General features: G+C 38.0%; 22 protein-coding genes, 6 long non-coding RNA genes, 1 other non-coding gene and 2 pseudogenes across 53 annotated transcripts; 12 read left to right on the top strand and 19 right to left on the bottom strand.

The window, feature by feature from the left end:
• Positions 1–18,046: 18,046 nt before the first annotated feature.
• On the bottom strand, positions 18,047–72,204 carry LOC139982152 (uncharacterized; annotated as a pseudogene).
• On the top strand, positions 26,797–32,294 carry LOC139982174 (uncharacterized). The gene is made up of 2 exons (XR_011798022.1): positions 26,797–31,150; positions 31,182–32,294. It is a non-coding gene; the product is annotated as an uncharacterized lncRNA (long non-coding RNA).
• Positions 60,093–66,254, top strand: LOC139983045 (uncharacterized). Its single transcript, XR_011798486.1, has 2 exons — positions 60,093–64,139; positions 65,005–66,254. It is a non-coding gene; the product is annotated as an uncharacterized lncRNA (long non-coding RNA).
• Positions 72,205–78,105: 5,901 nt separating the features above from the next.
• Positions 78,106–166,706, top strand: LOC139982167 (uncharacterized). Of its 2 annotated transcripts, none has more exons than XR_011798013.1 (3): positions 78,106–79,268; positions 89,116–93,070; positions 156,411–166,706. It is a non-coding gene; the product is annotated as an uncharacterized lncRNA (long non-coding RNA). The 2 variants fall into 2 exon arrangements; XR_011798012.1 differs by having other exon boundaries at positions 89,116–93,128.
• LOC139983630 (uncharacterized) lies at positions 100,137–112,657 on the bottom strand. The gene is made up of 7 exons (XM_071997305.1): positions 109,759–112,657; positions 106,678–106,838; positions 106,061–106,352; positions 105,304–105,504; positions 104,991–105,193; positions 102,616–102,698; positions 100,137–101,425 (listed from the first exon to the last, which is right to left on the bottom strand). Exons 3-6 carry the CDS (start codon positions 106,141–106,143, stop codon positions 102,649–102,651), a joined length of 537 nt encoding a protein of 178 aa, XP_071853406.1. The 5' UTR covers positions 106,144–106,352; positions 106,678–106,838; positions 109,759–112,657; the 3' UTR covers positions 100,137–101,425; positions 102,616–102,648.
• A 38,554-nt stretch (positions 166,707–205,260) lies between the features above and the next one.
• LOC139982521 (uncharacterized) lies at positions 205,261–208,174 on the bottom strand. The gene is made up of 3 exons (XM_071995413.1): positions 207,611–208,174; positions 206,370–206,659; positions 205,261–205,373 (listed from the first exon to the last, which is right to left on the bottom strand). The coding sequence occupies exons 1-3, from the start codon at positions 208,172–208,174 to the stop codon at positions 205,289–205,291; spliced, it is 939 nt and encodes a 312-aa protein (XP_071851514.1). The 3' UTR covers positions 205,261–205,288.
• A 10,387-nt stretch (positions 208,175–218,561) lies between these two features.
• Positions 218,562–227,013, top strand: LOC139982520 (solute carrier family 45 member 3-like). The gene is made up of 5 exons (XM_071995412.1): positions 218,562–219,068; positions 222,236–223,753; positions 224,741–225,010; positions 225,538–225,602; positions 226,640–227,013. Exons 2-5 carry the CDS (start codon positions 222,598–222,600, stop codon positions 226,880–226,882), a joined length of 1,734 nt encoding a protein of 577 aa, XP_071851513.1. The 5' UTR covers positions 218,562–219,068; positions 222,236–222,597; the 3' UTR covers positions 226,883–227,013.
• Positions 227,014–243,170: 16,157 nt separating this feature from the next.
• LOC139982136 (uncharacterized) lies at positions 243,171–418,502 on the bottom strand. Its single transcript, XM_071994736.1, has 11 exons — positions 418,129–418,502; positions 414,893–414,961; positions 399,243–399,360; positions 397,518–399,019; positions 363,154–363,359; positions 336,012–336,088; positions 320,994–321,055; positions 253,879–253,914; positions 251,345–251,389; positions 247,657–247,708; positions 243,171–246,186 (listed from the first exon to the last, which is right to left on the bottom strand). Exons 3-10 carry the CDS (start codon positions 399,265–399,267, stop codon positions 247,658–247,660), a joined length of 2,004 nt encoding a protein of 667 aa, XP_071850837.1. The 5' UTR covers positions 399,268–399,360; positions 414,893–414,961; positions 418,129–418,502; the 3' UTR covers positions 243,171–246,186; position 247,657.
• On the top strand, positions 256,765–263,911 carry LOC139982146 (N-lysine methyltransferase KMT5A-B-like). Of its 2 annotated transcripts, XM_071994750.1 has the most exons (5): positions 256,765–258,146; positions 260,818–260,917; positions 261,565–261,724; positions 262,225–262,414; positions 263,501–263,902. In XM_071994750.1, exons 2-5 carry the CDS (start codon positions 260,818–260,820, stop codon positions 263,573–263,575), a joined length of 525 nt encoding a protein of 174 aa, XP_071850851.1. In that variant the 5' UTR covers positions 256,765–258,146; the 3' UTR covers positions 263,576–263,902. The 2 variants fall into 2 exon arrangements, 1 of the variants encoding a protein (XP_071850851.1); XR_011797995.1 differs by having other exon boundaries at positions 256,765–260,917; positions 261,569–261,724; positions 263,501–263,911.
• LOC139982133 (uncharacterized) lies at positions 267,926–270,758 on the bottom strand. The gene is made up of 2 exons (XM_071994732.1): positions 270,489–270,758; positions 267,926–270,016 (listed from the first exon to the last, which is right to left on the bottom strand). Exon 2 carries the CDS (start codon positions 270,014–270,016, stop codon positions 267,926–267,928), a length of 2,091 nt encoding a protein of 696 aa, XP_071850833.1. The 5' UTR covers positions 270,489–270,758.
• On the top strand, positions 277,265–498,751 carry LOC139982131 (uncharacterized). Of its 6 annotated transcripts, XM_071994722.1 has the most exons (16): positions 277,265–277,291; positions 278,168–278,218; positions 279,033–279,083; positions 279,966–280,016; positions 281,312–281,348; positions 281,473–281,532; positions 281,748–281,807; positions 282,023–282,048; positions 283,205–283,261; positions 283,716–283,766; positions 283,989–284,039; positions 290,509–290,559; positions 482,916–482,966; positions 483,189–483,239; positions 489,709–489,759; positions 492,031–498,751. In XM_071994722.1, exons 1-16 carry the CDS (start codon positions 277,280–277,282, stop codon positions 494,266–494,268), a joined length of 2,949 nt encoding a protein of 982 aa, XP_071850823.1. In that variant the 5' UTR covers positions 277,265–277,279; the 3' UTR covers positions 494,269–498,751. The 6 variants fall into 6 exon arrangements, with proteins under 6 accessions (XP_071850823.1, XP_071850827.1, XP_071850824.1 ...); XM_071994723.1 differs by lacking the exons at positions 277,265–277,291; positions 278,168–278,218; positions 279,033–279,083; ... (7 more) ...; positions 283,989–284,039; positions 290,509–290,559 and adding exons at positions 476,465–476,491; positions 477,368–477,418; positions 478,233–478,283; ... (4 more) ...; positions 481,223–481,248; positions 482,405–482,461; XM_071994726.1 differs by lacking the exons at positions 283,989–284,039; positions 482,916–482,966; positions 483,189–483,239; positions 489,709–489,759; positions 492,031–498,751 and adding an exon at positions 292,831–300,452.
• On the bottom strand, positions 309,464–320,579 carry LOC139983260 (uncharacterized). Its single transcript, XM_071996687.1, has 10 exons — positions 320,210–320,579; positions 317,885–317,996; positions 317,431–317,575; positions 316,614–316,803; positions 316,120–316,227; positions 315,055–315,162; positions 313,994–314,101; positions 312,934–313,041; positions 310,103–312,581; positions 309,464–309,762 (listed from the first exon to the last, which is right to left on the bottom strand). Exons 2-10 carry the CDS (start codon positions 317,994–317,996, stop codon positions 309,602–309,604), a joined length of 3,519 nt encoding a protein of 1,172 aa, XP_071852788.1. The 5' UTR covers positions 320,210–320,579; the 3' UTR covers positions 309,464–309,601.
• On the bottom strand, positions 343,475–358,868 carry LOC139983523 (uncharacterized). Of its 3 annotated transcripts, none has more exons than XM_071997135.1 (12): positions 358,289–358,868; positions 356,096–356,211; positions 354,615–354,678; positions 353,409–353,542; positions 352,613–352,687; positions 350,288–352,067; positions 349,861–349,917; positions 349,707–349,766; positions 349,217–349,270; positions 348,514–348,555; positions 348,106–348,201; positions 343,475–346,246 (listed from the first exon to the last, which is right to left on the bottom strand). In XM_071997135.1, the coding sequence occupies exons 2-12, from the start codon at positions 356,096–356,098 to the stop codon at positions 346,119–346,121; spliced, it is 2,493 nt and encodes an 830-aa protein (XP_071853236.1). In that variant the 5' UTR covers positions 356,099–356,211; positions 358,289–358,868; the 3' UTR covers positions 343,475–346,118. The 3 variants fall into 3 exon arrangements, with proteins under 3 accessions (XP_071853236.1, XP_071853237.1, XP_071853238.1); XM_071997136.1 differs by having other exon boundaries at positions 358,409–358,868; XM_071997137.1 differs by lacking the exon at positions 352,613–352,687.
• On the bottom strand, positions 384,816–538,187 carry LOC139982126 (uncharacterized). 5 transcript variants are annotated; one of them, XM_071994705.1, is made up of 19 exons: positions 537,979–538,187; positions 508,045–508,123; positions 507,552–507,875; positions 453,239–453,889; positions 451,359–451,706; positions 451,006–451,101; positions 450,391–450,437; positions 448,515–448,542; positions 446,384–447,867; positions 440,701–440,918; positions 440,041–440,117; positions 439,467–439,519; positions 436,871–436,990; positions 434,243–434,451; positions 433,679–433,755; positions 430,660–430,724; positions 429,688–429,735; positions 429,108–429,133; positions 425,163–428,325 (listed from the first exon to the last, which is right to left on the bottom strand). In XM_071994705.1, the coding sequence occupies exons 2-19, from the start codon at positions 508,097–508,099 to the stop codon at positions 428,235–428,237; spliced, it is 4,017 nt and encodes a 1,338-aa protein (XP_071850806.1). In that variant the 5' UTR covers positions 508,100–508,123; positions 537,979–538,187; the 3' UTR covers positions 425,163–428,234. The 5 variants fall into 5 exon arrangements, with proteins under 5 accessions (XP_071850809.1, XP_071850806.1, XP_071850807.1 ...); XM_071994706.1 differs by lacking the exon at positions 436,871–436,990 and having other exon boundaries at positions 537,979–538,186; XM_071994707.1 differs by lacking the exon at positions 507,552–507,875 and having other exon boundaries at positions 537,979–538,185.
• On the top strand, positions 440,927–713,597 carry LOC139982139 (uncharacterized). The gene is made up of 2 exons (XM_071994742.1): positions 440,927–442,048; positions 709,399–713,597. Exon 2 carries the CDS (start codon positions 710,531–710,533, stop codon positions 711,623–711,625), a length of 1,095 nt encoding a protein of 364 aa, XP_071850843.1. The 5' UTR covers positions 440,927–442,048; positions 709,399–710,530; the 3' UTR covers positions 711,626–713,597.
• LOC139982144 (N-lysine methyltransferase KMT5A-B-like) lies at positions 456,572–463,102 on the top strand. Its single transcript, XM_071994749.1, has 5 exons — positions 456,572–457,343; positions 460,018–460,117; positions 460,765–460,924; positions 461,425–461,614; positions 462,701–463,102. Exons 2-5 carry the CDS (start codon positions 460,018–460,020, stop codon positions 462,773–462,775), a joined length of 525 nt encoding a protein of 174 aa, XP_071850850.1. The 5' UTR covers positions 456,572–457,343; the 3' UTR covers positions 462,776–463,102.
• Positions 466,987–469,967, bottom strand: LOC139982134 (uncharacterized). Its single transcript, XM_071994733.1, has 2 exons — positions 469,689–469,967; positions 466,987–469,216 (listed from the first exon to the last, which is right to left on the bottom strand). The coding sequence occupies exon 2, from the start codon at positions 469,214–469,216 to the stop codon at positions 467,126–467,128; it is 2,091 nt and encodes a 696-aa protein (XP_071850834.1). The 5' UTR covers positions 469,689–469,967; the 3' UTR covers positions 466,987–467,125.
• On the bottom strand, positions 632,853–738,496 carry LOC139982518 (uncharacterized). Its single transcript, XM_071995411.1, has 32 exons — positions 738,339–738,496; positions 723,698–723,815; positions 721,974–723,472; positions 713,608–713,897; positions 694,029–694,099; positions 693,681–693,739; positions 690,944–691,063; positions 689,543–689,751; positions 688,883–688,956; positions 688,145–688,203; positions 687,274–687,393; positions 686,356–686,564; positions 685,687–685,760; positions 685,189–685,247; positions 684,256–684,375; positions 681,241–681,455; positions 680,660–680,736; positions 679,963–680,021; positions 677,833–677,952; positions 676,480–676,697; positions 675,823–675,899; positions 674,784–674,836; positions 671,293–671,412; positions 669,090–669,295; positions 660,526–660,602; positions 659,752–659,804; positions 657,461–657,577; positions 653,635–653,840; positions 650,434–650,510; positions 649,706–649,758; positions 649,243–649,359; positions 632,853–633,059 (listed from the first exon to the last, which is right to left on the bottom strand). Exons 2-32 carry the CDS (start codon positions 723,720–723,722, stop codon positions 632,853–632,855), a joined length of 5,040 nt encoding a protein of 1,679 aa, XP_071851512.1. The 5' UTR covers positions 723,723–723,815; positions 738,339–738,496.
• Positions 696,721–696,793, bottom strand: Trnak-cuu (transfer RNA lysine (anticodon CUU)). The gene has a single exon. It is a non-coding gene; the product is annotated as a tRNA-Lys (tRNA).
• Positions 738,497–742,856: 4,360 nt separating the features above from the next.
• On the bottom strand, positions 742,857–805,926 carry LOC139982123 (uncharacterized). Of its 7 annotated transcripts, none has more exons than XM_071994696.1 (19): positions 805,721–805,926; positions 772,473–772,551; positions 771,909–772,232; positions 770,870–771,520; positions 769,903–770,250; positions 769,080–769,178; positions 767,633–767,679; positions 756,683–756,710; positions 754,584–756,067; positions 753,694–753,911; positions 752,863–752,939; positions 752,286–752,338; positions 751,695–751,814; positions 749,310–749,518; positions 748,746–748,822; positions 747,041–747,105; positions 746,391–746,438; positions 745,816–745,841; positions 742,857–745,023 (listed from the first exon to the last, which is right to left on the bottom strand). In XM_071994696.1, the coding sequence occupies exons 2-19, from the start codon at positions 772,525–772,527 to the stop codon at positions 744,930–744,932; spliced, it is 4,023 nt and encodes a 1,340-aa protein (XP_071850797.1). In that variant the 5' UTR covers positions 772,528–772,551; positions 805,721–805,926; the 3' UTR covers positions 742,857–744,929. The 7 variants fall into 7 exon arrangements, with proteins under 7 accessions (XP_071850797.1, XP_071850795.1, XP_071850798.1 ...); XM_071994694.1 differs by lacking the exon at positions 805,721–805,926 and adding an exon at positions 801,100–801,123; XM_071994697.1 differs by lacking the exon at positions 805,721–805,926 and adding an exon at positions 786,187–786,336.
• On the top strand, positions 760,498–767,626 carry LOC139982158 (uncharacterized). Its single transcript, XR_011798003.1, has 3 exons — positions 760,498–763,813; positions 765,696–765,921; positions 766,264–767,626. It is a non-coding gene; the product is annotated as an uncharacterized lncRNA (long non-coding RNA).
• On the top strand, positions 777,152–796,111 carry LOC139982165 (uncharacterized). The gene is made up of 3 exons (XR_011798010.1): positions 777,152–778,945; positions 792,716–792,814; positions 793,264–796,111. It is a non-coding gene; the product is annotated as an uncharacterized lncRNA (long non-coding RNA).
• LOC139983769 (uncharacterized) lies at positions 786,602–790,281 on the bottom strand (annotated as a pseudogene).
• A 71,445-nt stretch (positions 805,927–877,371) lies between the features above and the next one.
• Positions 877,372–886,572, bottom strand: LOC139982175 (uncharacterized). The gene is made up of 3 exons (XR_011798023.1): positions 886,508–886,572; positions 880,558–880,583; positions 877,372–880,106 (listed from the first exon to the last, which is right to left on the bottom strand). It is a non-coding gene; the product is annotated as an uncharacterized lncRNA (long non-coding RNA).
• Positions 886,573–899,667: 13,095 nt separating this feature from the next.
• LOC139982138 (uncharacterized) lies at positions 899,668–945,869 on the bottom strand. 2 transcript variants are annotated; one of them, XM_071994740.1, is made up of 10 exons: positions 945,825–945,869; positions 938,282–938,487; positions 935,562–935,638; positions 934,794–934,846; positions 925,250–925,360; positions 913,396–913,601; positions 908,403–908,479; positions 905,560–905,612; positions 903,884–904,000; positions 899,668–899,981 (listed from the first exon to the last, which is right to left on the bottom strand). In XM_071994740.1, exons 1-10 carry the CDS (start codon positions 945,852–945,854, stop codon positions 899,769–899,771), a joined length of 1,143 nt encoding a protein of 380 aa, XP_071850841.1. In that variant the 5' UTR covers positions 945,855–945,869; the 3' UTR covers positions 899,668–899,768. The 2 variants fall into 2 exon arrangements, with proteins under 2 accessions (XP_071850841.1, XP_071850842.1); XM_071994741.1 differs by lacking the exon at positions 934,794–934,846 and adding an exon at positions 926,701–926,753.
• Positions 945,870–949,146: 3,277 nt separating this feature from the next.
• Positions 949,147–1,040,004, bottom strand: LOC139983751 (uncharacterized). Its single transcript, XM_071997498.1, has 9 exons — positions 1,039,901–1,040,004; positions 981,013–981,130; positions 975,729–977,224; positions 968,208–968,527; positions 967,831–967,907; positions 967,519–967,577; positions 952,186–952,302; positions 949,822–950,093; positions 949,147–949,255 (listed from the first exon to the last, which is right to left on the bottom strand). The coding sequence occupies exons 2-9, from the start codon at positions 981,035–981,037 to the stop codon at positions 949,147–949,149; spliced, it is 2,475 nt and encodes an 824-aa protein (XP_071853599.1). The 5' UTR covers positions 981,038–981,130; positions 1,039,901–1,040,004.
• On the top strand, positions 997,076–1,002,746 carry LOC139983010 (uncharacterized). 3 transcript variants are annotated; one of them, XM_071996327.1, is made up of 3 exons: positions 997,076–997,866; positions 999,511–1,000,561; positions 1,000,958–1,002,746. In XM_071996327.1, exons 2-3 carry the CDS (start codon positions 1,000,339–1,000,341, stop codon positions 1,001,377–1,001,379), a joined length of 645 nt encoding a protein of 214 aa, XP_071852428.1. In that variant the 5' UTR covers positions 997,076–997,866; positions 999,511–1,000,338; the 3' UTR covers positions 1,001,380–1,002,746. The 3 variants fall into 3 exon arrangements, with proteins under 3 accessions (XP_071852428.1, XP_071852427.1, XP_071852429.1); XM_071996326.1 differs by having other exon boundaries at positions 997,076–998,169; XM_071996328.1 differs by lacking the exon at positions 997,076–997,866 and adding an exon at positions 998,403–998,421.
• LOC139983009 (uncharacterized) lies at positions 1,013,500–1,017,065 on the bottom strand. The gene has a single exon (XM_071996325.1). The coding sequence runs from the start codon at positions 1,015,815–1,015,817 to the stop codon at positions 1,014,498–1,014,500; it is 1,320 nt and encodes a 439-aa protein (XP_071852426.1). The 5' UTR covers positions 1,015,818–1,017,065; the 3' UTR covers positions 1,013,500–1,014,497.
• Positions 1,040,005–1,044,136: 4,132 nt separating the features above from the next.
• LOC139982125 (uncharacterized) lies at positions 1,044,137–1,094,636 on the bottom strand. 2 transcript variants are annotated; one of them, XM_071994703.1, is made up of 20 exons: positions 1,094,458–1,094,636; positions 1,067,303–1,067,380; positions 1,065,454–1,065,534; positions 1,064,900–1,065,223; positions 1,062,764–1,063,411; positions 1,060,863–1,061,210; positions 1,060,053–1,060,151; positions 1,059,819–1,059,865; positions 1,058,597–1,058,630; positions 1,056,474–1,057,957; positions 1,055,516–1,055,733; positions 1,054,710–1,054,786; positions 1,053,783–1,053,835; positions 1,053,193–1,053,312; positions 1,050,535–1,050,743; positions 1,049,963–1,050,039; positions 1,048,563–1,048,627; positions 1,047,640–1,047,687; positions 1,046,758–1,046,783; positions 1,044,137–1,045,615 (listed from the first exon to the last, which is right to left on the bottom strand). In XM_071994703.1, exons 3-20 carry the CDS (start codon positions 1,065,506–1,065,508, stop codon positions 1,045,525–1,045,527), a joined length of 4,023 nt encoding a protein of 1,340 aa, XP_071850804.1. In that variant the 5' UTR covers positions 1,065,509–1,065,534; positions 1,067,303–1,067,380; positions 1,094,458–1,094,636; the 3' UTR covers positions 1,044,137–1,045,524. The 2 variants fall into 2 exon arrangements, with proteins under 2 accessions (XP_071850804.1, XP_071850805.1); XM_071994704.1 differs by lacking the exons at positions 1,067,303–1,067,380; positions 1,094,458–1,094,636 and adding an exon at positions 1,065,843–1,066,019.
• On the top strand, positions 1,067,508–1,072,543 carry LOC139983461 (uncharacterized). 2 transcript variants are annotated; one of them, XM_071997015.1, is made up of 3 exons: positions 1,067,508–1,068,079; positions 1,071,149–1,071,249; positions 1,072,114–1,072,543. In XM_071997015.1, the coding sequence occupies exons 1-3, from the start codon at positions 1,067,988–1,067,990 to the stop codon at positions 1,072,314–1,072,316; spliced, it is 396 nt and encodes a 131-aa protein (XP_071853116.1). In that variant the 5' UTR covers positions 1,067,508–1,067,987; the 3' UTR covers positions 1,072,317–1,072,543. The 2 variants fall into 2 exon arrangements, with proteins under 2 accessions (XP_071853116.1, XP_071853117.1); XM_071997016.1 differs by lacking the exon at positions 1,067,508–1,068,079 and adding an exon at positions 1,068,116–1,069,007.
• On the bottom strand, positions 1,088,932–1,091,521 carry LOC139983020 (uncharacterized). The gene is made up of 2 exons (XM_071996340.1): positions 1,091,267–1,091,521; positions 1,088,932–1,090,119 (listed from the first exon to the last, which is right to left on the bottom strand). The coding sequence occupies exon 2, from the start codon at positions 1,089,895–1,089,897 to the stop codon at positions 1,088,947–1,088,949; it is 951 nt and encodes a 316-aa protein (XP_071852441.1). The 5' UTR covers positions 1,089,898–1,090,119; positions 1,091,267–1,091,521; the 3' UTR covers positions 1,088,932–1,088,946.
• Positions 1,094,637–1,094,859: the final 223 nt, after the last annotated feature.

Genomic DNA, 1,094,859 nt, shown 5'->3' with positions numbered 1-1,094,859 from the left:
TTATTTTTCCGATCCACTTATGCATGTGAAGCCATTTATTCTTTTCCATTTCGCATTTCCGTCCACATTTCTTTTTCTTCTTATAAGTCCTTTTGTCAACTTTGTTGTCATATGAACTTTGTAAGCATAATTGTACTCAACATACCTCACACGAGTGAGGTGCACATAGACTGAATAAACTTGTAAACTTGTATAATGGTACGCCTATCACACCACAATTATACACTATACGTCCGCTAGAAAATTTAACCATAGTCAGAAGAAAAGAGCTACAATGATCTAAGGTAATGCTTGTTTTAGCACATTTTCACCTGTCATCATTGTTTTTGCTGCCTTTTAAGTTTATCATCAAAATTTCTGCGAGTACTCGCTTTCGGGAACAATACAAGAGAAACAATTTTTCTCTTGTCGCACTTTAGTGGATGTCAGTGTCAGTGGATGTCACCATCAGCCATTTCTCACCATCCTTTACAGAAATGAGTACTTTCTCTGGTCGGTGAGTTCTTTGATCAAAGTAAAATTATTACATCCTAATACTCAGTAAACCACCAAAGCAGGTGTCCATTAAGTTGCCAGTAGGTTTACATAATGTCCCTAGACCATCCAATTATAGGTGACATTATAACCTATTATCCATAAATCAATTTGACCTGTCACGGATTCTATGTTAAAAGTGCCCAGAATTGAAATATATCAGGACTTCTACTTTGCTCAGTCTAGAAAGCTGTTGTGTGTATTTTCTTACGTATTATTATAAAAAAAAAAATCCACAAAAACAAGTAATGGTTATAAGAAATGGTTATAAGAGTTTTGGATTCAGGACCGAATGATTATTATACACTGCCCAATTATTTCAGTAATTCGACCTCGTTGCTATACAGTAATCCATGATAATATAAATTTGGCTGGACCATTCTCGGAGAGGGGCATTCCAGGTTTCCTGAACGTTCCAGAATGGCTATGTGTTATTTTTTGACAGAGCACAGCCATGTAATTATAGGCCCGTTAGTCTCAATAGTGTTGTTTGTAAGGTCATGGAATCTATTGTTAAAAAAGTCTATGGTTAGTCACTTCAGCAGTCAGTCTTTGATCAGAGTCTCAACATGGTTTTTGTCAAAAAGGTCTTGTCTCACTAATATTCTTGAGTTTATGAAAGATGTGACAAGCTCACTAAATAGGCAGAAGTCTGTAGCTGTTGTGTTCCTGGATTTCCAGAAGGCCTTTGATAAAGTTCCCCATCAGCGTCTTTTCCTTAGGATGAAGAGTATGGGTGTCAATGGAAATTTATTTTCTTGGATCGAGAATTGGCTTGGTAATAGGAAACAGAGGGTGGTAATTAAAGGCTGTGCTTCTTATTGGCAGGACGTTACCAGTGGGGTTCCACAAGGGTCTGTGTTGGGTCCCTTGTTGTGTGTTGCCTATAAAAAATACATCGACGGAGATATTTTGTGTACAGCTAAGATCGTTTGCTGATGACACCAAATTGTATTCTGAGGTCTCTTCCAAAAGCGATTCTGAGAAGTTTCAAACGGATTTGGATAAGGTTTTTTGCCAGGCCTCAGGGGTGGCAAAGGCTTTTTATTATTGATAAATGCAAGTTAATGCACATTAGTAGAAGTAACCAAAAATTTGCATACAATCTTAATGGTGTGGAGATACATACAGGAGGTCTGTTGAAAGAGACCTTGGTATCTACATTGAATCATCTCTGCAACATTCTAAACATTGTCTTGAAGCTGCTAAAGAGGTAATAGGTTTTAGGTATGATCAAGAGGACCTTCAGTTTTCTGAACCCATATTTTGCTAAGGCATAAGGAAGTACTTGAAAAGGTCCAGAGGAGGGCTACTAGGACGATTAGTTTCTTCAAGAGTGTTTCTTATTATAGGCGGTTACAACTGTTGAATCTCACCACACTGGAGCTTAGGAGGTTACGTGGGGACTTGTTCCAGGTTTTCAAGATTGTGTATGGTTTTGACAATTTATCTTTTACCGACTGTTTCATGTTTGCTAATAGTAGTTGTACCAGAGGTCAATGTCTTGAAGGGTGTGAAGACTTGCGCAAAAAGAAGCATCTAATGCCGGTAATCTGACCTAGTTTCGAATGAGGTGTAACAGAAGTGTTAGACACCACCATCGATCCCAATAGTAGAAGTAGTAATAATAGTAGTAGTAGTAGTACGTAGTAGTTGTAGATTCAACTGTAGGGACATGTTGTTAATAGCATGGCTGGGAAGGTTAAAGTGTACTCCCAGTCTTCATGGTAATGAGTGTGGATCTGTGACCATAGAATCACTTCTTGAGGTTGGTTTTGGTTTCGCCAACATACTGGATGCCCCAAACTCTACAAGAGATCAAATAGATGATGATAGATGATAACATACATCCAAGCATATTATTTTTTATGCCTGGATGTTTACACTGAGGGTCTTAAAACCTGGAGGATTGAAGGTTTTAGAAAATCTTGAAGGACAAGAGGATTCCACAGCGACACCTGGCAGACGGGGAACACTATGATAAACTTTGAGCTCTTCTAGCTCAAAATCTAATCTGTCATGGTAGCAAAGGTTAATTTTTTTGTATGATAGCCCATTCCATTAACCATCATATGGTGGGTGAGACATGTCCTTTGGAAACTTTGATCTTTGATCTAGTGGCCTTGAAAAGTGACAAGTTCAGTCTGTAAGTCAAGTTTGTGAGCAATTAAATGTAGTGCAATACCTGTAACACTTCACTGTACGACTTGAAAGCAACACTGCTCTGAAATGACAAGGAGCGCAAAATGTGACAAAATATCAATTGAAGATACTGTAAGATTTTTAATGGATTTTAGTTTGAATGATATTGATAATCGCAAATGTGAGGCGTTATATTATGAATTTTTGCCGTCATCACCTCTAATATTCTGATGATTAAGTGAAATCGGCGATACATAAATGTAATGATGGCAATGAAATGATAACTTTGAAATAAAGTAATTCATTTTGATAAATAAAGGATGACAGATAAAGAAGTTAACAAAATGATTTTCTATTAGTAGTAGTTCGTGTGGCATTTTGCGATTCCTCAAAAGAAAACTTTTGGAATCTGACAAAATTCACATGCACCCATGCTAAAGGCCTTGCTTTGTGAGATTACGAGATGGTACTCCCGATAGCATGGAGTAGCGTGGGTATGCAGATAGGGAATTCTGATCTTCCATTGAGGTTTAGTAACGACTAGGCTAAGAAGCCTTCAAATCAGTTTCGATAACTCCAAGATATGATTAAAAAGATCAAGATGATTATCTTAGTTTATTTTCCCATAATCCGTGAATAAGTGATTTGAAAAACAAAATGAGTTCTCTCAGGTAGCTAACAATGTCGTCATGTAAAAAAAGATTGTTATGAAACATACTGGAAAACATCAGCACTTTAAAAATATTACTATTGCTGTAATTAATTAAATGCTTCAAAGAACCAATCACAAGTGAAGTCAAGATGTTTCCAGTAAGCTAGGTCTAAAGTACACACATGTTCCCTGACATTAAAAGCATTTGCCTAGAATATTATTGTTCTGAAAGACTTAAATGTAGATATTACAAAATACAAATTCTTAGCCTGTTCTTGTAAAAACTGGCGTTAATACGTTCCAAGGATGCAGCAAAGGAAGTTAGCTTTTAGGGACTTCAATGTATGGCACGCTACACTATGACATTCTCTTAAAAGGAATGTCAAAAGTGTTTATAACCATAGTAGATGCAAGAGATCTCATGAAGTGTTAATATACAATATATAACTACATTGGCAATTATAGTAAATTGCCTAAAATATCAACATATCAAAATTAATTACAAATAAAGACAAAATGAATGTAAACCAATGCAATTTTTCTAAAGGGTAGCGATTTGATATCAGAACCAGAAAGTCATTGTGAAACAAAATAATGACTCTTCACGGCACAATAAGTTGGCACAAAAGGCATGCCATAGTTCATAGAGAATATCTATCAGTTCATGAACCAAAAGAATATGCTAAATGCTGAAAAAGCTTCATATGGCCTACTAGTAACAAATACAAACATAATTGTAAACATGTTTACAAATTGATGCAACATTTTGTGTTTTGTGTGTGTGAGAGAGTGAGTGTTATTCCAGATGTAATATTGTAGTTCCTTGGGGGATTTTTTGAAATTCGACAATGCAAATATAAAGTGAGTTTGGTACATTTATGCTTAAACAGTATAACAATGTTCTACCTTCCAACTTTCATGAGATTTATAAGAATAATATTAGAAGTCGAATCGTATCAGTCATAAACGTGCTCGGCTGCTTCATTCTCTGCTTGATGAGACTTTTAAAATGTTATCTCTTTACCATTTCTAAGTAGTTGATAATGGATTCTTCTTTCCTTGATCATTTTCCCTATAATAAGACCTCAAATAAGCTATGTTGTTATCAAATCTCCACTACATCAATAAAGTCGTTGGTCATGACAAAATAGTGTAAAGTTACGTATGTGAAGAGTGTAAGTTACGTAAATAAAGAGTGGAACTCAACATTTCAATGTAATATCATTTCAGTGTATTGGTATATAATTTAAAACAAACTGTTGAACTGCAAACTTGTAAGCAATGGTTATATCGAATGAAAATGGGCGTGATTCCTGCATGGCCACACGATATGCAAGGTACCCATTTGCAAATGTGCCCTTTAATACGACTGCCATAACAGTTTACCTGCCTCGTGCATTTCAATATGCTCTCGCAGTAGATCACAGGAAATTTGAGCTGTGTAAAGTGACTTTTCCAAGCTTGTTTCCTTTGCTAGGCTTGGCGAATAAATTATGTAACACACAGGTTAACGTTCCAGACTAATAACTTGAAAGGTTAAGTAAGTGGGCAGTGGCGAAAAATGAACTGCAATTTTATTAAAGGGCGGTTTTTCAAATGCATTGCTTCTGACTAGCGACCCTAGAGGAAATCACAATTTAGAAATCATTAACAAATTAAGGCAGGGTACCTCTGTTTCTATATCGCAGGAGTTGTGATGCTGAAGTGACTGGTTCAAATTCGTTCCATAGAAATTGTTATTTGTTCTTTTCCATCAAAATGAGCATGTGTTATAGTTTCGCTACTTAATGTACTTAAACATAATACCTACTTAATCCAATCCAAGATGTTGCACTTATTTTGTCATTTACTTCAATCGTTCATTCAGTACCAATGTTATAACATCGTCGTTGATTCCTGTACTGATTTATACTGATGTGGCTGATTTATACTGATGTGTCAGTTACGTGGCGGATTTCTGCTGATGTGGCAGCTAGAAGTGGCGTCAGTGTATCATTATCTGGTACCTTCAGTTTCCTTTCCCTAGCCTTTTGACAGTCTGTACCCCTGCAGCAAAATAAATTGCAAAAGTTGCAAAGAAATGTGAACATAGATAGATCTACGTTACAACGAAAATAAAGTTTAACATTGTTTTACCTAATTCTTTTCAAGAAAATATAGTTTTTACTTTGCTGGTTTGAACCCATAAGTAGTATATATCATGCTACTTCAGGGGGTGGGGGAGGTGAAGTTGCATGATGTATACTACTCCCTTATTGGTCAAGCCTGTCTATAAAAAAAACAGTCCACTTCAAATTTACTCTAGCATTAATAATGTGTTACTTATTAGCATAAACTTCCCCAAATACTGCCATAAGCATTCATCCTTGAGCGCACTGGTCTATATTTAATTTACCAGTCACCTGTATGATTGTAAACACAAGTGCTCTCATGGCCAGTACTACTTTCCGGTGTGTGATGACAAGTTTGACTTGACCACTGAAATAATACACTGTGTGCTTAATCCTGAATTTGTGCAGAAGAGCGTTAACAACTCAGGTAGATATTCAATCTCCCCTGTTTTTGGTCATAAACAGGGGATTTGGGTGGCATTTGCTATAGGAAGGGATGATTGTAATGATGGGGGTTTGTGTATGTTAACTCAATAAATCACAAATCGTACTAAAAAATACACACAAATATTACTTACTGCCATACTTCCCGGAATTCGCTAACCTGTACAAAAGAAGTCAATCAAAAATGATAGCTGTAATTTTATTGTATGACAAAATAATTCAAATTTCAAATGTATGGCTGTTAGGGATTTGTGAAATCGCTTTGTCAATCAAATGAGATTAGAAAATATGGAGCAATCAACTTTATGTTACCCTTAATATAACTTTTTCATAGTAATAGGAGTTAATAAAGTAACATTAGAAGCTAATTGTTTGTTATGTCTTTGTATTTACTTATATTATATAACTCTAATGAATCCGTGAATCACTAATGTTTTCTAAGATCTAGTAGCAAGCATTATGTAACTTATATAAAGATAGCAAAACTCCAAATTTCCTATTTGCGATATGTAATCTATTCTTTTGTGTTCAAGGTTCACACGAGCAAGCATCATTTTTTAAATCGTCCCTTTCAAACATTATTATATATCTATACATGCCCAAAAAATTCAGATTATTTTGTAGGTTAAAGATCATTCTCCTCCATTACAATGTTCATCGAGATTAAACCAATGATTTTGTGTGTTGTAAGACATTATACTTCACTACCTACCTCCTTGCTGTAAACTGCATCTGTCACATCGAGCGTACGATCATCATACTATAAGTTAGATACAATAGGAAGGTTTATGAGCTTTAACAATATGACGTCACAAAATCACTCCAACAGTGATGAGGCAAATCAAGAATTAATTTCTTTTCAATTCAAACAAGGAAGGAAATATGCTACAAAGAAAATGTTACTTTGGGATGAATATCAGAGATGCTTGCGTCAAAGTAATATCAATAATATATGTCATGTAACACTCTGACGACGTTAATATTCCAACTGTAATAAGGAGCATGTATCTGGTAATTACAGGAACAAAGGTGACAAGAATGAATGATCTATCAACTGTTCTTTGTTGCCTCTTAATCTTTTTGATATTTATGTAACGGTATTGTAGACTGACGCTGATCAAAAGTTAATGCAAAGACTATACAGTATAATTAACTGGACACACACGCAGCAGCAGTTGCAACTGACATTGTGAAGCAATTGATTCTGGATTCGAAAACTCAACTATAATACAGCACATAATTGCACAAGGTTTTCATCTACTACTTTTAGGCAAGATGCACAACGAGGTACTGCAATCAATGTTAAATTCATGTACTGAAGTGACCAGCAAAGAAAACATGAAAACAAAACTGGTTAATCAATTTTTCATATAACTCCGAACTTTTAATTGAGATACAATCAATTGTATACGAACACTGGACAAAGTAAGGTTACACAGACATGATGTTATTCTGTTTAATTTTCTTTGTTACTTGATTCATTCATGTGAGTCCACCTCAACAATCTGACCAAACATATAGTGCATCTTACCTGTCGAATTGCTCCTTGCTTTAATCGTTTCATTTTGAAATTTAACAGTCCTGGGGGAGTTCTTTGGATATATTAACTCTTCTTTACAAATAAATATATAACCAGTTGTCAAGCAATAGGTTAGTGGAACATGTTTTAATAAGTAAGTAATACTCACCATCCATCGACCAGATTCAAGGTTGAGGTCATACGTTCTGCCAATATTGTATGGTAACCAAGTGACTAAAAATGAAAGAGGTAAGAATGCCATGATTAACAAAATCAAAAACAACATGAATATTTCACTCCCAGACACCCCAATGACCTAAACTACAGTCACATAAGCCTTGTTGTGAAGAGACTGAACAAGTCTGCCAAGCCCTATTTTACATAATTACATTAACATGTTGGATGCTGTAATATTAGTAATCAGTATCAGATCATAACGTTAATGTACAAACTGTTGATATTGATCAATCGACAGAGGTTAATCTGAGCATTGGCATACAGTACCTTTCACTTTCCTTGACTTCAATATTGAAGGAATAGACTCAACAGCAACAGACGGAGGTAACAGACAAGATAAGAACCTGTGAAATAAAGCAGAACCATGAGTCGGTCAATTGCATGAACACAATTCACAAAAAGTTATTGGATTTCAAATTGTGTTAATTTTCCAGATGATTCAATAGCTAATAATATCCAGCATCGATACTGTCAATTACCTGAACTAGTAACGCATTGACAATAACACAGACAATAAAACTAACCTGTATCTCATAAACAAAGAGTAAAATATATTGAATAGTAGGAAAATACTCGAAAAATATTTCATTTTCTGCCGAGTCCCTGAAATGACAAATCTTGTTTACTAATAATCTGAATGAAGCACCACTCCTCAAGATCCAAAACCACTTAGCTGTTTTCGGAATTAATGAACCAAGTACTTACCTGATATACATATACATTATCCTTTAATACTATGTTCATTGTCAAGTCTTTAAACAGGGAGTGTGGCTACCATCCATCCAGGCCCTGACTACCTCCTCTTTAGGACACACACTTGTTACATTCCTACTGTCAGTGAGAAGCTACTACGTGAACAAGGTGAGAGTACATAGAACCAAGGCACAAGTGAGAAGGACAGGAGACCTCAGTAATAATATACAATTAGTATTTAATATATTCATGGCTCACCATATTGAGTTTGAGAATCATCTGTCTGATTCAGTAGCTTCCTCTCCACACACACCTGTCTTGAGACTGGCACCAACATTAGTGACTAATGGCTACGTTAGTGTGCAGGTAAAGAGATAACTATGGCTTCTCACTTTCCGAAGAGATGTTCCAGAGTGGGGAAGGTGGGTGGGTGTATATGAGCTAAGTGCGTGGTTAACAAATTCCCAAAACAGGTAAGAGGTTTAGGGGAATTTATAACATGCACTTACTTCCCTCATATACATTCAGAGTAGCACTGTTGAGAAGGACTTGGGTTGGAATGTGATTACATGGAATGCTGATTACTGCTCTAGGAGAACTCTGCTGAAACTGTGTTTGTCAAGAACAGGAGACGAAGGTAGAGGGAAGTTTCCATGCCGCAGCCTTTATGATATCTTCCATTGGGACGTATCAGAGGCAAAGCCCTGCAGGGTGGCGTGGGCCCTTACCTGTATGTCATAACCTCTTATCTGTTCTTCGTCTGTCGAGTGGGGCTCGACCAGGTTGACAATCCACCTCGACAGAGTCTGTTTTGAGGATGAAAAGCCTTTCTAGATTGGTTAGCTTTAGGTAACACTTTAGTGCCCTGACTGGACACCAAAGCTTGTCTTCCATCATCGATGATCTAGAGGTTAGCGTCCGTAGGAAGATTTCTTTTGTGGTGAATGAGGGAGACTGTTTCTTCGCCAGGAAACTCTGGGACAGGTAGTAGGCATACTCCACCTGGTTCATACCTATTGACAGGAAATTCCCCACATGGATATTGACACAAATTTGCAGCCTTTTTGAGTCCACAAACCAGTGTCTCTGATTTCCTGCCTTATGCCCTATCTTCAAAGAAACGCCAGTATGCATCTGGTTCTTGGTGAAGACCCTTGGTGCCGTGGTGAGGCCAAATGGTAAGGCAACAAACTGGTAATCCACTCCCCTGTAGTGAAAGGCCAGAAACTTCTGGTCTTCTCACTTGATCGGGAGGTGCAAGTATGCATCTTTAGATCCAATGAGGTGGCCCACAATCCCTTTTCTAGGATCGATCTAATTGAAAGTGTGTCCATCCGGAATGACTTTGGTTTTACGAACTGTTTGTTCAAAGGCTTTTAGTTTAGTATGGGCCTCAAAAGGGCCTGTTCCTTTCTTCAGAGTCTTGTTGTAGCTCTGTCTACCTTCATAACTAGACCTTTGGACTCCTGATGCTTTCGGGAATCCACTGGATTTCTGGTGTCTCGTTGTTGTCAGCCTCTCTCAGAGACCGCATCTTTCAGCTTCTTGTTGGAGATGGGTATCGTATTGTCCACCAAAGAGAGCTTCCCCTAATAGTGGCAAGTTGTGGAAATGTTGCTTCACAACAGGTGTGGGCCAGGACAGTGAGTCTAGAACCAAGTTCCTCTGTTTAGTTGTCGCACGGACGGCGATCTTGGACAACTGGTCGATATCAACCTAGAGTCTGGACCGAGTAGTGTCACAATCGCCACTGTGCCTTTCTGGAGATATCCTCAGCTTGCTGAAAGGGGAGAGGACTTTGGCAAATAGTATCATAGCAGATGCTTATTTCAGGACAACTTTTCTGGCTCTGTCATCCTGTAACGCCTTGTTGGATCTGTATGAATTGATCCTTGGTATTGAAAACCCCAGCGGCTCTAAGCGTTTTCTCTGGCAGATTCCAAAACCAACTGAAAGCGTGGTGAGGAGTCCTCTGGAATCATTTTTGTTTTATGGTTTTTTCTTATATTATTATTATTATTATAAAGAATTATTATAAAAATGATATAATATCCTCACAAGGTCATACAAAACCATTAAACGTACAGGCAATCCAAGCCCATATAGAAGTATGGAGATAAAACATAAGGATACAAAATGAAGTAAACAACTTTTGCTAAAAAAATCGATCAAAAACAACGTCGAAGGATAGTAGCCACGTAGAAGATAAGACTGAATCCCCTGTGTCAAAAAGTAACACTATCGATACGATCAAACTTGGACCAATAGTCAAAAGAGGAAGGAGGAGTCAGGGCCTGGATGGATGGTAGCCACACACCAGTTTATAGAATTGACCAATTTGAGCTTAGTATTAGAGGATAATGCATATGCATATGAGAAAAATGCATGTATGTTATAAATTGAAGGGTTCTAACAGCAAGGTGAAGGTAAAAAAATGTGTCTGTAAATACTAAATGTAGAAGCAATTAAGTTCTTTCCTGTGAGAGTATCATTGCATTTGACATAGGGTGATAAAACTGTGTAGGCATTTATGCCTATTTAAAGTGTTGAAACGTTATCTAGGTACGCATAACTAAGATACTCATTGAAATACTCACATTAGCTCTTCCAATCGCTTTGACTGTTGTGCAAACATCAATATGCCAGCAACCTCTGTCTCTGTCAGTTCTCTTCCCTCATAATCTATCGATAGCTTCTTTAATGACACATGACAGGACAATTGTAGCCCTGAACAGAGGATGATGTTACCAGCATCAGCCTTGGAGAAGGATTGTAGAAGCTCCAGATGGAAGATGGGGATCTGGAAGAAGGTAACATACGATTCCATCAACATTGAAATGATTTAGAGCTATATCAATTATTTATAAGATTATAACTTACTGTGGCCAGTAACTTTCCTGAAGGTATCACTTATCCATCTTAATACTAGTTAGCATAAATCCACTCCTCGCATTATTACGATGCTCAAGTTTGTTTATTTAAATCTAAAATAAATATTGTGTAAAAGAGGGCCTGACGTTTCGATTCTAGCAGGATCTTCATCAAAGGCTGAATAGTGGTCCTCTGAAGAAGATCCTGCCAGATCGAAACGTCAGGCCCTCTTACTTTTACACATTCTCTGAAAGACTCTTTAGTGAATAAACAGTTTGTCAACAGTCTTGTTATATTTTAAAATAAATATTAAAATAAAATAAAGCTGTTAGCAAACTGCTTATCCACTAGAGAGCCTGTGTAATAGAATGTGTAAAAGTAAGTTTGCCTGACGTTTTGATCCTAGCAGGATCTTCTTCAAAGGATAAATGACAAGTACAGTAACAGAAGGGACAAAAACACGCACAGAAAACAGATAGGTTAATGAGCACGGTGAGCACAAAGAGATAGATGAAAGGGGATTAGTAGACAAGGGATGGTGAGAAGAAAGCAACAGGGAAAGAGGAGAGGTAGGATATAAACAGTGGAGGGACAAAGAGAGGATTAAAGGAACAGGGTAGGGAATAAACTGGAGAGGGACAAAGACAGAAAGGTGTGGAGAAAAAAGGAGAGGAAGAGAGCTGTGGGAGGATGAGTGAAAGGGGGGAGGGAACAAGGGGAGAAGAAGTGGGGGACAGAAGAAAAGTTAGTCATGTCCTTCTTGAATGTTCACCCCATGAGGTTGGATGGTGCGAAGGCGTTGCATCCAGAGCCTCTCGCTGCTGATTCGTACTAGGTCAGGGCGGCTACCTATGGATCCCACCCTGTAGGGACATGTCGTTAATGGTATGGTTGGGAAGGTTAAAATGTTCTCCAACTGGGGTCTCAGTCTTCATGGTGTTGACTGTGGATCTGTGACCATAGAATCGCTTCTTGAGGGTGGTTTTAATTTCGCCAACATACTGAATGCTGCAAACTCTACAAGAGATCAGATAGATGATATTGGTGGTAGTGCAAGTGATGTGACCCTTAGTCTTGTGTGTAAGTTGCATGCTGTGGCTGGTGTTGGAATTGGATTCAACAATGTGGTGGCTGCAGACGATGCATCTCGAAGTACGATCACATTTGAAAGTACCATGCTGAATGGGTGTAGGGTCAGAAGTTAGAGGTGGAACAGTAGCACGCACAAGGTCTTGTGGTCGTCTGTAGGCGATGATGGGTTTTTTCAGGGACGGCTCGTTGGAGTCTATCTGAAGTGAGGAGAATGTTGTGGTTGTTAGAGGGGATTTGCTGAAGAGGAGGAAGATTTGGGTGGAAAGTAACAACCAAGGGTAGCTTGTTGTCGCAATCTCGTCCCTTTTTGTCCTTCACTGCCAAAGTAGATGATCTGGAAAGGGAGCGGACTCTCTGAATGGCTCCACGCACCCTTCTGGCACTATGGCCCCTGGCAGTAAGGTGTTTTTCCAAAGCATCTGTATGGCGAATGAAAGAGGAATTGTTAGAGCAAATGCGACAAAGACGAAGTGCTTGACTGTAGGCAATTCCAGACTTGCAGTGACGGGGATGGCAGCTTGAGGAATGGAGATACTGGCGTGTGTCTGTGGGCTTGGTGTATAAGTCTGTGGAGAGAGAACCGTGAACATTCCTTGCGAACAGTCACATCGAGAAAGTTAACCTGTTGGTGAGAGTAATCAGAGATGAATTTGATGGTGCTGTGGAAAGAATTGATGTGATTGATGAAGGTGAGCAGGCTATCCTCATCACTGGTCCAAATGAAGATGTCATCAATGTAGTGCCACCTGATAAGGGGACGGCAGGGAGCTGTACTGAGCATGCGTTCTTCAAGGCTAGACATAAACAGGCATGCATAGGAAGGACCCATCCTGGTTCCCATGGCAGTCCCGTGTCTTTGATGGTAATGCTTGTCCATGAACGTGAAGTTGTTTTTGGTGAGAACCTGTTGCATGAGAGCTTTGATGTCAGAGATGGGTGGACAAGGGTGGACCTTCTTAGACAGGGCTGCACACGTGGCTGCGATACCTTCAGCATGAGGGATGTTAGTGTACAGAGAAGTGACGTCGAATGTACCGATGATGGCTGTGCTGGGGATTTGGTTCTTGATTTCAAGTTTCCTATGGAAATCTGGAGTGTCATGGATGTAAGAATTAATCTGAGGAAACAGAGGTTTGATGAAGTGGTCCACAAACAAGGATATCTTCTCGGTGGGGGACCCATTGCCTGAGATGATAGGCCTACCAGGGTTACCAGGCTTGTGAATTTTGGGCAGGAGATAAAACCTGGCTGCCTTACAGTCTGTGAGAGAAAGGAAAGAAACAGCCTTCTTAGAGATCTGGTCCGCTGGTACATATCAGTGATGGTCTGTTTTATCTGCTGGGAGAAAATAACTGTGGGATCAGAATCAAGAAGGCTCACCGTGCTCATTAACCTGTCTGTTTTCTGTGCGTGTTTTTGTCCCTTCTGTTACTGTACTTGTCATTTAGCCTTTGTCATTAAGCCTTTGAAGAAGATCCTGTTGGGATCGAAACGTCAGGCCAACTTACTTTTACACATAAAATAAATATTAACCGAAACAACATTTTTCTTAACCATTTTTATTATCGGTTTATTCAACTTCTTTAGCTAACATAATGAACAATGTATAAAAAAGACAGTAACACGAAAATGAATGAAGACATGAGATTTAAAATGGGCAAAATGACTGATATATAAATGATAACCAGGATGATATGGACTGTTAGACTAGGAATGTAGTAAGAAAATTTCTTGATAGCAATTAGTTATGTTTAACATCATATGTTATGGTGCCAGGCCACACGCCTAATGTTTTATAGAAATATAGTCACTACTGTGTGTTATGAAATCTTGAATTCATCTAGTGTTCTGTGTGCCACTATCTGGAGTACTCCTTGGAAAAATACTTCATTATGATACGATTATCTTATGTGTATATTTAACTTGAAAGTTAGTACACTGTGAAGACCAGTATAGAAGCTAGGATTTAAAGTTTAACAATGTTTGAGTCCGCTCAGAAAAAGTTGTGACCCTGTAGTCCTCAATGACAACATGCACTGTAAAATACCTCTACAGGAACACATAATTACTGAGCTATAATGACCCCTGAAAGCACATTGGCTTGTGCGCAACAGATGCCTATGGTGATAGGTCTATAATATGCATGAAAGAAAATCAAATAATGAAACTTGTAACTAATATAAAAGAACAAAATGACTGTCAAATTCGGAAGCACGAAATTTGTCATGGACTAGTTACAGCAGCGTATATGCTGTGACTTTGCTGTCCCCTAGAGACAGCACGCAATACATACTACTGTATAGTATACAACTCCCTTTCATAGCCTCTGTTAAAATTTTAGAGGCTATGAATACGCTGTGAATGTCGTAAAATTCATGTAAAGTAAAAGGAGTGCCTAGAGAGAACATGCAAGAATGACGTTGCACTTTTAACTGAATTTCTTGAGCCCCTTAAATTTGGTAGAAATATACATAAATTCCGACAACACAAGAACATCCCTAAAGGCCTAATTGGCCTACTTGCTAACAACTTTTATGGAGCCCTGTCGTAAGTTACCATTAACAGTTACCCAATGCAATTTAAAAAAACTTTGCAACAAAGAAATTACTGGGGTATGAATGTACATTTTACTTGAGCAACTCTCAATGGGGCGAATAAAAACGTACTGTGAGATGAAAATCCATTTCAGTATCAGAAATGTTAGCTTTCCAAAATTTCATACCTTGTCTCAACTCAACAATTTTGTGATCAAAACAATGATTCAAATATTACATGATATTGTTAGAAAAAATCAACCAAAACTTTGTATCATGACTCCTTTTTGTTGAAATGTGTCGTCAACAAGGCCTAATATTATGATATTTTGAGTGCACATATATGATAGCCTATAGCAAGAACCTTGTTATCTCTACTTGTGAAAGTATTGTTATATGTAATTGTTGTTATTTACATAATTTGTGTTCATTGAGCACTACAGACACAAGAATGTTTCCAGACAATGGGTAAGGAACTATTTGCCAATCAGATCATGGGAAGAACCATGCCTATTGTTTGCATGCAAATCTCTGCAATGGTTTTGGTTCTTCTGAGGTTTGGTTTTTTGGAAAATAATGTTCATTCCAAAGATGTTCATTCAAAAATGTGTTTTGTTATGTTTGTATATAGGCCATGTTATGAGTGTGTGTACTTAGGGTTTCCATCCACTGGACACAATTTGAAGCTTTAGCGTCCATCTCTGAAACTTTGTTCGTAACAATGTTGAAAGACAATGAATCAAGTTATCAAATAATTTGACTGTGAAATGCAAAATGATGCTATAGTATCTCCATAAAACACTTAATAATATAATGAGGATGACATATCTAGTAATTGGGATGATGTATTTTGATATATGTAGTCCATCATAGTGATTTGATATATCTAATATTTAACAGCCTACTGACTTACACCATTGTTAGATGCTTTCTTCAGTAGCTGCAAAGTACAATTCTGTTGTAATTGACTATCATCACTCCAAAACTGTAACCTCTCTGAACACAGTGACTCAATAATATTGATATTATCAACCTGAAAATAAACACAAAATGAAGCAGTGTAAACCTTCCTCTCTGTTTTAACGTTTTTACTATTCTAATTGTAGTATCATTGGTATTTCTATAGATTAAAGAAAATCCATTGTTATGAAAGTAAGTCCAAATACATACAGCAATACTTCCTTTTTATACTACCAGAGTTACCACAATGAACAGAAAAGTTAAAAATACTCTCAATAGAAAAGAAACGTCATACAGGGTTTCCTTGAGTATCTTCAGTTAATTAATTATCTGAATTAATTAGTAATCAAAACTTTCCAATGACCAACTCACATTTTAAATATTGTTTCCAAAACCTAGATCTACACAATATATTCCCTAAGCTATGTCACGATCTCTGTCCTTGTCAATTGGTTGTCGGCATTTACAATACTTCCAACTTGTTCTGCACTGACGGACACACACAATAAAAAAAAGCCATGGCAACAAGAAAAAAGAATCATACCTCCCAATCACCAGAATGGAGATTCAGTCTGTAACCGTAGTCTCGCCAGTATACTATGATGACAAGTATGTAAAAATATGTTAATTTTAAGACATCTTAGGATGTATGAAGGAGAAAAGTTAACTTTTTCACATAAATGAAATGGATACTGCTACACTAACAATGAAACACTTCCTAACTTTGAATTTGGTGCTTTTCATCCAATAAAATGACTTGACTTAAAACAACACAATTTTTCTGTGTTTGGATTTAAAGTAATGTTCTTAAACAGTTATCATAAGCAGTAAGTTAATAACATTGCCATTATAGTAGCTTGTACCAAAGGCGCATAGGACAAATCATGTAGGCGGTAAACATTTAGTACCCCTGAAATCCATGTAATCCTCATGACAAATCAATTTATTTTGTCACTTTTTCTACTTTGCATCATTCTTGCTTTTACCAAACTCTTACAATTTTTTTTTGCACTTCTTATGAAAATGTTACAATGTATTGTCTCTTATATCAACTCCCTGATGACTAGATTTAATCAAATAAGCAACCAATACTGACAGAATCGATAGTTACTTTTAAGTTTCCTAGATATCATCTCTGACTTGATAGACTCTTGAGAGGGCGAAAGAGGCAGCAGACATTCACTGAACCTTTGAAGTAGAAAGGAAGAAACAAACCAACATGAGAGAAAGATAGCAAAGCTGTCTTGCTATGAAGCAAATTCTATATAGGAAATGATTAGGAAGTGCTTAAAAATGATTGGAATTGAAACACCTTACTGTGGACATCATTTTGCTGTTTAATATGAGCAAATGAGCCCATAACTGCAGGTAGGTAATAGTGTAACGTATGTTTAGGCGCGTCCTTAGGTCGTGCTAGGAGTCCATGAAAGGAATTGGTGTGCAGACAATCTGATAGATTGTAAAATAGACTTGTTGGTCATACAATTCCAGGCACAGTATGTTGTCCTCCGTTTTTAAGAGTGGGGGATTATCTCATACTACCACATTGCTGAATAAAATTTTGGGGTTCAATTACACCTTTTCCTCTTTGATGATACTTATCATATCATGTAAGACATTTTCCCAATAATATATGAAAAATATTCTTACCTTCCAAATTCACAACTGTCATTGTTTGTTTTTGTTATAATTAACATACAGTAGTGATGGCTAGTCATATCAACATAAACAATTCATCATTTTCATGATCGTAACTCTAAAATTTTTGATTACAATGTATTTCTTGATGATACATCATTTCTGATACCAGTTTTGTCAGAGCTCTGTGTTATCTCTATTACTTTGGTAAATCAGTTATTTTAAGTGTAACATGAGGGAATACTTGTAGGAACATAGTATGATAACAAAAACATGAGATTCAACTTACGACAGCTCCTTAACAGACTGACAACGAAGCGCAAAACGGAATATGTTTGTTAACTGTATCTCTGATACTGTACGTGGTTCATTTCCCTCCTTCTCTGTCTCTATGTGTATCTTTTCTAATGTCAGTAAAGGACAGAGAGAGAGGCCAGATTGGAGTAAAATAGTGTATCCATCACACTCCTTGAAAGCCATGGTCAGGTGTAGGCAAGCTATGGTAATCTGTTAGAGAGAAATGAACAAGGTTAATGTATTGTATTTATCCTCTAGTTAAAGAATCATGGTACTGTACATTATGAAAGGATGGAGGAATTTATGTAATTGAGTTAGACCATACAATTACATTTTGAGGTCAAAATGACACTTCAACAGTAGCTTACCATGGCAATGAAACACTACTGCATAAACCATTTGACCTGTTACTTTTAGTTTTTATTGCAGTAAAGGTGACCTCACAACTAAACCTAAATTTATTCGAATATTTTCAAGGTTTGGATTGTCTATGTCATAGTGTGTTTATTTATTACTGTCAGTATGGCCACATGAAAGCAATAAATCAAGTCACACTATTGGTTAAGACAATGACAATAAGTGTTGTTAGCATTTGAAATTGTTTACGTTCGTAGGGTCATTGGGTCATTATTTTGGGATTCAACCTCTGAAGATATGTATACTGTTGGGAATCTGATCTCATGAATCGATTGCTATTATATAACTTTCAAGAAATGGAGCGCAAACTGGAAAAATCAAAACAGGACTTGGCAGAAAAATAAACCAAGCACTTAAATACATGAGAAGGCCCAGGTTCAAATCCATGTGGAGGCTGGAAGTTTTGCACTGTTTCTGTAGGTATAAGGACACACTGATTATAATTCTATTGCACAATATCAGTACAAGACTGTGACCACATGACCACAAACCTGAGGTAATATATCTTGTTTGCAGTGAAAGAAAATGACCTCACCTGGTTTGCACTCGCAAACTCCAAAACTTGTAAAGTTGATCTCTGAAGTAGTTGACTGTCATCACCATGTACGTGGACCACTTTAGAGGCCAACTTTGTGATTGTATCAACAATCTTCTCATTTTTGTAGTCTTGTTCCAGCATACACATCATAGCAAACTTTTCATGTTGAAGGTTGTTTTGCAGATAATTTACAATTTTACCTGAAGCAGTTTTATTAAGACCACAGGCAAATCTGTAAACATAGTGAAGTTCAAAGGGATCCAAACAATGGAGCAGTTCAGCTACACTCTGGCTCTCTGTTGTAGCAGAGGTTGAAGATTCTTGAGATAGATAATCAGCAATGTAGTGGGCAGCATACCACTCACAGAACAATTTGTGGTAGAATCTGACTTCCTTTGTATAGAGAAATTGATCACCAGTCAGAACATCTTCTTCAAAAAATATTCCAGTTTTAAGATACTGCTGATAAAAGTCATCCCCAAGTCGTTTTCTCAGGGAAGTACTATCCCACACAATCAGTTGGTTTCTACCGCTCAATGCCTCAAAAGCAACCTTGTTCAACTCATCATGTTTTGGGCCAAAAGTAACCTTTTCAATTGTTTTGTTCTTCAAATGACTATGGAAGCAAGCTATCACATTACGAAAGAAACTAGTAACGGATTTGAATGTCTTCAAATCTTTGTTCTCGTGGCTCATGTGAGCAAACAAAACAAACAACAAAGGAACTTGACACAAGTCACCGAGTAGAGGGTTTCGTTGGAGTTTAAGTATTATTTCCCTGGCGGCTTGTTCGTCACCCTGTACAACTGCTTTTCGAATATATTGATCTCGGATGTCCTCGTTGAAACCTGTTAAACGTATTCGATCAGTATGCGGTGAAAATTCTTTCGGCAAGTAGAAAGGCCTGGTAGTGAGAATGACGTCTATTTCCTGCAACATTTCTCTCCGAAGGATATGAGAAATATCAGTCTCTTGATTGTCTTTATCAGGGTATTCGTCAAATCCATCCAAAATAACCAATGCACCTGAACAATTCTTTATGATTGATTCCACAATATCCTCACTCAGATCTGAGTCTCTGGGTAATATAAAACGCCGTATTGCTTGGTATATTGACTTCACCCCTCTCAGTTGTCTTAGCCGCAGGTAAATAAGTATCGGTATATTACTCAAAGGGGATTTTGGAACTCTTTGGCACCAATCGTATGCAAGCTGTAGTGTCAGTGTTGATTTTCCGTATCCGGCCTCTCCCTCCATAATTTGCCTACCACAATTCTCAGGTTTCTTTAGTAGTTCATGATGTGACTCTAAAAGTTTCCAAATTTTGTGTCCATGTGCTTGTTCAACTAACCGTTCAATGCCGCTATCAACATATACATTATCAACACAATACATTCTGTCTCTAATGTAAGGCAATGGTTGTACGGAGTGATAAAGTATCTGATACTTTGCCTTTAATTCCTTGATGAATTGTTCCTCCTCTGTAGGAAACCAGAAAAGTGTGATTAGTAACAATCTTATTTTATATCAGGAACAAAGTCAATAATTTAAATGGTCAAAAGAAAGTTGTTTTTTTTTTAATTGGAATGTCATTATTGGTAGCTGCTCAACCAAATTTACTGTAGAGAACAATGTCTTGATATGTTAATTTAATTGCTTAACTTTAGATTCGTTCTCAAACTAAATGGCTATTTGAACAGCTGCGTTAATTGCAAAGAGACAATCGATTCAAACATTTGGCAAAGATGTGTAAAAAAAAATCTTGGCCCAGACCATTCGAGAGTCATCATTGTTATTTGAAGTTGGGTGCATTCTGATGTAATTTTCATAAACCATAAATGAAGAAATAGGAATGGACTTGTGAAATTATTGTGTCATAAATTAATCACCATTTGGTAAAGTTAACTGTAACATGAATTTGATATGACAGCAATAAAGTTACTGGAATCTGTTACAGTATTATAAATTATCATTTGTAGAGGATATGTATGTTGAAAATTATTTTAATCTATGTATGGTATTTAACAGTATCTTAAAGCGATTTTTTTTGAAACATTCACTGCACTCAGCTTGCAATAACGTGTACATCAGACTTACCAGGTGTCCGGTGAGTCATGGGCAACATCTAAACAAGAGAGAGGGAATGATACTTTCAAACATATTATCAATAAAACTATCAATTTGGAGTCACTATTTGAACATTTTGTAATTAACATTTTGTAGGTTACAAGTTAACATAATATGTTTGATGTAGCTAAGTAACCATATGTTGTACCTTATTCTTATATAAATGTACTCAGAGTCTACATGACAGTCAAGCCTGCCTATAGAACCAGAATGCAAATTTGCATTGTGGTTTCAATGATGTATCATGAGCAGTATTCTTCATGAATCTGACGCAATGTATAGTGAGGGTGTGCATATTTACAAGGGTATCACGATTTGCCCTGCGATGACGCCAAATGACCTTTGACCTCCACCAAAAACAATAAGCTTTTTAACACAATGTGGTTCTCCCACACACCAAATATGGGGTCTGCCCACAATTCCCTTCTGAGATATCTAGATAACTTGACTCCGGTGACCCCAGATGACCTTTGACCTCCACCAAAAATAATATACATTTTGTACTCAATGTGGTACTTCTACACACTAAATATGAAGTCTGCCTATGCTTCCCATCTTGAGATGTCATGTTTACAGGGTTCTCACAATTTGACTCCTGGTGATCCCAAATGACCTTCCACTTCGACCAAAAACAATAGGTTTCTGTAACACAATGTGATACTTCTACACACTAAATATGAGGTACTCCCAAGCTTCCCTTATTGAGATATCGTGTTTACAAGGTTTGCATAATTTGGCCCCTGGTGACCCCAAATGACCTTTGACCTCACCAAAACAATAGACTTCTTGTACTTATTGAAGTACTTCTACACACACTAAGTATGAAATTGGTCCGATCTTCCCTTCTTGAGATATCGTGTTTACAAGGTTTTCAAATTTGACCCCTGGTGACCACAATGACCTTTGACCTCCACCAAAAACGATAGGCTTCTTGTACTAAATGTGCTACTTCTACACGTAAATATGAAATTGGTCTGACATTCCCTTCTTGAGATATCGTGTTTACAAGCTGGGCGTCACAAACGCACCCACACGCACGCGATCATGAATGCAAAGATTACGATTATCATCGAAACCAAAAACCGTCCTTATCAAATTCAATCAATCATTAACAATTTGTTACTTGATGGCAAAAACTACCCCAAATATTGTCTTTAGGATTCATCCTTGAGTGTTCCTATTTAGTTGACCAGTCACCTGTATGATTATAAACACAAGTAAACACAATGACCAGCACTACTTTCCTGTGTGTGAAGACAAGTTTGGCTTGACCATTGAAACAATACACTGTGTGTTTAATCATGAATTTGTGCAGAGGATCGTTCAGTATGGCTAGCATTAACAACTCAGGTAGATTTTTAATCTTCCCCATTTTTGGTCAAAGAAAAGGGGACTGGGGTGGTATTTGCTTTAAGGCAGGGAAGATCGTAATGTACATGTATGCTTAATATTCTCAACATAAAACTGGTAGGGAAAGGATTTCATGACAATTGCGTGTATTGCTTAACCTACAGCATGTTTAATCTCTGAGTTTCCCACCTGTGTGGTGATCATCAGACAAGTGACACATTTGTAACCATTTTCTGTATGGTCTGTACCGTGGCTGATTATAGTAATAGATTACCAAATCTCAGGGTGTGTTTCTTTACTAGTTTATCTATGTGTTATATTCTTTGCAAGTAATAACAATTAAAAATAAAATAAAAATGTTTCCATGCCACCACCAGTCCTCAGTAGGTAATATTTAAGCGCCCCCGGAATATTAGACTGAATTAGCCTTACAGTATGTTTAACAGCTTTATATATTTTGTTTCCCTTGATTGTCTTTATAACTTCAGATATAATGGTCTTACCTCTTCGTCTTCCACAATTTTCCTCTGACTCCTTCGGTAGTTTAACACTGCAGGAATAATTTATGTAAGGTTAAATAACCAGAACGCAAAGATGCATTAATGTTTCGATGATCATGTAACATGAGCAATTTTTTTCATGAATCTGACGAAATGTATAGTGAGGGTGTTCAACATACTTGTTCTTAGTAATACAGTGAAAAGCAGTGTGATGTGAAAAAAAAAAAATTCACAATGACACAGGCTGTCCTTGAATGACCATTGACCTCAACAACAGGCATCTTGTTCTAAATGTGATAGAGGGGAGTGAAGTTAATGTTGGTGTTTGTTGACTTCATATGACCTTAGACCTCCACCAAAAAACATCCACACACCAAATATGAGATCTGTCCAAGGTTCCCTTCTTGCAAGATCATGTTTACAAAGCTTTCACGATTTGACCTGTTGTCCCAAGTGAACCTTGACCTCCACCAAAATCAATGGGCTTCTTTTACTCAATGTTATACACCTTCATACCAAGTATGAGATCTGCCCAAGCTTCTAATATTGAGATATCATGTTTACAAGGTTTTCATAATTTGACCTCTGATGACCCCAAATGACCTGCGACTTCCACCAAAAACAATGGGCTTCTTTTAATCAATGAAGTTCTTTTACAAATTAAATATTAGGTCTGTTCACGCTTGCCTTCTTGCGATATGGTGTTTACAAGGTTTTCACAATATAGCCCCTAGTGACCCCAAATGACCTTTGACCTCTGCCAAAAACAATAGGCTTCTTTGACTTAATGTGGTTCTTCTACACATGAAATATGAGGTCTGCCCATGCTTCTCATCTTGAAGAAATTGTGTTTACAAGGTTTTCACAATTTGATCCCTGGTGACCTCAAATGACCTCCACCAAAAACAATATGCTTCTTGTACTCAAAGTGATATGTCTTCACATTAAATATGAATTGGTCCGAACTACCCTTCTTGAGATATAAAGTTTACAAGCTGGGCATCACAAACGCGCACATAAACACATATGACATTATTACTATTATCATGAAAATAAAGAAAACAACAATTTAGTTAAACAAATAGTTACTATACTTTTCGGTTAGTCAATTAAGGATACTGTAGATGCAATAACAACAAATAGAATACAAGAAAATAGCTAACAAACTTTGCTATATTGCAATGGAATTCTTATATGCATCATGGTACCTACCTATCAGACAGATGAACAAAGGCACCAGAATTAGAAGTACTGCAATTATGGTTGCTACTACAGCAACTTTCGATGAACCGGAGATCCCCATGTTGCCATCTGTAAATAGGAACCAGAAAGCCAGTGGTCTTATTGTGATTTCTTGCCAATTGAGATTATAATCCCAAGCTTTCGTCATTGTTGATTAAATTGATCAGCAAGGTTCTTTCACTGACTGTGGACCTTCCTACTAAATATGTTAATGTATCATGGTTGCAAGCTGTTTTTGAAATATTGAAGCCCTGCCCCCTAATAAATGTGCAATATCAAATTGAACATACATTATCATGTACCCGCTATCTACCAACCCCTTCACACAAAGTATGATTCAATTTTGAAAAGTCAGATTTAGAAACCATAAGTCAGATCAAAGAAGAAGTTGTTCGAGATGCAAACTACAGTAGCCATTCATTTAGAAGCATAATTTCCATCAGACATCAAATTCACTGCTATAAGAAAAATACAAGCCACTGAACATATGGACTGTATTCTAACTATACTGCAAGCTGCTGGATCTCACAATTGCAAAATTGTTCACCTCTTAGAAATAGATAAAAGTGAATATTTAGAGTAATTCTGTTGTAATCTCAGGTCAATAAACCCTGGCTACTTGATCTCTCTGAATCTGAACATCCTTGTCGTCAAGTTCTATTTCATATCTCGAGAGATGGGTTTACCGTCTTCTGCTATGAAAAACAAGATTCCCTTTTTAAATATAAACATATCGCAAATAGTTTAGTCTTAATCCGAGAACAAAGCATGGATAGCAAAAAAAACACCTACCATATATCACTTTAAGGTCTATTCTTGCTGCTTTTATAGGGGGCTTGAACACATCTGAATTCTGTCCTACTATAAAACACTCTAATGTGATCCCTCTTTCAGTTGCGGATAAAATTTTGAAGTTTGTTGTAAGAGAAATGTCAAAGATTCCTCCCTTTTCTGTTGATGTCCTTTCCAGCTCTGTTAGAGATAGAGCAGGATAGTTTCCATAAGTTCTCCACTGGAGTTCGACTTCTGGTCGTATTCCACGAACTGAACATGTCACGTTTCCTTCTCTTGCGACGTCAAGTACACAATACTGTGTATGGTAACATCCTTCTACAATTATGTACGTCGGGCTTGGATAAGCTATTCAAGGAAAAAGGAGAAAATTGTGGGGTGCTTTTTGCAATGACTGGTAAATATCTTTGTAGATTAGTCAATACCAACTTAACATGTAAAGTAGTGTGTAAACTAAAGAAAACATATATTATACACAGTAATGTTACTAGAGAAAACAACAATTGCGTTTATTGTATGACATACTTTACTAGTGTACCTGTGATAGTATCACTGCCTATACTGTGTGAATGTCCTACACAGTATAAAGAGCCCTAGCTTCACTGTTTTACAGGGGCGGCACACCCTGCCCTGCCCCTCTTATTCGCCTGGCCCACCCCTCTTTTTGCCAACCCTGCCCTTTCAACAAATTTTCAATGCCTGTCAATAGGACCACGTAAAAGTTTCCAAGAAATGTTCTACTGCGGCGTGAATGCACATTTTACATTAGCAACTCTCAATACGGAGAGAACAAACATACTGTGAGATGGAAAATCCTTTTCAGTATCAGAGATGTTAGCTTCCCACAAAACTCATTGACTGTCTCAACTCACATTTTCTGATCAAACCATATAGGTGATAGTCTCAGAAACAATTCAAGCGCATTTCCGTAACAGGAGCGCACATATGATATCCTATACCACAAACTTAGCTATCTCTACAGAGGGGAAAGTAGCCTTACAAGTAGTTGCATAATTTTGTGTTCAGCACTACAGATACAAGAATGTGTACAGACAATGGGTAAGGGACTATTAGCCATCAGATCACTGGAAATTTGGACAAGCATCATGGACTATTTTTATCATGAAAATATTTACAATGAAATGTTGTTAACCCGGGTTGATTGTTGTGATTTAATTGTTTTCAAACAAATTCAATCATCAGTAGGATTGGAGGATATTTTGGTTCTTTTCAGAAGAACTTGTGGTTTTTTGAAAGGAGAAAGAAAGACGTTCATTCAAAAATGTACTTTTTTACGTTTTGCAGAGGCCTAGTTGTTAACTGCGTATACTTGGAGTTTTTTTCTGTAATGAAAAAAGTTTGCATCTGCCCTTTACGGAGTCAAGGGTATTAGATGAGGGTTTATAATAACATTTATGTATACATCAAAGTACTCACTGAAAATAACAACATCGATTGTTTGCATATGATCCTTATCATTATCGCTGGAGACACAAGTATAAATGCCCTGGTGATACAATTCAGTCTGTGGCAACATCAGTGACCCATCAGGTTTCAATCTGAAATCCTTGTTGTATGTTTCATTGAAATCCTCTTTCCAGGTTTGCACTCTAATTAGAATGACTTCTGGGGTTTCAGATCTATCAGTGGATCTCTTCCAAACTAGAATCCTTTCGTTAAAGTCATTACAGGGTAGAGTCATAGTAGTATGAAGCTGGACATAACGTTGTATAGGACTGTGTGATATGTCTACGCTTCCATTCTCTAAGATAACCAGCGTCTCATTCTCTTCCAAGATCCAAGTGTTCTCGTTTACGCTACATACCAATACTGACAATAATGGGGAGTCGTTATGTATTGTAACAGTCGAACGAGGAGTGAACGTTACTTCATTGTTTCTGATTATTGTCATATTCGACTCCAAAAGTTTATCACGCTGAGAGTTTCGCTGATTCCAAGTCAAAGAAATTCTAGGACGGACATTTTGGACAGAACAACTCAATTCCAGAGGGTTTTCGTATAACATGTAGCATATTTTACTCCTATCTTGACACTCTTCAATCACAGGATATTCAAGTTGCGGCTTCACTGTTGAATGTATGGAAATGAAAATGAGCATGTAGTGAGTAGTGAACTAATATGATTTTATACATCCATATGCATCCAACTAATCAACTTATGGTAAAGGCCGCTTAACATCAATACAGACAAATGGAAACTTATTTTTCTTAATTAAAAATAAGCTTTTTATAAGGGCAATTCTTAGTAATTGTACTGGCAAATCACTCCAGCCTCCTGACTAACATGTTTGTCTTAATATAAGTATATCGATGATGAATGTTCGATTCATCACATGTACATACCAGTAATGTTATTAGAGAAAACAATTTTGTGTCCCGTAAAAAAAGCTTGTGTCCCAATCGAAAACCAATTACGTTTATTGTATGACCTACTGTTACTAATACTAGTTTAGTATCACAGCCTATACTTTGTGCATGTTATACACAATATATAGAGCAGAAATGCTCAGTGCCTTAGCTTCACTGTTTTTCAGGGGGGTTTCAACCGTTTTTTTACGCCCAGTCCCCCCCCCCCCTCCTTCATCCGTCCTTCTACTTCCCTACTCGCCAACTCCATAGTAGATCCGTGTTTTGACCTTGCAGCGATTCCAACAAACAACTCTTCAAAAATCCCAGTACCTACAGTGTGCATATCTCTCGCTAAATTCCAGTTCACTGTATTACTGCATGTACAAGCCTGTTCGAGCTTCATTTTCAACTACACATGCGTAAATCCTTAAAAATCTGATCCAACATTTATCCTGGGCTCTTTGCAAGCAATCATCTATACGAAAATTACAGTACAGTACTGATTTCGCTTAACTCCCGTTAAAATTCGTTAAAAGGAAAATAACCGAATTTCCACGTTTTGTCATCGAAATTCCCCGATTTTTATCGAAATTCCCCGAATTTTAACGATTGGTTATTTCTGTCATTTCCTTCGTGGAATTTTCAACGATACGTTGAAATTCTTTTTTAAACGAAATAGAAGGTCAATGTGTGGTTACGCGAAACGTCGGAAAACGAGCAACTTCGTTTATTAGTATTGATTACTTTGGAACAGTCGTTTGAAGGCAGGATTTTTCTCAAGAGCATTCCTGTACTTGCATGAGTAGTGACACTCAGAGAAACATGTAGTGAAACTGACGGGGGACGTTTTCTAACTGTGAACCCCAAACACAGTGACATAAGTCTTAACTTCGCCAGGACGTAAGATAGAATGCAGTCAAAGCTATGTACCACGAGGCACCCTTCCAGATAAATTAGAGTGCTGTTTAACCATTTAAATAACAATGAATGGACATATAAACTTGGTTTACTTGCAGATTACGAAAAATAGTTATTTTTTAGAGAAGTAAATTTGGTTTTTTATTAGAGTTGGAGTATGAAACTTTGTTTCTGAGCGAAAACATGTAACTTGAAGCAAAATAAAGATGCCCCGCCCATTCTGCGAGGACGCTTCCATTTTTCAAAAAGGCGTTTTCTCTTTTAATTTTTTCTATTTTGTTTACTTTTAAACATGAAAATTATTTTAAAATATGTAAAGAACTTAGTAATGTACTGCAAACTATCTATAAAAACAGAAAAACGATGGTTTAGGCATGAATAATGTGTTTAATATAACTAAAGTAGTAGGCCAATAGTCATGATCTCATGATGATAGTGTCGTCAATTCGTTTTCTCAGTTTATATTTGCGACATATCACCCGTGTACATCGATCAATGGCATGGTGAAAACCCCGTGTGAAAATATGTTGACCCCAAAAGACGCAAATGGCCGTTCTAGAAAGTACCGTCATAACATTAACAACACAAGGCCAGTTTGCTCTCTCTGGTCCGCACGTGTACAGCCATTTTTTCACACATGATATTATGCTGTGCATGCATTGCGGGCGCGATTGCGGCAAATATAAAAGAAAATGAATGAAAATGAAAAACTTACGATATTTTTTCACAAATATTGATGCTTAGATAAGTGCTTCCTCACAATCAACGAGCCGCCCTAAAATTCGCTCCGCTTACGGAAAAACTTCTATATATATAACAAATGGAAAAACCCGAGTTTTTACACACATAATTCCCACTGACATTGGTCACAGAACATAAGTAGGTCATTGACATTCGAACTTGGCAACTTGCCCAAGTTCATCGCACCATGGGAACGACACAACACATTGAACATGATGTTATATTCTCCCACCATCTGGACGCCGAGTGTAATATGCAAATTATAAATGGTACTGCGCAGCATGGTTAAATCTTAACCTATTGCGACACAAATTTTGGGAAGTTGTTGTTTGAAGTAACTTTTGTATCAAATGTAAGGTACTGTATCATGTATGTGACACAAGAGAAAGAAAATGAAATCGGAGGCTGCTCGAACCAGTTTCAGCTTGATTTTTACAACCCATCGCACAACACGTGCGTGCGTAATTTGTTTTCTTAACATGACTTTTAATGAGCAAGTAGGAAAGGTGTTTAAGTTTGCTAATTTATGCGAGTTTTTGTTTAAAATCTTGTGATTGATAGACAAATATATTGTTTTTTTTTCTTCAAAAGTTACGACGTTGCCGAAGGCCGAGTTATATAAATTCAGTGATCTGAACTTCTGAAGACCACGTATACTGATCATGTGTGTTAGGCAATTATTATTACACGAAAGGTTCGCAATATTATTGGGCCTAATTAGTAATTAACATACATTGATCGTTGTCTTGCTGCCTGAATTGCTACCTGCTGGAAAGGAAAACCTTAATTATTGTACTCATAACGTCCTATTTTCATTAAAAGTCCAGTAACGGTGCGTCGAAAAAGCCGCGATCGGGAAACGGCGTTTAAACGTTCAACCGACCGGCAGGCGATACGGTGAAACGGTTAGCGAAATATCTGATAGGTCACACCCTTATTAAAAAAAACACAACAAAACGCCCTTATTCAATGAAAATATACTGAAAACCATATCGCAAAAACACAAAATCGCTTATAACTCGAAAACGGAAGGAGACATCGACTTTTGTCGGCTGTATAGGGATTTCCTAAACCGAATTTTGATGCGCTCTATCCACCTGTGTCATTTACGAGCTTCTCTGACGTAAGCTGCAGTACGTAATTTCTTTGTACCAGTTCCGCGAAATTTATTTACGCAGTAAACATCGTTCATTATGTTTTCTTTCACAACGAATATTCAAAGTTGTGCTCCACACGCTTCACAGATATTGTTTTATGTCGTTCATTTTCAATTCTACTTTAAAATTACATTTTCGAACGATGCATTGCATGCCTTATCAAGCATTCCTGATTAGTAAAACTAAGGAAGGATATTCAAATATATATTATTTTCATTTGACATGATTTTATGAGTTGTTCCACTTGAAAAACGATGATAAAACCGAAAAACAAAACATTTACTTCTCATGTGACGCATACCGGGAGACTCATAAAAACTTCCCCTACTCATTAAAATAAACTTATACATGCCGTCAGGCCAGTTGAAAGCCGTCAGGCCAGTTGAAAGCCCTCCCCAGTAATGTTTGATCAGCTCTTCCCAATATACAATACTCAAATAAGCAATGAAAATATATTCAGTTTCCACAGAAATCTACCCAACGTGGGCCCCAAGTCACTGCTTTATTTTCTTAGTAGTCATGGAAACAATTGTTTGCAACTCTCTTGCTGGCCAGGTGTTTTCAAGTTTTATTAATAGCACGACTTTTGATTGGTTCATTCAAGATAAACTTTCTATCCCTGCTGGATTGTTCTACTTATATATATATGAATGAATATTTGGTTTTCAATTAACTAAGTAACAGATAACATCCATTCCATTACGAACAGTAGGGGTAAAATAATGTTTGCTTCTAGCAGCCAGCCATGAAGGTTCTGCAGTGCTAAACCCCCCACGAAGACAAATACTATGCTAATTAACATAAGGTAGGCGTGAATTTGACAAAGCCAAGTTTATGATTGGACTAAGCCTTTCAAAAAAGTTTGGCGGTGGGGATATCCAGGGTAGGGAATGCACATGTAAGCAGCATACTACAGGTGGCCCAGACCCAGGCTGCGACCTTACCAGGGCAGTCCATCTGCTTTCGCGGGCAACTTACAGTAACGGGTTAGGGGGAAAATAACAGATTTTTTTTTTGTTTTTTTTTTTTGCGTGCATTGATGTCGGGGAGATTTTTTGGACGGAATGCGCTCTCAGAAAAGTTTGAAAGTGAGTGCGGTTCTGTAGTAAACGGTACTGTAGTACGTCAAGTAACAGGAATTTATTGGGAATAAAGATCTCTTTAATATCCAGCTACGACTGTTTCATTGTTGATATTTTTTTCTTGTTTTTTCTGACACTGCGTTCCTTGGTGAGTTAACTTAAACTTATCCTAGTTTAATACTAGCCTATAACTGTCATAGAATGTGTCATAGTGTGAGTCATAGAATGAGTCATAGAATGTGCTTGTTACGATCGACCAAGACTAGTTTTTATTATCCTAGCCAAATCATTTTTCAAACACCTAGTACAGAACTTACTCCGTCTTATATACAATCACACTTTTGCAACGTTTGTAATATTCCTCGGCAACTTCAGGTAGAGTCTGAAAACGGCTGTAGTTACACTAAGGATTCTACGCAAGTCTCAACCTTGATATGTCTAGAATTGCCTTTGCGGTTTTTGATCGCGATAACTTTCGTGGAAATTTCGTTGAAACTTCGTTGCCAACCGTGCCCGCAGTAGTCTAAATCTTGTCAACGAAATTAACCGATTTTCAACTTTTTTTATCGATTTTTAACTTTTGTTATCGATCGTTGATTTTTTTTCAACGGGAGTTAAGCGAAATCAGTACTGTAGGTCTATGTGAATACAGTAGCTTTTATCGCAATGTAGATTTTTAAAGAATCAGTTCAATGTCTTAAATACAATAGTTCACAGACGAATGTTGCGCCAAAATAACATTTACTGAAGCACATGGTTAATTGGACCGCAAACAACTTTTGCAACAAAAACTACTGATGATGAGAATGCGCATTTTACATTAGCAACTCTTAATGCAGAGAGAAGAAACATACTGTACTGTGAGCTGATATATCCTGTCAGGATCAGAGATTTTAGCTGCCCACAAAATTCATAGATTGTCTCCACTCATTTACATTTCCGGATCAAAACAATGATTCAAATATTACGTGTCTCAGAAACAATGCAAGTGCATCTTCATTGTCAAAAGGTATACGTATTGTATGTGGCAAACATTATGATATTGGAGTGCATACAGCACACACATGATAGCCTATACCGCAAAATTCACTATCTCTACACAGAGGAAAATTAGCGTTGCAAGTAATTGTTGTTAAACAACATACTCCGTGTTCATTGAGCACTACAGATGCAAGAATGTTCACAGACAATGGATGGGGACTATTAACCAATCAAATCACAGGAATTTGGGAAAAGCAACATTGTCTATATTTAGTATGAAAATTATAATTACAAAGCTACCATTTGTTAGAGCCTTTCCGACATAAATGAAGAATGATGAAAGTCTGAGGTTCTTACCAAACAATTGGACTTGAATATTATACTGCTTCACCTCTGCAGATTCCGAGGGTGCATGAGTGACAATGAATGCTCCCTCATGTTCTACTGTTACGTTTCTAACAAACAGCGATCCATTTAACCATACATCATAATCTCCAGATCTAAATCCAGGGCCATCTTTTACATCTCTTACATAGGTAATGATCTCAGAGGTGTCCTCTACTGTTGAATTGAACCACTGAACTCCAATAAAGCCCTCTTCGAACGAACACTGGATAATTCCTGGCTGATTTAGCTCGAGATACTGTCTGTTTTCACAAACTTCGCCGACAACAGATGAGGCTGGACAGAGAGTAAGCAAGCAAACCTGAATGTTTCATATATTCTCTGTATAATCAAGTAGTGATTGCTTCTTATAAGCTTTAGATATAGAAAACTGCCATGATACTGTAGTCATTTTCTTTCAGGTGCAATATGCACTGTTCACTAAAAAAGAGTTAAGCATGACTTACATTCAACATGTCCAGATGATAAACTTTCTAATTTCCGTTTAAGATGGACCATGGTTAACTACTTACCACAGACTACCTGGACCACTATGAAGAAGGTCAAATGTACGGTGAACTTTCCCATTGTGAAGAATCATGTGTTAATCAACTGCAGCAAAAGGAGAAACAATCGTTAGAAATAATATGAATGATCTTCGTTGCTGTATTAATGATCTTAGTTGCACATATTAATGATCTTAGTTGCTGTATTAACGTGAATGATCTTAGTTGCTTTATTAACATGAATGATCTTAGTTGCTGTATTCACATGAATGACCTTAGTTGCTGTATTTACATGAATGATCTTAGTTGCTGTATTAACATGAATGATCTTAGTTGCACATATTAACATGAATGATCTTAGTTGCTGTATTAACATGAATGATCTTAGTTGCTGTATTAACGTGAATGATCTTAGTTGCTGTATTAATGATCTTAGTTGCTGTATTAATGATCTTAGTTGCTGTATTAACGTGAATGATCTTAGTTGCTATATTAACATGAAATGTACGGTGAACTTTCCCATTGTGAAGAATCATGTGTTAATCAACTGCAGCAAAAGGAGAAACAATCGTTAGAAATAATATGAATGATCTTCGTTGCTGTATTAATGATCTTAGTTGCACATATTAATGATCTTAGTTGCTGTATTAACGTGAATGATCTTAGTTGCTTTATTAACATGAATGATCTTAGTTGCTGTATTAACATGAATGACCTTAGTTGCTGTATTTACATGAATGATCTTAGTTGCTGTATTAACATGAATGATCTTAGTTGCACATATTAACATGAATGATCTTAGTTGCTGTATTAACATGAATGATCTTAGTTGCTGTATTAACGTGAATGATCTTAGTTGCTGTATTAATGATCTTAGTTGCTGTATTAATGATCTTAGTTGCTGTATTAACGTGAATGATCTTAGTTGCTATATTAACATGACATGTCAAAAACTATTTTATTTACTTAACCATGGCTGCAACATGATGGGAGAATCTCTCCATAAATAGTTAAAATTGTCGTAGTAAATAAATATGTTAATGAAAGGCAAATGAAAGGAAATAACCGAATTGTCAAATGGCTAATGAGTAATGATACATGTATGTCAAATGATATGCGTCGTTATCAAAAGTAATAGCTCTGGGTGTGTTAGGGAGCAGTGCAGTACTCAATGACTACTGTAGTATCTACAGATACACAGTAAAGTAATACCTCTAGGTGTGTAAGGGAGCAGTGCAGTACTCAATGACTACTGTATTGTCTAGGGTCTACAGTTATACAGTAAAGTAATACCTCTAGGTGTGTAAGGGAGCAGTGCAATACTCTATGCCTACTGTAAGCTTGGACAATGACTTACTGTAGATCATTCACTTCAATACATACTATACAGCTCACATACCAGAACATTCCTCTCAATCTTAATTACAGTGATTCTAATCATTCTTTTATTCAATGACAATTTTCTGATTGTATTGACTCAACACAGTTTGTTCTCTTTTTAATAGATGTTTATACTGCACCAGAGCCATATAGGAAAAATGGATTGAGTAATTCCTGGTTAGCTGGAAGGATTGTTTATCATCTGATATAGTTTAGGACTTTAGTCTGTCATGTATTTTTCCTTGCATGCACATACAAACAGGATATATATTGGACAATCTTCCTTCCTATCTGTGGCTAATGTTAGTCTAGATTTAGCTTTGGACTTTGTTGTCACATCATGCCGTTCATGTTAATAGGTTTCGTACCATGTGTTTGCTCATGTACATAGTTTCCATTATTAATAGACATGTATGAATAGTGAGCTTGGTATGTATTGCGCGTATAGACATACATGCATAATAAGGTTTGTATGTATTGCACGTATAGACAGATATGAATAATAAGGTTTGTATGTATTGCAGGTATAGACAGATATGAATAATAAGGTTTGTATGTATTGCGCGTATAGACATACATGAATGAGGTTTGTATGTATTGCGCGTATAGACAGACATGAATAATACGGTTTTTATGTTTTGGGTCAATCCATGCCAAATCAACAGATTTTTGGGTCGATTCCACATCAACCCTTTCAGAATCGGCAGAAATTAAAATGGTGTCATGCCATATGTCTGAAAGGATGAAATTGGGCAAAAAAACTTTTGAAAACCTTTTCGTTGCTAGGATACGGCTCGCCTAGCAACCAAATCCAGATTGCATTTTAAGGGCCCTAAATTTGTGTCAAGTTTGGAGGCATCGTTTGCATATAAATGTAAAGTAATTTATGTCTGATATTGCAGATATTGTGGAAGACATGTGACCAGTCTTCAAATTAAGCTAATTTTGAGGAACATTTACAGTCTCAATTTTTCGTAGTAATTAAAATTGCAGAAAATGTGATAGGGGCCTTTTCTGGCCCTACTTTGAGTTTGTCCTATATTTACAAGCAAAGGCATTTTTGAGTTTTAATTTGCATAGGATCCTTGTCCAGTAGTAGTTGTATGGGGAAAGTGTAAAAGAAAAGTCAAGCGGGTCGTAAGTTCTACGAACAGCGCCCTCAAACTTAAGAAATCTCACTTCTGGTCCTAATTTGGGGTCCAATTTGGGCCTGTGGGTAAATTTGAATTTTTCTTTTAATACCATTTTTCAGGAGTGTATTGACTTTTGTTTTAAAAACTCAAGTCCAAAAGTTGTGTGTTTTGTGATATATGGGCAGGGTCAAGGGAAATGTAACAATTGGGTTGAAATTGGAAATGTACAGAACATGGTCAAATGTGGTATGGCTAGATAGGTAAAGAGTTATATTTTACCACTGTGCTTGCAGAACAAAAATATACTAATTTAATAAAAAGTTATAGGCATATATAACACATGCCAATTTAGTTTGTGTTACAGTATGCCAAAAATATTATAAAACTTACTGGTTTATATATTTACGAGTGACCCACTTACCTGTCTCCCCACAACCTATGCACCGCATTCTACCGTGTCAAGAATGCCCTGGTAATCTTTTAACACTGTACACCCTCACTGGCCCTAATGGCCTTCCTTCATTTTGAGACCACTTTCCTACAAAGTGGCCCCTGACGCGACCTCGGGGAGGGTGGCGGGTAAACCCTGCCACCCGCCGAGCTCGCCGAGAAGGAAAAATCTAACGCTAACAAAGACTGCTGACGCCTCCAGGCGGAGCCCACCCTGAACAGTCGGGGTGGGGGTCCGCCCTCCGTCACCCCGTAGGCGTGCCTCCCCCTACACTTACAGAGGCCTAATTGAACAAGGGGACGAGGCCCATACTACCTTAGATGGTAAAGAGTAACCTGGTAAACCAAACTAAGGAAACAACACCCACCGATAGACAAGTAGCCGCAGGCGACCCAGGGGGTGGCGATGTCTATCGACGAAACGCGAGGAGTCATGAGTCAGGTCGAACGACCGCTCCCCCGTCCGGCTGCGTCCCACCTCCCTCGGGGGAGGGTGGCGGGAAATGGAGACAGGTAAGTGGGTCACTCGTAAATATATAAACCAGTAAGTTTTATCATATTTACTTCGTTCCCCACTTACCTGTCTCCCCACAACCTATGCACCGAGTGGCACTGTCCGATGGTGGGAGGCCCGAGGGGTGGGACCCCCGGAGCTCGTATCATCGAGCGACCAAAGCCAAATCGGCCTGTGATATGTCCGATAAGTAGCAGGCGACGAAGCGATTGGAGTCTTCCACGCCGTCGTCTTGCAGATGTCCACTATTGGAAAACCTGCGAACAGGGCTGTAGAAGCAGTGAAACCCCTGCTGTTGTGAGCCATGGATCTGCCTGGACCTGTAGCCAGAGGGCGGATGGCTTCCACCAAACAGCGGGACAAGGTATCCTCCCAGGCTGCTGAGTGGGGCACTCGAAGGAGGAAGAACAGAGATGTCGAAGTACCCAAGAGATCTTGTGTTTTGTTGAGGTACCACTTCAGTGCCCTAATGGGAAACCATACTGTAGTCTGTCCTCGGGGATCAAAGAGAAGGTCTTGATCTCTGGGATGATGATGTCTCCCGGTAGGAGAGCCCAAACCTGGTTCTAGCGAAGAAGGAGGGGTCGAGAACTATCAGCACCCCACAAACCGTAGGACTGAAGGCACCTTAGTCAAGGCGAGCCGCTGCTGCCTGGCGTGGAGCCGTAGGGGAAGCCCCTGATGGAAGGCGGCAACAGCCGAACGAAAGTTTTTGATCGTCTACACCCTGCCTCCCTTCTTGGAACAGTGTGGGTAAGGAGTCAGCGATCAAGGTTAGAAAGGCCATGGTAGGCAGAGTCTGTCTCGTTCGGCATACTCCGAATCTCCGTAGGCAGAAAACGTAAGTACCAAGGTTGTTCTCACTCTGGCAGCCAAAGTCCTTTCTGTCTAAGGAAACACCAGACAATTTCCAGGCACCTAATTGTAGGCCCTTGCTGTCCGGGTGAGCCAGCGCCCCGTCTATGGGACAACCGACTGTGGTTTGTCCGGCAGGATCGCTGGCTCGTCCGCTAGGAGCTGGATAACTTTTGCCCGAACCGGGGTCAGCGGGGCCACTATGATGGCTGACCATGCCAAGAGGGGGAAGATGTAAGCTTCTGGTCCGTTTCGCGACAGGGACCTGGCGTTATGTGGAAGGCCTGCGGGTGGGCCGCCTGAACAAAGATGAGCAGCCCATTGTTGCCCTGTGTCGCAATCAGGTCTATCAGAGGTCTGCTGAACATGTGGAAAAACCTACTTCATGTTCGTTGCGAAAGGGTCCACTCGTCAGGGTGGAGCTGTCCCCTGGGCATAGCATCGGCCATCACATTCTCCTTTCTGGCTATCTGAGAGACTTGTAGGGCCATGCCAGATTCTGTAGCTGTGGTGAGGGTCTCCCTTGCCAGACGGCAATACAGTACTGATTTCGCTTAACTCCCGTTGAAAAAAAAATCAACGATCGATAACAAAAGTTGAAAATCGTTGAAAATCGATTAAAAACAAATAATTTCGTTGACAAGATTTAGACTACTGCGGGCACGGTTGTCAACAAAGTTTCAACGAAATTTCCACGAAAGTTATCGCGATCAAAAACCGCCAAGGCAATTCTAGACATATCAAGGTTGTGACTTGCGTTGAATCCTTAGTGTAACTACAGCCGTTTTCAGACTCTACCAGAAGTTGCCGAGGAATATTACAAACGTTGCAAAAGTTTGATTGTATATAAGACAGAGTTAGTTCTGTACTAGGTGTTTGAAAAAATGATTTGGCTAGGATAATAAAAACTAGTCTTGGTCGATCGTAACAAGCACATTCTACGACTGTTATAGGCTAGTATTTAACTAGAATAAGTTTAAGTTAACTCACCAAGGAACGCAGTGTCAGAAAAACAAGGAAAAAAATATCAACAATGAAACAGTACTTTCGTAGCTGGATATCAAAGAGATCTTTATTCCCAATAAATTCCTGTGTTACTTGACGTACTACAGTACCGTTTACTACAGAACCGCACTCTCAAACTTTTCTGCATTCCGACCAAAAAACCTCCCCCGGCTGCAATGCACGCAAAAAAAAACAAAAAAAAAATGTTATTTTCCCCCCAACCCGTTACTGTAAGTTGCCCGCGAATGCAGATGGACTGCCCTGGTAATTAAGGTCGCAGCCTGGGTCTGGGCCACCTATAGTATGCTGCTTACATGTGCATTCCCTACCCTGGATATCCCCACCACCAAACTTTCTTGAGAGGCTTAGTCCAATCATAAACCTGGCTTTGTCAAATTCACGCCTACCATATGTTAATTAGCATAGTATTTTATCTTCGTGGGGGTTTAGCACTGCAGAACCTTTGGCTGGCTGCCTCTAGAAGCAAACATTATTTTACCCCCCTACTGTTCGTAATGGAATGGATGTTACCTGTTACTAAGTTAATTGAAACCCAAATATTCATTCATATATATATAAGTAGAACAATCCAGCAGGGATAGAAAGTTTATCTTGAATGAACCAATCAGAAGTCGTGCTATTAATAAAACTTGAAAACACCTGGCCAGCAAGAGAGTTGCAAACAATTGTTTCCATGACTACTAAGAAAATAAAGCAGTGACTTGGGGCCCACGTTGGGTAGATTTCTGTGGAAAATGAATATATTTTCATTGCTTATTTGAGTATTGTATATTGAGAAGAGTTGATCAAACATTACTGGGGAGGGCTTTCAACTGGCCTGACGGCTTTCAACTGGCCTGACGGCATGTAAATTTAATTTAATGAGAAGGGGGAGTTTTTATGAGTCTCCCGGTATGCGTCACATGAGAAGTAAATGTTTTGTTTTTCGGTTTTATCATCGTTTTTCAAGTGGAACAACTCATAAAATCATATCAAATGAAAATAATATATATTTGAATATCCTTCTCTAGTTTTACTAATCAGGAATGTTTGATAAGGCATGCAATGCATCGTTCGAAAATGTAATTTTAAAGTAGAATTGAAAATGAACGACATAAAACAATATCTGTGAAGCGTGTGGAGCACAACTTTGAATATTCGTTGTGAAAGAAAACATAATGAACGATGTTTACTGCGTAAATAAATTTCGCGGAACTGGTACAGAGAAATTACGTACTGCAGCTTACGTCAGAGAAGCTCATAAATGACACAGGTGGATAGAGCGCATCAAAATTCGGTTTAGGAAATCCCTATACAGCCGACAAAAGTCGATGTCTCCTTCCGTTTTCGAGTTATAAGCGATTTTGTGTTTTTGCGATATTGCTTTCAGTATATTTTCATTGAATAAGGTCGTTTTTTTTGTGTGTGTTTAAATAAGGGTGTGACCTGACAGATATTTCGCTAACCGTTTCACCGTATCGCCTGCCGGTCGGTTAAACGTTTAAACGCCGTTTCCCGATCGCGGCTTTTTCGACTCGACTCGACCGTCACTCGACTTTTAATCAAAATAGGACGTTATGAGTACAATAATTAAGGTTTTCTTTTCCAGCAGGTAGCAATTCAGGCAGCAAGACAACGATCAGTGTATGTTAATTACTAATTAGGCCCAATAATATTGCGAACCTTTCGTGTAATAATGATTGTCTAACACACATGATCAGTATTCATGGTCTTCAGAAGTTCAGATCACTGAATTTATATAACTCCGCCCTCGGCAACATCGTAACTTTTGAAGAAAAAACAAAACAATATACTTGTCTATCACAAGATTTTAAGCAAAAACTCGCCTAAATTAGCAAACTTACCCACCTTTCCTACTTACTCATTAAAAGTCATGTTAAGAAAACAAATTACGCACGCACGTGTTCTGCGATGGGTTGTAAAAATCAAGTTCAAACTGGTTTTAGCAGCCTCTGATTTCATTTTCTTTCTCTTGTGTCACATACATGATACAGTACCTTACATTTGATATGAAAGTAACTTCAACAACAGCTTCCCAATATTTGTGTCGCAATATGTTAAGATTTAACCACGCTGCGCAGTACCATTCATAATTTGCCTATTACACTAAAATTTACACTCGGCGTCCAGATGGCGGGAGAATTTAACATCATGTTCAATGTGTTGTGTCGTTCCCATGGTGCGATGAACTTGGGCAAGTTGCCAAGTTCGAATGTCAATGACCTACTTATGTTCTGTGACCAATGTCAGTGGGAATTATGTGTGTAAAAACTCGGGTTTTTCAATGTGTTATATATATAGAAGTTTTAACGTAAGCGGAGCGAATTTTAGGGCGGCTCGTTGATTGTGAGGAAGCACTTATCTAAGCATCAATATTTGTGAAGAATATCGTAAGTTTTTCGTATTCATTCATTTCCATTTATGTTTGCCGCAATCCCGCCCGCAATGCATGCACAGCATAATACCATGTGTGAAAAAAATGGCTGTACACGTGCGGACCTGAGAGAGCAAACTGGCCATGTGTTGTTAATGTTATAACGGTACTTTCTGGAACGACCATTTGCATCTTTTGGGGTTAATATATTTTCACACGGGATTTCACCATGCCATTGATCGATGTACACGGGTGATATGTCGCAAATATAAACTGAGAAAACGAATTGACGACAGTCATGAGCTCATGACTATTGACCTACTACTTTAGTTATATTGAACACATTATTCATGCCTAAAACATCGTTTTTCTGTTTTTTATAGATAGTTTGCAGTACATTACTAAGTTCTTTACATATTTTTGAATAATTTTCATGTTTAAAAGTAAACAAAATAGAAAAAATAAAAGGAGAAAACGCCTTTTTGAAAAATGGAAGCGTCCTCGCAGAATGGGCGGGGCATCTTTATTTTGCTTCAAGTAACATGTTTTCGCTCGGAAACAAAGTTTCATACTTCAACTCTCATAAAAACCAAATTTACATCTCTTAAAAATAACTATTTTTAGTAATCTGCAAGTAAACCAAGTTTATATGTCCATTCATTGTTATTTAAATGGTTAAACAGAACTTCAACTTATCTGGAAGGGTGCCTCGTGGTACATAGCTTGTACTGCAGCCCTTTATTAGACCTGGCCAAGTTAAGACTTATGTCACTGTGTTTGGGGTTCACAGTAAGAAAACGTCCCCCGCCAGTTTAGCTACATGAATTTATGTGCATTACTACTCATACAAGCCTGAGAATTCTCTGGTAAATATTCCCTCTTTCAAACGACTGTACCAAAGTCTAATTGATACTGATAAACGAAGTTACGCGTTTTCCGACGATTCGCGTAACCACATATTGACCTTCTATTTCGTTTACAAAAGAATTTCAACGCATCGTTGAAAATTCCACGAAGGAAATGACTGAGATAACCAATCGTTAAAATTCGGGGAATTTCGATAAAAATCGGGGAATTTCGATTAAAAAAACGTAGAAATCCGATTATTTTTCTTTCAACGAATTTTAACGGGAGTTAAGCGAAATCAGTACTGTATCTCTCTGACCTGGTGCCACCATGTCTGTTGACGTAGCTACAGTATGTTACCACCGTCGTGTTGTCTGAGAGGATGGTAGTCAAAAGCCCCGTACCTGGGCGCCGGAGGGCTCCAGAGAGCCCAACCCTGTGTATCTGCTGCTAAAGATGTCAAGGACAGCGGCCTGCTTGGTGACCTTGTTAGCGCTTGCAGGACAGCCGCACTCGCAGTACTGATTCAGTACCACAGTACCGTTGATGACTCCTTCAGTTATCAACCCGTTGCAATCAGAAAACTCTGAAGAAAAGGAATGTCCTGATGATGCTAAGCTGTACCCTGTAGGGAGGTTTAATGAAGGTTCTTTCCATGCTAAAAAATATTAATCATAATATTGGGGAAAGAAAAGGCGTAGACCTATTGAAAGATAATGATGCCTGAGGCGCCTAACAATATTACCACGGTCAACGAAAACCTGTCAAGCATAGAGACAAGTATCTCCTGGATGGGAAGCTGCACTGACGAAAAAGTGCCTTGCCCAAGGAAACAACTGAATGATCCGGCTAGGACTCAAACCTGCAAGCCTTAGATCACCAGTCCACTGCCTTCACCACTTGACCACTGTACTCTCCAAAAATGAGTACTGAAGGTACGGAATCTCACTCTGCTGAGTGAGTACAGAATCTTAAACAATGCTACCCTGCTACAAAAAATGAGACTGAGTACTGAATGGATAGTTTGCTTCATCAGAATCTTAAACAAAGCTACAATGCTACTGTTTATGTGACTCCTACAATTAAATGTATGTATTTAAGAACGTATTTAGGATCATCCTGCAAGTAGGAACTTGAGAAGAAGCCTCACTGGCTTAACCAAGCTGCAAGCTGACTGAAGTCAGTCTCTTACATACAAATTTAACGTCCATGATTATGAAAAGTCAACAACTCTGTAGCTGGACAACATACATTACTCTTGGGGTGGCCTGAACCGGGGACCTTATGACTGAAAGGCTTTTACCCTGAGCTAACTGAGCTATAGACCTACTCATCAGAAACAAACTCCCAACAGGGGCTGTGAAGATGGTGAGAGGGTGGGTTTGTAGAAAATCCACCTCATAAATCCCTGGCTGCTTAACGGAGCCCGGGGAGTTACTCATCAAACACAAAAGCGTTACTAAGCATGTAGTGTTTTGTTATGGTAACGTTATTAGTGGTGTAAGAGGTATGTCACCGAAAACGTTTTCAGACTCATATTTCAAAACGATTTACGTTAAGACATTAATATAACATTAATATAACATTAATATCTCATAGAAACGTTATGTCGACGTTTTTACCACACCACATTTAACGTAATAAACACGTAATAAATGTTATAAATGATAACGTACCCGTTACTCCTCAAATCTCTCCATGTCGAGACGTGTCAATTTCTTAGTGTAGTACAGTAGAAGTATCCAATTTCCTATTGAAACCACCTAGCGCATAGCCACGACTAGGCTATCACAGTATCAGGTGCTACGAAATGCAACTGTGCTTAAAATGTCGGAACATCGAACATTATTCACGAAGCACATACTGTATGCTCGGAGCGCGTTAGCGCTTGTACCTTTGTTGGGGTTTTATCCTACCCCTTTTCCAACTTACTAACGCGTTTGTCTTGGAAATTCACCCAAAAAATAGAGAGGTTTATTCCATGGGATCGCTCACGTAGTCGACAGCTCGTTGCAGCAAACGTTGAGCTTACACGTGTCAATCCAGGTGACTGCTTGGCCCCCCTCCTCTCATAACAAATATACAGCGCGGGTATATTGTCTTGGCAGTTTGCCAAGACTCTTAGAAGGCTTGTTTTCCTGGCACTTTGCCAAGCTTCGAGAACGTTCTCTTCTTGGCAGGTTGCCAAGGTACTAAGTAACGAGACTGTACTAGAATCGCTTCAGTTTGCGCCTTTTAACATGCTCTGGAGGGGGTTCCACAAGCGTTTTAAACAACAAAACATATGCAAGGTTTCAAACCTAGACATATGGCGATGAATTATAACGAGAGAGAAAAATAATTAGCGAGGAGAATATGACCCATGAATGCCCAGGAAATCTATGTCATGTCCTGGTTTCTGCTGGTACTCATTAAACACACATTCGGGATGTGTAATGATAAATGGTGTAGCGATTGCAGTGTCTTTCCGCAATTGATTCGAACCTGTCGTCGCAGCTCAAGCTGCTAGTTCCGGGGGGCAACACTCCCCTGATGAAAGAGACTCTTCCCCCTCTTGGAGGCAGGATTAACTTTGAGGCTGGGGATAAGTATATCTCCGTTTGCCGTGGGAACCTTGCTCCAGCCGGCTTTCCTTTCGGATTGGGCGTTTGCCCTTACTACCCCGTTCTGGGGGCCCAGCAGTTGTTGATCTCATCGGTTCCCGGCTCCGGGACCGACTCCTGGGATCCGGAGTGGAACCTCGGTTCCGCACTCCCTGTGAGGTCTCACTGGACCCGTGGTCTCGTCGGACCCGGGCCCCCGGAGCCCATCTCTGTGTGCGTACCTAGCCGGGTACCACTCCTCTCGACCCGGACATTCTGTCCATTCCGGTCGGAATTTCAAATGGGCTATTTATTGGCCTTGAGCCTTGCCCTTGCCTTCCCCATTGGTCATAGAATCCGGACGGTGCCAGGACCTTGGGGGGCAATATCTCTTTCTCCTCTCTCTCTCTCTCTCCTCCGGCCTCTCTCGCCGGACTCGGGCTCCCAGAGCCTATCTCTGTGTGTGTACCACGCCGGGAACCACTCTCCTCGACCCGGACATTCTGTCCGTTCCGGTCGGAACTTCTAATGGGCTTTTTATTGGCCTTGAGCCTAGCCTTCCTTGGGTCGGAGGGGAACGTCTGTTCCGGGCTCCTTCTGAGGTCTCGCCGGACCCTGGCTCTCCGGAGCCCCTCTCTTTGCGCGCACCACAACGGGTGCCGCTCTCTGCGACCCGGACGGACTGTCCGCTCTGGCCGTCTTTGTCATGGGCTTTTGGTTGGCCTTGAGCCTTGCCCTTGCCCTAGCCCTTGGTTGTACATCCGGACAACGCCGGCACCTTGGGTGGCAAAATCTCCATCTCTCTCTCTCTCTCTCACATGGGCTTTTGGTTGGCCTTGAGCCTTGCCCTTGCCCTAGGCCTTGGTGGTACATCCGGACAACGCCGGCACCTTGGGTGGCAAAATCCCCATCTCTCTCTCTCTCTCTTCTCCGGCCCTCTCCTGGCCTCTCTCCATCTCAACTCCCACCAACTCTCTCACTTCCTCTTCATCTCCTGTCTCTCCTCCGATTCCTTCCAGGGGAACTGTGGGTTCGGTGATAGATCTAACCTGTCCCGGCCTGCTAGCCAGGTGTCGATGTGCTGCCACTGTCTGGTGTGAAAACAAAACAGACTAGACAGAGGTCTCGGAACAGTTCACACATTTAAGGTGGCTTCGAGACATGTCTGAGAAACCCACGTTAAGGAGAGACTAACGGCGAATAGTCTAACGTATCAAACGGAACGACTATAAGGAGGAAGTAGGGTGGGAGTATGCTAACAGAGAGTAAAGTTACTTGACAAAAAACAACGCGCCCCGCTAGAGGCTCGCGGCTTACAAGGTACGCTACAATAGTGAAAAACTTCCCACACTTAGAAGCGAACACGTAACTAGAATACATGAAGGAAAAGGACGAAGCATGTATACAAGGGAGAGAACCCCTCTATCCGCGTACAGAGCGGGAAGGGAGGAACAAGGCTACGAGATACGCCCCAAGTGAAACTCCCGACACTTAGGAGGCGCACGAGTAGCGAAACCCATGGAGAAACATGAAAATATGTACAAATATATGAAGGTTCAAACAAGAAACAACAACAACGTAATCGAACCGCCTAACCGCCTAGTATTGGATAGGAGTTCGCAGCTTACAAGATACGTTACAAGGAGAAACACTTCCGACATATGGAAGCAACGTAACTAAACATATATGCATCGAAAAACTTGTAAAAAGGACGAAACATGTATATAAGGGAGAGAACCCCCTAACCGCGAACCAGCGGAGGGGGGAACAAGGCTACGAGGTACACCCCAAGTCATGAGACTCAGGGAGCGCACGTATAGCAACAACTGGAGGAAACATGAAAATATACAACAATATATGAAATCAAGGATACTCCCGTCTTAACATGAAAAACAACGAAACGAGCCGACTATCTCGACTAGTTAGGAGATATCGGAACGTGGCTACAACTACGCTACAAAAGTGAAAACCCACACTGAAAGCGTAAAAATTAACGAAGTACATGAAAGCAAAACATCTTATGCCTAAGTAAGAAAAGCTGAAACACATATACGGAAAAACATGCCTATCCGCGTAAACAAGGCGGTATAGGCAACGCTACAAATTACGCTACAAAGGGGAAAACCCACACAAAAGCGTAAGAAGTAACGAAGGTACATGAAACAAGCAAAACATCTTATTTTTTGAAAGTAAGAAAAGCTGAAACATGTACATACGAAAATATATGCCTATCCGCGTAAACAAGGCGGTATAGGCAACGAACGAAGTAGTCTCGCAGAGCTACTACCTGTTACCCTAAAAACGTTACGTAAGAAAAAACGAACGCATGGGCGAGAGTGTTCACTAAAAACAGCCCCCAAAAACACCCTTCCCTACAAGAAAAGGATACTTATCAGGCTGGAAAAGATCCTTGGAAGTGCAGAAGTCCTGATAGGAAACTTCTAGAGTATAAATCCATGGTAATTGGGCGAATTTCGCGAAAATTTTTCTAACTCCGAAAAACACAGTGAGACACTTTGTGGGTAGAAAAATGAAGGAAGGAAGGGAGAACAACAGCTTGACTAACATTAATAAATTCCTCAGAATGTGAAGTCATGGAAGTCAAGAAAAGCTACATTTGAGTTAGAAAAAAACCACACAACAAACACTGGCTGGAAAGTACAGAATGGAAGTTTTCATTCATACACTGCTGATTGCCAACCAGTTCAAAACTGTGAGCAATATTTCAGCTGTGAGAATCAAGGACATTTTCTTCCATTTGCAAGAGCTTCCAAAGCCACTTTCCTTCAGCAAGAGCAAACTCAAAATTTGTTGATCAGGATTAAAAATAATAGAAAAGTTTGCAGACATGTTCAAAGCATAGTTGTGATTGGAATATTGTTTTTTTATTTTTATGATATTGTTGTTTTGTTTTGAGTTAATAAATAATCGCAGGAAGTTAATTCAACTATAGTTTCTAATCCACAAATATTACATTCAGGCATACTGAACCTTTCTGCAGTACAGTAGCTACTGTAACTGTATCATGTTATGTCTCAAAATGTTTTTGTATTATTATTGTTGTTAGTTGTTAAATTGTTATACTACCACTGCATTATTACAGTATGGTTTTATCATTAAAGTCAGAAGTTACCTCAGCATTTCACTTTTAAGCCCAGTATCAATTACTGCACCAAGTGGTATCTGCAAAGTACTAGTACTTGGAAGACAAAATGTGACTGTCATACTACTGTAATGAAATTTCCTTTCTGCACATGGTACAGTACAGTACCTGTGAACTGTCTACTGCAAATATGTGATTTACTGACTTGTTTTGAAGTGCACTAGCCACCAGCCCCCCCCCCCCAACAGTTGCTAATAATGCAGTTAGAGAGTGCTAAATGATGAAGAATGGTCTGTTTAAACTTGTTCTTTTAATCAATTTCTTACTATTTTTTCTTACATTTTTATTAACCACTATAATTGCTAATGTTTTGGTGAACATAGCTGTTGGTTTAATGTTCTTCCTTGTTTCCCTAAGTGATATAACTTTTAGTCCAACAACAATAAAAATATTGAATCTAAGCAGCAAAAACAGGCAAAAGGCTACACTAAACAACACTGAACATTTTGTATCCCTCTGTTACCATCGGAATTGTCGCTCCGTTACTGTACGAAATCAGCTGTAGATTTGACAATTGATGCCTGTTCATCTAATTTTTCCTTGGTGTATGTGAAGCAATGTACCAGCCCACACATGATATGAGTTACATGGTCAGTGCAACTTAAGAACAGTGGATTTGACATCTTTCAAAAAAAGTGTGAAAACAAGTGTTCATTTGGTGTCCCTCCGTACCGTGATGTTTATCATGCCATATTTTCCCTACAGTAACAGCCACAAGAATTGAGTTTATGGGTATGAAGCAAGTAACTACCTGTCCTGATAACCACAAAAGAAATTGCAACATACTCCCTCAAACTAATGCAAAGAGAGACAAAATGTGTAAGGAAAACAGTCAAATGTCCCTCCGTTACTGCTTGACCCTGCCCATATACTCAAATTGACGACTCGAAAATTTCGAAAATTACTTGGTTCATATGTAGGAAAATGCTTGCACAAGCCGATTTGAGTAATTCAAATGACAACATATCTCAACATTAGCTTACAGGTACTTAACAATTAAGAGGGTGGTCCACTTGCATTAGGACTACAAATAAACTGCATTTTCAGGGTCATATGCCCAACGATGCCTGTGAACAGCGCCCTCAAACATCACATTTTACCAATATTTTGGGTTATTTTGGGCATTTCAAGGTCAAATTTGGTCACAGTTAAAAGGGGTTTTTCTTGGTTTTCAATACAAAACTAGTAATATATGTATATTTATGATGCAAAGAATGAGCTAAAACATTTTTTGTCAGTTATTGATGCTCTGATGAGCAGCTTAAAGTGGCGTATATGAGAGTTACATCAGCTCTACAGAAACATGCTTGCTAGGGCAAGCAGTGGTAACATTGTATCTTTATTCAAGGAGACCATGTTAAACAACATTAGAAACTATTGAAATGTATTCAGTAAAAGTGTTCTATATAATACTCTTTGACTCCCTCACCCCCCCCCCCCCCGCATAGTTCTCGCACTACCTAGTATAGTACAGCTACAGTAACATGCTATCATGCTAAGATATCGGAGATACTGTGATGCCACTGCTAACATGTATTACAAACAGTACAGGTATCAAAGCACAATTCAGAAGTTAACCATTTCTGAAAATAGCAATAAAGTCACCTACCGTATTGATTGTATTGGCATTTTCTTAGTCATTATGATTCTTATTAATGCCTGGGTATTGATGAGGATGAAATAAACTATCTATGACATGTATACCTGGACTGTATCTTGGGTGAAACAAGAAGATTCCGCAGCGGCAGCTGGCAGATGGGTTGGGGAGCCCTTTGATACACTAGCTCTTCTAGGTCAAAATATAGGCATCAGCTATCAAATATTGTGGGGAGGCCATGTCAGATGAAAACTTCTATCTATACTCTAGTGGCCTTGGAAAGTGACAAGTTAAGTGTGTAAGTCCCAGTGAGCAATTGCTTGTGGTGCGACACCTTTCTAAGGCAATATTTTGTGTTTTGCAGTTTGGCTAAAAGACAGCATGTTAATGGCTGGAATGCTTAGCATAGTGTAGCAAAATAGTACTTCAGGAGAAACATTCCATGATTTCATGCTTCAGTGATTTCTGTGGTCAGATATGAATAATTAGGTCAAGATTTTGACTTTTAGGCCTGAGATTGCTCACAAGGTCATAAACAGTTATAGCAGTTAGGACTATAAGCTTGGCCCTTTGTAGATGTGTTGGGGTCCTATTGTCACAAAGTGAGCTATTTACTCAAAATAGTTAACTTATTTTTAATGTTTCTTAAAGATCGGGAGCTACCAGCAATTAGCAGTTAGGACTATAACTTGGACCTTTGTGGATGTGTTTGGGTCGTATTGTCACAAAGTGAGCTATTTACTCACACTAAAGTTACTTTGAATGTTTCTTAAGGCTCAGCAGCTACCGGCGATTAGCAGTTAGGACTATAAGCTTGGGCCTACATAGATGTGTTGGGGTCCTATTGTCACAAAGTGAGCTATTAACTGATACTAACATTATTTTGAATGTTTCTTAAGGCTCAGCAGCTACCAGCAATTACTGTAGCAGTTAGGACTATCAGCTTGGCCAAATGTAGATGTGTTGGGGTCCTTTTGTCACAAAGTGAGCTATTTACTCACACTAAAGTTATTTTGAATGTTTCTTAAGGCTCAGCACCTGCCAGCGATTAGCAGTTAGGACTATAAGCTTGGCCAAATGTAGATGTGTTGGGGTCCAATTGTCACAAAGTGAGCTATTTACTCATACTAAAGTTATTTTTAATGTTTCTTAAGGCTCAGCACCTACCAGCATAGCAGTTAGGACTATAAGCTTGGCCCTTTATAGATGTGTTGCGGTCCTATTGTCACAAAGTGAGCTATTTACTGACACTTAAGTTATTTTGAATGTTTCTTAAGGCTCAACAGCTACCAGTGATTAGCACTAAGGACTATAAGCTTGGCCCTTTATAGATGTGTTGGGGTCCTATTGTCACAAAGTGAGCTATTTACTCATACTAAAGTTATTTTTAATGTTTCTTAAGGCTCAGCAGCTACCAGCAATTACCAGTGAGGACTGTAAGCTTGGCCAAATGTAGATGTGTTGGGGTCCTAATGTCAGAAAGTGAGCTATTTACTCACACAAAAATTTTTAGTAATGTTTCTTAAGGATCAGGAGATCACTTAAGTAATTTTGATTGTTTCTTAAAAGCACACTCTCAGCTAGGAAATTTTTAGAGGGCGGGCCAATTTCATATGTTTCGATGGTTCACCGTTAATCACGTGACACGGTATTTACTGCCAGTGTACAGTGTACCCTGTATGTAAATATACGTAATATATAGCACAGTTTCATGCAGTGGTAGCATAACACACGTAACGTGTATATTGCGCCGCGTCGCCGCGCTGTTGAGGTGGAAGGCACAGGTTGTTTTATTGTGGGTCCCAATGCCAAAAGCAGTGAGCGACAAAACGGACATGAAATGAAAAGTGTACTTGAGCTGGTGCTACGTACGTGGACTGTGTCTCCAAAAACGATCTACTGGAACAGAGATCGGGGATCGACAAAATGACCAATGCTTCCTTCGCGGAGCATTTACTGGCATGGCAGATCATACGAGAAGGTACAGTACTGATTTCGCTTAACTCCCGTTAAAATTCGTTAAAAGGAAAATAACCGAATTTCCACGTTTTGTCATCGAAATTCCCCGATTTTTATCGAAATTCCCCGAATTTTAACGATTGGTTATTTCAGTCATTTCCTTCGTGGAATTTTCAACGATTCGTTGAAATTCTTTTTTAAACGAAATAGAAGGTCAATGTGTGGTTACGCGAAACGTCGGAAAACGAGCAACTTCGTTTATTAGTATTGATTAGACTTTGGAACAGTCGTTTGAAGGCAGGAATTTTCTCAAGAGCATTCCTGTACTTGCATGAGTAGTGACACTCAAAGAAACATGTAGTGAAACTGACGGGGGACGTTTTCAAACTGTGAACCCCAAACACAGTGACATAAGTCTTAACTTCGCCAGGACGTAAGAGAGAATGCAGTCAAAGCTATGTACCACGAGGCACCCTTCCAGATAAATTAGAGTGCTGTTTAACCATTTAAATAACAATGAATGGACATATAAACTTGGTTTACTTGCAGATTACGAAAAATAGTTATTTTTTAGAGATGTAAATTTGGTTTTTTATTAGAGTTGGAGTATGAAACTTTGTTTCTGAGCGAAAACATGTAACTTGAAGCAAAATAAAGATGCCCCGCCCATTCTGCGAGGACGCTTCCATTTTTCAAAAAGGCGTTTTCTCTTTTTATTTTTTCTATTTTGTTTACTTTTAAACATGAAAATTATTTTAAAATATGTAAAGAACTTAGTAATGTACTGCAAACTATCTATAAAAACAGAAAAACGATGTTTTAGGCATGAATAATGTGTTAAATATAACTAAAGTAGTAGGCCAATAGTCATGAGCTCATGATGATAGTGTCGTCAATTCGTTTTCTCAGTTTATATTTGCGACATATCACCCGTGTACATCGATCAATGGCATGGTGAAAACCCCGTGTGAAAATATGTTGACCCCAAAAGACGCAAATGGCCGTTCTAGAAAGTACCGTCATAACATTAACAACACAAGGCCAGTTTGCTCTCTCAGGTCCGCACGTGTACAGCCATTTTTTCACACATGATATTATGCTGTGCATGCATTGCGGGCGCGATTGCGGCAAACATAAAAGAAAATGAATGAAAATGAAAAACTTACGATATTTTTTCACAAATATTGATGCTTAGATAAGTGCTTCCTCACAATCAACGAGCCGCCCTAACATTTGCTCCGCTTACGGAAAAACTTCTATATATATAACAAATGGAAAAACCCGAGTTTTTACACACATAATTCCCACTGACATTGGTCACAGAACATAAGTAGGTCATTGACATTCGAACTTGGCAACTTGCCCAAGTTCATCGCACCATGGGAACGACACAACACATTGAACATGATGTTATATTCTCCCGCCATCTGGACGCCGAGTGTAATATGCAAATTATGAATGGTACTGCGCAGCGTGGTTAAATCTTAACCTATTGCGACACAAATTTTGGGAAGCTGTTGTTTGAAGTAACTTTTGTATCAAATTTAAGGTAGTGTATCATGTATGTGACACAAGAGAAAGAAAATGAAATCGGAGGCTGCTCGAACCAGTTTCAGCTTGATTTTTACAACCCATCGCACAACACGTGCGTGCGTAATTTGTTTTCTTAACATGACTTTTAATGAGTAAGTAGGAAAGGTGTTTAAGTTTGCTAATTTATGCGAGTTTTTGCTTAAAATCTTGTGATTGATAGACAAATATATTGTTTTTTTTCTTCAAAAGTTACGACGTTGCCGAAGGCCGAGTTATATAAATTCAGTGATCTGAACTTCTGAAGACCACGAATACTGATCATGTGTGTTAGGCAATTATTATTACACGAAAGGTTCGCAATATTATTGGGCCTAATTAGTAATTAACATACATTGATCGTTGTCTTGCTGCCTGAATTGCTACCTGCTGGAAAAGAAAACCTTAATTATTGTACTCATAACGTCCTATTTTCCAGTAACGGTGCGTCGAAAAAGCCGCGATCGGGAAACGGCGTTTAAACGTTTAACCGACAGGCAGGCGATACGGTGAAACGGTTAGCGAAATATCTGATAGGTCACACCCTTATTTAAACACACACAACAAAACGCCCTTATTCAATGAAAATATACTGAAAACCATATCGCAAAAACACAAAATCGCTTATAACTCGAAAACGGAAGGAAACATCGACTTTTGTCGGCTGTATAGGGATTTCCTAAACCGAATTTTGATGCGCTCTAGCCACCTGTGTCATTTACGAGCTTCTCTGACGTAAGCTGCAGTACGTAATTTCTCTGTACCAGTTCCGCGAAATTTATTTACGCAGTAAACATCGTTCATTATGTTTTCTTTCACAACGAATATTCAAAGTTGTGCTCCACACGCTTCACAGATATTGTTTTATGTCGTTCATTTTCAATTCTACTTTAAAATTACATTTTCGAACGATGCATTGCATGCCTTATCAAGCATTCCTGATTAGTAAAACTAAGGAAGGATATTCAAATATATATTATTTTCATTTGACATGATTTTATGAGTTGTTCCACTTGAAAAACGATGATAAAACCGAAAAACAAAACATTTACTTCTCATGTGACGCATACCGGGAGACTCATAAAAACTTCCCCTACTCATTAAAATAAACTTATACATGCCGTCAGGCCAGTTGAAAGCCATCAGGCCAGTTGAAAGCCCTCCCCAGTAATGTTTGATCAGCTCTTCCCAATATACAATACTCAAATAAGCAATGAAAATATATTCATTTTCCACAGAAATCTACCCAACGTGGGCCCCAAGTCACTGCTTTATTTCTTAGTAGTCATGGAAACAATTGTTTGCAACTCTCTTGCTGTCCAGGTGTTTTCAAGTTTTATTAATAGCACGACTTTTGATTGGTTCATTCAAGATAAACTTTCTATCCCTGCTGGATTGTTCTACTTATATATATATGAATGAATATTTGGTTTTCAATTAACTAAGTAACAGATAACATCCATTCCATTACGAACAGTAGGGGTAAAATAATGTTTGCTTCTAGAGGCAGCCAGCCATGAAGGTTCTGCAGTGCTAAACCCCCCACGAAGATAAATACTATGCTAATTAACATAAGGTAGGCGTGAATTTGACAAAGCCAAGTTTAAGATTGGACTAAACCTTTCAAAAAAGTTTGGCGGTGGGGATATCCAGGGTAGGGAATGCACATGTAAGCAGCATACTACAGGTGGCCCAGACCCAGGCTGCGACCTTACCAGGGCAGTCCATCTGCTTTCGCAGGCAACTTACAGTAACAGGTTAGGGGGAAAATAACAGTTTTTTTTTTTTTTTTTTTTTTTTTTTGCGTGCATTGATGTCGGGGAGATATTTTGGACGGAATGCGCTCTCAGAAAAGTTTGAAAGTAAGTGCGGTTCTGTAGTAAACGGTACTGTAGTACGTCAAGTAACAGGAATTTATTGGGAATAAAGATCTCTTTAATATCCAGCTACGACTGTTTCATTGTTGATATTTTTTTCTTGTTTTTTCTGACACTGCGTTCCTTGGTGAGTTAACTTAAACTTATCCTAGTTTAATACTAGCCTATAACTTAAGAGTCATAGAATGTGCTTGTTACGATCGACCAAGACTAGTTTTTATTATCCTAGCCAAATCATTTTTCAAACACCTAGTACAGAACTTACTCCGTCTTATATACAATCACACTTTTGCAACGTTTGTAATATTCCTCGGCAACTTCTGGTAGAGTCTGAAAACGGCTGTAGTTACACTAAGGATTCTACGCAAGTCACAACCTTGATATGTCTAGAATTGCCTTTGCGGTTTTTGATCGCGATAACTTTCGTGGAAATTTCGTTGAAACTTCGTTGACAACCGTGCCCGCAGTAGTCTAAATCTTGTCAACGAAATTAACCGATTTTCAACTTTTTTTATCGATTTTTAACTTTTGTTATCGATCGTTGATTTTTTTTCAACGGGAGTTAAGCGTAATCAGTACTGTAGGCAGCAAATTATGCTAACGACTAACGTTATATATTTACTATTTAGGCTACTGCATACTGTTTTCCGGCCGAAGTGTTTGGTCTGCCGTAGGCTTCATTGTTACAGTATATTGTTCAATAGATCATGCTAGCTAGGCCTACTACGAGTACTACAAAGTAAGGCAACTAATACACCGAGAGACATAGGCTAGTACAGTAGTAGTATAGTCAGTTTTGCGAAGTTTGGAACACTGCGAAGTTCGGACACCCCTAAGAAATACGCGATTTCACGATGAGACAACCTACAGCAAGAGCCAATTGCACGAAAAACTACGAAGCTACAGTTATTTTCTCTCCAAAATGACCCAACCATATCAAGTATAGTTTCAGGTGATTTATACCATGAGATATAGTTTTGGGGTGTTTTAAGGCTTAGGGTGTCCGAACTCCGCAGTGTCCATGCTACTGCAGTGCAGGCTGATGTACAAACTGTAGCCTAGCCTAGGCCGAACATTTCATGAAATGTTACAGACTAGTATTTATGCTTTTCTACTTATATTCGCCTACTAAGCATGATCAGTATGGCATCAGTGTGCGGTATCATGTGTTTGGTTTATGATTCGGTAGCTTTGCAAATATGAATAGGACTTAGCCTATACATTAGTGTAATATGGATTTGGTAGGGAGATCTCCCCACAAGAAAATTAAACTTGAATGAAATGCAACTTCTCATGAGCGGAGCAATAGCAAAAGTAGGACTACTGTAGCCTAGCTCCAGGCCCAGATTTATAAAATTATGCACCATGGAGGGCCTGCCTCAATTTGATGGTTATTCCTGTCAAGAGCATTTTTTATATGGGCATATTTATTTTGTAACTGTAAGTCTAGTATGCAATGAGATATGTGAGGGACGGGCCTCTACGCAATAGAGTAACTGTTTTCATTTCCTACTCTACTTTACCAGCACAATTATAGAGTTCCTAGCAACAAATAAATTAGTCTGACAACTTGAAAATTTACTGCATATTTGCATGCATGGTCATTCTCAGTTATAGACTACTAATTTGTGTAGCCATTTCAGTTTTGTCTTTTTTTTTGTCTGAGAATGGGTTATTAAGTGGTGAAATAACCTTGAATCTGCTGAGCAACTCCAAGATGAATTAAGTTACTAAGGCATTGGGTTCTTTTACTTTTTTAAGTCTAATATGCATAGGCTAGGATATTTACTTTGCTTCACTTGTTTGTCAATCCGCATAGCCATTTTAGCTGTGGATGATTCTCCACTTGCAAAGAAAAAATGTTCGCATTAATTTAAAGGCCGTGGCTATTCTTACGACTAGTTGTAACAATTATTTATAAACTATTCTTACGACATCGGCGAATTCATGCGCAGTAAAGTAAATAAAGCAACTGCGCATGTAGTAGGGGTAAACCTAACCCTAACCCCTAACCCTAACCCAACCCTTAACCGGAAAATATTGTTACTCCTAGTCGTAAAAAGAGTACTCCTAGTCGTAAAAATAGCCACGTTAAAGCAACTGTGCATGCGTAAAAGTGAATTATTGTTACAACTAGTCGTAAGAATAGCCACTTTGTAATTTAAACTCTTTCACCCAAATTAGAGTTTGCCTATAATACTCCCAACTTGGTATAGTAACTTAAAAAAAACGGTAGCGGCTTTTCCTGTAACTGTAGTGTAAAGTGATAACTGATATTACTAAGTTTTCCAAATTAATTCAAAACTCAAAAGCCTTCTCAGAAAGAAGCTGGGCAATTCCATGATGGAGGGGACATGGCCTAAAAATAAGAAGTGTCAGTTTTCAACCTGTTATCAGTCTAATGTTGTAGTATACATATCTAAGTTTGTGGAATAGGTAAGCAATTTTTCTCCAACACTCAAATTTTGAATACATGGCTCATATAATCAAGGAGGATGAGAGCTCAAAATAATCCTGAAAATTCATCATACATTCCATTCCATCCTATATGATACTCATCAGATAGTATTTAGTAGTTTTATTATGTGTTACTATAGATACTCCTGTTGACTGTGTTATGACAGAAAAACATTTCAAAATTTCTTCATGACAACTTCAGAACAGACATTTTTCAGGCTTCAATCACTGATGTAACGTGAGTAACCAAAAAAACAACTTTTTCTCTATGTGACATTTCTGTAACAAGTGGAAATCTGATAACCATAATTTCGTTAGTACTCATAGTCCCAAGTGTGTAAACAAGATCACTAATGAGGAGAGACCCATCATGTGTGAGTGATAGCTCACTGAAATCTGTAACGTGAGTAACCGTGTAACGTGAGTAACCAATGTGTAACGTGAGTAACCAAGCTAACACACTGAGACAATGCAGGAAATGCCTATTATTGTCTTGTAAATAATTGCTCAATAAGAGAGGGCAGTGGGGGTTAGGGCTAGGGTTAGTACAACACCTGGAGAGTACTCTCCCATCACCCATGAAGAAGATTCAGCAAGAAGCTCGGAGGGTGGCCACTAGATCACAAGTTGCCTCCTCCTGCATATTTCAACCTGGAGCGCAAAGGGCTGGATCCACTTCCTTCAATTCTACCAAGGCCCTGATCCAAATAGACTTCTCTGAGAACTACACATGTGTATGTCAAGATGAAATCCAGAGTGCCCACTGGAACCAAAGACAGGTGAGCCTGTTCACAGTAGCAGCGTGGCACTCCGGTTCCCTCCATTCCAGTGTTGTGGCATCAGACAGCCTGGTCCACTCCAAGGATATAGTTATGGCATATGTGGACAAAGTCCTTGATGGCCTACCCCAAGCTTTGAAGTCTGTATCTGTCTGGTCGGATGGTCCGGTTTCACAATTTAAGAACAGATTCCTCGCTGCTGCTATTATCCGCCTTCAAGAAAAGCACAATCTCAAGATTCTGTGGATGGGATTGGTGGAGCAGTGAAGCGTCGTGCATGAAGCTAAGTCAAATCTTGGAAGGCATTACCAATGCAAAAAAGCAACGTAGCAGCAACCACTGGGATGCCCAAGGTGGACGCCCATATTGATGCCACAAGCTGAAATTGAGGCGAGAAATAGCGAACTCGGTCTGAAATCTGTATTTGAGAATGCCAAGCAAATCGTTCGAATGGCCAGTAAACATCACTTGCAGGTACAGAACAAAAATGTCATCTCCTTCACCATTACAGATGATGGCAACAGCTCTGCTGAAAGGAATACCCCCCTCGGGAGATGGGGGAGGCCACAGAAAAATGCAACCTGCTCAGGGAGTGGCAATGCTGGTATAGAACTCGGTATATACTGGTATGCCGTTGAATACGAAGCGGTATTGTACCCCTGTGTAATAGAAGCAAAGGGGGACCAGAACGACGTACAAGTCACAGTGATGCAGCCAGCTGGGCCCAATTAAAAATGGCTAAACCCAAGGCACAAGATACAGTACCGCTCACGTATAACTCGCGTAGACGTATACTCTACGTTTATCTACGCGATTATACGCGATTACACGATGTTATACGTTTCTGTACGCGACTTTCTACGCGGTGTCTACGCGGCGTCTACGCCGTGTCTACGCGGCTTAGGGCTTCGCTTCAGTGCACCTGAATAGGGATTATACGCGCGTAAAGACGTACAATCTCGTATAATCTGTAAACGTAGGATATTCTCAGCCGCTTTATATAGCAGAGCTTCTATGGGTTAGAATAAACTGTGATGCAGAAAAGAGTCGGTAAACTCAACATCAAGTAATGTCTCCTAAGCCTTTCCAAAATATTCAACCACAGAGTAAGCATATACTTAAGCCGTTAAGAATAAGAGTAACAAAGAAAACAGCGCTACTAGAAGTACAAACGATCGATACAATCAGTGCAGGAAAACTTCAGCAAGGAAACTTTATCAATTACAATGTGCACCAGTCTGTTAATATTTATACGAGTTCCTAGGCATTAAATTGAATGTAGGTAACAATTAATGAGAACAAGGTAGGCCTTGGCCTATCCTACCTTTTAGCCTTCATCGAAAGTTCCGCCGTATATGCCTCGCAAGAAAACCACGATAACCGTTTAACGAAAAAAAAAAAACAATATTTGAACTTGAAGATCTGACTTCCCCCAAAAGCAATGACAAGGTTTTGGTTAGGCCTACTATGAAAAAATATTTTCAGAAGAAAACCCTTACGATTTTTTTCCACAAATATTGAGGCTTAGGTATTAGTGCTTCCTCACAATCAAGGAGCCTCCAAGAATTTCGCTCCGCTTACGTAAAACTTCTATATATATATATAACACGTGGAAAGACCCGATTTTTTACACACATAATTCCCATTGACATTTGTCACGGAACATAAATTGGTCATCGACATTCGAACTTGCCCAGGTTCACTTCACCATGGGAACGAAAGAAGTTTTATCAGTCGAAGTTTATGATTGGTTGCCTTTTTAATAAAATGTTATCGTTAACACAAACATAAGCGACTTTGGATACTTTTCCTACTGTATATGTAGCGTTTCTATTTTGCACTCCTGGCACGATGCCAAACAAAATATTTCGAAATGCAGTGTATTGCTCTATCCACAAGGGCCATTGCTGGTATGTTATATTGAAAGTACATAGGCCTGGCCATTCAGAAAGTGTTGAAAAATCGTGTAAGGTGAATTAATGATTTGAACAAAGTCAAAGGTGATACAACTTTGAACACAAAATTGCTGCGAAGAAATATATTGAAGTAACGTCATGTTTTGACAAAAGCATTCAATGTACAATAACTATTTACTAACCTTTTGAAACAAAAATTCAAGCAGAAGGAGTGGGGAGCAGTAACACGAAATAAGAGAAATATAGACATATTGATGATAATGGCCATCGGTATATCTTATCCTGGTTCTAAGTGGCTTCCGTTCAACAAAAATATCGTTTTACCTAGGCTCAAAACGTCGCACAAAATATTTTCAAAACAACGGTACACATGAAGTAATCCAATAAATCCCAGACTGAACAACGAATATAAATACACTACAGCATCGTTACTTTAATGTTTACCTCCTGCCGACACAACCGAAAATGTTTAATGTTTAATATGTAACACGGAGATACGTATTGAACTTTCTTTTTTTAAATAATTTCAACGTTTTAACATGTCACTCCCGTAGCTCCTTAAAAGTTGCTAAGCTTTTTACTGATAACGCCGAACGTACCGCCATTACCAGACACACAAGGCGCCACGAAATGTAACAGTTTAAAAAGTCGGAAACATCTGAAAGTACTAGTAATATGCAAATGTTACGAACGTTTTACACCTACGTTAAGTGTATTTTTTCTCACCGTTCAATCGTCCGGTTATTTTCCTTTTTTTTTATCTTCAATGGTTATCGAAGTTTGTTATTCGCAAAATTTGAACACATTGAGAAACAAATCCCAGGCGTAAAATCTCACGAACATAATTGTACTTCCAAGAATCCAGGGTAAAGCTCGTTGCTGCAAAGGTTGAGCTCACACGCGCTAAGCAAGGTACCTGGGAGACTGCTTGGGCCACCCCTCCTCTCTTACGAGACGGGTTAATATAGTGTCGCACGTTTTTGGCAGTTTGCCAGGGTTGTAACAACTCCTTGTTAGGTCAGAATGGAATGCAAATTAACAGGTGTCAGGCTTGTGAGCAGAAACCAGGACATGACCTAGATTTCCAGGGTAGTCAATATTCCACGCGCGCACCTGCAGTTGGGATATTTGGTGATCACGTTTTAGTACGCATGACATGGGAAAACGAAAACCTCAAATGAAACTTACTGTTGGAATACGTGGATTTTACTCTTCTGATGTTCGGTTACAACTGGTTCTTATAATGTCAAGTTGAATGGAGCTGGTAAGCATCTTAGCGCCATTTTAAGTTGTGCTCGAACACTTTTGTCATGGCCAATCAGTCTGTGGATCCTAAATGTTTTTTATTTGGCAAACGGACATTCAAGGGAAAAAGTCATGCAATTAGAAACTGTTTTCCTACATTCTAAGAAGTATAAGTTTTTTTACGTAACACCTCTTTTTTTGTTCAAAGTTTTGTTTTAGCATAGGCCTAGGCCTACTCAAATCAACTGAGGGAGAACAGGATGTTCAATGAAGGTTTACATATTTTCATATGAAAGGTCCGCCGTTTTGCGGCAACTTCTCTGCCTCTTTCAATACATATTTTCCAATAACACACTTCTTGCGACAAAGAATTACCATACGTTTGAGTTGTTCTTTTTTTTCAAATAAAATAATGTTTCTCGAAATCTGAAAAAAAACGGGCGGCCATTATTTTTTCTTTTCATTGCTTTAATACTAGTTCGGAATACGTGGCTTCCTTTACAAAATATTATTTAATGATAGTTTAGATTGCTTGTAATCCGAATAGACACCCGGGGATTCAGGAAAAAGGAGGCCCCTTGTGCGGGCGAAAAACATGTTTTGTTTTTAACCGGCCCTGCTTCAAAGTTGTTCGGTGGAATTTTTTCTTTTCATTCCAACGAACCAACGGTAAATTAAATAAAAATTGACAAAGAAACGCTTAGTAATACTTTATTATTTCTTCAAAATGTTGACAACTATTCAAAGTAAACTAATCCTCCGTGGAACAGAACCTCTACAACTGAAAAATAAAGTCGGGGAAAGAAACACTGAATAGAAACCCAATTAACAAAAAAAATTCTATGCCATCAAACACTTTACCTTCGTCCCCTTCGCTGCAAAGTGAATATCACCTCTTAAACTACGATGTAAGAAACGGCTGTTTTAAACATCTCACTAACTCTTTCGGCGACTTTAATCCCTATTCATTGAGCACAATAGCATTTCCTGCGTATAAACTCGTAGAGGGATTATACGCGGTGTCTACGCGGCCTCTACGCGGCAATTTCTTTGTCAACGAGTTTATACGCGAGTGTACGTGTTTATACGATTCTGTGCGCGTACACATGTCCAGTTATACGTGAGCGGTACTGTAGTCTATCTCAGGGAGAAACTCATCACCAAACTTGATGCACCAACCTTGGCCAATAACCGTGGGCACTTCAAATTTTCTGTCGCCTTTTGAAGACTGAATGAATCAGCTCTCTTCCAAAGCCGCTTCCAAACGTTACTCAATGTTCAGTTGATATGTTAACAATTTCCTATTGGTTCATGGTTTTTGTTCAGTTGGCCTGTTACTTCCCCAGAGAGATTTAGTTCCCTTAGTATTATATTCTGGGTAAATTCAAGTTTGACACACTGCTAGTCCTCAAATAAAACTTAGTTACAATGTTTAGAATTTGTTGCCGATTTGTGAAGATATGATTCATGCATTATCTCAAAAAGACATGGTGTATCTCATTTAGATTGTGATATTATTAAATTACACTGGAGAAGATGTTCAAAATGTCAATTCCACTGATATATGGGTGTTTCCTAGTCATTATCCAGCAGCAAGTTCCTCACAGACTCTGATTCCCTATGTATTGTATAGGTGGACAAACTGTAACGTGAGTAACCGTAACGTGAGTAACCGGTGAATGCCTCATTTTCACCAAGACAGGAAACCAGATGTGATTTTGATTGTGTTCAGTATTTTTATCATCACCTAAGGTCCAAAAAACATGTATCCATTTTCTTTAAATATATCCAGTATGAGGACACTTTTTGAGTGAAGTTAATTTTTGGCGTTGGGGTGATTTTCAAATGTAACGTGAGTAACCGACACTTTTATGTACCTATCTCCTACAAGAAACAAGATAATCAAATTGTGTTTTCGCCAATGTTGAGGTAAATTAGTTACCCTATCAATACATAGAGAGCAGTCATTCAAATTAATGATTGGTGGAGCTATCAAACCATTTGTGAGCGAAAGTCTTCAAAAATGTAACGTGAGTAACCGTGGAATTGCCCAGCTACACTAGCTCTACGGGCTCCTTTGTTGAATTAGTGAAGGATAGTAGATATTGTTCACATGTTTATGCATTCATAACATGATAGTTTGCTATCATCGTTGTTTAATCATAAAATCAAGGACAACATAAAGAAACCAATGTCACCAATAATTGTGAATGCCACCATTTTATGTTCGACAAAATTTATCACATTTAATTTAAAGGATACACCATGCATGGCACATTGACGGACACTGAAGCACATATTGTAGTTGTATTATAACGCACCAAATATGCGCTTCATCGGACATGACACACCATTCCGGGGGTCGTTGAGTCCGTCTTACAATAATTGATAATTTCATCATGATATAGAAATTAAAGACATTTGCCAAAATATAACAACATCATAGGCTTCATAGCTCTACACATAATCTGATCATGCAGTTCTAAATATTATACAAAATGAAAATGATACTACTGATTTGTGAGAGAACTAGAATGGTCACCCATCATGTTTCTATAGTATATATCTTTTAAACACTTCATTGTTTAGGGCACACCTGTAGAATATTCCGTAATTTTTAGTCTTGGAAATAAGCAAAGCCTAGCTATATTTTTGAAAGCAATTATGCATCCCTGAACATGATGAAATTTGGTGACATATGAGCAAGCCTACTGGGACATTGCCATTGTAACATCAAATGTTATGACATTTAGTGTATGTAAGGTATTAGTAGATGAGTTATAATACTGCAGGTGTATACTGCTAACATAGAAATAAGAAATATAATAGAAATTGTTGCACATCACTAGTTTAGGTTTGCACTATATTAGTAAATGGACCATTCTTGAATACTTGCAGAGTTGACACTATACATACTGTAAATCATAAAGCAGATCTATGTGTTGAATATATGCTGCCAATAGCAAAGTTCTGTATTAACTAGTAGTGTTATTACTGTTCTGTGTTTGCAAAATTGATTTGAATTTTTGACTATTTAGTGAAGGGCAAAATGTGGTATTCAGTAATTTATGTTGGAAGTTATATAATTCACTATGTCAGGGATTTGCTCACACTGGATGCCGCCCCGCACAAACAGTATTTAACCTTTTTCGCCCAACACTTTTTGATGATAATTTAATAAGTTTTACCATAACCAAAATCTGGGAGAATATATGGCACAGAATAGGAATATAGCACCACCTAAGCATACTTCATGTGCAAAATTTGTCCATTGGGGGGGGTACCCCACCCATGAAATCCCTCTCCCAGGGTGTGGATCACACTACCGCCCAATCTGCCTGGCACTCAAATATTCATGAGCACTTCCCTGCTATGCGTACAGTATGCATTCTGATATATTATTAACTTTGCACATCCCGGTATTATTTGTCTTTTTCAGTTGAAGGTGTGTGCCCAATTAAGAAACTCGAGAGGTTGGTATCCAAACTGATCAACCAGAAAAGATAACACCAGTTCCTCAATGAAAGGCCATGCCCAACAGAGGCTGATGCAGCAATGCACTCCAGCAGCTATACCCCAGTGGAGACTGGTAATTTGTTGATGTACATACTGTAACCATTCCATGTTGTAAATAAGTCTACATTTTAACTAGGTCTGCAGTCTACTACTGTAGGACTGTATATGACTAACCAGATTTAGGACATTGGACACATTTATTCATTTATTGTATTATGTTATATTAATGACATAGACATGTACTAGTGCTAAATATGGTGCTAATACAGCCACTGGAGGTCTGTAAATGTGAGGGACCCAAAAATGTTCAAACCCCACAAGTTAATGATAACAGTACCTGTAGTATTTTTCCTTATCTCTGAAAAATAAAGACATTTACCAATCTTGTAGAATGTGCTACCTACCTGTCTGAAGCAGTTTGTGTTCAAAAATTGCACATTTATTCTTTTCTCTTTATGTTTTCTTTTTATGTTTCATGATGATGTGGCATCATTTGTACATACAGTACAGTACTTGCACTGCTTAAAGATAGTTACTCTTAACTGCCTATACTGTAGTTGTCATCTGATCAGGTTGTCATGTGCATATAGTTTCATATCAGCAAAGACATTGACATTTTTGGCAAATTTTGAGTGTGCTATATTTCTAGTTTAACATGTTAGGGGCATCATTAAGGGGTCTACTTTCACCCAGATTTGAGCAATAATTTTTAGTTATTACAATGAGTGCAAGTTACAATCTCAGTGAATAAACAAACATAACATTTATGCTGGCTCCAACCCAGTTACCTTGGCTATGAGCCTGAATGTCTCTTTTGCAATTAAAATCAAATAAATCATATCTTGGAAAATCATTTGAACAGGTATATCTTTGTGACACTTCTGTCCTCACACAATACCATAAATATGTCTTTTTTCCATTTTCATTTCACATTACAGATGTACAGAACATCCTTTAGAGGAACAGTACAGCACAGCATAGCGTTATGGCATGATGGATGTTTTGCAAGCAGATATAAGGGTTGGAACTGGAAGTATTTGTGTTGGATTGTTTCATTAATTAATGTGTGCTTCTCTACTTTACGTAAGATGATTGTCATATTTCTTGTTCTCCAGTGAAAGCTATGGATTTGAATAGTGAACGTTGTTAACATGGATACGGACAATTTTGAAATAGCTGATGTCAAAGCAGTTTCTCAGCTTATTTAAATACCATACATCAAGGACACAAGAGTGGACAATGGGAGTAACAAGTATCCAGAATGTAGATATCACAAGGCTTCAAGACAATTGAATATACTGTACCATAACATACAACAACAAACATGGTGTCTCAGTAAAATGAAGTTACTAAGCTAGTGCAATGTATCATAAGAATTTATCTTCTCCATGGTGTCAAACATTGATTGTTGCATTCAGTGCGTTATGTATCCTTCTCCTTTCTGTAGTATTTAGCATTGATTTGCATGTTCATTCATAGTGTAAGTAAACTACATAATTGATGTCATCAAAGTTACAACTGTGTCATATTAAATAAGTAAATGATTGAAATATTGGTTTCACTACATACTTGATTGTACACTATTTGGCTTTCCATGATAGCAATATCTGATCTTTTTAATTACTGTAGCTTGTTCAGTCATACCAGTAGTTCTAATGTGACATTGATCTTGGGTTATTTATTGTTGGTACAGAATAACTTGTCTTTCTTTTGTATTGTGTGAGATCAGTTTAACATTTATAACATATTTTGTGATGTCATAGAGTGTTGAAGAGGTACTCTAACTTGCAGCTAGTAGTGATAAAACAGTTCATTCAGTGCTCTCATGATAACCCCAGTCGGGCCCAGTGGCAGATGGAGATAGTGGCAGATGGAGATGTTTGAAATGCAGGGGACATTATAGGGTCTTTTGAAGTTTTGGCAAAAGTTCTTTTGCATGTAAAGCTGCTATACTTACTGTATCATGGAGAAGTTCCACAATGGAGGCATGGCGTCTCCTAGCCTTATTTGGGTATATGTCCTTGCATTCCGTATTTGGAACACTGCCCTACTATTGTTTGTATTGCTTATTCTAAAGTTAGATAAGTCAGTATTGTAACATGTTTTTATTTTTAACACATTGATTGCATCTGTACAGTTCTTACATTGAGTTCAACTATATACAATAACCATGAGCAGGGAAAACTTACCACTATCTCACTTGCATTTCTTAATGTTCAAGTGACCATATTCATACTTAAACCAAAGCATTTCTTCCATATTAGATAGTGTTTATCCAGAGTAGGTTACAGGATATTTTCAAGGTGGGCTATGTAGTATTGTCCCCATGCTATAATTGCTAGAATATTTAATATGTTCCTAGAGGTATTTACTTTCCAAATTGTTCTAAGGCATTCTAATTGAAAGCATAAGATGCCTGAATGTCCCAGTGAGGTAAATTTCCTGGAAGGTGGTAATAAAACCAGTTTCAAAACTTTGACCAAAGGTAACCATATTTGAATATCTGGTTTATTTGGGGCCAATACAGCATACTCTGGTCGAGAGTTGGCGTGGAAGCCACCATATGTTTGTAGTAATGCAGTAAAATGTAGTAAAGGCAGCTGGAGGAGTCCAGTTTACCCCTGTGCCGAAGGTCATTCATCTTTTAGGTTTTTTTGGAGAACACTTCAACCTTCCCAACCACAGAGCTCCCAACTGACCCACAATTCGCGGGTTGGACCCGCATTCTAACACCCAAAGCCCCTGACCCGCTCAAGCATCTCAAAAACCTGCATTGTAATTGACAAGTATACATAAAAAAAATTGCATCAAATTTGGACTTAGCAACCATCATTTCTTTAGCATTTAGCATAATAGAGTATAAAACCTCCTTTACATCATCATTTGAACCTCAAATTAGGCTATTTCATTTCATTGGGGCGAGCAGCGAACATTTTCATGCCACAGGCAAGAATGAATTATCACCTACTACTCAATTTATTGATGTTACACACAAAAAAATGCATATTTCTCAGAAAATTGTGGGTGACAAAAGCCTTTCTAGGTGCCACCAGTTTACATGTAGGCATCACCAGGATTCAAAAAAAAAAAAAAAAAGGGGAGGGAGACACCCCCCCATATACCCCTCCCCCAGGACGGCAATTCGTGGCATGGACCAGCATTTGCCTTCTCAAGAGTTGGGAGCTATGCAACCATACCATTAAAGACATGTCTCTATAGGCCCAGGGGATTGAATCCTTAGGTAGCCGTCCTGAGCTAGTGCTAATCAGCAGAGAGAGGTTGTGGATGCTACGCCTTCGCACCATTCAACCTCGTGGGCTCAACATTCAGGAAGGACATGACTAACTTTTCTTCATTCCCCTCCTTCTCCCCTTGCCCCCCTCCCCCATTACTCCTCTTCTCATAGCTTTTTCCACCCCTTTTTTTCTCCACACTTTTCTGTCGTTGTCCTTCTCCAGTTTATTCCCTACCCCTTCCCTTAATCCTCTCTTTATCCCTCCACTGTTTATCTCCTACCTATCCTCTTCCCCTGTTGGTTTTTATCTTTCATTCTTCTCTCCATCCCTTGTCTACTAATCCCCTTACATCTATCTCTTTGTGTTCACCATGCTCATTAACCTGTCTGTATTATGTGCGTGTTTTTTCTACACAGGCTCTCTAGTGGATAAGCTGTTTGCTCACTGTTTTATTTTATTTTGAACTCAAGTATTGAAGAACGTTAGGCCAGAAGCAATTCGTTTCGTCAAATAACAGTACATAAGCAGCACACATTCAGTCACATGTTTATAGAGAATTACACGACGAAACTATTCGCATTTTATTTCTTCAGCAATTTCTCCAACAAAAATCGGCAGCGCGAGATCATACGGGCCCATATGACTTTCCATAACAACTACCTGCTGCTACGAGCTGGTATAGCATTTTCCCAGCAGTACAATATGCACTGTTCCATATAGCAAATCGAAAAATTGCGTAACTCGAATAGCACACACTACAATTACACAGTGTACCTATAGGTTACGCAACACTGAGAGGCAGATTAGAATCTCGGAAATCTGATACCTTCGCGGTAACGGTACCCATTTGCGTATGCTGTTTATAGCTAAGGATGAGAATGCCATATTAAAGAAATGAATATGTTGCCGCTGTGAGAAGAGGGCAGCATTGTTTTTATTTTTTAATCGGGGAATACGTTGAGACTAGATTTTTGATTTTAGCAATTTCCTAGCTGAGAGTGTGCCTTTAAGGATCAGCAGCTGCCAGCCATTAGCCGTGAGGACAAGGGCGGCGGAAGCACTTTTAATCTGGGGGGGGGGGGGGGGCACCAACGTCGAAGGGCACTTTGCAGAAATTCGATTGGACTGATGCAGCCTGATATTTAGTACCCTTTATAACTCTTATTCTTATTTGCGTATACACATCACTCCATCAACGCCACCCCCCACCCCCCCCCTCAAGTAAACAATGCATACTAGCACTGCAATATCTATTGTGCAAATTGGGAAATTGGAAAATCATTATAAAGTCCAAGTCCCTGCACACGCGATCGATACATGCATGAAAGCATATGAAATATGTCAAAATACTGAAAGAAAAATAATTTTCTATGTGTTTTTCAATGGTTAAACTGATATTATTATGATCATTATTATTGTAACGACTTTCCCAATAATTATAACCAATTTGGAAGGGTTATAACACGGCAAATGATTGTACGTTATTGGCATGCGATGTAATAACCAACGCATGCCTATATGATAGGCACATTAACATGTTGAACGCTCGCGTAGCGCGCGAAAAATTATGGTAATATTTTTCGGGCAAGTCGTTACACCCCCCCCCCCCTCCAAATCAAATTGGGCTCCTACGCCTGTGGTAGTAAACATTTAAAACTTCCCGAAATATTTCATTCGACGTGGGTTTCGCTTTGTAAACTCTTTATTTATTTAGAAATTTTTATGTAGAAAAAGGGCACATTTTTAACCTGAGGAAAAGTGGGGGGGGCACGTGCCCCCTGTGCCCCCCGGTTCCGCTACCTTAGCGTGAGGACTATAAGCTTGGCCCTGTGTAGATGTGTTGCGGTCATATTGTCACAAAGTGAGCTATTTACTCATACAAAAGTTATTTGCAATGTTTCTTAAGGCTCAGCAGCTACCAGTGATTAGCAGTTAGGACTATAAACTTGGCTCTACATACTGTAATGTAGATGTGTTGGGGTTGTATTGTCAAAAAGTGAGCTACAGTATTTACTCATGATACTAAAGTTATTTTGAATGTTTCTTAAGGCTCAGGAGCTACCAGCGATAACCAGTAAGGACTATAAGCTAGATGTAGATGTGTTGAGGTCCTATTATTACAAAGTGAGCTATTTAAGTAAGACGGGGTAAAAAAAAACCGTTTCCTTAAAGTTTAACATAAAACTCGTTAGGTAGATGCTTAGGTAGATATTTTAGCATTGTCAGTTGACAAGTGGGAATACCTTCCTAAATAGCCATAATAAAAATTTCAATCACAATGTGTAAAGGAGAAATTTCAGAAAAGGGGTGGTTTTTTTTTACCCCGGCTGTTAGTCATTTTTGGGGTAAAAAAAAACCCTGCTGGGGTAAAAAAAGTCCACACTGTTAAAACAACATACTACCAAAGAAAATGTGCAAAACCACCAGAAATATTTTCAGCACACTTTAGAAAAGCTTTATTCGGGCATTTTCAATCAAGTTCTGCATGAATTAACCTATTGCCAAACGATAAACTCCGGGAAACAAACCCCACCTTCCGAGACTAAGCAAGATTCTATCAAGACTGTTTAATACCCCTTAAAACACTATGGACCACGTTTTATGAGTTTTATGAGTTTTATTTTATATATTAGTATCACATTCAACTGTGGGGTTGGGACTTAGGGTAGAGAATAATTTAGGACTCTAAAAATAACAAGATAACCATATACAGCAAACATATATTGTGTTAGGCTATAACACTAGGCTAACATAGCAATAACTTAGGTTAAGAACAGGCAACAGTTAGTTATAAAAATGTAAATTATTATATTGGTAGATATTAGAGGAGCATAGATGTACTCCCTGTGTCAATCATATAGCAGTTCTAACATTCTGTGATAAGTATAAACCATTTTGGGAGGAAAATAGGACTGGTCTTTTTTTACCCCAAATGGACACTAAACCCTGGGGTAAAAAAAATCCACGTCATTCGAGAAAACTGGCAGATTGTGCGGGTAATTACATGACTGATTCATGTAGGTACACCTCTTGTTATCATAACCAAGAAACAAAAACCTCTATATCAGTTCTAATATTTTTGGCGGGATAAAGTTAAAGGACAGTGTTCAGAACCTAAATATTTGCTATTTTTAGAGTATGGGAAAAATCGGCGCTAAAAGTATGGGTACGCCGATGGAAAAGAATAGTAACAATCAATAAAGTATGTCAGAATTGACTTGGGCACCATGGTTTTCACATACACCATACAAAAATGTGTTTCAATTTCTCACGACTTGTAGTGGGGGTGGGTTTTTTTTTACCCCAACTACCCTGTGGTTTTTTTTTACCCCGATTTACTATACTCATACAAAAGTTATTTTTAATGTTTCTTAAGGGTCAGGAGCTACCAGCGATTAGCAGTTAGGACAATAAGCTTAGCCCTGTGTAGATGTGTTTGGGTCCTTTTGTCACAAAGTGAGCTATTTACTCACACTAAAGTTATTTTTAATGTTTCTTAAAGTAATTGTCTGGTGGAAGATTTTGATACATTGTCCTTGTAGCTAGTATTTTTCTCTTTCTAACCATGTAAAAATTGTCCTTATTCGACGTTTTCTTCTTGTAGAAATCTGGTTTTCAAATTCACCAGCTTCTCACCAAAAGTACTGTTTGTTCAAACGCATCAATATGGTGATTGACGTAGTGCTGGCAAATAGGCAAAACAGGTGACTTGAAGTTAGCAATCCCATTTTCGCACAGGTGATTGCCTATATAACGTACATAACGTGAACGTATATATCCTACTATACCATGCATAGTTGGAATACGTATAGCGTTTCACATAATATACTCTCACACTCAAACCACAGTTAATAAACTGTTCTTCGATATCGCTGAAATAAAATTCACGGATCAAATTTACAGTAAAAGGAAACTAGAACAGTATTCGGAACACCGAGAGATGAAACTTGGCAGTTTTATATTTACTATTTGTATATAATATGTTACTGAACTGAAGAATTTTCTGTCTTTGATTGAAGTCTCCGGTCTTCCCATGTTCCCTAACTTCTAAGAATATCCAGTATATTTAACATGTTGAACATTAGGTGTTCAGTCTGTGCTGTTTTGCTATAGGGTGGGAGAGGGGAGAGGGAAAGGCATGTATGCCTGTATTATCCAAGCGTGCCATACTTGGTAGCCTCTTCTATCCATTACAGCGCAGGTACACAGTACAGTAGCATATATATTAGGCGAAGAAAAAGTTGCAGTCTCCCTTCCCCTTCCCCACTAAACATAAGATCGAAACTCAGAGCAACGACAGACATATATAAAAGGGAAGGACATGTACATTCCTACCCTACCCTACAATGTTATGTGTAATGCATACAACTCTCATATATAGTGGTAAAGTGATACTGTAGGCATTATTAAACTGGTTTTGGCGGTTTATGTCTAGGCCTATGTTAATACATGTAGTGTACATAAATCTGGTACACAGTAACGGTTACTGTAGTTGAATTATTTCAATATGGTTGTTTAAAATATTAAAACGCAGTCATGATTTGTTGTAGGGCAACCTGTTAACACCGTTTTCAAGAATATGATTGACACACACACACACACCATGTTTGTTTAGTAACCTACTTACCTGTAGGCTGTAGAAGACATGATAGGCTAATCGTTAAATGTTCAAGACTAGAGATTCTTAAAAATGATAAGCACTTACCTGTATTCAACTGATACTAGGCCTAGTTTCCAACTCGGATTATCAACATGAACGTTACAGTGTTTCGAAGCATATAAGTAGAGAAACCGAACGTGGAATGGTCCTAGTGGTACCAGCGCGTAAAATAATGGCTGCACAACAAACCGTACAGTAGTTTGCAAGCACTAAGCACCTACATTGAACAAGTATACAGTTAATGTACATATGTGAGCGAACCGGAAGGTAAAGTTCATGTAAAAACATGGCCGCGTTAGGCGTTTCATGAATACAACGGCAAAGGTCAAGGTTAATCGTAATGCACGCCGTTTGTACCATTTATGTTTCAGAAACTTATGTTGCCGTGGCCGAAACTCAGGTTGACGCCGCGGTAACTTAGGTTGCATTCGAGGAAACTTCCGTTGTCCAATTTCATTCCGTTGTCCAATTTCATTCCGTTGTCCAATTTCATTCCGTTGTCCAATTTCATTCCGTTGTCCAATTTCATTCCGTTGTCCAATCTCATTCCGTTGTCCAATTTCATTCCGTTCTCCAAATTCAATTTGTCACGAGGTATTCCGTCGCGAGAAATCTCGTTGCATTATGCGAGAAGTTAACTGTCAAGGTGGGCCTTGTCCTACTTCGGCCAATCAATAAAGTTTATATCTGGCATGTAGAACGGCCTCATTGAAGGTAGCAGCCAACACTAACAGCAGCCAATAAGAGAAAAGCATGGGCGGAGAAACAATAAGAGAAAAGCATGGGCGGAGAAACAGGGTAGGGGGGGGGGGTTGCCAGTAATGTTCTGTTATAGCCTTTGTTATGTGCTCCAAATGGCATAATAAATCAAATTATTAAATTTGAAATTGTTAAAGTCATTTCAACCTTTTACCTGGTAGACTACATCAACAATTAACGACCGAAAACCGAGTTAGAATTGACCCACACATTATTTCTAGCCCCTTTCCCCCACCTTGCGCATTGGAACTTGTAGCTCATAGCGCTAACTTCACCCACAACAGACATACACAAAATAACGTTTTGTTGCTGTTGAATAGCTTTGGAACTGTATACACTTGCCAACTTCAACGAGGTGTTTCTAAGTACATGTACGTAGGTAATATGAGTGTCGAAATCTGTCGCTAGGCTAGCGCGCTTTGGCACTATCAATGCGAGGTCGATTTCGCCGCACGTGCCTTACGTCTTACATAGCACCGTTTGGTAAAAATGTACTCTTATTTTTTTTAGGCATGAATTGATAATTACATTGGTTGTGTTTTAGGGGACTACCTTAGGAGTTAGGACTATTTTTGCAAAGTTTGGAGTATGCGATGACTGTAGATTGTTTGGAAACTTCACTTGAATCATGTGAAAACTCACCTGAACTCAAATGTAAATTAGGTTTGAGACTTTGTTCCTGTGTGTATACCTGTGATATGGTTAGTGAAGAACTAGTATGCTGTAACTGACTGTGAGTATCAAGGACAGCTAATAAAACAACATACGGTACTCCAGAATATTTTGCACCCATGCGGGAAAACTGCATTGAAATGAATTTTACTGTATCCTATATGTTGCACTGGTAGAGCGCATGCAATTCAGAAAAAGTTGATTGGATACGGCCAATAGGCTATATAATCCATGGTGACCGTTTATTTACAAGTTGAGAATACAACATGAAAAAACGAAAAAATCTTGCTTTTCATTATAGTATCACATCAGTGACAGAACATGAGATTTCCATTTTCAAAATATAAAATGGTTAACAGGCGCGTATCCAGGGGGGGGGGGCGTTGGGGGCGCGTGCCCCCAGGGTAAGAAAAAGAGGAGAGAAAAAAATAGAGAAGGAAAAGGGGAAAAAGAGAGGAAAGAAGGGGAGGAAGGAAGGAAAAGAAAAAGAAGAGAGAGAGAAGAAGGAGAAAAGGATGGAGTAGAAAATACGGCAAGAAAACGGGAAGAGAAAGAGGAACAGTGACAAAATTATTCGAATTTGTAAAGCAAACAGCAGATATCATATCATATCAGTAAGCATGAAAATGACGTTCCACAATAAACAGCCTCCAAACCATGGGCGCATATCCTGGTGAGGACAGCGGGACGCGTCCCCACCAACTTTTTCAGTAGTGGGGACATGATATACCGTGTCCCCACCAATTTGTCTTGACCAATAGCTGCATTTCAAGTTCCCCTGTATTGAACTTTGGCGCAGTTTGATCCAGCATTGTGCAAATGACATGCAGCAGTTCTCATGTTATTGTATTTTATCCACAGTTGTTAAATATAGGACGGAAATCGCATCTGCGGCAGTCTATAATTGTTTTCTGGGAGAGGACCCCAGACCCATCGTATATACAAAAGTCTACTTGGATTATTTGTCCCCTGATTTTCTTTCTGCAGACGCCCATGAATTTCTCCAAACTAAATTTCTAAGCCATGAGATCTAAATCTTAAGGAGGTTTAGGAGCATCATTAGGTCTGGGAAGTGTTATTTCCGGCGATCTGGGAGATATATTTGCCAAAAAAAATCATACGCTACGCGCGAACCCATGGTCGCGCTCCGCTTAGATAGTGTCAGAGAACAGACACGCGTCCCCACCATTATCCAAGACTGATCTACGCCCATGCTCAAAACTGTCGATGTGTGTAGTGTTCGGTTTCGGAAATATCTGGTATATTTTTATTTCCTTCAACGAAATTTTTTAGTAGCCGTCTGAGTTTCGAAAATTCCCTGACCAACATTCTTCATCATACTTCATCATACTCGTGCAATTTTGACCCGTCTGTTAGGGTTTGAAGGAGGTTTTTCTATATCGGTTGTCCATAGATGATATTTTGTGCAACATTATGGATATGTTTTGAAGTGAATTTATTCACGAGAATTGTGAATTTTCAAATTCTGAACAGTGGGGCTAACGGGTATTGTGGGCCGCGATGAAGAATCACCTACAAAAGCAATGATCCACAGGATAAGTGATGAAGTCGAACATGATGTGTGACTGGTGACAATCTCCAAAAAGGTTATAGATGAGAAAAAAAGTATTTGGAAATACTTGGTTCTCAGGCAGAAGTGTACATATGGTTGGTCAGTTTCAAGCCCGAGAAGTGCCATTTCCGGTGATCTAGGGGGTACCAAAACCTGAAATTTGCTTGTACGCTTCGCGCCAACCAATGGTGGCGCCCCCCTCTTAGATAGTAATTCGCGCCCCCGGGTTAGAAAATCCTGCATACGCCCTGGTTAAATGCAGCTTTCAAGGCCTGGGCAGTGCCATTTACTGCAATCTGGGAGGCAATATTTGCCAAAAAAATTATTGTGCACTTCGCGCCAACTTATGGTGGCGCTCCACTTAGATAGTGAGCCAGCAGTTATGACTTTTTATTTCATCAATGACCTGCAACCCCCCCCCCCCCACACTTCTGACAAGAAGTCTCCGCCACTGGAGAAAAGGACAGTAAGACATGAAACAAGGTACTGCCACTGTGGTAGTGTGTGGGGGTGTTGTTGAAGGTTCCTTTTCACGTGATATATCTCTACTTTCGGTAATTCTTGACTAGAGTGGCCTTAAAGTTTTTGCCCCGATACTGACCTCTCTAAACGCGCGGTATATACGTAATGTGTTATTATAAAAAATAAATCTAATTTTCGTTTCTTCAAAATCGTTTAATTTGAGTTATAACACATTCAAGTTAGAGAAAGAGGAGGTCAGACTGAACTTGGCCGAAATTAAACAGAAATTTGAGACTTATTGTCAGCCACGGAAGTATGTCACTTATGAAAGACACATATTTTTTACTCGATCTCAACTGTCCGAGTGGCCCTAGAATAAAGCGCATGTCTTTGATCAGAGCAGCTGTAGGATTCAGAAATAAAAACAACAATTTAAAAACAGTTTATGATAGGAAAAACCAAACTTCTCCCTTAGCATACATAGGCAATGGCTACAATCAGAATGCATTAGCCTCCTTTATATATCTGTTTATTGACGCAAAAATAATTAATGCCAGGTCAAGTGAATATCCAGCAGTCTGGTAGGCATTTTCGACATATCATGTATTTAGTACACTATACTTTATGTACCAAAACACTGACACACATATGAATACATGCTACACCTACATGACTTCATGCTGGTTTCTACTGACACGAGTTGACTCTGACCGCGCAGATTGTTTTCACTTAATTTGACAATGTATCTGATTTGTTTTGACGTGGGAAAAACTTGTCCACTGCATGCTGATTGATTAGCTTTTTGACAAGTCGAAATTTGGCATGAAAATGAAAGAATCACAATTGTAATTAATTATTTAATTTTTCTTTGAATATAATGAAACCATGAGCAGGGAAAATCTTAACATGGCTGAAAGTGTGTATGCATAGTAAAAAACATGAAAAATGGCTGAAGTGTTAATAGGATGTACAGTTTTGAATTACAAATTTTTGCAACACATTCATTTTTCAGTCATACAAATTCACATAACCATCATTTTATCTTGTTTCATATGAATATAATTCACATGGGAGTGTTAGTATTAGTGTTAGGGAGTGTTATTGTTAGGAAGTGTTAGCTCAGTGGTTAACGCCGGTGCCTTTCAATCCGGGTCCCGAGTTCGAGTCACTCCAAGATTAATGTATGTCGTCCAGTAACAGAGTTGTTGACAATTGACAATTCATAATCATGGACGTTATATATGAATCTAACTTCTAATCTGACTTCGGTCAGCTTGCGGCCTTGATAAGCCAATGATGTCTTCTTCTCGAGTTCCTGCTTGTAGGAATATCTAAAGTACGTACATATGCAGGGAAACCATTACTTTGGAACACTGTAGTCCCGTAAAAGGTCTTTATCAAGATGAATGAACAGATTTAAAAGCGAACTCTTAACTGGTAGTGAGATGTTCCTGAATTATTTAAATCTGTACTCTGATTTCCTTATCTTCCTTTAATGACTATTTTCACAAGAACCACAGATCTTTGAAAGTTACAATAAACTGACATATTAACTCTGGGGATAGAGGCACATTTCTAAAGCAAAATTTTACTGCACATTAACGTATGAGTACTTCCTTCTTTCCACAATGCTTCTGCTGCACAAAAAAATGTTCATTGAGTTTGCATGCATCTGAAAATTCAGTTTTCTCTGTAACGATTTTACACAAATCCCAAATGACACAAATTGGTTATTTGTACTTGTATATCTGCAAAAGATACATGTTGGCCTTTTTTCGAATAGAGTTAACCTTTTAGACTTTAAATTCTTTAGATTCTTAAATGAATAAATCATTAACAGCACTTTAATAGTTTCATCCTCCCAAAGAAGCAAGTTCTTATGTGAAGTATATTTGTTCTACTTTCGCATTTAAATTGGAAAGGATGAGAGAAAAATATTGATCGTTGGCTTGATATCCCCTTAGTCCGTTAACTATGTTGCCATTGAGAACATTGTATTTATACAAAAACACTAGTGCTAGCCAAAGCAAGGAAAACTTATAGAATGCATTTGGGCAAGCCGTGGCCAGTATAGGTGTTTGCTGAATACATCTTATGAATTAAGGTAAACAGGGCATTTTCTGAACCAAATGCAGAGCAAGACATGATGACATGAATAAGACTGGGCATATTAAGGTAGGCCTAGTTCTGTGAAGGACACAACATTTTTATAGTCATATGTCTGCGAAGCATTGTTACCATCTCTGGTTACTGATGACACTAGAAGCTACATGTCCTTTATTCAAACAACAAAGTTATTGTGCAAATAAAGAGATAACTAGATGTACAAAAATAGTCAAACCAATGGAGTGCATTGAATGAATGGTTCCTAGCTGAAATTGATTTGCAGACTTGATGTTCTTTAAAACAAAATGTACACATAAACACATGCATGAAGTTTCTGAGGTTTGACCCCATCGCCTCATTAATATCTATAATATAATCACCAGAAACAATAGGTTTCTTCTAATCATTATAATGCATCTACACAGTGACTATATGAGGAGCATCTATATAGTATTCCTCTATCGAGTTATTGCACGCCTAAGCTAAATGATGCAAAATTATATGAACCCACACCCCCTCATCAATATGCAAATATGTCAAATTTATCATGATACAACAACACATACCTGTTATCACATAACAGCATCATACCAAGTTTCACTACAATAGGGCATGTGATAATATCAACTTTTAGTGTGGCCCGAAGAAGATTATGATATCGCAGGAGAAATTCCTTTTGTTAAGAGTAACAATGTCTGGTAAGGCTGAGTGAGTATTTTTCCTTATTGAACGCAGCGTACGCAGTTGCCACAAATTCACTTCTGCTTTGAAAAGACTCGCTCATCTGATTATGTCAAAGTGATTGATAGTGTGTTGTCTACTGATAAAGTATCATTCAACCGTTTCTGTCACACGAATAAACCAATTTTTCATACGGATAAGCATATAGTTTCATGGAAAACGGCTGAAGAGCAAGTTTGCCTGTAGTAGCTGGCTCGGAATAAAAGTGAGAATGTTAAATAAGCTCATTCTAATGAAGTTCCTAAATTTAAAACTTGTTTTACAACTTTCACTCTGTTATTCTCATTTCAATGGCATGAGACACTCCGTCTGTTCTCTTTCCTTCCTTAGAGCTGCATGGAACGTACGGACAGAACTTTCACAAATGTTGGTGACTGTGAAAAACAATTATAAAGCCTGATTGATACTCACTGTAGCCCATAATTGTATTTTCGTTTTTTTTTTCTTATTAAAATCACATATTGCCAATTTCAGTACTTACACAGAACTCATTTCATGAATTTTGTTCGATGGGGAAATGCCTTCTGTGGACATCCGTAGGAAACGAATCAACGAAAAGGATACGCCCTTGTAAAACGTCTATGTGTGTTGCTGCGCTTTGTCAACTAGCTGCTACGTGTCAGTGAATGTAAATTTACTCTGTAAATCGATAAGAAGACAATTCTATAATAATGTTCAAGTTTTCGATTGCGATTGTCATGTTATGTGGACTGGACATCGGTTTAGGTGAAGAATTTAAGCATACAGTTACCATATCAGATCAGGTATTATTAGACGGCTGTCAAAATAATGTCGGACTCCAAACCAATTGGCGATTTAATGGCAGTTTACTCTATTACAGAAATCACTTGGTCAAAGATCAGTATGCAAAAAGTATTTCGCTTGTCACAAACTACTCGCTTTTCATACAACCCGTATCTATTTTACACGAAGGTGTTTATGAATGCATTCGGAACGCATCTATAATATTCAGGCATCATTTGCATGTGCAAGGTTTGTATAACATTGTTCGTTTTATTGTGTATTGTTGAAATAGTAGATTATGTGCTTCCTATGGTCGTATAGACTGTATGTTGCTGTGTTGGTTTGTTAAGTTATGGGCAACGGACTGATTGGAGCAGATCTCATTAAATCGTCAACCACAAACGAAATTAAAAGATGAAAACATGCATTTAAAGAAAGTGTTTTTCAGTAGAAAGCATTTGCTAAACAAGTTCTCACTTAATCGTTAACATTGTTTAACCACAATCGAAAAGACATGAAAAGTAAACTGCAATGCCAAGGAAGTGTTTTTCAGCAGAAGCAGTTCTCTCGTAACCATTGTCAAACAAAACACGAATATATCATGAGAACAAATGCATTTTTTAGGAAGTGTCTGTCAGTTGAAAGCATTTTGCCAGCCTAGTTCCAGATCCAGCAATAGTCCTTTCATTGACAATATTAGATGCAAATTTGCTGTTATACTCTCATGGCGTGAGAAGACCTAAATATCCCCCCAAAAAACACCATAAATCTGCATTGATCTGACAGTGATATTGTACAACAAAACGCTTACATCTATCCCAAACATATATGTAATGAGTAATTTCATAAAGAAGATCGATTTATATCACAAAAAGAGCAAGGAATAAATGGGAAATCAATCCTTCTTCAAATTGACGTAGTTTTGTCAGGGATTAACGTTAAGAAAATCTCAACCATTTCATTTTCTTTAGAATATATCTCAATTCAGATAGTTTTCACTTGTAAGTCCTAAAATCCAACGCAGGATTGATATATTTATTGTTTGTTTGATCAGCCTCTTCGTTCTTCCAAACGTCCGTTTTCTTATGTTTAAAAAATAGCGTCCAATTGAACTGGTTAAAACTGTTAAGGGAAAAATGTTAAGGGAATTTTTAACTTTAACAAGTAAGAATGTGTTGTCGGTTGTTACGTCATTAACAATTTCGCACTGATTGAAGCTCATTGATCTCAGCAGATCTCATTAAATCGTCAACCACACAAGAAATTGACAGATGAAAAATAAAACGCAATGTCAAGAAAGAGAATTTTAGTAGAAGTAGTTTGATAGACTAGTTCTCAACAACTTGCAAACAAACATGAAAGAAATGCACTTTCAGAAAGTGTGTCATTTGAATCATTTTTCTGGACAATTTCCATATCCGACAATCCTTTCAGTTTTTTAGATGCAAACTTAAGTAATGCAGAAGGTGACTTTCTGTAGAAGCAGTTTAAAAGGCTAGTTCTCATGAAATCGTTTACATTGTCAACAACAAGCGAAATGTCAGATAGAAAACAAATGCATTTTCAAGAAAGTGTTTCATTAGAAAACATTTTGCTAGACTAGTTCTCAGTTAATCGTAAGCACTGTCAACCACAAACGAAAAGACATTAACAATAACACGAAATAACAAGAAAATGTCTTTCAGTAGAATCATTATTCTCAGTTTAGCGTAACCATTCTCAACTACACACGAAATTACATGAAATGCAAATGTATTCTAAAAAAAGTACGTTTTAGTAAGAAGCATTTTAATAAACTAATAATCGGTAAATCGTAATCATTGTCAACAACGAACGAAATTGCATGGAACACATACGTATTTTTATAAAGTGTGTGGCAGTTCAATTATTTTGCTAGGCTAATTCCAGATCCGACAATAATCCTTTCGGAGATTATTTTAAATGCAAAATTTGTTGTTAAACCCTCATTTAATGTATGCATGTATATTAACATCAATTTTGAACCATTACTTCCTGTGAAGAGACATAAACATCAGAAAACGTGATACAGAAACTTGTATATATTGGTCTGATGCACTGGTCTCACGCTGGTATTGATTTACAACAAAGCGGCTTCATTGAGCCCAAAAATGTATGTAGTAAGTAATACCATAAAGATGAGCGAGTTATGTCTTGGAAATAGCAAAGAATAAATGCCAGAAGAATCCGATAGTTTTTATTTGAAAATACTAAAATCCAAGGCAGAAGGGATACATTTATTTATTTAATCAGCCTCTTTATACTTCGAAAAGTCCGTTTTCTTACCCCAAAAAATCATTTAAAGCAGTATCCTGAAGCTATTATTACGCATATAAACCACACTTAGTTGGAACTATCTTCAAAACATGCCAATGATGTGTGTGAAAACTGGTAGTCAAACATGTAAAAGAAAATATTTGTTAACCTTAAGAAAAGTAGCAAATTCAAAGAAATAATCTGCGTTCGAAGTTTTCAAAGTAATTATAAGTTCCCAACTAACATGCAAGTTGAAATGGTGCTCTTGTTACATAAGTTTTTTTGTTTCAAAGTATATACTTCCTTTTAAATTGGACATATTCGACTGACGACTGTCTGTTCACAAACTGAATTAAATTTTGTGACGAAAATTGCTTGTTTTGTGAATTTCCCAGTTCACAGAAATACATATACTTCTAATCTGTATTTATTATATTTTAAACAGTAAGCTTAGATTGAAGTGTGACATATTTACATTTTCGTGGAATGAGTTATGGTAATAGGGTCTGTGTATAGGAGTTTCACTCTTGGAGTCGGTACAAAATTGAGGGTTAGGAATTTGTTGATTTTCTATTCGAAAAACAAATCCATTTGCATTTGGAAATGTCTAGCAAGCAGATTCATATCAAGTCAGGCCAATGCTTCTTAAATTAATCAGGGAAGAAATGTAGGCTCAAGACAACAATACAAAGTTAGTATTATCTTAGTTGGCCTGATATAGAGCTTCGAATATTAGTCTTGAACGTTAGTATGTATATTTTGAGGGTCTTAATGTAGCCATGTATTACAATTGGTTACGCTCAATTCTAAAATTCATCTTGTGTTAATACCTCAGTATTTCAGATCTTTAGTCGTTTCCCATCTTTTACAACTTTAAACTGCACATTGTGTGAAAGATGCTAAAGTCTGGTCATATAATAATTGATTTCAAAACACAGTATGTTAGTTCTTAGCCAACGGACACTGAGTAACAAATGAGGCATCAATTTGCAAAGGAGACACAAAATAGAAAATTGAACTTTTGAGATGCAACATATTCTGTACAGGCTTGGACGAGCAAAACCTAAAGCACTTACAGATCAAACTGATGTAAAGTAACACTGTGAACCTTAATGACTCACAACTGAAACAGGTTCGTGTTAATTTTTGCTATTCAAGAAAGACATGAACAGCTTTACCATAATTTCAATTGAAGAAGATGAACTAACCAACATCTTGATATTGTAACATTATGACAACATAAAAGTTGAAAAAAACAATGTTATAACAGCAACATCTACGATCAATCCGACGTATATCACTACCGGAGTTATTTTCCATTAATATCGCTCTAACTCTTATTTGAAGATTGAAAGTGATATTCGGATCATCAGTCCTGCATTAGTAAGAACATACGTGCTAAATTATGATGACTTCCATTTATCAATCTTGTTTTATCTATTCATGTTATCCATCTTTACATTGTGGTGAATAAATAGTATTTACCCTAAAGATTACTGGAGAATGTTGTGTTTTTATTCATTTTAATATACTAGTGTGTTATATCCTAGCAAAGGTAGGCGACTTGTTGCAGAAGTTGAACCACCCTTCTCTTGATCTAATGTATCTCGTGAATGCGATACCAGCACAGCAAAGCTCTTCAACTATGTGCTACAGTTACATATTTTAATTTATTTCGTATAACTCTTGTTAAAGCTGTTGATGGTCGCCCAGGCCCGTTCATGATTTATTAACGTTTTCATATTGTAGCTACAATTTAATCTTTCAGGACATGACGTAACATACATCATCTCTCCTAACATACAACCATTTCTCCTAAAATAATTATCTCAACATCTTTATGTCGTAGATTACAAATCTACACATAGCACGATTACAGTGGCGTCGCCAGGGGGGGCACGTGTCCCCCCCCCGGAGAACCTATGCCCCCCAGTGCCCCCCATCTGAGATTTGGGTTGGTAAAAAAATATATACATACTCTCAGGTATTACTCTTCCAAGTTCATTCTATTCCTTTTTTATTGCAGTTGACTCATTAATCAATTGTCATGCTGCTTGTGTGCATTTGTCATATGGGTGAGCGTGTTTGTCTGCTGTCTGTGTGTGTCTTTTACCTCTTGTGAATTGGATGCCTGCGAAATGCCGAAAATCCGGACCTGCTGTTTGAAGGGAGGGACTGCAGTATGTTGCCTTGGTTTGAGGTTGACAGGTTAGGAGCTGACGAAATGTGAGAATGTGAGGGTCGGCAGGCACCATACTTGCCTATATTTGTGGTTCCATATATTAACCCTGTTGTGTAGGGGGTGCAGAGGTCATTTGAGGTCAGATGCTTGTAGGAACAAATGGCGAATGTTCACACCTGCATACTGAGCCATACTCGATGTGTGATCAAACTTTGGATTGCATGGTGAGATCCCTGATAGGAGCCAATAACAATGCTCAGGGGCGAATTTAGGGGGAGGCCATTGGGCCATGCCCCCCCCCCCCCCTTCACGAATGTCGGAAAATTTTTAAGTTTCTGCCAATGCGAGGTCATTAACTGGCAACAGTCAGCTGGCCAAGGTGCAGCCCACAGGCTAGGCACAGACCCGTGCCATAGCCCGGCCCTGGACCAGCAGATTCGATACACTCATTCATTAGGCTACCACACAGATGCTAATATTAGACTTCGTAGGATACATTCATATCACTAACGCTACAGTAAAGACTAGACAGGCACAGCACCGCGCGGCTGAACTGACGGTTTTGCAACGGATGTCGCCCAGGTCTATTTATAGGCGAAAGTTGTTCACCCTTTCAAGTTTCGGTGGATTTGTGATGACTCATTCATAATCATAAGTCATTGCTGCGGTGGGGTGCTAACCGTGCGTGATATTTCTGTCTATATATCCAAACCCACACCATGGATTACTGGAGTGAATGTGTGCTCGAGCAAACAGTCGAATCGAATACGTTCTGACAGACTATTCGTAATTGCCAGCCCTGGCCGGTGTTACAATTGGCAACCCTCTTAGGTTGGAGAGTTGGCAGCCCTCGGGTTAGTGTCCTCGGGAAGGGATTAGCTGGACTTATCCCTTTCATGGTGGGATTAGCCTTGTTGCAATTTATAATTGTGGGTACCTGTGGAATAAATGATAAGAAATCGCCCCTGAAAACCCCCAAAACACATAATGATGATGATATTGACAGGGCTAACAAAGCCCTCGAAGTGTTATTTCCTGCCATCTGGGGACCTTGCAAACCCCAAATTTTCTTGTACGCTCCGCGCCAACCGATGGTGGCGCTCCGCGTAGATAGTCCTGTATATTGCCCCCCCCCCCATACACAAAATCCTGGCTACGCCACTGACAATGCTGGAACTTGTTACATCTTAATAGATAATGGGAGAAAACGAGAAGGACAAGAAAGGAGTCGGGGGACATGCACACATTAATTCAACAAATGTAGGTTCTATTGATAGGGTTAGGCATAATATCGACAGCATGTGGTTCATATCCTCTGCAAAATTCTGGGCGTTGTTACAATCATCCTCAAAAATAGCAATTTCTGGAGATATCTTCAGATCGAATTTAGCATCAAATGTGGCACCATTTTGCATCTAGCCCATCCTCCGTATGAGAACATTTTCCAAAGGAGAGGGGGCACCCCCTCCCCTTAGACCCCTCCCCCAGGACGGCGATCCGTATCCACCTTAGTGCCCCCCATCAAATGCTGGTGCCCCCCTGTGCCCCCCCCCCCCCGACTGAAAAGTCTGGTGACGCCACTGAGCGCGAAACGTGTTGCAGGGCATGGCCGACAGTTTTAAGATATTACTGATTATTATTGATGAGCAGAGAAAAAACATTTCATGTTGGTTGCTTGACCAACTTCATGCATTATTCATTAAAATTACCCGTAAAGCCTTACTACGGTGTTGCCACAGTTTTCTTGTAACTGCGTTAGAGCTTTTGTTCACTGCGCAAATAAATGTCGTCTCAGCAATTTACAACAAATAATTGTTTAACAGTTGTGGCTTGCAAATTGCTCTTGTTGTTCCAGCAACACGTTTAACTAATAGGGTATAGAAGTAATCAAGTTAGCTATGCTGCACAAATGTTACATACATGTTTTTTTTTTTCAATATTAAGGAGTTCGGAAATTTCTTAAACAATACTTCACTTTAACTTTTCTTCACATAGAGAAATTACCAAGTTCTCTCTCTAGAACATGGACGGTCACCTAATATGAAAGAGTCATGAAAATAGACGTGACGGTACAGGAACAAGCATTTGCAATCATTAAAGTAAAATGTTCTTCCTAGATCTTCCTAAAGGATACAGATGTCTGTTAGAAAGATGCCTAGTCCTCAACATTTAACACAGAAAGCATTGAATTTTAATTTTGATGAAATTTTTATATTCTAGTTGTAAAAGTTGGATCATGTAACATCCTTTATCACGTATTAGGGTACTCAATAATTAACATTATATTACCAATATGTTTTATTGTATGAGATAAGTCTCATTTTCTTCATGAGAATTAAGGTGGTGCGAAGATGTTACTCACTGTAATATTGTCATTACTTTCCTGCATTTAACAAGGCCACGCTACAACATTTCATTTTACTTTCACGATAAATGCTATTATAGTAGATTAAAATTGGTTTAGTAGACTAAGGTTTTCGTGACAGATCTCGTATTCAATTATCTGTGGTGAAGTTAAATGACAAACAGAATTTCCTTCGTGGCTTAACTTTCTGTTTCCCTTTACTTTAGCTTCAGTAAATATTGAAGTAATGATATATGTAATGGCATAATATTTATGAAAAGTGAAAGCTCCTCGGAACTACGTATAATGCATCACTAGGCTGATGGTACAAGGAAATAGATGTAAATTTGTAATTAAAACTTAACGACATGGTTTGAAGCATGTTGAAATAACATATGCTCAAGTAACGAAAACAGGAAGTAAAAGTGAAATTTGCTGACATGTGCTTATCTTGATCATTAGTAGATATATAGAAGTTTGTTTTAGTATTAGTACATCGGCACTTTCTTTTTGCTCAAGACAATTCTATCAAACGGCATAGAGGTTTTGTTTTTCGTATTTAATATGTCAATTTGAACAATAGTTTACATTTAGCATTGTCTTTTAGATGTCAGTAAAGAATGTTTCATGAAGATTTATATCACTGTAATAATAGCACTAAACACTTTTTATTGGTCAAGGAGTACTCGCAATGATCCTTGAGGCGTAATGTAATTAGTGACCACTTATGTTCTTGTTATCAAAGCATAGCTTCAACTGTTCTTAAACGCCGTAAAGAAATACACATTCAAATATACATACAAATATAGTTTTAAATTAAAATAATACCATTTTTAATTTCCGGGATGCGATTGAAAGTCACATAAACGACCAATCATGATGTAAAAGCTTAAGATGTTTAAATTTTCAAAGGTCAAATGTGTTGTTGACGGACTTTGTTATCTTGCCGAATATAACCCTTACCGAAATCCCAGATCTGGGCCAGATATAAAAATCCAGATCTGGCCCAGATCTGGAATTTCAATCTGGGCCAGATCTGCTCCAGATCTGGAATTTATATCTGGCCAGATAAAAAAATTGGGCAGATATAACTTGATATAAAATAAAGTTTCATATGGCCCATATAAAATTTGATCTGGTTATATTTTATTGCATCCATATCTGGGCCAGATAAATCTTTATCTGGTTGATATAAAGGAAATCCAGATCAACTTTTTTATGGCCCATATACAATTTTATCTGGTTAAATTTTATTGCATCCATATCTGGGCCAGATAAAACTTTATCTGGTTGATGTAAACAAAATCCAGTGAACTTTTATATGGCCCATATAAAATTTTATATGGTTGAAGTTTATGGCTTCCATATCTGGGCCAGATACAACTTTATCTGGTTGATAGAACGAAAATCCAGATAATCAAGTTATATCTGGCTCTATATGGCCAAATAAATCTTTATCTGCATATCTGGAATAACTGTATGTAAGCGGGTTTTGTCGATGAAATAGGAAATAAGTGGCCAAAACTGGACTAGCATTGAGAGTAACTTTCAAGCATGATCAGTTATCTCTGTTCTGGTACGGAGACCCATACAGAGAGCAAGACACACGCAAAATATAAACACAGAACTCAACTGGATTGGAATGTAGTAGAAATATGTAATGTGCATGCACATTGCACATTTTTACTTTACCTTACCAAAACATTTGCAAACTGATATTGAATACATGTACATTCAAATTTTGGGCCCAGGTAAATCATACTTACTTAAATAAACTGGCATCGCCCGGTACCACTAGTACACTTAAAAATAATACTTGAAGGTTGAGTTCTTTATTCTTCTGTGGTCCTGTAGATGTTGATACTCAATTTCGTTGTGCTATTCTTTTATTTAATATATTTGCTTTAATAAATAAGTTCCAGGAGGGCGATATATGTTCCATTCAGTATCGAAGTTCAGTCCCAAAATATGTTCCTTGTTTCCATCCGTTCCAAAAAATTCGTCCTTACTTCTGACTGTTCAGTTTACTATAGAATCCTTTGCCAATGTCTGTCCTGACATCACTAGGTTATTATTTACGAATCTCCATTACCTTTTCTAAATGTACCAATCCTTTGTATTAAACTTCCTTCTGCTCTCTACTCCTTAAGTACCATGTGTACACTCCCTTTCCTATCTCACTCCCAGAGTAACAATACATGTTTTGTGCACATATGTGCACATATGTCCTTTGTTCAAAAGCGGGCTTCACACTTAATAACCCTCTGAGTCATCCTGTTTCTAGCTAAGACCCTGTGGTTGCTATAGCAACCCAGATAGAGATAGTTATTCCCCCCCCCCCTTTGACTTAGTGTGCACTGTAAGAGATTTACCATTGAAATATATATGCATGTGCAATGTAGTGCAATGTTAATCTCTATGAAAATACACTATGTAAGAACATACAGTCTTACATGTTTATCCAGTTATACCTGGCTTTATATTGCTAGATAAAACTCTATCTGCATATCTGGATTTACTCTATATCAGTTATATCTGTCTTTATGACAAGATAAAACTTTATATGCGTATCTGGATTGACTCTACATCCAGTTATATCTGGCTTTATATGGCCAGATAAAACTTTATCTGCATATCTGGATTGACTCTGTATCCAGTTATATCTGGCTTTATATGGCCAGATAAAACTTGATCTGGCCAGATTAAACCAGATATAAAGCCAGATCTGGGATTTCGGTAAGGGAGCTCATTGCGGCCAAAGAAAAACGTTGTCTATTTCGTTTTCGAAAGATATTTGTAGTTTCCCTACGTGCAGTTCTATATTTTCCAGAACTTGTTTCTCTTGAAGAAAGGAGGAAAGCTGTCGTTTTCTTCAGAAAGTTCCTTTAGGACAGTTTGAGGAGATATAGAGGTACGTTAGTCTATTACGTAGACTCTGTGTATATAACATCCATTGTTCCGTTTTACCCCGCTTTTCCTCTCTAGTCATGTGAACATAACTGGTAATATGAATGTATTTTAGTTACAAAGGAACGCACCTAAGCTTACGTAAGGGATTGTTCATCCTCAAACACCATTTTTTATTGCAATAGTTGCTGGAGATTGTTATTGTGCACCAAACGTGTCAGCAGCGTTTTCATCGTATGGTGCACAGTTCTAGCAGTATTCCTTCGAAGGTTTTTAACTTTAGTTTCTTGAGAGCAAGATATCCATATCAAGTAATAATAATAAAACAATGTGGGACTGCCAAGCGCTGTGTTTGAATATTCCTAAATTTATTTTACTAAAATTTTCAGATGGCGTCTTGGGACACATCGTCGGTCCTCCGGTTTCTACAGACTGTGGGTCACCGATCAAACGTCCGTTGTTTCGCCAGCGGCTTATTGTTGGTCATTAGAATTCACTTGGGCTGGTGGTTCGACGATATGTCATCCAGTCGGCGTGTAATCAGCGGTCTTTCGCGGTTGACAGATGGATGAATGACGGCATACGTTGAAGGGTCACGAACGGATTATAACAGCAAAACAAAAAGCAAATGCTGCAGATATCATTTGAATACAATTAATATCATTTCCACTATTTCTTGACAAATTTGCACAAACGATGAGAAACATCAAATAGCATCCGTTAACCAAGCTCTCAACACAATTATCATAATTATACACCGGTGCTAATATAGCGCAAAATCCCAGAGTTCGATGAGCTTAACAAAACAAATACAAGACAAGAGCATCAATGACGCAGTATCTCAATACTGGAAGTTCTAATTTCGATTCCTAGTTTCTTATCTTTGCTCTGTCTCTACAATTATCAATATCAATATATATAATATTTTGGTCATATAGTTTGACGTCAATGACAACAGTCAAATAAGAAGAGGCGAACAACTCGACCATATTCTTGATGCCCGCCTTGAGAAAGCTAGGCCTATCGACCTACTGTAGGTTACTGTAGACTGTAGTGGTGACTACCATCAAAACTGTGTACACTTCCAATTATCAAAACAACCCACGTTTTTCCATCTCAATAATTTTGACATAAAGATTTCGTGGATTTATGACTTGGAAAAAATAATGTACATATGTAGAATATAAGTTTTAAATTGAAAGTGATGGGTGGCCTCCTCCTCCCCTAATAGCCACCCCAGTTCCTCTCCATTTTAGTATTTTCTTTTAATTCTTTGTATATTTGATGTCAAACATCACAGGTTCAAAAGAAAGCTAAACATACTTCTTATAACCTTATTATATCCTTATAAATAAGACATAACCTTATCCAATTTTTATAGTCTTATAAAAGTTGTAATGCTATGGCCGGCTCCTCTTTTATACATACTCCAGTGAAAATAAAATGTGATAGATTATAATTTTTGTTTTTAATTCTTTTTTTTGGGGGGGGGGGGTTAAAGAAATATACCAAACAAGCTGTTAATTCATAATGATGCTTCATTCTAGAAATGCACAATATACACTCTATTCCAAATGAATAGTTGTTGTATTATCCCATTAACATTATGTTAAATTTATGGAGTCACAGTTAATATATAAGTTGGAAACTTAACTTAAAAATTAAAACACACTGTAAGGCAATCAAACAAACTTACTATACCATGGCCCAAAACTGCCTGAACACCACCAGTACAATGCTAATGTGGCTATTACTAAATGAAGGCCTAATATAGAATGCATTAGGCCTAGCCTAAACTTGTAGCCTTCAGCAGCACAACAAAGTGTATACGTAATTATACAAAATACCTGATGGGCAATCAAACAAACTTATCATGACTCTTGCTCTGAAAAACTACCTGAACAAAAGAACAATCCTTAAATTGATATTACTAAAACCATGGAGCTATAAACAGACGAAGTCCTAATATAAATTAAATACACAACAATGTGTATATGGAATTAGTGTGCATTGGTCGTGAGGGTGACCATTTTCGTATATCTAACATGTAGCTGCCATGAGGCATAGCCAATCTGCTACAAACCAGACTTGGAGGCGGGGCTTGAGTCATAGCCAATCTGCTACACAAGACTTGGAGGCGGGGCTTAATCATCAAAAACAATGAAACAAACAAGTTTTGGAGCGTGTGCAAAAAGGCCTCATTTCAACTGTTTTTCAGAGGGATTTGGCCAAATTTGGACATAAATCGGTGAAAAAGTCATAGAATGAGATACAATTCTGGAATAAAAAATAGTAACTTTTGTTGGCCTATATGATATATGCTTGCTCTGGAAATTCCAGAGAAAAAGAACTTTGTATGAAGACGCTGAAAATTTTTTAAGAGAAGAGAGAGTCCCACTTACTGTTACAATATCTCTATACATGTAATGTATTGAGATAAAAAATGACAATTAAACAAATATAATCATGCCAGATTAATTGTTAGTCATACTATAAAGTTTTAGAGCGGACTGGATTATAAACATGTCATCATGTGGCGCCCCAAATATATAGGAAACAGATGAAGGTAGCGCAACCTTCATCCCGCAAAAAAATACCTGCAAGTAACGAAAATGATGAACAACAAAGTAATTGACAAGAATATACTTTAAGGTGTTGAGACCAACATATGAACTGGTGAGGAGTAAAAGTGCCCAAATCTTATGTATTCGAATGAGAAATATGATTTAATGCAGTGAAATTATCCGTAGACTTAGTTAATAACCATATTCACACCACCACCCACTTTCTCGTCAAACCAAGCAGATTTATAAATGCAACAGATGCATCGAATAAAAAAAAATGAAAAGGATAAAAAAGTGTTACCTTTATGAGTTAATATATCGCTTGACGGCAGCCATTTCTAAGAAATATATCGTAGCAATAACAAGTGTGTGATACAAAATGGGCACAACTCCCGAAATGAAATGCTGCGTCATAACAATAATTAACAAGATATCATAATGAATGCGTAGAATGTTCAACATTGAATTTGGCAAAAAGGACGATGGTTGATGGAGCTAACGAGTAAAACCCAATATGAACAAAAACTGCATTTGAGGGCAAATACGTAGTTTTGTAATGCGCGTGGGGTGCTTGCAGTATTGGGAAGAACTTTTCGGTTGTTCATGGTTTTATTTTTTGGGCGAACAACACACCAGGGAGTAAAGTCATATGCCTACAAATTGATGGCGCTTGTCTGTGACAGACTCAGGATAAGCTCGCTACGCAGCTAGCCTCTGACATTGCAAATGTACAGAGATTATATGAAACTTTGTTTCAACGTCCAGTCATGTAGGTATCGTTCACTTGGCAATACATGCCTATATTCTAGCGCGCACGCGCACTGCCGTAATAATCATCAGCATACATCACCACTGTTCACGTGACACGGTAGGTATTCAGTTCGTTTGAAATATGGTTATCAAACACTTGTGATCAAATACAGACAATTAAATAATACGTGTCAACCTTTGTTTTATTTATGTTTAAATATTTGTGTGTGTATGAATGACTGCCATTTCGTCATTTTTCCTTTGATGTGGCTGAAATTTCGTGAGATCGGATTTGTGCTAGTTTTCTTCTCATATATGCAATCATATGTTAGAACTATGAGGTCACCGGAGATCAATTTCGAAAAACGTAAAAAGCGTTATTTTCCTAGAGCTTTTGTACCCGTTGGCTAATATGTTGTGGATATAACGTTTCAGTGGTGGTGAAACAAAGTTGTCAGGGAACAAAAATTGTCTTACTGTGAGTGCCCAAAAGAGAGTCTTGTGTGTAAAGATTTCAGTTATGATGTACCATTGGACAGCTCATAAATTGAACGCCCTCGTGTCAAATTTAATGGAAAGAGCCCACAAAAGTTGAGCTGTACTTTTCCATACTTGAAAGTGTGAAGCATGATATGATTGGTTCACGGTTACACTTCGGCTATCACCATTAAACGATAAGGGTTGGTTGATGTAGTTTCTGAGTACTTTCCCCAATCCCGTGTGAAATTTATTGGACCGGTCCCACAAAAGTTGAATTGAAGTTATCCATACTTGAGAGTATCATGCATGTTGTCATTGTTCCATGATTACACTGCGGCCATCACAATGAAACAAATAAGAGTTGATTGATGTTTTTTCTACGTACTTTCTCCTTTCCCGTGTCAAATTTAGTGCGGAACTCTCCCACGCTAGTTGAACAGAACTTTGCCATCCCAAGTATCAAGAATGGTGTGATTGGTCCATGATTACACTTCGAGCATCACCATTTAACAATAAAGGTTGGATGATGTAGCTTCTACAGACTTTCCAAGTAAGCGATAAATAGCCCACTGGAGAGCTAGACTTAATACACAGTAATGAAAGAACAGGTTCGTACGGAAGCGTAGAAAGGGCATGTAACTTGACGTTTTGATGGGATGCATCAAACATGATATCCACAACATTTTTAGCAGATGTAGTTTCCGTTCCTCAAGAATGAAGACTACGAAGTGCAAACACTGTTGGTTCTTTGATTTTGAAATGAGGCATAGTTTATCCCTAGTTACACGTACAATGATCAATGAAATAAGTTCGTTACAGTACAGCTTCAATGACAATTCAAACCTTAGACTCGTGATAGCGTTGGCATATTTATGCAAGGCCGTATATATGCGGCTCTGTGCATATGTTTTGGTATATGTGTGTGCACTGCTTGCTTGTTACACCCATACCTCTGTGCGTGTATCCGATTGACAATCTTTATACTTGTATGTTGTAGACGCCATGACGGTGGAAAGATGATTCCAACAATAAAAGTAGGATCTGTCACATTTTATTCAGTTAAGGCAAGAGAGAGTAATGCAGTATGTGTAACATAGAAACGTGGTAACAGAGAACAGGGTGCACACAAATAAGTTTACATACATCAACATTGTAAGTTGGTTTGTGGGTTGCACATATGAGATTAGGACCTTATCGATTTTATTGGACGTCACGAGTAATCAGAAGTCAATGGGATAAAAAACAGTGAAACCCTTGTACCTACCTTATCTCAAGACGGAACATGTAGGTTACCCATTCTGAGTAGAAGAAATTTACCCATTGATATTAGTTCATTTGACATTTGACGTCAACTAGCTAAACTGTGCAAACGCTGTGACGACCATAGCACCATAGCTGAGAAAATGTAACATTAACAAGTCTCCTTCCATGAGAAGATACCATTTGATCATAAGTGTATTGATTTCTGTGAAGGTCGTATTTCATCAAAGGGTGAACAGTATCCGCAGAACTCATATAAACAAAACTTTTATCATGATATCTTACAAGGATAACATATTGGCTCAATCATACCCTGTTACGTCATCCATCAAACCTCAATACAGTTCAATTGTATCATGGTTTAAATACATTACAAACGCAGCTCTGCATTTCAAGTATTCAAGGACACAACTTGTGTTAGGGTTTGGGAACTACCTTTGTGTACAGTATCGGTAAGGTGGGTTGACGTAGTAAGAAAGCACCAAAGTAGTATGATGAATGAACTCCAAACAACTCATTGAAATTGAGACAGAAAAAGAGTTAAAGAACAAAAAAAATAAACAAAGAAATACATGTAAATAAAACTACTGTATAATATGAAGTTTCTTACATTGACACTAGTGTGTGGGTGTGACAGGGAATAGTGTCCGGGCGTCTCACGGACACTATTCCACGGGAATTGTGTCCGTAGGACAACTTTCTCGGGGGGAATTGTGTCCGGCGGACAGTATTATCTGTCCGGACGGACACTATTAACTAGGAAAAAACGTCCGTGCGTGGTGGTTTTCTGTCCGCGCGGACAGGATGAGAGAATAGCACGGACAAATGTGTCCTACAAGCTCTTCTGCATGGAAACGTAGTGCAAAAACATCAGGACAGCAAGGCTTCTTTGGAGTATGCCTTTTCATCTTAATTGCATTTCTTAATGGCAGGATTTATAGAGGAACTTTAGACCAATTTCACTACATGATGAACGGCTGAAATATATGGTCATTAATGATTTCTTGCATGATACTATTTGGACAGACACAAATGAATGGAAATATCAATTTAATTTAAAATTTATTGCAACTTTAATTCTCCTTCATGTTCTCTGCTGCATAAGATAAATACATTTCTATAAAATAACAAAAGTGCTGCAAGACTCGTGCAACATCCTACGTCTATTGTGACATAGAACAACTGTATCTGTTTCTTTATTTTTAGTACAAGCTGTTTCAAATACTTTGTTTTATAAAATCATCCAATTTCCCTTCTACTTTTAATACTTATGCTTGACAACCATTGACAATAACAGATAGCCTCACATCTAGTAACTTTTGAAATCTTGGGGATCTCAAGACAAAATGACATTCACATGGAAAAAAAGGTTACATAAATCAAAGTAAATCATGCTTTGGCGTCCACAGTTGTAGCCTAGCAGTATTTGATGGTCAGGCAATCAATTAAAGGTAGACTACTGTTAATCCAATTAGCGACAGGCTGTGAATGTGAACTATGGTGAAAATACCTGGGAATTCCTTTTCATGTGATATATTTTAAGATTAGGCAATGCCTAGCTGGTTGGAAATGGTACTTGGGAAGCAATATAAAATCATATGGTATAGGAGCAGAGGATTTGTGTAGGGTGTTTTCGTGTGTTCATGACATGTCAACGATCGAATCATGATATATTGCCTGCACAGTCAGGCAGTGCATTATTCATTAGAAGGTATTTCCAAACGAATATCTCACCATGCACAACTGGTATTGATAAACACCTGAAACGTTTGTTGCTACTATGTATTGTTAATGGGCATAAAGGCCTCTAAGCTATATCATTTATTTTCTACAAAAATCAGCTGAAAGTTATATTGCATTGGCTTCAAATATGCCAGATACTAAAATATGGTCACCTATGGTCAAAATTATTAAACTGTTTTTGTACCACCTGTAGGAAATTTACCTCACTGGGACATTCTGTCCTTTTGCATGTTCTTTTAAAATGTCTGAGAAAAATTTGGGTTTATAAAGACCTCAAGGAAAGTACTTCTTGATGTCACAATACAACTTTGTGGCCTATACAGACTACCTTCAAATGACATGCTGCTGGTCACACTAAGTATCAGGCTTAACATAAATACTGGGAAAGGAAGCTGTGTGAGAACCAGTTGTACTACACTCAGATTGTTTAGTGCATGTTAGTCAAAGTGTCTCAATGACTATTGTTCAAATGTTGGAAAGAAAAAAAAAATGAATTAGGGCTAATTGGGAAATGCAAGCTGAAGCCAGTGAAATCATATTTGTACACAATTCAGACAACTTGGTATCAGTTAACATTTCTCTTGCTTTTGTCTACATATTTGGCCCACATTTTCCTTTGACATTAGATAAATATTCTTTGCACTAAAAGTTTGGTCTTGACAGTCAACAGTAAAATCACCTGAATCCTTTACTGAGGAGCATCCAAGGCCAGTCAACACTGAAAATAAAAATACACATATTATACACATACATACATATACATATATACACACCCATACACACATACATATACATACTGTATATACATACTGTATATACATATATATATATATATATATATATATATATATATATATATATATATACAAGTGCAGCTGTCTACAATAAATTATCCAGATTACCATTTTGTAAATAAATAGCAGCACGATAAATAAAACTATTTCTATACACATTAATTCTAAATTTTGATGTTATTGCTTTGTTTCTCAGATTATACCTAGTAGTTTCTCGAAGTAGAGAGTTCAGTTCGGTATGCAAAGAATGTCTGTCATTTCTCTGTATGCAATTTACACTTCTAATGAACTCATTTTTAGCAGCATTGTTTACAGTACTCATAAGAAAGTTAAAATCTATATTAAAAATTCTAGACCAATACTTTAAAAAAAAAATTCTCTTATTATCTTTAATTAGTAAAAAGTGATACCAAGCAGAAACAGCATATATTAGGTGTGGTAAGATATTGGCAGTAAAAACTCTTTTCCTTACATCAACATGAAAATATGGAACTATATACGATAGAGTTGAGACTATGAAGTACACCTGTTTAAGTATTCTGCTTATATGACCAGTGAAACTTAGTTTGTCATCAATACAAACACCTAGATATACTGTATGATGTGTGCGTTTTACTTCTGCATCTTTAATTGGGATTTTAGTTAACTTACATGATACAAGACCTTTTCTACGAAAACGCTTATTCAGTTGCAACAACTACATAATGCATCACAGATAAAGAAACTATATCCCAGTTGTTACTTGCCTTGATATACTTGAATGGCATATGAGGACAGCTGTCGAGTAGCATGTATGCATAAACCAGACTGTGGTTTCTATGATCCAACATGAATATCATTTCATATGAATGGGACATACTGACACACTTGATCTTACTAATACAGCAAGAAGTGACAAGCAGTATATTCACAATGACAGATGCTGACACAAATGACCACTGATAGCCTGCTTGTACTCACTCAATGTGATACATACTACAGTAAATATGAGATTTCATCCAGCTTCCTCATCTTGAGATATCAAGTTTTAAAGGTTTACAAAATTTGACCACTGTTAATCTCCACAATAACAAAGGCCTCTTTTAGCCATGTGGTATACTTACAGACTAAATATGATATCTGTTCAGCTTCCTTTCTTGAACTTATATTTTTACAAGGTTTTCACAACTTGAACCATGTTTACCCTTTGACATCCACCCCAAAAATATAGGTTATAATCAATATGATTCACATACATACCAAATCTTACATTTTCCAAGCTTCCCTTCTTGAGATAGCGTGTTCGAAGCCAGGTGTCATACCACACACAAAAATTAACGCATCCCAGACGAATTTAAGGCAGGAAAACCCTGGAATTCCCTGGAATATAAGCCAGGAAAAGCCTGGATTTAACCCAGGGAAATCCAGGGAAATTCCTGGGTTTGAAAATGGTAATTCGGACAGGAAAAGCCCGGTAAAGCCTGGTTTATATAACTCATTTAGAGCCAGGTAAAGGCCGGACAAGCCTGGATGGTTAACCCAGGTTTACCCCGGAAAAGCCAGGTCTCTATTGTGTGAGTGAAGAGCCAGGTAAAGGCCGGACAAGCCTGGATGGTTAACCCAGGTTTACCCCGGAAAAGCCAGGTCTCTAGTGTGTGAGTGAAGAGCCAGGAAAAGCCTGGTATGCACACCCAGGATTACCCAGGAAAAGCCAGGTCCCTGTTTATATCAGTGAGGAGCCAGGAAAAGCCAGGTATACATACCCAGGATTACCCCGGAAAAGCCAGGTGTCCATGCTTACCCTATATAAATTATCTTGCTGGCTAGTTGGCAGTTACTTTTAGCTTATAGGAGGTTTAAGTGTGTTTGTGGTATAGGAAATTTTCATAACTTAAAATCATGAATTATATGTAAGGGTGTTAGCCACTGAAAATAAATGTTTGTTCTTGATCAGAGAACTCTGGGTTTGGTGTGATGACCAAACACAGAACAAGACACATAAAAATGGAACACTCAACTGGATTGGATCAAAATAAATTATAATTATGAATAACAAACAATATACAGCTGATCTGGGCCCAGTCAAAGAATTAAATCAAATGACTTAGAGTCGTGACGTGCACCCAAATGTTAAAGTAAATACACTTAATTTATAAATCTGTTCTGGTGAGTTGGCGTGCTGGTGACATCAGGTACAGATCTTCCACGACATCAGTATAGTTGAACAGATTAAATTGTATGATAAATTTCCGATCCCAACAAAATAGTATCCTTTAATTAATAAGCAATAGTGTCCCAGGGTATCCTTTCAGTAAAATACTGTCAGTTAAACAAATGGTGTCCTGGAATATCCTTTATGGTAAAATAATATCCTCTAAGTAAATAATATCCTTTATGGTAAATAATGTCCTTTATAGTAAAATGCATGCCAGACTGTCTGGTGAATATCACTCCTTCCATAAAATAATAAGGACTACATGTAACTTGATTTTGTAAATTAAGGTTTAAAACAAACTATCCAGCATTAAAACTATATTTCTCCTCTTTTGCAACTGTCTTGCTCCAATACTCATGGCCAACTGCCTAACTTCCTATACCCTCACAAAACTCCTTTGTTCCTATAATATATATGCACAGACCCCTTTTCCTGTGAGAGCTAATTTCCAGGAAGAACAACTTCCACGACATCAGTATAGTTGAACAGACTAAATTGTATGATAAATGTCCAACCCCAACAAAACAGTGTCCTTTAATTAATAAGCAATAGTGTCCCAGGGTATCCTTGCAGTAAAATAATGTCAGTTAAACAAATGGTGTCCCAGAATATCCTTTACGGTAAAATAATATCCTCTAAGTAAATAATATCCTTTAGAGTAAATAATGTCCTTTATAGTAAAATGCGTGCCAGACTGTCAGGTGAATATCACTCCTTCCAAAAAATAATAATGACTACAGTAACTTGATTTTGTAAATTAAGGTTTAAAACAAACTATCCAGCATTAAAACTATATTTCTCCTCTTTTGCAACTGTCTTGCTCCAATACTCATGGCCAACTGCCTAACTTCCTATACCCTCACAAAACTCTTTTGTCCCTATAATATATATACACAGACCCCTTTTCCTGTGAGAGCTAATTTCCAGGAAGAACAAAGATAGTTGCTTAGCAACCCAGAAGAGAGAAATCTTAATCCCCCCCGACCACAAAACAACTTACAAATATACTGTACAAATGTATAGCCCTCTGTACAGTGAGCACTGAACTAATAAACAAGTAAAACTATGGTACAAAAGAAAACTTTATGTAAGAGCTGACCATCTTACAACTAGCTAATACTGGGCAAAAGGCAAGCTTGGCTTTTCCTGCCTAGCCAGGACAGCATTCCACTCTCGTTTCCTGCCTATTGTGGACTTGTGAGGCTGGGTGAAGCCAGGAAAAAGGCTGGACTTTCAAAATCCTGGCTTTTCCTGCCTAGCCAGGACAGCATTGCCCTCGCTTTTCCTGCCTAGTGTGGACTTGTTAGGCTGGGTGAAGCCAGGAAAAGGCTGGACTTTCAAAGTCCTGGCTTTTCCTGCCTAGCCAGGACAGCATTGCCCTCGCTTTTCCTGCCTAGTGTGGACTTGTTAGGCTGGGTGAAGCCAGGAAAAGGCTGGACTTTCAAAGTCCTGGCTTTTCCTGGCTACCTGAGGCAGGAATAAAGCTTGGATATCCAGGGAAAACCGGGGTTTTCTTGACTCTTGCTTAAAAGCCAGGAATTATTTTCGTCTGGGATAGGTTTATTAAATCAGCACACAAATTAAGCATTGATATTGAGATTACGTAATATGACAAATCAATTTTTTCTAACCCATACTGTCACGACTCTATGTTTATGCTTAGAACTAACAATGAATGTATGCTATATCAAGTGAGCTGGCTTCCCTCATCTTGGAAAGATAATTGTTCTGCTTGTTTTAGCCAGTTTTCTGTTAATTAGTACCTACTCGTGTGACCAAAGCAAAGCATAGCAGAACAAAATTTAAAAAATTAGATGGTGAATGTAAAAATTCCATTTACCTGAAGAAAGACGAACTAACTGCCATTTACTGTCCTGGATGTGACACATGAGTTTATAGATTACAACTACCAATAGAACAACTTAATTTCTACGTGTGGTAAAATATATGCTTGTTATGTGAGACTTTTGTTAGAATTTTGTCACCTTAGAGTCCTTTGAACTTCACAATCAACAAAAACAATCCCAGGATTTACTTATACCATCATTCTGACTGGAGTTCTCTGGGAACATTGCTCTTGATTCAACCTAACAATGACATTACTTATGCATTATAAGATAATAGAAATACTAATTCTATTCAGTATACTAATTGTGTGCACATTTTCTTCTCCTTGCCAGGGGGAGCTAGAAAAACAGACCCTTTGATATATATGGAGGGGGAGGAAGTGTGTGTGTGAGAAGGGGGGGGGGGTTATGAATTGAATTGAAACCAATCTAGTGTGGTTTGAACAGAGGGAATGTGTGAATTAAATATTGCTTAATATAAGGACACTTATTGCCGGTTCCAAAAAGTGCTATCTGACGGCATTTTATGCTTTGCTTTTCTTGTTGCTTGCTATTTTTAATCTATCTTGCACATATAAACATACTTAAACTTTAAGCGGGATTTTTTTTTCTGGAATTGTCTATCAGTGGGGGTGGGGGAACAAACAATAACGATATGCATGAAAGACACCTTTTTATCATAAATTATCAAGTTCTTGTCTTAACCACTGGTTGTTATACTCAAACACCTGATCATCTCCAACCTCATCATATTCAGCTTGGATAGCCTCCCTTCATATCCTGGTGAAATGCTCTGACCCTTGGCACCAACCTATTCCTATACATAAAAGTTTAAAATTATTGACTGAATAGAGAAGTTAATAAGTAACCACATTCAAGCTAAAAAAATGCATGTTTACACCACATATCATATTGAAAAGATAATTGTGCATCAGGATCATTACTTTGGTAAGCTTTTGCCCAGTTGACTACAGGCTGCTTCAGCTTCTGTTTCGGTGCAACCTGTGACAAGGTGGTAGAGATGGTCCACAGCATGAGAGACAAGAACGTCATTGGGGTAATTCAGCCTGCAGAAAAGGACGCATGAATAGTAAGCATTACTTCAAAGTTACAGAAATTAAATAAAAAGTAAATATTACTGTGAAAACATGATTTCAGCAATCATTACGAATGGGTACTTCAAATTAATGTATGTTGCAGCATTCGGTAATAACAAGGTGAAGCATTCAGACTAGCAATATTGTTTATTGCCACAAATGCAGATCTGATCCTCCATGAGCATGCGAGCATTCAGACTGTAGCAAATTGATCCCCCAATTGTGGGTCTGATCTACCGTGAGCATGTATGGAGTATATTCAGACTATAGCATGTTGTTCGCCCTTGTGGGTCTGATCCTCCTTAACCATGCAATAATTTATACTATAGGACGTTGATCACCCAAATTGTAGGGTCTGATCATCCTTGAGCATGCGAGAATGCAAACTTTGGCAAGTTGATCGCCCTTGTAGATCTCGTCCTACTTGAGCATGTGAGATTCAGACTAGCAAGTTGATCACCTCATTTGTGGGGTCTGCTTGATCCTCCTTAAGCATGCGATTATTCAGAGTATAGCAACTTGAATCCCCAAGTATGGGATCTGATCCTCCTTGAGCATGCGAGTATTCAGATATACAGTATGGCAAGTTGATAGCCTATTGAAGTCTGTACGCATTCCTGTGTATTGTATCAAGGCCAAGCTTAGAGTGAGATCTGATCAAGTGTGACCTATGTGCAGCACTAAGGTCACGTCTCGACGTAAGTCAGTGTTAGATTCAAATATTCTGGCAGGACGGGCCAACAGTTCAAGCACTCAATTACAGAAAGTAAAATTCATGACAAGGCAAGGCTTAGGGCGATAAACTTACAAACAATGATATGACCAGAAGGACTGGATCCCATTTTTCAATAAAAAGTTCCATTAAATGCAGTGCTTAACCATTGAAAGTATACATATCATTACTATATAGCACAACAAAAGTTTGCAACAAGTAGCGAAACATCTAAAAGCGTTTGGCCGAGCGATGATGATAGGTAACAGGTAGAGCACCTTTATCATTAATATTAATCAATATTTGTTTCTGCTTGAATTTTTAGAGTTGCTTAAGCACTACAAAATTTTGCTTGTAACTGCCAATGTATACCACAGAGGTTGGTATCAGTAACTGCATGATTATGGAGTGCATATAATCGCACTTTAATGAAATATTTAACACTTACTGTACTTCAAACTTTTTGAGTTTCTTCAATTGGTCATACAACTGCTTCGTAGAACTTGAAGAAAAACTGTTGCACACAGATCTCTGTTGAATCAAAGCAAAGAACACAATAATAGCACACTGGAAACTTACTTAACCATGAATTGTAAAAATAGGCCTTACGATTTTTTTTTGAAAAACTCGCCACTTGGCCAGTGTAAGGGATTCCCTCTCTCCTTCAGCTATCATAGCACAGAAAATTCCTTGGGAATATTATTATAATATTACTAGCAATATTGTGAGCAATGCCATGTACTTCTTTCAAATAGCATTAATTCAATGATGTAACATGAGCAGTTTTTTTTTTCATGAATCTGACATAATTTATAGTTAGGGTGTACAACTTACTCGATCTTAGTAAAGCAGTGTGATGTGACAAACAATAAATTTGCAATATCACAGGCTATCCTGAAATGATGATGACCTCAACAACAGGTTTCATTTACTAAATGTGATACATCAACATACTAAATATGACATCTGTCCTTTTGAAATATTGTGTAAAACATGGTTTTCACAATTTGAACCCTCAAACGATCCATTGACCTCGGCCATAGGCGTACGAGGCGGGGCAGTCTTAAAAAACAAATTTCCAGAGGACAAGAAATTCGGGCAAAAGTCCTGAAAAATTCGGGCAGCCTCAGAGGAGAAACTATATATATATATATATATATATATATATATATATATATATATATATATATATATATATATATATATATATATATATATATATATATATATATATATATATCTTTTATATAAAATATAAATCTTTTTCAAATTTTTGCCCAACAATTCATTGATTTTCTTTATTTAGCATTATGATGCCCGAATATTTCCGTGTAACACCACCGTAAGCGCAGCTCACCTGGGCTACCACGCTTTTTGCACGATCAATTGTATTTCTAACTAGTCAACTGTATACCTGGACATCTCCGACATGAGTGTATATAAGAAACATTTGATGGAATGGAAGGTGGGGGGGGGGGAGTGCCTACAAGCCTAATAGTACAGGTTTATCATATTCTTTGTTACATTTTATACTGTTTTGTGAGACAAATTGCAGTCACACCCGACACGGCGACATTATCCCGCCTATGTGTCGTTGAACAATGTATGTTTTTCTGGAGGTAGCTGAGTACTGTGTTAAAATAATAAATACGGTAACTAAATATGAGCTTAAAAAATATCCTGTCCTATTTTTCCTCTTCAAAGTGATGTAACCATTTTTTCTTCTTCTAATTTGCCAAATTTTTGGGGAAGTGTCAATTTCTAAAATGTGAGATTGTAAAATAAAGAATGTTTATATGCAACTTGCAAGGCCTCAGATGTGCCGTTTCCGGCAATCTGAGAGGCTTTTTTTGCCAAAAATTTTCTTGTACGCTACGCGCCAACTGATGGTGGCGCTCCGCTTAGATAGTGTCACGCGAACTTTCGGGCACAAAACTTTCTGCCCCCCCAAACTAAAATGGTCCCGTACACCTATGACCTTGGCCCACAACATTAGGCTTCTGTACTCAATGTGGAACAATTACATATCATATATGCGATCGTTCCAAGCTTCTGAGATATTATGTTTAGGAAGGTGCGTTAGTGTAGGTACAGGTTAGAGGGGAGTGAGGTAACTGTTTGGCATTTTTTGACTTCAAATGACCTCCGACAAAATCAAACAGTTTCTTTTACTCAGTGCTATGCACTATCTTACCAAGTACGAGATCTGCCCAAGCTTCCAATATTGAGATACCATGTTTACAAGGTTTCACAATTTGACCAAAATGACCTTTGACCTCAAACAATACAATACGCTTCTTGTACTCAACAATGTACTCTTTTGCACAAACTATGGGATCAATCTAAGCTTCGATTCTTGAGATATCGTGTTAACAATGTGGGCGGTACAAAGACACGCACACACACGCCAGCATGAATGAATAGGTTACGATTATTATCAAAGCCAGGAAAGCTGCTCTTCAGAAGTTGAACATTAAATTGCAGAGTTTCAAACTGACATCATATAAAATATCTTCTCGAAAGTAAAACAAATGGAATTGAATTTCTGAAAACAATTGTCAGGAAACTGAAGTTTTCTTTTTATTAACTTATTCCTGTCTTTATTATTGTTGGCAACAATGGTTAATTTCTTAGGCCATTAAGTCGAAATTGATTTATTGTGTGAAGACAGCTACAGTCCTTTACCCTCACATAAGGCAGCAAATACTCAGAACTGATTAAGTTGCTGATTATTTTTAAGGAAATTCTGGAGGAATCATGCCAATCCTCCTCCTCCCCCACACCCCCACCCTCCAAAAAAAAAATACTGCAAAGAAATCTTACTTGTGCAAAATTCTTTTAGTAAATTTGAATTGAATTTCTTCTTCTGAGGAATGCCTGTGGTACTGTTAATAAGTGTGTACAGTCCTTTCTCATTCACAGCCTTCACTTCATACGGCCCAATTAGCCAAGAGTTTTCAAGCTTCCCTCCTATTCGGGCATCCTTTCTAGCATTCTGTACGAGAACATTGGAACCAACTTCGAAGCTGTGAATAAAATAAAATCCAGCAGATATACGTAAACATCATAATACAATGCATATGTTGCCATTCATTTAACTACAACTTCAATGTACAACATGGCATTATATAATTACCTTTGTTGGTGCCTATTATCCAAATTCTTTTTTTGCCGTTCTTGGGCTTTGCCAATATTTTCTTTCACAACACCTTTGATTATGTCCCGCGACTGTGACATGAGTTGAAAAACCCTCTCCCGCTGTGCATCGCTGCAGTCTGTAGTAGGAGCTTCTGGTTGGACAATGGAGTCTTCCATGTCGACTGGTCGCAATGGCTCTCTGGATATATGAAGATAAATTAACATTCAATTATTCACAACACTTTGTTGACTGAAGAATAAATAAATTTTTATATATTTTATTTTCACTATTAAGACCATTGAACCAGAAATTTGAGTCACATCACATACTCAAACCAGCACAAATATAAAACCCTTATATATTCTGTGCTGTTATAGGTCCAACTTAAATATATAGTATATGAAAATCAAAACCAATGTCAGTGGCATTAATTGCATGTATCTTTTAAATTAATGGGCATGCATTTACAGTTTAATGAATGTTCATACTTTGTACTTGCTGCAGAGTGTACCATATACAGGGTTAATATTTATTTGTTTAGATATTGTAACTTAAATTGGGTTATTGATGGTCCTCTATTTAGCGGTTTTTCCCAGGACCTGGGATGTGTCAAATTATTTTTATCGTACAGAGGACTGGTGTAGCTATGCAAGATTTGTCCAAACTCTCTTATCCCTGATTGCTTTTTCTCTGTATATGGCCTTAGCAAATGTAAATCTCTATTCAGCAATGGTAGGTTTAAATTATTACAAACCTTCCAAACATCACAGCAAAAGGTGAAAGACCTATTGAACCATGTTTGGCTGTATGGTACCCCATGAGAATTGAAGACAGCATTTCATCTCAGTCATGTTGGTTTTCATTGACAACCTTGATGAGTGACCTTTGCAGCTGTTTGGTTGAATCTTTCATCAAGCCCATTGGTCTGTGGGTGGTAGCTAGAGGATTCTCTGTGGTCTACCCCTATCATGTCAAACAGGGACTTGTTCAGAGCATTAACAAATTCTCCTCTCTGGTCCGAGATGACAATTTTCATGCACCCAAATCTGAATAAATGGAAACATTTAAATAACTATTGTTAAAGTATTGATTACGAGTAATGTAATGAACTACTGGCATCTGCAGAATGGCTGCATGGTTTAATCAGGAAATCATTTCAGCACTGATTTAAAAAAAAAAAGTTAGTTAAAAGCACTGACCATATCCCACTAACATTTTATTGACATTAACTTAACAATCAACTTCTATAAATTCCTGTAACCATTTGGCCGCTTTCTGGGTCACAGTTAAAACAGTGCAAATTGTAGGTCTACGTAACTAATTTCATATGTATGCTATGTAAAGTAGAAACAAAAGTAGATGGATATTTACCTGGCCATGGTTTCAAACAGAAAGTTTGCAACAGTTTTTGCTGTTTTGTTTCTTACAGCAACAGCCTCTGGCCATTTTGAAAAATAGTCACATAGGGTTTATATGATGTACTTATTTCCATTGATGGTCTCTGGAAGGGGTCCAATCATATCCACACCCATCTAGAAAAAGAAGTAAAATAGCATTCAGAACCATACACAATCTTATCATACGAACTGATGTTCAAGTGATTTTTATCTGAGTTTTGTAAAATGCTAAACATTCAATTGTTTTATTTTTTATTTTTTTATTGTAACTCACACTGGAAGACTCTGTTACCAAGTTTTTTCTTCATTACCAAACCTATTATATACTTACTGACTTGTCAAACCCAACTGTTATATATCCAATGGGAAATCTCTGAAGTGAGATGCAAGTCACATGCAGTGATCCATCTAGCTGACAATCTAGCTGGTAATTGTCACTAGGGACTATCATAGGCCTGGTAACCATTTTCATCACCTTTGAATGTGGGGTGGGGGGGGGGGGCAGATGTATAAGTAACTGGATGAGTGATTGATAGTTAGTCAGAAAATTGCCTTGGAATCTGTCAGTGAGATGACAGGGTTACACCTAACTGATGTAGGAAGCATACATTGGTACAACCTATACTTTGGTATCTATATATTGTAAGCATTTAGAAATGTTACAAATTAATCTTTGAAGGGAATTTGCAGAATTTTTTATATTAATGACAGAAATTCACACTGTAGAGTTACAGTATATGGAAGGAAAGACTTCTTGGTTATTAACCAAGTAGCAAATTTTAGTTTAACAGATGTTGAAATAAGCATATGGGTTCATTGGGGATGAATTTTGGACAAAAGGCTATGGCTCTGTTTGTACTTTAGTTATGAACTGCATATGAATGTACGTACCTAGGACATTTTCTCGGATACTTCTTTATGACAACAATTCACCTACTGAACTCTGTTATGTTCATGTGTCATTCTTGCTTCATATCACAATTCAGTTTTCTTTTCATTTTGAAATTCATATCAGATAATCCTATGTAAAGGTTTTCCTGTTGCTTTAATTATACGCAGCTAAAAAAAATACCAAAATGTGTTCTTAGCGGAATTTGTGTTTATGGCTGCAGTGCATGAAAATTCCTGACAGTACTGCGGGTCATTAAGTCTACTGAATGTACCACCATCATGATCATCTTTAATATATGCTTAGTAAATTATAACTTTGAGAACAAATGAATGAGCTAGATCTTTCATTGTCTGGGCAATCTCCACACATACTCCTTATACTATTGCACTGGCCAACAAAGGGATGCAAACTTTAAGCATCGGTTGATAACTTGATATGCATATGGTGAATGACTTTGCAGTTACAATCATGCAAACAAATATTGCTTTTAGATGACAAAAAACAAAGTGATTTAGTGATAACTGTGCTGCTTGTGAACAGTATTTTCGACCCAGGCCTAGCATTTATAAGCTGAACGCATAAGGTGGTCCATATGTATTCCATTAACATGTAAGGCCTATGAGCTAGGATCTAAAAAACATGTTACACAACTTCCATTGCAGATTCCATCAAAATCAGTGCCTCCTGCTGAAATGCCGATGAAAAAAATACTTAGGTGGTGAAATTGTCACCACTCGTGTCCTACAAGGACTCTTACAGAAATTGAAATGAACCTGATATTTCTATTGATTAAGCCACCTTCTCGGATCCCTTTCTTTCAAATTAGGGTCTTATACCAAAATACTCCTATCATTTGGTCAAATAAGTTCATGATAACATGTGGGATAAAACAAAAGCAAATTGTTGTGCATTTTTATTTGCTCTTTTTTCAATTGTTTCTCTCAACACCTGCAGCTATCCTCCTGAATAGAAATTTATTCACCCACCCTCAAATTTGTCAAAGAGATTACACTAGGCCTATATTAGTTTTTAGGTCCATTCTGGTCACCATTCTAGCAATACTACAGTATATCACCAAGCAGTGTCTACATGTGATAATACATTGCAAATTTAATATAAATGATATAAACTTGGTTTAACCATGGAGCTATAATCCCAGGTTTATAGCTCCATGGTTTAACCTGCACTAATTTAATTGCAACATTGTTTTGTGCATATATTAACAACCTTAATTACTGTGGAAGAACGTTTAATGAATATTCATACCATAACCATGTACATGTTTGCATAATTAAAATATCACCAGCAAAAAGGACCATTAAACCGTACATTATTAGCCAACACAGCTAACCTCCTGACAATGAAGTGATGGGCAGGTGGCCAATTAACTGATTACCTATAACATATATTCGACCTGCTGCAGTGTCTGTGCACATCCCGGCACCAATATATTAAAAAAATATGGGAAAACCTCTAAAAAGAAAGAGATAATAAAGTAACACTCATTAATTCAATTGATCCTCCAAAATGGACAAGACAGGGACCCCCCTCCACTCCCTTGCTACCTTGTGTTTTAACTAGTAAGGGGACTAATCCCAGGACATATCTTTCAGATAATCTGAAAAGTCCTATCCTGAAGATTTCTTTTTGTTTGTAACCTAGCAATTTCAAACACATAATCATTATTGAAATTAAAAGCTTGTATACTCATGGTAGCATGGGTACACACTACACAGCTGATATGTAACTGACAGCCGATCTGGAAGTTTGGCAGCTACCACAGTAACATAAACTATACCAAGTAGGCTTTATTTCAGAGATTGCCAATCGGAGTGGCTTAAATTTGAATAAAGCAAATTATTTGCAAAAAGGGTTAACTCTCGAAGTCCTACTCCTTGGCTACAGTAAGGCTAGCCTATAGTAGCCCAATACTATTCGTGTCTTGCCGACTAATTATGCATCACGATATTCTCTAACACTAATAAAGTTTAGACTTTTCAGTTCTACTCTTAGGTGATTACAAATAATAAAATATACCTATAATCTGCAAGGCCCAAATGGCCAATGCACTTAGTTCAAGTTATATGCATATCTATGGAATCATTTTCTTCAGTGGAAATAATTCCTAAAAGTTTTATACAAATAAACAAATAAAACACTTACCGCCAAACCCTTCTTGTAAGCTTTAATTTTGTGGGCTTTGGCCAAGGGCCTATCTTCGTTGCCATGTGGGCCGACGAAAACTAGATCGGAATCTCCCGTCAGTCTAAAACTCTTCGATCTTCCCCTTATCGATCTTTCTAGATTTAACGTAGACTTTTCAGGGTACACTCCTGACGAAAGATATTTTCCAATGATACTGTAGGCCTACTCGTCATCGGTATCCAGCTCAGGAGAAGTCATCTTGTAATATCAGATCGGGCTAAGTAAGTTAACGGTCTCAACTCTTAATGCAATTACTGTGCGTGCAAATATGCAACTACTAAGAAATTTTGGGCCTGCGATATGTAACGTAAACGACGTAGACGGCACATTCACAAATTTTACAGTAGAATGCAAATACGCATGCGTGAAATAAAGACTTTGTCACACCTAGAACGTAGAGCGGGAGATTTCCACATTTCCGCGTACTGAATAAATATATTGACTCTGACCAGGGAGTTTTTCCATAACAACTCCCTGCTCTGACCCCGGATTTGACCTCCATGCTCCGGATGGCGGGGAACTTTCTGCAGCCGCGTACCGGTTGAAGTACATTTACCTTCAACCTACATGGTTGATCTTTCTCCAACGTTTAGAAATTCCGACCTTCCAAACAACTACCCTAATGGTAGTAACGATTGATAAGCAGCAGAGTCAGACAGACATGACTAATTAGTTCAGAAGATAAATTTAACATTATGCAGCCTTATGACACTGACAGTCGACGATCGAAATATAGCGGACAGCGTCCCTTTGGAGTGTAGTCTCCATGATAATAATAACATTTTCTCGCCTCTTCCCACAACAGTCGACACTCGAAGTATTAGTTCTGCTTTAACCGAGTTTTGAGGGTGCATGCTGACCGATATATGACATTGTCATCCTGGTCTTCGCTAGTAAATTACCTCCTTTTAAGTAATAAGGGAACGTAGATAGGGCCAGAAATGTTTGTCACTCAACAGAACCACGTTAAAGCTCTTTAAAGAGAACACCGGACACTTTCCACGGTGGCGTAGAAAGCAAGGGAAAGTGTCCCTGAGACACTATTCACGCAAATGAGACACTATTTCCTAGTAATAAGTGTCCTACGGACGCCCGGACACTCATTACTGCCACATGGGCACCATTCTCGACTTAAAATTTGCACTTACCTGTAGTGTAGTGGTGCGGTCCAATGTCATTGCGAAAACGCAATAGCATCACGTCGTCCAATTCTACGGACGGCGAAAGTTGACGATTTTTACGGCAAAAACATATTTTTCCCGAAAAACATGTATGCACGATGGTTCCAATCAGTTTTAAACGTGTTTCCAGACACACTCTGATTACACCCATTGTATTTGATGGTATTTTAAACTTGTTGTTTTGAGATGTCGTGAAATGAACCTGTTGACGCTAAATAGTACGACCCCCTACGGACTAGTACGTAGCCTACTGTAGCTGGATAGGTATCGCACAGGAACAAGATAATTTGAACGGAAAGTGTTGGTTTCAAGTACCCCAGGACTCCAAATTTAAAATTATGAGTTCAAAAATTTTTGATGACCATTTGGGTTTATATTTTGGGGGTTCAAGTTTTGGAGGCAAATATATTTTTGAGCCAGTTGTTCAGGCCAAATAACTTTGGGACCATTTGGTGAAAATTGTTATCTTGCCCAATGTTTTAGGGAGGATCCAAAATTTTATAAAATTTGCAATAATTCCACAAGCTTAACTCGGATTGTATCCAAATTCGGAATACAGTTGTTGGGTAATATCTGGTACATGTGGGCCTAACCATGCATTCAATTTATCAATTATGGTGTTGAGTGATGACATACAATGCATTACTGTTCCACTGAGCAAGGAACCATATGTGCCCGTTGGGCTCTTGTTAAAATCCACCCCATGAATGCTATGCATATGCTGTGAGTCAGAAATCCACATGGAGAAAATTCAGTCTCTATTTAACAGAAAATGTTTAAATAGAAATGAGCTATAAATAAATTGTTATGTCATTTCAACTACTTGAACCATGTAGGATATATTTTGGTAACTTCACATGGTGGGGGGGGGCGACCAGTTAGCACATCAATTGTTCGAGATCAAACCTTTCCAAGCATTAAACCAAACTGTAAAGTTAGATCCCAGGGATTATTTATACACTATTGTGTAATTTCTTTGGCCAGACAAATTTCTGGATCATGTATAACCTAAGGGAATCCTAACATGAGTCATCAATGATATAGTTTGAGACACAGGATACTAGAGTATGTCTTCTGCCCAAAGGAATCATAACATATGAGTCACCAAGGATATAGTTTCAGAAAAAGGATTCTAGGGTAGTATGTTTAGCTTAAGGGAATCATAACACGAGTCACCAAGGATATAGTTTCAGAAACAGAATTCTAGAGTATGTCTACTGCCTAAAGCAGGGTGGACAACCTGTGGGCCACATGCGGCCCGTCAGTGATTTTTTTGCGGCCCGTGAGATGTTTCAAAAAAAAGAAAAAAATCAATCTATTTTACATTATCACAAAAAACGAGCTATCTGCTTAGAATTTAGACAGACATACTGTGTGCGTTTTAATACACGGTAAACTTCATCAAGTGCATACAGTATAATATATACAGGATCTTTAGACAGACATACTGTGTGCGTATCAATGCATGGTAAACTTCATCAAGTGCATACAGTATAATATGTATGTATTGTATGTATGTATTGTATGTATGTATTATGTGATCTTCCCGCAAGCAGGAACTCGCAAAAGAAGCCATGGAGGCTTATAGACTCGCAAGCTGACCGAAGCCAATCTATCGGCACACATCCATTTAACGTAATATATACAGGATATTTAGACAGACATACTGTGTGCGTATCAATGCATGGTAAACTTCATCAAGTGCATACAGTATAATATATACAGGATCTTCAGACAGACATACTGTGTGCATATCAATGCATGGTAAACTTCATCAAGTTCATACAGTATAATATATATAGGATCTTTAGACAGACATACTGTGTGCATATCAATGCATGGTAAACTTCATCAAGTGCATACAGTATAATTATATACAGGATCTTTAGACAGAAATACTGTGTGCATATCAATGCATGGTAAACTTCATCAAGTTCATACACTAAAATATATAGGATCTATAGACAGACATACTGTGTGCCTATCAATGCATGGTAAACTTCATCAAGTGCATACAGTATAATATATATAGGATCTTTAGACAGACATACTGTGTGCGTATCAAATTATCAATGCATGGTAAACTTCATCAAGTTCATACAGTATAATATAGGATCTTTAGACAGAAATACTGTGTGCGTATCAATGCATGGTAAACTTCATCAAGTGCATACAGTATAATATATACAGGATCTTTAGACAGACATACTGTGTGCGTATCAATGCATGGTAAACTTCATCAAGTGCATACACTATAATAAATATAGGATCTTTAGACAGACATACTGTGTGCGTATCAATGCATGGTAAACTTCATCAAGTTCATACACTATAATATATACAGGATCTTTAGACAGACATACTGTGTGCATATCAATGCATGGTAAACTACATCAAGTGCATACAGTATAATATATACAGGATCTTCAGACAGACATATACTGTGTGCATATCAATGCATGGTAAACTTCATCAAGTTCATACACTATAATATATATAGGATCTTTAGACAGACATACTGTGTGCATATCAATGCATGGTAAACTTCATCAAGTGCATACAGTATAATATATACAGGATCTATAGACAGACATACTGTGTGCATATCATGCATGGTAAACTTTATCAAGTTCATACACTATAATATATATAGGATCTTTAGACAGACATACTGTGTGCGTATCAATGCATGGTAAACTTCATCAAGTGCATACAGTATAATATATACAGGATCTTTAGACAGACATATACTGTGTGCATATCAATGCATGGTAAACTTCATCAAGTTCATACACTAAAATATATAGGATCTATAGACAGACATACTGTGTGCCTATCAATGCATGGTAAACTTCATCAAGTGCATACAGTATAATATATATAGGATCTTTAGACAGACATACTGTGTGCGTATTAATGCATGGTAAACTTCATCAAGTTCATACAGTATAATATATACAGGATCTTTAGACAGACATACTGTGTGCGTATCAATGCATAATAAACTTCATCAAGTTCATACACTATAATATATATAGGATCTTTAGACAGACATACTGTGTGCGTATCAATGCATGGTAAACTTCATCAAGTTCATACACTATAATATATATAGGATCTTTAGACAGACATACTGTGTGCATATCAATGCATGGTAAACTACATCAAGTGCATACAGTATAATATATACAGGATCTTCAGACAGACATATACTGTGTGCATATCAATGCATGGTAAACTTCATCAAGTGCATACAGTATAATATATATAGGATCTTTAGACAGACATACTGTGTGCATATCAATGCATGGTAAACTTCATCAAGTTCATACACTATAATATATACAGGATCTTTAGACAGACATACTGTGTGCATATCAATGCATGGTAAACTTCATCAAGTTCATACACTATCATATATATAGGATCTATAGACAGACATACTGTGTGCATATCAATGCATGGTAAACTTCATCAAGTGCATACACTATAATATATATAGGATCTTTAGACAGACATACTGTGTGCGTATCAATGCATGGTAAACTTCATCAAGTGCATACAGTATAATATATACAGGATCTTTAGACAGACATACTGTGTGCGTATCAATGCATGGTAAACTTCATCAAGTTCATACAGTATAATATATACAGGATCTTTAGACAGACATACTGTGTGCATATCAATGCATGGTAAACTTCATCAAGTTCATACAGTATAATATATACAGGATCTTTAGACAGACATACTGTGTGCATATCAATGCATGGTAAACTTCATCAAGTTCATACACTATAATATATATAGGATCTTTAGACAGACATACTGTGTGCTTATCAATGCATGGTAAACTTCATCAAGTGCATACACTATAATATATATAGGATCTTTAGACAGACATACTGTGTGCGTATCAATGCATGGTAAACTTCATCAAGTGCATACAGTATAATATATACAGGATCTTTAGACAGACATACTGTGTGCGTATCAATGCATGGTAAACTTCATCAAGTGCATACAGTATAATATATACAGGATCTTTAGACAGACATACTGTGCATATCAATGCATGGTAAACTTCATCAAGTTCATACACTATAATATATATAGGATCTTTAGACAGACATACTGTGTGCATATCAATGCACGGTAAACTTCATCAAGTGCATACAGTATAATACATACAGGATCTTTAGACAGACATATACTGTGTGCATATCAATGCATGGTAAACTTCATCAAGTTCATACACTATAATATATATAGGATCTATAGACAGACATACTGTGTGCATATCAATGCATGGTAAACTTCATCAAGTGCATACACTATAATATATATAGGATCTTTAGACAGACATACTGTGTGCATATTAATGCATGGTAAACTTCATCAAGTTCATACAGTATAATATATACAGGATCTTTAGACAGACATACTGTGTGCATATCAATGCATGGTAAACTTCATCAAGTTCATACACTATAATATATATAGGATCTTTAGACAGACATACTGTGTGCATATCAATGCATGGTAAACTTCATCAAGTGCATACAGTATAATATATATAGGATCTCTAGACAGACATACTGTGTGCATATCAATGCACGGTAAACTTCATCAAGTGCATACAGTATAATACATACAGGATCTTTAGACAGAAATACTGTGTGCATATCAATGCATGGTAAACTTCATCAAGTTCATACACTATAATGCAGGATCTTTAGACAGACATACTGTGTGCATATCAATGCATGGTAAACTTCATCAAGTTCATACACTATAATATATACAGGATCTTCAGACAGACATACTGTGTGCGTATCAATGCATGGTAAACTTCATCAAGTTCATGCATACACTATAATATATATAGGATCTTTAGACAGACATACTGTGTGCCTATCAATGCATGGTAAACTTCATCAAGTGCATACAGTATAATATATACAGGATCTTCAGACAGACATACTGTGTGCATATCAATGCATGGTAAACTTCATCAAGTTCATACACTATAATATATATAGGATCTTTAGACAGACATACTGTGTGCATGCATATCAATGCATGGTAAACTTCATCAAGTTCATACACTATAATATATATAGGATCTATACTATGAGACAGACATACTGTGTGCATATCAATGCATGGTTAACTTCAACAAGTGTATACAGTATAATATATAGATTTTCTGACAGAAACACAGTACATAAATTCATATGTCGCGTCCGTCCCAGTACGTTAAGGCAGATTTCGATGGTCGCATGGCAGGGACGACACGAATAACGTGAATAATCAGTCCAACAGAGAGATATAAGGATTCGTACTATTTATTTCGCCGGATTGATCAGATTAAATATGTTAACCTACAGTATATAATAAGTGTAATTTCTAGTATATATTAAGTGCCTTCACACACGGAGACCTTACACAGTAGAGGTATACAGTGAGACTGAATTGGCTTACAGAACTGTCATACACGAGGCAAAAGACAAGATACTTTCCTCCAATCATAAATTAACGTTTCTGTCACAAGACAGCAGCAGCCAATCACACTACATATATGTTGAATTCCTGGAAATCATTTAAGGGATAAGTTAACAGAGTATTTACATACATCTGCATATATGTTAAATATACATGAGGGTTCATGACACTATAAGTGTATGACATAACATCATACTATACTTAGCTCTGTAAATAGGCTACAGTAGTTGAGCATAAATGTTAAGTATGTACCACATCATATGTTAAAGTTACCAGGTAATTAAAACTGTTTAGATAGTTGAGGTATATTGTACACGTGCTATCGTTACTACATAACAGTACATACAGTTGAATCATACTATAGGCATGCTATGGTTACTATGTAGCTGTACATGGTTGAAACATACTATAGGCATGCTATGGTTACAAGGTAGCTGTACATGGTTAAAACATACTATAGGCATGTTTTGGTACTAGGTAGCTGTACATGGTTGAAACATACTTTAGGCATGCTATGGTTACTAGGTAGCTGTACAGTACATTGTTGAATCATACTATAGGCATGCTATGGTTACTATGTAGCTGTACAAGGTTGAAACATACTCTAGGCATGATATGGTTACTAGGAAGCTGTACATGGTTGAAACATACTTTAGGCATGCTATGGTTACTAGGTAGCTGTACATGGTTGAAACATACTATAGGCATGCTATGGTTACTAGATAGCTGAACATAGTTAAAACATACTATAGGCATGATATGGTTACTATGTAGCTGTACATGGTTGAAACATACTCTAGGCATGATATGGTTACTAGGAAGCTGTACATGGTTGAAACATACTTTAGGCATGCTATGGTTACTAGGTAGCTGTACATGGTTGAAACATACTATAGGCATGATATGGTTACTAGGTAGCTGTACGTGTTTGAAACGTACTATAGGCATGCTATGGTTACTATGTAGCTGTACATAGTTGAGACATACTATATGCTATGGTTACTATGTAGCTGTGGTTGGTTCGATCCCGTCATGACTGACAGCTTGTGACGTCAACAATGGCACGCCATTTCTGACGATCCTTGGCAAGAGAATAAAGATCTTGAAGAGAACTCGATCGGACCAAAGATTTTATTTGGTCAAACCATCTGGTCCTGGGTCTTCCAGGTTTTCTGCTCCCTTCAACTCGACCTTGCATGATGACTTTCTCAATACAGTCTCCTTCTCTTCTTGCAATGTGACCAAAGTAACTTAACATTTGGCTCTGGATGACGCACAAAAGAGGTTTTTTTGACTGGACCTCCTGCAGAACACTATCATTAGTTCTCTTCATTATCCAGGATATGCGGAGCATCCTACGCCAACACCACATTTCAAATGAATTGATTCTCCTTTGGTCAGATTTGGTTGGAGTCCAGGTTTCACATCCATAAATGGCTATTGGAAAGATAAGTGCTGAAACCAGGTGTGTTTTTGTTGCCTTTGTGATGCCTCTATCAGCCCATATCTTGTTCAGGCCAACCATAGCTGACCTGGCCATTGCTAAGCGTCTTCTGATCTCCACAGAACAGCCACCACTGCTGGTTATCAGAGACCCAAGAAAATTAAACTGGGTGACTTGCTCAACTTCAGTACCATCAACTAGGAAGTGCTCTACATTGCCGTCGCCACCAACTATCATGATCTTGGTCTTACTGACATTCAATCTCAGACCCAGGGCCTCACTTTCAGCTTTTACTTTGAGGAGAAGATCTTTCAAATCAGATGCATTGGTGGCCAGGAGAGTGGTGTCATCAGCATACCTCAAGTTGCTGATTCTGCGGCCGCTAATTGACAGACCTCTATCCCAGTCAGCAAGAGCGCGTCTCATGATGTATTCGGCATAAAGATTAAACAGAGTTGGAGATAATATGCAACCTTGTCTGACGCCCTGAGCTATGTTGAACAAGTCACTATCTCCCTTTTCAGTGCGCACACAAGCCTATTGACCATCGTATAGGTTTCTTATTAGCTTGATCAGATGATCTGGGACTCCCAATTCACACATATCCTTCCATATGTTGCTGTGCCTGACACAATCAAAGGCCTTGGCATAGTCTATGAAGCAGAGGTAGATCTTTCTGTTGAACTCTCAAGTTTTTTCCAGAATGTGGCGAACATTTTGGATCTGGTCTCTGGTGCCACGACCTCTGCGGAAACCGGCCTGCTCAACTGGAAGCTCACGATCAACAATTGGTCGCAGTCTCTCGCATTGTTGAATCATACTATAGGCATGCTATGGTTACTAGGTAGCTGTACATGGTTAAAACATACTATAGGCATGATATGGTTACTATGTAGCTGTACATGGTTGAAACATACTATAGGCATGATATGGTTACTAGGTAGCTGTACATAGTTGAAACATACTATAGGCATGCTATGGTTACTATGTACAGTAGCTGTACATTGTTGAATCATACTATAGGCATGCTATGGTTACTATGTAGCTGTACATGGTTGAAACATACTGTATACATGCTATGGTTACTATGTAGCTGTACATGGTTGAAACATACTATAGGCATGCTATGGTTAGGAGGTAGCTGTACATGGTTAAAACATACTATAGGCATGTTTTGGTTACTAGGTTGCTGTACATGGTTGAAACATACTTTGGGCACACTATGATTACTAGGTAGCTGTACATGTTTGAAACATACTGTATACATGCCATGGTTACTATGTAGCTGTACATGGTTAAAACATACTATAGGCATGTTTCGGTTACTAGGTTGCTGTACATGGTTGAAACATACTTTAGGCATGCTATGATTACTAGGTAGCTGTACATGTTTGAAACATACTGTATACATGCCATGGTTACTATGTAGCTGTACATGGTTGAAACATACTATAGGCATGCCATGGTTACAAGGTAGCTGTACATGGTTAAAACATACTATAGGCATGTTTTGGTAACTAGGTTGCTGTACATGGTTGAAACATACTATAGGCATGCTATGGTTACTAGGTAGCTGTACATGGTTAAAACATAGTATAGGCACGTTTTGGTTACTAGGTTGCTGTACAAGGTTGAAACATACTTTAGGCATGCTATGATTACTAGGTAGCTGTACATGTTTGAAACATACTGTATACATGCCATGGTTACTATGTAGCTGTACATGGTTGAAACATACTATAGGCATGCCATGGTTACAAGGTAGCTGTACATGGTTCAAACATACTATAGGCATGTTTTGGTAACTAGGTTGCTGTACATGGTTGAAACATACTATAGGCATGCTATGGTTACTAGGTAGCTGTACATGGTTAAAACATACTATAGCCATGTTTTGGTTACTAGGTTGCTGTACATGGTTGAAACATACTTTAGGCATGCTATGGTTACTAGGTTGCTGTACATGGTTGAAACATACTTTAGGCATGCTATGTGGTTACTAGGTAGCTGTACATAGTTGAGAAATACTATATGCTATGGTTACTAGATAGCTGAACTTAGTTGAAACATACTATTTGCATGCTATGGTAACTATGAAGCTGTACATGGTTGAAACATACTATAGGCATGCTATGGTTAGAAGGTAGCTGTACATGGTTAAAACATACTATACACATTTTTTGGTTACTAGGTAGCTGTACATTGTTGAAACATACTTTAGGCATGCTATGATTACTAGGTAGCTGTACATGTTTGAAACATAATGTATACATGCCATGGTTACTATGTAGCTGTACATGGTTGAAACATACTATAGGCATGCCATGGTTACAAGGTAGCTGTACATGGTTCAAACATACTATAGGCATGTTTTGGTAACTAGGTTGCTGTACATGGTTGAAACATACTATAGGCATGCTATGGTTACTAGGTAGCTGTACATGGTTAAAACATACTTTAGGCATGTTTTGGTTACTAGGTTGCTGTACAAGGTTGAAACATACTTTAGGCATGCTATGATTACTAGGTAGCTGTACATGGTTAAAACATACTATAGGCATGTTTTGATTACTAGGTTTCTGTACATGGTTGAAACATACTATAGGCATGCTATGGTTACTAGGTAGCTGTACATGGGTAAAACATACTATAGCCATGTTTTGGTTACTAGGTTGCTGTACATGGTTGAAACATACTTTAGGCATGCTATGGTTACTAGGTTGCTGTACATGGTTGAAACATACTTTAGGCATGCTATGTGGTTACTAGGTAGCTGTACATAGTTGAGAAATACTATATGCTATGGTTACTAGATAGCTGAACATAGTTGAAACATACTATTTGCATGCTATGGTAACTATGAAGCTGTACATGGTTGAAACATACTATAGGCATGCTATGGTTAGAAGGTAGCTGTACATGGTTAAAACATACTATACACATTTTTTGGTTACTAGGTAGCTGTACATTGTTGAAACATACTTTAGACATGCTATGATTACTAGGTAGCTGTACATGTTTGAAACATAATGTATACATGCCATGGTTACTATGTAGCTGTACATGGTTGAAACATACTATAGGCATGCCATGGTAACAAGGTAGCTGTACATGGTTAAAACATACTATAGGCATGTTTTGGTAACTAGGTAGCTGTACATGTTTAAAACATACTGTATACATGCCATGGTTACTATGTAGCTGTACATGGTTAAAACATACTATAGGCATGTTTCGGTTACTAGGTTGCTGTACATGGTTGAAACATACTTTAGGCATGCTATGATTACTAAGTAGCTGTACATGTTTGAAACATAATGTATACATGCCATGGTTACTATGTAGCTGTACATGGTTGAAACATACTATAGGCATGCCATGGTTACAAGGTAGCTGTACATGGTTAAAACATACTATAGGCATGTTTTGGTAACTAGGTAGCTGTACATGTTTGAAACATACTGTATACATGCCATGGTTACTATGTAGCTGTACATGGTTAAAACATACTATAGGCATGTTTCGGTTACTAGGTTGCTGTACATGGTTGAAACATACTTTAGGCATGCTATGATTACTAGGTAGCTGTACATGTTTGAAACATACTGTATACATGCCATGGTTACTATGTAGCTGTACATGGTTGAAACATACTATAGGCATGCCATGGTTACAAGGTAGCTGTACATGGTTAAAACATACTATAGGCATGTTTTGGTAACTAGGTTGCTGTACATGGTTGAAACATACTATAGGCATGCTATGGTTACTAGGTAGCTGTACATGGTTAAAACATAGTATAGGCACGTTTGGTTACTAGGTTGCTGTACAAGGTTGAAACATACTTTAGGCATGCTATGATTACTAGGTAGCTGTACATGTTTGAAACATACTGTATACATGCCATGGTTACTATGTAGCTTTACATGGTTGAAACATACTATAGGCATGCCATGGTTACAAGGTAGCTGTACATGGTTCAAACATACTATAGGCATGTTTTGGTAACTAGGTTGCTGTACATGGTTGAAACATACTATAGGCATGCTATGGTTACTAGGTAGCTGTACATGGTTAAAACATACTTTAGGCATGTTTTGGTTACTAGGTTGCTGTACAAGGTTGAAACATACTTTAGGCATGCTATGATTACTAGGTAGCTGTACATGGTTAAAACATACTATAGGCATGTTTTGATTACTAGGTTTCTGTACATGGTTGAAACATACTATAGGCATGCTATGGTTACTAGGTAGCTGTACATGGGTAAAACATACTATAGCCATGTTTTGGTTACTAGGTTGCTGTACATGGTTGAAACATATTTTAGGCATGCTATGGCTACTAGGTTGCTGTACATGGTTGAAACATACTTTAGGCATGCTATGTGGTTACTAGGTAGCTGTACATAGTTGAGAAATACTATATGCTATGGTTACTAGATAGCTGAACATAGTTGAAACATACTATTTGCATGCTATGGTAACTATGAAGCTGTACATGGTTGAAACATACTTTAGGCATGCTATGCTTACTAGGTAGCTCTACATGGTTAAAACATAGTATAGGCATGTTTTGGTTACTAGGTTGCTGTACAAGGTTGAAACATCATACTTTAGGCATGCTATGATTACTAGGTAGCTGTAGGTGTTTAAAACATACTGTATACATGCTATGGTAACTATGTAGCTGTACATGGTTGAAACATACTATAGGCATGCTAAGGTTACAAGGTAGCTGTACATGGTTGAAACATACTATAGGCATGTTTTGGTTACTAGGTTGCTGTACATGGTTGAAACATACTTTAGGCATGCTATGGTTACTATGTAGCTATACATGGTTAAAACATACTAAAGGCATGTTTTGGTTACTAGGTTACTGTACATGGTTGACACATACTATAGGCATGCTATGGTTACTAGGTAGCTGTACATGGTTAAAACATACTATAGGCATGTTTTGATTACTAGGTTGCTGTACATGGTTGAAACATACTTTAGGCATGCTATGATTACTAGGTAGCTGTACATGGTTGAAACATACTGTATACATGGTATGGTTACTATGTAGCTGTACATGGTTGAAACATACTTTAGGCATGCTATGGTTACAAGATAGCTGTACATGGGTAAAACATACTATAGGCATGTTTTGGTTACTAGGTTGCTGTACATGGTTAAAACATACTATAGGCATGTTTTGGTTACTAGGTTGCTGTACATGGTTGAAACATACTTTAGGCATGCTATGGTTACTAGGTAGCTTTACATGGTTAAAACATAGTATAGGCATGTTTTGGTTACTAGGTTGCTGTACAAGGTTGAAACATACTTTAGGCATGCTATGATTACTAGGTAGCTGTAAATTTTGAAACATACTGTATACATGCTATGGTTACTATGTAGCTGTACATGGTTGAAACATACTATAGGCATGCTATGGTTACAAAGTAGCTGTACATGGTTAAAATATACTATAGGCATGTTTGGTTACTAGGTTGCTGTACATGGTTCAAACATACTTTAGGCATGCTATAGTTACTAGGTAGCTGTACATGGTTAAAACATACTGTAGGCATGTTTTGATAACTATTTTTCTGTACATGGTTGAAACAAACTTTAGGGATGCTATGGTTACTAGGTAGCTGTACATGGTTAAAACATACTTTAGGCATGCTATGGTTACTATGTAGCTCTACATAGTTGAATCATATTATAGGCATGATATGGTTACTATAGGTTGCTGTACATGTTGGAAACATACTGTATACATGCTATGGTTACTATGTAGCTGCACATGGTTGAAACATACTATAGGCATGCTATGGTTACAAGGTAGCTGTATATGGTTAAAACATACTATAGGCATGTTTTGGTTACTAGGTTGCTGTACATGGTTGAAACATACTTTAGGCATGCTATGGTTACTAGGTAGCTGCACAGTACATTGTTGAATCATACTATAGGCATGCTATGGTTACTATGTAGCTGTACATGGTTGAAACATACTCTAGGCATGTTTTGGTTACTAGGTTGCTGTACATAGTTGAAACATACTTGAGGCATGCTATGGTTACTAGGTAGCTGTACATGGTTAAAACATAGTATAGGCATGTTCTGGTTACTAGGTTGCTGTACAAGGTTGAATCATACTTTAGGCATGCTATGATTACTAGGTAGCTGTACATGTTTGAAACATACTGTATACATGCTATGGTTACTAGGTAGTTGTAAATGGTTGAAACATACTATAGGCATGTTTTGGTTACTAGGTTGCTGTACATGGTTAAAACATACTATAGGCATGTTTTGATTACTAGGTTGCTGTACATGGTTGAAACATAATTTAGGCTTGCTATGATTACTAGGTAGCTGCACATGTTTGAAACATACTGTATACATGCTATGGTTACTATGTAGCTGTACATGGTTGAAACATACTTTAGGCATTCTATGGTTACTAGGTAGCTGTACATGGTTAAAACATACTTTAGGCATGTTTTGATTACTAGGTTGCTGTACATGGTTGAAACATACTTTAGGCATGCTATGGTTACTAGGTAGCTGTACATTTCTGAAACATACTGTATACATGCTATGGTTACTATGTAGCTGTACATGGTTGAAACATACTATAGGCATGCTATGGTTACTAGGTAGCTGTACATGGTTAAAACATACTAAAGGCATGTTTTGGTTACTAGGTTACTATACATGGTTGAAACATACTATAGGCATGCTATGGTTACTATGTAGCTGTACATGGTTAAAACATACTGTATACATGCTATGGTTACTATGTAGCTGTACATGGTTGAAACATACTATAGGCATGCTATGGTTACAAGGTAGCTGTACAGGGGTAAAACATACTATAGGCATGTTTTGGTTACTAGGTTGCTGTACATGGTTGAAACAAACTTTAGGCATGCTATGGTTACTAGGTTGCTGTACATGGTTGTAACACACTTTAGGCATGCTATGTGGTTACTAGGTAGCTGTACATAGTTGAGAAATACTATATGCTATAGTTACTAGATAGCTGAACATAGTTGAAACATACTATTTGCATGCTATGGTTACTATGTAGCTGTACATGGTTGAAACATACTATAGGCATGCTATGGTTACAAGGTAGCTGTACATGGGTAAAACATACTATAGGCATGTTTTGGTTACTAGGTAGCTATACATAGTTGAAACATACTGTATAAATGCTATGGTTACTAGGTAGCTGAACATAGTTGAAACATACTGTATACATGCTATGGTTACTATGTAGCTGTACATAGTTGAAACATACTGTATAGATGCTGTGATTACTAGGTAGCTGTACATAGTTCAGACATATTGACTACATGCTATGGTTACTATGTAGCTGTACATGGTTGAAACATACTATTAGCATGCTATGGTTACTAGGTAGCTGTACACGGTTGAAACATATTGTATACATGCTATGGTTACTAGGTAGCTGTACATAGTTGATACATACTATTTGCTATGGTTACAAGGTAGCTGTACATAGTTCAAACATACTATTTGCATGCTATGGTTACTATGTAGCTGTACATGGTTGAAACATACTATAGACATGCTATGGATACTAGGTAGCTGTACATAGTTGAAACATACAGTATAAATGCTATGGTTACTAGGTAGCTGAACATAGTTGAAACATACTGTATACATGCTATGGTTACTAGGTACCTGTACATAGTGGATACATACTATAAGCATGCTATGGTTACTAGGTTGCTGTACATAGTTAAAACATACTGTATACATGCCATGGTTATTATGTAGCTGTACATGGTTGAAACATACTATAGGCATGCTATGGTTACTAGGTTGCTGTACATAGTTGAAACATATTGTATACATGCTATGGTTACTATGTAGCTGTACATGGTTGAAACATATTGTATACATGCTATGGTTACTATGTAGCTGTACATGGTTGAAACATACTATAGGCATGCTATGGTTACTAGGTTGCTGTACATAGTTGAAACATATTGTATACATGCTATGGTTACTATGTAGCTGTACATGGTTGAAACATACTATAGGCATGCTATGGTTACTAGATAGCTGTACATTTCTGGAACATACTGTATACATGCTATGGTTACTACGTAGCTGTACATGGTTGAAACATACTTTAGGCATGCTATGGTTACTCGGTAGCTGTACATGGTTGAAACATACTATAGGCATGCTATGGTTACCAGGTAGCTGTACATGGTTAACACATACTATAGGCATGTTTAGGTTACTAGGTTGCTGTACATGGTTGAAACATACTTTAGGCATGCTATGGTTACTAGGTAGCTGTACATTTCTGAAACATACTGTATACATGCTATGGTTTCTGTGTAGCTGTACATGGTTGAAACATACTATAGGCATGCTATGGTTACAAGGTAGCTGTACATGGTTAAAACATACTAAAGGCATGTTTTGGTTACTAGGTTACTAAACATGGTTGAAACATACTATAGGCATGCTATGGTTACTATGTAGCTGTACATGGTTAAAACATACTATAGGCATGTTTTGATTACTAGGTTGCTGTACATAGTTGAAACATACTGTATACATGCTATGGTTACTAGGTAGCTGTACATAGTTGAAACATACTTTAGGCATGCTATGATTACTAGGTAGCTGAACATAGTTGAAACATACTGTATACATGCTATGGTTACTAGGTAGCTGTACATAGTTGAAACATACTGTATAGATGCTGTGGTTACTAGGTAGCTGTACATAGTTCAGACATATTGAATACATGCTATGGTTACCATGTAGCTGTACATGGTTGAAACATACTACAAGCATGCTATGGTTACTAGGTAGTTGTACATGGTTGACACATACTCTAGGCATGCTATGATTACTAGGTAGCTGAACATAGTTAAAACATACGGTATACATGCTATGGTAACTATGTAGCTGTACATGGTTGAAACATACTATAGGCATGCTATGGTTACAAGGTAGCTGTACAGGGGTAAAACATACTATAGGCATGTTTTGGTTACTAGGTTGCTGTACATGGTTGAAACAAACTTTAGGCATGCTATGCTTACTAGGTAGCTCTACATGGTTAAAACATAGTATAGGCATGTTTTGGTTACTAGGTTACTGTACAAGGTTGAAACATCATACTTTAGGCATGCTATGATTACTAGGTAGCTGTACGTGTTTGAAACATAATGTATACATGCTATGGTAACTATGTAGCTGTACATGGTTGAAACATACTATAGGCATGCTAAGGTTACAAGGTAGCTGTACATGGTTGAAACATACTATAGGCATGTTTTGGTTACTAGGTTACTGTACATGGTTGAAACATACTTTAGGCATGCTATGGTTACTATGTAGCTATACATGGTTAAAACATACTAAAGGCATGTTTTGGTTACTAGGTTACTGTACATGGTTGACACATACTATAGGCATGCTATGGTTACTAGGTAGCTGTACATGGTTAAAACATACTATAGGCATGTTTTGATTACTAGGTTGCTGTACATGGTTGAAACATACTTTAGGCATGCTATGATTACTAGGTAGCTGTACATGGTTGAAACATACTGTATACATGGTATGGTTACTATGTAGCTGTACATGGTTGAAACATACTTTAGGCATGCTATGGTTACAAGATAGCTGTACATGGGTAAAACATACTATAGGCATGTTTTGGTTACTAGGTTGCTGTACATGGTTCAAACATACTTTAGGCATGCTATGGTTACTAGGTAGCTGTACATTGTTGAATCATACTATTGGCATGCAATGGTTACTATGTAGCTGTACATGGTTAAAACATACTATAGGCATGTTTTGGTTACTAGGTTGCTGTACATGGTTGAAACATACTTTAGGCATGCTATGATTACTAGGTAGCTGTACATGTTTGAAACATACTGTATACATGCCATGGTTACAATGTAGCTGTACATGGTTGAAACATACTATAGGCATGCCATGGTTACAAGGTAGCTGTACATGGTTAAAACATACTATAGGCATGTTTTGGTAACTAGGTTGCTGTACATGGTTGAAACATACTATAGGCATGCTATGGTTACTAGGTAGCTTTACATGGTTAAAACATAGTATAGGCATGTTTTGGTTACTAGGTTGCTGTACAAGGTTGAAACATACTTTAGGCATGCTATGATTACTAGGTAGCTGTAAATTTTGAAACATACTGTATACATGCTATGGTTACTATGTAGCTGTACATGGTTGAAACATACTATAGGCATGCTATGGTTACAAAGTAGCTGTACATGGTTAAAATATACTATAGGCATGTTTGGTTACTAGGTTGCTGTACATGGTTCAAACATACTTTAGGCATGCTATAGTTACTAGGTAGCTGTACATGGTTAAAACATACTGTAGGCATGTTTTGATTACTAGGTTTCTGTACATGGTTGAAACAAACTTTAGGGATGCTATGGTTACTAGGTAGCTGTACATGGTTAAAACATACTTTAGGCATGCTATGGTTACTATGTAGCTCTACATAGTTGAATCATATTATAGGCATGATATGGTTACTATAGGTTGCTGTACATGTTGGAAACATACTGTATACATGCTATGGTTACTATGTAGCTGCACATGGTTGAAACATACTATAGGCATGCTATGGTTACAAGGTAGCTGTATATGGTTAAAACATACTATAGGCATGTTTTGGTTACTAGGTTGCTGTACATGGTTGAAACATACTTTAGGCATGCTATGGTTACTAGGTAGCTGCACAGTACATTGTTGAATCATACTATAGGCATGCTATGGTTACTATGTAGCTGTACATGGTTGAAACATACTCTAGGCATGCTATGATTACTAGGTAGCTGTACATGGTTAAAACATACTATAGGCATGTTTTGGTTACTAGGTTGCTGTACATAGTTGAAACATACTTGAGGCATGCTATGGTTACTAGGTAGCTGTACATGGTTAAAACATAGTATAGGCATGTTCTGGTTACTAGGTTGCTGTACAAGGTTGAAACATACTTTAGGCATGCTATGATTACTAGGTAGCTGTACATGTTTGAAACATACTGTATACATGCTATGGTTACTAGGTAGTTGTAAATGGTTGAAACATACTATAGGCATGTTTTGGTTACTAGGTTGCTGTACATGGTTAAAACATACTATAGGCATGTTTTGATTACTAGGTTGCTGTACATGGTTGAAACATAATTTAGGCTTGCTATGATTACTAGGTAGCTGCACATGTTTGAAACATACTGTATACATGCTATGGTTACTATGTAGCTGTACATGGTTGAAACATACTTTAGGCATTCTATGGTTACTAGGTAGCTGTACATGGTTAAAACATACTTTAGGCATGTTTTGATTACTAGGTTGCTGTACATGGTTGAAACATACTTTAGGCATGCTATGGTTACTAGGTAGCTGTACATTTCTGAAACATACTGTATACATGCTATGGTTACTATGTAGCTGTACATGGTTGAAACATACTATAGGCATGCTATGGTAACTATGTAGCTGTACATGGTTGAAACATACTATAGGCATGCTATGGTTACAAGGTAGCTGTACAGGGGTAAAACATACTATAGGCATGTTTTGGTTACTAGGTTGCTGTACATGGTTGAAACAAACTTTAGGCATGCTATGGTTACTAGGTTGCTGTACATGGTTGTAACACACTTTAGGCATGCTATGTGGTTACTAGGTAGCTGTACATAGTTGAGAAATACTATATGCTATAGTTACTAGATAGCTGAACATAGTTGAAACATACTATTTGCATGCTATGGTTACTATGTAGCTGTACATGGTTGAAACATACTATAGGCATGCTATGGTTACAAGGTAGCTGTACATGGGTAAAACATACTATAGGCATGTTTTGGTTACTAGGTAGCTATACATAGTTGAAACATACTGTATAAATGCTATGGTTACTAGGTAGCTGAACATAGTTGAAACATACTGTATACATGCTATGGTTACTATGTAGCTGTACATAGTTGAAACATACTGTATAGATGCTGTGATTACTAGGTAGCTGTACATAGTTCAGACATATTGACTACATGCTATGGTTACTATGTAGCTGTACATGGTTGAAACATACTATTAGCATGCTATGGTTACTAGGTAGCTGTACACGGTTGAAACATATTGTATACATGCTATGGTTACTAGGTAGCTGTACATAGTTGATACATACTATATGCTATGGTTACAAGGTAGCTGTACATAGTTCAAACATACTATTTGCATGCTATGGTTACTATGTAGCTGTACATGGTTGAAATATACTATAGACATGCTATGGATACTAGGTAGCTGTACATAGTTGAAACATACAGTATAAATGCTATGGTTACTAGGTAGCTGAACATAGTTGAAACATACTGTATACATGCTATGGTTACTAGGTACCTGTACATAGTGGAAACATACTATAAGCATGCTATGGTTACTAGGTTGCTGTACATAGTTAAAACATACTGTATACATGCCATGGTTATTATGTAGCTGTACATGGTTGAAACATACTATAGGCATGCTATGGTTACTAGGTTGCTGTACATAGTTGAAACATATTGTATACATGATATGGTTACTATGTAGCTGTTCATGGTTGAAACATATTGTATACATGCTATGGTTACTATGTAGCTGTACATGGTTGAAACATACTATAGGCATGCTATGGTTACTAGGTTGCTGTACATAGTTGAAACATATTGTATACATGCTATGGTTACTATGTAGCTGTACATGGTTGAAACATACTATAGGCATGCTATGGTTACTAGATAGCTGTACATTTCTGGAACATACTGTATACATGCTATGGTTACTACGTAGCTGTACATGGTTGAAACATACTTTAGGCATGCTATGGTTACTCGGTAGCTGTACATGGTTGAAACATACTATAGGCATGCTATGGTTACCAGGTAGCTGTACATGGTTAACACATACTATAGGCATGTTTAGGTTACTAGGTTACTGTACATGGTTGAAACATACTTTAGGCATGCTATGGTTACTAGGTAGCTGTACATTTCTGAAACATACTGTATACATGCTATGGTTTCTATGTAGCTGTACATGGTTGAAACATACTATAGGCATGCTATGGTTACAAGGTAGCTGTACATGGTTAAAACATACTAAAGGCATGTTTTGGTTACTAGGTTACTAAACATGGTTGAAACATACTATAGGCATGCTATGGTTACTATGTAGCTGTACATGGTTAAAACATACTATAGGCATGTTTTGATTACTAGGTTGCTGTACATAGTTGAAACATACTGTATACATGCTATGGTTACTAGGTAGCTGTACATAGTTGAAACATACTTTAGGCATGCTATGATTACTAGGTAGCTGAACATAGTTGAAACATACTGTATACATGCTATGGTTACTAGGTAGCTGTACATAGTTGAAACATACTGTATAGATGCTGTGGTTACTAGGTAGCTGTACATAGTTCAGACATATTGAATACATGCTATGGTTACCATGTAGCTGTACATGGTTGAAACATACTACAAGCATGCTATGGTTACTAGGTAGTTGTACATGGTTGAAACATACTCTAGGCATGCTATGATTACTAGGTAGCTGAACATAGTTAAAACATACGGTATACATGCTATGGTTACTGGGTAGCTGTAAATTTTTGAAACATACTGTATACATGCTATGGTTACTAGGTAGCTGTACATGGTTACAACATACTATAGGCATGCTATGGTTACTAGGTAGCTGTACATAGTTGAATTATACAATAGGCATGCTATGGTTACTAGGACTAGGTAGCTGTACATAGTTGAAACATACTGTATACATGCTTGGTTACTAGGTAGCTGTACATGGTTAAAACATATTGTATACATGCTATAGTTACTAGGTAGCTGTACATAGTTGAGACATACTGTATACATGCTATGGTTACTATGTAGCTGTACATGGTTGAAACATAATATTGGCACACTATGGTTACTAGGTAGCTGTACATGGTTGAAACATACTGTAGGCATGCTATGGTTACTAGGTAGCTGAACTTAGTTAAAACATACTGTATGCATGCTATGGTTACTAGGTAGCTGTACATAGTTGAAACATACAATAGGCATGCTATGGTTACTAGGTAGCTGAACATGGTTAAAACATACTATAGGCATGCTATGGTTACTAGGTAGTTGTACATGGTTGAAACATACTGTAGGCATGCTATGGTTACTATGTAGCTGAACATAATTAAAACATACTGTATATACATGCTATGGTTACTTGGTAGCTGTACATAGTTGAGACATTCTGTATACATGCTATGGTAACTAGGTCGCTGTACATAGTTAAAACATACTGTATACATGCTATGGTTACTAGGTAGCTGTACATAGTTGAGACATACTGTATACATGCTATGGTTACTAGGTATAGCTGTACATAGTTAAGACATATGGTATACATGCTATGGTTACTAGGTAGCTGTACATAGTTAATACATACTATAGGCATGCTATGGTTACAAGGTACCTGAACATGGTTAAAACATACAATAGTAATGCTATGGTTACTAGGTAGTTGTACATGGTTGAAACATACTGTAGGCATGCTATGGTTACTAGGTACCTGAACATGGTTAAAACATACATGCTATGGTTACTAGGTAGCTGTACATAGTTGAAACATACTATAGGCATGCTATGGTTACAAGGTAGCTGTACATAGTTGAAACATACTATAGACATGCTATGGTTACTAGGACTAGGTAGCTGTACATAGTTGAAACATACTGTATACATGCTATGGTAACTAGGTAGCTGTACATGGTTAAAACATACTATAGGCATGCTATGGTTACTAGGTTGCTGTACATAGTTAAAACATATTGAATACATGCCATGGTTATTATGTAGCTGTACATGGTTGAAACATACTATAGGCATGCTATGGTTACTAGGTAGCTGTACATTTCTTGAACATACTGTATACATGCTATGGTTACTACGTAGCTGTACATGGTTGAAACATACTTTAGGCATGCTATGGTTACTAGGTAGCTGTACATGGTTGAAACATACTATAGGCATGCTATGGTTACCAGGTAGCTGTACATGGTTAACACATACTATAGGCATGCTATGGTTACTAGGTAGCTGTACATGGTTAAAACATAGTATAGGCATGTTTTGGTAACTAGGTTGCTGTACAAGGTTGAAACATACTTTAGGCATGCTATGATTACTTGGTAGCTGTACATGTTTGAAACATACTGTATACATGCTATGGTTACTAGGTAGTTGTAAATGGTTGAAACATACTATAGGCATGTTTTGGTTACTAGGTTGCTGTACATGGTTGAAACATACTATAGGCATGCTATGGTTACTAGGTAGCTGTACATGGTTAAAACATACTATAGGCATGTTTTGATTACTAGGTTGCTGTACATGGTTGAAACATAATTTAGGCTTGCTATGATTACTAGGTAGCTGTACATGTTTGAAACATACTGTATACATGCTATGGTTACTATATAGCTGTACATGGTTAAAACATACTTTAGGCATGTTTTGATTACTAGGTTGCTGTACATAGTTGAAACATACTTTAGGCATGCTATGGTTACTAGGTAGCTGTACAGTACATTGTTGAATCATACTATAGGCATGCTATGGTTACTATGTAGCTGTACATGGTTGAAACATACTCTAGGCATGATATGGTTACTAGGAAGCTGTACATGGTTGAAACATACATTAGGCATGCTATGGTTACTAGGTAGCTGTACATGGTTGAAACATACTATAGGCATGCTATGGTTACTATGTAGCTGTACATGGTTGAAACATACTCTAGGCATGATATGGTTACTAGGAAGCTGTACATGGTTGAAACATACATTAGGCATGCTATGGTTACTAGGTAGCTGTACATGGTTGAAACATACTATAGGCATGCTATGGTTACAAGGTAGCTGTACATGGTTAAAACATACCAAAGGCATGTTTTGGTTACTAGGTTACTAAACATGGTTGAAACATACTATAGGCATGCTATGGTTACTATGTAGCTGTACATGGTTAAAACATACTATAGGCATGTTTTGATTACTAGGTTGCTGTACATGGTTGAAACATACTTTAGGCATGCTATGATTACTATGTAGCTGTACATGGTTAAAACATACTGTATACATGCTATGGTTACTATGTAGCTGTACATGGTTGAAACATACTATAGGCATGCTATGGTTACTAGGTTGCTGTACAAGGTTGAAACATACTTTAGGCATGCTATGATTACTAGGTAGCTGAACATAGTTGAAACATACTGTATACATGCTATGGTTACTAGGTAGCTGTACATAGTTGAAACATACTGTATAGATGCTGTGGTTACTAGGTAGCTGTACATAGTTCAGACATATTGAATACATGCCATGGTTACTATGTAGCTGTACATGGTTGAAACATACTATTAGCATGCTATGGTTACTAGGTAGTTGTACATGGTTGAAACATACTCTAGGCATGTTTTGGTTACTAGGTTGCTGTACATGGTTGAAACATACTATAGGCATGCTATGGTTACTAGGTAGCTGTACATGGTTAAAACATACTATAGGCATGTTTTGATTACTAGGTTGCTGTACATGGTTGAAACATAATTTAGGCTTGCTATGATTACTAGGTAGCTGTACATGTTTGAAACATACTGTATACATGCTATGGTTACTATATAGCTGTACATGGTTAAAACATACTTTAGGCATGTTTTGATTACTAGGTTGCTGTACATAGTTGAAACATACTTTAGGCATGCTATGGTTACTAGGTAGCTGTACAGTACATTGTTGAATCATACTATAGGCATGCTATGGTTACTATGTAGCTGTACATGGTTGAAACATACTCTAGGCATGATATGGTTACTAGGAAGCTGTACATGGTTGAAACATACATTAGGCATGCTATGGTTACTAGGTAGCTGTACATGGTTGAAACATACTATAGGCATGCTATGGTTACAAGGTAGCTGTACATGGTTAAAACATACCAAAGGCATGTTTTGGTTACTAGGTTACTAAACATGGTTGAAACATACTATAGGCATGCTATGGTTACTATGTAGCTGTACATGGTTAAAACATACTATAGGCATGTTTTGATTACTAGGTTGCTGTACATGGTTGAAACATACTTTAGGCATGCTATGATTACTATGTAGCTGTACATGGTTAAAACATACTGTATACATGCTATGGTTACTATGTAGCTGTACATGGTTGAAACATACTATAGGCATGCTATGGTTACTAGGTTGCTGTACAAGGTTGAAACATACTTTAGGCATGCTATGATTACTAGGTAGCTGAACATAGTTGAAACATACTGTATACATGCTATGGTTACTAGGTAGCTGTACATTTCTGAAACATACTGTATACATGCTATGGTTTCTATGTAGCTGTACATGGTTGAAACATACTATAGGCATGCTATGGTTACAAGGTAGCTGTACATGGTTAAAACATACTAAAGGCATGTTTTGGTTACTAGGTTACTAAACATGGTTGAAACATACTATAGGCATGCTATGGTTACTATGTAGCTGTACATGGTTAAAACATACTATAGGCATGTTTTGATTACTAGGTTGCTGTACATAGTTGAAACATACTGTATACATGCTATGGTTACTAGGTAGCTGTACATAGTTGAAACATACTTTAGGCATGCTATGATTACTAGGTAGCTGAACATAGTTGAAACATACTGTATACATGCTATGGTTACTAGGTAGCTGTACATAGTTGAAACATACTGTATAGATGCTGTGGTTACTAGGTAGCTGTACATAGTTCAGACATATTGAATACATGCTATGGTTACCATGTAGCTGTACATGGTTGAAACATACTACAAGCATGCTATGGTTACTAGGTAGTTGTACATGGTTGAAACATACTCTAGGCATGCTATGATTACTAGGTAGCTGAACATAGTTAAAACATACGGTATACATGCTATGGTTACTGGGTAGCTGTAAATTTTTGAAACATACTGTATACATGCTATGGTTACTAGGTAGCTGTACATCGTTACAACATACTATAGGCATGCTATGGTTACTAGGTAGCTGTACATAGTTGAATTATACAATAGGCATGCTATGGTTACTAGGACTAGGTAGCTGTACATAGTTGAAACATACTGTATACATGCTTGGTTACTAGGTAGCTGTACATGGTTAAAACATATTGTATACATGCTATAGTTACTAGGTAGCTGTACATAGTTGAGACATACTGTATACATGCTATGGTTACTATGTAGCTGTACATGGTTGAAACATAATATTGGCACACTATGGTTACTAGGTAGCTGTACATGGTTGAAACATACTGTAGGCATGCTATGGTTACTAGGTAGCTGAACTTAGTTAAAACATACTGTATACATGCTATTGTTACTAGGTAGCTGTACATAGTTGAAACATACAATAGGCATGCTATGGTTACTAGGTAGCTGAACATGGTTAAAACATACTATAGGCATGCTATGGTTACTAGGTAGTTGTACATGGTTGAAACATACTGTAGGCATGCTATGGTTACTATGTAGCTGAACATAATTAAAACATACTGTATATACATGCTATGGTTACTTGGTAGCTGTACATAGTTGAGACATTCTGTATACATGCTATGGTAACTAGGTCGCTGTACATAGTTAAAACATACTGTATACATGCTATGGTTACTAGGTAGCTGTACATAGTTGAGACATACTGTATACATGCTATGGTTACTAGGTATAGCTGTACATAGTTAAGACATATGGTATACATGCTATGGTTACTAGGTAGCTGTACATAGTTAATACATACTATAGGCATGCTATGGTTACAAGGTACCTGAACATGGTTAAAACATACAATAGTAATGCTATGGTTACTAGGTAGTTGTACATGGTTGAAACATACTGTAGGCATGCTATGGTTACTAGGTACCTGAACATGGTTAAAACATACATGCTATGGTTACTAGGTAGCTGTACATAGTTGAAACATACTATAGGCATGCTATGGTTACAAGGTAGCTGTACATAGTTGAAACATACTATAGACATGCTATGGTAACTAGGACTAGGTAGCTGTACATAGTTGAAACATACTGTATACATGCTATGGTAACTAGGTAGCTGTACATAGTTGAGATGAACTGTATACATGCTATGGTTACTGGGTAGCTGTACATGGTTAAAACATACTATAGGCATGCTATGGTTACTAGGTTGCTGTACATAGTTAAAACATATTGAATACATGCCATGGTTATTATGTAGCTGTACATGGTTGAAACATACTATAGGCATGCTATGGTTACTAGGTAGCTGTACATTTCTGGAACATACTGTATACATGCTATGGTTACTACGTAGCTGTACATGGTTGAAACATACTTTAGGCATGCTATGGTTACTAGGTAGCTGTACATGGTTGAAACATACTATAGGCATGCTATGGTTACCAGGTAGCTGTACATGGTTAACACATACTATAGGCATGTTTAGGTTACTAGGTTGCTGTACATGGTTGAAACATACTTTAGGAATGCTATGGTTACTAGGTAGCTGTACATGGTTAAAACATACTATAGGCATGTTTTGGTTACTAGGTTGCTGTACATAGTTGAAACATACTTGAGGCATGCTATGGTTACTAGGTAGCTGTACATGGTTAAAACATAGTATAGGCATGATTTGGTAACTAGGTTGCTGTACAAGGTTGAAACATACTATAGGCATGCTATGATTACTTGGTAGCTGTACATGTTTGAAACATACTGTATACATGCTATGGTTACTAGGTAGTTGTAAATGGTTGAAACATACTATAGGCATGTTTTGGTTACTAGGTTGCTGTACATGGTTGAAACATACTATAGGCATGCTATGGTTACTAGGTAGCTGTACATGGTTAAAACATACTATAGGCATGTTTTGATTACTAGGTTGCTGTACATAGTTGAAACATACTTTAGGCATGCTATGGTTACTAGGTAGCTGTACAGTACATTGTTGAATCATACTATAGGCATGCTATGGTTACTATGTAGCTGTACATGGTTGAAACATACTCTAGGCATGATATGGTTACTAGGAAGCTGTACATGGTTGAAACATACATTAGGCATGCTATGGTTACTAGGTAGCTGTACATGGTTGAAACATACTATAGGCATGCTATGGTTACAAGGTAGCTGTACATGGTTAAAACATACCAAAGGCATGTTTTGGTTACTAGGTTACTAAACATGGTTGAAACATGCTATAGGCATGCTATGGTTACTATGTTGCTGTACAAGGTTGAAACATACTCTAGGCATGATATGGTTACTAGGAAGCTGTACATGGTTAAAACATACTATAGGCATGTTTTGATTACTAGGTTGCTGTACATGGGTGAAACATACTTTAGGCATGCTATGATTACTATGTAGCTGTACATGGTTAAAACATACTGTATACATGCTATGGTTACTATGTAGCTGTACATGGTTGAAACATACTATAGGCATGCTATGGTTACTAGGTTGCTGTACAAGGTTGAAACATACTTTAGGCATGCTATGATTACTAGGTAGCTGAACATAGTTGAAACATACTGTATACATGCTATGGTTACTAGGTAGCTGTACATAGTTGAAACATACTGTATAGATGCTGTGGTTACTAGGTAGCTGTACATAGTTCAGACATATTGAATACATGCTATGGTTACTATGTAGCTGTACATGGTTGAAAAATACTATTAGCATGCTATGGTTACTAGGTAGTTGTACATGGTTGAAACATACTCTAGGCATGTTTTGGTTACTAGGTTGCTGTACATGGTTGAAACATACTATAGGCATGCTATGGTTACTAGGTAGCTGTACATGGTTAAAACATACTATAGGCATGTTTTGATTACTAGGTTGCTGTACATGGTTGAAACATAATTTAGGCTTGCTATGATTACTAGGTAGCTGTACATGTTTGAAACATACTGTATACATGCTATGGTTACTATATAGCTGTACATGGTTAAAACATACTTTAGGCATGTTTTGATTACTAGGTTGCTGTACATAGTTGAAACATACTTTAGGCATGCTATGGTTACTAGGTAGCTGTACAGTACATTGTTGAATCATACTATAGGCATGCTATGGTTACTATGTAGTTGTACATGGTTGAAACATACTCTAGGCATGATATGGTTACTAGGAAGCTGTACATGGTTGAAACATACATTAGGCATGCTATGGTTACTAGGTAGCTGTACATGGTTGAAACATACTATAGGCATGCTATGGTTACAAGGTAGCTGTACATGGTTAAAACATACCAAAGGCATGTTTTGGTTACTAGGTTACTAAACATGGTTGAAACATACTATAGGCATGCTATGGTTACTATGTAGCTGTACATGGTTAAAACATACTATAGGCATGTTTTGATTACTAGGTTGCTGTACATGGTTGAAACATACTTTAGGCATGCTATGATTACTATGTAGCTGTACATGGTTAAAACATACTGTATACATGCTATGGTTACTATGTAGCTGTACATGGTTGAAACATACTATAGGCATGCTATGGTTACTAGGTTGCTGTACATAGTTGAAACATACTTTAGGCATGCTATGATTACTAGGTAGCTGAACATAGTTGAAACATACTGTATACATGCTATGGTTACTAGGTAGCTGTACATAGTTGAAACATACTGTATAGATGCTGTGGTTACTAGGTAGCTGTACATAGTTCAGACATATTGAATACATGCTATGGTTACTATGTAGCTGTACATGGTTGAAACATACTATTAGCATGCTATGGTTACTAGGTAGTTGTACATGGTTGAAACATACTCTAGGCATGCTATGATTACTAGGTAGCTGAACATAGTTAAAACATATGGTATACATGCTATGGTTACTGGGTAGCTGTAAATTTTTGAAACATACTGTATACATGCTATGGTTACTAGGTAGCTGTACATGGTTACAACATACTATAGGCATGCTATGGTTACTAGGTAGCTGTACATAGTTGAATTATACAATAGGCATGCTATGGTTACTAGGACTAGGTAGCTGTACATAGTTGAAACATACTGTATACATGCTTGGTTACTAGGTAGCTGTACATGGTTAAAACATATTGTATACATGCTATGGTTACTAGGTAGCTGTACATAGTTGAGATATACTGTATACATGCTATGGTTACTATGTATCTGTACATGGTAGAAACATACTATTGGCATACTATGGTTACTAGGTAGCTGTACATGGTTGAAACATACTGTAGGCATGCTTTGGTTACTAGGTAGCTGAACATGGTTAAAACATACTGTATACATGCTATGGTTACTATGTAGCTGTACATAGTTGAAACATACAATAGGCATACTATGGTTACTAGGTAGCTGAACATGGTTAAAACATACTATAGGCATGCTATGGTTACTAGGTAGTTGTACATGGTTGAAATATACTGTAGGCATGCTATGGTTACTATGTAGCTGAACATAATTAAAACATACCGTATACATGCTATGGTTACTAGGTAGCTGTACATAGTTGAGACATTCTGTATACATGCTATGGTAACTAGGTAGCTGTACATAGTTAAAACATACTGTATACATGCTATGGTTACTAGGTAGCTGTACATAGTTGAGACATACTGTATACATGCTATGGTTACTAGGTATAGCTGTACATAGTTCAGACATATTGTATACATGCTATGGTTACTAGGTAGCTGTACATATTTAAAACATACTATATGCATGCTATGGTTACAAGGTACCTGAACATGGTTAAAACATACAATAGTAATGCTATGGTTACTAGGTAGTTGTACATGGTTGAAACATACTGTAGGCATGCTATGGTTACTAGGTACCTGAACATGGTTAAAACATACATGCTATGGTTACTAGGTAGCTGAACATAGTTGAAACATAATATTGGCATGCTATGGTTACTATGTAGCTGTACATAGTTGAAACATACTATAGGCATGCTATGGTTACAAGGTAGCTGTACATAGTTGAAACATACTATAGACATGCTATGGCTACTAGGACTAGGTAGCTGTACATAGTTGAAACATACTGTATACCTGCTATGGTTACTAGGTAGCTGTACATAGTTGAAACATACAATAGGCATGCTATGGTTACTAGGTAGCTGAACATGGTTAAAACATACTATAGGCATGCTATGGTTACTAGGTAGCTGTACATAGTTGAAACATACTGTATACATGCTATGGTTACTAGGTAGTTGTACATGGTTGAAACATACAATAGGCATGCTATGGTTACTAGGTAGCTGTACATAGTTAAAACATACTGTATACATGCTATGGTTACTAGGTAGTTGTACATGGTAGAAACATACTATTGGCATACTATGGTTACTAGGCAGCTGTACATAGTTGATACATGCTATATGCTATGGTTACAAGGTAGCTGTACATAGTTGAAACATACTATAGACATGCTATGGTTACTAGGTAGCTATACATAGTTGAAACATACAGTATAAATGCTATGGTTACTAGGTAGCTGAACATAGATGAAACATACTGTATACATGCTATGGTTACTAGGTACCTGTATATAGCTGAAACATACTATAAGTATGCTATGGTTACTAGGCAGCTGTACATAGTTGAAACATACTGTATACATGCCATGGTTACTAGGTAGCTGAACAAGGTTAAAACATACTATAGGCATGCTTTGATTACTAGGTAGCTGTACATAGTTGAAACATAATGTGCATGCTATGGATACTAGGTACCTGTACATAGTTGAAACATACTATAGGCATGCTATGGTTACTAGGTAGCTGAACATGGTTAAAACATACTATAGGCATGCTATGGTTACTAGGTAGCTCAACATGGTTAACAAATACAATAGGCATGCTATGGTTACTAGGTAGCTGAACATGGTTTAAACATACTATAGGCATGCTATGGTTACTAGGTAGTTGTACATGGTTGAAACATACTGTAGGCATGCTATGATTACTAGGTAGCTGAACATAGTTAAAACATACTGTATACATGCTATGGTTACTGGGTAGCTGTAAACTTTTGAAACATACTGTATACATGCTATGGTTACTAGGTAGCTGTACATGGTTACAACATACTATAGGCATGCTATGGTTACTAGGTAGCTGAACATAGTTGAATTATACGATAGGCATGCTATGGTTACTAGGGCTAGGTAGCTGTACATAGTTGAAACATACTGTATACATGCTTTGGTTACTAGGTAGCTGTACATAGTTGAAACATATTGTATACATGCTATATGGTTACTAGGTAGCTGAACATGGTTAAAACATACAATAGGCATGCTATGGTTACTAGGTAGCTCAACAAGGTTAAAAAATACTATAGGCATGCTATGGTTACTAGGTAGCTGTACATAGTTGAAACATACTATAGGCATGCTATGGTTACTAGGTAGCTGAACATGGTTTAAACATACTATAGGCATGCTATGGTTACTAGGTAGTTGTACATGGTTGAAAAATACTGTAGGCATGCTATGGTTACTATGTAACTGAACATAATTAAAACATACTGTATACATGCTATGGTTACTGGGTAGCTGTAAATTTTTGAAACATACTGTATACATGCTATGGTTACTAGGTAGCTGTACATGGTTACAACATACTATAGGCATGCTATGGTTACTAGGTAGCTGTACATAGTTGAATTATACGATAGGCATGCTATGGTTACTAGGGCTAGGTAGCTGTACATAGTTGAAACATACTGTATACATGCTTTGGTTACTAGGTAGCTGTACATAGTTGAAACATATTGTATACATGCTATATGGTTACTAGGTAGCTGAACATGGTTAAAACATACAATAGGCATGCTATGGTTACTAGGTAGCTCAACATGGTTAAAAAATACTATAGGCATGCTATGGTTACTAGGTAGCTGTACATAGTTGAAACATACTATAGGCATGCTATGGTTACTAGGTAGCTGAACATGGTTAAAACATACTATAGGCATGCTATGGTTACTAGGTAGTTGTACATGGTTGAAAAATACTGTAGGCATGCTATGGTTACTATGTAACTGAACATAATTAAAACATACTGTATACATGCTATGGTTACTATGTAACTGTACATGGTAGAAACATACTATTGGCATACTTTGGTTACTTAGAAGTAACCATAGCATGCCTACAGTATGTTTCAACCATGTACAGCTACCTAGTAACCAAAGCATGTATACAGTATGTTTCAACTATGTACAGCTACCTAGTAACCATAGTATGCCAATAGTATGTTTCTACCATGTACAACTACCTAGTAACCATAGCATGTATACAGTATGTTTCAACTATGTACAGCTACATAGTAACCATAGCATACCAATATTATGTTTCAACTATGTTCAGCTACCTAGTAACCATAGCATGTATGTTTTAACCATGTTCAGGTACCTAGTAACCATAGCATGCCTACAGTATGTTTCAACCATGTACAACTACCTAATAACCATTGCATTACTATTGTATGTTTTAACCATGTTCAGGTACCTTGTAACCATAGCATGCCTATAGTATGTTTTATCCATGTACAGCTACCTAGTAACCATAGCATGTATAGAGTATGTTTCAACCATGTACAGCTACCTAGTAACCATAGCATGTATACAGAAAGTCTCAACTATGTACAGCTACCTAGTAACCATAGCGTGTATACAGAATGTCTCAACTATGTACAGCTACCTAGCAGAGTTGGGGACTCGAGTCAGGGACTCGGACTCGAGTCCGACTCGAGTCGCAAATTTTAGGACTTGAGACTCGACTCTAGACTCGGCTGTCAGAGACTTGGGACTTGACTTGAGACTTGCCCAAAAAGTTAGCAAAGACTTGGGACTTGACTTGAGACTTGCCTTCAAAAGACTCTGTTTTTCTACTAGAGACTTGTTTGTATTTCACAATTTTCTAATCATTAAGTAACTTCATAAGTTGATATCGATAATAAATAATTATGGTTTCGTGTACGCAGGGCCGTCTTAAGTGATCACCGGGCCCTAGGCCCGGCAATGGAGCGGGGCCCATCAATCAAGTGAGTTCGAAAAAAGTTGCGTGAAAAATTGACATCCTTGACAATCGCTCAAGCATAGACATGCCTGCATTTACCACCCCTCCCTATGTCGCGCATAAAGCATAAAACTTTAGCTGAATAACATACGTGATATATCTAAACTAGAGCACCAATGGTGCAGAAGCTCTTACCTTTTCGAGCTTAAAAATGTAGGGCCCACAAAACTTTATGGCCCACCAAATTTCAGGCCATTTTTCAGATTCCACCAATTTTGGGCCCATGAGGGATAACCCCCCTCCCCCCCCCTCAGTTAGCAGAATCCTGGCCACACCACTGGCTATAATTCCTATTTTTCCCCTTTAAATCCTACTTTACCCACTCTCTCAAACAATACCACTGACCTACCCTACTAAACTTTCTCCCCTCTACCTGAGCAGACCTGAAGCACTCCTTGCCAAAATTTTGGCTGGCTGCCTACATACCTCAGGCTCGAAGACTTCTAAGAATCGGCAAGTGCTGATTGGCTATAGGGCTCTCATGCTTACAGTTCAACAGTTAATAACAACTCCCAGTCCTGCTTTAATTCCACTAACAGCCTCTGCAGAGCTTAACCACAAATGTAAACAAACACTGCAAAGACTGGGAGACAAATTAAAGGAGCTTTGGCAAAAGGTGAAGGCTCAGATTTTCTTAAACAATGGGGATTAATTGTAATTAATTAACTTTTGACCAAAAATTATTGACATCACCATATTCATACACAATCCAACAATCATCAGTTCAACTTTGAATATGATCCATCAAAATCTTGAGGAGATTGAGATATTTGAAAATATTACAAAGAATGACCCCCGATGACCCCCTAAATGACATTTGACCTCAATTTTCCGAACACCCCTCGTAACACTCATCCCGAGGAACGTTGTGACCAAGTTTCATTATAACTGGCCATACACTGTACGAACAGGAGCAATTTGAAAATATAGGGCCGCGGCCCGGGCCACAAAAGACCCCTAGTTGATCTTTGATCTCAAATTCATGAACACCCTGAAGGTAAAACTTCCATAGTACTATCATGACAAACCCTCAACATTGTACCATGGAATCTGTAGGAGAAGAAGCATTTTGCGTATTTCCACAAAATGGCCCATTATGGCCCACAGGTGAACCTTGACCCCAAATTTTGGACCATCTCTGATGGCCCTATACCCAATGGTCCTTGTGCCCAAGTTTTATGAAATTCCATCAAACACTGTGCGAGTGGGAGCGGTTTTACCAATTGTTGACGGATAGAGTGATAGAGTGATAGAATGATAGAGTGATAGACGCCGCACTGTAACAATAGCTCACACCAGCATGCTAGTATGAGCTAAAAATGAAATACATTATAGAAGAGAAATCTTCCAGTTGCCCTCCATCCCTTCCCTAGCAATACTGGACTTACCATTTGTAACACCCTTGTGTTGAGTCTTTCAACTGAGAGGGAGGTGTAGGCGGTTTACACTATCTAACGCAACGTAGTCGCCAAGAACATGAAGTATTTTTAAGGGAGGGCCCGAGGAACATGAACTTATAGCATGCTCCTCATGGTGAAACATAATTGCACCTATTAGGTGAATTGAGTGTACTGTTAATAGTAGGAGAGACTAGCGTAGGTTCTTATGACCAACTAGACCGGTTTCAGCTTTCAAACTTCATAGGAGGAGCTTCATCAGTAGTAGCCTTTGAATATTTTATATTCGGCCTGGGCGTCTCATTCTCAAAATGCATCTATTTTCTGTGCACAAGTTTTTATGGACTCATGGTGCAGCTATAAGAGCATCTAAAAGAGCTTCGTGTGAACCTTGAGAGTCAGCTGATTCTTCGTTAGTACGAAACCTTGAGTTAACAAGTAAATCTTTGAGATTTTGGGCCCTATTGTAGGCTAGAATCGGTTCTTTTGGAAACAGTTTGGATAATTGTTGCGTGTTGCGAGATTAAGTGCCAATGTTTCTAAAGTGTTTTTTTTCAAATGCGTGGTTTTGATATGGGGTGTAAAGGTGAGCTTGAACACAAGTGGTGGTTACTTTTGTTTAGGTTTGGTAGTGAGGTATTGCCCACGATTTTCAAATTTTATGCCTTTCGTGGCTGAGGCAATTTCCTCTTTCTTATAGTTACGGAGTAACAGTTTCTCTGTGTAAGCCTTCGGGGCATTGTATATTCCAGGGTTGCCAACTCAGATTTGAATATTTAATGTCAAACTCTCAAGTGTTTCACCAACTCTCGTCACAAGTTGTCAAGTATCGAATTCAATCAGGCATAATGGCCTATTCAATAAGTTTTCCTCCAAGATTAAGACACGGGGTTACTGTGATTGCGGGGCCCCTGAAATCGCGGGGCCCTGGGCCAGGGCCCAGTGGGCACATGCGTTAAGACGGCCCTGCGTGTACGCTCGAATTACGAGCGCCCAACGACGACTACAGGCGTTACCATAACTACCATTGGCTTGGTTGAATATTCCATCCAGGGCTGCTGTTTGGCTGAAAGTTGGCCTTTTTCAATAAAACAGTGGCTAGCAAATTTTGAGGTAATTTGTTCCGTGGCGTGTGCCCCGGTTTTGCTATTCGGCTGTTTAATTTATACCACATAATTCCTGGAACACTGTTACATTATTCGTAGCCTGCATCATTGTATTCAAACTTCAAAGACTTGAGACTTGACTTAGGACTTGCTCATAGGGACTTGAGACTTGACTCGAGACTGGACCTCCAAAGACTTGAGACTTGACTTGAGACTCGCTCGAAATTTTCAAGGTGACTTGAGACTTGACTTGAGACTTGCTGGTAAAGACTTGAGACTTGACTTGAGACTTGCAGCTAGGGACTTGTTGACAACTCTGCTACCTAGTAACCATAGCATGTATACAGTATGTTTTAATTATGTTCAGCTACATAGTAACCATAGCATGCCTACAGTATGTTTCAACCATGTACAACTACCTAGTAACCATAGCATGCCTATAGTATGTTTTAACCATGTTCAGCTACCTAGTAACCATAGCATGCCTATTGTATGTTTCAACCATGTACAGCTACCTAGTAACCATAGCATGTATACAGTATGTTTTAACTATGTTCAGCTACCTAGTAACCATAGCATGCCTACAGTATGTTTCAACCATGTACAGCTACCTAGTAACCATAGTATGCCAATAGTATGTTTCTACCATGTACAGCTACCTAGTAACCATATCATGTATACAGTATATCTCAACTATGTACAGCTACCTAGTAACCATAGCATGTATACAATATGTTTTAACCATGTACAGCTAAATAGTAACCAAAGCATGTATACAGTATGTTTCAACTATGTACAGCTACCTAGTCCTAGTTACCATAGCATGTCTATAGTATGTTTCAACTATGTACAGCTACCTAGTAACCATAGCATGCCTATAGTATGTTTCAACTATGTGCAGCTACATAGTAACCATAGCATGCCAATATTATGTTTCAACTATGTTCAGCTACCTAGTAACCATAGCATGTATGTTTTAACCATGTTCAGGTACCTAGTAACCATAGCATGCCTACACTATGTTTCAACCATGTACAACTACCTAGTAACCATAGCATTACTATTGTATGTTTGAACCATGTTCAGGTACCTTGTAACCATAGCATGCCTATAGCATATTTTAACTATGTACAGCTACCTAGTAACCATAGCATGTATACAGTATGTTTCAACCATGTACAGCTACCTAGTAACCATAGCATGTATACAGAATGTCTCAACTATGTACAGCTACCTAGAAACCATAACATGTATACAGTATGTTTTAATTATGTTCAGTTACATAGTAACCATAGCATGCCTACAGTATGTTTCAACCATGTACAACTACCTAGTAACCATAGCATGCCTATAGTATGTTTTAACCATGTTCAGCTACCTAGTAACCATAGCATGCCTATAGTATGTTTCAACTATGTACAGCTACCTAGTAACCATAGCATGCCTATAGTATTTTTTAACCATGTTGAGCTACCTAGTAACCATAGCATGCCTATTGTATGTTTTAACCATGTTCAGCTACCTAGTAACCATATAGCATGTATACAATATGTTTCAACTATGTACAGCTACCTAGTAACCAAAGCATGTATACAGTATGTTTCAACTATGTACAGCTACCTAGCCCTAGTAACCATAGCATGCCTATCGTATAATTCAACTATGTACAGCTACCTAGTAACCATAGCATGCCTATAGTATGTTGTAACCATGTACAGCTACCTAGTAACCATAGCATGTATACAGTATGTTTCAAAAATTTACAGCTACCCAGTAACCATAGCATGTATACAGTATGTTTTAACTATGTTCAGCTACCTAGTAATCATAGCATGCCTACAGTATGTTTCAACCATGTACAACTACCTAGTAACCATAGCATGCCTATAGTATGTTTAAACCATGTTCAGCTACCTAGTAACCATAGCATGCCTATTGTATTTGTTAACCATGTTGAGCTACCTAGTAACCATAGCATGCCTATAGTATGTTTTAACCATGTTCAGCTACCTAGTAACCATAGCATGCCTATAGTATTTTTCAACTATGTACAGGTACCTAATATCCATAGCATGCACATTATGTTTCAACTATGTACAGCTACCTAGTAATCAAAGCATGCCTATAGTATGTTTTAACCTTGTTCAGCTACCTAGTAACCATGGCATGTATACAGTATGTTTCAACTATGTACAGCTGCCTAGTAACCATAGCATACTTATAGTATGTTTCAGCTATGTACAGGTACCTAGTAACCATAGCATGTATACAGTATGTTTTAACTATGTTCAGCTACCTAGTAACCATAGCATTTATACTGTATGTTTCAACTATGTACAGCTACCTAGTTACCATAGCATGTATACAGAATGTCTCAACTATGTACAGCTACCTAGTAACCATAGCATGTCTATAGTATGTTTCAACTATGTACAGCTACCTTGTAACCATAGCATATAGCATGTATCAACTATGTACAGCTGCCTAGTAACCATAGTATGCCAATAGTATGTTTCTACCATGTACAACTACCTAGTAACCATAGCATGTATACAGTATGTTTTAACGATGTACAGCTACCTAGTAGCCATAGCATGCCTTTTGTATGTTTCAACCATGTACAACTACCTAGTAACCATAGCATGTATACAGTATGTTTCAACTATGTACAGCTACCTAGTAACCATAGCATGCCTATAGTATGTTTTAACCATGTTCAGCTACCTAGTAACCATAGCATGCCTATTGTATGTTTCAACTATGTACAGCTACCTAGTAACCATAGCATGTATACAGTATGTTTCAACTATGTACAGCTACCTAGTCCAAGTAGCCATAGCATGTCTATAGTATGTTTCAACTATGTACAGCTACCTTGTAACCATAGCATGCCTATAGTATGTTTCAACTATGTACAGCTACATAGTAACCATAGCATGCCAATATTATGTTTCAACTATGTTCAGCTACCTAGTAACCATAGCATGTATGTTTTAACCATGTTCAGGTACCTAGTAACCATAGCATGCCTACAGTATGTTTCAACCATATACAACTACCTAGTAACCATAGCATTACTATTGTATGTTTTAACCATGTTCAGGTACCTTGTAACCATAGCATGCATATAGTATGTTTTAAATATGTACAGCTACCTAGTAACCATAGCATGTATACCATATGTCTGAACTATGTACAGCTATACCTAGTAACCATAGCATGTATACAGTATGTCTCAACTATGTACAGCTACCTAGTAACCATAGCATGTATACAGTATGTTTTCACTATGTACAGCTACCTAGTTACCATAGCATGTATACAGAATGTCTCAACTATGTACAGCTACCTAGTAACCATAGCATGTATACAGTATGTTTTAATTATGTTCAGCTACATAGTAACCATAGCATGCCTACAGTATGTTTCAACCATGTACAACTACCTAGTAACCATAGCATGCCTATAGTATGTTTTAACCATGTTCAGCTACCTAGTAACCATAGCATGCCTATTGTATGTTTCAACTATGTACAGCTACATAGAACCATAGCATGTATACAGTATGTTTCAACCATGTACAGCTACCTTAGTTGTACATGGTTGAAACATACTGTAGGCATGCTATGGTTACTAGGTAGCTGAACATAGTTAAAACATACTGTATACATGCTATGGTTACTAGGTAGCTGTACATAGTTGAGACATTCTGTATACATGCTATGGTAACTAGGTAGCTGTACATAGTTAAAACATACTGTATACATGCTATGGTTACTAGGTAGCTGTACATAGTTGAGACATACTGCATACATGCTATGGTTACTAGGTAGCTGTACATAGTTGAGACATATGGTATACATGCTATGGTTACTAGGTAGCTGTACATGGATAAAACATACTATAGGCATGCTATGGTTACAAGGTACCTGAACATGGTTAAAACATACAATAGTAATGCTATGGTTATTAGGTAGTTGTACATGGTTGAAACATACTGTAGGCATGCTATGGTTACTAGGTACCTGAACATGGTTAAAACATACATGCTATGGTTACTAGGTAGCTGAACATAGTTGAAACATAATATTGGTATGCTATGGTTACTATGTAGCTGTTCATAGTTGAAACATACTGTATACATGCTATGGTTACTAGGTAGTTGTACATGGTAGAAACATACTATTGGCATACTATGGTTACTAGGTAGCTGTACATAGTTGAAACATACTGTATACATGCTTTGGTTACTAGGTAGCTGTACATAGTTGAGACATACTGCATACATGCTATGGTTACTAGGTAGCTGTACATAGTTGAGACATATGGTATACATGCTATGGTTACTAGGTAGCTGTACATAGTTAAAACATACTATAGGCATGCTATGGTTACAAGGTACCTGAACATGGTTAAAACATACTGTATACATGCTATGGTTACTAGGTAGCTGTACATAGTTGAGACTTTCTGTATACATGCTATGGTTACTAGGTAGCTGTACATGGTTGAAACATACTCTATACATGCTATGGTTACTAGGTAGCTGTACATGGATAAAACATACTATAGGCATGCTATGGTTACAAGGTACCTGAACATGGTTAAAACATACAATAGTAATGCTATGGTTATTAGGTAGTTGTACATGGTTGAAACATACTGTAGGCATGCTATGGTTACTAGGTACCTGAACATGGTTAAAACATACATGCTATGGTTACTAGGTAGCTGAACATAGTTGAAACATAATATTGGTATGCTATGGTTACTATGTAGCTGTTCATAGTTGAAACATACTGTATACATGCTATGGTTACTAGGTAGTTGTACATGGTAGAAACATACTATTGGCATACTATGGTTACTAGGTAGCTGTACATAGTTGAAACATACTGTATACATGCTTTGGTTACTAGGTAGCTGTACATGGTTGAAACATACTGTAGGCATGCTATGGTTACTAGGTAGCTGAACATAGTTAAAACATACTGTATACATGCTATGGTTACTATAGGTAGCTGTACATAGTTGAAACATACAATAGGCATGCCATGGTTACTAGGTAGCTGAACATGGTTAAAACATACTATAGGCATGCTATGGTTACTAGGTAGTTGTACATGGTTGAAACATACTGTAGGCATGCTATGGTTACTATGTAGCTGAACATAATCAAAACATACTGTATACATGCTATGGTTACTATGTAGCTGTACATAGTTGAGACATTCTGTATACATGCTATGGTAACTAGGTAGCTGTACATAGTTAAAACATACTGTATACATGCTATGGTTACTAGGTAGCTGTACATAGTTGAGACATACTGTATACATGCTATGGTTACTAGGTATAGCTGTACATAGTTGAGACATATGGTATACATGCTATGGTTACTAGGTAGCTGTACATAGTTGAAACATACTATAGGCATGCTATGGTTACAAGGTACCTGAACATGGTTAAAACTTACTGTATACATGCTATGGTTACTAGGTAGCTGTACATAGTTGAAACATACAATAGGCATGCTATGGTTACTAGGTAGCTGAACATGGTTAAAACATACTATAGGCATGCTGTGGTTACTAGGTAGTTGTACATGGTTGAAACATACTGTAGACATGCTATGGTTACTAGGACTAGGTAGCTGTACATAGTTGAAACATACTGTATACATGCTTTGGTTACTAGGTAACTGTACATGGTTAAAACATACTATAGGCATGATATGGTTACTAGGTAGTTGTACATGGTTGAAACATACTGTAGACATGCTATGGTTACTATAGGACTAGGTAGCTGTACATAATTGAAACATACTATATACATGCTATGGTTACTAGGTAGCTGTACATAGTTGAGATATACTGTATACATGCTATGGTTACTATGTAGCTGTACATGGTAGAAACATACTATTGGCATACTATGGTTACTAGGTAGCTGTACATGGTTGAAACATACTTTAGGCATGCTATGGTTACTAGGTAGCTGAACATAGTTAAAACATACTGTATACATGCTATGGTTATTAGGTAGCTGTACATAGTTGAAACATACAATAGGCATGCTATGGTTACTAGGTAGCTGAACATGGTTAAAACATACTATAGGCATGCTATGGTTACTAGGTAGTTGTACATGGTTGAAACATACTGTAGGCATGCTATGGTTACTAGGTAGCTGAACATAGTTAAAACATACTGTATACATGCTATGGTTACTAGGTAGCTGTACATAGTTGAGACATTCTGTATACATGCTATGGTAACTAGGTAGCTGTACATAGTTAAAACATACTGTATACATGCTATGGTTACTAGGTAGCTGTACATAGTTGAGACATACTGCATACATGCTTTGGTTACTAGGTAGCTGTACATAGTTGAGACATATGGTATACATGCTATGGTTACTAGGTAGCTGTACATAGTTAAAACATACTGTAGGCATGCTATGGTTACAAGGTACCTGAACATGGTTAAAACATACTGTATACATGCTATGGTTACTAGGTAGCTGTACATAGTTGAAACATACTATAGGCATGCTATGGTTACAAGGTAGCTGTACATAGTTGAAACATACTATAGACATGCTATGGTTACTAGGACTAGGTAGCTGTACATAGTTGAAACATACTGGGTTACTAGGTAGCTGTACATGGATAAAACATACTATAGGCATGCTATGGTTACAAGGTACCTGAACATGGTTAAAACATACAATAGTAATGCTATGGTTATTAGGTAGTTGTACATGGTTGAAACATACTTTAGGCATGCTACGGTTACTAGGTAGCTGTACATAGTTAAAACATACTGTATGCATGCTATGGTTACTAGGTAGTTGTACATGGTTGAAACATACTGTAGGCATGCTATGGTTACTAGGTAGCTGTACATAGTTAAAACATACTGTATAAATGCTATGGTTACTAGGTAGTTGTACATGGTTGAAACATACTGTAGGCATGCTATGGTTACTAGGTACCGTACATAGTTGAGACATACAATAGGCAATAGGTATTAAATATTGTGTACTTGAAATAAGTGACAAACAGTGTTTCCCACGAGTGTTGAAACACACCAAGCTACCCATGTAATCTGGTCATGTGATCTCATCCCATTGTAGATGTTTTCTGTCATGGTGGAAAGTGAACATGAAGTGTAGTCTTGGTACCCCGGGTCAATTAGTGGGCCTTCGTAATTATAAATGGGATCTGGGGAATCAGGGGAAGTCTATTCTTATCATTCATTAAGTACATGAAGATGAACAGTATGAAAAAGATGTTATTAAAATGATGCAATTGATTGTAACTAATTAATTTTGACTAGGGCCTAATATGGCTCTTCATATGCCTTTGGGTATGTCCTCCATTTTGATTTCTTGTCAGTGGCCGACCTACATAGGTAGATAATAGCCGACATAGTTAATATGTGACTGTTACCAGGTAATTGGACTGTAGTGGAGACACGCTATACACATGTCACATGCGTTGCCGCTCCACAAAGTTGTGACAGCGGTATGTGACCAAGAAATAAGGACACGAACAAAGTAGTTGAATTAAACGGTATATCAGATCTTCAACTGACTAGATATGTATTGAGTACAGTGAGTGTGTCAGGAGAAAGTAGGCTTGAGAAAACAGTGCTAAGCATGGCAATAAATAGGCTTCATTGCCATTTTGACAACTCGGAAGTTTATTTGGGTGTTGAAAGTATATGCGCTTCATCACAATCCCTGTGGTACCTTTGTTGTATTACTATTTCAGCCACTGTAAGTGTCCAATTGAGTCCATCAGGGGGGCATCCGCCCCCCCCCCCCCCGGCCCCCCCCCCCCCTTGACTGTATGGATGCTCGACCACTGCACACATCCTGCTGAAGGTTACTTAATTGGTAGAGAATTAATATTAGGTGCACAAACAGGTGTAGCGTTTCTGTTGTAGAAAGGTACACTGGAGGCCACAGTGTGTGTGATCTCCTGGAACTAATAAGTTGGAGGTTTCTGTGAGGTGTGATGTAAGAACTTCCTGTCTGTGCTACTAGCTAAGATATTGTAAATATGTTCCTAGGGTAATTAGGGGAAGGTGAGATAATGGTAAAATGCTCTCTGTTATACCATGGAGCTATGAACAGATTATAGCTCCATGGTTATACACACACTATCGTACATTGTTATTAGATAACTGTGCATGTACTGTATGTATAGTTTAGACACACTATGTTTACAATATCCTATATATTTTTAGACCACCAGGTATGGTTATACACACACTATCGTACATTGTTATTAGATAACTGTGCATGTACTGTATGTATAGTTTAGACTGACACATTATGTTTACAATATCCTATATATTTTTAGACCACCAGGTAATTGGACTGTCTGTAGTGGATAAACGCCATACACACACTATCCTACATGGTTATTAGGTATATACATATATGTATAGTTTAGGCACACTATATATATGTAGATATCCTATATATTGTAAGACTACCAGGTAACACAGTTGAGAAGTACTACATACACAGTGTGCTATAGTTGGTAGTGATAGTTTTACACATGTACCCTATACATTGTGCTGTAGTTATTAGACGTTAAAGAGTTATGTAAAGACTTATTTCTTTACTTGTTCTTTTGACTGCGCTTGACTGGTTTTGTTAACCGCATAGTGCAGCTACCTCTTTCTGACTTGGTGCTATGTAAATCCACTGTATAATTAATATTATTATTTTGCAATGTGCTGTATACTGTAAACAATGTGCTATAGTTTTTAAGTACTGTACATTAGGTACAGGGTAGCTACATACACAGTATGCTATAGTTAGTATGGAATAGTTTACACATATTGTATGTAATGTGCTATAGTTATTACTGTACAGTAGGTACCAGGTAACTACATACACAGTATGCTATGTAGTTAGTATGGAATAGTTAACACAAACTGTGTACAATGTGCTAAACTGTAGTTATTACTGTACAATACATATTAGGAAACTATGTACACACACAATATGCTATTTAGTTAGTATGGAATAGTTACCACAAACTGTGTACAATGTGCTATACGTATAAATGTACAGAACAGTTACGGGGTTACTACATACACAGTATATATGCTATATAGTTATAGTATGGGATAGTTTACACATACTCAGTGTATGAAATGTGCTATATATAACTGTACAGTAGGTACTGTACTGTACCCTATACATTGTGCTGTATTTATCATACATTGAAGAGTAATGTAAAGACTTATTTCTTTACTTGTTCTTTAATTTTTGACTGCACTTGGCTGGTTTTGTTAACCGCATAGTGCAGCTACCTCTTTCTGACTTGGCGCTATGTAAATCCACTGTATTATTAATATTATTATTGTGCAATGTGCTGTATACTGCATACTGTATACAATGTGCTATAGTTATTACTGTACAGTAGGTACCAGGTAACTACATACACAGTGTGCTATATAGTTAGTATGGGATAGTTTACACATACTGTATGCAATGTGCTATATAGCTATTACTGTACAGTGGGTATCAGGTAACTGCATACTGTACAGTAAATGGGAAACTGGAAAGACAGGATGGCTTGTCTTTTACATGTATTATAAGTAATATTTCTACTTGTAATATTTCCTGTGTAATTGCTATTCTTCATTCATTTTCCTATGTTTTGTTTATGCAGGATTACCATGGCCAGAAGCTAGCTGAACAAATATTCCAGGCAGTTATTGTGGTATTTGCAGTATCTCAGAGTCAATACTTGGTAAAAGCATTCCAGTACCTACAGTACAGTATACAGTGACTCAGATCAGGAGTCAGCCGACATTTGTCGTGGTAACTGTATTGTGTAGGATGTCTGCAGTTGTAGTGGAGTTCTTCTATATTATCTGTCCTTCACAAAGTGAAAGAAGCCCCTCCCTTACTGCCATATTCATTTCACTTTGTATATCTGTAGTAGTGAACAGACTTGTCTTCAAACACGAATCAAGCAACCTTATTGTGGTAATCATATGATGTCTGCAGTACTCACACTAGTAGTGTGCTGTTCATGCATTCGTCCCGAAAGTGTTGAAGTTAACTCCAGTTTTGGAGGGAAAAACCTCTTTAAAACCAGTTTATGTCTTCACGTTGTTGGATGTGATTCTAACTCTGCAGCTTAAATTTCCATTAATCTACATCAAATGATTGGTTAGTTGTACAACAGAAATCACCAGGGAATAGTTCATCCTATCTCGTTATGGTAAAACTGTCAATTTGCATGGCTTGACATAATTTTAAGAATAATTCGAGTCTTGAAATTACCACATCAGTACATATTTAGTACCCACATTAATATGGAGAATGGTAAGCCGAATCACTGGGATGTTAGGAGTCTGATGGGGGTCAAATTTTTTGCTTGCATATTTGCTGTATTAAAGTGTCATTTAAATATTTTGTGTCTGTTTCTTGTGACTCAAAAATAACTTGAAGCCAAGGGCAGAAGAAAGTCCCTGGTATACAAGACTGCTACTCGAGTACTGAATAGCTTGAAGAAGAGTATTCGACTAACATGATAATAGCTGTTCTTCTGTGATTTATATTCCTAACAACTGATACTATTCCTGAACTTAAAATTAATTTCATAAATTGTGAACATCAGAAGAAACTTACATATAACAGATACCCGCGTTCAACTTAACAAGAGTTGTATTTAACTGTGTGCATTACTTACAGACAATTGATAATAAGACTCACCTCTGGATATGTTGGGTAAAGCATATGTTCTTTGAAATAAGTCAGTACGTTGTATTAATGTTTAATTGTGTGTTATAAAACAGATTTTAAGTAACTCTCATCAAATCGTAGAAATTATTATGTCATGGTTGGAACTGTACGCACTGTACTCCTCAGAGAGTAGTTTTAATGATCTCTGCTCAACGGGTTACTTTGCCATCAAGGGGTTTATTAACTGTTAGCTGATGACACCATTTTGAAAACTTTAAAAATACAGAGCGTGGTAAAATGCAATAAGAGCTATCAGTAGATTATATTCACAATTTGAAACTGATTCCGATTGTAACAAGTAACGCAATGGTAATTATCTTATAGTAGAAGGGACACCATTTACAGAAATAGGTACATCATGCTAGATTAAAGAAGAGGACATGTTATCTATGGTGGTTGCTTAATACTCTGATATTTTGTTGTTTTGTTTAACAGTAAACGTTATCCCATTATGATAGAAGAAATGTTGGAATCATTTAGAAGTATGTGCATGGCACTTTTGAGGTTCATACATTCTATTAGTCTTAAACTCATCCGTCTAGCTATGTCGTAATTTGGTCACTTTGGGTAGCATTTGGCTGAAGCAATAACAGATCAGCTTTGCCCTGGTGGTCCTTGTCTTTACAATGAATACAACATTCATACTGATGTTGATAAAGACGGTATGAAAGCTGTGAGCACATCCTCAGACTGAACGTCCTACACAACACTTATACACATGATATCCTTCATGTGCAATACACTATGCAAATTATTATCCCATGACCTCCCTCATCCTCACTCCTCCTCCAACACACACACACCACTACTACCATCATTACTACCTACACTGCCTCCTTAATTCTGTCTGAGGTGGCATATGTATACGTTGCCGCTAATATACTCAAGCAGTGGCAACCAGGAATCAAACTACTGCCAAGGCTTTGGTCAAGGAATGGTGCACCAAGTTTGATGCCCCTCAGAGGATCCACTATGACCAGGTAGAAATTTTGAGTCCTCATCTTATTCGTTCCATATGTTCGGTGTACATTGTAACCAAAACCAGAAATACTCCATATCATCCAAATGGCAATGGTCAAGTTGAGAGATTCAATCGTACTCTGCACGATCTGTTGCAGTCTCTCCCTGTAAAGCACAAACGGAGATGATCAGAACATCTACCAGAAGCATTGTATGCATACAATGGTACAATGCCACTGATCACCCTTCCACAGGATTTTCACCATGCTATATAATGTTTGGAAGGGAACCAAGATTACCAGTATACTTTTTTTCTTAATATTGATTCTCGAAGTGATGACACGGATAACCAGGTAAGCATGCGTGATTAGCTTGCCACCCACACAGAGAATGTGAGGTTAGTGCACCAAAAAGCAGGGGAGCGTCTGTCCTGGGAAGCAGAAAAGCGGATGGTACGCTATGACCATGACGCTGAGTAAAAACTGTTGACTTTGGGTACCAGAGTTTATCTTCGGTCCCACCCACCTGGACGTCAGAATATTCAGGATCAGTGGAGTCCTAGTATCTACAAGATTGTCGCAGACCTTTGGGTAATACCAGTTACACGATACAACTAACTAACAGAAAGTTGAAGTGATAAGAGAACTGTCAATCGCAGAGAGTTGAAGCCATGCCCTATCCTCCAGCAGCAGTCAGGGGTCCCTCATAAAACAAATGATTGTTTTCACCAATTAGGCCTGTCACCTCCTCAGTGATACTAGTGACGATGAAGAATACGTTTAGCTCAGACAAAGTACAAGAGCAAGGAGGGGGATGCATAGGAACGCATATCATGAACCACACATGTGTGGTCTGCAGGTTCATTAGGGACAGAACGTTAAATCTAGCATTAAAAGAACAGTTGAAATTTATTCGTAATATCAAAAAAGGTTCTGGGAGCAATTTTTCTCCTCTTGAAAGAGTCTTATACTCTCTAACATGGATCAGCATCCTAAGTTCAATTTCCAAGTATTACAAGTTTCCGTCGATTGCATTGACTTTCATTTACCTCTCTGCAAATTTCCATAAATGCTCACCCTTCCAGTCTGCACTCAAGGTTGATGGAAAGTCTCAAATGACCATTTATGTTGTGTGGCTAACACATACCAAAATTTGGGACTTGCAGCATGGATAGCTATTTTGGGATGTGAACAAGTTGTTGGTGAGTGTGTAGTACTAGTTTCCCATAGCATTAACGACATGACTATTAACTACAGTAACGACATGACCATACCAATCTGTGACCACTGATATTAACATTGTGTTTAGTCTATTGTGTTAACTTAGTTTTAATTTACATTAAGTTATGTTTTTGATCTTTATTAATATTAGCTTTATGTTACTTTGTTCCCTTTCTTTCTCAGTAAGAATAACTGCATTGACAAGGTTTGCAAGTCTGGCAGGAATTGCAATGTCAGAAGATTAGTTTGAACCTTTCTCAAAATGCTACTTGTGTATGTAAAGGGCAACTGTTAGTAGAGGTTATTCCCTATATTTATCCAACTTCTAGTAATGTAGATATGTTGAATTTGTTCCGCGATAGTTTGAGGACTAACTTATATTTAGCAGGGGAGTGTGAAGGACCCTCAGCGTTCCATGCAGAGTGGAGCCTATGACTCATTTCCGCACTGCTCACACATAACAATGGGTCCATTTGTTCAGGGATAGCACAGACTGGTACAGTATACCACAGTCAATGTGCCACTCCGTATTTTCTAACATAGTAGCAAGCAGCACAAAATTGTCTAGATTTTTGTTGAACTTTGGTAATCTGAAGACCAGATGTTGTAAACGTCTTGAAGTACATGATATGAGGTATCTATCACTCCGTAACTTATGTTAAGTTTTCATGTTCTAAAGGTAACTCCGTAATTGCATAATGTTATGATGATTGCGGGCTGTTTCCAGGCCCGTGGGGTAAGGCCAGGTTCTACTATCTTACCATTCTTGGGTTGTGTGGGAGTTGCCATAGGCTAGCGTAACATACAGCACAAGTACTACTGGTTACAGTGCTCACATTTAACTTTATTTCATTGGTATTTAATCTTCATAGTAATTTACATGGTTTCCTTAGGTACAGATGAATACCATAACTTAAGGGGTATAATGGTTTTACAGATCATTTTGAAGGGTAGATTCACTGTGGAACGTGTATCCACATCAAGGAAATAACATTCTGGGAGACCGCCCTCTTATTTAGTTTAAAATGGCGGCTCCCTTGTAACGCTAGTGAGCTTCATTCCAGTGTATCTATTGAGGGATTCTATTAGTAGTAGACTGTGGGCTATTCGTATAATTGAAGTGTAGGCCTACTGTTGCTATACTTCACTGTGTTGCAGTCTCATGCAAGTCTACTTTGAATTAATATTCTCTTGCTTCTTAACAAGGGATGTATTTTATCAGCATTCTTGTTTCATATGCTGTTAATAGACACATGTTACCTTTATGATTGCTGATTTGGTCTTAAAGGGATAGTATGTTTATAGTTGAAAATATTAACATTCTCTTTGAACCAACTTCATTTATCTGCAGTAATTGCACCATGCATTTTATCAATCGTGTAGTACGCTTTTAGAGGTAACAATTTAAAGCAATATAGTACATCACATCTTTAAGCAGTATATGTTTGGTAGTTAAAGTAGTAGATAGTCAATATTATTTTGTTTAGGATTAAGCTGTTGTTATAGGTAGACGTGCTGATGACGTAACGGTCTCAACTTCTTATACTTTAAATATTCTGCATTGGATTATTATCACTGCTCATTGAATTATTATTACATAATGAAGTCCATTGCATGTTTTCTATGGAAATTAGTGTTAGGTGATGACAATATTGTTCCTAGGATTTGTAGATATTGTATAGTTACTTTAGTTTCTTATTATTGTTTATATACATTTCTTCACAGGCAGACATAAAGTCCAGTGACCATTCATAGCCAATGCCCTTTTGATGTTGTTTTTGGCTTGATCTCGATTTCCGTTTGTAGTTGCAAGTTTAAATACATGACGCCACCGAAAAGAATGTGGTAAAATATAACATATTGCTTCTTTGTCTTATTGTCCACGACATCCTTTCTGACAATTCTCTGGTATGTTAAAAACTATTCCTGATATCAAAAAAATGTAGCAAGCATCATACATGAAAGCGTAAGACAAAGGTACAACTTATGATGTCTCGACTGAAAATAATATTAACATGCACAATTCTATGGTTTAGATCAATGACGTTATACCACTGCAACAGAGGATGATATTTGGATTGGTATCGAGAAATATGAAAACATAAAGAACTTTACAGAGTTTCTCAACGACATGCTGCATATGGGATTAGTTTGGTGAACATGCAATTTGAGATGGCATGGTTTACAGTTTTCGAATTCATTTTGGTAATTTTTTATTATCTCGAATAACATTTTGCGTTCGATCCGTAAGCAGATACCTTGCTGTAACAAACATACTCGTCATACCCACTAACTCATAAAGCGCTTTCCAGTTGTTCTACCTGGGATTTGTTCTGCTGAGTACTTTATGTTGGACAGACAACGAATGCCTATTTTTCGTCAAGTCTGACTTCTGAATAATCGATAAATTATAAATATTAGCATTCAACATCTATAGCAACACGTTGATACTTTTGGATTGGTGGACGTGGGGCTACATCTCTCACAATTAAGAAACATTTAAAATCGAAACTTTAAATTAACACAGATAGGTAAAAAATCGTGTCTCTTTTATATCGATTAAAAGTAATTCGAAAAGGTGATTTCTTTTGAGTTAAAAGACTGAAAATTGTTAATAGATAACAGCAATGCCAAACAGTAAGAGTTAAACTTTTCAATACGGTTTATGGAACTTTGCATAAGTTAACTAATTTAAAAAAAAATCAAAATGCAAATGTTTCATCCCAATCTTCGTTAACAAAGAACTGTTCAGTCATTACAGAATAATAATATTAAATACACAATATCAGTAGCAATAGGCCTTTGAAAGCAATGCTACTGATATTCCTGATAGGGAAGCAAAATAAACAACTTTATTGCAAACACATACTGCGAGATGAGAGGCTTGCCATATCAATTTGCCATAATTATGTAAACATAAACTAGCTCGTTAACCCTCCTCGTTGCCCGCTGAATTGCTTCCAGTCTTCTGCCGCCAAACCGTATGTCGAATAGCTTGTTACACATCTGAACTTCTCTACAACTATCAAAACATACCTAAATTGAGCAAAGCTGGCATGCCAGACTATTCAGTCTATTGTGCTAAAATTATCGCAACCGCCATCGTTATCCAAGTGTATTGAAGCTTGTATGAGAAACAATAAGAACACAGTTCTTAATATGATCATTATGTCATTTTGTTAGAACATGAAGCACGTAGTTTGTATTCAAACCATTTGATTATATATGTCTGTATATTTCTCTCCTAATAACATTTTTACCCATTTCAAAAGCATTTGTTGTTTGTTTCATTTTGACAATACTTCTAATTCCATATCTTTAACCCTTTAGTTGTAACTATATATTTACCCCATATTATTGTAACCACGTCGTTTAACCAAGAAACAATGATATTGTGTAGAACAGCTGTGTATTTTAGGTGATACGCTGGATGTGAGCAACTAGCAGATCCTATGAACAACACACACAGCCGGTCGGCACAGAAGTAGAAAACACCTTACAATTACACTATTTATATATATAGTAATATAGTGTAGACTATTGATAACAAGAAAGCGAAAACTACAATAACGTGACGTTTTTTGGCTTGATTGGTAAACCATTTTGTTTATTTAGTATTACACCATGAAAGTATCTACAAGATTTGTTTCTTTTACCGCATATTTGAAGAGAATATGAATGATACTCCGAATATATTAAAAGAAATACATTATTTTATATCAATGATCAAGAAAACAATTTTCCTTCAATAATCGTAAGACTTTTTTACAATATTGAATGAATGCAGATACAATATTAAAGCAAAAGTTACAGTCCCAATTTTATTTTCAATATTAAATCAGAAACTACAACACACAAATAAAAGCATTTCACTCATTGGGTTCAGACTGTGTAAGAAATGTCCTGAAATATGGTTTAATCATGATGTATTTTGTTCAAACAATATTTTTATTAACTTTATTTCATCAATAAAACATACAGAGTTTATGCTTGTGAACAATAAAACTTCTTACAGGTTATGACGTCATATAATTCCAGCAAACATCAGCTGATATTTTATGACCATTAGATTCAGACCAATGGTTCATTTTTTGTTTCTCTTATGAAGGTTGTAGGTAATACGACATATCTATGTTATTTTAAATCTCCCTCTCAATGTATCGTTGCTAAATCTACATATGGGTTGCTTCAAAGCACATCATGTTCACCATAGTAAACCTTCCTCTCTCATTGAATTGAATGAAAATTTCTCCTTGATATTTTCATCGTGGCAGATGTTTCCTATCAGCTTTATTTCCTTATTGTATTACTTTTGTAGTTTTCTTACCTAAAAATATAATTTTACAATACAACATATATCATCATCCAATACATTGGGAAAGTTTGGATGATGACATCACTTCCGATGTTGGTGCTAGATTCTTTCACAACATTTACAACTAGAGCACCAATGGTGCAGAAGCTCATACCTTTTCGAGCTTAAAAATGTAGGGCCCACAAAACTTTATGGCCCACCAAATTTCAGGCCATTTTTCAGATTCCACCAATTTTGGGCCCATGAGGGATACCCCCCCTCCGTTAGCAGAATCCTGGCCACACCACTGGCTATAAATCCCATTTCCCCCCCCCCCCCCCCTTTAAATCCTATTTTACCCACTCTCTCAAACAATACCACTGACCTACCCTATTAAACTTTCTCCCCTCTACCTGAGCAGACCTGAAGCACTCCTTGCCAAAATTTTGGCTGACTGCCTACATACCTCAGGCTCAAAGACTACTAAGAATCGGCAAGTGCTGATAGGCTATAGGGCTTTCACGCTTACAGTTCAACAGTTAATAACAACTCCCAGTCCTGCTTTAATTCCACTAACAGCCTCTGCAGAGCTTAACCACAAATGTAAACAAACACTGCAGAGACTGGGAGACATATTAAAGGAGCTTTGGCAAAAGGTGAAGGCTCAGATTTTTTTTAAACAATGGGGATTAATTGTAATTAATTAACTTTTGACCAAAAATTATTAGGCATCACCTTATTCATACACAATCCAACAATCATCAGTTCAACTTTGAATATGATCCATCAAAATCTTGAGGAGATTGAGATATTTGAAAATATTACAAAGAATGACCCCCGATGACCCCCTAAATGACATTTGACCTCAATTTTCCAAACACCCCTCGTAACCCTCATCCCGGGGAACGTTGCGACCAAGTTTCATTATAACTGGCCATACACTGTACGAACAGGAGCAATTTGAAAATATAGGGCCGCGGCCCGGGCCACAAAAGACCCCTAGTTGATCTTTGATCTCAAATTCATGGTCACCCTGGAGGTAAAACTTCCATAGTACTATCGTGACAAACCCTCAACATTGTACCATGTAGGAGAAGAAGCATTTTGCGTATTTCCACAAAATGGCCCATTACGGCCCACAGGTGACCTTTGACCCCAAATTTCGGACCATCTCTGATGGCCCTATACCCAATGGTCCTTGTGTCCAAGTTTCATGAAATTCCATCAAACACTGTGCGAGTGGGAGCGGTTTTACCAATTGTTGACGGATAGAGTGATAGAGTGGTAGACGCTGCACTGTAACAATAGCTCACACCAGCATGCTGGTATGAGCTAAAAACTATCGCTCTGATAATATAAAGATGCGGTGATGAGCAAAATAAATATTGGACTGAATGATTTAAGTAAATAATGCAGCACTGCTTAAGAGATGACCGATCGGTAGAGGAGAATCGAGAATTTATGCACAGAGATCGTTCATTTGAAATTATGAAAGTAATTATTGAAAACTAATTATGTTGAAAATCCAAGGTATGTATCTACCTATCAAACTTTAAACTTGTCAATATTTAGTCACTGATTAGAATGGTACGGACAATATCGATATTATCATTAAGCAATACTGTAACATGTCTCACACGTATTCATCGCACACGATAAACAATTTACTATCAAAGGTAACGTTGATTAATTTAATTAAAGTACATCATACATAATTTTGTGATATTCATCAAAACGTAATGAAAATACATATGACAAACCATAATAGTACAAGTAGAAATACAATATTAACATGACATAGCATATCGATTGAGATCATACCTTGTATAATGGCATTTTGGTCAACTCACCTCAAAATCACTCCGCGGAATTATATACATGGTATCGATATCTATCTGCTAAGGTTATATATGTAATAATGACTTCAGTAAAGGCTCATGAAATGAAATGAAAAGATCGGCGTGAATAAAATGTATGATTTATCTTTCAAAAATAAAACATGAAAAGCAACAAGAAAGCAAAAATGAATAAATAGGCTGTTTAAAGGTCTACGGAAACCTAAGTACAACATTGTCCTAAACACTTCAAATGTGTATATCTTGGAAACAAAAAGAGCTTTACGAAAAATGTTAATATATTTTTATCGAGATTACCACACACGCAACACACATACTGTATATGGGAAACTTGTCTAGTTGTCCGTAGACTTTTAAAGTAGAATATACTATTTGATGATCATTAACTTATCAATTACACAGGATACATAGAAAATAAAAACCGCATTATCACTACAGGAAAATCGGTTATTCATGTTTTCACAATTGTCATGGGGCGGGGAAGTACGAGGAATGAAGCCCTAGAACTACGATAGTTGGTACATGTAATCTTCAGAAAGAATGTTCACCGTTAAGTAAAAATGTAAAAGCTCTTTCATAGCACATACAAATTATCAACCCAAGAATATTTACTTATCTTATCTGGATGTATCACACTATTTATGATATAATTTTGTAGTTTTAATCTTAAAGGCAAGATAATCATAAATGTTGTTGACTAAGCCCATCATATCTAAGTATTGTTTATACCGAGCGATAGTCTAATCATTTCATTTATTTCGTATACACATGCTTACAATAAAAATGTAGGATAGTATAAACAGGACACTAGACTAACAAAGGAAATATGATCGAGCTAGCGACCAAATGAAATATAACAAAAGTGAAAATAAAGTAGATAAAACATTTAAAAAAGAAAGAAAGAAGTGTACAGTCAGTGTAAACGAGTGAAACATTCTCTAGACCATGAACGTTTCAACATCTCTTGGGAAGAGTATCCGGACCCATTGCTGAGATGGTAGATGGGTCGTTTCTCGTACTACACTCACACATATAAAGTAGAATTGTACATGTTTTGACACAATCAATTTCCATGATCCTTATGTCAATCACTATTTCCTTTGTGATGTTGCAAAGCCATAATTCTGGTTTCATTGTTCCATCAACCATGTACCAAGTAGCAAGAGTTTTATGATAGAGTTTAACGATCGCTTCAGTGGCAATTTTGTAGACACTCTTGATAACATCGTCGGAGATAATTGGTACCCGGAAGTTTTACGAACGTAATAATGAGTTTGCTGTTTCATCTCACTTGGTCTTTTTACTTTCTTCAGAAACCAGTCTCGCCTTCTACCATTCTGTATGTCTGCAGAGAAATAACAATAATATCATTACAAACTGATGAAACATCTTTGACATAAAACAAGGTACATTTCAGTTAAGAAAAAAATATTATAAATCCCTTCAAAGAGAGACTTCATTGAAAACAAATTAATTGCACACTTATTTTTCCCCAATGTTTTGAAGTCAAATGTGATTTGCGCAAAATGTTTTTTTTTTGTGGTCACAGAATAAAGACAAAATGGATTAAAACACTCACATCCTTCTTGTCCTCGCCATTCTCCTCACCAGAAACAAATACACAACAAAAACAAATATTCGCAACAAATCCCACCAAAACACCAACAAACAAACATACGACAAATCTGTTTAATGATATCGAGCGAAACAATATACCACGGAATATTCTTATCATCACGCAGTGTAATTGATGGTTAATAATGGTGTCACAACAAATCTACAATAGTGTCATACAGTTTTTTATCCTCAACTTTGTAAGTCAATATATCCTCTATTGAGCCAGCGCTATTAATATTCAGGGATTGTTTATGTTATAATTCCAACCATAGAGCCACGTTTTTTTTTAAATATAACTTTATCGCATTTTAATTATTATAAACCACACATGATATCATCATGGGTATAAAAATGCACTTACCCCCAGCGTGTCCGAAAATCTCTCACCTGAATAAAAGATGCACATGACGCATATAATTACTGATCATTTTCATGTTAATTTCATTGTTATTTCGCTTTGTTTTTACATTATGTTAAGAACAGGATTACAAAAATTACGGGAATCGTATATTCGTTATATCAATAATAAACAATTTGTATCACTTTGTGTATTATTGCTTAAAGTTAGACAATTTTGGTGATAAATAGTCACATCCTTTCATTAATAAAGATAAAGTGTGCAGTCGCAAAAGTTGTACAACTTTTATATCTTAAATCATAATATGTGTATGCCCCCCCCCTGTCCTCCCCAGTGTCGATACTGCGAAAAACAATTACAATATTGAATTCAAATATAATGTTCAATTGAAACGATTACTTGGAATGTGTTTTGCAAACAAGAGCATCATGTGCCTTTGCTAACAGACTATTTCAGAATGATCTGTGTAGGGGTGCGTCTGTGTGTCTTAAGACATATCTGCATTCTTCGTCATTAGAATGATACTCACAATCGCAATCAAAATACAGACAACAGTAAGATGTATGTATAACTAGAACAGGACAAATTAATACAGAATCGACTTTATTGTGAATGATTGACGCTTCTGTGACCGCTGGTTGGAGTAAGGGATGGCTTTGGCTGGTTTTGAAGCTCTCTGTTACACCATGCAAGTAAGCTGCTTTTCTGTTGGTGTTTATCTATGTCGGGTGTGTTTTAAAATAGTAATCGTACACAAGCATCCATTATTTGAGTTAAGCAACTTTGGGCACAATCCTCTATTCATCTGTTGTAGCTCCATCTTCACAAGACTCGCACCATTTCTGTTTTCACATGAAGCTTTATGCGTTAATTTTGCGGCATATTATACTTGTATTAATATATAACCGTACCGTAAAACCGCTATTATTGTGATTATTCAATACGTCTGGTATAGTGCAATGTTTAACGGGCAGCATTTGTCGTAAAAAAAGGGAGAAAAACCATTGTTGCAAGTTTGTTTTTTTGACCGGTCCATTAAATCTGTGGCAGGTTTTTTACCAATGATATTTAATAATATTAATGGTGATGATGACGACTACGACGATGATAATGATACAGTTTTGTGTCTAATGTAGATTTTTGTAAGTTGATGACAAGCCCGACATCTTTAAAATGAAAGATTTCCCCGACAACTACCAGTGGTGCTGTCCCATCCCCATAGTGATGCTTCTGGAGATACAGTTAAAATAATACTCCAATATCAAGAGCAACAACAAAACTAACAAAAATCATTATAATTACATAAGTAATGATGTTATACTGATAAAGATTAATGAATGAAGAAAGGTGTCTAATTTCATGAGGCAAGAACGTTTTGTTACGTTCCAATACCTATCTTGTTTTAATATTTGAAATGTTCGGTGCTTTTTTTTTGTTGGAGGGCGTTGTGGTCAAGTGGTTAAGGCAATGGACTTGTGATCTAAGGATTACAGGTTCGAGCCCTGGCCAGATCATTGCGTTGTGTCCTTGGGCAAGGCGCTTTATCTCCATTGCCTCTCTTCACCCAGGTGTATAAATGGGGACCTGCGAGGTAACTTGTAAATATAGTTGCGTGCGCCGGTTTGTGGCTGCACCCTATGGGAAGTCCCCCGGGGGACACGTGGTTGTGGTGCACTGTGGTGCCCCAGGAGAGATTGATTGAATTGTGCACACTTTGGTGTGTGGGTGTGACAAGTTACCAATGACCAGGGGTTAAGTTGTAAAGTCGTGTGAGGAGGCATTAGCCTCATACAAGACTGTAAACCTTCAACTTTAACTGTAACTTTATGAAGACAATATTCACCGAAAAGGAAATCGTGTAAATGTGTTACAGAAGACCCTTTAATAATTGATGGTGACTATGAATTGTATTTAAAGCTTCAAGAAGCTTTAAAGGGATTAAAGACTCGTACACAAAGAAACGTCTGTATTCGTTTATCTGACCTATATCAAACGAAGTGTCGTCTGTGGCCGGTAATCTGACCTATATCGAGCGACGTGTAACAGCACTGTTAGATACCACCATCGATCCCCGTTAATACAACATTGTATACAACAGTACTATTTGCAGAACGCATAATATAACTAAAATACTGTATTGCAACTAGTAGACTACTGGGCGTGTTATATTGCAAATAAAAGTTTTATTGTTGAATCTTTTTACAATTGCATGTCAGATGATCTCTGCCGTACCTATCGTGACTTTCATACTTGGGAAGCACTGCAAGCTTACTGCGTAATTATACAGATAGCTCACTAGTTCGTAATTAGGCCCTAGTGTACAGTCAATACATACAGCTACAGTCAATTCACCAGACATAGTGTAAACATCATCGATGGAAGGCTCAGGTCCAGCTAAAAACAACAAAGTGTCACGTTTCATTACTGTCTGCATAATTGTGTAACGATAACAAAAATCTTCACTTGCAGGCAAAGAGAAGATTTCTTTTTTAAAGGGAGGTTTGGGCGAGTCTTCTTACCATTTAAATCTTATAAATGGATTGAATAATTTGATAACATCAACCGAAGGTTGTAAATGCTGTATGCTTTGAAATTAGGTAGGGCCTTAACCATGGTAACAGCGGCGAATAAACTATGGTACCGATTGAAAAGGGGGTGGGTGCTGCCATGGAATGAAGCAAATGCCTATGGCTTGTTGTCAGAAAACAAAAATTATATTTAGAAGTGAATGGTGCATCTAATGTATATTTATGCATTACGCTAGGTTAATATATAAGCATCCTAAAACACATGACAGTGTTTAAAGAAAATGATAAATCAAGCCGAAATTCCAAGTGATATAAATTGGAAATGAAACTTTATAGCAGAACCGGTGACGAATTATATATTTTGTTTTAAGAAGGAGCGACCGTTCAGGGGTAGACCTAATTGATACCGACTCTCATGTTGGGGCTTAAGACCCCTCCTCCGGAACATGTTAACACTACGTCGGGTGTTGCATTCTGAACCATAATTACACTGCAAGCTGTGTCTATATAAGTAGCTCTAAATTCAAGATTTTGACGTTATAAATTCAACTTTCTCGGACTGACTTAGGTAGCACCTGAATCTATTAGGGATACCCGGAGGAAAATGGAAGGGTTTCATAAAAGTAGGAGAGATGTCATGGGTTTATTAAAGCCGAGTTCCGTTTGGTGGGTCGTTTTCGAAATTAACAGTCAAATGGTGCATTCCGAGGCATAGTTGCACTATAAATATGGTAATAATTATAAGTAATTGCAGTAGCAATTTCAGTATAGTGCATTATAATAACACTTGGTATTTGACATCTCACAAAACACTTGCAATCTTCGCATATCATGAATATCGCGCTGAACAATCACAGCATCAGTTATATTCACGTCCCGTCCTCTGTTCCAAGTAAGAGCTTAAATCAACGTAGACCAACTTACACACACGGATAGGAGATCAGACAAACCGGATGTATTAATGTTTATTATATGTTATTGACCATCATGCAAAAGCGCCCTCTAAAATATGTGACAAACTAATAACACGAATAGCAAACGACGATCATTTTCAATATTATTGACGATATAATATTTTTAGTTCATCAACAACGTACATTCATACAGTGTGTCAATGTCAGTTGTCAATTGTGTAGTCATTTCATATATCTTCATGTTTTATTGATTAAAATTGTCAAGCCATCAATGTATCTACGAGACTAATAAACGAATATAGCTAGTTGTAAACCAGTTCCCATGAACATGTTTTGTCTTCCGGAAATGATTGAATGAATGATTTATTGTTTTTTGCAAAGTATAGTTGTCTGTTTGTATTTTCTAGAGTAGTTGTTTGTTCTTTATTTTCTGTTGTTAATTCCCACGTTCCTACTTTGATTAATAGACTATTTTCTATCACTTACTTTTATAGTTTCTCTGATGTTTATATCTGATATCTGCAGACTTTGACCAATTTATCACAGATTGCTACATAAAATGCAAGTACGATCGTCCGTGTTACGCATGCGTAGACTTAGAAAACCTTTCCTATCATGAAAGAAGTATATGAAACAAAGAAGCTTTAAAGTCGAACACCGTTGGGTTTCATACGCATCTTTTTATAGAAAATATACTGGTATCTCGTCCTAAATATTTTACATTATTTGCAATTCCCAGAATGATGATATAGAAGTCCCAACTACACTGATCCTTCTGATCATGTGACTGTACGCGCGCTGCAATAAATGTGTCCGTACTTTTTTAAAAATTTTTTATATATGATAGACATTTATGACAGCCATCTATTTACATCTGAGGTCCCAATGAAATCAAAACTCTGATTAAGTATACTACTGTACAATATCCATCAACCTACCATAGTGTTATACTCTGTATCTGTTATCTCCGGTTTAGTACCAAGACAGTGCTGTAGAGAAAAGTAAGAGAAACAATGATTATACCAATTAATATATGACGTCATAAACATCGAGACATTGATAAGTCGAATCAGGAAATATTTTGTTTCATTAAAAAAGAGTGAATACTCGACGCGGAAAAAACGTTAAAGAGGTAAACATTATTCGTTACACATTCATTTTATCTCTGTTATGAGGAGATCAGCAAGGAAAACATCTTTGATAAAAACAAACATTTTCTATAACGTTTTATTACCTAAGGAACCATAGCAGCTTTGAATCAATGGGTATCTGTGTCCATTTGCCTTATTCGTGTTGATTGTATCAAGAGAAAAGTATGTTCCTTTCCTTTGGTATCAAATCTTATTTGGTTTAAGTTCCGACAAGATGTAAAACGAGGATCCTGACCATATATTGAAATGTAATGACTCAAATGGTCACCGAAGAAACAATACAGAGATCATAGTCCAGGCGAATGTCATAGCACAATTTTACATTGCAGGTAAGTATTAAATACATTTCTGCGGTAAACGTAATACTCCGCAATGATATATATACATATATATATATATATTAATATAATATATTAATCAGTTGACATCGATAGTTCATTTAACTTTAATACTGCATCGATGAAAGAAGGAATAAACTATTTTGTACTCACCATCCATCGACCAGATTGAAGGTTGAGGTGATATCTGAGGCCCCATGAGACTAGAATTGAGATGAAATATGTACAAAATAACATTGAATCAAAACTCATTCATTCGAAAATGGAATGTCGAGTATAGTTCGCTATGTACTTAGTTTTTACATATAAATGTGGAATTTAGTGTATTAAAATATTATTTCAAAGATTCCAACATTCTACACAAGAATCAGTTTCCAATTAATTGCACAGTTTACATATCAGTTACCTTTATAAGTACTCAACTTATTGTTAATATTTTTATTGTAAATTAAACAGGGCCTTACTAAATACTCATAAACAAATTGTGTATAATATAGTCGGAATATGTCATATCTTACAGGATCAGTTATTGAATATTTAAAGGTCAGTTGAGTGACACATAGCAGATTTCCTTCAAACTTGCACATATTGGGAAGCTATATATCAAAACCCTATTCTCCAAATTTGGAGTTCCACGATTGTTTCTTTGCTATTTTAATTAACTTAATTACCAAGCTCATCCTGTAAGATAATGAATGACGTCACGAGTGGAACTGCCAATGTTGCCAAAACTTCATAGGCCTAATATGCTAACCGAGATCAAAGACGTAAACAATACGTCACGGACAGTAAACAAAATATCATATGAGAATGGGTGCACAACAGTACAATAAAGTTTTGTGTTCGTCAACCACTGGATACTGCAATAGCTTAGTACCAGTGCACTCAGCCAGCCTAGCTGCCTAAATAAAGATTGGCTTGGACCTTCGAGCGAATCTTATGTGTGCAGTGCACACTCCACTGGTTAAAGATCCTTCTCTATTTGGAGAAAGTATCTCCAAATCTCGAGGAGAGATAGAAACAAGTAGACCAGTAGTTGCGAAGCTGGATCGGAAAAGAGTAAATTTATTTTCTGGCCTAGGCATACTACAAGGACTAACTTTAATACTAACTTAGGCTAATTCTTATAACTTCGTTCAGTTAGTTAGGCCCTAAATTAGGTATGGCGACAATAAAGTTAGGCGTAGGCTAGGGCTAACTAAAGCATTTGATCAGTGGTACATCATGAAAAATCCAGAATAACAAGCATCCCATGTTTACATGTCATTTTGCCCAATAATGTGCTCCCACCTATCTTCATACTCAGAGTCATAGGTCATATGTTGCACAGTAAATGACATCCTTATTTTTTGCCATTTTTGGTGGTAGGGCTGCAATTTTTGTTACAAGAGAAAACACTTGTGACACATGCTTTCAAACAAATCAAAGTGACAGCTTTGCTTACAAAAGAGAATACATACAAAAAATTAACTTGAGTTTTCATTATTTATTACTGTTATGTACTTCCCAAACTTGAAGGGGTACTGAAGGCTTTTGAAAACTTCTGAACAGATATTGTATAATCATCTAGGTCATTCGAACAATGAAAACTTTCATCCAAGATTGTGGTTAATACCATGAACCAGAAAAATGTATGCTGAACGGGTCAATTTGGCTGATTTTTGGGGAGTTTATGTTGCTTGATAGGAAGAAAATGCAAGGAATTTTCGAGAAAAGAAGTCTTTAAATGTTTTGTTCGATGTCTTATGTATCAATTTGTGATTTTTCATCTAAATCCAAATCTTAACTTTCTTGTAGCAGACTGCTGAGAAAGGTAATATTTTCGAGACTTTTGAGATTTCTACATAGCCAATACACTGCGCAGAATATATACATGTTTGCACTCTTCTGCGCTTCCCCCCATGACTCACTGAATTGTAATAGTACTTTTTACCGATTTCTACCCCTTTGGAGACGGAAAATGATCGCGGTGTTGGGTTTTTTCTTAACATAATAATTGTTAAGTTTTACTTTATGTATAGTCAAGTCTACGTATCACTTAACCTTTAATATGGAGGCAATATCATGAGTGTTAACATCTGTCAACAATGCAAATCATTCTGTGGTTACTTTTGTACTGTTAGAATGCTAAAATATATCAGCAAGAAGCGTATAAGATATTCGATGAGATCATGTAAAAATGGAGTGATATTATAAAATAGAACATCATCATTGCATTTGAAGAAGCGAGGGTTGGAGTGCCCTCTTCTTACGTTCTTTATTGAACTCAATCTATGTATCTTATCTTTACTATCTTCGCTTGACTAACTTACGGAGGGCCGTTTGTTCCAAATTGATAGCGTTATGTTCAATGTGACATTGGCATGTCGTTAACAAAATCGACATGTTAAAAATCTAATTGACTATTTCCAAACTTTAATCATTGTACTGAATATTGTTTTTAATACATTTTTACCGCGATCTTATTTTTTGAAAATAATGATATTAATATTAATTTGGATAGCATAGTTTTAAAACACATTGCGCACCATACTGTTTTTTTTTTTATACAAAATGATACATCTCATGCTGTATAACAGTATTTTGGTTTACTTGTTAGTCTTTAGTTGTATAAGTGGGATTGGGTATGGGGTTAAGTAGGGACCGGCGGTTTCTTGGTGTGATCAGCTACGCATAAACCTACCGACGAATTACTACACAATAAACATGCATTACCAAGGAACCTGATCTTAGAAAAGAAACCAGACTTGAAGTTTCTTATGTCTATTTTTTGAATAGTTGTTACTTTGCATTCACTCATTTCTGTTATATCGATCATAACTGAACCCCTCATCCTCCCCCCCCCCCCTCTCTCTCTCTCTCTTCAAAAGTAGAAGACTTGGTATAATCCGGAAGGGAAATAAACAATGCATGTTTTGATTCCTGACACTTAAATACATGGTAACATTCCACATCAAAGAAAGGGGCAACGTGAGTGAGATGGTAAAAGGTCGAATCTGATGAGAAAGTTGAGGGATTGATATCGGGAATAAATAGTGTGAAATACGCTGCTAAACCCATGCACAATGACGTCAATACTATGTGGTGACGCCATGGCATGCGAAATATCTATAGGTTGTTCCATTACAATATCTGTATATATTTTGTTTCTTACAAAACCACGAAGCCTTTCTACGAGTAGTAAGTCAAACTCGCTTAAAAATACATCATTAACCAAAGTTGAGTTTTGGTTTAACATAGAATTAGAAGGTAATGAGGCAGCAATGAAGTACAATATGAATATTACCTGCGTGCTTCACCCTCCCCATCCCCTTCATATACCCTTCATATCAGACAAAGCATTTGCATTCGTCGTATAAAATGAAAACTATCGTTAACATTTCAGTATTCCTTATTGGCTAGAAGGCACTTTTCGACAATATTGGTCCTAACAATTTCAGTTTTCACCGAGTTTATTATGCATTCCTTAACAATTCAAGGAGTCAGAACAACGAAATGAAGTGATTTAGGTGTGCAAACAATAAATCGTTATAGTTGTATATTATGCCTTGGAACTTGGTTAAAATTGTATTGTGTTGTCTTATTAATATTTTTAGTCATCTCAATTTAAAATGCAATGAATCAGTCCCAGGTATGGTGGTTCGGACATGATTATTTGCTTTTATCGTAAACAATGTACATGCTGACAACATTCCAAATTCCAACTTCTCACCTGCACCAAAAACTTATTCCTAAGAAGTCTCTATTGATATATCTTTGCACATCCGACAATCTCCAACCACCCCCTCCACTGCTAACACCTCCAAATCGTTGAACTAAGTGCCAGTGGAACTTCGGGAAATACATTGTTTGTAATGCTTACATCCATAGCGCCCATTACTATATCATAATTCAGAATCGACTCCTCGCAAACCGATTTAAATGTGTCCATTTGAGTATACTATATTATTTCGGTGCCCTGCCCTCTTCTCGATCTCCGAGATAAATCATGAGAGTTCGACTATCGCATACTTTATGGACATATTTTCTACGCATTTAAGCAGTAAACAAAGACTATGTAATAAATCGCGAACTGCCAAAATAAAACATTATTTTATTTGGTAAACATTACTCATACAAAGAATTAAACAAAGAAAAACGTCCGTTTGACTCGATATCCGCAACTATTCCAGAAACCTTAATAAAGTTGCGGCTATTCGAAAATTCTAAACGGATTCTTGTTTAACCGTGGTACACGAAAATAGCTGTTAAACTCAAATGTTATTTGAGCTGGAGTTCGCACAATGTCGCTAACAAACCTTTCCAATGCTACAACGGTGGCTCATAAAGTAACAACATTGACAAGTACCTAAACGCACTGATAGGACACTCTAAGTATCACTTCGGGAGTTAACAAATGTGCAACAACATTGGGAACACTTAATCGAACTTACTTTACCTCTGTAATTAAAGCAACATATTTCGAGTATATTGTGGTCACTGCGCATGTCATGTTATTCTCTAAACAGCTTCGTGGAAGCCTTTATCGTGCATGGTGATAATACATGACTGTGTAATCCATGTCGGCTAAAGAGTATCTTCGGCTTCTCATTAGTATACAAGACCATTACATGAAATTGTTATGTTTAATATATTACTTTCATACTGCCCAGGGTACGGAAGGAGGGGGATAGGCTATGTCATCACAAGTTTTCGAGGTTAACAAAGCATTGTGGATTGGATCATGTAGTTCCTAAGAATAACACTCCCTACTGTTATATTACTTAACATTGCGTTCACTTGAAACTATGGTGGCCCAATACAAATTTTATCCAAACAGCCTGAAGTTTGGTGCTGATCTGTAAACGTGTAAGGTACGTTGCCATGTTCCTTGGTATTTTACTTTTGAATTAATCTAGTTATACAATTTATGTCAGATTTAGAAGAGATCTATTTGTATATCTGGGCTTAAGTTAAACTAGTTATTGATCAACCGGATCAAATTTCTAAATGGCAGTGTAATACTAGTCGAACCAGGGTATTTTAACCTTTACTGAGTCCAGGGTTCAACATGGACCTCCAAATTAACTGTTAGGTTAAATATACTAAGAATCAAATAGAACCAGGAACATACTTTTAATGTTCATTTAACATTTTAAAGAGTATGTGCGGCATGTGTTCTGTATTTGTATTGCTTGGAAAACGTTTTATTCGTTTGATCCGGGCCAGCTTCGGATAAATATTGATACTTTGTGTTTTCTCATTCATTATATACAGCATGGTGTTGCTTTGCCAATATTACTACGTATTACACTGTAATGAAGTGAGATACCTGTTGTAATGGAAACTTTTAGAACGAATGAATAGCGAAATACTTCTACATGGGCAAGTTCTGCTTTGACATGGGACTATTGTTGTCGGGGATTGAAAGTAAGGAACACAGAACAAACTGGTCAGTGAGTGGCATATTTGAGTTTCTTGGATTGTCTGTATGTTCAATGGTTGGGTGTCTTTTTTTCCCACTCATATCTCAGAATACCATCGACGGATTATTTCCAATTGATGAGCTTAATATTGTTTGTTGATGAAAACTTACAACATATTGATTTTTCCGTTAAAAGGAAAATGTTAACCTTTACATTAGTACAGTGATACCGTCAGGATGCGTGTAGTTGGAAAATTAGCACGCTACCGTGTACAAAATATGACTTTAATTTAATTTTCACTTTTCGTAAATATCTAACCCTATTAATACGATTGATTTATCTACCAATTTTAGGACGAGTAGTTTGTATTTGCTGCTTAAAGAAAATATGGGTAATGTCATATTTGTCACAATTTATTTATTGATTATTTTAGGACGAGCATAGATTTTAGTTACTGCTTATCAATATAAAATTGTCATATCATATTTGTGACATTTTTTTTATTTTCTGTTCGTCCTATTATTTAGTTATTGTATATAAAAAGAGAGATACAATCGGTTACTGGATAATATTCTTGTAAAAAATATACTAAACAAGACATCAGCATATAGGGATCGGAAGGAAAGGGTGTTTAGTGACCTGTAAGAAGTAGTAATACCATAGTCTTCTTCTGCGGGTAAATACGTTCATGTCTGTCATGTTTGTTTACTGGAGAACCATATTCATTACGTACTTGTATTCGATGATATTCCCTGTGTATAGAACAGCCAAAAGGAAAACAGGACCTTGGCGGCATGATTGGCTCCTAACAACTACCATTGATAATATTTGCTAACGATCATGGATATTTCGTAAGCCCCGAAATAAACTTCAGTTAATATATATATATATTAACAATACAGTATCACATCATGGATTTAATGTAAACACATGATAATACTGATCATCGATGTATTTTACCTGAACTTGTATAAACTTTACCTTTAAAATTCCTTGACTTTAATATTGACGGAATAGACTCAGCAGGGATAGACTGAGGTAACAGACACCACCAGAACCTACGAAATAAAGAAGAATATAATCCGGTGAATTATGTGATTATGAAATCAAATGAAATCATTTTCATCGGCTAGCTTCAACAAACTCTCAATTTTAATATAATTGTTTCCTATACATGGTCATGTGAGCGATTCACTCATTAGGTTAACTTCAGACTTTTTTATTCCGTTCTGGCCAGTCCTAACGCTATGAAAATATCTGCTCACTTCGATTTGCTAGTTGTTAACATACGTTTGCTGAAAACTAAGTTTAATGTCTATCCTCGTGTGGCTTCATGATATAGCTGATACGTTGCGTTAATCATGTTAAATAAATTTTGGAAAAGTCTGCGTACATATTTAGCTTTATCAGGTTAGATTGTATAGCATTAATTTATATTTTATATATACATATATATATATATATATATTTATATATATATAAATGAAAATCGTAATGAGTTGGAAAATCAAGAACAGTGAAAAAACTTCCAGCCTCCACCGGGATTCGAACCCGGGCCTTCCGCTCTGTACCCGGACACCCTAACCACTAGGCTATGGACGCTGATTGTATGTCCAGAGGTTCGAAACCAGTAAGGAAGGTCGTAATTCCACTGTAGACGTTTGTCACCTGTATCGAACAATCATAGTTCTGTTTTTGGTGACATATTTTGCTTTACTCTAGAGATCAAACATGATGCTAACCAACTCGAAATCATTTGTGATTCCTAAAGCCGGATCTCGAAAGAGATACTTTGAACAGACTTTATGTTAATGCAATGGAGGTAAACGACAAAGGCAAATGAATATATATAAATGAAAATTGTAATGAGTTGGAAAATCAAGAAGAGTGAAAAAACTTCCAGCCTCCACCGGGATTCGAACCCGGGCCTTCCGCTCTGTACCCGGACACCCTAACCACCAGGCTATGGAAGCTAATTGTATGTCCAGAGGTTCGAAACCGGTAAGGAAGGTCGTAATTCCACTGTAGGCGTTGGTCACCTTTATCGAACAATACTAGTTCTGTTTTTGGTGACATATTTTGCCTTACTCTAGAGATCAAACATGATGCTAACCAACTCGAAATCATTTGTGATTCCTAAAGCCGGATCTCGAAAGAGATACTTTGAACAGACTTTATGTTTATGCAATGGAGGTAAACGACATAGGCAAATGAATATATATAAATGAAAATCGTAATGAGTTGGAAAATCAAGAACAGTATATAACAGATATATATATATAGAATAGTCATAGTTTATTTGGTTTTAATTCCATCAATGCAACTTACACTTATCTAGCGTCATACTTTCATTGTGTTACATTTTGTACTTTTCATTCGACTGCCAAGCTGATGAAGGTTCCAGGGGGACCGAAAATTCCAATATATTTTCTAAACTTACTCCTTATTTGTCAATTATGAGTCATATCTTATTTCTCTGGTTTTCTCTAATATATATATATATATATATATATATATATATATATATATATATATATATATATATATATATATATATATACATATACATATACATATATATATATATATATATATATATATATATATATATATATATATATATATATATATATATATAAGTGATGATAGACAATTATCTTGTTTTAAATTGTGATTTGTGACTTCCGCCTGATATACTTGATACATTATTTGATGAATCAATTTTGTTTGGTCGGTTAAATGATCCATGCTTTGGATTAGATGTGAGTTAAATAGTATTCTATATGATGGGGAAAAAATAACGAAATCTACTAATATCAATGTGGTCCTTTATTGGTATAGTTCAGTTTTATTCAATATAACTGAAAAATGTTTTATTAGATCATTAATTAAATTAAGAAATGTATGATACAATCAGCAAAATAATTTTGTAACGATTTCTCAGAACTAACATTGGTTTTAGCAGGAAAAACGGTTCAACAAAAAGGACAGAAGAAAAACGCCACTTCACAGCGGAAATATCACGTCATTTTATTTGAACCACGTTTTTAAGAGTTGTATCTTTTCAAAGTGAATGATAACATGTGTTATAAATGTAATACAAACTATGATTGTTGTGCCAGATTGACACCATACTTTGATATCACCAAATTGCCAGTCCGAGAAACACCTCCATATATGTTGTATCCATTGTATACATGGTGTGACCCGGGCTTTTATTGGTGTGCGTATCTGACACGTGGATTACCATATAAAGACAGGGGTGTAAGAATCGTCTACATATGAATGCACATGATTGAATACACGGTAGATAAGCCATAGTAGATGTTTTCTTTAACTATTTGAGCAAAGAAACGTAATTCATTGCAAATTCACATTTTACAACTGAAATGTTTGATCTATTATTTGATTGGCGAATAGTATGCCCCAATCCTCTGCAAACAATTGTCAATGTTCGGTGAACACAATTTTTGATATCGAGAAGAAGGAAACCTCGATCCATTACAGAGATTCCATCATATGGCAATTATTTTACACATTCTGTGGACATTTGTTTTGCTTATCTTCTTTGTATTAAGTGGGGGAAATTATTTGGAGGTATAAGCTCTAGGTGTAGAATAAATCGGTGCTTCCTATGGCACTGAATTATATCGACGAAAGTTGCATTAATCTGGACGTCGTATAATACATTAAGAAACTGCGCCAACCACGGAGGATCATGTGAGGTGTTGCTCGGTACTATTATACATAGTGTATTTTAACACCTTTCATTCCATCGTGATTTAATGATGATTTATTAGGTTTGGATCATAATAATGTTTGGAATTTACATTTTAAGTGTCAGAAAAGGCTTTATCTGCATGGACACGATCACTATTAACACTACAGGTCATTATAGATTGAGTATCGAGTGTGCGACAAGGCTTCTTGTGTTTGTAAAGGAACAGCAGATCCTGTCGTCCGCTCTTGCCATATTTAATCGACCAATCCAAGATTGTATTGCCTTCGTAAAGTAAATGAATTTAATATTAATAGCCGCATACTTCACAAATATTTCATATTCATATGATATGCAGTGTGTAGTTGTATTGTGTTGTCTGGTGGGCGGGAATGCATGTAGTGAAAATTGTAAATGTATAAATTATACTACGTCATTACACAAACTAGTCGTGTTTTAGACGAGAATCAGCCGACGGTGGCCTCATACTATCAACATCTCCCGATTTTAAGCTTAATTATGTTCACAGCGAGAATACTCTCACCACATATATGGATCTGGAAATGGCAAGAATCCCTCGCAGTGGACTCTTAGTACTACTACATGCTGCTAAAAACCAACATAATCCTTCTTTCATACCGCAGTATATTGGAAATGTTCACAATTGTCTAGTTTCGTAAATGTTTGGTTTAATATGTATCTTAACTTTTTGTTGTTTTAGTTGTCATTTATATGTTTCATATTTGTAGGTATATTTCTTTTAATTTTTTCACGCACACTATTTCCATTTTGTTATTTAAGTGAGCATGGATTTACACTACTTAGGAATACAGTATAATGAAATCAAATTAGTTAAACGAATAGTGTACGGTCTGACTTACTGCTTTCGTTCTATTTTGGATCATTAATTATGGATCAAAGCTCCGTTCAAACCCTTACTTGGTATGTTATCAAAAAGGAGAAGAAAAGGAACCGCAGATTTACTATTTCGGTTAACCGTGCATCCGTATCCCTGGGGAGTAACTGATCGGTTTCGGCCCCCTTGTGTGTAAATAGAGCCATTATCAATATATAACACACCACGGGTAAACGAAACCAGTTAGAAACTGCTTAGGACCCAATTAATGTTGGAGTTAACAGTTACTGTACACCGACAGTAAATTTCCTTCTCATAATCACCCTAAAAAATAACAGGCACGACATTATAACCTTTGTATTGTAATATTTCGCTTTGTCAATATTAATACATTCTGTTACCCCCCTCTGTCTCTATTAAACGATTAATATGCCTAATTGGTTTGAGGTTGTCGTAGCCGTAGAAAGCAACGTAGTACATGTATATCGTTAATCACACTATATTTATTGTAATACAAGTATCCATTCATTATAAGTTATCTCAATGATTTACAAATATTTACATTGGTATAACACTGTCTATTCAAAACACTCTGTTCAAATACTATGAATAAACGTACCGGCTAGTCACCGGACGAAACGCCTGTCAAAAGACCATTTAACGTGTAGATAAATAATATTATCATTATCAATGTATTTGTCATGAAGTTATCTGTACGAATGGAAGCATCTATACTCTATATGGAAGGATACTATACTCTCTTTGAATGTGGTTTACAGATACGTATTGATACGGTACTCATTGTAATACTTACTCTAGCTTCTGCAACTTATGCGACTGTTGTACAAATATCAATATGTCAACAACCTCTGTCTTTGTCATTTCTCTTCCTGCCTCTGTATCTATTACTACCTTCTTTACAGATACAGGACATGACAGGTGTAGCCCTGAATGTAGGATGACGTCACCAGCATCAATCTTACTGAAGGACTGATACAGACACAGACGGGAGGTAGGAATCTGAAGGAAGGAAAGAAAATGAACAAAATTATTAAAGTAATGATTCCAGGATATTCGATTAAGTATTATATACTGTTTTAATTGAAACTGTTAGAAAAGAGGGGAACGTAATTTAACTAAAACAATTTTTAAATAAATTGTAATCGTTTAAACAACGCTCAGGAGTGACAAACTGAGTGAAAAAGTGTTGTATACGATTTACGATTATCCAGGTTTTCATACACTCGGTAATTTTAGTACTAGTAATTTTCATTTCTCAATATTTTAGACTGCTATTTTTCGTTTTCGAGTTCAACATTGGGTGATAACGTAATATCTAAATATATATTTATATATATCTTGGGTTAATTCAGCTTTTATTGAAACTAGTTTACTCAACATAAAGCTTGGACTATTATTGTTTGGAGTTCATCTGGAGGTGTTAGAATAGAAAGGATTTTAATTACAATGGCTTGTCAGGAACCTTCAGTTTTACTGAAATTAGTTTCCCGATATCATTTCAGCCTAAAGACTCTTTTATTATAATATTCTGAATATTAATAAGACACCTGCATTGTCTTTACGGAAATAATCGTTATAATTGTTGGGAGGGATAAAGAAGTTAATAGAATTGGATCCTGGAATAGTGGTTGTATAGTATTAATGATTCTCTCTCGGAATTTAATTTGTCTAAATGTCACTTAGGAGTACTAATCGTAGTTGAAGTCCCTACTGTTTGAGTGATTCACATTGTACATATTAACAAAGAAATCAAAGAGAGGAGGTGGATAGGTGAACAATAATGACGTCATTTCGTGGAAAGGAATTTTTGTTCAGCTCATTTTAACATCATAAACTGCTTCTTAACTATGACAGTCACACTGGTTTGATGTCTACTGATGTGTTGTCTTGGAACTGGTACTCATTTTAAGGACGGAATAGCGCCTGTTGGATCAATGAGGCAGTAAAAAAAAACACCCCAATCCACCCTGCCCCATCCTTCCCCAAAGATATACTCATTGTGAAGTAGACGATGAACAAAGAGATCTTTGTTCAGCCCATTTTAACATCATATTCTGCTGTTTAACTATTACGGTTACCCATTAGTTGTGTCGTATCGAGGTAATAAAATACCCTGTAAATGTACTGATGTATAAATACTTCTACGAAAACATAGTTGGTACGGTTTACATCTGTCTACCAGTCTGTGCCCTTTAATGACATTTGACCTCTTGGAGGCATTTCTCAAGTATGTCTTTGTAAAGAGTATGGACATCACAAAGCCCACAGCCAAAATCTCATTATTACTTATACATGCTCTTTTGTGGAACTATATTAAGTGTTATTCTGTGTAACCGTCATTTATGATCCTTTTGTTTATATTTAGAAAAAGATATTTCGTTATTCCAGATGGAATAAAATATCCGGATAGAGTGAACTTTCACTGAGGAGTACAGTACCTCATGTCATGTTCTCAGCAGCCGTAGGAAAAGCATTCTTCTTCTTGTACCTTAAGAAATTTACAAAACAGAGTTCTAAATGAACTGGCTGCAAAAATATCTGGGAGAAAAATTCAGGTCTGTTGGTCAGACATTCTCCTGCGTTCAACAAAGCTTTTTCCGCGAACAATCCATAGCAGCATACCCTCCCCTTGTCGCTTTCCAATGGTGAACAGAGTGCACACAGACACCATTCATCGCAGTGGCTCGTGGAACCGGTATTCGTATCAGCAAAGGAATTCGACCCAACATCACCAACAGTCGTGGACTATTAATTCTTTGCACAAACTCCCCCTCTCGTTGTCTCAGTTCTTCCTCTGAATATTCTGGTTCGAAAAGCTACGATTCCAATCCAAAGGTTTCCATTTTCTTTTTTGAAGATATTTGCTCGACAGTTAATTGGAGTGCAATGATGGAGGTAAGTAACGCTATCGCTAGGACTGAGTATGCGTGTTGAAAGCAATCTAATTTAAACACGTTAAAAATCAAATCCTTGAAAAGATCCCAAAATTTATATTTCTACTGATACTTGTTACAATAACAAATTTCACACACTTTTTAAGCATTTTTACAGATCAATAAAGACAAAAGATATTTTTTGATCGATAATTTATTCATTACTATTGTTGAAAGTACAATTCTAATTATTTTAGGGATTGGCAACTATTTTGTCTTGAAATACGCGAAGCGGCTCGCTTTCGTCACGGTACATCCGGGAACTGGCTCAATTCAAACAAAATGGCGCGACACATGAACTACATTCAAATCGTTTTTTCACCTCAAAGAAGGGATTTTTATGCTTTTCTTTTGCTTTTACTGGAAAGACCATCTGTCAAAACGTAAGAATGGATGCAAAAAAAAACTAGGGTTTATTTCTCCTTTAAGCCTATGTGTTCATCGTCAGTTCTTACGTGATATTGGTTAGATAACTACCTTGATCGTATAGTTAACGTGAAGGACCATTCTTCTAGTGGGGTTATTAGATTTCAACCACGTGTATTCTGATGTCTATCATACTCAGTCATAGTTATCATATATGCGCCATAACCGGCTTGTTAGCATGTCACTGTCCTGAGTATAACCTTTATCACATTTATTTCATTGATTACTTTCATAATGTTTTTTAGTATTGTTATGTATTATTTATCTTGTTTATAGTTTTACCACACAACTACAAGTAAGGAATAAATACAAGGTTAAAAAGGTTACGCCTGTCTTTGTCTCATTTATGGTTAGGTGGTTGTCTAGCGGCCGATATACGACGCACAGTGAGGGCAGCACAACAAATATTTGTTACAAACTTGTAATACTAGTTTTTACATATATTTCGTATCCTATGTTTCGCACAATTCGAATGCCTCTTTTCGCATTCCGTGCCGTTCTTTGAATTTCAATATCTTTTCTTTTCTTTCAAAATCCTCATGTTGTTTGCAAAATCTGCTTGCCGTTTTTTTTTATTTTTTATTTCGAATACCAACTTTGAATTCCGAATTCTTTACCGAATTCCGAATGTCTCTTTATTTAAATTTCGAATGCCGTTTTGTGAAATCCGACTGCCATACATCGAAATCATGATATCTCCACAAAATGCGTTTTTTTTGTCACGTTACCGACCTGTTGCACATATATTGCTGTGGCTACAGAAACGTAGAAGTTGACGTTTTGACAGGCCAGAGCAGAGGGGTGCCAGGTGGGTCAGTTGGCATGGACCAACGAATTTGAGGGGGCCTATTCCCACTGGTAGATGGAAAGGGGGTCCCTTTGCTAAAAAATATTGCTATTGTAATTACAGTCGAGTGTTCTAGCATAACTATTACTAGTCGTATTGTACAAGCTAGTCATTCCATGATTGCCAAGAAATAAAGACGGTGACCACAGTAATGGGTTACTAACTGATCAATATCAACTTAGTTACCATTGTAATGCATAATGCTAGTCTACACCAATGTTAATTATTCTTCTTAGAGCGTGACACTCAATAGGATGCCAAAAATTATTTCCGGGTGAAAGTGTTGTTCAACATAATTTAATTTGTCATCAATGGCCTTTCACGCAGGAACAGTCGTTGGCTTATACTCAGTTTCAGCGGGAGACATGTAACCATGGAGGGAGATACATGCCCCTCCCCCCTCCCCCCCAAGAAAAGAGGAAAATATACGTTTCGTTGAGATGCATCAACTTGTAAAAATGCACTTGTTGAGATTTCAAGTTATCTAAAGTCGGTAATTTGACAAAAATACATATTTTGTCGAGATGTCAAGTAAGCGTCAGTCGGCAACTCAACAAAACTCAAATTTTTTCATTGAGCTTTTGTAGGTCGGTAAAATATTACTTTTTTTTGGTCGAGATGCAAAGTTATTTTAACACTCTAACTCCACAATTTTGTTGTCGAAATGTCAAGTAATTGTAAGTTGGTAACTCAACAAAACTTGATTCTTAGTTGTCTTTTGGGGTTAACATCAGTCAGTAACTGAGTGTGTTATTGGCTCAGCTCAGCCCTCAAGTCCCCATCCCGCTGTTTTGTCCTATTGTCGAATAATTTTAGTCTGTTACTTGACAACTTTCATGTCCTCTTGTGACTTTCGTAGCATTCGGATTTCGTAAAAACTAAATCGAAGTTTTAACCAGAATGCGAAATGCATAGAGGTTTCTATTGTCGTATAGTGATGTCAAAACAATCATTGTCCAATCATATGCTTGTTTTACATGACGGGTTTCCGAGGGTGGAAAATTAGAGGAAGGAGAAGAAGAAGTGTGCTTCGAAGTTGTAAGAAAAGAAGAGAAAATAAATCAGTTATAACAATCAAGACTCTACTAAGTCTACTTTATTGGTTATTTCGTAAAGGACAGAAAAAAAACACCCCAAAACGATCAAACACAACATGGTGCAGGAGCTGAGCTTTTGGCACATCTTCGGAACATTATTCAAGCCATATCCTACCGTACAGTTCAACCAAACGTCTGACTAGCTTAGGTAGACGAACCTACGCTATAACGATTTAGCCTAGCTGAGACTACGTCTGTAACCATCAGGCCTAGCTGCGATTGATGTAGTGTCCGTCTTCAGGCATTTAAATAAGCCTAGAATCTTTGGGACTGAAACACACTTTCCATCATTTGTGAGTAGGACCATCAAAAGTTTAGGCTATCCCATGATCAACCACTGATATTCGATGAACTTAGCCTAGCCTACGCACATCCAAATTAGCCATCCAGTGACGAAGCCACCATCGCTCTCATTTTTTTGCTTAGAGTGTACAACGCAACTTAGGCTCGAGACTTTCCATATGCTTAACTACATCGTTAACGAATCCTATCATAGCCTATCGGTCGTAGGCCTACGTACATTGTGAGCCATAGCCAACCGTAAGTTCGTAACGTGACTGGCATCGGACTGAAATTGAAAAGACAAATTGTAGAACCTCATTGATGACGTAGATTGGATTTTTTTTTTTTTTCAATTTATCTTCACTGTGGAGCCGATGACCCTGTGGCCAACCAAAGCCTAGCTCTACACTAACCTTCAGCTTGAATTCACCATAGCCTAGCCTATGCTTTCAACACAGAGCCATGAAGCCTAGCCCTTACTGGAGCTTACAGCACGGTAACCTGGAATAGCATACTGCAGCCTACTACACTAATGCAGCCTGAAGCATTGAAAAAACCTAGCCAATGCAGTCGTACAAGGGAATTCAGCTCAACAATCTAGCCTGCCTGGACTAATCCTATTCGAAACAAAACAAAACACGTTCAAGACTTTAGCATCAGAAAGTCTCTGCAGCAATTTCTAACCGTTCCTGAACTTTGGTATTAGCCAACATCTACCAACAGTTTTCTACCGGTGGCCTACCATACCAGTACCTACTAGTCGAAAGCCTATGTGCAAGAAACTACAAACCAGTCTAACGTAAAAATTTATTTATATTATCGTCAGTCGAGTTGTAACCTTACATAGCCTACAACAGATATTTGATACACTGGTCAATCTTTTCATGTTACTTGGTGTTGCATGCACATTGATCAAGGCAAATATTGGTCTGCCATACTAAAGGGCCTAGCTCTAAATTGTGCAAATTTTCAGATTTGGCCAAGCTTTGTCTCACAATTCACTTTGAGCATTGTGGTATGTTTGATGTGAATTTATTTTGGGTATTAGTCGTTAGTGTTTCATCAGTTAACATGGCACAACCAGCGCAAAGGTTAAGAGTAACAGATTTTCTTCCTACAAGATTTTGTGGTGATAGAATCGACCGTGATTTGTGTAGAGCACATTTTTATACCTTTGTAGATTACTTAGAGGCTCATGACCTGCATGAACCTGCTGATCAGGCAGAACTTCACAATGTTGTACAACTTTTCAAACGTAGCCTCCAAGGTACTGCTAGATTATGGATTGAAGGAAAGGTATTTGAGACATTACAGGATTTACAAACTGTATTTGTCAATCGCCTCAGTCCATCACAGTCTCAATTTGCCCATGTCACCCAGTTTGAGAATATTACATATATTCCTGGGGAAAGTGCTGAGCAACACTTATCCAAAATAAGACAACTTGCTCAAATAATAGGGTATGGGGATGACCAAGTAAGAGATAAGTTCTTATCAACCCTGCCATCAAAATGTCGCACTGCTGTACTAATGTCAGCTCCTGACAACATTTTGGAGACCATAGTTACTCATACCCAGTGTTTTTTTTATCTCCAGGATGAAAAAGCTTCTAAGGAAGTATCATTCTCTGCTAGAGAAGTAGCCCCTGCCCCAAATTCTGCAATATATGATGAGATAGCACAGTTGAAAGATCAGTTGCAGACTTTAAATATGGCACAAGGAGAGTTCAGAGAACCACGCAAATTGCAGCGTGACAGTACTCCTGAACCGTAACTGATCAAATTCCCCATCAGTTAACAGAGGAGGTAAAAGCCTTAATAGGCGAACCTCAGGATTGCACAATAACTTAGGGAAGGATACTGGTAGATATTACAGACGCAAATTTTTTTGTGACTATTGCCTGTATCCCGGTCATACATGGCGGAACTGTAGAAAACGGCAAAGAGACCTTGAACAACGCCAAATCCAAAGAGGGGCAAGACCTACTTCTGAAAGGGATAATCCTCAGATTGGTGGTCAAGGCATGACTCAGGATTTTTAGAAGGGGAGAGTTCTCAGTGCGCTCCTGAACCCTCTCCCTACGTAAATTCTTTGAGGACACCAACTAAGCCTAATAAGAAACAAGGTGATAATAATCATCATAAGGCAGAATATCTGGACAAAGTTGAAGTTGAGATTCAGTTGAATTCCAACAATTATGCAAAAGGTTATTTACCTGACAAGAAGGGTGTTGTTGTACTATTTGATAGTGGGTCTACAAAATCTATCATTGCTCATTCATTTGTTAACTCTTCTAAGTATTTGTCACAACTGAAATGTTCTCATGTGAATCCAGTCACTTTTCGTTTAAGAAATGGATCATATTTGACCTCAGATACTATGATAGAGCTTGAAATAGCAATACAAAAGAGAAATTTCAGAATTTCAGCAATGGTTGTTGATAATCTGATTGGAGTTGACTTGATATTGGGATCAAAAACTTTGGCAGAATTAGATGGGACCTTGGAATTCAAAACTAACAGGTTCAGGATCTCAGCCAAACAGTTGCATCTCAGACCTTCTGCTTATGTTGCAATTAAACCTGGTCAAGAAAAATGCATCACTTTGAAAGGAAAAGTACCACCTTATTTAAGGAATGCAGAGGTAATCATTCAACCCAACAGGTATCTTTCCAAATGGTGTCCATCACAAATGTTGGTGAAATTTAGAAGAGGTCGAACAAGTATTCCAGTTAAGAATATTTCTCGTCAGACTATACATGTTGTGTCAGATAAGCCAGTTGCTACTCTACATTTCAGCCAGTTGATTGATGTTGTACAACCTTTGCCATCACAATATGTAACCCAAAAGTCAAGTAATGATTCATTACACAAAGTATCTGTGGAGTCTAGCACTATTGTTGAGGAACGTGTTAAGAAATATCCACATTTGGATCTAGATGATCCTAATTTGAAATTGTCTGAAGATGAGATTATCCATAAATATGTCAGTTTGTCTCAGAGTGTGTTAACACCTGATGAAAAAGAGGAAGTTTATGACTTGCTCTCACAAAATAGACCAGCATTTTCCTTATATGGAGAGTTGTCAAGCTGCCCAAACTTTGAAGCTGATATTGAGCTATCCAATGATGAACCATTTTATATCAGACCTTATTTTGCTTCCGATAGTGGTAAGCAAGCCATTGACAAAGAGTTAAACCATTTGGTTAAATTAGGTATTTTGTCCATTGGACATCAGTCTTACACATCTCCGGTGTTACTCATATCAAAGAAGGAATCAAGTGAAAAGAGGGTAGTTACAGATTTCAGAAACTTGAATTCTAGAATAAGGAAAATCAATCATCCTTTCCCATTGCTTTCTGAGACCCTAAAGACAATAGGGAATTCAGAAGCCAGAGTGTTGAGTGTAGTAGACATTAAGTCATCCTTTCATTGCCTTCCACTTCCTATAATGGAGGAAATCACTTTTACTATAAAAGATTGCCACAAGGTCTTAATATTTCTCCTGGTATATTTCAGGCGGAAATCAATGATATTCTTCAGGCTATACCTGGTTCTACAGAATTTTGTATTGCACATCACGACGACATTATCTTATTCAGTAAAGATAAGAGTGAACATAAGAAGCATTTAACATTGTTACTGAAATGTTTGGCAGATAATGGATTGAAAGTTTGTCCTAAGAAATGTAAATTGTTCAGAAGCAGTGTATTAAACATGGGTCATAAGATTTTTGTGAATGAAAGGGGTTGTCTGTGTATACAACCACTCGCAGACCGATGTGAAGCAAATAGGAAAATGAAACGTCCAAAAACTCCAAAAGAAACAAGGAGATTTGTTGGAGCAGTAAACTATATTTCAAATTTTTTCCCCAAAATCCAAAGTGTATTGAGATCAATTCATCACCTTGCAAGAAAGCATAAAAGATTTGTGTGGAGTGATGAACATGAGGCAGCATTTGAACAGATAAGATCAATGATGACTAATCCACCAATATTGCATTTGCCAAGAAGTATTGGTACATTCAATTTGTACAGTGACACTTCACGTACTGCTACTGGGTCTTACTTAACTCAAACTGTTGAAGACAAAGAATATATTCTTGGTTATTATTCTAAAGTCTTACCACCTGCCTGCCAAAACTATAGTGTTACAGAGTTAGAGATGTTTGGATTGTTGATAAACATCACAGCATTTAAGCATCTATTGAAGCCAAATGAATTCAATGCATTTGTTGATCATTCATCTATAGTTCAGATCTTACAATTTAAGGATGAACCTAGCACTTCTAGATTGCGAAAATTAATCCTGAAATTATCCGATTATTCATTCAAGATTGCTTACAAAAAGGGATCAGATTTGGTTCTAGCAGATTTTTTGTCAAGAAATCCGAATTATAGTTACTCCGAGATTGACGAAGTTGTTCCTATAGCATTCTCTCTGTTTACTTCAGAACTGTTGAATGATGAAGTTAGACAACCTGTATGTAACCCAATAGTTACAAGGTCATATGCAAGGACACATGGTATAGATATTCCAGATTTGTTCCCAAAGGGCTCAAAGACAAATCAAACTGTTGCAGAGCCAACACAATCGCATAGTGAAATCGCTCAAACTAATGGTCAGACGGCTAATCGATCTTCTGATAGTGGAAACTCCAGAAGACAGTTTCAATTGCATAGACCTGTTAATTTGCCAGAACATGATCACTTGCGAAATGGTGTTAGAGATCTCAGACCACATGTTAACACCAGACCACCACCATTGGTAGCCAATGAACCCAGACTGGTGGATAGGGAACCTGAAGAGTTGGTCAGAGATCCCCCTCCTGAATTGTATAGGGTACCCAAACCACTGATATCCAAAGTAGATGGTCTTGTAACACGTCATGTTCCAAAACAGGCCAAGTTAGATAAGATGATGGATATTATAAAGAGGAAAATTATTAGAGATTACAACTTACCAATTGATGTGCAGCAGTTAAAAATAGAACAGGAAACATCAATTTATTTTAAGCCAGTTTATGATTATCTAGCCTATGACATTTTGCCTAAGGACAGAAAAGCAGCAAAAGGTGTGCAAATGAAAGCAGAACAGTACATTTTATGCAATGGTGTCTTATTCAGATTATTCTTTCATGATAAAGATGATGATTTTACATTGCAACTAGCTGTTCCAGAGAGTCTATCAGAAACTATTATCTCTCGATATCATGACAGTTTATTATGCAATCATCAAGGAGTTGTTCGTACATATGTCACTATCAGACGTAATTTTTACATGCCTAATATGTTTGACACAATTAGCAAGTATGTCAAGTCTTGTCTAAGATGTCAGCAGTTTAGAAATAAGCCAGATTGTTTAAGACCTTATCATCCTAGAGTTCCTGACAATTACAGACCTTTTGATAGAATTAGTCTTGATTTCAAGTCAATGCCGACTTCACTTACAGGTTTCAAGCACCTTATGGTAGCCTGTTGTGAAATAACAAGATTTATTATTTGTGCACCACTGGAAAGTCTGGATGCCGAAACTATTTGTGAGGCACTTATTCAAAAGATCATTTGTATTTTTGGACCACCATTAAGTCTTATAACTGATTCAGGATCTTCTCTCACAGGCAAATAGGTTCAATTACTATGTAACACACTTCAAATTGACCAGAAGATAATAAGTGTTGAAAACCATGGTAGTTTGCAAGTCGAACGACACATCCAAACAGTTGCAAACTTTGTGAAGGTCAATTTAAACCAATTCGGAACAGATTGGGTGCGTTTTGTAGCGACTTCATGTTATGCCTATAATTCGTTCTCGTCGCCTTATCTGGGCAATTACAGTCCATATGAATTGGCATTTGGTAGAAAAGCGCCTGATTTGAGTAATTTGTCTTTCAACCCTATGTCGGATATGTCTCATACTTATCAAGATTATGTTGAACATTTGAAAAAGAAATTTCAAACTGTTTCAAAAACTATTCTTTCTCTTCAGAGAAAACATCAGGAAAAGCAAAATGTAGAAATAACACAGAAGTAAAGCAGAATGCCTGTGTATTCAATAGGACAACTAGTTTACCTATATAAACCATCTTCATCTTTAACAGCAAATTCAAGGCAAATTTGTGCTGAATGGTGTGGACCTTTCATAGTTCATCAAATTCTTGATAGAACACATTACATTCTTGCTACACTAAAAGAGGAGATATTACATGATGTTTTCAATTACAACAGACTTAATCCTGCATTTATCAGAGCTTCTAGTGAGAAGAAGAATATAACACATTTGCAAAAGCTAAAAGAAGCTTTGGGTAAAGCTACTGCAAATTCTACTGATCAAAATACATCACATTCCATTGAGTTTACAGATGAAAAGGGGAACTCATTACCTACTCTTACACGAGAACAATTTATGTGTGTAAGACAAATTGAATCAGTTGGATTAGAAGATTATATGAGTTGTCCGTTAGTTAACAATGGTTTAGCTGTACCGTATCCAATTAGTAGAGATCAGCTTGAGAAACAGCTCAAATTAATTGTTGAAGCGCCAACAGATAATGAAATGACTATCTGTAGAGCTAGATTTCAAGCAGGAAAATTGCAAGTTTTGTTGTCATTTGCAATGACTACTAATGATGGCGAAAATCACATTTGTTATTTTTGGTGGAATGTTGAAACATATCCAGAGTCAAAGGATATTGTTACAAGCATTTTAAGAGATCGTAGAATTCAGCTGAGTGGAAGTCCACAAAGGTTTTTCAGAAAGCTTCATGTGTAATTTAGTGGAGGTTTTCTAAAACTATAGTCCTGTGTTAATGTTACAGTATATGATATTGTCAATCTCTTCATTTAAATGCTTTTGAGGTTGGATCGCCAGTTATAGTATTATTGTGTATTTTGAAGTCCTCAGATTCACAATGTCAAGACAAAGTAGGATTGAATATGTTTATTATTCTCTATGATGCTATTATGTAATTGTCCAACAAGACAAAACTATTATTTGGTTGTCTTGAGCGCACCTTTTCAAAGTCATTTACTTATAAGTAACAGGACCTATGAACATCAATGTTAATACATGTTATTAACCTATTACAGGAAATGATATTCTACATCTTGAAACTAACCATTTGACATGTACAGTATATTAGAGTGTTTGAGAGTTATGTTTAGAATGAATCGGATGTAAATTGGTGATTTTATGTTTTTTCAAAAGGTTGTTTTCTTGATTTCAGAAATTTTCAAGTTTTTGTTGGTTGACAAAAGGAAACAAAAAGTTTTTGCATCATTTTCAGAGTTTTGGTGTAACAAGAGTTAAAAGAAAAAAAAGATTTGTGTATCAAACCTTCTTTTACTAAATTAGGGGGATGTCCGAAAGTGATGTCAAAACAATCATTGTCCAATCATATGCTTGTTTTACGTGACGGGTTTCCGAGGGTGGAAAATTAGAGGAAGGAGAAGAAGAAGTGTGCTTCGAAGTTGTAAGAAAAGAAGAGAAAATAAATCAGTTATAACAATCAAGACTCTACTAAGTCTACTTTATTGGTTATTTCGTAAAGGACAGAAAAAAAAACACCCCAAAACGATCAAACACAACACTATGGCTTCATTGCATTAGACTTCTGCTTGAAGTTAACCAGAAATAGCTGTTTTTGTTGATGTTCAATTACACTATGCATGGTAAACACAGGTCAGTCTACTGTACGTGGCAATACACATCTTAGATGTTTCTTTTTTTGCCTTTGTCTCATTCAATGTTGTTGTCTCCTTTGATGCTGTTGTTTCTTTTGCCGCTGTTGTCTCCTTCAACGTTTTTGTCTCATTTGATGTTGTCTCCTTTGAAACAGCGCCATTAGCGGAGACAACAATATCAAAGTAGACAACATCATCAAAGTAGACAACAACATTAAAGGAGACACCAACATTAAAGGAGACAACAACATTAAATGAGACAACATTAAAAGAGACAAAAACATGAAAACAAACCGCATAGAAGTAATCAACATGATACATTTCCCTCTTTGGCATTCCATACTTATAGGCAGACATATGGTGCTAAGTAAATGCACATTGCAAAATTATGTTTCTGTGCAATATGAAATTTAAACTTTTTTCCACCAAATGGAATTTATGAATAAAGTAAAACACGTCACAAAATCGTAAATAAGCAGCTAGGCCTACTGTAGTGTCTCAAACAAATAAAAAATAAAAACATCTGCTAAAATACCTACGAAGATAGCTTGGCTTCTATTACATTAGGGCTCCACTAGTAAACACTAGGCATATATACTATACAGTGCTATAGGTGTGCGCAAGTCCTAAGCTTATACAGTAGCTCATTGTTACTTTAAACTGCTACTCGACTAGCGCGATTCGTACGTTTTCCCAATTATTTCTTAGTCCTTAAGCTGCAGATTCGTGTGCGAAAAATATCACTTTTACTCCATTACACTGCCTAAATCAAAGTGATCTTTTGTGCAAGAAAACTTAAGGTTGAAAGAGCATCTATCTTCAATAAAATTCTAGCTGCAATCACACCTAACTTGTCTCAAAATTCCTGAAATTGTATATTTTGCGATTTATGGCTGATGGCATGTAGGAAAATGCCTGAAATCATTTCCTGAAATCTTCTGAAATTATAAAAATTACTTTCTTACGTTGTCCCACCTGCAGTGTCTAGGTAATCTGACTTGTATTCTTCACGTTATTGTGTTAACAAACCCAAGTTTACCCCAATGTTGCTGGCCTAGACTACATAAAATTTCCCATAAGCCTAGCCAGGTTTGTTCAAGTTGTCCCATAATCATAAATGTGAAGAAAGTCGAACGTAACTTTCAAGGGATATCTATGCACAAACTGGAAGAAGAGTCTTCACAACTTGAGATTAACAGCCCATCCAGACACAACTCATCAGCTCACTTCCAAACTAAGATCGTTTTACACGATTAATTCGCATTGAGATTGGTCATAGTCAAATATCTAACAAGGCGACAGTTAAGGTTCGTAAACGGCGCCCGATCATTTCCGCAACATAACTACATCCAAACTTTTTATTTTTATTTGGCAGTGAATTTCCACAATTGCGAAATACGACAGAACCATTCCAATATCACTGCTGTATGTCTTGAGTATGTCTGGATTCTACGGATGCCCATTAACTTATTTTCATTTGCCAACAGCCTCCTATTCTTATGATGTGTAATGCACATGTTATCTAATAGGCTGGAAGATTTGATAGATTCTAAACAAAGCTTTAACAATTTTGCCTCTGGTGACTCCAAATCTACTTTATTAAACTGCTTTTAATGCATTTGTTCTCTTTTGCATCCTAATTCCACAGTATACAATCAACTAAAAGAAGTGCATTAGCTGAAACAAAACAACGAAATACACTCTTACACATTAGCCAGTTTGCGCTGTACAGTTTAGTATAAAAGTTAACTATGTTTCCTCATGGAGACCATAATATATGATATACTTAAAATTAAAAAAATATGTCTATCCAATCCATTAATGTTTCAAAAAAGGAAATCAGTTATATTCACTGTTTGCTATACTGGTAAGGTTGAACTTCTTTTTCTTATCTGTAGCACTGATAAATACTTTAGTGGTCCTTTCAATTTTCCTCTATAGTTAGGTCAGATTGCACATATCTTGTATGGCTGAGATGTTTTATCAAAAGAAATCTGTACATTAGCTTTAAAGAAGAAATTTATAAAGAGAATCAAAGCAACAGTTACGATGAATTGTACTTACCTTATCTCGCAATGTACTTACATACTTTTATCCGTGATTTCCGAGGGAAAAGAAAGATCACAACAAAATACACACACTTTAAATATAATCGACTTACCTCATGATTGGATGCAATGTTAATGAAGATGATAGTAGACATCTGCTTAAATATGTCATCGATCGTGCATATATTGATGGTGTCTGAACACTGCTGACGTAGATTGTCGATGTTATCAACCTGAAACCATATAATTAATATTAGATTTGTGTGCATAGTGTTAAAGAGAGAATTCAGTGTTATCATTTTAGTTCAATCAACAATGCCCTAATATTTATCGACCGGGGATATGAAACTCATGCACCAAATGTAAGAACAACAAATACTTGAGGCAATTTTTTAATGGAAGTCATATGATTCACAGTTAATTCAAGAAAAGTTCATGTCAGTTCTTTTTAATTTGGTTTTAGTTTAACAAATGAGGGGGGGGGGGGTAGATCTGATATTGCAAGACAAGTGGTAAAAATATTGTTGCTTCTTTGGTGAAGAGAGAACACATTTATTAATTACTGTCCAATTATGTAAGGTGGCAGTATTTGACATGTTGATACTTCTGAAGAAGAACTATTTTATCATTGATGGGTTTTTTTACTAAGCACAATTTACACAGGAAAAAAAGGAAAAATATGTTATAGAATATTCCTTCTGCGATGACACATTCAATAAAGGATGAATTTGTCTATAACTGGATTAAACAAATAATATGTCTTAGTAGGTCGTTACTTAATGTAAGTAGCAATGTTGAAGGATGCTCTGCCCTGGTATCACACACTTCCTTACTTTTCTAAAAATACCATGAGTATACCAGTCATCACACACATATTGGCCCTGTACAGGTTGTAGTCGGGTTGTAATGTAAAAGGGAAACAGTCGTGCTAGTATGGGTAACTATCATTGATCACATGAAGTGTTGTCCTACCTGCACATATTCACCCAAAACAGGGATTTCCACGTAGAATAGCAGTGGATCCAATATGGGCAAACCAACGTGAGATAGTTATGGGTCCTAAATGGGTCCCACACAAACATTTAAAATGGGTTGATGTTTCTCTGTGGATCGTGCTAAGGATAGTGGTGGGTTCTCTGTGTGGCTCAAATAGGGCTAACATGGCAATCCACAATTGCAATATTATGTTTAGCCAACACAATTTGAAATTTTTATTTGGAATGTATAAAAAAAAATCAGCTGGATTCATATTGTTGACAATTAAGTTAATGTTTGTTGCAATGTAATAACCAACTTGATTTAGAGCCAACATTATCCATACAGCCTCTAGCAGGAGTGATAGCCATCGAACAATAGAAATTAACCAACTTAAAGACTTACAGTGTACACAGTACATCGATTATATCTAAAATGAAGCTCTTCAGTGTTAACAGAGGGCGCTGTCATAAAGGTCCTAACAGAGCCGGAGACTCGGTTCTGGGAGCTATTGTCCGAGATCTATACTGTTAACATATATATCCAAAGAATGTGTAAAGCATTGTAACATACCTATGGGCTAGGTGTGAAAAAATGTTTCAAATATTTATGAGAATAATTGCACGAGTAAGTCCATGATTCTCATTTCAGAGACATGAATACAGTCTTAATGACGCTCAAAGCTTAAACTCTTTTTAGCAGACATGATTAAGAAACCAGAATGAAAACATTTCATGGTGCCTTGCTGCTGTTCATTAGTTCCATTCATAGGGAAATTTCTAACAAAGCCCTAATACAACAACAGCAATTTATGCACACAAACTTTTGTTGCCAAAGTAATGCTAAGCCCTGATATCAATTGCAACACACATTAGTGTGTGAAGACTATCTACCATTATCATCATACCAAGTTTGACGAAATTCCGACTTAGTAGCCAAGTAATTGCAATTTGGAGTATTTCACGTTTGACCCCATGACCTCATTAATATTCATGATATGAGCACCAAAATCAAGAGGGTTCATCTACTCACTATGGGCCACCCACCCACCAAGTATGGTAATGATTGGTCATTCCCTTGTTGAGTTATCGTGCATACAAACTTTTCATAACAAAATATTGCTAAGCCCCCCCCCTCATAAATATGCATGATATCAATTGCAACACACATCAGTGTGTGAAGACTATCTACCAATATCATCATACCAAGTTTGACGAAATTCCAAGAAATAGTAGCCAAGTTATTGCAATTTGGAGTTTTTCATGTTTGACCCGTGACCTCATTCATATTTTTTAACTTTGACCTTGTATAACTTTGCACACCAAGGTCACATGGGGGTCAACCTATTGATATTTATGATCAGAAGGTACCTTTGACATCTGAAAATAGCATCGAATCTGTAAAAAATCCCAAAACACGAAAAGGTCACCACAGGTCAAACTGAGGTCAAGGGTCACCCAGATGCGGTTGGACAACTGGATTACATTGAAGCAACTCCCAACCTTAATGGACAGTTCGTTCTCAAGTTATCACAAAAATACTAGATTGTTATCATGAATTGACCTTTGGTGACCTCGGATCACATGACCGTTAAGTTTGAAAATATTCCCCTATACCATTTCCAACTTGTCCAAAAATATCAACCGTGTCACACCTTGGAACTGGGAGTGATTGCATTAAATGTCTGAAAATTAACTTTGACCTCGTATAACTCCGCACACGAAGGTCACACGGGGGGTCAACCTATTGACATTTATGATCAGATATCTGAAAATAGCATGAGAAACTGTAAAGATCCCCAAAACACGAAAAGGTCACCAGAGGTCAAATTGAGGTCAAGGGTCACCCAGATGCAAGTCGACAATTGGATTGCATTGAAGCAACTCCCAACCCTAACAGACAATTTGTTCTCAAGTTATCGCAAAAATACTAGTTTTTTATCATTAATTGACCTTTGGTGACCTCAGATGACATGACTGTTAAGGTTGAAAATAATCCCCTATACCATTTGCAACTTGTCCCAAAATATCAACCGTGTCGCACCTTGGCACTGAGAGTAATTGCACTAAAGTCTGAAGATTAATTTTGACCTCATATAACTTTAACACACAAAGGTCACCTTGGGTCAACTTATTGACATTTTTGATTGGTGAGACGTGATTATAGCATCAAACTATAAAAATTCAAACATTTTTTCTTTGCCCATTCTCTCCCCCCAAAATACTAGTTTTTTAACATTAAATTGACCTTTGATGACGTCGAATCACATGACCCTTAAGTTTGAAAATATTCCCCTATACCATTTCCAACTTGTCCAAAAATATCAACCGTGTCACACCTTGGAACTGGGAGTGATTGCATTAAATGTCTGAAAATTAACTTTGACCTCGTATTACTCCGCACACGAAGGTCACACGGGGGGTCAACCTATTGACATTTATGATCAGACATCTCAAAATAGCATGAGAAACTGTAAAAATCCCCAAAACACGAAAAGGTCACCAGAGGTCAAATTGAGATCAAGGGTCACCCAGATGCAAGTCGACAGTTGGATTACATTGAAGCAGCTCCCAACCATAACAGACAATTTGTTCTCAAGTAATCGCAAAAATACTAGTTTTTTATCATTAATTGACCTTTGGTGACCTCGGATGACATGACTGTTAAGGTTGAAAATAATCCCCTATACCATTTGCAACTTGTCCCAAAATATCAACCGTGTCGCACCTTGGCACTGAGAGTAATTGCACTAAAAGACTGAAGATTAACTTTGACCTCATATAACTTAACACACAAAGGTCACCTTGGGTCAACTCATTGAAATTTTTGATCGTTGAGACGTGAATATAGCATCAAACTATAAAAATTCAAACATTTTTTTCTTTGCCCATTTTCTCCCGCCAAAATACTAGTTTTTTAACATTAATTGACCTTTGTTGACCTCTGATCACATGACCGTTAAGTTTGAAAATATTCCCCTATACCATTTCCAACTTGTCCAAAAATATCAACCTTGGCACTGGGGGTTATTGCATTAAATGTCTGAAAATTAACTTTGACCTTGTATAACTTCACACACAAAGCTCACCCGGGTGTCAACCCATTGACCTTTTTTGATCGGAAGGTACCTTTGATATCCAAATCTAGCATCAAAACCAAACATTTTCTTTTTTGCCCATTTTCTCTTAATATAAGCATATTTTTTCTAATGTGACCTTTGACCTTTTGACCTTGGTTTCAGATGTAGTACGATCTCCTGATTCCAAAAAACAAAACAACAAGTCTGTACAGCCATCCTAACTCGGACCAAAAAACTCTGACCCCATATAACTTCGCACACAAAGGTCACACAGGGTCAACCTATTGACATTTATGATCGGAAGGTACCTTTTTCATCTGAAAATAGCATCAAAACTGTAAAAATCCCCAAAACACGTAAAGGTCACCAGAGGTCAAATTGAGGTCAAGGGTCACCCAGATGCGGGTCGGCAATTGGATTACAATGAAGCAACTCCCAACCCTAACGGACATTTTGTTTTCAAGTTATCACAAAAATAGTTGTTTTTTAACATTAATTGACCTTTGGTGACCTTAGATCACATGAATGTTAAGTTTCAAATGTTCCCCTAACCAGTTCACAACTTGTCCCAAAATATCAACCTTGTCCCACATTGGCACTGGGAGTTATTGCAGTTTTAATATTTTGGGTTTTTGGCCTCTAACTGACCTTTGGTGACCTTCACAGGCACTAAAAACAATAGGGCACACCTTCTCACTATGGCGGATCTATATACTAAGTTTTAGTTAAGTCCAACTTTCCCTTGTTGAGTAACAGTGTACCCAAGCAAGTGTCACAGATGCGCACACACATACACACGCACGCACGCACATGTTGGTTTTACATTCCAAACGAGGACCCCATTGTATTTTCCATTGTTCAAATCCACGTACCCTAACCTTAACAATACCCCATACAATAGAAATTCTTCCGAGGACGTGGTGATTCTTTAGAAATCACAACCGTGGACCTGGAATTCTTTTGTTCAAGTCCTCGGTCAGATAGAAAAACAAACACACACACACATGCACGCACACACACATAGGTTCCTTTTGCTAAAGCAAGGAACCAAAAACAGTCGGTGAGACCTTTCTATGTATCTTTATAGACTTATTTTAATGAAAGATACTGAAAGATTCACGAAGAAACACCGATTGTGCTGTTGCCGATAGATTTAAAATTACAAATCATATTTGTGTATATTCTGGATTGTCTTCGTCATATGAGCTGTCGGAGTGTTACACAGTAACAACACTTGATTTACCATAGTTCATTTTGTCACGTTTCCTTCCAAATGTGTTTATTTAGACCCATTGATAACAATGTCGACAATGTGGAGCATGGTAACAGCTGCTGACTTAACAGTCTCAATGTGTGTTTGCCAAATTCTAACTTAGACTATAAACAACAGGGACCATCTAATCACTAGGAGCTGCCAACTGCTAGGTTTGAAGTTCAATTCAGCTTTTACTTCTTGAGATATCCTGTTTACATGGTTTTCAGCTTTTGACCTCTGGTGACCTCAAATGACCGTTGACTCCCATGAAAAACCATAGCGATTACCTGCTCACCAAGGGATGTCAACACACTAAGTTAACGGTTCAAGCATCTTTTACTTCTTGAGATATCGTGTTTACAAGGTTTTTACCTTATGACCTCTGGTGACCCCAAATGACCTTTCACCTCAATGAAAAACAATAGGTATTACTTGCTCACCAAGGGCTATCTACACACTAAGCTTGAAGTTCATTAATCTTTTACTTCTTGAGATATCGTGTTTACATGGTTTTCAGCCTTTGACCTCTGGTGACCCTAAGTGACCTTTGACCTCCATGAAAAACAAAAGGGATCATCTGCTATCCTAGGTCAATCCGCAGTCCAAATTTGAAATTCTAGCATCTTGTACTTCTTGAGATACCATGTTTACAATGTTTTCTGCCTATGACCTATGGTGATCTAGCAAATGACCCTTGACCTCCATGAAAGAAGATAGAAACCATCTACTTACTAAGGGCTACCCACATACTCAGTTTGAAATCTAAAACATTTTTACTCCTTGAGATATTGTGCTTACAAGGTTTTCAGACTTTGACCTCTGTTGACCTCAAATGACATTTGAACTCCATGAAAAACAATAGGGATCATCTACTTACTAAGGGCTACCTACACACCAAGTTTGAAGTTCATACAACTTTAACTTCTTGAGATACCGTGTTTACAAGCCAAAGCCTCACATACACACACATACTGTACACACGCAAACACACCAACACGCCATCACCATCGCATAGATTCCTTCGGCTTTCGGCAAGGAATCAAAAATGACACCGTTCTATGCAATTTTCATATTAAAATTCATTTTTCTATTGATTAATCTGTCGTTAAACACTTTTGAGCTGACTAAAGTTGGCCAAATTTTTAACCAGTCCGTAGATTCTAAAAATTCAATCAAAATTTCCAAGCCACGCCCAACAGATCGTGTGCCAATCAAATCTCTCCGTTTTGTTTATACCGTTAGGTTGTTTTACTTTCACTTTCGTGGCTAGCCTGTGTTTGGTCTCTTGAATAGTTTCTTTCTTTCGGTCTTACAGATGTAGCTCTAGAAATGTTGTCATTTCATTCAATTGAAATAATTAAACAGGTGTTTTCAGACTTTTCCTCCGTCGAATTGGTTAAAAAATAGTGGACGATACAAGTATATATATATTAGTTACATTTGTGTCAGAAGCATGCTGATATGTGCGGTCGCAGTGTTTTACGGTGAGTCGTTCGCGCCATATGTATATATATATATATATATATATATATATATATATATATATATATATATATATATATATATATGTACTCAAAATATGAATCATTGGATATGGATATAAGATGACAAAACAACGCCCCTAAACTCTTACCTCCCAGTGACCACTCTGAAGATCCAAATGAAAGTCGATGTCAAACGGACGCCACTGAACTACATGAAAATATAAAGAGAATGAAATACACATATTTTGGTATCACAATAAATAGATAGCTAAATACATACCGCTGCTATATGCTGTTGAAAGTCATTTTGCTAACATCTGAATTTGTTTCATCCGGAATGTATCTTATATACTTCACTTTACATATGTCATACTTGATAGTTTTTCAGTTGGTAAACATTACTTAATGAGATGAACAAACAAAATTTAATCAGTTAATACTGTCCATTCCCTTTTATTTACCTTGAATATTCCGAGTCTTCATTATGTTTGTAAATGCCTCAGGTGAGACAGAAGTTGGCAGCTGAAGTTGATCAAACCTGAAAATGAGAACAAAATTGATTATGACTATTATGACTTCCAACGGAAAACTTAAAAACAGCCAGCCACTTGCGATATTTGTTATTGTGTGTAAATATGCACGTAATAGAACGTAGGCCAGAATATGAAGTATATGCTTACAAGTAATAATATTTAAGTGTTTAGTCTGTGTTGTTTTACTGTTATAATGTTAATATGGTGTGGTCGCATTAGCTATCCCGTGCTATCTGGCTGCAGTTAAGATCTGGCTTCAACGTCTCATTTATTTGATATTTGCGGAGCAAATTTTCTGTAACTAGAAAAGGTGTCTATCTATCAACACTATATACGTCAATTATTACTAAGTTTTTTTACTTGCCTGCAATATTATTTATATGAAGTTTACTCGTAATTGCACATAGGCTAGCATTGTAACGTAAAACCATACGTCTACATTGTGGAACGAATGATTTTTCAATATTATTAAACAGTACATTCAATCAGCAAACATATAAAGAATGTCCATGCAAGACACAGTGAGCACCCATAGTGAAGGTACCAATTCGGAAGACGATGTATTCCGCTCCGCATGATTCATATATCGTAGAAGTTCTTACGTTACCTAGCCTAACAGTAATACACAAAAGCTATAGACCACAAGTTGTTAGGCCTTGAAGTAATAGTAACGTAGTAGGTCAACTAGGAAGTTAAACATATTCGTGAGATTACACCTCCTTCAAATTAGTAGCTTGTTGTATATTATTAACTTAACAACGATATGAAACTATTAGAAATAGCCACGGATGCATGACTCAGTAAAGAACTTCATGTGATCAATATATATGTGCAATATACATAGGTCTGTAGAAACATGATCTGAACCATACTCCAAGAAATGAACGTCCTCATATGAATGAAGCAGTTGTATACCTAATGTACAATGTTTATGCGACAACCTTAAATGCAACTGCATTTACTCCATCCACATCCGTTAAGGTATACGTAATTCTACTTACATCAGCTCCTTTATACGTCGACATTTCATTCCATAGCGAAACAAATTCAAAGTATCCTTTTCTGTTAGTGTTTTGTGGTTGGCACTTTGTGCATCACCATGTCCTCGATATTGATTTCCATAGGATATTCCTGATAATGTCTTGGTGTTGTCATGCTGTGCATTACCTCCAGCTATGTGTATCTTTTCTACAGTTGGAAGTATTGGTAAAGATATCCCGCTGTGCAACATAATAGTGTCGCCTTCAAACTTGATGGAAGAGTACTCGAGGTGTAAACAAGATATTGGAATCTGTGACGGAGACAAGACAGGATGCTTCAAAAGTTAATATTTATGTACGAGATGACAGTCACATGACATTAAACATTTCATTATGTAGTTTTATGTTCACAGAAAACAACCTAATTACTGTTTTGACCATCCCATTGGAAATTATCGGTTGCCGATAATGCGTTGGTAATGATAACTGAGGTTACATACTGTTAAAGCAGTAACTTACCAATTAACCAATTTCATCTGACATAAACGGCTTGCTGTTCCAGGTTAATTTCAATCACTCAAAGCATTTAACTTTTATTAAAATCATTGGAGAACTTGGTATTTATTCTAAAAAGGTAAAATCCTTTTTAAAATCCAAATCATTAATACGTCATGTGTTTATGTTGAAGCATATGTTCAATTTTCTCAAAACATCATCAGTCTGATTTGGTGTCTAATAATGAATGTAAACTAGAGTTTTAGCGCAATTTGACACTTGCAGATATTTTTCTAATCCTGAAGTTTAAATATACTACAACCTTTGCAATTATCCTGGAAAAAGAACCGCTGTTTATTCATAAGCTAGGAAAACCATCATATTTCTTGAAATATATATTAATGATTTAAAGAGGATTAAATCATATACTTTTCTATGAAAAACAAACCATTTTAAAAATAGTAAACAGTTCTTAAATTAGGTGTATGAAAAAATAACCTAAACACTCATTGGCATATATTGCATGGCTTTCAATGATCAGACTGAGTATGACTATGACATGTGTTACATTGTTTCAGAACTATTGAATGTAAACTACACAGAATTTTCTTATTTATCAAAGTCAATTCACTGCGCTATCAATTACATCATTAGAAAGAAAAAGTTACAACACACTTGAAGCCTTTGATACAAGGTCTCTCCGTGTCCAGTATGAAATGCCCATTCTTCTTTAAATTATGAAAGACTGTTTTTATTAGTCAACTTACATCATTCTTAGATGCAATCTCCAGCAACTGTGTCGTCGATCTTTGTAGGAGAGCGCTGTCGCCTCTCTTTATCTTAACGTCACGCGAACAGAGATCTTTCACCAAATCCATAATGTCCTTGATATCACCAGTTTGTTCCAGGATACAGAGGATGGCAAAAGTATCACCGCCTGGTAATCTCTTCAAATGGTTGATGAGTTTCTTTCCAGCATTTGGATCCAGACCACAGGCAAATCGAAAGAGATACTGAAGATCAAATGGATCTAAGAAGTTGAGCGTTTCGTTGATATCGTATGCATTCTTTACAAGAGTGACAAGGGGGTGGGCTGCATACCATTCACAGAATAGTTTATGATAAAAACGGACCTCCGTTGTAAACAATACATTGCCTCCAGTAGAATCATCGCTCACTACATATTCTTCGACCAAAATGCCAATTAAAATATACTGGTCATATGATTCTGGCCTAACTCTTTGACGAAATCCAGTCTTAATCCATGACAATTGTTGGTTTCTTTTGTTTAATCCTTCGAAAGCTATTTTGTCTAGCTCATGATGTTCCATTGCATGAAGATAGATGTTACAGACATAACAGTCACCCACAATATACATCCTACCACAGAGGTAGCTATTAGCTTTAAAATGCACTGAAAGAAAAGTGGAAATAACTGTCAAACTCTGAGCTCAGAATTCAAGAAGAAATATTGCAATCAACAACAATCTAAGCAAATATACTTTACTCCTGAATGTTGAAATTTGGTGGACACCAGACCATTGAAACACTGGACCTAGTTCAAGGGAACCATGTGACTGTGCATTATATGTGTCTCATGTCACATGCATGGCCACCAGAAGATCCCTAGCAACACTGGACTAAGTTTAAGGGTATCATGTGATTATGTAATATGTCTCTCATGTCACATGACCACCAGAACATCCCTAGCAACACTGGACTAATTTGACAGGTATCATGTGACTGTGTGTAATATGTCTCTCATGTCACATGACCACCAGGACATCACTAGAAACACTGGACTAAGTTCAAGGGCACCATGTGACTTTGTGTAATATGTCTCTCATGTCACATTACCACCAGGACATCACTAGAAACACTGGACTAAGTTCAAGGGTATCATGGGACTGTGTAATATGTCTCACCTGTCACATTACCACCAGGACATCCCTTGAAACACTGTACTAAGTTTTCAGGGCACCATGTGACTGTGCATTATATGTGTCTCATGTCACATGACCACCAGAACATCCCTAGCATCACTGTACTAAGTTTACAGGTATCATGTGACTGTGCATTATATGCCTCTTATGTCACATGACCACCAGAACATCCCTAGCAACACTGTACTAAGTTTACAGGTATCATGTGACTGTGCATTATATGTGTCTCATGTCACATGACCACCAGAACATCCCTAGCAACACTGTACTAAGTTTACAGGTATCGTGTGACTGTGCATTATATGTGTCTCATGTCACATGACCACCAGAACATTCCTAGCAACACTGGACTAAGTTAAAGGGTATCATGTGATCTGACCTGCACCTGTGTTGTGGTAGAGTCACATAAATCTTAATAAGTGATTCTATGTATTAAACATAAGAGTATATAATATTTGGATAGTTTCATATATAATGCCAATACATGTTTGACATCAAGATTACTAATATCCTTATTATTTTTGTTTCATTACAGGTGGACCCTTTTGGACCCCCATCATTGGCCTTACCTGCTCCTCCTTAGGACTCACTTTTGACAAAGGATGCTTATAAATCTGTCAGTTACCTTCTTAGATTCCAGAGCCATCATAATTCCATTGTTTAGTTTGGTCTATCAAATTATCAGATTTGCCTGATTGTTCATTTTGGTATGCCAAATTTAAACTTTGTAGTTTTTAACAGAACCAATTTTTGTGAAAAACTAAATATGAACTGCAACAGAGAAAAGAAGATTTCCATTCTTGTTTTTTCTTGGATTACATTATTATTGTAACACTGATTGCATGGATTGATACTGTTTTCAAGTATTATGTTAATGTGGTGATACCAGCAGTGTTAATCCTAATATATTGTTAAGCACTGTGAGAGACATACAACCAGTGATTTGTATTGTTGGTACAATAAACTCAGTGGGATCTTATTGATATCAATCAAGATAGTATTAGAGGTATTTATATTATTGACAGTATTTATAACATTGATTCTGTTTGTATATACCATATTGTATATATATCATAGCCCACATATACATAGGATAAGTCAGCAGGCCTAGAATTTGAAAAGTTTAGCCTCAAAAATCTGCCAGTGCTTAAAAAATCTTCTGGCTAAAGTCAAGTCCTCACTGGCCTTTTCCTTGAACTACACACACAGGCTAATGATGGTTATTTGATTTAAGTATTAACATGTTTAAGTTCATGTTAACGTTTTCAAACATGTTTATATTTCATGTTTAAGTTCATGTTCATGTTAAGTTCATGTCATGTTTAAGTCATTAAACATGTTTATATTTCATGTTTAAGTTCATGTTCATGTTAAGTTCATGTCATGTTTAAGTGCTTTATGTCTACTGGCAGATAATTACCCATGTCTTTTTTTCTACTGGCAAATGTCAATTATCCACTGTCAGTTAGCTAGTAACATGAAGTTTGATGCATGGAGTCAGTAGGGATTGATAAACCAGCATGGAGAAGTACTTATACAACCACAGATTATAAGCACCTCTATGAGTAAGAAAGAAAATAAGAATAAAAAGGAATATTGTTGACTCTCAAATATTTTTGGTACATCGACCAGGGTTTCATTTTATGTTGTTTAATGCTCCGTTTAGGGGCTTAGTTTTCTTTCAACTAACACGTTAATAATAGTCTTTAAAACACTTTCATTACTAACAAAACAGATGTCTTGAAAATGTTGATAATGTGAAGACAAACAGGTCTTGTGCCATTTGTATATATACTTCTCTCAAATGAAGGAGTTTAAATGCTAATTTAGTGATATTCCCTTGAACTTGTGTATATTATATAGTTTTTAATTAAGAAAGATTTCTTACTTGTATGAATGAAAGGTGTTTTAATTGTTAAAAGATGTTCATTGATTGCAATCATGTAAAATAGTTTTGTAATTTGAATCATTTTCAGTAGCTTGACTGAATGATTGGTATTCTGCCTTTGAAGATAAAAAGACAATCATTCTCTTAGTTGAAATATTTTATCTGGACATTCCATAGTAGTTTAAGTGTTAACTTTATGAGATGGGAGATTTGGGAGGGGAGGGGGGGTTGGGAAGGAGGTGGAGTAGGAGAGGAGGGAATTTTAATCAGGTAAGATCCTCAACTTTATGAATACAAAAGGGTCATGGGGTGTAACACCTGGGTTAATGGGTAACCACCAAATAGGTTATGTTAGTCATTATAGAAAAGACTAACAGATCAATAGTTATACAGATAGAAATAATATCTGTTCATAGGTAATACTGTATTTGTTAACTCAACAATTCATGAACTTTATAGCCTTTTGAATCAAGGTCTATGTTCATTAAAACATTAAAGGTCTAATTACTGTGTATGTAATTACTGTATTGTTGACCATATGGTGCTGCATATGATGACATCACTTTGTTGATTGATCATTGGTTTACAAGATAATATTTTACAAGATTGAAAATGTCTTACTGAGGTCTTAATAATTCTTTACACAGTGTAATACAAGTAATTGTAGCATTGTTAGGTGTTACTTATTTGTGTAGGGTAGAGGCAGCTATAAAATAAAGTATTGAGGTACTGGCAAGATTTGATCAAATTCATTTCATTTGCAGTAAAATAATAAAAGAAAACATACTGAGAGGGTACGAACAAATTTGGAAAGAGGCAAAGAATCACAATTTTGGAAAGTTCATTCAAAGGTAAACCAAATTATTTTGCTTAACTGAAATTGCTTAATATTCATTGTTAGTGATGAGGCTTCTCTAATACATAAATATTTACTGTCATGTTCTTGAGTATCTGAATGAAATATATATTTTACAATGTGTTAGGGATGAAACGCCAGTCACTTCTTCAATAGTGGCATTGCTTTCAGTTTCTGGCACATTTCGTCACATGTGGTAAACCTGTTGTATAATCAGGCCATCTATGTGCTACTGCAGCAGCATAAAGTTTCATGCTTATTAATTACATTAAGACTGTTAAAGGATTTGTTCAGGTGTTTGACATGTCTATTTTGTATGAAAGAGCACAAAAAGACAAAAAGAACAGTGAAGAAACTACCATGATAGCATGCTCTGTTAAGGAGTTATGACACTTTGAAGATATCAAAATTTATTTGAAAACGACTGATGTAGATAGACTAACTGTGAGGGTGTGATGTCACATCCTCACTTCCTTAACATGTGTAAATATATTTCTTTAAAAATTATTTACAATTTTTAACACAATTGAAAATAATATAATCAAAAATTCTTCAGATGTTTAATCTCAAATACTTCCTTTGACAAATATGAGATCTCCTGACATATCTTTTGGTTGAAAGTCATGAAATCTCACAAAATATTTAGAGAAAAAAACAAAGACTTTTCAGGAATATGAGGATGTGACATCACAGCTAGTCAGATTTCAGCAGTTGCTACACAATCTGATAAAACTTTACACTTGAATATCTCTTTAACCGAAAAAGATATAAGAACATTGTTTTCACCATTGTGTTTCTTTTATTGTCCTCTTTCATATAACATATACATGTATGACAACTGAACCAATCCTTTAAGTTACCCAAGTAATTTCTTATTGGTGTTTAGGAAAGCTGATAATTCATGCAACCTACCCTCCGATCCACTTGACTACGAAAATAAACTTTGAGACACATTTTACATAGTAGACTTGACCAAGTCCAAATGACGTCCACTAGGTCTTTGAAGTTGAATGCTTCTTTATTCATCACTTGCTTTATTTTGATTGGTAGAAGTACTTTATGCAAATTTTGTTGACAATGTGTAAATATTCATATTATTACCTAACAGTAATATTCACTTCATTAACAGCATTATTTTCTTCCACCTTGAAAAATATGAACAGAAAGATAAGAATTCCAAATAGACATCTATCTGTTGTGGTAATGTAAAAACAATGATATCTAATCATGATCCATTCTTTGGACAGAATATTTTGTACAGGAATATCTTTGTCTAGCTAAACTCTTCTTGGAGATTCAGTAAGCTTCTTAAATTGTAAAGACAAATACCAAATAAACAGTCGTATTGTGATGAGAAAAGTATCGGAAGTAACAATATTAGCATGTCCTTATCGATTAAGTTTGAAAGTTTAAATAAATTTGCATTTATATTGTATAAATTTGACATTTTAACTAATATGTAAACTGTTCTGCCATCTAATCACTTATATTTAATTGGTTTTCTACATATTAGCTCATACCAACTTGAATGTTGCCTAGTCTTTAGTAAACCATTAGGCAGCCTCATGTTTAGTTAGTTGCTATGTCTTTGTTTACTATTGCCTCCATCTGTCAGTTCGTGTTGCTTAAATCCACTAGAAATGGTAGAAGTACTTGCATTAATGGATTGGTTTGACTGCAATCTGTGTGCAGGTGCAATTTCTCATATTTGTTCAGATTCAATTAACTGTTTTGTCATCAACCTGTTTTTGAACCTGTTAACAAATGAATATATGTAGGGGAAAATATTGATTCATAGCAACACACACTAAAACAATGCATTTATATCAACACACACTGAAACATTGCATTTAAACAGTTTAGCTGTTCCCAGAATAACAAATTTAGCATATTTGTCAAGGTAAATGACTTGACTATAAAGTCATTAATTTCTCTGTAGTACACATGACATCTGAGGTTACAATTAAGTCCATCATGAAACACTCACAGTTTCAACCCAATGTTCCATGTTAATTGTTACTTTCATATCTGAGTCTGTTCAAAATGTCATTTCTGGAGAAAGATATTTGCTACTGGCATGTGCCCCGTGTGAAGTATTCACAGTTACTGCACAGTTCTTGCAGGCATATGCATAGGGGGCGTGGGGAGCTGCAGCCCCCCCCCCCCCAACCACAATTTTTTGGTGAAAATTTGGGCAATATGGTGAGAATTTTTCGGGCACCTACTGAAAGAAAAATAATTTGCAATGTGTTTTTCAATTTTTGGGGGGAGAAAATTCGGGCAATATGCTGAGAATTTTTTGGGCACCTACTGAAAGAAGAATACTTTGCAATGTGTTTTTTAATGGTTAAACTGATATTATTATTACCATTAACATTGTAACAACTTCCCCAATAATTTAACCAATATGGAAGGGTAATAACATGGAAAATGATTGTATGATATTTGCATGTGATGTAATTACCGATGAATGCCTATATCCAATGTACATTAACACGTTGAATGCGCGCAGAGCGTGCGAACAATTTCAGTTATATTTTTCAAGCAAGTCGTTACAGCCCCCCCCCCCCCCCCAAATCAAATACTGTATTACTGTATTTACATCAGTAGATGTTGCTGTGTTCAATGTGAGGTCCGGGAACTCTATACTTACAGACACCATCTTGAGTGTGTATTTCACCTTAGAAAATTTGAAAGTTTTTTCACTTCTTTCTTTTTGTTTGTGTCCTCTGAAACGACTGGACATTTGCCTTCTGTTGATCTTACTTGTTTCATGATGGACTACAACCATTCCATTTTGGATTAGTTTGATGTTAATTTTTTATCATCCTTTGGAAATCCGCTATCGAAACATGTGAATACTTGATTATCAATGAGATGATCTACATGTGAAAATCTTAATGTATGGCTTGTGTAAAGGACTAGTTAATATGATGATGCTTTGGTCACAATAAACATAGTGGTTCACTCTATCAAAGTTTGTCTGTCATTGTTGCATGTCAACAGAACAAAGTGAGATTCTGACATGATTTATGAGAGTGTATCCTCCAGTAGGGTTCATCTCCAATTAAATGAGTCAATGGGAGCTGGATTGCTATAAATGTTCATGCAGTCAACATTTGATATTCTTGTCAGAATGAGCAGGTATTGAAAGTTGATGCTGCCAATGCATCTTGCCTTTTAACATCATCATCCTTAGTTAACTATATTCTTTAGCAAATTTTGCTGGGACACACATAGTGTAATAATCAGGGCCAGATTAGCTTGGTTAAATGTTATGGTTATCAATAAAAAAACAACACAAATAAGACATGTACTCGCAGCCATTGAATATTCATGAACATGATCACCACGCAATCACATATTAAGCTGAATTCTTGTGAACTTTGTAGCTAGCAGTGCCTATAAATGTATACAATATATCGTAATACCCATTTATATAAAATTGTTATTGTCACAGTATGTGGTCTAAATCCAGCCTAATTCCATCACTGTTAAATTCTGCCAAATCCAGCACTGTTAGTGCATTTAACACCAATGTCTCTAGAAGTATCTCAGATATCTGATAGATAAGGTAGACATTCTTATAAAAACTGTCTTGTGAGAATCTCACAAGATCTCGTAGGAATTATGCAAGATCTTGTGAGAACTTGTGAGAAGTGTATGGGACCTCGCAAGACTGGCCAAAGACCAATCATTGTAGCATTTAAACAGTGACAGAGAGCGGTTTTCATATCAACCGAAACAATTATCAGCTGAAATGTGAGCGATAGTTTTACAGCAGTAACTGTAGTCCTGACCATTGGTTTGTGTGGTCATGCTTTATCTAACTTACCCCAACATGAGGTAAATGGTCATGGTTTGAAAGTTGTAGGTGACATCTAGTTGGAAACAACTTTTACTGTTTTAACTAGGAAAAGTATCAGTCATTGATGTTTATAGATTGCTTTACTATTAAATGTTATATATTTTGGATGAAAATAATGTTGTGCTATCAAAGGTGTAATAAATGTGCTTCAAATGTTAAATCTCTTTGCACTGTCTCCTTTATTCTTTTACTGAAATTTAGTAGGTTTTTGTTATCTCAATACATTACATGTATAAAGATATTGTAACAGTAAGTGGGACTCTCTCTTCTCTTAAAAATTTTTCAGCGTCTTCATATAAAGTTCTTTTTCTCTGGAATTTTCAGAGCAAGCATATATCATATAGGCCAACAAAAGTTACAATTTTTTATTCGAGAATTTTATCTCATTCTATGACTTTTTCACCGATTTATGTCCAAATCGGGCCAATTTGGACCGAAATACAGTTTATACAACCCATTTTTGCACACGCTCCAAAACTTATGTTTTATGAAAGAGAATAGAATAGAATTGTCTGTCAACAGTGGTATCGTCTAAGATAGGGTCCTATGTATTATATATTTTATTAACATTTTAAACTTTCATTTGTTGTTTACAGGTAGGTATTAATAAGAATTTTACTAGCTGTATATGACATTTTATGGCTTTTATTTGCTTTATTTGATGTTTAAATGATTTTTCTTTCTTAAAACAATACTGAGCTGCCGCCCCTACTTTTAGTAAAAAGGTCCGTTTTTGATGATTAAGCCCCGCCCCCAAGTCTGTTTTGTAGCACATTGGCTATGACTCATGGCAGCTACATGTTAGATATACGAAAATGGCTACCCTCGCGACCAATTGTCTGTACTGTAGTTAGGTACGCCAGGTGTAGTGTATTGCATGCTATACAAATTCTGTACTGCTGAATTCTACGTAGTGCATTTAATTTATATAAGGCCTTCGTTTTTGTAACATCCATTTAAGGATAGTACTGGTGTTCAGGTAGCTTTTCAAAGCAAGGGCCATGATAAGTTTGTTTGATTGCCCTTCATGTATTTTGTATAATTACGTATACACATTCTTGTATTTCTGAAGGCTACTTACTGTAGGCCTAGTGCATTTAAAAAAATATATATATAGGCCTAGGCCTCCTAGCCTAGGCCTATTAGGCTTTCAGTGATAGCCACATTAGCATTGTACTGGTGTTCAGACAGCTTTTCCTAGGAAGGACCAGGGTAAGTTTGTTGATGGATACGTATAAAAGAGGAGCCGGCCATAGCATCACATCTTTTATAAGACTATAAAAATTGTATAAGGTTATGTTTTATTTATAAGGATATAAGATGTATAAGGTTATAAGAAGTATGTTTAGCTTTCTTTTGAACCTGTAATGTTTGACATCAAATGTACAAAGAATTAAAATAAAATAACAAAATGGAGAGGAACTGAGGTGGCTATTAGGGGAGGAGGAGGCCACCCATCACTTGCATATAAAAACTTGTAATCTACTTGTACATTATTTTTTCCAAGTCATAAATCCATGAAATCTTCATGTAAGAAAAATTGAGATGGAAAAACGTGGGTTGTTTTGATATCTAGAAGTGGACACAGTTTTGATGGTAGTCACCACTACAGTCTACAGTAACATACAGTAGGTCAATAGGCCTAGCTCTCAAGGCAGGCATCAAGAATATGGTCGAGTTGTTCGCCTCTTCTAATTTGGCCGTTGTCATTGACGTCAAACTATATGACCAAAAAGTCCAACAGAGACTGACCCAAGATGAAGGATACCACATAAAAAACAAGTTCTTAAATATTCTATGACATTACTAAACCTTGCAACGTCGTTCTTTCGACTAACAGGCAATGAGCGCTAAAGGCAAGACTAGCAGGATAAAGTGTAACCTGCAGAGACTATTCGTGGCAAAGTAGCAAAAATGCAAGTTATATATTTGTTGTACCATGATTGATATTGATAATTGTAGAGACAGAGCAAAGATTTGAAATTAGGAATCAAAATTAAAACTTCCAGCATTGAGATACTGCGTCATTGATGCTCTTGTTGTATTTTGCTTGGGTGGACTTTCATACTCCTTACAAGATTGTCAAAGTGTCAACAATTACAAAAACCTCTTCTGTGGAATACAGATGCTTTAAATCAAGAGGTGACATTTTCCAGAATATTAATTGGCAAAATAATCCTTCTTGTATTCTGAGTCCGGGACTTAATTTCAACTAGTTGTGTTAAATAAACGAGAGTTTTGTATCTGCATAACTAAGTCAAGAAAGTTTGAAGTAATTTCATAAGAATTAGTGTGGGGCATTACCCAAAGGTGGGTCACAATTCTTTTTGGTGGGTCGCCAGGTTTTCTGGATGGCAGAAAATTTATCCACACTTAAAGGCATTGAAGACTCACCCCAAATCGTGTGCGGCCATCTGAAAAAGTTAACTTTCTGTTGCTTGCAAGTGACGTTTTGTTTGTGTCGCTACAAAATGCAGACAGTAATGAATGGCCTGCTGGCGTCTTTATTTCTAGCTTGCTCTCATATCTTTCTCATTGATTTTGAGGGGTGAGGTCTGGTGGGTTGTGGCTTAGTCCTCATGGAAGTTCCTGGGCTTATACAAGTTTTCGGACCACTGGTTTAATATTAGACGACATATGAAACATTACAGTACGTTTGTATTTGTGTGTTTTTGTCTGTAGCCTTGAAAGGTTTTTTGAACTGATGAGGTCCTCTGACCTTTTTCTGAAATATTTTCCTCAAAGAAGCCGCGAAAGTTTCGTGTCTAAGAGACTGATATCGATACTAGCAAAACTGACAGCGGTCACTTACATGTCCATATTATTTCATTTATTTGTATTATCACAATTGGAAGAATTATATATTAATTACTATTTTTAATTAGTACCTGATGACGTACATTGCAAAATGAAGTGACCTACAAGCCTTTGAAGGCTTTCACACTCACACGTTTTTTTCCAGGTCATACTCGCATGTAACTACTTATTAAAGGGTTCGAAGACTCGCGCAAAAAGAAACGACTAATGCCGGTAATTTGACCTTGTTTCGAATGAGGTGTAACAGAAGTGTTAAACACTACCATCGATCCCAGAAAATACACACAAGGCTTGATACCGTCGGTAATTAGACACTAGTGTACAGTCAGTACATACAGCTACGGTCAATACCCACAGCACATTAAACAAACGACACCCCAGGTCCAGCCAAAGATGACAAAAGTTATCACGTTTCATTAATGTCTGCATTTTGTAGCGTCACGAACAAAACGTCACTTGCAAACAACAGAAAGTTAACTTTTTGACGCGTGTCTTCAATGCCTGTAAGTTAGGCTGTTCAGTTTGCCATGAAAATCTTTAATCGCTGTTAGCCGTGACTTTGAGTTTATACTAGTTTAGCCGAGGTCACATCACAGTGCAAACATCCTACTTTGTCAATAGTTTAGTCGTTCGTACTGTTCACGGTTGTCAAGCTAGTACAGCATACGTGTCTCCAGCGACTATAGTACAGGCAGCTGCGGGATGCATAACGTTGCACGGCAACTGTAAACATCGTTGAGCCTGCATAAAATCTAAACCCACCACAAAGATGTACCGGATTGTCGTACTGTGTATTCGAGCCAGCCCTTACCAAGAATAACTGGGTATCCTTCAACAGCGATTGGAAATTTCGGTATTTTTACATTGAATTTGAGAGGAATAAGGCTAGGTTATTGAAACGTTAGGCCTAACAACTTACAAGCGGAGCTAAGGTAAGGTAGCCTAAGTCAGGTCTAGGCCAGGCCTATAATAATTTACTGACATTATTCGATTCGTTTAGACCTAACCTTATTCTTATTAACTGACACTAGTCAAGCATAGTACCTAGCAAAGATTTTACATAGGCTAGCGGTGAAGCCGCTAGATTCATGACTTGTCTAGGCTAGGCAAAGGACAAAAGCGTGAAACTAGTCGGGCCTAAAGTAGTATAATGGGGGGGGGGGGGGGATTAATGGTGTAAGGGACAGTAACTTCATTTGTCCCCTAAATTCGTGTAGTCTACTGTGTTAGATATATGTAGCGACTGTACATTGATACATACTGCAGTTACCTAATTGAAAGTCAAATTGTAACAACTGCTCCAGTCCATGGATCTATTAGTGAGCTAATAGATCCATGTTCAGTCACAACCGTAAGCTACAAAGCCTTCACGAAAAAAAAAAAAAATTGCCCCGTGAAACTAAGAAACATCCTGAAGTTCTGTTCTTGGAGACACTCTCATGGATATTTTTTCCATTTAGCAGCATTATACTGTACCTTCACTTCATGCTCGATGTTGGGGAAATTTTCCATTGAATCGAGTAGTTTGATTTTGGACCTTTACTTTTATAATTCCTAAGAACTACTGTATGTCTGGCACAATTTGGTCAAACTATCGATGAAATCACAATGGCTGAAGTCCTGATGGAACTAAACAGCTATGCAAAATCAAGGAGATCATCATCACTGCTATCCTTTAAAAGAACATTAATGCCCTTACTGTTTCAAATTTACTGCATACCATCATACACACGCATAGATCTGCTCACTAACGTTTCTGATTGAAATTTCTTGAGAAATCAAATTTTGCCAGGAGTGCTTAAAGTCAGGTGAGCCTAAGATTGCTTTTGAAGCTGGGATACTCTTGGTAAAACAGGGAGAGTTGACAGGTCTGCACTATGAGTGCATCATGTAAGGAAAGTCTAACATTAGCAAATAACTTGGGCCTAAGAAAGGATGCTGTTCGTTTGTTATTGTTGAAGAGACAATCTTTCCAAAGCTTTGTCAAAGGTTGACTATTTGTAAGCATCTTCACTTGTTGCTTATCTGACCAACCTGAACAAGTGCATAGAACATTCATTCAATATCTCAGCATCTCCTAATCTATTTTTATTTAACTACTCATTAATGTCCATCTAAACTGATGCATTAATGTGATAGCTTCACAAAATCATGTTACTTTGATGAATGCTTGTGTGAAAATTGCTGCTGGGCCACATAAGTTACGTTTTCAACCCCACTATGACCTAGAAATCCTAATATACAGACCATTGTTTGTCTAAATGGACAGGTAGAAGCTCTAACCCTAGGATAAGGATCTAAGAATTCTAAGTTGAACTATACAGTATGTGTCCTGAATTAAAAAAGTTTTTTTGATTCCAACTACTGTAGGCAACTTGTAGTTGGTTATGGCTATTCTGCTCTTTGGGAACTTTTGAGTTATTTGTAAATTTGTAAATTTACCTTGTTATCTTCCTACATGTAATGTATAGGAAGATGAGATATATTGTACTTCATCCCACATCAGAAATGTGAGGAATTATGTGTGTTGGTGTGCGTGAGTGGGTCAAAACTTGTCACCAACTCTTCCTAGACCGTAAGTCAGATCAAGTTCATACTTGGTGGGTACTGTAGCTGCCTGACCATGCAAACTCTTGCCTAATGATCATCAATCGATTGATGATGTCAAAGCAAAAGGTCAAGAGGTGGAAGGTAAGAAACCTAAAAGTTGGTGTTAAGCATTGTCTGCCAGTCAACATGTAGGGAAAGGCATTAAACCACACAATACATAGAGAATGATGAGACAGATAAAGGTGTTTATGGCAGGAGGGGGGGGGGGGGGCTTGGGGGAGCCTAAAGGCCAATTGTGGTCAAAGGTAAAATTGACCTAAATTGTGAGAAAAAGTGTGTCACAAACTCAAACACTGCACGTCTGTTCAAGTTCAAACTAAATGTTGGAACAAATGATGTAGCAAAATGAGGATTCAGAGAGTAAAGTCATGAAAGAGATGCGATCTGTAATTCCATTGATTGCCCTCTAGATGTTATATGCAAGTAAGCAGCTGGCAATGTAGGATGAGTTTACAGAGGATCTCTTGATGATAAAATGATAAATGTTATGGTGAATGCAAAATGCTGTGTTGGTATACACGTTGCTTAAATGCTTTTTGTTAGTATAGGAAACCTTATCAGGCACTCAATTTTGGTTTCTTGAGATTTTTGGTTTGGTTGTGTGACGAGTCCAAGATGATCTTGCTTGGCAAGAACTTCCACTTCAGCAAACAACTGCAAAATTTTCTTTCGCAACTCTTTTTCCTTCAAGTTGAAACGTCAACGTTAAAAATTGGCAAAGTTAACTCTCTGATAGCAGTGTGCACAGCTGTGCAGTTGACGGATAGAAAGAAAAGTCTGCAAAGAGATTTCCTGTTTGATGTTTTGGTTTCAGTTTTAGAGTATCAGACTACTAGAGACTGCACAGCTGGTGTTCAATTGCAAGTGTGTGACGGCTCTTGTACAGAAGAACAGTTTAACAAGTTATTGTACCCAGATTTCAGGTGAAAGTTGAAGAGCTAATATGTTGTGCTAAGCTTTTAAATAGAGTGCTGTATCAATCCCTTTGGCTGTCGGGAATGTCTCTTTAAAGCTGAGTTTTGTGCGGATCTATTTATTACTGATTGAAAGAACAGTAACATGTCTACAAGTGTAAATAGTAAAAGACAGCTTACTGAAAACAGATAGTTATAACATACACACCAAGCATTTGATTAATGACTGGTTACTAAGACAGCCACTCAGAATGAAATAGATCTAAAGAGGGAAAAAAAGAAAAGAAAATAAAAGAAGTGGAATAACTGCAAGTTTGACTAGATAATTATGTATTGAAATAATTGCTTGCTGACTAGCAACATGTTTTTGAGCACCAAACAATATCATTCAGTACCCATAAAAATGTCCGTTGTTAAGTGGAATATAATATATATACAGTATATATGCTCATAGTGGGCAACGTCTTAATATGAATTTCTGTCCTTCTAACGATAGATTACTAAAGAAGACTGAACGACAGATTTTGGGACAAGAATCTCTGGAGAATGAAGGCATTCTAGAACCATCAAACCAAGCCATGGTCTGAGAATAGTAACATTCTTGGAAGAGAGAATGCAGCTGTCCTCTTTAGAGATTTGTTATAACTGCTGATCAGTTTATACTACGTACTCAAGCACTTGATGTTGTCACACACATGATGATCACGGTTCACGGTTAGGTGGTCAAAGTAAACAAAGATTGTTTTATCATAGATTAGTTACTGGACATTAATCAGTTTAGTATTTTATTATTTCTCTGAGGATTTCAGGCAATGGTGCTACCATGGCAACTGATTGAGTAGAAATATTGATTTTGTAATGGATGAACTGGAAGAACTGAACCGCCCTCCAGATAGTTACCTCTTCAGCTTACGATATTTGGTTTTAATTAACTTAATGACATGCGGAGTGGAACTATGCTCATCCGCTGCATTTGGATACCTGCCTCCCCTCCTCTTGGAGGCTGGAGTATCGGAAACCAGTATGAGTATGATTATCTCCATCGGACCCATGATAGCACTCTTTCTGCTCCCATTGATGGGTACCATGAGTGATAATTGTACCAGCCGTTATGGCAGGAGGAGACCATTCCTGTTTGGAATGGGAATTCTGTGCATTTTATCCATGATCTGTTTGGCCTTCCCCTTAAGCTCTGAATCAACTGTGGCTTACTTTGTGTCACCAGCTCGTGCCAACTTCATTATGTTGTCAGTGGCCATCATTACCTTTGACCTATCGACCCAGCTCAGCTTCACCCCTATGGAGTCGTTGCTATCAGATCCCTGCCGAAGTGATGAACACCATAACAAATCATTTGTTGTCTTCACCTTTCTTCTTAGTGTAGGTGCCTGTGTTGGATACTGGTTGCTTTCAATTGACTGGGATGAGACCGCACTCGCTTCTCTCCTAGGGGGCCAGAGACAATGTATTTTCGTCCTTTTGTGTATTATTTTTACCTTGTCCTCTGGAATCTCACTCAGTATTGCCTATGACCCCCAGCTCAGGAATTCTTCATCTACAAAAAGTGATGTTTTCAGGAATAAATCAAACTTTTTCACAAAATGGACTTCTAATCATAACACACCCTTACCTGTTCAAAATGGTGTCAGTCCAGCCAAATCTAGTGATACTTCTAGGATCTTTATTCCTCCTTCTTCCTCCGCCCATCCAACACCTATCTTGCCTCATGCCAACTTCTTTCATAGACTTATGTTACCATTCAGTATTTTCAAGTGCCTGTGTCCAAGACTGGTCAGATATTATTTCCGATGGATAGGTAAAACTACCTCTGATACTTTAGCTAGTTTAACAACAATGCCAAGAGCCCTGAGGAAGCTTTGGCTAGCTAACTTATTGTCTAATACGGCTGTCCTTGGCTTTAGACTTTACTTTACAGACTATGTCGGGGAGACACTCTATAAAGGAAACCCTGAAGCAGACGAAGGATCCATGGATAGGAACTTGTATGATTTAGGTGAGTACACTCTCAATGTTATATTAAAGCAGTGAATGTACTGTACATGCAAATGTACTTAGCGGGTAATCGGTGGTCACTTAATTACCTTCGTTAGAGTGCTACAGTAGTACCATGAGAGGGTCTGCAATAAAGTGAAACAATTCATGCAAGACCCAAGACACCCCTTGTTTGAGCACCACGTTTACAACTGCGATTATGCCCACCATGTACACTTAGGGCCCGCTACAGATACTCTTTTACGACCTGTGTAAGCCGATTTTCCGACTGGTCAATAAATTCAATTCAATTCAATACTGTTAAACAATCTTAAGAATTTACCAAATAATTGAAAATACACAGTGTAGTGTAGTAGACATGTATTAACCATTTATGTTTGATACAATTTACTAGTGCTGCATATGTCTTTACATTCTTGACTTTTGGTGTTAAATCATAAGTTCCATTTCGTATTTGTGTTTCTTGTTATTATAAATCATAGTACATCTTTCCTGTTGCTATCAGTTGCCTTTTCTTGCACATTTTAAAGTCTTTACCAGACAGGATCCAGGCAGTTTCTTTTTTAATTTTTGCCTGTGACCTCTTTGTCTAATTCTGATACAAATACATAGAAGTTTTGAAATATTTGGAAGTTAACTTTTGGTGAAAAACTCCAAGTGTGTTGTTATCTCAGAAGTGATAAAATATGAATTACATGCAAATGTTACCAGGATGCTTAGAATATGTTACTACTAAAGCTTAAGTGCACAATAAATGTTCACCTGAAGCTCCTGAATGAGTGAATCCACTACAAACCCCAAGTTTATGCATGCTTCTGTAAGAATTTGCTAAATCTTTGAAAAGTAAACACCCCTTCAGATTATTAGGAACATTGTAGAGTGTTTCATTACATGATGAAATGTCTAAAGGAATGAAATTTGTCTGTAAACAAAGAGTTTCTGTATACTACAAGCAACACCTAGGTAATGTCCATGTTTTCTTTTACAGGCATACGTATGGGTAGCTGGGGTCTATTTCTGCACAGTGTGGTGTCTGCAATCACCTCTCTGTTCTTGAAACAGTTAATGAGTGGCGTTGGAGAGCGATGGGTGTTTATGCTGGGAATGCTAGTATTCACTCTGCTGACAGGCATGATGCTGTTTGTCAGGAACATTTCATTCACAATCCTTCTAGCCGCAGGCACAGGTCTGGGAACTGCTATAACCTCCACTGTGCCTTATACTTTACTCAGCTGTTACCACGAAAACAGGGATTCTTGTAGTTTCATTTAATAAAATCCTAGCCTAATCATCTTTTTCTTTAATTTGATATGAGAAGTCCTTCAAGGTACCTGACAAACTACAAGAATCACACCCAGGGTATATTAACTGGATCTCTTCATTTTATCAAAACATATATTACTATTCACATTTTTGATATCCCCAGACACCAATTTGTTGTATCCACAGCAGTGTCTATACTGGATCCATTTTAGTGTACACCGGAGTTATTCCCGGATACCAACCTGTAGTATGTATAGTGCTCTAGAGTGTCTATACTGGATCCATTCTAGTGTACACCGGAATTATTCCCCGACACCAACCTGTAGTATCCATAGTGCTCTAGAGTGTCTATACTGGATCCATTCTAGTGTAAACCGGAATTATTCCCGGACACCAACCTATAGTATCCATAGCAGTGTCTATACTGGATCCATTCTAGTGTAAACCGGAGTTATTCCCCGACACCAACCTGTAGTATCCATAGTGCTCTAGAGCCTAGGTTCTCAACCTTTTTCTATCCAGGGACCCCTTCAGATAAACTGAAATGTTTGGAGGACCCCTGCACAGTGACCGATAGATTTCTAGAGGTATACATACTTCTCCCTTCGACTATATCTCTCATTCCATTTTTCACGAAACTCTTCGGCTTTCGCGGACCCTTATTTTTTTCACGGACCCTTATTTTTTCACGGACCCCCTGCGGACCCCTTTGCCCTCACGGAACCCGAAATAAATTTCACGGATCCCTAGGGGTCCGCGGACCACAGGATACCAACCTGTAGTATCCATAGTGCTCTAGAGTGTCTATACTGGATCCATTCTAGGGTAAACTGGAATTCTTTACGGACACCAACCTCTAGTACTGTATCCATAGTGCTCTAGTGCATCCATTCTAGTGTGAACTGGAGTTAGTCCCGGACACCAACCTGTAGTATCCATAGTGCTCTAGAGTGTCTATACTGGATCCATTCTAGTGTTCACCGGAATTATTCCCTGACACCAACCTGTAGTATCCATAGTGTTCTAGAGTGTCTATACTGGATCCCTTCTAGTGTAAACCGGAATTATTTACGGACACCAACCTGTAGTATCCATAGTGCTCTAGAGTGTCTATACTGGATCCCTTCTAGTGTAAACCGGAGTTATTCCCGGACACCAACCTGTAGTATCCATAGTGCTCTAGAGTGTCTATACTGGATCCATTCTAGCATAAACATTAATCAGCTGAATATGATTGCAATGTCTGCCTTCATCAAATTCACTGAACAGAAACTTCTTGTGTTGTTTGCCTTCATTTCAGAGCGGAGGTTAAATCTTTGAGAAAACCTTTATTTGAAATCTCAAGAAAGTTGGTTCATTTGAGAAAACCAAACATCCAGACACATAGAGTAGCTCTAGCCCACACACAGACTCCTAGAGTAGGTTGCCTTTACGGATGTCAGTTCAGTTATTATTACCAAAACTTGCAAACTGCACCCAATATCTGTCAATTCAAATAACATTTTTTGACCAAACAGCGGACCATTGTAAGTTTAAACTATAGTTTAATGTGATAAACGTCCAACTATCCTCAGGTTATCATCAAACGTTCAAATACTAAATTGTCTTTTATTCTCTTTTGCAGATATTTCTCTCTGACTTAAAACCGGAACATTCACATCTCCATGGCAAAGGCACAGATTTGTCTCTCCTAGACAGTGGTTTCATCCTCTCAGAGATACTTGCGTCAATATTCTTTGGTATTCTTGTGGAGCTGACATCCACAACAGTAACTTACATTGTCTGTGCTTTTCTGTTCAGTTGGTTAAGCTGTTTCGCTGTTTGGTTCATTGAGTATCCTTCCTCTGCAAGATCATTCGTCTCGTAGACGAACCATCTTTGTATCACACAGATAACTATAACAGACTTGGTGTTTGTAGTTTGGATAAATTTACTATTAACATGTACTACAGACAGTATAATTCCAATGGAAGACTGCATTTAGCATACATAGTGTATGAAACATTAAAAACTGCACTACAAGACTATATGTTTGATTTGTCCAAATCTTGCATTCTTGGTACGATTTCCTTGGTACTATTTTATTGATATATTTTTGATTAGATTTGGTGATTCTAAGCATACTGGATATAACACTGAATTTATGGTAAACGGTTTCTTTGAATACATACAGTACAGAAATGATCTATTTGGTTTAGTTTTAAATTAGTGGCTGATACTTCATGGCAGCAAAGAAATTAACACTGGATAGCTTACTTGATGGAACTTGTAATGTGCTGGCTTTAGCTCACTGGTTCGAGTTCTGTTTAATCATGATTTCAGTCATTAACTTGCAATAAAGTTAATGACTAATGGAACACTGACTGAAATGTCACAGTTACTAGTATTAGGCAAGCCTAATACTAGTACTAATACTAGTAATTAATGTTGCTCCTTCAAATCGTGTGTAGAGTTTCCATGTTAGCTTGCTTTGGTTCGGTAATTTGTGGTATCAGAAAATCTACATTTGATGTTTTCTCAGGATATATGAGCTTTCTCACTTTGCTGGTTGTTCAGTCCTATTCCAAGTGTTTGAATATTTCAAGTCTCAACACACGTCATACAATAATGTCTACTGTCCACATCTGAATACGAGAGTTATGTTGTAAATCTTGTTACATCTTGCTATCTTGTCACATTTGACATACTTTCTGCACATTCATGTACTGTACAGTATGTGAACACCTTATAGTTCAAGAGTGTAATTGTTACTTAGATTTCATTGGATTCCACTATTTCTAGACGTATCTTTTCCCTTTCCTGGCATTATTTACAGAATAAAGCTGTTCTTGGAATCCATGGAATTCATTGTAGTTTTAAATTTGATCAGGGTCCTTACATTCCTATATATTTTTATTTTTAGGTCATTGGAATGCTATGATTCGGCATTTTGTAGCCATGTATTAACATGCAAATTTTACTCACTTTCTACTCACAAGTATAACTTATTTACAAACTATATTGATACTTAATAATTTGAGTCTTATTTCATATTTTGGATGTTGTCATCCTTAAAAACAAACATCTCAATTTTTCGACTGTAAATTTTGTCCTTCTTGTAAGCCGTCAGGAGGAAGTAAATAATACCTATAAATATATATTTTTTTCTGTATTCTATGCATACACTAATGTGTATGTGATGATACCGTTGAAATATATCTCTACATATGTTCATTCTTTTTCACAAACTGTTCATAATTAGATTTATATTTTATAATTTTTTATTACAATCTGAGAACTTTAAATATATTTGTCCTACCTTTGACGTGAGTGTACTCTATAGAGTGTATTGGGTAACTGCAAGTTCATTCACAGGTTTACCTTTATACAAGAAGAGTTTGCAAACTCATACAGGTCAAGGTTTGCTCAAAACTGAAGCTAGTATTTATTATACCATGTTCGCTTTGATGAAGGTTATCTACATCCTGTAATTTAGTGATTGCATTGAATGTGTCTGTTGTGTGTTAAGTTACCAGTTGGTTGCATTTGAATGTTCCTGTTGTATGTTAAGTTACCAGTTGGCTGCATTGAATGTGTCTGTTGTGTGTTAAGTTTCCAGTTGGCTGCATTGAATGCGTCTGTTGTGTGTTAAGTTACCAGTTGGCTGCATCGAATGTGTCTGTTGTGTGTTAAGTTACCAGTTGGTTGCATTGAATGCGTCTGTTGTGTGTTAAGTTACCAGTTGGCTGCATTGAATGCGTCTGTTGTGTGTTAAGTTACCAGTTGGCTGCATTGAATGCGTCTGTTGTATGTTAAGTTACCAGTTGGCTGCATTGAATGCGTCTGTTGTATGTTAAGTTACCAGTTGGCTGCATTGAATGCGTCTGTTGTATGTTAAGTTACCAGTTGGCTGCATTGAATGTTCCTGTTGTATGTTAAGGTACCAGTTGGTTGCATTGAATGCGTCTGTTGTATGTAAAGTTACCAGTTGGCTGCATTGAATGTGCCTGTTGTATGTTAAGTTACCAGTTGACTGCATTTGAATGTTCCTGTTGTATGTTAAGGTACCAGTTGGCTGCATTGAATGTGCCTGTTGTATGTTAAGTTACCAGTTGACTGCATTGAATGTTCCTGTTGTATGTTAAGGTACCAGTTGGTTGCATTGAATGCGTCTGTTGTATGTAAAGTTACCAGTTGGCTGCATTGAATGTGCCTGTTGTATGTTAAGGTACCAGTTGACTGCATTGAATGTTCCTGTTGTATGTTAAGGTACCAGTTGACTGCATTGGATGTGCATGATGTATGTTAAGTTGGCTGAATTGATTGCGCCTACTGTATGTTAAGCGGCAGCATTTATAAAAAATCACAATTTTCAGTATAATAAGGTAGACATTAATCATACAGCACACCATTATTTCTATGAAGTATATTCTCATTTAATTAAAACAGATCAGATTATTTTCATATTTCTATGATATTGTTAATATAATCTATAAACAATAGTTAACTGTTAGCAGTTTATACATAATCATATATAGGTGTGTGATGTGTTATAAAGACAGAAGCAAGTATTCAGCAGCTAATATTATGATAATTAATGACCTTGTAAAGGGAGAGCCCCTCAGCGAGAGTAATTTGATTGCTTGTTTTATTGGAGATGAATGTAGTGCACAACTGCACTTGTTTACTTGTTTGTGTTTGCTTTGCAGATTACTGAAATTTGTATACCAGTATATTTTTAGGACTGTTGTCTTGTTTATAGCAATCCACATACCTTTAACACAGCAGTTTGCATGTTGATTGCCATGGATTTTGGTAATTATGCCAACCATTAAGTAGTATTTACTAAGAAATATATACTAGTAATAATTAATTAACTGATTTATCAATAACAACTAAATTATAATAATTAATTTATTGCTAATAACTAAGAAATCAGAATGTTAGCAATAAAGCTTATGGCACTCAGTTCCAAAAGTTTGTCTCCACACCCTTCATAAAGTTATTAAACCTAATAGGTAATTTTTTAAACATTTCAAATTTATCTTTATTATTTTAAGAGAACATTTGACCAGTGGAATTCTGGAAATGTCTTGTTACTGGAATTAAGTTTTTTCTGATATCAAAATTGTGTTGATGTTTGCTGCTTGAAATTTCACATTCTTTTCAAGGTGTTTAGTTTTATGTTGAAATTCTTTTTATATTTATGTCTTGCATAATTTGAGAAGAGTGAACCTAATTCTCTTTGATAATAACTCAAAGCATTTCATATTTTGCTTGTTCTCAAATGATATCACTTATTTGAACTATTCAGCTGTAAAACTGTACTTCAACATGCGACTTCAAAGTTGAATTTATTTAGGAATAACATCGACACTTTGTTCTTCGCAGGCATATTATTTACCTATTAGACTCCTGATGCTTTTAGTGCAATAACTAACTCACATTTAGTGTGTTTTTACTAAATTATAGTCTCTTGTACAGTACTGTACCATACCTGCTATAATCAGTGTAGGTACACTGCATTCATGTACAGGTTGTACATGATTGAAGTGGGCTATGTTGGGTGAGTGTGGGAGGGGAGGAAGGGGGGGGCTGGTAGAATGTTTTACAGGCCAAGTAATAGTTGGTATTGGGACTGTTAAGAGGCTAATCAACTATGATGGAGATAATTTCATGTGAGAAATTGAGTTAGGTTTGACTTTTAAACAGCTTCTGAAATATATGTGCCAAAATCTAGCTGTTATCTAGCTAAGCTAGCAAATCTAGCATCAATATTTAGCAAATCTGTTAAATCTAGCTGGCTTTGAGAAATTGAGTTTAGGTTTGACTATTAAACAGCTTCTGAAATATATGTGCCAAAATCTAGCTGTTATCTAGCTAAGCTAGCAAATCTAGCATCAATATTTAGCAAATCTGTTAAATCTAGCTGGCTTTGAGAAATTGAGTTTAGGTTTGACTTTTAAACAGCTTCTGAAATATATGGATGTACCAAAATCTAGTTACTCTCTAGCAAATCTAGCATCATTATCTAGCAAATCTACTAATCTAGCTGGCTTTGAGAAACTGAGTTTAGCTTTGACTTTTTAAACAGCTTTTGATATATATTGATCTAGTTGATATCTAGCAGATCTTGCATCTATATCTAGCAAATCTGTCAAATCTAGCTGACAAAGGCTCCCATCCTTGCATACAGGAGGTATTCTTAATCACTGACGTCATTGACCTAACAGAGGATTAAACTTCAGGAATTCTAGACCAGTTTAAAGTATTAACACTAAGTGTAGACCAACAATATTTCATCAAAGCAGAGATAAAGGATGCACCTGCTTTGGCATCTACTATTTTGGGCAGATATATTCAACATTAATGGTATTTATGTTAATTACAGTATGAATGTTAATTACCAGTTTATTGATTCATTCTTTACCTGAATACTTTGTGCCAACATTAAATAGTTAATTCATTGGGTATAACGGGAAGTGAATAATAAACAGCTAGACAAATGTAAATGCAATCAGCTACTGTAAAGCAAACAAGACTTTTATCTCTCATATAAACAGCTCTTTTATCTCATACAGTGATAATTTACATGATTTAATTTAACCAATGAGCATTTCTTCATCTTCCTTTGTGTTTTAAAGTGTGCTTTGACTTATTCTTTGTTTTGAATAACTGTATATTAAATCAACTTGTATTACATTACTGTCATAGAACTTAGCAATAATATTTATTGTACTTATCATTTAATCTCTATTTACTATTTCATTTTGTTCATCTCTATTCACATACCAAAGTATGATGGCCCATTAGACCCCTTGGCAGCATCGAAACACACAAAATTAGTATATTGGAGTTGCATGTATGAAACAGTCACCATAAATGTTTTATCACTTGAACAGGGAAGAGAGGGAAATAGCAGTTGGAGGAGAAAGTAGCAGGTCGAGGGGGAAGGAGCAGGTCGAGGGGGGAAGTAGCAGGTCGAGGGGGAAGTAGCAGGCTGTGGTGGAAGTAGCAGGTCGAGGGGGAAGTAGCAGGTCGAGGGGAAAGTAGCAGGTCGAGGAGGAAGCAGCAGGTCGGGGGGAAGTAGCAGGTCGATGGGGAATTAGCAGTTGGAGGGGGAAGCAGCAGGTCGAGGGGGAAGTAGCAGGTCGAGGGGAAAGTAGCAGGTCGAGGGGGAAGTAGCAGGTTGGAGGGGGGGAAGTAGCAGGTCGAAGGGGAAGTAGCAGGTGGAGGGGAAAGTAGCAGGTCGAAGGGGCAGCAGCAGGTCGAGTAGCAGGTCGAGGGGGAAGTAGCAGGTCGAGGGGGAAGCAGCAGGTCGGGGGGAAGTAGCAGGTCGATGGGGAATTAGCAGTTGGAGGGGGAAGCAGCAGGTCGAGGGGGAAGTAGCAGGTCGAGGGGAAAGTAGCAGGTCGAGGGGGAAGTAGCAGGTTGGAGGGGGGGAAGTAGCAGGTCGAAGGGGAAGTAGCAGGTGGAGGGGAAAGTAGCAGGTCGAAGGGGCAGCAGCAGGTCGAGTAGCAGGTCGAGGGGGAAGTAGCAGGTCGAGGGGGAAGTAGCAGGTCGAGGGGGAAGTAGCAGGCTGTGGTGGAAGTAGCAGGTCGAGGGGGAAGTAGCAGGTCGAGGGGAAAGTAGCAGGTCGAGGAGGAAGCAGCAGGTCCGGGGGAAGTAGCAGGTCGATGGGGAATTAGCAGTTTGAGGGGAAAGAAGCAGTTGGAGGGGAAAGTAGCAGGTCGAGGGGGAAGTAGCAGTTGGAGGGGAAAGTAGCAGGTAGAGGGGGAAGCAGCAGGTCGAGGGGGAAGCAGCAGGTCGAGGGGGAAGCAGCAGGTCGAGGGGGAAAGTAGCAGTTGGAGGGGAAAGTAGCAGGTCGAGGGGGAAGTAGCAGGTCGAGGGGGAAGTAGCAGTTGGAGGGGAAAGAAGCAGTTGGAGGGAAAAGTAGCAGGTCGAGGGGGAAGTAGCAGTTGGAGGGGGAAGTAGCAGGTAGAGGGGGAAGCAGCAGGTCGGGGGGAAAGTAGCAGGTCGAGGGCAAAGTAGCAGGTCGAGGGGGAAGTAGCAGGTCGATGGAAAAGTAGCAGGTCGAGGGGGAAGTAGCAGGTCGAGGGGGAAGTAGCGGGTTCAAGGGGAAAGTAGCGGTCGAGGGGGAAGTAGCAGGTCGAGGGGGAAGTAGCAGGTCGAGGGGGAAGAAGCAGGTCGAGGGGAAAGTAGCAGTTGAAGGGGAAAGTAGCGGTCGAGGGGGAAGTAGCAGGTCGAGGGGGAAGTATCAGGTCGAGGGGGAAGTAGCAGTTGGATGGGAAAGTATCAGGTCGAGGGGAAGTAGCAGGTCGAGGGGGGAGTAGCAGATCGAGGGGGGAAGTAGCAGTTGGAGGGGAAAGTAGCAGGTCGAGGGGAAAGTAGCGGTAGAGGGGGAAGTATCAGGTCGAGGGGGAAGTAGCAGTTGGAGGGGAAAGTAGCAGGTCGAGGGGAAGTAGCAGGTCGAGGGGGGGAGTAGCAGGTCGAGGGGGGAAGTAGCAGTTGGAGGGGAAAGTAGCAGTTCGAGAGGGAAGTAGCAGGTCCAGGGGGAATAGCAGATATGTGAAATTGCCAATGGGCGTAATTGAAGCTATATCTTGTCTACATTGATATGCTACATACTGTTGAGATTGGTGATCAGAGGGGTTACACATGCAACTGACATTATGAGGACTTACATCATGTGGACTTACGTCAAGTAGACTTTTATTATGTAGAATTTCTTTCATTATGCAGACTGACTTATATTATGTGGACTTACATTATGATTACGTTAATCTTCGTTATATGCATAAGTCTAGTCTCATATGTATGTATGATGACCATTTCTTTTATTACATGTTGAATTTGTTGCATATTTACCATTACTCATTATAGAAAATCATCTTCAGTTAACCTGGCATTGAGTATAGTTACAACCTTACCTTGAGTGAGTATTAAGTTAGCAAAATACCGATGAAAGTATGGTTAGTCAACGTATCTACAATATGATACAGTTGACATGAAGCATTTTTAGTTGACATGTAACTTAATTTGGCCTACATGAGTGAAATGAACTTTGATGTAATAGTAGCTTGGCTGCACAAGATGATTGGTTTATCTTAATCTTTACATAGCTTGTACAGGGTTCTCGTAGCTAGCTCATTTGTGTTATGAATACAATGACTTACCATGAGTACAAGGAGTTATTACAAGTACAAGGAGTTATCACAAGTACAAGGAGTGACCATAAGTACAAAAACTTACCATGAGTACAAGGAGCTAACATGAGTACAATGAGTAACCATGAGTACAAGGAGTTACCATGAGTGCAAGGACTTACCATGAGTACAACAAGTTACCATTGGTACCAGGAGTTACCATGAGTACAAGGAGTTACCATGAGTACAAGGAGTTACCATGAGTACAAGGAGTTACCATGAGTACTATGACTTACCATGAGTACAAGGACTTACCATGAGTACAAGGAGTTACTATGATTATAAGGAGTTACCATGAGTACAAGGAGTTCCATGAGTACAAGGAGTTACCATGAATACAAGGAGTTACCATGAGTACAATGACTTATCATGAGTACAAGGAGTTACTATGAGTACAATGAGTAACCATTGGTACCAGGAGTTACCATGAGTACAAGGAGTTACTATGAGTACAAGGAGTTACTATGAGTACAAGGAGTTACCATGAGTACAAGGAGTTGCCATGAGTACAAGGAGTTACTATGAGTACAAGGAGTAACTATGAGTACAAGGAGTTACTATAAGTAATTACCATGAGTACAAGGAGTTACCATATATAAGTGATGTACTTGGATGCAGTTGATTCTCATTTTTGGTTTCGATGATAATCACAACCTATGCAGTCATGCAGATGGAGTGTGTGTGTGTGACACCTCGCTTGTATCTCGCGGTATCTCAAGTAGGGAAGCTTGGACCAATGTAATATTTGGTGTATATGAGAACCACATTGAGTAGAAGAACCCTATTGTTTTGTGGGGAGGTCAAAGGTCATTTGGAGTCACCAGGAGCCAAATACTGAAAACCTTGTAAACACGATATCTCAAAGAGGTAAGCTTGGACCAATCTCATATTTCGTGAGTAGAAGAAACACAATTAGGAGCAAAAGCCTATGTTTTGTTTGTGGAGGTCAAGGTCATTTTGGGTCACCAGGGGTCAAATTGTGTAAACCTTGTAAACACGATTTCTCAAGAAGGAAAGCTTGAATCAATCTCGTATTTCGTGTGAAGTACTTTGTGTGAAGTATTTCGTATTTCGTGTGAAGTACCACATTTAATTCAGGATGCCTATTGTTTTTGGTGGAGGTCCAAGTCCATTTGGGGTCACTAGAGGTCAAATTGTGAAAACCTTGTAAACACGATAACTCAAGAAGGGAAGGGTGGAGGAATCTCATAGTTCGTGAGTAGTTTTGACATGCTCAGTACAAGATTTTATTGAGGTCATAGGTCATTTGGAGTCATCAGTGTACGTACTCTTTGTAGTACAGCCTTTCTATTGGACGTTCTCCGTCGTATTTATTTCAGGTTGGATGTAGTTTCGTTGTAACCAGGCAGCGTTTATGACACTTAGCAGTTCGTCTAGTTAGAATTTTTACTATGACCAATGCGAAATAATTGTGCAAAACGGTCTTAGTTTGGCAGTGAGTTCACGAGCTTTTGTCTTGATCGGCTGTTCATCTCAATTTGTGTAGTCTCTTCCACCAGTTACAGCATAGCTATGCTTTAAAAGTAACGTTCGACTTTCGTCACGTTTATGATTATGGGACAACTTTGACAAACCTGGGTAGGCCTGTGAGCAATTAAAGGAATAGTTCAGGTGTCACAAATGTTTATCTTATATAAAAGAGGACAATAAAAGAAACCCAATAGTGCAAAAAATATTCAAATATCTTCTTTCCGTTTAGGAGATATTCAGGATTAAATTTCTATCTGATTGTGTAGAAACTGCTGAAATCAGACAAGCTGTGACGTCATATCCTCACATTCCTGAGAAGTCTTTGTTATTTTATTAAAATATTTTGTTAGATGTTATGACTTACAACCAAAATATACGTCAGGAGATCTCTTATGTGTCAAGGGAAGTATTTGAGATTTAACATCTGAAGAATTTTTGGTTATATTTTTTTAGATTTGTGAAAAAAAATGTAATTATTTTTTAATGAAATATATTGACACATGTTAAGGAAGTGAGGATGTGACATCACATCCTCACAGTTAGTCTTTCTACACCAGTCATTTGCAAAGAAATTTTGAAATCTTCAAAATGTGATATCTCCTTAACGGAGAATGCTATCATGGTAGTTTCTTCACTATTCTGTTTGTCTTTTTAAGCTCTTTCATACAAGATAGACATGTCAGACACCTGAACCAATCCTTTAAGATTATCTAGGCCAGCAACTGTCGCGTAGAATAGGGTTCGTTAACACGACAACGTGAAGAATACTAGTCAGAATACCAATACACTTAAGCAAATATCTCCTTAATTATTTCTGTAGGCAATTTTCCTACTGACTATCAGTCATAATTCGCAAAGTATAGAACAATTTAAGATGTTTTGAGGCAAGTTTGCTGTTGTTGCTGCTAGGATTTTTGGAAGATAGATGCTCTTACAACCTCATATTTTCATTGTGTAAAATATCGCTTGATTTAGGCAGTGTAATGGAGTAATAGGGATATTTTTGCGCGCATCAATCTGCTGCTAAAAGACAAGATAAATAGTTTAGAAAATGTACGAAGTCGCTCTAATCGAGCAGCGGTTCAAAGTAGCAGTGAGGTACTGTATAGACTTAGGACTCCCGCACACCTAGTTACTGTATAGTATGTACCTAGTGTATACTAGTAGAGCCCTAATATAACAGAAGCTAAGCAATCTTCGAAGGTATTTTTACAGATGTTGTATTTTTCATTATTTGAGACAGTGCAGTTGGCATAGCTGCTTATTTATGATTCTGCGACATGTTTTATTTTGTTCATCACATTACTTTTGGCAGGAAAAGGTTAAATTTCATACTACCCGGAAACATGACTTTCTAATGTGCAATTACGTAGCACCTTGTATCTGCCTAAGTGCCTATTGTTTTCCACAGAAAATATTGGTGTTGTAGATCTGTACTATGGAGACTTGAACAGCAATCATAGGCCTAGTGGTGAGAGTATATTTTTAGTCACGGTCGCCAAATAGCGAGTACTTTTAAAAATATTTGTCGAGGCCTGAAACCTTGAAAAATCATAAATACTTTTCATACATGGTATATGGATTTGCCATATTGAGTACAAGAATCCTGTTGCCTGTGAGGTCAAATCTCTTTCGAGGTCACCAGAGGTCAAACTCTGAAAAACCTGTTACATGATATCTAACGATGGCATTGTGGATACCTCTAATACTTGGTGTGTGGATTCATAACATCGAGTACAAGACCCCTATTAATTGTTTGGTGAATAGCCACGTACAGTAGACTAAGGTGACCAGACGTCCCCGATTATCGGGGACAATCCCCGATTACAGTGTGCTGTCCCCGATGAACAAGTGTCCCCTAAAATGTCCCCGATTCGTCAAAATGTTCAGGAATTTCGAAAATAATTGTAAAAGCAAAATTTAGTCAACTTATAACCAGTATTTCAGGTGGGCCAGTGTGAAGTGGAAACACTGTTAAATATATGCTAGATCGATCTAGCCTGGCACTCTTTCGACCGTATACTTGGCAACTACAGCGACACAACGACACTTATAGTGTGAGCATGAGCAAATCACAAGCTCTCAAAGAACCACGTAAAGTAAATGAATTTCATTTAGGATAAAGCTACATTTTTGAAAATAAAATTGATTTGAAAAGTGCTTGTAAGTATCACCATTTTACATCTAAGCACCTGAGGCACTTGAAAATTTTCCAAAGGGGAGGGGAAACCCCTCCCCTTAAACCCGTCCTCCATATCAGTCACCCAATAAATGTCCCCCCGATTTCAGTCCAGAAAATATGGTCACTTTACAGTAGACTGACCTGTGTTTATCATGCCCGTGTTATTGCAACAGCTAGTTCTGGTTATACTTACAACCAGAAGTTTAGTGCACTGGAGTCATCGAAGCCTCAATGCATTTTGCATTCTGGTTGCAATTGTTTTGTTACTTGACATGTCAACAAATGTCATTATTTTGACACATTTAAAAGTTATGGGTTACCGAGTGTAATGTAGTAAAGATGAACTAGTATACCGCCACCTTTATGTAAATCACTCTATAGACAGTATTGGATGATAACGGACAAATTTGAAGATTAGAATGTAGTACGTAAAGCTTCATAACAAACGTCTCTTGTTTGCTCTCTGCCTATTTGTTCGTTCGATAAACATGCCCTTACCTCAGTGGCGGAGCGTCCATACAGTCAGGGGGCGGATGACCCCCTGACGGACTCAAATGGACTGCTGGCGCCCTTTTCAGCTATTCACCACTTTTTACTTATTCGCGATTATTTACTTTTTTTATTGCGCTCTCATCTACCTATTGACATTTGTCACATTTTGTTGGCGATGACACCTATTTATTCTTCGTTTATCTTCAAATTAGCAAGGCAAGGAAAGGGTCATTTCCGGCGATCTAGGGAGAATCTTTACTCAAAAATTGTTTGCACGCTCCGCGCCAACCTGTGGTGGCGCTCCGCTTAGATAAAGTCGAAAGCGCCCATACAGACCATTTTCGCCCCTCTGACCAATACCCCTAGCTCCGCCACTGCCTTACCTAACACCGAAAGATATCACACCGAGCTCCATGGAGCAAGGCAGCAACTCGACGATTCATCCTTTTTCGTCAACATGTTCTCATGTTTAGTTGGTATCTTGACAAATATTACGTGTTTGAAGTCTTGTTGTCCCAAACACATGAAACAACACGACAATTTGACAATTCTTTTCTCAAGATTTGTTATAGGTTTGTGTGACTTATCAACTCGAAAAAAGTCATGTTTGACGTGTTGTCAAGGTTATTACAAATCAACAACTCCCTGAACTTGTGAAACTCGAAAGTATATGCAAATTAATCCCGATGTCTTGTTGTACTGACACAGTAGGTCTACATGTCGGCTGTACCCGTTTCAAACCACCATACGATTCATTACACACACACAAATTAATAAAAAATGACCAAATCAAATTTAACTCTCATGGTCATTGTAGTCGCAAGTTAATGTAAGAATTTGATACAATTTTAAGATACAAAATGGATACCAGACTGCAACTAACTAGATATGGGTTTATTTATTTTGTGGACAAAACGAGGACATGTTGTAATGCATGACTGTTACAATGTAAGGTGTTTTGAAAGGAGAACAACAACACATAGTGTAAGGTCCGTGTTAATACTCTCTAGTAGAATGACAGAATTATTAGCAAATATTGACTTTTCCAAGTTAATCACGTGAAACAGCTAATCGAATATGAGCTGCATGGCTGAACACTGTATTCACATTACCTATTGTCATAATGTTCCCATCTGGAACATTGGGAGGAATATGTACAATTCACACACAAAAAAATGGAGATAGACACCAATTATAGTGCAAAAGCTACATTTCTAATTTATTGTAAATCTCTACTTCAAAGGTATTAAAAATAATCGGACAAGAGTATAAGAAAAGACTACATCTCTGTATCATTAGCTGTAGTCCACCTTCTATCAGAGTAATTCACTAATACACTCTCCCCTTCTTTCGTCTTCCCAACCTCTTCTCCCCAACAGGTCTTGACTTGTTCTTCCCCAAATAAACAAAATTAGAACAACAGTGTCTTTTTTTTACCATGTGATGCACCATGCATCTAAACAAGGGTGAGTGATAGACCCAGGTCAAAGGTTACTGCATTGTTACTATGGGCAGTTGTTCATCCTCTGCCCACCAAGGAGAAAACTACGGAAGTCTTTAGATGATACTTTTTTTACACCTATGTTCATACAACAAACAGATCTCTCATTATCTTTGTGTAATCACATTAATGGTAACAAGAGCCCAAGGGCACTGTGGTTCCTTGCTTGGGGTATATGACAATACACATAATATTATCAAGCAAGATTGGGCTCAAATAGTCCAAGTAATTGTGGTCCTACATGTTCCCATAAAGTAACCAACACTATAGCCAACACTTTTGTGATAAAAAATGTGATCGGATTTTGGATTAAAAGGCACTTTTGAGATCTAAATATGGCGTCGAAAATGTAAGAAATATAAGAGACCTACAAGCGTGTCAACAGATATGATAACATTGGTGACCTCAGATGACATGACCTTTAAGTTTCAAAGTGTTCCACCACTCCGTTCACAACTTGTCCCAAAATATCAACCATGTCACACCTTGGCATTGAGATTTAATTGCATTAAATTTCAAAAAATTAACTTTGAACTTGTATACATAACTTCACACACAAAGTCACTCGGAGGTCAACCAATTGACATTTTTGATCAGTGAGACCTAAATAGATCATGACTGTAAAAATTCTAACATATTTTCTTTGCCCATTTTCTCCCCCCAAAATACTACTTTCTTAACATTAGCTGACCTTTGGTGACGTTGGACCACATGACCGTTAAGTTTGAAAATATTCCCCTATACCATTTGCAACTTGTCCAAAAAAATTAACCTTGTCACACCTTGGCATTTATTGCATTAAATGTCTGAAAATTAACTTTGACCTATTATAACTTCGCACACGAAGGTCACATGGGGGTCAACCCATTGACATTTATGATCAAAAGGTACCTTTAACATCTGAAAATAGCATCGAAACTTTAAAAATCCACAAAACACGAAAAGGTCACCAGAGGTCAAATTGAGGTCAAGGGCCACAAGATGCGGGTCAACAATTGGATTACATTGAAGCAACTCCCAACCCTAACAGACAATTTGTTCTCAAGTTATCGTAAAAATACTAGTTTTTTATCATTAATTGACCTTTGGTGACCTTGTATCACATGACCGTTAAGTTTGAAAATATTCCCCTTTACCATTTGCAACTACTCCAAAAATATCAACCTTGTCAAAACTTGGAACTGGGAGTTATTGCATTAAATGTCTGAAAATTAACTTTGACCTATTATAACTTTGCACACGAAGGTCACATGGGGGTCAACTTATTGACATTTATGATCAGAAGGTACCTTTAACATCTGAAAATAGCATCAAAACTGTAAAAATCCCCCAAAACACGTAAAGGTCACCAGAGGTCAAATTGAGGTCAAGGGTCACCCAGATGCGGGTCGACAATTAGATAACATTGAAGCAACTCCCAACCCTAACGGACATTTCGTTCTCAAGTTATCGCAAAAATACTAGTTTTTTATCATTAATTGACCTTTGGTGACCTCGGATCACATGACCGTTAAGTTTGAAAATGTTCCCCTATAACCAGTTCACAACTTTTCCCAAAATATCAACCTTGTCGCACATTGGCACTGGGAGTTATTACACTAAATGTCTGAAAATTAACTTTGACCTCATATAACTTAACATACAAAGGTCACCTTGGGTCAAATTATTGACATTTTTGATTGATGAGACCTAAATTAGAGCATCAAACTATATAAATTCAAACATTTTTTCTTTGCCCATTTTCTGCCCCCAAAATACTAGTTTTTTTCAACATTAATTGACCTTTGGTGACCTCGGATCACATGACCGTTAAGTTTGAAAATATTTACCTATACCATTTGCAACTACTCCAAAAATATCAACCATGTCACACCTTGGAACTGGGAGTTGTTGCATTAAATGTCTGAAAATTAACTTTGACCTCGTATAACTTCGCACACGAAGGTCACACGGGTGTCAACCAATTGACATTTTTGATCGGAAGGTACCTTTGATATCCAAATCTAGCATCAAAACCAAATATTTCCTTTTTTGCTCGTTTCCTCCCAAAATAAGCACATTTTTTCTAATGTGACCTTTGACCTTGGTTTCAGATGAGGTTTAATCTCCTGACTCCAAAAAACAAAACGACAAGTCTGTACAACCATCCTAACTCCGACCCAAAAACTTTGACCCCATATAACTTCGCACATAAAGGTCACACAGGGTCAACCCATTGACATTTATGATCAGAAGGTACCTTTGACATCTGAAAATAGCATCAAAACTGTAAAAATCCCCCAAAACACGTAAAGGTCACCAGAGGTCAAATTGAGGTCAAGGGTCACCCAGATGCGGGTTGACAATTAGATAACATTGAAGCAACTCCCAACCCTAACGGACATTTCGTTCTCAAGTTATCGCAAAAATACTAGTTTTTTATCATTAATTGACCTTTGGTGACCTCGGATCACATGACCGTTAAGTTTGAAAATGTTCCCCTAACCAGTTCACAACTTTTCCCAAAATATCAACCTTGTCGCACATTGGCACTGGGAGTTATTGCAGTTTTAATATGTTCGGTTTTTGGACCATAACTGACCTTTGGTGACCTTTGTGGGCACCAAAAACAATAGGGCACACCTTCTCCATATGGGGGATCTATAGTCCAAGTTTGGCCTCAATCCAACTTTCCCTTATTGAGATAGAGCGTACCCAAGCAAGTGTCACAGACGCACACACACACACACACATACACACACACGCACGCCAACCTGACTACATAGGTTCCTTTTGCTAAAGCAAGGAACCAAAAACGATAAAAGAGTGCAAAAGGAAAACAAAGAAAAGGGAATGAAGAAATAACAATAGAAATATCGCAATTAATGGAAACATTTATAAACAATGTGTTATATCGGATATAATATATACAAAGAAAATAACTACAGTATTCATGAAAGGAGATTTAGATTTAAAGGGTGTGAAGACTCGCGCAAAAAGAAATATCTAATGCCGGTAATCTGACCTACTTTCGAATGAGGTGTAACAGAAGTGTTCGACACCACCATCGATCCCAGAATATACGCACACAGCTTGCTGGTCGGTAATTAGACACTAGTGTACATCGGTACATACAGCTGCATGGGGCGAGTCTTCAATGCCTTTAATTTTAAATGTTTCGTTTAGCAATTTGCTAGTGGAAGATTACCCCAGAAATGGTTACAATAGCACAATTATGGGATATATTAAAAGGACCTGTTCGTGTGCTTGCAAAAGTCTTAAAGCTTGGACAATTGAAGCCAAAACATAAGAAACTGCAATGACGTGGTATTAACAAAATAGCGATATTTTCATGTAATTCTTACAATGTGAACAATAATCTGAAATAATTTGCCATTATATAACCTATGATCAAATGTTTCCAATGGATTGTTGAACAACTATTAGTCTCAGCCATGAGTAAACTACAAGACCTACCATATATAGAAGTACGATCATTGATTTCAAGCTGCAGTACACAAACTGTTCAGATTGTCATTATCTTGTTCGAATTATTATTGAATGACGTCACAGACACGTCACTGTATAGTCTTTTATCGGCTGTAATGGAAGTTAGGGGAAGAAACATATGTAAAGTATACATGAATATAAATGTCTAGCACGCGTAGTAATCAGATCAATGAGAGTACAATAGAAAGCCGATCATTATCTTTAAAGTAATTGATTGAGCACAAAATAGTAATGTTATGTAATGATCATTATATTAGTTGGCTTTAAATTCCATAGATTATAGAATGAATCATGAGGGATAAACAAAGGCAAAAGCAAAAAGCACAAAGCACCCCACCCTAGCAAAAACAAATATACAAAATAAAACTGGTAGCTGTCAGTGAATGAAAATGATGCATAAAATGTCATTAATTGTTACAACTGCTTCAGGAAATATTTAAGCTAAATAAGAAAAAGAAACCTAAGTTAATAAAGTCATGTTAACTGGAAATGTCTTGAAGTTCGATATACACCAAAACGTCCTCGATTTTTATTTTCCCCATTAAGACAACTTTGATATAACAGAACAATCAAAGAGTAATATGCAATTGCTGACCTATGATAGAGATCATAGTGTCTCCAACACATTCTATGAATTTGCAATAAGATTAATGTATACGAAAATACGGAAAGAGTAAAAAAACTAAATATTTTTAAAAAGTTTTGAAGTTAACAAAACAAATACGAATAAGTTTCATTGTAATTGTCGAAGTGACAAATGTAAGGATAGGAGGTTAAATCATTTGACTGAGATGTTACACTGGTAGTTTATATAACCAGCTTCACAATTTTATACCACACAATTTTATACCACAGCTTCACAAGTTTATATAACCAGCTTCACAATAGGTTATTATCTGTCAAAGATATATATACAATTGATAGCACATTAATCTGAACACACAATCCCCACCCATCCCCCTACCACCCCAAGGTTCACGAATTTCAAAGTGATTACTCTGATCTGTCTTGGAATGTGAAAATGTTAGATAAAAATATGACAATATATGGGTTTCTTAACTTTTAGTTAGTTAGGTGGGTCCCATCGATTGGGATATTCATATTTAAAGTTCCCCTTGACAAACTTGACTTTATTAGCTGGGAAGAGGCCTTGGCTCTGATGAGGGGTAAGGGGCCTTCTAGATTAGGAATCCGGTGGACAGAGTGCTTGCGAGTTAAACCAGTCCGCGGGGTACAGCACCGTCACCGGGTGGTATTTTATTTAGGTTGATTTTTCCCGGGAGGGTGATCCCAGGTCTTGGGCGGAGGTCAAGCTCTCTGTCGGTGTCTAATAGTTTCTCTGTTTTGTTTCTTGATTTTTTTCTGCATCCAAACGTTGAAGGTAACTGTCTGTACTTATGCCTACCGTATGAAATGTTGTCCACTTTCATATATTTTTCGGTTCCTCCCACAATTGTTCCTACCTGCAGGGGTAGCATTCCGTCCATCTTGAACAGGATTACATCCCATACCTATATCATATCAAGTATTTTCACAGAAAATCAGAAATGAACGACATAGAAGAAAAGTAAAGCATCTCGTGATAGTGTAACTAACTTACAAAAACAACACAAAATATGAACATATAATAGATGTTGAATAAGTAAAGAATCAGGATGAATAATTGAATAACACTTATACATAATAAACAAAAAATAAAAAATGTCAAGTTCATTGAATTTGACCACAAATTGGTGTATGTTGGGTCAACTTGTAATTTTCCTGAATCTCTGGTCAACTGTGCATTTCTATTATCATGTGTTAGCGTAAAGAGTGGTTTAAAGATTAACTATACATTCATTGTAAATAAACAATAAAGAACTGAGACGAGAATAACACTCATTGCCTCTGATTTTAGAACTGTTTGGTATTACCATTATGTAACATCAGTATGGTATTACTATTACGTAACATCAGTATGGTATTACCACTACGTAACATCAGTATGGTGTTACCATTAAGTAACATCAGTATGGTGTAACCACTACGAAACATCAGTATGGTATTACCATTACGTAACATCAGTATGGTGTTACCACTACGTAACATCAGTATGGTATTACTATTACGCAACATCAGTATGACACACCATTACGTAACATCAGAATGGTATTACCATTACATAACATCCGATGAACTCTTTTTGAGGAGTATATTCTGAGTAAATTTAGCAAACTATATCATCAGTTAATCCGTGTCTCTTTACAAGGGATTATACATTCACTATACTAAATATCAGTAGTTGATCTGTTTAATGTAATACATTCAATATATTATTAAGCTTTTCTTAATCATTTCAAATTCATAACCTGATCGTTACCTACATTCACTATGATATTACGCAAATGACATTTGATCTGTATGATAAAGAACATGAAAACGTATTCTCTATGCTATAAAACAGCAGTCAATCCGTTCCATATGTCACGTGATTGAACAATCGCTATATAACGAAATCACACTTAATGCGTTCTATACGACACGTGTCCACAGAAAATAATGAGTTTATTCAAAGCTTATAGACGAGCATCGTTGAGCATTAATATCTACTCGCAAAATATGATCAATACTCAGAAAGGAAAAGATGATTAACTAAATACAACAGTCTGCTATGACATCTCCAGAGACGTTACTGAGAAGAATGTCAGACTATATGCTCTCTCTCTCCACGTTCCCTTGCTCTCTCTCCCAGCCGTTTCGCTCTCTCTCTTGTCACCTCTATGTCTCTGGAACAGTAAATGTTAAACAGTCTGCTGTTCCTCCTGGTGATAAGACTACTTCACATATGTAACCTAGAAAGACAGAAAATTATTACTATTAAAAAGTGTTTTCACCTCCACGAATTGTTGCAGTTAATGAAGGGATGAAAGAAAACAACATATACTAAGGGAGATATATGCTAGACATAGTAACAGGCATCACCTGCTACATAGACTGAAGGAGATCCATGCTACACAGAATAACATGCATCACCTGCTACACAGAATGACGAGATCCCTGCTACATAGAATAGCAGGGATCTACTGCTACAAATATTAACAGAGATCCCTGCTACACAGAATAACATGCATAACCTGTTACACAAAATGACGAGATCCCTGCTGCACAGAATAACAGGCATCACCTGCTACAAATATTAACAGAGATCCCAGCTACACAGAATAACAGGAATCATATGTTACACATACTGGCTAGATCCCTGCTACAAGGAATAACAGGCACAACCTGCTAAACAGACTGGCTAGATCCCTGCTACACGGAATAACAGGCACAACCTGCTAAACAGACTGGCGAGATCCCTGCTACACAGAATAACAGGAATCTCCTGCTTCACAGACTGACAGAGATCCATGCTACACAGAATAACATGCATCACCTGCTACACAGACTGACGAAGATCCCTGCTACTAAGAATATTAGGCATCACCTGCTACACAGACTAATGGAGATCCCTGCTACACAGTATATTTTGGATCATTTGCTACACAGACTGACAGAGATCCCTGCTACTAAGAATAACAGGCATCACCTGCTACACAGACTAATGGAAAACCCTGCTACACAGAATATTTGGGATCATTTGCTACACAGACTGACAGAGATCCTTGCTACTAAGAATAACAGGCATCACCTGCTTCACAGACTGACAGAGATCCCTGCTTCTAAGAATAACAGGCATCACCTGCTACACAGACAAATGGAGAACCCTGCTACACAGAATATTATGGATCATTTACTACACAGACTGATATGAATCATCTGCTGTCATATTATTTAAAACCAACTAACCAATTAAGGTTAAAAACAAATTTGATCCCGGAGAGGTATTCCTCTTTTTCTTTCCATATTCCTATTCAGACCTCATCAGTGAGATGCAGAGATAGCTGTCTTGAGTGATATGTTTGTCAGCACTGCCTATAGAAGATGTTTGTCAGTTTACCAATGACGCGTCCCTACCTTTCAGTCCTGTCAGAATATTCAGAGCTCAGTCTAAATTTCTTTATGGGAATATATCCCTCTCACAAACCCCGCCCGCCCCTTCTTACTAACCAAATTTGAGGTCCCAAATTTGATCTCTCCTCACAAAATTCATTATGTTACGTTTTGGTTTCAGTTGAGGAATAAATTTGTTACCGGTTAGGAAGTAGGGATACAAATTTTTAATTACTTATTTGTATGTGTTTGTTACAGAAAATCTCATACTAAAAGAAACATTTGATTATAACAGTGAGTCTCATTCAGCTGTGATATTCCTTACTAACCTCATGAGACTTTGCATTTCTCTCTAGACCTTCTCCGCTTCTGTGCTGCATCCTGCACAAAATAGAAAGAAAAGAATCATATCTTAATACGTAATGAGTATCAATTATAGGGTAAGTCATTTACGACTGCCTTAACAGAAGAGAACAATAAGCTATTACTAGCAACAAATTCCGTCAGAGAATCAGGTAGCAATTCATATCAAGATGAATTTATCGCTTTTTGTATAAACAGAGCTCTTGGTAAGTCTCGTCAGACGCCCTCTATTTACAGTAACAGCTGTAGTAACAAGAATGACTTTAATATGACTAATGATTTAGTGCTATGAATTATTTAGAATAATTCATTGTATTGATGGAAATTATTGATCCCATCTTGATCTCTGTTGTTACTAGTGATCAAATTAAATTCACTACAGAAAGACGGATTTAAGACGTCTCAACTATATCAGAGACTAATAAAACTGGGCAATCTGAGACAGTTTAACATAATATAATATTACGTAATAAAAACAACTTGTTGAAACCAACTCAATATTTTAGGACAGAGTTGAAGATCTTATTTACTTCTTTAATACTCTATTTAACTATATTTGATCTCTCTTTTGATCTCTGGTGATCACATTTGATCTCTGTTCATACTACATATCTCATTACTCACATCTGGTGTAGGCCTGTTTTAGGCTGGTTGGTTGTAATGACTAGTGGTTACATTGGAGGTCGGTTGCCTGTTACGATGAAGTCTCCATGAAACCTCAATATAATTTTGCATTCTGGTTTGAAGATACTGCAAACGCAGCTCTGAATTTTAAGTACTCAAGAACAATATTTATTGTTCATTTAAAAAAGTGTTAAAATTTCATGTACCTTTATGTCTTTTTTTTCTCAAAACAAATGTGTACAACTCAAACTATGTCTGCTTACTTGTAGCATAAGGCAAGGAACAAAAACTAACAAATGGATAAACTGCTCAGAAATATGCCAAAGGCCCAAAACAAATTTCATCAATAGGTTAGCTGAGCCTCCACAGTGTTGCTGCATGTTTTTTTTGTTTTGGACTATAACATATTAAGACTAAAATGCTGAATAATTATTGCTCATATTTTGACTAATGTCATATTCCAAGGGGAGTGGAAATAATCTCATATATCTCTACCCCTTACGGACTCTCATAGTTTCTCTGATACTACATATCTAATAACTCACATCTGTTGTAGGCCTGCTTTCTGCCGGTTGGTTGTAATGACTAGTTGTGTCGTCAACGGTATGTTCGTCGTGCTCATCATCATCACCATCACCATCATCACCGCCACCATCATCATCATCATCATCATCATCATCATCATCATCATCACCGCCACCACCGTCATCGTCATCAAAGGTCTGTGGAACAGAAGTATTAAAAAAATAAACTGTTAGTTTAAGTTTAATATACAGCTCCTCAATAGTCCCGCATGTCGAGGCTCACCAATGTAAGTGACTGGATGTACAGATCATTATGTGAGTTCCTCAGATGCGATCCAAAACGCAATGGGTAAAACATACCATTGTCAATGGGGAAAACATACCATTGTCAATGAGAAAAACATACCATTGCCAAGGACAAATCATATTGGATGCAATCCAAGGGTGCTCGGTTGATTATATAAAGAAAAATTAACTGGTTTTGGTTGCGTTATCAATATTTATAAACAAATAACCTAACCGATTAGTCGACGTCATAATTCATATAACCTGAAAAGAGGATTCCAAAGAAGCTCATTTAACAGGTGAATATATAGAACACATCAATAGCAATAAAGTAAAATAAACAATCATTTTCTCTTTGTTAGCGGACTGTAACATATTAAGACAATACTTCTGTCTACAGTCACCGTTTAATTCATTCTCACACATAATCGCATATCTACTAAAATACTCTTCCATATAATTGTAGTTTTACTGTGCTGTATCCATACATACAATATTGTAGAATTAGCTTAGTCGAATAGTTCTAGGAAAACCACTCAATATATACTCTTTAAGTTGATTGGCCAGTTATAGTTATTTTACTCTACCAATTTCGATGCTTTTAAGTTTTTGTTATACAATTTTGAGGTTATTACGAAATTCGGAGACAGTCCAGACTGAATCAAGCAGCAGTGAATTCAATACGATTTTCATCATCGGATTACGCTCGATCGCTAGACCATCATGACATTAGTATTATCATGCATAAATTACCTTCTTTATCTATTATGTCATCTCTAAATATAATTATGAAATATAACACAATAATTCTTGCTATCCGTCAATTACTGTTAAGAATAATTGCCACAGTATATGAACAGTTACTCAAGATGAACAGTTTAATATCCGTGATAAGATCAAAAAATTGTTATTGTTATCATTGGCAACCCTTATACTTGGCATGTTGGCTTCCCATATTACACATGGACCTTATTGATTTTATTAGAGGTCAAGAATCATCTGAATTCAACAGGATAACACAATAAAGACCGGGTACCTACTTTATCTCAAGAACGGAAACATGTAGGTTACCCATTCTGAGTTGGACAAACCCCTTGATATTGTTAAGGCTAAAGTCATCTGACGTCAACTGGCTCAAATGTGAAAACGTTGCGACCAGTGTATAGCTAAGGAAATGTAACATTGACAAGTCTCTTACTTCTACGAGGTGTCATTGTGAGTATAAATGTATTAATCTTTGTGTAGCTCAACAAACACTCAACAGTATCTGTATCTGGATGTACAGATCCTTAGGTGAGTTCCTCAGATGCAATCCAAAACGCAATGGGGAAAACATACCAATGTTAAGGACAAATGGTATTGGATGCTCTATCCATGAATGCAGTATTGTAGAATCAGCTTAATCGAATATGTATAGGAAAACCACTCAATATATACTCTTTAAGTTGATTGACCAGTTACAGTTATTTCTTCTATCAATTTCGATAATTTCAAGTTCTTATTATAAAATGTTGAGGTTATTACGAAATTCAGAGACAGTCCAGACTAAATCAAGCAGCAGTGAATTCATTACGATTTTCATCATCGGATGACGCTTGATCGCTAGACCATCATGACATTAGTATTATCATGCATAAATTAGCTCCCTTTATCTAGTAGTTCATCTCTAAATATAATTATGAAATATAACACCATTATTCTTGCTATCCGGTAGTATATACTGTTAAGAATAATTGCCAAAGAATATGAACAGTAACTCATGATGAACAGATTAAGATCCGTGATAAGATCATTAAAATTGTCATTGTTTGTATTAGCCCACTTTTGTAGTCATTCTTAGCTAGATGTTATAAGCAATATACAAACATCTACTTGTTTGCAATTCAAGAGGCAAGCGACCCGTGATAGAACAACATTCCATTTACTCAACATACGTAGGCTGACATGTGGTTATTATGCATAAATTATATTATAAGTTTTATATAAATTATCAGCAATTAACACGAACTCTGACACAATTCCATGTTTACATATATTTTTATTTATGTTGATCTTGTAAATTTGACGAGCTTTGTTGTCAAATGTCCTCCATAGATGACATATCGTATTCATGTTGTATATGACTAACTGTAAAGCTGTCTCACGAGGATAGTCTCTTGTTTGCTTATTGAATATAACTTAGTATGAGACAAACTAAAAAAGAAATACTCGATATTCTTACTTCTTCATCCGTATCATCTTCCGATGAACTAGGTTCGCTGTAACCCTGCAAGAAGGGAAATAAATAATCATACATAACTTTAATAAAACAAAGAACATCCCTATTTAAGTGCGCTATGTGCCTACATCTATCTGCGTGGTATTTATTTACGCAGATTTCTGAATAGGTTCCTTTCATCCTACAACTGTCCTCTGGTCAGAATGAAAACGGACTAAAACACGGAATCTTTTGATAATTAACCTTTTTTTTAAGAGGAGCACGAATTGTGACAATGATATTTTAACAAGATTCAAACTTTTTGACGGTTTAACCCAAGAGTTTAATTTTTTTTTTCGCGTTTGCCGTTTTTTTTTACCCCTAGCCAGTACTCCACGTACATCGAAAATACTTATAACACAAATACTGTTTAAAATAAAATATTCATTGGGAGGAATGAACATAGAGCAATCATTTATAAAGAACTTCCTACATTTTACAGTTACAAACATTATTGCACGATGGGAACAAATTCATATATCGTGAATTCCGTTTCCTCCAAATACAAATAACTAAATAACTAAACTTGCAGACATGCGTTAAATTCTTCAATGATGTGAAGCAAATTCAACTCAGGTTAAAGTAATCTTAACATTGATGATAAGTTTCATTCTAAAAAGGGCCCTCTTATTGTTAATTTTGTTAGAATTTTGCAAGTCATGGTAGTTACTTTTGTAACATGAATCAAACGGTCCCACGGGAGTCGCATATTTAATATAAAAAAAACCATGATAGATGTGTATATTTATATTATGATGTCTATTCTGAAAGAACTGAATGATGCTTCATAAAACAAGAATTATCTACTTTTACTTCTTACTATGTTGTTAGTTTCTCTGTACAGTATCAGTCCAGCGATTCTTAATTAAAAACGTGAAAAAAGGCTGATGTAGCCTCTATGAAAATGTTGTAACATGTTGATGGTTTAATGACGTTAATTTAATGTTGATGGTTTAATGACGTTAATTTAATAGACGTCCATGCGGGGGAGTAGGGGGGGGATATACATCTTCTTCCAACTTTGGTATTATATGTTAGATCATTTAGTCGGACGAATCCTCCCTCCCTCTGCGTAAAAACAATGGAACTACAAGCTTTTTTTTGTTAGCTGGACTAGTCAGTAGTCATTACATATTATGACACAAATTTAAATAAACAGAAAGAAACAATATCCTTCTGATTTGGTGTTACATGCGCCATCTGTTTGTAAATGTGTTTAAGCAACATGTTTAAGATTAATGATTACATTAAATAGTTCAAACTGAAGTATTATGTAATTAAAAATAAATAGAATGATGCCTTATATCTTAATTTGACTAGTATTATATTTGCTAGTTAAATATTTAAAGAATTGGTCGATTACATGATTAAACACTAACAGTATCAGGTTGTGCTAGAAATCAATCCATTTTTAGACAACAATCTTTTCTAAACTACTTGTATTTCTAGCCGCTCTGAACTGACACGTCAGAATTGATTTAAGAATATTGCCCAATTATTGTGTTTATTCTTTTGACATTTTGTTGTAAATGTTGAGGAGTCACCTCACATACACGTAGGTTCATCTTCATGAAATACCTACGCCGTTGCTATCATATCAGTTTTGTCTGAAGGGACCCTCATTGTAACTTACCTGATGCACGTGATCTCTCAGATACTAAAACATAATTTTGTTTATATTGTTTCTAGTTTCCTTTTATTTGGCATCGCAACAGCTTGGTATGCTCACATTCCACAGGGAATGGTTTCTACTCCGAGTCATTTTATGCCACAGTGGACGCTCTCGTACACTCACATTACCAATAGAGCAGACCCTTTTATCTCTTCAATTTCATTAATTAATGTGTTCCTGTTTGACAGGTATGTGATGATGCTTATATGCAATATATATTGTATCGTTTACCAAATTTCTGTGAGAAGCTTATCTCTTCCTTAACCATCCCTAACCCGTCCCCGACCCCAGGGAATGATTCTAATTATTTTATATTATCCAAGAATACAAAAGTAAAGATTTATCGGAGATAGACGTAAAGACTTGTAGAGTTAGCCTTTTCTGTGTATAAGGAAAATGGTTACACCTTCCCTTGCCTTTTACAGTCAATCATGCGTGGACAGCTGAAATGTTCAAATATTAAATTCCAATTGGTGTGAGACTTTTAACACACCATAACATCGGACTAACCTTGTAGTATTTAAAGGTCTATTCGCTTCTTTGTTGAGCATTTCTTTGACTTTGTGTGCGGAAGGAAGATTATTTAGGCCGCATCTAAAATTGACATTGAGAACAGTGCTATCATCATTACCAGATATAAACTTGTAGCAGGCCTATCTAAAGTCCCTGTTGGATACACGACAATTAAAAACCTGTCCTCCCTGATGAGACACAAAGTTTAATACTGTTTTGTCTTATTTCTTTGTTCAACATTAATTAATACCTATGTGTCTTTATTAAAATCACCGTACTAATTAACATGAACATGAATCTAAGTCTCTCTTACCTCTTCTCCTGGTAGATTGCCATTTCCGTCACAGGCCTGGAAGGAAGAGAAATATTATATTCATGAGATTTGGAAAATGAGATTTTAGGAAAATATAATATGGCGAAGCAAACAATGTATAAGTTAGAATGATATATCTTCAAAAATATCCCAGAAAATTATTCCTGACAGGTAAACGCACATCTACATTGAACACACTAAAGTCAATATTGGAGACAGACTCGTCAATGTAAGATGCACGGACTTAACAACATGAATACAAACATCAGCTTATAGGGAAGACAAAATCACTTTTAAACCCGTCATCAACCACTGAGTGACGTCATCACAAACTGAGTGACGTCATAATGACTAACTTCTCACTGTAGTGATCACATGGATACAATGGACGACAGAGAAGATGACAAGGAGGAAAAAGAGGGCCGTATTTAAAGATAGACCCAGAACATCTTTGTCAGAAAAAGCAAATCCTTGCTTAGTCCACAAAGCAGCACATTGGTTACACCCACCCCCCCCCCCCCCCTTCGTCTGAGACGGTCTGTTTCTATCGTATTGTTAGAAGTGTAAAGATATCCATCACAGTTTTGGAAATGTAGATGTCCGGTCAAAATATACAATAAGAGACAACATTGGATAATTAAATAGATATGTTAACAATTTAAACATTTCACTAAATATAATAAACCTTGCACAAACGTGTTTCATTTCTAAATTTACCCTGTCTATGTATGTTCAATTGGAAGTTTGTACATGCGCACATAATCAGTTTTAAAATAGTTGACTCTCTCTGTTCAACATTAGGCAAGGAACATTTAGACCAGGAAGCGACGGTCTGTACATTAAGGAATATTTAGAGTGGGTTTATGTAACCGATACTCCCTGTGTGTCTGTTAGACTAGTATTTACAGAAACAGCGTGAGCTCGTCATTGCTGTGTCTCTATGTATTAGCTGGACTTGGTTTGGGTTGCTCATATATACTCAAAATACGAAAGAAATAATCCAAATATTTTAAACATTAGTTCAGATTTACCGTTGCCATTTTTTTGTATCATAATGCTGCTGCTTATTCATAGTACTGTACAGGTGAAGACATTATTTGATTAAGATATTCGTTAATGTCATTGATTTGTTCTTCAGCTAAGTTTTGGTTCAGAATAATAATAACGATGTTTCACGAGGATTTATAGTGGTATGTTGGAAACGTTAAGCAGCGTCGGTTATGTCAATTATGTTGTGTCAAAGTCATACACGCTACCAGTGTTCTACTAAATGTTGAAATGATATGCTTAGTTGTTAATTATCGTACCAATGCTCGTGATTTACTTACAGACTTTTATCTCAAAAGTATATTTTAAAGATATTTATTTCTGTTCACTTCCAGATTTTTATAAGTTTGTTTCTGCGTTGGGAATAAACGTGTTATAAACGTTTAAGTGAGTTGTTCTTCCATTATTTGGCTCCCTAAACTCTCCACCTAATCCTATACACTAACAATAAGTAATGAATAGGGCTGGAAGGTTTATGTGTGGCAATAAACTACCCTAAACACTTGAAGGTATTTATCAAGATAAATAAGCAATTAGCGGATGACAAATTCTGAATATTTAAATCAGATTATCAGTTACCGACTATACAGTAATTGAAACAACTCCACCACCCCCCCCCCACACCACCCCACCGCGGATCCTGACTACTTAAAAATCGTCTGATGTATATATTTTTGTGTCAGTTCAAAACACGCGGGAAATAATACGAATATTTGTCTTCAATTAATATTTTATCAAGTGATTGTATTGTTTAGGTTACCATGGTATCCGTACAAGATATCAACGAAGCGGGTAAGAAGAGCTACACATATATACTACATAGTTTGTTTCTGTTTTCTAATTTTATTCCCATTTTACACGAATACAATAACCCCCCCAGAACCCTTATAATGCCAGCATTTAAAATATCTCCTCTTTCCTTCATATATGAAAATGACCATGACAAGCATTACCATTCAGAAAAATATATCAGAGTTTATTGGTTTCAAATAAAAACCAGACCCGTCCTTTCATATATAAGCCTGCTTTGACCAACACACTTATATCAGTCACGTATACACTAATCTGGATATATAATAATTTAAGCAAGTGATCCTTCAAATCCCCTGAAGCTTTCTAAGCAACAAAGTTAATTTATTAGCAAGATTTAATACAATGGAAGAATACTATAACACTATAACACTAATAAGTAGTAGTCATGTGATCGAAACAACATACCTAGATCTCTTACTTAGTTGCAGGTCTATCCATTAATGTGTGAATATTATATGGATTGGTCACCGTTATAACCTATTACGTAGCATGCAGCTTTATTTAATTTTATTAAAACGTTTACGCAGTGACTTCATTCTCAACATTATTTGAGTTAAAAACTACGAAAGTGTAGAAATCAGCTAGAAAACAGAGTTAAATTCCACATACATCTGTTCCAAATTCCAAATTTCCTCATCACCATCCTGTGCATTTGACTAATTCCCGCAGTACCATAGAAATGGGTAAATTTAATTTGATTAGTAATTACTTGAACCAAGACCAACAATTTAAAGTAATATAACTGTTAGTGTTATAATGTTTCATGGAAGAGCCACGTCTCACACAAACAGAAACAACTAACAACCTAAACATGACCACTTAAAACAAGGGAGCTGGTACAGTAAGATACATGGTCAATTAAACGGACTGTTACATGTTGTTATGTGTTATGATGAATAATTACAAAGAAATTACAAGAACAGACCTGTTCAATATAATTTATAACATTCTACGGTATCACCTCAAAATTAACGTGAAGTTTATTGGATGCAAATTCACAACCTCGAATATTAATAAACGGCATGTGTCAACAAGAAAACCAAGAGGTTTTGAGATTCCTTGGCATCTAAATATTACTGTAGGTTCATTGTGTACACTTGGTTCCGACCTTTTATGAATATTAATGTAGCATCAACACAAATGTTGTTCCTTGCTATCAGCTCAAGTTTGATGAACAAATTGATATTTTAAAGAATTTGCTTTAAGCTCTACCACTCATTAATATTCATGCCCCCTCATTAATAGTATTGGGGTAGAATTCCGACTTGCAGCTGGAAGGTTAGGGGTTCGACTCCTGGCCGGGTCATACTGAAGATTTGTTGAAAATCATTCTAAGCCCCGCCCACTCATTAATATTCATGATATTAGCACCAAAATAAATAGGGATCGTCTACTCATAATGGGTAACCTATGTACCAAGAATGAGATCAATCCACCTTGGGATTGCTGAGAAAACCTAATTTCAAGCTTTTTTGCGAAAAACAACACTTAGCCCCGCCCCTCATGAATAATAATGAGATTGGACAAACTGTCACCATATTCATATAGAGGACTTTCCTCTTGTACCACCAAACCAAGTTCCATGAAAATTGAACTTACGGTTTCGAAGATATTGACATTTGTTGAAAATCACTCTAAGCCCCACCCACTCATTAATATTCATGATATTAGCACCAAAATAAATAGGGATCGTCTACTCATGATGGGTAACCTATGTACCAAGAATGAGATCAATCCACCTTGGGATTGCCGAGAAAACCTAATTTCAAGCGTTTTTGCGAAAAACAACACTTAGCCCCGCCCCTCATGAATAATAATGAGATTGGACAAACTGTCACCATATTCATATAGAGGACTTTCCTCTTGTACCACCAAACTAAGTTCCATGAAAATTGAACTTACGGTTACGAAGATATTGACATTTGTTGAAAATCACTCTAAGCCCCGCCCACTCATTAATATTCATGATATTAGCACCAAAATAAATAGGGATCGTCTACTCATGATGGGTAACCTATGTACCAAGAATGAGATCAATCTACCTTGGGATTGCTGAGAAAACCTAATTTCAAGCTTGGCGTCACACACACACACACACGCACACACACACATACTAACATTGTATACGTATGTGGGGCAGAATTTCTCCCAATTTTTTTACATACACTTGTGAATCAAGAGGACTACGAATCACAAGTGTATGCAGAGAACTCACACAAGTGGTCTAATTAGTGTGAACAAGGATTTACATTTTATCAATGTAAAGAAACTGATTCAACATTGCAGAATAGCGCCCTCAAAGTAATACAGAAGCAACACCCTACAGTACATATCACTGACATGTTGGCAGGGTTGAAGATGTTCTTTCAACTGGGATTTAAGAAGATAGAAACAATGACATTTTAAAGGTGAGCATGTATAAAAATTAGGGGAAAGTCATAATAAAAAAAGATAAAGGATCAATTTGAATATTAAAAAGCCTAGGCTATAGGCCTAGCTAGTCTTCATATACCCTTTACTGTTGTAGATAGGCACATAACATGGTATGCTATAGGCTAGGCTAAAGACTAGGCTGCCACAGAATATATTAATGATTCAATCCTAGGCTAGGCCTAGCCTACATGTTATAAGTAGTAGGATATAGGTTAGATCTTGGAGGTTACAATTTAATAGCTTCATTTATTTTTGTTACTTGGTGCAGCTTGAATTTGGAATTTGAATAATTAAATATACCAGTTGTTGTGAAATTATATATTTTTAGTAAGGCCTGTGTTTGAAATTCCAGGCCACACATGTACTGTCTATAGCCTAGGCTAGGTCAATAACATTAAGTCATTCACCAATTTAACAAAGGCTAGTTGTTAGATAAGGTTCTGTACCATATCGTAATCATACCCGAATAGTACTACGCCTATGTAAAAGCTCAAGCCCTGAGCTGATGTTAAAGTAGTTAAACTGCACTATGATGCATGCTGCTCGGATTTGTTTTAGCCCACTGAAAGTTACGCTGTATTCCTAGAGACATGTCATCATACATAATAACTTAACGGTAGTTAGGGTTGCAAGATATGAAGATTTGTGTCAAGTTTTATAGCTCAAATGCAGGCCAGACGTATCAATTAATGGTATACTAGAGGGTGACAGCCGGATATTCATAAGGTAACGTTCTATATCCATAAGGTTCATTGTTCATAAGGTTCGCTATTCATAATGAGCAAAAAGGTTCATTGTTTATATGGTTCGTTATTCCTAATGAAAGAAAAATGTTTGTTGTTCATAATTGGTAAAAGGGTTGGATATTCAGAATGGTGAAAAGGGTTCGTAATCCATAATAGAGCAAAGGTTCATTATTCATAATAAGACAAAGGGTTCGATATTCATTTAGACAAATAGGTTCGTTATCCATAATGGGAAGAAGGGTTCGTTATTCATAATAGGCCTTGCCAATTACACTTGTATGAATATCGCACTTCTCTCCTATTATGAATAAGAAAACTTTTTCCCTTTATGGATTATGGAACGTTTGCTCCATTACTGTATGAATATCGAATTAACCCTTTGTCCCATTTAATGATTAGGAATAAAGAACCTTTTTGTCTAATATGGATTACGCACTCTTTGCTCTATTATGAATAAGGAACCCTTTGTCTTATTATGAATAAGGAATAAGTTAACCGAATAAGTTTCCATTACGAATACCGGATCTTATGAATTATGATCCCTTTTCATAATGAACAACAAACTTTTTATCGAAAAAATGCATGTTATGAATAACGAACCTTATGAACAATGACTCTTATGAATAGCGGACCTTATGAATATTGGGCAGACCCCTACTAGAGAGCACCTAGCCTATCTAGCTGTGCCTGCATATTTTAATTTACTCCCATTATTTAAGCTAAGCGCTGCCTATTGCCATTTTACTGACAAGTAAATAGGCTAATATTAATAATATTGTGATATGGCTTCTAGCTAGGCCTAGGTCCTATTTTTGGAGTTAATTGAACATCTACTAAATTCTAAGCAAGCCTACTGTATAGGATATGTTGCCTGAGGATTTCTGATATTGTTTAGAAATTCTATACATATTACATAGTATAAACATTCTAAGGAGGTTCCTTTAGCATGATATATCCACACTAAATACCACACTACTAAAGTATCAGCCTAACCAACACTACATAAAGTGTGGTAGGCTAGAAATATCATATAGTATAGGCAGTATACACAATATCATCATGAAATTGATTTTGCTGACTAAAATCATAGACAAACTTCCTTCTGACATGTGCAGTCTGAGCTAAAATTAAATCCAGTAGACTTAAAGGACTTAAGGGAGAAAACTGTGAGCTATGATTATGAACCAATCTGAGAACCAAAAGTCTTGCCTTAGCTCTGTAAATTGTGCACTGTACTACACAAGGAGTGGTGAAATAAGGGTTGCATATTAGTAAACACTAACCTATATATGGTGACTTCATGATACACAGTTGAGTCATGAACAGTGGGGTCAGGATTGAGTATTTTCATTTTTGTAATGGTCCATCATAGTAAGTTGTGTTAACAAACTTTGGTCAATAAATTAGATGGGGTAAATCAACACCCTCCCCAACCAAATCAGGAGCCCTTTGTGACCATTCTCACCCTGAAAGAAAAGTTTTTCCATTTTTGTAATTGTCCATGATAGTACATTGTTTTGGCACTTTGGTTCCTCTCCCATATAAGGGAAACTTGGGGGGGGGGGTCTCACGATACCTTTCCTCCTGGAAATTAGGTGGTCAGTATTTTCAGTTTGTAATGGTCCATCATAGTAATTTACTTTGAAAATAAAGTTTGGTCCATAATTAAGATGGGTATATACTAACCCCCCCCCCCTTCCCCACAACTTGATTCAGAATTTATTATTTGAATTTAAACAATAGAAGTGGCAGCAGCAGATATAACAAGTAAACAGATTTTAGTTAAATTTTAGTAGATTTTTGAAACTGATTTAGTTACATTTGGAAAGTTATATTATTCATGTATTTCTCACTTAAACTTTGCTTTTCAAGCCTATAACTGTGTCAGTTTATTTTGCAGATGTATAACTTACGGTGCAGACGTCAACCTACACCAAACCTAAACAAAAAATTGGCAGATAGAAATGGGTTATCTGTTCAATGGATAAATAAGGAAAAAGGTATGCGTCAAATAATATTTAATGAGTTATTCCTTGCTAAGTCTTGGGAAAAGTTGTTGCCATTAATTGTCAGCATTCAATGTTACCTAGAGTATCATCAAATTAGCATAAACAAAAATTTGAATTCACTAGCTTGCATACCAGGGCTAATCCAGGGTTCTATGAACAGGGGCTGCAGTGAGAGCAAGGAGTGTAGCAGTTGTGAGGTTAAATGGGGGTGGGCTGGGAAGCCTGATGCCCATATGTTTTTATTTGAATTATTTCCTACCATTTGCATTGGCAGCCCAACAAATACCTAAGGGCCTCCCTTAGAAAATTTTTTTTTTTTTATAATTAGACACTAGCTGTTATAGATGAAATTTTCTGGCATAGTCTGGCAGCCTAATATAGTTCACAGAGAAAGTATCTTTTTATTAGTATTTTTTGACGAAATTTAACGGTGCAATTAAGAGCTCACCAAACCCAATGCAAATATTAAGTGAAATTGTCTTTAAATTGCAAATGCAGACTTAACCATGATAAATAATACTAAATTTGTAATTGGCTGCATCAGAAACTATGGTGTTCCCAAAAAAATACTGAGTTACTGTACATCTTTGTGTGTGATCTAAAACTATGCTGACTTTAAGACCATTTTCTTTTGTAAGGTAGAGGAGTCTTTGCAACAGAGGAAATATCCTCTGGAGAATTTCTCCTACAATACAGAGGGGATCTCACCACAAGGAAAAATGCTGAAATAAGATGTCAGAAAAAAGTTGCAGACATAACCTACCTTTATTTCTTCATGCATAATGGACAAAATCTCTGGTAAATTATCAATCAAACAATATTTTAACAGCTATTTATGACAATACAGGTTACAACAAAGACAGAAAACATTGAAAATACTATCATTATCTTCCTACTAAATTTTTGGGAGAATATTTAGACATATATTACAGAGATCGATACCTCACTTATATCCAAAGTGCAAAAATCTTTGATGGAATATATGCTTCTGAGTATTTGCAAACAGGAAATAACAAATCACTTTTATGATACTAATAATTATACTCATATAAACTCATACTGTATACTTGTAATTTGTCTCTCTCCATCTTAGCTTTGGGGTTTTTCAAAAATCTTGTGATGCCACTTCTTGCATAAATATTTTATGCCATGTTTAACAAACATTGCTGGATGTGGCACCATGAATGTTTAGAATAACTTTTTTGATGTTGTTTACTGAAGTTATACACTGCTTATAGAGCAAGATTGATTTTACAAGTTAATTCAATGTAAAACAGTCTTATTTTATATCTTTGCAGTGTTGATGCTACAAAGGAGGACAACTCCCTAGGAAGACTTGTCAATGATGACAAAAGGAATGCCAACTGCTTCATGAAGGTTGCAAAAGATGATGTAATACCACATCTTTGTCTATATGCTAAGAAGAAAATACTACCAGGGGAGGAGATAACATATGACTATGGTGGTTATTGCCCTTGGAGAAAGAAGGTAACATTAAAATTTAATTAAAATGCTGTGAAATAACAATACTTTTTTATGTGTCTTACAAGTTCAACTCGCATTCACATTGATTGAGAAATTGCCAGCATTTATGAAGCATGCGTTAGTTGACCAGAGATGACACTTCTTATCGACCCTAACCAATTCAATAAAAGACAAGTAATGAGATATGGTCAAATACGGGAGTAATTTTCCATAAGGAAGGCAATTGGTGGTCCCGGGAACCCAGTGGTTAATTATTGAAAATACACATCTATAATATATCTCAATGTAATCTATATACCCTTAGCATATAAAATATATCAGAATGGGCATATTGAATCCCTCATATAACAGGTCAAAATATTCTACTGAACCCGTCCCATACCAAGCAGTTTTGAGGCTGCGAAACAAAGGATCAACCAGAGGTATAGAAATAGTATAGTCTGAAGCAGTATCTATACGCTGTGTCAGCTATGATGATTTTCACACACATGATTCAGTGCATGGTACATTCAATTGTTGGTCAGAATCGGGACATACATACAGTCAAATGTGGTGCAAACTGTAGATTTGCATTGTTTCACACAGATGATTTGACCATGGATACTTTTGTGGGGCTATGGTAAATTTCACAAACATGATTCAATAAGCCCTAGTACACCTTTTTTTTAAATTGTATCTAAACAACGTCAGTTGTGGTAGCTGCATGTTAACTATATTACGCTATCGTGTATTGGTCAGTCAAGACATTTAGGGCAGAGGTGCCATTCAGAAGCTGTGTATCCCACTTTGTCATCACAAGGTTCCTAGATCAAGCTACTGTCAGACTATACAGTAGGTTAATCCTCTTCAGCCATTGATTAGCATATATGGCCTAATACGGGGGAAATGTTCCATCAGATAAGGAAGGCAATTGGTGGTCCCCTGAACCGAGTGGTGATTATATTGATAATACACTCCTGTATGGATGCCAATTGTGTGGAAATTCTTGATCATTTTAATAACACACCCCAATATAGACAGGTCCTAAATCTCTAAGCATTATATTTATTTCAATCAAGATCAATAATTTACTGATTGTACTTTTTGCAGACAACTAATGAAGAGCATGATGAAGTACCTCAGGAGGAAATGAATACTATGGTATGTACCATAATATTTTGGTAAATTAATTTAAGACAATAATTATAGGTATGGGTATTAAACTATACAAGCTAGAATACACAATAGATGTAATCTATATACCCTAAGAATATAAAATATAACAGAATATAAATCCCTCATATAACAGGTGAAAATATTCTACTGAACCCGTTCCATACCAAGCAGTTTTGAGGCTGCGAAACAAAGGATCGACCAGAAATATAGAAATAGCATAGTCTGAAGCAGTATCTATACCCTGTGGCAGCTATGATGATTTTCACACACATGATTCAGTGCATGGTACATTCAATTGTTGGTCAGAATCGGGACATACATACAGTCAAATGTGGTGCAAACTGTAGATTTGCATTGTTTCACACAGATGATTTGAGGATGGATACTTTTGTGGGGCTATGATAAATATCACAAACACAATTCAATAGTACACCTTCCTTTAAGATAGTATACAAATTATACATGGTTATGAGTGCAATAGTGCAAATATTTCATGAGTTAAAAGATGGAATGTTCCATTCAACGAGGCGCAGCTGAGTTGAATGGAACAAATTACATTTTTCAACGAATGTAATATATGTACTATTGCACAAATGGAAACCATTCATTATTTGTTTCATACAACACCTTCAAATTTGGATATAATTGGATCCCCAAAACTCACTGGTTTGGGGATTTACGAGCGACGATACTTACCTGTCTCCCACTCCACTATTGCACTTTCCTATCTACCTAACTACACATTTGGAATATTTTAGCACTGCGCCCTCGCTCCCTAGGCACCGCCCACTAACTCCTCCTTCCGAATCTATCCCAGGACACAAGCAGGCAGCTTGCCCCTCGTTCGGGTAGGGAGGGCGGGTGGCACCTAAGGGGGAGCCGAGGGCGGCGAAGAAGCGTGCGCGAGCTCCGCTGATCATCAGAGAAGCCCCCACCCGGTGACATGGAGGTGGGGTGCAAGTGATGTTATGTGCGACGGTAATCTTACACTGGAGTGCGCTCGAACTGGTGCATGTTAGAGGTATCAGTTCGAAAAGAAGCCCTGTTAGGGTATGAGCACTCACCTCAATCAGGATGGGTGTAAGAGGAGTGTCGCGATCGTCGAGCGTCTCAGGGTCCTGTTGGAAGAGTTCGTTATGAACCAGGTGAGACATGTGAGGCCTGTGCGGCCGGGAGAGGCTAGCTGACGATCCCAGGAGCTCGCGGTAAGGGCGGCGTCCTGAGTCATGTGGTGCTCAGCGGTCTAGTTGGCGTTTGTGTCGTCGGGTAGGTCCCGAGTGGTGGTGGGAGGAGGGAAAGACAGGTAAGTATCGTCGCTCGTAAATCCCCAAACCAGTGAGTTTTGGGGAATTTACTTCGCTCCTCTCTTACCTGTCTCCCACTCCACTATTGCACAGAGTGGCACTGTTACGATGGTGGGAGGCCCAACGGGCGGGACCTGCCCAAAGGAACCCCCAACACCGCACGTCCGAATGCCGCCTCCGAAGCGAGGGTGTCGGTCAGATATGTGGCGACGAAAGTTGATGGTGTCTTCCATGCCGCCGCCTTCAGGATCTCCTCCAGGGGTACCCCCGCGAATAGTGCTTTAGAGGAAGCTTGGCCCCTGAGGTCATGTGCCCGAACCCTCTCTCCCCCTGTGGTGTGAGGCTGGATGAGCTGGACCAGCCACCGGGAGATCGTGTCCTTAGACGCCGGAGTGTGAGGGGCAGACGGTAGGATGAACAGTTTTGGCGAAGTTCGGAGGTCTTTGGTTCTGTGTAAGTACCATCGGAGTGCCCTGACTGGGCACCAGAGTTTGTCCTCTCTGATCGATGAAAAATGCGAGATTTTTGGTAGGAAAATGTCGCCTGGCACAAACTCAAGAGTTTGGTTCTTCGGGAGGAAGGAGGGATCGGGGATGAGTCGTACCCCATTGACGTCAAAACGTATGTGTCCCTCCGCCACGGATAACGCGTGGAGGCAGCTTCTCCGTCTGGCCGATGCGGCTGCTATCAGGAACAGGGTCTTCTGTGTGACGTGTCGTAAGGACGCTGATGCCATCGGTTCAAAAGGATCATTCGCCATCTCCCTGAGAACACCATTTATACTCCAAGAGTGGGGGAGTTTTGGTGTTGTCGGTCTCCTGTTGGCCATGCCACGGAGGACTGCCGAGATGACCTTGTTTGACCCCATGGTGGAGCCGTCTGCGAAGCCTGTGTGGACCGCCGCTATAGCTGAGCGGTAGTTTTTGATGGTGGAGACCTGTCTGCCTTGATGGAACAGGGACATCATGAAGTCTGTTACGTGTTTTACAGAGGCTGAACGCGGATCAATCTGGGCGTTCGTGCACCATCGGTAGAAGCAGTCGAGCCTTGTAGTATAAGTTCTGATGGTGCTAGGTCTCCTTGCCGCTGCTGCCATATCGGCAACGTCTTCTGAAAATCCTCGCGTTCTGAGGTCAGACTTGATAATGGCCAGGCAGTCAGGTCCAGAGACCTGATGTTCGGGTGGAAGATCTTCCCCTTGGCTTGGGTGAGTAGGTGAGGGGAGTCTGGTAATGCGCGAGGTACTCCGCAGAGGAGGTCGAGCAGAAGGGGGAACCACGGCCTCCTGGGCCATCTGGGGGCTATGAGAAGCAGTCTCGTCCTGGATCTCCGAAGCTTCAGAAGGACCTTGTGGATGAGGCACAGGGGTGGGAAGGCGTATGCCTGCATCCCGTCCCATGAGATGGACATCGCGTCTGCTGCCCAGGCCTGTGGGTGCCATCTCCTGGAGCAGAAAGTCGGGAGTTTGGCATTCTCGGCTGAGGCAAAGAGGTCGATGTTCGGACGACCAAGGACATTGAAGAGCTGTGCGCAAGTCTGGCGTTGTAGTGACCATTCTGTGGGGCTTAATGTGCCCCTGGAGAGGGCGTCTGCCACCTGATTGTCCTCCCCAGCCAGGTGTGAGGCTCTCAGTTGTATGTCGTTTTGCCGGCACCAGTGTAGGAGGTCCCAAGTCGCTTGACAAAGTCGGGTCGATCTGGTGCCCCCCTGTCTGTTGATGTAGGAGACTGCGGTGGTATTGTCCGCGAATGCCGTCACTGTGTGGCCTCGCAATTGCTCCTGAAAATGGCGGAGTCCTCTTGCTATCGCCTCGAGTTCGAGCTCGTTGATGTGGAGGCGTTTGTAATGGTCTGACCAAGTCCCTGCGACTGTGAGGGTCTGCCAGAATGCTCCCCAGCCGACTAATGAGGCGTCGGAGGTAATTGACGTAAGGGGCCTCTCCTGGTGGAAGGGTCTCCCGTTGGCCCAGTTCTCCGGATTCGCCCACCAAGCGAGGTGTTGTGTGTCTAGGGGGGCTAGAGGTACTCGCATTTGTATGTCGGAGACCTCCGGTTTGTAGAGGCTCAGTAAGTGGAATTGGAGAGGCCTCATCCGAAGCTTGCAAAAGGGGGTGATGCCCACGAGGCTGGCTATGAGTCCGAGGAGCTACAGCCAGGTTCTCGCCGTCGAGAATTGCCTGTTGAGCATGCGCTGGGCTAGCTGCGCCAGTTGTAATATCCTCTCTTGGGATGGTCGGACTGACCCCTCGGCGAAGTCGAGGTCGGCTCCGAGGTATTTGACTTGCTGGCTTGGGGTGAGGTTGGATTTGCCATCGTTGACCAGCCAGCCGAGACGAAAAAGGAGGTCTGTCGTAAGGGTGACGTTGCGTCGTGCCTCCTGATACGAGTCGCCTAGTATGAGCCAGTCGTCTAGGTAGACGAACAGAGGAATTCCTCTGCGACGGAGTTCCTTGACTGCTGCTCCCGCTACTCGGGTAAACACCCTTGGGGCGGTGGATAGTCCGAACGGGAGTGCTGTGAACTTGAAGTCTGTTCCCCCATAGCTGAATGCGAGGAATCGCTGGTGTTTCGGGTGGATCGGTATGTGTAAGTAGGCGTCTTTCAGATCCACCGTTGATGCCCACATCCCTTTGTTGAGGGATGGTAGGATGATGGATAGTGTTTCCATCCTGAAGCGTTTTGGTTTTATAAACGCTTTGTTTAATGGCCGCAGGTTCAGAATCGGCCTCCAGGACTTGTCTTTTTTTGGAGTGAGGAAGAATGACGAACGGAAAAGGGGTCCCTCCCTTCCTGTCGTCCTCACTACCGCGCCCTTGTCCAACAATGCCTGGATTTCTGTCTCCAGAGCGCGGCGTTGGTCTGGATCCTCGGGGATTGGGGTGATTCTCCTCCCTCCGCCTTCCGGAGGTAAGTGGGGTATATCGACGAATTCTATGCGGTACCCCGCTGAGATCACCTCCAATACCCAAGAGTCCGGACCCAGAAGTTCCCATTGCTGGGTGAATAGTCGAAGTCTCCCCCCTACCATCGGGTAGACCGTGGTAGGGTGGGCATCCCTAGGGCCGGGCACCGAAGGTGGATCTGGGTGGCTGAGCACCACGTGGGTCAGGTCCGGTCCTACCTCGTCGTGCTGCTGGCTGTCTGGGTGCGTTCCATGACCGAACCGTTCCTTGCGGTCTCCATCCCGCTCCCCGGTATTGTCTGTTTCTCGGTGGGGATGGTCTACGAGACCTGCCACGTCTGTCGCCTGAGGACGGGGCGTTGCTCCGACCGCGGCTCCTGACAGGTCTGGGGCCAGAGAACGATCTCGTGGGAGCGTTCTGTCCCTGGGGTCTCCGGGTGTTCAGCCTCGAGAACGACGTCTTGGCGAGGGAGTCTCGTTTTGTGAACTCCGACTGCACAGCGTCCGCAAACTGGCCCGCGAACAGGTCTTCGTTTGCTATTGGGAGGTGTGTTAATCTCTCGCGAGTCTCCCCGTCTGGCCACCGCATTGCTGCAAGAACGTTGTCTCGTCTTGATTCCACCAGCTTTACAGACATCCTGGCGAACTGATCATAGATGAGTCTCGCCAGTGGTCCCAACAGCCACAGGATTTGTGATGCCTCCCGGTCTGGGATCTGGTCTTTGTCCTCTGGCAGCTGCTGGTGGTGCCTCATCAGCAGTTCTGCTGCGAGCATAAAAGTAGAGGCAAACTTCATCCCGACTCTGGAGGCCTGGTCGAGGTCATAGGCCGATTGTTCCGCTTTCTTGCGCAGTGGCTCTCTGAAGTAACCCGAGCTCAGAGCTTGTTCCGCTCTGAGTCGGTCCCTGACCTCCCCTGTAATGGACGGAACCTTGAAGATTCGTTTCCAAGTATCGTCATGGATCTTTAGGGCTCTATCCTGCTTTGCTGGAAAAGCAGTCCATCTCTTTTTGGCCTGAAGCCCTTCGATCCTGTCGAAGCAGACAGCGTCCACCGGGACACAAGGTGTCGTGGACTGCGACGGCTCATTCGTGGTCCGCAGTTTCGAAGTCCGCTCTGTTGGCTTGGGGTTGGGAGGCAGCTCAAAGCCGAGTCTTGTTGTGAAGATGTGGATGGCCTTCGCGATGAGGTCTGGGGGCAGGTCAATGCCTTTGACGCTTTGCTCTTCGTCCTCCTCATCTTCCGCCTCGTCAACCTGTGACTCGTACTCGTCCAGGACTGAGGCTTCATCCCCACGTTCAGACCATGTTTCTGACGCTACTAGCTCCAGTGCGTCCAGATCGTGGTCCATGGGTGTCAGTGGAGGTCTTCCCTGGTCCAGGGTTAGCGGCCTGACTGGCAGCTGTGGAGCGGTGGATGCGTCGGTTGTGGCCGCATTCTGTGCGGGCGTCATTTGTGCGACGAGTGGTTGTAATATAGCGGACAGTTGGGAGAGAAGCCAATTCCCATCCGCTTGTGGTCGCTCCCCTCGGGGAGGGTCCCTGGCTCCTGTCGGTCTATCGCTGCCTCTGCGTCTATAGCCGCTGTCTGAGTCCTGGGAGGATTCGTCCTGGACTGGAGATGGGTCCCTTGGATGTGGGGATCTGCTCCTGGAGCGAGGTCTGGTCGGCTGTGGTGCCGGCCGTTTTCCTCTGTCCCTGGTGAGTTGTATCTCAGAGCTCAGGTCTGCAGGGACTGGCAATTCTGGTGGTCCAGTGGACCAGAGGTCTGGAGGTTCGGTGGTCTGTGGACCAGTGGACTGCAGTTGCGTCGACCCTTCTTCCGGACGTGTGGTCCGTTTGGGTCTGGGGGCTTTGCCCTTGCCCTTGTTGCTTCTCTTGCCTTTTGATTTGGCATTAGAACTCGTGCTATTCCCGGACCCAACCGGTACTGCAACGAGTGGGGAACCATCGCCAGAGGCGACTGGCTCCAAAACACTCCCTTCAGGTGCCTCCGGTTCAGAAGCCGGGGCGGGAGGTGGTGAGAGTCTTGTGAGCTTAGATTGCAATTTCTCCCTGCGAGTTGCCATCCAGGCCTCAATCTCCTGCCAATTTGCTGGAGTCAGCGTGACGCATATCGAGCATGGGTCCCGTCGTGAGCAAGACCTGCACATCGGGCATAGCTCATGGTCGTCCCAGGTCCTTCCTGGACGAAAGAGCGAGCAAGTTGCGCACTTGATCGATGTTCTGCCTTCCTTTGATGCCATCTGAAAAGATCGTTAAGGAACACACAAAAACATACAAAATGCCTTCCCCTCATGGAAGAACCACTTGGGGCAAGGGAACAATGATTCAGACCGTAAAGGTCGCAACTTTTTTTTTTTTTTTTTTTGAGGCCTAGCCTCTAGCCTAACGTACAAAAGTCGTATCCTATCGTACAAAAACCGAGCCTAGTGTTAAGGCAAAAAGACAAACACGTCTAGAAAAACGGGTACAAGTTTCCCCACAGCCTAGGTGGTCGCAAAAAACGGCTCAGGAGGGCCTAAGCCCTGTCTAGGCTAAACAGCAGCACCGAAGGGTGCAAGGGGAGAAAACAGCTGAGCCAAAACGGCCACTGGACGAGATTCGCGTGACTATGAAAATCGCGCATCTGGTACCCACAGTAACATGTATATGGTCTAAAAACGTGTACAGAATGGGCATGAGAAAATGGTGAAAAGATCGAATTTAAAAGGATACTTAAGCAGTGCTTCTAAGGAAGTGTTGGAAATGTCTTCTAGGATCTGCAGATCTGTGAAAAAGTCCCAAAACTTGTCCAAAAAGCGTTCGAAAAATTGAAAAGATTTCGTTCACAAAAATGTAGTGTTTCTTCCTGGCTGGTAGATTCGGAAGGAGGAGTTAGTGGGCGGTGCCTAGGGAGCGAGGGCGCAGTGCTAAAATATTCCAAATGTGTAGTTAGGTAGATAGGAAAGTGCAATAGTGGAGTGGGAGACAGGTAAGAGAGGAGCGAAGTAAATTGTAAAATGCACTCATGCAACAGATTTTTTTGAACAGACAGGTTTCTATGCTCTCTTACCATTGAAAAAAAGTGCTATCAAAAAAGTATAGCACAAGGTTCTATTTCATAGAGTGCAATAGAGCGGATTTTGCATGCAATCGATGAGCAATTGACCAATCAAATGGCCGGAATATAATTAGGTGTTGTATAATATCTAAACACCTTCAGTCGTGGTAGCTGCATGTTAAAATTATTACACTTTTATGACAGTATTGGTCAGTCAAGACATTTAGGGCAGAGGTGCCATTCAGAAGCTGTGTATCCCACTTTGTCATCACAAGGTTCCTAGATCAAGCTACTGTCAGACTATACAGTAGGTTAATCCTCTTCAGCCATTGATGAGCATATATGGCCTAATACGGGGGAAATGTTCCATTAGATAAGGAAGGCAATTGGTGGTCCCCTGAACCGAGTGGTGATTATATTGATAATACACTCCTGTATGGATGCCAATTGTGTGAAAATTCTTGATCATTTTAATAACACACCCCAATATAGACAGGTCCTAAATCTCTAAGCATTATATTTATTTCAATCAAGATCAATAATTTACTGATTGTACTTTTTGCAGACAACTAATGAAGAGCATGATGAAGTACCTCAGGAGGAAATGAATACTATGGTATGTACCATAATATTTTGGTAAATTAATTTAAGACAATAATTATAGGTATGGGTATTAAACTATACAAGCTAGAATACACAATAGATGTAATCTATATACCCTAAGAATATAAAATATAACAGAATATAAATCCCTCATATAACAGGTGAAAATATTCTACTGAACCCGTCCCATACCAAGCAGTTTTGAGGCTGCGAAACAAAGGATCGACCAGAAATATAGAAATAGCATAGTCTGAAGCAGTATCTATACGCTGTGTCAGCTATGATGATTTTCACACACATGATTCAGTGCATGGTGCATTCAATTGTTGGTCAGAATCGGGACATACATACAGTCAAATGTGGTGCAAACTGTAGATTTGCATTGTTTCACACAGATGATTTGAGGATGGATACTTTTGTGGGGCTATGATAAATTTCACAAACATGATTCAATAAGCCCTAGTACATCTTTTAATTAAATTGTATCTAAACAACGTCAGTTGTGGTAGCTGCATGTTAACTATATTACGCTATCGTGTATTGGTCAGTCAAGACATTTAGGGCAGAGGTGCCATTCAGAAGCTGTGTATCCCACTTTGTCAATACAAGGTTCCTAGATCAAGCTACTGTCAGACTATACAGTAGGTTAATCCTCTTCAGCCATTGATGAGCATATATGGCCTAATACGGGGGAAATGTTCCATCAGATAAGGAAGGCAATTGGTGGTCCCCGGAACCGAGTGGTAATAATATTGATAATACACTCCTGTATGGATGCCATTTGTGTGGACATTCTTGATCATTTTAATAACACACCCCAATATAGACAGGTCCTAAATCTCTAAGCATTATATTTATTTCAATCAAGATCAATAATTTACTGATTGTACTTTTTGCAGACAACTAATGAAGAGCATGATGAAGTACCTCAGGAGGAAATGAATACTATGGTATGTACCATAATATTTTGGTAAATTAATTTAAGACAATAATTATAGGTATGGGTATTAAACTATACAAGCTAGAATACACAATAGATGTAATCTATATACCCTAAGAATATAAAATATAACAGAATATGCATATTGAATCCCTCATATAACAGGTGAAAATATTCTACTGAACCCGTCCCATACCAAGCAGTTTTGAGGCTGCGAAACAAAGGATCGACCAGAAATATAGAAATAGCATAGTCTGAAGCAGTATCTATATGCTGTGTCAGCTATGATGATTTTCACACACATGATTCAGTGCATGGTACATTCAATTGTTGGTCAGAATCGGGACATACATACAGTCAAATGTGGTGCAAACTGTAGATCTGCATTGTTTCACACAGATGATTTGAGGATGGATACTTTTGTGGGGCTATGATAAATATCACAAACACAATTCAATAGTACACCTTTCTTTAAGATAGTATACAAATTATAGATGGTTATGAGTGCAATAGTGCAAATATTTCATGAGTTAAAAGATGGAAAGTTCCATTCAACGAGGCGCAGCTGAGTTGAATGGAACAAATTACATTTTTCAACGAATGTAATATTTGTACTATTGCACAAATGGAAACCATTCATTATTTGTTTCATACAACACCTTCAAATTTGGATATAATTGGATGTAAAATGCACTCATGCAACAGATTTTTTTGAACAGACAGGTTTCTATGCTCTCTTACCATTGAAAAAAGTGCTATCAAAAAAGTATAGCACATGGTTCTATTTCATAGAGTGCAATAGAGCGGATTTTGCATGCAATCGACGAGCAATGGACCAATCAAATGGCCGGAATATAATTAGGTGTTGTATAATATCTAAACACCTTCAGTCGTGGTAGCTGTATGTTAACATTATTACACTTTTATGACAGTATTGGTCAGTCAAGACATTTAGGGCAGAGGTGCCATTCAGAAGCTGTGTATCCCACTTTGTCATCACAAGGTTCCTAGATCAAGCTACTGTCAGACTATACAGTAGGTTAATCCTCTTCAGCCATTGATGAGCATATATGGCCTAATACGGGGGAAATGTTCCATCAGATAAGGAAGGCAATTGGTGGTCCCCGGAACCGAGTGGTAATAATATTGATAATACACTCCTGTATGGATGCCAATTGTGTGGACATTCTTGATCATTTTAATAACACACCCCAATATAGACAGGTCCTAAATCTCTAAGCATTATATTTATTTCAATCAAGATCAATAATTCACTGATTGTACTTTTTGCAGACAACTAATGAAGAGCATGATGAAGTACCTCAGGAGGAAATGAATACTATGGTATGTACCATAATATTTTGGTAAATTAATTTAAGACAATAATTATAGGTATGGGTATTAAACTATACAAGCTAGAATACACAATAGATGTAATCTATATACCCTAAGAATATAAAATATAACAGAATATAAATCCCTCATATAACAGGTGAAAATATTCTACTGAACCCGTCCCATACCAAGCAGTTTTGAGGCTGTGAAACAAAGGATCGACCAGAAATATAGAAATAGCATAGTCTGAAGCAGTATCTATACGCTGTGTCAGCTATGATGATTTTCACACACATGATTCAGTGCATGGTACATTCAATTGTTGGTCAGAATCGGGACATACATACAGTCAAATGTGGTGCAAACTGTAGATTTGCATTGTTTCACACAGATGATTTGAGGATGGATACTTTTGTGGGGCTATGGTAAATTTCACAAACATGATTCAATAGTACACCTTTCTTTAAGATAGTATACAAATTATAGATGGTTATGAGTGCAATAGTGCAAATATTTCATGAGTTAAAAGATGGAAAGTTCCATTCAACGAGGCGCAGCTGAGTTGAATGGAACAAATTACATTTTTCAACGAATGTAATATTTGTACTATTGCACAAATGGAAACCATTCATTATTTGTTTCATACAACACCTTCAAATTTGGATATAATTGGATGTAAAATGCACTCATGCAACAGATTTTTTTGAACAGACAGGTTTCTATGCTCTCTTACCATTGAAAAAAGTGCTATCAAAAAAGTATAGCACATGGTTCTATTTCATAGAGTGCAATAGAGCGGATTTTGCATGCAATCGACGAGCAATGGACCAATCAAATGGCCGGAATATAATTAGGTGTTGTATAATATCTAAACACCTTCAGTCGTGGTAGCTGTATGTTAACATTATTACACTTTTATGACAGTATTGGTCAGTCAAGACATTTAGGGCAGAGGTGCCATTCAGAAGCTGTGTATCCCACTTTGTCATCACAAGGTTCCTAGATCAAGCTACTGTCAGACTATACAGTAGGTTAATCCTCTTCAGCCATTGATGAGCATATATGGCCTAATACGGGGGAAATGTTCCATCAGATAAGGAAGGCAATTGGTGGTCCCCGGAACCGAGTGGTAATAATATTGATAATACACTCCTGTATGGATGCCAATTGTGTGGACATTCTTGATCATTTTAATAACACACCCCAATATAGACAGGTCCTAAATCTCTAAGCATTATATTTATTTCAATCAAGATCAATAATTCACTGATTGTACTTTTTGCAGACAACTAATGAAGAGCATGATGAAGTACCTCAGGAGGAAATGAATACTATGGTATGTACCATAATATTTTGGTAAATTAATTTAAGACAATAATTATAGGTATGGGTATTAAACTATACAAGCTAGAATACACAATAGATGTAATCTATATACCCTAAGAATATAAAATATAACAGAATATAAATCCCTCATATAACAGGTGAAAATATTCTACTGAACCCGTCCCATACCAAGCAGTTTTGAGGCTGCGAAACAAAGGATCGACCAGAAATATAGAAATAGCATAGTCTGAAGCAGTATCTATACGCTGTGTCAGCTATGATGATTTTCACACACATGATTCAGTGCATGGTACATTCAATTGTTGGTCAGAATCGGGACATACATACAGTCAAATGTGGTGCAAACTGTAGATTTGCATTGTTTCACACAGATGATTTGAGGATGGATACTTTTGTGGGGCTATGGTAAATTTCACAAACATGATTCAATAGTACACCTTTCTTTAAGATAGTATACAAATTATAGATGGTTATGAGTGCAATAGTGCAAATATTTCATGAGTTAAAAGATGGAAAGTTCCATTCAACGAGGCGCAGCTGAGTTGAATGGAACAAATTACATTTTTCAACGAATGTAATATTTGTACTATTGCACAAATGGAAACCATTCATTATTTGTTTCATACAACACCTTCAAATTTGGATATAATTGGATGTAAAATGCACTCATGCAACAGATTTTTTTGAACAGACAGGTTTCTATGCTCTCTTACCATTGAAAAAAGTGCTATCAAAAAAGTATAGCACATGGTTCTATTTCATAGAGTGCAATAGAGCGGATTTTGCATGCAATCGACGAGCAATGGACCAATCAAATGGCCGGAATATAATTAGGTGTTGTATAATATCTAAACACCTTCAGTCGTGGTAGCTGTATGTTAACATTATTACACTTTTATGACAGTATTGGTCAGTCAAGACATTTAGGGCAGAGGTGCCATTCAGAAGCTGTGTATCCCACTTTGTCATCACAAGGTTCCTAGATCAAGCTACTGTCAGACTATACAGTAGGTTAATCCTCTTCAGCCATTGATGAGCATATATGGCCTAATACGGGGGAAATGTTCCATCAGATAAGGAAGGCAATTGGTGGTCCCCGGAACCGAGTGGTAATAATATTGATAATACACTCCTGTATGGATGCCAATTGTGTGGACATTCTTGATCATTTTAATAACACACCCCAATATAGACAGGTCCTAAATCTCTAAGCATTATATTTATTTCAATCAAGATCAATAATTCACTGATTGTACTTTTTGCAGACAACTAATGAAGAGCATGATGAAGTACCTCAGGAGGAAATGAATACTATGGTATGTACCATAATATTTTGGTAAATTAATTTAAGACAATAATTATAGGTATGGGTATTAAACTATACAAGCTAGAATACACAATAGATGTAATCTATATACCCTAAGAATATAAAATATAACAGAATATAAATCCCTCATATAACAGGTGAAAATATTCTACTGAAACCGTCCCATACCAAGCAGTTTTGAGGCTGCGAAACAAAGGATCGACCAGAAATATAGAAATAGCATAGTCTGAAGCAGTATCTATACGCTGTGTCAGCTATGATGATTTTCACACACATGATTCAGTGCATGGTACATTCAATTGTTGGTCAGAATCGGGACATACATACAGTCAAATGTGGTGCAAACTGTAGATTTGCATTGTTTCACACAGATGATTTGAGGATGGATACTTTTGTGGGGCTATGGTAAATTTCACAAACATGATTCAATAAGCCCTAGTACATCTTTTAATTAAATTGTATCTAAACAACGTTAGTTGTGGTAGCTGCATGTTAACTATATTACGCTATCGTGTATTGGTCAGTCAAGACATTTAGGGCAGAGGTGCCATTCAGAAGCTGTGTATCCCACTTTGTCATCACAGGGTTCCTAGATCAAGCTACTGTCAGACTATACAGTAGGTTAATCCTCTTCAGCCATTGATGAGCATATATGGCCTAATACGGGGGAAATGTTCCATCAGATAAGGAAGGCAATTGGTGGTCCCCGGAACCGAGTGGTAATAATATTGATAATACACTCCTGTATGGATGCCAATTGTGTGGACATTCTTGATCATTTTAATAACACACCCCAATATAGACAGGTCCTAAATCTCTAAGCATTATATTTATTTCAATCAAGATCAATAATTCACTGATTGTACTTTTTGCAGACAACTAATGAAGAGCATGATGAAGTACCTCAGGAGGAAATGAATACTATGGTATGTACCATAATATTTTGGTAAATTAATTTAAGACAATAATTATAGGTATGGGTATTAAACTATACAAGCTAGAATACACAATAGATGTAATCTATATACCCTAAGAATATAAAATATAACAGAATATAAATCCCTCATATAACAGGTGAAAATATTCTACTGAAACCGTCCCATACCAAGCAGTTTTGAGGCTGCGAAACAAAGGATCGACCAGAAATATAGAAATAGCATAGTCTGAAGCAGTATCTATACGCTGTGTCAGCTATGATGATTTTCACACACATGATTCAGTGCATGGTACATTCAATTGTTGGTCAGAATCGGGACATACATACAGTCAAATGTGGTGCAAACTGTAGATTTGCATTGTTTCACACAGATGATTTGAGGATGGATACTTTTGTGGGGCTATGGTAAATTTCACAAACATGATTCAATAAGCCCTAGTACATCTTTTAATTAAATTGTATCTAAACAACGTTAGTTGTGGTAGCTGCATGTTAACTATATTACGCTATCGTGTATTGGTCAGTCAAGACATTTAGGGCAGAGGTGCCATTCAGAAGCTGTGTATCCCACTTTGTCATCACAGGGTTCCTAGATCAAGCTACTGTCAGACTATACAGTAGGTTAATCCTCTTCAGCCATTGATGAGCATATACGGGGGAAATGTTCCATCAGATAAGGAAGGCAATTGGTGGTCCCCTGAACCGAGTGGTAATAATATTGATAATACACTCCTGTATGGATGCCAATTGTGTGGAAATTCTTGATCATTTTAATAACACACCCCAATATAGGCAGGTCCTAAATCTCTAAGCATTATATTTATTTCAATCAAGATCAATAATTCACTGATTGTACTTTTTGCAGACAACTAATGAAGAGCATGTTGAAGTGCCTCAGGAGGAAATGAATACTATGGTATGTACCATAATATTTTGGTAAATTAATTTAAGACAATAATTATAGGTATGGGTATTAAACTATACAAGCTAGAATACACAATAGATGTAATCTATATACCCTAAGAATATAAAATATAACAGAATATGCATATTGAATCCCTCATATAACAGGTGAAAATATTCTACTGAACCCGTCCCATACCAAGCAGTTTTGATGATTTTCACACACATGATTTAGTGCATGGTGCATTCAATTGTTGGTCAGAATCGGGACATACATACAGTCAAATGTGGTGCAAACTGTAGATTTGCATTGTTTCACACAGATGATTTGACCATGGATACTTTTGTGGGGCTATGGTAAATTTCACAAACATGATTCAATAAGCCCTAGTACAATTTTTTTTAAATTGTATCTAAACAACGTCAGTTGTGGTAGCTGCATGTTAACTATATTACGCTATCATGTATTGGTCAGTCAAGACATTTAGGGCAGAGGTGCCATTCAGAAGCTGTGTATCCCACTTTGTCATCACAAGGTTCCTAGATCAAACTACTGTCAGACTATACCGTAGGTTAAAATTCTCTCCAGCTATGCATTGAACATATGGCCTCATACGGGGGAAAGGCTCCATCAGATAAAGAATATTGCATTGGTGGTCCCAGGAACAGAGCGGTAATTATTGATATTGTACACACCATGTATGGATGCCAATTGTTACATTCTTGATCATTTTAAGAACACATCCCAATAAAGACAGGTCCTAAATCTCTAAGCATTATATTTCTTTCAATCAAGATCAATAATTCACTGATTGTACCTTTTGCAGACAACTAATGAAGAGCAGGATGAAGTACCTCAGGAGGAAATGAATACTATGGTATGTACTAAAATATTTTGGTAAATTAATTTAGACAATAATTATAGGCATTGGTATTATACTATACAAGCTAGAATACACAATATATATACCATAAAAATATAAAATATATCAGAATGGGCATATTGAATCCCTCATATAGAACAGGTGAAAATATTCTACTGAACCTGTTCCATACCAAGCAGTTTTGAGGCTGTGAAACAAAGGATCGACCAGAAATATAGAAATAGCATAGTCTGAAGCAGTATCTATACGCTGTGTCAGCTATGATGATTTTCACACACATGATTCAGTGCATGGTACATTCAATTGTTGGTCAGAATCGGGACATACATACAGTCAAATGTGGTGCAAACTGTAGATTTGCATTGTTTCACACAGATGATTTGACCATGGATACTTTTGTGGGGCTGTGGTAAATTTCACAAACATGATTCAATAAGCCCTAGTACACCTTTTTTTTTAAATTGTATCTAAACAACGTTAGTTGTGGTAGCTGCATGTTAACTATATTACGCTATCGTGTATTGGTCAGTCAAGACATTTAGGGCAGAGGTGCCATTCAGAAGCTGTGTATCCCACTTTGTCATCACAGGGTTCCTAGATCAAGCTACTGTCAGACTATACAGTAGGTTAATCCTCTTCAGCCATTGATGAGCATATATGGCCTAATACGGGGGAAATGTTCCATCAGATAAGGCAATTGGTGGTCCCCGGAACCGAGTGGTAATTATATTGATAATACACTCCTGTATGGATGCCAATTGTGTGGAAATTCTTGATCATTTTAATAACACACCCCAATATAGACAGGTCCTAAATCTCTAAGCATTATATTTATTTCAATCAAGATCAATAATTCACTGATTGTACTTTTTGCAGACAACTAATGAAGAGCATGATGAAGTGCCTCAGGAGGAAATGAATACTATGGTATGTACCATAATATTTTGGTAAATTAATTTAAGACAATAATTATAGGTATGGGTATTAAACTATACAAGCTAGAATACACAATAGATGTAATCTATATACCCTAAGAATATAAAATATAACAGAATATGCATATTGAATCCCTCATATAACAGGTGAAAATATTCTACTGAACCCGTCCCATACCAAGCAGTTTTGATGATTTTCACACACATGATTTAGTGCATGGTGCATTCAATTGTTGGTCAGAATCGGGACATACATACAGTCAAATGTGGTGCAAACTGTAGATTTGCATTGTTTCACACAGATGATTTGACCATGGATACTTTTGTGGGGCTATGGTAAATTTCACAAACATGATTCAATAAGCCCTAGTACACCTTTTTTTTAAATTGTATCTAAACAACGTTAGTTGTGGTAGCTGCATGTTAACTATATTACGCTATCGTGTATTGGTCAGTCAAGACATTTAGGGCAGAGGTGCCATTCAGAAGCTGTGTATCCCACTTTGTCATCACAAGGTTCTTAGATCAAGCTACTGTCAGACTATAGAGTACATGAAGGTTAAAAACCCCTTCAGCCATTGATGAGCATATGGCCAAATACGGGAAAGCTTCCATCATGCTAAAATACACAATATATTACTATATAATCTATAACCTAAGAATATAAAATATATCAGAATGGACATAGTCAATACCTCATATAACAGGTGAAATATTGTACTGTCTACTGAACCCGTCCCATATCAAGCAATTTTTAGGCTGCAAAACAAAGAATCGGCCAGAAATATAGAAATAGCATGGTCTGAAGCAACAGCTATTATGATGATGGTCATGTCAATCATAGCATTGGAATTCCATATCGGCCTGATAAAAAAACTGGACAACTATATTCAGTTTTGCTTACAGGTTCTGCATGAACTAGCTGTAAAGATGTTTGTATTTTGCTCTCCCATATCCATTCAATGAAATGGTTGACTCGGTACAGGAAGAGTCTCTTATGTTAGACAAATTCACTGATCTATGTTTTGCTCAGAAGCTGATCTTAGGACTGAACCTGTCTTGATGTCCTGGCCTAGTTGCGTGACCTATTCCTAGGGATTGGGGAAATGTTTTTTTTCTGACACAATATACCTTTTTCTTGTTCTTAGAAAATTCATGTTTTTCTGTTTTAACATAACAAATTAAAAAAGTTGATTGTGAAAATAGTTTGATCTGTTATTTTGTTACATTTAAATGTCATTCTAAATATGTTTCATACTTACTTTGTTAATTTTATTCTTGTTTTAGGAAACTGCATGCAAATCAACATCAGTCTCATTCACAGGTGAGTTTTATTGTGTTCAATCCGAACAAATTGTTTTAAATACTTTTAGAGCCATTTTACTTTTATTGAACTCACTAATTTTTATCAGTTCTGTAAACTGCAAACTTCATTTTCACTCTTTCAGAATCCCCAAATGGTGCATTATATTTTGATGCTGATCTGAGAAAATACCATCATTCACTTGGTAAGTGAAACAGCATTTAAATAGCCTTTTAATTGTTACCTATTAATTAACAAGTTTTCTTTATGTATTCTGTTAGATATTTTATGCTATATATATTTCATTATATTTTGATGCCGATCTGAGAAAAATGAAGCCTTTGGACTATTAATTTTTAATGAGAACACTCTCTTCATTGTCTTTATGACTTATCGATTTTCATTTTTAAATTGCCACAGATAACAACCCCAATGAGCCTGTGTTTTTGGATGAAATGACAGGGAATATGTACTCATATGGTGAGTTAAATTGACATGTTACCTGAATGTTTATTTAACCGACTGAATGCAAAAGTAACATTTTTGAATTTCTGTAATTACAAAATATTAAGATATTTCAGATATTTTTAGATATTGCTCTATCATGCCTATTTGGTATTGGCTAAACTTATTTACTGTAATAGGAATAGATGTATAATATCCAAAACTTAAACAATTATTCTTCATTTCAACAGATATTTGTACTGTATCCTGCCAAGAGGTAAAGTATATAAAATTCTAATTTCCAGGGAAGAAATATTACCAAAATAAATTTTGTAGTATATTCTTAGCTATTCTTGTCTATGAAAGGAGGTGGTCATTGAAGCATAACATAACCAAAAATAAAAATGTTACTTCCAATTTAACTTTCATGTACGGAACATGTAAATTCACATGGTAAAATCAATACATGTTTTTTACAATTCAAATCGTGATTTTGGAACATATTCCACAGGCTTGTTTTGGTAAAAACTTCATCACATGAGTTATAAGGATTTGGAGAAGTTAACTTGAATAAATCCTAACTAAATGTTTTGACTCTGCTCCCACCCCCTCCCCCCTCCACAAAAAAAAGAGGAAAAAAATAATACATTGCCATATATACAGCATCTCAACAAAAATGTGCTAAATTCATTTCCCCATAGGAATCCTACAATTTTTATCAGTAATATGATACTAACATCAGAGGAAAATATTTAAAATTGGAATCTGTCAATTCATGATCATAGAAAAATAGGTTTTGTATCGAAATACACAAGAGATCAAAATAAGCAGATTTGTAGTAAATGCCCAAAGCTGTACATTCTAAGATTTGGCAGATACAGTATGTGCACGTTGTTGGTACAAACCATCAAAATGTGCTATAATGTACTTATGTATATGTTTCTGAAATACACACTGATTAACTATCAATGTATGCATGATATAACATGCATGTCATACCAATTATCTTTGAGGTGTAAGAAACATACTTTTCCCAAATTCCATGTGGTTTCTTGTTCCACAGCAGAACCACACAACAAGTAAATTTGAAAGAGTATAACTGCTTCCAATCCTGGAGTTTCATTAACAAAGTATATATATATAAATTTATAAGTTCCTTCAATTTTGCTCTTCAAATAGTAAAATGCTATCAGTTAAACTAAATGCAGCATTGCCTATTCTTTGATTCTATTTGTCCAGTAACAAACTGTTCTTCCTATAACAAATGATATGCAAAAAGTGTTAATAGTTACCCTAGGCCTGTATGCATTGCATCTATTGAATCCTTTGAAATACCAAAGGAGTATGTGCTGTAAATTTGCAAAAATGGCATAGAAATATTGTAGTTGATCACAGTTTAATTTTAGTATTAAATCAATTTATTTGATTTACAGGAGTATCCTGAACTTCAACCAGTATTTGATAAAATGATGCAGCAAATAGAAGAACAGGTAAACAGTCTTGCATAAATTATAGGCCTATCTCAGTGAATGTTTCCCAGCTGTCTTGATGATGCATATCTACAAGTATTAATTATCAGGGGTACTGTTAATTAGCTAAAGACTAGACTTTTAAGTCGCCAAAATGAAAAGATCTAGTCGCCATGGCCACCAGAATATACTGTATGTGAAAGGTGTGATCAGATTATCTGTGTGAAACTAGAATCTGCAGTTTGCTCCACACATGATAGTGTCTATGGGTACCATTGGCTTACAATTGCAACTGATCAATGTACCAATGAATCACTTGGCACTCCAGTAATGTTGGAAGGTGAAAGCCAAAGACCAAGAATTGGCAGCTAACTAACAATGTCAGGCAATATGTATTGCAGCTGGAGAGTTATATATTGTATATCAACAATGAATTTATATGGTTTATTGATTCACATTATTCTACTTCTTGCAGACATCTGATGATGATAGTGACAAAGCTATCTACGAAGAAAATGATTCCAAGGTATGTACAGTACTACCCTTGCAGTTACAGTAATTATTTCAAACCACACTTTTTCAAAAAACAATTGAGTCTCCTATTCCAGTTACAATGCAGATAAATAAATGGAATGGAAATATCACTTGAACAATATGTATTGCAGCTGTCACCTGGAGAGTTATATATTGTATATCAACAATGAATTTATATATGGTTTATTGATTCACTTTATTCTACTTCTTGCAGACATCTGATGATGATAATGACAAAGCTATCTACGAAGAAAATGATTCCAAGGTATGTACAGTACTACCCTTGCAATTAATTATTTCAAACCACACTTTTTCAAAAAACAATTGAGTCTCCTATTCCAGTTACAATGCAGATAAATAAATGGAATGGAAATATCACTTGAACAATATGTATTGCAGCTGTCACCTAGAGAGATTCAAAAACTTACTGGTTTGGATATTTACGAGTGACGAGCTTACCTGTCTCCTCACAACCTTAGCACCTCATTCTACCGTGCCTATAAAGTCCTGGTAAAATAATAACACTGTGCGCCCTCTATGACCGAACCCCCCCTCGGTCACTCCTCACTACTCATGAGACCACTCCTTAAAAGTGGCCTCACGGTCACCGAAATAGGGGTGGCCAGAATCCTCTGGCCACCCCCAAGGACTCCCGTCGACTAAACTTCTCAAAGGTGAGCCCTTAACAAAAGGCACTGATGCCTTCCTAGCAGGGAGAGTGTAATCCTCCCCGCCGCAGCGGGTAAGGGGGGGGACACTCTCCTGAGCCCTGCAGGCGAAACTACCCCTTTTTCCTAACAAGGAGCCTCATCCTGTAAAGGCCCAACACTTGCTAACCCTAAGACAACTTAGGTGAGTACGCCTATGAAAAACACAGGGTGCAAAGTTACCCTCACCGATAGACCTGGCCGGTGACTCTTAGTAGTTGTTGGCTCTGTCTATCTGGTGTTGTGCTTGGAGTCGTGAGCCTAGTCCAACGACTGCTCCCCCGTCCGGCTGTGTCCCACCCCCTCGGGGGAGGGAGGCGGGAATGGAGACAGGTAAGCTCGTCACTCGTAAATATCCAAACCAGTAAGTTTTGGAATATTTACTTCGCTCCTCGCTTACCTGTCTCCTCACAACCTTAGCACCGAGTGGCACTGCCCGATGGTGGGAGGCCCGAGGGGTGGGACCAAGTACCAACCGGCTACCACCGCGCTACCAAAAGCTGCCTCGGCGTGTAGAGTGTCAGGTAAGTAACAGGCGACGAACGTAGTTGGTGTTTTCCACGCTGCCACCTTGAGGATGTCCTGTATCGGGATACCGGCAGAGAGAGCTGTGGAAGCCGAGGCCCCACTGATGTTGTGATCTCTTGGCCGGGTATCCCCCCATCGTGAACGGGCGGATCATCTCTACTAGCCATCGGGATAGGGTATCTTTGGCGGCTGCTGTTTAAGGTGGTCGTGGCAGGATGAAAAGGGAGGTTGTTTGTCTCAACTTCTCTGTCCTGTTTAAGTACCACTTCAGTGCCCTGACTGGGCACCATCGCTTGTCCTCAGCCACTGATGAAAGGGTTTTGATTTCCGGAAAGAAAATGTCCCCGGGCAAGAAAGTCAAGGCCCGGTTCTTGGCAATAAGGGACGGGTCTGGAACTGTCCTCGCCCCATGGCCCTCGAATCTGATGTGGTTCTGTTTGGTTGTTAGGGCTTGGAGGTAACTCCTTCACGCTGACGCTACCGCAATGACGAAGAGTGTTTTCTTTGTAAGAGCAGCCAGGGAAACGTTCCCCGACGATTCGTACAGCGGCCCTGCCAGGGCATGCAGCACTGCTGAGAGCCCCGCAGAGGGGGCTAACTGTCTGACTCGTGGACGGCGATGAGCCATGCCTTTGGTGAGCTGGTCAATGTCTGGGTTAATGCCCAGCGTGGAGCCGTCTGGAAAACCAGACGTCCCCGTCTGGGGCCTGTGTGTGGGACCTGCGGCCTGGGACCCGGGGTCCGGAGGGAGCCACTAGGATGAGTTTACCCTTGGAGCTGCGAATCTTCCTCAGTATCTGGCTGATCATGCCAAAGGGGGGGGGGGGGAAGAATTTAAACCTCTGGTCCGTCTCAAGGCAGGGACCTGGCGCTATGTGGGAGGCTGCAGGTGGGACCGCCTGTTACAAAAGATGGGCAGCCCATTGTTGCCCTTTGTCGTAAGCAGGTCTATCAGAGGTATGCCGAACATGTGGAAAAACCTACCGCATGTTCCTTGCGAAGGGTTTACTCGTCGGGGTCGAGTTGTCCCCTGGGCAGAGCATCGGCCCTCACACTCTCCTTTCTGGCTATATGGGAGACCCATAGGGCCGTGCCAGATTCTGCAGCTGTGGTGACGGTCTCCCATGCCAGACGGCACAATCTCTCTGCCCTGGAGTCCTGAGAGCGAGGCGGAAGTACATGAAACCTGGTTATCTTTGCAAATAGAGTGTTGGGGCCGATCCTTTGCCCTGCTGACGCCACTGTGGTGCAGGAAAGTGGTTTCTCTGTATATGCTGCTAAAGAAGTCAAGGACAGTGGCCTGTATGATAACCTTGTTAGCGCCTGCAGTACAGCAGCACTCGCAGTACTGCTTGCATTACCACAGTACCGCTGATGACCCCTTTAGTTATCAACCAGTTGCAATCAGAAAACCTCTGAAGAAAAGTAATGCCTTGATGATGTAGACCTAAGCTGTACCCTGTAGGGAGGTTTAATGGAGGTTCTTTCCATGAAAAATAATATTAATAATAATATTGAGGGTTGAACTGCGCCGGCCTATCTATCGATAACGAAGCCAGAGGCGCTAGCAATATTACCCTGGTCAACAATAACCTGTTAAACAGAGAGAAATCCCTCCTGGATGGAAAGACGCAATGGAGATAAAGTGCCTTGCCCAAGGAAACAACAGAATGATCTGGCCAGGACTAAAACCTGCAAGCCTTAGATCACCAGTACACTGCCTACACCGCTTGACCACAGTGCTCTCCAAAAATTGAGTACTGAATGGATAGTTTGCTTCATCAGAGTCTTAATCAATGCTACAGCTGCTATGTGGCTTTTACAACTACAGTATATGTATGTATTTGTGTATGTAATTTAGATCATCCTGCAAGTAGGAACTTGTGAAGAAGCCTCATTGGCTTATCAAAGCCGCAAGCTGACCAAAGTCAGTCTCGTACATTCATATTTTAATGTCCATGACTATGAATTGTCAACAGCTCTGTAACTGGACAACATACATTAATCTTGGGGTGACTTGAACCGGGGACCTTTTGATTGGAAGGCACCGGGTTTAACCACTGAGCTAACTAAGCTACAGCCCTACTCACCAGGAACAAACTCCCAACAGGGGATGTGTAGGGTGGGTTTGTAGAAATTCCACCTCATAAATCCTGGCTGTTTAACGGAGTCCAGGGAGTTACTCAGCAAACACAAAGGCGTTACTAAATGTTTAGTCTTTTGCTATGATAGCGTTATTAGAGGTGTAAGAAATATGTTACCGAAACCCTTTAGGGGCTATTATTTCAAAACAATTTCCGTTAAGACATTAATATAACATTAATATAACGTAATATCTCATAGACATCTTATGTCAACGTTTTATCAACACCACATTTAACGTAATAAACACGTATTGAATGTTATGATAACGTACCCGTTACTTCTCAAATCTCTTCCTGTCGAGATGTGTCCATTTCGTAGTGCAGTAAAGGTATCCAGCTTCCTATTGAAACCACCTAGCGCCTAGGCTAGTCAAGACTAGGCCATCAGGTGCTACGAAATGCAACTCTGCTTAAGATGTCGGAACATCGAACATTGTTCATAAAGCGCATGCTGTATGTTCGGAGCGTGTTAGCGCTTGTAACTTGCTGGGGTTGTATCCTACCCCTTTTTCAACTTACTAACGCGTTTGTCTTGGTAATTCACCAAAGAAATAGGAAGAAAGGCTTATTCCATAGGATCGCTCACGTAGTCGATAGCTCGTTGCAGTAAAAGTTGAGCTTACACGTGTCAAGCCAGGTGGCTGCTTGGCCCCCCCCCTCCTCTCTTAACAAATGTGCCACGTTGTACCTTTTTTTCTGGCAGTTTGCCAAGGATCTATGAGCGTTATGTTTCCTGGCACTTTGCCAAGTCTCGAGAAAGTTCTCTTCCTAGCAGTTTGCCAAGGTTTTAAAGTAAACGGAATACTGTAAGTCATGAGAACCGATTTAAAACCCCTCAGTCTTACGCATTTTAACATGTTCTGGAAGTGGGTTCACCAGTGTTTTAAACGACAGTGTTTTTAAACACAAGTAAGATTTTAACCTAGGCAAATGGCGATGAATTATGATTAGAGAGGAGTATAATTAGCGAGGAGAATATGACCCATGAGTGTCTGCAGGTACTCGATAAATAAACACACATTTGGGATGTGTAGTGGTAGCGGTGTTTTTCCGCAAATGATTCGAACCTGTCGTCGCCGCTCAAGCTGCTAGTTCCGGGGGGGGGACACTCCCCCTATTCTGGGAAGCGGGAGTAACCGTCCTCTGTAACCCCGAAATCTAGGGGTCGACCTCGTCGTCTAGGCCGGACAGGTTGCCCGACGCTCTGCAAACCTTGCCGGGGAACAAATCAGGTTCCATTCTTTGGTCTGGGATTGATCGTGGTGTCGCGGCCGGGCTGGCCGTGGGTTGCGATCGCTCCTCGGCACCGATGTCTGTGTTCGGTGTCTGGGGATAAGTATTTCTCCCTTTGCCGTGGGAACCTGGCTCGGGGCTGGTTCTCTTTTCGGATTGGGCGCTTGCCCCTGCTACCCCGTTCTGGGGGCCCGGCATTGGTAATCTCGTCGGTTCCCGGCCTCAGGACCGGCCGCGGCTCCGGTTAGGGGGTCTGCGGGCCGGGCTTCTGCACCTGCTACCCCATTCTGGGGGCCTAGCAGTTGTTAATCTCGTTGTAAATGTTGTTGTAGTTGTAAATGTTATTGTAAATGTCGCAGTTGTAAATGTTGTTACTCTCGTAGGCTCCCGACTTCGGGACCAGTTTTGGATCCCGTTTGGAGATCTGCGGACCGGGCTTCTGCCCCTGCGCCCCCGTTCTCGTCGGGCCCGGGCCCTCCGGAGCCAATCTCTGAGGACCCAGCAGTCGATTGTATAGCTCTGGTTCCCGGCTCCGGGGGCGGTCTCGGATCTGGAGTGAAAACTCGGTTCTGCCTTCCCTTCGAGTCTCGCCGGACCCGGGGTCTCGCCGGACCCGGGGCCTCGCCGGACCCAGGCTCCCGGAGCCCGTCTCTGTGTGCGTACCACGCCGGGTACCACCACGCCGGTATTCCTCGACCCGGACATTCTGTCCTTTCCGGTGGGATTTTTTTTTTTTTTTTTTTTTCTCGCCGGACCCGGGCTCCCCGGAGCCTGCTATGGGACCGGCTCCGTTTCAGCGACCCCTCGGTCGTACTCTCTCTCTCGGACCCGAGCTCTCCGTGGCCTGTAGCCCGCGCTCCATGGGTCTCTCTTGCTGCGACCCGGACTGAGACGTTGCCTCTAGCCCGGCCGAGCCGTGCCTCTTCTCAAGAGGTCTTTTCTTGGCAGGAGCCTTGCTCCTGCCCTTCCCTCTGGCCGTAATCAACCGGACGTCGCCGGGACCGTTAGGGGTACTCTTTCTCTCTCTCTCCACCTCTCCTTCGGCCCTCTCCTGGCCACTTTCCTCCACCTCTCTCACCACTTCTCCCTCCTCCTCTCTCTCTCTCTCTTGTCTCTCCTATATCTTTTTCTGGGGCACCGATGGCCTAAGGAATCAAGTCCAGCCTGCCCTAAAGCTTGCTTCTTAGACTCGTAAGCCACTGGTCTATCTAGTGCCACTGGGCTGGCGGAAAATTTATGCAGACCAGGCATGGGTCCCGTCTGGTGTAGGTTCTACACTTAGGACACAAATCGTGTTCGACCCAGGTTCTGCCTGGCCGAAACATCGAAAGTTAAAAAAAAAAACTTCAGCTGGTTACGAGACAAACTAAAACGCCCGAATTAAGGAAAGACTAACTCTTAAGCTTACGGAAAAATGCAAACTAGCAAGAGAACGGGAGAGAACGGGAGGTACATAACGGTGAGTAGAGGTACGTAGCGTAACCTAGCAACGGCAAAATACGAAAAACGCTATGAAGTGGCCTAACAAAATCAACACAAGCTGAAAAAGAACATGAGAGAGCGAAATATAGAAGAAGAAATCGTGAATAGAAATACAATGTAGACATGCTATGAACATGAAAATACAACGACACGCCTATAGCGTGGGGAAGGGAAATTGGCGGGAAACCTAGGCAGTTCGCGGAACTGCTACCCCCGCAAAAAACCTAAGGGCGGAAACGCAGTAGGAATAAAAACAGTCCCCAAAACCCTCCCTTTCAACAAAAAAGGATACTTATCGGGCTGGAAAGGACTGCAATACTCCTAAGAATCCGAGGAAAGAAACTTCCAAAGATCGCTAAAGAAAACCAAGACGAAATCCAAGGGAAATATATCCACAAGAAATTCACGTGAAGACACTTTTAATGGTAGAATGAGTAGTGAGGAGTGACCGAGGGGGGGGAGGGGTTCGGTCATAGAGGGCGCACAGTGTTATTATTTTACCAGGACTTTATAGGCACGGTAGAATGAGGTGCTAAGGTTGTGAGGAGACAGGTAAGCGAGGAGCGAAGTAAATTTCTATATTGTATATCAACAATGAATTTATATGGTTTATTGATTCACTTTATTCTACTTCTTGCAGACATCTGATGATGATAATGACAAAGCTATCTATGAAGAAAATGATTCCAAGGTATGTACAGTACTACCCTTGCAGTTAATTATTTCAAATCACACTTTTTCAAAAAACAATTGAGTCTCCTAATATTCCAGTTACAATGCAGATAAATGAATGGAATGGAAATATCACTTGAACTTAATAAGAACCATGATGGCATTAAATTTCATGCATGAGAAGAGTTAAGGCAATCTGAGTGAATCTCATAGTATATACCAGAACATATATATAGAGAGGCAACATTTCATCAATATGAAGAATTTCTTTCTCACCAATAAATGGAGACCTATTAAAGTAGAATCATGAAGCAAACAAACATACCCTTAACTACCTTTAAGTATTAGGCATTAGTGTTGTATTACTGTAGTTCCACTAAAATTAGATCAAAATAATAGTCCTTATATTCTTCATAGAAACAACATAAGGAAGCGGTACATATATCCTCCAATCTAAATTATCTGTATGAAATGATGGAAGTCTGCAGTTGCACCACAACTGACAGTGAGTATGGGTACCACTGACCTACAACTGTATGTTAGTACAATGCATGCATGTGTGTCGCTCAAAAGTATGCATCAAAAATCGTGTGTGGAAGTAGTGTTACATATAGGATTTAAAAAAATAGTTGATGAGATTTTCATGTCATGGTCTGTCAATTAAACCCAACTTCTGTTTGTATAGGAACAAAGCACACTAGTGTCAGTGGCGTAACTCTCATGCTCTCGGGGGGGGGGGGGAGGCAAACCTCCAGGCACCTGGGCTAAGGGGCACCCAGGCCTGGATACCCTTTCAACACGATAATACTTTGTTTGCATGGCTATAATGGCTTAGGAAGAGAAGTAGAAACCTTTACCCACTTTACGCTTTTCACCCTATAAATATCAAAACCTTGAAAAAAATCCAGAATTTATAAGCATTATGATATGGTCAGGCCACAATCAGGGCCTATCAGTAGACTAGCAGCGAGTGACGAATCTTTGAAAGTACAGAAATTGGAAAAGATGAATACATTACTTTTAAGGCTAACTATTTTTACAACTTAACATGATTAGTTCATTAAAACATGAATTAAAATTGATCTAAAGTTCACAATCATTTGTAAGTTACAATCATTTGTAAGTTACAATCATTTTTAAGTGGCTATATGGCTTTCAAAACCAAAATTAATTTACTGTGCTGCACCATGCACACCATAGGTCAGAGGCGTCCCAATCCGTCGCTTTTGCACTGGGCACCCCAAACCAACGTTACGCCACTGTGTAGTGGTTAGTAACCAGCATTTATTCCATTTTAGCACAAAACATACACAAGATTAACCAAATATCATATTTACTCTAATTGCATAGATTTAGCATACAGTCTCCTACTATATGACAGTCTGTATACAATATTTATGTGAGTGCGCAACTTAATTTAGTGAGGTGCAAATTGACCAATCAGCATTTGCGACACCCACAATAGGATTTCACTCCACAAAAATCTACACATGAATTAACAAATTGACAAATTAATAGCATTTCTCCATAGCGTTAGATTGTAGTTCAATCAAATAAGTTTTTTGCGGGCTGCAATTAATTCACACAAAAAGTTTGTGTTTTCAGAATTAAATTTGATTAGAAAATCTTTGAAACAGTGGCCCCATCAGAGCAAACATGTCCCAACGATTGGTACCTTGACACCTGTTTTTACTACAAAGCAAAAACAACAACACACGGAGTGTTTACGTTCAGTCACAGTTGTTAAACAATAACAGGAATTCATGTTCTTGTGTAACGACATATGACATGGCAGTTTGTCGCAATCAGGGATGTTCTTGGCCCCTAACTATAGTCACTTTACATGTACTGTACCTGATTTGCAAATCAATATTAACATAGTCCTAATACATGCACATGGTTTTGTGTTTGTCTTAGCCCAGTGGCACTTCTATTAGATTGAATATGGCATTTGCCACTTTTAAAAAAACATGCATAAAGTTACTGATGGACATTTTTTTCAAAGCTAACAAAATAACTAGATTATTGCACTACAGTTGGTATTCTAAGACTGTCATGCCAAAAAGTAAGATATTATATACCGATTCCCTAGAAACTCTATGGAAAGCAGTGGCGGATCCAGGATTTCTGAAACGAGGGGCCCTCTTAATTTTCGCAAGGGGGTGGGGGGACCCGCTGGTCCTGCCCTTGGAAAGTTATGCATAGCTTGCCATTTGAGATGCATTATACAGTACATGTAGTTCAAGGAAATTCTGTATTTGTATTAAATTTTCATGTCTTTTTACATTAGATTCCAAAAAGGCTAAGGAAACTTAGACAATTAAGAAGCTACTCTAAAGATGATGCTGTCGAAAGTGATTTTGTACCATTTGATGAAGAAAGCGACACCTCTTCAGAAGAAGATGCTAACACATCAGATGAAGGCTATGCTGCTGATGAGAATCAACCCAGTACTAGTAATAAGGTATGTGTATTATCAACAGAGTACACTGCCCCAGAGGAAAAATCAAAAAGAGCTTGGAACAGACAACACTACTGCATCTACTGTGAGAAAACTGTTCTACAAATAGCACGACATTTCAAAACTCATCATTTTGATGAATCATTGGTGATTAAGGCCTTAAATGAACCTAAAAAGTCAAAGGAACGAAATGCCATTTTTGAAGAATTAAGAAAAAAGGGGGACCATGCCCACAATATAAAAGTCTTCAAAGAAGGAAAAGGTCAACTTTTGGTGTATAAAAGACCACAAATGGGGCTACTGGATGCAGAGGATTTCATTCCTTGTCCAGATTGTCACGGATATTTTGCAAAAAGATCTCTCTGGAGACACCAGAAAAATTGCACCTCAGAATCTAAAAATGAAAGTAAACAAACCTTGGGCCTTCGGAGAGCTGCCAGAGTACTGCTTCCCACAAAGGCAGACTGCAGTTCAAAACTGCAGAACATACTTGCAGGTATGAAGGCTGACAATATTGTATTAACAATACGTGCAGATCCTTGGTTATGCAAATTGGGGGAACACTACATCAATGACAGCCCAAATGCACACTACATTGTATCAGATAGGATGAGATCTGTTGCACGTCTTCTTCTCGAGACCCAAAAGCTAAATTGTGCCATAAAATCAGCTAAAGATTTAGTAAATCCATGCCATTTTGATAATGTAATTTCAGGTGTGAAGGGCTGCTGTGGGTTTGACGATGCATCGCAAATGTTTGCCACACCATCATTGGCTAAAAAGCTAGGTCAAAGCTTAAATGTGCTGGCAGATATAAGTATTGCAGAAGCAATAAAAGCTGCAGATGCTTCACAAGAGAACATGGCCGAGCAATTCTTAAAGCTTAAGAAATTGCAGTGGAACAAGAAAATTGCCACTAAAATCTACAAACAGCAAAGCAAACAAAAGTGGCAAAAGCCCCCTAAAATACCACTAACAGCTGATACTGTGAAATTGTATCAACTATTATCATGTAACATAAAAGAGACAAAAGAAAGTTTGAAAACAGAGGTAACAACATCGCTATGGAGGGAGTTGGCCTCACTAACTCTTACACAACTGATAATGTTTAACAGACGTCGACCTGGGGAAACCCAGAATCTTAAACTGGAAGATTACAAACAACAAACAGGGCAAAAAAAAGACTTTCAAGATGAGATATATGATTCACTTCCAGTAGCACAAAAAATTGCCTCAAAAAGGCTAAGCCTAATAATGACAAGGGGTAAGCGAGACCGCGGTGTTCCAGTAATGCTAACCCCCAACATGAAAGATTCAATAGAAATACTGAACAACACTAGGGAACTTGCTGGTGTTGATCCCCAAAACCCTTACATCTTTGCATGCCCATCAGGGGAGTCTCTACAGCCTCTTCGTGGATATGATTGCCTGCATAAATATGCACAACAGTGTGGGGCTCAAAATCCTGAACGCCTTACAGCCACAAATATGAGGAAGCATCTTGCTACATTGTCACAAATTTTGAATCTTTCAGAATCAGAATTAGAACAACTGGCTAATCACTTGGGGCATAATATCAGTGTTCACAAAGAATACTACCGCCTTCCACAAGATGTGATATTTCTTGCGAAAGTCAGCAAACTGTTACTTACTGCTGAAAAGGGCCATATTCATAAGTATCAAGGAAAAGCTTTGGCAGATTTTGAAATAGATAATAAAGAACTCTTGTCAGATAGAGAAATGTCTGATGAGAATGAAAGTGAGATAGATGAAGTTGAAACTCAAGAAATACCTGATAGCCAGGCTCATACAACTGTCAATACAAAATACAAAAAGAGAGTAATATCCTCAAGAACAAAATGGAGTAAACATGAAGAAACGGCTGTCATGAATGACCCACAGCTTAAGAAAGCCATCAAATCCATGCATCCTCCTGCATACAAAGCATGTCATGATGCAAGAGAAAACAATGCCTGTTTGCAAAATAGGTCAATTACACAAATCAAATCCAAAGTTTGGAACATTATACAGAAAAAATCTAAAGCACAGTTACAAAAGGAGCATTAGGACCTTTACACTTAACCAGTTTCCAGGGTTGTATTCTTCTTTGTCCAAGTGTGATCTCAGACAAGTCATTTTGAGAGAAAAAAGTAAACTGACATTGTATTCCCTATTTGAATCTAAATTGTGATAAAGAATGGTCTGTTCTAGATAACATCTTAATCTCAAATTCAATGCCTGGATTCTGGATTATATACACACCATCTCTTCCATTTAAATAGCCTGTGTTGTACATTTGTTAGTGATATATAACCAAGAGGTATATTTTCAAGTGAGCTACTGTACAGTAGTGTAGTAAATAATAGCTGAGCAAAATGTGCAACAAATAATGAGACATATATATAGCTTCAAGATTACCATGTTGTATTCTATATCACAGTATGGTACAAATGGGATAAATTAGCATGTTGAAAACACTACAAATTCGCAACAATATAATGCTTCTTACTGATTTGCCATTGTAATAGTTGATGATACTGGAAAATGTGAACAAACATTTACTCATTACTGCCAGCGAATTTATTCAGAAAAATCTTCACACTCCAATATTAAGGATATCACACACCCTTGCATATTGCCTAATTATAACATCATGATGCATGGTTGCACCAAGTGAGCTTTCATGCATTAATTGGGAGCTACAGTATTCAATACAGTTTGCACTTATTTGTAAGGAGTCTGATGTCAATACTGGAAATGCTTGGAGGAATCAAACATTTAATGCTGCATGATTGCATAACCAAGGATCTGCATTGTTATACTAGTACAATATTGGCAGCCGGCCTATACAAATACAATTTATATAAAAAAGTATAAAAAAAGGAATGAAAACCTGTCAGAAATACTTCCAGCCATTAATGACATGATAATAAGATTTTATTCTGAAATATAAGATACAACATTATTTTTAATTAGTGTCTGATAATCAAAAATTTAATTCTAGCAATACTGATCGATCCCGAACTGATCTTTTTCGGTTTCATGGGTTGGATCACATTTGGACAGGATGTCCACTTGCAGTTGGAGATATGTATGTGTGGAAAAGAGGGGTGGGAATGCGGAGTAGAGAGATGCCTCACTAACATACCATATGATGATGAAACAACATATTTTTGATCAATTTGCCTTTTTATTGTTTTTTTGGTTCAATTTATATGAACTTATATGCAGTATTGACATTTACTTTCATACATGTACATGTACTCTATTATGCCACATACAGTACACCAGAAAAGTACTGTAAGGAGGAGGTCGACCATGACCTCTGAATCTGTCCTACTGTAGCAGCTAACTTTACCAGTGAAATAGCATTGCAACAAGGAATTTGAACCGTTGACAGTTTTATTAATAATTATACAATCTACATTTTCACTCAAAATTGTACATATATTCATGGATTGAAACACTACAATTAACAATGAAATTCAATATTTGTAAATGTGTTTGTATGCATATACTGTAGATTTGTACATTTTCAATAAAAAGTCCTTTTACCATGCTGTCAATATTAATTCGAACAACCAAGATAGCATTCACATAACAATATTTGTATGTTTAAACTTCAACAGTTAAAGTTAAACAGTTGATTACATTTTTATAGTTAATCACACATTATTATTCTACTTGTTAAATGAATTCAAATTGTGTATTCTGTTCTTTTTATAGATGTTTCTCATTCTTTCTCTGTTTACACATTATTGAAAATACCAAATTTAAGTACTGAAATGAGTGCTGAATATCACAAATGTGAGTGCAATGTTTTTTAAGTCATGTAGATTTTGTAATGTTAGTTTTGTGCAAACTCTTGGAAAAAGTAATTTCTATGTCCCACAATATGATTAGGCAAGCAATATTAAATTGTGAATTACTTCAGTGCATCAATGTTGGATACATATTTTAAAGTCAATGCATGTGTATTTTATGCATTAGTAAATTAGTTAATTTCATGAAAAGGCAATATGCTACTCAATATATTTACTGTATAATTTCATTAACATTTTAATTGACTTTTCTACTGATTCTGGAAAAAATGAAGCCCAGACATCCATGGTAATAATTGAGAATGTACTACAGATGAAGTCTTGCCAAGGGGGTGGATCCAGAAGTTTATTTTGGGGTCCCCCATCCATAGTTTAATTTAGCAGTGCCAGGTTTAACAGGGATGCAATTAAATTAGAATCCTGCATTTAAATACTGAAACATTACTTTAATGTGATAAAATTCAATGCTTAATGATTTATATATGTTAATTGTGTGCCACACTTCGAAAAAGAATAATTCAATATTTTACAATATTATTGGAAATGTGGCAAAGTCAATATAAAATTTGAGTCTTGCATTTCATTATGTACAAAGTTTGAACTCATTCAGTCATGTAAATATCATTTCAGCATTGATGATATACTTTATGATAGTGCAAATTTAAGATTTGTTTGAATGTAGTAGTACTTAATTCATTTTGTTGGGTAGAAATGGCTTATTAACTTGAGGGTATATAGATCCAGTGAGGAGCATTTTTTATCAATTTTTTTATTGCTTCTTAGTGCCAATTTATATGAACTTTATGCAGTATTGCCATTTACTGGCATTTCATACCCCATTACACAGTACACCAGAAAAGTACTGTGAAGATCAGCTCAACCATGCTCTCTGGATCTGCCCTTGCAGCTAACTACCACTGAACTGTAACCATGATTGAACCATTGACTGTTGTATCACACATATTACATTTTATTGAAATTTAATAACTGTAACATCTGCTTTTTTTACTTAATTTGTACATATATATTCATGCATTTAAGCACTAAAATTAACAATTAAATGTTTTGAATTTATGTAGATTCAATGAAATTCTTCAATTTATATTACATTTGTACATATATATTCATGCATTTAAGCAATAAAATTAACAACTAAATGTTTTGAATTTATGTAGATTCAATGAAATTCATCAATTTATATTACATTTTCAATAAAAAATGTCCAGTGACAGTACATCTTGTTGTCAATATTAATTCTAACAATCAAAATTGTACCACTCACTTGAACAATATTTGTATTTTTATACTTTGTTTAACAGTTGAGTTATTTTAGTTAATTAATCCTTTCAGGTTGACATTGTATTATTCTGCTTGTTATTAAAATTTTAAATTGTAAATTAACAATGAAAAAATGTGTTCTTTTCATTTCTGTTCCAGTGTATAAAAATGGTGTTAAGGTCAACTATGAACTAGTGCTGGCCTCAATCAGCTGTTGGCTGAGATGATGGGATATAGCCACCATCCCAAATCTGGGTTGTTCACCTTGCATCTAAGATATTACCTAGTTGGAATTGAAACAAATCCAACTTTTGGCTATCAGCTAGGAAAATGCTAGTGGGATGATTTCATTTGGTATATTTTATTGAGCATTGTTTTATTCAAATCAATTGCAATGGTGTTATTAAGGGATATATTGTCTAGCACATTTGTGGTTGTATTGTCATCATTGCCACTTAGTCTACAATGTTAATAGGATTACTACGATACTTTGTATGAAATTTGTTTGAAATTATAGCATTAAACATTACAACATGATTAGAAGCTGTGCTGTAATTTAGAATCTATACTCGAAAATGGCACTAATTGACTTACTTTCAGCATGGCCAATGTTTTTTCACATCAACCACACCGATATAGAGTTAGGCAAGGGTGGATACAGGGGGGGGGGGCAACTGGGGGCAATTGCCACTCCTTCACGATTTTGGGTTCAGACACTTGGACACTCGGGACCTAGAAATGGACAGTCTGGACTTAGAAATGGACAGTCTGGACCTGAAATTGGACGCTCGGGACCTAATAGTAGACAGTCGGGACCTAATGAATAATGGACAGTCTGGACTTGATAGCTTATTCCTCCTGTCTCAGAAACGGACCCCTAGGTAAAACTTTAAAGTGCCCTCATTACAGGAGTAAACGACTTGAAACAAGTTTAAGATCATCACTTGATAGTACGCATCGAGTTACATCACGACACCAATTTATGTCCCGAAAACTATGTCGAATATGCTAACCCTAAGCTAACCCTAGCTAACCCACATTTAACGTAAACACGTAATGAATGTTATGATAACGTACCCGTTACTCCTCAAATCTCTCCATGTCGAGACGTGTCAATTTCGTAGTGTAGTACAGTAGAAGTATCCAACTTCCTATTGAAACCACCTAGCGCATAGCCACGACTAGGCTATCAGGTGCTACAAAATGCAACTGTGCTTAAAATGTCGGAACATCGAACATTATTCATGAAGCGCATACTGTATGCTCGGAGCGCTTGTACCTTCGCTGGGGTTTTATCCTACCCCTTTTCCAACTTACTAACGCGTTTGTCTTGGTAATTCACCCAAAAAGTAGAGAGAGAGGCTTATTCCATGGGATCGCTCACGTAGTCGACAGCTCGTTGCAGCAAACGTTGAGCTTACACGTGTCAATCCAGGTGACTGCTCGCCCCCCCCCCCCCCTCTCATAACAAATATACAGCGCGGGTATATCTTCTTGGCAGTTTGCCAAGGTACTAAAAAGGGCTTCGTTTTCCTGGCACTTTGCCAAGTTTCGAGAACGTTCTCTTCCTGGCAGTTTGCCAAGGTACTACGAGACTGTACTAGAATCGCTTCAGTTTTGCGCATTTTGACATGCTCTAGAGGGGGTTCCACAAGCGTTTTAAACAACAAAACACAAGTAAGGTTTCAAACCTAGACATATGGCGATGAATTATAATGAGAGAGAAGTATAACTAGCGAGGAGAATATGACCCATGAATGCCCAGGAAATCTATGTCATGTCCTGGTTTCTGCTGGTACTCGTTAAACACACATTTGGGATGTGTAGTGATAAATGGTGTAGCGATTGCAGTGTCTTTCCGCAATTGATTCGAACCTGTCGTTGCAGCTCAAGCTGCTAGTTCCGGGGGGCAACACTCCCCTGATGAAAGAGACTTTTCCCCCTCTTGGAAGCGGGATTAACTTTGAGGCTGGGGATACGTATATCTCCGTTTGCCGTGGGAACCTCGCTCGGGCCGGCTTTCTTTTCGGATTGGGCGTTTGCCCTTACTACCCCGTTCTGGGGGCCCAGCAGTTGTTGATCTCATCGGTTCCCGGCTCCGGGACCGGCTCCTGGGATCCGGAGTGGAACCTCGGTTCCGCACTCCCTGTGAGGGCTCGCCGGACCCGTGGTCTCGTCGGACCCGGGCCCCCGGAGCCCATCTCGGTGTGCGTACCTAGCCGGGTACCACTCCCCTCGACCTGGACATTCTGTCCGTTCCGGTCGGAATTTCAAATGGGCTATTTATTGGCCTTGAGCCTTGCCCTTGCCTTCACCCTTGGTCATAGAATCCGGACGGTGCCGGGACCTTGGGGGCAATCTTTCTCCTCTCTCTCTCTCCTCCGGCCTCTCTCGCCGGACTCGGGCTCCCGGAGCCTATCTTCCTCAAAATAACCCCCCTATCATCCCAGGGAGGGATCGCTGGACCTCCCATCTACCACAACGTTTTAAGTTTTACCTCTTAAAGTGCCCCCAGTCAACAGGAGGGGGTTTCAAGAAGACGTATTTTTTCACAGTTTTCAAAACAAAAACACCTATTTTCCCATAAATAGAATTCATAATGATAAATAACCTTTCCTGATAAGAAAATTACACGGTCTTGGTAGCTAACGCAAGCTGATAGTCTCTGCTACTTACCCTGAAATGGTGTTGTCGCTGAAATCCCATGTGTGGGCGTGAGGAGGGTCCAAGAGAGGTCCAAAAGCGAGATTCCTCCTTATACTCTCATGTTAAATTTTGTATTTTTTCTGTTTTTTCTCTCAAAATAACCCCCCTATCACCCTAGGGGGGATCGCACTCCCAATTATGTTACCATTTTGGACAGCAGACATCCCAGTGGTGGTATGCTGTCAAAATGGACCCAAAAGGGCCTGGCTCCTGTGCGTGGTAAGGCCTGCAAGGTCCAAAGCGGGTTCCCTCCGTATACTCTAACGTTAAATTATTGACTTATTTCGGGGTTTTTCACAAAACAACCCCCCTATCACCCTTGGGAGGAATCGCACCCCCAATTATTGTACCATTTTGGACAGCAGACACCCTAGTGGGGTACCCTGTCAAAATGGGCCCAAAAGGGCCTGGCTCCTGTGCGTGGTAAGGCCTGCAAGGTCCAAAAGCGGGTTTCCTCCACTCTAACGTTAAATTATTGACTTATTTCGGGGGTTTTCACAAAATAGCCCCCCTATCACCCTTGGGAGGAATCGCACCCCCAATAATTGTACCATTTTGGACAGCAGACACCCCAGTGGGGGTACCCTATCAAAATGGGCCCAAAAGGGTCAAGACCCTGTGCGTGGTAAGGCCTGCAAGATCCAAAAGCGGGTTTCATCCGTATACTCTGTAACGTTAAATTATTGTCTAATTTCGGTGTTTTTCACAAAATAACCCCCCTATCACCCTAGGGGGGATCGCACTCCCAATTATGTGACCATTTAGGACAGCAGACACCCTAGTGGTGGTATCCTGTAAAATTGGGCCAAAAATGGTCAGGCCCTGTGCGTGGTTAGGCCTGCAAGGTCCATAAGTGGGTTTCCTCCCAATACTCTAATGTTAAATTTTGTATTTTTTCGTTTTTTTTTCTCAAAATAACCCCCCCTATCACCCTAGGGGGAATCGCACTCCCAATTATGTTACCATTTTGGACAGCAGACACCCTAGTGGTGGTACCCTGTCAAAATGGGCCCAAAAGGGCCTGGCTCCTGTGCGTGGTAAGGCCTGCAAGGTCCAAAGCGGGTTCCCTCCGTATACTCTAACGTTAAATTATTGACTTATTTCGTGGGTTTTCACAAAACAACCCCCCTATCACCCTTGGGAGGAATCGCACCCCCAATTATTGTACCATTTTGGACAGCAGACACCCTAGTGGGGGTACCCTGTCAAAATGGGCCCAAAAGGGCCTGGCTCCTGTGCGTGGTAAGGCCTGCAAGGTCCAAAAGCGGGTTTTCTCCACTCTAACGTTAAATTATTGACTTATTTCGGGGGTTTTCACAAAATAGCCCCCCTATCACCCTTGGGAGGAATCGCACCCCCAATAATTGTACCATTTTGGACAGCAGACACCCCAGTGGGGGTACCCTGTCAAAATGGGCCAAAAAGGGTCAAGACCCTGTGCGTGGTAAGGCCTGCAAGGTCCAAAAGCGGGTTTCATCCGTATACTCTAACGTTAAATTATTGTCTAATTTCGGTGTTTTTCACAAAATAACCCCCCTATCACCCTAGGGGGATCGCACTCCAAATTATGTTACCATTTTGGACAGCAGACACCCTAGTGGTGGTACCCTGTCAAAATGGGCCCAAAAAGACCAGGCTCATGTGCGTGGTAAGGCCTGCAAAGTCCAAAAGCGGGTTTCCTCCGTATACTCTTATGTTAAATTATTGACTACTTTCGGTGTTTTTCACAAAATATCCCCCCTATCACCCTAGGGGGGATCGCACTCCAAATTATGTTACCATTTTGGACAGCAGACACCCTAGTGGTGGTATCCTGTAAAATTGGGCCAAAAATGGTCAGGCCCTGTGCGTGGTAAGGCCTGTAAGGTCCATAAGTGGGTTTCCTCCCAATACTCTAATGTTAAATTTTGTATTTTTTCGTTTTTTTTTCTCAAAATAACCCCCCTATCACCCTAGGGGGGATCGCACTCCCAATTATGTTACCATTTTGGACAGCAGACACCCTAGTGGTGGTACCCTGTCAAAATGGGCCCAAAAGGGCCTGGCTCCTGTGCGTGGTAAGGCCTGCAAGGTCCAAAGCGGGTTCCCTCCGTATACTCTAACGTTAAATTATTGACTTATTTCGTGGGTTTTCACAAAACAACCCCCCTATCACCCTTGGGAGGAATCGCACCCCCAATTATTGTACCATTTTGGACAGCAGACACCCTAGTGGGGGTACCCTGTCAAAATGGGCCCAAAAGGGCCTGGCTCCTGTGCGTGGTAAGGCCTGCAAGATCCAAAGCGGGTTTCCTCCACTCTAACGTTAAATTATTGACTTATTTCGGGGGTTTTCACAAAATAGCCCCCCTATCACCCTTGGGAGGAATCGCACCCCCAATAATTGTACCATTTTGGACAGCAGACACCCCAGTGGGGGTACCCTGTCAAAATGGGCCAAAAAGGGTCAAGACCCTGTGCGTGGTAAGGCCTGCAAGGTCCAAAAGCGGGTTTCATCCGTATACTCTAACGTTAAATTATTGTCTAATTTCGGTGTTTTTCACAAAATAACCCCCCTATCACCCTAGGGGGATCGCACTCCAAATTATGTTACCATTTTGGACAGCAGACACCCTAGTGGTGGTACCCTGTCAAAATGGGCCCAAAAAGACCAGGCTCATGTGCGTGGTAAGGCCTGCAAAGTCCAAAAGCGGGTTTCCTCCGTATACTCTTATGTTAAATTATTGACTACTTTCGGTGTTTTTCACAAAATAACCCCCCTATCACCCTAGGGGGGATCGCACTCCAAATTATGTTACCATTTTGGACAGCAGACACCCTAGTGGTGGTATCCTGTAAAATTGGGCCAAAAATGGTCAGGCCCTGTGCGTGGTAAGGCCTGTAAGGTCCATAAGTGGGTTTCCTCCCAATACTCTAATGTTAAATTTTGTATTTTTTCGTTTTTTTTCTCAAAATAACCCCCCTATCACCCTAGGGGGGATCGCACTCCCAATTATGTTACCATTTTGAACAGCAGACACCCTAGTGGTGGTACCCTGTCAAAATGGGCCCAAAAGGGCCTGGCTCCTGTGCGTGGTAAGGCCTGCAAGGTCCAAAGCGGGTTCCCTCCGTATACTCTAACGTTAAATTATTGACTTATTTCGTGGGTTTTCACAAAACAACCGCCCTATCACCCTTGGGAGGAATCGCATCCCCAATTATTGTACCATTTTGGACAGCAGACACCCTAGTGGGGGTACCCTGTCAAAATGGGCCCAAAAGGGCCTGGCTCCTGTGCGTGGTAAGGCCTGCAAGGTCCAAAAGCGGGTTTCCTCCACTCTACGTTAAATTATTGACTTATTTCGGGGGATTTCACAAAATAGCCCCCCCCCCCTATCACCCTTGGGAGGAATCGCACCCCCAATAATTGTACCATTTTGGACAGCAGACACCCTAGTGGGGGTACCTTGTCAAAATGGGCCAAAAAGGGTCAAGACCCTGTGCGTGGTAAGGCCTGCAAGGTCCAAAAGCGGGTTTCCTCCGTATACTCTAACGTTAAATTATTGTCTAATTTCGGTGTTTTTCACAAAATAACCCCCCTAACACCCTAGGGGGATCGCACTCCAAATTATGTTACCATTTTGGACAGCAGACACCCTAGTGGTGGTATCCTGTAAAATTGGGCCAAAAAGGGCCTGGCCCCTGTGCGTGGTAAGGCCTGTAAGGTCCATAAGTGGGTTTGCTCCCGATACTCTAATTAATGTTAAATTTTGTATTTTTTCGTTTTTTTCTCAAAATAACCGCCCTATCACCCTTGGGAGGAATCGCACCCCCAATTATTGTACCATTTTGGACAGCAGACACCCTAGTGGGGGTACCCTGTCAAAATGGGCCCAAAAGGGCCTGGCTCCTGTGCGTGGTAAGGCCTGCAAGGTCCAAAAGCGGGTTTCCTCCGTATACTCTTATGTTAAATTATTGTCTAATTTCGGTGTTTTCACAAAATAACCGCCCTATCACCCTAGGGGGATCGCACTCCAAATTATGTTACCATTTTGGACAGCAGACACCCTAGTGGTGGTATCCTGTAAAATTGGGCCAAAAAGGGTCAGGCCCCTGTGCGTGGTAAGGCCTGCAAGGTCCAAAAGCGGGTTTCCTCCGTATACTCTAACGTTAAATTATTGTCTAATTTCGGTGTTTTTCACAAAATAACCCCCCTATCACCCTAAGGGGATCGCACTCCCAATTATGTTACCATTTTGGACAGCAGACACCCTAGTGATGGTATCCTGTAAAATTGGGCCAAAAAGGGTCACGCCCCTGTGCGTGGTAAGGCCTGCAAGGTCCAAAAGTGGGTGTCCTCCCTATACTCTAATGTTAAAAATATTGTATTTTTTCAATTGTTTCTCAAAATAACCCCCCTATCACCTTTGGGAGGGATTGCATCCCCAATTATGTTACCATTTTGGACAGCAGACACCCTAGTGGTGGTACCCTGTCAAAATGGGCCTAAAAGGGCCTGGCCCCTTGTGCGTGGTAAGGCCTGCAAGGTCCAAAAGCGGGTTTCCTCCCTAGCCTTTTATGTAAAATTTTGTATTTTTTTCGGTTTTTTCTCGAATTAACCCCCCCTTTCACCCAGGGAGGGATCGCACCCCCTATTATTGTACCATGTTGGTCAGCAGACACCCTGGTTTTGGTACCACAATGAAAATATTACAATAATCACAATAATAATGATAATAATGATAATAATAATGAATATGCCAAATTGACCAAAGAAGGTTTTGAGCAAACTACTCTCTTCCACTTGAAAATGCCACATTAACCAATGCACTAATATAAGAGAGGGAACACGGGAAAAGTTTCGCGCGCTCCGCGCACGTATAGCACAGTATTTAGAGTACGATGGAAATGAACTTGACAAATGTGATACGGGGAGTCAGCCTAGTCAGGTATGTTTTAATTCCTCGCTTGCCCGATGGTAATACTCCAGATTCTTTGCACCAAGGTGTGTCATACAGCTCCCCACCCACCAAGACTGACACGCCCTCCCAAATTGGTCAAATGGTAGGCAGTATCCACTCTCTCTGGCTGATCATTTGGGAAATATCGCGCAATTCAGTCCAATATAACGTATGCGTTCCCGCGGGCAAATATGGTATATCCAAAAAAATTCTGTACGCATAGGTACACCATGGGTATGTATACCCACCTCATGACCCAAAGATGAAAAACTGAATAAATATATAAATGACATGAGCCGTCAGGGAAGTTTGTTGTTATTTTGGGCTCAGACGTGCATTCAGAATCCCCTCAATTTTTGTTTTCAGCTCAACTCAACATATATCACTTCCGCCATATGCACAACGTGCATGAAAATTCTCTGGCTATGCGCCCCATGTGTCAATAGTGTCTATTAGAAACTATTCCCAATAAGTTATTAGAAGGGGGGGGGGGAACGATGGTTGAGTTGCGGTGATAAATAGGTCGAGGTTACGGGCTTGGACGTGAAATGCATCTCAAGGGGATAGGATGCCGATTGCCGTAACTAATATGGTAAAATATATATAAAATTTAATAATGTTAACCCACAAAGACTGCATATTTCAGGGAAAATTAAGAGTGGCAAAAGTTTATCTAAATGCCACCATTTTACATGTAGGCACTACTGGGATTCAAAAAAAATTCAAAAGGGGAGGGTGTCACACCATCCCCTTATACTCCTCCCTCAGGCCACAATTCAGTGGCGCCCACCTGGTCGACTGCCCCCTAGATCCGCCCTTGGAGTTAGGGGTTTGGAATTGTAATTTTTTACCCTGTTTTAGCAGCCTCTATGATATGGAAATATAATATAAGGTTAGGGTATAAATTATGGTTAGGATTGATATGCAAGAACAAATTAAAATAACTTCTGGGTACAGAATCTAGTACCAAAAACAGTTCAGAGTACTGAAAGTCCTACATACACGGGGAATCACACACACTGACAATTGTGGAGCATCCAAATTGAGCTCAGGTATTTGACAAAAACACAGTTGTGGGGCATGGTAAAATTAGAGGGCGTTTTGAAAAAGTTTGGTTATTCCATAACTCACACTAAAAAACATTATGTAAATTCACTTCTAGGTCAAACTATCAATTGCTTTAAATTAACTCCTTAATGATATTTGATAATTTTAATGTGGAATAGGCAAAAACAGTTGTGGGGCGCCCCACAACTGCAGGTTACACAAAAATCGGATCAACAATTGAATGTGTGTGTCAGTTCTGCTGCCCCACAATGGTGTGGCATGTAAGAACACACACACACACATACCTGCCTTGCATACTATTGGAGGACATTGACAAGGGACCATCTTTCGAGGACACTATGTTAGGGGTGAACTAGCCTTAAAGCAAAGAAACACGTTTCAGTTTATGTCATTGACCAGTCATCTATAACTTCTTGGAAACCATCTGTCGTTTGTTCTTTGAAGTGACATCTTCTATACATGTGAGAACCACACACATTATATCTGGTTGTTCTATGCATCTAAGGACGTTCTGCGTATATCCAGAACTGTTAGTCATTAGAGGACAATGTATGTATGAATATGATTGCTATTCTTTTGAGGACAGCTTATGCATGATGTAATGTTTAAGTTGGTTTATTAGTAAACATTAAATTGCTCATTGTGACCACTATGGTCTAACCTCAAGAGTCTTAGCTCCGCATATTTTACCCCCAGTTGGTATCTAGAGTGTATGTACATCTGAGGAGGATGGGATAAGGGTTGCAGAGATGGACACAAGCAGAAGTCAATGTATTCTTTGGACACCAAATTTCCCAATCTTTGGTTGTAGAAAAAACCTTTATAGATGTGCTTTAGGCCGATCAACTTTTTTCAAGCAAGGGCTCAAGTGAGGTTATTGCGAAAACTGCAAGACTTTTCAAAATACGTTTAGTTTCCACTAGTTCTATAAATGTATTTTTTTAGGGTTGGTTAGGAGGCTGATGGAAGGGAAAGGTGACATATTATGTCATACATAACATTATGATCATTAATAAACAATATATAAACTGACAGAAAAGTAACATATTTCTGTTATGGCACCTTTATTGAAAAACCTTTGCAACCAAAACAAAATTAACAACTGCAAACTGATGAAGAATAAAATGCCAGTTACTTATCTGTAAAAAGCTAAATATTAATTAACAGTAACTTACTGTAGCCACATTTCCAAGCTAATAACCATAGCCATTCTTGAGGTACTCTGTTTTCTAATTTGTCAAAAAGATTAAAAAAAAAAGAATCTATACCCAATTTTACATATTATGTTTTGAAAATCAGGTATAATTATCGTTGATTTCACTTCGTTTTTTATAACTAATTAACAACCACTATTATTGTTATATAAGCAGAAAGGCTACACCAGTAACCAGCGAAGTGAGATATTATTTAATTGGTGGAAATAAGAAACAGGCATTTACCATGCAGCCTTCAATTTCTAATAACTAAATGATCCTTTTAATGAGAATTAAAAAGAAAGATTAAGAGAAATACTTGCAAGCAAGCTGAACAAACTTCAATTGAATGTCAGAAGGGATAAACAATCATACTCATATTGTTCGCTTTTTGGCGAAAAAATAACGGTCGTAACGGAATGATTATTTTTAAGACGAACTGAAAGTGACTAATAAATTGTCTTTTGCATGTTTCGATAATAGATTTTAAACTGAAAAGTCAAACTGTAAGATTACCAATGTCTAGTCCACTCTTTTGATGCTTATTCGCAATGGCTTATTATTTCCCTAACAAGAATTACAAGAATTTCATCTTTCAACGTATTGTGAAAACAAAGCAACAAATGCGGCCTTGTCCTAACACGAACATTGGACTACAGTACAGTGCACTGCTACTATTGTTAACACAATACTGTTAACAACACATACAAAATGCATTTTGCAACTAAAATATTATATGAAAATTTAACGTTGAATTTTTGGTCGTAACAATAGGTTATACTGCATTTAATTTGACGGAAGCATATTTTTGGTATGGTTGTGAAAAACGCCAACTAAAAACGTGAACCTTTATCATCTTATATTAGAAAATGAAGAAATTCTAAGAAACACCTTCAACTTATACTTCATGAGCTTAAAACAAAGAAGAACAGTTACAACAAGAACATCTGGAACAACAAATTCTGAACCTTCCACCCCTCCCTTAAGCCCTGATAAACTTCCAAAATCCTTAATTACTCTGCCAGAATTATATGATAGAAACACATAAACACAAGACTTTTAGTTACATACATAACTGAAACATGTCTTTTAACACTTTAACTTACAAATTTGACAGATATTATCGCTTCCTTTTATTAGCTTGAATGGCACTATAAACTTTATACTTGATGTTTTTCCAAGTTTTATCATCTAGAAGTGGTGCCAGAGATTTCTTACATTTGTCGCATTCATCTTTTCGAGGCACACGGCCTAACCTAATGTGCTTGTCAAAATAATCTTGGACAGCATCTGATTCTTTGTTACCCCAATGTGACTTTTTGTTTACTACAACTCTTTGCTCTGATTGACCTGGTTTTCTAACTGAAAGGTTACTGTGACTTCTTGCCTGGAGACTGCTCTTCTTACTACTTTCATTACACGATTTTGCAAGGATTGGTGCTGGAATGAAGAAAAGGAAATAAGCCAATGAAGTGCATAGAACAAAATGCAAGAAACTACCATTAAAAAATAAGAACAAGAATATCAAACATGGTTCCCCATTTAGAAAGAGATATAACTATAAATTAACATATGACAAGTTTTTCTGAAGTATCTAGTAATACAAAGTCTTGGTTGCAACAAGATGTGTCTCAAATGTGCAACTCTGTCTAATAATATATGCCAGTTTACTTGATGTACCTCCTGTATTGAATTCATCAGGTAAATCATCTTCCTCATCTTCGTCAACCAGCTCTTCTTCACTAGTACATGGATCTGACCGAAGAAAGTAAATAAACAAAGGAAAACATTGACTATAAGAATATAAAATAAGCGTAACAAAATTAAGTGCTTACGAGTAGGAATATTCACAGAAGAAATTTGAGAAATAATCAAGACTAGCTAGGTGACCTGAAAGACAACTAAGTTTTAAATACAACTTGTTTGTTACTCGTAAATAGCTCATTTTGATGCCATCGGGTTTCGAGTTAAAAAATGTTTGCAATTGAAAATCTGTTTAACCATCCATGTTACTCATATTGTAAATTGATCACATAAGACAATAACTTCAATTTATCATAAAACTTTATAATACAAAACAATTAAAAACACTTACCATCCAAAGAGACCTCAATTTCAGAAAGTTTCTTATCTCTGAAGTTGTTTGAATTTCCCTTCTCCATCGCCAACAAAAGCCTTGCTACCTTTGTCATCTGCAGTGTGTCGTCAGGGAGGCGATAATACTCGCGATGAACTCTAATATCGTGACCTAAAAAGTTGGCAAGAATGTCCAGTTCATGGCGTTTGAGACAAAAGAGTTGAGAAACTGTTGCAATATGTTTTCGAAGCTTTGTTGATGTTAGTTCAGAAGGGCATTTGGCTCCACTCTCTAAAGCCATTTTGCTAAGGCAATCAGATCCCCGTAGTGGAGTTTTTGAACCCAATGTTGGCCTGGCAAACATATAGCGATTGGTTGAAGACACTCCAACAGATGAACGAGTCTCTACAAGGGTATCGGCAGCCTCTTTCATTTCAGATGTTAGCAGAATGGGGACTTTTCTGCCTCTTTTCCCTTTAGTCTCGACTCTAGAAAGCTGTTGACACAGTTTTTTCTCCCATTCAGTAAGATCCTCAAGGATATCCTCATTAGTGTGAGTATTGCATCTTTGGTAATCTTCCAGAGGCATGCGCTGTACTTCTCCACTCCTCCTCCTATTAAATAGGATAATTTTAGCCATTGTTGCTGTAGCTAGTGAGTACCATGCAAGTTTATCCGGATCTGTTGACAATCTCTTGGTGCTTTCCGTAATTTTCACATTGAGGTGTTTGTGAAGGTTGACTACATCTTCAGACAAAGGTAATATTGTGGGCTTATTCCACTTCCTTTGATACAATGTAGATAATGCATGTGAAGAAACACTGTCTGCCCACTCTAAGTTGCAAAGTTCTTCAAATCTCTCTGCATAATCTTTCAGTTCTCCATCTTCCAATTTGATGCCTGCCACCTTTTGTATTGCTGCACATTTTTTTAGGGAATGGCCTAACTTCAGTGCAAGGGATGGTATCTGGTACTGTTGAGTGGATGAGTTGTAAACTGCACACTTGCGAACAGCCTCAACTACTTTGTCAAAGCATGATGGTCGTATGCATTCTGCAAGGGTCTTTAAACTTGGATCAACTTCCTGAATATTCTTCAGTAGGCGACCCACCTCCCGCATTTTCTGACTGACATACTGTCCATTGTGTGAATCTGTTCCAAGCTTTGCAAACAATCGTTGTCCCAATGTCAAAATCATTTCATCATTTCGACAAATAATGCTTATGTTATCCCGACGCATAATTCCAATGACTTTTACCTTGAACTGTTCATCAACCTTGGTAGCCAGTGGGAGCAACAATGAACATCTAGACCTTAATCCGTTATTTCTTCCACTGTGGCTTTGTTTCGCTGGACACTTTTTTGTGTGTTTCCACATATCTCCATCATAAAAGTAACCAAAACAGTTTTCACATGGAAGGTATCTTTCAAAAGGAACACTGAAGGGTGGCCTCTTGTAGGGAATAAGAATGCCTGTCCCTGAGTTTAGTACTTCGATGTTGTGTGAATGATTACCTTTATTGGTCAAAATTTGTAGCAATTCCTTCCTTTCCTTTGAATTCTTGCTGAAGCTGAATGCTTCTTGTACCTCTGGTTCATGTGCATGCATAGACTGGAAATGTCTTCCCAGTTTTGCCTTTTGTTCCATACAAAAAACACAGAACTGGTGTTTATCCCATTTTCTAGCATATCCATTACTGCTTGTCATGACAGTCACCCGAGGTATCTTCTTGAATCTAGTTTCACTGGTAGTTGAAGAAACTGCACAACTCGATTCAGGTGTCTTGCTTGACACTTTGCATTCAGCATTCTGCAGTCTCAATTTAGATGATGAGCTAGAAGTAGAGTGGACAATGTTTCCACCTGCTTCTGAATCACTTGCCGATGACCTCATGTCAACATTCCGTTTCAGACTTGTTCCTGGTCCTTTCCTTTTTTGAGTATCCATTTCACTGTTGCTCTCAGGTGACATCAGCTCATCACTGCTGCTTTCTGTTGGGAGGTAATCACTACAATGTTCATTATTTTCATCACTGCTGTCCGATGAATCTGTATAACTGACAGATTCTTCTTTTTCCAACATAAATCTGACTTTTTTCTGGTTACATTTTCTGTTTTTACCATGTCTTTGCTGTTGCTTTTGATTGTGATCAGTAGTTGATACTATGGTGTGCTCGACATCAGATTTTGACGGATGCTCCTTGATGCAAACTGCACCATGACTTCTCATTTTAGGGGAAGGAAGGGGAATCATATATTCTGAACTATTTGTAGAATCTTCTGAATCGCAAACATATGACATTTGGTCATCATTCCATTCCTGCTCTTTATCTTGAGTGTTGTCCGATGCTTCACTAGTCTGAGATGAAGCTTCATTGTCACTACCATTTTCTCCTTTATCATCTCCTCCACAGCTGACATCTTTGTGTGTGTCTTTACACCATGGGAACAAATCGATGTCTTCAAATGGATTATAGCTATCATCACTTTCATTATCCTAAATAGGGAAGAAGTAACAGATGTTGTACAGACCTTTGCAATAAATCAAGACAACAACCTAAATCAGATTTTGGATGTTTGAGTTGATGGAACTATGAATGTTCCTCCTTTAAAAAGTGCATGTTTGAACAAAATTTTACAGAATTAAAAAGTTTTGTATTTAAATAAATATGTTTAAGTACCAAAAGTATGTGTCAGTCTGCACAGTGGATGATACACTTTGTAAGAGTTACGCAACTAAAATGAATTATGCCAGTGAAAACATTTATTTGCAAGGAATGCTGCCTGGTCAATAAAGAAGATATTTATCTTCTAATATTTTATCTATAATAACAGGGCCTATTTCTTACCTTGGCAATCTGTGTGGTGCATTCTGATTCCCCAGGTGCTCTCTCTGGCTCATTATCAGTGTTGCATTCTCTCAAAACTTCAGGTGGCTTGTTTTGATTTGTTTGTTTCTAAGAAGATTAAAAATCACATTTCAATGGCAATACTTAAGTATTTGAAATGATATAAGCATCTCAGAACTGAATCTCAAATTACATATATTTCATGGTTAGTAAAGTCAGTAGTTGTTATCAACTATACTAGTGAAAACATTCCACACAATATCATCATAAAAAGAATCCCTTTAGAAAAGGGTCTAAACGACATGAATGTACCCTTCAATGCAAACAGTTAGGTCCCTTCACAGAACCAAGAGTTTTGATTATATCTTCAAAGAGAAAACAAGCCTACATCAAACAATACATGAATGAAGCCTGGTCAATACACAATGATACTTGACTATTCTTTAGAGGACCAAGTACACATAGTACTGGGTAATATTGTATATCAGCTGAAATCATACATTAAAACACAAACTTATATCAATCTTTGCAGTTGACAATAAATATCTCTGCATATTGTGCCTTACTAATGTAACAAACTAGTATATATCATTATACACATTGAACCTTAATAACCATACAAGCATTAACAATGCAATTGTGTCAGGGCTAACATAACTGAGATGTACTATACCAGTGAGAACATTAACTAGCAACATTTCTATTAATTGCAAATATCATTAAGGATACATAGTCTGGACATCTACTTCAATGTAAATCACTGAACATCTATCAAAGGGATGAAAAATCAAACCATTGGGCTATTTTTTTATTTCAAACTCTGGCATGTCAAGTCTTCACATGTGTGCTATAAAGTTGGCTATTCCTTAGAGGACATCATTGTACAAACTACTGCAGCAATGCTACAGGTGATAATGACATCTAACCTATAATGCTAATGGTTTGTATATACTTACTGGTTCAATGATATTTCACCAGTATTAAATCATCTGGTTTGCTAAACAAAAACTTGATGATATTTATCTAAGATTGATGTATAATAACAGGGGCTATTTCTTACCTTGGCAATCTGTGTGGTGCATTCTGATTCCCCAGGTGCTATCTCTGGCTCATTATCAGTGTTGCATTCTCTCAAAACTTCAGGTGGCTTGTTTTGATTTGTTTGTTTCTAAGAAGATTAAAAATCACATTTCAACTTGACAATACTTAAGTATTTGAAAAGATATAAGCTTCTCAGAACTGAATTTCAAATTACAAATATTTCATGGTTAATAAAGTCAGTAGTCGTTATCAACTATACTAGTGAGAACATTCCACACAATATCATCATAAAAGCCTCTCTTTAGAAATGGGTTTAAACTACATGAATGTACTTTTCAATGCAACAGTTAGGTCCTTTTCACAGAACCAAGAGTTTTGATTATATCTTCAAAGAAAAAACAAGCCAACATCAAACAATACATGAATGAAGCCTGGTCAATACGCAATGATACTTGACTATTCTTTAGAGGACCAAGTACACATAGTACTGGGTAATATTGTATATCACCTGAAATCATACATTAAAACACAAACTTATATCAATCTTTGCAGTTGACAATAAATATCTCTGCATATTGTGCCTTACTAATGTAACAAACTAGTATATATCATTATACACATTGAACCTTAATAACCATACAAGCATTAACAATGCAACTGTGTCAGGGCTAACATAACTGAGATGTACTATACCAGTGAGAACATTAACTAGCAACATTTCTATTAATTGCAAATATCAATCAAGATACATAGTCAGGACATCTACTTCAATGTAAATCACTGAACATCTATCAAAGGGATGAAAAATCAAACCATTGGGCCTATTTTTTATTTCAAACTCTGGCATGTCAAGTCTTCACATGTGTGCTATAAAGTTGGCTATTCCTTAGAGGACATCATTGTACAAACCACTGCAACAGTGGTACAGGTGCTAATGACATCTAACCTATAATGCCAATGGTTTGGATATACTTACTGGTTCAATGATATTTCACCAGTATTAAATCATCTGGTTTGCTAAACAAAAACTTGATGATAATTATCTAAGATTGATGTATAATAATAGGGCCTATTTCTTACCTTGGCAATCTGTGTGGAGCATTCTGATTCCCCAGGTGCTCTCTCTGGCTCATTATCAGTGTTGCATTCTCTCAAAACTTTAGGTGGCTTGTTTTGATTTGTTTGTTTCTAAGAAGATTAAAAATCACATTTCAATGACAATACTTAGGTATTTGAAAAGATATAAGCTTCTCAGAACTGAATCTCAAATTACAAATATTTCATGGTTAATAAAGTCAGTAGTCGTTATCAACTATACTAGTGAGAACATTCCACACAATATCATCATAAAAGCCTCTCTTTAGAAATGGGTTTAAACTACATGAAAGTACTTTTCAATGCAAACAGTTAGGTCCTTTTCACAGAACCAAGAGTTTTGATTATATCTTCAAAGAAAAAACAAGCCAACATCAAACAATACATGAATGAAGCCTGGTCAATACACAATGATACTTGACTATTCTTTAGAGGACCAAGTACACATAGTACTGGGTAATATTGTATATCACCTGAAATCATACATTAAAACACAAACTTATATCAATCTTTTCAGTTGACAATAAATATCTCTGCAATATTGTGCCTTACTAATGTAACAAACTAGTATATATCATTATACACATTGAACCTTAATAACCATACAAGCATTAACAATGCAATTGTGTCAGGGCTAACACAACTGAGATGTACTATACCAGTGAGAACATTTACTAGCAACATTTCTATTAATTGCAAATATCAATCAGGATACATCATCAGGACATCTACTTCAATGTAAATCACTGATCATCCAACAAAGGGATAAAAAATCAAACCATTGGGCCTATTTTTTATTTCAAACTCTGACGTGTCAAGTCTTCACATGTGTGCTATAGAGTTGGCTATTCCTTAGAGGACATCATTGTACAAACTACTGCAACAGTGGTTCAGGTGATAATGACATCTAACCTATAATGCTAATGGTTTGTATATACTTACTGGTTCAATGATATTTCACCAGTATTAAATCATCTGGTTTGTTAAACATAAACTTGATGATATTTATCTAAGATTGATGTATATATAATAACATGGCCTATTTCTTACCTTGGCAATCTGTGTGGTGCATTCTGATTCCCCAGGTGCTCTCTCTGGCTCATTATCAGTGTTGCATTCTCTCAAAACTTCAGGTGGCTTGTTTTGATTTGTTTTTTTCTAAGAAGATTAAAAATCCTTTTTCAATGATAACACTTTTGGCATTTGAAGTGATATGCTTTCAGAACTAAATCTCAAATTACAAATATTTCATTGTTACATAGTAAAGTCAGCAGTCATTATCAACTATACTAGTGAGAACATTCGACACAATATCATCATAAAAGCTTCATTTCAGACAACTCACTTTTAACTACATGAATGTACTTTTCAATGCAAACAGTATTGTAAATGAGCTGAAATCCTTCATTAAAACACTGATTTAAGTTTAGTTTGATATTGCTATTCAGACTGGATGGCGACAGTTGTCGTAACATGTATTTAGGTAAAGCTTTGTTAACAGTTCAATACGATACAAACAAGGAGCAGTTATATCATTGTCCTACCTTCTTCCTCCATCTTGCATCAGGTTGTCCATAATCATATCTGATTTCATTTCCTTTCTTAATCTCTGAATTTGCAAATATGGCCAATTTTGGTTGCTTGTTTATGATAATCTTCTTCACAACAGCATTGGGTTTCTTCCAATCATCATTACAATACTTTCCCTTTCCTGTGCTATGTGTAGCATCAATGCTAGCAATGGAAAAAAGAAGAAAACTTAAATTCTACTTCACCATTCTGCAAACTATGCCCCTCCCCCACCCCTCCCAGAAAAAGAAAACATGTTGATGTTAATTTAGTGTTTTATAGGGTCTAACAACTCAAAATATGTTATTTCAATCACACTTTTGGACACAACACACAGAGACTTCCTAGGATGACACACTCTAATAGCCTATCCTTGACATACATGCAATACCTTATGCTCAAAGGGCTCTTGCTTTTCTTAATTTATTCTGTGTATTGGTAATGAACTCCTCAATGTTCTAAGTAGTCCAACCCTTTTGTGTTCCTAAGATTTTAATAGGGTCATATCAAAACAAAACTTGGCACAGAACATTAAACAACATCAATTGATAAACAATCAGTATACAACACCTCAACATTAATTTGTGCCTAAAGTCAACCTTGATTTAGCAAACTGTGATATTAAGTACTACTTAAGTTGTGAAGTGAAGCCTCAATCAATCTCATGAAAAGAATGTCACTCATAACAAAGTCATAATTAACAACATCCTTCCAATTGTTTGAAGAAAAACATGGATCTAATAAACACTTGTAGCTCAACAGTGAAGAAAATGTAGAGTAACTGTTACCTACCACATACTGTCTTGACCACTCTGGAAGAAGAATATGAAAGTAGTGTCCTCCTCTTCCCCCACCTGGTAGGCATGTCTTAACACACCAGAATATTCTAGGAGGAATTCTCCTTTTTCAAAGTCTGCCGTAGCAAATAATCCATACCCTTTAATAACAACAAATGAAGGAAAATGATCACCAACAACTCAATATTAACCCTTTTTGAAAATATAGCAATGATGCTCCTTATATGACATAGTTGCTGACAGTTAAATCAGTGCAAGTTTACACTTCCTTGATCCATTTTATGTGTTGGATGGACTAACCACACGTAAACGCATTTTGATAATTGAAGCATGCTGTCCAATGTTAAGTCCCACATCACTGCAACAAACTGTGCAGATATTCTAAATGGCAATAAGTTGCATACACTTATCTCAACTAGGTTACAGAAATATGATACCAATTGACTCACCAACTTCTTCTGAAACATATTTCACTTCAAACCCAGAAGGGTCTTTTTTTTTCTTGATGAAATCTGCGTAAGCTGTAGGTTGCTGTTGGTTTTTATTACTTCTTGTCTGCATCTATCAATAAATTTGATAATGTTTTTGTATGGGAGACACTTTCCTGTTCCCTTCCCAAACAAACAATATATATATAGTTCCCAGACATTATGAGATCATAATCTTAAACCTTTTTCATTCCATTAATCTACTAGTTATCTTAATGCATGACACCACCCACACCCAAGCTAACAGTCATGATGTGAATGCTTAAGTAACTATTTGATTGATCAATTCAGTTTTCTAAATCAACTGATCATTAATTACTTAAGAATAATTTGAAAAAAATCTCTATAGGCCACAAAACATGTACTATAAAATCATACAAACTAGTATTCGTTGTCATGTATTCTACTTAGCAAAAACCATAAAACACATATATTAACAAGCATTACACTTGGCACAACATGCCTATTAATATTACAGTATATATTGTTCCTCTATAGGCAACAAACATTAAAGGAGTTTAGCCTATCACATGTAAATATTGTAGCCTAACATATGCAGCACACACCCATGGAACAGCCTGTATCAGAAACTGTTCAGTAAGAAATGCAGCCCAACATATGCAGTACACATTCAAGAAAGAGCCCATGCCTATACACCTTTTAAAGTGGTAGATAATGTAGCCTAACATACATCCAGCACATATACACAAGTAGTCTATATCACATTATCAGGAACTGTTCAGCCTACAGTATGCTAGGAACTTTTATATAAGTATTGTAGCCTTACATATGCACTACACTTTAACGAAATAGCATATAACTGTTCAGTGAGTATTGCAGCCTAACATATATGCAGCATGCATTCAAGAAGTAGCCAATACCAATTAGACTATTAAGATTTATGAGATTGATGTGCATGTTATCAAATACCCCTGATACGTGTTTCCTGTGTCGGACTGTGAATATGACCTTCATTTGACAGATTGATGGTTAAATTTGAAGAATGCACTGAAAATGTTCAGTCTATAGTGATCAGGAAAAATTGGTCTTTTACATGTCAGTCATGAAGAGGTACTGTTGTGGTACTACGTGGTACTGTCCAACTTCAATTTCAACTATACCTTTATTTCCCTCTTTCAATGATTTCCTTCTGCACTTTCCCTTCTCAATAATGAAGCTATGTTATTAGTACTACATAATACTTGAAGATGGCAGATTGGATCTCCTATTTTGTTACAGTATCTCACACATTTAATTTCAAACTCTATTTAAGCTTTGATTGTAGAGGTAAAGAACTAACCAGCAATTGATACTTGTAATACTCCTGTCCGAATACAAACATTGTGAGACAAATTCATCAAACCCCTCCTTTAATTTACTGAGTCCCTTGTAAATTCAGCTAACACTGATGGATCATTTCACTTATTGAGGATAATGATACATGGAGTTCAAGAATTCTTTCTTCACACAGCCAATATCCATTAGGCCTTTCTGTCAATACATCATTTACCAAGTCATTCACCAATATCAGTTGCACAAATGGGCAAAGCAAACGTTGGGAAAGCAAAAACACCAATGAATTAAAATCTTCTCTCTCATATAAGTAGAAATACCAGAAAGAAATCTTTTTATGATCGACTACAGTGATCCTGTCAAGTCCTGCTACAGGTGACTCAGACAAAAGACTGAATTTAATTTTACAGGAGTTGCAATAATCCCAAAGTAATGACAATATATATGGTTCTGAAAATGTAATAATGCCATAAAATGGCCTGCCTTCATTTACTTCCATGCTATAAGTATAACCTCATTTGCTAACATATCCTACCATTCCTGCATTAGTCTCCTAGACAAGCCTAGGCTATAGTTGAACCTTTGCTAAACCTGGTTTGTACAAAGGCCTTAAGTTTTAACATTAGGCCAACGTTTGACCTAGCACCTAATTTAGTTGTTCCTCTGGACACAATGTAATCTTGGATTATTAAATACTGAACAAATAACTTGTGATTCGCGAAGTATAGAAAGTCCGCTAAAGCTACTTATTGCTACCACTAAGCTACTGGTTATCCTAGCCTAACCCACTATTACTATACTATTGGTATATACACCATTACAAGTACTATACGCCTATAAGAACAGTCAACACATAACATATGAGTTCATTGAGCACCTCGACAACGAAGCATGTCTTTTGAATGTACCAACTTTGAACTAAAATTCCATTGAAATTATCTTTTCTCGTTGATTTCTTATTACTTAAAAGTAAAAAGTAACTTCATAACTTACGATTTCTCACATGGAGGCCCGTCGTCGTACATGAATTCGCGGGAACTTATGCCATTGTGGAAAAAACTCTTGTAAATGGTGGCGCTAGATACTAAACATTGAAGTGTGTGTACTTTTCATGTTTGGGCTCAAGTGTGTGTAAATCCAATGATCAGGTTAAACCATCCTTTCAAGGACATCGTTCAAATTTCGACAGACGGCTTTTAAGACTTCGAAGAGGCATTAGCACATAAAATATATCGAGGACGTGTGTTTAAGTACTCGGACGTACATGAGGTCCCCGAAGGAAAGGTGTGGTATCATGAGCATGTCCTCGAAGATTCGATAAAGTCAACACATACACACATACACACGCAGTCATGACCGCATAGATTCCTACGGCTACCGCCAAGGAATCAAAAACGATTATACAATATATCGCAAACCTGTCCAAAATTCATTTTGTTAGCTATTACTATATGTTTGAAATATCAAACTGACATTGAAATTGTACGGGTGTGTCAATACAGAACTAATGATATTCATTTACACCATGCTCGCACGCAACATTCCATCCGGGCTCTCCAAAACCCCCACCCCCACCCTTGGAAGTAGAAGCGGGAAGGTATCTGAAAGTTATTTGTTATTACCAGCAACACGTAAACTTCACAGATAATGTATCACTATATTGATTTATTGACACTTATTGGGGACTGAAAACAGTGTTAGGGCAGCATAACGCAAACAAGCTGACCAGAGTTGCATTATGAGCAATAGCTGAATGAAAGGTGATCAAATTCTTTACCTGCCATTGACCGGTTTGTAGATTCAGACGACGATACTTGTCATCGTTGATATAATTCCAAACTGATGAAAAACATAAAAGAGAGATATGTTAATGATAAGTGCATATATACTTCATCTTTGTTGGTCCGGAATGAAATCATAAACATTATATTCACGAGATTTATGTAGGCCCTCCATGATATTAGCTGAGTAATCAATCTAGTTGATTCCTTAATTTTTATCTTATTAATTTGCTATCATAATCATATCAGTAATATAGCTAATCAGTTTACAATCTTTATATCTCAGTAAGATTACCAATCAGTTTTCTATCATTATCATCTCGGTTTTATACCTATCAGTTTACAACTATTATCCTCTTAGTTATAAAACCAATCAAGTTAAAATTATCATCATCTCATTAACATAACCGATCAATTATGAAATTATCCTAAATGAAAGCATATATGCTCCCATTCAAACAGAAACGAATCTTGGGCTAAATTAAGAAACCAAATCATGATAGTCGAGTATTCGATGCTCAGATCAAGAATAATAATTCATGAGACGATGAACGGATCATAGAACACTCAACATCAGTGAAGTCATCACAAATCACTAGAGTCAATATTAAACACTGTTTAAAAAAAGTTTAAATGAAGAAAAAGAGAAATTAAAAGCAAATAAAAAAAAGGTATGCGAGTGCCAGAAAATGAAGTCCAAATATCGAGGGTTTACAATATTCTAAAGAACTGACTTTGACTTCGACTACATCGTCTCTGAATCTCTCTCAAAGCTGTTATCACGAGATCATTTAGTAGCTATTTAACACACATCTGTCTAAAATAGTCAAACCTTTTAATGGATCGAGGCAAACGTGTTGTTTACACTAACTACTTCTGTCTTTGAGATTGATCAATGATGACATCATCAGCAGTGACGTCACTCCACCATTAACAATGGGAATCTCGACATGTCCTTTAAACACAGAACAATGAACAAGGGTACAATGTGTACGAGTCCGAGAAATAATGTTGAGGGTAGGAGATAGAGAGGTTTGCATGTATTGATATTACTCTTAATTAATTTAAATATGAATTTAGGTAGAAATGAAACATTTGATTGTTCGTGATGTTTGTAAAGCTACCCGGTTATCAAGATATTCAGCTTTACATTGCAACGCATTAGTGACATCATCAAAGACCATGAAAACTAAAATTTTAAATATTTATCATAGAAAAGGACTAAATGAATTTAGAATTACTTTATTGAGTTGAATTATAGAGCTACAAGACAGACAAATTATTGTCATAATCACGTGATCACATTTCCAATGTCCTAAGAGTATGTCAGTTGTATGAACTATGGTTTATATGTCTTGTTTCCAGCCACTTTCTTAGGTATGTTTGTTTAATCTGTATTACGACTAAATACATCACTCTCTCTACTTGTCCCTAACATATAAGGTTTGTATAATCTAACATCGTGTTATTATGACTTGACATGCACAATAGTAACATTGAACAATAACACTGTCCACATTTCTAAGAAGTTTCAAGAAACCAACATTAAAGTATATTATTGACAGAAGTGTTAATGGAGACAAAAAATACACTTACATGTAAACAACTATGAATGAAGATATCATATCAATATAAATTATGTTTTTTGTTGTAGTTTGTCTTTCAGAACATCACTAAGGCCGTGACAAAACTACAACACGAACTAAACAGAAATATCAGCAGCGATTGTATACAATTACAATACTTGTTGAATTGAAATAGAACAGACCATTGTAACATCTCTTTGTTTCTTTTGTTTACATTTTCTGATTCCGGAATATGAATGTGAGCCTAGACTATTGCAGCTGATCTTACAAAGATATCATAGTTGCAGTGCGCACTCTATTAAATAATCGGCCGTTTTACCGGTCCAGATCTACCTACCTGCTATAACTAATTGCACGTCCCTAGTTTACGGTTATGATTCAGTAAAATACCGATGGCGATATGACAAATGCTCATTTCCATTAAACTTAAGAAACATGTATCTACAGTAGTTTAAAAAAAAACCACGACAATTCTGTTTTCATCAGAGACTACCATAGCCTGCAGCATATAGTTGCATCCATGATAATTTACTTGGTCGAAGATCGCAGTAATAATGAAAGTATTCCATGGATATTTTTGTTCCAGCTAACTGCCTTACAATTTGAGATAATAAGCAGATTCTTAGGCTAGATTTCCCCATTGACCTAGGCTGGTGGTTGGCTACCATGCGGTCAAAGATAGCAGCAATAGCGCAAGTATTCGGTGAATATTTTAGTGCCAGCTAATAGACCGTGGGCCATAAAGCAAAAATCCCTTTAGTTTTTGAGTTCCATAGTCTACCTCTGGGGGCAACATAATTTCTTAATAAAAGTGTTGCTTAGAACACCCTAAAATAAAAATCATTACAAAGATATCATAGTTGCAGTGCGTATTCTATTAAATAATCGGCCGTTTTACCGGTTCAGATCTACCTACCTGCTATAACTAATTGCACGTCCCTAGTTTTACGGTTATGATTCTGTAACAATACTGATGGCGATATGACAAATGCTCATTTCCATTAAACTCAAAAAAACACGTATCTAATGTGAATAACCGTGATAATTCCTTTTCATCAGAGACTACCATAGCCTGCAGCATAGTTGCACCCATGATAATTTACTTAATCCGAGCGAAGGATGAACAGTTTCTCTTGAGCAATATCTGTATTAAATGAGTAAGAACATTCTAGGCATGAGTCGGTTCCCAAATACTCGGGTACCCGACCGAACATTCGTGTACCCGGATCGAAAACACACAAACGGGTGCCCGTTTTCTGAGGGGGTATATACCGCGTAACTGCTACGCGAGTGCTCTCATGATTTCATGTTTTGATTAATCAAGACACGCGAATACGGAAGATTAATTTAATGAAATAACTTTCTTGTAGTGTAGATGGCTGTTTTAATTGCTTACTATTTCTAGTTTTAGTCATTCGTAATGGTTATTTTTCCTGTGTGGATAAAATCACTCAACACCGAAAACGAAAATATTACACAAAAATTATACAAAAATGTCAAAATTGAAATCTTTAATCCACCGCAACAGTTACTGTATATGTACAATACCATATTACCTATTCAAAAAATAGCACATACCTTCCAAACAATTGTCGATTTCCGGATAATTGAAAGTTGTAAACAAGGCTACGCATTTGTGTGTGTGTGTGTGTTAAGAGCAGGGGCGTCAATCCGATTTGAAGCACGGGGGGGGCGTAATCGATTCGAGTATTCCGGCCGTAAGTACTATCTAAGCGGAGCGCAACCATCGGTTGGCGCGCAGCGTACCAAAGAACATTTCCGATTTCATTACCTGCCAGATCGCTGGAGATGGCACTTGCCAGGCTGGATAGTAGCCATCTAGTGGCGTGATTTTGGGAGGAAATTACAAAATTCGTCACTCAGGAAATCTGCAATAAAGTTCATGCGACCTTAATTTTTGGTGGATTATTTCTTTTATTAGTGATTCCAATTGACATGAACATTATAACCCAGTGCAAGTTGACAAATGATGCGGCGAACTGGAACCCCAGCACCATTTTGCCCTATGTTTCAGGATAGAATACCCCTCATTTGTTCGAACCCATGACAACTAACAATCTGTGAATAAATGTACTTCGAAATGGGCACATTATATTGCACCAAGTCGATCAAGGAATGACCCCAGGGCCTCAGATATAGGCCTATAGGAACGATGTCCCAAAATGTCCTCGGACATGTAGGCGAAAGAAGCTATCCGCCGCGACTACATGTGAGTTTCTCGACTTGCCGTCCTGGGGGTCATACCACAAAACTGTGCATTTCCTCATACGCCATTATTAATAATTTAAATAAGTAACTAATTAGGCACATTCCAGATCCGAGTTTGTATAGTGAGCTTACTGTAGCGCAAATTTGGCCAAAAGTCGTGTTAAAAGCATGTTAAACCACCAATGACTTGTAATGCCACCCGTGACACACTTCCAATGGGGATGTGTCAGTTTAAATGTTTTGCTAGGTCTACGTCTCTACGAGAATACATTTCTATGAAATTTGAAACAAGGATGGCAAGACAAACCACTTTAATTATATTTCAGGACCTCACACATGCGCATGTATTGTCAGACTTAAAATAGGTCCCATGTGAAAGGTGGCTAAAGTGATGAAGGCATCAAAATAAATCAGTGGTTGTTCGTTGGAGTCCTCACACAAGTTACCTCCGTTGCTAGGTGGATCTGCATCTGGTTATCGGATGAATTCTGGTCGGAGCGTACGATGTAACCACCGTGTATCCAGTGACGTAGCTAAGGCCTGATGATTGAGGGGGGGGGTGTAGTTACTGAAAATCCAACTGGATGGGTTTTGAAGCAGAAAATTCCGACTGCTGCCTTGTACCCCCCCGCCCTTCCCCCACACCCTCGCGCTACTCGTCAACGATACGGTCAGTGTCAGTCAGACACCCAATCTTTTGCGACTGTACTTTTGTTCCGAACTTTATTCGATACATTTGTACCCACTGACACTCATTTCACAAACTTATTAGCCCATATGATATGCACATTAAGACATTTTGGTTATATTTTTCGAGCAAGTCGTTACAGCCCCTCCCCCCCCCCCCAAATCAAATTGGGCTCCTACGCCTATGACGGTATATTAGGCATTTATTTTGGAGTATTCAAAATCATACGAACTTTTGTACGGTGAGTATATGAATCGCGAAATACCATTTCTCAAAGTGCCAAGGAAAACGGGGTAAATATGACTGTCGCACTCCAATTATCCAACTATCGTCAGTTTTACCAAGTTTGGGGGTGAGACACCCCCCCCTCTAGCGACGTCCCTGCGTATACCCAGTGTTCTCACTGTGGGGTAAACTCCGGTATCACTCAAAAACGACGTAACATGGGATGCGCTGCCATGGAATATGCTCCCTATTTCATTTCCCCAATATTAGGCAATGGGCAACGTCTTTGAAACACCATCTACAACTAAACAACACATACGTACAGGTTTTGGCTCTAGCTATGAAGTGATGTCTCTTATGATGATGACAGAGCGCACCAGTTTTCTACTGCAATCGCCCGAAGATGCGGCGTCTGTAATCCAAGGAACCAACGAACTTCTCTGCTAACTCCTCGGGCTTCAACTGGGCTATAGACGTTCGCGGTGAATATGGCACACCATGATATGGTTCAGCCTCTGTTGAGTCATGGTGCTCCGTAGTCATGTCTTCAAACGCCTCAAAGAACTTAAGATCTCTCGACTTCTGTGGAGCTGACGGGGGAGACGAGAAGCAACCGCAAGAGAGCTTCGACTTCACCAGACATAGCCCGTACCGCTGGATTCATCGACTTGAATATTTGTCTATAACCTTCAACCGACGACGACTGGAACTGGCCTCGAAAGAAAGGCAGACTATGCTTAAGATTGTCGGAGAGCTCAAGATACCAACTCACGAGATCCGGGTGGAATTCCCCATTCAGCAACATTGATTGATATTCGATGATATGAATCCTGAAGTGTGTAAGCGCTAACCGAATAGAGCCACGACCCTACTTTTTCCAAATGTGTGGGGGGACATTTGATAGTGTGTCCCCCACCCATCGAAATGTGGGGGGCATGTCTCCCCCCTCCCCATCATTGACGAACATGGTTAACAGCCGATGTGGTGTTAGGCTAGCATGTGGTCGAAGATAACAGTAATAATTAACGTATTCTATGGATATTTTAGTTCCAAGTAACTGCCTTAAAATTTGATTAAGCTACAGTAGATTTCCCCATTGACCTAGGCTGGTGGTTGACTGGCATGTGGTCAAAGATAGCAGCAATAACGAAAGTATTCGGTGAATATTTTTATTGCCAGCTAACTGCGACACAATTTACGCGAATAAACAGATGCTTAGGCTAGATTTCCCCATTGACTTAGGCTGGTGGTTGACTACCATGTGGTCAAAGATAGCAGCAATAACGAAAGTATTCGGTGAATATTTTAGTGCCAGCTAACTGCGACACAATTTACGCGAATAAACAGATGGTTAGGCTAGACTTCCATGTGACTCTTTATGATATTAGGCTACCATGTGGTCGGTTATTTGTGGGGATTTTACGCAAACATAATTTCTCAAGTGCACGTGTCTTTGTTGTCATCAAGCAGCTAACTCTGGTAGTCCATAGCAAGTGCTTTCCTCTCATAGTTATAGCTACCGTATACGTTCGTGCTTGCGTAAATATTAGAATTCTCAAAATTGCTATATTTTTTCATTCATTTATAAATAGAAGGAAAAACTGGGAAGGAAATTTACGGGATGTTAAGATGGATTATAGACAGGATAACAAAGCACAAACAATCGCGGCTTTTACTAAACGTTTATTCCATTTGCGATCGCTTATAGCGATGAATCGCTACACGGTCACAGCCGTTATGTTTGTTTAATTCACATTGAGAGCTGAAATTTATTACGGGAAATCCCGTCTTGGCAACTTTTGACATGCGGGATTTGAAATCAAATTGTGTGAATCGCGCAATCCTGCGGCTATGCGAACCTTGGATTGTAGTAACAGAAACAGTCGCAAGTAATTGTGTGCAAGATTTTTCTTTATTTCATGTGCAACTGCATTATTATTTATTATACAGCAAAAGATGAAAATTTAGTTGTTCATAACAACAAGAGTATCGCTTGAAAATGTATATTTGGAAGGGCGTGTGCTTCACCCTACCCCTTACACCGACAACTCCACCAACTGACGTTTCCATATTTCCTCTCTCATTAATGTATATAGTCTATCATAACGCGTGTGTGTGTGTGGACGCCTTAAACAATTGTACAAGTGTGCTATGAAACCGACTATGGCTGGTCTCGAACTCGACCGAGTCGTCGGGGAACATGACGCATTTCGGTATTAGACCAGGATCTATATGCGAACTGCACTAGACATATGTCCTTCGATGCAACACTGTCATCAATAGATAAAATGTTATACACTCCGACCTGAATGCTAATTGTTCCCCAAATCTAGTACCGGAACTCGTACAATTAATCTAAAAATAAATTTCGCATGCGATTGGAAAATTGGGCACATCTGTGAATATCATGTAGTGGATCCAATTAAGGGCTTATCATGGGCGGGGCGGGGAGGGGCGCATCTCTTCTTGAGATTGTCCCCATCTACATGAAAACGCGCCCACAACCCTACGCCCACCCCTCTAATTGATTCCCGGTGAGTTACGAAACTAAATTAATGAACTTCGCCCATAGTACCAAGATCTTGACAAAATCCGGCAACACACCACTTCATCGATAACAAGTGATCGGGTTGTGTATTAGTGACGTATATAAGGTCGTGCACTAGCCTACATGGAGTGTGACCACTCCCGATTATGCAATATCCCAAGATCAGGCCGCGAAAACTCCAAGAAATCCCAAGGGCTCTGTACTGTATGGATATCTAGCAATATCTAGCGATATCTACCAATATCTAGCAATATCTAGCGATATCTATAGGGATGAAAATACCAAGATCTTCCATAAACCGAAGGCAGATAGAGAATCGAAGCCTTCAGTGTGTAATAAACTTGAAACTGTGCGTCTTTCGAAATGAAAAGAATGTGGGGCATTGCACAATAAACAGATACAAGTTATTATTTCAGTCTCATTTAAATTATTCAAATTTGTAAAGCATGCAGCAGATATCACATCATATCAGTGAGCATGAACAGAAAATGGCGTTCCAGGATGAACAGCCCCCAAATTGTCAATGTGTGTAGTCATAGGAGTCCAATTTCATTGGGGACGGAGGGGGGAGGGGGCGGGCTGATACGACTTGCCTGAAAAATATAACCAAAGTTTTTCGCGTTCAACATGTTAATGTACATATCATAAAGGCATGCATCGGTTATTACATCGCATGCCAATTACATGTACAATCATTTACCGTGTTATGACCGAAATGGCGAATTAGTCGGGGAAGCTAAGAACTTTAATTTAATTACCAAGGAGATTTTTTTTTAACTATTGATTTTCTTAGGTACATCATTGCAATTTATTTTTCTTTCAGTATGTGCCCGAAAAAGTCTCACCATATTGCCCAAATATTCACAAAAAAATATTTGCAACCCCCCCAGAAGTTTTACAGTAGCCATTATAAAAGGTTTTAATATGTGTAGACCAATTAATTTAATTACATAAATTAACTGTCTGAATTTTCGAAATTCCCTGACAAAAATTCTTTATCATACTTTCCCCTACTCGTGCGATTTTGACCGGTCTGTTAGGGGTTGAAGAAGGTTCTTCTATATTGGTTGTCCATAGATGACATTTTGTGCGACATTATAGGTATGTTTTGAAGTGAATTTATTCACGAGAAATATTTTCAAATTCTGAACAAATATTGGGCTTAAAACCTTGAAAAGTGGGTCTGACGGGCATTGTGGGCCGCGACGTAGAATCACCTACAATATTAATGATCCACAGGAGATGCGATGAGGTCGAAGATTATGCGTGACTGGTGACAATCTTGAACAAGAGCCCAAGGGCACTGTGGTTCCTTGCTTGGGGTATATGACAATACACATAATATTATCGAGCAAGATTGGGCTGAAATAGTCCAAGTAATTGTGGTCCTACATGTTCCCATAAAGTAACCAACACTATAGCCAACACTTTTGTGATCACAAAATGTGACCGGATTTTTTATCAAAAGGCACTTTTGAGATCTAAATATGGCGTCGCATATGTAAGAAATATAAGAGACCTACAAGCGTGTCAACAGATATGATAACAATGGTGACCTCAGATGACATGACCTTTAAGTTTCAAAATGTTCCACCACCCCATTCACAACTTGTCCCAAAATATCAACCATGTCACACCTTGGCATTGAGATTTAATTGCATTAAATGTCAAAAAATTAACTTTGAACTTGTATGTAACTTCACACACAAAGGTCACCCGGAGGTCAACCAATTGACATTTTTGATCGGTGAGACCTAAATAGAGCATGACTGTAAAAAATTCAAACATTTTTCCTTTGCCCATTTTCTCCCCCATAATACTACTTTTTTAACATTAGCTGACCTTTGGTGACCTTGGATCACATGACCGTTAAGTTTGAAAATATTCCCCTATACCATTTGCAACTTGTCCAAAAAAATCAACCTTGTCACACCTTGGCACTGGGAGTTATTGCATTAAATGTGTGAAAATTAACTTTGACCTCAAATAACTTCGCACACGAAGGTCAAATGGGGGTCAACCCATTGACATTTATGATCAGAAGGTACATTTAAAAACTGAAAATAGCATCGAAACTGTAAAATCCACAAAACACGAAAAGGTCACCAGAGGTCAAATTGAGGTCAAGGGTCAACCAGATGCGGGTCGACAATTGGATTACATTGAAGCAACTCCCAACCCTAACGGACAATTTGTTCTCAAGTTGTCGCAAAAATACTAGTTTTTTATCATTAATTGACCTTTGGTGACCTTGTATCACATGACCGTTAAGTTTGAAACTATTCCCCTATACCATTTGCAACTACTCCAAAAATATCAACCTTGTCACGCCTTGGAACTGGGAGTTATTGCATTATATGTCTGAAAATTAACTTTGACCTCATATAACTTCGCACACGAAGGTCACACGGGGGTCAACCCATTGACATTTATGATCAGAAGGTACCTTTGACATCTGAAAATAGCATCAAAACTGTAAAAATCCCTAAAACACTAAAAAGGTCACCAGAGGTCACCAGAGGTCAAATTGAGGTCAAGGGTCACCCAGATGCGGGTCGACAATTGGATTACATTGAAGCAACTCCCAACCCTAACGGACAATTTGTTCTCAAGTTATCGCAAAAAATACTAGTTTTTTATCATTAATTGACCTTTGGTGACCTCGGATCACATGACCGTTAAGTTTGAAAATATTCCCCTATACCATTTGCAACTTGTCTCAAAATATCAACTGTGTAACACCTTGGCACTGGGAGTTATTACACTAAATGTCTGAAAATTAACTTTGACCTCATATAACTTAACATACAAAGGTCACCTTGGGTCAACTTATTGACATTTTTGATTGATGAGACCTAAATTAGAGCATCAAACTATAAAAATTCAAACATTTTTTTCCTTGCCCATTTTCTATCCCCAAAATACTAGTTTTTTGACATTAATTGACCTTTGGTGACCTGGGATCACATGACCGTTAACTTTGAAAATATTCCCCTATACCATTTGCAACTTGTCCAAAAATATCAACCATGTCACACCTTGGAACTGGGAGTTGTTGCATTAAATGTCTGAAAATTAACTTTGACCTCGTATAACTTCGCACACGAAGGTCACACGGGTGTCAACCAATTGACATTTTTGATCGGAAGGTACCTTTGATATCCAAATCTAGCATCAAAACCAAACATTTTCTTTTTTGCTCGTTTCCTCCCAAAATAAGCACATTTTTTCTAATGTGACCTTTGACCTTTTGACCTTGGTTTCAGATGTAGTTTAATCTCCTGATTCCAAAAAACAAAACGAAAAGTCTGTACAACCATCCTAACTCTGACCGAAAAACTTTGACCCCATATAACTTCGCACATAAAGGTCACACGGGGTCAACCTATTGACATTTATGATCAGAAGGTACCTTTGACATCTGAAAATAGCATCGAAACTGTAAAAATCCCAAAAACACGAAAAGGTCACCAGAGGTCAAATTGAGGTCAAGGGTCACCCAGATGCGGGTCGACAATTGGATTACATTGAGGCAACTCCCAACCCTAACAGACATTTCGTTCTCAAGTTATTGCAAAAATACTAGTTTTTTATCATTAATTGACCTTTGGTGACCTCGGATCACATGACCGTTAAGTTTGAAAATGCTCCCCTAACCAGTTCACAACTTGTCCCAAAATATCAATCTTGTCGCACATTGGCACTGGGAGTTATTGCAGTTTTAATATTTTCGGTTTTTGGACCATAACTGACCTTTGGTGACCTTTGTGGGCACCAAAAACAATAGGGCACACCTTCTCCATATGGCGGATCTATAGTCCAAGTTTGGCCTCAATCTAACATTCCCTTATTGAGATAGAGCGTACCCAAGCAAGTGTCACAGACACACACACACACACACACACATACATACATACATACATACATACATACATACATACACACACACACACGCCAACCTGACTGCATAGGTTCCTTTTGCTAAAGCAAGGAACCAAAAAGGTTATGGATGATAAAAATACTATTGGGAAATACTTGGTTCTCAGACAAAAGTGTTCATCTGGTTGGTCATTTTCAAGCCCGAGAAGTGCCATTTTCGGTGATCTGCGGAGAGGGGGGGGGGAGGGATCAAAACCAGAAATTTTCTTGTACGCTGCGCTCCAACCGAAGGTGGGGCTTCGCTTGGATAGTAAGTCGCGGCCCCCGGTTTAGAAAATCCTGGATACGCGCCTGATTATAACGTCTACTATTTTTTTAGACGTCTGTAGACAAGATGGTGGACCATACAGTTGAAAACATTCAATAAAAAAAGTAATGATATTTTCTTGTATTTACGCGTTGACCGCAGGGACGTCGCTAGAGAGAGAGGGGTGGGGGTGTCTCACCACCCAAGCTTGGTAAAAATTACGATAGTTGGAAAATTTGAGTACGACTGTTACAATTTCCTACAGTAGCACTCTAATTCACCTAGGCCTATTCATATATTCCTGTGATTGTGAATAACCTAAAATTTGAAAAAGTTAGGTCAAAAATTGACCTTTAATCAGTCATATTTACCACGTTTTCCTTGCCACTTTGAGAAATTGTATCTCGCGATCCTTATACTCCACCATACAAAACCCTGTATGATTTTGAATACTAAAAAATAATGCCTAAAGAACTACCGTATACAACCATCGCCAGCTTCAATTCGTTTTATTTATGTACTAATTTTGCTATTGGATGGGTTGACCCTGTTCGCTAGCTTCAAGTAAGTTCAGTATATATCAGAGACGTAGCCAGGGGGAGAAGTGGGAGCAACTGCACCCCCCCCCCGCCCACCTTTCAGTGTCGAAAAAATGGTAAATACTGTTGGGGTTTTTGGGCATGGTATTTTGTCAGTGCTCTTTTGATCTTGAATACACGTCAGCTCCGTTAACTCGGTTATAATCGTAGTAATATTTAGGCCTACTGATTCAGCTACTTAGCTTGGCAGATGCAATTAGCTAACTTTAGCCAGTAGTCTATTACCGGCCTACAGTCGGCCACTGCGTAATAAAATACACATAGCCTAAATAACCGCACTCGGTGGAGTGTCACGAACCGTATGCACAACGACGACGACAACGTGCGTTCGCAATCTTTCTATGATTCGTCATAAGTTGTTGCACGAACAGCATGTTTTGAAGCTACGCTAGCAATCGTACGTGATACGCGCTTCCTATAAATAATTATTACACTGCTAAATATGAAAGTTGATATTGTCCATCAGTTAAGTTCGTCAAATGTATTAAAGTCCAGACATTGGACAATAAACAAGAATCATCCTACTGGAAAAATTGTAAAAGAGCAATATGTTTGTCTTTCTGATATATTATGTAAAAGAACATGTAAAAGAATTTAAACAGGAAACAAAATCTGCTGATAATATGATATTACATGATCATGATGAAATTGGCATAACATTGCTCCAGATCGCATCACACCCCCTCCCCTTAGACCCCTCCCCATATCAATCGCAAAATGTGCTTCCCCTTGCAAATTCCTGTCTAATTCGCTGGTATATATATATTATCTATATTGTATATTGTAAATTACAACACCCAATGCTAGTCAGTAATAGTTGTAACCGTTGCAGTACGTTACTTGGTACGTCTCACCAAACTCTTTCATCTTTGCCAAAATTGGTTCGTATTTTATAATTCAGTCAATTACATCCTATACAGTTGTCAAAGATAGGTGTAAGACTATTTTGGCCAATTTTAGACTGGAATATATTTAATAGAAATAGTTCAGTTGTTATTTTTGTTCGCGGAATCGGGCCTACAAAATTATGTATAGCTTAGGAGTAGACAATTATCTTCCTCAGAAGTAATGACCATAAAAAAGGTATGAGGTTTACATCAAATAACTATGGTTTGAGCAGTAAGAAAAGTGTTCGGGGTGGCCTAAATTTAACTTTTTGATGATTTCCTTCATTTTTTGTTGTATAAATTATATTCTTTAATGTATCGGCTTTTCCAAACTCCATTGAGCCCTATGCGAGGTTTAACTAGTTACAACTGATTATCTCAATTGTACAGTGGCCGAGAAATCCATGATGTTGAAAAACCTCTCGATTAATTTGGTATATGTAACATGTGGGCGATACTTAGTATGTTCCTTAACTGCATCCTCCCCGCCCTAGGGATATTTCCCGGCTACGTTTCGCATTGGCAGAGTCAGACTGACTAAAATGGAATACTAGCGCCCTTTAAAGCTATTTTATATGCATATGGCTGCCACAAAAACACTACTAGTTTTAGTCACGGTTGTAGTTGTTTCATCTGCGAACTTTGTTTATTCATCTTAGAGCAGAGTTAACTATCAGGTTATTACTAGTTAATAAGGGTTGGCGTATATCGTCACCGAAAAGGTCCATATCAAATTGATATAAAGGCCTAGATGAGAACTGCAACCACTGAAAACTGTATGTTTTTACAGTATGGTTTTATACTTATTTTTAAGAACTCCTATCATCTGCCTATCATCTTGGTCCTTGACGAAGATGATAGGCAGATTGTCCATGTGAGTGATAAATAGCCCCGCCGCCGCCCTCCCCCCCCCCCAAATAAAATAATAATATTAAGCGCGCTAGGAAGAAGCTTAACCACAAAATTGTACAAAACGTTTCTGAGAGCTCAACCGGGTCAAGGGGCTTTCACTGGAATATATTTCAAGCCCTTGTTGGTTCCACCAGGGGAAGCCCCCTGAAGTTTTTGCATTTGGTGATATCCCATGTTCTCTCGTAGCGAGTTTAAGCACTAAAACACAAAACAGATGTAACAAATAAATTATAGTTATCTATAGTGTATTTCGAGCAGGCTGGTGGGGATCCGCTGGACTTAAGCTGCACCCTTTGAAGATATTTTTCGTTCTCTTGAAGAAATTTTGAAACACAGAAATCTATCTATGAGAAGAACACAATTTTCAGCGGGTAGCAGTGTTAGGCTCCGGTGGGCGGGGGGGGTCAGGGGGAAGCCTCTGGAAGCTGCTTCATTTTATTAGCCTAATATTATTTAAATCTGGGGAACTGTAGACGTAAGGGAGTAACAGATAGACCGATTCTGTTTTCTTTTCTTTGTTTTTGTATTATAACTCTTACTTTCATAAGTGTATAAATGGAACAAATTAAAATATGGTTTCAAATTCACATATAGTTTTAAGTGCTTTCCCTCAAATCATTACCCACATTTCTACCATTATTTTTGGAAGGCACTATGTTAATGTTTGCTAATACATATAGATTGTACTCTTTTGAAGCGCTGATCAGACTCCGAGGGGCAAAACATTACTTCAAAACCTTACACAATCATTGTCGCTGTGTAATTAAGTTTCCCAAAGAGTATGATACCACTACTTTTTGGAAAGAGATTTCAAGCATCAATTGATGTGATGGCTACTCACAAAACATCTTATAGGGCAGGGATCTCGAATGAGCGAAATGGAAGGAATATGACTAATCACTTATAACAACCAAGCTTAGCAATATTAAGTGTTGTTACATTTCTATTATTCAGTTCGTTGTTTACTATCACAAGACTCTGTTCTGAGTGTCTCCTTCATATAAAATGGCAATCATGTGTTGCTGATTCATTACTCTATTATATGTGAATCAAGAACAATCAACAAGTCAAAAGAAATGCATATAGTTTGTAAACCTTTTAATTAAATTTAAGAAATTTTAAGTGTGCTCATTATGACGTCATTGTGACAATACCTTTCACATTTCTTGATTTCAAGGATGATGGAATGGATCCAGCTGGAATAGCGTCTGGCAGAACGTAATAATCAAACCTATGGATAGAAGTAGAGTAATCATCGTGTAAGATGTAGAAGACGTAGAGGAATGTCCTCCTAGTCAGGTTTATTGTTTACTAAATCAATGAAGATAAACAAAGTAAACAACAAATAACAAGGAAATAAATCACATCTGATTGATCATTCTCATCAGAAGTCTTGTGTTTCAACGAATCCAAGTAAAATAAATTAGAATGGATATAGCAATGTAGAATGATGATAGTTGGAACTGTTGTATGTAAATTGTATGTGATTGATAGTTATAGGCGTATGAGCCCAATTTGATTTGGGGGGGGGGGCTGTAACGACTTGCCCGAAAAATATAACCAATATTTTTCACGCTTCGCGCTTCGCGCGTTCAACGTTGTAATATGCATATCATATAGGCATGCATCGGTCATTGCATCGCAAGACATCGCGTTCCGTACGGTCCGTAAAAGTTGATGCTGATGTAAACAACGAAATGTCTTATGTAGATGGAGAAAAGCATGGAGGGCCAATTAAGTCAAAACTCTCTTTTACATTAGTAATGGCGAATTAGTCGGGCAAGCTTACAACTGTATTTCAATTACCAAGGATTTTTTTTTTTAAATTATTGATTTCCTTTAGCTGCATCGTTGCATTTTTTTTCTTTCACTGCCCGAAAAATACTGAGCATATTGCCCGAATTTTCACAAAAAATATTTGGTTGGAGGGGGGGGTGCTGCAGCCCCCAGCCCCCGCCTCCTACGACTATGTTGATAGTAATTGCAATATCCTATAGCTGTCCACATTATCAGCATTGGCAGAATTGTTTACATGTTTAACTTTCAATTATTATAAAGTTGTTCAAGCATATAGAAATACAACATTTACACAACAAACAGAGTAATAGGTTCCTTGTAACAAATGCTCGAATCACGTGGTTTACATCGTATGTTATTTTTGGTAAATTAATTGATTTTATAGTTTGTCTTCGTGAATCCTTCTCACTTGAAACGATGTTTCAGATTGTGAGAGGTCACTGGTAAAATATACAATCTAGAAATTATGAATATTAAAGCTGAAAAATTGTTTCTTAATCTCAAAATAGTTTAAATTGCTACAAATTAAATGTTCAACTTAATGGCTGTATAACAAACATGCAAACACTTGTAATAAAACGGAGGAAGAATGGAAGGGAGAGGGGTGTGAGGTTCGAGGACATAGCAACATTATTTACTGGGCGAAACAACTGGTCCTCCCGTGTTATGTTTCAGTAGAAAGAACACAAAATATTACTATTACATGAAAGATGCAGATATACCAAAGTTATCTAAATATTTATTCAATATCAACCTTCAATTAGTTTATCACATTGTACGAGTTGTTATTTCGTCATTGATCCAAATCCAATTTTTCAAAATTATAACATTTTTGTGGGGTTGATAAGAGTTTCCTTAACCATTACACAATCGAATCTTCCTATTCAACTATGTTCTCAGTGAAGAGCTGCATGTGTCTAAAATATCCGACGTCCTTCATAACAAGGAGTTGTTACAACTTCCTGCACTTTTTAAGAACTACACTAATAAGATCTTCGTTGATTCGCAAAAGAAAACTTTTATTGGAATATGGAGGAAAAACACTGAGGGGCAGGGGAGAATGTGGCTTTGATTTTACGCAAGAAACCACTAGACTGTCAAATTATCTGAAACCTCTCAATATTAATACACTGTGCATTCCTTTCCACAAATGCAAGTATTTGAAAGTTTTCAACAAAAGTTGTCTTTACACCGTTACTTTTGAACTGCATATTTATTCATTATTATTATTTTGAATAACAATTTCTTACACATGAAAGCACTTATTACAAAAACACAACAAGAGGGCACTTTAAATTACAAAGTATACGGTAAGTTCCAATAACATGTGGAAGCCACTTTCCAGGGTAACAAGAAGATGGGAGGAGCATGTGCCCAATCAACCTCACCCCCCCCCACACCTACCACGCCCACCCTCTTTCACGGCTCCGTCGCCCCTGACACGGTAAATGGACGGTTACATCGCAAACATTTGCAGTGCAGTCTACACTACGTGTCTTTATACTGGTAACTTGACCTACAAGTAAATACACCAAAGATATATGGATCATGTTGTGACATGTGGGAAAGTTTACAACTTTGGTTTTACCCCTTTTTCAGCAATGTAATTATTTTTTTCTGTCATATCTTTCTAAATATTATTATGTTCTGGCAAAACCATAACATATCGACCACAAACAGATCTGGCATGGGGCCGATATGAATTATCCTGGCTGGTGGTAGGGGTAGAGGGAGGGTGTGAAACCTTGAACCTTTGTGGTAGCATATGATTATGATTTTATGATTGTTATGATTGCTGTGAAAAACATAAATGCTGTCGAGGAGAAAGTCGTTATAATATCACCTCCCCTTACAATATGGCGACTTATCAAGCCAAGCAGTATTTCAGTCGTCTCAACTTAATCAAATGACGAGACCTTAATACTAAACCAGTATGTATTATGTGAAAATAGTATATGACACCCCTGCTAATATGTTGTTCACTTCAAATCTTAGAGCAGGATAATGTGAATATACAAACCTATTGTCTGTAAGATTCCTTATACAGCAAGTTGAGTTTGGTGAGCATGAAATGAAATTATCTGGATAAACCGGTAACAGATAGTGCAAATAACCAATTAATATGTTCAAGTCTAGCTCAGTATCGTCCTACCTTATATACCTGCAATGTACATGTATCTCTATGTAAGACACCACTCCGGCCAATGGTAAGAAAATATATAGGTTACGTACCTTGCATCTAATTAGCTAGAAATGTATATTTACGGTAAATAATTTACCGAACTGTATTTACTTTCATGTCAACGGTTTTATTTACAATCGTTTGTTTTTTGTACTGTATCTATTCATTGACTGATTGAAAGATGCGCTTTGGAAGATTTTATTAATATTTTATATGATGTACAGTAAGGGCTATAGCGGACATAACGACTCAATGTACACATGTAGGCAATATAACGGAAATATTGCTGAACTTTTAATAATTTATATTGCTACAGCATTGAAAACAATTTATTTAAGGTTATATTATAAGAAAAGGGGTCTCCCCGTTTAGAGCCTTCCCAACGGACGCAGGTCATATTTGGAGCCCACCCCCTCCTTCCCAAAGTTAAAAAATGGGACTAAGGGTAGACACTATATGATGCTGCGAAAAGTTATATCAAAGTAAAAAAAAAACTTAAGTTTACCGACTATTGTCAAAAGACGAGCCTTTTCCCCTCACACCAATGAGGCTGGTCACTTAACTGGTTGAAATATCAATAAAGTCAAATATAAATGATGTCAATGTTTTATACACTGACGGCGTAAGTATGAAACTAGGGAGAAACAACCAATATCGGTAAGAAGTATATTACCAAGCGTTGGGAATTCATTTCAACCTTTGCATCAATGTCGAGAGATAACACTGGACATTTTACGAAGCGTACTATTTTATCATAGTTTGTGTGAAGGGTAGAAAGGTCTGGTCGATACAGTTTAGCCTCTTTTTCAAGTTCAGCCGTCGTGGTTTTAGTTTAATTGGATCGTAATTCTCGGCTTCTTCAAACACTATTTTTAAATTTATCTCACAAAAATTGCATTGTTTGATATTCATTAATGCTCAACTTTTAGACCCAAACTGAGGTGAGCGTGCATGGGAGGGGAGGGGGCTCAGTACAAGCCTTTGTTTTATATTTTCAAGTTTGAAAGTAGAAATTGATAACACCATTGTTTGCATGACGTTATAATCCCTTCGAAACATGTTCTGTTTACAATACAAGTTTTGTATAGGGTATGGATTTCCAACGCTTTCGCGCAATTCCATATCAGTAGCTCTGCAATACTTAGAAAAAAATAGTCAAATGTATATAATTTTCTACATAATTACAATATTATGATCGACAATAAAATGATTTATTACTTTGTGGCGGCAAACAGTACATATTTAAATAATACCTTTCAAATACTTGTGTTACTGTACTTGCTGTTCTACGATATTTCCGAGCTACTCATATTTGGTACAATCTCTTTTATTTCGATTCGGGCTCGGAAGCCAATTAAAGGAGACAAAACGGGGGCGAAAACAATAATAGATAATTGTATTATGTTGATTTTGGGAACTATATTTAATATCACAGATTTGATTGGATTCTAGTAAGCTTTCATTTTTATAGTTTTCTACTAAGCTCGCACAATGTTTTACACTCAAAGTAAATATTCAATACGGCTTTTAATAATCCTATTATTATTATTGTTTAGCTCATTGTTTGACACGCATACTATTCTTCTGAAATTTGAACTTAATAACCCTGTTATTTGTGTTCCTGCTAACAGTCAAACAAATACGATACAATTCAACAGTGAAACACATGATAATAACGATCCAGCAGTGTCCGTTTATATGCGAGGCGTTTAATACCGTAATTTTCAAGTCTGGAGCTAAACAATCGGAATCATAAAACCTAATTTTATTAAATATACATTCACTCCATACTAAATATAATTAATTTGAGCGCTACATAATAATGTGTTATCTAGTCAGACTCCTACCAACGAGAAGTACAACTTAAAGTCAAGAAGATAAACGGAACATAACAAGAATCAGCCCTACTTTAATTTGTATTCATATCTTTGTGTTGTCTATAAACCCTCTCTATTCAAGTTTCCTTCGATTGGTTTACATGGGAACATGTGGGGATACATTAAACAACCAATGAGAGAAATTTTGGGCCAGGTCGATAACGTGGAAACATGGAAACCGTGGACATTGATAAACTGAGTTCGGTAATCGAGATACCGTGTTCGATATCAACGGTTTCCGCGTTATTGACCTTGCTATATAGCAAGGTCGAAAACGCAGAAACCGCGGAAACGAGAGGAATTTGTCAAGGGAGGGTGACAAAGTCTTTTGGGCGGATTTCAGCCAATATGCGCCAGGAAGTGGTGGGGATTTAAGCTATTTCACTAAATGTACGTCGAAACGCGGAAATCTTAAAGTTTACAACGGATAAGTTAGAATAATTTGTTAAGAGGGTCAAGAAGTTTTTCGAGCGCATTTCAGCCAATATGCGCCAGGAGGCGTGGGGAAGGGCTTAGGGTTTTTTTCCACTAAACGCGGAAATGTTTTTAACAATGGCGAAACTAGAGGACTTTGTCCAGAAACGGTTAAGAGTTTCTGGCGCATTTCAGTCAATGTGCGCCAGGAAGGTGATAGGTTGTATAGGGTTTTGTTTTTACTAAATGCAGGTCGAAAACGCGGAAATGTTTTAACAAATGCGGAACTAGAGGAGTTTGCTAAGGAAGGGAAATAAGTGTTTTTGGCAGGCGCATTTCAACCAATATGCGGCAGCAAAGGTGTGGGGAGGTGGGTTGAGACTTTTTGATCAAATACAGGTCGAAAACGGGGAAATGTTTTTTTTTTTTTTTTTTTTAAATGGCGAAACTAGTGGATTTTCTCACGGAAGGCACGGTGAAGATGTTTTCTGAGCGCATTTCAGTCAATGTGCGCCAGGTAGGTGATGGGTTGTATAGGGTTTGTTTTTACTAAATGCAGGTCGAAAAGGTGGAAATGTTTTTAACAAGGCAGCACTAGAGGAGTTTGCTAAGGGAGAGAAAAGAAGTGTTTTTGGCAGGCGCATTTCAGCCAATATGCGCCAGGAGGGGGGTGAGGAGGTAGGTTGAGGCTTTTTTTTTACTAAATGCAGGTCGAAAACGCGGAAATGTTTTTTTTTTTTTAAATGGCGCAACTATAGAGAATTTTGTCAAAGGAGGGTGAAAAAGTGTTTGCCAATATGCCCAAGGAAGGAGTAAGGGTATGAGAATTTTTTCACTAAGTGCAGGTCGAAAACGCAGATATGTTTATTTACACTGGAGAAACTAAAATATTTTGTGGTGCTTATTCCAGACAGCAATCAAAGAAAATGTGACGTAGGCTATTAATATCAGAGCTCAAGTATTTCGCCATGGTATAAGTCTCAGCGTACCAGTTCTTACGCTAATATTGAGTAGAGCTTGATAAAATCATACACGACGAATAAATAGGTGTCTAACAAACTAAAAGAATGAGTACACAAACGGATATATAAATACACATAGATCATATATATATTAGAACGCGCGTTATATATATATAACGCGCGCTGTATATATATGTATATATATATATATATATATATATATATATATTAGAACGCGCGTTATATATATATAACGCGCGCTGTATATATATGTATATATATATATATATATATAAACACATACATATACATATACATATATATATATATTTATATATATATATATATATATATATATATACCACTTTATTGTACCATTAGGAGACAATGATTATAATATGATATATGGGAGACAATATTGTATATGTTGCATAAATCTTGAACGAAATGCCCAGCGAGTTAACATTTTATGCATTTTAGCTTGCAAGGTTATGTCTCAATAGCTACAAAAAAAATACGATCATAAAGGAATGGACCAAATATATAACTCTCTGTAGTGTTATTTTGTCTCCCAATTTTTTTTTTTATTGCAATTCCTTCTCTTGGGAGACATTTTATGAAGAAAGGCATATTAAGGAGACGTCTCCTAAGAAGCAAACTTAATATTAAAATATATATTGTGATTTCCGTATATCTATTCCAAACTGTTCACTATTACGTTTTTATAATAGACGTAAACGATCGTTATGGAAGCGTAACGAATACAAAGAATTTGTTTTCATTTTGAGTGTCCGCCAGGCCCACGCCCTCCGTGATTAAATGGACCGTAATAGACGTAACAAACTAAGCCTACCCAACATTATAAATAGCAGTTTATTTGTACGCGGAATTGATCGTTTCTTTTACCTCGGACTTAGCTGGTATGCTTTTTATACTCTTCACCACTAAATACGAATTCACCGATACTCCGGAGTTCCAACTCAACATACGCAACTAGGGATTGAAGTCCCTTCATTTATTCATAATTTGTTACACTGTTAAGAGTAAAGATTTTTCGTCGCGTGATTTATTATTTTATGAAATGACCAGACAACAGCTGAGTACCTCAATGGAGAGGAATATTTGTATGTGGGTACACATCTGTACAAAAGTGAAGAAATAGCGACCAACAAAAAGAGGCTCTTAATATATTGGAATTGCATGCACTGTACCATTTTGGAATGTTTTTTTTTTCTATAAGGTTAGTTGTCTGTTAAAGTGCACATAAAGGGGAGGGTTGCTAAGACGTGCAACACTATATGGGAGGTACTAATTGTCGCTAAATATTAAAATACACATCAATCAAGAATGAAATTGAGTGTACAAAATAGATGACACTAATAAGGTAAAGTTTAGTAACGTTTATTTTCAGCTCAACATATAACACACGGGCATTTAACATACCATATAACAAACCATATAAAATGGGTTTAAATCTTAACTCAAAACAACAACCGAATGTTACTATGGTCAATACCTAAATTTCTGCATACAGTTTAGGTAAGAAAAAGAACAGCCAAAACGAACCATTATGCATAAAGTGTTCAAATTTAAAATACACATCAATCAAGAAGGAAACTGAGTGTACTAATTAGATGACACTAATACGGTTAAGTTTTTTTTTCAGCTCAACATATAACACACAGGCATTTAACATACCATATAACAAAACATATAAAATGGGTTTAAATCTTAACTCAAAACAACAACCGAATGTTACTATGGTCAATAACTAAATTTCTGCAAACATTTTAGGCAAGAAAAAGAACAGCCAAAACGAACCATTATGCATATAGTGTCCAATGAGGCCTGTGCTGAAATATTATATAATCAGATGAAACCTTTGTATAAGTTCATATGGAATCAGTGTTGAAGCTTGTGTTAATGCACACAATACTTTTCGATTTACCAATTAAGTTTGAAATAATTAGAATTTAGCATATACGACAATTGAATAGGCATACAACAATTACTCTGTAGCAAAATTTCTATCTGGCAATCAATTAGTATTTATATTTAGCCTGGACTGGACTGAATAACACCAATGAGATATTTTAACTTTATTACGTAAGTTTTGTTAGTACAATACTGAGGCATAGTTAACATACACAGCTACAATTAGGACTGTTATAAAGTTTCTTACAATGGCAAATAAACAGTTGAGACATAAACTTGAAGTCTTGTCTTGTAAAATGTCCCATAGCAGACAGCTGATGCAGCTTCCTAACCTCCACTGGTTCTAAGTTTTAGCTTCTTAAAAGAACTTGCTTAAATAATTCAGACAAGCATGGGTGAAATTGACAAAAAGTAACAATTCTGATGAAACAAGCTGGTATAAATCAAAATGGTTTAACAGAGTGCAAACTGTTGCCAGAAAAGATGCTAAAATGTCTCTTTTGTGAGTTACCTCACCATCAAGAAATTTACATATATTTACCTGCCAACATTAAAGAGCATGTAAATATGGTAATTGCCATCTCATTAAAAAGCATTTGTTAGGCACACCCATCAAAAAATATCTCCTATAACCAAAACTAATTAAGCCTTGTAGCAAAACAATCATAAAATGTTGATAGTTTGCATTTCTTTAATGTGTCTACTTATAAGGCACAGTCATATCATGTAACTGATGCCACTTGTTTCTTTCAATTGTGACATTACTTCTTGTAGCAAAACAATCATAACATGGTGATAGTCTGCATTTCTTTAAAAAAAAAACCTTTCACATCATGTGTATACTTATAAGGCACAGTCACACATTATTCTTGTAGACCATGTAACTGATGCCACTTGTTTCTTTCAATTGTGACATTACTTCTTGTAGCAAAACAATCATAACATGGTGATAGTCTGCATTTCTTTTAAAAAAAAACCTTTCACATCATGTGTATACTTATAAGGCAGTCACACATTATTCTTGTAGACCATGTAACTGATGCCACTTGTTTCTTTCAATTGTGACATTACTTCTTGTAGCAAAACAATCATAACATGGTGATAGTCTGCATTTCTTTTTTAAAAAAAAACCTTTCACATCATGTGTATACTTATAAGGCACAGTCACACATTATTCTTGTAGACCATGTAACTGATGCCACTTGTTTCTTTTAATTGTGACATTACTTCAGGTAGCAAAACAATCATAACATGGTGATAGTCTGCATTTCTTTAAAAAAAAAACCTTTCACATCATGTGTATACTTATAAGGCACAGTCACACATTATTCTTGTAGACCATGTAACTGATGCCACTTGTTTCTTTCAATTGTGACATTACTTCAGGTAGCAAAACAATCATAACATGGTGATAGTCTGCATTTCTTTTTTAAAAAAAAACCTTTCACATCATGTGTATACTTATAAGGCACAGTCACACATTATTCTTGTAGACCATGTAACTGATGCCACTTGTTTCTTTCAATTGTGACATTACTTCAGGTAGCAAAACAATCATAACATGGTGATAGTCTGCATTTCTTTAAAAAAAAACCTTTCACATCATGTGTATACTTATAAGGCACAGTCACACATTATTCTTGTAGACCATGTAACTGATGCCACTTGTTTCTTTCAATTGTGACATTACTTCAGGTAGCAAAACAATCATAACATGGTGATAGTCTGCATTTCTTTAAAAAAAAACCTTTCACATCATGTGTATACTTATAAGGCACAGTCACACATTATTCTTGTAGACCATGTAACTGATGCCACTTGTTTCTTTCAATTGTGACATTACTTCAGGTAGCAAAACAATCATAACATGGTGATAGTCTGCATTTCTTTAAAAAAAAACCTTTCACATCATGTGTATACTTATAAGGCACAGTCACACATTATTAATGTAGACCATGTAACTGATGCCACTTGTTTCTTTTAATTGTGACATTACTTCAGGTAGCAAAACAATCATAACATGGTGATAGTCTGCATTTCTTTAAAAAAAAAACCTTTCACATCATGTGTATACTTATAAGGCACAGTCACACATTATTCTTGTAGGCCATTTAACCGATGCCACTTGTTTCTTTCATTCATGACCTTACTTCTTATGGTCAAGCAGTCATAAGATGTTGATAGTCTGCATTTCTTGAGAAATACTTCCACGTCATGTCTACCTACAAATCAAAGAAAATCCAGAATAAAAACATTTCATGGTTTCTTGCTGCTGTTCATTAGTTCCATTCATAGGGAAATTTCTAAGAAAGCCCTACTAAAATAACAACAATTCATGCACACAAAATTTTGTTGCCAAAGTAATGCTAAGCCCTGATATCAATTGCAACACACATCAGTGTGTGAAGACAATCTACCAATATCATCATACCAAGTTTGACAAAATTCCGACTAATGGTAGCCAAGTTATTGCAATTTGGAGTTTTCCACGTTTGACCCTGTGACCTCATTAATATTCATGATATGAGCACCAAAATCAAAAGGGTTCATCTACTCACAATGGGCCACCTACCCACCAAGTATGGTAATCATGGGTCAATTCCTTAGGTTATTGTGCATACAAACTGTTCATACCGAAATATTGCTAAGCCCGCCCCCTCATTAATATGCATGATAATAATTGCAAAACACATCAGTGTGTGAAGACTATCTACCAATATCATCATACCAAGTTTGACGAAATTCCAACTAATAGTAGCCAAGTTTTTGCAATTTAGAGTTTTCCACGTTTGACCCTGTGACCTCATTAATATTCATGATATGAACACCCAAATCAAAAGGGTTCATCTACTCACAATGGGCCACCTACCCACCAAGTATGGTAATCATGGGTCAATTCCTTAGGTTATTGTGCATACAAACTGTTCATACCGAAATATTGCTAAGCCCGCCCCCTCATTAATATGCATGATAATAATTGCAAAACACATCAGTGTGTGAAGACTATCTACCAATATCATCATACCAAGTTTGACGAAATTCCAACTAATAGTAGCCAAGTTTTTGCAATTTAGAGTTTTCCACGTTTGACCCTGTGACCTCATTAATATTCATGACATGAGCACCAAAATCAAAAGGGTTCATCTACTCACAATGGGCCACCTACCCACCAAGTATGGTAATCATGGGTCAATTCCTTAGGTTATTGTGCATACAAACTGTTCATACCGAAATATTGCTAAGCCCGCCCCCTCAGTAATATGCATGATAATTATTACAACACATATCAGTGTGTGAAGACACATGTCACGCATACACGCCACCCTGAAAACATAGGTCATTTGCTTTTAGCAAGGAACCAAACAAGCAGAAAAAATCCCAACTACATTTCTAAAACTATATTTGATATAGAACTAGAGGTTTACTACTAAATGACTGATGAGAAAGTCTGGCACGATCTTGAAAAGTAAATTCTTCGACTTTTCTATGACAATATTTAGTATACAAGACTTCGTGGATTTGGCATGGCACAATTATGTATGAATATTATGTTAATTATGAGCGAATGAGCCTCTAATGTTACAAAGGAACAACTAGTTTCAGCGAGAGAGACCTATTTCATGATAACTTTCTAATGTTTTACATTTTCTCATTTTTCGTTTTATTTTTATTTTGAAATTCCATAATTTTCAGTTTGCTTTGACTCCAGAAACCTAAAAAAGTGCAAAGCAACCTGCAAGCCAAAAAGAAGAGCAATTGCTAAGAAGTTGAAATATACACCTTTATCTTCAGCATAGCAAGCAGTGCAGTGTGTTACATTAATCTGCAGTTGTCATTTGCTTGGTACTGGTAGATCATATCAATTGCTTAGAGAAAAATTATATTCTTACAACAATGACATCCTATGTAACCGATACACACCAAAAGTCAACTGTGTTCAGTTAACAAACTTTCACAGAATCAGGCTGCAAATATCATTGATTTACAAGTATGTTTTTATCAATATGGGTGCTTGGATACACCTTCATGATCATATCCATTATATAAACTTTGAATTACAAATGACAGCACAAATACATACCTGGTATGGTTTTCTCTTGGGTGCCAGTAATCATTCCTTTGAAGTATTTAAGCACCTGCGCAGTATCCTTTTGATTCCATCTTGTATATTTTCGTCCTGTCGAATGGAGCGTAAATTTGACAAATCTGAGACAAAAATTTAACACTGGAAGATGGTGCCTAGGCAGACTGCTTAGGTGTAACTGCCTCATAAACTGTTTCTATCATCTATCCCACATAGGTACATAGTTATTGGCCATGACAGGGGTAAGAAAGCTATCCTCAATGCTTGTTCTTTTTCTGAAACTTGACTGCACACACCAGCTATATGAGGGAAACAGGACTATGTAGCTGCCATACTAACTTATATACATGACTAAACTACAGCTAGCTGTGTTATCATAGACAAGTGATATCATCAATGACCAACCTGATTTTACTTTACCAGCATCATCATGCTTTCGTTTGCATCCTGCATAAAAGAAATGACATTGATAGCATTGTTGAATGAATCGATTACATCAAGCAAACAAAATAATGTGGAACATCTAATGAAAACACACTGTGATTAAGTATCCTCCACTAAATAACATACCATATTCAAAACAGACCAATAGATACTGCCTTTGTGTATGCATGTTTGTGTGTTTTACATGATATAGAGATGTAATGTGAAGCATGGTCCACAATAACATTGAAAAAAACATTATATATGCTCAATTTTTGAGTATCCTTTTTACTAGAATCCTATGTTTCATTTCCATTAGTTGATTCACCGATTAGAGAACTGTCTCATTTTCAAATTAGTTTAGAAACATGCTAATCACCATATCAGAAGGCACGTTTCTGTTCATATAATTCACACTTTTGTCAGGCAACTCTCACCAACACCTTTGTTAACATAATTCATATTAAAAGTTACAATTAAATGAACAGCAATATGTAAAGTTTTTTATCTCGCACTGATTTCAATTAGATAATAAAATTAAATTTCTATTCAGTAAGCATCATACATAATCTACACAGTAAATGCACGTTGAAAGTATATTTTTCTTCATGGAGTAACATTACAAATTTGAAAAATGCTCTGGTTTTAATGCACGGACACTTTAGGTTAAAGAAAATTTGATTACCTCGTTGAACGTGGTACTCTGCTTCAGAGCTTAAAATGGTGCCTGCCTGACTGTCTGTAGTGCAAGAATATTACAAACATATCAACATTAAATCATTAGAACAAAATTTATTCTTGTGTTGTAACAACAACAACATGCCCGTGACTCAGACTAAAAGTTTGAATTTCTGGACTAAGTTTAATTTACTTGACATGAGTCTCAACTGAAGTAGACATGACTTAAATGGACACTCTACCATTGAGCGCTATTGAGTGTTTTACAGTAATGTGCGCTTTACCAAGTGTTACCACCTTAACCTTACCTCATGTAACTTATAACAAAACTGTTTATTTTTCTACAATAAAATGCTGCAAGGCATTCTTGAAATCTGATAACAAATCCAAACCACACACATATAGGCTTAAACTAATAAATAAATTGCAATAAAAAAGTGCTATCAATTTAAAAAATATTCATTACAAAAAAGATTCAACATGATTTTGTACAATACCTGAACTGCTGCTCTCTGCACCATCGGAAGAGTACTCATCATTTTGAGTGGATGGATTTGCTGTGTAGATAAGAAAAATACATTGTAAAACTACTAAAAAAGCAAGTTAGATATTTTTCTAAAGACTCAATTAAATACCCTAGTAGGAAAATACCTGAGCTGTTCTCTGCACCATCGGAAGAGTACTCATCATTTTGCGTGGATGGATTTGCTGTGTAAATGAGAAAAATACATTGTAAAAGTACTAAAACAAGTCAGTTAGATATTTTTCTAAAAACTCAATTAATACCCTAGTAGGAAAATAAGTTCATATCTATGTGCTGTGACACTCCTGCTAAAATTTCATATTTCCACACCCAAGCATACCAAAATGATGAGTGAGGTACATCACTTACAATCCAGTGATGACTGGACCAGTATGCTCAAATTACTGGTGGGTTGTATCTAATAGCTTAAGTGCCCTCACAGGTTTTACAGCCATCCCTGATGCCTAGTTCTAATTTGTCAAGGAATGGTCATGTTGATGAGTTTTACCCAGAGCTGTCTGCCCAAGGTATATGCATGGTGCCCAGTTTTCTCACCTTTATCAATTTGTTGCAGTTGCTTCCCTACTCTCACAACCTCCATTATTGCAGCAGGTGCTTGATAAATGTTTTCATTTATGTCTGCACTGTGTCCCATATGCTTAAAAAAGAGTGCTCTCTCCTTTTCAGGAATTTCAAGTGATGCATAGATGGTGCTAATTCTGTGCCTATTTTTGGTGGCTGTAAGATTTGATGTGCTGTCAATGCCTGCGTCATCACAAACACCATTAAGGGCGTGCCATCCACTAACATGATTGTTGGATCCTTGTGTGCATGCAAAGACGTATGGGTTGCATTGTCTTATGCATGCTGTGCTTCTGGTTTCCTTGCTAGTGAGTGTTTCCATGGGCTTAATACAATCACCAGGGAACAATACTGGAACCAAGTGGTTGTTTCCTTTGCCAGATTGGTATGTGACTTTGAGCTCATTAAGGAGATGTTTCGCTACAGGATCCTGAATAGCCTCTGCCTTTTGCTTATCAATCCAAGCATTACAACTGGCCTGTCTCCACTCATCCAATGACAAACGACTGGGCTCACCACCTCTTCTTGCATTGAAGAGTGTTAATCTTGTGACAGTTAGATCCCGTAATTTCTTAAAGTTGTGTGAATCCCAGATGATAAAGTCATCATTCATCATTGAGTTCAATGTTGCCACAGTATAACTTCGAAGTTTGTTGATGTCTTCTTCCAATGGAAGTGCCGCAGGTTTTCTCAAGTTCTTTTGGCGGTTCATATTTATTTGATATGAAGCATCTCCAAACAGAAAGTTCTGATTCAGCTCTAGAACAGAGACAAACCTGTCTATGTCAGCTGCTGCAATGTCATTCTCTTCTACAAGATGTGTTGCTTTGATCACCTTTGAGGCCTTCTTTAGAAGATAATAGATACCAAGTTTTAATCCTGACTTGATACTGGCTTTCTCTTTGTTTAGTGTGTAAGCATTAATTGCTTCACTCAGGATGCTGAAGTTCTTTCGATCAAACATATCCCTTGATGTACCAGTTTCCAGAGTAAAATGTGAAGCATGGATAGTCTTTTGCTCCTTGAAGTGCAGATAAAGTGAGGCAAGTCTCCTCATGTCACTCATTACAGACTTACGAACCTCCGTTTTCTTGTTTTCCTTGGCTCGTCCCTTATCCCATAGTCTTTTGCCAACATTCAGGATCACAGGGTCCTCTCTGCAAATAGAACCAACTTCATCGCCTCGGAATTTGTATAAAATGTTTACACTAAACTCGGACAAAAGTTTGTTTTGGTTTGTTGTTTCAGACATTAGTAATGACACAGGTATTGTACATGCTTCTTCACAGCTATCACCTTGACACTTTATCTTATGTCTGGAGAAACACTTTTTGACATAGAAACCTTTGCATAGTCCACACATGACAAGGGGTTGATTGGATGCAGTGTTTCTCTCTCTCTCAAACACTGGTGTTCTGCTTTTCATCTTTTCTTTGTTCACCATCAGGATCCCCTCCTTCCTCATCTTTGAAAAGGCTTCATCCATTTCCTTCTTTGGAAGCTTCAATGCTGCAGCAACTTGTGGAATGTGTCTATGGATAGTTCCAATGTGTCTTGCCAGTTTCTCACTGTAGGATTTAGAGCAAAATGGGCATGTTCTTCTTGGTTTTTTGTAGTTTCCTTCTCTTAGGCAACGTAGATTTGCAAGTCGTTGCAACACCCCATTGCTATCAGAACAATCCTCATCAGAGTCCTCACTATCTGAAACATAGTCACGCAATTTTCGTCTACCGCATCGCATATTCTGTTGTGGCTGTATAAAATAGAATACAGGATACTTCAAAGTGTAGATAGATAAAATCTATAACAGGGCATTATACTAATAAAAATATTACAAATGTAGACAAATTTATTGACACAAGGTTCAAATTTATCAATGTTTATACAAACTTGAAGCTTCCAAAAATCATGGACCAATTTGACAATAAGCATTCCAGATTGAATACCAACTAAATAGTCATCAAAGTGACTACCTTCGTAGTAATCTGATATCACATTGTGCCATTCGGCTCATGCCAGCTCTTCATTTTCAGACAAACCAAATGTTTTACACAACCAAAGTTTGTTAAACTTCAAACATATCTTCATATACAAAGATTCTGCATGTTTCCGATACACACACTTTGAAATAAACTGAAAGCCTCAAAGGGACCCTACCTACCAATTTAGATAATTAGAGAAGGGTGGTGTCTACAAGGAAGTGGCAAAATTTACCAATGAAGTGTTCAAGTGAAAATGTTAGGAAGTGTTTTGGTAACTATTGCTTTGCTAATGATATAGTCGACCTCACAAACTTACAGGCTGATCATCATCTAGGCAATACGGTGGATCATTTACATCATCATCATCCTCATCATCGCTTTCATCAGAATCCTTAGCATAAAGCAAAAGAAAGCATGTATATGAATGTCATATTCAACTGAGGATTGCAGCTTTGGATCATTTACTGTCTATGCAATTGCACAGGCCTGTAAACAAACTTTGCAATAATTACAAAGCCTGATTTAATATACAATAGCCTGTTACTATAGCATTATTATGTAGTGGATGGGAAAAACTGAAATCGTGAGTACCTGTTTTAGTTCTGTATGGTCTGGGTGGTCACATATATATATGCACGTTTAGACTCTACACCCATGTCCTATGACACTATGTATACTTTTGTCAAAGATATTTTGGCTGTAACATTTAATTTATTAGAGGAAACGCCACTGGTACAGACTTTCTGAATTTTTTTACTGCAGTATGTATTCACTGTCTCCCAAATTTATCATTTTTCAAATCCACAAACAAGAGAAAGACCAAAAGAAAACTCTGGCTAGTTTCGACATTTTTTAATATTAAAGGTTTCAATCGACTTTCATACTGCAATACAAGAAATACACTGCAATATACGTGCAGTGCGGTGCAGTATCCTGTGTGCAACAGTGCAAAAACTGATAAAGAAAGTAGTATGATGAAAAATCATAACCCACGTAGGTTGTATATGATGTAATATATCAATATCGTGCAAAGGAATATCACCAAACAGCAACCAAAAAACTAGATGGGAGTGGGGAGAGGGGGAGAGGCGGGGATGTGGACATATGCTTACCTGATGCCCTGGGGCTGGTTGTTGTGCCGAATACCCTGGGGCTGGCTGTTGTGCTTGAGGTAATTGCCCCATTTGTGGATATCCCTGTTGCAAGAGAGGAGGGTAAGCCGTGCCCTCGGTATAAGAAGGTGAATCTGTAATCACAAGAGGAGAAAAGGGTTGTAACGGGTGTAAAAAATGAATGCAGAAAAAAAACATGTTGCTGGGTAGAAATTATGCGGACAATGTTGACGATGACAATGCAATGTAGACATCGTTGAGTTGAATTTACTTGGTTAGAACTCCTGTCTAAGTCGGAAAGCTCGATCGCAGTAAGACCACCTATGACCAAACTATCAAACGATATCTGTATCAAAAATCAAAACACCACAAATATCGACGACGAAGAAACGATACCAAAATTGACCACCTACAGATTCTAACAGAAAATCTGACTTGATAAAATTTATACACACCATGGAGAAAGAGTTGAGCGAAAACACGTTTCCGAACCAGAGTGACCTCATGATAACGAGTCATATGCTCTACCAACTGTACTATCCAGACCATAGTTGGTGGTGATCCATTTACCTGCTAGGCTAGGGATGAGGTTGTGGGGTGAGGGGGGGGGGCCAGTCAGAAGCAACACTACCGTGTAACCATGGATGACACCTCAATTTCATTTAAAACTTTAATCACAAAGCCATGTTAGGAATTTTCACAGAACGCCTTGACTACCTGTGTATATGTACAGGGATGTGCTCAGGAATATTTGAGTGCCGGACGGGTTTGCAAGGTTGTGTGATCCACGTCCTGGAGGAAGGGTCTAAGTGGTGGGGTGTCCCCCTCCCATTTGGAAAATCTTTGCAAGTATACTCAGATGGCAAATGGTGCTATCTTTTTCCGATTCTGGAGCTAACTTCTGTCCCAACTGTTCTCCCATTTGTTGGTAAATTTGGTAAAAGCTGTGATATTAATCATCAAGAATAGGCAGAAATGTTTACAATTCTCTTTGTACTTGGAGGGATTTAGAACTGCCGTGCACGGCCAACACATGCCTTCCCGCCGCAGCCTGGCGTGAGCATATCACTGAACGTAATAAATCAGTAACAAAGAAAAAACTGGCAAAAATTATATATGATTCTGCATTCCAACTGGCACCTCTGAGCAACAGAAATGATTCCATAGGTTACTGTTAAATGAATGAGTGGTAGCTTTATGTAATACCTGCTTTTTCGCCATCGGGATATGGTGGAGGAGCATCTGTTGGAGCACCCATGTTTGCAATTTTCTGAAGTAAAAAAAAATCATCAGAATTGGAACTAAATCAAACCCTAACCCTAACCCTGTACTGAACAAAACTAGGCGGAGAGGCCTGTCTCCAGAAACATGCTTTTTAACTGTAAATTCTTGTGATATTTTCCTCTTTGTTTTTGTCCTTTTTATACTAACTCCTAACAATAGAAAGATTACCCTGTCATTGTCAATCAGTGAAATTTTCTTGTCAGGTGAAGGTTATTATACATAGACTAGACAGACTTTGTCCTCTTGTGAGTACTCACACACACATTTACAGGTTATAGCATAGAAACAGAAGAGAAATTGAACTGTCTCTTTCACATTCTCATTTTGAACGCGCTATTATTGCATCACAAGTTACCCCTGCTCTGACCGTGTGGCACGTAGTCATTTTTGCATATTTAAAAGCCTGTCACATCAGCAAAGCTTACACATATAACTGGACCAGGCCAGGCATAATATTGCACTTTGTAGACTACTTTAGTTGAATTAATCATTTGCCAAGGCCTAACATAACACATACATAAATATTGTTGGAAACTAAATTTACATTCTTATGGTATATACTTTGAAAAACTTTGAAAGTGTTTAGTTTGATAAATTTAACTTATAATGTGAACTATTATCACTGTAATGCTGAATTCAAGTAGCAAAACCCTCATCATCACTGCTGAGATCAGCTATTATTTCAGCAAGTGCCTCCTCTATACACTACTTGCAGCAACAAGCCATGTCCAATTGTAAAATTCTCCAAAAATATCAGTGCAACTGCATGTATAGCATAGATTTCTGCGGAATTGCATCCTTTACTCTAATATAAACATTTCAGAAATGAAAACAGCATGGGACGGGGTGTTACAAACTAATACATTGAACACACCATTCCTCTAAGGCGGATATATCCACCTGGAACACTGAGTGCACAATCTCATTTGGTTGATTTATTCATCTGGAGCAATGTAAGGATTAATTTATATATACATTTAAAACTAACAACTGTAGTCCTTTGTTTTTATGTATAGAGATGATTCTACATAAGGCCATTAATTTGAGAAAATATGAATTATTCCTAAAGTGATTGTGCTATTTGCTGTTTTACATATATACTTGTTGTAAAATCTAAATGCAGTTAAATCTCAATAATAATCTTCAAAATTAGGGACTGGGCAGTAAGGTAGGTGTTACACATTTTGAGTCGGCCTATATGTTCTTTAGTGCTGTCACAGCGGCACTCTGAAGTAGGATATCACATAACTGTACAAATTTCACATTACAATACATTACAATACTGTGTACAGTATGACACAACCCTTTCAATTGAAAACTGTTTTCTTATAGTAGATATAGGTTGAACAAATATGCATAATTTGTATGGTAAAAAACAAAGAATAATTCTGAAAGTTCCTTACCATGGATGCATAAGTAGTATAAATGATATGTAAATCAGTACAGCTGCGATGCCAGTTAGTGCTAATATAATTGAAACGACTGTCCAGTCCACATCACATTCACAAGTCATTATGGGCTGTAGTATAAAAATGATAAAGCACTTATATAAATGCAGGAAAATATACCTATCCTAAATCTGTTTCACTGTTACATAACCTCTATTTATATATAATAATGAGCATCAAAGCTCCTTTATTTGTCACTTCTTTGAGATTGAGGATAAACAGTTTTGTATTTGCCACTACATATAGTAGGCCTACGCATGTGTATATAACAGTATTGGTTCAGTATATGAAAAACAGTGTCATATTAACACACATGATTTGTATGCTACGATGCAGTTCGCCTTACATAGACTTCTTCAGGGAGCGGGTGGTGGGGGGGGGATACCTTGCTTGAAAATGGATGAAAAGACATTTCTGTACACAACACACTTTGACAAGTGACAACAATTTTGTTTGTTATTACTTTGGTATCCAACACAGGGTCTAAGTAGATACAACAGGCAATCTCCAAAGTGCTTCCTATACAAGTCCCTTAGAGCAGAGCCAAAGTCATAGTGAAAGTGGCTTTATCTTACCATAACTGCTAACCTTATTTAAAGGGCATAATCAGTCGACCCCTGAGCCTAACTTTTAAACCATCAGAACATTGTACCTGTCAAATCTCATCTCCCTCAAAAGTACTTTCATGTTTCAAGAATGATATAAAAGAATTATGAATGACATATAGATCCAAGGACTTATCTTCCATAAATTTAACAATTCAGAAACAAATGAATGGTCTTGTTGGAAAGAGCCAGACAAGCTTGAAATACAGGAAAAATTGGGATGACTGCATTTGACCCTTTTACTAATTCTCATGAGTGAAGAACAGTGGAGGTAGAAGTCACAATGCCTATTTAAATCCTTAATCCGGGGACAAGGGCAGTGGGGAGATATTGCTTCAAGTGCTGGATTCAAAGCTTTGTATGTTTGATGTTTCCATTTTTCTTCTCTAGCCAAGGCAAAGTGCAGTTTTTAAGTCCCCCTCCCCTTGAAATCAGATTCTGATTCCCTACAGCCACCACAGCCTAAGCCTAGACCTAAACAATTATGCAGGTACAAGAAACCCTTTACTTAGGGTAAAGGGAGTTTGTAGGACTCGGAGTATTAGCCCTAGCCTAGATGTGAAATAATCAAGGCTTTGAATGTAAGACCATGAGTATGAGTATGAGGTAGCCCACTTATTATTCACAACTTTGGTCCCTGAAATTAACTTTGAAGTTAGAGTACAAGGGAAGTAGAAGTGCAAATAGCCAAACACATAAACTTAGAACTTAGTCTAGGGCCTAACGTAGACTTACTTATGTGTATATGTGCTACATGCCTTTGCTTAGGCCTGCCTAGGCCTAACATTTCGCTATATAGGCTTACAGTAGGCCTTAACACCAGTCATTACTTATGTAGTTACTACAGGCCTAGGCCTTAGTACTACTAATTGACTAGGCAATAGCCTACCTAATTTCTTTAGCCAGCATCAAATGTGAGCTATTTCACATGGGTAATTCCAATAGGACACAAAATGTCTAGCAAAATCAAAGTCAACTTCACTGTCAAAAAATATGCACCACCGTTCAAGGAAAAAACAGTAATCGAAGTAGATGTAATTAATTTCACAAGTATGAAAAAGATTCAAAATTGTTTCAAGCATTTCGCTACATGGAACCAAAATGTGACCAATTATTTGCTCTATCTCCATCATCCATGCATGCCAATGAACCCTGTCTTAGTTTATATGATTGATTTATTAAGATAAGGCATTATAAAAACCACAACAGAAAATAACGAAAAAATAAAATATGAATATACTTAAAGAATTAGACTAAAACTAATAAAAAATGATCATAATCATAAATAATTAGATTTAGAAATAAAACATTTAGTCTGCACTTCAGTTCCGTATGTAGGCCTACTGTAGTGTAGGGTAGATATGCCTATTGTAACTGTAGCATAACGTTAGTCAAGGATAACTTCGGCCTACGCCATCAGCTTGGGAACATTGTTCGGTGGATGCAATCACTGGGCTTGCCTCCTAAATTTACTCTGTCAAAGTAAAATCACTGTTTATTCCGTATATGACATGCTAAACTAACTCTTTCTCGATTAACTTACCATTGGTCAAACACAATAACTTGATCCGATGTCCCTGGCTTGCACTTGTAAGTTGTAAGCTAGTACACGTACGAGTGCGGTTAGTGAATTGAACGGATGAATTACGTCATCAGAACTTACCATAACGAAAATAGGAACGATTTTCGGAAAATCGTCTATATATCTCACGATTTTGTTATATTCATAACGTTGCGACTATGGACCGGTATAGAAGTAATAAAAACATATTCTGTAGAAATCTAGAAGAGATATACAGCAGGATATGCCCGTAGTTCCCAAAAAAATGATTGTCTCCAAAGTGGAATGTGAAAACAACTCAGTATATTTCTTGCAATTTTAAATTGCCTTGTAATGAAGACTGGACGCTCCTATTACTAAATGGAGTATTCCACACTCTGGCGGGATGCAATAGCCACTTCTGGTATTGGCGGGAGGTTTGATTTCAGCGGTAACGCCGAGATATCATCTGAAAGAACTTCGGAGACAAAACAATGTCTCCTGAAATGAAAATTGTCTCCTAAATTACATTTTTTTCCGAGTGTTTGTCCCCTAATGACATAATTTAGTCAAATATATATATATATATATATATATATATATATATATATATATATATATATATATATATATATATATATATATATATATATATATACATATATTTCGCCTGCTTTTGAAACCTAAGTTCGGTGAATAATTTATTTCGACTTTAAAACATCTTGTTTGGCATTTTTAGAGGTTCGTTTGAATCACCAAGTTAACTTCATCATGACATCAGGCACGTATACAGGGTGAAACCCCTCCCCCTTAGACCCCTCCAACAGGACGGCGATCACTACGTTTCATAAACTGTTGGACCCCTCCCTGCGGAAATTCCTGTAGACGCCCTGGACATATTGGAAATAAGTACGGTATTAAAAGGAATTCTTGGTTTTTAGTTCAAACGCATCCATAACAGTATTTTCAGTTTCATGGCAACATTCCTCAGTAGCCAACGTTATGGTGTACTTATGTATGTCGACTAAAACTAGACCTGTAACTAAACTATTCCATTGATGAGTTTTTAAATCATAACATATTTATTCCGAAAATATTGCGTCGTCGTGGTAATTTCATATAATACTGTAAGTCTGTGACATGGAATATCTAGGTCAACAAATTGTGATATAATCCGAGTAGAATAAATATTTCTTGCAAATATGCTAACTATTCAAAAATTAAACAAAATTATTTCTTTGAAATATTTCTTAAAACAAACTTTAGCCACTTTAACTTGGTGTTTATTGGCCTTCAGGACGTTTGATAACAATATCAGGTTCAACTGGGAACAACGTTAAACCTAGTTGAAACACGTTAGTTTACTTTGGTTGGGTTCAGCTGAAATGCGCTAAAAACACTTTTTCACCCTCTCTTGACAAAATCATCTGGTTTCGCCATTGTAAAAAAAAATGTTTCCACGTTTTTGACCTGCACTTACTGAAAAAAGATTCATAGCCCCACTGCATACTTGAGCATATTGGCAAACACTTTATTAGTGATAAATGCCTCAACCTATCTCCCCACACCTTTGCTGGCGCATATTGGCTGAAATGCGTTAGCCAAAAACACTTATTTCCCTCCCTATTTAAACTCTTCTAGTTCCGCCTTCGTTAAAAACATTTAGAAAAAAGGAGCCTTCACCCCTCCCGCACCCCCTCCTGGCGCATATTGGCTGAAATGCGCTCAGAAAACATTTAACCCCCAATGGACAAAATCCGCTAGTTTTACTATTGTGAAACATTTTCGCGTTTTACATACAGCTGAAATGCGCCTAAAACAATTTTTCACCCTCCCTTGACAAATCCTCTAGTTTGGCCTTCATTGTGTAAACACACATTTCCGCGTTTTCGAGCTGCATGTAGTAATAACAAAAAACATGTGCCCTTTCCCAACCCTCCTGGTGCATATTGGCTGAAATGCACTCAAAAAACTTCTTCATCCTCCCTTGACAAAATAATCTAACTCATCCATTGTAAACTTTAAGATTTCCGCGTTTTCGACCTACATTTAGTGAAATAGCTTAAACCTGCACCCCTTCCTGGCGCATATAGGCATAAATCCACCCAAAAGACTTCGTCACCCTCCCTTGAAAAATTCATCTCGTTTCCCGCGTTTTCGACCTTGCTACATAGCAAGGTCGATAACACAGAAACCGCTGATATCAAACCTGGTATTTCGATTACCGAACTCGGTTTATCGATTTTCGCATTTCTACGTAATCAACCTGGCCAGCAATTTTGCTAATTTAAAGTAAAACTTACAAAGAATAACCAACAATTAAGAACGCAACGTATGCAATTACAAGGCGTATGATCTAATAAAAATATGTTATTTCCCACAACGGATGATTCGTAGTCACTGCTGTACACCTAATGACCTACTTAATGTCTGTTTCCATGGTTACTTTGACACGTTCACTGACAATGTTTCAGGGATACAATGGGCACGTGGTTTGTTTACCTAATTTTATTCATTGGCTTTAACTGGTTCGTGTCACCTATTATTATGCTAATGAGATATTTACCGGAGTTCCAGGTGTGGCATTCTTACCATTGACTTGCTTTAGAACAAAAATTGTTTGAATCACTCGTCTGTATAATGTAAGCGCTGTATATATTTGTACAGAAAACTATTGTAGAAGTAGAATAGGCCTCGTGTGTGTACTAAAACGGTGATGATGTTATCGGGTAGAAACATGGAATGGATTTGATGGGATCTCTAAAAACATGCAGATTCATCTCTCTGAAGGGGAGGGTGAAGGGGGGGGGCAGTGGCGGGAACAGGTAAACAGTAGGGTTGTCTGAATGGTGGAGGAGGTTAGACTAAACTTACTGATACTGAATACCGGGATTGGGATAGAGCACTGATAGTCTAGAAAGTGAATAATCATATATTGATCTGTATTCCATTTTTTTGATAATTTGACCAAGCAATGCTGCTAATGTATCATACTTTTCAGTGATACATTTTTCGTGGTTACTGTTATTCCTGGAATGGCATTGAGAATATGACATGCTAAATAATTTTCGTTTATATTTTATTTCATTCATGGTATTACTGAATAGTTTTTTCCCTGTTTCTTTGGGAGTGTCGGGTGAGGCGGGATTGGGCGACTTAAATATTTCTTTCATTGTTTTTAGTAACACGTCATACACTGTGGAACATATCAACTAATAACATTAACGTGAATGTGTAAGGATGGAAATGGGAAACTTGTTATGAGGTTGGTCTGATGAACTAATGAAGGTGAGAGGAGTAGCGATATATTAAACTGAATATATTAGTTGTGTAACCAATTTGACTCTGAGAAAAGATATATATTAAAGTATTAGCGAGGTTTATACGTCCCAGTATATAAAACTACAATATTCTTAGTAGGCATATGTAAAGAAAACAATGTTCATGTAGAAACGAAGAATACACAAGTAACTGATAATGGAGCTGGAGATAATAAAAAATAACCACTTGATGGCAGGAACAAAGGAGGTAGTGATAGGTTACGGTGGGGTGAGGGTCAAAATGAATTGAAAAGGGAAACTGCTAAGAACAAAGAGTGTAATGGCGGTTATCTGAAGGGGGCAGGTAGAGTTACGATGGATTGATAAATGGAGGTGTCGGGAATGTATTGGGTGAAACCGGTGTTCGAATGGGTTATAAGTGATGGGTTGGGGTGGGGTGTGGGAGGGGATTCAATTACACTAAATTGTAAAGGATAAAGCAGGGACGTCATGATCGAATCAAGTATGAAGTAATATTTATACGAGGAATATTAACATATTAAACAGTTTTTGTTCAAAGTTATGAATTATAAAAAAGCTATAGCTCACGATGACTTTTTATGTTATTGTTTAAAATTATGAAAAAATATTGAAAATAAATATTAATTTAGCTTATAATTTGGTGAAAAGTTGTATTTCAAATAAAAAAGAAACTTATGTAGTTCTTAAATATTAACCTCTGTAATTTATGAGATACATATTAGCCTTTATGATTTTATTGTATATTAAAAAATACAATTTAACTTATTATTAACTCCATTACAATTATTTATATCCCTTTTTGATACCTCATATTTATTAACTTATTTTGAGTAATTATTTCATAAACTTCGGCAACTCAGTAAAACTGTTTAATTAGTTGCTTGTTTGGTTTACATCTCAGATTTACTAGAGAAGTATCATTTGATCGCAATTTTAGGGGTGGAGCGAGGAGGGTTAAACAATAAAGTTATATGTTATTGCTTTTGTTATTTTTATTGCCATAATTTTACTACTCTTATATTAATAACGATTTTCAATTTCTTTCGTTGACCATTTTTTCACGTAAATTGTACATAATTAAAAAACAAATATTTTGGAGGTTTCAGTCAAAAGTAATAGTTATTTCTTATTAAACTCTACTTTAGAATTCATTATTCTCGCTAGAATTATGAAATTCCAACTATCTTGTTTATATCTCTTATTTTCTCCTAATAAACATTCCTGTCATTAAAATTCCTGTTTCTTAGTTAAATTTTAACAGTAAACTAAACAAAGAACATTTTAAACAACCCCCACCCACCCCTACCCCTTCTCTTACCAACACCCTCTTGAAATATTTCCTATTAATCCATTATATTTTGTTCCATTTATCATAACATTCTACAGATTTCCTATCACGATGACCTAATTATCGAAATAAATTCAACTAAACTAATTAAATCCAATCCTTGACATTAAAATACAGCAGACTTTACTTTCTTTATTGTTAGTTTAATATTGATAACTTTTATTAATTAAATTAATTCCGTTTAACTGTTATGATGATATCTACACCGGAATACTTACACCAGCTCCTTCAAGCTTGTACACTGTGAGGAGTAAGACAAGATGGCCGCCAACTCTTCATTAGTTAGTATCGTGATGTCCCAGATATCCAGCTTCTGGAGAGAACTCAGGATACAGAGAGAGAGACCAGACTGAAGGATAAGGTTCAGACCAGACTCATCAGCTCTAGGAGAGCAGTAATCTATATCCACACAGGAGATAGGAATCTAGAATGAAAGAATAGAGTTACTGATAATAGAGTAGATAGAGATAAATAGATTGGATTTGGTTAGGATTTGAATAATTATAATGATATTATAAATAATAGAAATAACGAAATAAAATAAAGGAAAATAAAGCGATAAACTAAGACAATTAGGTCGTGTTTATTTGTAAGAAGGAATATGTTAATGGAAAGGAAATACGGGATTGAGTTTAAGGGGAGACAAGTATTAACATAAATAATTAGATTTGATTAGATTAGATTAGAGGAAAATAAAGTAGTTATGTAGGATTAAAGGATCAGTTTCATTGTTTTACGATTAAATTATTTCCTAAAGGTTTTATAGCTAGTAAGGTTTAATAAAGTAAGAATTTGAGGATACATATTTTTATTTATTAGTTAATAGGAAACAAATCTTAATCACGGGTTGAGAATTTTATAAGAAATGGGTACATAATAATTGAGATTATCTTTGGAAGAAATTGATCAAATTTATTTGTATTTTTATTTAGAACTTTCAGAAAGAAAATGTAATTTAATGTTATAGGAATCATGAAAAGGAAACTTCTACTCTAACTAATACCAGGTTTTTATTAAGTTTAAGGAGATTTGGAAGAATTATATTTAAATCAATAGGTTGTTTCTTATAATTAAAATGCAATTTAGAGAAGCAGATGTACGGTAGATCAAATTCAAGTTTCAAGAGAGAAGGTTGATGAGGCTTAGACTGAAATTTTAATATACAAATTATTTCATGATTGATCCAAATCCGACTATTCTGCTTGAATTATAATTATTGCCAATTAATACCATTTGTTTAAACAATGATGACAATCTGTGTTTAGTTATCAAATTCATTCCTAAGTTACGGTTTGTGTGTGACATAACTTCTAGTGGATTTTTTCAAAATATAGCATTTTTCTTTCTTTGTGTTTGTAGATATTCCTAAATTGGGTATTGCTTATAATCTTAAATTTCTATACTTTATCACTTCTTCCAATTACATAGTACCACCGGTTTTTACATTTTTTTTCACAAATGATATTGTTATCTGGAAACACTTCATATCCTTGGGGGTTTAATTATACTAATTAATTATTACTTCTAAGTTTGATCGGGTTGATTGGTTCTTCATTGTAATATCTTCTGTTACTATGGAGTTCAGCGGGTGTGAACAGATAGAGGACAAATAAAGATTTACAAACACGAGAGATAAATCAGTTAATTACAAGTTAAATGAGAGGATGGCGCCTTTTAAATTTTAACGTTAGAGCTACGGCTCTGGCGAACTTCTCTTATTGAGTGAAAGAAGTGGCGAACTGTCAATTTCAAAACCATTTTACTTTTTAAAATCATGTGGCCATAAATCTGTTGGCTTGGAAATGACGTACAGTTTTTTTATAATTATGTGGGCAAAATTAAGACAAAACCAGCTGTGAGTAGAACACCGCGATCTAGTTGCTGCTGGAAAGACATGGACAAAAGATGTCTTTTTAATAACTATGTATTTCATTTTATTATTATTATAAGACTTAAATTGGAAAACTATTTTATAGAGACTCAAAGCTCTAGGCCCTATACAGTATATAACAAAGCTATATTTCACATTAGGTGTCAGGTATATTGGCAGGAGTTAGGTTATTCAACTAATAATCAGTTATTAAGTAACATTATTTCAGTCAGCCTGCTCGGTAAAAAGCTGCAGGTTTCTCATATAATTGGCTCAAATGTCCGACCTGGTAGATTTAGTAAGATAGGTGATTACAATAATAATTGTGGAATGTTATAGATTGACTTGTATTCACGCCTATATTATGGGCTCTCGTACGGCTATATTGTGTACGAGTAAAGTCGAGTTGAAAGTTCCAAAGTTTGTCTATGGATACTTTTTGTTAGCTACAATGAAGTAATTGTTTTCGAAGTAAAGGATAGGAATCAGCTCATCTAGAATGTTAATGGCTGGTTTTATTCTTCGCTTAATTTAAGATCCCTAAAGAAGACTCAGTATCTCGATTCGGATTGTATTTTATTCAATTCCTTTATATTTAAGATATGCTTTAACTTGGAATTTTTTGATAATCAGTCAACAACTTTAGGCTAAGATAGGTTAAGCTTTGTATTATTTATTAGTTAGATTTGCTAAGCATATCCTCTTGCTAAAAGTAGTAATTCTAGCTTTTCGCAGGTGATGTTTGAGATTTTTAACATAGCCTAACTGTATTACTATAGTCTAACCTTTAGCCTACCTAAGTTTGGCCTGGCCTTTGTACACATTCTAGCCTATGCCTCTATACCATACCGTCAAATTATCGCTCTGATCAATAATTACTGTTTCAACTTTTCACAGCGGTTCCTCTCAATTAAACAATGCATGTTTAAAACCACTCAACAAGTCAATGGTAACAAACAACTCCCACGAATATACTACGTACTCTGCAACTCCACTGATATAACACTAAACCGTTCATTGTCAGTGATACTGATATATATATACTAGATGTGAACAGATATTCAATATCATGAGTCACTGATATTCATATGTTTCCCAGCTGTTCGCGGTGATGTTTGAGATTTGTAACAGACATTTTGGCGCCAAAAGAAATAAATGTACGTATCGTTATACATGCCCGGTGGAAACAGACAGTTTAAAAACTGACGTCGATTGGGTATCATGGTAAGGAAGGGTTCGAGGAAGTAAATATTACAACACAACCTATATCATGTAGATCAAGCTATCATTGACATTTCTCTCTAAGCGGTAGGGGGTTAGTCCCCGTGCACCCCCCTCTCCCCACCACCGGTTAAATTTTGGGCAAAAAAGCATTTTACAGGTATGTACTCATTCTCCCACCCTATAATCTGTTAGTGGATGAATAAACAAACAATTAACACTAATGTTTAAATACAGTCTGTTTCAAATGATTTGAAGGAGAGTACATGTTTAATGAATATTAAAACCTACATTGAACATTCTTGTTCAGTCATACACATCTTACAGACACATCGTGCAGACAAAATGTGTCTGTGTCAAGTTACATTTTTGTTTTTACAAATAATCACTTGATCATAATGAACTTACTGGAATAAATGTAACTACACAACTTTTTTTCATTCCTCCCCACCCAACCACCATTGTAATTAATTTCATGTCAGTGCTGGATTATGCAGCTAAATCTTTGCACCAGCAAAGAGAGTTTAAGGCAATCAAACGATGTTTTGCCTTTTCACGTACCTCGTAATTGCTCTAATCAAAATACTATGTCGGCAATTCACCAATAATTGTAATAGTCAATTCATGTAGCCCCTCCCCCCTTTCTCTCTTTTTACTTATTACCATCCTCATCAAGAAAAGTTTATTTTTTTGAGATAAAATAGTTGAGATTTGTATAAGAAAGAAATCTTGATTTCGAGAAATGCAATGGCAATTTGGAGAGAAACGTACAAGTTTGAGATAAAACGCTAATATTTTTTAGTTGAGAAGTCGACATTTTAAAAGTTTAAATTTGAAACAAAAAGAAATTGACACTTTACATGAAGGGAATTAAACAGGTCGAAATCAATCGAATAGGTTTTAAATTTTAGAATAAGTAGTTTAATGTTGAGAATTTCGGTTGTAGTACAAATTGCAATTTTTAGACAAACTTGATTTTCAAGAAAAGGGTTTCAATTTTGAAAAAGGGTTGAAATTCTCAGAAATATTCAAAACTTTCGGGATAAAATAATTAACATTTTGATATGAAAATTTTGAAATTTTTTAGTGTTCCATGTGGGTCAAAATAATGACAAAATGTGTATTGTTTATTTAATTGGCATGTCTCCCGACCCCCTCCCCAACCAATTCATTTTTTTCTCCCTTCCTACGCCAATCAAGAGATTTGTCACATGTCTACACAGATATGGGGAAGGGTGTATAACATAAAGGAGGAGGTACATCTTGTGGCTAATTTGTGTATATTTCTGATTAAGTCCATGAGCGGTAAGTTTGCCTCTCCAATCCTGAAAACGGATCAGCTCTCCTGTATGGTTTAGTACCCAGTAACGTAAGTTCACATTCCAAAATTTTCCATTTCAATTTAGGAGGTAGGGGGTTGTGGGGTCCTCCCACTGAAACAATTCTGGGGTGTAGTTCGACTATAATTTTTGTCTAAACTTAAGGTTGTGCTAAAAAATACTAGTGTGAAGTTTAAAAACTGAACCGACGGATGTTAAAATCCCTATTATATAATTGCATAAAAATCCGAAAATGCAGTATTGCCCGTCCAGTTATTCGGTAAATAACCGTTGGGTGGGCATGTTGCCCAACCAGTTATTATTCCTACTGTATATACAATGACGCCTGACAAAGAGGTACACATTGTAGCAAGTTACCTTCATGTAGCCATGTACCACATCATAATAACAGATGTATAGGCTATATCCTACTTTACATATAACAGGGCATTCATCGTTATTGCCATAACCTGATGAGAGGCTACCTATAGGGCATTTAGATGAAATCGAATCGAAGGACTCGAACAATGGGACCCCTTCTCGACCCCCACTTGTAATATATGATTTCAAGGGTGGGGGGGTGGAACAGCAAATCCAAAATTCCTCCCGATTGACTTGGGTAGGGCCTTTACTGTTATGGAAAGTCTAGAATGGAAAGAAGAATTTAAAAAAGGTGGCGGTGTGTTGGTTGGCTTGTTGAAGGCAATTCCCATGTAGATCCGCCTGCTGAAATTGTTTCAAAATTGACGTTAAATGGTTCACTCTGAGGCATAATTAGACTACCAGTTAGGGTCTTAAATTGGCTCCATACACCATTTTTGCCAATAATTGTTTATTTAAAGTCGGAGGGGGGGCGGGGACTGGGACGCGTGAACACCCGTAGCAGTTGCTTTCTCAGCTGAATGTAACATCACAGACCTGTCAACCTGTTTGACCCCAAAATATGGAGAATAACATCTTTCATGCCCAAAAAATAGGGAGAATAAGGGGAAAATAGGGAGGTTGGTAATTTTCAACTGAAATGATATAAATACTCCTAACGTGTAGTTAACAGTACCGCTCACGTATAACTGGACATGGGTACGCCTACAGGATCGTATAAAGACGTATAAACAAGTACAATCGCGTATAAACTCGTTGACAAACAAAATGCCGCGTAGACGCCGCGTAGATACCTCGTATAATCCCTGTACGAGTTTATACACAGGAAATGCAATTGTGCACCATGAAGAGGACGCAGGTAAAGTGTTCGTCGGCATAGAACTTAACCGTTTTTCGTCGTATACAAATAGCCTACATGCGAACTGCACACATATGGTACGCCGCGCCACGTATACATGCAAGTTAAGTGTGTATAGTGCATAATGGCGTATCCACTGTTCTGTATTCAGGACTCACCAAGGCCAACGTACAATAACGACATTGCGTGAAGTCCGAGAACTGACAAAGCAGCCTGCTATTGGTTGAGAGTCCCGCACAGCACTGTACGTGTCAGTCGTAACGTGTTTGTAATAAATCAATCTATTTTTAGATTACACTTATTACTCGAATAAGATTAGGACTAACTGTTGGCTATTTTCGGATATGTCGCAAGTGATGAAACATTAAAAAAAAACGGGATAATAGAATATGAAACCGGGAGGCCGGGAGATTCGGGTAAAAACCGGGATTCTCCCGGTAAAACCTGGGGAGTTGACGGATCTGCATCGCCCCCGCCCCTCCCCTCCGAATTCCATATCCTAATGCTTTCATCTCGTCATTTCAAAAGATTTTAGAAATGTTAAAGTATTGACCATTTTCCAAGCTTGTAGTTCAACAGTAGCCGATCCAGGCTGAAAAAAATATATCTAAGACATGTTTATCTTGCTGTCATGATCACACTTTCAAGCCGCTGTACAGGATTCTATGAACGCAACTTTAGCAGAAAAAATGTCAAGGTGCAAATGATAAAATGCAGCATATTTTTGAAGTCCTCACTTATTAGATCTAAGGAATTTGCCATTTTGTTGTAAATTGCTATTATTTCAATTGGAAGATTGACCATATATCTGAAAAATAGGGGAATTTCCCTCGTAGGCATGGAAAACGACTTGAACAAGTCTCAATTTCAATATCTAAACAAACCAACGCCACAGTGTAAACAGCGCTTGAAGAATGGTACATGTATGGTTGTACTTCCATGTTTGTTTGACGTGATTCCCCGAAGCTACAGTACTGGCTTACGAAATATGAAGATAATGCAACATATTCCAGATGGTGAACATGATACTGAAAGAAACAGACGGAGTATATTACAATTGTCAGAGAAGAAATCCCACGTATCAGTTGAGTTCCTTTCAAAGCGTTAGGCCAGGCACGTACAAGGACAGGCTCACACTCACAGGCCATCATAACGTTCACACCGTTATGGCTTAGGTCTTCACTAGTCATATAACTTAAGTGCAGCCTAATTTAGGCCTAGTCAAATGATTTTGGTTACAATATTCAATAGTATACAATGCCAGCATAAAGCGTGACCTATGCTCCGCACAATGTAGGACTAGCTGAAGTATGGTGATGCTTGCCTGTTAGTTGGTTACAAGTTGACGGGGAGGTTTTCCTTTTCAAATAATTTGATCATAATATTAATTTAGTGAAGATGTGTTCTACATTTGCGAGATGATCCAACTGTCTGGAAGGCTTTAGTCAAATTTAGTCATAAAAACCTACTCTCAAAGTACAGTACTCTGGAGTTGTTTCCTCTCCTGGGATATTGTGGATTTAAGTGCTAACCTGCCAGTGAGTAAAGGTCAAATGAAGCGCAAGGTTTTCCAGAGATTGAGATTCAATATCATTTGCAAGCATTATTGTAGTTTGTGTCACCCAAATTACTGCAGTGCTTTACACCACCCATACTGGTCCAAGACAACCCATTCTTGGAACTTATCCAGAATTTCCAGGATTTGTGCTGGTAATGCTCATTTTCTATTGACGTATCTTCAGCTTCAATATCACAAATCAAATATGCACTTTTACATAATTTACTTACTAAAAGTGTATGGGTCTTTATAGCTAGCATGTGAAGTTGTTTGCCCACAAAGACTGCTGTAGTGTCACGTTGCAATCTGAATGCAAAAGTTCCTAAGAACTTGCAAAAAGCTTCAGAAACCAAACACTGTTACACTGTATAACCACTAAATTAAAAAGATCAATGATTCGATCAATTTGGAACTGCCACCATGGGGTTTACTTTGTTGTGAGAATCATTTTTTCTGAAGTCTTCTGAAATATCTGAAAAACTAATTTGAATTCATGATAGTGTTTTACTTTTGATTTAGAAGTCACTGAGGCTATAACAGCTCCATGATGTAATACTTCAACTTTAGGAAGAAACCCTCTTGTGAATATGAAGATAGAGACTGTACTGGAGATCAGGACCTATGAACCTATCAAACTTCTTTCAGTATCCTACACTTCTTGATGCACAGAGTTCCATCGGAATGGTATGAATGAAGTAATCTGGTTGTTCTTTATTCACCAAAACTGCTGGCTACCGCTAGCAAGCATGGTTAAGGAAGTTAATTTCCCGTGCCACTATTTATCAATATCATGTCATGATAGCATGTCTTCCTTGCATATTTGAGTGCTAAGTACTGTTTAAAATAAACACATTTAGAGGGCATTCAAACATATACAAGCACTGGTATCCATTAGGGTGGTGAGCACTTGCCCCCACCACCCCTTCCCTATAGGCTCCACTAGGGCTGCAAAATCACTATCAGAGAACAATAAATATCTGAAAAGTGAAAATGCCTCAGCTAAAGTCCGAAGGGACTCCCACCAGGGCATATATTTATACTTCATAGAAATTAAATTTTTCTCTCTAACCGATCGCCTGCAGCGAGTTCAGAATCGCGCTGCACGGCTTGTAAGTCGCACTCGTAGACATGAGCATATTACACCTGTATTACGTGACTTACATTGGTTGCCTATTCATTACAGGTTCAATTATAAGATTCTGTTATATACATATAAGTCACTTAATGGTTTAGCCCCTATCTACCTCTCTGAATTAATTCATAAATACAAGCCTACTCGATCTCTACGCTCAGAATCCAAACCAAACCTGTCATTAAAACTTCTACATACGGTAACAGGCGTTTCGATTACTCATCTGCGACATTATGGAACAGTTTAACATAGGAAGCTAAGTGTGCCAAAAATATAGATGAATTTAAAAAAGTAGTCAAAACCTTTCTATTTAGATCTGCATTCCGTGCTTTCTATACTATTTATATTGTCACAATATTACAACGCCTTTTCCATTTTGCATTTATAGCGCTTTTAAAATTTAAAATTTTTCACATTTATATATATTTTAAATTTTAAGATTTTGTTTGTATAATTTTCGATTTTCCATTTGCAGTTTTTATACAATTTATTGTCAGATTGTATATAACAAATTTTCTACCCTTTTTATACCTTACATTATCGATTTATATATTTGTATATCATGTTTGTATGTATTTTACTGTAAAGCGCCTTAGAGCAATTTCTGATTGGATAAGGCGCTATAGGATTTTTTTAAATAAATAAATAAACCTCATATTTAGTGTGTAGAAAGCACCACATTATGTACAGGAAGCCTATTGTTTTCTGTGGAGGTCAAGGTCATTTAGGGTCACTAGGGGTCAAATGGTCAAAACTTTATAAACTTGATAGCTCAAGAAAGGAAGCTTGGGCAAACCTCATATTTATTGTGTAGAATTACCACATTGAGTACAGGAAGCCTTTTGTTTTCTGTGGAGGTCAAAGGTCATTTAGGGTCACCAGGGGTCAAATTGTGAAAACATTGTAAAACCGATATCTCAAGAAGGAGGGCATTGGCAAACCTCATATTTAGTGTTGAGACGAACCCTATTGAGTACAACTAGCCTATTGTTTTGGGTGGATGTCAAAGATCTTTTGGGGTCACCAGAGGGCAAATTTTGAAAACCTTGTAAACACGATATCTCAAGAAGGGAAGGTCGGACCAATTCATATTTACTGTGTAGACGTACCACATTGAGCATGTGCAGGAAGCCTAATATTGTTGGTGTAGGTCAAAGGTCGTTTGGGGACAACAGGTCATATCGTGACAACCTTGTAAACATGACATTGCAAGTAAGGAAAGATCACATGTTTGTAGATGTACCATATTAAATTTAAGAAGCATATTGTTGCTTTTTGTGGAGATCAGAGGTCATTTGAAGTCAGCAAATGCCCAACATTTACTTCATTTCGATCTTACCTGTCTCTCCACACTAACAGTAACACATCTCCCTAAAAATAATATCGTAAGGGAAGCTTGGACAGATCGCATACTTGGTATGTAGTTGCCACATTTAGTACAAGAAATGTTGTGTATGTACGTACAAATGTATGTGCACATTTTGTGAGTGGAGGTCAGTGGTCGTTTGAGTTCACCAGGGGTCAGATTGTGAAATCATGTTTTACACAATATTTTAACAAAGACTGATGCCATAGTTAGTATGTTGATGTATCTATCACATTAAGTACAAAAAGCTTGTTGTTGAGGTCAATAGTCATTTCAGGACAGCCTGTGTCATTGTGAATTTATTGTTTGTCACATCGCACTGCTTTTCACTGTATTACTAATATCAAGTATGTTATACACCCTCACTATACATTACGTCAGATTCATGCAGAAAATAGCTGAATTTTACATCATCGAAACCACTAGTTTTTTTTGCATTCTGGTTTAAAGTTTATTTTGTTATCATCAAACAGTATATTGCTCCCAAATTTCTCAAAGAACAGTTTGTTATTCAACTGTTGACTAACTCCCTTCCCCTAACGTCTCCCATATGTCTGGAACGACTTGTCTGTTTGTTTGATGTTGTTAGTATTTACATACAATACACTAGTCGTGTGCAGTTTCCATAGTACACAGTACAGCCTTTATTTCACTCGATATAATATGAACAAATGTGACCCACATCATGGAGACATGTCACGTGCTCTGTAACATCACAGCTGTATATCACTAAATGGGAGATGATTGTCACCTGATTTGTCTTCAAGTATAGTAGAATAATTAAAGTGGGGGGGGGAGGGGTGCGGCGTGATGGTTATATATGGTGTTTGTTCTATCTTTTCTAACCGGGTCAGTGCATAGCCCTGTACACGCAGTAGTTTAGTTGCATGGAATTGGGTGGAGTGGAAGACAGTGTTCTTGAGACAATTAGTATTAACCCAAATTAAAGGTGATATTCGTTGCACCGTCAGGCTGAATACCTGGAGTGTCAAAGGGAGGTGTGTGAGTCGGAAGGGGTGACTGGAGGAGGGGGGGGCATTATCACATCATCCTAAGTTCACTTGGTAGATCAAGACCTTCAGTTTGTGACATTCTTCAGTGACGACACCAGCGAGTCCACTCATCTGCGATTGTACTTTTAGACATTACTGAGTCATTTGGATAGATTTTTTCGAAAAGAGGGACATTTTAGATGCGTCCCGATGAAATTGTTAGGGTACCTGTAAAGGGTAATCAAGATACAAATATATTGTCCCTAATAATTGGCCTTTTCTAAAACAGATAACAAAATAATATTCTGGAGCTAACAGCACCTTATAGTTTCATTCTGGTTATATAAACGGCATATGATACATAGGCCTACTTGATACGGTTCCCTGACAACTCCCCCCTGGACGAATTCCCCTGACGACTACCCCCCCCTCGGAGTATTCCCACTCCGTACGATTCCCAACTATGACAACTTCCCCCGGACAACCCCCCCCCTGGACAAATTCCCCAGGACAATCCCCTCCTTGGAAATTTGACGATTGATGGGCAGCCGATGTAGGCAGGGTTTAGGCTTTTAGTCCATTAAAAATGGAAGTGAACCTAGAACTAACTGCGACAGGAGATTTCCTCTTTTTCATATTGTTGTCGTGTCCCCACTGAATATTATATCCAATTAACATAAATTCAAAATCGACGCCAGCGATTATTTTGAGGCTCTGTAACAGCTCATTAACGATTGGTTTTATACCCTCAACATATACTACAGGAGGATAGAAACATGACCACAGACAATCAAACTAGCTTATTGAAAATACACATTGACGTACCTATAACGTCAAAACCTAGATAGGACTCAAAGTGACGTCATCAGAACTAAAAATGGAGGCGGGCTGAACGAAATCAGGCTGTTTGAAGCAGAGACAATATGATATTATATTTAGTGTGGTCAATGGTTAAATCCAGATTTGAAAAAATGTAGCGCTCCGCGAGATTATCTTTTCTGTCATTACAGCTTTAATATACTGTAGTACAGTATGGGAGTTATTTATGCAGCTTCAGTGATTTACTTTGAGAACGCGAAGTAATAGTAAACTTCAATTCTTTGCAGTAGCGTATTGGGCATTAATGGCGATCGGGGCAGGGAGGGCAAACTTCGCTTTCGGCGCCCAACATTTTTAGTTCAGTTTATACGGGCCCAAACCACATTTGGGCGCCTCTATACCATTGCGCCCCATAACTATGCCACTGGTTCTTTGCTAGGCAATCCTTTCAAATAGCTTGTAAAACAGATATCACAAAGATGATAAACAGTATAATAGACTACATAATACTGTTCAATAAACAAACACCATCAGTATTTTTTCACGCCCCTGACTTACGGAAGTATGCAACTGTTGAATGCATCATCAGGGCGTGTGCAGAGATGGGGAGGTGGGGGGGGTGCTTGGAAATGTTGGCTAAATAATGAAGATAATCTACTACAAAAAATGGGAAAATATTGCACCAGTTTGCATGTAAGCACACTTCCTTATTAACATATCTCACTACAATTCATCACATGTTGGACCCACCTCCCTCTCTGGACATTTCTGACCGTAATACAACATAAATGCTACGGGGGAATGTATAGTGTAGCTGGCTATAATGAAAAACAACAGTCTAGAGCTTCTTGATTTATTGCCTTTGGATTTGAAGCCAGATATAATTGTTTGACCTACCTCTATTGACCTAAGGTGACATTTGACCTTAACCAAAACAATAAGAATCATCTGTTCACTATGGGTAATCCACCGCTGAAGTATTAGAACGATCTGAACTTGCGTCATCCACTTAGAGTGGTTACACTAGGCGTCATAGACACACATATGCATGCCTGCACATCTTCCTTTTGGCAAGGAATCAAAAAGTGGTTCTGAGCAATTTTCATCGAAATCACATTTGGCCACGCCCCTCATGAATATTAATGAGATTGGAACCACAAACAATAGGGAACACTAACTCACTCTGGGTAATCCACCACCAAGTATGGGAATGATCAAACCTTGCGTCATTGACTAAGAGTGATTACGAGCAATTTTCAGAGAAATTACATTTTGCTCGGCACCTCCCACCAATGCCACTAAGCAAGTATGAACAAAATCGGCCATTCGGTTGCCGAGATAAGGAGTCCGTCTACTTATGAATATTGATGAGATTGGCCCCCAAAAACCATAGGGACCATCTACTCACTATGGGTAACATACCCACCAAGTATATGAGACCGATCGGATCTTGCATCAGTTATCGTGATTACAAGCTGTCGTCACTGACACACAGACACACACACACATGTGTGACTGCGAAGTGGGCAGAAAATATTAATGTAATCCAGCTAACATGCATGTGGAAAGAGAAAATAATTCTCACAGCATCGATGCTGCTAGTGCGCGCGAAGCGAGCCAAATCTATTTTTCCAAAAAATTTACTAACTTGACGCCCAAAATATTTTCATAGTAGCTATAGTATACACAATGCACGCGAAACAAAAAAGTGTTTTGGTACTTTGTCTCCCAAAATACAGTCGTATTGCTATTTAAGCTTTTCAATCCAACGGTGTTCGTATGTTTTACTACATTGCAAAATTATTACATTGGTAGCGTGACAAGACGAAAGTGGTAATTCAGATCTCTATGTAAGTAGACCAAAGTAAACCAATATCTCACACCTGTATGTGGAAAAATGAAGCAAAAGTCATACTCTACAGGGCAGCCTTGGTTAACACACAAAAAACGGAAATAAATAAATAAATATATCCGCACAAAGATACACATTGTTCATATCAGTAACCTCGCGATTATCTTTTTCTCAGGTGAGTTGGGCCTGTTGGTTGTGCTACTATAAAACACTATCGTACACACGCACAGTTTTTATTGGTAAGTAGCGTTATAAAATCATCCCAATTGGGTTCTCCCGATTGACAATTATCTGTGGGCCAACTGTCCGGGGGAAATTGCCCGGGAGGGAAATTGTCCCGGAGGGTAATTATCCGAGGGTAATTGTCCGATGGGGAGTCGACTGTTGAAGGCATAGTGGAAAGGATTTGTCCGGGGGGGGGGGAGTTTTCTGGGATTGGAATTGTCCGGGTGGTAATTATCTGGGTGGGAATTGTCCGGGGGTACTTGTCCAGAGAGGTATTGTCTGGTGGGTAATTCTCCGGGGGGTACAGTAATTGTCCAGGGAGAGTTGTCCGGTCACCCTTGATACACAAAATCAGCAAAAGCCACATACACGGATGTCGTGTAAGGAAGGTAAATGTTACATCCAGTCTGCATATGTGATCAAATTTCCAAATAACTATAGAACAACTGTATACAAATACGTGTTATTGAAGAGCGCGGTGAAGGTGAAATTTAGTTAGTTGTTGATATTCAATGGAGGGGTCTTTATTACCGCAACCTTGTTGACGTTATTTCGGTCACGAATAAATGAGTTCGGCGTTTGGTCCTTTAACGTAGACCAAAGGTTGGATATATTTCTTAACAGTACTCTAGCTAGCAATTGCCTGACATATAGCTAAGAAGTTAGGTCTACACCATCACATATTATCTGGACAACCAAGCTCATTAACGGTTGTCAAAGAACGACTCACGCATGTTCCGGACCTGACAGAGAATACCCAGTCCTGGACACTGATTGGTCAACTTGAACACCATGGTAACGTTACTGTATCCTCGTCATAGAAATTGAATTAGGAAGAATGCTGACACAGTTTATCGCCGCTTGTTTAAGCAGTGAAGCCTTGAAATATAATGAAGGCGCTTTGCAGTGTACGCCAAAAAGCCAGATCATTTGTAAGACTGAATTTGATTTTACCCGTTTTTCGAAAGAGTAGGTGTACTTTGCACAACAGAGACATGTTATTGCGACCAGAGTGTTAAGTACTATAAATACTCCTGACGTAAGAACCAACTTTGAAAACATTTTTTTCTCTCCTCAAATGACTCAAGTAAGTGGAGTGTTTGTGCAACTTTTATTGTATGGAAAGTGTCCTTTCCGGTATCTGAGAGGCATATGGCAAACATTTGATCCTGCTTGTATTATTTTAGTGATCCACTCAAATAGTGTCATAGTTGTCCCTGAAAAATGCCGTGAAAAAGCATGCCTCCGTCCTCCCCACCCCGTTACAACACACACCTATAGCCTTAGTGTAAGACTTCCATATAAGCCTGTGATGTAGTTTCCAGTTTAATGTTGCAAAGTGGGTATAGTAACCTATTTTCCTTGTGTTAGTGATAAGCCCAGGACATCATAACCGTCATCTCATGTTATTCTGGCATGTTGATCTATCGTTAGGGATACAGCTTTAAGTAAAATGAGGTGTTAACATTTTTGTCATTAGGCTTTAGTCATATCGCATCCGTAGCCGGTCCAGGGCCTAGGCTAACTATATCCAGGGTCCAGTGAATATTAATACAGCTGCTGAGCAGACGACGCTACTAAAGTAATTAGATACTATGTAATTGCTTCTACTATCGCTTCCTAAGAATTACCTAGGAACTACAGACTACTGCCACATTTTTGGCATCCAAATGCGGCACACGATATCACCATTTCGAGTGATTAATGTCAACTTTATCACTTTAGTTATGTCAAAGACTTAGTGTTTCTATTACGCTCCGTTATTGTCTTCTCGTACAAGCAAAGCGCCACTAGTACGATGAGTGGCTTCGGTATATATCGCATGACGTCATTCTCCCTACTTAAAATTCTATGATCCTCGCCTAGTTAGCGAAATTTTACGAACATACGGTGATTTACACCGAAGGCCTGATGCATGATTAATCTAACGAATACAATGTAGAACTGGTCTATTATTGAGCAAATGTAACACCCTCCGGTGTATTAAAAAATCCTTGGTCGATTTCCTGGCCCTGATTCATAATTCAAGACATGTAATGTATGCCATATACAGTAGGCCTGCGTGCAGAGCAGCTAGCTGTGGAAACTGTGACTGTGTAGTGTGTAGTATATAATACCATACCATTACGGGTTAGCTGTTTGTGCAAATAACACCGATCGCGAGTCGCTGCAGAAAAATACGATTAACATTTGTTGCTGGCGACTTTGTTTGCAAGATGTTTTTTAAATCAAATACGTTCAACTGTTACCTATCTTGTTCAATCCAAGAATTTTGAACCAAAGTAGAGAATTTTGCGTATTTTTTTGAAGAAGTATTCTACTCAGGGGGATCTCTGTTCTTTACGTGTGCCAGTGCAGAATTAACTGTTTGGCCGCAACAGTTCTTTGCTAATCTGGGTCTGGATTTTTTCCTGCGTGGCCAATCTGTGAGTTTGAGATTGCTATGAAGAGTGTATGTTCAGCTGGCATTCACAAGCTAGCCATGCGGATGATGGAGCGGGCTAGTTTTCTCAATACATGTAGCGTGCATGCGCACTACAATAACTAGAACGGTTGTAAATTCTGAATGAAATATCACCTTCTCCTCCCCTGTCTGGTAGAGATTTCTAGGGTGTAATGGCCCTTCTTTCAAAAGCCATCATTCGATTTTTAAATGGATTTTATTGTTTTGTTGGTTTTCTAAATATCTGGTAATGTCATGGTTGAATCTTAATTTGTTCATTGTTAATAACAACGTTTAGGAAGGTACTTTTGAGTGGGGGGGGCTGAAGACTGATGTCCGGCCTGGGGGAGGGGGTGTCCCCATCCTCTTTGGATTTTTTTTTTGCATTTCCAGGTGGCCTCAGATGCAATTTGGTACAATATAGCACACTTCAACACCCACTCCATTTTGTAAATAATTTTGCATATTCACCTGGCCTTAGATGCAATTTGGTGCTCCAAATGAGTTTTTTTTCTCATTTGGAAATGAAAAAAGGGGTTTTCTGACTTGCGAAGCGGGGGGGGGGGGGGGGCGGAATGATACTTCCGCCCCACCAACATTTTTTCACTGGGGGGGCTGGCACCCCCAGCCCCCCCCCCCGGTTCCTACGCCCTTGAACGTTTATATGACTCTGAAGATCAAGGTATTACAGTTTCCTTTTTTGTTTAAATGCTTCGTCTTAAACTTAATATAAAAGATCGAGTATATTTTCATAACTTATTTATAATTCATCATAATAATAATACTAATAAAGTAAAGTCTGTATGCTATTGTATGCATTTAATCCCATGTGTTAATTATGACGTACATTCACATTGTATCTTAGATATAATGGTAATGTTATGTCTCATTCTTTATACATTTAATATTGCATTTATCTTATTAAAGGAAGAGTTTTTTAACCAGGGGTCTTTCGGCAACCCCACCTAACCTTCAATACCACTCTGCCTGTATAATACCTCTGTAGTGATTACAATGGTATAATGGTATAATTCAGCTATTTCTAACAATCCATTGTTCCATCTTTCACCATCCTCCACCTTTACAGGAAAAAATCAATTTAACCTAATATGTCACAATTAACCACAACAATTACACCAAGAATGTTGAAACCAGACAAGCACTTTGAGGATTTGCAATAAAACATTACATAATTATAATTAAGAGCTGATAAACGATTGAGGAATATGCACAAATGAGTGATATTCCAAGATTTGGTCTCTGCAACTGCAACCTGTATGTGTAATATATGCATTTCTTTGTGTACTTGCAGTGCTAAAGAACAATTAAGTCAATACAAAGCTATATGTTATGTTCGTGGGAGAGGGGAATGGGTAAAATTATTTTCATATTTCCCTTGTAACGCAGATACAAATGAAAATATTGATTTAAAACTCAAACATCACATCAATCATCGCGCACTAAAAGTCACTTATGTTACACAATTCATAGTATTTATTTAGCCTTCCAGAAACCATCACTCGATATTTACATAACAAACAAGCAGTTTAGAATATCACTGATCAGCTGATATTGTTATCTATTAATACTTTGATCCAGTACAATGCTATATTCGCGTCTTCTATACTTCTACGCAACAAAAACGAAACATTGATAATGACGGGGGAGGGGGGGGGTTGTGTTACATCAAGGACCTCTCTGCGTGACAACTCCCTACTTATAATAGGGTGCACCCCTTGTGACAACTGCTTAATTATACAAGAGAACCCTTTGTGACAGCTACTATTAATACCAGGGAGCTATGTTTGTGCCAGCTCCCTAATAGGAGTTCTCTCTGTGACAGCTCCCTCATTATACCAGGGAGCTATATTTGTGACAGCTCATATTACTACTAGGGGGCTCTGTTGTGACAGCTCCCTAATAAAACCAGGGAATTCTCTCTGTGACAGCTGCCTAATTACACCAGGTACCCCTCTCTGTGACCGCTCCCTAATAATAAAAGGGAGCTCTCTTTCTCTCTCTCTGTGGCAGCTGTCTAATTAAAGCAGGGAGCTCTCACGCAGACAAAACAGACCCTCTAAGATTAATAGTGAAATTTTGAAAGTAACAAGATGTTATGGACAAACAATCATACCGTTGTATTGTTAAACAACGTTCACCATTGGTTGCATACAGAATAACATTTGAATGCATTATAAACTGCATGACGCCAATAATGAATAAGTTGTCTTTAATAGTGGGTATTATGACACCTTTGCGTGTGTGCACAATTACACGTTAACACCGTTCTGTATCAATTCACAAACATCAGGACACTGTTCAATTTGCTTATTCATAGTAAAGGTGCTACCGAAATTATGTGGGTTATGTTCTTGTTATGTGATTTCGTTGCTTAATTATACGCATCATGTCTCTAATTATTGTTGAAGGTTGGTAGATTGACTTCCTTTGACATACAAACATGTGTTTACTGGTTAAAAACTGTTGTTGTTTGGGCTAAAATTTACGTCATAGTGTTCACTATTTTCTCAAATACACAGTGTATATAGTTGACTTACCTCTGAAGCATTTATTAAAACTAAAACAATACGTATAATAATTAGGTGTTCCCTTTCGAGGGGAATGGTGATACACACTCGACGAAGATCACACAGTTACAGCCTCGATGCAAGGGGACTTGGGTTGAGAGCGGATCAGTCGTTCGGTAGTTTGATTTTCGTGCCCAGGTTCTTCCCTTAGTGACTTTTCTTAAAAAGTACACACATCGAAGCGTGTCGGCTTTAATTTACACTAAATGGGTTGGCCACTTATGGGTTGGCGCACTGTTTTTCACGAACCTCTGACTTAACGCAGGCGTCCTGGCTGCCGGTATTCTACTGTATACTACATATTTAATACCAATGTGTTAATACGTAAACCTCTCGCTGTCATTGGCATCTCCCTGCACCAGGCAACTCTATCGGTGATAGCTCCTTGCATGGCTTCAGTCTACACAGACACTAAAGTAAGGGTTGTTACTACATTAGTATGGTTCGATGACCATACACTACACTCCTTGCAACTCCTTGCAACGGTTGTTTGTTACTACATTAATGTCATGGTCTCAATAGGGATATGGCTTTTCTTTCGGGGTTCTTTGAGCAGTCTGGGGCTTACGGTAGACTAACGTGATTTCAATCACTCTTTTTATACCTGACGAAAGCCCAGGGTATCCGAAAATTTGTGTAGCGTGTACAGTAGTTATATATCTCTATTCTATTCTAAATATTATGTTGGATTTTAAGGCATTACATGTTGTTCTTATCTTTTCTAAGTATTTCTATCCATCCATCCATCCATCCATCCATCCATCCATCCATCCATCCATCCATCCATCCATCCATCCATCCATCCATCCATCCATCCATCCATCCATCCATCCATCCATCCATCCATCCATCCATCCATCCATCCATCCATCCATCCATCCATCCATCCATCCATCCATCCATCCATCCATCCATCCATCCATCCATCCATCCATCCATCCATCCATCCATCCATCCATCCATCCATCCATCCATCCATCCATCCATCCATCCATCCATCCATCCATCCATCCATCCATCCATCCATCCATCCATCCATCCATCCATCCATCCATCCATCCATCCATCCATCCATCCATCCATCCATCCATCCATCCATCCATCCATCCATCCATCCATCCATCCATCCATCCATCCATCCATCCATCCATCCATCCATCCATCCATCCATCCATCCATCCATCCATCCATCCATCCATCCATCCATCCATCCATCCATCCATCCATCCATCCATCCATCCATCCATCCATCCATCCATCCATCCATCCATCCATCCATCCATCCATCCATCCATCCATCCATCCATCCATCCATCCATCCATCCATCCATCCATCCATCCATCCATCCATCCATCTATCTAACCCTAAAGTGTACAGTACCAGGACACGGTCAAAAAACCCACCTTGGATGGACTTTCCATTTAAAGCCACATATAAGTCTTAATGCAAATGCGTCGTTAAGGATAAATTCACCGCAGACTGGAGGGATTGATAGCAGTGCATGGAACTTGGATCGCATTTATTATGCAACTCATTGACAGATATATCAGATTAGCGATAGTAACTGTGTCTTCTTTACGTACTTCAAACAATTTTTAGTACGATAGAGGGACACTTGCATATGTCCCCCTATTCACAGTTAAGGGTACAGTACATATGTTCACATAATGTGTGCATTTATACAACTCTCCGATCGGTATACGGTTTAAGTGTGTGTGCCATTCATTCATTGCATGTAATAGGAAAGAATCTCATATAAAAAAGTTGACTGCATTATCGGCAATTTTAAGCAATAAATTTGCTCAAAATATAACCAGCTAATGTAGAACTTTCAATTGTCAGTATACACATTTTATTAGATTATAACAACACTATTTTCCAATGTTACGGTGTGAAAAAAACACAAATTATGGTAAAGATTTCTTGATTAGAGTTCGACCTATTAAATGATAATCAGCTTTACCTAGTACCGATTAGTTTCTGTGACAATCGGGCCGATGCCTATTGCCTTTAGTGGATAAGCTGTTTTATTTTAATATTTTATTGAAAAAGATAACACAATCCCGAACGTTTGCTTCAAGTTTTGCCATATGCAAGGGAAACCTTCCGATGGAACGTTGTTTAAACGATCATACACAGTAGGTCAATGGCACTTCTCCATTGACATTACTACACGTGGGAAAACCACACTAAAGTCCCATTGACGTTGTCGCTGGAAATCAGACATGCTTTAGTCGGTGAGTTTAATTACTGCAAAGGTGATATTTTAGCACGTAAAGTACATTAGGTCAGGGGAAAAAAGTTGCTTTGGGTTTTTCGCAAAAATATGCGTTAGATAGTAATCACAAATGGTAATGCAGTAGAACTACCGAGGACTTTCGCCAAACATTTCTAGGGAATTTTAGGAGTATTTGGCGCCTTGATTGCATAATTTTATGGCATTTGTAGAAAATTGGGCGTATTTTCAAACTAAACAGTTATTTAGCTCAACAGTTCTCTAGCCAGACTAGCCTAATGTGCCTAGAACTCACAATGAATGTCACTCTTACTTTCCAGTTTTCACCTACGGTGAAATGGCCAAAGTGGTTTAAAAGTATATTGATTTGGTTTTACATTTACTCGAAACAAATAATCTTTCATATCAATCGTTAAACCTGATAACAAGAGGTTTCATTAGATGCAAGAAGCGAAGTGAAAAAAATAATAATAACGTCGTCCTTCTAAGCTTATCGCGAGTATACTGTATGATGTTAACTGCTAAAACTGGATAGTATATCGAACAGCATTAGTACAAACTCGCGTGAGGGACTTGCGATACCCCTTCACGGTAGATTAGCGCACCTTCCCCGGCTATGAATAGCGCTGAATCGAACTTCTCCCGTTGTAGTTGTGGTGAATCAAAAGCGCGTAAAAATACAATCCTTGATGTGGAACTTAATAATCGGTTCCAATAATCGGTAGCGCAATGGATTTTGCCGATGCCGGTTACCGATTGTCTGATAATCGGCCCAATGCCGATTATCTAACCTATTATCGGTCGATCACTCTTCTTGATCAGAAAATGCTGTCAATGTTTAATTAGCAAAAGTCGGTCAGATTCCCTCGGAGTAGCTTTTTTGATAAGAACGGTGCTTTCCTTCTCGTCTTTTACGAAGTTCTAGTCTTAGCAATCTGTTTGTAGTGTTCATGGCACACTTCTACCTCTCTTATCTGTGTAGCTTTAACCTCAAACATAGCTTGCTCAGATTTTTCCACCGAGGAAAACCTAATTAGCTTGGTCTTTTACAAAGCCAGTATACTTCAGGCATACTGTGGTCACCACATGACATTAAATTAGGGTACGAGTTGCATTATAAGAGGCATTCTTTTGTTGGTGGGGGGGTGGGGGTGTGGGCGGCTGTATTTATGGGTGTGAAGGTTTTTTTGCCACGGATTTTATCCAGTAAACTCTTGGCTCTATTGTTGAACCACTAGCGTGCATAGGGAGTAAAATGTTGGGGTTGTGTGAGTGGGGGTGGGGGCAGACTTGTGACTATCTTGACGGATATGGCTTTAATCCATTTGGCTAGATGGAAGATCCATGTCTAGCATATTCAATGACATTGGTCAGAAATTCATCAATCATACATCCTTTCCCTCCCCCATCACAGCCTATGTTCCCTAAGCCTTTTTCAATGTTACCAGAAACACAATACATATGATCACAGTACTTCACAAACCAAGCCAGAAAGCATAAATACTAAGAAAGAAAACATTCAAGCACAAAGATGTTTTTAATTTAATTTTAATAAAAACCTTACGGCACGTGAACAACAAAAATAAATGAAAATCAGCAGCTTTGAAATTAATGTAGATTAAAACTGATCATTGGGTGCAGAGTATACTATGCAATTGACACTATCTCCATAGTATGAACCATTCCAAAGGTCATCAATTACTCATACACACTCTTGACAATACAAGTTAAATGCATATTTTGTGTTGTTTACAGGAGTACACTATACTAGTCAACTTGTGAACATTTGGAATGAGAACATAATACAAAAGTACACCACAAGAGAAGTGTGGATCCCTTTCTGTTAACATTGCTGGTTATTAAATGAAGGAAACATAAGGCCTTGAAATCTTGAATAAAACATACATAGTAAACTAGATTTTAGCAGTAGTGTTGACAAGAGTCATAGTATAGCAAAGTATTCATATCTTATGTGAATTCTTTGTGAGTGCTCCGTGAGAAGTTTCAATGACCAATAAAATTACATAGTATTTTTGAAAAACAAAACACAATACAATAAGCTTGAGAATCTGCTGAATTGAAAAAAAAAAGTTTCTGTGATTACGTAATCGATTGTCAATTGTGGTATAATTCTTGAGTTACTTGCTGGAACTACACCTGCTTGCTTGCATCTTGTTGGGAGCTTTGTGCACAGGTTCTCACAAGCAATGTATCCTTGTCTGCATGAGTGTTGGTTTATACCAATGATTGACTTTAAGCAGATCAGTGAGTGATCTTTAGTAAGTATTAGCATGCTTTATCAGGATGAGATAAAAAAAGAATAGAATAGACAGGTGACCAGAAATGCTTTTAATATACAGCAAAAGAAAGGTACAACTACCTCAACATCTCTCAAATATTTTAAAAAGTAAACTAACATTTAATAATCACATGAACAGATCTATAGAAGGAAAACTTGACCTATTTTGATGAAAAAAAGGAAAATTAGCCATGTCATAAACATGAGGCAACAGATACTGGGCTGTCAATACTGATTAAGCTGCAGTGAAAATGCACCATTACATACAGCTTTTAAACATGTTGACCTCTGCATTCACTTCTAAGAGGTCCCTTTGCGAAACAAGGTACTGTTTATTTACATTTTCCCTGTATGCAAACTAGCAATTTATGCATCAAACTATTTGAGCAAAGAAGTACATTCGCATAAGAAAATAGTAATGAAAATGTAATTGGTGTTCAACCTAGTATTTTAAGTTTGTCTATGTTATCAAACATACAGCCAACCATAACCTCCTTCTCATAACTTGGCTGTCAACTGAGAACCCTTTTTAAACAGGCAAATTTTGTTCTTAGTATTAACTTCTATCATTGCGCATTCAATGTGCTCATTTAGGCAGAAAACACCAAACAATGCTAATTTGGCAAATCACTGTCACATATGTTGCTATAACTTGTTCTCTTCCCGCTAATGCAGGTAAAGACTGTTGCAGATAGAATCACATGAGTTCATGATATTAAGTATCAGCAACACATTGGTAATGCTCACTGTACATAACTCTGAGAGTTTATCAAGTGATGTAACCTCTTGTGCATTACTTTAATTTAAAATGGCACATATAAGATGTTTAACCACTCATTTAAAAAAATATGTATTCAGTTACAAAAAATTGAATCCTTTGTTTTCATTTTGAAACCTCTGCTTGAAGTTTGTTGTCTACCGTGTGTCCTTATGTAGTACACAGGTAAACAGAAAGAAAATACAATTCTAAACAAGATTTGGTAAACATAAAACTGGAACAAACTCTTAATTTGCAGCCTCTTCTCACTTCTGTCTTTGTTTTAACACACTTGAACAGCTGAACATTGATACCACTCAATATAAACTTGAACAGGTTAATATTCATATCACTCATAAAAAGTTAAAAACATACATATAGAGGTATGCTTGATCTCTATGGAAAGTGCCTTACCATCAAAGAATATTCCTTCAATGGATCAGATTACCTTTATTATGCTATATAACAATCAATTATCTTATATAGTACATGATTTGACTTAAAAAAACCCAAATAATCAAGGACTTTATCCCTTTAATCTTTGAAGCTCCTTCAGTTTGTTATTCTTGTTTACAACTTTCTAAGTATCTTTTCTTTTACCATTACGTTGTGTTTCAATAATGCAAATAACATACGCATCAATTGTAAACACTTAAAGTTTAAATTAGAACACTTTCAGTAGCCTAGCTACCCAAGTTATGAGAAAACAGAGAAAATGAGATCAAGTTGGAACACAGAAGCTCTTCATTAGCAGGTTTCTCTTCCTTCTCTCTACTTTTTTATAACACTAGAACAGCTAAACATATGTGCCCACACTGCAGTGGCAGGGACCTTGCTAGAGAGGGGGTGTGGGAGTGTCTCAACCCCTCCCCCCAATCTTGGTAAAACTAACATTGGAAAACTTGAGTGCGACAATCAGAATTTCTGACTGTCGCACTCCAATTTACCTAGGCCTATTCATATATTCTTGTGATTGTGAATGACCTAAATATTTCGGTTAAAATTGACCTTTAATCAGTCATATTTACCACATTTTCCTTGCCACTTTGAGAAATTGTATCTCGCGATCCTTATACTCCACCGTACAAAACTTGTATGATTCTGAATGCTCTAAAAACAAATGCCTAATAGAACAACTGTACAAGGTTCGCCAGCTTCAATTCGGTTTATATATGTACTAATTTTGCTATTGGGTGTGTTGACCCTTCAAGTAAGTTCAGGATATATAGTCTCTATGGAATACAATAAAACACTCAAATGATAATCTACAGAAGCTTAAAAGTGCCATCAACATAAGAAAACCTTTGCCCCATAAGTTGGCATTTTTAGTAAACTGTTTAGATAACAAAATAAAATCTTATCAAAAATCAGGAAAATGTTGGATTGCTCAGTTGCTTTAACTGAGCAATTGCAAAATTTTCTGCAAAATGTTTAATTGACAACTTATCATATCTCGTCAATTGGACATTTTTCTGCAAATTGTTTCATTGACAACTTATCATATCTTGTCAATTGGACATTTGCTGCAAAATGTTCAATTGCTCACTTCATTCCATCAGCGCAATTGAAAAATGTTCTGCAAAATGTTCAATTGACAACTTATTGTATCTGGTCAACTCAACATCTTTCTGCAAAATGTTTTTTAATTGTTCACTTCATTCCAAATACTCAGTTGGAATAAAGTGAACAATTGAAAAATTGTTCATGTGAGTAGCCCCCTCCCCCCCTAGTCATCAGGCCTTAGCTATGTCCCTTGTCAGTGTTTATTATATCCATTACAGTCAACACAGTAAAATTAGAACACACTTAATCTATAACATCTTCATCTCTACTGATCTCGCCCTTTCCCTAAATCTATGTTTATTAGACTCGTTGAAAAATTTTGTTCTAACGGTCTACCAATCAAACATATGGTCTATTGCTCCTTCCTCCAGAAAATCTTCAATCTCATTGCGACCTAGTTGGGAAAAAAAAATAACTCTACGAATTAGAAATGATTTTTTTTTGCTTATAAAATTTTATGAGGGTCAGGATCATGAAAGGTAACTCCAGTGGTACTTTTTGATAGAAACACAACCAGAATGAAAACACAGTTCCTTGCTGATGTTCACTGATTAGTTTCATAGGGATTTTTTCAAAAAGCTCTATGGAAACAAGAGCAAAATTTGTGTTTGCAAATAATGCTAAGACTTGTCCCTCATGCTTGATATCAGTTGTGCAGCACATATCAGCAGGTTTCCAAATATCTGCCAATGTCAACATAACAAAGTTTGAAGAACCTCCAACATTTGGTAGCTGTACTTTTGCAATTGGAATATGTTTGAAGAAATTACACCTTACAGTTGCCTGATTTCCCAATTTAAAGATATTAACATTAAGTGTTTTGATCTCATTAATATTCATGAGATAAAGCAAACATGTATTATATAATTTAATCAGGCCTTACCTTAGGCATGCATACTTACTTGGGAGCTTCTTTTCTGCAAGTCCTTTGGTGTAACATTCAAAGTTTTCTACCACACACTTTGAAGCACTTTCACACCATTTAATGTATTTCCTACCTGAAACAAATGAGGAAAATGAAAAGTGAAATCCATGTTAATTGAGCTTGAACATGACTTCAAAAATTAGAAAGAACTATATATGAAATCATGTTTGATGATACAGTTATACACCATGGAAGGAACCTGACGCCTGACATACAACACTAGGTAAAGCAACCAGAGGAAGTGTTGTCTTGCGAATGCTCATTAATATTCAGCAGATTTGAAACTATTGCAGTCATAATGTCTGAACATATGTGTACAATAAACATCTAATACCCAATTTGTCTGGTGTTGGAAATGATTGCTGCAGCAGCTAGCTGTAGAGGCAATTGGGAAACTTGGGAATCCTCCACATGTACCTTATTCTGGTCAGGGTATGTGAAGTTGTATAACTTGTTAATAGGATTAAACCTTTTCTTCATTATATAAAGGTGCACCAGTAATAACAACCTTCCTTTCATCACATACGAATTGCTAAAAACAAGGTACTGGAAGAGTGTCTCCAGTCCTTAAATAAAACTTTACTCTGTCATTTCAAATCCAGAAAAAATACTGCAGTGATTGGTATATTCCTTTTGCCTGAATGAAGGCCAAATTGACATGCTCAGTGAAGAATACGACATAACAGCCAATGAAAAAACTTGAATCAAATTTGTTGGTTACAAGGCAATCATGTTAACATGATGCAAACAAAAACCTCTCCCTAGTGAAAGTGTGACAAATTGAGCCTCCCATTATCCTAGTCCCTTTATTTTAATAAACTTGTTACTCTTAAAGATTTTGTAACATTTTGTAAACACACTTTTTGACATTCCGTCATAAAGATCTTCGCACACTGTCATACTTACATACAGGTGACTTGTTGGTCATGGATCGGGATTCTCCTCTTGCTCTCTTTCTTCTCTGTTGTACATCAGCCCTCTGCACTGCTGGACACAGCAAGAAATTAAATGAAGACCGTTAAAACAATTGAGTTTGATGAGGATACACAAATCAATACAAATAAGATAATGACAGCATGTTGTAAGTTTAAGGGTGTCAAGACTCGCTCAAAAAGAAAGTCTAATGCCGGTAATCTGACCTAGTTTTGAATGAGGTGTAACAGAAGTGTTAGACATCACCATCGATCCCAGAAAATACACACACACAGCTTGCTACCATCGGTATTTAGACACTAGTGTACATGCAGTTCATGCTGCGGTCAATACCCACAGCACAGTGTAAAAACCAATACAGCGATGGACATCTCAGGTCCAGCTAAAGATAACAAGGTATCGCATTTCATTACTGTACTGTCTGCATTTTGTAGTCACACGAACAAAAGGTCACTTACAAGCAACAGAAAGTTAACTTTTTCAGATGGCCGCATGCGGTTTGGGGCGAGTGTTCAATGCCTTTAAAATTTCTATGCTTCAAGACTAATTGATAATTCCAGTAGCTGCATAGTCATCTTGAAGCAAATGTCACAGATTTTTCATCTCTCCTAAAACATGCAACTACTTTATCATATTCAACCAAATGATAACAGACACCAGGAAATAACTAGAACTGATGGCACCAAATTATATCCATCCCTTGACTCAACTAGCAATTACATGTAAAATTACAGTACATTACTGTAGCTTATTAAATTTAGTTGCCCAATTGCTCTCATCATGATAATTCATATCAATTGAATGATCCATCCAACCAAATTTACAAAACACAAGCATTATGGGGTCACAAAGTCTGAAGGCTTTCTTCCTTCTGTTACTGTGTAAAGGTTGTTAACCATTGCATGTGTCAGGGAGATTAAGACTGACAATATAATTCATTTGGAATGCAATTACATTTGCATGAGAAAGAAAAGGAACTGGAATTAGGGAAAACATAGTTCTGACATGTATGCCACATGCATATGAGAGTCCTTCTGTACAAGAAATAAATATTTGGGGTATATTTATTAGTTATTAAGTTACACTCTGTATTCTCCAATTTGATTGCTGATTTATAGTTTTGGTAAGACTGCATGACAAAAGTTAAACAGCCAGTTGTTACTGTTAACTAATACCTCTTTTGATATCGAGTAGGTCAATGATGTAGCATAGGTATTTTATTATAGGGTCTGGTAAGTTTACTACAGTTCTGTAGTTCTTTGTTTCGAGGTAGGAAATGTATTTCATAAAGGATATAATGCAGATGTTTGAGTCTAGAGAGTAATGAACAGCTAAAGCAGATACAAAATACAAAAGTTTTAATACAATGTCAAGCTGATAACTGTTTCTCACATGGAACATTACTTATGTAGCGTTCAAAATCTACAGCATAGCTAGAGGAATATAAGCCTTACCAGTTATTACATTAATACATCTAGTTCTACCATGTTCTACTTCAGTATATAATAGGTCAGTGCAGGTAATTGTCTCAGTTAAGATTAATAACTTTTTCTGTGTCCCTCTAATATCTATTTTTTTCGACAAAATCAGTTATGTTATGTTTAAACTGACTTGATAACAATCTTCAATAACATCACTTTATTTATTAGGCAATGATCTAGTCTGCAAAATGTAAAGGAGCTGATTGACTTCCCTCATTTAAGTCTCACTTTATTCTCAATTTGCTGAAGATTAATCCAATAACATTTTATATTTTTCGACATCATTCTTGCCATTTATCCCTCTTCCCATAATTCTTGGTGCCCCTACATATCCAGTATAATAAACTGTCATACTTACATACAGGTGACTTGTTGGTCATGGATGGGGATTTTCCTCTTGCTCTTTTTTTTCTCTGTTGAACATCAGCCTCCTGTTCTGCTGGACACAACAAGAAATTAACTAACAGCATTAATACATGAGTCACCATATTATAACTACTGACTGGCTGGGAGAAACTTCTATGAAATTTGAAGTATACAAAGAAACTGAGGCTTAGATAGGATATTCGAACCATCACCCCTCACCCCTCCCCCAGGACTACCAGTCCTCCACTCTATGGTGGTCAATGGTGCATCCAAACACTAATAATATTTTGGGTGGTTACAACTTGGCTGGGGTTGTGTTCCATGAGGAATACGTTTCAGTGAAGGTTGTCTACCATTGCATGCATGTGCCCAGAGGAAAACATGGAGGAATAATCGCAAAATCCACATGAAAAGTTGTGTGATTGCACTTCCTTACATACCTAGCTATTAAGGACACCAAATAGTATATCCACAAAACAAACACTTACGGCTGAGCCTCTAAAATTTCTTACATGAAGTTTTTCAATTGCGCCATTACTGGGTCCTTTTGTTTCCATCATTCAATTGACAAAGCTTTTATCCAAAACACAATGAAATGGTTTCCTTTCTCTTACAAGTATAATTTTTGATCTTACCCATTGCCTCTTCTCGGTCTTCATTCGCAACCTGCCCTGTAAAATTTTAGAAAGAAGAATGTTCCATGATCTGTTTAATAAAGTTATCACCACCTTAATACCAAACTCTCACAAGGAGCTAAAATATTTGTCACTTTTTGTGTTGTGACTTTATTATCTCATCCTTGTATACATTTAGAGACAGGGAGATGTTTTATTCCATTGGGTCACCTGTTTTAGAACAAACCAATGGTCTGTAAACAGACAAGTAGCCTAATTTCCATCCCTTGTGGTATAGAACTGTAAGCTGGTGGGCTAGTGGGCACTTAATGGGGTACCTTATGATAACCTTATGCCATTGGCTGGCAAGTACCAACTGGGGTGGGGGAATTAAAAAATTGTTTGATGTCTGTGTATGTGTGGGGGTCAATTTTGACTTCACAATATAGCATATATGTGAAGTAGCCTATATAAGACAGAAAATTTTTATGTTGTCATAAGTTAGCAAAAGGGTCAAAGGTCAGGAGGCCACAGGTCAAATAAGCAAAATGTTGCTGAAAATTGCACCACAAACACCTTATCAGTGAAACAGCTCTGACTCCTAATTTTTGGTCAACCATCCCCCTCCCGCATGTTAATAAGCACTTGTGTCCTAACTATCCTTGGTTTATAGTAACAGGCTTAGTCCCATCATTGACTTGGAACCTTGATTGAGGTGCCTCCATATTTATGGAGTACCACCCCAGGAACAGTAGGCCAGCTTAGCTAACCCTGTTAAAGAAAGCAGAAATATGTACTCCTTAACCTTGAACCTTTACAGGTACATACCATTAAAAAGTATTTGTTTGATTTACAATGAAAGATGAATAAGCCTTGACTGTTTGTATAATCTATTAAAAGAAATGAATGCAATTTAAAACTGGACAAACTGATGTCAAATTTGTCAATCATGAATATCTGTATAGGCCTAGCACATGGGCAATTTTGTGATGGAAAAGAGACATCTTGAGGTCAAAGTTCGCCCAATTCTACACATTATGTATGCAGTGAACAATATATTTGAATGAAATACTATTTGGTCTAACATGAAAAATGCTTGCAGATGGTTGTTGTGGATTATCTTTCATTAGGATCATTGATCTAATCCTTAAAATCCTCAATAACAAGCCCACTATGCTACTGGATTATTCTAATAATGTGCCCCTCCTAACTTTGTGCGTACATTTGCCCACCTCTATGTGCACAGCATGGAAGTGAAATGTCAAGGCCAGGGTCGGAAATAAGCAGGGCGAAGGGCGATTCGTCCTTATGAAAATCGCCCTCGTTATATCAGGTGTCTGTGTAAAATTAATTGTGACATGCTTTTGTTTTAGTTAGGCATTGCAGTAGCATCGCGAATCGCGCAACAGTTCTCACAATCCCACATAAAATTTGAAGCAGTGCCGGAGGGTCACGCACAATCTCCGCATAGTTACTGCGGTTATGGCCTCCACTAAGCAATTTCAGTGCCAATGACCTAAAATCCCAACAAATCTCAGACCACATGGTAGCCTAACTTCACAGGTGAAGTAGGTCAACATGGTAATCTTACCTATCCATTTTTTTACTCGCTCAAGTTGTGTTGAAAATAAAAATTAAAAATATCCATTAAAACTTGCAATCTTTAACCAAATATTAGCCTAACAGCCACACTAAGTCAATGGGAAATGTAGCCTAACCATCAGTTTGCAAAAACAAAACAAAAACTGCATAGCTTTGTTTACAACTTTAAATTTGCTGGAAATTGGCAGTTGTTTGGAAGGTAGGTGTTTTTATCCACACACAAAAACATACATGCCTTAGGAAAAGTCACCAGCGGAAGTAAACCTGTGTTTTCTATTTCCGTTGATGGGATATTGGTTTTCGTCATATATTCGCTGGATTGACATAATTTGCTAAATGCTCGCAAATTTTTGCTATCAAACTTTTAATGAACTTGCTATACAGTAAATTGCAACACTAGTAATAGGGCAATTGTGCTGACTTTATCCTGTTGAATGCTTACAACCATTTCCGTAAACAGCATATATTGAACTTTGGAAAAGAGCCCCCCTAAACCTTAAAAAAACCCTCCTAAATACATTAAGGGGGCGTTTCAACTTTTCTATATCCAAACTAGTCCCCCAAAGCCAAATATTAATTCCTACCCTGTTTAAGGCTAGCTGTTATAAATTAAATTTTTGGGCAGAATTGAAAATTGGCTTTGTATTTTAAGTTAATTGTGGGCCAAAAAATCACAATAGCTCTAGACAATAAGGCATTTTACTAATGTAGGCTAAGCATTGTCCAGCCTTGCCTGTCTTCAGCAATAGGCTACTGTTGGCTAAGGCTTAACTTAGGCCTAGGCCTAGGGTATATTTACTGTATCATTTGTATCAAAAAACGGTGCTATATAAGCATCATTCATCACTATTTATGTTTTTGTAGAGTTTTTGGGACAAAGGTCATGTAATTAAAATGAAGTTTAGCCTATCTAGGGCAAAACTAACATTACTGTAACTTAGGCTAGATCTTGTTAATGTTAGGCTTACACTGAGTGAGACAAGTGAGAGCTGAGCTATAATTTGCACAAATTGTGATTGGTAATCAGCCAGCTGCACAGGGAACTGAGGCCTACTTTATACTGTTACTAATCCTAGGCTAGTCAATAGAGCATTTAGTAAAGGAATTAATATCTAGCAATTGCAAGAAAGTATTACGGTATTACCTAGGCTTCCAAAGTCAATCTCGACGGCTCTCATTTTGATAGTGCAACATGGATACCGCGCCTAACATAAGTTAGGTTTACCGATCTTGCTTGCATACAGTGTGAACACTTGCGGCCATACGGACAACACGTTTACCACACTGTACATACGTCCATATGAGCTCTACATTACACTTAGCGACATTGCGCGGTGATGACGTCACAAGGTTTGTATACCAAATGAAAATGCGTCAATATGAACATGGATATCAGTATATGTATCACCGAAAGGGAAAGGGATCAAAATTGTGACTTTCAAGGTCACAGTTCCATTGGTCAGTTTTACCAGCATTAAAAGAGCATCGATAGTAAAACATATACCGATAGGACGATAAAATAAACGAGATATATCTTGATGGGTCCCTAATAGCTAAATTTTGCACAGGTCACATATACTACTACAAAAATTGCCAAGCTATAAAAATCCATTCAGATGTATAATCGTCCAATCAAAATAAAGGGGTGTATGGGGCAGCATCCACGATCAATGGGTACTAATTACCTGTACACCGAAGCCCTCATAACAGAATGAACATACCCTTAAACATTAGGGGAACACGAAGAATATGTTCCCCTAACGTTACTGTCCCTCTAAGGTAGCATTTTTCAATATGCAATGGGCACCTAATGTGCACTTTATATAAATATATATATATATATATACGCATGATGAACTGTTCCACATGTACCTAAGTATTTGCTCAATATCAATCATACTAAATACTGCTAGTAATACTGTTGAGAAGATAACAGGCTACATATTTCATTACAAAGAATACACTTTTATCATTCACCACTCTCAACATTTCCTGATATGTATTACCATACCATACCACGTATTAACATACGATTCTTTTTCAATTTGAATTAGTAATGTCAGACGACCAGGAATGATGATGATGATGTGTTACTATATCGGTGACATCACTAGTACGTCATCAACAACATATTTTAATGAATGCATTACCATGCAATGTGTGGAATTCTACTTTCTTAATTGGTGTACTTTTTTGGCTCTTTTAGTTTAATTATACAGTTTTATTTTGATAGAAGAACTGCCCAGTTTTGATCACCCCATTGTAAATTATCGGTTACCGACCATGTGTTGGTATTAACGATAACTGATGTTACATAATGTTAATGAGATAACTTAAACGATTAGACAATTTCTTCCAACATATACGGCTTGCTGTTCAAAGTTCAATTCAATCATTCAATAAGGGGTTAATCAACGGTCTAGCGTGCGTTACTCACAGGATTAATGCACGATCGGGGGATAATGCAAGCGATGCACGAGGGCAGAGCCCGAGTGCATCCAGCGATAGCATTAACACCCGGAGTGCATTAATCATGTGAGTACAACGAACGCTAGACCGTTGATTAACCCCGTTCATTCATACACTACATTTGTGTGGGGGAAAAATCATAAAACAAAACATTTTTGGTTACATATAACCAAAGATTTATTAAAGTGATGCCCCGTAATTTTACCGTGCGTTACTCACAGGATTAACCACGGTCAGCTGACCTGAATGGACCAATAGGATTTAGGAATCTTTACTAAGTATGAATGAACATTTATTTAAAGTCTTGGAAGACTAGCTATTTATGCGTAACGGAAAAATCTGAAATTCCAAACATTAACACTCCATGTGTTTATGTTGAAGTATATGTTCAATATTCTCAATTCACCATCAGTTTGATTATAGTTTTAACGCAATTTGCCACATGCAGAGATTATCCTGATTGGTTTGAATATATGACATCATTTGCAATTATTCTCAATACACCACTGCATATTCATAAGCTATAGGAAAATCATCCATCTTCTTTAAACCTAAGTTTTTATGATTTAAAGTGGCTTAAATAATAGTTTTCAATGACTGTGAATAGACTTGAGAATAAAGAAAACAAAATCATTATAAAATAGTAAACCGTTCCTAAATTAGGTGTAGGAAAAATATGGAAAAAGGCTTTTTTTTTATTAGCTAACTTACATTATTTTTAGATGCAATCTCCAGCAACTGTGTCGTCGATCTTTGAAGAAGAGCGCTGTCGCCTCTCTTTATCTTTACGTCTCGCGAGCAGAGATCTTTCACAGAATCCATGATGTCGTTGACATCACCAGTTTGTTCCAGGATACAGAGGATGGCAAAAGTATCCCCGCCTGGTAATCTCTTCAAATGGTTGATCAGTTTCTTTCCAGCATCGGGATCCAGACCACAGGCAAATCTGAACAGGTACTGAAGATCAACTGGATCTAAGAACCTGAGCGTTTCGTTGATATCGTATGCATTCTTTACAAGAGTGACAAGGTGGTGGGCTGCATACCATTCACAGAATAGCTTATGATAAAAACGGACCATCGTTGTAAACAACACTTTGTCTACAGTAGATTCATCGCTCACTACATCTTCTTCGACCAAAATGCCAATTAAAATATACTGGTGATAAGATTCTGGCCCGACTCTTTTACGAAATTCAGTCTTAATCCATGACAACTGTTGGTTTTGCTTGTTTAATCCTTCGAAAGCTATTTTGTCTAGCTCATGATGTTCCATTTCAAGAAGATAGAACCTGTTGTTTCTACTGTCGTTAAGTTTCCGTTTCCGATTCAGATGGTCGTAAAAACATCTAATAATGTGTTTAAAAAACTGTGTGACAGACTTGAATTTCATGACGTCTTTCTGATCATGAGCCATGTGGGCAAACATCACGAATATCAGAGGCACCTGGCAAAGATCAGCAAGGATGGAGTTTTCATAGAGCCGTTGTTTTATTTTATCCACTGCCTCATTGTTGTTACCTACTACAGCCTTGCGAATGTACTCATCCCTAGCTTTGTCATCGAACCCTGTTAGTTTGGCCCTCTTAGTTTCTTCTCTGAGACATTCTGGAAGATATCTTGTCGTCAAGCTCACATCAAAGTCTGCAAACAGTTCCATCTTGATGATCCTGTGTACATCATCATTATCATTGCTACCCCTGCCAGGATACTCGTCATATCCATCTAAAGTGATGTGGACGGACGAGCAACTGTTAATGATCTTTTCAATCTCATGTTTGCTAACACGGGGTTCATGGGATAGAAGGAACGACTTAATCGCCCCAAAGAGAGACTTTACTCTTCCAAGTTGTCTTAGCCGAAGAAGAATTAGTATTTCTACATTGTACATCGGGGAATCCAATACGTCATTGCACCAATCGTAGGCCAGCTGAAGGGTTAACGTCGACTTACCATACCCGGGCTCTCCTTGTATAATGCGTCTCTTGGATTTACACCGGAAGTCAGTATAAACACTTTTGTAAGATTCCAAGCGCTCCCATGATCCTCCGTTGCCTCGCCTCAGCTCTGGTGCCAGACAAACTTCCACGCCCCCTTCTACAAAGACCTTGTCCACACAATAAAGTCTATCTTTTATATATGGCAGGGGTTGAATCGCATCATATTGCTCTTTATATGTCTTTTTGAGACCTTCTATCAGGAATATTTTCTTCTCTGAAGACAAAAAGTAACAACGTGTAAATTTTCCAGGTATGACTAAAATTTATGAACAATAAGTTAATGGCACACATGGAACACGTAAATCTCAATTGTTTATTCCGTACTGATAATAGTTTTGTTACTGTTCTGTGTTATTAAGACAACAGGGGGGGTTACATTTTTTACCAAAAGAAAGTAAAGATTCACAAATGACAATGTCAGAGTTAAAGGCATCTACCTTGAAGTTCAGAAGTCAGCTCCATTGTCACTTGATTTACTTCAGACAGTCTACGAAGCGTGAAGGGGTCGTGTGAGTTCAGCTCCTGCCCATTGCTTCTGCTAACCTGTTTTTCTTTCTTCAAAATATGAGAAAATTACTGAAATTAATATTTACATCATTCTGTTAACTGTCAAAATATATGCTGCATTGTTTTGTTGTTGCATATGGATGGTTCAATGTTTTATTAATAACCAGACAGCAAAACTGCAGTGTGGTTTCAATGATGCTACATGAATAATCTTATTTGAATGTGACACACTATAGTGGGGTTGAAACCCTATTCCCTGTGATCAACATCTCTGAACCAAGGTTTCTTGGTCTGTAATGATGCATTAGGGTATATCAAACAATTTAGGCTCCTAAATATAACTTGGCTAAGGGTCAAAAACTTTTTGTGTGGACGTTGCTATGGCAACCACCAAAAAACAGTAAATTTATCTGTAACTTCTAAACTCATGAAAGAAAACTAGTGATGTTGGTATCAAAACATAGGTAATTGTGCTCTGTGAATACAGTGGTACTATCCAAAGCAGGCATAGGTACAGTTTAAGGAACAGTTGTCATAGCAACTACCTACGAATACTGAAAAATGTTCCTAAATCTATAGGTGAAAAATGCTTATCAATTAGTCACAACAATGTCTTTTTGGTCATGCAAGGTTGTAATTTGCTTTTCTGTGCTTTCTGAAATGTACCAAATGGATTGATGATACTTAAACACCCCTCTGTTAACCTGTATCCAAACGTGTATCCAAAACTGCACGAGTCATTTCCAACAAACAGAAACTTCATGAAAATTCTCAACAACAATGGTAACATGACCAGAATACAGAATTTAATAATGACTAGACTGATGGATGATGCAAAAACCAAGAGGATACTTGTGATTTTGTGCTGAACAAAGAAAAACCAACCCTTAAGTGCAGACAAGCAGAAGCTGACACAATAATATTTACACTATGCAATAAATACATCCAGGTAAGCTTGCACGGTTTCGTGAAAACTTACAACCGGTTTTTCTCTAGCAAAAAACCGAATCTGGCTCAAAAACCGTTTTTTTCCCCCTCCCGAATTGCATTGAAAACATCCAAATCTCGATCGCTAAGATGCGTATTTTTGAAGCTTTACCAACAGCGTGTTCAAGTATGTTCGTTCGCAGTAAATTGTTAAAAATAAGAAGAATAAATTCAAGAAATGTAACTGCCTTCATGACTGTCATTTTATAACCCACGTTAACTAAACTGAAGTAAATATGTCGAAAAGAAATGTGTTAGTAAAAATTTTTCTTAAAGTTTTAACATCACGTACACGTATCGTTTGTCTTGTGTTTACTGTACTTCACGAAGTTCAAATTCGTGTTCAGAAAAAAAATATCACGTTCATGTTAAATGTTATATTATATGTTATATTTTCGGAGATGAGGGCCGAGCGTAAACCCCATTATGATCAATTGGAGATCGTAAAAAAAATGCCTTACAATATGATTGGTCCAATGAAGGTACCAAATTGCACAAGGCTCTAGCCATGTTCGCGGGTGGTATCTTGGCGGTAAAATAAATTTCTCTTCAAGGAGTGAAGAGAATTTACCGTCTACACTTTCAAGTACAAGTTGAAAAATATCCCTGGCAAAAGCGGGGATTAGGTCGGCAAAGAATATAAATTGTTAACGTTTAAGTTGGAAACATGTGTTCTTCAACGCAAACGAAAAACCAACTGAGAGACGCCTTGTCTGATAACTGATCAGAATAAATGTTTAAAGGAAACTTACAAAGAAAATAAAATCTATTAGCGTACAAAGGAGAATTGTCCCAACAGCAACGTCTGTAATTTCCAGCCATGTATGCAACATTTTTACTCCTTTAATATTCCTTGACTCAAGCCTGACGCCAGGTGTCTCTTGTGAATAATGGACTGTGATTGTTCTAATGTTACTTGTTGCATCTTAGTTGTTAAACTCAGAGCCCCCCCCCCCCCCGTGATTGTTCTAAAGTTACTTGTTGCATCTTAGTTGTTAAACTCAGAGCCCCCCCCCCGTGATTGTTCATTGTTCTAATGTTACTTGTTGCATCTTAGTTGTTAAACTCCCAGAGCCCCCCCCCCCTCCTGCGACTGTACATGTCGTATGGTATTGTGGATTGCGCAATGTACCTTTCAAGTTTTAACGTTCATTTTTTGAACACGAACTGTGATCAATGTGTTTGAAAAGATTTTCTCCATATCCTCTACTATTAAATTGAGGTTGAATCATAAGAACAAAACAAAGAGGACAAACACGGATATAACAATTTATTTTGAACTGCATCTCGTCATTTGAGTGTGTACTTCTCACAACTACTAACGTTGGCCAACAAGGTCAGTTCAATACTACAAGGTACAGTACCTAACTGATGCACGCATATAAGGGCTGCATAGCCTAATGTTAGGCCTAGCTATCCACCCTCAAGCACTGGTTATGGCGTGTGCCGATCGTAGCTGACAATGTCGTCTTTCAGAAAAGCTTTCTCTTGTTGCAATTTACTTTCATATTGCAAAAAGAACAGTAAATAGGAGAAACCAAAGTCAACAAACTCTGTTTTTTCCAGTATTTGCAATTCACATTTCGGTTTTTTCGGTTTTTCGGTTTTCTTAAAATAAAAAATAGTACCGAAATTCGGTTGGAAAAAACCGGTTTCGGTACTAAAACCGGTTTACCGTGCAAGCCTACATCCAGGAATGGTTTGTGAAGCTGAGCGAGCGGGTTCCTCCAGTCGCCATTGATGCTCAAGACACTGATTTGTATGTGCAGGCAACATATGTTGCCCACAAACTACCAACTATATTATGGGTCAATCAGTTAATTTGTAGTCCTTATGCTAGTGGACCACCCTCGTTATTGTTAAGCACCTGTATGCTACTGTAATGCTCAGAAGTTGTTGTCATTTGAATGACTCAAATTGGCCTTTGCAAGCATTTTCATACATGTGTATGAACCAAGTGATTTTCGCATTTTTCGAGTCGTCAATTTGAGTAGATACCACAAAATACACAACTTTTTGAAGTTTTTAATAAAAGGGTCAATACACTCCTGAAAAATGGTATTTAAAGAAAAATTTAAATTTACCCACAGGCCCAAATTGGACCCCCAATTAGGGCCAAAAGTGAGATTTCTTAAGTTTAAGGGCGCTGTTCGTAAAACGTACCACCCGCTTGACTTTTTTTTTTTGGCACTTTTCCGGTAAAACTACGACTGGACAAAGATCCTATGCAAATTAAAACTCAAACATGCCTCTGCTTGTGAATATAGAGCACACTCAAAGTAGGGCCAGAAAAGGCCCCTATCTCATTTTCTGCCATGAAAAATTGAGACCGTAAATTTTCCTCAAAATTAGCTGAATTGAAGACTGGGCACATGTCTTCCACAATATCTGCAATATCAGACATAAAATACTTTACATTTATGCAAAAGATGCCTCCAAACTTGACACAAATTTAGGGCTCTTAAAATGCAACCTGGATTTGGTTGCTAGGTGGGGCCGTATCCTAGCAACCAAAAAGTTTTCAAAAGTTCTTTTGCCCAATTTCATTCTTTGAAACATATGGCAAGACATCATATCAATTTCAGGCGATTCTGAGGGGTCGACGTGGAAGCCACTGTTGATTTGGCATGTATTGACCCTTATACATGTACAAGAACCGAGAGTTCATCAACTGTAAGCATCTGCTGCCAGAAGATCACTCTCAATCAATTATACAATTCCACACACTGACAGGCTGTGATAGTAATTTGTCGTTCTATGGCCACTGTAAAGACACACTTTACTATAAACAAGATGGAGAAGGAATCAAGATGCTCCAGGATGGTGGTAGTTCCCTAGAATTGAAAACATCAGTTATCAAGGACCTTACCAAATTTGTCATTATTTATGTCTATGGTGACAAATCTAATGAATCACTGTGCCAAAGTAGGGTAAAAATGTGGAGGAAGTTGAAGAACAAAACATTATCTTCCTCCAGATGAAGATACCCTCTTACATCATATCGAGAGGGCAATCTACTTGTCTTACAGTATCTACAGTACAACTACACTATCAATTCGACAATCATCCTTCACTCATAGGGCACGGTTGGGTTTTAAGAAACAGCAAATGTTATGCCGAGAAGTATTCAAAGCAAGCTCTTCCACATCAATTTAGGTTTGAAGATGAAGTACTAGATAAGTCTGACTCTTATGATGAAGGAGAGAAGGCCTTGCTGAAGCTGAAAATGAATGTTGGAATGATGAGGCTCTAGATGAAAGCCTGATCAATTTGATGTAGAGTCGATTGTATCAGATTCTTATCAAGACTAAGACAAACTAAAGTAATCTACTTTAAAGTTTGCTATTGGTTTTAAATATCAGAGAATTATAACTTACAATATCATATTGATATTCCATTTTATATGCATTATTGAGTGGTTACCATGGTATTAGATTTAATTGTGACTGTTATTGTTAAGCTTTTTTCACATATTTAGGAAAAAATTTCAGTATTTTTCGGTAGTTGCTATGACAACGGTTCCTTAAACTGTGCCTACGCCATCTTTGGATAGTACCACTGTATTCACAGAGCACAATTACCTATGTTTTGACACCAACATCACTAGTAACAGATGACTTTTACTGTTTTGTGGTGGTTGCCATAGCAATGGCCATTAAAAAAGAGTTGCTGACCGTAAGCCAAGGTACAGTATATAGGAGCTTATATTGTTTGATATACCTTAATGCATCATTACAGACCAAGAAACCTTGGTTCAGAGATGTTGGTCACGGGGTATAGGGTTTCAACCCCTTACTACAGTAGGTTGTAGGGTGAAGCCAGGATGATCAGCATACCTCAATCTAAGTAGTACCTCACAAAGCATTGAGATATAATAACACAATATTCACATTGGCACCTGAAGACCGAGATGAAAACTGTTCTTGTATTCAACATACAGATTGATCGCTACCAAAGACAACAGGCTTCTTACACTCAATGTGGTACACCTACAAGTTGTACATTTAAAGCAGGCGCCAGACAAATTTAACCCCCTGGTCCCCAAGATTTTGTGACTGGGTTGCCTTTAAAACATAAAACCAGGCAAAAGTAAATTTTCGTAAACAGCACCTGGTCATTCCCCTAAAGTTACAACATCCAAACCTGAAGTTTTTATTTGGCACTGAATCTTGACAATTGTGAAATACACCGGAAATGTAAACAATGGAAGCAAAGATATCATATCGATTATTCAAAATGATGTCGTCCATTCCAACACATTAAGCATGTACAAACAGTACAACGTTTCATTACACACCTCTGTGCACAGGCATGTATGCGCAACGTAAGTTCCCTACACACTTAAGTCAATGTATAGTTGGTCGAGACTTCTTGATTCATATCTACGGATGCCCTTTAGCTACTTTCCAATTGCCAACAGCCTCTCCTCTTCTAATTTGGCGTAACACATACAGTATGTAATCTCATACGCTGCGCTGTGGGAGATACGATATATTATAAAACAAGGTTTCCACAAGTTGACCACTGGAGACATTTGACCTCAGCAAAAAATATGATTCTTGTACTTAACGTATCACAACTGCATACTTAAAGACCAACTATGGAGACTTTTCGATGAAGATAAAATCGCACCATTTTGCATGTATGTAATCCTTAACTGACTCCAATTACATTGCTGTAATTAACTTTACCAATTTCGGACGTTAAATACGTGAAAAATGGGAAGAAAAGTCAGCTTTTTAGGAAACCTATTTCAGACATTCCTGAAACATTCCTAAGACATCAGGTAACCATGTGACGTCACTGTTGGTATACCTCACTCACAACAATACTTTTAGTGTGTCAAGTTGTATACTTGAGCTGCCAAAAACGCCGTAGACTTTGGATCAATTTTGTGAGATCCACGCGGAAAGATTTTTCAGCACCCGGAGTATCTCATGCCCATGAGTCCACATGCATGACCCTGCCTCTGTGTATGCTGCAAATGTCTCATTCTGCAATAATTATAAACTGTCGATAGCTGTGTCTGACATAGCAAATGTGACCATTTCAAGTCTCCTCGTAAACACGCCCTGGTCGTCCTTACATGTAACATTATATCACGCAATTGACAGTATAATGTAAGAGATGACCGTGTATATACCGTGCCTAAGGTAGCATTGTTAGTACATGTAGTGAGTTACAACTCTCGCCGGTGATTTCTCACAGCATGTGTAAAAAGTCATGTTAGGATTTCATCGCATTTATCTATTTCATTTGTTGTATTCCAGTATCGTGAGGTCGTGATACATGAATTATATTGTCCGTTAGTATATTCTATTTTCTGCATGGTCCAAGGAGTTGAATAGAAACGGTTCTATGTAGCGATCGGACGTTTTATTTCGTTAGTGACTGTCTTGTGATTGTGGGTAATGTTTCTGGTCAAGGCCTGTTTCAACTAGACCTAACTCTATGGAATTACACAGAGTCACGGAAGTATTTCACCCAGGATTGAAGGAGAAACGTGGATTTGGATATTCACTGCTAAATTTGGATTATTGAAAGGATACTATTTCTGTGTTTTTACTTTTGGATATTAAAACGAGTAAGTACTATGTTCAGCTGAAGCTTAGTCATGTATATGCTACCGTCTGGTCGATTCAGGTCAGCGTCTCTCGTAGTTGTTCGATTATGTTTAGTGTCTTTTTGGTAATTCGTTGACAGTAACGTAAGCCTTTTTCCTGTCACATATCACGCATGAGACATCTTTTAGGTCTATTCTTCTGTTCAGTTGCGGTATCTTGGGATCAAATTGTACGGAATCGGCAAGCTGCTTGCATTGTCTACAGTATATTGAACCATACGTACATATTGATGCTCCGCTATGTAAACGATGCCTCTATTTGAGTGGAAATTTTGCTAATAATATAACCCATTTTACTAAATTTTCTGCTTAAAATTGTCTTAAAACTAGTTGTTTATCTGTATGTGTTCCTCTTTTAAGCTAACAGCTTTTCAAACGCTCGAAATTGGAAGTCAAATACAGTACAATTGTTCGCTATCTGTGTATAAACCAGGGTTCGGTTTCTTCCGGAAGAAACCTATTTCTTCCGGGGACGTGGAAGAAACTGGAAGAAACCTGTTTCTTCCAGGTTTCTTCCAGTTTCTTCCGGAAGAAACTGGAAGAAACCGGAAGAAACTGGAAGAAACTGTGAAAATTGGCATGTAAGCAGCACAACCCACATACATGATAAAGAGACAAATAGTTTACCACCATCTGACTGAAATGCTAACCATTGAAACCATCAAAATATGATAATTTTGTTTTAATTATAATTTTGGGTTGTTTTTCTTCACCAAAAGATGTTTGCTTTATATCACAATATTGAAGGACTACTTATCATCTCGCGATCCCCCCATCAACCAGAATTGCATAACTGGCCATACTGTATGAATGATTAACCTGGATTGGCCCATGAACTGAGGATTTAATACAATTTTATGAACACCAAGAAAACAGCCGAACAATATCTCTTCGATTAGGCAACAGTTTAATTTCTGCATTTCCCTAAATTACAACTTGTAGTTAACAGGAGGACTTGTCATTCCAACAGCAAAAAGAACAAACATCCACAATTAAACACAGCTGGCCATGAGCCAGCCCTCATTTCACACTACAACTTCCAGTCGAATCTGTAACCCTCATGTCTTGAGTTCAATCTCCACAAAATATGGTCATAGTGGTCAATGTAATCGTAGTAATGAGTGTGTATTGTAGTAGGCCTACACTAATTTCCAGCAAACACTTGCCCCTCCACTCAGAAACTAGTTTTTAACTAAGAACTGGGCTATAATCAGGACCATTCTGGTCTGCAAAATATTGCTTGCCCATAGTTGTTCCCTGAATTGTCCGATGCTAGTAGTCTAGTACTATATTGTGTACAGTATATGCTGGAAGCAGGTCATGTGCTCCAAACCTAGATATAGACTACCTAGATGACACTATAGTGCTTCTTGTCCATTTATTACATAGTTAGAAATCATTGCAGGTTGTTATGAAACTTTATCAACAGTTTTTCCCAAAAAAATGAGTTTCTTCCATTTTGTCCGGAAGAAACTGGAAGAAAGCTATTTCTTCCAGGTGGAATAAACCGCGGTTTATTCCGCGGTTTTTTCCACCCCCGGAAGAAACCTGCTAACCCTGGTATAAACAGTGCCTATTTCAGCGTTTGATTTTGCGGTATACCAACAATGACGTCACACGGTGACCAGAGGCTCCTTTGGGTCAATCTCTGTTTTCAGACATTCCAGAGGAACATGTCACGTGACTACCCAAAATGTCCATTTTCTTCGTCGTTTTTTGATGGGTAATAGTAGGTTTTCGAAGATTATTTTTTACACATGTTGATTACAGTATGGGTATGAAAACTCCCAAATTAATAGAAAATCCAACAACAAAAATTGTCTCCATAGTTGGTCTTTAATAAGAGGTTAGTCCAAGCTTTCCTTCTTGAAATATCATGTATACGATGTTTCACAATTTGACCCCTGGTGACCCTAATGACCTTTGACCTCCACAAAAATCAATAGGTATCTTGAACTCAATGTGACACAACTACTGTACATGTATACTAAATATGATATTGATCTAAGCTTTCTTTCTGGAGATATTGTCTCTTCAAGGTTTCACAATTTGACCCCTAGTGACCCTCATAACAAACAATGGGCCTTTACTACTCAGTGTGGTACTTTTACACACGAAATATGATATTGGTCCAAGCTTCCCTTCTTGAGAAATCATGTTTCCAAAATGGCTTCACACACACACACTCATCAGCCTGCATGAATACAATGGTTAAGATTATTATTGAAACCAAAAATGTGCTGGGAAAAAATATTTTATTCCTAGGAAGTGCAATGATTTTACATGAAAAGTAGATATCAAGACAATTTCAGCTCAATACCCCTATGATGTCAAACTTTATGCTCTGTGTTACAATCATGCACAATATACATGGGCTTTAGTTACTTAAGCGCAGATAATTTAATATTTCAAGCAATCTATCTATCGACTGGAATATCTTACAAGAGAGTTAAAGAAGTCAAAAGGGTAAATCTTATGGGTCATTCCATATCAAATTACCAAATTTTGGAGTATGTTGTAGTTCAACATCTTTTGAAATTTCCCAAATTTATTGTATGCTTGAAACATCATAAGATATGCATATTCAGAAAATTTCAGTTGCATTGCCTCTATATGCTTATAGTGCTGTGCCGTTTACACGTTTAAACGTGTAAACGAACGAAACATCGTTTAAACGTTTAATAAAACCTTATGAACGTTTAAACGAAACTACAGTACTGTGATCGCTTAACTATCGTACAAAAATTTTCAACGATCGCAGAATTTCGAATAATATCGCGTAATATCGAACAAGTTCGCACAAGTTCGTACACGAAGTTTTCAACGAAATTTCGCACAATTCTACGCATGTAAAAATCGTTCATTTGACCACAGGAATGTGTGCTTAATGAAGCAGAGAATTAACTATGAACGGGCGAGGTGAAAGATTAGAATTTTCGGAGCCGTTCCAATAAAGATGTCGAAAAAGAATCAATGAAATGAAAAGCATAGGCGCTCACTGGTCGAGGGCCAGTGGTTTTCCGCGTTTGCGGAATATCGCGGTAAAATGCGGAATTCATGAAATCTTGAAAAGCGAAAAACACGGAATTTGTTTTTCCCACCGATGCTTCTTTTAAAATGTATTTTCATGTGTGAATCAATTCACTTCAATAACGGGCACGGAAGTAATTTACCGGTAAAAAGAAAAAGTTTTTTCTGTAAAATTTTGAACGAGATCAACATGTATTTTGCTTGGTCTATAACAACTGTCGCTACAGTGCTTAGGTTCAAACATTTGACAGTTTAATTTCGCCAATAGCCTAGCCCTTTGTTGGATTTGTATTTCAAGCACAAGAAATCGTGTTTCAAATGGATTTTGAAGCACAACGATGATTAAAATGCTTACCGTAAAATCTATGATGTTCAAAACAACACATTTCGTATATATTCCAATAAAGATCCGTGACGGAGGATAAACGGAAGTGCGTACGAACTACGATGTTGGTAAAACTGGCAATTTTAGACAAATTTCATTCTCACTCGGTAAGCCTTACTGATGAAAATTAGAAACTACATGTACATTAAAGTTTTAGATGTTGAAAATACGATCTTTTATATTTAGGAGGATACAAAAGATTTAGAACACCCAAACAATCCCCCTTCCCGACCATCTCAGAAAAAAAAGGAAAGAAACGTCTTGAAAAGTACCATAGGCTCACAGTGCATTGACACAAAAGTTATTTAATAACAGCTAGCTCTACACAGATTGTTTACATGTGTCGCCAGACAGTCCAGTACTGCACTAGACATCATTTGCATATTACACTAAAAGGCGGAATTTCTTTGCCTTGTATCAGATGTAGCTGGCTAGCAACAGGTGCACAGAATAAAATACCCTGGACGGACGGCCGACATGCAATGTTTGTTGGGAGTGATTGACAGTTGCTTTGTTACAGAAAGACGCAGCCTTTTGTTTAGTTGAAACATTGCATTTTTTTAGTCTAAACCATATGGAGTTATTTTCTACCGGGACTTTCCTGATACGGCCAACGTTTCCCACCTTTGAAAAAGTCAATGCACTGGGCAGGGAAATCATTGTTCGTACCTGAGGCGCAATATTTTGAGTGGGGGTTAAGTAAAAAAAAAATGTTTCATAGTTTCCAAAATGAAAATAAATCAAATGGAAAACCTAAATATAATCATATCAATTATATCTCGCAGATATGCCGACTTTGTGTGCGTACAATGTTCCAACAACTCTGGAAAAAAAATTTGTTCGCACACTTTACCCAAAAGAAATATTTGACCCCTAACACAAAATGGTTGGGCTGGGCTCGATGTCCGCACCTGTTTTATACTGTACCATTGGACTAGACATAGATGTAAAAACTTTTCTTGGCAAGTTGCCAACAAGAAATTCAACTGCAATGTATTTTGCTAGTATTGCATGGTGTGCAGGCTGAACGCTTTTCTCTCCCATACATACAGATGTCTCAGTACACTGGAGCGTTTTCGACATATTATTTTCGTCGCACCAAATGCCAAGCAATGCGAATACTTCATCTTCCGACCACATACTCTACTCTGTCTACTTCTGCGACATATTGGACAGGAAAATATCGATAATACTAATAATAATAATAATGATGGCCTTTCCGGTTATCTGGACGTCGTCAAGAAAGCAACTCAAACTTTATACTGTATGTATGCCAATATACACGGGCAGCTATACACTGTGTACTACTCAGCAATGCCTGACGCCATCTTCAGACCGATATTTCCTCATACGTTACCGATATTTACCAACTACCAGTCGCCTCAACAGGGTGACCATCACCTCCCATCACCCGTCCCCAAAATTAAAAAGACTGCGACTAAAACTACCTACTACGCCGATAATATAGTGAACAGCGCTAGCCCTGTACACAGCCAAGCACGTGTCTTCCTTGCATGGATCTTGCTATGACTAGTAAATATATATTACTGACGTCCAGAATGTTTGTTTTCCCCACTGATCTGTACAGATCAGTGGTTTTCCCCAGAATGCCTACGGAGGTAGGCCTACCTGAGGAAAAACGAGGAACGGGCGTACTTATTGCCCAATCACTGCAGCAGGATGAGCTAACAGGTGTTTATAGGGACCCTGGGAGTCTTTGGGCTATTGATTACCTAAATAGTTAAAAACTTCTTGTTCACGAAATGAGACCACGTACGACGTTATTAAATTACGGCACTGTAAAACGGGATGGCACGGGGAACGGGCCCCTACCCACACAAGAATTGTTGTGCCACCCCCCCCCCCTCCCCCCCCCAAAAAAATGACGAACATATTCGGAGACAGTCTGAATGTTTCTCCACTAAGACAATACCGTAACTCATTCGATATCGAGATTACGACGAATGATATACAGGGTAGGCTATGTGATCAGAAAGCCTACATCGAAAGTTACGCCGTACACACCTCGCAAGAAAACTACGATAACCTTAAATGAAAAAAACAATATTTTGCACTTGAAGATCTGGCTTCCCCCAAAATGCAATGATAAGGTTTAGACCCAGTACTTCTTAATACATTGAGTTTCCAATTACTAGTCAAAAATATTTTCTGAAGAAAACCCGTACGATATTTTTCACAAATATTGATGCTTAGATAAGTGCTTCCTTACAATCAACGAGACGAAATCAACGAAATTCGCTCCGCTTACGTAAAACTTCTATATATATAACACGTTGAAAACCCGAGATTTTACACACAATTCCCATTGACATTGGTCACGGAAGATAAGTAGGTCATCGACATTCGAACTTGGCAACTTGCCCAAGTTCATTGCACCGTGGGAACGACTCAATACATTGAACACGATGTAACATTTTCCCGTCATCTGGACGCCGAGTGTAACTTTGTGTAACATGCAAATTATTAATGGTACTATGCTGTGCGGTGAAAACTTATTGCGACACATACAAATTTGGGGGTTGTAGAAGTAACTTTTTTATCAAATGTAAAGTATTGTATGGTACTATATTTTATAAAAGACGGTTTTCTTCAGGTGGTAGGGAAAAGGGGTGATTCGGTGAACTCAATCTCTTTGTATAGTACTTGGATACTTAAAATGACCATGTACATGCAGTTTCTATTTCTCTTTAGTAAGCTTTACTTAGCATTGTTATCCTTTGTGGATCTTTATTGGAATATATACGACATGTATTGTTTGACGCCAGTATTTAACGGTAAGCATTTGTTAAATTTTTGACAGCTTCAAAATCCATTTTCAAAAAAGTCTGTTTTCATGAAGGTTTTATAAAATCGACATAGCTAAGGTAGGAAAATATTAACTTAACCACATTAACGAAAGTTGTTCTATTATCCAAATAAAATACATGTTTCTCGTACTGAGATCTGAAAAAAACGGGCGGCCATTTTTCTTCTTTTCCAGCGCTAATACTAGTTTGGAATATGTGGCAACCTTTACAAAATAATTTTTAAGGATAGTTTAGATTTCTTGTAATCCGAATAAAAACACGGGAATCATGTAAAAGGAGGCCCATTGCGCGGACGAGAAACATGTTTTGTTTTTAACCGGCCCTTCTTCAAACTCAAAGTTGTTGGGTGGAAGTTTTTTTTTTCTTTTCAGTTGTTGGGTGGAATTTTTTTTCTTTTCATTCAGTTGGAGCCAACGGTAAATTATATAAAAAATTGACACAAGAAACGCTTAGTAACACTTTATTTTTCTTCTAGGTTTTCAAATTCTTTCTGCGACTTTAATCCTATTCATTGAGCACAATAGCATTTCCTGCGTAGAAACTCGTACATGGATTATACGAGGGGTCTACGCGGCAATTTGTTTGTCAACAGTTTATTCGCGATTGTACTTGTTTATACGTCTTTACACGATAATGTGCGCGTACACATGTCCAGTTATACGTGAGCGGTACTGTACACTGTGCATATTGAATGTATGACATTGAGTCTCGTAACTATGTGCTTTGAACCATAGATGAAAGTTGTGTTGTATACTTTGAACACACGTAATATCAAATAACGACTGTTGTAATTCTAAAAGGCCTATTCAACGATTTTGTGCGATTTTGTACGTTGTAAAACTGACCGCAAAAACCGTGAATAATTGTGCGAATTTCGTACAAAATTTTTCGTCCGAATTTTTCAACGATTTTTTAAATCGCGCAAAATCGCATAATTTCGAATAACGTCGAATAAAATCGTACAAAATCGCAGAATATCGTTTCTTCGAAATTGTACGATCGTTAAGCGATCACAGTACTGTATGATATCAACTGAAAATTAAATTATTGGCAAATATCGCGTATCAATTCCCGTGTTCATTTTGTCTACTACGCGAAATAACAACACAACTTACGATCAGTCGAATCATAAAACGCGAACGTAATCCTACTTTTGTCCCCCCCCCCCGATGTATCCGGCGATATGAATGGCTTAAACTTGAACGCTGTTATCCTTTTGTGAAAACTTCCTGATTCGCGGCACAAGTGTACTTTATATCGAGCCGACAGCGGCGGCGCAGATAATCCAGTCAATGCATGTTCGATCGAAATGATTACAATCCCTGTCCATCACGTTGAACTCTCCCACCAGACAATACCGGGTCGAATACTCGACTTGGTAATAGTTGTTCAAATACATGATCAAAGGAAATGTATCGATTGGAGATCGTAAAAAAAACTCTGAAAATCAGTAGAGAAATTACCAATTGTGTACGAAAAGTAAGTTGGTACACCTTTCAAATTTTACGAAAGATCCAGCAAAACACTTTCGAAAAATTCACGCGAAACTGGCATATCGTGCTAAATGCAACTACTGTCATGTATACAAGGCTCTAGTACACCCATTTATGAATAAACCGTAAGACCACATCTGGTGTTAAGCGGGGGGAAAAGAAAGTATTTTCTAGAATTTCCAAAAATACGGAAAAAATAATGTCCTACCATAGTTAAGTGTATTGCAAATAGCCTAACCACCTCGTCTGTTACGGATCTCACGTAACTACAAAAACACAACTAATTGTATTTTGCGAACTTGACGTTTTCTACAAGAACATGGAAATAATGTTAAGCATTAGTTAATCATGCCGTGTGGCCTAAAACATATTTTATTACAAGGTTTACTTTCATAAAGATGACCATAGCTTGATATCTTGTGCTGCGTGTATGAACTGTGCCTCGCGTATCATGGGGAATACTCCATGAAACGTTTCTTGGAAACGTGCCAAAAATGTTAACAAACAGGTGTTAGACAGGGGATGAGCGCGCAGTTGTTTGGCAAGGTACCTGGGAAAATTCTGAGCACATGTACAGTATCCTACCGTACTATTTAAGTTGGGTTAAACCGTACTGCAGTTGTAAACTGATGTACGTTTAGTGCGCGCTATTCATTGTTAGGCAGTCTAGAAACGGGGCTTTGCCGAACGTTTTTTGTTTCATAATATCTGAGGTTCTGTAAGTTAAACTTTTTAAAGATTGTAAGACAGATTAAATCTCTTTTCATTTTATAACATAATATAGCTACTCTAACTTGTCATTTAAAATTTTTCATCAGCTTCGTGACAATTTAAATTCAAAAAGTTGTCAGTATTTTGCATCCTCAACTGCGAATTTTTTTATCGCCAGACACGCAAAAAATTCCTTTTCCTTTTCCGGGGTACTGCCCCACCAGGGCCGTAGGGCGGTCCCCTGGACCCCACGCCTTTATGCTTGGCGTTTTCTCGCGATTTTCGCGAACGTTTAAACGTTTAAACGAACGAAAAATCGGCCGTTTAAACGTTTAGGTCTTTAAACGAAAACTCACAGCCCTATATGCTTATTGTATGGTGTTCCAAGCATGCAATAAATTTGGGAACTTTGGAGACGGTCCAGCAACAGCCATCAGTGATTTGACTCGGAACGACCCTATGTTAAACTGTCATTTTGTGGAACCTATTAAAGAGAAAAGTAAATGGACTAAAACTGACTTACGATTTGCCCTTCATGTCTTCATATAATCCTTGATTGTGTAGTTACGAGTTTATCTGCAAGTTTGTCCACCTGTCAATTTGTTAAAAATTTCAATATCATTGTGTTAAGCAATGAACTTCAACCATATAGAAAGTTTCTTTCATTGTGAGCCATATGTTATAAGAAGGTGCAATTCGATGTTCAATACACTTTCCTAAAATCATCATAACGGTGAGAATAGAAAACGAATTTAGTACAGCGACATCCCCAATACCAAATGTACGCATAACTTACAACGTATGATTTTCCTAAAAGGAATTCTTTGGCAGTCTATTGGAAATATGAAGAAAACATCCAGAATTTGTTCATAGCCAGTCCTAGTTTGGGATTTTTTTATCCTATGATTCATGAGAAGTGAATTTTTGATCCTCACGCCAACTTAATCTAATATATTTTGAACAGTGTAGAGCTATGAGCGCTGTAACGTCATCACTGCACTTCTTTTCAGGAGCTGCAGAGACACTATCATTAGTAAGCTACACTGTAGCAAGGAAAGGTATCATCTCTGAAAGTAAAATAGTGATTTACATGAAACATTCCTGGTGAAATTGCAAGTTAGCAATCTTTTGGAGACTGAAAACTTTCCAGAATTCCCTAACTAGGGTTTCTTCATAATATGTTGTTCCGATATTTGTTATTTGAGACATTTCTTGAATCACAGCCGTACCCACAAAGTCTGTACATATTCCTGTGTATTGTATCAAGGCCAAGCTTAGAGCGAGATCTGATCAATTCTGACCAATGTGCCGCACAGACGTCACTTTTCGACATAAGTCAGAGTTAGATTCAAATTTTCTGGCAGGACGGGCCAACATTTCCAGCACTCTATCACAGAAACAAAAATTCACTACAGGACAAGTCTTAGGGAGATTGAAAGACAAAAATGATCTGACCGGAAGGACTGGGTCCCATTTTTCAACGGTATATCATTTAAAAACTAACATGTATGGGCTTTCAGTATATATCTCTTTGGTAAGCCTTTCCACATTGACCTGAAAAATTTTCATTGTCGTCTGGCCAAATCTTTTGACCTTGTAGCTTCTTGAGCGCCCACCTGTTACGTTGAGCGCTGTATTACGGGAAAGTGATTTACGATTCACACTACTGTACACAGTCGAGATCTGACCTAGTGACTTCCAATTGTGCATATTTTTACTTAACATGACCTGCCATATGACATGCGATGCAAGCTTGAAATCCCCAATCAGCATCAGGGGAGAAAACTAACATTTTTCGGGCCAGGCATATTGGCTAAGCTATGTGGAAAGAATAAATTTAGTAAGTGGAATCAATGTTGAGAAAATATTTTAAGGAGAAAAGTCACGTTAAGAGAAAAAATAACGAATTATGTTAACATACTTTTTTCAAGGGAGACTCTGACAGCAATCTTTGTATAGTAAACTGAAGAGAGTTGTGTCAGTAATGTATGAAGGAAAAAAGGAAATGTGATGGGGTACCTTATTTGTGTATCTGTTCAGTAATCGTAAGAAGTGTTTGGAAAAGGCTGGATTGTATGCATATGAAGCAATCCGCACCAACAAAGATCTTGAAGGTATTTCTCATCAATCATGTTTTCATAAATACTATATCACTTGTACGATTGTACTTGTACACATGAATTAATATTTACACATTGGGTTTCAGGATAGCACTGCTACCTGAACCAAATCACAGGAAAGAAGGTACCATTTTATGAAACTGTTACAACCATGCACAGAGAGGCAACCTTTGTTGCTGGTGTCAGAAGGAAAACAGAGGAGGGTCCAAAATGGGCACAAGACAATGCAGTCTAGAGTACAGCAGTACTTGGAAGGGTTTAATACAGGTTTGCGAACAAATGTGAGGCCTGTTCTGAACATGGACAAAGAACAACACTTTAGATAGCCATAGTCAGCTGGACATATCTGGCATTTTTCAGAAACTGACTCCTCGTCTGTCCTCTTGGGGAAAACATTATTAAGCGTTTCCTTGTTAATGTGTTCCAGGTTCCTTCCTCCTATGCCAAAACACAAGGAATGCTAGTAAGTAAAAGAAACTCACCTTTTTATTTTCCACTCCAAGCAGTTTGCTTAATGATAAGTATTGTGTACAAGAATCCCTAACTATATTCTTGTACCATTATTCAAGAGACTGGAAACTATTATAATACTCACTGATATTAAAAAAACTACTAAAACATCTATTCACTGCCTTCCCACCAAATACTTCATATCTAGGCATATGCCAAATCTAATTACAGGGAAGAACATCAAATAATTGCAGGCCTACCCAAGCTGATATTGAAAGAACTCAGACCAAACCACCTAGGCCTAATCTGTAATACTTTCAAAAATGCATTCCATACATACCAGCTGTTACTCTCTCCACATGGTCTAGATATGCCTTTTTCAGTTCCTCTCCTAAAAAGAATACTTTCCTCCCTAAATCATTTACTACAGTTTCTTTAATTACAAGAAATGATTTCTTCCCACATTGCCTCCAAGTCCCTTGAAAATATGTTACCTTCTCTCACTAAAATATCCTAAATCATAAAAATTTACTCAGTTCCTTCACTACCTAAATTAACTCATTCCCTGACATACTGTAGCCTAGCCAATATGCCGTCTCCCATTCCGCTCCTGAGAACGTTAGTTTTCTCCCCTTAGGCCCCTATAGTTATACTTAATTTTAGGGGAGGAACCTAACGTTTTTCAGGGGAGGAAACTAACGCAGTAACATGTTAGGAAACTAAAGGGAGCCTAACGCCACCACGGGGTATTACCTGCAAAATAACTATTGAATTCAGCCCACTGCTACTACAACTAGGCCTACATTATGTGCATCGACGATACTACTAGCCTACTATTACCTGTAGTAGTATGTACTGTACTAAGTTAGAGTTAGGGCTTGGGCTACATCGCGCCATATCATTACATTGTAAGGTTTGCAGCTGAGCTTGGCCTTACACAATGGTTTTCAGATTGCGATTTCCGGATAGAAACGTACTTTATCTTAAAAATGAAAGACCGATTTACATAAGACAAGTTTAAATGTGAATTTTTAGTTTAGCGTGCAAAATGTGTACATCCTGTGGGTGAAAGTATATGCTCCAAACATTTCATCCGTTTCGCTATGCTTGCGTGTATGAGACTAAAATCAATTCTGAAATCACACCAAGAAAAGATTCCCTAATTAGTTAATTACCTACTTTAAATTACCTACTAATTAACTCTTTAGTAAACTTCAGAAGGAATGACATCTTTAGACGGCCAGTCACAGTTCACGAATAACCACACCTAGCCTAGACTAGAGTTGCGTTAACTAACTTGGCGGCCATGTTTCGATTTGAAGTTAGCATACTTGTTGGAAGCGATAGCTTTCCATAAAGGTACCACACCACAATTAGCGTATAGTGTACATCCACTCGAAAATGTAACCATAGTCAGAAGAAAAGAGCTATGTCAATGATCTAAGGTAATGCTTGTTTTAGCATATTTTCAGTTGTCATCATTGTTTTTGCTGCCCTTTCAAGTTTATCATCAAAAGCTCTGCGAGATCTCGCTTTCGGGAACAACACAAGAGAAAAATCTTCTCTTGTCGCACTTTATCTCTTCCCCCCCCCCCCCCCGCAATTGATGTCACCATCAGCCATTTCTCACCATCCCCGGACCCCGGTCCTTTACAGAAAGAAGTACCTTCTCTCGTCGGTGAGTACTTTGATCAAAGTAAAATTGTTATATCCTAATACTCAGTAAACCACCAAAGCAGGTGTCCCAGTAGGTTTACATAAGGGTGTTACTAAAACGAATGATTACGTTACACATAACGACAATATGTTGTACACACTAAGAAATTGCGTTGCCTAAATCGAATGACAGTGAATGACAGCACAGATTTTGCTTCAACCGGATATCACAGTTCAGACTTCGTGGGTATATTAAATCCACGCAAACCGAGTGGACGTATGGCAAGCCGTTTTAACATTTACCTCGCAATTCGACTTAAGTGGAATACATTCTACTTAAGTGGAATACATTCTACTTAAGTGAAATGGAATTCCACTTAAGTGAAATGTATTCCACTTAAGTGGAATTCAATTTCACTTAAGTGGAAATGGACATTTCTATTTCACTTAAGTGGAAATGCATACCACTTAAGTGGAATTGTATTTCACTTAAGTGGAATACAATTCCACTTAAGTGGAATTGTATTCCACTTAAGCTAAATAGCCCATCTATTTCACTTAAGTGGAATACAATTCCACTTAAGTGGAATGCATTTCCACTTAAGTGGAATTGTATTCCACTTAAGTGAAATAGACAGGACATTCCACTTAAGTGGAATTGCATTCCACTTAAGTGGAATTGTATTCCACTTAAGTGGAATTGTATTCCACTTAAGTGGAAATGCATTTCACTTAAGTGGAATACAATTCCACTTAAGTGGAATGCAATTCCACTTAAGTGAAATAGAATTTAGCTTAAGTAAAATGCAGTGACAAGTTGATGAATTCAGCTTAAGTAAAATACAATTAAGCTTAAGTGGAATAGAATTCCACTTAAGTGGAATACAATTCCACTTAAGTGGAATTCTATTCCACTTAAGTGAAATGTATTCGACTTAAGTCTAATTGCGAGGTAAATGTTAAAACGGCTTGCCATATGGACGCGAAGTGCGTGGCTTACAGATCTAGTAAAGTACTGACAAGATACGAAAACACCTTATAGTAAGCGAAATTGTAAGTCTGATTTTAAAAAGTCAATTTAACGGCATTTTTCCGATATTTATTGTTCACACTAACAATTCTATCATCTTGAAACTGCTAGAAATTTTAGGATGTGCACGTCCTATATATTTCTGTAAAGAAATGATTTTTTTTTTTTCAGGTGGAGGAGGTACAAAAGGGACTGGTAAAAGGAGAAAATTTGCGTCAGTTATGGAGCTACTCTGTAACAATGGCGTAGGGAAGGGGGAAAGGGGTTTCCCCGCCCCCCTGGCGGAAATTTTTCCCCAAAAATCGGAAAATTGGGGTCAAAATCTCAAAAATCCTAGTTGATATTTTGCGCAGAAAACCAATAACCGCATTTACTCCACTCCTTATTCATTATGTCTCTTCTCACCACCGTCCTTCGTTGTCATTCGGTGTAATTCGCTGTCATTCGCGAATGATAATTAACCCTGTACAAACTTACAAAGTCAATTGTCATTCGGTCATTCACTGTCATTCGTTTTAGTTTGTCCTTTACATAATCTGTCCCTAGACCATCCAATTATAGGTGACATTATAACCTATTATCCATAACTCAATTTGACCTGTCACTGATTCTCCAGGCGCGTATCCAGGGGGGGGGGGGCGTTGGGGGCGGGCGCCCCCAGGTAAGAAAAAGAGGAGAGAGAAAAAGAGAGAAGAAAAAAAGGAAGAAAGACGGAGGAATTAAGGAGGAAGGAGAGGAAGGAAGGGAAAAGAAAAAGAAGAGAAAAAGGAGAAAAGGAGGGAGTAGAAGAAAAACGCCTAGACACCGGGAAGATAAAGAGGAACAATCATAATTACAGCTCTGAACCCTATTATATACACAGGGTAGCCAGTGACGGATCGAAGATTTCGGAAGGGACGTGCGCCTCAGCTTACCCCTTACACTGACAACTCCATTTTTGACGTTTCCATTTATGTCTTTCGATGCCATACTGTCGGGCAGAATTAAAGTGTTATGCAACGCGAACTGAATGTTAATTGTTACCTGCACCCCTAGTACCGTAACTCATACAATTAATCTAAACATAAATTCCGCATGCGATTTGAGAATTGAGCACATTTCCGGTGAATATCATGAAGTGGATCCAAAGGCATATCATTGCCGGCGGGAGGGGGGTGGGCCGACGCACCCATCACTTCTTGAGATTGCTCCCATCTGCATGAAAACGCGCACCCCATAACCCTATGCCCACCCCTCTAATCGCTTCCCGATGAGTTACAAAACCAGAACCATGATATACAAAAGTCTGCTTGGATTATTTTTTTCTGCAGATGCCCATGCATTTCCCCAAACTAAATTTCTAAGCCACGAGATCGAGATGGGGTGCGCATCGTTGGGTCTGGGAAATGTTGTTTCCGGCGATGTGGGGGGAGTATTTGCCAAAAATTTCTTGTACGCTATACACGCGAACCCATGGTCGCGCTCCGCTTAGATAGTATCAGAGAACAGACACGCGTCCCCACCATTATCCAAGACTGATCTGCGCCCTTGCACCAATATGTTAACTGTGTCTGAATTTTCAAAATTTACCTGACAAACACTCCTAAAATGGAGGTTTTTCTGTATTGGCTGTACCAGGGTTCTGCCCAGGGTGGATTGAGTGCCGGCAGGACTATCTAAGCGGAGCGCCACCATCGGTTGGCGCGGAGCGTACAAGAAAATTTTGGGTTTTGGAAACCCCCAGATGGCCGGAAACGGCCCTTCCCAAGTATTCTGAGCCACATGTAGACAGCTTTGAAATGAGATCTCATGTCTGGAATTTTTCATGATTAATGAAAAAAGTTAGGACAAATATCTGGAGCACCAGAGTACAGACCAGCCGGTGGTGCCTATTAAATAAATCATTCAGGCTGAGATGATAATTTTAGATGGACAGTGAGTGAGAGTCCACTCCCAAATAAAGACGAATCATAATGAATTATGTATTCTCTCTCATTTATTCAACATCGGGCCTATGAAATCGGTCCATTGAAAGAGTAAACTAGTGAATAACTCCGATCAACTCCGCGATATCATGCAGTGAACCTTCGAACAGCGTTTATTACTGCAGTGTTTAACCCTACCCAACTACCACGGTACATGTGCTGCGAATTTTCCCAGGTACCTTGCCAAAAAACTGTGAGCTCATCCCCTTTCTATAACACCTGTTTGTTAACATTTTTTGGCACGTTGCCAGGGAACTTTTAATGGAGTAAACTTTTTTCGTTCCACTCTAGAATTAATTAGGTCAGTCAGTAAAGGATCGGTAAAGTTATGCGAAATGATATCTTAGACGTTCAAGAAAAGTAGGTAAAATATTCCCGTTACATTTACTGTAGGTAAGTAAAACACACCTCAAGCCAACTGACTCCTCCGCATGCACACCCCATGAAACACGAGGCACAGTCCATACCATACACGCATAGCACGATATCAAGACCCCTTGCTATGGCCATCTTTATGAAAGTTACCCTTGTAATCACATGTTTTAGGCCACTTGGCATGATTAACTCAATGCTAAATATTGTTTCCATGTTCTTGTAGAAAACGTAAACTCCGCAAAATACAATTAGTTGTGATTTTGTAGTTAATAAAGTGCCGGTCGGAAAAGTCACTCAGGCAGATTGTGGCGGTCGGTAATTCAGCGTGCTGGTCGGGCCCGACCGGCAGCGGCAGAACCCTGCTGTACATAGATGAATTTTGTTCAACATTATGGGTATGTTTACAAGTGAATTGATTTCACGAGAAATGTGAATTTTCAAATTCTGAACGAACAATGGGCTTAAATCCTTGAAAAGTGGGCCGCGACGTATAGAATCACCTACAAAAGCAATGATCCACAGGAGATGCGATTTGGTCGAACATGATGTGTGACTGGTGACAATCTTCAAAAAGGTAACGGATGGAGAAAAAAAATATTGGGAAAATACTTGGTTACTCAGGCAATGATGAACATCTATAGTTGGTCATTTTCAAGCCCGAGAAGTGTAATTTCCGGTGTTCTGAGGGGTGTCAAAACCAGAAATTTTCTTGTATGCTGCGCGCAAATCTATGGTGGCGCTCCGCTTAGATAGTAATTCGAGCCCCGGGTTAGGACCGAATGATTATTGTACCCAATTATTCAACCTCTAGCGAAAAAAAAAAACCTGCAAATGTTCAGTCATCCATGATAATGTAAATTTGGCTGGACAATTCTCGGAGAGGGGCATTCCAGGTTTCCTTAACGTTCCAAAACGACTCACTGGGTGTTATTATTTGACAGCGCATAGCCCTGTAATTATAGGCCCGTTACTCTCAATAGTGTCGTTTGTAAGACCATGGAGTCTATTGTTAAAAAGTCTATGGTTAGTCACTTCAGCAGTCAGTCTTTGATCGGAGAGTCTCAACATGGCTTTTGTCAAAAAAGGTCTAGTCTCACTAAATATCCTTGAGTTTATGGAAGATGTAACAAGCTCACTCAATAGGCAGAAGCCTGTAGATGTTGTGTTCCTGAATTTTCAAAAGGCCTTTGATAAAATTCCCCACCAGCGTGTTTTCCTTAGGCTGAGTATGTGTGTCAATGGGGATTTACTGTCTTGGATATTCTGAGGTCTCTAATTTCAAAAGCGATTTTGAGAAGTTTTAAACGGATTTGGGTATAAGGTTTTTTCTTGCTCTCAGGGATCGATGGCAAATGCCTTTTTAATATTGATAAATGCAAGGTGATGCATATTGGTAGTATAGTAACCAAAAGTATACCTACAATCTTTATTATTATTTACCATATATATATATAGTGTCTTTTCATGCTTAAGCATGTTCAAGAGCGCTTTACACTAACGCGCTTGACACCAAAATGACAAACCCTTAAAATATGAAAAATAAACTTGACGCAGCTTAAATAATACAAAGAAAAATAAATATTAACGTTGGAATCATTGATAAAACAATATAGATTTACAGTGAAATTCCTAAAAAGGAAAAGTGAGTTTTAAGTAATTTTAAGTAACAAAATTACAAAACCCCTTAAACTATGAAAAATAACACTAGGATGATTAGCATGTTCCTTATTATAGGCGGTTACCACTGTTGAATCTCACCACACTGGAGCTTAGGAGGTTACGTTATGACTAGATTCAGGTTTTCAAGATTGTGTATGGTCTTGACAATTTATCCTTCGACTTTTTCATGTTTGCTAATAGTAGTTGTACCAGAGGTCATTGTCTTAAAGGGTGTGAAGATTATCCCTAAAAGAAACATCTGATGCCAATAATCTGACCTAGTTTCGAATGAGGTGTAACAGAAGTGTTAGACACCATCATCGATCCCTATAGTAGTAGTAATAGTAGTAGATTCAACTGTAGGGACATGTCGTTAATGGTATGGTTGGGAACATTTAAGTGTTCTCCCAGTCTTCATGGTGTTGACTGTGGATCTGTGACCATAGAATCGCTTCTTGAAGGTGGTTTTGGTTTCGCCAACATACTGGATGCCGCAAACTCTACAAGAGATAAGATAGATGATAATATACATCCAGTAGAAACTCTTGAGCGAAACAAGAGGATTCCACAGCAACACCTGGCAGATGGGGAACACTATGATAAACTTTGAGCGCTTCTAGCTCAAAATCTAAACTGTCATGGTGGCAAAGGTTAATTTTTTTTTATGATAGCCCATTCCATTAACTATCATGTGGGTGGGTTGGATATGTCAGTTGAAAACTTCTATCTATGCTCTAGCAGCCTTGGAAAGTGACAAGTTCAGTCTGTAAGTCAAGTTTGTGACCAAGTAATTGTAGTGCATACCTGTAACACTTCACTGTACGACTTGAAAGCAACACTGCTCTGAAATGACAAGGAGCGCGAAATGTCACAAAAAATAATGTCACAAAAAATAATTTGAAATGTAAGTTTTTTAATGGATTTAAGTTTGAATGATATTGATAAACCCAAATGGGAGGCGTTTTTATTATAAATTTTCATCCTTTCTTATCTTTTGATGATTAAGTGAAATCAGGAGATACATATATGTGATGACGGCAATGAAATGATAACTTTGAAATAAAGTAATTCATTTTGATAAATTAAGGATAACGGGAAAGGAAGTATTGATTTTCTATTCGTAGTTGTTTGTGGCATTTTGCAATTCCTTAACAGAAAACTTTTGGAAATCTGACAAAATTCACATGAGTGTCTAAGACGTGGGAATCTCTGTAATAGTATTGGTCAGGTTAATCCTTGAATTGATCTCCTCCAATTTATCTAAATTTGGATCAATGAGACTAGTCCATGATGACTACAACGTACATGACTGGTGAACTTTCACATCCTCCTTATTTCCTCACTAAATCATTTGCACCCATGCTAAAGGCCTTTCTTTTAAGCCCTTCTTTGTGAGATTATGAGATGGTACTCCCGATAGCATGGAGTAGCATGGGTAAGCAGATAGGGAATACTGATCTTGCATTGGGGTTTAGTAACGATCAGGCTAAGAAGCCTTCATATCAGTTTTGATAACTAAAATATGATTAAACAGGTCAAGATGATTATCTTTATTTATTCTCCCATAGTTCTTGAATAAGTGATTGAAAAACAAAATATGAGTTCTCTCAGGTAACTTACAATGTCGTAATGTAGAAAAAGATTATCATAAAACATACTGGTAAACATCACCACTTTAAAAATATTACTATTGCTGTAATTAATTAAATGCTTCAAAGAACCAATCACAAGTGAAGTCAAGATGTTTCCAGTAAGCTCGGTCTAAAGTATGCATGTTCCCTGACATAAAAAGCATTTGCCTATAGTATCATTGTTCTGAAAGTATAACAATATACAAATTCTTAGCCTGTTCTTTAAATCCAAAAATAAAAACTTGAGTTAATACGTTCCAAGGATGCAGCAAACAAAGTTAGCTTTTAGGGACTTAAATGTATTGCATGCCATAACATGACATTCTCTTAAAGAGAATGTCAAAATGTATATAACAATAGTGGATGCAAGAGAGATCTTATGAGGTATTAATATACAATATAAAACTGCATTGGCAATTACAGCAAATTGCCTAAAATATCAAACATTACAAAATTAATTACAAATAAAGACAAGAGCATCAATGCCGCAGTATCTCAATACTGGAAATTCTAATTTCGATTCCTAATTTCATATCTTTGCTCTGTCTCTACAATTATCAATATCAATCATGGTACACCAAATATAGCACTTGCATTTACACTACTTTGCCACGAATAGTCTCTGCAGGTTTAATACTCTTCATCCTGCGAGTGTTGCCTTTAACGCTCATTGCCTGTTTGTCGTTGCAAGGTTTAGTAATGTCATTGAATATTTAAGAACTTGTTTTATATGTGGTATCCTTCAACTTGGGTCAGTCTCTGTTGGACTTTTTGGTCATATAGTTTGACGTCAATGACAACGGCCAAAAGGCGAACAACTCTACCATATTCTAGATGCCTGCCTTGAGAAAGCTAGGCTTATCAACCTAGGGCGTATGTTACTGTAGACTGTAGTGGTGACTACCATCAAAACTGTGTCCACTTCCAAGTAGTGTTCAAACGATTACGCATAACAGAAAATACCGATTATTTTATTCATAATCGTTCCGATTCCGATGATTTGAAAAAGAGAAAATATCCCGTTTATACGAAATCGGCAATAAAGTTTGTGATAGAAACAATTATTGTTGTGATTTTCCTGTTTCCCTTTTGTTTTCGTTGTAATACACTGCTCTTAGGTATCCTTTTGTATGTACCAAATCACCTCTGGAGTTTCACAGAAAGAATTTTTTTTTTTAAATTACAAATTTCCAAAATACAAAAATATAACATCCTACCTAGTCAGCACTGTGCTAAGCGAATGGCCTTACCACCTTGACGTGTATGTCACCTGTTAATGGCTTGAAATGGCTAAGAATAGTTACTCAAAATATCCACCTCAAAAAGCATCTCAGACAAACCATCCATCTTCAAGCTTTACCAAAGTGTAAATTTTAATTACATATTATCTACATTCCGACAATATTTTGTACTTATTTTCAGTATTATACCGTTTATGAACAAATAGAAATGTTACGATCTTGAAGTTAAACATACCTATTCGTTACCTGTTTAACTCCATTCAAGTTCAATTAGAAATGTATGCTCAGGCCAATCAAACTGAAAAGCAAATTGTACCATCCTAACTTGTTTAAAATTACTCTAAAATGTTACCAGATTGATTTAAAGAAATAATAACAACTAGAAACTACTCCAATCAAAATACAACATTCCTTCTTTAAGACATAGCACATACCTTCCAAACAAATGCCGATTTCCAGCAAATTGAAAGTTGTGAACTAAGCTGCGCATTGCGATGGTTAGGCTACAGTTCCCATTGACTCAGTGTGGTTGTTAGGCTAACCTGTGGTTGAAGGTTGCAGTATTTCATGGATATTTTAGTTCGAGCTAACTGCGTCACAATTTCAACAAATAAAGATATTAAAAAATTTGAACTTTTGTTGGCCTATATGATATATGCTTGCTCTGGTAATTCCAGAGAAAAAGAACTTTGTATGAAGATGCTGAAACTTTTTGAAGAGAAGAGAGAGTCCCACTTACTGTTACAATATCTCTATACATGTAATGTATTGAGATAAAAAAAAATGAACGTAAACCAACGCAGTTTGTCTAAAGGGCAGAGATTGAAATCAGAACCAGAAAGCCATTGTGAAACAAAATGATGACTTTTGTTATCACGGCACAATAAGTTGGCACAAAAGGCCTGCCATAGTTAATAGATAATATATGTCAGTTCATGGACCAAAAGAATATGCTAAAAGTTAGAAAAGCTTTATATGGCCTACTACTAACAGAATCAAACATAATTGTAAAACATGTTAACAAATTGAGGTCTAACATTTTGTGTGTGTGAGTGTTTTTCCTGATGTTATATTGTAGTTTTCTTGATGGATTATTTGAATTAGACATGCGAATATAAAGTGAGTTTGGTACATTTATGCTTAAACAGTATAACAAAGTTCTACCTTCCAACTTTCATGAGATTCATGAGAATAATATTAGAAGTCGAATTGTATCAGTCATAAACGTGCTCGGCTGCTTCGTTCTCTGCTTGAGACTTGTTAAATTTAAATTGTTTACTGAACACTTTTACAAATTACACAAAGTGTTTGATCTCTTAACCATTTCTAAGTAGTTGATAATGGACTCTTCTTTTCTTGGTCATTTTTCCCTATAATAAGACCTCGAATAAGCTATTTTGTAATCAAATCTCCACACAATTCAGTGCATTTGTAATAATTTAAAACAAAACGTTGAACTGCAAAATTGTAAGCAATGGTTATATCGAATGAAAATGGGTGCGATTCCTGCAAGGCCACACGATATGCAAGGTACCCGTTTGCAAATGGGCCCTTTAATATAACTGCCATAACAGTTTACCTGCCTCGTGCATTTTAATAGGCTCTCGCAGTAGATCACAGGAAATTTGAGCTGTGCAAGTGACCTTTCCACGCTGGTTTCCTTTGCAAGCCTTGGCGAATAGATTATGTAAAACACGGCTAACGTTGATTTATACTGTTGCGGCAGTTACATGGCTGATTTATACTGATGTGGCAGTTAGAAGTGGCGTCAGTGTATCATCATCTGGTACCTTCAGTTTGCTTACTCTAGCCTTTTGACAGTCTGTACCCCTGCAGCAAAATAAATTGCAACATTTGCAACGAAATGTGAACATAGATCTACATTACAACGCAAATAAAGTTTAACATTGTTTTACCCAATTCTGTTCAAGAAAATATAGTTTTTACTTTGCTGTTTTGAACAGGCTGCAGTGACGTCATCTATAATTCACTCTTAAGAAGATATTGTTATGTAATATATATCAATTACGTATGGCCGACACTGCATCATATTTGATAAACACAACTTACAAACCAGTGTGTATCCTTTCTTTATCTGAAACCCATAAGGAGTATATATCATGCTACTTCACAGGGGGAGGGGGGTTGAAGTAGCACAATGTATACTACTCCCTTATTGGTCAAGCCTGTCTATAGAAAAACAGTCCTCAAATTCACTCAAGCATTAATAATTTGTTACTTCATAGCATAAACTACCCCAAATACTGCCATAAGGATTCATCCTTGAGCACACCTACATTGACCAGTCACCTGTATGATTGTAAACACAAGTGCTCTCATGGCCAGTACTACTTTCCGGTGTGTGATGACAAGTTTGGCTTGACCACTGAAATAATACACTGTGTGTTTAATATTGAATTTGTGCAGAAGAGCGTTCAGTATGACTAGCATTACCAACTCTTGTAGATATTCAATCTCCCCTGTTTTTGGCCAAAAACAGGGGATTTGGGTGGTATTTGCTATAGGCAGGGATGATCGTAATGATGGGGGTTTGTGTATGTTAACTCAATAAATCACAAATCATACGAAAAAATACATATAAAATTACTTACTGCCATACTTCCCGGAATTCCCTAACCTGTACAAAAGAAGTCAATCATAAATGATAGCTGTAATTTTATTGTATGACACCATAATTCAGTTTTCAAATGTATGGCTGTTAGGGATTTGTGAAATCACCTTGTCAATCACATGAGATTAGAAAATATGGAGCAAAATCAACCTAATGTTACCCTTAATATTACTTTTTCATAGTAATAGGAGTTAAAAGAGTAACATTAATAAGCTAATTGTTTGTTATGTCTTTGTATTTACCTATTATATAACTCTAATGAATCGGTGAATCACTAATGTTTTCGAAGATCTAGTAGCAAGCATTATGTAACTTATATAAATATAGCAAAACTACACATTTCCTATTTGCAATATGTAATCTATTCTTTTGTGTTCAAGGTGCACATAGCGACCATCTTTTTTTAAATCGTCCCTTGCAAACATTATAATATTTCTATATATGCCGAAAAATGTTCAGATTATTTTGTAGGTTAATGATCAATCTCCTCCATTACATTGTTCATCGGGATTAAACCAATGATTTTGTGTATTGTAATACATTAATACTTCACTACCTACCTCCTTGCTGTAAACTGCATCTGTCACATCGAGCGTACGATCATGATACTATAAGTTAGATACAATAGGAAGGTTTATGGGCTTAACAATATGACGTCACAAAATCACTTCAACAGTGATGAGGCGAATCAAGAATTAATTTCTATTCACTTCAAACAAAGAAGGAAATATCTTACACAAAAAAATGTTACTTTGGGATGAATATCAGAGATGCTTGGGATCAAAGTAATATCACTAATATCTGTCATGTGACACTTTGAAGACGTTAATGTTCAAACTGCAATAAGGAGCATGTGTCTGGTAATTTACAGGAACAAAGGTGACAAGTATGAATGATCTATCAACTGTTCTTTGTCGCCTCTTAATCTTTTTGATTTGAATGATATCATAGACTGACGCTGATCAAAAGTTAATGCAAAGACTATACGATACTAGACACACACACAGCAGCAGTTGTAACTGACCGTGTGAAGCAATTGATTCTGGATTCGAAAACTCAACTATAATACAGCATATAATTGCATGAGTTTTTATCTACTACTTTTAGGCAAGATGCACAACAAGGTACTGCAATCAATGTTAAATTCATGTACTGAAGAGACTAGCAAAGAAAACATGAAAACAAACCGGTGAAACATTTTTCCATATAGCCTGAACGGTTAATTGAAATACAATCAATCGATACGAACACTGGTCAAAGTGTTGTTACACAGACATGATGTTATTCTGTTTAATTTTCTTTGTTACTTTATTCATTCATGTGAGTTCACCTCAACAATCTGAGCAAAACATATTGATGCAACTTACCTGTCAAACTGTTCCTTTCTTTTATTGATTCATTTTGAAAATCACTTAACAGCCGTTTGGGAGTTCCGATTCTTCGAATACATTATTACTTCTTTCAGATAATTAGATAACCAGCTGTCAAGCAATATGTTAGTGGAACATGTTTAATAAGTTCTTAATACTCACCATCCATCGACCAGATTCAAGGTTGAGGTCATAAATTTTGCCACTATCGTACGGTAACCAAGTGACTAAAATGAAAGAGGTTATAATGCCATGATTAACAAAATAAAAATAAAACATGATTATTTCACTCCCAGACACCCCCAATGACCTACACTACAGTCACATAACCCTTGAGCAATTTATTGTGAAGAGACTGTACAAGAATCTGCTACGCACAGCTATTTTACACAATTACATTACAGTGGCCACGAAAATTTCAACATCCTGTCTTTTTGAGATCCATCTAAGCATGTTCTCTAGAAAATATATCAACCATTCTGTCAGTTTACTAGAGCACCAATGGTGCAGAAGCTCATACCTTTTCGTGCTTAAAAATGTAGGGACTACAAAACTTTATGGCCCACCAAATCTCAGACCATTTTTCAGATTCCACCAATTTTGGGCGCATGAGGGATAACCCTCATTGAAGATAGTGACAAACTATATAAAGTGATAAAATGTGCTTCAAAAGAGCACTCACTGATAATGGGTGATTTCAATCGAAGGGGAATTGACTGGTCAACGTTAACAGCCAACAGCGAGGGTCAAGCTTTACTTGATCTTTTTCAAGACCTTTTTCTCACTCAACATGTTTATGTACCAACAAGAGGTGTCTCTTTACTGGATTTGGTTTTCAGTTCTGAACCTGGTAGAAGATGTTAATGTTTTGGAACGATTTGGAACTAGTGACCACAATATAGTCACGTTTGAGCTTATTGTTCAAGTGAATGTCAAAAAGGTGATTAACAAGTTCCAAGACTTTAGAAAGGCTGATTATGATGGGATGAGAAGATATCTGCAAAGTATTGATTGGAATAAGTTATTTGATGGTCTGAATACTGTTGACATGTGGAACCATTTCAAGATTATTTTGAATAAGGCAATGGATGACTTTGTTCCCTGGAGTCAGAGAAAAAGAAGTAAAAAGCCAATTTGGATGGATTACAAGGCTTTTCAAGCACGCAAGAGAAGGTACAAGAAATGGAAACTATTCAGAATGTTACAAACAAAAACAGCAGAGTCAGAATATAAGAAAGCTCTTAATGAAGCTACAACAGAATTAAGAAGGTCTAAAAGACAGTTTGAAAGAAAACTTGGCGATAAGATTAAAGAAGATACAAAGTCATTCTATTCCTTTGTACGTTCAAAATGTAAAACTAAAGATACTGTTGGACCTCTTCATAATTCAGAGGGTGATGTGGTGTTTGACCATCAATGTATGGCAAGTATATTGAATCAATATTTTTCGTCGGTGTTTACATGTGAATCAACTGAACATTTACCAGTGCCAGATCGTGTTTTTACAAGAGGAAGTGAGGAAGTATTGTCAGGTCTGTGCTTTACTCATGATGATGTTTTAAAGAAGATTAAGAGCTTGAAGCCAAACAAAGCTCCAGGACCGGATAATGTGTATAATAACATTTTAAAGTCCATGGCTCCAGAAATTTCTGGCCCTCTTGCCATATTATTTAACAAATCTCTGGATGAAGGTATTGTCCCAGATGATTGGCGTGAAGCTAATGTAATACCTATCTTCAAAAAAGGTTCAAAGCATGATCCATGTAATTATCGTCCTGTAAGTCTGACATCCACGGCTTGTAAAGTTTTGGAAATGTTGATAAAGGATGCTACTATTAAACACTTGGATGATCATCATTTATTAAAGGATACACAACATGGATTTACTAAAGGACGTTCTACTCTCTCAAATATTCTGACTTTTCTTGAATGTGTTACCAATGAAGTTGACAAAGGTTATCCAGTTGATGTTGTATATCTTGACTTTGCTAAAGCTTTTGATAAGGTGGCACATAAAAGGCTTGTTTCCAAAATTGAATCTCATTGTATTTCTGGATCAGTGAGCGCATGGATTTCAGCCTGGCTTAATGGTAGAAGACAGCGAGTGGCTTTGAATGGTACTTTTTCATCATGGTTGCCAGTTAAAAGTGGAGTTCCACACGGTTCAGTCCTTGGACCATCATTATTCTTGATTTTCATCAATGATATTGATCTCTAGCCATGTTTTAAAATTTGCAGATGACGCTAAAGTTTTTACCAGGATTGAAGATGAAAACGATGCATTATCTTTGCAAGAGGATATCTCTGGTCTGAGAAATGGCAAATGTTATTTAATGTTAGCAAGTGTAAGATTCTGCACTTTGGTCATAATAATCATCGTTTCAACTACTTTATGAATGGTCAGCCATTAGGGACAGTGAATGAAGAAAAAAGGAGCTTGGTGTTATTGTTTCAAGCTCTCTTAAATTAAATACACAAGTTGTTGCCTGTGTGAAAAGAGCCAACAGGATTTTGGGAATGATTTACAGAACTTTTGAAACAAAGGAACATGTATTAATGTTGCAACTTTATAAATCTCTTCTTCCTCCACACTTGGAATTTGCCATTCAAGCTTGAAACCCATATTTAAAAGGTGATATAGATTATCTGGAAAAAGTACAGAGAAGATTTACAAGGATGATACCTGTTTTGCGGCATTTGCCGTACAAGGAAAGACTTTCTGCTCTAAATCTCACTACATTTTCTACCAGAAGACTAAGAGGAGATTTAATTGAAGCTTTTAAAATTATGAAAGGTTTTGTAAAAGCAAGCCCTCAATTATGGTTTGAATTTAGCGACATCTCTTTTACTAGAAACTGTGCGGAAAATATTCAAAATTGAATGTACGGTACGCAGACATTTCTTTGTCGGTCAGGGTTGTATCTGAATGGAGCGCCCTTCCACAGTCTGCCATTGATACTACCAGTATTAATCAGTTCAAGGAACTTTTGGACAGACATCTGCAATGTAGGGGAGTTACAAGAGCAGTGCTCTCTCTCCCTTCTTTATCCCACACTACATCTGTCTAGTGATGAGGTGTGGGATACAGGTCAATACAGGTGAATACAATATTAGATCGGATGCCTTATTAATAGCATCAGACCCTATTGATCAATCCATCCTGAGCATTTGCATACTATACCTTTTACTTTCCTTGAATTCATTATTGAAGGAATATCCTTAGCAGCGATAGACTGGGGCAACAGACAAAAAGAGAACCTGTGAAATAAAGCAGATCCATGAGTCGGTCAATTGCATGAACACAATTCACAAAAAGTTATCTGATTTCATTTTTGGTAAATCTTTCAGACAATTACTGTCAATGACCTGAATGAGTAAAGCATTGACAATAACACAGACTATAAAGATAACCTGTATATCATATATGAACAATGAGTAAAAGCTATTCATTAGAAGGAAAGTCATTCAATGATATAGCATTTGTTTTGTGAGTCCCTAAAATGACTTATCTTCTTTATAATTAACACGAACAAAGCACCACTTCTGATCCAAATGATGGGTTTAACAACTAGGCGAAGGTAAAAAATGTGTCTAAAAATTCCATTCAGAAACAATAAAGTTCTGTCCTGTGAGAGTATCATTCCATTTGGCATAGAGTGATAAAACTTTGTAGGCATTATGCCTATTTAAAGTGTGAAAGCATTATCTAGGTACGCATTACTAAGATACTCATTGAAATACTCACAGTAGCTCTTCCAATCGCTGTGAATGTTGTGCAAACATCAATATGCCAACAACCTCTGTCTCTGTCAGTTCTCTTCCCTCCTCATATGTATATATCGATATCTTCTTTAATGACACAGGACAGGACAATTGTAGCCCTGAACAGAGGATGATGTTACCAGCATCAGCCCTGGAGAAGGATTGTAGAAGCTCCAGATGGAAGATGGGGATCTGAAGGAAGGTAACATACGATTCAATCAACATTGAAATGATTTAGAGCTATATCAATTATTTATACGATTATAACCTACTGTGGCCAGTAACTTTCCTGAAGGTATCTCTTATACATCTTAATACTAGAATAAATCCACTCCTCGCATTATTACGATTAGGCTCAAGTTTGTTTATTGAAAGGTAAAATAAATATTAACAGAAACAACATTTTTCTTCACCATTTTTAATATGGGTTGATCCAACTTCTTTATCTCACATCATGAACAATGTTTAATAAAGACAGTAACACTAAAGTGAATGAATGCATGAGACATAAAATGGGCAAAATGACTGATATATGAATGCTAATCAGGATGAAATATGGACTGTTAGACTAAAAATGTAGAGAGAAAATGTCTCATATGAATTAGTTATGTTAAACGTCCTGTTGTTATCGTGCCAAACCACACGTCTTAATGTTTTATAGATATATAGTCACTACAGAGTGATATGAAATTTTTAAATCATCTTGTGTTATGTGTGCCACTATCTGGAGTACTCCTTGGAAAAATACTTCATTATGATATGATTATCTTATCTGTACATTTAGCATGAAAGTTAGTACACTGTGAAGACCAGTATTGTCACTGGGATTAAAAGTTTAACAGCGTTTGAGTCCGCTCAGAAAAACTTGCATCCCTGTAGTCCTCCATGAAAAATGCAATGTAAAATACCTCTACAGGAACACTTCATACTGAGTTATAATAACCCCTGAAAGTACATTGGCTTGTGCACAACAGAAGCCTATAGTGATAGGTCTATACCATGCACAAAAAATCATCAAATGATAAACCTGTAACTATTATACACCAAGAAAATGACTTTCAAAAAATGACTTTCAAAGTTACGAAGTGAGAAATTTTACCGCAGACTAGTTACCATATATGCTTTCCTAGATCACACAATCCATACTACTGCATGGTAAACAACTTCCTTACAAAGCGTGTGTGAAAATGTTATAGGCTATGCATATGCTGTGAATGTTGGAAATTCATGTTAAGTAATACGAGTGCCTAGAGAGAACATGCAAAAATAAAAACACTGCAGGTTTAACTCATTTTATTGAGCCCCTGAAATTTTGTAGAAAATATAAATAGATCTCGACGACACAAGAACACATCCCTAAAGGCCTAGAACTACTTGCTCACAACTTTTATGAAGCCCTGTCGTAAGTTACCATTAACAGTTACCCAATGCAAATTTACTTGTTTTATTTAAAATTGAACCAAGTTTTCCCTTTCCTCTACCACCATAGGCAAGTTTGCCCAATCCCTGCCAGTTCCGACCCATTGCCCCTTACAGTATGTAAATAACTCTTCACACAATGTCCATTAAAATACTCAAGCTTCAATAGCTACTTCTGACGATGTATGAATGTTGCACAAGAAAAATAAATCACTGCCGCACATGGTCAAAGACAGTGTGAAAAACTTTGCCAAAAAAAAATTCCTGGGGTATGAATGTACATACTACTTGAGCAACTCTCAATGAGGAGAGAACAAACGTACTGTGAGATGAAAATCATTTTTTAGTATCCGAGATGTTAGCTTCCTACAAAATCCCTACTTGTCTCAACTCACAATTTTTTTTTCATCAAAACAATGATTCAAGTATTACCTGATATTGTAGACAAAATTCAACCAAAATTTCATACCATGACTGTCAACAGGGCCTAATGTTATGATACTTGAGTGCACACATATGATAGCCTATAGCACAAACATTGTCATCTCTACACGGGAAAGTAATGTTATATGTAATTGTTGTTATTTACATAATTTGTGTTCATTGAGCACTACAGACACAAGACTGTTTCCAGAAAATGGGTAAGGAACTATTAGCCAATCAGATCATGGGAAGTTTGGAAAAAAGAACCATGACTATTGTTTGCATGTAAATCTCTGTAATGTAAATGTTGTTATAACTCCGTACCTTGTGGCTGATTGCTATGATTTATTTGCTTTTAAAACAAATTCAATCATCGGAATGATTGGAAGAAATTTTGGCTATCCTGAGGTCTGGTTTTTTTGGAAATTAATTTTCATTCAAAAGATGTTCATACAAAAATGTGTGTTGTTTATGTTTTGCATATAGGCCTAGTTGTGAGTGTGTGTACTTAGGGTTTCCATCCACCGGACACAATGTGAAGCTTTTGTGTCCATCTCTGAAACTTTGTTCGTAACAATGATGAAAGACAATGAATCAAAATTATCAAATAATTTGACTGCAAAATGCAAAATGATAAGTCGTGTCTCCATAAAGCACTTAACAACATAATGGGGATGACATATCTAGAGCACCGGGGATGATGTCGTTTGACATATCTAGTCCATAATATGTAATTTTATATCTAATATGTAACAGAGTACTGACTTACACCATTGTTAGATGCGTTCTTCAGTAGCTGCAAAGTACAATTCTGTTGTAATTTACTATCTTCAGTCCAGATCTGTAACCTCTCTGAACACAGTGACTTAATCATTTTGATATTATCAACCTGAAAATAAACACAAAATGAAGCAGTGTAAACTTTCCTCTCTGTTTTACTTTTTTACTATTCTAATTGTAGTATCATTGGTATTTCTATAGACAAAAGAAAATCTATTGTTATGAAAGTAAGTCCAAATACAAACAGCAAAACTTCCTTTTTATACTACCAGACTTACCACAATGTACAGAAAAGTTAAAAATACTCTCAATAGAAAAGAAACGTCATACAGAGTTTCCTTGAGTACCTTCAGTTGATTAACTATCTGAATTAATTAGTAATCAAAACTGTCCAATGACCAACTCATTTAAATATGTTTCCACAATCTAGATCTACACATTATATTCAGGGGCGTATCCAGGATTTTCTAACCCGGGGGGCGCGAATTACTATCTAAGCGGAGCGCCACCATCGGTTGGCGCGCAGCGTACAAGAAAATTTCTGGTTTTTATACCCCCCAGATCACCGGAAATGGCACTTGTCGGGCTTGAAAATGACCAACCAGATGTACACTTTTGCCTAAGAACCAAGTATTTCCCAATAGTTTTTTTTCCATCCATAACCTTTTTAAAGATTTTCACCAGTCACACATCATGTTCGACCTCATCGCATCTCCTGTGGATCATTGCTTTTGTAGGTGATTCTACGTCGCGGCCCACAATACCCGACAGCCCCACTTTCAAGGTTTTCAGCCCATTGGTTGTTCAGAATTTGAAAATTCACATTTCTCGTGAATACACTCACTTCAAAACATACCCATAATGTTGCAAAAAAGGTCATCTATGGACAACCAATATAGAAAAGCCCCCTTCAACCCCTAACAGACCGGTCAAAATTACACGAGTAGAGGGAAGTATGATAAAGAATGTTGGTCAGGAAATTTTCGAAAATTCAGACACAGTTAATTTATTGGTGTACAAATATTAAAACCTCTTATAATGGCTATTATAAAACTTGGTTGAAGGAAATTTAAAAATACTCGATATTTCCGAAACTGAACACTACACACATAGGCGTAGGAGGCGGGGTGCAGCCCACCAACCAAATATTTTTTTCTGAAAATTTGGGCAATATACTCTGAATTTTTCGGGCACCTACTGAAAGAAAAATAAATTGCAATGATGTAGCTAAGGGAAATGAATATTTAAAAAAAGATCCCCTTGATAATTAAAATAAAGTTCTAAGCTTTGCCGACTAATTTGTCATTACCAATGTGAAAGAGAATTTGACATAGCCTAATTGGACCTCCATGCTTTTTCTCCATCTACATAAGACATTTCGCTGTTTACATTAGCATCCGCAGTATACTGCGCAACTTCCACGGACCGCACGGTACATGATGGCATGCGATGTAATAACCGATGCTTGCTTATATGATATTGACATAAACATGTTGAACGCGCGCAGAGCGCGCGAAAAATTTAGGTTATGTTTCTCGGGCAAGTCGTTACAGCTCCCCAAATCAAATTGGGCTCCTACGCCTTGACTACACACATCGACAGTTTTGAGGCTGTTCATCCTGGAACCGCCATTTTCATGCTCACTGATATGATGTCATATCTGCTGTTTGCTTTACAAATTCGAACAGGCGCGTAGCGAAGAATTTGCCCAGGGAGGGGCGAAACCTGTAGGCAAACTATCTAAGCATAGCGCCACCATGAGTTGGCGCGAAGCGTCCAAAAAAAATTGGCCGAAAATGAATCCCAGATCGCTGGAAATGGCTCTACACAGGACCATGGGTTGGCGCGAAGCGTGCAAGAAAATTTTGGCGGAAAATGCCTCCAGATCGCTGGAAATGACACTTCCCATGCCTTGTAAGTTGCATCTAAGCATTTTCTATTTTGAAATTACTAGCGATATCATAAAAAAAAAATATAATCGGGGGGGGGGGGTCGCCTCCTTCCCGAAATGCGTCATGTTCCCGATGACTCGGTCAAGTTCAAGACCAGCCACAGTTGGTTTCATAGCACAATTGTTTAAGGCGTCCATACACACACACGCGTTATGATATACCATATATAGTATATATATAAACATTAGTGAGAGTTGTCGGTGTAAGGGTTAGGGTGAGGCGCACGCCCCTTCCGAAATCCTCGATCAGTCACTGGCTACCGGGCCATGTCACCCCCATGTGTATATAATAGGGATCAGCGCTGTATTGATGTCACTGTTCCTCTTTCTCTTCCCGGTGTCTTGGCGTTTTTTTACTCCCTCTCTTTCTTCTTTTTCTTTTCCCTTCCTTCCTCTCCTCCTCCTCTCTTTCCCCCTCTTTTTTCTTCTCTTTTTTTTTCTTTCCTCTTTTTCTTACCCGGGGGGCGCGCGCCCCCAACGCCCCCCCTGGATACGCGCCTGATATTCCCTAAGCTATGTCACGATCTCTGTCGTTGTCAACTGGTTGTCGGCATTTACATTACTTTCAACTTGTTCTGCACTAATGGACACACACAATAACAAAAAGCCCTGGCAACAAGGAAAAGAATCATACCTCCCAAACACCAGAATGGAGATTCAGGCTGTAACCGTAGTCTCGCCAGTATACTATAATGACAAGTATGTAAAAATATGTTAAATTTAAAGACATCTTAGAGAGGTCTACCTTTTTACATAAATGAATGATACCTCTACACTAAAAATGGAACACTTAAAACCTAAATTTGAATTTAGTGCTTTTCATTCAATAAATGGCTTGACTTAATACGACACAATTTTTCTGTGTTTAGACTTAAAGTAATGTTCTTAAACAGTTATCATAAGCATAGTTATTTTCAGTTAATAACATTGCCATTATAGTAGCTTGTACCAAAGGAATGTTTCATGAAACAAGCAAGCATAGGACAAATCATGTAGGCGGTTAACATTTACATCCATGTAATCCTCCTGACAAAGCAATTTATTTTGTCATATTTTCTACTCTTGCTTTTACCAAAGGCTTACAATCTGCTTTTTGCATTTAATATGAAAATATTACAATGTATTGTATCTTATATCAAGTGAATATTCCTCCTTGATGACTAGATTTAATCAAATAATCAACCAATACTGACAGAATCGATAGTTACTTTTAATTTTCCTAGATATCATCTCTGCATTGATAGACTCTTGAGAGGGCGAAAGAGGCAGCAGACATTCACTGAAGCTTTGAAGTAGAAAGGAAGAAACAAACCAGCATGAGAGAAAGATAGCAAAGCTGTCTTGCTATGAAGCAAATTCCATACATGAAATGCTTAGGAAGTGCTTCAAAATGATTGGAACCGAAACACCTTACTGTGGACATCATTTTGCTGTTTAATATGAGCAAATGAGCCCATAACTGCAGGAAGGTAATAGTGTAATGTATGTTTAGGACTGTCCTTAGGTCGTGCTAGGAGTCCATGAAAGGAATTGGTGTGCAGACAATCTGATAGATTGTAAAATAGACTTGTTGGTAATACAATTCCAGGCACAGTATGTTGTCCTACGTTTATAAGAGTAGGGGATTATCTCATACTACCACATTACTGAATAACACTTCCACATAACACTTCATCTTTTTTTCGTGATCTTAACTCTAATATTCCAATTACAATGTATTTCTTGATGATACGTCATTTATGCCTGTTTTGTCATAGCTATGTGTTTATCATCATTACTTTAGTAAACCAGTTATTTCAAATGTAACAAGAGGGAATACTTGTAGGTACATAGTATGATATAAACAAAAAACATGAGATTAAACTTACGACAGCTCCTTAACAGAGTCACAACGAAGCGCAAAACGGAATATGTTTGTTAACTGTATCTCTGATATTGTTCCTGGTTCATTACCCTCCGGTACCATCTCTATGTGTATCTTTTCTACTGTCTTTAAAGGACAGAGAGAGAGGCCAGATTGGAGTAAAATAGTGTATCCATCACACTCCTTGAAGGCCATGGTCAGGTTTAGGCAAGCTATGGTAATCTGTTAGAGAAATGCACAAGGTTAATGTATTGTAGTTATCCTGCAGTTAAAGAATCATGCTACATTACATAAAGATGGAGGGTTTTATGTTATTGAGTTAGACCATACAATTACATTGTGAGGTCAAAATGACACTTCAACAGTAGCTTACCATGGCAATGAAACACTACTGCATAAAACGATTTGGACATTTACTTTTTTCTTTTCTTTTTTTCAGTAAAGTGACCTCACAATTAAAAGTCAATTTATTCGAATATTTTCAAGGTTTGGATTGTCTTTGTCATAGTGTGTTCATTTATTACTGGCAGTATGGCCACATGAAAGCAATAAATACCAGAATGCAAAATGCATTGAGGTTTCGATGACTTCAATGCACTAGACTTCTGCTTGTTAGTATAACCAGAACTAGCTGTTACAATAACACTATGGCATGCTAACACAGCTAGGTCAGTCTGTACGTGGTTATACACACCTCCATCAAAAACAGTAGGGTTCTTGTACTTAATGTTATGAATCCGCATACCAAGTATTACAAACCAAACCAAATCTCTAAAAACTTCGCACATTAAGGTTGCAGAGGAGTCCACTTATGGACAATTTAGATTGGAATATGCCCATGTAAGGGATGTTACTCCCTTTGGGTTGACTGGAGGTTTAATCACTAGTGTCTCATCAGTAGGAAGACAGATGAACACTTCAAAAATGACAACGAAACAGTGTGTAGCTGGCTAAGTATATATACTATAGAGAGAATTGTATTGAAACAATAGATATAACAGTGAGACTCACATATGTAACTGAAGAGTCCAATATATGAAATATGAATATGAATATTGGAAAAGTTATTCTTACTTGGGTAGGAGAGTATTGAAATGCGGGGTCCAGTCTAATGAAAAATAAAGGAATGATTTAACTTACAGTTTGGTTGCTCACCGGTGGCCACTTTGCACTCACACACACACACACAACACAACAAATCCTTATACAATATAAAGGCACAGAATGTAATATGAATTAAAGTCCATTGGGTCGACCGAAGGGAAATAGATTGTTCTGCAGGCTGTCAAGGTAGAGTTGAATCCAGACAAGATAGAGTAGAATCCAGGAAAATAGAAGAGAATCCAGGCAAGGTATATTAAACAAAGTTCCAAAGGGACATCAATGGCTGGCAGTAAATAAAGGCAAAGTAAAGTTAGTGTTCTCCAATAAGAATGGTTAAAGATCCTACCATGAGATGGCAATGGAGAGTGAATAGTATAGTTCCTGTAATAGCCGAGAGCTAGGCTTCTGGGAGACTCCAATGGTGACCAGCATCAGGAAACGTCGAGATTAGCAATTAATTTGTATTTTACAGTTACAGTAGGCTTCTTGAGTGTATATAATTGAAATTCATTCAGCAGGAACAGATTCAGGTATATGATATAAAAACTTTAACTTTGTATCTAATTCTCCTACAATACTAAATCCTATGTCCTAATGGCTTGGGGGGTTAAGGTGCTCTGGAGCCACATGGCATACCCAGCATTTTCTTTGTCTAACTAAAGGGAGGGGCCAAATTGGAGTAAGGATACAGTACCCAATCAGTAAAGTAACTTTCTATAAACCATCCTTAAAAGATCCCCTGATTGGAGTTGCTACCAGAAAAACTCTGACCACAGCAATGCTGGTGCCAAATTTTCTAAGAACAAGGGAGTCCTGTAGTAAAGAGGCAACCCACATGCTAATGGACACTAAATTTATGTACAAAAACTGCAGAAGAGACAATGAACTTCTGTTCTGATGGAATATTTTAAGTAAAAGGATAAAATGTGAAGCCAGCAGCTTACTGACTATAAACAGGAAATGGAGCCTGTTTACATCCCACCCTGCTTTGAGTTGGCTTACACTGCCAACTAAAAACTTGTGACACTACAGAGACACTATGCAAGAAAAAAAAGAAAAGAAACATATAAAAACCTTAAAATTACAACAGCAATACAACACATAATGCAGATCTAAAGAATTTCAACTCGAAATCTTGTCCAGGCGAAAAATACAAATACGAATAGAAATATGCTTGATACCTTGCTCCTGTCTGAAGCTTCCTAATTGCCAATACATAGACTGTGCGTCCGTACTTAGAATATAGCTAAGTTACTTTGTTATTGACAAATAAAGCAAAAAATAAAAACATAACAGACTTGTACATAGGACATCAAGTCCATCTAGCACTTCACCTATCCCAGTGGATAAACTGAAAATGAAACTAATAAACATTCCTCAAACTTATGATTACCTTAGTAAATGCTTAAAATAATCTGTAGACCTGGCAGTCTCAAGGCCGGCCTCCAACCATGACATACAGTAGTTATAACAACTGGCTGTAACTCAGGGCACTGAATGATTTGGATGCCCTGGGGTTCTTCAGGGGGAATCCCTCGAATTCTTATAGAACGTCTTAAAATAGGTGGGGAATGTCTCTCTGTTTGAGGAGCAATACGGGGGACAGGGGAACACAAGGGAGAGGTTACTGGTGGTTCTGACGTTGTTTCCTCTGAGGCACCGTTCTCGAGTTCTCTATCCGGTCCGTCTGGCAAAGCTGGCATACTTTGTTCTACTGCAGGTGGGTTAGTTTGTAATGAAGAGGATCTGGACTGGATTACTGGAAGCTGGATCACTGGGGTCACATCAGCCGGGTAGACACCAAGGGCTGCCTGTCTTGTTCCTTCTCCGTGATCTTCCAACTGTTCGTTGGGTTCTTCCCAGGTGTCGTAATCAACAGTAACCATGCAGGGTTTCAGGGCATTACGATGCAGCATCTTCTCTTTACCATCACCATGTTCTGGTCTCACCTTGTAAACTGGTATATCTGGGTTTGGTTGGTGAACTACTATATGGGGTACTGCTTGCCAGAAGTCATCAGTCTTACGAAGACCTCTTCTGTTCCTCTTCTTAATGAGAACTCTTTCTCCTCTGGACAGGGGCATCGTTCTCGCCTTACGGTCATAATATTTCTTTTGCTTGTCAGCAGCTCGTTGACACTCTGCCTCTGCTTGCCTATGTGCCTGGTGCAGTCTTTGCCAGTGGTTCTGTACCCAGTCTGTAGAAATTTCTGTCTCCTGATGGTCATCTGTTTTTACTATTAAATCAATTGGCAGTCTGCCATGGCGGCCAAACATCAGATAAAAAGGGGCGTAGCCAGTGGAGGAATGGGGTGTGTTGTTGTACAGGTATGTTAGTTCAGGCAGGAAGGCTGGCCAATATTTCTTTTGCTCGTCACTTAACGACCTTATCATGTTGAGGAGTGTACGGTTAAACCGCTCACACTGACCATTCCCTTGTGGATGGTAGGGCGTGGTTCTGCTCTTTTGTACATTATACAACTGACAAAGCTCAGAGATGAGACCGGATTCAAAGTTGGCTCCCTGATCTGATAGTATTCGGGCAGGACATCCGTACCTTATGAAAAAGTGTTGCCATAGGGCCCTTGCAGTGGTGACCGCAGTTTGGTCTCTGGTTGGTATAGCTTGGGAAAATTTTGAGAAGTGGTCCGTTATCACCAGGACATTTTCATAACCATCAGATGATCGATCCAGCTTTAGAAAATCTACTGCAACAAGCTCGAGAGGGGCGGAGGTTCGGATACTCTTTAGTGGGGCTCTGACATTGTTGGTGGGTGGTTTCGCCAAACTGCAACGGGTACAATTCTCACAGTGTTGCTTCACATCACGCTCTAGGTTGGGCCAGTAAAATCTCTGTTTTATCATTGCAAGGGTCCGAGCTATCCCAAAGTGACCGGCTTGGTCATGCAAGTTTTGAAGAATATCTCTCCTCATGCCCTTGGGTACAACAAATTGTCTCAAGGACTCTAGCTGGGGCCCACTTGATATCACCCTATACAGACAGCCATCCACAATCTTAAGTTGACAATCTTTGTTGACATTTGATCACATGAATGTTATGTTTTGAAACAATCCCTTACCCCATTCACAACTAGTCCCAAAATATCAACCTTGTCGGACCCTGTCAATGGTAGTTTCACAAGTTATTGAGAAAAACTAGGCCAACATTACAGCCAACTCCATGGAGTGAAAGCAAATCTCAAGTTCACAGGTGCTTGACCTAGTTTCTCCTTGGCAGCTGGCCAAGGAATGTTTTGAAATTCGTGGTACCTGTGCAACTTACATCCAACCAGAACTACCAATGATCTACAAATATTTTCTAGAGAAGGCATGCTTCGCCATTCAAGTGCACTATTCCATCGAAATCACATCAACTCTTTAGCAAAATATCCATACGGATGAGTGACAAGTGTTGCAGTAGCTCTAGCACTTTTATATATCTATGGTCTGCAAGCAAGCCTTGGAGGACACTGTTACACACACACATGTATGTAGCTATGTACATAGCAATTCAGGACTTCTAGCGACACACTTAAGTCAATGGGGATATTGTCGCGAGTTCAGATTCAAATCTACGGATGCCCTTAAGATCATTTTCAATTGTCAATAGGCTCTCCTATTCTTATGAGGCGAATCGCCCATGTCATCTACTTATAGGCTGGACGATGGGAGATACCGTATATTATGAAAAGGTTTTTACAAGTTGACCCCTGGTGACCCTAAATGACCTTCGACATCCACCAAAATGATAGGCTTATTGTACTTAATATGGTCAACCTACATACCAAAAATGAAATCAATCCAAGCTTTGCTTCTTGGGATATCATGTTTACAAGCTTTTCACTATTTGACCCCTGGTGACTCCAAGTGACCTTTGACCTACACCAAAAACAATAGGCTTCATGTACTAAATGTGGTACTTCTACAAACAAAATATGAGATCAGTCCAAGCTTTGTTCGTTGAGATATCATGTTTACAAGCTTTTCACTATTTGACCCCTGGTGACCTTAAATGACCTCTGACCTACACCAAAAACAATAGGCTTCTTGTACTCAATAAGGTACTCCAATATACCAAATATGAGAACTGTCCAAGCTTCCCTTCTTGAGATATCGTGTTTACAAGCTGGGCGTCACAAACGCACACACACACACGCATGATTACAAAGGTAACGATTATCATCGAAACCAAAAATGACACTATTGGTTAAGACAACGACACTAAGTGTTGTTAGCATTTGAAATTGTTTACGTTCCTATGGTCATGATTTTGGGATTCAACCTCTGAATATATATGTAGTGGGAATCTGACCTCAGAATCGATTGTTATTATATAACTTTCAAGAAATACAGCGCAAACTGGAAATATCAAAAAACGACTTAGCAGGAAAATAAACCAAGCACTTCAACACATGAGAGGGCCCGGGTTCCAATTCCGGCGGAGGCCAGAATAGCACTGTTTTTTGTAGGTATAAGGACACACTGATTATAATTCTATTGTACAATATCAGTCAAAGACCGTGACCACATGACCACAAACCTGAGGAAATGTTTCTTGATTGCAATGAAAGAAAATGACTTCACCTGTTTTGCACTTGCGAATTCCAAAACTTGTAAAGTTGATCTCTGAAGTAGTTGACTGTCATCGTTATGTACGTGGACCACTTTAGAGGCCAACTTTGTGATTGCATCAACAATCTTCTCATTTTTATAGTCTTGTTCCAGCATACACATCATAGCAAACTTTTCATGTTTAAGGTTGTCTTGCAGATAATTTACAATTTTACCTGAAGCAGTCTTATTAAGACCACAGGCAAATCTGTAAACATAGTGAAGTTCAAAGGGATCCAAACAACGAAGAAGTTCAGCTACACTCTGACTCTCTGTTGTGTCAGAGGTTGAAGATTCTTGAGATAGATAATCAGCAATGTAGTGGGCAGCATACCATTCACAGAACAATTTGTGGTAGAATCTGACTTCATTTTTATAGAGAAATTGATCACCAGTCGGAACTTCTTCTTCGAAAAATATTCCAGTTTTAAGGTACTGCTCATAAAAGTCATCCCCAAGTCGTTTTCTCAGGGAAGTACTATCCCACACAATCAGTTGGTTTCTACCGCTCAATGCCTCAAAAGCAACCTTGTTCAACTCATCATGTTTTAAGTCAAAAGTAACGTTTTCATTTGTTTTGTTCATCAAATGACTATGGAAGCAAGCTATCACATTACAAAAGAAACTAGTAACGGATTTGAATGTCTTCAAGTCTTTGTTCTCGTGGCTCATGTGAGCAAACAAAACAAACAACAAAGGAACTTGACACAAGTCACCGAGTAGAGGGTTTCGTTGGAGTTTAAGTATTATTTCCCTGGCAGCTTGTTCGTCACCCTGTACAACTGCTTTTCGAATATATTGATCTCGGATGTCCTCGTTGAAACCTGTTAAACGTATTCGATCAGTATGCGGTGCAAATTCTTTCGGCAAGTAGAAAGGCCTGGTAGTCAGAATGACGTCTATTTCCTGCAACATTTCTCTCCGAAGGATGAGAGAGATATCAGTCTCTGGATCGTCTTTATCAGGGTATTCGTCAAATCCATCCAAAATAACCAATGCACCTGAACAATTCTTTATGATTGATTCCACAATATCCTCATTCAGATCTGAGTCTCTGGGTAATATAAAACGCTGTATTGCTTGGTATATTGACTTCACCCCTCTCAGTTGTCTTAGCCTCAGGTAAATAAGTATCGGTACGTTACTTAAAGGGGATTTTGGAACTCTTTGGCACCAATCGTATGCAAGCTGTAGTGTCAGTGTTGATTTTCCATATCCGGGGTCGCCCTCTATTATTTGCCTACCACAATTCTCAGGTTTCTTTAGTAGCTCATGATGTGACTCTAAAAGTTTCCAAATTTTCTTTCCATGTGCTTGTTCAACTAACCGTTCAATGCCGCTATCAACATATACATTATCAACACAATACATGCTGTCTCTGATGTAAGGCAACGGTTGTACGGAGTGATAAAGTATCTGATACTTTGCCTTTAATTCCTTGATGAATTTTTCCTCCTCTGTAAGAAACCAGAAAAGTGTGATTCATAACAATTTTATTTTATTTCATGAACAAAGTCAATAATTAAAATGTTCTGAAGAAAGTTTTTTTTTTAATTGGAATGTCATTATTGGTGGCTGCTCAACCAAATTTACTGTAGAAAACAATGTCTTGATATGTTAATTTAATTGCTTAACTTTAGATTCGTTCTCAAACTAAATGTTTATTTGAACAGCTGCGTTAATTGCAAAGAGACAATCGATTCCAATATTTGGCAAAGATGTGTAAAAAAAAATCTTGGCCCAGACCATTCAGGAGTCATCAATGAGTCATAATTGTATCTGAAGTGGGGCGCATTCTGATGTAATCAGAATGTTCATATCTTATTTACATAAACCATAAATATTGCAATACAAAAGGACCCGTGAAATGATTATGTCATTAATTAATCACCATTTGGTAAAGTTAACTGTAACATGAATTTGATATGACAGCAAAACAGTCACTGGAATCAATTACAGTGTTTAAATTATCATTTGTAGAGGATATGTATGTTGAAATTTATTTAAATTTATGCGTGGTATTTAACAGTATCTTAAAGCAATTTAAGTTATTGTTGCAGCTTTCACAACGCTCAGCTTGCAATAACTTGTACATTGGACTTACCAGGTGTCTGGTCAGTCATGGGCAACATCTAAACAAGAGAGAGGGAATGATACTTTCAAACATATTATCAATAAAACTATCAATTTGTAGTCACTATTTGCAAATAAATACATTGTGGTTTCAATGATGTATCATGAGCAATTTTTCTTCATCAATCTGTATATTGAGGGTGTACGTATCTACAAGGATATCACGATTTGCTCTCTGATGACGCCGAATGACATTTTACCTCCACAAAAAGAATAAGCTTCTTTAACACAATGTGGTTCTCCTACACACCAAATATGGGGTCTGCCCATAATTCCCTTCTGAGAAAGCGTGTTAACAAGGTTTTCACAATTTGACCCACGGTGACCCCAAATGACCTTTGACCTCCACCAAAAATGATAGACAGTTTGTACTCAATGTGGTACTTTCTACACACTAAATATGAGGTCTGTCCATGCTTCCCATCTTGAGATGTCGTGTTTACAGGGTTCTCACAATTTGACCCCTGGTGATCCCAAATGACCTTCCACTTCGACCAAAAACAATAGGCTTCTGTAACACAATGTGGTACTTCTACACACTAAATATGAGGTACTCCCAAGCTTCCCTTCTTGAGATATCGTGTTTACAAGGTTTGTACAATTTGACCCCTGGTGAACCCATTGACCTTTCACCTCGACCAAAAACAATAGGCTTCTGTAACACAATGTGGTACTTCTACACACTAAATATGAGGTACTCCCAAGCTTCCCTTCTTGAGATATCGTGTTTACAAGGTTTGTACAATTTGACCCCTGGTGAACCCATTGACCTTTCACCTCCACAAAAACAAGTATGGAGTTGGCCCTAACTTCCATTCTTGAGATATCGTGTTTATAAGGTTTTCAAAATTTCACCCCTGGTGACCCCAATGACCTTTGACCTCCACAAAAAACGATAGGCTTCTTGTACTAAATGTGCTACATCTACACGTAAATATGAAATTGGTCTGACATTCCCTTCTTGCGATATCGTGTTTACAAGCTGGGCGTTACAACTGCACCCACACGCACGCCATCATGAATGCAAAGGTTACGATTATCATTGAAACCAAAAACTGTCCTCATCAAATTCAATCAAGCATTAACAATTTGTTACTTGATGGCAAAAACTACCTTAATACTTTCCTTGGGATTCATCCTTGAGTGTTCCTATTTAGTTGACCAGTCACCTGTATGATTATAAACACAAGTAAACACAACGGCCAGCACTACTTTCCTGTGTGTGAAGACAAGTTTGGCTTGACCACTGAAACAATACACTGTGTGTTAAATCATGAATTTGTGCAGAGGATCGTTCAGTATGGCTAGCATTAACAACTCAGGTAGATTTTTAATCTTCCCCATTTTTAGTCAAAGAAAAGAGGATGAGTGGTATTTTCTTTAAGGCAAGGAAGATCGTAATGTACATGATTAATATTCTCAACACAAAACTGGTAAGGAAAGGATTTCATGACAATTGCGTGTATTACTTAACCTACAGCATGTTTAATCTCTGAGTTTCCCACCTGTGTGGTGATCATCAGACAAGTGACATGTTCTAACTATTTTCTTTATGGTCTGTACCTTGGCTGATTGTACTAACAGATTACGAAATCTCAGCGTGCATTTCTTCACTAGTTTATCTATGTGTTATATTCTTTGCATGTAATAGCGAGATTTAAGGCTCATCGTTACTAACATACAACCATCCAAGCCGCATTTGTTTCCATACCACCACCAGTCCTCAGTAGGGAATATTTAAGCGCCCCCTGGAATCTTAGACTGAATTAGCCTTACAGTTTGTTTAACAGCTTTATATATTTTGTTTCCCCTGATTGTCTTTATAATTTCAGATATAACTGTCTTACCTCTTCGTCTTCCACAATTTTCCTCTGACTCCTTCGATAGTTTAACACTGCAGGAATAATTTATGTAAGGTTAATTTAATAACCAGTATGCAAAGATGCTTCCCTTCTTGAGATATTGTGTGTATAAGGTTTTCCCAATTTGACCCCTGGTGATCTCAAATGACTTTTGACCACCACCAAAACGAAAGGATTCTTGGTCTCAATGTGAATTCATACACACCAAATATGGAGTTGGTGCGACCTTCCTTTCTTGAAATATTGTGTGTACCAGGTTTTTACATTTTGACTCCTCATGACCCCAAATAGCCCTTGACCTTCACCAAAAACAATTGGCTTCTTGTACCAAATGTGGTACGTCTACACAATACATATGAATTGGTCCGATCTACCCTTCTTGAGATATTATGTTTGGGCTTCACAAATGCGCACATACACGCATACGCCATCATGAATCAAAATAAAAAATTAAAAAATTTAGATAAAACAAATAGTTACTATACTTTTCTGTAATAGTCAATAAGGATAATGTAGATGCAATGAATACAAATAGAATACAAGAATACAGCTAACAAACTTTGCTTTATTGCAAAGGAATTGTGCTATGCACCATGGTACCTTTCAGACAGACGACCAAAACCACCAGAATTAGAAGTACTACAATTATGGTTGTAACCACAGCAACTGTCCATGAACCCAAAGTCCCCTTGTTGTCTGTAAATAGGAATAACGCATGTTAAATTGCAATTTGAAATTAAGCATTTGAAAATATCAAGTGAGGATCTGAAAGGGTTAACATAATCATGAAGACAGAACAATTATTCAATAAAATCAACTGCACTTTACAAGAGGAAATGAAAATAAGGCACCAATTTCAGATAGATTTTGACTATATTTTTTAAATATAATCATATCGTAAATAATTTAGTCTTAATCTGAGAACAAAGCATCGATAGCAAACAAACACCTACCATATGTCACTTTAAGGTCTATTCTTGCTGCTTTTATAGAGGACTTGAACACATCTGAATTCTGTCCTACTATAACACACTCTAATGTGATCCCTCTTTCAGGCGCTGATAAAATTTTGAAGTTTGTTGTAAGAGAAATGTCAAAGATTCCTCCCTTTTCTGTTGATGTCCTTTCCAGCTCTGTTAGAGATAAAGCAGGATAGTTTCCATAAGTCCTCCACTGGAGTTCGACTTTTGGTCGTATTCCACGAACTGAACACGTCACGTTTCCTTCTCTTGCGACGTCAAGTACACAATACTGTGTATGGTAACATCCTTCTACAATTATGTACGACGGGCGCGGATAGGCTATTCAAGAAAAAAGGAGAACATTGTGGGGGTTTTTTTTGGCAATGACTGGTTAATTACTTAAATATGTTGTATATTAGTCAATACGAACCTAACATGTAAAGAAGTCTGTAATCTAGAGAAAACATGTATTATACTAGAGAAAAAAATTTGCGTCCCGTTAAAAAAGCTTGCATCCCGATGGAACAACAATTGCGTTTATTGTATGACCTACTTTACTAACTAGTGTGGTTGTGATAGTATCACTGCCTTTACTGTGTGAATGTCCTACACATTATAAAGAGCCCTAGCTTCACTGTTTTACAGGGGCGGCACACCCTGCCATTCTTTTACGCCTGCCCAGCAACTCTTTTTGCCCGCCCTGCCCTTTCAACCAATTTTCACCGCCTAGCTCCGCTTTCACCTGCCCTTGTACTTCCCTACTCGCCAACTCCATAGTAGCTCCAACTTCGACCTTGCAGCAATTCCAACTCTTCAAAATCCTCATACCTACAGTGTGCATATCTCTCACTAAATTCCTCACAGTTCACTACTGCATATCACAGGTAGATAGGCCGGTTCGAACTTGGGAGTTTCAACTAAAATCCTCAAAACCTGACCAAACATTAACCCTGCACTCTTTGCAGTGTTTGCAAACAACCAGCTCCACGAAAATTACTGTAGGCCTATGAAAACAACTTTTTATGCAATGTCATCAAAAAAATCAAACTTCAATGGCTACTTTTGACAATGGCTGAAGTAAAGTAGTTTACACACGAACATTGCACACAGAAAATATTGATCGAACCACGTGGTCAAAAGGACCGCGAAAAAGTTTCCAAGAAAGGAACTACTGCGGTGTGAATGCACATTTTACATTAGCAACTCTCAATACGGAGAGAACAAACATACTGTGAGATGGAAAATCCTTTTCAGTATCAGAGAACTCATTGACTGTCTCAACTCACAACATTTTCTGATCAAACCATGATTCAAATATAGGTGATAGTCTCAGAAACAATTCAAGCGCATCTAAGTAACATGAGCGCACATATGATAGCCTATACAACAAACTTAGCTATCTCACTGAGGGGAAAGTAGTGTTACAATTGGTTGCATACTTTTGTGTTCACTGAGCGCTACAGATGCAAGTATATCTACAGACAATGTGTAATGGACTATTAGCCAATCAGATCACTGAAAATTTGGACAAGCATCATTGACTGTTTTTATCTTGAAAATATTGACAATTAAATGTTGTTAACCCTGTGCCTTGTGCTTGATTGTTGTGATCTAATTGTTTTCAAATAAATTCAATCATCGGTAGGATTGGAAGAGATTTTGGTTCTTTTCAGAAGAAGTTGTGGTTTTTGAAAGGGGAAAAAAGATGTTCAATTAAAAATGTACTTTTTTTTTATGTTTTGCATAGGTTGTAATGGTGTGTACTTGGGGTTTGTTCTGTAATGAAATATGTTTGCGCCTGCCCTTTACGAAGTATACTGTAGGTTATTAGATGCGGATTTTATAACATTTATGTACATCAAAGTACTTACTGAAAATAACAACATCGATTGTTTGTATATGATCCATGTCATAATCGCTGGCGACACAAGTATAAATGCCCTGGTGATACAATTCAGTCTGTGGCAACATCAGTGACCCATCAGGTTTCAATCTGAAATCCTTGTTGTATGTTTCATTAAAATCCTCTTTCCAGGTTTGCACTCTAATTAGAATGACTTCTGGGGTTTCAGGTCTATCAGTGGATCTCTTCCAAACTAGAATCCTTTCGTTAAAGTCATTACAGGGTAGAGTCATAGTAGTATGAAGCTCAACAAGATGTCTAATAGGACTGTGTGATATGTCTTCGCTTCCATTCTCTAAGATAACCAACGTCTCATTCTCCTCCAAGATCCAAGTGTTCTCGTTTACGCTACATACCAATACTGACAATAATGGGGAGTTGTTATGTAGTTTAACAGTCGAACGAGTATTGAATGTTACTTCACTGTTTTTAATTATTGTCATGTTCGACTCCAAAAGTTTATCACGCTGAGAGTTTCGCTGATTCCAAATGAAAGAAATACTAGGTCGGACATTTTCAACAGAGCAGCTCAATTCCAGAGGGTTTTTGTATAGCATGTAGCATAGTTTACTTTTATCTTGACACCCTTCAATCACAGGATATTCAAGTTGCGGCTTCACTGTTGAATGTAAGGAAATGTAAATTAGCATGTAGTGAATAGTGAACGAATATGAATTTGTACATCCATTCATGCATCCAACTAATCAACTTATGTTAAAGGCCGCTTAACATCAATACAGACAAAATAGAAACTTATTTTTACTAAATAACAAGAAAACCAAGAGGTTTTGAGATTCCTTGGCATCAAAATATTACTGTAGGTTCATTGTGTACACTTGGTTCCGACCTTTTATGAATATTAATGTAGAAATAACACAAATGTTGTTCCTTGCTATCAGCAGACCTGCTTTATATGCACACACATTACCAATTGATCTTGAACTATGGGCCAACTGGTCTCGAAAAACACTCTGTTGCAGCTACTCTTTACTAATTGAAAACAAGAGCACCAATGGTGCAGTAGCTCATCCCAGACTGGTCGGCAAATATTATGACCAACTTTTGTAATCATTCATTATTAACTGCATTATAAAAAGCATTTTATAATTTTCCATTAGAGAGCCCAAACAGGCCGAAATCACCCTGGACCCAAAATGTGTGAAGACCCCATAACACCCACTGGTCAACAAACATACTTTCATAATCACCTATTATAAACTGTATGACAAGAAGCGTTTTTGTAGGTTTTCATAAGAGGGACCAAATGGGCCAGATAACTTTGGACCCCATATCTGTGAAGACCTCATATGAAACACTGATCAACAAACATTATGACGGACTTTCATAATCATTCATAATAGTAAATGTACTGAGGACAAGAAGCATTTTCAAGTTGATCCTCAAAAGTGTCCATTTTGGGCCCTAGATGACCTTACACCAAAGATCTGTGAACTCCCCATAGGGCCCTCTGGTCAATCAACACTATGGCCAACTTTCAGAATCATCCATTATTAACTGTATGACAAGAAGCATTTTGTAGGTTTTCATAGAAGCCAAAATGGGCCCTAGATAATGTTGGACCCACAATCTGTTAACACCCCATTAACTTGCCATATAGGCAAGTGGTGGCACCAGAGGGGAAACAGGGGAGGGGCTACAGCCAACCCTGTCAGGAAAAATTATGACCTCATAGGAGAGCCAAAAATATATTATTGTGTACTTTTGATCATCAATGTGACCATTATGATCTCATGAAGATAAATATGTGACATTATTCTGCTGGTTTCAACCGCCCCAACGTAATTCAAATTTCTCTTATATGCGAAATAAGGACAAACATAAAGTCGGGAAAAAATATGACTTCATTGGAGAGCAAAAAATATATTATTGTGTACTTTTGATCATCAATGTGACCATTATGATCTCATGAAGATAAATGTGACATTATTCTGCTGGTTTCAGCCGCCCCAACAGAATTCAAATTTCTGTTATATACGAAATAAGGACAAACATGAAGTTCGCACTCTTTGCATGCAGTAGTCTTTTTTCTAATGAGATTGCAAAAAAGGTCACCATATCCATATAGAGGACATTACTCTAGTACCACCAAACCAAGTTTCACGAAAATCAAACTTACGATTGCAGAGATATTGACCTTTGTTGAAAATCACTCTAAGCCCCGCCTACTCATTAATGTTCATGATATCATCACTAAAATCAATAGATTCATATCTATTTTTTTGCGAAAAACAACTTAGCCCCGCCCCTCATGAATAAAATGAGATTGGGAAAAACTGTCACCACATCCATAAAGAGAATTTTACTCTAGTACCACAAAACCAAGTTTCATTAAAATCGAACCTACGGTTACAGAGATATTGACATCAGTCTAAGCCCCATGTACTCATTAGTATTCAAGACATCACCAAAATCAAAAGGGTACATCTACTGTACTCACTATGGGTAACCTCTGTGCCAAATATGACATCAACCTACTTTGACACTTCTGAGTTTTGGGCATTACAAGCAAGTTTTGCACAAAAAAACACTTAGCTTTAGCCCCACCCCTCACTAATAATAATGAGATTGGACAAACTGTCACCACAGCCATAGAGGACTTTACTCCTGTACCACCAAACCAAGTTTTGATGAAAATCAAACTTACAGTTGCTGTGATATTGACATTTTGAGGAATTCGCTCGAAGCTCCGCCCACTCATAAATGTTCATGATATTGGCACCAAAATTAACAGGGATCATCTACTCATGATGGGTAACCTATGTACCAAGTATGACATCAATCCCCTCGGGATTGCTGAGAAAACCTAATTTCAAGCTTTTTGGCGAAAAACAACACTTAGCCCCGCCCCTCACTAATAATAATGATATTGGACAAACTGTCACCATATTCATAAAGAGGACTTAATTTCCTCTAGTACCACCAAACCAAGTTCCATGAAAATTGAACTTACGGTTGCGAGGATATTGACATTTGTTGAAAATCACTCTAAGCCCTGCCCACTCATTAAGTCATGATATTAGCACCAAAATGGACAGGGATCGTCTACTCATGATGGGTAACCTATGTACCAAGTATGACATCAATCCCCCTTGGGATTGCTAAGAAAACCTAATTTCAAGCTTTTTTTGCGAAAAACAACACTTAGCGCCGCCGCCCCTTCATGAATAAAATGAGATTGGACAAACTGTCACCATATTCACATTGAGGACTTTCCTCTAGTACCACCAAACCAAGTTCCATGAAAATTGAACTTACAGTTGCAAGGATATTGATCTTTGTTGAAAATCCCTCTAAGCCCTGCCCACTCATTAATAGTCATGATATTAGCACCAAAAAAAATAGGGATCGTCTACTCATGATGGGTAATCTATGTACCAAGAATGAGATCAATCCACCTTGGGATTGCTGAGAAAACCTAATTTCAAGCTTTTTTGAGAAAAACAACACTTAGCCCCGCCCCTCATAAATAATAATGAGATTGGACAACTGTCACCATATTCATATAGAGGACTTTCCTCTAGTACCACCAACCAAGTTCCATGAAAATTGAACTTACGGTTGCGAAGATATTGACATTTGTTGAAAATCACTCTAAGCCCTGCCCACACATTAATATTCAAGATATTAGCACCAAAATAAATAGGGATCGTCTACTCATGATGGGTAACCTATATACCAAGAATGAGATCAATCCACTTTGGGATTGCTGAGAAAACCTAATTTCAAGCTTGGCGTCACACACACACACACACACATACTAACATTGTATACGTATGTGGGGCAGAATTTCTCCCAATTTTTTTACATACACTTGTGAATCAAGAGGACTACGAATCACAAGTGTATGCAGAGAACTCACACAAGTGGTCTAATTAGTGTGAACAAGGATTTACATTTTATCAATGTAAAGAAACTGATTCAACATTGCAGAATAGCGCCCTCAAAGTAATACAGAAGCAACACCCTACAGTACATATCACTGACATGTTGGCAGGGTTGAAGATGTTCTTTCAACTGGGATTTAAGAAGATAGAAACAATGACATTTTAAAGGTGAGCATGTATAAAAATTAGGGGAAAGTCATAATAAAAAAAGATAAAGGATCAATTTGAATATTAAAAAGCCTAGGCTATAGGCCTAGCTAGTCTTCATATACCCTTTACTGTTGTAGATAGGCACATAACATGGTATGCTATAGGCTAGGCTAAAGACTAGGCTGCCACAGAATATATTAATGATTCAATCCTAGGCTAGGCCTAGCCTACATGTTATAAGTAGTAGGATATAGGTTAGATCTTGGAGGTTACAATTTAATAGCTTCATTTATTTTTGTTACTTGGTGCAGCTTGAATTTGGAATTTGAATAATTAAATATACCAGTTGTTGTGAAATTATATATTTTTAGTAAGGCCTGTGTTTGAAATTCCAGGCCACACATGTACTGTCTATAGCCTAGGCTAGGTCAATAACATTAAGTCATTCACCAATTTAACAAAGGCTAGTTGTTAGATAAGGTTCTGTACCATATCGTAATCATACCCGAATAGTACTACGCCTATGTAAAAGCTCAAGCCCTGAGCTGATGTTAAAGTAGTTAAACTGCACTATGATGCATGCTGCTCGGATTTGTTTTAGCCCACTGAAAGTTACGCTGTATTCCTAGAGACATGTCATCATACATAATAACTTAACGGTAGTTAGGGTTGCAAGATATGAAGATTTGTGTCAAGTTTTATAGCTCAAATGCAGGCCAGACGTATCAATTAATGGTATACTAGAGGGTGACAGCCGGATATTCATAAGGTAACGTTCTATATCCATAAGGTTCATTGTTCATAAGGTTCGCTATTCATAATGAGCAAAAAGGTTCATTGTTTATATGGTTCGTTATTCCTAATGAAAGAAAAATGTTTGTTGTTCATAATTGGTAAAAGGGTTGGATATTCAGAATGGTGAAAAGGGTTCGTAATCCATAATAGAGCAAAGGTTCATTATTCATAATAAGACAAAGGGTTCGATATTCATTTAGACAAATAGGTTCGTTATCCATAATGGGAAGAAGGGTTCGTTATTCATAATAGGCCTTGCCAATTACACTTGTATGAATATCGCACTTCTCTCCTATTATGAATAAGAAAACTTTTTCCCTTTATGGATTATGGAACGTTTGCTCCATTACTGTATGAATATCGAATTAACCCTTTGTCCCATTTAATGATTAGGAATAAAGAACCTTTTTGTCTAATATGGATTACGCACTCTTTGCTCTATTATGAATAAGGAACCCTTTGTCTTATTATGAATAAGGAATAAGTTAACCGAATAAGTTTCCATTACGAATACCGGATCTTATGAATTATGATCCCTTTTCATAATGAACAACAAACTTTTTATCGAAAAAATGCATGTTATGAATAACGAACCTTATGAACAATGACTCTTATGAATAGCGGACCTTATGAATATTGGGCAGACCCCTACTAGAGAGCACCTAGCCTATCTAGCTGTGCCTGCATATTTTAATTTACTCCCATTATTTAAGCTAAGCGCTGCCTATTGCCATTTTACTGACAAGTAAATAGGCTAATATTAATAATATTGTGATATGGCTTCTAGCTAGGCCTAGGTCCTATTTTTGGAGTTAATTGAACATCTACTAAATTCTAAGCAAGCCTACTGTATAGGATATGTTGCCTGAGGATTTCTGATATTGTTTAGAAATTCTATACATATTACATAGTATAAACATTCTAAGGAGGTTCCTTTAGCATGATATATCCACACTAAATACCACACTACTAAAGTATCAGCCTAACCAACACTACATAAAGTGTGGTAGGCTAGAAATATCATATAGTATAGGCAGTATACACAATATCATCATGAAATTGATTTTGCTGACTAAAATCATAGACAAACTTCCTTCTGACATGTGCAGTCTGAGCTAAAATTAAATCCAGTAGACTTAAAGGACTTAAGGGAGAAAACTGTGAGCTATGATTATGAACCAATCTGAGAACCAAAAGTCTTGCCTTAGCTCTGTAAATTGTGCACTGTACTACACAAGGAGTGGTGAAATAAGGGTTGCATATTAGTAAACACTAACCTATATATGGTGACTTCATGATACACAGTTGAGTCATGAACAGTGGGGTCAGGATTGAGTATTTTCATTTTTGTAATGGTCCATCATAGTAAGTTGTGTTAACAAACTTTGGTCAATAAATTAGATGGGGTAAATCAACACCCTCCCCAACCAAATCAGGAGCCCTTTGTGACCATTCTCACCCTGAAAGAAAAGTTTTTCCATTTTTGTAATTGTCCATGATAGTACATTGTTTTGGCACTTTGGTTCCTCTCCCATATAAGGGAAACTTGGGGGGGGGGGGGTCTCACGATACCTTTCCTCCTGGAAATTAGGTGGTCAGTATTTTCAGTTTGTAATGGTCCATCATAGTAATTTACTTTGAAAATAAAGTTTGGTCCATAATTAAGATGGGTATATACTAACCCCCCCCCCCCTTCCCCACAACTTGATTCAGAATTTATTATTTGAATTTAAACAATAGAAGTGGCAGCAGCAGATATAACAAGTAAACAGATTTTAGTTAAATTTTAGTAGATTTTTGAAACTGATTTAGTTACATTTGGAAAGTTATATTATTCATGTATTTCTCACTTAAACTTTGCTTTTCAAGCCTATAACTGTGTCAGTTTATTTTGCAGATGTATAACTTACGGTGCAGACGTCAACCTACACCAAACCTAAACAAAAAATTGGCAGATAGAAATGGGTTATCTGTTCAATGGATAAATAAGGAAAAAGGTATGCGTCAAATAATATTTAATGAGTTATTCCTTGCTAAGTCTTGGGAAAAGTTGTTGCCATTAATTGTCAGCATTCAATGTTACCTAGAGTATCATCAAATTAGCATAAACAAAAATTTGAATTCACTAGCTTGCATACCAGGGCTAATCCAGGGTTCTATGAACAGGGGCTGCAGTGAGAGCAAGGAGTGTAGCAGTTGTGAGGTTAAATGGGGGTGGGCTGGGAAGCCTGATGCCCATATGTTTTTATTTGAATTATTTCCTACCATTTGCATTGGCAGCCCAACAAATACCTAAGGGCCTCCCTTAGAAAATTTTTTTTTTTTTATAATTAGACACTAGCTGTTATAGATGAAATTTTCTGGCATAGTCTGGCAGCCTAATATAGTTCACAGAGAAAGTATCTTTTTATTAGTATTTTTTGACGAAATTTAACGGTGCAATTAAGAGCTCACCAAACCCAATGCAAATATTAAGTGAAATTGTCTTTAAATTGCAAATGCAGACTTAACCATGATAAATAATACTAAATTTGTAATTGGCTGCATCAGAAACTATGGTGTTCCCAAAAAAATACTGAGTTACTGTACATCTTTGTGTGTGATCTAAAACTATGCTGACTTTAAGACCATTTTCTTTTGTAAGGTAGAGGAGTCTTTGCAACAGAGGAAATATCCTCTGGAGAATTTCTCCTACAATACAGAGGGGATCTCACCACAAGGAAAAATGCTGAAATAAGATGTCAGAAAAAAGTTGCAGACATAACCTACCTTTATTTCTTCATGCATAATGGACAAAATCTCTGGTAAATTATCAATCAAACAATATTTTAACAGCTATTTATGACAATACAGGTTACAACAAAGACAGAAAACATTGAAAATACTATCATTATCTTCCTACTAAATTTTTGGGAGAATATTTAGACATATATTACAGAGATCGATACCTCACTTATATCCAAAGTGCAAAAATCTTTGATGGAATATATGCTTCTGAGTATTTGCAAACAGGAAATAACAAATCACTTTTATGATACTAATAATTATACTCATATAAACTCATACTGTATACTTGTAATTTGTCTCTCTCCATCTTAGCTTTGGGGTTTTTCAAAAATCTTGTGATGCCACTTCTTGCATAAATATTTTATGCCATGTTTAACAAACATTGCTGGATGTGGCACCATGAATGTTTAGAATAACTTTTTTGATGTTGTTTACTGAAGTTATACACTGCTTATAGAGCAAGATTGATTTTACAAGTTAATTCAATGTAAAACAGTCTTATTTTATATCTTTGCAGTGTTGATGCTACAAAGGAGGACAACTCCCTAGGAAGACTTGTCAATGATGACAAAAGGAATGCCAACTGCTTCATGAAGGTTGCAAAAGATGATGTAATACCACATCTTTGTCTATATGCTAAGAAGAAAATACTACCAGGGGAGGAGATAACATATGACTATGGTGGTTATTGCCCTTGGAGAAAGAAGGTAACATTAAAATTTAATTAAAATGCTGTGAAATAACAATACTTTTTTATGTGTCTTACAAGTTCAACTCGCATTCACATTGATTGAGAAATTGCCAGCATTTATGAAGCATGCGTTAGTTGACCAGAGATGACACTTCTTATCGACCCTAACCAATTCAATAAAAGACAAGTAATGAGATATGGTCAAATACGGGAGTAATTTTCCATAAGGAAGGCAATTGGTGGTCCCGGGAACCCAGTGGTTAATTATTGAAAATACACATCTATAATATATCTCAATGTAATCTATATACCCTTAGCATATAAAATATATCAGAATGGGCATATTGAATCCCTCATATAACAGGTCAAAATATTCTACTGAACCCGTCCCATACCAAGCAGTTTTGAGGCTGCGAAACAAAGGATCAACCAGAGGTATAGAAATAGTATAGTCTGAAGCAGTATCTATACGCTGTGTCAGCTATGATGATTTTCACACACATGATTCAGTGCATGGTACATTCAATTGTTGGTCAGAATCGGGACATACATACAGTCAAATGTGGTGCAAACTGTAGATTTGCATTGTTTCACACAGATGATTTGACCATGGATACTTTTGTGGGGCTATGGTAAATTTCACAAACATGATTCAATAAGCCCTAGTACACCTTTTTTTTAAATTGTATCTAAACAACGTCAGTTGTGGTAGCTGCATGTTAACTATATTACGCTATCGTGTATTGGTCAGTCAAGACATTTAGGGCAGAGGTGCCATTCAGAAGCTGTGTATCCCACTTTGTCATCACAAGGTTCCTAGATCAAGCTACTGTCAGACTATACAGTAGGTTAATCCTCTTCAGCCATTGATTAGCATATATGGCCTAATACGGGGGAAATGTTCCATCAGATAAGGAAGGCAATTGGTGGTCCCCTGAACCGAGTGGTGATTATATTGATAATACACTCCTGTATGGATGCCAATTGTGTGGAAATTCTTGATCATTTTAATAACACACCCCAATATAGACAGGTCCTAAATCTCTAAGCATTATATTTATTTCAATCAAGATCAATAATTTACTGATTGTACTTTTTGCAGACAACTAATGAAGAGCATGATGAAGTACCTCAGGAGGAAATGAATACTATGGTATGTACCATAATATTTTGGTAAATTAATTTAAGACAATAATTATAGGTATGGGTATTAAACTATACAAGCTAGAATACACAATAGATGTAATCTATATACCCTAAGAATATAAAATATAACAGAATATAAATCCCTCATATAACAGGTGAAAATATTCTACTGAACCCGTTCCATACCAAGCAGTTTTGAGGCTGCGAAACAAAGGATCGACCAGAAATATAGAAATAGCATAGTCTGAAGCAGTATCTATACCCTGTGGCAGCTATGATGATTTTCACACACATGATTCAGTGCATGGTACATTCAATTGTTGGTCAGAATCGGGACATACATACAGTCAAATGTGGTGCAAACTGTAGATTTGCATTGTTTCACACAGATGATTTGAGGATGGATACTTTTGTGGGGCTATGATAAATATCACAAACACAATTCAATAGTACACCTTCCTTTAAGATAGTATACAAATTATACATGGTTATGAGTGCAATAGTGCAAATATTTCATGAGTTAAAAGATGGAATGTTCCATTCAACGAGGCGCAGCTGAGTTGAATGGAACAAATTACATTTTTCAACGAATGTAATATATGTACTATTGCACAAATGGAAACCATTCATTATTTGTTTCATACAACACCTTCAAATTTGGATATAATTGGATCCCCAAAACTCACTGGTTTGGGGATTTACGAGCGACGATACTTACCTGTCTCCCACTCCACTATTGCACTTTCCTATCTACCTAACTACACATTTGGAATATTTTAGCACTGCGCCCTCGCTCCCTAGGCACCGCCCACTAACTCCTCCTTCCGAATCTATCCCAGGACACAAGCAGGCAGCTTGCCCCTCGTTCGGGTAGGGAGGGCGGGTGGCACCTAAGGGGGAGCCGAGGGCGGCGAAGAAGCGTGCGCGAGCTCCGCTGATCATCAGAGAAGCCCCCACCCGGTGACATGGAGGTGGGGTGCAAGTGATGTTATGTGCGACGGTAATCTTACACTGGAGTGCGCTCGAACTGGTGCATGTTAGAGGTATCAGTTCGAAAAGAAGCCCTGTTAGGGTATGAGCACTCACCTCAATCAGGATGGGTGTAAGAGGAGTGTCGCGATCGTCGAGCGTCTCAGGGTCCTGTTGGAAGAGTTCGTTATGAACCAGGTGAGACATGTGAGGCCTGTGCGGCCGGGAGAGGCTAGCTGACGATCCCAGGAGCTCGCGGTAAGGGCGGCGTCCTGAGTCATGTGGTGCTCAGCGGTCTAGTTGGCGTTTGTGTCGTCGGGTAGGTCCCGAGTGGTGGTGGGAGGAGGGAAAGACAGGTAAGTATCGTCGCTCGTAAATCCCCAAACCAGTGAGTTTTGGGGAATTTACTTCGCTCCTCTCTTACCTGTCTCCCACTCCACTATTGCACAGAGTGGCACTGTTACGATGGTGGGAGGCCCAACGGGCGGGACCTGCCCAAAGGAACCCCCAACACCGCACGTCCGAATGCCGCCTCCGAAGCGAGGGTGTCGGTCAGATATGTGGCGACGAAAGTTGATGGTGTCTTCCATGCCGCCGCCTTCAGGATCTCCTCCAGGGGTACCCCCGCGAATAGTGCTTTAGAGGAAGCTTGGCCCCTGAGGTCATGTGCCCGAACCCTCTCTCCCCCTGTGGTGTGAGGCTGGATGAGCTGGACCAGCCACCGGGAGATCGTGTCCTTAGACGCCGGAGTGTGAGGGGCAGACGGTAGGATGAACAGTTTTGGCGAAGTTCGGAGGTCTTTGGTTCTGTGTAAGTACCATCGGAGTGCCCTGACTGGGCACCAGAGTTTGTCCTCTCTGATCGATGAAAAATGCGAGATTTTTGGTAGGAAAATGTCGCCTGGCACAAACTCAAGAGTTTGGTTCTTCGGGAGGAAGGAGGGATCGGGGATGAGTCGTACCCCATTGACGTCAAAACGTATGTGTCCCTCCGCCACGGATAACGCGTGGAGGCAGCTTCTCCGTCTGGCCGATGCGGCTGCTATCAGGAACAGGGTCTTCTGTGTGACGTGTCGTAAGGACGCTGATGCCATCGGTTCAAAAGGATCATTCGCCATCTCCCTGAGAACACCATTTATACTCCAAGAGTGGGGGAGTTTTGGTGTTGTCGGTCTCCTGTTGGCCATGCCACGGAGGACTGCCGAGATGACCTTGTTTGACCCCATGGTGGAGCCGTCTGCGAAGCCTGTGTGGACCGCCGCTATAGCTGAGCGGTAGTTTTTGATGGTGGAGACCTGTCTGCCTTGATGGAACAGGGACATCATGAAGTCTGTTACGTGTTTTACAGAGGCTGAACGCGGATCAATCTGGGCGTTCGTGCACCATCGGTAGAAGCAGTCGAGCCTTGTAGTATAAGTTCTGATGGTGCTAGGTCTCCTTGCCGCTGCTGCCATATCGGCAACGTCTTCTGAAAATCCTCGCGTTCTGAGGTCAGACTTGATAATGGCCAGGCAGTCAGGTCCAGAGACCTGATGTTCGGGTGGAAGATCTTCCCCTTGGCTTGGGTGAGTAGGTGAGGGGAGTCTGGTAATGCGCGAGGTACTCCGCAGAGGAGGTCGAGCAGAAGGGGGAACCACGGCCTCCTGGGCCATCTGGGGGCTATGAGAAGCAGTCTCGTCCTGGATCTCCGAAGCTTCAGAAGGACCTTGTGGATGAGGCACAGGGGTGGGAAGGCGTATGCCTGCATCCCGTCCCATGAGATGGACATCGCGTCTGCTGCCCAGGCCTGTGGGTGCCATCTCCTGGAGCAGAAAGTCGGGAGTTTGGCATTCTCGGCTGAGGCAAAGAGGTCGATGTTCGGACGACCAAGGACATTGAAGAGCTGTGCGCAAGTCTGGCGTTGTAGTGACCATTCTGTGGGGCTTAATGTGCCCCTGGAGAGGGCGTCTGCCACCTGATTGTCCTCCCCAGCCAGGTGTGAGGCTCTCAGTTGTATGTCGTTTTGCCGGCACCAGTGTAGGAGGTCCCAAGTCGCTTGACAAAGTCGGGTCGATCTGGTGCCCCCCTGTCTGTTGATGTAGGAGACTGCGGTGGTATTGTCCGCGAATGCCGTCACTGTGTGGCCTCGCAATTGCTCCTGAAAATGGCGGAGTCCTCTTGCTATCGCCTCGAGTTCGAGCTCGTTGATGTGGAGGCGTTTGTAATGGTCTGACCAAGTCCCTGCGACTGTGAGGGTCTGCCAGAATGCTCCCCAGCCGACTAATGAGGCGTCGGAGGTAATTGACGTAAGGGGCCTCTCCTGGTGGAAGGGTCTCCCGTTGGCCCAGTTCTCCGGATTCGCCCACCAAGCGAGGTGTTGTGTGTCTAGGGGGGCTAGAGGTACTCGCATTTGTATGTCGGAGACCTCCGGTTTGTAGAGGCTCAGTAAGTGGAATTGGAGAGGCCTCATCCGAAGCTTGCAAAAGGGGGTGATGCCCACGAGGCTGGCTATGAGTCCGAGGAGCTACAGCCAGGTTCTCGCCGTCGAGAATTGCCTGTTGAGCATGCGCTGGGCTAGCTGCGCCAGTTGTAATATCCTCTCTTGGGATGGTCGGACTGACCCCTCGGCGAAGTCGAGGTCGGCTCCGAGGTATTTGACTTGCTGGCTTGGGGTGAGGTTGGATTTGCCATCGTTGACCAGCCAGCCGAGACGAAAAAGGAGGTCTGTCGTAAGGGTGACGTTGCGTCGTGCCTCCTGATACGAGTCGCCTAGTATGAGCCAGTCGTCTAGGTAGACGAACAGAGGAATTCCTCTGCGACGGAGTTCCTTGACTGCTGCTCCCGCTACTCGGGTAAACACCCTTGGGGCGGTGGATAGTCCGAACGGGAGTGCTGTGAACTTGAAGTCTGTTCCCCCATAGCTGAATGCGAGGAATCGCTGGTGTTTCGGGTGGATCGGTATGTGTAAGTAGGCGTCTTTCAGATCCACCGTTGATGCCCACATCCCTTTGTTGAGGGATGGTAGGATGATGGATAGTGTTTCCATCCTGAAGCGTTTTGGTTTTATAAACGCTTTGTTTAATGGCCGCAGGTTCAGAATCGGCCTCCAGGACTTGTCTTTTTTTGGAGTGAGGAAGAATGACGAACGGAAAAGGGGTCCCTCCCTTCCTGTCGTCCTCACTACCGCGCCCTTGTCCAACAATGCCTGGATTTCTGTCTCCAGAGCGCGGCGTTGGTCTGGATCCTCGGGGATTGGGGTGATTCTCCTCCCTCCGCCTTCCGGAGGTAAGTGGGGTATATCGACGAATTCTATGCGGTACCCCGCTGAGATCACCTCCAATACCCAAGAGTCCGGACCCAGAAGTTCCCATTGCTGGGTGAATAGTCGAAGTCTCCCCCCTACCATCGGGTAGACCGTGGTAGGGTGGGCATCCCTAGGGCCGGGCACCGAAGGTGGATCTGGGTGGCTGAGCACCACGTGGGTCAGGTCCGGTCCTACCTCGTCGTGCTGCTGGCTGTCTGGGTGCGTTCCATGACCGAACCGTTCCTTGCGGTCTCCATCCCGCTCCCCGGTATTGTCTGTTTCTCGGTGGGGATGGTCTACGAGACCTGCCACGTCTGTCGCCTGAGGACGGGGCGTTGCTCCGACCGCGGCTCCTGACAGGTCTGGGGCCAGAGAACGATCTCGTGGGAGCGTTCTGTCCCTGGGGTCTCCGGGTGTTCAGCCTCGAGAACGACGTCTTGGCGAGGGAGTCTCGTTTTGTGAACTCCGACTGCACAGCGTCCGCAAACTGGCCCGCGAACAGGTCTTCGTTTGCTATTGGGAGGTGTGTTAATCTCTCGCGAGTCTCCCCGTCTGGCCACCGCATTGCTGCAAGAACGTTGTCTCGTCTTGATTCCACCAGCTTTACAGACATCCTGGCGAACTGATCATAGATGAGTCTCGCCAGTGGTCCCAACAGCCACAGGATTTGTGATGCCTCCCGGTCTGGGATCTGGTCTTTGTCCTCTGGCAGCTGCTGGTGGTGCCTCATCAGCAGTTCTGCTGCGAGCATAAAAGTAGAGGCAAACTTCATCCCGACTCTGGAGGCCTGGTCGAGGTCATAGGCCGATTGTTCCGCTTTCTTGCGCAGTGGCTCTCTGAAGTAACCCGAGCTCAGAGCTTGTTCCGCTCTGAGTCGGTCCCTGACCTCCCCTGTAATGGACGGAACCTTGAAGATTCGTTTCCAAGTATCGTCATGGATCTTTAGGGCTCTATCCTGCTTTGCTGGAAAAGCAGTCCATCTCTTTTTGGCCTGAAGCCCTTCGATCCTGTCGAAGCAGACAGCGTCCACCGGGACACAAGGTGTCGTGGACTGCGACGGCTCATTCGTGGTCCGCAGTTTCGAAGTCCGCTCTGTTGGCTTGGGGTTGGGAGGCAGCTCAAAGCCGAGTCTTGTTGTGAAGATGTGGATGGCCTTCGCGATGAGGTCTGGGGGCAGGTCAATGCCTTTGACGCTTTGCTCTTCGTCCTCCTCATCTTCCGCCTCGTCAACCTGTGACTCGTACTCGTCCAGGACTGAGGCTTCATCCCCACGTTCAGACCATGTTTCTGACGCTACTAGCTCCAGTGCGTCCAGATCGTGGTCCATGGGTGTCAGTGGAGGTCTTCCCTGGTCCAGGGTTAGCGGCCTGACTGGCAGCTGTGGAGCGGTGGATGCGTCGGTTGTGGCCGCATTCTGTGCGGGCGTCATTTGTGCGACGAGTGGTTGTAATATAGCGGACAGTTGGGAGAGAAGCCAATTCCCATCCGCTTGTGGTCGCTCCCCTCGGGGAGGGTCCCTGGCTCCTGTCGGTCTATCGCTGCCTCTGCGTCTATAGCCGCTGTCTGAGTCCTGGGAGGATTCGTCCTGGACTGGAGATGGGTCCCTTGGATGTGGGGATCTGCTCCTGGAGCGAGGTCTGGTCGGCTGTGGTGCCGGCCGTTTTCCTCTGTCCCTGGTGAGTTGTATCTCAGAGCTCAGGTCTGCAGGGACTGGCAATTCTGGTGGTCCAGTGGACCAGAGGTCTGGAGGTTCGGTGGTCTGTGGACCAGTGGACTGCAGTTGCGTCGACCCTTCTTCCGGACGTGTGGTCCGTTTGGGTCTGGGGGCTTTGCCCTTGCCCTTGTTGCTTCTCTTGCCTTTTGATTTGGCATTAGAACTCGTGCTATTCCCGGACCCAACCGGTACTGCAACGAGTGGGGAACCATCGCCAGAGGCGACTGGCTCCAAAACACTCCCTTCAGGTGCCTCCGGTTCAGAAGCCGGGGCGGGAGGTGGTGAGAGTCTTGTGAGCTTAGATTGCAATTTCTCCCTGCGAGTTGCCATCCAGGCCTCAATCTCCTGCCAATTTGCTGGAGTCAGCGTGACGCATATCGAGCATGGGTCCCGTCGTGAGCAAGACCTGCACATCGGGCATAGCTCATGGTCGTCCCAGGTCCTTCCTGGACGAAAGAGCGAGCAAGTTGCGCACTTGATCGATGTTCTGCCTTCCTTTGATGCCATCTGAAAAGATCGTTAAGGAACACACAAAAACATACAAAATGCCTTCCCCTCATGGAAGAACCACTTGGGGCAAGGGAACAATGATTCAGACCGTAAAGGTCGCAACTTTTTTTTTTTTTTTTTTTGAGGCCTAGCCTCTAGCCTAACGTACAAAAGTCGTATCCTATCGTACAAAAACCGAGCCTAGTGTTAAGGCAAAAAGACAAACACGTCTAGAAAAACGGGTACAAGTTTCCCCACAGCCTAGGTGGTCGCAAAAAACGGCTCAGGAGGGCCTAAGCCCTGTCTAGGCTAAACAGCAGCACCGAAGGGTGCAAGGGGAGAAAACAGCTGAGCCAAAACGGCCACTGGACGAGATTCGCGTGACTATGAAAATCGCGCATCTGGTACCCACAGTAACATGTATATGGTCTAAAAACGTGTACAGAATGGGCATGAGAAAATGGTGAAAAGATCGAATTTAAAAGGATACTTAAGCAGTGCTTCTAAGGAAGTGTTGGAAATGTCTTCTAGGATCTGCAGATCTGTGAAAAAGTCCCAAAACTTGTCCAAAAAGCGTTCGAAAAATTGAAAAGATTTCGTTCACAAAAATGTAGTGTTTCTTCCTGGCTGGTAGATTCGGAAGGAGGAGTTAGTGGGCGGTGCCTAGGGAGCGAGGGCGCAGTGCTAAAATATTCCAAATGTGTAGTTAGGTAGATAGGAAAGTGCAATAGTGGAGTGGGAGACAGGTAAGAGAGGAGCGAAGTAAATTGTAAAATGCACTCATGCAACAGATTTTTTTGAACAGACAGGTTTCTATGCTCTCTTACCATTGAAAAAAAGTGCTATCAAAAAAGTATAGCACAAGGTTCTATTTCATAGAGTGCAATAGAGCGGATTTTGCATGCAATCGATGAGCAATTGACCAATCAAATGGCCGGAATATAATTAGGTGTTGTATAATATCTAAACACCTTCAGTCGTGGTAGCTGCATGTTAAAATTATTACACTTTTATGACAGTATTGGTCAGTCAAGACATTTAGGGCAGAGGTGCCATTCAGAAGCTGTGTATCCCACTTTGTCATCACAAGGTTCCTAGATCAAGCTACTGTCAGACTATACAGTAGGTTAATCCTCTTCAGCCATTGATGAGCATATATGGCCTAATACGGGGGAAATGTTCCATTAGATAAGGAAGGCAATTGGTGGTCCCCTGAACCGAGTGGTGATTATATTGATAATACACTCCTGTATGGATGCCAATTGTGTGAAAATTCTTGATCATTTTAATAACACACCCCAATATAGACAGGTCCTAAATCTCTAAGCATTATATTTATTTCAATCAAGATCAATAATTTACTGATTGTACTTTTTGCAGACAACTAATGAAGAGCATGATGAAGTACCTCAGGAGGAAATGAATACTATGGTATGTACCATAATATTTTGGTAAATTAATTTAAGACAATAATTATAGGTATGGGTATTAAACTATACAAGCTAGAATACACAATAGATGTAATCTATATACCCTAAGAATATAAAATATAACAGAATATAAATCCCTCATATAACAGGTGAAAATATTCTACTGAACCCGTCCCATACCAAGCAGTTTTGAGGCTGCGAAACAAAGGATCGACCAGAAATATAGAAATAGCATAGTCTGAAGCAGTATCTATACGCTGTGTCAGCTATGATGATTTTCACACACATGATTCAGTGCATGGTGCATTCAATTGTTGGTCAGAATCGGGACATACATACAGTCAAATGTGGTGCAAACTGTAGATTTGCATTGTTTCACACAGATGATTTGAGGATGGATACTTTTGTGGGGCTATGATAAATTTCACAAACATGATTCAATAAGCCCTAGTACATCTTTTAATTAAATTGTATCTAAACAACGTCAGTTGTGGTAGCTGCATGTTAACTATATTACGCTATCGTGTATTGGTCAGTCAAGACATTTAGGGCAGAGGTGCCATTCAGAAGCTGTGTATCCCACTTTGTCAATACAAGGTTCCTAGATCAAGCTACTGTCAGACTATACAGTAGGTTAATCCTCTTCAGCCATTGATGAGCATATATGGCCTAATACGGGGGAAATGTTCCATCAGATAAGGAAGGCAATTGGTGGTCCCCGGAACCGAGTGGTAATAATATTGATAATACACTCCTGTATGGATGCCATTTGTGTGGACATTCTTGATCATTTTAATAACACACCCCAATATAGACAGGTCCTAAATCTCTAAGCATTATATTTATTTCAATCAAGATCAATAATTTACTGATTGTACTTTTTGCAGACAACTAATGAAGAGCATGATGAAGTACCTCAGGAGGAAATGAATACTATGGTATGTACCATAATATTTTGGTAAATTAATTTAAGACAATAATTATAGGTATGGGTATTAAACTATACAAGCTAGAATACACAATAGATGTAATCTATATACCCTAAGAATATAAAATATAACAGAATATGCATATTGAATCCCTCATATAACAGGTGAAAATATTCTACTGAACCCGTCCCATACCAAGCAGTTTTGAGGCTGCGAAACAAAGGATCGACCAGAAATATAGAAATAGCATAGTCTGAAGCAGTATCTATATGCTGTGTCAGCTATGATGATTTTCACACACATGATTCAGTGCATGGTACATTCAATTGTTGGTCAGAATCGGGACATACATACAGTCAAATGTGGTGCAAACTGTAGATCTGCATTGTTTCACACAGATGATTTGAGGATGGATACTTTTGTGGGGCTATGATAAATATCACAAACACAATTCAATAGTACACCTTTCTTTAAGATAGTATACAAATTATAGATGGTTATGAGTGCAATAGTGCAAATATTTCATGAGTTAAAAGATGGAAAGTTCCATTCAACGAGGCGCAGCTGAGTTGAATGGAACAAATTACATTTTTCAACGAATGTAATATTTGTACTATTGCACAAATGGAAACCATTCATTATTTGTTTCATACAACACCTTCAAATTTGGATATAATTGGATGTAAAATGCACTCATGCAACAGATTTTTTTGAACAGACAGGTTTCTATGCTCTCTTACCATTGAAAAAAGTGCTATCAAAAAAGTATAGCACATGGTTCTATTTCATAGAGTGCAATAGAGCGGATTTTGCATGCAATCGACGAGCAATGGACCAATCAAATGGCCGGAATATAATTAGGTGTTGTATAATATCTAAACACCTTCAGTCGTGGTAGCTGTATGTTAACATTATTACACTTTTATGACAGTATTGGTCAGTCAAGACATTTAGGGCAGAGGTGCCATTCAGAAGCTGTGTATCCCACTTTGTCATCACAAGGTTCCTAGATCAAGCTACTGTCAGACTATACAGTAGGTTAATCCTCTTCAGCCATTGATGAGCATATATGGCCTAATACGGGGGAAATGTTCCATCAGATAAGGAAGGCAATTGGTGGTCCCCGGAACCGAGTGGTAATAATATTGATAATACACTCCTGTATGGATGCCAATTGTGTGGACATTCTTGATCATTTTAATAACACACCCCAATATAGACAGGTCCTAAATCTCTAAGCATTATATTTATTTCAATCAAGATCAATAATTCACTGATTGTACTTTTTGCAGACAACTAATGAAGAGCATGATGAAGTACCTCAGGAGGAAATGAATACTATGGTATGTACCATAATATTTTGGTAAATTAATTTAAGACAATAATTATAGGTATGGGTATTAAACTATACAAGCTAGAATACACAATAGATGTAATCTATATACCCTAAGAATATAAAATATAACAGAATATAAATCCCTCATATAACAGGTGAAAATATTCTACTGAACCCGTCCCATACCAAGCAGTTTTGAGGCTGTGAAACAAAGGATCGACCAGAAATATAGAAATAGCATAGTCTGAAGCAGTATCTATACGCTGTGTCAGCTATGATGATTTTCACACACATGATTCAGTGCATGGTACATTCAATTGTTGGTCAGAATCGGGACATACATACAGTCAAATGTGGTGCAAACTGTAGATTTGCATTGTTTCACACAGATGATTTGAGGATGGATACTTTTGTGGGGCTATGGTAAATTTCACAAACATGATTCAATAGTACACCTTTCTTTAAGATAGTATACAAATTATAGATGGTTATGAGTGCAATAGTGCAAATATTTCATGAGTTAAAAGATGGAAAGTTCCATTCAACGAGGCGCAGCTGAGTTGAATGGAACAAATTACATTTTTCAACGAATGTAATATTTGTACTATTGCACAAATGGAAACCATTCATTATTTGTTTCATACAACACCTTCAAATTTGGATATAATTGGATGTAAAATGCACTCATGCAACAGATTTTTTTGAACAGACAGGTTTCTATGCTCTCTTACCATTGAAAAAAGTGCTATCAAAAAAGTATAGCACATGGTTCTATTTCATAGAGTGCAATAGAGCGGATTTTGCATGCAATCGACGAGCAATGGACCAATCAAATGGCCGGAATATAATTAGGTGTTGTATAATATCTAAACACCTTCAGTCGTGGTAGCTGTATGTTAACATTATTACACTTTTATGACAGTATTGGTCAGTCAAGACATTTAGGGCAGAGGTGCCATTCAGAAGCTGTGTATCCCACTTTGTCATCACAAGGTTCCTAGATCAAGCTACTGTCAGACTATACAGTAGGTTAATCCTCTTCAGCCATTGATGAGCATATATGGCCTAATACGGGGGAAATGTTCCATCAGATAAGGAAGGCAATTGGTGGTCCCCGGAACCGAGTGGTAATAATATTGATAATACACTCCTGTATGGATGCCAATTGTGTGGACATTCTTGATCATTTTAATAACACACCCCAATATAGACAGGTCCTAAATCTCTAAGCATTATATTTATTTCAATCAAGATCAATAATTCACTGATTGTACTTTTTGCAGACAACTAATGAAGAGCATGATGAAGTACCTCAGGAGGAAATGAATACTATGGTATGTACCATAATATTTTGGTAAATTAATTTAAGACAATAATTATAGGTATGGGTATTAAACTATACAAGCTAGAATACACAATAGATGTAATCTATATACCCTAAGAATATAAAATATAACAGAATATAAATCCCTCATATAACAGGTGAAAATATTCTACTGAACCCGTCCCATACCAAGCAGTTTTGAGGCTGCGAAACAAAGGATCGACCAGAAATATAGAAATAGCATAGTCTGAAGCAGTATCTATACGCTGTGTCAGCTATGATGATTTTCACACACATGATTCAGTGCATGGTACATTCAATTGTTGGTCAGAATCGGGACATACATACAGTCAAATGTGGTGCAAACTGTAGATTTGCATTGTTTCACACAGATGATTTGAGGATGGATACTTTTGTGGGGCTATGGTAAATTTCACAAACATGATTCAATAGTACACCTTTCTTTAAGATAGTATACAAATTATAGATGGTTATGAGTGCAATAGTGCAAATATTTCATGAGTTAAAAGATGGAAAGTTCCATTCAACGAGGCGCAGCTGAGTTGAATGGAACAAATTACATTTTTCAACGAATGTAATATTTGTACTATTGCACAAATGGAAACCATTCATTATTTGTTTCATACAACACCTTCAAATTTGGATATAATTGGATGTAAAATGCACTCATGCAACAGATTTTTTTGAACAGACAGGTTTCTATGCTCTCTTACCATTGAAAAAAGTGCTATCAAAAAAGTATAGCACATGGTTCTATTTCATAGAGTGCAATAGAGCGGATTTTGCATGCAATCGACGAGCAATGGACCAATCAAATGGCCGGAATATAATTAGGTGTTGTATAATATCTAAACACCTTCAGTCGTGGTAGCTGTATGTTAACATTATTACACTTTTATGACAGTATTGGTCAGTCAAGACATTTAGGGCAGAGGTGCCATTCAGAAGCTGTGTATCCCACTTTGTCATCACAAGGTTCCTAGATCAAGCTACTGTCAGACTATACAGTAGGTTAATCCTCTTCAGCCATTGATGAGCATATATGGCCTAATACGGGGGAAATGTTCCATCAGATAAGGAAGGCAATTGGTGGTCCCCGGAACCGAGTGGTAATAATATTGATAATACACTCCTGTATGGATGCCAATTGTGTGGACATTCTTGATCATTTTAATAACACACCCCAATATAGACAGGTCCTAAATCTCTAAGCATTATATTTATTTCAATCAAGATCAATAATTCACTGATTGTACTTTTTGCAGACAACTAATGAAGAGCATGATGAAGTACCTCAGGAGGAAATGAATACTATGGTATGTACCATAATATTTTGGTAAATTAATTTAAGACAATAATTATAGGTATGGGTATTAAACTATACAAGCTAGAATACACAATAGATGTAATCTATATACCCTAAGAATATAAAATATAACAGAATATAAATCCCTCATATAACAGGTGAAAATATTCTACTGAAACCGTCCCATACCAAGCAGTTTTGAGGCTGCGAAACAAAGGATCGACCAGAAATATAGAAATAGCATAGTCTGAAGCAGTATCTATACGCTGTGTCAGCTATGATGATTTTCACACACATGATTCAGTGCATGGTACATTCAATTGTTGGTCAGAATCGGGACATACATACAGTCAAATGTGGTGCAAACTGTAGATTTGCATTGTTTCACACAGATGATTTGAGGATGGATACTTTTGTGGGGCTATGGTAAATTTCACAAACATGATTCAATAAGCCCTAGTACATCTTTTAATTAAATTGTATCTAAACAACGTTAGTTGTGGTAGCTGCATGTTAACTATATTACGCTATCGTGTATTGGTCAGTCAAGACATTTAGGGCAGAGGTGCCATTCAGAAGCTGTGTATCCCACTTTGTCATCACAGGGTTCCTAGATCAAGCTACTGTCAGACTATACAGTAGGTTAATCCTCTTCAGCCATTGATGAGCATATATGGCCTAATACGGGGGAAATGTTCCATCAGATAAGGAAGGCAATTGGTGGTCCCCGGAACCGAGTGGTAATAATATTGATAATACACTCCTGTATGGATGCCAATTGTGTGGACATTCTTGATCATTTTAATAACACACCCCAATATAGACAGGTCCTAAATCTCTAAGCATTATATTTATTTCAATCAAGATCAATAATTCACTGATTGTACTTTTTGCAGACAACTAATGAAGAGCATGATGAAGTACCTCAGGAGGAAATGAATACTATGGTATGTACCATAATATTTTGGTAAATTAATTTAAGACAATAATTATAGGTATGGGTATTAAACTATACAAGCTAGAATACACAATAGATGTAATCTATATACCCTAAGAATATAAAATATAACAGAATATAAATCCCTCATATAACAGGTGAAAATATTCTACTGAAACCGTCCCATACCAAGCAGTTTTGAGGCTGCGAAACAAAGGATCGACCAGAAATATAGAAATAGCATAGTCTGAAGCAGTATCTATACGCTGTGTCAGCTATGATGATTTTCACACACATGATTCAGTGCATGGTACATTCAATTGTTGGTCAGAATCGGGACATACATACAGTCAAATGTGGTGCAAACTGTAGATTTGCATTGTTTCACACAGATGATTTGAGGATGGATACTTTTGTGGGGCTATGGTAAATTTCACAAACATGATTCAATAAGCCCTAGTACATCTTTTAATTAAATTGTATCTAAACAACGTTAGTTGTGGTAGCTGCATGTTAACTATATTACGCTATCGTGTATTGGTCAGTCAAGACATTTAGGGCAGAGGTGCCATTCAGAAGCTGTGTATCCCACTTTGTCATCACAGGGTTCCTAGATCAAGCTACTGTCAGACTATACAGTAGGTTAATCCTCTTCAGCCATTGATGAGCATATACGGGGGAAATGTTCCATCAGATAAGGAAGGCAATTGGTGGTCCCCTGAACCGAGTGGTAATAATATTGATAATACACTCCTGTATGGATGCCAATTGTGTGGAAATTCTTGATCATTTTAATAACACACCCCAATATAGGCAGGTCCTAAATCTCTAAGCATTATATTTATTTCAATCAAGATCAATAATTCACTGATTGTACTTTTTGCAGACAACTAATGAAGAGCATGTTGAAGTGCCTCAGGAGGAAATGAATACTATGGTATGTACCATAATATTTTGGTAAATTAATTTAAGACAATAATTATAGGTATGGGTATTAAACTATACAAGCTAGAATACACAATAGATGTAATCTATATACCCTAAGAATATAAAATATAACAGAATATGCATATTGAATCCCTCATATAACAGGTGAAAATATTCTACTGAACCCGTCCCATACCAAGCAGTTTTGATGATTTTCACACACATGATTTAGTGCATGGTGCATTCAATTGTTGGTCAGAATCGGGACATACATACAGTCAAATGTGGTGCAAACTGTAGATTTGCATTGTTTCACACAGATGATTTGACCATGGATACTTTTGTGGGGCTATGGTAAATTTCACAAACATGATTCAATAAGCCCTAGTACAATTTTTTTTAAATTGTATCTAAACAACGTCAGTTGTGGTAGCTGCATGTTAACTATATTACGCTATCATGTATTGGTCAGTCAAGACATTTAGGGCAGAGGTGCCATTCAGAAGCTGTGTATCCCACTTTGTCATCACAAGGTTCCTAGATCAAACTACTGTCAGACTATACCGTAGGTTAAAATTCTCTCCAGCTATGCATTGAACATATGGCCTCATACGGGGGAAAGGCTCCATCAGATAAAGAATATTGCATTGGTGGTCCCAGGAACAGAGCGGTAATTATTGATATTGTACACACCATGTATGGATGCCAATTGTTACATTCTTGATCATTTTAAGAACACATCCCAATAAAGACAGGTCCTAAATCTCTAAGCATTATATTTCTTTCAATCAAGATCAATAATTCACTGATTGTACCTTTTGCAGACAACTAATGAAGAGCAGGATGAAGTACCTCAGGAGGAAATGAATACTATGGTATGTACTAAAATATTTTGGTAAATTAATTTAGACAATAATTATAGGCATTGGTATTATACTATACAAGCTAGAATACACAATATATATACCATAAAAATATAAAATATATCAGAATGGGCATATTGAATCCCTCATATAGAACAGGTGAAAATATTCTACTGAACCTGTTCCATACCAAGCAGTTTTGAGGCTGTGAAACAAAGGATCGACCAGAAATATAGAAATAGCATAGTCTGAAGCAGTATCTATACGCTGTGTCAGCTATGATGATTTTCACACACATGATTCAGTGCATGGTACATTCAATTGTTGGTCAGAATCGGGACATACATACAGTCAAATGTGGTGCAAACTGTAGATTTGCATTGTTTCACACAGATGATTTGACCATGGATACTTTTGTGGGGCTGTGGTAAATTTCACAAACATGATTCAATAAGCCCTAGTACACCTTTTTTTTTAAATTGTATCTAAACAACGTTAGTTGTGGTAGCTGCATGTTAACTATATTACGCTATCGTGTATTGGTCAGTCAAGACATTTAGGGCAGAGGTGCCATTCAGAAGCTGTGTATCCCACTTTGTCATCACAGGGTTCCTAGATCAAGCTACTGTCAGACTATACAGTAGGTTAATCCTCTTCAGCCATTGATGAGCATATATGGCCTAATACGGGGGAAATGTTCCATCAGATAAGGCAATTGGTGGTCCCCGGAACCGAGTGGTAATTATATTGATAATACACTCCTGTATGGATGCCAATTGTGTGGAAATTCTTGATCATTTTAATAACACACCCCAATATAGACAGGTCCTAAATCTCTAAGCATTATATTTATTTCAATCAAGATCAATAATTCACTGATTGTACTTTTTGCAGACAACTAATGAAGAGCATGATGAAGTGCCTCAGGAGGAAATGAATACTATGGTATGTACCATAATATTTTGGTAAATTAATTTAAGACAATAATTATAGGTATGGGTATTAAACTATACAAGCTAGAATACACAATAGATGTAATCTATATACCCTAAGAATATAAAATATAACAGAATATGCATATTGAATCCCTCATATAACAGGTGAAAATATTCTACTGAACCCGTCCCATACCAAGCAGTTTTGATGATTTTCACACACATGATTTAGTGCATGGTGCATTCAATTGTTGGTCAGAATCGGGACATACATACAGTCAAATGTGGTGCAAACTGTAGATTTGCATTGTTTCACACAGATGATTTGACCATGGATACTTTTGTGGGGCTATGGTAAATTTCACAAACATGATTCAATAAGCCCTAGTACACCTTTTTTTTAAATTGTATCTAAACAACGTTAGTTGTGGTAGCTGCATGTTAACTATATTACGCTATCGTGTATTGGTCAGTCAAGACATTTAGGGCAGAGGTGCCATTCAGAAGCTGTGTATCCCACTTTGTCATCACAAGGTTCTTAGATCAAGCTACTGTCAGACTATAGAGTACATGAAGGTTAAAAACCCCTTCAGCCATTGATGAGCATATGGCCAAATACGGGAAAGCTTCCATCATGCTAAAATACACAATATATTACTATATAATCTATAACCTAAGAATATAAAATATATCAGAATGGACATAGTCAATACCTCATATAACAGGTGAAATATTGTACTGTCTACTGAACCCGTCCCATATCAAGCAATTTTTAGGCTGCAAAACAAAGAATCGGCCAGAAATATAGAAATAGCATGGTCTGAAGCAACAGCTATTATGATGATGGTCATGTCAATCATAGCATTGGAATTCCATATCGGCCTGATAAAAAAACTGGACAACTATATTCAGTTTTGCTTACAGGTTCTGCATGAACTAGCTGTAAAGATGTTTGTATTTTGCTCTCCCATATCCATTCAATGAAATGGTTGACTCGGTACAGGAAGAGTCTCTTATGTTAGACAAATTCACTGATCTATGTTTTGCTCAGAAGCTGATCTTAGGACTGAACCTGTCTTGATGTCCTGGCCTAGTTGCGTGACCTATTCCTAGGGATTGGGGAAATGTTTTTTTTCTGACACAATATACCTTTTTCTTGTTCTTAGAAAATTCATGTTTTTCTGTTTTAACATAACAAATTAAAAAAGTTGATTGTGAAAATAGTTTGATCTGTTATTTTGTTACATTTAAATGTCATTCTAAATATGTTTCATACTTACTTTGTTAATTTTATTCTTGTTTTAGGAAACTGCATGCAAATCAACATCAGTCTCATTCACAGGTGAGTTTTATTGTGTTCAATCCGAACAAATTGTTTTAAATACTTTTAGAGCCATTTTACTTTTATTGAACTCACTAATTTTTATCAGTTCTGTAAACTGCAAACTTCATTTTCACTCTTTCAGAATCCCCAAATGGTGCATTATATTTTGATGCTGATCTGAGAAAATACCATCATTCACTTGGTAAGTGAAACAGCATTTAAATAGCCTTTTAATTGTTACCTATTAATTAACAAGTTTTCTTTATGTATTCTGTTAGATATTTTATGCTATATATATTTCATTATATTTTGATGCCGATCTGAGAAAAATGAAGCCTTTGGACTATTAATTTTTAATGAGAACACTCTCTTCATTGTCTTTATGACTTATCGATTTTCATTTTTAAATTGCCACAGATAACAACCCCAATGAGCCTGTGTTTTTGGATGAAATGACAGGGAATATGTACTCATATGGTGAGTTAAATTGACATGTTACCTGAATGTTTATTTAACCGACTGAATGCAAAAGTAACATTTTTGAATTTCTGTAATTACAAAATATTAAGATATTTCAGATATTTTTAGATATTGCTCTATCATGCCTATTTGGTATTGGCTAAACTTATTTACTGTAATAGGAATAGATGTATAATATCCAAAACTTAAACAATTATTCTTCATTTCAACAGATATTTGTACTGTATCCTGCCAAGAGGTAAAGTATATAAAATTCTAATTTCCAGGGAAGAAATATTACCAAAATAAATTTTGTAGTATATTCTTAGCTATTCTTGTCTATGAAAGGAGGTGGTCATTGAAGCATAACATAACCAAAAATAAAAATGTTACTTCCAATTTAACTTTCATGTACGGAACATGTAAATTCACATGGTAAAATCAATACATGTTTTTTACAATTCAAATCGTGATTTTGGAACATATTCCACAGGCTTGTTTTGGTAAAAACTTCATCACATGAGTTATAAGGATTTGGAGAAGTTAACTTGAATAAATCCTAACTAAATGTTTTGACTCTGCTCCCACCCCCTCCCCCCTCCACAAAAAAAAGAGGAAAAAAATAATACATTGCCATATATACAGCATCTCAACAAAAATGTGCTAAATTCATTTCCCCATAGGAATCCTACAATTTTTATCAGTAATATGATACTAACATCAGAGGAAAATATTTAAAATTGGAATCTGTCAATTCATGATCATAGAAAAATAGGTTTTGTATCGAAATACACAAGAGATCAAAATAAGCAGATTTGTAGTAAATGCCCAAAGCTGTACATTCTAAGATTTGGCAGATACAGTATGTGCACGTTGTTGGTACAAACCATCAAAATGTGCTATAATGTACTTATGTATATGTTTCTGAAATACACACTGATTAACTATCAATGTATGCATGATATAACATGCATGTCATACCAATTATCTTTGAGGTGTAAGAAACATACTTTTCCCAAATTCCATGTGGTTTCTTGTTCCACAGCAGAACCACACAACAAGTAAATTTGAAAGAGTATAACTGCTTCCAATCCTGGAGTTTCATTAACAAAGTATATATATATAAATTTATAAGTTCCTTCAATTTTGCTCTTCAAATAGTAAAATGCTATCAGTTAAACTAAATGCAGCATTGCCTATTCTTTGATTCTATTTGTCCAGTAACAAACTGTTCTTCCTATAACAAATGATATGCAAAAAGTGTTAATAGTTACCCTAGGCCTGTATGCATTGCATCTATTGAATCCTTTGAAATACCAAAGGAGTATGTGCTGTAAATTTGCAAAAATGGCATAGAAATATTGTAGTTGATCACAGTTTAATTTTAGTATTAAATCAATTTATTTGATTTACAGGAGTATCCTGAACTTCAACCAGTATTTGATAAAATGATGCAGCAAATAGAAGAACAGGTAAACAGTCTTGCATAAATTATAGGCCTATCTCAGTGAATGTTTCCCAGCTGTCTTGATGATGCATATCTACAAGTATTAATTATCAGGGGTACTGTTAATTAGCTAAAGACTAGACTTTTAAGTCGCCAAAATGAAAAGATCTAGTCGCCATGGCCACCAGAATATACTGTATGTGAAAGGTGTGATCAGATTATCTGTGTGAAACTAGAATCTGCAGTTTGCTCCACACATGATAGTGTCTATGGGTACCATTGGCTTACAATTGCAACTGATCAATGTACCAATGAATCACTTGGCACTCCAGTAATGTTGGAAGGTGAAAGCCAAAGACCAAGAATTGGCAGCTAACTAACAATGTCAGGCAATATGTATTGCAGCTGGAGAGTTATATATTGTATATCAACAATGAATTTATATGGTTTATTGATTCACATTATTCTACTTCTTGCAGACATCTGATGATGATAGTGACAAAGCTATCTACGAAGAAAATGATTCCAAGGTATGTACAGTACTACCCTTGCAGTTACAGTAATTATTTCAAACCACACTTTTTCAAAAAACAATTGAGTCTCCTATTCCAGTTACAATGCAGATAAATAAATGGAATGGAAATATCACTTGAACAATATGTATTGCAGCTGTCACCTGGAGAGTTATATATTGTATATCAACAATGAATTTATATATGGTTTATTGATTCACTTTATTCTACTTCTTGCAGACATCTGATGATGATAATGACAAAGCTATCTACGAAGAAAATGATTCCAAGGTATGTACAGTACTACCCTTGCAATTAATTATTTCAAACCACACTTTTTCAAAAAACAATTGAGTCTCCTATTCCAGTTACAATGCAGATAAATAAATGGAATGGAAATATCACTTGAACAATATGTATTGCAGCTGTCACCTAGAGAGATTCAAAAACTTACTGGTTTGGATATTTACGAGTGACGAGCTTACCTGTCTCCTCACAACCTTAGCACCTCATTCTACCGTGCCTATAAAGTCCTGGTAAAATAATAACACTGTGCGCCCTCTATGACCGAACCCCCCCTCGGTCACTCCTCACTACTCATGAGACCACTCCTTAAAAGTGGCCTCACGGTCACCGAAATAGGGGTGGCCAGAATCCTCTGGCCACCCCCAAGGACTCCCGTCGACTAAACTTCTCAAAGGTGAGCCCTTAACAAAAGGCACTGATGCCTTCCTAGCAGGGAGAGTGTAATCCTCCCCGCCGCAGCGGGTAAGGGGGGGGACACTCTCCTGAGCCCTGCAGGCGAAACTACCCCTTTTTCCTAACAAGGAGCCTCATCCTGTAAAGGCCCAACACTTGCTAACCCTAAGACAACTTAGGTGAGTACGCCTATGAAAAACACAGGGTGCAAAGTTACCCTCACCGATAGACCTGGCCGGTGACTCTTAGTAGTTGTTGGCTCTGTCTATCTGGTGTTGTGCTTGGAGTCGTGAGCCTAGTCCAACGACTGCTCCCCCGTCCGGCTGTGTCCCACCCCCTCGGGGGAGGGAGGCGGGAATGGAGACAGGTAAGCTCGTCACTCGTAAATATCCAAACCAGTAAGTTTTGGAATATTTACTTCGCTCCTCGCTTACCTGTCTCCTCACAACCTTAGCACCGAGTGGCACTGCCCGATGGTGGGAGGCCCGAGGGGTGGGACCAAGTACCAACCGGCTACCACCGCGCTACCAAAAGCTGCCTCGGCGTGTAGAGTGTCAGGTAAGTAACAGGCGACGAACGTAGTTGGTGTTTTCCACGCTGCCACCTTGAGGATGTCCTGTATCGGGATACCGGCAGAGAGAGCTGTGGAAGCCGAGGCCCCACTGATGTTGTGATCTCTTGGCCGGGTATCCCCCCATCGTGAACGGGCGGATCATCTCTACTAGCCATCGGGATAGGGTATCTTTGGCGGCTGCTGTTTAAGGTGGTCGTGGCAGGATGAAAAGGGAGGTTGTTTGTCTCAACTTCTCTGTCCTGTTTAAGTACCACTTCAGTGCCCTGACTGGGCACCATCGCTTGTCCTCAGCCACTGATGAAAGGGTTTTGATTTCCGGAAAGAAAATGTCCCCGGGCAAGAAAGTCAAGGCCCGGTTCTTGGCAATAAGGGACGGGTCTGGAACTGTCCTCGCCCCATGGCCCTCGAATCTGATGTGGTTCTGTTTGGTTGTTAGGGCTTGGAGGTAACTCCTTCACGCTGACGCTACCGCAATGACGAAGAGTGTTTTCTTTGTAAGAGCAGCCAGGGAAACGTTCCCCGACGATTCGTACAGCGGCCCTGCCAGGGCATGCAGCACTGCTGAGAGCCCCGCAGAGGGGGCTAACTGTCTGACTCGTGGACGGCGATGAGCCATGCCTTTGGTGAGCTGGTCAATGTCTGGGTTAATGCCCAGCGTGGAGCCGTCTGGAAAACCAGACGTCCCCGTCTGGGGCCTGTGTGTGGGACCTGCGGCCTGGGACCCGGGGTCCGGAGGGAGCCACTAGGATGAGTTTACCCTTGGAGCTGCGAATCTTCCTCAGTATCTGGCTGATCATGCCAAAGGGGGGGGGGGGGAAGAATTTAAACCTCTGGTCCGTCTCAAGGCAGGGACCTGGCGCTATGTGGGAGGCTGCAGGTGGGACCGCCTGTTACAAAAGATGGGCAGCCCATTGTTGCCCTTTGTCGTAAGCAGGTCTATCAGAGGTATGCCGAACATGTGGAAAAACCTACCGCATGTTCCTTGCGAAGGGTTTACTCGTCGGGGTCGAGTTGTCCCCTGGGCAGAGCATCGGCCCTCACACTCTCCTTTCTGGCTATATGGGAGACCCATAGGGCCGTGCCAGATTCTGCAGCTGTGGTGACGGTCTCCCATGCCAGACGGCACAATCTCTCTGCCCTGGAGTCCTGAGAGCGAGGCGGAAGTACATGAAACCTGGTTATCTTTGCAAATAGAGTGTTGGGGCCGATCCTTTGCCCTGCTGACGCCACTGTGGTGCAGGAAAGTGGTTTCTCTGTATATGCTGCTAAAGAAGTCAAGGACAGTGGCCTGTATGATAACCTTGTTAGCGCCTGCAGTACAGCAGCACTCGCAGTACTGCTTGCATTACCACAGTACCGCTGATGACCCCTTTAGTTATCAACCAGTTGCAATCAGAAAACCTCTGAAGAAAAGTAATGCCTTGATGATGTAGACCTAAGCTGTACCCTGTAGGGAGGTTTAATGGAGGTTCTTTCCATGAAAAATAATATTAATAATAATATTGAGGGTTGAACTGCGCCGGCCTATCTATCGATAACGAAGCCAGAGGCGCTAGCAATATTACCCTGGTCAACAATAACCTGTTAAACAGAGAGAAATCCCTCCTGGATGGAAAGACGCAATGGAGATAAAGTGCCTTGCCCAAGGAAACAACAGAATGATCTGGCCAGGACTAAAACCTGCAAGCCTTAGATCACCAGTACACTGCCTACACCGCTTGACCACAGTGCTCTCCAAAAATTGAGTACTGAATGGATAGTTTGCTTCATCAGAGTCTTAATCAATGCTACAGCTGCTATGTGGCTTTTACAACTACAGTATATGTATGTATTTGTGTATGTAATTTAGATCATCCTGCAAGTAGGAACTTGTGAAGAAGCCTCATTGGCTTATCAAAGCCGCAAGCTGACCAAAGTCAGTCTCGTACATTCATATTTTAATGTCCATGACTATGAATTGTCAACAGCTCTGTAACTGGACAACATACATTAATCTTGGGGTGACTTGAACCGGGGACCTTTTGATTGGAAGGCACCGGGTTTAACCACTGAGCTAACTAAGCTACAGCCCTACTCACCAGGAACAAACTCCCAACAGGGGATGTGTAGGGTGGGTTTGTAGAAATTCCACCTCATAAATCCTGGCTGTTTAACGGAGTCCAGGGAGTTACTCAGCAAACACAAAGGCGTTACTAAATGTTTAGTCTTTTGCTATGATAGCGTTATTAGAGGTGTAAGAAATATGTTACCGAAACCCTTTAGGGGCTATTATTTCAAAACAATTTCCGTTAAGACATTAATATAACATTAATATAACGTAATATCTCATAGACATCTTATGTCAACGTTTTATCAACACCACATTTAACGTAATAAACACGTATTGAATGTTATGATAACGTACCCGTTACTTCTCAAATCTCTTCCTGTCGAGATGTGTCCATTTCGTAGTGCAGTAAAGGTATCCAGCTTCCTATTGAAACCACCTAGCGCCTAGGCTAGTCAAGACTAGGCCATCAGGTGCTACGAAATGCAACTCTGCTTAAGATGTCGGAACATCGAACATTGTTCATAAAGCGCATGCTGTATGTTCGGAGCGTGTTAGCGCTTGTAACTTGCTGGGGTTGTATCCTACCCCTTTTTCAACTTACTAACGCGTTTGTCTTGGTAATTCACCAAAGAAATAGGAAGAAAGGCTTATTCCATAGGATCGCTCACGTAGTCGATAGCTCGTTGCAGTAAAAGTTGAGCTTACACGTGTCAAGCCAGGTGGCTGCTTGGCCCCCCCCCTCCTCTCTTAACAAATGTGCCACGTTGTACCTTTTTTTCTGGCAGTTTGCCAAGGATCTATGAGCGTTATGTTTCCTGGCACTTTGCCAAGTCTCGAGAAAGTTCTCTTCCTAGCAGTTTGCCAAGGTTTTAAAGTAAACGGAATACTGTAAGTCATGAGAACCGATTTAAAACCCCTCAGTCTTACGCATTTTAACATGTTCTGGAAGTGGGTTCACCAGTGTTTTAAACGACAGTGTTTTTAAACACAAGTAAGATTTTAACCTAGGCAAATGGCGATGAATTATGATTAGAGAGGAGTATAATTAGCGAGGAGAATATGACCCATGAGTGTCTGCAGGTACTCGATAAATAAACACACATTTGGGATGTGTAGTGGTAGCGGTGTTTTTCCGCAAATGATTCGAACCTGTCGTCGCCGCTCAAGCTGCTAGTTCCGGGGGGGGGACACTCCCCCTATTCTGGGAAGCGGGAGTAACCGTCCTCTGTAACCCCGAAATCTAGGGGTCGACCTCGTCGTCTAGGCCGGACAGGTTGCCCGACGCTCTGCAAACCTTGCCGGGGAACAAATCAGGTTCCATTCTTTGGTCTGGGATTGATCGTGGTGTCGCGGCCGGGCTGGCCGTGGGTTGCGATCGCTCCTCGGCACCGATGTCTGTGTTCGGTGTCTGGGGATAAGTATTTCTCCCTTTGCCGTGGGAACCTGGCTCGGGGCTGGTTCTCTTTTCGGATTGGGCGCTTGCCCCTGCTACCCCGTTCTGGGGGCCCGGCATTGGTAATCTCGTCGGTTCCCGGCCTCAGGACCGGCCGCGGCTCCGGTTAGGGGGTCTGCGGGCCGGGCTTCTGCACCTGCTACCCCATTCTGGGGGCCTAGCAGTTGTTAATCTCGTTGTAAATGTTGTTGTAGTTGTAAATGTTATTGTAAATGTCGCAGTTGTAAATGTTGTTACTCTCGTAGGCTCCCGACTTCGGGACCAGTTTTGGATCCCGTTTGGAGATCTGCGGACCGGGCTTCTGCCCCTGCGCCCCCGTTCTCGTCGGGCCCGGGCCCTCCGGAGCCAATCTCTGAGGACCCAGCAGTCGATTGTATAGCTCTGGTTCCCGGCTCCGGGGGCGGTCTCGGATCTGGAGTGAAAACTCGGTTCTGCCTTCCCTTCGAGTCTCGCCGGACCCGGGGTCTCGCCGGACCCGGGGCCTCGCCGGACCCAGGCTCCCGGAGCCCGTCTCTGTGTGCGTACCACGCCGGGTACCACCACGCCGGTATTCCTCGACCCGGACATTCTGTCCTTTCCGGTGGGATTTTTTTTTTTTTTTTTTTTTCTCGCCGGACCCGGGCTCCCCGGAGCCTGCTATGGGACCGGCTCCGTTTCAGCGACCCCTCGGTCGTACTCTCTCTCTCGGACCCGAGCTCTCCGTGGCCTGTAGCCCGCGCTCCATGGGTCTCTCTTGCTGCGACCCGGACTGAGACGTTGCCTCTAGCCCGGCCGAGCCGTGCCTCTTCTCAAGAGGTCTTTTCTTGGCAGGAGCCTTGCTCCTGCCCTTCCCTCTGGCCGTAATCAACCGGACGTCGCCGGGACCGTTAGGGGTACTCTTTCTCTCTCTCTCCACCTCTCCTTCGGCCCTCTCCTGGCCACTTTCCTCCACCTCTCTCACCACTTCTCCCTCCTCCTCTCTCTCTCTCTCTTGTCTCTCCTATATCTTTTTCTGGGGCACCGATGGCCTAAGGAATCAAGTCCAGCCTGCCCTAAAGCTTGCTTCTTAGACTCGTAAGCCACTGGTCTATCTAGTGCCACTGGGCTGGCGGAAAATTTATGCAGACCAGGCATGGGTCCCGTCTGGTGTAGGTTCTACACTTAGGACACAAATCGTGTTCGACCCAGGTTCTGCCTGGCCGAAACATCGAAAGTTAAAAAAAAAAACTTCAGCTGGTTACGAGACAAACTAAAACGCCCGAATTAAGGAAAGACTAACTCTTAAGCTTACGGAAAAATGCAAACTAGCAAGAGAACGGGAGAGAACGGGAGGTACATAACGGTGAGTAGAGGTACGTAGCGTAACCTAGCAACGGCAAAATACGAAAAACGCTATGAAGTGGCCTAACAAAATCAACACAAGCTGAAAAAGAACATGAGAGAGCGAAATATAGAAGAAGAAATCGTGAATAGAAATACAATGTAGACATGCTATGAACATGAAAATACAACGACACGCCTATAGCGTGGGGAAGGGAAATTGGCGGGAAACCTAGGCAGTTCGCGGAACTGCTACCCCCGCAAAAAACCTAAGGGCGGAAACGCAGTAGGAATAAAAACAGTCCCCAAAACCCTCCCTTTCAACAAAAAAGGATACTTATCGGGCTGGAAAGGACTGCAATACTCCTAAGAATCCGAGGAAAGAAACTTCCAAAGATCGCTAAAGAAAACCAAGACGAAATCCAAGGGAAATATATCCACAAGAAATTCACGTGAAGACACTTTTAATGGTAGAATGAGTAGTGAGGAGTGACCGAGGGGGGGGAGGGGTTCGGTCATAGAGGGCGCACAGTGTTATTATTTTACCAGGACTTTATAGGCACGGTAGAATGAGGTGCTAAGGTTGTGAGGAGACAGGTAAGCGAGGAGCGAAGTAAATTTCTATATTGTATATCAACAATGAATTTATATGGTTTATTGATTCACTTTATTCTACTTCTTGCAGACATCTGATGATGATAATGACAAAGCTATCTATGAAGAAAATGATTCCAAGGTATGTACAGTACTACCCTTGCAGTTAATTATTTCAAATCACACTTTTTCAAAAAACAATTGAGTCTCCTAATATTCCAGTTACAATGCAGATAAATGAATGGAATGGAAATATCACTTGAACTTAATAAGAACCATGATGGCATTAAATTTCATGCATGAGAAGAGTTAAGGCAATCTGAGTGAATCTCATAGTATATACCAGAACATATATATAGAGAGGCAACATTTCATCAATATGAAGAATTTCTTTCTCACCAATAAATGGAGACCTATTAAAGTAGAATCATGAAGCAAACAAACATACCCTTAACTACCTTTAAGTATTAGGCATTAGTGTTGTATTACTGTAGTTCCACTAAAATTAGATCAAAATAATAGTCCTTATATTCTTCATAGAAACAACATAAGGAAGCGGTACATATATCCTCCAATCTAAATTATCTGTATGAAATGATGGAAGTCTGCAGTTGCACCACAACTGACAGTGAGTATGGGTACCACTGACCTACAACTGTATGTTAGTACAATGCATGCATGTGTGTCGCTCAAAAGTATGCATCAAAAATCGTGTGTGGAAGTAGTGTTACATATAGGATTTAAAAAAATAGTTGATGAGATTTTCATGTCATGGTCTGTCAATTAAACCCAACTTCTGTTTGTATAGGAACAAAGCACACTAGTGTCAGTGGCGTAACTCTCATGCTCTCGGGGGGGGGGGGGAGGCAAACCTCCAGGCACCTGGGCTAAGGGGCACCCAGGCCTGGATACCCTTTCAACACGATAATACTTTGTTTGCATGGCTATAATGGCTTAGGAAGAGAAGTAGAAACCTTTACCCACTTTACGCTTTTCACCCTATAAATATCAAAACCTTGAAAAAAATCCAGAATTTATAAGCATTATGATATGGTCAGGCCACAATCAGGGCCTATCAGTAGACTAGCAGCGAGTGACGAATCTTTGAAAGTACAGAAATTGGAAAAGATGAATACATTACTTTTAAGGCTAACTATTTTTACAACTTAACATGATTAGTTCATTAAAACATGAATTAAAATTGATCTAAAGTTCACAATCATTTGTAAGTTACAATCATTTGTAAGTTACAATCATTTTTAAGTGGCTATATGGCTTTCAAAACCAAAATTAATTTACTGTGCTGCACCATGCACACCATAGGTCAGAGGCGTCCCAATCCGTCGCTTTTGCACTGGGCACCCCAAACCAACGTTACGCCACTGTGTAGTGGTTAGTAACCAGCATTTATTCCATTTTAGCACAAAACATACACAAGATTAACCAAATATCATATTTACTCTAATTGCATAGATTTAGCATACAGTCTCCTACTATATGACAGTCTGTATACAATATTTATGTGAGTGCGCAACTTAATTTAGTGAGGTGCAAATTGACCAATCAGCATTTGCGACACCCACAATAGGATTTCACTCCACAAAAATCTACACATGAATTAACAAATTGACAAATTAATAGCATTTCTCCATAGCGTTAGATTGTAGTTCAATCAAATAAGTTTTTTGCGGGCTGCAATTAATTCACACAAAAAGTTTGTGTTTTCAGAATTAAATTTGATTAGAAAATCTTTGAAACAGTGGCCCCATCAGAGCAAACATGTCCCAACGATTGGTACCTTGACACCTGTTTTTACTACAAAGCAAAAACAACAACACACGGAGTGTTTACGTTCAGTCACAGTTGTTAAACAATAACAGGAATTCATGTTCTTGTGTAACGACATATGACATGGCAGTTTGTCGCAATCAGGGATGTTCTTGGCCCCTAACTATAGTCACTTTACATGTACTGTACCTGATTTGCAAATCAATATTAACATAGTCCTAATACATGCACATGGTTTTGTGTTTGTCTTAGCCCAGTGGCACTTCTATTAGATTGAATATGGCATTTGCCACTTTTAAAAAAACATGCATAAAGTTACTGATGGACATTTTTTTCAAAGCTAACAAAATAACTAGATTATTGCACTACAGTTGGTATTCTAAGACTGTCATGCCAAAAAGTAAGATATTATATACCGATTCCCTAGAAACTCTATGGAAAGCAGTGGCGGATCCAGGATTTCTGAAACGAGGGGCCCTCTTAATTTTCGCAAGGGGGTGGGGGGACCCGCTGGTCCTGCCCTTGGAAAGTTATGCATAGCTTGCCATTTGAGATGCATTATACAGTACATGTAGTTCAAGGAAATTCTGTATTTGTATTAAATTTTCATGTCTTTTTACATTAGATTCCAAAAAGGCTAAGGAAACTTAGACAATTAAGAAGCTACTCTAAAGATGATGCTGTCGAAAGTGATTTTGTACCATTTGATGAAGAAAGCGACACCTCTTCAGAAGAAGATGCTAACACATCAGATGAAGGCTATGCTGCTGATGAGAATCAACCCAGTACTAGTAATAAGGTATGTGTATTATCAACAGAGTACACTGCCCCAGAGGAAAAATCAAAAAGAGCTTGGAACAGACAACACTACTGCATCTACTGTGAGAAAACTGTTCTACAAATAGCACGACATTTCAAAACTCATCATTTTGATGAATCATTGGTGATTAAGGCCTTAAATGAACCTAAAAAGTCAAAGGAACGAAATGCCATTTTTGAAGAATTAAGAAAAAAGGGGGACCATGCCCACAATATAAAAGTCTTCAAAGAAGGAAAAGGTCAACTTTTGGTGTATAAAAGACCACAAATGGGGCTACTGGATGCAGAGGATTTCATTCCTTGTCCAGATTGTCACGGATATTTTGCAAAAAGATCTCTCTGGAGACACCAGAAAAATTGCACCTCAGAATCTAAAAATGAAAGTAAACAAACCTTGGGCCTTCGGAGAGCTGCCAGAGTACTGCTTCCCACAAAGGCAGACTGCAGTTCAAAACTGCAGAACATACTTGCAGGTATGAAGGCTGACAATATTGTATTAACAATACGTGCAGATCCTTGGTTATGCAAATTGGGGGAACACTACATCAATGACAGCCCAAATGCACACTACATTGTATCAGATAGGATGAGATCTGTTGCACGTCTTCTTCTCGAGACCCAAAAGCTAAATTGTGCCATAAAATCAGCTAAAGATTTAGTAAATCCATGCCATTTTGATAATGTAATTTCAGGTGTGAAGGGCTGCTGTGGGTTTGACGATGCATCGCAAATGTTTGCCACACCATCATTGGCTAAAAAGCTAGGTCAAAGCTTAAATGTGCTGGCAGATATAAGTATTGCAGAAGCAATAAAAGCTGCAGATGCTTCACAAGAGAACATGGCCGAGCAATTCTTAAAGCTTAAGAAATTGCAGTGGAACAAGAAAATTGCCACTAAAATCTACAAACAGCAAAGCAAACAAAAGTGGCAAAAGCCCCCTAAAATACCACTAACAGCTGATACTGTGAAATTGTATCAACTATTATCATGTAACATAAAAGAGACAAAAGAAAGTTTGAAAACAGAGGTAACAACATCGCTATGGAGGGAGTTGGCCTCACTAACTCTTACACAACTGATAATGTTTAACAGACGTCGACCTGGGGAAACCCAGAATCTTAAACTGGAAGATTACAAACAACAAACAGGGCAAAAAAAAGACTTTCAAGATGAGATATATGATTCACTTCCAGTAGCACAAAAAATTGCCTCAAAAAGGCTAAGCCTAATAATGACAAGGGGTAAGCGAGACCGCGGTGTTCCAGTAATGCTAACCCCCAACATGAAAGATTCAATAGAAATACTGAACAACACTAGGGAACTTGCTGGTGTTGATCCCCAAAACCCTTACATCTTTGCATGCCCATCAGGGGAGTCTCTACAGCCTCTTCGTGGATATGATTGCCTGCATAAATATGCACAACAGTGTGGGGCTCAAAATCCTGAACGCCTTACAGCCACAAATATGAGGAAGCATCTTGCTACATTGTCACAAATTTTGAATCTTTCAGAATCAGAATTAGAACAACTGGCTAATCACTTGGGGCATAATATCAGTGTTCACAAAGAATACTACCGCCTTCCACAAGATGTGATATTTCTTGCGAAAGTCAGCAAACTGTTACTTACTGCTGAAAAGGGCCATATTCATAAGTATCAAGGAAAAGCTTTGGCAGATTTTGAAATAGATAATAAAGAACTCTTGTCAGATAGAGAAATGTCTGATGAGAATGAAAGTGAGATAGATGAAGTTGAAACTCAAGAAATACCTGATAGCCAGGCTCATACAACTGTCAATACAAAATACAAAAAGAGAGTAATATCCTCAAGAACAAAATGGAGTAAACATGAAGAAACGGCTGTCATGAATGACCCACAGCTTAAGAAAGCCATCAAATCCATGCATCCTCCTGCATACAAAGCATGTCATGATGCAAGAGAAAACAATGCCTGTTTGCAAAATAGGTCAATTACACAAATCAAATCCAAAGTTTGGAACATTATACAGAAAAAATCTAAAGCACAGTTACAAAAGGAGCATTAGGACCTTTACACTTAACCAGTTTCCAGGGTTGTATTCTTCTTTGTCCAAGTGTGATCTCAGACAAGTCATTTTGAGAGAAAAAAGTAAACTGACATTGTATTCCCTATTTGAATCTAAATTGTGATAAAGAATGGTCTGTTCTAGATAACATCTTAATCTCAAATTCAATGCCTGGATTCTGGATTATATACACACCATCTCTTCCATTTAAATAGCCTGTGTTGTACATTTGTTAGTGATATATAACCAAGAGGTATATTTTCAAGTGAGCTACTGTACAGTAGTGTAGTAAATAATAGCTGAGCAAAATGTGCAACAAATAATGAGACATATATATAGCTTCAAGATTACCATGTTGTATTCTATATCACAGTATGGTACAAATGGGATAAATTAGCATGTTGAAAACACTACAAATTCGCAACAATATAATGCTTCTTACTGATTTGCCATTGTAATAGTTGATGATACTGGAAAATGTGAACAAACATTTACTCATTACTGCCAGCGAATTTATTCAGAAAAATCTTCACACTCCAATATTAAGGATATCACACACCCTTGCATATTGCCTAATTATAACATCATGATGCATGGTTGCACCAAGTGAGCTTTCATGCATTAATTGGGAGCTACAGTATTCAATACAGTTTGCACTTATTTGTAAGGAGTCTGATGTCAATACTGGAAATGCTTGGAGGAATCAAACATTTAATGCTGCATGATTGCATAACCAAGGATCTGCATTGTTATACTAGTACAATATTGGCAGCCGGCCTATACAAATACAATTTATATAAAAAAGTATAAAAAAAGGAATGAAAACCTGTCAGAAATACTTCCAGCCATTAATGACATGATAATAAGATTTTATTCTGAAATATAAGATACAACATTATTTTTAATTAGTGTCTGATAATCAAAAATTTAATTCTAGCAATACTGATCGATCCCGAACTGATCTTTTTCGGTTTCATGGGTTGGATCACATTTGGACAGGATGTCCACTTGCAGTTGGAGATATGTATGTGTGGAAAAGAGGGGTGGGAATGCGGAGTAGAGAGATGCCTCACTAACATACCATATGATGATGAAACAACATATTTTTGATCAATTTGCCTTTTTATTGTTTTTTTGGTTCAATTTATATGAACTTATATGCAGTATTGACATTTACTTTCATACATGTACATGTACTCTATTATGCCACATACAGTACACCAGAAAAGTACTGTAAGGAGGAGGTCGACCATGACCTCTGAATCTGTCCTACTGTAGCAGCTAACTTTACCAGTGAAATAGCATTGCAACAAGGAATTTGAACCGTTGACAGTTTTATTAATAATTATACAATCTACATTTTCACTCAAAATTGTACATATATTCATGGATTGAAACACTACAATTAACAATGAAATTCAATATTTGTAAATGTGTTTGTATGCATATACTGTAGATTTGTACATTTTCAATAAAAAGTCCTTTTACCATGCTGTCAATATTAATTCGAACAACCAAGATAGCATTCACATAACAATATTTGTATGTTTAAACTTCAACAGTTAAAGTTAAACAGTTGATTACATTTTTATAGTTAATCACACATTATTATTCTACTTGTTAAATGAATTCAAATTGTGTATTCTGTTCTTTTTATAGATGTTTCTCATTCTTTCTCTGTTTACACATTATTGAAAATACCAAATTTAAGTACTGAAATGAGTGCTGAATATCACAAATGTGAGTGCAATGTTTTTTAAGTCATGTAGATTTTGTAATGTTAGTTTTGTGCAAACTCTTGGAAAAAGTAATTTCTATGTCCCACAATATGATTAGGCAAGCAATATTAAATTGTGAATTACTTCAGTGCATCAATGTTGGATACATATTTTAAAGTCAATGCATGTGTATTTTATGCATTAGTAAATTAGTTAATTTCATGAAAAGGCAATATGCTACTCAATATATTTACTGTATAATTTCATTAACATTTTAATTGACTTTTCTACTGATTCTGGAAAAAATGAAGCCCAGACATCCATGGTAATAATTGAGAATGTACTACAGATGAAGTCTTGCCAAGGGGGTGGATCCAGAAGTTTATTTTGGGGTCCCCCATCCATAGTTTAATTTAGCAGTGCCAGGTTTAACAGGGATGCAATTAAATTAGAATCCTGCATTTAAATACTGAAACATTACTTTAATGTGATAAAATTCAATGCTTAATGATTTATATATGTTAATTGTGTGCCACACTTCGAAAAAGAATAATTCAATATTTTACAATATTATTGGAAATGTGGCAAAGTCAATATAAAATTTGAGTCTTGCATTTCATTATGTACAAAGTTTGAACTCATTCAGTCATGTAAATATCATTTCAGCATTGATGATATACTTTATGATAGTGCAAATTTAAGATTTGTTTGAATGTAGTAGTACTTAATTCATTTTGTTGGGTAGAAATGGCTTATTAACTTGAGGGTATATAGATCCAGTGAGGAGCATTTTTTATCAATTTTTTTATTGCTTCTTAGTGCCAATTTATATGAACTTTATGCAGTATTGCCATTTACTGGCATTTCATACCCCATTACACAGTACACCAGAAAAGTACTGTGAAGATCAGCTCAACCATGCTCTCTGGATCTGCCCTTGCAGCTAACTACCACTGAACTGTAACCATGATTGAACCATTGACTGTTGTATCACACATATTACATTTTATTGAAATTTAATAACTGTAACATCTGCTTTTTTTACTTAATTTGTACATATATATTCATGCATTTAAGCACTAAAATTAACAATTAAATGTTTTGAATTTATGTAGATTCAATGAAATTCTTCAATTTATATTACATTTGTACATATATATTCATGCATTTAAGCAATAAAATTAACAACTAAATGTTTTGAATTTATGTAGATTCAATGAAATTCATCAATTTATATTACATTTTCAATAAAAAATGTCCAGTGACAGTACATCTTGTTGTCAATATTAATTCTAACAATCAAAATTGTACCACTCACTTGAACAATATTTGTATTTTTATACTTTGTTTAACAGTTGAGTTATTTTAGTTAATTAATCCTTTCAGGTTGACATTGTATTATTCTGCTTGTTATTAAAATTTTAAATTGTAAATTAACAATGAAAAAATGTGTTCTTTTCATTTCTGTTCCAGTGTATAAAAATGGTGTTAAGGTCAACTATGAACTAGTGCTGGCCTCAATCAGCTGTTGGCTGAGATGATGGGATATAGCCACCATCCCAAATCTGGGTTGTTCACCTTGCATCTAAGATATTACCTAGTTGGAATTGAAACAAATCCAACTTTTGGCTATCAGCTAGGAAAATGCTAGTGGGATGATTTCATTTGGTATATTTTATTGAGCATTGTTTTATTCAAATCAATTGCAATGGTGTTATTAAGGGATATATTGTCTAGCACATTTGTGGTTGTATTGTCATCATTGCCACTTAGTCTACAATGTTAATAGGATTACTACGATACTTTGTATGAAATTTGTTTGAAATTATAGCATTAAACATTACAACATGATTAGAAGCTGTGCTGTAATTTAGAATCTATACTCGAAAATGGCACTAATTGACTTACTTTCAGCATGGCCAATGTTTTTTCACATCAACCACACCGATATAGAGTTAGGCAAGGGTGGATACAGGGGGGGGGGGCAACTGGGGGCAATTGCCACTCCTTCACGATTTTGGGTTCAGACACTTGGACACTCGGGACCTAGAAATGGACAGTCTGGACTTAGAAATGGACAGTCTGGACCTGAAATTGGACGCTCGGGACCTAATAGTAGACAGTCGGGACCTAATGAATAATGGACAGTCTGGACTTGATAGCTTATTCCTCCTGTCTCAGAAACGGACCCCTAGGTAAAACTTTAAAGTGCCCTCATTACAGGAGTAAACGACTTGAAACAAGTTTAAGATCATCACTTGATAGTACGCATCGAGTTACATCACGACACCAATTTATGTCCCGAAAACTATGTCGAATATGCTAACCCTAAGCTAACCCTAGCTAACCCACATTTAACGTAAACACGTAATGAATGTTATGATAACGTACCCGTTACTCCTCAAATCTCTCCATGTCGAGACGTGTCAATTTCGTAGTGTAGTACAGTAGAAGTATCCAACTTCCTATTGAAACCACCTAGCGCATAGCCACGACTAGGCTATCAGGTGCTACAAAATGCAACTGTGCTTAAAATGTCGGAACATCGAACATTATTCATGAAGCGCATACTGTATGCTCGGAGCGCTTGTACCTTCGCTGGGGTTTTATCCTACCCCTTTTCCAACTTACTAACGCGTTTGTCTTGGTAATTCACCCAAAAAGTAGAGAGAGAGGCTTATTCCATGGGATCGCTCACGTAGTCGACAGCTCGTTGCAGCAAACGTTGAGCTTACACGTGTCAATCCAGGTGACTGCTCGCCCCCCCCCCCCCCCTCTCATAACAAATATACAGCGCGGGTATATCTTCTTGGCAGTTTGCCAAGGTACTAAAAAGGGCTTCGTTTTCCTGGCACTTTGCCAAGTTTCGAGAACGTTCTCTTCCTGGCAGTTTGCCAAGGTACTACGAGACTGTACTAGAATCGCTTCAGTTTTGCGCATTTTGACATGCTCTAGAGGGGGTTCCACAAGCGTTTTAAACAACAAAACACAAGTAAGGTTTCAAACCTAGACATATGGCGATGAATTATAATGAGAGAGAAGTATAACTAGCGAGGAGAATATGACCCATGAATGCCCAGGAAATCTATGTCATGTCCTGGTTTCTGCTGGTACTCGTTAAACACACATTTGGGATGTGTAGTGATAAATGGTGTAGCGATTGCAGTGTCTTTCCGCAATTGATTCGAACCTGTCGTTGCAGCTCAAGCTGCTAGTTCCGGGGGGCAACACTCCCCTGATGAAAGAGACTTTTCCCCCTCTTGGAAGCGGGATTAACTTTGAGGCTGGGGATACGTATATCTCCGTTTGCCGTGGGAACCTCGCTCGGGCCGGCTTTCTTTTCGGATTGGGCGTTTGCCCTTACTACCCCGTTCTGGGGGCCCAGCAGTTGTTGATCTCATCGGTTCCCGGCTCCGGGACCGGCTCCTGGGATCCGGAGTGGAACCTCGGTTCCGCACTCCCTGTGAGGGCTCGCCGGACCCGTGGTCTCGTCGGACCCGGGCCCCCGGAGCCCATCTCGGTGTGCGTACCTAGCCGGGTACCACTCCCCTCGACCTGGACATTCTGTCCGTTCCGGTCGGAATTTCAAATGGGCTATTTATTGGCCTTGAGCCTTGCCCTTGCCTTCACCCTTGGTCATAGAATCCGGACGGTGCCGGGACCTTGGGGGCAATCTTTCTCCTCTCTCTCTCTCCTCCGGCCTCTCTCGCCGGACTCGGGCTCCCGGAGCCTATCTTCCTCAAAATAACCCCCCTATCATCCCAGGGAGGGATCGCTGGACCTCCCATCTACCACAACGTTTTAAGTTTTACCTCTTAAAGTGCCCCCAGTCAACAGGAGGGGGTTTCAAGAAGACGTATTTTTTCACAGTTTTCAAAACAAAAACACCTATTTTCCCATAAATAGAATTCATAATGATAAATAACCTTTCCTGATAAGAAAATTACACGGTCTTGGTAGCTAACGCAAGCTGATAGTCTCTGCTACTTACCCTGAAATGGTGTTGTCGCTGAAATCCCATGTGTGGGCGTGAGGAGGGTCCAAGAGAGGTCCAAAAGCGAGATTCCTCCTTATACTCTCATGTTAAATTTTGTATTTTTTCTGTTTTTTCTCTCAAAATAACCCCCCTATCACCCTAGGGGGGATCGCACTCCCAATTATGTTACCATTTTGGACAGCAGACATCCCAGTGGTGGTATGCTGTCAAAATGGACCCAAAAGGGCCTGGCTCCTGTGCGTGGTAAGGCCTGCAAGGTCCAAAGCGGGTTCCCTCCGTATACTCTAACGTTAAATTATTGACTTATTTCGGGGTTTTTCACAAAACAACCCCCCTATCACCCTTGGGAGGAATCGCACCCCCAATTATTGTACCATTTTGGACAGCAGACACCCTAGTGGGGTACCCTGTCAAAATGGGCCCAAAAGGGCCTGGCTCCTGTGCGTGGTAAGGCCTGCAAGGTCCAAAAGCGGGTTTCCTCCACTCTAACGTTAAATTATTGACTTATTTCGGGGGTTTTCACAAAATAGCCCCCCTATCACCCTTGGGAGGAATCGCACCCCCAATAATTGTACCATTTTGGACAGCAGACACCCCAGTGGGGGTACCCTATCAAAATGGGCCCAAAAGGGTCAAGACCCTGTGCGTGGTAAGGCCTGCAAGATCCAAAAGCGGGTTTCATCCGTATACTCTGTAACGTTAAATTATTGTCTAATTTCGGTGTTTTTCACAAAATAACCCCCCTATCACCCTAGGGGGGATCGCACTCCCAATTATGTGACCATTTAGGACAGCAGACACCCTAGTGGTGGTATCCTGTAAAATTGGGCCAAAAATGGTCAGGCCCTGTGCGTGGTAAGGCCTGCAAGGTCCATAAGTGGGTTTCCTCCCAATACTCTAATGTTAAATTTTGTATTTTTTCGTTTTTTTTTCTCAAAATAACCCCCCCTATCACCCTAGGGGGAATCGCACTCCCAATTATGTTACCATTTTGGACAGCAGACACCCTAGTGGTGGTACCCTGTCAAAATGGGCCCAAAAGGGCCTGGCTCCTGTGCGTGGTAAGGCCTGCAAGGTCCAAAGCGGGTTCCCTCCGTATACTCTAACGTTAAATTATTGACTTATTTCGTGGGTTTTCACAAAACAACCCCCCTATCACCCTTGGGAGGAATCGCACCCCCAATTATTGTACCATTTTGGACAGCAGACACCCTAGTGGGGGTACCCTGTCAAAATGGGCCCAAAAGGGCCTGGCTCCTGTGCGTGGTAAGGCCTGCAAGGTCCAAAAGCGGGTTTTCTCCACTCTAACGTTAAATTATTGACTTATTTCGGGGGTTTTCACAAAATAGCCCCCCTATCACCCTTGGGAGGAATCGCACCCCCAATAATTGTACCATTTTGGACAGCAGACACCCCAGTGGGGGTACCCTGTCAAAATGGGCCAAAAAGGGTCAAGACCCTGTGCGTGGTAAGGCCTGCAAGGTCCAAAAGCGGGTTTCATCCGTATACTCTAACGTTAAATTATTGTCTAATTTCGGTGTTTTTCACAAAATAACCCCCCTATCACCCTAGGGGGATCGCACTCCAAATTATGTTACCATTTTGGACAGCAGACACCCTAGTGGTGGTACCCTGTCAAAATGGGCCCAAAAAGACCAGGCTCATGTGCGTGGTAAGGCCTGCAAAGTCCAAAAGCGGGTTTCCTCCGTATACTCTTATGTTAAATTATTGACTACTTTCGGTGTTTTTCACAAAATATCCCCCCTATCACCCTAGGGGGGATCGCACTCCAAATTATGTTACCATTTTGGACAGCAGACACCCTAGTGGTGGTATCCTGTAAAATTGGGCCAAAAATGGTCAGGCCCTGTGCGTGGTAAGGCCTGTAAGGTCCATAAGTGGGTTTCCTCCCAATACTCTAATGTTAAATTTTGTATTTTTTCGTTTTTTTTTCTCAAAATAACCCCCCTATCACCCTAGGGGGGATCGCACTCCCAATTATGTTACCATTTTGGACAGCAGACACCCTAGTGGTGGTACCCTGTCAAAATGGGCCCAAAAGGGCCTGGCTCCTGTGCGTGGTAAGGCCTGCAAGGTCCAAAGCGGGTTCCCTCCGTATACTCTAACGTTAAATTATTGACTTATTTCGTGGGTTTTCACAAAACAACCCCCCTATCACCCTTGGGAGGAATCGCACCCCCAATTATTGTACCATTTTGGACAGCAGACACCCTAGTGGGGGTACCCTGTCAAAATGGGCCCAAAAGGGCCTGGCTCCTGTGCGTGGTAAGGCCTGCAAGATCCAAAGCGGGTTTCCTCCACTCTAACGTTAAATTATTGACTTATTTCGGGGGTTTTCACAAAATAGCCCCCCTATCACCCTTGGGAGGAATCGCACCCCCAATAATTGTACCATTTTGGACAGCAGACACCCCAGTGGGGGTACCCTGTCAAAATGGGCCAAAAAGGGTCAAGACCCTGTGCGTGGTAAGGCCTGCAAGGTCCAAAAGCGGGTTTCATCCGTATACTCTAACGTTAAATTATTGTCTAATTTCGGTGTTTTTCACAAAATAACCCCCCTATCACCCTAGGGGGATCGCACTCCAAATTATGTTACCATTTTGGACAGCAGACACCCTAGTGGTGGTACCCTGTCAAAATGGGCCCAAAAAGACCAGGCTCATGTGCGTGGTAAGGCCTGCAAAGTCCAAAAGCGGGTTTCCTCCGTATACTCTTATGTTAAATTATTGACTACTTTCGGTGTTTTTCACAAAATAACCCCCCTATCACCCTAGGGGGGATCGCACTCCAAATTATGTTACCATTTTGGACAGCAGACACCCTAGTGGTGGTATCCTGTAAAATTGGGCCAAAAATGGTCAGGCCCTGTGCGTGGTAAGGCCTGTAAGGTCCATAAGTGGGTTTCCTCCCAATACTCTAATGTTAAATTTTGTATTTTTTCGTTTTTTTTCTCAAAATAACCCCCCTATCACCCTAGGGGGGATCGCACTCCCAATTATGTTACCATTTTGAACAGCAGACACCCTAGTGGTGGTACCCTGTCAAAATGGGCCCAAAAGGGCCTGGCTCCTGTGCGTGGTAAGGCCTGCAAGGTCCAAAGCGGGTTCCCTCCGTATACTCTAACGTTAAATTATTGACTTATTTCGTGGGTTTTCACAAAACAACCGCCCTATCACCCTTGGGAGGAATCGCATCCCCAATTATTGTACCATTTTGGACAGCAGACACCCTAGTGGGGGTACCCTGTCAAAATGGGCCCAAAAGGGCCTGGCTCCTGTGCGTGGTAAGGCCTGCAAGGTCCAAAAGCGGGTTTCCTCCACTCTACGTTAAATTATTGACTTATTTCGGGGGATTTCACAAAATAGCCCCCCCCCCCTATCACCCTTGGGAGGAATCGCACCCCCAATAATTGTACCATTTTGGACAGCAGACACCCTAGTGGGGGTACCTTGTCAAAATGGGCCAAAAAGGGTCAAGACCCTGTGCGTGGTAAGGCCTGCAAGGTCCAAAAGCGGGTTTCCTCCGTATACTCTAACGTTAAATTATTGTCTAATTTCGGTGTTTTTCACAAAATAACCCCCCTAACACCCTAGGGGGATCGCACTCCAAATTATGTTACCATTTTGGACAGCAGACACCCTAGTGGTGGTATCCTGTAAAATTGGGCCAAAAAGGGCCTGGCCCCTGTGCGTGGTAAGGCCTGTAAGGTCCATAAGTGGGTTTGCTCCCGATACTCTAATTAATGTTAAATTTTGTATTTTTTCGTTTTTTTCTCAAAATAACCGCCCTATCACCCTTGGGAGGAATCGCACCCCCAATTATTGTACCATTTTGGACAGCAGACACCCTAGTGGGGGTACCCTGTCAAAATGGGCCCAAAAGGGCCTGGCTCCTGTGCGTGGTAAGGCCTGCAAGGTCCAAAAGCGGGTTTCCTCCGTATACTCTTATGTTAAATTATTGTCTAATTTCGGTGTTTTCACAAAATAACCGCCCTATCACCCTAGGGGGATCGCACTCCAAATTATGTTACCATTTTGGACAGCAGACACCCTAGTGGTGGTATCCTGTAAAATTGGGCCAAAAAGGGTCAGGCCCCTGTGCGTGGTAAGGCCTGCAAGGTCCAAAAGCGGGTTTCCTCCGTATACTCTAACGTTAAATTATTGTCTAATTTCGGTGTTTTTCACAAAATAACCCCCCTATCACCCTAAGGGGATCGCACTCCCAATTATGTTACCATTTTGGACAGCAGACACCCTAGTGATGGTATCCTGTAAAATTGGGCCAAAAAGGGTCACGCCCCTGTGCGTGGTAAGGCCTGCAAGGTCCAAAAGTGGGTGTCCTCCCTATACTCTAATGTTAAAAATATTGTATTTTTTCAATTGTTTCTCAAAATAACCCCCCTATCACCTTTGGGAGGGATTGCATCCCCAATTATGTTACCATTTTGGACAGCAGACACCCTAGTGGTGGTACCCTGTCAAAATGGGCCTAAAAGGGCCTGGCCCCTTGTGCGTGGTAAGGCCTGCAAGGTCCAAAAGCGGGTTTCCTCCCTAGCCTTTTATGTAAAATTTTGTATTTTTTTCGGTTTTTTCTCGAATTAACCCCCCCTTTCACCCAGGGAGGGATCGCACCCCCTATTATTGTACCATGTTGGTCAGCAGACACCCTGGTTTTGGTACCACAATGAAAATATTACAATAATCACAATAATAATGATAATAATGATAATAATAATGAATATGCCAAATTGACCAAAGAAGGTTTTGAGCAAACTACTCTCTTCCACTTGAAAATGCCACATTAACCAATGCACTAATATAAGAGAGGGAACACGGGAAAAGTTTCGCGCGCTCCGCGCACGTATAGCACAGTATTTAGAGTACGATGGAAATGAACTTGACAAATGTGATACGGGGAGTCAGCCTAGTCAGGTATGTTTTAATTCCTCGCTTGCCCGATGGTAATACTCCAGATTCTTTGCACCAAGGTGTGTCATACAGCTCCCCACCCACCAAGACTGACACGCCCTCCCAAATTGGTCAAATGGTAGGCAGTATCCACTCTCTCTGGCTGATCATTTGGGAAATATCGCGCAATTCAGTCCAATATAACGTATGCGTTCCCGCGGGCAAATATGGTATATCCAAAAAAATTCTGTACGCATAGGTACACCATGGGTATGTATACCCACCTCATGACCCAAAGATGAAAAACTGAATAAATATATAAATGACATGAGCCGTCAGGGAAGTTTGTTGTTATTTTGGGCTCAGACGTGCATTCAGAATCCCCTCAATTTTTGTTTTCAGCTCAACTCAACATATATCACTTCCGCCATATGCACAACGTGCATGAAAATTCTCTGGCTATGCGCCCCATGTGTCAATAGTGTCTATTAGAAACTATTCCCAATAAGTTATTAGAAGGGGGGGGGGGGAACGATGGTTGAGTTGCGGTGATAAATAGGTCGAGGTTACGGGCTTGGACGTGAAATGCATCTCAAGGGGATAGGATGCCGATTGCCGTAACTAATATGGTAAAATATATATAAAATTTAATAATGTTAACCCACAAAGACTGCATATTTCAGGGAAAATTAAGAGTGGCAAAAGTTTATCTAAATGCCACCATTTTACATGTAGGCACTACTGGGATTCAAAAAAAATTCAAAAGGGGAGGGTGTCACACCATCCCCTTATACTCCTCCCTCAGGCCACAATTCAGTGGCGCCCACCTGGTCGACTGCCCCCTAGATCCGCCCTTGGAGTTAGGGGTTTGGAATTGTAATTTTTTACCCTGTTTTAGCAGCCTCTATGATATGGAAATATAATATAAGGTTAGGGTATAAATTATGGTTAGGATTGATATGCAAGAACAAATTAAAATAACTTCTGGGTACAGAATCTAGTACCAAAAACAGTTCAGAGTACTGAAAGTCCTACATACACGGGGAATCACACACACTGACAATTGTGGAGCATCCAAATTGAGCTCAGGTATTTGACAAAAACACAGTTGTGGGGCATGGTAAAATTAGAGGGCGTTTTGAAAAAGTTTGGTTATTCCATAACTCACACTAAAAAACATTATGTAAATTCACTTCTAGGTCAAACTATCAATTGCTTTAAATTAACTCCTTAATGATATTTGATAATTTTAATGTGGAATAGGCAAAAACAGTTGTGGGGCGCCCCACAACTGCAGGTTACACAAAAATCGGATCAACAATTGAATGTGTGTGTCAGTTCTGCTGCCCCACAATGGTGTGGCATGTAAGAACACACACACACACGCAGTCCTTACCGCATAGATTCCTTCGGCTACAGCCAAGGAATCAAAAATCAGCTTTATATATACATGGGCAATTTTTAGTTATTGTACTGGCAATCACTCCAGCCTTCTGAACTAACATGTTTGTCTTAATATAACTATATATCGATGATTAATGTTCGATTCATCACATGTAAATACCAGTAATGTTATTAGAGTAAACAATTTTGCATTCCGTAAAAAAAGCTTGCGTCCCAATCGAAAAGCAATTACGTTTATCATATGACCTACTGTTACTAATACTAGAGTAGTATCACTGCCGAGACTTTGTGAATGTTATACACAATATATAGAGCAGAAATGCTCAGTGCCTTAGCTTCGCTGTTTTTCAGAGGGGTTTCAACCATTTTTTCACCCCAGACCCCGCTCATTCATCCACCCTTGTACTAACCTACTCACCAACTCTGTAGTACTGTAGCTCTGTGCTTTGACCTTGCAGCAATTCCAACAACCAACTCTTCAAAAATCTCAGTACCTGCAGTGTGCATATCTCTTGCTAAATTCCAGTTCACTGTACTACTGCATGTATATGCCTACTCCAGCTTTATTTTGAACTACACATGTGCAAATCCTTAAAATCTGATCCAACATTTATCCTGGTCTCTTTGCAAGCAATCATCTATACGAAAGTTACAGTACTGTAGGTCTTTGTGAAAAGCTTTTAAGGCAATGTAGATATTTAAAGAATCAGTTAAATGTTCTAAAGTACAGTAGTTTACACACAAATGTAGCGCCAAAATAACATTTACTAAAGCACGTGGTTTCAGATATGAGGATCAGAGATGTTAGCTTCCCACAAAATTCATTTATTGTCTCCACTCATTAACATTTTCGGATCAAAACAATGATTCAAATATTACGTGATAGTCTCAGAAACAATGCAAGTGCATCTTCGTTGTCAACAGGTATACAAATTGTATGTGACAAACATTATGATATTGGAGTGCACACACATTATAGCCTATACTGCAAAATTCACTATCTCTACACAGGGCAAAATAACATTGCAAGTAATTGTTGTTAAACAACATACTCCGGGTTCATTGGGCACTACAGATGCAAGAATGTTCACTGATAATGGATGGGGACTATTAACCAATCAAATCACGCAAAAGCATCATTGCCTATATTTAGTATGAAAATTATAATTACAAAGCTACCATTTGTTAGAGCCTTTCCGACATAAATGAAGAATGATGAAAGTCTGAGGTTCTTACCAAACAATTGGACTTGAATATTATACTTCTTCACTTCTGCAGATTCCGAGGGTGCATGAGTGACAATGAATGCTCCTTCATGTTCAACTGTTACGTTTCTAACAAACAGCGATCCATTTAACCATACATCGTAATCTCCAGAACCAAATCCAGGGCCATCTTTTACATCTCTTAAATAGGTAATGATCTTAGAGGTTCCCTCTTCTGTTGAATTGTACCACTGAACTCCAAGAAAGCCCTCTTCGAACGAACACTGGATAATTCCTGGCTGATATAGCTCGAGGTACTGTTTATCTTCACAGACTTCGCCGACAACAGATGAAGCTGGACAGAGAGTAATCAAGTAGTGATTGCTTCTTATAAGCTTTAGATACAGAAAACTGCCATGATAGTCATTTTCTTCCAGGTGCAATATGCATTGTTTTCTAAAAAAGAGTTAAGCATGATAAACTTTCCAATTTCCGTTTAAGATGGACCATGGTTAGCTACTTACCACAGACTACCTGGACCACTAGGAAGAAGGTCAAATGTACGGTGAACTTTCCCATTGTGAAGAATCCTGTGTTAATCAACTGCAGCAAAAGGATAAACAGTCGTTAGATATGTCATTGCTTAGTTGCTGCATGAATGATCTTAGTTGCTGCATTAATGATCTTAGTTGCTGCATTAATGATCTTAGTTGCTGTATTAACGTGAATGATCTTAGTTGCTTTATTAGCATGAATAATGATCTTAGTAAAGCCTCTGGGTGTGTAAGGGAGCAGTGCAGTACTCAATGACTACTGTAGTACTGTATCTCCAGTTATACAGTAAAGTAATACATCTGGGTATGTTAAGGGGGTAGTGCAGTACTCAATGACTACTGTAGTGTCTACAGTTATACAGTAAAGTAACACCTCTGGGTATGTTAAGGTGGTAGTGCAGTACTCAATGACTACTGTAGTGTCTACAGTTATACAGTAAGTAATACCTCTGGGTGTGAAAGGGAGCAGTGCAGTACTCAATGACTAAGCTTAAACAATGACTTAGATCATTCACTTCAATACATACTATACAGCTCACATACCAGAACATTCCTCTCAATCTTAATTACAGTGATTGTAATCATTCTCTAATTCAATGAACATTTTCTGATCAAATTGACTCAACACAGTTTTTTTCTCTTTTTAATAGATGTTTATACTGCACCAGAGCCATACAGGAAAAATGGGTTGCGTCCTTCATGTTCAGCCAAAGGATTGTTCAACTTCTGATATAGTTTACTTTGTCGTGTATTTTTTCTTGTATGCTGAAACACGTACAAACAGGATATATATTGGACAATCTTCCTTCCTATCTGTGGCTAATGTTAGTCTAGATTTAGCTTTAGACTTTGTTTGTCACATCATGCTGTTCATGTTTATGGTTTTGTACCATGTTTCTGCTCATGTTCATAGTTTCCAGAGATGGGAGGGTGGAGCTTGAAGAGTAACCAATGAGGTTTGTATGTATTGCGCGTATAGACATGTATGAATGAAGCGAACTGCGGATGGCGGGGGAAATTACCAGATTTAGGGTCCTTCGCTTCGAACTCACAAGTTATCAATGAGGATGCAAGAGTGTTCTTGCATTGAAACAACGGCTGACGATATATTGCAAACTCTACAAAATGATAATATGAAGAAATCATGATACATGACAATATAAATGGCTTAATAAACTCCTTACGACCATAACCTTATTAAATCTCGGGGGAAACCTATACTCAATACTACGTAATATTTCAACATGAATCCAAATACAATTAAAGAATGAATACCCGCAATACTGTACAAAATACATAATGAACATAATGAAATAATCTGCACTTAGAAATATAATACGTTTGCCAACAGGCCAGGACTCTTAACACCTCAATAATAGTCAGGGCAACCCATGCCAGCTGCAACCATTATAGGAATTTCCACCTTACTGTTCCTAGACAGTATGAATTTTCACCTCCTGAACCCACAAACTCTCAAGAGTCTTGTCACTCTATAGCTATCCAGAATGGCTAAGATTCAAGGACAATCTCTGAGACATAAACAATAGTACACAGATAATGTTCAAAATACAAATATATACTCTTTAAACAGTGAGCAGTACAATACTTGACAGGTACAGTAATTAATAATCAGTACAACTTAACTGTCAATTACACTTAACTGTCAATTACACTAAACAGTATAATATTAGTATAACAATAGTAAAAGTACGCAATAGCACCCACGTGCTTAATGATAAACAATACACGCTATGAACCCGTAGGACCAAGGTCCAAAAACATAACCTAATATATGTACTTTGTACAGTAAAGTACAGCCTAACCAAAGGGCAACACTTAAAGGAATAGTTCAGGTGTAACAAATGTTTATCTTATATGAAAGAGGACAATTAAAGAAACCCAATAGTGAAGAAATTCTTCAAATATCTTTTTCCGTTTAGGAGATATTCAAGTTTAAAGTTCTATCTGATTGTGTAGAAACTGCTGAAATCAGACTAGCTGTGATGTCATATCCTCACATTCCTGAAAAGTCTTTGCTATTTTATTAAAATATTTTGTAAGATTTTATGACTTACAACCAAAATATACGTCAGGAGATCTCTTATGTGTCAAGGGAAGTATTTGAGATTTAACATCTGAAGAATGTTTGATTATATTTTTTGAGATTTGTGAAAAAAAATGTAATTATATTTTAATAAAATATATTGACACATGTTAAGGAAGTGAGGATGTGACATCACACCCTCACAGTTAGTCTTTCTACACCAGTCATTTGCAAAGAAATTTAAAGGCTTCATCAAAGGGGAAATATTACGATACGCACGTCTCTGTAAAAACGAGGCTGATTTCTTACAGAAAAAGAACGCGTTCACAGAGAAACTGTTACTCCGTAGCTATAAGAAAGAGGAAATTGCCACAACCACTAAAGGCATAAAATTTGAAAACCGTAGGCATTACCTCACTACCAATCCTAAACAAAAGGAACCACTACTGGTGTTCAAGCTTACCTATACACCCCATATCAAAACCACGCATTTGAAAAAAGCACTTTTGAAACATTGGCACTTAATTTCGCAACACGCGGAATTATCCAAACTGTTTCCAAAAGAACAGATTCTTGCCTACAAAGGGGCCCAAAATTTCAAACAGATTTACAAAGAGATTTACAAAGATGTACAAAGAGATTTACTTGTTAACTCAAGGTTTCGTACTAACGAAGAATCAGCTGACTCTCAAGGTTCACACGAAGCCCTTTTAGATGCTCTTATAGATGCACTATGAGTCCATAAAAACTCGTGCACAGAAAATAGATGCATTTTGAGAACGAGACGCTCATGCCGAATATAAAATATTCAAAGGCTTACTACTGATGAAGCTCCTCCTATAAAAGTTGAGAGCAGAAACCGGTCTAGTTGGTCATAAGAACCTACGCTAGACTTTCCTACTATTAAAAGTACACTCAATTCACCTAATAGGTGCAATTATGTTTCACCATGAGGAGCATGCTATAAGTTCATGTTCTTTGGGCCCTCCCTTAAAAATACTTCAGGTTCTTGGCCACTACGTTGCGTTAGATTGTGTAAAACCGCCTACACCCCCATTTCATGTATCCTTAACGGAAAATGCTATCATGGTAGTTTCTTCACTATTCTGTTTGTCTTTTTAAGCTCTTTCATACAAGATACCTGTAGACATGTCAGACACCTGAACCAATCCTTTAAAACTACAATTCAATTAATTATTGTACAGCATTTATAAACAATATTTATGACTTAATCTCAAGATTACTAAACTGAGGTCAGCTCGCTCGCGGAAAAGGAGAAGAAGACGCTCGCGGCGCGTAAGAGACTCCATTAACGCCAGCTCGCTGTATGTGATAGGAGCGCCATCTTGGATACAGTGGCTTCTCGTCTTAAGCCGAAAACCGTCCAAAACATGAGGCATCCTGCCTCTAAGAAGGGGGACATCTCCTCACTGAACACCAGACAGTCCAGATATGAGTATTATTGTATATATGGGCAATAAAATTAAAGAAATACTAAGGGGTTTACGAGGCGAACCCCAGAGCTCTGCAGAGACGCTGCCAGCCATGATGACAGCGTGTACAGAACTGGCAAACACGTGCAAAAGCTATGCACAACTAACGCTACAAACTGACTATTACGTAAGACATTTAAATGTTCAAAGGGTGCAAACAACAAAATTTCACTTCACTAAATGAATAATAAGGTTTGATGACGGAAATAATAGGTTTGTGACCTACCGTATTGATTGTATTGGCATTTTCTGAGTCATTATCATTCTTTTTTATGCTTGGGTATTGATGAGGATGAAATAAACTACTGATGATATGTATACCTGGACTGTATCTGGAGTGAAACAAGAAGATTCCGCAGCGACAGCTGGCAGATGGGTTGGGGAGCACTATGATAAACTTTGAGCTCTTCTAGGTCAAAATTTAGGCATCAGCTATCAAATATGGTGGGAAGGCCATTTCAGATGAAAACTTCTATCTATGCTCTAGTGGCCTTGGAAAGTGACAAGTTGTCATAAACAGTCATAGCAGTTAGGACTATAAGCTTGGCCCTACATAGATGCGTTGGGGTCCTATTGTCACAAAGTGAGCTATTTACTCACACTAAGTAATTTTTAATGTTTCTTAAGGCTCAGCAGCTACCAGCAATTAGCAGTTAGGACTATAAGCTTGGCCCTACATTTTAGATGCGTTGGGGTCCTATTGTCACAAAGTGAGCTATTTACTCACACTAAGTCATTTTTAATGTTTCTTAAGGCTCAGCAGCTACCAGCAATTAGCAGTTAAGACTAAAAGCTTGGCCCTACATTTTAGATGTGTTGGGGTCCTATTGTCAGAAAGTGAGCTATTTACTCATACTAAAGTTATTTTGAATGTTCTTAAGGATCAGGAGCTACCAGCCATTAGCAGTTAAGACTATAAGCTTGGACCAATGTATATGTGTTGGGGTCCTATTGTCACAAAGTGAGCTATTCACTCATACTTAAGTTATTTTGAATGTTTCTTAAGGCTCAACAGCTACCAGAGATTAGCAGTTAGGACTATAAGCTTGAGGCTATATAGATGTTTTGGGCCCTATTTTCATAAAGTTTGCTTTTTACTTACACTCATGTTATTTTGAATGTTTCTTAAGGCTCAGCAGCTAACAGCGATTAGCAGTTAGGACTATAAGCTTGGCCCTACATAGATGCGTTGGGGTCCTATTGTCACAAAGTGAGCTATTTACTCACACTAAAGTAATTTTTAATGTTTCTTAAGGCTCAGCAGCTACCAGCAATTAGCAGTTAGGACTATAAGCTTGGCCCTACATTTTAGATGCGTTGGGGTCCTATTGTCACATAGTGAGCTATTTACTCACACTAAGTCATTTTTAATGTTTCTTAAGGCTCAGCAGCTACCAGCAATTAGCAGTTAAGACTAAACGCTTGGCCCTACATTTTAGATGTGTTGGGGTCCTATTGTCAGAAAGTGAGCTATTTACTCATACTAAAGTTATTTTGAATGTTCTTAAGGATCAGGAGCTACCAGCCATTAGCAGTTAAGACTATAAGCTTGGACCAATGTATATGTGTTGGGGTCCTATTGTCACAAAGTGAGCTATTCACTCATACTTAAGTTATTTTGAATGTTTCTTAAGGCTCAACAGCTACCAGAGATTAGCAGTGAGGACTATAAGCGTGGGTCTACATAGATGCGTTGGGGTCCTATTGTCAAAAAGTGAGTCATTTACTCACACAAGTTATTTTTAATGTTTGTTAAGGATCAGGAGCTACCAGCGATTAGCAGTTAGGACTATAAGCTTGAGGCTATATAGATGTTTTGGGTCCTATTTTCATAAAGTTTGCTATTTACTTAAACTCATGTTATTTTGAACGTTTCTTAAGGCTCAGAAGCTAACAGCGATTAGCAGTTAGGACTATAAGCTTGGCCCTACATAGATGCGTTGGGGTCCTATTGTCACAAAGTGAGCTATTTACTCACACTAAAGTAATTTTTAATGTTTCCTAAGGAACAGGAGCTATTAGTGATTAGCAGTTAGGACTATAAGCTTGGCAAACTGTAGATGTGTTGGTCTGTTATCGCACTACCTAGTATAGTATAGTATAGCTAACATGCTATCATACATGCTAACATATGTGAGATACTGTAGTGCCACTGCTAACATATTACAAATAGTACAGATATCACAGCACAATTCGAGTAGTGCATGTCACAGAGGTTAACCATTGTCAGAAAATAGCGATAAAGTGACCTACCGTATTGATTGTGTGGCCTTGGAAAGTGACAAGTTAAGTGTGTAAGTCAAAGGGAGCTAATTGCTTGTGGTGCGACACCTTTAGTCAAACTTTTTTTTTTCTTTGTTGCAGTTTGGCTGAAAGACAGCATGTTAATGGCTTAAATGCTGAGCATAGTGTAGCAATTAATACTTTAGGAGAAACATTCCATGATTTCATGCTTCAGTGATTTCTGTGGTCAGAAATGAATAATTGGGTCAAGATTTTGACTTTTAGGCCTGAGATTGCTCACAAGGTCATAACTCTGTTCTGGTAGTCCGAGATCTCAGTGTGTATATGGGCAGTGGCGTCGCCATGGGGGGGCCAGGGGGGCACGTGCCCCCCTGGAAAACCTAGTGCCCCCGAGTGCCCCCCATCTGAGATTTGGGTTGGTAAAAAAAATATATATATTTTGTTATATGCAACTCCCATCATCTGAGTTGAATTTTCATAAGCACAAAGAAGCACAGTAAATCGTATTTTCTTCAAATGAGCTGCGAAAAAAATGAAAAAGTTTATCCTTGACCGTCGGGTATCGAAGTCGTAACCCGCGCCATCACAACAGGTGTCGATATTTCCATTAAATGTGTCAGTGTGAGAATGTGAGGATCCGCAGGCACCATACTTGCCTTTACTTGTGGACCCATATTAACCCTGTTGTGTAGGGGGTGCAGAGGTCATTTGAGGTCAGATGCTTGTAGGAACAAATGGCGAATGTTCACACCTGCATACTGAGCCATACTCGATGTGTGATCAAACTTTGAATTGCATGGTGAGATCCCTGATAGGAGTCAATAACGATGCTGGAACCTGTTACATCTTAATAGATAATGGGAGAAAACGAGAAGGACAAGAAAGGAGTCGGGGGTCATTCACACATTAATTCAACAAATGTAGGTTCTATTGATAGGGTTAGGCATAATATCAACAGCATGTGGTTCATATCCTCTGCAAAATTCTGCGCGATGTTAAAATCATTACCTCAAAAATAGCAATTTCTGGAGATATCTTCAGATCCAATTTAGCATTAAATGTGGCACCATTTTGCATCTAGCCCATCCTCCGTATGCGAAATTTCCAAAGGGGAGGACGGCGATCCGTATCCACCTAAGTGCACCCCCATCAAATACTGGTGCCCCCTGTGCCCCCCCCCCCAGACTGAAAAGTCTGGTGACGCCACTGTATATGGGCACTCACCTTGCAATGGATGAGCAAGTTAATCACATATTTGTCATATTAGGCGGGGGGGGGGGGGAATTTGGAAATATCTCGATACAGGTAGGCCTGTTACTGAGAAACTTATTCAAGTTGTTTTCAAATGTTTCTTAAGGATCGGGAGCTACCAGTGATAAGCAGTTAGGACTATAAGCTTCGCTCTATTTTGATGTCGTGGCGTCATATTGTCATAAAGTGAGCTATAATACTCATTCTAAAGTTATTTTTAATAATTCTTGAGGATCAGCAGCTACCAGCGATTAGCAGTTAGGACTATAAGCTTGGCCTGATGAAGATGTATTTGGGTCCTATTGTCACAAAGTGAGCTACTTACTCAAACTAGTTAAAGTTATTTTTAATATTTCTTAAGGATCAGGAGCTACCAGCTATTAGCAGTTAGGACAATAAGCTTGGCCCGATGAAGATGTGTTGGGGTCCTATTGTCACAAAGTGAGCTTTTTACTCACAGTAAAGTTGTTTTGAATGTTTCTAAAGGCTCAGCAGCTACCAGCAATTAGCAGTTAGGACTATAAGCTTGGCCCTATGTAGATGTGTTGGGGTCCTATTGTGACAAAGTGAGCTATTTACTCACACTTAAGTTATTTTGAATGTTTGTTCAGGCTCAGGAGCTACCAGCGATTAGTAGTTAGGACTATAAGCTTGGGCCTACATAGATGCATTGGGGTCCTATTGTCACAAAGTGAGCTACTTATTCAAACTAGTTAAAGTTATTTTTAATATTTCTTAAGGATCAGGAGCTACCAGCGATAAGCAGTTAGGACTATAAGCTTGGCCCTATGTAGATGTGTTGGGGTCCTATTGTGACAAAGTGAGCTATTTACTCACACTGAAGTTATTTTGAATGTTTGTTTAGGCTCAGGAGCTACCAGCGATTAGCAGTGAGGACTATAAGCTTGGGCCTACATAGATGTGTGGGGTCATATTGTCACAGAGTGAGCTATCTACTGATACTAAAGTTGTTTTGAATGTTTCTTAATGCTCAACAGCTACCAGCGATTGGCAGTTAGGACTATAAGCTTGGGCCTACATAGATGTATTTGGGTCTTATTGTCACAAAGTGAGCTATTTATTCACAATAAATTATTTCAAATGTTTCTAAAGGATCAGGAGCAACCAGCGATTAGCAGTTAGGACTATAACCTTGGGCCAATGTAGAGGTGTTGGGGTCCTATTGTCACAAAGTGAGCTATTTACTTACACGAAAGTTATTTTTAATGTTTCTTAAGGCTCAACAGCTACCAGCTATTGGCAGTTAGGACTATAAGCTTGGGCCTACATAGATGTATTTGGGTCTTATTGTCACAAAGTGAGCTATTTATTCACAATAAATTATTTCAAATGTTTCTAAAGGATCAGGAGCAACCAGCGATTAGCAGTTAGGACTATAACCTTGGGCCAATGTAGAGGTGTTGGGGTCCTATTGTCACAAAGTGAGCTATTTACTTACACGAAAGTTATTTTGAATGTTTCTTAAGGCTCAACAGCTACCAGCGATTGGCAGTTAGGACTATAAGCTTGGGCCTACATAGATGTACTTGGGTCTTATTGTAACAAAGTGAGTGTTATAATTGGTGACTCAATTCCAAGATACTTGATTGGCAGAAGACTATCTCGCAGGTATCGTGTAGTCAACTCTTGCATACCAGGGATGACCATACAAAAACTTATTCAATTTGTTCCACTTCTAATTGGTGAAGAACAGCCAGCAGTCATCATCGTTCGTTGTGGAACTAACAACATTATGATGCATAACACCAGAGAGATCATCAATCTTCTTTCAGAACTTGATTCTACCATTAAATCCCTTGTTCGTGGAGTGAAAGTGGCTTTTTCTGGTCTGACTGGCAACAGAAACTGTTTCCACACTGATGTTCTGATATGCCACATCAATGACAACATCAAGCAATTTTGTCAGGAACACAACTCTTCATTTATTGACAATTCCAGTTTAACATTATCTCATATATCACGTGATGGAATACATCTAAACAGGAGGGGCATCGTACAACTTGCCATGAATTTTATTGCTTACCTAAGCTCAACTGTTAGAGATGATACTTGTAATTCACCAAATTTTCGGAAGGAACACCTTTACCAACATGCAAGAACTTATGTCCAGAATTAACTAATCATTCAATTCCTGTGTTTATTACTATTGGCAGGAGAAAGCATGTTAATACTATAGTCCAAAGTATCAACAAAAATAACCTAATTGATTGCCTATCTGTTCCTGTATTTCATAATTTTAATTTCTCCGTCCTAAATGCTCGGTCAGTATGCCAAAAGACATCCGCAATTTTGGACATTGTTCATGAATACCAGCTGGACCTATTTGCCATTACTGAGACCTGGTTGGCTCCTACTGGTGATGACGTGTTAATCCGTGCCCTTACACCACCTAACTTTGACTTTATCCATTTGCCACGTGGATCATGTGGAGGTGGTGTCGGCTTTCTCTCCAAGAAATCGTTGTCTTTTAATTTGATTTCTTCAGTTACATATCATTCTTTTGAGAGTCTCGAAGTTTTTAGTGCATTAGCGAATCTGAGAGTTGTGGTTCTCTACCGTCCACCTCCTTCTACCACTAATAAATTCACAGTCAATTTCTTTCTGGAAGAGTTTACTGATTATGTACAGTTTCTTAACACCACTCCTGGAAAATTACTCATAGTTGGTGACTTCAATTTTCATATGGATAATTCTGAATCTCTTGACGTTAAAAAGTTTACATCCCTTCTTTACTCTGGAAACTTGTGCCAACATGTTACTACACCAACACACAAACATGGTCACATTCTTGACTTAGTTATTTCTCGTGTCACAGAGCAAGTTATTAACGACATTTCTGTATTGGATCCACATGTATCTGATCATATGATTATTACCGGTAGCATTAACTGTGCAAAGACCACTGTTGTGAATAAACCAGTCATATGTTATCGTAGGACACAAGATATTGACTTGGTTCAGTTTAGATCTGATATCAATGATAGCCCAATTTGCAGGGTTGATCAAAATGGTTCACTCCCTGAACTTGTTTCTACTTATGATTCATTGAGTATTATTTTTGATAAACATGCCCCTGTTATTAGGAAGGTCGTCAAACCTGACAAGAAAATTGAACCTTGGTTTAGTCATGATATTGTCCAAGCTAAGAAAGTTAGGAGACAGCACAAGCGTCAGTGGCGCAAAACAGGTTTATCTGTTCATAGAGAACTTTTTAAGGAACATTGTAAAGTTGTGCGGAACAAAATTTATATTGCAAGGAGAAATTATTACGCCACTATTATTGCGGATACATCATCTCCTAAAGATCTTTTCAAGACTGTCGATTTTCTTTCAAATAAACAGAAGTGTGCCATCCTGCCCAACTATTCCTGCCATACAGAGTTATCTGAGAGATTCTCCATTTATTTTTCCAAGAAGATCTCGGAACTTTGTACTATGTTAAATCGTCAAGGCCTTCATCTTTCTGCAAATTGTTTGACTGAGCCATCGCCTGCATCTTCGTTCGACAGTTTCTCTGAAGCTACTGAAGATGAAATACTTAAAATTATCAAAAACTCTCCATCAAAATCGTGTATGCTTGATCCGCTGCCAACATGGTTAGCTAAAGGTTGTTCAGCAGAACTCATTCTTCTCATCACGAATATTGTCAATACTTCTATGTCAACAGGAACCGTACCTGATTCCTTCAAGGTTGCTCATGTGACTCCTGTACTTAAAAAGACCAGCTTAGATAGAAACTGTTTAAAAAATTATCGCCCTATTTCGAACTTGAGTTTCGTTTCAAAGGTTTTGGAAAAGACAGTTTTGTCTCGCTTAATAGATTATCTTACACAGGAGAATCTTCTTGAACCATACCAGTCAGCTTATGGTCACAGTACGGAAACTGCCCTCAATGCAGTTCATAATTTTATTACATCCAAGCTTGATGAAGACTGCTTTGTCCTTTTACTGTAGTACTTTTAGACTTATCATCAGCTTTTGATACAGTTAATCATTCCATTTTGTTACATAGACTGCAGTCAAAGTATCGACTAGGTGGTACTGTTCTATCCTGGTTCAATTCTTATATTACTGAGCGTTATCAACAGGTGAAAATTGAAGATGTTCTCTCGTCTCCTCGTCCATTAGTTACTGGTGTTCCACAGGGCTCTGTACTTGGACCTGTTCTTTTTTCTTTATATCTTGCGGAGTTGAGTGATATTATTCGGCACCATGGTGTTCATTTCCATCATTATGCGGATGATACTCAATTATTTCTTGCTTTCGATAAGGATGATGTGCCAAATGCTTTTCATAAAATGGAAACCTGTATAAGTGCTGTAAACACTTGGCTTACAACTAATCAGTTGAAACTAAACTGTGATAAAACAGAGTTTATTGTTTTTCGATCACGTTTCTCTGAAGTTACACCTAATTTTCCACCACTTACTGTTGGTAAAGACTCTATTAATATCTCCTCAACTGTTAGAAACCTTGGCGCATATTTTGACCAGACCATGTCACTTGAAAATCACGTTACTAATCTCTGTCGTTCTGCAAATTGGCAACTTAGGAAAATCAGTTTGATGAGGAATTACCTTGATAATAAGACTTGCGAGATACTGGTCCATGCGTTTGTGACATCAAAGCTTGATTTTCTTAATTCACTTTTATTTGGCCTTCCTGATTCGACCATCAAGAAACTCCAAAAGATCCAAAACACCGCTGCCCGTATTGTGAAAAGGAAAGGAAGAAAGTGTCACACCACCCCACTTCTGAAGAAACTTCATTGGCTACCTATCAGCTACAGAATCCAGTATAAAATACTTCTTCTCACCTTCTGTGCTCATCATCTTGAACGGCCTGTGTACCTATCACAACTTCTCTTGCCATACACTCCAACTCGCACACTTCGTTCCTCCAACAAACTGTTTTTAACTGTTCCTAAACCACGATTGAAGAACTATGGTTACAGAAGCTTCCAATACTCTGGGTCTTATCTCTGGAACAAGTTACCAGATCACATTCGAACATGCTATAAACTTTCTACTTTCAAAAGTCTACTTAAGACCCATTTTTTCACTTGTTCTTTTGTAAATTAATTTACTTTCTTTGTAAAGCGCTTTGAGCAGTAACTTTTGTTTACTGATTTGGCGCTATATAAGTCTCATTTATTATTATTATTATTATTTATTCACAATAAATTATTTCAAATGTTTCTAAAGGATCAGGAGCAACCAGTGATTAGCAGTTAGGACTATAACCTTGGGCCAATGTAGAGGTGTTGGGTTCTATTGTCACAAAGTGAGCTATTTACAGTGGTGTTCCGTCGAGGTTGACACAACCATCCGGACGCGACGTTTTCAGACGTTTCCAGACACTTTAGGACACTTTAGGAGGTCAATTCCATGGTGACTCGCGTGACATTTTTACTAAAATTCCTCTCTATTTGATATCATTAAACAAATAAAGAAGTTACCTGGGAGAAAAGCATTCATGTAGTCAGTGAAGTACGCCTTAATGCTTACAACAGTAGACAAAAAATATTTATACCTCAAGTATTGGGGGTGAAATTGGCGAAAAACTAAACGTGACTCGCGTGACAGTTACTATTAGCAAAAATCAGAATGCACACACAAATGTTCAATTTCTTATGTCTTATTAAAATTTTTCCAATCACTTTTTATAATCATACCGAAGTTGAAAAACACCTCTACCTCAATTGCTATGCAACTTTGAAAAAATGTTGTAACGCATGAAAATAACGATGAAGATGTATTGTGACTCGCGTGACAAGAAAACGTGACTCGCGTGACAAGTTCACTTTTCGAATAGTTCTAGACCAAATGCAGTAGTGAATCAAAGGTATAGATCTTGCCTAGTGAAATAAAACATTCATTGGTCTAGAAAGTGTCCAAAAGGTACTTCCCTTGGGAATGTCCAGATGATATTAATGTCCCCGAGTTACTTTCATGACTGCAGACATTAGGTAATATACTGTACGGGTAGTACAGTTGTTCAGGCAATATATCTTGTCAATTAATATTTATAACAATATTTAGTCTGTTGAAGTCACTCATTTGAAAGTTATAAAAGAAACAGATCTATCAAAATGTGATTCAAATTACCATTCTTATTTGTCATATTTGAATAAACCAAAAGTGTAATATTGAGAAGATACATTCGCCAATAGGATTTTGGGAATGATTGAGCAGTTAAAACCTTAAGGTTGTCAAGTCATAGCACATGGCATTGCCAGATACAAATATAGATTATGTTTTTGTATATTACTAAAAAATCAATGACATGTGGTAACTTTCCAAATGTGGTGATAAAATAGGCATTATATTGCGAATAAATATTCATGATTTTAAATTCTGATATTTCAAATGAAATTATTATAATTAGTTGCATTATGTGTGCACATATTATTCAAGTTGCCTAATTAAAGGGGAATTCATTTATGATATCTTTAATCAGTGTTCTTCATTCATCAAACTATAACATCCCTGTAATTTTCACACAGTAAATAGGTAGAAACACTATCTTGATTTGTCGTGACTCGCGTGACGTGACTCGCGTGACATTCGTAAAGGGTGATTTTCTGCAAAATTTGAATATCTTCTGAAAAGGAAAATTCAGTAATCCTTTTGGTATCTATGTGAAGACTTGATATTCATTATTTGGAGTAAAACTTTTGTGCAGGCAAGGAGAAAAAAACAAAAACAGTCAATTTTGTGACTCACGTGACAGTAAATCGAGGGTGTTTACTGTTTTCAATTAACAACTGTTGTCTAATGCCTTGATGTTAAAATAAAATTGAAGCTATTAACTGAGCACTATGCTATACCAAATATAATTAGTCCAACACACAATAAATTGGCAGAAACACTATCTTGAATTGACGTGACTCGCGTGACGTGACTCGCGTGACATTCGTAAAGGGTGATTTTCTGCAAAATTTGAATATCTTCTGGAAAGGAAAATTCAGTAATCCTTTTGGTATCTATGTGAAGACTTGATATTCATTATTTGGAGTAAAAGTCTTGTGCAGGCAAGGAGAAAAAAAACAAAAACAGTAAATTTTGTGACTCGCGTGACAGTAAATCGAGGGTGTTTTCAATTCACCACTATTGTCTAATGCCTTGATGTCAAAAAAAAATTGAAGCTATTCAGTGAGCACTATGCTATAGCAAATATAATTAGTCCATAAAACTGATGATACCTATGATTACTATGTACAAATCTGCACAAAATGAAATTTCACTGTATTTTTCATAATTTAGTTACTACAGGAACCACTTGTTATTACTGACCTCATAATCAAACAAATAATGTTTCGGGGGTGAAAAAATTATTTTTAGTAACTTCAAGTATTCTATTTATTGGAAACTTACACAATTTTAATGTAAAATGATTTTAAATTTTTTGGTATGATGTTGACCTTATCATGGAATTGACCAGGACGTTTTCTGACACCTCCGGACGGTCGGACGCTTTTGTACATTTTACTCCAACAATATTCACTTTTAATCCGGACGGAACATGCAGTTTACTGCCTACTTCTTCACACCAGATTAAATCGATCTTATCAGTTTGTTACAATAGAAGTTACAATGTTGATATGTCAGGTTCTGTCCGATAATCCAGACGTTTTTAGCCCGACTCAAAGTAACAAAAAAGTAAGGATTACAGAGGCAAGAACCCTTTCATTTCAGAAAAGCGTCATGTGTCTGATAATCCGGACGCTTAAAGCTAAACTATGTTTCTATTCAAAAGCGATTTTAGAGGCAGTTCTATTATCAGCCCGCAAAACGTCTGAAACCGTCCGATAATCCGGACGGAATAAACTTTCAGTACAGGGTAGTATTTCTGCTACAAACAAAATCAAAGGTGAAACAAGTTTGAACACAAAATAACTGCGAAGAAATATATTGAAATAACGTCATGTTTTGACAAAAGCATGCAATGTACAACAACTATTTACTAACCTTTTGAAACAAAAATTCAAGCAGAAGGAGTGGGAGCAGTAACAAGAAATAAGAGGAATATCGACATATTGAGGATAATGCCCATCGGTGTCGGGCGACAACCAACCATTCCCACTATGTCTTATCCTGGTTCTGAGTTGCTTCCGTTCAACAAAAATATCGTTTTACCTAGGCTCAAAACGTTGGCCAAAACATTTTCAAATCAACGGTACACATGAAGTAATCCAATAAATCCCAGACTGAATAACGAATATAAATACACTACCACATCATTACTTTATTGTTTAGCTCCTCCTGCCGACACAACCGAAAATGTTTAATGTTTAATATGTAACACTTATTGAACCTTTTTTTAAATAATTTCAATGATGTAACATGTCACCCCCGTAGCTCCTTCAAAGTTGCTAAGCTTTTTATTGATAACGCCGAACGTACCCCCATTACCAGACACTCAAGGCGCCACGAAATGTAACACTGTTTAAAAAGTCGGAAACATCTGAAAGTAGTAGTAATATGCAAATATTACGAACGTTTTACCCCTACGGTGTATTTTTTCTCACCGTTCAATCGTCCGGTTATTTTCCTTTTTTTTCTTCAATGGTTATCAAAGTTTTTTGTTTTTTTGACGATGAGGAAATGTTATTCGCAAAATTTGAACATTTTGAGAAACAAACCCCAGGGCGTAAAATCTCGCGCACATACTTTTACTTCCAGGAATCCAGGGTAAAGCATGTTGCAGCAAAGGTTGAGCTCACACGCGCTAAGCAAGGTACCTGGGAGACTGCTTGGGCCACCCCTTCTCTTACGACACGGGTTAATATAGTGTTGCACGTTTTCTTGGCAGTTTGCGAGGGTTTTAACAACTCCTTGTTAGGTCAGAATAGAATGCAAATTAACAGGTGTCAGGCTTGTGAGCAGAAACCAGGACATGACCTAGATTTCCAGGGTAGTCAATACTTTGTGCGCGCACCTGCAGTTGGGATATTTAGTGATCACGTTTTTTGTACGCATGACATGGGAAAACGAAAACCTCAAATGAAACTTACTGTTGGACTACGTGGATTTTACTCTTCTGTATTCGATTACAACTGGTTCTTACAATGTCAAGTTAAATGGAGCTGGTAAGCATCTTAGCGCCATTTTAAATTGTGCTCGAACAATTTTGTCATGTCAGTCTGTGGATCCTAAATGTTTTTATTTGGCAAATGGACATTCAAGAAAAAAGGTCATGCAATTGGAAACTGTTTTCCTACATTCTAAGAAGTATAAGTTTTTTTTACGTAACACCTCTTTTTTTGTTCAAAGTTTTGTTTTAGCATAGGCCTACTCAAATCAACTGAGGGAGAACAGGATGTTCAATGAAGGTTTGAACAGTCGGAAAATGTCAATAATACATATTTTCATATAAAAGGTCTGCCGTTTTGCGGCAAATTCTCTGCCTCTTTCTTACATGCACGGTTATAAAAAATATAAAAAATAACACGCTATATTAGGGCCTTTGTTTTTTAACATACACTTCCAAAAGAAAAGCATGCACAAACATTGGAAAAAGCAACCCACACCATTCTTCCTTCATACTCGACGTAGGATATTATATTATCACATTCGCACATGGATTAAACTAGTAATCCGTACACAAAAAGAAACTGGGGGTTCCCCACTATTCCATGATATTGGAATAGAGCAACCCCTTCAAGTTCAAAAGTTCACAATGAAAAGTTTTTAACTATCAACAAGTCACCACGTGTTTGGAACTTCAGACAATAAGAATGTAACATAGGGGCTACGTAAATACGGGATTATAAACTACATACATAAGAATAGTACAGATTTATTCATATCGTTAATCGGCTGTTCATTCATACTTAGTAAAGATTCCTAAATCCTATTGGTCCATTCAGGTCAGCTGACCGTGGTTAATCCTGTGAGTAACGCACGGTAAAATTACCGGCGGATGAATACAATTGATACCATGTTACCATGTTTTGTCGTCTGCCCTGATGAGCTATCGAAATACATCAAAAACACAAAATGGCTAATATAACGTTTGATTAAAACTTCGATTTGCTCACTTTAGACGAGGTAGACACTCAGGAAAACAATGGAAGATTTGCAAACCTGGTTGAGAAAGACTTAATTCACAGAAACGATCTTGTTCAAAAGTCTTGCAAGATGCCATCAGAAGTAAAGGACGCGAAAACATGTATCCGCACTCGAGTCTAGGCCAAAGTGTAGGCTGCACAGCTGTTGCCTCCAACAATGACATTGACGTTACTGCTGCTGTTAGGGCTGAAACGTCTAACATGCCCAAACTGTTTTCCAAATGTTCTTTCCAAAGTCCTGTGAATGTTTACTTCCAAAATTCATAGTTATATCCGTATTAAAACACCAAACAGTTGTGGATGCTTTGAGTTTAAATATATCCAGTATCTGTCCGTAATTAAATGTTCGCAAGGCCGTTATGTTGCTCATAGTGTTATAAATTTAAAGTTAAACGACCGCAGTGCCAAGCACTGTGTAGTGTGTACGTTCAAGTGAGTGTACGTGATCAGTACAAGGCCTACTATGTTACAGTATGACTGTATACCATACGTACATGTTTGTCCCTAGAATGGTTGCTATGGGAACCAGAAGCTGTGGGGTATTGATATGATGAAGCCAACTAGTAACTGTTTGTAGTTCCTTGTTATTGAGACCTTTCAAAAATAGTTTTATGGCCGCAATATTGCCAAACATTAGTTAAAATGTTATTATGGTTCATCTTTTATGAATGACAGCCTTTCAAAGACGTTTCCTTTATAATATTCACTATCGTTCAGTATTACTTTATAATTGCACATGTACATTATTGTTATGCTGGTTGTTAATCGTTAATTCGACTTACGGGGCATCACTTTAATAAATCTTCGGTTATACGTAACCAAATATGTTTTGTTTTATGATTTTTCCCCCACACAAATGGTAGTGTATGAATGAACGGGGTTAATCAACGGTCTAGCGTGCGTTACTCACATGATTAATGCACTCCGGGGGTTAATGCTATCGCTGGATGCACTCGGGCTCCGCCCTCGTGCATCGCTTGCATTATCCCCCGATCGTGCATTAATCCTGTGAGTAACGCACGCTAGACCGTTGATTAACCCCTTATTGTTTACTCCAGAAAATAAACTTTCAATACGTACAATATCAATCTTTCGTACAAAAAATATTAAAAATTAAAAAAGTGGGGAAATATAACTATAAATGACATCATGGAACCCCCCCCCCCCCGTGCTAAGATGGATTTAAACTGGATATACTCCCTGCAGTTTTGGCTCAAAATTATTAAATCGTTATAATTATTATAACAAGAGCCCAAGGGCACTGTGGTTCCTTGCTTGGGGTATGACAATACACATAATATTATCAAGCAAGATTGGGCTCAAATAGTCCTAGTAATTGTGGTCCTACATGTTCCCATAAAGTAACCAACACTATAGCCAACACTTTTGTGATCACAAAATGTGATCGGATTTTTGATCAAAAGGCACTTTTGAGATCTAAATATGGCATCGAAAATGTAAGAAATATATGAGACCTACAAGCGTGTCAACAGATATGATAACATTGGTGACCTCAGATGACATGACCTTTAAGTTTCAAAATGTTCCACCACTCCATTCACAACTTGTCCCAAAATATCAACCATGTCACACCTTGGCATTGAGATTTAATGGCATGAAATGTCTAAAAATTAACTTTGAACTTGTATACATATGGGCCAAAGCCAAAATTACCGTAATTGTGGTGGGACGGAATTTGATAGACCTTTTGAATAATACCACTTTATATGTAGCATATATGAAGGAATCAGGATATCCACACAAACAGGTCAGTCACAGACTGCAACCAGACACAAAAAAAACAGACACAAATTTGAAGATGTTGCCATGGTAACACAAATATATTGACGTGGTGGGACGGAATGATAAATCTCATGAAATCATGTACATGTAACCTTTATGTAATTATTATCAAAAGTAGTACAATATCATAGTAATTATTAACACTGAAATGGAGGTGAACTATTCTTCTACCATTAGGGAAACAATGGCAGAAATTATACTTCACGCATAAGAATTGTGTTAATTTTACCGAAAGTGTGTCAATGTGGTGGGACGGAATGTGGTGGGACGGAATTTTTTTCCAATGTAAAGGCTGTTGATTAGGTACGCAAACAATCAACAATTATGTTTTCTCTCACAAGAAGTTCATAAGCAACAATGAAATTGATGCTGTCCAGAGTGAAATATTAAATATGCTCGATAAGATCTTGGACTTATTCAGTTGGAAAGTTATTTCGAACATTTGTAATGGATGCTTTGTATGCTGCTCGATTATTTGCTTTCTGGTTGGCCCTTTGCCTTTTCTTCCTACTCCACTCCCATTCTGGAAATACTTCAGCAGTCAGCACCCCATTCTCTCCTTCTTTTTCTTCCTATAACGTACTGTATGTATCTGCTAGCAGACACATTTTGAGGCTCAGGATTCTCCATATTGATCTGTTTTGCAAAGAGAGATAAAAGGACATTCTTACCAGCGGGATGCATGAAAAGGGGACTGGGGGTGGGGGGTATAGCCACACACATTTCTGGCTTAATTATTAAGAAGTTGGGGGACCAGGAAGCAATAGTGGTCTTCCCCCATATGCCAACATGTGAATAGAAAGAAAGAATAAGTTGGCGATCACCATCCTGTGAATTGTGTAAATTACAAATGCAATGTTATGAGAGTTGGCCTCATAATGTGCAGTTATGAACAGGCTGAATAATTGCTAGGCAAAGACAGTATACACTTCCTGCACAATATATTTCAACTAGCCTACATGATGTTTTGGTTCACTTTTTTTGCATCGTAGGCTACAAGTTTCAAAATCCAACTTAGTATGGTAGATAGCAACAGCTTAGGCAGCATGCCATATTCTGTTAGGCAACAGCTTAGGCTAAAACATTAATTTGCTAGGCTAGACAACTCCAGCAAAATATGTAATATTTCATCTAATGGGTTTGCTTCCTAGCATTAGTACTGTAGGCTACACATTTCTACCTCTCATTATATTATAAGTTTTGTTTTAAACCTTTCCAATATAGCATAGTCTGTTAGGCAACAGCTTAGGCTAAACCTAATTATCACTATCAAGTTGTCTGAATTGCTTATAACCATGAACTGGAGGTAAATTAATATATTACTATTGAGAAGCAATGAATGCTTACCTTTATTCTTTCTTGCAATCTAGCTCTTCTATCTTGTATGCTTCAGTATGTGAGTATAAGGGAAGCCTCGCAAATCTAACCGCCATGTCCGGGCCGGTGGATTTTTCCGCGGCTATAATGAGCACAGCCACAAGCAGATAATGAGTCACACTTGAGTGCACACTCTCTCCAAACCACCCTCCACGCAATACAGTTACATTCACAGCCGCGGTCAAGTTTTTACTAAGCCGATTTGAACACAATAGTGAGTTGAACAAAACATCATAGCTAAGTCTCAAGGTATTCAAACGTTTCAAAAAGATAGTATGTTTATACGCCGTACTTTATCCTACTGCAGAAGCAAAACTTCTGTGAAAAATAAGTAAGGAAATGTGAATTTACACTGCAGGAATCTAAAATGCTATCTTTCTTATTTTCCCAGTCGGCCAAGTAGGAACAAAAAGTTTCGTTGCCTTTTTGCAAGGACATTAAGTTTCCTGAATTTTTAAGATTTAAAAATCTAAAAAACTGAAATCACAATCTCACTTCTTATACACTTGCACATAAGCGTGAACCAGAGCCTAACATACGGGATGACTTTAGAATAATCCTACTAAGTTGTATAGAACAGGACCTAAACTACCTAGCTAGGTGAAAAAAATCGGTTGACTGTAGGGAATTTTTCGCACTCCAGCGAAGCTGTACTCTTTTTTTAGCCAGCTAGATCGTAGACATGAGGATTGAACAAATGACGATAATTTCTTGTGAAAGAAATTTGAAATAAATGTGGAAAAAATGCGATTATCCTTTCTCCGTTTTAAGTGTAAATGTTATTCTAGCATTCCATGGTTAAGAAAGTTGAAAGAAATTAAGTTTATCAACTTCATTTACTGACTTTTGAACTTCGTAAAAAAAAAAACGTCCTTTACTACTCTGAAAATCAGTAGAGAAATTAGCAATTGTGTACGAACAGTAAGTTGGTAGGTACACCTTTCAAATTTTACGAAAGTTCGAGCAAAATACTTTCGAAAAATTCACGCGAAACTGGCATATCGTGCTAAATGCAACTAATGTCATGTAGACAAGGCTCTAGTACACCCATTTATGAATAAACCAGAAGACCACATCTGGCGGGGGGGAAAAGAAAGTATTTTCAATTTCCACAGAAATTCCAAAGAATTTCCACACAAAAAAAGGAAAAATTAATATCCTACCATAGTTAAGTGTATAGTAAATAGCCTAACCACTTCGCCGGTTACGGATCTCACGTAACAACAAAAACACAACTAATTGTATTTTGCGAAGTTGACGTTTTCTACAAGGACATGGAAGCAATATTTAGCATTCAGTTAATCATGCCAAGTGGCCTAAAACATGGGATTAAAAGGTTTACTTTCATAAAGATAGCCATACTGTAGCTATTGGGGCCTTGATATCGTGCTATGTCTGTATGGTATAGACTGTGCCTCATGTATCATGGGGAATAGATTGTTTTGTTCATGCGGAGGAGTCGGTTGGCTTGAGGTGTGTTTTACTTACCTTAATGTTACGGGTATATACTTTTCTTGAACGTCTAAGATAATATTTTCGCATAACTTTACCGATCCTTTACTGACTTACCTAATTAATTCTAGAGTGGAGCCAAAATAGTTTACTCCATGAAAAGTTTTTTGGAAACATGCCAAAAATGTTAACAAACAGGTGTTAGACAGGGGGGTTGTTTGGAAGGTACCATGGGAAAATTCGCAGCCCATGTACAGTATGCCTACGATGATATTTAAGTAGGGGTAAACACTGCAGTTGTAAACTGTTGTACGTATAGTAAAATTTTCACCGAATAGTAACTTATATCTCTAACCACACGGCAGCCTAACACACTAAGTCAATGGGAAAATCAAGCATTTAAACCATCTGTTTATTCGTTGAATTTGTGTCGCAGTTTGCTTCAGAGATCAACGTTACGGTCGATGTTCTCTCTTTAACATACATATGTGGCATAGCTTAACTATTGTTTTGTTTAAATTCTGGTTTGTCAATATGGGTTTTCTGAAGTTCTTGGGGGCATATATTTAATGCAATGGCTGATTCAGTTTTTAATTCATAGTTACGTACCACTCGTTGAACAAGACTCATAATGTATAGGCCCAGGTAAAGGCTGCTTTTATCGAACTTTCGAGTAGCGGAGTTTCACAATTGTTCATAAGAGACCCAAGAAATTTTATTTGTGAGGTTTGATAACGTGGAAGATTTGCAAGAATTACAGTATATAAAGTACTGAATCTCGGACATTTGGTAGTGGCGGATTTTAGTGTATAAGTCCTTTTGCAACATAACTACCGCTCTATTGACTGTCAAAACCGCAAAAGTTAATCCGGTCACTTGGCCAAGTTTGCTCATTGTTTGTGAAGAATAACCAGCCTTGTGTTGTCAGGACGCTGTGCTCATTACTCCGGCTGGCAACCAGCGTGTGTGCATTCAACCATGGGACCAATATGCACATGCATAATGAGCAAGGGGTGCGAGATTTCCGCCGGCCCGGAACCGGCGGTTAGATTTGCGAGGCTTCCCTAACAACAACCTTACTTTAGAGTCAATTTCTTGTGCACGTGGATCATTGTTCATCAGATGCATGCACATGTTCTACAATGGATAGTTTAGGAAATCCAAAAGGGCCAAGAAAGAAACCTAGGGTGGACAACTAGGACTATTTCAATAGTGATGGGATTTATTTATGCATGATAAAAAACCCATTCTCAATTTACCCAAAAATGTGTTGTTTTGACACATGAGGTTCAAAACTGATGTGATATGTACAGTATGTACAGTATGGAATATCGAGATACATAAAATTTTGAAGTATCATCAATTAATCACATTGTTATTAGGATGGGTGTTCAAGGAGTCTGAATAAGTTTGTAATCTTAAGTGACAGAGGTGAATTTTGGACCAGACATGCTGTTTGAAGATGCCTTCCATTTAAAATTCCGTCCCACCACACCTTGTTTCCGTCCCACCACGAAAATGTTGGACTATCCCCCTGTCTATCCAGGATAAAATATCTATTTTTTCTCCACTCAGAGGTGTCAGTTACATACTGTACATAGTTGATAGTTTGGAGTGTTTAAAAAAAATTATCATTATTTTCCCCCTTGGAAATTAAAAAAATATGTTCAAAAATGTGGTGGGACGGAATTGAACACTTTCGTTTTATTTTTTTCTTCATTCAAGAACTACTATTGATACATTTTATAGTGCATAAAGTATCCTCATTAAAGGCCATTTATACTGTCAAAAACAGAAAAATTCAACTTTGTTCCCATATGTAATTACCTCATTTTTCTGAAATTCCGTCCCACCACATCAGGAGTGTGCTACCTGCATTTTGGAATGACCGCATTCCATTGTTATGCGAGTTATCGTAATTTTTTTTTATGATTACAGAACTTTGGTTAGTTGTTCTCATAACCATGGGTGAATTGAGCCTAAGTGGCAATGTTCAAATTCCAGGTAAAGTGATGACCATTAATGGCTTTGGCCCATAACTTCACACACAAAGGTCACCCGGAGGTCAACCAATTGACATTTTTGATCGGTGAGACCTATATAGAGCATGACTGTAAAGATTCAAACATTTTTTCTTTGCCCATTTTCTCCCCCCAAAATACTTTTTTAACATTAGCTGACCTTTGGTGACGTTGGATCACATGACCGTTAAGTTTGAAAATATTCCCCTATACCATTTGCAACTTGTCCAAAAAAATCAACCTTGTCACACCTTGGCACTGGGAGTTATTGCATTAAATGTCTGAAAATTAACTTTGACCTCATATAACTTCGCACACGAAGGTCACACGGGGTCAACCCATTGACATTTATGATCAGAAGGTACCTTTAACATCTGAAAATAGCATCGAAACTGTAAAAATCCACAAAACACGAAAAGGTCACCAGAGGTCAAATTGAGGTCAAGGGTCACCCAAATGCGGGTCGACAATTGGATTACATTGAAGCAACTCCCAACCCTAACGGACAATTTGTTCTCAAGTTATCGCAAAAATACTAGTTTTTTATCATTAATTGACCTTTGGTGACCTCGTATCACATGACTGTTGAGTTTGAAAATATTCCCCTATATCACTTGCAACTACTCCAAAAATATCAACCTTGTCACACCTTGGAACTGGGAGTTATTGCATTAAATGTCTGAAAATTAACTTTGACTTCATATAACTTCGCACATGAAGGTCACACGAGGGTCAACCCATTGACATTTATGATCAGAAGGTACCTTTAACATCTGAAAATAGCATTGAAACTGTAAAAATCCACAAAAACACGAAAAGGTCACCAGAGGTCAAATTGAGGTCAAGGGTCACCCCGATGCGGGTCGACAATTGGATTACATTGAAGCAACTCCCAACCCTAATGGACAATTTGTTCTCAAGTTATCGCAAAAATACTAGTTTTTTATCATTAATTGACCTTTGGTGACCTCAGATCACATGACCGTTAAGTTTGAAAATATTCCCCTATACCATTTGCAACTTGTCTCAAAATATCAACTGTGTAACACCTTGGCACTGGAAGTTATTACACTAAATGTCTGAAAATTAACTTTGACTTCATATAACTTAACATACAAAGGTCACCTTGGGTCAACTTATTGATATTTTTGATTGATGAGACCTAAATAGAGCATCAAACTATACAAATTCAAACATTTTTTTCTTTGCCTATTTTCAACCCCCAAAATACTAGTTTTTTAACATTAATTGACCTTTGGTGACCTCGGATCACATGACCGTTCAGTTTGAAAATATTCCCCTATACCATTTGCAACTTGTCCAAAAATATCAACCATATCACACCTTGGAACTGGGAGTTGTTGCATTAAATGTCTGAAAATTAACTTTGACCTCATATAATTTCGCACACGAAGGTCACACGGGTGTCAACCAATTGACATTTTTGATCGGAAGGTAAAGTTGATATCCAAATCTAGCATCAAAACCAAACATTTTCTTTTTTGCTCGTTTCCTCCCAAAATAAGCACATTTTTTCTAATGTGACCTTTGACCTTTTGACCTTGGTTTCAGATGTAGTTTAATCTCCTGATTCCAAAAAACAAAAGGACAAGTCTGTACAACCATCTTAACTCCGACCGAAAAACTTTGACCCCATATAACTTCGCACATAAAGGTCACACGGGGTCATCCTATTGACATTTATGATCAGAAGGTACCTTTGACATCTGAAAATAGCATCAAAACTGTAAAAATCCCCAAAAACATGTAAAGGTCACCAGAGGTCAAATTGAGGTCAAGGGTCACCCAGATGCGGGTCGACAATTGGATAACATTGAAGCAACTCCCAACCCTAACGGACATTTCGTTCTCAAGTTATCGCAAAATTACTAGTTTTTTATCATTTATTGACCTTTGTTGACCTTCGATCACATTACCGTCATGCAGGGTTCGGTTTCTTCCGGAAGAAACCAATTTCTTCCGGGGACGTGGAAGAAACTGGAAGAAACCTGTTTCTTCCAGGTTTCTTCCAGTTTCTTCCGGAAGAAACTGGAAGAAACCGGAAGAAACTGGAAGAAACTGTGAAAATTGGCTTATAAGCAGCACAGCCCACATACATGGTAAAGAGACAAATAGTTTACCATCATCTGACTGAAATGCATACCATTGAAACCATCAAAAAATGATATTTAGTTTTGATTATAATTTTGGGTTGTTTTTCTACACCAAAACATGTTTGCTTATAAATCACAATATTGAAGGACTACTTATCATCTCGCAATCCCCCCATCAACCAGAATTGCATAACTGGCCATACTGTATGAATGATTAACCTGGATTGGCCCATGCACTGAGTATTTAATACAATGAACACCACGAAAATAGCTGAACAATATCTGTTAGATTTAGGCAACAGTTTAATTTCTGCAACTCCCTAAATTACAACTTGTAGTTAACAGGAGGACTTGTCATCCCAACAGCAAAGAGAACAAACATCCACAATTAAAGGCATTGAAGACTCGCCCCAAACCGTGTGCGGCCATGTGAAAAAGTTAACTTTCCGTTGCTGGCAAGTGACGTTTTGTTTGTGTCCCTACAAAATGCACACAGAACAGAAATGAAACGTGATACCTTGTTACTGTATCTTTAGCTGGACCTGAGATGTCCATCGCTGTATCGTTTGTACACTGTGCTGTGGGTATTGACCGCAGCTGTATGTACTGACTATACTAGTGTATAATTACCATTGGTACCAAGCTGTGTGTGTATTTTCTGGGATCGATGGTGGTGTCTAACACTTCTGTTACACCTCATTCGAAACTAGGTCAGATTACCGGCATTAGACGTTTCTTTTTGCGCGAGTCTTCACACCCTTTAAAAACAGCTGGCCACGAGCCAGCCCTCATTTCACACTACTTCCAGTCGAATCTGAAACCCTCATGTCTTGAGTCAATCTCCACAAAATTTGGCCATAGTGGTCAATGTAATCGTAGTAATGAGTGTGCATTGTAGTAGGCCTACACTAGTTTCCAGGGAACACTTGCCCCTCCACTCAGAAACTAGTTTTTAACTAAGAACTGGGCTATAATCAGGACCATTCTGGTGTGCAAAATATTGCTTGCCCATAGTTGTTCCCTGCATTGTCCGATGCTAGTAGCCTAGTACTATATTGTGTACAGTATATGCTGGAAGCAGGTCATGTGCTCCAAACCTAGATATAGACTACCTAGATGACACTATAGTGCTTCTTGTCCATTTATTACACTGTAGTTAGAAATCATTGCAGGTTGTTATGAAACTTTATCAACAGTTTTTCCCCAAAAAATGAGTTTCTTCCATTTTGTCTGGAAGAAACTGGAAGAAAACTTTTTCTTCCAAGTGGAAAAAACCGTGGTTTATTCCGCGGTTTTTTCCACCCCCGGAAGAAACATGCGAACCCTGCCGTCATGTTTGGAAATGATCTGTTACCCCATTCACAACTACTCCCAAAATATCAACCATGTCGTACCCTGTCAATGGGAGTTATTGCTGTTTTTAATATATCGGTTTTTGGCATCTAACTGACCTTTGGTGACCTTTGCGGGCACCAAAACAATAGGGATCTTCCTCTCACTATGGGCTATCCACCCAACAAGTTTGATCATGATACATCATTTCCTTATTGAGATATCGTGTACACAAGCCAAGCGTCACATACACACACATACACACACGCCAAGTTGAACGCATAGGTTCCTTGCTTTGCGAAAAGCAAGGAACCAACAAAATGAGGTGAAATGCATAAGGGTAAGATTTTGTACATGGGAACCTTCACAATCATCGTTTGAAGGAAAAATAAATAACGAAAATTTCAGAATAACTTTAAAGTTCCGTAACATGCTGAGCCAAAGTAACGTTCGATATTTGGTGTAGCCGAGGTAACGTAGTGCACGTAGGCCTATATTGACCCGCAGATATAGTGGCTGACGGTAAATCGGTAATAATAGAGTTTAATGTGCTAATTTAATGGTTCACATATGATGTTTTATTGTCGGACACGTCTTATTTCTTTTCATTTTCCCCCTTTCCATCTTTCTTTCTTCCTCCCTCTCAATGTTTGTGCTGTCTGTTGTTTTATTTTATTTTTATCTCTGCTCCAAAATTTCCCGCGAGTGACGAAGATTTTTTTTTTATCTCTGCTCCAAAATTTCCGCGGGTCACTAAAATTTCCTGGGAACGAGGTTTCCGTGTTACCTCTTTTTTCTTGGCCTGAGTATTTTTCCTAGTAACCTTTAAAATCTCAATTTAGGCACAGAGCTTCGTCCTTGTCTCGTGTCAAAATGGACGAGATGGTACTGTACCACCTCGCGGGGGAATCCAACTTTGAACTTAGCACGCTTTTAATAATATTTGTTAACAAAAAGTGCTGTACGTATTTACCGATATTAAAGTGTCGTATGACAAGAAAAAATGTTCCTTGGTAGCTGTAAGTCTCAAAATAGTAAATGATAGTGAGTAAATATTTCTGCACAGAGTTTTTTCAGTGAACTTGTAATCCTTACAGGCTATTGTTATCACGCTGAGGAATGGTCGCGGCCGTGTGACCGTAAATGCTCTAGATAAACACTCCACTCTTTTGTTACTATTGGGCTAATAAACTTTACATCGGACGTTTTCGGACGCTTTTGGCTTTGAATACTGGGTATGACGGGGTTTTTTTCTAACCGGACGCTTGGACGGAATGAGACACTTTCAGACGTTTTAAGACATTTTGAAATTCGGACGACTAGGTCAACCTCGAAGGAACACCACTGTACTCACACTAAAGTTATTTTGAATGTTTCTTAAGGATCAACAGCAACTAGCGATTGGTAGTTAGGACTTTAAGCTTGGGCCTATATAGATGTGTTCAGGTCACTATTGTCACAAAGTGATCTATTTATTCACACTAAAGTTATTTTGAATATTTCTTAATGCTATAACACTACAGTTTGGCCCTATATAGATGTGTGCGGTTGACAATTGTTACACGAAGCTTGCTAAGCAACGGTTATCAATGTACACGATGTTGTGTTGTATGGATAGCAGTCGATCTTGATGAAATGTGGCTGTCCCAGCCTGGAAACTGTAATTCATTCCTGCCTGACCTAAACAGTAGCAATGATAAGCTCAGTAGCAGCACTAATATTACACTTCATGATTGATGACTCATGCAGGCATCATTAGCCTAATATAACCAGATAGAAGAGTAGCCTAGATATGCTATATAAGCAAATTTCTTGATAGTGTTGTAAAGGCCTAGCATTTTGACCACTGATTCTAGCAGACATGCTACCCTGTCAAGTGCAAAATTTATATAAGTAGAAAACTTTAAATCCTATATCCTGATACAAGGTGTCAATATTGGATCCAGTCTCCAGATGATGATATTTAACATGTTGAAGGTGTTCAATCTTTGCTGTTTTGGTCATCAATCAATTGTGAAGAAGGCTTCAATAGTCTTTTCAATAGGCTTTAATAGAGGGCGCCCTCCTTTTGATATCAGCAGCAAAGCAGCTGATTAATGCTTTTAATGCAGCTATATGGTGGGAGAGGGAAAGGCATGTATTATCCAAGCGTTGCCATACTCGGTAGCCTCTTCTATCCATTACAGCGCAGGTACACAGTACAGTAGCATATATATTAGGCGAAGAAAAAGTAGCAGTTTCTCTTCCCCTTCCCCACTAAACATAAAATCGAAACTCAGAGCAACGACAGACATGTATAACAAGGGAAGGACATGTACATTCCTACCCTACAATGTTATGTGTAATGCATACAACTCCAATATAGTGGTAAAGTGATCCTGTAGGCATTATTAAACTGGTGTTGGCGGTTTATGTCTAGGCCTATGTTAATACATGTAGTGTACATAAATCTGGTACACAGTAACGGTTACGGTAGTTGAATTAATTCAATATGGTTGTTTAAAGTATTAAAACGTAATCATGATTTGTTGTAGGGCAACCTGTTAACATCGTTTTGAAGAATATGATTGAAACACACACACACAATGTTAGTTTAGTAACCTACTAGCCTGTAGAAGACATGATAGGCTAATCGTTAAATGTTCAAGACTAGAGATTCTTAAAAATGATAAGCACTTACCTGTATTCAACTGATACTAGTTTCCAACTCGAATTATCAACATGAACGTTACAGTGTTTCGAAGCATATAAGTAGAGAAACCGAACGTGGAAAGGTACTGGTGGTTACAGCGCGTAAAATAATGGCTGCAAAACGAACCGTAGTTTGCAAGCACAAGCACCTACATGCTATATTGAACAAGCATACAGTTAATGTGTGTGAGCAAACCGGAAGGTAAAGTTCATGTAAAAACATGGCCGCGTTGGGCGTTTCATGAATACAACGGCAAAGGTTAAGGTCAATCGTAATGCACGCCGTTTGTACCAAATATGTAGTCCGTCGCAAGAAATCTTGTTGCATGATGGGCCTTGTCCCCACTTCGGCCAATCAATAAAGTTTATATCTGACATGTAGAACTGCCTCATGGAAGGTAGCGGCCAACACTAACAGCAGCCAATAAGAGAAAAAGGACAGTAAGACATGACACAAGGTAATGCCACTGCGGTCGTGTGTGTGTTGTTCATTTAGTGCATAAATATGAAAGGTTTTGTTTATTTTCTTCAAAATCGTTTAAATTGAGCTATCGACCTAAATGAGAAGTCCGGTTAGCAACACATTAAAGTACAAAGGTTCCTTTTCACGTGATATATCTATACTATCGGTAATTCTTGACCTAGAGTGGCCTTAAAGTTTTTACCCCGATACTGACCTCTCTAAATGCGCGGTATATACGTAATGTGTAATGATAAAAAAAAATGATTCAATTTTCGTTTCTTCAAAATCGATTAATTTGAGTTATAACACATTCAAGTGCGAGAAAGAGGAGGACAGACTCAACTTGGCCAAAAATTAAACAGAAATTTTAGACTTATTGTCAGCCACAGAAGTATGTCACTTGAAAGACCCTTATTTTTTACTCGATCTCAACTGAACGAGTGGCCCTAGATTAAAGCCCATGTCTTTGATCAGAGCAGCTGTACGCAGCTGTAGGATTCTGAAAACAAAAGTTTAAAAACAGTTAATGATAGGAAAAACCAAACTTCTTCCTCAGCATACATAGGCAATGGATCAATCAGAATGCATTAGTGTCCTATATATATCTGTTTATTGACGCAAAAATTATTAATGCCAGGTCAAGTGAATATCCAGCAGTCTGGTAGGCATTTTCGAAATATCATGTATTTAGTAGACTATACTTTATTTACCAAAACACTGACACACATATGAATACATGCTACACCTACATGCCTTCATACTGGTTTCTACTGACCCAATTTAACTCTGACTGCGCAGATTGTTCGACTTAATTTGACAATGTATCTGATTTGCTTTGACGTGGAAAAAACTTGTCCACTGCATGCTGATTAATTTAGCTTTTGACAAGTCGAAATTTGGCATGATAATGAAAGAATCACAACTGTTATTATTTATTTTATTTTTCTGTGAATATAATGAAACCATGAGCAGGAATTATCTTAACATGGCTGAAATTTTGCGTGACCGGACAAATAACCCCCAGACAAATACCCCCGGACGATTACCCACCAGTCAATACCCCCCCGGACGATAACCCACCGGACAATTACAACCCGGACAAATACCACCCCGGACAATAACCCCCCAGGACAATTACCACCCGGACAAATACCCCCTGGTCAATTACCCACGAGGACAAAAGTCCCCCGGACAACTACCCACCCGGACAACTACCTCCTCGGACGAATACCCCCTAGACAATCACCCCCGGATAAATACCCCCGGACGAATATCCCCTGGACATATGCCGTTAACTATAGGGGACGGATGCAGCGACGGATACGCAGGTCTTTTTTCGAGTTTAGTTTTCCGCGGGCCTCAATATACCCTGGTCCCTCGGGCAACTGCGAGAGGATATTTACAATTGGGTCAGGGTGCTGGTTAAACTGGCACCACTAGGGTCGTCGTATGCCCTGGCCCTTTTAACCTCCCGACTTTTTAAAAAGATTCGAGCTTTTCATATATAAGCCCCTAAAACGAGAAGAAGCACGAGGGGGGGGGGGGTTGGGCATTGGTCACTGATGGTAGTAACTATTAATTTACTATTAGCTATAGTGACACTAGTCTGTATTATTAATCTCCGAACAATTCCGGCTCTTTGCGACTTACCATTTTCAAGTTTTCTTCTGAGTAATTTTACTTGATGATTTGTTATGTTATGTTATGTAATGTTAGTTTTTGTATAACGCCAAGGTATAGCGCCCCAGTTCCCCCCCCCCCCCCGAGCCCGTGAACCAAGCGGACCTTTAGCTTGTGAACTCCGTAGTACTAGACCCCATTAGGGCCATTCAATAATTTTTCTTAATCTTATTCTGTAGCAACTAAGATAAAAATATAACATTGTTAATAACAAGAAGATTTATTGCACATGCCTCATTTTTTTTCTATGTTCTTTGATGGCACTAGAAGCTGCACGTCCTTTATTCAAACAACAAAGTTATTGTGCAAAGAAAGAGATAACTAGATGTACAAAAATAGTCAAACCAATGGAGTGCATAGAATGAATGGTTCCTAGCTGAAATTGATTTACAGACTCGATGTTCTTTAAAACAAAATGTACACATAAACACATGCATGAAGTTTCTGAGGTTTGACCCCATCGCCTCATTAAAATCTATAATATAACCACCAGAAACAATAGGTTTCTTCTAATCACTATAATGCGTCTACACAGTGACTATATGAGGAGCATCGAGTATTCCTCTATCAAGTAATTGCACACCTAAGCTATATGATGCACAATTATATAAATCCACACCCCTCACTAATATGCAAATATGTCAAATTTATCATACATCAACACATACCTGTTATCACCTAACAGCATCATACCAAGTTTCACTACAATGGGGCATGTGATAATAGAGTCACCAAAATCAATAGTGTGGCCCGGAGAAGATTATGATATCGCAGAAGAAATTCCTTTTGTCAAGAGTAACAGTGTCTGGTAAGGATGAGTGAGTATTTTTCCATATTGATCGCAGCGTATGCAGTTGCCACAAATTCACTTCTGCTTTGAAATGACTCGCTCATCTGAAGACCTAATTGTTTTTGTTCCTTGTTCTGAGCAGTCATTCTGAGAGATACCAGATTCTGATTATGTAAAAGTGATTGATAGTTTATTGCATACTGACAAAGTATCATTCAACCGTTTCTGTCTACACGAATAAACCATTTTTTCATACTGGTAAGCATATCGTTTCATGGAAAACGACTGAAGAGCAAGTTTTCATGTAGTAGAATGTTAGCTTGCTCGGAATAAAAGTGAGAATGTTAAATAAGCTCATAATTATGAAGTTCCTATTTTGAAACTTGTTTTGACAACCTTCACTTTGTTATTTTTATTTTAACGGCGCGAGACGAGCCGGCGGACTCTCCGTCTGTTCTCTTCCTTCCTTAGAGCTGCATGGTACGTACGGACAGAACTTTCACAAATGTTGGTGATTGTGAAAAAAAATTATAAAGCCTGATTGATACTCATTGTAGCCCATAATTGTATTTTCGCTTTCTTTTCTTGTTAGTATCACATATTGCCAATTTCAGTACTTACACAGAACTCATTTCATGAATTTTGTTCCAAGGGGGAAATGCCTTCTGTGGACATCCGTACGAAAGGAAACAATGAAAAGGATACGCCCTTGTAAAACGTTTATGTGTGTTGCTGCGCTTTGTCAACTAGCTGCTACGTGTCAGTGAATGTAAATTTACTCTGTAAATCGATAAGAAGACAATTCTATAATAATGTTCAAGTTTTCGATTGCGATTGTCATGTTATGTGGACTGCACATCGGTTTAGGTGAAGAATTTCAGCATACAGTCACCGTATCAGATCTGGTATTATTAGACGGCTGTCAAAATATTGTCGAACCCCAAACCAATTGGAGATTCAATGGCAGTTTACTATATTACGAAAATCACTTGGTCAAAGATCAGTATGCAAAAAGTATTTCGCTTGTCACGAACTACTCGATATTAATTCAACCTGTATCTATTTTACACGAAGGTGTTTATGAATGCATTCGGAACGCATCTATAATATTCAGACATCATTTGCATGTGCAAGGTTTGTATAACATTGTTCGTTTCATTGTGTATTGTTGAAATAGTAGATTATGTGCTTCCTATGGTCGTATAGACTGTATATTGCCGTGTTCGTTTGTTAAGTCATGGGCAACTTCGGACTGATTCGAGCAGATCTCACGTCATCGTTAATCAGAAACGATATTGATAAATGAAAAAATGCATTTTAAAGAAAGTGTGTTTCAGTAGAAAGCCTTTTGCTCCACTAGATCTCATTCACTCGTAAAAATTGTTAACCACAATGAAAAAGACATGGATAATAAAACGCAGTGCCAAAAAAATGTCTGTCAGTTGAAAGCATTTTGCTAGCCTAGTTCCAGATCCAACAATAGTCCTTTCATGTTAGATGCAAAATTTGTTGTTATACCCTCATGGCGTGAGAAGACCTAAACATCAGAAAACGTGAACCAGAAATCTGCATTGGGTGACACTAGTATTGATTTACAACAAAACGCCTTCATTTATCCCAAAATATTTATGTAGTGAGTAATTTCATAAAGAAGGGCAATTTATATCATGAAAATAGCAATGAATAAATGGGAAATCAATCATTCTTCAATTTGACGAAGTTTTGTTGTGCCAGGGTTTAAAGTTAAGAAAATCTCAACCAATTCATTTTCTTTAGAATATATCTCAATTCCGATAGTTTTACTTGAGAGCACTAAAATCCAACGCAGATTGGATATATTTATTGTTTGTTTGATCAGCCGCTTCTTTGTTCTAAATGTCCGTTTCTGACGTATATCGTTTAAAAATATGATATCCAATTGAACTGGGTGAAAAGTGGTAGAAAATTATGTAATGGGATTTTTTAACTTTAACAAGTAAGAATTCAAAGAAATAATCTGCGTTCCAAGTTTTCAAAGTAATGATTATGAGTTCTCAACTAACATGCAAATTGAAATTTTACTCACGTTTTTTTTTTCTTAAGTATCTACTTCCTTCTCAATTTGAGATATGCGACGGACGACCGTCCGTTCACAAACTGAATTAAATCACACGAATATTGCTTGTTTTGGGAATTGATCAGTTCACAGAAATACATATAGGCTACTTCTAATCTTTATTTAATATAGTTTAAACAGTAAGCTTAGATTAAAGTGTGAAATATTTACATTTTCGTGAAATGAATTATGGTAATAGGGTATGTGTATAATAGTTTCACTATTGGAGTCGGTACTAAATTGAGGGTTAGGAATTTGTTGATTTTTCTATTCGAAAAACAAATCCACTTGCATTTGGAAATGTCTAGCAAGCAGATTCATATCAAGTCAAAGGCCAATACTGCCTAAATTAATCACGGAAGAAATGTAGGCGCAAGACAACAATACAAAGTTAGTATTATCTTTATTGGCCTAATATAGAGCTTCGAATATTAGTCTTGAACGTTAGTATGTATGTTTTGAGGGTTTAATGTAGCCATGTATTACAATTGGTTACGCATAATTCCAAAATTCATCCTGTGTTAATACCTCAGTATTTCAGATATTTGGTCATTTCCCATCTTTTTAACAACTTTAAATTGCACATTGTGTGAAAAGTGCTGAAGTTTTGTCATATAATTCTTGATTTCAAAACACAGTATGTTAGTTCTTAACCAACGGACACTGAGTAACAAACGAGGCATCAATTTGCAAAGGAGACACAAAATAGTACATTGAATTTTTGAGATGCAACATATTCTGTGCAGGCTTGGACGAGCAATACCTAAATCACTTACAGATCAAACTGAAATAAAATAACCCTCCAAATATGCAGATCTGAATATTAAATTTTCTGAGGGAAGGTACTTAAATTTATCACTGACATTCAAAGCAATCACAGTGGTGAACATTAATCACTCACCACTGAAACAGGTGCATGTTAGAATATTATTTTTCCTAATCAAGAAAGACTGGAATAGCTCTACCATTATTTCAACTGAAGAAGATGCATTTACCAACATCTCCATATTGAAACATTATTGCGGAACCATACATGGTTCCGCTAAAATGTTACGATATGGAGATGTTGGTAAATGCATCACGAGAACATCCAAGTTGAAAGGCCAATTTGTTATAACAACAACATCTAAAAGCAATCCGACGTAAATCACTACCGGAGTAATGTTCCATTAATAACGATCTGAATCTTTTTTAAAGATTTAAAAGTGATATACGATTCATTGGTCGATACCTTATTATTATTTCCCAATAGTAGGGTCTATAGTTGTTCCTTCTGTATAGTTTACCTTTCCCTTCACTTTTTTTTTAATGTCTTCTCATTTCTTTGTTGTTCGCTTCTTAGTAACGCTCACAGAGTCCGTGACCCTGCGTGCATTGCCCCCAGTTTTTGCTTGGCTAATTCCTGCTAAGAGGAGCACGTCTTTCCACTTTTTATTTTGGTAGGCTACCAAAAACCTCATTAAATCTTGTGTGTGTGATAAGTCATAATATACTCTGTTTTTCGCTTGGAATCCAGTACTTATAGGCCAATATTTGTTTACTTCACCTTTAAGTGTAAAGTCCTGCCCTCTGTCAGCTCAGGTGGAATAAGTTAAAGGTGTGGGAAGACAGTTTCTCTACTTCCCGGACGATGTGTGACAATGGCCCAGAGTAATGGGGGATAATAAAAAAAAAATTCTGTCACAGTTTCACTTTGTTCTAAAACATACTTTAAACATCTAAGTTTGAATGCCACTCCACCATTCACCAACACATTCCAAGCTCCGACACACTCTAATGTATCTCGTGGTTGCGTTACCATCACAGACAATATCATAAACTATGTGCTTCACAATTGGCGCCCGAATATTGAGACATGTGACCAGTTACCAGCATGTAACTGGTGGACCCTGGAGTTACCATATGCGACGTATTTACATACTTTGAGTTTTCGAACTTAAATAGAACGTTATGATATATATTCCTACAGATAGTATGAACGTTCTGGTTTAACGTTGCAGGGGATAGTAAACCGAAACAAAAGGGGCAATATAAAAGAGGATGTAATATAACGTAACGTGCAAAATAATATTTAATATAAGTTAATTAATTAATTTTGTTGTTAAGTATTTCGATAATAAAATTAGTACAATGAGACGTCCAATAATTGTTCATTAACTTTAAGAGCGTGTTATTGTCATTTGTTGATTGTGGTATTGTAAACACCCCAGTATTTGTAAGGAAATCTCTGAACCCCCAAGTCCCTGCAGATAGCCGTGACATATGACATTGGGGTTCTGGTAATCGGTTATAATTGCAGACTGCCAAGAGTAAGGTAGAAGGAAGCAAGTGTTGTTCATAATTTGTATCAGGTAGAAAGTGAACCATGCCTCTTTACAGACCTCCGTGTACTCCCTTGCTTAAACAAAATTACCAAAGGTGGCTCTTGCCCAATCAAGTTGACGGTACAGAATCACTCCGGTAGAGAAGTAAAACTTGAGGATGGTCACCTTATTGGTAAAGTTTCGTTTACCAAGTTGTGTTAAGCCAATGATACCTAACAATCAATGTAATGTTTTCACTTCAAGTCACCAGGTCAGCACACCGACACAATTGCCCTTCGATCTGAAGGATTCACCGACCACGACAGAGTGGAAACAGAGGTTCACTGACGTCTTGACGAGACATAAGAATGCTTTCTCCAGCGATGACCTCGACATTAGGTGTACCTCGGCTGTTAAGCATCAGATTCGGTTAACAGATGACGCCCCTTTCCGACAGAAGAGCCGAAGGATTCTGCCAACCGATTTTGAGGTTCACGTAGACACATACAGGACCTGCTGACTGAGGGTATCATCCGTGAGCCATTAAGTCCTTATACTTCACCCATTGTCTTGATGAGGAAAAAGAACAATGATATAAGACTCACTGTTGATTATCGTCTTCTTAATTCTCGTTCAGAACGTGACAAGTGCCACATACAGAAGATTGATGATACCTTCCACTCTCTGAGCGGGGCCGCCTGGTTTTATTGCCTAGATCTGAAGTATGGTTACAACCAGATAGAGACAAAAGAAGCAGACAAACCCAACACCGCGTTGTGGTGTCCCATGGGGCTCTACAAACTCAACCGTATGCAACAGGGTATTTGCTATGCCCCTGCCACTTTCAAATGGCTGATGTAGAATTGGTGATATGGCGTTCACAGATGTGTCGGTTTACATGGACGACCGTGGAACACTTGCAGAAGTAAGACAAGGTTTCGACGCAATTAAAGGAGTTTGGGTTGAGACTTAACCCAGACAAGTGTCAGTTTGTCCAACCATTTGTGAAGTGCCTCGGTAACGTTATCTCCGCCGGTAGTCTGCAAGCAGATCCTAACACGATCTCCGCAGTTACTCCCTGACCGAGACCCCGGAAGTTCTTCATAAGTTTTGTAGGATATTATCGCCTATACGAGCCAGTGATTCCTCGTAGAGGTAGGTCCAAGAGTCCCCGAGGTCAAACCAGACCACGCTCTAGTACAGATGACCCATTTGGTGACCAAGTGGGATCAACAGTGTCAGGAGGCATTCAATATGTTAATTGAAAAATTAACTACGGCCCCCACACTGCTATTCGCATACTGTAGTGCCCCATTTTCACTCCAGACTGATACAAGTACCATTGGACTCGGAGCGGCCTTATACCAGCAGAACAACGGTGGGCTGCAACCAGTGGCGTACGTATGGTAGTCGTGGGCTCTCGAAAAGTGAACTATCCAACCCACAAGTTAGAGTTCTTTGCTCTGAAATGAGAAGTCACATTGACATGGTCGCAGACTATTGTATGGTAGCTACTTCACTGTCCTCACTGATAAGAACCCGTTGACCTATGTCTTGATAAGAGCTAAGCTTGACGCTGAGGGTCACTTTTGGCTGGATACCTTGACCTCTTTTGACTTCGACATCACGTACACGCCAGGGAAGCAAAACCAGGTTGCTGAGGGTCTTTAACGGCCCAGGAGCTCTCTACACGACGATGAGTATGTTGAGTTTCAACGACGGGCGAACAGAATGCGGGAGAAGATCCTCAACCAGCCAATGGAGACATACACCGCAGCAAACGTTAACCTGTTCCATTGCAGTCCTGATGCTGTGACAGTCCCACCATGAGGTATTAGACACAGTATGTTTAGGACTTCAGAGGCAGAGGTAACAGGACCTTCAGATGCAAGACCTTGTGACCCACATATGGCCCTGATAGAATCTGTGTGATTCTCTCCGGAGGTGGTTCCAAACCAGTTTGCCGAAACGTTAGTCCTAGGTCAATGACTCATCCGTCAGGCATCGAGCCAACTGATTGGGCCCAGCATCAAGACGTCGATGACCCCATTAGGGTGGTGAAAGCCTTTCTCGCTAGGGGTACTAAGACAGACATAAAGGACTTTGCTGATTGGTCTCTGGAGACTCAGATACGTCTGCGGCTAGGGTAAGTCGGTAGTTAGGGACCAGACCCTGTATTGAAAGGTGTTTGACTCTGATAATAACTCCTTGATACCAGCTTGTTCTCCCTCACAGGTAGGCCATGCAGAGCCTACACGATGATGTTGGTCACCCTAGTGCAGACCGGACCCTAGACCAGAGGTGAAGTTGTTTCTGCCCCAAGACAGGAGGTGAGGTCATACGTAAGTGCCAGCGATGTGTCCGAATGAAGGCAAATGCATACAACGCTCCCCCCCCCCCCCCCCCAGCCCCCTTGACTTCGGTGAAGACGACTAGAATATTTTGAGCTGCTTTGTTTTGGATTTCCTGAAGTTCGACCTGATTCAAGGGATACCAGGAATGTGATGGTCCTTACAGATCTCTTTACCAGGTATTCCATTGCGATCCCCACAAGTGACCAGAAAGGCCACTACGGTAGGCCCTGTGGAGGACGTATTTGTACACTACGGGTTCCATGAACACCTACATTCAGACCGGGGTCGTGACTTCGAGTCACGGGTAATAATCAATAAGGAGTTATGCAAACTCCTGAATATCAGGAAGTCCCAAACCACCGCATACCATACCCAAGGTAACGGACAGAGCGAGAGATTTAAGCAGACCCTCCTCAACTTAATTGGGAAACTCAGGACGAGAAGAAGGAAAGCGGACCCTCCAAATTGAGGAAAATTGGCGAATGCATGTTTCCACCCGCTCCCCCCCCCCCCTTCCCCGCCCCCTTGTCAACACTTATAATTGTACCAGGAATGAAGCAAAGAAGCTACAGATATGTCCTAATACTCTCTTATGTGTTGACGGGAATCTAGGTTGCCGATTGATTTGCGATTTGGGGTTGCTCCCTGCTCAGAAGAACCCGTGTTCTTTCAGCGTTATGCGGAAACTGAAAAAGAGGTTTCAGAGGCCTTACCAGATGAGCAAGGATGCGCGCAGACTGAGACCGTAGACGATCATGACATCGAGTGTGAGTAGCAGGCATGTTGAACGGGATGGCCCGGGGTCATAATTTAAAGTTGTAAGAAGACAGTTTCTCTACATCCTGGAGGATGTATGGCCGGGTCTGAAGTAACATCTTGTCTGGTATGGTGGGATAACACCTTTAAGTCACAGAATTTCTTAGTACTCACAGTACTTCTAAAACTGCTTAAAACATCTAAGCTTGCAAGCAACTCCACCATTCACCAGGACACTCCAAGCTGCAGTAGAGACGACCTGTAGAAGATTATTAGAAAATAATTTAAACATTTTAAAAATTTAGATTGTGTTGATTTAGCCGACATCTTACTGAGGGATTGGTCAATATCTGCACTAGGCGACGCCATTAGAAGAGATTGTTTGACGCAAGAAACCCCCACTAATGTTCCTGCGAATAGCGGGAACGAATTATCAACGAACACTTAGAGACCTTTCTGCATCGATGAGATGGGCACGCCTCCTGCATTATCAGAACATACATGCGAAATTATAATGACTTCCAAAAGATTTAACTAAGTTGGCTATTTTACACAAATGCCACATATGCATGCATTTTCAATATTACGGAGTTTGGAAACTATTTAAACAATACTTCACTTTAATTTCTTTACATAGGGAAATTACTAAGTTCTCTCTCTAGAGCATCGAAATTCACCTAATATAAATGCGCCAAACAAATAGACGTTCCAGTGCAAGTACAAGCATTTTCTATCATTAGAAGAACAAGCATTCATTTAAGTAATATAGTTTTCCCTTACAGATCTTCCAAAAGGAGAGAGCTGTTTGTTACATTTAACACAGAAAGCATCGAATTCTAATTTGAGTGATTTTTTTTCCAGTTGAAAAAATTAGATCAAGTAACATCTTTTCTTGCGTATTTTGTTACTCAATAACGAAACCATGTAGAACATTTCTTCTACATATTAACAATAGTTTTTATTGTATTAAATAAGTCTCATTTTCTGGTGGTGCATAGATGTTACTCATTGTAGTAATGTCATAACTTTCCTGCATTTAACAAGGCTAGGCTACAACGTTTCATATGAACTTTCATGATAATTACTACTATATTAGATGCATTATAACTGTTTTAGTACACTAAAATGTTCCTGACAGATCTTTTATTCGATTCTCTGATTTGGAATTAAATGATAAACACAATTTCCTGCGTGGCTGTTGCTTTCTGTTTCCTTTACTTTAGCTTCAGTAAATATTGATGTAATTCGATATGTTATGACATAATATATTTGAAAAGTGAAAGCTCTTCGGAACTACGTATAATGCATCGCTAGGCTCGTGTTACCTAGAAATAGATTTAAATTGTAATTTAAATTTTAATGGTTTGTTAAGTGTTTACTTACAGAGAGCATGTTGAAATAGCACAAGCTCAAGTAACGAAAGTAGGAAGTAAAAGTAACCTTTGCTGTTGCGTGCTTATCTTGGCCATTAGTAGGTAATTAGAATTTTGTTTCAACATTAGCATCGGCACATTCCTTTTGCTCAAGACAATTCTATCAAACGGCATTGAGGTTTTGTATTCGTATTTAACAAGTCAATTTAAATAATATTTTACTTCTAGCATTGTCTTTTAGATGTCACTAAAGTATATTTTATGAAGATGTTGTAAACACAATAGCCCTAAAAAACGTTTTATTGGTCCAGGTCTACTCGCAATGATCCTTGACTTGTAATGCTATCCAATTATGATGCTGTTATCAAAGCAAAACATACCTTCAAACTGTTCTTAAACACCATAAAGATATGTATGTGTATAAATATATATATATATATATATATATATATATATATATATATAATAGGCCTATGTGTGTGTGGGCAGTTGTGCCTGTGAGTGTACCACAGCAGTGGTAAAATTATCCCACTTGACTGTCACCACATTCAACGACATGCTATCAAGTCTGTTCAGCAGTTGTTGTAATTTCTATTACATGTGAACTGTGTATATCTACTGTTAAAAAAATGTATGCCTAGACTACCCAAACCAACACAACAGCCAACATACACCCAATTTTTTGGGCTTATTCTACTTTTAAATTAAGTTAAAATGATACCATTTTTACATCTGGCATGCTATTGAATGTCACATAACCGACCAAATCATAAAGTAAACGCCTAAGCTGTTTAAGTTTACTAGGTCAAGTCCGTGGTTGTTAACGGACTTTTCTTATCTTGCCGAATATAAGTTGGAAGCTCATGGCGGCCAAAGGAAACATTTTCTATTTCGTTTTCGAAAGATATTTTTCGTTCCCTTCGTGCAGCTCTATTTCTTACAGACCTTGTTTCTCTTCTTCTGAAGAAAAGTGTAAAACTGTCGTTTTCTTCAGAAAGTCCTTATAGGATAGTTTGAAGAGATATAGAGGCATAGGCGTAGGAGGCGGGGGGGGGGGCTGGGGGGGCTGCAGCCCCCCCAACCAATTTTTGGGTGAAATTTCGGGCAATATGCTGAGAATTTTTCGAGCACCTACCAAAAGGAGAATAATTTGCAATGTATTTTTCAAATTTTTGGGTGAAAATTCGGACAATATGCTGAGAATTTTTTCGGGCATCCACTGAAAGATTAATAATTTGCAGTGTGTTTTTCAATTTTTTTTTTGGTGACAATTTGGGCACTATGCTGAGAATTTTTCGAGCACCTATTAAAAGATGAATAATTTGCAATGTATTTGTCAAAAAATTTTGGGTGAAAATTTGGGCAATATGCTGAGAATTTTTTCGGGCACCTACTGAAAGATTAATAATTTGCAGTGTGTTTTTCATTTTTTTTTGGTGACACTTTGGGCAATATGCTGAGAATTTTTCGAGCACCTACTAAAAGATGAATTATTTGCAATGTATTTGTCCAAAAAATTTGGGGGAAAATGTGGGCAATATGCTGAGAATTTTTTCGGGCACCTACTGAAAGATTAATAATTTGCAGTGTGTTTTTCATTTTTTTTTTGGTGACAATTTGGGCACTATGCTGAGAATTTTTCGAGCACCTATTAAAAGATGAATAATTTGCAATGTATTTGTCAAAAAATTTTGGGTGAAAATTTGGGCAATATGCTGAGAATATTTTCGGGCACCTACTGAAAGATTAATAATTTGCAGTGTGTTTTTCATTTTTTTTTTGGTGACACTTTGGGCAATATGCTGAGAATTTTTCGAGCACCTATTAAAAGATGAATAATTTGCAATGTATTTGTCAAAAAATTTGGGGAAAATTTGGGCAATATGTTGAGAATTTTTTCGGGCACCTACTGAAAGATTAATAATTTGCAGTGTGTTTTTCATTTTTTTTTGGTGACACTTTGGGCAATATGCTGAGTGGCGGAGCGTCCATACGGACTCAAATTGACTGCTGGTGCCCTTTTCAGCTTTTTACCACTTTTTACTTATTCACGATTATTGACTTTTTTATAACGCTCTCAAATACCTATTGACATTTGTCACATTTTGTTGGTGCAATTTTCTGACAAATGGCGATGACACCTATTTATTCTTCGTTTATCTGCAAATTAGCAAGGCCTGAAAAGGGTCATTTCAGGCCATCTAGGGAGTATCTTTACTCAAAAAATTTCTGTACGCTCGGCGCCAACCTGTGGTGGCGCTCGGCTTAGATAGTGTCGAAAACGCCCCTACAGACCATTCTCTCCCCTGACCTATACCCCTAGCTCCGCAACTGGCACCTACTGAAAGAAGAAGAATTTGCAATGTGTTTCTCAATGGTTATACTTATATTATTATTTATATCATTATTGTTGTAAAAACTTCCTCAATAATTCTAACCAATATGGAAGGGTAATAACACGGAAAATGATATTATGTTATTGGCATGTGATATAATAACCGATGAATGCCTATATGATACACATTGACATGCGGAACGCGCGCGGAGCGCGCAAAAATTGTGGTTATATTTTTCGGGCAAGTCGTTACAGCCCCCCAAATCAAATGAGGCTCCTACGCCTATGTATAGAGGTAAGTTAGTACATTGCGTAAACGCTGTGTAATAAAATCCTTCCTTCCCGCGTATTCTCCCGCTTTTCCTCTCTAGTCATGTAAAGCTAACATCGAGACATACCTTTTAACAGAATTGTGAAGACAACTCGTTAATATGAATGTCTTTCAGTTACAAAGGAACGTACTCTTACGTAAGGGATTTGTTATCCTCAAACACCATTTTCCATTGCAATAGTTGTTGGAGCTTTTCATGTTATGTAAAATGTTGTCAGAAGCGTTTTCATCATATGGTGCATGTTACGCAATAATCCTAGCAGCATTCCTTCGAAAGTTTTCAATTTTGGTTTCTTGAGAGCATGATAACCGTATCAAGTTACAATAATGAAACAATGTGGGGCTGTCAAGTACTGTGTTTGATTCTTCTTAAAGGTATTTTATTAAATTTTTCATATGGTGGCCCTTCTGAGGACACATCGTTGACCCTCCGGTGTCAACAGACTGTGGGTCAGCGATCAAGCGTAGGTTGTTTCGTCAGCGGCTTCTTGGTGGTCACTAGCATTCATTTCTGAACCGCTGGTGGTTCGACGATGTATCATCCAGTCGGCGTGTAATCAGCGGTCCGTCCGCGGTTTACAGATGAATGGATGCCGGCATATGTTGAAGAGGGTTGATTAATGTAGCTTCAACGGACTTTCCCCAATATAGTGTGAAATTTAATGGAACGGTCCCACAAAAGTTGAATTGAAGTTCTCTTTACTTGAGAGTATCATACATGTTGTCATTGTTCCATGATTACACTGCGGCCATCTCAATCAAACAAATAAGGGTCTATTGATGTAGTTTCTACGAACTTGTTTCCATTCCCGTGTCAAATGAAGTGGAACACTCCCACAATAGTTGAACAGAACTTTTCCATCCCTGACAGTATCAAGAATGGTGTGATTGGTCCATAATTACACTTCGAGCATCACCATTTAACAATAAAGGTTGAATGATGTTGTTTCTACAGACTTTCCAACTAATCTATAAAAAGCCCAGGACCTACTGGAGAGCTAGTCTTAGTACACAGTAATGAAGCAAAGGTTCGTACGGAAGCGTAGAAGGGACATGTAAATTGACGTTTTGATGAGATGCATCAAACATGATATCCACAACATTTTAGCAGATGTAGCCGAGCAATATTTGTTTACGATTCTGTTCCGCAAGAATGAAGACTACGAAGTTCATACCATGTTAGTTCTTTGACTGTGAAATTGGGCATAGCTTATCCCTAGTTATAAATACAACGATCTATTGCATAAATAAATTCGTGACAGTACAGCTTCAATGACAATTCAAAATTTAGACTCGTGATAGCGTGGGCATGTTTATGCAAGGCCGTATATATGCGGCTCGATCTGTGCATATGTTTTGCTTTATGTGTGTGCACTGCTTTCTTGTTACACCCATACCTCTGTGCGTGTATCCGATTGAAAATCTTTATACTTGGAAGTTGGTTTGTGGGTTGCACATATGAGATTAGGACCTTATTGATTGATAAATAAAAAAAACTGAAACCCTTGTACCTACCTTATCTCAAGATGGAAACATGTAGGTTACCCATTCCGAGTAGAAGAAATTTACCCATTGAAATTAGTTCATTTGACATTTGATGTCAACTTGCTAAACTATGCAAAGGTTGTGACCACCATAGCACCATAGCTGAGGAAATATAACATTGACAAGTCTCCTTCCATGAGAAAATACCATTTTGATCATAAATGTATTGATTTCTGTGAAGGTCGTAGTTCACCAAATGGTGAACAGTATCTGCAAAACTCATATAAACAAACCTTTGTGACATGTTTTTTTCATGGTCTTTTGTAGATTCTGTCTGGTGCGAGTTGTCCACAGACAATTCCAAGAGGTCCAGTGATGTTATCACTGTTGGTGTTGTTTCTCCTAACAACAGCGAGGGTAATGATGTCTGGCTGTTCAGTGATACAATTAGCAAGGCTGCTAAAGGTGATGTTGTTATTATGGGTGACGTTAATTTTCCTGACTTTAATTGGATAGATGGTTCCGGTAGTAAGAAGGGTAGTTACTTTCTAGATGTTTTGCAAGATTGCTTTTTACATCAACATTTTACTTTCCCTACTAGGGGGAATAACACCCTGGATCTTGTTTTGAGTTCTGATCCAAGCAATGTTGTTGATTTGACGGGTCTAGGAAGACTAGGAACTTGTGATCATGATATACTAGCTTTTGATGTTGTTTGCAAAGTCGTAAATCTGTTAGCAAGGAAAAGGTCCCTGATTTTTCGAGATTAAATACAGAGGCAATTAAAACTTTACTAAAGGGTACAGATTGGATTAATTTGTTTAGAGATATGAGTGCTTCTTCGTCTTGGATTTGTTTAGCTGATAAATTAAAGGTATTAATGGAAAATCATGTTAGTAAAGTATAGTAAAATTTATTGATATTCATTATAAAAATGACAATATAATAAAATGGACTATAGCATCTCCAAAATAGGTTAAAAAAGTTATCTCTGTATCATACAATTCAAAGTCTTAATACTTCTAGGTACAAATGATCGCCTAAACCGTTCTGTCCGCATACCTGGGATCGTGTAAAATCTACGTGGCTTTATGTAAATGTGAGGGAAGGTGGCGAAATCTATATGCATGAACTCTCCCCGTAGCGACTAGTTTGACCTGTGACCCGACAATTTGCCTGTATCTACGCGCGTAGCACAGTGGACTCTGTTGTTTATCTGTAGTGTCACTCACTAAAACAGTAGATCGTATTGTTTTGGTGTACAGCATCCTTTCCATTTTAGCTATCGTGAGCGTTGCTTCTACACACGCCGTCAAACCACTGCAGCAATAACACGTTATCAAGTAATCAACTATTTCTACATATATCTATTTTAAAGTTGTATCTATCGCATTCGGGATGTGAGAAGCTGTAAAGTTTCAGAGCTTGACGCATCCGTCCGGTGGGTTGTACCACCGTCCTCTCTTTATTCTCTTCTATATTTTACTGGCTCTTATACCCAGTAAAGGCTAAGAAACCCCTAATAAATTGGAGCAGAACTATTTATCTGTTTTGATTCTTCTTTCGTGATGTTCTTTTACGGCATCACATAAAAATCAAAGAGAGGGTCATCGGATTCCTAGACTATAGAAGAAGCACACTGACATATTATACGATCAATAAAATCATCCGTGATGGTAGAATACAACTTGATGGATTTATTCGAGTATTCTAATTGTTCTTTAGATGTTCCGTGGAAGAATCGTCGTCGTAAAAGCAGTATGCCTCACTGGATGAATAAGAAATTAGATGTGCAATTAGGCAAAAACGTAGAATGTGGAAGTTGTTTAGGAGGACTAAATCTGAACCTCTTTTGGCCAATTTTAAATTCATCATCTGAAGGTAGAATGCTTAGTCTCTGATGCAAAATTGAATTTCGAAAATACGTTGCCCTAAAAATTAAGGATAACCCAAAAGCCTTCTTTTCTTATGTCAGGTCAAAGCAGAAAGTTAAAGATGCAATTGTTTCTCTTAGGGCACCACAGGCTGATAATGTAGTTACTGGTAGTCAGGATCTTGCAGATCTTTTGAACAACTATTTTGTGTCGGTTTTTACAAGGGAAGGTATGAGTAGTATTCCAGATTTTCAGGGGGACAGTGATAGGCCTCAACTGGATACGGTCTTATTTTCGGATGAGGTTGTCTTAAAGGAGCTGCTTCGTCTAAATGTTTCTAAAGCTTCTGGACCGGATGCAATCCATCCGTATTTGTTGAAGACTTTTGCACACCATTTCTGCGTTCCACTCTCATTGGTTTTTAGTAAATTTATGAATGAAGGTTTTGTTCCTAAGGACTGGAGATGTGCTAATAATACCCCAATTTTCAAGAAGGGTGATAAGTCTAAGCCTTGTAATTATAGGCCAGTTAGTCTCACTAGTGCCGTTTGTAAGGTCATGGAATTTATTGTTAAAAAGTCTATGTTCTGTCACTTCAGCAGTCAGTCTTTTATCAGAGAGTCTCAACATGCTGCGAAAAATTGTATTGTCATATTGTATGATTATTTACTAAATAATAATACCAAAAACGTGTGTGCACTGGTGGTTTGGTTAGTCCGTGTTTAATAAAAAGGAATGCTTTAATGTCATAACTTTCCTGCATTTAACAAGGCTAGGCTACAGCGTTTCATATTAACTTTCACGATAATTACTACTATATTAGATGCATTATAACTGTTTAATTACACTAACATTTTCCTGACAGATCTTTTATTCGATTCTCTGATTTGGAATTAAATGATAAACACAGTTGCCTGCGTGACTTTTGCTTTCTGTTTCCTTTTACTTTAGCTTCAGTAAATATTGAAGAAATGCGATATGTTATGACATAGTATATCTGAAAAGTGAAAGCTCCTCGGAACTACGTATAATGCATCGCTAGGCTCGTGCTACCTAGAAATAGATTTCAATTGTAATTAAAATTTAATGGTTTGTTAAGTGTCTACTTACATGAAGCTGTTGCAATAACACAAACTCAAGTAACGAAAGTAGGAAGTAAAAGTAACATTTGCTGGCGCGTGCTTATCTCAGTGTCCATTAGTAGGTACTTAGAATTTTGTTTCAATATTAGTACATCGGCATTTTCCTTAATTAAGCTCTATCTAACGGCATTGAGGTTTGTATTCGTATTTATGAAGTCAATTTAAAGATTATTTTACAATTTTTATTGTCTTTTAGATGTCACTAAAGGATATTTTATGAAGATGTTGTAAACACAATAACCCTAAACACGTTTTATTGGTCCAGGTCTGCTCGCAATGATCCTTGACTTGTAATGCTATCCAATTATGATGTTGTTATAAAGCAAAGCATAGCTTCTTAAACACTATTAAGATATGTATGTGTATAAATATATATATATATATATATATATATATATATATATATATATATATAAATATATATATATTTCGAGATCCGGCTTTAGGAATCACAAATAATTTCGAGTTGGTTAGCATCATGTTTGATCCCTAGAGTAAGGCAAAATATGCCACAAAAAACAGAACTAGTATTGTTCGTTACAGGTGACAACCGCCAACAGTGGAATTACGACCTTCCTTACCGGTTTCGAACCTCTGGACATACAATGAGTGTCCATAGCCTAGTGGTTAGGGTGTCCGCTTACAGAGCGGAAGGCCCGTAGTTCGAATCCCGGTGGAGGCTGAAAGTTTTTTCACTGTTCTTGATTTTCCAACTCATGACCATTTTCATTTGCAAGATCATGCCAAGTACTGTGTTTGCTTCTTCTTAAAGGTATTTTACTAAGATTTTCAGATGGCAGCCCTTATGATGACACATCGTCGACCCTCCGGTGTCAACAGACTGTGGGTCATCGATCAAATGTTCGTTGTTTCGTCAGCGGCTTCTTGGTGGTCACTAGCATTCATTTCTGAACCGCTGGTGGTTCGGCGATGTATCATCCAGTCGGCGTGTAATCAGCGGTCCGTCCGCGGTTTACAGATGAATGTATGCCTCATATGTTGAAGAGGGTTGATTGTTGTAGTTTCTACGGACTTTCCCCAATATATAGTGTGAAATTTAATGGAACGGTCCCACAAAAGTTGAATTGAAGTTCTCTTTACTTTAGAGTATCATGCATGTTGTCATTGTTCCATGATTACACTGCGGCCATCTCAACCAAACAAATAAGGGTCTATTGATGTAGTTTCTACGAACTTTTTTCCATTCCCGTGTCAAATGAAGAGGAACACTCCCACAATAGTTGAACAGAACTTTTCCATCCCTGAAAGTATCAAGAATGGTGTGATTGGTCCATAATTACACTTCGAGCATCACCATTTTACAATAAAGGTTGAATGATGTTGTTTCTACAGACTTTCCAACTAATCTACAAATAGCCCAGGACCTACTGGAGAGCTAGTCTTAGTACACAGTAATGAAAGCACAGGTTCGTACGGAAGCGTAGAAGGGACATGTAAATTGACGTTTTGATGAGATCAAACATGCAAACAAGCATCAAACATGATATCCACAACATTTTAGCAGATGTAGCCGAGCAATATTTGCTTAAGTTTCCGTTCCGCAAGAATGCATACACTGTTGTTTCTTTGATTTTGAAATGGGGTATAGCTTATCCCTGGTTGTAAGAACAACGATCTATTGCATAAAATAAGTTTGTTACAGTACAGCTTCAATGACAATTCAAACCTTAGACTCGTGATAGCGTTGGTATATGTATGCAAGGCCGTATATATGCGGCTCTGTGCATATGTTTTTGGTATATATGTGTGCACTGCTTTCTTGTTACACCCATACCTCTGTACGTGTATCCGATTGACAATCTTTATACTTGGAAGTTGGTTTGTGGGTTGCACATATGAGATTAGGACCTTATCGATTTTATTGGACGTCACCAGTAATCTGAAGTCAAAGGGGATAAATAAAAAAAGTGAAACCCTTGTACCTACCTTATCTCAAGACGGAAACATGTAGGTTACCCATTCCGAGTAGAAGAAATTTACCCATTGATATTAGTTCATTTGACATTTGATGTCAACTAGCTAAACTGTGCAAACGTTGTGACCACCATATAGCACCATAGCTGAGGAAATGTAACATTAACAAGTCTCCTTCCATGGGAAAATTCCATTTTGATCATAAATGTATTGATTTCTGTGAAGGTCGTATTTCATCAAAGGGTGAACAGTATCCGCAGAACTCATATAAAAAAACTTTTATCATGATATCTTACAAGGATAACATTGGCTCAATCACACCCTGTTACGTCATTTGTCAAACCTCAATACAGTTCAATTGTATCATGGTTTAAATACATTACAAACGCAGCTCTGCATTTCAAGTATTCAAGAACACAACTTGTGTAAGGGTTTGGGAACTACCTTTGTGTACAGTATCAGTAAGGTGGGTTGACGTAGTAAGAAAGCTCCAAAGTAGTATGATGAATGAACTCCAAACAAATCATTGAAATTGAGACAGAAAAATAGTAAAGGAACAAAAGAAATAAAAAAAATAAACAAAGAATACATGTAAATAAAACTATAATATGAAGAGTTTCTTACATTGACACGAGTGTGTGGGCACCATTCTCGACTGAAAATTTGCACTTACCTGTAGTGTAGTGGTGCGGTCCAATGTCATTGCGCAAGCGCAATAGCATCACGTCGTCCAATTCTACGGACGGCGAAAGTTGACGATTTTTATGGCAAAAACATATTTTTCCCGAAAAATATGTATGCACGATGGTTCCAGTCAGTTTTAAATGTGTTTCCAGATAAACTCTGATTACAACCATTGTATTTGATGGTAGTTTAAACTTGTTGTCTTGAGATGTCGTGAAATGAGCCTGTTGACGCTAAATAGTACGACCCGTAGGACTAGTACGTAGCCTACTGTAGCTGGATAGGTATCGCACAGGAACAAGATAATTTGAATGGAAAGTGTTGGTTTCAAGTACCCCAGGGCCCCACCCCTCCATATTTAAAATTACGAGTCCAAATATTTTTGATGACCATTTGGGTTTATATTTTGCGGGTTCAAGTTTTGGGGGCATATATATTTTTGAGCCAGTTGTTCAGGCCAAATAACTTTGGGACCATTTGGTGAAAATTGTTATCTTGCCCAATGTTTTAGGGAGGATCCAAAATTTTATAAAATTTGCAATAACTCCACAAGCTTAATTCGGATTGTATCCAAATTTGGAATACAGTTGTTGAGTAATATCTGGTACATGTGGGCCTAACCCCGCATTCAATTTATCAATTATGGTGTTGAGTGATGACATACAATGCATTACTGTTCCACTGAACAAGAAACCATATGTGCCCGTTGGGCTCTTGTTAAAATCCACCCCATGAATGCTATGCATATGCTGTGAGTCAGAAATCCACATGGAGAAAATTCAGTCTCTATTTAACAGAAAATGTTTAAATAGAAATGTGCTATAAATAAATTGTTATGTCATTTCAACTACTTGAACCATGTAGGATATATTTTGGTAACTTCACATCACATGCAAGGGCGGCCGGCGGAACCGGGGGGCACAGGGGGCACGTGCCCCCCCCCCCACTTTTCCTCAGCTTAAAAATGTGCCCTTTTTCTACATAAAAATTGAGGTGTCTCAAGTTAGCAAGAGGCCAGGGAACCAGAATGAACACTCGGGAAGGGCCGTTTCCAGCCATCTGAGGGGTTTGTAAAACCAAAAATGTTCTTGTACGCTCCACGCCAACCGATGGTGGTGCTCCGCTCAGATAGTCGTGCATACAACTTTGCGAATCCTGGCTACGCCCCTGACTTTTAATGAATTTCTGTGGGTCAAACTCAAAGCTATTTCGAATGGAAACAAATTGTTAAGATATTGACAAGAAATAAACTCTAATTCGGAAGATTCCTACATTAGCAACTACCATGATTTCACCTCATTTTGTCTAAAAAGAAAATTTGTTCGTTGTTTCCCAATTTGCACATTGGATATTGCAGTGCTAGTATGCATATTTTCTTGAGGGGGGAGGGAGGGGCGTTGATGGAGTCATGTGTATACGCAAATAAGATAATACAATAAGAGTTATAAAGGGTACTAAATATAAGGCTGCATCAGTCCAATCGAATTTCTGCAAAGTGCCCTTTGATGTCGGTGCCCCCCCCCCAGATTGAAAGTGCTTCCGCCGCCCTTGATCACATGGGGGTGGTGGGGGGAGGGGCGACCAGTTAGCACATCAATTGTTCGAGATCAAACCTTTCCAAGCATTAAACCAAACTGTAAAGTTAGATCCCAGAGATTATTTATACACTATTGTGTAATTTCTTTGGCCAGACAAATTTCTGGATCATGTATAACCTAAGGGAATCCTAACATGAGTCATCAAGGATATAGTTTCAGAAACAGGATACTAGAGTATGTCTACTGCCCAAAGGAATCATAACACGAGTCACCAAGGATATAGGTTCAGAAACAGGATTCTAAAAGTATGTATAATGCCTAAGGGAATCATAACACGAGTCACCAAGGATATAGTTTCAGAAACAGGATTCTAGAGTATGTATAATGCCTAAGGGGATCATAACACGAGTCACCAAGGATATAGTTTCAGAAACAGGATTCTAGAGTATGTATAATGCCTAAGGGAATCATAACACGAGTCACCAAGGATATAGTTTCAGAAACAGGATTGTAGAGTATGTATAATGCCTGAGGTAATCATAACACGAGTCACCAAGGATATAGTTTCAGAAACAGGATTCTAAAGTATGTATAATGCCTAAGGGAATCATAACATGAGTCACTAAGGATATAGTTTCAGAAACAGGATTCTGGAGTATGTCTACTGCCTAAAGCAGGGTGGACAACCTGTGGGCCACATGCGGCCCGTCAGTGATTTTTTGCCGCCCGTGAGATGTTTCAAGAAAAAGAAAATAAATCAATATATTTTACATCATCACAAAAAACGGGCTAACTGCTTAGAATTTAGACAGACATACTGTGTGCGTATTAATACACGGTAAACTTCATCAAGTGCACCCTTATACAAATCAGAGCATGCAAATCGTGTGCAAATTGCATGCAAACTGTATGCAAGTGAAAAGCACGCAACCGGTTTGCATGGGCACGCTTTATGCACGTAGTTTAAACGCTCTCAGTATGCTTGAGCTGTTGCGTGCATTCTCGTATGCAACTTGCATGCATGCAAATAGGGTGGAGTTGACATGAAGCGCGTTTCTCCAGTTGAAATGCGCATTTAAAAGTCCAATTGCATGCATTTTGGACTCTTTGAGTGTGGTTGAAGCGTGCAATTGGAACTTTGGACAATTTTGAAGTGGTCATGCATGCATTTGGCACACTGTTCATTTTTAAGCGTGCAGTTAATATTGAAGCGTGCATTTGGCACTCTGTAAATTTTGGAGTGTGCAGCAATTAACATCTGAAGCGTGCAATTGGCACATATGTAAGATGGTCAGCTCTTACATAAAGGTTTCTTTTGTACCAGTTTTATTTGTTTATTAGTACACTGTACAGTGCTCACTGGGCTATGCATTTGTAAAGTATATTCGTATGTTGTCTTGTGGCAGCAAAAGGGTGGATTAACACCTTACCTCTTCTGGGTTGCTAGGCAACTATCTTGTTCTTCCTGGAAATTAGCCTTCACAGGAAATGGGGTCTGTGTGTATATATTATAGGAACAAAGGAGTTTTGTGAGGGGTATAGGGAGTCAGGCAGTTGGCTATGAGTATTGGAGCAAGGCAGTTGCAAAAGAAGAGAAAGATAGTTTTAATGGCTGGATAGTTTGTTTTAAACCTTAATTTACATTCAAGTTACTGTAGTCCTTACTATTTTATGGAGGTTGTGATATATTCAACTGACAGTCTGGGACACTATTTATTTTAAAGGATACTATTTACTATAAAGGATATTATTTTACAATAAAAGATATTCCGGGACAACCATCACTTACAAAGGACATTATTGTACTACAAAGGATATTGACATTATTTTACTGAAAGGATACCCTGGAACTATTTCATATAAATTAAAGGATACTATATTGTTGGGATCGGATATTCATAATACCATTTAATGTGTTCAACTATACTGATGTCGTTTAATATCTGATGTCGTGGAAGATATGACATCGTAGGATACTTGATGTCACCAGCAGTCCAACTCACCAGAACAGACTTTTATATTAAGTGTATTTACTTTAACTTTTGGGTGCACAGTTCACAACTGTAAGTTATTTTATTTAATTCTTTGACTGGGCCCAGATAAGCTGTATATTGTTTGTTATTCATAATTATAATTTATTTTGATCCAAGCCAGTTGAGTTTTCCATTTTTATGTGTCTTGCTCTGTGTTTGGTCATCACACCAAACCCAGAGTTCTCTGATCAAGAACAAACATTTATTTTCAGTGGCTAACACCCTTACATATACACACGATGAACATGTACCAATGTTACCTACAGTATATGTACAAATACATGTCAGTTGAGGTCAAATTACTAAACAATTGTTGGATCTACATGAAACTTGGTGACATTCATCATAGTGCTCTTGGGCTCTGGGTTATAAATCTTATTCCTATTGCAATAGTAGCAATACCATGTATTTTGTTTTACCATTTAATTGTTCCTAAGTAAATAAGAGAGAATTGAAAATATTCCATGCACTTTTTTATCTACCTATTTCAATCTTCCAGGGAAGTTATTTTGTTCTAAATTTCAAAGTAAATATTGAAAAAAAACTAACCATTCAATTGTTCTGAAGTTAATATTGAAAAAAACTTATAATTCAGAGAGAATTGAATATATTCCATGCACGTTTTTATATTAACTTTGTTTTTCATCCAGTAATTAATGCACATAATTAATATATATACCAAATGGATATTGTGCATGCATGCATGCAAAAGTTTGTCAAGCAGAGCACGTTTTTAAAATGCATGTGTGAAAATTCAGCGTGCAAATTTGCATGCATGAAAACGTTTGTCAAGCAGAGCGCGTTTTTAAGATGCATGCGTGAAAACGTTACAATTGAGCGCAATTTGCATGTTAGCCACACGCATGCAAGAATTGCATGCATGTAAATTCTATGCACACGTGCCCGGAGCATGCAATTTTATCCCCCTGCATGCGTGCCCGGGGCGTGCAAGTTTATTCCCCTGCATGCGTACCCGGAGCGTGCAATTGTATTCCCCTGCATGCGTGCCCAGAGCGTGCAATTTTATCATTTGCATGCATGCAACAGTAATTGCATGCATGAAAACGTTCCAACAGAGTGCAATTTGCACATTCCCCACACGCTCTCTACGCACATACCACAATTGCACGCATGCAAAAGAAGGAAATATTTGTACAAGGGCATACAGTATTATATATACAGGATCTTTAGACAGACATACTGTGTGCATATTAATGCACGGTAAACTTCATCAAGTGCACACAGTATAATATATACAGGATCTTTAGACAGACATACTGTGTGCATATCAATGCATGGTAAACTTCATCAACTGCATACAGTATAATATATACAGGATCTTTAGACAGACATACTGTGTACATATCAATGCATGGTAAACTTCATCAAGTTCATACAGTATAATATATATAGGATCTATAGACAGACATACTGTGTGCGTATCAATGCATGGTAAACTTCATCAAGTGCTACAGTATAATATATACAGGATCTTTAGACAGACATACTGTGTGCATATCAATGCACAGTAAACTTCATCAAGTGCATACAGTATAATATGTATGTATTGTATGTATGTATTGTATGTATGTATTATGTGATCTTCCCGCAAGCAGGAACTCGCGAAAGAAGCCATGGAGGCTTATAGACTCGCAAGCTGACCGAAGCCAATCTCTCGGCACACATCCATTTAACGTAATATATACAGGATCTTTAGACAGACATACTGTGTGCATAGCAATGCACGGTAAACTTCATGAAGTGCATACAGTATAGAGGATCTTTAGACAGAAACACAGTACATTAATTCATACTATACTTAGCTCTGTAAATACAGTAGTTAAGAATAAATGTTAAGTATGTACCATATCATAGATGTTACCATGTAATTAAAAACTGTTTACATACTTGAGGTATATTGTACGTGTACCATCATTACTACAAAACTGTACATATAGTTGAAACATACTGTATACATGCTATGGTTACTAGATAGCTGTACATAGTTGAAACATACTGTATACATGCTATGGTTACTAGGTAGCTGTGCATAGTTGAAACATACTATAGGCATGCTATGGTTACTAGGTAGCTGTACATAGCTGAGACAAACTGTATACATGCTATGGTTACTAGGTAGCTGTGCATAGTTGAAACATACTATAGGCATGCTATGGTTACTAGGTAGCTGTACATAGTTGAGACAAACTGTATACATGCTATGGTTACTAGGTAGCTGTACATGGTTGAAACATACTATAGGCATGCTATGGTTACTAGGTAGCTGTACATGGTTGAAACATACTGTATACATGCTATGGTTACTAGGTAGCTGTACATGGTTGAAACATACATGCTATGGATACTAGGTAGCTGTTCATAATTGAAACATACTATAGGCATGCTATGGTTACTAGGTAGCTGTGCATAGTTGAGACAAACTGTATACATGCTATGGTTACTAGGTAGCTGTACATGGTTGAAACATACTGTAGACATGCTATGGTTTCTAGGTAGCTGTACATAGTTGAAACATACTATAGACATGCTATGGTTACTAGGTAGCTGTACATGGTTGAAACATACTGTATACAGGCTATGGTTACTAGGTAGCTGTACATGGTTGAAACATACTGAATACATGCTATGGTTACTAGGTAGCTGTACATGGTTGAAACATACTGTATACATGCTATGGATACTAGGTAGCTGTACATAGTTGAAACATATTGTATACATGCTATGGTTACTAGGTAGCTGTACATGGTTGAAACATACTGTATACAGGCTATGGTTACTAGGTAGCTGTACATGGTTGAAACATACTGAATACATGCTATGGTTACTAGGTAGCTGTACATGGTTGAAACATACTGTATACATGCTATGGATACTAGGTAGCTGTACAAAGTTGAAACATATTGTATACATGCTATGGTTACTAGGTAGCTGTACATGGTTGAAACATACTGCAGGCAAGCTATGGTTACTAGGTAGCTGTGCATAGTTGAATCATACTATATACATGCTGTGGTTACTAGGTAGCTGTGCATGGTTGAAACATACTGTATACATGCTATGGTTACTAGGTAGATATACATAGTTAAAACATACAATAGGCATGCTATGGTTGATAGTTAGCTGTACATAGTTGAAACATACTGTAGGCATACTATGGTTACTAGGTAGCTGTACATAGTTGAGACAAACTGTATACATGCTATGGTTACTAGGTAGCTGTACATGGTTGAAACATACTGAATACATGCTATGGTTACTAGGTAGCTGTACATGGTTGAAACATACTGTATACATGCTATGGATACTAGGTAGCTGTACATAGTTGAAACATATTGTATACATGCTATGGTTACTAGGTAGCTGTACATGGTTGAAACATACTGCAGGCAAGCTATGGTTACTAGGTAGCTGTGCATAGTTGAATCATACTATATACATGCTGTGGTTACTAGGTAGCTGTGCATGGTTGAAACATACTGTATACATGCTATGGTTACTAGGTAGCTGTACATAGTTGAAACACACTATAGGCATGCTATGGTTACTAGGTAGCTGTACATGGTTGAAACATACTGTATATAATGCTATGGTTACTAGGTAGCGGTACATAGTTGAAACGTATTGCATACATGCTATGGTTACTAGGTAGCTGTACATAGTTGAAACATACTGTAGGCATGTTATGTTTACTAGGTAGCTGTACATAGTTGAGACAAACTGTATACATGCTATGGTTACTAGGTAGCTGTACATGGTTGAAACATACTGTATACATGCTATGGTTACTAGGTAGCTGTACATAGTTGAAACATACTATAGGCATACTATGGTTACTAGGTAGCTGTACATGGTTGAAACATACTGTATACATGCTATGGTTACTAGGTAGCTGTACATAGTTGAGACAAACTGTATACATGCTATGGTTACTAGGTAGCTGTACATGGTTGAAACATACTGAATACATGCTATGGTTACTAGGTAGCTGTACATGGTTGAAACATAGTGTATACATGCAATGGATACTAGTTAGCTGTACATAGTTGAAACATATTGTATACATGCTATGTTTACTAGGTAGCTGTACATGGTTGAAACATACTGCAGGCAAGCTATGGTTACTAGGTAGCTGTGCATAGTTGAATCATACTATATACATGCTGTGGTGACTAGGTAGCTGTACATGGTTGAAACATACTGTATACATGCTATGGTTACTAGGTAGCTGTACATGGTTGAAACATACAATAGGCATGCTATGGTTGATAGTTAGCTGTACATAGTTGAAATATACTGTAGGCATGCTATGGTTACTAGGTAGCTGTACATAGTTGAGACAAACTGTGTACATGCTATGGTTACTAGGTAGCTGTACATGGTTGAAACATACTGTATACATGCTATGGTTACTAGGTAGCTGTACATAGTTGAAACACACTGTAGGCATGCTATGGTTACTAGGTAGCTGTACATGATTGAAACATACTGTATACATGCTATGGTTACTAGGTAGCTGTACATAGTTGAAACGTATTGCATACATGCTATGGTTACTAGGTAGCTGTACATAGTTGAAACATACTGTAGGCATGTTATGTTTACTAGGTAGCTGTACATAGTTGAGACAAACTGTATACATGTTATGGTTACTAGGTAGCTGTACATGGTTGAAACATACTGTATACATGCTATGGTTACTAGGTAGCTGTACATAGTTGAAACATACTGTAGGCATGTTATGGTTACTAGGTAGCTGTACATAGTTGAAACATACGATAGGCATGCTATGGTTACTAGGTAGCTGTACATAGTTGAAACATACTATAGGCATGCTATGGTTACTAGGTAGCTGTACATGGTTGAAACATACTGTATACATGCTATGGTTACTAGGTAGCTATACATAGTTGAATCATACAATAGGCATGCTATGGTTAATAGTTAGCTGTACATAGTTGAAACATACTGTAGGCATGCTATGGTTACTAGGTAGCTGTACATAGTTGAAACATATTGTATACATGCAATGGTTACTAGGTAGCTGTACATAGTTGAAACATACTGTAGGCATGTTATGTTTACTAGGTAGCTGTACATAATTGAATCAAACTGTATACATGCTATGGTTACTAGGTAGCTGTACATGGTTGAAACATACAATAGTCATGCTATGGTTGATAGTTAGCTGTACATAGTTGAAATATACTGTAGGCATGTTATGTTTACTAGGTAGCTGTACATAGTTGAGACAAACTGTATACATGCTATGGTTACTAGGTAGCTGTACATGGTTGAAACATACTGTATACATGCTATGGTTACTAGGTAGCTGTACATAGTTGAAACATACTGTAGGCATGTTATGGTTACTAGGTAGCTGTACATAATTGAAACATACTATAGGCATGCTATGGTTACTAGGTAGCTGTGCATAGTTGAGACAAACTGTATACATGCTATGGTTACTAGGTAGCTGTACATGGTTGAAACATACTGTAGACATGCTATGGTTACTAGGTAGCTGTACATAGTTGAAACATACTATAGACATGCTATGGTTACTAGGTAGCTGTACATGGTTGAAACATACTGTATACAGGCTATGGTTACTAGGTAGCTGTACATGGTTGAAACATACTGAATACATGCTATGGTTACTAGGTAGCTGTACATGGTTGAAACATACTGTATACATGCTATGGATACTAGGTAGCTGTACATAGTTGAAACATATTGTATACATGCTATGGTTACTAGGTAGCTGTACATGGTTGAAACATACTGTATACATGCTATGGTTACTAGGTAGCTGTACATGGTTGAAACATACTGAATACATGCTATGGTTACTAGGTAGCTGTACATGGTTGAAACATACTGTATACATGCTATGGATACTAGGTAGCTGTACAAAGTTGAAACATATTGTATACATGCTATGGTTACTAGGTAGCTGTACATGGTTGAAACATACTGCAGGCAAGCTATGGTTACTAGGTAGCTGTGCATAGTTGAATCATACTATATACATGCTGTGGTTACTAGGTAGCTGTGCATGGTTGAAACATACTGTATACATGCAATGGTTACTAGGTAGATATACATAGTTAAAACATACAATAGGCATGCTATGGTTGATAGTTAGCTGTACATAGTTGAAACATACTGTAGGCATAGTATGGTTACTAGGTAGCTGTACATAGTTGAGACAAACTGTATACATGCTATGGTTACTAGGTAGCTGTACATGGTTGAAACATACTGAATACATGCTATGGTTACTAGGTAGCTGTACATGGTTGAAACATACTGTATACATGCTATGGATACTAGGTAGCTGTACATAGTTGAAACATATTGTATACATGCTATGGTTACTAGGTAGCTGTACATGGTTGAAACATACTGCAGGCAAGCTATGGTTACTAGGTAGCTGTGCATAGTTGAATCATACTATATACATGCTGTGGTTACTAGGTAGCTGTGCATGGTTGAAACATACTGTATACATGCTATGGTTACTAGGTAGCTGTACATAGTTGAAACACACTATAGGCATGCTATGGTTACTAGGTAGCTGTACATGGTTGAAACATACTGTATATAATGCTATGGTTACTAGGTAGCGGTACATAGTTGAAACGTATTGCATACATGCTATGGTTACTAGGTAGCTGTACATAGTTGAAACATACTGTAGGCATGTTATGTTTACTAGGTAGCTGTACATAGTTGAGACAAACTGTATACATGCTATGGTTACTAGGTAGCTGTACATGGTTGAAACATACTGTATACATGCTATGGTTACTAGGTAGCTGTACATAGTTGAAACATACTATAGGCATGCTATGGTTACTAGGTAGCTGTACATGGTTGAAACATACTGTATACATGCTATGGTTACTAGGTAGCTGTACATAGTTGAGACAAACTGTATACATGCTATGGTTACTAGGTAGCTGTACATGGTTGAAACATACTGAATACATGCTATGGTTACTAGGTAGCTGTACATGGTTGAAACATAGTGTATACATGCAATGGATACTAGTTAGCTGTACATAGTTGAAACATATTGTATACATGCTATGTTTACTAGGTAGCTGTACATGGTTGAAACATACTGCAGGCAAGCTATGGTTACTGGGTAGCTGTGCATAGTTGAATCATACTATATACATGCTGTGGTGACTAGGTAGCTGTACATGGTTGAAACATACTGTATACATGCTATGGTTACTAGGTAGCTGTACATGGTTGAAACATACAATAGGCATGCTATGGTTGATAGTTAGCTGTACATAGTTGAAATATACTGTAGGCATGCTATGGTTACTAGGTAGCTGTACATAGTTGAGACAAACTGTGTACATGCTATGGTTACTAGGTAGCTGTACATGGTTGAAACATACTGTATACATGCTATGGTTACTAGGTAGCTGTACATGGTTGAAACACACTGTAGGCATGCTATGGTTACTAGGTAGCTGTACATGATTGAAACATACTGTATACATGCTATGGTTACTAGGTAGCTGTACATAGTTGAAACGTATTGCATACATGCTATGGTTACTAGGTAGCTGTACATGGTTGAAACATACTGTATACATGCTATGGTTACTAGGTAGCTGTACATAGTTGAGACAAACTGTATACATGCTATGGTTACTAGGTAGCTGTACATGGTTGAAACATACTGAATACATGCTATGGTTACTAGGTAGCTGTACATGGTTGAAACATAGTGTATACATGCAATGGATACTAGTTAGCTGTACATAGTTGAAACATATTGTATACATGCTATGTTTACTAGGTAGCTGTACATGGTTGAAACATACTGCAGGCAAGCTATGGTTACTGGGTAGCTGTGCATAGTTGAATCATACTATATACATGCTGTGGTGACTAGGTAGCTGTACATGGTTGAAACATACTGTATACATGCTATGGTTACTAGGTAGCTGTACATGGTTGAAACATACAATAGGCATGCTATGGTTGATAGTTAGCTGTACATAGTTGAAATATACTGTAGGCATGCTATGGTTACTAGGTAGCTGTACATAGTTGAGACAAACTGTGTACATGCTATGGTTACTAGGTAGCTGTACATGGTTGAAACATACTGTATACATGCTATGGTTACTAGGTAGCTGTACATGGTTGAAACACACTGTAGGCATGCTATGGTTACTAGGTAGCTGTACATGATTGAAACATACTGTATACATGCTATGGTTACTAGGTAGCTGTACATAGTTGAAACGTATTGCATACATGCTATGGTTACTAGGTAGCTGTACATGGTTGAAACATACTGTATACATGCTATGGTTACTAGGTAGCTATACATAGTTGAATCATACAATAGGCATGCTATGGTTAATAGTTAGCTGTACATAGTTGAAACATACTGTATGCATGCTATGGTTACTAGGTAGCTGTACATAGTTGAAACATATTGTATACATGCAATGGTTACTAGGTAGCTGTACATAGTTGAAACATACTGTAGGCATGTTATGTTTACTAGGTAGCTGTACATAGTTGAGACAAACTGTATACATGCTATGGTTACTAGGTAGCTGTACATGGTTGAAACATACAATAGTCATGCTATGGTTGATAGTTAGCTGTACATAGTTGAAATATACTGTAGGCATGCTATGGTTACTAGGTAGCTGTACATAGTTGAGACAAACTGTATACATGCTATGGTTACTAGGTAGCTGTACATGGTTGAAACATACTGTATACATGCTATGGTTACTAGGTAGCTGTACATAGTTGAAACACACTGTAGGCATGCTATGGTTACTAGGTAGCTGTACATGATTGAAACATACTGTATACATGCTATGGTTACTAGGTAGCTGTACATAGTTGAAACGTATTGCATACATGCTATGGTTACTAGGTAGCTGTACATAGTTATAACATACTGTAGGCATGTTATGTTTACTAGGTAGCTGTACATAGTTGAGACAAACTGTATACATGCTATGGTTACTAGGTAGCTGTACATGGTTGAAACATACTGTATACATGCTATGGTTACTAGGTAGCTGTACATAGTTGAAACATACTGTAGGCATGTTATGGTTACTAGGTAGCTGTACATAGTTGAAACATACTATAGGCATGCTATGGTTACTAGGTAGCTGTACATAGTTGAAACATACTATAGGCATGCTATGGTTACTAGGTAGCTGTACATGGTTGAAACATACTGTATACATGCTATGGTTACTAGGTAGCTATACATAGTTGAATCATACAATAGGCATGCTATGGTTAATAGTTAGCTGTACATAGTTGAAACATACTGTAGGCATGCTATGGTTACTAGGTAGCTGTACATAGTTGAAACATATTGTATACATGCAATGGTTACTAGGTAGCTGTACATAGTTGAAACATACTGTAGGCATGTTATGTTTACTAGGTAGCTGTACATAGTTGAGACAAACTGTATACATGCTATGGTTACTAGGTAGCTGTACATAGTTGAAACATACAATAGGCATGCTATGGTTGATAGTTAGCTGTACATAGTTGAAATATACTGTAGGCATGCTATGGTTACTAGGTAGCTGTACATAGTTGAGACAAACTGTATACATGCTATGGTTACTAGGTAGCTGTACATGGTTGAAACATACTGTATACATGCTATGGTTACTAGGTAGCTGTACATAGTTGAAACACACTGTAGGCATGCTATGGTTACTAGGTAGCTGTACATGATTGAAACATACTGTATACATGCTATGGTTACTAGGTAGCTGTACATAGTTGAAACGTATTGCATACATGCTATGGTTACTAGGTAGCTGTACATAGTTGAAACATACTGTAGGCATGTTATGTTTACTAGGTAGCTGTACATAGTTGAGACAAACTGTATACATGCTATGGTTACTAGGTAGCTGTACATGGTTGAAACATACTGTATACATGCTATGGTTACTAGGTAGCTGTACATAGTTGAAACATACTGTAGGCATGTTATGGTTACTAGGTAGCTGTACATAGTTGAAACATACTATAGGCATGCTATGGTTACTAGGTAGCTGTACATAGTTGAAACATACTATAGGCATGCTATGGTTACTAGGTAGCTGTACATGGTTGAAACATACTGTATACATGCTATGGTTACTAGGTAGCTATACATAGTTGAATCATACAATAGGCATGCTATGGTTAATAGTTAGCTGTACATAGTTGAAACATACTGTAGGCATGCTATGGTTACTAGGTAGCTGTACATAGTTGAAACATATTGTATACATGCAATGGTTACTAGGTAGCTGTACATAGTTGAAACATACTGCAGGCAAGCTATGGTTACTAGGTAGCTGTACATAGTTGAATCATACTATATACATGTGGTGGTTACTAGGTAGCTGTTCATGGTTGAAACATACTGTATACATGCTATGGTTACTAGGTAGCTATACATAGTTGAGACATACTGCAGGCAAGCGATGGTTACTAGGTAGCTGTACATAGTTGAATCATACTATATACATGTGGTGGTTACTAGGTTGCTGTGCATGCTTTAAACATACTGTATACATGCTATGGTTACTAGGTAGCTGTACATAGTTGAAACACACTATAGGCATGCTATGGTTACTAGGTAGCTGTACATGGTTGAAACATACTGTATACATGCTATGGTTACTACGTAGCTGTACATAGTTGAAACATACTGTAGGCATGTTATGTTTACTAGGTAGCTGTACATAGTTGAGACAAACTGTATACATGCTATGGTTACTAGGTAGCTGTACATGGTTGAAACATACTGCAGGCAAGCTATGGTTACTAGGTAGCTGTGCATAGTTGAATCATACTATATACATGCTGTGGTTACTAGGTAGCTGTGCATTGTTGAAACATACTGTATACATGTTATGGTTACTAGGTAGCTATACATAGTTGAAACATACAATAGGCATGCTATGGTTAATAGTTAGCTGTACATAGTTGAAATATACTGTATACATGCTATGGTTACTAGGTAGCTGTACATGGTTGAAACATACTGTATACATGCTATGGTTAATAGGTAGCTGTACAAAGTTGAAACACACTATAGGCATGCTATGGTTACTAGGTAGCTGTACATGGTTTAAACATACTGTATACATGCTATGGTTACTAGGTAGCTGTACATAGTTGAAACGTATTGCATACATGCTATGGTTACTAGGTAGCTGTACATAGTTGAAACATACTGTAGGCATGTTATGTTTACTAGGTAGCTGTACATAGTTGAGACAAACTGTATACATGCTATGGTTACTAGGTAGCTGTACATAGTTGAAACATACTATAGGCATGCTATGGTTACTAGGTAGCTGTACATGGTTGAAACATACTGTATACATGCTATGGTTACTAGGTAGCTGTACATAATTGAATCATACTTTAGGCATGCTATGGTTACTATGCAGCTGTACATAGTTAAAACATACTGTTTAAATGCAATGGTTACTACTAACTTACTAGGTAGATGTACATAGTTGAAACATACTGTATACATGCTATGGTTACTAGGTAGCTGTACATAGTTTAGACATACTAGAGACATGTTATGGTTACTAGGTAGCTGTACATAGTTGAGACATACTATAGGCATGCTATGGTTACTAGGTAGCTGTACGTAGTTGAGACATGCTGTATACATGCTATGGTTACTAGGTAGCTGTACATAATTGAATCATACTTTAGGCATGCTATGGTTACTATGCAGCTGTACATAGTTAAAACATACTGTTTAAATGCTATGGTTACTATGTAGATGTACATAGTTGAGACATACTGTATACATGCTATGGATACTAGGTAGCTGTACATATTTGAATCATACTATATACATGCTGTGGTTACTAGGTAGCTGTGCATGGTTTAAACGTACTGTATACATGCTATGGTTTCTAGGTAGCTATACATAGTTGAATCATACAATAGGCATGCTATGGTTAATAGTTAGCTGTACATAGTTGAAACATACTGTAGGCATGCTATGGTTACTAGGTAGCTGTACATAGTTGAAACATATTGTATACATGCAATGGTTACTAGGTAGCTGTACATAGTTGAAACATACTGCAGGCAAGCTATGGTTACTAGGTAGCTGTACATAGTTGAAACATACTGCAGGCAAGCTATGGTTACTAGGTAGCTGTACATAGTTGAATCATACTATATACATGTGGTGGTTACTAGGTAGCTGTGCATGGTTGAAACATACTGTATACATGCTATGGTTACTAGGTAGCTATACATTGTTGAGACATACTGCAGGCAAGCGATGGTTACTAGGTAGCTGTACATAGTTGAATCATACTATATACATGTGGTGGTTACTAGGTAGCTGTGCATGGTTTAAACAAACTGTATACATGCTATGGTTACTAGGTAGCTATACATAGTTGAATCATACAATAGGCATGCTATGGTTAATTGTTAGCTGTACATAGTTGACACATACTGTATAAATGCTATGGTTACTAGGTAGCTGTACATAGTTGAGACAAACTGTATACATGCTAAGGTTACTATGTAGCTGTACATGGTTGAAACATACTGTATACATGCTATGGTTACTAGGTAGCTGTACATAGTTGAAACATACTATAGGCATGCTATGGTTACTATGTAGCTGTACATACATGAAACATACTGTATACATACTATGGTTACTAGGTAGCTGTACATAGTGTAAACATATTGTATACATGCTATGGTTACTAGGTAGCTGTACATAGTTGAAACATACTATAGGCATGCTATGGTTACTATGTAGCTATACATAGTTGAATCATACAATAGTCATGCTACCTGATGGTTAATAGTTAGCTGTACATAGTGGAAACATACTGTAGGCATGTTATGTTTACTAGGTAGCTGTACATAGTTGAGACAAACTGTATACATGCTATGGTTACCAGGTAGCTGTACATGGTTGAAACATACTGTTTACATTCTATGCTTACTTGGTAGCTGTACATGGTTGAAACATAATGTATACATGCTATGGATACTAGGTAGCTGTACATATTTGAATCATACTATATACATGCTGTGGTTACTAGGTAGTTGTGCATGGTTTAAACGTACTGTATACATGCTATGGTTTCTAGGTAGCTATACATAGTTGAATCATACTGTAGGCATGTTATGTTTACTAGGTAGCTGTACATGGTTGAAACATACTGTTTACATTCTATGGTTACTTGGTAGCTGTACATGGTTGAAACATAATGTATACATGCTATGGATACTAGGTAGCTGTACATATTTGAATCATACTATATACATGCTGTGGTTACTAGGTAGCTGTGCATGGTTTAAACGTACTGTATACATGCTATGGTTACTAGGTAGCTATACATAGTTGAATCATACAATAGGCATGCTATGGTTAATAGTTAGCTGTACATAGTTGAAACATACTGTAGGCATGCTATGGTTACTAGGTAGCTGTACATAGTTGAAACATATTGTATACATGCAATGGTTACTAGGTAGCTGTACATAGTTGAAACATACTGCAGGCAAGCTATGATTACTAGGTAGCTGTACATAGTTGAAACATACAGCAGGCAAGCTATGGTTACTAAGTAGCTGTACATAGTTGAATCATACTATATACATGTGGTGGTTACTAGGTAGCTGTGCATGGTTGAAACGTACTGTATACATGCTATGGTTACTAGGTAGCTATACATTGTTGAGACATACTGCAGGCAAGCGATGGTTACTAGGTAGCTGTACATAGTTGAATCATACTATATACATGTGGTGGTTACTAGGTAGCTGTGCATGGTTTAAACATACTGTATACATGCTATGGTTACTAGGTAGCTATACATAGTTGAATCATACAATAAGCATGCTATGGTTAATTGTTAGCTGTACTTAGTTGACACATACTGTATAAATGCTATGGTTACTAGGTAGCTGTACATAGTTGAGACAAACTGTATACATGCTAAGGTTACTATGTAGCTGTACATGGTTGAAACATACTGTATACATGCTATGGTTACTAGGTAGCTGTACATAGTTGAAACATACTATAGGCATGCTATGGTTACTATGTAGCTGTACATACATGAAACATACTGTATACATGCTATGGTTACTAGGTAGCTGTACATAGTTGAAACATATTGTATACATGCTATGGTTACTAGGTAGCTGTACATAGTTGAAACATACTATAGGCATGCTATGGTTACTATGTAGCTATACATAGTTGAATCATACAATAGTCATGCTACCTGATGGTTAATAGTTAGCTGTACATAGTGGAAACATACTGTAGGCATGTTATGTTTACTAGGTAGCTGTACATAGTTGAGACAAACTGTATACATGCTATGGTTACCAGGTAGCTGTACATGGTTGAAACATACTGTTTACATTCTATGGTTACTTGGTAGCTGTACATGGTTGAAACATAATGTATACATGCTATGGATAATAGGTAGCTGTACATATTTGAATCATACTATATACATGCTGTGGTTACTAGGTAGTTGTGCATGGTTTAAACGTACTGTATACATGCTATGGTTTCTAGGTAGCTATACATAGTTGAATCATACTGTAGGCATGTTATGTTTACTAGGTAGCTGTACATGGTTGAAACATACTGTTTACATTCTATGGTTACTTGGTAGCTGTACATGGTTGAAACATAATGTATACATGCTATGGATACTAGGTAGCTGTACGTATTTGAATCATACTATATACATGCTGTGGTTACTAGGTAGCTATACATAGTTGAATCATACAATAGGCATGCTATGGTTAATTGTTAGCTGTACATAGTTGACACATATTGTATAAATGCTATGGTTACTAGGTAGCTGTACATAGTTGAGACAAACTGTATACATGCTAAGGTTACTATGTAGCTGTACATGGTTGAAACATACTGTATACATGCTATGGTTACTAGGTAGCTGTACATAGTTGAAACATACTATAGGCATGCTATGGTTACTATGTAGCTGTACATACATGAAACATACTGTATACATACTATGGTTACTAGGTAGCTGTACATAGTGTAAACATATTGTATACATGCTATGGTTACTAGGTAGCTATACATAGTTGAATCATACAATAGTCATGCTACCTGATGGTTAATAGTTAGCTGTACATAGTGGAAACATACTGTAGGCATGTTATGTTTACTAGGTAGCTGTACATAGTTGAGACAAACTGTATACATGCTATGGTTACCAGGTAGCTGTACATGGTTGAAACATACTGTATACATGCTATGGTTACTAGGTAGCTGTACGTAGTTGAAACATACTATAGGCATGCTATGGTTACTAGGTAGCTGTACATGTTTGAAACATATTGTATACATGCTATGGTTACTAGGTAGCTGTACATAGTTGAAACATACTATAGGCATGCTATGGTTACTAGGTAGCTGTACATGGTTGAAACATACTGTATACATGCTATGGATACTAGGTAGCTGTACATATTTGAATTATATTGTATACATGCTATGTTAACTAGGTAGCTGTACATAGTTGAAACATACTGCAGGCAAGCTATGGTTACTTGGCAGCTATACATAGTTGAATCATACAATAGGCACGCTATGGTTAATAGTTAGCTGTACATAGTTGAAACATACTGTTTAAATGATATGGTTACTAGGTAGCTGTACATAGTTTATGCATACTATAGGCATGCTATGGTTACTAGGCTGTAACATACTGTATACATGATATGGTGACTAGGTAGCTGTACATAGTTGAAACATACTGCAGGCAAGCTATGGTTACTAGGTAGCTGTACATAGTTGAATCATACTATATACATGCTGTGGTTACTAGGTAGCTGTACATGGTTGAAACATACTACAGACATGCTATGGTTACTAGGTAGCTATACATAGTTGAGACATACTGTATACATGCTATGGTTACTAGGTAGCTGTACATGGTTGAAACATACTGTATACATGCTATGGTCACTAGGTAGCTGTAAATAGTTAAAACATACTATAGGCATGCTATGGTTACTAGTTAGCTGTACATAGTTGAATCATATTGTATACATGCTATGGTTACTAGGTAGCTGTACATAGTTGTGACATACTGTATACATGCTATGGTTACTAGGTAGCTGTACATAGTTGAAACATACTATAAGCATGCTATGGTTACTACGTAGCTGTACATAGTTGAAACATACTATAGGCATGCTATGGTTACTAGGTAGCTGTACATGGTTAAAACATACTGTATACATGCTATGGTTACCAGGTACCTTTACATAGTTGAAACATACTGTACGCAAGCTATGGTTACTAGGTAGCTGTACATAGTTGAATCATAGTATAGGCATGCTATGGTTACTAGGTAGCTGTACATGGTTGAAACATATTGTATAAATGCTATGGTTACTAGGTAGCTGTACATAGTTGAATCATACAATAGGCATGCTATGGTTAATAGTTAGCTGTACATGGTTGAAACATACTGTATAAATGATATGGTTACTAGGTAGCTGTACATGGTTTAATCATACTATGGGCATGCTATGGTTACTAGGTAGCTGTAACATACTGTTTACATGCTATGGTTACTAGGTAGCTGTACATAGTTGAAACATACTGCAGGCAAGCTATGGTTACTAGGTAGCTGTACATAGTTAAATCATACTATATACATGCTGTGGTTACTAGAGTTGAAACATACTATAGGCATACTCTGGTTACTAGGTAGCTGTACATGGTTGAAACATATTGTATACATGTTATGGTTACTAGGTAGCTGAACATAGTTCAGACAAACTGTTTACATGCTATGGATACTAGGTAGCTGTACATGGTTGAAACATACTGTAGGCATTTTATGGTTACTAGGTAGCTGTATATGGTTGCAACATAAGGTATATGCTATGGTTATTAGGTAGCTGAACATAGTTAAAACATACTGTATAAATGCTATGGTTACTAGGTAGATGTACATAGTTGAATCATACTATAGGCATGCTTTGGTTACTAGGTAGCTGTACATTGTTGAAACATACTATAGGCATGCTATGGTTACTAGGTAGCTGTACATGGTTGAAACATACTGTATACATGCTATGGTTACTAGGTAGCTTTACATAGTTTAGACATACTGTAGGGAAGCTATGGTTACTAGGTAGCTGTACATAGTTGAATCATACTATAGGCATGTTATGGTTACTAGGTAGCTGTACATGGTTGAAACATACTGTATAAATGCTATGGTTACTAGGTAGCTGTACATAGTTGAATCATACTATAGGTATGCTATGGTTATTAGGTAGCTGTACATGGTTGAAACATACTGTAGGCATGCTATGGTTACTAGGTAGCTGTATATGGTTGCAACATAAGGTATACATGCTATGGTTATTAGGTAGCTGAACATAGTTAAAACATACTGTATAAATGCTATGGTTACTAGGTAGATGTACATAGTTGAATCATACTATAGGCATGCTATGGTTACTAGGTAGCTGTACATTGTTGAAACATACTATATACATGCTATGGTTACTAGGTAGCTGTACATGGTTGAAACATACTGTATACATGCTATGGTTACTAGGTAGCTGTACATAGTTGAGACATACTGTAGGCAAGCAATGGTTACTAGGTAGCTGTACATAGTTGAATCATACTATAGGCATGTTATGGTTACTAGGTAGCTGTACATGGTTGAAACATACTGTATAAATGCTATGGTTACTAGGTAGCTGTACATAGTTGAATCATACTATAGGCAAGCATTGGTTACTAGGTAGCTGTACATAGTTGAATCATACGATATACATGCTGTGGTTACTAGAGGTTGAAACATACTATAGGCATGCTCTGGTTACTAGGTAGCTGTACATGGTTTAAACATATTGTATACATGTTATGGTTACTAGGTAGCTGAACATAGTTCAGACAAACTGTTTACATGCTATGGATACTAGGTAGCTGTACATGGTTGAAACATACTGTAGGCATGCTATGGTTACTAGGTAGCTGTATATGGTTGCAACATTAAAGGTATACATGCTATGGTTATTAGGTAGCTGAACATAGTTGAATCATACTATAGGCATGCTATGGTTACTAGGTAGCTGTACATTGTTGAAACATACTATAGGCATGCTATGGTTACTAGGTAGCTGTACATAGTTGAGACATACTGTAGGCAAGCTATGGTTACTATAGGTAGCTGTACATAGTTGAATCATACTATAGGCATGTTATGGTTACTAGGTAGCTGTGCATGGTTGAAACATACTGTATGAATGCTATGGTTACTAGGTAGCTGTACATACAAAACATACTGTAATTTTTCAATTGCTCAGTTGGAATGAAGTGAACAATTGAACTTTTTGCCAAAAAATGTCCAATTGACGAGATAAGATAAGTTGTCAATTAAACATTTTGCAGAAAATTTTTCAATTGCTCAGATGGAATGAAGTGAACAATTGAACATTTTGCAGCAAAATGTCCAATTCATGAGATATGATAAGTTGTCAATTAAACAGATTGCAGAAAATTGTTCAATTGCTCAGTTAAAGCAACTGAGGATTCCAACATTTTTCTGCTTTTTGATAAGATTTTATCTTGTTATCTGACAATTTACTGAAAAATTTCACATATTGGGGCTAGCGACGTCCCTGAGTGAGACACCTTATAAACACACTCAGTGGCGTAGGAAGGTATTTTTGAGTGGGGGGGGGGCTGAAAACTGATGGCCGGCCCGAGGGAGGGCTTTAAGGGGAGAGGGTGTCCCCCTCCCCTTTGGAATTTTTTGCATTTCCAGGTGGCCTCAAATGCAATTTGGTGCAATATAGCACACTTCAACACCCGGCCACTCCATTTTGTAAATAATTTTGCATTTTCCCCTGGCCTTAGGTACAATTTGGTGCTCCAAAGGAGATATTTTTCTCATTTGGAAATGAAAAAGGGGTTTTCTGAATTGCGGAGTGGGGGGGCGGAGTGATCCTTCCGCCCCACCATATTTTTCACTGGGGGGCTGGCGCCCCCCAGCCCCCCCCCCCCGGTTCCTACGCCCTTGCACACTACCCTACATGCTTATGAGGTATATACATATATGTATAGTTTAAACACACTTGTTAGACTACCAGGTTACACAGTTGAGGAATACTGCATACACAGTGTGCTATAGTTAGTAGCGATAGTTTAACACATGTACCCTATACATTGTGCTGTAGTTATCAGACATTGAAGTTATGTAAAGACTTGTTTCTTTACTTGTTCTTTTGACTGCGCTTGACTGGTTTTGTTAACCGCATAGTGCAGCTTCCTCTTTCTGACTTGGCACTATGTAAATCCACTGAATATTATTACTGTGCTGTTTACTGTATACTGCATACTGTATACAATGTGCTATAGTTATTAATGTACAGTAGGTACCAGGTAAGTACATACATAGTATGCTGTATAGTTGGTATGGGATAGTTTACACATACTATATTCAATGTGCTATAGCTAATTACTGTACCATAGGTACCAGGTAACTACATACACAGTATGCTATATAGTAAGTATGGGATAGTTTACACATACTATATTCAATGTGCTATAGTTATTACTGTACAGTAGGTACCAGGTAACTACATACACAGTATGCTATATAGTTAGTATGGGATAGTTTACACATACTATATTCAATGTGCTATAGTTATTACTATACAGTAGGTACCAGGGTTACTACATACACAATATGCTATATAGTTAGTATGGGATAGTTTGCACAAATGGTATACAATGTGCTATAGTTATTGTAGCAGCTCCAGATTTTTGTATAGCGCCACAAAATCGTTTGTGAGAGAAAGTAAAAGAAACAACAAGTCACGCAAAAGAAATCTTTAAGTTACTCCATAAATTACACATCCATTTAGCTTGTTTCCAGGGTTGCCGAACAGTTGGTGAGTTATTCAGGTTTCCCACCTTCTATCCTCTAAACCACAAGCATAATTATTTCTATCTTTCATTCTTAAGCATGGGCATCAGCAGGTTTCAGAAAGTGAGGGGGACACTATACTATCTAAGTGGAGCGCCACCATTGGTTGGCGCGTAGCGTACCAGAAAATTTTGGGTACATAAGACCCCCTAGATCGCAGGAGAGACGGCCTTCCTGAGTCGTTTTTAGTTACATCAGAACCAGATCTGTGAGGAGAAATTTTGTCTCACAAAACTAAATCCCGACAGAAAGTACTGGTAGAAAGATGCCGTTCTGACACCAAGGGAGACGAATTACACAGCGTCCATCTCAAAGGAAATATTGAAAATGTGGCGCCGTCACCTCCAGGATGAGTGGAGTGGTATATATAATACATGCATGTAGGTGCGAGATGTCAGTTGTTATGTGCCCAGGTACTTTAATAATAATAATCAGAAAAAGGCACCGCGCGCAGAGCGTGTGTAGCGCCTAGCCGGCACTCAACAATAAAGATCTACCATATCCGGCGAATACATGTAGCCTTAATTACTTAACCCCTACACCCCTATTCGTCCATCCAGTCCAAGGGACTGGAGGTAGTGATATGAACATAGTAACTCATCACCATCTACCTGTATGGCTTACCTAATCCCTTGGAACCCATACAAACAACATGTGTGCAAGATTCAATACACTTTCGAATGGTCTCCCCCCCCCCCCCCGAACGAATTAAATGGGCAGATTTAGGATATTGGGAGAACGGGAGATAAATGACGGTGCAAGTGATAGATAGCAGGGGCCCAGGGAGTCCAGATTTCTTGACCTTAAATAGAAAATCGCGCATATGCATGTGATTTTTTTTAATAACTACTCTGAAAAGTGGGTGGGACAAATGATATGATATCCCCTCCACTTTTGAAAGTGGGGGGGACATGTCCCCCCGTCCCCCACCTGTTGACGCCCATGTTCTTAAGCATGGATTCAGACACTTAGTTATTGGGTAGTGTCTGCAAGCATCTCGTTCTGTATGCTACATAGTATGTTTACACGTGGGCCAATCCACCGTTCTCTGCTAAGTTAAATCGTAGGTTTCTCCTGTAATTCTATTAAGTAATTCGTTTCTCTAAGCGGGTCATATGTTTTCCATATCTGTGAAAGGTTATTTCATGGTTGTTGTGTACCCTTGGGTTATATGGATTTCTGTACTTAGTGTGCCCTACGGCGTTTGTAGAGATCGTTTCATTGTAGGTTGAAGTATCACCCGCGGCACCGCAGCTCGTTGTTGTGTGGTCTCGGCCATTATGTGTTGTCTAGTCACGTCCATTTATCTCCCCAGAAGAGGACGCTATTTTAGAACTATTGCTAGCCTAGCCATACTTAAAGAGGCAGTGCTGGTAAAGCCTTTACTTTGTATTACCCTTCCTATATAAAGCAATGTTATTTTCAATTTTTATTATTGTTTTTTTTCCAGTAAACCGCTGATCAGAAAATAAAAAGACAAAGACGAGAAACTATTTCCGGAAGTCCTTTCTTGATTGGTGCATTTTCAACCGCGACCCATGTAGTTAATAAGAGGCTACAGTTATTACTGTATAGTAAGTACCAGGTAACTACATACACAGTATGCTATATAGTTAGTATGGGATAGTTTACACATACTGTACAATGTGCTATAGTTATTACTGAGCAGTAGGTACCAGCTAGGGTAACAACATACACAGTATGCTATATAGTTAGTATGGGATAGTTTACACATACTGTACAATGTGCTATAGTTATTACTGTATAGTAAGTACCAGGTTACTACATACACACTATTCTATATAGTTAGTATGGGATAGTTTACACAAACGGTATACAATGTGCTATAGTTATTACTGTATAGTAAGTACCAGGTAACTACATACACAATGTGCTATATAGTTAGTATGGGATAGTTTACACAAACGGTATACAATGTGCTATAGTTAATACTGTATAGTAAGTACCAGGTTACTACATACACACTATTCTATATAGTTAGTATGGGATAGTTTACACAAACGGTATACAATGTGCTATAGTTATTACTGTATAGTAAGTACCAGGTTACTACATACACACTATTCTATATAGTTAGTATGGGATAGTTTACACAACGGTATACAATGTGCTATAGTTATTACTGTATAGTAAGTACCAGGTAACAACATACACAGTATGCTATATAGTAAGTATGGGATAGTTAACACGTACTGTATACAATGTGCTATAGTTATTACTGTACAGTAGGTACCAGGTAACTACATACACAATATGCTATATAGTTAGTATGGGATAGTTTACACAAACGGTATACAATGTGCTATAGTTATTACTGTATAGTAAGTACCAGGTAACTAAATACACAGTATGCTATATAGTAAGTATGGGATAGTTTACACATACTGTACAATGTGCGCGCATTAGTTAGTATGGGATAGTTTACACATGGTGGCGCTTGGCTTAGATAGTTTGCCTACAGGCTTCGCCCTTCCCTTGGCAATTACTCGCTACACGCCTGTTCGAATTTGTAAAGCAAAGAGCAGATATAACATTATATCAATGAGCATTGAAATGCATGTTCCACGATGAACAGCCTCAAAAACTGTCTATGTGTGTAGTTAAAGGCGTAGGAGCCCAATTGGATTTGGGGGAAGTAATAACTTGCCCGAAAAAAAAGACAACGCGCGCGAAGCGCGCGTTCAACAAATCGGTGCCAATATCATATAAGCAAGCATCGATTATTACATTGCATGGCATCGTGTACCTTACGGTCCGTGAAAGTTGCACAGTATACCGCTGGATGCTAATGTAAACAACGAAATGTCTTATGCAGAGGGAGAAAAAGCATACAGATCCATTTATGTCAAAACTCTCTTTTACAGTAGTAATGCCGGCCAAGCTTAGAACTTTATTTTAATTACCAAGGAGATAATTTTTAAGCTATTCATTGCTATTTATTTTTCTTTCAGTAGGTGCCCGAAAAAATGGGAACAATTTGGTTGCGGAGGGGGGGGGGGCTGCAGCCCCCGCCTCCTACGGGACCTACGTCTATGTGTGTGGTGTTCGGTTTCGATATACCTGATATCGGAAATATCTGGTATTTTTCATTTCCTTCAACCAAGTTTTATAATAGCCATTATAAGAGGTTTTAATATTTGTACACCAATAAATTAACTGTGTCTGAATTTTCGAAAATTTCCTGACCAACATTCTTCGTCATACTTTCCTCTACTCGTGCAATTTTGACCTGTCTGTTAGGGGTTCAAGGAGGTTTTTCTATATTGCTTGTCCATAGATGACATTTTTTGCAACATTATGGGTATGTTTTGAAGTGATTTTATTCACGAGAAATGTGAATTTTCAAATTCTGAACAAATAATGGGCTTAAAACCTTGAAAAGTGGGGCTGTCGGATATTGTGGGCTGTGACGTAGAATCACCTACAAAAGCAATGGTCCATAGGACATGCGATGAGGTCGAACATGATGTGTGACTGGTGACAATCTTCAAAAAGGTTATAGATGGAAAAAACAACTTTTGGGAAATACTTGGTTCTCAGGCAAAAGTGTACATCTGGTTGGTCATTTTCAAGCCCGAGAAGTGCCATTTCCGGTGATCTGGGGGTATCAAAACCAGAAATTTTCTTGTACGCTGCGCGCCAACCGATGGTGGCGCTCCGCTTAGATAGTCATTCGCGCCCCCTCGGGTAAGAAAATTCTGGATACGCGCCTGTACAGTACTCACATTAGTAGTGTGCTGTTCATGCAATCATCCCTAAAGTGTTGAAGTAAACCCAACATTTGGAGGGAACAAAACTTTTAATACAATTTTATGTCTTGAAGTTGTTGGATGTTATTCTAACTCTGCTTGAGTTTCCATTAATCGACATTGATTGTTTAGTTGTACAACAGAAATCACCAGGAAATAATTCATCCTATCTCATTATGACCAATTGTCAATCTGCTTGACTTTTGTAGAATGATGAGAGTCTAGAAACTACCACATCAGTACATATTTAGTACCCACATTGATATGGAGAATAGAAAGCCGAATCACTGGGATGTTAGGAGTCTGATGCGGGTCCAAGTTTTTGCTTGCATATTTGCTGTATTAAAGTGTCCATACATATATAATATTTTTGTCCGTGTGTTGTGACACAAAAATAATATGAAAGCCAAGGGCAGAAGAAAGTCCCTGGTATACAAGAATGTTACTCAGGTACTGTATAGCTTGAAGAAGAGTATTCGATTAACATTATTAATAGCTGTTTTTTTTTTTACTAGAAGCCGTTGTTCAGTATCCTGTAATACTTTCAAGCTTCATTTATTACTAAAGCTCTTAACGCTATCCTGTGCTGCTTGCACGCATCACATATTATTATTAGCTGTTTGCTATTGTAGCGCCCCCAACAGGGTTTTAACTTGCCGAGCGGCCGTGGGTTCGATAGGGCCGCTGTCGGCCACCATATGTCAGGATGAATGTGGGGCAACTACAAGTTGAGACAACCTGAACCAATAAAACACGAACAAATGAATTGCTTTTTAAGCTTCTAATACATTTAATACAAAAACCTTTGCCTTCTCCACTTGGGCAGGTGTCTATAAAAACCAAATTAAATAATACAGGAGGTCAACGCAGTGACCTCCAAAAATAAGGTAGTAAGGTGATAAATTAGGACCAATATTTAATTTATTTAATAACATACAAATCCACATAAATCACAGCTTATAATTTACATAAATGATAACGATACGTACCTGTGAAGTCCGTGGCCAAACGTATAATTTCGAGTCCTAAATCTACAATACGTAGGCGTTGCCTCGGGGAAAATTCAACCCGAATTAAAGTCACCCCCGCGCCACAAACATAAGAGTAACCCCGCAGGGTGCGGCGATAATATCGACCGTGTTCCCAACCTTTTAGTAAATTTAGATGTAATAATTTAAAGGGATTCTGACAAACGGGGAAATACGCCTACAATATTATAAGAAATAGGACTCGGACTTGCCTAAACTATAAAAGAACATTTAACTTACTTAACGAACTGACCAACGGACCTCACTAGGCAGCAGCAAACACCAAAAAATGGAACACACTCTTAGAACCCAAAATAGCAAGTGCCCTAACTTAACACAAAAACTTAGTCGAAACATTGGAACTAGCTACGGAGGGACCAGACTATTGTCACGAGAGCTGGACAGCTGAAAGGGAGACGGAAACAAAAGGTATAAATTAGCATATGAAACTACAAAAATTCACTTTACATATAAAGAGATATTAGATAAAACAGACCCCCAGAGAACAATAAAACAATACACACTAACAGGACAACTAGACCAGCAGTAATGCCACCTATGTACGGAGGCATGGGCGGCGATCCGTACTTCCGAGTGGGGGGATATGACCTTGTTCACTATCTAAGCGTAGCGCCACCATGAGTTGGCGCGAAGCGTACAAGAAAATTTTGGGATTTACAAACCCTCTAGATGGCCGGAAACGGCACTTGCCGAGGTTTCCAAGCGGCATATACCCAACTTTAAAATAGGGATATCATGTCCGAAATATCTCATAATCAGGATCCAAAATACTTTTTTTTTAATTTCGGGTGTTATTTTTGGAAAATTGCACCTGTCAATCTTGTTTCAGGCGCTACGTTAGAATGTTCGAGAGCTCTTTATATTATTCGATGAAGAAAATGGCCTCATGCAGGCTATTATAGGCCTATACACATGCAATACACAATTACACATAGTTACATTCCTAGGTACCGATTGCTATGGCATCCAGGTGAAACGTACGTGTATTAACAGGGGCGTCGGAAGCTATTTGGGATTGGTACGGAAGATCAGAGTGTGGCCATCTACCATAATTATCAGGGGGGGGGGGCGTTTGGAAGGTCAAACTACGCTACGCGCCACCATTGGTTGGCGCGTAGCGTAATGGAGAAAATTTTGAAAAAATGCCTCCCAGATTGCAGGAAATGGCACTTCCCGAGCTTTTCTTCTGTGCATTCTCCCTTGTCTGTTTTTGTACCCGATTAATCTTCTGAAACACATTTTGAAGTATTTTGGTTCTTTATTTTTTGCCTTTTTTGCTTATTAGTGCTACTTTTTTCTCCTTTTTTTTGCGCCGTGAATATTGGTCCGGCGAACCGCTCCGACGCCCCTAATTAAGCATTACCCTGGTAACATGAGATTCTCAGCTGTTCGAGGGAACATGTACGTGTGTAGGCCTGCTATAGGGCCTATATGAATACTATGAGGGTGCATATATGTACTATATCAATACCGGGCGCAATAATACATTTTGTTGTTATAGGGCCAATGAAGCCTACAGTCAACTATTCTTGCTTTATAAAGACGGTTTATTTGAAAAGATCGCACTGCGTTTATGGTAGGCGGGAAATGAAGCTAAAAAGAGCCGTACATTCACGATGATGCATAAATGAAGGCATGAAAATATTCTTATTCCTGGCATTTGGTGGGGGGGATATGGTGTATTACATCCCCTCCACCCATTTTCATGGGGGGAATATATCCCCCCATCCCCCCAGGATCGCCGCCCATGCCTCCCTCCTCCTCCAACACACACACAACGCTACCATAATTACTACCTACAATGCCTCTTTACTTCTGTCGGAGGTGGCATAAGTATACTTTACCGCTAATACACTCAAGCAGTGGCAACCGGGAACCAAACTGCAGAAACTAATGCCAAGGCTTTGGTCAGAGATGGTGCACCAAGTTTGGTGTCCCTCAGAGGATCCACTATGACTAAGGTAGACATCTGAGTCCTCACTTATTCGTTCCATATGTTCAGTGTACGTTGTAACCAAACCAGGTCAAGTTGAGAGATTCAATCGTACTCTGCACGATCTTTTGCAATCTCTGCCTGTAAAGTACAAACGGAGATGGTCAGAACATCTACCAGAAGTATTGTATGCGTACAATGCCACTGATCACCCTTCCACAGGATTTTCACCCTTCTATATAATGTTTGGAAGGAACCCAACATTACCAGTATACTTTTTGCTTAATATTGATTATCGAAGTGATGACCCCGATAACCAGGAAAGCATGCGTGATTAGCTGGTCATGCACCCACACAGAGACTGTGAGGTTAGTGCACCAAAAAGCAGGGGAGCGTCTGTCCAGGGAAGCAGAGAAGTGGAAGGTACGCTACGACCGTGACACTGAGGAGAAACCATTGGCTTTGGGTACCAAAGTATATCTTCGGTCCCACCCACATGGACGTCAGAAGATTCAGGATCAGTGGAGTCCTAGTATCTACAAGATTGTTGCAAGACCTTTGGGTAATACCAGTTTCACGATACAACTAACATAGAGTTGAAGTTACCAGAGAACTGTCAATCACAGGGAGTTAACATATAACAGATGATTGTTCTTCACCAATTAGGCCTGTCACCCATAGGCGTAGGAGGCGGGGGGCTGCAGCACCCCCCCCCCAACCAATTTTTTGGGGGAAAATTCGGGCAATATGCTTAGAATTTTTCGGGCACCTACTGGAAGAATAATAATTTGCAATGTGTTTTTAATTTTTTTGGTGAAAATTCGGCAATATGCTGAGAATTATTCGGGCATCTAGTGAAAGAATAATAATTTGCAATGTGTTTTTCAATATTTTGGTGAAAATTCGGGCAATATGCTGAGAATTTTTTCGCGCACCTACTGAAAGAATAATAATTTGCATTTTTTTTCCAATTTTTTGGGGTGAAAATTTGGCCAATATGCTGAGAATTTTGCGTGCACCTACCAGTGGCGGAGCGTCCGTACAGTCAAAGGGGGCGGATGCCCCCCTGACGGACTTAAATGGACTGCTGGCGCCCTTTCAGCTTTTTACCACTTTTTACTTATTCGCGATTATTGACTTTTTTATTGCGCTCTCAAATACCTATTGACATTTGTCACATTTTGTTGGTGCAATTTTCTGACAAATGGCGTTGACACCTATTTATTCTTCGTTTATCTGCAAATTAGCAAGGCCCGGCAAGGGTCATTTCCGGCGATCTAGGGGGTAACTTTACTCAAAAAATTTCTGTACGCTCCGCGCCAACCTGTGGTGGCGCTCCGCTTAGATAGTGTCAAAAGCGCCCCTACAGACCATTCTCTCCCCCACCCCTGACCAATACCCCCTAGCTCCGCCACTGGCACTTAGTGAAAGATGAAGAATTTGCAATGTGTTTTTCAATGGTTAAACTTATATTATTATTATTATCATTATTGTTGTAACGTCTTCCTCTATAATTCTAACCAATATGGAAGGGTAATAACACGGAACATGATTTTATGTTATTGGCAGGTGATGTAATAACTGATGGATGCCTATATGATATGCACATTAACATGTGGAACATGGGCGGAGCGCGCGAAAAACTTTTGGTTATATTTTTCGGGCAAGTCGTTACAGCCCCCCCCCCCCCCCCCAAATCAAATGAGGCTCCTACGCCTATGCTGTCACCACCTCAGACAGTGATACCAGTGACGATGATAATGACTACTTTCAGCTCAGACAAAGTACAAGAGCACGGAGGGGGGATGCATAGGACCCCATATCATAAACCACACAGGTTAATTAGGGACAGAACTAAATCAAGCATTAACAGTTGCAATTTATTCGTAATAGATCAAAACAGGTTCTAGGAGCCATTTCCTCCTCTTTAAAGAGTCTTATACTCTCTAACATGGATCAAAATCCTAAGTTTAATTTCCAAGTATTACAAGTTTCTGTCGATTGCATTGCTTTTCATTTACCTCTCTGCAAATTTCGAAAAATTGCTTACTTGTCCAGTCTTTGCTCAAGGTTGATGGAAAGTCTTAACTGATACTTTATGTTTTGTGGCTAACACATACCATCATTTGAGACTTGTAGCATGGATAGCTATTTTGGGATGTGAAACTTGTTGTTGGTTAGTGTGTAGTACTATTTTTCTATGACATTTACTTGTAACGACAGGAACATACCAATCTGTGACCACTGATATTAACATTGTGTTTAGTCTATTGTGTTAACATAGTTTTTATTTAAATTAAGTTATGCTTTTGATATATATATTAATATTAGCTTTAAGTTAATTTGTTCCCTTTCTTTCTCAGTAAGAATAACTGCATTGCAAGGTTGTCGCAAGACATTTGGATAATAACAGTTACACGATACAACTAACAGAGAGTTGAAGTGACAAGAGAACTGTCAATCGCAGAGAGTAGAAGTCGTGCCCTAACCTCCAGCAACAGTCAGGGATCCCTCATATAACTCTAGTTTGCAAGTCTGGCAGGGATTGGTATGTCAGAAGATTAGTTTGAACAATTCTAAAAGTGCTACTTGTGTAGCTAAAGGGGAACTATTAGCAGGGGTTATTCCCTATATTTATCCAACTTCTAGTAATGTACATGTTAATGCTATGTTGAATTTGTTCAGGGATAGTTTGAGGACAAACTTATATTTAGCTGGGGAGATTGAAGGAGCCTCGGCGTTCCATACACAGTGGAGCCTATGACTCATTTACGCACTGTTCATACAGAACAATGGGTCCATTTATTCAGGGATAGCACCGACTGAGGTACAGTATACCACAGTCAATGTGCCAATCCGCATTTTCTAACAAAATAGCCAGCAGCACAAAATTGTCTAGATTTTGTTTAACTTTGGGAATCTGAAGAACAGATGTTTAAACGTCTTGAAGTACAGGATATGAGGTATCTATCATTCCGTAACTTATGTTAAGATTTCATGTTCTAAAGGTAACACCGTAACTGCATAATTTCATGATGATTGCGGACTGTTTCCAGGCCCGTGGGGCAAGGCCAGGTTCTACTATCTTACCATTCTTGGGTTGTGTGGGAGTTGACTGAGGCTAGCATAACATCTGGCTGAAGTTGGCGAACAATAAGAGCGACCAATAGCAGCGAAAAATAAGATTTTCCGGCGAACAATAAGAGCGACCAATAAGGGCGACCAAAAAATGCTAGAAAGTGCAAATGATACTACGGAGTTGTGTAGTGGCCTTCGTGATGGGCCATGTGGCAAAAATGATGTGTTTAAAGCAAATTGAATGATCGAATGCTTTCAATCGGTTGCAATTAGGAGGGGAAAGACAGGCTTTTGGACGTTCCATGCATTGAATAATTTATTATAAGTGATTCAAACCCGACAAACTCGTAATTATGGAAGGGGGTATAAAATATCCCCAAAGTCAGGGTATGGCCTAACTCATTATCATGGTAAAGCAAAATTATAGCTCTTTAAATATCAGATCTGCCCCGAATATCAGCGAAAAGCGTAAGTTTAGGGTAAAAGATAACATATTTGGAAACAAAGTTGAATGGGAACATGCAGAAGGGTGGGATGAACGTTAAAGATGACATTACACTCTACCAAAGTATGCCAACAACCGTGAGGGAAGATATCGGGCAGGGGGTTATTAACAATAAGCTTGGCAACTGAAAGTCAAACGTAGCATATATATATACTGTTATTCAAAACCACATCTGGCTAACAAATAAAATCTGTAACTCAGTACCATTGGGGTACCTAGAGTAGCTGACATCACCCTCTATCACCCCATTCCAACAAACCTCGAGGGACAGTATCATTTAGGGTGATATTAACGCCCAAGCTCAGCCGAAGTCTCATCTACCGTTCATTCATACTTAGTAAAGATTCCAAAATCCTATTGGTCCATTCAGGTCAGCTGACCGTGGTTAATCCTGTGAGTAACGCACGGTAAAATTACGGGGCATCACTTTAATAAATCTTTGGTTATATGTAACCAAAAATGTTTTGTTTAATGATTTTTTCCCCCACACAAATGGTAGTGTATGAATGAACGGGGTTAATCAACGGTCTAGCGTGCGTTACTCACATGATTAATGCACTCCGGGTGTTAATGCTATCGCTGGATGCACTCGGGCTCCGCTACGCTCCGCCCTCGTGCATTGCTTGCATTATCCCCCGATCGTGCATTAATCCTGTGAGTAACGCACGCTAGACCGTTGATTAACGCCTTATATACAGTTTTCAACACGTTTTTTGGCTAACAAATCAAATGTGTAACTCAGTATCATTGGGGGGGGGGGGCAAAAACGTAGGTGACGTCACCCTCTATCACCCCATGCCAACAAACCTCGGGGAGGGTATCATTTACAAACTCGACGCAAAGTCTCACCTACAGTTTATATACGGTTTTTCAACACGATTTTTGGCTAACAAATCAAATATGTAACTCAGTATCATTGGGGTCCCCAAAGTAGCTGACGTCACCCTCTATCACCCCATACCAACAATTCTCGGGGGACGGTATCATTTAGGGTGTTATTAACACCCAAACTCGACGCAAAGTCTCATCTACAGTTTATATACGGTTTTTCAACACGATTTTTGGCTAACAAATCAAATCTGTAACTCAGTATCATTGGGGAGTATAAACGTAGCTGAAGTCACCCTCTATCACCCCATGCCAACAAACCTCGGGGGACGGTATCATTTAGGGTGTTATTAACACCCAAACTCGAAGCAAAGTCTTATCTACCGTATAATACGGTTTTTCAAATGTTCAAATATTTTTCAATACTGCCAAAACTCCCGAATAATAAAGACAAAATAAACTGGTCTTGGTGATTTTTCCAGCAGCCAAGCCACTTGAAATTCACGCTACTTTACAAAGCTATGATTTCTTAAATGTTCACATGTTTGGCAATAACCTGGACATTGCTGTTAGTTATACTCTACAGTATAAAGACAAATAGTCAGCTTACCATTGACTAGAGTCAACATTACATAAACTGCTACATAAACTGCATGACTATTTTGTTTTGTTTTTTGTGTGTATGATTCAGTTGTGACTTCATTTTTCCCTGCCCTGGTTTAGGTTATGTATAATGTTTAATACAAACAATTTGGCATCTCTCAGTACTCAGAAAACACAAACTTCGTTCGCAACCCTTTGCTGTGTAAAAGCAGGGATCGTTTGTGTCGCGGTATCACTATACTGCAGCGCTTACGTGATGCCTGGAATGTGTTATTTGCCGTGGTTGCAGTTGGGAACAGGAAAAGTGAACTGAAAAGTGTGAATATTTAGTCGATGGTTTTATTCACATTAAAAATGTCAAAATGTTTCAGTAGTACTTGCTAACGTTGATTATTTATAACAGCTATAAAACCAGGCACCCAACTTTCAAACAGCTAGGGCGCACAACTTTCGAACCGATCGGCGAGAGGCAAAATCAAATTCAAACCTGGAGCCCCGCCCGGTTAAATCGAACTGGCGAGAACCCTGGCGTTATTACCTGGTTAATGCATATTCAAAATTCATGAAGGGCAACTTCAGAACATGGAACAAGAGTGACCATCACAACCTGGAATAAGTATCCTTAGCATGCATGGATACAAATTTACTAAATGAATAGTGCTCCTGCTTTTGTATTTTTGATGGTAAGTGTATATTATCTGTATTCAGCAGTTGTGGTAGAGAAACATTATCATTGGTTGAGTGCACTTTAAAGGGAACACGCATACACCCTTTGTTCATTATATGAAGTTTGTAATTTATAAAAATAAAAAAAAAAGTTGATCCCTTCATATCCAATATATGTCTCTGAAACATCATGAAGGTACTTTTGTTGGAACATAAAAGGAGATTGAAGAATTAAGCCGACGATAGAAAACAAGATTTAGGTAACTGCATGGCTGTCGATTATGCCCTTTAAATGACTTGGTTAACGATATAGTACGGATTAAACCGATAGTGACTGAAACAAAAAACTTGAGGTTCCATCGGTTGTTAATTACACACACTTGTGTAGGTACGTTTTGTTGACCTGGATTCAGGTCACTCTAAATGATACACCAATAGTTAAAAGTCGAAAGAGCTATTTTCAATTTTCATTCCAGTGAAGTTAGTGCATGTGTACACATCAATGAAAGATGACCAAACTTGATCATATAGTGTCCTTGAGTAGTGGGTCATATGGGTGTTTAGTAAGTTTATGCCAAAGGTTATACAGAGGTCATCTGGGTTCATTGTGTGAACACACTTAAAATGCTTCTCCTATATGGGTGATCACCATGCTGCATGGGTCATAGTGTTCACTTAATATGGAGACATAATTATGGTGTGTTCAAAATATGGATGTCAAAGATCATCTACTTATCTTTTGGAGTTAGTTGTATGTAACTACCAAAGGTTCTTCTCGTGCAGTTTGCATTGGATTATGAAGAAAGTTGGTCATAGTGTTACTTGAACAGTAGTCTTAAAAGGGGTAAAAATTTGGGGCCAACGGTCATCCGGGGCCCAAATTTGCGATTTTGTGTACGAAAATGTGCTTTTCTTCAGCAATAAAAGTTTTTTTCAAAGAAATATGGCTAAATTTTTCAATAAACTTTCAAATTTTTATAGTTCAAGAAGGTAATCCATAATTAGTATACCCTGTAATTTGTTTAAGAAGTCATGGTCTTTTCTCTTCTACGCTAGGCACAGTGATAACTTAGATATTAATTTCATTACTTGTCGTTTGTTGCATGTCTATTAAAGAATTTGGTTCTTACCAGCTTACTGCTGAATGCCGAAAGATCTACGAAGATTCATGTGGAGTTAGCTTCGTTTGTTTGTTGTCTGTTTGTTGTGTGTATGTGTAAGATAACTAAAAAACGTCAATGCAACTTAAAACTTCATGAAATGTATGTATAACTTAGGAAGAATATCAGCCCAGCTGCTTTTCACGTAGTTTTGGCCGTTATGCGTTTGATTGCAAATACTGGTACACAATCAAATCATCATCTTAACATTGTTGAAAATATGAAAATATCCCAACTACTTATACAGTAAGTAAACCTTGATTGAAAGCCATACTTGATATATACATTCCCCTTAGTATATACAAGAAACATATTGTATATGTGTTGTCAATGTAAAATGCCAGATATCGAGTCAATATATTAGGTCAATTTATGTATTTCGAATCATGAGCCGTTTATTCTTTTTAATTCACTTTAACCAGCCATTTATAAAATAAGTTTTTTCGGCAAATTTTGAACAAGGAGGTCAGATACGTTATATCCTGTGATGGAATTGATGCTTTAACGCAAACGTATTTGAGAGAAGTAACCAAACACAGGGGCGGATGCAGGATTTGTGACAGGGGAGGCGTTTGACTGGTCCAGCCGCGCCTGAACGTAAGACTATCTAAGCGGAGCGCCACCATCGGTTGGCGCGGATCGTACCAGAAATTGTTTGGCTTTACAAACCCCCAAGATGGCCGGAAACGGCACTTCCCGAGTATTCTAAGCTGCATGTACCTAGCCTGAAAATATGGATCTCATGTCAATATAATATATCTGTCATATTCAAGTTGAATCAGTCATGACTGTTAAATATGCACACTAAAAAATGCATGTACTGTATAACAAGCGACAATCAATTGATGGCGCTATGCAGCTTTTGAAACTACTCAGTCTCATGAAGAATTCGTTGGCGCATCCTTTGCAGCCTACCGCTCTCCCACCTCACCGCCCCAAAAAATTCGAACACCACCTCAATTTTGAAACTTTTCGGTCTGAAAATTGAGATTTTTAGGCATATTTGACACGTGTAGCACGCGTGCACACTATAGTTCAATTGACGGAAAAGACACACTTGGCTGACTTGTAAGGATAACCGCCCTTCTGACGTCCTACATGTTTAAAATTGGCGTTTAATTTAATTATTTTTCTCTCTCTTTTTTGTTCTCTCTTTTGTTCTCTTTTTCTCTCTCCTTTTTTTTCGCTTTTTTGGGGGGGCCAAGAGCGGGGGGGGGGTCCGGACTTGCCATGATAACATTTATCGCTAACCAATTTATATGATATGTTTTGTCTAAACCAACTTTACAATTGGATCATTGTCATTAGACTACCCATCACATGTTATCTCAAATTGGTTGTATGGATCCCATTTTAGGAAAAATCGGGCCTGAACTTTCACAATTTACTTATACTGTCGACATGATTTTGTTGTCCGTCAAATAAATCCATCTTTAGTTCACGGCGTTTCATTGCTTTGGTATTTAAAAGGAATACAACATCGCTAAGCCTTCTTTTCACCATTGCGGTTGCATATCGATAAACTTCTACACACATACTGAATGAAGTTTGGAGACATATTAACTATATTTTGACTAACTCTTGTAATAGGATGTAATCTGGCTGTACACTGTACACTGTCCGAATTGGTCCGGATATACTGATCGGGGAATTTTCTTTTTATTTCATTTCAACGATACAATATGAGTACGGTCATTTTATGTTTGCTTATGTATCTTTGTTTATAATATTCCGTATTCCGTAGAAATAATCATAGCTTTATTTTACTTTACGGCTTTCTCAATAAATTTCTCTTCTTTTTTTAATGTGAGAAACATTCTCTCTACACTGAGAATATAAATCGGATAGCCTGCGTCGATTTTGGGTGTTAATAACACCCTAAATGATACCGTCCCCGAGGTTTGTTGGCATGGGGTGATAGAGAGTGACGTCAGCTACTTTTTGCTCCCCAGTGATACCGAGTTACAGATTTGATTTGTTAGCCAAAAATCGTGTTGAAAACCCGTATATAAACGGTAGATGAGAATTTGCGTCATGTTTGGGTGTTAATAACACCCTAAATGATACCGTCCCCCGAGGTTTGTAGGTATGGGATGATAGCGGGTGACGTCAGCTACTTCTTTGCTCCCCAATGATACTGAGTTACAGATTTGATTTGTTAGCCAAAACTCGTGTTGAAAACCCATATATAAATGGTAGATGAGAATTTGCGTCGAGTTTGGGTGTTAATAACACCCTAAATGATACCGTCCCCCAAGTTTTGTGGGCATTGGGTGATAGAGGGTGATGTCAGCTACTTTGTGGACCCCAATGATACTGAGTTACAGATTTGATTTGTTAGCCAAAAATCGTGTTGAAAAACCATATATAAACGGTAGATGAGACTGCGTCGAGTTTAGGTGTTAATAACACCCTTAATGATACCGTCCCCCGAGGTTTGTTGGCTTCGCGTGACAGAAGGTGATGTCAGCTACTTTTTTTGCACCCCAATGATACTGGTTACAGATTTGATTTGTTAGCCAAAAATCGTGTTGAAAACCCGTATATAAACGGTAGATGAGAATTTGCGTCGAGTTTAGGTGTTAATAACACCCTTAATGATACCGTCCCCCGAGGTTTGTTGGCATGGGGTGATAGAGGGGACGTCAGCTACTTTTTGCTCCCCAGTGATACCGAGTTACAGATTTGATTTGTTAGCCAAAAATCGTGTTGAAAACCCGTATATAAACGGTAGATGAGAATTTGCGTCATGTTTGGGTGTTAATAACACCCTAAATGATACCGTCCCCCGAGGTTTGTAGGTATGGGATGATAGAGGGTGACGTCAGCTACTTCTTTGCTCCCCAATGATACTGAGTTACAGATTTGATTTGTTAGCCAAAAATCGTGTTGAAAACCCGTATATAAACGGTAGATGAGAATTTGCGTCATGTTTGGGTGTTAATAACACCCTAAATGATACCGTCCCCCGAGGTTTGTTGGCACAGGGTGATAGAGGGTGACGTTGATTTGTTAGCCAAAAATCGCGTTGAAAAACGTATATAAACGGTACATGAGACTGCGTCGAGTTTGGGCGTTATTAACACCCTCTCTGACATCTTCTCTCAAGGTGATTTTGATTGAGTGATAGAGAGGGTTGCCAGCTATTACTTGCACATTTTGAAACTTTATATTGTCTGATAACACACCCATGACTCTGTTAAATAAGTGTGTCTATTAGTTTTGTTTTTAAAACATTTTTTTTTTCCTAATGTTACATTGGAATGGCCATTAAACTTCTCCGTAGTATCATTTCCCCTTAGTGTTCGCTCTTATTGTTCGTTGGTAATGGTCGCTGGTAATGCTTAACGTTCGCTGCTATTGGTCGCTGTTATTGTTCGCCAAGTTCAGCCCGATTCCCCAAACCTTAACCGGTTTGTGAATTAACGAGCGACGTACTCACCTCATATAACCTATGCATTACCGTATTAACCTCGCTCTAGCATCTGGCAATTTGTCTGTATGTGAATGTGGCCATCTCCCTTCCGTAATTTCCAGGCCGCACTGGTGCGGCACCGGACGGAGAAGGGGGAGAGGACCAACCAACGGGCGGAAACCCCGAGGATACAACCAAAAACATTCTCACCTGAAGAGGCCTTAGGTGGGCTGTGGTGGGTGACAGGTGGGTCCTGAGTGGGCCGAAGTGGGTCCAGAGTGGGTCGTCGGTGGGTGTAGGCGGGACCCCCACGACATCCCTCGAAAATTCCTGGGGGGAAAGGCCCTCACCTGGTCATATCTGTGTGGCCAGTTCCCCTAGTATCCGAGGAGGGTATCCGACATGGTTGTATGGTTCCGTCCGCGAGGTCCCCAATAGTGGGGAGGCGGGTCAGGATGTTATATGAGGTGAGTACGTCGCTCGTTAATTCACAAACCGGTTAAGGTTTGGGGAATTCACAGCGCGTACTCCCTCACCTCATATAACCTATGCATTTGTGACACAGGAGCCCTGGCGGTGGGTCGAGGATCTCGCGGGCGGCGGACCTAGGGCCGCTGGGGCAAAATCCCCTTCCGTGGCAGGGGTGTTTGTGAGATAGCAGGCGACAAAGGAAGACGGGGTCTTCCAGGCCGCCGCCTTCATAATATCTTCCAGAGGAACCCCCCGGAACCACGCCCTGGACGTGGCGTGGCCTCGGACGTCATGCGCCCGGACGGGTTCCCCAGGCTGGGTGTGGGCAAGTATTAAGTCGGCCATCCACCGTGAAATGGTGTCCTTTGAGGCCGGGGTGTAAGGCGACCTCGGTAAAATGAAGAGCCTGTCCGAGGTATGTAGCTGTTTGGTCCTCTCTATGTACCACTTAAGGGCTCGGACAGGGCACCAGCGCTTGTCTTCCGCGATTGACGAGGCTTGTGACAGACTCGGTAGGAAGATCTCGTTCGGGGTAAAGGTTACTGATTGGTTCTTTGAGAGAAAGTGAGGGTCAGGTAGTAATCTGACTCCTCCTGGTTCAAACCTCGTGAACCCCCGTTGGAGGGTGAGCGCGTGGAGGCAGCTTCTGCGCCTGGCAGAGGCGGCCGCGATCAGAAACAGAGTTTTGTGTATTAGTTTGTCCAATGGAGCATTGTGTAGCGGCTCGTACGGAGAGCCCGCGAGGGTCGTCAGGACCTCGTGGAGGGCCCATGATGGGGCCAGGCGGCGCCTGGGAGGGCGTCTGTGGAACATGCCCCTTAAGACCTGGCGGAGGACCGGGTTGGTTCCTACTGAGGAGCCATCCGAGAATCCGCTGTGAACCGCTGCTATTGCGGAGCGGTAATTTCTAATTGTACTTATTAGCTTCACTTCTCGGAAGAGTTCGAGTAGGAAGGCCGCCACCTGGTCTACTGAGGCCTCCACGGGATCAACAGCGTTGTCCCCGGCCCAAACATAGTATCGGTGCAGTCTAGAATCGTATGTTTTAACTGTGGACTGCCGGCGGGCATCCACTGCAATGTCCGCAACCTCCGGTGGAAACCCCGCTGTCTGGAGCAAGAGCCGGAGAGTTTCCACGCAGCTAGATGGAGGCTCGTGATGTCGGGGTGGGTTATTTGGCCGCTCCGTTGGGAGAGGAGCTTGGCGGCCGGTGGGAATTTGTATGGTAGGTCCACCAGCATCTCGATGATGAGTGGGAACCATGCTTGATTGGGCCAGCAAGGTGCGATCAAAAGCATGTCCGCTTCCACGTCCCGAAGCATCGTGAGAACTCTGCGGAGTAATCCCAGTGGGGGAAAGGCGTACATGGAGAGGCCCGCCCATGAGACGACTAGGGCGTCGGTCTTCCAGGCCTGTGGGTCGTGGTATCTGGAGCAGAACGTCGGGAGTTTGGCGTTCTTGGCCGTCGCAAACATGTCGACGGACGGCCTGCCGAACAGGTGAAATATGTGGTCGGACCACGTTCGGGAGAGCTCCCATTCCCCATTGTCTAGATACCCCCTGGACAGTGCGTCGTCTGCCAGTATATTGTCTTTCCCTGCTAGGTGGGACGCCCGTAGGCCGATCCGAAGGGAGTCGCAGAGGACGAGCAGGTCCCATGTCCTGCGTAGGAGAGCCAGGGATCGAGTGCCCCCTTGACGGTTGATATACGCCACGGTCGTGGTGTTGTCTGACCGGACCGTGACAGTGTGGCCCGTTAGGTGGGTTGCCCAGTGACGTACGGCCCTCAGGACCGCTTCCGTCTAAAATATTGATATGGAGACCCCTCTCGGGCTCCGCCCATTCGCCGGCGACTGTGTGTGTGCCCCATACCGCTCCCCAACCGATGAGGGAGGCATCCGTCGTGATCGACGTTGTAGGGGCTGGGTTCCGGAAAGGTCGCCCTGCTGCGATCCTGTCCGACTCTGCCCACCACGTGAGAAACGGGCGAAGCCCCGTTGGAAGTGGGATTGGCGTTGCCGCCGACGACTGATCCGGGGCATAGTGTTTGAGGAGGTGCGGCTGGAGCGGCCTCATTCTGAGTCTGCACAGGTCTAGAAGGTCTGTGAAGGTCGCCATCTTCCGCAACAGGCGCTGCCACGTGAGCGCTGGGGTATTCCGATTGCCTAGTATTTTTCTGGCCGTGGCCACTAGGCTCGCCGTTCTTTCGGCCGTCGGGTAGACCATGCCGCGGGCGAGGTCGAGACAGGCCCCTAAGTATATGATCGATTGAGTGGGCACGAGGTTGGATTTCTCGACATTGATTAACCACCCCAGTTTCGCCAGGAGGGAGACGGTGGCGTTTGTACTGGCGAGAGCCCCTTGTTGGGAGTTGCCGAGTACTAACCAATCGTCTAGGTAGGCGAACACCATTACCCCGTTTCGGCGGAGGTGAGCCAGGACCGCCCTTGTTACCCTGGTGAAAACCCTGGGTGCTGTGGAGAGGCCAAATGGTAGCGCTGTGAAGCGGTAATCTATGGCCTTGTACCTGAACGCGAGGAACCGCTGGTCCTCGCGTCGGATGGGGATATGTAGGTAGGCATCCTTTAGATCGACGGAGGATGCCCACATCCCTGGGCGCAGTAGGTGGAGGATTGATGTGAGAGTCTCCATCCTGAACCTCTCCGGTCGGATGAACCTCCTGTTGAGAGGTCTGAGGTTCAGGATGGGCCTCCAAGTCCCGTTCTTCTTCGGCGTGAGGAAGAACGAGGACCGGAAGAGGGGGCCGTCCGCGTTTGCGGTGGTGACCCGCGTAACGGCGCCTTTTTTGAGAAGACTGTTGATCTCGTCCTCGAGGGCGGCCCGCTTTTCCGGTATCTCGGGTACTGGCGTGGTTGCGAAGAGGCCATATTGGGGTGGGGTAGACGAGAACTCTATCTCGTAGCCCCTTTTTACCACGTCCAGTACCCAGGCTCCTGGGTCGATTTCCTCCCAGTGAGCCCAAAAAACTCTTAGTCGCCCCCCCCCCCACCTTGGCCTTGGGCGCTACGGTGGGGTGGGCATCCCTAGGGCCGTTTACCGCGCCCGCGGCTTCCGCGGTATTGCGGGCGGTATGGCCTGTGTTCGGGCCGCGAAGGAGCGGATTGTTGCTGTGTTCGCGGGGCGCCCCGACTCTGACTGTAGCTGGATCTTGGTTGCTTAAAGCGGCTACCTTGTCGTGAGTCGTAACGTGGGCGCGAGGATGAGGTCGGGCGGGACATGTGTTCGTCTGCCTCCCTCAGAGATTTCATTCTCTCTGCCTCCTCCCGGAGTTTCTCATCGAACTTGCCGCCGAAGAGGTCACTGCCCAGGATCGGTAAGTTGCGGAACCCGTCCGCCGTGGATCTGGATGACCAATTCAGGGAGTTCAAAACCAGGTCCCGACGTGTCAAGGTGGCCTTAACCGAGACGCGGGCGAACTGGTCTAATACCATCCTGGAAACGGGTCCCAGGAGGGCAATGATGGCGGCGGTATCTTTGCAGGAGATACCCGATGCCTGGGCCTGTTGAAAAGATCTGTTCAATAGCTCGGCGAAAAGTAATAAGGCTGATGAGTACTTCATCCCTGCGCGGGAGGCCCTATCTACGTCGAACAGGGAGGATTCTAGGGTCTGTGCACCCTTCTCCCTGAACTTGTCTTTGCCGTCTAAGGCACCCGCCGACCGAAGTCTCTCCTTCACTTGAGGCGGGATTTGGGGTGGCGTGAAAAGACTTTCCCAGTCTTCGTCGCCCACGTGGAAAGTGCGATGGGCTGATCGCTGGAAGGCTGTCCAGCGTTTCGCCTGTGCCACCGCCTCGAACCGCTCTCTACATTCCACATCCACCGGGATGGAGGCTTGAGGCTTTTGGGCGGCCGCGTTCAATGTGAGTTTGGATACCGGCCCCTCGTGGGCACGCGCATCCACCCTTTCCTCGAAGCCGAGGACTCTGCGGAGTACTGCTGTCGCCTTCTCAAAGGCTTCCACTGAAATTTCTGTACCCCGTAAGGGTTCTTCATCCTCCGCCTCGGAATCTCCACTGAGGAGGCGGGCACTAGCTGCGATTGACAGCGCTTCATCAGTTCTGGAGGAGACGTCGTCCCAGGGATCTGCCTGGGCCTCCTCAAGGGCGTGATCGTCCGTAACCGGTGCTGGCGGTGGCGCCGGTTGTGGTGGAATTGACGGAGCCCCCTGTTGTTCCGGGTCCTGTTGACTCGGCTTTTGCAACAATTGTCCCAGGAGGTCTTTAACCTGGGAAAGGAGAGCCTGCCCCGAGTCTGGGGATTGTCTCCTCTTTCGTTTCTTGGCCCTGTGTCGCCCAGAAGAATGTCCGCTCGAGGACGAGGGCGACGAGCCAGACCTCGACCTACGTCGAGGTCGCCGGTGTCTTTCCCGGCTCCTACCGCGGCTACGGCTGTGGGTATGGCTTCTGCTTCGGCGCCATTCCGTACTCTCCGGGGAGAACCCCGAGAAATCTCTCCGGTTGCGGTCCCATGACCCTGGAGTAGAAGTAAATAAGTCCGCCACCGCTTGTCTTCGGGGGCTTCTGGACTCCACGTGGCCTGAAGTGGACGGACCCTCCTGGGGTCGCGGCCGTGGCTGAGCTGACGCCGCACGGGAATTAGCTCCATCTCGTATGGATACCCGTTCCTGAGGAGGGTTTGAGCCATCTCGTATGGCGCTCTCCGTTCCCCCATGTTTAGGGCTTATGCCATCTCGTATGGCCGCCTGGGGTTCCTTCGCCGGCGGCTTCTTTTTCCCCTGCTTTGAGGAAGCTGCCTTCTTTCTTTTCTCTGCGGCTTTATCCGCCAGCCAGGTACCGATCAAATCCCAGCGCTCCTGGGTCCAGTCCTGGAAAATGGAGCAGGTCTGCTTGCTCCCGCATGGACGACACTTTGGGCATAAATCATGCTTGTCCCATGCTTTGAACGGACGGAACTGCTTACAAGAACGGCAGTTTTCCATCTTTTCTTCTTCTTCTTTTTTTTTCTCTTTTTTGAGAAATCTCCGAATTTTTTTTTTTTTTTTGAGAAATCTCCGAGACTTGAAGCTGTGAAAACTAAATTAGAAACAGTTACTTTACTGCAGAATGAAAACGTACACGGCTGCTGTACGTGAACAGTAAGAAATTCGTATTTAAACCAGTACGAAAAATAAACAAGGCAGTTACTTTACTGCAAAAGGATAACGTACACGACTGCTGTACGAAAACAGTATGAAGAACTAAACAAAGCAGTTACTTGACTGCAAGTAAGCCCACGTACACGACTGCTGTACGTGAAAGTAAATAAACGCTAGGAGAACGCTACACTAAAGTGCGGGCCTAGCCACGCTACGTGAACCACGTTCACGAGGCAAACCAAAAAAAACGTTCGAAAATCACGAAAGCAAAAACGTTTTAAAGACAAAAAAGCAGTTCAAACGTGCAGGACGTTGAATAGATGAAAAAGAATTACAAGAACAACGATAATATTTAGACGAAGTAATTGAAATCTTAGGATTTAGTGAGAGCAATAAGAGAGCGATACTTGCGCAAAAGGCTGGCAATTACGGAAGGGAGATGGCCACACTCACATACAGACAAATTGCCAGATGCTAGAGCGAGGTTAATACGGTAATGCATAGGTTATGAGGTGAGGGAGTACGCGCTGTGAATTAGCATAACATGCAGCACAAGTACTACGGGTAATAAGTGCTCACATTTAACTTTATTTTATTGGTATTTAATCTTCATAGTCAAGGGCGTAGGAACCGGGGGGCTGGGGGCGCTAGCCCCCCCAGTGAAAAATATGGGGGGCGGAAGTATCATTCCGCCCCCCGCTCAGCAAGTTATAAAACCCCTTTTTCATTTCCAAATCAGAAAAAAATCTCATTTGGAGCACCAAATTGCATCTAAGGCCAGGTGAAAATGAAAAATTATTTACAAAATGGAGTGGGTGTTGAAGTGTGCTATATTGCACCAAATTGCATCTGAGGCCACCTGGAAATGCAAAAAAAATCCAAAGGGGAGGGGGACACCCCCTCCCCTTAGACCCCTCCCCCAGGCCGGCCATCAGTCTTCAGCCCCCCCCACTCAAAAGTACCTTCCTACGCCACTGTTCATAGTAATTTAAAATCGTGTTGCAAACCCGTATATAAACCGTAGTGGGGATTTGCGTCATGTTTGGGTGTTAATAACACCCTAAATGATACCGTCTCCGAGGTTTGTAGGTATGGGATGATAGAGGGTGACGTCAGCTACGTTTTTGCGCCCCAATGATACTGAGTTACAGAATTGATTTGTTAGCCAAAAATCGTGTTGAAAACCCGTATATAAACGGTAGATGAGAATTTGCGTCGAGTTTGGGTGTTAATAACACCCTAAATGATACCGTCCCCCAAGTTTTGTGGGCATTGGGTGATAGAGGGTGATGTCAGCTACTTTGTGGACCCCAATGATACTGAGTTACAGATTTGATTTGTTAGCCAAAAATCGTGTTGAAAAACCGTATATAAACTGTAGATGAGACTGCGTAGAGTTTAGGTGTTAATAACACCCTTAATGATACCGTCCCCCGAGGTTTGTTGGCTTCGCGTGACAGAAGGTGATGTCAGCTACTTTTTTTGCTCCCCAATTATACTGGTTACAGATTTGATTTGTTAGCCAAAAATCATGTTGAAAACCCGTATATAAACGGTAGATGAGAAATTGCGTCGAGTTTGGGTGTTAATAACACCCTAAATGATACCGTCCCGAGGTTTGTAGGTATGGGATGATAGAGGGTGACGTCAGCTACTTTTTTGCTCCCCAATGGTACTGAGTTACAGATTTGATTTGTTAGCCAAAAATCGTGTGGCAAACCCGTATATAAACGGTAGATGAGAATTTGCGGCATGTTTGGGTGTTAATAACACCCTAAATGATACCGTCCCCCGAGGTTTGTTGGTATTGGGTGATAGAGGGTGGCGTCAGCTACTTTTTTGCTCCCCATGATACTGAGTTACAGATTTGATTTGTTAGCCAAAAGTCTTGTTGAAAACCCACATATAAACGGTAGATGAGACTTCGCGTCGAGTTTTGGCGTTATTAACGCCCTCTCTGATGACATCTTTTCTCAAGGTGGTTTTGATGGGGTGATAGAGAGGGTTGCCAGCTATTACTTGAACAATTTGAAAACTTTTATTGTCTGATAACACACCCATGACTCTGTTAAATAAGTGTGTCTATTAGTTTTGTTTTAAAACATTTTTTTTTCCTAATGTTACATTGGAATGGCCATTAAACTTCTCCGTAGTATCATTTCCCCTTATGTTCGCTCATATTGTTCATTGGTAATGATCGCTGGTAATGCTTAACGTTCGCTGCTATTGGTCGCTGTTATTGTTCGCCAACGTCAGCCCGATTAGCATAACATGCAGCACAAGTACTACGGGTATGGCAAGCCATGTGGGACAAACACTGCGAAATATTGCCATATACGGGTAATAAGTGCTCACATTTAACTTTATTTTATTGGTATTTAATCTTCATCTTCAGAAATTTACATGGTTCCATTAGGTACAGGTGAATACCATAACTTAAGGGGGTAAAATGGTTTACATATCATTTTGAAGGCTAGATTCACTTTGGAACGTGTATCCACGTGAGAGAAATAACATTCTGGGAGATCGCCTTCTTATTGAGTTTAAAATGGCGGCTCCCTCGTAACGTTATTGAGCTTCATTCCAGTGTATCTATCGAGGGATTCTATTAGTAGTAGACTGTGGGCTATTCGTATAATTGAAGTTTAGGCCTACTGTTGCTATACTTCACTGTGTTGCACTGTGTGTTGCACTCTGTTGCTTCTTAAAGGAATGTATGTTATAGGCAGTCTTCTTTCATATGCTGTTAATAGACAAATGTTACCTTTGTGATTGCTGATTTAGTCTTAAAGGGATAGGATGTTAATAGTTCAAAATATTAACCTTCTCTTTGAACCAACTTCAATTATCTGTAGTAATTACACCATGCATTTGTCAGTCGTGTAATGCGCCTTTAGAGGTTACAAATTGAATCAATATACTTAATCACACCTTAAAGCAGTATATGTTTGGTATTTAAAGCAGTATATAGTCAATATCATTTCGTTTAGGGTTAAGTTCTTGTTATAGGCAGACGTGCTGATGACGAAATGGTCGCAACTTCTTGTACTTTAAATATTCTATATATGAATTGGATTATTATTACTGCTCATTGAATTGTTATTACGTAATGATGTCCATTGCATGTTTCCTTTTGAAATTGGTTTGAAGAAATTATAATATTGTTCCTAGGATGTGTAGATATTTTATAGTTATCTTATTATTGTTTATATTCATTTCCTTACAGACAGACATAAAGTCCAGTGACCTTTCATAGCCACTGCCCTCTTGAGGTTGCTTTTGATTGATCCAAATTTTCGTTTGTAGTTTCATGTTTAAACACATGTATGACGCCACCAAAAAAAAAAGGTGGTGAAAATATTGCTTCTTTGCATTTTTCCACGACATCCTTACAGTTATATTGTTTTGAATCATCTCTGGAAATAATTTAGATGTAGCCAATCGTTGGTTATCTCAAGTTCAGTTCGGCACATCCTTTCTGACAATTCACCAGTGGTTAAAATAAAAACTATTCCCAATGAAAAATAATTAGCGAGTATCATACATGAAAGCATAATAAATAGGTATAATTTATGATACCTCGAATGAAAATTCGAGTCACATGTTCAATTCCATGGTAAAGATCAATGACATTATGCCACTGAAACAGAGGATGATATTTGGTTTGGTATCCTGAAATCTGAAAACTTAAAGGGCTTTATAGAGTGACTCAACAACATCCTGCTTATGGAATTAGTTTGGTGAGCTGCAACTTGGCACGTTAATGTAATAATGATCAAGGATGGAAGTGGGGAGTGCGGGGGGGGGGGTGGCTTTGGCACGATAACATTTTTCAACTTTGTTTAGTAAATTTTATCCATCTGGTTAGAACATTTCCCCGTTCATTCCGTAAGCAGTTACCTTGCTGTCACAAACATACTCTTCATACCCACTCACTCATAAAGCGCTTTTCTGTGTTTCTACTTAAGATTTGTTCTGTTACGTACTTTGTGTAGAACAGAAAACGAAACTAAATATTTATTCTTCGTCAAACCTGACTTCTAAATATTCAGTAAATCATGAATATTAGCATTCATTATCTATATCCAAACGTTGATAATTGCTGAATAGCAGTCGTGGAGCTTAATCTTTCTTATTTTGAAATCGAAAACGTTAAGTTAACGCAGATAGGTTAACAAAAAGGTGTCTGTATTATATAGATTAAAAGTAAGTCGAAAATGTTGTGGATTATTCAAGGTAAACTACTTAAATTTATTAATAGATAACAGCAATGTCTTACACTTAGGATTAAACTGTTCAATACGTTTTACTCGTACGAAACTAAGCAAAACTACACGAATTAAAATTATTCAAAATGCAAATGTCTCATCCCAATCTTCGAAGAAATGTTTACTCATCACAGGAAAGTAATATTAAATACACAATGGTAGCAATAGGCCATCGATAGTAATGTTACAAATATTCCTGACAGGGTAGCAAAATAGACTACTAGATTACAAACACATGCTCAGAGATGAGAGGCTTGCCATATCAATGTGTCATATATTAAGTGAAGATGGACTACCTCGTTAAAACCTAGCACGTCTGAAAAATTGCTTCCAGTGTTCTGCCCCAAAACCGTATGTCAAATAGCTTGCTTCACATCTACAACTATCCAAACATACTTAAATAGAATAAATCTGTCATGCCAAACTATTCAAATTAATGTGCTAAAATTATTATTTTTCGCCTCGCAACCCCATCGTGATCCAAGTGTATTGAAGCTTCTTCTTGCCTCGAGAGTATAAAGCATATATATTTTAATGGTTAAAGTGCATTGCATGAAATACAATAAGAAATCATTACTTAATACCGTGATTAGGTCATTTTTTGAGTAAAAATAAATGTAATTTTTATTCAAACCAATTGAAGAAATAAACTGTATATATCTTTCACAATAAAAAAAAATAACCATTTTCAAAAAGCATTTGATGTTCCCATTTTCGGACAATGCTTCTAATTCCCTATCTTGAGATGTTAATTGCAACTTTATTTTTACCCCTAAGTATTTCAATCACGTCATTCATCATCATTACCAAAACACAATGATATTGTGTACAACAATTGTGGGTGCTTTTTGACGTGATATGGTGAATGGAAGCAAAATCACTGCCAAATCGGCACTATGGATGGAAAACGATCCCCACAAAGAACAAAACTAAAACAAACATAACAACGCCTCGGCTCATCGAACCAGCAAGTTAAACACACGTCTTGTTGGCCCAAAAAAAAAGAACTCTTACAAGTACTCTTTGTCTTTATATTAAAGGAGTACAGATTATTGATACAAAAAAAGTACAATAACTGTTTCTATTTTATTAGAATGTCATTTATTTATACAATTTGTATCCCACGAAAGCATGTACAAGAAAGTACGCAACCTAAATTCCCTACATTCTTAGCATATTAAAATGAAAAACAAATAATGAAAAATTGGTTTATACTACAAGGACAACATTGTTGAAAGTGGATAAAGATTCTCTCATCTTTGCGTTATCGAAAAATATTGAATTTTACACAATAAAACTGTCACCTAACTATTGATTATTAAGCGAATGCAGACTAGTTACAACAGGAAAGAAAATAAAGTTAGCCACTCGTGACCATTGATTAACGAAGCGTTTTAGTTGTTTAATAGTAAAGTAAAAAAAGAAATAGACAATATTGAAGCAAAGAGTATGAAAAAGAAATTACATATCTTACTCAATAGATACCCCAAATTGCGCAAAAAATCTTGTTGTACTAATGTTGATCAAATGTATTTAATTATATGATCAATATTTTTAATAATTTTATTTCATCAATCAAAATTATCATGTTACTACTTGTCGACTAGACAAAGTGATAATACACGATATGACGTCATATAATTCCAACAGCATAACATCACCTGGTATTTAATGACCATGACCCATGTTTACATGAAACTAAAAACAAATTGTTGTCTGGCTAATGTGTTTATATGTACGGCTATAGAGGAATGAATAAATCTGGCCTTTTGTGAATCAAACAAATGAATGAATTTGACAGTTAATTGCAGCAATCCAACGTATCGTCATAATTGCCTTAACTTATTAACGATGTAATTACAGACCGATGATTCACCTAATGAGCCATTACACTAAAGGTCTATGAATGTTGTAGATATTTTTTTTTTTATATAAATATTTGCAGTAATCGATAGGTAAGGTAAAATCGAGCAAGGATACACAGTAATCGTTTAAGTTTTACTATGAAAAATAAGAATAAACACCTTAGTATGTTGAGAATCTTAAATGTATCGCTTATTATCAAGTTAAAACTTGTAAATTTATGATTCATCGATTATGACTTTGTAAACCTATTATTCATCGATTGCGAACGATTTCATCGCTTTTGTACAACACGCTGACAATATAGGTGTGATAAAGCAATTGAAATGTGTCATACCTGTACATCGTACACAATATACAATTTACTATCGATGGATATGTTAATTTTTAATTTCTTTAAAATATATCATACTTAATTTAGGGGTATTAATCATAACGTACTGAAAATTCAAGGGACATGATATAAAAGTACAAGAAGAGAAAACTCCGACCGTGACATTGCAGATCGAATTACACATCTGATATGATTGACGTATGGTGGCAATTGTGCCATTTCGCTTCACAATCAAACCTTGTAATTATTTACAAAGTATCGATATCTTACTGTTACGACTATGTTTGTAAGAATGATTCAGTAAAAGTTACATGAGTGGTTTTGGTCATGGAATGATAGTATTTGCGTTCGTAAAACAAATCAACCTTAATCCAAAAAATGTTTTGGTGAATAAGATGTAATGTGATAATGAATTTTTATTATATAGGACAGCCTTGTAATATTTATACATACATCTGTTGTTCAATGTCTACTGTAATCGTGATACTGATGTTTGTAATTGTTGCTAATAAATGCAATTGAAATGTTATTAATCTGTAGGTAAGGAATAAACATATTTTGTGTGAGAACATATTTTTACAGTGCTATAACTAAGCTACATGTATTATAAGCTGCCATAATCAAGTTGACTTCAAGGTATAATGATAAATGAAGGTATCATTCTAATTCACTTTGGTCTGCTTTATGCAATCTTTGTTACGCATTCAATCATAATGCTAATACTGATGTCAACAGTGTGTGTATAATATCTTTAATAACATAACTACTGATTGGAGTAAAAAAAAAAACAGCATGCGTCCATTAATATGCACGTAGAAAGAAATAATATTTAGTTGTGAATGTAGCCTAAACTAATAGTTTATACCTGAACGACTATTTGTTTTTATACATAGTGTTGTATAAGTTTGTTTTCTTAACAGCTTCAACAGCTCATGGTAAAGGGTATCTATACATTTTTTTCGAGGGATTCATCTGTCAATAACACCTCTAGTAGAAGAAAGTGATTAACCAACTCTCCAGTAGTATATTGAGGAGGCAACACCTTTAGAAAGCGTTGTTTCTTTTAACACATGTTTCTTTTAACACAGCCGTGATCATTCCATTCGATCAGTAGCTTGGTTCTGTTACTTACGAAACCCATAACAATAACGTATATCCATTTGTATTGACGGAATCGATTTTCCATTTCTTTTCATGTCAAGCGAGAGTTTCCTGTATCAATCCACAGCATACCAGCGTAGCAACATTTTTTACGATCGAGCTGTAAAGATTGCCACTGACGTAATACCATATAATACACGGTTAAAGCTGCATACATCGAACAGCGGATATCGGGATGTTGTAGATACGAATTTACAACTGTATTACTGATTGTATTCATTGTCACTTTCACTCTCAGTTTCACTCTCACTTTCACCTTCACTTTCACTTCCTGTTAGACTGCGGAAAAAATAACATGTTGAGTAATAATTACAGTATTATTCATATTGCTGGTGTAGCAATAGAACCATTACATGATCATGTATAATAGTGTTAAATGAAATTCAGCAACACAATATACCACAAAATGTTATACTGACGTAGTGTGGATTTAAGTTGCTAATGGTATCAGAAAAAGCCACAATAGTGCTTTATTGTGAAGAAAGAAAATTGTTATCCTCAGTTGTGTTAAGTTGAATAGTGTATCTTTTTTTAACATAGACTTAACTATAGGGGTAGTGTCATAAACTTTCCCATGTAGTATATTTTATAATCCTACCCGTCAGGTCCTTTTTTCTAGTGTTACCAGATAAACATGTGAAATGAAACAATAATTATACATAAGGACAGTTTAATAATGTCAGATCATTAAACGACACATTCTACGAGAAAGGATATAGCAATCACTTACCTGTTTTCATCCCAAAACCCTGTCACCTGTATAAAAGAAGAACATGATATTGTATCAGTGATTATTAAGATGTTATTAGTAGTATTTTGATATGCTTGTTAATATTATTATTTTCAGACAAAGGGGAACATATGCCCAAGGTTGATGCTATAAACGGCTGTTTCTGTCATGACAATCTATTAGTCTATGTTCAGCAAAATTTAATTTCTGAAATTTGACTTGTCACTGTATTGTTAAATTAATTCTTCTATAGGTGAAACATAAAAACAAAAATGTCGTACAGATATTTTTTTTCTTGACTAAAGTTTGGTTTTAAATGCGTTTTGTTTATCAAAATTTACAATATGTATTACGTTGTGTATTTAAGCTTAATGTTATAGATTTAGTTGATACATAGTCACATATTTTTACTATCAAGGATAAACTGTGCAGTCACGAACGTTATACAAATTGTATTAATGAAATCGTCATTCCACCCTTAATTCCAACACACCGATCTCTAACTATTACTAAGATTGTAAATGATGTTGGTAAGTTAGTTAACAAAAAAAAATGAAAATTGTGCGATGAAAGTTCAGTACTTTACCAAAGTAGATGAGATATTAATAAACAGTCAAACAAACATCTTGAGTTAATATATATCGAACTAGTTCAGTACAAAGTAGTGTTCAGTATGATAGGTCTGTGTGGCAATATAAAAGGTGGAAGCAGTCAAGATATAGTTAAGCTTTCTTTTACTAAAAGACAAACAATGCCAATATCATAATCTACAAACAACAGAAATATGGATGTAGAAATATAGAAAGGGATACTTCAACATAGAATACATTTGATTGAGTATGTTGGAAGCGACGTCTAGGCCCGAGGTTACAGTGGCGGTCTGGTAGCGTTAGAGAGAGCTGTGGTTAGATTTAGGATTATCTGTGTTGCGTACCTACTCCAAAGCCTTTGTTAAATTCTATACTATTCACATGCATCCTTTTAAGCAGGTACCAATCTGTACTCATGCCTCCATTAATTTCTTGTAATTCCTATGTCACGACTCTCTCACATTTCTCTTGTTATTAGCTTTGCGTGTGTAATTTACAACATACCATACATACATTCATATTTTACAATACCATACGCCCGCTAGTATGGTCACTATCTTGTTATAAGACGCTTCTCTTTACAGGCAGCATTTATTGCAAAACGAAAGAAGAATGTTGCTATAGGTTGACTTATTGACTCTTCCGGTCTTAAATCTCCTCTGGCCGATCACATTTTGTGTTGTCAATTACTTAATTTCACTGTAGAAGCTTTTTTTAACCCATGGAATTTGTCCCTCTATTGGATTACAATGATTTTGGTTTTGAGTTTTTGTCTTGGAGAGCCCTGAGGATATTGATGAGGGTGTTTCACACCGAGGAAGAAAAACTTACTGCATTTATTTAATTGCTCCGACGTTGTTTTGAACATCTACATCATACCATTCAAGTTCTTTAGTAATGCAACGATTTTCGTAGTTATTTTCCTAATTTTTTTCCCTTCAATTTGTTGAAATTAATGCCTCAATAATGAATCATCTTTCTTATTTATACTTTTGGTTACACGATTGTTATTAGCACACTTGACACGATTTAGTATCCTGAAGGAGCCTGGTATTTGAACGTCTCACAAACACTTGAGATTATCGCATATCACAAATAAATTAAAAAAGTACACATTTCAAAATAACTTGATTTTGATTTTGACTGAGCAATGTCACAAATCATGTACTTTTACACTTTAAATACAAATAAGTGCTGTCCGTGTGGTACATTTTTATATCAAGTTAATCCGTAAGGTTGGCGTTATGAGCTCACTTTTATAATAAGTAGTGAGGTGGCTTAGCAACAATTTTGTGGCTTAACGTTACCTGCAGGACAAAAGTATCAAATTTGGCATGGAGTTTCTTTTCAACCTATCTATCGATTTTATCCGTGGAACCCACTTTATCGGTTCCGATTTTCCAAGATGGCGGCCAAAATCCAAGATGGCCGCCAGAAAAAAGGAAATGTCATATATCTGACTTTAAAAATCGGAGATGATCAAATGAGGGGTCAATTAAGGTGTTTTCAAGCTCACTGAAACAGATGATGGTCATGGTATGTTGCTTGGGCCACCCACTTCCAAGATGGCGGATATAATCCAAGATGGCCCCCTGGAAAAAAAGGAAATTTCATATATTCAATCCCCAGACCCCCTGTGCCCTTTTCTGATCGGGACCATCAAACCTTCCGTCCTCAAACGTGTAAATGAAACCGGGCTAGCACCCTGACTATATGTTATGGCTGGTATTCTTATTGTGTCACTTTGGCTCAGGAAGTCACTTAGGACTTATTGGGGAACTTTGAGGTGTGATCGACTGTGGATAGACACTGTCGCAAAGCCCGCTATTATATGGGAGTTACGAGTGTCATGTAAGACTGATTACATTGAGTCAACTATATAATAGCGTAACTTGAGGGGAAAACAGACCAGATGCGAAAACCGACTCATTGAGGTATTTCGTACGATTGTGCACCCTTCATAAACACAACGTCATTTGTGAGAACAACACACGCTAAGTCAGGTCACTAGTCATCTGAGGTATTTAGGTCGTTGTTTTCGAACCTGTACTCCAGGGCTGCTATTAGCGAGGATCTCCAGGAAGACTTGTTGTCTGGTATAGACAAGCGCCCCCCCCCTTCATAAACACACCGTCAATTCTGCCAACAACACACGCTAAGTCGGGTCACTAGTCATCTGAGGTCAACCAATAACACTAATAACCAAAACAACAGCAATAACAACCAATAACACCAATAATGAAGGCCTGAAACCATCATTCCCACACCAACCGGACAAAGGGACACTCCAGCAAAAGGTGTTGCATAGTCCTGATGGCTTTACAGCCCACACAGGGACAAATCCCTTAACCTAATCGCCACCTGACTAGGCGAAAATGGTTAGTGATGAGGACCCCATGTGCAATCCTCCTTGCCATGTCCCGGAGACAGCTATCTAGTGACTTACAACACACAGAACACCACACATCTGGAGAGATGGCGGTTTGGCAAGCCAAGGGGGCCACGTTCAGCAGAACATCTGGCCCACCCTCCTCTTTGATTCTACAAAGTGAGTCACCAATCTGAGTATACACCCCCGAAGCCGGTTGTTGGAAAAGGATCCGGGCCAGTAGTGGCAAAAAAGAAAACCACCCCAGAACCTAACAAAAAAGGCAAACGAGGGATTCTCAAACGCAACGAAAAAACCTTTCAAAAGGAGAAAGCGCAGTTAAGATGGTAGGTGGACCAAACCATGCCCACCCGCTCAAGGTGGTCTTTTACAGAACGGTCCTTTTGAGAAAGTTTGGTTTGCACTTTCCCCAAATGAAATAAAAAATGATCCCCTCCAATCGCACCAAGGCATAATCTGGTGCAGCGATCAACGACCCAGGATACCAGAGGAGAGGAACAATAAAACGATTGACAACTGTAACCTTCCCAGGGAGGGAGAGTCACCTCCGATTGAATGTTTCGAGCCTTGCCTCCACCTGATCAGCCTTCTCGGCCCAAGTGGTGGCCTCCAGGGCACCATAACCTAGCCAGATGCCGATTACCCTGATCATGACATCTGACCAAGTAGCATCAAATGGGAGGGATTGGCCACGCCAACCTCCTGAACGCAGTCCTTGGGTCTTGGACTTGTTAAGTCTGGCACCAGTAGCCTCTTGGAAGGTGGCCAAAAACCTTTGATAAAGGCTTGAAGGAGACGAGGTCCGACACAATACAAGTGACGTCATCGGCATATTGCACGCATTTAACTCTAGCCCCACCTGGTACATTGAAAGGCCGAAACCCTGAGCATCTGTCCAGCGAGGTACTGAGCGTTTCGCTGAAGAGAATATACAACAACGGGAGAGGGGACAAACCTGATGGACTCCCCTTCGAACTGGGAAGTAAATTCGTTAACAGTGACCATGCTCGTGACGTCCTTATATAGTAACGAGACCCAACGAATAAACACTGAGTTCAATCTGAAGGACTCGCACAGCGCAAGTCTGGAGAGGACCTACAGTACAATATCCGGCATCACATCCGCTAAGCGATTTCCTAATGCTTTGGCCAGGATTTTGTAGTCCCGATTTAACAGCGGTATTGCATGCCTATTAGGGTCTAAAGGGTCTCCCGACTTTGGGAGAACAATATTTCCAGCCCTCTATGTTTGGCTCATGTAATTGAACTGGAAAGCGGTGGCGAACACCTCTCTAAAGTCCCCACCGAGAACCTCCCAGAAGATCCTATAGAACTCATTAGTGAGGCCATCGGGACCGGGGACTTTCCCTTCTTCATCGCTGCTACCGCTGTCCAGAGCTCTCCAATGGAGAGATTCGAGCCCAAGCTATCGTTTTACTATGAGTGGGGGGGGGGCCTTGTCTATACCAGACAACAAGTCTTCCTGGAGATCCTCCCTAACAGTAGCCCTGGAGTACAGGTTCGAAAAGACTACTTAAATACCTCAGATGCCTAATGACCTGCTTAGCGTGTGTTGTTTGCATAATTGACGTTGTGTTTATGAAGGGTGCACAATCGTACAAAATCTCTCAATGAGTCGGTATTCACATCTGGTCTGTTTTCCCTCAGGTTACCCTATTATATAGTTGACTCAATGTAATCAGTCTTACATGACACTCGTAACTCCCATATAATAACGGGCTTTGCGACAGTGTCTATCCACGGTCGATCACACCTCAAAGTTCCCCAATAAGTCCTTAGTGACTTCCTGAACCAAAGTGACACAATTAGAATACCAGCCATAACATATATAATCAGGATGCTAGCCCGGTTTCATTTACACGTTTGAGGATGGAAGGTTTGATGGTCCCTATCAGAAAAGGGCACAGGGGTCTGGGGAATGAATATATATGAAATTTCCTTTTTTTCCAGGGGGCCATCTTGGATTCTGGCCGCCATCTTGGAAGTGGGTGGCCCAAGCAATATACCATGACCATCATCTGTTTCAGTGAGCTCGGAAACACCTTAATTGACCCCTCATTTGTTCATCTCCGATTTTTACAGCCAGGTATATGACATTTCTTTTTCTTTCTGGTGGCCATCTTGGATTTTGGCCGCCATCTTGGAAGTGGGTTACTCAAGCAACATGCCATCATCATCATCTGTTTCAGTGACCCAGGAAACACCTGAATTGACCCCTCATTTGTTCATCTCCGATTTTTACAGCCAGATATATGACATTTCCTTTTTCTCTGGGGGCCATCTTGGATTTTGGCCGCCATATTGAAAAATCGGAACCGATAAAGTGGGTTCCACGGATAAAATCGATAGATATGTCGAAAAGAAACTCCATGCCAAATTTGGTACTTTTGTCCGGCCGGTTACGTTAAAGTTGCTAAGCCACCTGACTAAAGATAGGAATTACCAGTAGAGAACAAATAATTTGAATGTCCCGGACCCACATGATTGTTGGTAATAATCCCAAAATCATGTGGATCTTGGTAATACTGTTCGCTGAAGTTACATGTTTACATCAGTTGCGTTGGGGGTGGCTGCAATGAGGAGGAAGTAATGCTTTTGGGAATTAATTATTCATAACATGTCCCTGTTTTATTTCTTTTTTCTTCCACCGGCACCCCCCTCCTGCTCCATGTTTATCGTAGATATTTTATAGCAGATACCAGGACAGTTTTCCTTTCTAATTACTCCTGCGTCGACTGGTAATATCACACGACACTTTCAATTATAATATCTCGCTGCACAATCACAGCATCATTAACCCTTACGTCCCGTCCTCTGTTCCAAGCTATAGGTAAATTCAACTTAGCCCTACATACACACACACGGATAGGAGAGTAGCTCAGACAAATGGAATGTTATAACGCTCCATATACGTTATTGCCTGTCATGCAAAAGCGCATCTAAAATATGTGACGAAGCAATAACAGGACTAAAATGTGAGGATCAGAGTATTAGCCAATGAACAATGTACATCCACACAGAAGTGTCAATGTCATTTTTCAATTGTGAAATCATTTCATAAATTTTCATTTTCATATAAGATTGATCTAATTTCGAATTTAATATTGCGTCTTATAGTTCTACAGTATTTAGGGATATTTCTCTATTTTGGGAAGTCATTAGAGTTTAATGTTCCATTTTGTTTTATTTTTATTGTCTGCTGGAATGTCTACAAATGGTCTACATTGGTGCTCCGAGAATCATGTTTGACTAATAAAACTTCGTATACACATCGTCCTCCTCTACCGAAACGTATTTAAACAATCGCAAATACCTCTCATTCCAGCTTAAGTATCTTCCGATAAATTTGTACTCAAAGTTTACCACATTCTAATACCACAATTCATAGTCACACAACACTACAATAACCTCAATGTATCTAAGAGACCAATAAACATACATAACAAGTTGTTAACCAGTTCCAATAAACATATTTCGTCTACCTGATATGAATATATAAATAATTTATAGTTTCTTGGCAAAGCACAGTTGTTTGTTCGTATTTTGTAGATTAGGAGTTTTTTTTCTTCTGTTATTAATTCCCACGTTCCTACTTTGATTAATGGATGACTATTTTCTATCATTTACCTTAATCGTTTATCTTAAGTTTATGCAGACTGTGACCAATTTACCACATATTTTACATATAATACAGTTACAATCATTCGTGTGAGGCATGCGTAGACTCAACAAAACTTTTCAAAAGAGGAGATCAGCATCAAAAGTAATTTTAATAGAAGCAAATATTTTCAATCAAGTCATATTTCCTAAGGAAGGATAGCAGCTTTGGATCAACGCGCATGTTTGTCCATTTGCCTTATATGTGTTGATTGTTAACATGTAAGGATTTGTTAACATGAAACATTTTGGTAGATATATACAGACCCACATACGCACACACATATATATATAGATAAAGATATAAACATATATATATATTGATATATATGTAGATATAGATATGTAAAGATATGTTTAAAGATATATAGATTTATAAATATATAAATGTATATATATATATATATATATATATATAGATATATCTATCTATATATATATATATATATATATATATATATGTAAATCTATAGATATACATCTATCGAGATCTGGCTATATCTATATCTATATATATATATATATATATATATATATATATATATATAATATATATATGTATATATATATGTAAATCTATAGATATATATCAATCGAGATCTGGCTTTAGGAATCACAAATGGTTTGGAGATGGTTAGCATCATGTTTGATCTGGAGAGTAAGGTAAATATGTCAACAAAAACAGAACTAGCATTGTTCGATACAGGTGACAAACGCTTACAGTGGAATTACGACCTTCCTTACCGGTTTCGAACCTCTGGACATATGATCATTGTCTATAGCCTAGTGGTTAGGGTGTCCGCATATAAAGCGGGAGGCCAGCGTTCGAATACGGTGAGAGGCTGGACTTTTTTCACTGTTCTGAAATTTTTAACTCACTACGATTTCAAGTATATATATATATATATATATATATATATATATATATATATGTATATATATATATATATATATATATATATACATATATATATATATATATATATATATATATATATATATATATATATGTATATGTACATACATACATACACGCATACATACATACATACACGCATACGTATACACTTACATACATACATATAGATATACATATATATTTATATATATATAATAATAATCCGCGATGATATATATCTATTGTTTTATCATTTGACATTGGTAGCTTATTTTAACTTTAATACTGCATCGGTGAAAGAAGAAATAAACAGCTTCATACCATCCATCCATTGACCAGATTGAAAGTTGAGTTGAAACTGTGTGTGGTGCATCTGCCAAGCGACTAGAATTGAGATGAACGATATACAAAATAACATTGAAGAAAAATACAGTTTCCAGAAACCTCATTCGAAAATGAAAAGTCGTATATAGTTCAATACTACTTAGTTTTTACATATAATGTGGAATTTAGTGAATTGAAGTAGTATTATAAAGATGCAAAAATGCTATACAAGAATCAGTTATCAATGATTTTAACACATCAATGACCTTTATATGTACTACATTTCTTTCTAATATTTTCACTGTATATTATGCACGGCTGAGCTAAATATACATAAGCAATGTATATCATATAATCGTAATTTGTCATACCTTACAAGATCAGTTATTGAATATTTACTATGGAGGTAATCTCATTAGTGATAAAATTTGTCTACAATGCAAATTATTCTGCAGTAACATTGCTGTACTGTTGGAATGTTTAAAGTAAATCAACATGAAGCTTATAAGATATTCGATGAGATTATGTGAGAATGAAGTGAACAACTTAAAAGAAAACAGAAAACATCCATTGCATTTAAAGAAGCAAGAGTTAGAGCGCCCTCTTCATCTGTCCTTATTGGTGCTCATTAGATATATCTTCACTATCTTTCCTTGGCTGATTTACGGAGGGACATTTGTTCCAAAACTATCCAAATTGATAGCGTTTTGTTCAAAGGGACATCGTAATATCGTAAACAAATCAACATGTTAAAAATGTGATCAACTTGTTCCAAACTTAAATCATTGTACTGAATATTGTTTTTAATACGTTTCGTTACCGCAATCTCATTTTTAGAAATAACGATGTTTTTTTGGATAGCCTACTTTTCAAAAAAATGTCGCCCGTTCTGTTTCTTTATTAAAGTATACATCTCATGCTGTATTAAGGTTTTTTGGTTTACTTTATGTTATGGTTAGTGTCTATTTGTACGAGTGGGAGTGGGTATGGGGTTAAGTAGGGACCGGCGGCTTCTTTTGGTGATCAGTTACGCATTAACCTAATTACTACACAATAAACACGGATTACAAGGAACGGATCTCATTAAAGAAACCAGACTTGAGGTTTCTTATAATGTCTTTTTCTTAAAGGGTTGTTACTTTGCATTCACTCATTTCGTTATATCGATCATAACTGAACCCTTAACCCCCCCCCCCCCCTTTATCTCTCTCCATTCAACAGTAGAATACTTGCTTTAAACAGGGAGGGAAATAAACAATGGCTATATCGATTCCTGACATTTTAATACATGGTACAATTACACATCAAAGATAGGCAACGTTAGTACCAGGAGTAGGTGCTATGGTGAACGGTTGAATTTCATGATTAATATCCGGAATAAATAGCCGGAAGTACACTGCTATACCCATGCATAATGACATCATTACTATGTTGTGACAACATGGCCTGCGAAACATCTATCCGTTTTTCCCTCCAATAACTTTATATATTTTGTTGTTTCTTAATACAAAACCACGAAGCCTTTCTGCGAGTAGTTTGCCAAACTTAATCCTTAACCAAAGTTGATTTCTGGTTTAACAGAGTATTGGAAGGAGGTGAGGCAGCAATGAAGTATGATATGAATAGTACTTGCGTACTTCCCCCTCCCCATCCCCTTCATATCCCCTTCATATCAGACAAAGCATTTGCATTTGTTGTATAAAATGTTCATAATGTCAGTATTCCTTATCGGCCTGGAAGGAACCTTTCGACAAATAATATTGTAACCCCCCTCCTTCCCCCACACTATCAAACACCCCCTAGTTATTCTCTTACTAATATTTGCCGTAATCTCAATATAAAACGCAACGTATCATTCCCAGGCCGATTATTTGCTCTTATCGTTAACAATGTACATGCCGATAAGTCTTCCCACCTGGACCTAAATACAGGTATGGTGTGCCGGACATGATTAATTGCTTGTATCGTTGAAAATGTACATGCCCACAACATTCCAATTAGTCTTCTCACCTGCACCAAAATACTTGTTCCTAAGAAGTCTGTATTGACATTTCTTTGCACATCAGACAATCCCCATTAAATTTAAATTTAATTTAATTCGAGTCGAGATCAAGACTTCTTGTCCAATTTTGTTTTTCAGCTTGATATTGGTCGAACCAGGCGATTTTAACCCTTACAAACTCCAGGGTTCAACATGAACCTCCAAATAAACTAAGTTTAAATATACTACGAATCAGATAGGACCATGAAGGCACTTAAAATCTTCTTTTCACAACTTTAAGCGTGTATGAAGCATGTATTCTATATTTGTGCTGCTTGGAAAACGTTATTCCGTATCATCTGGGTGAGATTTGGATATTTACATATTTATAATTTGTGCTGTCTTATTCTTTATATATGGCAGGCTGCTGCTTTGCCAATAGAACTATATATCACAATGTAAGGCAATATGAGAGACAATATAAGGCAATGGAAGGTGTTTTTGCTTCACGCATATTTCAGAATACCATCGAAAGATTATTTTAAATTTTATAATCTAATTGTTTTGTGATGGAAACCTGCAACAGAATGATTTGAAAGTTAAAAGGAAAATGCCACTTAATACGGGTGATATATCTCTCATTTAAGAAAATTTTAGTTTTTACTTTTTGTAAACAAACCCTACTGTTCCCATTAATTTATCTACTAATTTAGGACGATCATAAATTAGATTTGCTGCTTAAAAAGGGTAATGTCATATTTGTGATACTTTATTAATTACTCTTATTCAGTAGTCTTCTTTTGGTAAATACGTTCAGGTCTGAAATATTTGTATTACTGGAGAACACGATATACATTATACACTTGTCTTCAGTGAAATTCCGTTTGTATATAACAGCCAACCTTTGCGGCATGATTGGCTTCTACCATTGGTAATATTTGCTAATGACTATGAATGATTCGAAAGCCTCGAAATATACTTCAGAGAATGTATATATTTATACTAAAGTATCAGATCATGGATTTAATGTACACACATGATAGTACTGATCAATCGATATATGTTACATGAGCTTACATACTTTACCTTTCACATTCTTTGACTTTAATATTGAAGGAATAGACTCAGCAGGGATAGACTGAGGTAACAGACACCACCTGAACCTAAAAAATAAAGAAGAAAATAATCATGTCAATCATGTGATTTTGAATCAAACGAGATCATTAAAGACTGTTTTATCAACAAACTCCTAACTTTAACACAGAAGAAAATAAGTTTTTATTGTCTATATTTGCTACATCATTATGGAACCGAACATACTTTGTTGTGTACGCGCTCTACGCAATACGTTATAAACTTCAATTGTTATCCCGTTCGAGAAATCCAACAACAATACTGCCTATAATTTGGACTAGTCAAGCGTCATTTAAATGACTGAAAAAGTTTCAATAATATCGAGGGACAAATGTTTAATATATAAATTTAGACAAATATTGAAATATATAGCCGTTCTCCAAACTAATACTACACAATTTTGACTTTCAAATTCAATCGGTTGAAACAGACAGGGTGGCCTGTCCTAAAGTCATAAAAATACCTGCTCGGATTGGGTTGCCTACTGTTATCCTACGTTTGTTCAAAACTAAATTTAAAGTCTATCCTATGTGGTTTCATGGCATGGTTGATATACATTGCGTTAAATACATTTTATTATGATTGGAGAGAAACTGCGACATACTTATTTCTCTTAGTTTTATCAGGTGCGATGATACAGAATTCATTGCTTTTAAATTGATCGAGATATTCCGTTTTGAACGGATTTTCTTAATGCTGATGATATTATAAATCAAAACGAGCTCCGCTGTAAACCGGATATCCACTCAACGTAAAGTGTACCTAATAAGCCATTCAGCTCGTCTCACCTGTTGTGAAACTGTATATAATCGTAAACTAACAGTCGTTTAAAGAGGGGATGAAATGGTTGGGTTTAATGTCTTAGGAAATGGGCCTTCACCTCTCAGAACATTCACAAGCTTTGACGAAAATTATTTTCTACGGGAAGAAGAGGAGGAAATAGTTTTCGAGGGTGATGAAAGTATCAGTGTTTTTCCCAATCAATTGAGCCCCTTTCAGAAAAATAGTAAAACGATTTTGATGGCCGAGACGCGTCGCTGCCGATTGAAGTCCCCGAGCAGAACGATTGAACTATCCTGAACAAAAACTGATCGGTTGAGCATAAACAAAACCACTGTTATTTAAGAATATAATTTGATTTAAATTATCTCGAATGTCGATGACCCTTGCTACTTAACTTCGTAGCGAAGCCTCTAGAACTTTGTTACTTACAGTGCAAGGGAAATTTTACATTCTGTACAGTGCAAGTTCAACCCTATAGTACTAGTAGTGGTAACATGGGGTCTAGACCTAACTAATAGACGTTGTATAACAGGCTAGCCCGTGTAATTGCATTATCCCACCAACTGTTTCGTTAAATTATAACACATTGACAGTTTAACCACAAAAGAAAAATTGTAGATCTAGTATTGATTGTTCTAAAACCAACTGGCTTTAAGTTTTGTGCAATATATTAGGTAACCAATAAAAAAAATTGTCATTAGCTGCATCAATGAGGCCTAAGCTATGGTCATAACAAGTTACTTGGCAATAGCATAGGCATACAGGCACTCGTCAAGTTGTGTATGTGTAGTGTTTTGAACGAATCATGTCCAAAATCTTTGATTTCTGTCATATTTTGGAAAAGCGTGCAGGTGAAATCGTCCTTGTGTTGGAGCAACCTGCAACCACACATCGGCTCGGCATATTTAAAAGTGACGAGATCAATTTACGTAAAAACAAAACTCAAAATCTCAATTACTACAGAGCACTGCAACTACTTGTTCTCAGACGTTCAAGAATGTAAACATATCGTCCCGGAAGTGTGCCAAGTTCCTCGACTGACGTCACACCGCATCACCGTATAAACAACATTTTTAGACAGTTTTGTTACCCTCGATTTTATGATCGTTTATTCTTCAAGGATGCAAGCTTCGTTTGACAAAAATTGGGTATGATTTGAAAGCTACGAGTGTATACAAAACGATGATTCATATAAATATTTCCATTTTACCTCTTTAAGGTCAATTGTATTATTGTAGTGCCCATACGAGCTTCAATATTGGGAATACTATCCCACGCCATTATATACATGGATGACTGGTAAATGCCAGCTAAACATACACTCTCCATAACAATTTCAAATTTACAGGTTAGCTACGCAGGAAAAAAGCCTGACTCAGATTTGCAAAAAATTGTGGCGGCGAGCAGTTAATTCTGCACACGTGAATAAAATAGATCTCCTTGAGTAGCATACTTCTTCAAAACAATGCGTAAAATTCTCTACTTCCCAAATTGAACAAACATGTTACATTTGAACGCATTTGAGTTAACAACATCCTGCCAAAATGTTGCAAGCAACAAATGTTAATCGTATTTATCCGCAACGACTCGGCGTTATCTGTACCACTTCAGCTCTTGCATCATAGGCACTTGTAACGTTAGCATTGCGGCATTGCATTATTAAGTCGTCAAAATGGAAAAAAAAATCTGAAAATTGACGTTTTGAGTTGTTGTATCTCGACAAAACGTTAAGATTCAGATTTTTGTCATTTTGACGACTTGTTGTATCTCGGCAAAACGTCAATTTTCAAAATGTTGTCATTTTGACGAGTTTGTTTCTCTTTCATCACCATGTCCCTTCTACGCTTTCGTAATAGCTAGAGTACTGTTTATACACATTGCACAATAAAGCCTAGCTTTGGACCAAACGCCGACCTTGCTTCTTCGTGACCGAAATCACTTCAAAGGGCTGCGGTAACAAAGACCCCTCCATTGAATATGAACTAACTTTGGCCTTCACCACGCACTACAATGACAAGTTTTTGTATACAAATACTGATGTTCTAGTTAGTTTATAGATTGCGGAAGAACCGTTCTTTAAACTACCGTCAGTCCATTCTATAAAGGTAAGGACACCATCCTTTTGTTGTTAATGCAGTAAAATGTGATAAATGTATATATCTGTTCATGCACCAGTGTACTGTGTGAGATTAGGATCAATTGACAAAAAGTTATTATAGATAATTGTCTTACTCTAAATTCTGATTTATTTTTGTTTTGTGTTCAGTTAATTGTTGTCAATAACATCATGTTTGAAGTCACATAGTCTAGCGTGACTTCTGCCTGATATACTTTATACGTTATATTGAGGAATCGAGATTGCGTGGTCAGTAAACGGTCCATGCTTTGCATCGATTTTGATTAAATACTATTCCAAATGATTCGAAAAATGTTGAAATCTGCTAATATCCATGTGGTCCTTTATTAACATAGTTCAGTTTTATTCAATATAACTGATAGGTGTTTAACTATATCATCCATTAAAGTTAGACGTGTACGATACAATCAGCAAATAATGTTGTATCGATTCCTCAGGACTAACGTTGGTTTTGGCAAGAAAACCGGTGTAACATAAAGCACAAAAAAAAAGCCTTTAAATTATCGGAAATATCAAGTAATTTTATTTAGACCACCTTTTTAAGGGTGATATCTTTTCAAAGTGAATGATAAAATGTGTGATTGTTGTGCCAGATTGCTATCATATTTTGATATCACAAAATTGCAAGTTAGAAACACTTCAAAATATGTTGTATCCATTGCACACATGGTGTGACCCGGGCTCTCATTGGTGTACGCAACTGACACTTGGAATACGATATATAGACAGGGGTGTAAGAATCGTCTACATATGAATGCACATGTTTTGAATACAGGATTGATAAGCAATGGTTCCTTTAAGATTTGAGCGAAGGAACGTTATTCATTGCATTTTCAGAATTTACAACTAAAAATGTTTTATCTATTATTTGATTGGTCAATGGTACGCCAAATCCTCTGCAAACAATTTTCAATATTCGGTGAACACAAATTTTGGATATCAAGAAGAAGCAAACCTCGATCCATTACAGTGATTCAAATCATGTTTTAACATGTTAACCATATAAGAGAAGTTTTCAGGCAATTATTTTATACATTCTGCGGACATTTATGGCATATTTTCTTTGTATTAGGGGAATATCTTTTTTTTTTCATGTACAGGTATACGTTCCATGGTGTAGATTAAAACGGTGCTTCCATTGGCACGTAATTCTATCGACGAAAATTGCATTAATCCGGACGTCGTCAGAAACTGCACAACCATGGACGATTGCGTGAGGTTTTACTCGGTCATTTATGTGTTACATTCTTTGCATTTTCTTTTTAGTTTGTTTCATGCACACTATTTTTTATATATATACAGTACGTAGATTGCGTTCATTCTTAGTTACTGCTTTCCTTCCATCTGTAGTTCCATTGTTTGAAAGTAAAAACAAGTTAACACAAGTTAACACAAGTTAACAAGTGGTGAGCGTGCAGTTTACTGATTACCACTAGGCATGCGTATTAATAGTATTGTAGCTAAATGTTATGATCAATTCTAAAAACATTTGCACTTTTGCACTGAATTTGCACTAAAAACATTTTGCTTACAATTATCAGCTGTTTTGACTACACAACCATCAATGGCCTTTCACCATCAACAGACCAGCAATTTCTTTTGAAATCATCTCTATTGTTCACTGCTGGTCAGCCTATTCAACAGTGTGACTCAATAGAATATAAATCAGGCAAGCCCACCTGTTGTTGAAATACCTTCACTATTGTACCCTAGTAGATGTTTTTGTATCATGGCAACAACTGGCCAATCAAGAGAGAGTCTGGAAAAAAGCACATGACACAATTATGTATATTCATTCCATGTGCATTCATCTTAGTATAAGGACTTCCCCCTGTAAGCAAGAATTTTCTGCTAGACACATGCAACTGTATATTATAACTCATCTGCACTACATGATGTTTAATCAACTGTAATAACTACCAAGAGGAATTCTCATATAGATTTAATCCATAGGATATCATCTCGCATTGTAAAAACATTCATCGCTTGTGCTATACGAGGAGGAGTTTTAATTTCAAGCATTTTTGTTTTTTGTTTTGATGCGTTTCGTCGGGGCCTCGCGGACGCGGTCCCTTTATTTCCTACACGCGGTGTGACACCGATCAAATGAAATTCTTTTGTATATATTTAATGCGTGATAATTATATGGACATCGTGCCTCCGCGTTCCAGATGAGTTACTTTGTTGGATTCCCACATCCGATACTATCTTAGCAGTTCCAATGAAGAGTCATTCATCAAGTTACTGGTGAGCTTATGTACTTATATTTTATGTTAGGAATTCATTACACAAATACCAACAATAAAATGAACTTTTTCAACCTGCTCTATTTACTGATGTTGCTGTTAAAGTGTCATGTATATCATTATAATTATTGAAACGTATTATATCATCGCTCAAAGATAATGAGTCAATTCGATAATTTATTATGGGTATAGTCTAAGTTACCAAATGAATTGTTGCTAAGGTAAACTTTGAATAAGAATGAATATAATTCACTTTTGGGTGGAAAATAGTTGAAAGTTAGGCATAAAAAGGTTACATGAACTAAAACCATGACAGTTTCTACTCTCCCTTCCATTTTCTTTTCCGTTATATAACATTTCTCAGTCATATTCCGTTTTTTTATTGACAGATATAATGAACTAATACAGTCATTTTATAGGAATAATGGAATTGAAAAGTATTGCTCCTCCACCAGAAGTGACATTGTGACACAGCGAGTCATCGTATCAGTTTCCGTCCGTCGGAACATGAGACAGTTGTCAGATTTTTTGGGGAAGTTATAGTCCGGATCTAAATAATAGATCGTCAGAGCGATCACAGGTGTCACTATTCGGGGAGGGGTGGTGAACAATTATGTTTCGTCTCGCGAGTGTGATGGTTGTCGAGGAGACCGTTGCGTTTGTCATCTTGACTTTTTTCGAGGAAAAAAACGAACATTTCAAAGTTTGTCAGGTTGAGGATCCATCCAAGCTGCTAGGTAGAATGATTGTGGCCCGTTTTGACGGGGAGTAAATGGCACTGTATGTGTACATCTACAACGACGTACGATTATGAAAATAATTACAAATGTTACCATCTTTGATTGCAAATTGTAGGCCCAAACATATCATTTCTGCCATATCAGATCATCACTAGCAGTGTGTGTGCAAGAAACTCGATACTGACAGGCTAACTGCGCGTCTTCTTGTCACTTCCGATGTATCCACATTGTGTCTGGAAATTGTGTTTTATCTTGTTCTTTGGTCCTTTATTACAAATAAATTTGATCAAAATAAGTCTTTTTTTAATACTGTAATACTTCAAAATTTCGACTGATTATAAGAGTAAGGTAGGTAATGGAAAGTTTGGGACCCTGTGTTGGGACAAACAAAGGATTTTGTCTGAAAAAGTGCCTACACCTTACATTCACGCTCCATATAATTCGGCAAATTTGATATTAAAAGAACCAATTTCAACAAGTCGAAATACAGATATCATAATATTGGAGGATGCAGGAAGTTGAGAGTAACTGATACTGGCAGAATGGAATTCCTCTTTTTGAACTTTTACCGCTGTTTACCGTTATTACTTTGCACTAGAAAGGAAACAGACATTCTGGGGTGAGGGGGGGGGGCAACACTCGTCAAATTGTGTCAATTCCAACTGGTAAAAAGCTTACCAATGTTTTGGCCAATTATTTGTATTACAGAAGCAGATATCGTAGAAATTTTGGATCAAAGCGTTTGTTCGAACACGTACTTGTATGTTATCAAAAAGGAGAAGTGAAGGAAACCGCAGATTTACTATTTCGGTTAACCGTGAATCCGTACCCCAAAGGAGTAAAACGTCGGTTTTCTGTCCCCTTGCGTATAAATAGAGCCATTAACAATATATTATACACAATGGGTAAACGAAACCAGTTAGAAACTGCTTAGGACCCAATTGATTGTGGAGTTAAAAATCACACCGAAAGTCAATTTCCTTCTCATAATCGCACCAACCCCGCTCCAACTCTCGCCCCACCCCATTCCCTAAAAAAATAACAGGAGCAACTCAATAACATTGTATTTTGGAACACTTTGCTATATCAAGATTATTGAACTCTAATACATGCATTTTCCTCTATTAAACAATTTGAATGTCTAGTCGCCTATTTGGTTTGAGGTTGTCATAAACATAGCAAGCAACTTAGGATACATTGATCTCACTATATTTACTGAAACACAAATATCCATTCATTATTAATTATCTCATTGATTAACAAATATTTACATCGGTACAACACCGTCTATTTAAAATACCGTAGCTCAAATACTACGAATAAACGTAACCGGATAGTGACCGGACTAAACGTGTGTGGTATGACTGAATAGCATGTAGATCATTTTTGCTGTCATAGAGTGTATTTGGAAGGATACTAAACTCTCTATGAATGTGTTTTACAGATAAGTATTTTAGAATTTTAGAATTTTAGAATTTTATTTTAGAATTGCCTTTGATGTTTGAACTGTACAGTATTTTTGTATCACCATAGCTTTAATGTATTTTCTATCCTTTTATAAGTTTTATGGTACCTTTTAGGCGAACTATTTGCTTTTGATTGTTTCCTGTATTTTAAATGTTTCATGTATATTAATTGTTTTAATTCTGGTAAAGCGCTTCGAGCAGCGTTGCTGATGAACATGCTATATAAGTACTATTTTATTATTATTACCATTATTATGATTATTATTATTATTATTATTATATATTATTATGATACGTGTTGATACGATACTCATTGTAATACTCACGTTAGCTCTTTCAACATATGTGACTGTTTTATAAACATCAGAATGTTGACAACATCTGTCTCTGTCATTTTTCTTCCCATCTCTGGAAGTACCACCTTCTTTACTGATGCAGGACATGACAGACGTAGCCCTGAATGTAGGATGACTTCACCAGCATCAATCTTACTGAAGGTCTGGTCCAGATGCAGACAGGAGATGGGAATCTGAAGAAAGGGAAGACAAATGATGGAATTATTACAGTAATGATTTTAGGAAATTTGATGAAGTATTATACACTGATTGATAACCACTCCAAAAGTCGTACATTATTATATCAGTACTGTAATATATCTTTCTCAAAATTTAATTTGTCTAAATGTCATCAGGAGTACTAATCGTAGTTTGAAGAAGTTCCTAAAATAGGACGTAAGCATTGTGCATATTTACAAGGATTTCCGAGGGCAGGGGTGGACAATAATGACAAGGTGGGTTTATATTGCCTGTTACCCACAAAAGTGAACAAAAGAAATATAATCTTGTGTATGGAAGGTTGCGCCATATTGTCATTTTGTGATATGAGTGATAGGGGCAACGTTGTTCTTTGAACTTTGGCACCTCACCTTTAATTACATGACATCAGTAGTCAAACAGACTCACTATATGACGCTATACGCCATACACTTAATAACATATTTTGACGTCATTTCAAGGAAGGGATTTTTTGTTCAGCTCAAGTTATTATCATAATCTGCTTCTTAACTATTACAGTTACACTGATTTGATATAAACAGATTTGTTGTCTTGCTACTTGGAACTTATTTCAAGAAAGGAATAGCATTGGATCAATAAGTCACCCGTTCCCATCATTCCTCAAATATATTATCATTGTAAAATACAAGATAAACACAGGGATCTTTGTTCAGCTCATTTTGACATTGGTTGATTCGTATCGACTTAATTTAATTAGCTGTATATTTTCTATATTGTCTAATTCAAATTATTGTACTGACAAGAATATCAAACTGATGTTATATACTTCTACAAATACATGGTTAGTATTGTTTACGTATGTCTATCGGTCTGGTGCCCTTGAATGACATTTGACCTCTTTGACGCAATACCCAAGTATATAAGTTTAGAGGGTATGGAAATCAAAATTCCCCACCCACAAATCTCTTTATAACGTATACATGCCTTCTGTTTAACTATTTTGCATTTAATTCTGTTTAATTGTCCTTTATGATACTATTTTGGTTTATATTTGGAAAGTTAGTGCTATTAAACTCCTTTATTATATAATGGAAGTCCCTGCTGGGTACATGGAATGAGAGATGCTTTAACTGAGCATACTTGAATACTCATACAGAGCTGTAATATCGTATCTTTAATGTACTTCATCCTTGCTGATGCAGAAGCTCCCAGAGATTCGGCTTAGGACAACATAAATATTCCATCATGTATTTGTTCGTCATTGCGTTTACAAGCCAAGGTGCCACATAAATTCAGACGTGTATGGCAAGCAGTGTGGGACAAACATCGTATAAAGTATCCGCGTATTAATTTGAAACTATACGCGTATTAATTCGAATATATACCCGTGTATATTATTAGCCAATCATAAGGCTTAAATATATCCGCGTATTATTTCGAATATAATCACGTATTAATTTGAATACATATGAGGATTAATTCGAATATATACACGTATAAATTCGAATATATACACGTACTGATTCAAATACATATACGTATTAAATCATGCTGTGGTCTAGACCAAGTACATTTGACCTGGATGTATGTCTGTTAAGACCAACTTTGCAATATCTCGTTTATAGCAACGGGGAGGCTACAATTTGATAACTCTGGAAACTCGTTTGTGAAAGCTAAAAGACATGCCAGTTATTGTCTGATTTAATACGCGTATATATTCAAATTGATACGCGTTTATATTCGTATTAATACAAAGATATATTATGCGGTGTTTGTCCCATATGGCTTGCCATAGACGTGCGCTGTTACCACTACAATGATTATTTTGCCTTTAGACAGTAAATGAAAAGATGAAATTTATTACTGCATACGATTCACACAATATATGTTTGTAAAACATGTTGAAATTTCATTTAATGCGGTTCTGGGATTTCTTTTAGTGTTACACAGCTGATAATGTCTGTGAATAACACAAATATGGTCCACTTTGAGCCTGCCTAAAGTTTAAAGAGTACCTGGCAATGGTTAGTTTACCAAATATTTTCAGATTTGACAAAATGCAATAATTGAAAACTACAAATAATCATTAAAATATATGTTTTAAATAAATTTCAGTAGATAATTAAATAAGGAGACCAGCTCTACAATAATGTGAATAAATAACTGTCACGATACATACAGTGTGGTAAAAACATATTGGATCGGGATAAATCATAATAAAAAACGTGGGGTGAGAGCAATATATATTTGAAATCTTTTTGCTTATTTTGGTTATTATGAAATATTGAAGCACTCAAATGTACTCATTATATGATTTTGTTTCAAAGTATTATAACACATGTCAATATATCAATTTTCTTCCAATCTTAGATTAACACCAGTTCTGGCTATATGGTCGCAAAGATTGTATCGCTCCACTCTCAGTTTGCGGCCGTTTTTCGACAAACCCTTCTGTCTTTACTTGTGAAATGTGACGCAATGTCAGTTTCTGAAATTTTATCGAACAGTTCTTTCAAAATTTGTCTTTACTAGTTACTACTTCAGTTCTTTTTAAAGTTTGATTTAGCAGGTTGTACACTGCTACAGTAAATCATTTTTTTTTGTACATTTTTTCAACACTGTACTATACGCCTACCAGCCTCTATTTTGCGGCTATCCTTTGCCCTGTTTAATACATAGCTCGTAAGTGCTCAAGTTTGAGTTTTTATTCACTAGATATATGGCATTGAGGGAATAATTAATTGATATCCATTGTTTAGAATACTAATTTCATATTATATATATAATCGACGTAATTATCGTTCACTCAATGTGTACCATGAGTTCGTAGTCACATAGCCTACAGAGTGTTTGCTCGTATTAGTTTACTGATTTAATCTATGGTGTGTTCATCGTCCAGTTCTTAGGTGATATCGGTTAGATTAATAACTTAACCGTTTAGTTTACGTGAAGGAACATTTTTCTAGTGGGGTTATTAGATTTCAACCCCGTCTATTCTCATCTCTGTCATACTCAGTCACAGTTATCATATATGCGTCATAACCGGCTTGTTAGCATGTCACTGTTCTGAGTACAATCTGTATTGTATTTATTTCAGTGATTAGTTTCGTAATGTTTTAGTATTAATGTATCATTTATCTCATTTAACAGTTCTGAAGAATAAATACAGAAAGGTAACATCTGTCTGTCTCGTATTATGGTTAGCTGGTAGTCTAGCGGCAGATATCCGATGCACAGGGAGGGCAGCAACTATTTGTTAAATAACACTATTTTGTACATATGAATATTATTAATATATTATAATAGGCCTATTCCGTATAATATGTTCCACACAATTATCCAAAATGGCACTGTTTTCTTTCTCTATTATAATATTATTTTTCATTATTTCTGGTTCCCGACAGTTTGATGTTAAACGGAATCAGTAGCGTGGTTGGATTGCTCCACCCCCATGGATATTTGGTAAACACAGTTTGCATATTATGTTGTATTAGTATCCGCTTACATATGACTATGATTAATATTAGTTATATATTGATAAACAATTAACTGGTAACTCCACCCCATAATATGGGTATTTAAAGTATGGATATAACAATTTGAGTCATCTCACATAGCTTATCATTTCAAGTTAAAAAGATTAAGCGTAGCTACCATAATGTTCTATTGCAGGGTTGCTGTTATTATAAGAACCCGCGGATGTTTAATATTTCTAATTGTTTACATTTGCGTCTGTTAAGATTGAAGTATCTACATCTGAGCTACGAAGACTTTACGTCATGTAGACACTTATCCAAGATGATACACTGTGGTTGGTTGAGAAAGTACTGCATGCATACGGTTGTACATTATCAGACAATAAAACAACATTAGGCACCTTAATGATTGAACATGTTACGTACAGTAGCATAACTGTTTACACATAATTTGCGTCGTTCGTCTCATAAACATGAATTCACATCCGGAATGTGTTAGCCTATCTATTGCAAACTAAGTTTTTGTGTAAACGATGGTCATTAGAAACGATTGCACATGGTGAATGTCTTATTACTAGCAAAGCTGTAATCATTCTTATCAGATAGAGTTTCACTTTCATGTGCATCCAGACTGACCAGTAGCACAAACAGTGCGCTAATGTTCAGCATGAAATCCAAATCATCATATGTTAACGGCTGCCGTTATCGCAATACTACAAGTAGGTTGAATGAATACGTCACACATGGGTAACTACTGGCCCTATTTCCGACCAAGTGATTTTCCACACAAGCTAATGGACGTCATGAACTACAGAAGCTAAGCACTGCCAATCTTTGTGACACTTGAGGTGGGGTGGAGGGTGGGGGTTGTGGCAATTGGAACCAGCTTAGGAATGAGGGGGGTCTGTATGGTTTGGCCCACGGCGATGTATCGTATTCTTAATCCGGTCCGCAATATGATCATGGTTGCCCATAGCTGGACTATGTGTATCAATATATTATCATAAACGACTAACTTTTTCTTAAAAAAAAAAAAACCATTATAAGCCAAAAATCTTTATGAGGAAGATGAAGAAATGAAACATGTATGTTTTATCATGCAAAAATATGATTTAAATAGTCTGTGAGTGGTCAAAAGGGACGTGAAAACACATCGAGTTGTATTAGTTGTAACCCGTTATAAGATCAAGCACATAAAATGCATTTAGGTCCATACGTAACGTTACTGACCCTAACATGAAGTGCTACTATATCCAAACAGTCCAGAAACTACTGATCCCAAACAATGCTGGTGTTACTACCTGAAGTGACGATGCTAATATTACATATACAGATGTAACGATGTTACTACAAATAGATTGAAACTGCTACATATTCCGATACTACTCTACTACTATGGTACTGTTAGAAAGCTGGAGTTTAACCAGCATAAAATGGTTGGTGCTATTGATAAATTCTTCAGCAAACACGTTATTCCAACAGTTTCATAATAAATCAAAATAGCAGTGTTATTTGAATTGCTGAAATAAAATGGTTTTGATACACAATACGATATGCTCAGTGATGATTTGTCATCTCGTCTAATAACATTAATGGTAATTTTACAACGGTTTGTCAGTCTGATATTCGGTTCTATATTGTTGCATTGATATGGTAGCTTACTACAAAGAAGAACAACAGCAGAAAAAAAAGTTTATTTGACAAATAAACCAATCTCAGGAAGTTTGTAAGTACGAAGGCCCGGAAGTGACCCGAGAAAGATGACAGCATCTAATTATATAACTCTTAGCAAAGCATACTTCAATCTTGGTTTATGTATTTGGTGGTTTGTCTAAACTATGTTTATATCTGAACTATCACTGCTTTCTGGAGGAAAAACATTAATTTTAATTTTGAAGCATTGAATTCTGAAAGTCTTAACTTAAATGGAAAAACAGGCTACTCAGTAAACCAACCTATTATTCCAAAAGTCATGACAAATTAAAATTGTACTGCATTTCAAGTAACAGGAATATCGATGATGAATCGTAAAACCTGTTTAACAGCACTTACCATATGCTTCGGAAAAGAGTTTAATCAAAATATTTCGAGAAAATAAAATATTTATGAGATAATTTCATCGAAAAATAAATATGTATATGTCACTTCCGGGACTCCATACTTAAGGCTCTAAAGGAATTCCTCAATTCTGTTTGACATTGTATTAAGATATTTCAACTTTGGTACTGTTTACTACAGTAATGTGCTATATAACACCCGTTGAAAGGTAATACAGTATGCGAAGCACTGCCTCTTTCCTATACTAAATCAATGTCCATCTGTAAGAAATAAAATGGTCCCTTTATAGTTTTTATTGGCCCGCTAGTATGTCCATTTTAATGACAGTACATATATTATCATCAAATTACAAATCAATATCATTCATTGAGCAATATACAGACATCATGTTCACACCAAGTGTTCGTCGCTGAAGGTGAACCAGCTATAGAAAATCTTTGAAGCACAACATCATTCACAGCGTACCATATCAAATCGCCTATATCTCTTTTTTACTGGTTTCTTTTATATATATGTTTTTAAATATTATTGTGAACATACCATTTACACGTACACGTATATCACAGGTAACGAAAATGCAACAGTGCAACTGCGGCGTTATCATAATATTTTAAGGTGGATTGGTGTGCAATGTGCAATCATTTGAACATCTTATCTATCACGGTTTTCATATTTTTTAATTGTTTCACCTAGTTCTAGTAATGAACATAGTTTTAACGCTTTCTTGATGTGCAATAAATTTGAACATCTTATCTATCACGGTTTTCATATTCTTTAATTGTTTCACCTAGTTCTAGTAATGAACATAGTTTTAACGCTTTCTTGATGTGCAATAAATTTGAACATCTTATCTATCACGTTTTTCATATTTTTTAATTGTTTCACCTAGTTCTAGTAATGTACATAGTTTTAACGCTTTCTTGATGTGCAATCATATGAACATCTTATCTATCATGGTTTTCATATTTATTTTTAGTTTGACTTGTGTACTCCTTTTTATAAATATGCTATATTTATACTGGCTTCAATAAATGAAAAAATGAAATGAAATAGAATCTTCCTTTTTTATATATCATATATTTTGTAATATGTTTTTGGGTAAACTGCTTTCATTGTATAAAAGAACTGCTCCTTGGTACTTGTAACACTTTACAAGTCTCATGAAGCGTCCTATGACCATTTCCCTTTCAGTTCATACTATAAATCGGAATAGCATTAAACGGCAAATGTGAACTGATGCTCAGCACGTTTTTCTCAATTGTTACATGATGTAACCTCTCATTGGCAGACACTTTGTTTTTGGTAGTCTATACAAATATGTATGATCGTTAAACTACTCTATTGTCGTTAAGCGAAATCTGAATAACGTTCTTTGAATTCCGATTTATTTTTTTCGAAATACGAATGCAGTTTCTTTTTTAGATTCGTATGCTGTTCTTTGAATTCGGAATGACGCTTTTTGAAATCCAAATGGCTTCAGTATCGTTCGAAATTCGAGAAAAAAATGGAATTTAAACAAGCGGCATTCGCAATTTGATAAACGGCATTCGGATTTCGAAACACAGCTTTCAGAATTATAAAAAAAATAATAATAATAATCCAGTGAACGGTTTTCAAATGGCATTCCGATTTCGTTCTATAGCGATTTCTCTTTCGGTTCATAATATTTCTCAGTATAGCATTATAACGTCAAATGTGAACTGATACTCAGCACGTTTTTCTCCAATGTCCTGGCTATACTTGTTTACATGTTGGCGCCTCTCAAAGGTAGAAACTTTGCTTTTGGTAGTATATAGAAGTAACATACGATTATAAGAAAAACAAGAAGAAGATCCAATATATACGATAATATATATATACATATATATATATTTATATCAAAGATATACAAGCGAATATTTTTAACAAAGACATACTGCTATATTTCAGAGTGGGTATCAATGGGTATCATCAGTGTCCTTAAATAAATTTGTAGATACACATCCATCACCAAGAATATTCCTACCAAAACAAAATAGCTATTAAACTGTCTATTTCTCCCACAGTTCTCAAAAGTGATAGAGGCTTGGAGCCAGTACATGCATTCCTAGAAAACAAGGACCACACAAAACAATTAATATGTTTAAAAAAGACAAAGGTCACACAGGGCCACCTGACCACAAACTGTTGCCCTATAGCAGTAGCAAAAAAGTGAAACTTTAGGGAACTGCTCAATCAACCAAAGTAAGTTATTCATTGTCAAATGAATAAAACAAAATGAGAAAAAGAAAGGAAAAGATCAAATGAATAAAACAAAATTGGAAAATGAATAAAAATGAACAACATAAACAACAACATTAACCAGGTTATGATTTGGTTACACAAACAATCCTTTCTGAGTTATATGACTTCCTCGTCATTCTCAACATGACCAACACCCAAGCCACTCGCTTTGGAAGAAGTAGTGTTCCTCTGTTATGTGTAAACAGAATGTCTTGGGCAATAGCATTTTCATTCTTTCATCATATCTCTGTTCAGCAGCTTCTTTGAGCCGTTTTTCAGCATCTCGTGTCAGACACTGAGACAGCTGTTCTGTCTGCCCGCTTCCAGATCTTCTTCCTTTTGAAAACTTGAGTCCTGATTGTGCCAGAGAAATCTCTGTAGAGGAAGCACCGCAAATATCCTTGTCTTTGGCGCCGATGGGCCTGCACTTACATCTGCAACAAATAAAAACCAAATTTGTTTGGTTGATACAGTATTTTGAATTGCCCTGTCGATCACACTGTGGTTCACATTAATTGCCTACACTGGAACTCAACTGACTAAAAAGCCATTTGATATTATACGTATTTCAGTGTAAGTCTGGAGCCATGAGCTTGGTAGGGCATAGCTACAAACCCACACACTACAAAGTTTGAGAACACATGCAACCCTACTTGACAGGGTTCCCATACTAAAACAAGGCCTCACCATTCATGCATCAAAGTAAAATTAACCAAGCAAGATGCTTTGATATAAAATATTTTATTCAAAATTTGGAGTTCCTTCAAGAAACCTATCTTAGACACCTGCAATGCTGTACTAGGACAGCAAAAATGTAAAACAGCTGATTGGTTTGATGAACATGACCAGGAAATAAAGCTACTTTTACAGGAGAAGCAGAAACTGTATGAGGTGCATCTTTAAAAGCAAACTACACCATCTGATGCCAAGTTCAAGAGCGTTAAGGCCAAGGTTCAACGGGAGATCAGAGAGATGAAGGATAAATGGTGGAGCACAAAAGCTGATGAGTTGCAAGCCTGTGCAGAAAGGCATGACTCTCAAGGCACATATAACATCTTGAAAACTATTTTCAGACCTAAAACAAATGCTGTAATGCCTGTGAAAAATGGAAATGGTAGCTGTCTTCTCACTGATGTTAAATATATCACAAACCGCTGGGAAGAACATTTTTACAAATTACTCAACCAAAAAGGGAATGCACATCCAAATGCTTCAGATCACTTAGAACCCTTTCCAGTTCATGAACTAAATCAAAACATCACAATGGACGAACTGAACAGAGTCATTATGAGCACACGTAATGGTAAAGCTCCTGTTTGCCACCTGAAATATTTAAGTTTGGAGGGCTGCAACTTAGAGAGCGTTTACTCAACCTCTACAATGTTTGCAGGGAAAAGAAACAACTTCCTCAAGACTTCAAGGATGCACTGACTGTCACTATACAAAAGGAAAGGAGACAGAACTGAGTGTGGAAATCACAGGGGAATATCTCTTCTATCAATTGCTGGAAAGATTCTGGCCAAAATCCTCCTAATCAGACTTAAAAGTCATTGCAGAAGCTAGATTGCCTGAGAGCCAGTGTGGATTTTGTGCACAAAGATCTACAGCTGATATGATTTTCACCTTAAGACAATTACAGGAAAAGGCTATCGAACAGCACCAGGAACTGGTTGTAGTGTTTGTGGACTTTTTCAAGGCCATTGACACAGTTGACAGAGCAACCTTGTGGAAAGTACTCATGAAGTTTGGCTGCCCACAACACTTTATCAACATCATCAAAGGATTTCATGAAGATATGACAAGCAGAGTTGCTGTAGCGGGAAACATCTCGGAGGCCTTCAGCATCTGTCATGGTGTTAAGCAAGGCTGCGTCCTGGCACCTACACTCTTCAGTCTTTACTTAAGTGCAGTACTACAGAATATGACTGATGGCCTGTCCAAAGGGGTGTTTATCAAAACAAGATCCGATGGCAAGCTATTCAACCTAGCACGACTACGAGCAAACACCAAGGTACGTGAAGTTTGTGTACGCGAACTCCTTTTCGCTGATGACTCTGCCTTGATCACCAACAATCAATCTGATATGCAGGAAATTGTTGACAGATTCTCAGCAGCTGCTGACTTATTTGGTTTGCAAATAAATTCTACAAAAACAGAACTGCTTTATCAACCAAAGCCTGGCAAAGCTACACAAGAAATAGAGATCACAATCAAAGGAGAAAGACTAACGCAGTCAAATACCTTCACATACCTGGGCAGTACCATATCCAGCAACAACAGTGCAGATGTTGAAGTATCAAAGCATGTACAAGCTGCCTGCAAGTCTTTTGGAGCTCTCTCAAAGCATCTATGGTCAAGACATGAGATCAAATTGACAACCAAGATGAAAATATACAGGACAGTAGTTATGCCATCTCTGTTATATGCTACAGAAACCTTGACACTATACAGCCGTCACATTAAGAAACTGGGCAGTATTCAGATGAACCATCTACGTCAGGTCATGAACATCAAATGGCAGGATAGGGTAGCCAATGTGCAGGTCCTAAAGAGAGCAGGCCTACCAAGCATTGAATCTATGGTCACAGCCTCACAGTTAAGGTGGGCAGGACATGTTCTCAGAATGCCTGAACATCGGTTGCCAAAAAAAGGGTTTCTATGGTGAGCTCTCAGAAGGCAAAAGGCAACAGGGTGGTCAAATCTTGCGTTACAAAGATACCCTGAAACGAAGCTTGGGAAAAGCAAACATCGATGTTGACAGATGGGAATCATTGGCCAGTGATAGGACCAGCTGGAGACTTGCAGTGAGGAACACCATCAAGACCGTGGAAGACAGGAGAAATGAAATGTACAAGCGGCAGCATGATTTACGTCATGGGGCAGTTGATAGTTTTACCTCAGACTATCAATGTATCACCTGCAGGAGAAACTTCCGTTCAAATGCTGGTCTGTCCTCGCACAAGAGGGCCAAGAAATGTTAGTTGATTGCCTGTTGCACCCAACAGTCATCATCGGTAACGATGGACAGTCGAAGAAGGGCATAGCTACAAACCCACACACTACAAAGTTTGAGAACACATGCAACCCTACTTGACAGGATTCCCATGCTAAAAGAAGGCCTCACCATTCATGCATCAAAGTAAAATTAACCAAGCAAGATGCTTTGATATAAAATATTTTATTCAAATTTTTTAAAGAGCTGTAATAAGACTATAGGTGCTACTAAATCGAGTGCCATGCTGATGCTTAATAGCTGGAAACTTACAAATGCCAACTCGCTTTGTTAGGTGTACAAAATACACGTTGAATATTGATAGGCCTAACGTCAGTCTGCCTATCAAACCTACACTGGTGTTGATTTATTTCTTTTTTTTCATGACAAATAAAACATGAAATAAATGGTATCATAAAATAACGGATACCAGTATAAAGTAGCTGTCGATCTCTCCTTCATGGGTGCTACGTTAATCACTTCTAGTCTAAGGCTAACTAGTAGTAGTATAGTATTGAAGAGCCTTGTCCTAAATTTTCATAGTTGGCATTCGTGTCACATGAGAAGTTATGTATACTTTCTTGTCACAGTAATGCTCTTAACATGAGTATTAGTAACAGGCCTAGAATTACCTTCATCGTTCATGCATTGAATCATGGAAGCACCTTCTAGGCAGGGAAACTTGTCACCCTCCGTACTGTTTCATATCTCGGCACATTTGAAGTCGGTTTGCCAACTGTTGGCTGTAAATTTCGTTAGACTTTCAGCCCATCGTTCTCTTGTAATGCAGTACATTATGCAGACTAATTGTAAACACGTACCAACGTTACATACACACAGTCTGTACAGCTGTATCAGCCGACATATCACATGATACAGAATAAGGATTTTGATTAGTTCTTTACTGAAAAATCGCTGCGACAGGAGAAGTCCTAACAACGCAAAGCGGACTAAATGAGTCCGTCTTAAACTGCTGTTTACTCTTAAAATAACACTTCCCGAACCATCCAACATCGAGAATTGTAATTAGCATATGAAAACACACCATAATATTTGGTCAAACCTTGGTACTAAATATGTGCAACGACAGTGAACGATATCGAGCCTGCCCCGATGGACTAGTAGGCTGGCAGGAAGATTACCCAAAAAAGATACCAAAAATCTGCTTTCATTATGCATGTTACTTTTTGATGCAGAATGATTAACAGAGAGGCAAGTTGTCATTGTTTTGTAGATTCCATGTTTTATATTAATTGAAGAATTTGAACAAGGGGCTATGTGAGAAGGTGGTGACCGAACATTTGTTGTCTGAAACAAGTATTATTGACTCACAGTGTCATTAGTACAAGTTCTAAAGACTAACTTTCAGAAGGTTTTAAATCCATAGTGAAACAAACCTTAACACAATTCATACATTTCTTTCCTACGTTTAGATCATACCAGCATGTTGCTGGTGAGAGCATTTGCAATGGTTCTGCGTATATCCTTCTATCTGTCGAAATTTGTTCAAAGTGATCCAATGCGCACATGCAATGACAGATTTTTATGAAACTTGAGCATAATCACCATTGGTGGATGTGCCATCAGGAGTGGTGAACAGTTGTAGGTCAGATGTCTTGTAGAAGTCATTATGAGCTAAAATTTAGAGAGCACTAAGACAGTCTGCTACAGGTTGTACTGTTCAAGTATGGTAGTTTGTTATAATGCTACTTTGAGATTGCTTCCTTTATGGGGTGTTCAGGAATTTTTGGTCAAAGGTCATTCAGGGGTCAGTTTAGGTTATTAAAAACAAATTCAAAGGCTAACCCTCGCTGAAATAGCAATACATTTATTTGTTGATTTGTCCCAATAATCGTTAAGTAGAAGCTCATATATTGAAGCTGTTGTTCAATTAAAACCGGGTTAAACATTCAAAATTCACAAACGGGTTACTGCAAGAGCGATTTGGTCAACAGCTGATATTAACAACCTTATCCTTAAAGTGATTACTTGAATAGTGCCCCTTACTTTTACTTTTTACTTCAATAACCAATATTTATGTTCTGAAACATGAATGTGCCTGTATTGAAAAATAATAGACATTTGAAGGATTTAGCTGATGATCCCAAATAAGTTAAGCTAACTGAATGCCTATTGATTATGTCCTTAAGGGAGTTTGATAAATGGTATAGAATGGCTTAAAACTAAGCTACAAAAGACTTCAGGCTCAATTTTGCTTGTAGATATAGTACATAATGTTGTAGGTACATTTTGTTAGTCTGGATTCAGGTCAGTGTAGTTTATAGCATACCATTAATTAAAAGACTGTACATAATATAGGGAAATGTAATCAAAATAATTACTTTCTAACAACATGTTTATGCTCATACCAGTGAAGTTGGAGTGTTTTAAATCAATCAATATGACCAAAGTTGGTCATAGCTGTTCCTTAAGTAGTGGGTCATGTGGGTGTATGGAAGTTTATGTCAAAGGTCATACAGGAGTCATCTGGGTTCATTGTGTGAAGACACTAGACATGCTTCTCTTAAGGAGAGATATATGTATGATCACCAAAGTGGGCTAAGGTGTTCATTTAGTATTGGGTCATATGGGTGTTCAAATTATGTGGGTAATTATCATCCAGGTTTATTTGGAGTTAGTTGTATAAAATTACCAAAGATGCTTCTCCTACAGTTTGCAATGGATGCTGAAGAATGCTCAGTACAGTGTTACTTGAGTAGTAGTTTGTATATGGTTTAGGAGGTAGAGGTCAAAGGTCATATCGGTCCTTCTGAGAAATTGTATGAACACATTGCAGCTTATATTTCAGCATTAAAGCTTTTTTCTTAAGATATATAACATTTCCTCGTAACTTTCAATTTGATAAATTGTTCAAAAAGATAAATGATTTCATGATTGGTACATTGTTTTAAAAAAATGTTAAGAGATAGACATGATATGAACCACTGCACAACTGGTGATCTAGTTATCTATTATGACAGTGGCTTTGTGCATAATCTGAAATCGGCGCGGTGAGTGCTGTTCTGAATTTATAGATCTATAGCAGGTATGTATTAAACAGGGAGAGCATTACTTTCTTCTACCACTGATATTTACCATCCAGTAAAGCACCTCTGACCATTGATTGTAATTTAAAGTTCTTTATTCTCATTTTTTGTCCTTCTTAACAGTTCTAATGTATTCAAGTTACCTTCTTTTCGTGCATGATTTCTTGTCAACCAGTGGAGACATTTAACTCTTGATTTTGGGCAAAGTAAAGTTGCACACTGTATTTATTGTCATATTACTTTATAGTTATAGCTCAGGGGATTACATCCCACAGTCGCGCATGATAGCTCACAATTCAATAACAGAACACAGATATCCCTAACTTTTGAGTAGATGCACATGCTAGAGCAACAAAATGAACAAAAGTTACAACAATATTCTTAATAACTTGTGCCTGGTTTGTAAATGAACCTTATAGTTCAAGTTCCTTGTCCAAAATATGTCTTTGACCCAATAACAATTTCAAGGAACAGAGTGTTATTTATCATATCCCTTAACTTCTATCAGTAAAAATGGATGATAGGAAATATGTGTTTCATTGTTGCAGTGTGGTTTCGCTTTAAGTCTTTCGAAGTAATCCTAAAATGGGGATATCTCTAAACCAAGGACCCTTTTTGTTTTGTTTATGTATAATTATGACTTCTCTCTTTACCTGTTAAGTTGAACATTGACTTAAGAAGAAAACTGTTATTATTAGTTCGTTCATCCTTTATATAAACAACTGGTATACCATGTAATGTTTGTCACAGTGTGCGGTAAACTGTGGGGTCATTTGCAGGAATAATATCATTTACAGTATTTTAAATACTTTAATATACTGTGCAGGGTTGTCACCACGCCAGATTAGCGCGATTCAGTGCAAAACGCAGCTTATCTGTAATTAACCCCGCTCCAAATAAAGGAACGCTACTTTCCCCGCACCCCAAATAAAGGAACGCAAATTCCCCTCGCTCGCTATTCACCACCGACACAATGGGAGTGAACCAATCGATACAACGCTATTCATAGCGTGGAGGTAGCGTAAACCGATCGCTTGTAACCAACACACGTTATATGCATCACAATTGTTTATTGTAAACTTCCAGAGTAGGCCTACGAGTACGAAGTTTACGAACTTTGACTGAAAGAAAGTTTTAAACGAGAATAGTGTCGTGTTGAAGGGCAAAACCTTTTTATACATGTTTATTTTATTCCCCGATATGTTCTGGTTACCAGAAGTAATAAAAAGCAAGAAGGAAACTTGGTGCCTTATCCTTTCGGGGTTACATATCATTTTTAGAAGTAACATTAGGCCTCGCGTTTTGTGTGGACTTAAGGCACATTAGGCTAGGAAGCGTTGCACTGAGTACTGTTCGAAAAACATGCATGTCGAGACAAGACTCGGTGCATTGGATACTGTTCGCTGTTTAGCTATGCATGTAGTGACGTTCCACTGCCAATCGTTTCTTGGCGATTTGCCAAGTTTAACTAAGAACAAGTGTTTCACGCACATTGTAAGAATGTTGTACAGTACTGTAGCATGCAAATCATCAGACGACAGCCTGCTGTACCAATGATTTCCCGCGTACACTGCCGTACAGGTAAAATGTGAATTCCTTTTTGGGGGGATTTAATGGTCATGCATACTAAATGAGAACAATGTGCATTTGGAACAATAACACTGGGGTGAGTGATGAGGGGCTCTAAATACAAAAAATACCAAAAAAGGTCCCAGGAAAATTCAGTGATCCACATGAAAAAACAAAGGTATCTCAGGAGAATTTTGAGGATCAAAACCCTTTCTAAATGCCAACATTTTGCATGTAGGCACCATCAGGATTTGAAAATGTTTCAAAAGGGGAGGGGGACACCCCCTCCCTTTATACCCCTCCCCCAGGATGCGGATCACTGTCACAAATTACCTGGCTCTAAAAATGGACTGGTGACAACCCTGATACTGTGCATAGTACTGCAATATACTGTGCATAATTTTCTAACGAAATCACATAACCCAACACATTTATGTAACACCTTCACTGTGACATAAAAATCGAATAGTGTCCAAAGGTATGTCGATTGTCAGAAACAAACAAAAAGCAGTAATGACGTGTAATTTTACATTTAGAGTAAGGTTCAGTATTGGATATCAAATTATAATATTCACCGTTCAACATATTCAACTGCATGGAACTACCTCCGACAAATAGTTAATGTTAATTTACGGTACTATGGTACTTTTACATCAAAACCAACCTGTTCTTTTTTACAGAAATTGACTTGCATGTACATAACAATGACAGCACATGCTACATCTTCCTGTTATTCTACTATTAACACATAATTGATATGTAGTACAACCGCGTGTTACGGTTACCGACTTACGTCATAGTTAGATGCGTTCTCCAGAAGCTGCATAGTACATCTCTGTAGTAACTGACTGTCATGACGTTGAATATATATATCTTTTGTACATCGTTTCCTGACTACATCTTCATTAACCTGGTAATATAATACAAAAATAATGTCAGTAGAACTGAATTACAATTACACTATGTATTATTTTGGTTTTAGTAGGCTTAGATCCTTAGTTTAAATGTATCAGACAGCATCTAATATCTCCGAACAGATTCTCTTAGCGAAAATTTGTGGAGTATTGGATATCAGAGAGAAGATATTCAATCGTTTAATGTAACCTTCATTTAGGACCCATTATGTTTAGATATTTATCATAGTTTACTTAAAATATGGTAAATCATATTTCATAATCTTTTTCCAAATGATTCATACAAATCAAAGTAAGCACAACAATAAACCGCAATATCAGAAAAATAAATACAAAGTATACCTTCCAAATACCGGATTGAAGATCAAGACTGCAGCCGTAGTTACTCCAGGACACTAAGATGACAGATATAAAAACTTGTGTTAGAGATTAAACAATGACATATGTAATACGAAAATATTCATCTACAGAAAACGATGTTAAAGTTTGAACGGATTAGATGTGTTTGTGGAACTGGCATAAAATTCATTTGTCTTTGTATGTATATACACACCAACACACCCCACGCACACACACGCATGTATATAGGAAGAGGAACACCGGATGCAGGTATATGACATATACATACCAAATATATAAATATCAACACACCATACAAATTCCACTTCACGACCGGTTTCATACTTTTGAGACTCATCAGGCGATGATAGGAATCGGACACCGGACCTTTGTGTCACAGACTGAAGTTCGTACCCATCAGTCACAGTGATTTTACTAGTGTGAATACGTATAATCTGGCTTTGTATAACTGACAATGGTGTATCACACAAGTGATATGTTTGCCTTTAAATTAGACAATAAACACAGAATTCTTACAATTACGAATGTGTAGCAACTTCCGTTACTATTATCCTAGTCACTGTGAGATATTTTCTTGTTTAAAGAAAAGGGATATTATAAACTAATGGCTAAAAAAACAGTATTTTCTCGGTGACAAGGACGAATATGAGAAGTCCTGATAAACTTAAATACTAAATATTCACTGACTAAATTTGAAGATATAGACATACCTTTAATATTTCTAGATTGCAGCTCTGCAGAAATTGACTCCGAGGAGAAGGTCAGAGGCAACAGACAGCCATCGAACCTTTTTAATAGAAACAAATAATAACGAGAGAAATGTTACAAATTAACACTGTAATCTAGCAGGAAACTATCATAACAACATATCTTTGTTAAACTTATTAAACATATCTATTGAAAAGGATTAAAAATAAGAATAGTTTTACAATAAATATCGCTTGGTTGTTATGAACCGTCAAGGGAATACAATTAAATATGCTTAGGTGGTTCCTTACAAAAATACAAGATAGCATTATGCAGGGGCTTACCAGTGCAATTTGTTATCAGTTTACATGTCTGCTTATCCTAGACTGAAGTAGATGAATGAGCTATAGAAGGTTTTTAATGGAAGAATGGATCGAATATCTCATACCTTACTAAATTACACATATTAAGAAAAACAATGTCCAACAGTAGCCATCATATTTCAAGAGATTGAACCAGCACCAAATAATTAACCTACAGGGAAGCATTGGAGTTGGTATAAGCTTCCTTTTTTATTGGGGGGGGGAGGGGTAAAGTTATATTTAACACCTAAATTTCTTTAAATTTATATGAAATCTTCCAATTTATTTTGTGTAACTTGTCATGTACACTGCATTTTAAAGTATCGTGTGATAAATCGCTTTACTTCTTTCTGGTCTTTACAGTAGTACTGTCTTTCTTCTCATTTATGTTTACCAGTCTATTGTAGGTTGTATTGTAAGTTTTTTGTAAGTTTTTGTAAGTCTATTGTAAGTTTTCTTCTCACTGTAAACAATGTGATTTTTTCTTCTTTTAAATCAACACGAATGGACATATACGTTTCCCAACGTTCTTGTTTCACATACTTCTTTAACAAAGAAGATGAAATATTTCGTTAGAAAATAAAATGTTGGATAGCTGATTGTCCGTGCCAAGACATTCGGAATCACAACCTTTCCATTCATGAGGAACATTTACCAAGGAGACTTGTTGTTTTTTTGCCTACAAATATATATGTACATGGTATTTCAAATAAAAAATAGCTTAGCCATACTCGATTTATCTCGTTAGGTTTTCAGCGAAAGAATCTAATTCATTGCAGTTTCATAAACTTAGACCAAAAGTATTTTTCTATGATTTAAATGGTTTAAGGCTCGCCCTAGTCCTCTGGAAACACTTTTACTTTTTCATTGCTTGGCAAACACAAACCTTTGCTATATTATAGCAATGCCAATCTACCTTATAGGAGAATATAAGGAATCACAACATCATCTTTACACAGTCCGTTGCAGACATTTTGTTTGTATAACAGGTATTAGGGAAATACATTTCGTCAACAGGGGGCATTAACAACAGAATGAATATTATATCGGGCTTCCATTGGCATCGGATTCGATGACTTGTTACTATACCGTTTCAGTTCATTGTGATATACGCGTTTCGTAAGCAATATAAATATCTTTATATGCAATATTTAATTTAAAATTGAGATTTAGATGAGGATGGTAATTATGTTTTGGGATTGGCATCATTTGTGTTTGAAAATGGTATGATCCGATTTGGCCCCAGCTAGTCAGGGCATTATGGATTGCATATCGATGTGATTAGCATAATGGTTTATTCAGTCGTCTTAAGAATCCCACCCACCCACCTACTTATTCTGCGGCAAAGTTTAATTCTGCTCTCCGCGAAGTTACTTACGCCATAGTTGTGGATCTGGCCATGACAATAATCCCTCGCAATGTTCTGTCGAGGCTACCGAACATTGCTAAAAGCTGCTTGTATATAAATATAGCCATAATCGTTTTAATAGAAACATATTTGACATTCTTATGTTATTGTATAGATTTTACATTTCTGATATTCTTAACATTTACATTTTTAAAATGAAATTATTTGGGAAAGGAAATTAAGTAACATGTTTGGTCATAATATATTAAACTTCTAGCGTTCCGGAAATGTCAAAGAGCAGTAACGCTTTAATTAACAACCATGAGAACCAACGAAGAAATCATGGTATTTCCAATCGTTATCCCCTTTAACACACTTTATTCGGCATCAGGGGTAATTTTGCTGTTTGATAAAATCTAACTTCCGCGACCTTGACACAAACTACTTTAATAATCTCATACACACCACACACATACATATAATCATATCGCACTTGCTGACAACAATACGCTTTGCAGCTATTTGAAGGTCGTTCAAGCAATTTAGTACGCCCAAAACCGATGACTCACGCAACCGACGATTACGTATAGTAACGAAGTTTCGATGGAAACCTGAACCTATCGTCGAAATATCTTTCATATTCACATATAGAAACACTTCATGCACTAGATTAGCTCGACATTTTGTGGGGAAATGAATGACAACTGCTTAGCCGAAACAGTCGTTGTTATTTCTCGAAATAATCCTAAAACGTTTTCCATTCCGACACGTATACCCTTAGAAGTGGCTCACAATTATATGTATTTTTGTAAATGTATTTATTTTAAGAATTTCTCACACTGTGGAAAATTATTGGGCACTTCATTGCCTAACATTTAGAGCCTACGTGACATAGCAATGTAGGTCAAGGCTTTTGGGTAAGCTGTTGATCTTCAATTTGCTGCAAGCGACAGACCCGAAGTGGCTTATATGTATTTTTTTTTTGTGATACACACCTGTTAACGAAATCGGTTAATGACTGGAAGAAAAATATGTGTATATCAACACAAATAGAATTTTTTTAAAAAGCACCAAGTATGTAATCAAATACCAATGGCACCGTCATTACAATGCATATCTATCGTGATATTCAGTTTTGTATATAGAAAGGCTATTAAACTCTGTTACACACATACTTTCTTCCCTCCATTAACCAATCGAGTTTGTAAATGTTTGATTTTAAGATACCATAAACATATCAACCAAAGTATATGTTACGTGTATCATAGTCACACTCTATTAACACCAGTCAATATTACATCTGTATATTCCAATAATTATAAACGTACAACTGATATGATACATTAGCCCATATACCAATACTAAATGAAATCGAATAATAACCGGAATACACTTGTAGATAATTTGTGTTGCTGTCTATTAATTGTGAAGTTATCCGTGTGATTGTAAGGATATTATACTCTCTAATGTGTTGTACAGATACGTGTCAATACGTTACTCATTGTAATACTTACTCTAGCTTCCTCAACATATGTGACTGTTGTACAAACATCAATATGTCAACAACCTCTGTCTCTGTCATTTCTCTTCCTCTCTCTGTATCTAGTACTACCTTTTTAACTGATGCAGGACATGACAGACGTAGCCCTGAATGTAGGATGACGTCACCATCATCAATCTTACTGAAGGACTGTTTCAGATACAGACAGGAGATGGGAATCTGAAGGAAGGAAAACCATTATATATGATAGTTTTAATCATACTTTGATTATGAGTTCCGTAAATACTATTCACTGATCGATACCGACTCTTAAGGTATGCTGATCTCTTTCAGTACTGATACGAGCCCTCATCACATCATTACGATGGAACGACTGTTTTTAAACTGAGCCATTTTGAGAAGATACCAGAATTTGGGAGAATGTAAGACATTTTGTAAACGTTATAGTCTAGCTCGCAAGCTGGCATATCACAATAACACATAATAATATACAATTTGTATCAAAAACGTGATTTTCCTATTATATCCAACTAATAAAGTTATATCCCCAAAACGGCTGATGGGCCCCGTTACTGCCTCAGTTTTTCAGCTCAGAACAAATGCGCCCATAAGCCAGTGGCGCCAATTTCCGTAATATATTCGAAGCTTTAGACCGGCCGGTTCGAAACTGACACGATAAAATTGTAAACGCTATTTTAAATAAGATGGAATAATTTAGTTATATAAGTATACATTTTCCTTGAGTACAAGTTTAGGATACATGTCATGTATATATAGATGTACAAACACATAAGTAGATGTATCTCTTCATGGCCATTTTGTTTTCTGAGACTGGCTCCAATGACTAGCTGAGCAAGTGTTCTTTGCAAAAAAATCCAACAAAAGCAATAACACCAAAACAACAAAAGCAACAACAATAGCAACAATAACAACAATAACAAAACAATAACAAGAGCATCAATGCCGCAGTATCTCAATACTGGAAGTTTTAATTTCGATTCGTAATTTCAAATCTTTGCTCTGTCTCTACAATTATCAATATCAATCATGGTACAACAAATATATAACTTGCATTTATGCTACTTTGCCACGAATAGTCTCTGCAGATTACACTTTATCCTGCTAGTGTTGCCTTTAGTGCTCATTGCCTGTTTGTCGAAAGAACGACGTTGCAAGGTTTAGCAATGTCATAGAATATTCAAGAACTTGTTTTTTATGTGGTATCCTTCATCTTGGGTCAGTCTCTGTTGGACTTTTTGGTCATATAGTTTGACGTCAATGACAACGGCCAAATTAGAAGAGGCGAACAACTCGACCATATTCTAGATGCCCGCCTTGAGAAAGCTAGGCCTATCGACCTACTGTATGTTACTGTAGACTGTAGTGGTGACTACCATCAAAACTGTGTCTACTTCCAAGTATCAAAACAACCCACGTTTTTCCATCTCAATTTTTCTGACATGGAGATTTCATGGATTTATGACTTGGAAAAAATAATGTAAAAGAAGAAGTTTTTATTTGAAAGTGATGGGTGGCCTCCTCCTCCCCTAATAGCCACCCCAGTTCCTCTCCATTTTAGTATTTTATTTTAATTCTTTGTACATTTGATGTCAAACATCACAGGTTCAAAAGAAAGCTAAACATACTTCTTATAACCTTATACATCTTATATCCTTATAAATAAAACATAACCTTATACAATTTTTATAGTCTTATAAAAGTTGTGATGCTATCGCCGGCTCCTCTTTCATACGTACCCATCAAACAAACTTACCCTGGTCCTTTCTAGGAAAAGCTGTCTGAACACCAGTACAATGCTAATGTGGCTATCACTGAAAGCCTTATAGGCCTATATATATTTTTTAAATGCACTAGGCCTAGGCCGAAGTAGCCTTCAGCAGTACAACAATGTGTATACGCAATTATACAAAAATACATGAAGGGCAATCAAACAAACTTATCATGGCCCTTGCTCTGAAAAACTACCTGAACACCAGTACAATCCTTAAATGGATATTACTAAAACGAAGGCCTAATATAAATTAAATGCACTGCAGTACACAATGTGTATATGTAATTTAGCATGCAATACACTACACCTCGCATACCTAACTACAGTACAGAAAATTGGTCGCGAGGGTAGCCATTTTCGTATATCTAACATGTAGCTGTCATGAGTCATAGCCAATCTGCTACAAACCAGACTTGGAGGCGGGGCTTAATCATCAAAGAGACCTTTTTACTAAAAGTAGGGGCGGCAGCTCAGTGTTGTTTTAAGAAAGAAAAATCATTTAAACATCAAATAACGCAAATAAAAGCCATAAAATTATTCATACCTACCTGTAAACAACAAATGGAAGTTTAAAATGTTAATAAAATATATAATACATAGGACCCTATCTTAGACGATACCACTGTTGAAAGACAATTCTATTCTATTCTCTTTCATAATACATAAAACCGCAGTAATATGTCACGTGCCCATAATAAACCATAGACATCGAATAATCATTCACAAATGAGCAGGGAAACATGGGCAAAAGCTCCCTACAAACAAGTTTTGGAGCGTGTGCAAAAAAGGTCTGCGACAACTGTGTTTCAGCCCGATTTGGACATAAATCGGTGAAAAAGACATAGAATGAGATACAATTCTGGAATAAACAAAAATAGTAACTTTTGTTGGTCTATATGATATATTCTTGCTCTGGAAATTCCAGAGAAAAAGACTTTGTATGAAGACGCTGAAAATTTTTTAAGAGAAGAGAGAGTCCCACTTACTGTTACAATATCTCTATACATGTAATGTATTGAGATAACAACAACAAAACAATAGCAATAACACTAGCAACAAAAGCAATTTGCACAAAAAATCCAATAAAAGCAATAACTTGCTTCATAGCTCTGCATACCAAAACATTTAGGAAGATATTTCCCATTGGGTGATTACACTGTTATATGCTGGTAGTGCAAGGGTTGACACCCAGGGCACTCAATACACACAAACACATACTGTAAATCTTTAAGTTTTTACCACAGCAAAAACTGAACCATGCTATAAATCGGTAGCATGTGCTATTAGGACTACAGTAAGAAGTGATGATATGTGTAATTATGTTGATATATACAAATGTATATGCCAATTTAGCACTTGTATGCAAGGAAACATATTGCAAGTATACATGCTCTGTATTCTAGTCATTTTTAGTAAATTATAGTGCGTAGTCAATTAGTGAACTTAAAAAAGAGTATTTTAACGGTAGATTACCTGCAGTCGGGACACCTGAGCTAAGACGTAATATAACAACAGTTTGTGAATAACGGCTCTATGTTTTAAACAAGTACATTCAGACCACGATTACAGGTCTTTGTAATTCTAATATGTCAATATGTCTAGCAACCTACATGGTTAATTAGACATAATCTGTGCATAATTTTCAAACGAAATCACATAACCCAACACATTTATGTAACTCCTTCACTGTGACATGCAAATGAACAGTGTCCAAAGGTATGTCGATTGAAACAAACAAACAAAAAGCAGTAATGACGTGTAATTTGACATTTAGAGAAAGGTCAAGTATTAGATATCAAATAATATTCACCGTTCAACTACGTTCAACATATTCAACTGCATTGAACTATTATACAACGACAAATAGTTAATGTTAATTTACTGTGCTATGATAATTTTACATCCGAACCAACCTGTTCTTTTTTAAAGAAATTGACTTGCATGTACATAACGATGTAAGCACATGCTACATAATGTCTTCCTGTTATTCTACTAATAACACATAATTGACATGTAATACAACCGCGTGTTACGGTTACCGACTTACGCCATAGTTAGATGCGTTCTCCAGGAGCTGCATAGTACGTCTCTGTTGCAACTCACTGTGATAGCCTCGAATATATATATCTTTTGTACATAGTTTCCTGACTACATCTTCATTAATCTGGTAATATAATACAAAAATGTCAGTAGAACTGAATTACAACACTATGTATTAGTTTGGTTTTAGTAGGCTTAGATCCTTAGTTTGAATGTATAAGACAGCATCTAATATCTCCCCACAGATTCTCTTAGCAAACATTTCTCGAGTGAAGGATATCAGAGAGAAAATATTCAATCGATTAATGAAATTATTTAGGACCCATTATTTTGAGATATTTATGATAGTTTTCTTAAATTATGGTAAACACAAAAGTTTAATTAAACTGAGTCTCGGAGACGATTGTGATTATTTTGTGACGTAGTAGTACCGCTGTGTAATATGTACACACAAAGATATCACAATGTTCATTGCCTTTAAATTATACTTGAGCAGAAATATTATGTTTTACTTTAAATAAAAGTATTGCTTACAATGTCAGGCGGCACTCTAAGGAATTTAAAACTCAATACATACCATGCCACAACACTGTTGTTACAGTCATTTCTATCACCTGACTTCTTTCAATTGGTAATGTTGTATTTAAAATCAGGGTATTTTGCCGACATTTTTGGTCTATCTTTATAATTTACAAAATTTTAGAGCGGATGAGGTCATGACAAACTTAATTAATGAATCCGTCCATTTATTTTGTGTTATCAGTGAAGGAGACTATACATGTCAGCCCACAGCTGAATAACGTGTCCCTATTGACGTGTACATGACTGTGTTCCCTGTAATTCCTGTTATTTCTGCAATATGTGGTACACGTAATGACAGTTCATTGTGATGTTATTTCCTGTGTATACGGTAATGGATTAATGTGTGTTATACTATGACAAGTTTAAGAATGTCAACATTCCCAAATTTGTTGGTCATTAAATATAGTATCTACACTGGGCTTAGTTTATTTAAGCGAGCTATTCAGATTCCAAATTAGTCAATGTCGGTATCATATCACACCTGTTAACACCAAAGCTGTTATAAAACCGCTATATTGATGAGACAGGGTTGGTTGTTATTCATATTTTGTTCTGTAAATTTATTTCAACGAGCGCCTTTTTTTTCAGTTTAAGCCGCTTAATTTGTTTGGTCGTCAAATTATACTACTCTGCCGGTATAACGTAAATAAAAGTACAATTTATCAAACTAAGACGCCTTTCCAGGTTTTTTCATAAAATGAATTTTCAATCAGGTATGAATAGTATTCTAACAAGAAATTGTGGCATGAAGAAAAGTTATCATTGCTTTTGCTCGCCTGTAATTTTTCTAAAATAATTTTTAAATAATGTATTTCTATAATCATTTCAAAATAAAGGAAATACTGGTCAACGTTATCTTCAACCGTCTTTGCACGGTCTCTGAAAACCGTCTTTGCACGGTGTTTAAGATATGAACATGGATGCTTACTAGCAGTGTACGTACATGCAGGGAACACTTTCGCTTGTAAACCATATATATTGTAGCAAGAATGTTGTTGAATGGAATGCTTGTATAAATGACTTGATGTGTTTCTCAAATATCACTATGTATTGATTATGTACCATCACCAATTCATGTCCCCAGAAGATAATTTCCGTCGGAACCTGAGCAAAGTATACCCGTCATGTATTGCACATATTTACATCGTGTATATATGAAAATGGTTTTGTTGTTATACCAATATTCAACACTCGGCTATATTCCAATCCGTGTTTGAATATTTGGTCAAATTACTATGTATATGGAATCTTTTTTTGCTCCTTTTTGTACGATAAAATTTGCTTATAGTGAGAGTTGGCTATATCAAAGGTTGACTTAGAAAACCCGGGGCTCTTGTAAATGATACATCATTGCATGTTTTAACACGAGCATTAGTATAAAAAGGGAGATTGATGACATGTAATTGACTTACTCTTTGTAAAATGTAATAATATTAATGCTAATGACAATCTTCTGAGCTTGTTTTGCCTGACATTTACAGATAACAATATTTCACTTGGCATATGAAACAATGTAAATATTTCTGACTATTATCAACAGTATATCCCAATTTCAAATTAAATATTTTACATTCCACCATTGTTTCAGCGGGAGCGATAAATTGAGTTGACAAGTTGAAATCAAATATTCCATAATCTTTTTTTCCAAATGGTTCATACGTATCAAATAAACACAACAATAAACCACACTAGTAGAAAAATATATACAAAGTATACCTTCCAAATACCGGATTGAAGATCCAGACTGTAGCCGTAGTTACTCCAGAACACTAAGATGATAGAAATGTAAACTCGTGTAAGAGATTGAACAATGACACATATAGTACGAAAATATTTATTTACAGAAAAAGATGTTAAAACAAGTGAAGTAATAGGAATTACATGTGTTTGTGGAACTGACATGAAATTCATTCTTCCTTATATGTATACAATATACACACCCACACACCTCCTCGAACACACACGCATGTATGAATGAAGAGGAACACCGGATGCATGTGTATGACAGATACATACCAAATATATAAATATCAAATATCAACACACCAGAAAAATCCCACTGAACGACCAGTTTCGTAATCTTGGAACTCATCAGGCGATGGTGGGAATCGGACACCGGACCTTTGTGTCACAGACTGAAGTTCTAGCCCATCGGTCACAGTGATTTTACTTGTGTGAATGCGTATAAACTGGCTTTGTGTAACTGTCAATGGTGTATCACATAACTGTTATGATCATACAGAGTGCACAAGGGGCGTTGCTTTTGAATCAGACAATGAACACAGAATTCTTACATTTACGAATGGGTAGCAACTTCCGTTACTATTATCCTAGTCACTGTGAGACATTTTCTAATTTAAATAAAAAACGATATGATAAACTAACAGCTAAAACAAACAGGATTTTCTCGGTGACAAGGACGAATGTGAGGAGTCCTCATAAACTTAAATAATTAATAAACACTGACTAAATTTGAAGACATGGACATACCTTTAATGTTTCTAGATTGCAGCTCTGCAAGAATTGACTCTGAAGAGAAGGCAAGAGGCAACAGACAGCCATCGAACCTTTTAAGCAGAAATAAAGAATTACAAGCAAAATGTTACAAATTGACAGGGTAATCTAGCGGGAAAACTATTATAACAAAATATCTTCGTTAAACTAATTGAACATATCTATTGAAAGGGATTAAAAATAAGAATAGTTTTACAATTAATAACACTTGGTTATTATGAGCAGTAGAATCTCTCTACTAACAGTGGTTATTATGAACAGTACGTTGTGGAGGCCTTACATGTGCTGTACTCTGTGGGCTACCCTGCGGTTACAAACATAAGCCAGGCCGACGGCATTTACGATGGATTGACAATCTAACTGAAAGGTCCGGCCGTTCTGAAGCCCAGCTACTCGAAGATGGCAGGCACCGGATTAACATTATAAAAGGTTACAAACCTAAGATTGTTTATAATCTTCGGGGAGGTCAACAGGCCAATTTGGCTTATGACTATTGATTGATTGGTTGATTGATTACGAACCGTCAAAGAGAATACAATGAAACATGCTTAGGTGGTTCCTTACAAAATACAAGATAGCATCACGCAGGGTCTAAACAGTGCAATTAGTTATCTGTATGCATGTATGCTTATCCTAAACTGAAGTAAGAAAAAAGAGCTAGATTCTAAAGGGAAGAATGGATTGAATAACTCATACCTTACTAAATTACACATATTAAACGAACCAACGATGCCCCATAGTAGCCATCGGTTTTCAAGAAGGAGATTGAACCAGCACCAAATAATTAACGCTCAGCGAAGCCTTGGAGTTGGTATAAGCTTCCATTTGGGGGTAGGGGTACAGTTATATTTAACACCTAATTTTATTTAAATATATATGAAATTCCCCAATTTTATTTGTGAAAACTCGTCATGTACACTTCGTTTCAAAGTTATCGTATTATAAATAGCTATACTTCTCTCTGCTCTTCACAGAAGTCTTTCTCCTCATTTATATTTACCAGTCTATCGTAAGTTATCTTCTCAATCAATCAATCAATCAACCAGAAGACATTTATATAGCGCCAAAATCAACAAAAGTTGTTCAAAGGTGCTCAAGACAGTTATATGAAATTAATTACAATACACTTCTTGAAAAAGATCACATTTGAGCAGTTTCTTGAAAATATGAATAGTCTGAGCATCCTTGATGTGATTTGGAAGAGTGTTCCACTCTTTTGGTCCATAGCAGGAGAGTGAGCGATCTGCAAATGACACAGCACGGGTTCTGGGCACGATAAAGTGAGGAGAAGATATATATGATCTAAGCTGTCTGCGTGGTGCTTGCAGCTGTAGTAAGTCAGATATGTAGGATGGCGACTGTTTATGGTGAGCTTTGTACACAAGAAGAAGAACTTTGAATTTAATGCGCTGTTGTATAGGGAGCCAGTGTAGAGCAATGAATTCCGATGTGATAGAGTCATACTTCTTACGCTTGACAATGATGCGAGCAGAGGTGCGTTGGACATTCTGAAGTTTAGTGATTAGGGATTTGTTTACACAAAAAAACACTCATTGCTAACAATATGATTTTTCTCTCAACACAAATGGATATAAACGTTTCTCAATGTCTTGTTTAACACTTCTTTAAGAAAGAAAATGAAATATTTTCTTAGAAAATAAAATGTTGGACAACTGAATGCCCATGCCAAGACAATCGGGATCACAACCTTTCCATTCACGAAGAACATTTACCTAGGAGACTCGTTGTTCTTCGCCTACATATAGGTACATGTTATTTTAAATACACAATGGCTAAGCCCTACTAGATTTATTTTGTTAAGTTTTCAGTGAAAGAATCTAATTCATTGCAGTATCATAATTTTAGTCCAACATTTTTCACTATGATTTGAATGGTTTAAGGCTCACCCTAGTCCTCTGAAAACACTTTTACTTTTTCATTGCTCAGCAAACACAACCTTTGCTATATTAAAGTGATACCAATCTACCTTATATGAGAATAAAGAGAATAACGGCATTATCTTTACACATTTTTTGCAGATTTTGATGTATAACGAGTATAAGGGGAATACATTTCGTCAACTTGAGGCATGAACTGCATAATGAATACTATATCGAGGCTTCCATTGGCATCAGATTCGATGACTTGTTACTATACAGTTAGAACACGTATCATGTGACGTGATCCGCGGTAGTACCAACGTAATGTGTTTTATAACCCTTCTCAGTTCATTGTGATAAGAAAATTCAGTAACATGTTTGGTCACTATGAATTAAACCCCTAGTGTTCCGGAAACATCAAAGAGCAACGCTTAAATTAACAACCACGAGAACCAACGAAAATACCATGGTATTTCCAATCGTTATCCGCTTTGACACACTTTATTCTGCACCAGAAGTAATATTGCTGTTTGCTAAATCCTCTAATTTCGCGCCCTTGACACAAACTATTATAATAATCGCATACACACCACAGACATTTATAATTCATATCACTCCTGCTGACAACAATGCGCTTTGCAGCTATTTGAAGGTCGTTTGTGCAATCTTGGTACACCCAAAAACGATGACTCACGCAACGGGTGATTACGTAATAGTAACGAAGTTTCGACGGAATCCTGATCTTATCTTCAAAATATGTTTCATATTCATATATAGAAACACTTGATGCACTAGATTAGCTCAATTTTTTTGGAAACAAATGAATTACAACTGAGTAGCCGACACAGTTGTTGTTATATTTCGAAAAAAATATAACATGTTCGTAAATGTTATAATATCTCACATAGGGTACAAAACCCACTCGTCTACTTCGTTCCCCATCAGTTTCGTAACAGCATTTTTTTTTAAATAGAAATTTAAGATGATAAAGATTCCGTTTGGTTTTCCATTCCGACACGTTAACCCTTAGAAGTGGCTCACAAGTCTGTGTATTGTGTATTTATGTAAATGTTTTTATTTTAAAATAATTTTTTTTATTTTTTATTGACGCTTTTTGGTGAGCATTTCATCTTCAATTTGCTGCAAGCGATAAGCCCAAAATGGCTTCTTGTAATACACACCTGTAAACGAAATCGATTAATGACTGGAAGAAATATATGTGTATATCAACACAAATAGATTTTTTTTTAAAAAGCACCAAGTATGTAATCAAATACCAATGACATTGTCATTAGAATGCATATCTATCGTGACATTCCGTTTCGTATATAGAAATGCTATTAAACTATGTTACACAAATTAACGGATCGGTTGTGTAAATGTTTCATTTCCGATACCATAAACATACCAATCAAAGTAAATGTTACGTATATCATAGTCACACTCTATTAACACCGGTAAATACTACATCTGTCTATTCCAGTGTATTCCAGTATATTCCAGTAATTGTACAAACTTACAACTGATATGATACACAAACCAGATATACCAATACTAAATGAAATCGAACATGAGCATCAATGACGCAGTATCTCAATACTGGAAGTTCTAATTTCGATTCCTAATTTCATATCTTTGCTCTGTCTCTACAATTATCAATATCAATCATGGTACAACAAATACAGAACTTGCATTTACGCTACTTTGCCACGAAAAGTCTCTGCAGGTGACACTTCATCCTGCGAGTGTTGCCTTTAGCGCTCATTGCCTGTTTGTCGAGAGAACGGCGTTGCAAGGTTTTAGTAATGTCATGGAATATTTAAGAACTTGTTTTTTATGTGGTATCCTTCATCTTGGGTCAGTCTCTGTTGGACTTTTTGGTTATATAGTTTGACGTCAATGACAACGGCCAAATTAGAAGATACGAACAACTCGACCACATTCTAGATGCCCGTCTTGAGAAAGCTAGGCCTATCGACCTATGCTGCTGTAGACTGTAGTGTTGACTACCATCAAAACTGTGTCCACTTCCAAGTATCAAAACCCACGTTTTTCCATCTCAATTTTTCTGACATGAAGATTTCATGGATTTATGACTTGGAAAAAATAATGTACAAGAAGATTACAAGTTTTTAATTGAAAGTGATGGGTGGCCTCTTCCTGGTATCCAGTCAAAACGTCCCTTTACCAAAACGTCCCCGCTTTTTTAAGACCAAAACGTCCCCACTTTTTACCAAAACGTCCCCGCAGTCAAAACGTCCTCGTGAGTCAAAATGTCCCCGCTTTTATAATCAGTTGGAATGCAAGTGTGGATGTTTTTAGTTCAAATCAACGAGTAAGGATAAGCATAGTTCAGGTTGAAAACACAGTTTTTAGGGAGTGGGAAGTGCCGGTTATGAGGGCGGAAACATTTTTGAGTATAATTTTTTGAGGTAAGATAATATAAATAGAAAAGGGAATGCAAGAGAGCTGTAAGGTTATAGGATTTTTTTAAACACGTTTTGGTTTCTGAATTAATATATACGATATTGAGCGAAGGGAATAATTTTTTTTTTTTTTTTAGTTACTTTTGGAATGAAAGTGATATTGGATGAAAGTGATATTTTCCTACAGCACACTACGTTTATTTTTTTTTCTGAATTCAAATTATACTGTAACTTAAAATTAATATATATTCACAACTGTGAATGAATGAATGTGATAGACAGGGACTATTTGACTTACGGGGACGTTCTGACCAACGGGGACATTTTGACCAAAAGCGGGAAAGTTTTGGTACAGGGACGTTTTGGTAAAGGGACGTTTTGACTGGTAAGCCTCCTCCTCCCCTAATAGCCACCCCAGTTTCTCTCCATTTTAGTATTTTCTTTTAATTCTTTGTATATTTGATGTCAAACATCACAGGTTCAAAAGAAAGCTAAACATACTTCTTATAACCTTATAATTATACATCTTATATCCTTATAAATAAAACATAACCTTATACAATTTTTATAGTCTTATAAAAGTTGTGATGCTATGGCCGGCTCCTCTTTTATACATACCCGAGTGAAAAATAAAATGTGATAGATTATTATTTTTGTTTTTAATTCTTTTTTTTTGAGGGGGGGAGGGGGTTTATAGAAATATACCAAACAAGCTGTTAATTCATAATGATGCTTCATTCTAGAAATGCACAATATACACTCTATTCCAAATGAATAGTTGTTGTATTATCCCATCAACATTATGTTAAATTATGGAGTCACAGTTAATATATAGCTAAGTCTAGTAGAAAAAGGATCAGGAGGGACACTTAAGTCCCCATCAAGGACCCTATAGAGAGAAAAAAACTGAAGACACAAACACTCAGACCTGATTACAATGCTTAAAGTGCTTGTCCAAAGCATTTTTAAACCCATTGACACTACTTGCAAGTACAACTTTCTCAGGCAAACCATTCCACTCATTCACAACCCTATTAGAAAAAAGTTATGACGAATATTAATCCTACTATGTGACTTTTGGAGTTTAAGGCAATCACCTCTGGTACAACTACTGTTAGCAAACATTAAAAAGTCGGCAAAGGATAAATTGTCGAAACCATACACAATCTTGAAAACCTGGATCAAGTCCCCTAACCTCCTAAGCTCCAGTGTGGTGAGATTCAACAGTGGTAACCGCCTATAATAAGGAACACTCTTTAAGGAACGAATAATCCTAGTAGCCCTCCTCTGGAACTTTTCAAGTACTTCCTTATCCTTAGCAAAATATGGGTTCCAAGCCTGCACTCCAGATGAGGCCTAACCAACTGCTTATAAAGCCTAACTACTGTACGATGTCCTCTTTCAGAAAACTGAAGTTCCTCTTGATCATACCTAAAACCCTATAACCTCTTTTAGCAGCTTCAAGACAATGTTTAGTAGGTTGCAGAGATGAGTCAATGTAGATACCTAGGTCTCTTTCAACAGAGACCTCCTGTAACTCTACACCATTAAGATTGTATGTAAACTTTTGGTTAAGTTAAGTTGGAAACTAAACTTAATTAAAACACACTGTAAGGCAATCACACAAACTTACCCTGGCCCTTGCTCGGAAAAGCTGCCTCAACACCAGTACAATGCTAATGTGGCTATTTTAAATGAAGGCCTAATATATATATATTTTTTTTAAATGCACTAGGCTTAAAGGAGAAATAAACCTTAGATTTTTTTACATCCATTCTTACGTTTTGACATATGGTCTTTCCAGTAAAAGCAAAAGAAAAGCATAAAAATTCCTTCTTTGAGGTGAAAAAACGATTTGAATGTAGTTCATGTGTCGCGCCATTTTGTTTGAATTGAGCCAGTTCCCGGATGTACCGTGACGAAAGCGAGCCGCTTCGCGTATTTCAAGACAATATAGTTGCCAATCCCTAAAATAATTAGAATTGCACTTTCAACAATAGTGATGGATAAAATATCGATCAAAAAATATCTTTTGTCTTTATTGATCTGTAAAAATGCTTAAAAAGTGTGTGAAATTTGTTATTGTAACGAGTATCAGTAGAAATATAAATTTTGGGATCTTTTCAAGGAATTGATTTTTAACGTGTTTAAATTAGATTGCTTTCAACACGCATACTCAGTCCTAGCGATAGCGTTACTTACGTCCATCATTGCACTCCAATTTACTGTCGAGCAAATATCTTCAAAAAAGAAAATGGAAGCATTTGGATTGGAATCGTATCTTTTCGAACCAGAATATTCAGAGGAAGAACTGAGACATAGAGAGGAGGAGTTTGTGCAAAGAATCAGTCAGCGACTGTTGGTGAAGTTGGGTCGAATTCCGTTGCTGATACGAATACCGGTTCCGCGAGCCACTGCGAAGACTGGTGTCTGTTCGCCATTGGAAAGCGACAAGGGGAGGGTATGCTGCTATGGATTGTTCGCGGAAAAAGCTTTTTTGAACGCAGGAGAATGTCTAACCAACACACCTGAATTCTCCCAGATATTTTTGCAGCCAGTTCATTTAGAACTCTGTTTTGTAAATTTCTTGAGGTACAAGAAGAAGAATCCTTTTCCTACGGCTGCTGTGAACATGACGAACAGGTACTGTGCACCATTTCCGACCCTGTCCAGCACATTCGTTAATTTGTGAAATTGTTATTGTTACCATGCTTACTATGCCAAGAAATATGAAGTCACTAATCACGAGGAAAGCAAAATCGGCGACCATGGCAGCCTACTTTGATGAAATTACATTGTGAAAGACATATGGAGGGTGTCATTATTTTAATATTTCATAGTAAAAGAACAAATCTAATACATCAGTTGGTATTTTCAACTTCCATATGTTTTTGAATAATGATATTTTCACCTTCCATATGTTTTTGAATAATCGGTGTGACATAACTGGTATTCCACGTAATTTTTACAGAGTCCGATTATGTTCCGATTATGCAATAATCGTACCGATTCCGATTCAGTTAATCGTTTGAACACTATCATGGCCCTTGCTCTGAAAAGCTACCTGAACACCAGTACAATCCTTGAATGGATATTACTAAAACGAAGGCCTAATATAAATTAAATGCACTACGTAGCATTCAGCAGTACAACAATGGGTATATGTAATTAGCGTGTAATACACTACACGCCGCGTACCTTGAAAATTGGTCGCGAGGGTAGCCATTTTTGTATATCTAACATGTAGCTGCCATGAGTCATAGCCAATCTGCTACAAACCAGACTTGGAGGCGGGGCTTAATCATCACAAACAGGGAAACGTGGGCAAAAGTTCCCTACAAACAAGTTTTGGAGCGTGTGCAAAAAAGTGCTGCAACAACTGTCTTTTAGCCCGATTTGGACATAAATCGGTGAAAAGTCATAGAAAGAGATAAATTTCTCGAATAAAAATTAGTAACTTTTGTTGACCTATATGATATATTCTTACTCTGGAAATCCCCCAAAAAAAGAACTTGGTAGGAAGACGCTGAAACTTTTTTAAGAGAAGAGAGAGTCCCACTTACTGTTACAATATCTCTATACATGTAATGTATTGAGATAATAATTACCGAAATGAACGTGTAGATAATTTGTGTTGCCGTCTATTAATCGTGAAGTTATCTGTGTGATTGTAAAGTTAAGATACTCTCTGATTGATTTGATTTTATTCGCACTCAGATTGTTCAAAATACAGAACTATTACAAAGACAAAATGGACAAAAAGGACGGAAAAGAAAAGAACAAAAAGAGTAACAGGAGCTAAACCCATTAGGCTGACTGAACGTCGGCCCATTTCCAATGGGGCCCTATAGACGAAAAATTGCACAATGAATGGAAAAAAAGTAGGGAACCAATAAATAAGACACAAAAAATGAAGATATTGCACAAAAAACAGAAAAGTGCCTCCCTCTCCCCCCACCCCCATAATTACATGAGATGTTTCCTTAACTCAGCTCTAAAAAGATGAGAAGACTTAATGGATTTGATATTGTTTGGAAGAGCATTCCAATCCTGAATTGCCGTGAAGTAGAAAGTAGAGCTAACACCACCCTTAGAATCAATAACATAGAAATTGTGATGTCTTGAACGAGTCCGATGGTTATGAATGGCAGAGGTTTTGGTGAAATTGGTGGTGAGGTAAGAATGAATGTGTTGTACAGATACAGGTTGATACGTTACTCATTGTAATACTCACTCTAGCTCCTCCAGCATATGTGACTGTTGTACAGACATCAATATGTCAACAACCTCTTTCTCTGTCATATTTCTTCTTTCTTCCGTCACTATCACTACCTTCTTTACTGATGCAGGACATGACAGACGTAGCCTTGACTTTAGGATGATGATACCAGCAGCAATCTTACTGAAGGACTTGTTCAGATACAGACAGGAGATGGGAATCTGAAGGAAGAAAATACATTATATATGATAGTTGAATTATATTTTGATCAATGTTATATTGATAATGCATTCATATTAATATTATTCACTGGCCGATTCCGACTCTAAAGGTCTGCTTGTCTACTTCAGTACTGATACAAACCATTATCACATCATCACGATGGTACGACATTTTCTAAATTGAGCCAATTCGAGAAGATACCAGAATTTGGGTGAATGAAAGTAACTTTGGAAACGTTACAGATGTAGCTCGCAAAGCACACGTTATGGTATATCGCAATAACACATGGTAATATTCAATTTGTATCAGAAACTTGATCATCGTAACGATTAAATACGACCCAAAGGTGGACCTCAATTTACCGAGTAACTCAGTTTTTAATAATATGTATTCACATAAGGCTCCTGTTGATATTCCATATTAGTATTCAACACGGTGCTAACATTACCTATGGATTATATTCACAACGACTTCTGGGATCATTCAGATTTTCTTGAAATATTTTAACTCAATATACGTTTGGTGTGATTATGGAGACAGTATCACGAAGAAACTTATTATTGCGTAGTGTCGGGTCTTTCAGTTTCACTAAATAAGTTTATTCAAGATATATTCTACAAGAATATTTTATGATTTTATATTGATTATGACAATTTCCAGGATTTTAAAATATTGCATACCGACATTGGTATTTAAAGTAAAGCGGTTTCTAAAGCAATCCATTTGAAAGAAACCAAATTATTAAATGATTATTTTTGGCTGTCAGTGATCATTTCATTACTGCCAATCAGTTTCCCAACAAATTAATTATTTATCCCCGTCACCCGGAACAAATGCGCCCAAAAGCCAGTGGAGCCAATTTCCGTATTCCGCAAAAAAATGCCGCTTCTTTCGAAGCCCTGAAGCGGTCGATACGAAACCGAGACGAAAAAAATGTATGACCCATTTAAATAATATGAAACAATATATTTTTTACCAACTCTCTATTTTTCTTGAGTTCAAGCTTAAATTACGTCTCGTGTATATATTATATATATATATATATACATACGCATATGTAGATGTATATCCTTATGGCTATCTTGCTTTCTGGGACCGGCTTCAATGACTAGCTGTGCAAGAGTTCTTCGCACACAAAAATTCCAACAAAAGTAATAACCCCAAAACAACAAAAGCAAAATCAACAATAACAAATATTAAAAAATTAAAAGCAAAAACAACACACTAGCAACAAAAACAATTTGCAAAAAAAAAAGTAATAATTTGCTTTATTGCTATGTCTGCATATAATGCATATAATGAAGATATTTCCCATTTGGTAATTACACTGTTATCGGCTGGTAGAGCAAGGATTGACACCCATAACACTCGACACACACAGAGAACACAGATACTACTGTAAATCTTTAAGTTTTGTACCACAGCAAAACCTGAAGCATACTATATATCTGTAGCATGTGCTATTTGGATTACAGTAAGAATGAGGATAATGTGTAATTCCAACAAATTCAGATTGATGTTTTTTTTTGGATTACACACATCCTCAGGGTTTACTGTAATCTTAATAGCACATGCTACCGATAAATCAGATTTATAGACACCATCCAGTTTTTTACTGTGGTTCAAAACTTTACTATTGCTATCTCTATGTGAATCGGTTGCTCAGGTAGCATCGTTTCAGTCAATCCTTGTTCTCTCGTAGCGAATTTGAAAGGCAGAAATAAACATAAGGATGAGAAATGAGAAATGCTTACATAATTGAAAAATAATTCATTACTTATTTAATACATCTGGTGTATAGATATTGATTGTCAATACATATATGCACAAAACACGCTAACCTTTACAGCTATCCTGTTATAAACATCATAGTGTATATGCGTTATGTAGCAGTTGTAGGCTATACAAATTTAAGCCTGGTAGATCATTTTATTGTAAGGAATGAACACACTGGTAATATGGTTCATTTCAATATAATTCCTTACATCATACTTACATCATACTTAGCTGCGTTCTCTAATAGGCGTATAGCATCTCTCTGCAATGCCTGACTATCGCCGTGGTTAATCCGAACTGTCTTTGTACATAGTGACCTGATAGGATCCAGATCAGCAACCTGATAAAATACACCAAAGTCATGTTAGTTACATTCCAGTTAAAATTGTTTGCATCTTAAATCGTTTTTTTGCGCTTGGTTTCCAATCACTTTGTAGTTTTTTCATTCCTTCTAGAATTTACAGAAGATACAAAGTTAATTGATGAGTCCGTTCATGACACACTTCAATTCAACAAAGCTGTAAAAAAAAAACAATTTCTATTGGAACCGTTATTTGGGAGGGGGAGGCGTTCAGAGATAATGTTATTCCTTGTTTTTGTCTTTATGTACATGTCAACAAGGGCTACATCCATAGTTTAGGGAGATGAATTAAGGGGGACCAGGGAGGTAAGGGATATGAGACAGATTCAATAGTGTACTTCACCCCATATCAGAAATATGAGTAAGTGTGTGTGTGTGGGGGGAGTTTGTGAGGGTGCGAAGAAATAGTGTGTCGCGAACTCCTAGACTTTAAATTCTATCAAACTTGGTGGTCATGAGCCTGACCATATAAACTCGTCATAAGTCAAAGAACACAGGTCAAAGGTCAAGAAACCTAAAATTGGTTTTCAGACATTTTCTGTTTGTCAGCTTGCAGGGAAAAACAATTAAACCACGATATGTAGAAAGTGATGAGAAAACATTAAAATAGGACAGATTTTGGTGTTTAAGGTCGGGTTGAAGGTCAATTGAGGTCCAATGTCAAAATTACCTAAATTGTGCGAAAGAGTATGTCGCAAACTCCTCCTAGCCTGTGTGTCCAATTAAATTCAAACTTGGTGGGTTGGTGACTGACCATGCATACTTATGTTGCGCAATTGATGAAATCCTACGTCAAAGGTTAAAGGCCAAAGATGTAGAGAACGATGAGGCAAAGTTTGAAACCCAAAACGCGTTTTAGCCATTTTCTGCATGTCGGTTGGTTGGAAAATGTGGTTAATCGATATATATGTAGAGAATATGGCGGATTGTCCAATAGAAGAAAGGGGAGGTGCATGCTTATTCGTGAACGAACGGTGGTGCCATGCAAGTAATGCTACAATGAAACATTACTTATGCTCAACACAATGGAAATTCTAGCTGTTGGAATGAGACCTTATTACTTCCCCCAGGAATTTTCTCATGTAATCTATCCCACAGTATATGTACCCACTCGCAACGTTGCAAATGCTAATGAAATATGTGCAGTTATTCAATATCTAGAGATAGCGCATTCTAATGCTTTTATCGTCATTGATGGCCACTTTAATCACTGTACGCTGGAGAAAATAACGTTATAACCAACATGTATAGTGTCTTACAAGGGGAGAGGTAACCCTGGGTTGATGCTGCTCTAACATGAAGGAGGCTTAAACGCAGCACCGATTACTAGGCTGGGAAAATTTGACCATGACATGACTATAATACAGCATAATACCAACCAAATTTTCAGACACAGAAACTTAAGCTACTTTCTGTAAAACAATGTCCAAGAGCTGTTAATGACCTACAAGCTTCTTTAGATCTCACGTATTGGAATGTGTTTGTCAAAGCCAGACATGGCATGGATAATGTAAAGTTTTGTGTAGAATGTATAGTGCCTATGAAACAAATCAAGGTCTATTTAAATAATAAACCTTGGATTACCAGGGAAGTCCAATACATTATATATAAATAAGAAGAACATGTTGGACAGGGTGATAAGGATGGATTGAAAACATTTCAAATATAATTCGACAAGGTTATAAAGAAGAAAAATAGTTGCTTTTTGGGCTTGCATGCGATTGATGAGTATCTACACTACCTTATTGATCCGTGGTTTACGCAAATCAACTAGATGAATTGTACATTAGGTTGGAATGCCATAATTTTTCTAACAAAGACGAAGAGCTACACCATTTGTTATAAATTCATTTGACATATTCTAAACATTTAGTTGTAACATCAGATAAAGTACGTCATTAATTATGCATCAAAAGCTACTCCCACTGATGGGTTGCTACCTCGTGACCTGAAACACTGGTCCAATCAACTTGCCAATATATTTCCAATAAGTTTTACTATTTTTATTCAGGACTCAATTTAGATCCATTGCAGTTTGTGTACAGGTCAAAGCGCAGTACTGATGATGCCGTTGTGTATAGTATCGAACAATGTATTCATAGCTCAAGCATATCAACCTGGGTCATTTTGCTAGGAAACAAATCTCTCAAAATTCATGTACGTCATGATTTGATTTTGTGTATTTTTAATTATTTTATCAATAGATCCCAGTTTAATATCAGAACATCTAACGGTATCTCTAATACCATCACGCCAAACATTGATGTACACAAGGTATACGGTACTAGCACCATCATATTTACTCTGCACACATCCTATGCATGTTCAAATAATGAAAACTGCTCATTGGTCAGCTTTGCAAAAAATACTGCCTTGCTTGGTTTGATATCAAATTAGATCTATGATTGTTTGAAGTTGCTATTTTGGCGAGTTCATAAAAATTAAAAATATGGTGATTTCGGGAATCCACGAATGTTTCAAAGGGAGATATCGTTGATAGGGTAGATAATGATAAGAATCTCGGGGTGGTGATAACTAAAGTGCTTACCTGGCACGAACATGTAGAAGAAAAACAAAACTCTAGGATGTATAATATTCAATGTTAAGAAAACATATTTAAATTTTAAAAGTATATTATTGGAGGGATATGGCAAGTAAGGAATGCGAGTAAGGAAGATAAACAGTAAATTAAAGCCATTAATAGATGTGATCGTGGAAGTCAGTCAACATTGGCCTCATCTTACCAACATCTTCAAGAGGTTAAATTAGAAAAAAAGTATGCGTGATGATAGCAAGTCACTTCGTGTGATTCCGGACAAACGGTGATCCCTCGAAAAGGTAGGATGTGGTTGTCATTGTTCAGAACAAATCAACATTTATCCTCATTTATTCCACAATGTATGAAACTTAATAACTTAAAATTCAAATGCTAGAGAGTGCATGTTTTGGTTCCTTTGCTAGAACTGTCTCGTGCCTTGGTTTTATAATTTTATAATATATTTGTCTTCTGCTTACTGTTTTATGTGAGCATGCACGTACCCTCCGTGGGTTTTATAAAGTCTTATCTGCTCTTAAACATGATATGACATAACATGACATGACATGACATGACATGACATGATATGATATGATATGATGTGATATGATGTGATATGATGTGATATGATATGATGTGATATGACATGACATGACATGACATAACATAACATGACATGACATGATATGGATATGGATATGGATATGGATATGATGTGATGTGTCCATTTTCCAATTATCGCACTATCACAAGCAGAAGTAAACATAAAACTGTAATATTAGTATAACCTATGACAAGCAGTTCCTTAACTCACCTCCCAATCGCCAGTTTGAAGATTTAGGCGGTACCCATATTCCGGCCAAGTGACTAACATAAATAACAGGTAGTAAGAACGTATGGAATAATGTAGAAAAAGACAACAACATTGTGATTCATTTGAACTATTATGCTTAATAAAAAACTGATATATTTCCCAAAATTCACGTATCATATAAGTGAACATATCTACATAAATATCGCATGGTTCAGCATCAGTGTTCCGGAGGAATTATTATCATTTTACAATTATTGTTGGATCCTTTTCTGAACGTCAGTAAATTATTCAATAGATAATAACCAGCAGCGTCTAACTGATGCATGTTTTTTTTTTCTTCAACTATCGGTGTAATCTACATTCCGCTCTCTCTTTTCAACACTTTATAAATAATAACAGGAAATATCCTATGCCTACCGGTAAGTCTGTAAATCGATGAACTAACTATACAAGGGTGCGTGGGATGTCTGTTAGTTGCCCGAAAATACATACTCCCATAGCTACATGTGTTACTTTGAAATGAAAACGCACAATTGACAAATGGATAACTAAGTCACCCAGTTTCAATTTTATAATCAACATTTCTAACATCTCTTGCTAACAACAAAATATTACGAAATGAAATGTTTTCGAAAAGTTTTATATTTTATCTCCTAACGTTTATCTGAAAAATTCGATATATGATATATTTGGGTTTCAGCTTCACAATATCGATATAACTTGGGAAAGAATACAACTTAGAAATGTTGAACATACAACAGTTGTACTTTAATGGTAATATATCACATTTCGAAAAATAAATGCTGAGATTTTTGACAAGATATCAACATTTACAGGTAAAAAAGAACATTTCGACTTATTTTTTGGTCCATAAGAAGTCAGCATTTTGTTTAAATGCTATTAAATTATTTGGAATAGACCATGAACATTATGAAATGAAGATTAAACATGTTGTAATTAAAAATCAAGTAAAAATCGCTGAGGTACACCCCACACGTAACAATGACAACCCTCATTCCACGTGCATGTGTACACCTACCTCTTATATCCCTTTCTTTCATATCAGATGATATATAATTAGACAGATTGTCCACGGGCAACATACAACTACGAAATCTGTATCAAGGAAAGAAAGAAAAAACGATAAACCTTCTTAAATGTACATTTTGATGTTGAATTGGTATACTATAATCATTTCATTCTGCAAGTTTCCTTTACCAAAAGTAAGTATCAAAACAGATTACCATGCATTGTACATGTCTACATCTAGCGGATGTCATAAGCTACTTACATGATACACATTACGTTATTGTTAGCATGAATAGTTACATGGTAAAGAAAATACTGCATTCATTTGAAACCAAGCAAATATTGGTGTTAACATTCAATATAAGATATCGATGTATTTATTTATATATTATGTAGTGGCCACGAATCCCATTAAGTTGGTAAAACCCAATGAAACATAATATGGCTGATTGTGATTCTTTAGTTCATTTGTAAAATAGATAAATATAACGTTTAATATTTGAAATCCACTTGAAGTTTATTTTGTACTTTTATCAAACATATTCTTTTCCAGTGCATTATTTAATATAAAACGCAACAGGTAACGTGATCGAAGAAGACTAAAGGTCAAACTTGTCGAAATGTGTGCGAAAAAGCGTATAACATTTTTGAATCATATAATACTAACGATATGTCTTTTAATTGTTGACATTTCATTCCGAAGTGAAATATGCTCTTCATTTCTGTGTTTTTAATTTTCCTCATCTCCCTAGTTCCCATCCCTCTCTCAATGCATATATGTTCTACTGTTGTCAACGGTGCCAAAAGTACTTGACTTCGAAGTAAAAATGATTCTTCTCCATAGCGTTCAACACACTTATTAACATGAACGCACGATATAGGGGTCTGTTGATAAGAGAGGAAAAACAGGTAAGGTAATGTATGATCACTGAGTTTGCATTATCTTCTTTGAGAAGTAATCTATCCTATATATTTGATTCAAACATCCCCAATAGAGATATAGCATAGTGCATCATTATGTAATGTACCTTCTGCTTTACCGTTAGTTTGCCTAATCAACTGTAAAATGTTCAAGACATGTATTTATTGAAATGATCACTATACACAAAACTTCCATTTTGAAATCCCATTCAAAAGCATTGCTATTTGTCAATGTTACATTTCCATATGCATTTTTTTTTTAAAAGAAATTAATTTTTTCACAGCTGATATACCATCATGTCAATTCCCATACTCAGCACAAACACTCAATAGGAAAAACAGTAAGACTTTCATGGCCCCAAATGACCTGTTTTCAATCAGTTGAAAAATTTCGATATTTTAATGGTTCGGAATGTCATGTGAGCATGTTTATATAAAGTTAAAAGAATATACCATAGTTCCGATTATTTATGAAACAATACATTAACATTAGTATAAGTCCTTAATTGGATCTTAACCATTTTATCCTTTTAGAAGCAATCAAGAGATTAACATATTTTAAAAAGTGAATACTTTTCAAAACGAAATTGATATGAAATCTCTACTAGCACTAAACTATTTCCCATTTCTCGGACTATATATCAAAACTAAACTTTCACCTAAATCCACACACGTGACGACCACTTCGCCATTTGAGAAATATCTTTATTTTAACACTGTCCAGTGACTGTTGAGTACTTATTCCAGTCAGAGTGTCTTTATAGTTTTTGTTACAACTATTGTGTACAGGCAGAGAAACATTAGAATAATTGGGTTGGAAGTGTGAAAAAAAACATTAAAGGTGGTTGTATAGATTTTGTCAACCATATTTGTTGAAAACAAAGATGCGTCAACAACAGACATTTATTAATATGCTAATGACAAACCAGTAACTGAGTCCTAGACTTTTATAATAATAAAAACATTATCCCTAGGTCTTGCTTCTTAAATTTTGATAAAAATGATTATTATGGTCAATACCGTTGGTACTGCTAATACATAAATCAAATGTACAACTGCTCATTGTCATCTATCTGTGAATATTGACATGTACACTTACATTATGATTGGCAGCAATGTACAGGAGTTGTACTTTAGACCTTTGTTGTAGTCCAGTGTCACTGTCGTTTATAGAAAATGCATGTGAGAAAGAATCTCGAATAGCTTCAAAGTCCTCGACCTAATTTAAAAAAGGAACAATGAGATGGTTAGGAAAATGTCAATAAGCTTAAAATTAACAAGTTGATTTGATAAGTACATATCATGTTCCGGGTGAGATATTCTATTACGGAAGAGCGATTAAAATGCTACTTACTTTACAAACAATATTGGTACATCAGCAGGATGTATCAAAGGATAATATAATAGGTAACACACTTCGGAACACTAGTCTTTGGAAACGAGGTATATTTCAGCACAAAGCTTGTGCCGTCATGAGTTAACAAGTCCACAAGTAGAGCTGTTAATGAAACCAAAGCTGCACAATAACTATGTTTTACAAACGTTTAAGTTGATCGCTTTATTGTCTATCATAATGTGACATAACAATCGAAAACCACCTACTGGAATGAAATTGAAGATACTGTATTATCTATAAAGCAGATCTATTTATATGATCTCTTCTTGAGATTGCTGAGCAAGCCTTCGTCCTATATTTAAAATAAATGACACTGTTAACACTAACACTACAATTAATGTTTATATCCTGGTAAGGTAGTCCCTCTTTACAACTTCAAACGAAAAACGCAGGGCACATTCCACCAAAAAAACCATAATCGGTTTAAAACTTTTAAAATGCTCCACTGTGGATCAAAACTAAAAAAACATATAATTTTGATCTTTTTTTCAAACTTAAGTCTCATCTGAGAAAGTTTGCAATGTATTACATTACGTTAAGGGCACAAACATGTTCTACATTCTAGCTTGATTTGTTTTTAAACCCTTCACGGGTCAGGTCATTTGTTTTTAATTGTTATTTAAATTATTTGTTTGTCCTCTTTTTGAAGAATTAAACATTCTTACGATTTATATGCTCATATCTCTAAATAACTTCGAGAGATGTAAAAACGTTGACTATTTAGAACTGTAACCATATCCTTTAACATATGGCAAGGAATAAGGAGTCCATGAACCAAACGTTGAAGAAAAGTTTCCGTCTTTAATAAATATAGGAAGGAAATTTTGAGCAACCATGTAAAATCTCAAGGAAGCTTTACAGGAGCAGCTTAAATCACTAACATTAATCAAAACCCCAATATAGTGACACAAAGGCAAAGTAAGAGGCGGTGCAGGGGTTTTTATTGAGATCGTCTTTTAATTTCAACATGTCCGTACAACATAAACTAATGGGCAAGGGGCATGGATAGTTTGTTAGGGTCCCGGGGATTATATGGGAACGGGCACCGATTTGCTCTTTCTAGTTATTATTATGTTATGCGAATGATAATACTCATTCCTATTACAGCTTTGCCCGTCGTGTTTATCATTATTTTTTCCTGCACTTGCTGACTTGCACAGTAACTGGAACTTCTGTGCTGATGGTTTAATATGCTAATAAATGACAATACAATAACACATACACCTTGAGCATGCTCTTCGTTAACCTGGAAACTTAATTAACATTTAAATTAGAAATTAAAATGTGGCATAATTTTATTTATTTATGCCAGTCAAACTGGTGAAAATAATTCCTTAAGAATGTATCATAGACAAGAACCAATATTTTATTTATAAAGCGTTGTTTCCTGAAATCTCGTTTCGCAACCTCGATGAATGTATAATGTCGATATGTTTTTTGTCAAGATAAACATCCGCCGAAAACTGGAGAAACATTATTTTGCAAATTACATGAGTTAGACCCAGATATGTTACACATATTGACTGGATTAATGTTGTTACCGAATGTTATGCTCATCCTGATAATATTCCATGTGAGTAATATGGAAACAGCCTTCACATCTAATGAAAATACGCTATATCGATGTATCTCCATTGATGTCAATAACATGCAAAAGTTACATCACTGTAAAAAGATGCATTTAGCTTAACCTTAGAAAAACGAATAAACTGCTGAATGTCGAAAATGGCCCTACTGTTCTATTTCCCAAGAGAATTTTTCTGTCAAGTTGTAGATTAAACACTACTTTGTGATAAAGTTATTTTGGAATAAGTACAACAAGACTGTGCATACCTCCCAGAGACTGGTTTGTAGGTCCAGATGAAATACACTGTCGAATGGACACCACAAGACTGAAAGATAAACATATGAACGAAGCATTAGTGCGTAAACTGATTATCGGCGAAATTGTACTTTCAATGAGCAGTAAGTGTCATGCTATTGCAAAGAAACGCAAGATTGAATGCTGAACTATTTTCTGCTTCTGTTGAAATAAACATGTTTTCAACCAAAGAGTTGCAACTGTAACAGTCTTTGGGATGAAATAAAACCTTAAGGTGGAAACTGATTTGATTTCATGTCACAGCCTAATTACGTTAAGGAAAGCCCGACACTGATACTCAGTTGGATGACAACTGTTTACATTCCGATCAATGGTTACCTAAGCTGACTGATTAAATCCACAATTTTCTGTTTTTAACAACTAAACATTGAACTTTTCTATTGAGATAATTATTGAAAATCTAAATAATTCTTCATATCGACATTCACACTTTTTCAAACATTGCCGTTTATGTGACATAAGCTTATATTGACATTAACCAACATAAGTTTGATAAATGTTTACAAAACATCTGAAGGCCAAAACAAATAAAAATCTACTTTGGTACTGTGCATACAATATGTATCACCAGTATAAGAATACGCAATGAAAGCAATGTTTTATTGTTACACTTATTAAGTAAGTAATTTAACGTTAACCCTAGTTTACCCTTAATTGCCCGAGATATCATCACGTTCGTGAACGACGAAGATGAGAAAGAAACCGGCAATCGACAACCTTCGAAGCTTTAAAAAAAAAAAAAAACATAAATGCGTATCAAATTAATGTTTTTCTTTCTCTATTCTGGTAAAAGATTAGTAAAGAAGTACATTTACTGGAATATTCATTACCTAGTTCTTGACTGTGACATAAAGGTGACACTCTTAAAAACAAACCTTGAAGTGTTATATATGTTGTGAATACTTGGAGTCAAAGTTAACCAAAGCGAACCGAAATCGCAAAGAGACAAAGTGACTAGACGTAACTTCTAACCGTATGAAAACACTTTAAGTTCTCTGGCAATGAATATTGTTGATTGTCATTTATATCACGTATGCCCAATATCGATGCTTTATAGAGAATTAACTTAAGTCAAACACATTTCAAAGAAGTTTAAAAATCAGTCCCGCAAATTTGAAATTTTACAAGTTAATGACTCATTGCAAGTAATATATGAGGTACGACGTAAAGGTATAACATGTGTATAGAGCCTGGGGCCTATTTCATCAATTATTGAGTAGTTTTCTTACCATAATACATTACAATGTTGATCTTCCATTGCACATAGCAATATGTTAATAATATCCCGTTCTGTAATTTCACTTGTATTGCGTTCGTTCTTATCCACAACGTGTATCTTCTGTAGTGGTGGCAGATTGGTTAGTTGTATCCCATTATTTGATGTAATGGTTCCATTATCAGTCGTCTTAAGCGATTCATTGAACAGTAAAGAGGATATCGTTATCTGTTAGGAAGGAAACACCATTTTTTTATCTTTCCTGTTGAAACCAAATCAATCATCGTTTCTTGCACATACCCAACATGAGATCTAACTATCTTTCACAATATACATTTAATGATGGTTTGCTATTTATGTAAATATATAACGCAGACGTGCTCTACTGAAGCACTTAACTACAACCGTACTATTGCATTCATATCTCAATGTCATGATCGTTTTGCTGTCACAGTATGTGTTATCAAAGTTAACCCGGAACCTCAGCCAAGTGATGAATTCATAAATGTTTACCAGAGTTTAAATTCCAGAATTGTGTTTTATCTTTCAAAAATCGAAAAAATGCATTATATCATACTATACACAAGTTAAAAAAAATATATATCTTGCTAATTTTTGTTATTCCTCAAGGAGTAATGTTTTTAAAGGAAATATGTAAATGTAAAAATATACAAGTAAAATTATAGCATAAAAATGACGACTTAAACATAAGAACGGTAAAAACCAAACAAAAACAGAAGAATGGTAATATCTGAACTATTAAAGTTATTGTAAATATAGGTATTGACATTATATTATTAGCTTGAATTTACCTTAATTTTTTTAAGGATGATTGTTCTTGTTCCTCATAGCTTTTAGGGCTGTGAGTTTTCGTTTAAAGACCTAAACGTTTAAACGGCCGACTTTTCGTTCGTTTAACGTTTAAACATTCGCGAAAATCGCGAGAAAACGCTGAGCACGCGTAGCGTGGGAGCATAAAGGCGTGGGGTCCAGGGGACCGCCCTAGGGCAAAGACCCCGGAAAAGGAAAAGGAAATTTTTGCGTGTGTGGCGATAAAAAAATTCACAGTTGAGGATGCAAAATACTGACAACTTTTTTAATTTAAATTGTCACGAAGCTGATGAAAAATTTTAAATGACAAGTTAGAGTAGCTATATTATGTTATAAAATGAAAAGAGATTTAATCTGTCTTACAATCTTTAAAAAGTTTAACTTACAGAACCTCCGATATTATCAAACAAAAACGTTCGGCAAAGCCCCGTTTCTAGACTGCCTAAAAATGAATAGCGTGCACTAAACGTACATCAGTTTACAACTGCAGTATGGTTTAACACAACTTAAATACTACGGTAGGATACTGTACATGTGCTCAGAATTTTCCCAGGTACCTTGCCAAACAACTGTGCGCTCATCCCCTGTCTAACACCTGTTTGTTAACATTTTTGGCACGTTTCCGAGAAACGTATCATGGAGTATTCCCCATGATACACGAGGCACAGTTCATACCATACTGTACACGCAGCACAAGATATCGAGCTATGGCCATCTTAATGAAAGTAAACCTTGTAATAAAATGTTTTAGGCCACACGGCATGATTGACTAATGCTTAACATTATTACCATATCTTTGTAGAAAACGTCAAGTTCGCAAAATACAATTAGTTGTGTTTTTGTAGTTACATGAGATCCATAACTGACGAGGTGGTTAGGCTATTTGCTATACACTTAACTATGGTAGGACATTATTTTTTCCGTATTTTTGGAAATTCTAGAAAATACTTTCTTTTTCCCCCGCTTAACACCAGATGTGGTCTTACGGTTTATTCATAAATGGGTGTACTAGAGCCTTGTTTACATGACATTAGTTGCATTTAGCATGATATGCCAGTTTCGCGTGAATTTTTGAAAGTGTTTTGCTGGATCTTTCGAAAAATTTGAAAGGTGTACCAACTTACTTTTCGTACACAATTTCTCTACTGATTTTCAGAGTTTTTTTTACGATCTCCAATCGATACATTTCCTTTGATCATGTATTTGAACAACTATTACCAAGTCGAGTATTCGACCCGATATTGTCTGGTGGGAGAGGTCAACGCGATGGACAGGGATTGTAATCATTTCGATCAAACATGCATTGACTGGATTATCTGCACCGCCGCTGTCGGCTCGAAATAAAGTACACTTGTGCCGCGAATCAGGAAGTTTTCACAAAAGGATAACAGCGTTCAAGTTTAAGCCATTCATATCGCCGGATACATCGGGGGGGGGGACAAAAGTAGGATTACGTTCGCGGTTTATGATTCGACTGATCGTAAGTTGTGTTGTTATTTCGCATAGTAGACAAAATAAACACGGGAATTGATACGCGATTTTTGCCAATAATTTAATTTTCAGTTGATATCATAGTTTCGTTTCGTTCGTTTAAACGTGTAAACGGCACAGCACTAATAGCTTTGACCTATAATTTCAACTCCTCATCTTCAAACCTCAACTATGTCCGAAAAGATTACCCTTTTCCTTAAATTTTGGATGACCTAGTTTTTTACCTTGTCCTTACGTAGTGTTTAGTTCTGTATACATTTTGCTGCGAACGCCGTAGTTTCGACAATTTATGTGAAAATTGTACAGTTTCAGCCGAGTCTTTCACCATTGAATATCAATAATACTCTTTTTTAATATGAAGAGTTAAAATATTGACTTTCCATGTCAGTTATTTAGACATATCATCAAAACAATTACGATACTGAAGGTGCATGTATGTTAGGTTAACAACACAGTTGTATCTGATTTAGGAGTCTGGAATAAGTTTGATTAAACGGTTTAGTCCAGAATGATTAACGATATCTTTCCCAATTTTAAATTTAAAAATTATTATGTTAGACAGTTGTAAGTCATTCGTGTTTTCCAAATGTTACGAAGAGAATTGAACATGCTGGAAAACATTTCTAATTAAAGGGCCCCAAATAATTCATCATGTGAATATTATTTTTTGCTGTGGTAGCATCTTTAAAATTTGGAATACACTTACATTATGTCTGTGTGCCACATGAAGGAGCTGTACAGTTGACCTCTGTTGTAACACACTGTGTTTGCCATCGATAGATACAGTACTGTCACGAATATGCTCCATCACCTGATTGTCAACAACCTTAGCGTAGAACAAAATGAACAAGAGTTTAAGGTCGCTAGAAGTAAAATAACATCATTTGCAACACAATATAGTAAAAAACTGCATTGGAGGAACCCACAGCGATGACTTAGCTATTCAATTGACAATATTACAATCACTGTCTTCCATTTGGGTGACAAGACTGCTCTACTTTGTTTGTTTTTTAATTTAAGAAAAATTAAAATATAACCAATTTCATTGCAATGGAAGTTTTTGATAACATTTTCTTTCTGTCAATGAGAGTTACACAACCGGATCAATAGTTGTATTCACCTGAAATTAATCACCTTACTTTGTACAGAACGGCATGACAATGGTATCATGGTAAAACATCAAGCGTTGGAAAATTCCATAAAGATTAATTAGCAACTATTTTGGCAGGATAAAAATTGTCAGTCGCATGCGCAAAACGGAGGGGTCCAATTTGGTGTGGCTGTGGTGGGCGGGGGTTCCTCATCTTCTTGGTCCATTTAGGTTAAGACGCATATTTACTGGAGTTATGCTTTTACCAAGTGCTTAACCTTATACAATATCATGCTAATATTATGCAAATAGCCTAAGCACTTCATAACAATACTTTGTTTGCAAATCAAAGATCGCCTATATCGTTGTATCTCCATTGACATTAAAAACATGAAAAAAAGTTACATCACTGTAACATTATACATATAACTTAATATAAAATATAGTTCCATTTTTCAAGAGTTTTCTTGTGGTGTTGTTGATTAAACACTACGTTGTAGATAATGTTATTTAGATCAAGTGAAAAACACTGAAAAAGACAGAATTTACCTCCCAGTGACCCGTTTGCAGATCCGGACGAAAGTTATTGTCAAATGGACGCCACAAAACTGAGAGATAAACATATGGAATGAAGCAAATCATACAACATATTTATGCGTAAACTGATTATTGTCCTAGTTGAGCTTCCAATGAGCACATAAACAGCAACGTGTTCCATGCGCTTGCAAAGAAAATGCAAGGATTGAATGCTGAACTAGTCTCTGCTTCTTTTTAAATAAAAATGCTTTAAACAAAATATTCGTAACTCTTGCAGTCTTTGGGAATGAAATTGAATCTTGAGATGGAAACTTTTTTCAATAAATTTGCCGTTTATGTGACATAAGCTTAAATATTAACATTAACCAGTTAGTTTGATAGGTGTTTACAATACATCTAAAGACAAAGAAAAAAACAAAAATCTTTTAAGAATAAGAAAAAGTGATGAAAACCATGTTATATATTTAGACATATTCAGTATGTACTTTCTTTAGGATAACCCTATTTTACCATAAAGTGCCAGAGATAACATCCAGTTCGTGAGAGCAGATGAGAGAGAAACCGGCATAAGCCAACCCTCGAAGCTTTAAAATGAAACGGAAGAAAAACGTCCATGTGTATCACACTGATGTTATAAATCATAACAGTTAACTTTTTAAAACTAAATTAATGGTTTTGTTTCTCTAAGTAATATTACTTATATTCTGGTGAAAGATGAAATATGTAGATTTACCGAAATATTCATGATCTATATAGTTGTTGACTATGATGTAAGGTGAAATTCTTTTGCCTTTTGCGTTTTTACATACAAATATTAAAGTGCTATAAATGTTTCAGATACTTGGAAGCAAAGTTAACCGAAGCGAACTGAAATAGTAAAAGTATTAAGGACCGAACGTAAACAATTAACCTTAAAAATACAGCTTAACTTCTCTGGCAACGAATAGTGTTGATCGTCATTTATATGACGTATGACCAATACCGATGCTTAAAAGTAAATTAACTTATGAATGATGATTTATAATACTTTTTTAAAGAACTTTAAAACTCGGTCCCGCAAGTTAAATATTTTAGAAGTTGATTTCGCATTGACAATTATATACGAGGCACCACGAAAAAGTATCAAATGTTCATAGAGTGATGTAGCTTATTCCATCAATTATTGAGTAGTTTCCTTACCATAGTTCATTAAAATGTTGACCTTTCATTACACATTTCAATATGTTAGCAATATCCTGTTCTGTGATTGCATTGCAACCGTTGTTATCCACATCATGTATCTTCTGTAATGGCGGCAGATTCGTTACACGTATCCCAGTATTTAATATAATGGTTTCATTATCAGTCGTCTTAAACGATTTACTGAACAGTAAAGTGGATATCGGAATCTGTTAAGAAGGAAACAAAACGTTTTTATCTTCCTTGTTTTAAGCAAACCAGCAAAGACGTTTCTTTTGCATACCCAACATGGGATCTAACTACCTTAGCAAGATATATTTATAGCATAAGTCTAAACATGACGACATAAACATAAGAACAGTAAAAGCCAAAAAAAAAAAAAAAAAAGATAATATCTTCACAATTAAAGCTATTGGAAGTAAAGGGATTGAAATGATATGATGATGATGAAGATGACGACGACGACTTCTCATCTTCAAACTTCAACTATTTTTGAAAAAGTCTACCCTTTTACCAAAACTTTGGATAACCTGGTGCTTTTCTTATATTGTCCTTTCGTAGTTTTTAATTCTGCATAAATTTCGCTGCAAACGTCGTAGTTATGACAATATATGTGAAAACTGTCCATAGTTTAAATATATTATTTCCCAATTAAACATCCATATAATTTTTCTTACTGATATTAGTTTTACACTGACGTTTAATGACAACTATAAGGACTTTTCATCATGAAAAACCACGGTGCATCTACTGCAGATTAAAACCAGTATTGTCTCTGATTTAAGAGTCTCGAATAAGTTTTGAATAAACGGTTTGGTCCAAAATGACTGACGATATCATTTCTGCTTCTATAATTCATCCATGCTGTGAATATTATTTTTCTCAGTAGTAGCATCTTTAAATCTTGATTACACTTACATTATGTATGTGTGCCACATGAAGGAGCTGTACAGTTGACCTCTGTTGTAACACACTGTGTTTGCCATCGATAGATACAGTACTGTCACGAATATGCTCCATCACCTGATTGTCAACAACCTTAGCGTAGAACAAAATGAACAAGAGTTTAAGGTCGCTAGAAGTAAAATAACATCATTTGCAACACAATATAGTAAAAAACTGCATTGGAGGAACCCACAGCGATGACTTAGCTATTCAATTGACAATATTACAATCACTGTCTTCCATTTGGGTGACAAGACTGCTCTACTTTGTTTGTTTTTTTAATTTCAGGAAAATATAACATTACACCAATTTCACTGCAGTAGAAGTGTTTGACAACAATTTCTTTCTGTCAATGAGAGATACACAACCGGATAAATATTTGTATTCACCTGAAATTAATCACCTTACTTTATACAAAAAGACAAGACAATGGTAACAGGGTAAAACATGTAGTTAGAACAGTCTATGGTATGGCAAAGCGTTGGAAAATTCCATCCATGTTGGGGAAAAAATTATCAGTCGCTTGTGCAAACGGAGGGTGTCCAATTTGGTGTGGCGGTTGTAGGGCGGGGGTTCCCCATCTTCTTCGTCCAGTTAGGTTAAAACGTACATTGACTGGAGTAATGTTTTACCAAGTGCTTAACCTTATAATATTTCATGTGAATATTATGCAATATTATGCAATGTTACATTATACATATAACTTAATATAAAATATAGTTCCATGTTTCAAGAGATTTTTTTTTTTTTTTGGGGGGGGGATGTTGTTGATTAAACACTACGTTTTAGATAATGTTATTTTAGATCAAGTGAAAAACACTGAAAAAGACAGAATATACTGTACCTCCCAGTGACCGGTTTGCAGATCCAGACGAAAGTCCTTGTCATATGGATGCCACGAAACTGAAAGATAAACATATAGAATGAAGCAAATTATACAACATTTCAATGCTTAAACTGATTATCGGAGTAGTTGTCCTCCAAAGAACACATAAACAGCACCATGTTCCATGCCCTTGCAAAGAAAACATAAGTTTTATATGCTGAAATAGTTTCTGTTTTTTGGGGGGATAAAAATGCTTTTAACCAAAGATTTGCAACTCTCTAACAGTCCTTAGAAATAAACATTTTGAGATGGAAACTATTTTGTTTTGCTATACATATCAATTTGTTTTTATAAAAACGTTCTGTTACCAGCTTTGATCAAAAATACGTTTAAGTAACACCCCACAATGGTACTTAGATGGAAGAAAGCTGCTTACATTTCGATCAGTGTTTACCTAAGCTGACAGTTTGAATCTACAGTTCCAGGGTTCTTACAACTTAAAATTGAACTTTCATATTAAGATAATTATTGATACTTTAAATCATTCTACATATCGACATTCACACGTCTCACACACTTTGCCGTTTATGTGACATAAGCTTATATTAAAATCCACCAACATAAGTTGGATAGGGGTTTCAGCACATCTGAAGACAAAGATTAATTCTCTTTTTGGTACAAGAAAAGGCGATGAAAACCATGTTATATATTTAGACTTATGCAGTAAGTACTTTCTTTACGATAAACCTATTTTACCATAAAGTGCCAGAGATAACATCCAGTTTGTGAGAGCAGATGAGAGAGAAACCGGCATAAGCCAACCCTCGAAGCTGTAAAATGAAAAGGATGAAAAAAAGCCATGTGTCACACTTATGTAATAAATCATAACAGTTAACTTTTCAAAACGTCATTAATGGTTTTGTTTCTCTAAGAAATATAATCTCTATTCTGGTGAAAGATGAAATATGTAGATTTACCGGAATATTCATGACCTAGTTGTTGACTATGATGTAAGGTGAAACTATTTTGCCTTTTGCTTTTTTACATACAAACCTTAAAGTGCTTTAAATGTTGCGGATACTTGGAGTCAAAGTTAACCGAAGCAAAATGAAATAGTAAAGGTATTGAAAGACTAAACGTTAACAATTAACCCTACAAACACAGCTTAACTTCTCTGGCAACGAATAGTGTTGATCGTCATTTATATCACGTATGACCAATACCGATGCTTAAAAGTAAATTAACTTATGAATGATTTATAATACTTTTATATAGAACTTTAAAACTCAGTCCGGCAAGTTAAATATTTAGAAGTTGATTTTGCATTGACAGTTATATACGAGGCACCACGAAAAAGTATCAATTTTTCATATAGTGATGTAGCTTATTTCATCAATTATTGAGTAGTTTCCTTACCATATTTCATTAAAATGTTGACCTTTAGTTACACATTTCAATATGTTAGCAATATCCTGATCTGTGATTGCATTGCAACCGTTGTTATCCACATCATGTATCTTCTGTAATGGCGGCAGATTGGTTACACGTATCCCAGTATTTAATATAATGGTTTCATTATCAGTCGTCTTAAACGATTTGTTGAATAGTAAAGAGGATATCGGAATCTGTTAGGAAGGATACAAAAAGTATTTATCTTCCTTGTTTAAAGCAAACCAGCAAAGACATTTCTTTTGCATACCCAACATGGGATCTAATTATCTTTATAGCAAGATATATTTAATGATGATTTGCTATTCAGGAGGATGGATGACGCAGACGTTCCCTACAGTAGCACTTAACTATAACCGTACTATTGTATTTATATCGTCACGATCATTTGACTGTCACAATCAGTATGTCATGCCAAATTAAACTCGAAACTTCAGCTGCATCAATTTTTACCGCAAATTTTAATTCCAAATTGAGCTTTATCTTTCAAATAATCGAACGCATGAAATAGATCAGACTATACACAACGTACATATTATAATCGATCTCAACTTTCCTTTATTATTGAAGGAGTAAACATTTAAAAAGAAAACATGAAATTGTAAGCATATTCAAGTAAAATTACAGCATACAAATGACGACATAAACATAAGAATATAAGCCAAACTAAATCAGAAGAATGATAATATCTTTACTATTGAAGCTATTGGAAGTGAAGAGACTGAAATTATATTATTAGATTAGATTCACATTAAAATCGTTTTATAGCGAGGATTGCACTTGTTTCTCGTAACTTCGACCCTATGATTTCAACTTCTCATTTTCAAACTTCAAATATTTCCAAAAAGACCACCCTTTCACCAAAACTTTGGACGACCTGGTGCTTTTCTTATCATGTCCTTTCATAATTTTAATTTCTGTATAAATTTTGCTGTTCACGCCGTTATTTTGACAATATATTTAAAAACTGTCGATAGTTTAAATCAATTCTTTCATAATTAAATCTCCATATTATGTTTTTAGTTTTTATATTGACGTTAAATGACACTTTTTTAGACTATCCATCATAAAAATCATGATGTTCACGGTGCATCTACTGTATATTAATAGCAGTATTGTCTCTGATTGAAGAGTCTGGAATATGTTTTGAATAACGGTTTATTCCAGAATGACCAACGATATCATTTCCGCTTCTGAAATTAAAACTTATTTTGTTAGACAGTTGTAAGTCATTCATGTATTCCAAACGTTACGAAGCTGATAGAACCAGCTGGAAAACAATTCCAATTAATAAAAGCCCCTACTAAGTCAATCAGGGAAAATTAATTTTCGTTTTTAGAATGCCCTTTAACTCTTGAATACACTTACATTATGTCTGTGTGCCACATGAAGGAGCTGTACAGTTGACCTCTGTTGTAACTTGCTGTTTTGGCCATCGATAGACACAGTACTGCAACGAATATTTTCCAACACCTGAATGTCAACAACCTTAGTGTAGAACAAATAAAATGAGCTGACAAAAGTCGCATGATGTAACAATAACAAATATGTGCAACTTAATTTGGTATATAAATGCAGAATCTACATCGATGACTTAGTTATTCAATTGACATGAGTACAGTCATTGTCTACCCGTTAGGTGTAAAGACTGCTCTGCATTATTTTTAATAAAGAAATTTTAAAAAGATAAAACTACACCAATTTCATTGCTGCAGAAGATTGTATAACATAATGTTACTGTCACTGAGTGATGCACAACCGGACTAATTTTTTTTTTCACCTGAATTTAATCAACTTAACCGACAGAGAACAGCAAGACGATGGTAGCATGGTAAAACCGGTAATAATAACGAATACGGTATTCAAGAGCGTTGAGTAATTCCACAAAGATTAATTAGCAATTATTTTGTCAGTACAACAATTGTCAGTGGCATGAGCAAAAGGGAGGGTGTCTAATTTGGTGGGGCCGGTGCTGGGGCGTCCATTAAGGTGAAACAGTCAAATTGGGAATTTGTTTTTAAATTCAAACATATTCATAATCAAAACCTTCACGTTATTCTTATTTAAAGACATAACATTTATTCTATGTCATCCTAATAATGCACCATTTAAGTTTAACCTTTAACTGTGGTCACCAGGACCCTTACAGGAGAGCAGCATTTCACGACTCACCAACCACATCAAGCATTACCAAAAATGTCTGCAAAAAGCCGGTCCATACAGGTTAATACCTTTACCAAAAACAGTCGGTGAGACCTTTCTATGTATCTTTATAGACTTATTTTAATGACAGATAATGTAAGATTCACGAAGAAAACATCGATTTTGCTGTTGACGATAGATTTTAAATTACAAAACATATTTGTGTATATTCTGGATTGTCTTATGTACATGAGCTGTCGGAGTGTGACATAGTAACAACACAGTCTCGCTTCTGCCAAAGTTCATTTTGTCACGTTTCTTTCCAAATGTGTTTATTTAGACCAATTGATAACAATGACGACAATGTGGAGCATGGTAACAGCTTCGGACTTAAAAGTCTTAATGTGTGTTTGCCAAATTTTAACTTAGACCTTTCCAGCTTACTGACAACAAACATCTTCAAACTTGACATTGCTTTATAGTTAATTTAAGGACATGTATTATTGGTGAAACAATGATTATAGATCGGATTCACATGCATACTAGATTCTGTGAGATGTTGTACTTGCATGTTTGACAAATAATTGAAAATATACGGCTGCACCCTGGTTTTATTTTTATTCCATCATGTTTCGTTGTTTAATTCATCCAACATTGTCTCATAAAAATGGTTCCTAAAATTTCATATGATAAACACTATGTGTGATTAATACAAACCATAAATGATGCGACCATCCACCGTTACGTTGAAGATTTGACGTTGCCAACAAAAAGATAGCAATACCGATATAATGAGAGCATATATGTTATATGTTATTATCATTGTCAACCACAGGTCCCTTCATGAGGTGTAGCATATTTTGCATAGCGGTTTTACCATCTCCTGTCATCAGGTTACTAGGGTCTGATTTATGTATCTACGTGTAGCCTTTCTTTACTTACATTTTATGCCATTTTAAATTTATAAAGTATATGTAACCTTTCCAATTTGCATATTTGGTGGTTGCTGTCGCTGGAGTAACATTTGATATGTTGCTTAATATTTCTAGCTGCAAAAAATAGTGCTCTTATCTGAGGTGGGATGCAGATATCGAGGATTCCCTTCCAAAAGTGTAATACACTCCATTCAAAATACATTGCATTGCTCAACAACTTTATAATCAACTTGATTTTAGTCAACTCCCTACAGTCTATTGAAGAAGTGATGACCACCAAACAATAGAAACTAACCAACTTTTAGTCTAACGTAGATATGATGTATCTCCATGCATTACATCGTTCTATGTATAGTGTTTTTAGCGGTGCTTGATTCATCTTACGAGCTTAAAGTAATGATTAGTTATTGAATGAAGACCCTCGATGTTAACAGAGGGTGTTGCCGTAGGTCCTAACATAGCCGTAGATAAGAATCTGTCAGGGTACAGTCGAAGGAACTGGCAATAAGTTTCAGACATATTTTATGTACTGTCTGTAAAATTACATTTAATAAGCATATTTACAGACTGACCAAAACTTATACTGTATAACACAATGTTGTGAAACTTGTTTTCAGTACTTTTTCTTTTAAAATGGAAGGGCAGTTTATATTTGAACAGTATGTTGGTTGAGTTATCTCAGTATACACAAAAAACACGTATTTCGTATATACAATATGTTGCTACTAAATATATACTTGCCATTGTCAGAGAGAGGAAAAAGTTATGTAACAGCACAACACACAGCACAGGTTATGAGCACAATGACTTATCATCTCATCAGTTTTTAGCTCATTGCATTTGCTCCGCTTCTCCAGTTTGATGTATTTACAACTTTCACTTGTTATTTGAAGTGCAGTTTATTGTTTTTTAATGTTATTATTGCCAGGTCTTATTTACAAGGCAACTTATCAAACATATACACATACTCACAATATATAACATTGCTTATGGATTTATATGACGAGCTAACGCTCTGAAACCCTTACCTCCCAGTGACCAATCTGAAGATCCAAATGAAAGTCAATGTCAAACGGACGCCAACGAACTACATGAAAGAATGAAATACACATATTTTGGTTATCACAATATATAGATAGCTAAATACATAACGCTTCTCTATGTTCTATGCTATGCTATTCAGTTAATTAAGATGCATCATTGTCTTTGTATGTACTTATCATTACTTGTTAAAGTTCTTTGACCTTATTGGTTTTAAATATGTATCAATTGACCAAAGGATGTTACCAATAAAGATACCAAGCTTTTACAAAAAAACAAAGAGATGAACAAACAAACATTTCATCAATTAATCTTGTTCATTCTCTTTCATTTACCTTGAATATTCCGAGTCTTCATAATGTCTGTAAAAGCCTCAGGTGAGATTGGCAGCTGAAGTTGACTGAACCTGAAAATGAGAAAAGATTGATCATGACTGCTATTATTTTCCACGAAACAGATAATACAACCAGTCCATTGCGATATTTTATTACTGTGTGTAAATATGCACGTAAATAAACCCAGAATTTTAAGTATATATGCTTACAAATAATAATATTCAAGTATATATGCTTACAAATAATAATATTCAAGCAAACCCCTGATGTCGTGAGCCCTAGATCTGCCTGGACCTGTAGCAAGAGGGCGGATAGTTTCCACCAATCAGCAGGACAAGGTCTCCTTCGAGGCTGCTGAGTAAGGCACTCGAGGGAGGAAGAACTGTCTGTTCCAGGGGATCAAAGAGAAGGTCTTGATCTCTGGAATGAAGATGTCTCCCGGGAGGAAAGCCTGAACCTGGTTCTTGGCGATGAAGGAGGGGTCGGGAACTACCCAAACCCCACGAACCGTAGGTTCGTAAGTCGCCTTAGTCAAGGCGTGCCTTGTTGCCTGGCGTGGAGCCGTAGAGGAAGCCCTGATGGAGGGCGGCAATAGCCGAACGGTAGTTCTTGATCGTCGAAAACCTGCTTCCCTTCTTGAATCAGTGTGAGCAAGGAGTCGGCGATCAAGGTTAGAGAGGCCTAGGTAGGCAGAGTCTGTCTCGTTAGGCATACTTCGAATCTCAGTAGTGGGAAACGTAAGTCGCCACGGTTGTTCTCCCTCTGGCGGCAAAAGTCCTCTCTGTCTGAGGGAAGACCGGACAATTTCCAGGCAACTAATTGTAGACCCTTGCTGTCTGGATTGAGCCAGCTTCCCCCGTCTCTGGGACAACAGATGTGGTGTGTCCGGCAGGATCGCCGGGGTGTTCGCGAGGAGCTGGAGAATCTTCCCAAACCAGGGTCAGCGGGGCCAGAATGGACCACTGTGGTGAATCTGCCCCTGGAGCGGCGGATCTCCCTCAGTACCTGGCTGATCATGCCAAGAGGGGGAAGATGTAAGCCTCCAGTCCGTCACACGACAGGGACCTGGCGCTACTGTAATTGGAAGGCCTGCAGGTGGAACCACCTGGAACAAAAGATGGGCAGCCCATTGTTGCCGTGTGTCGCAAACAAGTCTATCAGAGGTCTGCCGAACATGTGGAAATCCTGCCGCATGTTCGTTGTGAAAGGGTCCACTCGCCGGGGTCGAGCTGTCCCTGGACAGAGCCTCGGCCATCACATTCTACTTTCTGGCTATATGAGAGGCCCGTAGGGCCATGCCGGAGTCTGCAGCTGTGGTGAGGATCTCCCATGCCAGAGTGCACAATCTCTCTGACCTGGTGCCATCCTGTCTGTTGATGTAGCTATGCCAACACTGTCGTGTTGTCTGAGAAGATGGTGGTCAATGTGCCCCGTTCTTGGGCGTGGAAGGACTCCAGAGCCCCTTTCACTGCCAGCATCTCGAGGATGTTGATGTGGTAGGACCGTTCCATCAATGTCCCAGTTCCCCCAGCCGTACGATAGCTCCAGTGAGCCCCCCCCCCTCATCCTGAGGGGAGGCAATTGTCGTCACCACAGTGATCGGTACAGTAGGTCGATAGTGAATGGAACTCCCTGGCTCCAGTATTCTGGTGTGTTCCAACCCTTGGAGGTAAGGGTTTGGTTCTTCGGAACTGCTGATCGGTGTGGTCATGTCCCGATCTTTGTGGCCTGGCAACTTCTGGAGGTGTGACTGTAGTGGGCATATGCGCAACCTGCAGAAGCTTACAACATCGACCGTGTTTGCCCGTAGTCCAAGGGCTTGAAGCCAAATAAGGAACAGCGAGAACTGTTGCGGTAGAAGCGATCGCGTTGATCCTCTCCTGCCAGGGTTTGGCAACCCCAATTGGGAAGTCTATTACCCCTTCCAGGAATGGGATGGTCTGGGTAGGAGTCAGTCGGGACTTCTCCTCGTTGACGATCCACCCCGGCTCTTGAAGGGTACTGATCGTCCAGTATACGCTGTCGGCTGTTTCCGACTCCGAGTTGTCTACTATCAGCCAGTCGTCGAGGCAGACGTATAGAAGGAGACTGTGGCTCCCGCCACTCTGGTGAAGACCTTCGGGGGCCTCAGGAGTGCCCTGAAAAGGTAACCTCATCCAGGGTAATGGAAGGCTAAGAAGTGACAAAGGTCTTCGTTCATGGCATTATTTAAGTCTACAGTCGCCACCCATATGCCCTTCCTGAGAAGGGGTAAGGTAATGTTTAGGGTTTCCATGCGGAAGTGTTTTGGCCTGACCTAGGTTGGCTGAGGGGCTTGACCCCGTGAGCGATAGTGTCCAACACCCGCTGCGATAGATTCCTATCGGTGGGAAAGGTTTGATAGTCTCGCCCCCACCAGCGGTTTTCTGTGGTGAGGTGGGCAGGCCTATGACCGAGTGGCGAGGTTGTTGGTGGGGCTTTGTTTGCCCCTCTTGCTATCCATGGCCGTGAAGGTCGATGGAAACAACCTCGACTCCTGCCCGCGGAGCGCCTCTTCTCAGTGCCCTGGACTCTGCCCCTGGGGGACTGCTTTCCCTCGGCCGTAGTGGTCTAGTTCTAAACCTATCTGAGGATCGTAACTTTGAGTTGCCAGGGTTTCTCTCCGAGCCGTTTCCTCTTGCAATTTATGCTGGAAGCTTCCGGCGAAAAGTGGCGCCCAACGTGGGGCTCGAACTCACGACCCTGAGATTAAGAGTTTCATGCCCTATCGACTGAGCTAGCCGGGCCAAGGGACAGCCTACGAAACTTTGACTCCACTGAGGGCGGTCTGATGGCTGGGACGACCTTTCCGCGTTGGGCTCTAGCCGACCGGATCGCCCCCTAGCAACTGGTTGTAGGCTAGCCTTATGAGAGGGCTCAGCATGAGCAGGAGTTGTCCTGCCTCGGGTCTCGTGACCTGGTTCTCGTCCTGGGCGAGTTGCTGGTGCTAACGCATCAGGACTTCTGCCGTTAATATGAGGACCGATGAATTCCCCAAACCTTAACCGGTTTGTGAATTAACGAGCGACGTACTCACCTCATATAACCTATGCATTACCGTATTAACCTCGCTCTAGCATCTGGCAATTTGTCTGTATGTGAGTGTGGCCATCTCCCTTCCGTAATTTCCAGGCCGCAATGGTGCGGCACCGGACGGAGAAGGGGGAGATCGAGGATCGACCAAGGGGCGGAAACCCCGAGGATACAACCAAAAACATTCTCACCTGAAGAGGCCCTAGGTGGGCTGTGGTGGGTGACAGGTGGGTCCTGAGTGGGCCCGAAGTGGGTCCAGAGTGGGTCGTCGGTGGGTGTAGGCGGGACCCCACGACATCCCTCAAAAATTCCTGGGGGGAAAGGCCGTCACATGGTCATATCTGTGTGGCCAGTTCCCCTAGTATCCGAGGAGGGTATCCGACGTGGTTGTATGGCTCCGTCCGCGAGGTCCCCCATAGTGGGGAGGCGGGTCGGGATGTTATATGAGGTGAGTACGTCGCTCGTTAATTCACAAACCGGTTAAGGTTTGGGGAATTCACAGCGCGTACTCCCTCACCTCATATAACCTATGCATTTGTGACACAGGAGCCCTGGCGGTGGGTCGAGGATCTCGCGGGCGGCAGACCTAGGGCCGCTCGGGCAAAATCCCCTTCCGTGGCAGGGGTGTTTGTGAGATAACAGGCGACAAAGGAAGACGGGGTCTTCCAGGCCGCCGCCTTCATAATATCTTCCAGGGGAACCCCCCGGAACCACGCCCTGGACGTGGCGTGGCCTCGGACGTCGTGCGCCCGGACGGGTTCCCCAGGCTGGGTGTGGGCACGAATTAAGTCGGCCATCCACCGTGAAATGGTGTCCCTTGAGGCCGGGGTGTAAGGCGACCGCGGTAAAATGAAGAGCCTGTCCGAGGTACGTACAGTACTGATTTCGCTTAACTCCCGTTGAAAAAAATCAACGATTGATAAAAAACGTTAAAAATCGATAAAAAAAAGTTGAAAATCGGTTAAAAACGAATAATTTCGTTGACAAGATTTAGACTACTGCGGGCACGGGTTGTCAACGAAGTTTCAACGAAAATTCCACGAAAGTTATCGCGATCAAAAACCGCAAAGGCAATTCTAGACATATCAAGGTTGTGACTTGCGTTGAATCCTTAGTTTAACTACAGCCGTTTTCAGACTCTACCAGAAGTTGTAGAGGAATATTACAAATGTTACAAAAGTTTGATTGTAGATAGAGTAAGTTCTTTACTAGGTGTTTGAAAAATGATTTGGCTAGGATAATAAAAACTAGTCTTGATCGATCGTAATAAGCACATTCTACGACTCTAAAGTTATATGTAGGCTAGTATTAAACTAAGATAAGTTTAGGTTAGCTCACCAAGGAACGCAGCGTCAGAAAAACTAGAAATAAAAACAAAATATCCACAATGAAACAGTCGTAGCTGGATATCAAAGAGATCTTTATTTCCAATAAATTCCTGTGTTACTTGACGTACTACAGTACCGTTTACTACAGAACATCACTCACTAAACAAACTTTTCTGAGAGCGCATTCCGTACAAAAAATCTCCCCCAGCTTCAATGCACGCAAAAATAAAAAACATCCTGTTATTTCCCCCCTAACCCGTTACTGTAAGTTGCCCGCGAATGCAGATGGACTGCCCTGGTATTTAGGTCGCAGCCTGGGTCTGGGCCACCTGCAGTTTGCTGCTAACATGTGTATTCCCTACCCTGGATATCCCCACCACCAAACTTTTTTTGAGAGGCTTAGTCCAATCATAAACCTGGCTTTGTCAAATTCACGCCTACCATCTGTTAATTAGCATAGTATTTATCTGAACCTTTGGCTGGCTGCCTCTAGAAGCAAACATTATTTTACCCCTACTGTTCGTAATGGAATGGATGTTACCTGAAAACCAAATATTCATTCATATTATAAGTACAACAATCCAGCAGGGATAGAAAGTTTATCTTGAATGAACCAATCAGAAGTCGTGCTATTAATAAAACTTGAAACACCTGGCCAGCAAGAGAGTTGCAAACAATTGTATCCATGACTACTAAGAAAATAAAGCAGTGACTTGGAACCCACGTTGGGTAGAAATCTGTGGAAAATGAATATATTTTCATTGCTTATTTGAGTATTGTATATTGGGAAGAGCTGGTCAAACATTAGTAGGGAGGGCTTTCAACTAGCCTGACGGCTTTCAACTGGCCTGACGGCATGTACATTTAATTTAATGAGAAGGGGGAGTTTTTATGAGTCTCCCGGTATGCGTCACATGAGAAGTAAATGTTTTTGTTTTTCGGTTTTATCATCGTTTTTCAAGTGGAACAGCTCATAAAATCATATCAAATGAAAATAATACGTATTTGAATATCCTTCCTTAGTTTTACTAATCAGGAATGTTTAATAAAGCATGCAATGCATCGTTCGAAAAAGGTAATTTTAAAGTAGAATTGAAAATGAACGACATAAAACAACATCTGTGAAGCGTGTGGAGCACAACTTTGAATATTCGTTGTGAAAGAAAACATAGGGAACGATGCTTATTGCGTACAGTAAATAAATTTCGCGGAACTGGTATAGAGAAATTACGTACTGCAGCTTACGTCAGAGAAGCTCATAAATGACACAGGTGGATAGAGCGCATCAAAATTCGGTTTAGGAAATCCCTATACAGCCGACAAAAGTCGATATCTCCTTCCGTTTTCGAGTTATAAGCGATTTTGTGTTTTTGCGATATGGTTTTTAGTATATTTTCATTCAATAAGGTCGTTTTTGTGTGTGCTTAAGTAAGGGTGTGACCCAACAGATATTTCGCTAACCGTTTCACCGTATCGCCTGCCGGTCGGTTTAACGTTTAAACGCCGTTTCCCGATCGCGGGTTTTTTCGACGCACGGTCACTCGACTTTTAATGAAAATAGGACATAATGAGTACAATAATTAAGGTTTTTTTCCCCAGCAGGTAGCAATTCAGGCAACAAGACACTCGATCAATGTATGTTAATTACTAATTAGGCCCAATAATATTGCGAACCTTTCGTGTAATAATTGCTGAAAAGAATAACACACATGATCAGTATTCGTGGTGTTCAGAAGTTCAGATCACTGAATTTATATCACTCGGCCTTTGGCAACATCGTAACTTTTGAAGAAAAAAACAATATATTTGTCTATCTATCACAAGATTTTTAACAAAAACTCGCCTAAATTAGTAAACTTACCCACCTTTCCTGCTTACTTATTAAAAGTCATGTTAAGAAAACAAATTACGCACGCACGTGTTGTGCGATGGGTTGTAAAAATCAAGTTGAAACTGGTTTGAGCAGCCTCCGATTTCATTTTCTTTCTCTTGTGTCACATACATGATACAGTACCTTACATTTGATACAAAAGTTAATGCAACAACAGCCAAAATTTGTGTCGCAATAGGTTAAGTTTTAATCGCGCTGCGCAGTACCATTCATAATTTGCATATAACATCAAAATTTACACTCGGCGTCCAGATGGCGGGAGATGTAACATCATGTTCAATGTGTTGTGTTGTTCCCATGGTGCTATGAACTTGGGCAGAGTTCAATGACCTACTTATGTTCTGTGACCAATGTCAGTGGGAATTATGTGTGTAAAATCTCGGGTTTTTCCATGTGCTATATATATAGAAGTTTTACGTAAGCGGAGCGAATTTTAAGGCGGCTCGTTGATTGTGAGGAAGCACTTATCTACAGGTAAGCATCAATATTTGTGAAAAATATCGTAAGTTTTTCATTTTCATTCATTTTCTTTTATGTTTGCCGCAATCCCGCCCGCAATGCATGCACAGCATAATACCATGTGTGAAAAAAATGGCTGTACACGTGCAGACCTGAGAGAGCAAACTGGCCTTGTGTTGTTAATGTTATGACGGTACTTTCTAGAACGACCATTTGCGTCTTTTGGGGTCAACATATTTTCACACGGGATTTCAACATGCCATTGATCGATGTACACGGGTGATATATGTCACACATATTAACTGGGAAAACGAATTGACGACACTATCATGAGCTTATGACTATTGGCCTACTACTTTAGTTATATTGAACACATTATTCATGCCTAAAACATCGTTTTTCTGTTTTTTATAGATAGTTTGCAGTACATTACTAAGTTCTTCACATATTTTAAAATAATTTTCATGTTTAAAATGTAAACAAAATAGAAAAAATAAAAAGAGAAAACGCCTTTTTGAAAAATGGAAGCGTCCTCGCAGAATGGGCGGGGCATCATTATTTTGCTTCAAGTAACATGTTTTCGCTCGGAAACAAAGTTTCATACTTCAACTCTCATTAAAAACCAAATTTACATCTCTTAGAAATAACTATTTTTCGTAATCTGCAAGTAAACCAAGTTTACTGTATATGTCCATTCACTGTTATTTAAATGGTTAAACAGAACTTCAACTTATTTGGAAGGGTGCCTCGTGGTACATAGCTTTGACTGCAACCTCTCTAACGGCCTGGCGAAGTTAAGACTTATGTTACTGTGTTTGGGGTTCACAGTCAGAAAACTTCCCCCGTCAGTTTAATTACACGTTTCTGTGAGTGTTACTACTCATATAAGCATGAGAATGTTTTTGAAAATATTCCCTCTTTCAAACGACTGAACCAAAGTCTAACTGATATTAATAAACGAAGTTACGCGTTTTCCGACGTTTCGCGTAACCACAAATTGACCTTCTATTTCGTTTAAAAAAGAATTTCAACGTACCGTTGAAAATTCCACGAAGGAAATGACTGAGATAACCAATCGATAAAATTCGATAAAAAACGATAAAAATCGATAAAAATCGGGGAATTTCGGTGAAAAACGAAGAATTTCGGTGATTTTTCTTTCAACGAATTTTAACGGGAGTTAAGCGAAATCAGTACTGTAGCTGTTTGGTCCTCTCTATGTACCACTTAAGGGCTCGGACAGGGCACCAGCGCTTGTCTTCCGCGATTGACGAGGCTTGTGACAGACTCGGTAGGAAGATCTCGTTCGGGGTAAAGGTTACTGATTGGTTCTTTGGGAGAAAGTGAGGGTCAGGTAGTAATCTGACTCCTCCTGGTTCAAACCTCGTGAACCCCCGTTGGAGGGTGAGCGCGTGGAGACAGCTTCTGCGCCTGGCAGAGGCGGCCGCGATCAGAAACAGAGTTTTGTGTGTCCAATGGAGCATTGTGTAACGGCTCGTACGGAGAGCCCGCAAGGGTCGTCAGGACCTCGTGGAGGGCCCATGACGGGGCCAGGCGGCGCCTGGGAGGGCGTCTGTGGAACATGCCCCTTAAGACCTGGCGGAGGACCGGGTTGGTTCCTACTGAGGAGCCATCCGAGAATCCGCTGTGAACCGCTGCTATTGCGGAGCGGTAATTTCTAATTGTACTTATTTGCTTCCCTTCTCGGAAGAGTTCGAGTAGGAAGGCCGCCACCTGGTCTACTGAGGCCTCCACGGGATCAGCAGCGTTGTCCCCGGCCCAAACATAGTATCGGTGCAGTCTAGAATCGTATGTTTTAACCGTGGACTGCCGGCGGGCATCCACTGCAATGTCCGCAACCTCCGGTGGAAACCCCGCTGTCTGGAGCGAGAGCCGGAGAGTTTCCACGCAGCTAGATGGAGGCTCGTGATGTCGGGGTGGGTTATGTGGCCGCTCCGTTGGGAGAGGAGCTTGGCGGACGGTGGGAATTTGTATGGTAGGTCCACCAGCATTTCGATGATGAGTGGGAACCATGCTTGATTGGGCCAGCAAGGTGCGATCAAAAGCATGTCCGCTTCCACGTCCCGAAGCATCGTGAGAACTCTGCGGAGTAATCCCAGTGGGGGAAAGGCATACATGGAGAGGCCCGCCCATGAGACGACTAGGGCGTCGGTCTTCCAGGCCTGTGGGTCGTGGTATCTGGAGCAGAACGTCGGGAGTTTGGCGTTCTTGGCCGTCGCGAACATGTCGACGGACGGCCTGCCGAACAGGTGAAATATGTGGTCGGACCACGTTCGGGAGAGCTCCCATTCCCCATTGTCTAGATACCCCCTGGACAGTGCGTCTGCCAGTATATTGTCTTTCCCTGCTAGGTGGGACGCCCGTAGGCCGATCCGAAGGGAGTCGCAGAGGACGAGCAGGTCCCATGTCCTGCGTAGGAGGGCCAGGGATCGAGTGCCCCCTTGACGGTTGATATACGCCACGGTCGTGGTCAGTGTTCGACTTATGGCCAAAAAATTGCATAGCAACAAATTTCGACAATTGCTATACAATATTTTTGTTGCATAGCAGTTCCCCAATATTGAATAGCAGTTTCTAATTACCACAAAACGGACCAAATGTTGGCGATCAATGTATTAACTAGAAAATGTTTGTTTATTATTATTATTATTTATAGCCTACCAGTGTTGCTACGATAATCGTTTTCAATATCGGTATCGGCCGATATTTGCAATATCGGCAGCATATCGGTATCGGTAAAATTTTGCCTAATTGCCGATAACAGCAAACCGATATTGAACTTTTCTTTTTAACAGCAGAGCTACCTGTACTTATTTATACTTGCAATGATTTGTTAATCTGCCCAAGACGATCCATTTCTTTAGCGTCAGTTAAACTCAGATTCATTTTCGATTAATATCCATGGAAACCTGACTCTCCGTAACATCTAAAAACACATCTACGGCGCGCGAATATAACCAATGACCTTCGTGAACCTTGGCCTACTAACAGCATTAGTGTATGGCAAGCCACTGGTTATACACTGTACTAACCATTCATTTCCTCAAAGGCCTCCGTGAAAACCTTGAACATGATGCATACAGTAACTGCACAGTTCAGCAGTGTTGGAAAACCTTGTTCAATTTTCCGCGAACAAACTGCCGATTTCCCGCCGGTGTTCGCCTGCCTAGCACGCGTAACGTGCGAGCATAAAGGCGTGGTGTCCAGGGGCCCGTTTTAGGGCTATGGTGGGGTCATGGGGTAGAACCCCTCGTGGGGATCCTGGGGGCGAAAGCCCCCGAAAATTGTTGTCATTTTTTGCGATGTCTGGCGATGAAAAAATTCGCAGTTGAGGATTCAAAATACTGACAACTTTTTTTATTTAAATTGTCACGAAACTGATGAAAATTTTAAAATGACAAGTTAAAGTAGCTATATTATGTTATAAAATGAAAAGAGATTTAATCTGTCTTTCAATCTTTAAAAAGTACAACTTACAAAACTTCCGATATTATGAAACAAACAACGTTCAGCAAAGCCCCGTTTCTAGACTGCCTAACAATGAATAGCGTGCACTATGCGTACATTTTTACAACTGCAGTATTTAACCCTATACCCAACTACTGTACCACGGTACATGTGCTGCGAATTTGCCCAGGTACCTTCCCAACAACTGTGAGCTCATCCCCTGTGTAACACCTGTTTGTTAACATTTTTGTTGGCACGTTGCCAGGGAACCTTTTAGTTACGTGAGATCCGTAACCGCCGAGGTGGCTAGGCTATTTGCTTTACACTTAACTATGGTAGGATATTATTTTTTCAGGTTTTTTGTTCGCTATACGGTCAAGTGAATAAGTTGTACATTGAGTATAAACTCAATAAATTATAACTTCTACATTGTGATCGACAATTCGTAAGTTAAGGTTTGAGTGTTTGCTCCCAAATCTGACTAGGACTTTGTATAGCACAAATCGGCACAATGTGCGATGCTGATTTGGAAACGTCTCGCAAGTTTGTCGTTTTGGATCGCATTTTGCGATGCGATACCGGAAAAATCGAACACTGGTCGTGGTGTTGTCTGACCGGACCGTGACAGTGTGGCCCGTTAGGTGGGTTGCCCAGTGACGTACGGCCCTCAGGACCGCTTCCGTCTCTAAAATATTGATATGGAGACCCCTCTCGGGCTCCGCCCATTCGCCGGCAACTGTGTGTGTGCCCCATACCGCTCCCCAACCGCTGAGGGAGGCATCCGTCGTGATCGACGTTGTAGGGGCTGGGTTCCGGAAAGGTCGCCCTGCCGAGATCCTGTCCGACTCTGCCCACCACGTGAGAAACGGGAGAAGCCCCGTTGGAAGTGGGATTGGCGTTGCCGCCGACGACCGATCCGGGGCATAGTGTTTGAGGAGGTGCCGCTGGAGCGGCCTCATTCTGAGTCTGCACAGGTCTAGAAGGTCTGTGAAGCTCGCCATCTTCCCCAATAGGCGCTGCCACGTGAGCGCTGGGGTATTCCGATTGCCTAGTATTTTTCTGGCCGTGGCCACTAGGCTTGCTGTTCTTTCGGCCGTCGGGTAGACCATGCCGCGGGCGAGGTCGAGACGGGCCCCTAAGTATATGATCGATTGAGTGGGCACGAGGTTGGATTTCTCGACATTGATTAACCACCCCAGTTTCGTCAGGAGGGAGACGGTGGCGTTTGTACTGGCGAGAGCCCCTTGTTGGGAGTTGCCGAGTACTAACCAATCGTCTAGGTAGGCGAACACCATTACCCCGTTTCGGCGGAGGTGAGCCAGGACCGCCCTTGTTACCCTGGTGAAAACCCTGGGTGCTGTGGAGAGGCCAAATGGTAGCGCTGTGAAGCGGTAATCTATGGCCTTGTACCTGAACGCGAGGAACCGCTGGTCCTCGAGTCGGATGGGGATATGTAGGTAGGCATCCTTTAGATCGACGGAGGATGCCCACATCCCTGGGCGCAGTAGGTGGAGGATTGATGTGAGAGTCTCCATCCTGAACCTCTCCGGTCGGATGAACCTCCTGTTGAGAGGTCTGAGGTTCAGGATGGGCCTCCAAGTCCCGTTCTTCTTCGGCGTGAGGAAGAACGAGGACCGGAAGAGGGGGCCGTCCGCGTTTGCGGTGGTGACCCGCGTAATGGCGCCTTTTTTGAGAAGACTGTTGATCTCGTCCTCGAGGGCGGCCCGCTTTTCCGGTATCTCGGGTACTGGCGTGGTTGCGAAGAGGCCATATTGGGGTGGGGTAGACGAGAACTCTATCTCGTAGCCCCTTTTTACCACGTCCAGTACCCAGGCTCCTGGGTCGATTTTCTCCCAGTGAGCCCAAAAAACTCTTAGTCGCCCCCCCACCTTGGCCTTGGCTGCTACGGTGGGGTGGGCATCCCTAGGGCCGTTTACCGCGCCCGCGGCTTCCGCGGCTTCCGCGGTATTGCGGGCGGTACGGCCTGTGTTCGGGCCGCGAAGGAGCGGATTGTTGCTGCGTTCGCGGAGCGCCCCGACTCTGACTGTAGCTGGATCTTGGCTGCTTAAAGCGGCTACCTTGTCTTGAGTCAAAACGTGGGCGCGAGGATGAGGTCGGGCGGGACATGTGTTCGTCCGCCTCCCTCAGAGATTTCATTCTCTCTGCCTCCTCCCGGAGTTTGTCATCGAACTTGCCGCCGAAGAGGTCGCTGCCCAGGATCGGTAAGTTGCGGAACGCGTCCGCCGTGGATCTGGACGACCAATTCAGGGAGTTCAGAACCAGGTCCCGACGTGTCAAGGTAGCCTTAACCGAGACGCGGGCGAACTGGTCTAATACCATCCTGGAAACGGGTCCCAGGAGGGCAATGATGGCGGCGGTATCTTTGCGGGAGATACCCGATGCCTGGGCCTGTTGGAACGATCTGTTCAATAGCTCGGCGAAAAGTAATAGGGCTGACGAGTACTTCATCCCTGCGCAGGAGGCCCTATCTACGTCGAACAGGGAGGATTCTAGGGTCTGTGCACCCTTCTCCCTGAACTTGTCTTTGCCGTCTAAGGCACCCGCCGACCGAAGTCTCTCCTTCACTTGAGGCGGGATTTGGGGTGGCGTGAAAAGACTTTCCCAGTCTTCGTCGCCCACGTGGAAAGTGCGATGGGCTGATCGCTGGAAGGCTGTCCAGCGTTTCGCCTGTGCCACCGCCTCGAACCGCTCTCTACATTCCACATCCACCGGGATGGAGGCTCGAGGCTTTTGGGTGGCCGCGTTCAATGTGAGTTTGGATGCCGGCCCCTCGTGGGCCCGCGCATCCACCCTTTCCTCGAAGCCGAGGACTCTGCGGAGTACTGCCGTCGCCTTCTCAAAGGCTTCCGCCGAAATTTCTGTACCCCGTAAGGGTTCTTCATCCTCCGCCTCGGAGTCTCCACTGAGGAGGCGGGCACTAGCTGCGATTGACAGCGCATCATCAGCTCTGGAGGAGACGTCGTCCCAGGGATCTGCCTGGGTCTCCTCAGGGGCGAGATCGTCCGTAACCGGTGCTGGCGGTGGCGCCGGTTGTGGTGGAATTGACGGAGCCCCTTGTTGTTCCGGGTCCTGTTGACTCGGCTTTTGTAGCAATTGTCCCAGGAGGTCTTTAACCTGGGAAAGGAGAGCCTGCCCCGGATCTGGGGATTGTCTCCTCTTTCGTTTCTTGGCCCTGTGTCGCCCAGAAGAATGTCCGCTCGAGGACGAGGGCGACAAGCCAGACCTCGACCTGCGTCGAGGTCGCCGGTGTCTTTCCCGGCTCCTACCGCGGCTACGGCTGTGGGTACGGCTTCTGCTTCGGCTTTGGCGCCGTTCCGTACTCTCCGGGGAGAACCCCGAGAAATCTCTCCGGTTGTGGTCCCATGACCCCGGAGTTGAAGTAAATAAGTCCGCCACCGCTTGTCTTCGGGGGCTTCTGGACTCCACGTGGCCTGAAGTGGACGGACCCTCCTGGGGTCGCGGCCGTGGCTGAGCTGACGCCGCACGGGAATTAGCTCCATCTCGTATGGATACCCGTTCCTGAGGAGGGTTTGAGCCATCTCGTATGGCGCCCTCCGTTCCCCCATGTTTAGGGCTTATGCCATCTCTTATGGCCGCCTGGGGTTCCTTCGCCGGCGGCTTCTTTTTCCCCTGCTTTGAGGAAGCCGCCTTCTTTCTTTTCTCTGCGGCTTTATCCGCCAGCCAGGTACCGATCAAATCCCAGCGCTCCTGGGTCCAGTCCTGGCAAATGGAGCAGGTCTGCTTACTCCCGCATGGGCGACACTTTGGGCATAAATCATGCTTATCCCATGCTTTGAACGGACGGAACTGCTTACAAGAACGGCAGTTTTCCATCCTTTTTTTTTTTTTTTTGAGAAATCGCCGAAAATTTTTTTTTTTTTTGAGAAATCTCCGAAAATTTCTTCTTTTTTTTTTGAGAAATCTCCGAGACCTGAAGCTGTGAAAACTAAATTAAAAACAGTTACTTTACTGCAGAATGAAAACGTACACGGCTGCTGTACGTGAACAGTAAGAAATTCGTATCTAAACCAGTACGAAAAATAAACAAGGCAGTTACTTTACTGCAAAGGGAAAACGTACACGACTGCTGTACGAAAACAGTATGAAGAACTAAACAAAGCAGTTACTTAACTGCAAGTAAGCCCACGTACATGACTGCTGTACGTGGAAGTAAATAAACGCTAGGAGAACGCTACACTAAAGTGCGGGCCTAGCCACGCTACGTGAACCAGGTTCACGAGGTAAACCAAAAAACGTTCGAAAATCACGAAAGAAAAAACGTTTCAAAGACAAAAAGCAGTTCAAACGTGCAGGACGTTGAATAGATGAAAAAGAATTACAAAAACAACGATAATCTTTAGACGAAGTAATTGAAATCTTAGGATTTAGTGAGAGCAATAAGAGAGCGATACTTGCGTAAAAGCTGGCAATTACGGAAGGGAGATGGCCACACTCACATACAGACAAATTGCCAGATGCTAGAGCGAGGTTAATACGGTAATGCATAGGTTATATGAGGTGAGGGAGTACGCGCTGTGAATATCATGTATACATTGACCAGTAAGTCCTCCAACTTACGTTGGATATGACTCTTGAAAACGTGGGAGGAAGGTCCCTGGTCTGCCTTGGCTGGGCACTTAAACAGGTCCTTCCACGTGTAAGGGATGTTACTCCCCTTGGGTTGACTAGAGGTTTAATAACTAGTGTCTCACCAGTATGAAGACAGATGAACACTTCAAAAATGACACAAAGAAACAGTGTGTAGCTGGCTAAGTAAATACTACAGAGAGAATTGTATTGAAACAATAGATTTAACAGTGAGACTCAGATATGTAACTGAAGAGTCCAATATATGAAATATGAATATGAATATTGAAAAAGTTATTCTTACTTGGGTAGGAGAGTATTGAAATGCGGGGTCCAGTCTAATGAAAAATAAAGGAATGATTTAACTTACAGTTGGGTTGCTCACCGGTGGCCACTTTGCATTCACACACACACACAACACAAACAAATCCTTAAACAATATAAAGGCACAGAATGTAATATGAATTAAAGTCCAATTGGGTCGACCGAAGGGAAGTTGATTGTTCTGCAGGCTGTCAAGGTAGAGTTGAATCCTTGCGAGAAAATAGAATAGAATCCAGGCAAGAATTATTAGGAAGAGTTCCAAAGGTACAATGGCGGGCAATATATAAAGGCAAAGTAAAGTTAGTGTTCTCCAATAAGAATGGTTAAAGATCCTTCCATGAGATGGCAATGGAGAGTGAATAGTATAGTTCCTGTAATAGCCGAGAGCTAGGCTTCTGGGAGATTTCAATGGTGATCAGTATCAGGAACGATGAGATTAACCATTAATTTATATTTTACAGTTACAGTAGGCTTCTTGAATGTATATATAATTGAAATTCATTCAGCAGGAACAGATTCAGGTATATGATATAAAAACTTTAACTTTGTATCTAATTCTCCTACAATACTAAATCCTATGTCCTCATGGCTTGGGGGGTTAAGGTCCTCTGAAGCCACATGGCATACCCAGCATTTTCTTTGTCTAACTAAAGGGAGGGGCCAAATTGGAGTAATGATACAGTAACCCAATCAGTAAAGTAACTTTCTCTAAACCATCCTTAAAAGATCTCCTGATTGGAGTTGCTACCAGAAAAACTCTGACCACAGCAATGTCTGTGCCAACTTTTCTAAGAACAACGGAGTCCTGTAGTAAAGAGGCAACCCACATGCTAATGGACACTAAATTTATGTACAAAAACTGCAGAAGAGACAATGAACTTCTGTTCTGATGGAATATTTTAAGTAAAAGGATAAACTGTGAAGCCAGCAGCTTACTGACTATAAACAGGAAATGGAGCCTGTTTACACACGCGTCATCAGGAATTCCGACGGCCTGTTCTGCCTTTGCTGGAAACGCCGTCCAGCGTTTTTCCGTACTTGATTCAAATATGTCTTTTGGAAACACGAGCCAGGCATTGTGGTTGTGGTTCCGGTTCCTCGAACCCTAGGTGTCCCCGGAAGAACGTCACAGCTCGCGCTGTTAGTTCCGGAGGCAACACTCCCCTCCGATGTAGGAGACTCTTCCTCCTCTGGGAAGTGGGAGTAACAGTCATCTGTAATCCCAAAATCTAGGGGGTCGACCTCGTCTAGGCCGAACAGGTTGACCAACGCTCTGCAATCCAGAACGTCCTCACCGGGGAACAAATCAGGTTCCATTCTATCCTGATGTCGCGGCCGGGCTGGCCGTGGGTTGCAATCGCTCCTCGGCACCGATGTCTGTGTTCAGTGCCCGTCTTTGTCCTACCCCCTCCCCAGAAAGGGGACGGAGAAGACCAGTCAAACGAGCCTTTCAAGCTGGCTCTTCCTCTTGTTGCCGTCCTGAGGACCGGCGTCTCCTCTTGGTTTTCGAAACCCGTCATCGGAAGATGGTGAGGCCTTGTCTGAGGCTGGGGGATAAGTGTATCTCCCTCTGCCGTGGGAACCTCGCTAAGGACCGGCTCTCTTTTCGGATTGGGAGCTTGCCCCTGCTATACCGTTCTGGGGGCCCAGCAGTTGTTACTCTCGTCAGCTCCCGTCCTCGGGACCAGCTGTGGCTCCGGTTAGGTCTGCGGACCGGACTCCTTCCCAGCAGTCGGCAAACTCGTCGACTCCCGGCTTCAGGGCCGGTTTTGGATACGGTCTGGAGATCTGCGGACCGGGCTTCTGCCCCTGCTCCCCATTCTGGGGGCCCAGCAGTCATTGATCTCCTTGGTTCCCGACTCCGGGACCGGCTCTGGATCCGGTGTGGGAAGTCGGTTCTGGACTCCCTCCGGAATCTCTGGGGACCCAGAATTCGATTGCGGCTCCGGTTCTCAGCTTCGGGACCGTTCTCGGATCCGGAGTGGAACCTCAGTTCCGGACTCCCTCTCGGGTATTGCCGGACCCGGGCTCCCCGGAGCCCATCTCTGTGTGCGTACCACGCCGGGTACCACTCTCCTCAACTCGGACATGTTCTGTCCGTTCCGGTCGGAACTTCTAATGGGCTTTTTCTTGGCATTGAGCCTTGCCCTTGCCTTCCCCCTTGGTCATATCAAATCCGGACGGCGCCGAGACCTGGGGGGGGGGGGCAATTTCTCTTTCTCCTCTCTCTCTCCACTCTCCTCTTTCTCTCTCTCTCTCTCTCTCCGGCTCTCTCTTGGCCACTCTCCACTCCATCTCCAACCAACTCTCTCGCTTCTTCCTCACCTCCAGTCTCTCCTGCAATTCCCTCCCCTCTCGGAGAACCATTGGGGTACAGGATGAGGTCCAGTTTGTCCCAGAGCTTCGAACGCTGGCTAGCCAGCCATGTGTCAAATTCTTGCCAAAGTGCTGGCGTAAACAAGATTTAGACCAAACAAGGGTCTCTAGGACTACAGGTCCTGCCTCTGGGGCAAATATCCTGGCCATCCCCCACCCGATCCGGGCGGAACATCGAACAATTGACAAATTACAAGTGGCTCCAGTACATGACTGAAAAACTCACTTTAGGAAAGACTCGAAAAAGTAGTCTATCGTAAGAACGTAAACTAACCATGGAAATGGAAGAAGCAGGGTGGGGACATAAACTAACAGAAAGTAGAGATACGTGACAAAAACATCGCGCCCCGCTCGGGGCTCGCGGCTTACAAAGTACGCTACAAAATTAAATCCCAACACTTAGAAAAGCGACCAAGTAACGACGGTACATGAAACCGAGCAAACATCTTATAAGAAGTATAACAGATATAACACATGTAAACAAAAGGCGAGACACCGCCCATCCGCACTAGTGCGGAACCGCTACAAAGTACGCTACAAAAGTGGAAACCAACACTTAGAAAAAGCGACCAAGTAACGAAAGTACATGAAAACGATCAACATCGTGGCTTACAAAGTATGCTACAAAAGTGAAATCCCAACACTTAGAAAAAGCAACCAAGTAACGAAAGTACATGAAAACGATCTAACATCTTATAAGAAGTATAACAGACAAAACATGTATACAAAAGGTGAGATACCGCCCATCCACGCTAGTGCAGAACAGGTAAAAACGAACGAAGCAGTTTCGCGGAACTACTACCTGAGAAGGTAACGTTACGTTACTCAAAAACGAACACATGGGCATGGGTCGCACACTAAAAACAGCCCCCAAACTCCCTCCCTTTAGAAGAAAAGGATACTTATCAGGCTGTTAACGACTGTAAAACATTCTGAAATCCCAAAGGATGTATAGAAGGTAAAAATCCAATGTACAGTATTCAGGGCAATTTCCGTAAGATTTTATATCCGCAACAAAAACGTATGTGTAAACACTTTGGATGGTAGAATGAGAAGGGCAACGACCGGGGGAGCCAGTCGCTGAGGGTGCACAGTGTTAAAAGATTACCAGGACATACTAGACACGGTAGAATTGGGTGCTAAGGTTGTGAGGAGACAAGTAAGCGAGGAACGAAGTAAATTGTTTGTATCATGTTTGTTAATTACTGTACATCAGTATTGAAAACCTTTAATATATGTTAGAATTGTTTTCAGCGAAACTGATGTACAGCATATGATTCCTCTCTTACAAGGTAGTGATATTCTGCGAAAACGTACAGTTTTTGTGAGTTTGGTCTGACTAGGGCGAAAAATCTCTATGTTGATGAAGACCATTGGTGAATACAACGCGCACACAAGGAAAGTTTTGTACTAGCTTGCAATATTTATATGTGGCGTACTCGTAATCGATATAGGCTGGCATTGTAACTTACAACCATATGGTGATGTTGTGGAACTAATGGGACTTATATGTGATTAAATAGTAGTTTAAATCAAACATATAAATAAAGACACAGTACAGTGTGTGCTCCAACAGTAACATAAATCTTTGCAAAGGCAAGGTAGCAATTGGCAATACGATGCATTCCGCTTTGTGGGATTCATATTGTAAACGGTACTTACCTTACCTAGCCTATTACAGTAGTTAGAAACAAAGCTATTGACCTAACGTTATTGGGCCTTGAAGTAATAGTAGTGTAGGCAACTAGGATGTCGTTCAACATTTTCGTGAGATAAGACCTCCTTCAAATGAGTAGCTTGTTGTAAATTATTAACTTAACTACGAAATGAAATCATTAGAAATAGCCACGGGTACATGACTCAGTAAAGAACTTTATGTGATGACTAATATATATGTTCATTATACATAGGTCTGTAGAACATTATCTGAACCATCCTATCTGGAATGAACGTCCCCATATGAATGAATCAGTTGTATACGTAATGTACAATGTTTATGCGACAACCTTAATTAAATGCAACTGAATTTACTCCATCTACATCCGTTAGGGTAAACGTCTTGAATTTTACTTACATCAGCTCCTTTATTCGTCGACATTTCATTCCATAGCGAAGCAAATTCAAAATATCCTTTTCTGTTAATGTCTCCTGGTTTGTACTTTTTGCATCACCATGTCGTCGATATTGATTTCCATAGGATATTCCTGATAATGTCCCCGTGTTGTCATACTGTGCATTACCTCCAGCTATGTGTATCTTTTCTACAGTCGGAAGTATTGGTAAAGGTATCCCGCTGTGTAGTATAATAGTGTCCCCTTCAAACTTGATGGAAGAGTAATCGAGGTGTAAACAAGATATTGGAATCTGTGACGGAGACAAGATTAGAAGTTAATATTTACGAACAAGGCGGCAGTCTTATGACGTTTGGAATTTACAGTAATGTAAGATTCTTTAGAGCAACATAAAGTGATACAATCGTAAAAACAGTCCACCACGGGGTATACATTCGATATATCATAGTCGAATGAACCTCATTCAAATTCACTTGGCTGGTAAATATGGATGAGTAGTGTATTGGTCAAACACAATCTTTTTTTTACTTTTACTAAGAAGTTTAGGATTAAATGCTATCAACTAAATAACAAAGCTTCCTTAACGCATGTTGACGTACCATATTCTATGTCGATATTCTTCTACAAATTAGTATTGTATTGCAAACATATATCCTTCAGAAATTCCAAAACTTACTGGTTTGGATATTTACGAGTGACGAGCTTACCTGTCTCCTCACAACCTTAGCACCTCATTCTACCGTGCCTATAAAGTCCTGGTAAAATAATAACACTGTGCGCCCTCTATGACCGAACCCCCCCCCTCGGTCACTCCTCACTACTCATGAGACCACTCCTTAAAAGTGGCCTCACGGTCACCGAAATAGGGGTGGCCAGAATCCTCTGGCCACCCCCAAGGACTCCCGTCGACTAAACTTCTCAAAGGTGAGCCCTTAACAAAAGGCACTGATGCCTTCCTAGCAGGGAGAGTGTAATCCTCCCCGCCGCAGCGGGTAAGGGGGGGGGACACTCTCCTGAGCCCTGCAGGCGAAACTACCCCTTTTTCCTAACAAGGAGCCTCATCCTGTAAAGGCCCAACACTTGCTAACCCTAAGACAACTTAGGTGAGTACGCCTATGAAAAACACAGGGTGCAAAGTTGCCCTCACCGATAGACCTGGCCGATGACTCTTAGTAGTTGTTGGCTCTGTCTATCTGGTGTTGTGCTTGGAGTCGTGAGCCTAGTCGAACGACTGCTCCCCCGTCCGGCTGTGTCCCACCCCCTCGGGGGAGGGAGGCGGGAATGGAGACAGGTAAGCTCGTCACTCGTAAATATCCAAACCAGTAAGTTTTGGAATATTTACTTCGCTCCTCGCTTACCTGTCTCCTCACAACCTTAGCACCGAGTGGCACTGCCCGATGGTGGGAGGCCCGAGGGGTGGGACCAAGTACCAACCGGACCTCGCATCACCGCGCTACCAAAAGCTGCCTCGGCGTGTAGAGTGTCAGGTAAGTAACAGGCGACGGACGTAGTTGGTGTTTTCCACGCTGCCACCTTGAGGATGTCCTGTATCGGGATACCGGCAGAGAGAGCTGTGGTAGCCGAGGCCCCACTGATGTTGTGATCTCTTGGCCGGGTATCCCCCCATCGTGAACGGGCGGATCATCTCTACTAGCCATCGGGATAGGGTATCCTTGGCGGCTGCTGTTTAAGGTGGTCGTGGCAGGATGAAAAGGGACGTTGTTTGTCTCAACTTCTCTGTCCTGTTTAAGTACCACTTCAGTGCCCTGACTGGGCACCATCGCTTGTCCTCAGCCACTGATGAAAGGGTTTTGATTTCCGGAAAGAAAATGTCCCCGGGCAAGAAAGTCAAGGCCCGGTTCTTGGCAATAAGGGACGGTTCTGGAACCGTCCTCGCCCCATGGCCCTCGAATCTGATGTGGTTCTGTTTGGTTGTTAGGGCTTGGAGGTCACTCCTTCACGCTGACGCTACCGCAATGACGAAGAGTGGTTTCTTTGTAAGAGCAGCCAGGGAAGCGTTCCCCGTTGATTCGTACAGCGGCCCTGCAGCACTGCTGAGAGCCCCGCAGAGGGGGCTAACTGTCTGACTCGTGGACGGCGATTAGCCATGCCTTTGGTGAGCTGGTCAATGTCTGGGCTAATGCCCAGCGTGGAGCCGTCTGGAAAACCAGACGTCCCCGTCTGGGGCCTGCGTGTGGGACCTGCGGCCTGGGACCCGGAGGGAGCCACTAGGATGAGTTTACCCTTGGAGCTGCGAATCTTCCTCAGTATCTGGCTGATCATGCCAAAGGGGGGGAAGAATTTAAACCTCTGGTCCGTCTCAAGGCAGGGACCTGGCGCTATGTGGGAGGCTGCAGGTGGGACCGCCTGTTACAAAAGATGGGCAGCCCATTGTTGCCCTTTGTCGTAAGCAGGTCTATCAGAGGTATGCCAAACATGTGGAAAAACCTACCGCGTGTTCCTTGCGAAGGGTTTACTCGTCGGGGTCGAGTTGTCCCCTGGGCAGAGCATCGGCCCTCACACTCTCCTTTCTGGCTATATGGGAGACCCATAGGGCCGTGCCAGATTCTGCAGCTGTGGTGAGGGTCTCCCATGCCAGACGGCACAATCTCTCTGTTCTGGAGTCCTGAGAGCGAGGCGGAAGTACATGAAACCTGGTTATCTTTGCAAATAGAGTGTTGGGGCCGACCCTTTGCCCTGCTGACGCCACTGTGGTGCAGGAAAGTGGTTTCTCTGTATATGCTGCTAAAGAAGTCAAGGACCGTGGCCTGTATGATGACCTTGTTAGCGCCTGCAGTACAGCAGCACTCGCGGTACTGCTTGCAGTACCACAGTACCGCTGATGACCCCTTTAGTTATCAGCCAGTTGCAATCAGAAAACCTCTGAAGAAAAGTAATGCCTTGATGATGTAGACCTAAGCTGTACCCTGTAGGGAGGTTTAATGGAGGTTCTTTCCATGAAAAATAATATTAATAATAATATTGAGGGTTGAACTGCGCCGGCCTATCTATCGATAACGAAGCCAGAGGCGCTAGCAATATTACCCTGGTCAACAATAACCTGTTAAACTGAGAGAAATCCCTCCTGGATGGAAAGGCGCAGTGGAGATAAAGTGCCTTGCCCAAGGAAACAACAGAATGATCTGGCCAGGACTAAAACCTGCAAGCCTTAGATCACCAGTACACTGCCTACACCACTTGACCACAGTGCTCTCCAAAAATTGAGTACTGAATGGATAGTTTGCTTCATCAGAGTCTTAATCAATGCTACAGCTGCTATGTGGCTTTTACAACTACAGTGTATGTATGTATTTGTGTATGTAATTTAGATCATCCTGCAAGTAGGAACTTGTGAAGAAGCCTCATTGGCTTATCAAAGCCGCAAGCTGACCAAAGTCAGTCTCGTACATTCATATTTTAATGTCCATGACTATGAATTGTCAACAGCTCTGTAACTGGACAACATACATTAATCTTGGGGTGACTTGAACCGGGGACCTTTTGATTGGAAGGCACCGGGTTTAACCACTGAGCTAACTAAGCTACAGCCCTACTCACCAGGAACAAACTCCCAACAGGGGATGTGTAGGGTGGGTTTGTAGAAATTCCACCTCATAAATCCTGGCTGTTGAACGGAGTGCAGGGAGTTACTCAGCAAACACAAAGGCGTTACTAAATGTTTAGTCTTTTGCTATGATAGCGTTATTAGAGGTGTAAGAAATATGTTACCGAAACCCTTTAGGGGCTATTATTTCAAAACAATTTCCGTTAAGACATTAATATAACATTAATATAACGTAATATCTCATAGGCATCTTATGTCAACGTTTTATCAACACCACATTTAACGTAATAACCACGTATTGAATGTTATGATAACGTACCCGTTATTTCTCAAATCTCTTCCTGTCGAGATGTGTCCATTTCGTAGTGCAGTAAAGGTTTCCAGCTTCCTATTGAAACCACCTAGCGCCTAGGCTAGTCAAGACTAGGCCCTCAGGTGCTACGAAATGCAACTCTGCTTAAGATGTCGGAACATCGAACATTGTTCATGAAGCGCATGCTGTATGTTCGGAGCGTGTTAGCGCTTGTAACTTGCTGGGGTTGTATCCTACCCCTTTTTCAACTTACTAACGCGTTTGTCTTGGTATTTCACCAAAGAAATAGGAAGAAAGGCTTATTCCATAGGATCGCTCACGTAGTCGATAGCTCGTTGCAGTAAAAGTTGAGCTTACACGTGTCAAGCCAGGTGGCTGCTTGGCCCCCCCCCCTCCTCTCTTAACAATGTGCCACGTTGTACCTTTTTTTCTGGCAGTTTGCCAAGGATCTATGAGCGTTATGTTTCCTGGCACTTTGCCAAGTCTCGAGAAAGTTCTCTTCCTGGCAGTTTGCCAAGGTTTTAAAGTAAACGGAATACTGTACGTCATGAGAACCGATTTGAAACCCCTCAGTCTTACGCATTTTGACATGTTCTGGAAGTGGGTTCACCAGTGTTTTAAACGACAGTGTTTTTAAACACAAGTAAGATTTTAACCTAGGCAAATGGCGATGAATTATGATTAGAGAGGAGTATAATTAGCGAGGAGAATATGACCCATGAGTGTCTGCAGGTACTCGATAAATAAACACACATTTGGGATGTGTAGTGGTAGCGGTGTTTTTCCGCAAATGATTCAAACCTGTCGTCGCCGCTCAAGCTGCTAGTTCCGGGGGGGGGGGGGGGGGGACACTCCCCCTATTCTGGGAAGCGGGAGTAACCGTCCTCTGTAACCCCGAAAACTAGGGGTCGACCTCGTCGTCTAGGCCGGACAGGTTGCCCGACGCTCTGCAAACCAGGTCGTCCTTGCCGGGGAACAAATCAGGTTCCATTCTTTGGTCTGGGATTGATCGTGGTGTCGCGGCCGGGCTGGCCGTGGGTTGCGATCGCTCCTCGGCATCGATGTCTGTGTTTGGTGTCTGGGGATAAGTATTTCTCCCTTTGACGTGGGGACCTGGCTCGGGGCTGGTTCTCTTTTTGGATTGGGCGCTTGCCCCTGCTACCCCGTTCTGGGGGCCCGGCATTGGTAATCTCGTCGGTTCCCGGCCTCAGGACCGGCCGCGGCTCCGGTTAGGGGGTCTGCGGGCCGGGCTTCTGCACCTGCTACCCCGTTCTGGGGGGCCTAGCAGTTGTTAATCTCGTTGTAAATGTTGATGTAGTTGTAAATGTTATTGTAAATGTCGCAGTTGTAAATGTTGTTACTCTCGTAGGCTCCCGACTTCGGGACCAGTTTTGGATCTCGTTTGGAGATCTGCGGGCCGGGCTTCTGCCCCTGCGCCCCCGTTCTCGTCGGGCCCGGGCCCTCCGGAGCCAATCTCTGAGGACCCAGCAGTCGATTGTATAGCTCTGGTTCCCGGCTCGGATCTGGAGTGAAACCTCGGTTCTGCCTTCCCTTCGAGTCTCGCCGGACCCAGGGTCTCGCCGGGCCCGGGGCCTCGCCGGACCCAGGCTCCCGGAGCCCGTCTCTGTGTGCGTACCACGCCGGGTACCACCACGCCGGTACTCCTCGACCCGGACATTCTGTCCTTTCCGGTGGGATTTTTTTTTTTTTTTTTTTTTTTTCTCGCCGGACCCGGGCTCCCCGGAGCCTGCTATGGGACCGGCTCCGTTTCAGCGACCCCTCGGTCGTACTCTCTCTCTCGGACCCGAGCTCTCCGTGGCCTGTAGCCCGCGCTCCATGGGTCTCTCTTGCTGCGACCCGGACTGAGACGTTGCCTCTAGCCCGGCCGAGCCGTGCCTCTTCTCAAGAGGTCTTTTCTTGGCGGGAGCCTTGCTCCTGCCCTTCCCTCTGGCCGTAATCAACCGGACGTCGCCGGGACCGTTAGGGGTACTCTTTGCTGCGACCCGGACTGAGACGTTGCCTCTAGCCCGGCCGAGCCGTGCCTCTTCTTAAGAGGTCTTTTCTTGGCAGGAGCCTTGCTCCTGCCCTTCCCTCTGGCCGTAATCAACCGGACATCACCGGGACCGTTAGGGGTACTCTTTCTCTCTCTCTCCACCTCTCCTTCGGCCCTCTCCTGGCCACTTTCCTCCACCTCTCTCACTTCTCCCTCCTCCTCTCTCTCTCTCTCTCTTGTCTCTCCTATATCTTTTTCTGGGGCACCGATGGCCTAAGGAATCAAGTCCAGCCTGCCCTAAAGCTTGCTTCTTAGACTCGTAAGCCACTGGTCTATCTAGTGCCACTGGGCTGGCGAAAAATTTATACAGACCAGGCATGGGTCCCGTCTGGTGTAGGTTCTACACTTAGGACACAAATCGTGTTCGACCCAGGATCTGCCTGGCCGAAACATCGAAAAGTTAAAAAAAAACTTCAGCTGGTTACGAGACCAACTAAAACGCTCGAATTAAGGAAAGACTAACTCTTAAGCTTACGGAAATATGCGAACTAACAAGAGAGCGGGAAAGAACGGGAGGTATATAACGGTGAGTAAAGGTACGTAGCGTAACCTAGCAACGGCAAAATACAAAAAACGCTACGAAGTGGCCTAACAAAATCAACACAAGCTGAAAAAGAACATGAGAGAGCGAAATATAGAAGAAGAAATCGTGAATAGAAATACAATGTAGACATGCTATGAACATGAAAATACAACGACACGCCTATAGCGTGGGGAAGGGAAATTGGCGGGAAACCTAGGCAGTTCGCGGAACTGCTACCCCCGCAAAAAACCTAAGGGCGGAAACGCACTAGGAATAAAAACAGTCCCCAAAACCCTCCCTTTCAACAAAAAAGGATACTTATCGGGCTGGAAAGGACTGCAATACTCCTAAGAATCCGAGGAAAGAAACTTCCAAAGATCGCTAAAGAAAACCAAGACGAAATCCAAGGGAAATATATCCACAAGAAATTCACGTGAAGACACTTTTAATGGTAGAATGAGTAATGAGGAGTGACCGAGGGGGGGGTTCGGTCATAGAGGGCGCACAGTGTTATTATTTTACCAGGACTTTATAGGCACGGTAGAATGAGGTGCTAAGGTTGTGAGGAGACAGGTAAGCGAGGAGCGAAGTAAATGTGTGTATATTGGGTACAGTAAACATGATATTTCGAAAATTAGTGCAAATACTACTGTAAGTACAGCTAGTCAAGTTGGTACACTGTTGAGAGGATTACAGGCAACGACTTTTATAGCAAGGAACAAACTGTGATCATTCATCTCTCCCAAACTTTGCTAATACATATTACCTTAATGAAAAACAAACGATTGCTTTCAATTTGTCTTAGTAATATCAGACGACTTAGCGTAAACCAGGAATTCTGTCGATGTGCTACTACTGTATATCAGTGACATCACTAATAAATCATCAACAAGTAGCATACGTTACTGCATGCGTAGCCATGCAATGTATGAAATTGTATTTTCTTAAATGTTCTACCAGTTTCCTCCTCTTTATTGTGTAGTTTTATGTTTATAGAACAACTGCCCAATAACTGTTATGACCATCCCATTGTAAAGTATCGGTTACCGACAATACATTGGCATTAATGATAACTGAGATTACATAATGTTAAAGCAGTAACTTACATGATTAACCAATTTCATCTAACATAAACGGCTTGCTGTTCCAGACTAAATGTAATCACCGAAACATTTAACTTTTAATATAATTCTTGAAGACTTTGGTATATATTCTTAACTCTTTTTGAAATTCCAAAGCATTTACACGTCATGCTTTTATGTTGAAGTATATATTCAATTTTCTAAATACATCATCATATTGATTTGGTGTCAAATAATGAACGTGAACTAGAGTTTTAGCGCAATTGGCACATGCAGATATTTTTCTAATCAGTTTAAATATACGACAACCTTTGCAATTTTCCTGAAAAAAACAGTGTTTATTCATTAGCTAAGAAAACCATCCAACTTCTTTAAATCTATGAAATATTTAAAGCGGTTTAAAATAATATACTTTTCAATGACTGTCAATGGACTTGAGAATAAAGAAAAACAAAATCATTATACAAATAGTTAACAGTTCCTAACTTAGGTGTAGGAAAAAAAAACCTAAACACCCATTGGCATATATTGTGTGGCTTTCAATGATCAGACTGAGTATGACTATGACATTTGTTACATTGTGTTACATTGTTTCAGAACTTTTGAATGTATAACTAAACAAAATTGACTAATTTATCAAAGTCAATTCACTGCGCTATCAATTCATTCATTAGAAAGAAAAGTTACACTACACTTAGAGCCTTTGATACAAGGTTTCTCTGTGTACAGTACGAAATACCCATTTTTGTTCAGATATGCAGAAAAAATTGGTTATTTAGGTTACTCTCTTCTTTTTAAATGTTAAAGGACTATTTTTCATTAGCCGACTTACATCATTGTTAGATGCAATCTCCAGCAACTGTGTCGTTGATCTTTGAAGAAGAGCGCTGTCGCCTTCCTGTATCTTAACGTCACGTGAACAGAGATCTTTCACAGAACCCATAATGTCGTTGACATCACCAGTTTGTTCCAGGATACAGAGGATGGCAAAAGTATCACCGCCTGGTAAACTCTTCAAATGGTTGATCAGTTTCTTTCCAGCATCGGGATCCAGACCACAAGCAAATCTAAAGAGGTACTGAAGATCAAATGGATCCAAGAACCTGAGCGTTTCTTTGATATTGTCTGCGTTCTTAACAAGAGTGACAAGGTGGTGGGCTGCATACCATTCACAGAATAGTTTATGATAGAAACGGACCTCTGTTGTAAACAGTACATTGTCTACAGTAGAATCATCGCTCACTACATCTTCTTCCACCAAAATACCAATTAAAATATACTGGTGATAAGATTCTGGCCCAACTCTTTGGCAAAATTCAGTCTTAATCCATGACAACTGTTGGTTTTTCTTGTTTAATCCTGCAAAAGCTATTTTGTCTAGCTCATGATGTTCCATTACAAGAAGATACCTGTTGTGTCTATTGTCGTTAAGTTTCCGTTTCCGATTCAGATGGTCGTAAAAACATCGAATTATGTGTTTAAAAAACTGTGTGACAGACTTGAACTTCATGACGTCTCTCTGATCATGAGCCATGTGGGCAAACATCACAAATATCAGAGGCACCTGGCAAAGATCAGCAAGGATGGAGTTTTCGTATAGCCGTTGTTTTATTTCTTCCATTGCCTCATCGTTTTTACCTACTACGGCCTTGCGGATGTACTCATCCCTAGCTTTGTCATCGAACCCTGTTAGTTTGGCCCTCTTAGTTTCTTGTCGGAGATTGTCTGGAAGATATCTTGTCGTTAAGCTAACATCAAAGTCTTCAAACAGTTCCATCTTGATGATCCTGTGTACATCATCATTATCATTGCTGTCCCTGCCAGGATACTCATCATATCCATCCAAAGTAATGTGGACGGACGAGCAACTGTTAATGATCTTTTCAATATCATGTTGGCTAACACGGGGTTCATGGGATAGAAGGAACGACTTAATCGCCCCAAAGAGATGCTTTACTCTTCCAAGTTGTCTTAGCCGAAGAAGAATTAGAATTTCTACATTTTTTATCGGGGAATCCCATACATCATTGCACCAATCGTAGGCCAGCTGAAGGGTTAACGTCGACTTACCATACCCGGGCTCTCCTTGTATTATGCGTCTCTTGGATTTAAACCGGAAGTCAGTATAAACACTTTTGTAAGATTCTAAACGCTCCCATGATCCTCCGGGACCTCGCGTTAGCTCTGGTGCCAGACAAACTTCAATGCCCCCTTCTACAAAGACCTTGTCCACACAATAAAGTCTATCTTTAACATATGGTAGCGGTTGAATCGCATCATATTGGTTTTTATATGTCTTTTTGAGACCTTCTATCAGGAATATTTTCTTTTCTGAAGACAAAAATTAACAACATGTAAATGTTCTACGTATGACTAAAATTTATGAACAAAAAGTTAATGGCACACATGGGAACATGTAAATCTCAATTGTTTATTCGGTACTGATAATACAGTTTTGTTACTGTTCTGTGTTATTAAGACGACAGGGGGGGTTACATTTTTACCAAAAGAAAGTAAAGATTCACAAATGAAAATGTCAGAGTTAAAGGCATCTACCTTGAAGTTCAGGATTCAGCTCCATTGTCACGTGATTTACTCCAGACAGTCTACGAAGCGCGAAGGGGTCGTGTCAGAACAGCCCCTGCCCATTGCTTCTGCTAACCTGTTTTTCTTTCTTAAAAATATGAGAAAAATACTGAAACTAAATATTTACATCATTCTGTTAACTGTCAAAATATATGCTGCATTGTTTTGTTGTTGCATATGGATGGTTCAATGTTTTATTAATAACCAGACAGCAAAACTGCAGTGTGGTTTCAATGATGCTACATGAATAATCTTATTTGAATGTGACACACTATAGTGGCATTGAAACCCTATTCACTGTGATCAACATCTTTGAACCAAGGTTTCCTGGTCTGTAATGATGCATTAGGGTAAATCAAACAATTTAGGCTCCTACAGTACTGATTTCGCTTAACTCCCGTTGAAAAAAAATCAACGATCGATAGCAAAAGTTAAAAATCGATAAAAAAAAGTTGAAATTCGGTTAATTTCGTTGACAAGATTTAGACTACTGCGGGCACGGTTGTCAACGAAGTTTCAACGAAATTTCCACGAAAGTTATCGCGATCAAAAACGGCAAAGGCAATTCTAGACATATCAAGGTTGTGACTTGCGTTGAATCCTTAGTGTAACTACAGCCGTTTTCAGACTCTACCAGAAGTTGCCGAGGAATATTACAAACGTTGCAAAAGTGTGATTGTATATAAGACGGAGTAAGTCCTGTACTAGGTGTTTGAAAAATGATTTGGCTAGGATAATAAAAACTAGTCTTGGTCGATCGTAGCAAGCACATTCTATGACTCTTAAGTTATAGGCTAGTATTAAACTAGGATAAGTTTAAGTTAACTCACCAAGGAACGCAGTGTCAGAAAAAACAAGAAAAAAATATCAACAATGAAACAGTCGTAGCTGGATATCAAAGAGATCTTTATTTCCAAAAAATTCCTGTGTTACTTGACGTACTACGGTACCGTTTACTACAGAACCGCACTCACTTTCAAACTTTTCTGAGAGCGCATTCCGTCCAAAAAATCTCCCCCGACTTCAATGCACGCAAAAAAAAAAAAAAAAAAAAAAAACTTATTTTCCCCCTAACCCGTTACTGTAAGTTGCCCGCGAAAGCAGATGGACTGCCCTGGTAAGGTCGCAGCCTGGGTCTGGGCCACCTGTAGTATGCTGCTTACATGTGCATTCCCTACCCTGGATATCCCCACCACCAAACTTTTTTGAAAGGCTTAGTCCAATCATAAACTTGGCTTTGTCAAATTCACGCCTACCTTATGTTAATTAGCATAGTATTTATCTTCGTGGGGGGTTTAGCACCGCAGAACCTTCATGGCTGGCTGCCTCTAGAAGCAAACATTATTTTACCCCTACTGTTCGTAATGGAATGGATGTTATCTGTTACTTAGTTAATTGAAAACCAAATATTCATTCATATATATATAAGTAGAACAATCCAGCAGGGATAGAAAGTTTATCTTGAATGAACCAATCAAAAGTCGTGCTATTAATAAAACTTGAAAACACCTGGCCAGCAAGAGAGTTGCAAACAATTGTTTCCATGACTACTAAGAAAATAAAGCAGTGACTTGGGGCCCACGTTGGGTAGATTTCTGTGGAAAATGAATATATTTTCATTGCTTATTTGAGTATTGTATATTGGGAAGAGCTGATCAAACATTACTGGGGAGGGCTTTCAACTGGCCTGACGGCTTTCAACTGGCCTGACGGCATGTATAAGTTTATTTTAATGAGTAGGGGGAGTTTTTATGAGTCTCCCGGTATGCGTCACATGAGAAGTAAATGTTTTGTTTTTCGGTTTTATCATCGTTTTTCAAGTGGAACAACTCATAAAATCATGTCAAATGAAAATAATATATATTTGAATATCCTTCCTTAGTTTTACTAATCAGGAATGCTTGATAAGGCATGCAATGCATCGTTCGAAAATGTAATTTTAAAGTAGAATTGAAAAATGAACGACATAAAACAATATCTGTGAAGCGTGTGGAGCACAACTTTGAATATTCGTTGTGAAAGAAAACATAATGAACGATGTTTACTGCGTAAATAAATTTCGCGGAACTGGTACAGAGAAAATACGTACTGCAGCTTACGTCAGAGAAGCTCATAAATGACACAGGTGGATAGAGCGCATCAAAATTCGGTTTAGGAAATCCCTATACAGCCGACAAAAGTCGATGTCTCCTTCCGTTTTCGAGTTATAAGCGATTTTGTGTTTTTGCGATATGGTTTTCAGTATATTTTCATTGAATAAGGGCGTTTTGTTGTGTGTGTTTAAATAAGGGTGTGACCTATCAGATATTTCGCTAACCGTTTCACCGTATCCCCTGCCGGTCGGTTAAACGTTTAAACGCCGTTTCCCGCCGTCCCCCTCCCCTTAGACCCCTCCCCCATTTCAGTCACCACTTCCAGATCCGTCGGCAAGTCAAATTTGACTTAAAATATGCACCAGATTGCATCTAAGGACGTTTCAAAACTAAAAATTTTCCAAAGGGGAGGGGGACCCCCCTCCCCTTAGACCCCTCCCCCATTTCAGTCACCACTTCCAGATCCGTCGGCAAATCAAATTCTCCACACCCTCCCAACAACAACAAAACCCTTCGCTACGCCCCTGGTCACATACATGATACAGTACCTTACATTTGATACAAAAGTTACTTCAAACAACAGCTTCCCAAAATTTGTGTCGCAATAGGTTAAGATTTAACCACGCTGCGCAGTACCATTCATAATTTGCATATTACACTCGGCGTCCAGATGGCGGGAGAATATAACATCATGTTCAATGTGTTGTGTCGTTCCCATGGTGCGATGAACTTGGGCAAGTTGCCAAGTTCGAATGTCAATGACCTACTTATGTTCTGTGACCAATGTCAGTTGGAATTATGTGTGTAAAAACTTGGGTTTTTCCATTTGTTATATATATAGAAGTTTTTCCGTAAGCGGAGCGAATTTTAGGGCGGCTCGTTGATTGTGAGGAAGCACTTATCTAAGCATCAATATTTGTGAAAAAATATCGTAAGTTTTTCAGTTTCATTCATTTTCTTTTATGTTTGCCGCAATCGCGCCCGCAATGCATGCACAGCATAATATCATGTGTGAAAAAATGGCTGTACACGTGCGGACCTGAGAGAGCAAACTGGCCTTGTGTTGTTAATGTTATGACGGTACTTTCTAGAACGGCCATTTGCGTCTTTTGGGGTCAACATATTTTCACACGGGGTTTTCACCATGCCATTGATCGATGTACACGGGTGATATGTCGCAAATATAAACTGAGAAAACGAATTGACGACACTATCATCATGAGCTCATGACTATTGGCCTACTACTTTAGTTATATTAAACACATTATTCATGCCTAAAACATCGTTTTTTTGTTTTTATAGATAGTTTGCAGTACATTACTAAGTTCTTTACATATTTTAAAATAATTTTCATGTTTAAAAGTAAACAAAATAGAAAAAATAAAAAGAGAAAACGCCTTTTCGAAAAATGGAAGCGTCCTCGCAGAATGGGCGGGGCATCTTTATTTTGCTTCAAGTTACATGTTTTCGCTCAGAAACAAAGTTTCATACTCCAACTCTAATAAAAAACCAAATTTACATCTCTAAAAAATAACTTTTTTTCGTAATCTGCAAGTAAACCAAGTTTATATGTCCATTCATTGTTATTTAAATGGTTAAACAGCACTCATAATTTATCTGGAAGGGTGCCTCGTGGTACATAGCTTTGACTGCAACCTCTCTTACGTCCTGGCGAAGTTAAGACTTATGTCACTGTGTTTGGGGTTCACAGTTAGAAAACGTCCCCCGTCAGTTTCACTACATGTTTCTTTGAGTGTCACTACTCAGTAAGTACAGGAATGTTCTTGAGAAAATTCCTGCCTTCAAACGACTGTTCCAAAGTCTAATCAATACTAATAAACGAAGTTGCTCGTTTTCCGACGTTTCTCGTAACCACACATTGACCTTCTATTTCGTTTAAAAAAGAATTTCAACGTATCGTTGAAAATTCCACGAAGGAAATGACCGAAATAACCAATCGTTAAAATTCGTGGAATTTCGATAAAAATCGGGGAATTTCGATGACAAAACGTGGAAATTCGGTTATTTTCCTTTTAACGAATTTTAACGGGAGTTAAGCGAAATCAGTACTGTATATATACCTTGGCTTAGGGTCAAAAACTTTTTGTGTGGCTGTTGCTATGGCAACCACCAAACTAGAGCACCAATGGTGCAGAAGCTCATACCTTTTCAAGCTTAAAAATGTAGGGCCCACAAAACTTCATGGCCCACCATATTTCAGGCCATTTTTCAGATTCCACAAATTTTGGGCCCATGAGGGATAACCCCCCCCCCCTCGGTTAGCAGAATCCTGGCCACACCACTGGCTATAATTCCTATTTTCCCCCTTTAAATCCTATTTTACCCACTCTCTCGAACAATACCACTGACCTACCCTGTTAAACTTTCTCCCCTCTACCTGAGCAGACCTGAAGCACTCCTTGCCAAAATTTTGGCTGGCTGCCTACATACCTCAGGCTCAAAGACTTCTAAGAATCGGCAAGTGCTGATTGGCTATAGGGCTCTCATGCTTACAGTTCAACAGTTAATAACAACTCCCAGTCCTGCTTTAATTACACTAACAGCCTCTGCAGAGCTTAACCACAAATGTAAATAAACACTGCAGAGACTGGGAGACAAATTAAAGGAGCTTTGGCAAAAAGTGAAGGCTCAGATTTTTTTAAACAATAGGGATTAATTGTAATTAATTAACTTTTGACCAAAAATTTTTAGGTATCACCTTATTCATACACAATCCAACAATCATCAGTTCAACTTTGAATATGATCCATCAAAATCTTGAGGAGATTGAGATATTTGAAAATATTACAAAGAATGACCCCCGATGACCCCCTAAATGACATTTGACCTCAATTTTCCGAACACCCCTCATAACTCTCATCCCGAGGAGCGTTGTGACCAAGTTTCATTATAACTGGCCATACACTGTACGAACAGGAGCAATTTGAAAATATAGGGCCGCGGCCCTGGCCACAAAAGACCCCTAGTTGATCTTTGATCTCAAATTCATGAACACCCTGAAGGTAAAACTTCCATAGTACTATCGTGACAAACCCTCAACATTGTACCATGGAATCTGTAGGAGAAGAAGCATTTTGCGTATTTCCACAAAATGGCCCATTACGGCCCACAGGTGACCTTTGACCCCAAATTTTGGACCATCTCTGATGGCCCTATACCCAATGGTCCTTGTGTCCAAGTTTCATGAAATTCCATCAAACACAGTGCGAGTAGGAGCGGTTTTACCAATTGTTGACGGATAGAGTGATAGACGCCTCACTGTAACAATAGCTCACACCAGCATGCTGGTATGAGCTAAAAACAGTAAAATTTATCTGTAACTTCTAAACTCATGAAAGGAAACTAGTGATGTTGGTGTCTAAACATAAGTAATTGTGCTCTGTGAATACAGTGGTACCATCCAAAGCAGGCATAGGTACAGTTTAAGGAACAGTTGTCATAGCAACTACCGACAAATACTGAAAATTGTTCCTAAATCTGTAAGGGAAAATTGCTTAACAATTAGTCACAACAATGTCTTTTAGGTCATGCAAGATTGAAATTTGCTTTTCTGTGCTTTCTGAAATGTACCATTTGGATTGCTTTAACACCCCTCTGTTAACCTGTATCCAAACGGGTATCCAAAACTGCACGAGTCATTTCCAAGAAACAGAAACTTCATGAAAATTCTCACCAACAATGGTAACAAGACCAGAATACAGAATTTAATAAAGACTAGACTGATGGATGAAGCAAGAACCAAGAGGATATATGTGATTATGTGCTGAACAAAGAAGAACCAAAGACAAACAGGAGCTGACACAATAATATTTACACTATGCAATAAATGCATCCAGGAATGGTTTGTGAAGCTGAGCGGGCGGGTTCCTCCAGTCGCCATTGATGCTCAAGACACTGATTTGTATGTGCAGGCAGCATATGTTGCCCACAGGCTACCAGCTACCTTGTATACATGTATGTGTTTGATGTTAGACACGACATTTCTCTCTTGAACAGTGACATTGAAAGTATTTTTATTGAGTTGTCAATTCCAAATTTAAGTAAAGGAATTATCATTGGAGTAATTTATCGACCACCTACGGGTAATCTGGCAAATTTTAATGATTATTTGTACAATTTACTAAGCGATGTCTCATCAAACGCTAAATATGGTTTTGTAATGGGGGATTTTAACGTCGATCTTTGTAAGTCTAAAGCATCTGATTTCTTAAATAATTTCACTTCGTGTGGTTTCAGTCCAACCATCAGCAAACCAACAAGAGTCACCAATAGTTGTAAGTCTTTGCTTGACAACATCTTTACTAATATAGGCTGTATTGACGAGTCGATTAAGGTTGATACCTCTGGAATTTTAGTAACTGATATTAGTGATCACTTTCCGATTTTTATTCGAACTAATATACAGTTCAGCAGTGCAAAAGCGCTAACAACATTCTCGAGGAACTATTCAACTAGAAATGTTCAATGTTTTATATTATCTATTTCCCAAGTCAATTGGGACCATGTTTATAGAGAGAGTGACGTGAATTCAGCTTTTAACTCATTTCTTACTACTTTTAATGATATCTACAACAATAGCTTTCCCCTGATTAAAATAGGTCAGAGAAAGAAGAAAAAACAACAATGGATCACCAAAGGTCTACTTCAGTCGATTAAATGTAAAAATAAGCTCTACAGACGTTATCTCAAACAACCTACACTTACAAACAAAACTCATTATAATAGGTATCGAAACAAATTAACTCATATCATTCGTATTGCGAAGAAAATGCATTATAAACATATCTTTGATAGCTCAAAAAACGACGCAAAACGCACCTGGCAACACATTAATGACATATTGCACAAGAGGAGAAACGATACTATATATCCTGACAAGTTTATTGACCACAACAAATACTTGACGAATCCTTTAAGCATTGCTAATGCATTCAATGACTTTTTTACCGATCTCGGCCCGTCACTAGCTAGAGGCATTCCTAATATTGGTCACGCAGAGAACTGCTTAGTAGACAGAAATCTTTCCTCTATTTTTTTCTCACCAGTTAGCTACTGTGAATTCACAAAGATCGCATACGATTGTCTGAACCCTAATAAATCTGCTGGATACGATGGTTTGCGACCAGCTATTGTCCGTAGGGTAATTCCTCACATAGCGAAGCCTCTTGTTTATGTATTCAACGCCTCTTTTATGCATGGCATTTTTCCCGACAAGCTAAAGATCGCCAAAGTTATTCCGCTTTTCAAGAAAGGTGACCAAACTCAGTTTATAAACTATCGTCCAATTTCTGTATTGCCCTGCCTTTCAAAAATTATAGAAAGACTAGCATTTAACAGAGTACAAAACTTTTTAGACAAGCACAAAGTTCTTTCAAACAGTCAGTACGGATTCCGCCCAGGTCATTCTACCGAAACTGCTCTTGTAGATGCTATTGACAAATTAAACAAAGCTGCCGAGAAGAAAGAGACTTCGATTGGAATCTTCTTAGACTTATCCAAAGCTTTTGACACAGTCGACCACAACATTTTACTACGCAAACTGTCACACTATGGAATAAGGGGACTTCCGCTCAAATGGTTCGATAGTTACTTGAATCTCAGGCAACAATACACTCACTATAATAATACAGACTCTGACCTGGCTACTGTCCGTTGCGGGGTTCCCCAAGGTTCAATCCTTGGCCCACTTCTATTTATTATTTATGTAAACGACATATCGTCTGTCTCACGAAATTCTTCATTAGTTCTTTTTGCTGACGACACGAACATTTTCTTTTCAGACGATAACCCTAAACGGTTAGAGAGGACTGTTTGTTCTGAACTAAAAGCTTATTGTGATTGGTTTGCAGCTAATAAGCTATCCTTAAATATCAGCAAAACAAACTTCATGGTATTTAACAAACTTAAGCATTACAACGATTATAGTTTCAACATCAACATGAATGGTCACACTCTGAATTCTATTAGTAAGATTAAATTTCTCGGGGTAATTATTGATTGTAATCTCAATTGGCAAGAGCATATCCATAGTTTATCCTCACAAATTGCAAGTGGAGTCGGTATTATTGGTAGACTTAAATATGTACTGCCAAAGAGCGTTCTTCGCACTTTGTACTTCACTTTGATATATCCGCACTTTACTTATTGCAGTACTGTATGGTCGTGTACCAGGCAGTCTTACTTGAATCGTCTGTTTCTTCTGCAGAAACGAGCTGTTCGACATATTTGTCATTGTGGCCCCCGTGATCACACTGATATTCTATTTAAAACATTAAATTTATTGAAACTTCAGGACATAATCAATCTAGGAACTGCTTCAATCACGTATCGTTTCATACACAATCTGCTACCAGACGCTCTCTCTAACTTTTTCACAATCAATTCCCTCATTCATAACTACAATACACGGAATCCTCAGCTTCTTTTGCATACTGTAAATCACACTTCTTCCCACTCAAGCCTTCGTTATCGTGCCACTAATCTTTGGAACTCATTACCCAAGGCAATAAGTGACAAGCCTAGCTTAAAATCTTTTAGGTATAACTTAAGTAATTATTATTTAAACAAACACTAACTCTTGACAAGTAACTGAAAGACTCCAACTTGTTGTATGGACAAACTCAGGTGTTCAGATGCACTGGATTGTTTTTTGTTTTTTGTTTTTTGTTTTTGTTTTTGTTTTTGTTTTTGTTTTTTTTTTGCGGGGGGGGGTGTTATTGTTATTGTTTTGTTATGGTCTTTTTGTCCTATTGTTTGAAATTGTGTATTTTGCTTTGTTGTACTTTGATTGGTCTGTTTCTCTTTATTTTAGGGAGCGAAGCACCCCGTCAAGCCCGTAAGGGTTTTTTGTTCCGCTTCCTTCACTTCATGTATTATCCACTACTACTTATTGTTACTTGTTATTTGTAAACGTTTAAATGCATGTTGTGAAAAACAAATAAATGAAATGAAATGAAATGAAATGAAATGTACAAGAACCGAGAGTTCATCAACTGTAAGCATCTGCTGCCAGAAGATCACTCTCAATCAATTATACAATTCCACACACTGACAGGCTGTGATAGTAATTCGTCGTTCTATGGCCACTGTAAAGACACACTTTACTATAAACAAGATGAAAAAGGAATCAAGCTGCTCCAGTATGGTGGTACGGTAGTTCCCTAGAATTGAAAACATCAGTTATCAAGGACCTTACCAAATTTGTCATTATTTATGTCTATGGTGACAAATCTAATGAATCACTGTGCCAAAGTAGGGTAAAAATGTGGAAGAAGTTGAAGAACAAAACATTATCTTCCTCCAGATGAAGATACCATCTGACATCATATCGAGAGGGCAATTTACTTGTCTTACAGTATCTACAACTACACTATCAATTCGCCAATCATCCCTCATCCATAGGGCATGGTTGGGTTTTACGAAAATGTTATGCCGAGAAGTATTCAAAGCAAGCTCTTCCACATCAATTTAGGTTTGGAGATGAAGTACTATATGAGTCTGACTCTGATGATGAAGGAGGGGAAGACCTTGATGAAGAAACCAGAATGAAAACATTTCACGGTTCCTTGCTGCTGTTCATTAGTTCCATTCATAGGGAAATTTCTAACAAAGCCTTAATACAACAACAGCAATTTATAATATGCACACAAACTTTTGTTGCCAGAGTAATGCTAAGCCCTGATATCAATTGCAACACACATCAGTGTGTGGAGACTATCTACCAATATCATCATACCAAGTTTGACAAAATTCCAAAGAATATTAGCCAAGTTATTGCAATTTGGAGTTTTTCACGTTTGACCCTGTGACCTCATTATTATTTTTTAACTTTGACCTTGTATAACTTCGCACACGAAGGTCACACAGGGGTCAACCTATTGACATTTATGATCAAAAGGTGCCTTTGACATCTGAATATAGCATCAAAACTGTAAAAATCCCCAAAACACGTAAAGGTCACCAGAGGTCAAATTGAGGTCAAGGGTCACCCAGACGTGGGTCGACAATTTTGTTGATCAGGATTACAAGAAAGTACTAGCATATTCTGCAGACATGTTCAAAGCATACAGTAGTTGTACTTGAAATATTGTTTTTTATTTTTATGAAATTGTTGTTTTGTTTTGAGTTTATAAATATCGCAGGAAGTTAATCAACATATATTACATTCAGGCTTACAGAACCTTTCTGCAGTACAGTAACTACTGTAACTGTATCATGTTATGTCTCAAAAAGTTTTTGTTTTATTATTGTTGATAGTTGATATTGTTGTTAAATTGTTATAATACCACTGCATTATTACAGTACGGTTTTATCATAAAAGTTAGAAGTTACCTCAGCATTTCACTTTTAAGCCCAGTATCAATTACTGCACCAATTGTTTTCTGCAAAGCACTAGTAGTATTTGGAAGACAAAATGTGACTGGCATACTACTGTAATGAAATGTCTGCACATGGTACAGTACAGTACCTGTGAACTGTCTAAGCACTGTAAATATGTGATTTACTGACTTGCTTTGAACTGCACTAGCCACCACCCCCCCCCCCCCCAAACAGTTGCTAATAATGCAGTTAGCAAGTGCTAAATGATGAAGAGTGTTCTGCTTAAACTTGTTCTTTTAATCAATTTCTTACTATTTTTTCTTTCTTGTTTTTATTTTTATTAACCACTGAAATTGCTAATGTTTTGGTGAACATACAGTACTGTAGCTGTTGGTTTAATGTTCTTATCCTTGTTTCCCTAAGTATTATAACTTTTAGTCCAAAAGCAAACAAAAATAATGAATCTGAAGCAGCAAAAACAGGCAAAAGGCTACACTAAACAACGCTAAACATTTTGTGTCCCTCCGTTACCATCGGAATTGTCCCTCCGTTACTGTACAAAATCAACTGTAGATCTGACAACTGATGCCTGTTCATCTAATATTTCCTTGGTGTATGTTAAGCAATGTACCAGTCAACACCTGATATAGGTTACATGGTCAATGTCAATTAGGGATTCTATTCCCACTAAAATTTCCAGCAACAGCAAGAAAAGTCCTTGGATTGATAAAGATCTCAAAAAACTCTTGCAGAAGAAACGTCGGCTTAATTTAAAGCCAAAAAAAGCAAATCACCCATTCACTGGGCCACCTACAAGAGATTTCGTAACTTTACTAAATCTGAAATTCGTAAGGCTTATTGGACATATATTAATCATCTCCTATCTCTTCCAGACAATTACAAGCGTTTTTGGTCCTTTGTTCGTAGTAGGCGTCGTTCTCACCTACCGTTACGCTTTAAGGTTGGTGCGTCTCAATTGCATAGGCCAGCTGATATTGCAGATGCTTTTAATTCTTATTTTGCATCTGTTTTTAACCCCAGAGAGGATCCAATTTTAAATCCTCCTGATTGCAAATTGCACATCCTTTCCCTGAGTCATTTATGAAATACTGCGTCTGATATTAGTAAACTGCTTGACCAACTCTCGGTAAATAAGTCTGCTGGCCCTGATGACATTACTGCTACTCTGCTAAGAGAATCTTCCAGTGTATTGTCTCCTGTTCTTTATAGACTTTTTCTTTGTTCATAAAATATTGGTCAACTCCCCCTACAGTGGAGATGCGCTAATGTTACTACAATTCATAAGACAGGCGATACTGCCGATGTTCATAATAACAGACCGATTGCACTTACTTCTATTATTTGCAAAATCTTTGAGAAAATTATATCTAATGCTATCCTATATCATGTGCAATCCAATAACCTGCTGACTGAGTGTCAACATGGCTTCATTCCACAGTATTCTTGTAATACCCAATTGTGCAATATTTCTCATTCTTGGGCTAGCACTCTTTACTTAATTAATCCACCTTTTGTTGATGCAATATTTTTAGATTTCTCAAAGGCATTTGATAAAATGTCACACAATACTCTTTTAAAGAAACTTTCTCAGCAATTTAATATTACTGATTCTGTTTGGAAATGGATTCAGTGTTTTCTGTGCAATAGACTCCAGCGTATACATTACCAGGGTAGTCATTCTAATTGGGTTAAAGTCAGATCTGGGGTCCCCCAGGGTAGTGTGCTTGGCCCTATTCTTTTTGTTCTTTTTCTGAACGATTTTTCTTTTAACCTTAATTCACATTGCTCATTGTTTGCTGATGATGCATTGATTTATAATTTTGTTTCTGACAATGAAGATGCCAGGAGACTGCAAGACGATCTGCATAAAGTCTGTGACTGGTGCCACAGTAATAAAATGAAAAGCAATGTTGACAAGAGTAAACACGTGCGACTTTCTCGGAGGATGTCTCAAACCAGCACTACTCTGTCAACGGTTTTCAACTGGACACTGTCAAATCACATAAATACCTTGGTATAACATTTGACAGCCAACTCTCCTGGAGTCTTCATTGTAACACGAATGCCACTAAAGCACATAAATTGCTTGGTTTTTTACGTTCCGTTTCAGCTGGTCTGAATAAGGAAGTCCACCTTTTGCTTTTTAAATCCCTTGTTGTCCCTGTACTAGAGTATGGGTTACCTGCCTGGGGGCCACAGAATCTGACCCAAGAGAATAGAGTGGAGGGGGTCCAGAGGAGCGCCTCTCGATTTATTTTGGGCCAGAAAAGGCACACGAGATGAATTATATTATTCGGTTGCAAAATTTAAATTGGTATTCCTTTTCTAATAGGTGTAATCTCCTACTAGTTATGTTTGTTGCCAAATGTTTATATGGCAATTTTGTATGTTCTGCTATTTCTAACTCTATATCTATTAACACTCGTCATAGTGAAGTTCTTTTGTTCAATCACTTACATGCCAGGACCAATCTTCTGAGAACAAATTTTATTAATACTTTCCCCAGAGTGTGGTCCACTCTGCCGCTTAATAAGAGAGTTGCTCCTCTTTGGCTGCCTCCAGTCATTCAAGAATGGCATTAAGATTCACTTTTTATCTTTATCTCATAGTTCTTAATTTATATTTTGTATACTGTAGTTAATTTTTTGTGTTTGTGTTTTTAGGTGCACAGGCCTTTGGGCTATAGGAATTTAGTTTCCTTTTGTTCATCCAGATCCTATTTGTCTTTTGTAATGTTTGTATTTTTTATGTCTTGGATCAAATAAATAATGAAATAAATGAAATAGAACTCAGACCAAACCACCTAGGCCTAATCTTGAATACTTTCAAGAGTGCTTTCCACAACCTAGATATGCCTTCCTCGGTTCCTCCCCTACAGTAAAAACAATGCTTTCCACCCTAAATCAGTTACTAGACTTTCTTTCATTACAAACAAAATTCTTCCCACATTGCCTCCAAGTCCCTTGAAATTATGTTACCTTCTCTCACTAAAATCTCCTAAATCATAAAAAATTACTGTGTTCCTTCACTACCTAAATTAACTCTTCCCACATAGTCTAGGCAATGTGCCGTCTCACATTCCGCTACTGAGAACGTTAGTTTCCTCCCCCGAAAAACGTTAGTTTTCTCCCCTTAAAGTTATACTTAAAAACATTAGTTTTCTCCCCTTATACTAGGTATACTTAAGATTTAGGGGCGGAAACTAACGTTTTTCACGGGAGGAAACTAACAAGGTACAAAGTGGCTATTCTTACGACTAGTCGTAAGAATAATTTCCGACTACGCATGCGCAGTTGCTATTTTCATGACCAGGAGTACTATTTTTACGACGAGGAGTAACAATAATTTCCGGTTAGGGTCTAAGGTAAGGGTTAGGATTGAAGTTTAGGGTTATGTTTAGGGTTACCCCTACTACATGCGCAGTTGCTTTATTTACTTTACTGCGCTTGAATTTGCCTTTGTCGTAAGAATAGTTTATAAATAATTGTTACGACTAGTCGTAAGAATAGCCACGGCCAACAAGGTAACATGTTAGGAAACTAAAGGGAGCCCTAGCGCCATCAGTGATAGGGTGATTACCTGCAGAATAACTATTGAATTCAGCCCACTGCTACTACGACTACATTAATTATTTCTCATTTCATGGTACTGAGGAATATCATCACTGCACTATCACTGTATCAGTGTCACTAAACTTAGTAACATAGTAGTCTGCGCGAAATATGTGCATTGACGATAATAGTTAATGCTAGCCTACTATTAGTATTAGTACAGTAGTATATATAAGTTAGAAGTTAGGCTAGGGCTTGGGCTACATCGCGCATCATATCATTACGTTGTAAGTTTGGCAGCTGAGCTTGGCCTTACACAATGGTTTTCATATTGCGATTTCCGGATAGAAACGATCTTTATCTGCCACAATAAAAGTGAAAGACCGATTTACAGATGACAAGTTTAAATGGGAATTCTTAGTTTAGCCATGGAGCTATAAACAGAGTTTATAGCTCTATGGTTTAGCGTGCAAAATGTGTACATCCTGCGGCTGAAAGTATAGGCCTAGTCTCCAAAAAATTCATCACAGTTTTGCTATGCTTACGAGAATGAGACTAAAATCAATTCTGAAATCACACCAAACAAAGATTCCCTGATTAGTTTACCTATTTGAATGTGATACCTCTTTAGTAAACTTCAGAAGGAATGACATCTTTAGACGGCCAGTCACAGTTCACGAATAACTACACCTCACCTAGTCTTGCGTTAGCAAACTTGGCGGCCATGTTTCGATTTGAAGTTAGCATACTTGTTGGAAGCGATAGCTTCTTTGTATGGCCTATGGAGAACTTGGTAGGCACAAATTGATAAAGACTATAAAACTTAGAATGGTTTCCTTTAGGTACAGATTAATTTGTAGTAATGAGAACAAGATCTCTTGCATGATGTATCAGTTTTTCAGAGTTTTATATGACAGTAATACTTATCATTTACCATGGATCAAGAAAGTTAAAGGCGTATTAGACAAATCAGCTGATTCCTATAGGAATGTCTTATCTGGAACGATATTCTAAACATTGACCTTATCGGCAATAGATACGGACATACATTTAGTATTGGCTTAAGAATAACCTTAATCAGAGGTTAGATGATATGTATGAGCAGAACTGGATTGCTGATATCGATGTAAACACACAATGTAAGAATTACAGGATATTCAAAAGGAATCTTAACTTTGAAAAGTATCTGACAAAAGTCAAGCTATTTGATCGTACAATTCATTGTAAATATCGTTGCTCTAATTTGAAAATACCAAGTATCCTTGTAAGGTATACCAACATCTCTATCGAGAATAGAAAATGTCATTTATGTACAAGCAACTTAATTGGAGACGAGTTTCATTATCTTTTTGAGTGTAAGGCTTTTGAAAATTACCGTACACTCTATATGAAGTCATATTTCCGGAATAGGCTGAACACATTAAAAATGGAGCAATTGCTTCAATCAAGTAACGGAACAACCATTTCCAACCTTGTTAAGCTTTGCAGAGAAATTTACTACAAATTTCAGTAGTTTCTTGCCATAGGCATTGTATATTAGTTTTTTCTTTCTTTCTTTTATTTTTTTATTTTTCATCCACTTATGCATGTGAAGTCATTTATTCTTTTCCATTACGCATTTCCGTCCACATTTCTTTTTCTTCTTATAAGTCTGGGGCCTGGCGCCACCATTTTCCATGTATACATTGTTTTTTTTTTTTCTTTTCTTTTAATTCTTTTTGTCAACGTTGTTGTCATATGAACTTTGTAAGCATATTTGTACTCTACATACCTCACACTGCGAGTGAGGTGCACAGAGATAAATAATTCACAGATGAATAAACGGTATAAAGGTACCACACCAAAATTAGCGTATAGTGTATATACACTATACGTCCGCTCGAAAATTTAACCATAGTCAGAAGAAAAGAGCTACAATGATCTAAGGTAATGCTTGTTTTAGCATATTTTCACTTGTCATCATTGTTTTTTGCTGCCTTTTAAAGTTTATCATCAAAATCTCTGCGAGACCTCGCTTTCGGGAACAATACAAGAGAAAAATCTTCTCTTGTCGCACTTTAGTGGATGTCAGTGTCAGTGGATGTCACCATCAGCCATTTCTCACCATCCTTTACAGAAAGAAGTACTTTCTCTCGTCGGCATGGGCGGCGATCATAGGGGGACGGGAGGACATGTTCCCCCCCAATATTTTAGGTGGGGGATATAGTATCTAATATCCCCCCCCCCCCCCAATATTTGGTGGCATAGTTTTTTTAAGCATATGTTTTGTATTTTTTTCTGATATCGCTAGTAATTTCAAAATAGAAAATGCTTAGGTGCAACTTAAAAGGCCTGGGAAGTGCCATTTCCATCGATCTGGGAGGCATTTTCGGCCAATATTTTCTTTTGCGTTTCGCGCCAACTCAGTATGGTGGCGCTATGCTTAGAAAGTCTGGGTAAAAGCCTCACCCCTACCTTGGCAAATTCCTCACAAGGCGGCTGTCTAACCGTGTCACAATTTGTTACTATATATGACCGAAAGTAGTTTTTACTTCTTTTTTTCGAAATGAATAGCTAGACGGACCGCATCCGTAATGAAATTTGGTTTGCCTCTTGTGTATGAGTGTAAGTACGTACAATCATACATATGATCCACATCGACATGGGTTCACTGGGTTTCCATTTGGCCTGTTTCTTACAAGATTTTGAACCGCAGGTGCGTAGCCAAGGGAGGGGGGGGGGCGAAGGGTGGAGACCGCCCCTCCCCCTCAAGCATATTTTTGGGGTATTTTCTATGATATCGAAGTTTTATAGTAGCCGTTATAAGAGGTTTTAATATTTGTACACCAATAATTTATCTGTGTCTGAATTTTCGAAAATTCCTTGACCAACATTCTTCATCATACTTCCCTCTACTCGTTCAATTTTGACCGGTCTGTTAGGGGTTGAGGGGGGTTTTCCTATATTGGTTGTCCATAGATGAAAGTTTGTGCAACATTATGGGTATGTTTTGAAGTGAATTTATTATTCAAATTCTGAACAAATAATGGGCTTAAAACCTTGAAAAGTGGGGCTGACGGGTATTGTGGGGCGTTATGTAGAATTACCTACAAAAGCAATGATCCACAGCAGATGCAATGAGGTCGAACATGATGTCTGACTGGTGACAATCTTGAAAAAAGTTATGAATGAAAAAACAAAACTATTAGGAAAAACTTGGTTCTCAGGCAAAAGTGTACATCTGGTTGGTCATTTTCCAGCCCGAGAAGTGCCATTTCCGGTGATCTGGGGGGCTATCAAAACCAGAATTTTTCTTGTATGCTGCGCGCCAACCAACGGTGGCGCTCGGCTGCGATAGTAATTCGCCTGCACCCTAGCAAATGTCCCCCACCCCCTCAATATTTGAAACAGATCGCTGCCCCTGCTCGTCGGTGAGTACTTTGATCAAAGTAAAATTGTTATATCCTAATATTCAATAAATCACCAAAGCAGGTGTCCATTTGTTAACTGAAATAAGTTGCCAGTGGGTTTACATAATCTATCCCTAGACCATCAACTATAAGTAACATTATAACCTATTATCCATAAATCAATTTGACCTGTCACTGATACTCTGTATAAAGTGCCCAGAATTGAAATATATCAAGACTTCAACTTTGCTCAGTCTAGAAAGCTGTTGTGTGTATCTTCTTACGTATTATTATAAAAATTCCACAAAAAGAAGTAATGAAATGGTTATAAGAGTTGTAACTCAACCAAGTATTTTGTTCAGCTAGAATTCGAACTTTAAGTTTGGGAATCAGGACCGAATGATTACTGTACCCAATTATTCAACCTCACGTTCACGTCGCTATACAGTGATCCATGATAATGTACATTTGGCTGGACCATTCTCGGAGAGGGGCGTTCCAGGATTCCTGAACATTCCAGAACGACTAACTTGGTGTTATGTGACAGCGCACATGATTAATATCTACAGGTATCGATGCCACTGCATGCATGTTCAATGACTGCATGAGTAAGCAATGTAGGTACCGCACCACAATTAGAGACGTACACGTCCGCCTGAGGGGTTAATCATTGTCGGAAAAAAGCCCTAAAGTGAACTATCGTATTGATTTTTTTGGAAGATTTTCTGAGTTATCACCATTATTTCTTATGCTTGGATATTGACACGGATGGTCTAAAAATCTGGAGGATTGAAATTTTTAGAATATCTTGGACGAAACAAGAAGATTCCGCAGCAACAGCTTGAAAGCACTATAATGATAAACTTTGAGCTCTTCTAACTCAAAATCGAATGATCATGATGGAAGAGGTTGAATGTTTCATGATAGCCCAAGCCATTAGCTATCATATGGGGTGGATAGGACATGTCAGTTGAAAACTTCTATCTATGATCTAGCGGCCTAAGAAAGTGACAAGTTCAGTCTGTAAGTCAAGTTTGGGAGCACTTAATTGTAGTGCAATACCTAATTCACTGTACGACTTGAAAGCAACACTGCTCTGAAATGACAAGGAGCACAAAATGTCACAAAAATCATTTGAAGATGTACGATTTTTAATGGATTTTAGTTTGAATGATATTTATAATCGCAAATGTGGGGCGTTCTATTATAAATTTTGCCGTCATCCTTTCTTAAGTCAGCGATACATTAATGTAATGATGGTAATGAAATGATAACTTTGAAATAAAGTAATTCATTTTGATAAATAAAGGATGACAGAAAAAGAAGTAAACGAAATGATTTTCTATTTGTAGTAGTTCGTGTGTGATATGTTCTTGTTAATGATTTTTGATAATAATAACAAGTCACAAAGGGATATGACGTAAAACAGAACTGTGGTGTATTGACTCGACAAACAAACATGTATGGAACGCCAGAAAGGCATAAATGTAACAGTGTGGCATTTTGCGATTCCTTAAAATAAAACTTTTGAAATCTGACAAAATTCACATGCACCCATGCTAAGGCCTTGCTTTTAAGCCCTTCTTTGTGAGATTACGAGATGGTACTCCCGATAGCATGGATTAGCGTGGGTAAGCAGATAGGGAATACTGATCTTGCATTGAGATTTAGTAATGGTTAGGCTAAGAAGCCTTCAAATCAGTTTCGAAACTCCAAGAAATATGAAAAAGGTCAAGATGATTATCTTTATTTATTCTCCCATAGTTCTTGAATAAGTGATTTGAAAAAAATGAGATCTCTCAGGTAACTTACAATGTCGTCATGTAAAAAAAATATTATTAAACATATTGGTAAACATCACCACTTTAAAATATTACTATTGCTGTAATTAATTAAATGCTTAAAAGAACCAATCACAAGTGAAGTCAACATGCTTTCAGTAAGCTCTGTCTAAAGTACACGTTCCCTGACATTAAAAGCATTTGCCCATTGGCGGAGCGTCCATACAGTCAGGGGGGCGGATGCCCCCCCTCCCCTGATGGAGTAAGATGGGCTGCAGGCGCCTTTTTTAGCTCTTTACCACTTTTTACTTATTCTAGATTATTGTCTTTTTTTATTGTGCTCTCATCTACTTATTGACATTTGTTACATTTTGTTGGTGTAATTTGGCGATGACACCTATTTATTCTTTGTTTATCTGCAAATTAGCCAGGCCCGGAAAGGGTCATTTCCGGAGATCTAGGGTGTATCTTAACTCAAAATTTTTTTGTACGCTACGCGCCAACCAGTGGTGGCGCTTAGCTTAGATAGTGTCGAAAGCGCCCCTATTCTCGCATTCTTGCCCCTCCTGACCAATACCCCTAGCTTCGCCACTGCATTTGCCTAGAGTATCATTGTTCTGAAAGACTTAAATGTAGGTATAACAATATACAAATTCTTAGCCTGTTCTTTAAATCCAAAGTTAAAAACTGGAATTAATAAGTTCCAAGGATGCAGCAAACGATGTCAGCTTTTAGGGACTTAAATGTATTGCATGCCATAACATGACATTCCGTTAAAGAGAGAGTCAAAATGTATATAACAATAGTGGATGCAAGAGAGATCTCATGAAGTGTTAATATACAATATAAAACTGCATTGGCAATTATAGTAAATTGCCTAAAATATCAAACATTGCAAAATTGATTACAAATAAAGACAAAATGAACTTACACCAACGCATTTTTTTCTAAAGGGCAGGGATTGAGATCAGACCCAGAAAGCCATTGTGAAACAAAATGATGACTTTTCACGGCACAATAAGTTGGCACAAAAGGCCTGCCATAGTTAATAGATATTATGTGTCAGTTCATTGACCAAAAGAATATGCTAAAAGTTGAAAAAGCTTTATATGGCCTACTACTAACAGAATCAAACATAATTGTAAAACATGTTAACAAATTGAGGTCTAACATTTTGTGTGTGTAAGTGTTATTCCTGATGTAATATTGTAGTTTTCTTGAGGGTTTATTTGAATTAGACATGCAAATATAAAGTGAGTTTGGTACATTTATGCTTAAACAGTAAAACAAAGTTCTACCTTCCAACTTTGATGAGATTCATAAGAATAATATTAGAAGTCGAATTGTATCAGTAATAAACGTGCTCGGCTGCTTCATTCTCTGCTTGATGAGACTTGTTAAATTTGATAAATTTAAAATGTTTACTGAACACTTTTACAATTAACACAGTGTTTGATCTCTTTACCATTTCTAAGTAGTCGATAATGGATTCTCCTCTTCTTGGTCATTTTTCCCTATAATAAGACCTCGAATAAGCTATGTTGTAATCAAATCTCCACCACATCAATAAAGTTGCTGTTAATGACGTAATAGTGTAAGTTCATGTACCACAAACGTTTAATGTTATTCTTCATACCTTCTTTACTTAAGTTACGTATGTAAAGAGTGTAAGTTACGTATATAAAGAGTGGAACTGAACATTTCAATGTAATGTCAATTCAGTGCATTGGTAATAATTTGAAACAAAATGTTGAACTGCAAAATTGTAAGCAATGATTATATCGAATGAAAATGGGTGTGATTCCTGCATGGCCACACGATATGTAAGGTATCTATTTGAAAATGCGCCCTTTAATACAACTGCCATAACAGTTTACCTGCCTCAAGCATTTTAATAGGCTCTCGCAGTAGATCACAGGAAATTTGAGCTGTGCAAGTGACCTTTCCACGCTGGTTTCCATTGCTAGGCTTGGCGAATAAATTATGTAACACACAGGTTAACATTTATTTATACTGATGTGGCTGATTTATACCGCTGATGTGGCAGTTAGAAGTGGCGTCAGTGTATCATCATCTGGTACCTTCAGTTTCCTTTCTCTAGCCTTTTGACAGTCTGTACCCCTGCAGTAAGATAAATTGCAACAGTTGCATCGAAATGTGAACATAGGTCTACAATACAATGCAAATAAAGTTTAACATTGTTTTACCAAATTCTATTCGAGAAAATATAGTTTTGACTTTGCTGGTTTGAACAGGCTGCAGTTACGTCATCTATAATTCATTCTTCAAAAGATATTGTTATGTAATATATACATCAATTATGTATGGCTGTCACTGCATCCTATTTGATATACACAACTTACATTCAAGTGTGTATCCTTTCTTTATCTGACCCATAAGTAGTATATATCATGCTACTTCACAGGGGGGAGGTGGGGGGTTAAAGAAGCACAATGTACACTACTCCCTTATTGGTCAAGCCTGTCTATAGGAAAACAGTCCTCAAATTCATTCAAGCATTAATAATTTGTTACTTCATAGCATAAACTACCCCAAATACTGCCATAAGGATTCATCCTTGAGCACACCTATATTGACCAGTCACCTGTATGATTGTAAACACAAGTGAGTGGCCAGTACTACTTTCCGGTATGTGATGACAAGTTGGGCTTGACCACTGAAATAATACACTGCGTGTTTAATAGTGAATTTGTGTAGAAGAGCGTTCAGTATGGCTAGCATTACCAACTCTGGTAGATATTCAATCTCCCCTGTTTTGGGCCAAAAACAGGAGGTTTGGGTGGTATTTGCACTATAGGCAGGGATGATCGTAATGATGGATGTCAAGTGTATGTTAACTCAATTAATCACAAATCGTACGAAAAAATACATACATGTTTAACAATTACTTACTGCCATACTTCCCGGAATTCGCTAACCTGTACAAAAGAAGTCAATCAAAAATGATAGCTGTAAATTTATTGTATGACAAAATAATTCATTTTCAAATGTATGGCTGTTAGGGATTTGTGAAATCACATTGTCAATCAAATGAGATTAGAAAATATGGAGCAATCAACTTAATGTTACCCTTAATATAACTTTTTCATAGTAATAGGAGTTAATAGAGTTACATTAAGAAGCTAATTGTTTGTTATGTCTTTGTATTTACCTATTATATAACTCTAATGAATCTGTGAATCACTAATGTTTTCTAAGATCTAGTAGCACGTCTTATATAACTTATATAAAGATAGCAAAACTCCACATTTCCTATTTGCGATATGTAATCTATTCTTTTGTGTTCAAGGTGCACACAGCAAGCATCATTTTTTGAATCATTCCTTTCAAACATTATTATATTTCTATACATGCTGAAAATGTTCAGATTATTTTGTAGGTTAAAGATCAATCTCCTCCATCACAATGTTTATCGAGATTAAACCACTGATTGTGTGTATTGTAATACATTATACTTCACTACCTACCTCCTTGCTGTACACTGCATCTGTCATATCGAGCGTACGATCATCATACTATAAGTTAGATACAATAGGAAGGTTTATGAGCTTTACCAATATGATGTCACAAAATCACTCCATCAGTTATCAGGGGAATCAAGAATTAATTTCTTTTCAACTCAACAAAGAAGGATATATGCTACTTTGGGAAGAATATCAGAGATGCTTAGGTCAAAGTAATATCAATATTATCTGCCATGTGACACTTTGATGACGTTAATATTCAAACTGCAATAATGAGCATGTATCTGGTAATTTACAGGAACAAAGGTGACAAGAATGAATGATCTATCAACTGTCCTTTGTTGCCTCTTAATGTTTTTGATATTTATGTACTGGTCAAAGAAGGTTACACAGACATGATGTTATTCTGTTTAATTTCTTTGTTACTTTATTCATTCATGTGAGTCCACCTCAACAATCTGAGCAAAACATATTGATGCATCTTACCTGTCAAACTGTTCCCTTGTTTTATTGATTCATTTTGAAAATCACTCAACAGTCGTTTGGGAGTTCCGATTCTTCGAATACATTAATACTTTTTTCCAGATAATTATATAACCAGTTGTCAAGCAATAGGTTAGGGGAACATGTTTTAATAAGTTGGTAATACTCACCATCCATCGACCAGATTCAAGGTTGAGTTCATAAATTTTGCCACTATCGTACGGTAACCAAGTGACTAAAATGAAAGAGGTTGCAATGCCATGATTAACAAAATAACAAAAAAAAACATGATTATTTCACTCCCAGACACCCCAATGACCTACACTACAGTCACATATGCCTTGAGCAATGTGTTGTGAAGAGACTGTACAAGAATCTGCTACCCCCAGCTATTTTACATAATTACCTTAACATATAGAACATGTGCAAAACAAGGCAGAAGGGCAAGTTTTGACATCTTTTTCTGTTCTGTTATCGAGTGAAAATGTAACTTTTATTTATGCAGAAAGCTTTGAAACGGGATAAACCAGTTTGTGAATCATTTTTACTTTAAAACATTTAACCTGACATCCTTTAGGAAAGCATAACATTGGATTTTAGTTAGATCATGGTCTCCCCTTCACTTGCATGTATCATGCAAAAGGCAAACGTTTGATGCACAGCATATATAGGATACTGGATGTATTTTATGTAAACCCTGATCTGGAGATATTCCCAGTCTTAAATTACCCTCACTGCATAATGTTATTGTAACTCTAGAACTTCCTGAGGGCATCTAATACTAATTCAGTCTGGTTCTTAATTCCTCACCATATCTCTGTAGTGGTAAGTTTATATTAGACACTTATGTATGTTTAATTGCCTAGCAGTGACAAACACTCTGAATACAGAAGTCAAAGCAACATCATCCCAGCCAGCTGTACTGTCTCTCTTGAGTCTTGTATCAAGCTTATTACTGCATCTAGCTATGTAGCATGTATTAGAAAAAAATACACCTACTGAATATAAGACTACACACATTAACCTTCCCAACCATACCATAAATGACATGTCCTTACAGGGGATTGATTCCTTAGGTAGCTGTCCTCAATGACCTGGTACGAAACAGCACAGAGAGACACCTTCACACCATTCAACCTCATGGGCTCAACATTCAGGAAGGACATGACTAACTTTTCTTCTGTCCCCCCCCCCCATCTCCCCTTCTGTCATTCCTCTTCTTGAAGCTCTCTTTCACCCCTTTTTTTCTCCACACCTTTCTGTCTTTGTCCTCCAGTTTATTCCCTACCCTGCTTCCTTAATCCTCTCTTTGGATCTCTGTTTATCTCCTACCTCTCCTCTTCCTACTGTTGATTTCTTTCTTCTCTCCATCCCTTGTCTATTGATCGCCTTACATCAATCTCTTTGTGTTCGCTATGCTCATTAACCTGTCTGTATTTTGTTCGTGTTTTTGTCCATTCTGTTACTGTAACCTGTCATTTAGCCTCTAAAGAAGATCCTGCTAGGATCAAAACGTCAGGCCAACTTAGTTTACACATTCTCCTGCACAGGTTCTTTGGTGGATAAGCAGTTTGCTAACAGTTTTATTTCATTTTGAATATAAGACTAGTTAGAAGGCTTGAGGTCTCCATCATAAGAATCGTCTATAAATATACATCCTTATGCTTGACGTTTTACATATTTAATGTATTATTTTAATGATATTTTAATGAACTTCAGGCAACCAATGATCAGTAATACAATTAACATTATTAACTACAATGATTGGATGCTGTTATAATAGTAATCAGTATCAGATCATAACGTTAATGTACAAACTGTTGGTATTGATCACGCGACAGAGGTTAACCTGAGCATTTGCATAAAGTACTGTACCTTTCACTTTCCTTGACTTCAATATTGAAGGAATATCCTCAGCAGCAATACACTGAGGCAACAGACAAAAAAAGAACCTGTGAAATAAAGCAGAACCATGAGTCGGTCAATTGCATGAACACAATTCACAAAATGTTATCGGATTTCATTTTTGGTAAATCTTTCAGACGATTACTGTTAATGACCTGAACAAGTTAAGCATTGACAATAACACAGACGATAAAGCTAACCTGTATATCATATATAAACAATGAGTAAAAGCTATTCATTAGAAGGAAAGTCATTCAATGATATAGCTTTTGTTTTGTGAGTCCCTAAAATGACTTATCTTCTTTACAATTAACCCGAACAAAGCACCACTTCTGATCCAAATGATGGATTTAACAACTAGGCAAAGGTAAGAAATGTGTCTGTAAATTCCATTCAGAAACAATAAAGTTCTGTCCAGTGAGGATATCATTCCATTTGGCATAGAGTGATAAAACTGTGTAGGCATTATGCCTATTTAAAGTGTGAAAGCATTATCTAGGTACGTATTACTAAGATACTCGTTGAAATACTCACATTAGCTCTTCCAATCGCTGTGACTGTTGTGCAAACATCAATATGCCAACAACCTCTGTCTCTGTCAGTTCTCTTCCCTCCTCGTATGTATCTATCGATAGCTTCTTTAATGACACAGGACAGGACAATTGTAGCCCTGAACAGAGGATGATGTTACCAGCATCAGCCTTGGAGAAGGACAGTAGAAGCACTAGATGGAAGATGGGGATCTGAAGGAAGGTAACATACGGTTCAATCAACATTGAAATGATTTAGAGCTATATCAATTATTTATACGATTATAACCTACTGTGGATAGTAACTTTCCGGGAGGTATCTCTTATCCATCTTAATACTAGCATAAATCCACTCCTCGCATTATTACGATTAGGATCAAATTTGTTTATTGAAATCTAACATAAATATTAAGAGAAACAACATTTTTCTTCACCATTTTTAATATGGGTTGATCCAACTTCTTTATCTAACATAATGAACAATGTTTAATAAAGACAGTAACACTAAAGTGAATGAATGCATGAGACATAAAATGGGCAAAATGACTGATATATAAATGGTAATCAGGATGAAATATGGACCGTTAGACTAGGAATTTAGAAAGAACATGTCTTCATATGAATAAGTTATGTTAAATGTCATGTGTTTAACCGTGTTAAATTGTGCAAAACCACACGCCTAAATTTCATATCACACAGAAGTGACAATATATCTATAAGCTTATATATATATTGTCACTTCCCTGTGATATGAAATGTTTCAATCATCTTGTGTTATGTGTGCCACTATCTGGAGTACTTGCAAAAAAACTACATTATGATATGATTATCTTATGTGTATATTTAACTTAGTACACTGTAAAGACCAGTATTGTTACTAGGATTTAAAGTTTAAAAATGTTTGAGTCCGCTCAGAAAAACGCGTCCCTGTAGTCCTCCATGAAAACATGCACTGTAAAATACCTCTACAGGAACACATAATACTGAGCTATAATGACCCCTGAAAGCACATTGGCTTGTGCGCAACAGAAGCCTATAGTGATAGGTCTATAACATCTATTATACTATTATACACCAACAAAATGACTTTCAAAAAATGACTTTCAAAGTTACGAAGCGAGAAATTTTACCGCAGACTAGTTACCAAATGCAATGTTATTAATAAGTTTTATATAAAATTGAACAAAGTTTTCCCTTTCCTCTACCACCATAGGCAAGTTGGCCCAACTCCAGACAGTTCCAACCCATTTCAGTATGTAAATAACTCTAAATAACTCAGTATGTAAACAACTACAGTATGTAAATAACATTACAGTATGTAAATAACTCTTCACACAATGTCCATTAAAAACTCAAGCTTCAATAGCTACTTTGGACGATGTATGAATGTTGCAAAAGAAAAATAAATCAGTGGGGCACATGGTCAAGACAGTGTGAAAAACTTTGCAACAAACAAATTACTGGGGTATGAATGTATGTATATTACTTGAGCAACTCTCAATGCGGAGAGAACAAACGTACTGTGAGGTGAAAATCATTTCTTAGTATCCGAGATGTTAGCTTCCTACAAATCCCTAACTTGTCTCAACTCACAATTTTTTTTTCATCAAAACAATGATTCAAGTATTACCTGATATTGTAGAAAAAATTCAACCAAAATTTCATACCATGACTGTCAACAGGGCCTAATGTTATGATATTTGAGTGCACACATATGATAGCCTATAGCACAAACATTGTCATCTCTACATGGGAAAGTAATGTTATATGTAATTGTTATTTACATAATTTGTGTTCATTGAGCACTACAGACACAAGAATGTTTCCAGACAATGGGTAAGGAACTATTAGCCAATCAGATCATTGGAAGTTTGGAAAAGAACCATGACTATTGTTTGCATGTAAATCTCTGTAATGTAAATATTGTTAACTTCATACCTTGTTGTTGATTGCTATGATTTACTTGCTTTTAAAACGAATTCAATCATCGGAATGATTGGAAGAAATTTTGGGTATCCTGAGGTCTGGTTTTTTGGAAAATAATGTTCATTCAAAAGATGTTCATTCAAAAATGTGTTTTGTTTTGTTTTGCATATACGCCCAGTTGTGAGTGTGTGTACTTAGCGTTTCGATCCACCGGACGCAATGTGAAGTTTTTGCTTACATCTCTGAAACTTTGCGTTCCGGATGCAGAATCTTGCATTCATAACACTGTTGAAAGACAATGAATCAAAATTATCAAATCATTTGGCATGCGAAATGCAAAATGATACTATCTCCATAAAGCACCTAACATAATGGGGATGACATATCTAGAGCATAACGGGGATGATGTACTTTGACATAATATGTAATTTTATATCTAATATGCAACAGAATACTGACTTACATCATTGTTAGATGCGTTCTTCAGTAGCTGCAAAGTACAATTCTGTTGTAAGTTACTATCTTCAGTCCAGATCTGTAACCTCTCTGAACACAGTGACTCAATCATTTTGATATCATCAACCTGAAAATAAACACAAAATGAAGCAGTGTAAACTTTCCTCTCTGTTTTACTTTTTTACTATTCTAATTGTAGTATCGTTGGTATTACTTTAGATTAAAGAAAATCCATTGTTATGAAAGTAAGTCCAAATACATACAACAAACCTTCATGTTTTAACTACGTGACATACTACAATGTACAGAAAAGTTAAAAATTCTCTCAATAGAAAGAAAAGTCATACAGGGTTTCCTTGAGTATTTTCAGTTGATCAATGATCTGAATTAGTTAGTAATCAACAATTTGCAATGACCAACTCATATTTGAAATATGTTTCCAAAACCTAGATCTACACATTATATTCCCTAAGCTATGTCACGATCTCTGTCGTTGTCAATTGGTTGTCGGCATTTACACTGCTTCCAACTTGTTCTGCACTAATGGACACACACAATAACAAAAAGCCCTGGAAACAAGAAAAAAATAGAATCATACCTCCCAATCACCAGAATGGAGATTCAGGCTGTAACCGTAGTCTCGCCAGTATACTATGATGACAAGTATGTAGAAATATGTTACATTTAAAGACATCTTAGGATGAATGAAGGAGAGAAGTTAACTTTTTCACATAAATGAAATGGAAACCTCTACACTAAAAATGGAACACTTCCTATTTGAATTTGGTGCTTTACATCCAATAAAATGGCTTCACTTAAAACAACACAATTTTTCTGTGTTTAGACCTAAAGTAATGTTCTTAAACAGTTATCATAAGTAGTAAGTTAATAACATTGCCATTATAGTAGCTTGTACCAAAGGAATGTGTCGAGCATAGGACAAATCATGTAGGCGGTTAACATTTACTGCCCCTGAAATCCATGTAATCCTCCTGACAAAGCAATTTATTTTGTCACTTTTTCTAATTTTGCATCATTCTTGCTTTTACCAAAGGCTTACAATCTGCTTTTTGCACTTCTTATGAAAATGTTACAATGTATTGTCTCTTATATCAATTCTTTGATGACTATATTTAGTCAAATAATCAACCAATACTGACAGAATCGATAGTTACTTTTTATTTTCCTAGATATCATCTCTGCATTGATAGACTCTAGAGAGGGCGAAAGAGGCAGCAGACATTCACTGAACCTTTGAAGTAGAAAGGAAGAAACAAACCAACATGAGAGAAAGATAGCAAAACAGTCTTGCTATGAAGCAAATTCCATGTAGGAAATGTGTAGGAAGTGCTTAAAAATGATGGAAATGAAACACCTTACTGTGGACATGGTTTTGCTGTTTAATATGAGCAAATGAGCCCATAACTGCAGGAAGGTAACAGTGTAATGTATGTCTAGGATCGTCCTCAGGTCGTGCTAGGAGTCCATGAAAGGAATTGGTGTGCAGACAATCTGATAGATTGTAAAATAGACTCGTTGGTTATACAATTCCAGGCACAGTATGTTGTCCTCCGTTTATAAGAGTGGGGGAATATCTCATACTACCACATTACTGAATAAAACTTCCAAAATTCATGAAGAAATTACACCTTGGCCTCTTTGATGATACTTGTCAAATCATGTAAGACATTTTCCAAATAATATATGAAAAATATTCTTACCTTCCAAATTCACAACTGTTATTGTTTTATTTTGTAATAATTAACACCGTGATGGCTATTCATACCAACATAACACTTCATCTTTTTTCATAATTTTAACTCTAAAATTCCGATTACGATGTATTTCTTGATGATACATCATTTATAATACCAGTTTTGTCATAGCTCTGTGTTTATCATCATTTCTTTAGTAAATCAGTTATTTTAAAATCAGTTAAATGTAACAAGAGGGAATACTTGTAGGTACATAGTACGATAACAAAAAAAACATGAGATTCAACTTACGACAGCTCTTTAACAGAGTCACAACGAACCGCAAAACGGCATATGTTTGTTAACTGTATCTCCGATATTGTTCCTGGTTCATCACCCTCCGGTACCATCTCTATGTGTATCTTTTCTACTGTCTTTAAAGGACAGAGAGAGAGGCCAGATTGGAGTAAAATAGTGTATCCATCACACTCCTTGAAAGCCATGGTCAGGTTTAGGCAAGCTATGGTAATCTGTTAGAGAAATGAACAAGGTTAATGTATTGTAGTTATCCTCTAGTTAAAGAATCATGCTACATTATGAACGGATGGAGGGTTTTATGTTGTTGAGTTAGACCATACAATTACATTGTGAGGTCAAAATGACATTTCAACAGTAGCTTTACCTGGCTATGAATGCTACTGCATAAAACGATTTGGCCATTTACTTTAAGGTTTGTTTTCCCCTCCAGTAAAGGTGACCTCACAATTAAAACTCAATTTATTCGAATATTTTCAAGGTTTGGATGTCTTTGTCATAGTGTGTTCATTTATGGCCACATAAGCAATAAATCAAGTGACACTATTGGTAGCAACAACAATTGGTAAAGACAGTAAGTGTTGTCAGCATTTGAAATTGTTTATGTTCGTAGGGTCATTGGGTCATTATTTTGGGATACAACCTCTGAAGATATGTATTGGGAATCTGACCTCATGAATCAAGGACTTGGCGGGAAAATAAACCAAGCACTTCAAACATTAGAGGCCCGGGTTCGAATCCCAGTGGAGGCTAGAAGTTTTGCACTGTTTCTGTAGGTATAAGGACTGATTATAATTCTATTGTACAATAACAGTAAATGACTGTGACCACATGACCACAAACCTGAGGAAATATATCTTGATTGCAGTGAAAGAAAATGACCTCACCTGGTTGGCGCTCGCGAACTCCAAAACTTGTAAAGTTGATCTTTGAAGTACTTGACTGTCATGGCCATTTATGTGGACCACTTTAGAGGCCAACTTTGTGATTACATCAACAATCTTCTCATTTTTATAGTCTTGTTCCAGCATACACATCATAGCAAACCTTTCATGTTTAAGATTGTCTTGCAGATAATTTACAATTTTACCCGAAGCAGTTTTATTAAGACCACAGGCAAATCTGTAAACATAGTGAAGTTCAAAGGGATCCAAACAACGGAGCAGTTCAGCTACAGTCTGACTCTCTGTTGTGGCAGAGGTTGAAGATTCTTGAGATAGATAATCAGCAATGTAGTGGGCAGCATACCACTCACAGAACAATTTGTGGTAGAATCTGACTTCCTTTTTGTAGAGAAATTGATCATCAGTCAGAACTTCTTCCTCAAAAAATATTCCAGTTTTAAGGTACTGCTCATAGAAGTCATCCCCAAGTCGTTTTCTCAGGGAAGTACTATCCCACACAATCAGTTGGTTTCTACCGCTCAGAGCCTCAAAAGCAACCTTGTTCAACTCATCATGTTTTGAGCCAAAACATACCTTTCCAATCTTTTTGTTCATCATATGACTATGGAAGCAAGCTATCACATTACGAAAGAAACTAGTAACGGATTTGAATGCCGTCAAGTCTTTGTTCAGGTGGCTCATGTGAGCAAACAAAACAAACAACAAAGGAACTTGACACAAGTCACCGAGTAGAGGGTTTCGTTGGAGTTTAAGTATTATTTCCCTGGCGGCTTGTTCGTCACCGTGTACAACTGCTTTTCGAATATATTGATCTCGGATGTCATCGTTGAAACCTGTTAAACGTATTCGATCAGTATGCGGTGCAAATTCTTTTGGCAAGTAGAAAGGCCTGGTAGTCAGAATGACGTCTATTTCCTGCAACATTTCTCTCCGAAGGATAAGAGAAATATCAGTCTCTAGATCGTCTTTATCAGGGTATTCATCAAATCCATCCAAAATAACCAATGCACCTGAACAATTCTTTATGATTGATTCTACCATATCCTCACTCAGATCTGAGTCTCTGGGTAATATAAAACGCCGTATGGCTTGGTATATTGACTTCACCCCTCTCAGTTGTCTTAGCCGCAGGTAAATAAGTATCGGTACATTACTCAAAGGGGAATCTGGAACTTTTTGGCACCAATCGTATGCAAGCTGTAGTGTCAGTGTTGATTTTCCATATCCGGCCTCTCCCTCCATAATTTGCCTACCACAATTCTCAGGTTTCTTTAGTAGTTCATGATGTGACTTTAAAAGTTTCCAAATTTTGTGTCCATGTGCTTGTTCAACTAACCGTTCAATGCCGCTATCAACATATACATTATCAACACAATACATTCTGTCTCTAATGTAAGGCAATGGTTGTACGGAGTGATAAAGTATCTGATACTTTGCCTTTAATTCCTTGATGAATTGTTCCTCCTCTGTAGGAAACCAGAAAAGTGTGATTAGTAACAATCTTATTTTATATCAGGAACAAAGTCAATAATTTAAATGGTCAAAAGAAAGTTGTTTTTTTTTTAATTGGAATGTCATTATTGGTAGCTGCTCAACCAAATTTACTGTAGAGAACAATGTCTTGATATGTTAATTTAACTGCTTAACTTTAGATTCGTTCTCAAACTAAATGGCTATTTGAACAGCTGCGTTAATTGCAAAGAGACAATCGATTCAAACATTTGGCAAAGATGTGTAAAAAAAATCTTGGCCCAGACCATTCGAGAGTCATCATTGTTATTTGAAGTTGGGTGCATTCTGATGTAATTTTCATAAACCATAAATGAAGAAATAGGAATGGACTTGTGAAATTATTGTGTCATAAATTAATCACCATTTGGTAAAGTTAACTGTAACATGAATTTGATATGACAGCAATAAAGTTACTGGAATCTGTTACAGTATTATAAATTATCATTTGTAGAGGATATGTATGTTGAAAATTATTTTAATCTATGTATGGTATTTAACAGTATCTTAAAGCGATTTTTTTTTAAACATTCACTGCACTCAGCTTGCAATAACGTGTACATCAGACTTACCAGGTGTCCGGTGAGTCATGGGCAACATCTAAACAAGAGAGAGGGAATGATACTTTCAAACATATTATCAATAAAACTATCAATTTGTAGTCACTATTTGCAAATAATTTGATGATGTAATTAACATTTTCTATTAAATAGGATACAAGTTAACATAATATGTGTGATGAACCTAAGTAACCGTAGGTTGTACCTTATTCTTATATAAATGTACTCAAAGTCAGTGACAGTCAAGCCTGCCTTTAGAAAAACTATCCTCATCAAATTCACTCAAGCATTAATAACTTGTTACTTGATAGCATAAACTACCCCCAAATACTTTAGGATTCATCCTTGAGTGCACCTTGACCGGTCACCTGCATGATTGAAAACAAAAGTGCTCTAATGGCTAGTACTACTTTGCTGTGTGTGAAAACAAGGTTGGCTTGACCACTGAAAAAATACACTGTGTTTGTTTAATCACGAATTTGTGCAGAGGAGAGTCCAGTATGGCTAGCATTACCAACTCAGGCAGATATTCAATCTTCCCTGTTTTTGGCTAAGAACAGGGGGACTGGAGTGGTATTTGCTGCAGGGAAGATCGTAATGTACATGTTATTCTCAACACAAAACTGGTAGGGAAAGGATTTCATGACAACTGATTGTATTACTTATATCTATTGCAACATAAAACCATCCATTGGTAGGAATGTTATTTCAAATGAGTATAATGTTACCTCCTACCAAAAGGGTTACTTCGCTGCGCAGTCGCTGCGACTTCGCTGCGAAGGAATTCCTTCGCTACAAGACTTCGCAGTACTTCACTTTTACTGTGACTTTGCCGTAGCTTCGCGGCAGCAGAAATATTACTTCGCCGCAGGGTTTTGCTCCTGCGACTAGTCGCAGCAACATCGCAGCAACATCGCAGCAAAGGAATATGACTTCGCAGGAGGCCCATCTTGTTGTAACTGGTCGCAGCAGCTACTTTGCGGCAAGGAAAGTTACTTCGCAGGAAAGGCCTTCTTGTTGCAACCAGTCGCAGCTACTTCGCGGCAAGGAAAGTTACTTCGCAGGAAAGGCCCTCTTGTTGCAACCAGTCGCAGCTACTTCACGGCAAGGAAAGTTACTTCGCAGGAAAGGCCCTCTTGTTGCAACCAGTCGCAGCTACTTCGCGACAAGGAAAGTTACTTCGCAGGAAAGGCCTTCTTGTTGCAACCAGCCGCAGCTACTTCGTGGCAAGGAAAGTTACTTTGCAGGACAGGCCTTCTTGTTGCAACCAGTCGCAGGTACTTTATGTCAAGAAATAATCACTTTACAGAAAGGTACCATTCCTGGAACTAGTTGTGGGAACTCAAGTTATTACTGCATTTTTAGGATTTCTTTTTATTTGTTTCAATTAAAGAGCCATCATCTTTTAAATGTTTTAACTTTTCCTGTAGGAATAGAAAATATGTGGTACCACTGAACAAACTGTAATGGTTACAACATGAGGAGAGGCACATTAGAGATTATAATTTCTGTACTTTAATTCAAATAGGTTACTGTAACATCAAGGCTTATAGATCAGCAATTAAAAAATTACTGATCTTTTCATTTCTTTTAATTCGTACAGGAAACCCACAAATAACACTAAGCAATGCAAATTATTAAATCTTTAGAATCTTAAAAGTAATCTCAAAACTCTGAGAACAAAACTCAGCAAGATTCTTATTCATAATTCTACCAAACTTCACTGTAGTTTCTGTTAATCAATTTATAGGTTTGAGTTAATAGGTTTAAAATGTTAATCAGGTTCGTAAAATTTGGAAAGTCACTGAGAAACAATCCATATATACTTCCCTTAAATCTATGCTGAATTTTATCTACAAAACCAGGATGCTGAAACAAATTTTGAATTTGAGGCTCTAGTGTTACACTGAGGAATTTGTTCTTCTCAAAGTCAATTGTCATCCTGCATATATTACAGTACGTTGGTCTGGCCATCTTCAACAGAGCTAAAACAGGACTAACAGTAATAATACTTTTGCACTGGTGAATCTGCCTTTTCAAAATAGTTCTTAAACTTATAAAGACTACCAATGGCAGAGTGAGTTTCCATACAATGGAGACTAATTAGTGCTAGTATATCAGACAGCTGGACATCAGTGATGGAATGCGTAGTTGCAAATGTGAGTATCAGGAGAAGACTTGTTTCTACTGTCATCCAATATCCTCTATAGATGTATGATGAACCACTCCTGGACTCTGTCTCTGACTCTTCATCATCTTCCAAAGGTGAAGCATCACAGGTATCATCGGGCTCACCCAGCGTATCCTCCCACTTATCAGAAATGTGACCATCTTGGTCAAGAGTTGCCTGCCAGTTTGTAATGTTCATTAGTTCACTTACTTCCATTGCTAAAGGTATAGATGATGGGTGGATAATTGTTGTGGGACTTTCATCAGTGCACTGATAATCTGGCTGCAAGCTCTCTACAAAGGATGATGAGCCACCTTCAGTATGGCCAGCCATATAAAATTCAGATAAGGCTGGAGTAAAAGCTACTGACTGAACATTGGATGAAGCTGGTATTTCTCTTCTACGTGGTTGGTTGTACCAAGTAGGCCTAAGTTGGCCTCATGAGTTCACTCTGAAATCAGGAGTAACACTGGGCTCTGAAAATAATATATGAAATGAAGTTAATCCCTGTCAAATTTAAATAATGCAATGGGGTGTCATATTATATGCGCAATGAAGTGTCAATGTTCAGCTTAATTTTGACATGACGTAACTATCCTGGGGGTCTGAGGTGCATCATACAGTTGATAGGTGTATTAGGCCTAATAGCAGGCACCACATGTTATGATTAAAACGCAGAGTTTATTGACTGAGACATAAAGCCAGGGCTAAGGTTGTGAATTCATGCTGTTTAATCTAGCACGTCATGTTTGCAGGGGGGGGGGGGGGGGGGCTGCTGACTGGCGTGATTATCATTCCGACTTGCTGTGGCCATTAACCCACCAACGGTATCCAGTCAAAACGTCCCTTTACCAAAACGTCCCCGCTTTTTTAAGACCAAAACGTCCCCGCTTTTTACCAAAACGTCCCCACAGTCAAAACGTCCCCGTGAGTCAAAACGTCCCCGCTTTTATAATCAGTTGGAATGCAAGTGTGGATGTTATTAGTTAGGGAATTGACTGTTATGAGGGCGGAAACATTTTTGAGTACAATTGTTTAGTAAAACATGTAACGTTACCACACTAAAGGTAAACGAGCAATATATTCTATACTTCAAAATATCAAATATCAACAGGGGTACGTACCCGTGACAAAATTTTACTTCGTAAAAATAAACGATAAGTGATTTCACTCAATTAAAAATATTATATAGATATATATATATATATATATATATATATATATATATATATTGTAAAGTATACGCATCCAAATTCTTTTTTAATTCCTCTTGTATAATATTTTGGATTTCCTTAATTCGTTAATTCATTGAAAAACATATAGCGTATACCTTTTTCATACCAAATATAATTAAACGATATAGTCCTTCATGATTTATTTAGCGACTGTTATCCAACTTGCCGATAACTTAGCCAAATTATAACTTAATATTAATATATATTCACAACTGTGAATGAATGTGATAGACGGGGACGTTTTGACTTACGGGGACGTTTTGACCAACGGGGACGTTTTGACCAACGGGGGACGATTTGTCCAAAAGCGGGGACGTTTTGGTACGGGGACAAATTTGGTAAAGGGACGTTTTGACTGGTAAGCCCCACCAACAGGCTAATTTCAATTGCTGACTAGGCATTGTATAGGAATTGTACTCACCAATATTTGTTTGCTGGAAATAATTTGCTGTAAGTTCATTCCGAGTCGTTGATTTTTGAGAGTAGATCTACAGGGAAAAAAGGGTACAATGACACTGTAGGTGTAGGCACAGACATAAGTAATCAGCATATGCAGCCAATGGATACTACTTTAATCTTTAATTATTAGAGTTAGTAAAATACTCTTAGACCTAGGCTACTACTTACAAGCATTGTAGTACCACTACTAGGCCTCACCCTCACTGCAGCATAACATAGACTTGACCCTCCTAGCCTATAGGCTATATCTGTATCGATACTCTCCTACACTGACTGTGCATGAAGGCATATAGTAGCCTTACTCATAAGCCCCCTGCTAACTAGTAGTACTACCACACTAGCCTAGATTGAGCGTTACTAGAATTAGTATTTAAGTAGTTCGATGGGATCGTTATTACTTGGCTTGGCATCTCCAAATAAAAAATGATTAACCACTTACTCCATCATGTATATCAATCGAATGCTGCAGCCTGCCGGGAATGATAGTAAAATAGATACACACCGAGTAATGACTGTACTACTGTAGGGTCCTAGCTTATTTATCCTATCTTTGGCCAGTCTTTTGTACTTGCTGGCATTTATTAGACTGTTCTGGTCACTGTTTGTTCTAGTCCACTGAGGATAGCCATCTATGGCATTGTTGGTATTCTGTCTATTGTTTACACTGTAAGTTGAGTTATGTTGGGAAGTTGTTATAGCCAGGTCAATTGGAGAGTACCCAGGTGCACACACTCTGGTGTGATATCACATGTTATACAGGTGTAGATGTTTGTGAGAGATGGAATGACCAAGTGGGAGTGGTCAGTGGTCTTCCACCTACCAATAGGATTGTATTATACTAGGGTGTTGGTTTATGTGAGTGTTAATTTGTTATGTATGTTGGAGATGATGTTACAAGAGGATAATACAAACCAGAGCTCCTCCAGCATCCAAGCTGTCAACTTGTCTTGTGTCATTCTTTGTTGGTTGCATGTGTTTTAGTTTGTTCTGTTACTGCTCGGTCACTACACTACTACTGTTGTTCTGCCATTCAAGTAAATGTTTTTTTTTTATCGCCTATCGGGCAGGTAGTCCTGTTTTCAGTACTTATTCATTTTCACAGGGGTTCAGTTTACACTGTACTACTCATGTTATTGTTTATACTTCATTAAGCAAGCCACCTGTGACTCTTCTTATCTTTCGCTCTGCTACCTGCTCTGTGGTCAGATCAGTTTGAGCTTACTGTAACTTCATTGCACAGCTCTGTTATGAAAGGTCAGCAGGGGGGAAGTCAGGATGGAAGAGTTGTTGATAAACTTTCTCCTTGACCACACATGAGGAGGGTCTCATGGTAATTGGAGATTCACACTTATTTCTTTTCTCAGAGACCTGTGTTGTTTTTCATTATAGACATTATTCTGTTTTCAGCTTTGTAGTAGGCAACACCGCATCCGCCTTACATACCGTACAGTTTCATTAGCTAACGTTTTCGACCTGGCTCATAATCTGTAAGTTTTTCTCTTTGTATTATTTGTTAGGTTAATTATTGTACAACCTTGCTTACCATGCACATGTCAGTTAATTGAGATTGTTAATAAGACATAAGTAATCTATTTGTTTTCCAATTAAGAAGTATTTACCTTGATTGCAGGTTTGCACATAATATGTTGTTTATTAAATATGGGCGATGCCATAACTATATATATTTACTTGGGACTTGAATAAGTTAATATTAATTTAGTTACACTCGAGTTTTAATTACCTTAACCCCTGTTCAACTATGTTTTATGCTCACATATTCATGTTCCTTTCAGAGTTGCGTAATACTTACGTTACGTATTTTCCGTTCGTTGAGATGGATTGTTGTTATTAATTAATCATAATAGTTTTTGCTCATCTGATACTCTATTGTTCTTTAGCAAACTTCATTAATTATTCTTCTTAAGACAAGTTAAGAGAATTAATTAAACTCCAGAGTTATTCGACTCTCATCACATTATAGTTATTCAGTTTAGAATATTGTACTCTGGTGAGCTGATCATTTGGCCTATGGCAAGTTCGAAGTTCACCGTTATAATCTTTCATTTAAAACATTCATAGTGTTGTATTTAGCATCATTATTATTCAAGTTTCTCATATCCTTTTATTTCAGTTTTACCGCGATAACATGAGTGAGGAATCTCAATACAGTTTACAGAAACGTACTCCTGTCTTTTTCTCGTCATTTCGCTGGTTAGCTAGCTGTCTAGTGTCGCATATCTAGACGCGTCTGCGAGGGCAGCATAACTGTAGAATAGTGAGTGTAAAATTATTTTTCACGTCTCGTGCAACTGCTCATGATACTAGTACTACTACCAGCACAGGAACTTCGACGACTGTTGTGTAAATTTGAAGTAAACAAGTCTACACAACAGGTTACTGTTTTTTTTTTTTGTCCATACAATCATATAGGTTGGCTGGTTTCAACCAGGTTTAAGTACGCAGTAAGAAGTTGCTAGAAAGGATCTGATAAAAGGTGATATACTTACAACATCTCGTACAGCTGAGTTTGACAAAGGGGATACTGAATTGAGTTGGTTTAATGTCTGGATGCATGATTCCTTTTTACTCCATTTCATTCATTTTTCATCCACACGATCGAATTTACATCATAACCAACAACGTAAAAATGTACAAATTGAGTCAGATGTTGTCTATTAAGATGATTGGCCAATCAGAAACTGCGAAGGCTTTCGATTGCGTAACAATCCATCTTTCAAATACAATACCGGCTGTATCGACATTCTGATTCTCTAGCTATCTCGACTTTTAGGTTTCTTACATGAATTCTTTATTAAAATTCTTTACGAAATACTCAATACTTTGGACCATTGTTCTGTGGAATATATTTATATTTTTGAACAGAAATCAAGATTTTCTGTGACTTTGTTAACGTTTTTACTTTACTAGGTTTTCACGTTACCTGACTGAGTAGCCTAACTTAAACTTAGTGCGTAGGTTACTGTTAGTACTGGTGTTAGTAACGAAGCAAACCTAATCCAGCCTTCTTGCTTTTGTATAACTCTTTACGTCGAAAAAAATGTAATTTTTAAAAGACGAAGTGGATACAATTGCTAGGGATCTTGGGCTGCCATCTTCGCTTGGAGGTGATTGCTAGCATATCTGCCTTTTCTGGTTGATAGACAGTCGATTTGGTGTAGCCAATGGATGACGAGGGACAAATTTCAATGGCCTTTGGGGGAAAATTCCGTGCATTTTATACAGCTTCAGAAACATATGATGCATCGTTTGCTTATGGTGGTAAGTTCTAGTAAGCTAAAGGATATAAATCGACTATAGCCTCGCTAAGCCTAGGCAGTATAGTTAAGCATATTTTAGCAGAACACAGAGTAGGCTAGGCCTAGGCGGCATGCATCACTATTATCACTTCAGGGACTCTTTTAGAGTATTTCAGTGCAAAGAATCCTGAAGTTAACTTTAAATGTTAAAGCCTATAGCATGTCTGCTGGGAATGTAATTTGCCCATGTCTAAAGGGGTATAACGGTTTCAGTTGTTTTCCGCATACGTTACTTTCCGCTGATTACTTTCCGCTGAAAAAATTCTTCTGCGGAAAACATTTTTTTTTTCCACTTACCTGTACACTATATTTTCCTTTATTTTAAGATACCAAATTCAGGCAGGATGATTAAAATAACATAAGAAAGTATCAAACAACGTCAATAAAGGATGGTTAGACTGAGTTCATGTCAGAAAAGTTAAGCTGCTTATAATTTAGAGGAGGCTTGGGGTGTTTGTAATTAGGGATTATTAAAGAAGTATGAGGCGGTCGGCGGATAAAAGGGCAAAGGGACGCCCGCGTTAGGAAGGATTGAGTCTCCCCCTAAAGGATGAAACTTAGCGAGACCAAATCGTAACGGCAGCTCACCTTTTTTTCACCTTCACGGCATATCGAAAACTACAACACAAAAAGGTGGCGCTGTTTAACTAAAATTAAACTTGTGCTTATAGCTTAAGCTAGTGCTTACAACCTAAGCTACAACCTTAGCTATCCTAATAATAATCTAGTCTCGTAGCTACATTTTATCCTGTTACAGTCAAATCCTATATTTTCCATCTTCCTAAATCCTTCCATGTGCCTAATCATTTCAGTAAGTCATTCTGTTCCTCCCCCAAAAACGGTACTTTCCGCTGAAAAAAAACGTTGTTTTCCACTGACAAATTTGTTTGCGGAAAACACCGTTTTGTTTCAGCGGAAAGTAACATGTGCGGAAAAAAACGGTACCCGGGTATAACTAAGCTACTGTAACTAGTTGATTAAATTCGCTATCAATCTAAGTTCCAGTTCCGAACAAACCAGCCAGTGAACTTTTTAATTGGAACCATGGTTTAACCACAGATATAGCACAAAATAATTGAGTCTGTACTGTCTTTATATGACAGATGTGAAATGGGATAAATATGCTACAGTATGCCAAATATTGAAACTGTGTGTTCCTCTAAGAATGATGTGAAGATATTGCCTGTGTTTCTGTTGTGGTGGACCCTAGAGAGTGATTAAATATAGATAGTATGATTCACAATACTAGATCCAATACGTTTTTTTTAAGTTAAATTGAAGTTTGCAAACTGAGCACTTGAGTTTTCTTCAAATGTAAATGAAAATATCTCACAGAAAGAGAAAGTTCTTCAGTGGTTTCCTGATATCCGCAAATTTTCTCTGAACATCTTCTTTGAATAGCCATTCAATCTTCGCCGATCTTCCTTGAATAGCCAGTTATAAGCCAAACACAAGTTAGGCGTATTTATTATCTTGCATATAAATGAGTCAACAGCACCAAATGTGAAAGTCCCATTTGTTGATATCTGAAACTAGAATGACCTGTATGCATGGAGTACCCACCCTCAGGATCACTCCATTTTTAAGGGAAGGCTGGCACTTGAGTTTTGATCACGCTAAAAACGTCTTGACATAGATATCAGTAAGAACAGATCAACAGATTCTGCTCATAATTCTCTTGCTATATTTCTTAACAGAATTTGGGTTGATGAGTGTTACGGTTGAGGCGTGTTTAAGTGTCCAGAAGTGGTATTCCAAAAATGCTATGAATAATATATATGTTTAATTTGCAGAGATCCAGATTGCTTCTAATCAGTTTGTTGTTATTTTTTTCATTCTTTTAGGTCATTTGGAGTGATAGGGAGGATGCGTCACCACATTCGGAGAGACTTGTCAACTGCAATGTTGCCATACCAGCTGCTTGGCATAGTAACCTTCTCTCCAAGTCTCAAATCTAAGGCTCTTCTTGTAAAGAAATGATGGATGGTTTCTTCGAGCCATAAGATATGTCACAGGGGAACAATTCATCCGTGGTAAAGCTGTTTCCCCTGCAGATGGAAGCTATTAGATGTAAGTTAGCAGAATTCCCACATATTTTAAAGGAGGTTAGGTAGTTGAAAAAAACAAAAAAACATTTGACATAAATTCTGTACAGCTTCCTCCCAAATCGGCTGTAAATATACATAATGCAAATATTTCCTGTGAAACTGGTACTTCAGTTTCCTTGCTTGTATAAGGAAGGATCTGGAGAGTAATGGCTAAGCATAGAGAAAAGACTTATAATTACTTTAAAATTTCATATCCACAATGAAAAAATTCAACAATTCCATGAGTATTGAATAATGATAAATTGAAGAGGATACTTATTGGTTTTTGTCATTAACCTGAGGGAAATTTGCCTTTCTTCTCCAGTGTATGGTGGCAGTGTACTGAAGATCTATGCTGATGTCACATAGGCAATCAACATCAAGTGCAGCAGAGCCAGGAGACTGATGAAGAAACTGAAGTGATGCTGACATGTTGGGGATGATGGGAGGGGGGGCAGAGGTAAATTAGAGTAGACAGTAATAATATAAGACGTTTTACAATTAACAGTATAACTAAAAATAAAGTAGTTTAGACCTACAAAGTTATTGTCTTATTTTTGTTGCAAGCACCTCTCCAGGAAAGTTGCCGCAAGCCCCTTTCCTTGCGAAGTCGCTGCAAGCTCCTTTCCTGCAAAGTAGCCGCAACCCCCTTTCCTGCGAAGTCGCCACAAGCCCCTCTCCTGCGAAGTCGCCGCAGGCCCCTTTCCAGCGAAGTCACCGCAACCCCCTCTCCGGCGTAGTCGCCACAAGCCTCATTTGCATGTGAAGAGTGAAGTCGCGGCGAGGTCACTGCAAGCCTCTCTCCGGCAAAGTCGCCGCAAGCCCCTTTCCTGCGAAGTCGCCGCAAGCCCATTTCCTGCGAAGTCGCCACAAGCCCCTCTCCTGCAAAGTCGCCGCAGGCCCCTTTCCAGCGAAGTCACCGCAACCCCCTCTCCGGCGAAGTCGCCACAAGCCTCATTTGCATGTGAAGAGTGAAGTCGCGGCGAGGTTGCTGCAAGCCTCTCTCCGGCAAAGTCGCCGCAAGCCCCTTTCCTGCGAAGTCGCCGCAGGCCCCTTTCCGGCGAAGTCACCGCAACCCCCTTTCCGGCGAAGTCGCCACAAGCCTCATTTGCATGTGAAAAGTGAAGTCGCAGCGACTGCGCTGCAACTAGTTGCTGCGAAGCCGCTGCAACTGGTCGCGGCAAGGGCCTTTTTTCGACGGGTTGTTGTTGCAACATATTATGTGTATTGATTAATTCAGTTGTTCACTTCCTGCAGCAAAAATGCTCAATAAATAGAGGTAGTGCAAGTTAATATAGTATACGTATATGGTAACCTACAGCATGTTTAATCTCTGAGTTTCCCACCTGTGATGTGATCATCAGACGAGTGACATGTTTGTAACCATTATCTGTATGGTCTGTACCGTGGCTGATTATAGTAATAGATTATGAAATCTCAGCGGGCGTTTCTTTTACTTGTTTGTCTATGTGTTATATTCTTTGCATGTAATAACAAGATTCAAGGCTCGTCGCTACTAACACACAACCATCCAAGCCGCATTTGTTGCCATACCACCACCAGTCCTCAGTAGGGAATACTTACAGTAAGCGCCCCCGGAATCTTAGACTGAATTAGTGTTACAGTATGTTTAACAGTTTTATATATTTTGTTTGCCATGATTGACTTTATAATTTCAGATATAACGGTCTTACCTCTTCGTCACCCACAATTTTTCTCTGACTCCTTCGGTAGATTAACACTGCAGGAATAATTTATGTAAGGTTAAATAACCAGCGCGCAAAGATGCATTGTAGTTTCAATGATGTAACATGAGCAGTTTTCTTCATGAATCTGACGAAATGTATAGTGAGGGTGTAAAACATACTTGATCTTAGTAATACAGTGAAAAGCAGTGTGATGTGAAAAAATAAAAAATAAAAAATAACAATGACACTGGCTGGCCTTAAATGACCATTCACCTCAACAACAGGCATCTTCTACTAAATGTGATAGATACATCAAGATACTAAATATGATATCTGTCCTTGTTGAAATATAGTGTAAAACAGGGTCTCACAATTTGACACCTGGTGAACTAAAACGACCACTGACCTCTGCCCAAAATTCTCAATGTGGTACAATTACATACCAAATATGTGATCCGTCCAAGCTTCCCTTGTGATATTATGTTAGAAAGGTGTGTAAGTGTAGAGAGACCGGTAAGAGGGTACATGTTTGACGTTTGTTGACTTTATATGACCTTTGAGCTACACCAAAACCAATAATAGGCTCCTTAAATTTGATATGGTACATCCACACACCAAATGTGAGATTTGTCCAAGGTTCCCTTCTTCCAAGATCATGTTTACAAAGCTTTCACAATTTGACCTGTTGTCCCAAGTGAACCTTGACCTCCACCAAAATCAATGGGCTTCTTTTACTCAATGTTATATACCTTCATACCAAGTAAGAGATTTGCCCAAGCTTCTAATATTGAGATATCATGTTTACAAGGTTTTCATAATTTGACCTATGATGACCCCAAATGACCTGCAACTTCCACCAAAAACAACAACTTCTTTTAAGTAATGAGGTTCTTCTAAACATTAAATTTTAGGTCTGTTCATGCATCCCTTCTTGAGGTATGGTGTTTACAAGGTTTTCACAATTAAACCCTAGTGACCCCAAATGACCTTTGACCTCCACCAAAAACAATAGGCTTATTTGACTTAATGTGGTTCTTATACACATCAAATATGAGGTCTGCCCATGATTCCCATCTTAAGAAATTGTGTTTACAAGGTTTTCACAATTTGACCCCTGGTGATCTCAAATGACCTCCACCAAAAACAATATGCTTCTTGTACTCAGAGTGGTACATCTTCACATTAAATATGAATTGGTCCGACCTACCATTCTTGAGATATCATGTTTACAAGCTGGGCATCACAAACGCGCACATACACGCATACAACATCATTACTATTATCATGAAAAAAAAAAAAAAAAACAACAATTTATATAAACAAAAAGTTACTATACTTTTCGCTTAGTCAATAAGGATACTGTAGATGCAATAAAAACAAATAGAATAGAAGAAAGTAGCTAACAAACTTTGCTATATTGCAATGGAATTCTGATATGCATCATGGTACCTACCTATCAGACAGATGAACAAAACCACCAGAATTAGAAATACTGCAATTATGGTTGTTACCACAGCAACTGTCGATGGCCCGGAGATCCCCATGTTGCCATCTGTAAATAGGAACCAGAAAGCCAGTGGGTTTATTGTGATTCCCTGCCAATTGAGATTATAATCCCAAGCTTTCGTCATTGTTGATTAAATTGATCAGCAAGGTTCTTTCACTGACTGTGGACCTTTCTACTAAATATGTTAACGTATCATGTTTACAAGCTATTTTTAGCAAAAATCAACTGAAGCCCTGCCCGCTAATAAATGTGCAAAATATCAAATTGAACATACATTATCATGTACCCGCTATCTACCAACCCATTTCACACAAAGTATGATTCAATTCTGAAAAGTCCGATTTAGAAACCATAAGTCAGACCAAAGAAGAAGTCGTTCGAGATGCAAACTAGCCATTCATTTAGAAGCATAACTTCTATCAGACATAACATTCACTGCTATAAGAAAACTACAAGCCACTGAACATATGGACTGTATTCTAACTACAGCTGGCTACTGGATCTCACAATTGCAAAATCATTCACCTATTAAAACTAGATAAAAGAGAATATTTAGATCAAATGTATTGTAATTTCAGGTCAATAAACCCTGGCTACTTGATCCCTCTGAATCGGAACATCCTTACTCTCAAGTTCTATTACAAATCTTGAGAGATGGGTTTAACGTCTTCTGCTATGAAAAACAAGATTCCATTTTTAAATATAAACATATCGCACATAGTTTAGTTTTAACCCGATAACAAAGCATCACTAGTAAACAAACACCTACCATATGCCACATTAAGGTCTATTCTTGCTGCTTTTATAGGAGGCTTGAACACATCTGAATTCTGTCCTACTATAAAACACTCTAATGTGATCCCTCTTTCAGATGCGGATAAAATTTTGAAGTTTGTTGTAAGAGAAATGTCAAAGATTCCTCCCTTTTCTGTTGATGTCCTTTCCAGCTCTGTTAGAGATAAATCAGGATAGTTCCCATAAGTTCTCCACTGTAGTTCAACTTCTGGTCGTATTCCAAGAACTGAACACGTCACGTTTCCTTCTCTTGCGACGTCAAGTACACAATACTGTGTATGGTCACATCCTTCTACAGTTATGTACCGCGGGCTTGGAAAGGCTATTCAAGAAAAAAGGAGCACATTGTGTTTTTATTTCGCAATGACTGGTTAATTACTTAAATATAGTCAATACAAACTTATCATGTAAAGAAGTCTGTACATATAAGAAACATATATTAGACAGATCATATAATCGTATACGTTCCATTGTCCACCTGTATATGTTGCATTACAGTCCATTCATAATGTGAATGAGTACATTGCATAATTTTATCACTTTATAGTTATGCCATGCGAGGAGTATATGTTAAATGGCTTCTGTGTCTATATCTTCTAACTACCAAAGATTTATATGTTTCATCTAAGGGTAAGTTTAATTAAAGTTCAGACCCTGGACAGGACAAGCACGAAATTGTACGTTTCAACAACTAGACACATCTATACGTGAATTAACAAATGAACTCTTTTCGTTACAATAGATGGATCTAAATGCTTTTTTTACTACATATCGTTCTTACTGTGAGTTACAGAATCTGTGGATAGATGGACTCCAGCGTTTGCAGGTTTTAAATAGACATTTATCTCTGATTCAATTATGTAACACCTTTTATGAAGTCAAGGTTATTCGTTTGATAGATGAGGGTTTTATAACATTTATGTATACATCAAAGTACTCACTGAAAATAACAACATCTATTGTTTGTATATGATCCATGTCATAATCGCTGGCGACACAAGTATAAATGCCCTGGTGATACAATTCAGTCTGTGGCAACATCAGTGACCCATCAGGTTTCAATCTGAAATCCTTGTTGTATGTTTCATTGAAATCCTCTTTCCAGGTTTGCACTCTAATTAGAATGACTTCTGTGGTTTCAGATCTATCAGTGGATCTCTTCCAAACTAGAATCCTTTTGTTAAAGTCATTACAGGGTAGAATCATAGAAGTATGAAGCTCAACAGGATGTCTAATAGGACTGTTTGATATGTCTTCGCTTCCATTCTCTAAGATAACCAACGTCTCATTCTCCTCCAAGATCCAAGTGTTCTCGTTTACGCTACATACCAATACTGACAATAATGGGGAGTTGTTATGTATTTTAACAGTCGAAAGAGTAGTGAATGTTACTTCACTGTTTCTGATTATTGTCATATTCGACTCCAAAAGTTTATCACGCTGAGAGTTTCGCTGATTCCAAATCAAAGAAATTCTAGGACGGACATTTTCGACAGAGCAGCTCAATTCCAGAGGGTTTTCGTATAACATGTAGCATATTTTTCTCTTATCTTGACACTCTTCAATCACAGGATATTCAAGTTGTGGCTTCACTGTTGAATGTAAGGAAATGAAAAATTAGCATGTAGTGAATAGTGAACGTCTCATTGTTTCATTGCATATCTGTTGGTGGGGTAATTATTTAATAGAACCTACCCTCCTGTAATTGTTTCATGCATTCACATAGAGTGTTGCTTGATACAAGCCTATTAATATTCCTGTATGTGTCCCGACTGTTGAGCCGGCAAATTGAAAATGTTCAAATTATGCATCCTGTCTGTCATCCATAGAAGGCTCAGATGGAAGAAATTTGCCAATGGAAATAGACGATTTATTCCATTTCAATTAATGGACACTAACACTACAATATAATTACAAAGCTTAAATTTGTTAGAGCCTTTCATACGTAAATGAAGAATGATCAAAGTCTGAGGTTCTTACCAAACAACTGGACTTGAATATTATACTGCTTCACCTCTGCAGATTCCGAGGATGCATGGGTGACAATGAATGCTCCTTCATGTTCAACTGTTACGTTTCTAACAAACAGCGATCCATTTAACCATACATCGTAATCTCCAGAACCAAATCCAGGGTCATCTTTTACATCTCTTATATAGGTAATGATCTCAGAGGTTCCATCTTCTGTTGAATTGTACCACTGAACTCCAAGAAAGCCCTCTTCAAACGAACACTGGATAATTCCTGGCTGATATAGCTCGAGATACTGTTTTTTTTCACAGACTTCGCCAACAACAGATGAGGCTGGACAGAGAGTAAGAAAGCAAACCGGAATGTTTTATATCTAAATTCTCTGTATAATCAAGTACTGTAGTGATTGCTTCTTATAGCTTTAGAAATAGGAAAGTGCCATGATAGTCATTTTCTTTCAGGTGCAATATGCACTGTCCACTGAAATAGAGTTCAGCATGACTTACATTCAACATGTCCAGATGATAAACTTTCCAATTTCCGTTTAAGATGGACCATGGTTAGCTTACTTACCACAGACTATCTGGACCAGTAGGAAGGAGGTCAAATGTACGGTGAACTTTCCCATTGTGAAGAATCCTGTGTTAATCAACTGCAGCAAAAGGAGAAACAATCATCAGATACATATGTCATCTTAGTTAACTTAGTGTTATCTTAGTTGCTGTATTAATATGAATGATCTTAGTTGCTGTATTAACATGAATGATCTTAGTTGCTGTATTAATGATCATAGTTGCTGTATTAACATGAATGATCTTAGTTGCTGTATTAATATGAATGATCTTAGTTGCTGTATTAACATGAATGATCTTAGTTGCTGTATTAAAATGAATGATCATAGTTGCTGTATTAACATGAATGATCTAAGTTGCTGTATTTATATATCATGAATGATCTAAGTTGCTGTATTCATATGAATGATCCTAGTTGCTGTATTAATATGAATGATCTTAGTTGCTGTATTAACATGAATGATCTAAGTTGCTGTATTAATATGAATGATCTTAGTTGCTGTATTAACATGAATGATCTTAGTTGCTGTATTCAAATGAATGATCTTAGTTGCTGTATTAGCATGAATAATAATCTTCCTTGCTGTATTAACATGAATGATCTTAGTTGCTGTATTCAAATGAATGATCTTACAGTACCGCTTTTAAGTAAATGAGAAAACCGCGCTCTTAATCGCGCTCTGTGCGTTTAAACCGCGCTCTATCTTTTGTTAAAACCCGCATTGAAATGCAGTTAATTGCGGGGAACTGTTTATCAGAGCGCAGATTCCGTCGGAAGGCTTCCCTAATTCTATTCATGCCAGCTAAAAGTGTGAAGTTCATTGTTACCGTCAGACGGTCAATGGCTGTAATCCTACTTAATTCCTTCCAATCCGGTAACAAAAGAATATCGATCGTCGCCGGTAGAAAGAAGACCGAGGGTTTATACTCGGCCAAGGGAAGGGATAGTGTATAAGCACGTATCTTATACTGTTTAAATTCAACGTACAATACAAATGAAAGTGGGAGCAAAAAACAGTTGGTTTGATGAGTGAAACGTTAGCAAACAGAATTCCCGCGATTGCTGCGAACAATAAAAATTGCAGATTAAGTGAAAGCCGAATTGATCATTTCTCGGGGCTAGAACAGTACAGTATAATGTTCTTGCAAGTAATACGGGCTATTCGCGCACATGTTACATTACGGAACTGAGTTGGTACTCAGTTGTATACCGCACTGAGACATTGCACGTTGTCACTGCCCTTGGAATTCTCAAAGTATACAGCTTCACGGGCACTGTTCAAAACAACACTTCAAACGTTTTTGCACGTTCTCATTTAGTATGCATCAGCCGATCCTACCTCTAAGCCTACATCAAAAGTTACGCCGTATACACCTCGCAAGAAAACCACGATAACCTTAAATGAAAAAACAATATTTTGCACTTGAAGATCTGACTTCCCTCAAAATGCAATGATAAGGTCTACCCCAGTACTTCTTGATACATTGAGTTTCCAATTACTGGTCAAAAATATTTTCTGAAAAAAGTACGATATTTTTCACAAAAATTGATGATAAGATAAGTGCTTCCTCACAATCAACGAGCCGCCCCGAATTCGCTCTGCTTACGTAAAACTTCTATATATATATTGCACGTGGAAAGCGCGAGTTTTTACACACATAATTCCCATTGACATTGGTCACGGAACATAAGTAGGTCATCGACATTCGAACTTGGCAACTTGCCCAAATTCATTGCACCATGGGAACGACACAACAAATTGTACATGATTGTACATTTTCTGAAAAACGTACGATATTTTTCACAAAAATTGATGATTAGATAAGTGCTTCCTCACAATCAACGAGCCGCCCCGAATTCGTTCCGCTTACATAAAACTTCTATATATATTGCACGTGGAAAACACGAGTTTTTACACACAGAATTCCCATTGACATTGGTCACGGAACATAAGTAGGTCATCGACATTCGAACTTGGCAACTTGCCCAAGTTCATTGCACCATGGCAACGACACAATAAATTGTACATGATTGTACATTTTCCCGCCATCTGGACGCCAAGTTATAACTTTTGGTGTAATATGCAAATTATGAATGGTAGTGTACTGCGCGGTTAAAACTTAAACTATTGCGACACACACAAATTATGTGTGTTGTATAAGTAACTTTTGTATCAAATGTAAAGTACTGTATGGTAGGCCTACTATAATTTATAAAAGACGGTTTTCCTCAGGCGATAGGGAAAAGGGGTGTTTCGGTGAACTCGATCTCTTTGTATAGTACTTGGATACTTAAAATGACCATGTACATGCAAGTTTCTATTTCTCTTTAGTAAGCTCTAATCATCATTTTTATCCTTTGCGGATCTTTATTGGAATAAATTCGAAATGTATTGCTTGACGCCAGTATTTAACGGTAAGCATTTCTTAAATTGTTGACTGAGCTTCAAAATCCATTTTCAAACAAGTCTGTTAATTTTCATGAAGGTTTTATAAAAAATCGACATACAGCTAGGGAACGAAAGCTGTTCTATAGTATCCAAATAAAATACATGTTTCTCGTACTGAGATCTGAAAAAACGGGCGGCCATTTTTCTTCTTTTCATGCGCTGCTACTAGTTTGGAATATGTTCCAACCTTTACAAAATAATTTTTAAGGATGGTTTAGATTACTTGTAATCCGAAAAGAAACTCGGGAATCAGGAAAAAGGAGGCCCATCAATTGCGCGGACGAGAAACATGTTTTGAATTTAACCGGCCCTGCTTCAAATTTGTTGGGTGGAAATTCTTTTTTCTTTTCATTCTGCAGGAACCAATGGTAATTTATATAAAAAATTCACACAAGAAACGCTTAGTAACACTTTATTATTTCTTCAAAATGTTGCCAACTATTTAAAGTAAACTTATCCTCCGTCATAACAGAAATAAGACCTGAAGTTGTGCTGTCGTCTCTTTCTGAACAGGGAGATCCATGTGGTCTTGCCAGATATTTAATGCGTAAAATATTTACACCATATGAGCTTTTAAATTGTAATGTCAATGGGATTAAGAAAAATGCACTTGATAAGGATAGGGTATTTGCAATTAGGAAATGTATTATGGAGCAGTTTCATGTACCACTTCACATTCAGAAAAGAGTTTGGGGACAGTGCGTTAAAAAGATGGACACAGCCAACAGAAATGCTTAGAGATACTTAGCAATGGCAGTCAAATCTTGAAGTACAGTATTTTTTGGTATATTCCATTTTCCTCTATTTTTTTTCATCATATATTTAAGTTATTCTTGATGTGAAACCTTTGAAGACTGTAGTCAAAAAGAACTACATGTTAATTTTGATCCCTTGCATGGTAATTTTAATATTTTACTTATCGTATTTTTCAATGTTGTTGCCTTTGTAAGTGCAATGTTTCCTAGTCTAATAGACAGTGTGTTGCTTTTAGTTTGCTTCTCTAAGCGTGACACTGTTGTACTGTTTTCTTTTATAGTATTAATTTATTTGCTTTGTGAGTGCAAAGCTTCCTAGCCTAATGTGTGCCTAACTTTTCTTTTAGAATTTTTAAAAGATTTACAGAAAATACAGACTGTTTGTTTCTTTTTAGTTTGCATTTCTAAGCTTTAACAATGTTGCATTATTCTTATTTTATAATAATTTGCTTTTTTTTAAAACAAGCATTTGTGCTTAGAATTCTTTTTCATTTTGGTTTCCAGGATATAGCTACAATTATTCTCTTTACAACTCCTTTCAGTTAGTGACAACCTTCGCATTCGTAAGCCTATGAACAGAACTCTATAAAAAATAAAATAAAATCAGTGCAACGTTTCCTGGCCTAATGTGCCTAAAGTTCACACAAAACGCGGGGCCTAATGTTACTACTTAAAATGATATGTTACCCCGAAAGGATAAGGCACGAAGTTTCCTTCTTGCTTTTTATTACTTCTGGTAACCATAACATATTGGGGAATAAAATAAAAACGTATAAAAAAGGTTTTGCCCTTCAACACGAAACTATTCTCGTTTAAAACTTTCAGTCGAAGTCGTGAACTTCGTACTCGTACACTGGCCTAATGTCCCTAAACTCAACACAAAACGCGAGGCCTAATGTTACTACAAAAAATGGTCCGTTAATATTACGGCGAAAGGATAAGACACGAAGTTTCCTTCTTGCTTTTTATTACTTCTGGTTACCAGAACATATCGGGGAATAAAATAAACACGTATTAAAAGGTTTTGCCCTTCAACACGAAACTATTCTCGATTAAAACTTTCTTTCCGTCAAAGTTGGTAAACTTCGTTTAAAATTGTGATGTTTATAACGGGTGTTAGTTACAAGCGATAGGTTTACACTACCTCCACGCTATGAATAGCGTTGTATCGATCGGTTCACTCCCATTGTGTCGGTGGTGAATAGCGAGCGAGGGGAATTCGCGTTCCTTTGTTTGGAACGCGGGGAAATCGCGTTCCTTTATTTGGAGCGCGGTTAAGTACAGTTAAGCTGCGTTTTGCGCTGAATCGCGCTAATCTCTTCCAATTTACTTAAAAGCGGTACTGTAGTTGCTGTATTAGCATGAATAATAATCTTCCTTGCTGTATTAACATGACATGTCAAAAACTATTTTATTTACTTAACCATGGCTGCAACTTGATGGGAGAATTTCCCCATAAATAGTCACCTGTGGCCAAATTGTCGCAGTAAACATGTTAATAGAAGGAAATAAACCGATTGTCAAATGGCCAGAGTAATGATACATGTCAAATAATATGCGTCGTTATCAAAAGTAATACCTCTGGGTGTGTAAGGGAGCAGTGCAGTACTCAATGACTACTGTAGTATGTACATTTAAACAGTAAAGTAATATATACCTCTGGGTGTGTAAGGGGGCAATGCAGTACTCAATGACTACTGTAGTGTCTACAGTTATACAGTTAAGTAATACCTCTGGGTGTGTAAGGAGCAGTGCAGTACTCAATGACTACTGTACAGTAGTGTCTACAGTTATACAGTAAAGTAATACCTCTGGGTGTGTAAGGGAGCAGTGCAGTACTCAGTGACTACTGTAGTATCTACAGTTATACAGTAAAGTAATACCTCTGGGTGTGTAAGGAGCAGTACATTATAAAACTTACTGGTTTATATATTTACGAGTGACCCACTTACCTGTCTCCCCGCGAAAATTTTTCTAACTCCGAAAAACCAATGAGACACTTTGTGGGTAGAAAAATGAAGGGAGGCCATTAGGGCCAGTGAGGGTGTACAGTGTTAAAAGATTACCAGGGCATTCTAGACACGGTAGAATGCGGTGCATAGGTTGTGGGGAGACAGGTAAGTGGGGAACGAAGTAAATAGTACTCAATGACTACTGTAGTATGTACAGTTATACATTAGAGTAATACCTCTGTGTGTGTAAGGGGCAGTGCAGTACCCAATGACTACTGTAGTGTCTACAGTTATACAGTACAGTAATACCTCTGGGTGTGTAAGGGAGAAGTACAGTACTCAATGACTACTGTAGTATGTACAGTATGTACTGTAGTGTCTACAGTTATACAGTAAAGTAATACCTCTGTGTGTGTAAGGGGCAGTGCAGTACTCAATGACTACTGTAGTGTCTACAGTTATACAGTAGAGTAATACCTCTGGGTGAGCAAGGGAGCAGTGCAGTACTCAATGACCACTGTAGTGTCTACAGTTATACAGTAAAGTAATACCTCTGGGTGAGCAAGGGAGCAGTGCAGTACTCAATGACTACTGTAGTGTCTACAGTTATACAGTAAAGTAATACCTCTGTGTGTGTAAGGGGCAGTGCAGTACTCAATGACTACTGTAGTGTCTACAGTTATACAGTAAAGTAATACCTCTGGGTGTGCAAGGGAGCAGTGCAGTACTCAATGACTACTGAAGTATGTACTGTAGAGTTATACAGTTTAAAGGGTCTATAAAATGAATCTGAGAGAAGCATCGCTTGATGGGAGCGAAATGCCGTGTGCAAATCATCCCTATGGCAACACACTGAAACTCGACTCCCAGTAGCGTAAACAGTAGACAGATACTGATCTACATGATACAGTAGTATACACGCAGTTTGTACAATATATACTGTATACACACTGATCTACAGTACTGTATGTAGCCGAGTACACTGTACAGCGCTAGCTAGATTGCCGAGTCGTAACGCTCGTACGTACTATACTAGGGAATTGTGTGTAACAACTCCCCGCTCGTACGTACACGGCCGTAATTAGCTTCACTATTATACTTATACACAAATATCTTGGTCCAGGTGCATACAGGGCCGGGACACAGTCTACTCGAAATAAACATCGAAATTGTGTCTAGCTCTACAAAGCAACGTAGGACTAGGAGAATGAATTGAAACAAGACGGCAAAATCTCTCTGGTAGATTCTTTTGAAAACTGGAAAATGCTGAAGGAGGTCGGTGTTTGCTATACCGCAGTTGAAGTAGCTTAGGCCTAGGTAAGTCAAATAACTTTCATTACCGATTCAACTACGGTAAGGATGTTGATGGCCTAGCTACAAGCACTGTGGGCTAGGCTTGTAACGTTAGTTAGGCCTTACAAGTAACATTCAGGTAATCTTAGTGTCACTGTCAGGACACATGGTAAAAGTATCTGTAATACTGTGACTAGGCCTATAGCCAAAGGCTTGGCCTGAATATTTGAAATGGGCCTAATGTAGTTGTATCTAGTCTAGACGATCGTGTTTTGCAGCCACCACGGTCTGCTAGGGTATTCAACAAGGACTCGGAGTTGGATAGGAATATATTATTACTAGGCTACTCCTTACTAACCTAACTTTGTGCAGCTATGGAATCAATTTAACTGTTACTGCACTAATCTTTTATCTAGCCTAGTTTCAAACGACTTTCGTGTCTCCAACTTCTTACCTGCCAAAATTTCTTACAAAATATTACCTGTGTTTATTAGTGCAGTTAACATCACTGTTAGCCTTACATTTCTACAAATGGCAAAGATACCTGATTTCGTTCATGGTATTTTGCATCCGCCAAAAATCCACAAGAAGATAAATAAATTGATATCGACCTAGCCTACACATTATACGAACATTTGGTAGGCCTTCCCAATATCACAGATCTGTGACAGACAGCATATCACAGATCAAAGTACTAGGTAGCAATCTTTATTTTCTGTTGGTTTTACTTACTTTGAAAAAAGGTAATGCCTGGCCCACATGCTTTATTGGAGCATAAGGTCATTTTCACAATCAGTGGTGTAACTTTTGTACACTCAGGGCCAAAATTTCAAACACCATATATATTGAAATTTTTACTAACATCACATGTTAAAGGGTTCAAATTTTTGTAACTTCAACTTTTCGGAGCTTAAACATATACGTTTATGGGTGTAATTTTTCGGTGACTGTATGACTCTAGGAAACTTTAAGCAAAAAGATATATTTTTAAGCAACCATATTTACACAGTGTTAAAACAGTACTCTGTTTCAAGTAAACTTTAAAATGCTTATCATTATATGTTACTTAAAAATGAAAAGGATTTGGCAGAAATTTTTTATTACTATTGCAGATATTTCCATGTTAACTGAAAATTTATTGGAAATCAAGAAATGTTTTTCTTAATTTTAACTTTAAACTATTTAATAAAAAGATAAGGCCAAGTCAAACACCCTAAATAATGTCTCCTCACAGAGGGCTAATATCCAATCCAAGTTGCACAAAAATCCATGCAGTTTTGCAAAAGTTGGAATTTTCCCACTTACGCGTTTCGGAGGTGACGTTAACATTTTACGTGTGTTTCGGAGGTGACAAAAATGTTTACAAGTTGTTGTAAAGGCTTTCTTGCTAATTAACAAAGAATTAACCACTTAAACTCAATGAATATTCATAACATCTTTAATCAAACACTGATTTAAATAAAAAATATCTCTGCCAAGTAGCAGAGAATGTACATCAACTACCTGTACAACTAGTGAAACAAGTCAAAGAATACAGAACACAGAATACAATAGTTTTATGTTATAAAAAATAGGTAAATGTCAGGTGAAGCAAATAAGGGCATTTAAAAAGCAATTGTAAACATTGGGCAGTGAAGTCTCTTACGTGGCACTCATATTGCAAATGATTTTCTCACATACAACATATTGTACATACCTTCAGTCTCTTTTGTTTCGGAGGTGACGCTAAACGTTTACACAACCCAGAAGGCTTGATTCATGCTAAAACACATAGAACTTACCTTGGAAAGTATGAAAAACATTAGAAGGATATGTTGATAATATTTTAATGACATTCATGATACTAGAACTGTGACTGCTTTTGCTGCCATTCATGATAACTTGGAGACAATACTGTATCCATTCAAAATCATTTGGTTAAATTCACACTGTTTTGGCTAATTGCATTATACCACAAAGAAATGATTAACGTTGCGTAGCCATTAGCCATTCTGACTGCTAGTTATAGTATCATTTATGTTGGTTACACTTTTGGCAGTGAAACTGACTGTCACATTCCTGTAACCTTTTACAAATTTGAAGAGGATATTCAGTCAATTATTCTGGAAAAAACACTTCATTAACATGACCTAACCACAGTCTATCAAAGTTTTAGTGAAAAGTTAGGTTAACACTTGTCAAAAACTGCATAAATGATGGGCTTAAATCAATTAACAGCAGCTTGGCCTTGTTCACATTTAAGAATGCACCCGTACTTCAAGTCCTCAAGGGAAATTAATTCCCTTAGTGTGAACACTCCTTTACTCATACTTCAAGTCGGCATGCAGTCTTAAGAATTTATCCTGCATTCTCAGTAAATGTGATGTGAATGGTCGGAGACTTAATGGTGACCCGAGATTTCCGATATATATAAGTTGCTATTGGGCGGGTAGTACGTACATGTATGTGTTTGTCAGAGCATTGCCCTTCTTAACAGAAACACTACCAAACGATGCTATTCGTGAACCCATTTCATTTTCTTTGAACCGATTTGACCAACACTGCAGAAAAGACGCTGTAACCGGTTGTGAGACAAAAACAAACTAAATGACAGTCCACTTAAATCTACTGTAATAGCCTTAAATTCATTGTACGCCATACTGACAGATTTTTGAAGAGGCGAAACTCTGTAATTTGATGGTTATTTCAAAACGGATGATTTTGGGTTCGGTTGCTATGGAAGTTAGTAAAAGGCTAAAACCATAACGTCTGGCCTGGCCTATAATGAAGTTGCACTTACTAGCCTACTGTATACAGATACAGTAGACCTTACTAGGTCTTTAGACCTAACATTAAATGCCTTTGATGTTAGATTAGCCTCAAATGCGACATCAAGCAGTAAAACACTGACTAGCAAGATCGTTTGCTCATCCACTGAAGGGTTTGGAAGAAATTCAAATCTGGGTTAAAATGTTATGGTAATGCCAGTACGGAGTTGTTTGAATACAGTTAACTGTTTATGTGCGATGATTGTACGTTGCCGTGCAGTGGTGTACGGAGTAGTAGGTACTAGTACAGAACATTATAAGACAATGGCAAAGCACAGGGGGAATGTAAACAGCTGATATGACCTTTATACGCCTGCGCAGTATATTAATCTCGCAAACAGACGAAACTTACTCCTTCTGAAATGTGAATGCGTCTTGTTCTTAACTAGTTAATCCTCCTCGCGGACTTAATATCAATAATCGCCAGGTTGCATTCTTAAATGTGAACAAGGCCTAAGAGACCATCTGGAGCGACATTCTAGAATTAAATGAGTTTTCACTCTATAAAGGTTAGTTGTTTGTAATTGGTTGTTAAAAGCATTGAAGACTCGCCCCAAACCGTGTGCGGCCATCTGAAAAATGAAACTTTCTGTTGCTTGCAAGTGACGTTTTGTTCGTGTCACTACAAAATACAGACAGTAATGAAACGTGATATACCTTGTTATCTTTAGCTGGACCTGAGATGTCCATCGCTGTATCGTTTGTACAATGTGCTGTGCTGTAGCTGTACTGACTGTACACTAGTTAGTGTCTATTAACGATGGTAGCAAGCTGTGTGTGTATTTTCTGGGATCGATGGTGGTGTCTAACACTTCTGTTACACCTCATCGAAACTAGGTCAGATTACCAGCATTAGACGTTTCCTTTTGCACCAGTCTTCACTCTTCACACCCTTTAAGAAAAGGGAGGGGAATTCCCTGTTCAAATTTTATGTATTTTTGGGAAATCTCTTTTCAGACAATTTGCTGTGATACTGTAACAACAGCTCATTAAAGAAGCAATAAGATTCTTTCTTTTTGCTTCAAATGTTACAACTGCAGGTCTACATATTGTGAACAAATATTCTGAACTTTTGTAGGATATTTACCTGGACCAAATAGTAGAGCCCTCCGTGGTTATAGTGGGAATCATGCAAATTAATGTGTATACTGGTACAGGTCAACATGGTGCAAATTAAACCTGTGAACATGTACTCAACAGCACTGTAGAACTCACAGAAGGTAACATATAACTGCAGCACAAGTGTATGCACTAGTAGAATATTTCAGAAATATGCTCAAACAAAGGGATAGTTCAGTATATTACATGTAAACAATCAATGTCACCTCCGAAACGATAGCAAAGACCACAGGCAGATTGAGCTAATTATCTGATAAATTTGTCCCCTGTTAACAAAGTTTTAAAAACTGCATGTTTGGTGATTGTGATCTTTTATGGACAGCACTTCATTACTAATCGATCATTTCATTCAAGTTTATTAATAGCACTAATGTAAGCAATGGTACGCTATCTCTTGTCCAGAAAGGGGAAAAAGTGGCAAAAAAACACATATTTGTAACTTATTCATCAACTGTGCATGTGAGAGTTTCATTAATACTTTGTTCAGTTTGTTACAGTGTTTTCTAAGGTAGATCAAGTCATCCATTAGCATATGATGGTACACAAACAGCAGAAATGTAAAAAATGTAGTGTTAACAATATTGTGTCACCTCCGAAACATTAATTTACAGTTTAATTCAAATTTAACATTATTAATAAAGGACCTTTTAAAAAATATTATCATACTGGTTGCTACACCTCTACAGAATTACTGTAATATGAGTTTTAGCCAAGGAAGATGTTTATTGGATCAGTATAGATCAAATTTCCAACTAACCTGTTTCGGAGGTGACGAGGTGTTTCGGAGGTGACGCATGTTAACGGAAAGTTAAGAATCTCCCAGAAATTAAAACGAGTGGTCATGTTGTCACAACTTTTACTCAAATATAACGTTAGGGGGTGAGAAATATTTTAATATGTTCAAAATGGCTATACTATTGTTTACATAAATCTTGGACTGAAGAATGCTTTGTTTCGGAGGTGACGGAAAAGTTAACGGAAAAGTTAACATTAAATTTGAAATTAACACAATTTTTTTAAGAATTCCAAATGAAAAATATTTTTTGGCCCAGATATTAGACACATTAGTTATTGTAATAATGCAACCTTACTTAACAAAATTTACACTGCTTAACTAGAACTTAGTTGCAGTCAAACTTAGGTACCAATTGTTAACGGAAAATGTCACCTCCGAAACGACAAAATCTAGCCACCGTTCCTTGGAGAAGGAAAGGAAGGAAACCTGGGGAACACAATTGCATTTTAGTTTGGACACTTGTTGATAATATCAACCAAATAAGAACTGGAAAATACCTTCCACCAATAAGTACAGGCTCTGACAAAAACAGTGTTGTTGAGAGTGTACGGCTGAACTAGCATATTTTAAGCATATTTATGGCCACCAAATCAACCTGAAGAAACCGAGAAAGTTTGTTAAGCTACCCAAGGTAGACTTCACTTAGGATGGTCAAATGGCAAAAAATCTAAGAATTCTGGTATTTGGTCACTGAGTTACAAAGCAATAAGTGCCAATATTGGAAGTTACACCACTGATTGTGAAAATGACCATAAAGAAAGTGGATAATTTTCAAGTTTTACAAAATAATATTTACATCAGGAGTCATCATTTTGAAGGAAGAGGATGCAGGTACATGTGGTTAAAATATGCCTTCCTTGCTAGGAGCAAACATTTGGGTGCATGTAGTTAGGGAACATAGACTAACTAGTAGTCTGTAGGTGACTAAGGACAGGCCTTACTTTATTACTAACGTGACTTCTTTTTTCCCTTTCTGATTGATCATTGATGTATAATTGACTCATGGCCCACTGAAAATTCAGAAATTATGATTGTTATATAATTGACACATTGCTTGCTGAAAATGCAGGAAGTATGACCAAACTCAATGCAGCACTACTACTCACCTTTAGATATAATCACCTTCTGTACAAAACTATTGGAAAGTAGATGGTGTTTTCTTGCCTTCTCCAACTCCCCAGGCGACTAACACGCTAAAATCAGCAAAAAAACCTCCCAACAAACAATGTTCAAAAAAATGAACATTTTGTGGTTAACTCCCAGCATATGATTCTGCCTATAAGTATAAGTGTAGCTTATGAAATAATAAGTAAGCAACAAGAAGGTTTTTAGCAGAAGTTTTGCAAAAGCAAACTTTAAAAGTGTTCGTAATGGTGGAGAATATGTATCAGATTGCAAAAATGGTTAGGCTAGTATATTACAATGGACATAAGAATAATTTAACATACATGTGCATGAACTTCTAGGATAGTTGACGATACTATTAACTTGGTTGAAAGGCCAACTGAACTAATTTCCTGTTTGTCCTATGCATGCATAGCAAGGTAGGTATAGGCTGTACTTCCACCACATTCACTTTCCTAGTTTCCTTTAGTTATCTAGTTATTTTGCTTGGTACAGTATGTAGCTAGGCTAAGCTTCATTCTAAGGTCAGTGAAACCCAACATACTGTAGAAAGTCACATTCTGTTTGGTACTACTTAATTTAGTCTGCACTATATAGCCTATGGTATGCAACATTGTTTGTGCCATGTTTTCGTCAGCAATTATTTTTTGTATTTGTTTTCAGTAGATTTATGCATCAGAGATGCAAACTTCTCATAAAATCTATCAATGCTACTAAATGCTGTATGCATACTTTCCAATGGAACAAATTATATATACTTGGCCAAATTTGAATCCACCAAGTTCTGTACTATTCAGTGTTTACTGTTTACCAAGGCATGCACTGTTACAACAAGAAGTGAAGGAGGATTAGATTTGGTCTATTTGCATGGAATACCCTTCTGTCATTGTTGTAATATTTGCAAGTAATACATAGTGTATTCAAATCCAGTTTTTCCCTTCATCTGCACTTCACCTTCTACAACATCTGCATTGAGAGCATTGACAGGAAGTCATCCTACATATAAACTACCTTCAGTACATAGAGTTACAGTAGTCTCTTGTTAGCAGTATAAAGTCATGTTAGCTCATTAGCTGATTACAATAAATACACCAAAACTCACTCGTTTGGGTATTTACGAACGACGATACTTACCTGTCTCCTACAACACTTACGCACATTTCCTAGTCTACCTACCACTGGTATAATTTTAGCACTGCGCCCCCGGTGACCTCTCCCATAGGTCACCGCGCACCCTCTCTCCCTTCCAGATTTGCCCCATTCCGCTGTGGTCGTGAAACCGCAGCGGGGAGGCCCGAGTCGGGTGGGAGAACCCACCCGAGAGGGATGCGAAAAAACACGCCGAAGCGATCGTAATCTGCTTAAAGGATGAATGATAGTGTGAACCAAAGCAATAATACGATGCACAAGGCACTCACCTGGTGAAGTTTAGGCTGAGAGCGTAGGTGTCGTGTTTCGTTCAGCGTCCGGACTGAATGGATATGTCCTTAGTGGATATGTCCGGATTAGTATGTCCGACTCGATATGTCCGGATGGATATGTCCGGATGGATATGTCCGGATGGAGGTGTCCGGTATATCCGGGTCCGTCCGGCTGTGATGCAGCACATACTATAGATAACTTATGGAGAAATATGATCTATATTGAATGACAAGTTTGATTGTTTTACTGTTGGCGTTGTGTCGGGCTCCTGAGTTCCGCACGTGGCGGAGGGAGGTGGGTGAGACAGGTAAGTATCGTCGTTCGTAAATACCCAAACCAGTGAGTTTTGGTGTATTTACTTCACTCCTCTCTTACCTGTCTCCTACAACACTTACGCGCAGAGTGGCACTGCTACGATGGTGGGAGGCCCAACGGGCGGGACCTGCCCGGGGGAACGCCCAACACCGTACGGCCAAACGTCGACTCCGAAGCGACCGTGTCCGTTAGGCAGGACGCGAAGAAAGTCGAGGGAGTTTTCCACGAGGCGGCCCGGAGGATATCATCCACCGGGACCCCTTGGAACAGGGCCTTCGATGCCGCCTGGCCTCGAATGTCGTGGGCCCTGACCGGCTGTTCTGTCTCCGCGTGGAGACGAATTGCCTGCACCAGCCATCTGCTGATTGTTTCTTTAGAGGCAGCCGAGTGAGGGCTTGTAGGTAAAATAAATAGGGCCTGTGATGATCTGAGGTCCTTTGTCCTATGTAAGTACCATTTAAGTGCCCTCACCGGGCACCACAGTTTGTCCTCCGCAGTGTCGGAGGTCAGGGACAGTTTCGGGAGGAAGATGTCCCCCGGTATGAAGGTGAGCGTCTGGTTCTTAGCAAGGAACCTGGGGTCCGGAACCAGACGCACGCCTCGGCTGTCAAAACGGATATGTCCTTCTGCTGTGGACAATGCGTGCAGGCAACTCCTCCTCCTGGCGGAGGCAGAGGCCACCAAGAATAGTGTCTTGATGGTGAGGTCCCTGAGTAGGGATGAGCCCATTGGCTCAAAAGGTGGACGGGCTAAGTGATGTAGCACGCTGTTGATGCTCCAAGCCGGTGGGAGTTTACGACACATGGGCCTGCGGTTGGCCATACCCTTGAGGAGGGCAGGTGCCTACCGATGACCCATCTGGGAATCCCGAGTGGATCGCTGCGATAGCCGATCTGTAGTTTCGAATGGTGTTCGGTTGTTTACCCTCTTCGAAGAGGAGCATGAAAAAGTCCGCTAGTTGTGCCGGAGAGGTAGTATCCGGACGGACCTGTAAACGGGAACACCATTCGAAGAATCTTGCCAGTCGGGAATCGTAAGTGTGGACGGTGCTAGGCCGTCTGGCTGACGCTGCCATGGCGGCAGCGTCTGGAGAAAAGCCGCTCGCTCTGAACCGAGCCCGGACAACGGCCACGCAGTCAGGTTCAAGGACCGTAGATGAGGTAGGCTGACTTGGGCCCGGCCCAAGCTCACTAGGTGGGGTGAGTCTGGAAGACTGCGTGGGGTTCCTACTAGTAGGTCTAGTAGCATTGGAAACCACGGTCGTCTCGGCCAGTAGGGCGCGATTAGTAGTAGCCGTGTCCGAGATAGGTTTAGTTTGAGTAGCACTTTCTGTATGAGGCAGAGGGGGGGAGGAAGGCATACGCCTCCATCCCCTCCCAGCTGATTGAGAACGCGTCCGACGCCCACGCCCTGGGGTGGAAGGTCCGAGTGCAAAATACTGGGAGCTTGGCATTGGTCGCCGACGCAAACAAGTCGATGTTCGGAGTCCCGAACAGGCGGAACAGGTTCCGGCAGGTGATTTCCTGTAGGGACCACTCCGTTGGGGTTTGGGCCCCCCTGGACAGGGCATCCGCTGTTAGGTTTTCCCTCCCTGCAATGTGCGAGGCTCTTAGAGAGATGTTGTTGTCTCGGCACCAGAGCAGGAGGTCCCATGTCGCGGTACACAGTGATCGGGACTTCGTCCCCCCTTGCCTGTTGACGTAGGCCACTACCGTGGTGTTGTCGCAGAAGGCTGTCACGGCGTGGTCCCGATGGTGGCACTCGAAGTGGTGGAGGGCTCTGGATAGTGCCTCCAACTCGAGTACGTTGATGTGGGCCTGTCGCCAGGTTGGCTCCCATTCCCCTGAAATTGTCAAATCGTCCAGACACGCTCCCCAGCCCTGCAAGGAAGCGTCTGAGGAGATAGATATTAGAGGCTTTTGTTCTCGGAAGGGGCGTCCCTGGGCCCAGTTCTCCTTCGTGAGCCACCACAAAAGGTGGGCCGTGTCGAACCCGTTCAGGGGTACTCGCTTGTCGAGTACGTCCCGCTCCGGGTCGTAGTGTTCTAGCAGGTGTATTTGGAGAGGTCGCATTCTGAGACGGCAGAATGGAACGACGTCCACCAGACTGGCCATGAGGCCGAGGGCTCTCATCCAAAGTCTGGCCGGGGAGGACCGCCTGTTGAGTAGGCGGCGAACTGTTTGTTGGGTGTTGGTGACCCGTTCTGAGGACGGTCTCACCCAACCAGTGTGAAAATCTAGAGTTGCGCCCAGAAATTGGATGGTCTGGGTCGGGATGAGATGTGATTTTTCCCTGTTGATTACCCAACCAAGCTGTTCGAGGCGATCTGTTGTGCGATCTAGGTTGAAGAGTGCCTCTTGGTGCGACCTCCCCGTGACGAGCCAGTCAACGAGGTAAGCATATAAGGTCACTCCGCTTCGGCGTAGGTCTGCGACCACCGCGCCCGCTATTCGCGTGAAGACTCGCGGTGAGGTCGATAGGCCGAAGGGTAGTGCCACGAATTTGTATGTTTTTCGTTTGTATGAAAACGCTAGGAAGTTTTGAGACCTGGTTTCGATGGGAATGTGGAGGTATGCGTCTTTGAGGTCGACGGATGACGCCCACATTCCCTTCGTGAGGTTTGGTAAAACTATTGCGAGCGTCTCCATGCGAAAATGAGTCGGCCGGACGAAGCCCTTGTTCAAAGGTTTTAAGTTGAGGATTGGTCGCCATGACCCGTCCTTTTTTGGCGTTAGAAAGAAGGACGATCGGAAGAGTGGTCCCTCCCCTTCCGTCGCCTCCACTATTGCCCTCTTCGTCATTAACGCATGGAGCTCGCTTTCGAGGGCGATTCTTTGGCCCGGGTCGGTGAGGACTGGGGTGTCCTTTCAGCCCCCCCTCTGGGGGAGTCCGAGAGAACTCGATGGGGTACCCCCTCGTAATCACCCCCAGGACCCACGGACCAGGGTCCATCTCTTTCCAGATGTTCCGGAATAACTGGAGTCTCCCCCCTACCGCTGGGTACGCTGTAACCGTGGTAGGGTGGGCACCCCTAGGGCCTCGGGGCCCCGAACGACGATCTCGGTGGCTGATCGTCTCGACGCGGACGCGCTCTCGTCCCGGGAGAGTCGGCCGTATCTATGCCCCCGAGGGGAGCGTCTTGGAGATCTGTCTGGTCTCCCACCCCTGAAGGATTTGGCGGCGTTGCCGCTGCCCCGCTTCCAGTAAGCGGGTCGTTGTGCCCTACCCCTTGGGGGTCTTGACTGATCTGGGCGTCTGTAAGGGCGTGACTGTCTCTCACCCCTACGAGTATCCGGGCGGGAGAAGCCCGACTTTGACAGAGTCTCTCGCCATTCCAATTCGTGTTTGACGGTTTCACCGAACTGACCGTCAAAGAGATCCTCTCCCAGGATGGGGAGGTTTGCCAGTTTCTCTTTGGACTCTCCTGCTGGCCAGTTTACCGCTGCCAGTACGTTTCGTCGGCGGGTTTCTACCGAGCGGATTGATATTCTAGCAAATTGGTCATAGACCAGCCTGGCTAGTGGTCCCAGGAGCCACAGTATTTGCGCGGCCTCACGATCTGGGATTTGATCCGGGTCTTCTGGCAGCTGCTGGTGATGTCGCATAAAGACTTCAGCTGCCAGAAGGAAGGTTGACGCGAATTTCATCCCGACTCGGGACGACTGGTCGAGCTCGAATAGCGTATTCTCGAGTCGCTTACCGTGTGGATCCTTAAAATTTCCACCCGTTAAACCTTGCTCCGCCTGAAGGCGGTCAGTCGCGTCCTGCGGGATCGAAGGCGGGTGGAAGAGGTTCTTCCATGTATCCTCCGGCACAGAGAGTGCTTGGTCCTGCTTTGCAGGAAAGGCTGTCCACCTCCGCTGTTTCTGTAGAACTTCGACCCGTTCGAAGCAGAGCGGGTCTACAGGGATGGAGGTGGAATCGTCTTCTGGCGCCTCGTTAGTCGAGCGCAGTTTCGACGATGACTTTGGGGCCGAGGGACCCGCTGGGGAGTCCTCGAACCCCAACCGTTGTCTAAAGATGTTCGCGACTTTCGCAATGTCGGGTGGCAGGGTAGTGCCCCGAAGTTCCACCTCCTCTTCCGATTCTGACTCGGGGTATCGGTCGCCCTCGAAGTCTTCGAGGCGGTCCCCGAGTTCCGAAAATGTTTCGGAGGCTTGAACCTCCAAAGCATCTGGGTCCGGTGCGATAGAGGAGAGATTCCTCGGGACCCGTGGAGGCACGGTGCCTAATTGGATGGGATATTCCCGAATTGCCGGAGGAATATCGGCTACCGATTCTGCCCGGTCTGGGACCGGTTGTATCGTCGCGGGGGTCATGTGTTGGACTAGCGGCGATAGGACTGAGGTGAGCTGCGAAAGTAGCCACGCACAGTCGGCGGAGGGAGGTCCTGTGGGCGGAGGCGGTGCCTCCGTAGACCTACGACGTCTCTTTCTTCTAAAACCTGTGTCCGAGTCCGGTGAAGACTCATCGGGGACTGACGAAGGACGACGCACCGGCGAGCGGCTACGTGTCCCCGGCTCCTTAGAAACTGACACAGACCTGACTGTCTGGTCTTGAGGGTCGGAGGGCACAACAGAGGCTCCCGCAGTGGGAGCGGCCCTACCCTTAGCAACCGATTTAGCTTTCGGTGCCTTCCCCTTGGCTCTGTTATAGGTCTTAGGTTTGACCTTAGCCTTAGGGTTCGAGAGATTCTCTGATCTCGGGGTTGTCTCCGGATCGGTGGTCCGCGGGGTTCGCGTTGTAATCTCCGGAGGTTTATCGAGGACCGTGGACTGCGGAACAGCCTGGTCGGGAGTCGGAGTTGGCGACGAGGGCGGAAGGTGGTCCAGCTGGAGCTGCAGGCGTTGACGCTTAGCTTCCAGCCAGGCTTCCGTCTCTTTCCAGTTCGCCTGCGTGAAGGTCACGCAGATCGAACAGGGGTCCCGCCGAGAGCAAGATCTGCACTGCGGGCATAATGCGTGCTCGTCCCGGGCACGCCCGGGACGAAAAAGTGAGCACGTTGCACATTTGACTGAAGTCCTCCCGTCCTTAGACATCCTGAAATCCTATACTGTAGGAGGAGAATAAGTCGGGAGAAAAAATAATACGAAAACCGCGAAAGGAGCGGTTTAAAAACGAGACCTAAACACAAGAGTTTTCTGAAATAAAACAAGAATGTGAAGGTCAAACTCCCCAAAGGGAGCTCCAGGGAGGCTGTAAAAAAAAACCAAACACTTTCCGTGGAACTCCAAGAGTAAAGAGAACACGGGAAAAAAGAACCTAGACAAGTAAAAATCAACGAAAATTACGTGAATAGGACTTAACGGTACCACACGTAAGTGCAGTGTACAGGTGTCTCGCACAACCCGTACACGTGTGAGGTATCGTAATGCAAAAATGAGGCGAGATCCTAATTGTTAAAGAGGCAGAAAAACTGCCGAAAACAAGAGGATACTTAGCAAAACTTGGGGAATCCTGTAGAAAACTTTGTCAGGAACCTTCGTTGTTCAAGAGAAGTCGGATTCCAGCAAGTAAGACTCAGTTTGGCGTTAGAGAAAACGGAACTCGAAAGACACGCGTTTTCCTTCGGAATGGTAAATTCGGAAGGGAGAGAGGGTGCGCGGTGACCTATGGGAGAGGTCACCGGGGGCGCAGTGCTAAAATTATACCAGTGGCGTCTAGGTAGACTAGGAAATGTGCGTAAGTGTTGTAGGAGACAGGTAAGAGAGGAGTGAAGTAAACAGCCCATGTTGACACCTGGAAGTCCTCCCTCTCCTTAAGGAGAAATATATATTATGGTGGGATGGTGAGCCACTTCCTGGACATCCAGCCCAGGTGGCCCTTTATCAGAGTGAATTTAGAGAGTCAGGACAATACATCCAGAAGTAGCATTGCATCATGGTTCCTTAATGCCCCATGCCAAAACCTAAAAGTCCTGTCATGGCAACAGTGGGTTGCATGGACATCCTTCAACTACCCTGCCAGCTGACATATAATTTTTTAGAATAATGGATCATGACGGTCTGTGAATAATTGTTGCCAAGGATTTGATGGAAATGTTGTGTGTGTGTATTTGTGTACATGGTGACACAACTGCTTGCAAACACGATTACTGAAAAGGTAAATATTACTAGAAAATATATTCTGGCAAAGAAACCCTGATAAAAGTTTGCATAATCAAACTTCATAATTAACATATGACCCCAACTTTTTCATTCTTTATCACAGCTACGTTGGATACTGTATGTGGCGAGAAAGTACTTGGCAGCCATCGATTTCAACTTTCACAGAAACCGTTCCAAAGAAAGATGGAGATGGGAATGATGAGTAAGTGTTTCTGTCTATGCCCTCATTATATGCTTATATATATGTGTTGTGAATGGCATTAGATACAGTATGTACAACCCATTTCAAATGATACCTTTTAGGCACACTTCTGACTCACTTCACAACAGAATATGTACTGTACATTATTACCATAGATGCAATTGGTGGTTTGTGGATTCATTTATGTCTTAAACCAGAGGTTAAATGCATAACTAAATTGAAACACTTTCAAGGTATTTACCTAGTACATGAACATACAGTTCTACACTCCATTTGATGATGTTAGTTGTTTCTAGGTAGTATTTCATAATGAAAACAATCAAGATTTAATTGACAGCAGCCTTATAGCTACATATGAAAATATTTGTTAAAATACCCTGTGAGTTGATTATCTGGAGGTGCACAAAGGAATATGCAAATCACAACGACCTCTTATGATTTCTTTTCAGGGTCAAGGTGAAGTACTCCACAGCCACCAAAAAAAGGCATCTGGTACCTGTTAAAGAGCCTAAAACCTATGGATACATTCTGCATTTCTGGAGAACATCGTGAAAGTTCTGGTAGTTAATCTATGCTCATCCAAACAGGCTTGAAAAACCCTACTTGATGAACCAAAAAATTATACCAAGAGTGTCCGCCGTCCATCAGCCAACAGTTGAAGACTTTACAGAGCCAATATAAGAGTGGGTTTACACATATTCAATGGTTGTAGATTCTTAAGCTCATTTCCACAAATATATGATATGATTAATCAAACATTAAACAGTGGAAGTAAAATTATTATTGGCAGTTAAAAGATGGTAGAATGTTTGACAAAAGAACATTCAAAACCGTACTATAATATGCTATTTTTTTTTTATCCCATTCGTTATTACAGCTTGCATTAGACCAAATGTTATGGATGTAAGCTCTTTAATTTCACAGGAGATAAAATATTGCAAGCAAACATCAAACTTCGTTATTGATGCCCATAAAATTTAATCTCACCAACTGAAGTCATCAAAATGGTATAAAATTCTGAAATTGTGCGTATAGTACATTTCTGGTGAAAGTGAGACATGTGAGGCAGTTTTTGTGGATATATCAGCGTGGTATGGATAGTTGCTTTGGAAGAAAAACTACCCTATTTTCCACAACTACCTATCCTTTGTTTTTCAAAGTTGTTCATGCATATGACATTGAGAAGTGTAGTCTCTATAGGTCAATTTATAAAGGCCTACATATGTCAAAATAAACATGTCTAGCATGTATTGTCTTTTCCTTAAACAATACCTGGTTCTTTCCGTACCCTCAAAGAAAGTTATCTTACAATCCACGATATGCATTGAAAAACATAAATGTTTTTTAATTTGAATATGTTTTTCTAAAATATGAAACTTTAATTTCTGTGTAGTGACAACCCTCTGATGGAAACATGTTCCTCATGCACCAAACTGCACAGAATGGGATGACTACACTACAGTATTGTAACGTCCAGTTCTGATGGCTTTCCAGTATATAAAAGACCTATGTGCAGTGTACCTGTAGGTACTATTACATGTCCTGTGTCCCAGTATCAGTAGGTTATATCTTTGGACCATTGCCAGATTCAAAGCTTCAGGTCCATTATTAATGACCGAAAATGAACGTTTGTTTAATGTAGGAGCAAATGTCTTGACATATGATCTGCTTGGTTCTCGAGTTCTAAATGAATGTTATGAAGGGGCTCTTGCAACCCTAATCTCAAATATAAATTAGCATGTAAAACTAGCAAAATTATTGCAACCACTATAATATTATTTAGCAATTATTGTCAGCCAATACTCATACAGTAACTAGGTACAGTACCTCCTGATTACAGTTACACCTCTCTTTAAATGACTCCAATTCGTGATGAAGATAACAAAGAAAGGCCATGTTCGGGTATATCAGTAGACCTGCTTAAAGCAAAAATTACTAGATACGACTTCATTTTACAATCACGTATTAAAAACCTGCACTCAATGATTGGATACAGCAACTACTCTCCCACAACCGTGTAACAGCAATAACTACTTTGTATTCCTAACATGTGTATCAGGACATGAACAGTACTTACGAGCCATGAGTACCGGTTGTTTTTGTATACAGTTAAGGTCTCTGCTGTGACACTGCTTTAATGAATACTCCAGAGGCATGCTATGTACAGGAATACTCCAAAATTAGACTATATAAAATGAAATGTTTTTGTAAAATGATGTCCACTCTATAAAATTGTCATAAATAATAGGAGGGAGTTATTTTTTGTATGGCTGATGTGATGAATTTGCTCACAAAGACTCACATTGGTGTTGCCATATATATAAATTCTTAAAAGTTCACTAAATTATAAGATCACTTCTCCAAAATAATATATGATTTATGGATACTGTTTGCAACATATGCCTACATAAAAATGTATGGCAAGTTGTTAATTCAATCACACCCTAATATCAGCCTCGTCGTTATTGTAAAATATTCACAGAATCGGATTAATAAGGGGATTAGGGGAGGCATTAAACCCAGTTTCCTCTCCCACAATGGATCCATTGCAAGGTTTCACAAAAGAAAGAAAGTTTCAGTCAGATCTGGCCAGTCAATCTCATTACACTGCTCCTGCAGTAGGCTTTACTCTGAAAAAATATGGTAGGAAAATTGTACCAATTATTAGTGCCGGACTGGCTGCCAGGGGTACTTGGTAAACATCCCAGCCTTGGCCCCTGAATCATCAATTGAAATTAAAAAAGTAAAGTTTTGAACCACTTGTTAGATCTCCTTTGTTTCGTTTTCACCTTTTTGTTTTTCTTAATTTTTCCATTTTGTAGCTAATATGGGCCTGCCCCATCCCGACCAACCCCCCCCCCATACCCTAATCTGAAAAATCTGCTTCTGTGTCACACTTTTGTCAAAAGCGGAATTGTTGATCTTTGGAGGGGAACGCATGTCCCAACAAAATATGTATCTTCAAGATGAAAAATATTACACCCATACATATGTCATATTGAATTACCTCTATGTATTACATCAGCGAAAATAACTAAAAATATAAATCAGCATTACATCATGCACTTGGCCGACCCAAAAATTTATGAATTTGTTTGCTCACAATGCAGAAAAATTCAATGTGTGTAAAAATTACCCACATGTCTGACACTACAAATTGTAACTGGTCATTCCAAGTAGAACATAACAACTCCCTCGACATTATCCAATAACATAAACATCTAGGGCTATACAGCATTCCACAGTCATTCTACTATGATTGAGGTGAAACAGTACTTTTCACTGCCTTAGCTCTACCCCCCCCCCCCCGCCCCACACACACAATGGTACAACCCCTAATCAGACAGAATCAGAAGTTGGAGAAAATAGAGAGCGCCTGACATTAATTGCTTGGCTGGATTCATTGTATAGCCCCTTTAAGTAAAACCTGTGGGTGTGTTAGGGAGCAGTCTCAATGACTACTGTAGTATCTACAGTTAAACAGTAAAGTAATACCTCTGGGTGTGTAAGGGAGCAGTCCAGTACTCAATGACTACTGTAGTATGTACAGTTATACAGTAGAGTAATACCTCTGTGTGTGTAAGGGGAAGGGCAGTACCCAGTGACTACTGTAGCGTCTACAGTTATACAGTACAGTAATACCTCTGGGTGTGTAAGGGAGCAGTCCAGTACTCAATGACTACTGTAGTATGTACAGTTATACAGTAGAGTAATACCTCTGTGTGTGTAAGGGGCAGTGCAGTACTCAATGACTACTGTAGTGTCTACAGTTATACAGTAAAGTAATACCTCTCGCTGTGCAAGGGAGCAGTGCAGTACTCAATGACTACTGTAGTGTCTACAGTTATACAGTAAAGCAATACCTCTGTGTGTGTAAGGAGCAGTATGTACTCAATGACTACTGTAGTGTCTACAGTTATACAGTAAAGTAATACCTCTGCGTGTGTGTAAGGGGCAGTGCAGTACTCAATGACTACTGTAGTGTCTACAGTTATACAGTAAAGTAATACCTCTGGGTGTGCAAGGGAGCAGTACAGTACTCAATGACTACTGTAGTATGTACAGTATGTACTGTAGTGTCTACAGTTATACAGTGAAGTAATACCTCTGGCTGTGCAAGGGAGCAGTGCAGTACTCAATGACTACTGTAGTGTCTACAGTTATACAGTAAAGCAATACCTCTGTGTGTGTAAGGAACAGTATGTACTCAATGACTACTGTAGTGTCTACAGTTATACAGTAGAGTAATACCTCTGTGTGTGTAAGGGGCAGTGCAGTACTCAATGACTACTGTAGTGTCTACAGTTATACAGTAAAGTAATACCTCTGGGTGTGCAAGGGAGCAGTACAGTACTCAATGACTACTGTAGTATGTACAGTATGTACTGTAGTGTCTACAGTTATACAGTGAAGTAATACCTCTGGCTGTGCAAGGGAGCAGTGCAGTACTCAATTACTACTGTAGTGTCTACAGTTATACTGTACAGTAAAGCAATACCTCTGTGTGTGTAAGGAACAGTATGTACTCAATGACTACTGTAGTGTCTACAGTTATACAGTAGAGTAATACCTCTGTGTGTGTAAGGGGCAGTGCAGTACCCAATGACTACTGTAGTGTCTACAGTTATACAGTAAAGTAATACCTCTGTGTGTGTAAGGAGCAGTGCAGTACTCAATTACTACTGCAGTGTCTACAGTTATACAGTACAGTAATACCTCTGGGTGTGTAAGGGAGCAGTACAGTACTCAATGACTACTGTAGTATGTACAGTATGTACTGTAGTGTCTACAGTTATACAGTAGAGTAATACCTCTGTGTGTGTAAGGGGCAGTCCAGTACCCAATGACTACTGTAGTGTCTACAGTAATACAGTAAAGCAATACCTCTGTGTGTGTGTAAGGGGCAGTGCAGTACTCAATGACTACTGTAGTGTCTACAGTTATACAGTAAAGTAATACCTCTGGGTGTGCAAGGGAGCAGTACAGTACTCAATGACTACTGTAGTATGTAGAGTATGTACTGTAGTGTCTACAGTTATACAGTGAAGTAATACCTCTGGCTGTGCAAGGGAGCAGTGCAGTACTCAATTACTACTGTAGTGTCTACAGTTATACAGTAAAGCAATACCTCTGTGTGTGTAAGGAACAGTATGTACTCAATGACTACTGTAGTGTCTACAGTTATACAGTAGAGTAATACCTCTATGTGTGTAAGGGGCAGTGCAGTACCCAATGACTACTGTATTGTCTACAGTTATACAGTACAGTAATACCTCTGGGTGTGTAAGGGAGCAGTACAGTACTCAATGACTACTGTAGTATGTACAGTATGTACTGTAGTGTCTACAGTTATACAGTAAAGCAATACCTCTGTGTGTGTAAGGGGCAGTGCAGTACTCAATGACTACTGTAGTGTCTACAGTTATACAGTACTAGAGTAATACCTCTGGGTGTGTAAGGGAGCAGTACAGTACTCAATGACTACTGTAGTATGTGTAGTATGTACTGTAGTGTATACAGTTATACAGTAAAGTAATACCTCTGTGTGTGTAAGGGGCAGTGCAGTACTCAATGACTACTGTAGTGTCTACAGTTATACAGTAAAGTAATACCTCTGGGTGTGCAAGTGAGCAGTGCAGTACTCAATTACTACTGTAGTGTCTACAGTTATACAGTAAAGTAATACCTCTGTGTGTGTAAGGGGCAGTGAAGTACTCAATGACTACTGTAGTGTCTACAGTTACACAGTAAAGTTATACCTCTGTGTGTGTAAGGGGCAGTGCAGTACTCAATGACTACTGTAGTGTCTACAGTTATACAGTAAAGTAATACCTCTGGGTGTGCAAGGGAGCAGTGCAGTACTCAATGACTACTGTAGTATGTTCTGTACAGTTATACAGTTTATGTAAAACCTCTGGGTGTGTTAGGGAGCAGTCCAGAACTCAATGACTACTGTAGTATGTACTGTACAGTTATACAGATCTCTGGGTGTGCAAGGGGGCAGTGTAGTACTGTAGGGACAGTAAAGTACTCAACAACTGTGGAGGTAAAATAGTGCCCCCTTTTTTTGTTTCTTTGCCATGGGTTGAGATGTTATACATACATGTACCACCCATGCTTTCATGTCAAGCCATTGTATATACCATCAACAAGAACTCTTGTGTACTTTTTCTGCCCATATCTACTCAATCAGGTATGTTTATGTTGTTTCAAGTTCAGGAGTAACATTAAGAAAGATGTAGGGACTTGCTAGGGATTAAATCAACACTCGTAATGTATTTAGGGTTGGCTATTTATTGATTATTGTTGAACGTTATTTCTAGTCCGAAGAGTAATTGGGCTTACATAGACTCAACAGGGCAAGGGGTTTTGCGAGTGTTTAACGTTATGTAAATGCACACATAGTTTAAATCACTAAGTACTGTCAAGTGAGTGACGAGAGATTAGATCATTCTGTATCACATTAAGGTTTTAGTTATACTTCTACTTCTTCCATTTGTTTTTTATTCATTATGCATTTAGCCTTATCCATTGTTTTGTGTTAATTTAACCTAACTTGTAAGAAGTTCCACGCTTTGTAAACCGAGGGTTTCAGACCCAGAGTGAGAGGTTGAATAAACCACCCATGCTTTCATATCAAGCCATTGTATATACCATCAACAAGAACTCTTGTGTACTTTTTCTGCCCATATCTACTCAATCAGGTATGTTTATGTTGTTTCAAGTTCAGGAGTAACATTAAGAAAGATGTAGGGACTTGCTAGGGATTAAATCAAAACTCGTAATGTATTTAGGGTTGGCTATTTATTGATTATTGTTGAACGTTATTTCTAGTCCGAAGAGTAATTGGGCTTACATAGACTCAACAGGGGAAGGGGTTTTGCGAGTGTTTAACGTTATGTAAATGCACACATAGTTTAAATCACTAAGTACTGTCAAGTGAGTGACGAGAGATTAGATCATTCTGTATCACATTAAGGTTTTAGTTATACTTCTACTTCTTCCATTTGTTTTTTATTCATTATGCATTTAGCCTTATCCATTGTTTTGTGTTAATTTAACCTAACTTGTAAGAAGTTCCACGCTTTGTAAACCGAGGGTTTCAGACCCAGAGTGAGAGGTTGAATAAACCACCCATGCTTTCATATCAAGCCATTGTATATACCATCAACAAGAACTCTTGTGTACTTTTTCTGCCCATATCTACTCAATCAGCTGGCTCATGAACACCACCATCTGCTGTAATAAATAAGAGGAAGGCTAAGCCGAGGAGCAGGAACCTGTGATGGCTAGAAGCGAGACCTGTGACCTCTAGATGCAAAACCTGTGACGGCTAGACGCAGAACCTGTGACGGCTAGATGTAGAACCTGTAACGGCTAGATGCGGAAAACCTGTGGAACACCCCAGGCTCGACCATTGGACCGGGGCAACAGTACTCAATGACTAGTATGACTATGTATTAACATGGTTGACCTTAGTTGCTGTATTAATGATCTTAGTTGCTGTATTAACATGACATGTCAAAAATTATTTTATTTACTTAACCATGGCTGCAACTTGATGGGAGAATCTCTCCATAAATAGTTACGGAATTGTCGTAGTAAATAAAGTATGTTCAGGAAAAATGGTTAATGGTCAAATGGCTAATGATACATGTCAAATGATATGCGTCGTTATCAAAAGTAATGCCTCTGGGTGTGCAAGGGAGCAGTGCAGTACTCAATGACTACTGTAGTATCTACAGTTAAACAGTAAAGTAATACCTCTGTGTGTGTAAGGGGGCAGTCCAGTACTCAATGACTACTGTAGTATCTACAGTTATACAGGAATGTAATACCTCTGGGTGTGCAAGGAGCAGTGCAGTACTCAATGACTACTGTAGTATCTACAGTTATAAAGTAAAGTAATACCTCTGTGTATGTAAGGGGGCATGCAGTACTCAATGACTACTGTATGTACAGTTATAAAGTTAAGTAATACCTCCGTGTGTGCAAAGAGCAGTGCAGTACTCAATGACTACTGTAGTATGTACATTATACAGGAAAGTAATACCTCTGTGTGTGAAGGAGCAATGCAGTACTCAATGAATAAGCTTGAACAATGACTAAGATCATTCACTTCAATACATACTACAGTATACTCCTCACATACCAGAACATTCCTCTCAATAAATTACAGTAAATTCTAACCATTCTCTTATTCAATGACAATTTTCTGATCATATTGACTCAACACAGTTTTTTTTCTCTTTTAATAGATGTTTATATTATAGTTTATACTGCACCAGAGCCATACAGGAAAATTGGGTTGAGTCCTTCATGTTCAGCTGGCAGAATTGTTCAACATCTAGTTTAGTCTGTTGTGTATTTGTCTTGTATGCTGGAACACGTACAAATAGGATATATATTAGACAATCTTCCTTCCTATCTGTGGCAAATGTTAGTCTTGATTTAGCTTATAGACTTTGTCATGTCATGCCGTTCATGTTAATAGGTTTTGTACTGTTTGTGCTCATGTGCATAGTATCCAGAGATGGGAGGGTGGAGCTTGACGAGTATCCAATGAGGTTTTTATGTATTGCAGGTATAGACAGACATGGATAATAAGGTTTGTATGTATTACGCATATAGACAGACATGAATAGTAAGGTTTGTATGTATTGCACGTATAGACATACATGAATAAGGTTTGTATGTGTTGCGCATATAGACAGACATGAATAGTAAGGTTTGTATACGTGTACAGTATTGTGCATAAAGAGAGACATGATTAATATGGCTTAATTTTTTGCAGTTTGGCTGAAAAACAGCATGTTTATGGCTTAAATTCTTAGCATAGTGTAGCAATTGATACTTCAGAGAAACCTTCCCTGATTACATGCTTCAGTGATTTCTGTGGTTAGAAATGAATTATTGGGTCAAGATTTTGACCTTTAGGCCTCAGATTACTGACAAAGTCATAAAGTCTGTTCCGGTGGTCCAGGATCTCGGTGGGTATATGGACACTCACCTTGCAATGGATGAGCAAGTAAATCACATATATTGTGAATTGACAATGTTTCATATTAGGCAGGTGGGGCAACTTAGTAAATATCTCAATAGGCCTGCAACTGAGAAATTTATTCAATTCATTTTGAATGTTTCTTAAGGCTCAGTAGCTGTAGCAGTAGATGTGTTGGGGTCCTATGGTCACAAAGTCAGCTATTTACTCACAAAAAAGTTTATTTGAATGTTTCTTAAGGATCAGCAGCTACCAGCGATTAGCAGTTAGGACTATAAGTTTGGCCCTATGTAGATGTGTTGGGGTCCTATGGTCACAAAGTGAGCTACATTCTAAACTTATTTTTATAGTTTCTGAAGGACCAGCAGCTATCAGCGATTGCTAGTTAGGACTATAATTTTGGCCCAATACAGATGTGTTGGGGTCCTAAATTGTCACAAAGTGAGCTAATTTCTCACACTAAAGTTATTTTTAATATTTCTCAAGGATCAGCAGCTACCAGCAATTAGCAGTTACTGTAGGACTAGAAGCCTAGCCCTGTGTAGATGTGTTGGTGTCCTATTGTCACAAAGTGAGCTATTTACTCACACTAAAGTTATTTTCAAGATGATTTTCCAACTGCAGCTGGAAATAAAATTTCGCCAATTGGTTACATGCTTTTGGAGAAGGACCCTGCAAGCGCCATGATACATCAAGATAAGTTGGGACGCGAACACTATCTTTTCCCTAGAAGTGGAGAGTCATTTGTTGTGAACAGAGTTCAAAAGTACCACCCACTTACAATCCAGACTCACGTGAAAAACTTTACTCATACTAAAGTTATTATGAATATTTCTTAATGCTAGAAGACTTAGCTTGGCCCTATATAGATGTGTGCCGTTTACAATCAATGTGCACGATGTTGTGTTGAATAGATAGCATTAAATCTGGAATAAAGTAGCTGTCCCAGCCTGGAAACTGTAATTCATTCCTGCCTGACCTAAACGGTAGCAATGATAAGCTCAGTGGCAGCACTAATATCACACTTGATGATTGATGACCCATGCAGGCATGATTAGCATAATATAACAGAGCAGCCTACATACATGCTACAAGAAAATCCCTTGATAGTGTTGTCAAGGCCAAGCATTTTGACCACTGATTCTAGCAGACATGCAACCCTGTCAAGTGCGACATTTCCTGTAAGAAAGTAGAAAACTTCAAGTCCTATATTTAGTCCTGAAACAGGGTGTCAAAATTGGATCCAGTCATCAACAGATGTTGGTATTTATTATTTAACATGTTGATCATCAGGTGTTCAATATGTGCTGTTTTGGTCATTCTTCAATCAATTGTGGAGAAAGCTTCAATAGTCTTTTCAATAGGCTTCCATAGAGGGCGCCCTCTATTTTGATATCAGCAGCAAAGCAGCTGCTTTAATGCTTGTTATGCAGCTATATGGTGGGAGAGGGGAGAGGGAAAGGCATGTATTATCCAAGCATGCCATACTTGGTAGCCACTTGGTTGCTCTACTAATTGACAACTTGAAGGATGTCGTGTATTTTCTTCCTAGTGATCACTCTAGTTTGAAAAAAGATTCCACACATATACAGTATATGGCATACTTTCCCGCAAAATTGAGTCCTGACGGCCTGGAGTAAGCCTGTGCCAGGTGTTAGGGGAAAACAGAATGCAAAAATAAATTGTTTGTTTGAATGTGGGATAGTACAGGACTGGGGCAAATCCTACACAGTCACCTACAATATAGGAAACAAATACTAGAGAAGTGTATGTTCACCTGTGAGGTTAACCGTCCGAAAATACCCCTAAAGTGACCTAGTGTATTGCTTTTTTTCCCTGCATTTCATACATCATCATCAAACTACTGATAGTCAAAAAATGCCCAAACCGCGTGTGGCTATCTGACAAATTTAACTTTCTGTTGCTTGCATGTGACGTTTTGTTCATGTTGCTACAAACTTCAGACAGTACAGTAATGAAACGTGATACCTTGTTATCTTTAGCTGGACCTCAGATGTCCATCGCTGTATCGTTTGTACACTGTGCTGTGTGTATTGACCGCAGATGTATGTACTGGCTGTACACTATTGTCTAATTAACGACGGTAGCAAGCTGTGTGTGTATTTTCTGGGATCGATGGTGGTGTTTAACACTTCCGTTAGACCTCATAAGAAACTAGGTAAAATGACTGGCATTATACGTTTCTTTTTGCGCGAGTCTTCACACCCTTTAAGATATTTTAGAAAACCTTGGGTGAAACAAGAAGATTCTGCAGCTACAGCCAGCAGATGGGTTGGAAGCAAAATGACAAACTTTGAGCTCTTCTAGCTAAAAAAATTCTAAACGGTCATGTTGGCAAAAGTCATGTGCTGTGATAGCCCAAGCTACCAGCTATCATATGGTGGGAAAACTTCTGTGCTCTAGCAGCATTGGCAAGTGACATGTTTAGTGTGTAAGTCAATGGGAGCAGTTTCTTGTGGTGCAGTGCCTACAGCTAACATATATGGAGAGCACAGCTATAACATAGGAGACTTGTGCGACCTCCAGAGTTGTATATAAGGACTGGGAGTTTAAGTCCAGTATGTCATTCGGAGCTGAGAATCTGGACCTACCACTTATTGCGGTTAGTAAATTGTAAATATTTTGTACAGAGCAATTTATATGCTACAGTGAAGTATTGTAAATTTATATGATAGTGAACTGAAGAATTTCCTGTCTTTGATTGAAGTCTCTGGTCTCCCCATGTTCCCTAACTTCTAAGAATATCCATGAGAGTGCAGGTGAACAGTACAGTAGCATATGGAGAAGAACAAGTTGCAGTTTCTCTTCCCATAGATCGAATACATAAGATCGAATACTGAGAGCAACGACAGACATGTACTGTATAACAAGGGAAGGACATGTACATTCCTACTGTGGTAAATTAAGGGTAAAAGTGTAGTAAAAGCGCGGTAAAAGTATGGTAACACCGTGGTAAATTGCAGTAAAATTGGGGTTAAAGCGAGGTAAAACCATGGTAAATTTGTGATAATTAACTGCAGTTAACCGCGTCCATAGGGCCAAAACACTGCCCTAATGTACAACAGATTTACCACGGTTTTACCGTGGTAAAAGTGTGGTATGTTACCTCGGTAAATTTGAGGTCAATTTTTTCCTGGGCTACCCTACAACTTAGTGCAATCTTATGTGTAATACATGTACAACTCTCATGTTGTGGTAAAGTGATAGGCATTATTAAACTGGTGTTGGCGGTTTATGTCTATGTTAATACATGTAGTGTACATAAATCTGGTAGACAGTAACGGTTACGGTAGTTGAATTATTTCAATATGGTTGTTTAAAATATTAAAACGCAGTCAAGATTTGTTGTAGGGCAACCTGTTAACATCGTTTTCAAGTATATGATTGGCACACACACAATGTTTGTTTAGTAACCTACTTACCTGTAGAAGACATTGTAGAGATAGCTTATTACTTATGCGGCTTGCACTGGCCCTGTTATGTATAAGAAACTTGTGTCAGTTTACATATGTATACCAGGTGGACATAGTACTGTATTCAGTTCATTCCTCCTATGAATGGTATATTGTTCTTTATGCATATATGTTAATAGCTAGACCAGTGGTCTATAGTTGGTGTGGTACATGCTACATTCCTCCTATCAATGGTAAATTGTTCTTACGCATTTATGTTATGTAAATAGCTAGACAAGCAGTCTAGTTAGTAAGACTGAATAAAGAAGTAAGGCAGAGCCTCCCAGACCCTCAGAGTGTGCACATGTATTTTCTTGTTTCTGTGTTTTGTGTTCAAAGTCTGTCCGTTGTCAAGCCCTCGGACTCTACAACATGATAGGCTAATCGTTAAATGTTCAAGACTAGAGATTCTTAAAAATGATAAGCACTTACTTGTGTTCAACTGATACTAGTTTCCAACTCGAATAATCAACATGAACGTTACAGTGTTTCGAAGCATATAAGTAGAGAAACTGAACGTGGAAAGGTCCTGGTGGTTGCAGCGCGTAAAACAATGGCTGCACAACGAACCATAGTATGCAAGGGAAAGCATCTACATTGAACAAGCATACAGTTAATGTGTGTTAGTGAAACCGGAAGGTAAAGTTCATGTAAAAACATGGCCGCTTCAGGCGTTTCATGAATACAACGGCAAAGGTCAAGGTCAATCGTAATGCACGCCGTTTGTACCAAATGTTTCAGAAACTTATGTTGCCGTGGCCGAAACTCAGGTTGATGCCGTCGGTAACTTAGGTTGCATTCGAGGAATCTTTTGTTGTCCAAATTCATTCCGTTGTCCAATTTCATTCCGTTGTCCAATTTTATTCCGTTTTCCAATTTCATTCCGTTCTACAATTTCATTCCGTTCTCCAAATTCAATTCGTCGCGAGGTATTTCGTCGCGAGAAATCTCGTTGCATTATGCGAGAAGTTAATGGTCAAGGTGGGCCTTGTCCTACTTCGGCCAATCAATAAAGTTTATATCTGGCATGTAGAACGGTCTCATTGAAGGTCGCAGCCAACAGCAGCCAATAAGAGAAAAGGACAGTAAGACATGACACAAGGTAATGCCACTGCGGTCGTGTGTGTGTGTGTTGTTCATTTAGTGCATAAATATGAAAGGTATTGCCTATTATTCTCCAAAATCGTTTAAATTGAGTTATCGACCTAAATGAGAAGTCCGGTTAGCACCACTTTTAAGTAAAAAGGTTCCTTTTCACGTGATATATCTCTACTTTCGGTAATTCTTGACCTAGAGTGGCCTTAAAGTTTTCACCCCGATACTGACCTCTCTTAACGCGCGGTATATACGTAATGTGTTATCATAAAACATTAAAAAAAAAAAATCTTCAAAATCGTTTAATTTGAGTTATAATACATTCTAGTTCGAGAAAGAGAGACTGAACTTGGCCAAAATTAAACAGAACTTTGAGACTTATTGTCAGCCACGGAAGTATGTCACTTATGAAAGACACATATTTTTTTACTCGATCTCAACTGAGCAAGTGGCTCTTGAACAAAGCGCATGTCTTTCATCAGAGCAGCTGTATGCAGCTGTAGGATTCAGAAATAGTCCATCGGGCAGGCTTCAAAATGTGCTGAAAAAACGACTTTCGTTGCACATATTTAGTACCAAGGTTTGTTGGTTGGAAGTTTAAGAGGTATGTCCTGGGAACATATTTCCCGATGCTGGATGATTGGAGAGGTGTTATTTTTCGAGTAAACAACAAACAAATGACGTCACTCTTATACGGTGTACGACAATTACAACAAAGCAGTTTGTTGTCACAGCAACATGAAAATGGCATTTAAATGGTCTTGCACTTATTAGAACCTAGATGTTTTTGTTGACAGCTTTACAGGGATGTCCTGAAATTATCTTAGGAGTTGTTGGATGCTTGGAGAGATGTTATCTTGCGTGTAAACAACAAATGACCTCACTACGAAGTGTGGGCTAAATTAAAAATCAGCAACGACTATTCAAAGCAATATGATAACAGTTTTTAAATGTTACTAAACCTACTTAGAACAAAGGTTTGTTGGTTGGATGTTGTAAAGAAATGTCCTAAGAATACTTGAAGAGTTGTTGGATGCTAGAAGAGGTAATACTTTACAAGTAAACAATAAACATATGACGTCACTGTTATAGGTTGGACGACAATTAAAACTCAACATGAAACGACATACTTTAAATGTTCTTGCACTTATTGAGAAACATGTGTTGGTTGAAAGTAATGGAGGGATATCAAAATTATATTTAAAAAGAGTTGCTGGGTGCTAGGAGAGGTGTTATTTTACGAGTAAACAATACACATATGACGTCACTCCTATACGTTGTACGATAAGGAAGATAGAGCAGTTTCTTGTCGCAGCAAGATGGTAGCATAATTCAAATATTCTTGCACTAGGCACCAGGTAATGTTGGTTGAAAGCTATATAGGAACTTCTGATGAACATTTTAACAGTTGTTGGTTGCTAAGAGGGGTGTAATGTAAATAGTAAACAATAACAAAAATAACGTTATTCCTATACGTTGTACTGTACGACAATATTAGAGCAGTTCCTTGTCACTTGATGATAACATCATTTAAGTTAGTATTTAGAACCAGGATGTGTTGGCTGAAGTAATAGTGGAACGTCCGAAGAATATTTTAAGAGTTGTTGGATTCTTAAAGCAGTGTTATTTTTCGAAAACAACAAATTTATGTTTTGTGATACATAATTTGAATAAGTGCATTTTTAAACATTGTCCGTCTTCTGAAGTCTGCCTCTAGACTCACCTTTAACGCAAACGTAGCTGGTCAAAAACGCAGTGACCAGTCAAACATATATGTTTAGGTTTGGGAATTACAAGTAGCACCTTCCACTGAGAGTAGGACCCGATGACTCTGAAATCGTGCGGACACATTGAAAGGCATAACACTCACACAAAAATAAACATAAGAAAAAATAGTAGGTTTACTATGCACATGAATCTTGTATTTAAAACAATTGGGTCACTTAAATTCAAATGATATAAATGGTGAACTTACCGATCTTATCAGAGCTGTTGCATCTAACAAGAAATCCACTGAACTTATTGGAAAATAAAATGCTTAAAAGTCCTAACAAAACACAATCGCGGCGCGGGTCAACCAAATACAAAATCGCGAAATATAATTGCTTCCTTGGGCTACTTCCGGGGCAGGTTCACTCTGTTGGGGCCCCAGGAGCCACTTTTTTAGAAAGTGGCTCCTGGTCCACAAATCCTTATTTCAACCCTTGGTTGGGGGATGTCTCTGGGGTAGGTTGGCTCTCTGGACGGCTCTTGATTAGCGTGCTCTTCACTCCTTGGTATCTTGGGTCCATTGACCTATCAGCTGTCAATTAATCTACTAAATAATTACCAGACACATTACTTAACCCGAATCTAAACTTATAAATGGGTCTCATCAGTGCCCTAAATAAATTTGTAGATAATCATCCATCACTAGGAATATTCCTACCAAATCAAAATAGCTATTAAACTGTCTATTTCTCCCACAGTTCTCAAAAGTGATGGAGGCTTGGAGCCAGTACATGTATTCACAGAAAACAAGGACCACACAAAACAATTACTATGTTTAAAAAAGGCAAAGGTCACACGGGGCCACCTGACCACAAAATGTTGCCCTGTAGTAGTAGCAAAAAAGAGAAACATTAGGGAACTTCTCAATCTGCCAATGTAAGTTTTTCATTGTCAAATGAATAAAACAAAATAAGAAAAAGAAAGGAAACGATCAAATGAATTAACCAAATTGGAAAATGAAAGGAAATGATCAACATGAACAACAACAAAACATTAACCAGAATAGGCTTTGGCTACACAAACATTCCTTTCCCTCGTCACTGGCAACATGACCAACACCCAAAGCGACTTGCGTAGGAAGAAGTAGTCTTCCTATGTGTAAACAGAATGTCTTGTGCAATAAATTTTCATCCCTTCATCACATCTCTGTTCAGCAGCTTTTTTTGAGCCGTTTTTCAGCATCTCGTGTCAGACACTGAGACAGCTGTTCTGTTTGCCCGCTACTGCCTGCACTTTCATCTGCAACAAATCAAAACCAAATTTGTTTGGTTGATACAGTATTTGTATTTGTCCTGTCGAGGTTATCGATAACACTGTGGTTCACATTAATTGTCTACACTGGCTAACTCAACTGACTAATAAGCCATCTGATGTTCCTATTTGAGAATTCATGCAACCCTACTTGACAGGGTTTCCCGTGGTATACTAAAAGAAGGCCTCACCATAAATGCATCAAAGTAAAATCAACCAAGCAAGATGCTTTGATATAAATATTTTATTCTAAATGTTTAAAGAGCTGTAATGAGACTATAGGCGCTACTAAATCGAGTGCCATTCTGATGCTAAACAGCTGGATACTTACAAATGCCAACTCGCTTTGTTAGGTGTACAAAATACAAGAAGGGATCTGAGACTAGGCAATACTGTAGCATTGCCTAGGCCTATATACTTAGTGGCCTGTATATAAGCTTCATTACACGTTACATTTGTTTGTGTGTGCCAGTACTACCAGCAGCCATTAGACATGCTCTGGGCTTAGTTAGGCCCTGTTTTGACAAATTAATCCAAGACTCGAGGCTAGACCATAGGCCGACATTGAATATTGATAGGCCTAATGTTAGTCTGCCTATCAGACCTACACTGGTATTGATCATTCTTTGTTTCATGACAACAACAAAAACATGAAATAAATGGTATCATAAAATAACAGATACCAGTATATGGTAACTGTCGATCTATTCTTCATGAGTGCTACGTAAATCACTTCTAGTCAAGGCAAACTAGTATTAGGATGGTATTGAAGAGCCTTATCCTAAATTTTCATAGTTGGCATTCATATTACTTGAGGAAGTTATGTATACTTTCTTGTCACAGTAATGCTCTTACATGAGTATGGCTAAAAGGCCTAGAATTACCTTCATCAATCGTGTATTGAATGACGGAAGCACCTTCTAGGCATGGAAATTTGACACCCTCAATACTGCTTCATATCTCGGCACATTTGACGTCGGTTTGCCAACTGTTGGCTGTAAATTTCGTTAGACTTTCAGCCCATCGTTTTCTTGTTATGTAGTACGTTATGCAGACGAATTGTAAACACGTACAAACGTTACAGGTAGCATACGCCCATTAAAAGCCCAACTGACTTACACACTAAATCACAAAAGCAATGTGGTCTCTAAGTCTATAGAAGTTTTCACTAGCTAAACGCTACCCATCACCAGATAGCTGACAAGTTGGCCTTTCATGGCACCATCACTTATCCGCATCATGACTATGTAGATTTTTTTGCTATCCGAGCCAGACGTTTTCTTCACTTGTAAACAAACCTCTTCACTCAGTGGTAAACAAATTTCCTACGCTGCTCCTGGGAAGCCTAAAGGGGTCTAAATGTACCTCAATTGACCCAATTTTCTCATCACATGTACTTCCATTCATGCTCTTCAACATGCAAGCCACCAAAAAAAAACTAGATTATGATTGATAACGGGTCACAAAAGATGTTCTCCTGCTGCTTTTTGGCACTTTTCCTGAGAGGAGAACAATCGAGAGGATTGATATAGACTCTCATAAGAGTATGCCACCATACATCACGCCGAGCCGAGCAGTTTCTGTGTCAGCTGACATATCACATGATACAAAATAAGGATTTTGATGAGCTCTTTACTGAAAAATCGCTGCGGCGGGAGAAGTCCTAACAACGCAAAGCGGACTAAATGAGTCCGTCTTTAACTGCTGTTTATTCTTAAAATAACACTTCCCGAACCATCCAACATCGAGAATTGTAATTAGCATTTGAAAAAAAAACACCAGAATATGCGGTCAAACCTCGGTACTAAATATGTGCAACGACAGTGATCGATTTCGAGCCTGCCCCGATGGACTAAAGCATCAATTTAAAAACAGTTTATGATAGGAAAAACCAAACTTCTCGCTTAGCATACATAGGCAATGGATACAATCAGAATGCATTAGCGTCCTATATATATCTGTTTATTGACGCAAAAATTATTAATGCCAGGTCAAGTGAATATCCAGCAGTCTGGTAGGCATTTTCGACATATCATGTATTTAGAAGACTATTCTTTATTTACCTAAACACTGACACACATATGAATACATGCTACACCTACATGACTTCATACTGGTTTCTACTGACGCGAGTTGACTCTGACCGCGCAGATTGTTTGACTTAATTTGACAATGTATCTGATTTGTTTTGACATGGGAAACTAGTCAATTGCATGCTGATTGAGTAGCTTTTCACAAATCGAAATTTGGCATGAAAAGGAAAGAATCACAATTGTAATTATTTATTTAATTTTTCTGTGAATATAATGAAACCATGAGCAGGGAAAATCTTAACATGGCTGAAAGTGTGCATGCCTAGTAAAAAACATGAAAAAATGCTGCAGTGTTAATAGGATGTTGTCACGAGTATGCTTGACGCAAGTCTAACGACTATCGTACAGCTGGATAAATTTACTGATGAATATTCATTTGTTGTCTGTTTTGCTCACGAAGTTCAAATTAGTAACATACGACATTCTAGTATATGCTTTGTTTAATTCACTGATTGCTCGACGGGCATCAATGGAATTTGTGCAAGTCTTTGTTTAGATTAATTTGCATAAAATGCAGGTAAAGGGTTGGTATGAACAGGCCTGGTAAGCAGGTCAGGGCGTGGTATTCGTGTTTGGTATAATATACTTGGTGCAAGGGTGCTGGGTGCACCACAGCAGTTACTTGTTGCAGTTGGACACGATGTCCACGGTTGGGCGACGTTAGCCCGCAGTACTTCGCTATTCTAATATAGTATATGTAGGGGCAACTTCAATTCCCCGCTGATGAATTCGTGGCAATATATATATATATTTATATCTTGTCATATATCGTAAAGGACGTACCGATACGTGTAAAAAGCCGGAAACTGACCGAATTCCGTAAGTGTCTCATTTTTGGTTTCGATGAAATCGTAACCTATGCATTCATGCAGGCGGAGAGTGTGTGTATGTATGGGTGTGTGTGTGTGTGTGTGTGTGTGACGCCTGGCTTGTAAACACGGTATCTCAAGTAGGGAAGCTTGGACCAATCTAATATTTGGTGTATATGAGTACCACGTTGAGTAGATGTGCCCTATTTTTTGTGGTGCCTGTAAAGGTCACCAAAGGTCAGTTAGAGGCCAAAAAACAAAATATTAAAACAAGCAATAACTCCCATTGATAGGATCCGACATGGTTGATATTTTGGGATCAGTTGTGAATGGGGTAAGGGATCATTTCAAAACATAATGGTCATGTGATCCAAGGTCAACAAAGGTCAATCAGGGGTCAAAAACTAGTATTTTTGCAATAACTTGAGAACCAAATGTCCGTGAAGGTTGGGATTTTAGGACAGTGTGCACATCATCAAGAGGAACATTTTTTGATAAAATCATTAGATCATTCAAGGTCATTCAAGGTTGATTAAGTGCCAAAAACTCCCAACTTATACTAATTTTTGCAACAACTTCTAGTCACAAAGTCTGACATGGCTGGTATATTAGGACAAGTTGTGAATGAAGTAGGGACACATTTTCCAAAATAACTGTGATGTAATCCAAGGTCACCAAAGGTCATTTATGGGTCAAAATGTGTTTTTTCCCGATAACTTGTGAAACTACCACTGACAGGGTTGAAAGTTACGCTATTGTAATACAAAAGTCGAACTGCATTTGGGTGACCTTTGACCTCAGGTTGACCCCCAGTGACCTGTATTAGCTTCCTTCAAGTTGATTCATTGAAGTTTCGTGGGCAGATTCCAATCTAACTTGTCCATAAGTGGACTCCTCTGCAACCCTAATGTGCGAAGTTATTAGAGATTTGGTTTGGTTTTGTAATACTTGGTGTGTGGATTCATAACATTGAGTACAAGAACCCTATTGCTTTTGATGGAGGTGTGTATAACCACGTACAGTTCACTGACCTGTGTAAGCATGCCATAGTGTTATTGTAACAGTTCTGGTTATACTAACAAGCAGAAGTCTAGTGCATTGAAGTCATCGAAACCTCAATGCATTTTGCATTCTGGTCTTATGTATACTAAGTCAAACCTTACTTTGCAGTAGAGGGAACGCAACTAGTTAGTCGTATTCTTGTTTCTTATTTGAGTGTAGCGAGGCCGGAATATGTTAGAGATTGGAAAGCACATATAAAATATATTTATGAGAAGTTTGTTAGTATCAAATGTCTGTATAGGGAGGGCATATTGTAAATAGGTGATAAGTGTTAATAAGGTGTAAAATCATGGGATCATACAGCGAGATCAATGCATGTTTGATATGTTTCATATTGCCGATGTAACGTCTTATTTGTGTGAAATATTTGTTTATACAATGCGTACATTTTACGTTTTGTTTCAGGGTTTTTGCCACTGGTTACGAGGACTAAATAAAACTCATAGAAAAGACACACGCCATCCGAGTATTTACGTTGTCCAGCGAATAGTTTTACCTTACCCGTGACATTTGGGGGCCTGTCCGGGAATCTAATCGTCTGGTCGTTTATCGTCGGGCCACCAATAGCACTAAGCATCAGAAACTTCGTCTGACGTTTTGCGGGCCGCGAGCGCCCTCAACAGAGCCAAACGAGCCGTCCGACGTCTGCGTCATTCTCGTCAACAATAGGAAGCGACAAACGAACTGGGTGTGAGCAAGTTCTACTCTAATTTTTCTGGGAGCTCGTTCTGGGATGAAAGAGGTGATTAGTATTGTTCGCATTTCATTGATCTTATGTGTTAATATCGTGCCCCTCGTTACTACAGAGTTGCCTAAGATGGCAGAGCTTCAAAATTATATCGAAATGGGAGAAAAGCCTTGACCTCAAAGGGCAGGCGCTAATTGATTTTGCAAAGAATCTGGATGCACAGACAAGGGACGAAAGACAGAGGGAGCGAGAACATCAAAAGGAGTTAAAAGAAATTGAACTAAGAATTGCAGAGGAAAACGTGAAGACGCGGTCCTCAGGAAAACCGGATGTAGGCTCGCCGCAAATGTCACCGTTCAAAAAGCCTGAGATACCATGTTTTAACGAAAAAACAGACGATATTGACTCATACCTAAACAGGTTCGAGGGGTACTCAACCGCGGCAGGAAAAGTAAGATCAGAATGGGCCATATTGTTGAGTGCCCGGTTAACGGGCAAAGCCCATAATGTTTATTCAAGATTGTCCGATGATGATTCTAAGAATTATGACATCCTTAAGAAAGCGTTACTTTGTATCTATGATATGAATGCCGATGGTTTTCGTAGAAAGTTTAGAGGTTCAAAGCTTGAAGGAGGGGAAAACTATATCCAATTTGTGGATAGACTAACAGGTTACTTGGAACGCTGGGTAGACCTTAGCAATACTACTAAGTCTTATGAAGGTATGCTAGACTTCATGGTTAAAGATCAATTTTATAGTATGTGTCCTAATTAAGGATCTTCGTATATTTGTTAAAGAGGGACAACCTGTTAGTGTCAAAGACATGGCTTATAGGGCTGATCGTTATGTCGACGCCAGGGGTAAACAGTGGGACAAGAAGGGTTCTTCAAAACAAGAATGTAGCCACAATTTACAGTTTGAACAGCAGGTAGATAAGGGCAAGGCGTGGAATAACAACAAGAAATGTTATAATTGTAGCGACGTGGGTCATGTTTCTCGCGATTGTAAGAAACATAGGGGTACATATGCCTCAAAAGGTCGTAGATATGACAGGGGTGCGGGTTTGTCAGAGGGTAGTGACTCTAAGGCAGAGGTAAAAGAAAGGGCGGCCGCTTGTCAAACCGACTCCGAATTACTGGTAGGGGAGGACAATGTCAAACACGGTCTGCCTAAAGTAAGTGCTGTAGAAACCAATTATGGATGTATGCCTGTGAGGGATGGTTACATTGGGTCGTCAAAGGTGTCGGTATTAAGGGACACAGGTTGCACTACGGTTGTAGCTCGAAGGAAATTCGTTGACCCTTCAAAGTTCACAGGTGCAAACAAACGTTGTGTTCTTCTTGATGGTACAGTACGTGACGTATCAGTTGCTGTTATTGCTGTTGATACGCTATTTTATCAGGGAGAAGTGGAGGCTCTAGTAATGGAAAGTCCGTTATATGATTTAATTCTGGGAAATATCAATGGTGTCAGAGAACCACAGGACCCAGACTCGAATTGGAATCCCCCTCAATTTGAAAGTAGTGGTAAGAATTCCGGTTTTTGCCCCTGGTTACGAGGACTAAATAAAACTCATAGAAAAGACACACGCCATCCGAGTATTTACGTTGTCCAGCGAATAGTTTTACCTTACCCGTGACATTTGGGGGCCTGTCCGGGAATCGAACCCGGGACCTCTCGCACCCAAAGCGAGAATCATACCTCTAGATTCAGGATTCAGGATTCAGGTTCTGTAAGTGGTGCTGTCGAGACCCGAGCTCAAAAGCAAAAAAGGGAGAAACCTCTCAAGCCTTTGAGAACCGCAAAGTCGGAGGAGTTAGATATTAGTAGAGAAGAATTGATACAGGCTCAGAAAGACGAGCCTAGTTTTGCCAAATTGTATGACATAGCAAAGACTGGTAATGTCAAAATGACGAGAGGTGGAAATGAGGTTAGGTTTACGATAGTAAATAATGTATTGTTTCGTAAATTCAAGTCGGCGAAGTCAAGAGGTGACAAAGAATTTCGTCAGGTAGTGATGCCTAAAAGGTTTCGAAACAAAGTGTTAAGTGTGGGCCACGAAGCGCCGATTTCTGGTCACCTAGGTGTCAAAAAAACATACGATAGGATCACGAGAAATTTCTATTGGCCTGGTATCCAAAACGATGTGAAAATGTTTTGTGTGTCTTGTGATATATGCCAGAAAATGGTTTCGAAGGGTAGAATCTCCAAAGTACCGTTAGGACGCATGCCACTTATAGACACTCCGTTTCATAGGGTAGCTATCGATTTAGTGGGTCCGTTAGCTCCAATGTCAGATCGAGGGAATAGATATGTATTGACTTTAGTAGATTTTGCTACGAGGTTCCCAGAGGCAGTTGCTCTGCCTAGTATTGAAACAGAGCGTGTAGCCGAAGCTCTGCTCGAGATATTTACTAGGGTAGGGTTTCCCAAAGAAATTCTGACCGACATGGGAAGTCAGTTTACTTCCGATCTCATGAGGGAGATCAGTCGGGTATTGCAGATCAAACAACTAACCACTACACCTTACCATCCAATTTGCAACGGCTTGGTTGAGAAATATAACGGTACGTTAAAAAAAATGTTAAGGCGTATGTCTGCTGAAAGACCACGTGATTGGGATCGATTTTTACCAGCCCTGCTGTTTGCTTATCGGGAGGTCCGCCAAGAATCACTAGGATTCTCCCCATTTGAATTGTTGTATGGGAGGACGGTCCGAGGGCCAATGGGTATCTTGAAAGATTTGTGGACGGGTGAAATAGAGGAGGAAGAAGTTAAAACTACCTATCAGTATGTGATCGATTTGAAAGAAAGACTTGAGGAAACATGTTATTTGGCTCAAAACGAGCTGGCCAAATCGTTTAGTAGATACAGGAAATATTATGACGCAAGGGCACGTGATCGAAAATTCAATGTCGATGACCAAGTTCTAATTTTGTTACCTACAGACAGTAACAAGCTAACTATGCAGTGGAAAGGGCCTTATCATATTGTAGGAAAGGTAGGCAAGTACGACTATAGAGTCAACAAAGAGGGAAAACTCAAAACATTTCACGCAAACTTACTAAAGAAATATTTTGTTCGAACATCCGATCGAAATGTTGATATTGCTTCAGCAGGGAGTGTGTTAGAGGAGCAGAGTGGATCTTGCGCAATCATTGAGGAAAATAATTCTGAAACAGATAAGTTTATCATAGTACTACCTCCTTCTAAATCAAAAGAATGTTTTAGAGATGTCAATGTGAATTCAGAGCTATGCGAAAACAAAGCAAAAGAGGTTTCGCTTGTATTGTCTGCATTCAGAGATTTGTTAACCGATACTCCTGGTCGTACGAATTTACTTGAGTATACGTTGCCATTGGTAACGGATGAAGTTGTAAGAAGTAGACCGTATCCAATTCCATTGAGTACGCAAAAGGTTATAGAGGAAGAAATAGAGTACATGTTAGAAACTGATGTTATTGAAAGGTCTTATTCGCCGTACGCATCGCCAATCGTGTTTGTTCGCAAAAAAGACTGGTCAAACAGGTTTTGTGTTGACTTTAGAAAGCTTAACAAGATTGCTTTATTTGACCCCGAACCTATTCCCAGTGTTGAGGACTTGATGGCAAAGGTATCTAAGGGGAAATATTTTACAAAAATAGATCTATCAAAAGGTTATTGGCAGATACCGGTTGCCGTAGAAGAGAGAAAGAAACTAGCTTTTGTAACGCATCAAGGAATGTATCAATTCAGAGTCATGCCTTTTGGTGTTGTCAACGCTTCTGCCGTATTTACGCGTATGATGCGCAGGCTGCTTGATGGGTTGCAAAAACACTGTTAACTACATCGACGATATATTAATGTTCTCCAAAGATTGGGATAGTCATGTAGAACTGATGGCAACAGTGCTTAAGCGTCTTAGGAGCGCCGGACTTACAGCGCGACCAACAAAGTGTTTTGTTGGTTATTCATCGTTAGAATTTTAGGCTACGTGGTTGGGGAAGGGTTCTTAAGCCCTCAGCCCGACAAGGTGCAAAAGGTTTTAAATGCGTCGATACCTACTACAAAAAAGGAAGTGAGATCATTTATGGGACTTGTTGGCTATTATAGTCGGTTTATACCAAACTTCGCGGCCATTTCAGCTCCCTTAACTGATCTCACGCGAGGTTCTAATCCAAACAGGGTTAAATGGGGTTCTTCTCAGGGTGCTGCATTTGACACGTTCAAATCAAGGCTAGTACCGCACCAATCTTGCACCTACCCGACATGTCAAAACCATTCATTCTTAGATGTGACGCTTCGGATGTAGGGGTTGGGTCAGTACTCATGCAGGAAGAGGATGGTGTAAAGTACCCAATATGTTTCGCCAGTAGAAAGTTGCAGCCTCGAGAAGTTAAATATGCTACCATCGAGAAGGAATGTCTAGCTGTTGTTTGGGCCATGGAAAAGTTTCAGATTTACTTGTACGGGGTTGAATTTTTGTTGGAAACGGACCACCATCCGTTGGTGTACATAAATAAGGCCAAGATAAAGAACAGCAGAGTGCTTAGATGGGCCTTACGTATTCAGCCATTCAGATTTGTAATTAAGGCAATCAAAGGTTCAGAGAACTATGGAGCAGACTTTTTAAGTCGTTGCACAGCTTGAGAAGTATATGTTAAATGTTCTGTATGTAACTCGCTGGTTATAGAATATTGAGCTCGTTTTGTATATAAGTTAATTCTGTGTAAAGAAAAGGAAGTTTTATACTCTCTATGTTCTCTCGTAAATTATCTTGAGAAGGGGGATGTGTCACGAGTATGCTTGACGCAAGTCTAACGACTATCGTGCAGCTGGATAAATTTACTGATGAATATTCATTTGTTGTCTGTTTTGCTCACGAAGTTCAAATTAGTAACATACGACATTCTAGTATATGCTTTGTTTAATTCACTGATTGCTCGACGGGCATCAATGGAGTTTGTGCAAGTCTTTGTTTAGATTAATTTGCATAAAATGCAGGTAAAGGGTTGGTATGAACAGGCCTGGTAAGCAGGTCAGGGCGTGGTATTCGTGTTTGGTATAATATACTTGGTGCAAGGGTGCTGGGTGCACCACAGCAGTTACTTGTTGCAGTTGGACACGATGTCCGTTGGGCGACGTTAGCCCGCAGTACTTCGCTATTCTAATATAGTATATGTAGGGGCAACTTCAATTCCCCGCTGATGAATTCGTGGCAATATATCTTGTCATATATCGTAAAGGACGTACCGATACGTGTAAAAAGCCGGAAACTGACCGAATTCCGTAAGTGTCTCATTTTCTACTTTGCAGTAGAGGGAACGCAACTAGTTAGTCGTATTCTTGTTTCTTATTTGAGTGTAGCGAGGCCGGAATATGTTAGAGATTGGAAAGCACATATAAAATATATTTATGAGAAGTTTGTTAGTATCGAATGTCTGTATAGGGAGGGCATATTGTAAATAGGTGATAAGTGTTAATAAGGTGTAAAATCATGGGATCATACAGCGAGATCAATGCATGTTTGATATGTTTCATATTGCCGATGTAACGTCTTATTTGTGTGAAATATTTGTTTATACAATGCGTATCTTTTACGTTTTGTTTCAGGGTTTTTGCCACTGGTTACGAGGACTAAATAAAACTCATAGAAAAGACACACGCCATCCGAGTATTTACGTTGTCCAGCGAATAGTTTTACCTTACCCGTGACAGATGTACAGTTTTGAATTACTAAATTTGTGAAACACAACTTAATTTTTCAGTCATGCAAATTCACATAACTATCATTTTATCTTATTTTATATGAATATAATTCATATGGGAGTGTTAGTGTTAGTATGAGTGTTAGGGAGTGTTAGTGTTAGGAAGTGTTAGCTCAGTGGTTAAAGCCGGTGCCTTTCAATCATAAGGTCCCGAGTTCGAGTCACTCCAAGATTAATGTGTGTCGTCCAGTTACAGAGTTGTTGACAATTCATAATCATGGACGTTATATATGAATCTAACTTCTAATCTGACTTCGGTCAGCTTGCAACTTTCATAAGCCAATGATGTCTTCTTCGCGAGTTCCTGCTTGCAGGAGGATCTAAAATACGTACATATGCAGGAAAACCATTACTTTGGAACACACGTAAAAGGTCTTTATCAAGATGAATGGACAGATTTAAAAGCGAACTCTCAACTGGTAGTGAGATGTCCCTGAATTGTTTAAATCTGTACTCTGATTTCCTGATCTTCCTTAAATGACTATTTTCACAAGAACCACAGATCTTTGAAAGTTACAATAAACTGTCAAGAGGCACATTTCTAAAGCAAAATGGTACTGCACATTTAAGTATTAGTACTGTACTTCCTTCTTTTCACAATGCTTCTGCTGCACGAAAAATGTTCATTGATTTTGCATGCATCTGAAAATTAATATGCAAATGTGTCAAATGTATCATACATCAACACATACCTGTTATCACCTTACAGCATCATACCAAGTTTCACTACTATAGGGCATGTGATAATATCAACTTTTAGTGTGGCCCGAAGAAGATTATAATATCGCAGAAGAAATTCGTTTTGTTAAGAGTAACAATGTCTGGTAAGGCTGAGTGAGTATTTTTTTCCTTATTGAACGCAGCGTACGCAGTTGCCACAAATTCACTTCTGCTTTGAAAAGACTCGCTCATCTGATTATGTCAAAGTGATTGATAGTTTGTTGTAAACTGACAAAGTATCATTCAACCGTTTGTGTCACACTAACAAACCGATTTATCATACTGGTAAGCATATAGTTTCATGGAAAACGGCTGAAGAGTAAGTTTTCCTGTAGTAGAATGGTTGCTTGCTTGGAATAAAGGTGAGAATGTTAAATAAGCTCATAGTAACGAAGTTCCTAAATTTGAAACTTGTTTTACAACTTACACTTTGTTATTCTCATTTCACTGGCATGAGACGCTTCGTCTGTTCTCTTTCCTTCCTTACAGCTGCATGGAACGGACAGAACTTTCACAAATGTTGGTGACTGTGAAAAACAATGATAAAGCCTGATCGATACTCACTGTAGCCCATAAATTGTATTTTCGTTTTCTTTTCTTGTTAGTACCACATATTGGCAATTTCAGTACTTACACAGAACTCATTTCATGAATTTTGTTCGATGGGGGAAATGCCTTCTGTGAACATCCGTATGAAACGAAACGATGAAAAGGATACGCCCTTGTAAAACGTCTATGTGTGTTGCTGCGCTTTGTCAACTAGCTGCTACTGTCACAGTCTGTTGATTGCTTGTTGTTTTGTGGTTCTTCCACCCGTGTCGCAGGGGGCGCTCTCCGGCCGACTGCGCATGTCCGTGGGAGACAACGTGTATTTGCATGGCCGAATTCCTGCACGTCGGGTGCCTTTTGTGTTTGTTCATGCCTGGAGAGTGTCCCCTTGTTGTTAGTCTAATTCGGTGTACGACCCTTACTATAGAGGGACATTCTTTACTTTGTTGGATTTTGGCGTGAGATTGAGTTGGGAGTGGAGAAGGGAGTTAAGAGGAAAAACGGAAAGAGAGAGGAGGAATAAAACTGGTCACCAATTATTACTTATTACTTGTTACTGTTATTATTTTATTACGGTACCGGACCCCGTCACACTACGTGTCAGTGAATGCGAATTTACTCTGTAAATCGATAAGAAGACATTTCTATAATAATGTTCAAGTTTTCGATTGCGATTGTCATGTTATGTGGACTGCACATCGGCTTAGGTGAAGAATTTAAGCATACAGTCACCGTATCAGATCAGGTATTATTAGACGGCTGTGAAAATAACGTCGGACCCCAAACCAATTGGCGATTTAATGGCAGTTTACTCTATTACGGAAATCACTTGGTCAAAGTTCAGTATGCAAAAAGTATTTCGCTTGTCACAAACTACTCGATATACATTCAACCCGTATCTATTTTACACGAAGGTGTTTATGAATGCATTCGGAACGCATCTATAATATTCAGGCATCATTTGCATGTGCAAGGTTTGTATTACATTGTTCGTATTATTGTGTATTGTTGAAATAGTATATTATGTGCTTCCTATGGTCGTATAGACTGTATGTTGCCGTGTTGGTTTGTTAAGTCATGGGCAACTTCGGACTGATCGGAGATCTCATTAAGTCGTCAACCACAAACGAAATTAAAAGATGAAAAAATGCATTTTAAAGAAAGTGTGTTTCAGAAGGAAGCATGTTGCTAAACAAGTTCTCACTTAATCGTAACCATTATTAATTATTATTATTATACACAATTTCTATAGCGCCTTATCCAATCAGAAATTGCTCTAAGGCGCTTTACAGTAAAATGCATACAAACATGATATACAAATATATAAATCGAAAATGTAAGTTATAAAAAGGGTAGAAAATTTGTTGTATACAATCTGACAATAAATTGTATAATAAACTGCAAATGGGAAATCGAAAATTATACAAACAAATTCTTAAAAATTAAAATATATATAAATGTGAACAATTTTAAATTTTAAAAGCGCTATAAACTCAAAATGGAAATTGCGTTGTAATAATGTGACAATATATAGAATAGAAAGCACAGTTAATGGAATGCAGATCTAAATAGAACGGTTTTGACTAGTTTTTTATATTCATCTATATTTTTGGCACACTTAGCCTCCTCCGATAAACTGTTCCATAATGTCGCAGATGAGTAATGTAGAAGTTTTAATGACAGGTTTGGTAAGTAAGGACTTGGATTCTGAGCGTAGAGATCGAGTAGGCTTGTATTTGTGTAATAATTCAGAGAGGTATATAGGGGCTAAACCATTAAGTAACTTATATGTATATAACAGAATCTTATAATTGAACCTGCAATAAATAGGCAACCAACGTAAGTCACGTAATGGAGGTGTAATATGCTCATGTCTACGAGTGCGACTTACAAGCCGTGTAGCGCGATTCTGAACTCGCTGAAGGCGATCGGTCAGCTTTTGAGGCAGGCCATATAGCAGGGCATTGCAGTAATCCAGTTTTGATGTCGCAAGGGCATGTATTAAAGTCTTACACGTATCATCTGAGATATACCTTCTAATTTTGTCAATATTTCGGATCTGCCAATCAGGACTCACAGATAAAGTCAACTTGATTATCCTTGGTAAGATTGTGATCAAGATATACACCTAAATTCTTTACTTTAGGAACTGAACATATGGTGTGGTTAACCACAATAGAAAAGACATGAATAATAAAACGCAATGCCAAGGAAGTGTTTTTTTCAGTAGAAGCATTTTTCTCGTAACCATTGTCAACAAAACACGAAATGTCATGAGAAACAAATGCATTTTTAGAAAGTGTCTGTCAGTTGAAAGCATTTGCTAGCCTAGTTCCAGATCTAGCAATATTCCTTTCATTGACAATTTTAGATGCAAAATTTGCTGTTATACCCTCATGGCGTGAGAGATAATATCAGAAATGTTTTTACTTGAAAGTACTAAAATCCAAGACGCAGAAATGATATATTCATTGTTTGTTTGATCAGCCTCTTCACTCTTCCAAACGTCCGTATTCTTACGTTTAATAAATAGCATCCAATTGAACTAGGTGAACTGGTAGGAAACTATGTAAAGGACATTTCTAACCTTAACAAGTAAGAATTCAAAGAAATAATATGGGTTTGAAGATTTCAAAGTAATGATAAATTCTCAATATAACATGCAAATTGAAATTTTACGATATAGGCTTTCTGTTGCTGTGTTAATATACCATTATGTTGTCGGTTGTGAAGTCATTAACAATTTCGCACTGTTTGAAGCTCATTGATTGCAGCAGATCTCATTAAATCGTCAAGAAAGTGACTTTCTGTAGAAGCAGTTTAAAAGGCTAGTACTCATGAAATCGTTAACATTGTCAACAACAAGAGAAATGTCAGATAGAAAACAAATGCATTTTCAAGAAAGTGTTTCATAAGAAAGCATTTTGCTAGACTAGTTTAATCGTAAGCACCCTCAACCACAAACGAAAAGACATGAACAATAACACGACATGCCAAGAAAATGTCTTTCAGTAGAAGCATTATTCTCAGTTTATCGTAACCATTCTCAACTACGCTCGAAATTACATGAAAAACAAATTGCATTCCTAAGAAAAGGACGTTTCACTAGGAAGCTTTTTAATAAAACTATTAATCGGTTAATCGTAATCAATGTCAACAACAAACGAAATGGCATGGAACACATGCGTATTTTTTATAAAGTGTATTGCAGTTCAATCATTTTGCCAGACTAATTCCAGATCCGACAATAATCCTTTCAGAGATTATTTTAATTGCGAAATTTGTTGTTAAACCCTCATTTAATGTCAGCATGCATAATAACATTAATTTCGATCCATTACTTAGTGTGAGGAGACACAAACATCAGAAAACGTGATCCAGAAACTTGTATCTGCATTGGTCTGACAGTGGTATTGATTTACAACAAAGCGACTTCATTGAGACCAAAAATGTATGAAGTGAGTAATACCATAAAGATGAACGAGTTATTACCTTGGAAATAGCAAAGAATAAATGGGAGAAGAATCCTTCTGACAAGTTGACTTAGTTTTGTAGTGTCACGGTTTAACTTTAAGAACATCTCAACCATTCCAATTTTAGAATAATTTATAGAATATATCTCAATTCCGATAGTTTTTATTTGAAAATACTAAAATCCAAGGCAGAAGGGGTACATTTATTTATTTCATCAGCCTCTTTATACTTCGAAAAGTCCGATTTCTTACCTCCAAAAATCGTTTAAAGCAGTATCCTGAAGCTATTATTACGCATATAAACCGCACTTAGTTGGAACTACATTCAATACATGCCAATGATGTGGGTGAGAAACTGGTAGTTAAAAATGTAAAAGAAAATATTTGTTAACCCTAAGAAAAGTAGGAATTTCAAAGAAATAATCAGTAATGATCAGTTCTCAACTAACATGCAAGTTGGAATTGTGCTCTTGTTACATAAGTTTTTTTGTTTCAGAGTATATACTTCCTTTTCAATTGGACATATTCGACTGACGACTGTCTGTTAACAAACCGAATTAAATTCAGTGACGAAAATTGCTCTTTATTTGTGAATTTACCAGTTTACAGAAATACATATACTTCTAATCTGTATTTATCATATTTTGAACAGTTAGCTTATATTGAAGTGTGACATATTTACATTTTCGTAAAACGAGTTATGGTAATAGTGTATGTGTATAGGAGTTTCACTCTTGGAGTCGGTACTAAATTGAGGGTTAGGAATTTGTTGAATTTCTATTCGAAAAACAAATCTACTTGCATTTGGACTTGTCTAACAAGCAGATTCATATCAAGTCAGGCCAATGCTTCTTAAATTAATCAGGGAAGAAATGTAGGCTCAAGACAACAATACAAAATTAGTATTCCCTTTATTGGCCTGATATAGAGCTTCGAATATTAGTCTTGTACGTTAGTATGTATGTTTTGAGGGTCTTAGTGTAGCCATGTATTACAATTGGTTATACGCTTAATTCTAAACTTCATCTCGTGTTAATACCTCAGTAATTCAAATCTTTAGTCGTTTCCCATCTTTTACAACTTTAAACTGCACATTGTGTGAACGATGCTAAAGTCTGGTCATAGAATACTTGATTTCAAAACACAGTATGTTAGTTCTTAACCAACGGACACTGAGTAACAAACGAGGCATCAATTTGCAAAGGAGACACAAAATAGAACATTGAATTTTTGAGATGCAACATATTCTGTACAGGCTTGGACGAGCAATACCTAAAGCACTTACAGATCAAACTGATGTAAAGTAACATTGTGAACCTTAATGACTCACAACTGAAACAGGTTCGTGTTAATTTTTGCTATTCAAGAAAGACATGAACAGCTTTACCATATTTTTCAATTGAAGAAGATGAACTAACCAACATCTTGATATTGTTACTTTATGACGACATTATGACGACATGCAAGTTAAAAAACCAATGTTATAACAGCAACATCTACGATCAATCCGAAGTAATATTCCATTAATATCGCTCTAACTCTTATTTGAAGATTGAAAGTGATATTCGAATCATCAGTCCTGTATTAGCAGACCATACGTGCCTGATTAAACTGACTTCCATTTATCAATCTTGTTTTATATTCATGTTATCCATCTTTACATTGTGGTGAATAAATAGTATTAACCTTATAGATTACTGGAGAATATTGTGTTTGTATTCCTTTTAATATACTTGTGTGTTATATCCTAGTAAATGTAGGCGCCTTGTTGCAGAAGTTGAACCACCCTTCTCTTGATCTTATGAATCTCGTGAATGCGATACCAGCACAGCCAAGCTCTTAAACTATGTGCTACAGTTACATATTTTAATTTATTTCATTAAAATTCTTGTTAAAACTGTTGATGGTATCCCAGGCCCGTTCATGATTCATTAACGTTTTCATATTGTAGCTACAATTTAATCTTTCAGGAGATGACGTAACATAAAATAATCTCTCCTAACATACAGCCATCTCTCCTAAAATAATTATATCGACATCCCTCTGTCATAGATTGCAAATCTACACATAGCACGAAACGTGTGGCAGGGCATGGCCGACAGTTTTAAGATATTACTGAATATTATTGATGAGCTAAAAACAAACATTTCATGTTGGTTGCTTGACCAACTTCATGTATTATTCATTAAAATTACCCGTAAAGCCTTACTACGGTGTTGCAACAGTTTTCTTGTAACTGAGTTCGAGTTTTTGTTCACTGCGCAAATAAATGTCGCCTCAGCAATTTACAGCAAATAATTGTTTAACAGTTGTGGCTTGCAAATTGCTCTTGTTGTTCCAGCAACACGTTAAACTAATTTGGTAAAGAAGTAACCAAGTTGACTATTCTGCACAAATGTCACATATACATGTTTTTGCAATATTAAGGAGTTCGGAAATTTCTTAAACAATACTTCACTTTAACTTTTCTTCACATAGAGAAATTACCAAGTTATCTCTCTAGAACATGGACGGTCACCTAATATGAAAGAGTCATGCAAATAGACGTTCCGGTACAAGAACAAGCATTTTGCAATCATTCAAGTAAAATATTCTTCCTAGAATTTCCTAAAGGATTCAGATGTCTGTTAGAAAGATGCCTAGTCCTCAACATTTAACACAGAAAGCATTGAATTTTAATTTTCATGAAATTGTTATATTCTAGTTGTAAAAGTTGGATCATGTAACATCCTTTATCACGTATTAGGGTACTCAATAATGAAAACATGTAGAACATTACTTCTGTATATTACCAATATGTTTTATTGTATGAGATAAGTTTCATTTTCTTCATGAGAATTAAGGTGGTGTGAAGATGTTACTCACTGTAATATTGTCATAACTTTCCTGCATTTAACAAGGCTACGCTACAACATTTCATATTGACTTTCACGATAAATGCTACTATAGTAGATGGAATAAAGTTGGTTTAGTAGACTAAGATGTTCGTGACAGATCTCTCATTCAATTATCTGTGGTGGTGTTAAATGACAAACAGAATTTCCTTCGTGGCTTAACTTTCTGTTTCATTTACTTAAGCTTCGGTAAATACTGAAGTATTGATATATGTAATGGCATGATATATATGAAAAGTGAAAGCTCCTCGGAACAAGGTATAATGCATCATTAGGCTGATGTTACAAGGAAATAGATGTAAATTTGTATTAAAACTTAACGACATGGTTTGTTAAGTGTTTATAACTGTTTAAGTACACTAAAATGTTCCTGACAGATCTTTTATTCGATTCTCTGATTCGAAATTAAATGATAAACACAATTACCTGCGTGACTTTTGCTTTCTGTTTCCTTTTACTTTAGCTTCAGTAAATATTGAAGTAATGCGACATGTTATGACATAATATATCTGAAAAGTGAAAGCTCCTCTTAACTACGTACAATGCATCGCTAGGCTCGTGTTACCTAGAAAAAGATTTAAACTGTAATTAAAATTTTAAAGGTTTGTATAGTGTTTACTTACAGGAAGCATGTTGAAATAGCATAAGCTCAAGTAACGAAAATAGGAAGTAAACGTGGGATTTGCTGATGTGTGCTTATCTTGGTCGTTATAAGATACATAAAATTTTGTTTCAGTACTAGTACATCGGCACTTTCTCTTTGCTCAAGGCCATTCTATCCAACGGCATCTAGATTTTGTTTTCGTATTTAAAAAGTCAATTTGAACAATAGTTTACATTTAGCATTGTCTTTTAGATGTCAGTAAAGAATATTTCATGAAGATTTTATATCACTGTAATACAATCACTAAACACTTTTAATTGGTAAAGGAGGGAGTACTCGCAATGATCCTTGAGTCGTAATGTAACTTTAGTGACCACTTATGTTGTTGTTATCAAAGCAAAGCTTCAACTGTTCTTAAACGCCGTAAAAATAACACATTCAAATATACATACAAATATAGTATTAAATAAAAATGATACCAGTTTTATTTCCGGGATGCGATAGAAAGTCACATAAACGAAAGTCAAATGATGTAAAAGCTTAAGATATTTAAATTTTCAAGGTCAAATGTGTTGTTCCCGGACTTTTGTTATCTTGCCGACTATAAGTAAGGGAGCTCATTGCGGCCAAAGGAAAACGTTGTCTATTTCGTTTTCGAAAGATATTTGTAGTTTCCCTACGTGCAGTTCTATATTTTCCAGAACTTGTTTCTCTTGAAGAAAGGAGGAAAGCTGTCGTTTTCTTCAGAAAGTTCCTTTAGGACAGTTTGAGGAGATATAGAGGTACGTTAGTCCATTACGTAGACTCTGTGTAATAACATCCATTGTTCCGTTTTACCCCGCTTTTCCTCTCTAGTCATGTGAACATAACTCGTAATATGAATGTATTTCAGTTACAAAGGAACGTACCTAAGCTTACGTAAGGGATTGTTTATCCTCAAACACCATTCATTATTGCAATAGTTGCTGGAGATTGTCATTGTGTACCAAATGTGTCAGCAGCGTTTTCATCGCATGGTGCACAGTTCTAGCAGTATTCCTTCGAAGGTTTTCAAAAAGGACGATGGTTGATGGATTTAACGAGTAAAACCCAATATGAACAATAACTGCATTTGAGGGCAAATACGTAGTATTGTAATGCGCGTGGGGTCCTTGCAGTATTAGGAAGAACTTTTCGGTTGTTCATGGTTTTATTTTTTGGGCGTACAACACACCAGGGAGTATAGTAACGTGCCTACAAATTGAGGGCGCTTGTCTGTGACAGACTCAGGATAAGCTCGCTACACAGCTAGCTTCTGACATTGCAAATTAACAGATTATGTGAAACTTTGTTTCAACGTCCAGTCATGTAGGTATCGTTCACTTGGCGATACACGCCAATATTCTAGCGCGCACGCGCACTGCCGTAATAATCGTCAGCATACATCACCACTTTTCAAGTGACACGATAGGTATTCAGTCCGTTTGAAATATGGTTATTAAACACTTGTGATCAAATACAGACAGTGAAATAATACGTGTCAATCTTTGTTTTATTTATGTTTAAATATTTGTGTGTGTATGAATGACTGCCATTTCGTCATTTTTCCTTTGATGTGGCTGAAATTTCGTGAGAGATTTTTGTGAGTTTAGTTCTCATACATGCAATCATATGTTCGAAATATGAGGTCACCGGAGATCAATTTCGAAAAAAATAAAAAGCGTTAATTTTCCTAGAGCTTTTGTACCCGATGGCTGATATGTCGTGGATATAACGTTTTAATGGTGGTGAAACAAAGTTGTCAGGGAACAAAAAATGTCTTACTGTGAGTGCCCAAAAGAGAGTCTTGTGTGTAAAGATTTCAGTTATGATGTACTCTTGCCACAGCTCATAAATTGAACGCCCTCGTGTCAAATTTAATGGAAAGAGCCCACAAAAGCTGTACTTTTCCATACTTGGAAGTGTGAAGAATGATATGATTGGTCAATGATTACACTTCGGCTATCACCATTAAACAAATAAGGGTTGATTGATGTTTTTTCTACGTACTTTTTCATTTCCCGTGTCAAATTTAGTGCGGAACTCTCCTACACTAGTTGAACAGAACTTTGTTATCCCAAGTATCAAGAATGGTGTGATTGGTCCATGATTACACTTCGAGCCGTCATTAACAATAAAGGTTGAATGATGTAGACTTTACAGACTTTCCAAGTAAGCTATAAATAGTCCACTGGAGAGCTAGACTTAATACACAGTAATGCAAGAACAGGTTCATACGGAAGCGTAGAAAGGGCATGTAACTTGACGTTTTGATGAGATGCATCAAACATGATATCCACAACATTTTTAGCAGATGTAGTTTCCGTTCCGCAAGAATGAAGACTACGAAGTGCAAACACTGTTGGTCCTTTAATTTTGAAATGGGGCATAGTTTATCCCTAGTTATACGTACAACGATCTATTGCATGAAATAAATTCGTGACAGTACAGCTTCAATGACAATTCAAACCTTAGACTTGTGATAGCGTTGGCATTTTTATGCAAGGCCGTATATATGCGGCTCTGTGCATATGTTTTGGTATATGTGTGATTGCACTACTTTCTTGTTACACCCATACCTCTGTGCGTGTATCCGATTGATAATCTTTATACTTGGAAGTTGGTTTGTGGATTGCACATATGAGATTAGGACCTTATTGATATTATTGGACGTCACGAGTAATCTGAAGTCAACAGGATAAAACAGCGAAACCCTTGTACCTACCTTATCTCAAGACGGAAACATGTAGGTTACCCATTCCGAGTAGAAGAAATTTACCCATTGATATTAGTTCATTTGACATTTGATGTCAACTAGCTAAAGTGTGGAAACGCTGTGACCACCATAGCACCATAGCTGAGGAAATGTAACATTAACAAGTCTCCTTCCATGAGAAAATACCATTTTGATCATAAATGTATTGATTTCTGTGAAGGTCGTACTTCACCAAACGGTGAACAGTATCTGCAAAACTCATATAAACAAACCTTTGTGTCATGAAACCTTACAAGGGTAACATTGCTCAATCATACCCTGTTACGTCATCCGTCAAACCTCAATACAGTTCAATTGTATCATGATTTAAATACATAACATCCGCAGCTCTGCATTTCGAGTATTAAAAAACACATATCAATAAAGAAGAAAAAAACAATTATCTTGATGCCTTTTTCTTAAACAAATGTTTACAACTTGCTAACATTGTAACAAACCATGTCTGCTAAGAAAGGAGCATAAAACAAGGGGAAAAGGAGATGGGAGGAAAGGAAATGACACCAATTATCCTACGTGTGTCTTATATTTTTCGCACAAACAAATGACTAAACTGCTTCGAAATATTGCCAATCAAAAAAACAATTTCTTCAGCATCGTTGCTGCTATGGTTAAAGCACAATAAGAATTATAACCTACACACGTACTTTTCGGAGCTCTTTAAATTAGTTCATATCCGGATCGTTTTTTCATCAAAACACCCTGTGATTCGTTTTGTTGTTTATTTGGAGTTATGTATTATCTGTCCCTGTCATTCTGCACGTTTTTGTGTTCAATCTGTGCCGTTCTTGTCTTGTTTCAGTGCTGTCCGTGGTTTTAGGTCTGTAGCGTCAGTGTATCCTATCGTTCAGTGTGTAGTCTCTGTTGAGCCTAAGCTGCCCCTCGTGAGAATCGACTTTCTGTGTTCGTGGGTTTTTCTTTGACTAAGTGTTTTCGTTATGGCTGTGCCTGATCGTTTAGTCTGCTGTGACGAGTGTAATATGTAGATCGAGTTTGATGTTTCTGGCTTGGAATGTGATTTTAATTCAGCGTCTAGTAAAGCTATTGTGTTTGTTTGCGATAAGTGTGTGAAATTTAAGGAATTAGAGGAGCTATTGAATAGCTATTGAGTTGTGAATGGACGGAAGTCGGGAATAGTACTGTATGACTAGTAGTGCAGTGGTAGAAAGGGAATTTTGCGAGGATGTTCCAACTTGTAATGGATTCGACGTGTTACCTGTGAGGAGTTGCGTGATGTTGGTGATGGGAAATAGTGAGTGGCTAGTAGTGGACGAAGTGCGTGGTGATTGTGATGTGATAGACGAAGGAAGTGTGGTTGTAAACAGCGGTCAGTGGGGACGGGAGAAGTCGAAATGAAGAATGGTATTGTGTGGGGATTCACTAGTACGGTATGTAGACCAAGAGTTATGTAGGGCGGATAAAGCAAAAAGGGTCAGGGTATGTTTGCCAGGTGCTAACATCCAGGATGTCAGTAAAAGGGTAAACAAAATCGTGTCAGATGATGAGGTGGTTGTGGTCCAGGTAGGCATGTGCAGAAGGAGTAACAAAACATTATTCACTCTAGGTATAACGAATTGATATGTCAAATAGCATCAACTCGGGCTAAAGTTGTCATTTGTAATTTATTGCCAAGATTTTGTATTTGTATATTTATTCGTTTCATCACAATTTACAGTGTGACGGGAAGTCTCCTATCAAGCCTACAAGTCTTAACAAAGTAGGAGACTCCCCAAAGAGAATGAAGAGAGAAAAACTTAAGAATAGAAAAAGAAAATTTAATAGTAGCATCTACAATGATGAAATAATCGAATTGACGCTAATTGAAACTAATAATCTTAATAAACAATCCTAACAATCTTTATAATGATCTTAATCACAAACACACACAATAATAAATCCATCAACAGTGAGAAATAATTACAGTTTGGAGATTCCTTTTGAATACAGAGTAAGAAGGATTATTCTTAACATTATCCTTGATATTATTCCACGCTTTTATAGCACGAATACGAGGGCTTAAAGAACCCATAGTACTTCGATGGGATAAAACGTGCGTTATTACAATGGCGTGTTTGATGGTTGTGGATTAGTCTATTACTATAAATAAAATCTTTAAAAGCCTCGAGTAGAAATCCATTCCATGCTTTAGAGGCAAATGTTGCAAGCTGAACTCTTGTAATATCATTTAGTTTTAATAAATTTAATCTATTGAATAATGGGCTAGTATGATCACGTGGTGCAGCATGTGAAATATGGCGGATAGCTCTCTTCTGGAGTACAAATATGTGATTAAGATTTGTAGAATAGGTTCCTGACCAAATAGTCGTGCAATAAGTTAATTGGGGTAAAATCAGAGTTATATAAAGTGTTCTGAGTATATTTGGAGGTAAATAATGTTTTAATTTGCATATAATACCTGTATTTTTAGCCACTCTGTTACAGACTGCTGATATATGATCACGCCACGAAAGTTTATTGTCTATGTGTACACCCAAGAACTTAGTAGTGTTAACCCGAGTAATAATTTTATCATTCATGGTAATATTGTGATCCCATCTGAATGGGTGACTATCATTAAACACCATATAATTAGTGATTCGACAACAAGGTTCAGTCAGATAAGCTTTTAACTTTGACTGATTTATTGCATAGCCTGTGTGCTGATTTTGGCTTCACATTTGTTGACATGTGGTCATCTTTCCAGGGTACAAGGGATTTGTTCGCCAGGGATGGGTTGCACTTAGCTAATACTGGGGCCTCGTTGTTTGGTAGAATGGTGAATTACTATGTTGAACAGCTATGTTTAAACTAAATTGGGGGGCGATATGGAGGCAGAATATATTTTGGATAAGGATTATGTTCCTAGTGGAGGCGATTATAGGTGTTTTGAAAGCAAGGAAAGTGATTGTCATAGTTCTAACTTTAGGAGGCATGCTAAGGTACATCGTTTCAGGGATAAGCTGAAGATTGTCTTTAACAATGCTAAAAGTATTCGTACAAATTTTGCTGAATTTACTGTGCTTCTTGAGGTTCTGAAACCTGATGTGTTTGGGATGACATTGTAAGTGTAGAGAAATCTCAGTTGCAAGGGTCTTTTGTAAATTCTGTCTGGTGCGAGTTGTCCACAGACAATTCCAAGAGGCCTTGTGATGTTATCACTGTTGGTGTTGTTTACCGTTCTCCTAACAGCAGCGAGGGTAATGATGTCTGGCTGTTCAGTGATACAATTAGCAAGGCTGCTAAATGTGATGTTGTTATTATGGGCGACTTTAATTTTCCTGACTTTAATTGGATAGATGGTTCCGGTAGTAAGAAGGGTAGTTACTTTCTAGATGTTTTGCAAGATTGCTTTTTACATCAACATGTTACTTTCCCTACTAGGGGGAATAACATCCTGGATCTTGTTTTGAGTTCTGATCCAAGCAATGTTGTTGATTTGACGGGTCTAGGAAGACTAGGAACTTGTGATCATGATATACTAGAATTTGATGTTGTTTGCAAAGTCGTAAATCTGTTAGCAAGGAAAAGGTCCCTGATTTTTCGAGATCAGATACAGAGGCAATTGAAACTTTACTAAAGGGTACAGATTGGATTAATTTGTTTAGAGATATGAGTGCTTCTCAGTCTTGGATTTGTTTAGCTGATAAATTAAGGGTATTAATGGAAAATCATGTTAGTAAAGTATAGTAAAATTTATTGATATTCATTATAAAATGACAATATAATAAAATGGACTATAGCATCTCCAAAATAGGTTAAAAAAATTATCTCTGTATCATACAATTCTAAGTCTTAATACTTCTAGGTAAAAATGATCGCCTAAACCGTTCTGTCCGCATACCTGGGATCGTGTAAAATCTACGTGGCTTTATGTAAATGTGAGGGAAGGTGGCGAAATCTATATGCATGAACTCTCCCCGTAGCGACTAGTTTGACCTGTGACCCGACAATTTGCCTGTATCTACGCGCGTAGCACAGTGGACTCTGTTGTTTATCTGTAGTGTCACTCACTAAAACAGTAGATCGTATTGTTTTGGTGTACAGCATCCTTTCCGTTTTAGCTATCGTGAGCGTTGCTTCTACACACGCCGTCAAACCACTGCAGCAATAACACGTTATCAAGTAATCAACTATTTCTACATATATCTATTTTAAAGTTGTATCTATCGCATTCGGGATGTGAGAAGCTGTAAAGTTTCAGAGCTTGACGCATCCGTCCGGTGGGTTGTACCACCGTCCTCTCTTTATTCTCTTCTATATTTTACTGGCTCTTATACCCAGTAAAGGCTAAGAAACCCCTAATAAATTGGAGCAGAACTATTTATCTGTTTTGATTCTTCTTTCGTGATGTTCTTTTACGGCATCACATAAAAATCAAAGAGAGGGTCATCGGATTCCTAGACTATAGAAGAAGCACACTGACATATTATACGATCAATAAAATCATCCGTGATGGTAGAATACAACTTGATGGATTTATTCGAGTAGTCTAATTGTTCTTTAGATGTTCCGTGGAAGAATCGTCGTCGTAAAAGCAGTATGCCTCACTGGATGAATAAGAAAGTTAGATGTGCAATTAGGCAAAAACGTAGAATGTGGAAGTTGTTTAGGAGGTCTAAATCTGAACCTCTTTTGGCCAATTTTAAATTCATCATCTGAAGGTAGAATGCTTAGTCTCTGATGCAAAATTGAATTTCGAAAATACGTTGCCCTAAAAATTAAGGATAACCCAAAAGCCTTCTTTTCTTATGTCAGGTCAAAGCAGAAAGTTAAAGATGCAATTGTTTCTCTTAGGGCACCACAGGCTGATAATATAGTTACTGGTAGTCAGGATCTTGCAGATCTTTTGAACAACTATTTTGTGTCGGTTTTTACAAGGGAAGGTATGAGTAGTATTCCAGATTTTCAGGGGGACAGTGATAGGCCTCAACTGGATACGGTCTTATTTTCGGATGAGGTTGTCTTAAAGGAGCTGCTTCGTCTAAATGTTTCTAAAGCTTCTGGACCGGATGCAATCCGTCCGTATTTGTTGAAGACTTTTGCACACCATTTCTGCGTTCCACTCTCATTGGTTTTTAGTAAATTTATGAATGAAGGTTATGTTCCTAAGGACTGGAGATGTGCTAATAATACCCCAATTTTCAAGAAGGGTGATAAGTCTAAGCCTTGTAATTATAGGCCAGTTAGTCTCACTAGTGCCGTTTGTAAGGTCATGGAATTTATTGTTAAAAAGTCTATGTTCTGTCACTTCAGCAGTCAGTCTTTGATCAGAGAGTCACAACATGCTGCGAAAAATTGTATTGTCATATTGTATGATTATTTACTAAATAATAATACCAAAAACGTGTGTGCACTGGTGGTTTGGTTAGTCCGTGTTTAATAAAAAGGAATGCTTTAATGTCATAACTTTCCTGCATTTAACAAGGCTAGGCTACAGCGTTTCATATTAACTTTCACGATAATTACTACTATATTAGATCCATTATAACTGTTTAATTACACTAACATTTTCCTGACAGATCTTTTATTCGATTCTCTGATTTGGAATTAAATGATAAACACAGTTGCCTGCGTGGCTTTTGCTTTCTGTTTTCTTTTACTTTAGCTTCAGTAAATATTGAAGAAATGCGATATGTTATGACATAGTATATCTGAAAAGTAAAAGCTCCTCGGAACTACGTATAATGCATCGCTAGGCTCGTGCTACCTAGAAATAGATTTCAATTGTAATTAAAATTTAATGGTTTGTTAAGTGTCTACTTACATGAAGCTGTTGCAATAGCACAAACTCAAGTAACGAAAGTAGGAAGTAAAAGTAACATTTGCTGGCGCGTGCTTATCTCAGTGTCCATTAGTAGGTACTTAGAATTTTGTTTCAATATTAGCACATCGGCATTTTCCTTAATTAAGCTCTATCTAACGGCATTGAGGTTTGTATTCGTATTTATGAAGTCAATTTAAAGATTATTTTACAATTTTTATTGTCTTTTAGATGTCACTAAAGGATATTTTATGAAGATGTTGTAAACACAATAACCCTAAACACGTTTTATTGGTCCAGGTCTGCTCGCAATGATCCTTGACTTGTAATGCTATACAATTATGATGTTGTTATAAAGCAAAGCATAGCTTCTTAAACACTATTAAGATATGTATGTGTATAAATATATATATATATATATATATATATATATAAATATATATATATATATATATTTCGAGATCCGGCTTTAGGAATCACAAATAATTTCGAGTTGGTTAGCATCATGTTTGATCCCTAGAGTAAGGCAAAATATGCCACAAAAAACAGAACTAGTATTGTTCGTTACAGGTGACAACCGCCAACAGTGGAATTACGACCTTCCTTACCGGTTTCGAACCTCTGGACATACAATGAGTGTCCATAGCCTAGTGGTTAGGGTGTCCGCTTACAGAGCGGAAGGCCCGTAGTTCGAATCCCGGTGGAGGCTGAAAGTTTTTTCACTGTTCTTGATTTTCCAACTCATTACCATTTTCATTTGCAAGATCATGCCAAGTACTGTGTTTGCTTCTTCTTAAAGGTATTTTTTCTTCACACCTTTCTGTCTTTGTCCCTCTCCAGTTTATTCCTCACCCTGTGCCTTTAATCCTCTCTTTGTCCCTCCACAGTTTATCTCCTTCCTCTCCTCTTCTCCTGTTGCTTTCTACTTATAATCCCCTTTCATCCATCTCATTGTGTTCACCGTGCTCATTAACCTGTCTGTATTCTGTGCGTGTTTTTGTCCCCTCTGTTACTGTAACTTGTCATTTAGCCTCTGAAGAAGATCCTGCTAGGATCGAAACGTCAGGCCAACTTACTTTTACACATAAAGGTATTTTACTAAGATTTTCAGATGGCAGCCCTTATGATGACACATCGTCGACCCTCCGGTGTCAACAGACTGTGGGTCATCGATCAAATGTTCGTTGTTTCGTCAGCGGCTTCTTGGTGGTCACTAGCATTCATTTCTGAACCGCTGGTGGTTCGGCGATGTATCATCCAGTCGGCGTGTAATCAGCGGTCCGTCCGCGGTTTACAGATGAATGTATGCCTCATATGTTGAAGAGGGTTGATTGTTGTAGTTTCTACGGACTTTCCCCAATATATAGTGTGAAATTTAATGGAACGGTCCCACAAAAGTTGAATTGAAGTTCTCTTTACTTTAGAGTATCATGCATGTTGTCATTGTTCCATGATTACACTGCGGCCATCTCAACCAAACAAATAAGGGTCTATTGATGTAGTTTCTACGAACTTTTTTCCATTCCCGTGTCAAATGAAGAGGAACACTCCCACAATAGTTGAACAGAACTTTTCCATCCCTGAAAGTATCAAGAATGGTGTGATTGGTCCATAATTACACTTCGAGCATCACCATTTTACAATAAAGGTTGAATGATGTTGTTTCTACAGACTTTCCAACTAATCTACAAATAGCCCAGGACCTACTGGAGAGCTAGTCTTAGTACACAGTAATGAAAGCACAGGTTCGTACGGAAGCGTAGAAGGGACATGTAAATTGACGTTTTGATGAGATCAAACATGCAAACAAGCATCAAACATGATATCCACAACATTTTAGCAGATGTAGCCGAGCAATATTTGCTTAAGTTTCCGTTCCGCAAGAATGCATACACTGTTGTTTCTTTGATTTTGAAATGGGGTATAGCTTATCCCTGGTTGTAAGAACAACGATCTATTGCATAAAATAAGTTCGTTACAGTACAGCTTCAATGACAATTCAAACCTTAGACTCGTGATAGCGTTGGTATGTGTATGCAAGGCCGTATATATGCGGCTCTGTGCATATGTTTTTGGTATATATGTGTGCACTGCTTTCTTGTTACACCCATACCTCTGTACGTGTATCCGATTGACAATCTTTATACTTGGAAGTTGGTTTGTGGGTTGCACATATGAGATTAGGACCTTATCGATTTTATTGGACGTCACTAGTAATCTGAAGTCAAAGGGGATAAATAAAAAAGTGAAACCCTTGTACCTACCTTATCTCAAGACGGAAACATGTAGGTTACCCATTCCGAGTAGAAGAAATTTACCCATTGATATTAGTTCATTTGACATTTGATGTCAACTAGCTAAACTGTGCAAACGTTGTGACCACCATATAGCACCATAGCTGAGGAAATGTAACATTAACAAGTCTCCTTCCATGGGAAAATACCATTTTGATCATAAATGTATTGATTTCTGTGAAGGTCGTATTTCATCAAAGGGTGAACAGTATCCGCAGAACTCATATAAAAAAAACTTTTATCATGATATCTTACAAGGATAACATTGGCTCAATCACACCCTGTTACGTCATTCGTCAAACCTCAATACAGTTCAATTGTATCATGGTTTAAATACATTACAAACGCAGCTCTGCATTTCAAGTATTCAAGAACACAACTTGTGTAAGGGTTTGGGAACTACCTTTGTGTACAGTATCAGTAAGGTGGGTTGACGTAGTAAGAAAGCTCCAAAGTAGTATGATGAATGAACTCCAAACAAATCATTGAAATTGAGACAGAAAAATAGTAAAGGAACAAAAGAAATAAAAAAAATAAACAAAGAATACATGTAAATAAAACTATAATATTGTAACGCTAACTCAGTCTAAGATTCTGGGCGTCCAAATATTCCCTGCTGAGGACTGGTGGTGGTATGGAAACAAATGCGGCTTGGATGGTTGTATGTTAGTAAACGACGAGCCTTAAATCTCGCAATCACATGCAAAAGATATAACACATAGATAAACGAGTAAAGAACAAGCGCTGTGTAGATTTCGCAATCTATTACTTTAACCAGCCACGGTACAAACAATACAATGGCACGAAGCCCTCAAAAATAGATAGAAAAACATGCACTTAACGATAATGGTCACAAACGAGGTCTCAATACCGAAGTAGAGTCCTATAACGATACGTACAAAAGTGTATAAAAGACGAATACAAGACAGATACAAGTACGACCACAATGGTCGGAGCCAGGGCTACTACCGAACCGAACGATTCAGATCGGGAGCGAAGACTGGTCACAATTCTTGAGGTCTGCTTCAGCTGAGCTGGTGAGCAGACATCACGTGACCTGTAATATTACGTAATGTAGCCTACGACAAATAGAGGGCGACATATATGATGACCAACGGCATCACACTATCCCCTTCTCAGTCCTTAACTTGTTCCCAAGTTATGAAAACAAAATAGTAAGGATCGCTAATTAGACACGAATCTAAAATCATAAACATACTAATACAAAAAGAAATCCAAATACATGAATACGTATAAAAGCAAAGTATAGCTAATAGTGCCTGCCATGCACGAGAGCCTATACACACAATAACATTTGATTTAACTCTTAATATGGGTTCAGAACTAACTTTTGAGATAAAAACGTATCACATGTCAATCTGTACCGACTAAAAAAAATATGTCCTAGCTCGACTGCGAAAGAAGAAAGTTACGCAATACGAGAGTAATAGAAAAGTAATATGACCTTACATGCACGTGTTCATACCCTAAAGGAATAACGCGGCTCGCGCGAAAGTGCAATTTGGACTCATGTGAGGTCACATTCCAGATACAACTGATAAAAGTAAAAACAACTTACGGTGCCGTACATAGATATAAATACATGAAAACAATCCAAGTGAATCAAAACATAACACTCTTGATGAAACACAGAGATCCAAACCACAAAATAAATTGATAGGAAGTCCGCATCAAAATATGAAATGTCCACAAGATTTCCAAAGTAAAAAGATATCATAACGAAACCGGAGGTCCGCATCAAAAGGTGAAATGTCCATAATAATAAGGTGAAATGTCCATAATATTTTCACAGTAAAAATATATAATTAAGAAACACGTTGTTTAACACAAAAGTCCTGATCGAGGGCATCTCTATGGATTAACGGTAAGTCAACAGTTCCCTGGTCTGTGGGGGTAATTCGAATCCATCCTTCTCCGTGGTAAGGACTGTACCATCTGGGTATTGGACCGTATGTTTTTCCTTCCTGTAAATAACTCCAAGACCAAGGTTTTTTTTTTTCCGCGTTGATGATGAGTGGAATCCTTGAAGTAACCATCAGGTTCCGCACACGGGTCAAAACTAAATATAATTCTACTCGTTGCTTACGTAACGCTTACGTAACCACGAGGCCTCACCAACTCTGTTGGTCTCAACACTCTCTCCAGATGCTAAGCACAATTTAAGACGATCGTGGTGAACGACCTTCGGCCTAGATCGTTCCGACTGTTTTATACGATAAGTTACATCGGATAACTTATTAACTATTAAATATGGGCCTTCCCAATATCTTTGCAACTTAGGAGACAGTCCCTTTTTCTTACTGGGGTTATACAGCCAAACTTTATCACCGACGTTATAATTTTTGGCATTGCTAAGCCTATCATAGGACTTCTTCTGCCTTTCAACTGAGGCATTTGTTTCGATTTTAGCCATTTCATGAACTGTCCTAAGTTTTTCTTCCAATTTACTTACATAGCTAATACTTGAACTAATTTCAACATGGGGAGGGGGTACCAGGAGATCAATTGGGAGATTCATCTCCCTTCCTAACATCATTACACTGGGTGTCTCTCCCGTGGTCTCGTGAACAGAGGAGCGGTACGCCATGGTAACATGGGGCAACCATTCATCCCAATCACGTTGGTTTTCCGAAACAACGGCCGATAACATTGCCTCTAAGGTTCTGTTAAACCGCTCCACCATGCCATCAGATTGGGGGTGGAAGGCTGTGGTACGAGTTTTATCAATACCAAGGAGCTGTGCTAATTCTTTAAACAAATTTGACTCGAAATTTCGGCCCTGGTCAGTATGCAACTGTAGGGGAACACCGAACCTCAACACAAACTGTTCTACAAAGACTCTGGCAACAGTAACTGCCTCCTGGTTTGGGATCGCATAAGCCTCGGTCCACTTAGTAAAGTAGTCCGCTACACACAAAATATATCTATTCCCCGTGTCGGTAACTGGTAAGGGTCCCAATATATCCATGGCCACTCTTTCCATGGGGGCTCCTACCACGTACTTTTGCATACGTGCTCTATGAGATTGAATTGGACCCTTCCTTGAAGAGCATTTTTCACATTGCCGACACCATCTCTCTATATCCTTATGGTATCCAGCCCAGTAAAATCTAGATTGGACTCTCCTCATAGTTTTCTTAACACCTAGGTGACCAGCTGTGGCATTACTATGTAACAAAGACATTACCTCATTACGCATGCTTCTAGCCACCACTAATTTCCAGGAGATCTCATTCCCCAAGTCAGATTCCCATTTTCGATAAAGAATACCGTTTCTGAGACATAAGACCTTCCACATACCCCAGTAAGTTTTGAAAGTCTTGTTCTCAGCTGAAATCAGCGACCACTGCGGCTTTTCTTTGGAAATAACCATCCAGTCTATGATTCGACTGATGTCGTTATCACCCTGCTGTGCCTTCTTAATGTCTTCTACAGACCACTGGTCCACCCAAGCACCATCTAGCTCTAGCCTGGGAGCAACTATCTCTGGCACAACCTGTCCATTATCTTTTCCACTTTGAGTTGGACTTTCTACTGATGTAGCGGGTTCCATCCCCTTCTCAGCATCTGTCCTAATTTCGTCCAACCTATCAGTTTGACTCCCACCCTGTTTAGTTTTACTACGGGTTACAACCGTACATACGTGGGTGTCAAGGGTACCCCCACTTTGACTGAGTTTTTGTCCAGTAAGATACCCCCCAGTATCTTCTACTGTACTTAATTCCGTTTCCTCTAAACGGACGCAATACCTACAATCTACGCACGGGCGTCGGGAAAGCGCATCTGCATTCCCGTGTTTACTTCCTGGACGGTGCTGAATTTCGTAGTGATAAGTGCCCAGCATTTCAAGCCATCGCGCAATCTGCCCCTCGGGTTGTTTAAAATTAAGTAACCACCTCAAAGCACCATGGTCAGTTCGCACAAGAAATTCAGCACCGTACAGATAATGGTGAAAGTGTTTAATTGATGCTACTATAGCGTACAACTCTTTTCTTGTTACGCAATACCTTCGTTCAGCCTTACTAAACGATTTACTAAAATATGCGATTACTCTTTCTTCTCCTCCCTGGATTTGAGAGAGAACACTACCCAAGCTTTCATTGCTTGCATCTGTGTCAAGAATATACTTGTCACTGGGGGTGGGGAAGGCTAATATAGGAGTAGAGGTTAGGGCTACCTTCAAGGCGTTAAATGCTTCTTCGCATTCCTCATTCCACAGAAATCGTTTTCCCTTTTCTGTCAAACGATGTAAAGGACGTGCAATAAGAGTGAAGTTTTTAACAAACTTCCTGTAATAAGAACATAAACCTACAAATCCTCTCACGTCACGAACACAATTTGGCCTTGGCCAATTTTTAACAACAGCCACCTTTGACGGATCAGTCGAGACTCCGTCCTTGCTAACTACGTGTCCGAGAAACTCCACTTTTTGTTTGAAAAGAAAACATTTCTTAGGCGACAGTTTCAGTCCCGCTAATTTGAACCTCGTAAAAACATCATCTATGGCAGCAATGTGTTCCTCGAAATTCTTTCCAAAAATAATTACATCGTCTAGATAGACTAAACATGTTTGCCACTGCAAACCAGATAAAATTTTCTCCATCAATCTTTCAAAGGTGGCTGGTGCATTGCAAAGCCCGAACGGCATGACACAAAATTGATATAGACCACTGTGGGTGATAAAAGCGGTCTTTTCCCTATCAGACTCGTCCATTTCGACCTGCCAGTAGCCACTCGCTAGGTCGAGGGTCGTAAACCAAGTGGAGCCATTAAGACTATCTAAGGAGTCATCGATTCTAGGGATCGGGTAGCTATCTTTAGTGGTAATATCGTTAAGCCTACGATAATCTACACAAAAACGAGTTGATCCATCTTTCTTTTTAACTAATACAACTGGAGACGCCCATGGGCTAGATGCAGGTTCAATCACCCCCCGCCTTAACATATCTGAAACCTCGTTAGCCGCATCCTCTCTTTTATTCAGAGGCAGTCTCCTAGCATTTTGTTTAATAGGGGACACCTCTTTAGTAGGAATTTTGTGTTTCACAATATCAGTCCTTCCTAAATCCTCCTTACATTTTGCAAAAATACTCTCATGCTTCAGAAGAAGCCTCCTAACTAAAGCTTTTTGATTTTCATCAAGTGATCCTTCCAAAGAGTTGTACAGCCCTAAAATGTGCTGTGGTAAGTCAGTGACTCCCCCACCCTCAGTGGAATTGTCACCCTCCGTGTTTTGTACCGATAAAACTTCCTCTACAGGCTCACACGTGGCCGCCGTAACTCCTTCATACACCGTGACCGGCACTGAATCTACATTAATCATGCGGATTGGTACCACGTGACTCTGGGGATTAACCACAGCTTTAGCTACCATAATCGAGTGTTTCTTTACAAAATTTTCACAAGGCTCTACAATAAAGTCTGTTCCGTCTAATTTATTGGCAAGTTTACCTGGTACTACAATTTCCTGGCCTGGACTTATGCAGACTGTCTCAGCTACCGTGATTCTATTCACTACGTTACTAGGGGCATTCAATCTCTCGTTGCCGAAACATTGAACCATAATATTCCCAATTTTTATCTGACCAAGGCCTAGATCTATTTGGCACTTGTATTTTGCGAGGAAATCACACCCTAATATGAAATCAGTAGATATGTCTGCAACCCACACCGGGTGGCTGGCCGAAAAATCTCCCATCTTCAATGAAAAATTACCACAACCGAACAACGGTATACTTCGATCATCGGCCATAACCAAGTCCTCTCCAGTTCTCTCTAACTTTGGCCGTGCACTCTGAACAATTTCCTGATACACACTACGTTTCACCACACAAATATTTGCACCCGTATCAATCAAGCTATCTAAAGTCCTACCATGGATTTGTATTCTTGCGTACAATCCATCTCTATTATTCTTTTCACTAAGTGACGTAACAAAGGGCCTTTTGGGACCACTAGCCGACTCATGGCCCGCTGAACCGGCTTTTACTAGTTTCCCGAGTTATGACTTGTCCCATTGTTATCAAATACTTTTGGTTTTGAACAATCACGAGCAAAATGCCCAACTTCTTTGCAGTTGTAACATTTGTTGTCCCTGATCATTTTCCTACTCTCTCTCTTACGAGGTTTTTCCAAATTCCCGTGACTCTTCTCTAACGATTTAAAACATTCCTGGATTTTAGCTACCATTTTCTCTACAACTTGATCTAAATTACTCTGTACCTCTTTCGTCAGTTTCTGGTCAGTATCAGGGGGCCTGAAACAGCTCTAACTAACCTTCTACTATTTCTCTGATTTTCAGCCTGTTGAAACGTCTCAAATTCAATTGCTGTTTTTACTGCGCTGTCCAAACACTTTGGGCGAGACTGATATATTCCCCATCGCATGTCAGTATCAGCCAGCGCATCAATAAAATGATCTTTTGCCAAGGTCTCTTGTAGATCATACTTAGCTTCAGGGTAGGCTAATTTAACCAATCTCCGGACTGACTGCGCTAATTCTGGAAGGTTTTCACCTTTCTTTCTTTGTTTATTCTTTAACTGAGCACGGAATAATTCCGTTTGATTTTGTGACCCAAAACGTTTGGACAGGGCGGCAACAAGCGAATCGTAATTACGACGCATCGAGGTATCAAGGTCGCCTAATACTGACAGCGCTTCACCTCTTAAAGCAGCATTTTGCGTTGGGTCGCTTTTTTCCACTTTTTTAACATGTGCATCGATTTTTTTACATGTATCAATCATAAAACAGCAATCTAAGATACCATCCAAGTTTCACCCTGCCAAGAGCGTTAATTAGCGAGTAATTAACGATTTATGTCGATAAATGAGAAGAGTGTCCTCGACAAATTTCACAGTTAAAATTAATCGCATACAATTCCGCCAAACCCACTAGTTTGAATTCAACCAATCAGAGATGCAGGTTTAGTTATGAGCCGTTGCTAAAAATAGATTCAAGACTTCGCGTTGGTTGTACCAGGGAGTTGTTATGCAACTCCCTGGTACAACTGCCATATAGACTGTACACAAATCAAGCGTGGTGTTATATTACGTATCTGTCAATGACGTTCGTAGTGTTTAAATATTCATATTATGGGCGAGGTTTATTGGGTTCCCAACGGAAAATATCTTGGAGAACAAAGTTGAAAGTTGCAATTTTTTCGACTTTTATGCCACCATTTGAAGTAAAATATAAATAGATTAGCTAGTTATGTATGTCGTTATGGCAAAGTGGAATCAGTGAGGTTGAGAAAAATCATAGAAAAGGACGCAAAATGCTGCTTTAAGGAAGTGGCAAGATGCATTCCTTTAGAAAGGGGATCCCATCTATTCATTTCTGCTATCAATTCAAACTGTACGATATAATCATTCCACTCACTACTCCCGTCAAATGCTACGGGGCGTACTTCCGTTCTCTTTGGGTATATACGGGAATCTGAGGGAGGTACAGGCAAATCATTAGAATGGTATCTAACGGGCGGGGAATATTCCCCCAACTGCACATTTCTATCCGAGTTGTTGACAACTTTTCTATCATTAAGTTGATCATCTTCAATTCTCCTATAACTTCTACCAGCCTCCCTATTCACATAATGGCCAGCTCCATGGCGACTTACGGAGGGACGGTGGTCCAAGTCGTAACCATAATTATTACATTTACGCCATTCGCCTACACTAGGATAACGTTTCTTATCGTCTGCTCTATCTAACCCCTCTAGAACTGACCTAGAATTACCTGCACCACTGATCAAATATTTATCTCTATACACTGTATCCTCACTAGGGTAACGGATCCTAGAGAGGGAATCACCCCTCGAAATTCCACTTGGCCCCGGGCCAGTTACACCACCCCATGGCATACTGTCAGTCCCAGACTGACGAATTTCGTAACGCGCAGCCCTTGGCTGCAAGTCCTCCACCCCATATTGGGTCGCATTTCTTGTATCAATTTCCCTGGAACCTTTTCCAGGTACGCCCCCTAATGGCATATGATCAGCCCTAGACTGATATAAATTGTACCCTGCAGTCCCTGACTGCGAATGCCTGACCCCCATATGGGCGGGACTTGACGTGTCCCTTTCTCTATCCGATAAACCATCACCAAAATTGATCAACGGTGCATTCTCCCTATTAGACACAGTTCTACTGAAACCATTTCCCAGATCAAGTTTAACTACACTATTTGAAATAAAATTACGAGGGCATTCAGTAGGGGGCACATTTGCCCTCCTCTCACTCACACCATCGTCCACATGCCGGGGCTGCTGGTTTCTTTTTCTCTCCTCAAAATCACGAGAAACCCTCATACTTATGTCACCCGTCGCAGACGGAGACCTAGCAGCCCCGAAGCTTGCTTCGCTATAACGCTTAGGCCCATTTAAGTAATGATTACGAGAATTTGAAAAATACTCACGTGGTAGCGTACTGCCATCCAAGCCGCCGTCACTGGGGACGCACTCATCTACCACCATCCAATCCTGATTACACAAAACATTCCCATTCTGAATCTCACTAAGTGTGGGTTCTTCGCGAACTCTGTTTTCAAACTGTGAGCCCGAACAGGGTGCAACACTCTGTTCCCTACAGGAAACCAGTTCCTGCCTTGACACACAGGTGTCCGAATCAAAGCTAATTAAATCATTCATGCTCAACAGAAAACAGAATCCGATCGCTTGCCACCAATGTAACGCTAACTCAGTCTAAGATTCTGGGCGTCCAAATATTCCCTGCTGAGGACTGGTGGTGGTATGGAAACAAATGCGGCTTGGATGGTTGTATGTTAGTACACGACGAGCCTTAAATCTCGCAATCACATGCAAAAGATATAACACATAGATAAACGAGTAAAGAACAAGCGCTGTGTAGATTTCGCAATCTATTACTTTAACCAGCCACGGTACAAACAATACAATGGCACGAAGCCCTCAAAAATAGATAGAAAAACATGCACTTAACGATAATGGTCACAAACGAGGTCTCAATACCGAAGTAGAGTCCTATAACGATACGTACAAAAGTGTATAAAAGACGAATACAAGACAGATACAAGTACGACCACAATGGTCGGAGCCAGGGCTACTACCGAACCGAACGATTCAGATCGGGAGCGAAGACTGGTCACAATTCTTGAGGTCTGCTTCAGCTGAGCTGGTGAGCAGACATCACGTGACCTGTAATATTACGTAATGTAGCCTACGACAAATAGAGGGCGACATATATGATGACCAACGGCATCACACTATGAAGAGTTTCTTACATTGACACGAGTGTGTGGGCACCATTCTCGACTGAAAATTTGCACTTACCTGTAGTGTAGTGGTGCGGTCCAATGTCATTGCGCAAGCGCAATAGCATCACGTCGTCCAATTCTATGGACGGCGAAAGTTGACGATTTTTATGGCAAAAACATATTTTTCCCGAAAAATATGTATGCACGATGGTTCCAGTCAGTTTTAAATGTGTTTCCAGATAAACTCTGATTACAACCATTGTATTTGATGGTAGTTTAAACTTGTTGTCTTGAGATGTCGTGAAATGAGCCTGTTGACGCTAAATAGTACGACCCGTAGGACTAGTACGTAGCCTACTGTAGCTGGATAGGTATCGCACAGGAACAAGATAATTTGAATGGAAAGTGTTGGTTTCAAGTACCCCAGGGCCCCACCCCTCCATATTTAAAATTACGAGTCCAAATATTTTTGATGACCATTTGGGTTTATATTTTGCGGGTTCAAGTTTTGGGGGCATATATATTTTTGAGCCAGTTGTTCAGGCCAAATAACTTTGGGACCATTTGGTGAAAATTGTTATCTTGCCCAATGTTTTAGGGAGGATCCAAAATTTTATAAAATTTGCAATAACTCCACAAGCTTAATTCGGATTGTATCCAAATTTGGAATACAGTTGTTGAGTAATATCTGGTACATGTGGGCCTAACCCCGCATTCAATTTATCAATTATGGTGTTGAGTGATGACATACAATGCATTACTGTTCCACTGAACAAGAAACCATATGTGCCCGTTGGGCTCTTGTTAAAATCCACCCCATGAATGCTATGCATATGCTGTGAGTCAGAAATCCACATGGAGAAAATTCAGTCTCTATTTAACAGAAAATGTTTAAATAGAAATGTGCTATAAATAAATTGTTATGTCATTTCAACTACTTGAACCATGTAGGATATATTTTGGTAACTTCACATCACATGCAAGGGCGGCCGGCGGAACCGGGGGGCACAGGGGGCACGTGCCCCCCCCCCCCACTTTTCCTCAGCTTAAAAATGTGCCCTTTTTCTACATAAAAATTGAGGTGTCTCAAGTTAGCAAGAGGCCAGGGAACCAGAATGAACACTCGGGAAGGGCCGTTTCCAGCCATCTGAGGGGTTTGTAAAACCAAAAATGTTCTTGTACGCTCCACGCCAACCGATGGTGGTGCTCCGCTCAGATAGTCGTGCATACAACTTTGCGAATCCTGGCTACGCCCCTGACTTTTAATGAATTTCTGTGGGTCAAACTCAAAGCTATTTCGAATGGAAACAAATTGTTAAGATATTGACAAGAAATAAACTCTAATTCGGAAGATTCCTACATTAGCAACTACCATGATTTCACCTCATTTTGTCTAAAAAGAAAATTTGTTCGTTGTTTCCCAATTTGCACATTGGATATTGCAGTGCTAGTATGCATATTTCCTTCAGGGGGGAGGGAGGGGCGTTGATGGAGTCATGTGTATACGCAAATAAGATAATACAATAAGAGTTATAAAGGGTACTAAATATAAGGCTGCATCAGTCCAATCGAATTTCTGCAAAGTGCCCTTTGATGTCGGTGCCCCCCCCCCCAGATTAAAAGTGCTTCCGCCGCCCTTGATCACATGGGGGTGGTGGGGGGGGGGAGGGGCGACCAGTTAGCACATCAATTGTTCGAGATCAAACCTTTCCAAGCATTAAACCAAACTGTAAAGTTAGATCCCAGAGATTATTTATACACTATTGTGTAATTTCTTTGGCCAGACAAATTTCTGGATCATGTATAACCTAAGGGAATCCTAACATGAGTCATCAAGGATATAGTTTGAGAAACAGGATACTAGAGTATGTCTACTGCCCAAAGGAATCATAACACGAGTCACCAAGGATATAGGTTCAGAAACAGGATTCTAAAAGTATGTATAATGCCTAAGGGAATCATAACACGAGTCACCAAGGATATAGTTTCAGAAACAGGATTCTAGAGTATGTATAATGCCTAAGGGGATCATAACACGAGTCACCAAGGATATAGTTTCAGAAACAGGATTCTAGAGTATGTATAATGCCTAAGGGAATCATAACACGAGTCACCAAGGATATAGTTTCAGAAACAGGATTCTAGAGTATGTATAATGCCTGAGGTAATCATAACACGAGTCACCAAGGATATAGTTTCAGAAACAGGATTCTAAAGTATGTATAATGCCTAAGGGAATCATAACATGAGTCACTAAGGATATAGTTTCAGAAACAGGATTCTGGAGTATGTCTACTGCCTAAAGCAGGGTGGACAACCTGTGGGCCACATGCGGCCCGTCAGTGATTTTTTGCCGCCCGTGAGATGTTTCAAGAAAAAGAAAAAAAATCAATATATTTTACATCATCACAAAAAACGGGCTAACTGCTTAGAATTTAGACAGACATACTGTGTGCGTATTAATACACGGTAAACTTCATCAAGTGCACCCTTATACAAATCAGAGCATGCAAATCGTGTGCAAATTGCATGCAAACTGTGTGCAAGTGAAAAGCACGCAACCGGTTTGCATGGGCACGCTTTATGCACGTAGTTTAAACGCTCTCAGTATGCTTGAGCTGTTGCGTGCATTCTCGTATGCAACTTGCATGCATGCAAATAGGGTGGAGTTGACATGAAGCGCGTTTCTCCAGTTGAAATGCGCATTTAAAAGTCCAATTGCATGCATTTTGGACTCTTTGAGTGTGGTTGAAGCGTGCAATTGGAACTTTGGACAATTTTGAAGTGGTCATGCATGCATTTGGCACACTGTTCATTTTTAAGCGTGCAGTTAATATTGAAGCGTGCATTTGGCACTCTGTAAATTTTGGAGTGTGCAGCAATTAACATCTGAAGCGTGCAATTGGCACATATGTAAGATGGTCAGCTCTTACATAAAGGTTTCTTTTGTACCAGTTTTATTTGTTTATTAGTACACTGTACAGTGCTCACTGGGCTATGCATTTGTAAAGTATATTCGTATGTTGTCTTGTGGCAGCAAAAGGGTGGATTAACACCTTACCTCTTCTGGGTTGCTAGGCAACTATCTTGTTCTTCCTGGAAATTAGCCTTCACAGGAAATGGGGTCTGTGTGTATATATTATAGGAACAAAGGAGTTTTGTGAGGGGTATAGGGAGTCAGGCAGTTGGCTATGAGTATTGGAGCAAGGCAGTTGCAAAAGAAGAGAAAGATAGTTTTAATGGCTGGATAGTTTGTTTTAAACCTTAATTTACACTCAAGTTACTGTAGTCCTTACTATTTTATGGAGGTTGTGATATATTCAACTGACAGTCTGGGACACTATTTATTTTAAAGGATACTATTTACTATAAAGGATATTATTTTACAATAAAAGATATTCCGGGACAACCATCACTTATAAAGGACATTATTTTACTGCAAAGGATATTGACATTATTTTACTGAAAGGATACCCTGGAACTATTTCATATAAATTAAAGGATACTATATTGTTGGGATCGGACATTCATAATACCATCTAATGTGTTCAACTATACTGATGTCGTTTAATATCTGATGTCGCGGAAGATATAATGTCGTAGAATACTTGATGTCACCAGCAGTCCAACTCACCAGAACAGACTTTTATATTAAGTGTATTTACTTTAACTTTTGGGTGCGCAGCTCACAACTGTAAGTTATTTTATTTAATTCTTTGACTGGGCCCAGATAAGCTGTATATTGTTTGATAGTCATAATTATAATTTATTTTGATCCAAGCCAGTTGAGTTTTCCATTTTTATGTGTCTTGCTCTGTGTTTGGTCATCACACCAAACCCAGAGTTCTCTGATCAAGAAAAACACATTTATTTTCAGTGGCTAACACCCTTACATATACACACGATGAACATGTACCAATGTTACCTATATGTACAAATACATGTCATTTGAGGTCAAATTACTAAACAATTGATGGATCTACATGAAACTTGGTGACATTCATCATAGCGCCCTTGGGCTCTTGTTTATAAATCTTATTCCTATTGCAATGTGCAATACCATGTATTTTGTTTTACCATTTAATTGTTCCTAAGTAAATAAGAGAGAATTGAAAATATTCCATTCCCTTTTTTATCTACCTATTTCAATCTTCCAGGGAAGTTATTTTGTTCTAAATTTCAAAGTAAATATTGAAAAAAAACTAACCATTCAATTGTTCTGAAGTTAATATTGAATAAAACTTATAATTCAGAGAGAATTGAAAATATTCCATGCACGTTTTTATATTAATTTTGTTTTTCATCCAGTAATTAATGCACATAATTAATATATATACCAAATGGATATTATGTGTGCATGCATGCAAAAGTTTGTCAAGCAGAGCACGTTTTTAAAATGCATGCGTGAAAATTCAGCATGCAAATTTGCATGCATGCAAACGTTTGTCAAGCAGAGTGCGTTTTTAAGATGCATGCGTCAAAACGTTCCAATTGAGCGCAATTTGCATGTTCCCCACACGCATGCAAGAATTGCATGCATGTAAATTCTATGCACTTGTGCCCGGAGCATGCAATTTTATCCCCCTGCATGCGTGCCCAGAGCGTGCAAGTTTATTCCCCTGCATGCGTACCCGGAGCGTGCAATTGTATTCCCCTGCATGCGTGCACAGAGCGTGCAATTTTATCATTTGCATGCATGCAACAGTAATTGCATGCATGAAAACGTTCCAACAGAGCGCAATTTGCACATTCCCCACAAGCTCTCTGCGCACATACCACAATTGCACGCATGCAAAAGAAGGAAATATTTGTAAGAGGGCATACAGTATTATATATACAGGATCTTTAGACAGACATACTGTGTGCATATCAATGCATGGTAAACTTCATGAAGTGCTACAGTATAATATATACAGGAGCTTTAGACAGACATACTGTGTGCATATCAATGCATGGTAAACTTCATCAAGTGCATACAGTATAATATATACAGGATCTTTAGACAGAAATACTGTGTGCATATTAATGCATGGTAAACTTCATCAAGTGCATACAGTATAATATATACAGGATCTTCAGACAGAAACACAGTACATAAATTCATACTATACTTAGCTCTGTAAATACAGTAGTTGAGAATAAATGTTAAGTATGTCCCATACCATAGATGTTACCAGGTAATTAAAAACTGTTTACAAACTTGAGGTATATTGTACGCGTGCTATCAACTGTACATGGTTGAAACATACTGTATACATGATATGGTTACTAGTCAGCTGTATATAGTTGAAACATACTGTTTACATGCTATGGTTACTAGGTAGATGTACATAGTTGAAACATACTGCAGGCAAGCTATGGTTACTAGGTAGCTGTACATAGTTGAATCATACCATATACATACTGTGGTTACTAGGTAGCTGTATATGGTTGAAACATACTGTATACATGCTATTGTTACTAGGTAGCTGTACATAGTTGAAACATACTGTATAAATGCTATGGTTACTAGGTAGCTGTACATAGTTGAATCATACTATAGGCATGCTATGGTTACTAGGTAGCTGTATATGGTTGAAACATGCTGTATACATGCTATGGTTACTAGGTAGCTGTACATAGTTGAGACATAATGTATACATGCTATGGTTACTAGGTAGATGTACATAGTTGAAACATACTATAGGCATGCTATGGTTACTAGGTAGCTGTACATAGTTGAGACATACTGTATACATGGTATGGTTACTAGGTAGCTGTACATAGTTGAAACATATTGTTTACATGCTATGGTTACTAGGTAGCTGTATATGGTTGAAACATACTATAGGCATGCTATGGTTACTAGTTAGCTGTACATAGTTGAATCATATTGTATACATGCTATGGTTACTATAGGTAGCTGTAAATAGTTGAAACATACTATAGGCATGCTATGGTTATTAGGTAGCTGTACATGGTTGAAACATATTGTATACATGTTATGGTTACTAGGTAGCTGTACATAGTTCAGACGAACTGTTTACATGCTATGGTTACTAGGTAGCTGTACATGGTTGAAACATACTGTAAGCATGCTATGGTTTCTAGGTAGCTGTACATAGTTGAAACATATTGTTTACATGCTATGGTCTAGGTAGCTGTATATGGTTGAAACATACTATAGGCATGCTATGGTTACTAGTTAGCTGCACATAGTTGAATCATATTGTATACATGCTATGGTTACTATAGGTAGCTGTAAATAGTTGAAACATACTATAGGCATGCTCTGGTTACTAGGTAGCTGTACATGGTTGAAACATACTGTAGACATGTTGTGGTTACTAGGTAGCTGTACATAGTTCAGACAAACTGTTTACATGCTATGGTTACTAGGTAGCTGTACATGGTTGAAACATACTGTAAGCATGCTATGGTTACTAGGTAGCTGTACATAGCTGAATCATACTAGAGCCATGCTATGGTTACTAGGTAGCTGTACATAGTTGAAGCATACTGTATACATGCTATGGTTACTAGGTAGCTGTACGTAGTTGAGACATACTGTATACATGCTATGGTTACTAGGTAGCTGTACATAGTTGAGACATACTGTAAGCATGCTATGGTTACTAGGTAGCTGTACATAGCTGAATCATACTATAGGCATGCTATGGTTACTAGGTAGCTGTACATAGTTGAAACATACTGTATACATGCTATGGTTACTAGGTAGCTGTACAAAGTTGAGACATAATGTATACATGCCATGGTTACTAGGTAGCTGTACATAGTTGAAACATACTATAGGCATGCTATGGTTACTAGGTAGCTGTACATAGTTGAGACATACTGTATACATACTTGAGGTATATTGTACGCGTGCTATCATTACTACAAAACTGTACATAGTTGAGACATACTGTTTACATGCTATGGTTACTAGGTATTTGAACAAGGTTGAAGCATACTGTAGGCATGCTATGGTTACTAGGTAGCTGTACATAGTTGAAACATACTATAGGCATGCTGTGGTTACTAGGTAGCTGTACAAAGTTGAAGTATACTGTATACATGCTATGGTTACTAGGAAGCTGTACATAGTTGAATCATACTATATACATGCTATGGTTACTAGGTAGCTGTACATGGTTGAAACATACTATAGGCATGCTATGGTAACTAGGTAGCTGCATGTACATGGTTGAAACATACTATATAAAAGGTATGGTTACTAGGTAGCTGTATATAGTTGAATCATACTATTGGCATGCTATGGTTACTAGGTAGCTGAACATGGTCAAAAAATACTATAGGCATGCTATGGTTACTATGTAGCTGTACATAGTTGAAACATGTTGTATACATGCCATGGTTACTAGGTAGCTGTACATAGTTGAGACATACTATAGGCATGCTATGGTTACTAGGTAGTTGTACATGGTTGAAGCATACTAGAGGCATGCTATGGTTACTAGGTAGCTGTACATAGTTGAGACATACTATAGGCATGCTATGGTTACTAGGTAGTTGTACATGGTTGAAGCATACTAGAGGCATGCTATGGTTACTTGGTAGCTGTACATAGTTGAAACATACTATAGGCATGCTATGGTTACTAGGTAGCTGTACATAGTTGAGACATACTATAGGCATGCTATGGTTACTAGGTAGTTGTACATGGTTGAAGCATACTAGAGGCATGCTATGGTTACTAGGTAGCTGTACATAGTTGAAACATAATATAGGCATGCTATGGTTACTAGGTAGCTGTACATAGTTGAAACATACTATAGGCATGCTATGGTTACTTGGTAGCTGTACATAGTTGAGACATACTATAGGCATGCTTTGGTTACTAGGTAGTTTTACATGGTTGAAGCATACTGTATAAATGCTATGGTTACTAGGTAGCTGTACATGGTTGAAACATACTATAGGCATGCTATGGTAATCTGGTAGTTGTACATGGTTGAAACATGGCATGCTATGGTTACTTGGTAGTTGTATATGGTCGAAGCATACTAGAGGCATGCTATGGTTACTAGGTAGCTGTACATAGTTGGAACACAATATAGGCATGCTATGGTTACTAGGTAGCTGTACATAGTCGAAACATACTATAGGCATGCTATGGTTACTAGGTAGCTGTACATAGTTGAGACATACTATAGGCATGCTATGGTTACTAGGTAGTTGTACATGGTTGAAGCATACTAGAGGCATGCTATGGTTACTTGGTAGCTGTACATAGTTGAAACATACTATAGGCATGCTATGGTTACTAGGTAGCTGTACATAGTTGAGACATACTATAGGCATGCTATGGTTACTAGGTAGTTGTACATGGTTGAAGCATACTAGAGGCATGCTATGGTTACTAGGTAGCTGTACATAGTTGAAACATAATATAGGCATGCTATGGTTACTAGGTAGCTGTACATAGTTGAAACATACTATAGGCATGCTATGGTTACTTGGTAGCTGTACATAGTTGAGACATACTATAGGCATGCTTTGGTTACTAGGTAGTTTTACATGGTTGAAGCATACTGTATAAATGCTATGGTTACTAGGTAGCTTTACATGGTTGAAACATACTATAGGCATGCTATGGTAATCTGGTAGTTGTACATGGTTGAAACATGGCATGCTATGGTTACTTGGTAGTTGTATATGGTCGAAGCATACTAGAGGCATGCTATGGTTACTAGGTAGCTGTACATAGTTGGAACACAATATAGGCATGCTATGGTTACTAGGTAGCTGTACATAGTCGAAACATACTATAGGCATGCTATGGTTACTAGGTAGCTGTACATAGTTGAGACATACTATAGGCATGCTATGGTTACTAGGTAGTTGTACATGGTTGAAGCATACTAGAGGCATGCTATGGTTACTAGGTAGCTGTACATAGTTGAGACATACTATAGGCATGCTATGGTTACTAGGTAGTTGTACATGGTTGAAGCATACTAGAGGCATGCTATGGTTACTTGGTAGCTGTACATGGTTGAAACATATTGTATACATGTTATGGTTACTAGGTAGCTGTACATAGTTCAGACAAACTGTTTACATGCAATGGTTACTAGGTAGCTGTACATGGTTGAAACATACTGTAAGCATGCTATGGTTACTAGGTAGCTGTACATAGCTGAATCATACTATAGGCATGCTATGGTTACTAGGTAGCTGTACATAGTCGAAACATACTATAGGCATGCTATGGTTACTAGGTAGCTGTACATAGTTGAGACATACTATAGGCATGCTATGGTTACTAGGTAGTTGTACATGGTTGAAGCATACTAGAGGCATGCTATGGTTACTAGGTAGCTGTACATAGTTGAGACATACTATAGGCATGCTATGGTTACTAGGTAGTTGTACATGGTTGAAGCATACTAGAGGCATGCTATGGTTACTTGGTAGCTGTACATAGTTGAAACATACTATAGGCATGCTATGGTTACTAGGTAGCTGTACATAGTTGAGACATACTATAGGCATGCTATGGTTACTAGGTAGTTGTACATGGTTGAAGCATACTAGAGGCATGCTATGGTTACTAGGTAGCTGTACATAGTTGAAACATAATATAGGCATGCTATGGTTACTAGGTAGCTGTACATAGTTGAAACATACTATAGGCATGCTATGGTTACTTGGTAGCTGTACATAGTTGAGACATACTATAGGCATGCTTTGGTTACTAAGTAGTTTTACATGGTTGAAGCATACTGTATAAATGCTATGGTTACTAGGTAGCTGTACATGGTTGAAACATACTATAGGCATGCTATGGTAATCTGGTAGTTGTACATGGTTGAAACATGGCATGCTATGGTTACTTGGTAGTTGTATATGGTCGAAGCATACTAGAGGCATGCTATGGTTACTAGGTAGCTGTACATAGTTGGAACACAATATAGGCATGCTATGGTTACTAGGTAGCTGTACATAGTCGAAACATACTATAGGCATGCTATGGTTACTAGGTAGCTGTACATAGTTGAGACATACTATAGGCATGCTATGGTTACTAGGTAGTTGTACATGGTTGAAGCATACTAGAGGCATGCTATGGTTACTAGGTAGCTGTACATAGTTGGAACACAATATAGGCATGCTATGGTTACTAGGTAGCTGTACATAGTCGAAACATACTATAGGCATGCTATGGTTACTAGGTAGCTGTACATAGTTGAGACATACTATAGGCATGCTATGGTTACTAGGTAGTTGTACATGGTTGAAGCATACTAGAGGCATGCTATGGTTACTAGGTAGCTGTACATAGTTGAGACATACTATAGGCATGCTATGGTTACTAGGTAGTTGTACATGGTTGAAGCATACTAGAGGCATGCTATGGTTACTTGGTAGCTGTACATAGTTGAAACATACTATAGGCATGCTATGGTTACTAGGTAGCTGTACATAGTTGAGACATACTATAGGCATGCTGTGGTTACTAGGTAGTTGTACATGGTTGAAGCATACTAGAGGCATGCTATGGTTACTAGGTAGCTGTACATAGTTGAAACATAATATAGGCATGCTATGGTTACTAGGTAGCTGTACATAGTTGAAACATACTATAGGCATGCTATGGTTACTTGGTAGCTGTACATAGTTGAGACATACTATAGGCATGCTTTGGTTACTAGGTAGTTTTACATGGTTGAAGCATACTAGAGGCATGCTATGGTTACTAGGTAGCTGTACATAGTTGAAACATAATATAGGCATGCTATGGTTACTAGGTAGCTGTACATAGTTGAAACATACTATAGGCATGCTATGGTTACTAGGTAGCTGTACATAGTTGAGACATACTATAGGCATGGTATGGTTACTAGGTAGTTGTACATGATTGAAGCATACTATAGGCATGCTATGGTTACTAGGTAGCTGTACATATAAACATACTGTATACATGCTATGGTTACTAGGTAGCTGTACATAGTTGAAACATACTGTAATTTTTCAATTGCTCAGTTGGAATGAAGTGAACGTGTTGAACATTTTGCCAAAAAAATGTCCAATTGACGAGATAAGATAAGTTGTCAATTAAACATTTTGCAGCAAAATGTCCAATTCATGAGATATGATAAGTTGTCAATTAACCAGATTGCAGAAAATTGTTCAATTGCTCTGTTAAAGCAACTGAGGATTCCAACATTTTTCTGCTTTTTGATAAGATTTTATCTTGTTATCTGAACAATTTACTGAAAAATTTCACATGTTGGGGCTAGCGACGTCCCTGAGTGAGACACCCTATACACACACTCAGTGGCGTAGGAAGGTACTTTTGAGTGGGGGGGCTGAAAACTGATGGCCGGCCCGGGGGAGGGGTTTAAGGGGAGAGGGTGTCCCCCTCCCCTTTGGAATTTTTTGCATTTCCAGGTGGCCTCAAATTCAATTTGGTGCAATATAGCACACTTCAACACCCAGCCACTCCATTTTGTAAATAATTTTGCATTTTCACCTGACCTTATAGATACAATATGGTGCTCCAAATGATATATTTTTCTCATTTGGAAATGAAAAAGGGGTTTTCTGACTTGCGGAGTGGGGGGGGCGGAGTGATACTTCCGCCCCACCATATTTTTCACTGGGGGGCTGGCGCCCCCCAGCCCCCCCCCCCCCCCCGTTCCTACGCCCTTGCACACTATCCTACATGGTTATTAGGTATATACATATATGTATAATTTAAACACACTTGTTAGACTACCAGGTTACACAGTTGAGGAATACTACATACACAGTGTGCTATAGTTAGTAGCGATAGTTTAACACATGTACCCTATACATTGTGCTGTAGTTATCAGACATTGAAGAGTTATGTAAAGACTTATTTCTTTACTTTTTCTTTTTGACTGCGCTTGACTGGTTTTGTTAACCGCAGAGTGCAGCTACCTCTTTCTGACTTGGCACTATGTAAATCCACTGTATTATTAATATTATTACTGTGCAATGTGCTGCATACTGTATACTGCATACTGTATGCAATGTGCTATAGTTATTACTGTACAATAGGTATCAGGAAACTACACACACAATATGCTATGTAGTTAGTATGGAATAGTTAACACAAACTGTGCACAATGTGCTATACGTAGTATGGGATAGTTTACAAATATATTGTATACAATGTGCTATGGTTATTACTGTACAGTAGGTACCAGGTAACAACATACACAGTATGCTATATAGTTAGTATGGGATAGATTACACATATCAGGGGCGTATCTCGGATAATTGCTCACTATCCGGCCGGATAGTCCGGCCGGACCGGATATCCGGTGCATCCCTAGTTAGTTGTACAACAGAAATCACCATGAAATAGTTCATCCTATCTCATTATGACAAAATTGTCAATCTGCAGGGCTAGACATAATTTAAAGAATGATGCGAGCCTTGAAATTACCACATCAGTACATATTTAGTACCTCCACATTGATATGGACAGGTGCGTATCCAGGGGTTTGTTGGGGGCGCTGGTAAGAAAAAGAGGAGAGAAAAAAAAAGAGAACAATAAAAGAAAAAAGAGGGGGAAATGAAAAATGAGGGGAAAAAACAGGAGGAGAGGAAGGAAGGGAAAAGAAAAAAAAAAGAGAGAAAAGGAGGGAGTACAATATAAACGCCAAGACACCGGGAAAAGAAAGAGGAACAGTGACATCATTACAGCACTGAACCATATTAGTAACACATGGCCGGGTAGCCAGTGACGGATCGAGGATTTCGGATGGGGCGTGCGCCTCACCCTACCCCTTACACCAACAACTCCATTTTTTGACGTTTCCATTTTTCTTCTCTCCCTAATGTTTCTATATATATACTATATATGGTCTATCATAACGCGTGTGCGTGTATGGACGCCTTAAACAATTGTACTATGAAACAAACTGTGGCTGGTCTCGAACTCGATCGAGTCGTCGGGGAACATGACGCATTTCGGGAATGGGGCGACCGCCCCCCCCCCCGAGCATATTTTTTTTTATGATATCGCTAGTAAATTCAATATAGAAAGTGCTTAGATGCAACTAACAAGGCATGGGAAGTGTCATTTTCAGCGATCTGGGAGGCATTTTCGGCCAACATTTTCTTGTACGCTTCGCGCCAACCCATGGTGGCGCTATGCGTAGATAGTTTGCCAACAGGCTTCGCCCCTCCCTTGGCAAAACTTCGCTACGCGCCTTTTCGAATTTTTAAAGCAAACAGTAGATATCACATCATATCAGTGAGCATGAAAATGGCGTTCCAGGCAGAACAGCCTCAAAACTGTCTATGTGTGTAGTCAGAGGCGAAGGAGCCCAATTTGATTTGGGGAGCTGTAACGACTTGCCCGAAAAATATAACCAACATTTCGCGCGCTCTGCGCGCATTCAACAGGTTAATGTCAATATCACATAAGGTAGCATCGGTTATTACATCGCATGCCATCACGTACCGTACGGTCGCTGAAAGTTGCGCAGTATACCGCGGGATGCTCATATAAACAATGAATTGTTCTTTGTAGATGGAGAAAAAGAATGGAGGTCCAATTATGTCAAAACTCTCTTTTACATTAGTAATGGCGAATTAGTCGGACAAGCTTAGAACTATATTTTAATTACCAAGGAGATAATTTTTAAACTATTCATTTCCTTTAGCTACATTATTGCAACGTATTTTTCTTTCAGTATAGTTGCCCGAAAAATTCTCAGCATATTGCCCGAATTTTCAGAAAGAAATATTTCGTTCGCCCCCCCCACCCCCCGCCGCCTCCTTGACCTATGTGTGCAGTGTTCGGTTCGGAAATATCTGGTATTTTTTTCATTTCCTTCAACGAAGTTTTATAATAGCCGTTATAGGAGGGTTTTTTTAATATTGGTTGTCTATAGATGAAATTTATGGCAACAACACGTATGACTTGAAGTGAGTTTAATCACGAGAAATATGAACATTTAAATTCTTACCAAAAATTGGCTTAAAACCTTCAAAAGTGGGGCTGTCGGGTACTGTGGGCCGCGACGTAGAATCACCTACAAAAGCAATGATCCACAGGAGATGCGATGAGTTCGAACATGATGCGTGACTGGTGACAATCTTCAAAAAGGTTATGGATTGGGAAAAAAACTTTTGGGAAATACTTGGTTCTCAGGCAAAAGTGTACATCTGGTTGGGAATTTTCAAGCCCAAGAATTTTCATTTCCGGTGATCTGGGAGTATCAAAACCAGAAATTTTCTTATACGCTGCGCGCCAACCAATGGTGGCGCTCCGCTTAGATAGTAATTCGCGCCCCCGGGCTAGTAAATCCTGGATACGCCCCTGATGGAAAATAGTAAGCCGAATCACTGAGATGTTAGGAGTCTGATGTGGGTCAAAGGTTTTGCATTTAAATATTTATGTCTTTTCTTTTGACTCAAAAATAACATGAAAGCCAAGTGCAGAATTAAGTTCCTAGTATACAAGACTGCTAGCCTAAAGAAGAGTATTCAACTCGCATTATTAATAGCTGTTCTTCTGACTAGAAGCCGTTGTTCAGTATCCTGTAATACTTTCAAGCTTCATTTATTACTGAAGCTCTTAACGCTATCCTGTGTTGCTTGCCTGCATCACATATTATAATTAGCTGTTTGCTATCCTGTGCTGCTTTCAATCTATATTATAAATTGTTTTTGTTATCCTGTACTTCTTTCAAGCTTTATTTAACAGCTGATGTTACTTAACTTTAGATTGCGATTCTAAATTGCAACTGATGGAGAAAAGGCCAAGCTATTATACCGTTCACAAAAGATATTATCATGATTGGAATTAGCAGAACATTCTGTGATTGCTTTATAGTTTAGTACCATTTACAACATATATTATTCCTGAACTTAAGATCTATTTCAAAAATTGTGAACATCTGAAGGAACTTACATATAACAGATACCTGCGTTCAACTTTATTATTTTTTTTTTGTATTCATTTGTTTTGCCACAAAAGTACAAAGTGGAGGGAAGTCTTCCATGAAGCTTAAAAGCTTAACAATGTGGAAGACTCCCTGAAGAAAGAAAAGAAAAGAAAAACAAAATATATATGTGCATAAATACATATACATAAATATATATACAAATTAAATGTTCAATATATATATAGTAATTACATACAGGTATAATTTAGTTTTAGTCGGTAACTAGCTATTATTTCCTTACAAAACCACTTCTTAAAGGATGTGACTGACTCTTTACTCTTTAAATCGTTCGTTAGAAGATTCCATGTTTTTGTTGCACGGTTTTGTAGGCTTAAAGTTCCAATGGTGGTATTGTAGAGATTATAGTGGGCACGATTAGCATGCCTAGTGTTATGATTATGTACATCTCTGTTACTGGTTAAAAAATAGTCAAAGGCAGCTGGTAGTAATCCATTCCAGGTCTTGTAGGCAAGTAATGCAAGCTTAACTTTAATGAGATCGTGCAATTTTAGTAAGTTGAGTTTCTTAAATAGGGGATTGGTGTGCTCACGTGGGGCTGAGTGTGTTATGTGGCGAATGGCTGCCTTTTGGAGTATTATAAGATTGTTAAGGTTGGTGTTGTATGTACCCATAGGCGTAGGAGGCGGGGGGCTGGGGGGCTACAGCCCCCCCCCCCCCAACAAAATTTTTGGTGAAAATTCGGGCAATATGGTAAGAATTTTTCGGGCACCTACTGAAAGATGAATAACTTGCAATGTGTTGTTCAATTTTTTTTTTTTGAAAATTCGGGCAATATGGTGAGAATTTTTCTGGCACCTACGGAAAGAATAATAATTTGCAATGTGTTTTTCAATGGTTAAACTGAAATTATTATTATCGTTATTATTGTAACGACTTCCCCAATAGTTATAACCAATATGGAATGATAATAACAGGGAAAATACAACCAAAATTTTTCGCGCGTTGTGCGCGCGTTTAACATCTTATTGTGCATGTCATATAGGCATTCATCGGTTATCGGCATGTGATGTAATAACCGATGAATGCCTATATGATAGCATATTAAGATGTTGAACGCGCGCGTAAAATTTGGGTTATATTTTTCGGGCAAGTCGTTACAGCCCCCCCCCCCCCCCAAATCAAATCAGGCTCCTACGCCTATGTATGTACCAGACCAAATAATGGAACAATAAGTGAGATGCTGGACAATCAGGGTCTGGTTTAGTGTTCTGAGTATGTTTTCCGATAGATAATATTTCAACTTAGATAATATGCCAACATTCCGTGCAATTATACTGCATATAGTTGAAATATGGTTGCGCCAGCTAAGTTTACAATCAATATTTACACCTAAAAACTTAGTAGTATAAACTTGCTTAATTATTTTCCCATCCATACATATATCTTTATTCCAAATAAGTGTATTACGAGTATTAATTCATTTGACACGATGGAAGATAATGTGATTATGTCGTCGCTCTCGAAGAAAATACTGGTGTCATCAGCAAAGAGAATGATTTTTGCTAGTTTGGAGACATGACAAATATCGTTAATATATAGAATAAATAGCAAAGGACCTAAGACTGAACCCTGTGGAACACCGCAACGAATTTTTAGCAAGATCGGATCTAGAGTTTTTATACAAGGTATACTGATATCTGTTCGAAATATAGCTTTCAAGCCAGTTGAGAGTAGTTCCTCTAATGCCGTATGAAAATAATTTATTGATAAGGATGGTATGATCGATCTTAACAAGTGTGCATTACTCACAGACAATGTACAATAGGACTCACCTGTGGATATGTTGGGTAAAGCATATGTTCTCTGAAATAAGTCAGTATGTTGTAGTAATGTTTATTTGTATGTTATAAAACAGATTTTAAGTAACTATCATCAAGACGTTCAAATTATTATGTCAGGGTTGGAACTGTCCCCACTGTACCCCTAGACTAGTTTTAATGATCTCTGCTCAATGGGTTACTTTGCCATTGTCATATTATATGTTCAGGAAGACGTCAATATCATGAAGGAAAAGTCATTCTTGATTCTTGAACATATATTTCACGTAACGTAAATAATCATAAACAATGACGTTTAGGGTATAACCGTAAGGAGTAGCAGCAGGATGGAGATTCATAGTACAGTAGCGTACATGAGTATACTTACATACTTAATGAGATAACATGGGATGTAATTGGCTAACCAGCATCTTATCTGATTGGCTTATAATATAACAGTGTGATTGGTCATATGGCAATTAGACTTATGACGTCACCAGCGCTACCAACTCTTGAGAAGGCAAATGCTGGTCCATGCCACGAATCGCCATCCTAGGGGAGGGGTATAAGGGGAGGGGGTGTCCTTTTGGGGGGTTTTTTGGAATCCTGGTGATGCCTACATGTAAAATGGTGGCACTTAGAAAGGCTTTTGTCACCCAAAATTTTCGGAGAAATATGCATTTTTTTGTGTGTAACATCAATAAATTGAATAGTAGGTGATAATTCATTCTTTCCCGTGGCATGAAAATGTTCGCTGCTCGCCCAAATGAAATGAAATATAGGCTAACTTGAGGTTCAAATGATGCTGTAAAGGAGGTTTTGTACTCTATTATGCTAAATGCTAAAGAAATGATGGTTGCTAAGTCAAAATTTGATGCAATTTTTTTATGTATACTTGACAATTACAATGCGGTTTTTTCGGACGCTTGCGCGGGTCAGCGGGTTTGGGTGTTAGAATGCGGGTCCAACCCGCGAAATGGGGTCAGTTGGGAGCTCTGCGTCACATCACAGCCATTGAGGGGTTTATTAAAAATTAGCTAATGACACCATTTTGAAAAGTTTTAACAACAGAGCATGGTAAAATGCAATAAGAACTATTAGTAGATTATATTCACAATTTTAAACTGATTCCGATTGTAACAAGGAACACAACGGTAACTCTCTTATAGTAGAAGGGACACCATTTACAGTAATAGGTAAATCATGCTAGATTAAAGAAGAGGTCATGTTATCTATGGTGGTTGCTTAATACTCTAGATATGTTGTTGTTTTGATTGACAGTAAACGTTACCCCATTATGATAGAAGAAATGTTGGAATCATTTAGAGGTATGTGCATGGCACTTTTGAGGTTCATACATTCTGTTAGTCTTAAACTCATCCATCTATGTCGTAAGTTGGTCTCTTTGGGTAGCATTTGGCTGAAGCAAAACCAGATCAGCTTTGCCCTGGTGATCATTGTCTTTGCAATGAATGCAACATTCATACTGATGTTGATAGAGAGTATGACAGCTGTGAGAACATCCTCAGACAACACGTCCTACACAGCACTTGTACTTCTGTCGGAGGTGGCATATGTATAATTTACCGATAAATTAATATACTCAAGCAGTGGCAAACAGGAACCAAACTGCAGAAACTACTGCCAGGGATTTGGTCAAGGAATGGTGCATCAAGTTTGGTGTCCCTTAGAGGATCCACTATGACTAGGGTAGACATTTTGAGTCCTCACTTATTCGTTCGATATGTTCTGTGTACACTGTAACCAAAACCAGAAGTACTCCATATCATCCAGAAGGCAATGGTCAAGTTGAGAGACTCAATCGTACTGTGCTGCTCTCACTCGCGTTGGATATGCTTGCTAGACAGCCAGCTAACCAAAAAATGAGGCAAAGATAGATGTAGCTCTCTGTATTTCCCCACTTGTATTTATGTGGTAAAACTGTGAAACAAGATAAATGATTCATAATAACACTACAGCTTTATGAGATTAATTACTAAACTAAATACGTTAACGACTGTACTCAGAATAGTGACGTGCTAACATTCTCGGTTATGATGAATATAGCATAACTATGACTGAGTATGAAAGTGACGTGAAGTAGGTTACCTCAAATAGCCCAATACTACAAAAATGTACCTTCAGATTTACTAACTGATTAACATATCGATCTATCCGATAACACCTAAGAACTGGAAGATAGAAACTACAAAGGCTAAATAAGTAAATTAATTAGAACAAGAAGTATAATATTAGATCCGATACCTAACAAAGACTTGATACACATGTGATTATAACGGTGAGCAAACACATAGCATTTGACTGTGCTCTCAAGATACATATTGAGTTGCCGATAAATAAGGTAACTACTCCTAATATGTGGTCAACATTCTAAACAATTGAAGTAACCTCAGTAACAGATCAATTCCTAAATTCTAGTGAATAAACAAAACATCGAGTACTTACGAACTAATAATTTGCCAGGACAAAATCTGTGTAAACCCAAAGAGTGACTGATAGGTGTATAAAACTGTGTTGCCACCAATACACAAACACTTGATACTGCAGTGTACAACCTGCATAAACAAACTTGTGATATGTTAGTTATTATCTAATCGACCATCCTTTATTACCGATGTGATATATTAGCTATTATCTAATCGACCATTATTACTCACTGTATAATATCACCTGTCATATGCCTGCAACCTACATACCAATAGGGTCAGCTTGTGACCCTACCGGACTCCTGCTGAGTCTGCCTTATTTATATTATTATATAATATAAGATATGGATGAGAACAGTTGTTATATGGGTACTGACCAAGGAGGACACAGAATAAATGGTTAACATATACATTCGTTTCTTGTGTACTTATTTATTCAGGTTAATTACATGCATTCATTCTACTTCTTACAATATACGCGTGCGACATAACAAAACTGTCTCAAACAACTGAACTAATGTGAAAATTGCAGGAATAAGTGAAGAGAAAAATCTCACATCTGTCCTTAGACAGCCTTTTACGATCACAGATACTGAAAGGAATGTCGCAGAGTGGCCGTACCAATGTGACCCTGAGACCTTATAGCCAGACCTGCTTTCCATATAAGGATGAAGGACAATTAATTACTGACAAGTGCAATAACTGTAAATATATTAAAGGGCATGACACGTACTCTGTACGATCTGCTGCGGTCTCTCCCTGTAAAGCAGGAGATTGTCAGAACATCTACCAGAAGTATTGTATGCGTACAATGCCACTGATCACCATTCCACAGGATTTTCATCCTTTTATATAATGTTTGGTAGGGAACCAAGATTACCAGTTGACTTTTTGCTTAATATTGATGCTCGAAGTGATGACCCCGATAACCAGGAAAGCATGCGGGATTAGCTGGCCACCCACATACAGAGACTGTGAGGTTAGTGCACCAATAAGCAGGGGAGCGTCTGTCCAGGGAAGCAGAAAAGCGGAAGGTACGCTATAACCGTGAAGCTGAGGAGAAACCATTGACTTTGGCTACCAGAGTATATCTACGGTACCACCCACATGGACGTCAAAAGATTCAGGATCAGTGGACTCCTAATATCTACCAGATTGTCGCAAGACCTTTGAGTAATACCAGTTACACGATACAGCTAGTATCTACAAGATTGACGCAGACCTGTGGGTAATAAGTCATGTCCTATCCTCCAACAGCAGCAGTCAGGGGTCCCTCATATAACAGATGATTGTTCTTCACCAATTAGGCCTGTCGCCACCTCAGACAGTGATACTAGTGACGATGATGATGACTACGTTCAGCTCAGACAAAGTACAAGCGCACGGAGGGGGTCACATAGGAACCCATATCATGAACCACACAGGTTCATTAGGGACAGAACTAAATCAAGCATTAAAAGAACAGTTGCAATATATTCGTAATATGTCTAAACAGGTTCTGGGAGCACTTTCCTCCTCTTAAAAGAGTCTTATAAATCTCTAAAATGGATCAACATCCTAAGTTCAATTTCCAAGTATTACAATTTTCTCTCGATTGCATTGATTTTCATTTACCTCTCTTCAAATTTCCAATACTGCTTACTTTTCCAGTATCTACTCAAGGTTGATGGAAAGTCTCAACTGATCATTTATGTTGTGTGGCTAACACATACCAAAATTTGGGACTTGTAGCATGGATAGCTATTTTGGGATGTGTAACAAGTTGTTGGTGAGTGTGTAGTAATAGTTTTCTATAGCATTTGTAACGGCAGGACCATACCAATCTGTGACCACTTATATTAACATTGTGTTTAGTCTATTGTCTTAACTTAGTGTTTATTTAGATTAAGTTATGCTTTTGATCTCAATTAATCTTAGCTTTATGTTACTTTGTTCCCTTTCTTTCTCAGTGTAACAGTGGTAATAACGGTGTAAGAGTGGTAACCCTTATCGATGGACTTGGCAAAAGGTGACGAGCGCCATCTATTTAACTTTACCACTTTTTTATGAGAATCATTTGTTACTACAACAACTACATTTTGTGAATGGTCTGATCATCCTTTTTACGGAGCCATTCTTTTGCATAACAAGATCGTATTGTATTCAGGGTAAACTTTCATTCGTGATTGTGTGTTAGGATTTAATTGCAGAGTGATGAAGAGTGTATTTGATTTCGAAATTGCTGTCAATTAAGTAACTTAAGTATCTTGTCTGTCACCGTAGATCGCCATTCACCACCGTGCTATCCTAACGCACGTGTGTTGTGGGGCCTTGGCCTTGACGTTATATCTTTGTAACAATGTGCACTACATCGACTGATGTATTTGCTAAGTTGTATACTATATTATGCTTATACTTATCCCTTTCGTCATTATCATAATCAGTGATGGATGATCAAACTTTGTAATAACCATGTTTCCTGGAGATGGGTGAAGGTGTAAATTAGTATTAAAATGTAACATCAGACCTGAGAGTTCCATAATCTCCTTAGCAACCCAATTGTTTAAATGAAGTTGGTCACATGACATGTCACCCGATATATTATTCTTTTTATTTCCTAAAGTGATTTGGTTTAATTCTTTTTGTTGAAGTAATTGAGATTGTTGGATTCATTTAGTGCTTTGCTATGACCAACGTCTGAGAATAAGGAAACAATATTCAATTAAGTTAGAACAATACTCAATGTTTATGACTCTTCGTCACTCATGTATTGGTTCTCATTGCACATTTAATTTACATTAATTATCCATGATAAGTAATTACCTTAATCTTGTATTTATGATCCATTTGTTTTGTCTTTGCAGGGTTTCATTTCTTATTGTTGTTGAATAAACACCATAGCAACATGAACCTGTGTTTCGGTCATTACATCAGTAAGAATAACTGCATTGACAAGGTTTACAAGTCTGGCAGGGATTTTAATGGCAGAAGATTAGCTTGAACTTTTCTCAAAGTGATACTTGTGTAGTTAAAGGGGAACTGTTAACAGGGGTTATTCCCTATATTTATCCAACTTCTAGAAATGTAGATATTAATGCTATGTTGAATTTGTTCAGGGATAGTTTTAGGAAAACTTATATTTAGCTGGGCAGTGTGAAGGAGCCTCGGCGTTCCATTGACAGTGGAGCCTGTGACTCATTTATGCACTGCTCACACAGAAGACTGGGTCCATTTGTTCAGGGAAAGCACAGAGTGAGGTACAGTATACCACAGTCAATGTGCCACTCATAATTGCCAGCAGCACCAATTTGTCTAGATTATTGTTGAAATTTGGGAATCTGAAGACCAGATATTGTAAACGTCTTGAAGTACAGAATATGAGGTATCTGTCATTCCGTAACTTATGTTAAGTTTTCATGTTCTAAAATTAACTCCGCAACTGCATAATGTCATGAAGATTGCGGACTGTTTCCAGGCCCGTGGGGTAAGGTCATATGCAGGTTCTACTATCCTACCATTTTCGGGTTGTGTGGGAGTTGCCTTAGGCTAGCGTAACATGCAGCACAAGTACTACGGGTTATAAGTGCTCACATTTAACTTTCTTTTAATGGTATTTAAATGTCATAGTAATTTAAATGGTTTCCTTAGGTACAGATAAATACCATAACTTAAGGGGTATGATGGTTTTCAAATCATTTTGAATGATAGATTCACAGTGGAACGTGTATCCACGTGAAGGAAATAACATTCTGGGAGACCGCCTTCTTATTTAGTTTAATATGGCGGCTCCCTCGTAACGTTAGTGAGCCTCATTCCAGTTGGGATTTTATTAGTAGTAGACTGTGGACTATTCGTATAATTGAAGTGTAGGCCTACTGTTGCTATACTTCACCCACATGGGCGTCAGAAGATTCAAGGTCAGTGGAGTGTTATTATCTACAAAATTGTCGCGAGACCTTCGGGTAATACCAGTTACACGATACAACTATAACAGATAGTACCAGTGATAAGAGAACTGTCAATCGCAGAGAGTTGAAGCCATGCCCTATCCTCCAGCAGTAGTCAGGGGTCCCTAACATAACACATGATTGTTCTTCACCAATTAGGCCTGTCATGTACTGAAAGTTTGGCTCGGGGATGTAAACTGCATTATTCCGCCATGTTAGGTAGGCATGTGTGTCTTTTGGTACTCTTTATTAGGCTAGTACTTAGACCTGGAGGTTTGAAAATCAAGTGTCTGAAGCTCAACAATGTTTCATGAAACATGGAAGGTTTAAATTCACGACAAATGTCACCATAACTGTACATTGTATCACTGCTTGTTGTTGTGGACATCATGGGCCCACATAAATACATTTGTACTTTCATAATTTTTTTTTACCAGGCAGTACAGATACAGAGCCTACCGTCAACAGGTTCAATGGTGCTGGGGGGTCCTAGCAAGACACGCCAGGTTTGTGCTACCATCATGTGCAGTCCAAAGGATCAGAAGTGAGTTTCCAGCCAATGGTCAGTATACTGGATTCAAGTTGCCAGAAGAAAACTCAATTGTATAGGAAGCCTAGGTTGAGAAATCCCTCCAGAAGCACCTTTTCTATTCTACGATTGTGTTGGATTATCAATGCGTCAGGGTTCCCTTAGTGTTGATAAATTGAAATTCAAGAACTTTAAGTAAAGATGAATTGGTCATTTTGTAGACCCAACATCAACAATGAAAAGAAAGGCATGTTTTGAAACATTTGGACAAGTGTATTGGCGTGAGCATGATGTCATGTAATATGTGCATAAGTGAATGGTGATTGACCTTTTTAGGAGCATTTACTTCCCAGACATGTTTGCTTCGTACCTTTAATTTGGAAGCCAAACTCTCCATATCTCCAATGAAATTTTTTAAGAAAGTCATAATAAAGACCATTGGAGGCAGCAGAACTTTGAATGTTTAGACTTTGTTTCTTCAGCAGCAGGTAGCTTGTTTTACACTTTTTCAGCAGTACACCCTGTTAATGGTCTCCGATTGTTTCAATGCGTGTGATGTTGTGTTTCACGTTGCACGTCAGTGTTGTACGTGTGGTCGTGTGTGGGTAACATTGTTGCATGTGAGTTGCGTCGTGCAGTGTTTCTTGTTTTAAATAACCCTTTATTCTATTTGCTTCTGGTTTATTCTAATTAAGTTGTAACAAGAAGGATTGATGGCGATGAACATGCATCTGTTTTCTAGGCTTAAAGCCAACAATTTCATGTAAGTTGTTTTTCCTTAAACCTTCTTTGATGTTACAAATTACATCAGTGTAATTAAAGAATGATATTGTCTTTGTTGTTAATGTTGGTTTAGTTACAGGCTTGTTCAGATTGTTCAGAATTACTGTCTAGAACTGGTATTGAATAAACTTTGTTTAATGATTTAAGATTTGAACTACGTTGTGTGAATTTATGTCTCTGTGACTGTTTTGAATAAATCTCTGTGAGATTTAAACAACCTTTGGAATATAATCTTTTAAACTACTTAGTTTGACCCATCCGTATCACCCCACTCCCTCCAAACAAAAAATGGTTTTCCTGGAATACGAATAAGAAATATTATTGCCATAACAAGCTGACCCAGCATGTTCCAGAAATAATCTGGGCACTGATATTGTTTACAAGACGATGCAACCCATCCCTTTTGCAGCTAACCTCATAGCTTATTACTACACAATAGGGCAATGAAGGGGCGTTTATTTAGATGATACAGCCAAAACTCTTCGTCTATTGTGACTTCAGTGTAGTAACGCTAATACTGGTACTACTAGGAATAGTACTAGTGCTCGGCCGCGCTTCCTCTAAAAGGATCTCCACTTGTTCCTCTGGAGGTTTCCTGTTCCCCGATCTGGTCTTCGGAGATTTTAATGTGGTGACTTGCCAGGAAGAACGACACGTTTATGTCGACCCGTTAAAAGCCCATTTGTTTTATTTCAGTAGAAAGGAAGGATCGTAGTCTGCTTCCGTGAAGTGTCGCTACATACGGAGCTTCAATCCAGGCTTAAGTGAAATTGAAGTGAAATCGGCGCTGGTGTCCTGCACTAACATGGTCATAATCGCCGTTTTTTGTCCTTCGGCCATCGATGAAGGCTAAATGCGTGGGTTATGATATTACTGCCGCCCAACAACACAACGGACCACAAATGTGCGTGTATGTGTGACGGTATGATCGTCGCGCATCCGGTACATGCCTGTGCTTGCCACTTGTGTTCCTAATACAACGTTAATTTCTCATTAGTCCTTGAGGTTTTGAAGGTGATGAGAATAGTTTTGAACATAGATTTTTCTCATAGATTCAAAGGAAGTTACTTTCGATTAGTTGAATTTTTCATGTCATGGTCTCTTTAAAGGGATATATTTTATCAGCAGTCTTGGTTCATATGCTGTTACTAGACACATGTTGCCTTTATGATTGCTGATTAAGTCTTAAAGGGATAGTATGTTTATAGTTGAAAATATTAACCTTCTCTTTGAACCAACTTCATTTATCTGTAGTAATTGCACCATGCATTTTATCAATCGTGTAATACGCTTGTAGAGGTTACAATTTAAAGCAATAAAGTACATCACACCTAAAAGCAGTATATGTTTGGTAGTTAAAGCAGTATATAGTCAATATTATTTTGTTTAGGGTTAAGTTGTTATAGGTAGACGTGCTGATGACGTAATGGTCGCAACTTCTTGTACTTTAAATATTCTGCATTGGATTATTATCACTGCTTATTGAATTGTTATAACATAATGATGTCCATTGCTTGTTCATTTTGAAATTGGTTTTAGGTGATGATAATATTGTTTCTAGGATGTGTAGATATTGTATAGTTATTTTAGTTTCGTATTATTGTTTATATTCATTTCTTTACAGGCAGACATAAAGTCCAGTGACTATTCAAAGCCACTGCCCTCTTGATGTTGCTTTTGACTTGATCTCAATTTCCGTTTGTAGTTGCATGTTTAAATACATGACGCCACCGAAAAAATGTGGTAAAACATAAAACATTGCTTCTTTGCATTTTGCCCACGACATATTTTATGACGATTCTCCAGTATGTTAAAAACTGTTAAAAATAATATAGCGAGCAGCATACATGAAAGCGGTATAACTTATGATATATCGACTTAAATTATAATCACATGTACAATTCCATGGTAAAGATCAATGACGTTATACCATTGAAACAGAGGATGATATTTGGTTTGGTATCTATAAATCTGAAAACTGAAAGAACTTTACAGAGTTTCACAACAACGTGCTGCATATGGGATTGGTTTGGTGAACATGCAATTTGAGATGGCATGGTAACTTCATTTTGTAAATTTTCTTTATCTGGTATAACATTTTCCGTTCGTTCCGTAAGCAGTTACCTTGCTGTGACAAACATACTCTTCATACCCACTCACTCATAAAAGCGCTTTTCAGTGTTTCTACGTGAGATTTGTTCTGTTACGTACTTTGTGTAGAGCAGACAATGAAATTCAATGTTAATTCTTCGTAAAGCCTGACTTCTGAATATTCAATAAATAGTGAATATTAAAATTCATCATATATATCCAAACGTTGATCATTGCGGAATAGTGGTCGTGGAGTTTAATCACTCACATTTTTTAGTCTTAAATCGAAAACGATAAGTTAACGCAGATAGGTAAAAATCGTGTCTGTATTATAAAGATTAAAAGTAAGTCAAAAAGGTGACTTATTTTAAGTTAAAAGACTTAAATTTATTAATAGATAACAGCAATGTCTTAAAATTAGGTTAAGCCGTTAAATATTTTTACTCGTACGAAACTTTGCAGAAATACACGAATTAAAATTATTCAAAATGCGAATTTTCATCACAATCTTTGTTAACAAGAAATGTTTACTCATTACTGTTAACCCATTAAAGTAATATTAAATATACAATGGTAGCAATATGCCATCGAAAGTAATGCTACTGATATTCCTGATAGGGTAGCAAATTAGACTAGATTACAAACACCTGCTCTGAGATGAGAGGGTTGTCATATCAATGTGTCACATATTAAGTGAAGATGGACTACATCGTTAACACTGCACGTCTGCAAAATTGCTTTCAGTATACTGCCCAACAATAATAGGTCATTTTTGTTTTTAATTAGTATACCATTTTATTAATTCAATATTACGCCATATAAGTATTTTTATGGGAAAGAGGGGGAAAAAAGGAAGGTCAAATAGCTTGCTTCACATCTACAACTATCCAAACATACTTACATAGAATACATCTGTCATGCCAAACTATTCAAATTAATGTGCTAAAATTATTACTTTTCGCCTCGCAAACCCCATCGTGATCCAAGTGTATTGAAGCTTCTTCTTGCCTCGAGAGTATAACGCATACACCATATATAAGTTAAAGTGCATTGAATGAGATACAATCAGAAAACATTACTTAATATGATGATTAGGTTATTTTGTGAGTATAAAAAAACGTAACTTGTATTTAAAGCAATTGAAGAAATAAACTGTATATATCTCTCACAATATAAACAAAAAATAACCATTTTCATAAAGCATTCGTTGTTCACATTTTCGGACAATGCTTCTAATTCCCTGTCTTGAGATGTTAATTGCAATTTTATTTTAACCCCTAATTATTTAAATCACGTTATGAATCATCATCACCAAAACACAATGATATTGTGTACAACAGTTGTGGTTTTGATTTACGTGATATGGTGAATGGAAGCAAAATCACTGCCAAATCGGCACTACGGACTGAAAACGAACATCACAAAGAACAAAACTAAAACAAACATCACGACTCCCCGGAACATCGAAACAGCAAGTCTTTTCGTCCAAACAAAAAACCCTCTTATAAGTACTCTTTTCCTTTATATTAAAGGAGTACAGAGTATTGATAAAAAATACAACAACTGTTTCTTTTTTTTATTACAATATCATTTTATTTATACAATTATTATCCCATGAATGCATGTACGAGAAAGTAAGCAACCTAATTTCCCCATCCTAAGCATATTAAAATGAAAACAAGTATTAAACAATGATTTTATATTACAAGGACAAACATCGTTGAAAATGGATAAAGATGATGAAAAAAATTCTCTCATCTTTGCATTATCGAAAAATATTGAATTTTACACAATAATAAAACTGTCACCTTACTATAGATTGTTAAGCGAATGCAGACTAGTTACAACAGGAAAGAAAAAAAAGTTAGCCACTCGTGACCATTGATTAACGAAGCGTTTTAGTTATTCAATAGTAAATCATGAAGTATGAAAAAGGAATAACATATCTTACTTGATGGATACCCCAAATTGTGTTGAAGTAATGTTGATCAAATGCATTTAATTATATGATCAATATTTCATTAATTTTATTTCATCAATCAGAATCAAAATATTCCTAGAAAGCATTTGCAAGAAAATAAGCAACCTAAATTCCCCATTCTAAGCAATGGAAAACAAATAATAAAAATTATTTTTATTACAAGGACAAAAATCGTTGATAATGAAAAAAAGATGATGAAAAACTTCTCCCTTCTTTGCATTATCAAAAATATTGAATTTTAAACAATAATAAAACTGTAACTAAGTTATAGATTATCAAGCAAATGCAGACTAGTTACGCCAGGAAAGAAAACAAGTTAGCCACTAGTGACCAAGACATAAACTGTATATATCTCTCACAATAAAAACAAAATAACCATTTTCAAAAAGCATTCGATGTTCCCATTTTCGGACAATGCTTCTAATTCCCTATCTTGAGATGCTAATTGCAACTTTATTTTTACCCCTAATTAGTTCAATCACGTCATTCATCATCATCACCAAAACGCAATGATGTTGTGTAAAACAGTTGTGCTTTTATTACGTGATATGGTGAATGGAAGCAAAATCACTGCCAAATCGGCACTACGGACGGAAAACGATCCACACAAAGAACAAAACTAAAACAAACATCACGACGCCTCGAATCATCGAACCAGCAAATAACACACTCGTCTTGTCGGCACAAAAAAAAACCTCTTACAAGTACTCTTTGTCTTTATGTTAAAGGAGTACAGACTATTGATACAACAAAAGAGAGTACAATAACTGTTTCTTTTTTATTAGAATCTCATTTCATTTATACAATTTTTATCCCACGAAAGCATGTACAAGAAAGTAAGCAACCTAACTTCCCATTCTAAGCATATTAAAATGAAAAACAAATAATAAAAAATTGGTTTATATTACAAGAACAAACATTGTTGAAAGTGGATAAAAATGATGAAAAAAATTCTCTCATCTTTGCATTATCGAAAAGTATTGAATTTTACACAATAATAAAACTGTAACCTAACTATTGATTATTAAGCGAATGCAGACTAGTTACAACAGGAAAGAAAAAAAAGTTAGCCACTCGTGACCATTGATTAACGAAGCGTTTTAGTTATTTAATAGTAAAGTAAAAAAAGAAATAGACAATATTGAAGCAAAGAGTATGAAAAAGAAAAAACATATCTTACTCAATAGATACCCAAAATTGCGCAAAAATCGTGTTGTAGTAATGTTGATCAAATGTATTTAATTATATGATCAATATGTTTATTAATTTTATTTCATCAATCAAAATTATCATGTTACTCTTTATCGACTAGACAAAGTGATAATACACGATATGACGTCATATAATTCCAACAGGATAACATCACCTGGTATTTAATGACCATGACCCATGTTTACATGAAACTAAAAACAAATTGTTGTCTGGCTAATGTGTTTATATGTACGGCTATAGAGGAATGAATAAATCCGGCCTTTTGTGAATCAAGCAAATGAATGAATTTGACAGTTAATTGCAGCAATCCAACGTATCGTCATAATTGCCTTAACTTATTAACGATGTAAGTACAGACCGATGATTCACCTAATGAGCCATTACACTAAAGGTCTATGAATGTTGTAGATATATATTTTTTTTATAAATATTTGCAGTAATCGATCGGTTAGGTAAAATCGAGCAAGGATACACAGTAATCATTTAAGTTTTATTATGAAAAATAAGAATAAACACCTTAGTATGTTGATAATCTAAAATGTATCGCTTATTATCAAGTTAAAACTTGTAAACTTATGATTCATCGATAATGACTTTGTAAACTTATTATTCATCGATTATGAACGATTTCTTCATTTTTGTACAACACGCGGACAATATAGATGTGATAAAGCAATTTAATGTGTCATACGTGTACATTGTACATAATATACAATTTACTATCGAAAGATACGTTAATTGTTAATTTCATTAAAATATATCATACATAATTTAGGGGTATTAATCATAAGGTACTGAAAATTCAAGGGACATGATATAAAAGTACAAGAAGAGAAAACTCCGACTGTGACATTGCAGATCGAATTACACATCTGAGATGATTGACGTATGGTGGCAATTGTGCCATCTCGCTTCACAATCAAACCTTGTAATTATTTACAAGGTATCGCTATTTAACTGTTACGACTATGCTTGTAAGAATGATTCAGTAAAAGTTACATGGGTGGTTTTGGTCATAGAATGATTATACTTGCGTTCGTAAAACAAATCAACCTTAATCCAACAAAATGTTATGGTGAATAAGATGTAATGTGATCATGAATTTTAATTATATACAGTGGTGTTCCGTCGAGGTTGACCTAGTCGTCCGATTTCAAAACGTCCGAAAACGTCCGAAAACGTCTGAAAGTGTCTGGTTCCGTCCAAGCGTCCGGTTAGAAAAAAAACTGTCGGACAGACTTGTAATAATTATACATACAAGTGTTGTTCAATGTCTACTGTAATCGTGATACTGATGTTTGTAATTGTTGCTAATAAATGCTATTGAATGTTATTAATCAGTAGGTAAGGAATAAACATATTTTGTGTGAGAACGTATTTTTTCAGTGCTATAACTAAGCTACATGTATTATAAGCTGTCATAATCAAGTTTACTTGAAGGTATAATGATAAATGAAGGTACCATTCTAATTGACTTTGGTCTGCTTTATGCAATCTTTGTTACGCATTCAATCATAATGCTAATACTGATGTCAACAGTGTGTGTATAATATCTTTAATAACATAACTACTGATTGGAGTAAAAAAAAACAGCATGCGTCCATTAATACGCACGTTGAAAGAAATAATATTTAGTTGTGAATGTAGCCTAAACTAATAGTTTATACCTGAACGACTATTTGTTTTTATACATAGTGTTGTATAAGTTTGTTTTCTTAACAGCTTCAACAGCTCATGGTAAAGGGTACCTATACATTTTTTTCGAGGGATTCATCTGTCAATAACACCTCTAGTAGAAGAAGGTGATTAACCAACTCTCCAGTAGTATATTGAGGAGGCAACACCTTTAGAAAGCATTGTTTCTTTTAACACAGCCGTGATCATTCCATTCGATCAGTAGCTTGGTTCTGTTACTTACGAAACCCATAACAATAACGTATATATCCATTTGTATTGACGGAATCGATTTTCCATTTCTTTTCATGTCAAGCGAGAGTTTCCTGTATCAATCCACAGCATACCAGCGTAGCAACATTTTTTACTATCGATTTGTAAAGATTGCATGCCACTGACGTTATACCATATAATACACGGTTAAAGTTACATACATCGAACAGCGGATATCGGGATGTCGTAGATTCAAATTTACAACTGTATTATGTATTCATTGTCACTCTCACTCTCACTTTCACTTTCGCCTTCGCCTTCGCTCTCACCTTCACCTTCGCCTTCGCCTTCGCCTTCACTTTCACTCTCAGTTTCACTCTCACTTTCACTTCCTGTTAACCTGAGGAAAAAATAACATGTTGAGTAATAATTACAGTATTATTAATATTGCTGGTGTAGCAATAGAACCATTACAAGATCATGTATAATAGTGTTAAATGAAATCTAGCAACACAATATACCACGGAATACTTTACTGACGTAGTATGAATGATTGTTGCTAATGGTATCAGAAAAAGTCACAATAGTGCTTTATTGTGAAGAAAGAAAATTGTTATCCTCAGTTGTGTTAAGTTGAATAGTGTATCTTTTTTTAACATAGACTTAACTATAGGGGTAGTGTCATAAACTTTCCCATGTAGTATATTTTATAATCCTACCCATCAGGTCCTTTTTTCTAGTGTTACCAGATAAACATGTGAAATGAAACAATAATTATACATAAGGACAGTTTAATAATGTCAGATCATTAAACGACACATTCTAAGAGAAAAGAGATAGCAATCACTTACCTGTATTCATCCCAAAACCATGTCACCTGTATAAAAGAAGAACATGATATTGCATCAGTGAATATTAAGATGTTATTAGTAGTATTTTGATATGCTTGTTAATATTAATATTTTCATACAAAGGGGAATATATCTCCAAGGTGGATGCTATAAACGGCTGTTTCTGTCATGACAATCTATAAGTCTATGTTCAGCAAAATTTAATTTCTGAAATTTGACTTGTCACTGTATTGTTAAATTAATTCTTCTATAGGTGAAACATAAAAACAAAAATGTCGTACAGATATTTTTTTCTTGACTAAAGTTTGGTTTTAAATGTCAGATCATTAAACGACACATTCTACGAGAAAGGATATAGCAATCACTTACCTGTTTTGATCCCAAAACCCTGTCACCTGTATTAAAGAAGAACATGATATTGTATCAGTGAATATTAAGTTGTTATTAGTAGTATTTTGAAATGCTTGTTAATATTAATATTTTCATACAAAGGGGAATATATCTCCAAGGTGGATGCTATAAACGACTGTTTCTGTCATGACAATCTATTAGTCTATGTTCAGCAAAATTTAATTTTTGAAATTTGGCTTGTCACTATATTGTTAAATTAATTCTTCTATAGGTGAAACATAAAAACAAAAATGTCGTACAGATATTTTTTTCTTGACTAAAGTTTGGTTTTAAATGCGTTTTGTTTATCAAACTTTACAATATGTATTACGTTGTGTATTTAAGCTTAATGTTATAGATTTAGTTGATACATAGTCACATATTTTTACTATCAAGGATAAACTGTGCAGTCACGAACGTTATACAAATTGTATTAATGAAATCGTCATTCCACCCTTAATTCCAACACACCGATCTCTAACTATTACTAAGATTGTAAATGATGTTGGTAAGTTAGTTAACCAAAAAAAAATGAAAATTGTGCGATGAAAGTTCAGTACTTTACCAAAGTAGATCGGATATTAATAAACGGTCAAAAAAACATCTTGAGTTAATATATATCGAACTAGTTCAGTACAAAGTAGCATTCAGTATGATAGTTCTGTGTGGCAATATAAAAGGTGGAAGCAGTCAAGATATAGTTAAGCTTTCTCTTACTAAAAGATAAACAATGCCAATATCATAATCTACAAACAACAGAAATATGGATGTAGAAATATAGAAAGGGATACTTCAACATATAATACACTTGATTGAGTATGTTGGAAGCGACGTCTAGGCCCGAGGCTACAGTGACGGTCTGGTAGCGTTAGAGAGAGAGAGCTGTGGCTGGATTTAGGATTATCTGTGTTGCGTACCTACTTCAAAGCTTTTGTTAAACTCTATACTATTCACATGCATCCTTTTGAGCAGGTACCAATCTGTACTCATGCCTCCATTAATTTCTTGTAATTCCTATGTCACGATTCTCTCACCTTTCTTTTGTTATTAGCTTTGTGTGTGTAATTTACAACATACGATACATACATTCGTATTTTACAATACCATACGCCCGCTAGTATGGTCACTATCTTGTTATAAGAAGCTTCTCTTTACAGGCAGCATTTATTGCAAAACGAAAGAAGAATGTTGTTATAAGTTGACTTATTGACTCTTCCGGTCTTAAATCTCCTCTGGCCGATCACATTTTGTTGTTGTCAATTATTTAATTTCACTGTAGCAGCTTTTTTTAACCCATGGAATATGTCCCTCTATTGGATTACAATGATTTTGGTTTTGAGTTTTTGTCTTGGAGAGCCCTGCGGTTATTGATGAGGGTGTTTCACACCGAGGAAGAAAAACTTACTACATTTATTTAATTGCTCCGACGTAGTTTTGAACATCTACATCATACCAATCAAGTTCTTTAGTAATGCAACGATTTTCGTAGTTATTTTCCTAATTTTTTTCCCTTCAATTTGATGAAATTAATGCCTCAATAATGAATCATCTTTCTTATTTTACTTTTGGTTACACGATTGTTATTAGCACACTTGACACGATTTAGTATCCTGAAGGAGGTATTTGACGTCTAACAAACACTTGAGATTATCCCATATCACAAATAAATTAAAAAAGTACACATTTTAAAATAACTTGATTTTGATTTTGACTGAGCAATGTCACAAATCATTTACTTTTACACTTTAAATACAAATAAGTGCTGTCCGTGTGGTACATTTTTATATCAATTTAATCCGTGAGGTTGGCGTTATGAGCTCACTTTTATTATAAGATAGGAATTACCACCAGAGAACAAATAATTTGAATGTCCCGGACCCACATGATTGTTGGTAATAATCCCAAAATCATGTGGATCTTGGTAATACTGTTCGCTGAAGTTACATGTTTACATCAGTCATAACATGTCCCTGTTTTATTTCTTTTTTCTTCCACCGGCACCCCCCTCCTGCTCCGTGTTTATCGTAGATATTTTATAGCAGATACCATGACAGTTTTCCTTTATAATTACTCCTGCGTCGACTGGTAATCTCACACGACACTTTCAATCATAATACCTTGCTGCACAATCACAGCATCAGTAATCCTTACGTCCAGTCCTCTGTTCCAAGCTATAGGTAAATTCAACTTAGCCCTACATACACACACACGGATAGGAGAGTACAGTAGCTCAGACAAATGGAATGTTATAACGCTCCATATACGTTATTGCCTGTCATGCAAAAGCGCATCTAAAATATGTGACGAAGCAATAACAGGACTAGATGTGAGGATCAGAGTATTAGCCAATGAACAATGTACATCCACACAGAAGTGTCAATGTCATTTTTCAATTGTGAAATCATTTATTTCATAAATTTTCATTTTCATATTAGATTGATCTAATTTCGAATTTAATATTGTGTCTTATAGTTCTACAGTATTTAGGGATATTTCTCTATTTTGGGAACTCATTAGAGTTTAATGTTCCATTTTGTTTTATTTTTATTGTCTGCTGCAATGTCTACAAATGGTCTACATTGGTGCTCCGAGAATCATGTTTGACTAAAGAAACTTCGTATACACATCGTCCTCCTCTACCGAAACGTATTTAAACAATCGCAAATATCTCTCATTCCAGCTTAAGTATCTTCCGATAAATTTGTACTCAAAGTTTACCACATTCTAATACCACAATTCATAGTCACACAACACTACAATAACCTCAATGTATCTAAGAGACCAATAAACATACATAACAAGTTGTTAACCAGTTCCAATAAACATATTTCGTCTACCTGATATGAATATATAAATAATTTATAGTTTCTTGGCTATAAGCACAGTTGTTTGTTTGTATTTTGTAGATTAGGGGTTTTTTTTTCTTCTGTTATTAATTCCCACATTCCTACTTTGATTAATGGATGACTATTTTCTATCATTTACCTTTATCGTTTATCTTAAAGTTTATGCAGACTGTGACCAATTTACCACATATTTTACATGTAATACAATTACAATCGTTCGTGTGAGGCATGCGTAGACTTAACAAAACTTTTCATAAGAGGAGATCAGCATCAAAAGCAACTTAAATAAAAGCAAATATTTTCAATCAAGTTATATTTCCTAAGGAAGGATAGCGGCTTTTGGATCAACGCGCATGTTTGTCCATTTGCCTTATATGTGTTGATTGTTAACATGTAAGGATTTGTTAACATGAAACATTTTGGTAGGTATATACAGACCCAGATACGCACACACACACATATATATATATATATATATATATATAGATATAGATATATACATATATATATATATGTAGATATATATGTAGATATAGATATATATGCAAAGATATGTTTAAAGATATATAGATTTATAAATGTATGTAAAGGAAGGCCCTTGGCCCGTGGTTCGAATCCCGGTGGAGGCTGAAAGTTTTTTCACTGTTCTTGATTTTCCAGCTCATTACGATTTTCATATATATATATACATATATATATATATATATATATATATATATATATATATATATATATATATATATATATACATATATATGTATATATGTATATATATATATAAATATATATATATATATATATACATATACATATATATCTACATGTATATATATATATATACATATATATATATTATATATATATATATATATATATATATATATATATATATATATATATCTATATCTACATCTATAGCTATATATATATATCTATCGAGATCTGGCTTTAGGAATCACAAATGGTTTGGAGATGGTTAGCATCATGTTTGATCTGTAGAGTAAGGTAAATATGCCAACAAAAACAGAACTAGCATTGTTCGATACAGGTGACAAACGCTTACAGTGGAATTACGACCTTCCTTACCGGTTTCGAACCTCTGGACATATAATCATTGTCTATAGCCCAGTGGTTAGGGTGTCCACATATAAAGCGGGAGGCCCGCGTTCGAATACGGTGGGAGGCTGGAAGTTTTTTCACTGTTTTGAAATTTTTAACTCACTACGATTTCAAGTATATGTATATATATATGTATATATATATATATATATATATATATATATTAGTGTTTGCACGGGTTATCCGGGTACCCGCCAGACGCGTTACTACCCGGTTCCTAATTTATTACCCGAATCCTACACAAAGTGTGATTTAAAAAAAAAAAGAAAAAAAAATTGGCAAACCGACAGTTAGGCAGATTTCCCATTGACTTAGTGTGGTGTTAGCTTACAATGTGGTCTAAGATAATAGCAATAACGAAGGTACCCGCCCGACGCGATTCTACCCGGTTCCTAATTTATTAGCCGAATCCTACGCAAAGTGTGATTGTTTTTAAAAAAAAAAAATGCAAACCGATGGTTAGGCAGATTTCCCATGACTTAGTGTGTTGTTAGGCTACCATGTGGTCGAAGATAACAGCAAAAACGAAAGTTTTCCATAGATATCTTATAACTGCGTCACAATTTCAGCTAATAAACAGATGGCCAGGCTAGATTACCCCCATTGACTTAGTGTGGTGTTAGGCAACCATGTGGTTGAACGTAACAGCAATAACGAAAGTATTCCATGGATGTCTTATAACTGTGTCACAACTTCAGCAAATAAACAGATGGTTAGGCTTAGCTAGATTTCTCATTGACTTAGTGTGGTGTTAGGCTACCATGTGGAAGAAATTATTATTTATTCATTCGTTTATTTCATAGAAGGAAAGGCTGACAAGGAATTTTACGAGATGTTTATGGATTATAGACGGGATAACTAAAAAATAGTAATCGCAAGTGGCGTTTTACTAATCGTTTATTCCACATGTGATCAAATTGCGCGAATCGCGCAATCTCGCGGCTAATGCGAACCCTGGGCCAGCATAATAGATAGTAGTACTAGTAGTAACAACCGTTTAGAGCTAAATTGGATATTTATATGGTTTGATCCAGTAGACGTGCACGAGCCAGCATAAGCAGCGGCGGCAGTGCAATGTTAGTAGTAATGCTAATTATAATTAAATAATTAATTTATTAACAAGTTAATGAAAGAAACAAAAGCAAATAAAAATGATTGAGGAAGGTTTTATACCTTATCTTACACCTACGTATTTGAACATGAAAACATTGTCAGTAGAGAATATAATGCATTTATTACAGCATCCAATATGTAATTTCTTGAAAATCGTGATACACGAGGGTAAACAATTTTTCCGGGTACCCGGATACCCGACGGGTAGCGGCCCTTGGGTACCCGGTTCCCAATTTTTGGGCCCGTGTAAACACTAATATATATATATATATATATATATATATACATATATATATATGTACATACACGCATACACACATGCATGCATACATACTTACATACATACATATATATATATATATATATATATATATATATAATAATCCGCGATGATATATATCTATTGTTTTATCATTTGACATTGGTAGCTCATTTTAACTTTAATACTGCATCGGTGAAAGAAGAAATAAACAGCTTCATACCATCCATCCATCGACCAGATTGAAAGTTGAGTTGTAACTGTGTGTGGTGCATCTGCCAAGCGACTAGAATTGAGATGAACGATATACAAAATGACATTGAAGAAAAATACAGTTTCCAGAAACCTAATTCATCCGAGAATGCAAAGTTGTATATAGTTCAATACTTACTTAGTTTTTATAAACATATTATGTGGAATTTAGTGAACTGAAGTAGTATTATAAAGATGCAAAAATGCTATACAAGAATCAGTTATCAATGATTTTAACACATCAATGACCTTTATATGTACTACATTTCTTTCTAATATTTTCACTGTATATTATTTTCATTGTATATTATGCACGGCCGAGCTAAATATACATAAGCAATGTATATCATATAATCGTAATTTGTCATACCTTACAAGATCAGTTATTGAATATTTACTATGGAGGTAATCTCATTAGTGATAAAATTTGTCTACAATGCAAATTATTCTGCAGTAACATTGCTGTATTGTTGGAATGTTTAAAGTAAATCAACATGAAGCTTATAAGATATTCCAGGAGATTATGTGAGAATGAAGTGAACAACTTAAAAGAAAACAGAAAACATCCATTGCATTTAAAGAAGCAAGAGTTAGAGCGCCCTCTTCATCTGTCCTTATTGCGCTCAATCGATATATCTTCACTATCTTTCCTTGGCTGATTTACGGAGGGACATTTGTTCCAAAACTATCCAAATTGATAGCGTTTTGTTCAAAGGGACATCGTAATATCGTAAACAAATCAACATGTTAAAAATGTGATTAACTTGTTCCAAACTTAAATCATTGTACTGAATATTGTTTTTAATACGTTTCGTTACCGCGATCTCATTTTTAGAAATAATGATGTTCTTTTGGATAGCCTACTTTTCAAAAAAATGTCGCTCCGTTCTGTTTCTTTATTAAAGTATTAAGTTATTTTGGTTTACTTTATGTTATGGTTAGTGTCTATTTGTACGAGTGGGAATGTGTATGGGGTTAAGTAGGGACCGGCGGCTTCTTTTGGTGATCAGTTACGCATTAATCCAATTACTACGCAATAAACACGGATTACAAGGAACTGATCTCATTAAAGAAACCAGACTTGAGGTTTCTTATAATGTCTATTTCTTAAAGAGTTGTTACTTTGCATTCACTCATTTCGTTATATCGATCATAACTGAACCCTTAACCCCCCCCCCCCCCTTTATCTCTCTCCATTCAACAGTAGAATACTTGGTTTAAACAGGGAGGGAAATAAACAATGGCTATATCAATTCCTGACATTTTAATACATGGTACAATTACACATCAAAGACAGGCAATGTTAGTACCAGGAGTAGGTGCTATGGTGAACGGTTGAATTTCATGATTAATATCCGGAATAAATAGCCGGAAGTACACTGCTATACCCATTGTGACAACATGGCCTGCTAAACATCTATCGGTTTTTCCCTCCAGTAACATTATATATTTTGTTGTTTCTTACAAAACCACGAAGCCTTTCTGCGAGTAGTTTGTCAAACTTAAATCCTTAACCAAAGTTGATTTCTGGTTCAACAGAGTATTGGAAGGAGGTGAGGCAGCAATGAAGTAAGATATGAATAGTACTTGCTTGCTTCCCCTCCCCATCCCCTTCATATCCCCTTCATATCAGACAAAGCATTTGCATTTGTTGTATAAAATGTTCATAATGTCAGTATTCCTTATCGGCCTGGAAGGAACCTTTCGACAAAAAATATTGTAACCCCCCTACTTCCCCCACACTATCAAACACCCCCTAGTTATTCTCTTACTAATATTTGTCGTCATCTCAATATAAAACGCAACGTATCATTCCCAGGCTGATTATTTGCTCTTATCGTTAACAATGTGCATGCCGATAAGTCTTCCCACCTGCACCTAAATACAGGTATGGTGTGCCGGACATGATTAATTGCTTGTATCGTTGAAAATATACATGCCCACAACATTCCAATGAGTCTTCTCACCTGCACCAAAATACTTGTTCCTAAGAAGTCTGTATTGATATTTCTTTGCACATCAGACAATCCCCATTTAATTTAAATTAAATTTAATTCGAGTCGACATCAAGACTTCTTGTCCAATTTTGATTTGCAGCTTGATATTGGTCGAACCCTGGGATTTTAACCGATACAAACTCCAGGGTTAAACATGGACCTCCAAATTAAGTGTAAGTTTAAATATACTACGATTCAGATAGGCCCATCAAGACACTTAAATCTTCTTTTCACAATTTTAAGTGTGTATGAAGCATGTGTTCTATATTTGTGCTGCTTGGAAAATGTTATTTCGTTCATCTGGGTGAGATTTGGATAAAAACATATTTATAATTGTTGTTGTCTTATTCATTATATATGGTAAGTTGGTGCTTTGCCAATAGAACTATGTATTACATTGTAAGGCAATATGAGATACAATGTAAGGCGATGAAAGGTGTTTTTGTTTCACACATACTTCAGAATACCATCCAAGGATTATTTTCCATTTTATAATCTAATTGTTTTGCGATGGAAACCTACAACAGAATGATTTGAAAGTGGAAAAGGAAAATGTCACTAAATACGGCTGATATATTTCTCATTTTAGAAAATTTTAGTTTTACTTTTGTAAACAAACCCTAATGTTCCCATTAATTTATCTATCAATTTTAGAACGATCATAAATAAGATTTGCTGCTTCAAAAGGGTATAATCATATTTGTGATACTTTTTTAATTACTCTTATTCTGTAGTCTTCTCCAGGTAAATACGTTCAGGTTTGTAATGTTTGTATTACTGGAGATTAAGATATACATTATACACTTGTCTTCAGTGAAATTACCCTTGTATATAACAGCCAACATGAGAACAGGACCTTTGCGGCATGATTGGCTTCTACCATTTATAATATTTGCTAATGACTATGAATGATTCGTAAGCGTCGAAATATACTTCAGTGAATGTATATATTAACACTAAAGTATCAGATCATGGAGTTAATGTATTAACATGATAATGTGGATCATCCAATATATGTTACCTGAGCTTGAATATACTTTACCTTTCACAATCCTTGACTTTAATATTGACGGAATAGACTCAGCAGGGATATACTCAGGTAACTCACCCTCCGAGAACCTACAAAATAAAGAAGAAACAAATCCGGTCAATCATGTGATTATGAAATCAAATGATATCATTAACCAGAATGAAAACATTTCATGGTTCCTTGCTGCTGTTCATAAGTTCCATTCATAGGGAAATTTCTAAGAAAGCCCTAATACAACAACAGCAATTCATGCACACAAACTTTTGTTATCAAAGTAATGCTAAGCCCTGCCCTCTCATTAATATGCATGATATCACTTGCAGCACACATCTGTGTGTGAAGACTATCTACCAATATGATCATACCAAATATGACGAAATTCCAACTAATAGTAGCCAAGTTATTGCAATTTGGAGTTTTTCACGTTTGACCCCGTGACCTCATTAACATTCATGAAATGAGCACCAAAATCATTAGTGTTCATCTACTTACAATGGGCCACCCACCCACTAATTATGGTAATGATCGGTCATTCCCTCGTTGAGTTATCGTGCATACAAACTTTTCATACCGAAATATTGCTAAGCCTCACTCCCTAATAAATATGCATGATATTACTTGCAACACACATCAGTGTGTGAAGACTATCTACCAATATGATCATACCAAATTTGACGAAATTCCAACTAATAGTAGCCAAGTTATTGCAATTTGGAGCTTTTCACGTTTGACCCTGTGACCTCATTAATATTCATGAAATGAGCACCAAAATCATTAGGGTTCATCTACTTACAATGGGCCACCCACCCACTAATTATGGTAATGATCGGTCATTCCCTTGTTGAGTTATCGTGCATACAAACTTTTCATACCGAAATATTGCTAAGCCCCACTCCCTAATAAATATGCATGATATTACTTGCAACACACATCAGTGTGTGAAGACTATCTACCAATATGATCATACCAAATTTGACGAAATTCCAACTAATAGTAGCCAAGTAGTTGCAATTTGGAGTTTTTCACGTTTGACCCTGTGACCTCATTGATATTCATGATATGAGCACGGAAATCAATTGGGGTTATCTACTTACTATGGGCCACTCACCCACTAAGTATGGTAATGATCGGTCAATCCCTTGTTGAGTTATCGTGCATACAAGCTAAAGCGTCACACACACACACACCCTAACCTGAATACATAGGTTCCTTTGCTTTTAGCAAGGAAGCAAAAACTGTTTTTATCAACTGGCTGCAACAAACTCTCAATTTAAAAACGGAGAAAATAAGTTTTTTTTTTTTTTTTCTATATTTGCTACATCATTATGGAACCGAAAATACGTTGTCGTATAAGCACTCTATGCATGACGTTATAAATTTTAAATTTTTATCCCGTTCCAGATATCCAACAACAATACTGCCTGTAATTTGGACTAGTCAAGCGTCATTTGAATGACTAAAGAAGTTTCAATAATATCGAGGGACAAATATTTAATATAAAAATTTTGCCAAATATTAAAATATATAACCATTCTCCAAACTAATACTACACAATTTTGACTTTCAAATTCAATCGGTTGAAACAGACAAGGAGGCCAGTCCTAAAGTCCTTATAATACTTGCTCGAATTGGTTTGCTGACTGTTATCCTACGTTTGTTCAAAACTAACATTTAAAGTTCATCCTTCATGGTATGGTTGATATACGTTGCGTTCAATAAATTTTATTAGGATCGGAAATAACTGTGGCGTACTTATTTCTCTAAGTTTCATCAGGTTCGATTGTACAGAATTCATTACTTTTAACTTTATCGAGATATTCCGTTTTGAACAGATTTTCTTAATGCTGATGATATAAATCAAAACGAGCTCCGCTGTAAACCAGATACCCACTCAACGTTAAGGGTACCTAATAAGCCATCCAACTCGTCCCACCTGGTGTGAAACTGCATATGATCGTAAACTAGCAGTCTTTAAAGAGGAGATGAAATGGTGGGTTCTCATGTCTTAGGAAATGGACCTGCACCTCTCAGAACATTCGTAAGCTTTGACGAAAATTATTTTCTACGGGAAGAAGAGGAGGAAATAGTTTTCGAAGGTGATGAAAGTATCGGTGTTTTCCTAATCAATTGAGCCCCTTTCAGAAGAATTGTAAAACGATCCTGATGGCCGAAACGCGTCGCTGCAGACTGAAGTCCCCAAGCAAAACGATTGGACTATCCTGAATAGAAACTGATCGGTTGAGCACAAACAAACCACCGTTATTAAGAATATAATTTGATTTAAATTATCTCGAATGTCGATGACCCTGCTACTTAACTTCATAGCGAAGCTTCTAGAACTTTGTTACTTACAGTGCAAGGAAAATGTGACAGTCTGTACAGTGCAAGTTCAACCTTATAGTAATAGTAGTGGTAACATGGGGTCTAGACCTAACTAATAGACATTATAACAGGCTAGACCGTGTAATTGCATTATCCAACCAACTGTTTCGTTAAATCATAACACATCGACAGTTTTACCACAAAAGAAAAATTGTAGATCTAGTATTGATTGTTCTAAAACCAACTGGCTTTAAGTTTGAGCAATATACTAGGTAACCAATAAAAACAAATCGTCATTTGCTGCATCAATGAGGCCTAAGCTATGGTCATAACAAGTAACTTGGTAATAGTATAGGCCTACAGGCACTTGTCAGGTTGTGTATGTTTAGTGTTTTGAACAAGTCATGTCCAAATTCTTCGATATCTGTCATATTTTGGAAAAGCGTGCAGGTGAAATCCGTCCTTGTGGTGGAACAACCTGCAACCACACATCGGCTTGGCATATTTAACAGTTACGAGATCAATTTACGTCAAAACAAAACTCAAAATCTCAATTACTACAGAGCACTGCAACTAGTTGTTCTCGGACGTTCAAGAATGTTAACATATTGTCCCGGAAGTGTGCCGAGTTTCTCAACTGATGTCATGCCGCATTACCGTATAAACAATTTTTTTAGAAAGTTTTATTACCCTCGATATCTTGATTGTTTATTCTTCAAGGATGCAAGCTTCGTTTGACAAAAATTGGGTATCATTTAAAAGCTATGAGTGTAAACAAAACGATGATTTATATCAATATTTTCCATTTTGGCCCCCTCTTTAAGGTCAATTGTATTATTGTAGTGCCCATACGCGCTACAATATTGGAATTACTATCGCACGCCATCATATACATGGCTGACTGGTAAATGCAAGCTAAACATACACTCTCCAAAACAATTTCAAATTCACATGTTAGCTACGCAGGGAAAAAACCCGACTCAGATTTGCAAAAAAATGTGGCGGCGAACAGTTAATTCTGCACATGTAGATAAAAAAGATCTCTTTGAGTAGCATACTTCTTCAAAACAATACGTAAAATTCTCTACTTCCCAAATTGAACAAAACATCCTGAACAACATCCTGCCAAAATATTGCAGGCAACAAATGTTAATCGTACTTATTCGCAACGACTCGGCGTATTATCTGCACTTCTTCAGCTCATGGAACATAGCTACTTGTAACGTTTCTATTGTGGCAATGTATTATATACCATGCCCGACTATGGTATAGTTAACGTGCATTGGATAATGATTAACCAGGGCCAGGAAATCGACCAAGCAGTTTTTAATAGACCGGAGGGTGTTACATTTGCAAAGATAGACTATAAGCCTACATGATTAATTTTCCATTAGGCCTTCGGTGCAAACTACCTTATGCCATACGGCAAACCACCGTATGTCATTTACGGTTTGTAAAATTTCGCTAACTAGGCGATGTTACAGTACCGTTGAAATTTTGTTCTATTTGACCAATCAATGTCAATGACTATGTGTATTCTTTGTCACGTCCGAAACAGGCGTGTTTCGTGATTGAAAGCTTGGTTCTGATGATTTTATTCATCATTTCTTCGTTTATATTGCAGGCACATGCTAGCTAGAGTATTGTTTATTAACACTACACAATATAGCCTAGCTTTGGTCTACGTTAAAGGACCAAACGCCGACCTTGCTTCTTCTTGACCGATATAACTTCAAAAGGGTTGCGGTAACAAAGTCCCTCCATTGAATATGAACTAAATAACTAACCATGGCCTTCACCACGCACTACAATGACAAGTTTTTGTATACAAATACTGATGTTCTAGTTAGTTTATAGATTGCGGAAGAACCGTTCTTTAAACTACCGTCAGTCCATTCTATATAGGGGAGGACGCCATCCTTGTTTTGTTAATGCAGTAAAATGTGATATCTGTTCATGCTCTAATATACTGTGTGAGATTGTAATCAATTGACAATGATGATAGACAATTATCTTACTCTAAATTATGATCTATTTTTGTTTTGTGTTCAGTTAATTTTTGTCAACTACATCATGTTTGAAATCACATAGTGTAGTGTGACTTCTGCCTGATATACTTTATACATTATATTGAGGAATTGGTTTTGTGTGGCCAGTTAAACGGTCCATGCTTTGCATTGATTTTGTTTAAATACTATTCCAAATGATTTGAAAAATGTTGAAATCTGCTAATATCCATGTGGTACTTTATTAACATAGTTCAGTTTTATTCAATATAACTGATAGGTGTTTAACTATATCATCAATTAAATTTAGACGTGTTTGATACAATCGGCAAATGATGTTGTATCGATTCCTCAGGACTAACGTTGCTTTAGCAAGAAAACTGGTTTAACATAAAGCACAAATGAAGCCTTTTAATAATCGGAAATATCAAGTAACTTTATTTAGACCACATTTTTAAGAGTGATATATTTTCAAAGTGAATGATAAAATGTGTAATTGTTGTGCCAGATTGCTATCATATTTTGGTATCACGAAATTGCCAGTTCGAGAGACACCTCCAAATATGTTGTATCCATTGTATACATGGTGTGACCCGGGCTTTCATTGGTGTGCGTAACTGACACGTGGATTACGATATAAAGACAGGGGTGTAAGAAACGTCTACATATGTATCCACATGTTTTGAATACAGGATTGATAAGCAATAGTAGATGGTTTCTTTCAAGATTTGAGCGAAGGAACGTTATTCATTGCATTTTCAGAATTTACAACTAATAATGTTTGATCTATTATTTGATTGGTCAGTGGTATGCCAAATCCTTTGCAAACAATTTTCAATATTCGGTGAACACAAATTTTTGTTATCAAGAAGCAAACCTCGATCCATTACAGTGATTCATACCATGTTTTAACATGTTAACCTTATATGAGAAGTCTTCAGGCAATTATTTTATACATTCTGCGGACATTTATGGCATATCTTCTTTGTATTAGGGGAATATGTTTTTTTTTCTTTTCATGTAGACGTTCCATGGTGTAGATTAAAACGGTGCTTCCATTGGCACGTAATTCTATCGACGAAATTTGCATTAATCCGGACGTCGTCAGAAACTGCGCCAACCATGGACGATTGCGTTAGGTTTTACTCGGTCATTTATGTGTTACAATTTTTTGCATTTTCTTTTTAGTTTGTTTCATGCACAATATATTTTTATATATATGTAGATTGCGTTCATTCTTAGTTACTGCTTTCCTTCCATCTGTAGTTCCATTATTTGAAAGTAAAAACAAGTTAACACAAGTTAACAAGTGGTGAGCGTGCAGTTTACTGATTACCACTACGCATGCGTATTAATAGTATTGTAGCGAAATGTTATCATAAATTCTAGAAACATTTGCACTTCACCAATGGCCTTTCACCATTAACAGACCAGCAATTCCTTTTGAAATCATCTCTATTGTTCACTGCTGGTCAGCCTATTCAACAGTGTGACTCAATAGAATATTAATCAGGCAAGCCCACCTGTTGTTGAAATACCTTCACTAATATACCCTAGTAGATGTTTGTATCATGGCAACAACTGGCCAATCAAGAGACAGTCTGGAAAAAAGCACATGACACAATTCTGTATTCATACCATGTGCAGCCATCTTGATAGAAGGACTTCACCCTCGAAGCAAGATTTGTCTGCTAGACTCATGCAACTGTATATTACAACTAATCTGCACTACGTTATGTTTTATCCTCTGTAATAACACCAAGAGGAATTCTCATATAGATTTAATCCATAGGATATCATCTCGCATTCTAAAAACATTCATGGCTTGTGCTATACGAGGAGGAGTTTTAATTTCAAGCATTTTTGTTTTTTGTTTTGATGCGTTTCGTCGGGGCCTCGCGGAGGTAGTCCCTTCATTTCCTACACGCGGTGTGACACCTATCAAATGTAATTCTTGTGTATATATTTAATGCGTGATAATTATATGGACACCATGCCACCGGGCTCCAGATGAGTTATATTGTTGGATTCCCACATCTGATACTATCTTAGCAGTTGGAATGAAGAGTCAATCACCAAGTTACTGGTGAGCTTATGTACTTATCTTTTATGTTAGGAATTCATTACACAAATACCAACAATAAAATGAACTTTTTCAACCTGCTCTATTTACTGATATTGCTGTTAAAGTGTCATGTGTATCATTATAATTATGTATAATGTATTATATCATCGCTCAAAGATAATGAGTCAATTCGATAATTTATTATGGGTATAGTCTAAGTTACCAAATGAATTGTTGCTAAGGTAAACTTTAAATAAGAATTAATATAATTCACTTTTGGGTGGAAAATAGTTGAAAGTTAGGCATAAAAAGGTTACACGAACTAAAACCATGACAGTTTCTACTCTCCCTTCCATTTTCTTTTCTGTTACATAAAATTTCTCACTCATATTCCGTTTTTTTATTGACAGATATAATGAACTAATACAGTCATTTTATAGGAATAATGGAATCGAAAAGTATTGCTCCTCCACCAGAAGTAACATTGTGACAAAGTGAGTCATCGTATCAGTTTCCGTCCGTCGGAACATGAGACAGTTGTCAGATTTTTTCGGGGAAGTTATAGTCCGGATCTAAATAATAGATCGTCAGAGCGATCACGGGTGTCACTATTCGGGGAGGGGGTGGTGAACAATTATGTTTCGTCTCGCGAGTGTGATGGTTGTCGAGGAGACCGTTGCGTTTGTCATCTTGACGTTTTTCGAGAAAAAAAAACGAACATTCCAAAGTTTGTCAGGTCGAGGATCCATCCAGGCTACTAGGTAGAATGATGGTGGCCAGTTTTGCCGGCAAGTAACTGGCACCTGATGAGATGTACAATGACGTACGATTACGAAAATAATTACAAATGTTACCATCTTTGATTGTAAATTTTAGGCCCAAATATATCATTTCTGCAATATCAGATCATTACTAACAGTGTGTGTGTGTGCAAGAAACTTGATACTGACAGGCCGACTACGCATTTTCTGCTTACCACTTCCGATGTATTAACATTATGTCAGGAATATTTGTTTTATCTTGTTATTTGGCCCTTTATTACAAATAAATTTGATCAAAATAATAATATTTTTAATACTGTAGTAATACTTTGAAATTTAGACTGATTATAAGAGTAAGGTGTGTAATGGAAAGTTCGGGACCCTGTGTTGGGACAAACAAAGGATTTTGTCTGAAAAAGTGCCTACACCTTACATTCACGCTCCATGTAATTTGGTAAATTTGATATTAAAAGAACCAATTTCAACAAGTCGAAATACAGATATCATAATATAGGAGGATGCAGGAAGTTGTGAAGAGAAAAAGTCGAAATATTCTTATATAGAAGCGTAATAGAAAAACAAATCTTCGAAATGAAAATTATTCGATCGTGTGAAACTACAATGAAATGATTGATAGAAACAGTTTTTACGTACAAAAGGAATGTGCGGTATCATATGCGGCTAAATTTGCGGCCAGCTTCCTATGAGTTTACGAACTTACATGGCTAGCACGTTTTTTTCCCCCTCCTAATTAACATAAGCGGTCTCTTTCATTCGGCTTTCCTTTCATAACCCTGCTATGCAGTGAATATCTATCCCTTTCTTACTATCTTGCTGATCTTTTCGATGACGATTTGGATGAAAGATGCAGTTCCGTATTTGTTGTATATTATTAAAATAAGTAATGCAATAGAAAGTGCAGATTGACAAGAACGGTTGACCGTGCATGCGTATATTTAACAAGTAACTGATACTGGCAGAATGGAATTCCTCTTTTTGAACTTTTACCGCTGTTTACCGTTATTACTTTGTAAAAGGAAGGAAACAGATATTCTGGAGCGGGGGGGGGGCTAACATTCGTCAAATTCTGTCAATTCCAATTGGTAAAAAGCATAACAATGTTTTGGCCAATTATTTGTATTACAGAAGCAGAAATGACATCGTTAGGAATTTTGGATCAATGCGTTTGTTCAAACACGTACTTGTATGTTATCAAAAAGGAGAAGTGAAGGAAACCGCAGATATACTATTTCGGTTAACCGTGAATCCGTATCCCAAAGGAGTAAAACGTCGGTTTTCTGTCCCCTTGCATATAAATAGCTCGCCATTAACAATATATTATACACAATGGGTAAACGAAACCAGTTCAAAACTGCTTAGGACCCAATTGATTGTGGAGTCCAACCCCGCCCCAACTCTCGCCCCACCCCTTCCCTAAAACAATAACAGGAACAGCTCAATAACATTGTATTTTGGAACATTTTGCTTTATCAAGATGATTGAACTCTAATACATGCATTTTCCTCTATTAACCAATTTGAATGTCTAGTTGCCTATTTGGTTTAAGGCTGTCATAACCATAGCAAGCAACATATGATACGTACAGCATTGATCTCACTATATTTACTGTAACACAAGTATCCATTCTTTATTAATTATCTCACTGATTTACAAATATTTACATCGGTACAACACCGTCTATTCAAAATACCGTAGCGCAAATAATACGATAACTAGAGCACCAATGGTGCAGAAGCTCATACCTTTTCGAGCTGAAAAATGTAGGGCCCACAAAACCAATTTTGGGCCCATGAGGGATACCCCCCCCCCCTCCGTTAGCAGAATCCTGGCCACACCACTGGCTATAATTCCTATTTTCCCCCTTTAAATCCTATTTTACCCACTCTCTCAAACAATATCATGCACTGACCTACCCTAGTAAACTTTCTCCCCTCTACCTTAGCAGACATAACTTCACAAGCACTCCCTACAAGACATAACTTCACAAGCTGCCTACATACCTCAGGCTCAAAGACTTCTAAGAATCGGCAAGTGCTGATTGGCTATAGGGCTCTCATGCTTACAGTTCAACAGTTAATAACAACTCCCAGTCCTGCTTTAATTCCACTTACAGCCTCTGCAGAGCTTAACCACAAATGTAAACAAACACTGCAGACACTGGGAGACAAATTAAAGGAGCTTTGGCAAAAAGTGAAGGCTCAGATTTTTTTAAACAATGGGGATTAATTGTAATTAATTAACTTTTGACCAACATTTTTTAGGCATCACCTTATTCATACACAATCCAACAATCATCAGTTCAACTTTGAATATGATCCATCAAAATCTTGAGGAGAATGAGATATTTGAAAATATTACAAAGAATGACCCCCGATGACATTTGACCTCAATTTTCCGAACACCCCTCGTAACTCTCATCCCGAGGAACATTGTGACCAAGTTTCATGATAATTGGCCATACACTGTACGAACAGGAGCAATTTGAAAATATAGGGCCGCGGCCCGGGCCACAAAAGACCCCTAGTTGATCTTTGATCTCAAATTCATGAACACCCTGAAGGTAAAACTACCATAGTACTATCGTGACAAACCCTCAACATTGTACCATGGAATCTGTAGGAGAACAAGCATTTTGCGTATTTCCACAAAATGGCCCATTACGGCCCACAGGTGACCTTTGACCCCAAATTTTGGACCATCTCTGATGGCCCTATACCCAATGGTCCTTGTGTCCAAGTTTCATGAAATTCCATCAAACACTGTGCGAGTGGGAGCGGTTTTACCAATTGTTGACGGATAGAGTGATAGAGTGATAGAATGATAGAGTGATAGACGCCGCACTGTAACAATAGCTCACACCAGCATGCTGGTATGAGCTAAAAAACCGGAAAGTGACCGGACTAAACGTCTGTGGTATGACTGAATAGCGCGTAGATAAATTATGTTGCCATACGGTGTATTTGGAAGGATACTATACTCTCTATGAATGTGTTTTGCAGATACGTGTTGATACGATACTCGTTGTAATACTCACGTTAGCTCCTCCAACAAATGTGAATGTTGTACAAACATCAATATGTCAACAACCTCTGTCTCTGTCATTTCTCTTCCTGCATTGTATATACGTATTACTACCTTCTTTACTGATACAGGACACGACAGACGTAGCCCTGACTGTAGGATGATTTTACCAGCATTAATCGTACTGAAGGATCCTCTCAGATTCAGACAGGAGATGGGAATCTGAAAGAAGGGAAGAAAAATAACGGCATTATTACAGTAATGATTCCAGGAGATTCGATTTAGTATTATCCACTGATCGATAACCACTCTAAAAGTCGTACATTTCTATATCATTACTGTAATGTATCTTTCACGAAATTTAATTTGTCTAAATGTCGTTCAATCATAGTTTGAAGAAGTTTCTAAAATAAGCCTTAAGCACTGTACATATTTAAAGATTTCCGGGGGAAGGGGGGGTGGGGGTATGTGAACAATTATGACAAGGTGGGTTTATATTGCCTGTTACCCACGAAAGCGGGGAAAAAAAGAAATGTAATTTTGTGTTTAATTATGTGACATCAGGAGTCACACAGACTCACTGTATGACGCTATACGCCATATACTTAATCACATATTTTGACGTCATTTCACGGAAGGGATTTTCTATTCAGCTCAATTTATCACCATAATCTGCTTCCTAACTACTAGCTACACTGCTTCCTAACTACTAGCTACACTGATTTGATATCCACTGATTTGTTGTCTTGGCACTGGTGCATACTTCAAGAAAGGAATAGCGTTGGATCAATGAGTCACCCTTTCCCATCCTTCCTCAAATATATTCTCATTGTAAAATAAAGATAAACGAAGGGATCTTTGTTCAGTTCATTTTAACATTGGTTGATTAATATGGACTTAATGTAATAAGCTGTAAATGTTCTATATTGTCTAATTTAAATTATTGTAGGGACAGGAATACCAAACTGATAAATATATACTTCAACGAATACATGGCTAGTATGGTTTACATCTGTCTACCAGTCTGGTGCCCTCAAATGACATTTTGACCTCTTTGAAGCAATATCAAAGTGTAAGTTTAGAGAATATGGAAATCACATACCCAACCCATAAATATCACTATCACTTAAACATGCTCTTGTGTGGAACTATATTTAGTGTTATTATGTGTAACCGTCTTTTATGATCATTTTGTTTATTTGGAAAGTTAAAGCTGTTAAGCTCCTTTATTGTATACTGGAAGAACCTGCTGGGTACATGTGATGAGAGATGCTTTAAGTGAGCATACTTGAACACTAATACAGAGCTGTAATATCGTATCTTTAATGTACTTCATCCTTTGCTGTTACGGAAGCTCCCAGAGATTTGGCTTAGGAATGCATATTGATTCCATCATGTATATTTGTTGTAATTGCGTTTACAAGCCAAGGTGCCACATAAATGCAGACATGTATGGCAAGCAGTGTGGGACAAAAACCTGCATAATATATCCGCCCCTATTTTGAAATAGATGTTGTATAATGTTGACACAGTTCGCACCCCATGATTCCTCCTGTGTCCAAGACGATGCTATGGTATGTACAATGACTGTAGACTGTCCTTATAACAAATTCGAATATCTAAGGAGAGGGGGATTTCATCAATAGGTCCTTCTGTTTTGATTTCATTTTTCAGATAAATCGTTACACCCCACTCTCCTATGTTATATAATATTGATTGAGATGTTCACATGCCCCACATATCTTGTAAACCAACTATCCACTGATAGTATCGCTCTAAAGTATAAATGCAAATGTTGTGCAAATGTGGTTAAATTATGTGTATTGTTGTAGGTATATAAGCTTTCTTTGTTGTGTTGCTTATACTGTGAAATCGTTCCATATTACAACAAGTTATCTTATAATATGTATCAACATCATGTAATTGCTACCATCACCTCCAATAACACAGTTTCAACTAGTAACTCCGCCCCTTGTAGATGATTTAAACGCTGGAAGTTTCCATTTGACTCACCTGTAATGTTGAAGCTGATGAAGCTATCTGGTATGATTGATTTTAGCCTATGATTTCAAATTGAAACTATAGTTGAATACATTCTCACAGGCAAGTAACCTACACAACCTCGGCTCTGTGTTAAACATTGGTCCCTTCAAAATGGTTTACGGTAGAATTGTTTTTACCTGTCAGGACCCACAGACATCCTGGTTATTTTGTACTTCCTATTTACATGTATTTTCCATTCAATTATGTACTTACCTACACATACACAACGTTACGAGTGCCTGTAGGCCTATACTATTGCCAAATTACTTGTTATGACCATAGCCTAGGTCTCCTTGATGCAGCAAAAGTCAATTTTTTTTTATTGATTACCTAATATTTTGGTTTAAGAACAATCAATACTAGATCTGCAAGTTTTCTTTTGTGGTAAAACACTTTGTGTTATGATGTTACGTAACATTTGGATGATACAATTACACGGACTAGCCTGTTTTACGTCCATTAGTTAGGTCTAGACCCCATTTTACCACTACTTGTATTATAGGGTTGCACTTGCACTGTACAGAATGTCACATTTTCCTTGCACTATAAGTAACAAAATTCTAGAAGCTTCGCTATGAAGTTAAGTAGCAGGATCATCGAAATTCGAGATAATTTAAATCATATGGTGGTCTTAATAACGGTGGTTTTTGTTTATGCTAAACCGAACAGTTTTGGTTCAGTGTAGTCCAACCGTTCTGCTCGCGTACTTCGATCGACAGCGACGCGTCTCGGCCAGCGGGATTGTTTTACAATTCTTCTGCAAGGGGCTCAATTGATAGGGCAAAACACCAATATCTTCATCACCCTCAAAACCTACTTCCTCCTCTTCTTCCTCAAGAAAATCAATTTCGTCAAAGCTCACGAATGTCCTGAGAGGTGAAGTCCCATATCCTCGGAATCAGAAGATTCGGGAGAAGACATTTTTAATTGATGAGAAGACTGTTGTGGTTACATATAAGATATAAGAATCTTTATTGACCATAAAAGGAATTGGAGTTCACTCCATCTCAGTATAACATACATAAAACAGTCAAAAATACATCAAAACATAAGATTTATAATATATACATTTCTTAAGACAATAAAAATCCATGTACTGGCATATAGTAAAAAACCCTATTTCCTACAAAACTCGTTGGCAAGACTAAGAATGGCCCTTGGCAAGAACGAACGTCTGTATCTTTCTGTCCGGCATCTGATGACAATTGGCCTGCCAGTTCGACTGCTATAATCAACCTGATTTCCTAGAGGATGTTCCGACGACGTAATTGACATAATATTTCTTTTAGTTACCCTGACAAGCAGCTCATCTACTGATCTGAGATCATCAGACCGGCAAACTCGCCTCGCTTTTTTAACTAGTGTATTCATCTTAGCCATGTCTCTAGCAGTCGTATTGCCACCCCATGCAGCCAAGCAGAATGTAATAATGGTCTCGATGGCCGCATTGTAGAACAAAGAAATGAGAGAGGCGTCTAGTCTGAATAAATTGAGCTTCCGTAGAAAGAACATACATTGATTAGTTTTGGCCAGAACAGTATTCACATGTTCACCCCACTCCAATTTATCAGTAATGAAAACTCCCAGATACTTATAAGAATGGACTTGTTCTACTGGTTTGTTCCTAATTTCAATTCTCTCATGTAATAAACTGTATAACGCCGTATCGGTAAACAGCGGGGAGACGGCTTTAGCTGTAATAGTTCCTTTGATCACGTCAGATGAACTGCGGTGGGCAGCTTTAAATTTTGTTTATGAGTGGCAGCTCGAGAGGTCTCTAGGGAATACTTTGACAGCGAATTTCTGGCGTTTGAAGCCGCATTTACGGAAAGTTGTGCATGGATGGTGTTGTAGTAATGTAGATAAACCATTCAAAGACATGAAAACAAACCACTTTATAACCTCTTTAATGATAATTAACGTTGCTATGGTACTTTCACATCCAAAACAACCTGTTATTTTACAGCAAATTCCTTGCATGTACATTAATGATGAAAGTACATGCTAAAAAACGTCTTCCTGTTACCAATAACACATCATTGTTATAATGAACAAATAGCGTATTGCAGTTATTGACTTACGTCATGGGCTGATGCGTTCTCCAGAAGCTGTATAGTACATCTCTGTCTTGAAATACTGTCTTCGTCTGAAATTTCCACTTCCTCTGTGCATAAACACTTGACTGTATCTACATCAACCTAATATTATCACAGAAAAGTAATATTAGTTGAAATAAATTACAAATATAATATGTTACGTATTATTAGCTGTATTTTGGTTTTGCGTGACTTGAGATCCTTACTTTGAATATATCGGGGGAAAAATCAATACCTCTCGACAGATATCTTTCAGAGAGAATTGCAGAGTAAAGATTGACAGAGAGAAAACATTCAATCGTGTAATGTAACTTTTACCTACCAGCTAGTTTCTTTAGATATTTGTTATACTTTCCTTAAGGTATGACAAACAGAGAACTTAAGATAAATACTGCAGGCTGAGTTTCGAAGCCGAATTTGATTATTTTAATGTGTAGTAGCAGGGAGTTGTTATGTACAACTCCCTGGTAGTAGTAATAGTATGTATATGTAGAAACATAGACAACGCCATCTTTGTTAAATTTATTCTTGACCAGAAATTTCTCGTTGTACTTGAATAAAAGACTGCTAACGATATTAAATGGCAATTTAACAAATTCAATACGTAAAACGGACCAAAACACCATAGTTACATTACTTACTATAATCTGTCTACTTTTAGTGGCTAATGTGCTATTTAAAATCAGCTTTCTGTTGCCAATTTCGTCTCTTTGCATGTTGTTTTTTAAAATATTGTTTTATAGATGATTCTGTTATAATCAGATAACAAACATGATGCATTTTACATTCATTGTTATGGACATTTGATTTGAATGAACAACAGCAGTGTAGGCAGCTTAAATTGTCGGTCGCCAGACTGTACAAACCTGTCGGTATTAATTATAAGACTGTAATTGATCAAGCTAAGGTGCCGTTTTAGGTGATTGAACCTAATAAATTCTCAAAGAAGTAAAACTAATATTCTACCAAGAATTTGTAGCGTAATTGATTTTGATTGCGTGTAAATAGTTTTGAAGGATTCCCCCACACCATACTCTACCCCACCCCCAACATAATAAAATATCATTTTGGAAATAATGGAAATGCGAGTTAATGTTATCTGAAGAACTTAAATTATGGAGCATGCAGGTTTACTAGCCGTCTACATATTTGCAGAGAACACTAACTCTTGTAAACCACACACATTGTAGCGACAATGATGTTGTAATCCATAGGTTTGTGTTTCTCAAACGTTATTATGTGTTGGTTACATAACCATGACCAATCCCTGTACCAGAGGAAAGTTTCTGTCGGCATATGAACATGGCATACCAGTTATTTAGTTTAAAAATGTCATCGTTTATGTATAGCGATGGTTTTTATGTGATACCAGTATCCGACGCTCGGGTATTGCCATATTTTTGTTCGCAGAAAAAAATTAGTAGTTATTTCCAAAGTTGACTAAACAATCTGTTTCCCGCCTGACTATGCTACATCAGTGTGTGATATAGTACGGCCATCACAATACAACATGTAAATATTTGACATTCCACCGTTGTTTCATTATGTTCTACAAGGTAACGTTGAAAATTCGGATGAAAGTATTTGTTTTTTTGTATTCCAAAATGTTTCATACACATCAAAGTATAAGTGAAAATAATGACCCTAAAAACATAACTTACCTCCCAGGCACCGGATTGAAAATTTAGGCTGTAACCGCAGCTCATCCACAACACTAATTTGTCAGAAATACAAACGTGTGCAAGAGAATGAACAATATATAATATACTATGATATATTCATCTACAGAGAAGAACGGATAACATACTGATATATGTAATATATATGTAATATATTCATTATATGTAATATATATATATTCCTGATATACGTAATATATTCATTTTATGCATATCCATATACATATATACATATATATATATATATATATACATATATATATATATATATACATATATATATATATATGTATATATATATATATATATGTGTATATATCTGTTCCATATCTGTATCCATGTATCTATGTATCCATGTATATATAACTTTATATATATATTAAAATATATATATATTTATATAGATATATATATATCTGTATCCATGTATGTATGTATACATATTTATATATATATATATATATATATATACATATTTATATATATATATATATATATATATATATATATATGTCATTATTTGATACTGGGTTACTAAAGTGTGACATGCATGTTCAAAAATGAATTACACAAAGGTATCTATTTGAGTGCTGATTTTGGTTCTCCGGTGAATGACGAACACAATTAGTAATGTTAATAGATAATACAGTATTAAGAAAGGTGGATTTGAGGCAAATAAAAAAGACAAGTGATGATGTTAACGTATGTTACTCGGTGTCCTACAGTTGTCTATAAACATAGCCCCTTCTCCATTAAAGTGAAGGGGAATATACTGTATATGAGCAATGTCAAATGATATCTTATGACACAAAAAAAAATTGAAGTTCTTATCACATTCCATTGTAAGTTAATGAGGCTGATCATTTAGGACACCATAACATACGTTAACAACACAACAGGAATTTGGAGTTATAGAACTTAGCCACTGGCTCCATGACAAATTTCATCAACTAGTTAGAGTACCTTAGAACTACATGGAATGAAGTGTTTCCTAGCATGGAAGTTCTCAATCTTCTCAATAATTTACATTCAAATTGCATATTGTTAACATATGTTATGAAGACACCAAAAAATGAGACACCATCACATACGTTAACAGATGTTCTTAAACCATGTTTTATACTCATTGGATGACGGAAATAGTTTAATTCGATTTCAAACATGGTGAAATATTAAGTGAGTTGAATATTCTGTGAGAATTCCTGACATGGGCCTAAAATAGATTTTCACAGTTAACGAATGTTATGCAGGCTAGAAATGAGGACACCACACACAAATTGTGACTGATACAGAGGAACTGAACTGCTAGCAGTGAAAGAATTGTTTACTATCAGTGTATGTGGGGTGTTGATCAGTTACAAATGTTTTGATATTCAAAACTATCAGTTGATAGTGAAATAATGCCCATTAAACGTACGTTATGTTGAGGACACCAAACAATTTATACAGTTTAACAACCAATAACAAGTTTTTTTCACATGTATTTTTGAATGAATTTGTCCTCTGAGATGCCATTAGACCTATTCTCAGCATGAGTAGTGAGTTTCTGGGACTTGCAATCCCTAGTACACTACTGTGCAGTGTGTGATTAGGTTATAATCATGAAAAGTTGCCACCAGTTAACGTATGTGATGCAGGAGGACACCAAAAATATGTACGTTAACAAAGATGAAGATCTTTATTTTTCAGCAGTTGATGAGCATGGGTGACTGAAATTTGAAAGTGTAATTGAAGCTCTTCATTCACTTGAATAGAAAATGCAAAGTCAAGGCATAATAACATGGGAAAAAATAAGAAAAGTGCATCTCAATTACAGCCATTTTCATAATGTCACATTTTGGTGTCCAAAATTAGGCCAATTTTTGCAGTAAAACCCTCATAATTTCAAATCCACCCAATGTATTGTTGAATAAATATCAATGATATCCGATGGTATATTGACACAACCATTGAAAAGGGAAATACAAGCAAAGGGGTATGATGAATGGAAATTTCAGCAAAATGAAAAAAGGGACATAAAATCTCTCCAGTATCAAATATATGCTTATATATATATATATATATGCTTATATATATATATAAATATATATATATATATATATATATTTATTTATATATATATATATATATATATATATATATATTGCATTAACATTGCATTAACATAAAGTCTGTCCAAAGTATCTCTTTCGAGATCCGGCTTTAGGAATCACAAATGATTTTCGAGTTGGATAGCATCATGTTTGATCTCTAGAGTAGGGCAAAATATGTCACCAAAAACAGAACTAGTATTGTTCGATATAGGTGACAAACGCCTACAGTGGAATTACGATCTTCCTTACCGGTTTCGAACCTCTGGACATACAATCAGCGTCCATAGCCTAGTGGTTAGGGTGTCCGCGTACAGAGCGGGAGGCCCGTGGTTCGAATCCCGGTGGAGGCTGAAAGTTTTTTCACTGTTCTTGATTTTCCAACTCATTACGATTTTCATTTATATATATATATATATATATATATATATTCCATACCACTCATGTTATATTTATTAATTTCAGTTTCAGCAAACAATATTTGTGTGCTTCCATCACTGTCATCCTTATCGTTTTATAAAAGCTTTCGATTTCAAGAATAATGATATGATAAAGTAACGCCTGAACCAAAAATAACATGATATTTTGTTTTGGGGGAGTAGGGAGGCAAGAACGAATGCCTAAAGACCTGATAAACTAAAATACTAAATTAACATTGAATACTTTTGACGATATAGATATACCTTTAATGTCTCTAGTTTTAAACACTGAATACTTTTGACGATATAGATATACCTTTAATGTCTCTAGTTTTAAAATCTGCAAGAACTGCTTCTGAAGAGGATATAGAGGGCAGTAGACAACCATCAAACCTTTGTAGTAGAAATGAAGAACAACGAGAGAAATGTTATAAATTAACACCGTTATCTAGCAGAAAACTACCATTACAACACATATTTGTTAAACTTATTGAACCTGTGTATTTTGGTATTAAATGTTCCTGTTATATTCAATATGAATATTTTTACACTAAATATCATTATGTTGTTATGAACCGAAATTGGAATACAACGGAATATCTTTAGGTGATTCCTTACAAAAATACAAAATAGTAACACGCAGGGTCTTACCAGTGCAACTAGTGATCAGTTTACATGTATGCTTATCATAGACTGAAGAAAGATTGTTGTGGTAGGGCAGGGGATGGAGTGTTATATTTAACACATACATTTCTTTAATGAGATGTACAATCGCTTAATCTTAATGTTCATTTTTAACTTACGTTTTAAGAATATGCAACATTTTTTTACAAGATCAAATGTTGCACAACTGAATGTCCAATCCAAGACAATGAGAAGAATAACTTTCCATTCACGAGGAACGATTAACAAGGAGACTTGATGTTGTTTGCCTACATATATGTACGTGTTGCTCCACATACACAATGGATATGCTCTACTTGATGTATCTCGTTAAGTTCATAATCTCGGTAAGTTGGTAACTCATTGAAGTTTCATCATTTTAAACCAACAAATCATTTTCTATGATTTTAATGGCATGAGGCTCGACCTAGTGCTCTACAAGCACTTTTAATTTTCAATTGCTCACACAAGTATTTGAAAAAAAAGAAGAACCAATTTCAGTTCACTGTAGTGATACCATCATAGCATGTTTCAACACGTTTTATCTCTAAGATAATAGAAAGAACATCGCCGTTAGTTTTAAAGTCTGTGACAGAATATGTTGAATGTTTTCCGCATATTCGGGACAATAAAGTTCGTCACCAGGAGGCATAAACTACATAGTGTATACTAAATCGTGGCTTCCCTTTGCATCGGATAGCATCAACGTTTATTACAAAACTCTAGACATCTTACTATATAGTTTAAAAAAAGTATCATATCACGTGACGTGTTCCGCAGTACTAATCACGTAATCTATTTTACAGCGGCCTTTTTCAGTTAATTGTGACATATGTTCCATAAGCAACAGCACAATTACATGTATCATTTTACAGTAATTTGAGTATGATTTTGTAGGTGTTTTTGGATTAATTTTCTTTGTGTCAGAAAAGTCCTGATCTGAATGAACTCCAGCTAGTCAGGGCATTGTAGATTGACTATCGATGTCATTCATATAATGTTATAATCTTGTTACGTGTATGTACAACAAGACTACTCGTTGATAGGGAACAACGTATTATATGTCTGCACTTATCTAGTTAATATTATTAAAACAAGATTGTATTGCATTCTTAAATTCAATACATTTAATATTTATAGGCGTACAGGCCTACTTTATATGTGTTTCATAATTCTGAGATATAAGATTCGTGGTTGTATTGCCTTGTCTGTTGTGGTGGGAATGCGGTGGTATGGATTTTGATCGTATTATTGCGCTACGTTATTGCACAATGAAGTCGTGTTTACAAGAGAATCAGCCAACGGTGGCCTCATCCCGAGAACTTCTGGATTGGCCATAACAATTATCCCTCGTAATGGTCTGTCGAGGCTACCGTACACTGCTACACTGCTTCTATATATCTCAGTGTATTACAGATGTTCATAATTGTTTTAATTTTTTGGACAATCTTCTGGTTTTGTATGACTTTTACTTTCTGATGCTTAAGTAATCATTTTTATATTTTATATTCACTTGCATATTCTTACTTTTTCATGATTAAAACTTAAAAAAATTACTCCCTCAAGAATAAAGGAAATTAAAAATCAATTATTTATATTTACATTGTGTACAGTCTGATATATTTCATGTGTTGGATTCTTTGACAGATAAAAAGCGACTCTAGAATTGATAATATCGGTAAACATTGATGAATTCATCAAGTAACTGAGGTTCCGGTTTCACATTGGCATCACATAATGATTGTGACAGCTAAACGATCGTGACATCAGATAATATTACAATATTATGGTGAAAGTTAAGTGCTACTGTAGAGCACGTCATACGATACTACATGACTGGTACGGTTTCCTTCTTTCTTCATTTTGCTCCTTATTAACATAATCATTCTTCGCTTCGGCTTTATGTTCACAACCCCGCTATTCACTGTATTGTCACCATATGTCTTACTGCTCTTTTCGATAAGTAGTCGGGTGACAAGATGCAGGTTATCTTGCAAATCCGTACTAGTTGCATATAATTAAGAAAGAAACAAAGCGACGGAAACCGAAGATTTACAACAGCTGTAAATCGTGCATCCGTAGCATCAACGAGTAACTGACACTTCCAGATGGAATTCGTCTCTTGGAATATTACGTCTCTCTATCCTTACTGCCCTCTGGAAGGAAGGGAATCAGACATACGGGGGAGGGAGAGAAGGGACGATGAAGGTGTACCTTTACCTTCTAGCCTGTCGATGAGTTTCAGTGTCAATACAATATATTAATAACACTAGATAGATAACGCACCGGTTAATACATTTTATTTTCATAGGTCATAACATCCTGCATAAAACTCTTCAACGTGGAATATCACTGTTTTTCTGTGGCAAAGTTCCAGTAATTAATGGCTAAGATCTAAGATAATCATTTTAAATTTCTAGAAACGGAAATGAAATATTTAGTCATTCTTACACTGAACTGGAAAAAACCCACTACATCATTCACTGACAATATCTCATACACGACAGGTCAAAAAACCTGAATTATATTTGAGTAGGGACCCTACCGCACTCCGCAAAATGACAAGCAAATCACATCGCATTCCTCTATGGTGACAGTTTGTTGGAAATAGTCTATTTAACTCTCTTACAACCGTTTGTCCCTGATGATAGATTTTATGTCCAGTATTTGATTTGTGGTTGTAGTAGAATATCCATAACATTGTTCACACTCTATTCACCAGTAATACAAGTGTATATGCATTGTTGATTATCTCCTTGATTTACAGATATGTGCGCCGTTATAATATTGTCTATCACAATTATCGTACACATATGCGAGTCGAATTATAGATCATAGCCCAAATACTACGCATAAAAGAGATCGGATAATAAGCAGAAGAAACGATAGTGTTATACCAACTCGGCCACAATAGCATCTGGTAATGCATTTATAATAACTCTGTACAGTAAGGATCCAATAGTTAACAATGACACCGACAGCATAACTTTTTCCTTGTCCCATACCCCTCCACCCCAAAAAAGAAAAGTAACAAGAACATCACAATATATTCGATTATTGTTACATTTCGCATTGATTAATAATGTTCAGCTATTTAAGTGTAATACTTGTATCTATGCATCATTCATTATCTCCTATATTTACATGGATTTACACCGGTATAATATTGTCCCTTCCAAACGCTCAAATACTACGAATATACGAAACCGGATAGTAGCTAAAGGAAACGTCTGTGAAGTGACTGAATACCATACTCAAAAAGTTTTTTTGAACGATTGTTAGGAAAGTATACTATATGTAAAGAGATATAAATGCTTCTTCCTCTCCTTCATCTGTTGTGTTAATTTTACTCTTTATAAGTAGTAGTCAAACTTTGAAAATATTACTTTCTTTGTTCTTCCTGTTTGCTCTGTCTGTAGTAAACAACTTCCCAACTTCCTGCCCTTTTCTTAGAAACGGTGTACCAGTATTAGTATGCAAATTAGTATTGGGTGGTTAACCCTGATTGGTTCTAAGTGTTGCTACCTGGACCAAGGGTGTAATTGGGCCAATGAGAGGAGTTAAGTTGGTCACATGTTTATATGCTGTGTTTTAGGAGCTGACTTCCAGGAGTCTTAAAAAGAGATGCAGTTTTCTTGTGAGCAAGAGAATAGCTAGAGGCCGAGTTGGTGGGGGCTGGGGGGTCTTGAGGTTAGGGATTGTCCACAGTGTAGATATATATAGAGTTGTTATTAACTAAGCTGTCAACCTTGTCAGATTAAAACGTATCTTAACTTTTCTGGAGGAATTATTTGTTGGAGGAATTATTTGTAAATTATAGATCTTGTTTACTGTGCCTATTCACGCTAATGGAATTGATGGAGCGGAGAGCTGTCATTTATTTGCTGTTTTGATTATATTGTACCTGGACTTTCTACTCTCCTTGGGAAGGACACCATTCAAACTTATTTGTTATTTGCTGGAAGTTCATCTATAGCTATCGCCCACCATCCCGTTTTGTACTTGCTGTTATCTGCCGGACGTTCATTGACCTTTTTTATCATTATGGTGCATACCAGTCATCGGGTGACTACGGTTTAATTTAATAACTTTGGGACACTAAAACCGTTCTATAGGACTTATTTACATGGTCAAGAAGTTTCTAGCCAGCAACAACAAAGCAAACAGCCGACAGGGATACAGTGCTACTGGAAGCAGACCCGCCTGCCAGATAAGCTTATCTATTATTTTATTAATGTGCACAATATATGTACTAGTCATGTGGCCACTTGACACCCCCTAGTTAATTGTAACCTTTATCCACAATCAAGTGTAATTGATACCTGTTTTAAGTATAATCGTATTAACAGTGCATTCATTTGAGGTGTATTTTGCCAAGTTTCTCACATTGCATATTTACTTAAATGTTGAGACCGAGTTAATATAGTTACATACTGAATCTAACAGCAAGTCTTATTCTTTATTTAGCCTGTTGTATTCAAAATATAGTGGTTAGCTGTCCTCACACTTCGTAACCACTAGGGGGATTCCCGACAAGCCTGCTGGTCAGCTAGCTGCTGACAAGAACCCCATTTCTCGCATCTCTTACATATATATAAAAGTGTTGTAAAGATATGTGTTAATACAGTACTCATTGTAATACTCACTCTAGGACCTCCAATAGATGTGACTTTTGCACAAACTTCAATATGTCAACAACCTCTGTCTCTGTCATTTCTCTTCCTTCCTCTGTATTTATTACTACCTTCTTTACTGTTGCAGGACATGACAGGCGTAGCCCTGAAAATAGGATGACGTCACCAGCATCAATCTTACTGAAGCACTCATCCAGAAACAAACAAGAGATGGGAATCTGAAGGAGGGGAAGACAATTAACGGAATTATAATATCAATGATTCCAGGAAATTTGATTCAGTAAATTATACAATGATCGATAACCACTCCAAAAGTTCCAAAAGTTACTGGCATATTACAACATATCCTTTTCTTAATTGAAACTGTAAAAGTAGGCGACAGATACACACATTACTATTTGACTCCCACTTCCACTCCCACAGGTTGGTTCACCCTGTGAACCAACCTGTGGGAGATTTATGTCGGATTTTATCTACTGATTTGTTGATTGGAATTGGACGTCTGTTCTCGTCTTTGTCATAGTTATTCTACATTCGTTATAACTGGCTTATTAGCATGTCACTGTCCTGAGTATGCTCTTTATCGTATTTATTGTAGTGATTACCTAGTAGTGTGCTAGTATTGTTATGTATCATTTAGTTGGTTTACAGTTGTACGACACACATTTCAGTGATGAATAAATTGAGGAAGGTTACGCCTTTCTTTATCTCATGAATGGTTAGCTGGTTATCTAGCAGCGCATATCCGACGCACAGTGAGGGCAGCACAACAAATATTTGTTACAAACCTGTAATACTATTTTCTAATTATGATTATTTATTATTATGTTCATAAGTGATTGTATAATTTGTGTCATATAATGAGCCAGAATGCCTCTGTATTCTTTCTATTTTATAATATTATTTTCTGGTTCCCAATAGTTTGATATTTAATAGGAACAGTTCCGTGGTTTGATTTGCCCCCCCCCCAAGAAAAAAATATTGGAAATCTACATCTGAGATGCATAGACTTTAAATCATGGAGACGCTTATTCTGGAAGAGCATGATGCACTGTGATTGGTTGAAAAGAGCTACACCCATATCGTGCAGTACTTAATCGAGGTAACTAGTCTGGACAAGCTATCTCTTCCCAGCATTAGTCGGCAAAACAACGATGGTCGCCTCAGTAATCGCACATATGTTACGCGGTACATGTGTTGTCACAGAATTCATGTTGTTCCTTAGTTCGTCTTATACACATGAAGTCACATCTGTAATATTTTAACCAATCTATGGTGAAATCAGTTTTTAGGTAAACAATGTTCATTACAAACGATTGCACATGATTACTGTCTTATCACTTGCAAAGCTTCGTAAAATAAAGAAAGTATTCCTATCAGATAGTTTATCTTTTCTGTGCATCCTAAAGTTCTGCAGACTGACCAACATAGTTAGAGCACAAACAGTGCGCTAATGTTCAGCATGTATTCTGCGCTCTAAATCCTCTGTTAACGTATGTCGTTATCGCAAAAGTATGTTGAACGACACCGTCAGCCATGGACAAACTCTGACCTCGAAGAGTGGTTTCACCCGGCCAGCGTGGGCCTCGTCAACACAATTTTGATCTGTGCCACAATGCATGATAAATATTTCCGGCGCGGTGATTTCAATCGGGCCCAAAGTGTGATATTGGATCTGCAGCTTAATTTTACCAAACCCCCTGCACTCTGAGTTAGTTTGAAACATTAGCAATGCAGTGACTGGGGCCATGCCTGCGTATATTCCCTCACAAGCTAATGAACGTCTAGATCTGTATAAGCCAAGTACCACTTATCTTTTTGACACGTGGAAATAAGTATCATGTCGATCATGGGGGGGGGGGGCAAATGGAACCCACTTAGGAATGAGAATGGTTTGTATGGGTTGGCTTACAGAGATGTATCGTTTTCTCAATCCGGCCCTAAATACGATCAAGTTTGCCCATGGCTAGACTATGTGTATAATTATATCATCGTAAACGATTAACTTTTCCTTAAAAAGAACTATTATAAGCCCCAATTCGTTATGACGAAAATAAAGAAATAAAACATGAATGTTATGTCATGCAGAATAGTATTTAAATAGTCTATGAGTGGCAAAAAACGTGAAAACACATCTGTAAGAATAACCCGTACTAAGCTCAAGTACGTATAAAGGTCCATACAGTACCACTATTCAAACAGTCCAGGAGCTACTAATCCACCAAATACCGATCTTTCTACCAGAAGTGAAGATGCTAGTAATGCATATACACATATAACGATGCTACTACTACTATAAGTAGCGATGTTGTTGCTACATATGGCGATACTACTACAATTGTACTGATGGAGAGCTGGATTATAACCAGCATAAAATGGATGGTGTTATCAAGAGCATCTGCAGCGAGCACGTTATTCCAACAGTTTCATATTAAATCAAAATAGCAGTGTTATTTGAATTGCTGAAATAAAATGATTTTGATACACCATACGATATGCTCAGTGATGATTTGTCATCTCGTCTAATAACATTTATGGTGAATGTAACTATCTGGTCATTTTGTCTGAAGGGTTACGCTATATATGTGCACTGATCTATAATTGAATGATGAGTACATCGGTTATGCCAGTCTGATATTCCATTCTATATCGTTGCATTGATACGGTAGCTTACTATAAAGAAATACAAAGTCCCGGGATGATGATGATGATGGTGATGGTGATGGGGATGGGGACGGTGACGGTGACGATGACGATGATGCGCACACGCCACTCAAAGAATGTTCATGGCGCAATTGACAATTAGAAATGATACAAATAATACAAAACAATGACAAAAGAAAAACTTAATGGTTCAAGATCATATAATAGCTTTTGTAATTACGTGGGATTTGATGCTCTACTTAAAGTTAGAGAGAGTAGATGCTTGTCTGATTTTAAGGGAAGTTGGTTCCATGAGCGAGGGGCAGAAACAATAAATGACCTACCCGCTCCCCCCCCCACCCCCGCCGAGAATGTTTGGACTTAATTTCAGATAAGAGAAAAAGAGAGCTGGATCATAGACTACGAGAAGGGACATAAATATGTAATAAGTCAGAAATATACATTGGACCATGTCCTTTAAGTGATTTATAAACAATAAGGAGGACTTTATACATAATACGATATTTTACAGGTAGCCAGTGCAGGTTTTTTAAGACAGGGTGGATATGACAATGCTTATGAGAATGTGTTACAATCTGCGCAGCTGAGTTCTGGATTAATTGGAGTCTATGAATCTGTTCTTGTGGAAGACCGAGAAGGAATATCCCATATTCAACCTTGAACTGATAAAAGAATGTACAATTTGTTCAGTTGCCTTATCATCTAAATATTTATATTGTAAATGCTTCTGAGATGAAAAGCAGCAAAACTTGTTATTTTGGAAATGTGGCATTCATAGACATATTGGAATAAAAAATTACACAAAGATTACTCGCATGAGTGTAAGGGCAAACCTGAACATTACCAATTGATATGCATGGAATATTAATTTTAGCGAGCTGATGACAAGAACCAAAAAGCAAAAACTGAGTTTTTTCTTCAATAAGCTTCACAAAATTTTGTCTCATCCACAAACGGATATCATCGATGCAACTTTCAAGGCGTCTGATGGCTTTAACACCCTCATCTTGAGAAGGACTGAAATCAATGTAAATCTGGGCATCGTCTGCATAAACATGATTTGGAATATTGTGCTTCATCAAAATTCTACGACTTGGAAGTGTATAAAGAGGAAACCACTGGGGTCCAATGACTGAACCCTGTGGAACTGAATATTCCATGTATACAGGATTGGATTGAGAGTTGAGGATTGAGAGTTGCACCACTCCAGAGCAACAGCATCTATACCCACGAGACTATTCAATCGCGAAAGCAGAATTTCATGGTCCACAGTGTTGAATGCGGCACTCAAATCTAAAAGGACCATAGCCACTATTCTACCATTATCCATTTCAGAAAGTATATCGCTGCTTACTAGAGGTAGAGCAGTCTCAATACCATGGTTAGCCCATAAGCAGATTGAAATGGATCATAGACATCATTGGTATTCCTATGATCAGTAATGCGACTAGAAATAATGCGTTCAATAGTTTTCCCCAAGAATTTTAGGTTTGCCACTGGTCTGTAATTCTTAAAACTTTCTTTATCTAAGCCATATTTCTTAAGAAGTGGCTGAATGTGTGCAACCATAACGCTATCAGGAAAACACCTTGTTGAATGGATTTGTTAATGAAAATAGATATATATAGCACAATCACATTTATACATTTCTTAAGCAAGTATGAAGGAAATTGCCTCATGGAAGAAAAAGAAATCATAAACAGAAGGACTGAATACTGTTCAGAACTATGCAATCACGAGCTTCATGGAGATGAAGATGTACTAATAACACAGGAATCTTCGAACGATGACGACTACCCAATTCTGCGTGGAGAAGTTGAAACTGGCATACGATCACTGAAAGACGGGAAGGCTGCAGGCGTAGACAACATCCCCGCTGAGTTGATAAAGCATGGAGGAGACACAGTAACTGTTGTCCTTACTCGTATCTGCAACAAGATCTGGCAGACAGGAGATTGGCCTACATTGTGGACCCAGTCACTTATTATCACTCTCCCCAAGAAGGGAAACTTACAACAATGTCAGAACTACAGAACCATCAGCCTCATATGCCATGCTAGCAAAGTGATGCTAAAAGTCCTATTACTTAGGCTGAAACCCCAAGCTGAAGAAATCATCGCCGAAGAGCAAGCTGGTTTCCGTAGTCGAAGGAGCACCACAGAGCAGATTTTCAACCTACGAGTCCTGTGTGAAAAATATAGCCAGCATCAACAAGACATCTATCATGTCTTTATCGACTTCAAAAAAGCATTTGACAGGGTATGGCATGAGTCGTTATGGGCCACAATGAAGAAATACAATATGGGCCAGAAGCTGATCCAAACTATCAAGCAGCTATACACCAAAGCCAGCAGTGCAGTACTTCTACAAGGCGTAGTTGGAGACTGGTTCCATTCATCGGTCGGAGTCCGCCAGGGCTGCCTACTGTCACCCACACTGTTCAACATCTTCTTAGAACGTATCATGACAGATGCCCTTGAAAATCATAATGTGGCAGTCAGTATTGGAGGAAGAAACATCACAAATCTCTGGTTTGCCGACGACATTGACGGGCTTGCTGGTAACGAGGACGAACTTGCCAACCTTGTGAGCTGCCTGGATGACACATCAAGAAAGTATGCCATGGAGATCAGTGCCGGGAAGACCGAGCTGATGACAAACAGCACAACTCCATTCACAAGGAATATCGTGGCCAGTGGACAACAACTGGAGACAGTAAATCAGTATAAGTATCTTGGAGCCATCATCAGTGAGGAGGGCTCAAAGGCAGAGGTCCTGGCAAGAGCTGCACAGACAGCTGCAGCATTGGCAAAGCTCAAACCAATCTGGAACGACAGGAACATCTCCCTCAGGTCCAAGTTGAAGCTCTTGCATGCACTTGTACTGTCGATCTTCCTGTATGCATGTGAGTCATGGACCCTTACCGCCGAGCTGCAAAAGAAGATCCAAGCAGTGGAAATGAGATGCACCAGAAGAGTCCTTGGCATCTCATACACCGACCACATCACAAATGAGGAAGTACGCAGAACCGTCAAACAACACATCGCCAACTACGAAGACCTACTGTCCACAGTCAAGAAAAGGAAACTGAGATGGTATGGGCATGTGACAAGAACTGACGGGCTGCCGAAGACCATCCTCCAAGGCACGGTACAGGGGAAGAGAAGACGGGGCAGACAGAGGAAGAGATGGGTCGACAACATCAAGGAGTGGACTGGCATGAACTTTGCTACAACCCAGGCTCTTGCCCACGACCGACAAAAATGGAAGCGGCTGATGACTTCTCCATTGCAGCGCCCCTACGACCCTGGCAGGTTACGGGACCAGTAAGCAGTAAGCAAGTATGTAGGTAATGGGTCACGTTCACGTGACTTTGAAGGTGAATTAATAATAATATTATTAACTTCTTGATTATTTGTAGGACGAAATAAAAATAATTTTGAAATGAGTTTTCTTCCTTCTGAAATTCAGAAGAAACTTCCAGAGAGTCAGTAATAAATGATGTACGTATAGTTTCAATTTTTTAAAGAAAAAGTCTGAAAAGTTATTTGCAAGAGAATTGTTTTGGACAGATGTTGGAAGAACAGTGTTTCTTGATACTATTTACTATTTCAAATAGTTTCTTTTGATCACTAGTTCAAAAATCTACTTGAGCAGAGAAATACTCTATCTTGGCATGTCGGATCAAGTTATTGACAATTCTCTGTTGCTTGCAATACTCTTGGTGGTCAACCTCGAGCCGTTAATTCATCCATTTCCTTTCGCGCTGAGCGGATTTCATCAGAGAGCCAAGGACTGGATGGTCTTACTCGAAGAGTTTTTATCTTTACAGGTGCATGTCAATCTAAGGCGTCTCGTAAAATTTATTCATAAAAATTTACACAGGTATCCAAATCTTGATATTCAAAGTGAGAATCAGCGAAAGCGGAGCAAATATCAGCGGAATAATTGACTAGATCTAAAGCCTTCAGATTGGGAGTTTTATTCGTAACTGAAGGAAAAGGAGCAAGGGCGTAGAACCGGGGGCTGGGGGCGCCAGCTCCCCAGTGAAAAATATGGGGGTGGAAGTATCATTCCGCCCCCCCCCCCCGCTTCGCAAGTCAGAAAACCCCTTTTTCATTTCCAAATGAGAAAAAAATCTCATTTGGAGCACCAAATTGCATCTAAGGCCAGGTGAAAATGCAAAATTATAAACAAAATGGAGTGGGTGTTGAAGTGTGCTATATATTGAACCAAATTGCATCTGAGGGCACCTGAAAAGGCACAAATTTCCAAAGGGGAGGGGGACCCCTCCCTTTAGACACCTCCCCCAGGCCAGCCATCAGTCTCCAGCCTCCCCACTCAAAAGTACCTTCCCACGCCACTGTAAAGGAGGCTTTTGAAGATTCAGGTTGCATGAAAGAGCATAATGATCTGATAAGCCTGGTAATACAGAAATATCAGAAAGCAAGGTTGACCTACTGTATGCTCACGGGTTATAATCAAATTCAGTGTATGCCCAAACTTGTGGGTGGGATAAGTAATATGCTGAATTAATCCAAAGGATTACAGCAGATTCTGAAAGCGATGAGCTTTGGAATCAAAGGTCTTCCACATGAACATTGAAATCCCTGCAAAACATGACATCTGATTGACTAGGAAGATAATCAACAATCAGTTCTCCAAAGTCAGATAAAAAAGGTCCAATAGAAGAATCTGCAGGACGGTTAAGGGCAACTAAATTCACAGTCCGAGAATTCACTGTTAATTCAGCATGTATAGCTTTAAATAATTTGTACACCTTTTCATGTGATTTAATTTTCAATGAAAAACTGGATCGAAATAAAATTGCAACCCTTCCTCCCGATTTTTCCTTTCTGGGAACATGTCGAAATGAATATCCAACTGGGGTGATATCACCACATAGTATGATGTCATCTTCTCTCAACCAGGTCTCAGAAATGGCAGCAACATCCAAACTCTTGTCCTGAACAAAATCAGCATTGTTCCTAACTGATTGCATGTTAATACAACAGAAATTAAGTTTTCTAACAATATGGAATGGCAGAGATTTTAAGTTATCAGAAGTCCTTATAGTAGAATGTGAGTCCAAGGATGAACTAGTAATAGTCAGTTCTAATGAACGGTCGGAAATGAGAGTTGATATTTTTCTTTGTCTGCGCCTGCCACCCTTTGTCCCTCTATATGTTCTACGATTATGACAAGTAGTTTGTCCTCTGAGTATACCATAATGTCTCAGGCGGGTAAAGAGTGAGTTCGATAATATGTTCAAAGTATGTCTGTGGCTCTCATTAATACACATAAGTTCAAAGTTTGAGTAATGATACCAGGATTATAAGTATTGCTAGATTCTAAATCTGGGCCAGGGTTCGGTTTAACATCCCCAGCTATTAACAGTTGAATTCTAAAAGTTGCATCAGAATTATTGTAGTTAAATTATACTTGAATACAAATGTTTAAGTTTCCATTGGTGAAAATATTTTGACCCATAAGAGATACATGGAAAACAGTGCTCGCAACACAAGCTTCCAATCTGCAATTCACCAAACAAGTCTATTGATAAAGGAACACAAAAGAAAAGCAGGGTAATCAGAGCAAACTTCTCCATCTACCGGAAGTGACGCAACAACATGGTAGCATTTAATTATGACATTCTTAGCAAAGCGTACTTTGATCTTGGTACGGTTAACTAAACTATGTATATACCTAAATGAACACTGCCTTCTTGAGGAGAAACGTTAATTTAAATGTTGCAGCACTGAATTCTGAATCAAATGGAAAGGCTGGCTACTTAGTAAACCAACCTATTAAACCAAAAGTCAATTTTTTTAAGCGGTTATGACAAATTGAAATGGTACTGTATTTAGGTAACAGGTGAAACGATGTGTAATTAGTACTAGGCTAGTCTAAATTTCTTACACACTGTATGTACCGGTAAAACCTTGTTTGGGTAAGGGTGTGTCATACGTCATTTTATTTGGTTACTGTCCCGCCTATACAACATCGAATAAGCCTAAAACACTACCTAGTATAGGGTTACATTAGAACTAAAAGGCTGCTAGTAGTACCTCAGAATAATGGAGGAAGGAGCAGTGGTGAATGTATGAATGAAATCATTGGGGTTGAAAGTGATTCCGCTTTATGATTATCTTTGAAAATGATCGGCCAGACATATTCAAATACAAATAAGGATGAACGCTTGTGAACAACAATCACAACGGAAATGCTTAACACTACACAGATACACCATGTTTGTTCCTAAAGACCTGTATTCTCTGCATGGACAAATTTTGAGGGAGCGAAACCTACGTTAGCCATTCGTGCAATAAAAGAATGTAGGCTGATGAGGCGCGCCAAAAAAATTATATTGGGATGTCTTCTTAATCACAACGTGGATGAGTCCCTCCTTCCTCCACCCCCCCTTCCCCCCAGTTACGGTGACACTGCATATTATATATATCTTTATTATCAGTCCTACATCCAGGTTAGCATCTCAACTGCCACAGGCCTTCAACAGAGCATGATTTACTGGCTCCAGCACTAAAAACTCTTCGCTATTCTACATCAACTTCACCATGCGTTGACTTTTCAACACACCAATTTATCACATGATTTAGGCCTATTTGCAGGACTGACACAGTAAATCACAATGTGTTCATCTTAACTACAAACTGTTTTATCATCATTATGCCTTGCATTATGCTTAACATAAATTTATTGTCTCTGGCGGATCTATCTTTTCTGTCGTTACAGATCCCTACACTTTTGATTGAAGAATATACCTATGCTGCCCAGGGGGGAAGACACAAAACATGGTATGAACATGATTTGATTTAGAGATGGAGTGGTGCGCAACACTCCTGTTTTATGTAAAGGATATTTGGAGGGGTGCCATTCCGAACTGAAATGGCCCATTAACTCACAATCACAAGCATGGATGCAATTCAGCCAGAGGTATGGTAAAGGGCCACAGAATTGTTTGGCCTATTTCGTGGCATTTGATGTAGTCCAGAGAAGATTTGAGTCATGGGGCCAATTTGAGGGCCTAGACAATTTTGGTCGGAGCAGCACTCAAACTGGAGCTACTTTTTCTATTTATTTTATATTTGTAGAATGTTTCAGCAGAAAAGAGGAGGTGGGGGCAGGTCTCTAGCCCAATTAGCTCTGCATCCATACTTTGAGCCCAGCCATGTACTGTTTGATTCCTTGCTAGCTAGAGGAGCCTTTGTGGTCGAGCGGCGTATGTAATCGAGCTCGTAATCTTGTTAAATCTGTCTCACTGGAGTCATTGTCAAACATTAGCCTAATAGGACACAGGAAGCAATCAATTTAAGTTGCTCAACCTAATCCCATTGTGATAGAGGTCAAATGCAGTGTGGAAAACAGTAACATTTACCAAATAGAGCTTTGTAGGGGGATAAAGATGTTACCTGTGTTATATTTGCTATGCAGATTCGCAGGCAGAGCTTGATTGGGGAAGAGGATGTCATTGTGTGTCAATAATAATATGAACTATTATATACAATTATAGAAATAAATACAGTAAATATACACTATACATTGTAATCAATACAAAGGAAGATAATCTATGCTGTTATTCGATAGCAGTCTTTCGACATAGTGAGTGTTTATAGTGCAGAAGGTCCAATATGTGTATCTTGATGAGGCAAACCTCAATTGATCACAATTTTAGCTTATTGTGATCGTGCTGTGCCTATCACTCTATTCATCTCGTCTTTAACTCTCAACATGTAGAATGACATTTCAGGTCAGCTGAAGTAAACTGCTGAAACTCAAGATAGGTCATTGGAGGACAACAGAGGTTAATCACTGAAAATCCTGCAACCAACAACATTTGATAGGAAAAATGTCAATTGATTACATACCAAGTGTTCATCAAAGTTAGTACATTTTCCCTATTGTTTTAGTACAGGTCAAAGGTCATATAAGGTCAACAAAGGTGAAACACTGAAAACCTTGTAACCACAATCATATGTTATGGAAACTCCAACTGGGTATGTGTCTTTGTCATATTTGGTACATAATCCCAGTTGTTTTTCGTTGAGTTCAAAAGTCATGGCAATTGAGGTCAAACACTGAAAACCTTGTAAACACCAAAACTTGATAGAGAGATTTTCAATTGAGCTATACTTGGTATGGGTGTTTGCCATATATAGAACAGTGTCCCTATTGTTTTGAGGGAGGTCAAAGATTATCTCTGAAGTCAACATAGCTAAAAAAACAAAACATGTAACCACCATAACTTGATAGGCTTACTTCAATTGAGTTCATACTTGGTATGTGTTGTGGGGGATTTTCATAGATACAACATGGTCCCTATTGATTTTGGTAGAGGTCAAAGGACATCTGAGATCAACATAGGTCAACACTGTTTTGATGGAAAGAAAACCAAGAGGATTGTAATTGCCTGTTTGAAGTGCACAGTTTCAGTCTGTTATGGTCATTAATGTGTTGCTTGTCTGTAGTCCATGGTGTAAATTAATAGTTTAAAACATATTGTGTAGTTAATTAAGTTCACATGTTATACCTCAACATACATTTCATGGGCAACTTTCTATGGTTGGTTGAGAGACTTTAAGGTCAGGTTCAAAGCAGATCCAAACGTGAACAATACAAAATAATACTCACACATGGTAGAAACAAGACAAGGTTGGAAACTTGATCACCACATATATGCACTGTTTGCAGTGGCATGTACAAGCAGACCCCGATATAACCAGATATTTCAATATGTCGAATAATCTACAGTGTTAATTAGACACATACTTATGCACCGAAATCACATAACCCACACATTTTATGTAACATCTATACAGCGAATTACATATTGAGCAGTTTCTCAAAGTTTGTCTCTTGGAAAGGAAACAGCAGTAGAGTTTACATTCTATTAAGGTTAAATAATGGATACGAAATCATTATACTCCCGTTCAAGACAGTTTATCATAATGAACGTTCTGCAATTATAACCTTTAGTAAACTGTTATACGATGACAATCGGTTAATCTTTATGTATGGTGTTATGGTATTGTGACATCCAAAACAACCTGTTCTTTACAGAAATTGCTTAGAATGTACATTGGCAATGAAATACGCGCTATATAAAATATTTCTGTTATTTTAACGATAAAGCATAGTTGTTACAGTATGTTGTACAAACGGCGTGCCACAATTACTGACTTACTTCATGCTTAGATGCGTTCTCCAGAAGCTTTATAGTATATCTCTGTAGAAACTCACTGTCAAAATCCACTTTCTCTGTGCATAGACGCTTGACTGTATCTACATCATCAACCTGATGGTAAACAATAATATAATGTTAGCTGAAATACATTTTAATTGTTTTCTACTAAATAGTAGTAGATGTACTTCATATGTCTCACTCTAGATGCTTACTCCGAATGATTTCGAAAATAACAAATATCTCCCCAAAGTATCTCTCAGAGAAGACTGGCCGAGTAAAGGTTAACATAGAGAAAATATTCAATTTTTCACTTAAACTTTATTCTTTATAAGCCATTTTGTTCATATACTTATTACACATTCCATATATTATGGCAAAAATGAGAGTTGCAGTTTTTCCAACTCCCTCCTTCTTGAAATGGCTAATGTGTTTAAAAAATTAACTTCTTGTGCTTTGCCAAATTTGTTTGGTATATTAAAAAGCCAAAACAATATTTTACAGAAGATGAGATAATGACAAATTATTGATGATTCCGTGCATTCATTTGTTGTAATCAGTTAAGCAAAAAGGAACTCCATTTTAAAGGTTAGAATCTTTAACCGATTGAACGAAGTTCATTGTTCAATTAGGGAAACGAAGTCCAAATCTATATAAACCAAGTACACAAACCTCAAAAACTATTTATACCTATTTTTAAACCACAGTTGAAGTACTGTTTCCTGTAATTATGTTATTTCTGCAATATGTGATACACGTTGTGACAGTTATTGTTACTTTGTAATGTGATGTCCATATTTGTTTATACGAATTTTCAATCAGTTATAACATGTATTCTACCAAGAAATTTTGGCAAAAAGAAGAATCGTCGTTGCTTTCGCTAGCGTGTATTTTTTAATAATAAATTTCTATAATCATTTTGAAAGTAAAGCAAATACTATTCAATGTTATTTTCAGAACTGTTTTATATCGAAAATAGAAGAAGGCAAATCGAAAACGGTCTTTACACTGTATTTAAGACATGAAACATGCAAGTTCATTAGCAGTCTCCGTACATGTACACATATTGTAGCAAGAATGTTGTCAAATAGAATGTTTTTTAAATGATTTTATGTTGTGTTTCTCAAACATCACTATGTATGTACCATGACCAATATATGTTTCATGGGATAATATCTGTCGGAATCTGAGCATGATATACTCGTAATTTATTGCCACTACTTACATATTGTACATATGATAATAGTTTTGCTCTAATAAAAACATTCAACCCAAGGGTGATAATCTATCAGTGTTTGAGTGTTGGGTCAAACTACTATGTATATGGAATCTTTTTTTCGTTCCTCTTTGTACGAACAAAATGTGCTCGTAGTGACAATTGGATATTTCATGGTTGACAAAGTAGATACAACAATAAACCAAAATAGCAGACAAACTCTAAATACAAAATATACCTCCCAAAGACCGGACTGAAGATCCAGACTGTATCCGTAGTTACTCCAGGACACTAGGATGACAGAAATGTAAACTTGTGTAAGAGATTGAACAATGACACATATAATACGAAAATATTCATCTACAGAAAATTATGTTAAAGCAAGAAAAGTAAGAAAGGAATAGATGTGTTTGTGGAACTGGCATGAAATCCATTCTTCCTTATATGTATGTATACACACAAATGCAGTACATGTAAAGAGGAACACCGGATGCATGTGTATGACAGTAACATTTAAAATATATAAATATCAAATATCAACACACCAGAAAAATCCCACTTCGCGACCAGTTTCGTATTTGGGAAATAATTAGGCGATGATAGGAATCGGACACTGGACCTTTGTGTCACAGACTGAAGTTCGTACCAATCGGCCACAATGACTTTACTTGTGTGAATGCATAAAATCTGGCTTTCATAACTGTCAATGATGGCGTATCACCCAAGTGTTATGATAATACAGAGTGCACGCGTGGCGTTCCACTTGAATCAGACAATTCTTACATACTTGACAACACCGGATGCATGTGTATGACAGTAACATTTAAAATATATAAATATCAAATATCAACACACCAGAAAAATCCCACTTCGCGACCAGTTTCGTATTTGGGAAATAATTAGGCGATGATAGGAATCGGACACTGGACCTTTGTGTCACAGACTGAAGTTCGTACCAATCGGCCACAATGACTTTACTTGTGTGAATGCATAAAATCTGGCTTTCATAACTGTCAATGATGGCGTATCACCCAAGTGTTATGATAATACAGAGTGCACGCGTGGCGTTCCACTTGAATCAGACAATTCTTACATACTTGTTACTTTTACGAATGTGTGGCAACTTCCGTTACTATCATCATAGTCACTGTGAGACATTTTCTAGTTTGAAGACGATATGATGAACTATTGTCTGAACAAAAAATAACAGGATGGTATGATGACAAGGACGAATGTGAGGAGTCCTGTTAATCTTAAATACTAAATATTCACAGACTAAATTTGAAGATATAGACATACCTTTAATGTTTTCTGCAGGAACTGACTCCGAAAAGGTTAGAGGCAGCAGACAACCACCAAACCTTTGTAGTAGAAATGCAGAATAACAAGCAAAATCTCGCAAACTAGTATAGTAATCTAGCGGAAACACTACCATTACAACACATCTTTGTTAAACTTATTGAACATTTCTATTGGAAAGGAAAACATTTGATTAAAACTTAGATTAATCTTATATTTAACATAATTGCTTGTATTAACCGTTAAGAGAATACAATGCAATATGCTTAGGTGGTTGTTTTCAACAATACAAGATAGCATCACGCAGGGTCTAACCAGTGCAATTAGTGATCAGTATACATGTATAGTTATCTTAGACCGCCATAAGATGAATGGGCTAGAAGGTTTCTAAAGGTAAGAATGGGTTGAATATCTCATAATTTACTAAATTACACACATTATGCCCAAAAAACGCTGTCTAATAGTAACCAACAGTTTTCAAGTGAGAGATTGAACCAGTGTCAAACAAATCACCAAAACGGAAGCACTGGAGTCGGTGAAAGCTACAACGGGGAGAAGGGGGGGGAGGGGGGGTAATGTTATATTTAACACCTACATTTCTTTAAATAGATATAAATTGCTCAATTTATGTTTTGTGACTTGTTATGTACATTTTATCGTGTTATACATCACTTTACTTCTCTCTGTTCTTTACAGTAGTAATGTATTCCTTCTCATTTTTGTTTACCAGTATATCATAAGTTTTCTTCGCAATGTAAACAATATGATTCTGTTTTTCTTTTAACTCAACACGAATGGACATAAACGTTTCTCAATATTCATGTTAAACATACTTCTTTAAGAAAGAGAATGAAATATTTCTTTAGAAAATCAAATGTTGGGTAACTGAATGTCCAATCCAAGACAATCGGAATCATAACCTTTCCATTTACGAGGAACGTTTAAAAAGTACATGTTGTTTCCAATACTCAATGGCTAAGCACTACTTGATGTATCACTTTAAGTTTTCAGCGCAGTTTCATAATTTTACACTCAAAATCGTGATCCATGATTTGACTGGCTTAAGGCTCGCTCTTGTGCTCTCAAAACACTTTTTCTTTTTCATTGCTCGGTGAACACAAACCTTTGATATCAAGAAGAATCACATTTTGATTCATTGTAGTAATGCCAACACACGTTACCTTATAGGAGAATTTAAAGAATCACGCTATTATCATTACACAACTCGTTGCCTATTTTGTTGTTTGTATAACATGGCATTAACGACATAGTGAATATTAAATTGGGGATTCCATTGGCATCGAATTCGATGGACATATATTACAAAAATCTAGACTCGTGACGTATTCCACAGTACTTCTAATGTAATGTGTTTTATAACCCTTTCGGTTCATTGTGATACACGTTTCGTAAGCAACATAACGATATTTCTATATGCAATATTTTACAGTCAATCAAGATTTAAAATTAGGATGGTAATAATGGTTTGGGATTGACAACATTTTTGTCAGAAAAGGTATGATCTGAATGGACCCCAGCTAGTCAGGGCATTATTGACTGAAAATTGATGTCATTAGTGCAATGATATATTCAGTCGACTTTAGTAGAGAATCAGCCTACGAGAGCTGTAATCCCACCCACGTATTCTGCAGCGAAGTTTAATTCTGCTCACGGCGAAGTTAATTACGCCATAGTTGTGGATCTGGCCATGACAATAATCCATCGCAATCTGTTGAGGCTACCGTACATTGCTAAAAACTGCATGTATATCCCGGGGATTAAATATGTTCAAATCGTTTTAAAAGAAACAGTTTACCTTCTACTGATATTGTATGAATTTTACCTTTCTGATGTTGAAGTCGTCATTTTTATTTTTACTTGAATATTCTTATTTTTTACATGTTTTCTCCTCTAACTATAGGACAGTTGGAATCAATTATATCAATGTACATTGCGTAAAGTCTGATGTACTAGATTCTTTCGATTGTGTAAACGATAAATAGCAACTCTGGAATTACTTGGGAATGGAAATGCAGTAACATGTTTGGTCAAAATGGATTAAACCCTTAGTATTCCGGAAACATCAGAGAGCAGTAACGCTTGAATTAACAACCAATAGAACCACAGAGCAAATCATGTTATTTTCAACCGTTATCCCCTTTAACACACTTTATTCGGCATCAGGAGGAAATTTTGCTGTTTGCTAAAATCCTCTACTTTCGCACCCTTGACACAAACTATTATAATAATCGCATGCACACCACATACATTTACACATCCATATCACACCTACTGACAACGATATGCTTTGCAGCTATTTGAATGATCTTTGCTCAATCTTGGTACACCCCAAAACGACGACTCACGCAACGGGTGGTTATGTTATAGTTACAAAGTTTATACGGAATCCTGAACGTATCGTCAAAATATCTTTATTATTATATATATATAACAGTTGATGCACGAATTTTGTGCACAAAATTAATTACAACTGAGTAGCCGACACAGTTGTTCTTATTTTCCAAAAAAATCTTGTTCGCAAATGTTATACAATCTCACATAGGGTACAAAACCCATCCGTCTACATCATCACAATCAGTTTCGTAACACCAATAATCTTTTTTATTAGAAACATGGTAAAGATGCCGCTTCGTTTTCCATTCCGACACGTATACCCTTAGAGGTGGCTCACAATTCGTATATTTTGGTAATTGTATTTATTTTAACAACAAAACCAAAGCACCAAGTATGTAATCAAATACCAATGACATCGTCTTAACAAGCATGTCTATCGTGACATTCCGTTTTGTATATAGAAAGGCTATTAACTATATTACACACATACAGTTTTACCTTAATTAACGGATCGGTTGTGTAAATGTTTGATTTTCAGATACCATAAACATACCAACCAAAGTATATGTTACATATATCATAGTGACACTTTATTAACACTGCTAAATACTTCATCTTTCTATTCCAATAATTACAAACGTACAACTCCCCATATACTAAATGAAATCGAATAATAACCTGAATAGACTTGTAGATAATTTATGTTGCCGTGTTATAATCCTGGAGTTATCTGTGTGATTGTAAGGATACTATACTCTCTATGAATGTGTTGTACAGATACATTATTCATTGTAATACTCACTCTAACTCCTTCAACATATGTGACTGTTGTACAAACATCAATATGTCAACAACCTCTGTCTCTGTCATTTCTCTTCTTCTCCTTGTATCTATCACTACCTTCTCTACTGATACAGGACATGACAGACGTAGACCTGAATGTAGGATGACGTTACCAGCATCAATCTTACTGAAGGACTCTTTCAGATACAGACCAGAGATGGGAATCTGAATGAAGAAAAGAGCTTGTATATGATATTTAAATTAGTTTTATGCTCAATATTATATTAATTATGCATTCATATTAATATTATTCACTGGCCGATACCAACTCTTATGGTATGCCTGTCTATTTCATAAATAATGCAAACCCTCCGCAAATCATCACGATGGAACGACATTTTCTAAACTGAGCCAATTCGAGAAGATACCAAAATATGGCTAAATGAAAGTAACTTTGGAAACGTTACAGTACTAGCTCACAAAGCACACGTAATGGCAATTACACATGGTAATATACAATTTAAATCAGAAACTTGATCGTCGTAACGATTAAAATACGAACCAAATACGGACCATTAATTTATAAATGATTGAATTAATATCATTCATATTTTCTTGAAATAAGTTAACTAAATATACGTTTGGTGTAGTTCATGGAGACACTAGCATGAAGAAATGTATCATTGCGTAAGGTCGGGTCATTCAGTTTCACTGAAATAAGTTTAGTCAAGATATATCCTACAAGAATATTTTATGATTTTAGATTTATTATGACGATTTCCAGGAAGCTAAAATATTGCTAACAAACATTGATATTGAAAGTATAGTGGTTTGTAAAGCAATCGATAGGTAAGAAACAAAGTTATTAAACAATTTTTTGGGGCTGCCAATTATCATATCATTGCAGCCTATCAGTTTCCCAATTATATCGAACTAATTTATTTTATATCCCAATAACCCCTAATCCCAGTCACTCCCGCGGTTTTCCGACACAGAACAAACGCGCCCATGAGCCAATGGCCCGAATAACCGTATTCCGCCAAAAAATGCAGCTTCTTTTGAAGCCCTTAAAAAACGGCAGATACGAAATTACAGGCTACAACTTCCATTGCAAAGAACAAATTTTGATCATTCATCTCACTTAACCTTTCCTAATAGGTATTACCTTAATATACAAGTATAATTAGAGCATAGAAATGACGACCTAAACATATGAACGGTAAAAGCTATACAAAAACAGAATGATTCAAACCTTAAGTATTAAATGTAAAGGGATCGAAAATATAGTTTAGCTTAAACTTACATTGAAATCTTCTATATCGACGATTATACTTGTTCCTCATTGCTTTCAACGATTTCAACTTCTCAACTTCAAACTTCAACTATGTTTGAGCAGATGACCCTTTTACCGAAACTTTATATGAGCTGCTGCTTCTCTTTTTTGTTCTATTGTAGTTTTAAGTTCTGCTAAATTTCGCTGCACACGCCGTTGTTTCGACAGTATATGTTGAAAACTATCCACAGTTTAAATCCACTTTTTCATAATTAAATCTACATGTTACTTTTCTTTCTTGATATGAGTTTTTATATTGACGTTTAATAAAAACTATTTAGACTTTTCATCATTAAAAATCACGATGCTTACAGTGCATCTACTGTAGATTAATAGCAGTATTGTCTCTGATTTTTTTGTCTCTGTATGCTATATATAATACAATCGAGAGTATCAATGTTCGGCATTATATACATAAATCGAAGGCAGTTCTTTACGGTTTAATAATGGATATAAACTCATTATTCTCTCCGTTAAAGACAGTTTTTCATAATGAACGGTTTGTAATTATAACCTATAGCCAAATGTTATACTACGACAATTGGTTAATCTTTATTTACGGTGTAATGGTATTGTTACATCCAAAACAACCTGTTCTTTGCGGAAATTGGTTATAATGTACATTGACAAAGAAATACGCGCTATATAAAGCCTTCCTGTTATTTTAACAAAAAAAGCATAGTTGTTATGTTGTACAAACGGCGTGCCACAGTTACTGACTTACGTCATGGTAAGATGCGTTCTCCAGAAGCTTTATAGTACATCTCTGTAGTAACTCACTGTCATTGCAGTGAATATCCACCTTCTCTGTGCATAGACGCTTAACTGGATCTACATCATCAACCTGATGGTATAAAATAAATATAATGTAAGCTGAAATAAATCTTAATTGTACTCTACTAAATAGTATTAGATGTACTTCATAAGTCTGACTCTAGATACTTACTTCGAATGGTTCCGAAAATAACAAATATATCCCCAAAATATCTCTCAGAATAGTTTTGTCGAGTATAGGTTAACATAACGAAAATTTTCAATCGTTTAATTAAGCTTTCTACTTATGAGCCATTTTGTTTATATATTTATTACACATTCCATATATTATGGCAAAAACACAAGTTGAAATTTGAATTTGAAAGTTGAAATGGCTAATGTATTGAAAAATTAACTTCTTGTGGTTTGCCAAACTTTTTTGTATATTAAAAAACAAAAACAATATTTTACAGAAGATGATATAATGACAAATTATTGATGATTCTGTGCATTCATTTGTTGTAATCAGTTAAGCAAAAATGAACTACATTTTAAAGGTTAGATTCTTTAACCGATTTAACAAAGTCCATTGTTCAATTAGGGAAACGAGGTCCAAATCTATATAAACCAAGTACACAAACCTCAAAAAACTATTAATACCTATTTAAAACCACAGTTGAATAACGTGTCCTTACCGACGGGTTCATGACCGTGCTCCCTGTAATTATGTTATTTCTGCAATATGTGATACACGTTGTGACAGTTGTTGTTACTTTGTAATGTGATTTCCATTTCTGTTTATACTGTAATGGTTGAATGTGTGTTATACTACAACAAGTTTAAGAATGTCAAGTTTTCGAAAATAATTTGGTCTTTCATTATATTATCTACACTGCTTTCTTTAAAGCAGCTCGTCAGATTCTAAATTGGCAAATTTCGGTATCCACATCACACCTGTAAACACCAAATCTGTAAAAGAATTGTAATATTTTCCAACAGCTAGACGGATGGGATGGGGGTTGGGTGTTTATTCACGTGTTGTTCTGTAAGATTATTTCAACGACCACAATTAACTTCAGTTTAAGCTGTTTATTTGTTTGGTTGTCAAATTTTACAAATCTTAAGATTAAGACTACAATTTATCAAACGAAGACGCCCTTCCAGGTTTTTTCAGCGAACAAATTGTCTATCAGTTATAACATGTATTCTACCAAGAAATGTTCGCAAAATGAAAAGTGGTCATTGCTTTCGCTTGCGTGTATTTTTTAATCATATATATTTCTATAATCATTTTGAAAATAAAGCAAATACTATTCAATGTTATTTGCAGAACTGGTTTATATCGACAATAGAAGAAGGCAAATCGAGAACGGTCTTTACACTGTATTTAAGACATGAAAATATGCAAGTTTATTAGCAGTCTCCGCACATATACACATATTGTAGCGAGGATGTTGTTGGAAGGGAATGGTTTTATGAATGATTTTATGTTGTGCTTCTCAAACATCATAATGTATTGGTTATGTGCCATGACCAATACATTTCTGGGGATAATTTCTGTAGGAATCTGAGCATGATATACTCGTAATTTATTGTCAATACTTACATCTTGTACTTATGATAATGGTTTTGCTTTAATAACAATATTCAACCCAAAGGTATTGACTGTGGGGCCAAAATACTATTTATATGGAACCCTTTTTTGTTCCTCTTTGTAAGAACCAAATGTGCTTGTAGTGACACTTGGCTATTTCATGGTTGACAAAGTAAATACAACAATAAACCCAAACTCTAAATACAAAATATACCTCCCAAAGACCGGACTGAAGATTCAGACTGTAGCCGTATTTACTCCAGGACACTAAGACGACAGAAATGTAAAAAGTGTAAGAGATTTAACAATGACACATAAAATACGAAAATATTCATCTACAGAAAACAATGTTAAAACAATTGAAGTAAGAAAGGAATAGATGTGTTTGTGGAACTGACATGAAATTCATTCTTCCTTATATGTATATACACACACACTCACACATACACGCACACGCATGTATATATAAAGAGGAACACCAGATGCATGTGCATGACAGATACATATTAACTATATAAATATCTAACACACCAGAAAAATCCCACTTCATGACCGGTTCGTACTCTTGGGACTCATCAGGAGATGGTAGGAATCGGACACCGGACTTTTGTGTCACAGACTGAAGTCCGTACCAATCGGCCACAGTGAATTTACTTGTATGAATGCGTAAAATCTGGCTTTGATATAAACTGTCAATGATGGTGTATCACCCAAGTGTTATGATAATTCACAGTGCACGCGTGGCGTTGCTTTTGAATCAGACAATGGACACATAATTGCTACTTTTACAAATGCGGAGCAACTTCCGTTACTATCATCTTAGTCAATATGAGACATTTTCTAATTTAAAGAAAAACAATATGCTAAATTAACGGCTGAACAAAAAATTACAGGATTTTTCGGTGACAAGGACGAATGTGAGGAGTCCTCATAAACTAAAATAATAAATAATCACTGACTATATTTGAAGATATAGACATACCTTTAATGTTTCTAGATTGCAGCTCTGCAGGAATTGACTCCGAAGAGAAGGTGAGAGGCAACAGACAGCCACCGAACCTTTTAAGTAGAAATAAAGAATTGCAAGCAAAAAAACAACATATCTTTGTTAAACTTATTGAACATTACTATTGAAAAGGATTGAAAATAAGAATATTTTTACACTAAATATCGCTTGGTTGTTATGCACCTTCAAGGGAATACAATGAAATATACATAGGTCATACCAGTTCAATTGGATATCAGTATACATGTATGATTATATTTTAAATGGAAGAACCGGTCGAATATTGCACACCTTACTAAATTACACATATTAAGCAAAACAAAACAATGTCCAATAGTAGCCATCATATTACAAGTAAGAGAGTGAACCAGCACCAAATAATTAACCTACAGGGAAGCATTGAAGTTGGTATAAGCTTCCTTTTTTTGGGGGGGGGGGGGGGTGGAGGGGTTAAGTTATATTTAACACCTAAATTTCTTTAAATATATATGAAATTGTCCAATTTATTTTGTGTAACTTGTTATGTACATTTCATTTCAAAGTTATCGTATTATAAATCGCTTTACTTCTTTCTGTTATTTACAGTAGTACTGTCTTTCTCCTCATTTATGTTTACCAGTCTTTCGTAAGTTCTCTTATCACTGTAAACAATGTGATTTTTTTTTCTATTAACTCAACACGAATGGACATATACGTTTCTCAACTATCATGTTTAAACATACTTCTTTAAGAAAGAAGAAGAAATATTTGTTAGAAAATAAAATGTTGGATAACTGAATGTCCATGCCAAGACATTTGCAATAACAACCTTTCCATTCACAAGGAACATTTGCCAAGGAGACTTGTTGTTTTTTGCCTACATATATGTACATGTATGCTATTTCAAATAAAAAATGGCTAAACCCTACTTGATTTATCTCGTTAAGTTTTCAGCGAAAGAATCTAATTCATTGCAGTTTCATAATTTTATACGAAAAGTATTTTTCTATGATTTAAAAGAATTAAGGCTCGCCCTAGTCCTCTGGAACACTTTTACTTTTTCATTGATCAGCAAACACAAACCTTTGCTATATTATAGTGATGCCAATCTACCTTATATGACAATAAAAAGAATCACGGTATATCTTTACACAGTCTTTTGCAGATTTTGTTATTTGTATAACGAGTATTTGGGGAATACATTTCGTCAACTTGAGGCATGAACTACATAATGAATATTATATCAAGGCTTCCATTGGCATCGGATTCGACGACTTGTTACTATAAAGTTAGAGCACGTATCATGTGACGTGATCCGCGGTACTGCCAACGTAATGTGTTTTTTAACCATTCTCAGTTCATTGTGATAAGAAAATTCAGTAACATGTTTGGTCACTATGGATTAAACCTCTAGTGTTCCGGAAACATCAATGAGCAGTAACTCTTAAATTAACAAACTTGAGAACCAACAAAGAAATCATGGTATTTCCATTCGTTATCCCTTTAACACACTTCATTCGGCATCAGGGGTAATTTTGCTGTTTGATAAAATCCAACTTCCGAGCCCTTGACACAAACTATTTTAATCATCTCATACACACCACACACATTTATAAATATAATCATATCGCACTTGCTGACAACAATACGCTATATGAAGGTTGTTCAAGCAATTTAGTACGCCCAAAAAGGATGACTCGCGCAACAGGCGATTACATATAGTAACGAAGTTTCGACGGAAACCTGAACCTATCGTCGAACTATCTTTCATATTCAAATATAGAAACACTTGATGCACTAGATTAGATCGAAATTTGTGGGGGGAAATGAATTACACCTGCTTAGCCGACACAGTTGTTGTTATTTTTCGAAAATAATAACAACCTGTTCATAAATGTTATACTATCTGACATAGTGTACAAAACCCACTCGTGTACTTCGTTCACCATCAGTTTCGTAACAGCTTTTTTTTTATAGAAAGATGATAAAGATTCCGTTTCGTTTTCCATTCCGACACGTTTACCCTTAGAAGTGGCTCACAACCCTGTATATTTATATAATTGTTTTATTTTAAGAATTTATTACAATCTGGAATATTATTGGCAATTCATTGCCTAACGTTAAGATTCTGCGTAAAGTAGCAGTGTAGGTTGACGCTAGTTGGTGAGCTGTTCATCTTCAAACTGGCTTCTATGTAGAAGTTATGTGATACACACCTGTTAACAAAATCGGTTAATGGCTGGAAGAAATATATGTATAAAAACACAACTATTATTAAAAACAAAACCAAAAGCACAAGTATGTAATCAAATACCAATGACATCGTCATTACAATGCATGGCTATCGTGACATTCCGTTTCGTATATAGAAAGGCTATTAAACTATGTTACACACATACTTTTTTGCCTCCATTAACGGATCGGTTGTGTAAATGTTTGATTTTCAGATACAATAAACATATGAACCAAAGTATATGTTACGTGTATCATAGTCACAATCTATTAACACCGGTAAATACTTCAGCTGTCTATTCCAATAATTACAACCGTTCATATACCAATAATAAATGAATTCGAATAATAACCGGAATAAACCTGTAGATAATTTATGTTGCCGTGTATTTGTCATGAATTTATCTGGGTGATTGGAAGGATACTACAGTATATCAGTGTGTTGTACAGATACGTCTTAATACAGTACTCATTGTAATACTCACTCAAGCTCTTCCAACATATGTGACTGTTTTACAAACATCAATATGTCAACAACCTCTGTCTCTGTCATTTCTCTTCCTTCCTCTGTATCTATTACTACCTCCTTTACTGATACAGGACATGACAGGTGTAGCCCTGAATAAAGGATGACGTCACCAGCATCAATCTTACTGAAGGACTTGTTCAGATACAGACAGGAGATGGGAATCTGAAGGAAAGGAAGACAATTAACGGAATATATAATTATAGTAATTATTCCAGGATATTCAACCAAGTATTATACACTGATCGATAACAACTCCGAAGGTCTGGAATTTATCTCTCAGTACAGAGTATAAAATATTATTTTTGAATAGTAACAAAAAAATATAAATACATTACAGCTGCTTGTCGGAAACTATCAGTTTTACTGAAATGAGTTTTTGTATCATAATTTTAACCACCAATTTTCTTATAATATTCTGAATATTCATGTGACACCAGCATTGTCTGTACAGAGATTATCATTACAACTATTGGAGTGGATAATTAACTATAGCAGTATTCTATTTAGGACCCGTGGCTTTGTATCTTTCTCAAAAATTAGTTTGGTTTGTCCAAATGTTGTATGGGGGTACTAATCGAAGCTTACATTTGTACTGTTTGGAGTAACTCATCATGTATATTTATGTAAATAGATTGTACACAGTAACCAGAAGGAGCGGGGAGTATCTGGACGTACTATGGTACCAGGTGATTTAACCCGTCTGGGAATTCCCAACCACTGCTTGCTCACATTCTCATATCTAGATAACACCCCAGGCTTATGGAAGTTAATACTAGAAAATGATTTTATGATGATTGGATTAATAGGACAATAATACATGCATCACATGATTAGAATTTAAAGTCCAAGATCATATTAAGGTCAGTGTGCCAAGGAGTTCTATGTAAAGCATGTCTCAGAACTTCAGACGCAGATCCACGGTGTGGAGGTGTACAACATACAGTACTGATTTCGCTTAACTCCCGTTAAAATTCGTTGAAAGAAAAATAACCGAAATTCTTCGTTTTTCATCGAAATTCCCCGATTTTTATCGCTTTTTATCGAATTTTAACGATTGGTTATCTCAGTCATTTCCTTCGTGAAATTTTCAACAGTACGTTGAAATTCTTTTTTAAATGAAATAGAAGGTCAATATGTGGTTACGCGAAACGTCGGAAAACACGTAACTTCGTTTATTAATATCAATTAGACTTTAGTACAGTCCTTTAAAAGAGCGAATATTTACAAAAGCATTCTCAGGCTTGCATGTGAAGTAACCTTCAAAGAAACGTGTAGTTAAACTGACGGGGGACGTTTTCTGACTGTGAACCGCAAACACAGTGACATAAGTCTTAACTTCGCCAGGCTGTACATGAGGCAGCAGTACAAGCTATGTACCACGAGGCACCCTTCCAAATAAGTTGAAGTTCTGTTTAACCATTTAAATAACAATGAATGGACATATAAACTTGGTTTACTTGCAGATTACGAAAAATAGTTATTTTTACGAGATGTAAATTTGGTTTTTTATGAGAGTTGAAGTATGAAACTTTGTTTCCGAGCGAAAACATGTTACTTGAAGCAAAATAAAGATGCCCTGCCCATTCTGCGAGGACGCTTCCATTTTTCAAAAAGGCGTATTCTCTTTTTATTTTTTTTTATTTTTTTTCCTTTTTAAACATGAAAATTATTTAAAAATATGTGAAGAACTGAGTAATGTACTGCAAACTATCTATAAAAAACAGAAAAACGATGTTTTAGGCATGAATAATGTGTTCAATATAACTAAAGTAGTAGGCCAATAGTCATGAGCTCATGATAGTGTCGTCAATTCGTTTTCTCAGTTTATATTTGCGACATATATCACCCATGTACATCGATCAATGGCATGTTGAAATCCCGAAAATATGAAAATATGTTGACCCCAAAGACGCAAATAGTCGTTCTAGAAAGTACCGTCATAACATTAACAACACAAGGCCAGTTTGCTCTCTCAGGTCCGCACGTGTACAGCAATTTTTTCACACATGGTATTATGCTGTGCATGAATTGCGGGCGGGATTGCGGCAAACATAAAAGAAAATGAAGGAAAATGAAAAAACTTACCATATTTTTCACAAATATTGATGCTTAGATAAGTGCTTCCTCACAATCAACGAGCCGCCCTAAAATTCGCTCCGCTTACGTAAAACTTCTTTATATATAACACATGGAAAACCCCGAGATTTTACACACATAATTCCCACTGACATTGGTCACAGAACATAAGTAGGTCATTGAACTTTGCCAAAGTTCATCGCACCATGGGAACAACACAACACATTGAACATGATGTTACATCTCCCACCATCTGGACGCCGAGTGTAAATTTTGATGTTATATGCAAATTATGAATGGTACTGCGCAGCGCGATTGTGACACAAATTTTGGGAAGCTGTTGCTGTGATCTGAACTTCTGAAGACCACGAATACTGATCATGTGTGTTATTCTTTTCAGCAATTATTACATAAAAAGTTTCGCAATATTATTGGGCCTATTTAGTAATTAACAAACATTGATCGTTGTCTTGTTGCCTGAATTGCTACTTGCTGGAAAAAAACCTTAATTATTGTACTCATAATGTCCTATTTTCATTAAAAGTTGAGTGACGGTTCGTCGAATAAGCCGCGATCGGGAAACGGCGTTTAACCGACCGACAGGCGATACGGTGAAACGGTTAGCGAAATATCTGTTAGGTCACACCCTTACTTAAACACACACACAAAAACGACCTTATTGAATGAAAATATACTAAAAACCATATCGCAAAAACACAAAATCGCTTATAACTCGAAACGGAAGGAGATATCGACTTTTGTCGGCTGTCGAGGGATTTTCTAAACCGAATTTTGATGCGCTCTATCCACCTGTGTCATTTATGAGCTTCTCTGACGTAAGCTGCAGTACGTAATTTCGCTATACCAGTTCCGCGAAATTTATTTACTGTACGCAATAAGCATCGTTCGTTGTTTTCTTTCACAACGAATATTCAAAGTTGTGCTCCACACGCTTCACAGATATTGTTTTATGTCGTTCATTTTCAATTCTACTTTAAAGGAGAAATAAACCCTAGTTTTTTTTGCATCCATTCTTACGTTTTGACAGATGGTCTTTCCAATAAAAGCAAAAGAAAAGCATAAAAATCCCTTCTTTGAGGTGAAAAAACGATTTGAATGTAGTTCATGTGTCGCGCCATTTTGTTTGAATTGAGCCAGTACCCGGATGTACCGTGACGAAAGCTAGCCGCATCGCGTATTTCAAGACAAAATCGTTGCCAATCTCTAAAATAATTAGAATTGTACTTTCAACAATAGTAATGAATAAAATATCGATCAAAAAATATCTTTTGTCTTTATTGATCTGTAAAAATGCTTAAAAAGTGTGTAAAATTTGTTATTGTAACGAGTATCAGTAGAAATATAAATTTTGGGATCTTTTCAAGGAATTGGTTTTTAACGTGTTTAAATTAGATTGCTTTCAACACGCAAACCGTACTCAGTCCTACCGATAGCGTTACTTACGTCCATCATTGCACTCCAATTTACTGCCGAGCAAATATCTTCAAACAAGAAAATGGAAGCCTTTGGATTGGAATCGTATCTTTTCGAACCAGAATATTCAGAGGGAGAACTGAGACATCGAGAGGAGGAGTTTGTGCAAAGAATCAGTCCGCGACTGTTGGTGATGTTGGGTCGAATTCCGTTGCTGATACGAATACCGGTTACGCGAGCCACTGCGAAGAATGGTGTCTGTGTGCACTCTGTTCGCCATTGGAAAGCGACAAGGGGAGGATATGCTGCTATGGATTGTTCGCGGAAAAAGCTTTGTTGAACGCAGGAGAATGTCTGACCAACAGACCTGAATTCTCCCAGATATTTTTGCAGCCAGTTCATTTAGAACTGTTTTGTAAATTTCTTGAGGTACAAGAAGAAGAATCCTTTTCCTACGGCTGCTGAGAACATAACGAACAGGTACTGTACACCTCAGTGAAAGTTCACTCTTTTCCGGATATTTTATTCCATCTGGAATAACGAAATATCTTTTACCTTTTTCTGCTCCCTCTTCCCCTCTTCGGTTAACACAACCAAAGGCTTGGCATTCGGGCATTTTAACCGGTGAAATAAGCGAAGCAAGATGCTCGAACATAGTGCGAATAGACTATAACTCGTATGCAAAGCTTCATTGTTTTGAAGTTACGATGTGGCTGGTGTACGTCACTTTTGAAGCGCCCCCAATACTCATTTTAACAAAATGGCCTTTGTTCAAATGGGTAAAAAAAATTAATTGGAAAATTCGCGTAAAATTCAGGGAAACTATATTTTGCTTAGTAATTTCATAAATGGTATCAGAAAAATATCCCCTACCGCATGTACGCTCCAAAAACCCAGAGTTTATTTCTCCTTTAAAGTTACCTTTTTCGAACGATGCATTGCACGCCTTATCAAAGATTCCCGATTAGTAAAACTAAGGAAGGATATTCAAATATATATATGATTTTATGAGTTGTTCCACTTGAAAAACGATGATAAAACCGAAAAACAAAACATTTACTTCTCATGTGAGGCATACCGGGAGACTCATGAAAACACCCCCTTCTCATTAAATTAAATTTACATGCCGTCGGGCCAGTTGAAAGCCCTCCCCAGTAATGTTTGATCAGCTCTCCCCAATATACAATACTCAAATAAGCAATGAAAATAATATATTCATTTTCCCCAGATTCTCCCCAATGGTGGGCCCAAAGCCACTGCTTTATTTTCTTAGTAGTCATGGAAACAATTGTTTGCAACTCTCTTGCTGGCCAGGTGTTTTCAAGTTTTATTAAAAGCACGACTTCTGATTGGTTCATTCAAGATAAACTTTTTATCCCTGCTGGATTGTTCTACTTATATATATATATGAATGAATATTTGGTTTTCAATTAACTTAGTTACAGGTTACATCCATTCCATTACGAACAGTAGGGGTAAAAAATGTTTGCTTCTAGAGGCAGCCAGCCGAAGGTTCTGCAGTGCTAAACCCCCACGAAGATAAATACTATGCTAAATAACAGATGGTAGGCGTGAATTTTACAAAACCAGGTTTCTGATTGGACTAAGCCTCTCAAAAAAGTTTTGTCGCTGGGGATATCCAGGGTAGGGAATTCACATGTAAGCAGCATACTGTAGGTGACCCAGACCCAGGCTGCGACCTTAATTACCAGGGCAGTCCATCTGCATTCGCGGGCAACTTTGGGTTAGGGGGGAAATAACAATAACGTCTCAAAAAAAAAAAAAAAGATTTTTTGGACGGAATGCGCTCTCAGAAAAGTTTGAAAGTGAGCGCGGTTCGTAGTAAACGGTACTGTAGTTCGTCAGTAACACAGGAATTTATTGGAAATAAAAATCTCTTTGATATCCAGCTACGACTGTTTCATTGTGGATCTTTTGTTTTTTTATTTCGTTTTTCTGACGCTGCGTTCCTTGGTGAGTTAACTTAAACTTATCTTAGTTAAATACTAGCCTATAACTTAAGAGTCGTAGAATGTGCTTATTACGATCGATCAAGAATAGTTTTTATTATCATAGCCAAATCATTTTTCAAACACCTTGTACAGAACTTACTCTATCTACAATCAAACTTTTGTAATGTTGTAATATTCCTCGGCAACTTCTGGTAGAGTCTGAAAACGGCTGTAGTAAAACTAAGGATTCAAGGCAAGTCACAACCTTGATATGTCTAGAATTGCCTTTGCGGTTTTTGATCGCGATAACTTTCGTGGAAATTTCGTTGAAACTTCGTTGACAACCGTGCCCGCAGTAGTCTAAATTTTGTCAACGAAATTATTCGTTTTTAACCGATTTTCAACTTTTTTTATCGATTTTCAACGTTTGTTATCGATCGTTGATTTTTTTTCAACGGGAGTTAAGCGAAATCAGTACTGTAACTTCTGACCCTATGGCGTTGTAAATAACTTGGGTGCACCATGCCCGTTACCACCAAATGTGAAGTCCATCAAACTTTTATTGTAACTGATTAGTTTGCACAAAAAAAATTACCGATTGTAACCGTTTATTGACATTTGACTTCCTTTGAAGTTTTACATTAATTGAGACAATGCATAAATACAGTCCGTGAAAATTTATTTTGGTAAGTACGATGGGCTGTATTGTTATTTTTCTGCATGTGTAATGGCAACATTGTTGTTTTTATCGTTGACCTTTGACACATGACATGACCTTTCATTATGTGACACCATTAGTCACACAGGCACTACAACGTACACCCACACACATCACATCACCAAAAGTTGACATTCATCAAACATACCGACTAGGAGGAGATTGTAACATAGTTTTGTTCTGAAACATACAAACACACACACTAACATACATTCTCTATAGACCCCCAATTCATAACTGGTAAGTTCATCCTATGGTACCAAGGTTTAGTTGATCCAGTATATAACTAATGTTGCAATAAAAATGTCATACAGTAATATCTCATTCCCAGTACTACGTACATGTGGCTTTATCTGGCCAATTATGTCATCAAATTAAATATATTATTTTATTGGGAATGACGTCACACTGTGACACAAACTTCCATTGCTATTGGTTTCTTTCTTTATATGTATATATTGATAGTGTAAACAGAAAACATGATTAAACATTTATATTTGGCTGTATATGATCATTCCATTGCAGCTGGTTCGTTCATCTTTAGATCCGATATTTAGTATCATATATCAATCAAAGATCCTTGCACCACCTCAGGGTTGGATTTATCTACTGGTTTGTTGTATTCAAACCGTTGCGTCGTTGGCCCGAGACGCCAAATGCACCAATTTACAAATGGTGGTAGTCTCTTCCAAAGTGCAAAGAATAGAGCTGATTTCAATTTGGACAACTTTGTATTACAAGCTTTACCCAAGTATGCAGTTATTCTATCTTGTTCGTTTTTCATTACCGCGTTTACAAGCCAAGGTGCCAAATAAATACAGATATTTGCCGTCACTATTGCATGCAATATGTTGCCTTCAACAAGGACATGGAAAGGGTGGATGGTATTACTGCGTACAATTCACAGCATCTAATATGTGTACAATAAGTTGACATTTCCCTTTAATGCAATTGACAGTTTTTATTATGTTTGTGTTTAAGGAGTACCTTAGAATGCTTCATTTTCTAGAAATTTTCTTCTTTTAACTAGTAAACTAGTCTAACGTCTCTTTGCTCATTTGCAGCACTGATGTTTAGTGGTCCTTGCAATATTCCTGTATAGCTAGGTCAGATTGCACATGTCTGGTATAGCTGAGTTGTTTATCGAGAGTAATCTGTACATTAGCTTTACTGAAGAAATTTAGAAAGAAAATCATAGCAGTTACGATGAATTGTACTTACCTTATCTCTCAATGTACTTACGTACTTTTATACGTGATTTCAGAATTAAAAAAGAAAGATCACAACAAAATACACACACTTTAACATAATCGACTTACCTCATGACTGGATGCAATGTGAATGAACATGATAGTAGACGTCTGCTTCAATATGTCGTCCCTCTCCTTGATATGGATGGTGTCTGAACACAGCTGACGTAGTGTGTCGGTGTTATCAACCTGTAACCATATAATTAATATTAGATCTTTGTGCGTAGTGATGAAGAGAGAATGCAGTGATATCATTTCAGTTCAATCAACAATGCACTAATATTTATTGACTGGGGATACCGAACTCACGCACCAAATGTAAGAACAACAAATACTTGAGGCTATATTTCAATGGAAGTCATATGATTCACAATTAATTCAAGAATAGTCAGTTATTTTTAATTTGGTTTTAGTTTGACAAGTGAGAGGGCTGATAATGCAAGATAAAGGGTCAAATTAACTTGTTGCTTCTTTGGTGAAGAGAGAACACATCCATTAACTACTGTCCAATTATGTAAGGTGGCGATATTTGACATGTTGATAATTCTGAAGAAGAACTATTATATCATTGATGGTTTTCTTTACCAAGCACAATTCACACAGGGGAAAAAAAGCGAAAATATGTTATAGATATTCCTGTTGCGATGACACCCTTATTAAAGGATGAATGTGTATATTACTGAATGAAGCAAACAATATGTCTTAGTAGGCAGTAGGATGCATATATTAGATCAAGAAAAAAATAATCCATCAATGGAAGGGCGTTAATCAATGTCAGTAGCAATGTTGAAGGATGCTCTGCCTTGGTATCACACACTTCCTAACTTTTCTAAAAAATATCCTGAGTATACCAGTCATCACACACATATTGGCCCTGTTCAGGTTGTAGTCTTGTTGTAATGTACAAGGCAAACAGATTAGCATGGCTAACCATCTTTGATCACATGAAGTGTTGTCCTCCTTGCCTATATTCACCCCAAACAGACATTTCCACGTAGAATAGCAGTGGATCCAATTTGGGAAAACCAACGTGAGATAGTTATGGGTCCTACATGGGTCCCACATGAACATTCGTTGAGATTTGATGTTTCTTTGTGGATCGTGTAGAGGGTAGTGGTGGGTTCTCTGTGTGGCTCAAACAGATCCAACATGGCAATCCACATGTGGCACATTACGTCTATCCAACACATTAAGTTTATTTTTATTTGGTATGTATGCAAAAAAAATCAGCTTGAGTCACATTGTTGGGCGGAAATACCATACAGTGACAAAAAGAGAACATATTGCTGTACATCAGGCAAATCTCATTTATATTTATTCAATTGCCAAACATCAAACACTTCTGGTTTTATTCCTGTTTTAATTGTTGCAGTATGTAGTTTTCATAATTACGAGCACTTTTTTACCAAGTGAGACCACATGATTGTTAATGTTAACAGTTTCTTGGTAGAGAGTGCCCCGTCGTTCGAAATTGTCATTGATGTTAGTCAGCACTAGTTAATGTTAATGGTTTGGGAGAATAACATCCATACATATAAATTAGTTAATGAACGTAGTAAAAATAGTAATCATCTATATACTGTATTGCTTTAACTTAACTTTCTGGACATGTAGTATGCGTGACATAATGGTTGTTGGTTGGATACACTAACATTCATTTCCTGTTAACTGAGTTAAGCTTAGCTAATCGTTTGAGTTAAATTTTCCTTCTTTTTTTTTTCTTGTTATATTTGCTTTCTACAAGAATCACCTATTTGCATGGATAGTTGAACTACGTCCTTTCAACCTGTCATTCTTTGTATTCATTTTATGCCATTGTGAATTTACACATTTTACTACATTTGCATATTTTGTGGTGTGAATTTTACCAAAATATTACAAAACATGTAATTGATAATGGTTAAATGAAAGGAATACTTATAATAAAGTGTAATACACTGCAATGAACCTATGTTTAGTATTGCTCAAGAGTGTATGTTGCAACTTTGTAACCAACTTGATTTTTAGCCAATTCCATACAGCCTATATAAAGAGTGATGTCCATCGAACGATAGAAATTAACCTACTTAAAGTCTAACTTGGCTATGGTGTTATTCCATACAGTACATTGTTCTATTTAGCATGTTTTTATCGATACTTGATCTTCTTGCAAACTGAACGTAATGATTAGTTAGTGAATGAAGACCCTCAGTGTTAACAGAGGGTGCTGTCATATATAGTTCCTAACAGAGCAGTTCTGGGAGCTATTGTTCGAGATCTTTACTGTTAATATAAATGTCCAAAGAATGTGTAAAGCATTGTAACATACCTCATTTAATGTGCTAGGTGTGAACAAATGTTACAAATATGTCATCTTCGGAGACATGAATACAGTTTTACTGACGCGTAAAGCTTATACTCAGTTTAGCAGACGTATGTGAAAAAAGTTCTTAAGGACGCTTTCTGATTGGTTGACTCCCAGAAGTCTGTCACGTTGCAAACGAACGGTTGGTAACATTTTGTTGCTAAAATGTGTAGTTATTCGTACTTAAACCATTGCTCGTATATTTCACAATACATAAATGGAAAGCGCAGTTAGTTTGCCCAGAATTGTCGGTCAGAGATTCCTCAAGGGAATCTCAGCAGATTCAGAGACTGTCAAGTTTTGTGGAACTAGAAAGTACCGATATGACAGCCCCTCTGTTGATTCAGCGCATGGTTGGTGATCCCCATCTTGTACGTACCATGCTAAGCCCAGGGCGTATTTTCAACCGTCCGACATCAAGAAGCATGGATGGAGTTACCTCATTGTAGAAAGCTACACAGAACTCACGAAACGCTTACACAATACTATTACATCTCATTCAAAATTGCCATTGTCAGAAGGAGCACAGAGTTAACAAATGGTTTTCATCTCATTCCTGTTTTGGTTCTTTGCATTTTCTCTGTTCTCCATTTTGATATATTTCCAACATTCAATAATGATGTGAAGTGTGGTTTATTGCTTGTTAATGTTATCAGTGTGAATCTATAGATATTGACTTGTTTGTAAGAAATATGTATATACTAAAAATATCTTCTGCGTAAAATTGGTTATGGATCTTAGAAGATGTAACAATGCTCTCAAACGCTTACCTCCCAGTGACCATTCTGTTGATCCAAATGAAACTCAATGTCAAACGGACGCCAACAAACTACATGAAAATATAAAAAGAATGAAATACACACATTCTGATATAGTAATGAATAGCAAACACATGCAGATGCTCTATGCTGTTGAAAATAGTTTGTTAACATCTTAGTTTTCCATCCTGATTTTATTATAGATATACTTTACTTTTGCATATGTCATACTTGAATTTTTCAGTTGGAAAGCATAACTTTAGGAGATGAGAAAACATGAAGAAATTCATCAATCAATCTTGTCCATTGTCTTGTATTTACCTTGAATGTTCTGAGTCTTTATTATGTCTGTAAATGCCCCAGGTGAGAAGGAAGTTGGCAGCTGAAGTTGATCAAACCTAAAAATGAATAAAAAAGCCAAATCCTAACAGCTTTTCAACAAAAAGTTAAGCCCCAACCAGCCCCTTACAATATGTTATTATTGTGTGTAAATATGCACGCAATTGAAGTTAGGTTCAACTTTGATGCTTGCAAGTAGTACTATTGAAGTTTTCATGATGTGTTGTCTTTATTTTAGACTGTCAATATGGAAAATGGTCGCATTAGCTATTCTGTACTATCTGGCAGCCCTTAAGATCAGGGTTCAATGAATACTGTGATAATCGGATATCTCCTATAAATTATAGCAGTTAGTTGGGGGCACCCAGTTTCTGTAACTTCAAATGTTGGCTATCGAGCAACTCCAACTACATTAAATGTTATTTTCATTTCGTGTTTAACTTAATTATTTACAACGCACTAATCATTAAAAGCAGTTAAACATTTTTGTGATATAAGACCCGTTTAAAATGATTGCTGTAAACCAGTGGGATACGTATCGCGTTATGTTTAATATGGCAAACACAATGCAACTGCGTGTTCAATTTCCATATACATCAAAATAAAAGTCTTGGAGTTTACTTACATCAGCTCCTTGACACGTCCAAATTTCATTTCATAGTGAAACAAGTTCAAAATATCGTTTTCTGTTAATGGCCTCTTTTTGTCATATTGTTCATGGCTGTGATCAGGTAATTCCAACATACTAAACGCTCTGTCATATATGTCATTACTTCCAGCTATGTGAATCTTTTCTACAGTCGGAAGTATTGGTAAAGGTATCCCGCTGTGTAGTATAATAGTGTCACCTTCAAACTTGATGGAAGTGTACTTGAGGTGTAAACAAGATATTGGAATCTGTGAGATAGACAAGAAAGGATGCTTCAAAAGTGAGTATTTATATACGAGATGACAGTCACATGACGTTTAGAATTTAAAGTTAGATTTTCCAATAAATATTATACAGAAGCTTCACGGTCTGATTTTTTTCTTCATTTTCATTCTGTTCAAAAATAAAATATTTCAAGCTCGTCTTCTCATGCAATGAAATTCAACTGCTGGTAAAATGAATTAAATTAGCTTTCATTTGGTTGGTAAATATGGGAAGAGTTGTTTTGTATTTTTCAATTTTTTACCCATTTATTTGGAAGTTGCATTTTAAGTCCTACCAACCTAAATGACAAAGCTACCCTCAACTGTGGGTCGATCTACCAGATACCTGTGTTTATCTCAAGTTCCTTACAAAGCTGAATATTTTTGACAAATTTGTCGATACTCTCCTGAAAATTTAAAGTTGTTTTACAACAAAGCCGTCAGCAGTTTGCAAATATGAATAGCGTAAACATGTCAATCATACATAGTACTGCTAGTAAGATGGATACACTTGTGAAAAATCAAAGGCTGTATATTTCGTAGTAAAGAATACACATTGATCATTTATTCTCTCCCTACCATTCCGAATCAGTACCGCCTAATAATAAACACAAGTTTGTACTTCAATTTGAAATACTATTTTATAAGATTTTGTTTAACCAGAAATTCTGGATATGTGCTCTAATATCAGTGACTTCACCCAAATGAATCATTAGCTAATATAATTCATTAAAGAATGCGTTACGATGCATTGTGTGGAATTATATTTTCTCAATTATTATATCAGCTTCCCTTGTTTTGCTTAAATTATGTATTTATTTATTTTGTATCACACAGCTGATAGTTACAATCCTACTGTATTGATATTAATGATGACCGAGGGTACATAATGTTAATTATGCAACTTATGCAACTTAGACAATCTTCCAATATATATAGTTTGCTTGAAACAATCTATACCAAACATGCAATGTAACAATCCTTACTAAGATCAACTTGGAGATGGTGTTTTTACAGGGTTAATGGCTGATTTATTGCAAAAAGAAACGTAATTGTAAGTCTTTCACATCTTCCAAACACTATGAAGAATATAGAATCAGTCCGAAACAAATATATTCAAAGAATGTTACCGTTTGAGATTGGGGCAGAATAAAGATAATGTTCATGCCTGGGGTGAATGGTTATTTCATAAGGGGATTAGGTTGCCATGTGGACGTCGCAGCCAACCCCTGTATATGGTTGAGGGGTCCGATTGAAGCGGGAGTTGGTTTCCTCTATATAGCACAAAGAGCTCTATCATATATCAAAATACTGACAAACTTATTTTGCCCCGTATCTCCTAAAATGAGCATATTTTTCAAGATTTGACCTTTTGACCTCACAGTGTAGTTTGACACGCTGATTCCAAAAAGCATCATGGCAAGTCTGTGCGACCATCCCAACTGTACTTATTTAAAAAAAACTTGACCTCTTGACCACCTAGATGCGAGTCGACTATTGGATTACAATAGCGTAACTCCAAACCTGGACGGAAATTTTGTTCTCAAGTTATTACAAAAATACTAGCTTTCGACCACTAATTGATCTTTGTTGACCTTCGATCATATTACAGTTGTGTTTGGAAACAATCCCTTACCCCATTCACAACTACTCCCAAATATCGACCATGTCGGACCCTGTCAACAGAAGTTATTGCTGTTTTCATTATTTTGCTTTTGGCCTCTAACTGACCTTTGGTGACCTTCACAGGCACCAAAAACAATAAGGCAAACCTTCTCACTATGGCGGATCAAGCAACTGTCCCAGACGCACACACAGACACTCACATACACACTCACGCCAACCTGACTACATATGTTCCTTTTGCTAACGCAAGGAACCCAAAAGTATTGCATCTAAACCATTTGCCCCAGCTGGCAATGGGTGGTGGGGGCTGCCATTTCCGCCCCTTCCGCACGCCAACAAACACATACATTTTGTTGTCTCTTGAAATATCTTCTAATTATACCTCATTCATGCTGTCAATATTATGGTTTGTCTACTGCCAAGTTGGTTTACATTAGTAAAAATCACTTACGTCATGGTTACGAGCAACCTCAAGGAGCTGGAGAGTGGACGTATGTTGTAATATGTTTCTTCCACTGAGAGACACGATACCTGAAGTTTTATTTAGAATCACCTGGATGTCATCAACCTTAAGAAGAACGTTAAGACAATGATGTTATGGTAAAACAGGTCATTGTAAAGACATTTTGTATACAAATTCCATATTATCACTTAATTATTCCATTGCCAATAAAACAGTCATTATCATGGGTAAATAGAGCGATACACATATTTGTACAGTGGTGTTCCGTCGAGGTTGACCTAATCGTCCGATTTCAAAACGTCCGAAATCGTCCGAAAACGTCTGAAAACGTCTGAAAGTGTCTGAAAGTGTCTGGTTCCGTCCAAGCGTCCGGTTAGAAAAAAAACCGTCATACCCAGTATTCAAAGCCAAAAGCGTCCGAAAACGTCCGATGTAAAGTTTACTAGCCCAATAGTAACAAAAGAGTGGAGTGTTTATCTAGAGCATTTGCGGTCACACGGCCGCGACCATTCCTAAGCGTGATAACAATAGCCTGTAAGGATTACAAGTTCACTGAAAAAACTCTGTGCAGAAATATTTACTCACTATCATTTACTATTTTGAGACTTACAGCTACCAAGGAAATTTTTTTAGTGTCATACGACAATTTAATATCGGTAAATACATACAGCACTTTTTGTTAACAAATATTATTAAAAGCGTGCTAAGTTCAAAGTTCGATTCCCCCGCGAGGTGGTACAGTACCGTCTCGTCCATTTTGACACGAGAGACGGACGAAGCTCTGTGCCTAAATTGAGATTTTAAAGGTTACTAGGAAAAATACTCAGGCCAGGAAAAAAGAGGTAACACGGGAACCTCGTTCCCGGGAAATTTCAGTGACTCGCGGGAAATTTTGGAGCAGAGATAAAAAAAAAAAAAAAACAACAGACAGCACAAACATGGAGAGGGAGGAATAAAGAAAGATGGAAAATGAAAAGAAATAAGACGTGTCCGACAATAAAACATCATATGTGAACCATTAAATTAGCACATTAAACTCTATTATTACCGATTTACCGTCAGCCACTATATCTGCGGGTCAATATAGGCCTACGTGCACTACGTGACCTAGGCTACACCAAATATCGAACGTTACTTGGGCTCAGCATGTTACGGGACTTCAAAGTTATTCTGAAATTTACGTTATTTATTTTTCCTTCAAACGAGGATTGTGAAGGTTCCCATGTACAAAATCTTACCCTTATGCATTTCACCTCACTTTGTTATAATAATTATAACGATTTAATAAATTTTGAGCCAAAACCGCAGGGAGTATATCCAGTTTAAATCCATCTTCGCACGGGACTGTATATTATTATAGCGTAGGGTACTGGTACACACTGCTTGCGGTACTTGAGAGTTGATGCTGTAATGAAATGGATTCGTTTATTAATGCGGGGGGTTCCACGATGTCATTTATAGTTATATTTCGCCACTTTTTTTCATTTTTAAGATTTTTTGTACGAAAGATTGATATTGTACGTATTGAAACGTATTGAACGTATTTCTGGAGTTAACAACAGCCGATTAACGATATGAATAAATCTGTACTATTCTTATGTATGTAGTTTATAATCCCGTATTTACGTAGCCCCTATGTTACATTCTTATTGTCTGAAGTTCCAAACACGGGGTGACTTGTTGATAGTTAAAAACTTTTCATTGTGAACTTTTGAACTTGAAGGGGTTGCAGGTGCGCGCACAAAGTATTGACTACCTTGGAAATCTAGGTCATGTCCCAGTTTCTGCTCACAAGCCTGACACCTGTTAATTTGCATTCTATTCTGACCTAACAAGTTGTTGTTAAAACCCTGGCAAATTGCCAAGAAAACGTGCAACACTATATTAACCCGTGTCGCAAGAGAGGAGGGGTGGCCCAAGCAGTCTCCTAGGTACCTTGCTTAGCGCGTGTGAGCTCAACCTTTGCTGCAATGTGCTTTACCCTGGATTCCTGGAAGTAAAAGTATGTGCGCGAGATTTTACGCCCTGTTGTTTGTTTCTCAACATGTTCAAATTTTGCGAATAACATTTCCTCATCGTCAAAAAACAGACTTCGATAGCCATTGAAGAAAATAAAAGGAAAATAGCCGGACGATTGAACAGTGAGAAAAAATACACCGTAGGGGTAAAAAGTTTGTAATATTTGCATATTACTAGTACTTTCAGATGTTTCCAACAGTGTTACATTTCGTGGCGCCTTGTGTGTCTGGTAATGGGGTACGTTCGGCGTTATCAATAAAAAGCTTAGCAACTTTGAAGGAGCTACGGGGGTGACATGTTACATCATTGAAATTATTTAAAAAAAGGTTCAATACGTGTTAAATATTAAACATTAAACATTTTCGGTTGTGTCGGCAGGAGGAGGTAAACAATACAGTAACGATGCTGTAGTGTATTTATATTCGTTATTCAGTCTGGGATTTATTGGATTACTTCATGTGTACCGTTGTTTTGAAAATGTTTTAAGCCTAGGTAAAACGATATTTTTGTTGAACGGAAGCAACTCAGAACCAGGATAAGATATAGTGGGAATGGTTGATTGTCGCCCAACACCGATGGGCATTATCATCAATATGTCGTTATTTCTCTTATTTCTTGTGACTGTTCCCCACTCCTTCTGCTTGAATTTTTGTTTCAAAAGGTTAGTAAATAGTTGTTGTACATTGCATGCTTTTGTCAAAACATGACGTTACTTCAATATATTTCTTCGCAGTTATTTTGTGTTCAAACTTGTATCACCTTTGACTTTGTTTGTATCAGAAATACTACCCTGTACTGAAAGTTTATTCCGTCCGGATTATCGGACGGTTTCAGACGTTTTGCGGGCTGATAATAGAACTGCCTCTAAAATCGCTTTTGAATAGAAACATAGTTTAGCTTTAAGCGTCCGGATTATCGGACACATGACGCTTTTCTGAAATGAAAGGGTTCTTGCCTCTGTAATCCTTACTGTTTTGTTACTTTGAGTCGGGCTAAAACCGTCCGGATTATCGGACAGAATCGGACATATCACCATTGTAACTTCTATTGTAACAAACTGAGAAGATCGATTTAGTCTGGTGTGAAAAAGTAGGCAGTAAACCGCATGTTCCATCCGGATTAAAAGTGAATATTGTTGGAGTAAAATGTACAAAAGCGTCCGACCGTCCGGAGGTGTCAGAAAACGTCCTAAAGTGTCCTAAAGGGTCTGGAAACGTCTGAAAACGTCGCGTCCGGACGGTCGTATCAACCTCGACGGAACACCACTGTACGAGTTTCTACGCAGGAAATGCTATTGTGCTTAATGAATAGGATTAAAGTCGCCGAAAATTTTGAAAACCTTGAAGAAAAAATAAAGTGTTACTAAGCGTTTCTTGTGTCAATTTTTTATATAATTTACCGTTGGCTCCAACTGAATGAAAAAAGAAAAAATTCCACCCAACAACTGAAAAGAAAAAAAAATTCCACCCAACAACTTTGAGTTTGAAGAAGGGCCGGTTAAAAACAAAACATGTTTCTCGTCCGCGCAATGGGCCTCCTTTTACCTGATTCCCGAGTTTCTATTCGGATTACAAGAAATCTCAACTATCCTTAAAAATTATTTTGTAAGGGTTGCCACATATTCCAAACTAATATTAGCGCTTGAAAAGAAGAAAAATGGCGGCCCGTTTTTTTTTCAGATCTCAGTACGAGAAACATGTATTTTATTTGGATAATAGAACAACTTTTGTTAATGTGGTTAAGTTAATATTTTCCTACCCTAGCTGTATGTCGATTTTATAAAACCTTCATGAAAACAGACTTTTTTGAAAATGGATTTTGAAGCTGTCAAAAATTTAACAAATGCTTACCGTTAAATACTGGCGTCAAAAAGTACATTTCGTATATATTCCAATAAAGATCCACAAAGGATAACATCATAACAATGCTAAGTAGAGCTTACTAAAGAGAAATAGAAACTGCATGTACATGGTCATTTTAAGTATCCAAGTACTATACAAAGAGATTGAGTTCACCAAATCACCCCTTTTCCCTACCACCCGAGGAAAAACAAAAATTTGTATGTGTCACAATAAGTTTTAACCGCACAGCATAGTACCATTAATAATTTGCATGTTACACTCGACGTCTAGATGGCGGGGAAAATGTTACATCTTGTTCAATGTATTGAGTCGTTCCCACGGTGCAATGAACTTGGGCAAGTTGCCAAGTTCGAATGTCGATGACCTACTTATGTTCCGTGACCAATGTCAATGGGTGTGTAAAATCTCGGGTTTTCCACTTGTTATATAGAAGTTTTCGTAAGCGTACTAAGCGGAGCGAATTTCGGGCGGCACGTTGATTGTGAGGAAGCACTTATCTAAGCATCAATATTTGTGAAAAATATCGTACGGTTTTTCTTCAGAAAATATTTTTGACTAGAAATTGAAAACTCAATGTATTAAGAAGTACTACTGGGTCTAACCGTATCATTGCATTTTGGGGGAAGCCAGATCTTCAAGTGCAAAATATTGTTTTTTTTTCATTTAAGGTTATCGTAGTTTTCTTGCGAGGTGTATACGGCGTAACTTTCGAAGTAGGCTTTCTGATCATATAGCCTACCCTGTATGTCATTCTGCGTAATCTCGTTATCGAATGAGTTACGGTATTGTCTTAGTAGAGAAACATTCAGCCTGTCTCCGAATATGTTCGTCATTTGGGGGGGGGAGAAGGGGGGTGGCACAACAATTCTGGTGTGGGTAGGGGCCCGTTCCCTGTGTCATTCCGTTTTACAGTGCCGTAATTTAATAACGTCGTACGTGGTCTCATTTCGTGAACAAGAAGTTTTTAACTATTTTGGTAATCAATAGCCCAAAGACTCCCAGGGTCCCTATAAACACCTGTTAGCTCATCCTGCTGCAGTGATTGGACAGTAAGTACGTGCGTTCCTCATTTTCCCCCAGGTAGGCCAACCTCCGTAGGCATTCTGGGAAAACAAACATTCTGGACGTCAGTAATATATATAAGCTAGTCATAGCAAGATCCATGCAAGGAAGACACGTGCTGTGCTGTGTACAGGGCTAGCGCTGTTCACAATATTATCGGCGTAGTAGGTAGTTTTAGTCGCAAGGTCTTTTTAATTTTGGGGACGGGTGAAGGGAGGTAATGGTCCCCCTGTTGAGGCGACTGGTAGTTATCGGTAAATATCGGTAACGTATGAGAAAATATCGGTCTGAAGATGGGAATAAGGATAGTGGAATTCCAAGCCCAAGCTTGATCAAGCCCCTCATGAGAGGTGGGGTTAGGACAGCTAAGCCCGGGTAAACGTTGACCAATGTAAATAAACTATTGCCTTGGGGTGTAAAAGATAAGATGGATTTTACCAGTTGTGGTTTCCGCCGCTTGCTAATTTCTGTATCGACATAAACTGTGTCTATTTCCATATTGGTTGTGCATGTGTACAATGGACCGATGCAGCGAGAATGAAGGAATTACGTAAGGCATTGCTGAGTAGTACACAGTGTATAGCTGCCCGTGTGTATCCGCATGCATACAGTATAAAGTTTGAGTTGCTTTCTTGAAGACGTTCAGATAACCGGAAAGGCCATTATTATTATCGATATTTTTGCAGAAGTAGACAGAGTAGAGTATGTGGTCGGAAGATGAAGTATTCGCATTGCTTGGCATTTGTTGCGACGAAAATAGTATGTCGAAAACGCTCCAGTGTACTGAGACATCTTTATGTATGGGAGAGAAAAGCCTACACACCATGCAATACTAGCAAAATACACTGCAGTGGAATTTCTTGTTGGCAACTTGCCAAGAAAAGTTTTAACATCTATGTCTAGTCCAATTGTACAGTATAAAACAGGTGCGCACAACGAGCCCAGCTCAACCATTTTGTGTTAGGGGTCAAATATTTCTTTTCGGTAAAGACTTAGTGTGCGAACAATTTTTTTTCCAGAGTTGTTGGAACATTGTACGCACACAAAGTCGGCATATCTGCTAGATATAATTGATATGATTACATTTAGGTTTTCCATTTGATTTTTTGTTTGATTTTTGGAAACTATGAAAGATTGTTTTTACGTAACCCCCGCGAAAAGTATGTACCACTCAAAATATTGCTTTTCAGGTACGAACAATGATTTCCCTGCCCAGTGCATTGACTTTTTCAAAGGTGATAAACGTTGGCCGTATCGGGAAAGCCCCGGTAGAAAATAGCGTGTGTGTGCTGCTTGGATGATATATGCACCCGCGAAAATCTCACTGCATATATCTGTCGATCGCTCGTATTCTCTATTGCAATAACCTGGTTCGGACGATTTCCAAGGTTTTCCAAGCGTGCCGCTATGCCCGGAGTTAACTCGTTGAAACGCGGGTTCAAATTGCAGGGCTTATCTGCGGTTACGGTTTTAGCTCCACCTATGCTTGCTTGAAGCAAGACCGTGTTCGTGGGAACGGGGTATTTGTGCATGAGTCATGAGTGACCTTTTTCAGTCGGTTATTGTGATCAACACAACGGACAGCCCTTCCGTATTAACTCGAGAACTGCTTTCTGCAGTAGAGGTTGTTGCGGGAGGGTGGGGGGGGCAGTGGGGGAAGGGGTGTCAAGTCCGTAGTCCGTAGAAGCTACTTATGCATCATACAAATGACGTCATATTTACCATATTTTACACCAACGAGACCGAAAATAAAAAATATTATACAAATTATCTATGATTGGGATACATACAGGCTGAGGTCTGTTGTAAATTTTTTTTAATGCATCCATAACTGAATTCTAAGGAACTGATCAACCAGGCCTCGCGCCCATAACTCCTTATGGTTTAGACTAAAAAAAATGCAATGTTTCAACTAAACAAAAGGCTGCGTCTTTCTGTAACAAAGCAACTGTCAATCACTCCCATAAACATTGCATGTCGGCCGTCCGTCCAGGGTATTTTATTTTGTGCACCTGTTGCTAGCCAGCTACATCTGATACAAGGCAAAGGAATTCCGCCTTTTGGTGTAATATGCAAATGACGTCTGGCGCAGTACTGTACTGTCTGGCGACACACATGTAAACAATCTGTGTAGAGCTAGCTGTTATTAAATAACTTTTGTGTCAATGCACTGTGAGCCTATGGTACATTTCAAGACGTTTTTTTTTTCTTTCTTTTTTTTCTGAGCTGGTCGGGAAGGGGGATTGTTTGGGTGTTCTAAATCTTTTGTATCCTCCCTAAATATAAAAGATGGTATTTTCAACATCTAAAACTTTAATGTACATGTAGTTTCTAATTTTTGTCAGTAAGGCTTACTGAGTGAGAATAAAAATTGTCTAAAATTGCCAGTTTTACCAACATCGTTGTTCGTACGCACTTCCGTTTATCCTATGTCACAGATCTTTATTGGAATATATACGAAATGTGTTGTTTGAACATCATCTGCATTTTACGGTAAGCATTTTAATAATCGTTGTGCTTCAAAATCCATTTGAAACACGATTTTTTGTGCTTGAAATACAAATCCAACAAAGGGCTAGGCTATTGGCGAAATTAAACTGTCAAATGTTTGAATGTTTTATAATAATAATAATAATAAATGAGACTTATATAGCGCCAAATCAGTAAACAAAAGTTACTGCTCAAAGCGCTTTACAAAGAAAGTAAGTTAATTTACAAAAGAACAAGTGAAAAAATGGGTCTTAAGTAGACTTTTGAAAGTAGAAAGTTTATAGCATGTTCGAATGTGATCTGGTAACTTGTTCCAGAGATAAGACCCAGAGTATTGGAAGCTTCTGTAACCATAGTACTTCAATCGTGGTTTTGGAACAGTTAAAAACAGTTTGTTGGAGGAACGAAGTGTGCGAGTTGGAGTATATGGCAAGAGAAGTTGTGACAGGTACACAGGCCGTTCAAGATGATGAGCACAGAAGGTGAGAAGAAGTATTTTATACTGGATTCTGTAGCTGATAGGTAGCCAATGAAGTTCCTTCAGAAGTGGGGTGGTGCGGAACTTTCTTCCTTTCCTTTTCACAATACGGGCAGCGGTGTTTTGGATCTTTTGGAGTTTCTTGATGGTCGAATCAGGAAGGCCAAATAAAAGTGAATTAAGAAAATCAAGCTTTGATGTCACAAACGCATGGACCAGTATCTCACAAGTCTTATTATCGAGGTAATTCCTCATCAAACTGATTTTCCTAAGTTGCCAATTTGCAGAACGACAGAGATTAGTAACGTGATTTTCAAGTGACATGGTCTGGTCAAAATATGCACCAAGGTTTCTAACAGTTGAGGAGATATTAATAGTCTTTACCAACAGTAAGTGGTGGAAAATTAGGTGTAACTTCAGAGAAACGTGATCGAAAAACAATAAACTCTGTTTTATCACAGTTTAGTTTCAACTGATTAGTTGTAAGCCAAGTGTTTACAGCACTTATACAGGTTTCCATTTTATGAAAAGCATTTGGCACATCATCCTTATCGAAAGCAAGAAGTAATTGAGTATCATCCGCATAATGATGGAAATGAACACCATGGTGCCGAATAATATCACTCAACTCCGCAAGATATAAAGAAATAAGAACAGGTCCAAGTACAGAGCCCTGTGGAACACCAGTAACTAATGGACGAGGAGACCAGAGAACATCTTCAATTTTCACCTGTTGATAACGCTCAGTAATATAAGAATTGAACCAGGATAGAACAGTACCACCTAATCGATACTTTGACTGCAGTCTTTCCAACAAAATGGAATGATTAACTGTATCAAAAGCTGATGATAAGTCTAAAAGAACTAAAAGGACAAAGCAGTCTTCATCAAGCTTGGATGTAATAAAATTATGAACTGCATTGAGGGCAGTTTCCGTACTGTGACCAGACTTATAAGCTGACTGGTATGGTTCGAGAAGATTCTCCTGTGTAAGATAATCCATTAAGCGAGATAAAACTGTCTTTTCCAAAACCTTTGAAACGAAACTCAAGTTCGAAATAGGGCGATAATTTTTTAAACAGTTTCTATCTAAGCTGGTCTTTTTAAGTACAGGAGTCACATGAGCAACCTTAAAGGAATCAGGTACGGTTCCTGTTGACATAGAAGTATTGACAATATTCGTGATGAGAAGAATGAGTTCTGCTGAACAACCTTTAGCTAACCATGTTGGCAGCGGATCAAGCATACACGATTTTGATGGAGAGTTTTTGATAATTTTAAGTATTTCATCTTCAGTAGCTTCAGAGAAACTGTCGAACGAAGATGCAGGCAATGACTCAGTCAAACAATTTGCAGAAAGATGAAGGCCTTGACGATTTAACATAGTACAAAGTTCCGAGATCTTCTTGGAAAAATAAAGGGAGAATCTCTCAGATAACTCTGTATGGCAGGAATAGTTCGGCAGAATGGCACACTTCTGTTTATTTGAAAGAAAATCAACAGTCTTGAAAAGATCTTTAGGAGATGATGTATCCGCAATAATAGTGGCGTAATAATTTCTCCTTGCAATATAAATTTTGTTCCGCACAACTTTACAATGTTCCTTAAAAAGTTCTCTATGAACAGATAAACCTGTTTTGCGCCACTGACGCTCGTGCTGTCTCCTAACTTTCTTAGCTTGGACAATATCATGACTAAACCAAGGTTCAATTTTCAACGAGTTAATGCTCTGTTGTACTTGTTTAAAAACGCTTTTATACGATCCTTATACGGGAGCGGTAGTGTAAATGTTTGCATGCTGACTGGATGAATTGACTGTTTTTAACTTCGATTTTTCTTTTTACCGGTAAATTACTTCCGTGCCCGTTTTTGAAGTGAATTGATTCACACATGAAAATACATTTTAAAAGAAGCATCGGTGGGAAAAACAAATTCCGTGTTTTTCGCATTTCAAGATTTCATGAATTCCGCATTTTACCGCGATATTCCGCAAACGCGGAAAATCACTGGCCCTCGAGCAGTGAGCGCCTATGCTTTTTTTTTTCATTGATTCTTTTTCGACATCTTTATTGGAACGGCTCCGAAAATTCTAATCTTTCACCTCGCCCGTTCAGAGTTAATTCTCTGCTTCATTAAGCACACATTCCTGTGGTCAAATGTACGATTTTACATGCGTTAGAATTGTGCGAAATTTCGTTGAAAAGTTCGTGTACGAACTTGTGCGAAATTGTGCGATATTACGCGATATTATTCGAAATTCTACGATCGTTGAAAATTTTTGTACCATAGTTAAGCGATCACAGTACTGTAGTTACTTACGAGCCATGAGTATCGGTTGTTTTTGTATACAATTAAGGTCTCTGCTGTGTGACACTGTTTTAATGAATACTCCAGAGGCATGCTATATACAGGAATACTTTAAAATTAGACTTCATAAAATGAAATGTTTTTGTAAAATGATGTCCACTCTATAAAATTGTCATAAATAATAGAAGGGAGTTATTTTCTGTATGGCTGATGTGATGATTTCGCTCACAAAGACTCACATTGGTGTTGCTATATATATACATTCTTAAAAGTTCACTAAATTATAAGATCACTTCTCCAAAATAAAATATGATTTATGGATATCGTTTGCAACATATGCCTACAAAAAATGTATGGCAAGTTGTTAATTCAAACACACCCTAATATCAGCCTCGTCGTTATTGTAAAATGTTCACAGAATCGGATTAATAAGGGGATTAGGGGAGGCATTAAACCCAGTTCCCTCTCCCACAATGGATCCATCGCAAGGTTTCACAATAGAAAGAAAGTTTCAGTCAGATCTGGCCAGTCAATCTCATTACACTGCTCCTGCAGTAGGCTTTACTCTGACAAAATATGGTAGGAAAATTGTCCCAATTATTAGTGCCGGACTGGTTGCCGGGGGTACTTGGTAAGCACCCCAGCCTTGGCCCCTGAATCATCAATTTGAAACCAGAAAGAAAACATTTCATGGTTCCTTGCTGCTGTTCATTAGTTCCATTCATAGGGAAATTTCTAACAAAGCCCTAATACAACAACAGTAAATTATGCTCACAAACTTTTGTTGCCAAAGTAATGCTAAGCCCTGATATCAATTGCAACACACATCAGTGTGTGAAGACTATCTACCATTATCATCATACCAAGTTTGACGAAATTCCGACTAGTAATAGTAGCCAAGTAATTGCAATTTCGAGTATTTCACGTTTGACCCCATGACCTCATTACTATTCATGAAATGAGCACCAAAATCAACAGGGTTAATCTACTTACTATGGGCCACCCACTCACCAAGTATGGTAATGATTGGTCATTCCCTTGTTGAGTTATTGTGCATACAAACTTTTCATAACGAAATAATGCTAGGCCCCCCCCCCCTTATAAACATGCATGATATCAATTGCAACACACATCAGTGTGTGGAGACTATCTACCAATATCATCATACCAAGTTTGACGAAATTCCAATAAATAATAGCCAAGTTATTGCAACTTGGGAGTTTTTCACGTTTGACCCCTGACCTCATTAATATTTTTTAACTTTCACCTCGTATAACTCCGCACACGAAGGTCACACGGGGGTCAACCCATTGACATTTATGATCAGAAGGTACCTTTGACATCTGAAAATAGCATCGAAACTGTAAAAATCCCCAAAACATGAAAAGGTCACCAGAGGTCAAATTGAGGTCAAGGGTCACCCAGATGCGGGTCGACAATTGGATTAAATTGAAACAACTCCCAACCCTAACGGACAATTCGTTCTCAAGTTATCGCAAAAATACTAGTTTTTTTTATCATTAATTGACCTTTGGTGACCTCGGATCACATGACCGTTAAGTTTGAAAATATTCCCCTATACCATTTACAACTTGTCCCAAAATATCAACCGTGTCACACCTTGGAACTGGGAAATATTGCACTAAATGTCTGAAAATTTACTTTGACCTCATATAACTTCACACACAAAGGTCACCTGGGGTAAACCTATTGACATTTTTGATTGGTGAGACGTGAATATAGCATCAAAACTGTAAAAATTCAAACATTTTTTTCTTTGCCCATTTTCTCACCCAAAATAGTTTTTTAACATTAATTGACCTTTGATGACCTCGGATCACATGACCGTTAAGTTTGAAAATATTCCTCTATACCATTTGCAACTTGTCCCAAAATATCAACTTTGTTACACCTTGGCCCTGGGAGTTATTACATTAAATGTCTGAAAATTAACTTTGACCTTGTATAACTTTACACACAAAGGTCACCCGGGTGTCAACCCATTGACAGTTTTGATCGGAAGGTACCTTTGATATCCAAATCTAGCATCAAAACCAAACATTTTCTTTTTCCCCCGTTTTCTCCCAAACTAAGCACATTTTTTCTAATGTGACCTTTGACCTTTTGACGTTGGTTTCAAATGTAGTTTGATCTGCTGATTCCAAAAATCAACACGATAAGTCTGTACAGCCATCCTAACTCCGACCGAAAACTTTGACCCCTTATAAGTTCGCACACAAAGGTCACACGGGGGTCAACCTATCGATATTTATGATCGGAAGGTACCTTTGACATCTGAAAATAGCATCGAAACTGTAAAAATCCCCAAAACATGAAAAGGTCACCAGAGGTCAAATTGAGGTCAAGGGTCACCCAGATGCGGGTCGACAATTGAATAACATTGAAGCAACTCCCAACCCTAACGGACATTTCGTTCTCAAGTTATCGCAAAAAAACTAGTTTTTTTATCATTAATTGACCTTTGGTGACCTCAGATCACATGACCGTTAAGTTTGAAAATGCTCCCCTAACCAGTTCACAACTTGTCCCAAAATATCAACCTTGTCGCACATTGGCACTGGGAGTTATTGCAGTTTTAGTATTTTGGGTTTTTGGACCATAACTGACCTTTGGTGACCTTTGTGGGCACCAAAAACATAGGGTTCATCTACTCACTATGGGCCACCCACCCACCAAGTTTGATCATGATCAGTCAATCCCTTGTTGAGTTATCATGCATACAAGCTTAAGCGTCACACACACACACACACATACACACACACACACGCCATCCTGAATACATAGGTTCCTTTGCTTTTAGCAAGGAACCAAAAAGTAAAAATTTTGAACCACTTGTCAGATCTCCTTTGTTTCTTTTTCACCTTTTTGTTTTTCTAAATTTTTCCATTTTGTTGCTAATATGGGCCTGCCCCATCCCCACCAAACCCCCCCCCCCCATATCCTTATCTTAAAAATCTGCTACTGTGTCACACTTTTGTCAAAAGCGGACTTGTTGATCTTTGGAGGGGAACGCATGCCCCAACAAAATATGTCCCTCCAAAGTGAAGAATATTACACCCATACATATGTCATATTGAATTACTACTATGTATTACATCAGTGAAAATAACTAAAAATATAATCAGCATCACACCATGCACTTAAACGACCCAAAAATGTATGAATTTGTTTGCCCACAGTGCAGAGGTGAACCTTCAATGTGTGTAATAATTACCCACATTAATTACCCTTTAATGTTGATGGTATGGGAGAATAACATCCATACATATAAGATAGTAAATGTACGTAGTCAAAACAGCAAACATCTATATACTTTATATTGCTTTAACTTAACTTTCAGAACCTGTAGTATGCATGACATAATGGTTGTAGGTTGGATACACTAACATCCATTTCTTTTTAACTTAAGTTCATCTTAGCTAATTGTTTTGAGTTAGTTTTAATAATTTCCTTTTCTTGTTTTATTTGTTTTCTACAAGAAGTACCTAATATAAGGATAGTTGAACTACGTCCTTTCAACCTGTGATACTACGAATTTTCCCAAATATTACAAAACATGTAACTCATAATGGTTTAATGACAAGTGATACTGCGAGTCTGGCAAATACTTGAAAATATAGGGTTTGTTCCTGGGTACTATTTTTATTTAATCCACTGTTTCGTATTTCATATTCTATCAGTAGGTTACAAGGGAAAACTTTACATCTTGCCATTCTTTGCATTCATTTTATGTCATTGTAAATTTACAACGTATATGTAACCTTCTAAATTTGCATATTTTGTGGTTCCTGACACCTGAGTAACATTGGATATGTTGCTGATTATTTCTAGCTACAAACACACAGTGCAGGTGGGATGTAGACATCGACCGAGAAACAAAATACAGGATACGTTCCAAAAGTGTAATACACTATAAGGAAACAATGATTTGTATTGCTTAAGATTATTTGTGGCAATTTTCAACCCAACTTTATTTTTAGCAAATTCCATACAGCCCATATGAAGAGTGATGACTACCGAGCGATAGAAATTAACCTATTTAAAGTCTGACGTAGCTATGGTTGTACACCATACAGTACATTGTTATATTTAGCGTGTTCTTATCGATGCTTGATCCATCTTACGAGTATAAAGTATTGATTAGTTATTGAATGTAGATCCTCAGTGTTAACAGAGGGTGCTGTCATATAGGTCCTAACAGAGCCGGAGACACGGTTCTGGGAGCTATTGTTCGTGATCTATACTGTCACCATTAAGATCCTAAGAATGTGTAAAGCATTGTAACATACCTTAATCTATGTGCTAGGTGTGAAAAAATTTACAAGTAATTATGAGAATAATTGCACGTGTAAGTCCATGATTTCCATTTCAGAGACATGATTAAGTTGAATTACGCTCAAAGCTTAAACTCAGTTTAGCAGATTGTTTTTTTTTCTGATAGGTTGGGGACCAGACATCCGTCACTTTGCCAAGCGAACAGTTGGTAACACTTTGTTGCTAAAATGTGAAGTTATGCGTAGTAAAACCATAGCTTATATATGTCAGACTATGTATAAATAATGGAAAGCGCAGTTAGTTTGCTCAGAAGTGTCGGTCAGAGATTCCTCAAGGGAATTTTCAGCAGATTCAGAGACTGCAATTGTCAGGTTTTGTGGAACTAGAAAGTACTGATATCACAGCCCCCTCTGTTGATTTAGTGCATGGCTGGTGATCCCCATCGTGTACATACCATGCTAAGCCCGGGGCGTATTTTCAACCGTCCGACATCAAGAAGCATGGATGGAGTTACCTCATTGCAGAATACAATTGCATATAATTCGAACTTGCCATTGTCAGGACGAGCACAGAGTTAACAAATGGTTTTCATCTCATTCCTGTTTTTAGTTCCTTACATATTCTCTGTTCTTCATTTTGATATATTTCCAATAATATTATGTGAAGTGTAGTTTATTGTTTGTTCAATATTATCAGTGTGAATCTATAGATGACTAATTTGCAAGAACTATGTATTTACTCAAAATATCTTCTGCGTAATATTGGTTATGGATCTTAGAAGATGAAGTAACGCTCTCAAACCCTTACCTCCCAGTGACCATTCTGAAGATCCAAATGAAACTCAATGTCAAATGGACGCCAACGAACTACATGAAAATATAAGGAGAATGAAACACACATATATTGATATAGTAATGAATAGCAAACACATGCAGATGCTCTATGCTGTTAAAAATAGTTTGTTAACATCTGATTTTTTTTCCATCCTGAATGTATCATAGATATACTTTACTTTTGCATATGTCATACTTGAATTTTTCAGTTAGAAAGCATTACTTTATGATATGATAAAACAAATAGAAATTTATCAATTAATCTTGTTCATTCTCTTATATTTACCTTGAATATTCTGAGTCTTCATTATGTCTGTAAATGCCTCAGGTGAGAAGGAAGTTGGCAGCTGAAGCTGATCAAACCTGAAAATGGAAGCAAAGCCAAGTGCTTTTCAAGCTTTTCAACGAAGATATTTAATACAGAAAAAAAATATGCTTTCAAGTAAAAATATTCACATGTTTAGCAATATATATGTGCATAAAACATAGTGTCTCCAAAACATGATGTTAACCATCATTCAAGGGAACAACCCCATATGTATAACTTTGTGTCGCAGAATCAGTATCATAACTATTACGTTACAGTGTTTAATGCGATAAATGCAACTGCAACTGCGTGTACTCTATTCATATATGTTCAATTAAGTCTTGGAGTTTACTTACATCAGCTCATTGACACGTCCACATTTCTTTCCGTAGCGAAAAATTCTCAAAATATCAAAATATGTTAATGTCTCCGGATTTCCATCAAAATGCATGTCAAAGTCCATTTCTGTAAATGAATCCATACTACTATCTTGCTCATCCTCATATTGTTCTTGAAATTGATTTCTATAGGGAAACATGTTTAAGTCATTACTTCCAGCTATGTGAATCTTTTCAACAGTTGGAAGTATTGGTAAAGATATCCCGCTGTGTAGTATAATAGTGTCACCTTCAAACTTGATGGAAGAGTACTCGAGGTGTAAACAAGATACTGGAATCTGTGACGGAGACAAATCAGGATGCTTCAAATGTTATTATTTACGAACAAGACGGCAGTATTGTGACGTATATGAATTTAAAGTTAGATTCTCTAGAACAACGACTAGAGCAGCATAAAGTGATACAATCGTAAAAACAGTCTACTACGGAATATAATGCTGTTAAGTGAATAAACCTCATTTCATTTCACCTGGCTAGTAAATATGGATGAGTAGTGTATTGGTCAAATACAATATTTTTGTACTTTTACTAAGAAGTTTCGGATTAAATGCTATCAAACTAGATAGCAAAGTTTCCTCAACGCAAGACGTACCATATTCTTTGTCGATATTCTTCTAGAAAGTAAGTATTATATTGCCACCATACTGTATATCCTTGAGAAGTTTGTATATTGTGTAGTGTAAACATGACATTTCAGAAATCAGTACAAATACTTAGTACTGCTAGTTAAGTTGGTACACTGTTGAGAGGATTACAGGCTACAACTTTCATAGCAAGGAACAAACTTTGATCATTCATCTCTCCCAAACTTTGCCTCCCAAACGTATCACCTTAATGAAAAACATACGATTGCTTTTCAATTTGTATTAGTAATTTCAGACGATTAAGTAGCGTAAACCAGGAATTCTGTCGATGCACTACTATATCAGTGACATCACTAATAAATCATCAAGTAGCATACAGTACTGTGATCGCTTAACTATCGTACAAAAATTTTCAACGATCGCAGAATTTCGAATAATATCGCGTAATATCGCACAAGTTCGTACACGAAACTTTCAACGAAATTTCGCACAATTCTACGCATATAAAAATCGTACATTTGACCACAGGAATGTGTGCTTAATGAAGCAGAGAATTAACTGTGAACGGGCGAGGTGAAAGATTAGAATTTTCGGAGCCGTTCCAATAAAGATGTCGATAAAGAATCAATGAAATGAAAAGCATATAGGCGCTCACTGGTCGAGGGCCAGTGGTTTTCCGCGTTCGCGGAATATCGCGGTAAAATGCGGAATTCGTGAAATCTTGAAAAGCGAAAAACAGGGAATTTGTTTTTCCCACCGATGCTTCTTTAAAACTGTATTTTCATGTGTGACTCAATTCACTTCAAAAACGGGCATGAAAGTAATTTACCGGTAAAAATAAAAATCGAAGTTAAAAACAGTCAATTCATCCAGTCAGCATGCAAACATTTACAGTACCGCTCCCGTATAAGGATCGTATAAAAGCGTATTTAAACAAGTACAACAGAGCATTAACTCATTGATAAAAGGAAATGCTATTTTTTTGTGCTCGATGAATGGAGATTAACGTGGCCGAAAGAATTAGAGAGTTGTTTGAAACAGCCATTTCCTACATCGTACTTAGCGCATGATGCTGTGATAACTGTTAATGATATATATCTAGAAGGAAAGAGGACGATGGTACAGTGTTTTCCCATATAATGTTTTAATAAGGAAACTATTCAATGGTCTTTATTCCCCTTTTCTAACATAAAGGTTGTGGTCCATGAAGGAAAAATTCAGCTTAAATTCATTTTTAAACTGTTGGGAAGATTTTGAAGAAATGATAAACTTATAAAGGGCGTTTGATGCAGTGCTAGGTGGAAAACATGTTCCTCGTCTGCATCCGCTTTTTTGTGTAGGTTTTTGTCGTCCTTTTTTTCTGTAAAGTATTGAATGAGATCAACATGTATTTTGCTTGGTCTATAACACCTGTCGCTATGGTGCTTAGGCTCAAACATTTGACAGTTTAATTTCGCCAATAGCCTAGCCCTTTGTTGGATTTGTATTTCAAGCACAAGAAATCGTGTTTCAAATGATGGATTTTGAAGCTCAACGATTGTTAAAATGCTTACCGTAAAATGCAGATGATGTTCAAACAACACATTTCGTATATATTCCAATAAAGATCCATGACGGAGGATAAACGGAAGTGCGTACGAACTACGATGATGGTAAAACTGGCAAATTTAGACAAGTTTTATTCTCACTCAGTAAGCCTTATTGATGAAAATTAGAAACTACATGTACATTAACATTTTAGATGTTGAAAATACGATCTTTTATATTTAGGAGGATACAAAAGATTTAGAACACCCAAACAATCCCCCTTCCCGACCACCTCAGAAAAAAAAAGAAACGTCTTGAAATGTACCATAGGCTCACAGTGCATTGACACAAAAGTTATTTAATAACAGCTAGCTCTACACAGATTGTTTACATGTGTGTCGCCAGACAGTACAGTACTGCACCAGACATCATTTGCATATTACACCAAAAGGCGGAATTCCTTAGCCTTGTATCAGATGTAGCTGGCTAACAACAGGTGCACAGTTAAAATACCCTGGACGGACGGCCGACATGCAATGTTTGTTGGGGGTGATTGACAGTTGCTTTGTTACAGAAAGACGCAGCCTTTTGTTTAGTTGAAACATTGCATTTTTTTAAAGTCTAAACCATAACGAGTTATGGGCGCGGGGCCTGGGTTGATCCCCCCCCCTCTCCCCCGCAACAACCTCTATGGCTGTAAGCAGTTCTCGAGTTGATACGGAATGGCTGTCCGTTGTGTTGATCACAATTACCGACTGAAAAAGGTCACTCATGCACAAATACCCCGTTCCCACGGGCGTAGCGGCAAACCTTAGAAAACGTCCGAACCAGGTTATTGCAATAGAGAATACGAGCAGCGATCGACAGCTATGCAGTGAGATTTTCGCGGGTGCATATATCATCCAAGCAGCGCACACACACGCTATTTTCTACCGGGGCTTTCCCGATGCGGCCAACGTTTGCAACCTTTGAAAAAGTCAATGCACTGGGCAGGGAAATCATTGTTCGTATCTGAAGCGCAATATTTTGAGTGGTACGACTTTTCGCGGGGGTTAAGTAAAGAAAATCTTTCATAGTTTCCAAAATGAAAAAAAAAATCAATGGATTAAACCTAAATATAATCATATCAATTATATCTAGCAGATATGCCGACTTTGTGTGCGTACAATGTTCCAACAACTCTGGAAAAAAATTTGTTCGCCCACTCTACCCAAAAGAAATATTTGACCCCTAACACAAAATGGTTGGGCTGGGCTCGATGTCCGTACCATTGTACTGTACCATTGGACTAGACATAGATGTAAAAACTTTTCTTGGCAAGTTGCTACCAATAAATTCCACTGCAGTGTATTTTGCTAGTATTGCATGGTGTGTAGACTAAACGCTTTTCTTTCCCATACATACAGATGTCTGGAGCGTTTTCGACATATTATTTTCGTCGCACCAAATGCCAAGCAATGCGAATACTTCATTTTCCGACCACATAATCTACTCTGTCAACTTCTGCGACATATTGTACAGGAATATATCGATAATAATAATAATAACAATGGCCTTTCCGGTTATCTGGACGTCTTCAAGAAAGCAACTCAAACTTTATACTGTATGTATGCGGATATACACGGACAGCTATACACTGTGTACTACTCAGCAATGCCTTACGTAATTCCTTCATTCTCGCTGCATTGGTCCATTATACACATGCACAACCAGCATGAAAATAGACACAGTTTATGTCGATACAGAAATAAGCAAGCGGCGGAAACCAAAACTGATAATATCCATCGTATCTTTTACACCCAAAGGCAATAGTTTATTTACATTGGTCAACGTTTACCCGGGCTTAGTTGTTATAACCCCACCTCTCACGAGGGGCGTTACCGATATTTACCAACTACCAATCGCCTCAACAGAGTGACCATCACTTCCCTTCACCCGTCCCCAAAATAAAACGACCTTGCGACTAAAACTACCTACTACGCCGATAAGTATAGTGAACAGCGCTAGCCCTGTACACATTACAGCACGGTCTTCCTTGCAAGGATCTTGCTATGACTAGCTAATATGTACTACTGACGTCCAGAATGTTTGTTTTCCCCAGAATGCCTACAGAGGTAGGCCTACCTGAGGAAAAGCGAGGAACGCGCGTACTTAATATCCAATCACTGCAGCAGGATGAGCTAACAGGTGGTTATAGGGACCCTGGGAGTCTTTGGGACAATGTTGTACCAAAATAGAAAAAAATTCTTGTTCACGAAATGAGACCACGTACGACGTTATTAAATTACGGCACTGTAAAACGGGATGGCACGGGGAACGGGCCCCTACCCACACAAGAATTGTTGTGCCACCCCCTTCCCCCCCCCCAAAAAAAATGACGAACATATTCGGAGACAGTCTGAATGTTTCTCCACTAAGACAATACCGTAACTCATTCGATAACGAGATTACGCAGAATGACATACAGGGTAGGCTATATGATCAAAAAGCCTACATTGAAAGTTACGCCGTATACACCTCGCAAGAAAACTACGATAATCTTAAATTAAAAAAAACAATATTTGAACTTGAAGATCTGGCTTCCCCCAAAATGCAATGATAATGTTTAGACCCAGTACTTCTTAATACATTGAGTTTCCAATTACTAGTCAAAAATATTTTCTGAAGAAAAACCGTTCGATACTTTTCACAAATATTGATGCTTAGATAAGTGCTTCCTCACAATAACGGGCCGCCCGAAATTCGCTCCGCTTACGTAAAACTTCTATATATGTATATATATATATAACACGTGGAAAACCCGAGATTTTACACACATAATTCCCAATGACATTGGTCACGGAAGATAAGTAGGTCATCGACATTCGAACTTGGCAACTTGCCCAAGTTCATTGCACCGTGGGAACGACTCAATACATTGAATACGATGTAACATTTTCCCGCCATCTTGACGCCCAGTGTAACTTTTAGTGTAACATGCAAATTATTAATGGTACTTTTCTGTGCGGTTAAAACTTATTGGGACACATACTGTTGTAGAAGTAACTTTTGTATCAAATGTTAAGTACTGTACGGTACTATATTTTATAGAAGACGGTTTTCCTCAGGTGGTAGGGAAAAGGGGTGATTCGGTGAACTCAATCTCTTTGTATAGTACTTGGATACTTAAAATGACCATGTACATGCAGTTTCTATCTCTCTTTAGTAAGCTCTACTTAGCATTGTTATCCTTTGTGGATCTTTATCGGAATATATACGAAATGTATTGTTTGACGTCAGTACTTAACGGTAAGCATTTGTTAAATTTTGACAGCTTCAAAATCCATTTTCAAAAAAGTCTGTTTTCATGAAGGTTTTATAAAATCGACATATAGCTAGGGTAGGAAAATATTAACTTAACCACATTGACGAAAATTGTTCTATTATCCAAATAAAATACATGTTTTTCGTACTGAGATCTGAAAAAACGGGCGGCCATTTTTCTTCTTTTCATGCGCTAATACTAGTTTGGAATATGTGGCAACCTTTACAAAATAATTTTTAAGGATAGTTTAGATTTCTTGTAATCCGAATAGAAACTCAGGAATCAGGAAAAAGGAGGCCCATTGCGCGGACGAGAAACATGTTTTGTTTTTAACCGTCCCTTCTTCAAACTCAAAGTTTTTTTTTCTTTTCAGTGGTTGGGTGGAATTTTTTTCTTTTTCATTCAGTTGGAGCCAACGGTAAATTATATAAAAATTTGACACAAGAAACGCTTAGGCCTAGTAACACTTTATTTTTTCTTCTAGGTTTTCAAATTCTTTCTGCGACTTCAATCCTATTCATTAAGCACAATAGCATTTCCTGCGTAGAAACTCGAACATGGATTATACGAGGTGTCTACACGGCAATTTATTTGTCAACGAGTTAAATCGCGATTGTACTTGTTTATATACGTCTTTACACGATCATGTGCGCGTACACATGTCCAGTTATACGTGAGCGGTACTGTACACTGTGCATATTGAATGTATGACATTGAGTCTCGTAACTAAGTGCTTTGAACCATAGATGAAAGTTGTGTTGTATACTTTGAACACACGTAATATCAAAAAACGACTGTTGTAACTCTAAAAGGCCTATTCAACGATTTTGTGCGATTTTGTACGTTGTAAAACTGACCGCAAAAACCGTGAATAATTGTGCGAATTTCGTACAAAAATTTTCGTCCGAATTTTTCAACGATTTTTTAAATCGCGCAAAATTGCATAATTTTGAATAACGTCGAATAAAATCGTAAAAAATCGCAGAATATCGTTTCTTCGAAATTGTACGATCGTTAAGCGATCACAGTACTGTACGTTAATGACTGCGTAGCCATGCAATGTATGAAATTGTATTTTCTTAAATATTGTACCAGTTTCCTCCTCTTTTTTGTGTAGTTTTATGTTTATAGAAAACTGCCCAATAACTGTTTTGACCATCCCATTGTAAAGTATCGGTTACCGACAATACATTGGCATTAATGATAACTGAGATTACATAATGTTAAAGCAGTAACTTACACGATTAACCAATTTCATCTAACATAAACGGCTTGCTGTTCCAGACTAAATGTAATCATCGAAACATTTAACTTTTAATTAAATTCTTGAACTTTTAATTAAATTCTTGAAGACTTTGGTATTTATTCTTAACCCAAAACTCTTTCTGAAATTCTAAAGCATTTGAATGTCATGCCTTTATGTTGAAGTATATATTCATTTTCTCAATACATCATCAGATTGTTTTGGTGTCAAATATTGAACCTGAACTAGAGTTTTAGCGCAATTGGCACATGCAGATATTTTTCTAATCAGTTTAAATATACGACAACCTTTGCAATTTCCTGAAAAGAACCTGCTGTATATTTTTTAGCTAGGAAAACCATCCAACTTCTTTAAATCTATGAAATATTTTAAGCGGTTTAAAATAATATACTTTTAAAAGACTGTCAATGGACTTGAGAATAAAGAAAAAACAAAACCATTATAAAAATAGTAAACAGTTCTTAAATTAGGTGTATGAAAAAATAACCTAAACACTCATTGACATATATTGCATGGTTTACAATGATCAGACTGGGTATGACTATGACATTTGTTACATTGTTTCAGATATTTTGAATGTATAACTACACAAAATTGACTAATTTATCAAAGTCAATTCACTGCGGTATCAATTCAATCATTAGAAAGAAAAAGTTACAATACACTTGAAGCATTTGATACAAGGTCTCTCCGTGTACAGTACGAAATGCCCATATTTGTTCAGATATGCAGAAAAGAAAAACTCAGTTATTTAGGTTACTCTCTTCTATTTAAAAGGACTTTTTTATTAGTCAACTTACATCATTCTTAGATGCAATCTCCAGCAACTGTGTCGTTGATCTTTGAAGAAGAGCGCTGTCGCCTTCTTGTATCTTAACATCACGTGAACAGAGATCTTTCACAGAATCCATGATGTCGTTGACGTCACCAGTTTGTTCCAGGATACAGAGAATGGCAAAAGTATCCCCGCCTGGTAAACTCTTCAAATGATTGATGAGTTTCTTTCCAGCATCGGGATCCAGACCACAGGTGAATCTAAAGAGGTACTGAAGATCAAATGGATCTAAGAACCTGAGCTTATCTTCGAGATAGTATGCATTCTTTACAAGAGTGACAAGGTGGTGGGCTGCATACCATTCACAGAATAGCTTATGATAGAAACGTACCATCGTTGTAAACAACACATTGTCTCCAGTAGAATCATCGCTCACTACATCTTCTTCAACCAAAATACCAATTAAAATATACTGGTCATAAGATTCTGGCCCGACTCTTTCACGAAATTCAGTCTTAATCCATGACAATTGTTGGTTTTTCTTGTTTAATCCTTCCAAAGCTATTTTGTCTAGCTCATGATGTTCCATTGCATGAAGATAGATTATGTTGCTTCTATTGTCTTTAAATTTCTGTTTCAGATGGTCGTAAAAACATCTAAGTATGTGTGTGAAGAACTGTGTGACTGACTTGAATTTCATGAAGTCTCTCTGATCATGAGCCATGTGGGCAAACATCACAAATATGAGAGGCACCTGGCAAAGATCAGCAAGGATGGAGTTTTCGTAGAGCCGTTGATTTATTTTTTCCACTGCCTCATCGTTGTTACCAACAACAGCCTTGCGGATGTACTCATCCCTAGCTTTGTCATCGAACCCTGTTAGTTTGGCCCTCTTAGTTTCTTCTCTGAGAATTGCTGGAAGATATCTTGTCGTTAAGCTGACATCAAATTCTGCAAACAGTTCCATCTTGATGATCCTGTGTACATCATCATTATCATTGCTATCCCTGCCAGGATACTCGTCATATCCATCCAAAATAATATGGACGGACGAGCAATTGTGAATGATCTCTTCAATCTCATGTTTGCTAACACGGGGTTCATTGAAGAGAAGAAATGACTTAATCGCCCTGTAGAGAGACTTTACACTTCCAAGTTGTCTTAACCGAAGAAGAATTAGTATTTCTACATTGTTTATCGGGGAATCCGATACGTCATTGCACCAATCGTAGACCAGCTGAAGGGTTAACGTTGACTTACCATACCCGGGCTCTCCTTGTATAACGCGTCTCTTGGATTTAAACCGCAAGTCAGTATAAATACTTTTGTAAGATTCCAAACGCTCCCATGATCCCCCGGTGCCTCGCGTAAGCTCTGGTGCCAGACAAACTTCAACGCCCCCTTCCACAAAGACCTTGTCCACACAATAAAGTCTATCTTTTATATATGGTAGCGGTTGAATCACATCATATTGGTCTTTGTATGTCCTTTTGAGACCTTCTATCAGAAATATTTTCTTCTCTGAAGAAAAAAGAAACATCAACGTGTGAATGTTCCACATATGACTAAAATTGATGAACAATAACATTAATGTTGTTTGAGAAAAAAATTTCATCCCAGAGACGCAAGCCCCCCAAAAAGTTTGCGTCCTGTAAAAAAAAAGCTTGCGTCCCGATCGAACACCAGTTGCGTTCATTGTATTACCTACTGTTACTAGGGTAGTGTGGTATCAGTGACTATACTTTGTGAATGTTATACACAACATATAGGGCAGATGGCTCAGTGCCTTAGCTTCCCTGTTTGACAGGGGCAGCCCGGCCGACTTCTCCTTGCGTCACCCTGCCGTTTCAAACAATTTTTGCCCCAAGCCCCCTCCTTCATCCGCCCTTGTACTTCCCTACTCGCCAACTCCGTAGTAGCTGATCCAACATTTATCCTGATCCAAATCAAACTTCAATGTTCTTAAGTACAGAAGTTTACACACGAATGTTGCACCAAAATAAAATTTAGCATGTGGTCAATTGGACCGCCAAAAAAAATTCAACAAAACTACTGTGGTATGGATGCACATTTTACATTAGCAACTCCTAACGCAGAGAGATGAAACATACTGTGAGATGAAACATCCTTTTCAGGACCAGAGATGTTAGCTTCCCACAAAATTCATAGATTGTCTCAACTCATTTTCTGATCAAACCAATGATTAAAATATTACGTGATAGTCTCAGAAACAATTGAAGTGCATCTTCGTACCACCAGTGATTGTTGTCAAAATGTACATAAAAAAAAATGAGACAGGAAGGCCTAACACGTTAGATATTTAACTGCACACATACAGTATGATAGCCTATACCACAAACATTGTTATATCTTCACAGGGGAAAGTAACGCTGCAAGTAATTGTGGTTAAACAACTTACTTCGTGTTCATTGAGCACTAAAATGCAAGAATGTCTCCAGATAATCGGTAGGGACTATTAGCCAATCAAATCACAGAAATTTTGGTAAAGCATCATTGTCTACATTTAGCATGAAAATCTCCGTAATGGAGTTTTGGAAATCCTGAGGGCCTGTACCTTGCGATTGATTGTTATGATATATTTATTTTAAAACAAATTCAATGTAGGAGTCGGAGAACTTTTTATTCTTGTCAAAAGAAGTTGTGTTTTAAAAAAAACAAGAGCCCAAGGGCACTGTGGTTCCTTGCTTGGGGTATATGACAATACACATAATATTATCAAGCAAGATTGGGCTGAAAAAGTCCAAGTAATTGTGGTCCTACATGTTCCCATAAAGTAACCAACACTACAGCCAACACTTTTGTGATCACAAAATGTGATCGGATTTTTTTATCAAAAGGCACTTTTGAGATCTAAATATGGCGTCGAAAGTGTAAGAAATATAAGACACCTACAAGCGTGTCAACAGATATGATAACAATGGTGACCTCAGATGACATGACCTTTAAGTTTCAAAATGTTCCACCACCCCATTCACAACTTGTCCCAAAATATCAACCATGTCACACCTTGGCATTGAGATTTAATTGCATTAAATGTCAAAAAATTAACTTTGAACTTGTATGTAACTTAAAACACAAAGGTCACCCTGAGGTCAACATGTTGACATTTTTGATCGGTGAGACGTGAATATAGCATCAAACTATAAAAATTTCAAACATTTTTTCTTTGCCCATTTTCTCCCCCCATAATACTACTTTTTTAACATTAGCTGACCTTTGGTGACCTTGGATCACATGACCGTTAAGTTTGAAAATATTCCCCTATACCATTTGCAACTTGTCCAAAAAAATCAACCTTGTCACACCTTGGCACTGGGAGTTATTGCATTAAATGTGTGAAAATTAACTTTGACCTCAAATAACTTTGCACACGAAGGTCAAATGGGGGTCAACCCATTGACATTTATGATCAGAAGGTACCTTTAACATCTGAAAATAGCATCCAAACTGTAAAAATCCCCAAAACACGAAAAGGTCACCAGAGGTCAAATTGAGGTCAAGGGTCACCCAGATGCGGGTCGGCAATTGGATTACATTGAAGCAACTCCCAACCCTAACGGACAATTTGTTCTCAAGTTGTCCCAAAAATACTAGTTTTTTATCATTAATTGACCTTTGGTGACCTCGGATCACATGACCGTTAAGTTTGAAAATATTCCCCTATACCATTTGCAACTTGTCTCAAAATATCAACTGTGTAACACCTTGGCACTGGGAGTTATTACACTAAATGTCTGAAAATTAACTTTGACCTCATATAACTTAACGTACAAAGGTCACCTTGGGTCAACTTATTGACATTTTTGATTGATGAGACCTAAATTAGAGCATCAAACTATAAAAATTCAAACATTTTTTTCTTTGCCCATTTTCTACCCCCAAAATACTAGTTTTTTGACATTAATTGACCTTTGGTGACCTTGGATCACATGACCATTAAGTTTGAAAATATTCCCCTATACCATTTGCAACTTGTCCTAAAATATCAACTATGTCACACCTTGGAACTGGGAGTTGTTGCATTAAATGTCTGAAAATTAACTTTGACCTTGTATAACTTCGCACACGAAGGTCACACGGGTGTCAACCAATTGACATTTTTGATCGGAAGGTACCTTTGATATCCAAATCTAGCATCAAAACCAAACATTTTCTTTTTTGCTCGTTTCCTCCCAAAATAAGCACATTTTTTCTAATGTGACCTTTGACCTTTTGACCTTGGTTTCAGATGTAGTTTAATCTCCTGATTCCAAAAAACAAAACGAAAAGTCTGTACAACCGTCCTAACTCCGACCGAAAAACTTTGACCTCATATAACTTCGCACATAAAGGTCACACGGGGTCAACCTATTGACATTTATGATCAGAAGGTACCTTTGACATCTGAAAATAGCATCGAAACTGTAAAAATCCCCAAAACACGAAAAGGTCACCAGAGGTCAAATTGAGGTCAAGGGTCACCAAGATGCGGGTCGACAATTGGATGACATTGAGGCAACTCCCAACCCAAACGGACAATTCGTTCTCAAGTTATCGCAAAAATACTAGTTTTTTATCATTAATTGACCTTTGGTGACCTCGGATCACATGACCGTTAAGTTTGAAAATGTTCCCCTAACCAGTTCACAACTTGTCCCAAAATATCAACCTTGTCACACATTGGCACTGGGAGTTATTGCAGTTTTATTATTTTCGGTTTTTGGACCATAACTGACCTTTGGTGACCTTTGTGAGCACCAAAAACAATAGGGCACACCTTCTCCATATGGCGGATCTATAGTCCAAGTTTGGCCTCAATCCAACATTCCCTTATTGAGATAGATCGTACCCAAGCAAGTGTCACAGACGCACACACACACACACACACATACACACACACACACACACGCCAACCTGACTGCATAGGTTCCTTTTGCTAAAGCAAGGAACCAAAAATTATAAAGATGTTCATTGAAAATGTGTTGTATTATGTTTTCCGTTGACCTAGTTGTGAAAGTGTACTCGGGGTTGTTTCTCAACCACAAAAAAAGTTTGCATCCGCTAGACGCAAGCAATTTGAAGATTTTGAGTCCCTGGCCAAAGAATTGCTTCCCGGACTGCGTTCGTAACAATGCTGAATAAGTCAATGGCACACATGAGAACTTGTAACACTTAATTGTTTATTCGTTACTGACAATACAGTTTTGTTACTGTTCTATGTGTTACAAAGACAACAAGGGGGGGGTACATGTTTTAACTAAAGGAAGTAAAGATGCACAAATGACAAAGTCAGAGTTAAAGGCATCTACCTTGAAGTTCAGGATTCAGCTCCATTGTCACATGATTTACTTCAGACAGTCTACGAAGCGTGAAGGGGTCGTGTCAGAACAGCTCCTGCCCATCGTTTCCGCGAACCTGTTTTTGTTTCTTAAAAATTTGAGAAAAATAGGGAATCTAAATAATTACTAAATTTTGTTAACTGTCAAAATATATATTGCATTGTTTTGTTGTTGCATATGGATGGTTAAATGTTTTATTAATAACCAGACAGCAAAACTGCAGTATGGTTTCAAAAATACTACATGAATACAAGAATAATTGTATTTGAATGTGACACACTAGGCTGTACGGTATAGCAAGGATGAACAGCATACTTCAATATATGCAGTACAGCAAAAGTTATTGAGATATAACAACACAATATCCACATTGGCACCTGAAGACCGAGATGAAAAGGTGAAAACTTTTCTTGTATTCAACATAGAGATTGATCGCTACCAAAGACAACAGGCTTCTTCCACTCAATGTGGTACACCTACAAGCCGTACATTAAGCAGGCGTCAGGCAAATGTTAAGCTTACCCCCCCCCCCCCCGGTCCCTAAGAGTTTGCATCTGGTTTGCCTCTAAAACATCAAACCAGGCAACAGTTAATTTCATAACCAGCGCCTGGTCATTTCCCCAGCGTTACTACATCCGAACCTGAAGTTTTTGGCCAGGTCCAAGCTATTTGCACTGTGACGTACGGGACATTTCAGAGACTTAAATGTGTCTAAAAGTTATGAAAAATCTATTTTCCAGAAACTTTTTCAGGTTTTCATATTTGTTATTGCTGCTACTTTATTACAAACTCATGAAGATTTCCTACACTTGCTTTAATTAGGTCCCATCTTAATTAATGTACAGTGTGACGTACGGGACCAGAGAATTTTGTGTTTTTTTTGCTAAAGAGCAATGCTGAAATCCCTCTGAAATTAGGAGGGCAGTGATCAAGCTGTTATAACTAGTGAATAGCCTCCTTCCAAGGGCTAAGCTTAACATATTAGAAAAAAATATGAAGCCATTCTAGTTCAGTGATTACACAAATGAAAATTGTCCTGTGACGTACGGGACATAGACGTACGGGACAATTTGTCCAAATAAAAATTGACTATGAGAACCATTTTTATTCCTGAATATACCATAACAAGCTGATTTCTACATAAAAACATTAATTTGGATATGCCAGAACAATGTCATTGGTAATTTAATGCCATATTTCCTTCTTTCGGGGATCGAAAAGAGCAGTGACTGTACTTGTGAGATCATTCCACTACATAAAACATGGAATGCGTAAAGTATAAATCTACTCTACACATTCATCAAATACTCATAACATCAATTCTAGCTTTGTTAGACCACAAATGATTCAAGATGCAAGTTTTGGTGCAAAACTGTCTCGGTATATACTGTACAACACTGTATCATACTCCCCACTATTGACCCTCAAGATGAAATATGATCCATCCCATTCAAAACATATCAAAATGTCCACAGTAACATCCACATAATGTCCATCTATGAAACTAGTACAACAAAGAAAACTCTATAGACCTAATACTGGTTACCAGACCAAATACTCATAACATCAATTCTAGCTTTGTTAGACCACAAATGATTCAAGATGCAAAGTTTTGATGCAAAACTGTTTTGGTATATACTGTACAACACTGTATCATACTTCCCACTATTGACCCAGAAGTTTAAATATGATCCATCATATTCATTACATACCAAAATGTCCACAGTAATGTCCACATAATGTTTATCTATGAAACTAGTACAACGAAGACAACTCTATAGACCTAATACTGGTTACCAGACCAAATACTCATCATAACATCAATTCTAGCTTTGTTAGACCACAAATGATTCAAGATGCAAGTTTTGGTGCAAAACTGTTTCCAGTATATACTGTACAACACTGTACCATACTCCCCACTATTGACCCTGAAGTTGAAATATGATCCATATCCCATTCAAAACATACCAAAATGTCCGAGGTAACGTCCACGTAATGTCCATATGAAACTAGTACAACAAAGAAAACTCTATAGAACTAATACTGGTTACCAGACCAAATACTCATCATAACATCAATTCTAGCTTTGTTAGACCACAAATGATTCAAGATGCAAAGGTATGGTGCAAAACTGTTTTGGTATTTACTGTACAACACTGTATCATACTCCCCACTATTGACCCTCAAGTTGAAATATGATCCATCCCATTCAAAACATATCAAAATGTCCACAGTAATGTCAATGTAATGTCCATCTATGAAGGTAGTACAACAAAGAAAACTCTATAGACCTAATACTGATTACCAGACCAAATAGTCATAACTTCAATTCTAGCTTTGTTAGACCACACATGATTCAAGATGCAAAGTTTTGGTGCAAAACTGTTTTGGTATTTACTGTACAACACTGTATCATACTCCCCACTATTGACCCTCAAGTTGAAATATGATCCATCCCATTCAAAACATATCAAAATGTCCACAGTAATGTCAATGTAATGTCCATCTATGAAACTAGTACAACAAAGAAAACTCTATAGACCTAATACTGATTATTGAACAAACTCATGAGTGATTGTCCTCTGCAAAAATTGGGCGAGCAAAACTCTACACTTGTAACTAAAAATCTCAATGTCTACTCTCTAAGTTCAGGACACAAGAACATTGTTGCACAGTCATGATAGTCACACTTCACAATAGGCCTACGAAATGTTGAAATGCAAACTCAACATTCTTGAAGTCGTCCTCATTCAACGTCAATGTTGAATAGCATTGTAGATGATTCTGTATCCCACACACACACACAATTGACTTCCCGATAGTATATTGAACAACACCTGGGCTGTTGGTGGTCATCAGTCAATTGGTTTATTTGAAGCCATGTTGTGCTCTTCAGGCATGCAGGTATTATAAGTGGCAACTACCATCTTTCAACAAAATAAATTGGTAAGCATTGGAAGGTTTCCAATAGAGGTCCCCATTGGAGCCCATGCATGTTTATTATGTATAAATACAGGGTTTCCCCCACACTATGTCCCGTACGTCACATTTTGTCCCGTACGTCACTTTTTTAATTTTGATAATTAGATTTGCTGTGAATATTCTTTCAATTTTTTTGGGATGGATTTTGTTGAACAATGTTCTTATTTTAGACTTTACAGAATATCACCAAAAAAAATTGTTCGTCCATATCAAAACTTGAAAAAAAGTGCTGAAAATTGTCACGTACGGGACATCAGTATTTGGACACTAGCTAATTAGCATATTTAATTGATGAACCCCCAATCATAGTATGTCAAAATTATTGGAAGGGTGTATCATGTCCCACATAACTTATATTCAATAAGTTCATATTGCTGGCAGGGAAATAGGATTCCAAATGTCCCGTACGTCACACTGCAACTTGAATTTATGCAAATTAGCCAGCCGTAATTGTTTGAATAGGCAAAACAATTAAAAAAAATTATGAAAATCTGAAACTTCAATAATTTAGCTTTAACATGACACCACATTTAGGGTGCTTCAGTAAAGTTTGAAATTTGGCTTCTAGGGATACAATAGCTTGGACCTGCCCTTTTATTTGGCACTGAATCTTGACAATTGCAAAATACGCCGGAAAAGTTAACAATGGAAGCAAAGGTATAATATAGATTATTCAAAATGATAAAGGCCATTCCAACACATTAAGCATGTACAAACAGTACACAGTTTCATTACACATTTACACACCTTTGTGCACAGGCATGTATGCAGCAACGTAAGTTACCTACACTCAAGTCAATGGAGATTTGGTCGAGACTTCTTGATTCAAATCTACGGATGCCCTTTAGCTAATTTCCAATTGCCAACAGCCTCTTCTATTCTAATGAGGCGTAATACACATGTAATCTCATACGCTGCACTGCGGGAGAAGTTCCCAACCTTGTGATCCTCAAGGTTTTCGTGAGCTTCTAGAAAAGCATTGTAAACTATTTTCTGATAAAGATACAGGGATTAAAGATTTTACAGCTTCTCTGAAATTTAAACCGAATGGTGGAACAAGTGGAAAGGTGGAACAAGAACATAATAGGCTAATTGATGCAGATATCCTAACCCCAGTAACGTCTAGTAAGTTGGCGTCCCCCACTGTACATGTACCTGAAGCAAATGGATCTGCAAGGGTTTGTAGAGACTACAAACGGGTCAATAGTGTAATTGAAGATGATGGGTATAAGCTTCCTAACGTGCAAGATTTGTTTGAGAAATTGGCCCAGGAAGGCTCACAACCCAAAGTATATTCTGTTATCGATCTAACTGGTGCATTCAATCAATTGTTCTTAGACGCAGAATCAGCGCAGTTGCTAGTTTTGAATATGCATAAAGGTTTGTTAGCGTCTCTGTTTCGATCCACTATGGACAAAATATTGACTGGTATTCCTCATGTATTTTGCTATATGGATGATATCCTTGTTGCAACAAACAATGTCGAAGAACATCTGAAGATTCAAAGACTTCTGTTCGATAAACTTGATAAGTATCATGTACATTTAAAGGATTGTCTGGTGGCCCACAGAAGTTACCTTAAAAAATAGTAAATAATTTTCCAAACATGTTGTCAAAGTATGAGAACGCTAATGTTGCGTTTGACAGAGAAACGATTTTTTAAACGTTATGGATAGACATTTCAAATATGATTTGAACAGTACAATACGTGACGTCAGCTCTGCCATAGCAGATTGCGTCATAACCCACCCTCTGCACAGTACCTATACGGTAATCACAACAAAAACCGCGTTTGTATACAGATAAATTTCTTCCTTAATTTCCGGTGAAATTTCTTAGAAATTAGATATGTTTTCAAAAACTCCTTAAGCCGCCATGTACTAGATCGGTGGTTCCGTGGTCTTTGTGTAACACAAGGTAAATTTTAACAGCAGACTCTTCGTTGTTTAGGCTTTACATCGCGCTATCCAGCTCCAATGCGAAGAATGTTCGCATGTACAGTAGGCTATACTCAAACGTTGACAATCGGACAGTTCTGCAAAGCCTAAGCTTCTGAGTGCTACATTCTGCTCTGACAACGATTCCGATAAATTTCTTCCATAATTTCCGGTGAAATTTCTTATAAATTAGATATGATTTAAAAACTCCTTAAGCCGCCATATATGTAGTAGATCGGTGGTTTCGTGGTCTTTGTGTAACACAGGATAAGTTTTAACAGCAGACTCTTCGTTGTTTATGCATCGCGATATCCAGTTCCAGCGCGAAGAATGTTCGCGTGTATAGGCTACTCTAACGTTTACAATTGGACAGTTCTGCGAAGTCTAAGCTTTTCGGTGCTACATTCTGCTCTTTCGGTGTAACTAATACTTTTCAAGTTTCATTTTACTGTTTTTTGATCCGTGAATTTTATTTCAGCGATTTCGAAGAACAGTTTATGAACTGTGGTTTGAGTGTACTATGTGCAACGCTATACTTAGTACACCAACTGGGCAGCGTAGGATATACGTTCGCGAGTATGTACGTTATATATATACTGTATTAGGCAATCTAATGTGCTTACACGTGAGTTTATTTGCTGCGGAAATGGGAGTGCTAACTTCAAGTCGCCTGTTTTGCCTATTTGCAAGCACTAGGTCAATCACCATATTGAAGCGTTCGAACAAACGATACTTTGGTGAGAAACTGGTGAATTTGAAAACCAGATTTCTACAAGAAGAAAACGTCGAATGGGGACAATTTTTACATGGTTTGAAAGAGAAAAATGATAACTACAAGGACAATGTATCAAATTCTTCCACCAGACAATTCCTTTAAATGCAAGAAAATGTCAATTCTTCAAACCACAAGTCCAATATTTAGGTCATGATCTAAGCGGTAATGGCATTCAACCAGTTCAAGACGAAATTGAAGCAATAATGCGTGCGCCAAGACCTACCAATGTTTCAGAGCTAAAGTCGTTTTTGGGAAATCATTAATTAATATGGCAAGTTTGTTGAAAATTTGGCTCCCAAACTTCACACCTTGTACACATTGCTGCAACACAAGTCAGAATGGAGTTGGTCCAACGAGTGCGAGCAAGCTTTCATGTATGTAAAAACTATCCATACAGGTGATACAGTCCTAATTCATTATGACCCCTCGAAAACACTGGTATTGAGTGTAGACGCGAGTCCCATGGGTTACTGTAGGTGCGGTTATAAGCCACAGGTTAAGCGATGGTACTGAGCGTCCTATAGCCTATGCTTACAGGACACTCAGTTCGGCAGAGAAAAACTATGCCCAAATTGTTAAAGAGGGGCTGGCTATAATATTCGGGCTAGAGAAGTTCCACTTGTATTTTTCGGTCGTAAATTTACCTTGGTGACAGACCACCAACCTTTGACCCGTACATTAGGTCCAAAGTCAGCGATACCGCCTTTAGCTGCAGTGCGGATGCAACGATGTGCTCTAATTTTAGCCGGGTATCAATATGATACACAAAACGCTACTGAGGATCTTTTAGGGTCATTCCATATCAAATCACCAGATTTTGGGGTATGTTGTAGTTCGACATTTTTGAAAAATTCCCAAATTTATTGCATGAGTGGACCACCATAAAATAAGCATATTCTGAAAATTTCAGTTGCATTGCTTTACAATTGGCCGATTTAAAATTCTTTGAAATTCCGCAATTTGTCGCCACCATGGCAATTTGGCATTTTCTTGACTTTTGAGGTCTCATTTCTCAGCAATTACACATTCTACTACCTATCTATTACAGATGCCTATAGAGTCTAACCCATAGAACAGGAAAATTAAAAATTAGGCTACAGAAATATTGTCTTGTGGAGTTAGGTCAACTTAAAAGTGTCAAAATATTTAGTTTTTGTACTTTTCACTAAAAAATGTGCTATTTTTAGTGATGAATTGCTCCTAAACCATTGCTTCAGGGTACTTGATTCTTTCAGAGGTTATTATGTCTAGTACAAACATTACAAAATAATGATTACAATGCTTTCCTAGACTATGTTTGCAAGTTGTGCAACTCTAAATTTGCTATTTCATGCTGCGATTCAGCATGAGGTAGGGGTTTTGATGCCAATTTTTTACCAAAGAAACCATGTTAGAGGTGTCAGGGTTTATACTTTATTAATAAGTATAAAGCTCTTACACATTAACAAATTTCAGGGTTCTAGCTGTTCTCAATATTAATTTATGAAGTTGTTAAGTTCACAAGCTGCCTACATACCTCAGGCTCAAAGACTTCTAAGAATCGGCAAGTGCTGATTGGCTATAGGGCTCTCATGCTTACAGTTCAACAGTTAATAACAACTCCCAGTCCTGCTTTAATTCCACTAACAGCCTCTGCAGAGCTTAACCACAAATGTAAACAAACACTGCAGACACTGGGAGACAAATTAAAGGAGCTTTGGCAAAAAGTGAAGGCTCAGATTTTTTTAAACAATGGGGATTAATTGTAATTAATTAACTTTTGACCAAAATTTTTTAGGCATCACCTTATTCATACACAATCCAACAATCATCAGTTCAACTTTGAATATGATCCATCAAAATCTTGAGGAGATTGAGATATTTGAAAATATTACAAAGAATGACCCCCGATGACCCCCTAAATGACATTTGACCTCAATTTTCCGAACACCCCTCGTAACTCTCATCCCGAGGAACACTGTGACCAAGTTTCATTATAATTGGCCATACACTGTACGAACAGGAGCAATTTGAAAATATAGGGCCGCGGCCCGGGCCACAAAAGACCCCTAGTTGATCTTTGATCTCAAATTCATGAACACCCTGAAGGTAGAACTACCATAGTACTATCGTGACAAACACTCAACATTGTACCATGGAATCTGTAGGAGAAGAAGCATTTTGCGTATTTCCACAAAATGGCCCATTACGGCCCACAGGTGACCTTTGACCCCAAATTTTGGACCATCTCTAATGGCCCTATACCCAATGGTCCTTGTGTCCAAGTTTCATGAAATTCCATCAAACACTGTGCGAGTGGGCACGGTTTTACCAATTGTTGACGGATAGAGTGATAGAGTGATAGAATGATAGAGTGATAGACGCCGCACTGTAACAATAGCTCACACCAGCATGCTGGTATGAGCTAAAAATTGATAAATTTTTCTGGAAGAGATATAGTACCACCCTGTTTGTACAAAAAAATTTCAGGAGGGTGTTTTGCCTTATTTTGAAATGAAAAATCCTCAAAGTTTGTCAAAGTCAGTACACACATATGTATGTACAGTGTGTACAGTACACACACTGCACGGAGTGTATATGTACGGAGTGCCATGAGTGCCAGAAGACTAGGTTTAAACTAACACTAATATACACACTGTACATATACAATTGGTTGAATTAGAAGACTTTACTATAGAATTAATTTCAACCAGTACATAGATGTATGTACAGTACAAAACTGTACTGGGTGTACATGTACAGTGTGTTAGTGTTGTTTTAACATAGTCTTCTGGCACTCATGGCACTCCGTACATATACACTCAGTACGGTGTATGTACTGTACACACTGTACATACATATGTGTGTACTGGTTGAAATTCATTTTATAAGTCTTCTAATTAAATGAATTCAACCAGGAGCAGACAAGTACATTGCAAATAGTATTTTGTTATATGAAATTAAAAACTGCACAGTATTGAACTGAATGACCTTGAAGTACAGTACAATACCCAGGGTCAAAACTCATGGAACATCAAAACAGGCAAAAACGTTTTTTTGTAAAAATCCCAAACTTTGAGGATTTTTCATTTCAAAATAAGGCAAAACACCCTCCTGAAATTTTTTGTACAAACAGGGTGGTACTATATCTCTTCCAGAAAGATTTATCAATTTTTTTTAATTTGACGCGTTTTGAGTTATTGGCCGTCAAAAACGACCTCTTTTGTACATCGGAGCAACTTAACAACTTCATAAATTAATATTGAGAACAGCTAGAACCCTGAAATTTGTTAATGTGTAAGAACTTTATACTTATTAAGAAAGTATAAACCCTGACACCTCTAACATGGTTTCTTTGGTAAAAAATTGGCATCAAAACCCCTACTTCATGCTGAATCGCAGCATGAAATAGCAACTTTAGAGTTGCACAACTTGCAAACATAGTCTAGGAAAGCATTGTAATCATTATTTTGTAATATTTGTACTAGACATAATAACCTCTGAAAGAATCAAGTACCCTGAAGCAATGGTTTAGGAGCAATTCATCACTAAAAACAGGGTTCGGGAAACCTATTTCTTCCGAGGACGTGGAAGAAACCGGAAGAAACCTGTTTCTTCCAGGTTTCTTCCAGTTTCTTCCGGAAGAAACTGGAAGAAACCGGAAGAAACTGGAAGAAACTGTGAAAATTGGCATATAGGTAGCACAGCCCACATACATGATAAAGAGACAAATAGCTTACAACCATCTGACTGAAATGCATGCCATTGAAACCATCAAAATATGATATTTTTGTTTTGATTATAATTTTGGGTTTTTTCTACACCAAAAGATGTTTGCTTATAAATCACAATATTGAAGGACTACTTATCATGTCGCGATCCCCCCATCAACCAGAATTGCATAACTGGCCATACTGTATGAATGATTAACCTGGATTGGCCTGTGCACTGAGGATTTAATACAATGAACACCAAGAAAATAGCCGAACAATATCTATTAGATTTAGGCAACAGTTTAATTTCTGCAGCTCCCTAAATCACAACTTGTAGTTAATAGGAGGACTTGTCATTCCAACAGCAAAAGAACAAACATCCACAATTAAACACAGCTGGCCATGAGCCAGCCCTCATTTCACACTACAACTTCCAGTCGAATCTGTAACCCTCATGTCTTGAGTTCAATCTCCACAAAATATGGTCATAGTGGTCAATGTAATCGTAGTAATGAGTGTGCATTGTAGTAGGCCTACACTAGTTTCAAGGGAATACTTGTCCCTCCACTCAGAAACTAGTTTTTAACTAAGAACTGGGCTATAATCAGGACCATTCTGGTCTGCAAAATATTGCTTCATTTGCTTGCCCATAGTTGTTCCCTGAATTGTCCGCTGCTAGTAGCCTAGTACTATATTGTGTACAGTATATGCTGGAGGCAGGTCATGTGCTCCAAACCTAGATATAGACTGCCTACTGTACCTAGATGACACTATGGTGCTTCTTGTCCATTTATTACATAGTTAGAAATCATTGCAGGTTGTTATGAAACTTTATCAACAGTTTTTCCCAAAAAAATGAGTTTCTTCCATTTTGTCTGGAAGAAACCTATTTCTTCCGAGTGGAAAAAACCGCGGTTTATTCCGCGGTTTTTTCCACCCCCGGAAGAAACCTGCGAACCCTGACTAAAAATAGCACATTTTTTAGTGAAAAGTACAAAAATCAAATATTTTGACACTTTTAAGTTGACCTAACTCCACAAGACAATATTTTTGTAGCCTAATTTTTTATTTTCCTGTTCTATGGGATAGACTCTTTAGGCATCTGTATTAGAAAGGTAGTAGAATGTTCAATTGCTGAGAAATGAGACCTCAAAAGTCAAGAAAATGCCAAAATGCCATGGTGGCGACAAATTGCGGAATTTCAAAGTGTGATAAATCGGCCAATTGTAAAGCAATGCAACTGAAATTTTCAGAATATGCTTATTTTATGGTGGTCCAATCATACAATAAATTTGGGAATTTTTGGAAAGGGTGCAGCAACAGCCATCCGTGATTTGACACGGAATGACCCTTTAAGTAGATTGCCATTACAAGACAAATTAACTCAAATTACAGATCCTGATGAATGTTATGTTTTTTTTTACCGTAGTCGATCAGCTTCCTGTTACAGCCGAGACGGTTGCGAAGGCCACTAACAAAGACATTTTTTTATCAAAAGTATACGAATATACCTTGTCGGGATGGCCAAAACGTTTGTGGATTGTGAAAGTTGTATAGTTTGATATCTCCAATAGTTTAGTCGTGTAGTATTTTTGTAGTAGATTACTTGTCAACGTGAAATATACTTTTCGTTGTTGCAATAATAAAATATTGGTCTCTTAGCTACAAGGGAGGATTGTTTATATATTAAGACTTTAGTGACATGTGCAAATAAAAGAAGTTCGTGTGCAATATGTAGATCGTGTGCACACCACCCTAAGTATTATTAACGGCCGTGCATACCTTATGGAAAGGCCATGCATACCAATGTATTGTGTTTAATGATGTAATGAAAATAAAGTACCGAGACACACTCTGGCTGTTGACCACTAAAGACAGTCTCCAGTGTAGTCCATAACATGTCATTCTTGGAACCTCTCGGGTCTCTTTACACCTTTTCCAAGATATAAAACAGCAAAACGTAATTACGTAAAGTCTGTACACATTCCTGTGTATTGTATCAAGGCCAAGTTTAGAGTGAGGTCTTTTGTGTCCACATCTGTACAGTGTATACAGTCTGTACACATTCTGTGTATTGTCTCAAGGCCAAGCTAAGAGTGAGATCTGATCTATTCTGACCAATGTGCTGCACTGATGTCACTTCTCGACATAAGTCAGTGTTAGACTCAAATTTTCTGGCAGGACGGGCAACATTTCAAGCACTCTATCACAGAAACTACAACTCATCACAGGGCAAGGCTTAGGGCAATTGAAAGACAAACAAGAACCCAGGAGCAATATGGTTCCTTGCTTATGTAACCCCTCCTTTCCATTGGTAAAGGTAATTAGGACAATGGGTCAGCAATATGTGAATCAAGTGGGCCTAGGCTTCAAGACAGGATAAAATTGTCTCCATGTCTGAATGGTTCAATGCTGATATTCAAAACAACTGCTGAGTCAGTTCTACACAGGTTTACAATGAGAGACACAAACACAAAGAAATGTACCATGAACTACTTATATTTTCAATCCTCCAATCGTGGGAAATGGGGATGTTATAAGGCTATCAATGGCACAAAACAATAAAAAGTATCTTACATTACAAAATATGTCAACTTGACCACACCCTTAGATATTAACTCTTAAATAAGCATACTTGCAGTTACATAACATACTGGTTACTGTGATACTGAACACTGTACATCAAGATGCAGCACAGGTGGTATAGACAATGTTAACAATAAAAGGGTTGCAGTGTGAACTGTACTATAAACTGAACATTTCGAACTTAGAAAACTTAAACTTATTGTCTATGGCCATGACAAAGGTTACAATAAAAGAATACTTAAACTTATCTGGTTTTACGCTGGTGCTGTCGCAAACTGTTCGCTTTCTTTCTTCAACGCGGAAAGTTCATTTTCGCGAATTAAGGTTCCGGTGTACATCAGTGTGCTCCATAATAGACTTGGTAATATACTGCAGTCCAGCGATTTACAAAACGGTATGACAATTTAATAAAATAGTTTAGAGTGACATCTACAGCTCGGTGGTAGCGTCCGGTTCCTTAGATAAATACAAAGTACAGGTGGGCTCCAAGAACAGCAATTAAGTAAAATATGAAAAGTCCATGGTTACCATCTCGGCAAGATCAGGAACAGTGGCCACAAAGATACTAATATGACATCCTCATCATAATTTAAGAATATAACTTTACATGATGAACATCTTCGAAACTCCCTATTTATACAACACTTTTTCCTTTAATAAAAATATTATAAGTACAATAGATCAAGCAAGAGAAGTCTTGCTCTCTCCAGGTGAAGAAACAATCTCTAACTAAACAAGATACAATGTTACCAGAACTATGTGACAACAAGTCTAGGCCACATGGCTTCCCCACATCCTATTGGTTACTTCTAGCAATGATCCTGTTGACCAACTAATATGATGACCAATCAGTAATTACATGATGGATTAGTCCTTATAAATATTCATGTCACCATGTGCCTTCCCTTCCCCAGCACTGGGCTATTTTGCAACCCTTTCCCACCAATACACTGTGACTCTAAATACTATTGTCCCAGGTATAAACCACAAGCGTTATTGTCTAGCAGGCTCAGTTTATCTCAGGAGAGATAAGTAGCAAAGATACATACAAAAAGGCTTTGTGAAAGTAAAATAACCATCACTAATCTGCAATATACTCAGCAGAGGCAGGAAGTATCTGTTTACTCTTTTTAATTAAAACTATCTACACTATTGACAGAAACTGCTTCTACTAGCAAGTTAAAACAACAAACCCACTGTGTCATTCATGACACCAGGGTTACACCTTCCTCTTCTGAACATAACATCGTCCCGATGTTCACATGAATATATCCTCAAAACGGATTTACAGCAAAACAAATAATAAAATTAATACATGCATAAAAGAAAAACAGTAAACAAAACATACGTAGGAATTAAACTCAACTCAGCACTTGAATGGACTCCAATGCACAACAGAAACTTAGATGCCTGTAATGTTACATACACTACAGAAATGGAATTATCCATTTTGCATCACATTTAATATTAACTTGACATAAGGATCATCAGGTGACATATGTGCCAACTTCTCTTTCACCATTAATATATAATCTACTTGATGTTGCCAAGGTAGTTTATCCTCACGAACAGTAGTAGCCTGATGAGAATATGCCAATCTATCAATCTCTTTGGTTTTCCTACTAGACCTTCTAACATATTTACAAGTTTCATCACTATACAGTTTGGCATCATCAGTATCAGACTCTATATGTTCATCCTCAGCTTTGTTGTCAGTAGATATGGCAACAGCTTCCTGTGGAGCTAGGCTCACATCAGGTACATAGCTAAAATCCCCCTCAAGAGGTTCACTTTCAACTCTCTCATCTGCAACTATCTGCTTACTTTGCTCCAGTGAGCTGCTTAAAGAGTCTTCCTCTTCTGACTGGGACAGAGGCAGCTCTTCATCCCTAATACCCAGGACACTAACTATCTCAGAGGGGGAGTTTGGGTACTCCTCTACGAATGGTAGCTTTTCCTGGTGAGGAATAAATACTGGGGCTTCTGGATTGAAGTTAATAGATGGACAAGTCTTACTTTGATTCTCATGTGTCGGTTCATACCCTATAGCCCACAGAGGAGTTTCTTCTTCCTCAATACTGTGAGGCACTTCCTCTATCAGATCAGAGGATCTAGAAACCACCTTTCTGTGAGTGCCCTCCCTGGTACGGGGAGCAGGTTGGGGTGTCAACCTAGGTCTGGGAAGGGACTGTAATGGGAGCAGAAGATTCCTGTGGAGGGTTCTTTCAGTACGATGGCAATTTCCCTCAGGCCTTACAACATAGACTGGCATGTCTTCCCCTAGCCTTCGTACAATTCTATACACCTCTTTCTCCCACCTATCTGCAAGCTTATGTTTCCCTTGAAATGCTACTTTCTTCACGAGGACTCTATCCCCTGGACGTAACTGCATTTCACGTAACTGCTTATTATAACGTCTAGCATTACTATTTCCCTCGCCCTGTGCTTTCTCTGAAGCAAGCTTGTAGGCATGTTCTAACTTTTCCTTAAGGGAATTAGCATAGTCCTTACAAGTTCTAGCTTCACTAGAAGTCGTCTCTACCCCTAAGTAGAGATCAACGGGTAACCGTGGATGCCTCCCAAACATAAGGTAATAAGGTGAAAAGCCTGTTGCATCGTTTTGTGAACAGTTATAAGCATGAACAAGCGGTGCCACATAGGATTTCCAATCAGCCTTCTTCTCCTCAGGGAGAGTTCCTAACATAGACAACAGTGTACGATTAAAACGCTCACACTGCCCATTTCCCTGGGAATGATATGGTGTTGTCCTGGATTTGACAATTCCAGCCATTTGACAAAGGTGTTTTATAACTGAGGATTCAAAATTCATACCTTGATCAGAATGCAATCTTGCTGGGAAACCATAGTGGACTATAAAATTTTCAAATAGAATTTTGGCTGTGGTTTGGGCTGTTTGGTTCCTAGTTGGGAACGCTTGTGCATATGTTGTGAAGTGGTCGGTCAATACAAGAACACTTGAATAACCTCCCTTAGACTCTTCCAAAGATAAATAATCCATACAAATTAGTTCCATTGGTTCAGTGGTACTAATGTTTACAAGAGGTGCTTTGTGATATGGAGGCTGAGTAGCTTTTCTCCGTAGGCACCTGTCACAATTCTTAACATAATTTTCAATATCGTTTGCCATACCTGGCCAGTAAAACCGTTCCCGGGCAAACTGAAGAGTACGTTCTAATCCCAGATGACCCATGTCATCATGTAACAAATATAACGCTTTCTCATGGTAGGTGGAGGGTAAGACCAACTGGTAGGATACAGGATTGATTCCCTTTTTCCTGTATAAAACACCACCTTGGATACTAAGACGTTTCCAATCCCTAAGGAGAAGTAGAGTTTCATTAATCTCTTCCCTACGTTCTGCCTTATTGGGACGTCTCCCAATCGTCAAGTAATGTAATACCCGAGCAATCACTGGGTCTAACCTCTGATGCTCCTGCCATTCCTTAGGTGTAACACCTGGGAAGGAGGTGTCATCAACACTATCTAATAATACATCGGGTACTGCCCCTTGTCCCATAGCTACAGCTTCTACAACAGGCCAATGAAATGACTGTGTGTGGATGTAATCAAGATCCACTCTATGAAAACTACATATTGCCTGTATAGCCTCAGGTGCCACTTCTGTAATACTGTTGTTGACATTGCTTTGTTCATCAATGAACATCCTAGAAAGTCCATCAGCATCACCATTCTTAACTCCTGCCCTATAGTTTATCTTGAAGTTATATGCACCAAGAGCAGCTAACCATCTATGACCAGTTGCATCTAATTTGGCTGTACTAAGCACATAAGTAAGGGGATTGTTATCAGTCAGTACAGTAAACTCCCTGCCGTACAAGTAATCCTTAAATTTTTCTGTTACTGCCCACTTTAGGGCAAGAAATTCTAACTTATGAGCAGGGTAATTTCGCTCTCCTTTTCTCAAGCAACGGCTGCCATAGGCAATAACCCTTTTCTTTCCCTCCTGGATTTGGTACAAAGCTGCCCCGAGTCCACCTAAGCTGGCATCGGTATGCAGTTCAAATGGGATTTCATAATCCGCATATGGGCCATTCCACACTAATGGGGTACTTATGTATGTTACTGCAAAGCCTTGTTGGAAATCGGTCTACAAAGCTTCCTGGCAGTAACAAACTGCATGGTTTGAAGTATTTGATTCCATACTTTAATATTGCAAAATAGTGTTAACAGCTGGAAGTCTTTATGTCAATTCATTGGTAATTATTTTTTAAAAAACTCTTTGCATGTCTCACCAATTTGTGCAAGGAATATGTGACAGAGCATTAATGGAGATTTTTAATCCCCTTGTTTTATGCTTTAGTTACAAAAATGACCAATGTAATGTATCATAATGATTAAAGAATTCAATCATCTGAATGCTGTTGTTGTCTTCTTTCTTGTCCAATTCGTGAAAATTGAGAAAATGACCACACAAAAAAATATAAACGTTCGTAATTGACATCTGTCCTAACAGTTACGAGCGTAACTTGCCCCATGAGTAAGGTAATCTAAAAACATTTGGCGGAGATAAAATGTTGGGCCTTGTTACAACATCGTATCTCAGTAATGAACATGGTTTTGAGGGAGTTGAGTCTTCCAATCCCCCGGAAAACGACGGCCAAATTAGCTTTAAAAAAATCTGTCCAAGAGAGCTTACGTTCGAACGTACTTTTACATCACTTTTCACGGAAATCGCGCATGCGATCCTGTGAGTGTTTAGTATGATAAACATCCTTGGGCGCATGCGTATTTCAGAGAAAACAACAACCCTGGTCACCCACCGACTTTTAAAACCATGGAGGGAAGTTTGAGATCTGTCTTCTGAATCTCGGTAAGTTACGAGCGCAAGTCAAATTACGAGCGTTCGAAATCACTACCAATTTTACCGAAAATAAAGCACTTTGCAATGTGATCAAGGTATGGTTCAATTTAGAGACTTCTCACTCAGTAAGTGAAAGTTCTTACACCGCTAGGTGAGCGGATTCGTAGATGCAGTTGCCACCTTTGGTATAATTGCACTGCGTGAGACAGAAAACACAACTAATGCACGTAACTGCAGACAGATTGAGTCAATATGTCTGAAGTTACGAACGTTGGCAAAAGACCTCCATTATTCATTTAGTTCGATGTAAAGGTGCATGATAATACCATGAAACTTGCTAAATGTTTACTGGGCACGAATGTTCATCTCGGATTGGCATTGAAGTGCAATTTAATAGCAGTTTAGTTAAAATGAACTAGCCTAGGCCTACGTTCAAACGTAATTGTTGGTAGACAGATTTCAGATTCGGTCACTCGTGTGAACGTTAGCACGATTTCGGTATTTTGATGTATAATCTAATGTCGACGTACCGATGTCAATGAACTGAGTGCATACGATGATTCCGTAAATATAACGTTAACAATATTTCATTAAGCAAAGGTTAGGTTAGACCTGCATGCTAGGCTTCAATTGAAAAAGCTCACGTTCGAATCTAACTGTGGTGAGACATATTTGCCCAGTCGGTCTGTTTTACGAACGTTAGTATCTTCCCTGGTTGAGTACTAACTTAGGCCTACTAGCCTAACGTTAAGGGTAGCGTTATATTTTCGTGCAGATCTAGCCTAGGTTTTAAACAAATGCAGTACAGACAATATATGATGCTTCATGTTTTATAACGTATTTTAATTTGCAACTAGGCCGACACGTAGGCCAAGCCTAACACTGGGTTTTCTCATTACTGATGCATATAATGTGTAGGCTAGGCCTGCCTAGGTCTAATTTAAAAAAAAAAAAAGTTTTGTTTATTCAACTCTCATTTTTAGTACAAACAAAAAACGACAATCAACATGTATCGTCTTGCTTTCTAATTAAAACTTACCATTGAGTTTGATCCGCGAGGACTGAAAATGGGCATGTTCATCGTAATTGCTTTAATGAGAAGAACCATCTATGGCCTAAAGAACCCACAGTGTATTTATTGTTCTCAGGGACAGGCTGGCCTAATTAGGGAGTTAGCCACCAAATGTCAGTATCTTGGGACCTCTTATTAAAAATTCTGGTGGTAGTTTTCATTGCAGCTTGTCCCTGATTCTTTATCTCAAAACAGCCTAATTCCATACACAACATTCTGCCATATTAAGGCAGCTTACAATATAATATATGCATGAGGTGCATCTGTCTTTACACGTACTTACCTACAGGCTGCTTTTCATTATCATGTAAGCTCTAACTGTTATCAAACACAAATAACATCCTTGGCAAATTCCAAATCTCTTTAATTTAAAAGCTTATGGAGCCAACAATTTCACCATTGAAATTGACACTCCTGTATTGAAGGTTTGAAACTTTCTTCTACCATACCATGGATTACAACTTTCTCCTGTATTTTGAAACAAACCAAGTTTTGTCTTTTCCTTAACTTCCATATTAAAATGGAAAATGTTACCTTATTTGCTCCAGAATATTTTGTTTTACAAATTATTCTCTTTTCAGGTAAGATGAGCCTGAAAATTCGCCTTCGTTCCTTAAACAGGACGGTACCTCAACTAGAGGATATTGAAGGACAACGAACAACTGGTTTTAGCAATGCAGCAACGTATATGCGCAGGTATCGAGGCCGCATAAAAGCTGATCAGGAATGTTATGTTCAGTATCAAGCTAAAGAGACTGAGCGAGTGAAAGAATATCGTCAAACCCTGTCTCAGGAAGCGAGGATATGATACATGATACACATGCAGTTACCCACTTCTGTAAACTGGCCTGCACACATCTGAAGGTGGAGGGGAAAGTGGAGTTTAACAGACTGATCCAGTTCACTGATGGGTGTGGCGCACAATACAAATCTCGCACAGGATTTGCTGACATCTCATTTGGAAACAGATTTTGGCGTGCAAGTTGAGCGGTATTTCTTTGGCTCATGCCATGGAAAAAATCCATGTGATGGAGAGGGTGGGGGTGGTTAAAAATGCAGTCACAAGGTCAGTGAAGTCTGATATCAACATCACCATTGATGGACCCTGGGAGTTCTATGACTTCTGCTCCAAAAATCTTGCTAAGGCACCAGTGAAACCAGATGGATCGTGCAACCACTCTCGTCGTACTTTTTACTTAGTGAAGGAAGGTGATATACAGAGGGAAAGGCCAACCAGAACAAATGTTGACACTGTGGCTGGAACGCGAAAGTTGCATGCTGTAGCTGGGATCTCTCCATACTAATTGCACAAAAGGCGTCTTTCATGCTTCTGTTCACCCTGTCAGGATCTGAACTCAGTAGCACCGTGCATCAATCTGGAGTTTGTGAAGTCTTGGAGTGAATGCAAGATGTCTGCTAAAGGGATTTCATTTGAAGCAACTACTAGCAGTGATATGGAAGCTGCAGATGTAGGTCACGCTGAGATGGATGAGATTCCGGTCTGTACACTTGAGAGTGCAACTGATAATGCAACTGGAGCAACTGTGGGTAAATCATCATCTGAAAGATCTGAGACAGGGGACTTATCTGAAGTGGGTAATGCAGGTGGCATACTAACTTCCAACAAAGTGGGTCAGTCCCTTTTTACTTAAATTTTAAGTGCTAAGCAACATGACATTGAAAGAGATTTCCTTCTATTTGCAGAATCAAAAACAAAATGCATCAACAGAAGTGTTATGTTTGATGTTGCATATTCCAGTGTTTCTTTTCATGGGAAATGATATGTTACTTAACTTTATTAAGGGCCTTGATTTCATTAATTAGATTGAAACTCCTTATCAGTGAACTCTAATCAAACGTGAGGGTGGGGTGAGTCGTGGACTTTAAGTTCACTTCTTCGTGAAAAATGCTGGAATAGCTGTTATAGATTGCCCATACCATTTGGTTGGTCATTGCAGTCATCAAGATTGAAGACAGCCAGTGAATATTTCCTATTTAATTTTTTTTTGCTCTTTTCATAAATTACAGATTATGATGAATCTGAAGTTGTCCAGACACACTTGGATGTGTTGAATGAAAAGGTCTTAAAAGATCTCTTCTGTGATGTCTGCCTACCAGAGAACAAGCATGAGGCATTACTAAAACCACAGCAAAGAGGGATTGAAATTCGCCTTGAAGAGTATTATGCTGTCTTCTATGACAAGGAATTCTATATTGGACGATTGCTTGAGAAAGATGGGGAGGAATATCTGTTTAAGTTTCTCCATAGAGTTCGCAGTGCATCTAAGATGTATGATTGGCCTATAAGGTCAGATTCTGAGGTTTTAGGCAAATTCGTTATCGATGGACCCCTTACATTGGTGGGCAGTGGACCATTTTCTGTGCAAGAAATTGAAAATGTGGAGAAAGCATATGCTGAAATGAAAGCAATAACACAAGCTGAGCTGTAAAGTGGTAAAGCATAGTCTTTGTCCATTCCCATGCTAATCACAAATGCATATTTTGTATATATTTCAAAGTTTTAACAAGAACACTCTTGCTTTCCATCTAGCTAATTGTACTGTGTACAGTTTTAGTTGACAGCATCTATTCTGCAGGAATCTTAGATGTTTTAGGTTCTTGCTTGATTGCTTGTCTTCAATATACTGCATGCTTGACTATATAGGAAAGAGCAAAAAAGAAACAGTCAGATATGCTTGTGATAGTGTGTGCTTTCTTTTTAGCATTTTTTCTGAAAACATCTTCAAATTTATGTTTATTTCATTCCATGACATGTGAGGCTATCCCACTTCATCTGATACATTTCAGAAAGTTTGAAAAGTAAACATTTAATCATTAGCCAGTTTGATAAAAAAGTAAAAACAATTTACGGTTTTTCGTCTGTCCATGTTTCAAACATGATATTAGTGTACATATTGGTACATTTTAGTGTTGCATTGGTGCTAATATTGTTGGTATCTAATACCCTCTTGTAATTTGATATCTTTCCAATGGTATGCAAGTTTACTCTTTTAAAATTTCTGACATACTGTATTCAAGTCTACAGCTTAACAATCCTTCCATTATATGAAATTTTAGGATTTTCACTATTCATATGCAATTTTGAAATTATTGAATTTTATAAATATTCAATTGTTAACTATTCAATTTTCAGTTCAACAATGCATTCAATGACCTACACTAGAGGTGTCAGTATTAGTAGTATCTTTTTAACTTTGCTAGATATATGCAATTAATCACATGCAAGCCTACAACTATTCATTCAACTATTTAATTTTTCTTTAATTAAAGTCTGACATTTACAATCTTAAACAGACCACTCTGGATAAGTTGTTGTTTCCCACAGGATATGATATATCATCACAATTTCATGATAATTCCAAAGTACAGCAGCAAAGAAACAGCTACAAATGAGTGCCCAGATGTACATTCAATTGAAAATAATAATTTGTAATCCATAGTATTTCTGATGACAAATTAATGTGGAGATTGAAAAATATTCTGTCCTTGTTACGTACGTAAGACCCTGAACATGGTAACCATACATCCTACCTTTATGCAAGTCCATATCATTTTCTGCACTATAGCTTCTAGCAGTGGTTTTCATTAAGATGTGAGATATATTGTAACAAATACTCATGGAAAAAAGGTAATTGTGGCACTAAAATTTGTTCTGTGCATAGGGAATGTTGAAATGCCCTCTCGTTGTATTATCAAAGATTCATATTTTTTCCAGTTTTTCACCCTTGGATCCATTTTGTCTTTGTTAATTGTTATAATTACAAAGTTTGCAATAAACAAAAACTGTTAAAACTCATGTATAATTGTTGTTTGTGGCCTGTTTATGCTCAGATATCTGTCCTTGTTATGTACGTAATACACGCCATATATTATACTTTGCTTGGCTGTCATTGCCAACCTTATCAAAAACTTATCTCATTGAGGGTATATACAGTTGCTATACACTCTAGGTCATTACTCAAACCAAGTTTCATGCTTTCCCTATGACTTTAAATTTTCACCCACTATGTCACAAATTAGTACCCCATTAGTGTGGAATGGCCCATATCCTAAAATTGGGGGTCTTGTTAGTTTCTCTACTAGTTTCTCAAATGCTTCTTGGTGTTCCACACCCCATTGCCATTCTGGTTCTTTTGTAGTGTGCATACGCTTTCCTTTTTGCTGTTTTGGTCTGTTACCAGTGAGCCCATGGAGTGGGGCTGCAATATTGGCGTACCCCTCTACAAACCTACGATAATACCCAGTGAAACCTAAGAATGACCTCAATTGTTTGACATTCTGTGGCACAGGCCACGATTTGACTGCCTGGATTTTTTCAGGATCAGTCTCTACTCCATGTTCGGAAACTACATGCCCCAAATAAGTGACACTATTTTGAAGGAGGTTGCACTTCGATGGCTTAAGTTTCAGGCCAAAATCAGTCAAGCGTTTCAAAACAGCTGATAACCGTTCTAGGTGTTCTTCAAATGTCTGTGAGAAAATGATAACATCATCCAGATAAACAAGACAAAACTTATAGTTCATGTCACCCACACAATGCTCCATGAGCCTTTGGAATGTTGCAGGTGCATTTGTCAAACCGAAAGGCATACGATTGCATTCGTAAAACCCCATTGGTGTTGTGAAAGCAGTTTTTGGTATATCTTTCTCTGCCACCTCAATCTGCCAGTAACCTGATTGAAGATCTAATGAACTGAACCACTTAGCCCCCTTCAAAGCATCTAATGATTCTTCAATACGTGGCAAGGAATATGAATCTTTAACTGTATCTTGATTCAGTTTCCTATAATCAATGCAAAGCCTAATTGAGCCATCCTTTTTCTTTACAACAACTATAGGTGAGGCATAGGGACTATGTGATTCTCTAATCGCCCCAGATTCTAACATATCCTGTAAACATTTCCTTACTTCATCATACTGGTTTGGGGGTATGCGCCTATATCTGTCTTTGAATGGTTTATCGTCCTTTAATGGAATTTCATGCTTTACTACAGTACTGTGATCGCTTAACTATCGTACAAAAATTTTCAACGATCGCAGAATTTCGAATAATATCGCGTAATATCACACAATTTCGCACAAGTTCGTACACGAAACTTTCAACGAAATTTCGCACAATTCTACGCATGTAAAAATCGTACATTTGACCACAGGAATGTGTGCTTAATGAAGCAGTGAATTAACTGTGAACGGGCGAGGTGAAAGATTAGAATTTTCGGAGCCGTTCCAATAAAGATGTCGAAAAAGAATCAATGAAATGAAAAGCATATAGGCGCTCACTGGTCGAGGGCCAGTGGTTTTCCGCGTTCGCGGAATATCGCGGTAAAATGCGGAATTCATGAAATCTTGAAAAACGAAAAACACGGAATTTGTTTTTCCCACCGATGCTTCTTTAAAAATGTATTTTCATGTGTGAATCAATTCACTTCAAAAACGGGCATGAAAGTAATTTACCGGTAAAAATAAAAATCGAAGTTAAAAACAGTCAATTCATCCAGTCAGCATGCAAACATTTACAGTACCGCTCCCGTATAAGGATCGTATAAAAGCGTATTTAAACAAGTACAACAGAGCATTAACTCGTTGATAAAAGGAAATGCTATTTTTGTGTGCTCGATGAATGGAGATTAAAGTGGCCGAAAGAATTAGTGAGATGTTTGAAACAGCCATTTCCTACATCGTACTTAGCGCATGATGCTGTGATAACTGTTAATGATATACATCTAGAAGGAAAGAGGACGATGGTACAGTGTTTTCCCATATAATGTTTTAATAAGGAAACTATTCAATGGTCTTTATTCCCCTTTTCTAACATAAAGGTTGTGGTCCATGAAGGAAAAATTCAGCTTAAATTATTTTTAAACTGTTGGGAAGATTTTGAAGAAATGATAAACTTATAAAGGGCGTTTGATGCAGTGCTAGGTGGAAAACATGTTCCTCGTCTGCATCCGCTTTTTTGTGTAGGTTTTTGTCGTCCTTTTTTTCTGTAAAGTATTGAACGAGATCAACATGTATTTTGCTTGGTCTATAACACCTGTCGCTACAGTGCTTAGGTTCAAACATTTGACAGTTTAATTTCGCCAATAGCCTAGCCCTTTGTTGGATTTGTATTTCAAGCACAAGAAATCGTGTTTCAAATGATGGATTTTGAAGCTCAACGATTATTAAAATGCTTACCGTAAAATGCAGATGATGTTCAAACAACACATTTCGTATATATTCCAATAAAGATCCGTGACGGAGGATAAACGGAAGTGCGTACAAAATACGATGATGGTAAAACTGGCAAATTTAGAATTCTCACTCAGTAAGCCTTACTGATGAAAATTAGAAACTACATGTACATTAACGTTTTAGATGTTGAAAATACAATCTATTATATTTAGGAGGATACAAAAGATTTAGAACACCCAAACAATCCCCCTTCCCGTCCACCTCAGAAAAAAAAAAAACGTCTTGAAATGTTCCATATAGGCTCACAGTGCATTGACACAAAAGTTATTTAATAACAGCTAGCTCTACACAGATTGTTTACATGTGTGTCGCCAGACAGTACAGTACTGCACCAGACATCATTTGCATATTACACCAAAAGGCGGAATTCCTTAGCCTTGTATCAGATGTAGCTGGCTAACAACAGGTGCACAGTTAAAATACCCTGGACGGACGGCCAACATATGCAATGTTTGTTGGGGGTGATTGACAGTTGCTTTGTTACAGAAAGACGCAGCCTTTTGTTTAGTTGAAACATTGCATTTTTTTAAAGTCTAAACCATAACGAGTTATGGGCGCGGGGCCTAGGTTGATCCCCCCCCCCCCCCCCCGCAACAACCTCTATGGCTGTAAGCAGTTCTCGAGTTGATACGGAATGGCTGTCTGTTGTGTTGATCACAATTACCGACTGAAAAAGGTCACTCATGACTCATGCACAAATACCCCGTTCCCACGGGCATAGCGGCAACCTTGGAAAACATCCGAACCAGGTTACTGCAATAGAGAATACGAGCGATCGACAGCTATGCAGTGAGATTTTCGCGGGTGCATATATCATCCAAGCAGCGCACACACACGCTATTTTCTACCGGGGCTTTCCCGATGCGGCCAACGTTTCCCACCTTTGAAAAAGTCAATGCACTGGGCAGGGAAATCATTGTTTGTATCTGAAGCGCAATATTTTGAGTGGTACGACTTTTCGCGGGGGTTAAGTAAAAAAAAAATCTTTCATAGTTTCCAAAATGAAAAAAAAAATGAATGGATAAAACCTAAATATAATCATATCAATTATATCTAGCAGATATGCCGACTTTGTGTGCGTACAATGTTCCAACAACTCTGGAAAAAAATTTGTTCGCCCACTCTACCCAAAAGAAATATTTGACCCCTAACACAATGGTTGGGCTGGGCTCGATGTCCGTACCATTGTACTGTACCATTGGACTAGACATAGATGTAAAAACTTTTCTTGGCAAGTTGCCAACAAGAAATTCCACTGCAGTGTATTTTGCTAGTATTGCATGGTGTGTATGCCAAACGCTTTTCTTTCCCATACATACAGATGTCTGGAGCGTTTTCGACATATTATTTTCGTCGCACCAAATGCCAAGCAATGCGAATACTTCATTTTCCGACCACATACTCTACTCTGTCAACTTCTGCGACATATTGTACAGGAAAATATCGATAATAATAATAATAATAATAATGTCCTTTCCGGTTATCTGGACGTCTTCAAGAAAGCAACTCAAACTTTATACTGTATGTATGCGGATATACACGGACAGCTATACACTGTGTACTACTCAGCAATGCCTTACGTAATTCCTTCATTCTCGCTGCATTGGTCCATTATACACATGCACAACCAGCATGAAAATAGACAAAGTTTATGTCGATACAGAAATAAACAAGCGGCGGAAACCAAAACTGATAATATCCATCGTATCTTTTACACCCAAAGGCAATAGTTTATTTACATAAGTCAACGTTTACCCGGGCTTAGCTGTTATAACCCCACCTCTCACGAGGGGCTTGATCAAGCTCGGGCTTGGAATTCCACTATCCTTATTCCCATCTTCACACCGATATTTTCTCATACGTTACCGATATTTGCCAACTACCAATCGCCTCAACAGAGTGACCATCACTTCCCTTCACCCGTCCCCAAAATAAAACGACCTTGCGACTAAAACTACCTACTACGCCGATAAGTATAGTCAACAGCGCTAGCCCTGTACACATTACAGCACGGTCTTCCTTGCATGGATCTTGCTATGACTAGCAAATATATACTACTGACGTCTAGAATGTTGTTTTCCCCAGAATGCCTACAGAGGTAGGCCTACCTGAGGAAAAGCGAGGAACGCGCGTACTTAATATCCAATCACTGCAGCAGGATGAGCTAACAGGTGGTTATAGGGACCCTGGGAGTCTTTGGGACATTGTTTACCAAAATAGTAAAAAATTCTTGTTCACGAAATGAGACCACGTACGACGTTATTAAATTACGGCACTGTAAAACGGGATGGCACGGGGAACGGGCCCCTACCCACACAAGAATTGTTGTGCCACCCCCCTCCCCCCCCCTAAAAAAAAATGACGAACATATTCAGAGACAGTCTGAATGTTTCTCCACTAAGACAATACCGTAACTCATTCGATAACGAGTTTACACAGAATGACATACAGGGTAGGCTATATGATCAAAAAGCCTACATTGAAAGTTACGCCTAAACACCTCGCAAGAAAACTACGATAATCTTAAATGAAAAAACAATCATGATTTGCACTTGAAGATCTGGCTTACCCCAAAATGCAATGATAATGTTTAGACCCAGTACTTCTTAATACATTGAGTTTCCAATTACTAGTCAAAAATATTTTCTGAAGAAAAAACGTTCGATACTTTTCACAAATATTGATGCTTAGATAAGTGCTTCCTCACAATAAGGAGCCGCCCGAAATTCGCTCCGCTTACGTAAAACTTCTATATATGTATATATATAACACGTGGAAAACCCGAGATTTTACACACATAATTCCCATTGACATTGGTCACGGAAGATAAGTAGGTCATCGACATTCGAACTTGGCAACTTGCCCAAGTTCATTGCACCGTGGGAACGACTCAATACATTGAACACGATGTAACATTTTCCCGCCATCTTGACGCCCAGTGTAACTTTTAGTGTAACATGCAAATTATTAATGGTACTTTCCTGTGCGGTTAAAACTTATTGGGACACATACTGTTGTAGAAGTAACTTTTGTATCAAATGTTAAGTACTGTACGGTACTATATTTTATAGAAGACGGTTTTCCTCAGGTGGTAAGGGGTGATTCGGTGAACTCAATCTCTTTGTATAGTACTTGGATACTTAAAATGACCATGTACATGCAGTTTCTATCTCTCTTTAGTAAGCTCTACTTAGCATTGTTATCCTTTGTGGATCTTTATCGGAATATATACGAAATGTATTGTTTGACGTCAGTACTTAACGGTAAGCATTTGTTAATTTTTGACAGCTTCAAAATCCATTTTCACAAAAGTCTGTTTTCATGAAGGTTTTATAAAATCGACATATAGCTACAGTACTGATTTCGCTTAACTCCCGTTGAAAAAAAATCAACGATCGATAACAAAAGTTAAAAATCGATAAAAAAAGTTGAAAATCGGTTAATTTCGTTGACAAGATTTAGACTACTGCGGGCACGGTTGTCAACAAAGTTTCAACGAAATTTCCACGAAAGTTATCGCGATCAAAAACCGCAAAGGCAATTCTAGACATATCAAGGTTGTGACTTGCGTTGAATCCTTAGTGTAACTACAGCCGTTTTCAGACTCTACCAGAAGTTGCCGAGGAATATTACAAACGTTGCAATAGTTTGATTGTATATAAGACGGAGTAAGTTCTGTACTAGGTGTTTGAAAAATGATTTGGCTAGGATAATAAAAACTAGTCTTGGTCGATCGTAACAAGCACATTCTATGACTCTTAAGTTATAGGCTAGTATTAAACTAGGATAAGTTTAAGTTAACTCACCAAGGAAGGCAGTGTCAGAAAAACAAGAAAAAAATATCAACAATGAAACAGTCGTAGCTGGATATCAAAGAAATCTTTATTTCCAATTAATTCCTGTGTTACTTGACGTACTACAGTACCGTTTACTACAGAACCGCACTCACTTTCAAACTTTTCTGAGAGCGCATTCCGTCCAAAAAATCTCCCCGACTTCAATGCACGCAAAAAAAAAAAAAAAAAAAAAAAAAACTGTTATTTTCCCCCTAACCCGTTACTGTAAGTTGCCCGCGAAAGCAGATGGACTGCCCTGGTAATTAAGGTCGCAGCCTGGGTCTGGGCCACCTATAGTATGCTGCTTACATGTGCATTCCCTACCCTGGATATCCCCACCACCAAACTATTTTGAAAGGCTTAGTCCAATCATAAACTTGGCTTTGTCAAATTCACGCCTACCTTATGTTAATTAGCATAGTATTTATCTTCGTGGGGGGTTTAGCACTGCAGAACCTTCATGGCAGGCTGCCTCTAGAAGCAAACATTATTTTACCCCTACTGTTCGTAATGGAATGGATGTTATCTGTTACTTAGTTAATTGAAAACCAAATATTCATTCATATATATATAAGTAGAACAATCCAGCAGGGATAGAAAGTTGAATGAACCAATCAAAAGTCGTGCTATTAATAAAACTTGAAAACACCTGGACAGCAAGAGAGTTGCAAACAATTGTTTCCATGACTACTAAGAAAATAAAGCAGTGACTTGGGGCCCACGTTGGGTAGATTTCTGTGGAAAATGAATATATTTTCATTGCTTATTTGAGTATTGTATATTGGGAAGAGCTGATCAAACATTACTGGGGAGGGCTTTCAACTGGCCTGACGGCTTTCAACCGGCCTGACGGCATGTATAAGTTTATTTTAATGAGTAGGGGGAGTTTTTATGAGTCTCCCGGCATGCGTCACATGAGAAGTAAATGTTTTGTTATTCGGTTTTATCATCGTTTTTCAAGTGGAACAACTCATAAAATCATATCAAATGAAAATAATATATATTTGAATATCCTTCCTTAGTTTTACTAATCAGGAATGCTTGATAAGGCATGCAATGCATCGTTCGAAAATGTAATTTTAAAGTAGAATTCAAAATGAACGACATAGAACAATATCTGTGAAGCGTGTGGAGCACAACTTTGAATATTCGCTGTGAAAGAAAACATAATGAACGATGTTTACTGCGTAAATAAATTTCGCGGAACTGGTATAGAGGAATTACGTACTGCAGCTTATGTCAGAGAAGCTCATAAATGACACAGGTGGATAGAGCGCATCAAAATTCGGTTTAGGAAATCCCTATACAGCCGACAAAAGTCGATGTCTCCTTCCGTTTTCGAGTTATAAGCGATTTTGTGTTTCTGCGATATGGTTTTCAGTATATTTTCATTGAATAAGGGCGTTTTGTTGTGTATGTTTAAATAAGGGTGTGACCTATCAGATATTTCGCTAACCGTATCGCCTGCCGGTCGGTTAAACGTTTAAACGCCGTTTCCCGATCGCGGCTTTTTCGACGCACCGTTACTGGACTTTTAATGAAAATAGGACGTTATGAGTACAATAATTAAGGTTTTCTTTTCCAGCAGGTAGCAATTCAGGCAGCAAGACAACGATCAATGTATGTTAATTACTAATTAGGCCCAATAATATTGCGAACCTTTCGTGTAATAATAATTGCCTAACACACATAATCAGTATTAGTGGTCTTCAGAAGTTCAGATCACTGAATTTATATAACTCGGCCTTCGGCAACGTCGTAACTTTTGAAGAAAGAAAACAATATATTTGTCTATCAATCACAAGATTTTAAACAAAAACTCGCCTAAATTAGCAAACTTAAACACCTTTCCTACTTACTCATTAAAAGTCATGTTAAGAAAACAAATTACGCACGCACGTGTTGTGCGATGGGTTGTAAAAATCAAGCTGAAACTGGTTTGAGCAGCCTCCGATTTCATTTTCTTTCTCTTGTGTCACATACATGATACAGTACCTTACATTTGATACAAAAGTTACTTCAAACAACAGCTTCCCAAAATTTGTGTCGCAATAGGTTAAGATTTAACCACACTGCGCAGTACCATTCATAATTTGCATATTACACTCGGCGTCCAGATGGCGGGAGAATATAACATCATGTTCAATGTGTTGTGTCGTTCCCATGGTACGATGAACTTGGGCAAGTTGCCAAGTTCGAATGTCAATGACCTACTTATGTTCTGTGACCAATGTCAGTGGGAATTATGTGTGTAAAAACTCGAGTTTTTCCATTTGTTATATATATAGAAGTTTTTCCGTAAGCGGAGCGAATTTTAGGGCGGCTCGTTGATTGTGAGGAAGCACTTATCTAAGCATCAATATTTGTGAAAAATATCGTAAGTTTTTCATTTTCATTCATTTTCTTTTATGTTTGCCGCAATCGCGCCCGCAATGCATGCACAGCATAATATCATGTGTGAAAAAATGGCTGTACACGTGCGGACCTGAGAGAGCAAACTGGCCTTGTGTTGTTAATGTTATGACGGTACTTTCTAGAACGACCATTTGCGTCTTTTGGGGTCAACATATTTTCACACGGGATTTCACCATGCCATTGATCGATGTACACGGGTGATATGTCGCAAATATAAACTGAGAAAACGAATTAACGACACTATCATGAGCTCATGACTATTGGCCTACTACTTTAGTTATATTAAACACATTATTCATGCCTAAAACATCGTTTTTCTGTTTTTATAGATAGTTTGCAGTACATTACTAAGTTCTTTACATATTTTAAAATAATGTTCATGTTTAAAAGTAAACAAAATAGAAAAAATAAAAAGAGAAAACGCCTTTTTGAAAAATGGAAGCGTCCTCGCAGAATGGGCGGGGCATCTTTATTTTGCTTCAAGTTACATGTTTTCGCTCAGAAACAAAGTTTCATACTCCAACTCAAATAAAAAACCAAATTTACATCTCTAAAAAATAACTATTTTTCGTAATCTGCAAGTAAACCAAGTTTATATGTCCATTCATTGTTATTTAAATGGTTAAACAGCACTCTAATTTATCTGCAAGGGTGCCTCGTGGTACATAGCTTTGGCTGCAATCTCTCTTACGGCCTGGCGAAGTTAAGACTTATGTCACTGTGTTTGGGGTTCACAGTTAGAAAACGTCCCCCGTCAGTTTCACTACATGTTTCTTTGAGTGTCACTACTCATGCAAGTACAGGAATGCTCTTGAGAAAATTCCTGCCTTCAAACGACTGTTCCAAAGTCTAATAAACGAAATTGCTCGTTTTCCGACGTTTCGTGTAACCACACACTGACCTTCTATTTCGTTTAAAAAAGAATTTCAACGTATCGTTGAAAATTCCACGAAGGAAATGACTGAAATAACCAATCGTTAAAATTCGGGGAATTTCGATAATAATCGGGGAATTTCGATGAAAAAACGTGGAAATTCGGTTATTTTCCTTTTAACGAATTTTAACGGGAGTTAAGCGAAATCAGTACTGTAGGGTAGGAAAATATTAACTTAACCACATTAACGAAAATTGTTCTATTATCCAAATAAAATACATGTTTTTCGTACTGAGATCTGAAAAAAACGGGCGGCCATTTTTCTTCTTTTCATGCGCTAATACTAGTTTGGAATATGTGGCAACCTTTACAAAATAATTTTTAAGGATAGTTTAGATTTCTTGTAATCCGAATAGAAACTCGGGAATCAGGAAAAAGGAGGCCCATTGCGCGGACGAGAAACATGTTTTGTTTTTAACCGGCCCTTTTTCAAACTCAAAGTTGTTGGGTGGATTTTTTTTTTTTTTTTCAGTGGCTGGGTGGAAATTTTTTCTTTTTCATTCAGTTGGAGCCAACGGTAAATTATGTAAAAAAATTGACACAAGAAACGCTTAGTAACACTTTATTTTTTCTTCTAGGTTTTCAAATTCTTTCGGCGACTTCAATCCTATTCATTAAGCACAATAGCATTTCATGCGTAGACACTCGAACATGGATTATACGAGGTGTCTACAATTTATTTGTCAACGAGTTAAAATCGCGATTGTACTTGTTTATATACGTCTTTACACGATCATGTGCGCGTACAACATGTCCAGTTATACGTGAGCGGTACTGTAGACTGTGCATATTGAATGTATGACATTGAGTCTCGTAACTAAGTGCTTTGAACCATAGATGAAAGTTGTGTTGTATACTTTGAACACACGTAATATCAAAAAACGACTGTTGTAATTCTAAAAGGCCTATTCCACGATTTTGTGCGATTTTGTACGTTGTAAAACTGACCGCAAAAACCGTGAATAATTGTGCGAATTTCGTACAAAAATTTTCGTCCGAATTTTGCAACGATTTTTTAAATCGCGCAAAATCGCATAATTTCGAATAACGTCGAATAAAATCGTAAAAAATCGCAGAATATCGTTTCTTCGAAATTGTACGATCGTTAAGCGATCACAGTACTGTACATTGGTATGTCCCAACTCATTTTTGTGAAGGGCAAAAGCCTGAATATGACTCTCTAGTAAGTCTTTCAACTCTTTTATCTGGGTTGGAGTGGCTGGAGATTTGTCTATATTTAGTTTCTCCCAAATTTCATTGTACCTATCATTTATTGGTGAATCCCCACTATTGTTAATTACACTCCCAATGGTGTTCATGGAGTAAACTGACGGCCTAGCCATGTGGAGATCTGCAATTATACTCTTTGGTTCTAATGTAATGGGTACATCAGACGAATTATGAATCGAAATCGGGATCTTTGACCTTGTCCTTTGTTCAAGATGCATAAAGGCTGAATTAACACTTAAGCCTGTGGGAAGAGGGTGATTAGGTCCCTCAATAATTACATGATAGGCCCCCTTTTCTCTTACTCTTACTTCACCCCTTACAACCACCGACTCATTAGGTAATATTGTGACAGGATGCTTGATTTTAGCCCTTACTACTCCAAGTATTTCATTTCTTTTTGCAATCCTGTCCTTGTCACAAAGGCTTGTAAATGCTAAGCGCCAAGCAGTAGACAAATTGGCGCGTTGCATACAATGTACTCCATACCAAACTTTACAATCCTTCCTACATTCAGTTATTAAGTTAGTTCCTACAGTGATAGGCACTTTACTGTTGTATGTGGTATCTGGTACAAGTAGTGCTACTACGTCATACACTTTCTTTCCGAAGGCTGGAAAACTTATTTGAATTTCCAAATAACCTAGATAAGGCACTTTCTGACCACCTGCCCCTTCAATGTGCAGAATATCATCAAGTGGGTATATCGGAACATTCTTCAAGTACGTCTCATGAAAATACTGGGAGACTGTCGTAATTTGTGAACCTGTGTCGACTAAACAGGGACACAGATTATCATTAACTAGGACTTCATCCTCATTAGGGGTACCAAGAATCCTATCGAAAATGTTTTGACCTTTGGAGTCGTCAAATTCTCTAGTTGACTTTTGAACGTGGCACCCTAATGTTGGTCTACCTTTAGGGTGCCCTGCTCGTTTAAATAGGCCCTTTTTGTTTGTTTACGAAGCCATTCTTCAGTGGGGGGATTCCTACACCCTTTCACAATATGGCCTTCCTGCCCACATCGATAGCATACAAACTGTCCCCTTGGACTAGCTTGTCCTTCCATTTGCCTAACTGGGTTTCTTTTAGCAGGGTGCACCTCTTCCCTTTGTTCTAGTTTGTCCAACCGTTTCATGAGGCGGTTCATGACATTAGACGAATCATTAGGTTCTGAGCACTTGGGTTGTTTTTCAGTATTTTCTTGCACAGATTGGGATTGAATACGCTTTGGGGCCTGCTTAAACCTAGATTCATGGAATTTCTTAGATTCCATAATTTCTTGTTCCGCCCCCCGTATTATACACATAACTTCTCCAAAGTCCTGAGCTTGTTCTACCTTATGTCGAGTGACATTCTTAAGGTGCTCATCATTTAAACCTTGCCAGTAAGTCATTCTAAGGGTGCTGTCCTGAGCTTCTTTAGTGATACCACCCCTATCACAAGCTCTTAGAATGAGCAATTGCAGTCGACGGCCAAAGTCAGAGGCACTTTCGTTACTTTCTTGCCTACTTAAATAAACCTGTTGAAGCAGGACCGCACCACTTTCCACAGTTTCATACAATTGTTCTAATTTCGAGATAATTTCTTCAATTGTGGAATCAGGCCCTAAAAATCTGACCACCTCCCCAGGCTGTCCTCTAACTGATCTCCTCACAATGGGAGTAAGAAGTGACGGTGAGTACAACCCCTCTTTACTAATCCCAAGGACCTCATATTTCCAAGTTTCAAAGGAAACTTCACCAGGCCTAGGCTTTGATTCTCCACTAAAAATGGAAATCCTGGGAGGTTGAAAATTAGTTTGGGGGTGGAGGGCTTTTACAGTATAATCCACAGCTGAGCTTTTCATTGATTCTGAAGAATCACTTACATGAAAACCAGCTTGTCTTAACTTATCAATCATACTTTCTATATTAATACTACCAGCCTGAGCAGTACTAGTTTCAGGTAAGGTATTTGAAACCAGGGGTTGTTTGACAGGTGCAAGTTTAACACTTACCACCTTCCCTGCAATCTCCTTGTCATTATACAATGCAACTGCTAACTCTGACTCAGAACTATAAACAAATTCACAAATGGCTGATCCAGTTTTCTTATTAGTTAATGGGTCAATGCCAAATTTCAAAGTTTGCACATCGCCAGCCTTGCTTAATAAGTCCCTAAGTATGGCCTCTTCCAAATCTGAGTCCAGCCCTTCAATCACAACTCCATGATGAGCCATGATGACAATAGAGATTATTAAATACTACAAAATCAAGTCAAGTAGCCAAATACACTATAACTATAACGAAAAGTATCAAACACTGAAAATCTGTGACGAATATGACTCAGCAATGTTAACAACAAAACTACCAGAAAACAAATATCAGCAAATAAATGATTTTGGCCTAGTCAAGCCCCACGTTGGGCGCCAGTTGTAACCCCTCCTTTCCATTGGTAAAGGTAATTAGGACAATGGGTCAGCAATATGTGAATCAAGTGGGCCTAGGCTTCAAGACAGGATAAAATTGTCTCCATGTCTGAATGGTTCAATGCTGATATTCAAAACAACTGCTGAGTCAGTTCTACACAGGTTTACAATGAGAGACACAAACACAAAGAAATGTACCATGAACTACTTATATTTTCAATCCTCCAATCGTGGGAAATGGGGATGTTATAAGGCTATCAATGGCACAAAACAATAAAAAGTATCTTACATTACAAAATATGTCAACTTGACCACACCCTTAGATATTAACTCTTAAATAAGCATACTTGCAGTTACATAACATACTGGTTACTGTGATACTGAACACTGTACATCAAGATGCAGCACAGGTGGTATAGACAATGTTAACAATAAAAGGGTTGCAGTGTGAACTGTACTATAAACTGAACATTTCGAACTTAGAAAACTTAAACTTATTGTCTATGGCCATGACAAAGGTTACAATAAAAGAATACTTAAACTTATCTGGTTTTACGCTGGTGCTGTCGCGAACTGTTCGCTTTCTTTCTTCAACGCGGAAAGTTCATTTTCGCGAATTAAGGTTCCGGTGTACATCAGTGTGCTCCATAATAGACTTGGTAATATACTGCAGTCCAGCGATTTACAAAACGGTATGACAATTTAATAAAATAGTTTAGAGTGACATCTACAGCTCGGTGGTAGCGTCCGGTTCCTTAGATAAATACAAAGTACAGGTGGGCTCCAAGAACAGCAATTAAGTAAAATATGAAAAGTCCATGGTTACCATCTCGGCAAGATCAGGAACAGTGGCCACAAAGATACTAATATGACATCCTCATCATAATTTAAGAATATAACTTTACATGATGAACATCTTCGAAACTCCCTATTTATACAACACTTTTTCCTTTAATAAAAATATTATAAGTACAATAGATCAAGCAAGAGAAGTCTTGCTCTCTCCAGGTGAAGAAACAATCTCTAACTAAACAAGATACAATGTTACCAGAACTATGTGACAACACGTCTAGGGCAGATTTCACAATCAGATGGTCCAAAAGCTCCCACAGTATTAAAAAAATTAAGTTTGTTTCAAGTTATGTAATACACATGTTTATTATTCTTTGACATCTCAGTGAAGTGAAAATGGAATGTAGAAGATAAAATATGGTGCAAATTTTGGAAAATTTACTACTTTAAATTGCAGAGTCACATGAAGTCACAATCCATTCGAATATCACCCTTCCCCCTTTTCATTCCCCAGGAGATACAAGGAAAGGCCTAGTCCCATAATTCTTCAGTTATGGAAAGCACCAATGTTGCAGACTATAACTAGTATAAAAGATATTATTTAAAAATTCTTAATTTAATTTTAGCTTGTTAAAATCGACATTGATGTGATTGGACGGACATTTATGGTAAAATATCAATTAGTAGTTCACTTAAAAAATTAATAAGAAGAGAAAAGAATTTGATTTTGTTGCAATGTGTTAAGGACATTTGCTTTATAACAAATAAACACAAAAACTGTCTTTAAATTGCATAATTAGCTTAACAATACAAAAACTTTTTCAATTTCACACATAACCATTGGACGGACACCACAGTTATGTGTGAATTTCACACATAACCATTGGACGGACACAGAGTTACAGTATGTGTGAATATTACACATAACCATTGGAATGAAGCATTGTTTTGAAAACATTCAGAATGGTTATGCAAACTACTTGATTCTGTTTCATCCATTTCTAACTATTATGTCTATTTAACTTACAGATATATGTTGCAAGGGTAGAACAGCAAGTGTATGGATAAATTCACACACTCCAACTCAGAGGTATCTGACTGTCACCACATATATTGCAATGATTTCACCAGCAAAAAGGGAAAATGTAATATAAAGTTTGCAGGCATATTGAGTTCACCTTTAATTGCTGCATTTAATTAACTGAATTGATGTTATAGAATTGTAGAATTGGTTTTTAACTTGTAACATCCGACATGGACGGACATTTATGGTAAATTATCAGGTAAAAGTTCACTTTATAACATACTCAGAAGAGAAAAGAATTTGATTTGTGTTAAAAGATGTTAAGAACATTGCTAAATAACAAGTAAACACAAAAACTGCCTTTAAATTGCATGTAGCTTGACAATACAAAACACTTTGTTTAATTTCACACATAACCATTGGACGGACACAGAGTTATGTGTGAATTTCAAAAATAACTTATGGAGTCATTGGTTTAAATATGTATACTAGTATACCCATTCACAGGTAAATTCATTAGAAAGCCTTACATTATCAAGAGAATTAATTGCCAGGCCATGCCCCTCATAAATGTGCATGACATTAATAGCATCACACATCAGCATGTGTAGCTAGGCTACCTACTGTACCAATATCACCATATCAAGTTTGTGTTTGAGAAATTCATCCTTTTGATTGCCAAGTTATTGCAATATATAAAGATTTTTACCCTTTGACCTCATTAAATTACTGATGTAGGTATTAAATTAATAGTGTTCATCTATAGGCCACCAAACTAATATGTATGGTAATAATCAATAGCTCCCTTGTCAAGTTATGGTGCATACAAACTTACGTTACATAAATTACGCTAAGCATGCGTCCTCATCAATATGCATGAGGTGAAATTCACATCAGAAAGTTTGGGCTATATACCAATCTAACCATACCAAGTTTGAAAAAATCTGACATGTGCTTGAGAAGTCATTGCACTTTGATGTTTTACCCTGTGACCTCATTAATATTCATGAATGAGCACCAAATTCAATTAGGTTCAACTTCTTATTATGGGCCACCCACTCACCAAGTATGCTATTGATCAATCATTCCCTTGTCGAGTTATCATTCATTCAAACCAAAAACTCAGTCCCGCCTCCCCATTAATATGCATGGTATCAATTACAACATGCATCAGCATGTATAAATTGTCTACCAATATCACAACACCAAATTTGAAAGAATTCAGACTTGTAGTTGCCAAGTTATTGCAATTTGAAGATTTTGACATTCGACCCTGTGACCTCATTAATATTCATGAATGAGCACGAATTCATCACTGCCAACTTCCCCTTCGCGGCATCCACTACCTTATTTCCCAGTCCTCACATTCTCTGTTCTGTTTCCTTGCAATGCAATGTGACAGCTACTAATTTACTACCCCAAACTTGCAATCTGAGTAGGCCTAGGAATACAACTACAAAAAAAATCGCAAAACTGGTACTAGAAGTACAAATGTATGTAGGGCAGCCATTTGCAAAAACTGTATTTTAGTCATAAACATCGCTCACAATGTGTACTTAAACATCGGAGAAGCGTTAATTCTTCATCTGAATACTTGACATGATCCAACGATCTAATTTGATGCAGCAGTTTTACTGTAAGTTTACATTTGTTACTCGCAGTGCCCGATATTGCGCAATGTCTGTCCCCTCGCACGTTATCCTAGCGTTATCTGTCCCCTAATATAACGTGCGCTAGGCCGATTACGATGTAATGGCCTTACATCTAACCATTGACGCTATTATGTGTGGTATGTCAACTACGATAAAAAAGATGCTAAACAAATATAAAAATAAGCTAATTCGTCCTTGTTTCTTGTTTTGAGCTTAAGATTTGTAAGAAATAGTATTTCGCACGTAACACTTTTGCACACGTAACACATGGGACGGAATTTCTTCACCGTATCATATAGTAACGAAAGTGTTGGTTGAGAACGTTACAGCTGGTGTTTACCAATAACGCGAAATCAGAGGCAGATTGTGGAGGGTGCACTGAACAAAATAATTTCCATACGATGTTTATATCCGTGACGATGTATTATGTCACACGTAACGGAAATTTGGACGGACATAACGTGTGATTTGTGAAAAACTACACAATTACGGGAGATTAGGTTTGATCGGGGATATTTTATTGTTATTATATAAGATACACTTGAGCAATGTTTACACAACAAAATCTTAATTTTTTTTAATCGTGTTGACAAGAAATAACTTAAGGCATACATTATTTGACATATTTTGGACGGAAATAATCTGGGAAATTGTCACTTATTGAGATACATCCACAAAGTACAAAATACCAATAAAGACCAAGAGACACCACTTATTTTATACATAATTCTTATCTTCATTGAATGAGCAAAATTTATTTCAGTTGCTCTTCATTCTCACAATGTACATACCAATTATTTAAGCAACACCTATTTGTGGGAGTTGAGTCTGTCCATTTTTGTACAAAAAAAAATTTCATAATTATTTTTCAAAGAAAATAATTGAACAAAATAAAAAATATTATCTTTTTTATTTCAAATGCATGAGTTGTTCAAATTAATGACAAAGACTTGTAATTATTTAGAGCACACAGCAGTACAGTGTACTTCAAACTGACTATGCTGGTTTGGACCATCAAACTGTGAAATCTGCCCTAGGCCACATGGCTTCCCCACATCCTATTGGTTACTTCTAGCAATGATCCTGTTGACCAACTAATATGATGACCAATCAGTAATTACATGATGGATTAGTCCTTATAAATATTCATGTCACCATGTGCCTTCCCTTCCCCAGCACTGGGCTATTTTGCAACCCTTTCCCACCAATACACTGTGACTCTAAATACTATTGTCCCAGGTATAAACCACAAGCGTTATTGTCTAGCAGGCTCAGTTTATCTCAGGAGAGATAAGTAGCAAAGATACATACAAAAAGGCTTTGTGAAAGTAAAATAACCATCACTAATCTGCAATATACTCAGCAGAGGCAGGAAGTATCTGTTTACCCTTTTTAATTAAAACTATCTACACTATTGACAGAAACTGCTTCTACTAGCAAGTTAAAACAACAAACCCACTGTGTCATTCATGACACCAGGGTTACACTTATAAGGACTAAGCACTATCCTAAAATTGTTATTTCCGAGTTTAATGTACACACACAATATTATTGCCACAAATATCACAAATTTATGATTGTTCCTTTTGAGAATCTGTTGACGTTTGTTAGATTTGTTTATAAGAACTTGCAGAATCATCCTAACTGTACTTAATAACTTTGGTTGCACAGGAGTCAACCTATGAACAATTAAAATATGGCCACAAAAATTCAAATATTCAACCTAAAAAACACTAATACGGGTCACTGGAGGCGCTATTCCAAAGTCATGTGAGGTCAACAGAGGTCCACCTCTCAAAACCAATTACAACCTTGACCTCTGATAACTTTCCGCATGAATGTCGCACGGGGGTCAACTATGGACAATTTTGATCAGTTTGGAGATTGAGATTTTGACCCGTAATTGACTTTTGTTGACCTTGGATTAGGGATGCACCGGATATCCGGTCCGGCCGGATAGTGAGCAATTATCCGGTTCCGGCCAGATAAATACAAAATCCAGCCGGATCTTTTTCAAAATCTGGCCTGAATTATTCCTTAAAAAGGTGTTGGTATTAACTTAAATCAATGTAAACTATTTCCAAAAATTAATAAAACCATTCAAAGTAAGGAAAAATTAGGTTTAACACATGTTTAATTTAATTTTCTCAATAATCTGACCCACTGTTTCTTAAGATCAACCAAAATAATACAACTACTGTAATAATACAACAAATACAGTTTGCAGTGAAATCATTTCTTGCAGCCTTCATCAGTTTAATATCTTGCAGTTAAAATTCCAGCAAACAAATTTACATACTGTATCAAGCTTGTCAACAATTATATTGTAGATATTTTATTAAAGAATGTAGATTACACCACTTCAAGTCATATTTAATGTCATAAATGGGGTCTTAATTTCACCTTCTTTATAATATGCGTATACCTCACCTAAGATTTGCTCCTTGTTTCATACTTCTACTTCTTATTAATGATTTTTTTTGTGTAATGAAAAATTCCGGTTCCGGCCGGATTTTATCTGGCCGGATTTCATGTACTATCCAGCAAAATCCGGTTCCAGCCGGATCCAAAAATTTGGATCCGGTGCATCCCTACCTTGGATCACATGACTGTTATCTATGGAAACGATCGCTTACCCTATTCACAATTAGTCCCAAAATGTCAACCATGTTGGACCCCATCATTGGGATTTTCAAAAGTTATTGCCCCCAAAAAACACATTTTGAGCCATAATTGACCTTTGATGACCTTGGATTACATAACGGTTTTTTAGAAAAGAACGTGCAACTAGTTAATTCACAACTTGTCCCAATATATCAGACATATCAGACTACTTCACTTGAAGTTGTTGCAACAATAAGTGGGCAGTTTTTTGCCCATAAGCGTCCTTGAATGACCTTGGATGGCAGGACGGTTTTTATGAAAAATGTTCCCCTTGATAAAGTGCACTCCATACTAAAATTGATATGCACTCCAATGTACATACACAATGTTATTGCTAAATAGGTATCAAATCCAACCTTTGGCACCTCATAACTTAAGAACCAGGTGTTCAGTCGAAGCGAGATTTAGTTTCGTCTATAGAGCACACATGGCTCTATCATATATTAAAATATTGACAAACTTTTTTCTTTGCCCTGTATCTCCTAAAATGAGCATCTTTATGAAAAAAAACCTTAACCTCGCTCTGATAACTTTGCACCCGAAGGTCGCAACAATTTTGATTGGAAGACGATTTGAGATCTCAACATGGCCACACAAATTCAAACAGTCAAAGAAACTAAGACAGGTCACCAGAGGTCAACCTAAGGTCAGGGTCACAAAGATGCGGGTCAACTAATGGATTACAAAAGCGACACGGTCAGAAAAAATGTTTTTTTCCCTGGAACATAAATCCGACGAAGTCGGATTTCTCGCTGCGGAACGCAGTGTAGGGGGTGTCTGAGGGGGGATGTTCCCCCCTCAGAAGCTGAAGCTTTTTGAAAATTTAAGACCCAATTGACCCGATTTGGTGGACCATTTTTACAGTGATTGCCAGTGTACTACAAATGTGTTAAACCATGTTACGGTAGCACATGAGTCGTTTTGTTGCAACATGAATCCCGGTATCGTAACTACAACCGGTATTTTCCTCAACTTTCATCTATGGTTCAAAGCACTTAGTTCCGAGACTGTCAATGCCATACATTCAATATGCATAGCCTAGGCTACAGTATGTACATACTCTTACACGCACGGTTATAAAAAAAAATATAAAAAATAACACGCAATATTAGGGCCTTCCAAAAGAAAAGCACAAACCTTGGAAAAAAGCAACCGACACCATCCTTCATTCATACTCGACGTACGATATTAGATTATCACGTTCGCACATGGATTAAACTAGTAATCCGTTCTAGGGATCAAACGATTATGCATAACAGTAAATACCGATTATTTTTTCATAATCGTACCGATTCCGATTATTTCAAAAAGAGAAAATATCCCGTTTATACGAAATCAGCAATAAAATTTGTGATAGAAAAAATTATTGTTGTGATTTTCCTGTTTCCTTTTGCTTTCGTTGTAATACAAAGGCTCTTAGGTATCCTTTTGTTTGTATCAAACTACCTCTGGAGTTTCTCGGGATTTTTTTTTTTTTTTACAAATTTCCAAAATACGAAAATATGACATCCTACCTAGTCAGCACTGTGTTCAGCGAATGGCCTAACTACCTCGACGTGTATGTCACCTGTTAATGGCTTGAAATGGGCTAAGAATAGTTACTCAAAATATCCATCTCAAAAAGCACCTCAGACAAACCATCCATCTTCAGTCTTTACCAAAGTGTAAATTTTATTTACATATTGGCTACATTCCGACTTTATTTTGAACTTATTTTCAGTATTATACCGTTTATAAACAAATAGAAATGTTACAAACTTGAAGTTAAACATACCTATTCGTTACCTATTTAACTCCATTCGAGTTCAATTAGAAAATGTATGCTCAGGCCAATCAAACCGAAAAGCAAATTGTACCATCTAGTGTTGCTACGATAATCGTTTTCAATATCGGTATCGGCCGATATTTGCAATATCGGCAGCATATCGGTATCGGTAAAATTTTGCCTAATTGCCGATAACAGCAAACCGATATTGAACTTTTCTTTTTAACAGCAGAGCTACTTCGTTATACTTGCAATGATCTGTTAATCTGCCCAAGACGATCCATTTCTTTAGCGTCAGTTAAACTCAGATTGATTTTCGATTAATATCCATGGAAACCTGACCCTCCGTAACCTCTAAAAACATGTCTACGGCGCGCGAATATAACCAATGACCTTCGTGAACCTTGGCCTACACAGAGCATCAGTGCAGCATTATACACTGTACTAACCATTCATTTCTCAAAGGCCTCCGTGAAAACCTTGAACAGGATGTATAACTGCACAGTTCAGCAGTGTTGGAAAACCTTGTTCAATTTCCCGCGAACACAAAATACTGACAACTTTTTTTATTTAAATTGTCACGAAACTGATAAATTTTAAAATGACGAGTTAGAGTACCTATATAATGTTATAAAATGAAAAGAGATTTAATCTGTCTTTCAATCTGTGCAACTTACAAAACTTCCGATATTATGAAACAAACAACGTTCAGCAAAGCCTTGTTTCTAGACTGCCTAACAATGAATAGCGTGCACTATGCGTACATTTTTACAACTGCAGTGTTTAACCCTATACCCAACTACCACGGTACATGTGCTGCAAATTTTCCCAGGTACCTTCCCAAACAACTGTGAGCTCATCCCCTGTGTAACACCTGTTTGTTAACATTTTTGGCACGTTGCCAGGGAACTTTTTAATTACGTGAGATCCGTAACCGCCGAGGTGGTTAGGCTATTTACCATACACTTAACTATGGTAGGATATTATTTTTTCCGTAATTTTTGGAAATTCTAGAAAATACTTTCTTTTTCCCCGCTTAACAACAGATGTGGTCTTACGGTATATTCATAAATGGATCCACTAGAGCCTTGTTTACATGACATTAGTTGCATTTAGTACGATATGCCAGTTTTGCGTGAATTTTTCGAGAGTAAAATTGCTCGATCTTTCGTAATATTTGAAAGGTGTACCACCTTACTTTCCGTACACAATTGGTCATTTCTCTACTGATTTTCAGTTTTTTTTTCTCTATACGGTCAAGTGAATAAGTTGTACATTGAGTATAAACTCAATAAATTATAACTTTTACATTGTGATCGACAGTTCGTAACCTAATTAAGATGCAATTTTGCAAGCATACGTTAACACTGTAAGCAACTTGTAAGTCTTTACGATGTTAAGGCTCACATTTACTGCGTCCAGTTTATTTTGTCTGTTAAAAAATATCGGTATCGTATCGGTATCGGACCGATATTGGGATGATAATATCGGATATCGGCCACAACCGATATTGGTGATATCGGCGCAACACTAGTACCATCGTAACTTGTTTAAAATTACTCTAGAATGTTACCAGATTGATGTAAAGAAATAATAACAACTAGAAACTACTCCAATATAAAATACAATTTTCTTTAAGACATAGCACATACCTTCCAAACAAATGCCGATTTCCAGCAAATTGAAAGTTGTAAACTAAGCTACGCATTTTTTTTTTTTTTTTTTGCAAACCAAAGGTTAGGCTACATTTCCCATTGACTTAGTGTGGTTGTTAGGCTAACATGATGGTTGTTGCAGTATTTCATGGATATTTTAGTTTTAGCTAACTGCGTCACAATTTCAGCAAATAAAGAGATGCTTAGGCAAGATTTTCCCGTTGACTACGTGTGGTGTTCGGGTACCATGCGCGACGATAGCAGCCTGGAAAGTATGTAAAAAAAGCTACGCAAAGTATTGTTGTTGTTTTTTTTGCGAAACGATCCTTGGGCTACATTTCCCATTGACTTAGTGTGGTTGTTAGGCTAACATGTGGTCGAAGATTGCAGTTTCCATGTATATTATTATATATTAAAATATTTTTTATTTGCGACACAACTAGAGCGAATAAACAGATGGCTAGGTTAGATTTTCACGTTGACTTAGTGTGAAGTAAGACTACCATGTGGTCGGAGATTTGTGTGGATGTTAGGTTATTGTCGCTGGTACTGAAATTGCTTCGTGGAAGCCGTAATTTTGCCATTGACTTTGCGGGAAGTTCCCGGTGATTGCGCCCGACCCTCTCGCACTGCTTCAAATTTGATGCGGGATTGTGAGAACTTATCGCACTGCTAAAGCAAACGCATGTCACTATTAATTTTACACAGACACCTGATATAACGAGGGCGATTTTTTTTTATAGTTCTGTTTTTGCTGTCTTGTTTTTTTTAATATTTTTTTTATCTTTGCTCCAAATTTCCCGCGAGTGACGAATATTTATATTTTTATCTCTGCTCCAAAATTTCCCGCGAGTGACTTAAATTTCCCGGGAACCAGGTTCCCGTGTTACGTCTTTTTTCCTGGCCTGCAAAAGCAAAACTCTCAACCTTGACGGACATTTTGTTCTCAAGTTATCGCAAAAATAATAATATGTCAGACCCTGTCAATGGGAGTTATTGCTTTGTTTATTATTTGGTTGTTGGCCCCTAATTGACCTTTGGTGACCTTTACAGGCACCGAAAACAATAGGGCACACCTTCTCACTATGGGAATCTAAATACCAAGTTTAAGTTGAGTTCAACTTTTCCCTGTTGACTTACAGTGTACCCAAGCAAGTGCTACAGACAGACAAACAGACACACACCAAGTTGACCACATAGGTTCCTTTTGCTAAAGCAAGGAACCAAAGATGATATGACCAGAGGGAATCCCATTTATTGGTTTCGATCGAATCGAAACCTACTGTATGCATTCATGCAGGCGGAGAGTGTGTGTATGCGTGTGTGTGACGCCTGGCTTGTAAACACGGTATCTCAAGTAGGAAAGCTTGGACCAATCTAATATTTGGTGCATATGAGTACCACATTGAGTAGATGTGCCCTATTTTTTTTTGGTGCCTGTGAAGGTCACCAAAGGTCAGTTAGAGGCCAAAAACCAAAATATTAAAACAAGCAATAATTCCCATTGACAGGATCCGACGTGGTTGATATTTTGGGACCAGTTGTGAATGGGGTAAGGGATCATTTCAAAACATAACGGTCATGTGATCCAAGGTCAACAAAGGTCAACTAGAGCACCAATGGTGCAGAAGCTCATACCTTTTCGAGCTGAAAAATGTATGGCCCACAAAACCAATTTTGGGCCCATGAGGGATACCCCCCCCCCTCCGTTAGCAGAATCCTGGCCACACCACTGGCTATAATTCCTATTTTCCCCCTTTAAACCCTATTTTACCCACTCTCTCAAACAATACCACTGACCTACCCTATTAAACTTTCTCCCCTCTACCTTAGCAGACATAACTTCACAAGCACTCCCTACAAGACATAACTTCACAAGCTGCCTACATACCTCAGGCTCAAAGACTTCTAAGAATCGGCAAGTGCTGATTGGCTATAGGGCTCTCATGCTTACAGTTCAACAGTTAATAACAACTCCCAGTCCTGCTTTAATTCCACTAACAGTTTTTGCAGAGCTTAACCACAAATTTATGTAAACAAACACTGCAGAGGCTGGGAGACAAATTAAAGGAGCTTTGGCAAAAAGTGAAGGCTCAGATTTTTTTAAACAATGGGGATTAATTGTAATTAATTAACTTTTGACCAAAAATTTTTAGGCATCACCTTCTTCATACACAATCCAACAATCATCAGTTCAACTTTGAATATGATCCATCAAAATCTTGAGGAGATTGAGATATTTGAAAATATTACAAAGAATGACCCCCGATGACCCCCTAAATGACATTTGACCTCAATTTTCCGAACACCCCTCGTAACTCTCATCCCGAAGAACATTGTGATCAAGTTTCATTACAATTGGCCATACACTGTACGAGCAGGAGCAATTTGAAAATATAGGGCCGCGGTCCGTGCCACAAAAGACCCCTAGTTGATCTTTGATCTCAAATTCATGAACACCCTGAAGGTAAAACTACCATAGTACTATCGTGACAAACCCTCAACATTGTACCATGGAATCTGTAGGAGAAAAAGCATTTTGCATATTTCCACAAAATGGCCCATTACGGCCCACAGGTGACCTTTGACCCCAAATTTTGGACCATCTCTGATGGCCCTATACCGAATGGTCCTTGTGTCCAAGTTTCATGAAATTCCATCAAACACTGTGCGAGTGGGAGCGGTTTTACCAATTGTTGACGGATAGAGTAATAGAGTGATAGAGTGATAGACGCCGCACTGTAACAATAGCTCACACCAGCATGCTGGTATGAGCTAAAAACTAGTATTTTTGCAATAACTTGAGAACCAAATGTCCGTCAAGGTTGGGAGTTACGCTATTGTAATCAGGGAGTCGACCCGCATCTACGTGACCTTTGACCTCAGGTTGACCTCCGGTGACCTTTATCAGTTTTTTGGGTTATTTGAATTTTCATGGCCATAATTGGATCTCAAAGGTACCTTCCGATCAAAATGGTTCATAGTTGACCCCTGTGCGACCTTCGTGTGCGAAGTTATCAGCGGTCAATGTTTTTGTTTTTTCATAAGTACAGTTAGGATGGTCGCACAGACTTGTCATGTTGCTTTTTGGAATCAGCGTGTCAAACTACATCTGACCGCGAGGGCGAAAGGTCAAATCTTGAAAAATATGCTCATTTTAGGAGATCCGGGGCAAAAAAAACAAAAAACAAAGAAAAGTTTGTCAACATGTTAATATATGATAGAGCTCTTTGTGCTAGATATAGGAAACCAACTCCCGCTTCAATCGAACACCCAGTTCTCAAGTAATGAGGTGCCAAAGGTTGGTTTTGATACATTTCTAGCAATAACATTATGTGTGTACTTTGCAGGCCATTCAAATTTAGGACAGAGTGCACCTCATCAAGAGGAACATTTTTGATAAAAACCATCGGGTCATCCAAGTTTGATTATGTGCAAAAATCTGCCAGCTTATGCTAATTTTTGCAACAACTTCTAGTCACGAAGTCTGACATGGCTGGTATATTAGGACAAGTTGTGAATTAAGTAGGGGCACATTTTCTAAAATAATCGTGATGTGATCCAAAGTCACCAAAGGTCATTTATGGGTCAGAATGTGTTTTTTTTTCTCAATAACATGTGAAACTACCACTGACAGGGTCCGACATGGTTGATATTTTGGGACTAGTTGTGAATGGGGTAAGGGATCCTTTCCAAACCTAACAGTAATATGATCCAAGGTCAACAAAGATCAATTAGGGGTCAAAAACTAGTATTTTTGCAATAACTTGAGAACCAAATGTCCATCTACGTTGGGATTTTAGGAGAGAGTGCACATCATCAAGGGGAACATTTTTGATAAAAACCATTAGGTCATTCAAGGTCATTCAAGGTTGATTATGTGCAAAAAACTGCCAACTATGCTAATTTTTGCAACAACTTCTAGTCACGAAGTCTGACATGGCTGGTATATTAGGACAAGTTGTGAATGAAGTGGGGGCACATTTTCCAAAATAACTGTGATGTGATCCAAGGTCACCAAAGGTCATTTATGGGTCAAAATGTGATTTTTTTTTTTTCAAGAACATGTGAAACTTCCACTGACAGGGTCCGACATGGTTGATATTTGTGGATTAGTTGTGAATGGGTTAAGGGATCGTTTCAAAACATAAGTCATGTGATCCAAGGTTAACAAAGGTCAATTACGGGTCAAAAACTTGCAATAACTTGAAAACCAAATGTCCATCAAGGTTGGGAGTTAGGCTATTGTAATACAATAGTCCAACTGCATTTGGGTGACCTTTGACCTCCAGTGACCTGTATGCGCTTCTTTCAAGTTGATTCTTTGAAGTTTCGTGGGCATATTCCAATCTAACTTGTCCATAAGTGGACTCCTCTGCAACCTTAATGTGCAAAGTTATTAGAGATTTGGTTTTGTAATACTTAATGTGTGGATTCATAACATTGAGTACAAGAACCCTATTGTTTTTGATGGAGGTGTGTATAACCACATATAGTAGACTGACCTGTGTTAGCATGCCATAGTGCAGGGCTGGAAAACCTTGCGAACCTTCAGAACCAGGTTCGCAGGAAATCCGCGATGCTCGCGGGAAATCTAGCCTGGCTGGAGAGAAAAAAAATCGGGGGACAAAAAACCGAAAAAAAAACGGGACGAAACTTAAAAAAAAAACACGAAGGAGCAAAACAGTATATCTGTAAAAACAATTAGGAAAATTTCAGAAGAAAAGTTTCAGAAACAAAAGAAAAATGTCCAGAGAGCGTGCTCGCAATTTTAGTCACAATAGCCTATAACAAGTAATGATGTGTCCCCAACCCACTCACAAAGGGAAATGTCACACGGGCCAGCGCGGGAAGGTTGCTGTAATAAATCAGCCTCACGGGAAATGTTTTGAACAATATTGCCATTCCACATTTTTTTATGCTTATATTGTATGTTAGTTAGTAAATGTTTTCTTTCGTATGAATTTGACTTCAATTCAGTGTTCCCTCTAAGGTGCGGGATTCCCTTCAACTGACTCAGTAATCCCGCAAAGAAAACATTTGTCTGCTGGAAATCCCCCCATCGTTTTCTTGCATTCGCGGTAAGTTTATACTCAATGCACAACGTATTCACTTGACTGTAAAACAACTCCAAAAATCAGTAGAGAAATTACCAATTGTGTACGAAAAGTAAGTTGGTACACCTTTCAAATTTTACGAAAGATTACAGTACTGTGATCGCTTAACGATCGTACAATTTCGAAGAAACGATATTCTGCGATTTTGTACGATTTTATTCGACGTTATTCGAAATTATGCGATTTTGCGCGATTTAAAAAATCGTTGAAAAATTCGGACGAAAAATTTTGTACGAAATTCGCACAATTATTCGCGGTTTTTGCGGTCAGTTTTACAACGTACAAAATCGCACAAAATCGTTGAATAGTCCTTTTAGAATTACAACAGTCGTTTTTTGATATTACGTGTGTTCAAAGTATACAACACAACTTTCATCTATGGTTCAAAGCACATAGTTACGAGACTCAATGTCATACATTCAATATGCACAGTGTACAGTACCGCTCACGTATAACTGGACATGTGTACGCGCACTTGATCGTGTAAAGACGTATAAACAAGTACAATCGCGAATAAACTCGTTGACAAACAAATATCCGCGTATAATCCATGTACGAGTTTCTACGCAGGAAATGCTATTGTGCTCAATGAATAGGATTAAAGTCGCCGAAAGAATTTGAAAACCTAGAAGAAAAATAAAGTGTTACTAAGCGTTTCTTGTGTCAATTTTTTATATATTTTACCGTTGGCTCCAACTGAATGAAAAAAAAAAACTTCCACCCAACAACTTTGAGTTTGAAGAAGGGCCGGTTAAAAACAAAACATGTTTCTCGTCCGCGCAATGGGCCTCCTTTTACATGATTCCCGTGTTTTTATTCGGATTACAAGAAATCTAAACTATTCTTAAAAATTATTTTGTAAAGGTTGCCACATATTCCAAACTAGTATTAGCGCTGGAAAAGAAGAAAAATGGCCGCCCGTTTTTTTTCAGATCTCAGTACGAGAAACATGTATTTTATTTGGATAATAGAACAACTTTCGTTGATGTGGTTAAGTTAATATTTTCCTACCTTAGCTATATGTCGATTTTATAAAACCTTCATGAAAACAGACTTTTTTGAAAATGGATTTTGAAGCTGTCAAAAATTTAACAAATGCTTACCGTTAAATACTGGCGTCAAACAATACATGTCGTATATATTCCAATAAAGATCCACAAAGGATAACAATGCTAAGTAGAGCTTACTAAAGAGAAATAGAAACTGCATGTACATGGTCATTTTAAGTATCCAAGTACTATACAAAGAGATTGAGTTCACCGAATCACCCCTTTTCCCTACCACCTGAAGAAAACCGTCTTTTATAAAATATAGTGCCATACAATACTTTACATTTGATACAAAAGTTACTTCGACAACCCCAAAATTTGTATGTGTCGCAATAAGTTTTAACCGCACAGCATAGTACCATTAATAATTTGCATGTTACACAAAGTTACACTCGGCGTCCAGATGGCGGGAAAATGTTACATCGTGTTCAATGTATTGAGTCGTTCCCACGGTGCAATGAACTTGGGCAAGTTGCCAAGTTCGAATGTAGATGACCTACTTATGTTCCGTGACCAATGTCAATGGGAATTAGGTGTGTAAAATCTCGGGTTTTCAACGTGTTATATATATATAAGTTTTACGTAAGCGGAGCAAATTTCGGGCGTCTCGTTGATTGTGAGGAAGCACTTATCTAAGCATCAATATTTGTGAAAAATATCGTACGGTTTTTCTTCAGAAAATATTTTTGACTAGTAATTGGAAACTCAATGTATTAAGAAGTACTGGGTCTAAACCTTATCATTGCATTTTGGGGGAAGCCAGATCTTCAAGTGCAAAATATTGTTTTTTCATTTAAGGTTATCGTAGTTCTCTTGCGAGGTGTATACGGCGTAACTTTCGATGTAGGCTTTCTGATCATATAGCCTACCCTGTATATCATTCGTCGTAATCTCGATATCGAATGAGTTACGGTATTGTCTTAGTGGAGAAACATTTAGACTGTCTCCGAATATGTTCGTCATTTTTTTTGGGGGGGGGGGAGGCACAACAATTCTTGTGTGGGTAGGGGCCCGTTCCCCGTGCCATCCCGTTTTACAGTGCCGTAATTTAATAACGTCGTACGTGGTCTCATTTCGTGAACAAGAAGTTTTTTACTATTTAGGTAATCAATAGCCCAAAGACTCCCAGGGTCCCTATAAACACCTGTTAGCTCATCCTGCTGCAGTGATTGGGCAATAAGTACGCGCGTTCCTCGTTTTTCCTCAGATAGGCCTACCTCCGTAGGCATTCTGGGGAAAACCACTGATCTGTACAGATCAGTGGGGAAAACAAACATTTTGGACGTCAGTAATATATATAAGCTAGTCATAGCAAGATCCATGCAAGGAAGACACGTGCTGTGCTGTGTACAGGGCTAGCGCTGTTCACTATATTATCGGCGTAGTAGGTAGTTTTAGTTGCAAGGTCTTTTTAATTTTGGGGACGGGTGAAGGGAGGTAATGGTCACCCTGTTGAGGCGACTGGTACAGTAGTTGGTAAATCTCGGTAACGTATGAGGAAATATCGGTCTGAAGATGGGAATAAGGATAGTGGAATTCCAAGCCCAAGCTTGATCAAGCCCCTAATGAGAGGTGGGGTTAGGACAGCTAAGCCCGGGCAAACGTTGACCAATGTAAATAAACTATTGCCTTGGGGTGTAAAAGATACGATGGATTTTATCAGTTGTGGTTTCCGCCGCTTGCTTATTTCTTTTGTATCGACATAAACTGTGTCTATTTTCATACTGGTTGTGCATGTGTACAATGGACGGATGCAGCGAGAATGAAGGAATTACGTAATGCATTGCTGAGTAGTACACAGTGTATAGCTGCCCGTGTATATCCGCATACATACAGTGTAAAGTTTGAGTTGCTTTCTTGAAGACGTCCAGATAACCGGAAAGGCCATCATTATTATTATTATTAGTATTATCGATATTTTCCTGTACAATATGTCGCAGAAGTAGACAGAGTAGAGTATGTGGTGGGAAGATGAAGTATTCGCATTGCTTGGCATTTGGTGCGACGAAAATAATATGTCGAAAACGCTCCAGTGTACTGAGACATCTGTATGTATGGGAGAGAAAAGCGTTTAGCCTACACACCATGCAATACTAGCAAAATACATTGCAGTGGAATTTCTTGTTGGCAACTTGCCAAGAAAAGTTTTTACATCTATGTCTAGTCCAATGGTACAGTATAAAACAGGTGCGGACATCGAGCCCAGCCCAACCATTTTGTGTTAGGGGTCAAATATTTCTTTTGGGTAAAGTGTGCGAACAAATTTTTTCCAGAGTTGTTGGAACATTGTACGCACACAAAGTCGGCATATCGCTAGATATAATTGATATGATTATATTTAGGTTTTCAATTTGATTTATTTTCATTTTGGAAACTATGAAACATTTTTTTTACTTAACCCCCACTCAAAATATTGCGCCTCAGGTACGAACAATGATTTCCCTGCCCAGTGCATTGACTTTTTCAAAGGTGGTAAACGTTGGCCGTATCGGGAAAGCCCCGGTAGAAAATAACTCCTTATGGTTTAGACTAAAAAAATGCAATGTTTCAACTAAACAAAAGGCTGCGTCTTTCTGTAACAAAGCAACTGTCAATCACTCCCAACAAACATTGCATGTCGGCCGTCCGTCCAGGGTATTTTATTCTGTGCACCTGTTGCTAGCCAGCTACATCTGATACAAGGCAAAGAAATTCCGCCTTTTGGTGTAATATGCAAATGATGTCTGGTGCAGTACTGCACTGTCTGGCGACACATGTAAACAATCTGTGTAGAGCTAGCTGTTATTAAATAACTTTTGTGTCAATGCACTGTGAGCCTATGGTACATTTCAAGACGTTTTTTTTTTTTTTTCTGAGGTGGTCGGGAAGGGGTATTGTTTGGGTGTTCTAAATCTTTTGTATCTTCCTAAATATAAAAGATGGTATTTTCAACATCTAAAACTTTAATGTACATGTAGTTTCTAATTTTCATCAGTAAGAGGCTTACCGAGTGAGAATAAAATTTGTCTAAAATTGCCAGTTTTACCAACATCGTAGTTCGTACGCACTTCCGTTTATCCTCCGTCACAGATCTTTATTGGAATATATACGAAATGTGTTGTTTTGAACATCATCTGCATTTTACGGTAAGCATTTTAATAATCGTTGTGCTTCAAAATCCATTTGAAACACGATTTCTTGTGCTTGAAATACAAATCCAACAAAGGGCTAGGCTATTGGCGAAATTAAACTCAAATGTTTGAACCTAAGCACTGTAGCGACAGTTGTTATAGACCAAGCAAAATACATGTTGATCTCGTTCAAAATTTTACAGAAAAAACCTTTTTCTTTTTACCGGTAAATTACTTCCGTGCCCGTTATTGAAGTAATTGATTCACACATGAAAATAAATTTTAAAAGAAGCATCGGTGGGAAAAACAAATTCCTTGTTTTTCGCTTTTCAAGATTTCATGAATTCCGCATTTTACCGCGATATTCCGCGAACGCGGAAAACCACTGGCCCTCGACCAGTGAGCGCCTATGCTTTTCATTTCATTGATTCTTTTTCGACATCTTTATTGGAACGGCTCCGAAAATTCTAATCTTTCACCTCGCCCGTACATAGTTAATCCTCTGCTTCATTAAGCACACATTCCTGTGGTCAAATGAACGATTTTTACATGCGTAGAATTGTGCGAAATTTCGTTGAAAACTTCGTGTACGAACTTGCGCGAACTTGTGCGATATTACGCGATATTATTCGAAAATCTACGATCGTTGAAAATTTTTGTACGATAGTTAAGCGATCACAGTACTGTAGGGCTGTGAGTTTTCGTTTAAAGACCTAAACGTTTAAACGGCCAATTTTTCTTTCGTTTAAACGTTTAAACGTTTGCGAAAATCGTGAGGAAACGCCGAGCATAAAGGCGTGGGGTCCAGGGGACCGCCCTAGGGCCCTGGTGGGGCGAAGACCCCGGAAAAGGAAAAGGAATTTTTTGCGTGTCTGGCGATAAAAAAATTCGCAGTTGAGGATGCAAAATACTGACAACTTTTTTAATTTAAATTGTCACGAAGCTGATGAAAAATTTTAAATGACAAGTTAGAGTAGCTATATTATGTTATAAAACCAGAATGAAAACATTTCATGGTTCCTTGCTGCTGTTCATTAGTTCCATTCATAGGGAAATTTCTAACAAAGCCATAATACAACAACAGTAATTTATGCTCACAAACTTTTGTTGCCAAAGTAATGCTAAGCCCTGATATCAATTGCAACACACATCAGTGTGTGAAGACTATCTACCATTATCATCATACCAAGTTTGACGAAATTCCGACTAGTAATAGTAGCCAAGTCATTGCAATTTGGAGTATTTCACGTTTGACCCCATGACCTCATTAATATTCATGATATGAGCACCAAAATCAACAGGGTTATTCTACTTACTATGGGCCACCCACTCACCAAGTATGGTAATGATTGGTCATTCCCTTGTTGAGTTATTGCGCATACAAACTTTTCATAACGAAATAATGCTAGGCCCCCCCCCCCCTTATAAACATGCATGATATCAATTGCAACATGCATCAGTGTGTGGAGACTATCTACCAATATCATCATACCAAGTTTGACGAAATTCCAATAAATAGTAGCCAAGTTATTGCAACTTGGGAGTTTTTCACGTTTGACCCGTGACCTCATTAATATTTTTTAACTTTCACCTCGTATAACTTCGCACACGAAGGTCACACGGGGGTCAACCCATTGACATTTATGATCAGAAGGTACCTTTGACATCTGAAAATAGCATCGAAACTGTAAAAATCCCCAAAACACGAAAAGGTCACCAGAGGTCAAATTGAGGTCAAGGGTCACCCAGATGCAGGTCGACAACTGGATTACACTGAAGCAACTCCCAACCCTAACGGACAATTCGTTCTCAAGTTATCGCAAAAATACTAGTTTTTTAACATTAATTGACCATTGGTGACCTCAGATCACATGACCTTTAAGTTTCAAAAAGTACCCCTAACCAGTTCACAACTTGTCCCAAAATATCAACCTTGTCGCACATTGGCACTGGGAGTTATTGCAGTTTTAGCATTTTGGGTTTTTGGACCATAACTGACCTTTGTGGGCACCAAAAACAATAGGGTTCATCTACTCACCATGGGTCACCCACCCACCAAGTTTGATCATGATCAGTCAATCCCTTGTTGAGTTATCGTGCATACAAGCTAAAGCGTCACACACACACACACACACACGCACACACACGCCAACCTGAATACATAGGTTCCTTTGCTTTTAGCAAGGAACCAATGAAAAAGAGATTTAATCTGTCTTACAATCTTTAAAAAGTTTAACTTACAGAACCTCCGATATTATGAAACAAAAAACGTTCAGCAAAGCCCCGTTTCTAGACTGCCTAACAATGAATAGCGCGCACTAAACGTACATCAGTTTAAAACTGCAGTACGGTTTAACCCAACTTAAACAGTACGGTAGGATACTGTACATGTGCTCAGACTTTTCCAAGGTACCTTGCCAAACAACTGCGCTCTCATTCCCTGTCTAACACCTGTTTGTTAACATTTTTGGCACGTTTCCAAGAAACGTTTCATGGAGTATTCCCCATGATACACGAGGCACAGTTCATACACGCAGCACAAGATATCAAGCTATGGTCATCTTTATGAAAGTAAACCTTTTAATAAAATATGTTTTAGGCCACATGGCATGATTAACTAATGCTTAACATTATTTCCATGTTCTTGTAGAAAACGTCAAGTTCGCAAAATACAATTAGTTGTGTTTTTGTAGTTACGTGAGCTCCGTAACAGACGAGGTGGTTAGACTATTTGCTATTCACTTAACTATGGTAGGACATTATTTTTTCTGTATTTTTGGAAATTCTAGAAAATACTTTCTTTTCCCCCCGCTTAACACCAGATGCGGTCTTACGGTTTATTCATAAATGGTTGTACTAGAGCCTTGTATACATGACATTAGTTGCATTTAGCACGATATGCCAGTTTCGCGTGAATTTTTCGAAAGTGTTTTGCTGGATCTTTCGTAAAATTTGAAAGGTGTACCAACTTACTTTTCGTACACAATTGGTAATTTCTCTACTGATTTTCAGAGTTTTTTTTACGATCTCCAATCGATACATTTCCTTTGATCATGTATTTAAACAACTATTACCAAATCGAGTATTGGACTCGATATTGTCCGGAGAGTTCAACGTGATAGACAGGGGTTGTAATCATTTTGATCGAACATGCACTGACTGGATTATCTGCGCCGCCACTGTCGGCTCGATATAAAGTACACTTGTGCCGCGAATCAGGATGTTTTCACAAAAGGATAACAGCGTTCAAGTTTAAGCCATTCATATCGCCGGATACATCGGGGGGGGGGGCAAAAGTAGGATTACGTTCGCCGTGTATGATTCGGCTGATCGTAAGTTGTGTTGTTATTTCGCGCAGTAGACAAAATAAACATGGGAATTGATACGCGATTTTTGCCAATAATTTAATTTTCAGTTGATATCATAGTTTCGTTTAAACGTTCATCAGGTTTTATTAAACGTTTAAACGATGTTCCGTTCATTTACACGTTTAAACGTGTAAACGGCACAGCACTACTGGTATTACATTTTAGAGTAATTTTAAACAAGACACGATGGTAAAATTTGCTTTTCAGTTCGATTGGGCTAAGCTTACATTTTCTAATTGAACCTGAATGGAGTTAAATAGGTAACAAATAGGTATGTTTAACTTCAAATTCGTAACATTTCTATTTGTTCATAAACGGTACAATACTGAAAATAAGTACCAAATAATGTCGGAATGAAGGCAAGATGTCATTAAAATTTACACTTTGGTAAAGATTGCAGATGGATGGTTTTTCTGAGATACTTTTTGAGATGGATATTTTGAGTAACTATTCTTAACCCATTTCAAGCCGTCAACAGGTGACATTCCCGTCGAGGTGGTTAGGCCATTCGCTTAGAACAGTGCTGACTAGGTAGGACGTCATATTTCCCTATTTTGGAAATTTAAAAAAAAAAAAACTTTTTTTCTTTCCGAGAAACTCCAGAGGTAATTTGGTTCATACAAAATGATACCTTAGAGCATTGTATAACAACGAAGCAAAAGGAAACAGGGGAAAATCACATTAATAATTGTTTCTGTCAAACTTTATTGCCGATTTCATATAGACGGGACATTTTCTCATTTTCAAATAATCGGAATCGGTACGATTATGAAAAAAATAATCGGTAATCGGTATTTTCTGTTATGCATAATCGGTTGAACACTACTAACCAATGAGATAGGAATATTTAAATCCAAGGACACGTCTGCCCAAACAATCTCTACATCACATCAAGTGTAACCTTCATCGTAATCGTGAAACAGTCTTTGATAATTATAGAAAACAGGTTGGCTTTAACCAACATACAATTAAACCAGCACATTTCCTTAAGAGGTAATAATATAACCTATAGAGGTAAGTAATTAAGCCCTATTGTCATATAGACTAGTCCAGGCAAATAGGTTAAGAAAACAATAACATAAGATAAAAGAATATAAAATAATCATGAGAGTAATCTCAATCCATGCTAAAATACAAGTCAAACTTCCAGCACAACTAGCCCAGTTAACAACTTCAGGCCTACAACTCCACAAGGTACATTAGGTGTAGCGCACCATGGGTACCGCCATCTTAATTACTAAAAGAGGCCGCTAACCTGAAATCCCGTCAGCGATATACAATATTTACATAATATTGGGCCAGTAACGAAACAAAGAGCCCAGTCTTAAAAACTTTTACTTAACCTATCCTTCGCCGTAAATAAAACAATAGTTTTGATACATCGTTATCCCGTAGTGATCTTAAGGATCTGCTCCACAAAATGAACATAATAACTACATGATACAAGCCCGATGATAATTGTATTTACGTTGAAAAAGCCCAGCCCATCTGCGGCGTTTATACGAAACACCATGCAGTAACTTACACAACGAGGCTATATGGTGAACAATACAATTTATGCACGGTGTATGCACACTTTGAACAGCGAGTGTTTACGAGGCCCCGACCTGCGGGTCTACGAAAAGTTTGCCTAATCTCGCTTTCAAAACTACTTAATTAGAGACGAAAAGTATCAAATACAGTTAAGATAGTATTTACCTCTAACATGGTGACTGATGAACTACCTCTCTCAATAAATAATGGTAATAAGAACGAAATAGGAATATACAATATGGCTGCGGTTGAACGTAACGCAAGGTGACTTCGTAGTGACAACCTCGTGAATAAAGAGAGAACGAACAGAACTTGGCGAAACCGCAAGCGTTGAACAAGGGACGCCAAATCGAACAAAAGTATGCTGGAGAGTACATGCACATTACTTAAATAGTCGGTAGCTCACTGGGCACTACCTCACATACGTATTATCAGAAAATTCCACAAAATGAAGTTATGAAATGGTTTTAAGAGTTGTAACTCAACCAAGTATTTTGTTCAGCTAGAATTCGAACTTTAAGTTTGGGAGTCAGGACCGAATGATTATTGTATACTGCCAGTGTACAAAATAACACTGCCCAATTATTCAAGTAATTCAACCTCTAGCGAACTAACCTATGAATGTTCACGTCGCTATAGAGTGATCCATGATAATATTCATTTGGCTAGGCCGTTCTCGGAGAGGGGTGTTCCAGGTTTCCTGAACATTCCAGAACGACTAACTTGGTGTTATGTGACAGCGCACACAGGGGCGTAGCGAGCGGGGGGGTGTGGGGGGTGTCACACCCCCCCAATAATTTGGTCGCTGTCGGCAAATTTTGGGTCTGTCGGCAAAAGGAGAAGAGGTGAAGAGAGCGGAAGGGGAAGAAAGAAGGAAAGCTGAATAGAGAAAAGGAGAACGGGAGCTTCTTCCGTGCCAAATTTGACTTAAAATATGCACCAGATTGCATCTAAGGACGTTTCAAAACTAAAAATTTTCCAAAGGGGAGGGGTAGACCCCCTACCCTTAGACCCCTCCCCATAGGCGTAGGAGCCTCATTTGATTAGGGGGGGCTGTAACGACTTGCCCGAAAAATATGACCAAAATGTTTCGCGCGCTCCGCGCGCGTTTCGCATGGTAATGTGCTTATCATATAGGCATTCTTCGGTTATTACATCACATGCCAATAACAAACAATCATTTTCCGTGTTTTTACCCTTCCATATTGGTTAGAATTATTGGGGAAGTCGTTACAACAATAATGATAATAATATCAGTTTAACCATTGAAAAACACATTGCAAATTCTTCTTCTTTTCAGTAGGTGCCAGTGGCGGAGCTATAGGGGTAGTGGTCGGGGGGGGGAGAGAATGGTCTGTAGGGGCGCTTTTTCGACACTATCTTAGCGGAGCGCCACCACAGGTTGGCGCGGAGCGTAAAATTTTTGAGTAAAGATACTCCCTAGATCGCCTCAAATGACCCTTTCCAGGCCTTGCTAATTTCAAGATAAACGAAGAATAAATAGGTGCCATCGCCATTTGTCAGAAAATTGCACCAACAAAATGTGACAAATGTCAAAGGTATTTGAGAGCGCAATAAAAAAGTCAATAATCGCGAATAAGTAAAGAGTGGTAAAAAGCTGAAAAGGGCACCAGCAGTCCATTTGAGTCCGTCAGAGGTGCATCCCTCCCCTCTGACTGTATGGACGCTCCGCCACTGGTAGGTGCCCGAAAAATTCTCAGCTTACTGCCCGAATTTTCACCAAAAAACTTGAAAAACACATTGCAAATTATTTTCTTTCAGTAGGTGCTGGAAAATTCTCAGCATATTGCCCGAATTTTCACCAAAAATTTGAAAAACACATTGCAAATTATCATTCTTTCAGTAGATGCCAGAAAAATTCTCAGCATATTGCCGAATTTTACCCCCCAAAAAATGAAAAACACACTGCAAATTATTATTCTTCCAGTAGGTGCCCGAAAAATTCTCAGCATATTGCCCGAATTTTCACCAAAAATTATGGTTGGGGGCTGCAGCCCCCCCCCCCCCCCGTCTCCTACGCCTATGCCCCTCCCCCATTTCAGTCACCACTTCCAGATCCGTCGGCAAATCAAATTTGACTTAAAATATGCACCAGATTGCATCTAAGGAGTTTCAAAACTAAGAATTTTCCAAAGGGGAGGGGGACACCCCCTACCCTTAGACCCCTCCCCCATTTCAATCACCACTTCCAGATCCGTCGGCAAATCAAATTTGACTTAAAATATACACCAGATTGCACCTAAGGACGTTTCAAAACTAAAAATTTTCAAAAGGGGAGGGGGATACCCCCTACCCTTAGACCCCTCCCCCATTTCAGTCACCACTTCCAGATCCGTCGGCAAATCAAATTCTCCACCCCCCCCCCCCCTGAGCGCACACGATTAATATCTGCAGGTATTGATGCCGCTGCATGTTCAATGACTGCATGAGTAAGCAATGTAAGTATCGCACCACAATTATAGTGATGCACGTCCGCCCGAGAGGATATATAATCACTGTCGGACCTACTGTGTTGATTTTTTTATGGACATTTTCTGAGTCATCACCATTATTTGTTATGCTTGGATGTTGACACTGAGAGTGGATGATTGAAGGTTTTAGAAAATCTTGGGTGAAACAAGAAGATTCAGCAGTGGCAGATGGGTTGGGGAGCACTTAGACTTTGAGCCCTTCGAGCTCAAAATCTAAACTGTCATGGTGGCAAAGGTTAATTTGTTTATGATAGCCCAAGCTATTAACTATCATATGGTGGGTAGGACATGTCATATATGCTCTAGCGGCCTTGGAAAGTGACAAGTTCAGTCTGTTAGTCAAGTTTGTGACCAAGTAATTGTGGTGCAATACCTGTAATACTTCACTTTGCGACTTGAGAGCAACACTGCTCTGGAATGACAAGGAGCGCAAAATGTCACAAAAAAATCCTTTGAAGATACTTTACGATTTTTAATGGATGTTAGTTTGAATGATGTTGATTAACCCAAATGTGAGCCGTTCTATTATAATTTTTGCCATCATCCTTTCTAATCTTCTGTTGATTAAGTAAAATCGGGCGATACATATATGTAATGATGGCAATGAAATGATAATTTTGAAGTAAACTAATTCATTTTAATAAATAAAGGATGACAGATAAAGAACTCATTTTCTATTAGTAGTAGTTCGTGTGGCATTTTGCAATTCCTTATTAGAAAACTTTTGGAAATCTGTCAAAATTCACATAAGTGTCTATGACCAAAGCTCTGTAATTGTATTGGCCAGGTTTATCCTTGAATCAATTTCGTCCAATTTATTTAACTTGGATCAATGAGACTAGTCCATGATGACTACCACATACATGATTGGTAAAACTTTACATCCTCCTTATATCCTCACTTAATCATTTGCACCCATGCTAAAGGCCTTGCGTTTTAGCCCTTCTTTGTGAGATTACGAGATAGTACTCCCGATCAAGGGCGTAGGAACCAGGGGGGCTGGGGGGCGCCAGCCCCCCCAGTGAAAAATTGAAGGGGCGGAAGTATCATTCCGCCCCCCCCCCCCCGCTTCGCAACTCCGAAAACCCCTTTTTCATTTCCAAATGAGATAAAAAATCTCATTTGGAGCACCAAATTGCATCTAAGGCCAGGTGAAAATACAAAATTAAGTTTACAAAATGGAGTGGGTGTTTAAGTGTGCTATATTGCACCAAATTGCATCTGAGGCCACCTGGAAATGCAAAAAAATTCCAAAGGGGAGGGGCACACCCCCTCCCCTTAGACCCCTCCCCCAAGCGCCATCAGTGTTCAGCCCCCCCCCCCCACTCAAAAGTACCTTCCTACGCCACTGCTCCCGATAGCATGGAGTAGCGTGGGTAAGCAGATAGGGAATACTGATCTCACATTGGGGTTTAGTAACAGTTAGGCTAAGAAGCCTTTAAATCAGTTTCAATAACTCCAATGAATGATTAGCCAGGTCAAGATGATTATCTTTATTTATTCTCCCATAATTCTTGAATAAGTGATTGAAAAACAAAATATGAGTTCTCTCAGGTAGCTAACAATGTCATCATGTAAAAATAGATTATTATGAAAAATACTGGGAAAAAATCACCACTTTAAAAATATCACAATTGCTGTAATTAATTAAATACTTCAAACAGCCAATCACAAGTGAAGTGAAGTCAAGATGTTTCCAGTAAGCTTGGTCTAAAGTACACACATGTTCCCTGACATTAAAAGCATTTGCCTAGAGTAGGCTACCATTGTTCTGAACGACTTAAATGTAGGTGTTACAAAATAAAAAATTCCCAGCCTGTTCTTTAAATCCAAAGTTAAAAACTAGAGTTAATACGTTCCAAGGATGCAAACGAAGTTAGCTTTTAGGGACTTATGTAAATATATAACATGACATTGTCTTAAAGAGACAGTCAAAAGTGTATATAATCATAGTAGATGCAAGAGAGATCTCATGAAGTGTTAATATACAATATATAACTCCATTGGCAATTATAGTAAATTGCCTAAATATCAAACATATCACAATTGATTACAAATAAAGACCAAATGAACGTAAACCAACGCATTTTTTTCTAAAGGGCAGGGATTGAGATCAGAACCAGAAAGCCATTGTGAAACAAAATGATGACTTTTCACGGCACAATAAGTTGGCACAAATGGCCTGCCATAATTAATAGAGAATATGTATCAGTTCATGGGCCAAAAGAATATGCTAAAAGCTGAAAAAGCTTCAAATGGCCTACTACTAACAGACACAAACATAATTGTTAACATGTTAACAAATTGAGGTCTAACATTTTGTGTTTTGAGTGTGAGAGTGTTATTCCAGATGTAATATTGTAGTTTCTTGGGGGATTATTTGAATTAGACATGCGACTATAAAGTGAGTTTGTTACATTTATGCTTAAACAGTATAACAAACTTCTACCTTCCAACTTTCATGAGATTTATAAGAATAATATTAGAAGTCCAATTGTATCAGTCATAAACGTGCTCGGCTGTTTCATTCTCTGCTTGAGACTTGTTAAATTTGTTAAATTTAAATTGTTTACTGAACACTTTAACAATTAACACAAAGTATTTCATCTCTTTACCATTTCTAAGTAGTTGATAATGAATTCTTCTCTTCTTGATCATTTTTTCCTAAGTTGGCCTGACCTTAAAAAACTATGTTGTTGTCAAATCTACACAACATCAATAAAGTTGTTGGTAATGATGTAATTAAGAGTGTAATTTTACAAACTGCAAACATTTATTGTTATTCTTTAGACTTTGTTTACTTAAGCTACGAAAGTAAAGAGTGAAATTGAAAATTTCAACGTAATGTCAATCCAGTGCAATGGTAATAATTTAAAACAAACTTGTGAACTTCAAATTGAAAGCAATGGTTATATCGAATGAAAATGATTCCTGCATGGGCACAGGATGTGCAAGGTACTGTACAGGTACCATAGTTTCTGACTAGGGAAGAAATGTCTATATAGGAATCATTAACTAATTAAGGCAGGGTACCTCGGTTTCTATATCACATTAGTTGTGATGCTGAGGTGACTGGTTCAAATCCGTTCCATAGATTTGCTCTTTTCCATCAAAATGAGCATGTGCTATACGTAGTTTCGCTACTCAATGTACTTGAACATTATACCTACTTAATCCAATCCAAGAATGTTGAACTTATTTTGTCATTTACTTCAATCATTCATTCAGTACCAATGTTATCAGATCGTCGTTGATTCCTGTACTGATTTATACTGCTGTGGCAGTTACGTGGCTGATTTATACTGATGTGGCATTTAGAAGTGGCGTCAGTGTATCATCATCTGGTACCTTCAGTTTCCTTTCTCTAGCCTTTTGACAGTCTGTACCCCTGCAGCAAAATAAATTGCAACAGCAAAGAAATGTGAACATAAATATATGTTACAACGCAAATAAAGTTTAACAATGTTTTCCCCAATTTTATTCACACAAAAAATATAGTTTTGACTTTGCTGGTTTTGAACAGGCTGCAGTTAACATCTATAATTCACTCTTAAAATAAATATTATGTAATATGTATATATATATATATCAACTGGGGGATATACATTGAGAGCAAGACTTAATTATCAACTATCCCTGCGCTTCCTATTTGATATACACAACCTACATACAAGTGTGTATCCTCCCATAAGTAGTATACATCCTGCTAATTCATGGAGGGGGGGGGGGGTGAGGTGGCACGATGTATACTACTCAAAAATATTACGATGGTCAAGCCTGTCTATAGAAAAACAGTCCACTCAGGCATTAAAAATTTGTTACTTGATAGCATAAACTATTCCAAATGCTGCAATTAGTGCTCTAATGGCCGGTACTACTTTCCTATGTTTGAAGACAAGTTTGGCTTGAACACTGAAATAATACACAGTGTGTTTAATCGTGAATTTGTGCAGAAGAGCATTCAGTATAGCTAGCATTACCAACTCGGGTAGATATTCAAATCCCCTGTTTTTAAGTAGTACTAGCCATTAGAGCACTTGTGTTTACAATCATACAGGTGGCTGGTCAACTAAATAGGTTCACTCAAGGATGAATTCTAAAGTATTTGGGGTAGTTTATGCTATCAAGTAACAAATTATTAATGCTTGAGTGAATTTGATGAGGACAGTTTTTCCATAGGCAGGCTTGACTGTCATGTAGACTCTGAGTACATTTATATAAGAATAAGGTACAACCTACGGTTAGTTAGCTACATCAAACATATTATGTTAACTTGTATCCTATTTAATAGAAAATGTTATCTACATAATGATATTATTTTCAAATAGTGACTCCAAATCAATAGTTTGAGAGCGTTCAGTATGGCTAACATTACCAATGCCGGTAGATATTCAATCTCCCGTTTTTGGCCATACAGGGGATTTGGGTGGTATTTGCTATAGGCAGGGATGATCGTAATGATGGGGGTTTGTGTATTTTAAATCAATAAATCACAAATCCTACGAAAAAATACACATAAAAATTACTTACTGCCATACTTCCCGGAATTCCCTAACCTGTACGAAAAAAGTCAATCATAAATGATAGCTGTAACTTTATCGTATGACAAAATAATTCAATTTTCAAAAGTATGGCTATTAAGGACTTGTTAAATCGCTTTGTCAATCAAATGAGATCAGAAAATATTAATGTTACCCTTAATATTACTTTTTCATAGTGATAGGATTTAATAAAGTAACATTAAGAAGCTAATTGTTTATGTCTTTGTATTTACCTATTATATAACTCTATTGAATCTGTGAATCACTAATGTTTTCTAAGATCTAGTAGCAAGCCTTATGTAACTTATATAAAGATAGCAAAACTCCACTTTCCTATTTGCGATAAGTAATGTATTCTTTTGTGTTCAAGATTCAAGGGTTATTTCATTTTGGTCTGCACCATTAAAACATTTGTCCAGGCGTAGACAGGATACTGCAATCTAAATTCAATGTATAAAGTAACAATGATAAACTCTAATAGAGTGATAATAATGTAATCTAATTCTGGTTTTTAAACAATATGTGAGGTTAAGAATATACTTATTTGTTAGAAGTACGATCCATATTACGGCGGAGATTGTGAATCACTAATGTTTTCTAAGATCTAGTAGCAAGTCTTATATAACTTATATAAAGATAGCAAAACTCCACTTTTCCTATTTGCGATAAGTAATGTACTCTTTTGTGTTGAAGGTGCACACAGCAAGCATCTTTTTTGAATCGTCCCTTTCAAACATTATTATATTTCTATACTTGCCAGAAAATGTTCAGATTATTTTGTAGGTTAAAGATCAATCTCCTCCATCACAATGTTCATCGAGATTAAACCAATGATTGTGTGTATTGTAAGACATTATACTTCACTACCTACCTCCTTGCTGTAAACTGCATCTGTCACATCGAGCGTAGGATCATTGTACTATAGGTTAGATACAATAGGAAGGATTATGAGCTTCACCAATATGATGTCACAAATCACTCCAACAGTTATGAGGCGAATCAAGAATTAATTTATTTTCAATTCAAACAAAGAAGGAAATATGTTACAAAGAAAATGTTACTAATGTAAGAATATCAGAGATGCTTACAACCAAAGTAATATCAATATTATCCGTCACATGATACTTAGACGATGTCATTTTCAAACTGCCATAAGGAGCATGTATCTCGTAATTTACAGGAACAAAGGTGAAAAGAATGAACTATCAACTGTTCTTTTTGTCTCCTAATATTTTTTATTTTTATGTAACAGTATAAAAATGTAGCCCTCTGCTGATCATAATTTAATGAAAAGACTCTATGATACTGGACACATTCGAAAACTCAACTATACTGGATAATTGCATGAGCTTTTCATCTACTACTATTAGGCAAGATGCATGACGAGGTACTGCAATCAATGTTAATTTAATGTACTCGAGTGACCACAAAAAAATCTGAAAACAAAACCGGTTAAACAAGTTTCTATATACCCCCCCACCCACACCCCTGAACTGTTCATTGAAATACAAATCAATATACGAACAGTGGTCAAAGTAAGGTTGTACAGACATGGTGTTTTTCTGTTTAATTTCCTTTGTTACTGGATCCAATTTAACTATCTGGGTAAAACATATTGATGCATCTGACCTGTCAAACTGTCCCTTCCTTTTATTGATTCATTTTTAAATCACTTAACAGTCGTTGGAGAGTTCCCATTCTTCGAATACATTAATATTTCTTCCCAGATAATTATATAACCAGTTGTCAAGCAATATGTTAGTAGAACATGTTTAATAAGTTCTTAATACTCACCATCCATCGACCAGATTCAAGGTTGAGGTCATACATTCTGCCATTGTAGTACGGTAACCAAGTGACTAAAATGAACGAGGTTACAATGCCATGATTAACAAAATAAAACAAACAACATGAATATTTCACTCCCAGACAACCCAATGACCTACACTACAGTCACATAAGCCTTGAGCAATGTGTTGTGAAGAGACTGTACAAGAATCTGCAACGCCCAGCTATTATATACATAATTACATTCACATGTAGAACATGCGCAAAACAAGGCAGAAGGGCAAGTTTTGACATCATTCTCTATTCTGTTATCAAGTGAAAATGCAACTTTCATTTATGAGGAAAGCTTTGAAACGGGATAAACGGAATTAATCAGTTTGTGTATCATTGTTACTTTAAAACATTTAACCTGACATTCTTTAGAAAAGCATAACATTGCATTACGGTTAGATCATGGTCTCCCATTCACTGAGTTTTGTATCAAGCTTAATACTGCATTGCTATGTAGCATGTATTAAAATATAAGACTACACACTTTAACCTTCCCAACCATACCATTAATGACATGTCGCTACAGGGGATCTACTCCTTAGATAGCCGTCCTGACCTAGTACGAATCAGCACAGAGAGGCTGTGGATGCAACGCCTTCGCAATATTCAACCTCAAGGCTCAACATTCAGGAAGGACAAGACTAACTTTTCTTCTGTCCCCCCCTTTGTCCCCTTGTCCCCCCCCCTGTCACTCCTCTTCCCGTAGCTCTCTTCCACCCCCTTTTTTTTCCCCACACCTTTCTGTCTTTGTCCTCCAGTTTATTCCCTACCCTGTTCCCTTAATCCTCTCTTTGGATCTCCTACCTCTCCTCTTCCCCATGTTGATTTCCATAATCTTCTCTCCATCCCTTGTCTATTAATCCTCTTACATCTATCTCTTTGTGTTCACCCTGCTCAATAACCTGTTTGTATTCTGTGTGTGTTTTTGTCCCTTCTGTTACTGGTACTTTTCATTTAGCCTCTGAAGAAGTTCCTGCTACTGTAGGATTGAAATGTCACGCCAACTTATTTTTACACATTCTCTTACACAGGCTCCTTAGTGGATAAGCAGCATGCTAACAGTTTTATTTCAGTTTCATTTTATTTAGAATATAAGACAAGTTAGAAGGCTTGAGGTCTACATCATATCAGAATCGTCTATAAATATACATCCTTTTGCTTGATGTTTCACACATTTAATTTATTATTTTAATGATAGCTTCAGGCAACCAATGATAAGTAATACAATTTACATTATTGACTACAATGATTGGATGCTGTAATAATAGTAATCAGTATCAGATCATAACGTTAATGTACAAACTGTTGATATTGATCAATCAACAGAGGTTAACCTGAGCATTTGCATAAAGTACCTTTCACTTTCCTTGACTTCAATATTGAAGGAATATCCTTAGCAGCAATACACTGAGGCAACAGACAAAATAAGAACCTGTGAAGTAAAGCAGAACCATGAGTCAGTCAATTGAATGAACACAATTCACAAAAAATGATCGGATTTCATTTTTAGTAAATCTTTCAGACGATTACTGTCAATGACCTGAACTAGTAAAGCATTGACAATAACAAAGACGATAAAGGTAACCGGTTTATCATATATAAACAATGAGTAAAGCTATTCATTAGAAGGAAAGTCATTTAATGATATAGCATTTGATTTGTGAGTCCCTAAAATGACTTATCTTCTTTATAATTAACACGAAACCCGAACAAAGCACCACTTCTGATCCAAATGATGGGTTTAACAACTAGGCAAAGGTAAAATTGTGTTTGTAAATACTCAATTCAGAGACAATAAAGTTCTGTCCTGTGAGAGTATCATTCCATTTGGCATAGAGTGATAAAACTTTGTAGGCCTTTATGCCTATTTAAAGTGTGAAAGTGGTATCTAGGTACGCATTACTAAGATACTCATTGAAATACTCACATTAGCTCTTCCAATCGCTGTGACTGTTGTGCAAACATCAATATGCCAACAACCTCTGTCTCTGTCAGTTCTCTTCCCTCCTCATATGTATCTATCACTAGCTTCTTTAATGACACAGGACAGGACAATTGTAGCCCTGAACAGAGGATGATGTTACCAGCATCAGCTTTGGAGAAGGATTGTAAAAGCTCCAGATGGAAGATGGGGATCTGGAGAAAGGTAATATACGATTCCATCAACATTGAAATGATTTAAAGCTATATCAATTATTTATACGATTATAACTTACTGTGGCCAGTAACTTTCCTGAAGGTATCTCATATCCATCTTAATACTAGCATAAATCCACTCCTCGCATTATGACGATTAGGCTCAAGTTTGTTTTTAAAAACTTAAAACAAACATTAACAGAAACAACCTTTTCCTTAATCATTTTTAACATAACAATGTATAAAAAAGACATTAACACTTAAGTGAATGAATGCATGAGATATAAAATGGACCAAAGGACTAATACATAAATGATAACCAGGATGAAATATGGACTGTTAGACTAGGAATATAGTAAGAACATTTTTTCATACGAATTAGTTATGTTAAACGTCTAGTGTTATCGTGCCAAACCACACGCCGTATTGTTTTATAAATATATTGTCACTACTGTGTGATATGAAATTCAATTTTTAAATCATCTTGTGTTATGTGTGCCAGTATCTGGAGTACTCCTTGCAAAAAAACTATTATGATATGATTATCTTAAGTGTATAATTAACTTGAAAGTTAGAACACTGTAAAGACCAATATAGTTACAAGGATTTAAAAGTTTAACAATGTTCGAGTCCGCTCAGAAAAACTTGCCCCCCCTGGAGTTCTCGATGAAAAAATGCACTGTAAAATACCTCAACAGGAACACATAATACTGAGCTATGACCCTTGCAAGCACATTGGCTTGTGCGCAACAGAAGGCAGAAGCCTATAGTGATAGGTCTATGCCATGCACAAAAATCATAAAACCTGTAACTATTATACACCAACTAAATGATTTTCAAAGTTCCGAAGCGAGAAATTTCACCTTAGACTAGTTACCATACATGCTTACCTAGATCACACAATCCATACTACTGCATTGTTAACAACTTCCTTACAAAGCGTCTGTCACATTAGAATGGTAGAATTTAATTTATATGTAATTATGACAGAATAAGTCAATCTGTCAACTGTTTCTTTTAGAAAGTTTGACAAGAAACTTTTACTTTTAGTCAACCCTGGTTGATGACGATGGAGATTAATGTCCAGAGATGTAAGACGATTTAGATAAACCCTAATCCATCTATTCACTATACAAAGGTACAGGGTAGCATACTCTCGAGATATCTAGAGTGTACACAAAAGAAACACCACCAGGTCAGGGCATACTCAAGATGACAATATATTGTATTGCCATGTGATGCCAATTGTTGCACTAGTAATTATGTGAGATATCACATCCAGCCAGTGAAGTTTTTGTCACAAATTTAATTACAAAATTTATGCAACATTAATAGTATATTGTATTTGGACAAAATATTATCAGCAAATTTGGTTGTGTATTTTGTTCCGATAGTGCCACTTTTCCTAACGGTGAGTTGAAGACTTGAAGTTCTGTTTGGGGATATTTTATGCGACTGCTCTACCGTAACATACGTCCATTAAAAACCCAAGCTTCAATAGCTACTTTTGACGATGTATGAATGTTGCACAAGAAAAATAAATCACTGGGGCACATGGTCAAAGACAGTTCGAAAAACTTTGCATGAATGTACATTTTACTTGAACAACTCTCAAAGCGGAGAGAACAAACGTACTGTGAGGCGAAATCATTTTTTAGTAATCAAGATGTTAGCTTCCTACAAAATTCCAAAAATTATTCAAATATTTCGTGATATTGTTACAAAAAATTCAACCAAAACTTTGAACCATGACTGCTTTTTGTCGAATGTGTTGTCAACAAGGCCTTGTGTTATGATATTTGAGTGCACACATATGATAGCCTATAGCACAAACTTTGTCATCTCTACACTGGAAAGTAATGTCACATGTAATTGTTATTTACATAATTTGTGTTCACAATAGATGCAAGAATGTTTCCAGACAATGGGTAAGGGACTATTAGACAATCAGATCATGGGAAATTTGGAAAAAGAACCATTGACTATTTTTCTCATGAACATCTCTGTAATGTATATGTTGTTATATCTGTATCTTGTGGTTGATTGTTATGGTTTATTTTCTTTAAAACCAAATTCAATCATCTGTAAGATTGGAAGAAATTTTGGCTCTTTTGAGGCAAGGATTTTTCGTAAAGGAAGAAAAATGTTCATTCAAAAATGTGTTTTGTTATACTTTGCATAGGCCTAGTTGTGAGTGTGTACTTGAGAGTTTTCAACCACGGGAAGCAATTTGAAGATTTTGCATCCATGGCTAAAACATTGCGTTCTGGATGCAGAATCCTGCCTTCAAGACAATGTTGAAAGATAATGAATGAATTTATCAAATAATTTGACTGTGAAATGCATGATACTATAGCATCTCCTTAAAACATTTAATAGTATACTGGGGATGGCATATCTGGTACATAATAGGGATTTTGATATATCTATTATTAGACTACTGACTTACACCACTGTTAGATGCGTTCTTCAGTAGCTGCAAAGTACAATTCTGTTGTAATTTACTATCTTTGGTCCAGATCTGTAACCTGTCTGAACACAGTGACTCAATACTATTGATATCATCAACCTGAAAATAAACACAAAATGAAGCAGTGTAAACTTTCCCCTCTGTTTTAATTTTTTTTACTATTCTAATTGTAGTATCGTTGGTATTTCTATAGATTAAAGAAAATCCGTTGTTGTGGAAGTAAGTCCACATACATCCAGCCAAACTTCCTTTTTATACTACCAGACTTACCACAATGTACAGAAAAGTTTAAGATACTCTCAAGAGAAAAGAAAGGTCATACAGGGTTTCCTTGAGTATCTTCAGTTGATTAATTATCTGAATTAATTAGTAATCAAAACTTTCCAATGACCAACTCATATTTGAAATATGTTTCCACAATCTAGATCTACACATTGTATTCCCTAAGCTATGTCACGATCTCTGCCGTTTTCAATTGGTTGTCGGCATTTACACTACTTTCAACTTGTTCTGCACTAATGGATACACACAATAACAAAAAGCCCTGGCCACAAGGAAAAGAATCATACCTCCCAATCACCAGAATGGAGATCCAGGCTGTAACCGTAGTCTCGCCAGTATACTATGATGACAAGTATGTAGAAATATGTTATATTTAAAGACATCTTAGGATTTATGAAGAAGAAAAGTTAACTTTTTCACATAAATGAAACAGATACCTCTACACTAAAAATGGAGACTTAAGACCTAACTTTGAATTTGGTGCTTTTCATCCAATAAATATGGCTTGACTTAAAACGACACAATTTTTCGGTGTTTTAGACTTAAAGTAATGTTCTTATCAAATATCCTAAGCATAGGTATGATAAGTTAATAACATTGCCATTACAGTAGCTTGTACCAAAGGAATGTGTCAATCATAGGACAAATCATGTAGGCCGTTATCATTTACTGCCCCTGAAATCCATGTAATCCTGATGACAAAGCAATTTATTTTGTCATTTTGCTAATTTTGCATTATTCTTGCTTTTACGAAAGGCTTACAATCTGCTTTGTGCACTTCTTATGAAAATGTTACAATGTATTGTCTCTTATATCAACTCCTTGATGACTAGATTTAATCAAGTAATCAACCAATACTGACAGAATCAATAGTTACTTTTAATTTTTTTTTTAAAACAGTTCTCATAAGCATAGTTATTGACAGTTAATAATATTGCCATTATATTAGCTTGTACCAAAAGGAATGTTTCGAGCATAGGATAAATCATGTAGGTGGTTAACATTTACTGCCCCGGAAATCCATGTAATCCTGATGACAAAGCAATTTATTTTGTCATTTTGCTACTTTTGCATCATTCTTGCTTTTACCAAAGGCTTACAATCTGCTTTGTGCACTTATTATGAAATATTACAATGTATTGTCTGTTATATCAACTCCTTGATGACTAGATTTAATCAAATAATCAACCAATACTGACAGAATTGATAGTTACTTTTAATATTCCTAGATATCATCTGTGCATTGATAGACTCTTGAGAGGGCGAAAGAGGCAGCAGACATTCACTGAACCTTTGAAGTAGAAAGGAAGAAACAAACCAACATGAGAGAAAGATAGCAAAGCAGTCTTGCTATGAAGCAAATTCATATAGGAAATGCTTAGGAAGTGCTTCAACATGACTGGAAACAAACTCCTTACTGTGGACATCATTTTACTGTTTAATGAGCAAATGAGCCCATAACTGCAGGAAGGTAATAGTGTACAGTACCATATGTTTAGGATCGTCGTTAGGTCATGCTAGGAGTCCATAAAAGAAATTGGTGTGCAGACAATTAGTTAGAGTATGTTGTTCTCCGTTTCTAAGAGTGGGGGATTGACTCATACTACCACATTACTGATTAAAACTTCCGAAATTCATGAAGAAATTTGTTGGGTTCAAGTACACCTTGGCCTCTTTGATGATACTTATCATATCATGTAAGACATTTTCCCAATAATATAGGAAAAATATTCTTACCTTCCAAATTCACAACTGTCATTGTTTGTTTTTGTTATAATTAACATACAGTAGTGATGGCTAGTGATACCAACATAAACAATTAATCTTTTTCATGATCTTAACTCTAAAATTTTTGATTACAATGTATTTCTTGATGATACATCATTTCTAATACCAGTTTTGTCAGAGCTCTGTGTTTATCTCCATTACTTTGGTAAATCAGTTATTTCAAATGTAACAAGAGAGAATACTTGTAGGTACATAGAAGGATAACAAAAAAAAAACATGAGATTCAACTTACGACAGCTCCTTAACAGACTGACAACGAAGCGCAAAACGGAATATGTTTGTTAACTGTATCTCCGATATTGTACGTGGTTCATTTCCCTCCTTCTCTGTCTCTATGTGTATCTTTTCTACTGTCTTTAAAGGACAGAGAGAGAGGCCAGATTGGAGTAAAATAGTGTATCCATCACACTCCTTGAAGGCCATGGTCAGGTGTAGGCAAGCTATGGTAATCTGTTAGAGAGAAATGAACAAGGTTAATGTATTGTAGTTATCCTCTAGTTAAAGAATCATCCTACATTATGAAAGGATGGAGGGTTTTATGTTATTGAGTTAGACCTTACAATTACATTGTGAGGTCAAAATGACACTTCAACAGTAGCTTACCATGGCAATGAAACGCTAATGAAATAAAACGATTTGGCCATTTACTTTTAGGGTTGTTTTCTTCTTTAAAGGTGACCTAACAATTAAAACTCAATTTATTCGAATATTTTCAAGGTTTGGATTATCTTTGTCATAGTGTGATCATTTATTACTGGCAGTATGGCCACATGAAAGCAATAAATAAAATGACACTATTGGAAACAACAACGACACTGAATGTTGTTAGCATTTGAAATTGTTTACGTTCGTAGTGTCATTGGGTTATTATTTTGGGATTCAACCTCTGAAGATATATACAGTTAGGAATCTGATCTCATGAATCGATTGCTATTATATAACTTTCAAAAAATACAGCACAAACTGGAAATATCAAAAAACGACTTGGCGGGAAAATAAACCAAGCACTTCAATACATGAGAGGGCCCGGGTTCTAATCCCGGTGGAGGCTGGAAGTTTTGCACTGTTTCTGTAGGTATAAGGACACACTGATTATAATTCTATTGTACGATAACAGTACAAGACCATCACCACATGACCACAAACCTGAGGATATATGTCTTGATTGCAATTAAAGAAAATGACTTCACCTGTTTTGCACTCGCGAATTCCAAAACTTGTAAAATTGATCTCTGAAGTAGTTGACTGTCATCGCCATTTACGTGGACCACTTTAGAGGCCAACTTTTTGATTGTATCAACAATCTTCTCATTTTTATAGTCTTGTTCCAGCATACACATCATAGCAAACTTTTCATGTTGAAGGTTGTCTTGCAGATAATTTACAATTTTACCTGAAGCAGTTTTATTAAGACCACAGGCAAATCTGTAAACATAGTGAAGTTTAAAGGGATCCAAACAATGGAGCAGTTCAGCTACACTCTGGCTCTCTGTTGTAGCAGAGGTTGAAGATTCTTGAGATAGATAATCAGCAATGTAGTGGGCAGCATACCACTCACAGAACAATTTGTGGTAGAATCTGACTTCCTTTTTGTAGAGAAATTGATCACCAGTCAAAACATCTTCCTCAAAAAATATTCCAGTTTTAAGGTACTGCTCATAAAAGTCACCCCCAAGTCGTTTTCTCAGGGAAGTACTATCCCACACAATTAGTTGGTTTCTACCCCTCAATGCCTCAAAAGCAACCTCGTTCAACTCATCATGTTTTATGTCAAAAGTTACCTTTCCAATTGCTTTGTTCATCAAATGACTATGGAAGCAAGCTATCACATAACGAAAGAAACTAGTAACAGATTTAAATGTCTTCAAGTCTTTGTTCTCGTGGCTCATGTGAGCAAACAAAACAAACAACAAAGGAACTTGACACAAGTCACCGAGTAGAGGGTTTCGTTGGAGTTTAAGTATTATTTCCCTGGCGGCTTGTTCGTCACCCTGTACAACTGCTTTTCGAATATATTGATCTCGAATGTCCTCGTTGAAACCTGTTAAACGTATTCGATCAGTATGCGGTGCAAATTCTTTCGGCAAGTAGAAATGCCTGGTAGTCAGAATGACGTCTATTTCCTGCAACATTTCTCTCCGAAGGATAAGAGAAATATCAGTCTCTTGATCATCTTTATCAGGGTATTCGTCAAATCCATCCAAAATAACCAATGCACCTGAACAATTCTTTATGATTGATTCCACAATATCCTCACTCAGATCTGAGTCTCTGGGTAATATGAAACGCCGTATTGCTTGGTATATTGACTTCACCCCTCTCAGTTGTCTTAGCCGCAGGTAAATAAGTATCGGTACATTACTTAAAGGGGAATCTGGAACTTTTTGGCACCAATCGTATGCAAGCTGTAGTGTTAGTGTTGATTTTCCATATCCAGGGTCGCCCTCTATAATTTGCCTACCACAATTCTCAGGTTTCTTTAGTAGTTCATGATGTGACTCTAAAAGTTTCCAAATTTTGTGTCCATGTGCTTGTCCAACTAACCGTTCAATGCCACTATCAACATATACACTATCAACACAATACATGCTGTCTCTGATGTAAGGCAATGGTTGTACGGAGTGATAAAGTATCTTATACTTTGCCTTTAATTCCTTGATGAATTTTTCCTCCTCTGTAAGAAACCAGAAAAAGTGTGATTAGTAATAATCTTATTTGATATCAGGAACAAAGTCAATAATTAAAATGGTCAAAAGAAAGTTTTTCACTTTTTATTGATGGGGTTGCTCAACAAAATTTACTGTAGGAAACAATGTCTTGATATGTAAATTTAATTGTTAGACGTTAGATTCATTCTCAAACTAAATGGCTATTGGAACACCTGTGTTAATTACAAAGAGACAATTGATTCCAACATTTGGCAAAGATGTGTACAAACGAAATTCTGTCTTTGCCCAGACCATTCGGGAGTCACCATTGGGTAATAATTGTTATCTGAAGTGGGACACATTTTGATGTTTTCAGAATGTTCATATCTTATTTTCAAAAACCATAAATACTGAAATATAAAAGGACCTGTGAAATTAATTAATCACCATTTGGTAAAGTTAACTGTAACATTAATTTGATATGACAGTAATGAAGTCACTAAAATAATCAGTTTCAGATTTACAAATTCTCATTTGAAGAGGACTAATACGTTGAAATTTATTTTAATTTATGCATGGTATTTAACAGTATCTTAAAGCAATTGAAGTTATTGTTGGCAACATTCACTGCACTCAGCTTGCAATAACTTGTACATCAGACTTACCAGGTGTCCGGTGAGTCTCAGTCATGGGCAACATCTAAACAAGAGAGAGGGGATGATACTTTGAAATATATTATTAATAAAACTATCAATTTAGAGTCACTATTTGAAATTAATATCATGATGCAATTAACATTTTCTATTAAATAGGATACAAGTTAACATAATATGTTTGATGAACCTAAGTAACCGTAGGTTGTACCTTATTCTTATATAAATGTACACAGAGTCTACATGACAGTCAAGCCTGCCTTTAGAAAACTGTCCTCATCAAATTCACTCAAGCATTAATAATTTGTCACTTGATAGCATAAACTTTCCCAAATACTTTAGGATTCATCCTTGAGTGCACCTAATTAGTTGACCAGTCACCTGTATGATTGTAAACACAAGTGCTGTAATGGCTAGTACTACCTTCCTATGTGTGAAGACAAGTTTGGCTTGACCACTGAAACAATACACTGTGTTTGTTTAATCATGAATTTGTGCAGAGGAGAGTTCAATATGGCAATCATTACCAACTCAGTTTGATATTTAATATTCCCTGTATTGGGCTAAAAACAGGGGGACTTGGTTGGTATTAGCTGCAGGGAAGATCGTAATGTACATGTTATTCTCAACACAAAGCTGGTAGGTAAAGGATTTCATGACTATTGATTGTATTACTTATATCTATTACAACATGAAACCATCCATTGGTAGGAAGGTTATTTAAAATGTGTAAAATGTTACCTTGTTGTTGCAACATATTATGTGTATTTATAAATTCAGTTGTTCACTTCCGGTATCAAAAGTGCTCAATAAATATAGGTAGTGCAAGTTAATATAGTATACGTATATGGTAACCTACAGCATATTTAATCTCTGAGTTTCCCACCTGTGATGTGATCATCAGACAAGTGACATGTTTTTAACCATTTTCTGTATGGTCTGTACCGTGGCTGATTATAGAAACAGATTACGAAATCTCAGCATGCATTTATTTACTAGTTTATCTATGTGTTATATTCTTTGCATGTAATAACGAGATTCAATGCTCGTGGTTACTAACATACACAACCATCCAAGCCGCATTTGTTTCCATACCACCACCATTCCTCAGTAGGTAATATTTAAGCGCCCCCGGAATCTTAGACTGAATTAGTGTTACAGTATGTTGAACAGCTTTATATATTTTGTTTCCCTTGATTAATTGTTTTTAAAATTTCAGATATAACAGTCTTACCTCTTCGTCTTCCACAATGTTCCTCCGACTCCTTCGGTACTTCAACACTGCAGGAAGAAAATTTATGTCTGGTTAACTAAGAATTAACAATTTAGATTAAACATATACTTACTTTACTTTTCTGTTAGTCAATAAGGATAATGTAGATGCAATAAGAACAAATATAATACAAGAATATAGCTAACAAACTTTGCTATATTGCAATGGAATTCTGCTATACATCATGGTACCTACCTATCAGACAGATGAACAAAACCACCAGAATTAGAAGTACTGCAATTATGGTTGTTACCACAGCAACTGTCGATGGCCCGGAGATCCCCATGTTGCCATCTGTAAATAGGAACCAGAAAGCCAGTGGGTTTATTGTGATTCCCTGCCAATTGAGATTATAATACCAAGCTTTCATCATCATTGAATAAATCAGCAAGGTTCTTTCACTGACTGTGGACCTACCTATTAAATATGTTAACTTATCATGTTTAGAAGCTATTTTTAGCAAAAATCAACTAAAGCCCTGCCCCCTAATAAATGTGCATAATATCAAATTGAACATATCTTATCATGTACCCGCTATCTACCAACCCCTTCACACAAAGTATGATTCAATTCTGAAAAGTCAGATTTAGAAACTGTAAGTCTGATCAAAGAAGAAGTCGTTCGAGATGCAAACTAGCCATTCATTTAGAAGCATAACTTCTATCAGACATAAAATTCACTGAACATATGGACTGTATTCTAACTACACGAGCAGGCTACTGGATCTCACAATTGAATAATCAATTGCAAAATCATTTTTCTTAGAACTAGATAAAAGAGAATATTTAGATCAATTCTAATGATATTTCAGGTCAATAAACATGACTGGCTACTTGATCTCTCTGCATCCGAACATCCTTAATGTCAAAATCTAATTCATATCTCCAGAGATGGGTTTAACGTCTTCTGCTATGAAAAACAAGATTTCCTTTTTAAATATAAACATATCGCACATAGTTTAGTTTTAACCCGATAACTAAGCATCAATAGTAAACAAACACCTACCATATGCCACATTAAGGTCTATTCTTGCTGCTTTTATAGGGGACTTGAACACATCTGAATTCTGTCCTACTATAAAACACTCTAATGTGATCCCTCTTTCAGGTGCGGATAAAATTTTGACGTTTGTTGTAAGAGAAATGTCAAAGATTCCCATGTTTTCTATTGATGTCCTTTCCAGCTCTGTTAGAGATAGAGCAGGATAGTTTCCATAAGTCCTCCACTGGAGTTCGACTTCTGGTCGAATTCCACGAACTGAACACGTCACGTTTCCTTCTCTTGCGACGTCAAGTACACAATACTGTGTATGGTCACATCCTTCTACAATTATGTACGGCGGGCTTGGATAAGCTATTCAAGAAAAATGGAGAAAAATGTGGGGTGTTTTTTCACAATGACTGGTAAATAATTTAAATAATTTGTAGATTAGTCAATACCAACTTAACATGTTAAGTAGTCTGTAAACTAAAGAAAAACATATATTATACACAGTAATGTTACTAGAGATAAAAGTTTATATCCCGTAAAAAAAAGCTTGCATCCCGATGGAACAACAATTGCGTTTATTGTATGACCTACTTTACTAGTGTAGCTGGATAGTATCACTGCCTATACTGTGTGAATGTCCTACACAATATAAAGAGCCCTAGCTTCACTGTTTTACAGGGGTGGCACACCCTGCCCCTCTTTTTCGCCTGCCCGCCCTTCTTTTTGCCCACCCTGCCCTTTCAAAGAATTTTCACAGCCTAGCTCCTCTTTTACCCGCCCTTGTACTCCCCTACTCGCACTCTCCATAGTAGCTCCATTCTTCGACCTTGCAGCGATTCCAACTCTTCAAAATCCTCATACCTACAGTGTGCATATCTCTCACTAAATTCCTCACAGTTCACTACTGCATATCGCAGGTAGATAGGCCGGTTCGAACTTGGGAGTTTCAACTAGACATGCGAAAATCCTCAAAACCTGACCCAACATTAACCCTGCGCTCTTTGCAGTGTTTGCAAACAACCAGTTCCACGAAAATTACTGTAGGCCTATGAAAATAACTTTTTATGCAATGACCATTACAAAATGAAACTTCAATGGCTACTTTTTACAATGGATGAAGTACAGTAGTTTACACACAAACATTGCACACAGAAAATATTGATCGAACCACGTGGTCAAAAGGACCGCGAAAAAGTTTCCAAGAAAGGAACTACTGCGGTGTGAATGCACATTTTACAATAGCAACTCTCAATACGGAGAGAACAAACAAACTGTGAGATGGAAATCCTTTTCAGTATGCTAGCTTCCCACAGAATTCATTGACTGTCTCAACTCACAACATTTTCTGATCAAAACCATGATTCAAATATAGGTGATAGTCTCAGAAACAATTCAAGCGCATCTTCGTAACAGGAGCGCACATATGATAGCCTATACAACAAACTTAGCTATCTCTACAGAGGGGAAAGTAGCGTTACAAGTAGTTGCATACTTCTGTTTTCAGCACTACAGATACAAGAAAGTCTACAGACAATGGGTAAGGGACTATTAGCCATTAGATCACTGGAAATTTGGACAAGCATCGTTGACTTTTTTTATCATGAAAATATTGACAATGAAATGTTGTTAACCCTGTACCTTGTGCTTGATTGTTGTGATCTAATTGTTTTCAAATAAATTCAATCATCGGTAGGATTGGAAGAGATTTCGGTTCTTTTCAGAAGAAGTTGTGGTTTTTGAAAGGGGAAAAAAAGATGTTCAATTAAAAATGTACTTTTTTTTATGTTTTGCATAGGTTGTAATGGTGTGTACTTGGGGTTTGTTCTGTAATGAAAATTTTTTGCGCCTGCCCTTTACGAAGTATCGGTTATTAGATGTGGGTTTGATATCATTTATGTATACATCAAAGTACTTACTGAAAATAACAACATCGATTGTTTGTATATTATCCATGTCATAATCGCTGGCGACACATGTATAAATGCCCTGGTGATACAATTCAGTCTGTGGCAACATCAGTGACCCATCAGGAGTCAATCTGAAATCCTTGTTGTATGTTTCATTAAAATCCTCTTTCCAGGTTTGCACTCTAATTAGAATGACTTCTGGGGTTTCAGATCTATCAGTGGATCTCTTCCAAACTAGAATCCTTTCGTTAAAGTCATTACAGGGTAGAATCATAGTAGAATGAAGCTGGACATAACGTTGTATAGGACTGTGTGATATGTCTACGCTTCCATTCTCTAAGATAACCAGCGTCTCATTCTCCTCCAAGATCCAAGTGTTCTCGTTTACGCTACATACCAATACTGACAATAATGGAGTGTCGTTATGTATTTCAACAGTCGAACGAGGAGTGAATGTTACTTCATTGTTTCTGATTGTCATATTCGACTCCAAAAGTATATCACGCTGAGAGTTTCGCTGATTCCAAATCAAAGAAATTCTAGGACGGACATTTTCAACAGAGCAACTCAATTCTAGAGGGTTTTTGTATATCATGTAGCATATTTTACTCTTATCTTGACACTCTTCAATCACAGGATATTCAAGTTGCGGCTTCACTGTTGAATGTAAGTAAAAGGAAAATTAGCATGTAGGGAGTACTCAACGAATATGATTTTATACATCCATTATGGATCCAAGCCATCAACTTATGGTAAAGGCTGCTTAACATCAATACAGACAAAATGGAAACATATTTTTCTTAATTAAAAATCAGCTTTATACAGGGCAATTCTTAGTAATTGTACTGGCAATTACTCCAGCATTCTGAACTAACATGTTTGTCTTAATATAATTATATATCGATGATGAATGTTCGGTTCATCAGATGTACATACCAGTAATATTATTAGAGAAAAAAAGCTTGCGTCCCGATCGAAAACCAATTACGTTTATCATATGACCTACTGTTACTAATATTAGTGTAGTATCACTGCCGAGACTTTGTGAATGTTAAATACACAATATAGGGCAGAAATGCTCAGTGCCTTAGCTTCGTTGTTTTTCGCAGGGGTTTCAACCATTTTTTCACCCAGTCCCTTCTCCATCCACCCTTGTACAAACCTACTCACCAACTCCGTACTGGCTCCGTGCTTTGACCTTGCAGCGATTCCAACAACCAACTCTTCAAAAATCCCAGTACCTACAGTGTGCATATCTCTTGCTAAATTCCAGTTCACTGTACTACTGCATGTACATGCCTACTCAAGCTTCATTTTGAACTACACATGTGCAAATGATTAAAATCTGATCCAACATTTATCCTGGGCTCTTTGCAAGCAATCATCTATACGAAAATTACAGTAGGTCTATGTGAATAGCTTTTAAAAGCTATTCACATAGACCTACTTTAATTTTTGTATTGCGTTAATTAACGCAGTGTAGATTTTTAAAGAATCCGTTCAATGTTCTAAAGAACAATAGTTTACACACAAATGTTGCGCCAAAATAACATTTACTGAAGCACATGGTTAATTGGACCGCAAACAACTTTTGCAACAGAAACTAAGTACTGATAGTGAGAATGCACATTTTACACTAGCAACTCTTAATGCAGAGAGAAGAAACATACTGTGAGCTGAAATATCATGTCAGGATATGAGATGTTAGCTTCCCACAAAATTCATAGATTGTCTCCACTCATAAATTTACATTTTTGGATCAAAACAACGATTCAAATATTACGTGTCTCAGATAGTCTCAGAAACAATGCAAGTGCATCTTCATTGTCAAAAGGTCTACGTATTGTATGTGACAAACATTATGATATTGAAGTGCACACACATGATAGCCTATACTGCAAAATTCACTATCTCTACACGGGAAAATTAGCGTTGCAAGTAATTGTTGTTAAACAACATACTTTCTGTTCATTGAGCACTGCAGATGCAAGAATGTTCACAAACAATGGATGGGGACTATTAACCAATCAAATCACAGGGAATTTGGGAAAATCAACATTGTCTATATTTAGTATGAAAATTATAATTACAAAGCTACCATTTGTTAGACATAAATGAGGAATGATGAAAGTCTGAGGTTCTTACCAAACAATTGGACTTGAATATTATACTCCTCCACCTGTCCAAATTCCGAGGGTGCATGGGTGACACCGAATACTCCTTCATGTTCAACTGTTACATTTCTAACAAACAGCGATCCATTTAACCATACATCGTAATCTCCAGATCTAAATCCAGGGCCATTTTTTACATCTCTTATATAGGTAATGATCTCAGAGGTGTCCTCTACTGTTGAATTGAACCACTGAACTCCAAGAAAGCCCTCTTCAAACGAACACTGGATAATTCCTGGCTGATATAGCTCGAGATACTGTTCGTTTTCACAAACTTCGCCGACAACAGATGAGGCTGGACAGAGAGTAAGCAAGCAAAACTAGAATGTTTTATATCTATATTCTCTGTATAATCAAGGAGTGATTGCTTCTTATATTTGCTAGATAGCTATTTTCTTTGGAGCGGTATTTCAGGTGCAATACACACTGTTCACTAAAAAAGAGTTAAGCATGACTTACATTAAACATGTCCAGACGATACACTTTCTAATTTCCATTTTAGATGGACCATGTTTAACTACTTACCACAGACTACCTGAACCACTAGGAACAAGGTCAAATGTACGGTGAACTTTCCCATTGTGAAGAATCCCAGGTGTTAATCAACTGCAGCAAAAGGAGAAACAATCGTTAGATATCATATGAATGATCTTAGTTGATGTATGAATGAAGTAAAGTGAAATTTTGTTGTATGCACCCGTTAAGTATTTGCATGTATTATATAATAGTTCGTAACAGTCAGTTTTTAGCGTTAGTTGTTTGCACGTGCATTTCTTTAGTTTCTGTATACGTTGTTGTATGGCGAACATCGTCCCTGCAGAACTCTGGGGTTCGCCTCGTAAACCCCTTATTATTTCATCATATTTATTAATCTCGGGTCGTCAATAGCCCAGATTTATCCATATCTGTATTACCTTGAGTCACTGAGGAGATGTCACCCTTCTCAGAGGCAGGATGCCTCAGGTTTTTGGATGGTTCGGCTTCTGGCTCGAAGCCACTGGTATCCAAGATGGTGGACCTACTACAGTATATAGCGAGCTGGCTAGCGTTGATGGAGTCTCGATGTCTGCGACCTCCTGTACCGCGAGCGAAGAGTCTCCTTCGTCTTGTTATCCGCGAGCGAGTTGACTTCAGTGTAGTAAGAGTTTAAGTCATAAATATAAATTCTGTACGTACCCTTATTGTTATTTAATTGAATCGTAGTTGTAAGTGTTGCCCCTTTGGCTAGGTTGTACTTGACCGTACAAAGTACATGTTAGGTTGTGTATTTGGACCTTGGTCCTAGGGGTTAATAGCGTGTGTTTATCGTTAAGCACGTGGGTGTATAGTGTTGCGTACTTTTACTACTTTTATACTGTAGAGTGACAGTACTAGTTAGGTTGGGTTTAAGTTACAGAAAGTTATTAATAGTTACGTGTATTGTACTGTATTGACAGTTGAGAAAGATTATTTATTGTGACTATTTTAGTATTGTACTGCTCGCAGTGTAAAGAGTGTATGTATTCATATTTTGTATCTTGAACATTGTTGTTTTACTGTTGTTACTTATAGAGTTGTCTCAGAGCTTGTCCTTTAATCTTAGCCTTTTTGGATAGCTACAGAGTGACAAGTCTCTTGAGAGTTTGTGGGTTCAGGAGGTGGAAATTCCTGCTGTCTAGGAACAGTTAAGGTGAAAAGGCCTATAATGTGTTGCAGCTGGCATGTGTTGCCCTAGGCTGACCATTACGAAGGTGTCAAAATTCCTTGCCTGTTGGCAAACGTTTAATATTATTTATGCAGATTATTTCATTATGTTCATTTTACATTGTTTATTTTACACTTCGTACAGTTATTGCGAGATTGGTATTTCGTAGCTTGAGTATTTATGGTACAGATAGAGTTCTGTTATTGGTATTTCACAGTTGAGCATAGGTTCTGTGCATATTACATAGTATTTGATTGTATTGAGTATAGGTTTTCCCCCAGTTTATTAGGTCGTTAAGAGTGTAAGAACCATTTAATACTGTCATGTAACATGATTTGTTCATTTGTATATTTTCATTTTCATATCATTGTAGAGTTTGTAATAAATTCTCAGCCGTTGTTTCAACGCAAGAACACTCTTGCATCCTCATTTATAACTTATGAGTTCGAAGCGAAGAACCCCAAATTCAGCAATTTCCCCCACATCCCGCGGTTCGCTTCATTAACATGAATGGATCATTGGAAGTATTCCTGTACCTGTGGTTCTGTGTTATTTAAAAAGTGTGTAACTCACTACAGGCAACATTGTTGTAATATGAGTAATATACATGTACAGACATCTCACAACATGTCTACAGTACAGTAATAACAAGTACACACAGAAATGGTAAAATTGGAAGTGTTCCTGTACCTTTCCTGTGGTTCTGTGAAAAAGTATGGTATGAAATATGCTGTTGACAACCTCCTCTAGCTGCTTACTCTCAACAGTCTGAAAAAAAGAGAAGAAATGAATGAGAACAAGATCCACAATAAAATGGAAATCAATGCAAAACAAGAAATTGTTGGACTTGAAACAAATTATCAGCTTGATTAAAGGCGATATCGCTCGTAGACTTTTTTTTGAGGGCGCTGGCATTATCGAGGTTTCAGCGAGGTTTAATGGGACCCCTAAAACTCACGTGACCTCGGTGGCAAATTTAGATCAGTGAATAGCACAGGCAAGCGTATGTGTAACAAGCCCGTACCCATGCACACATAATGTTATAGCACAGCATTTCAGATTATTGTACTGTTTACCGCAAAGGATTTTCGTACGCGATAGTTTGTTGTTTGTGTGCCTTTTGAGTAAAGAATACTGTACGATTTTCGTACAAATACATTCGATTAGACTAGAGTATAGTGACAATCATGGGAAAGGGATCAGGGCAAGGAGAATCGGGCGAAAGAAAACGACCTTATCCTGGAACGAGCGTATAGGTTCAAGTGGAGGAAAGCCATTGTTGCATGGACCTGACAAAAACAGCAGTGCAAAGGAACAGCAGCGACGAAGAGATGCCACGAAGATCTATCTTCTACGTTCCTACGTAAACTGGCAAATGGAGAAAGAACTCTACAAACATGTCCACGATTTGACTTCTGTTAGCAACGCAGATTTCGCAGAACATTTGCTTCAGGATCACACAAAAAGGTAATGATTTGCTAAGCTAGGCTAAAACTGTATAGGGTGGTTTCAGTTGTTTTCCGCAAACGTTACTTTCCGCTGAAAAAATTCTTCTGCGGAAAACACCGATTTTTCACTTGCCTGTACACTATATTTTTCCGCAATTTTGAGATACCAAATTCAGGCAGGATGATTAAAATAACATGAGAAAGTATCAAAGAACGTTGATCAAGGATGGTTAGACTGAGTTCATGTCAGAAAAGTTAAGCTGCTTATAATTTAGAGGAGGCTTGGGGTGTTCGTAATTACGAATTATTAAAGAAGCATATAATACTGGGCAAAGGAACGCCCGCGTTATGAAGGATTGAGTATCTAATTAAGTATTAAATATTCGGCCCGCGTAATGATGGTTTAAAAAAAAGGTGTAAAAGGCGGTATCTTTGATTTTCGCTGGAAATAAAATGGCTGTATAAGTAAGCCTTACAGCCTAAGCTACAAGTACAACCTTAGCTACTGTATCCTAAATCTAGTCTCGAAGCTACATTTTATCCTGTTACAGTCAAATCCTATCTTATCCATCTTCCTAAATCCTTCCATGTGCCTAATAATTTCAGTAAGTCATTCTGTTCCTCCCAAAAAGAAACGGTACTTTCCGTTGAAAAAAACGTTGTTTTCCGCTGACAAATTTGTTTGCGGAAAACACCGTTTTGTTTCAGCGGAAAGTAACGTGTGCGGAAAACAACGGTACCCGTATAGGGTAATACTAGTACATAGTAGTACTACAGGGTATTGTCCTAGGTAACTGTCAGTATTGCGAAGTACAGAAAACTGCAAAGTTCGGACACCCCTAAGAAATACACGATTTCACCATGATAACCTACAAGCGAAAGCCAATATCACTAAAAACCAGGAAGCTACAGTTATTTCCTCTCCAAAATGACCCGTGCGCAAGTATGTACGTACATATCTGTCAATAAAATGAAGATAGTTTTTGGGGTATTTTAAGGCTTAGGTGTTCGAACTTCGCAGTGTCTATGCTATTGTATTTGTAACATACATGATTTGATGAGCCTAGGCTTTGTAACTAGGCCTATCATTCATTATTTTTCCAATGGACCTAGCGTATGCTAACCTTATCATACTTATCCTAGCACAAAATAGCAGTAAGTTGTATTACTGAGTCATCATCATCACTGTTTGTGAATGCTTGTCATGAGGATACTGTATAGGCCGTTTCTTACGACTAGTCGTAACAATTATAAACTATTCTTACGACAAAGGCAAATTCAAGAGCAGTAAATAAAGCAACTGCGCATGTAGTAGAGGTAACCCTAAACATAACCCTAAACCTCAATCCTAACCCTAACCGGAAGTTATTGTTACTCATCGTCGTAAAATTAGTACTCCTAATCACAAAAATAGCAACTGCCCTTGCGTAGTCGGAAATTATTCTTACGACTAGTTGTAAGAATAGCCACTTTGTACTGTATACAGTTAAAAATTAAAATGTCCTTCCTAAAGAAGACTGACAGGGACTGGGGGTCTTTAGTTTCACTCCTCATATTTATGCCATGGAAAGCTGAGCCTTCTCATCACCAAAAAGTAAACTGTTTTTGCCTCAACAAATTGATGGAAATATATTTTCTAACCACTAGGCCTAGGTGATCTGTTCATCCCCACCCCTTCAGGTTCTAAATTGTTATCAGCTGTCCTTGTTTGAAGAATAATTCTTGTGAATGAGCATTTGAAAGAAAAGCCTCACCTATGCCCAGTCATAATTAACTGGGCATATAACATAGGACTAAGGCCTATAGTATTAGTAATAAGTATCTGAATTTAGTGTTCATAGTAACTGTATTCCCTAATTTTGTAATATACACCAGTGAGGAAGGCCTACTGTGCTGTACAAGTACAACCACATGGACCTGCAATTTTTCCTATAAAAATAATGCATCTACATAAATAATTTAGAATCACTCCTAACTGATTCACATGTTTTCACACCGCTGCGTATGCAACTAGACCTTAGGTTTTTCTAAGGTCAGCCTCAGCCAGCATATATGCAATCAAGTTTTAATGGTTCATTTGGGCAACAGGGTGTTATACTGTTATCTACTGACTGTCTGTCCAATATTCCAGCAATCATGTGTACATGTCTGTGTTTGGGATTTTTGAAGGAACCCAACTGCTATGCAAGAAATTAGGTAAATTAGCCTCACAAATTGAGGGACCATAGTACATATAGCTATACCTATATAAACCTTTATATAGCCATGCCTGGGGGTAAGAAAGTTTTTTTTGTGTAGGCCTGATGCTCATACTTTATGATGTGCTAAGTTATCATATTTTTTATATATAGTCAGTATATACTATGCTTGTTTTTGTTCAGCTTCTTGTGAATGATCTGATGTTTAGTGTTCAAAAATTATAATATCTATTAAATTTGGTGGCCGAAACTATCTCTTGTGGAGAGTAATCTAGCGTTAAATTAATGGTAGTCTGAAATCAAGCTATTCATGTAAACAGGAATTTTTCACAATGGTAGGCTTATGTCATGGTGTAAGCTAGCATCTCAATTCTCACTCATGAAACCAACTGCTCACATAAAAAGGAAGTTTACACAGTAGGTAAATAATGAGTGTACATCAAACTCTGATCAAAAGACTGGACATCTTTTAGCGATATGAAACCAATCAGTTCACTAAGACAGGAAGTTTACATAGTAAATTTTACATTGACATGTGAGCTCAAGTTGTTGGGCAAGCAGTTGGGCAACACAAAATTATCCTTACAATTCTTGAAAGGTACCGCGGTTTATGGATATGTTGAAGAAGAGTATGAAAGAATATCTCATCCTTATCTGGGTTTAAATCAATGTGGGTTAACAATATGTTATTATTGAAATATGCCTAAGTGTTTGTTTGTTACTTTTCTCTTTCATATTTTTTCTTGGGTAGGTATGATAAAAACATGTATGTTTGTAATGATTTGGTCATTACCAGATTCATTATGCATACAATTAAGCTTGGGGTGTACAGTAAAATTACTATTTCAGTTATATGATTTACGGACAATTTTTTTGGTTTCATTGTATAGGTTTCAAATGCATCTTTTCCGGAAAGATGCTGAAAGTCAAACAGAGGCATTCTCAGCAGCTGTCACCACAGAAAGATCAGTTGACACTCAGAAAGGAGAAGGTAAATTGATATGTTTATCCTTGCATGAATTACAGACTGGAAGAGCAGTGCTAATCTTATCTGATCTGATGTGATCAGATAAATAATACAATTTCATTCTCATTAAATTCCAAAAGAAAAGAAAAAAATGGTAGCATATTGCTCATCCACTAAAAAGCATACATGTGTATGAAACTTTATAAAAGTAAGTGGGCCTGATATTATCAGGATCTTCTTTAGAGGCAAACTGACTAGTAACAGTAAATTCAAGAGACACAATAGAGCCTGGAACAGAGAGGACATGGTGAACACAAAGAAAGAAGTTAATGGTGTATTGAACAAAAGGAGTCAGTGAAAGCAGAGGTATTTAGATAAACTGTGGAGTACAAAGCGAGGATTAAGTAAGGAGTGAGGGCGAATAAACTATAGCAGAATACAGAGATGGAGCAGGATAAAGTTAGTCATGTCCTTCCTGTATATTGAGCCCATTCAGTTGAATGGTGCTAGGGCATTCCGTCCGCTCTCTCTATCTCTGCTGTGGTGTACTATGTCTGAGATGGTTAGTCTACGAATTCAGTTACCTGTTGGGACATGTCTTTAATGGTATGATTGGGCAGCTGAAAGTGTTCCCCTACTGGAGTCTCCATTTTCATGGTATTGACTTGTGACTAGAACTGCTTCTTGAGGGTGGTCTTGGTTTCACCAACATACTTGTAACTTCAATGTCCTCTAAACTCAATGACACCATTTAAATTGAAATATCAGTTTCCAGTGCTGCATAAGTGTGATAAGTTCTAAACAAAAGGTATATTTTTAGTCACAGCCATAGAAGCTATAGCAGGATACTTGCAATCTAGTAACTCTTGTTTTATGTAATCTCTACAGATACTCCTGATCCAGTTACTTCAACACCTCTCAAGAAGCCATCTGCCAATGTTCTGTCCAATGTCACCAGTAGGATTAGATATGGAGCAGCATGGGAGAAAAACCTCAGACTATACGAATACACATTGCCACATTTACATGATCCTGAACAAAAGCGATCATACATATGGCAGGGGCAAGCACTTTTCCCAGACTTTTGTTGACAGGTTGTGCGACATTCACAAACGTTGGATTAGCAGCTAATGATACATCTGCATCACCAGATTGAGATAAATTGCTTTCGTCCATTTTGTTCGATAGTAGCTATGACTGTGAATCAGGAGCTTGGCCACCCTCTAAGTCAAGGTGGGCAAGGTTGGGGAAATTCAATCAAGGAGTAACAATCAGAGAATGGCCAGCTTTATATTATTGTATATAGGCCTACAAGTACAGCGTGTATAAATATCTGTATTGGTTTATTTATACTAGTGTTCATTTCCGTTTCCAGGAGGGGATATGATTTGAACGTGGGGGAGGGTGTGGGGGGGTGGGGAGGGGGTCCCATTTGAAGTGTCCATACGATGCTAATCTTTACATCTATCTTCTTGAATCACATGTACCCCTATCGACACGATCAATCAGTCCTGTCTCTCAACTCCTCTCATGCACTGGTGTATTTATTTCCTGGCAAGATAACAGTTAGGCATAGTAAGGGTCAGAGGTCATCACAACTTAAAGAGTTGTGCGAGTCCCTGTGGTCTCTTACATCCTGGTAGCAGTAGAGAGAAGAAGCCTAATAGATCAGAAACCATAATCATCTTCTGTTGTGTCTTATTTTCCAGCATCCTTGAAACCTTATATCCTTCCCCTTTGATTTGTTGATGTCATAAAGCTGTATTAATGTTGTGCATTATTTAATTCCAGTATTTAGATTGTATATTCTTCTTGTGTATTTGACAGTATCCCAGTGATCTCCATTTTTCTGCTCTTGGTTTTTTTCTCTCTGTACTCTCATATCATATCTATCTCTACCCTAGCCTCCATCTCCACATTTTCTTTACTTTCTTCCTCCATCCCTTCATCTGTCTTTCACGCTTTCTTTCTTGACCTCTTTCCTCCCCTCTGTTTACCCTGTATGTTTTAGTTTGCCGATTCCCCCCCCCCCCCCCGCATCTCACCCCCAAAAAAGTTCACAAGGTTGACAAGTCTCCCCGTGCTAGTCCCGAGCTATACACCCTTGTTATGGTGACCGTTCAATATACTTGCGGATCAAATGGAAAGCCCCACCCCACCCCTTATTCCCAGTGTAATATATGAATCGGCAAATGGAAGATTATTCGGAGTTGTTCGTGATGGTTCAATGATCTTATAGTCAGGCATAGGCCTATATGGTTCTCTTTGTCCTTCATTGCCGTCGAAGTTTGAAATGAATTAATCGTGCTAGGAACTTCCGGGCAATGTTTAATTTTCTGTGGCAAGAAAAAAAGCTTCCCCCAGTCTCTCCTGATTGACTATATAGAGCCTGTACGCCTATATGGTCACACAATAGTATAGATAAGTATGATCCATGCAGACATCTAGTATATATTTTTTTAAATTCAATCCAATTTCAGTTAAAGTTTCGAGTAATTCGAGTCAGTCGTGATGAGGTGCCCCATGGTGGAGCTGGGTAACCCACCCCAACCCCGTTGCCGACTTTTTGGCATTTCGTTGGGAGCCGTTCGGAACAAGAAACAGGATAGTCAATTCTGGGAGTACAGTACGCTGGAAAGCAATACACTGACGTGATTTAGAAAAAAAAGTTTTTTGCTTTGACGGCCGATGCTCAGCGAGACACTTTTCAATGGAAATAACTATTAGTTTATTGTTCATGTACTTATTCCCTTTTTGCCAATCCTTTCTAAAGAGGGTGGAGCCGCCCCTTATGGCAACGTATTTTCCTTCCCTTTTCCGTTCAAGCTTCGTTATTTTTTAATTCGGGTCAAAGGGGTGCAAGGACAGGGTTTACGTGCACCGGTTAGGAGGACGGGGTGCAGCTAGGGCAAGTGCTCTGTGATCGCCTAAAGGGCCCGTTGCCAGGAGTCCAAAAATAATTAAATATACATATTTATCTGTATATGGTATATGACATAAAATGCTTTGTCTTTCCCTCCTGATATATAACTAAAATTTATATATAAAATACAATGTAAGCTGTGACTCAGTCTATGTATAATTAATACCTAAATTGGCTGAAATACCAATTGTTCAAACATGACGGACTTGACTTTACGTTTGATACCCAATAGTTTGTAATCACTTCAGTCAATTTTTTCACTCATTCGCGTTTGTCTTTTTGTGCCACCAGTCAGCGTGAATCAGACATAAAGTTCATAACTATTAGTTTCTTGAGCTGTTTCTTGACTTCGACTGCTCACCATGTAGGCCTAAAAGAGTAAAAGCAGGGAACTGCTAGAGTAGCAGCTCCCTGGTCAAACTATTACGCCTGATGCAAAGCTCGACCGTAACCTATACTGTACAGCCCATTAGTTGTGAAAAGTTCTGAACGTAAAACAAAGCACTGAGTTTTGTATCACACAACACACACGAAAACGCGGCGTAATACCGCATACTACTGACCAGGGAGTTGTTCCATAACAACTCCCTGTACTGCCACAGACAAGAAACTATGCAGGAATTTCGCCAAGGCCACCGTTCAAGTAACCGAACCCGTTTATTGCTTACTAGCCGTAAATACGGGATTGCTGAGAAATTACGAGACAACAGCGACGATCCGATAGAGGGTAGTATTGATATTATTTTTGAATCGGGTGGTGTGAAGGACAGAATTTACGAGGAAATTACGAGCGATCCCACCTTTAAGGTGAGAAGAATGGGCTGACAAATTACCAATAATGTGTCTTTAGGACCAGTGCGGTGTCTCACACTGACATAAAGGAACATACAGTATTACCATTGGTTCAATATGATGATACAGAACTCACACTGTTTCCTCCTTAACAATATTACATAACAGTATAGAATGACTCAATAAGGTCATTTCCCCTATCACCCCTCCCCCCCCCCCACCGGTAGGTACTGAAGGACAGGTCCAAGCTATTTGCACTGTGACGTACAGGACATTTCAGAGACATAAATGTGTCTAAAAGTTATAAAAAATCTATTTTCCAGAAACTTTTTCAGGTTTTCATATTTGTTATTGCTGCTACAGAATAAACAAACTCATGAAGATTTCCTACACTTGCTTTAATTAGGCCCATCTTAATTAATGTACAGTGTGACGTACAGGACCAGATAATTTTGTGTTTTGTTTTATTAAAGAGCAAAGCTGAAACCCCTTTGAAATTAGGAGGGCAGTGATCAAGCTGTTATAACTAGTGAATAGCCTTTATAACAATCAAAGGGCTAAGCTATAACATATTAGACAAAATATGAAAGCCATTCCAGTACAGTGATTACACAAATGAAAATTGTCCTGTGACGTATGGGACATGTGAAGTACAGGACAATTTGTTCATATACAAATTGACTATGAAAACTCATATTTTTATTCCTGAATATACCATAACAAGCTGATTTATACATAAAAACATTAATTTAGATATGCCAGAACAATGTCATTGGTAATTTCATGCCATATTTCCTTCTTTCAGGGATACGGAAAAGAGCAGTGACTGTACTTGTGAGATCATTCCACTACATAAAACATGGAATGCATAAAGTATTAATCTACTCTTCACATACATCCTCCAAATACTCATAACATCAATTCTGGCTTTGTTACTGTAGACCACAAATGATTCAAGATGCAAAGTATTGGTGCAAAACTGTTCTGGTATATACTGTACAACACTGTATCATACTCCCCACTATTTGACCCTGAAGTTGAAATATGATCCATCCCATTCAAAACATACCAAAATGTCCACACTTAACGTCCTCATAATGTCAATCTATGAAACTAGCACCACAAAGAAAATGCCATAGACCTAATACTGGTTACCAGACCACAAAAGATTCAAGATGCAAAGTTTTGGTGCAAAACTGTTTTGGTATATATACTGTACAATACTGTAACATACTAATGACCCTGAAGTTGAAATATGATCCGTCCCATTAAAAACATACCAAAATGTCCACAGTTTCTTAATGATCAGCAGCTACCAGCAATTAGCAGAACTTTAGGACTATAAGATTGTCCCTACGTAGATGTGTAGGGGTCCTATTGTCACAAAGTGAGCTATTTGCCAACACTAAAGTTATTTTGAATGTTTCTTAAGGCTCAGGTGCTACCAGCGATTAGCAGTTAGGACTATAAGCTTGGCCATTTGTTGGGGTCCTGTTGTCACAAAGTGAGCTATTAACTCGCACTATATACAGTAAAAATACAGTTAAATTTAATTTTTCTTAAGGTTCATCAGTTACCAGCGATTAGCATTTGGGACTATTAGCTTGACCCTATGAATATGTGTTGGGGTCCTATTGTCACAAAGTGAGCTATTGACTAATACTAAAGTTGTTTTTAATGTTTCTTAAAAATCAGCAGCTAACAGCGATTAGCAGTTAGGACTATAAGCTTGGCCCTATATATACTGTAGATGTGTTGGGGTCCTACTGTAATTCCTATTGTCACAAAGTGTGCTATTTACTCACAATAAAGTTATTTTTTTTATGTTTCTTAAGAATCAGGAGCTACTGGTCAGCGATTAGCAGTTAGGATATAAGCTTGGCCCTACAGTATATAGATGTGTTGGGTTCCTATTGTCACAAAGTGAGCTATTTACTCACACTAAAGTTATTTTGAATGTTTCTTAAGGATCAGGAGCTACCAGCAATAAGCAGTTAGGACTGTAAGCGTGGCCCTGTGTAGATGTGTTGGGGTCCTATTTTCACAAAGTAAGCTATTTACTCACACTTCAGTTATTTTGAATGTTTCTTTAGGCTCAGCAGCTACCAGCGATTAGCAGTTAGGACTATAAGCTTGGCTCTACAGTACCGCTTTTAAGTAAATTGGAAGAGATTAGCGCGATTCAGCGCAAAACGCAGCTTAACTGTACTTAACCGCGCTCAAAATAAAGGAACGCGATTTCCCCGCGTTCCTAACAAAGGAACGCGAATTCCCCTCGCTCGCTATTCACCACCTACACAATGGGAGTGAACCGATCGATACAACGCTATTCATAGCGTGGAGGTAGTGTAAACCTATCACTTGTAACCAACACCCGTTATAAACATCACAATTTTAAACGAAGTTTACCAACTTTGACGGAAAGAAAGTTTTAATCGAGAATAGTTTCGTGTTGAAGGGCAAAACCTTTTTAAAAACCTTATTTTATTCCCCGATATGTTCTGGTAGCCAGAAGTAATAAAAAGCAAGAAGGAAACTTCGTGTCTTATCCTTTGGCCGTAGCATTAACGGACCATTTTTTGTAGTAACATTAGGCCTCGCGTTTTGTGTTGAGTTTAGGCACATTAGGCCAGTGTACGAGTACGAAGTTCACGACTTCGACTGAAAGTTTTAAACGAGAATAGTTTCGTGTTGAAGGGCAAAACCTTTTTTTATACGTTTTTATTTTATTCCCTGATATGTTATGGTTACCATAAAAAGCAAGAAGGAAACTTCGTGCCTTATCCTTTCGGGATAACATATCATTTTTAGTAGTAACATTAGGTCCCACGTTTTGTGTGAACTTTAGGCACATTAGGCCAGGAAACTTTGCACTGATTTTATTTTATTTTTTATAGAGTTCTGTTCATAGGCTTACGAATACGAAGGTTGTCACTAACTGAAAGGAGTTGAAAAGAGAATAATTGTAGTTATATCCTGGAAACCAAAATGAAAAAGAATTCTAAGCACAAATGCTTGTTTTAAAAAAAAGCAAATTATTATAAAATGAGAATAATGATGCAACAGTGTTAAAGCTTAGAAATGCAAGCTAAAAAGAAACAAACAGTCTGTATTTTCTGTAAATCTTTTAAAAATGCTAAAAGAAAAGTTAGGCACACATTAGGCTAGGAAGCTTTGCACTCACAAAGCAAATTAATTAATACTATAAAAGAAAACAGTACAACAGTGTCACGCTTAGAAAAGCAAACTAAAAGCAACACACTGTCTATTAGACTAGGAAACATTGCACTTACAAAGGCAACAACATTGAAAAACACAATAAGTAAAATATTAAAATTACCATGCAAGGGATCAAAATTAACATGTAGTTCTTTTTGACTACAGTCTTCAAAGGTTTCACTTCAAGAATAACTTAAATATATGATGACAAAAAATAGAGGAAAATGGAATATACCAAAAAATACTGTACTTCAAGATTTGACTGCCATTGCTAAGTATCTCTTAGCATTTCTGTTGGCTGTGTCCATCTTTTTAACGCACTGTCCCCAAACTCTTTTCTGAATGTGAAGTGGTACATGAACTGCTCCATAATACATTTCCTAATTGCAAATACCCTATCCTTATCAAGTGCATTTTTCTTACTCCCATTAACATTACAATTTAAAACCTCATATGGTGTAAATATTTTACGCATTAAATATCTGGCAAGACCACATGGATCTCCCTGTTCAGAAAGAGACGACAGCACAACTTCAGGTCTTATTTCTGTTATGACGGAGGATAAGTTTACTTTAAATAGTTGGCAACATTTTGAATAGTGTTTGCACGGGTTATCCGGGTACCCGGGTACCCGCCCGACGTGATACTACCCGGTTCCTTATTTATTACCCGAATCCTAAGCAAAGTGTGATTTAAAAAAAATAAAAAAAAACGACGGTTAAGCAGATTTCCCATTGACTTAGTGTGGTGTTAGGCTACAATGTGGTCGAAGATAACAGCAATAACGAAGGAGCCCGTTCGACGCGATACTACCCGGTTCCTAATTTATTACCCGAATCATACGCAAAGTGTGATTGTTTAAAAAAAAAAATTGCAAACCGATGGTTAGGCTGATTTCCCATTGACTTAGTGTGTTGTTAGGCTACCATGTGTTCGAAGATAACAGCAATAACGAAAGCTTTCCATAGATATCTTATAACTGCGTCACAATTTCAGCTAATAAACATGGCTAGGCTAGGCTACCCCCATTGACTTAGTGTGGTGTTAGGCAACCATATGGTCGAACGTAACAGCAATAACGAAAGTATTCCATGGATGTCTTATACCTGCGTCACAACTCCAGCAAATAAACAGATGGTTAGGCTTAGCTAGATTTCTCATTGACTTAGTGTGGTGTTAGGCTACCATGTGGAAGAAATTATTATTTATTCATTCGTTTATTTCAAAGAAGGAAAGGCTGACAAGGAATTTTACGCGATGTTTATGGATTATAGACGGGATAACTAAAAAATAGTAATCGCAAGTGGCTTTTCACTAATCGTTTATTCCAAATGCGATCAAATTGCGCGATTCGCGCAATCTCACGGCTAATGCGAACCTTGGGCCTGCATAATAGATAGTAGTAGTAGTATCATAAACTGTTTAAGAGCTAAATTGGATAGTTATATGGTTTGATCCAATAGACGTGCACGAGCTAGCATAAGCAGCGGCGGCAGTGCGATGTTAGTAGTAATGCTAATTATAATTAAATAATTTATTAACAGGTTAATGAAAGAAACAGAAGCAAATTATTGAGGGAGGTTTAATACCCTTATCTTACACCTACGTATTTGAACATGAAAACATTGTCAGTAGAGAATATAATGCATTTAGCATCTTATATGTAATTTCTTGAAAATCGTGATACACGAGGGTAAACAAAAAAAATCCGGGTACCCGGATACCCGACGGGTAACGGCCCTCGGGTACCCGGTTCCCGATTTTTGGACCCGTGTAAACACTAATTTTGAAGAAATAATAAAGTGTTACTAAGCGTTTCTTGTGTGAATTTTTTATATAAATTACCATTGGTTCCAGCAGAATGAAAAGAAAAAAGAATTTCCACCCAACAAATTTGAAGCTGGGCCGGTTAAATTCAAAACATGTTTCTCGTCCGCGCAATTGATGGGCCTCCTTTTTTCCTGATTCCCGAGTTTCTTTTCGGATTACAAGAAATCTAAACTATCCGTAAAAATTATTTTGTAAAGGTTGGAACATATTCCAAACTAGTAGCAGCGCATGAAATGAAGAAAAATGGCCGCCCGTTTTTTTCAGATCTCAGTACGAGAAACATGTATTTTATTTGGATGCTATAGAACAGCTTTCGTTCCCTAGCTGTATGTCGATTTTTTATAAAACCTTCATGAAAATTAACAGACTTGTTTGAAAATGGATTTTGAAGCTCTGTCAACAATTTAAGAAATGCTTACCGTTAAATACTGGCGTCAAGCAATACATTTCGAATTTATTCCAATAAAGATCCGCAAAGGACAAAAATGATGATTAGAGCTTACTAAAGAGAAATAGAAACTGCATGTACATGGTCATTTTAAGTATCCAAGTACTATACAAAGAGATCGAGTTCACCGAAACACCCCTTTTCCCTATCGCCTGAGGAAAACCGTCTTTTAGAAATTATAGTAGGCCTACTATACAGTACTTTACATTTGATACAAAAGTTACTTCTACAACACACAGAATTTGTGTGTGTCGCAATAGTTTAAGTTTTAACCGCGCAGTACACTACCATTCATAATTTGCATATTACACCAAAAGTTATAACTTGGCGTCCAGCTGGCGGGAAAATGTACAATCATGTACAATTTGTTGTGTCTTTCCCATGGTGCAATGAACTTGGGCAAGTTGCCATGTTCGAATGTCGATGACCTACTTATGTTCCATGACCAATGTCAATGGGAATTCTGTGTGTAAAAACTCGGGTTTTCCACGTGCAATATATATAGAAGTTTTGCGTAAGCGGAACGAATTCGGGGCGGCTCGTTGATTGTGAGGAAGCACTTATCTAATCATCAATTTTTGTGAAAAATATCGTACGTTTTTCAGAAAATGTACAATCATGTACAATTTGTGTTGTTCCCATGGTGCAATGAACTTGGGCAAGTTGCCAAGTTCGAATGTCGATGACCTACTTATGTTCCGTGACCAATGTCAATGGGAATTCTGTGTGTAAAAACTCGGGTTTTCCATGTGCAATATATATAGAAGTTTTACGTAAGCGGAGCGAATTTGGGGCGGCTCGTTGATTGTGAGGAAGCACTTATCTAATCATCAACTTTTGTGAAAAATATCGTACTTTTTTGCAGAAAATAGTTTTGACTAGTAATTGGAAACTCAATGTATCAAGAAGTACTGGGGGTAGACCCTGTCATTGCATTTTGAGGGAAGTCAGATCTTTAAGTGCAAAATATTGTTTTTTCATTTAAGGTTATCGTGGTTTTCTTGCGAGGTGTATACGGCGTAACTTTCGATGTAGGCTTAGAGGTAGGATCGGCCCATGCATACTAAATGAGAACGTGCAAAAACGTTTGCAGTGTTGTTTTGAACAGTGCCCGAGAAGCTGTATACTTTGAGAATTCCAAGGGCAGTGACAACGTGCAATGTCTCAGTGCAGTATAAGAATGAGTACCAACTCAGTTCCGTAATGTAACATGTGCGCGAATAGCCCGTATTACTTGCAAGAACATTATACTGTACTGTTCTAGCCCCGAGAAATGATCAATTCGGCTTTCTCACTTAATCTGTGTTAGGAAAAATCATGATTCCTGAATAATTTTCAGGAATATTGTTATTTCCGAACGGACGTTGAGAACTGTTTGAATATTAAACGGCAATTTTTATTGTTCGCAGCAATCGCGGGAATTCTGTTTGCTAACGTTTCACTCATCAAACCAACTGTTTTGCTCCCACTTGAACATTTGTATTGTACGTTGAATTTAAACAGTATAAGATACGTGCTTATACACTATCCCTTCCCTTGACCGAGTATAAACCCGCGGTCTTCTTTCTACCGGCGACGATCGATATTCTTTTGTTACCGGATTGGAAGGAATTAAGTAGGATTACAGCCATTGACCGTCTGACGGTAACAATGAACTTCACACTTTTAGCTGGCGTGAATAGAATTAGGGAAGCCTTCCGACGGAATCTGCGCTCTGATAAACAGTTCCCCGCAATTAACTTCATTTCAATGCGGGTTTTAACAAAAGATAGAGCGCGGTTTAAACGCACAGAGCGCAATTAAGAGCGCGGTTTTCCAATTTACTTAAAAGCGGTACTGTATATAGATGTGTTGGGGTCCTGTTGTCACAAACTGAGCTATTTACTCATACCAAAGTGATAATGAATGTTTCTTAAGGATCAGCAGCTACCAGTGATCATCATTTAGGAATTATAAGATGGCCATTTGTAGATGTGTTAGGGTCCTATTGTCACAAAGTAAGCTATTTACTGCTATTAAGTTATTTTGAATGTTTCTTTAGGCTCAGCAGCTACCATAGATTAGTAGTTAGGATTATAAGATGGCCATTTGTAGATGTGTTAGGGTCATATATTGTCACAAAGTGAGCTATTTACTCATTCTAAAGTTATTTGAATGTTTCTTACTTCAGGATCAGGAGCTACCAGCGATTAGCAGTTAGGACTATAAGATAGCCATTTGTAGATGTGTTAGGGTCCTATTGTCACAAAGTAGGCTATTTACTGCTATTAAGTTATTTTGAATGTTTTTTAAGCTCAGGAGCTACCAGCGATAAGCAGTTAGGACTATAAGCTTGGCCCTATGTAGATGTGTTGGGGTCCTATTGTCACAAAATGAGCTATTTACTCACACTTAAGTTATTTGAATGTTTCTTACTTAAGGATCAGCAGCTACCAGCGATTAGCAGTTAGGATTATAAGCTTGGCCCTATATAGATGTGTTTGGGTCCTTTTGTCACAATGTGAGCTATTTACTCATTTTTATTTACTATTTTTATATTACTGTGTTCGATCGATTATATGACAATCGGTTTTCCCGATTACCGATTAGTTCCTGTGACAATCGGCATCTGCCGATTACCGATTATAAATTTCATCATTTTTGTGGAACTGGCCTATATATGATTTAGACAATATATGATTATATATGACTATATATGATTTATGATTCAGAGTAAAGATTAATGGAGTGTAATGACAGAGAGTAAGGAAGAACAAACAAAACAAATCAAATAGATTCCGTACTTCTCCGTACGTGGTGGCAACTTTATTGGGGGTTATGTTTAAGCATGGTAAGAGGGCGGTGGATAATATCTACTCTTGGAGATGAGTAAACTACTGCAAAAATAAAAAGGAAGAACAAAACTAATAAGTATAAAATAAGAAAATATATGGGCAAGACATCTTACGAAAATAACGGGTAACTGTATGACCTGAACTCTTACATATCCATTAGGCAACTCTGAAAATAGCAGAACATTATACTGAATAGGGCTGACATTTAAGCCTACACCCTATGTTAAACCTAATACCAATACATTAAACTGCGACCATTTTGGGTCAGGTTAACATAGTTTCGCTCAACTAACCAATGAGAGAGGGATATTTAAATCCAAGGACACGTCTGCCCAACAATCTCTATACTACAACAAGTATAACCTTCATCGTAATCGTGAAACAGTCTTTGATAAATATAGAAAACAGGTGGCTTTAACCAACATACAATTAAACCAGTACATTTCCTTATGAGATAATAATATAACCCATAGAGGTAAGTAATTAAGCCATAGGCTATTGGCATATAGACCAGGCAAATAGGTTAAGAAAACAATAAAATAAGAGAAAAGAATATAAAATAGAAAACAATAAAATAAGATAAAAGAATATAAAATAAACATGAGAGTAATATCAATCCAAGCTAAAATACAAGCAAAACTTCTAGTATAATAGACCAGTTACAACTTCAGGCCTAAACAACTCCATACGGTACATTGGTGTAACGCACATGGGCGCCGCCATCTTAATTACTAAAAGAGGGCGCTAACCTGAAATCGTGTCAGCGATATATACAATATTACATAATATTGGGCCAGTAACGAAACAAAGGGCCCAGTCTTAAATACTTTTACTTAACTTAACCTTTGCCGTTAATAAAACAATAATGCTCATACAACGTTATCCAATAATGATCTTAAGGATCTGCTCCACAAAATGAACATAAAATCTACATGATACAAGCCCGATGATAAATGTATTTAAGTTGAAAAAGACCAGCCTATCTGCGGGGTTTATACGAAATACCACGCTGTACTTTACACAATGAAGCTATATGGTGAACAATACAAGTTGCACCGTGTATGCACACTTTGAACAGCGAGTGTTTACGAGACCCGACTATGGGTCTACGAAAAGTTTGCCTAATCTCGCTTTCAAAACTACTTAATTTGAGACGAAAAGTATCAAATACAGTTAAGATAGTATTTACCTCTAACATGTTGACTGATGAGCTACATCTCTCAATAAATGACGGTAATGAGAACAAAATAGTAATATACAATATGGCTGCCGTTGAACGTAAAGCAAGGTGATTTCGTAATGAATAGAATAAAGAGAGAACGAACAGGGCTTACTGAGCGAAACCGCAAGCGCTGAACATGGAACGCCAAGTAGAACAAAAGTATTCTAGAGAGTACATGCACATTACGTAAATAATCGGTAGCCTAATGGGCACTACCTCACACTCTCCCCTGCTAAAGGTAGTTTGTCCTCAAACGACCAATGTATACGAGATATCTGAAATACGATAAAATGGATTAATATGAACGCAAACTTTTACAAAAAAAATATACATGCGTATCCGCACTACCAACTAAAAGTACTCGGGCAAACTATTGCTAGCAAAAAAAACTGTTTATCTACAATCAAGGTTGTCTAACAACGTTTGACACGCTCCAGCAAATTTTGGGTTTGCCGACACAAATCTGATAACTTACTATCATACAAGGTACTATTTGTCACACTGCTAATGCTTCTTGGCAGGTGGCTGATGTTAGAGTGAAACCCTCTGGTGACTCGAGCACTGCGACGTAGTGGTTGGGTGACCTCGCTGTCATCAGACCATGAATCAGAGTCATCACTGGTTGATTGCTTACGTCTCGTTAGGGCACCTTCAAAGCGTCGACGGAAACCATAATCCTCGTCACTACTAGAGTCACTGGAAGACTCCCTTTCCCGATCACACTGAGCTGGGGCAACGGGTTTGAAGACAGCAACAGGTACGTCTATCAGCTGTGGGCATGTCCGTATTTCCCGCCGGTGTACCGTTCGTTGTCCACCACTACCATCGGCCGGTTCGATGACGTACACAGAGCTTTCATTGGGGCGAGAGACCACTTTAAAGACTGTGGAACCCCATTCATCTGCTATCTTGTGCATTCCACGGGGATGGTTTTTCAGGTATACCCTGGTTCCAAGAGTTATTGGATGAGATTTGGCCTTCTTGTCATACTGGGTTTTACGAGCCTCTGCTTCCAAAGACATCTGCTCCCCTGCTTTCTTGAACGCCATCTGTAAATTTTCGGTATGTGACGTCACCCAGTTAGCAATGGGATCCGTGTCGACTGAGTCAGATGGAGAATCGACACGCCCCAGCAGGTAATCCACTGGAAGGATTGGGTCCCTTCCAAACATCAAGAAGAAAGGAGACAGACTCGTGGAAGTGTGTGGTGTGGAATTATAAGCATACAGGACTTCTGGGAGATGTTCTGACCAACGGCGCTTCTTGTTTGGCGGCAGAGTCTTCAGAAGATCATGCAGAGTCCTGTTGAACCGCTCTGCTTGGCCGTTGCCTTCCGGATGGTAGGGTGTTGTTCGGCTCTTGTTGACCCCATACACTTTACATAGGCATTGTATAAGGGACGATTCAAAGTTTCGGCCCTGGTCAGAGTGGAGTCTCTTTGGTGGTCCATACAAAAGGAACCAGTTCCGAACTAATACCTTAGCAGTTGTCTCCGCAGTCTGATTAGATGTAGGTATAGCCTGCGTAAACTTTGAGAAAACATCGGTCATCACAAGTATGTTTTCTTTGCCTCTTGTGTCTTTCTCAATGGTGGTGAAATCTATAGCAAGGATTTCGTTTGGCCTGGTTGCCATCATACTCTTCAGTGGTTCTCTGATCTTGGGTGGCCTTTTGCACCGTGTGCACTCGTTACACCTTTCACAATAGGTGGCTACGTCTTGGGAAAATTTTGGCCAGTAGCACCGATCTTGGATGAGTGACAATGTCCTTTTGTACCCTTGGTGTCCGCATTGGTCGTGACAGGCAAATAGCACTTCTTCTTGGAGAACTTTTGGAAGAATTAACTGTTGTTTCTTCCCATCTTCTATAGACCGATACAAGAGTCCTTCATACTCTTGAATTTTGTCCCACTGCTTCACAAGTAGGGACATCTCACTATGTTTTACCCGTTCTTCAACTGAGGGTTTTACCTTGGTCAACCAGAAAGTGTAGAACTTTCTAATTACTGGATCGTTCTGTTGGAAATTTCTCAGTTGGTCCTTGGTGTAGGATGGGAACACCAAAGGTGATGTCTTCACGGCATTCACTTGATTGACACTCACTTCCACATTTGGCTTGGAAATTGCCTCAATCAATTCTGCAGGAACAACTGTTAGTCCTACTCCTTGACCAAGTTCACTCGAGGTTACATCAGGCTGTGGCACATGTGGGCGTCTGGACAGGGCATCGGCTCCAGTGTTCAACCGTCCTGGTTTGTACTTGGGAGTGAAATCGAATGAAGCAAGAGCTCCTACCCATCGTTGTGATGCTGCATCAAGTTTAGCATTATCCAAGTGAGCTAAGGGGTTATTGTCCGTGTAGACGATGAACTTGTTGCCCAGCAAGTATTCCCGAAACTTCTCGGTTACTGCCCATTTCAGACCAAGCAGTTCTAACTTGAAACTGGAATACTTCTGCATATTTCTCTCTGCACCTCGGAGAGTTCTGCTGGCAAAGGCTATGACCTTTCGTTGTCCATCTTTGCGTTGCAATAGGACAGCACCCAAACCTTGGAGTGACGCATCAATTTCAACTTCAAATGGTAGTGAGTAGTCAGCATAAGCTAACACAACCTGTCGGCACATCTTATCCTTCAGTTCTTGGAATGCAATCTGATGCTCGGTTGTCCAGAGAAACGGTGTTTCTTTCTTAGCACGTTGATTTTGTAGGCTAGTGGACACCAGTGCATGGAGTGGCTTTGCCGTCTTGGCGAAATCTACGACAAACCGTCGGTAAAAGGAGCAAAATCCCAGAAACGATCGTAGATCCTTCACATTCTGCGGCTCAGGCCAATTCTTAACGGCTTGAACCTTGTCAGGATCTGGTCTTACTCCATCCGCAGTTACTCGATGACCCAGATACTTCACTTCAGACTGGAAGAAGGTGCACTTCGATGGTTTTATTTTCAGGCCTTGTTGCCGGAGTCTATCGAATACTCTTTGTAAATTGACCAGATGATCATCAAAGGACTTGGAAAACACCAGGATGTCGTCGAGGTAGCAAAGCACAGAGGTGAAGAATTGGTCATGTAGACAAGCCTGCATTAACCGTTGAAAGGTACCAGGAGCGTTTGACAGACCGAATGGCATCCGATTATATTCATACAAACCAAATGGTGTTGTAAAACTTGTCTTATGTTTATCAGCCTCTTCCATGGCAACTTGATGATACCCTGAAAGAAGGTCGATGGTAGAAAACCACTTCGTTCCATGTAAAGCATCGATTGACTCATCTATTCTGGGAATCGGATAGGCATCCTTAATGGTCTTCATATTAAGTTTGCGGTAGTCAACACAAAGACGAAGACTGCCGTCAGACTTGCGGACTAACACAATCGGCGATGCGTACGGACTGGTACTCGGCCTTATGACCCCATTATCTAGCAACTTCCGGATATGTTCCTTGACCTCTTCCCATTGTGAAGGTGGAATCCGTCGGTGAGGCTGCTTAACTGGAATGTCATCTATAGTGTTGATCTTATGTGTGACTCCTTCAGCAAAACCCAGTTGGTCATCAGAATAAGCAAATATGTCCTGATTTCTGTTGATCAAGTCAACTGCCTGCTGTCGTTGAGTTGGGGTCAAACTTGGTGATAGGGTAAAAGGTATAGCAGTCTCATGGAATGAAGGTGTTTCTGTGGTGATCTGGTTTACTTGAATTTCAGCTTTCTCCCCAGTGACAAGACCGTCTTCAACAAAGGATGGAGACTGGATAATTCCTAGAGGTGTCCTAGGTTCCAGCCAAATGTCTTCATCGGTAAGGTTCATGACTTGAAGATGAAGTCTATTTGTACCAACTGTCAGAGTTGCGCCTACAGAAACTCCCTTCGGCAGTTGGCTGACTGGTTCTATTACCACTTCTGTTGCCGACGCATGCACAGGACAGGAAACATTAACCACCTGGACTGATCTTGCTGGTAACTTAACTTTGTTCTTCCCAGGTATCCGTGCCAAAGTAGAGACTGGCTTCGACAGCGTTGACTCATCCATTTTGTACCCAAGCATGTCAACAAGAACTTCTCCTGACATTCGGTGGATGATATTCATGCCCAGTAACAATGGAGGGTCTTGATCGTCTTCAACCACCAGAATACCACGGTTGGGTATCACTTCGCCACCAACTTCTACATCTATCTCAAAATATCCTAAGAAGGGAATCCTTGTTTGATTGACTGCCTTTAACCCAAGCCACCTTAATTCTACCAGTGACTTCCCTGCGAACAACGTCAAGAAATGAGCCTTGGATAGAAGTGTTACAGCTGAACCTGTATCGATAACTGCCTTAATCCGAGAACCATTCATCACAACAGTGGTAGTAGGCCGCTCCCCGACAATAGATGAATAGAAATCTGTTGAGCCCCCTTGCGTCGCTGTTACAATCTCACCCAGAACATGGCTCACTGTGCTGGATGTTTCTAGTTTTCCTGATGTTGAGTGACGGCAGGTGACAGAGGTGCTGGGCTGCGGCATTCCCTCGCCAAATGACCTATCTTTTGGCATCGATGGCACCTCAGATCCTTCTTCGGGATGCGGGCAGGTCGGGTGTTCTGTGCCTCCAGCTTGTCAAGTCGTGATAATATGCCTGACTGTTGGATCTGCAGGGCTTCCATCACTTCAGCCTGGCTTTTTACGGCTGTCGTCAAATCGACCAGGGCTTTCGTGATTTGAGTGGTGTCTGCCTCGACGGCACTCACAGGCTTTCGTACACGTCTTCTGGGGAGGTCACGATCCTCTTCTGCCATATCAAGGGCCCAGTCTCTCAACTTAATGAAAGACACATCAGGATCTTGTATCAAGGCCTTCTTAATCTCACGCCGCAACACTCCGTCAAGCAGCCCATCTCGAAACTGCTCCTTGATGGCTTGTTCTGCATCAGGGGCACCAGGTACTTTCTTTAGCTGATCTGCTAGGGACATGAGTTTAAATGCAAACTCTGCAATCGTCTCCTCCTCTCGTTGAACTTTGTTACACAGTTCCCTCATCAGGGAGCCAAGGGTACGGCGGTCCCCAAATGTGTCCGACAACTTCTGAAGGAGCAGATCTGGGTCGGTGGTTACTTTTGACGGTTGATGCCGCATTTCCTGCCTGGCTGCTCCCTCCAGGTGGGCCAATATAAAGTCTGCAGCATCGGTATCGGATAACCTTCGTACCTTCAGTGCGGCCTGGATGTCTTCCCGAAAGCTGTTCACTGATGGTCCCTCAGTACCGGAGAATGCTCTTATCTTCCTCTCCTTCTCTAACACATAGACGGTGTTCGGAACCTCCCGTTCTGCCAGTTTTTCCTCCCTCTTGGCCTTCTCCTGCTCAAGACTTTCTGCAAGAGCATCCAGCTGGCGCTGCAGGTCTTTCATCACTGATTTAGACATCTTATATCCACCGCCCTTTTATGCCGTTTTAGATTTTAAAAATAGTATTGCCTATCCCACTTCTGACACCAAAATGTAATGACAGAGAGTAAGGAAGAACAAACAAAACAAATCAAATAGATTCCGTACTTCTCCGTACGTGGTGGCAACTTTATTGGGGGTTATGTTTAAGCATGGTAAGAGGGCGGTGGATAATATCTACTCTTGGAGATGAGTAAACTACTGCAAAAATAAAAAGGAAGAACAAAACTAATAAGTATAAAATAAGAAAATATATGGGCAAGACATCTTACGAAAATAACGGGTAACTGTATGACCTGAACTCTTACATATCCATTAGGCAACTCTGAAAATAGCAGAACATTATACTGAATAGGGCTGACATTTAAGCCTACACCCTATGTTAAACCTAATACCAATACATTAAACTGCGACCATTTTGGGTCAGGTTAACATAGTTTCGCTCAACTAACCAATGAGAGAGGGATATTTAAATCCAAGGACACGTCTGCCCAACAATCTCTATACTACAACAAGTATAACCTTCATCGTAATCGTGAAACAGTCTTTGATAAATATAGAAAACAGGTGGCTTTAACCAACATACAATTAAACCAGTACATTTCCTTATGAGATAATAATATAACCCATAGAGGTAAGTAATTAAGCCCTAGGCTATTGGCATATAGACCAGGCAAATAGGTTAAGAAAACAATAAAATAAGAGAAAAGAATATAAAATAGAAAACAATAAAATAAGATAAAAGAATATAAAATAAACATGAGAGTAATATCAATCCAAGCTAAAATACAAGCAAAACTTCTAGTATAATAGACCAGTTACAACTTCAGGCCTAAACAACTCCATACGGTACATTGGTGTAACGCACATGGGCGCCGCCATCTTAATTACTAAAAGAGGGCGCTAACCTGAAATCGTGTCAGCGATATATACAATATTACATAATATTGGGCCAGTAACGAAACAAAGGGCCCAGTCTTAAATACTTTTACTTAACTTAACCTTTGCCGTTAATAAAACAATAATGCTCATACAACGTTATCCAATAATGATCTTAAGGATCTGCTCCACAAAATGAACATAAAATCTACATGATACAAGCCCGATGATAAATGTATTTAAGTTGAAAAAGACCAGCCTATCTGCGGGGTTTATACGAAATACCACGCTGTACTTTACACAATGAAGCTATATGGTGAACAATACAAGTTGCACCGTGTATGCACACTTTGAACAGCGAGTGTTTACGAGACCCGACTATGGGTCTACGAAAAGTTTGCCTAATCTCGCTTTCAAAACTACTTAATTTGAGACGAAAAGTATCAAATACAGTTAAGATAGTATTTACCTCTAACATGTTGACTGATGAGCTACATCTCTCAATAAATGACGGTAATGAGAACAAAATAGTAATATACAATATGGCTGCCGTTGAACGTAAAGCAAGGTGATTTCGTAATGAATAGAATAAAGAGAGAACGAACAGGGCTTACTGAGCGAAACCGCAAGCGCTGAACATGGAACGCCAAGTAGAACAAAAGTATTCTAGAGAGTACATGCACATTACGTAAATAATCGGTAGCCTAATGGGCACTACCTCACAGGAGCAAGTAAGAACACTGTAATACATACATGGGGAATTGTATGTTTATAACGAGGAGCCGCAATATTGCAATCCGCACAGTGCTGTACAGACTACAGAAGGGGGAAAAAAGTAGCCATTGGCTACGAAATGAAAAAAGAAGAAGTTAGGGACAGCTTTTACAACTGGTATTCAAATTACATTATCAGTGTTGCCACTCCAACGTATAAACAAGTGAAAAGTATACCACACGGATATAACATATTCGTTATTTCTTTAGCTGATATCGAAATATAGGCTAAATCTGATATGGAAAATTTGTGTAAAAGTAAGTTGGCCTGACATTACGATCCTAGCAGGATCGAAACGTCAGGCCAACTTACTTGTACACATTCTCTTACAGAGGCTTTTTAGTGGATAAGCAGTTTGCTAACAGTTTTATTTTATTATGAAAAATGAAACAATCCCGAACGTTTGCTTCAAGTTTTCAATGAGTAACATCTGTGAGGGAAACATTCAGATCGAACGTTGTTTCAAACGCTCATACACAGTAAATCATGGCGCTTCTCCATCGACTTAACTACATGTGGGAGAAATCACACACTAAAGTCCCATTGACTTTGTCAACAGCCTTTTTATATTTAGTCGAGACATTTAATCTTCCTTATCAATCATGATAACAGGAGGTTTTGATAGATGCAAGAAGCGAAGTGAAAACAAAATAATTACTGTATATACATTGTCCAACTAAGCTTATCGCGGATAAACTGTATGATGTTAACTGCCAAAACTGGATAGTATATCGAACAGCATTAGCACAAACTCGCGCGAGGGACTTGCGATTCTGTTACACTGTATATAAGCGCACCTTCCCCGGCTATGTATTGCGTTGAATCGAATGATCCACATTTTTCTCCCGTTATGGTTGTGGGGAATCAAAAGCGCGGAAACATACAATCCTTTATGTGAAACGTAATAATCGGTTCCAAATAATCTGTAGTGCAATGGATTTTTCCAGTGCAGATTGTTTACCAATTGACTGATAATCTGCCCGATGCCGATGATCTAACCGATTATCGGTCGAACACTAGTAAATATGTTAGTGAACTGAAGAATTTCCTGTCTTTGACTGAAGTCTCCGGTCTTCCCAAGTTACCTAACTTCTAAAAATATCCAGTAGAGCGCAGGTGAAAAATACAATATACAGGGGCGTATCCAGGATTTTGTAACCCAGGGGGCACGAATTACTATCTAAGTGGAGTGCCACCATCGGCGTACAGTACAAGAACATTTCTGGTTTTGATACCACCCAGATCACCGGAAATGACACTTCTCGGGCTTGTAAATGACCAACCAGATGTACACTTTTTGCCTGAGAAACAAGTATTTCCCAATAGTGTTTTTCCATCCATAACCTTTTTGAAGATTGTCACTAGTCATGCTTGACCGAATCACATCTCCTGTGGATCATTGATTTTGTAGGTTATTCTACGTCGCGGCCCACAATACCCTAAGCACCATTTTTCAAGGTTTTAAGCCCATTATTTGTTCAGAATTTGAAAATTCACATTCTTGTGAATAAACTCACTTCAAAACATACCCATAATGTTGCACAAAATTTCATCTGTGGACAACCAATATAGAAAAACCTCCTTCAACCCCTAACAGTCCAGTAAAAATTGCACGAGTAGAGGGAAGTGTGATGAAGAATGTTGGTCAGAAATTTTAGAAAATTCAGACACAGTTAATTTATTGGTGTACAAATATTGAAACCTCTTATAACGGCTATTATAAAACTTCGTTGAAGGAAATGAAAAAAATAGCAGATATTTCCAAACCGAACACTACACACATAGGCGTAGGAGCCGGGGGGCTGAAGCTCCTAATTCGCCATTACTAATGTAAAAGAGAGTTTTGACATAATTGGACCTCCATGCTTTTTCTCTATCTACATAAGACATGTCGTTGTTTACATTAGCATCCCGCGGTATACTGCGCAACTTTCATGGAGCGCGGAGGAAAATTCAGACGCAACAGTGCAAGTGACGCAACATGGTTCAGACCATCGAGTTTAATAAAATCTGGAGAAACTTTCACACAGTAAATACGCGCATACCATGCATGGAGGGTCATGTGATGTGTTCCAGGGTGGTACTAATATATTGCTATACCCATTATGCATGATGATTTCACCCAAATTTTCATTACATGAAACCTCCAAATATACAATTACAGATGTAAGTTATATCGTCCGGGAAGTGCCATTTCCTGCGATCTGGGAGGCATTATTGACCAATTTCTTTTTTGTACGCTCGGCGCCAACCGATGGTGGCGCTCCGCTTATATAGTGTGGCGTACAAATACAGAACAAAACCACATCCACCTTGGCGTATTTCTTTGGCGTATGGTCAAAGTACTTTCCAATATGGCCCCTTTTTTTCCCCTCTTTTTCCTTTTTTCTTCTCTTTTTTTTCTCTCCTCTTTTTCTTACCCTGATATATGAGGCGAAGAAAACGGCGCAGTTTCTCTTCCCCTTCCCCACTAAACATAAGATCGGAGAGCAACGACAGACATGTATAACAAGGGAAGGGCATGTACATTCCTTCCCTACCCTACAATGTTATGTGTTATGCATACATGTACAACTACAACTCTCATTAGTGGTAAAGTGATAGGCATTATTAAACTGGTTTTGGCGGTTTATGTCTATGTTAATACATGTAGTGTACATAAATCTGGTACACAGTAACGGTTACGGTAGTTGAATTATTTCAATATGGTTGTTTAAAATATTAAAACGCTATCATGAAATGATGTAGGGCAACCTGTTAACACCGTTTTCAAGAATATGGTTGACACACAAAATGTTAGTTTAGTAACCTACTTACCTGTCGACATGATAGGCTAATCGTTAAATGTTCAAGACTAGAGATTCTTAAAAATGATTAAGTACTTACCTGTATTCAACTGATACTAGTTTCCAACTCGAATGATCAAGATGTACGTAACAGTGTTTTCAAGCATATAAGTAGATAAACCGAATATGGAAATGTACTGGTGGTTGCCGCGCGTAAAATATGGCTGCACAACGAACCGTAGTTTGCAAGCACAAAGCTATACATTGAACAAGCATACAGTTAATGTGTGTGAGCGAACCGGAAAGTAAAGTTCATGTAAAAACATGGCCGCGTTAGGCGTTTCATGAATACAACGGCAAAGGTCAAGGTTAATCGTAATGCACGCCGTTTGTACCAAATATGTTTCAGAAACTTATGTTGCCGTGGGCGAAACTCAGGTTGACGCCGCGGTAGGCCTAACTTAGGTTGCATTCGAGGAAACTTCCGTTGTCCAATTTCATT

The sequence above is a fragment of the Apostichopus japonicus genome, chromosome 16 (assembly GCF_037975245.1).
Source record: "Apostichopus japonicus isolate 1M-3 chromosome 16, ASM3797524v1, whole genome shotgun sequence".
Lineage (NCBI taxonomy): Eukaryota > Metazoa > Echinodermata > Holothuroidea > Aspidochirotida > Stichopodidae > Apostichopus > Apostichopus japonicus.
Note: the sequence above shows the minus strand (reverse complement) of the source record. Positions and strands in the feature narration are given on the sequence as shown.

What these genes read in the sequence shown, in the direction of transcription:
- LOC139983630 (XM_071997305.1), bottom strand. Translation starts at nt 106,143, where the DNA reads ATGCTGTCTTCAATTCTCATGGGGTACCATACAGCCAAACATGGTTCA. An exon ending in GATAATAGGCACCAACAAAG is followed by an intron (nt 105,194 to 105,303) that starts GTAATTATATAA and finishes TTTTATTCACAG; the next exon opens with CTTCGAAGTTGGTTCCAATG. An exon ending in ACTAAAAGAATTTTGCACAA is followed by an intron (nt 102,699 to 104,990) that starts GTAAGATTTCTT and finishes TTGATTCAACAG; the next exon opens with AGATCTGTGTGCAACAGTTT.
- LOC139982521 (XM_071995413.1), bottom strand. Translation starts at nt 208,174, where the DNA reads ATGGAACATCATGAGCTAGACAAAATAGCTTTCGAAGGATTAAACAAA. An exon ending in AGATTGCATCTAAGAATGAT is followed by an intron (nt 206,660 to 207,610) that starts GTAAGTTGACTA and finishes TCTCCGTCACAG; the next exon opens with ATTCCAATATCTTGTTTACA. An exon ending in CGACGTATAAAGGAGCTGAT is followed by an intron (nt 205,374 to 206,369) that starts GTAAGTAGAATT and finishes TCTCATTTTCAG; the next exon opens with GTTTGATCAACTTCAGCTGC.
- LOC139982520 (XM_071995412.1), top strand. Translation starts at nt 222,598, where the DNA reads ATGGATGAACTGGAAGAACTGAACCGCCCTCCAGATAGTTACCTCTTC. An exon ending in TAGGAACTTGTATGATTTAG is followed by an intron (nt 223,754 to 224,740) that starts GTGAGTACACTC and finishes TTTCTTTTACAG; the next exon opens with GCATACGTATGGGTAGCTGG. An exon ending in CCACGAAAACAGGGATTCTT is followed by an intron (nt 225,011 to 225,537) that starts GTAGTTTCATTT and finishes TTTTCTATCCAG; the next exon opens with GGACCCCTTCAGATAAACTG.
- LOC139982146 (XM_071994750.1), top strand. Translation starts at nt 260,818, where the DNA reads ATGTATAACTTACGGTGCAGACGTCAACCTACACCAAACCTAAACAAA. An exon ending in ATGGATAAATAAGGAAAAAG is followed by an intron (nt 260,918 to 261,564) that starts GTATGCGTCAAA and finishes TTCTTTTGTAAG; the next exon opens with GTAGAGGAGTCTTTGCAACA. An exon ending in ATTGCCCTTGGAGAAAGAAG is followed by an intron (nt 262,415 to 263,500) that starts GTAACATTAAAA and finishes TACTTTTTGCAG; the next exon opens with ACAACTAATGAAGAGCATGA.
- LOC139982133 (XM_071994732.1), bottom strand. Translation starts at nt 270,016, where the DNA reads ATGGCATCAAAGGAAGGCAGAACATCGATCAAGTGCGCAACTTGCTCG.
- LOC139982131 (XM_071994722.1), top strand. An exon ending in AAAATACCATCATTCACTTG is followed by an intron (nt 281,533 to 281,747) that starts GTAAGTGAAACA and finishes AAATTGCCACAG; the next exon opens with ATAACAACCCCAATGAGCCT. An exon ending in ACGAAGAAAATGATTCCAAG is followed by an intron (nt 284,040 to 290,508) that starts GTATGTACAGTA and finishes TACTTCTTGCAG; the next exon opens with ACATCTGATGATGATAATGA.
- LOC139983260 (XM_071996687.1), bottom strand. Translation starts at nt 317,996, where the DNA reads ATGCAGACAAGAAGTAATAAAAACCAACAGCAACCTACAGCTTACGCA. An exon ending in GCTCCACACAGATTGCCAAG is followed by an intron (nt 314,102 to 315,054) that starts GTAAGAAATAGG and finishes TAATCTTCTTAG; the next exon opens with AAACAAACAAATCAAAACAA. An exon ending in AATTGAGGTCTCTTTGGATG is followed by an intron (nt 309,763 to 310,102) that starts GTAAGTGTTTTT and finishes TTCTTCGGTCAG; the next exon opens with ATCCATGTACTAGTGAAGAA.
- LOC139983523 (XM_071997135.1), bottom strand. An exon ending in TCCCGATGGCGAAAAAGCAG is followed by an intron (nt 353,543 to 354,614) that starts GTATTACATAAA and finishes TTGTGATTACAG; the next exon opens with ATTCACCTTCTTATACCGAG. An exon ending in AGAGTACCACGTTCAACGAG is followed by an intron (nt 348,556 to 349,216) that starts GTAATCAAATTT and finishes TCTTTTATGCAG; the next exon opens with GATGCAAACGAAAGCATGAT.
- LOC139982136 (XM_071994736.1), bottom strand. Translation starts at nt 399,267, where the DNA reads ATGGAGCTGACTTCTGAACTTCAAG. An exon ending in GCTGACTTCTGAACTTCAAG is followed by an intron (nt 399,020 to 399,242) that starts GTAGATGCCTTT and finishes TTTTGTCTTCAG; the next exon opens with AGAAGAAAATATTCCTGATA. An exon ending in GAAATCAAGAAATGTGAAAG is followed by an intron (nt 321,056 to 336,011) that starts GTATTGTCACAA and finishes GTTTTTCATCAG; the next exon opens with TTTGGAATTATATCAACGAT.
- LOC139982144 (XM_071994749.1), top strand. Translation starts at nt 460,018, where the DNA reads ATGTATAACTTACGGTGCAGACGTCAACCTACACCAAACCTAAACAAA. An exon ending in ATGGATAAATAAGGAAAAAG is followed by an intron (nt 460,118 to 460,764) that starts GTATGCGTCAAA and finishes TTCTTTTGTAAG; the next exon opens with GTAGAGGAGTCTTTGCAACA. An exon ending in CATAATGGACAAAATCTCTG is followed by an intron (nt 460,925 to 461,424) that starts GTAAATTATCAA and finishes ATATCTTTGCAG; the next exon opens with TGTTGATGCTACAAAGGAGG.
- LOC139982134 (XM_071994733.1), bottom strand. Translation starts at nt 469,216, where the DNA reads ATGGCATCAAAGGAAGGCAGAACATCGATCAAGTGCGCAACTTGCTCG.
- LOC139982126 (XM_071994705.1), bottom strand. Translation starts at nt 508,099, where the DNA reads ATGGGAAAGTTCACCGTACATTTGACCTTCTTCCTAGTGGTCCAGGTA. An exon ending in AATCGATGTTGTTATTTTCA is followed by an intron (nt 451,707 to 453,238) that starts GTAAGTACTTTG and finishes TTTCTTGAATAG; the next exon opens with CCTATCCGCGCCCGTCGTAC. An exon ending in GACTCTGTTAAGGAGCTGTC is followed by an intron (nt 440,118 to 440,700) that starts GTAAGTTTAATC and finishes TCTACTTCAAAG; the next exon opens with CTTCAGTGAATGTCTGCTGC.
- LOC139982139 (XM_071994742.1), top strand. Translation starts at nt 710,531, where the DNA reads ATGTCTGTGTTCAGTGCCCGTCTTTGTCCTACCCCCTCCCCAGAAAGG.
- LOC139982518 (XM_071995411.1), bottom strand. Translation starts at nt 723,722, where the DNA reads ATGGAGCTGAATCCTGAACTTCAAG. An exon ending in TTCAGATTGGTCACTGGGAG is followed by an intron (nt 691,064 to 693,680) that starts GTAAGGGTTTCA and finishes TTCTACACTAAG; the next exon opens with GTTGTTGACATTCAGGTGTT. An exon ending in TTCAAACTGGCGATTGGGAG is followed by an intron (nt 671,413 to 674,783) that starts GTGAGTTAAGGA and finishes GTATTTTATCAG; the next exon opens with GTTGCTGATCTGGATCCTAT.
- LOC139982123 (XM_071994695.1), bottom strand. Translation starts at nt 777,133, where the DNA reads ATGGGGAAATTCTCCCATCAAGTTGCAGCCATG. An exon ending in ACTGGTCCAGATAGTCTGTG is followed by an intron (nt 772,233 to 772,472) that starts GTAAGTAAGCTA and finishes CTCTCTGTCCAG; the next exon opens with CCTCATCTGTTGTTGGCGAA. An exon ending in AGACCTTAATGTGGCATATG is followed by an intron (nt 769,179 to 769,902) that starts GTAGGTGTTTGT and finishes TCCTATTTACAG; the next exon opens with ATGGCAACATGGGGATCTCC.
- LOC139982138 (XM_071994740.1), bottom strand. Translation starts at nt 945,854, where the DNA reads ATGTTCATTCACATTGCATCCAGTCATGAG. An exon ending in TTCAGTCCGGTCTTTGGGAG is followed by an intron (nt 925,361 to 934,793) that starts GTATATTTTGTA and finishes GTTTACCATCAG; the next exon opens with GTTGATGATGTAGATACAGT. An exon ending in CATCTATTGGAGGTCCTAGA is followed by an intron (nt 908,480 to 913,395) that starts GTGAGTATTACA and finishes TCTACTACAAAG; the next exon opens with GTTTGATGGTTGTCTACTGC.
- LOC139983751 (XM_071997498.1), bottom strand. Translation starts at nt 981,037, where the DNA reads ATGGAGCTGAATCCTGAACTTCAAG. An exon ending in GGACGTGTCAATGAGCTGAT is followed by an intron (nt 967,908 to 968,207) that starts GTAAGTAAACTC and finishes TTCCATTTTCAG; the next exon opens with GTTTGATCAGCTTCAGCTGC. An exon ending in TTCAGAATGGTCACTGGGAG is followed by an intron (nt 952,303 to 967,518) that starts GTAAGGGTTTGA and finishes GTTCTTCTTAAG; the next exon opens with GTTGATGACATCCAGGTGAT.
- LOC139983010 (XM_071996327.1), top strand. Translation starts at nt 1,000,339, where the DNA reads ATGTCTGCTAAAGGGATTTCATTTGAAGCAACTACTAGCAGTGATATG. An exon ending in ACTAACTTCCAACAAAGTGG is followed by an intron (nt 1,000,562 to 1,000,957) that starts GTCAGTCCCTTT and finishes CATAAATTACAG; the next exon opens with ATTATGATGAATCTGAAGTT.
- LOC139983009 (XM_071996325.1), bottom strand. Translation starts at nt 1,015,817, where the DNA reads ATGGCTCATCATGGAGTTGTGATTGAAGGGCTGGACTCAGATTTGGAA.
- LOC139982125 (XM_071994703.1), bottom strand. Translation starts at nt 1,065,508, where the DNA reads ATGGGAAAGTTCACCGTACATTTGACCTTGTTCCTAGTGGTTCAGGTA. An exon ending in AGACCTTAATGTGGCATATG is followed by an intron (nt 1,060,152 to 1,060,862) that starts GTAGGTGTTTGT and finishes TCCTATTTACAG; the next exon opens with ATGGCAACATGGGGATCTCC. An exon ending in CAGTCTGTTAAGGAGCTGTC is followed by an intron (nt 1,054,787 to 1,055,515) that starts GTAAGTTGAATC and finishes TCTACTTCAAAG; the next exon opens with GTTCAGTGAATGTCTGCTGC.
- LOC139983461 (XM_071997015.1), top strand. Translation starts at nt 1,067,988, where the DNA reads ATGGAGAAAGAACTCTACAAACATGTCCACGATTTGACTTCTGTTAGC. An exon ending in CTTCAGGATCACACAAAAAG is followed by an intron (nt 1,068,080 to 1,071,148) that starts GTAATGATTTGC and finishes TTCATTGTATAG; the next exon opens with GTTTCAAATGCATCTTTTCC. An exon ending in TGACACTCAGAAAGGAGAAG is followed by an intron (nt 1,071,250 to 1,072,113) that starts GTAAATTGATAT and finishes TAATCTCTACAG; the next exon opens with ATACTCCTGATCCAGTTACT.
- LOC139983020 (XM_071996340.1), bottom strand. Translation starts at nt 1,089,897, where the DNA reads ATGTCTAAATCAGTGATGAAAGACCTGCAGCGCCAGCTGGATGCTCTT.